Here is a 1,153,433-nt window from a genome sequence, read left to right on the forward strand (position 1 = left end):
GAAAAATCGCATTTATATATGCATATAATTTAAAATATATTTTCTCTCAAAATGCACATTTCTAGGTAATTTCTATCAAAAACTGAGCATTTTAGAAAGTATTTTGTTCATATTTATTTTTGGACCAAGGAACATCTGAAGTGCATGGAAACCAATGGTCAACTAAGTTTCCACCCACACCTTCCTTTGGGAGTTGTGGATCATGTCCACAATATCTGGTGGGCCATATCCCCAGACACTGAAATAAGAGATTTAGCACCATCATACATCTTTGTGTTCACTTTGCCTCCTCCTATTTTGTCCCCAGTTCTGTAGCATTGCAGTCCAATCAATGATCACTCAGCTCAGCTTCAAACAGATGACCAGAGTGCAATTCAGTGATCTGAAGCTGTCGATAAAAAAATGCCAGTTTTGAGAAGAACAAATATTGCTCTGTGAGCAAGTGTTATCAGATTGTGACCCCATTGTGCAAATTCTTGGTCGGAGTCACAGGGATGCATGCACCCCTTTCTTCAGAAATTATTACAGTCAATATTAATTAGAACGAGCCATTCATCTGATAGCGAGCCTACAGCAAGCAGACTACAGTTCAAAATTGTGCTGTACTTGCAGTCAAAGGAAAAACAGTTCTTTTCATGCCTTTATTTCCTGTCCATATGCATTTGAAAAAATAAATTATTAGAGAGTTGAAGCAAAGAGGTAAACAGAATATAGAACTGAGTTGTATATTCCCCTAAGAAAAGCTCAACCTTCTTGCTCTGCACCTCCCAAAATAGGGCTTTCCATTCTACAAAAAGCTCAACAAAGTTGACCTGAACCCCCCCAAAGGGGTAGAGCCCTGCCAGTTTATAACTCTGTGAGTAGATCACAGTCTCTTGGGATTTGGTCACCCCTGTCCTAGGGCCAGTGGCGTAGCGTGGGGGGTGCCAGGGGTGCCGGCCGCACCGGGCGCAACATCTGGGGGGGCGCGAGTCCAGAGGGCCCAGCCCCGTCGTGCCCTCGGCCCGCCCCTATTGTCAGAGCGGCCGGCCAGCCTCTGCCTGCTCCTACCTTGCCCACCCGAGGACTGCGGCAGCGCCCGCCCCCGTGGCCACCTACCCCCGCCTCGCCCATTGGCTTGCCTCCCTCGGCCCCGCCTCTCTCCAATGGCCGCGGGGGTGTCCTGCTCGGCGCCGTCGCCTTTTTTCAGGAGGTAGGGAGGCTGGACGGGGAGGTGGGGTCGGAAGCGGGCAGAGAAGGAGGGGAGCTCGTAGCCAAAAGGGCTGCACCGGCCGGCAAAGGGCCGGGGAAAGTTTGGAGAGGAGAAACACACCGCCATGATTTCCCGGTGGAAGCGGCAGGATTAGGGATGGCGAAGCATAATTACGCACGAATTTCGCTGGGTGAGAGCCTCGGGGATCGATCGGCGGAAATGGGAATCAATTGGAATATGAGAAAGAGAGAGAGAGAGGGACCATCATTCATAGGCATAGATTTGTAGGGTTAGGGGGCGCAAATTATTTGCCTTGCCCCGGGTGCTGACAACCCACGCTACGCCGCTGCCTAGGGCATCATAATACCAATGAAATACTGTGTTAATACTGGCCTACTTTCTGGCACCAACCATCCAAGGATGAGCAGAACAACCACAAAGTGGTGACCCGACTCAGACAGCTGTTCCCAAAGGATACTGTGGTCTGTGATCTCAACAGCCACTGAAAGGCTGGAGAGAGCCAAGAGAATTGAATGCAGCCTGTCTCATACCACTCAACCGTCCCGATTTAAGCGGGACACCCCAGAATTACAGAAGCCATTCTGGCTTCTAATTGGATCCTGGAGTGTCCTGTATTTTGGTCCAGTGCTCTGACACAAGTCAGCTGGCTCATACCTCAGCCCAGTATTCCTGAAGAAGCTTCTCCACCCCCATCATTCAGCCCGGACACTGAGGTCCAGCTCCAAGGGCCTTCTGGAGGTTCCCTCACTGCAAGAAGTGAGGATACAGGGAACCAGGCAGATGGCCTTCTCAGTAGTGGCACCACCCTGTGGAATGCCCTCCCATCAAATGTCAAGGAAATAAACAACTATCTGACTTTTAGAAGACATCTGAAGGCAGCCCTGTTTAGGGAAGTTTTTAATGTCTGGTGCTTTATTGTGTTTTTAATATTCTATTGGGAGCCACCCAGAGTGGCTGGGGAAACCCAGCCAGATGGGCAGGGTACAAATAATAAATGATGATGATGATGAAGATGCCAGATGAAAAGGCACTCATTTTTTAGTCTAAGCTCTCACGCCAATCAGCTGGCTCCCACAAGAGCTTGGGATCAAAAAGCAAGAATCCCAATTTTGATCAGTGCGAGAGTATGTTGTCTCTTTCCTGGCACAGGATATCCAAGGCAGTCTAAGTACAAAAACTGGGGCTGCACCCTGGTGGAAGGGATCCAGAACTAGTTTTATCCAACTAGTTTTAACCACTTTATGAGCCGGCACCTTAGTCTTGTCACCTAGGACATTCCCCCTTGCCCCTGATGAATTCAGAAATTAGGGCTAAAAGCAGTAAACGTAGTGAAAGAGAGTATGCTTCTGAATACCACTTGCTGGAAACTTCAGGCGGGGAGAGTCCTCTTGCACCTAGAACTTGTTTTCAAGTGAAAACAAGATGCTGGAATAGATGGGTCACTGGCCTGATCCAGCATGCTTTTGTTATGTTATTAGTAGCATACAGTGGGTTGGGTTGGGGTGGTAGCGCTCACCTGACCTCCCAGCAAAGGGGCAAAGCAGAGGAGTACAGTGCAAATGCCATCTAAATTGTAGACCAGGTGGATAAAGTGTGCCATGTTTCTGAAGATTAGAGCTTTCCTGTGTCCATGATTTCAAAGAATGCTTAGGAGTCAAGCTCAAATCATTAAGAGAAAGGTCGAAAAGGTTCAGCTTTGAAGAGAACTCTCGAACAGGGTCTCCCATTTATAGTTTAATGAGAAGTCTGTTAACCTCTGAAAAGCCAAGGGATAATTACAGCAGATGTGTAATTCTGAGGTTAACCTTGAAGCACTCTGCAGAGGGGAAATCAACATGTTAAGAGAATGTTTGGATTGCTAGCATAAATAACAGATTGGTGACTTGAGAAGCCCACAGGACAATTTACAATGGCTTTGTTATAAGGTAAATTTGAGGTCTCGGAATTGTTTGAATAGCCCCATGGTGGCTTATAAGTTTGAGAAATGTAAGTAAATTGTCTGGAATGATTACCAGTTTAAGCACAGGAAGGCAGTTGGTTTGTGTTAAAGTGCTGATTAAAAAGGAAATATGGCCAGGCAGCAAATTTCTATGTCAATTAAGCCACTTTGGTTGTAGGCTTTGTAATTTTTTTTCAAGCCTTTATGATGTCCAGTCACATTTGCTTATCTAATGACTTTAAAGACATTTCAACGATTTTTTCCCCTTTAGTTTGATCCCATGCCTATTTTTTTAAGCAGAGGAAAGAATTAACAAATTTGAAGGGGAAATGGTGTGTGATAGATCATTTGTTTAAACTTACACCGATCTTGATGGCTTCTGAGTGAAATTGAAAGCTCAACATGTGTATGTGACTCAGGGCCTATGGGCAGAAATACCTACACAAGTAACCCATGGACCCACATCTATTTTGTGTTGGGCATATTCCCTTATCCCCACCTCCTAGTCAGACCATCCATTTAAAGCCCTGTGATATGACTTTAAACAAGCATGCCTTCCCACAAAGTATCCTGGGAGCTGTAGTTTGTTGAGGGTGCTCAATGTTGTTAGGACGCTGTAGTTCTCTTCCAGAACTACAATTCCCAGAATGGCTTAGCAAGCATTCCCTCTTCACAGCAAACTCTGGGGATTTATCCTTCCATTTATCTTTTGGAAGACTCTGCTGATGTCATTTCTCCACCACCAATAGCTCCCAAACATTCATATCAAGAGTGATATGAATTATCAAGAGAAATATTAAATCATAGAGTGGACTCATTGAAATTAATGGACTTCGGTGATTTCAGTTGGTCTATTTTGAGTATGACAATGCCTCTGGGTTGGCGCTAGACTGGCAATCCATTTCTGTCCATGTCTTTTCTTTTTTTAAAAAAATGGAGATTTTGCAGACCATTTTTTCCAGAAATATACGGTAAATTCCTCAAAAAGTGCAACGGTTAGAATAATAATTGACATTTGCCCTGCTAGTACTTCCAACCTTATTATCTGGCACGGCTTAAGTGCCTAACTTGCAATAATTTAACTGCCAGTGCATTTTCAGACACAGAAAAGGTGATGGGGAAAATGTTACTGGCTACATTTCTACATGTTTGATAGCTGTTAAAGGCTTAGGGACATCATTGATATAAAGGTTTTCGGTCCTAGACAGTAGGCTTTAAATCCCCACTTCAGCTGAAGGATAAAAAAGGAGAGCTGATTTGTAGGCTCACGTTTCTGATTCAGAAGATCCAAAAGCCACAGAGGTCATTTGTGTGTGAGATGGGATTTCCTTTCAAAAAGGTTTGACTGTTGGTATTGATTAGGTGCTCTGACATTATAAGAGAGCCGTTCATTAACAAACTTGGAAAGGTCACAGATTGCCTTGGCTTCAACAATCTCAAATTCAGCAATAGTTAATTGTCTTCAATTAATTCAGAACAATGTTCTGGATTTTTTCTCTCCTGTTTTCATGTAAGTGTTCCTTGAGGTTGTGGACAAGCTCTCTTAACTATCTGTGGTAAAACTGCATGGTGTCTTCACAAAGTATTTAAAAAATGAAAGAGTGTTTTCATATAACCCATCATGTGTGCAAGAAGTATTTGCTTTTTGCTCATATGTTTCCAGCAGATCACACATCTTCCCTCAAGAATGCATTTCTGTGGCAGGAATTTTACCTTTCTTTCTGAATAAAGAAAAACCCCTTTCGAGCTACATTTAGATTAATCATTTAAACCATTTTGAATCAAATAAGAGGTTTCCTCTGATTAATGAGAAGACATATTTTACTTTTGTAAAGAAATACTTTACTGCAAGTAATTGCAGCTATTGCCATCTTCAAAGACCTCCTGAGTCAAGGAGACTTGCTTCTTTAAAGATGATGTCTGCCATTAGCTAAAACAAAGCATTTTATTTAACTGATGTGATCATATAATTTTCTTTCAATCAGTCAATAAATCAACTAAAATTTCTTTAATCAAAAGGTGGGCTGACAAAATTTGTATCCAGCAAAAAGGTGATCCTACCTCCCTGTAGATAACTTCCAGAGAGGAAGTCATGTCAGTCTTCTGCCAAAACAGCAAATATTCTTGGTGGCAGTTTAAAGACTAAGAGCTAAAGTGTTCAGGGACTTAAGCCCATTTCAGCAGATGCATGCTGATATTCTGTATTAGCAAATAGAAAACACATGCAAATGAAGACAGAGGAACAAATGAGCAGCGTGGCCTGGGGCTGCATTGGCCAGCCATGCCCTGTCATCTTACATCCCTTTGTACCCACCCACAATGTTACTTCTTTGAGCACAAACACTTTACTGGGGAAGTAAAGTCTACACACACCTAACTCTGTGTGCTTAACTTTCCTTGGTATTGGGAGACTTGATTGCATAGGATTCCTGATTGTCTGGAATCTTACATAAGAACATAAGAAAAGCCAGTTGGATCAAGCCAAAGTCTCATCTCGTTTAGCATCGTGTTCTCACAGTGGGCAAAAAGATGTCCACGCGAAGACTGAAAACAGAACCTGAGCTCAACAGTGCACTCCCTACCAGTGATCCCAGTATCAGCTGGTTTTCAGAGGCTTACTGTTTCTGACACTGGCAGTAGAATCACCATGGCTAGTATCGACTAATAGACTGTCATGGAATTCTACTCAATATTGATCCAGAGTAGATTCCAATGTATAGTTAGCAGAGTAACAACTTAAACATGTTGCAGGATTCCCCCAAAATGGATCAGAGGCAATTGTATTTCATCCACAAAACAAAGGCGTACGAAGGGGGGTGGAGGGGGGGTGTGCCCCAGGTGTCACCCTTGGGGGTGACAAGATGGCCCGCTGCCTTCCCCCAGTTGCAGAGTGGCCGAGGGCACACATGCAGTCAGTACGGATGCCATGCGTGCAGCGCAATGACCATACTGGCTGCCACGTTTGTGCAGTCCGATGGGTGTCACACATGCACCACTGGGTGGTTCGCCCCACCCCTTGGCATCCTGCCCCGGGTGCCAGAGAGGGTTCCTCTGTGACTGCCAGCAAAGCTTTACTGCTACTGAAGGCAAATGAGCATACTGGTCACAAATCCATTCAGGATTGGCACTGTCCATAAGAAATCCAGTTGCAGCAGTCTTCAACTTACAATAACTTATAATAAGTCTAAACCTTAACACTAAGCATACTATGTACAGAACATTTATAATGAAATGATTTTAGAATGTTGTATTATTTTATTGTTGTTAGCCGCCCTGAGCCCGGCTTCGGCTGGGGAGGGCAGGATATAAATAATAAAAAATTATTATTATTATTATTATTATTATTATTATTATTATTATTATTATTATTATCACCACACCAGAAGGAAATGAAATAGAAAGAAAAAGTGAAACCCATGCTCCTTCCACACTTATTATTATAGTCAGCATGACCTTGATAGAAAGAGATTACAAAACCAGTTTAAGCCAGCTGTACTCAGCTTCTCTGATGGAATAATCCAAACATCATGAACCTTCTGCTTGTTTCTTTCACACAGAGACGCTTCCAGAAGCTTCCAGAACTCTCTTGAATTAATCAGAATAGGAAAGATCTCTACACATCCGATCAATACTTTCTGTACTACGAAATACAAACGGACATAGACTTCTCTTCCATGAATTTGTTTAAACCCATGTAGAGTTGTATGCACATCAGCTTCGCCTCTGAAACTGTTCATGTTCCTAATGCAGAATGTGACCAAAGAGGAATGTAATATCAAGGCATGGTACTCCTCACATATCAGTGAGCACAGTTTGTCTGAAGAGGGCATTAGTCTGTAACATTTCTATATAAAATCTGTACCTGCAGAAGATAAGCTCAGTGATAACTCACAACATCCATCTATAGCCTGGATGGGTGACCAACTGAGAGCTATATGTAAGCCATTCTGAGATCCTAAGACATAAGAGTGGGAAATCAGTGACAATTTTTATATGCATTGTTATTAAAGCGATGTGTGAACCAACCATGAGAATGTTTTTTTTTTAAAAAAAAATTAGTGGGTAGGCAGCTGAACAAAGCGTGACTAACAAAAGCAGCTAATATAATGTTCATTTCTCAAGTGGTGCTATTTCAGTGGAAAATTCTATGCTGTCATAGAGGTATTCTGAAGAGCAGTGCTTATTACTATGTTTTATATAGCACCATAGGTTTATAGTCAGAAAATACATTTAAAAGGGCTAGGGCCATAGAGGGCGTACGCATTGTAAAGGTAAAGGGACCCCTGACCATTAGGTCCAGTCGTGGCCGACTCTGGGGTTGCGGTGCTCATCTCGCTTTATTGGCTGAGGGAGCCAGCATACAGCTTCCGGGTCATGTGGCCAGCATGACTAAGCCGCTTCTGGCGAACCAGAGCAGCGCACGGAAACGCCATTTACCTTCCCACCGGAGGAGTACCTATTTATCTACTTACACTTTGACGTACTTTCAAACTGCTAGGTTGGCAGGAGCTGGGACCGAGCAATGGGAGCTCACCCCATCGTGGGGATTCAAACCGCTGACCTTCTGATCGGCAAGTCCTAGGCTCTGTGGTTTAACCCACAGCACCACCCGCGCCCCTATGCAGTGTAGATGAAGCATTTATTCTACTGTTCAGACCTAGATTCAAAACCCTATTCATCCACCCATGGTCATGGCTGACCACAAGCCCATCACTAATTCTCAGCCTGACTTAATCTCACAGGACATATGTGAGGATAAAAGCAGAGGATCCCATGTAATTTACCTCAGTGTCAGCCCTAACATTAGACAAACAGAAGTGTAGGGACAGCAAGAGCCTCTGAAGCTAGCCTGCTGCCTTCTGGTGAAGAATGCTAGCTTGTTGCCAGCAAAGTAATACAGTCATACCTCGGGTTACAGACACTTCAGGTTGCGTTTTTTCAGGTTAGGGACTGCTGAAACCCGGAAGTACAGGAACGGGTGACTTCTGGGTTTCGGTGGTCGTGCATGCACAGAAGTGCTAAGTCGCGCTTTGAGCATGCAGAGCAGCACCAAATTGCAACCCACACGTGTGCAGATGCGCCGCTGCGGGTCCCGCACGGATCACGTTCGCAACCCGAGTGTCCGCTGTATTCAGCTGCCAGACTCATCGACTTCTATACATGGAAAGGGGGCAGCTTTTCCTTTACTTCAAGCAGCAACAAGTTTTGGGGCTAGCCATGATCCAGCTGATAATTTCGGACAGACTGGGGGATAAGGATAAGATAAATAAATAATAAAAAGGCGATGTGTTTTGGAGATTGTATCAAGTGACATGGATGAACTGAATCAGGGATATTGGAGAATTCTGACGAAAACAAAAATGGGAGTGGAAATTGCTGGCGTTTGCTTATGAACCTCATGTCCAGAATAGAAATCAATCCCGCCAATATAATTGGTGTTTGCTGTTATTCGTTGCCATCAATATGCAAACGATATACAAATAATTATAACACACACCTCTCAATTTATGTTGTGTTTCCTTCTTTGCAAACCAGGAACCTAAGCACTCTGCTGTGCAACATTTTTCTTACAGGTCCCACTTGTGTCTTTATAGCATATTTGTGCTAGTCTATCATTCTACTGGTGATGAAATTTGCATGCTGTAAAGGTAAAGAGACCCCTGACCATTAGGTCCAGTCGCGGATGACTCCGGAGTTGTGGCGCTCATCTCGCTTTATTGGCCGAGGAAGCCGGCGTACAACTTCTGGGTCATGTGGCCAGCATGACTAAGCCGCTTCTGGTGAACCGGAGCAGCACATGGAAACGCCGTTTACCTTCCCACCAGAGTGGTACCTATTTATCTACTTGCACTTTGAGATGCTTTCGAACTGCTAGGTTGGCAGGAGCTGGGACTGAGCAACGGGAGCTCACCCCATTGTGGGGATTCGAACCGCCGACCTTCTGATTGGCAAGCCCTAGGCTCTGTGGTTTAACCACAGTGCCACCCACGTCCCGATGCATGCTGTAGGGTAAGGTAAAGGACCCATGGATGGTCAAAGGCTGTCCACGGGGTGCAGCGCTCATCTTGCTTTCAAGCCAAGGGAGCTGGCGTTTGTCCACAGACAGCTTTCTGTGTCATGTGGCCAGCAGGACTAAACCACTACCGGCACATGGAGGACTGTGACACTGGAGAGTGGCAGACTGCAGGGTAAGCTGGGCTTGTGGTGGCTGGGGAAGCAAGACGGATTGCAGGGGGCAGAGCGGGAATGTAAGAGGGGCAGTGGGGGCAAACAAGAGGGGTAGATGTTGGGTTGTTGAAGTGGTTGAATGAGCAAGGGTTGTGATGGTGTCTGGGTTGAGCAAGAGGGGTACCCTGCAGTGTAAAGGGAACTGGTCTAGTGTCAATGGGGCAGGTTCAACGAAAGGACTGTCAGGGTGCTGTGGGTGAGCTGAAGAGGTTTAGCAAAGAATAAGGGAAGGGGCTTAGGAAGAGGTGGCAGGGTATGGGTAGGAGAGTTGGGATTTGATATCCCGCTTTATCACTACCCGAAGGAGTCTCAAAGCGGCTAACAATCTCCTTTTCCCTTTCTCCCCCACAGCAAACACTCTGTGAGGTGAGTGGGGCTGAGAGACTTCAGAGAAGTGTGACTGGCCCAAGGTCACCCAGCAGCTGCATGTGGAGGAGCTGAGACGTGAACCCGGTTCACCAGATTACAAGTCTACCGCTCTTAACCACTACACCACACTGGCTCTCCAGGAGGGCTGTTAAGAAAAGCAGGTGGTGTTACGTTAGTGCTATTTTTGTCGATGGACAAGTAAAGTGATTAAATTGTATAGCTACCATCTTGCACAAAGGCGTTCTAGATTTCACTGGAAACCACCCAGCAAATTCAGCCTTATTTTATGATGTCATATCTGCTCTGCCTGAGTTTCAGTAAAGGGAGAAGGGCTTGTAAACCAGACAATCTATTTTAAATCCTCGAGCTTTGAGAAGCAGTATTTCAAAGGGCTGCCGGTAAGAGCAATGATACACTGTCAGTAGGTAGACTTTAAATTTATTTAAATAAAGTTCTCTCTCTCTCTCTGTAGGGGAAACTGAAAGAATGATTTTCAGTCACAAAGATCAAACAACCTGTTAGTGAACTGCAAACGATGAGCGCAGTAAATTGCATTGCAAGGTTGCATTTCAGTTGTATCCTCAGCTAGCAGAAGCGACAGGAAGTAATATGAAGATGCCAGCACATCTGTCTTAAGCAGATAAATATATAAATATATAGAGAGAGAGATGGGGGGGGGAGTTTTCTCTAGCTGATGTCATTCAAAATAAAATAATTGAAAGAGTTCTGTACGGTTGAAATATGATTGCGTCAGTTCTGCTCTGTTTGTGCAACTTTGTAGAAAAACAACCGGAAAATACGTAACACTTCAGGAGAGGGGCTGTATTTTTAAAAAGAAAAGGAATTGAAATCTTTAATTTTTAGGAATGCAAATAAAATAAGTATAGTCCTGGATGACGGTGGTGGTGATAATTTCAAATATAATCCTTCTCCTGGGCCACAGTCCAAGGAGCAACCACCTAGAGATCCCTGCTGCTCCTAATTTTTACAGAAAAATTACATTTGCTTTACAAAGTTCTTCTTTGATGTGATTAGCAAAATCCGCAATGTTTCGAAAATCCACCTCATCTGAATTTCTTTGCAGATTTTAGATTTACAAATTACCCAGATTTACAAATTACCCAGTCTTGTTTCCAATCCATCTATCATTTAAAAGGAAACACCGACACAGATTTTTGTATAAAGCAATGTTTGTGTGCTTACAGTTTGCCACAGCTTACAGTTTCTTTGCCTCTCCCCCACCCACAGTACATTCATGGCCACTGATAAATCACTGGTGGGAAAGGGGGGGGTCAACATTGGTTTTGTACAGTTTTTACCAATGTTTGTGCAGCAGTAAAACGCCACACAAAAAGATTTCACCAATATTTCTTTTTCTTCAGTGTTTTATGCATGCATTCATGTGTGTTGGTAAACTGGAGAGGAGAAAGCTAAAGAAAGCTGGTGAAACTGCACATGCTCCAAGTTCAGAAATAATTTTAGAGATTCTATTTAAATTCTGGCATCTTCACATGTGTAGAATGAGCTCCACTCTGAGGCAGGTCTCTTGTCAACATTACTGTACTGACTTTTATCAAGCAAGCAAAGACGCACCTCTTTGTCCAGACCTTTAAGGAGTGGCGAGGTGAACAAAGTGTGCTCAGTATCAAGAGAGAATTGTTTCCATTGATGCTGCCATGTGGCTTTCACTATTTTCTATTTCAGGGTGCTTATAGCTGGGTTTTCTTTTAGCCTTTGCATTGTAGATCTGAGTTGAACGCTTATGCATTTTCTGCCCTGGCAAATTTGGGTAAAATGCAAACTACAAATACTCTTAATAACTAACCAACTAACTACTGGAGCACTGGAATGTAAAACAGAGCACGCCAGAGACCAATAAAAGAAGGGAAGAAATGGAGTAGTAGGGAAGGAAGGAAGGAAGGCCCTTGAGTTCTCAAGTATACATGCTCAACATCACTTAACAGATTAATTATGCCCTAACTGTTAAGAGATTATGAGAGTACTCTTGTTCCCACACTTTCTATTTTTAAAAAGCACCAGATATTCTAGCTAAACCCAAAAGAAAACTATGTAAAACTAAAGTAGGCACACCTAGGGATAGACAGAGAAGGCAGAGGGCCTTCTTGGTAGTGGTGCCATCCCTGTGGAACGCCTTCCCTTCAGATGTCAAGGAGATAAAGAATTGCACAACTTTTAGAATCCTGAAGCCCTGTATCAGAAGGTTTTTGAATGCTTTATGTTTTTTATGCTTTTAGATATGCTGTAAGCCACCCAGATGGACAGATATTATTATTATTATTATTATTATTATTATTATTATTATTATTATTTTGTTATTATTATTATTATTTTACAAATCTGTCCAATTTGGATCCTCTCCATTTCTTATTTTTTTCCAATCTTAAATTTAGCTTGCCCTATTGATCTGCACCGGTTTGTTGAAAAACGAATCAAGTCCTTGTAAAAAATTATAAGCATTTGGGTGTGCCTTTCTCCTAATAATGCTCATACAATTTTGCCTACTAAATACACTTTCTGAGCAATCTTCCCTAAAACAAAGCATTGTTGTATGCTATTTTCACAACTAGATACCTGCTTTTATGCACACTTTCCCCTAACATATACATGTCTGTGATTAAAGCAGTCTTTCCTTGATGGCAAGATGGCAGGCAGCACGTCTTCTGAAACAAGAAAGTGAGGCTGAACAGCTGAATCTCACTCAGCCTATGATGGAAGAAAAAAATAGGATATCCCTACATAACAGAACAGCATCTTAAAAAGCAGAGACATCACCTTGCCAACAAAGGTCCGTATAGTTAAAGCTATGGTTTTCCCAGTAGTGATGTATGGAACTGAAAGCTGGACCATAAAGAAGGCTGATCACAGAAGAATTGATGCTTCTGAATTATGGTGCTGGAGGAGACGCTTGAGAGTCCCATGGACTGCAAGAAGATCAAACCTCTCCATTCTTAAGGAAATCAGCCCTGAGTGCTCACTGGAAGGACAGATCGTTAAGCTGAGGCTCCAATACTTTGGCCACCTCATGAGAAGAGAAGACTCCCTGGAAAAGACCCTGATGTTGGGAAAGATGGAGGGCACAGGGAGAAGGGGACGACAGAGGACGAGATGGTTGGACAGTGTTCTTGAAGCTACCAGCATGAGTTTGACCAAACTGCGGGAGGCAGTAGAAGACAGAAGTGCCTGGCGTGCTCTGGTCCATGGGGTCACGAAGAGTCGGACACGACTAAACAACTAAACAACAACAGCATAACAGAAGCAAGGCAGGACACAAATATCTTGGGAAACAAAAAGGGCTGTTGAAGCAAGGAGGAAAGAAGACCAAGCGTTGTTAAATGAGGGCTGGACCAAAGGGGGGAGGTTTACAAGCTCCTACTCAATGACTCCCGGCACTCAGCTCTCACCTGTGGCTCCTAGAAGCTGTCAGTATGCAACAGCAGCCACGCCCCAGGAACAGCTTTGCCTGGCCAGGTAAACCAGGTGAAGGGAGCCAATGGGTCTCAAACCCTCAGTGAGTTAGGCGCTTCCCCTGCATGTGAAGACAGGCTCCTGCGGATTGAGCAGTCGAGACCAATGGTGTGATCAATGGTCGAGAAGGCAGTTTTGGTGTACTCTAGAGGAAAGTGAGGGGCTGATGAGGCTCGTCAGCTTGGGAAGGTAGCCCAAAGAAAAGGAAAAGTCCAATCCTACCTCCTCCACCTTGTAGGATGGCTTTGGGAGAAGAAAGGGCTAAGAATTAAACCCTATGCAAATCTGGAGTGGAATCCCTAAGACAGTTGGGTGGCTCCTTGTACACCTCCTTCCAGCAACTCCTGCAGGCAAGCTGGTGCCAAACATATTGCTCTGCTTTCCTTTGGTCCACACCAGCAAGGCCAGGGGTGTCGGAACCACAGGGTGGAAATCCAGCTGGACAGACCCCAGCTGGAGCGTCTCCCTTCTCAGCCTTGCAGCTGTGGAGATCCATCAGTCATCCTCCTCCGACGTGTGTCTGCGACTCATGCTGCTGTGCGTGAGCACACGTTACTCAGCAGAGGAAACACACAACAGATCTAGGCTACATTTATTATACATAAATCAGGACAAAGAAAACGTGGCTTCTCTCCTTGTCGTTCTTCTCGGAGAGAGAGTGCACAAAAGCAATACAGAGATGATGTTTCGCTCACGGGACTCCAAAAATCTGTGCTGGAATGTAAACAGACATGTGACATGTAACAATCCCACACATCTGCAGCAAAGGGTGGAATGGAATTCCCAACAGGGTGTGTGTGTGTGTGTGTGTGTGTGTGTGTTGTTATCTGGACAGCCCCAGACCTCCATACACACCACCTAGGCATGTGCCCCAAAGAGGCAGATTGACTTGACCCTGGGAGGCACTCCATTGTTTCCTGAGGTAAACTGATGCCAACCAACCAACTCTATTACTTCTTTTCTGTCCCTTGAGGCCCTTATTTATTTTCTTCCTGGGGCTTTCTTCATGCAATACACAATGACTATTCAGAATGGAAAATGCATATACAGGGGAGGGGGGAATTAGGGGAACTTACACTGAGGTGCCACTGGTTCTCCAATCAGGATTTGATCCACATTGTGCCCACTTAGGTAAAACTAAGCAGTGGCATCAAGAGCTCCATGATCATTAATTGAGAACATTTCTCCTTTGCTTCTAGCTCCACCACTGTAGCCTGAGCCATTCAGCAACTGTGTAAGGAGGAAAAGGGTGATTTGGCCAGGAGATTTGGCAGTCAGTAACTAGTATACAAAATTGCAATTTCACATATGCTCAGTGGCATTTGTAAAAATAGCAGGCTTAATCGAGGAAATGCCAGCAGGCTGGTTTAAATTACATCCTTTGCGTCTTAGGGCTCCGTTGTTCATTGCAGATGTGGTTGAAGAGTTCTTCCAAAAGCAGTAGCATGACCGAGTGAGCTTTACAACAGATTACTTGAGTCCATTTTGGAATATTTACTGCCACCTGAACTATTTGTTATGAAATTATAAATGAGTCTCCTGCTCTTTGCTGTACCTCTTAGGACTTGGGAAAAGGCAGCCTAGCTTTCCCAGATCCCAACACTGCATCCAGACAAATTTCACCTATGCCATCTAAAAATCCTTCACATTTGATGTTCATGCGTGGAAAACCTAGGGCTTGCCAATCAGAAGGTCGGCGGTTCGAATCCCAATGATGGGGTGAGCTCCCGTTGTTTGGTCCCAGCTCCTGCCAACCTAGCAGTTCGAAAGCACGTCAAAGTGCAAGTAGATAAATAGGTACTGCTCCGGCAAGAAGGTAAACGGTGTTTCCGTGCACTGCTCTGGTTCACCAGAAGCGGCTTAGACATGCTGGCCACATGACCCAGAAGCTGTCTGTGGACAAACGCCGGCTCCCTCGGCCTATAGAGCGAGATGAGCGCATCAATCCCAGTCATCTGCGACTGGACTTAACAGTCAGGGGTACCTTTACCTCTTTAAGACTTTTAAACGCACTTGTAGTAGGGGGGGGGTGGCCATGTAGGAAGGTGAATTTCTAATTCTATTTCAACTTCCTGCATAATCTTTGAATATTGTGTTGTTTTTATGATGTTAGCTGCTCTGAGCCCGGCCTAAGCCGGGGAGGGCGGGATACAAATAAAAATATTATTATTATTATTATTATTATTATTATTATTATTATTATTATTATTATTCTATCTGAAGTGCATTCAGCCCCCACCTAGGGTGGATCTGCTTGTCATTGGCTCGACCTGCAGTTGATATCCCTGCCTTCTAGCCTATCAATCCCAACGGGGCACCCATCACTACTGGAGTGAAGAAATATCTCATATCACCAAAAAGAATACGATGGGAACATGTGTGAATAGCCTGCCTGTGGCATTTGCCCTCCTAGGTGGGTCATCAGGAAAGGGTTAAATGAGTGTGAAGTGATTGGCCAGTGGGAACCCAAGGGGAGGAGTTAGAGTTAGAGTTGGAGTTGTTGGGAAGTCAGTTGGGAGTTGGAGAAGGAAGAGGGAGGATAAGTCTGTGGGTTGGTCTAGTTTTGATGTGAGAGTGTGAGCGAAACTGTTAGGAGGAGTCAGATAGACAGTTGAGATAATCAGTTAGAAGTTATTAGGAAGGTATAGGCCGGTATAGAAACTAAGGATAAGAAACTGACAAGAAAAATTATCTGAAACCATAAACTTGTTCATGCTTATAAAATAAACTGATTATTTGTTTTAATGTTAACAACTGTCTGGACTCCGTGTGTACCCGAGAGAAACGGGTTGGTGGCAGTGGGGAAGCAATCCCAGTGGTGGCACAGGGATCAATAGACCGTCAAACGTCCGGGGACCCTGTGTGATCGCCACACTGCCCTATTAGGCCTAGTGGTGCATGTCAATAACTTGTGGTGCTAAAACATTTGAAGGGTAATTTGGGGATGAGCTATTCTCTCATTGTTAGGAGTTTACTGACCACAGCCGTTCAATTCATGCAGATCTGCAGCTTTCATTACAGACTCTATGACATTATTTTTCAGTACAGTGATTCTTTGATTTGCCTCGAATGTGACATGCAATCTTTTAGTAAAGGCTCCTGGTGGGTCTGCTCACACAGCGATCTCTGGGCAGCCATACCGTGTTGTCACATTTTATTAGGAAGTGGCTATCTTGTCACCACTGTTGACTATGTGTGGACAAGTACACAGGAGGGTATTGGCAATGATATTAATTTAAAGGGCAAGAAAAGAACCATCTGGGAGTGTCCAAATGTCTGCTCTGACTTACTACACTACTGTGAGGTCACGACAAGCCCTCAGCTTCTAGCCGAGCACACAACCCAGCAAATCAGCTTTATCGGAAAGATGGTACTGCAGCCGCCATCGAGACTACTTGAATTAGCTATTAGCTAAAACAACAAAGATTTTTGTAGCTTAAGCATTAACATTGTTTGCTTTTTTTCCTCCGTAATAGAATAGTACAGAAACTCTGCAGTTTCTTCGAGGAAATTGATCTGTACCAAACTCATGAATCAAGCCTGCTTCATTCCCAGGAGTTCACAAGTTTTAATTTTTTACCAGAGCTTTTTTCTGGGGGTACACAGGGGTACGCATACCCCTAAACATGTTGTGACTCCAACAGGAGAAGAAATTTTTAAAAATTAACATTTTAGTTTCTTCTTTAGCACATTGAATCATCAGTTCCATTACTACTGCTGATGTAAGCCTCATTTCCTGTCATGGTGTTTCCTGAGTCTCAGACGGAAGCAAGCGTTTAATGTGTGAAGTAGGAATTGGAATCAAGCATAGTGGTTGGTCATTTTCATTGTTACCACCTCTGATGGTGACTTCCTTTTCTTTCCTGGTGTTTCCTGAGTATCAGATGGAAGCAAGCATTTAATGTGTGAAGCAGTGTGGAATGTGGATGTGTGGTGTTTTACTGATGAAAGTTTGGCCTCAATAAGGGACAGTATTTCAATATGAGTAGGAAAATTACTATTTTTCATCAACACCAAGCAGAGGCATTGGGAAGATGTTAGTGCACACAACCTCATGCCAATGTGGAAGTTACAGTGAGCTGTCAGATGTGTAATATGAGGTAATGCATGCTCTCTGTACTTTTGTCCACTTACTGTATTTGTTTTTCCTGATTTGAATGATAAAATGCCAAAAAAAACTGTCAAAATGAGAGTATCCCCAAAACATTTTTTTTAGAAAAAAGCACTGCTTTTTACTATTACTACTACTACTACTACTACTACTACTACTATTATTATACATGAAGACATGGTCACCTCAAGCTCACAGTCAGGAAAAGAGGGCAGGTTTGCTACACCTCCAGTGACAGATGGAGCCCAGGCATAACAGCAAACCAGTCAGAGACCGCTAACTACCTGAAAAAAGCAAGAATATCCTCTTAGGGTTACTGCTGCTGAGAAGTCTGTTCACTCTCCCTGGTGTGGCGAAATTGTGGGCCACCGGTGGCTTCCCACAGGTCTGACGAGGGGACTCAGATCACTGGGATCCTGCCTGAACAGGTGAGGGGGTTGACCAGGGTGCCAACTTGAATAAAATATTGGGGGCCTCAGGTAAGCACCACCCTGCATAATCAATCACATGATGAGATGCACGCACACCATTTGAACGGTGATGCCCATCAACTTTGGAGGGGCCCTCAAATATTTTATGGGGGGCAAAGACCCCTTGGCCCCTAGGAGTTGGCTCCTATGGGGGTTGGAAAGCCCACCCCCACAGCTATCAGGAGATGCCTGCATGATTGGCCAATGGCAGGCAGGCTTGGATGCAGGGCTGGCCTTGCGGGTGGACCTGACGGAGCAAGTAGGATTTCCTCAGGTCCACTCCCACTCCCATCATCAGGTTTTCGTCATCTGCTAAGAAAATTCTATCTACCATCATCCCCAATCTGTAGCATGGGATAATGCAGCTGCCTGAATCAGCTGAGTAATTTGCTTCAGTTTGGTCTCCCCCGCCCCTTTTCATTGGCATTTAGAACCATCTTTTTCACCTGCCCCATACTTCCTAAAGTGGAGCATATAGTGAATTTTGCTCTTTGGGTCAATGGCATTATTTGGTCACATTTTGTAATGCATTTTGGTACATATTTTTCCTGTATTTCAGAGAAGTGCCAAATCTGAACGATAAGTATGTTTGATCAGCACATTAGTGCAGGAGGTGGTGATCAAGTCAACTGACATTGGAATTCACACTAAAACAAATTCCTTAAGCAACCTTACTACTCTAGGAGGGCGACAACTAAAAGGAATTTGTAAGTCACCAGTTTAAAAAACGAGATGGACTCTGAAAGTGGAAAGTAGAAAGGAAAGGATATTTTTGATGGCATACAACCAAGGAAACGGGGGCAATTGGCAGGCCCCTGGCTCCAGCCCACCGGCCATTGTGCCAGGCGAACTCCAGTCCTTGATGCAGCAAGAATCTGCAACCTGAGCTTCAGAAGCTAGGGCACACTACGCAGCAGAGTAAACACTGTGCAAGCAGAAGTGGCAGGAGAGGCTGTGTGAGCATATTTACAAGCAGTTTATTCAGCGTACATCAGGACAAGAGGAAACATGTCTGATATCCTTTGTGCCCAAAGCAAAATGGCAGAAGCAAAAGCCATACACAAACGGAAGTTCCCAGCAAGCTGTGCTGGAGTGTAAACAGGCATGCGACACACAACAATCATGCCTGTTCCTTAAGGTGGAACGGAATATCCCAACAATTTTATCTGGGCTTTTGTCTGAACTTTAGCTTTGGTACCCTTCCCTGGTTGAAAATATATGCCCAAGCTCTTGTTAGTTCACAAAGTGAAAGGCAGGTAGTGATACTGTTGAATTTTCCAACTAGGATCATTCTGCCTGCTCTCCAAGGTGATGATCTTGGTTATACATTTAGCAGGTGGTAGACTGCATTTTGGATACCTTTATGCAAATGGTAAAACCAGAAGTTTTAACCTTAATATGCTCATTTCTACAAGCAGGGAGGTTTCATAGAATCATAGAATCATAGAGTTGGAAGAGACCACAAGGGCCATCGAGTCCAACCCCCTGCCAAGCAGGTTTGGTTGTTGCTCCACAACGAGCAACGCTCAGAAATAGTTGAGTGGTAACTAAAAATAGGAACATGTCAATTGTATTATTCTTGGCTTGTATGCTAATATTTGGCATATTTGTCATGGTTACTCATGTGGGATGCTTTTATATTGTTGTCGGAATAAGTAATACAACTCCAAAATTACAACTGTGTGGTCTTCTCTTTCAAATCTAGGCCTATGTTTTCTCTTTCAAAGTTGTCATTTTATAAAAATAGAAAGGGTTATTTGGAGGGAGGGGGGAAATTCACAGGACAGAAAGAAAAGTCCTCAATGTCCTGGAAGTTTAATTGTACCACAAGGAAGTCCGGCAAGTACCACCAGCTGCTGTGTAGCAGATGGCTATCATTAGTGAGTGATTTTTGACTGCCATCTTTCAGAAACACATTAAGACATGCTTCACAAATTCTATGCATGGCCAGATCATCCAAGTATTCTCTGTGTATTAGCCCTCTGAACTACTGGCCAGTTGGGAAGGCTTAATTTGTCTTGCGCGTCCAGCTTCTTTTGACAGCTAGGGATGGGAATGTAAACACAGAATGCCCCAGCTTTTTGTTGTTGTTGACTAGTGTTTGGATGCTCATGCTGATATCTCTCCACCATTGCATTATTACACCCATGATCCCTTACGATGGATTTTAGCCAAAGAGAGTGGGAAGCAGTGTATAGGGCAGACACAGCCTACTATAAACAAGCAAATGAAATACCATCTCCACGAAGAGAGACGGAGAAAAGTATTTGAGATTAGCTCCTAAACCACTACTGAAAACGTGTAATTAAAGCTGTAATTCTAAACATGCTTACTAAACATTATGCCTCATTGAATACAGTGCTGCTGCTTATACTGTGGATGGATGAGCAACCTTATGCCATTTATTTAAAATATTAAAGGCTACCTTTTAGGAACAAACTCTCTTGAGGAGTTCTCCAATGTAGTTTGTGGTATCCAGAGCAGCAGTAGCAGATTTCTGCTGGCATAGCAACACTTTTGTTCACTTCTACCCCCCTCCCTGCACCACCAAAATATTGTCTGGAGGGTCCTCCTGCCGAGCTGAGTTTGAAGCTGTGTGTGTTTAGGGTAATCATCCTCATATAACCAGCATGTTTAAGTCTAGTTAATACATGAAGTGGTTAATGCCATAGAGTAGGTTGTCCTGCCAGTCTTTCCTATGTCACTTCCTCTCACCTTGGGAGAAAATGGGTAACTAAGTCTTTTTGTCTACATGTGAGTTTGGTGTGTGAGGAGCTGTGTGTGACTTGACCACTTATAAACACCATCTCTAATTCCTTGAAAGATTCCATCAACGGTGTCTCCAAAAAAATTTACACATCACTTGGGAAGACAGGCGAACTAATGCCAGAGTACTGGAAGAAGCAAAGATCACCAGTGTCGAAGCAATGATTTTTCAACATCAACTTTGATGGACTGGTCATGTTGTGCGGATGCCTCATGATCGTCTTCCAAAGCAACTACAGTACTCTATTCCGAACTTAAAAATGGGAAGCGTAATGCTGGCGGTCAACAAAAGAGGTTTAAAGACACTCTCAAGGCAAATCTAAAAAAAGTAGTATGAACACTGACAACTGGGAAACACTGGCCTGTGAGCGCTCTAATTGGAGAACAGTCTTTACCAAAGGTGTCATGGGTTTTGAAGACACTTGAACTCAGGATAAAAGGGAGAAACATGTTATGAGGAAAGCATGCTTGGCAAACCCTCACCATGATCAATTCCCACCCAGAAATGTCCCCACTGTGGAAGGACGTGTGGATCCAGAATTGGCCTCCACAGTCACTTATGGACTCACAGTTAAAACTGTGTTTATGGAAGACAATCTAACTTGGCTACAAACGATCGCCAAAGAAGTGAGGAGCTGTGAGTTCCGGCACTTGTCAGATGGGCGCCCTTGCCATTATATGAGAACCAAGGAGACATTTGTGGTGAGTTCCAGCACCTCTTTTTCTAGAAAAATAGCTGGGTCTATCTATCTTACTGCTGTCCACCCTGACTAACAGTAGCTCGCCCTTCCCAGTCCTACCTGGAGACATTGGGGATTAAACATGGAGCCTTCTGCAATCAAAGCATGTGCTATGAGATATGGCCCTTTCCCCAATTCAAGCTTGAACTCTACTTTTTATGCTAGAGAAACATGAAAAATCTTGTGGATGATGCACCACCAGCTATTACTGTTCTTTTAAAGATGTTGCCTTTAATGATGTTACAGTTACTTTAATGCTATAACTGTTGCTTTAAGAGGTGCTTTATTTAAGAGGTGTTTATGGAATTGCTCCCATTCCAACCCCTATACTGTTCTTTACAGTTATTTACTGAAAATACCTTCTGAAATTGTCACATGAATCTTGACAGAGCATTAGAAACTGAAAGAACATATTGCATCAGTTCCAGAGCATTATTACTTCTTTATATAAATAGTGGAATGATGATATGTAGAAATTTCAAAACACTGGGTAGAAATTTAATGTGAAGTTTATTAACAAGTCTGCACACCATGGATTCTCAACTGATTTTTTTTGTTACTTCGCGTATTTTGTGCTATTTAAGATGTGTAAGCCTAAATAGTTTAAATTAATTTCATTTAGGCTTTTTATATCAGTTTTTTTATTAGCGTGGTAGTTTTGCTAATGTAGCATTAATTGTTAATGCATTTTAATGGAATTCTAATTGGTACATAAAAAACATACTCCATACTCAACAGAAGACTGAACTTGCTCAGTCAAGTATCAAAGATTGGCTTTTGAGTTACTTATAATTGCTTCCCCCCACTCTTTCCCCCCTTTTTGGTCTGCAATCCCAAACATACTTACTAGGGACTAACCCCATGGGACATGCTTTCGTGAAGACATGCTTCGGATTGCAATGCACAAGTCTATCCAAGCTCATAAGTTAGATAAGACATAATTGACTTGAGACCCACCAAGCTACTAACGGCATCCTATCAGCCATGACTAGTATCCTACTAGGGGCTCAGTGAACTTCCTATTTTAGCTGCCTGGCTGGTACTTTAAAAGCAAATGGGTTGTCAAGTATCTAGCAAGGCATGATACACAGATGATGGGTCACTAGTTCAGCAAGTGCAAATTAAATATTTGTTGGTTATCCCAGATCACACTTCCTTTCTCACCTAGTGATGGAACAGGTGGAGTTTGACCCATGCAGATTGAGTTTCACTTCTATATTTTTAGAACATTACATCCATTGGTGCCAAGAAGACCACCAGAAGGCACCAGGCGAACCTTTTTGAATGGGTTATTCCATAGCTGGGGTGCCACCACCAAAAATCCCTTATTCTTGTGGCCACCTGCCTCAATTGGCTTGGCATGGACACATGGAGTAGGGCATCTGAAGAGGATTTTAAGGTTCAGTCAAGTATATAGCAAGAACATGATATTTCCCATATCTTGGTTCTGTGGACTACTGAATAGACACGCAAAGGATTGCTCAGTAAATTGAGCTACCAATTGCTCACCTGTACTCTAAATGCTGCTCATTCATGGAACTTTGCAACATGCTGGAAACTCTAAATTCCATCAGTTTAAGAAACCCAAGTTCCTAATATATTTTGGAATTTTGGAGATGTAGAATACTAGACTATCTCCTACACCATCAATTTTCTATAACATGATACACAAAAACAACCCCAAAAAGCAACCTCCCGGAGAACAGGCTCCCTTCACCTTCACCATCAACAGCATCACCCACCATTCACTTGCAAAATTCACTTTTTACATCCACTTTTTTCAAAAATGGCACTTTGTGGGGAGAGCCACCAAGGTGTTTTCTGTTCCAATAAGTTTCTATATTTCTCCCATACTGATTAAATTGATTTTCTCACCAAGCGGTTTAGGAAACCTTTATGTACTTTTGGCTTTTCATACCATAGATATGCATCCCAACCAAATCTATTATCATGACCTTCTAGATCTAAGATATCCATATTCTTTAAAGTAACCCACTCCTGAAGCCAGCAAAGACAGGATGCCTCATAATATAACCTTAAATCTGGCAGGGAAAAGCCACCTCTTTCTTTAGTATCAGTTAACAATTTATATTTTATCCTTGGTTTCTTCCCCTGCCAGATAAATTTAGAACTATCTTTCTGCCATTGCTTGAAGTGTCCTATTCCACTGATTACTGGAATTGATTGAAATAGAAATAACCCTCTACAGTTCCCACAATCCAGTGCTTAGCCAACACCAAATAGCTGCCCAGTTGCCAATGCTGAGAAGGGGTGAAAGGGAGCTAAAGTTCTAGCAGGACCAAAGGCCATACCACTGAGGTGTCCCAGTGGTTGTGAGTGACAGTGGTAGGGGCTCGGGCAAGGTGCTGATGACCACCTTCTACAAAATGACTTACAAGTAGTAAAAGCAAGCATCTATTATATCAGGGGCAAATAATCTCAGGTCTAGGAGCCAAATGTGGCCTCCTGGCCCTTTTATTTGTCCATCACTTCCAAGTCTACATCCCTCACTGGTCCTCTGATTGTTTTACCATGTGAAATGCATCTTTCAACTGGCAATGCCTCTTATTTGCATGGGGGATGGAGAGTATGGGGGTGTGAGTATGCGTCAAAACTATCCTCCCCTGCAAAGGAAAATTTGAGTTTTGTTGTCCCGTACATTTTTGCTCCTGGCCCCACCTGCTATTGGCATGTGGACTTGGTCTGAAAATGGGCATTCGGAGTCTACCTTCAAGGGAGGCCAGGTCTCCAATACCTGCCACATTTTGTAGAAGCCTTTTGGCAGCCGAAGTTTCCCAAACTAGGTAGGAAATGTGGTGCTTGCTGAAATTCTCCTCCTCTCTCACCTGAAATGGCTTTCTGGTTATTGAGCCTATCATGCTGTAGATAAATGCACCGTGGTTTGTTCACGCAGAAAGCTATGAGTTCTGATTTGTGAGGGGACATGACCCAGTGTAGGTTTTGACATCTCTTGCTATGCGGATTGGACTGGAAACCACTGAAATCAAGTTCTTTCCCACCACTTCCAGATAACTGGATCATGGGAAGCACATCATTTCATCACTTCTCCCTCCCCCCTCCCCATGCCAGCATCTCTTTCCCAGAAACTAGGACAATGCTGCTCTAGGAAGGAGCAAAGCAGCCTCCCACATGGCCCAAGGGCTTCTCACATCAACACACACTGCCAGGAGAAGGGTGCCCATATTGAAATATCCATATTGGAAACCCCTTAGGAAATCTGGGTTATAAAGCATAGTCTTGATAAAGTGAATGCCTGTTGTTTGGCTGCATCTAGCTGGAGGTCGGCTTGTGTCCTCTGGGTCTAGCTGAGTGGGACAATGTAATTTTTCATGCATTTAGAAATTATAATTTAATTAAGTCCTGAATGGTAGAGGGCTTCCAGAATGAATTAAATTGATTTTCTTCCCTCCCACGCTGGCAGAACAGTGGCAGCATTTCAACTCCTACAAGGTAGCATCTTTTGGCTCCACGGAATTGGCTTCTTCTCCAACTATTCCAACTCTGTGTTGCAGTCAAATGATGATATGATTTCCACCTTAACACTGTCACAGAGTTCACACCTCATCCAACAGTGAGTCTTAATTAAACCATTCAGTGATCTGTAGCGTGTGCCTTAAGCAAAGGTTCCGCGGAACACTTAACATTTCAGTAAGGCAGTTATTAACTAATGGTAAAATGAACACACAAAAACAATTGCAAGCTAATGAGTTCGTGTTAAAGAGATCAGCAGATGGCAACAGCTGTTTAAGATCTAGAAAATGCAAAAGGTTGAAATAACAATAGGATTAGGAAATTAGGGGCAAACATGTCACTAGGTTTACCAAAATTGCACTCTAGGCTTCTTCTTCTGTTGCTAGATCTCTGCATTTTCTGTAATTCTTTCAAGAAAAGCTCTATTTTGTTGTCCCAGTCACCGCAGAAGTTGTGTGATAATCTTCCCATGTGAAACTCCTCTGAAACCCCATTCAGGTATTGGCCCTTAGTTATATTTTACGCATATGGTCAAAAGTTGAACCCTGGCACAAGGGGAGAGGGGACCTCTGACGCCTGGGGCCTAGGGTGCCAACTTAAATAAAATATGGGGGGGTGTAAGCCCCGCCCTGCATAATCAATCACATGGTGTAGTGCACATAGATCATTTGAATGGCAATGCCCGTCAAATGTGGGGGCCCCAGCCCCCTCAAATATTTTATTGGGGGAAGGGACCTCGGCCCCTAGGAACAGTGGCGTAGCGTGGGTTGTCAGCACCCGGGGCAAGGCAAGTAATTTGCGCCCCCTAACCCGTGGATTTGCGCCCCCTAACCCGTGGATTTGTGCCCCCTAACCCTAACCCCCAGATGTTGCACCCGGTGCGGCCGGCCCCCCCTGCACCCCCCATGCTACGCCACTGCCTAGGAAGCAGCTCCTATGTCTTGGGCTGAGTCCCAGCATGAACCAAGTCCCAGCTTCTCCGTATTCCAACACAACCTCAATTAAATCATGTAATTTTATGAATGCCAAAGACAGGATCTTCCTTTGTGTGATAAAGGTATGGTGATAGCCCTGCACATAATTTTAAAAAACCAAAACAAACCCATAATCATTCTATCTGGTTATCAAAATAGGGTTGCCAGGACTGAGTGAACACATATCAGGTAAGATCTTCACTTTTTCTACTCTTTTTACACTCTGTATACAGTACATTTAGAATGCATTTAGTCTATCTTCCCAAGTGAAGCAAGTGCTTAGACAGGACACTGATGACTTCTTAATGGTCATTGTGAAGGCAGGCAGAAGGAAATAAAGAAAAGACCTGCCTTCCAAATCTTTGCCAGTTTATTTGTACTTTAAGTGGCCAAGTTCAGTAACAATGTTGAGAGACATCACACTGTTTTCATGGGGAGAACAATTACTTTGGCTGAAGACACTGGACGTGATCCTTTCTGCTCGAGTGTCAATGCACCAGACACGTCAGAACAATATGAGTTGTCCGCATTCCTATTGACATTGAGTCAGCATTATGAGATAGGGATTCCTCTGCCTTTACGGACATTCCATTTAGCCTCCATGGGATTCCCAGTGACAGCCAAAAATGTATGTCAATCCATGCTCGCAGCATACAGCCTCAACTTACCAGCATTATTGTAATGCTGATAAAATGAGTCCTACTGACTCTGTGGGAACCAAATCTGATTAGGGAGATGAGCTATCAAGCAGAATATTTTAAAAAAAATCATTTTGTGTCTCTGCATTCTAAGAAGGAAAAAAAGAGAGAGCTTCTCTGGTGGTTTTAGATTGTGTTAACTAATGCAAGGAGCTAGTTGAGCAATTCTGTTTCCTCTGCTCCTGGAACCTCTTCTTTCTATCTTCTTTTCAGTATAATAAACACATTTTTGGAATAACCTAATCTTTTCTTTTATATCAAAATAGATAGATATATATGAAAGCATTTCCAAACATCTCTGATCTGTACTTGGGCCAGATTAGATAGCATTATTATTATCCAAACCAGTCAAAAGTAAGCCTTTAAAAGAAGTTTTTTCAGATATTGAGCCATCTTTTATTGGTTCTCTTTAGCAAAACAAGTAACAGCTGGTGGGGGTTCATTTCAAGACTTTTGACAGAAAAGTTGTGCACTAATGTATTTCTAGATGACAGCATTTATGATAGAATTCAGCCTCAAAACCGGTTTTTGTCACATTCAGATTCCAACTTTGTGTCAAATGGTTGCTGAAATCTGCAGAAATTTTATGGCATATGGTAAAACTTGCATAGCACAGTACAGTATAATGGTTTGAGAACTGAAAATTATGTTGTCCGGTATATCTGTTCAATCAAAAAGTAGGTTAGCCTATTGTTTGCTTTCGGTGGCTGGGCTTTCTTAGAGGTCTTTAAAAGTAGTCTCACATACAGAGCAATGCAGAAGTCAAACCAGTTGGTCCTGTCTGCATACATAACATGCTGGCTGCAAGGAAAAATAGGTATAGAAAAAGGAGAACTCTTGGATGCCAAGATCCAAGTTTGGGGCAATTACTCTCTGGCTTGGCTTTTGAAAAATATGGAGCCAACGGTGCTTAGCTAATTTGGAACCAGTGCTCTATGGTATTAACTTCTCCATGCACTAATTACATTTAAGCACGTTAGTAATACAGTCAAACCTTGGTTGTCGAACGTAATCCATTCCAGAAGCTTGTTCAGCATCTGACATGTTCAACAACTGAGGTGTGGCTTCCAGTTGGTTGCAAGAACTTCTTGCACTCAAGCAGAAGCCACGTCAGATGTACGGCTTCCCCAAAAAAGTTTGAAAACAGGAACATTTACTTCCGGGTTTCTGGTGTTCGGGAGCCAAAACGTTCCAAAACAGAGCCATTTGAAAACTGAGGTTTGACTGTATGAGGCTGGTTATCTCACATAACAGTGGCCAGCTTGTCTCTGTCCACAAGGGAAGATAAGTGGTGAATCAGTCTTAGCTGGTGCACAGAAGTTTCCAGATACAATGTGGCATCCAACAGCAACCTTAAACTTGAGCCTTTAGCAACAGAGGAGGAAACATCCAGGGTTTCATCCCTTCCTCTGTCTCTGCCTCTTTCTCTCCCTCTCCCCTTCCATCAACAATCTGGCAACTGCAAAAGCCATCATTCATTATCCTCACAGAGTCTCTTGCACCCAGTGTCATTCATACCAAGCAATGGTGGCAGGGAGGGGAGATATAGACAGATGGGAAGGAGAGCCCTATCTCCTTTGCCTCTTTTCAGTCTTGCTGTCACCACTGCACCTGCTCTTGCTAGGTGAGAAGTATGAGGAGTAACAGAAGAAAGGGAAGAGAAGGCGTGTTTGAGGCACCTAGTGCTAGGTGCCAATTCCATGGGTCCCTGGGTGCCCGAGCACCCACAAAATTCCCCATGGGGCTGGGAACCCACAAATTTCACTGCCAGAGCCATGCACACTCCTCCTTCTTCTTCTTTGGCGATCACTTGTAGCCAAGTAAGATTGTGTTCCATGAACACGGTCTTAACAGTGAGTCCGTAAGTGACTGTGGAGGCCAGTTCTGGATCCACACATCCTTCCACAGTGGGGACTTATGTTTCCGGGTGGGAGTTGATCACAGTGAGGGTTTGCCAAGCGTACCTTCCTCTTAGCACATTTCTTCCTTTCATACTGAGTTCGAGCATCTTCAAAGCCCATGACACTTTGGGTAAAGGCTCTTCTCCAATTGGAACGCTTACAGGCCAGTGTTTCCCAGTTGTTAGTGTTTATACTACTTTTTTTAGATTTGCCCTGAGAGAGTCTTTAAACCTCTTTTGTTGACCACCAGCACTACACTTTCCATTTTTTAAGTTCAGAATAGAGCAGTTGCTTTGGAAGACAATAATCAGGCACGGTGTGACACCCATAGGCCCGGGCACCCATGGTTATGGGGCCAAGCTGGCACTCCTGATTTGGTGGTGGTGTGGATTGCTTTGGGGGGGGGGAGTTGCATCCATGAATGGAAGAAATGACCCCTGATATATGTATGCATGTCAAAGGCAGAAATCAATTTTCTTTTCTTTTCTTTTTTAAAAAAGTAGTTAATGCATTTATAACAATTGCCATCATTCATACGCTTCTTAAGTAATTCTTACAAAGGTTGCAATTTTCAAAATGACTGGTGTTCTTTTGTACTGCAATTTATATCTCAATGCATCCCAAACCAGACCTTTGTCATCCTGAAAATTCTGTTCATATCCCCGCCCCCCCAACTTGGGATCTCTTGCCTGCTCCCAGTTAAAATTTGAAATTGCACTCCCTAGTGTCAAGTTCACAGGAGCTGCTGCTTTGCTACCAAGGAGGTTACAGCATTAGCATCAGGAGCATCGAGGTGGCACTGTTCTTTGTGTTTTGCTTCCACATCCACCCTCAGCCCAAATCTCATATGATTGTTGAACTCTTCTGCTGCAGGTCCTTATGACTAATTCATAAAGCCCAAGTTATCAGGGAGCTGGAATGAGCAGGCTCTTTGGTCGTTCAATTTATCACTTCTTTCATGGGAAAAGACATCTGATTTTACTCCAACTTTCCTTTTTTAAAAATAGGAAGCCTACCAAGCATGAATCATTCCTCAGCCATCTAATCATTCCTGCCTTCTTGATCCATTGTGTAATTATAACATCATAGTTCCATTTGCGTTGGTCTCTCACATTTTAAACACTCAACTTCAGATACTTATAACTTCCATTAAAATCATCCCAGAGGTCTAATAATCCCTATCTCATTTGAAACTTAAATTTGATTCACTCTTCTGTTCTGATCTTAAGGCGGCATTAAGGTGAGGATGAAGGGGGTGTTTCCTATCTAAAAGCTGTTTTCCATTATACTTATAAAACATTTTCTTCATGCTTCATTCCAAAGAAAAAGAGGGAATGTCCCCCATATTCCACCTTGGAGTAAAAATAAATGCTTGTTAATTATCTGATGAAATCTAGCCTGGGAGGAACTGGGATGTATACAAGGGAATGTCAAGTATTTCACAAGCTCCTGTGGCATCTAAAATATTTACAGTTGTAACTTGGAAGGTGAAATGTTCTGAAACCAAGGCACGGCTTCCAATTGGCTAAGGGAGGCTCCTGCAGCCAATTGGAAGCCGTGGAACCCACATTGGATATTTGGGTACTATTTAATGTGCTACAAGTCTGTTAGTTTTTGCTGTGGCAGACTAACACAACTACCTCTCTGAAAGAATATTTAACATGTGTGAATTGTAGTTATTATTCCACGTCAGGAGTGGGAACCAAGAATACCAAAACTATAATACGGAAAGGGAAAAAGTTATAATTTATCTTGGAGACCACTGTAAACAGATGAAAACATTAGCAGGATTGCAATAACACTTGCAATGTAACAGGTAAAATGTAAAGGTAAAGGGACCTCTGACCATTAGGTCCAGTCGTGACTGACACTGGGGTTGTGGCGCTCATCTCGCTTTATTGGTCAAGGGAGCCGGCGTACAGCTTCCGGGTCATGTGGCCAGCATGACTAAGCCGCTTCTGGTGAACCAGAACAGCACACGGAAACGCCGTTTACCTTCCCACTGGAGTGGTACCTATTTATCTACTTGCACTTTGATGTGCTTTCGAACTGCTAGGTTGGCAGGAGCAGGGACCGAGCAACGGGAGCTCACCCCATCGCAGGGATTCAAACCGCTGACCTTCTGATCAGCAAGTCCTAGGCTCTGTGGTTTAACCCACAGCACCACCCGCGTCCCCAATGTAACAGGTACTATGAAGTTAATGGAATTATATAAAAAAGGGATTACTGAAAAAGATGCAGTATAAAAGATTTAACAACAGAACCCATGGATGGGAAGGTGGGAAGTCCAGAAATTTGGAGGAATCTTTTAATTGTGGATGTGTGTTGTGGTATTACTATAATTTTATATTTGTAAATTCATACAACAATCATTTCAAAAATAATTAAATAAAAAAGAAGAGGAGGGTTAAAAAAAAGAATGTTTCCCTGATACTCTGTTTTTATTATTATTATTTTGAAATTTTACATACTGAGATTTTAAATGTTGGAGGTCTAATTAATATGTAAAATTTCGAATAGTGTATATTTTATCATTGTAAGCCACATTAAAGTAGGAAATATATATATAGGCAACCACAAGTCTCTAAGAGTTGTAGGGATTTGGATACTGAGGAAAGGTACAATATAGATGCTAAACAGTAGCATCATCATTACAAGAACCATGCAATTAAAATAATTCTCCCTTTCCTCTGTTGGGTACAGGAGAACAGAAGGATGAGTCAGAAGAGCCTGCTTAGCTAAACTGCAAGCGAGGAATTTCTGCCTACCCCAGAGTCAGCTTCTCAACTCTTGAAGAAGATGACCTTGACTTATCTCCAGAAGATGCATAAAACATAAGCCTCTCCTTTTTGTAGCAGTTGTTGTTTGACTTTTTAAAAAGAGGAAACAGTCTTGTGCATGAAAAACATAACTCTCTTCTGATATACTTTGATATAAGTAGTGACCTAAAGCTCCACAATAGCTCTTCTTTTGAGAAGGGGGTGAGCTTGGCTGGGTTTTAAATATATGATTCTACATACCGTAGTTTTCTGTCTATAAGACGCACTCATGTATAAGACGCCCCCCCTAATTTGGGGGACTCTGATTTAAGAAAATGGGGGAAGATAGCTCATGGTTGTTGAGCTTTTTTTGGGAGGGTGGAATTGCCGAAAATCGCTCACCCGCCGCTGATGATCGCATGCGTCGCTGAAGACCTGCAGCCACCGATCAAGGCAGCCACAGAGGCAGCCAATCGTATTCAGTCCTTCACACAGCCACCAATCACCAGCCCTATTGCCACAGAAAATCTCCTGCTCACAGCTGCAAGCAATTGTCTAACCCCCCCTCTGCACTGTCCATGTATAAGATGAGGGCAAATTGTGAAGCTAATTTTCTAAGAAAAAACCCTCGTCTTATACACGGAAAAATACAGGACTTGCTGAAGAGATCAGTATGAGAAGCAGGAAACAGCAAGGCAATCCATTCATTGCAGGTGTATTCAGTGCCTCTGATGTATTGATTCAGATAATCTAATCCCTGCAAAGCCCAATGTGCTCACACACAGGTCATCTTTCCTGGTCATCTTCCGAGCAGGTCCAGGAAATGATGATGTGAATGACATAGAGAGCATCTGCAGCATTTATTGTGCTGTACTCCACTTAAGTTGGATGGTTCATGTTATGTTATAATGGTTTTTATCTAGCACTGTCATGATACCCAAGAACCCCTTTTGAGAACTGCTGTGGTTGACTATGGTCAACCATGGTCACTATGGTATACAAATATGGAATGCAAATAAGGCTTTGTTTGCTAGCCATGATGGACCATTGAAGAGCTCCAGATTAACTCTGTTATGTTTATATGTTTGATTTGAAACTGTTTAAAGCACTTTGTGCATCAAGAAGGCACACCACCGTTGGCAATATTGACTTCATCTAGAGTGGTTTTAATATTGGCATATATACACACTTTCTCATTTGATTATCATGCTTTCAGCTGCAGTGGCATTAGAAGTCTAAATTCCTTCCATTCTCATTCAGTTTTATTTTTAGCTAGATATTTCAAGTCTCTGTCCCTTCCATTTACCCAGCTCATCATGTACTCTATTCATCTCTCTCTCTCTCTCTCTCTCTCTCTCTCTCTCTCTCTCTCTCTCTCATAACGTATTCTTCCTGTCCTAATTCCTCCTTGCCGTTCCCTTTGTTTCATGACTCTTTCTTGTCCACATCTCATTATCTGTCCTATTCACTGCATATGATTTTTTAAAAATAGAGAGAGAACCACAATTTTGTGAAGTCAGCTCCTCAGCCAGGCAGGTCTGAGAGTTAAGAGAATCTTTCTTCTCATTCCATATTTTAAATAGACATCAGGAAATGTTGGTTGGAGACATATAATTGATTCACGTGTTACTGCATAGAAGCCACTTCTCCATGGTCCAATTCCATGCTACTCTGGCTTTGAGGAACCATGGGACAAGGGTCGGTGGCATGTTTCTTTGCCATATCAATATCTTTTCTTGGCAGCTGGTTGTGGTGGGGCTGTCAGGGCAGGACTTTGGAGCAGAGGTCTGGGGTTTTACACGGCAAAATTAGCAGAGCTGGCTTATCAATTTTTAAAGTAAATAAAGTTCTGCACATTATCATTTCAAAAGCCCCATTAAGGATGGAGTTTAAAATGAGCTAAGTACATCACTGGCTGGTTGATGTTTCTCCATATGCAAGTATGTTTTGCTCCTCCTCTGGGAATGTAAGTTGATTATCAAAGATACCAGATGGGTGGGGTATAAGTAGTAAATTATTATTATACCAGCCTGCTCTCTGAAGGTTCTCCAACCCAGATTGATGTCAGTGTGTGAATCCCATGGGGTACTGCCCATTGGTGGGAAGTTGATGAATAGTTTCACTCTGAAGATGTTTCAGCAAACTATAATTCATAATACTATGAGTTACGGTACATGTAATGAAATGAAATTATGAATGATCATTATACAAATGAGAATGGAAAATACTGACAGACTGAAACTGTCCTGAAATCCAGTTCATAGGTGGTTGCAGTGCTTTTTTTCTGGGGGGATGAATCTTTTGTACTTTTGTCCATTTACTGCATTTATTTCCACAATTTGAAGTATAAAATAGTGATTTTCTTGAGTCAAAATGAGAGTACCCCTAAACATTTTTTTTTTTTTAGAAAAAAAGCACTGGGTGGTTGCATGATTGAACTTAGTGGCATTTAAGCATCACTGTACACTAGGTGCTCCTCACTGGAATGTGTCCATGCTCAGAGTAGACCCGTTGGCTTTCATGGGCATAACTATCTAAAGTTCACTGATCTCAATAGGTCTACTCTGAGTTAACTTAACGGAGACCAAGTAGAACAAATATTGATAATAATTAATTAATCCATCAATTAATCTTCCAGACTGAGGCTATCCCTTTAAACACTTCATCAGCAAAATCATTCCTGTAAGGAATCCCAAAGGAACATTGTGTCTTCATTAGCAATCAAAATAATATTCTTTCCCCTCTGGGTATTGTTTTGCAAGCTGGTTCCATTTGAGATGTTCTATTTTGAAGAGAGCTGATCAATTGATCAGAGTGGCAGTAGGTGAGGAAGTTGGCAGGTTAGAGGAGACTCGTTCTCTAATGAGAAAATGTTGATGTTTACTGATTAATGGAGATCAATTCACCCAATTTCTGCAGAATTAAATTTGCTCAGGTTCAATTCCCCCTCCACACATACACAGAAATCAATGTATTTACCACCAACCTACCAAGAGGCTGTGCTCAGTTCAAAGTGTCTTAAATGCTGATAGCACAAATACAGGAAAATTTCCAGGATTTTTTACACTGATCCAATGCTACCTCCTCTTTACATACCACATACCACCCTGCCCACTTCCCACCTATGGAAACATTTCATATTTGTCTTTCAAATAGGCAAATGTCCCTATTTTACATAGGACATGATATGTTCCCTAAAACTACTGTGGGAATTTTCTTCAGACGCCACCCCCCTTTTATAATGAAGTTGCATTAGAACTGGGAATTCATTTGCATTTGAAGCGGGGTGGATTTGATTAAAATCAAATCGATTTAAATCACTACTGTATTTTTCACTCCATAAGATGCACCTGACCATAAGAGGCACCTACGTAGTGGCTGGATTCCTCTGGAGTAAATAGGAGGACGTGTGTTCGGGTGCTGATCCGCTCCGCTTTGGAGCGTTAAAGAGATGCATCTTAGAGGCTGCCAAAAGTGCCCTGCAGGGGGCTCCAACCACATTTGAGGGCAGCCGGTGCCCCCCTCTTGCCGGCGACGGTGAACCCTCAGCCCCGCCAACGCTCACCCTGGCGCATCCGCCCTGCTTCTCCTCTCCGAACAGCCGCTCTCCCCTGCAAAGGCAGCTGAGACACCAGCAGGCAGCTGGCTGGGAAGTGCATACGGGAGGGAAGTCTGCCTGATTGACAGAGGTGCTACTGCTACTGCTGCTGCTGTCGCCGCCGCCGCCGCCTTCACCGCCACTTCTACTGCACAGCCCAGCCTGGCCTGGCTCAGGGGAGGCAGTGGTGGCACAGCAGTGCTCCGACAGAAGGGCTCTTCCACGGTGCCCCTGAACCCCAGTAGCCTCCCCTCTGCAGCCTTCCCTCCTCCGTGCCACACGATCTGCTTTTCGCCCCTGCACTCGGGCGATTCGGCTCCAGGGACCACACATTTGCTCCATAAGAAGCACAGACATTTTCCCTTACTTTTTAGGAGGAAAAAAGTGTGTCTTATGGAGTGAAAAATATGGTAGTCAGTAACACTTGATTTAATTTTTTTATTTATTTTTACAGGAAGACTCATTCTTGCTGGTATAATCTCAATATTTACAACCAGGTGAAGCTTTCATTTTTTAAATAATAAATTTTCAGAGCAGTTTTTACAGTTATATCAAAAATTACTGATTTGGTTATGCTATTAGAAATAGATAATTATTAAATTATTGTGGGGTTTTATAAGTTAACTGCTTATATTTGGACAACTTTTCTTCTGTACTTTATTGGTAGGAGAAAAATAATCATTTCCTTAATAACAATGTAAACAATTTATTTAACTAAAACAATAGCATTATAGCATATGTATCCATGTTTGTTAACTGATGTGGTTAAACAATTTTTTTAAAAAGAAATTTAGAATGAGTTTTAGCACACGTGAAAAACTTAAACAAATCCTTATTTCCTGGTGAATAGCCTTTGGACTATAATGTAACTTAAATAGAAAACTACCTTTAAAAAGTTTTTTTCCTCCAAAAGCATTTTATTTTAAAAATCCAATTAAAAAAAATCCATTTAAAAAATCATTGATTTTAATCCATCCTGATTTAAAGGTAAATATGCTTAATTCACACATTTCAAAACCATACATGAACCGAAACAGCCTTCAAACTTTGCACCCCTCCAAATTTTGTACTGTAGTTCTCAAGCAAAGCAATCTATACACCAAAAAAGAGTATATACCAGGGCAAATGGTGTGTGAAAGTGCATACATTAGTTTTTAAAACATTATATTAGTGGGAATTACTTTGCACAAATGTGTATATTAGGCATGCATGCATGTGTATATTAGGAAAACTTCACACCAAAATATTGTTTTGCATTAGGATATTTTATTCAGCAGCAACAACAAATCACAAACTGGTGTGGAAATGGGAAGAACTGAAGTCAGGATTAGAAAACGAGGAATTGAGAGAAACAAAAATGGACAGATTCACCCATCCATAAGTTGCACGAATGTTTATGGCACCAAAAGAAAATATTTACCTCTGCATTCTGAGAGCGACACACTTTTTGAGCATCTAAAACAAATAGATCACAAAAGACATGTCCCTTTCCAAACTGACAGTGTTTTGCGGTACCTTGAAGAGCTGCCCAGTCCCCATGATTATTATAACGAGTTATTGCAGATGAGATCTCTCCTAGGGAAGCTTGGTCTCTATGTAGTACCTCTCATTTTAAAATGTAGATCCCAATGAGAGGGCTATGTGGCTTTTCCATAGTGCTGCATGTTAATTAAAAATATATCTCTACAGAACTAGTTATGTCAGAATTTGCCTTTGGCAAAAGGAGGGAAACACTGGTCGTGTATTATGCATGGTAATTATTACTGCTCTAAGCAAGGAAAGGTCTGTCCTGTTTAAGAAACTTTTTATGTATGTTTGCAAGGCTGTGGACGTCAGTAGTGTGAACTACAATAAACTTTGGCTACGTTTGTCCCATTCAAGATAATGGGTTTAATGTGTGGCTGCATAGCAGGTAGATTTGCTTGTTTCTGAATTTATATGCCACCGTTCCTCCTGAAAGTGCCCAGGGCAAGTACATATCATTATCATTATCATTATCATTATCATTATCATTATCATTATCATTATCATTATCATTATCATTATCATTATTTCCTTGCTTTTACTATGTCTGTAAAGGGTTTTTTGTGTCACTTGTTTATTTGCTTGGTTGTAAGTCACTTTGAGGGACGCGGGTGGCGCTATGGGTTAAACCACACAGCCTAGGACTTGCTGATCAGAAGGTTGGCGGTTCGAATCCCCGCAATGGGGTGAGCTCCCGTTGCTCGGTCCCAGCTCCTGCCAACCTAGCAGTTCGAAAGCACGTCAAAGTGCAAGTAGATAAATAGGTACCACTCCAGCGGGAAGGTAAATGGTGTTTCTGTGTGCTGCTCTGGTTCGCCAGAAGCGGCTGAGTCATGCTGGTCACATGACCTGGAAGCTATACGCCGGCTCTCTCGGCCAATAAAGCGAGATGAGCGCCGCAACCCTAGAGTTGGTCACGACTGGACCTAATTGTCAGGAGTCCCTTTACCTTTACCTTTAAGTCACTTTGAGTTGCCTTGGGCAAGAAAGAGTGACTAACACTATTAATAAATAATAATAATCACGTTGTTATTAATATGGTGGTACCTCAGTTTCCAAACGCAATCCATTCCAGCAGTCCGTCTGAGTTCTGAAATGTTTGAAAACCGAAAACTGAAAGTGGAAGCCTCAAAAGGGAAGCCTCAATATGGAAAACTCAAAATGGAAGCTGTGTTTCCTGTTCGAGTTCTGAGGTGCGTTTGAAAACCGAGACATTTACTTCCGGGTTTCCGGCATTTGAGTTCTGAAACATGACTACGGAGGGTGTTATGTACTGATGTTCTCACACTGGGCCAGCAGGGGGATACTGTAGATTGTTATGCAAATGAAGGATCGAAAGTGACGTTCAGTGATTGGATAGTTATGCAAATGAAGGATCGAAAAGTGACGTTCTGTAATTGGATAGTTTTAGAAAGTTGCAACAGTTACAATTGTTCTGGAGCTCTATATAAGCAGGCTGACTGAGCTCCTCAGTTAGTTCTGTTCCAGCTTAAAAATAAAGAGCTGCTTTGGAAGAATCGCTGTGTCATCTGATATGTTCGCCCACAACATAACACTGGCGACGAAGGTGGGATCGATGGACACAAGAGCACAGCCAGATGCAGCCATCCTCTGAACTGAGCTGAATCACTGAGCTGAATCACTGAGCGAAATCACTGAGCGATATCACTGAACGTTACTTTCGATCCTTCATTTGCATAACTATCTACAGTATCCCCCTGCTGGCCCAGGGTGAGAACATCAGTACATAACACCCCTCCCCACTGAAATAAGGCATTAGTTACAATCGTAATGGTTTCCTTATATACAGCACTACACGTAATGGTTCAGTTAGGCACAAAAGCATATCGGTTACATTTCACATACATAGACCAGCTTAGGCGCAGGGTTGGGGACTTGGACACTACCGTGGTGCCCCCAACTGCGCTCGTGGCTCCGGAACAGACACTTACAGATGGTGCGGCTCCACATACACCTCTCTCGTAAACTGCCGGCTTGGAGCCGAACCAAGCCACTTCAGAGGGTCTGCCAGACTTACCACAGACTCAGACCACTCCCGTGCCTGACATTCCGCCAACTCCACTTGCGGAGGTTCCACCCACAGCAGCGGATCCAGGGGACTTGGTTTCAACGCCACCTAGGGTTGCACCACAGCCTCAGCAGGAATTGTGTGCCCCCCCCGGACTTGGCTACCAGTCCCCGGCGGTCTGGCAGAGTTTCCAAGCGCCCAACTTATTTAAAGGACTATGTTTTTGGACATGTATCACTGTTGGTCTAAGTATGTGAAATGTAACCGATATGCTTTTGTGCCTAACTGAACCATTACGTGTAGTGCTGTATATAAGGAAACCATTACGATTGTAACTAACGCCTTATCTCGGTGGGGAGGGGTGTTATGTACTGATGTTCTCACCCTGGGCCAGCAGGGGGATACTGTAGATAGTTATGCAAATGAAGGATCGAAAGTAACGTTCAGTGATTGGATATTTTGTGTGCAAATGAAGGATCGAAAAGTGACGTTCTGTGATTGGATAGTTTTAGAAAGTTGCAACAGTTACAATTGTTCTGGAGCTCTATATAAGCAGTCTGACTGAGCTCCTCAGTTAGTTCTGTTCCAGCTTACAAATAAAGAGCTGCTTTGGAAGAATCGCTGTGTCATCTGATATGTTCGCCCACAACATAACAGAGGCGTTCAGAAACCGAGTTCAGAAACTACGGAGGCGTACTTAAAATATATTCTAAGAACAGTTAAAATATTCAAAAAACAGCTATGGTTAAAAAACATTGTACATTGCACCCCAACTAACAAATGTCTGGATAAACACACCTACCAGGCATAAGATGGTTAATGTCAGGAAAGGCACTCTTTTAAGTACACACAAACACAATTTGTGATGATGCACAACACCCTTACTAACCACAAGCTATGGCTATCTTTTAAGGTGTTAGCTTTAAGTTTCCTGATTTTGTGAAACAGGTGATATAGCCTGATCCCCTTCTGCAGAACAAGATAGATAATGATTGCTATTCCAGAGTGAAACCAGCGGAAACTGCAAACAGTGTAAAGTCATACCTTGGGTTGCGACCGTGATCCGTGCGGGAGGCACGTTCGCAACCCGCAGCGCCACATCTGCGCACATGTGTGACGCAATTTAGTGCTTCTGCACATGTGTGTGATGTCATTTTGTGTTTTTGCGCATGCACGAGCGCTGAAACCTGGAAGTAACTGGTACTTCCAGGTTCAGCACGGTCCGCAACCCGAAAACGCGCAACCCGCAGCTTTCGTAACCCAAGGTATGACTGTATTGGGTGTAAAGGCAAAGGCTTTCTAGTTTTAACACTGAGAAAATGGCATGTTTTCTACATGTATGGGAGTGTAGAATATTCTGTCGTACCCAGTTGCTCATACCAAGCTAGTTGCTGAATGGAACATATTTTCATATGTAGGAAGAAGAAGAAGAAGAAGAAGAAGAAGAAGAAGAAGAAGAAGAAGATCCACACAATATATCCTGGTGTTCAACTGGTTAACAAAAACCAAAGCTGGTGGCAAGAGATATGAACTAACATGTCTATATTGCAAGGCAGACAGTGCCAGCTGTACTTCCTAGCAAGTCAAGTAGATTAATTTCCTTTCTGGCTCATAGTTACATGACACCTAGTGACCTAACAATGAATTGCAAGATATAATAGCTTTACAGTGACTGTTCAGTAAACTGCATGGGAAACAAAAAAACTATTTCATTGGAAGACATGTGTATGCCTACTGTTGTTTGATTTTCACTGCAAAAGAATATCAAATGACTTATGGGAACAAATATCAATAGAACATGCATATAGCTAATATTAGGGGAACGTTGGATAATGCCAATGAAAATAGAAATGGGAGGGGAAGTTGCCAGTGTTTGCTCATTCATCCCTGTCTGGAAAGGAAATTGATCCAGGGAATATGATTAGCATCCACTGATGTTGCTACTTTCAGCCCACAAACAAGCGTAATTGGTCATTTCCCCCATTTGCTTTGCTTTTCCTTTCCATTGAAACGTATGGGGTGGAGCAAGATAATTCATGCAACTTTAGTAAGCTATGTAATTAATCACATACATTTTGTAAGCTGTGTCTTTTTGCCATGGCAGATGGTGAGACGAATAGCAAAGGTTTGGGCAGAAGGCGAACTACAGTGGAACAAAAACAGTGCTGCATGGGATGGAAGAAAAGGATGCCTTCTTAAAGCACTGGCTGCTATGCATTCATCAGTCATGTTCAGCTAATAGCATATGGAGTTGGTACATACCAAGTCAGAAAACTGGTCCTTCTTAGATCAGTATTGGGTACACTGACTGGCAGAAGAGTTGTCCAGAGTTTCAGCAAAGAGTTTTGCCAGGTCTACCTAAAGGAGTTGCCAGGGATTGAACCTGTGTGGCATAGTGGTTAAGAGCAGTAGTCTTGTAATCTGGTGAACCGGGTTCGCATCTCCGCTCCTCCACATGCAGCTGCTGAAGTCTCTCAGCCCCACTCACCTCACAGAGTGTTTGTTGTGGGGGAGGAAGGGAAAGGAGAATGTTAGCCACTTTGAGACTCCTTAAAAGGTAAAGGTAAAGGGACCCCTGACCATTAGGTCCAGTTGTGACCGACTCTGGGCTTGCAGCGCTCATCTTGCTTTATTGGCCGAGGAAGCCAGCGTACAGCTTCTGGGTCATGTGGCCAGCATGACTAAGCCGCTTCTGGCGAACAAGAGCAGCGCACGGAAACACCATTTACCTTCCCACCAGAGTGGTACCTATTTATCTACTTGCACTTTGATGTGCTTTTGAACTGCTAGGTTGACAGAGCAGGGACCGAGCAATGGGAGCTCATCCCGTCGTGGGGATTCGAACCGCCAACCTTCTGATTGGCAAGCCCTAGCCTCTGTCGTTTAACCCACAGCGCCACATAAAGCAAGATATCAAATCCAGACTCCTCTTCTGGCCTACTGCTGGATGCTACAAAGCATCCTCAGGTCCCACAGCCCCATCCACAGTCTCTCTGGCGTTACTGGGAGATGCTGGGAATTCAATCTGGAGCTTTCTATTTGGATACACTGAGTTACAGCCTTCCAGGTTGCACTGTGTTGTACACTAGGGTGATTTGAGTTCTCAGATTTAATGAATACAAGAATGAAAATTCCAATCTTTACGAGAGCTTTCACAATCAATTAAGTAGGAGAAGACAACGGTGGCCATACACACAAACTCAATTTTTCAGTTATATCATAAAAGCAAATTAAAATACTTTGAGCTTGACCCCAGCAGCGCTCAGTAGCTTTGATTGAAACATAGTTAGCAAAAGCTAAAAACCCATTCCTAAAATTCCAGCCATGTGCTTAAAGGCAGCGGAGGCAGCTCACTCGAGTTGTCTTGTTTATCAAAATAATTGGTCTGCTATTTCTCAAGTGCATTGTGGTGATCGAAGAACATCCGCAAGGTTTTTCATTACATAAGCAGTCGTGGCATTAGCAATATGGCATGGCTGTAGGTAATGCAGATTGGAAAGCATTTGATGACAATTTAATGCTTGAAATGTAATGAATAATTCAGCCTGTGGATCCTGAGAATCATCTTTCTTGCCACATTATTAAAACTATATGGCAGAGATTATTGTTACAAGATCAAAGCAAAGCACTTGACGAAATAAAAACTGACATCATAGGCCAACACCTTTTATAAAACACATTATTTTGCTATCTCTTTGAAGAATGCCTTTGACGAGATGGGAATACAATGTACCAAGTCTATTACCTAATCCTTCACCATTTCCCCCGAAGTGCAGCATATTGCATCACTGGTTTATTTTTTAGAGGCTCTTGAAACAGTGCCTGCCCTTTCTGGTGTTTGTTTTTTTTAAAAAAATGAATAAAATGACATCAATAAACTTGTATAATTTCAAAATTACAATATCTGCCTCTGCTTCTGGACAACAAAGAAACCAAGAAGAAATCAGAAGAAAAGGAAACAGCATAAGAGATTTACATAAAGTCATACCTTGGAAGTCGAATGGAATCCGTTCTGGAAGTCTGTTCAACTTCCAAAATGTTCAGAAACCAAAGCGTGGCTTCTGATTGGCAGCAGGAAGCTCCTGATTGGCCGCAGGAAGCTCCTGCGGCCAATCAGAACCCGCGGAACCCACATTGGACGTTCAGGTTCGATCATTCAGGAGTCGGTTTGTTCAAGAGCCAAGGCATTTGAGATCCAAGGTACAACTGTAATTTGCTTTATCTTAAACTTTGTCTTAAATACAATTCTGAAACTGAACCAAATGGTTGTACATGATCCTACATCTTGGAGTTCCACCACATAACAACAACAACAACATTAATTTTCAAAAAATGCCTTTCCCTGTTTCTGACAAAATCAGCTAATAGGTTCATGAACAAAATTTTATTTTATATGAGCTGGGGGGGGTCAGTAAAAAAGGAAAGGTAAAGGACCCCTGGATGGTTAGGTCCAGTCAAAGGTGGCTATGGGTTTGTGGTGCTCATCTTGCTTCAGGCCAAGGGAGCCGGCGTTTGTCCACAGACAGCTTTCTGGGTCATGTGGCCAGCATGACTAAATCACTTCTGATGCAATGAAACACCGTGACGGAACCCAGAGTGCACGGAAATGCCGTTTACCTTCCCACCACAGTGGTACCTATTTATCTACTTGCACTGGCGTGCTTGCGAACTGCTAGGTTGGCAGGAGCTGGGACAGAGCAACGGGAGCTCACCCCATCATCAGTATAACCAGCTGCCTGCAGCAAAGACACATGATACATGACAGGCGTATGCATCAACCCAAAACTTAAATCCTATATTTGTAGCAATTGGAAGCATCTCCTTGAAACCCACTCTTTGAGGCTCTGTGGTTCACCTTTAAATGCAAAAGGGACTGAATTCATTCCCCATCCCTACCCAACAATGACCACATATTATGCGGTCGTCTGAAGAACCCTTGTGAATGAATGCTTGTAGAGCTTTTCCACAGCAGGGGAGATTCTGATTGATTGAAAGATCCACAATTGCATGCAAAAGGTCCCTTTTTGCAGCCAGAAGATATATAGCCATGTGGCTGGTGCACAGGTGAGCTCTATATTTTGAGACCACTTGTCCACCTCATGCATTCTTTCAACATACAAGGGGTTTCAAGTGAAACACTATTATTAGTTTGTAAATCTGCAGGCAGGGACCTGCTAATTTCATCTATGTAAAGCATCGAGCTATTTTAAGCACATAATAATTATTGTCATCATCTTCATCAACAGATATCATCTCTGCCTTCAATCATTATGGTGTTCATTTCATGACATACAGCAGATATGCTAAAACTGCCTCTTTTATGTGAAGTGATTGTTAGCTATCAAATTCCAGAGTTTTAGTTTATCTTGCTGGTTTGTTGCTTTTTAAGCAAGCAATTCTGCAGTAGTCCTTTAGGATGAACACACGGGTTTGCAAATACAGAATGGAAATTCAATCACTGCATATAAATACATGTACATCATAAATATATCAGCTTGTATGAATATTTCACATAACTGTCACTTAAAACTAGCTTTCAATCTGAGTAATATCATTAGCTCTTTTCTTTCGCATTTTCTCTCTCGTTTTTCTTTCAATGAGCTCTAAATAATTACAATTCCAAAAGAAGCACTGAGCATTTTGAAAATATTAAAAAATGGAAACCATAGATGGTAGTAATATGATCCTTTATGAAATGATGTGGCGTTGTTATTGTGATATAAACTATAACTTGCCTATGTTGACATGCCATGCTCCCTTTTCCGGGTAGACTTGGAAATTTATCAGGTGAAGCTTTTGGAGTATGTTCTGTGGTTTTGTGGGTGAAACTGCCACTAAGGCCCACAAAGCACTGCCTTTAATTATTCCTGATTCCCAAAATAATTCTGAATGGACAGAAAGGAGCAAAATGTGAAGAATTATATAATCAGGATGATGGCTTTCAAAAAAAAATCTACTGTTAATCTACTGTATGTACAGTGGTACCATGGTTTACGAACTTAATCTGTTCTGGAAGTCTGTTCTTAAAGCAAAGCATTCTTAAATCAAGGCATGCTTTCCTGTAGCAGCGGGGGACTCAGTTTGCAAATGGAACACACTCAACAGGAAGTGGAACATGTTCTGCTTCCAAGGCAAAGTTCACAAACCAAAACACCTACTTCTGGGTTTGCAGCGTTCTTAATCCAAGTTGTTCATAAACTAAGCTGTTCTTAAACCAAGGTACCACTATATAGTGTTTCTTGCTTATGTTGAATAAGTGTGCTCTAGTCTGGAAAGTACATCTACAATGGTACCTCAGAAGTCGAACATAATCTCTTCTGGAAGGACGTTTGACTTCTGAAATGTTCGATTTCCGAGGTGAGGCTTCTGACTGCCTCCCGCAATCAGAAGAGCCAATCGGAAGCCGCTTGTCTGCTGCATTGGGCATACAGCTTCTGAAAAATGTTCGAAAACCGGAACACTTACTTCTGGGTTTTCGACGTTCAGGAGCCGAAACTTTCAACAATGGAGACGATCAAAAAACGAGGTTTGACTGTATTGTGGGTATCTGTTTTAATCTTGAATATATTACACAGCTGCTTTTCACTTCAGTTGATGGATATATAAGAGAAAAGGAGCACTGTGGAGCCCTATCACAACCACTATTTGCTCACAACAAAGCTCACTTAAATCTGGATCGGGACCTTAAGAGTTATGTTCTGCTGTTGTCTTCCATTTCTTCAGCAAAATAATAATAAAAAATCTATATACCATTATTTCACAAATGTTATATTAAGGAAATACGCCCATAATACTAGTGAAATAAACTCAGCAAACAAATACAGTGGTACCTCAGGTTAAGTACTTAATTCGTTCTGGAGGTCCATACTTAACCTGAAACTGTTCTTAACTTGAAGCACCACTTTAGCTAATGGGGCCACCAGCTGCTGCCGTGCCGCCAGAGCACGATTTCTGTTCTCATCCTGAAGCAAAGTTCTTAACCCGAGGTAATATTTCTGGGTTAGAGGAGTCTGTAACCTGAGGTGTATGTAACCTGAAGCGTATGTAACGCGAGGTACCACTGTAAACAGACAAGCCCCACGTTGTACGAACACTGGAATCTCTTTATGCCTATGGTTTGACTCACCATGTGATCCATGATTAATCCTGTCAAATACATGGGCAGGAAACAATTCACCAAATTGCCCAGATAAATATTCAGCATAATCATTTCATTTCGTTCACTCGAATATGAAAATTCCATCCGCCTGACAGGGGAATCCATCATATCACTTTTCTGTGTTTGTAGCACAGAAAACTTTCAGGGCAGCCCAAATGCAAACAGTACCACATACATTCCTCCGTTGATATTTTGGCTTTGACCAAAGAAACGGGCTTTTATGTGCTTTTGCAGCTCAACGTAGGTGGCCAGAACATGTGTTTGCACTTCAGAGCCAATCTTCCTTGCCAGCGTTTTTGAAATCTGCCCAAGGTTGTTAAAACAAAAAGAAAATATGCTTTCCTAAATTTGGAATAAGAGCACAGGATCTTTATCACAACAGCCACATCTCGTATCTTAAGGAAACGCTACAAATTGCAACGGTGGTCTTCAGGGCATGTCAGGTTTCCCTCAAAACCATTTTGTCCCATCATTTATGATCTCATCTTGAAATGTCAAAGAAGCGTTGGGCGTTTCTAGGGCTCTCATTGGACTAAGTCCTGCAGGGATGTGTATAGATGCTAAGAGAGGATATATTCATTAGATATTATCCTTCCTTCCTCACGTTTGTGAGTTCAGCGGAGGGCATCCCTTTTCACCTTAAAACAGAAGCCTTTAGTTTAAGTAATACAGTTTGATTTAGGGCAGGCTGGATGCTCTTGCTATCTCCAATTTAAAACAATAATCACACAGACGGTCTTGTAAAAAGTAAAAAAAAGCAACAACATTTACTCACCCAGCATTTCTTGTTAGAAGAAAAACAGGTAACAGCTGGTTTTGTTCAGTCAGATTTAACATTTTAATCCAGTTAATCCAGTTACAGACATACTTTAGTCTATCTTAAAATTGTGTCTGAGCAATGGAGCTCAGTCATGCTGATGTTTCAAATTGCTGGAATGAGGTGAAAGAGGAAAGACAAAGTACCTGGCCAGGTGAGGGGATTATATGTGACTACAGCTTCCTCCTGTCAAGACACAGTGGGAGTGTCTCCCAGAGTTCTCTCTAGGAAATTTACAGGGAAACTCTGAGCTTCAGCTCTTGTCATGTGCCTATCTAGGAACCATGCATTGTTGGCTTGACTACATTGTAAATATCCCACAAGTGCTACCTGGATGGTATACCTTAGTGTGCTTTTCAGACTCCTCTGCAAGAAGCAGCTGCCATATGACAGGTGTACAAGGTTTTCCTCAGCATTCAAATGAAAGTGGCAATGATCTAGGGCACTTTCTTGTATATCACCCCAACACACACACAAAAAGAAGAAACATCAACAAAAAGAAGACAGAAGAGGTCACAGAGCTGCCTAAAATTTGCACATGCTGATTTATATGTAGAGGTGCCATTTAACTAATAATAATAATATTAAATAATAATAATAATAATAATAATAATAATAATAATAATAATAATAATAATAATAATAATAATTCATTTATACCCCGCCCTCCCCAGCCAAGACCGGCCTCAGGGTGGTTAACACCCAATATAAAAACAAATTGATTGAAATACAACTTAAAAACAAGATTAAAACACAACATTAAAACATTAAAATACAGCCTCATTTCAATGGAAACTCAAATCAAAAACTTTTTGGAGGATGAAAACGTCAAGTCTTCACCAAGGCTAACTATCCTACATGAGCCAGAAAAAAAGCCAGGGAAGTCCCCAAATAGGAGTTCCATCACAGGAGGAGAAAGGAAAAAAAGAAGAGGGGGGGGAATCAAATTGATTCCAAGCCAAAGGCCAGGCAGAACAACTCTGTCTTACAGGCCCTGCAGAAAGAAATCAGATCCTGCAGGGCCCTGGTCTCATGAGACAGAGCGTTCCACCAGGCCGGAGCCAGTGCTGAAAAGGCCCTGGATCTGGTTGAGGCTAATCTGGCTTCCTTAGGGCCTGGGACCTCTAGGGTGTTGCTATTTATGGACCTTAAGGTCCTCTGTAGGGCATACCGGGAGAGGCGGTCCTATAGGTACGAGGGTCCTAGACCGTGAAGGGCTTTAAAGGTCAAAACCAACACCTTAATTCTGATCCTGTACTCCAATGGGAGCCAGTGCAGCTGGAAAAGCACTGGGTGAATATGCTCCCATGGCAGAGACCCTGTGAGGAGCCTCGCTGCAGCATTCTGCACCCGCTGGAATTTCTGGGACAGCTTCAAGGGCAGCCCCGCGTAGAGCGAATTACAGTAGTCCAGCCTGGAGGTGACCGTTGCATGGATCACTGTGGCCAGGTCAGGGCGGGAAAGGTAAGGGACCAACTGCTTGATGCAGCGAAGGTGGAAAAATGTCGCCTTGGCTGTTGCTGTAACCTGCGCTTCCATGGAAAGGGAGGCGTCAAGGATTACACCCAAACTCCTAACGGAAGGCAATGGCACTAATTGCGCCCCTGCAAGAGAAGGGAGTTGGTTCCTCATTCCCATGCCATCCCAACCCAGCCATAGGACCTCTGTCTTCGAAGGATTTAGTTTCAATCGGCTCCCACAAAACCATCCAGCCATAGCTTCCAAGCATATGGTCAGTGTGTCCAGGGCCGAGTCAGTGTGGCCACCCATCAGCAGATAGAGCTGAGTGTCATTAGTATATTGGTGACAACCCAGCCCAAATTTAAATTAATATAATTTAAATCAAAATGCAATGCATTATAGTTGGGAAGACTGTCATCAAATTACCTGTGTGCTTGATCATTCCTCTGTATGAGTGCTTAATGTTGATGGGTAGCTTAAAAGTCCTTGCTCTCCTTTTTTAGGGTTCTTTATATTTAAACTGAACCTTTCAAATAGACGACTCCTTCAAAAAGAAGGCTATCATCTGTACAGCAGGATGAATAAACACCCTAAAACAAGATCATGAAGGGGGAAAAGTAATGAAAACAGGAACATAAAAACCCTAACCTTTGACAAAATCTATACAGTCTTTTTTTGCGGGGGTGGGGGCATGTTGGGAATCATATAATCCTCATATACTGTTAGGTTGCCACCCTTGGTTTTTAAACCAGCTATATACAAGCTGTCCATACAGGTTAAACTATAGCAAAACTCAGCTTGTTGTGCCCCAAGTTTTATTTGCAGTCCTTTGTTTTGCTACATATTCTCCCAATTGTATCTGGGAAGGGGAGAAGCAAGGCTTTTCTTGCAACAACCTCAAAGCTTTGAAACATACTTCCAGGGAAACTTCATCTTTCTGTCTCCTTACTGAGATTTAGGAAGTTCTCCCAAGCCCCATTTGTTAGGCAAGCATTTGAAGATTAAGTCTGTTTTGAGGCCTTGTTGGGTGCTTATCTTCATAGGAGTGCAATCTTGCCTGTTGTTTACTCAGAAGCAAGTCCCACTGAGTTCATGAGTGGGTCTTACTCCCAGGTAAGTGGACAAAGAATTACAGACATACAGTCATACCTCGGAAGTCAAATAGAATCCGTTCCGGAAGTCCGTTCGACTTCCGAAATGTTCAGAAACCAAGGCTCAGCTTCTGATTGGCCTCCGATTGTGCAGGGACGTCAGAAACAATTGTGGAAGCCAGGCCGGACATTCAGGTTCCAAAAAAAGTTTGGAAACCGGAACACTTACCTCCGGTTTTCAATCGTTCGGGAGCTGGAACATTCGACTCCCAAGGCATTTGGGAGCCGAGGTATGACTGTATTGCTTTAAGATTGACCATTTCTGTGAATGCTGCTTAAGCTATTTGCGGAACATTTTTTAGAGTTTAGCCTTGTTTCAATTCAGCAAAAGGCCATGCTGACTTAACATCTGTCACGATCAGCTTGTTAAAAACAAACAAACAGCCAAGGCGTTGGCTGTAGCCCTGATCCAAACATAGCAGTTTATGGGCGTGTGAGAAACGACGCAAACAGCAGAAGTTTTCAGTTGCAAAACCAATAATAGGCAGATTGTATGCCCATACAAAGCCTCCTTTAGATTCCCGTCCCATGTTTACACATTTTAGGCCCCGTCTTAACAATGCAAGTTCTGTGCAAAGAGCTGACATGTGGATCTCATCCGTTTGCAATGTACCTGCAACTATTTTGGTTGCTGGAAGCCAAGTTAGGGCCCGGCAGGATGCATGCATGCTCTGGTACTCGGCTTTTTCTTTGTTCTGATTAGAAAAAATTCTTGAAACGCAGACTTTGGGTGGAACGTGGTTATTTTCCCAGTTTCATTTGCTGGAAACCTGCTGTTAATGGACAGAGCCAGCAGCCAGCAGGCTCAAGGGTGGACTGCCTGGATCCTGTCCATTTCTCTGGCTGTTTTTTAAGCCCTTGTTTTTCTATTTGATGTCTGTTTTATAACAAGTGGCTGGCTGTGCGAATCTAAAGGGTCTCATCTTCCATGATCTTTCCCAAAGGGACGCGGCAACAGCTGAATGTGATTTGGCAGTATGTAAGAGCATTTCTGAGTAGTGTCCTTTGCTTTGAGGGACAGCTTCTCCTTGCCCAAGAGCCATTCTATGGATTCCTCACATTCAGAGTCACAGCAGACTCTAGGTTTGAGGAAGCATTGGGGAAAACGTCCTCCAATGTGTGTGCATGGCTGTGGTGGTCATAGTCCAAACCATACTAAGTGGCTGGATCTAGCCACCGTTTTAATTTCTCAGAGGGACACTAGGTTGGAATTATTGTGGGAAATTAAAAAAAAACTAGGAACCTGGGCTACTCAGGGATCTGGACCACAAAAAATGTTAACCACAGGAAACCCAGGGAAAACATCAACAGCAGATCCTGCCAGGCACCAGCTGAGGCCCAAGAAGCCAAATCCTGGTCCTGTTCGGAGTAATCACTAAACACAGCCTTAATGGGATTGTAGCATACAGGAAGTTGCATGTTTCCAAGTTCTCCTCTGTAAGAGACTCCTGAGACTACAGTTAAAAGATAGCCTTGCCTTCTCTTTGATTAAATAGTTTCTGAGGTGCAGAGATTGCGTAAGTTTTTATTCATTCCTTCCTCTGTGTGAGTGAGACCCAGGTAATGGTCTGGCAACATTTAGAGCTGCAGTACTTGAGCATTGAGATGTTCAGTGCCTGGGTGGGGAACCAGTGAGATTCCCAAGCTGCTCTGTACTTTATGTTGCTTTTCAAACCATAGTCTAGGAAAACCCGGAATCATCAATGAGATGATGAATAAAGTCAAATGGGTGTTTCTATGAAGATAAATGGCCAGTCACTGCCAATCTTCTTCTGCAGTGTATAGTCTCGAGAGAGAGTTGGGTGCTTTCTAGGACAAACCCTCAATTCACCTGGGAGTACAGGAAGCTGCCCTATTTTAGCTGACCATTTGTTGATCTCACTTAATATTGAGGGGGACAAAAATGGGAATAGGTGTGGTATTTGCTGCTGTTGCTGCTGCTGTCGCTCGCAGCCCACAAACGAAAAATGTAACAGATTTACTTCCCCGCTCCCATTTGCAGTGGGGTGGAATAACAAAATGGCAACACTATTTGTGTAACTGATTGTGTAAATAAGTTATGTAATTTCACCACATCAGACAGCAAGGTGAATAATGCAGTTGTGAGCGGGAGATGAACCGCAGTGGTACAGAAACATTGTTGCACGTGATAAAATACAAGGTGGAATAGAAAATGATGCATCCCTGCCACAATGGCGGCTAGGATTTTAAAAGCCCCAAAATGGAAAGACGACAAGATACCAATGAAAGAAGAATGGCAAGTTAAACTTATGGAATATACAGAAATGGTGAAACTTACGGGAAGACTCAGAGACAAAGACAATAGAGACTTTAAAAAACACTGGGAATCATTTATGTCACATTTACAGAAACATTGTAAAGAAATGGACTCACTAGCAGGGTTTGAGTAAACACAACTAACAATAAAGGGTAAGAGATAACAATATGGAAATTAATTAAATGTAAGATATAAGTGGAAGGAAATTTGGTATAAAAATGATAAAAATAGAAGAGCATTCATCTATAAGATGGAAAATAAGAAAAAATTAAGCAGAAGTAGCAAATAGTTAAAGAACCAGAAGGGGAAGTTGAGGGAAGTCATGGGGTGGTTGTTATTATTGTTGTTGTTGTTGTTATTTCCTTTATATGATTAATATGTTGAATATAAAATGTAAAACTTAATAAAAAAGAAAAGAAAAGAAAAAGAAAATGATGCATCCCTACTCTCCAGATCCTACTCTCTATTGTGTCATCATCTGCAAACTATTTCTTTAAACTGGATACGACAAAACTGAACTAGTAACTTTCTACATGTGCCCTGCCACTACGCTCTGATTCTTCAACATGATATGACAGAGAGGTGTCTTAGAACACAACCCACAATGCAGAGGCATCCCTCCGTAGACAACTTAATGTAGAAGTGTTCCCTGCAGTGTAATGGAAACAAGGGATCTGATAATAATTAGGAGGGTATCAAAATTACCTAATCAAGTCACCATTTATTTACTGCTCTGTTTTGAGATTTCTGCCCTACAGGACTGCATTGATAAAGTCATCTGCTGCCTGCTACCCTCTCACCTTTGGGCCTTTTTAACTTGAGGAACAGGAACGAGGAGCTGCAAGAACAGAGGGCAACAAAACAGGCGTGAGTCCGATTCACCATAGGGAAGATGCCATCAAGTCTGCCTGTAATTGATGCTGCTCTGTTTTGAGCAAAGCGCTGCTCACTTATGGGATCACCCTTGCTTTGTTGTTGTTGTTGTTTTGTTTTTTAGAAGATTTTTATTAAAGTTTCACAAATTATATAATAACAAACAAGACAATAATACAAACAAACAAAGAAACAAAAACAAGTATAATTTCAATCCCTTATTTTCTTGTAACTTACTTCCCTGACTTCCTCATACCTCCCCTTTCTGTATTCCAATTTCCAATTATTAATTCAGCAAATCCTCTCCCTTGTTATCCATTTAAATTTTTAGACTTTCTTTTCTTTTTACTTAATCATTACAGCTAGAAACCACATAATTTCTGAACCCACGTCATTCTAACATTCAATAATTTTACAATGTTTCCTAAGATAGTCCTTAAATTTCTTCCAATCTTCTTCCGCTGTCTCTCTTCCCTGGTCTCAGATTCTGCCGGTCATCTCTGCCAGTCCCATATAGTCTATCACCTTCATCTGCCATTCTTCCAAGGTGGGTAGTTCTTATAACTTCCAATACTTTGCGATGAGTATTCTTGCTGCTGTTGTAGCATACATAAAAAAAGTTCTGTCCTTCTTTGGCACCACTTGGCCGGCCATACCCAAGAGAAAAGCCTCTGGTTTCTTCGGGAAGGTATATTTAAATACCTTTTTCAATTCATTATATATCATTTCCCAGAAAGCCTTAATCTTTGGGCATGTCCACCAAAGGTGAAAGAATGTACCTTCAGTCTCTTTACATTTCCAGCATTTATTATCAGACAAGTGGTAAATTTTTGCAAGCTTGACTGGGGTCATGTACCACCTATAAATCATTTTCATAATATTTTCCTTTAAGGCATTACATGCCGTAAATTTCATACCGGTGGTCCACAACTGTTCCCAGTCAGCAAACATAATGTTATGACCAATATCTTGTGCCCACTTAATCATGGCTGATTTCACCGTTTCATCCTGTGTATTCCATTTCAACAGCAAGTTATACATTCTTGACAAGTTCTTAGTATTGGGTTCTAATGGGATCACCCTTGCTTTGAATACTGCAATTGTCCCATCTTCCTTGTGCAAGCCTGCCCTGTCCTCTTCCAGTTTTGTGCCTCCCACAACAACCCATCTTCATCCTGCCTCATCCCCCTTCCCACTCATTTATCCAGAAGGGCTGGGAGACTATTTTCCAAAAGAAATGATTTAATGCCTTTTTATAAGTCTTCCTCCTAGGGGTCTCCATTTCAAACCCATTGGATTTCTCATCATTGGGCTGAGGGGGTGGGGATGGACACACACCCTTTTTCTTCAAAGTCTTCTAGCATGTATGGAAAAGAGGGTGTTTTCCCCATTCTTTTGTTGTTGTGATAATGCATGATGTTTTGTGATGTATTATGCATGCCATTTTGCCACTTTTACTAATTTATATCTGCTTCCCCCTAGAGCTGTGTGTGGATGCCTGTGCACTGTTCTGTTTAAATTTTTAAGCAGAGCTCAAAACTGTCTGCTGAACAGAACACAGGATGCTCTGTTGCAGAGAGAGGAAGGATAAATATCCCACTAGGACCACTCCCAACTGAGAACAGGAAAAAGAAAAGAAGCAGAAGTTCTGGCTATACTGAACCTCAGTGGGCTGATGCAGAGAAGATGGAATGTGAACATGAAGGAGTAAAGTGAGGGGGAGGGTTTGGGGTCCCCCCCCCAAAAAAAAACCAGTTTTAGCTGGTCTTATAATATTCTTGCAATCATGTCCAGGCATCACAATACACACATACGCTGCCTGTTATTTCTGGAAGAGATTTTAAAATATTTTAACATGTGCCAGAATCGATGTACTCTGCTGCTTCCACCTAAATAATAATAGATAACAGCAATAATAATAATAATAATAATAATAATAATAATAATAATAATAATAATAATATTTTAGAAACTGAAAAATAAAGTAATTTGAGGAGGAGGAGGAGGTACTTTACCATAAGTAGAGAGGGGGGAATCTATCAATTTTGGTATTATTGAGAAATCCCAGACGAATAGCTGTAGGTGCAGCAGTGGCCAAAGAGATGTCATAATTTTGTGTAGTTTGGTCCTTAACTAAAATACTTCAACACAGCAGCTGTAGTATGTTCTTTCACACCATTAGCCCAAGATTCATGGATTATGAAGAACATTAACCTTATAACCTTCTTTGCACACAGTATCTGCTTAACCTCACAACTACCAGCACTTTGGGGGCTGTGAATCACAAACCACTTAGCTTGGAGTTGTCCGACCAGGTCAGTTTTAGTCACATTTTCTTTAATAGCTAAAATCACTTTGCACAGAATTGCCAGCTCGCTAAATGCTGCTCCATATGCATTTTGTCCATTCTTGCAGAACATCTGTCAGTAACGTCCTACAAGATCCTATTTCACAGGCAGGGAGAGAAGAGGATATGATCTGAGGGGGGGGGGGGTAATATTCATGGCCAGGCAAAGATTTGAACCCACAACTTCTAATTCCAAGCCGAGGGCCGAGATTTGTCATGGGCTGAAATCAATATGGAGTAGTTGTAAAAATGCGGCACCTCTCCTTATGCATGCAAAACCATATCCACTAGTTCAAAACAACCACTTAATCATGCAACTGGTTGTTTATAGTTTATTTTAAGGTTACCAGACGTCCCCGTTTCCTGGGGACAGTCCCCGGATTTACAAATCAGTCCCCTGACAAAATCCTATCATTCCTACTGAAGTTGAAAAGTGTCCCTGGATTCATTGGAAAAAAATCTGGTAACCTTAGTTTATGTTAAGTATAAGGGTTTGATTGACACTGAAATGAGAATGCCTAAATGTGTATTGGTGAAAAGGTTTAACATGGGAATTTTCCATGAAGCTATATCGACAGCAAGAAGAGCTCTCTCTGAGCTATAACTAGTTAATGATTTTTATTTTTTTATTCAGTCCTGAGAGTGAGCATTTGATCATGTGATGAAGGTATTGAGTCGCAAATCTCCATTTTGAAAGGGAGTTGCCTTTAGTTCTTTGTTTCCCAAACTCCATGGAGTGAAAGCTCTTCTGAAGGGAGAGTAAATAACCTAAGGCAAATGGAAGCTGGAATGCAGGTTGTGGGGAAAGACAGACATCTGCTTCGAGGTCTGTTTGGATTATTTCATATTTTCTTAGATGCTGAGCCTATACTGGACAGCCCACTATATTGTATGGATATTTTGGATGTATATTTTATGTTTTGTTTTGAAGAGTTCTGCCAGTAAAATTTTGAATAATATTTTTATGGGCCTGGACAATGCCTGACTTCCAAAAGAAGTCAGTTCTTATGCTTCCAGTCACTTCAAACTGTACAATATTAATATCTGCAACAATCTAATGTACATTATGTTGCAGTACTGCACAATGAATGAGTAGGACCAACTTAGCCCTCTGAAATAACCAGTTTGCAGAACATATGCTGACGATCAGTTAACTGGGCTGCTTTTCCTAATGTATCCATCAATTAAAAAACTCAATAACACATAAAATTTTATTTCCCCAAGGGCTCTTATCACAGACTCCAACTAATGGGGAACTTGCTGCTTTCTGGTTCTCCTCTCCTGAATAAATTCTCTATACCTTAGAGGATATATTAATAATGAATTGGTTCGCTTCTAGTCCTCTACAGTTCAGAAAAACCATCTTTTGAGTCATGCTCCTAACCATGTAAGTTCTAGTAGTTTATAAAACACAGCAATAAGCTCCCCTGGGACATTGACCAACTCAGTCTGCTGGTTCCAGATTTGGATGCTGATCAGAATTCAGCTGCCAGTCAGATTGTGCACTTCTGCAAATGACGCACACAAGAATGCAGATTTGACAGGGGAAAGTGCTCTGAAACATGCATTTTAAGGAAAGAATCTGTCCAACATGTGCGCAAAGTGTGTCTCTTAATGAAAGGTACGGTTTCAATAAGTGTTTGCTGAGCATTAAAAAAATCCACAAAAAGCAGGATGAAACAGACCTGTGACAAAGCACATGTAAAAATGACATGGAATGGATTAAGATTCATCTGACCATTCCTATTCTTAGCTCCCCTTCAGATTCTCTGATCCTTCATCTGTGGTTGCTTAACTCTCCAGTTAGAGGTGGGCGGCTCTCCACTGCCCTAAGAAATGTCACAAGCCTTTTACCTCTTCTGCTTCCCTTTGAAATTCCTCAAACATTTCACTCCAGATTGGTGGGAGGGGTATTTTGGTAAGGTTGTCATCTGCTTCTGTATCTCCAGTTTGGACTGGGAAGATCACTGCCAACCAGGCCTTTTTTCAGTCAGAACTCTCTAAAACTCAGTTTCATTGCCATTATAAGAGAACAAGGGAGGTGTGTTCAGGGTGAGTCCTAGCACCACTTTTTCTTGAAAAATAGCACTACCTCCAGCTAGTAGCTGGGTGTGGGTTTGCTCCACCACGGTGTGGAAGCAGGTCTTGTTTGGCTTCCTTCAGTGTGCAGGTGAAATCTACTTCTCTTCATGTGACCTGTTGGAGCCAGTAGTGTTGAGGCAGGGGAGACGGCCTATAACAGCTGGCTTCTGCAAGGTCACTTCCTTCTCTTCCTTGCAATTGCATCCTGTCATCCCTCTTAGAAAAATACTGGGGCCTAATTTGAATAGTAGAATGTCTGGCATCTGGTGGGTGGGGTTTTTGTGTTGTGCTCCAGAATCGGCCCCTCCCTTCAGGTGTTCCGTTAGAGAGGCCAACTGTCATTCTTCCTTCCCCCCTCATGCTGTGGTTTCAGTTTCTCTCAGGCAGCATGCTATTGTGTTGCCATTTTCTTTATTATTAAAGCTTTGTTTGACATATAGGTGAGCCGCTTTGCCGACAGAAAAGAAACTCTGCTGAGAACAGTGGAATATCCTCAACTTGGGTGAGTGAGGGGATATTCCCAGTCTGACAGGACTGATTTTTTAATCACCACCACGTTAACTGCTTTCAGTTGCTCTGTTGGATTTTATAGGTATATAATTGTATACATTGATATAAACTGATCTGGGAGGCAATTTGACTTTAAAAAAAAAAGCAGTCTAAGCCTATTATTTAAATGGTATATGACAAGTTGATTATTTTTTAAATCACCCCCCCCCCATCCTGCACAACAATCCCACGCTTGAGCAGTTGGCAAGTGGAGCTGAGTCTTCTTCTTTGGTGATCACTCATAGCCAAGTAAGATTGTCTTCCATGAACACGGTCTTAACAGTGAGTTCGTAAGTGACTGTGGAGGCCAATTCTGGGTCCACATCTCCTTCCACAGTGGGGACATAGGTTTCCCGTGGGAATTGATCACGGTGAGGGTTTGCCAAGCGTGCCTCCCTCTTAGCACATTTCTCCCTTTTGTCCTGGGTTCATGCTTCTTCAAAGTCCATGATGCTTTTGGTTAAGGCTGTTTTCGCAGGCCAGTGTTTCCCAGTTGTTTATGCTACCTTTTTTTAGATTTGCCTTGAGAGAGTCTTTAAACCTCTTTTGTTGGCCACCAGCATTATGCTTCCCATTTTTAAGTTCAGAATAGAGTAGATGCTTTGGAAGACGATCATCAGGCATCCACACGACATGACCAGTCCAACAAAGTTGGTGTTGAAGAATCATTGCTTCAACACTGGGGATCTTTGCTTCTTGCAGTACACTGGCTTTAGTTCTCTTGTCTTCCCAAGTGATGTGTAAAATTTTTCGGAGACACCGTTGATGGAATCTTTCGAGGTGTTGCAGATGGTGTTTATAATAGGATTGGCATGAGGCACAGTGATTTTGGGGTGCTCTCTCTTTTTTTTCTTCTTTTTTTTTTTGCCTGTTTTGCTCTATTCTGAATTTGATTGGCTTGTGATGGGATGGGGTTTCATCTGACCATTTGGTTTATTGGCCATTGACCGCAAACAGGTGAGTGTTTTAGATACCAGCCAGCCTTCTGGCACACATTGAGTGAAGGACACACCACTAATCACCGCTTGTAGATGATTAGAGTGGGGCGCAGGCTGCTTCTTGTGGTCCTCATGTAGCCTAGCAGGCATCACCTGCTGAATGCTGAGCAGTGGGCGAGGGGGCCTATGGCTTCCCAGTACCTATGGCTTGGGTGTTGGGAAGAATTTCTGCCTCCCAGCACATCTTATGCCTGCCTGCACTTCTGTTTTGGTTTGGCACAGGTCTTCCTTGGGATGGAAAATCACCTTTAACCATATCCCTGTATTGAGCCCTTATTCAAATTGTGAGGCAAATATCACAATCTGAAATAAAGCAGTCACACTCAGTCAGTATTGACAATTCTGAGCTAGATAGACCAAGGACAGCTTCCTATCTTCCTATCCATGAAATCAAATGTGTAATAATTTTAGTCAAGGGAAGATTTTCCAAACGATTTATTCACATGCCATTTTGCTTCTTTTCATCTTTGTATATCATTACTTGCTTGCTATTCCAATTGGAGACAGGATGTTTCTCAAATATCAGATTATTTGACTATCCACTATTCCATGCAATTGTTTTAATTATGTGCCACAACGCACCACTTTCTCACTCTCTCTTTTTAATTGATCCATGACAATCAGTTAGAGTGTGATTGATTGATTGATTGATTGATTGAAATTTGCTCTAGCCATTTTCACTCCAGGAATTTAAAACCATATGTGTGCATTATACCACTACTCTAAATAGTATAAGCTTTACATAGAAATTAATGAACTGAAAAGTCAGGATAAATCTGAACTAATAAAACAGTGAACATGATGGTTTAAACAGAATCATCTGAGATACCACTGACTCACACGTAGGTCAGATGAATTATTTCAACCATTTCAGTTGAATGATCTCAGTTGTCTTTCTCATTCTTATTTTTGGGAGTCAAATTGAATCTCTTTTTTAAAAGTCCTGATTTGTCCATTGGATAAAGAGGGCATGTATAATCCAGCACTTTTTAAGTCGTGCTGATTTCAGTGAGATTTAAGCAAATGTTCGATGTGAAATCAATGGAGCATGTTTAAAATCGGTTGTATCCTGTCTGCCTCTAGCACCCCCATCTCACCTAGGCTTTTGTCCCTTCTTCTAAGTGGGTCTCCAGACTATAGAATTATCGGTCACATTCTTATTACAGTCTGACCTTGTAATTTTTTGAGCCGGATGGAAACAAATGAACTGTAAATTACCTGGAAAGACTCAGCCAAGATTTGATGGTTGCTAAGATACTCGTGGTGCAAAGGTGAAACTGTAAAAGTCAGTTGTTTGGAAAGAAATGGCAAGCCTGATCACTTTTGGGAGGGGTGTGTGAAAATGGCCACTATAATAAATTCTCAAGACAGTTTCAGCCAGGAATTGCTTTCTAATGGGTATCACAACAAAGTTTGCAAATGATCCCCTTGTCCTTATCTCTCATGTGCTAATCCCTTCCTCTTGTCAACCCTACGACCTCACCACAAGCCTGGAATGGTTTCTCATGAACATAGGGACATCCTAAGGGAAAGTGGGACATTCAGGGATCAAATCAGAAACCGGGATGGCTTCTGTAAATCAGGGACTGTCCATGGAAAATAGGGACACTTGGAGGGTTCTCACATCCTGAAAAAATAATTGTGGGGAGGAAATACTGCTAAAATATTATTCAATTTTTCCACTATGCCCCGGCTACAACTGATGACACAGTGGTATCACACCTACTGTGGGCAGAACTTCACAGCCACTTGACTCTATATGTTCTGTAGCTGTTAAGGAAGGTAGTATGAACTTAATTCTTAAAAAAAAAAAAAAAAAAAACACCCCAAAATACCAAAACCAAGGGCTCAGCTAGATTGGTAAACAAAAAGTGTTTTATATGTGTTGTATATGCATTATAACACTGTGACACCAGATGGCACTGTGGAGTTCCGTTTTTGTCAACCTGATTTCTCATACAGTGGTACTTCGGGTTACAGATGCTTCAGGTTACTGACTCCGCTAACCCAGAAATAGTACCTCAGGTTAAGAACTTTGCTTCAGGATGAGAACAGAAATCGTGCCACGGCGGCGCGGCAGCAGGGGGAGGCCCCATTAGCTAAAGTGGTACCTCAGGTTAAGAACAGTTTCAGGTTAAGAATGGACCTCCAGAACGAATTAAGTTCTTAACCCGAGGTACCACTGTACAGAGTTTACAACACGTTTAACTAAAATGCGTCTTTGATGTGTCTAGCTCCAGCGCAAGTTATTTCCATTCCAATCTTCACAGTAGAAAATTCCAGGTTTGCTGTTGGCATAAAGTATGCAAACTCTGCATATTTTTTTCTTAATTTTGCACAATTTGTACTGCTGTGTGTGCTGATTTGCTTGGCCATGGGATGGGCAAGGGCACCGGAGGCCTACTCCCACTCCCAAGGAAAATATTCTCAAGGCACTTCTCTAGTTTCTGTTATTTTACAGCCTTTGTATACATTTCAAGCAGCTGTAGGATCTGGGAGCTTCGTCTGTTCCAGACGAAGGCTGAAATTCTCAGAAAGCTGAATTCTGCACTAACAGAACTTTCTTCTATGCCTCTGGAAATATTGGCTTGAAAATGCAGTGCTGGTTTCAGGTACACATCTAAAAATTAGGAGGGAAGGATTCAGTCTTATCTGTAGCCTGTTCGGTCATAATTCTGTTTTCTACATTAATCTATGCTTTAAAATAAAATTTAAATATGTTTTAATACGTTCTTCACAAAATATGTCTTTATAAACATATTTTCTCTTAAAAAAACATACAGTGGTGCCTCGCAAGACGAAAAGAATCCATTCTGTGATTCTCTTCGTCTAGCGGTTTTTTCGTCTTGCGAAGCAAGCCCATTGACGGATTAGCGCTATTAGCGCTATTAGCGGCTTTTAGCGGCTTTTAGCGGCTTTTAGCGGCTTATTGGCTTATCGGATCAGCTGATAAGTGACTTAGCGGCTTAGAAAAAGGGGGGGGAAACCCCGCAGGAACTCGCAAGACATTTTCGTCTTGCGAAGCAAGCCCATAGGAGATTCGTTTTGCGAAGCACCTCCAAAACGGAAAACTCTTTCGTCTAGCGAGTTTTCCGTCTTGCGAAGCATTCGTCTTGCGGAGCACCACTGTATTCTGGTCTACTTTTGCAGCTGAGAAGTGCCTAGAAGGCTAGTTTAAAGCATCACATGAGTCCAATAGGAGCAGATCAGGTCAAGCCATATTGGGACACACAAACTTTAAATTCCTTGGGTATTCTGACTAACAGTGGAAATAGTTAATATGAAAAACAAAGGTTTGAGCACATGGTAACTTACTATGGGGCTAGGGTGAAATGGGGGGCATTTCAGTGAATTTCAGGGGTCCATTGTTGTCCATTGGGGTGGACAAAACTTTAGACGTCTTTGATGTTCCATCCTTTATTGGCGATCACTTGTAGCGGAGTAAGATTGTCTTCCACGAACACGGTCTTAATAGTGAGTCCGTAAGTGACTGTGGAGGCCAGTTCTGGATCCACATGCCTTTCCACAGTGGGGACATAGGTTTCTGGGTGGGAGTTGATCAGGGAGAGGGTTTGCCAAATGTGCCTTCATCTTAGCCCTGTGGAATGCCCTCCCATCAGATGTCAAGGAAATAAACAACTATCTGACTTTCAGAAGACATCTCAAGGCAGATCAGTTTAGGGAAGTTTTTAATGTGTGATGTTTTATTTTGTTTTTAGTCCTCTGTTGGGAGCCGCCCAGAGTGGCTGGGGAAACCCAGCCAGATGGGCAGGGTATACATAATAAAATTATTGTTATTACTATTAATTCATTTCTCCCTTTCAACCTGAATTTGAGTATCTTCAAAGTTCATGACACATTTGGTAAAGGCTGTTCTCCAATTGGAGTGCTCGCAGGCCAGTGTTTCCCAATTGTCGGTGTTCATACTACTTTTTTTAAGATTTACCTTGAGGGCATCTTTAATCCTCTTTTGTTGACCACCAGCACTACACTTTCCATTCTTAAGTTCAGAATAGAGTAGTTGCTTTGGAAGACGATCATCAGGCATCCGCACAACATGACCACTCCAACAAAGTTGATGTTGAAGAGCCATTGCTTTGACAGTGGTGATCTTTGCTTCTTCCAGTACTCCAGCATTAGTTTGCCTATATTCCCAAGTGGTGTGTAAAAAAATTTGGAGACACGTTGATAGAACCTTCTGAAGACTTGGAGATGGTGTTTGTAAGTGGTCTATATTTCAAAAGGGTACAGTAAAGTTGGTAGTACAATAGTTTTGCAAACAAGCATTTTGGTTTCCCTGCGAATGTTCCTGTCCTCAAACTCCTCACTTCAGTCGGGAGAAAGCTGCACTCAGAGCTCAGGCAATGCTGGATTTTGGCATTAATGTGGGCCGTTGTAGAAAAATAACTGCCTAGGTAGGAAAAATGATCAACATTTTTCAACTTTACACCATTAAGTTGGATTTGTGGTGCTGCAGAGGGGTTGTTTTGTGCTTGTTGGTGCAGCACTTTGGTTTTTTGGATATTGAGCAACAGCCCAAGCTTTTCATAAGCTTCTACAAATATATTTAGGATAGTGTGGAGGTCATCCTCTTAGTGTGCACACACTACTTTGTCATCAGAATATTCAAGCTCTATGATGGAAGTTATGGTAACCTTACTCTTTGCTTTCAACCTACTCAAATTGAAGAGCTTTCCATCTGTTCGATATATGATTTCTACCCCAGTGGGGAGTTTCCCTTCTACAATGTGTAGGATGAAAATAATAAATAGAGTTGGGAAAATAACACATCCCTGTTTAACACCTGATCCCACTGTGAATGGTTCACTTTGAGATCCATTGTTATCTGTGATTGTTGCTGTCATATTATTGTGGAGCAGCCAAAGGATGTTTACAAATTTATTAGCCACGTGTTGTGTTTGGATTTGTACAGATTTATTTGGGCAGCTGATTTTCAGAAGGACAGTCCACAGGGCAGTATGATTTACAGTGTCAAAGCCCTTAGTCAAGTCAATAAATGCCATATACATGGGTTGGTTTTGTTCTCTGCATTTTTCTTCAAGCTGTCGGCAGTGAAAACTTTAGAGCTCTTTGATGTTCCATCCAGCAGGAAGTTGGCCTTTTTTATTTCCCATAATGCCCCATCCAGTGCTATTTTTCTAGAGGCGTTTTCCAGAACACCTTCCTTGTTCTCTTATAATGACAACAGTGCCCACTTGAGAGGTGCTGGAACTGTGTTAGTTCCAGCTGAAAAAACGCCCTGGCCCCATTCCAGGTTGCATTTTGAAGGAAAAGGTGGCCACCACAGAGAAATTGTAGTTTCCATTGGAAATGTCCCTTGGAGTGGGACATTCTGTGAGATAAAAAACTGACCACTATCCAGATGTAGTCATCAAAGCGCTACAGTAAGTAAGTATCCCCTCTCCCATGTGACCCCAGACCTGAAAACATGCACTAGGGGAGATGGTTTTGCCCCCTCTTCCACTGCCATCCCCCCATTTTTAAATGAACATTTGGCCTTTCAAAAATGAAAATTTCACCTAGCCCAACAAACAGGTACAGTGGTACCTCAGGGTACATATGCTTCAGGTTACATACACTTCAGGTTACAGACTCCGCTAACCCAGAAATAGTACTTCAGGTTAAGAACTTTGCTTCAGGATGAGAACAGAAATCGTGCTCCGGCGGTGTGGCAGCAGCAGGAGGCCCCATTAGCTAAAGTGGTGCTTCAGGTTAAGAACAGTTTCAGGTTAAGAATGGACCTCAAGAATGAATTATGTACTTAACCCGAGGTACCACTGTATACTCTTCCAGGAGCTAGGATTGTCTGTAGCTTCCTGTTCAATGAGCCCTTGGTGACAAATCTGGTAATGCATGAAATGGACCTCTGTCATGCCAGAATCATGCTGTTCAGCCTGCAAGCTGTCTTTCCTGTTGTTCATTGCAAAGTTTTGCCATTATTCTCATCGGCTATTCTGAGGGCACTTGCCTTCTTTGTGCAACATGAGTCACTGTTTTGTCAATACTGCATACAAATCACATTTTCCAGTTAGTGACCTCAGTCTTCTAGCATACTATACTAGAAAGCCTAGAATAAATGAGGCAGAGGGGTAGCTGTATGCAAGAGTAGGTGTCCATATTTGTTTATGTAGATGGCATGTCTTAATTAGCTTATCTGTCTTTCGACGGTATGTTCAGGAGTAGTCATTCGGCTGAACTTTACTTTGCAACCTGTTCTGTCCTATTTGGGTAAAATTTGCATAAACAATACAACTATAATTATCCATGTTTCCCACCAGATTAGAGGAGAAAATTACTAATTAATCTTATTTACACGAGGATGAGGTTAATTAGCCAGGCATACTAATGCTTGCTATCCTGCTATATTGCAATATGTCATTCCTATGATGACGGTGCAAAATATGATTTTTACAACACTTCGCTAAAAGTGTCTGCAGCTATGTAGCTATAGCTAAATTTCCATCTGGATTTTCCTTAAAAGAGCAGAAACAAAACCCTTGGGCTGAGGTTGCTTCCAAGTTAGCTGCTTGTTGAGCATTCATTCTGATTCATTTGCAGAAAGTTTCTGTTGAGGTTATGTGATGTTAACTAACCGTATTTTTCGCTCCAGAGGGTACACCAGACCATAGGGTGCACCTAGTTTTTAGGGGAGGAAATAAAGGGGGGGGGAATGTGTGTGGCTAAAGAGGAAGCCAAGACAGCGAGTGTCTTGGCTGGCTGTCTTGGCTTCCTCTTTAGCCGCACGCTGACTGTCTCCAGCAGGGAGAGCTGGAGTGGGATGGATCCCACTTGCTGTCTTGGCTTCATTTTTAGCTGTGGAGCTGGGGCGGGGGAAGCCAAAGCTTCCCCCGACCCCAGCCCCCAGAACGGGTACGGGAGCGGGTGCGAAGTTCGCTCCCGGAGCTTGCTGTTATCCGCAAACCTTCTGAGCCCGGCGGGAACTCTCCGGGCTTCGGGCTGCAGACTGCTATCTGCAAGCCTTGGGAGCCCGGTGGGAACTCCCGCAGGCGCTGGACTCCAAAGGCTTGCAGATAGCTGCCCGAAGCCCGGGGCGTGCAGCGCTGTGCTCCCCAGGCTTCGGGCTGCAGGCTGCTATCCGCAAGCCTTGGGAGCCCAGCGGGAACTCCCGCCGTGCTCCGAAGGCTTGCGGATAGCTTCCTGAAGCCTGGAGAGCGAGAGGGGTTGGTCCGCACTGACCCCTCTCGCTCTCCAGGCTTCAGCGAAAGCCTGCATTCACTCCATAGGATGCACACACATTTCCCCTTCATTTTTGGAGGGGAAAAAGTGTGTCCTATAGCGCGAAAAATAAGGTATTTTATATAGCATTCATTCCAATTTGTTTTCAGGGAGGTTAGATGAGGTCATAATGATATAAGAGTCTGCATCATTTATCCCTTAGTTCCATTCATTTCCCTATCACTTTCCCTACTGCAAAAGTTCACTTTTTGGGAGGGGGGAGGAGCAGGTCTGTTGCACAAGAGTCCTGAACCCACTTTGATCGTGCAGCCTGAGTCTGCTGGCCTGCAACTAAATCCCACCTGCAAAACAGCACTTCCAGAGGGAAGTGTCCATAGCTTGATAATACATAGTAAATGGGTTATAATATCAGACACAGATGAAAACAGTGTGGAAAAGAATTTGATCTCTGTCCCAGACAGTGGTTACATCTTCCCCATAAGAATGAATGCATGCCAACTTACTTAGAGAGGAAAACCAAAACACTGTGCTTAAGGACAAAACTGTAATGGTAAAAGTAAAGGTAAGGTAAAGGACCCCTGGATGGTTAAGTCCAATCAAAGGCAACTATGGGGTAGTGGCACTCCTCTTGCTTTCAGACTGAGGGAGACGGCGTTTGTCCAGAGACAGCTTTCTGGGTCATGTGGTCAGCATGACTAAACCGCTTCTGGCGCAACAGAAGCAGAGCACATGGAAATGCCGTTAACCTTCCCACCGCAGCGGTACCTATTTATCTACTTGCACTGGCATGCTTTCGAACTGCTAGGATGGCAGGAGCTGGGACAGAGCAACAGGAGTTGTGATGGAGTCAAAACCCAAGGACCAAGTCTCCCCTGACCTAAAGTGGGCAGTGTCTCTCTGTACAGAGAATCTGTCTGGGGAACAGTGGCAAAAGATCAGGGAAAGGTGAGGCTCTTTTGGTACAACTTTGTGTCCCTGCCCAAAAGAATACCAGCCTAAACTTGCCAAAATGGTCTGGTGGCAGTATCGAGGCCAGTTACACTAACCCAGTTGTATTACTCAGGGTAGCTCCATTAAAATTAGTGTCTACAAGAAAATTAGGCCCATTAATTTTAATAGGTCTACTCTGAGTAAAAGTTAGTTGAAGACAACCTCTTTTATTGAGATATTACAGTGGTACCTCAGGTTACAGACACTTCAGGTTACAGACTCTGCTAACCCAGAAATAGTTACTCAGGTTAAGAACTTTGCTTTAGGATGAGAACAGAAATCGTGCAGTGGCGGCGTAGTGGCAATGGGAGGCCCCATTAGCTAAAGTGGTGCTTCAGGTTAAGAACAGTTTCAGGTTAAGAATGGACCTCTGGAACAAATTAAGTTCTTAACCTGAGGTACCACTGAATACACATCATATTTTGTCAGTCACAGATATAGAGCTTCATGATCTAGACTCGGAGATACTTCAGGGTAATGAAACTATTTTTTAGAAGAACATACCCTAAGTCACTAAATGATAAAGAATAATTTGAAATGCAGATATCTTCTGACAACGTTATACGTCATCACAACCTGAGTACAGCTGTGGAGTTTGCTCTTTTTACTGAGTTTTCATGTTCTTCTCCATGCAGTTGTAGATAAACCCAAACCTTCTTTCTCTCCTCTCCCCCACCCTCCAGCAAAAAATAAATAAAAATAAAAATCCTCTAGAAGCAATAGGAAAAGAAAATATGTGTTTGATTTAGAAGTCCTATTTGGGCCAAACAGACTCCAATAAATGGGGCACTAGTGTTTTAAGTATGTGCAAGCTCATGAGTCCTGTAGATTGAAAAAAGGAATTATGAACTTGAAAACTGTTTTTACGATTATGTCAAGCGTGTGTTTTGTGCGTACGCTGTCTGTTTTCTTAGCATTCGGAATCACAGCAGAGTGAGCTGAAGGGCTTCACAGAATGTGAAAGCTTGAGGTGTGAATTGCACCCAAAGGATTTATCCTTCTAGTATCGGCAATAACAATAGAGAACATTTGTGCTTAAGTGACACAAATGGGAAGAGTACACAAAAAGGAAGACTACACAAACAATTTACAACTTTAATGTAAAACTTGAACTAAACTATCTCCTGGGATCACGAAGTGGAAATGGCATCATGAGTAAATATAACAAATTATTAGATGAGGCATTAATTTGTGCAGTTTTCCTGTAAAGTGTTGTTTCTCTTTCAGGTGGCCTGTTGGTACATGCGCTTACGACTCAATCCTTTGAAGCAGGCCAGTAGCAAATGAGTGGGTCAAGTTAAGCATCAGATCTACTGCACCAGTGTAGCATTGTAAATTGTGGTAATAGGTACTAATCCCGCCATTTTTTGAACAAAAGCATCAGGTCCAAATCTCTTGCATTCTTATCATTGAAATGAACAGGGCAAGAAGCAAGAAGAGTTACCGTCGATTGAAGAATGGAGGATGAAGTCAATGGACTATGCAGAATTAGATAAACTAACAGGAAGGATTCGAAACCGGCGAGACCAGAAATTCACGGAAGAATGGAGTAAACGTACGGACTATTTGAAAAGTAATTGTGAAGAACAGATGACGTTTGTAGGGCTGCAAGAAATTTTGTGAGGAGTATTATTAGAAGTATTGTAAAAATGGACAATGGGGAGGATGATTTGTTAAGAGATGTAAAGGCAATATAAAATTAAGAAATGCATAAGAAGTGGTTAAAACGGTGGATCATCAGAGGTGCTGATGGAAGTCCAAAAAGATTGTATACGTGATAAGTTTTGTGGTACATTTTATAATTTATATGTTAAAATTAATTTTAAAAAATATATTAAAAAAAGAAATGAACAGGGCTTTTTTCAGCTGGAACTCACTGGAACTTAGTTCTGGCATCTCTCAGGTGGGTATTATTGCCATTATAAGAGAACAAGGGATATGTTCATGGTGAGTTCTGGCACCTCTTTTTCTAGAAAAATAGCGCTGGAAATGAATAAGAGAATCACAAGAGCATGGTAATATGTTGTGTGGGTTCTAGGTAACACAAGGCAACATCAAGATCAGGCTTGCCTGAGTGTTCCTTGGCAAATAGACATTATCAATGTTATTAGCTGCAGACAACTATGTAATAGTGAGAAATTGGAAAACAAGATGGAGGAATCAATCTCCTTTATTGGCTTAGTGCTTCGTTTACATGAATCAGGACACAACACAGTTAATGAAACATAGTAGGAGATACTTTAGGATAAAACTGTCCAAAATGGTTCTTAGGACCTATGGTGACGTAATTTCATGCTGTCACTCAAATATCTTGCCACATTCTCCACAACGTCATTCCTACAATTATTCAGCAGATAAGACACCCTGGAAGAGCCAGTGCAATAAATCTCTTCCTTCAATAAGGGACCCAAATACTTATCCTAGATATTTGCATAACATGGGCAATAAAATAAAAAAAAGTGTGTGATGGATTTGACCTGTTTTGTGCCGCAAAGGCAGTAGGTGGAACATGTCAAGAAGGGGAAATTGTAATACGGCACTAATGTATGCTTTAATGGAAAGATTGACAAAGTAAGTACAATGAGAAAAACAAATATGGAAGCTGACTTCATAGGATAGTATTATGGATTCATTCTGTCAAGAACTACAGTGGTACCTCTGGTTGCGAACGGGATCCGTTCCGGAGTCCCATTCTCAATGTGAAAAGCCCGCAACCTAAAGCGCCATATCTGCACATGTGTGTAGTTCCGTTTGGTGCTTGTGCGCATGCACGAAGCACAATTTAGTGCTACTGCGCATGCACAAGTGGCGAAACCCGGAAGTAACCCTTTCCAGTACTTCTGGGTCGCTGCGGGATGCAACCTGAAAAAACGTAACAAGAAGTGGACGTAACATGAGGTATGACTGTGTTTAAATGGGCAGTTCCTCAACAGCTTTGCAAGAACTTTGATGGAGAGACTTGATAGGTTGAGGTACCAACTGAATAGCTCAGTTGGTAGAGCAGGAGACGCTTAATGTCAGGGATGTGGTTCGAGAACCACGTTGGGCAAAATATTCCTGCATTGCAAGGGGTCTTGTGATCCATTCCAACCTCATAATTCTGTTAATTCCATGGAGTGATACATTTCTTTTCATATTCTCCCTACATAACATGAAAATAAGAATAATGACAGAAATGGTAGTTTTGTATACCACACAAACCGAACCAAATATGACTTCCCTGTACAGTGGTACCTCGGGTTAAGTACTTAATTTCTTCCGGAGGTCCGTACTTAACCTGAAACTGTTCTTAACCTGAAGCACCGCTTTAGTTAATGGGGCCTCCGGCTGCCGCCGCGCTGCCGGAGCCCGATTTCTGTTCTTATCCTGAAGCAAAGTTCTTAACCTGAAGCACTATTTCTAGGTTAGCGGAGTGTGTAACCTGAAGCATATGTAACCTGAAGCGTATGTAACCCGAGGTACCACTGTATTGGTTTGTTTGATTTTCATGTTGTTATATATGCGGGGGGTGGGGCTTTTTAAAGGATATGCTTTTGCTTCAGTCTAGGTTAAACCTCCCTGCCCTTTGAACTAACATCAAAGTACAGAGGCAGCTGTTGTAATATTCCCCTGCTCATTCCATTCATTCAGTGGGTAATTAGGATTCCTTCTCCCTCTTTTCACCTGCAGCAGCAGCATGACAGGAAGAAATTCTACTGATGCAGCTTTTCCCAGCAAGGCGATTCCCCAGTGCTTTAGATGTTGAATGCTAACCAATTATTAAATACACACAGCCTCTGTTGGAAGATGGTGACCTAATGGGAGATTCAGAACAGGTGCGGGTTTAGGTGAAGGAAAATAAGCCCTGAAAGAAGCACTAATTAAATGTTCCCCCTCAAACTGCATCTGTTCCCCATCTGCATCACGCATGAAAGTGAATTGGCCAGAGCTATGTAGGACTAACCCCTGGAGATTGGTGCTGATGTTGCTGCTGCATCAATGGCGTAAGGAAACAACAGCAACGAAACCTTCAGGCAATGTGGTTCCTAGCCATGCCACACCCATTTCTATGCTGCCTTTTTGCCAACAAAAAGCAGCATGTCCCACTCCTTCAATTACCCCGAAATAATATCTTGAAAGGACAGGGAATGCCTGTGAAATATACTTGGAGTCCAGCAGTGATTTCATGCACTTTATAGCAGCTTGTAAAACAGTGATTGAATTGCCCCCCAAACCTCAGGCCTTTATATACGTTATATACACATTGAGTCCTGTCTGATTGGCTAATTCTGTTTCCCTCCTGGAGCCTGATTGGTCTTCTCCTGCAAGCCAATCAGTTGTTGCATTCTAGGATCCTACCTGCCTATTGTTCTAGGATCCAAGCTTAGTACATAACAGCCTGCATGATTAAATGGTTGTGATAAGGACCTCTGATCATGTAAAGTAAAGGTGGGAACCTTTCCCCCCCTCTCAGGGGTCAAATACTGATCCCGGTGGAGCCTAATGAATAATGGGTGGGGCCACTGGCAGAGGAATGGGGGGAGGGCACTGCCCCCGGCACCATCGGGGAGGGGGGGTACAATCGTGGCCGCCCCTCTGGACACACACCACACCCCCGGGGGCAGCGCACCATGCCCCATGGATGCATACCAAGCCCCTCGGATGCACGCCACACACCCCCCCGCGGGTGACGTGCCACGCCTCTGGGACACGTGCCATGCCCCCAGGACATGCGTCAGCTACGCCCCCATCTGCTCTCTGCTCTCTGCTCTCAGAGCCGGAACATGCATCTTCGCCATTGGGTGGGGCATAGTCTTTGTTATGTATTCAGTGGTCTGTGTTTGCCTGAGCTTGAGTCTGGACTGAGGATTCTGAGCTCCTGTGTTCTGCTTCAATACATGATATCCAATCACAGAACATTTCAGGATATGGGCCTCTGCCATTGGCCCTTGAACTCTGAGTCATGATTTGCAGCTTGGAAGTTTGGACAGCCAATCATGTTAGGAGTGGGAGTGGCCCAGACCTCCAGAAAAGTATATAATCAGTTGCTTTGCCCCTGTTTCCCAGTTATGTAGTTCAATAAAGGTTCTTGCTGTAATCACTGTGTCTTGCCTTGTGGGAACCCACCTACACTTCAGTTTTGTTCTTTCATTTTCTATCACCCCCTGTCCCCGCTTCTCCATCTTTGCCACACACACGAAATTAGGCTGAGAGACACATTAAAATAGCCTGCACTGTGATCCAGCCAATAGCTACTCTACCAGCTGAAATATAATGAGCTCATATAGCAAAATAGATTTCCACCCCCTGACAACAATGGAAAACAATGTGACCGACCCAAAAACACAGAAGTTGCCTATCTTGGATCTACACTTTTTATGTGGGGAAAACATTTATACACCTTCGCAGATTTGCAGGCTGACCTTTTACCAATCAAGCCTTTGAATAATAAATGCTATATTTTTTAAAGACGTTTTCATTAAGCAAGTAGGTCAGTGATAAACTCAACATTTCTGTGCTGTTGTGTGAATGCTAAATGAAATTCCATTTTAAGATATGCAATTTGCTGAAGGGGCTTAGAGGGAAATTATTAAATTAGACTACCGTGCAGTGTTTGCACTGTGTATTTTCCTGTCTTTCTATCCATTAGTGAAATTGACTTAAATGGTCAGCATGGTAAATGGTCTGAATGAGCTAGCTGATATTAAAATTCTGCTAATTAAACTAATTTCTAAATTCACCTACTTGCTTTTACCAAGGTCACTTAACCAAACAGCACAGCAAAAATATTAATATTCTATATCCCTTTTATTAAATCGGCTCAGAAGGATTAACAGAGAAACCAGATTGCTCTTCAACACTTAACTTTTTTATCCATTTGGTCTATTTTACTGAGTCTCCGGCTCACATTTTGCTCTATCAAAAATCCCATAGTTCCACAGATTTGGGTACCGGGCACACATTTTTCTGGGTTGTGACTCAAGATCAAACTGTTTCTGTGCCTACATTCTGGTTTCTTTTTCCTAAATTTTTATTAAATGAAATTTAATACATTTTCCACAAAAAATAATGAACATGGCATTAAGATTATAACATCATTTTACATGTTCCATTGAGCGGGAGAATTTGGCAGTAGTAGGTGGGAAAATAAGAATATTCGATAGGGAAGTAGATAAAATATCAACATTTACGGGGTCCATCAGGGTATGGGAGAGGGGAGCTTTTCCCTGGCCTCTCTCCCCTTGCCAAAATGTAGTATTATGATAAAATGGCCCCGTTAAGGGAGCTCGTCCTAAAGGAGGTAGAGGATAAATTAAAGGAGATCTCAATTGAGGAGATGGAGAAGAGTTGGGGAATAGAAGGTATGATGGAAAGGGGAAAGTGGTATGTGGAATAAAATTAATAGGTTACAGAAAAGACAAATTTCCTCTCTGCTAAAGGAAGAAGAAGTTTTTTTTAAAAAAAGTTTTTTTAAAAAACGTTTTTTTAAAAAGTTTTTTTTAAAAAGTTTTTAAAAAGTTTAAAAAAGACGTTTAAAAACCTTCAGCTCTCTATATTGGACAAACAGGCCAAACCTTATGCCAAAGAACAAACGGACATAAATCTGACATCAAGAAACACAAAACAGAGAAACCAGTAGGAGAACACTTCAATCTCCCAGGACATTCTATACAAGATCTCAAAGTAGCTGTTTTACTACAAAGGAATTTCAGAAATAGACTGGAAAGAGAAGCTGCTGAATTGCAACTCATTACCAAACTTAAAACCATGGAGAGACCTGGTCTGAACAAAGACATTGGATTCTTATCTCATTATACATGACTAAGCCATTTCTCACCTTCTCACCCCTTGCCTTTTCCTGTAAGACCTATTGCAGTCGTTAAGAGTCGTCAACAGGCTCATCTCAGCTATCTGCCAATCTCCCATTCCCACCACCCTTCTGAGTAATACCCCTCCCCACCTTCTCACTATATAGAAGGATCTGGCAACTTCTGTTTCAGTGTATCTGAAGAAGTATGCATGCATGCTCATACCAAGAACTAACTTAGTTGGTCTTTAAGGAGCTACTGGAAGGATTTTTTTTATTTTAAAAATGTGGTAAAAGAATCATTACACCCTTTGAAGAATTAGTGAAAGGATATAGGACAGATAGGGCCAAAATAGTTTCAAAATTGTATAAGGTGTTATTAGACAAGGGGAAATCACCAAAGGAAAGTTTGAAAGAATATTGGAAGTTAGAAATTCAGGAACAGATTTTAGATGAAGAATGGGAAAGAATTTTTCGGCAACCACCCTTTGTTGCGACCTCTAGGATAATCCAGGAACAGGGGTTGAAGTTGGTACAAAAATGGTATTATACACCTGTAAGGTGTATTATATTACAAAATCTAGAAGTAAGAATTGTTGGATAAATGTGGAGTGACGGGAACGTACAGTCATATGTGGTGGGATTGTCTGTTAGTTAATGAATTTTGGATTATTTACTTTTTGGCAAGCCTACCCAGAGATATTTCATAACATATAACAAATTTAAAGTTTAATGTGTTCTATTTTTGTTTTTAATTGTGCTTAAAAAATCTTAATGCTGATATTCTTATGTATTGGGTTTTTTTGTGTGGACTGGATTTCAGCTGTGTTTTATCAGGCTATGCTCCGTGTTAGAATCTGGCAGAAGTCAGAGGTGGTATTCCTGAGAGTCAGGTTTGGAAACAGAATGGTCCAACTTGCCTTCCACCTGGCCTGTTTCTGCTGGGGGGGGGGAGGAGCCTGGAGTCTCTGGTACATGCAATCCTACAACAATGTGGGTTTGTGGGTTTTAGAATCCATTGCTATGAAGGTGGAGTTACACCCAGATGTCATGGGCTGCAACTCCCATTATTCCTAACCACTGGATGGTAGGAGTTGTCTTCTGCAACATCTGCAGAGCACCACATTGGTTGCCTGCTATAAAGTAGGAACTGATGAGCAAGAGCATTAAAAAGATAAACACAACCTGTGTGTGATGAAAACGCTAAATGAAGGGTCTCATTGCTTGACTTTATGTTTGATTAATATTTGTATTTGATTATGAATATCGCAGCCAGACTAGCTTCCTTTTTAGCTTTTGCTTGTTTTGCCGGTCAATTAGAATATAATATGCTATCACCTTTTGAGATCCATTCTGTTAGCCCATTCTTAAACATTGGCCTGGGCCCAAAGAACTACATTACCAGTGTTGTGTGCACAAGGGAGCTTTGGATTTGTGTTTCTCAGACAGATATCTCCCATGCTATATGGCAAATCTCTTTTGAAGCTGAGAAGAGGTCTGGGAAAGGTAATGGTGCTCCACTGATCCAAGATGGAAATCCATATTGGATGCTTCCAGACTATCACTATTTTCAGAGGGGATGAAATCACATATCGGGCAAGTTCAGGTTGGGAGGTCTTGCCCAACAAACCTACTTCCCTCAAAATATCAGACTTTTCACAATAGAGGTAATGATGGAGAAATGTTGATAAGTGTGGGCTAACACTTGCTTTGAAACAGCATCGTCTAACCTCCCCACAAACAGCAGCTATTCCACATTTAAAGTGTGGAATTGGTCCATTTACTTATTTATTGTCTACTTTGACTGGAAGCAGCTCTCTGGGAATTCAGACAGGGGATGTGAATCCAAGGCCTTCTGTTTGCAAGCAAGTCCTTCAGCACTGGACTACAGCTCTTGACTAAAGCCATTAAAAATCCCAGACCTAAAACAATCCCATGCAGAACTGTGTTACTAGCAGCTAGAATTTTGAAGTGGCTATTCTGCCTGGCATTCACTGGCATCTGAAATGTTGGTACCTTCTTGGGAGAGGTTTGTGGTGGCTCATGGGAATTTGAAATCACGCAGAGAGAAAGGCAGCAGTAGAAGTTGCTGGTGGAAAATGTTTCTATAGCCGTGGTTCTTAAATGTGTGACAAAAGACAAATAGGGAAGATACAAGATCTTCCTTTGCAAAGCCTAGTTGTGGTCAAAAGAGATACAAGAGCGAGTCCTTTGTTTTTGTTTGTATTTAGTATGGATGCTTGTGAGGAAGAAATTGAGAGAAAGACAAGAGGGGCTGGAAGATGGGATTTAAAAATAAGAAACATTTTTCCTTTTAACCTTTCCTGCTGCCTGTGTGTTAGAAACAAGCTTCACAGCATTGTGTTATACCTTCATTAATTTGTGGGTGCGTCTTCCACATTCTGTGCTGCTCTGCTTATGGCCCAATGTCAAGTGTACAAGCACAATCTGGATTCCTTTAGGGCCAATTTAGGTTAATGGGAAATTAAATTATGCCAGTATTTCCCAAACCTACCCTCCACTCCCGCCCCCATGGACCACTATTTTCATCTCTTTTCAAGTGGACACACTATGGGGTAATGAAGAATCAATCTGCAATGAACTTTTATTTGTGGAATGAACTCAGTTTCCCAAGAAGCACTTTTCAGGGGCAAATATATATATATATATATATGCAACAGACCCAGATTCTGTGTGGACTATTTAGAAAAGACTAATACTCAGTCTCCATTGATTCTAGAATAAAATGTTCTGTGAACACAGTCAATGTTTGACTTGATGAACAAACCACCTGGATCCACCACTGCCCCTGGAGACAGAAGAGATGTCTTCAAAAGCTCTGCTGCCTGTTCCATAGATGATGAAAGCCAGTCATTTAGCCACCACTTAAGAAGGTCTGCAGTCTTGCAAACACATTTTGTGCCTATTTTCAAAAAAATAACGTGCTCTTTTTTGAACAGCAATGGCTGCCTATTGGCATAGCCTATGCAAGAGTGTTTAATTAGGCATGCTGTTTGCATGGGGCTTTCCTATCCTTTGCAATTAAGCCAGAATAATTGATCCTCTGGTGTCTCAGATCAGCGAACTTAATCCACACACTTCTCTAAGCAGATGATGGAACTGATATTCAAATTATGTTCTGCAAACGTGGAGCAGAGTCGTGTTGTTTAAATTATCTACCTAACAATAAAGGCTTCAATGTGCCTCTTAAGTAAACAGTTTGGCTGAACTAGTAAACCACGCTGTGGAAGTTCTAAATAAATAAATAACCCTTGCTGGTGTAATACATTCCACACTAAGAAAAGGTAGATTATGTTACCAATATAATTACTGCAACTCAAGCAAATTGGCTCATTTAGCATAATTTATAGTTCAATCTAAGACATGAACTTCAGATGTAAGTTTCACTGAGTTCTATGGGGCTTCCTCACCACCCTAAATGAGTAGGATGTGGGTGGCGCTGTGGTTTAAACCACTGAGCTGCTTGGGCTTGCCGATTAGAAGGACAGAGGTTCAAATCCTCATGACAGGGTGAGCTCTCGTTGCTCCGTCTCAGCTCCTGCCAACCTAGCAGTTCAAAAGCATGCCAGTGTAAGTAGATAAATAGGTACCGCTCTGGTGGGAAGGCAAACAGTGTTTCTGTGTACTCTGGTTTCTGTCACGGTGTCCCATTGCACCAGAAGTGGATTAATTCTCACCAGGATCTTATCAGCCCATTTCTACTTCATCAGTGCTCCTTCACTACTATACAGTTTTGCCATGAGATTGGAATAGGCCTGTGTGTTGGGCCCTTAAGCCCCACAAAGTTTCCCTCGTTTCTCCATCTGACCACAATATAATTGCTACTGTATTTCAATCAAAACTTTGCCAAAAATAGAAGGAAAATGTTGAAAGCAAATAAGTACTTTTTTAAAAAAACAGCAGCAACAACAACATGCATGCCAGCTGTTTAGCCTTTTAATGCAAACAGAAATTAATAACTCCAGACATGATGTAATTGAAAAGCAAACAGTGGGCCAGAGACTCTTTCTGCAATGGCAAAAGTCCACAGTCAACCTCACTAAAGCTGAAGACTGACATAACATTTTAAAAGTGGCTTCAAAGTACCCTCACTGGGTTCTATACAAAGGCTTTCTTTCTCTCCCAAGGGAATTTCTGAAAGAAAGAAGAAACTTCTACAAGTTTCTGCTGTTGTGATTTTGAACTGGGGGAAAGCAGGTGTTGAAGGTACCAATTGGCTAGCACCTTTGTGACATCAGGTGCATTTTAAATTGCCAGAGCTGTTTTAAAAAAAAAAGTTGAAGAAGGTATGTGTAAACCTATAGAGAGCCAGAGTGGTGTAGTGGTTAAGAGCGATAGACTCATAATCTGGGGAACCGGGTTCACGTCTCCGCTCCTCCACATGCGGCTGCTGGGTGACCTTGGGCCAGTCACACTTCTCTGAAGTCTCTCAGCCCCACTCACCTCACAGAGTGTTTGTTGTGGGGGAGGAAGGGAAAGGAGATTGTTAGCCGCTTTGAGACTCCTTCGGGTAGTGATAAAGCGGGATATCAAATCCAAACTCTTCTTCTTCTTCTATAAGATTTGTTCAACATTTCAGTCTTTAAATCTCTTTAATTATTGGTGGCATTATATATTATAAAGAAAAAAGTTCATGCATAACAATAGCAATGAATTGTGCGGCGAGTTCCCGCCTCCCCCCAGTGGAAATAAAGACACAAGACATTATTATTAAGGTTAATGGGCTAAAATTGGCCACAACATTGGCTTAGGCATTGGTCCTAATCTAACCAACTATCTGGCTGAAGGCTGGGAAGGGTTAACACCAGCAGGGGGAGCCCTGCTGATGCACATCAACTAGGCACTCCCCTGGGGTCACCACTTGGGGGCGTGCCTTGGGTCCTGGCCTCCATAGGCTTCAGACAAGGCCACGCCCCCCGGAGTCCTTTAGCGGACTACCCTTAAATCACCGGGGGAGGAGATGGCACTCCTCCCCCCATTCATCTACATAACAACACCCCGACCAATGCCTAACTGCCAAACCAGGAAAGTTGTGACAATTTGCTACAAGGTAGACGAAAAAACCCAATGGCTGGTGCCAATTTGCCTACCAGAAAAATTCCTACCAGGCCCCTTAACGGCGACCAATTGAAGTCCATAGCAAGGTCAAAGGAAAACCTAGAGGGTGGGTGGGTGGGAAATTCCCCAGCTGATCAGCGGCAACGAGGAAGCTTCTCTGCCGCGCTTGCCTTAAATGCCTCACGCCACACCTCCCAAGCCCCCCGATTGGCTGGCCAGGGAGATGACGCGGCAGAGGATTCCCCAGATCGCGAGATTGCGCAGGGCTGGGAGCCAGCCTCCACGCAAGTGTTGGGGGCGGGAGCCCGCAACACCACCTCTTCCCTAGGGTCGGAAGTGGCTTTGTAGTCTTTTGAATCTCAGAAGTACAGGTTGAGATGGATAACATCCCAGCAAACCGGAAACAACTTTGAGCGATGGGGAGTACTGAGAAATTTGATGTCTGGGTGGCAAATTTGATACTGATGCTCAGCTACAAGCAGATCCATAGGGTAATACTGGAAACCTAACTCTTAGCTCAGCAAAGGAAGAGAAAGCTAATGAAATCATTAGCACTAAAGTAATTAGTTCATTAGTATAATTTAATAGGAACAGATGAACACTGCTTTTATAAGGGCAAATCGGATGTCTTTAGCCCATTAAATTCGTTGGAGCAAGAGTGCTCATTTATAGAGTGGTAACATCTTTTTTTATGGCAACCCCCCGAAATGGATTTTCAATAGGCATCTGTGGATTTAGAATCCATTGTAAAGCCAGGGCTATTGTACAATATCGAGAAACCAGTACCTGAAAGTAAGGTAAGCTGTTCAAGAGAACCTTCTGTTATGTGTGGTTACACAAGTCTTCAAAAAGTTCAGATCAATATAATTTCCTGGGCAGGTTAATAGGTCTGGTCAGCAAGTTAACCTTTGTCAGAGGGAAGAAGTGGGAACTAGCCTCAGTCTGGTGTTTTCTCTAGACCACAACATTTATTTACCATATTTTTTTTTATACCCTGCATTTCCCATGGGGATTTCACAAGGCAGTATAAGAACAAGAGGTTGCAATATGAAAGCGCATCATAAAACAACAAGTGATGACAATACAGCAAATCTGGACCAATGGAATCAGCAAATAAAGACCAGTTGATTTTATTTCCACGTGGTCACAATCATTGACAGTTCTTACTAACTGGTCTCCTTCCTAAGGGAAGTGATATTATGGCCTCATACACCACACTTCTGCAAGTGGTGAGATGTTCCAGCGGCAGTGCTTACCCGATTAGATTCTTTTGGAGGGAGAGATCTCTGGAGACCTGTGATATTTGTGTAGTGTTTAGGATGATTTTTGGCATTTGCATTTATGCAAGCGAGATATAAATGGAGACTAATAGCTTAGCACTCATTCAGGAACTAAATCCATAACACCACTTGGATCCATAGGGCGAGTCCAGACAAATAACATTTGGGAAATCTAATAAATTAGACATTTTTTAAAAGACATCTTTATTGAAAATTCAAAAAGTACATAATTATATGTGCACTAAACATGGTGAGATGTAAATAAAAGAGAGAAAAAGAAAAAGAGAAACAGAACCTGTGTATAAGGGAAAACAAAGGGGGGAGGGGGGAAATGCAAAACTGTATATTTTACATATTTGTTATTGTACTTCAACAGATCTTAACCTATTGCAGTATTTGTAAGAATGGATTCCAAATATCATTGAATTTCTCCATTGCAAGTCTGCGTTTATATGCAAGTTGTTCATATGTTGCAAGTTTGTATAAATCTTCAGTCCAGTCATAGAAGGGAGCCACATGTTTATTTTTCCAATTCATCAGTATCAGTCTTTTTGCTGTGGTAAGGGCACAGAGAGTCCACTCGTATTGTCCTTTCATAAGGTTCCATGTGCTATATAATTCAAGAGGATATTTTGCTCTGTAAATGTTAAGTTGTTCTGTACAGTTCTATTGATAGTTACAGTGGTACCTCGGGTTAAGTACTTAATTCGTTCCGGAGGTCCGTTCTTAACCTGAAACTGTTCTTAACCTGAAGCACCACTTTAGCTAATGGGGCCTCCTGCTGCCGCCGCACCGCCGGAGCACAATTTCTGTTCTTATCCTGAAGCAAAGTTCTTAACCCAAGGTACCATTTCTGGGTTAGCAGAGTCTGTAACCTGAAGCGTCTGTAACCCGAAGCGTCTGTAACCCGAGGTACCACTGTACCTTCTGCCTAAAATCTTTCAGTCTAGGACAATTAAAAAATTAGAAATTCTGCAACGAAGCAAATTAACAAGATTGAGCATCCACCTAGACCAGTGATGGCCAAACTTGGCCCTCCATCTGTTTTGGGACTACAGTTCCCATCATCCCTGACCACTGGTCCTGTTAGTTAGGGATGATGGGAATTGTAGTCCAAAAACAGCTGGAAGACCAAGTTTGCCCATCACTGACCTAGACCATTTGACTGACAAAGGATATGGTCTGTGTAGCTGATACACCTTGGTCATCATTAATAGAATCATTGAATTGTATAGTTGGAAGGGACCACAAGAGACATCTAGTTCAGCCTTTTGCAGTGCAGGAATGTTTTGCCCAATATGGGGCTTCACAGCATTATTTATGCTAATGTATTGGGATGCCTGGCAAGGTATTACTGTTAGTATATAACTAGAGTTTTTGTGCTACCCATAGTAGGCAATGCCTGGTACTAGCATGGAATGGACATTCTCCATGGACCTGGCATTACGTGCAACAATAGGGGTATGTAAAAGCCATCACAAAGCTATTCCAGCTTTTTCCATGGAAATTTTTGTGTGAAACTATATAGGGTAGACATGAATATGACTTCTGGAAGTCTACAGGCAGAACAGAACAGAATCTGGCCAGACAGGACAAGGGAGAATTGGGATTTCGTCTTTTTATTAATAATCTTCCAGTACTACCTGGGAGCCCACTAATCTTAAGAGCAAACAAGCACTTTAACAAATGGGGAGAGGGAAACAAATGTGAAAGATTTCCTGGATGAGAAATAACATTTGTACTTGTATTACTTGTCTTGACTTACAAGGGAAATGGAATATGCAGCTCGTGAAGGCATGTGTTATTTCCAAAACAGTGCTTTATAGTAAACCAGCAACTGCGATTTGCTAACCTTGATTTTACATGTCAGGCAAATCACCCCATTGGATTTTCCGGTGGGTTCAACTGATGCAGAGCCCTGTGTGCTTTCCTGCCAGCGGAACAGGCAGCAAAAAGATGTTACGAGGCATCTTTGTGGAAGCTGGTCAGTCTTACTTGCGAATCAATCCCTGCTATTGAGTTTGTGCAGAGCTGGCAGACAACTAAAATGGAAGCATAATTAATTTGGATTCCCTCTGGAACACTTACGCTTTTTCCATACAAATGGGGGGAGAAGAGGGAGGAATTGCACACTCTGGTCTTGGCTACCGTTATGGAAAAGAGTCAAAAAGCTGGCATGGGCAGAGGAAGAGCCTGCAATTGCCTTGGTAAGGCAGCCTTGAATCTTCCCTTGTTACCTTTATGCAAACATGGGCCCAAGATTCATCTTTAAGGCTCCATAATTTTCCAAGTTTCTATTGCTAAAACTGAAGTCAGCAATTCTAATAATTACCTTTTGCTCATAGGGTGAATAGGCTGACATGGTATTAATTTCTGGATAAGCGTTCTTGAATCTCAGTTCCTTATATTGAAAATCTCTCTTGTGTGCGTGCGTGTTTTTAATCACTTTGTTCATATCTAGCATTTTCAATAAGGATAATATTTTAAACTGAACCTGCAGTCCAAAACCATTTGCTACCAGCTCTGCAGAATTCCTACTGAAAATGATTATAATTCATACGCTCTAACATTTATCCAATAAAAATAGTGATGCCCTATTCAATAATAATAATAATAATAATAATAATAATAATAATACAGTAATAATACCCCACCCATCTGTCTAGGTTTCCCTAGCCACTCTGGGCGGCTTACAGCATATCTAAAAACATAATAAAACATTAAACATTAAAGAACCTCCCCATACATGGCTGCCTTCATACATTTTCTATAGGTTGTATAGTTACTTATCTCCTTGGCTCATAGGTGGCATAACTGTGTCATTTTTCTCTGCCTCCACATTCCCTTGCTCAAGTTTAAGATAATTTGTTGCTATCAGTAACAATGGTACTCACAGCCTGAACATCAGCAATAGAGGGAATTATGACGAATACTGCTGGTTCTGCTATTAGATTCTGTTCAGATGTTGGTGCAGCAGGGCTCATCAACCTTCTGTTACATACTATAAAGCACATTCAAAGCATATTTCTCCCCTCAAAGAATTCTGGGCACTGTAGCTTACCTCTCACAGAATTACAATCTATGAGCTCCCGTTGCTCGGTCCCCGCTCCTGCCAACCTAGCAGTTCAAAAGCATGAAGTACAAGTAGAAAAATAGGTACTGCTCCAGTCAGAAGGTAAACTGCATTTCCGTGCGCTGCTCTGGTTCGCCAGAAGAAGCTGGCCACACGACCCGGAAGCTGTATGCTGGCTCCCTAGGCCAATAAAGCGGGATGAGCGCCGCAACCCCAGAGTCGTCTGCAACTGGACTAATGGTCAGGGGTCCCTTTACCTTTATCTATCTATCTATCATCTATCTATCTATCTATCTATCTATCTATCTATCTATCTATCATCTATCATCTATCATCTATCATCTATCATCTATCATCTATCTATCTATCATCTATCTATCTATCATCTATCTATCTATCTATCTATCTATCTATCTATCTATCTATCCCCTTTATTGGCATAAAAAGTGCATTGTATACATGGATAAGGACGTGGGTGGCACTGTGGGTTAAACCACAGAGCCTAGGGCTTGCCAATCAGAAGGTTGGCAGTTCGAATCCCCGTGACGGGCTGAGCTCCTGTTGCTCGGTCCCTGCTCCTGCCAACTTAGCAGTTCGAAAACATGTCAAAGTGCAAGTAGATCAATAGGTACCACTCTGGCGGGAAGGTAAACTGCGTTTCCGTGCGCTGCTCTAGTTCGCCAGAAGTGGCTTAGTCATGCTGGCCACATGACCCGGAAGCCGGCTCCCTTGGCCAATAAAGCGAGATGAGCGCCGCAACCCCAGAGTTGGTCATGACTGGACCTAATGGTCAGGGGTCCCTTTACCTTTTATACATGGATCAGAACACAACACAGTTAATGAAACATAGTAGGAGATACTTTAGGATAAAACCGTCCAGACATTGTGAGGTACGAAGATGGCTCTTAGGATCTATAGTGATGTAATTTCATAGCATCACTCAAATGTCATTACTACAATTGTTCAGCAGATGGGAATATGGATGGAGCTGAGCTTTGGGCGATGGCCATCCACCCTGTGCAAGGTCATTTAAGAAAAGGTTGAATAAATATGGGACTAAGACACAACCCTGTTTTACCCCTTGGTTGGCAATGATGTTTTTTTTTGGGGGGGGGGGGTAGCTTGCCTGCCTGGGAGCATCTCACCTGGCAGCATGTGGAGGTGTGTAGTTTTCTGATGAGAAAGAGTTACCTTTCATCGATGTTCAATATGGACAGTTTGTTCTGGAGCAGCTCCCTCAGAATTGAGTCAAAGGCTCCTTTTAGTACCAGAAACACTGTATAAAGTATTTGATTAGGAGCACTAGAGAAGTTATTCACTAGGTGGGAAAGTAGGACACAATGTTCCAAGGTGGTTTTGCCCTGGCAAAAGCCCACCAGCTCAGGGTCTGGTAATGCAAATTAGGACATCCCAGAAGATGTTTAGCATATAGCTTCCCCACTATGGAGAGGAGGCTTATTGGTCTGTAGTTGGATGGTAATGTGTGCTCCCCAATTTTGTACAGTGGTACCTTGGGTTAGGTACTTAATTCGTTCCGGACGTCCGTTCTCAACCTGAAACTGTTCTTAACCCGAAGCACCACTTTAGCTAATAGGGCTTCCTGCTGCTGCTGCACTGTCGGAGCATGATTTCTGTTCTCATCCTGAAGCAAAGTTCTTAACCTGAAGCATTATTTCTGGGTTAGCGGAGTCTGTAACCTGAAGCGTATGTAACCTGAGGTACCACTGTATGTTGGAACGATGATTGTGCTCGTCCATGCCTCTGGCATAGGTCCAGTCATATCTATGTCAGTTTGCATTTCTGAGTGCAGAAAGTATTGATCTGATGTATAGAGATCTTTCCTATTCTAATTCATTCAAGAGGGTTCTGGAAGCTTCTCTGTGTGAAAGAAACAAGCAGAAGGTTCATGATGTTTGGGTCATTCCTTCAGAGAAACTGAGCACAGCTGGCTTAAACTGGTTCTCTTATCTCTTTCAAGCAAGGTCATGCTTACCGTAAAAGTAAGGCCAGAAGGAGGCTGGGTTTCACTTTCACTTTCTATCTCTCTTCCTCCTGGTGTGGTGTTCTGTAAATAGTATGCTTAGTGTTAAGGTTTTGACTTATTGTAAGTTATTGTAAGTTTAAGTTAAGTCTGCTGCAACTGGATTTCTTATGGACAGTGCCAATCCTGAATGTATTGGATTTGTGAACATTATGCCCATTTGGTTTCAGTAGCAGCAAAGCTCTGCTGGATGAAATATTTATTTTATTTTATTTTATTTATTTGTTTAAGTTGTTACTCTGCTAACTATACATGGGAAACTACTCTGGATCAATATTGAGTAGAATTCCACGACAAAGCTTTCTTAGAAGATGTTTGGCATAGAGCAGGGGTAGGCAACCTACGGCCCGGGGGCCGGATGCGGCCCAATTGCCTTCTCAATCCGGTCTGCAGATGGTTCGGGAATCGGCATGTTTTTACATGAGTAGAATGTGTCCTTTTATTTAAAATGCATCTCTGGGTTATTTGTGGGACGTATGAATTTGTTCTTTCTTTCTTTTTCCATAATATAGTCCGGCCCCACACATGGTCTGAGAGACGGTGGACCAGACCACAGCTGAAAAAGGTTGCTGACCCCTGACATACAGATTCCCTGCTTTGGAGAGGCGGCTTATTGGTCTGTAGTTGGATGGTAATGTGTGTTCTCCCTTTTTATATACAGTGGTACCTCGGGTTAAGTACTTAATTCATTCCTGAGGTCTGTTCTTAACCTGAAACTGTTCTTAACCTGAAGAACCACTTTAGCTAATGGGGCCTCCTGCTGCCGCCGCGCTGCCAGAGCCCGATTTCTGTTCTTATCCTAAAACAAAGTTCTTAACCTGAAGCACTATTTCTGAGTTAGCGGAGTGTGTAACCTGAAGCGTATGTAAGCCCCTGAGGTACCACTGTACTGAAATGATGATTGTGCTTGTCCATGCCTCTGGCATAAGGTAAAGGTAAAGGTATCCCTGCCCGTACGGGCCAGTCGTGTCCGACTCTAGGGTTGTGCGCCCATCTCACTTTAGAGGCCGGGGGCCAGCGCTGTCCGAAGACACTTCCGGGTCACGTGGCCAGCATGAAAAGCTGCATCTGGTGAGCCAGAGCAGCGCACAGAAACGCTGTTTACCTTCCCGCTAGTAAGCGGTCCCTTTTAATCTACTTGCACTCGGGGCTGCTTTCAAACTGCTAGGTTGGCAGGCGCTGGGACCGAGCAACGGGAGCGCACCCTGCCGCGGGGATTCGAACCACCGACCTGACAATCGGCAAGTCCTAGCCACTGAGGTTTTACCCACAGCGCCACCCACGTCCCTCTGGCATAAGTCCAGTCATATCTACCCTTGTGAATAGGTTGGCCAGCAAGGGAGACCACCAGTCAGGGTCTATCTTAAGAACATTGGGACCTATGCCATCGGGGCCAGCGGCCCTTAATGAACTACAGTCCCCAGAATTCTTGAGGGGACTATTTCATTTTTTTGGCACTATTAGAAAATCTGAAAGGAGGGCTAGGTGATTTCATTAATTCAAATATGATTCTTAAAGTTAATAAACTTTAGTGCACTTCTTGGTGGTATACTTTAAGGCAGGCATTCCCAAACTTGGTTCTCCAGCTGTTTTGGGACTACAATTCCCATCATCCCTGACCACTGGTCCTGTTAGCTAGGGATGATGGGAGTTGTAGTCCCAAAACAACGGGAGGACCAAGTTTGGGGATGCCTGCTTTAGGGGTAAACACACAATGGAATCATTTCTTTTTTCTTGTCCAATAAGTTGCAAATATCATTAGCATTTATTTTAACTTGATGAATGTCCTTCACTTTAGAATAATTTGTATTATTTTAAAATATTTAATTTAAGTCACTCAGAGCCTTAGGAATAAAGCCAGTTATAAAGAAAATTAAATGAATCAATTTTAAAAAATGAAATAAATAAGTGGGGAAAATACAAGTTTCTTCCAAAAAAATAGAGTTGGAAAACTGCAAATATATTTAATTATCTTCTCCTTGTGCATAGTCATACTTGTTTTGAATAGGCAGCAGACTTGCAATTTGAAAAGGAAACATGAAGGGAACCTAAGCTAAATGTTGATAAGAATACACAGGCGATGTACAGCATTGATTTGGATATGAATCACAATATCAGCTTATCTGCTTTTGCAGATGAGAATTCTAAGCATGCTGTCTCTGTGCTCATGAAGATGGAAGTATCCAAAGAAAAAAAGGAGGAAGTTCAAGCAACAAAATACTGGGGAGATACTATAGCTCACTGATACTGCATATATGTTTTATGTAAAAGAACCCAGGAACAATCACCAACAGCTGTAGCTAAAAATAAAACAAAAAACTGACAAAGCAGCAAATTCGAAAGCAGTGTTCTGTATTTCTAGACAAGATCCCAAACTATATACTAGCTATTCTGCCAAGTGATCTGAACAAATGCAGACAAATAGATTCGGCAGCTTTTGTGTGAGATACATTCAAAGTTGAATCTGAGGTGTGAAGAACTAACGGAGATTTGCTCTCCAGGCAAAAATATTATCTCTGATTATAAGTGTGCCTTGACAGTCACAATGCAACTCTTTCTCTCCCCTTGCTCTCCTGGCACCTTCCTTAACCTTAGTTTTTCTCTTTCTCCTCCTCCAAAGCGCTGGGATTGGAGAGGGCTGGTAAAATGAAACAATCTGATTATAAACTAGGCTTGTCAGTTGTGACAGAGCTCCCCTTCCTGATCCTCTTGCTTTAAGCCAGAAAGATAAGTTTTGTTTCAGCTAACCTGCTCCATCTCCCTGGCATTTATATAGTTAGCTTGGAGACATAGTTTCACTTTTAGTACAAATTTGTTATATCAAGAAATCTAGCTTTCCTTAGACAAGTCCACAATCTGCATGAGGCATCTATTGTTGAGTTAAAATCCAAGAAACATCCAGAGCACAGCAACTATATAGCACTTTACAATGTCAGTTGAAGAAGAAGAAGAAGAAGAAGAGGAGGAGGAGGAGGAGGAGGAGGAGGAGGAGGAGGAGGAATTTGGATTTGATATCTCGCTTTATCACTACCCTAAGGAGTCTCAAAGGGACACGGGTGGCGCTGTAGGTCAAACCACAGAGCCTAGGACTTGCCGATCAGAAGGTCGGTGGCTCGAATCCCCATGATGGGGTGAGCTCCCATTGCCCGTTCCCTGCTCCTACCAACCTAGCAGTTCAAAAGCATGTCAAAGTGCAAGTAGATCAATAGGTACCACTCCGGCGGGAAGGTAAACGACGTTTCCGTGTGCTGCTCTGGTTCTCCAGAAGCAGCTTAGTCATGCTGGCCACATGACCCGGAAGCTGTACACCGGCTCCCTTGGCCAATAAAGCGAGATGAGCACTGCAACCCCAGAGTCGGCCACGACTGGACCTAATGGTCAGGGGTCCCTTTACCTTTAAGGAGTCTCAAAGCGTCTAACAATCTCCTTTCCCTTCCTCCCCCACAACAAACAATCTGTGAGGTGAGTGAGGCTGAGAGACCAGAGAAGTGTGACTGGCCCAAGGTCACCCAGCAGCTGCATGTGGAGGAGCGGGGAAGCGAACCCGGTTCACCAGATTACAAGTCCACCACTCTTAACCACTACACCACGCTGGCTGGTTTTTGGTCTGAGACTGCAGTGGCACAACTTTCAGTTGGGAGCATGAATGATTGACAGAAAACAGTGTTTCCCAAACTTGGGCCTCCAGCTGTTTTTGGACCACTGGCCCTGCAAGCTAGGGATGACGGGAGTTGTAGTCCAAAAACAGCTGGAGACCCAAGTTGGGGAAACACTGACCTACTAACAAAATAAGGGGGATCTAACAAGATCCACTCATTGTCAAAATTAATGTTCCAATTTGGTCTCAGATTCCCCATATTAATGTTCCAATTTGGTCTCAGATTCCCCATATTTCTTTTGAATGCTAAAGCCTGCATGATTCATTAGGTTTCCATTCATTGTGAAACTAAGATAGCAAATTATATCCTTTTGTAAATGGAATCATTACAGCAGTAATTTACAAAATATATTTAGCCCTTTGATGATCTTTTGCAAAGGAGAAAAAGGAGCTCCATATACTTTTAAACACATTGCCAATCAGTTATCATTTTAAAACTGTATTACTTCTTGGAAAATATTTTTGTGTACATCTGATGTCCAAATTGGGATGTAGTCGCACACTATGGGTTTTCTAATTGTCAGAATGATTAAAGCTTTAATGGAATGTGTGAACAAGACATAATGGTAAATTGCCTTAAATTGATTCACTTTTTAGTTCGACATTGTTCTAGCTCAAAAGCAATGCAAATCAGCTTGTCCATCAAGGGTGGCTGGCATATTAAATGTTCTGTTGAGTAATGTTGCTATAACTTTTTTGGTGTTTCTGATGGTGATATACATACAGAAATTACCAGTGTGGACTACAAAGCCCTTGCAAACATTTTGAAGACCATTGAATTGTGGGCTTAACGTTCAAAGGGGCGGTTAAAGGACTAAAAGGGAATGACATAGCTTTTTGCTTTCTTTCAGGAGAATTGGGAATGACCCATAACTGCCCCATAACTGTGTGGTATGGCCAGTCAGGAGCACAGTTGGGAGGCTGGGACCAAGCAAACACAATGGCAGAAGTGCTCTCATTGGGCCTATGAACTGTTCAATAGGGTTTACTCCAAGGTTTACCTTCCCGCTGCAGGAGTACCTATTTATCTACTTGCACTGGCGTGCTTTCGAACTGCTAGGTTGGCAGGAGCTGGGACAGAGCAACGGGAGCTCACCTCATCCTGAGGATTTGAACCACCGACCTACTGATCGGCAAGCTCAAGAAGCTCAGTGGTCTACACCACAGCGCCACCCACGTCCCTTGCATTTCCATGCATTTCCAGGCACTCTGGTTTCCATCACGGTGTCCCATAGCGCCAGAGGCAGTTTAGTCATGCTGGCCACATGACCCGGAAAGCTGTCTGTGGACAAATGCTGGCTCCCTCGGCCTGAAAGCGAGATGAGCGCCGCAAGCCCATAGTTGCCTTTGACTGGACTTAACCATCCAGGAGTCCTTTACTCTTACCTTACTCCAAAGTTAAAATGTACAGGCTTAATTACAGCACCTCCCTGATGACTTCTGGCACCAACCCTGGATAGAACGATGTTACTGTCACCTTGAGAATCCTGAAAGAAAACATGACATGGGGGTAGGCAGTATGAAACCTCTTAAAATATTTGGATGGCAAAGGATAGGGAGGTGGAATACAAACCATATATTTAGAGCACTCCCAAGAATCTTGGGAACTGAATTTTGTTAAAGGTGCTGGGAATAGTTGCTATGTGAGGGGTAAATTAAAGTTCTCATGATTCTTTAGGGTTGCTTTAAATCACAGAATTGTAGAGTTGGAAGGGACCCTGGTGATCATCTAGTCCAACCCCCTGCTATACAGAAATATGCAGGGATTGAACTTACAACGTTGGCATTATTGGTTGCTCTAACCAACTGAGCTATCCAGGCTTTAAATGTATAGACAGCTGCGACTACATTTTCATACAAATCCCCATTTAGTTGACGTCCTGCTACTTTCTTCCATTATTCCTTCAATAATATTCATGGTTTACATTTCCTAAGTTCCTTAGAATTAGATTTCAACTCATTTTCTGTAGGCATATTAAGAATGATTGATGAATATTAAACACAGAAAGGTTATGTCAAATGCTATGTGGGCAGGATGAGCAATCAGGAACAGCATTTGCTAAGTTTCTTCTTGAGAGACACTTTTAGGAGAATGGAAAGAAAAATGTAAGTTACTTGCTCTGGACTACAGTGGTACCTCGGGTTACAGAAGCTTCAGGTTACAGATGCTTCAGGTTACAAACTCCACTAACCCAGAAATAGTACCTTGGGTTAAGAACTTTGCTTCAGGATGAGAATAGAAATCGTGCGGCAGCAGCGAGAGGCCCCATTAGCTAAAGTGGTATCTCAGGTTAAGAACAGTTTCAGGTTAAGAACAGACCTGCAGAACGAATTAAGTTATTAACCCGAGGTACCACTGTATATATTAGGAAGGGGGACAAAGTCTTTGGTTCAGTTCAGCTGCACTCTTCTTCTTCAATTATTTTAAATGCGGTGAAATGGCTAGATACAAAACCAATAAAAACAGACTTCCAGGGTGGCGCCATCGGTAATGGCGGACTCCCTCTGATCTGGAGGGACTGGCTCCATGGAAATTGGGTCTTTCCGCTACGGCGAAGTGGGGACCCTTTAAGAAATCACAGGCGGGTGAAGCCTGTGGCCGTGGGACTCGGCGGGCACCTTTTGCGCCCCCCCAATTTGCAAAGGAACCCAGTTACGGGCTCCAGAGCGAAGCGGGGCAAACGGCGCGGTGCTGAGAGTCAACTGCTTCTTCCGTGGAGTGAAGCCGCACAGCCGTTGCTGGAGAGCGCTGCCTTTTTCCTGTGACAATCTGGCTACAAAAACAACTACCCGTGAGTAGGTTATATTTGGACAATTGGACTCCAAACAATGACCCGTGAGTAGAACGGAAAATTGGACTAAGAAATTCTTTTTAATTTGGCACCGAAGCGGGAAGGTCTAAACAGGAAGTCAGCCTTCCGCTCTTTGTAGAAAGATTAAAGCAAAGACATGGCAAGCTAGAGTTTAGAAAACCATTTGTAAAGGATCAACTTTCATCATCTAAAATTACTAACCCCCTTTGGAAGCAGGAGAAGAGGGGGGATTTTTTCTGGACTGTTTAAACCTGCAGAAGAGTGTGTGTTGTTGTTGTTGTTGTTGTTTAGTCGTTTAGTCGTGTCCGACTCTTCGTGACCCCATGGACCAGAGCACGCCATGGACCAGAGTGTGTAAAGTAAAGCAATTTTCCACCGTCTTGAACCTGGGAGCGGGGTGTCAGGACAGACGTTTTCGGAGTTCATTGACTATAGCAAACGTTTTTGACAGACAGTTAAAAGAAGAGAAACATAGTGATTCCATTGTTCTCCTTCGCAGTTAAAAGGAAAAAAAATATTGACAAAAAATCTGAAAAAGGAAACTTTGTTGTTAGATCTGCTTTGTTGCTAGATCTGCTTTTTTAAAAAAAGAGAGAGATGGATACAAATAGAAGTTCTTCCCCTAGAGGAAGCTTGTGAAACTGTTATTAAATCTGAACTGGGGAGCTATGCAGCTGTAGTAGATTAAGATCGTGGGATCAGACTTTGACCTTGTACAACAATGTACTTGGAGGCTCTGCTGCGTGCTTTCTGTAAGACAAGTGCTTTATTGGAACAGTTACATGAGAAGACGGATTTGATGACTGTTGCGATCAGAAATTTTGGACAGGTAGTGGGTATCTATATAGAACCCACTCAGGAATCAATTCAGGAGTGTGCTCTGACAGATCAGATGAGGGAGGAGGCTGTGGCTGGACCCCGGGAGGCAGAGATGGAGGGAACTGTGGCCCAGCAGGAACATGAGTTGTGGGACCTGACAAACGAACCTGGAAAAAGCCAGATTTGGAGAGATAGAGTCTTGTTTAGCTTGGAGATGGGGGGCTGGATAGACCCCCCTATGCAGGGATGTTTTGACTTTTCAAGTCTGGCATTGGGCCGGGAGGAGTTTGGAGTTGTGGGGATCCTCAACTTTGGAGGGGGAGGGACCTTGAAACATGTTTTTAAATACCACATGGAGTTCAGTGTGGACTATGGAGAAGGGGTAGATCTGTCGAGAAGGGACAAAAATATTGCCAAGCTGGAGTCTCCACGAGTGAAAGCAGCAGAAGACAAAGTAAAGTACAGGTATAAATATGAAGAAGATCTGTGGAAGGGACATGGAAGAGACTTAAGGGCCTCGGACATAAGGTTACCAGGTTAATGAACTAGATGGATGAAATAGAAAGGACTGACAAACCCGAGACCAGGAGGAAGAGACGTTGGATAAAGATTGGAAGAAAGTTTTAAAAAATTCTACTTAGGAATGTTCTCTAAAATTAATGAGTATTAGAAAAATGTTGGAACGAATTTATTTGGCTTTAGCAGAAATGTTAAAAAGAACTATGTAAGAATATGCTATGGTTATGAGAAATTGGTATAAATAAGATTCAAGTTTTAAGTTTTAGGGTTCTTTATGGTAAGATAAAGTTAAAATAGATTAAGGTAATTTAATGACATAATATTATGAAAAATGGAAAGGATTTGCTGTGGCAATCAACAACTGGAATACAAAAAAAGGGAGGTGTGAGGAGGTCGATGAAATAAGGCAGTGTTTCCCAACCTTTTTTGGGCAAAGGCACACTTGTTTGATGAAAAAAATCTCGAGGCTCACCACCATTACAGCCCCGTGACGTCAGCGCGCAGCGTCACGCCGGGAGGGACGCACGAAAGTGTAAGTTTCAATTTTTTTCCCTCCCCTCCTGTGTAAAGGGGAATGCACTCTGCTAAGTAAAGGCACTTGCCACAGCAGCGTCAACGTCACAGCACCCACCGGCACCCAAGAGATAAGGGGTCTCAGCAGCCCTTTTGCCAGGAAGAGGAGCAAGAACGAGAGGAGGAGGAGGAAGAGGAAGAGAGTCCCCCCCAAAAAAAACATTCTCCTTTTGATCTTCCTTATTTGCAATTCCTCATTGCAAAACAGCGGTTGATATACAGCTGATTTTTTTGTTATTACAGTCCCCACCCCCTCACCTAGAAAAACACCACCTGTCAATTATTATTATTATTATTATTATTATTATTATTATTATTATTATTATTATCATCATCATCATTATTATTATTATTCCCCGCCACTCTGGGAGGCTGAAGCCCTTTAAGGCTTCCTTCTGTCCACTCTCTGTGAATTACCTGCCCGGAGCAGGTTTGGGGGGGGCGCTGCTGCCGGTGTCCTCCCCGTCGAGTCTCGCCTCGCCCGGCGCGTGGCGGCTTCCCTTTCCCACACTCTGCCGGCTGCGCTGCCAAGCCCCGCAGCTCAGCCTGTAAGCGCTACCGGGCTCGGCGGGCGGTAATTCCCGAAGAAAGCCGGCGGCGCTTGAAGAGCTGGCAAGCCCCCATTTGCATGTCTGTTTTCCGCAGCCCTTGGAGAGGATTAAGTTCCCTCCTTCCTGCCGGGGAACCTCCAAGCTTTGGGGGGGGGGAGGAGGCAGCAAAGCGAGGCAGGAAGGAGAGCGCGGCTTGGCTCCTCGCCACCGCCGCCCCGCCTCTCGCCGCCGGACTCACCCGCCTCCCTCCAGGCAACATCTCGCGGCACACCAGGCAACATCTCGCGGCACACTAGTGTGCCGCGGAACAGTGGTTGGGAAACACTGAAATAAGGTAATGACAGTTAAGGATTTGGGAATATTGGATCTGTTTTTAAATTTTTGTGGCCTATTTTTGCTTTCTGATTTTGATGTGTTATGTGCTTTGTTTTTGCTTTTGGATTTTGATTTTTATCGATTTGTATTGTTTAATTGCTATTTGTTTATTGCTTTTTCCTTCTTTTTCTCTTTGTTTTTTTGTAATTTTAAAATTTTCAATAAACATCATTTAAAAAACAAAAACAAATCCAATAAAACAGAGCATATAGCACAAAGCAATACATAGTATAACAATAGCATAAAAACTCATCTGCATCTTAGTGTGAACTTTTCCTAATGAACACATTTTTGCAAGCAATTTACCCAAATATAATGCATTTTATGTGTTATTTGCTCCAGCATATGCATTTGTAGGCACACTTACCTATAATATACACATTCTTGTACATATTATCTGGTTGGAGAACTGCATGACAAAATTCGGTGATGTGTGAATTTTGACTGAGAGCTGTGATTCATCTTGTGTGTTCTGGGAAATTCAAATTGGAAAGGTTCGCATAGAAATACGAATCTCAACAACTTTCGCCCCCATCCCCACATCTCTTGCTAGTGGGTCACACATCAGGGCAGGATCCTTCACACCTGTTTGACTCTGCCAGCTTCCAGTGCCAGACCCGACCTCCCTTGTCATACTTAACTCTGCTTAATGGCAAACATATTGTCTCAGCTGTTCATTGCAAGCACGCATTACCATTTCCTTTGCCCATGCTGCTGCTATCGCTCAATCCACATCAGGGGAGCTTTTTAAAATGGACAAATAAAGAAACTCGCTATAAACTCACAGGGTAATTTGAAACTGTGCTTTGTGCAACTCTGCGTGATTGTTCCTGGTAATATATCTTGGAAAATGAGGACAGGAAAAACCTGTGATGGCTGCCACTTTTTTTCAGGCAGCAAAGGGATACACAGAGTGCACAAATGCTCAGCTACATCTCGACTGAGGCTTTGTGCTAACCGTTCTCGACTCCTTCTGAATGCATGAGGCAATTCTCTGTAGGGGATCAGGAAAAGATGCCAGAGCAGGTGCTCAGCACCTCCCTGACTGCTCTCCCCACCCCTTTTATTCCAAGTGTGGGTCTCTGCTTTGCCAGGAGGCAAAATGCCAACCCACCTCCTCCCCTACAATGAAGGTGGCTATTTGCCCAAAATCCCTTGCTTGGATTGTTTGCATTGGCAGGCCTTTTGCTCCCCAATAATCTTTCTTTCATGTGGGCTCTGGGTTTTGTTTCCAAAATGTTGACTCCCGGGATGACAGTGAGCATTTCCAGATGATTTGCTTTGCATGCAAAAGTTTCAAGGCTCCGGCTTCCATCTCCTCCTTCGTTTGGGGAAGAGTCATGGCTCAGTCCTGGAGCATCTGTCTTGCCTGCAGAAGGTGCCAGGCTCAATCTGTAATGAAGATGATGATAATTTTATTATTTATACTCCACCCATCTGGCTGGGTTGCCCCAGCCCCTCTGGGTGGCTTCCAACACATATGTAAACATAATATAACAGCAACCATTAAAAGCTTCCTGATACAGGGCTGCCTTCAGATGTCTTCTAAAAGTAGTATAGTTGTTTATCTGCTTGACACCTGATAGGAGGGTGTGCCACGGGGCACCACTACTGAGAAGGCTCTCTACCTGGTTCCCCGCAACCTCACTTATTGCAGTGAGGGAACCACCAGAAGGCCCTCGGCACTGGACCTCAGTGTCTGGGCTGAACGATGGGAGTGGAAACGTTCCTTCAGGTATACTGGACTGAGGCCATTTAGTAGTAATAATAATAATAATTTATTATTTGTACCCCTCCCATCTTATGCCTTATGAGGAACGGCTAAGGGAGCTGGGCATGTTTAGCCTGGAGAAGAGGAGGTTAAGGGGTGATATGATAGCCATGTTCAAATATATAAAAGGATGTCACATAGAGGAGGGAGAAAGGTTGTTTTCTGCTGCTCCAGAGAAGCGGACTTGGAGCAATGGATCCAAACTACAAGAAAGAAGATTCCACCTAAACATTAGGAAGAACTTCCTGACAGTAAGAGCTGTTTGACAGTGGAATTTGCTGTCAAGGAGTGTGGTGGAGTCTCCTACTTTGGAGGTCTTTAAGCAGAGGCTTGACAACCATATGTCAGGAGTGCTCTGATGGTGTTTCCTGCTTGGCAGGGGGTTGGACTCGATGGCCCTTGTGGTCTCTTCCAACTCTATAATTCTATGATTCTATGATCTGGCTGGGTTTCCCCAGCCACTCTGGGCGGCTTCCAACAAAGATGAAAAATACACTAAAATGTCACATATTAAAAACTTCCCTGAACAGGGCTGCCTTCAGATGTCTTCTGAATGTCAGGTAGTTGTTTATCGCTTTGACATCTGATGGGAGGGCGTTCCACAGGGCGGGTGCCACTACCGAGAAGGCCCTCTGCCTGGTTCTCTGCAACTTGGCCTCTCACAGTGAGGGAACCGCCAGAAGGCCCTCGGCGCTGGACCTTAGTGTCCGTGCTGGACGATGGGGGTGGAGACGCTCCTTCAGATATACTGGACCGAGGCCGTTTAGGGCTTTAAAGGTCAGCACCAACACTTTGAATTGTGCTCGGAAACATACTGGGAGCCAATGTAGGTCTTTCAAGACCGGTGTTATATGGTCTCGGCAGCCGCTCCCAGTCACCAGTCTAGCTGCTGCATTCTGGATTAGTTGTAGTTTCCGGGTCACCTTCAAAGGTAGCCCCACGTAGACCTCAAAGGTCAGCGCCAATACTTTGAATTGTGCTCAGAAACATACTGGGAGCCGGTGAAGATCCTTGAGGACCAGTGCAATATGGTCCCAGCGGCCACTCCCAGTCACCAGTCTAGCTGCCGCATTCTGGATTAGTTATACTTTCTGGGTCACCTTCAAAGGTAGCCCCAAGTAGAATGCATTGTAGCAGTCCAAGCAGGAGAAAACCAGAGCGTGTGCCATTCTGGTGAGACAATGTGCAGGCAGGTAGGGTCTCAGCTGCCGTACCAGATGGAACTGACTTTACCTCCATGGACAGTTGTGAGTCCAAAATGACTCCCAGGCTGCACACCTGCTCCTTCAGGGACACAGTAACCCCATTCCAGACCAGGAAGTCCCCCAAACCCACCTGCCCCCTGTCCCCCAGAAAATGTCTCTGGGCAGAGCTGAGAAAACCCCAGCTGAAACCCTATCGAGCCACTGCAGGTCAGTTTGGACAACACTAAAGTGGAAGGATCCATGGTCTCATTTGGTACAAGGTGCCTTTCTATGTTCCTATTTCAGTCACTGTGAGAAACTGCAGCAGCTTCATATAGAATCCTCAGCAAGTAATTTCTATTTCAGTCCAAGTACAGAGTTCTTTCCATTTTCCAAAAAAAAGTGTCCCTCACGAAGAAACCTAGCAAATGCTGTTCCCGATTGCTCATCCTACCCACACAGCTTTTGACATAACCTTTCTGTGTTTAATATGCGTCAGTCATTCTTCACAGATATGGCCACAGAAAATGTTTCAAGGCTCCAGATTTCTCACCCCCCCTTCCTTTGGGGAAGAGCTGTAGCACAGTAGCAGATGGACTGCTTTGCATGCAGATGATACCAGGTTCAATCCCTGATCTGGAACCCTGCAGGGCTGCTGCCAGTCTGTGTAGACGAGAGTTTCCCAAACTTGGGCCTTCAGCTGTTTTTGGACTACAACTCCCATCACCCCTGACCACTGGTCCCGGTAGCTAGGGATGGTGGGAGCTGTAGTCCCAAAACAACTGTCTATGCCCCTTTTCTGAGCTTCCTCCAAATAGGGGACAGCTTTTTATGAGCTCCCTCCTTTTTTTCTTTCTTTAACTGTAGGCTCAACGTCTTTCCCATGGTCTCAGTAATGAACTTTTATGTGCACCAGACTGACTTTCTAATTACTCTGGTTGTCAGGGCATGGAATAGGTTTAGCAAACAGCCCAGTGTTGGCTCGGAGTACGGCCGCAAAGTTGCCATTTACTCCTAAGAATCAAAGTAACATGCTAGGTTGCATCAAGAAGGCTGCTGCAGAGAAGGCTAAGACTTCTCCAGGCATATAATAGTAGTCAGTCCTGGCCCAGTGGTCAATGAGGGAGGGGCCAAGTCTCTGTAAACAGATCACCCTGAGGTGCATCGCCGCCTGCTCCACAAGGCATTTGGAATGTGAAAGTTATGCAACACTGTGAGTCATATTCACAGGGACATTGACAGCATCTTAAAGTAGGCAAAATGTCCCTTGGCTGATGTTCGGCAATACCTTTTCAGTAATTTCTTTTCTTTCTTTTTTGGGCAAAGAGAGGCTGACAAACTGGGTCTGCTGAATTTCACTTTTCTATACAGTGGTACCTCAGGTTAATTCGTTCCGGAGGTCTGTACTTAACCTGAAACTGTTCTTAACCTGAAGCACCACTTTAGCTAATGGAGCCTCCTGCTGCTGCTGCGCCGCTGGAGCCCAATTTCTGTTCTTATCCTGAAGCAAAGTTCTTAACCTGAAGCACAATTTCTGGGTTAGCGGAGTGTGTAACCTGAAGCGTATGTAACCTGAAGAGTATGTAACCCGAGGTACCACTGTACAAATATTAAAGCTGAACCCTGTTAGTGGGGTAGGAGAACAGAAAATAATGTCAATATATTTCATATCTGGCAACCAATGCTCCCCTTTGGTTTCAGACAGTACGTGGGTAGATGAGTCTAAAAACTTGGACACAAATTTCCATGGCCCTCTAGAGGCTATGGTGGAACATATACCAGAATACTCTATTCTGACCAAACTAAGCCTCCTGGAGCACAATTTACATCAGGAGGTTTAGTCTAGGCAGAATTGAAAACGCATTTCCAGAGTTAATGCTAAATACCTTATTTCTGGTAAATGTGCCACCATAGACGCTAGACAGTTGTGAAAAATCGTGTCCCAGGCTTTTTAGACTTGTCTACCCATGTACTATGTGAAACCCAAGGGGCCCATTGGTTGCCAGATGTGAAATATATTGATATTATTTTCATCTCTCCTTCCTCACTATATCCTCTTTATCACCTGGTCATCCTACCCAGTGTTGGATTTACATATAAGCTAAACAAGCTATAGCTTAGGGCCCCACTCTCTTGAAAAAAACAAAAATTGAAAAAACAAAACAAAACATGTATGTAAATTTCCAAAATATAAGATAAAAAAATAAATAAAAGAAAACCTACATACAACAACAGTTTTTTGTGTTGCGTAGGCTCCTATGACGTAAGTAATGGGCCCCGCCTGCTAGCCTGCTCACTAAAATATCACTGGTTGGCTCATTTCTATATACAGTGGTGCCCTGGTTCTCAAACTTAATCCGTTCTTAATTACCATATAGCATATATTCAACACAAAAGAACAGTGACAATTTGTTGTTGACAAAGGATAGCTGGACATATAAAGGGCCCCATTACCTTCAGTAGCTTTGGGCCTCATCAAACTCTTCCTTTAAATTCGTGGGAGTTTACCTTAGTGAAGACCTCACTTGGAAAAACAATATAACTCAGGTGGTTAGGAAGGCCCAAAAGAGACTCCATTTTCTCAGGTTCTTGCGAAAGAACAATGTTAAGCAACAACTGATGACCTCCTTCTACCGGTCCACAATAGAAAGTGTCCTCTCATATTGTATCACAGTGTGGTACGTTGGCTTGACAGCCATGGACAGAAAGTCTTTACAGAGGGTGGTGAACACAGCACATGATATCATGGGCTGTCCCCTGAGCCTGCTATATGACATCACAGGGGATCGTTGCCTTAGGAGAGCGAGAAAAATTCTCAGGGACGATTCACACCCCGGCCAGCACCTCTTTAATCTTCTACCCTTGGGCAGGAGATACAGAAGTATAATCAGTCGTACCAACAGGCTAAAAAACAGTTTCTATCCATGGGCTGTTAGGCTGCTGAATGGAAAATAACATAGTGCAACTGACTGGGATGATACTGCATAAGCAAAATCTGACTGTGTGAGGTGTGAGGTCATGTCTCTCATTACATTATCCCTAATTGGCTGGGGCAGAGAGGAGAAAACACGGCCCTTCCACACAAAAAGGGTACAATTGAAAGGTTTTTAGGGGCACTTAGATAGGTTTATCTTCCCAAAAGCATTTTCACTAGTGATAATTTTGCTCGGCTCTAATAGAAAGTCAAAGGACAGCATGCCAACAGCTTCTGACTTTGCTGCATTTGTGGGAAAGTGCATGACTACAATCTCGTAGATCAGGGGTGTCCAACTTCCAAGAGACTGCAATCTACTCCCACTATAAATAAACTGGCAGTGATCTACCCATTGGATTGACCAGATCCAGGATCAACCAGGGACAGCATGTGATTGACTGGTAGATTGCGATCAACCTGTTGGACAGCCCTGTTGTAGATGATATCCACTTAAAAGTGAAGTAAGTTTTTTTGCACTTGCCATCACGTTTTCACAACCAATAGATACAGCTGTTTGGTCCCACCAGAGGTATTTGACTGCACATCTTTTGCTTTCCCCTTATCTCTGACATTAGAATTGCAAAGTGGCGTGGCAAAGCCTTTAGTCATACTGACCAAAAATAGCCAGCTGCAACTTTGTCCTCATCACAATTACAAGATGACTTGAGTCACCTGGAGTTTCACATCAGGCAATTCACATAGGAGAAAACTCATCATGACCACCATGTCACAGAAGATGAGGCTTAGCTTCAGGTACCCCAACTATTTTGGACCTTGGGGATACATTTGAGAATACAGAAAACTGCTGTCAGCATCAGAAAAGATCCATTCCACAGAAGAAAAACTGGCTACGCTCAGATAACTGCCTTTCAAAAACAAGCTAATACCGACAACGCCCAAAACAAACAAAAGCAGCCCCCCGCCCAACCTCACCCCCAAAAAAACAGACAACCCTCCCCAAACAATTGCCACAAAGCCAAAATTAATCCACCTTTGGCAGGTCTTGGGAAACTTTTGCTCTCCAGCTCCCGTCCCTCTTGGCCATTCGTTGATGGGACTTGTAGTTCATAACACCTGAAGGATCAAAGGTTCCCTACATCTGGCTTAAACAAATAATATTGGAAGGCAAGGAGTTATTGCTGGGTGCCAGGGGTGTGTGTGAGGGTCCTGTAGTGGGCAAGACAAGACACTGGGGACTCCAGGACTATAGGAGTGCCCTGTACAAAATGGGAGAACAGCACAACCTTATGCCTGTCTGCTCAAAAGTAAGTCCCATTCAAGGAAGAACTCAAACTCAGGGCACAGGGCACAACTCAGTGTGGCAAGTGAGTCTGGCTCTCAGACTGGGCAAGCAACCTAGTGCTTTCCTGAGACTGCTGAACTGTGTTGGCACCTCTGGGAGCTGGGTGATGGAGGTTTTGCTGCCTCCTCAGAGGCAGGTGGGACAGGCAGGGTATCCCTCTCCCAGAGTCTGCCTCAGCCCTGGAGATGGAGGCAAAACTTGTGCCTTGCGCTGCAGGACTTGTGGAGAGATGGCATGAGGCGAGAGCAATTTCCTCCTCAGGATCTCCCCCAGGATCCCCTTGCTTGAGTGCTCCCAACACCAATAGAGATCTTCCCATCCCACTGGATCCATCCCCATGGTCTTCTGTCGGCCGCTCTTTCTGGCCCACCCAGGGCCCTTGTTATGCGAGGCCCTACAATTCCACGTACTCCTAGGAATGTAGCCTGAATTGGGGCATCTTTATTTCAAATCTTAAGCAGGTCTCTTTTACTCAGCTCTAATAGCAACTGTAGTGGGACGCGGGCGGCCCTGTGGGTTAAACCACAGAGTCTAGGACTTGCTGATCAGAAGGTCAGCGGTTTGAATCCCCGCGATGGGGTGAGCTCCTGTTGCTCAGTCCCTGCTCCTGCCAACCTAGCAGTTTGAAAGCACGTCAAAGTGCAAGTAGATAAATAGGTACCGCTCCAGCCGGAAGGTAAACGGCGTTTCCGTGCGCTGCTCTGGTTCGCCAAAAGCGGCTTAGCCATGCTGGCCACATGACCCGGAAGCTGAATGCCGTCTCCCTCGGCCAATAAAGCGAGATGAGCGCCGCAACCCCCAAGTCAGCCATGACTGGACCTAATGGTCAGGAGTCCCTTTACCTTTACTTATATTACTTAACAGGCTCAGAGTACTTGAATCAGAGAACCAGCAAAGTTGACTGAGCAACTGTAATAATAATGCTAATAATGGTGTTCAGTAATCTACCTTGCAGAATCGCTGTGATTATGGGAGGTCAGCCTAATATTTAATATGCTACAAATGGAGGCAAAAGTATAAATCACAGCAACATGTAGTTCTAGGTGACTCAAGCAAGTGAGCCAAGCTACATGTTCTGCAGCATATGAGGAGAGGGTAATATAGTCCTCCTTCAGGTACTGCAGATGGATTTGTTAAAACAGTCATCCATAGCCTCACATCTGGCAGTCAGTTATAAGGTGTCAGTGTCTTTGGTAGTAAGGCATCCTGTGCAGGAGAACTGCCCCAAATCTGGCACTGAAGGTGATCAAGTGACTGACGTGGAGGGAATCCAGCTGTGCCTGCTCCTGTTCCTTTTTTAATGGAGCGGTATAACTCAGTGGTGGAGTAAATGCTTTGCATGCTGAAAGCCCAGCTTCAGCCTCTGGAATTTCAGATAGGGCTGGAATAGACCTCTGCAACACAATTCTGAGTTAGATGGAGCAAAGCTTTTGCTTAGTTTAAGACAGTTCTCAGATGCTTTTCACTGTATGTTGCCTGGCCAATGTCTGCACACCCAGGCATTGTTAAGGATGGAGAAGAAGGGACTGATGAAAAGCAAAGTTGGTCACCCTCTTTATCGCTGTCCCTGATGTCACCACATTTCCTAGGGCACTGCAAGGGAAGGAGAGCCTGAGCTGCTGCAGACGTTGCTGCACTCCAGCTCCCCCGCCCCACCAACCATTGGTCATGCTGGTCAATGGGAACAAAATCAGCAGGACCACAGCCGCCGCCCCCCCAAATCCGTGTATCACTGGAGATAAGCAGGGTACGATTCCCCTGCTTAATGTCAACATGTCCCCTGCTGAGTGGGATGGGGGGGCACTTACAAGGGTACCCTTGTTCTTAACTTGGGGAGGGGATGCTAAGTGACCCCCATCCTTTCCGCGCGTGAACCCCCCCCCCGTTTCCTAATGAATAAAGTGGGGGTGCTCTGAGCGAAAACGTGCGTTGTGGGGTTCCTCCCCTCTGGAGAGAGCGGGGCGTTCTTTTCATTTGGGAGCGGGCAGCATTGGTCGGCGGCCGGGGGAGGGGGGGACACGACTCGGAGTCCATCCCGGGTTTTCCTTCGCGCTCCTCCTCACCGGCAAGCCGCCGCTGCAATGTGGAGCACGTTCCTCGGCCGCTCGCTCGCCTGCCCCGCGTGCGCTCCTGCCGGCTCCCTGCTAGGCTGCCGCGGCCGCCTGTTCTGCCAGGAGGCGGTTGCTGCTGCTGCTGCTGCTGTTCTGGGCAGGCTGCGCGGCGCAGCGGCTCCCCTTTCCTGGATGTCCGCCTCTCAGCAGCACCAGCAGTGCAGCGCGCAACAGCCAAGCCAAGCCACCCTCTCCAGGCTCTCCTCCTCCCCGTGCGTAAAGCCAAGCCAGCGGCTGCTTCGCCATCTCCAGCCTCCGCGCCGCACCTCCGGGCTTTCCGCGCTCCCGGGCGCCGAGGATCAGCGCGCCCCACCACCAGCGGCGTTGAGCCGGGCCGGACTTTAACGGGACCCGCCGAGGAAGGAAGAAGGGAGGAGGAGAAGGAGGCGGAGAGACGAGAGAAGGGGCGGGCGGCTGCCGCCTCGCCTCGCCTGCCTCGGGTGCGCCCTCCTCCTTCGCCTTCCCAGCCGGCTTCGCAAAGTTTGGCCGCGACGGGAGGGGGGCTCCCGGTTGCTCTTTCCCCCGCGGGGGTGCGCTCTGTCGAGGCGCGCACGGCTGCGCAGGACTCGGGGCTCTGGTAGAAGGCTCTTCCGTGGGATTTATCTTTCCAAGTGGATTTGGCGAGGGGCTCTCTTTTTGGGGATTGGAGGGGGGAGGCGGGGGTGAAAGAAGAGGGGTGTCTCTTTTCTTTCTTTTTGGTTTGTTCTTACCCCCTTTTTTGGGCATCATGGTTCCTTGGATCGGGGCGCTTCTCGGGGCGCTGCTGGGGCTGCTGCTGTCGCTGCGCGCCGGAGCGGCGGACGCAAAAGCGCGGAGCTGCGGCGAGGTGAGGGAGGCGTACAAAGCCAAAGGATTCAGCCTGCTCAACATCCCCTATCAGGAGATCGCAGGTAAGCACCTGGGCAAGGGGAAATCTCGGCACTCGCGTAGCCATGGGGCTGCCTTCGTTCCTCTCCCCCCCTTCCCCAACCACCCCCGGTGAAACGCTCGCTTTGCCTGGATATCTCCCTCTCGCTCCTTCTCCCTTCTCCTTTCGCCTCCCAGGGAAAGAGAGCAGTGCCTTTTCCACTCTGCTGCTGCTTAGGCGATGAATTGCCTCATTGTGCAGTGAATAGAGAATCCGTTTTAGATTTCCAAAGAGACCAACAGGGGGAAGAACGAGTTGGGGAAGGGGGGCGCGCGCAGAGAAGAGACGGAGATATTTGGCAAGATGTTCACTTTTTTCGCCTGGGGGGGAGATGTGACAAGAACAGAGGGAAGGCTGCCCTCCCCGCTCTTTTCAAGTTCTAAGTTGCCTTCAAGGAATTGCACAGTGGAACGCAAGTTTCTAGTCCCTTTTAGATGGTGTAAGTGAGGCTGCCTGTTGCCTCTTTCATTAAAAGAGCGGGCCTTCGTGCTTGTGGCACAGCAGTCTGCCACAAACTACAGAAAGAGAAGGACCCCAAGTTGTGTCTCTTATTTGTGTGTGCATGGGGGGTGCCCCCTTTTATTTTGCACCTGGCCGGCTTTATTAAGGGGTCGTGACAGTTGTCCTTTGCCAGTAGGGTGTGCTCTGCCTCGCTCAAGAATCTGCTTACCCCTCTCGGGTGGAGCACCTGTAAAAACATTGCTTCACCTGGAAAAAAGGGGAAATAAAACAACTGTAGACTTCAAACTATCTGGGGGAAATGAAAAGATTAGGGGTGTGAATTACCATGAAGATCTCCTCTGAAGGTCCACCTTCAAATCCAACTAACAGTTCTGAGTTGCTAAGGATGATTAGTTATCCCTTCCCCTTTGCACAGTAATGGTATGTCAGGTTTTCTCTCAAGCCTATTTCTCTGCTTCTTGCTGTCCTCTTATCACTGCTGTATCTTCAGAACTCAGTGTGCAAAGAATGAATCGGTGATTAAGAAAAGAAAGCGGGAGGAAGGACCTGTGGTGGGTGTGAGCAAAGGACTGTAAGAAGAAGGAACAGCTGCTGCAGCCTACCTGAGTGAAACTTGCCGCCTGTCAGTTTCCAACACTGAATTAAACCATCTGCAGTTTACAGGACTGAATTAAGTCGTCCGCATAGAGGATACTATAGACTCAAAGATGTCACGTTTCAATCTGATTGTTCCCTTCTTAGGCTTAAGTGATGCAATTAATATTGATAGTTGGCCGTTTGCGGGGGTGCATTCATACATCTTCAGAGCAGCACAGCTAGTCGGTTCCTAAAACATGCCGATTAACCTCTGGGATTAAAGTGAATCTGGGGCCTGCGTGGTTGCCAACTAGGTTAGCTGTTTCGGTTTGAGGTGACCCTGGTAGAGTTGTCTGCCAGTGGGCCATTTTATTTCCCTGTTGGCTTTCTGTGCATGTATTTCTGGGGGCCAAGTTAGATGGGATGTTACCTGCTTGATTGCAATTGACATGCAGGTTCAGGGCTCAGTATGTGGTACTGGTTTCGACGCCGTTGGCTCAGGCTATGGCAAAGGGACTAAAAAATTGGCTAAGGTTAAATGAAACCAGAGCTTCCAAGAGCCAAAAGAGATGGGGGAATATACCCTTAGAAAGTCATCTGGTTCCTGGAATCTACTGATGGTTGTTGCCAGGGGAAACCCATCCCTTGAAATGGGTTGTTTTGAGTGTGGCAATGGGTACAATCTGAGTCCCTTTGCTGCTCCAGCCTGGGCATTTTTCCTGCCCCCCCACCTAATGCTCTGGCCAGTGCAAACTGTGAGCCTGCTGCTTCATCGTTCTCTACCACTGCTAGGGTGACCCCTAATTTATTTTTGTCTCTTGGTTATTATTACATTGTGGTTGCTTCCATATGCTGTTGGACTAGGATGTCCATCATTGCTGGCCATTGGTAATGTGAGCTGGGGCTACTGGGTGTTCACGATCTCTGACCTACAGCCTTCCATGTATTTAGGATGGAGCATGTGGTTATATACAGCGCTGGACTTCTTAACAGGACATGGATCAGCTGTTGTCATATATAACTGAACAATCCACCCAAACTAAGGTGACCATTTTTTTCCCAATGAATCCAAGGACACTTATTGTTTGCTATCTACATGTGAATGCTGAGAAAGCTGTATATTTGGGGACTGTCCCCTGGAAACAGGGACATCTGGTAACCTTCACCCAAACCACATCTAGCCATCACTTAGAGCACCATGGAAGTAATCAGAGGGCAAATGCAACCACATCACTCTTGGACTTTGCATCTCTTTCTAATCTGTCTTCTTTAAAGTGGAGGCAGATTTGTACCGTTTGTGGTCTGGGAACAGGCATAAACTAGAACAGTGTTTGTGTTGCATTGATGTTACTGATAGGGCCATGGCTTTTTTCTGTGGGTACTCAAGGCTACACAGTACCATCACCCCCCACCCAACCCCACAAAATGCTTCAAGTGTGACACTTACTGCAGCAACTTCATGATGAGTACTGGCACATTAACAAAAACTGGGTAGGACCATGAATTTGGAGTACTTGCTTGCCCCTCCATCCCAATACCCCAACAACGCAAACCAGAATGCCCTTTGCTTTAGCCAAATTGGGATTCTGAAAGCCAGGCAGGAAAGTGAGCAATAGAAGTGAAGTGTTGTGCTTCAAGTAATTTTCAAAGGCCTCACTGTGCCGTTTCTAGACTTCCCCTCAAGTTGCTAATCAATTACACAAGAGCTCTCTTCTGACGGAGACCAAAAGCCTCTGGGTTCTTCAGTCAAGTTTTTCCTGGACTGACTGTTATTTCATTTTAGGTCAGTGATGGATGGCTTCTGCTTTACTCTGGCTCCTCTCTCTCTCTCTCTCTCTCTCTCTCTCTCTCTCTCTCTCTCTCTCTCTTATAAAAAAGACCAGATATCACATTTTGAATAGTTTGGGTTCCTCTTACCATTTTCTCGCTGGAATGTTTTGATTTGTGCATCCTCCTTTCCATTTTTTTAGATAGCTCCCAAAGCAAAGCTTGAACGAGCTGCATTAATTAGTGTTCAAGTATTTGCAAAAGTAGCGGAAATAAGTGCTGGGGAACCTAATAATCAGCTTCTGGTTTAAATAACGACATCAATCACTGTTAAATCCAATATTAATCTTCAACTTTGTCTTAAGACTTCAACACCATCTCCTCCCCTTTGATGTGTACGGAATACGAAATTGCAACCAGATCCAGGTGGATGCTTTTTTTCTCTTTTTTGACTAAGAGTCTCTTGACTTTTTAGTGCTGTTGGATGCAAAAGGTATAAAAGGGTAAATGGCCCCTGGACAGTTAAGTCCAGTCACAGGAGACTGTGGGGTGTGGGCTCATCTCACTTCAGTAACAAGTTGATGCAATTTAATGGAGACGTTTGGCTTGGTTGTCAATATATTTGAGGGAGAGGTAGACTTTCCTTGGAGAGGGCTGTATTGTTATAAGGGAATGTAATTGGCAGTGTACTCTTTTGTGCGTAATGCTGAGTGCCTCAATTAAAGAAAAAGCTGGTTTGGGAAAGACATGCCGGCATTAAATGTTGTGATGTTTCTTTTGTCACTGTTATGAACAGACTGCCAACAACCTGAAGAGTTGGGTCTCTTGGTCTGTTTTTATTGTTGGCCCCCGCATGCAAAATATACGAACAGTTCAGTAGTTAGTTCGGTTTTTCTTTTTTTCTAAAAGAAATCTGCAGTTGTGCATCAGATTTCATAGTGTATTGATGAAGAGCTTGTCCATACTTTTGCTTATCCCTCACTCCTTAAAAAGCCCACTCTTTAGTGCTAAATTGGAGCAAACTGGGTGCTAAAGAGAGGTTTTCCCCGGTGGGAAAGCAGTGGGGCAACAGGACATACGTATGAGCCTTCAGATTAAATATCAACAAATAGAGACAGTGTGTCGTAGTGGTTAGTCAACCTGGGAGGTCATTGTTCCATTTCTCACGGCAGTCAGTCACTCTCAGCCTAAACTGCACCACAGGGTTTTTGTGAGGAGCAGAGCTATATATACCACCATGAGCTCATTGGAGGAAAGGTGGAAGGCAAAGGCAAGAAATAAATAGTCCACCTTTTATTACCTTTTCAAATAGAAAAAAGGCTGCATTGGACTTTTTTGGATCTACTGTAAACAGATTAGCTGATATGTTTGATAACAGGGTGTAAAAAAGAAATGTGAAGAATACTGTGTTGGTCAAAATTAAGTATCCTTGGATCAAAATTCTAGGGATATCGTAGATTGACAGTGCATGACTAAAATAAGGTTATTTAGATTCAGTCTGTATGGCAGCCTCAGAGTACCAATACATCTGAACTGAAGCACCAGTTCAGATGCTTCATAAACATTTTTATTAAGTCACTTTTGTATCAAACTGAATGTTTTGTTTAGAATGAAGACTTGCATTCTTCTTAACTTTTTATATCCAGAAGCTTGAGTTATATTTTTTTTATGTTGGATTATAAAACAATGCAGTGGTGACGTCTTTGAGTTTGTAATGCTTTCTTCTTGTTCTCATGATCTTGTTCAGAAGCCACAGCAAACATGTGACTCCAAGCATAATACTCTGACGTTCTTCTTATACTTGTGCTAAATTGCTAAGTGTAACAATTTTTATGTGCCAGCTAGCAAATTTTGAAACAGAACACATACATCTAAATCTGTTTGGGGATTTGCATACATGGAGAATGTGCAGTGTTGCAAATTCCTTTTTAGAGCACTGGATGTAGAGGCAGAATTCCCATTATATGGGGGCCAGTGGCTGGTCTCACACAAAACCCTGTGAAAAGAGCTTTCTTCTTCATCATCTTTTGGCCTGCGAGGCTGATGGATCAGAGATGGCTGAAAACTGCTTTTAAAAGGCTGCTGCTTGTGAGTAATGTTGGATGCAGTTCTTCAATGCATCAACAGCCCACAGAACAGAAATGAATTGAATAGTACCTATAATAATTGTATTGCATAAATTGGGTCCTCTTTGAAGGTTGCGAAGCCCATACACAGTTCTGCAACAAGATCTTTTACATCGTTTTAAGCAAATCTTCTACAGGAATTGCTGAGTGGCCTGAAAACTGGAGCTACTTGTGGGAGGGTGTGATTTCATATGACGGTAAAAGGGCAAGAATCTTGCTATTAGAAGGCAGTATGTTAGATCAAGATGGAAGGAGGGGACAAATAATATCCCCAGGATAAAACACAGTGCATACAGCTTTATCGTGGTCACTTAGACATTGCCTAAAAAGCGGGGGAAAGGGGTACTTAATAGGACATATATTTGCATGTGTTACACTATATGCTTATGAAATAATTGCTATAATGTAAATACAGTGCATATTCCCTTAGTGGAGAAGACTGTGACCAGATGACATGTCTGCTTGCTTCTGTCCAAGTGTTGTTGATGGGCAACTTCAAGACCCCATCTCTTCCTTCTTAGGGTTCTTTACCAGTAGGTAAAGGACCCCTGGATGGTTAAGTCCAGTCAAATTCAATTTTGGGGTGTGGTGCTAATCTCTGCTTTCAGGCTGAGGGAGCTGGTGTTTGCCTACAGATGGCTTTCTGGGTCATGTGGCCAGCATGACTAAACCACTGCTGGTGCAACAGAGCACTGTGACAGAAGCCAGAGCGCACGGAAATGGACTGGAGAGCCCTTGAAGTTGAGGACTGCCCTCTATAAAGCAAGCTACCCTAAACCAGAGACCTTCATACAATGTACGTGTTCTCCCATGGAGATACTGTCCTTTCCACATATGGTGGCATCTCCAGGGCTGGAAAAGTCCTTGCCTGAAGCCTGAAGAGCTGGTGGCCCTTAGCATAGACTCTGCTGAGCTATCTAGCTGAATGGTCTGAGTCATTTCAAGGCAACATCCTATACTAAGTTTTGGTGGAACTTATTACTGGAATGTCAGAGGTTCCATTAAAACCATAGATGCCTATAAAGAAGATAATCCTTCAGATTATAATCAGCTTCAACTGTTACGGCAAATATGCTGGCCTTTTTTTTAATTCCTCCATTATAACATCTGGAAAGGAAGTTGTGTAGACAGGATACAAACAGCTCCAGCGGCAGAGTGTGGGTTGCCAGTGCCCAGGGCCATGTGGAGGGTGGTAGTTGGAGGGAGGAAAATGGGCAGAGTATGTATGCATATTCAACTGCCTAAGGGCATCCACATCACCCAGGAGATCACAGCTACAGAGATAAGAAAATAAGAGTTGTTCCCGTTGTCTGGAGAGGTCACTTCCTGGTTCACATGGAGAAGCCATTTTCCATTTCCTAACCTATTTGCATCCGGGGCAACCTTCCCTGTGGCCCCACACTCACTATGCAACTGCACGGCTCTTTCCCACATTGAGAGCTTTGGCCTTACCAACATCTTTCTTTTGTGAAGAAACTTAACTCCAAGCATTTTCTTTAAATACACAGTTGTACTCAGAAGCAGTTAAGTGGAATGTCAAGCATTTCAGTTCACCTTGGTCTTGTAGAATGAATTCCTCAAACATGCATTAAATAGTAAAAAAGAAGCAACTGACTAGTATTTATTTCAGTGCTCCACATTCTGACTGAAGGGCTCATTGTGACTTACAAATTCATCTGTCATTGTCTTGTCCTTGCAATAAGAGAGTGAGAATGTGAGAAACAGAGGTTGCATATGCCCCATACATTTAAAGCACATGCTCCCCCAAAGAATCATGAGAACTGCAGTTTACTCCCTCCAGAGCTACAGTTCCCAGGCCCCATAACATACTACAGTTCCCTTGATTCTTTGGGGAAAGTAATATGCTTTAAATGTATGCTGTGTATTCAGCCAGAGAATTGTCTATGGGCATCACTGAACTTCATCTTGTAATTACTGTAAGTTCGTTTCCTGTAAAAAGGGGGGAAAACATTTTCATAGAAAGCTTTAAATTTGTAAGTTGAAATTGAGTTCCTCAAAGAGAGAGTTTAAATGGAAACAGTACTTATGATGTTATAAAGTGAGTCCTGTTTCAATTTTAAATGGGAACCTTACAGGTGGGATGCAGGTGGCGCTGTGGTCTAAAACACTGTGCCTCTTGGGCTTGTGGTTCGAATCCCTGTGACAGAGTGAACTCCCATTGCTCTGTCCCAGCTCCTGCCAACCTAGCAGTTTGAAAGCATACCAGTTCAAGTAGATAAATAGGTACTGCTGTGGTGGGAAGGTAAAAGGCATTTCCATGCGCTCTGGTTTCCATCACAGTGTTCTGTTGTGCCAGAAGTGATTTAGTCTTGCTGGCCACATGACCCGGAAAGCTGTCTGTGGAGAAATGCCAGCTCCTTCGGCCTGAGAGCGAGATGAGTGCTGCAACCCCATAGTCGCCTTTGACTGGACTTAACCATCCAGGCGTCCTTTACCTTTCTTAGATTCATACACAAGCTAGTCACCCTTTCCTTAGCAGTGACAGCCCCAATCAGTGATGCTTTTTTCAGTATTGCAGCTATATATTTTCCCCCATCTAATGCAAAGGGAAGGTTTGTGAAAGCTGCAGGTATTCTGTGCATTAGCTAAGTGCTAATGTACTAAAACCATTTCTTCAGCTGCTTTGCTCCTTTTTTCTTCCCAGGGTACCTTGTAGCGTTCCAGAGACTTGGTGATGTTCAAACACCACAGAGGTCAAGCAGTGTGTTAAAAGCTCGGGTCACTCTTTTTATCTGTCTGCAATAAAGAATATATTAATTTCATTTATATTACCACTTGGCTCTCATAAAAGGTCAGTTTCGGTTGAATGTCCAATTACTTGCAAATGGCAAGTCTTATAACAAGTGATCAACAATAAAAGCTTTTTCTGGGCAATTTGTTTTTAAAATTACTACCTGCTGTTCTCTTGAATGACTCCGTGGACCCAGGAAGATCAGTAGTTGCTTGACTTGGGGTGGTGTGTGTGTAACACAGGGCAGAACACGATGCATGCTAATATTGCTTTCTGCTTAGCAAATGAAGGATTCATGTAATTACATTAAGGCTTTCGGTTGAAATGTTAAGCAGAATTGTGTTAAAGGATCAGAGTTCATATTTCCACAGCATAGTGAAATTACATTTTCATTCAAATATTAGACTTCGTGAGTTTCACCATTTTAATCAATAGGGGTGATCCTATAAGACTCCCGGGGTCTTGGAAAAAGGACCCAAAAACTATAGGCTGCAATCCTTTGGCTGTCTACTCATAAGGAAGTCCCAGTGGGAGCAGGGGGGATTGGGAAAGAGAGTTTTTATGTGAGCAGAGGCCCCATTTGTCATTGTAATGGATTGCTTTGAAGTTATTTCTGCAGCAGGTAGAGTCATTTTTAGCCCCCAAAATCCCCTTAGACCTGTCTCGTATGTTGCCTGACTTATCATTTATTTTGCCTGACCAAAGGTGGCAACCCTTTTGCGGCTCTTTGAGCCAGCTGATGTTTCTGATCCCCTTTTAAAGGCAGCCCCACTGAGAACACATTACAGTAATCCAAATGGGATTAATTAATTAAGGTGTGTGTCACTGTGTCCAAATTGGACATCTCAAGGAACGATGAGGGCTATGTCACCAAGTAGCATCATTCTGAGGGGGGCGATGTCAGCCTGGAGTTACCCAATTGGCAAAATGCCTCATTGCTTATTATTGTTCTTGTTTGTTTATTACATTTGTATCCCACCTTTCTCCCAAAAGAGCCCAGGCAGGCAGCTGAGCCATTTTGGTTCTGGTGACCACTATTCTCAGCTAGATTTCTGCAGTTTCATATCTTAGAAAAACTTGGAGCAGAGTTTCTACTCACTTCATATAAATCGCTGTTCATCAGGTGGCCATGGTGGCTGCTATCTAGCTAAAAGAGCCGCTTCTAATGGAATCTGATGCCTGCATTCACTTGGTTCAGAGGAAAAACCTTTCCTGTCTGTTTGACATTAAAATATCAAAGCATCTGGCTAGGTGAAGTATTTTAAGAAATGGACCAGTGAGCATGCAAAGAAGATAACGGTTATCATTTGTGCAACCACATCTCTTTCACAAGGCTGTTGCTATAAGGATGTCTGCCGCAAAGGATCAAACTATTGAACTTCAGAGAAGTGGGGAAGGAGGGACTGTGAAAATTTATCTTTCATTTTAAGCTTTGCAACGTAGTCTGTATCATGTGGGGCCAGCGCATATGTCCCTTTCAAGTGCTTCTCGCAGTGTTCCTTGGTAAATAATACCATTTTTTAAAGCTAGAAATTGGTGAAAGAGTTGCCAGTGAGCTTCCTTGGCATAATTCCTTGATCTCTACATTACTGATGTATGTTAATGAAACACTGCAATCTGGATATGCTCGAAGGCAGTGGTTATCAAAGGGTGTGGCAGGAGACGATGGCAAGTGTTGTGGGAAGATTCAAGGACAATCAAAGAAACATTTAAACTTTTCAGTATAGTGTAATATCAAAATAATTCTTTTTGGATAAGGTAAAAGGGTAAAAGACCCCTGGACCAGTTGTTGCTGGACTAAAAATCCAGTCAGCCCCAACCACCATGGCCAGTGGTCAGGGATGATGGGAGATGTAAAAGGTAAAGGTAAAGGACCCCTGGATAGTTAAGCCCAGTCAAAGGTGACTGTGGGGTTGTGGCACTCATCTCACTTTCAGGCCGAGGGAGCTGGCGTTTGTCCACAGACAGCTTTCCGGTCATGTAGCCAGCATGACTAAACAGTTTCTGGCGCAACAGAACACAGTGATGGAAGCCAGAGCGCACGGAAACGCCACTTACCTTCCTGCCACAGCGGTACCTATTTATCTACTTGCACTGGCATGCTTTTGAACTGCTAGGTGGCAGGAGCTGGGACAGAGCAACAGGAACTCACTCCATTGCGGGGATTTGAACCGCTGACCTTCTGATCGGCAAGCCCAAGAAGCTCAGTGGTTTAGACCACAGTGCCACCCGCGTCATGACAGTTCTTTTTGGATATGCATCCAGAGGCAGTAGCTACACGCCTCTTCAAGAAAATTGGCTGTTCTACACTACTCCATGAAATATGACAGATTCTGACAAATATGAAAGATCAGAAAAGAGAAAGGCTTCTTTTTGTGTTGATGTACGGATGAGAGTTGATTTGTCTCAAGTTAGACATGATATACATGAGATTAGCTGGCAAAAGGAAGCTCACACCTCATTCAGTTTGTACTTGAAGTACATATCTAAGAGGTTTGTTCATAGTTATATTTTGGGAATGATTTGTGTTCTTATGTAGCTGCTTTGTTTTAATATAAGTGTTAGAAAGTAGCCAGGCGTCAGGCACAGTTTGCTCCTGTCCATCAACCATTTGTGATCAAGTGAAGATGCCTGGGTGTCAGGCTGGCGTCTAACATCACCATCTGGAGGCGCATGCCTGGGGATCCTTGGGTCTTGACCGCTTTCACACATCCTGTAGATTTCTGTCTGTTACCTTTTATCTGCACAATCAAAACAAATTTCATGAACCAAAAAGTCCCATTGGAAAATATGACTTTAGAGCCTTCTAGCCCCAAAATGGCAGCTAGATATTCTGTTTTAGTGACTGTAACCCTGGTTTAAGGAGCCATTTGGCACCTAGCCTATATATCTGAGTTTCTGCCGCTGCTTTCTGGATGTCCCATGATCATATTATAAAATAGTTGTGTTCTATGTTATAAACCAAGCACTGCTAGGAATTGTTTCTTTTTTGTTTTCCAACGCCTTTCTCATCACTAAGCAGCTCAGTGGCAGAAGCAAATTTTTGTTCTGAAACTGTGGCTGCTCTAAAGGCTTGTTCAGATGACCTGTTGATGGAGCGTTCCTCCTATCTACCTTGGACACAGCTTACACATAAGTTAGATCATGTCTAACATTCATTCTGAATTGTTTGTATGTGACTGCACCAAAAAAAGGTAAAGGACCCCTGACAGTTAAGTCCAGTCGCGGACGACTCTGGGGTTGCGGCGCTCATCTCGCTTTACTGGCCGAAGGAGCCGGTGTTTGTCTGCAGACAGTTTTTCCAGGTCTTGTGGCCAGCATGACTAAGCCACTTCTGGCAAACCAGAGCAGCACACGGAAATGCTGTTTACCTTTCTGCCGGAGCATTTATCTACTAGCACTCTGACATGTTTTCGAACTGCTAGGTTGGCAGGAGCAGGGTCCAAGTAACGGGCGCTCACCCTGTTGCTGGGATTCGAACTGCCAACCTTCCGATCAGCAAGCCCTATACTCAGTGGTTTAGACTACAGCGCCAGCATTGACTAATCATCATAGATGCAAGAAAAAGGATGTGTGGAGGGGCCTGAGCTACAAGTGACTGCAGTTTTATAACTATTTGCAAAACAAATCCTACTGTCTCTGGCAGTGAACATAGCTAGTGTGGCTAGATAGCCTTATTCTCCATGAATTTGTCTAATTTTCTCTTAAATCCATCCAAGTTAGTGGCCATCGCTGCCTCTTGCGGTTGCAAAATCAATTGTTTAACTATGTTCTCTGTGAAATTAATGCACCATATATCCTCCGGATTTGATGCAGCATATATCCTCCAGATTGGTTACGCAAAGATGAAATGTAGGGGACCCATAGAAGTAAATTCATGTGCTGGCATAAGGCAGCACACAGATTCTCACAAGCATAACAGGAATCCCACTTTCTCCTGCACCATCCCCAAATCTACTCTGGAGGGTTGGTGAAAACTCCAGAACAGATTTTGGGAGTGTGCAGGTAGGAGGGAGGGGAAGAAGGTTGTGTTGACATGACCTTGGCCTTAGTGCTATGTTGAACACAACCCTAGGACCACAGCACTGAAATCAACAAATTGTTCCAAGGCCTGATGTTGTCATCCTAGAATTAAGGAGGAAATGGAGGCATAGCTCAGTGGTAAAGCAAATCCAGAAGATCTTCGTTTTAATTGATTCTGCAGTTAAATATCTCCAATGGAAAGGATTGTGGAGTGCATAGGTGGAAACTCCATACGGCTGAAGTGTCTTAAGCCCCCCTCAAGTCTGGTTAGATGGGGCTGAGCCCCACCCCCAATCTTGAGGGTCCAGGCCTTACAGCAGTGGGCCTTGTGGTGGCAATGGCAGGCCTTCACGGGTCTTGCAGCTGTGGTGATGGCAGGCCTTGCCGGGCCTAGGAGTGTGCAGCATGGCATGTGTGTTGCGTGCTTGATGCCATGCACGTGTGACGCTCCCCCAATATTGGGCAGAACTTGGTACCTTTGTTGGAGTGTGGACACACTGAGGTCCTGGAGGGCAGCTGTCCATCAAGTAGGTGCTGAGTACAAGACAGCTTCATCAACTGATAAGGTGGACTGGTGACAGGCACTGGAGAACTAGAATGTCCAGCACAGTGACAATGCAGCTACAATGTTATGCGACTCTCATAATGCACAGACACTCATGGGTCAAAGCTGGCTTGGTGGGAATCTTTGCTGTCTCGCTCAGGATTAAAGTAAGCACTTATCCCAGTGGGCACGATCTGAGGTGGTTAATGTTCTACATTTGCTTCCTAAACCCTTTCTTTGTTGCTCTTTTGGGGAGTAGGGCGGGGGGAAGAGCCCAATAAACATTAAAAGACCAATAAAAATTAATTAAAATAACATTCTTTCCAGTTATGCTTAATCTGACTGTGAAAGCAATGTCTTCCTACTGATAAACTAGTGAATCATCAGGAACAACATTCACTAACTGTTATCTCCTTTCCTGCTGCGGTCATCTATGATTTTTTATCCTGGAAGGGAGAGAGAGGGGTTTTTTGGGGGAGGGGGGTATTCCTCTTTTTCCTAAGGCATAGCAGACAATTGTCAGCAAGATCACCGGCACAATAATGCACAATTTACTTTCACTAACACGACCTTTTACTTCGAGCAATATAAAACAATGCTTTATTGCCTTTAAGGATATTTGAATACTGTTATTTGGAAGAAAGGGCATTCTAGGCAATTACTGTAATCCTGAACACAAAAGAGGCAAATAAAACCAAGCATTTAGCTGATTCCAACCCTCCCCCCCCACTTGGCATCGCTTCCTGCTGCTTACGCTGTGCATCGTTGTAATTCAGACTTTACAGAGCCAAGTCTCCTGCGAGGCTCCCCAGGAAAGTTATTAATAGTACCTGAACTGTTATTTGTTTCACAAAGCCTTTGGGGAGCGTTCTTTGTAAAACGGCTTGTAGATCCTGCTAGTGCCCAGAAGGAGGCTCTACTGCGTCAGTTGGTCCTAAAGGCAAGAGATCCTGGAGCCCGTTTTACCCTCCTTATTGTGGAATTGATTTTCACAGCTCGTGACAGAAGCTGTTTGCAGTCCAGGCTATGGAAGTGGCTGGGGCTCCCATGCCAAATACAAACAGCAAATTGCTGCACCGGTTTTTTCAAAGCCCTGCAAGGGTCTGTTACCCGAAGATTCTAATAGCCTTTTAACAGGGTTTCCAATTGAGCTGCAGATTCAAAGGAGATAAGGATTGCTGGTGGATGGAAATGTCTCTCCCGCCCTCCTTTCTACAAAAGAAAAAAAAGATGTCTTTGTCTACATTGTTAATACAGTGGGTACCTTGGTTCTCAAACTTAATCTATGATGCTGTCACTAGCTTTCTCTCACGTTATGCATTTATGCAGTGAGTCAGAATTGGACTCAAGGTCCATATATATCTGTTTCAGAGAGGAGAATGGCTCAGTCATAGAATCATAGAATCATAGAATCATAGAATCATAGAATCATAGAGTTGGAAGAGACCACAAGGGCCATCGAGTCCAACCCCCTGCCAAGCAGGAAACACCATCAGAGCACTCCTGACATATGGTTGTCAAGCCTCTGCTTAAAGACCTCCAAAGTAGGAGACTCCACCACACTCCTTGGCAGCAAATTCCACTGTCGAACAGCTCTTACTGTCAGGAAGTTCTTCCTAATGTTTAGGTGGAATCTTCTTTCTTGTAGTTTGGATCCATTGCTCCGTGTCCACTTCTCTGGAGCAGCAGAAAACAACCTTTCTCCCTCCTCTATGTGACATCCTTTTATATATTTGAACATGGCTAAACGTTGCTGGCTCTCTAATTCAAGTACTCTGAGCCTGTTAAGTAATATAGGTAAAGGTAAAGGGACCCCTGACCATTAGGTCCAGTTGTGGCCGACTCTAGGGCTCATCTCGCTTTATTGGCCGAGGGAGCCGGCGTGCAGCTTCCGGATCATGGGGCCAGCATTACTAAGCACTTCTGGTGAACCAGAGCAACGCATGGAAACGCCGTTTACCTTCCCGCCAGAGCATTATCTATTTATCTACTTGCACTTTGACATGCTTTTGAACTGCTAGGTTGGCAGGAGCTGGGATCGAGCAATGGGAACTCACCCCATTGTGGGGATTCGAACCACTGACCTTCTGATTGGCAAGTCCTAGGCTCTGTGGTTTAACCCACAGCGCCACCCGCGTCTGTTAAGTAATATAGACCAGGAGCTAATTCAACAATAGAGGATGATTTGATTCTTTTTTGTAGATGAATTTTTGTTAGTTTTCGATTACATTCCAATAATAGCCTCATTATAATAATGCCAATTTATGATACAATTATGAAAACCAATCGTTCAAATACCAAATTATATAATTTAATTAAAGTGCCCCCTCACGTGCTAGATTTGATGGCTTTCTGATGTTCTTTATTACTGTGTTCTAAAATCAACGGCTAAAGGAAGTATCCTAAGCATAGATACAGTGGTACCTCGGGTTACATACACTTCAGGTTACAGACACTTCAGGTTATAGACTCCACTAACTCAGAAATAGTACCTCGGGTTAAGAACTTTGCTTCAGGATGAGAACAGAAATCATGCGGCGGCAGCGAGAGGCCCCATTAGCTAAAGTGGTGCTTCAGGTTAACAACAGTGTCAGGTTAAGAACAGACCTCCAGAACGAATTAAGTTCTTAACCCGAGGAACCACTATATATGGATGGCTTGCTTGGGAGGTAAAAGTGGATGCAAGGCCTAGAGGGAGGGATGCTAAAATGGAAACCAGGCAGTTAACGATGGAGATGAGGAATACTTCACATGGGCAAATGACGGCAGCTGTGGAACATCTGAAGTTGCTTCATACTGAGTAAGACCATTGGTCTGTCTGGTTCAATTTTGCCTACACTGACTGGCAGCTGCTCTCTGTTTGGAGATTGCAGGGATTGAACTCGGAACCTACGGTATGTAAGTCAGATCCTCTGAAACTGAGTTGCGGCCATTTCCCAATGGAAGGAAAGCCAAGGCACATGGAAGCAAAGGAGCTGAGCTCTAGAGAGAAAGGGGAGAGCAAGGGGTCAGGAGGGTCATAAGGAGCAGAAGAAGAGAGGCTCTCATACTCTCCAATATTTCTCTGATGAAAATAAAGGTAACCCCTGACCATTAGGTCCAGTCGTGACCGACTCTGGAGTTGCGGTGCTCATTTCCCTTTATTGACTGAGGGAGCCGGCATACAGCTTCTGGGTCATGTGGCCAGCATGACTAAGCCGCTTCTGGCGAACCAGAGCAGCGCACGGAAACACCGTTTACCTTCCCGCCAGAGTGGTACCTATTTATCTACTTGCACCTTGACATCCTTTCAAACTGCTAGGTTGACAGGAGCAGGGACCAAACAATGGGAGCTCACCCTGTCGCGGGGATTCGAACCGCCGACCTTCTGATCAGCAAGTCCTAGGCTCTGTGGTTTAACCCACAGCGCCACCCGCATTCCTCTGAACACAACCCCAGGACCACAGCACTGATGAAAATAGAGATGTCCTATTCAATAACTGCTGCTACTACTACTACTACTACTATTTATACCCCTCCCACCAGGGCAGCTTTCAACATATATAAAAACATAATAAAACATTAAACATTAAAAAATTTCCCTATACAGGGCTGCTTTCAGACGGCTCAGGGGTTGGATAACTCCGTATCCTCCATCACTTCTCCAATAAAATAGGGATGTCCTAAGGAAAAACATGACATCCCAGTATCATATCAGAAACTGGGAAGGCTTCTGTAAGTCTGAGACTTTCCCTGGAAAACAGGGATGCTTCGAGGGTCTTTGCCGTCTGTTTTTAGTTTTTGGAGAGATAAAGAACGGACGTTAGATTTCACATTTTGATTTAAAACAACCTGCTAGAATGTTGAACCCCAGCTCTCTAGAGGGGTGTGCAAATTTTCTGGGTTTGTGCTCTCCATTTTAAGTCCCAGTGGTGCTGTTATTCCCCACAGACGTGCCCTTCTTTCAGAGCTGAGGCTTATGTCGACAACATTTTTTGCTGCTGCTTCTGTTTTTACAGCACAAAAGTGCCGTTAACTTTCAACAATTCTCTACGAGTTCATCACGGTTAAACGTGTTGTGCTATAGAAAAAGATATACTATGAATCTCTGGGTTCTTAAATAAAAAACCCACCACATCTTTTTAAAAGGGTATCTGTTCTGCGTCCCACTGAGATTCCTCCCATAATTGATGGGTCCTTTGTGGTGGCATCTTTGTACCCAGTTAATTAGCAACGTAGAGTTTGAGTTAGCTTTTTTACATCCGCTCCAGCTGGATGCATTAAATCATTGTCTAAAACACAGTCCACCTAGGGCAGAGAAACGATCCCTGCATTTTCAGGCCAAGCCACAAATTCTTTAATGCTTTGCAAGCTGAAATCTGGTGGCAGAAAGATGTTTTAAAAGAATGAATCCAGGCCATTGATCAACTGGGAGCCTTTTTCCCCACTGCAGGTGACTTCAGGTTTCATTTCTGCCTCTCTGATTTGTGCACAAATGGGCAGTCTGCTTTTTGTTCTCTTGGGAGTCCAGTGGCATGGTGGGAGCAGATAGGACCAAAAACAGCAACACCAAAAATTTCAAAGGATTTGAAGCCATGGTGAATAAATGAAGTGAAAGCTGGGCAACTGTCAGTATGTAGTCCATATTAATTTATGAGCCATGTTTCTGGTGTCATTGTAAAGTCACTCCTAAGAAAAGAAGCATGGCATCATATAGCACATTCCCAAAGCAAGCTAACTCCAGTTAGTGGGTGTGGAAGTGATGGGGATTGCATGAAAGTCTGTTGCCAGATACCATTGAAATAACTTGGAAGTTCTGCAAACACGTCCACCCAGCTGTAACAAAGTTGTAGCACATTAGGAATATAGGAAGGTGTCTTATATGGAGTTCAGACCTTTGATCCATCTAACTCAATATTGTCTACACTGGCTGGCAGTGGCTCTCCAGGATTTTGAACAAGGGGCATTCCTACCCTCCCTGGCAATGCCAGGCATGCTCTATCCCTGAGCCCATGGTGCTTCTTAACTCAGGCTTTCTTATCTACTGGATACTTGTAAACTGCCCTATGGGCTCCACTGGAAAATTACCATATTTTTCGCTCTATAAGACACACTTTTCCCCTCCTAAAAAGTAAGGGGAAATGTGTGTGAGTCTTATGGAGCGAATGCAGGATGTGTGGCTATCCCTGAAGGCAGGAGAGCAAGAGGGATCTTTGCGCACCAATCCCTCTTGCTCTCCTGCCTTCAGGGATAGCCGTGTGAAGCCTCTTCAGGGCAATGGGAAGAACACTCCCCCTGCTTTGAAGAGGCTTGGCACAGCTATCCCAGAAGCCAGAACAGCAAGAGGGATCGCTGCTTTTGCTGCGCAACGATCCGATCCCTCTTGCTGTTCTGTCTTCGCTGGAGAGGCGCTGCACAGCTTTCCCTCTCTGCGCAGCACCTCTTCAGTACTGAGAGGGAGAGCTGCGCAGCGCCCCTTCAGCAAAGTGGGAAGAGAAATGGAGCCCCTTCCATTTCTCCTCCCACTTTGCTGGAGAGGTGCTGTGCAGAGAGGGAGAGAATATATATTTTCTTGTTCTCCTCTAAAATTAGGTGTGTCTTATGATCGGGTGCGTCTTATAGAGTGAAAAATACGGTACATCTATTCATTTCTTACCTTTATAGTCCATCTTGCCCCCAAGGAGCTCAGGGCAGTGGCGTAGCATGGGTTGCCAGAGCCCGGGGCCACATGGAGGGGAGTGGGATGAGGAGGGAAACCGATGGAGTATGTATGCACATTCAACTGCCTAAAAGCGTCCACGTCACCCAGGTGATTGCAGCTGTAGAGGTAAGAAAAGAAAAGTTGTCCGTTGTCCAGAGAGCATGGAGAATCCATTTTCAGTGGAGCCCAGCGATGGAAGTGCACAGCTGTGTAGAGGCAGCACTGGGTGTTGAAATTTTGTTCCCCTAAGAATTTTGCACCAGGGATAACCGCCCATGTGCCTCCCTATGCTACACCACAGGGTCAAGGTGGCATGCACTGCCTATCTCCTCCACCTCATTTTATCATCAGAACAGCTGTGTGAGGTGGGCTGGACTGCAACACAGCGATGGGCCCAAGGTCACCCAAGTGATCTTCACAGCAGGGGACTTAATCTTTCAGGTCGTAGCCCAAAACTCAAACCACTGTGCCATACTGACTCACATCGAAATGATGATTCAGTCCAGGATGGAACCATTGAGCTTCCATGCATGAAGCAAACACCTTAGATCAATGGAATTGCATAAACCACATACAGTGGTACTTCAGGTTACAGATGTTTCAGGTTACAGACTCCGCTAACCCAGAAACAGTACCTTGGGTTAAGAACTTTGCTTCAGGATGAGAACAAAAATCATGCTCCGGCGGCTCCATTAGCTAAAATGGTGCTTCAGGTTAAGAACAGTTTCAGGTTAAGAACAGACCTCCAAAATGAATTAAGTACTTTACCCGAGGTACCACTGTACAGTGGTACCTTGGGTTACAAACACTTTGGGTTACAGACTCCGCTAACCCGGAAGTAGTACCTCCGGATAAGAACTTTACCTCAGTATGAGAACAGAAATCGCACGGCCGTGGTGGCAGCGGCAGTGGGAGGCCCCATTAGCTAAAGTGGTACCTCAGGTTAAGAACGGTTTCAGATTAAGAATGGACCTCCGGAACGAATCAAGTTCGTAACCAGAGGTACCACTGTACTAAAATGGTTCCCCTGAGAAGCCATTTTTAAGCAATGGGACTTAGTAGTTGGGACTTAGTAGTTGTCACATTGATTTCAGTATGACTGAGGGAACGGTCATATGCAAAAGTTGCACCAGATCCAAACCTTTTTCAGCGGCTCAGCTTCTGCTCTGTTTATACCTGGCAGAGGGAAAGCAACATTAAAGGAAAAACACTTACCGTATTTTTCGCGCCATAGGACGCACCGGCCCATAGGACGCACCTAGTTTTTTGGGGGGAAATAAAGGGGAAAAATTTATTCCCCCCCCCCAGGTGCGCTGCGCTAATCCCGAAGCTTGGGGCGTGCAGAGCTGGGTGCCGCGCGGCTCTCCCAGGGCTAGCGGACCGCTGCGCTAATCCTGAAGCTTGGGGCCTGTGGAGCTCAGCGCGCCGAAGCTTCTGGGTGCCAGCAAGCAGTCCGCTAGCCCTGGGAGAGCTGTGCGGCTCTCCCAGGGCTAGCGGAGCGCTGCGCTAATCCCGAAGCTTGGGGCGTGCGGAGTTCAGCACGCCCCAAGCTTCTGGGTGCCGGCAAGCAGTCCGCTAGCCATGGGAGAGCCGCGCGGCTCTCTCAGGGCTAGCGGAGCACTGCGCTAATCCCAAAGCTTGGGGCGTGTGGAGCTCAGTGCGCCCCAAGCTTCTGGGTGCAGGCAAGCTCTCCATTAGCCCTGGGGGAGCTGGGTCTCCCACAGCTAGCGGATAGCTTCCTGAAGCCTGGAGAGCGAGAGGGGTCGGTGCGTACCGACCCCCCTCGCTCTCCAGGCTTCAGCGAAAGCCTGCATTCGCCCCATAGGACGCACACACATTTCCCCTTCATTTTTGGAGGGGAAAAGTGTGTCTTATAGGGCGAAAAATACGGTATATATACATTTTAAGGCACACTTTCCCCCAATGTAATGTGGTTTTGTGCACATTTTGTGTGCATGTGTGGAGAACCTTCAAGGTGAAGTCGGGGGGTGTTGTTTGTTTTTATTTGTATGTTTTGGAATCATGGAATCATAAACAGAGAGTTGGAAGGGACGCTGAGGGTCATCTAGTCCAATCCCTTGCAAAGCAGGGATATTCAGCTGTCCCTTATGGGAATCAAACCTGCAACCTTGGCGTTATCAGCACCACGCTCTCTGCTCTAAATGCAGAAAGAGATCCCTTCTGACTGCATATGCCAGACCCACTTCTTTTTCCTTTTTTAAAAAAAGCTGTATAATCACAAACGTTTGTTTTGATATTGATTTTGTAATCCTGGTTTGCCTGTTCAGCCACTACTGCATCTATTGTGCAAGGCAATATAAGTATTCTAATAAAGAGCCAAGAAACATGAAAATGGGGCTGAATCAATATAGTGGCTAAACCACAAGTCCTGTCATAGGGCAGGGAAACAAAAATAGCTGTGGACGGAGGCTTAGAAATGTGATACAGACTATAGGCAGCCAAAATGCATTTATCAAGAGTGTTTTAAACACTTTCAGCATGTACGAAGGTGCAGGTTAACAGGAGGACTTGTCTTTTTGGAGTTCTTGTCCCAGCTAAAACAAAATGTCCCTATTTTTTCCCTTGTGAGAGATAGGTTCAGGATGCCTTTCAAATGCATTGCTAGAGCCAGTGTGGTGTAGTGGTTAAGAGCGGTAGACTCGTAATCTGGGGAACCAGGTTCGATTCCCCGCTCCTCCACATGCAGCTGCTGGGTGACCTTGGGCCAGTCACACTTCTCTAAAGTCTCTCAGCCCCACTCACCTCACAGAGTGTTTGTTGTGGGGGAGGAAGGGAAAGGAGAATGTTAGCCGCTTTGAGACTCCTTCGGGTAGTGATAAAGTGGGATATCAAATCCAAACTCCTCCTCCTCCTCCTCCTCTTCTTCTTCTTCTTCTTCTTCTTCTTCTTCGTGCCCTCACATTTGCACGGTTCTCTGTTTGTGCTGCTAGCTTCCTTCTTCCAGGTTTTTGGAAGTTAAATCTCTGAGTGAGGGCCGTCTGTGTCTTGTCCTTACTTTGTTTGAGTGTATGTCTGGATAAATGCGGACACAAAACCCAGAATACTAGCTCCCTTCTATTCCTTCCCATCACCGCCTATAGCAAACTAAATCTTGCTGAATTTCTCTTGTTATTGTATAATAAATGCAACACAATCCATTGTGAAACTAAATATTCTATTTAAGCCTCAATTTTTATTTTATTTTTTAAAATAATTTTTATTTGATTTTACAACTATAGAGTTATATCAATACAAAATACATATCCATATTTGGAGATCTCTCTGAATCTCTAGACTTCCCATCTTCCCCTTCATGGGTCCTATTTTAAACCTTTTCAACTGCGTGTTATTTCATCATCCAAATTTTATGTCTCCCCATTTTATCCGTAATATCTTCTACATTACAAGCATTATTGCAATCCTGCTAATGTTTTCATCTGCTTACAGTGGTCTCTCAAGTAAATTATAAATTTCCCCCATTCTTTATTGAAGTTTTGGTCTTCTTGGTCCCTGCGCTTTCTGGTCAGTTTTGCCATTTCAGCATCGTCCAACAGCTTAGTTTGTCACTCTTCTCTGGTAGGGACTTTGTCTTCTTTCCATCTCTGGGCTAGTAGCATCCATGCGGTTGTTGTTGCATACCTAAAAAGTCTTTTCTGCTCCTTTGGAATACCATCACCTACAATTCCTAATAAAAAAAGCTTCTTTTTAAAATAAAAGTTATAAAAGTGTTTTTTTTAAAGATAAAGAACAACTGTTAATGCTTGCTGGGTTAACAGGAATGTAACAATTCACCTGCGAAATATTTGGAAGTTGTGGAGATGAGCATCCTAAGAGTTAGTTGCTGCTGTTTTTGCTGCCACTTTTCTGTTCGCAGCACAGGAGATCTTTGCTGCCACTTTAAGTTTGGCAGCTGAGCCATCAGTTTGGATCCTCTGCAATAGGAGTAGGAAACCTTTTCAGCCTAGCAGGTCAGATCATCCCCTACCCCATGGAACACTTTGGCAGGACTGCTCACCTGTCAATCACCTGATGCCTTTATGACATCAGACTGTAAGTTCAAGGGGCTTGCTGTCAGCACTGATTGGTTGACAGCGAACCACTTTCAAAGGGCACTGTCAGCACCAATCAGCTGGTTGATGGTGACAGCATGGCTTCAAAAGGCTCGCTATCGGTGCTGATCAATGCTGTCATGGAGCCACTCAAACGACACCCTCAAACATGCTCTGCAGACCAGAAAACATGTCTGCAAAGGGGGGAAACGTCCATATTCGGGCATGGCCTGAATTGAAACCGTGCCTCTAAATAGACAAAGTTGGGATTACTGATAGCACTAATAGTGAGTCCTACTTGCCAAGGAACAGTTGAAAACACATTTTAAGCTCCCCATTGTTTCTTTGCAACACAGATGAACCTAGCAAACTTGAAAGCACTGAGGTGGAGAGATGGGGGGCAGTCAGTACCAATGAAATGAAATGAAATAAATAGTGGCTTTGGCAAATGTCAGGGAACTGACATTGGAGCCAGAGGTGGAGGCAAGGCTCTCAAGCGATGCTGGAGAAGGGCCCAGCAGGGAGAGAGGCAGCTCATCAGCGGGGGAAGGAAATCAGCATAACACCAGGGATAAAGGGGGGCAGATGGGGGAATCTGCGATGGGGCTCCAGGACTCCTCGCCGGAGACCAGCGGGGAGAGCACGGGTCCTCCACTACCCACACCCTCCCTGCGCAGAAGACTTCCGCGCAGGGAGAGTAGGAGGAGACTTGGCGTCAAACAGCTTTTATGCTGGAAAAGGTTTAAGAAACGCCCACTGACGGATTCTGCTAGCGACTGAGACAGCCACAAAGTGAAGGGCTGTCCAGACAGAAAAGGTTCAACCAGGTAACCTAGCCGGGAGTGGCGGCAACTTACACACGAGCAACCCCTATTATTATTACAGCAAACTTCTGCAAAGTAGATATCTTTGTGGGTGGGGGACAGAAAAAAGTAATTTTCTGAGAGGAATGCCTTCTGAGAAATTTGAACTCAGCTCTATTCTCAGTTATGAAACTCACTGCTTGAGCTTGGCCTAATCACAAACACTCAGCCCCATGTTATGTACTGAAGTTCTCACCCTGGGCCATACTGTAGATAGTTTTCACTCAGGTCCACATATGCAAATAAGGGATTGAAAGTGACGTTCGGTGATTGGATAGTTACAGAAAGTTGTTACAGTTGCGTTGTAGTGGAGCTCTATATAAGCAGGCTGGCTGAACCCTTCAGTTCTGTTCTGTTCTGGCCTGTGAATAAACAAGAGCTGTTTGAAGAATTGCTGTGTTGTCTGATATGTTCACCCACAATTTAACACCTCATGTTCCCCACAGGGTTATTAAGAGGTTAACCCAGCCAGAGGACGTTGCATGGCACCTGAGCTTTTAGGGAGGAAAGATGGTTTATAAATAAAGCAAATAAATATTTGTTCATTCGGAAGCTGGTTCTGTTCAGTTGAGAAACATCGAGTCATGTCATGAGTTGGATTGTCCTTACATACAGATAGCAATAAGAAGAGGGGAAAGGTTCAAAGCAGCCCTCCTCTTTCAAACAACATGAGGATGGAGTGATGGCGTGCTAGCCTTGCAATGTGCCACAGTTTTGACCCTTTCTGCAGCTGCTCACAGCCCCACCATGGTTGGAGTCCCTCCTCACATCCTTCTTTCCCACAGATCAACACACAAATGGTGGTGATGTTTCTCTGTTGCAGTAGAATAACACTTGGTACAGACAAGACAACTTGTAATATTCTTTGCACTTAGGTTGCAAGCTTCTCCAGTTATTACTGGAAATCAAGAAGATGTCCACCTAAATTAAATAAACTCAAGAAACTTCTAATTGAAAATCGTTATGGAGGACCAGACATTGAGAATGAGGGAAGTTCGGCTAACTCAGAGTGCACATCGGAAGAGTTATTAGGTCCAAGAAAGTGAGGAAGAATAATGTATCAACTGGAGGTTCCAAAAACATGCCAAATTGAAGGATGTTGGAGGATTCTAGACTTTGATTATGAGATGAAACTCTTGGATCATGTGACACAATTGATATATACTGCGTTCTGGTCATTCAGCAAGGTTCCTTTAAGCCTCTGTCTTCAAGAACTCAAACCTTAAGAACTCACGTTCTTGTGAGTTATGGAAAGGAATACATTGATGAAGACGAGACTTGCTTTGAAATGAATGAAGAGAAGATATGCAGAGCAACAGTACAAACGCTCTTGCAGTCAAATTCAGTCTCTCAGAATGTCAAGAAGTATGACAGCAGAGTGTCCCCGAAGGCATGGTGACTAAGGTAAAGGTAAAGGACCCCTGGATGGTTAAGTCTAGTCAAAGGCAACTATGGGGTTGTGGTGCTCATCTTGCTTTCATGCTGAGGGAGCTGGTGTTTGTCCACAGACAGTTCTCCGGGTCATGTGGCCAGCATGACTAAACTGCTTCTGGTGCAATGGGACACTGTGATGGAAACCAGAGTGCATGGAAACGCCGTTTACCTTTCTGCTGCAGTGGTACCTATTTATCTACTTGCAATGGTGTGCTTTTGAACTGCTAGGTTGGCAGGAGCTGGGATAGAGCAACAGGAGATAACTCCGTCACGGGGATTCAAACCTTTTGATTGGCAAACCCAAGAGGCTCAGTGTTTTATTATTTTTTTTTTTTTTATAATCATATTTATTAAAATTTAACAGAATAGAAAAGATAAAAAAGATAAAGAAAAGAAAGAAAAAGAGAGACTAGCTTAGACCCTTCTTTTCATAACCTTCTTTCTGGGACTTCCTCCTTCCCCTCCCGACTGTATTCCCCTTTCCCTAAGTTGGTTCCACAAGTTCTCATCCCCAAATTTAAGCCTAATATATATTACTCATAAACCAATTTAAATTTACACAATCTTAACATCACTCCTCGTCTTATAATAAAACAAATTTTTCCCCCAAGATCAGCTCTCATTCCTTCCACGAGTTCCCCCTTTCTAAAAAAGGAAAAAACGAAAACATATTAGATCAAAGTTATAAAGAATATAAGATAGAATATATAGAAAAGTTCAAAAAATTGGTTACAAAGCCTTTGGATTCTAGGGTTCCCCCTCCCTTCCCCGGTTTTGATTCCCCATGTCCATTTGTCTGTATGTTGTCGGCCTGGAGATCTTAAGTCCACAGCCAAATTTTTCTCAGTCCATCTTGCCGGTTTCTTCAGATTTGGTTGTTTTAATAATATTTAACTTCATAAATCCAGTCTAATAGAGGCCTTTAATTTTCCTTAATCTTTTGTTGCTCCTCCCGTTGTTCTTTCCGTGTCGTATTTAGTCATTTACTCTTTTGCTTCTTGTTTTCTCCGGTTTCTGTCTTGTTCAGCTGTCAAAACATTCTTGTTTCAAAACTTAGTGTCTCTACAGAGGTTTGTTATTCAGGGACAAGGACTTACGTCCAGTTCCTTTCTTGCTTCAATAGAAGATTCTATTGTATTATGGTCACCTCTGTAGACAAAATAATATTTCAGTTCTGCAGCTTTCCCAAGAGATAAGACCTATGCACATCCCAGAGTAGTTTTCCACATACGACACTTGTAATGTCCCGAAACCCCTCTAGGGGGATTGCAATAACTTTGTATCCTCTAATCCAAAAGTCAATTTGTTGTTTCTTTTTCCCCGACAGTTTATATCCATATTTATATCAAATTGTAGCAAAATTAACCAGCAAAGAAAAACTTGTAGCAAAGTCCTCTTTATATTTTCCAGCTTTGACAGCTCCTTTGGCAGCTGTCAAATTCTCCATCTCTCTTCGCCAGGCTCTCCGAATCGCCCCGGTTCCCAGGGGGGGGGGTTGTCTTTTTCCTCTCACCCTCAACTCTTCTCCTCCAGCACAGTTCTTATAGTTCACATCGTGGAGTTAATAATTTTTGTCATCAATAAACTTCTGAATCGATCTTGGTTTCTCAGTCCTTGTTTTAGCATGTTTACAATCAGGGAGGGGACTGACTTCCTTTTTGGATCCCCTCCCGCTCGTGCCAAATCCGGAAAAAATTTTCTTTTTTCCTCCTTTTATGCCCGGTTACCCAATTACTCACGGGTTGTTGTTAATTGTCCGAATTTTCTTTGGAAGAAGCCAGCGCTCTCCGCCGGATGGCATGCGGCTGCGCCCGGCAGGGGAAGCGGAGGACTCAAAGCACCACGCCACTCCCCGGCGCCCGATCCGTAGCCTTTAAAAAGGCTCCTTCACAAGCCGGGAGGGCGATAACGGTGCCAGCCGAGTCACCATGTCCACGGGATCCGTTCCCGTGGTTTTTGAGGGTCCCCGCGTCGCCGGCGCGGTAGGACCCAACCCCTGCCGAGCCGACTCCCTCCGGAGCTCGGAGGGAGTCCGCCATTCGGCGATGGCGCTAACCCGGAAGTCCTCCAAGAGGCTCAGTGTTTTAGACCACAGCACCACCCAACTAGGCTGGGCTAGCTCCTGTGGCCCTGCTTCATGCAACTAAAGCTTTAAGGGGAAAGTCTTGTGAACCATCTTAACGTAATTATCAGTGTAGGATACTTGATATCTCTTGGGTGACCTTGGTAATACTGGCTGGCTTCTTTCAAAGTAGCATGTGTGTGAGAGAGGGCAGGGACGCAGTCTTCCTTTACAAGTCATAACGCAGTCAGAGAAGCAGAGCGGAGTGGACACATGGAATCTTCCTCTAGTAGAGTCTGATTAGCCTGTGTATTTGAAGAGCTCCTGAGGTTTGCAAAGGTCCTGATGGCCAACAACCACAAAGACAGCTTGATGAAGTAGCAAGCCTTAAGCTGCTGCTGAATGCCATCAAGTTAATGATTCTGTTTCAGAGGAAATGGGTTCATTATTTTTTAATTGGGCTGCTGTTTGAGCATTTTCACGAACTGCTTATCAAAATGCATCAGGAGTTCCTCGGTACCAGAAACCAAATGCTTGTTTAAGTGCTTAATAACCTACAGAGGAGGAAAGGGAGCTGACATGTAATGCCTTTTGCAAGATGCTTGGTTTCTACAGTATATTGGCCATATTTTCGTATGTTCCAAGAACGATCTTGTATCAACATAAAATCAGCACCTTCTCAGCCTCGTGTTGATTATGTAAGTATCAACGGGCAAAATACCGACAACAAACAACAAAACACATAGTTTTAAAATGGAAATGTGGCCTGGGTTCAGATGCTAATGAGGGCCAAAAATCCCATTCCCGGGGTGAAGGAATAGGTTTTATGGCTCATTCATAGCCCTCCACACTCATAACAGAAGATGCAATATGGGCCCAATATAAAGAAACCTGAGGGGCAGAAGCCCAATTATTCCTCTTAAAGAAAACTTTTAAAATTGCATGGTATGATTAGGCATTTATGCTCATCTGAGTGGAAATGTCTCCCTCCTATATCGCTATAGCATGGTGGAATGAGTGAGTCCTCTACTATATGAACTGGATAGCCACCACCTATTTCTCCACTTGCCCTCAATATTTCTCAGTCACACTTCATCCCATTCACCCTCAAACTCTGCATCTCAACATGCCGTCTGGGTATTGCCCACAATTCTGTGCACAGCCTCTTCCCTCCTGCTTCTTTAGCTGAAACTTTCCCTGAATATTCCAGCTGTTTTTCTTCCTCCTGTACAAATCCAGAAATGGATGCTTAGTTATGAGCCTGCATACATGTGGACTGCCTTGTTTTCTTCAATGTAGCAAATGAACAGTGGTGAGTTCTTAAGTGTGAAATTTTAGCATGAAATAAAAGGGGCAGTGTTTACACTGGGCGTGATTTTCAAGGGAAGATTAATCTCAAAGGTTTAATCTATTGCAGTGTTGTCCATGGGAACAGCTAATTTGTGTTTGTGTGTTTGTGTGTGTGTGTGTGTGTGTGTGTGTGTGTGTGTGTGTGTTGTATCTGACAAAGACAGTAGCAGCAGAGATCTCCCTTGAAACAAAAGTACATGCAAATATAGCATCTTTCCCAGGACATTTTTTTTGGGGGGGGGGCGGGAGTGGGTGGACCAATATAAAGGGTCTATGAAGAGGAACTCAGATGCAGCTGCTGTTACCGAAACCAGGTAAGCAGCCCTGAGGTCTTAAGGTGAATTTTAAATATTTCCTGAAATCACTGAAATGCCTACCCTCCGCAACATGAAAGTGAAATCCATTTTGTATGTAGTCAGAACATTTTAAGTCCATGCTTAAGGGTTCTGTCTTTTAAGTCCATGCAAGGGTTCTGTCTTGGGCCCGGTCTTATTCAACATCTTTATCAACGACTTGGATGATGGACTCAAGGGCATCCTGATCAAATTTGCAGATGACACCAAACTGGGAGGGGTGGCTAACACCCCAGATGACAGGATCACACTTCAAAACGACTTTGACAGATTAGAGAACTGGGCAAAAACAAACAAGATGAATTTTAACAGGGAGAAATGTAAAGTATTGCACTTGGGCAAAAAAAATGAGAGGCACAAATACAAGATGGGGGACACCTGGCTTGAGAGCAGTACATGTGAAAAGGATCTAGGAGTCTTGGTTGACCACAAACTTGACATGAGCCAACAGTGTGACGCGGCAGCTAAAAAAGCCAATGCAATTCTGGGCTGCATCAATAGGAGTATAGCATCTAGATCAAGGGAAGTAATAGTGCCACTGTATTCTGCTCTGGTCAGACCTCACCTGGAGTACTGTGTCCAGTTCTGGGCACCACAGTTCAAGAAGGACACTGACAAACTGGAACGTGTCCAGAGGAGGGCAACCAAAATGGTCAAAGGCCTGGAAATGATGCCTTATGAGGAACGGCTAAGGGAGCTGGGCATGTTTAGCCTGGAGAAGAGGAGGTTAAGGGGTGATATGATAGCCATGTTCAAATATATAAAAGGATGTCACATAGAGGAGGGAGAAAGGTTGTTTTCTGCTGCTCCAGAGAAGCGGACACGGAGCAATGGATCCAAACTACAAGAAAGAAGATTCCACCTAAACATTAGGAAGAACTTCCTGACAGTAAGAGCTGTTCGACAGTGGAATTTGCTGCCAAGGAGTGTGGCAGAGTCTCCTTCTTTGGAGGTCTTTAAGCAGAGGCTTGACAACCATATGTAAGGAGTGCTCTGATGGTGTTTCCTGCTTGGCAGGGGGTTGGACTCAATGGCCCTTGTGGTCTCTTCCAACTCTATGATTCTGTGATTCTATGATTCTAAAAATAATACAAATCCTCTGTTTTAAAAAAATCATTTTGAGAGATCTGATCACTTCAGGGAAAAAAAGCAAAGCTGTATTGCATCTTCGTTCTGTTCTGTGTTCCAGATGCTATAACACAGAAATCAGTAGTTGTAATAGCAGACATTGCACTGGATAATTCCCTCTCTGCCTTAATGTGATAATTTTAAAAGAGCTTGAAAAATTCCAATCCCCTGCTATTACCACTTCATGGCTTGCTCTTCTGATTTACAGATTTGAAGTCTTGCCGAAACAGTTGACGCTCAAGTGCTCCTTGTCAAAACTTGGTTGCCAAATGAAATCTTTCGGCGCTAATAATTAAACAGCCTTTCCCAGCCATGGCCCATAGAGATGTTTTACGCATGGCTGTGCACTTGAGACGTTTCTTGTACATATCTTACAAATTTAAAACATATTGTTGTTGTTGTTTGCATTGAATACCAAAACTGCCATTCAGTCAAGTAGAGATTACCATTATTTGTATTTGACTGTAAACCTACTTGGCCATTTTGATCATGTGAGGGGAAGAGGACAACCATGGCTGCCATCACAACCCCACCTCCAGCACCAATATCGAAATAACTACCTCCATGTTTCTGCACATGCTGCTCTCACGGCTATTCTTCTTTCCTGGAAGGAGGTAAACACATATTGGTGATCCAAACAGACATGCAGTGGGCAAGCTTCACGTGGGCCATTCTTTTGCACCTCTCTGCCACCAGTGATGGGGGGGCGCAGTGGTCTAAACCACTGAACCTAGGACTTGCTGATCAGAAGGTCATCGGTTTGAATCCCCGTGACGAGGTGAGCTCCCGTTGCTCGGTCCCTGCTCCTGCCAACCTAGCAGTTCGAAAGCACGTCAAAGTGCAAGTAGATAAATAGGTACCGCTCCGGCGGGAAGGTAAACAGCGTTTCCGTGCACTGCTCTGGTTCTTCAGAAGCGGCTTAGTCATGCTGGCCACATGATCCGGAAGCCATACGCCAGCTCCCTCGGCCAGTAAAGAGAGATGAGCGCCACAACCCTAGAGTCAGACATGACCAGACCTAATGGTCAGGGGTCCCTTTACCTTATCACCAGTGATTGAATCATCTAACCATGCTTGATTCAGAGAAATAACCCAACAACCCATGCCCAGCAGAGGCAAATTACATTCATTGAGAAGCTTTCTCTAAACTCATTCTTCAGTTTATTTATTTATTCACAGCTTGCTTACAGCTCTCCTGCAGCAGATGAGAGAGCCCTAACAACATAGACGGGAAATTACTGATGTAAGTGATACTTTTATTCCTGCCTATTTCCCCCTTTTTCTTCTCTAGCTGGAAATATGAGGGGTTCCATCTTATTAAGAGAATATTTTAAGGCTGCCATCCTGTGCTCGCTCACCTGGAAGAAAAACCAATTGAACTCAATGGGGAAATAAAGGATTGTGATGTAAAGGAGAAATGCAAGTTCATGCAGCACCTTTAAATTACTGAGAATTTGTATGTTCAATATCTACGAGGAGGGATCCCCTCCATGTTGGAAACTTTTTTTATTTCCAAGGTTAGAAGCTAGTCTATTGAAAACAAGCTGTATGCAAATGTATTCATTTTTCTTTTACTCCAATAACAGCTTTGAAGGAAACTAGGAAGCGAAACAAAACAAAAAGTCAAAGGTGAAGGTGGCAAGTTAGAGGAATCTGTAAATTGTGAAGATAACAGTGTTTCCAACTGTGAGTTTTAACCTTGGCAGCACAGGAAACAGAATATCTGAAAGTGCAAGGAAAAAGTGTTTAGAGACACCAGCTCTGCCTTGTCACACAACTCTTTGTTGAAGAAGCTGCTATTTGATTACTGGTGACTAGTTGAAGAAGTATGCTATTTAAAGGTTAGAATCAGTGCTATTTTTCCAGAAAAAGAGGGGCCAGAGCTCACCACGAACTTCTCCCTTGTTCTCTTCGAATGGCAGTGGCACCCAGCTGAGCTCCTGTGAGTTCCAGCTTAAGACAACAACACCCTGGCTAGAATGCAGAATATAAATTGGCTCTCTGATCATCAAATAATGTACTTCATATCAAATTCAGAAGTTAAAACACATGCCACAAGACCTCGGACGTCATTTGAAAATTTAATTTGACTCGCAAACATGCAAAATACCCTTCTCCCTATACTTGACAAAATAATGAATGAGTTAACAGTTGGGCAACGCAATTCTGTAAAACAGCAATGGAAATCTGACCTGGGTACGTACCAAAATTTTAATAATTAAATTGCAAATTGCTGCAGAAATGTGAAGAGCTGAATTTAAGCTTGGGGCGGGGGGAAGAAAGAGAAATGGAGAGAAAGAAATTGACAGATGTGTCCGTCCCTAGTCACCCTCCACAGCTTGGGGGAAAGAATTGTCAATACAAGGATGCCGTTTTGGGTGGAACCCTGATGTCAGATGTAACACATAGTTCTGTGAGGAACACTTTGGGAAATAAGTTTGTTCGCAGCTTTGAAAAGCTTTAAAGCACTGCTTCAGACCTGAGTATCCTCAAACAATTAATCACACCATTTGGAGCTCATGTGGAGGTTTTCTGTTCTTATTTTTATTTTTTTTATTTATTGAATTTATATACCGCCCTATACCCAAAGTTCTCAGGGCGGTTCACAGAATAAAATCAAGTTATAAAACCACAAAATACCTAATAAAAATAAAAACAGCAACCCAATAACCCCCCCAATCCACATTTTAAAAGGGCATAGGATGTACCGTATTTTTTGCTCTGTAAGACTCACTTTTTGCCTCCTAAAAAGTAAGGGGAAATGTGTGTGGGTCTTATGGAGTGAATGCAGGCTGCGCAGCTATCCCAGAAGCCAGAACAGCAAGAGGGATTGCTGTTTTCACTGCGCAGCGATCCCTCTTGCTGTTCTGGCTTCTGAGATTCAGAATATTTTTTTTCCTTGTTTTCCTCCTCCGAAAACTAGGTGAGTCTTGTGGTCTGGTGTGTCTTATAGAGCGAAAAATACGGTAAATTGGTTCAACCAAAGGCCTAGTTAAAAAGGAATGTTTTTGCGGGCGCCTACAGGTGTAATAATGAAGGCGCCAGGTGAACGTCCCTGAGGAGAAAGGCAGTTTTCTGTTGTGTGTGTTTGGCTTTGTGCTAGATATCAGTTGGAGAAGACTAGGAAGTTTGTGGCTCTCCAGATGTTTCCTGAGGCCCTGCCACCAGTGGCCAATGGTTGGAGATAATGGGAGTTGTAGTCTAATGACACTTGGAGGGTCACAGGCTATGGTTATACATAGGTGACACCCACTTTGTGCATATTTATTCAGGGAAACTGTTCTGTGTGTCGTGGCAGACGGACAAAGTTTCCTCTACTTGACCCGGATCCCTGTCATATTTATTCTGCTTCACCACTGCCTTGGTCCTTTTGCTTCTTGGCATCTTGGATGGATTGGCCAAGAAACTCCCCCTCGTAATCCCATTAATTCTCAGTGTGTGAGGCAAGGTTTGGTTTTTGGTCACTTTGTTTGTACTTAAGACATGCTTCTGTAACGTCTTAAACAGATCTTTCATGCGCTTTGTTGAATCACATAATTAATCATTGCAGTCAAGCTCTTTTCACGGGAACTGACAAATGGAAATTGTTCATAGGCTCGGGAAAAAAAGAGAGGAGAAGACTGAGCAAGCGCCAATTTTTAACTGTCTCGGGATTCTTGGCGCAGCAGCGACTTGCTATGTAAGAGACATATTAATTACCTGAAGGAAGATAAGGGATCTTGCTGCATATAAAGATAGTCTTTCAGCAAAGGACAGCATAGGGCATTTTGAATTTATTTATTTATTTTGTACATTTCTATTTCACTCATCTGAAGGGGCTTCTAGAATAACGACAAAATCAAAAGGAATTTAAAATGATCGACTATTTTCAACCAATATAAAAAAGCAGTACATAGAACTGGACAACAGGCCAGATAACACGAGAACTTTTTAATATTAAAAGAGCATCTAAAAAGTCTGATTTATTAAAAGACTTCACCTGGTGATAAAAGTAGCAGGGTCAATCAGAATCAAACCTAGCTGGAAATTCTTTAGATGCTGTGCAACAATGGAAAAGGTTATCAGGAAGGTGTATCAGGAAAAGTGGAATAAATTTAATGATTATCTAGTTAAATTTGTTAAGTTAAATTAACTGAAAATAGCTTGCAGATACTTAATTGGCTTATGATTTTATTTATGTTAAGTGATGAATTAATATGTTTAATTCCATAAGGTGAAGATTTAAGGATGTTAATGTTTAAGTTAAATTTCAGAAGAATCGGAATTTGGAAAACCGTTAAAAGGACATGCAATGAAATTCAACCAAGGGGAAGCGAGGAAGTCACTTAACAAAGTTAATAAGTGTAATTTTCAATAAGGCTATGATTTATGTTTTTTTGTTTGTCTTGTGTGTTGGTTTGTTTATAATATTGTGAAAACTAATAAAATATTTTTGGGGGGAAACCAACGGAAAAGGTTATATCTCAGGTTACCTTATGCCTTGCTTTCTAATAGCACGTATGAGAAAGAGCTTCTTTTTAATAATAATAATAATAATAATAATAATAATAATAATAATAATAATTTGTTCCTTTTTCCATGCAGAAAGTTACATTTTTTACTCAACAATTATATTCCAATGCAGCAAAACCAGTGACTTTTCACTCACCCAATATTGATGTTTATAACCCAAATTACATGCAATTGTGTTTTAAGGTTCCATCTTATCTAATTTCATCCTCTCTAACATGTTTCTTAATATATTCCACTATCTTCTTACACTTCAAACCAATAACTTTTTTTATATAGACTAGAAAGAGGTTCCAGTCTTCTTTAAAAGATTCTCAACCTGTTTCTTTTATTAGTGGCATCAATTTATCAGTGGCATCTCTGCATATTCCAAGATTTTGATCAATCATTCTTCCTTTGAGGGTGTCCTCTTCTCCTTCCATTTCTGTGCTCAGAGAATTCTTGCTGTAGTCACATACATAAATACTGTTAGGATATTTTGGGGGAATTTTGCTATCTAATATCCCCAGCAGGGAGGATTCTGGCCTCTTGGGAAAAGTCACTTCAGAAATTGTCTTAATTTCATTATAGTGGTACCTCGGGTTAAGTACTTAATTCATTCCAGAGATCCGTACTTAACCTGAAACTGTTCTTAACCCGAAGCACCACTTTAGCTAATGGGGCCTCCTGCTGCTGCCACGCCGCCAGAGCACGATTTCTGTTCTCATCCTGAAGCAAAGTTCATAACCTGAAGCACTATTTCTGGGTTAGTGGAGTCTGTAACCTGAAGCGTATGTAACCTGAAACGTATGTAACCCGAGGTACCACTGTATATATCATGTCCCAAAAGGCATTTGCCTTGTGAAAAAGAGCTTCTGAAGAGGATTTGTACAGAACCAACAGCCCTTGAGGAGCACTCCAATTAAGCTGCAAAGGAAGGATGGGGAAACTGCGGTGGTCCAGTTGTTGATGGACTAAAAATCCAGTCAGCACCAACCAGCATGGCCAATGGTCAGGGATGATGGGAAATGTAAAAGGTAGGAAGACACAAGATTTACCCACTCTGGAAGAATGGCAGATGAAAGTGATGGACTGCATGGAATTGGTGGAAATGACTGGTAGAATCCGAGACCAGGGAGAAGAGTCGGTGGAAGAAGATTGGAAGAAATTTAAAGACTATTTACAGAAGTATTGCAAAATTAATGAATGTTAGAATGATGTTTGATTGAAGTTAAGCGGTTTCTAGCTGTAATGATATAAAAGAATATGGGAAAAATGGATTTCTAAATAGGTAAAAATTTAATGTTATAATATATTAAGATCAAAGATCAGGATAATAAGGAGGGAAAGAAATTGCTGAATTAATTAATTGAATTGGAACACAAAAAAGGGAGGTATGAGGAGGTCAGGGAAACAAGGATATGAATGTAAGATATGGAAAGGTTGGTTTTTTATTTTTATTTTTTCCCTTTTTTCTGTAAGTGTACTTTTTTATTCTGTATTTTTCTTGTATTTTTATTTTTGTCTTTTGTATTTCTTGTTTTTATGTAATTCCTTTTTCTGAAACTTTAATAAATATTTTATTTAAAAAAAGGAAATGTAAAAGGAAAAGGTAAAGGACCTCTGGGTGGTTAAAGTCAAAGGCAACTTTGGAGTTGTGGTGCTCATCTAACTTTCAGGCCAACAGAGCCGGCGTTTGTCCACAGACAGCTTTCCGGGTCATGTGGCCAGCATGACTAAACAGCTTCTGGCGCAATGGGACACCGTGACGGAAACCAGAGCTCACGGAAACGCTGTTTACCTTCCCGCCACAGCGGTACCTATTTATCTATTTGCACTGGCATGCTTTTGAACTGCTAGGTTGGCAGGAGCTGGGACAGAGCAACGGAAGCTCACCCCATTGTGGGGATTTGAACCGCTGACCTTCTGATCGGCAAGCCCAAGAGGCTCAGTGGTTTAGGCCACCTGTGTCCCTTTGATGTCCCAACTACATCTACATACTTGATCTTAGCCAAAAGGCTAAGAAGCGATATCTGGAAGGCAAAGGGTGTTTTTTCATGGTAGGGGAAAAAAAACAGGCAGATTTGTACTCGCTATAGACCCAGTGCCAGCCAGTAACCTAGTTGTGAGTTTCTGAATCATTTTCAAAGGCAACCCCACATAAAGCACCTTAGAGCACTGCACTGACTGTCCCAAACAGAAGTTGCAATGTAATTCAGCCTGACTGGCCTGAAGCCAATATCGCTGCTCTCTCTTCCAGAAGATCAGGCTACCACTCTGTGTCTAGTCCACAACACAAAAGAAGGCCACTTGAATTAAGTGCTTAGTCACAAAGGCTACATAGAATTGTCTGCTAAGTGCCTATCATGTCCCACTGCTTATTATGATTTCCATGAAAGTGTATTTAAGAACCCTGCAGTTGGTTATTCAAGGAGTTAAACACATCTCTTATGGGTGTTTTAGGGGCCAGGCAGAAAATACTGCATTTTATATTTGCCTGTTGCTTTTTTTCCTCAACGTGTTTTGTAATAGGCTCTCTAGACGAGTCTGGATTCAGTTTGGCTCTTGCTTTCTAGCCTTCCGCTGATTATCTTCCTGAATTAATAATTGGGTTGCCTGGAAGAGATGCTGCAACAGGTGCTGAAGATGGAAAGAAACACACACACACTGAAGGGACATGCATGGATTTCTGCTCAAAGTACAGCTAAGAGGCTCCCTAAATAATGGATGAAGGCCCCATGTCTTCAGTCCGATAGCTAAGAGTGGATGTGTAAAGAATTTCTGGATCTGTACTTCTGGATGACCCCATGTACTTTGTGGGTGCTTTAATTTGGCAATAGTAGTTCCTCAAGAGCAGCAGCTAACCATTCCACCAAGCAGCAGGCATCCGATTCCCCTTTGAGTGATGAAGCAGCAAAAAGGAAAGGAAAACTGATACCCTGAGAGAGGAGAGCAAGGAGGCATCCTATATGAGCAGAACAGAGGCAGCTGATCTTTCATTTTGTTTGAGCATCGAGCAGAGGACTGTTCTAGGAGTGGGATGGAAAGTGAAATGAATAGATAAGCAGTGTGAGGTCTACAAGGGTCTGGACTCTGCACACAGCATCAAATTGCAATTCTTGATATTCCTATAAAGCAGCCTTTCTTAGATGTTTTAGACTTCAACTCTGATTATTGGCTATGCTGGCTGGGGCTCAGTTGTAGTCACTGTTAGGTATAATTGGGTTCATTGACACTGAAAGGGTGAATGCCTAAATGTGTATTACCAAAGGCTTTAACACGGAGATTTTCCATGGGGTTCTTCTTCTTTTCCTTCTCCTTTGGCGATCACTCGTAGCCGAGTAAGATTGTCTTCCATAAACACGGATTTAACAATGAGTCTGTAAGTGACTGTGGAGGCCAGTTCTGGATCCACATGTCCTTCCACAGTGGGGACATTGGTTTCCGGACGTGAGTTGATTATGGTGTGGATTTGCCAAGCGTGCCTTCCTCTTAGCACATTTCTCCCTTGTGTTCTGAGTTTGAGTGTCTTCAAAGCCCATGACACCTTTGGTAAAGACTGTTCTCCAATGGGAGCGCTCGTAGGCCAGTGTTTCCCAGTTATCAGTGTTTATATTACTTTTTTTTTAGATTTGCCTTGAGACAGTCTTTAAACCTCTTTTGTTGACCACCAGCATTACGCTTTCCATTTTTAAGTTTGGAATAGAGTGGTTGCTTTGGAAGACGATCATCAGGCATCCGCACAACATGACCAGTCCAACGAAGTTGATGTTGAAGAATCATTGCTTCAGCACTGGTGATCTTTGCTTCTTCTAGTACACTGATATTAGTTTGCCTGTCTTCCCAAGCAATGTGTAAAAATTTTCGTAGACAACGTTGATGGAATCTTTTGAGGAGTTAGAGATGGCGTTTATAAGTGGTCCATGTTTCAGAAGTATATGGTAAGGTTGGTAGTACAATAGCTTTGTAAACAAGCATTTTGGCTTTCCTGCAAATGTCCTGGTCCTCAAACACTCTGCACTTCAATCGGGAGAAAGCCGCACTCACAGAGCTCACACGATGCTGGATTTCAGCATGAGTGGTGGCCCTTGTGGAAAGATAACTGCCTAGGTAGCAGAAGTCATCAACATTTTCCAACGTTACACCATTGAGTTGGATTTGTGGCATGGCAGAGGGGTTCTTTTGCACTTGTTGGTGTAGCACTTTGGTATTTTAGATGTTGAGTCATAGGCCAAGCTTTTTGTAAACTTCTGCAAAGATATTTAGGATAGGTCATCCTCTGAGCGTGTGCACACTACGTTGTCATGAGCATACTGAAGCTCTATGATGGAAGTTATGGTAACCTTACTCTTTGCTTTCAACCTGCTCAGATTGAAGAGCTTTCCATCTGTTCGATATATGATTTCTACCCCAGTGGGGAGTTTCCCTTCGAGAAAGTGTAGGATCATGGCAATGAAAATAATGAATAGAGTTGGGGCAATAACACAACCCTGTTTAACACCTGATCCCACTGTGAATGGTTCACTTTGAGAGCCATTGTTATCTGCGATTGTTGCTGTCATATTATCATGGAGGAGCCAAATGATGTTTACAAATTTATCTGGGCAGCCAGTTTTCAGAAGGACAGTCGACAGGGCATTATGAGTTACAGTGTCGAAAACCTTAGTCAGGTCAATAAACAGGGGTTGGTTTTGCTTCTCATTTTTCTTGAAGCTGTTGAGTGGTGAAAATCATGTCCACTGTCCCCCTAGAAGGCCAAAAACCATTTTGGGATTCAGGAAGGGTCACTTCAGATATTGTTATGAGATGGTTTGCTAAGATCCTTGCAAGAATCCCCAGCTGTAACCAATCAGCCTAGAATGTCACTCCTAATTATTAAAGAAAATTTCTTTAAAGCTACAAGCACCTTTTTCTGTTTCTTTGAAGATTGACTTCCTAACAATTCCCGTGGCATGTGGAGGTATGTGTCTGCAGCCTCTCCAGTGTTTTGGTGAGGTTCCTGGATGTATCAGCGCCAATTTCCATGGTGTTTGGTACCATCTATTGCCAAGTTTCAAAGTGAATTCCTTTCCTTTGGGGAAGATGGATTTAAAGGGAGGTTTAGACCACAATTTATTCCAATGAGTAGGGTCTGTTTCATAGCCTGTTCTATCCCAGCCTTCCTCCCAAAAGATGGAGCCCAGGACAACTGAACCTCTACTTACCTGAGCCAGTGCTTCACTTCAGTTGCTTTGCATATATATATTTTCATCCTTTTACCATCTAGTGTAGGAAATCTTCTCCATGGTATGAACTCATGCCATTTGGAGCTTTCCTCGCACATGTTCCCATCAGGCTGCTCCCTTCATTGGCTGGTAGCAGCCATTTCATCAGGCTGCAGCAGAGATATGCTAGCGGTACTCATATTTTGTTCCGGTTCTTTGTCAAAGAAATTTGAAGGTCTGCAACTCCCATCAACCCCAGTGAACATGACCAATGGCTGGGTACAATGGGAGTTCTAGTTCAGCAACTTCTGGATGGTGAAAGTTCCCCACAGTTAGTCTCCAGAGACTGGTGAATTCAGTATTAGCATAAGCCAGGATCCCCAAACTTTTTTCAAAAAGGGCCAAATTTGATGAAGTGAACATGCGTGAGGGCTGACCCAAGTTGAGTTGTTTTTTTACAATTTTATTCCAAGGCTGTTGAGCTTTTTTCAGAATTGAAGTTGCTGAACTTTTTTTAGGGTTTTACCCCAGGACATATACTGCCACAGGGCCCAGATTAAATCAACTGGCCGGCCGGAATAGGCCCCCGAAACGGATTTTGGACATACCTGGCATAAGCCCTTTAGAGCTCTTTGTCATGGTCACAAGTGGCGTTTAGGCACATTTTTCCTCATGAAATTTGGGCCTTTGCAATGTGATTCTGAATGTCAAAAATGAATAGTTGGTGGAAGCCGAGGACTCCTTTTATTGTTGTTGTTATTATTATTATTGTAGACAATTGTTCTTGTACCGGATTGCAAAAGAGAACAAAGACGTTTGGAGATGTCATTTTGCATCTTTAGAAAGCTCTTAATCAGAGCATGATTCTTCTTCCAAATACATATTCAAAGCACCATTTGGGAGACAAATGCTGTGATGAAGCTTGTTGTATCATTTATATGATATGGCACCGCATTATGTTAAGATGTACTCCTAGGCCCTGACATGAAGGGTACGCCAAGGCAGAAGGGGACTTGACGCAAGACAGAAGAGCAGTCGATCTCCAGGCCACCTGTTCCGGCATCCTGATTAGCTCATTCAGCCGTCCTCTGGGTACAAACATTCCTTTCCCTTCTCTTAGTACTTAATCAGTCCGAGGGCTGCAAAACAGCATTGGGGAGAGCGGCAGCAGCTTTCAAGAACAAGCTCTGATTACAGATTTGGGGCGGGATGTATCCTCCCCCAAAGGAGATTACAATGGCTAAATAATTTTGATCATATTGAACGGGGTTGGGTTTTGAGGTCCAAATCAAATGTCTCAAATGAACCTATTTAAGCCTCCCATCTGTGATGCATGACAAAGATGCCATACATCTTTATTTTGCTTTTCTTGTTTTAAATGTCACCACCTTCTGTAATGACGGTGAGTGCTGTGAGGATGGGCTAGAAATTAATTTATTAAATGGAGGAGATTCAGGCTTCAATCCTATGCACACTCATCCAGGAACAAGCGCCATTGAGCACAGTGGGCCTAAATAAGCAAATATGCATACAAATTCAATGTACAGTGGTACCTCGGGTTAAGAACTTAATTCATTCTGGAGGTCCGTTCTTAACCTGAAACTGTTCTTAACCTGAAGCACCACTTTAGCTAATGGGGCCTCCTGCTGCTGCCGTGCTGCCAGAGCATGATTTTTGTTCTCATCCTGAAGCAAAGTTCTTAACCTGAGGTACTATTTCTGGGTTGGGAGAGTCTGTAACCTGAAGCGTCTGTAACCTGAAGTGTCTGTAACCCGAGGTAACACTGTGTATAATTTAGGCTTCACCATGCCCATCTGACGACCACTAGTCTGGTGATTGGGAGTAGATGCCGGGACCATATAACACTGGGCCTAAAGGATCTTCACCAGCTCCCAATATGTTTCTGAGCACAATTCAGATTTTGGCACTGACATTTAAAGCCCTAAATGGCCTCATTCCTGTATACCTGAAAGAGCGTCTCCACCCCCAATCATTCAGCCCAGACACTGAGGTCCAGCTCCGAGGGCCTTCTGGCAGTTCCCTCACTGCGAGAAGTGAAGCTACAAGGAACTAGGCAGAGGGCCCTCTTGGTAGTGGCACCCACCCTGTGGAATGCCCTCCCATCAGATGTCAAGGAGATAAACAACTATCTGACTTTTAGAAGAAATCTGAAGGCAGCCCTGTTTAGGGAAGTTATTAATGTCTGACATTTTATTATGTTTGTATATTTTGCTGAAAGCTGCCCAGAGTGGCTGAGGAAACACAGCCAGATGGGATGGGCGGGGTATAAAGGAATAAAAAATGTTGTTGTTATCTATAGTTCAGACTGTTGCATGCCTTCCATTTGTTCCAGGGTTATATTTTGTGCATGTTTTTCAGCATTTTAAAGCATAGTTCCTAAGGGCTTTTGATACATGATGTGTCACACTGCAGTAATGTATGTTTTAGGATACAGTCCAAAATAGACTCTGTGGGACTTGATTCCAAATAAAATATGCACCATTTGGAGCTGGTAAGAAAGCTTGCCTCCCTTGCATGCCATTTGTTTTGGTGTCTTCTTTTAAATAGCCAGTGCTAGAGGTTTCAGATAGCCTGTAAAACTAATCACAGTTAGGTAGGATGCAACAATTCAGCTTCGTTGCCACAAGCTCAAAACAGATGGTTTCTTTTAAAGACAGAGCTATCAATACATTTGTTTTCTCTTGGCCTTTATTTATGCCCCTGAGGAGCCATCTGGGACTTGAGGCGTATTAGGCATACCTAGGTAGCATTTGCAATCTCATCAACTAAACCTCACAAACAAGGCCAGAAATTAATTTTCTTTCTCTGCGTTTCCCTTCCACCTTTGCCAGCTTAAAAAGCAATGCAGACCACCTCGCACCAGCTAATAATGGAAGCTTAGATATTTGGCATTTTCCCAACTCATGAGAGAAATGACATTTTGTAAAAGCTGTCCAAAAAAACAATAACTTCACTTTGTTTGCTTTTGTTTAAAGAAAGTATATTATTATTTGTCATGTCTTACAAATGGCTGTCCCCGCCCCCTCAAAAAAAGAACAATAATAACAACAACTATATTGCCACTCTACTTAGGGACTACCAGTTTCTGTGGAACAGATGGACTTTTTAAAATAAAAAAAGGTTGTAATTTGTTTGCTGTATAACACCTCTTCCTCATAGCTTTGTGAATGCTGTGAGTTTTCTTAAATGCCAGAAATATCATACCAAGTAGGAAAAATATATATTAGTGAATGATAAACATGTCACATTCAGTAGGATGGCTGGCTGTCAGCCTTTTGATAATTCAGAACTTGCTGGCATGCAGTTTTTATCACAGTGATAGGAAGCTGCATTACAAATCTGTATAATTTAGTTATCCTGGATTTCTACCTGAGTCTGGACCAAACTACACATTACATATAGACTAATTTTAAGATTCTATTAAATGCCCTTGGAAAGCAACAATGGAACAGGATGACTGAGAACAGAGGTATGGAGGGGAGCGGGAAGGAAGGGTCCTTAACCCTTTCCTCCCCTGCCAATTTTCTGCCCCCAATTGCCGCTAGCTGCTTCTGTACACTGCTAGTCCCAAATTCATGGCTCCTCTCTCTCTTTCTTCCTCGGAGAGAAGGGAAAAGCAAAAGCAATACAGCATATCTGAACTTCCGTTCCCATGACATCCAGCACTGTGGAATGTAAATGTGACAACAGCAATCACACATCTGCAGCACGGAGGGATGAAATTCCCAACAGTTATCACAGTGGCATAGCACGGGTTGCCGGTGCCCGGGACAGGAAAGCCACTGATGCTGCTGGAGTAACCCCCACTGGAGTTAAGTGGGGCTGCACTGTTCTGCCTGCTCACCCACACAGAGGAGAGCCCAGCCGGCCGATGTGTCCCTGGGCTGTGAATTCCCCTGTCACCTGCAGAGAGGCTGCTCTGCCACCTTCGCTGTGGCAGGGCAGGGATCCCTGTGGAAGCTGGTGCCTGTGTAGTGGTGCCTGGTTTTTGCTTTCAGGGCCATGGCCCTTATGCCCCCCCCACTATGCCACTGTGTTATCATCCAGTGATGCGTTGTCAACTTGTGTTGGGGAAGGATACACATTAACAGAGCTAGGGTGGGTTGTACTGTCTCCCCAAAGCAAGATGCCATATTGGCACATTAATGCCACGTATTAGGTGTGGGAAGGGGTGTTGAGCATGTTGGGAGAGAGCAAGAAAGTTGCCTGATGGTTTATGCGGTGGCCTGATTGCCTACAATAATGGAACAGAACAGCTCTCAAGGCCCTATGTTGGCCAGAGACATGATCCAGATTGATCCTCTGGATTATGGGATGATTCTGCGACTGCCCCTGCTGGAAGTGGTTCTCATCTTCTCTTCAGATAGGTTGCATAGTGTCTGATCCATGGGACTTCTGGTCCTCTATGGTCAGGATCGAAAGAGATACTTGAAGCACACCAAGTGTTTGGAGCTTGCCAGTATCTTATTTTTGTTAAACATCAGACCACTATACCATACGCCAAACCAGCTTTGAAAGTCTCCCCCATTTCAAAAGCAGTGTTTCATGCAACAAGGATTGCTGTGGCCTTAGGAGAAGGGTCCTAGGCTCTGTCACTGGCATGTCCACTTAATGCCAGAAATAACCTTTGAAACACTGGAGAGCTTCTGCCAGCCAGAGAAGGGAGCACTGGGATATATGGACCAATGACTTGATTTTGTACAATGTAAAAAAGGTAAAGGTACCCTTGCCCGTACGGGCCAGTCATGTCCGACTCTAGGGTTGTGCGCCTATCTCACTTAAAAGGCCAGGGGCCAGCGCTGTCAGGAGACACTTCCGGGTCACATGGCCAGCGTGACGAAGCTGCTCTGGCGAGCCAGCACCAGTGCCGCACACGGAAACGCCGTTTACCTTCCCGCTATAAAGCGGTACCTATTTATCTACTTGCACTTAGGGGTGCTTTCGAACTGCTAGGTGGGCAGGAGCTGAGACCGAACGACGGGAGCTCACCCCACCGCGGGGATTCGAACCACCGACCTTGCAATCAGCAAGTCCTAGGCACTGAGGTTTTACCCACAGCGCCACCCGTGTCCCTTGTAGCTTCATATTATTTCCTCCACTGCAAATTTGTCAGGTTCAAAGTTTGAGGCGTGATGTGAGCTTGAGTCCTGATCACAGACCCCTCCATGTGTCCCTATTTACAGAATAATAATATAATAATAATAATTTATTATTTATACCCCACCCATCTGGCTGGGCTTCCCCAGCCACTCTGGGCGGCTTCCAAAAGAATATTAAAATACTATAATACATCAAACATTAAAAGCTTCCCGAAACAGGGCTGCCTTCAGATGTCTTCTAAAAGCCTGGTAGTTGTTGTTCTCTTTGACATCTGGTGGGAGGGTGTTCCACAGGGAAGGCGCCACTACCAAGAAGGCCCTCTGCCTGGTTCCCTGTAACTTGGCTTCTCGCAGTGAGGGAACCGCCAGAAGGCCCTCGGTGCTGGACCTCAGTGTCTGGGTAGAACGATGGGGGTGGAGACGCTCCTTCAGATATACTGGACCAAGGCCGTTTAGGGCTTTAAAGGTCAGCACCAAGACTTTGAATTGTGCTCGGAAACGTACTGGGACCCAATGTAGGTCTTTCAAGACCACTGTTATGTGGTCTCTGCGGCCACTCCCAGTCACCAGTCTAGCTGCCGCGTTCTGGATTAGTTGTAGTTTCCGGGTCACCTTCAAAGGTAGCCCCACGTAGAGTGCATTGCAGTAGTCCAAGCGGGAGATAACCAGAGCATGCACCACTCTGGCGAGACAGTCCGCAGGCAGATAGGGTCTCAGCCTACATACCAGATGGAGCTGGTAAACAGCTGCCCTGGACACGGATTTAACCTGTGCCTCCATGGACAGCTGTGAGTCCAAAATGACTCCCAGGCTGCGCACTTGGTCCTTCAGGGGCACAGTTACCCCATTCAGGACCAGGGAGTCCTCCACACCTACCCGTCTCCTGTCCCCCAGAAACAGTACTTCTGTCTTGTCAGGATTCAACCTCAATCTGTTAGAAGCCATCCCGGTTTTTTATTTGATCCCAGAATGTCCTGCTTTTCCTTAGGATGTCCCTATTTTATCATAGTATTTTACTGTATCATAGTATTTTAATATTCTTTTGGAAGCCGCCCAGAGTGGCTGGGGAAACCCTCCCAGATGGGCGGGGTATAAATAACAATAATAACAATAATAATAATAATAATAATAATAATAATTATTATTATTATTATTATTATTATTATTATTATTATTATTATTATTTACATTAGAGAAATGCTGGTGGGTATGGAGTTATGTGACCCATGAGCCAATGAGATAAGTAACTATAAAACCTTTAGAAGACATATGAAGGCAGCCCTATGTCTAGGGAAGCTTTTTAAATGTTTATTGTTTTATTATGTTTTTATATATGTTGGAGGCTGCCCAGAGTGGCTGGGGCAACCCAGTCGGGTGGACAGGGTGTAAATAACATTATTATTATAATCATAATCATAATTGTTATTGAATAGGACATCCCTATTTTCACTGGAGAAATGTTGGAGGTGTACAGTACATGCTGTGCAACCAATTCCAACCACCGCTTTATTTCAGATATGAGGGAATAGCCACATTTGATAATGAATACTTCATTAGGCCTATTTAAATAAGGTAGCTTTCACCCTCCCATTTACATTAATTCACCTGAGATACATTTTGTAATGTCACACCAACCAACTGGTTTCCACATTTGTAATGTGGGGCAAAAAGTGGTTATTAAGCCCCCGTGACAATTAAATCCTTGACAGTTGATTCATACTGTCAGGGGATGATTAGCTGCTTGTGCTTAAAATAGTGCCCCTTCAGAGTTTGTGCGACCCCACAAACCTCTGTGTGTGACAGAGCTCCTCAGACATGTCTGCTCTAGTCACTTGTAGAGTCCGACAGTGGCTGTCTGCGGAAGCGCTTCCAGCAAAGAAGTTCCTTAACGGAAACGCGTCTCCTGGACTCACGACGTGACAGCTTCCGGCGAAGCATAGGTCTCCCTGCAGTTGCTTCTGACACCTCCCCGCTATTTTCGCTCGAAGTGTCTCTCACCCCTTTCTCTCCCCTTCTGCTTCCTGCCTGGGCTGCTGCGTGTCTCTCAGCATTACTGAGATCCTCCTCCAGAGACCCCGCGCTCCCCCTGCTGGTTCCTGCTTTGGCTGTTGACTCTCTCCCAGTCTCTGGGAGCCCTATCACTTCCCTTTCCTCCGATGTCAGTTCCCTGACATCCACCTCCCCTCCAGGGCCCCCCTCTCCCCCGCCCCTACTCTCTCCTCTGGGCGGTGAGGAGCTGAAACCCCTAAAAGAATCCTCTTCATCTTCCGACGTCTCGAACATTTCCCTCCATCGGTCTTCGTTCCGACTCGCTGAATCCTCCTCCACCTCGGAATCAGCGAACCCCTCCAACTCTTCTTCTTCGTCGGTGGTGGCGAAGTATTCCCTCCGGAACCTCGCCACTGGCTGGGGTTTCCGAGGGAATCTCTGATGAAAAGTTTCAATCAAAACCTCGTCATCTACATCCTCTGCCCTGACCCAGGTGTTTTCCGACTCCGGCTCCCCTTCCCACATTACCAAATACTCTACTTGCTCTCCCCTCCACCTGGAATCGAGAATCTCCGCTACATGGTAGCTGTGTTCTTTTTCCTCCATAGCTGGTCCCCTATTGACCCTCCCCTCTCTGTCCCCTATATACGGTGACAGCAATGATCTGTGGAACACTGGGTGTAACTTCATGTGGTTAGGTAACCGGAGTCTGAAAGCCACTGGGTTGACCTGTTGCGTGACTTCATTCTCCGAATACACCAACACGTCATCTAAGAAGGCCACGCAATTCTTGTAGAGCAAAGGCCCCAGTACATGGTTCATAAAGGCTTGAAAACACGCGGAGCCTGCTTGTAATCCAAAAGGCATAACGAGATATTCAAATGCCCCCAAAGGGGTGAACATGGTGGTCTTCCATTCATCCCCTTTCCTTATACGTATCAGGTTGTACGCCCCCCTTAGGTCCAGCTTTGTAAAAATCTTTCCTTTTCGCACCCTGGTCAAAATATCATCAATCCTGGGCATAGGAAAAGCCACCGGCTCTGTCACTGCATTTAGGGCCCGAAAGTCACATACCAGTCTCGGCTTGTCCGTGTTCTTTTTATCCACAAAAAACACTGGGCTACCCCCCGCTGCCTTGGACTCTCTGATGAAGCCTCTCTTCAGGTTCTTGTCAATGAACTCTCGCAACTGCTGCATCTCCCTGTCTGACATGGCATACAACTTGCCTACAGGAAGCTGTGCTCCAGGGAGTAAATTGATCTGGCAATCAAAGGGCCTATGCGGGGGTAGTTGGTCAGCTTCCTTCTCGCTGAACACGTCGCTGAGATCAGCATACTGTGGTGGCACCTTCCCCTTCTCCATTACTTCAGTCCCTGCCAGGGTGGCTTGGGCCCCTGCTGACCCCTTTTCCCCCCTGCAGTGTTCTAAGCAATGTGCGGAACCGAAAGAAACCACTCTTTGATGCCAGCCCACCAGCGGATCATGTAGGGCTAGCCAGCTCATTCCCAAAATAATGGGAGCGCCTCCCAAGGTGGCCACATTAAACGCTATCAGTTCTGTGTGCCTTGCCACCCTCATTATCATTGGGATGGTCTGCAAGCTGACGCCTCCTCCCAACAGTTCTCTGCCATCGATCGTGGTCACCTGCAGGGGGTTGCTTAAGGGGATAGTCTGTATCTGGTGTTCAGCAGCAAACTCCTTGCTCATGAAATTGCAGGAGCTGCCTGAGTCCAACAGCGCCTTTATTTTTAGGGGGTGTCCATTTTGCAACTCTAGCGACACTTCAATCACTAGAGCAGGTCGAGGAGCTTCTGGCACTGGCACTTGGGGAAGGGGCACTTTCACTGCTCTTTGGCCTGGCTGCAGTGCCCTGCTGGCAACCAGGCGTTGGCTTTTACCTGCTCCGTTTCTCCCTGCTCTTCCCCCTCAACAGTTCCCACCATCCCTTGCCATTCCTTCCTCTGGGGGCAGACTCTGGCAAAGTGGCCTGGCTGTTGGCAGAGATAGCATTTCCGGGGTCCCTTTCCCTCCTTCTTCGCCCCCTCACTGGGCTTTGGAAATGCGCGCGCGCGGGCTGTTCCGATTTCCATCGGCTCTGCCGGCGGGAAAGCTGGCTCAGGAATGTCTGGAATGCGTAACTCCTTCCAACGTTCCCCTCTCCCTTCCCGCCTCTCCAAGGCTCTTGCCTCCTGGCGCGCTCCAATGGTCAGCGCAGATTTGGTCAGCTGATCCATAGACACCGCCCTGGGGCTCCTGGCCAGCTCGTCTTTCACAGCTGAAGAAAGACCTTCTTCAAATAGCATCTGAATGGGTGCTGCCGCTAAATCCCACCCCAATCTGTGAATCAGCATGGTAAATTCAGTCCAGTACTCACGGACAGATCTGCTTCCCTGCTTGCAAGCCATTAGCTGTCTGCGCACTACCCCCTCCTCAATATCGCTGGAGAACATGATATCCATTGCACGAAAGAATTTCATAGTGTCCTTCAGGATATCGTTGTGCGTTGCCATCAGGGGTCGAACCCAATCTCGCGCCCCCTTCTCAAGATGCCCAATTACGAAAGCAACTCGGGATTCCTCATCAGGGAACTCATCAAACTGCACATTCAGGGCATATTGCATTTCAGTCCTAAAGGCATGGTAATCCTTGGGGTCCCCCCCAAACTTCTGCACTAATCCTGGTACCTTTCTGGGGAACTGAGTGGTTCTCCCCTTCTTGTCTGCATCTTGAGCCCTCCTCTCCTCGAGCCTCGCCGTCTGCAGCGCAAGTTGGACCTCCAATGCTCGGTATCTGTCTTCCAAGCTTGGACCAGCTCCACCCCCTGCGGCTCCGGCTCCTGCTGGGTCGCTCATGATGCCTTCTCCTGCACAGGCAGCCGTACAGAGACTGTCGGACTGCTGTCAGGGGATGATTAGCTGCTTGTGCTTAAAATAGTGCCCCTTCAGAGTTTGTGCGACCCCACAAACCTCTGTGTGTGACAGAGCTCCTCAGACATGTCTGCTCTAGTCACTTGTAGAGTCCGACAGTGGCTGTCTGCGGAAGCGCTTCCAGCAAAGAAGTTCCTTAACGGAAACGCGTCTCCTGGACTCACGACGTGACAGCTTCCGGCGAAGCATAGGTCTCCCTGCAGTTGCTTCTGACACCTCCCCGCTATTTTCGCTCGAAGTGTCTCTCACCCCTTTCTCTCCCCTTCTGCTTCCTGCCTGGGCTGCTGCGTGTCTCTCAGCATTACTGAGATCCTCCTCCAGAGACCCCGCGCTCCCCCTGCTGGTTCCTGCTTTGGCTGTTGACTCTCTCCCAGTCTCTGGGAGCCCTATCACTTCCCTTTCCTCCGATGTCAGTTCCCTGACACATACCACCAACAGTTATTAGAAGGCTGCTTGAATAATGAAAGAAATCTTTAAAATGTATATGTTATAAATAATAGCCCCACAGCTATCCTATTCTCACTTCAGAATTCTTCTTGAACTACATTAAGATTAGTGCATGAACGTAGTAGCTTTTTTGTCTGTGTGAATATTTAATAACTCTTCATTTGGATTAACAAGGAAAAACGCCTTACCAAATGTTCCTCTTTCATATAGCTGCTACAGTAATTTGATATTCTGTTTATACATGTGTAACAATGTTGGAGAAGCAGAATAGGCTTCTGCAACTCTTATATCTTGCATTTGAAAGTTTTTGCACATCGGCACACGTTCCAGAAGCTCTAATAACACTTTGTCAAAGGCTTGCCCTGGTGTTATTCGTTAATTGCAATCAACAGGCAATATTACCCCTCCTTTTAAACCTCCTTTTAAACCTCCTTTTCACACTGATAATGAGTGTTTATGCGCATGAATGTACAGAATGGGACATCACTCTTGGCTGTGCATTATGGCAATTGTAAGCAATGACCTTTAATGGAAAGCTATGATAAGCATCTAGGGATGCGGGTGGCGCTGTGGGTTAAATCACAGAGCCTAGGGCTTGCCGATCAGAAGGTCAGCGGCTTGAATCCCTGCGATGGGGTGAGCTCCCGTTGCCCGTTCCCTGCTCCTGCCAGCCTAGCAGTTTGAAAGCACGTCAAAGTGCAAGTAGATTAATAGGTACCACTCCAGCAGAAGGTAAACGATGTTTCTGTGCACTGCTCTGGTTCGCCAGAAGCGGCTTAGTCATGCTGGCCAGATGACCCGGAAGCTGTACGCCGGCTCCCTCCAGAGTCGGCAATGACTGGACCTAATGGTCAGGGGTCCCTTTACCTTTATGATAAGCATCTACATTTGGTGGAGATTCTTGTCAACGACTGAGGGTATATAGCACATTATACCTTGACACCCCCAAATCTTGGGTCCTTCCAGGATCACCATGAAGTTTGGAAATAACAGGATAGCTTTTGTGGCAAAGTGATTGGTACTGAGGTTATGAAAGACTATGTTCCATTGCACAGAAACATGACTGAATGTATGAGGACATAGAGAACAGTAATGAAGACAGAAACCATCACCCCTTGCTCTTGCTTGTGGGAGTGGAATTGGGCCCACTCAAAAATTATATTGCTGTGAGGTAAAAAGGTAAAGGGACCCCTGACCATTAGGTCCAGTCGTGACCAACTCTGGGGTTGCGGCGCTCATCTCGCTTTATTGGCTGAGGGAGCCGGCGTACAGCTTCTGGGTCATGTGGCCAGCACGACTATGCCACTTCTGGCAAACCAGAGCAGTGCACGGAAACGCCGTTTACCTTCCCGCCGGAGCGGTACCTATTTATCTACTTGCACTTTGACGTGCTTTCAAACTGCTAGGTTGGCAGGAGCAGGGACCGAGCAATGGGAGCTCACCCTGAAGTGTTTATCTAGCTCTTCTTTCCCTGTTTTAAACTGTTTCACCTGGGCTTCTCTGAGACTGCTTGAGAGGTTTAGATTCCCTGCTCCTGGGCTATAGTACAATGGTACCTTGGTTCTCAAAATGCCTTGGTACTTGAACAACTTGGAACCCAAACACTGCAAACCCGGAAGTAAGTGTTCCAGTTTGCAGACTTTTTTTGGAAGCCGAACGTGCTCCGTTTTGAGTGTTATGCTTCCTATTTGAGTGCCACACTTCTGTTTTGAACGTTACATGTATTTTTTAACTCCTGTTGGAAGCCACCCAGATTGACTGGGGAAGCCCAGCCAGATGGGCGGGGTATAAGTAATAAATTATTATTATTATTATTATTATTATTATTATTATTATTATTATTATTATTCTGAGGTCTGTCTGTATTTGCTATTTATTTTGCATTTTTGCTTTTTCAGCTTTTTCATTTTGTTTTTGTGATTGTGTGGAACCCAGTTCAGCTACTGATTGATTGATTGATTGACAGCTTTCATTTTATGGATCAGTGCTCTCGTTAGTTAGTAAAATTCATGTTAGATTGCTGTTTTAGGGTTGTTTTTAAAAGTCTGGAACAGAGTAATCCATTTTGCATTACTTTCTATGGGAAAGCGTGCTTTGGTTTTGGAACGGACTTCCAGAATGGATTAAGTTTGAGAATCTTGGGTTAAGAACTTAATTCGTTCTGGAGGTCTGTTCTTAACCTGAGGTACCACTTTAGCTAATGGGGCCTCCCGCTGCCGCTGCACAATTTCTGTTCTCATCCTGAAGCAAAGTTCTTAACCCGAGGTACTATTTCTGGATTAGCGGAGTCTGTAACCTGAAGCGTCTGTAACTTGAAGCATCTGTAACCTGAGGTACCACTGTATACAAAAGGGTGCTTGCTTGCTGTTCCTCTACTTGCTGATCTGGGCCAGAGGGCTGGGAGAACCTCTGGAATCTGTTTCTTCAACTATCCCTGGCCTTGGATGTCCTTGGATATCCTCCTGTGCATAGGAGAGGAAAGTCTTGTATTTTTTCTTTCCAACACCACACACAATAGTGAGAAAAATGATCTGTGTTACAGTGTAATATAGGAAAGTGCAAATGACCATTTCCACATTCATTGCTTCTGACCTACCAATGATTCCATTCCACAGCAATCCTGCTTCTTCTGTCTGATAGAACGATATCTGTTTCAGCACATCTGATGCAGAATTATACCTGTCGACACAGTATTTCAGCAATGTTTTTATTTATTCCTTATTTTCTAAGTTATTATTAGGGTGTTCATCTGCATCTCTCCAAATACCACTGTATCTCTCCAAATACCACCCTTGCTGTCTCCTCCAACCCCCAGCCCTGTCTAAGTAACTTAGTGCCATTTAGACTATTTCTATCGCTGGCTGTTGAAAGTGTTGTGGAAGCTTCAGTTAGTCTCTCCAGAGATGTTTGCGTGCATTGTGAATTTCCATTCAAGTCATCCATCTACTCTCTTTATTTTGTCTGACTAGAGTCATCAGGACACCATTATTAATTAATTTGAGAGTATCATTTTACTTTGCATGAATGTCTGAGTGCTGCGTACTGTTGTGCTGAATTAGGCAAGATGCATCAGTGGCTGAAGGAGTCCATGTCACACATTTACATAATTCTTTTTGGTCACCTATCTCAAATTTTACAGTCACCATCAGCTACTTGTGTCATTTGCTGAATCATTATTTTCTCCATATCATCCCTGAATGTTCTCTTTTAATGTTAATGAAGCAGCTAATGGCCAGTCACAGAGCCATCTTTCTGCAGGGCAATAGTTGCTCACCCATAAATGATGCTTGGGACAATAGTATTCAGATTTTATAAAAATAAAACCTCCAGTGGCACGGACACCCAGCACAAATATGTCCAAAAAGCCATAATATATTGTGTAACATTTGTGGACTTTTTATTTTAACCCCCCCCCATAAACTCACATTGATTGTGTTTGCTTCTTGGTGTTCTGTTTCTGATCACTGGTGAAACAGGTGGATGGAGAAGGTTACTATGCAGTGGTACCTTGGTTTAAGAACAGCCCTGTTTATGAACGATTCGGTTTACGAACTCTGCAAAACCAGAAGTAGTGTCCCGGTTTACAAACTTTAGCTCAGTCTAAGAATGGTATCCGAACGGTGGAAGGGCACCGGCGGTGGGAGGCCTCATTAGGGAAAGCGCGCCTTGGTTTAAGAATGGTTTCGGTTTAAGAATGGACTTCCGGAATGGATTAAGTTTGTAAACCAAGGTACCACTGTATTTGCTGAATCCTCTGACATCATTAGCTAGGACATGCATCTTGATGTAGTTGTGCTAGTTGTCAATAGAAATCCCATTGAGAAAAATGCAGTGTCACTGGAAACCCACATTCAGCTCCAGACTCTATAAACCGAAGAGACATATTTTTTAGTAAGTATTTAGGACACCTCTTTAGTGTATATTTAGGACACACCTTTGTGTGATTGTATGTACCGTTTCAAATGGCTTTTAGCATTGTGTTTTAATTGTTGCAACTTGCCTGGGGATCTTAGAATGAAGGGAGCCTAACAAATAGTTGCTGTTGTTGTTCTTACTGCCAAATGTTTGTCCTAGTCTTCTGGTGAGAAACAAAACCATCTGAAGCTTTTTTAAATTTTACTGAGACAGGGATACTTCATGCCACTTAATAATTGCCCTGTTTGCCCAAGGTTAAGAGGATTGGAATGTGTCTAACTGAACAGATCCTTAAATCCATGATGTGAATGGGTGGCATTATTTTCCTATATGGTCTGTTTTGAATATTGTTCGGTTCATCTTTTTATTATCTCCCACCTTTTCAAAAGCACAGGACAAACTCTAATACAGTGAAGCAAATGTTAGGCAGAGGCCCTTGAACAGAGACTAATGGTTTACAATCAAAAGCAGAGGAAGGCCAGAATAATGGTACCCGACAAGCTCTTAAAACCCTTTGAAGTCAATGATACTTCAGAAACTATGAGTAGCCTGGAAACTATTGTAACATAGTAGACTAAAGAGTAGAAGGATGTATTCCACTTCAGTTGAAAACCCAGTCCCAGCTCCTTCGCCTTGCATGACTGGGAGATGGGGCATTCAGCAAAGATGGTTAGGAAAGAAGAAAGGTGATGAATTCTTTCTTATTCATCTTTTTCTTTCTCAGTTTCTTCTTACATAGCCCATGAGCAGCCTTTTCTAGGGCTGACCCCAATGTCCCCATAGTAGGACGTTTGGTGATTTCCATGGCGAGAGGCAAAACCCATGCTGAAGACAGAGATAAGAGACAAACTTCAGAGTGATGTGACAGTAGTAGAACTACAAGATCCCTTTGCAAACCACAGAAGGATCCGTGTTTCCTGCCCATCCCATGTGGCTTTTGCCTTGGGAAACAAAGGTTCCTGTGTGGGAACCTTCTCCCAGTCTGTATTCATGATGATGACATGAACCTGGAACCCCAAATTCAATACACTGGAAGAAATGCATTACTAGCAACATGACAAGTACAGTGGTACATCTGGTTGTGAACAGGATCCGTTCCGGAGGCCCGTTCACAACATGAGCAGAACGCAACCCACGTCTGTGCGTCTGTGTGTCTGTGTGTGCATGGATCACAATTTGCCACTTCTGTGCATGCGTGTGATGTCATTTTGCACGTTTGCGCATGCGTGAGCGGCAAAACCCGGAAGTAACCCTTTCCAGTACTTCTGGGTCGCCGCGGGACGCAACCTAAAAACGTTCAACCTGAAGCAAACGTAACCTGAGGTAAAGCTTATATGAATGGTCTCAGGTGCCCCTTCTCTTCCGTGATGCATATGCTCATGTGATGCTAAAGCAAATGCATTTCAGCATAAATCAGAGGCTTAGTGCCTGGCTACTGTCACAGCAAATGAGATTGCAAGGCCAGCAACAAAAATGGATTGTTCTTCTGTATGTGGCTTCCCCACATCTCCCTCCCAAAAAAGTTCAGCAATTTGCCCTGAGAACGTGCTTGGATTAAGGGCAGTATACAAATTATTATTATTAGTGGTAGTAGTAGTCTGTAACTCAAACCCAATTGTATTCAATGAACATACATGGAGTGGAAGTGTGTAATACTGTAGTGCAAGGCTGAGCTCCCTGGTTTATACACATTCATTGCATACAGTTGTTCAGGCAGGAGATTGGCACGTGAGGAGGGTGGAGCGTGGGTACTGAATTGTTGGGAAAATATTTGAAAAGAACTGATGCCTGTAAGGTCTAATACGATTAATAAAAGGCTTCAATATCACTAGATCTATGTAGCCAAATAAGCAGTAAAAGAAAAAGAAAATGCAGTTTGGATATAGCTCTACATCAGGCTTTTTGATTCACTGGAGAGGCTTGCTTTTTTATTTTTTATTTTAAATATTGACACCCTGCCTCACTGTCATTCAGGGTAGTTTACAAACGGATTGATTTTCTTTTCTCTCTTTGGAGTCAGCCTATGGCTGATGTAGCATGCAGCAGTGGCAATTTAGCATCATCAGAATGGCATTTTAAAAGGAACTCCATAATATTTTGTTTGCCTTCCAAATGCTGTTTTTTAATAGAAGCAAGTGGTGATACAGATTATCTATTAATTTAGTGCAAAATATCATGCCCTCCAAGTGTCCGTATTTTCCAGGGGGCAGTCCTGGATTTACAGAAGCAGTCCCGGTTTCTGATTTGATCCTGGAATATCCCACTTTTCCTTATGGCGTCTCTAATTTTATTGGAGAAATGTTGGAGGGTATGGAGTTTTGCGACCCCTGAGTCAAGGCGATAAGTAACTACACAACCTTTAGAAGACATCTGAAGGCAGCCTTCTATAGTGAAGTTTTAAATGTTTAAGGTTTTATTATTTACATGTTGGAAGCTGCCCAGAGTGGCTGGGGCAACCCAGTCAGATGGGTGGAGTATAAATAATAAAATTATTAGTATCAGTATTATTATGGGATAGGATGTCCTTATTTTCATCAGATAAATGTTGGAGGGTATGGAATATATACTTCACATACCAACACATTTTCTGGTTGCAGTGTTCTGTGTTCTTACCACTTTTCGATTCAGCACAAGAGAGACATGAAAACAGTTACAGAGTTCAAGCGTTATGTCATATTTTACATGGTAGAGAAACAAACAACAAAACATACTGAAATTCAATAGCCTCCCTGTCTTTTATCACCACCTTCCTTCCTTGAACTGTGAACAATCTTGCACCTTATAGGCTAAGCAAATCTACTGTAATGGAAGCTTTCATCAGAAATATGGAGTGGCTTTTTAAGTTAGTGGGTTTGTTTACAAACGGATGAAAAGTAAGTTATTGACTATGGGGTCAACTGGTTCAAACTATTCAAGAGATAGTAGGGGTCATGTATAGAGTTGTCAGAAGTCTGTCAAATGGGAAAATAGTACTGTAAATCACATCCATTTGCTTGTCTTCCTGCCAACAGGAGCAGAAATCAGGTGGGCAAATATAGTAGTTCATATAACTGCACAGTACTCTTAACTGTGCAGTTATATGAACTACAAATGTGCATTTTTCTCTCCTACTCCTGCAAATGTAGATATACAAATCTCTTCATGTTGTCATCTCTGGACCAGTAGTTTGCTAATGGAACAGTGGGGATGATAGAATGATGTTGGGATGAAAGAAAGTCTAGCATCTTTAACTCTAGGAGCTGCCTATTTTTATTTTTTACTAAATTTCTATACCACCCTCCATCCAAGGATGACAGGGCAGTTGACAGTACAAAAACACAAAAATACATAACATAAAAACAAAAAAACCCATACCCTCTCCCACAGTTTAAAAGGCTATAGATTGTTTAATTAGCCAAGGGTCTAGGTAGAAGAGGGTTTTTCTTTTCGCCTGTAAAATAATTTCAATAAGTATTAAAGATGAAAGAGACTGTTTTTTTAAAATAAAAAGAACAGTAGCAGCAACAACAATAATTTTTAAAACATGGCTACCATGAGTACCTTGCTATCATTGCAAGGTATAATCTTGGCTTCTCTTTGCATATGACAAAGTTGCCTTCCACTCAAACCAGAATGTAAATAGAATTTCTAATATTTAAAATGAAGAGCTGCCAAGAATTATCCGGACTGTCTCAACTTGGAGTGGTGAATGTTAATCAGCTGTCAGAACATATACTGTATATAATCATTGTCTGACTTCATAGGGCTAAAGCACAAGTACCCCAGACCATTCAACTTGCTTCTTTGAGCCTGGGAGACCTGTTTTGAGACAGGGATGAAGATGGCAAAAGGCAGGAATGTATCTTCTGCTGAGGCAGCACAAACACAAATGTGCCGTTTGAAGAAATAAGGCTATTTTCCCAGTCAGAAATTGTGCCGAATCTGCCAATGGCAGTAAGACAAATCACTCAGAAGAGGCTGGGTGGTATGAAATTCTAAAAGGGATGTGGGAGAGGGGTCCAACTGTTCCCGGCTCCAAGAAGACTGGACTCAGAACTTTCTAAGTTAGGGACTTATCTGGATGGGATCTGTTTTAGAGCCACTACACATCTGAGGACTCCTTCCCTATACCCCCTTCCCCTTAATTTACCAAGATAGTAGGCGTCCATCAGGCTTCCATTGCTGTCATAGAACTTTTACCAGCACCCAGAGATGCTCAGAAATACATGCTATTTCCATTGCCTCCAGTGTCCTCAGAAGCTGGTCACATATGGTCACAAATCAAGGCCCTACCCAGTATTTTGTGCTAGTATGGGGAATGCTTGTGTTGGACACTGCTACAGAGCTTCAGGGATGCAGGTGGTGCTGTGATCTAAAGCACAGAGCCTCTTGGGCTTGCCAATCGGAAGGTTGGCAGTTCGAATCCCTGGAATGGGATGAGCTTCCATTGCTCTGTCCCAGCTCCTGCCAACCCAGCAATTCGAAAGCACATCAGTGCAAGTAAATAAATAGGTACTGCTGCGGTGGGAAGGTAAATGGCATTTTCGTGCTCTCTGGTTTCCTTCACAGTGTTACGTTGCACCAGAAGTGGTTTAGTCATGTTGGCCAAATTATCCTGGAAAGCTGTCTGTGGACAAATGAGGGCTCCCTCAACCTGAAAGCGAGATGAGCGCTGCAACCCCATAGTTGCCTTTGACTGGACTTAACCGTCCAGGGCTCCTTTTCCTTTCTTTACCTTTACAGAGCTTCAGTCTGCTCTGGAGCTAAGTTGGAGCTTGCAGTTTTAACCAAATGCTTGGATAACATTCTGCCAATCTGAGTTCCTTGAATGATTTCTCCTTCCCCTTAGGTAAATGTGTACAGATTCAACTTTGCAATGTAAGAATTACATGCTCGCTAAGCTGGAATAGCTCCTTCCAGCTTCCAGACCTTGTTAACTTAACTTTTTATAGCTGATAGCCCATTCTTACAACTTTTATTAGTATTAAGTGAATAATACAGGCTTAGACAATCCAGGAATACAGCTAAATTAACTCTTGGTGAACACAGTGGGAATCTTCTCTGCTTAATTGATTTCTGTGGGATTTACAACTTATTTTCTCAGGAGTACATAAATTTGCACATTTGATAGTTTAAATAATTCATCCTGGGCCACTTTTGATCAAACACCTGCTGTATTCCAACTCACTTCCATGTAGATATCTTTGTTTTTGTTTGTTTTGTTATTTCTTTGTTATCCTTAAACTTGGCGAAGTCCAAAGACATACAGGATAAGAGGTGGGAGGGATCTGTTGACAAGCTATTAATGTTTCACCGAAAGTGAATGATCTGGTAAATGCCTGAAATGTAAACAATAATCTTTGGCAATCTTTCAAGTTAATCTTCATCAACTTTAATGAGACTTTAGTCAGTGGATCATGTGATTGTCAAGCGTAGGGGGAAGAACTTCATTGTCTACCACTGCATACATTTACATACCATATATAAATGAAATCACCCCAGTCCATGAGATTAATCCCTTGGTCTTTGAAAATGGGATATATTCTACATTTCCATTATTGTATATGTTATATATTCTATATTATATATTTCTGTTTAACCCAATGAGATTGGATTTTGTTTAATAAGCAGAGGCTCCTGAGTGCATGTTCCCAAAGATTGTGGAAGATGGTGGATGAGTAAGGGTGATTGTGGATTGGTCATCCCCCCCCCAGCCATCATTTAGTTGCTTTGATTACATGGGGTTAATTCCATTTTCAGAGCATGGAATCAATCCATGAATGGCTTCATACTAGACTGATTTGGAATTGTCACCTTTTGATGAAGTGGGAGGCAAGGTGGCTGCGTATTCTCCCCTTGGTCATGCCACAAACCTCCATCTCTTGCCTAACGTTGGCACAGCTTGGGTCCTGATTCCTACAGCTGCTTGAGGAAGGGGTAGACAGCAGCACTGCAGAAGAAATTGGTGGGAGGAGCCATTACTCCCTTGTCTTCTCCCGCACTGGGAAATTTCAAGGCATGCAAACAATGTTTGAGTTGCAAGGTGGCACCCCTAGACCAATCAGGGCCATCTCGACCATAGGTGCTAGGGGTGCGGGGCACCCGGGTGCCAGGCTCTCAAGGGCACCAGGCCGAGAATCCGGGGCCTGGGAGTTGAGTCTGGGGAAGAGTCCACCCATCTATCGGAGCGCTGCTGCGGGCTCTTCTGCGCTGAGAGTTCGGGGATGACTGAGCCAGCGAGATGCTGAGGTGGTTGGCTGGCTCCACTCTCCTGCGCCCCTAGGATTGGGCAACCTGGGGGGGGGTGCGCCGGGTGGATCTTTCCACCGTGCCGCCACATATGCTTAAGACAGCCCTGAGACCAATTGTGCCCATAAGAATGTCCAGGCACAAATACTGTATTTTTCGCTCTATAAGATGCACTTTTCCCCCTCCTAAAAAGTAAGGGGAAATGTGTGTGCGTCTTATGGAGCGAATGCAGGCTGCGCAGCTATCCCAGAAGCCAGAACTCTCGCTGTTCTAGCTTGTGGCTTAGACGCGTGCAACCTCTTCAGGGTAGCGGGGAGCCTTCATCCTGCTGCCCTGAAGAGGCTGCGCAGCTATCCCAGAAGCCAGAACAGTGAGGGATCGCTGTGCACTGATCCCTCTTGCTGTTCTGGCTTCGGGGATAGCCACGCAAAGCCTCTTGAGATCAACGGGAGCACTCCTGCCTCTTCGCTCAAGAGGCTTTGCGTTGCTTTCTTGTTTCTTGTTTTCCTCCTCTAAAAACTAGGTGTGTCTTACAGTCGGGTGTATCTTATACACCAAAAAATACGGTATATGTTGACGCCATTTGGGCAAATGTTAAAATTGCTTCATTTGGGGTGCATATTTGATTCTCAACTTGGTTGATATTGTACGTCAGTCATTCTCTGAAAGCAGTCAAAATTAATAAAGTAAAGAAGATAGTAATCAGAGATTGTATTGCACTGATTTACATAAATTAATTAACATCAGCACTGGCAGTGAAATTTATTGTATCGGTGCTGAAGAAAAGCAACAGGCTTACAAAGCTGAGAGATTCTCTCTTTGAATACCTATCAAGGTCACCAACTGCACAGCACTGTAGGAATCTTATTTTGCACAACTCATAGTTTCATCTGTAATATAGGGTAAGAAAATATATAGATGTATGTCTGTCCCTCGCTGCTTGGTCTGCTCTTGTTTCTACACTGCTGCTGTTGCCATAGTAAGGTTCTCTTTTACAAGTAGAACTGTGTTAATAATTTACAGCCAATAATTTATTCAACAAATTGCTCCACTCTCTGTTTGTGAATTGTGTGCCAAATCATGTCTACTATTTTCTCGGCTCTTTTTGGTATTCAGCAACATTTAACCAATATATTTTGTGATTGATCTTTGGTGGGTCCTATGTAGACTTAGTTTGGCGTGGTGTTTTTCATATTTAAAAGATAAGGGCTGCCCTTGGCCTAATGGGATGATTTTGTGCTTCCTTAATTTGTGAGATAGACCTGATAGAAGGCATTCTTCCTCAGGAATTCCCTATCCCATATCTCTGTACAGTGGTACCTCGGGTTACAAACACCTCGGGTTACAAACACTTCGGGTTACAGACTCCACTCAGCCAGAAGTAGTACCTAGGGTTAACAACTTTACCTCAGGATGAGAACAGAAATCACGCGGCGGCAGCAGCAGGAGGCCCCATTAACTAAACTGGTATCTCAGGTTAAGAACGGTTTCAGATTAAGAATGGACCTCAGGAATGAATCAAGTATGTTACCAGAGGTACCACTGTAGTCTCTAAACAGGCCCCGCCCCAGTAAACTTGGCATTTTTCTTTTTTAAAATACATACCCTTCAACATTTCTCTGATGAAAATAGGGACATCCCAAGGAAAAGTGGAACATTTCAAAATCATATCAGAAACTATTCCAGTAAATCCAAGACTGTCCCTGGAAAATAGGGGCACTTGGAGGGTCTGAAAACAAAATAATATTCATGAAATATTTCCTGGAATGAACAAAGATGCTACTTCCAACCGCAACATTTACAGTTCAGTGTTCTTGCTAATCCATTAATAGAATGTTACATTCTTAAAGGAGTTATATTTTGCCTATATAATGTGCATAAGTAAACAAATAAATCAACTGTTCTGCTACAGCAACTGGAAAAAAGTCCATTGCATTAGAGAATGCCTTTAATAGAGTTTTGTAAAACCACAACAAGAAAAGAAGAAGGACGTAAATGGAGCTAACTTTAATTCAGACATGTGTTATATTTAATAAATTTAATAAAATGTTCATGACTATGAGACCTTTCAAAAATAATCTCTTAACTATAGTGCCAGAGAGCCTGAATCCACCCTTTCACCATCCTGATCATTCAATAATCTCATCTCATTTCATTCCCTGCTTCTTTCTGATTAATCTCCACTTATTCAAGTCGACTATGGTTTCTTTACATGGTCTGTTCCAATGTAGCCTCCAGGCTCTGTGGTCTCACCAGCAGCCAACCAGTGCTGTTGAAGTTCTTTTGTCTTTTGTCATCTCTTTTTCCCCACTCCCTTTCCCCTCCCTTATGTAACGGCTTGGCGTGATTTGGCAGATGGTAGATGTCTGCCAATGAATGGCACTTTCCAACAGGAGTGTTGGTGAGGTGAAGTAACTTTCATTCCTGCTTTCCCTCCCTCTAGTGCTTGAAAGTCCACGGGGTGTGTGTGTGTGTGTGAATCTATAACCTGACAACTTAAGAAAGAATAATAAACTGCATGTACTTATGGAAATCAGGACAAAGTATTCAATATTGTATTCAATCTTGGCATGTTTTGTTTGGCTTAGTTTCTTCTCCTTTGCTGTGTTTATATTGGCATAGCTTCGTGTTTCTGGTTGATTTCCACCACATGAGAAAAGAGGCATATGGTTTGCCTGTTTTTCGTTTGATTGCTGCAATTTCTTCCCAAGTCCGATGAAATGTGCTGTTTACATAATTCCTGTTTCACATGTGCACACTGGAACACATTACATAGTCATGTCTTTATAACGCCTCCTTAGCCCTTGAATCTCATTTGGCTCCTAATGCATTTACAAGAATTATCTCATACAGGGCTAGCTGTTGCCGCAGTTCCAACTAGAGAGATGGATGTGTGCAAAAAGACTTACGCACAGGCTATTTCACTAGATGGATCAGGAACTGCTAGCATAAATCAGAGGTGCAATCAAAGGAACATGGAGTAAGAACAGAGTCTGCCAATAAGGTAGCTATGTGTCCTACTTTACAGTCCTACGTTTCAAGTGGTGGCCAGTCCAAGTCTGGTATAAAAATGAAGGGCCAGAGGGCAGCAGTTGTCTTCAAGTTCTCCATCAATGGGACAGCAGAACTGAACATGCACTTCCAGTCATCTGGTCAGTCTTCTCCACGATGATTGAAATTACAGTAATTAATTCCAAATCTATAAAGGTAAAGAGACCCCTGACCATTAGGTCCAGTCGTGACCGAGTCTGGGGTTGTGGCGCTTATCTCGCTTTATTGGCCGAGGGAGCCGGTGTACAGCTTCGGGGTCATGTGGCCAGCATGACTAAGCTGCTTCTGGCGAATCAGAGCAGCGCACGGAAATGCCGTTTACCTTCCCGCCGGAGCGGTACCTATTTATCTACTTGCACTGGTGCATTATGTTGGTATGGGAAACTGTCATGTGACAGGCCAATGGCCGTAATAAATATCAATACAATACAATACAATACTTGCACTGGTGTGCTTTTGAACTGCTAGGTTGGCAGAAGCAGGGACCGAGCAACGGGAGCACACCCCATCACGGGGATTCAATCCGCCAACCTTCTGATCAGCAAGTCCTAGGCTCTGTGGTTTAACCCACAGGGCCACCCGCATCCTTAATTCCAAATTTATATATCCATATATAAATAAGCACATGCACATGCAAAGCTTATGGGAATCTCTGTCTTTCTATAATCCGCTTTTTGTGCTGTGTTTAGTAGCCACCCTTGCTGTTGGTGCAATATACAGATCAGGTGTGCCGGCTTGCCCCCACATGGCTTGTTAGTTTCACACACATGCCGTTTGACATGCTGACATGTTGCATGAACACCATGTGGCTTGTGTGCATGATGTGAGCATGTTGTGCAGCAAGCACGAGTGACGTCGGCACATCATGTGATGTGTGTGCATGGCATGTGCACATCACCACAGAATATTGAGGGGGCCCGGTCCCTTCCTTGAAAATCTTGGGGGGTCCTTGGCCGCTCAGCCACCACTGATCCAAAGGCTCATTGACATTCCTGCCTTTATAACCACCCCAGTATCTTTTTAAAAAAACATGGCATATTGCCTGATGGGAAAAAAAGGTAAAGGTAAAGGACCCCTGGGCAGTTAAGTCCAGTCAAAGGTGACTATGGGGTTGCAGTGCTTATCTTGCTTTCAGACCGAGGGAGCTGGTGTTTGTTCACAGACAGCTTTCTGGGTCATGTGGCCAGCATGACTAAACCGTTTCTGGCACAACGAGACACCGTGACAGAAACCGGAGCTCATGGAAATGCCATTTACCTTCCCACCGCAGTGGTACCTATTTATCTACTTGCACTGGCATGTTTTTGAACTGCTAGGTTGGCAGGAGCTGGGCCAAAGCCATGGGAGCTCATCCCGTCATGGGGATTCAAATCACTGACCTTCTGATCAGCAAAGCCCAAGAGGCTCAGTGGTTTAGACCACAGCGCCACCCGTGTGCCTGATGTAGTCTTCATTAAATTGTGGCTCCCTCACCCTACCGAGTGCTTGGTGATGTTATGACCCATTCAAGGAAGAGATTCATTTAGTGAAGTGCAGCTTTTAGAGTTCCCCAATCTCCTCACGGTCAGATGGCCTATTGCCTTCTGATCTCTCGTTTCCATGCAATGGTTGGGGTGAACATTTCCAGGAAGCGATTACTTCTGAATATTCATTCTCAGATCTTTAGAGTTTTTATTTAGTGCTGAGTTCTTCGTTAGCTGTGTGGCATTAAGATTTTATATCTATAATGCAATGATTTCCATTGGGATTATTTTCGTCATCTCTTATTTGGTATGCAGTAGTGATAGCAGTAAGATTTTCATTCTTTACTAATTAACTTGATTGCTTTTGTTAAAGCCTCTATTGTACTGTCTGTTACACTAGTCCATTCTGTCATGAATTGTGCCATGGAAACAAATAGGTTGTCCATTGTCTCATTCTGTGGCAATTGCTCAGCAATTTTTAGTACTAATTGATAGTGTTGGTGTGCATGACTGCAAGTCATATTCAAACATCTATTGATGCGCAACTTATATTGTAATGTATATCGTTTCATATTATTTGATGTTATATGATAAAGATTTTTCACATCCAATGTCTACTGTACGATATATACATCCAAGTGACCAAGATGAGGTAAAAGGTAAAGGACCCCTGGATGTTTAAGTCCAGTCAAAGGCGACTATGGGGTTATGGCGGTCATCTCACTTTCAGGCCGAGGGAGCCGGCGTTTGTCCACAGATAGCTTTGCGGGTCATGACTGTGTCAGCAGCTCGTCCTACTCTCGAGTAGGACCCTAGCAGAGAAACACGCCTGACCGGCATGTTCTCTCCCTCCTGGTCGATTGTTCGGGGGCTTCAATAGCTTTCTTCAGCCCGAACATCACAGCAACCGATGCCAACAGACATCGGCACACTTAGGGATCCACAGAGTCTTTGCAGCTTGCGTAACAGACCTCAGCAACTCAGCATTTTGGCTAATCTACTTTATTTACATATAAACACACACGGAGCACTACATCATGGCTCCCCCTCTCTCTGGCATCAGACAGCAAAGAGAGAAAGAACAAAGGACAATAGTCCCACTTCATGGAACACAGCAACACAAACATCCTGTCTCCGTCACTTCCCACTCTGTGGAGTCAAAACATATACCGTCATTTGATAGACAAAAATCCCATGACTGCAATCATGGAGCAGGAATTCTAACAGACTGAACCGCTTCTGGCTCAATGGAACACCGTGATGGAAGCCAGAGCACATAGAAATGACGTTTACTTTCCCACCTCAGCGGTACCTGTTTATCTACTTGCACTGGTATGCTAGGTTGGCAGAAGCTGGGACAGAGGAAAGAGGGCTCACTCTGTCACAGGGATTTGAACCACTGATGTATGTTTAGGCTGGAGAAGAGGAAACTGATAAATGATGTGATGGTCATCTTCAGATATCTAAAGGACTATCACATGGTTGATGGAGCTAGCTTGTTTTCTGCTGCTCCAAAGGGTAGGATCCCAGACAATGGATTCGAATTGCAAGAAAGGAGATTCTCTTGGAACATCAGGAAGAAATTTCTGACAGCAAGAGCTGTCAGACTTCTTTGGGAGGTGGTGGACTCTGTCATGGATTCCTTACTTGCGATTCCTGCACTGCAGTATCATAGAATCATAGAGTTGGAAGAGACCACAAGGGCCATCAAGTCCAACCCCCTGCCAAGCAGGAAACACCATCAGAGCACTCCTGACATATGGTTGTCAAGCCTCTGCTTAAAGACCTCCAAAGTAGGAGGCTCCACCACACTCCTTGGCAGCAAATTCCACTGTCGAACAGCTCTTACTGTCAGGAAGTTCTTCCTAATGTTTAGGTGGAATCTTCTTTCTTGTAGTTTGGATCCATTGCTCCGTGTCTGCTTCTCTGGAGCAGCAGAAAACAACCTTTCTCCCTCCTCTATGTGACATCCTTTTATATATTTGAACATGGCTATCATATCACCCCTTAACCTCCTCTTCTCCAGGCTAAACATGCCCAGCTCCCTTAGCCGTTCCTCATAAGGCATCGTTTCCAGGCCTTTGACCATTTTGGTTGCCCTCCTCTGGACACGTTCCAGTTTGTCAGTGTCCTTCTTGAATTGTGGTGCCCAGAAGTGGTTTGGACTCGATGACCAATTGGGTCCCTTTCAACTCTGCAATTCTATGATTTTATAGTGCATTAAAAACCTATCAATTTTTTAAAAACCTAGGATTCCAGCAACTATAGAAGTGACCTGTACATTTGTGGGAGAAACATATATGTAGTCAGGACTATATCTATTTATGCTGAAGAGACCATTTTAAATAGAACCTTAGCACTTTGGTTATGGAAACTGTGATATAAACTACAGCAGAACTTTCTTAACTTGGACTAGGCAAATTTGATCTGCCAGATAGTAATGAATATGGAAATGTTTAATGTCTTATGGACGGCCGCTATCATTTATCTCTGCTACTTAAATCTGCTCCGGTGTTCACAGTTTTCTATAGGCTACTCAGATATGACAAATTCTCTTAATAAAGTACACCTATTAAAATGTTTTGGGCTATTTAACATGCATGTTGATGAGATACTTAACCAGGTGAAATATAAAGTTGTTGAGTTTCTCCTCATCGGGTGTGGGGGCGGGGACTATTCTTTTTTCCCTTCTTTAGGATGAATTGGCAAAGTAGCTCAGATCCATTTTCTGAGATTAAAATTGTGACATGAACATTAATTGATTAGTTTTAAAATATTTGTTGTGTCCAGTCTGTTTATCAATGAGAGGTGATGTGCATTATGTATGGAAGAGTACCAGTTCATTTGCATAGTTAGCTCCTAGATTATGAGTGTGTGTGTGTGTAATATATAATTTTCTAAATTACATTTCAAAATATTCATTTAAACAACCTTAAATCAATAACTTCCATTCTCTTTCTATGGCTCATTTTGCATACCATATATCCCTGCATATTTTACATGACCTAGACCATTCACTAATCCAATGTTGCATCCATCAAAACTTATTTACATTGTTTAATTTATCTTAATGCTACCAGCATTTTTAAATGAACACAGTTTTCACCCATATATTCAGCAAACATTTTCCAGTCTTCTTTAAACTTGTTAGCTCCTATATTAAACCAAAGTTACACACACCACTTCATAAGTGTGGTGGGTGTGAAGCCACAAATGGTGGGTATGTTTTTCATATTATGCATATGCATATTCTGAAGTGAGAGCTGGACCATAAAGAAGGCTGATCGATGAGGAATCGATGCTTTTGAATTATGGTGCTGGAGGAGACTCTTGAGAGTTCCATGGACTGCAAGAAGATCAAACCTATCCATTCTGAAGGAAATCAGCCCTGAGTGCTCACTTGAAGGACAGATTGTGAAGCTGAAGCTCCAATACTTTGGCCACCTCATGAGAAGAGAAGACTCCCTGGAAAAGACCCTGATGTTGGGAAAGATTGAGGGCACAAGGAGAAGGGGACGACAGAGGACGAGATCGTTGGACAGTGTTCTCAAAGCTACTAATATGAGTTTGACCAAACTGGGGGAGACAGTGGAAGACAGTAGTGCCTGGCGTGCTCTGCTCCATGGGGTCACAAAGAGTTGGACACGACGAAACAACAACAACATATTCCAAGCTATTTTAATATTGTCTGATGTTAAAGGAATTACATGAAAGTGAAAAATTAAATTAATTTGGTCAATAAAAATGATTTCCTCTAGCCAGCAGCAGAGGCTGCTCCATTAGGACAAATGAGTTCCATTTGCCCTCAGCTGCCCTCTCCTGCTTTATGAGTCTCAATAGGCATCAACCACCATTGCTAGGCAGCGTTCCAGCATTTTGAAACTTATCCCTGCAGCCATGAAGTCTAAAATAGAAATATTAGTAATAATAAGAGGAAACAGCCTCGTACTGCACCCACATTTTTCGGATCTTAGGAAATACTGCAACTCTCACAATGATTTCCAAATTGCTCTTTGTTTTTTGAGAGAGGCTTGCACAGATTGTGACTCACCATGCCATTTATTTTGGTCCACCAGGTGTTTGACAAGCCAATCATTATTTAATAGTCTAGCTCTTCTATGAGATAAACATTGGAAGGTCACCTGAAGACAGAGGAGAGCGTTCAGATGCTAACAAAATCTATTGCAGAAGTAAATATGTCACATTCTCATAATGGTGAGCAAAAAGAAAAGAAAAGAAACACGGGACACAGAAACACCTGTTGCTTTTGTTTGTTACTGTGTTATGTATTCTTGTGTTTTTATATGGTAAACCTCCCTGTGACCCTCGCATGAAGGAGAGTATAAAATAATAATAATAATAATAATAATAATAATAATAATAATAATAATATGTTTCTGACTGAAAGTGATAGAAGGTGCAGAATTGGATGAAAAAGTAGAGATACTGCTGCCACCAGAATTAGCCATTTACTTGCTTCAGTGTAAAGAATTGTCCCACTCATAATATTTGGCTTTACTGCAAATCAAGCCCCCTTTCCCTGGGTTGGAATGTTAAATGAGCATTCTTATATCTACAGTCAGTGTTTGGAAGAGCAGGTGCAGAAAGCAAGTTGCCTTTGTCGGTACATCTCCATAAGTTCTTTACTGTAGACCAGTCTCAATAAAACTCTACCTGATTGCTCTGGGGCTATTATTATTATTTTATTTATTTATTGAATTTATATACCACCCTATACCCAGAGGTCTCAGGGCGTTTCACATAAACAGATCACAGTATATAAAATAAAAACAAAAGCAATAACCCAATAATACCCCTCAAGAGCCACATTTTAAAAGGGTATGGGATGTTGGATCAGGTCAACCAAAGGCATGGTTAAAAAGGAACATTTTTGCCTGGCGCCTAAAGATGTATAATGAAGGCACCAGGTGAATGCTCCTGGAGAGAGCATTCCACAGATGGGGAGCCACTGCAGAGAAGGCCCCGTTCTCGTGTTGCCACCCTCCAGACCTCTCGAGGAGGAGGCACATGAAGGAGGGCCTCAGAAGATGATCTCAGGGTCTGGGTAGGTTCATATGGAAAAAGGAGGTCCTTGAGGTATTGTGGTCCTGAGCCGTTTATGGCTTTATAGGTCAAAACCAGCACTTTGAATTGGGCCCGGAAACTAATCAGTAGCCAGTGCAGTCGGACCAGGATCGGTGTAATATGTTCAGACTGTCTTGCTCTGGCTTCTGAACCTGGCTTCTGAATTCTGTACCAGCTAAAGTTTCCGAACAATCTTCAGAGGCAGCCCTACTTATAACGCATTGCAGTAATCTAACCTTGAGGTTACCAGAGCATACACAATAGTAGTTAGGCTATCCCTGTCCAGATAGGGGCGTAAATGGGCCACCAGCTGAAGGTGATGAAAGGCACTCTGGGCCACTCAGGCCACCGAAGCCTCGAGCGACAGCAAAGGATCCAGGAGTACCCCCTATGAACCTGCTCCTTCAGAGGAAACATAACCCCATTAAGAACAGGCAACCTCCCACCCATCTGGTCTAGGGAACCCCCCACTAACAGTGCTTCAGTCTTATATGGATTGGGCTTCAGTTTGTTGGCTCTCATCCAGTCCATTACCAAGGCAAGACACTGGTCCAGCACCTCCACTGCCTCACATGCAGATGTAGTGGGGGATAGAATTGAGGCCTGTGGAACCCCACATTGAAGGTTCCACGGTTCTGAAAAGCAAACTACAAACCCAGCTGCTTTGGGCAGAATACAGTGGTGCCTCGCAAGATGAAAAGAATCCGTTCTGTGATTCTCTTCGTCTAGCGGTTTTTTCGTCTTGCGAAGCAAGCCCATTGACGGGTTAGCGGATTAGCGCTATTAGCGCTATTAGCGGCTTTTAGCGGCTTATCTACTGATCAGATCAGCTGATAAGCAGCTTAGCAGCTTAGAAAAAGGGGGGGAGGGGAAAAAACCAGCAGGAACTCGCAAGACATTGTCGTCTTGCGAAGCAAGCCCATAGAAAATTCGTTTTGCGAAGCACCTCCAAAACGGAAAACTCTTTCGTCTAGCGAGTTTTCCGTCTTGCGAGGCATTCGTCTTGCGGGGCACCACTGTAATAATAATAATAAATTTTATTTATACCCCGCCCTCCCAGGCTAGAGCTGGGCTCAGTGTGGCTAACACCAGTAAAATTACAATAAAAACATAATGGTGGGGGGAACAATTTAAAATACAGGTTAAAATGCAATTTAAAATGCAGCCTTATTTTAAAAGTAGCCCATGGATCAAAACCGTCGGGGCCAGTACTGAAAAGGCCCTGGCCCTACTTGAGACCGATCTAACCACCTTGCGACTTGGGACCTCCAAAGTGTTATCATTTGTGGACCTTAAGGTCCTCCGCGGGGCATACCAGGAGAGGCGGTCCCATAGGTATGTGGGTCCTAATGTGAACTGTTCATTGCCCCTGCAATTTCCCAACTGCTTTTTTGTGGCAAGTGGCAAGGTTGAATTTGCCAACAGCTTTCTGCAACTGCTCGTTCTGTGAAATTGGCACAAGGCGGGTAGTGCCAATTTCAATTCCCAGTGGGCACTGAGCGGTGCAACAAGGTGCAGCACAGAAGACACTTATTAGTTTGTTATATGGCTAACTTAACTCCCACTAATTTCAGTGTGGGTCTGAAACTGAATCTTCTGGATCCAGTCCAACAGACGTGCCAACTTGAAGAATATATTGGGGGGCCATGTAAGCCCTGTGCCACATAATCAATCACATGACATAGTGCACACACACACAATTTGAATGGCAGTGCCCATCAACTTTGGAGAGCCCTGGCCCCCTCAAATATTTTATTTTGGGGAGTGGAGCCCTCTCAGCCCCTAGGAATTGGCTCCTATGCAACCCAATGTGTCAATGCTGTGAGACGGGCAAGAAACTTTGGGGAAAAGATGAGTTTTTGTTCTTGTTGAAGGTAAAGGGACCCCTGACAATTAGGTCCAGTTGTGGTCGACTCTGGCGTTGCGGCGCTCATCTCGCTTTACTGGCCGAGGGAGCCGGCGTACCGCTCCCTGCTGTACAGCTCCCAGCATGACTAAGCCGCTTCTGGTGAACCAGAGCAGCGCACGGAAACGCCGTTTACCTTCCCGCCGGAGCGGTACCTATTTATCTACTTGCACTTTGACGTGCTTTCGAACTGCTAGGTGGGCAGGAGCAGGGACCGAGCAACGGGAGCTCACCCTGTTGCAGGGATTCGAACCGCCAACCTTCTGATCGGCAAGCCCTAGGCTCTGTGGCTAAACCCACAGCACCACCCCGTGTCCCTTTGTTCTTGTTACAAATGGTCAAATCTAGTGCTAAATGCTAGTCTGATTCTGAATGAATGCAAGGGGAGGGTTGCCTAACAATAAATGGGTAGGGCAGTAGAGAGCTCAGGGGAAAAAAAGAAATTATGTTTCTCCTTCCCTCCACTTCTCTCTACATTTTTTGTTTTTAAGGAATCGAGCAAAGCCTTTGAACATTTCTGCTCAATTGACTTCCCTGAATGATTTGACGTATAAGACAAGCCATGCAGAAAGTCTGTTTGGTTTGTGGAAATGAATTTCGTCTCTGTATCCAATCATCCTGCCAATAGGTTTTCCCTTTCAGTTTTGATGATTTCCAAATGGCAAATATTGATTTCTTTTTCATGCCGCCACCTTTTGTTTTGTTTTTTTCTTTGCTTATGTATCTTATCACTAATCGGGCTATCATTAATTTCCGAGACTGCAAAAATTGGTCTCCTCATTAAAGTAAGGTGAAGAGACTGGCTTAGAGGAAAAGAAAACCCATCAAAATTAGCCTTAAAGATCAAGAAAGCTCTGCCCAAATGGGAGTGACATATATCAGAAAGATGCATCTTTGAACACATTTTTCAAATATGGATGCCTAATGGCATCAGTTTGAAACTTGCATTTGAGAACTGAAACATGCCTGGCATGCTTACTTCGGTGTTTATACAGTCATACCTTATTAATCCGTTCATTCCCATCAATCAAGGGGCCATGGAAACAAAATGACCCATATTTTAAATCACTAAAATCTGTACTTTGAATCCTTGCATTCATTTAATTGCACAGCTTCATGCCATCATAGAAAAGTGGTGTACATTTTTCTCATAGTTAAGTCTCCTTACTGTACTTCTCTCCCAGATAGTAACAGGTCAGAGTTTAAGGAAAGAACTTTTGCCCTGCATTCACATATTTAGACAGTTTAAAAAGGTAAAGGGACCCCTGACCGTTAGGTCCGGTCGTGGCCAACTCTGGGGTTGTAGTGCTCATCTCGCTTTATTGGCCGAGGGAGCCGGCGTACAGCTTCGGGGTCATGTGGCCAGCATGACTAAGCCACTTCTGGAGAACCAGAGCAGCACACGGAAACGCTGTTTATCTTCCCGCTGGAGTGGTACCTATTTATCTACTTGTACTTTGACGTGCTTTTGAACTGCTAGGTTGGCAGGAGCAGGGACTGAGCAATGGGAGCTCACCCCGTCACGGGGATTTGAACCACCGACCTTCTGATCGGCAAGTCCTAGGCTCTGTGGTTTAACCCACAGCGTTTAGTAGACCTCAAAAACACACTCACGTTAAAAAAAGACATATACAGTATGCTTGAAGGTCTTATATGTTTCAGACTATGTCAAATAATGGATTAAAACCAGAGCCTTGTGAAACCTTCATGAAATTAAGGTTAAATTAATTAACCTTAAATTCTATTCAAATTCTTACAGGTCTTTCCCTCTTTATAGGTCCTTTAAATTAGGGTGGTCCACCTTTTATACCAAGTGGGCTACAGGAGTACTTGGACATGGAACCTGCAAGCCACAAACTGACATGTCATAAGCGGAAGGGGGAGCAAGGCCATCATTTGATACACACCCCACCCTTTGTGCTGCCTTCCCAAAGCTGGCTAAGCAAGTTGCTGGGCTTTGAAAAGGAGGCACGAGGCTCTGGCAGGGTCCTGGAGCCCTCCCATCTCTTTACCAAAACTGGAACAGTGCTAACTAGGCTTTGAGTAGCAGAAAGGAGGGCTCTAGGGCCCTGGCGGAGCCCTTACGTCTCCTTCCCAAAGCCCAGCACCTTGCTTACCTGGCTTGGGGAAAACAGTGTGAGGGTTGAGGGGAGGGTGTCTAATTTTGCTGAGGGCCACCAGGAAAGGCCTCGAGGGCCGCATGTGGCCCTTGGTCCATGCGTTGGACCACCTTGTTCTAAATTGATTTCCGATTTTAGCTTATGCAGGGAACCTGTGGCCCCTAATATGTTGTTAAACTCCCATCGCCCTCAACCACTGCCCCTGCTGGCAGGGCCCAGTGAGGGTTGTAGCCCGGAATGCCACAGGTTCCCTGCCCCTGCCCTAGGGGAAATAATAATAATAATAATAATAATAATAATAATAATTTATTTATACCCCGCCCATCTGGCTGGGTTGCCCCAGCCACTCTGGGCAGCTTCCAACAGAACACTAAAATACAATAACCTATTAAACATTAAAAGCTTCCCTAAACAGGGCTGCCTTCAGATGTCTTCTAAAAGTTTGGTAGCTATTTTTCTCTTTGACATCTGGTGGAAGGGTGTTCCACAGGGCGGGTGCCACTACCGAGAAGGCCCTCTGCCTGGTTCCCTGTAAATTGGCTTCTCGTAGCGAGGGAACCGCCAGAAGGCCCTCGGCACTGGACCTCAGTGTCCGGGCAGAACGATGGAGGTGGAGACGCTCCTTCAGGTATACTGGGCCGAGGCCATTTAGGGCTTTAAAGGTCAGCACCAATACTTTGAATTGTGCTCGGAAATGTACTGGGAGCTAGTATAGGTCTTTCACTGTTATATGGTCTCGGCGGCCGCTCCCAGTCACCAGTCTAGCTGCTGCATTCTGGATTAGTTGTAGTTTCTGGGTCACCTTCAAAGGTAGCCCCACGTAGAGCACATTGCAGTAGTCCAAGCGAGAGATAACTAGAGCATGCACCACTCTGGCGAGACAGTCTGCGGGCAGGTAGGGTCTCACCCATTTAAACTCAGCTACTCGAAACCCCAGTGTACCTGTCATAAGAATGTAGGGTACAGTGGTAGGTTAGTTTTGTACATTCTTCTCAAGGTCATTTGTGGTGTCTCCAGATGTTGCTGGACTACAACTCCCATCTTCCCTTGCTGTTTTGGCCGAGGTTATGGGAGTTGGGTCCCCAACAGTGTCTGAAAGGCCACAGGTCTAACCACCTGTGGTTTAGAGCAGCCACACTGTATGGCAACACTGTAACACCACAAAACTTCCCCATGTTCTTTCAGGGGGGTTGAGTGAAGCTGCCCACAAGGAGAGTTAAGACAGAAAACAAGGGCCCCAGGCTTTAAAAATGACAATATATCACAATAATGCACGGGGAAATCACTGGCAAATTATTTTAGCAAATGGTTTTGCTACTGGTTTTGCTTCTAAAGAAAGAGGATTTCCACCAAATTCCACTTCCAGTGCTACCACCCATGCTATTCAGGAGGGTACCCAAACTATCCGACACAGGTTTTTAGGAGGAGTACAGTGGTACCTCGGGTTACATACGCTTCAGGTTACATACACTTCAGGTTACAGATTCCGCTAACCCAGAAATAGTGCTTCAGGTTAAGAACTTTGCTTCAGGTTGAGAACAGAAATTGTGCTGCGGCGGCAGTGGGGAGGCCCCATTAGCTAAAGTGGTGGTGCTTCAAGAACAGTTTCAGGTTAAGTATAGACCTCCAGAATGAACTAAGTACTTAACCTGAGGTACCACTGTATTTGGAAATGCACTGGGGGAGGGGATGCCAGAAAGGGGAGAGGGGTGCTGTGTCCTTAGTGGGATTTTATTACCAGCAAGACTGGATTTGGTGAAAAGGCACTGAAGCTATCTGAAAATTAATAGCTTGAAACCAAAATAAGATATACCAGAGTTTTTACTGTCTTTTAAGGTCATGGGGATACTTTTGGATCAGAGCATAGCACACATAGCTTGGACAGTGATCTACTGCAACACAGACATTTTACCGAGTCCTTTGTCAGTACTGCATCACCAGTATTTGTTTCTGATGTATGGTGCATCAAATCACTGGAATATTTAAAGAACACAAGAGAGCATAGATTGGCTTCAAACTGCCATTAATCCCAGCACTTTTCTTCCCTTAATGAGATGATTTGTTTTTCTCCTTGGGTTAACTGAAATCATCTCGTATATCATTGTCCCAGCACCCAGCATCTAATTAGTGGCTCCATACATTCTTTTAGGAAACAGAAATTCAATAATTTTTCATAGCGATGTGTCCACCATTAACAGATTTGTTACAGTTACGCTTCCTCTGGAGAAATCTGTGGGTCATCTGTTCATGATATTATGGTTTTATTTAGAATATTAAACGTTATAACTTATAAGCAAGCTTTAGCAGTGTTAGAATTCTTAATGCTCTTTATGTTCCTGTACTGGGAAGGAATGTAAGAAAGGAGAAGACCACGTGATTAGGCCTTTTCCTGAAGAGAGAAAGAAAAATAGCTAAGATTTTTTCCTAGAGTTCATACCAACTATAATTAGTTTTCAGGCTTGTTTTTCACATATTTATGCAACAAGAAAATCTAATTTGGTTCTGAAACGCCCAGGAGCCACAAACAGTTCCATATCTCTGATACTGCCATTTCTATACCAATCGGGCTGTCAACTTGAATAAAATATTGATAATACAAAGTGTAGAATTGAAAATGAAGCCTAGAAAACATAGTGGGATGATTGGAAGTCAGAGGACTATGTGATTTTTTTTCTTGTTTGTTTATTCTTTGGTGGTGTTACTGTTTTGTTTTGTGTTGTTTATTGTTTGTTTTTAAAAGTATTGTTTCAATAAAGTAATTTAAAAAAGAACCCTTGAATAAAGTATTGGCATGCCCGGGTAAGCCCCACACCACATACTGTATTTTTCGCTCTATAAGACGCACCAGACCACAAGACGCACCTAGTTTTTGGAGGAGGAAAACAACAACAAAAATATTCTGAATCTCAGAAGCCAGACCAGCAAGAGGGATCGCTGCGCAGTGAACGCAGCAATCCCTCTTGCTGTTCTGACTTCTGGGATAGCTGCGCAACCTGCATTTGCTCCATAAGACGCGCACACATTTCCCCTTACTTTTTAGGAGAGAAAAAGTGAGTCTTATAGAGCAAAAAATACGGTAATCACATGACATGGCACACATACACCATTTGAATGCCAATGCTCATTAACTTTGGGGGTGGGCCCCTCAAATATTTTATGGGTGGGCAATGACCCCTTGGTCCCTAGGCATTGGCTCCTATGATAGCAGTCAATCCAGGCATAACATAGCTTGCAATGTAATAAAAAAATATCGGGAAGGCGTGTTTACAGGGATTGGATTCTGAGAATCATTCGCCATCTGGGTGTTAAGGAGAAGGTGGTCTCAGCTGCCATGAAATAGGTTCCAGTATGAAATATTTGGAGTTTCTGAGAGCAGCAGCTACACAAAAAGTCACCAAGAGCAATCTCTGCATTTGTGGAACTGATAGTCCTCTTTTGTGTTACATCAAGAGCAACTTGTTTTTACACTGTAGCAAGGTCTAAGTGGCAGAACCTTTAAGACCATGCACGGGTTTTGCTGTCAGAATGGCTACAAGAAACATGCTTGTGTTTTGCATTTATTGCAATAGTGTAGGCCAGGGGAAGCCAACATGGTGCCCTCCTATGCTGCTGGACTCCAGTTCCCATCAGCCCCAGCAAGCATGGGCAATAGTCGGGAATGATGGGATTTGTGGTCTGGAGAGGTGTATCAGAGCCAAGCAACACTAGCATAGTCACCAATGCAGGACACATCTGAGAAATATTCCATCAGTGTCAAGTCTCCTTCATAGGGCCTAAGTAAATGTGGAGGTAGGTGTTGAGTAACATATTAAAAACTGAAGTTCTTTCTTGCCTTTGTGTGGACGTATTTGTTTCAGACCTATAAAATCCAATGAGCAAGTGCAAGAAGATATATCTTAGCATGCCTTGATTTCATGGTGTCACCGTCCACCTTTCCAAGGTCAGATGTTTAGATATGCTGTATCATATATAACATCAAAGCAATGTATTCTGGATAGTATCTAGAAGACCTTGGTGGACTAAATTGATTTTTGAGCACTGTGGATATTTCCAGTGGGCTAGAGCATAGAAGAACCTGCTTTGAGTCTAACTCTGACAGGTAACACTTAATAACTTTTTTATGTCATTGCCCTTCAGCCAGTAAATCCAGTACAGGAGTTCTCAGAACTTGTCCTTGTTAAATCAAGGAGTGAAAGTTGTTTGAATTTCTGCAGTGTGTTTGCTAAATAAAAATAAAAATAAAAATCTTTAATAATAATAATAATATTCCTCATTGGTTCCAAACAAGCAGACCAAAGGGAGGAAGTGAAATCCATTCAAAACTACTAGCCCAAATATTTAGAAGTACACCTGTGTGTGTTTATAGAAAGCTTATGACTGCAACGTCTATGCAAACTTTACCTGGATAGCCAGCTTTTCAACCAGTCTCTTCATTGGTGACTTTTGCAGCAGCTTGGTTTGCAGCAGTCAATGAGGGCTTTTTCACCACAGTGTTTAAAGTTTTGCTTGCTAATTCTTATGTGCCAAGTTACTGTTAGCTGCAGAGGCCAGCCAAGTGGTCTTTGGGTAGGCAGTGAAAATGTGCTTGTTCCACTGAGCCCTTTCATAGATAGATAGATAGATAGATAGATAGATAGATAGATAGATAGATTCTTTATTGTCATTACACAAGTGCAACATTGCACAAAGTGCAACGAAATTGGATGCCATCCCTTAAAACAACAAAAGTAAGACAACAACAACAACCAAACAAACCACATTCCAGCCACACCCACACCACACCCATCAAACTCCCAGGTCACACTAACGAGTTACAGCATTCAAAAGGGCCACAGCTCTTGGACAGAAACTGTTTTTCAGTCTATTTGTCTTTGACTTGATGTTTCTATATCTTCTGCCAGAAGGCAGTAGTGCAAACAGACAGTGTCCCGGGTGAGATGAATCCTGCAGGATGTTATTTGCTTTCCTAAGACAACGGGAACCGTACAGTTCTTCCAAAGATGGGAGAGGATGACCAATAATCCTTTGGGCTGTGGTTATGACCTTCTGGAGCACCTTCCTCTCCCTAGCTGTACAACTGGAGAACCAAGCACAAATACAGTATGTAAGAATGCTCTCTATGGAGCCTCGGTAGAAGGACACCAGCAGTCTCTCACTCAGATTGTTCTTCTTTAAAAGTCTGAGGAAATAAATTCTCTGCTGGGCCTTCTTCACCAGAGCAGTGGTATGTGCGCTCCAAGTCATGCCCTGATCGATAGCTACTCCCAAAAACCTGAATTCCGCCACCCTCTCCACCCGTTCCCCGTTGATATACAAGGGCTGAATGTCCGCCTTTTTTTCCCTGTAATCCACCACCAATTCCTTGGTCTTAGCCGTATTAAGAGCCAGATTGTTCTCTCCACACCAAACACAGAGCCGCTCCACCTCGTCCCGATAGGCGGACTCATCCCCTCCTGAAATGAGCCCTACCACCGTAGTGTCATCAGCAAACTTGATGATTTTGTTGCTGGAATAGATGGCTGTACAGTCATACGTATAGATAGTGTAGAGCAGGAGACTCAACACACAACCCTGTGGTGAGCCGGTGTTAAGGCTAAGGGCTGTGGACATGTGTGACCCTACTCTAACCCTCTGGGAACGTTCTGACAAAAAATCCAAAACCCAGAGACAGGTGGAGTTGGAGAGTCCAATCGCCTCTAGCTTGGACACCAGTCTATGGGGGAGGATAGTGTTAAAAGCAGAGCTAAAATCCACAAACAGCAGCCTCACATAACTCCCCGGCTGCTCCAGATGGGACAGAGCAGCATGGAGAGTGGTATTGATGGCGTCTTCTGTGGATCTATTTGCTCTGTATGCAAACTGGTAGTTGTCAAAAGTTGATGGAAGACAGGAGATAATGTGACGGCGCACCAGTTTCTCAAAACACTTCATGATGATTGGAGTCAGTGCAACTGGTCTATAGTCATTCAAACTACTGATTGTGGATTTTTTAGGCAGAGGGACAATAGTTGACGACTTCAGGCAGGGTGGGACAATAGACTGGTGTAAGGACTTATTGAAGATCTTAGTAAAGACCCTCGCCAGCTGATCCGCACAGCCCTTCAACACCTTTCCAGTGATGCCATCAGGTCCAGCCGCCTTCCTCGGATTCGCCATCCTCAAAACCTGTCTCACCTCATGTTCCTCTACCGTGAATGAGGGGCCCCTATGGGCTGGTGGCTGTTCTTTCATGTTCTTTCATGCCAACTCACGTGGCTGTTCTTCCCATTAGGCAAAATGAAGCAGTCCCCCTCCAAAACACACACACACACACACACACACACACACACACTTTGTTTTGGGTGTATGGAAAGGACAGTGAATGGTTAATTATTTGTTTTATCACTGTTGAGATCCAGCACCGAGGGCCTTCTGGCAGTTCCCTCACTGTGAGAAGTAAAGCTACAGGGAACCAGGTAGAGGGCCTTCTCAGTAGTGGCACCCATCCTGAGGAATGGCCTTCTGTCAGATGTCAAGGAAATAAATAACTATCTTAGAAGACATCTGAAGGCAGCCCTGTATAGGGAAGTTTGATATTTTACTTTGCTGGAAGCCACCCAGAGTGGCTGGGTCAACCCAGTCAGATGGGGAGCATATAATTTTTTATTTTTTTTATTTTTACAGCCTGTGTACCTGTGTACACAGCCACCGAACTCTACATATCAACAAACTGTCCTTTCTTTCACATAAACGTGTATATATGTGTGGACAGCTGGTGTTTGTTTTCAGTATAACATGTGATCAAGCCTTTGTACTACATGCTACCAAGGGGAGGAGCTCAACTTGGAGGATGCAGTGTGTAGGCTTAGCCACAAGTTTTACATAATATGAAGATCCATTGCTGGGAACAGCTTGCTATGATAGCAAATCAAATTCCTAATCTCCATAAACCTGAATCAATCATCAGCACTCACACATACTCTTATTTTAAGCCCAGGGACACAAAACAATGGGCATATATTCTCTCTTACTGTGTAGCTATTTTCCCCCAAAACCCACGCACATGTCCTTGTGGAGCAATTATGCCTACTAAGCATGACAGTGCCTAAGGTCTTATTACTAATACTGTAAACTGTTCAGCAAAAGGAAAATAAAATCTGTATTAAAAAATTCAGTGGTCCATGGGAACTTCCAGAGGGAAATGGCAGTGTCTGATAGAGAAGAAATGTGTGGTGTTTTGAACATGTTTACTTTTCATTTTCCTTGTGCAGTACACTGCTGCTGCAGAATGTACATGGAATGATTTTAAAGGCAAATAAGCAAAAAAAATACAGTGGTACCTCGCAAGACGAATGCCTCGCAAGACGAAAAATGCGCAAGATGAAAGAGTTTTCCGTTTTTTGAGTCGTTCCGCAAGACAAATTTCCCTATGGGCTTGCTTCGCAAGACGAAACGTCTTGCGAGTTCTTGCGAGTTTGTTTCCTTTTTATTAAAGCCGCTAAGCTGTTAATAGCCGCTAAGCTGCTAAGCAGTTAATAGCCGCTAAGCCGCTAATAGCCGCTAAGCCGCTAATAGCTGTGCTTCGCAAGACGAAAAAACCGCAAGACGAAGAGACTCGCGGAATGGATTAATTTCGTCATGCGAGGCACCACTGTATATGAAAGCAACCTTTATTTGGTTATTGCCTGTCTTCCTTTCCCATTTGAACCACAATCCTATATATTTCTACTAAAAAATAAATGAAATGACCTTTTCTCTCTGCCATTTGTGAAGCAGCAACCATCAGTTCCTTCAGATAACTTGTAAATTTTTGGCTAGGCTTACCCTGACCAGAAGATTGGACTCCTTAAACCTCTGTTTTACTTGCTTTTTATAGGTGTTTTTTCTGGTTGCATTTTTGTTGTCAGCAACTTTAAAGTTATGAAGCGGTTTAGAAATAAATGAAATAGAATAAAATAAATAAGTCCCATAGAGTTCAGTGGGGCTTAATGCGAGATAAATGAATATAGGGTGGAGCAAGAATACAAGATGATGATGATGATGATGATGATGACGACGACGACGACGACGACGATGATTTATTAAATGCACATCCCACCCTTCCTCAAAAGGAACCCTGGGCAGTAAACATTTCTATACTAAAACATAAGAAATCCATTCAGCACCATTTTAAAATCTGTTCTTTCAAATGGCAGAAGCAGATTTGTACACACTTCCATTGTATGTTTTGTTTTAGCAAGTATATTTATATCCATATGTATCTCTATCTCTGTCTGTCTGTATATATCATTGGTAGGCAAACAAAGGCCCGGGGGCTGGATCCGGCCCAATCGCCTTCTAAATCCGGCCTGTGGACAGTCCAGGAATCAGCATGTTTTTACATGAGTAGAATGTGTCCTTTTATTTTTTCTTTTCAAAAGAGAGTCCGGCCCCCGCACAAGGTATGAGGGACAGTGGACCAGCCCCCTGCTGAAAAAGTTTGCTGACTCCTGGTCTATATCCATATATATCTATATCTATATCTATATCTATATCTATATCTATATCTATCTATATCTATATCTATATCTATACAGTGGTGCCTCGCAACACGAAAAGAATCCGTTCTGTGATTCTCTTCGTCTAGCGGTTTTTTTTGTCTTGTGAAGCAAGCCCATTGAAGGATTAGCGGATTAGCGCTATTAGCGCTAGTAGAGGCTTTTAGCGGCTTATCTGCTGATCGGATCAGCTGATAAGCGGCTTAGCGGCTTAGAAAAAGGGGGGGAAACCCAGCAGGAACTCGCAAGACATTGTCGTTTTGCGAAGCAAGCCCATAGGAGATTCGTTTTGCAAAGCACCTCCAAAACGGAAAACTCTTTCATCTAGCGAGTTTTCCGTCTTGCGAGGCATTCGTCTTGGGGGGCACCACTGTATCTATATCTATCTATCTCTATCATCTCGATCTCGATCTCGATCTATCTATCTATCTATCTATCTACCTACCTACTAATAAAGGGCCCATCCATACCCGTGTGCTTTTTCTGTTAGTTAGAGTGTGTGTGTGTGTGTGATATTCTGCAACATAGTGTTGACATGTGCATTAAAGCTGGCTTTATACTTGACCATCCACACATCACCCACTCTATTGTTTTATTTCACCAGTGCTACGTTGCATGGCGAGGCCCCAATCCCCACCCTATTTCTTAGATAATGAAACACACAGACACCAATATTTTGGGTTAATGGGATAAATAAGGCCACAACTTTATTGGTTACAGATGTGAGTGGTATTGGCTTAGGCACTGGAAATGAACCTACTATATCTGTCTCCTGCCTGTCATTCAGGTAGTGTCCTATGGGTCAACCACCAGTAGGGGGAGCCCAGTTGATGTGCATCAACTACCAGCTCCCCCAGGGTCACCGACGGGGTCATTGCATGGACCTAGCCCATACCAGGGCTTTGGAAAGGATCCACACCCCCGGATCCCTTTAATGGAATACCCTTAAAGAGGTGAAGGCCACAACCTCCCCTTCCATAAACCAGGTTTACCGATGCCTAAACGCTAAACCTTACAAAGTTGTGACGATTGCTACAAAGCAGGTGAAAACCACATGACTGATGCCCATTTGCCAAGTGGGAAAATTCCTACCTGGCCCCCTCAACAGTCGACCAACCGTGGTCCATAGCAAGGCTAAGATGGTGAACGCATGAAAAGAGGGTGGGAGGGCGGGAATTCTGGTACAGGAGGAGAAAAGGAGACTGAGCCCCCAGCTGCACATATGTTTAAATCAGGTAAGAACAAGAGAAGAGAAGAGTTTGGATTTGATATCCCGCTTTATCACTACCCTAAGGAGTCTCAAAGCGGCTAACAATCTCCTTTCCCTTCCTCCCCCACAACAAACACTCTGTGAGGTGAGTGGGGCTGAGAGACTTCAAAGAAGTGTGACTGGCCCAAGGTCACCCAGCAGCTGCATGTGGAGGAGCGGAGACGCGAACCCGGTTCACCAGATTGCGAGTCCACCGCTCTGAACCACTACACCACACTGGCTCACAAGCCAGATTGGTCGGCCGTGGGGCGTGAGGCGGCCGGGACTCCGAATGATGCGGGTGGCATCACCATGCCCTCCGCTGTACATGGGGAGTGCTCATGGCCAGCCTGCAACTCCGCCCCCCTGCGAAGGTGAGCAGTTCTTTCACTATAGCATGACAAAAAAACCAATGCCCTCCACTTCCTAGATCATTTATGGTATGAAGGGTTACAGAACTTCAGCAGGAAGTTGCTGAACTGATTGGAAGCAGAGCGATATATCCATCTGGAAACTTGTGCAGGCACAAACAATATTGAAAGCAAGATTGCTTATAACCACCCTTGATACCATCACGAGCACAAATCAACATGAATGTACAATCAAAAGGATGCCTGAATTGACTCAGAGTTGCTTCCGCAATATATGTTTTTCACCTCTTTCTCCCCAAGTCTGTGAGGCAACTTTATTTCCACACCATTTCTTGGTCAGAATGCTAATATTGATGAGCCTTGGGAATGTATGTGTGCCTGTCACATAACACAGTAATATCTCTAGGGAATACTCATATCTTTCCTAATTGTTTCAAACTATTCTGAAGAGACTATGAAGTGAGATTTCTGGCAGCAGTGGAACTGAGAAGGAAGAGTAATTTTTATCTGCAGCGTCTAGAGCCAAATATATATATAGCCGCTTAAAACACAGATGTTACTATTAGTAGGTACACAATAGGTCTTGAATGCATATCAGCTAGAAATGTCATGCGTAAATCATTCCTAAATACAATATTTTAAATATGGTATTTTATCATCCATCTTGCTGGGGCAACAGTAGAAATATTTTTATGAAAATCAAAAGCTTTCTTTTCTCTCATTAGGGCTTCGAGCGTCCTAGCAAAGGATTGCTGAGAGCACAGCTTCAATTAAAGAGATATTTTAGGACCACATTCCATTAACAGTTCATAATTTCTACCTACTGTTTTTAAATCTTATTTAGGGATAATTGTACCAGTGAATGCCTCATGCTATTGTTCCCTTGATGCTTTTAAAACGGAGTTTGGTAGATGTTTTCTTCAGAAAGTAAGGTATTTTACATTTTTCTTTCAAAAAGTGCCTGGTCAACTCATTTATATATATATAAAAACAAAAACAAGAAAGGAACAGATTTCTTTTTGTTGTTGTTTAGTCGTTTAGTCGTGTCCAACTCTTCGTGACCCCATGGACCAGAGCATGCCAGGCACTTCTGTCTTCCACTGCCTCCCACAGTTTGGTCAGACTCATGTTTGTAGCTTCGAGAACACTGTCCAACCATCTCGTCCTCTGTCGTCCCCTTCTTCTTGTGCTCTCCATCTTTCCCAACATCAGGGTCTTTTCCAGGGAGTCTTCTCTTCTCATGAGGTGGCCAAAGTATTGGAGCCTCAACTTCACGATCTGTCCTTCCAGTGAGCACTCAGGGCTGATTTCCTTAAGAATCGATACGTTTGATCTTCTTGCAGTCCATGGGACTCTCAAGAGTCTCCTCCAGCACCTTAATTCAAAAGCATCAATTCTTCGGCGATCAGCCTTCTTTATGGTCCAGCTCTCACTTCCAACAGACTTAGTATTGATCTATCATTTAGATGGCAGTACATGTTTGTATACACCCCCCCTTCAACAATTGGAGCAATTTGAGTTGCGGGTTTGTGCCCATTGGCAGTGCCTGCCATGTAACCAAATGTGGCAGAAGGTCTGAGTGTCTGTTCATGTACAAACTATATGTACAGTTGAAGCCCCCTTCAACTGCTTTGCATGCCGAAAATCCAAGGACAACCCAGCCACGAGGCAAGGGGAGCCAACTGCCTCGGGCGGCAGGATCCACAAAGGCATCAAATTCCAATGTATATCTGTATTCCCACCTTGTTCCTGACGTATAAGACATCTTCCTGTGTTCCTGTGAATAGGCACGGTATACAATCATCCAGGAAAAGTTTATGCACATACAATTTATATGTACATAGGCTCTTTTCCAGGATGTGGGTGGCGCTGTGGGTTAAATCACAGAGCCTAGGACTTGCCGATCAGAAGGTTGGCAGTTTGAATCCCCGCGACGGGGTGAGATCCTGTTGCTTGGTCCCTGCTCCTGCCAACCTAGCAGTTCGAAAGCACATCAAAGTGCATGTAGATAAATAGGAACTGCTGCACCGGGAAGGTAAACGGCGTTTCTGTGCACTGCTCTGGTTCGCCAGAGGCTGCTTAGTCCTGCTGGCCACATGACCCGGAAGCTGTACACCAGCTGCCTCGGCCAATAAAGTGAGATGAGCGCCGCAACCCCAGATTTGACCACGACTGGACCTAATGGTAAGAGGTCCCTTTACCTCTACCTTTAGGCTTTTTTCCGGGCTTTCTCTGAATTCCTATATGGATTTAGACAAGGAGCTGCAAGTGGGTGGGATCCCATTTCCCCCACCCTAATGTGAATCCTGATGAATGTCTGAACTAGTGCTTCTTTTCTGAAAAAAACACTTAGGGGTACTCTCATTTTGACTCAAGAAAAGCACCATTTTATAGTTCAAATCAGGAACAATAAATACACTAGGATGACAAAAGTACAAAGAACATGCATTACACTGGGAAAGGAAGGAAGCTGCCATTGGAGGTGGTAACAACGAAACTGACCAATCACCATGCTAGATTCCAACTCCTACTTCACACATTAAACGCTCGCTTCCATCTGAGAATCAGGAGACACTGTGATAGGAAATGATGCCGCCATGGGGGGTAGCAATGGAACTGGCAATTTACCATGCTAGAGAAGAAACTAAAAATGTTAAAGGCGTATATGTACCCCTGCGTCCCCCCAGAAAAAAAGCACTGGTCTGTACGTTGCTAATATTCTTCTGAAACAAGTCAGGAAGCTAACCTTTGAAGCCATCACCACTTGGTTAATCCGGATTTTGCAAGGAAAGTGTACATACAAATTCTAAGTGATCCTTGGTGGGGGTGGATGAGAAATGAACGTGATAAGAGCTGCTCAAGAGGCAAATTGGTTTTTTGCCATACTAGAACGCTCATGGGCCAACAATGGAATAACCTTTGGAGGGAATCTAAATGGTGACTTGCCTCTTATTTTCCCTACAAGTGAAACTGTAAGCAAAGGTTCTTACCACACCTTGATAAAACATTGGTAGGTGTGATGAATATAGGGGCTACTCATGCGTAAGTTGCCGCCACTCCTGGCTAAGTTGGCTTGTTAAACCTTTTCTGTCTGGACAGCCCTTCACTTCGTGGCTGCCTCAGTCGTTGGCAGAATCCGTCAGTGGGCGTTTCTTAAACCTTTTCCAGCATAAAAGCTGTTTGACGCCAAGTCTCCTCCTACTCTCCCTGCGCGGAAGTCTTCTGTGCAGAGAGGGTGTGGGTAGCGGAGGACCCGTGCTCTCCCCGCTGGTGTCCAGCGAAGAGTCCTGGAGCCCTCTCGCCGATTCCCCCATCGGCCCCCCTTTATCCCTGGTGTTGCGTTGATTTCCTTCCCCCGCTGATGAGCTACCTCTCTCCCTGCTGGGTCCCTCTCCAGCATCACTTGACAGCCTTCCCTCTGCCTCTGGCTCCGATGTCAGTTCCCTGACAGTAGGGATAAGGCCAGGGAGGTAAATAGCCTCGGGGGCTTAATGCTCTGCCAGAATCTGACCTCTAGTTTCTTGCAAAAGAGGCTTCCATTTTCCTACCTTCTAACTCGGAAATTTATGTTTAATTAGAGTAGATTCTGTTTTTAATTGCTGACTTGTTTTGTTTGGCTGTGGTGTATTGTGTGCCACCTACAAAGTACTTGCACAGGCAAGTCATACATTTATTGTTATTAGTATTTTGTATTGTATTGTATTATTATTATTATTATTATTATTATTATTATTATTATTCTCCTTGGATATCTTGCTTAGTATGTGGAAGCAGCATACACAGGGAGAGCAAAAGTTTTCGCTCAGCTGTAAAGTAATTTAAACTCGCAGTCCTTAGGCTATTTGTTCTCTTTTCCAATTACATTAGCTACTTAAATCAACTTTAGGCTACCTCCCTCTGATGAAGGCTCTGTGTAGATCTTGGCAGAGGATTTGTCCTCTCTGTGGGCATGTCTTCCAACACTTGTCAAGATAAATAACTAATCTCTCTCAAGCATCGGTAAGTCCTCCAGTGTATCTGTTGTGTGAAGGATTCATAAGTAGTTGTTTGAGTAGCATTAAGGAGGCCTCTTGTTCCGATAGCAACTTAAGCAGTTTGATGGGTTGCCTTGAATTTTCTTTTCTCCCTTTCTCCCTCAGCTTGCTTTCACTCCCCTTCCTTCCTTTTATCACTAGGATGACAAAATCCAGAGCAAATTCTCTACATCTTTGTATGGATTTTTTTAAAGGGGAAAAAAAGAGCATTTGAGCCTATCAGTTGATTTTCTTTCTTTTTTTTAAAGGAAAAAAAAATCTATATCTTGGCCTTACAGCTCTTTTATTCTCTATCCTTGGCCATGTGGGAATTCAGTTTCAGAAGTAAAATTAGGCTGTCTTTGTGCCGAACTCATAATTGTGCACTAAACTAAACTATATATCATTCTTTTGAGAAAATGCCCTGAGGAATGTTTTAAACGAAGATGTTTCCATTGTGAGCTCTTTTGTTTTTGACTTTAAGGTTCGGATAAAAGTTGGTGAGGGGAAAATATTTTTTTCAAGTAATAGAAACGTGTAAGCAATGAATCTTTTATCATATTAGCCTCCAGCATGTAATGGCAGTTGCCTGAAGAAATCTTGGGAGTGTTTCAATTGCTGTGTGGTTAAGTGGTTTGATTTACCCAAATTTCACTCAGAAAGATTTAGGGCTGCTTCATACATGACTAGATTCACATTGCTTCATGTCTTGCTCTTTGGTTATTCACCACTTGATGGTTTCTTGGTGAATGTATGAACCCACTCCTTTGAAAAATCATTCTGTTTGAGGTGAGAGGTTCTGTTTGTGCTTTTGATATGTGATGGCTCACGGTGGTATTCCTGAAGTTCAAAAATGACAGGCTTCAAGGACTATCCCACCCCAACCCCCATAGCTTGCATGCTTGATCCAACCGCATTGTGAGGAACAGTGCCTTCTTTCCCTCCAATTCTTCTTCTTTAATTAAAATCCAGGTATTTCACAAGTGTGCGGTGATCTTGTGGTCATTATTCATCAGACCAAGTGCCCATAGCTGTTAGCTGCTAGTAACAATGCTTAGAAGGTGCTTACTTTTGAGACCTTACTGTAGAATAACACTGCCTTTCTTGTTAGAAATGACTTAAAATTTAATATGGATGCATTGAAAACACACATTGTATTCTGGGAAATCTGTTGGCTGGTGGATGTTGCCTACGTTTGGCCAAGACAGGAAGGGGTGGGTCCAAGCTGCTTTTCATTCTGGCTTCAGTACCATTACTGAGAGGCTTCTTTGGTAGTTTCCTGGAAGATTCTTGTGTGCTTCACAGTTTTTGGCTTTTCTTCTGTGTGGGGTAGGTGAAAGCTTCGTAGAGCACTTGTGGATTCAGCATTTGGTGTAGAAAACAGGCTGTCTTCCTCCATTACCCCTCTACAATTCGCCAGAATTATCTCAAGAATAAAGAATCATGGAATCATATGCATAAACTGTGGGCCGATTAGAACTCATAAAACTTTTTTTTAAAAAAAAAGCAATCAACAGTACTCAAAATCAGTATTTGGAATGTGTGAGCCAATTACAATTTGAGTCAGTGGTATTACCCAAATAATACATATTGCAAACATATTATTAATGCATGCATTCAACTCATCCTGTAACATTATAGCTGTCCAAGTTAAGTAAAGGTAAAGGGTCCCCTGACCATTAGGTCCAGTCGTGACCGACTCTTGGGTTTCAGTGCTCATCTCACTTTATTGGCCGAGGGAACCAGTGTACAGCTTCCGGGTCATGTGGCCAGCATGACTAAGCCGTTTCTGGCGAACTAGAGCAGCGAACGGAAACGCCGTTTACCTTCCCACCAGAGTGGTACCTATTCATCTACTTGCACTTTGATGTGCTTTCGAACTGCTAGGTTGGCAGGAGCAGGGACTGAGCAACGGGAGCTCACCCCGTTGCAGGGATTCGAACCACCGACCTACTGATCGGCAAGTCCTAGGCTCTGTGGTTTAATATGAGAAATCCCATTGTTGGCTGTCAGCTAACTCTGTGAACTCTCTCAGTTGCAAAGGTGTGTGCATGAATGCTCTGTAGTGTCTGGCTCATTCACACATACGAAGCTCATCACTTGATAGTGCAGTCAAAAAGCAATAATGGTGTATGTGTGACCAGGCCACCCAAATGAAGAGGATTTCTGGTTTTATGTGCATATTGGTTTGCTGTTCTTCCGAACGCCTTTGCCACCAAGAGATAATGTGTTGCCAGTCAGACTCCATGAAGAAATGAAGCGGTAAATTGCATTATGTTTTATATTATCTCTGCGTATCACTAAACAGTGCTGTGTCCAATTGAGGTGTTATGTACAACATTTTTTTAGTGCAAAAACCATCAGTTTTGATAAATTTGGGCTAAACAATATGGTGCTGTTTCTCAGTCTTCAGGCTGAAGTGAAGGATGAAAAGGGTTTGGCTCTATGTTCTTCTCAAAGTGTTGTGTTGTTGTTGTTTTTTAAAGAACTGCCTATTGCGTCAAAAGCAGTGGGGCTGAAAACCAGAGTTTTTAGAGTCAGTACTCTGGGGAGAAAAAAATTGAGTTGCTGTGATTAGGTGGAGAAAATAGATACGACTAACCTTGAGCAAAAGCCCCCAAATTCCAGTTTCATGTTCTGTATCACAACAATATGGGTCCCACCCCCCAGCCCACAACTGAGGGTGAAATTCTGACTCTATTGCAACCAATTTCAGTTTTGCAGAAGATGTCAGTGGAAGAAGGATTTCATCTCTTGAACAAGGATCATGAAGGTGAGGAAAGAAATCAAAGATAGTGCTGACATTTTTTAAATTAAAAAGGAGAAAACAGGGAGGCTGCGAGAGATCAAGCTACAAAGGTTTTCTTGACAATAGTGTACTGGTCTGTGTGCTTAGTGAATCATGAAGCTGAGCAGGTTTTCTCTGGTGCATATATTGATTATAGCAGTCACCCACACCATCCAGTTTGAATGGGAGGAGAAGTGGGTTGGGGAAAGCAACTGAGTGGCATATGGCACTCTTATATTTCTCTCTCTCCCACTCCTCTGAACTTTCTGCCTTTCCCCCCAAAGTTATTAGCTACTAGTGCATTCATTCTCAAACTGAGTGCTGAGTCCCTGAGTGCACAAGAATTACAGCAAAGATGCTTGAGAACTGAAAACATCCACCCACCCACCCACCCACCCACCCACCCACCAAGGAAGCTGTCTTCATCATCATCATCATCATCATCATCATCATTGTTTACTTGTATGCTGCCTTTCCATAGTTAAACCATTCTCAAGGCAGCTTACAACTTGAAGATTTACTTAAGTACAAAAATATAGCAAACATAGCAGCCATAAGCAATAAAAAACAATCAGTACATATACAGCAAAATTAAACAATCCCTATATAAGTCATGATAACAATAAAAAAACCAACAGTTAATACAAAAACAGTGGTACCATGGTTTTCGAACGTAATCCATTCTGGAAGACCGTTCGAGTTCTGAAACGTTCAAAAACCAAAAACGCAGTACAGAAGCCTCAATATGGAAAACTCAGTACTGAAGCCACATGGCATGTTCGAGGTGTGTTTGAAAACAGAAGTATTCACTTCCGGGTTTACAGCATTCGAAAACCAAAATGTTCATTAATGGAGACGTTCAAAAACAGCAAAAATTAAGCATCTCCAAAATGAAAACTCAGCACCCAACAAAATTTCCTAAACAATTCCCCACCCCAAGAGTCTCTTGGAATACTGAGAAGCACTCACAGCAAAGATGGTCTCTGGCTTCTTCAAAATAAAAAAATTCCTTCCTGTAGCACCTTTAAGACCAACTAAGATAGTTCTTGGTATGAGCTTTCGTGTGCATGCACACTTCTTCTGGCTTCTTCATCAGCCTCACCTTTTGTAGTTGGAGTCAGTCAAGGGATCGCGCTCCAGGCCATGCCCCCAGGTGCACAGCATATGCGCCGCTCCGGGTGCCAGAGCCACTTGCTCCACCTCTGACTCCCTGGCCTCTAGGAGTTACTGCAGTGATAATGAAGATCTGATTTGCTGCCACTTAATTTCTGTTGTAGGAAGGTACGTAATCAACATCCATCTTATCAGTCTTTTTACAGAGTTAAAATGGCATTGAAACTCAACTAAAAAAAAACAAACATAAAACGTAATTCAGATAGAAGTGGTGTTTTGCCTGTGGGTTAGTTCTTTATATTTCCTCTTGAAACCAACAGGATGCAAACGTGTTTCACTTTGGCAGGAATATGCACTCTGTTAGGTAAAGAGAATGCAAGCCATTAAAAATTTGCTTGCCTAAAACAGAATGTTGCGCGCAAACACAGGTGTAGATCTTCTTCACCCTGTTATTTGAGGTTTCTGTGGCCTATGGGTACTTTATGCAAAGGCTTTGAACTTGGTTAAATATAAAAAGCCACTTCCCTCAATCAGAGTGTGCTGTAAGCCTGGGGAACAGTCAGCAAACTTGGCTGCCGAATGTTTCTGGGCTGCCTGTCAACTGAATTTCTCTAGGCTCCTGTAGAGGTGATCCTATTCGTGAAATTTGGGTAAGTAACCATATTGACTACAAATCAGATATATACATTCAAAGTACAAGTGGGAAATAAATGTTAAACTCTTCTGATTGCAAAAAGCAATTTGCATTAGGAGGCAACCTGTTTTTCAGTTACAGGGTGAGTATTGCTCACTTCCCTGTGTCCACCTCCTTTTATAAGTGCTTGATGCCAGGCATGCAGATTGATTTGGAAATTGGCAAATTGCCACAGAGCCTAGGACTTGCCGATCAGAAGGTCGGTGGTTCAAATCCCCGTGACGGGGTGAGCTCCCATTGCTCAGTCCCTGCTCCTGCCAACCTAGCAGTTCGAAAGCACGTCAAAGTGCGAGTAGATAAATAGGTACCGCTCCGGCGGGAAGGTTAACGGCATTTTCGTGGGCTGCTCTGGTTCGCCAGAAGCAGCTTAGTCATGCTGGCCACATGACCCAGAAGCTGTCTGTGGACAAATGCCGGCTCCCTCAGCCTATAGAGCGAGATGAGCACCGCAACCCCAGAGTCGGTCACGACTAGACCTAATGGTCAGGGGTCCCTTTACCTTTATTCTAGGGAAAAGGCTGTAATATCCTAATGGTTGGTTAATTTCCTCTTTCCTCTCAGTTTCCCAGTGGTACTTTTCTCACTCATGAACAAAGTGGCTTGGCATGAGAAGGCAGTGGTGTAGCATGGGAGAGGACACAGGGGCAGTAGCCCCGGTGCAAAATTGTTAGGGGCACATAATTTCAACACCCGGTGCTGCCTCAATAAGAGCTGTTGCCAGGCTCTGTTGAAAACCGCTTCTCCATGCGGACTGGGAAGTGACCTCTCCAGACTATGGAACTACTCTTCTATTCTTATCTCTCTGGCTGCGATCTCCTGGGTGACATGGACACCGTTAGGGAATTGATTGCGCATGCATACTCCGCCCAACAGGGAGAATGCTGTTGTGCTTCTTGAGGACTTCCTATAGGCACCTGTAGTGATGTATGGAAGTGAGAGCTGGACCATAAAGAAGGCTGATCGCCGAAGAATTGATGCTTTTGAATTATGGTGCTGGAGGAGACTCTTGAGAGTCCCATGGACTGCAAGAAGATCAAACCTACCCATTCTGAAGGAAATCAGCCCTGAGTGCTCATTGGAAGGACAGATCGTAAAGCTGAGGCTCCAATACTTTGGCCACCTCATGAGAAGAGAAGACTCCCTGGAAAAGACCCTGATGTTGGGAAAGATTGAGGGCACAAGGCGAAGGGGACAACAGAGGACGAGATGGTTGGACAGTGTTCTCGAAGCTACCAACATGAATTTGGCCAAACTGTGGGAGGCAGTGGAAGACAGGAGTGCCTGGTGTGCTCTGGTCCATGGGGTCACGAAGAGTTGGACATGACTAAACAACTAAACAGCAACTATCTGAGTGCCTCACATACCTTTGTAGGGCAGTCAGAGTGACTGGAGCCAATGACCTTTTTGATGAAGTGTAGTTTTGTTTGGTTTCCTGTTTGAACTCCAGTTTGTCTGTTCCTCACTTCCCTGCAACTATGTATGTGGAGAAGGAATGTCAATGACTCTCGCTTGTACCTTTAACAATAGTACTGCTCTTAAAGGACATTTATTTTAAGTGTACTGTGCACAGTGTTTGATATTGTTTCTGTCGTATTATTTTATTTCTCCTTCCTAGATGTTCCACAAGCATCTCCATATGTTACATAGAAAACAATAAAGTTATACACACACACACACACACACACACACACACACACACATCCGGCTTTTACGGTCAAAGTTCTAGGTATTTATCTGGAAGTCAAACAAGCAAACTTTCTTTCCTCTGGTTAGTTGGCAGATAATCCTATCATGTGGAAGAACTCTGTGTCAGCCTGAACTCTTTATTCTGGAAGTTCGAATGAGACAAGGATTATGAAGCATTTTTAGACTGAAAGTTTGCTGATGAAGAATTGAGCACAGAAACATTGAAAAAGATTTTAAAAAATAAACTCCTTGCTTGCTTGAACTTAGTTTCACCTCAGCTAAAATCCAGCTGTATTTGTTATTTTGTAGTAAAAGGATTCTCTTTCTTTTGTGTGAATGAACTGACCAATGCACTGAAGAAAGTATGTGCTTTGATGTTTGTAAAACACTAAAAGTTCTTTTCATCAGAAAAGTACAGACAATTCTCAGCTTAAAATGTTCTGACAATAACTCTTCTCACGCACATTTAGGTCAAAGCTGAGTATAGGCATAGATTCTGAAGAATATGTTTCACTGTTATATAGCATTATAGCAATCATTTTTTTATAATAAAGAGGAAGGCACAGAGGTAAGAAAGTATGTCCTACACCAACCCAATGATGTAGGATTCTTCCAAGACACTGAGGGCTAATACCTACATTTATATCGTCATGTATTTGGGTCTAAGCTTACATAGAGAGGACCCTTGCATTTAGCAAGGGCCTTAAATTCCAGGAAAATTCCTATTCCCAGAGATCTTTGCAGAAGAGCAGAAGGGTACAAAGGAAGTGTTTCAGAGAACTCTGGAAGACATGATAAATAAAGGGCACGTTCTAAATTGAGATGGGGTAAATTTACCCATATCCATCACAAACAGGGCATGACAGTGACATAATTTCCCTTGCTTGCTTCCCAAGTAATATGACAATCCCCACAAACTCAGAGTCTCTCATAATACGCAGTGCTCAGGCAAACCAGAGAGAATTTGGAAGAGGAACATTTCCACCTTTAAGAACATCCTCCGTATTTCAAAGGTTGTGATGCTATTTGATTACAGTCTGGTGGGGAGGCTTTTACTAGCTTGCAGACAAAGCCAGATTCTTTCGAAGTGAATCACTGTAGCTTCAAGGATTTCATGGTAGGTTTGTGACTTATGTGTTGTTGTTGCATTAACTTTTTTTATAAAAAGTATATAGCACAAACATTGTCTTTCTCTTGAAATCCAATTTAGAGGGCTTAGAAGTAAGAGATTAGAGGGGGAGTCAGTGTCAGGAGTTCAGCCTACACTTGAGTAGGACCTTGGCAGAGACACATGCCCGACTGGCATGTTCCCTCCCTCCTGGTTGATCGTTCAGGAGCTTCAAAAGCTTTCTTCAGCCCAAACATCACAGCAACTGATGCCAACCGACACCGGCACACTTAGGGATCCTCAGAGTTTGCGCATCATGCATAACAGACATCAGCAACTCAGCATTTTGGCTAATCTATTTACATAAAAAGGAGCACTGCAACATGGCTCCCTCTCTCTCTAGCATTAGACAGCAAAGAGAGAAAAAACAAAGGACAATAGTCCCACTTCACGGAACACAGTAACACAAACATCCTGTTTCCGTCACTTCCCACTCTGTGGAGTCAAAACATATACCATCATGTGAAAGACAAAAATCCCATGACTGCAATCATGGAGCAGGATTTCTAACAGTCAGTGTGGTGTTGTGGTCAGATTGTTGGACTAGGACTTGATAGACCACAGTTCAGATTGACTGTGAAGCTCACCAGGTGACCATGGGCTGGTTTCAGTTTTCTCAGCTTAAGGTACCTTAAGGTACTTGAAGATAAAATGGACTAGAGGAGAACCGTGTGCACATCTGGAGCTCCATGAAGGAAAAGCTGGATATAAGTATAATAATAAATAAATATGAGCCGAAGCTTTAAAATTTGGAGAGTAAACAACCTTTTTAAGATTTACAGATTTGGTAACTCAATATAGAATGCTTGATTATTCAGATATCAGAAAGGATTTAAACCACACAACCTCCTCATCTCTGGTTCAAATATTTAGATTCTTGTGGGCAAATAAATCATTTAGTTACTGCCCAAGTGCTAACAATTGCAGAAAGTCTTCAGTCTTCAAATGGTGTTGCTTGCCTAGGGGCATGGGTATAAATAGATGGGTGGGGTTACAACAACAACAACAACAACAACAACAACAACAACAACATGTTCTGTGTTTCTAGAACTTTTTTCCACTAGTCCTGATGCCTAACAGTTTGATAAGCTAAGCAGACAGAATTCTTGGTAACTATATTTTGACTTTTGTTTCCTATTTAAATTTAGTAACTTAAAACACCAAGAGCCAGCTTCAAGTTAGTTCAACTTCTCCAGTGGCTGAATCAATCTCAGCCCACTAATCTCTTGAACACAGCCAGTGTTGGCCAAGACCTCCCAAGCTTAAACACCTCAAAAAGTTTGACAATTGTAATGTCTGATGATGATTAGAAAGATTCCATTGAAGAGGAGCTGCTGTCCATGGTACTGATCCTTGGAGCTGCCTAGAAACACTGGAGTATATGAACTCAGTACGTAGTATTAAGCTCCAGAGGTAGACTTGGAGGAATTGCCTTACCACTGAGCCAGAATACAGAAGTTAAAGGTTTCAGTGCTGTTTTGTTTTACTTAGTTCATAGATTTTGATGCTGGCCTACCCCGTTTTGCCAATAAAATTATTTTTGTTTTAGTTAAAAGAATTAAACTTGATAAATTTCGGAAGCTCATGTTTCTCACCAGAGATATTATGTTCAAGTGACAGTACTAGTGGGCTTGTACAAGAGTAGGCAATTGAAGTCAATTGTGAAATAAGAATAACAGATTTCCCCTCCCATGGTGTACCCTCCTAAGCAAATCTTACACATGACATAGACTTTGCTGACATAGATGCTCAACATATATATATTTATATTTTATTTAGAATCATTTAGAAACTGCTTCATCAAAGAATCCTTTACTGATGTGCACAGAACAGCATAAAACAATGTAAAAATAATAAAGCCATCAACATTTAAAAACAGTATATACCATGATATGGCAGTCTCCTTTCCGCTACACGTATTGTAAGCCTCTTTAATAAGTGGTGAATGGTTTGTTTACTCCAGAATACATCTGTAACATGACACAATGCAACTGCATGGTGTCATGGAAGTGATTTTTTACTCTTGACTTTTGACTGCTTGATGCATGATGGCTGCTAACTGCTGTTGCCTTGAACAGGGAGGAGCTGAAAAGCTTGGAATCAGATATTTGAGGGTTGCAACTGGTTGACACAGCCTCTAGCAGCTCCAAGGGGGAAGCCTTAAGTCTGTGACCTTCTTGGTAATGCTGTCTCATTATCCCTGCACCACTGTTTTATTTGTAAATAAGCATATATTACAAAACAAAAAAACCCCACAAGAAACCACAACTGTAAAATGCTGCTTCTGAAACTTTTCGAAAAAAGGCAGACTTTTAAATATAAAGGCATCCTTCTCTATGGTTTATAATTTCAGTGCCCCAGTCAATCCCATTATAAAATTCCTTTGATTTGTAGTTTCCACCTTTATGAGCTAAAAAGTAAATTGAACTGTGCATACAGGAACAGTTTGAAATACATTCCTTGCCTATGGCAGCAGGAGGGGGGGTGCGATTCTTCAAAAAAATCAGCACATTGTTTCTGGTCCCCCCCCCAACTCCTTGAGAATAATGGGAATTGCTTATCAAAGCTGAACATTCTTCTCCTGGTGGGCAATGCCCCTTTCCCCCAATTTGCTATAGAAATAATCAAGGGAGCTGAATGGTGTTGCTGAACATCATCCAGATATTTAAAATCTGGGGATGAAATACCAATCTCAAATAGGGCTCCTCCACACTTCCGTTTGTCCAGCCTTGTTTGCCCTGAAAACCCACCATTTACCACTGAATCGGAACAAATGTCAATCTGTTTTTCTGTGAATTGATGTTTGTTCTGATTCAGTGGTAAAGTGTGGTTTCCTGGGGAAAGCAGAGAGACAAAGGAAAAACCATGGGACAAGCAGAGACCCTCTCGGACCCATGCTTTCTAGGTATGGGGCAAGCAGACGTGTGGACAAGCTGATAGAGTCTGGTGCGTATGGACATGCAGCCACAGATATCCTTTCAGATAGTTTCTGCCTCCAGTTACTTTTCTCAAACTTGCAATGGGAGCTGTGATGGACATCTCATAGCAGCAGTGTGCAGAGTTACTAAGTGCCACGGGAAATGTAGTTCCCACAGTACACTCTTCATGCTCTTGTTGCATATGCTCACAGCAGTACTTAGCACTTAATGGGGACCCCAGTATGGTGCCTGCCATAAAAGGTAAAGGGCCCCTGGATGGATAAGTCCAGTCAAAGGCCAAGGGGGCCGGTGCTGGTCCATAGACAGCTTTCTGTGTCATGTGGCCAGCATAAATGAATGAATGAATGAATGAATGAAGGCCAGCATGACTAAACTGCTTCTGGCACAACGGGACACCGTGATGGAAACCAGAGTGCACGAAAGCACCGTTTACCTTCCTGCCACAGCAGTACCTATTTATCTACTTGCACTGGCGTGCTTTCGAACTGCTAGGTTGGCAGGAGCTGGGACAGAGCAACGGGAACTCACCCCGCCATGGGGATTTGAACCGCCGACCTTCTGATTGGCAAGCCCAAGAGCCTCGGTGGTTTAGACCACAGCGCCACCCACATCCCATTGCCCCTCCCTGCCATGGGTGCCAGCTTGAATAAAATATGGGGGGGGGGTTAAGCCATGTCCCTGCATATTCAATCTTATGATGCAGCACGCACACACCATTTGAATAGCAATGCCCATCAACTTTGGAGGGCACAGCCCCCTCAAATATTTTATTGGGGGAAGGGCGAAGTGACCTTGGCCCCTAGGAATTGGCTCCTATGCTAACTGCCATTACTGCATCCAGGTAACTGTTAGAAAGGAAAGAGAGCTATGGGAGAGTGCCCAAGAAGTTGCCCAAATAGACCCATTTTGTGCCGGGAATGGCTTTGATCCAAAATAGATCTGCGGAAAACCTGTAAAATCCAATTTCTGAAATCTACCTCATCTTCCAAGAACACATTTTCCTCTTCTTTAATGTCCACTAACCCACCAGACTTAGACCCATGCCTGTTGGGGAAGGATTTGTGGCTTTTGAAAAACCAGAAGATAGGAATGACTGGTTAAAATAACGTACAACGTTGTGTACTCTGGCTGCCTTCTCCGTAGTGTAAAGGATGCATAAAGCTTTAATGAACTGAAGACGGTGTTTTAGCTTTCAATGTTTGCTGTTTATTTGATTTTTTTCCTTCGTCTTCATACCAAGTTTGAGCCCAACAGTTAGACAAGCGGATTGTATCCAAAGCTATCCTCATTCACTCAAGAAGTACCACTTTTGTTATGTTTTGTAGAGTGTAGTGTTATTATCGAAAGAGAAATTTCATAGCACTTTTTTGTGATGGAAAAGCACATTCTTTTATTTTATTCCAGAAAATCCTGGGCCCAGTTTGCATTGAGCTCAAGGTTTTCGAACATAGCAGATTTATTTGCCGTGCTCATACTCTGCCTTTCTGTTCAAGGTGGCTTTCAAAAGCCCCTCCCCCCAAAAAAATATCAACAACACAACAGTAGATAAAGAACCTCAAAATATTTAAAAGAACAGTAAATCAGCCACATTTTATTTTTTTTCAGAAAAACAAAACAAAACCTTCATGCTCCCCAACCCCCGTATGAGACTCATTGATAGAAGCAAAAATTAAAACAGCTCCCTTTTCTGAACCTAAAGTCTTGGATGCTTTAGCTGAGATTCCTGCATTGCAGGGAGTTGGACTAGATCACCCTTAGGATCCCTTCCAACTCTACGATACCTTCTATGATTCCTTCATGTCAGGCAGGTTGAATTACCACAGCTACTACTATGCCATAAGATCCACTGTCTTGTAATATCAGATATGGTATGTACAGTTATTTATTGTTTGATATTATTTTTGCTGTAAAATGTGTGAGATCATGATATTGTATATTACACTAATTTAAGAAGAAGAAGAAGAGAAGAAGAGTTTGGATTTGATATCCCGCCTTTCACTCCCTTTAAGAAGTCTCAAAGCGGCTAACATTCTCCTTTCCCTTCCTCCCCCACAACAAACACTCTATGAGCTGAGTGGGGCTGAGAGACTTCAGAGAAGTGTGACTGGCCCAAGGTCACCCAGCAGCTGCATGTGGAGGAGCAGAGACACAAACCCGGTCCCCCAGATTACGAGACTACCGCTCTTAACCACTACACCACACTGGCATATAAGCCTTTAACTACTGATGAAGCCCAGGGTAGCGAAACAAGTCCAATATTCCAGAAATCCTTGTCTGTGAAAGGATTTTGTGGAACTGTAACAACCTTTCATGTGGATCATTTGGACTTTATGAACAGACAGGTGGAATAGACACCATTACATGAGCAGACTAGAGAATGTGGTCTTCTGCTTTGTTCATTTGTTGAACTTTATGGGTTACCTCTGTTGAAATTTACAATTTGACACAATGAATAGTATACCTTATTTCTCTAAGAACACAGCCCGTTACGTCTTGTGTGTTTATTGAGGTTGAATGGTGGAGCATAACTCGGTGCTCCTGCTATTTCTTTTCTTCATTTTCACAATTATTTGTATCTGTTACAAATCATATGTGTTGCAAATCACACCAGAAGCAAAATGTGATTGACTTGCCTGTAGCAGTGGGAATTTTGGGGCTCTTCCAAATGAAAGAATAAGTGATGATCCTTAATGAGAGAGTGCATTTAGAGGCCTGTGTCTGGCTTTTACTCTTCATAATCAATTGACTAACTGAACAAATTGTTTTGCTTTCCAAGAGCAGACGCAAAAGTAAATGTGACTGCCTAATGCAGTAGCCGATGCGGAATACTTCATGAAGTTGTCAAAAGCCACAGGAAGTGCAATTTCTAGTATGAGTGATCAGAAGTACCTCTTACAGATGCTTTTTTGCTTGCAAGTCAAATGGAAATCATGGCTGCACATTTCTGTATATCCCACATTTATTTCTTTGGAGCGTTGAGTACATCTAATATAGTTTATTGTTCCAAGTGTGTTGTAGGATATTCTTATGCAAATTGCTCGAGTATCAAACTCTGAACTGTTTTATTTCCTTTTAGGCCTCATGCTATCCGTCTATAACAGTAACATCTTTGTAAAAGATAAAATATCACTCTGACGTGTGATCTGATGTGTGCTACAGAAGCTGTGCTGTCCTGAACCACTCAATTTCAAGTGGCCAGTGTTGGAACGTCAGAAATCACTGTGGTGCTGCATTAATGCATATTAGACAGGCCTGGAAAAATTTAGATTTCCTTCTTGTAGATCTTGGCTTCTTTTGGATGTTGTTCCCATTGAACAGGGATGGGGAAACATCTGGCTTTGCCTGATCTCCTTTGATTTTTACCAACCCCTGAGATCCATCAAGTGGAACCAAGCAGGGTGGATTTGATTTAAATCAAATTGATTTAAATCACTAGTTAGTAAGACTTGATTTCAGTCATTTTTTTTTAGAGAAAGACTCTTTCTTGCTGGTATAATCTTAATATTTACAACCAGATGAAGGTTTCATTTTTGGAATCATAAATTTTTCAGAGTAGTTTTTACAGTTATATCAAAAATTACTGACTTGCACAATTATTACACAAAGATCCCAAGACTTATATTCTGCTCACAAGGTTGCACTTTCATTTTTGCTGCTTCACACTTAGCTACTTGTGCAGATCTATTTCACTCCAAATAATCTATTCACTGAATCTCTTGGAACTTAGCATTTAAGAGGTAAGGGGCTGATTCTGTGTACTGTATATAAATTTGCAAAGGAACAATGGGTTTAAGGTTTTTTCCTCAACTCTGTATGTTTATTTTGTAACATTTTTCCTGTGAAGAAAATGCATGTTATCTCTGAAGACACAAATTCACACTTTTGAGAACTGCAAAATTATCTGTGATAATATCTTCTCGTTAGAAATACTGCCCCAGATAATCTTACAGAAACCTCTGGAAGAGCATGACATTGTGAATGGAGTAATGGAATTCATTTACCAAAAAAAATTAAACATTGCATATAAAGCCTCATGCTACATAATTAAAAACAAATCCTTATTTCCTGACGAATAGCCTTGTACTATAATGTAACTTAAATAGAAAGCTATCTTTAGAAAGATTTTTCCTCCAAAAGCATTTTATTTTTAAAATATCCAATTTAAATTTTAAAAATCTGATTTAAATTTTAAAAATCTGATTTAAATTTTAAAAATCTGATTTTAAATTTTTTTATTAAAAAAAATCATTTATTTTTATCCACCTTGGAACCAAGTGAAAAAGACATGTGATTAGAATTAAAAAATTCTGAGCCCAGAAATTGGTTTTGAGGAACAGAACTAATAGAAAAATCCACATGAAAAATCCACTCCTGGTTCCCCCTAAGCATTCATATTTTCATCAATACAACTGGAGTGGGGAGTCATCTTACTGCTGCTATTCTTAAATAATTGGGAGTCAGAAACCCTTGCAAATATACAGCAAATCACCCAGTCATTTGCTGGGATATCGAAAACTTCTTTCTGTCCACCTCTGTCATAGTTTTTTTTTTCTTTTTCCCTGGTCAAGCAGCATGTTATAAGTCTCTAGGATGACATTGCTTGGTTGTCTTTTTCCAAAGCAAAAAAAATTACAAACCTTTCAGTGTGTCATAATCAAGAAGGTGTTGCACAGCCGGATTATTTTGGTTGCTTGAAAAGGGTCAGCCAGAACTGTGCAACATTCCAAATGACTGTACCATTGACATGAATTAGGGCATTATGATACTGGCAGTTTTATGTGAAATCCATTTCCTCATAACCTCTAGCATGAAATTTGAAGCATATGTATTGACATTTCCATTGAATTATTCACTGTGCATCATACACTGGTGTCATGTCTAATATGGGAATGAAGCATAACTCTTGTATTAAATGGGACAATATGGAGGCTGCTTTGATCCCTCTCGACGCTTACCTCTCTAGATGCTTCCTTGCCTCAATTGTACATCTAAAAGGCTTTTGGTCAATACACGTGGAACATACGCTTATAAGCAGATTTGGAGTGGGAGTCCCTTTTGGTGGTGTGCAGTTGTTGGAAATTCATGCTATGGCAACTGTAAGGAGGGCTTTGCCAGTAGTGACACCTCATTTATGGAACCATCCTTTGAAAGGAAGTGTCCACCAACACTTATATGTTTTAGGCAACAGCTGAAGGCGTATCTTTTTGTACAGAAATATGACACTAGCAAATGGCTTAAGGGCTTTTAAAAAGTGACACCAGCCATGTGGAACACCTACACAAGAGAGGTCATGGGTGAGAGGATTTTCCATAACCATCATCAATTTGAATTGACACTCTATATAGGCTTCATATTGTTTTAAAGGACTAGAAGTGGTAAATACATCACATCCCTAGCATGCTGTACAACTGGGTCAACAGAGAAGTAATATCTGTCTTTCGATCTATCTGGTCTTGGTATTTAAGAACCAGTTAGCATAAGGCTGTGAATGAGTTCCGAATGTGTTCTGAATCCCTTGAGTGCCAACATTTCTGCAGTTGATTCCATACTTTCCAACATTTCTTTGATGAAAATAAGAACGTGTTGTTGTTATTGTTGTTGTTGTTATGCCCCACCCATCTGATTGGGTTGTCCCAGCCACTCTGGGCAGCTTCCAACAAATGGAAAAACAGAATAAAACATTAAACATTAAAAATACATCCCTATACAGGACTGCCTTCAGATGTCTTCTCGGGGGGGGGGGGTCATATAACTCCATACCCTACAACAATCCTCTGATGAAAATAGGTACATGCTAATGAAAAATGGGACATTCAGGGATCAAATCAGAAACTGGGATGGCTTATGTAAATGCAGGACTGTCCCTGAAAAATAGTCTGTGATTATGACAGCTATTATAAATAGCGTTCTGACAATATTTCTGCCACTTACGAATTGGGGCCATTTGCGTGGCTTCTTTTGGTGGTAAACAGGAACAATAAGGTTGCCCAATGTCCCTTCATTGTATTGCCCTTGTTCCTTTCCACTACAACCTCTCACATCTGATAAAGTGCTCCATAACGTCAAGAGAGAATATGGAGTGTCTCTAATGCAAAGGCAGCATAAATTCAGGGTGTCTCCATGTTACCACAGAATCACTCAGTGATTCTCGTGGAAATCTTTGGGTCTGCACACTTGCAGGGCTTTTTTCCAATCCTGGCTTGCATATTTAACTGGTTCCTTGTTCTCTAGTCTTTTCTTTCTCTGCTAAAATTACTTTGGGGACATTGTTAAACATGTTTGTATGGTTTGTCTCTGCTAGTTTTGCCTGCTGTTCTGACAGGTACAAAAGCCTAAAAACAGGATGGAAATACATGTACCATTACAGCGCCTTTTACACCAGTGAAGTGCATGCACTTTGGTGAGGCAGATGGTTTTCCCCATAAGTTATTCATGATGGATTTGTTGCACATCAGCACTTGAAAGAATTAAGTATCTCAGTCAGATCCTGCTCAAATCACTCCCCCCTTGTTTTGAATGCAAGCATCCAATAGGATACAGTGGGATGCAGATTGAGGTTGAATCCTGACAAGACAGGAGTACTGTTTCTGGGTGACAGTAGGCACACAGGTGTGGGAGGCTCCCTAGTCTTGAATGGAGTACCTCTGCCTCTGAAAGACCAGGTGCACAGCCTGGGAGTCATGGTGGACTCACAGCTGTCAATGGAGGTGCAGGTCAGTTCTGTGTCCAGGGCAGCAGGTATACCGACTGAGACCCTACCTGCCACGCGCTGTCTTACCAGAGTGGTACATGCCCTGCTTATCTCCTGCTTGAACTACTGCAACATGCTCTACATGGGGCTACCTTTGAAGGTGACTTGGAAACTACAACTACTAATCCAAAAGGTGACAGCTAGGATGATGACTGGGAGTGGCCGCTGGAACCATATAACACTGGTCTGGAAAGAAATTCATTGGCTTCTGGTATGTTTCTAAACATAATTGAAAGCATTGGTGCTGCTCTTTAAAGCTGTAAATGGCCTCAGCCCAGTATATCTGAAGGAGCGTCTCCACCCCCATCATTCAGCCTGGACACGGAGGTCCAGCTCCGAGGGCCTTCTGGTGGTTCTTTCACTGCAGGAAGTGAACCTACAGAGAACCAGACAGAGGGCTTTCTCAGTAGTTACACCCACCCTGTGGAATGCCCTCCTGTCAGATGTCAAGGAGATAAGTAACTTTACAACCTTTAGAAGACGTCTGAAGGCAGCCCTGTATAGGAAGGTTTTTAATGTTTAATGTTTTACTATGTTTTTGAAAATGCTGGAAGGTGCCCAGAATATGTTGGCTTGGGCAACCCAGTTCAGTTTGATTTATTGTGCTTGGCGAGGAGCTACTACACACATAAAAATAATAATAACAGAAATACTGCTAATAATAGTGGTTTACATTTCTTCTCCCCAACCTTTACAGGATAAATCATTTCCCATTCCCCCTTTAAGTTTCATTAGGCGAGTATGTAAAGGCTTGGCAAGAAATTGGGATGTTCTAAAGGATGTATATCTCTCCACATCCGACAACAAAAAACAGGTCTTTTGCAAGAGACGTCCTTCCCTTCCGCGATTTTAGCAATGGGTGGATGTAATTGTACCGAAGGTCATTATAAAAAGGGCATTATTATTCATAGTAGTAATACAATTAATCTTCTATTAACTATATAGATAACCCTTTACCTATGCACTGTAATGTAGAGAATAGCTAGTATAATGGCTTGAGAGAGAGAAGGTACAAAGTAATAAATGTACATTGGTGCGGGAATAATAAATAAATATTATGTATCTCGTCTTTCAGTGTCCAAAAAGCTTCATTTACATCATCTTGGTAAACCTTACCAAGGTATACCAGCGCTAGTGTACCCATAATCGCCATGCTAGAACTCAGCCCCTAAATCTACCTCTAGCCACTGTTGCTGCCTCATCAGTGATGTTAATTGAGGCTTGAGTAGGGTTGCTATACGTCTAGATTTTCCAGTGACGGAATTAGCACCCAGGGGGGAATTTTGGGAAATGTCCAGGGTTTACTTTGGGTGATTATCCCCCCCCAAAAAAACTCAACAACTTTCCCAAAAACTGCTCAGCAACTCTTTGCGTACAGATTTTTACTTCTAGAAATATGGCAACCCTAGATTTGAGCAACTGCATGCTATTCTAGAATGAGGCTGTTGTTTAGTGCATCACTGTAAAGGCTACCAAGTGCCCCAAGGCCATTAAATCAGTGGAACTTTATAACACTTTCAAGAGTCAGTTCTGTATGAATGTGCATTACTTCTTGTCTTGCAGCTGAACATGTCGTATGCTCACATGTAGCGATCAGGTGAAAAGTCCTGTTCACCAAGTTCTGTTTGCAAAGGTGCAGATCAATGACTTCAATGTGTTTAGGACCAGTCGCTAGGATAGCTTGTTTACCATTTCCAATGGCTAGCCAAAGTAGGATTTTAAATACAATTGTGGATCTCTAGGTGCCAAGACGCTGCTAAATAATCAGACAATGGGATAGGAGCTTAACTAAATAATTAATGGTACAATTACTCTGACAAAACCTCAGGCTAGAAACAAAAGCTGTAAAATCCAGTATAGTGCTTTCTTTGCTTCTGCAAATGGCAACACTGAGGTCCGATGGTGATTTTGTCTGTAATAACATGAAAGGCCCAATTCTATAATGTATGTTGCTGTAGTAATAATGCAACACAGTTGTTATCTGCTTTTGAGCAAAAATGACATTTTCCTCTCAGCTGTTGACACACATCTTATTAAGAGTGACAGGTCTGAAATCCAATGCCAACCTTCCTAATTAGGAGGCCTTGAAGATCTTAGCCTGGAGGTTCTTCAAGCAGGAAAAGCATTCACTAGCACAAACATATTTTATCTCAAGTGCAAGTGTGCTTTGGTTGTCTAAATTGCAGCTAGTTGTACAGAGATGCACCCCTCTGGCTTTCGGGAAATGCTCAGAGTTGCATTTGTATTCAAGATGATAGGTACCCATCAGTGTAAATTCATGTCTCCCATGCAAGATGCATCTTCTGAACTTTTCAGAAAGAGCTAGAAAATTGGATGGTATTAGCAAGAGCCTTTCAGCTGAGAAATGTCAATAATGTAATTGTGTTGAGCCCAGTATATGGAATTGACTTGTTGCGAGTTGGGTGACTACAGAGGCAAGAATGAAATTTGTATCTGACGGTTACAAATAACTGAGTTTACAGAGGAGGGATTGTACACAGGACCTGGGGTCACGGGGGTGTGCAGAAAATCAATGCCGTGGCAATTTCATAAATAGACTACCAATTCCTGATTTCAGACTCTCTGAAAAAGTTGAATTCCTTTGTTTCCTTGCATAGCTGCCAACTCTGCCAATTTCCCATAATTCCTCTAAAGCTGGAGGACCCACTGAAGAATTAGATTTGGGTCACATGCCCTCAGAGATAGGACTAAACTTAATTTGCCATATTGTACTGTCCTCACACTTTCATGGTGCCACACCGTAGAAGCCATTTTCTTTCTGCCATACAAAAAGAATGGACACTTTTCCCAACCAAGGGCAAATGAGATTCCTATTTAATGTCTTTAAGAGAGAGAAATTTGTGGATGACACCAAATTGTTCAGGATAGCAAGATCCCAAAATAAGCAATGAAGAGCTCCAAAAGAGTCACTCCAAATTGTGTGAATGAGCTGATAAAACTGCTTTGTACTGGGTGAAGAGCGATGCAGTCGTCCCACCGCTAATATTTTACGTATATGCAGGCTACTATGAGAGAAATTCAGCATATTATTCTAGTGATATACCCAAAATATTGACCAAAAGGAAAGATAGTGGTGTATTTCATGCCCTTCCAGCTAAGGGCTGGCAGCCTAGCTACCATTTGGCATCCTCCACAGTGCCCTGGGGTGTGTGTGTGTGTGTGTGTGTGTGTGAGAGAGAGAGAGAGAGAGAGAGAGAGAGAGAGAGAATAATGGCCACTGAACTTGTTTTTAAGCATAGAGCACATTGACGAATTGTTGTTGCTCAGTGTACTTTTGAAAGTTCTCTCATATTAGCCCACTGAATTGAATGGCAACTGCACCAAAGCCTTTCCCACTGGTCAGCGTGCAAGTGAATAAATGCATAAAATGTTTATCCTATCGCCCTTTATCTCTTTGTGTGAGGATTTTGCCAGTCTGCAGCACTTAATGTCCCTCTCTGCGGGTCACTTCCTGCCATCCACATTACTCCACGAATATGAAAAATAATTACTCCATTTTAAAGTGATTATCATTTTTCTGCATTGTGTTTGCTAATCCATTTTCTTTAAATAGATTACGCTTTTAATTTTTTTTAAAAAAATGCATTCAAGGCACAGTTGTTTATCTTATTATAAATTCTATCTTGCATTTTGGACAATGCCATTCTATTATACTTCCGATATTGCTGGAATCAATTTTTTATAAAGGCAAATGTTGCAAGCACTTGCACACCATTACAGAAATGTCAGAGATAAATAAATATATGTTTGGATGGCATTGATAACAATAACAATAATCAAAATGAGCAACAATGGAATAAAATATGGTAGACCAAGGAAAGTACAAAGGAGAAGGATTGTTTCAAAAAATCTAGGCTTCATATTTGAGACGGGAGCAGTTCAGAAACATAGGGTGTTGCCTGGTACAAACCGTGACCTGCCTGCTTTGTGTCAGAGTCAATGTTAAATTTCAATATAGCTGTGGTATTTTTTAGAGTTTTTTATTTTGGAAGTTACAATCTCCAGAGACTTAGGTGTGCAAAAAAAATAAATAAATAATAATGATCAGGCATCATACAAAACACCGAGAAGGCAGTTGCTCCTATGTGCCCTCATTAAATGACATCATAGTTTAGAAATAATAAATTTTGCCATGGACAGAGCAACTTAAACCTCCCTTTTACTGGACTAAGGGGTGAGTCTCCTGCTAGCCAACAAACACGTGGGCAGGAAGCCCATTGACAGCAACTCCATTAGTGTTGGCCAGTGAAAAGCCACAGAAGTCAGAGATAAGGGGGGGGCTGAGTCAGCCCATGACCCACTGAATCCCATGCTGGTCTCAGAACCATTGCATAATGACATTCTGTCCAAATCAAGCAGTTTGCTGCACCAGTGTGGAGGTGGCATAGCAATTCAGTCTGAATCAAGCCTCGTGGTCCTTCCTCCCCATCTCCCACTGCCTCCCCCCACCCCATTTTTCAACCAGTGGTGTGGATTTAGGACATAATTTCATGTCATATATTCGTCTCTTTCCTCTAATTCAGGTTATAACAAAACAGCTGCCAGATTACCGTATTTTTCGCCCCATAGGACGCACTTTTCCCCCTCCAAAAATGAAGGGGAAATGTGTGTGTGTCCTATGGGGCAAATGCAGGCTTTCGCTGAAGCCTGGAGAGCGAGAGGCATCGGTGCGCACCGACCCCTCTCGCTCTCCAGGCTTCAGGAAGCTATCCGCAAGCCTTGGAGTTCCCGCGGGCTCACAAGGCTTGCGGGCAGCAGCCTGCAGCCCCGGCGAGTGTCCGCAAGCCTTGTGCGCCCGGCAGGAGGTCCCGCCGGGCGCGCGAGGCTTGGGGCGGCAGCCTGCAGCCCGAAGCACGCGGAGCCCTCCGGAGGGTGCCCTGTGCTTCGGGCAGGTGTGTGCAAGGCTTGGGGCGGCAGCCGCGGTGGGTGGGGAGAATAATTTTTTTTATTCATTCCCCCCCCAAAAAAAACGAGGTGCGCCCTATAGGACGAAAAATATGGTACGTATTCCCAGTGCATTTTTCCAGGAAAAAGTGGTGCCAGATCTCATCATGAATGCCTCCCTTGTTCTCTTATAATGGCAGTGGCACCCACCTGAGAGGTGCCAGAACGGAGTTCCAGTGAGCCCTGACTGAAAAAAGCCCTGCATATTCCCCATATGCTCTTATTTTAAGAGTGAGGGAAAATATTCCTGTTTTACATATAGATTTACTGCAGGCCACTGCAGGAGCATTCATAAAATCATTAGGTGACTGACACATTTCTAAAACATTATTAGTTGTTCTGTTCTCATGAATGAAAAAACACACACAACTATTTTCATGTTGATGAACGCTGAATGAAACCCAGTGAGGGCAACGCTGAAATCTGTGGTAGCACCTGTGCATTCAGTCTTTCAGAATAATTTAAGTGGGGAGTGGGAACGTTTAAAGCCATCCTTTCCATGTAATAGCCTCAGAGTTGCATGCAGCCTTTTATTCTGCCTTTAACGCAAAAGTCAATATTGTTATAGTTGCTCTAAAGAGAAGAGAAGATAGTTTCTCTGGTGTATTAATTATATTTCATAACCCTTTAAGTGATAGAAGTTGGTGAGTAACCCTGAACTCAGCAGTTCTCTCAGAGTCTGTTTCCAGGGCCACTATTAAAAGCAGTAATATCACTCCTTTACAGTGTTGGCTTCTTCTGGGATTTTCTGGAAGCTAGCAACTGTGACTAAGTCAGAAAATACCTCAACAATTCACACCTGAGACTGTTGAGCCAAGAAAGCGGGTGTTCAATCGACAGAAACACAGAAAACACTAGGGATAGAGGTTGTCACATGTTAAGGTCTTTTAATGGAGAACTTCCTCATTATAGAGCATTTTTTTTATATAGAATTTAATAGAAATTGCCTACCAGAGCTGGCCACTCCCTCAGAATCTACAGAAAGGAGACTCAGTGTCCTTTGTCTGTTATTTTTATATTTAAGTTTAATTAGGGAAACATAACTGAGGTCCATGTGAATACAAACTTCATGTTTGGTCCTCCATATTTTTGTTTTCTATTCTTGGGACAAGTATGTCATGTATCCACTGAAGGAATCAGCTTCAGGAGATGATCTGGAGCTCCCTGAACCAAACATCACAGAGAAGCAGCAAACTTTGAGGGAATTGGAGCAGATCAAGGGGGCCCAAGACCCTTTGGGGTTGCAGCAGTCAACTCTTCCCTTCAAGACATGAAATCAATCAGTGCCCTTGAGAACACAGGCACCTAAAGGTGCAGGCTCACTTGTCTACCTGAGGAAGAAGGTTACTCCATGAATAAGGCACAATACCCAAGAGTAAGCCAGTCCACATAAATAGACCAATTTCTGATAGTAGACCAACTCTTGCATCTGTGTTCTGAGCAGGTTTAAGAAGTTTCCTGTAATAGGTATGAGTTACTCGTGCGTAAGCTGGTGCCTTTCTCGGTTAATTTTGCCTTGTTAAACCTTTCTGACTGCACAGCCCCTTCTCATCGTGGCTGCCTCAGTCACTAGCAGAATCCGTCAGTGGGCGTTTCTTGAACCTCTTCCAACATAAAAGTTGTTTGACACCCAGTCTCCTCCTCCTCTCACTGCGCGGGAGTCTTCTGCGCAGGGAAGGCGTGGGTAGCGGAGGACCTGGGCTCTCCTCACTGATGTCCAGTGAAGAGTCCTGAAGCCCTCTCTCCAATTCCCCCGTCTGCCCCCCTTTATCCCTGGTGTTGCGCTGATTGGCTCCCCCCTCTACTGAGCTGTTTCTCCCCCTGCTGCTGGGTCCTTCGCCAGCATCATCTGGGAGCCTCCCCTTCGCCTCTCCCTCCGATGTCAGTTCCCTGACATTTCCATTCAAAGCAAAGTGCTGGAACATTGTCTGTGTGCCAGTTCACAGCCTGGTGTATCCCTCAACACTGTTCCCTCCTTATGTTTGGGCCTCAGGGTGCCTTAAGACTACATTCCTGGTAAGAGCATAAGAACAATGTCCTGGATCAGACCAATGACTGATCTAGGCTAGCATCCTGTTCTCCCAGGTGCCTATGTTGTTGTTGTTGTTTAGTTGTTTAGTTGTGTCTGACTTTGTGACCACATGGACCAGAGCACGCCAGGCACTCCTGTCTTCCACTGCCTCCCGCAGTTTGGTCAGACTCATGCTGATAGCTTCGAGAACACTGTCCAACCATCTCGTCCTCTGTCGTCCCCTTCTCCTTGTGCCCTCAATCTTTCCCAGCATCAGGGTCTCTTCCAGGGAGTCTTCTCTTCTCATGTGGTGGCCAAAGTATTGGAGCCTCAGCTTCAGGATCTGTCCTTCCAGTGAGCACTCAGGGCTGATTTCCTTAAGAATGGATAGGTTTGATCTTCTTGCAGTCCATGGAACTCTCAAGAGTCTCCTCCAGCACCAGAATTCAAAAGCATCAATTCTTCGGCAATCAGCCTTCTTTATGGTCCAGCTCTCACTTCCATACATCATTACAGGTGCCTATAGGAAGCCCTCAATTAGCACAACAGCATTCTCCCATTCTGGAGTTTCCAGGAACTGGAATTTGATGTGATTTTACTCAGTTTGAGGTGCGGGTTCCAAGCTGAACTGATTTTTATGCCTGTGAAGATATCGTCACCCAACATGGTGCGGCTTAGCCCCATTTGGTGCAGTGGTTCCAAAATGCACCAATTTGGGTGCCTCTGAAGATGCTGTTAAGCAATTTGGTGTGATGGTGATGGACACCATTTTGAGTCCAGATGGCAGACTGCACTGAGGACAAATCTGATGATATTGTCCCCCCATTTGGCATGATGCCCAGTATGGCGTGACAGTTCCAAAACATCAATTTGGACTCCTGTTAAGATTTTTGTTTTTCCAGCAGTAAAATCAGTTGAGGCACAGTGAGATGTGGAAGTAACTTCAGCACTTTATTTTGCACTGTTAACACAAAAATATTATTGCATTTGTATGTGCGAGTGAGCCTTTCTCCTCTGAAAATTACTATTGAAACAGGTAGAAACAATATTAATTCAAAAGCTCCTGACTATTTTTGTCAATATTTATTTGGGTTTATTTGAAATTTATGCATGTACTCAATTTTCTACTCTGTCTAAATCCAAAGGCTGTCTTTAGCTGTTAAAAACATAAAACCTTATGCAAATATTAATACACAACTTTCATAATACATAATCTTTTGCTACTAAAAACTGAATTTTCAAAGAGTTTTGCAGTAAAATATGTATCTAAATATTAAATACTAGAATGGTTTTTTTTTAAAAAAAATGTATTGCTTTAAAGTTATTGCTGTCAACTTTACCACAACCAATATTTATTTATTTAACAAAAATTCTATATGGCTTAATTGTAGCCTCTAAGTGGTTAATCAATTGTTAACTTTTATTATTAATGAATTAATTCCTCTTTCCCTCTAGCCATTTCCTTAATCAAGGGTAAACACATTTTTAGATGGTTTTGCAGCCTGGTCCACATTATTATGTCTCTCCTCAAATCCTTCATTTGAGAAAAACAAATTTGAGGTTCATCTACTTCCAAGGATCACTTGAGTTGACAAGTTTTTTTAATTAATTGTTTCACAAACTTGTTGCCATGATGAAATGACTATGTATTTCCTCTTGAGGTTTCTTTTAATTAAAACACCAGAATAGTTGTGTCTTCTAAGACCCAAACTACACCTGATGTTAGAGGCATTTTTAGATCTAAATATTCAGTTTTCCCCAAAAAATGCAGATTGCATCAGTGGATATAAAGGAGCTGTTGACGAACCAGGTCATCCACAGGGCAGGCACACATATGGAAGGCAAGGAATGCCATTAGCTTTTTATTAGCAGAAAGCAACAGCACAGCAATGTCCCTGGTTCGTCTGAACTCAGTGAAGGCGTCGCTGAAACTAAGCTCTAGGCATGTCCTTCCCCCTTTAGCCTCTCACTCCAGATCCCTCCCAAGCAGACAAAGGCTGCGTCAAGGGGTGGGCTCCTACTTTGGGCCTGTCTGGCACATTGCTCAGCAATGTGCTGCTTCTTCTTCTTTGGCGATCACTCGTGGCTAAGTAAGGTTGTCTTCTATGAACATGGTTTTAATAGCGAGTCCATAAGTGACTGTTGGAGGCCTATTCTGGATCCACACATCTTTCCGCAGTAGGACTTAGGTTTCTGGTCTGGAGTTGATCACGGTGAGGGTTTGCCAGACATGCCTTCCTCTTAGCACGTTTCTCCCTTTCATCCTGAGTTCAAGCGCCTTCAAAGCCCATGACACCTTTGGTAAAGGCTGTTTTCCACGCAAACCAGTGTTTCCCAGTTGTTGGTGTTTATACTACATTTTTTTAGATTTGCCTTGAGAGAGTCTTTAAACCACTTTTGTTGACCGCCAGCATTACGCTTACCATTTTTAAGTTCGGAATAGAGTAGTTGCTTTGGAAGATAATAATCAGGCATCCAAACACATGACCAGTCCAACGGAGTTGATGCTTTGACACTGGTGGTCTTTGCTTCTTCCAGTACACTGGCATTAGTTCTCCTGTCTTTCCAGGTGATGTGTAGAAATTTTAGGAGATACCATTGATGGGCTGAACCCTCCAACACATCAGTGAGCCTCCAGTGAGAGGGGGAAGAGAGTCAACAGGACTGGGACAATCTGTCTGCATGCTGTGACTCACAGCTTCTAATTCTGTCAGGGATGATGGGAGTTGTAGTCTAAGTTGGAACAGTTGAGTAACATTTGTTAAGAGGAGCTGCTAGTACATTTGCTTGGATCAGGGTAGAGAGACAGAATGCTACAAACCATTCTATCCTTTTCTTCTATTGATTTTCTTCTCATTTTTCATTTGTCCAATAGACTTTCTCTAATATTGTAAAAGCAAGGCTCATTGTAGATTTCTTTGTAGCCTTGTGCATTTACCTGAAAAGTATATGTTGGGTGGTTCTGCTATGTTTACCTGATGATCTGGAAATTTATTGCACCTGGTGTCACAGAAAGAGAGAAGCTTAAGAGATTAAAAACCACACAGCACAAAGACAATAATTGGTTAAGTGCCAGTTATACCTCCTATAGCCAGATTCACATAATGGAGACATACTAACCTCAGCACAGTCAAGATTTGTGTTAATTCCCCCCTTCTTCAAAATCTCCGAGGGTTTGAATATACTTTTCAAATATGGCTTAGCTGAATTCAGAGTTTCCTTTGGTGCCCTGAAGGCTTTCCTCACATCTAATTTGCTTTAACAGAAAAGCAGTATAGTAACTTGTAGTTTGCAAACCCTCTTTCTAAAAATCTAATGAGCATTTTCAACTGACTTTGGTGCATATAACCAAGCTGTCATATATTCGGTTTGCTGTGGTAATGTAGTTTCACATTTAACATTCAGTCTTGGCTGAATATCACTTTTTCCTTTCTTTTGGATGCCACTGTGGTAATTTTCATGAAAATAACGTCTGCAAAATAACGGTGCTCTCATATGCACAATTACTCAGACTAAAGTCATACTATCAGTGGCATAGCAGGGAAGGCACAGGAGTGGTTGCCCTGGGTGCAAAATTGTGAAAGGTGAAAAATTTCAACACCCTGTGCTGCCTCAATACAGTTGCTCCGTTGAAAATGGCTTCTCCATGTGAAGCAGAAAATGACCTCTCCAGATAACAGAACAGCTCTTCTTTTCTTATCTCTGCAGCTGCAATGTCCAGGGTGAGATTAGGCAGATGTCATTAGGCAGTTGAATGTGCATGCATACTCCATTTCCCTCCCTTTTATCCCCCCTCCATGTGGCCCCAGGCTCTGAAAACCCATGCTACACCACTGCTTACTATATTCAACGGGGCATACGTCCTAGTAGGAATGGAGGAGAAATTCAATACTTACTAGTACTAACACAGTCATCCTTGGGAAGTCTCACCTGTTACGGAAAAAATCTGGGTGCGGGGTTACTCTGCCACCCAGCTCATCGGACTAAGTCCGTGGGTCCCTGTGGAAGAAAATGAGCTCAGCCGGACGCAGGAGCAAACTGCAGAAGATCCAAGTTTATTGCGCAACAGGTTCAAGGCGAGATTGAACAGCGAGAAAGGGGTGGCATGAACTTTTGAGATTTCCCTCCATGTCCCAGAATACAGTGCATGAAACGTCACGAATACATTATGGGAAGGTTGGGTTTCACAAGTTACATCATGAATATACTTTACACGTCATGAATACATTATGAAAAGGTGGGATTACATTAATTAGCATTTTCGGATGAGGGAGGGGGGATATGCGGAGCGGGAAATATACATAGATACACATTTATTGAGTACTGGTGGTGGCAAGACAATGGGCCAGGAATATACATCGTCTGTCACCTAGTATTGCCCGAAGGAAGGATTTGCAAAACTATCTGACAGGATTAAGAAGTTCCTGCGTACGTGACCTGCCGCTTTGGGGATTATGGAAGTAGGGACAGCATCATGGAGTCCAAGGGGAACTGAGTTGAATGGCACCGAGAACGAGCAGATCAGAACCACGGCTGATTTTATATCAATTTTTGAAGATTTCAGTGATTTCTAAGCCACTCTGTACTAGAGAGCAAAAGCAGAAACAGAGTGGATACATTGTGACAGGATTTTGACAGTATTACTTGAGAGATTATGGAGGACAGGGGAGGGGTGATGGAGTCCTAGAGAAATTGAGCAAATATATTGTAGTGAAGAAGACATTGCCCCCCCCCCCGTTCCGTATCACACCTCTCCAGAGTTTGCAATGCCAAGGAATGTGCACGGGAAAGCATATACTGGAGTAAAGTGTATTAAAATGCATGCATTGTTGAAAATAACAAACAAGCGTGCATTATGTTGGAAAAAATGATTTGCAAAAATGTACTTTAGGGAAAACTGCTTACAAAAAATGTGTATATTAGGAGAAATTCACACTAAAATGCTGAGGAATTTTCATGAGGATTTTTTTTAAAAAAGATCTAAAACTGATGTGGAGTACTGAGTTTAAGATTGGAAAAAATGAGAAACAGGGAGAAACTGAAATTGACAGATTCATCCATCCCTACTCCCTAGTAAGTAGGTTTAGGGTTGCAGCCTCAACGTGGAATGCTTCACATCTATGCTTAGCATGGCTGCCTGAAGAAACTTTTGAAATTCCATCATTATTTGAAGTCAGTAAGTATCTTTTCTCCCATGTAACCCTATATAACTACAAATCAGCCTAAAGAGCTTTCTGTTCTCCATATAACACAATATCCTTATGCTTTCAGCCTTGGCTCCAGAGTGCAATCTCTTGAGCCATTCAACATACTAATCATGTTGTATCACTCTGGTGACATCTAAACTGAGATGTGTACATGTGGGTTGTTGTTGTTGTTTTAAAAAAGGAAGGTGGCATTTAACTGAGAGGGAATATTCCTGAAGGGCATACTACACGGTGACTTTTGCACAGGATGTGATTCTGCCGTGACCAGACAGATGGGTGGCTGTAAATGAGGTATCGTGCTATTCCCCTCCTGAGACATATGAAACTGTGTCCTTCCTTAGATGTTCTGTCATGGTAGTGCACACAATTAGCTACAGAATATTAGTTGCCCTGCTGGATGCAAGTCAACATTTCCCCATAAAATAGAGTAGCACGACAAACCTATCAGCCGCATTAGGCTATGTCGCAGCATACCTGCCTATCAGCTTACAGAGAGTTTGTTTTTGAGGTTGTGGAATATTTGTAAAGGGTGTAAACAGGCAACTTTTTTACCTGGCCCTACCCTGAGGTGAGGGACACGGCTTCCCAATCAGAAGGTCGGCGGTTCGAATCCCCACGACGGAGTGAGCTCCCATTGCTCGGTCCCTGCTCCTGCCAACCTAGCAGTTCGAAAGCACAAAGTGCAAGTAGATAAATAGGTACTGCTCTGACAGATAGGTAAACGGTGTTTCCGTGTGCTGCTCTGGTTCACCAGAAGTGGCTTAGTCATGCTGGCCACATGACCCGGAAGCTGTACGCGGGCTCCCTCGGCTAGTAAAGCGAGATGAGTGTCGCAACCTCAGAGTCATCTGCGACTGGACTGGTCAGGGGTCCCTTTACCTTTACCCTGAGATGAGGAGACCACTGGTCGCATTAGAGTACGACTTGTGGAGTAGGCACCATTTTGTGGAATGAGCAGGAACGCATCCATTTGAAGCAGAACTGGCTAACCACATTATGAAACAATGCACACCACCATCGAAAAAGCCCCTTCTCCCTTATCCCTCTTAAGAGCATTAAGTCTCAACTGCTCTTTAACTGCACGTATATGGCTTTTGTTGTTCTGACTCTGATCTGTTGGATTTTTGGTCTGTTTTGTATGCTATAGTACATTACCTTAGTCCCCCTTCGTATATTGCTTGTGATTAAGGGAGCTGCGGAAGTCATATCTGCGATTCAGCCCATGACAACTTGTAGCTCACAGTCCCTGCACTGTATCAGAAAAGCTTACACATAGTGGCATAACAGGGGCAGTTGTCCCAGGCGCAAAATTGTTAGCGGCACAAAATATCAACACCCGGTGCTGCCTCAGTACAGCTGTGCTCTTCTGTCGCTGGGCTCCATTGGAAATGGTTAATGCATGCAAACCAGGAAGCAACCTCTCCAAACAATGGAATGATTCTTTTTTTCTTATCTCTGCAGCTGCGATCTCCTGGGTGGCATGGATGCTGTTAGTCTGTTGAATGCACATGTGTACCCTGTTCATTTCCCTCCCACTCACCCACCCCTTGGTGTGGTCCAGGCAACCCACGCTATGCCACTGCTTACACATACAGACGTCTCTGTATGTAGGCCTCCCCTTTTCAGTGTCTACATTAATGTGTGGAGGGGAGGTGGTGAGGCCAAGAAGAGCTGCATGTTGGCAGGGGTACAATCCCACAGCCACTTGAGTCACTCAAGGACCCTGCATGTGATTTGCTTGTGAAGTGGGTTCTTGACTATAGGATTCCAGTACAAAGCCAACTAATGCTGCATTGTCTTTAGTAAAAGCACTACTGGGTTACCTTTGCCCATTTCCTAACCAATGTTGTGGCCAGCCTTATCATTAGGCAAAGGGAGGCAGAAGCAGAAAGGTCCTGGGGACAGAAGCAGCGAGACCCCAGCTTTTCCTCCTGAATCCTCTGGCCATTTCCCTCTGATGGAAGACAAATCTGTGTGTCAAGCAATCAGAGGTGGTCTTTAAATTAGAAGTAAGATTTAAGTGCCTGTCCATTTGACTTCTGTGCTTGCAGTGGAGACATTCCTGTCCATTTCCTCTTCCATGTACATTAAATAAAAGACCTCGTGAAAATTCACCTGCGAATTTCTCTGAATATGCATGTGTTTCAATGCATATTTACCTAATATACACTTTTGCAAAGCAATTCCCCCCAACACAGTGCATGTTTGTGTGCTATTTTCATGTGCGCACTTTGGTATATGCATTTTTGTACACACTGCTCGGCTGGAGAACTGCACTGCAAAATTCAGGGGTGACTTTTGAAGGATGAATGTGTTTCAGAAAGTGCAAGTTCACTTTTGATTGAGAACTGAATCAAAATTCCCCCCCCCCCAGGCTAGCACTGCAGACTGCGATACTGTACTGACTCAGATGTGTCTAAACCTCATTCATATGAAATCAGGGAACTGCTTGTATCCTTGCTATACAATATTTATATCCACAATTACTTGTTTTCTCTTCTCAGTACCAATTTAAGTTAATCATCAGACGTATTAGTGTTGCAGTTGCATCAGTGTTTTGTCAGTGTTGGCTCTCACACTCTATAATTTGTCGCAGTGTTTGCAAAGAAAAGAAAGCTCCCAGAATCTCTCTGGGGCACACTTACATGACACTTCCAGGCCAGCTTGTGGTTTTCAGGCACCAGTTGCCATTTTGTATGAAAGCAGGAGGAACTGTGAATTGCAATGCTGTGTACTTCTGCAGAGCAGAGTTCAGAGGCCAGTTGCGAGGCAGGTAGTGGTGTGTCTGCTTCCATTGTGACCCTATGCCTCTTAATCAGTAGTGCATTGGTGACTGTGGAGGTATAGGAGCTCAAAATTATAGATCCCCTAGCCACCCCACTCCCCAATAAAAATCCAAAAATTCAGGAAACTGTACTGGTCCTAGGCATCTCCCCCCCCCCAAAAAAAATATCATCAGGTAGCATAATGTCCAGAATTAACTGATCGTTGACAATCACAGAATAGGAAGCTAGTAAAATGTGGTGCAATAGTTAATTATTGGATTTTGATTATGGAGATGTGGGTTCAAATCCCTGATCATCCTTCAAGATTTCCACTATGTCCCATTCACTCTCTGAGCCAAAATAATAACCATAACCATTTTCCAGTCACTATCTGAGCCTAAATAATCAGATAATCCCAATAACTGACCTCACTGCCTAGACCTCATTGGTTTTGGTTAAATTTGGCTCAATTATTCTGATTGGCAGATTGTATAGTTATTATATTTTAATAACCTGTGGAATATGAAAGCAGGCCAGAAGGGATATTTAAACCTTTCCTAAAGCAAAACAGAACCACAGATAGTGATGTGACAGAAGTTGGGGAACATAGGTAAATGGTCTTAAGGAACCAACTGCAGTATTGATAGCATGGCAAGAATTGATCAACCCCCTTTCCTGATGCCACTGCTCTGATAAAATTGTAACACAAGCACACACACTTTCCCCCTGTGTGGCTGCATTTCATTAAAAAAGGAAGTGCCGGGAGATGCGGTAACAGATCTGCCCCTCTGCTTGCAGGGCTATTTCCTTTGGGGAGAAACACAGTTGTCAGTTCCCCATGATTCCACTCAAAAGCAGAGGCACTGGCAGAATCCTGGAGAAAAGCAGTTATCTTTCTTGTGCTCACGCAAGATGCTTATTTATTTCCAAAACATTTTTACTCTGCTAATCAGCTGGGGGAGGGGAAATCAAAATAGCCTGTAACCAATAAAGAAACATAAGCAATCCCTGTCCTCAGACATACAGCCTAATAAAGCCATACAGCCTAAAAGGCTAGTGGGATGTAGTGGTTAGAGTGCTGGACTGGGACCTGAGAGACGAAGTTCCAATCCCCGCTCAGCTGTGAAGTTCACTGGGTGACCTTGGGCCAATCACTCACCCTCAGCCTAGCCTCACAGGATTGTTGTGAGGATAAAATGGGGAGGGGTATTTAGGGCAAAGCGTGTTCTCCTTCATGGAGAGCACGTGTTGCGGTGGGGGCCGCCAGGACACTCCAAAGTTGGGGGCGGGCTAACTGATCGTTGGCCACTGATGCGATTGGGGCTTCCCTTGTTGTTGGGAAGAAATTAATGTTGCCATTTATTGATTGACAGCCAGAAATAGTAAAACTCCTGGCACGAGGCTAGGGCTTCCTCTTTTCGCCCGTGCAGCGGATTGCCCGTCCCTCCCTCCCTAGAATTAGGGTTGTTCGCTTTGACCTTGCTATGCCTGTCATGGGGTCGTCTGCTCTTGGGGCAGGGGCCCGGTAGGAATTTTGTCCATCTGGCTGATTGGCTGGGGCCATTTGGTTTTTGCCTACTGCATAGCAAATCGTCACAACTTGTAAGGTTGCGGTTAGGCATTGGTTTATGGTTTGGTTGGTTGAGGGGCATGGATTGGCTGTGCCTGCCCCTCTAATGCTGCTGCTGCAAGGGATTCCGTTAAAGGAATCAGGGGCTAACTATTGCTCGTCCACTCTGTCAAGGGGGCTCGGGCCATAGCAATGAGCTCCTGGTTGCATTTGGGGTGAGGGCAGATTCCCTGCTCCGCGTAACCCCCAAGTGTATTCCCCCATTCTGACTTTCGCATTGTGCGGAATGTCAGTCTGTCCCCCATGGTGGGGGCAGATAGTTGCAACCAATGCCTAAGCAACCACTCACAAATTTGTATTTTAATAAAGTTGTGGCCAAAATTATGCCAAAAACCTTAAACAAAAAATTCTGTGTGATGTGTGAGTTATTGGGGTGGACCTGGGGACCTCGACACGCAACATTCCCCTCCCTGGAGGAATGGTGGGATAGAAATTAATGAACAAATAATAATAAACAAATACTAAAAGAAAAGGGAGGGAAGAGCGGGGAGCAAACAGCAACAGTTGTTAAAGTTGCAGGTTTTGTTTTGGTTTTTTGCCAAATTATTTTTATTGGTTTTTCCAAATTTTTACCAAATTGTGACAAATTTAATACAACCCCCCCAAAAAAAATGGTTTTCTGCACTCCTTACTTGATGTGCCCCAAGTTTCTTCTTGTTGCTGCATTATTTCCCTAGTTATTTATAATAATTCACATTCCATTCCTTACAATCAACCTTATAATACAATAGTTTTTTAAAAAACCTATTACCCTGAACCATCAGCTATCCACGTGCCAATTCCTGCACATAAAATATTTAACACTTACAATATCTACAAGAGTTCTTTTAATATGCCCAGTTGGGGTCGAAGTAGTTGGATGAGAGCAAGGAGCAAGTCCCCCAGCAGAGCTGATGGAGATGCCGAGCTTCCCACCTCTTCTGCAGTCGGATGGAATGGCTGCCACTAGTTGACAACTGAGAAACAGCCAGAGGCAACAGGCCTCTAGGCAGATACCACTGAGTGACCTGCTTTTCTCTCCCCCCCCCCCCTTGCAGCCTAATTTGTCTGTGTGAGCTAATGGAGAAAGGAGACAGGCAGGAGCAAACCACGCCACTAGACTGCGGGTACCACAAAAACTTGAAACAGCAAGGAAGACCCCTGCAGATACAGCGAGTGCTGTGCTGGGACACGAGCCATCACAAACCCAGATTCCCCTCTCTGTGGAATCTGTGACAAGCACACCTTTGTATATTATGCAGCAGCCCAGAGGCGAGAAAGCCAAAAGGTTGCTTTCTCACTTTGGGGGTGTCTCTGTCACTGAAATTCAACAGCAGGTGGCATTAGAAATTAAAAGAAGACATAAGGCCACTGTTGATGTATGCCACCACAGCAGCAAGATTTCTTGTGGCGAGGAAGTGGAAAAACGAAACAATACCGACAATTACAGATTGGCAGATACTCATGTTAGACTATTTACAACTAGCAAAACTGACGGGAAGAGTTAGAGGAGTATTGAACCAGAAAATATTTGGAGAATGGAGAATATTTAAGGATTATATAAGATCATATTGTACCAACCACACCATATTAGCAGATGTTGAGTGATACTTGTAAACACAACAAATACCATTTGTGGAGTAGTCGGGAACAGTATTAAACAATATAAAACTATGTGAAAGAAACAACGAAAGTATCAAGTATTAATTAGGAAGATTCAGGTTTTTTTATGCGCGTAAATCTGCTTTTCCTTTTTTTTTCTTTTTTCTGTATTTTCTTCACTTTTTTTCTAAATTGTTTTTTCTTAAATTTTCTTTTTGCAGTATGAGATTGTAAATTCTTTGTAAATGTGTATAATTTAAATTTTAAAAGATTATTTTAAAAAAGAGAGAGAAAAAAAGAAATTCCACAGAAGGTGCTGCAAAGCCCCTGTCTCCTTTCTTCATTCCATATATGCTGGCAGAGAAACTAATTTGAGAAAGCAGACGCTTGTATTATACCACCATCACCCAGCCATCCAATGAGAAGCTGGCGCATGAGAGGAATCTTTGATGGAACTAGGTTCTCGTATGAATCATTGCTCTCTGTATTGGCAGCCACCAGCTCCTTCCTTTGCTATTTCTGATGATGGCACACTTGCCTGCATATTGATATGGCTTCAGGCACTCTAGAATATGAGCACATCAGGAGATATCACTGCATTTGGCCATCTAGGGACATTGGGTTGCCTCAGCCTATGACAGAAGGGTGGAGGAGAAGCATGGGCATGATTACAAGATCTGAGAGTACAATTGGGGCTTTAGCATTCTCTATAGCAAGGGAGGAAAGCAACTGATCTTCAGCCCCTTTCCAAGTACGGCTCATTTATTAAACTAAAACCATGCTTCTTCTTTCTTCTCTCTTCAAATTGCAAACAATGTAATCACAAAAGGGGATCTGTTTTAAGAGGGAATATTTGTGTCCGTTGCTATTATTGCGTGGAGGGTATTGCTGACTTTCTGCTCGCCACAGAAGAATTTTGGGGGAAACGTCTCTCTCTCTTTAATGCATGAATCTCAGAGCTGCCTATGGGCTGCTGTGGATAAGCATCCCAAAGAGCCCACAGGATTGGAAGTATTGATGTATCCATGGCAAAACACAGCAACTAAATGTGTAAATTGTTGAGCGATTAAGCCAACTGCTGGCAACAGCCTGATGTGAAGCCATTCAAATACATGTTGCACCACTTGGAAAGCTTTGCATTTGAATGGTGCACACAGATGCAAGCGTCACTGTGGTCTAAACCACTGAGCCTCTTGGGCTTGCTGATCGGAAGGTCAGTGGTTCAAATCCCAGTGACAGAGTGAGCTCTCGTTACTCCAACCCAGCTCCTGCCAACTTAGCAATTTGAAAGCACACCAGTGCAAGTAGATAAATACGTACCACTGCGGCAGGAAGGTAAATGGCATTTCCGTGCACTCTGGCTTCCATCACGGAGTTCCGTTGCACCAGAAGCAGTTGAGTCATGCTGGCCACATGACCCGGAAAGCTGTCTGTGGACAAACGGCTGCTCCCTCGGCCTGAAAGCAAGATGAGCGCCGCAACCCCATAGTCACTTTTTACTGGACTTAACCATTCAGGTTTCCATTTTTTACAGTGCATGGGCAGTCCATTCAACTTAGCAATGTGCAGCTGTGGTTTGAGGTCTGCACTGCAAAAACTCCATATCACCTGTGATGGATAACATAACATATGATTGAGGAAGGCAGAAAAATCTATATGCCTGATGTGGCAAGTTCACCACAACTATTCCTGAAATCAAGATGAGCACCGCAACCCCATAGTTGCCTTTGACTGAACTTAACTGTCCAGGGGCCCTTTACCTTTTACCTTTCACCTTACAAAAGACAACCTGTAGTCACTGTTTTTCTCAAATTTCTGTCTTCACAGGTCTATAACAACTGGATATATTTTGTTTTCTCAGGCAAAATTCTCAATGTGATAGTAAACCTGTGCATTAAGTATGCTTCTAAAATAAAAGCACCACATGCATTAATGGTGTGTGTAAGGATTAATGTGACTCTGCTATTAAGGCACCTCCCATACCTAGTTAATGAAGTTAGTCTGAAGGAGGCAGGGTAGCAGGCAAAGTGGGAAAGTATCTAAAAGGCAAGAAGAGCAGTCAAACATCTTTCTTTAATAAGGCCATTTCTTGTTCAACTCCTGAACTGCTCATCATTAAACTGAGAATATTACAGTGTGCTTCTACTTTGGTGCCTTATATTTGCAATCTTTTTTTCTTTTTTTTAAATGTACATTTTAACAGCATACAAACTGTCTCCTTTGTGCTTGGGAAGTGATTCACACCTCATCTTGTCAGTCAGTCAGAAACACTAATTGTTCCTTGTCCCTTGCTTGAAAAGGCTATGATGTCATCTCTGGTCCTGAAAACTAAAAATAGAAGGTTGCTAATGTGTGATGCAGTCAGGTTAATTATTCATCCATTCTTACTGGTGTGTGTTATCCTCGGACTCTTAATGTATGTAAATGGTTTCTTTATAAGCTTGTGTTCTCATCTGTTCATAGAATACCTGGATGGCAGAGGAAGAATTGTGCATGTACTGGTATCCGAAAGAATTTTTTTTCCAGCAGACTTTCTGTTTTTCTGAGGGTTTTTTTAAAAAAGCAATCCAGCATGTCATTGTTAGGAAATGATCAGAGTAAGTTCAATAGTAAAATGCTCCTGTCTGTGGAGAAGTTTGTTGCAAATAATAATAAAAAGTAGTAGATCAGGATTAAAGATACACAAGTTGCCAGGACAAATGGTGCTTTTGGTGAGGAATGTTTTCAATGTTCCTTGTCCAACATTATTTTTTGCTACATATGTAGGGGTAAGGTAAAGGTAAAGGACCCCTGACAGTTAAGTCCAGTCGCGAACGACTCTGGGGTTGCAGTGCTCATCTCGCTTTACTGGCCGAGGGAGCTGACATTTGTCCGCAGACAGTTTTTCTGGGTCATCTGGCCATCATGACTAAGCCGCTTCTGATGAACTAGAGCAGCACACAGAAACGCCGTTTACCTTCCTGCCAGATGGGTACCTATTGATCTACTCACATTTTGATGTACTTTCAAACTGCTAGGTTGGCAGGAGCAGGGACCAGACAATGGGAGCTCACTCCGTCGTGGGGATTCGAACTGCCAACCTTCCGATCAGCAAGCCCAAGGCTCAGTGGTTTAGACCACAGTACATTAGTCCGCCCCTAAATTCAGTCTTGTCAGCAGCACTCTTTGAAGTTTTCTGACTTTCAGGGAGGTGTATTATTTTTCTTTTTGGGGTTAACAGAGAGAGCATTAAAAATGTGAACTCCTACTTTCACTCTGATCCATTCTGTCACCTTATCCAGCTTCATATGTCTACCAGCTGGTCAGAAATACAGCTTTGAGTGGGCAAGCAATGCAAGTCTGCTGGCTGATCCTGGCTTAAGATTTAACATGTGAATATGGCATGCAGCCTTCTCGTGGTGCATTGGGCATTTTTGTAGGGCAACTTTGCAAAGGGAGACCACCTTTTAATTGCCTAGAGATGGCAGAAGAAGCATTGTGCTACACAGAACAGTGCTTGCCTGGGTAGAGGAGTGTATTAGTTGAAGAGCACAGATATATATAGATATATAGATGCTTTCGTAGATATATATAGATATAAACAGATAGATGATAGATAGATAGATAGATAGATAGATACCGGTGTGTGTGTGTGTGTGTGTGTGTGTGTGTGTATGGGGCTTGGGGTAGGGTGGGGGAATCCCCAGCCTATAAATTGCAGCTACACCATGTTTCTGCCTTGTTTGTTCCAGAGAGTGATTTAAGTGCCCTATCGATGTATTGGTGTGCTAATCGGTCGTGGTTATTTGTTGCTGTGCTTTGGTATTCTGCTGCACAACTAAAGCCAACAGAAGGAAGAGATGTAAAAACTTACCTGCTTTCCTGTAAAGGTTCACCTCTTCATTTTTAGTTGGGTACTCTTAGCATTTTATATTCCTTTAATTTGAGGGCAAGTTCAGTGAATAGCTGTGGAGGCCATTAAGGGCTTTCATGAAGAATTTATTCTCTTTTAAGGTGGATGTGCTGCACTAGGCACCAGGCAGCTTCAAAGTTTAGTCTGCCTTATTTTTATTTAGCCTTTCTTATTTGTGTGTGTGTGTGTGTATGTGTGTGCACGCACACTTTCTAAAAGACTACATTTATTGTTTCATATTATGCCTCCCTGGGCTGTTCTAACGCTGGCTGAGGATGCTGCCTTAGCTGCTGTTGTCAAGAATAAAATTTATGGCAGAAGCATGGCCCAGGAGAGCAAATTCTGTCTAGTGTTAGTGGCTACACTAATAGCTCACAGTTAGGGTCACCAGGAACTTGCAGAAAACATGTTTAAAAATCCACAGAGGCCCGTGGGGACTACAGATTCCAGAGGCATTTTTCTTTCTTTCACTCTGAGAGGAGGAGAAATTAGCTCCATGCTAAATTACTCTTCGCTCATTGTTTCCACACTGAGTATATCTGCCCCTTGGTATACTTGGAAGGCATATGGATGTCAGTGTTTTACCAGAGAGTAACTGGTTGGTGGCAGCGGGGAAGCGAGCACAGTGGTGGCACAGGGATCAATAGACCATTAAACGTCCGGGGACCCTGTGTGATCGCCACAAAGGAGCAGACGGCAGGATGCTCCTTGAGGCTGAGACAGGCAAGGCCTACAGTCCAGCTCCCTAGCTGGCCAGGTGGGGCTCGCTAGCTCTGGAAGCAGGTGTGTGATTCCTTTGCTGGAGTTGGCTGGGAACAGGTGAGGGTCACATGCCTCATCAAGCCCAGATGCTGCAGTCAGCATGCAAAGAGTGAAAGAGCAGCAGAGCTGAGGTGGTCTGTATACTCAACTGTCCATGTTGATGAACCTCACCTTCGATGCTCCAGGATCTCTGCAGGAATGTGGTTCATTTGGAAATGTTGACTGACCCTGGACTTGACATACTTACTGGGCACCAGGTAGGCCAGGAGTTCAGGACAAATGTTTTGTGCTTTTCTGCAGCTGAGCAAAGGATATTTGTTGATAGCAACTGCATTTGAATGAGCTCCTCGATTTATAAGACAATATGTGAACTGACAAACAGTATCAATTAAATAACTCTGCCAATAATGTGCTCCACCCCTTTAATTAGCAACTTTTATGTATACTGAAGGGATAACCACAGCATCCAAACTTGCCGTCTTTTGTGCCAGCTCTTCCATTCCACTTGAAGAATTACAGCACAAAGTGTGCCTTTAATTGGCCAGCTGAATCCAATCAATGTCCTTTTTTTAAATAAACTGAGAGTACACTAACATTTCTTCCCATTGCATTTATTAGAAACAATGAAGGGACACATTCTGTTTAATTGTTTCTCAGGGGAGTAGCTTAGTCCCTTGTTAAGCAAATAAAGGCTACTAAAGATTTGCTTTGACCGTCGATTTCCCCCATTTGTTTTGATAGTTTTTCCAACTTGTAAAAATAATCCCATGTGCACGAAGTTGCAGAAATTAGTCGCTTGTGCTAGAAAAAAATTATTTGGCCTAATAGGTTAGGTGGAAGACTCACACATAATAACCAAAATGATTAAACACACACAATCATTTAAAAACAGTAGAAAGCTTTCTAGAACAGCCATAGGAGCTAGACTTCAAGGCAGACTCCATGAATTCAATTGATACTATCTTCTGACTTCACATGGAAAAGTTATGGCTAGTATTCAGGACTGGCCCAATATATTTTTTACTGCCTGAGGCAGAGCATCAAATACTGTTCCCCACATGTCAAGGTGTATATCATCCAAGACCAGTCAGTTAATTTTGAAGCCTGAGGCAGGATATATGACAAGCACTTCTGGTCCCTTCCCTGGCAGTGGAAAGGAAGGAAATAATAATAATAATAATAATAATAATAATAATAATAATAATAATAATAATAATTAATAATACAAAATAAACTATTTTCTACCCTTTCATGAATTCGGGCTATACATACATCATGCATTGAAAGCAAAATTAAAGCACAAATCCACCCCCAAAAAGAATTCTTCTTAGAAGCTTGTTCCCGACTAGTTCATTCATTAGAGAAGTCGAAAGGCAAACAAACTGTTTGGGAAGTAGTGTACTGCAGGTAGGGGTAGGGAGAAATTTGATTCAGTTTGCATTTAAAGGCAAATCCAATTTTTGAAACAATACATCAACTGAAATATAGTGATCCTTCAGAATTCAAATTTCCAATTTTGCAGTGCCAGTCTCCAGCAAAGTAATGTGTACAAAAATGTGGATATTCATGTAAATAACATTGACATGCATCAGTATCAGAGGAAATTGCTTTGCAAAAATTTGTGTATTAAACAAAATTGCCTACTAGCATGTGCATTCTGATACATTTGCAGATAATTTTTCATGAGAATTTAAAAACACATATTGATGTTAACAAGTAGAGAAATTAATATAAGATTTGGACAAATGAGAAACAGAGAAACTGAAAATGACAGATTTGCTCATCCCTATATGCAGGTAATTGACCTATTGGAATTGCGTGTAGGAAGACCAGCTTCAGTTCAAACATGAAATATTGCCAGGAACTGTAGCTAGTTCATAATTCATTTTGGGGGCACTTGTTGCAATGATATCCTTTTTTCAGGTCTCTGAAAATGTAGGATAGGTGAGTCTCTGCCCAGCATAATGAGGGACCGTTTCCCTCTCTGAGTCTCAGAAATGCATGGAAAATTCAAGGAAGGACAGCGGTATTTCTTGCTGTGTTGTTTAGTAATCAGAGAGAAAGGGCTGCCAGACAGAGGTAGCCACTAGCCATGTACTGATCACACATAACTTGTGTGCCCAGTGTTAATGCTGAAACACAGAGAGAGGGAGGGGGGAGGTATCTATCGGCATGCAGAGGGCCAGGAGGCCAGCTGTCCCTTCCAGCCGTCCCAGTGCGAAGACCATCACCTCTGCTCCAACATAAATCAGCAACCCGGGCTTCAAAGCCAGGGCACACTATCAGCAGATCGAACTGCACACACAGAATAGGCATGAGGCTTGTGGAAGCATACTACAACTACAGATTTATTAAGCATAAATCAGGACAAAGAAACATGTTGTCTCTCTCTCTCATGTCATCTGAGAGAGAACAGCAAAAAGCAAAAGCTATACACAACAGAAGTTCCCAGCATACTGTGCTGGAATGTAAACAGACATGTGACACACAACAATTCCACATGTCTGCTCCTTAAGACGGAATGGAAATGTCAACAGTATCTGTCTGTCCCAAGAGAGAATGGAGTGCGCCTCCAGGGGTGAAGTCAAACTGGTGAAAAATCACAACGCCTGCTATGGCTGCAAAGTCTAATACAGTGGTGCCCCACAAGACAAAAGCCTCGCAAGATGGAAAACCTGCTAGACGAAAGGGTTTTCCGTTTTTGAGCTGCTTTGCAAGACGATTTTCCCTATGGGCTTGCTTTGCAAGACAACGTCTTGCGAGTGTTCCGATTTTTTTTCGCTCCCCCCCCCTTTTTCTAAGCCGCTAATCCACTAATAGCCTTTTAGCCGCTAATCCGCTAAGCCTTTAATAGCCACTAAGCCTTTAATAGCCGCTAAACCGCTAATAGCGCTAATCCGCTAAGCCGCTAATAGGGTTGCTTCGCAAGACAAAAAAACCGCTAGACGAAGAGACTCGCGAAACGGATTAATTTCGTCTTGCGAGGCACCACTGTAACTCATAATTGCTACCTCCCACATGGTTTCTTTCTGTGTTAGCAGCACTGAACTGACCTATGCAGGGTGCACCCTGGACAATGTGTATGCCCAGACAACAAGGCCTCTCTCGGCCTCTCTGATATAATCCAAAGGAAAGCACAGGAATGCATTTGGCAACAGCTTGGTTGCAGGAGTTGCTGAAAGGAGGTGTACAAGGCGCAATCCAACCACCTTAGGGACTCCACTCCATATTTAGGTAGGGTTTACTCCTTAGCCTTTTCTTCTCCCAAAGCAGCGGATGTTTAGGAGCAGGGTTTTCCTTCTCCTAGATGGGCTCCCTTCCCAGGATGGCAAGCCCACCTTCACCTCATCTCCTTCCAGGGCATGTACCAAAGCTGTCTTCTTGAGCATTGGACCCACAATTGGTCTCCTCCACTCAATCCTCCAGAGCCTGTCTGGAGTGTGGCTGCTGTCGTAGGCTGACCACTTATAGGAGTGGCAAGTAAGATCTGGGTGTAGGGCAGGAACCAAACTACCCCAGAAGGAGCATGATGTACTACCCTGCCCCACCCCAACTCTCCATAGTTATTGCTGTATATTTTAGTAAATGTTCTGTGTCACTTTGAGATCTTTTGTTGGAGCAAGAAAGCAGAATTAAATTTTCTCCCCCAGTCTTGATCTTACAGAGAACCAGATCAATCAATGCCTTTTCACCAGGGCATTTCTTCTGAAAATACTCTACAGAAGAGGAGCACAGTATTCACTGGGACTTTACCTGCATTTATACCTCCAGGAAACAAAAATGCGAGGGAATTTGAACTGTGTTGCTCAAGATCATTAGTTTGAGGAGTGATTCCAAAATTAATTTTTTAAATTAACTGCCTGACTCCTTTTTTTTTTGGCTGCTTCTCAGATGGCTAATCCATATGTGTCCTCAGGGCAGACGGGTGTCGCCTTATGAATGCAAATTGTGACTCCATGAAGCAGTCAAAGGGAAAGGCTCTCATTAGAAAAATACCCTGTGCCTTACATACAGCCACAATTAGCACACTTTGAAGCAGACCAATGTTTTTATATCTGCCTTTAGGAATAATACATAGGTTTTCAAATAATGGTTAATGGTGTATGATAGTTCCTTTTCACATGACATTGTCTTCCATTGTTCAGGTAGAAATTCACCATGAGCTGAGTTAGTGGTTAAGCACACTTTATTTCTGATGAGGCCTGCGAGCCTCATACCCTCCAAGTGTCCCTATTTGCCAGGGACAGTCCTGGAATTACAAAAGCCATCCGGGCATGTCCCAATTTCCCTTGCCAGTGCTGCCGCCACTAAGCTCTGGGAGGAAGATGAGCTGGCGCTTGCCCTGAGATACTGTGGTGGCAGCAGTGGTGTTGGCGAAGGAGCATCCTATGGCTTCTCCATGGCTGCCACCCAGGCTCCCTCCCCCTTGTGGGTGGGCAGGTGGCACAGAATAGCCCCATGAACCCTCCATGCCCTTCCATGGTGCTTCCCAGTGCCCCAGGCACCAGAAAAAGATGCAGCACCACTGCAGCACACTTAACAAACCACAGCTGCCAAGATTCTTTGGGGGAAGCCATGACTGTTAGGGTAGGGGGAGAAATTGGGGTAGGGGGGAGAAATTGAATGGATTGGATAACTAGACAGATTTACCTATAAGCATGCTAATGATCAGAGCAAATGAAATGAAATGATCTGCCGACAGTTGTGCCTGAAGAGTTTCCAGAAATGTTTGGACAGGTTATCTACCTGAGATGGTTTAGAGAGATGATCTCCTGTCACTGCATACATTCCAATTATCTGAGTCTGGGATTGTCCAGCTCTAAGCTGACACAATGGCTCTGAAAACAAGGAGCGGTCAAGGATGCTTTAAAATCCAGTAGAGCTGGAAAGAAATCATCTGAACAAAACAATTATGTGTGAATGATTTTTTTCATTTAACAAATGATCATTTGTATCAAGAAATAAGCCAGCGGAAAGTTGGAAGCTGAGTAGAATATGCTGTTGGCAACCAACTTTAAGGTTTCCCCCCGCACCTAACTTTCCTAATCATTTTTACTAGGTCAGAAAGTGTCTAGTTAAATATAATTTGCTGAGTGACAGTCAGGTCGTTTTCTGGGAGGAGTTTTCGGGGGTCAATATGGACATCAAGATTTGCTGCTCTATTTTTAAGGATAATAGATGGTGCTCTTTTCCATCTCATTTTGTATGAGGGAGCACACCCTCGAAGATCAAGGGATCTCCATTTAGCCGTCAAGACTGTGATTCAAAGCTGCCCACCTTGTATAAACCTAACTAGCAGGCCTCTTTTTGAGAAGAATACACAAATTCTCTTTCCATTTTTTTCCGCTTGCTGGAGATGGTGCATTGCTTACCTGTTCTGCGTTTAAATATAACTATCACTCAAGCGTGCTGTGACTCTTATAGGCCCCCTGCCTGTTGTTGTATGGCTCATAATGCATTGTGGCAAGTTTGCAAGCAAAGTGACTTTGGTGGTATGATTAATATGAACGTGTGGCTATGAGGGAGAATGGAGAGGGATATATTTTTAAGCTGAAGACGTCCTGCAACTAAATAAAAAATAAAAACTGTTCATTAGGTAGGGTAGAAAGAGTATTTGATGCCAAAAAATTACCAACAGAGGGATTTCAAAGGGAGATAAAATAACTAAATTAGAACTACCATAATTAGAACCTTTGTTATTATTTGAGACTGCTTGTGTAAAACATTTTCCTAGAGACAGGGCATCATTCTGGGAATGTGCAGTTGTATGGCTGGAATATTTTTATTTATTTTTTGTTCTTTTCCTTTCACCTTCTGTTTCCTTTTCCAGTCCATGGAATCTCTGTAGTTCTTTTTTATTTTATTTTATTTTATTTATTATTTTGACAAAGTAATAATCATAAATAAATAAGAATAACAATGTGCACCCCACCACTGAGACCATTCCATTGTAACTATCCAGCCTCCCCAAATCTCAATACCTCTTGTGATGGTTTGACCCCTTTCCATTTTAACAGTACAAATTCTACAAACACCCTCCATTATCTTCTCAAAATCATTTCTCCTGCATATTCCCCATCTTACATGAATGGCACATGTTAATTTATCATTAATAGCTATATCCCAATGGAATCTCTGTAGTTCTGAAAACCGATGAGATTCCCCTTTTGTCCTTCCTAACCACCAAGATGCATCTTTCTTCTGGTGGTTTCATCTGAGAAAAGCTTCTACCTACAAGTTATGTTCTGCCAATGCTACTATATAACAAATAACTGATGTCCAGGCATCAAAAATTCCTCTGCACCCAACCGATCCATGACACCAAGTACCTTGGCAACCGGTGTGTCGGACAGTGTACCAGTTCAAAGCAAAACAGTGCTTCAAATGCTCAGTTAAAAAGGATTGCTGGCTTTCTTCTGTCATTGTGGTTTGCAGATTGGGAAGCAGCAATGGAAACATTCACTTCCCACCACACCAGTGGGATCCTAACCCTTTCCTAGCTTTAACCACAGTTTGGCATTGCATCCTGCACAAATGAGAATCCCATTTTATGCTCACCGTCTTAACAATGATTCAAAACCAAGGATTTAAGCAAATTTGGAAATCCTTTTAAAGGGCAGCACTCTTCAGTCCAGATGTTCACCTGCCTGGAAAATGGCGGGATTGGGCCAGTGGCTGACAGTGGCTCTCCAAGGCCTCCGATGAAAGCCATTCCCAACCCTGAAATTTGAGGTTCCTTTTTGAAACTGCCATGGACTTATTCAAGCCAGACTCCCTGAACTTGGTGCCATCCAGATGTTTCGGACTTCAGCTCCCTTGATTCCTAGGCCATTGGCTGGGCTTTCTGGGGCACATGAAAATTTCACTCTAAAGCACCTAGAGGACACAGGATGGGGAAGACTGAACCGATTTGTACATACCATCCAACATTTATCCAATGAAAATAGGGATGTCCTATTCAACAACAACAACAACAGTTTTATTATTTATAACCCCTCCATCTGACTGGGTTGCCCTAGCTACTCTGGGCAGCTTCCAATATATATATAAAACATAATAAAACATTAAATGTTTAAAAACTTCCTCTTACAGGGCTGCCTTCTTCTAAAGTCTTCTAAAGGTTGTATAGTTATCTCCTTGGCTCAGGGGTCATATAGCTCTGTACCCTCCAACATTTCTACAATGAAAATAGGGACGTTCTATGGAAAAGTGGGACATTACAGGATCAAATCAGAAACTGGGATGGCTTCTGTAAATCTGGAACTGTCCCTGGAAAATAGAGACACTCGGAGGGTCTATATGTGGCCTCTTACTAACTACAGTGGTGTTACGGAATGCTAAAATGTCTCAAACATTGCACATACTGACTTCTGGAAATCAGCGGGAATCTTTTTTTAAAATAATAATCAGAAGCAGTTAAAATATAAATCCACACTTCATTGGTTCAATTTGATTAAAGATCCAAAGATAATGGAGGCGTCACTCACCATTTGCACTTGAGAAATGATCTTCCGTTCAGTCAACATTCAATGGGAAACTTTTAAAGAAACTTAATGCACACTTATACTTTGAATGGCTCCGACATCTCTCATTTTCCACCAGCATTAAAGGCAAACAGTAGAGTACAGTAAGAAAGGGTGGCTGGTTCTTTGTGATTGTGGAAAGTGCCTATTGTGCAGTTCATAAATTGAGTATTATTGGCAGAAGAGATGGTTATACATTACTGAGTTCAGCAGTCTGAAGACCTGGCTACAGAGCTGTCATTAAAATGAATGCTAAATGAGGTTCATTTGGATTAGCTCATATGCACAAGCCAGTGATTGATTTTCACAGTCTGGCTAACAGAACATTTTTCTAGACTTTGGTGCAATTACATTACTATTATGATTTTTTCAATTTTCCCTAGTATTATGTTTTAATAGAATCTTTGAGGCTACCTGCTACTGATAAGTCTTGATTTAATTGGATCTGAAAAATCTCAGCACCAGAAAGTTCATCTTTTTTATTTTTCAGACACAAATTGCTTTCTCCCTCTCTCTTTCTCTCTTTCCTTTTTCCTGGCTCTTATACACAAAACAGGTATTTGCATATATCAGATTTAACCTTAGTGACACAATTCTTCTGTCGGAAATGCATCACTGGAATTTTTAAAGTGATACTTCTTTTAAGATAAGATTTAAAGACTGTAAGCTATACAAACCTCCCAAATGAAATGTGGTGTATGATGTTGGTGGGTGCTTAAAAATAAAATAAAATCAACCACAATGAAAAATATCATGAACTGATAATCAATTCAGGGCATTTGTGTTAATTCATTACTGGCTGGGCTATATTACAAGATTGGGACTCAAGGATGTGACCATCTTATATCATTTGCACCCCTTTACCTGGCTGGACGGGACGCGGGTGGCACTGTGAGTTAAACCACAAGGCCTAGGACTTGCCAATCAGAAAGTCGGCGATTCAAATCCCTGCAACGGGGTGAACTCCCATTGCTCAGTCCCTGCTCCTGCCATCCTAGCAGTTCGAAAGTATGTCAAAGTGCAAGTGGATCAATAGGTACCGCTCCAGCGCGAAGGTAAATGGCGTTTCTGTGCACTGCTCTGGTTCGCCAGAAGCGGCTTAGTCATGCTGGCGACATGACCCGGAAGCTGTACACTGGCTCCCTCTGCCAGTAAAGCGAGTTGAGCACCGCAACCCTAGAGTCTGACACAACTGGACCTAATGGTCAGGGGTCCCTTTACCTTTCCTTACCTGGCTGGACACAGTGGGAGTGCCTCTCATAGGAAGGATTTCCTGTAGACCTTGTGAGATCCAACTTCCTTTGTGTGTGCCCTTCTAGCAATCAGATGTAGTTGGCTTTGACTGCCTTATTTTAGACATCCCACACCTACAACGTGTAGGAGTGCTATGCAAATACCCTTTCAGCACAAGAAAACAGCAGGTATTGTAGAGGAACCAGCTTTTAACTCACATTAGTGGATTGGTTCACCCCAGTGTGGTGTAGTGGTTAAGAGCAGTGGACTCGTAATCTAGTGAACTGGGTTCGCTTCCCCGCTCCTCCACATGCAGCTGCTGGGTGACCTTGGGCTAGTCACACTTCTCTGAAGTCTCTCAGCCCCACTCACCTCACAGAGTGTTTGTTGTGGGGGAGGAATGAAAGGAGATTGTGAGCCGCTTTGAGACTCCTTAGGGTAGTGATAAAGCGGGATATCAAATCCAAAAATCCAAACCACAGCTGTTACCAAATCTGCTTGTGTGACTGGACATGTGGGAATCTGTATCCAAGACACATATCCACTTAGAATGTTCACTCAGGTTTATTTGTTTAGTTGTTATAATCATTTAAAATACACCTAGGGTTATTTATTCATTTTTTTATAATTGTTTACAATCTGCTCTTCGCTGAAAGGGTGGAAAATCCATAAACATTTAAATCAAAAATCTGCAATGTAGAAACTAAGCAGAACACAGGAACGTCAATAAAACTCAACATAAAATTGCAGATAAGCACACACATGCTTGGGAACTTTACTGGAGATGATTTTGAGCTGCAGACAATTGCATTGGCTACAGATACCTTGCTTGCTTTGGGGGATTTTAGCAATGATCAATAAAAGCAATGTCAAAGTGCTTGCTCGGGGGAGCTAGCAGTAATCACATTGGGGCTGCAACAGTAATATTTATTTATAGACGAGTAAAACAGTTTAGTAGCAAAAATAATGGTCATTGCACTTGGAAAGACCATTTTGCAGAGTTAAAAGGGCTAATAGTACTTTAGCCCACCCATCCCACATTGCCAGCACATTGCCCATATTGCACAGAGGCATTATTATTATTATTATTATTATTATTATTAAAATTTGTTCCCTACACCAAAGCCTCTAGGTACCGTGCAATATACAAAATAGGAAATATAACTAAAAACCTGTAAGCCATCCTTCCATTATTCATATGTAAAACATTTCCCCAACAAAAATATCCCCAATATACACAATAAAAGTTGTCATTGAGAGAAAGACATTAACTCTAAAAACCTAAAAACATGCCATTGTTTAAACAGTTTAAAAGCCTGATAAAAGAGTCCTTTGAATGGCACCAAAAAGATTGCACGGAAGATGCTAGATAGACTTCCATGGGGAAAGTGTTCCCCAGGGTGGGGGCACCACCCAACAGGCCCTGTCTCATCATCATGCCATGCACTTCTGATAAAAGGAGCACCCTGAGAATGGCCTCTGTAGATGGTATTAAGGTTTGGGTAGCCTGATATGGGTAGAGTCATTCCTTCAGAAATTGAAGGTACCATAAGGCATGATTTTATAGGTTAATACCAGCTCCTTGAATCTGGCTTGAAAGTGTACTGGCAGCCGGTACAAGTGAACCAGGACTGATATAATATGTTCAGAATGCCTGGTCCTGTTTAGGAACGTCACTGTCAAATTGTACATCAGCTGAAGTTTCTGTACTATGTTCAGTGGCAGCCCCACATAAAACACATTGCAGTAGTCTGGATGGGAGATTACCAGCGTATGGAGATCATTAATGCTAGGTTATCCCCAAATGATATGGCTGAAATTGGGTCAGGAGCCTAAGCTGATGAAATGTACTCTATGCCATGGAGGTGTCATACCTAGCCCTGACTTGGTACCAGTCTTGAAGTCCTCGGAGGACTATTTGGAAGGCAGAGCCCTCAGAATCTAATGCTCAGGATCTTCTTCCTGGGCCTTTCTGGTTGGTATGTGGGAAAGGGTCCCTGGAACTCTCAAAGGAAGAGTTTGATCTGCCCCTGAGACCTTTTTCTCACTTATTTTACTAGGTAGCATGGAGAGAGTAAATGCTCAGACATTTGGGTTTTGAAAATGTTAGTTTGACTAATAAAGCGCACCTGGATTTGAATATACTATGTCATCTCTAAATAGAATAGGTGAAATAAAATGAAGTGTAAGTAAAATAATATGAATAAGATTTATCTTTTCTGGCACCACCATTCCTTAGCTTATACTCTTATTCCCATATTTATGCTAAGCGGAGGGCTATGACAGCTGTCAAATTCACAAGAAAATGTGCAGTTCAACTAGTCTTTGAATGAAACCTTAATGAGATCTTATTTGCTCTTCATAAAAACAATGGGAAATTTTATGTTGCATGTTTCATAAAGGAGCACAGAAATACAGTAAATAGAGACGTAGTGCTGAATGTAAAGACTGGTGAGGCAGTTTTTGTAGGGCTCTCTCTCTCCACAGCAGCTAAAAAAATACATGTGAGAATAACAAAACAAGTAAAATGTATCTGCTTAGAGAAGTGCTTCAGGCGGGTGCTCTGGGCTCCTTGTATCCAAGTCAAAATTTGCTTACATGGATCATATTATGTTTCTAAATGACTTGACTGGAGCTTTGCAGGTGATTCTTGAGAGAGCCAGTGTGGCATATTGCTTAGAGTGTTGGACTAGGACCTGGGAGACCCATGACCTAGGTCAGTCCGTGTCTCTCAGCTTTGTTTATTCAACAGGGCGATTGTGAGGGTAAACTAAGGAGTAGGTCAACCACGTACCGTATTTTTTGCTCTATAAGACTCACTTTTTCCCTTCTAAAAAGTAAGGGGAAATGTGTGTGCGTCTTATGGAGCGAATGCAGGCTGCACAGCTATCCCAGAAGCCAGAACAGCAAGAGGGATCGCTGCTTTCACTGCGCAGCGATCCCTCTTGCTGTTCTGGCTTCTGGGATTCAGAATATTTTTTTTCTTATTTTCCTCCTCCAAAAACTAGGTGCGTCTTGTGGTCTGGTGTGTCTTATAGAGCAAAAAATACGGTACATCGTCTTGAGCTCCTTGGAGAAAACATGGGATATAAATGTTGTAATAATATTATGGGGCCAGTCCCATCTTAATGTCAGGGAGCTGAAGCATGGGCTTCTTGGTTGTCCCATTGCAGACACTTTGCCATAGTGGACAGCGTGGTGGGGTGGCGGCGCTCACCTCCCGTCATCTGAGTCACTGCTGCTTCCCTGGAAAGAGAGGATGATGAGTGAGTTGCCAGGGAGGTTGGCACAGTGCAAATGCTCAAGCAGGAACACAGGATTAGCTTCACTGATGCATTTGCACGACACTTCCCTTCCACCATTTATCTTTCCTGGTAAGCAGCAGCGACTCAGCTGTTGGGAGGTCACTGCCACAACACCATCCATTGCTATGACTTCATCACACTAGCTCTGAGCTAGGAGGTGGGATGGATGAACTTGCACAGGCGGGAGGTTTATCAGCTTACTTACTTAAAACCTTTAAACTGGATTGTGTTTTGGCCAGAAACCTAGTAATCTTTGTTACTCAGTACTGGATGAGTTCCCATTTAGCACATCTCACAGGGCTGGAAATCATATTCTGGAGATATTTTAAATTACAAGAAAGGTCAGCTGTTCAAAAAGTAATTAAAACGGGGGAAGAAAGTTAACCTTCTCTTGGAAGAAAAGCTATATCAATATACATATTTAAAGGAAGTCTCTTTTCCATAACTTGTTGGCATGGCTCAATTTCAGGAAGTATAAATCAGTTAGATATGGAATCCATGGATATAAAGTTTGGCTCACATGGACACAGCTGTTTCAAAAGGAGAACTCTTGAAAGAAAAATTATATTTCTGCCAATTGCTTTGTCTCATTGTCATGACCTTTGATTTTCTCATCAAATTCATGGCCAAAGGATTAAAGATATTGGACTGAGAAAACTACTGTGATGTTCCACTCAGAGTTAGCTTTGCGGTCCTCCCTGGAATTACCATCTGTTACAGAGACCTCTCTTCACTATAGATTTTTGTGCCATAGGTTCAGACAATCTAGATTTATTGCTTCCTTTTTCTTCTGTGGGATATTTTACTGAGTTGATCAGCAGGTGTGTGCCCTGCTCTGAAGCGTTATGAGATTATGAGGTCTGCTGTAATGTCTTTCCCTTATAAGATCCCAAAACACCAAAGTGCCAGTATAGTACATTATCCACCCGGGCACTAAAAGCCTGCCTAACCTCAAGCATACAGGCAGGCCACTCAACTGAATTCAACTATAATAACCATTAATTTCAGAACATGTAAATGGATATATGTGCAAATGCACATACTCCACTACTGCATTCCATGACTGAGGCGTTAATTAAGTCAAGTGCTGTGGCAGATTGTTTTGGGTTTTTTTAAATATAAAAAACCTTTCTCTTAATTCCTTGGCCAGTGATAGCAAAGCTAGAAATCACAGATGTATAACAAAGAGAGAAAAGATAAAATTGTATTATAGGAGCTAAGAGCTGGTAAAGATGCTGTCAAACAGCTCTTAACCTCAGAAACTTCTTCCTGATGTTGAGTTGAAATCTCCTTTCTTGTAACTTGAATCCATTGCTTCGGATCCTAGCCTCGGGAGCAGCAGAAAACAAACTTGCTCCATCTTCCAAAAGTGTGACAGCCCTTTCGATATTTGAAGATGGCTATCATCTCTCCGCTCAGTTTCCTCCTTACCAGGCTGAACATACGCAACTCCTTCAACCATTCCTCATAAGGCTTGGTCTCTAGACCCTTTGTCATAATGGTCACCCTCCAGGAGTCTTTGGGGTTTTGCAGGTCTTTTAGCCTTCTTTGTTCTGGGCAAGTATCTCTCTTCAGATTTGACACCATTTCTTAGGGTTTTATTTTAATGGGAATCGATGTCACTTCAGCTCTCACTGTGAACAGCTGCAAAGGAGTGGTGAAAGAAGCTGCGTTACTGATTAATAGTGAGGGGGACCGCTGTGCTGTAACCTTATTCATTCCAGGGAAGACGAAGCAAGGCACACCAGGGATTCTCAGCTCACACCAGGTGAAACAAAACTAAATTAACTATCCCAGGAATTAGATGGCTTCACAACCCGTGACAAGTAAATCTTCAAGATCAGCTAGAAGGGTGTCCTATTAGGCTTTGGTTGTGGTTGTAACTAATATTTACAGAACAGTAAAAATGAAACATTTCTGGTGTAATAATGTTTTGCTTTGCTTTCAAAGGAAACACATACTGGGTTAGGAACATGCATGCCAAACCAACAGCTGTGAGGAACTTGGATGCGTTATCTAACCTGGGTTTCCTTATGGCATATTTACTGTATAAACTTGTATCATCCGGGTGCTGGTTTCATTGCCATAAGTCCCCACCCCCAAAATAAAATACTAAATTATAATTGGGGAGAGTGCTGAAAATTCTTAGTCAGAGATCCCAACCTCTATCCCTCTTACTAACTTACATTTCACAGGGTTTTGTACTTAACTCGTGCACATTCAGTTAATTTTATGCTGTTGGCCAGAGAGAGAGAGAGAGAGAGAGAGAGAGAGAGAGAGAGAGAGAAAGAAAGAAAGAAAGAAAGAAAGAAAGAAAGAAAGAAAGAAAGAAAGAAAGAAAGAAAGAAAGAAAGAAGGCATGGTGGGGGGTGACTTTGGCAATCCCACTCATAATTGCACTCAATGTTATTTGACAATATATAATTTTGGCTTTATGCATTATCTCTAGAATATAACTCCTGTGTAAGTCTACTGTCCTGTTAAATCATGCAAAATCTGAAATCTAGCTATGGACACCTGAGTCTGTTCACAGGATCCCATCCCTGTTTCTTAAAGGTACTATGGGTTTTTGTTTTTTTGTTCCTTGCTACTGATTACCTTTACCTTATACATGACTCATGGTATAGCAGCAGCAGCAGCAGCAGCAGCAACAACAACAACAACAACAACAACAACAACAACAACGTTGGTGTTTTGTCAGCTTCACAATTTTGTGGTGTAAAATGCAGTCTGAAAAGTGCTATTGACTATACAGTGGTACCTCGGGTTACATACGCTTCAGGTTACATACGCTTCAGGTTAAGAACTTTGCTTCAGGATGAGAACAGAAATCGTGCTCTGGTGGCACGGCAGCAGCAGGAGGCCCCATTAGCTAAAGTGGTGCTTCGGGTTAAGAACAGTTTTAGGTTAAGTACGGACCTCCGGAACGAATTAAGTACTTAACCCGAGGTACCACTGTATTCAGGCAGAGCAAACAGAGGAAGGTCTGCATAATTCTGCACTCACTATTTCATTCTTACTGAAATGCTGCACAAAAACCTTCTCTGTGGTGAGCCAGCATAAGGATGGTGAAGAGTGCTAGAAGAGTACTTGCTTCCACTATCTTTAGCTCATCTTGCCAACTACTGATGCAAGCAACAAATAGCCACAGGTCAACTCACAAAAAGATTCCTCTATCAATACAATAAGGTTCATGTACGTCATAAGGCAATGCAGGGCTTTCTGCAAACACAAATATTTGTTTGCATTTGGATTCAGTCCAATGATTCCAGGGATGATCCTTTGCATGTATTGCTTGAGCTATACCTGCAAAACAGGGGGAAATACTGTGGGTGCTACCTACCTGCCATATTGACCCATGGGGCTTAGAGGAGGTCAGGTTCCACCTGCCAGTTCTAATTCCCAATCCAAATAAAAGGTCTGATCTGAAGGCTCATGAGATCGCTGCCTTGCTGAAGCTGCACAGGTCTGGGTCTGGCAGTGCCTGGATTGGATAATAATAGGAACCACTGGTATCCCACTTTGCGGCTCATGATGGAAGAAAGCTAAAGTATAAAAGTAAATAAAAGATAGTAGGGTTCTCCAACTTGTGCCACTTTCAATGGGTCCCAATCCAGGGGGAGGGTTTCTGGGCAGCTGTCTCCAGCACACAGCTCCATCACTGCAGATGGCCAGAGTGGGATATTGCATCTACCAGCTCAACAGACGTCTAGTAACAAAAGGGAACATTAGTGTTCCATGTTGCTGCTGCTGTAAACTCTCTCTTCTGAGTGAGCTAATCTGATAGTTCCCTGACTGCCAACCCACATGACTCCAGACCACCAGCACTGGCTAAAGAAAATGGTTTCCACAGGTGCTTGTGCCTCTTTTCCCAAGTTAGCAAAGGGAATCCTGTGTTCATTCGGCACAATGTATCGTGGACAATATCCATGACCCAACTGCTTCAACTAATCGGTAGAGTTCTGCATGCATAAATCCCAGGCTATTAAGTCAGCACTGGGATACAGTGGTGCCTCGCAAGATGAAATTAATTCGTTCCGTGAGTTTTGTCGTCTTGCGATTTTTTTCATCTTGTGAAGCATGGTGTCGGGAAAGTTTTGGAAAAGCTTCAAAAATCACCAAAGTCTTTAAAAACCTCAAAAAAGGCCACCACACCGCATTCTATGAGTTGCTCCTCGAAGTCAAGTCGCAACTGTATTAACGGTGTTAAGAAAAAGGAAACAAACTTGCAAGACGTTTTCGTCTTGCGAAGCAAGCCCATAGGGAAAATCGTCTTGCGAAGCAGCTCAAAAAACAAAAAACCCTTTCGTCTAGCGAGCTTTTTGTCTTGCGAGGCATTCGTCTTGCGAGGTACCACTGTACTGTGTTTGCATCAGCATTATTAAGAACTGAGCAAGGGGGATTTTTGAGTGTTCAGTTAGGGACATGCAAGAAAGCCCCATTGTCTTCCTCGACTCCCTTTCCTAACTTAAAAAACCCTTGGAGGAGGATATGGCGGTGGCAAGGGTAGCCATTACCACCAATGCACAAAATACTATTTCCCCCTACTGCTCTTTTCCTACTAGTCTCAGGAACCCCAACAAGAGTGGATGCTCTCCCACTGAAGGACTAGAGATCCTGAGACTAACAGTATGGTGAAAAAAGATGGCACTCTGTATACCTTTGGGAAGCTTTGCTGCCTCCCGCTTCTCAAGTAAGGTTGGGGGTTGTCTTGGTGAAGGGCCATGGCACACCTTCTGGAATCCTCCGAGTAAGACATGACCTCCATAAAGTGTTCTCTCCAAGCCCCATCCCAGTTAGGCAATCCAAAAGGTTATATTAATTGATGGTATTAAAGCCTGCTGAGAAATGTACCAGTAGTGACAGGATCACACACACTCTATTTCCTAATGTAGGTCATCAACTAAGGCGACTGAACTGTTTAGGTTCCATAATGTCCAGATTTTATCCTGGCTAACGGAGTCAACCAGCCTCATTCACCTTAGTTGATGACCTACAGAAATGGTGCATAGTTCAAAGCACCATGGACCAGGTCTTGAAGATGACCTACATTTGACTCTTGTTTGGGGGCTTCCATAGATATAATTATTTTGTTCTTTGAAGAAAAATGAGATATATATGTAAGAAAATTAAATGAGGCCAGTGAGCTGCTTTTGACTTGTCTGAGCAGAACCGGGTTTTGCAGGCCATGATTAAATCTGTTTGCGTGACTCTGACATGGCAGATAGCACGAATGAATATTTGTCTATAAGAAGAAGCAAGGAGGGGAAGGAGCAGTGAAATTCAGAACAAAAAGTACTTTGGGGCCTGGAGAGGAGAATATCTAAAGAAGAAAGGGTCTAATCTACAAAATGTTACCCTATGCCATTGGAGTGCTACTTGCTTTCAATGCAGCTTTTAGTTGTAACAATACTCTGAGGACCAAACTGTTTCGAAAGGGGAATGTCAGGAAATTACTAAGGAGGCTGTTTCACTAGGAAGCAGAAGGTGAGAGGAGATTAGGGAGACGGAAGACAAGATGGATAGATATCATTAGTACCAAACTGAGGGGGCTATAAAGTAGAAGCAGCTCTGGAGTCTCTAGAGCTTATACACCACATAGAGAACAGACTGTTGAAAGCTTGTGAAACATCCACAATATGAACTCTGCAAGGAATTAACTGATAATGACTATGAAGACAACATTAATATACTCCCTTCATAAAATGCGACTTGTTCTTGTTATCAGAAAAAGCCTAGGTAATGCTCTTGTGTTAATGGCTGCATTGATCGTCTCTGCCAAAGTGGCAAGTAATACCTTCTGGAAGAAGTAACTCTCTTGCTTGGCTCGATCGTTCAATGGGAAATTAATATATATTAGAAAGTGTTAATGTGTAAGTAGCAGCAGGTCCTTACAAGAATGTAATTGGAATTTATAATGATCCTGCTATTGGACCAAATTCAAGGTGATACTGTTCGTATCTAAAGCTTGGGACCTGTTGACTTACCCCATATGTGCCCACTCAATTGCTTCAATCTGCAGAACTCGCACATTTACAAATACCATATAATGTTCATTCTGCACTTGCAAGGAATCAATATTTTACTGTGGCAGCACCCATGCTCTGGATTCCCTGCCTATTAATATCAGGCAGGTACTTTCATTGTGCTATTTTCAATGACTGCTAGCCTACCCAGACATTTTATTCTGTGATGTTTGCTTGCTTTTACATTCTGTTGATGCTATCTACATTTTGCTAATTTTATTGTGCTTAAAGTTTCTTGATTTTTTTCATGTTCATTTGGTGAATATTTCATGTAAAGTGCAATATGTAGTTTGGTGATTTATATACTGCTTATTTACAGTTGTCTCTAAGCAGCGACAGAGAGCTGAACAAATACAATAGAGATCAAATCAGTTAAAAACTAAATATAATATCAAAAATAGCTGAAATAAAAATGACTTCACTAGGCACCAGATCTTCAACAGGGAGGGAACTAGTTTGATCTTAGCTGGAAGGGAGTTCTGTTAGCTATTTGTGAAAAAATAGACTCCTTGCACAAGACTTGAATGTAAATCTTTACTTGTCAGGTTGGCAACACTTGAACAATGTGTGTGTGTGTGTGTGTGTGTGTGTGTGTGTGTGAGAGAGAGAGAGAGAGAGAGAGAGAGAGAGAGAGAGAATCTATATATGAATACAATGTGTTTCTCTCCCGAGAGAGGGTTTAGTCCCTTTTGTTTTCAAATCTCCTTCATAGCAGTGCATAAATTATAAATCCGTAGCTTGACTGTGCTTACAGTATCTGCCTGAAGGTCCCCCACTCTCACATTCTCAGTCAAAGAATCAACTAACAAAATAACCAGCCAACTGCTACCTTCTTTCCCCAGTACCATTTATTCTTTGTGAAATACATTTGCAATGCAGATGCAATACAAATACAAACAAGTTCCACAGCAATTAGTTAAATAAAACATGAATGCATCATTTATTTATTTTAAGCACACATGTAGAGTTACATCTGATGGGCAGTGCAATCCTAGTATAGGGAGTCCATGAAATTCATGGTGAGGTAACTTACCTCTGTTCTAGATGCCACTCAGGAGTCAGGCTACTGCTGGCTGAGCCAGCCTGAGTGAGGGAAAATAGCATTTGACTTACACCACCCTTTTTTGCCCATGTAAGTTCTGCTGGTTTGCTGGGTCACAGTTGCGCAGAGGGAGGAAGAGGAATAATAATAATAATAATAATAATAATAATAATAATAATAATAATAATAATAATTTATTTATACCCCGCCCATTTGGCTGGGCCTCCCCAGCCACTCTGGGCGGCTTCCATAAAACCAAAAATACAATAAAATACCACACGTTAAAAACTTCCCTGAACAGGGCTGCCTTAAGATGTCTCCTGAATGTCAGGTAGTTGTTTATCGCCTTGACATCTGCTGGAAGGGTGTTCCACAGGGCGGGCGCCACTACCGAGAAGGCCCTCTGCCTGGTTCCCTGTAGCTTTGCTTCTCGCAATGAGGGAACCGCCAGAAGGCCCTCGGCGCTGGACCTCAGCGTCCGGGCAGAATGATGGGGGTGGAGACGCTCCTTCAGGTATACTGGACCGAGGCCGTTTAGGGCTTTAAAGGTCAGCACCAACACTTTGAATTGTGCTCGGAAACGTACTGGGAGCCAATGCAGGTATTTCAAGACCGGTGTTATATGGTCTCGGCGGCCGCCCCCAGTCACCAGTCTAGCTGCCGCATTCTGGATTAGTTGTAGTTTCCGAGTCACCTTCAAAGGTAGCCCCACGTAGAGTGCATTGCAGTAGTCCAAGCGGGAGATAACCAGAGCATGCACCACTCTGGCGAGACAGTCCGCAGGCAGATAGGGTCTCAGCCTACGTACCAGATGGAGCTGGTAAACAGCTGCCCTGGACACAGATTTGACCTGTGCCTCCATGGACAGCTGTGAGTCCAAAATGACTCCCAGGCTGCACACCTGGTCCTTCAGGGGCACAGTTACCCCATTCAGGACCAGGGAATCCTCCACACCTGCCCGCCTCCTGTCCCCCAAAAACAGTACTTCTGTCTTGTCAGGATTCAACCTCAATCTGTTAGCCGCCATCCATCCTCCAACCGCCTCCAGACACTCACACAGGACCTTCACCGCCTTCACTGGTTCTGATTTAAAAGAGAGGTAGAGCTGGGTATCATCCGCATACTGATGAACACCCAGCCCAAACCTCCTGATGATCTCTCCCAGCGGCCGCATGTAGATGTTGAAAAGCATGGGGGAGAGGACAGAACCCTGAGGCACCCCACAAGTGAGAGCCCAGGGGTCTGAACACTCATCCCCCACCACCACTTTCTGAACACGGCCCAGGAGGAAGGAGCGGAACCACTGTATGACAGTACCCCCAGCTCCCAGCCCCTCAAGACGGTCCAGAAGGATGCTATGGTCGATGGTATCGAACGCCGCTGAGAGATCCAGCAGAACTAGGAAACAGCTCTCAGCTTTGTCCCTAGCCCGCCGGAGATCATCAACCAGTGCGACCAAGGCAGTTTCAGTCCCGTGATGAGGCCTGAATCCTGACTGGAAGGAATCCAAATGGTCCGCTTCTTCCAGGCGTGCCTGGAGTTGTTCGGCAACCGCTCGCTCAATCACCTTGCCCAGGAATGGAAGATTTGAGACTGGGCGATAGTTGGCCATCGTGGCCGCATCTAAAGATGGTTTTTTAAGAAGCGGTTTAATAACCGCCTCTTTCAGCGGGTCTGGGAAGGCTCCCTCACGGAGGGAAGCATTCACCACCCCACGAAGCCCATCGCCCAGCCCTTCCCGGCTTGCTTTTAATAGCCAGGATGGGCAAAGATCCAGGAGACAGGTGGTTGGTTTCACTTGTCCAAGCAGCCTGTCCACATCCTCGGAGGTAACAGATTGGAATTGATTCCACTCAACTTGACCAGACAGAACTCTTGCACTCTCCCGCCCCGGCCCTGCTCCCACGGTGGAGTCTACTTCTTCCCGAATCTGAGCGATTTTATCTGCAAAAACTTTGCAAAATCATTGCAGGAGAACATGTGGCCCGTACTGGGCCCCGATGTTGCAGGTGGTTCCGCTAAATTGTGAACCACCTGAAAAAGTCTCCTGCTGCTGTTTTCTGCAGATGCAATAGAGGCGGTGAAGAAATTCTTCTTCGCCGTCGCTATCGCCACTTGGTAGGCTCGACGTTGAGCTCTAACCTGTGTCCGGTCAGATTCGGAATGAGTTATCCGCCACCGGCGCTCTAGCCGTCTCAACGATTGTTTCATTGCCCTCAGAACATTACGGCCCACACCATATAGGCAATATAGGGAATGCATACATTATCTTAGTTGTTACCGCTCTACCCAACCATCTTCTACCATCAGCAGCGGAGCAAGGGGGTGTTGTGGGGGGCGGTCTGCCCCAGGTGTCACCAGTGAGGGGGGTGACAAAATGCCGGGCAGCACTCACTGAGGGGACCGCAGTTCACCCAAGCCACGTGTGTCTCCTGGGAGAGACGTGGTGGCTTTGGTGCATGCATGCTCTGCACTGCCCAAACGGTCCACCCACCGCCTCCCCCTCAGCTATAGGGCGACTGGGTGGGAGGAGGCAGGCAGATTCCTCAGAGGCCCCATGGAGCATCCTGCCCTGGCTGGCCCCGCCCCACCCTGGGCCCTGCCCCAGCTGCCCAATTGGCTTGCTCCACCACTGCCTCATCACTTCTCATGCAACCACAGTCCTTGAAAACACATCTATTTTTTACTGTATGCACCGTATATTTCGCTCAATAGGACACACTTTTTCCCCTTCAAAAATGAAGGGGAAATGTGTGTGTGTCCTATGGAGCGAAGACGCCATAGCCCCGTGACCCTCTCCCGGCTGGAGAGGTGACACGCGGCTATGGCAGGAGCCTCTACAGCCCCGTGTCACCTCTGCAGCCGGGAGAGCGCGTGCGGGGCTAAAGAAGCCATAGCCCCGCAACCCTCTCCCGGCTGGAGAGGTGACGCGCGGCCATGGCAGGAGCCTGTCCGCTGCGCCTTTCCGCTGCTCCCTGACCTGCTCTTTGGGGCTGGTGGTGGGCTTCCCCCGCCCCAAAGAGCAGGTCGAAAGGAACCTGAAGCCTGGAGAGCAAGAGGGGTCAGTGCACACCGACCCCCCCTCTCACTCTCCAGGCTTCCAAGGTAGCCGCCTGAACGCACCTTGAGTGGCACCTTGTTTTAGAGCGGGAAAACAAGAGGGGGAAAGTTCTCCCCCTCTCTGTACAGCACCTCCTGCCGCTTCACTGAAGGGGCGCTGGGCAGAGAGGGGGAGATATTTTTTTTCTTGTTCTCCCCCCTCTAAAACAAAGTGCGTCCCATTGTCCGGTGCATCCTATGGTGCGAAAAATACGGTATTTGCATTGCGTGACCTTGGGCAATTTACTCTCTGTCAGACTCACCTTCTTGACAAGGTGATTCTGAGATGCCAGGTATGTCACCTAGAGGTAGGGGTGTATGAAGTTAGCAAGGCCTGTTCTGACCCACATTCGTCTTGGTCAACACTGTTTTCATTCTGCTGCAGTTTGGCTTCCACTCTAAACTATGCTATCCATCTCATGGTTTGCTGTAGCTGAATTCAACACAATCAAACCATTATGTTGTCATAGCATAATTCCACAGCATTAATTTCAATGCAAAGGAAAGTTCAGAATAATGTTATGTATCATTTGTAGACTGAGGAAGGGAAAAACAAATAGAGAATACCAATTGTATTACCTAATTTCCATTCCTGAGCACAAACGAATATGCAAATTTCTGCTTCTGTTTCTGCTTGGAATGGAATTTTCGGCATTCCTTTTTGAGCTCCTTGAAGGAAGGGAGGTTCTAAATGCAATAGATACAGTGGTACCTCAGGTTACATATGCTTCAGGTTACATACGCTTCAGGTTACAGACTCCGCTAACCCATAAATAGTGCTTCAGGTTAAGAACTTTGCTTTAGGTTTAGAACAGAAATTGTGTGGCGGCGGCATGGTGGTAGGGGGAGGCCCCATTAGCTAAAGTGGTGTTTCAGGTTAAGAACAGTTTCAGGTTAAGTATGGACTTCCAGAACGAATTAAGTACTTAACCTGAGGTACCACTGTAAATATATAATGATGCTAAAAGCCTTCCCACTGAAAGAAAGCAAGGCAGAAATCCTACTGGGCACACACAGCAGCTCTTTTGATCCTAGACTTAATTTCTTTTCTGCCCTTCCAAATGATTTGAGTGGTTTACAACACTGAACATTGAACCCAATTAAACTCCACAATGAAAACTGATGATGACAGTGGCAAAAGATTGCACACATAGCCAGGCGGCCAAAACTACAAACAAGATTAGTGGTAATCAACTTAATTTGTGAATGGCTTGCAACAGTGTTTACTGTAAAATACTTCCAGAAAGGTAACAGAGGTGGTCATCTGTGCACTTCAATTTTATGGCAATCACAATGAATGCTCAGTCTATCTGAGACTTTCCTTATTCCTCCATTACCTTTAACAGGGTCTCTCCCTTGACCTTAATGGATGGGTGAGTTCATAGGGGAAGAAGAACTTTTTAAGCTATGCAGGTTCCAGGCTGTTAAAGAGCTTTTATAAGCTAATAACAGTATCTGAAATGGGACCCTAAAGGACATTGGCAGTCAGTACAAATTGCCACAAAACTGGTTGAATATACACCTGCCTTCTAAGTCCTGCCAGGAGCCAAACTGCGGCACTTCGTATCAACCACAGTTTCCAAACCACCTTCAAGGATAACCCAAGACAGAATGTGTCGCAGTGGTTGTCATTGCATGCCAAAGGATCTGAACAAATCTGCCTCTTTCAGATGACTTTTAAAAGGGATTAGATTATTTAATGGATTATAATTAAAGTCTGCTAGTCATGATGGCTGGATGTTGGTTCCAGCATGCCTTTGACTAATCTCATCTGTTTATGAGCTCTGGTCAGGCACTGGAGGGAATGTTGGACTTTATTGTCTTCTGGGTTGATTCAGAAGATCACTTATGTTCTCAAAATATTATGTAAGATCCCAAATATGTAGACCCATTAGGAATTTCACAGTATTTTTGGAGTTTGAGTCACAAGTTAAGCATTGCTGCATTTTTTCCCACATTTACTTGGGAGGAAACCTCATAGAATTTGATGGCATTTACTTCTGAGTAAACATTTGCTGTGTTTTAGTCCCATTACCCTCAACAGAAAAGCTGAGTGTTTGCTTCACTTCACTTCCTACCCAACCCCATGAAAATCAGTTGGACTTCAGTGTTGAATTTTAGTTTTTCCTTTTCATCTCTCTAAGTGGTTTTAGGCTTAATTCTCCCCACAATTCCTTCAACAGGAATCAAAAAAGTAAGAAACAAATTTTGTGGTTAATTTGCCACCTGGCAACAACGATCAACAAATAGAAGAAAATGCATGTTTGCTAAGACAAAATGAAGTAGCAAATTAAAAGTATTTGTCTCCCTTTTTCGCTCTTTAAATTTGTTATTAGCTAATCTTGAAGTACAAGGGAAATGGTAAACTCATTGTTCAAGCTCCAGGAGTAATAAAGAGGAGAAAAACAGGTTGATTCATCCATGGCCATCTCTTGCGGTGCTTATGAGGGTTCATTCACTCGTGGATATTGCTTGTCGAGCTCAATGTCGTTGATTTTCAGTGTAATATATTTTTGCCTTTTTCATCCATGCTATTTGATAACAAGGGTGTGCGATCTACAGAGGGAGATAAACAAAGTTGTAGGCTACTGTGCTTATCACAAAAAAATTAGCTGGTGGCACTATGGTCTAAATCTCAGGGCCTAGGACTTGCCGATCAGAAGGTCGGCGGTTCGAGTCCCCGTGACGGGGTGAACTCCCGTTGCTCGGTCCCTGCTCCTGCCTGTGGAAATGGCTATTTGGGAAGCTCTATTCTAGGTGAAAGGGATGTGGGTGGCGTTGTGGGTTAAACCACAGAGCCTAGGACTTGCTGATCAGAAGGTCGGCGGTTTGAATCCCCGCGACGGGGTGAGCTCCTGTTGCTCGGTCCCTGCTCCTGCCAACCTAGCAGTTCGAAAGCACATCAAAGTGTAAGTAGATAAATAGGTACTGCTCCGGCGGGAAGGTAAACGGCGTTTCCATGCGCTGCTCTGGTTCGCCAGAAGTGGCTTAGTCATTCTGGCCACATGACCCAGAAGCTGTATGCCGGCTCCCTTGGCCAATAAAGCGAGATGAGTGCCACAACCCCAGAGTCGGTCACGACTGGACTTAATGGTCAGGGGTCCCTTTACCTTTACCTAGAAGTCTATGATTGTCACACAATACTTGTTTACCACCAAGGCTAATATGAACACAGAACAGCTCAGTTACCAGCAGTGCTTTTTTTTCTTTTAAAAAAATGTTTAGGGGTACTCCTATTAAATGCTCACTTCCGTCTGAGACTCAGGAAACACCATGACAGGAAACGAGGCTGCCATCGGGGGTAGCAACAGAACTGACGATTCACTGTGCCAGAGAAAAAACTAAAAAATTTAGTTTGATTCACAAAATGTTTAGGGATATCCGTACCCCTGCGTCCCCCCAGAAAAAAAAGCACAGGTTACCAGTAATGTTCTGGTTCTCTTGGGCCCCTCCTGACAAACTGTTTCTTGAGCATCCATCATGGTTTTGCTTGTGAAAAGCTTATGTGGGAGTTATACAAGGGGTTATACAATGCCTGCCCTTTACTGAGCATTCTTTCCAGTTCATTTGCACGGAGGTTACATGACAGTGAACATTAATCCTGATTTGCTTGCATGGACGTGGCACATCTTCCCAAACCAGTCATTTATCCCGCGCTTTTTAGCTCACTTCCCCTGTTCCTTTCCTAGATACAAAAACTCTGTTTTGTCGTTGCACCAGAGCAGGCTAATCACTTTAGTCGTGAAGCCTGAATTTCCAGTTTGCAACTGAATCCCTCCCGCAAAACATTGACAGTTTGAAGGTCACCCTTGTTAAACTTTTTGTTGTGAGGAATGGTGAAAGTGGGGAGCAGGGACAATGCTCTGCATTTTAAAAAGCCAAAACACCACACAAGGCTGCCTTGGGTGGTTTCAGCCCTATATTTCTTGGGAAAAGGACATGATTCAGTAGGAAAGCCTCTGCTTTGTATACAGAATGTTTCAGGGTCAATCCCCAGCACCTCCAGGCAGGTTTGGGAGAGAATTTCTGTCTGAAATCCTGGAAAGCAGTGGCCTGTCAAACTAGACGATACTGAATTAGATGGGCCAATGGTCTTAAGAAGAGGAGGAGTTTGGATTTGATATCCCACTTCATCACTACCCTAAGGAGTCTCAAAGCGGCTAACATTCTCCTTTCCCTTCCTCCCCCACAACAAACACTCTGTGAGGTAAGTGGGGCTGAGAGACTTCAGAGAAGTGTGACTGGCCCAAGGTCACTCAGCAGCTGCATGTGGAGGAGCGGAGACGCGAACCCGGTTCCCCAGATTACGAGTCTACCGCTCTGAACCACTACACCACACTGGCTCTTATACTCTTAAGCAGTATAATGAATCTTCTTATGTTCCCTTATATCTCTTATGTTCAGGCGTTTATGATTCCACCCCCCCCCCCCCGCATGTTTATTTTTTTAATAAGATATTTATTAAGATTTTTTCATACATTACAATAAAAATGGAAAAATAAAAAGAACAATGCAAAATAAAAACAGTTAAAAACACATTAATTTTCCGTTTCTTATTTTCCAAAAGCTTATTTCCCCGGACCTCCTCATACCTCCCTTTTTTGTATTCCACTTAAATTTATTAGTTCAGCAAATCCTTACCATTAAGCTTTTACCCATTTATAAACCTTTGTTTCATATTCTCTTAAAGCATTACACCTAGAAACCACTTAATTTCTATCCAACATCATTCTAACATTCGTTAATTTTACAATATTTCTGTAAGTAATCTTTAAATTTCTTCCAATCTTCTTCCACCGACTCTTCTTCCTGGTCCCGGATTCTGCCAGTCATTTCTGCCAATTCCATATAGTCTATCACCTTCATCTGCCATTCCTCCAAAGTGGGTAGATCTTGTGTCTTCCAATACTTTGCAATGAGAATTCTTGCAGCTGTTGTAGCATACATGAAAAAAGTTCTATCCTTCTTTAGCACCAATTGGCCGACCATGCCCAGGAGAAAGGCCTTTGGTTTCTTCAAGAAGGTATACTTAAATACCTTTTTCAATTCATTATACATCATTTCCCAGAAGGCCTTAATCCTTGGGCACGTCCACCAAAGGTGAAAGAATGTACCTTCCGTTTCTTTACATTTCCAACATTTGTTATCGGGCAAATGATAGATTTTTGCAAGCTTGACTGGGGTCATGTACCACCTGTATAACATTTTCATAATATTCTCTCTTAGGGCATTACATGCCGTAAAGTTCATACCTGTGGTCCACAACTGTTCCCAGTCAGCAAACATAATATTATGTCCAACGTCTTGTGCCCATTTAATCATAGCAGATTTGACTGTTTCATCCTGAGTATTCCATTTCAACAGCAAGTTATACATTCTTGACAAGTTCTTAGTTTTGGGTCCCCCCCCCCCTGCATGTTTAGTGGGGAAACTTTAGCTACTTGGAGATGCCGCTTGATTTTCTTCTGACTTTTTCACCTTTTGAGGCTTTGCGTGACTTGAGCTCCTAGAGTTTCTTTCTCCTCTCTATGGCCCACCTTTCCTCTATCTCCTGTAGATCAATTTAGCCAATTATCTCAGTTGGATAAGCTCAGTTGGTTAGAGCATGGTGCCAATCATGCCAAGGTCACAGGCTTGATCCCCATATGGGACAGCTGCATATTCCTGCTTTACAGGGGTCTGGCCTTGATGATCCACAGAAGAAGAAGAAGAAGAAGAAGAAGAAGAAGAAGAAGAAGAAGAAGAAGAAGAAGAAGAATAGTAGTAGTAGTAGTAGTTTGGATTTGATATTCCGCTTTATCACTACCCGAAGGAGTCTCAAAGCGGCTAACATTCTCCTTTCCCTTCCTCCCCCACAACAAACACCCTGTGAGGTGAGTGGGGCTGAGAGACTTCAGAGAAGTGTGACTAGCCCAAGGTCACCCACCAGCTGCATGTGGAGGAGTGGGGAAGCGAGCCCGGTTCACCGGGTTACGAGACTACCGCTCTTAACCACTACACCACACTGGCTCCCTTCCAGCTCTACAATGATTCTAAGATCTTGTTCTCTCCTCTATTTTGCCTCAGTTTGAATAAGGATGGACAAATCTGTCTATTTCAATTTAACTTGGTTTCTTTATTGTTCTTTATTGTTCTCTTTATTGTTCTCAAAATCTACAGCACGGGGACTGGAAGAACCATGGAGACCATGCTGAACTATGCTGACATGCCACATTGGTAAACAGAAGCACACCACAAATTTATGCCATTAGAGGACAAACACCATTAGTCCCTCCAGCATGCTGCTCACATCCTGTCTGTGGCACATCAACATTGCTCCAGGCCACATCTTTCTCTTTGCTCCTCCTTTCCTATCAATCATGAGCACATTGGCACAAAGGCAAGCGAGATCCAAACTAGATGTGACATTAATTTTGCGAATCCTATTAACATGCATGTTTTTGTGGTGTTGTTTTTTTAAAATGCAAATGGCAGCTCAAGGCTTTGTTGTTGTTAAAATATTATCCTTCCTTGGCCCAATCCTGATGCTGCTTGCCCCTAGTGGCTATTTACATAGTAATAATAAAAAACAAAGAACCACACACATTAATTTGATTTATGCAACAGACTTTGTGTCTACTTTTGCCCAAAGGCAGAAAGGTCTAAGGTGATTGCATTGTGGCAAGTAAGTACTGTATCGAGGGCCTTGAAAATATACCTCAAAGTGCTACTGCTTACTGAACACGAAAGAAAAGCAAGTGAAACTGGTACTTACTGTTTGTATTTTCATGTCTATAATTCTAGCTAATATTTCATGGGCCTTCAAAGGCTTGACTTCAATGGTCCCAAAGTAACAGTAGCATCCTTTGGTCAAAGTCTGTTGATACCCTGGAGCCACAGGGGCTCTTGAACTGTAAGGACTGTGTCATGTTCTATTTTCTTCCTCAAGCACGTTGGCTAAAATGGTACTCAAATGAACTGTTTCATTCATGTCAAGCTCAAGACTGATTTAAGCAGGAAGGAGCTCTTTCTCTTTTCATTGCCTTGAGTTCTCAAAGGCTTCAAGAGCACTAAGAGAGGACAGCATAGACAATACATCTCATAAGATAGGTCGTGGGCAATGAAGCTAGTTTTTTTTTAAAAAAAAATTGGTTTGATTTTAGACTATGGCTGGAATCCTAACCCACTTACCTGAAAGTAAACCCCATTAGACCCAGTAGGGCGTATTTCTCAATAGACATGGTTACAATCAGGGCTTTTTTATCCAGAACTCAGCAGAATTCAGTTCCAGCACCTCCCAGGGAGACGCCATTGCCATTATAAGAAAACAAGCGAGGTGTTCATGGTGAGTTCCGGCACCTCTTTTTCTAGAATAATAGCACTGCTTTTAAAATGCTGTGTAAATTGCATGTAGGCTGCAATCCCAGAGACGTTTACTTTGGAGTAAGTCTCATCGAGCTCAGTGGGATTTATTTTTGAGTGGACATGTACAAGATTCCGAGCGAGCTCTCTTTCCTCTTCTGGTGTGGGTGCCATCGCCGCTGCAACTCCAAGATGGGCAAGTTTGTGAGACCAGGGAAAGTCGCCTCATCCTGGCTGGGCATTGCTCTGGACACAAAGTTGTTATTGTTAAGAATATTGATGATGGCACCTCTGACTGCCCCTACAGCCACGCTCTGGTGGCTGGCTTTGATTGCTACCCATGCAAGGTGATGGTCAGCATGGGCAAGAAGAAGATCGCCAAACATTCCAAGTCCTTTGTGAAGGTCTCCAATTACAATGACATGATGCCTACCAGGTACTCTGTTGATATTCCCCTTGACAAGACTGTTGTCAACAAGGGTGTCTTTAGACATAAAGCCCGGCGAGAGGCCAAAGTGAATTTGAGGAGAGATACAAGACAGGCAAGAACAAGTGGTTTTTCCAGAAGCTCTGATTCTGAGTGGCATGCATTTGCACCAATCAGTGGCGTAGCGTGGGTTGTCAGCACCCGGGGCAAGGCAAGTAATTTGTGCCCCCTAACCCGTGGATTTGCGCCCCTAACCCATGGATTTGCGCCCCCTAACCCTAACCCCCAGGTGTTGCGCCCGGTGCGGCCGCCCCCCCTGCACCCCCCACGCTACGCCACTGGCACCAATAAATATTATTGTAAAGCGCCCCCCCAAAAAAGATTGCACTGTTCCCATTGAAATCATGACTAGCTTGTTTTCAATTTGACTCATATTCAACTAACTGAAATGGTACAGCCATGGAGCACATTGGATGCATTTATTATATTCCTTTGGTTTGTCAACTGTCAGAAAATTCTCTAGAGGGTTCAGTAATCCCTCACATTGATAACTCTTGGGCAGGGCAGGGCGGGGGAACAATAACTGGTCATCCACCTTTGCAGGATACATTGCCTGGTTACTTCAGTCTCTTTGTATCTCTGCACGTAGTCATTTGTATGCAACTTGCTCTCAGCTGTGGCCTATTTGTTTCGTGGACTCCTAGTGTATCCTGTGGTTCTCTCAGGTGGCTGCCAGCATCTCCCATGGCCAGTTGTCCAGGAACATACAAAGAAAAGGAAATGTTTTTTACCGTCTGCTTTTTATTCAGTATTTACAGAGGGAGGCTATAGTATCCAGCCTCTTGGATAATGGGTGTTGTTCCAAGTGAATCTCCACCCCCATATCTCCCATTTCCTCATTTGTCATATCTATGGGTGCTGCTACGTCCCCTCTGCTTTTGAGGTCTTTGCTTTCCTACTTTCAAGGCTTGCCGGGTTCTGGGAGAGGTGGGGTCTGGAATGCTTTCTAAAGACACTGTGTCTGTCAGCTGTTGCCTCCTTGGTGCTTCCTCTCCCTCCTCCTTCTCTCCCATTATTTCCCAACTTTCCCAGCTCATCTGCCTCTGAGCTGTGACCTCCCTCAAACCCCTGTTGTAATTCTGAACGGTCTCCTTCTTCTCTGGAAGGGTCAGGCTGGGAAGGCGGTCTCCACCATTCCTCCTCTGCCTAGTCCCTGACAGGTGTCTCACTTGATCTGGGCCATGCTAGCATAGCTGCACCAATGTTTCCTTTATTGTGAAATATTGCATAAACTACTGTATATTCATATTCATTATAGTTGCAATAGCCCACAGCTCCATGTGCATATGGGTCCAAATGTACACAGAAAGTGGAACATGACCGGAACCTGGCCTCTCATTGCAGCACTGAGTGGCTCTCTCCTCACATACTACCTGTACACTGTTGCTGAAATTATTGAAAGTGAGAAAATGTTGGTAACATACTAACTGTAGAATCAGAGGCATCAAAATATCAGTTTCTGGGTGACAGCAGGAGGAGATTTGCCCTCATCCACTCCTGCTGTAGGCACCTATTTAGTCACTGCGGCTTTTTGTATGTTCTTATAAACGTAATGAATTCTGCAAGAGACCTAAGGGAAAGTTTTTCAGGCACTGCAAATTACAGTCATAGCTAAAAACATGAAGCTCATTCATAAATTTAGTGCTCATTAATAAAGCTGGTATTACTGTGTTGTCAATTTAAAAAGAAATACAGCAAGTTGACCAATTTCTAGTGGCAACCATATTTTTTAGTAAACAAATTCCTATTTTCTGTATTGTGACTTAACTGTCGTATGTTTGCAGATTTGTTGCATTCATCTAAATGACTGGGAATTGCTTGCAAATAGTGCTAACCCCTATATATCCATTAATTTATTCATTGCTACTGGTGATTGCATTATGTTAGACAAAACAGAGTCGTTTAGCACTCTGGAGAGTTAAACCATGCCTAAATTAAATGGTTTTCTACATTTTCCCCCATTCCAGAAACAGGATGAAATTAATGTCTTATGGTTGTCTAGGTGTTGACTTTTTTCCCTACGATGAAAACAAGTAAGAGTCTTCTACTGCCCTTTAGGTAGCTGAAACGGGAGGTGTTAATTGCTTGCCCAGTGAAGAAAATCCTGAGATTTTAACTCTGCCTTAAATCTTAATTGTGACCTTTATTCTCCAGACCAATATCTTTTATTTCAAAGAGAAGCAGACAAAAATAAGTGTGGGATTCCTTTATCTCTGTTATTGCATTCAGCTTCTATTCTTTGTCATTTTTTTCTCAACATCTATTTTTGCCACACACCCTTTCATGATGTTGCATTTTCATTGATCTTGGTCTGCTCTAAATAGCAGACATAAAGTGCAGCATCATTCAGCATAAGCAGACCTGAGTAGAAAACGCATTCATGCCCTTTTTTCACACCTTCCATTGACTGCCTAACACTAACACTAATCCAGAGATGTATAGAGGTGGTTCAGTATTTGCTAGTGTGAGTCTTGTTTTAAACCAGTGGGTATTGCCCCCTTGATATTGAGGGACGATTTCCAATCATCGTGGGAAAGGGAGGTCACTAACGAGGTTCAATCCTGGGGATTGTCTCACCTTTACTTTGAGTCTATGACGTACAATCAAGCTAGAGCTGTGATCTCCTGGAGACTGAGTGACATTGCCAGACAAGAGGACATAGCCCAGGTAAAACCAGGGATGTTCCTAGGGGACCAGATTTATCGGACCATACCAGCCCCCTACCTTGCAGAAATTCACTATGTGGAATACCGTAGACTTCTTACAGTGGCTAGATTAAATGTCCTTGACTCTGCGATATTGTGGGGAAGGTACAGGGGAGTACCATACGCCCAGAGAACCTGTCATTGTGCCACGGGTGTGGTTGAGTCCACCGAACACATCCTCTTGACTTGCCCTTCTTACACAGAGCTTAGACAAAACTTTATAGACCCACTCCTATGTCAATCTAGCTTCCTATCCGGAGAAAACCAGGTTTTACACTTGCTGAATAACGTCACTAGAGCTATACCTTCCTTGGTGGCCAAATTTCTTTTTTTAGCTTTTAAGCTCCGCAAGACTATAATTGACTGTATTGATATGGGGCTATCTGTTTAGCCCATTTTAGTGTTGGCTAAGTTCTAAAATCTTCCAGGAGCTTTTAACTGTGTACTGACAAATGTACTTTTTTCTGACTGACGGTCGAATAAAAGGTTGATGATGAAGGCCAGTGTGAGTCTTTCCTTGGTGGACAACAGAAAATGTTAGCTGATACCTTGATCAAGATAGCAAACTTTTTATAAATGAATGGAAATGGTTTGTTCAATATTTACAAATAGCTTGTACACAGATAAGAACATTGGCAGGATTATTGTAATAACCTGCAGTTTTATTAGAGTATATATTTAAAGTAGGTGAATAAATGAGCAAATTAAGTTAATTTGCATATGCAGAAGAGATTAAAAATAAATCTAAGAAACTACAGAAAGAGGAGGAAGGAATGATTATAAAATTATTGAAATGTATAAAACTGAAAATCATAAATAAAATAACAGATAAATCCAAAAAAGAAAAGATGTTAGTTTTTGGTCATTTATCAGTCTGGGACAGTAGCAAAAATTCTGGCAAGTGAATACACATCGGCTCTTCAAGCTGTAAATTGTGGTAAATACCTTACAATTAAGATGTGAAGTTTACACATTTTTGTAGACCAATAACAAGGGAAGGATACTTTTGGGAAATTAGGCTCAGTGTCTGTTCATCATTGATAATGTGGTGTTCCTTACGTATCCAGGATGTGGCTTTATTTGCATTGATTTTTAGATTGGACATTTTGTGTGTGTGTGTGGTCAATTTCATGTTTCCTAGTTATACACTATTATGCACTAAGTTTCTCTTATGCGCTGTATATAGGATATATTCTGATATTTGCAACCTAGCTTGATTATTTGTCTGGAATCAACCTTCTTTTACTTATGAGACTGTAGCTGAAAGTAAACAAGAGAATGTTCTAAGTGACAAAGCCTGAAGAACGCGCAACAGATATAGGGTGTTGCAGTCACAGGGGAGGCACTTTATAGAGTATATCAAAGTGTCATTTGAATATTTCATTTGTATTTTTTAGGGCAAGTCAACATTCAGCTTGTACCATATGATTCAGCACAAAAACCTTCCTTTTTTTTGAAATCAGCTATTTTCTGACTTGTCTCCCTTTGCTGTACCCTCTGTAAAATCAAATTAGCTGCTGGATAAATAGCTCCATCTGATTCATTCAAGTTCCAGAATCACTAAAGCCTAAGAATCTTAAGGATCACCTGTTCAAATGGCCTCTCGTTATTAGGCTACAAACTATGCTAAGAAAGAGCATAGCTGCAGTCGGGGCTTTTTTTTCAACTGAAACTCAGTTCCGGCACCTCTCAGGTGGGTGCCATTGCCATTACAAGAGAACGAGTGAGGTGTTTATGGTGGATTCTGACACCTCTTTTTCTAGAAAAATAGCACTGGCTGCAGTGCACATTTCCAAATGCACTGCTGATGATTCCTATTCTCTGAATGCTGCTTCGTTGTTTTCCTCCCATCAAATGAGCCAGCGATGTTCAAATTTTCTAGCTTAACGCAAGAAGGGCTTTCACTCTTGCTAGAAGCTCGGCCTTGCTCTCACCGGTTCTGGAAGGCTCTTATAAAAGAGTTCCGTACGCACAGAGACTTTGCGCCTGCCCATTAGGGGAAATAGGAAGCCCCGAACATATATTTTTTAGATGTCCTTTTTATGTTGAGATTCGTAGGGACACCATTGATCCTTTGCTGAAGAGGCTCGCTGGTCTTTCAGACAAGTCTAAACTAAATTCTCTCCTCTTAGGCAAAGATCACAAGACAACCTGGCTGGTAGCCAGATTCTGTGCCCAGATTTGTAGGCACAGATCATCCTCTGGAATAAAATAGCTTACTAGGGAAATGCCGAAGTCACCTTTTGAGGGTGCCTCAGGGTCAATTTTTATGGTAGCCCAAATCTCAGTTGTATGGGTGTATGTATATAGTTCAATTTTAACTCATGAGCTATTGCTGTAATCTGCTCTGATTGTATATTTTATCTTTATGAATGCTATTTTTATTGTGTTATGCGAGCTGGTCTTTGACCATAATAAATTATCTATCTAGCTTAAGAGAATCCCTGCATATCTGCCGTGGAACCCTACAGACATCTGTTAATAAGTAGATGCCCTTTATTATTGGCAGTGAATAGAATTGTAGAGTTGAAAGGGAATCCTTTGCCCAACGTGGGGCTCCAACCCACAACCCTGAGATTGAGTCTCGTGCTTTACCGACCGAGCTATATAAGTTTCTTGATCGAACCATTTGGAAAAATTGAGATACATTAAATGACTAGACACTCTCCTGAAAACATACAGTAAAGAAATTAATTATTCCGGTGTGTATATATCTCACAAGGCAACCCAGTGGCTAGTCCCTTTGTCTCTCTTCATTTTATTGCAAGGCACGAAACTCAAAATAGTTTCAGTAAGTAGTTTTTCTCACTCACGCAGAGCAAAATGGAGCGGTGGAAGATCTGGCTGCTGCAGTGGGGAAGAGACAACAAAACAATGACTTTTACAATTGAAAACTTTGAGGACTGTGATTTCAGAAGAGCCAGCAAAGCTTTGCCTGTTGTATTTGATCCCACTTTATTGACATGCTTTGGTATCTGTTTAGTATATAGAGACCATTACACAACTGATTGGATACGCTGGGCTGTCAAATAATTTGATTTCACTGGAGCATGGTGTCTACAAATATCGGTTGGGGACAGGTTTATGGGCCCTCCCACGTCTTGGAGGCAGCAGTTGATGGTTTGTGCAAGTTGGCTTCAGGCTTGGAAATGTATTTCTGGTTGTGCTATGCCTTAACAGAAAGAAAGAGGTTTCCATTTTTCTGCCATAAAATGAAAGCAATAATCAATGTACTATACTATAAAATAAATAAGATAGTATTGTAGATATCAATTAAAATTATTACTTTTTTCTTACCTGCACTGATGATAGTCATTGTTTGGATGGGGGGCTTTTAGCCATTTCCGCAGTCACACAATCAATCAATCAATCTGTAGCTGAACTGGGTTCCATGCAGTCACAAAAACAAATGAACTGAAAAAGCCTCAAAAACAAAAATGCAAAATAAATAGCAAAAATAAAAGTGCCAAACTTAATCCATTCCGGAAGTCCGTTTGACTTCTGAAATGTTCGAAAACCAAGGCTCAGTTTCTGATGGGTGCAGGCGCCCCAGAAACAATGGCCAACAGCCGCATCAGCCGTTTGGCTTCTGAATAACGTTCAAAAACCAGAACACTTACTTCTGGGTTTTTGACGTTTGAGAACCAAGGAGTTTGAGAACCAAGGTACCACTGTATGAGGAAATAATAATTAAACAGAAATTCACCCTTAAAAATTACAATAAATAATATCTAAACTATAATCAAGGAAAATAACAGCAAGTCACAGTGCATAAAACAACACAATACAAATTGAGAAGCAAAGACATATAACTTAGAAAATTATTTTAATTTTTTTTTAAATAAATGATGCATTTCCCTGGTTTTCAGTTGAAGTAATTGGGTGGCTACCAAGCACATCAGACTGGTGCACACACTGATTTTCTCCCCTTTATCTTAGAAAATAAACACTTGTGGTGCTATGACCTAGAAGACCAGGGTCTCAATCCTCACTCAGCCATTAATCTCACTGGGGCGACCTTGGGGTTAGTCACTGCCTCTCATCCTAACCTACCTTTACGGTGGTACACCTTGAGCTCGTTGGAGAAAAAAAATGCTACATAAATATACTGAACAGATAAATAAATAACAGTGGGGAGGCTAACCTTTTTGGAGCCAAGGGCCACAGTGACACATGGCCAACACCTCTGAGGGTGCATTTCAAAATTGACAGGGCCAAAGTGGTGTAACAGTTCTAAGGTGATTTTGCAGTTGTGAATTAGGTCCCACGGTTTGAATCTAGATCATGCAGTGTGGCCAAAAGGAGACATAATTTCTGTTCCTAAAGAGCAGTTATGAAACATGTCATTGGGTGGGTGGGGGGGGAGAGAGAGAGAGAGAGAGAGAGAGAGAGAGAGAACACAAGGCACAAGAAAATCATAAATGAAATATAATCTCTAAAAACATCAGGCACCTACACACACCAGACACTTGCAAGTGTCCCGATTTCACAGGGAAAGTCCATTCTGGTTTCTGATTTGATCCCAGACTGTTCCTCTTGAAGGATGTCCCTCTTTTCATCAGAGAAAGATAGGAGAGGATGGAATAGGATGTGTCCTTCTTTTCATTGCATAAATGTTGGAGGGGATTTATTCATGCATGTCCACACACTCAGTATGGTCCCAGGTCCTGAGGGTATATGATAAAGCTGTCTTGTTGAAGCTTAGCTGGTTCAGCAGTGGTCAATCTGTGGAGAGAAAACTGTACACAGGGAGAAGCATACAAACAGGTTTTTAAATTTCTCCTGAATGTTAAGAATAAAAGAGACAGATGTCTCTCGCCAGGGAAGGCATTCCACAAAGGGGAACCAGCCACCCAGAACACCTGTTACAGGGTTATATAAAGGAAACAACAATAACAACAACAACATTTTATTAATTTATGAATTGCCTTTCACATAAGTCTTGGGTCATTTTACAATCATGAAATAAAAACAACCGAAGATAGGCATGAAAGCAAATGAACACCCAAAGGCAAAGACCATATATTTTCTAGCTGGAAAAACTTGTTGAAACAAAAAATGCCTTCTGTTGTTTCCGGAAAGTACAAATAGTGGGTGTTCATCATATAATAATCATTTCAGACCATTATAAGCCTCGGGCAAAAGATTTAAGGGGCCTGGATTAAAATGGCAGATAGATTGTGTGTGATGTTAGCAATTTACTGTTTCTTAGCTTCTGTCTCTCATCTGTAAAACTGGCTTAATCATAATCTCCTTCACAGGGCTGATTTGAAGGTGAGGGAGGGACTGTAAATCTCTTGGCGTACCAAGGCATAAAGCTTGCACCTTGTTATGCATTTGCAAGTCCCACTGAAACCAATGGACCGTAATGTATTGGATTGAAACCATAGCATTCTATAGACACAGTAAAAAGAAGATGGGTGGGCGAGATGCAATTATCCTTTTAAAATATAGGCAAAGCATAGGCGGCGGTAAAATCCACTTAATTTTATGACCAGGGGTGTTTAAGATTTAGCAAGAAGGTTACCTTTCTTTAAACTGGTCATTAGACAAATTTCCAAAGGTAAGCTGGCTCTGAGCATATTAGGCGCTCCCTGAGACTATTGAGTATTTTAGTGTAACAGATCCGAGCAAATGCTGTTTACCTTGCTTAAGATGGGCTCTTGCAGAATCCTAACTGGAGGCTCTTTCAGTGATGTCCTTTAGAAAGAAATCAGTGTGTCATCTGCCAGCTGTTTCTCTGTAAAATGCATTAAGAGTACACAGCTAATTAGGACTGACCTTTTCCAATATTCATCACACCATCGCTTTACCGTGCTGAAACTTTGCTTTCAAGAAGATGCCGAGGATCTTTGCATAAAGGGACCATGACTAGTTTTACATTTTTTCTTTTGTTATGGTAGCTTCAAGAATCTTCCCCGGGTACAGATAAGGTGATTATTTTATGTTGTTGTTCTCATTTCTATTACATGGAATGATGCAGCAAGGTAATGAATGGAACAGCAGAAAGAAGCTTTGTTCGATTGTTTCAACATCCGGCTTCATTCAGCCTAATTCTTGCATAATTTTTTTTTTTAAAAAATCAATTAAATGAGGATGAGGTGGCCTTCCAGATGTTGATGGATTCTGACTCATACCATCTCCACGTCAGCATGGTCCAATACATTGGGGTGATGGGAATTGCGAGTCCAGAAAAATCTAGAATTAAAATAAAAGAGGTTGCTTTTTCAACTTGTAACAAAGGACCAGTTTGGGAGTCACGGAAGCAGAGGGATACGGTAGATTTCTTTGTGATATAGCACAAAGGGACAGCTTATGCGAACAGATAAAGGACCTTGTCAATGCTATTTTTCTAGAAAACGAGGCGGCAGAACTCATAATGAACACCTTCCCTTGTTCTCGTATAACCGCAATGGTGTCCACCTGAGAGGTGCCAGAACTGAGCTCTGGCGAGTTCCAGCTAGAAAAAAAGCCCTTGACCTTCTTAATTTGACAGCCAATATCATATGCTCTCTGGCCCTCTACTGATGTTTCTGTGCTCAGCTGACTTGTTGACCCCAGCCCCTCCTCTTCTCTGAATTTCAACAGAGTTCATTAGCATGAGACCATAGTTCCATGTGGAAACTTGGAGAGAAAGGTACAGGACAGAATTGTTTCCTCCCAAATTTGGCACTGTTATGTCTGTAGGCTCCACAGATAATTGGATGCGTTAGGCAAAAGCAGAGACAACACCTTTGCCGACAAAGGTCCGTATAGTTAAAGCTGTGGTTTTCCCAGTAGTGATGTATGGAAGTGAGAGGTGGACCATAAAGAAGGCTGATCGCCGAAGAATTGATGCTTTTGAATTATGGTGCTGGAGGAGACTCTTGAGAGTCCCATGGACTGCAAGAAGATCAAACCTCTCCATTCTGAAGGAAATCAGCCCTGAGTGCTCACTTGAAGGACAGATCCTGAAGCTGAGGCTCCAGTACTTTGGCCACCTCATGAGAAGAGAAGACTCCCTGGAAAAGACCCTGATGTTGGGAAAGATTGAGGGCACAAGGAGAAGGGGACGACAGAGGACGAGATGGTTGGACAGTGTTCTCAAAGCTACCAGCATGAGTTTGACCAAACTGCGGGAGGCAATGGAAGACAGGAGTGCCTAGCGTGCTGTGGTCCATGGGGTCACGAACAGTCAGACATGACCAAATGACTAAACAACAACAACAACAGCCCAAAGTTCATGCAATGGCACTCTTGTAACTGAAAGCAAGTGAGAATCACTTGTCAAAGATTTACTTCTCCGGGGCGGGGAACCTGTGACTCTCCAGCTCTTGTTGGACTTCAACTCCCATCAACTCTTATCATTGGCCATTTTTTTCTGGAGATGATTGACGTTGGACTCCAACAACATCTGAAGAACCACAGGGCCTCCCACTTAGGGTTTACACATAGACACAGCTGCTTCCTTAGTAAATGCTATGTCTCTTTTTCATGCTAGACAGTTAATGTGCCAGCAATAATCCCATGTGCCCTTAATCATTCATAACCAGACATATCTGATTCTCTGCAGCTAAAAGCTTCCCTATTCATAATTAAGTGATATCAGCCAAAAGAAACTAGCAAAATCTGGAAATGGACAGGATGAAGGCTTGAAGGAAGGTTTAAGTCTGTGTCATTACTGAGGTACGGTAGGTAAGAGTAGCATGGCATGTTGCATCCTGAAAAGTAACATTAATAACAATTGCTCCCTGCCGTGGTTTTCACACAAAATGAAATAAAGATTTTAAATTATGTGAGAAATAAAATAAATAATTAAATCTTTAATGCAGCGGTTCTCAACCTGTGGGTCCCCAGATGTTGTTGGACTACAACTCCCATCACCCCTGAGCTCTGGCCTTGCTAGTTGGGGTGTTGGGAGTTGTAGTTCAACAACATCTGGGGACCCACAGGTTGAGAAAGGCTACTTTAATGGATGGGGTCACACTACAACCTCCCCATTCACCCCCAATGCAAAATGAAATTTGAGGAATACAGAAATTAAATCTGATCTGAAGTAGCCAGGGCCTCCAATATTTCTGATGAAAGAGCCGCCCCACCCCAAGTTCCACAGCAGCTGTGCATGCCATGGGGCATCCCGTACTCGCATCACAGTGGGACATGGATGACACTGTGGTCTAAACCACTCAGCCTCTTGAGCTTGCTGATCAGAAGGTCAGTGGTTCAAACCCATGTGATGGGGTGAGCTCCCGTTGCTCTGTCCCAGCTCCTGCCAACCTAGCAGTTCAAAAGCACACCAGTGCAAGTAGATAAATAGGTACCGCTGCTGCAGGAAGGTAAATGGTATTTCCATGTGCTCTGGTTTCCATCACAGTGTGCCAGAAGCGGTTTAGTCATGCTGGTCACATGACCCAGAAAGCTGTCTGGGGACAAACGCCGTCTCCCTTGGCCTGAAAGAGAGATGAGTGCCGCAACCCCATAGTCACCTTTGGTTAGACTCAACCATCCAGGGGTCCTTTACCTTTCCTTTACTCAGGTCACACGCACAAACCATGGGGTATCTGCACGACACATCAGCACCCTCAGCAGCATGCACAGGTGACTTCAGCACACCCCAGGGCCCCTCAATCATGGGCACTCGTTCTTCTTCCTTGGTGTTTTCACCAGACGCATGCACAACAAGGAAACTAATATGGGAAACTAGTAGAAATAGAGCCAACCTGCTGCTTTCAAAGGCTGTGTGTACAGTGGTACCTCAGGTTACATACGCTTCAGGTTACAGACTCTGCTAACCCAGAAATAGTACCTCGGGTTAAGAACTTTGCTTCAGGTTGAGAACAGAAATCGTGTTCCGGCAGCGCGGCAGCAGCACCATTAGCTAAAGTGGTGCTTCAGGTTAAGAACAGTTCCAGGTTAAGAACGGACCTTCGGAACGAATTAAGTACTTAACCCGAGGTACCACTGTACTCAGAAACAACATGTCCATGGTTCTTGACCATCCCTTAAAACAAAGCTCCAGTTGCAGATGTCTTTCCAACATTTCCTATAAGTATGATTAGGAATTTCTCTCCTCCATCCCTCTTACAAAGACTCTTGTGGGCATCAGGCCACAGAAGTGCATTGATGAGTTCAGTTTCTCTTATTTTTCTTTCCTTTCCAATTGCAGTGGTTTGAAACTGTTCACTCTTAGTGACATTTGCTTTCAATTAAATTGCTTTATATTTGAACTAATAAAAAAAAAAATGTTACTGTCATCTGGGACCCCCACCCCACTAGCAACATCAGTTTTTGCCAAAACAACACAATGCTCTGGAATGAGTTAGGGTTTGGACTGGGTTGTCTTAATTCTGATGAGAGATGAATGAAATGATTGGAAGGCAAAGAGTGCCTTATTGACAGCTGGTGCAGCTCAGCCAAATTCCGTTTACATCAATGGGAGAAAACGCCCTTAAGGAGCCTGAGTAGTTTTCTGAAGCAGTTCCAGTATCTGGTGTAATTTCCGTCATGATGTTAGATGCATTGCATTGGAAAGTACGTATGCAAGAGCTTGGCAGGCTGGGATTTTCTGACTGCTTCTTCTGCGGTATTTTTAAACTGGGGTGGGAAACCTCAGATCTCCATGTCTGGAACTCTGCACTCTCCCCAGGCTACACCTCTTACTGGGTAGACCTTTCTTTTCATCGTTGGCTTATAGAAGAGTATGCATTATCAACTATATTCTGCGCACACTGTTTTACTGGTATGTGTGCATGTTTCTGTGGAGTGTCCTGAGAGTGCATTGAAAGCTGAGTGTCCCAAGCAGGGAGAGGGGATGATATGTGTGTGTGTGATTAATATTTAACACAGCTCCCTAAGCCAGACATATTTTGAATCAAAACTTCCATCTTTCAAGTGCATATGATTCCCACTCACCCTTAAATAAAGTCATTAGCTGTTTGGAATAGAGTCCAAAATCTGGACTGGAATCCAAAATCTTGAGTAATAGATAAAGCATCTATCTGGAAAATGTATGAATAGCAGGAGCCAAAGTACTGAAAATTCATTCCACCTACAGCTCTTTTATTAGTTTCAGCATTTTACATCCAGTTAACATGGTTCTACATATGTGAGGAACAGACTGAAGGAACAGTCCCCTTCTGAGATGTGGCTGTAGAAAGGGTGAACATTTTAACAGCTACCATTACTAAATATTATTTAAAAGCTGTCAGAGCCTTCATTTGCCTTTAGGAGTTGTGACATATGGTCAGAAATGGTTTGAAGATTTATAGTCGTCCCCGCTGGATGGGTTTCAAAACATTCTCTAACAAGATTCGTGTCCCCTTATCCTTGGCAAAAACCTTTCAGAAACTGTGGCGCATATAAGCAAGTAGACAAAGAATGATGAGGCTCAGGTGGTTTAAAAACAGACTTGAAGCAAGGTTGCCTACTCAAAGGAGTGAAACAAGACTGATTAAAGAAATTACAGCTGGGCCAAGATGATTTCTCTCTCTTCTTGCTGCCTGGAAATGTTTCACTATTAGCATCTACAAAAACCACAGAATGCATGTTGTGTTTAATGGGACTTACTCCCTAGTGGGTGTGCTTCAATTCTATTTGCATAGTGCATGCAGGAAAGTATGTAATGTGTATGCAAGCAAGCAAACAGAACTAAAACTGTCCCTTTTCTCCCACACCATACAGCCTGAATTCTGAACGGAGATATGTCAAAGTCTATTAGCATAAAACAGGACAGATTATTCTAATAGCCTTCCTATTGTGGGGAGGATACGTAAATACTGAAGTGTCAAGCATCCATTGTCCCGCATTTTCCAGTGCATTTTCATATCACTTTATGGGGGGGTTGTTGCTCAAGAGTGCCAGAGCTATTTTAGTCGGACAAACTGAATTTGCTGGTATGTGATGGTTGCTATTTTCAGATGGGATTCAATCTGGAAAGGTTTTGGGAGTCTGTCTGTCCCTGTCCCCCTGGCCTGCCAAATCCATATTGTGTTTTTTTTTTGCTTTAAATTGGCCATATTCGGTTATGGTTGTGGCTAGGCTTTGTCTGATGGAGAACCGTTGTTTGAAAGTAATTATATTGCAGTATTTTTTTGTAGTTTCCCCTTTAAGAACTCAAAAAATGCGAAGAATCGCAGCAAAAGTAATAAACACAGCACACATGTTTTGAGATGTTATTATTGTTATTATTGTTATTTTCATTTCTATATTGCTTTATATTTTTAAGGGAGGGAAATCTTAAAGCACTTTACAACCTACATTAAAACAACAAATAAAACAATCCAGAATAAAACCTTACGGAAGAAAGTCGAATATAAAGAATACATTTAAATACAATTAACATTCATTCAAGCATAATTAACAGGAAACTAAAATATTATCCTAAACATTTTTTAAAAAACTCTACAGAGGAGGTCAACTGCAGAATGCATGTTTAGCAGAGCAAAGATAACAAAAAAAAATTATCTTAAACATTTGAAAAGAAAGCATTACTAAGTGAAGTCAAATATAAAAGGCACATTTGAAACAGCATAACTGGTAAAAGAATAAAATGTTCTCATAAGCATAGAACATATCTGCTGCTGTAGTTATGGGCCAATTACACCTGGAAGCAAGTCCAATGGAACTTCTGTGTAAACATGTATAGTTTTGACCTGTGAAAAGAACATGGAAGGAATTTTTTTAGTAGGAATCCCCTTAGGACCAAAGTTTTTTTTGGGGGGGAAACCCCTGACCATTAGGTCCAGTCATGGCTGACTCTGGGGTTGCAGCACTCATCTCGCTTTATTGGCCGAGGGAGCTGGCGTACAGCTTCCGGTCATGTGGCCAGCATCACCCCGTCCCGGGGATTTAAACCACCAACCTTCTGATCGGCAAGTCCTAGGCTCTGTGGTTTAACCCACAGCACCACCCATGTCCCTAGGACCAAAGTAAGTACCCTAATAAATGGACACGGGTGGCACTGTGGTCTAAACCCTGAGCCTCTTGGGCTTGCCTATTTGAAGGTCGGCGGTTTGAATCCCCACTATGGGGTGAGCTCCCATTGCTCAGTCCCAGCTCCTGCCAACCTAGCTGATTGAAAGCACGAAGCACGTCAAAGTGCAAGTAGATAAATAGGTACAGCTCTGGTGGGAAGGTAAATGGCGTTTCCGTGCACTGCTCTGGTTTACCAGAAGCGGCTTAGTCATGCTGGCCACATGACCCGGAAGTTGTCTGCTTACAAACGCCGGCTCCCTCAGCCTGTAGAGCAAGATGAGCGCTGCAACCCCAGAGTCGTCCATGACTAGACCTAACGGTCAGGGGTACCTTTACCTTTAAGTACCCTAATGGGACCCCCATTAGGAGGCTAACATCATACTGCCACATAGAAGGCAATTTGATGGAAAAAAGTACAAGTACAAGGGCGAAATATGAATGTGTACATGGATTGAAAGAATGCCAACCATAACGATTCTCAACCATGGTCTGAATATGTGGCAAAAACCTAAATTTCTTTCCCCTTGCTAGAGAGATTGCAAAAGTAGTTGGTTAGTACAATCTTTCACAGCTATGCCCGCAGAAATTAAATGTAAAACTGATATCTATGAATATGGAGAGATCTCTGATCTCCAAATGTTAATGTTTCAGTAAGACATGAGTAAAGACTACACACACACGGTCGTACCTTAGAACTCGAATGCCTTAGCTCCCAAACAAATCGACTCCTGAACATTCGAAACCTGGAAGTGAGTGTTCCAGTTTTTGAACGATTTTTGGAACCCGAACATTTGTCATGGCTTCCATGGCTTCCAATTGGCTGCAAGAGCTTCCTGCAGCCAATCAGAAGCCACCCTTTGATTTTCGAATGTTTTGGAAGTCGAACAGAGTTCCAGAATGGATTCCGTTCAACTTGCAAGGTACAACTGTATATTATTCTACTATTTTCCATACCAAGATGTATTACAAATGTAATATGGATTAAGGCATAAATGTAAATTACTGCCTCACCCTTCAAACAGTAATTCAGGTTTCAGATTACATTTTCTTTAAAGCACAATATAGTCAGAATATAGGACTAAATTTTGCATGAGTCAGGGTGCTTTTAGGCTTGAGCAGAATAAAATCTTCCAGTTTTAGCTGCCTTGGTTAAAATGTGTCCTCTTTTAGAATAAGAAAATAATGCAGAAGCATAATCCTCAATCATATGTTCAAAGGCAACTTCAAGTTATAAATCACACAGCTTGCAAGATGGAGCTGTAGCCACCTTATAATAAAATGCCCTTGACTGTCTTTTGGATAGCAGTAATTTGTCGCATGCCTGCAGTTTATGAACTTTCTTACCTCTGTGGTAAGGAGGGAAGGTGATGTGTCAGACTGCCCATACGGCTTGGGCCTGCCGAAAGTATAGATGTTCTGCAAGGACACAGAATCACCAAACCCTTAGTTTGTGGCTGGTGGCTTCACCAACACAATGCTGATGCTACATTTTCATTTTTGGCAGGGATGCTAGTCTAAATCAGGTGATTTGCATATTTCTGGTTGCAAGGCAACTCAAACTCAAATCAATTTCACCCCCCCCCCACACACACACCCAAAACAATTCTCAAAATTAGCCTCTGTAAATTTTGCTACTGAATATTCTCTTCATGTATAGATCTTATTTAATTGCAATAATAATAATAATAATAATAATAATAATAATAATAATAATAATAGCAGCAGCAGATTTCTGCTGAACTGCACTTTTTCAGTGTTTTGGCTCTAAAGCAATTATTCAAAGTGGCATAGAAATGGGCTGCCCATTATATTAACCAATATCCTTGTGGTGAGCTTTCAAACAGTAATCTGTTTGAACAGTTAGCATGCATGTGTAAGGGGGGAGGTGTATACAGGCAGTGCTTTTTTCTGGAGGCACGCAGGGGTACGCATGCCCTTTAACATTTTGTGAACCTTTGGACTTTTGTCCATTTACTGTATTTATTTTTTCCCGCTTGGAACTATAAAATGGTGATTTTCTTGAGTCAAAATGAGAGTACCCCTAAACATTTTTTTTTTTTTAGAAAAAAGCACTGTATACAGACAACTCCCCATATTATGAGGCATTGTGTGTTTAAGTGAAATTGTGTATATTGGGAACGTCATTGAAAGAGCTGGCAAACACCCTCCAAACCTCCTCGCTCAAACTCCAGCTCCCCACATGCCTAAAAGATCAGTGCAAGGGCTCCTGGGATTGCACTTGCAAAGGCCCATGGGATTGCTAGACACTGGTTTTCTACCATTTTTTAAAATTTTGCACTCTTTTAGGGCTGTTTTTGCCCCTTTTGTCCCATTTCCAGGTTTGTGGCAATGCACACATGCGCAGTTGTGCATGCCTTAAACACACGTAAATGGGGAGTTGCCTGTATACATGCACATACCCACACCTACATTTTGGACCTGAATAGGCTTAATTCTGAATATATATGCATGAGTGAACTGTTGGTATCCAAAGGCCAAAATTTTCACTTGGGAAAGACTGGTATACCAACTGCTTAAGAAAATGGCTGACAGCCATTATTTCTGCATCGTGGGGGAGGGGGTGCGAGGGCAGGTTCACAGAGTTTTCCACGTCCCAGCTGTTTTGTGTAATTATTACTATTATTATAATTATTTATTACTTGCACCCCATCCATCTGGCCAGGTCTCCCCAGCCACTCTGGGTGGCTCCCAACAAAATATTAAAAACACGATAAAACTTCAACATTAAAAGCTTCCCTAAACAGGGCTGCCTTCAGATGTCTTCTAAAAGTCAGATAGTTGTTTATTTCCTTGACATCTGATGGGAGGGTGTTGTTTGTTTCCTTGACATCTGATGGGCGGGCGCCACTACCAAGAAGGCCCTCTGCCTGTTTCCCTGTAACCTCACTTCTTGCATTGAGGGAACCGCCAGAAGGCCCTCAGAGCTGGACCTCAGTGTCTTAGTTTTCTGATGGGGATCTTTTATTTGCATGAAATTCTACTCTGCTGGCCCCATCGTTGGCTTTGCAGAAACTTAATACGCAGTCATCCAGATTTGCAAGCTGTGTGCTGCAAAAATTTCCCAGGCGGGTGGAAAGCTCCCCTTGAAATCCCCATTCCAATGGGGACCCCCAAGCCTGTAGCCTGACATTCCAAAATCTGACTGCCTTTGGAATATGAAACATTTTTATTATTGCAGTCATCTCAATGGACAGCTCTGACCCAGGGCAGACAGAAGTCAAGGTTATGTGCATACTTTGGGTGAGGGAATGGGATGGTGGTAGGTTTCTAAATATAACCAGATTGTTGCCCCCTTTTACTATTGTAAAACATAGTTGCTAGGGTGGTATCCTCATATATTCTTGTCCATCTGTTCTAACTGCTTTAGTGTCAGGATTGTTCCTCGGGGATTTGAGAACTCTTGCCTCCAGCTTGCTGTTGATAAAGCACCTTACCCGCAGTAATGTTTCCAACCGTTGGTTATAAAAATTACCCGTCTGTGGCTCCCTGTCACCAGATTTATAATTTATTACGGTTATTGTTACACATCAGCAAAACAGCTAATGTATATGTATCTGTGGTTTCAGATGGGATTCTGTAGCTATGCCAGGCCTTTGGGGAACTTTACCATGAGCATCTGTATTTGGGCTAAATTAATATTTCGTTTTCTCCTGGGCAAATGAAAGGGGGGGGGGACAAAAGGCACTAATCAAAAGAGATGTTGAAATTCTGAAATTCAGGCGAACTATCCAGTGTACCTGTTATTGGCACTGCCGAAATCTTCTGAGTAATTATGTACATTTGTGTGTTGGTTTTATTTATTAAATTTGTTTCCCATGTTTTGACCAATAAAATACAATAAAAGATTGGTAAACTATACAAAGAGGCAGATGAAATATCAGTAGAAGAATTAGGCTAGTATTTTTCACGATTCCAAAGCCGGCCACATACATGCACACACCTCCCGCAATTCAAAATTATGGGACAGGCAGGGAATAATATTTAACCATATGTCTGGAAATCTACGTAGTCCTTTTGTTCACAGTTCTGTGTAACACCTTTAAAGGTAAAGGTAAAGGGACCCCTGACAATTAGGTCCAGTCGTGACCGACTGTGGGGTTGTGGTGCTTATCTCGCTTTATTGGCCGAGGGAGCCGGCGTACAGCTTCCAGGTCATGTGGCCAGCATGACTAAGCCACTTCTGGCGAACCAGAGCAGCGCACGGAAACGCCGTTTACCTTCCCGCCGGAGCGGTACCTATTTATCTACTTGCACTTTGACGTGCTTTTGAACTGCTAGGTTGGCAAGAGCAGGGACCAAACAATGGGAGCTCACCCCGTCGTGGGGATTCGAACTGCCAACCTTCGGATTGGCAAGTCCTAGGCTCTGTGGTTTAACCCACAGCGCCACCCGCATCCCTCATGTAACATCTTTAAGGCTTCCTAATTCATAGAATCATACAACAGTAGAGTTGGAAGGGACCACAAGAGTCATCTAGACCAACCCTCTGTGATGGAGGAATCTTTTACCCAATGTGGGACTCAAACCCACAACCCTGAGATTAAGACTCTCACGCACTCCCAACTGAGCTATCCCAGGCATGCACTGCAGACTGCAATCCTGTACACATTTACCAGGGAGCAATCCCCATGAAATCTAGTGCAGCTTACTTGTGAGCAACGTAAGATTCTTGCAGGCTTCCTCAACCTCAACCCTCCAGATGTTTTGAGACTACAATTTCCATCATTCCTGACCACTGGTCCTGCTAGCTAGGAGTCATGGGAGTTGTAGGCTAAAAACATCTGGAGGGCCGAGGTTGAGGAAGCCTGGATTATTGTGACGTGAACCTGCACTAGAAATTGTGACAGCAATTCTGAGCCAAGGGAAGACACTTGGGTGCTAGGTGTTTAGACAACTGCAATGCTTTCAAGCATCCGTTGAGTTTTTGTTTTGCAAACGAGAAGGATAGGGAGAGAATTAGAGCAAGTGGAAACCACACAAGGTTTCTCCCAGCAGAAAAGCAACTGTGACAGCAGTGATGCTTTCCGAGCCAAAGTAAGACACTTTTCAGTTTTGTTCGGTGTTAAGTGCTTATGCAGCTGCAATGCTCAAGTGCCCATGGTGCCTTTTCAAGGAAGGAGGATGGGGAGAAAACCAGTACAACTGGCCATGTCCCTGTGACCTCATTGGCCCCACCACCACAACTCCCTGTCAGCCATGCCACATCCTTTGATCATCAGCCGCCACTGGCCGCAGGTTTCCTGTGGGAATGTTGTGGATACTAGGATAGGATATATTGATTTAATAGTATCCTTCCTCACTCATTCTTGTGAGTCATCAGCAGAGCGACATTCCCCAATATATAGCAGGAAGCTAGTTGGTAGATTCTTTTGAATCTCTTTACTTAAGCAATCCAATCTGGCTTTGTCCAGATTGGGTTCTGTTCCTGGTAAGTCCCCTTTTCTCCTTCCTAAAAAGAATAAAGACACAAGAAGCTTCTTTTCAAAGTAATAAGAAGTTTACTCACATTCAGTTCACAGTTGGATCCCTGAAGGCAGGCTTTAGCTTGTACTTACAGATACAGTGTGGCTTACATCCCTGTAAGGATGGGCCCATGTGTTGCTGGCAGAGAGCCAACAGTGCAGTCCAAAAGAAGAAAAGGCAACAAAAGAGGAAGGTGGCTGCTTGACTGGACCTTTTCTGGGGTCTGCAAGGGTCACACCCACCTACCTGGTCACATGCCGGGAGAGGATGCTCCAGACCAGGTGTAACAGGAAGTTCCACTGGCTAGATCAGCATCCCCCTGTCTGTGTCCACTCTGGGCAAATGAGGAATGTTGTATTTGACTGCTCCAGTGGATTACATCCCACATTTCCCACCCCTGCAAGTAGTACAATGACAGCTTACCTGCTCTGACTCACTTCAACCCTGTCCTGCTTCCTGAAATATTGTTTGTGGGTCTTGCTACAGAGAGGTTTGATAGAATTCCAAGGGAACAAGCCAGCAGCATGACAAGCCTGGGCAGTGCTGAATTTTAAATCAATTTCCTTTTTCTTTTTAAAAGCATGAAGCACAAAATAATCCACTGATCTCACTAGCATCTGCAAGGTATGAGTAACCCCAACAGGATTTACTCTGTCAGTGTTCAGCAGACTGTTCAGGCAGGCAGATATTAATTCATTTTTAATGTTAGTAAAATACAGTCATTAAAAAGCAGCTAACACAAAATGCCAGAAATGCTTTTAACGTTGCACAAAGTGCACTCCTTTGCCGAAATTGCTTGTTACTTTTGGAGATCGGGAGATGCTGGAGTCTTTAAATATTTAAACTAGAAGTTGCTTTTTTCCAAATGCAGTGTTTCTGATCAGAAAAATTGTTTCAACAAGCAACGCTGTTGAATAATGCACGATGCTGCTAATAAGATAGTCTGGGAGAATCATTTGTTATGCTGCGAAAATGACTAGCCTTTTGAACGTGAAAGAGGCTTGCATTGATTGGAAATTCTGTAGCAAATATGTAAAAGTGCAGCCGGAGTGCGACAACTTTCAGATAAACATTGTGTCCCAACTCTTCTCCTTTGTTAGCAAATTTACTTTACGTGATCTCTATCACCAGACCATTCCTAATACATCTGAATTCACAAGACCTTTGCACAGATCCAAACCTATGTAGGGCATGGATAAATAGGCATCTAGAGGACATGATATAACTTGCACTTTTGGATTAGTCTGCAAAACATGTAAGCAACATTTTGAAACCAAGATATGCAATGCCCATTTAATAGCTAGGAAGAGATATTGCACTGTAAACTATAATAAGTCACACTTTGTTCTGTGTGACTGAATTACTTAATGAACGTATTTAGGTTTGAATATCCTACATCCATATAGTAAAAGCTATGGTTTTCCCAGCAGTGATGTATGGAAGTGAAAGCTGGACTATAAAGAAGGCTGCTCACCAAAGAATTGATGCTTTTGAATTATGGTGCTAGAGGAGACTCTTGAGAGTCCCATGGACTGCAAGAAGATCAAACCTATCCATTCTTAAGGAAATCAGCCCTGAGTGCTCACTGTAAGGACAGATCCTGAAGCTGAGGCTCCAATACTTTAGCCACCTCATGAGAAGAGAAGACTCCCTGGAAAAGACCCTGATGTTGGGAAAGATGGAGGGCACAAGGAGAAGGGGACAACAGAGGACGAGATGGTTGGACAGTGTTCTCGAAGCTACCAGCATGAGTTTGACCAAACTGCGGGAGGCAGTGGAAGAAAGAAGTGCCTGGCGTGCTTTGGTCCATGGGGTCACAAAGAGTCAGACATGACTAAACAACTAAACAACAACAAAAAATCCATCTCCCACAAGCCCTTACACAGGGGCTTTCAAAGCACCAGAAACAGACCTTGCCGTCAAAACATCTAAGGATTAGTTTGATTGGTGGTTTTTAACCGATGCTTTTTCTACATACGGTAGCTGTCTGGAGACAACACTGCAGCCGTTATACAGAGACCATTCTGTATAAGGTTGTCACTGTCAACCAGCTTTCAAAATCCAGTGATATGGGGGAAACTGTGTTCTGCCACCCTGTGTGTGGTGTGGAGCACTGCATGTGAATGGTGCAACATGTGCTGGCATGTAGCTGTCAAGTGAAGCCGTTTAGGGACATGCATATTATGACCATGATGTGTGAATCAGTTACTAAGAAGACAAGTGGATATGACAGAAAATAGACAGGGTCATTGGTGCATCTGACTCTTTCGTCACTCTTGTGATGTTTCGCAGGGCTGCAATTCATTGATGAATAATGGTTTTTTAAATAAAAGATTATCTATCCCCAGTGGCATGCCAAGCCTTCTGTAGATTAAATTCAGTACAAAGTAATTCTGGGCTGAATATTTTCCCACTGCCTAGCTTCATTCGTCATCTATATCCTCTTGCTAAGTGGCAAGATGACTTTTTGACACAATCTTTGAATTCTAGAGTTCAAATAGACCCTGAGGGACAACTAGCCCAACTCCTTGCTTATGCAGAAATCTCAGCTAAAGTATCCATGATAGATGCCATCCAAACTTTGATTAAAAACTGCCATTAAGCAGAGTTCCCAACCTCCCAAGGGAATCCATTCCACTGTCAAACAGCTCTTACCATCAGAAGTTCTTCCTGATGTTTAGTCACAATCTCCTTTCTTGTAACTTCAATCCATTGGTTCATGTCCTACCCTCCAGAGCAGGAGAAACCAAGCTTGCTCCCTCTTCCATGTGACAGCCCTTTAGATATTTGAAGATGGTTATCACATCTCCTTTCAGTCTCCTCTTACCCAGGCTGAACACACTCCCAAAAATGGATATAGCTACCCATTGTCTAGCTACATGTAATATGAGAATGAGGGCAAAAATGAACACCATCTTTAATATGATAACACCCTTATGAGATGATTGTATCTTTTCACCTTTGTGTGATAAGGATTTCAAATGTTGAGGGATCAATAAATAGCATTTTCTACATCATGTAAAACGTCGAGAGCTGTACAAGGGTGTAAATTACTTGTCACATCACAGAGCAGCACATTCATAGCTGGCACATCAAGGGTGTGAAATCATCTCATGATCAATTTATTGACTTATTATGCTCAACTTAAATATGAAGCAAGGGTTTTTAAAAAAATCCAAAGTTCTTCTCCAGCTCAAATTTAATATAAAAACTCTCCACCCACCCACTCATGAGCCTCTAAATCTCAGTGGCATTTTCTGATCTGCAGTGAGGAGATCTCAGTATGCCAGAGAGGATGGTGAGGTCATTCATCATTTACAGAAGATCCATGTGATGAAAGTCAAGTGATATTGACTTGTCATGGTGAGAATTTTGCAGTAGTGCCCACTGCCATATAAACTACATTTTGCATATCTCTTTCAAACTTATTACTCTTCCTTTTAGACAATCATGGTGAGGATAGGCAGCTGTGGAAAGATTTCAGTAAATGTGTCTTCAACCTTTTAGCTCCCAATGAAAGGCAATTAAGCACTTGTTTGGTGTTTTGTCTTAAAGGAACAAACCCCTTGAGTTCTTCAGGCAAATATAGAGTCCACTTTGTTGGAAAATAGAATTTAGGCTATACTCCAAACATACAGTCTGACACCAGACGTCGGGTCTCTTGGAACTATTAAGTATACTCTGATTCACCAGTGTTGCATTTGCCCCTTGAAATATTAATGTCTTCCATTTACTGTTGAAGTAAATCAGAAAAACAAAGAATGGGATAAAGCCTCATCGCATCATTACACGTGCGCAATATCCTTTGTACTTTCACATCAATGCTGGTAGCAGTTCATCTCCTCCCCCCACCCTCCAATTCTCAGATGTCAGATTAATAAAATAAATGCTCAAAATACACAGGTTGGGTGCACATACATAGGTACATTAGCCATATTCTGAAATGGTGTGGGTGAGCAATCCTGAAGCCATTTTGACTCTCTTAAAGGTAAAGGTAAAGGGACCCCTGACCATTAGGTCCAGTCGTGACCGACTCTGGGGTTGCGGCGCTCATCTTGCTTTATTGGCCGAGATAGCCGGCGTACAGCTTCCAGGTCATGTGGCCAGCATGACTAAGCTGCTTCTGGCAAACCAGAGCAGCGCACGGAAACGCCGTTTACCTTTCCATCGGAGTGGTACCTATTTATCTACTTGCACTTTGACGTGCTTTCGAACTGCTAGGTTGGCAAGAGCAGGGACCGAACAACGGGAGCTCACCCCGTCGCGGGGATTCGAACCGCCGACCTTCTGATCGGCAAGTCCTAGGCTCTGTGGTTTAACCCACAGCGCCACCTGCGTCCCATGTCCCTCTCTTAAATGACCCCAAATATTTCTCTGCAGTAGGAGGAAGGAAATAGGAGAGAATACCTTCCCCAAATAGTTATTTTCACTCATAAATCTTGTAGATTAACTGTGTGGAATGTAGATGCTTATTCCTTCTTACAAAACCAGTCTGGCAAGTATCTGTTAAACTAAGCTGACCTGTCAATAGAACATCTTAGCAGCAGGTGTAAGTTTGTAAAAGGGATTCAGGAACCCGGGTATTTACCATATCAAAGGGATATCGCAGGCTGGTCAGATGATGCAAACAGTGACCATTATCATAGGGTTGCCATATTTCAGAAAGTAAAATTCCTGACACCCCAGGAACAAACCCAGATTGTTGAACTTTCTTGGGGAAACCTTCTCCAAAAATAATGATTTTAAGATTTTCCAGCTGTTTGCGCTGATTTTTCCATCGCGTTGCCATACATCCAGGTTTTCCCTGACATTTTGCCGATTCGGCAAAAATTCCCCCTGATGCCATTTTTACAACTGAAAACCAGGACAATACTTATTATCAGGTATCTTGTCAGTCAGGAGCTAAGCCTCAAACTTCTGTTGTAGACTGCCTAGTTCTGTGTTGTATGTATGATGCTTTTGGCTGGTCTTTGATAAATGGTTAGCCAGTTTCCCAAGACTTTCAGAGTTCTTGCCCAACAGAATAATAAATATCTGCCTTACTGGATCCTTGCTCAACTCATTCATCTCTGACCATTAACAAATGTGGGGGTCTCAGAGTCCCTTAAAAGGGGAGTTAGGCCTTTAAAGGCACCCCCCTATTTTCTGAAAACAAAGTTAACCTGAAACCTTCTCACAGAGAAGAGTGAATTCCGATTGCTGTAAAACTCAACTTGCTTTATACCAGAGGTTGCTAGATGATTGATTGCCTAATGGATTCCAATTTACTGTTGAGCTCCTTCCCAGGCCTAGTACGTCTGTGACAAGTGTTTAGGTTGAAATTACTTCTCATCTTTCATTTATATAATTTTTCTGTAAAGGCGTTCATAAAATATGAAAAAGATACAGAGCTTGGGTATACAACTTAATCCAATCGCCAATATGTTTTTGCAGCTCCCCACTGAAAGATTTTAGCAGCCACTTCTCTATGTCTCTGTCTATTTATTTGTCTGCCGGCAAGGTAAACAAAGAAGACAGGAGATACCTTTTGGTGGCTCAGGACCTGTTTTGAAATGGCTCCTTTGATGTCCTATCCCTATGGAAAGTAGATGCATGACTATAAAGTGATTTCATCATGTCTGCTTGGATGGTGTGTTTAATATAGTGATGGCTGACAATCCCTATCTCTTCAGTTTGATTTGTAATTGGACTTAGCAACCAAACAGAGAATAGCTTGGATTTTTCAGTCCAATTCTGAGTCTGAGTTGAAGCCTTTTGCACACCTGAGGACATTCAACAAACCCTGAAACCCCCTTCTATGTCCCCCAGCCCCCTTCACACTTACCTGACCAGGCAGCAGTGGTGGAATTAGCAAAAGCAGTAGCATAGGCATTTCTGATGGGCTTCTGATCAAATGTACCAGGTGCTAAAATTCTGGGAAACAAAGTTTTCTCCAGGGTAACTGAGATCTTTGGAAGATGCAAGGATGTGGGCAGCAAGATTCCTGGGACTGGAACATGTAGTTTCTAGGATACCTGAAACCTGTAAAGAGTTGTGATTGCTTCTCTTCCTCTCTTTTCATTTTAATGTTTATTGAGAGTTTCTCAGCCTTATCTCTGATGGTTCCTGGCAGACACCTGGCCAGATAAACAGGACATATCTGCTTGACCATCCCACTGTAATTCTCTCTGTTCCTGGCAAAGCATTAGGTTTATGTAAATGTGGTGATTCAGCTTTCTCAGAAAAGGTGTGATATCCACCTTCAAAAGAATATATAAATTTGCTTTAAAAAGAGAAAGTTCATTCAAGGATGTGTCACAGTTCAAACTCATCCCACCCACATCAGAACCTGGAGATCAGAAAAAAATGGGAATGTTGTCATATGTATGAATATTTATATTCACCAGAGAGCAACTGCATATAGCAATTTCTCAATCTGAGCCAAAACAAAACAGGAAAACCCCTCAAATGTATATTATTTAAGTGACTACTAGGGATGAGGAAATGCCCACTAAATAATGCTTGAGAATCTGTTCACACAATAATTCATGGCTAATCTCAATTCAGAGATAATTTGAAATTAGGGGGATTATTTAGTTGAGGTTTTATTGATTCATCACATCTGGAACTTGCAAGAAAACATAGCACTGTGGGGTGCCGATTAGCATTGACTGATTCCTGGATACTCCACATTCCTGGAATGATAGAATTATAGAACTTGATTATAGAATTAGAGGATTATAGAGTTGGCAGGAACTACAAGCATCATGGAAACAGTCTGTGAGCGAGTACATTTGGCTTTGCGCAGGTGCAATATAATCACAACGACCAGTTTAGCAGCACAATCCTCACGAGATCTACTTCAATATAAATTGAATTTAATTCAGTGGGCCTTAATCTCAGATAAGTGGGGTTAAGATTACAGCCTGTTAGTAGCAACCCCAGCTGCAGTTATTACACAGTCTTCAAGGCAGCCCCATTTCCTAGAGCAGATGGTGTTGTGGCAGTGGCAGCAGAAGACCTGTTCCACAACTGAGTTTGCTATGTCCCCACCCCTGGCATTCCCTCTCAGGATGGTCCTGCAATTCCGTATGTGGTGTGATATTATTAATGCATCATGGGTTAACCTGGGCCTCCTCCTAGGGCAGCTTGTGTCCTGGTCAGCTGTGGCTTGAACCAACCATCAATTACAATAGCATTGGCAAGGTATATACCTCCATGCAGAATTGACTTGGCCAGTGGTTTCAATACCAGCTTTCCATCTGTGGGGAGGGGGAAACAAGGAGGCAGGAGGATCAACATGCTGTGGGAGCATCAACAGAGCAAAGTTGGCATGCTTACTGGAACATACCCTCCAACATTTTCCCAATGAAATTAGGGGCAGCCACTCTGGGTGGCTCCCAACATAAATAAAAACATAATTAAACATTAAACTTTTTTTTTTAAAAAAAAACCTTTCCCTATACAGGGCTATCTTTAGATGGCTTGTGGGTCAGATAACTCCATACCCACCAACTCCATACCCACCAATGGGACCGCCTCTCCTGGTATGTCCCACAGAGAAATTTACGGTCTGCAAATAAAAACACCCTAAAGATCCCAGGCCACAGAGAGATTAGGTTGGCCTCAACTAGAGCCAGGGCTTTCTCGGTCGCGGCTCCAATCTGGTGGAATGCTCTGTCACAAGAGACTAGGGCCCTGCAGGACCTGACATCTTTCCGCAGGGCCTGCAAGACAGAGCTGTTCCACCAGGCCTTTTGTCAGGGCGCAGCCTGACCCCCTCCTCTGGCAATCTGCACAAAATTTTGCTTGATGGTTGCCATTAATTTGATTTTAATTTGATTTAATTAATTTTATAATGAATGTTTTAGAATATTGGACTATTTTGATTGTTGTTAGCCGCCCTGAGCCCAGCTTCGGCTGGGGAGGGCGGGATATAAATAAAATTTATTATTATTATTATTATTATTATTATTATTATTATTATTATTTCTCAGATGAAAATAGAGACATCCTAAGGAAAAGTCCAGGATCAAATCAGAAACTGGGACAGCTTTTGTAAATCCAGGAAAATAGGGACACTTGGAGGGTCTACCCCAGGCACCCCCAAACTCGGCACCCCAGATGTTTTGGGACTACAACTCCCATCATCCCTAGCTAACAGGACCAGTGGTCAGGGATGATGGGAACTGTAGTCCCAAAACATCTGGGGTGCCGAGTTTGGGGGTGCCTGCCATAGTTCAACATGGTCTCCATGGTTCTTCCATGACACAATCCAATACCATATGTCGGTAGTATTCCAATGCCTACTTCAATGGTATAAATGAAAACAATATCCAGTAGGGCAGGTGAAACCAGTATTAATTAAAGGAAAAAATGGCTGCGTGCTGTTCAGAGTTTTAAGATCAGCAGAGCAGGCAGAGAAATTTCCATGTGAACCTGTCAGCAATGATAATCCAAGTGTAACGGAAGAACAACAAAAATGTTGATTCAATCAGCTCTGGAGGAGAAACAAATGAGACCACAAATAATGGGGAAATCTGCAAATTTATCATTTACAGGCAAATAGATGTTCTCAATATAGGCATGATTAGAGGGGCACTTTAGCAACATTGATAAGTGAATGTCGGAGCATGCAGTTTTGAAACAATAATCTGATTACTTCAAACCTCTGAGCTATAGTATTCAAATTTCATAAAGAGATTGTTTTAAACATGACACTTGTAGCATTTGTAGCAGTGCTTCCTAGTAGCCAATTGTTTTGATTAGCATATATAATATAGGCAGCTTTTTGCTTTGTTTGTTGTATGTAAGAATGTGGTGCTCAGCCAGTTCTTTTGGATGTGAATGCTTGTGTGGCTAGGTTATGTGGCATGGGGAAAACTATGCCTAGCACAGAAGTGGTGGTGTATTCCTGCTGTTCCCTGGGACTGGCCCTCCATTAGGCGCAGTGGGACAATTGCCTCTTGCGGCAGATTTTGGATCTCTTGCAAGGGCAATAAATTACTAGTTATTATTGAAGTATCTTTACTCCCAAGGAAAGTTGCTTGTGGGATTTTCTGTCTGAGGTGCCAACATAGCTTTGGGTGCTATGCATCTTGAGTTTAGAGTGCTGTTTGCTGTTCCAACTTGGGCTGCAAATTGCCTCGGGCTGGTTCTGGTCTTCCTAAATCACATATTCTGGAGGACAGCTTTATTAATGGATTATCAGCTGCAATGGAAGCTCTATATTTTCAGAGGCATTATACCTTTTGATTATGAAGTGCTGGCAGTAAACAAAAACAGACGACCCGTTGAAAAGGCCCATTGAAAAATATGATATGCAGATATGCATATAAAAATATAAAAATATGATATTCAGATATGCAGATGACACAACATTGATGGCAGAAAGTGAGGAGGAAATAAAGAACCTTTTAATGAGGGTGAAAGAGGAGAGCACAAAATATGGTCTGAAGCTCAACATCAAAAAAACGAAGATCATGGCCACTGGTCCCATCACCTCCTGGCAAATGGAAGGGGAAGAAATGGAGGCAGTGAGAGATTTTACTTTCTTGGGCCCCGTGATCACTGCAGATGGTGAACAGCAGTCATAAAATTAAAAGACGCCTGCTTCTTTGGAGAAAAGCAATGACAAACCTAGCAGCATCTTAAAAAGTAGAGACATCACCTTGCCAACAAAGGTCCGTATAGTTGAAGCTATGGTTTTCCCAGTAGTGATGTATGGAAGTGAGAGCTGGACCATAAAGAAGGCTGATCGCCGAAGAATTGATGCTTTTGAATTATGGTGCTGGAGGAGACTCTTGAGAGTCCCATGGACTACAAGAAGATCAAACGTATCCATTCTTAAGGAAATCAGCCCTCAGTGCTCACTGGAAGGACAGATCGTGAAGCTGAGGCTCCAATACTTTAGCCACCTCATGAGAAGAGAAGACTCCCTGGAAAAGAACCTGATGTTGGGAAAGATGGAGGGCACAAGGAGAAGGGGACGACAGAGGACGAGATGGTTGGACAGTGTTCTTGAAGCTACAAACATGAATCTGACCAAACTGCGGGAGGCAGTGGAAGACAGGAGTGCCGGGCATGCTCTGGTCCATGGGGTCACAAAGAGTCGGACACGACTAAACTACTAAACAACAACAAAACATGTCCAAAGGCATCCTCAACTTGAATCTTTACCCGATCAGTGCCTGAGTGAAGAAATCCATTTCCCAGGCTCTTCCAGAGTGGATGAAAAATGATGAAACATGTGTCTCCTCTGCCTCTGATTTACCATAGTAATGCAGGTAGCAAAGCTGATGCTTTGAGGCAAGGTCCATATATTGGTGGATGGCTTCAGCCCACCAGCTCCAACCCTACTGCTGGTTCACAATAATATTTCATGGGAAAGATGAATCATACTTGCCATGTGCCTAACACAGACAGTATGCTTCTTTCTAAGAAACTCCCTCGCCCTCCCTTATAAAAGCCTGCCTCTTTTTGCTTCTGAGATAAATTACTAATCTCAATATTTTCCGCAATTGAAGATGCCTTTGGCTTCTTCATTGAATTTCATCCAAAAGTAATCAAAATGCACTGGGATAACTTCCAGGCTTAAAACATACCAGCAATTTCTCTGTTCATGCCAGTGGCATTTTTCAGATGTTCCAAAGAGCAGATGTTGTTCCTGTATTTTGCTTAAAGACTTCTTTTCATTGAGCTTTGTTTCCTATTTAGCAACCCACAGTCATATGTTCTGCTTTTCTGGAAGTCTGTAATTGTCACTGTGCCCTGCATTTTGTGAGAATTGTATTATCGATGAGGCCAGTGCACTGTTCATTATCCTGCTGTGATGGCAATGGACCTTTCAGCAAGCGATGTCATTTGGCCCTGCAAGAGGATCTTGGGCTTTTGCTGCAGGTGAATACTGATTGCAAGCTGGTTGTGCTTTGCGGTGCTTTGCGATTCTAAAACGCAGAAGACAAACAGGCTATAGGGAACTAAGAACAAATTTTGTCTCTGAAGCAGAAGTCTGCTTTAACATGTCACGGGAATTGGGGAGGAATGGATGTAAGTGACGAGGCCATGATTGGCACAATTTCTATATGTGCACAGCTATGTTTCATCTCAGGGTGAAATGGTGGATTTAGAGATGCTCCACGAACCTTGCAGAAAACCAAAAATTACCTCCCGTCAAAGCAAAAATACAACAAATGAAAGGGTTTCCCTTTAATGCTACCACGTCCCCCCATCTGCTGTGACGCTGCTTTTCTGTGACTCCAGTAAGACCAAGAAGAAGCCACTTGATTTTCTTATAGAATAACCACTTCAGGATGAGGGATGAGATAAGCATGTTATGGAGAGTGAGAAGCGAGGAGACTGGTCCTTAATCCTTTTTGACGTTATCATGCATCAAATGGCAGAAGGTTAAAATCCCACATATATTGCAAACTCCCTTAACTGGCTTATGTGGGGAGCGGGCAGCTTGCATGTTCAAGGACTGCATTGAAGAAGTTGTGGGCTGTCCAGCAGTCATGCCCTGCCTGTGTACTCATCATGCGTACATATGAAGGGGCTCTGTGTCCATACCAAAATACCTGTGTAGGCCATGTGAGTGAAATACTGAAGACGATTAAAGTCTTACTTATTTGATTTAGGGATGCTCCCCACTCCCTCCAGCAGGGAAAAAAAAATACCCATGAAAAAGGTATCAGAAAGTGGAATCTACCTGATTTTGCACTACAGTCCAATGAATCTATCTTCCCTGCCAATTTCTCTCCCACCATAGACCATAGATCTAACTCAGAACAAGTCTCAGCTTATCTGGGCTACCAAAGCTGGCTTATAACAAGGAGGAAGTCAGACTGAAAAGAACTGAGATGAGGAAGGCTGATACAGCAACAGGCCTTCTGGCTCTGATCTTAAGATATGAGCAAGACAACTTGGGTGTGGATGAACAGAAAGAGCAAAGGCATGAAAGAAAGACTGCCTGCACAACTTGAGACCAACCAAGTTGAATGAAACCGGCTATGTGTTCTGGACTAGAACGGGCTCTCAGCCATGGGAAGGTCTCAGTGTCCATCTTTTCGCCCCTCTGTGCAATCTAGCAGGCCATAATATTATAGGTACGATAGCTGGTGAACTGAATTTCAATGGATAGAAAGTTGTGCTAATCTGATTTACAAGGCAAGGAGAAATAATTGACCCCACTCTAATCAGTCAGTTCTTTCTCAACCAGGAGAAACCTGTTCGAGTGTTTGCAAAAGTTTCACAATTATCTGCAGATGGATGGCAGAGTCCTTCCTTGCCTACAATCTGGTGACCCTTTAATTCACTCGAGGGCTCCCAGTGTCAATTTGTTAACTTTCACCCAAAGTGAGATATCTGACAGAAACCCTTAAGGCTGGTTTTATATTCATGCAAGTATATCCATAAAAACTAATCATTAAGCTTAAGAGTTCTCAATAGAGTACCTACTTCCGCAATTAATTTCTTTATTGTGAAATGAAATGCTATCTTAAATTAATCTCATCCCGAATCTGGACATCCTAGCTTAATATAGCCTTGGCTTTTAAGGAATTTAGTATTCTCGGTTGCCTTGGAGATTAGCTGGCATTAATTTTTGCAATATCTTACAAAAGATATGTCTCTTTCAATCTGTTAGGTGCACAATAAATTATCCAATAATTATACATCCTACACATTTTCCCAACTCATATGGAATGGGTGGCCCATTTCTTTTGCTTCCATTTTCCTTTGATTTCTGATTTTCCAAACTCTCTCTTAGAAACAATAGTTGAAGCTTTCTTCTTTACAGCCAAGTTCACACACCCCCTTCACTGCCAGTAGAAAACAGCTTGTATTCTTTGCAGCAGGTACTTTTCTGAGACCCTTAACCTTCCCAAACAAAGGTAGACATCAATTTTAAAGAGTAAGTTAGCTTGGCTACCTCAAGGTAGAATAAACATTGATTCAGAATGCAAAAACTCAGCAGAATAATCTGTAACATGAGAAATGACCATCAACAGTCATTGCTTAGAAAACAACGATTCCGCTTTCCCCTGTTGCATGGATGGAAGTTGATGGAGTGGAGCTGAAACCTCTTCTGGGATGAAGAGGAGACGGCATGGCCATCAGGAGTAAGATGAGACACTGTTGACTAAAAAAAAAAAAAAGGAGCCATCTGCAAAATAAATTAGAGCTTCGGGCAACTGCAGGCATGGGGCTTGGTTAACGGCATGGCACATTGTGAACACAAAGGTTTGTCTCCTCTGTGGGAATGGTCAAACTGTTTGACAGGCAGTAAGCTCTTTTCCATCTCCTGTCATGGATTACCTTTATCTTGGAAGGAAAGCAGCAAACACAGGTGGAGGCCTCCAAGATGAAAAGCGAACAGGAGAGGAGAAAAGCAGCTTATGTGCACAGGGCCTCAGGTTTATTGATTCGGCTTACTTCCACTTTGTGCTTTGGGGCATGCGCACCACATGGACTAACAAACTGTGCTTGCATTGGAAAGCAGCATAGACCGCAAGAAGGCAGGCAGTGAGTCAGTAAAAAAAAAGTTAGAATTAACCATCTGTACTTTTTGAGACAATTTGTTCGATATTCAAAGAACCAGGTTCTCCCAGACCATTCTCAAACGATGGTAGGTTCACATCAGTCTGTCTTGGAAGACAAGGGAGGACTGTGACTTTAGGGGTGAAGTCAAACTGTTGGAAGGTTGCAGCGCCTACTGTGGCTGTAGAGACTGATATGGAAGAGACATGTTTTGTTGCAGCTGGGGCAGATGAAGGCATCTGGTTGTGCTGCTGCAGATGCACCATAGCGTTTCTCCTCTCTGTGCTCATCCCAACGGTCATTTCTCCTCTGGTTGAAGGAATGGGTTTCCCAAACCCAAAACCGACTGTAGGCAGTTTGAAACAGGCACCAAAATCCCTATTTTTCCTTTGCTAAAATCCATTAACTTGAGCTCTGAGTCAATGTATAAACAAAAACCCGGCTGTATAAACAAGTGCTCAGAGCCCTCTCCTTTATCAGTTCATGATGGCAAGGATGGCCTTGGCTGTTCCAGTAGAACAGGGATGATACGTCTAGGTCTTATCTTACGTCCTGACCTCACTCTGACGCACAGACCTAGTCTGGGAACAGCGCCAGAGTATGTTCTTGGAGTTGGAGACCTCTTGTTCCAAGATAAGAGTAGGAACAGGAATACCCTTTTATGGTCAGGAGTACAGGAAGGAAAACCCTTTTATGGTTAAGAGTGCCGGAGCAGGAACATCTGTGATGTCAACCTGCATGTACAAGCTGACGTGCTTGGATTCCTGAGAAAGGGGGAGAGGGTGCCTGGAGGATATATATACTGCGTGAAATTTCTCATTTCTTTGGACTTGCTGTGGGCTGACCATGCAAGTGCCTTTCTGCTGCTCCGGAGAGCAGAAATAAAGAACTCTTTCTCTGAACCAACCCTTGGTGTCATTTGACTTCCTTCCTCCCATCTGGGAACAACACAGAGCCCACCAATCGGTAAAGTCTAATAAGGCTACATGGTCACTGCTATGGATACACAACCTGACTTTCCCTAGGCACTGTGGTCATCTGCCAGGGATGGTCACACAGCGGTGTTGATGTTGCCAGTCTTCATGTCAAGTCCTCAGACATCTTGGTAATGTAGAGTTGGTCTGCCAGTGGGCCTGGTGCCTGAAGCCAGCTCCTTGTAGAGCATGTCCTTGGGGGTCCTGCCGTCTTCTGTTCTATGCACATGACCAAGCCAGTGTAGACATCGCTGTGAACATGCTTGGAATGTGGACTTGGGAGAACACATCTTTCTTAGAAACCCTGTTGTGCCATGTGATGCCCAAAATCTTTCCGACATATTACATGTGGAAGACATTGAGGTGTCACTCCTGACAGTTGTAAGCTGCCCACGACCCTCTTCCATAAAGTGGAGGGGTCAACATGCAATCCTGGTATTGGACGTTAGCATCACATTCTCCTATACCCTTTTGGAGAGACAAGCCATTGTCATGGCTGCCTTGCCAATATGCTTTCCCAGCTCAGCGTCAATGGAGAGGCTCCATCTTGTGCTGGAGGTGGATGGAGGCGAGGCGAGTAAAAACATTATGGAAGTTTTTACATTCATGATTCGGCAGCCCTCTCCTAATATTGAATTTTAAGATATACAAGTGAGGATGGTTTGGTGTATGATGTAACATGGAGATTTAAAAGATGTAAAGCTGTGTGCGGCTTAAAAGGAGTAAAGCTTGGTTGTTTTGTTTGGAAGGATTTTCCTGGGAGTTAGAGCCTACCCCACCCCCAAGACTAAAAGATATCATGGAGATATTGAGCTATACCGTATTTTTTGCTCTATAAGACTCACAAGGGGAAATGTGTGTGCGTCTTATGGAGCGAATGCAGGCTGTGCAGCTATCACAGAAGCCAGAACAGCAAGAGGGATTGCTGCTTTCACTGCACAGCGATCCGTCTTGCTGTTCTGGCTTCTGGGATTCAGAATATTTTTTTTCTTGTTTTCCTCCTCCAAAAACTAGGTGTGTCTTATGGTCTGGTGCGTCTTATAAAGCGAAAAATAGGGTTGTGGGTTTTTTTAAAAAAAACAAAATGCTATGGTAGCCGAGAAAGGAAAGTGGTGTGAGGGCTTTTTGGATGTTGGGAGAAGAATGGTACAGTCATACCTCATGTTGTGTTAGGTTCATGTTGCGTCTTTTTGGCTTGCGAACATGGCAAACCCAGAAGTGTATACTTCTGTGCATGCGCAGAAGCGTTCTGTGTGCTTTGCACATGCACAGAAGCGCTCTATCACACCATGTGTGTGTGTGCAGAAGCGGTGCTCTAGTTATGGACTTTTTGGGGTGCAAACAGCACCCAAGAACAGATCGAGTCCGTAACTAGAGGTACCACTGTACTGCCTTTCCCCTCCCTTCCCAGCCAGAGGAAGAAATGGTGAATCTCTGGACCTTGTTGATTCTTGGTGCCAGTGGAAGGGAGGGATCTGCTGTTGTCGATTTCAAACTGCTTGAGTATTATGGGAAGGAGCTGAACCTGAGAAAGAAGAGGGTTTAACCTTGAATTTGCAGCTCCACCTCAACCAGGCTGGAATACAACAGCAGTGGGAGTAAGGAGATAGTCCCAAATGCCACAGGAAAAAGGGAAACATCTGAGAGATATATAAGGTCAAGAAACTATCAAACTTTTGGATGTGGCGCACGCAAGATGAAAAGGAAAAAGCTATGGTTCCTCACTTGAAGCCTTTTTTTGGAATATAAATCATACAATAACAAGAATAGAAATCATTAAGAGTGGAGCTGTTAATTATGTGATAATTTTGAAAAATAGAATGTAATAGAAATAAGTAAGAATATGAAACACAGTAATATTAGATCATAAAGATCCATCAAGAGCATTGTGTGGGAAGCCTCTTAACAAAATTGTATTCATTTGGAAGTGATTTGTGTAATTGGGTTTATATTGTAAAATCAATAAAAATAATTGGCAAAAAAAAGTTATTTGAAGATGGTTATCATATCTCCTCTCAGTCTCCTCCTTTCCAGACTAAACATACCCAACTTCCTTCAACTGTTCCTCATAGGACTTGGTTTCCATATCCTTTATCAGCTTTCTTTCCCTCCTCTGCACATATTCCTGCTTCCCTCCTGATAAACAATCTCAGCAACAAAATGGCCTCCCTAATGATGATGATAAGAGTAATAATAATAATAGAATATAAAGCTAAATTAAGAAAGGTTGGACCTATTTGGGGAAGGACTTTGAGCTGCTCATAGCAAGGAACCATGTCCTTTAATTCTAATAGTATGTGTTTTGCCTGCCCTGCATAAGGAATAACTTGTGGAAGAAAAGTTAGAAGTTGGTCCCAAACTTTTGTAAAAATGTCCGACCCTGTTTTGCAAGGCCTGGTGTCACTATTTCACACATCTCTCCCCATGATTTTTAGAAAATAATGTCTACTTCTGCAAGGTTATTTTGTTGAAAGCGAAATGCCTGGAAATTCCCCAAAGGCAGAGAAGCTAGTGCTTGAAGGTGGTGAGGAGAGATGTTACATTCCATGACCCTTTGTTTGAGTGAAAAATAGAATGAGCACACCAATCTCCTGTGGGCTATTAATTAGTGGAGACTGATTTCCATATTAATTGTTGATATACAAGTGGCACCTGCTGAGAGTAAAACACCTTCATCCTCCTGTCACAAAAGGCCAGAAGAGATGGAGTGCGCATGGGGCCAGCTTGTGTTTTATTGCAAATGTGTTAGAATAAGTGAAACCCTGTTGGGCTTATGAAAGCTGCTGATTCTGTGCACAAAGGGCAGGAGGAAGCATTAGCTACTGAGAATGAATTTGTAACAGAGCTTATGGGAGCAAATACAGGATCTCAAGTCACCAACTGGAGGAGCCTCTTATTCACTATGCATGCCCACAGGAAGAAACAAAACAAATAGGGGCAGCAGCTGCAGTCCCGGCTTCTGTTCCTCTTCCAGGTCCACTGCCCATGTTGAGGGATGCCAGTGGCACTGTGGTCTAAACCACTGAGCCTCTTGGGCTTGCCAATCAGAAGGCCGGCGGTTTGAATCCCCGCGATGGGGTGAGCTCCTGTTTCTCTGTCCCAGCTCCTGCCAACCTAGCATTTTGAAAGCACACCAGTGCAAGTAGATAAATAGGTACCACTGCAGCAGGAAGGTAAACAGTGCTTCCGTGCACTCTGGTTTCCATCATGGTATTCCGTTGCGCCAGAAGTGGTTTAGTCATGCTGGCCAGATCACCCAGAAAGCTGTCTGTGGACAAACGCCGGCTCCCTTGGTCTGAAAGTGAGATGAGCACCGCAATCCCATAGTTGCCTTTGACTGGGCTTAACCATCCAGGGGTCCTTTACAAATTTTTTTTACTGCCCATGCTCAAATTCAACCTGCTGGAGCAAGCAAGGTAAGGTGAGGTGAGGTGAGGTGACCACCTCAGTTTGCAAGATCTGCAGGGGCAACAGAAAGGAGATACTGACTAAACATCAGGAAGATTTTTATAACAGTAAAAGCTGTTTGACAATGGAACAGACTCCCACAATAGGTGGTGGACTCTTTCCTTGGAGCTTTTTTAAGCAGAGGTTAGATGGCCATCTGTCACGTATGATTTAGTTGAGATTTCTCCATTGCAGGGGGTTGGACCTGAGAACCCCCTGGGACCCTTCCAACTCTGTAATTCTTTGTTTCTATGAAACCTTCTGGGGGCCACATACCAGTGTTCAGCAGGTCAGGAGGGGCGATTAATGTACAGCACAGTAGTCTAGTTTATACAAACCCTTGAATTTGCCCCCTATCTTCCATCTGGAGAAACAAGAAGTATCAGAAGTCAAGAACACATTCAAGACAAGCAAAAACTGGGTTGGAAAGGGTGTGGACTGGGACATTCCCCAGGGGCCTGGAGGGCTGCATTTGGCCACTGAGTTTTCCCATCTGTGAGCTAAGCTCCACCACCTAGTTCTGACTGAACTGAGGGCATTTGGCAGCATAAATGCACCAGGTCTAACACTCTATTTCACAGAACAGGAGGCATGATTTTGGGCTGTACCAATGCATCCTCATCATTATCTCAAGATGTTCATCCAGAAGTTGAAGGTGGAGTCACTTTCTCCCTGTATCTATCTGAAATGTGCATCACCTCTCATATTCCACGCATCATTATGCAGTATCATACCATACGTACTTGCAAAAATTTTGCAGGTTCTGTTAAAAGTATTGCACAATGGTGATTTTTATAGTGCCCCCCCCCCCCCGGAACAACACAGCTAGCTTTGCTTTTTATCATTTATTAAAGATTCCTAGTTAATCTGCTACACACAGTATCCTATATTTTTTTGAGGCACAAAATATAATAAAGGTCATATATCTTGCTCCACTTTCTGGTTTTTGAGCCAAAAATTGATAACCCACCTATGTGTGCCTTAGACAGTCCCTCTAACCCTGTCCTTGGCAATGCTATGGGATTAGTTTGCGGTTCTTAACAATGTCATTTCACTGATTAATTTAGTTCACATTGAAGCAGAAATCTTTAGGTAGGAAACCCATTCAATGATGTAGATAAGAGTTCAGGTCTGTCATGAAAATCTATGCAAGATAATCTCCTTTTGTTTTTCAGGCAGTTTATTCATTTATAGAAATTGGTGAAAGATTAGAGTCAACCAATACATTATATTACAGATTACATCATACACTCAGTTTGCTAAATCTTTGAGGTTATCTAACTTCACACATATTTTTATGAGGGGAAGAATTCTTGATTACTAAAACTATCAGCATCATGTGGACTTTTAACTATTTCAATACAGATTCTTGTGACTTTGTTGTATTTTTTATTTTTTAAGAGATTTGCTCAGAAATATAGCAACCATCATTTTCAGGTTTTATTCAGAAGCTGTGCCATTAAAACACTTTGTTAGAATTGGTTGATTGGCAATCCCAGGACTTGGATGTAGGGGAAATACTCGACTTGTTAAATGCCAACATCTAGATGTTTCAGAATAGACTGAGGAGTCCAATTCATATGAACCAGGCCAGCTCAGAAGAGTTGGCATTAGTAAGAGTAATTGTGGCTCACTCTTCCGGTGACTAATGCATATTCCGTTTTTTGCGACCCAAACTGTCTTTGACTTTAATTGGGGGTTTTACATTTTGCTCCTCCAAACTCAGATGTAATTGCATTCTGTTGACCTTTTCACTCTGCAGACTTGTTCTTGTTTCCTTGGAATAAATGGGAGTTGGTGCCATTAACCTGGGTGAGAACAGCTTGGAGTCCTATGAATTGGCAAAGGGCACACTTTAAATGAAAATTGGATCTCTTCATTCCGTAATAACATACTTAAAAAGGAGGTGGAATTTTCTCTTGTATCTTTTGGAGGAGCATGGAATCATTTTAAACCAACAGGGAATCCAATTTCTTCTTATTAAACAAACAAGTCAACCTACATGACAAGCGATCTCCCCACACCCGATTAATTGCTACTCATTAATTTGTGTATATTCCTACATTCCATGCAAGGATCACAATATACAATTTTAAGATGCTTTTTGGGTGATTAACAAAAAAAGATCTAATCCTTCCATCTGAATTTTTGGGAGGACAGAAAGGTCCTGGCTGTGGATGAAGGAGTAATTAGTTCAGTTCATATTTTAAATGTGAATCTGCCTAATTCTCACTTCTTAAAGCAGTATGAAAACTATATATAATTTCTCAAACCTTCCTGGTTATCTCCCGCTTGAACTACTGCAATGCACTCTACGTGGGACTACCATTGAAGATAACCTGAAATCTACAAGTAATCCAGAATGCGGCAGTTAGACTGGTGACTGTGATTGGCCATTGAGACCAGATAACACCAGTCCTGAAAGACCTACATTAGCTCCCAGTATGTTTCCGAGCACAAGTCAAAGTGTTAGTGCTGACCTTTAAAGGCCTAAATCAGGGGTCAGTAAACTTTTTCAGCAGGGGGCCAGTCCACTGTCCCTCAGACCTTGTGGGGGGCCGGACTATATTTTTGGGTGGAAATGAAGGCATTCCTAGGCCCCACAAATGACCCAGATATGCATTTTAAATAAAAGCACACGTTCTACTCATCTAAAAACACACTGATTCCCTGACTGTCCGCAGGCCGGATTTAGAAGGCAATTGGGCCTAATCCGGCTCTCAGGCCTTAGTTTGCATATCCATGACCTAAATGGCCTTGGCCCAGTATATCTGAAGGAGTGTCTCCACCCCATCGTTCAGCCCAGACACTGAGGTCCAGCTCCGAGGGCCTTCTGGTGGTTCCCTCCCTGCGAGAAGTGAGGTTACAGGGAAGCAGGCAGAGGGCCTTCTTGGTAGTGGCGCCCGCCCTGTGGAACATCCTCCCATCAGATGTCAAGGAAATAAACAAGAATCTGACTTTTAGAAGACATCTGAAGGCAGTCCTGTTTAGAGAAGTTTTTAATGTTTCATGTTTTATCATGTTTTTAATATTCTGTTGGGAGCTGTCCAGAGTGGCTGGGGAAATCCAGCCAGATGGGCGGGGTATAAATGATAAATTATTATTATTATTATTATTATTATTATTATTATTATTATTATTACTACTACTACTACTTAGTGGAGTCGAAAGAAGGGGACTTGTTCAAGACTATGAGGACAGTCAGTGAGTTTGACTACTAAACATGAAACTGGATCTCTAGTCTTGGATAGTCTTTTGCTGTCTTCTGATGCCAGAGCTGTTTGGTTAATCCTGTTCTCTTTGGCTCAAATTGCTTCATTAGGTGTTAGCAAAGAACCAACATTCCCATTCCTGCATTGCAGGGGCTTGGATTAGATTGGGTCCCTTCCAACTCTACAATTTATAAGTCTATGGTGGAAAGCAGACGCTGCTATCCGAACCTACAAAGGGATTTCCCCCCTCTCCTCTTTGCTTCATGATAAACCATGAAATAGTGTACGGGAGCTCAACGCTTGTTTAAAACCATTTGTATATAACTTTTTCTTGTAAGTCAGATGTTTTAACCCAGTGGAGTTATGTTAGCACTGCTTCCCACTTCACTGACTAGAATACAACTCTAACCCCATTTTGCTTATCTTTGTTAGCAAGACTCCTGCCTCCCCCCTCCCTTTGAGCAGTTCTTAACTCAGGGATCAGCCAGGTCAGGTCTCCAAATAAGGGATTATGTAGTAGAGGTATTAGTGAACTAGTAGGCTCAGCACTTCTTATTTAACTCCAAGAGAATGAGACCTGTCTTGGGAGCTAATGCTTCGTCACAGCCTTTAGGCAAGGAGCCAAAAGCAAATTGTATTTCAGAGGAGAAAGGGGGACCTAGTATAGGACTGGCTGGATAACCCTGGAGAGCTAACATGGAATGTGTGGCCAATATAAAACAGCTAACACCAGCCCCCCCCCCAATTCAGCATGAACAGGACTTCAAATTCCTCTTGGTTAGCAAGAAAATCAGAGTTGTGGAATCAGAGTTCTACTAAAGCTGAAAGTTTGGAGTGAATTTTTGGACTGAATGCTTCTTTACCCTAACATACTAGAGAATTTAAAGTAAGAGGTAAGGTTTGCAAGTTAGGGATCATCTGTGTTCTAGACTTGTAAAGGTAAAGGACCCCTGGACGGTTAAGTCCAGTCAAAGGCAACTATGTGGTTGCGGTGCTCATTTTGCTTTCAGGCCGAGTATTCAGTATTTATCTACTTGCACTGATGTGCTTTCAAACTGCTAGGTTGGCAGGAGCTGGGACAGAGCAACGGGAACTCACCCCATTGCAGGGATTTGAACTGCCAACCTTCCGATCGGCAAGCCCTAGGCTCAGTGGTTTAGACCACAGCGCCACCCCTGTCCCTTTCCCTTACCTTTCTAGACTTGAAACAATTGTTAAAAGGCAAAATTATTTTGGGGGCAGATTTGCAGATTTCTGCTACTCCCAAGGAATTTTAAGAGAAGCAAGAGGGTTTAAGTAAGGCGAGTGAAATTTCCCAGGTGATTACACACTTCTCTTGTTCATATTTCAGGCTTACACAGGCAGTGAGATGAGACTTTAGATGTTGTAGTAGTTGAATGGCTTGTGTTGCTTTCAGACTTAAAGGAGCACTGCTGTTTATAAGCAAAGCACATGTTTTGAAAACAGACGGGCTCACATTCAATCCTGACATTTTCAGGTAGGGCTAGAAAAATGATCTGGTTTAAAAATCTGGAGACCTGATGCCAGTCATTGTATACTTTATCATACTGCACTAGATGAATGAATTGTTTCACTTGGTGTAAGACAACTTATTATGTTATTTAATATCCTTGTGCATGTATTTTAAAATCTTTCAGGGAGAAAGGTAGCATAAGGAGGAGAATATTCTAGCCCAGACCTTTTCCTATTGTGCTTGGCAGCCAACAGCTAAAATTTTATTTTGTTTCATTTATCTGTTGAAGGTAATTATTCCTTCCCTTACACATTTTTTTCTTTACAATAACAACAACAATTTATTACTTATACCCCGCCCATCTGGCCAGGCCTCCCCAGCCACTCAGGGCGGCTCCCAGCCGAATATTAAAAACATGATAAAACATCAAACATTAAAAACTGAAGGGCTGCCTTCAGATGTTTCCTAAAAGTCAGATAGTTGTTTATTTCCTTGACATCTGATGGGAGGGTATTTCACAGGGCGGGCGCCACTACTGAGAAGGCCCTCTGCCTGGTTAGGCTGAGAGGTTGTAATTGGCTCAAGGTGATAGATGTATATGTGTACAGTGGTGCCTCGCAAGACGAAATTAATTCGTTCCGCAAGTTTTTCTTCTTGCGAGTTTTTCGTCTTGCGAAGCACGGTTTCCCATAGGAATGCATTGAAAATCAATCAATGCGTTCCTATGGAGACCGTCCGGGGACAGAGGGGAAGCACCGTGTGCCTTCCCCTCTGTCCCCAAACCTGTTTTAAAGCAAGGGAAGGGGCAGTGGGGAGAATCGTTTCTCCCTGTTGCAGCCCCTTGGTTCAAAAGGGGTCAGGGGAGAGAGGGGAAGGCACGCGCGCCTTCCCCTCTGTCCCCGGAGATTGCGGGGCTGGCAACGGGGAGAAGCGATCTTCTCCCCGCCGCCCCTTGCTTCAAAAGAGGTCCGGGGACAGCGGGGAAGACGTGCTGCGCTTCTCCGCTATCCCCGGAGCTTGCGGGGCAAGCTTCGTTTTGCGAAGCAAGCCCATAGGGAAATGCGTCTTGCGAAGCGGCTAAGAAAACGAAAAACTCCTTCGTCTAGCGAGTTTTTCGTCTTCCAAGGCATTCGTCTTGCAGGGTACCACTGTATATGACGTATGTGTGTGCGGGAGACCAACAAGGGAGAAGCTTCCTGAAGTAAAATAGAACGTTCCTATTTTCATCTTTTCAGATGTTGGAGGGTATGATGATGATGATGGTGGTGGTGGTGATAATTATTATTTTTATTTATTTGTACCCTGCCCATCTGGCTGGGTTTCCCCAGCCACTCTGGGCGGCTTCCAACAAAGCCCAAAAATACACTAAAATGTCACACATTAAAAACTTCCCTGAACAGGGCTGCCTTCAGATGTCTTCTAAATGTCAGATAGCTGTTTATCTCTTTGACATCTGATGGGAGGGTGTTCCACAGGGCGGGCGCCACTACCGAGAAGGCCCTCTGCCTGGTTTCCTGTAGCTTTGCTTCTCGTGTTCTGCTACATCCTGTGGTAGGCCCAGCCTCAGCTATGTGTCATCATGTATTGAATAATAAAATGATGGTAAATCAGGTGGCATGCATGCAAATATTACGTAAGGGTCAGTTGGAGAGATCCAGGTTCAAATTCCCATTGGCCACAGACTCACTGGCAGGCTTCCTCAACCTTAGCCCTCCAGATTTTTTGAGACTACAATTCCCAGCATCCCTGCACACTAGTCCTGCTAGCTGGGGTTATGGGAGTTGTAGGCCAAAAAGATCTGCAGGGCCAAGGTTGAGGAAGCCTGCTCTAAGGGCTTATCCACACTTCTGCTTAATCCGTACAAGTGATTTTCCCCTTGCTCTGCTTCTTTTTCAAGGAAAACCTGCTCTTTAGTGCTAAATTGGAGCAAATGTCCATCTGGAGAAAACCCGAATTGCCACTTGCCAACTGAGTGCTAAAGAGTGGCTTTCCCCAAGGGGAGAGGGAAGCAGTGGGACCAGAGGTAGTGTAGAGAAGAGGAGAAGAAGATGAGTACATTTCCAAGCACAATTCAAAGTGACCTTTAAAGCTCTAAACAGCCTCGGCCCAGTATACCCGAAGGAATGTCTCCACCCCCATCATCCAGCCTGGACACTGAGGTCCAGCTCTGAGGGCCTTCTGGCGGTTCCCTCACTGTGTGAAGTGAGGTTACAGGGAACCAGGCACAGGGCCTTCTTGGTAGTGGCACCTGCCCTGTGGAACAGCCTTCCATCAGATGTCAAGGAAATAAACAACTATCTGCCTTCTAGAAAACATCTGAAGGCAGTCCTGTATCAGGAGGTTTTTAATGTTTGATGTCTTCCTGTGTTTTTATTTTTTGGAAGCCACCCAGAGTTGCTGGTATAACCCAGTCTGATGGGCGGTGTATTATTGTTTTATTGTTATTGTTACTACTACTACTATTAGATCTCAGCCTAACCTACATCACAGGGTTGTTGTGAGGAATAAATGGAGGCACGGGCAGTGAACTGTGTACACTGCCTTGAAAGGTGGGATATAAATGAAATAAACAAAGAAGCTACATTATCATTATAAGGACTTGTGCCCTTTTTTTCAAATATATAAAAACCACCAATTTATATGACATTTTATACTGGAAGACTTCTCATCAGGTAAGAGAGGATTCTGAAATTCCACCACACGCCCCCCCCCCCAATATGGTGTGTGTAACTGGAATATTCCATACATTTTAGGGCTTCTCGTTGCTAGACAAATATTGACAAATTGCAGAGAATTCACACAATAGGAGCACTCGTGGAGCTTGAGAAAACTGACTTATGAGAGCAGATTAAAAGAGCTAAATATTTATCATGCTGCTAAGCAATAACTAATGGGAACATAAATCTAAGGTTGTTGAAGGGTATAAATGCCAAAGAGGGGGAAAGAATAATTTAAACATACAAGTGGTGTAATTGAGATCAGTGGAATGAAATTAAAGAAAGAAACACTGACATTGAACAACAGAGACATAAATACATTGGAGAATAGCTCCAAATTCTGGTGTGTCTTTAGGGTCATTGAAAAGCATTCAGCACAAGCTGCTAGGGATTGGAGTAATGAACACCACCCTTTTAACATCAGCTTTGTGGCTATACAGCAGGGAAGATTTTTTTATTGATGTCAGGGTAATTTTTATATCTGAGTTGGACTGTGCCATTTCATTGCATATGTAGGGAACATCCCTGAAGTCCCTTTGGCGATGGAACATTTAATTTAATTTCACTTTTAATTTATGTACTGGCTTCCTGTGTCACTACACACAAGGCAGTTTAGCAAGCTGAAGAAACGACAAAATAAGTAGCAAAGATCACACATGTAATAACAAACTGATCCAATACAACAGCAACGAAAATCACGGTAACTTTAAAATTAACATCTTATATAAAATAAAACAATTTTCAATAATCCATTAGAATATAATGTTAAACAGTAAAATTAAATATTGCCAAATAATAATTAAACAGTTTGCAATTTATCAGTTACAATAAATAATTACTAAGCTGTACTCAATGAAAATAACAACATAGCTTTTTTAAGGAAAACCTGTAAGTGGTTATTTTTTTTCCTGATGCCACTATAAACAGCCACAGCTTCCCCAAAGAATTATGGGAGCTGTAGTTTGTTCAGGGCACCAAGAGTTAATAGGAGACCCCTATTCCCCTGCCAGAGCTACGATTCCCAGATGTCACAGTGAAGATGGATTAGTTGTTAAACCACTCTGGGAATCGTAGCTCCGGGAGGAAAACAGGGTTCTCCTAACAACTCCCAGCACCATTAACAAACTACACTTCCCATGGCTCTTTGGAGAAAGGTGTGTGAAGTGGTATCCTAGTGCTTTATATATCCTATTCCCACTTCTTTCCTACCAAGGGGCAATATCTGTATTTTGAAGATTTAAATTTCCTCTTGCTTCTACCCCAAACTTAGCTTTTTAGATGATTGCCTTAGTAAAGTATAGCATTACAACCAAATGTAATGATTTTCAAAACTGTTCATTTTACTCATATTATCCATCTTTACCTCTGTATGTTTTATGCAAATAGTGACCATAATGAAAGAGAGGCTATAATAAATATAGGTACAATCAGTAAGCAATGGGATTTTTTTAAAAAACGAAAACAAACAAATATAGGGCTTTAATTCTTATTTAGATTTGTTCTTGTGTTCAGATTTATACCAGAGAACATGATATATTTTAGTTTTTCATTAGTAATTCATATTATTTGTTTTTATGTACTTTATACTTTTTATTGTGTGTGTATGTGTATTCCAATATAATTTCAACAGCAGCCTCATTAAACAATACCAATTTTATCCAATTAATACAATTATTAATACCAATTATTCAAATTTCAAATTATACAGTTTAATCAAACTGGCCTCCCCGCGTGCTAGACTTGATGGCTTTGTTCTTCTACATTTTTTCTGCATTCCCAAATCTTAATAATTTCCATTCCATTCAGATATAATAATCCCTTATACAATAGCTACAATGTTGTGATTTCATTCGAGTCGGTATATTAGGTAATTTAAAAAGTTTCAAGTGAGGAACTCTAACTGTAATCCTTATTACAGATAGGTAGCCGTGTTGGTCTGCCATAGTCAAAATAAAAAAATTCCTTCCAGTAGCACCTTAAAGACCAACTAAGTTAGTTCTTGGTATGAGCTTTCGTGTGTATGTGTATCTGAAGAAGTGTGCATGCACACGAAAGTTCATACCAAGAACTAACTTAGTTGGTCTTTAAGGTGCTACTGGAAGGATTTTTTTTATTTTGTAATCCTTATTGTTTCTTGCGTGTGATAGTTCCCCCCCATGATGTTTTTCCAACCATATATGGTGTTATATCCTTCATTCCTACAACTGTTGTTGGTTCCCATCATGCCTTGGGAGAAGCGGTTATCTCACAGTTTCCAAAAGTCACTGCATCCCTTGCAGTAAATAAGTCATCTTCGCCATTAATCCAGACTGCAGATAGTTAATCCAAAAGCTTCTATTCCCGCAGCTGGGGGACTCCTTTCCTCACTGCCACTGATTTATGGCCAATTGTCTCAAACACATTCCTTTGTGGATAATGCGAGGTTGCTCCATATTTGCAAAGTGTAGCGCTTCCCCCCTCCCTCTCAGTTCGTTCCTCTCACACATGCAATTCCATATTTATTTTCCAATTTCTTCCATCCTCACTTGTACAGATAAAAACAAACAAACTGGCATTCTGGGGAGGGTTTCCATATCATAAATGTATAGAACAACTTTAATATAAGCAAACCGTGGGCTCCCCTTTCCCCATCATCTCTTTCACCAAATGAATTCCTCTCTCAATCCAAACCTTTTAAATCCTTGTAGCTTAACAGTGGTACCTCGGTTTCCAAACGTCTCCGTTAACAAACATTTCGGTTTTCAAATGCCGTAAACCCGGAAGTAAATGCTTCAGTTTTTGAATGCACCTTGGAAGTCTAACCGGAAACACAGCTTCCGTGTTGAGTTTTTTGTTTTGAGGCTTCTGTACTGAGTTTTCAGTTTTTGAACGTTTCGGATCTTGAACAGTCTTCCAAGGTACCACTGTATATGTAATAGATATCTTCGTCATCTGAAGCATGGAAATAATGACACTCACCTAATTTATAGAGTTAACAGTTCCCTGTTATGCGAATACAGCATGTTGAGCTTTTGATCTGTCCTTTACATGGTGGAAACTTTTGCATGTATACTCAAAAGTAAGATGCACTGGTAGGGATTATACAAACATGCCTTGACCCATTTTGACATACATTTGTACTTTCATCAGGTATTTCCCATTTCTCTGCAATTGGTTTATTTTGCACAAACCTTCCTTTTCATCATCTGTTGATGCGGATATGTAAATATATGTTCTACCTCTGCATCATAGACATGCATAACTCAGCCATCAACAGATACTTATAAAACAATTGCCTTCCCCGTGTGTTCCCTTTCCAAGTAATGAATTTCCAGAAGGGTAGGCCTGTTAGTCTTTTGCAGCCAAACCAAGAGCAAGTCTTGTGGCACCTTAAAGGAAAAGCTAATGAAGTGGCTAATGGCCCATCACAAAGCCCACCCATAGCTGCAATCCTAATCATCTCTACTCAGCAGTCCCCCTGAATTTAACTGAGTTGACTTCCAGGTAAATGGGGTTAGGATTGTAGCTTTGCTGTCTTGATTTTACAGTTCATCACAACCTTAACCCTGCCTCATTTCCCTCACCCAGTATTCAGGGAAGGACAGTTTAGTACCCTGTTGATATTTCACTGTCTGTATCCTGGATGGTGTGGATTCCTGTGGCATATTAAAAGATTCTGCAAGCATTCTACTGCTGCATACATAAGTCCTTTTTGTAATGCTAGGGTTGCCATATTTCAAAAAATTAAATTCCTGACACCCGCAAAGATTTTCTTTGCATTAAATATACCTTGCCTTAAGTATACCTTACATTAAATATACCTTACAGGCAAGGAAAGATCTAGATCTAAAAGTATAGGCTCTGTGCAACACAGAAGCTATCCATGGTGGAAGAAAAGAGTTCATTGCCAAAATCCAGTTCCCCCTCCACTCATTGATTTGTATCTTGTTTGCAGCTGAGCAGACAGGTGCTTCTCTGAATGTGGCACATTACAAAGAGGTGTGCATTCCTAGAATGCAGTACAAGCCTGCATAAAATGAGCTCCAACAAAATACAGTGGTGCCCCACAAGACGAATGCCTCGCAAGACGGAAAACCCGCTAGACGAAAGAGTTTTCCGTTTTGGAGGTGCTTCACAAAACGAATCTCCTATGGGCTTGCTTCGCAAGACGAAAATGTCTTGCGAGTTTCTTTGGGGGTTTTTTCCTTCCCCCCCTTTTTCTAAGCCATTAAGCCGCTTAGAAAAGCTGATCCGATAAGCTGATAAGCCGCTAAAAGCCGCTAATAGTGCTAATAGCACTAATCCTCTAATCCGTCAATGGGCTTGCTTCGCAAGACAAAAAAACCGCTAGACGAAGAGAATCACAGAACGGATTCTTTTCGTCTTGCGAGCCACCACTGTAAATTCAGCCCAGGCAACCTGCCACCTACACGGGCTCCCCAAGGATTTCACAGGCCTATTTTTGGTTGCCCTGTTTAAAAAGGGTTTTGACAACCATCGTGGCAGAATACGCAACAGGTGGTGGGTGGGTCACTCTCTGGGTAGGCCTTGGGTAGAGCATTCACGTTATTTTAATCCGGCACTGACCCTTTCAGCATGGTGCATGAATAGGACTGACAAGCTTAGCTTCCGAGTGCTGGGAAAAGCACTCAGCATTCAGCTACAGGGGCTCATGCTAAAATGTTTTGACAGTGTGCAGGATCATATTAACCCAAGGCTGAATATTTTGTGTGTGCAGCCATTAACTGTTCCTGATTGTTTTGGGAAACAGTGACTGAGATGACAGGGAAAGGAAAGGAGAGAGAAGTGCAGACTAAGGCCTGAAATTAATTGCATTGCTCCAGCTCTTCAGAGCATTACTGACTTCCTGTGTGCTGCAGGTACACATTAATTAGGCGGCTTAAGCTGCTGGCAATCCATGTCTGTGGTTTTGGTGGGATTTGAAGGTGATTTACGTCAGTGTTACTCTCTGAAAGTTATTTGCACTAAATGGATAAATTAGGAGGAACTAAGGCTTATGTCGGGACGCGGGTGGCGCTGTGGGCTAAAGCCTCAACGCCTAGGGCTTGCCGATCGAGAGGTCGGCGGTTCGAATCCCCGCGGCGGGGTGCGCTCCCGCTGCTCGGTCCCAGCGCCTGCCCACCTAGCAGTTCGAAAGCACCCCCGGGGGCAAGTAGATAAATAGGTACCGCTTACCAGCGGGAAGGTAAACGGCGTTCCGTGTGCGGCTCTGGCTCGCCAGAGCAGCGTTGTCACGCTGGCCACGTGACCCGGAAGTGTCTTCGGACAGCGCTGGCCCCCGGCCAATAGATGTGAGATGGGCGCACAAACCCCAGAGTCTGTCAAGACTGGCCCGTTCGGGCAGGGGTACCTTTACCTTTACCTTAAGGCTTATGTCTGTGTTTTGTGACGATGTGCTTAGCACATCAAATGGCAGAAAACCTACCTGCTAAATTCCTTGTTATTTATTTAAAAAGGAGATCATCTGCAGTTCTTATTGCTGGACCGTGAGGGTTTTGCAATGAAATACTCAGCGGATAGAAAACCCAAGCAGTACCTTGAATTCCAATATATTATCTGTCGTCTGACAGTCGTCTTAGCATTAGGTCTGATAAGGAAGAGTGTTGCTTCTCCACGTACGAAATCTGAATAGAAATCTATGCACCGAAGTATTATTTTATAGTAAGAGCCCTGAAAAGCCAACACATCTCTCTCTCTAGATATACATAAAAGAATACTTTGCTGCGTAGCATAGAGCGTCCCTGTTGTTTTCTGTTAACCTTTTGTGTAAAGACTTGTAAGGCATAGAGCAGTTGCTCAGCCTGTGTTCACGTTTACAATTAATGTTTGAAAGATGGCTCCACATATTCCTTCAAGGCAGCTTCCAATATACATAAAAACATAATAAAACATCAAACATTTTTAAAAAAACTTTCCTATACAAGGCTGCCTTCAGATGGCTTGAGGGTTGGATAACTCCATACCCTCCAACATTTCTCTAATGAAAAGAGGGACGTCCTAAGGAAAAGTAGGACATTCCAGGATCAAATCAGAAACCAGGAAGGCTTCTGTAAATGTGGGACTGTCCCTGGAAAATAGGAACACTTGGAAGGTCTAGGATCCTGTTACCCAAGCAGATGTGTCCTACCCCCATTAACTGGGGAGTTAATGCAGAAACTTTAAATAGCAGCAACTGAAGCACAGTTTCTTGTTCAGTCCTCCCTCCTGAGTCCTTTAAATCTTATGTTTCTTTTGGTGTTAATTTTCCTTGGTCGTTAGCCACCCCGTTAGGTAGGAAGGCAATATGTTTTATAATGTATATATCCATGTTTCATATTTTATTATTTATACATTGATTTCACAGTCCCACCATATAAGACTTCAAAGTAAATTTCAAACATGGCACAACCAGGTTGTTTATGGCCTTCAGTTAGGGCTGGCATATGTTGAAGAGCAAAAAAGAGGCCACATTTGTCGACGACTTCTTTTAATTATGGATCTCTGTGACAATTCTCATCATGAAAAAAAGGACGTATCCTGGAAAAAGAGGACATATGGCAACCTCACTTCAGCCAAGGCAAGTCTCGGGATGTATATCCTCAGCCATTGAATAAAGAAACAAATTCCCTCACCTGACACCTACACAAAAGTGCACACAATTTTGTTTAAAAATTGCATTGCACTTTCTCATAGTAAATTGTACCTTCTTTGACAGGTGGAGGGTGCCAAAAATAAGATGTCTGACAGACAGAATGTCCATGCATGATACTTTCCCCCATGGGTGGCACTCCCCCCCACAATTGTTTTTGCATACTAGAAAAGGTTTAGCCTGTTGAAATTTATGCTACTATTCAGTTGTTAAAAGTACAGGAACCTTGCTGTCTTCCCCAATGCCAATTCTAAACCATGCAAAGCACTCGGGTTTCATGAGCTGTAAATCATTTATATTACTGTAGGCCTGTCATCAATTTATTTTAGACCAGCAATACTACTCAATGCAAGATCAGGAGTGGCGTTTCAGATGGCTGAGACGGGGTGGAGAGACAAAATAGATTTAAGATTGCAGCAGCTAAGCTTCAGCTACCCATACTTGGATGAATTCAAGATTAAAAAGCAAGTAGTATATTCTGAGGGTATTTGTTGTGGTTATTTATTCATCCCCCACAATAACTACGGCACTGTTATCAGCACAAGTCAAAATATCCACCCTTCTCGCGCTCTGTCTTGGAGAAGAAACATTGAAGCTGTTGACAGGAATATACTAATTCATATGTTTGTGCCAGTAGCAATAGGGTGGGAACCCAGTAATATCTCTCTCTCTCTCTCTCTCTCTCTCTCTCTCTCTCTCTCTCTCTCACACACACACACACACACACACATAGTGTTGCTGCTGTTACAACCCAACATTAGTGGTCCCTGCATTTATTGAAAAGCATATACAAAACCAGCACACCAAGACACTGGACGCCAACCCTGGACTACCCTGCAGAGTTATCAAACGCTTTCTCTCAACCTCCTACCCAAAATATTTGTATACCAAAACTAGACTAGACTATCAAAGGCTGACACAACCTACATTTTCTCAACCATAATGCTCCACCTTGTAGTATGGATATACTGATTATGGATTTTATTTTTATTTGCATTTATTTGCATGTTTTAAAATGCTGACATACATACTCAGAAGCACTTACACACCATCTATTCATTCCTCAATTTTTCAGTTATTTTTTCCGGGTAACAATGGGTTCTCTACCAGGGAAGACTAAAAAAAAAAAGTTTCAAAAGGACCCCAGAAGTACCTTCAAAACAAACCACAAAAAACCAGATGGTCCCTTCTCCCTTCTCTGAATGAAGTGAAAACTAGAGGGACACAAGCTTCAGAATAAACACAGCTTCAGAATAAAGTTCTGGTTTGAGGTCCTGCCTAAAGTTCAGTGTAGTGTCTGGGTTCCCTGCTTACTCTGTTCTCAGAGCAGGAATAACATTTCTATTCATGTCTTGGTGGCCCAGCTTGAACCTGGTGTCTACTCAGTCACTAACTGTCCTTAGTGATGGGGTAAAAGGCAAGCCCTCCCCTGAAACATCTGCTCCTGTCCAGAAATCAAATTTCAGTGGAGCAGATAACAATCTCCAGGTCTGGAGGTCAGAGCTGCCCCTCTCACACAATTCTCCCCTCTTTTTTATCCTACTCTTCCTTCAAACAGCTCTTAAGCGGCTTCTGTTTTTGTTTGTTCTGGTTGGTCAGGTGCAAAGTGAATTCCTGATAACTTCCCTTGATTTATCTATCCATCATCTCACCACTTTTATACAAACAACCAAAATATAAGAGTTTTGGCAAGGGCATCCATCTGGTTATTGAAATCCACCTGTGCTTATTAAAATGTACTTTTCCGGGGGTTGTGCGAGGAACGGAACTGAACTTCATATTCTCTGTCAACCAATATTTGCCTCTGAAGCACCATTACAACTGCATGTAGCTGGTTCGAACAAGTGCCTCTTAATAAGTTCTGCCCACATTCTTGGCATCATTCATTTGAAATGCCACTGTCTTTCAGGGTATATCAGGAATATTTTTATTGCTCTTTGAAATCAGCTCAGTACCGAGGGCACTCTTTAAACTGCAAAAAAGCTGGTTTTTCCAAAGCAAATTAGCTGCTTTAAAATATAATTGTTTCTAGGTGCTTTTGAGTCACGCCTTTTCACAGTATGTTTCTGAAAAATATGCTTGGTGAAAGACATGCAGATGTTTGTCTCTGAAAGGCAAGCATCCCTTCAAATATTCATGAAATTCTTGCTATTGCATTTTAATTTGCTTTAGAAAATTGCCTACTTTGTTATTCATTTTTGGTTTGCATAGTAGTTACCCTGCCTCAGATTGGTTTCCGTTTCTAAGGAGGATTTGCAGATGACACAGGAACACAGATTTTTGTGTTGGATCATAAATTGAATTCCTTTCATTAAAAAAGTAATTTTCACTGTGTTACTAGCACAATTTTTATTTTGCTAATGTGCCAGATTTCTTTGATGGTTTTGTTGGGATTTAGATGTTCAAGTGTAGTGAATATTCAAACACAAACTCCATATACTGAATGATTAGTCTATCTTGATTGATACTTTCTAGCACAACCTGATGAATACTGTAAACGGAGCAAATTCAATAGGAATTTTAAAAGAGATCGGAAAAAGTATGTCGTGTACCAAAGCACTAGCACTATCCGAATTTCACATAGTTCCCTATAAAGCAGTGCTTCTCAAACAGTGGGTTGAGATCCACCAGTGGGCACTGGACCCCTTTTAGATGGTTGGGTCTCCTCATTTGCTCATTCTACCACCTAGGCATGCCATAGCCTTTTGGTTAGACCAGTGCCAGCAGCAGCAACTCCTTGTCTGCTGGGTAGAGCTGGCCAGAAGACAGAGTAGTTTAGGGCCAGGGGGATGGAATAAAGGTCTCCACCTTCTGAAGGGAAGGAGCCAAAGGGAGTGATGAAGGAAATTGCAAAGTGAAGCGAAATGCTGTTAATGATGGTGGTAAAAAAATAAATAAACAGGTAAAGAAAGGAAACCACTAAGAAAAGTAACAACAACAACAACAACAACAACAACAACAACAACAACAACAACAACAACAACAACATTACTTATACCCCACCCATCTGGCTGGGCCTCCCCAGCCACTCAGGGCAGCTCCTAACAGAATATTAAAAACATGATAAAGCATCAAATATTAAAAACTGCCCTAAACAGGGCTGCCTACAGATGTCTTCTAAATGTCAGATAGTTGTTTATCTCTTTGACATCTGATGAGAGGGAGTTCCACAGGACGGGAGCCACTACCAATAAGGCCCTCTGCCTGGTTCCCAGTAACCTTACAGTGAGGGAACCGCCAGAAGTCCCTCGGCGGTGGACCTCAGTGTCTGGGCTGAAGAATGGGGGTAGAGACACTCCTTTTTTTATAATTTTTTTATTAGTTTTACAAAAGTTTTTATAACAAACAAACATAAAAGAAAAAACAGACAAACAAACAAATATAATTTCAAAATGTCCTTTCATAAACTTCTTTCCTCGGACTTCCCCATACCTCCCCTTTCTGCATCCTCATGTCCAAATTTTATAGCAACTTATAAATGTTCTTTCCCATCCTAATTCCTCATAGTCCTTTCTTAATCTGATCTTATATTACTGCAACCCTTTCTCTCTGTAAAATCTCGACATTCTAAGCTTCATCAAGTTTATAATAGTTCTTAAGATAAATCTTAAATTTCTTCCAGTCTTCTTCCACAGTCTCCTTTCCCTGGTCACGAATACTTACCTGGCAGGGGAGATACCATGATCACAAAGGGGGTAGAGACACTCCTTCAGGTATACTGGGCCGAGGCCATTTAAAGCATGGATAGGCAAACTAAGGCCCAGGAGCCGGATCTGGCCCAATCGCCTTCTTAATCTGGCCTGCGGACGTTCCGGGAATCAGTGTGTTTTTAGATGAGTAGAATGTGTGCTTTTATGTAAATGCATATCTGGGTCATTTGTGGGGCATTGGAATTCATTCATCCCCCCAAAAAAATATAGTCCGGCACCCCACAAGGTCTAAGGGACAGTGGACCGGCCCCCTGCTGAAAAAATTTGCTGACCCCTGATTTAGGGCTTTAAAGGTCAGCACTATGACTTGTGCTCGGAAACATACTGCCAGCTAATGTAGGTCTTTCAAGATCAGTGTTAAGTGGTCTTGGCATTCACTCCCAGTCACCAGTCTAGCTTCTCCATTATGGATCAGTTGCAGTTTCTGAGTCATCTTCAAAGTAGCCCCACGTAGAGCGCATTGCAGTAGTCCAAAGCTGCTATAGAGAAAGCGGTGGACATAAAAGCACCAGGGAGGGGGGAATAAAGAAAATGGAGCATCAAGGAGAAATAAGGTACAAGGAATCATAGCGTTGGAAGGGACCATGAGGGTCATCTAGTCCAAGCCCCTGCAATGCAGGAATCTTTTGTACAATGTAGGACATGAACCCGTGGCCCTGAGATTAAGAGTCTTATGCTCTACCCAACTGAGCTACTCACTGGGGTGGGGAGTATGAAAGGAGAAGAAATTAGAGGAGATAGGTAAAAATCCTTTGGAGAACCATGTGCTGGTAGGAAACATCAAAAGAAAAAAAGATCTTTTGGACCAGCAATTTCCCCCAAACTGGCTGTTAGCATACCTCATGGCAAAGAATTTAGCCAGTCCCAAAGATGGAGTAGATACCAGGAGAAAAAGCCCACTGATTGAGCTAAACTGCCTCCATCTGCCACCATTTTCTAACCAGTGTGGTGTAGTGGTTAAGAGCGGTGGACTTGTAATCTGGTGAACTGGGTTCGATTCCCCGCTTCTCCACATGCAGCTGCTGGGTGACCTTGGGCCAGTCACACTTCTTTGAAGTCTCTCAGCCCCACTCACCTCACAGAGTGTTTGTTGTGGGGGAGGAAGGGAAAGGAGATTGTTAGCCGCTTTGAGACTCCTTAGGATAGTGATAAAGCGGGATATCAAATCCAAACTCTTCTTCTAACCGAGATTACCCTTGAACCCACATTTTGTCACTGGAGGGCCTCAGTCATTTTCAGCCAGCTCAAGTGGGCCCTGAGAGTAAAAGTCTTGAGGAAGCTGCTCCAGAGAATAGAGGGAAGACCTAGAACAGATTGAAGGAAGTTCTGTTATGCCAACCTTTGCCCTAACAGAACAAGTTACTTAACACTACATTGGATGCAACCCCTGGTTTCTGTGACTCCGTGTTATAGCAAAGCTCCCACAAAGCTCCAGGTCATATATATGCCCAAGAGAAAGGAAGGGGAAATGCTATAACGTCCATACATATAGCTTACATATTTTAGGCATCCCTGAAACCACTGAACAAAGCAGAGCCACACATTTTTGATACATGCAGTGGATACAGTGGAAGCTACTTAACGTACTGCGAGCATCCTCAATACAATTCCTATATTCTAGTCCCAGATGTAGTGAAATACTGAAATCCAATTGAAAGGTGACAAGTGCTTAGATCACTGAGGCAGGAGACTCTACTGGGGGGAAATGAATGGATTTGTATAGGGGACGAGGATGGAAGAGAAAGCGTTTAGCACTTCTGAACATTATACAGCATCCCAGAATTGAAAGGCTTGTAGCTTCACAGAGTCGGAAGTTTCAGGAAAACACGTTGTAAACCTCATACTGGGAAATCACATTGCCAAATGAAGGAACTCTACAGCGCCATCTGGTGTCACAGTGTTATAACACATTTAAAACGCCTTTTAAAGAAAAACTAACGTAGCTGATAGCCTAATAGCTTCTCAGAATGGCAAGTCTCCTCGGACATGACCTTGCTGTCCTCCACATGTAGAAAAACAGATGCCGACGCCTTAAATAAAAGAGAAATGATGGAGAAACAAAAGATACTCATGGAGGATGTTTGTGCATGGATCTGTATGTGTGCACATTTGTGCAGCTGTACCTAGAAGTTGTTTGTTCATTTGGGATCTTATTGCTGGGAAGCATTTGGGATCTTATTGTTGGGGAAATGTTGGGTGTTGATTATTTAATTGGTGCACCACCTGATGCTCGTTGTTTTTCTGTCATTATGAAGCAAGATGGTGGAGCATCACACAGTGCCACTAACTAAGATTAAAGTTGGCACCATGAATTCTGGGGCACATCACCCTACTAGTTGACAGCAGATGTGTAGTGGAATCACACAACCACATGTATAAAAACAAGGGTTGCCATGTCCATAATTTCCTGGACATATCCGGAATACTGTGTTCGGGCAGAAATCGTGAAAATGTGTGGGAAAATTTGGGTGTATGGCAACCCATGTCCGCAGTATCGTTTTGGGCTATTTCCCTTTTTAAAAAGTTCAAAAAGCCATTCCCCCCCCCCCCGAAAAAGCTCAACTGTTTGGCTGTTTGAAATATGGCAGCCCTATAAAAAACATAATAAAACATTAAACATTAAAAAAGTTCCCAATACAGGACTTCCTTTAAATGTTTTCTTAAGGTTGAATACTTGCTCCAGTGAGAATAGGGATGTCCTAAGGAAAAGTGGGAGATTCTGGGATCAAATCAGAAACCGGGATGGATTTTGCAAGTAGGGACACATGAGGGATCTGAGATTGCATCCTATGTTCCTAAAAAACGCTCCGCATATTCCATGCATACAGTTTCATATGTTTCACCAGAGGCGTGTACAAGTAGAGGATTTCACTATAGGGGACAAACAACATGAATTGGTTTTTAAGCAAGAAATCACCATTGACAGTACAACAAATAAAAACAACTCAGACAAAACACACAAATAGACAAAGCACACAAACAATGGTACCCTAATGCCCCAGAGATACATTCTTGTTCCAATCAGCTGTGCCAGCTAATGCATTTGATGTGCGATATGGCATGCAGTCTTCACATCTCTGTGGAGCAATGTGCTTCTCTTGCTTACTTCCTACTTATTTTGAAGCTAAAAACATCCACATGGCCTCCTCTGTCCTACTGCTAAACAAGTGACAAGAATACAGTGCAGCTTATTATGGCATAGTGAGGATTCTTGTACAGCTATTCATTCTCACATGCAGTGCTTTGAAGATTCACTGAGAAAAATTAGAAGTCATTCCATACAGTAAAGGTAATTAACTGTTAGATTAAAGTCTTGGTTTTATAATACCATTGTGATCTTGAGCATGCAAAAGATCTTCGTTTTGGAGAAGATTTAGACAACTCTTAGGAAGTTCAGAGTACAGGTACAAGGGAAATAATATCTTGGAAAATGAGATAAAGTGGCTCAGAACTCATTCAGCACAAAAAGTAACACAGATAGATAATCTTTTGAAAGTGAGTATTGATAAATTATTTGGAATTCCATGCTTAAATCTGGAGATTGCAGCACACTTTTAATAATTCTCTGAATGCCTGCATTCAAACTTGGCCTAGTCAGATGTGTGATCAGATCCTAGTTGTAACCAGCAAGCTTTAGATAGAGTGAAAAAATATAGCTCAGCTCAACTTTTACAGTACTTTTACATTATGCTTCTTCATAGTTCTTCTGTGGGGCTTTTCTTTTTTTCTTTTTTTGCCTGTATGTTTTGAGGATGGACTTGGATAGAAGAAAAATCTTTATTTGCATCAGTCACCAACAATAGCAGTAAAATAAAATAAAATGTACTGAAGATAGAGGTAAAAACTAACTAGACAAAATACATTTTGGAGATTTACATCAATAATCAAATTATAGATCGTTTCTAATTGCTCCTGCTGAAAACCTTGCAGTTGTTGCTGTCACCTGATCATCTTGATCTGCTAAAAGAAAGGACACTGTAGCAATGGTTGAGCGACCTGGAATGGACAACAGTAGAGGGGTAATAACCTCACTCCTTAAATCTTGTGGACTTGGATATTTTAACTGTAAGAAAAACTCTGGAGCCTAATTTGAACAGTAGAATGTCTGGCATCTGGTGGGCGGGGCTTTGGGTTGTGCTTCGGAATCGGCCCCTTCCTTCAGGTGTTCATTTAAGTTCAGTTAGAGAGGCCAACTGTCATTCTTGCTTCTTGCCTCATGATTTTGTTTTAATTTCTCTCAGACAGCATGCTATTGTGTTACCATTTTCTTTATTACTGAAACTGGGTATGGTGGTTTGTTAAATAATATAAATAATAATTACTAGTATTATTCTGAGAGTTGTTGTTCCCCTCACAGAGCTACAGTTTCCAGAATTTTATGGGATTGACTGTTAAATCACTCTGATAATAGGAGAGGGGGGCTATTGGGTTGTTGTTTTTATTTTTATCGTGTATTTTGTGATTTTATATCTTGATTTTATTCTGCGAACCACCCTGAGACCCCCGGGTATAGGGCGGTATATAAATTCAATACTACTACTACTAATAATAATAATATGGTATATTACTGCTTTAAAGATATAGTACATATGAGGCTTTAGCTCATGGGTCAGCAAACTTTTTCAGCAGGGGGCTGGTCCACTGTCCCTCAGGCCTTGTGCAGGGCTGGAATATATTTTGAAAAGAAAAAAAATGAACGAATTCCTATGCCCCACGAATAACCCAGAAATGCATTTTAAAGAAAAGGACACATTCAACTAATATAAAAACACGCTGATTCCTGGACCCCCCATGCGCCGGATTTAGAAGGCAACTGGTCTGGATCCGGCCCCCGGGCCTTAGTTTGCCTACCCATGCCTTAGCAGACTCGTTGTAGGAGTGAAAGGAGATATAGGGCTGCTCTTTTTCATGATATCCTTGAGCTTTCTACAATATCAAGTCGTTTAGTTGAATGTCTCTGAAATTTTAAATTATCACATTTAGGCTGAAGGTCCCCTGACCCTCAGTGTACTTGAATGAATTTCATTAATGGAAGACCCATTTGCTGAGACTAGCAAAACTTGCTGAGCCCAAACAAAGCTCACTGAGGGACTGAACCCGATAAATGTAAAATGAGAAAATAATTTAGACTTCACATCTAAGGCTTTGGGTAAAATAATAATGCTTCAGAGTTCCTTTAGGATGTGCTGATTAATATCTTTGTTAATGAGTTAATTGGAGTCTTCTCAGACTTGAACGTGTTCTATTTAATAATGCTTGTACATTTTGTTTCTTAGATCCCGCAGGCTCACTATCTGGTTATGTTATGCACTTTGGATGTTGATTGTGTTTGTGCTATTTTTCTGTTTTGATGAAATTAATAGTGCAATGCTATAATGCTTCCTCAGAAGTAAATTCCATTAAGCCTCATTATGTTCAATAGTGCTTACTCTCAGGAAAGTGATTGAAGCCTTAGGGGACCCCTGATCATTAGGTCCAGTCACTGCCGACTCTGAGGTTGCGGCGCTCATCTTGTTCTATAAGCCGAGGAGCCGGTGTTTGTCCACAGACAGCTTCTGGGTCATGTGGCCAGCATGACTAAGCCGCTTCTGGCAAACCAGAGCAGCGCACGGAAGCACCGTTTACGTTCCCGCCGCAGGGGTACCTATTTCTCTACTTGCACTTGACGTGCTTTTGAACTGCTAGGTTGGCAGGAGCTAGGACCGAGCAATGGGAGCTCACCCCGTCGCAGGGATTCAAACTGCTGACCTTCTGATCGGCAAGCCCTAGGCTCTGTGGGTTAGACCACAGCGCCACCCATGTCCCAAGTGAAGCCTTAGTAATGACTAAATTGATATTAAGCTGAAGTAATTCCTTACTTTGTTATATTTTCACAATTATCCTTGACATTTCAGATTCCTTAGTAATATACAACTCAATTGTATCAATACAAATACAACAGTTACTGAATACAGAGCAGAGATGTATAAGATATATGAAATTCAATATTTATCAATACTCATTTGACTGATTGAGTACTTTCATATGATATGTTCTGATGCTTTTGACAACAACAAATTAATTTATTATAGTATCTGTAAACAAATGGTGTTTGATCCATTTTAGATATACCAGGAGCCAAGTTTAGGTTCTATGATACCTAGAAGGTTCAAGTGGCAGTTTAGCTTAATGTCTCTGAAATTTTAAGGTAGATTTCAGGTAGATGCTCATCACTGAAATGGTGTACTTGACTATTTAGGTTGGTCATTAGTGGGTAGAGATGTAAAAAGGCATTTCCCCCCTTCTGTACTGTATTTGACATATGCCACCTTCATGATCTTCCTTTGCAGTTTGTCTTCCTCCAAAAATGACGTTATTTCCCTTACTGTTCGATATGGCAAGATTATGTAATTTATGGAATTAATTGCATAAGTTACATTGTCATTACATTGTTCTGCCCCATTTGTTTCAGTGCAAAGGAAACACAATGTAAATGGAGGAGGGAAATGTAATCAATTACATATCATTTGCAGACAGAAAGCATCAACAGTAGCAAATACCAATAATATTCACTGGATTGATATTCGTTCAAGACACAAGCTGAATAAGCAACATCAGCAATGGACTTTTATTTTGATATGAAGCTAAACAGGCAATGCAACAAAATCACTAATGAAGAGAAAAGGTGGAAATTGTTAACAGTCCTTAGTATATATCATAGGGGAGCTTGTAGATATGTAGAATAGATATCTATGTGTGTGTACACACACACACACACACACACACACACACATTTGAGTGCAATGTGATCAAAAGCTTGAAGGGCTTCTATAGAAGAGATAAATGGAAGCCATAAGATCTTTTTAAACATTGCAATTGCTTCTCTTGCTAAGTTATTTTGTGGTTTCCAAAAGCTTATTCCAAAATACTTAGAAGGTTGCTTGGGAGACTTCCAATAATATGTGAAACATGACTTCATTGCTGAATACAGTTGCTCAGAAGGATCTTTGTGCAGGAACTCAGGGTCACCAGGTTCAGAATGATGAGAAAGCTTTGAGAGTTGACCTGCAGAAATTGACCTGGTTGTAGTCAGCAACTATATTCTAGAATATTTACATCATTGGGACATTTGAAAGAATGAACCCACCTGTCAATGCCCCTTTTATCAATCCCGCTATCCTACCATCTTCCTTTCCCCATCTTTATATGACACATTGCAATCACCTGCTAAAATAAAACTCCGTTCTTCTTGGTGTAATCAACTTGAAGTAAATTATAACTAAGGATAAGGGTTTAGAATCGCTAGCGTGGCTCAGAAATCATTCCCCAGTTCTTCAGAACATGGTGTCACTTTGCTACTTAGCTAATCCTTGTCTTGTTTTAACCACCTTGTGCGATCATAACTTGTGTTTAGGGTCTACACGCCCTATCCACTGAATCTGCCTTTCTTGTAAACACTTCTAACTACATTGCTGTATGAAGCTAGAACTGTCTCAAGCTATTTACGACAAGAAGGTTTTGCTAGATGAGCCTATAAGTCGGAAAGAAAATAGATAAATAAAAACTCTCATGAAGGCATGTTGCCTTCCAATTCACCTTCAATGAAAGGAAAATAATTCTGTTCTCTTTCTGCATGGGGAGTGATTTGAGTTGGTGATCCAATCACATACAGTGCAGAGACTCATACCAGAATCAGCTGCCCTTACTGGGTGTCCCCCACTGTGTGTCCGCAGGCCAGTGCTCTGGATGTATCTACTACCCAGGCTTTTCAGGTGTTAAAGTGAAATATTGCCTCCAACTTCAATTCAGGGGAAAAAAATAGATTTGTTCCATTCATACCAGGAACTGAAATATCACAGCTGGAAGACGCTCCATGAAACAGTGAATGTTCTTTCTTCCTCTGATTCCTGTGCGGTACCAGTAGCATATATATGAAAATCAAGATGAAAGTAACCTTACCAAAATTCTAGGATGCTTGTGGGTTCTCTCTGGAATCAAATGATAAGACGTGAGAGTTGCTGCATGACTTTCAAAACTAGTTACCTTGGAAATGTTGCAGGGTAAATAACAACCACAACAGTAATGATAATAAATAGAGAGCCAGTGTGATATTAGCCATTCTCAAACAAGACAAATGCATAAAATGATACATTTCATATAGATTTTGCATGTTATGGCCCAGCAATACTATTAAATATGAAAAATTGTGCATATTGGGACAAATAGCTGTAATTATTACGTGCAAAACTGTAAGCACTGAATTAGCTATTAGCATTGAACAAAGACACCTGGGAGTCACTAAGAAAAATTGCCTGCAAGGGTCTGATAAATATACTGTAGACAAAGAAACCAAATAAGAAAAAAGATTAGAAAAGGAAATATAATTCCTTGGTGAATCAAGTGGTTTATCCACACCTTGACTATCGTTTATATTTCTGAGGCTCTCATTTCATAGGAGGTACATTCCATAATAGGGACACGGGTGGTGCTGTGGTCTAAACCACAGAGCCTAGGACTTGCCGATCAGAAGGTCGGCAGTTCAAATCCCCACGACGGGGTGAGCTCCCGTTGCTCGATCCCTGCTCCTGCCAACCTGGCAGTTCGAAAGCACGTCAGAGTGCAAGTAGATAAATAGGTACTGCTCCGGCGGAAAGGTAAATGGTGTTTCTGTGCACTGCTCTGGTTTGCCAGAAGCGGCTTAGTCACACTGGCCAAATGACCTGGAAGCTGTAAGCTGGCTCCCTCAGCCAGTAAAGCGAGATGAGCGCCGCAACCCCAGAGTCATCCATGACCAGACCTGATGGTCAGGGGTCCCTTTACCTTTACCTATTTACATTCCATAATGTTCAAGGACCAGCATCAAAACATATCCCAATAATGCCACAAAACAGTGATTTTAAAACAATTTCAGGGGCACAGTGAGTTCATATGAAATGCTATCAAACCAAGCAAGCCTTGCCACACTGATTTTTGACTGTACATCTTCTGTCACAATTGTTAGTGGTGTGAGATATTTCAAGGAAGCTGGTTTGACATACCCCTGGTCATTTTGGAATTTGGCTTAGAAAACTGATCTATTTTTACTTAAGAAGAGGTTGCTGACTCAGTCCCGTGGCACATCTAGTCCTGCGCACTGTTCTCACAATGGCCACACAGATGCCTATGACAAGCCTGTGATCTAAAACCATTTTTCCAAAACAAGTATTAGAAAATAGCTGTGCCAACCCCAATACGAACCAAGTTGTGTTCTCTCACCCCAAACCTCACTCACCTACATGACTGCTCTCCTTTGGAATGTTTATCAGGAGCCCTTAAAACAGTATGTTTCCCTGGGAAACTGCTGTAGAAACAGATGGGGGGGGATTTCTTCTCCGGCTTGGATTACAATCTGAACTACAAAAGAATTATCAAGGGAATCGTGCTAGAGTCAGAATATAAGCTTGTGAAATGAGCATCATATTCAGTATAGGGTAATTATGATCTGGGTGGCCTATCACAATCTGCCAATATACAGCTTTCAACTGAGGCACTCAGCATATACCCCAGAAGAAATGTAAGATCTCCCAGAACACAATTTTTTAAAACACTGCCTTAGAAATCTTATGCCCTTCATATCAAGGGCTCTTAATAATTTTCTTCCATAAATTTTACTACATTTTTATTCTGCCTTTCTTCCATATTGTTCAGCATAGCATATACGTCTCTTCCCACAGTACTAGTATATAATATAACTATTAGTCTTGCTTGTACAAATGTTCTTAGCTACTTCAGCACTTAATTTTTATTGGGGTTAGGGTGAGAATAGGGGTGGTCCATTCTGTCCATTTTGGTTTTTCTGTTGTTGATGTTTTCAGTTTTATGTTCATTACGCCACATTTTCATATATATTTAAAGTCCTTACAAAAATTCATAATCATTTTAGTAATTTTCCTAATATACACCTTCTTACAAAAAAACCTTCCCCTAATATTTATATTTCCTCAAATATAGAACATTTTCATATGCTATTTTCACTTTAGGCATTTTTATGCATGCTTCACCTTACATTTTGTACACATTTCTTAGCTGGAAAAGTGCATTGCAAAATTCAGAGAGGTGCAAAATTCAAAGGAAGACTGTGTTTGTGTTTATGCATTGTTTTGGAAAGTAAAAATTGCCCATAAAAGCAAACAGAAGTGACTTTTTCGTCCATCCCAAGGTGAGAAACATAACTGACATGTGTCACTCAGTGAGATGAAAGAAGTGAAGCTGATATCATATCCTAGAATTGACATTATAAGCACACACACCGTTTAAACCAAAATTGCACGTTATGAGAATGGGTCAATTCCTGCATAACTGTTAAGTATTCACCTACACGGAGCATTAAGTTTGATTAAAACTGTACTTTGGTCTTTGCTGCAGGACAAGGCTCTCCGTTAAGAAGAAGATACTCTTTCTAATTTCCCCCCATGATTGACTGAATAGTGCTGTTATTGATTACAGATTTATATCTAGAGTTTTATATCTCATTTCCATTAAAGCTGTTTCCAGTGCGTTCAACATTATCATTGTGATTCAGTGGTAACATTGCTTGAGCCAAATCTCATATATCCACTATTGTTTGAGAATGTATAAATGGATCATTGGAAAGCTATTGCTATTTGCTCAGAGGACTCGGAATCACTGGCTATATATGTGTATAATCTCTTGAGTCAAAGTAATGATTTAAGCAGCTTTTCTTTGGTGTGTTGTTTGCAAATAATATAATAATTTATCCTAAAAGAATCCAGTATTGAGCTATTTTGAAATTTATTGCCATCGCAGAAATAAATCTGTCTAATTGTGCCAATAAATGCACACGGCTATGCCAAACAATACAATATAGATTGACAGTCAGCTAAATTTAGTATAGTGGTCCTATTTAGTTATAAATTAACATATCTTAATAGTTCTGTCAGCTAATGAGAATACCTTTCCCCCCAGAAATTAACTGACATACAGATGGGAAAACCGGATTAAAGTCACAGATTTAAATTAAGGTTTTCTGCTCAGTGCTTTAAATCATTATTTAAGTTGCCCTAGATTCAACGGTGTAAAAAGAAGAAGGTAATATAGCTTTTTAGAATCATGTAGTAATCTACCTTGTAGTTCTTCACTGCTGATATGATAGCAGCATATTTAATCATGAAGGTATGGCACTGACTGATCACACTTTCACCTTTATGGACTTTGCACACTATATTATCTGTCAGTTTCATCTAAAAGCACTTCTGCCAATGATACAGTTTCTTGTAATGGAAATGCAGGCATTTTGCCTTTTCTGAAACTCCATTCACTGGTAAAACAACTGGCAAGGCTTCAGTTTGATTGCTCCAGACTTTGAATGTACCTTGTCAAACACGGCTTTGATACCATCTTGACTATAATCGCTGCATCAAATTAGCATGGAATCGCTGGTCCTTACCTCAGAATTGTCACCAGCAGTCATACCATTATAGTTTGACAGAAAGGATCTCCCTTAAATAGGTAGGGGACATGTCTTAACTGGGGGGGGGGGAAGGTTATTTCCAGTATCTTACTACAGAATTCACACAAGCCTGGTCCCCTGCAAGGTTATAGATTATTATTTTTTTAAAAAAATAAAAAATAAAAATGCAAAATAAACATAAAGCCTTAAAACCGACAGCAACATAAATATGACAAGTGACAAAAACCATCTACAACCCCAAAGTTAAACAAGGATCAGACTCCGCGAATTTATAAAATGGGTTACTGAAATAACATTTGTGCTTCGAGCCCCAAAACCCATCCTGAATGGAAATAAAGACACAGGTTAGGCAGAATTTAGGTTAAATATTAATGGGCAAATTTTGGCCACAACTTTATTAAAATACACAAATGTGACTGGTATTGGCTTAGGCATTGGTATCAAACTATATCTGGCTCCTGCCCCACCCTGCAGGAAGTCTGTAAGGGTAAACAACCAGCAGGGGGATCTCCATCTGTGTATATTGACTGGTGCTCATCCCTGGGGTTCCCGGGGGTCCTGGCATGGCCCTAGCCCCTCTCCGGGCTTCAGACAAGATCCAGACCCCTAGATTCCTTTAACGAAATACCCTATTCATTGGAGGGGCAGCTGATGGCCGCACCTCCCCTCCCCACATTCCCCTAAACCAATGCCTACCCGCCAAACCTTACAAAGTTGTGACGATTGCTAAGATGTAGGCAAAAACCAAGTGGCCACAGCCAATCTGCCACATTGGAAAAAATTCCTACCTGGCCCCCATTCCAAAAACAGGCAACCAGCCGAAGTCCACAGCAAGGCCAAACACGACCTAATTAACGGGTGGGTGGGCAGGTGTTTGGCAGCGCAAAGCAAAAGGAGGTCCCTACATCGCGCTGCCAAATAGATACCCCCAACCTTGCCACACTGCTGATTGGCTAAAGGCCATTTGCATAACTGTGGCACCACCGGCTTGGAGCGAGGCAAGCCCCGCCCACAAACCGGTTAGGGAAGAGTTTCAGGGCTGAGCACAACATGGACCCTTTGTTAGGAGGATCCAACTTGTGGAAGGCCAGTAATGAGGAATAGATGAATCTGTCAATTTTGTTTCTCTCCGTTTCTCATTTTTCCCCAATCGTAAATTCACTTTTCCATGTTTCTACAGCAGTTTGAGATTTTTTAAAATAAATAATCCTCATGAAAATTAATAATTATTGTGCAAAGTTCTTCTAATTTGCATACACATATTTGCATGTAGTTTTGACTGATTTTTACAATCATTTCCCCCCTACATTAATGCATTTCTGTGTGTAATTTTTACTTACATGCATTTTCATGAACATTTTCCTGCATATTATTTGCTTGGAGAACTGCATTGCAAAATTTGGAGAAGTGTGACTTTTGAAGGAAACCTATATTTTCGTTTCCATATTGCTTTGAGAAATGCAAATTAGGCAGTTTTGCAATAAAATGCAAAAAAAAAAAACCCACACCCACATTCCTCTCCCAACACTAGTAGTGGGTTAGTGATAGAGTACAAGCTTTGCATGTAGAAAGTCCCAAATTCAATCCCAAGCATCTGCAGCTATGGCTAAGAAGACCTGGAGATGGCCTGATTTAGTATAAGGTGGCTTCCTGTATTCTTTCTTTCTTTCTTTCTTTCTTTCTTTCTTTCTTTCTTTCTTTCTTTCTTTCTTTCTTTTCTTTGCAGAATTCTAAAGAATTTCATACCATATCCTCAAACTGTTAATCGAGCATATACTTCCTGGTGCCGTTGTATGGTCTGAGGGTCAATTTAGATATCAGAGCAGCAATCATATTTATTTGCTTTTTTCTTTAGTCACCACCCCCAAAACTCCAGATGGGAACCTTCCTTTGGTTAGCATCCATCTGTTTCAGGTGACAATGGAAGATCAAATGGTTGGAGAGTTAAAGGGCTTGCTGTGCCTATATAGGCCAATATGGGAGAGACATGTTTTGTTGTAGCCGAGGCAAATGAAGGCATCCGTATTGCAGATATTAATATTGCACAGCTTGAAGCAATATGATATATAGAAACTTACTCCTCTTGGAATAAAAATTGTCCAGACGCATAAATTTGATTCAAAAGCTTTACTCAAAACAGAACATAAAACAAATGACAATACATCCAAAATAGTTGTATGATGTCATGTACATGTCAAACACAAGTTTCATCTTTGTACAAAATTGAAATAACTCCAAACAGACCTAAAATCAGAGGTCTGTCTCTCTCCACACAACCTCCATTAGCCTTGAGCTGTTTTCTCTCCAGGAGAGACCTCATTAGCACAACCTTTGTTCTCTGTGGCTTCTAGAGAAAACCTCAAAGACCAACCCCCCAATGTGGCAATTTGCAGTTGAATACCTCTCACATGTGATCTAAAGTTAAACACCATGTAAGAGCTAGCAAATATCACTGACGGTTAATTATCAAGCCATCTAGGTCAGAGAGCTCACATTCAAACACATAGAAGGATTTTCTGTTTCAATGCCAATTAAACCATTATACTTATATTTACTACATATCCATTTGGATGTGAACAATTTAGACAGACACAAAGCTTCACACAGATTGCTACACAACCGGGCGGCTGCTTGTGTATTGGGGCTTTTTTGCAGACAAATGTATGAAACATGTGGTTGTTGGAAAGACATATGACACCGGAACATGTCTAAAAGAGCAGACTTACTCTCAGTTAAACAAAGCATTGCCCAGCATGCTAGTAATGTTATGAATGGGGCTATGAGATCAGGCTTCTGTAGAATTGAGACACAAGCCCTGTGAATTCATTAGGGCTTGCTCCAAAGTAAGCGGGGTAAGGATTGCAGCCTAAATAATTCCTGATGAGGCTCAGGGGGCCCTTGGTTTCCTATGAATAATGGGATAATTTGCAGAGCACTGGCATGCTAGGCAGATGGCAAAGGAGAGAGAAATTATGCTGTACTTCTGTGCAGTGTTCCTTTGTACCATGGCTACCATACAAGAACACACCATACCATTCATCTTTGAACAGATATTAAGGGGGGGGGTACACTTCATTGTGTGCACCATTCAAACTCAGATATGTATATACTTTGCACTTCGATCACTCAACATTTACAGGGAACAAAGAAAGCTATTTGCATTTTTGTTATAAGTGGACAACTTGGTTCACCTGCTGTATGGTTACATGCATTTGTATGGTTATTCGCATTTTGCTATGCCAGCCTTTGTTTACCTAATGTTCTCCAGATACCTGCAGATGCACTACTTAGCTATAAGGATATATATCATCTGAAATGTCACATTCTAATACCCTGCGTTTCTGCAGTGACAAGATAATTGTTTGCCGCTATGAATTACAATGATTGATAAAAACTGCAGTTTCTTGCAGTTAAGTTTCCTAATAGCCCCCCATGTCAGAGATGCCTAGCCAGCCTCCTTTAGAAGTTAGCATTTAATGTTCTCAGTCTCATTCTGTAGAACTCTCTCCCAGCAAAGATTAAGAAGGCATCCTCGCTTTTGACTTCCTTTTTTTATGCCCACAGGCCTATGCAGTTGTTTACAATGTAGTTGAACAGCCAGTAATTTTAATGGTGGTTTTGTACTTCTTACAAATGGTGTTTTATATTTTATTGCACACAGATTTTTGTACACTGCCCTGATATTTTCTGAGATGGCAGTATACAGATACTTAAAATACTGTGTTACTGTGTTCAACAAAGCAGTTTTATTTATTTATTTATGGGGCAATCCATTTTGACCAGGGGTTGGCAAGCTTACCGAACGATGGGCCCGTCCACGCTCCATCCGTTGGAGGATGGGCTGGAGCGTGTGCGCATGTGCGCTCTTCCAGGTCGGAGGAGTGCCCGTGCGCATGCACGCACACTATTTCCGGCACTCCTTTGCCCCGGATGTGTGCCGGAAATAGTGTGTGCGCATGCGCATGAGCACTTCTGTCCCACACATGTGTGCACACACTATTTCTGGTGCACTTCCGGGTCAGAGGAGTGCCCGTGCACATGCACACATGCGCCATCAACCCGGAAATTGAAAATGTTTATTCGGCTTTACGCCCATCATAAAGCACAACACAACAAAACAAATCAAATAAAACAGTGGACTCGTACAAGCCACTCGTACAAGCCACTCGTACAAGTAACACAATTCACAGCTCACAAGGACAGATATTAGCAATTCAAAAGAAAAATTTAAGATTAAAACCTAGGCACTACGCCAAAATCAATATCTGATGTCATTGTAGAAAATTCTTATAACTATCAATAATCGGCTAACATTCCATTCCGTCTCTTGTACGAGAGGACGGCTGTTAGGAATTTAGCAACCTGTAGGGTAATATAAGGATCCACATCTTGAAGAACCCAGGCAAGCTGTAGGTCTACTGGTTTGTCAGCCATAGGCTGAATTATGGAGTTTAGTGTACTAGCACGAACTGAACTGTACATAAGGCAGATAAACACTTCCAGGTCGGAGGAGTGCCCGGGCACATGCACACATGCGCCATCAGCCCAGAAGTCAGTCCCCACACTGCACTGCACTGCACCGTGCCAGTAAGAGTGGGCGACGGGAGGCAGCAGGGGTCGCCATGGGCTGGATAGACGAGCCACGTGGGCTGCTACTGGCCCATGGGTCTTAGGCTGCCGACCCCTGATTGTGACCTCCACCGTCACCAGTTGCTCTAATTATAAAATGAACTGATGCTGCTTCCCAGGTGGAAATTATGGAGCTGTGAGGATGGCATGCTTAGAAGGGCTTCATTCACTGAAGCTGAACAATTCTGGTATGATCCTTGAGTATGGGGCTATGCAGTGTTCATTTGTCTCTCTACACTATATTTGTACTAGTCTGGGATTAAATGAGGGGGAGAACCATGTACCTTGAGCTCCTTGGAGAAAAGGTGGGATATAGGCGTAATGAATCAATCAATAGTGCTGGCAACAGACTCCTCATGTTCCAGGATGAGGGAAGCATCTGAGACAGGCAGCCAGCAGGATGGGTGAGCAGGGCTTGTAGCAGCAGGGCAAACAAGTGTGATGGTGGAGTGGGTGAGCAGCAGGGCTGGCGGGAAAGCAGATTGCAGATATTAATACTGTTACGTTTGTAGCGACTGGAAGCATAAGAACTGATTCCTTTTGGAAAAAATCATTGTCCAGGCCCATGAAAATGTTATTCAAATTTTACTTGCAGAACTCTTCAAACAAAATACAGTGGTACCTCGCAAGACGAATGCCTCGCAAGACGAAAAACGTGCAAGACGAAAGAGTTTTCCGTTTTTTGAGTCGTTCCGCAAGACGAATTTCCCTATGGGTTTGCTTCGCAAGACGAAACGTCTTGCGAGTTTGTTTCCTTTTTCTTAAAGCCACTAAGCCGTTAATAGCTGCTAAGCCGCTAATAGCCGTGCTTCGCAAGACGAAAAAACCGCAAGACAAAGAGACTCGTGGAACAGATTCATTTTGTCTTGCGAGGCACCACTGTAAATAAAGTGGTACATCCAGAACATCCATTCAATGTCTTATGTTGTCCAGCACAGGCTCAGCATCTTAGAAATAATAAAACATCATTCCCAAAACCCAAACGGTGTCTCTCTCCTCCATTCCAGTCTGCCTTAGCCTGTCTAAAGCTCTGCAGGTCTCAAAAAGCCATTATCACATGCTTCTGTTCTCTGTGGTGTTCAGAGAAAGACTAGCAGCCACCACCCTTTAAAGATGGTGAATTTGAAACGCAATAGCCTCATCACTTTATCAAAGATTACGTTAACTTTCGTGGAACAGAAAATAATCAACAGGTAATCATGAACTCAGGACTCAGCTACATTAGTCAAAAAGCAGCATTTTGAATGTGTTATAAACATGTGACACTACGTGGTGCTGTATAGAACAAAACTTTCCTATGCGATTTTACATAGGCGTTTTTCTCTTTTGTTATAAAGATTTAATTTATGGCTTATTTATAGTGTTTTTCACCCCTTTGTGTATATCCACCCCCATTAAGGAGCTTAGAGTTCCCTAGAAAACTACCGTGGGAAAATCCCAATGTTAGCAATTTTCCATTTTAAACCTTCATTAATACACAGGCATGTTCCCCATTTCAGTGTCAATTAGATCATTTATATTAACAAAGCAAGCCTGGCTTCCAGTGGAGGGTGAAGTGGCCAAGTGAGCTCGACTTGTGGCAGTGGGTGGGTTGAGAAAGAGGGGTCTGCAGCAGCATGGGAGAGTGAGCAGGAGTGGAGCAGGCAAGAAGGTGAGCTTGTGACAATGCAACAGGTCAAGCAATAAGTGGGGAGTTGGGAGGACAAAGATAATGAGCAAACTAGGCAGCTAATCCCTTAGACCTAGGTCACTAGTTTTCTGTAGACATTTGGAACAAGGAACTGGGGATGTTTACATGACTCCACAGCCCCAGCACAATTGAATGAATTGGCGTACAGTCCAACCTAGCAGTTTGAAAGCACAACAAAGTGCAAGTAGATCAATAGGTCTTCTTTGGTTATCACTCGTAGCCAAGTAACATTGTCTTCTATAAAAACGGTTTTAACAATGAGTCCGTAAGTGACTGCGGGGGCCAATTCTGGATCCACACGTCCTTCCACAGTGGGGACATTGGTTTCTGGATGGGAGTTGATCACGGTGTGGATTAGAGTCCTGAGTTCGAGTGTCTTCAAAGCCCATGACACCTTTGGTAAAGGCTGTTCTCCAACTGGAGCGCTCGCAAGCCCGTGTTTCTCAGTTGTCTGTGTTTATACTACATTTTTTTAGATTTGCCTTGAGACAGTCTCTAAACCTCTTTTGTTGACCACCAGCATTACACTTTCCATTTTTAAGTTCGGAATAGAGTAGTTGCTTTGGAAGACGATCATCAGGCATCCGCATAACATGACCAGTTCAACGAAGTTGATGTTGAAGAATCATTGCTTCAACACTGGTGATCTTTGCTTCTTCTAGTATACTGATATTAGTTCACCTGTCTTCCCAAGTGATGTGAAAAAATTTTCAGAGACACCGTTGATGGAATCTTTCGAGGAGTTGGAGATGGCGTTTATAAATGGTTCAGATCAAAAGGTCTAGCTCAGTAGGTAGGTACCGCTCTGGCGGGAAGGTAAACAGTGTTTCCGTGTGCTGCTCTAGTTTCGCCAGAAGCGGCTTAGTCATGCTGGCCACATGGCCTGAAAAAACTTTCTGCGGACAAATGTTGGCTCCCTCAGCCAGTAAAGCGAGATGAGTGCCACAACCCCAGAGTCGTTCGAGACTGGACTTAACTGGCAGGGGTCCTTTACCTTTACCAAACCTCAGTTGTCGAACGTAATCCATTTTGAAAGACCGTTCAACTTCCGAAATGTTCAACAACCGAGGCGCCGCTTCCAATTGGTTGCAAGAGCTTCTTGCACTCAAGCGAAAGCTGCATTGGATATCCGGGTTCTGAAAAATGTTAGAAAACCAGAACCATTACTTCCGGGTTTTCAGCGTTTGGAAGCCGAAATGTTCCCAAATGGAGCTGTTCAAGAACTGAGGTTTGACTGTATCTGGAAAGAGACAGAATTCCAGTAGAGCATTTCCTTGGCACAATTTGTTATCAACCCACGATCTCAGTCAGGGATAATGTAAGTTCTGTATGCAGGAGCTTCCGTAGATTCCGATATGAAACTTTCCCCCCAATTTTAATGAAAATTGTAAGATAAGGTGTCAACAAATGGCATTTTCAAAAGCACTCTTCCCACATGCAGTGAATCTCTAATGATGCAGAAAGTAGAATCCTGAGGCTTCAGTGCTGTGTACATTTATAGGGGAGCAAAGGTGGAACTATGGCTACAATGGCAAACACAGGGCAGCTGCCTCAGTGGCAAAAGAGTGGGGGAGTCACAATTTGCAGAAGAGGGCAGAAAGGAAAGGTTCCTTCCTCCACTAATAATAATAATAATAATAATAATAATAATAATAATAATTTATTATTTATACCCCGCCCATCTGGCTGGGCCTCCCCAGCCACTCTGGGCGGCTTCCACAGAAACCAAAAATACAATAAAATATCAAATGTTAAAAACTTCCCTGAACAGGGCTGCCTTAAGATGTCTCCTGAATGTCAGGTCTCCAACAAGTGCCCTGGTGTCAGGAACGAACCAGCTCCCGGTGAAGGTTTGCAGCCAGCTCTCAGTGAAGGTTTGCAGCTAATGGAAAAAAGCAGCTGGGAACAGAGAGAGTTAACTTTCATGCAGGATGAACAGCTAGTGCCAACTCCTCTGCACCTTGGAATGCTGGGTGATAAGGAAACGGCTGAGAGCGAGCAGGAACCCAGTCAAAGCTCTCGGGAAGTTCAAAGAGGCACGGACAGAGATGAAAGTTTGTCAGAAAGGGAGGAGGGGGCAGCTGATCCAATCCGTTCTCAGAGTCAGCTAAGGGGTGGGCTGTTAGACCAGAAACAAAGCAACATACGTAAGACACGAAAGTTTTCCATCTTCTGTAGCTACCGGAAGGGGTCTTCAGAAGGTCCATCTTGATTGATGATGTCGGAGGCTGTGTTAGAGCCGTCCGGAGCTATCTGTTTGTTTTGACAATAAATCATCCTTTTTAAATGAACTACGCTTGCTGTGTTATCAAGCTAGGAACCAGGACTCCTGAGACTCGCTTGCCCCCGTGATTGAGGGGGCCAGGGCTGCATGCTATGCACACATGCTGCAGGGCGTGCTGACATCACTTGTGCATGCTGTTGGGCATGCTGACGTGTCGTGAGCATGCTGTGCGCCTTGCACGAGTCATGTCAGCACTCCCTCTGCCGGGTACATACAGCTACCGCAGAATTTTGAAGAGGCCCAGGGAGAATTCTGAGGGTGTACTGCATTATGTACCACTGAATTCAGTATCGATCCATTCCTAGGAAACATGCATAGAATCAAGCTCTTCTTGAAAACAGGTAGCGAATCCAGCTATTGTTGTTTGCAGAAATATGGATATTTTGTCATGCTAAACTAGGATCTTTTTTATTTATTTTGCCAAGTGTTTTAAAGTGCAGAAGTAAAAATAATACCAATGATCTTGAAGTATGTTTAAGAAATGTTTGGAAAGCCAAGTTGAACAGTGGTAGTAGATGTGCTATAACACCTTTCAGCCTTTAAGCAGAATTATTAGGACAGTTAGTATCACTTGCACTTAGATGTTCCTCATTATAAACCAATAAATCTGTCTTCCCTAAACAGAAAGCACTACGGGGATCATTAGCTGATAATAAATGAATATAATCAGGTTGATGAATGGCTAATTTGTAATTAAAAATATAATAAAATAAGCTAAGCCAGTGTTCATATTATTTAGTGGACAGGTATGAAGTTCTGTTCTGTTCTGTTTTGAAATGGTTTGACCTTGACTTTATAGATGACTTGTTCCTGTATCATATACACATTGAAATAAATTGCATTACACATTATTTCTTTGATCTCCAAGAGTCAAGGCAAGGAAGCAACAACGCTTCTCCCTATTGTAATATTCTTCAATATCTAGAAATGTCAGTTATGTTGAAGAGAACACCCTGTCCACAAATGTACATTCGTAAAAAGGCTTAACTTTTTATTATTTGTGATTTTCAGTTATATACATTTCGATAGTCTTGCAGTCATTTTAACATTGCAAAACTCGACTTCCTTCCTCCTCTTTCTGTGGTTCCTTAAATTTATATTTATCATTTCCTGCATATTCTAAATTAACTTAGCTTATTCTTTTATTCATCTACTTTAATAATTTACTCTTATGAAGCTGCAGGTTGTTTACAATTTATTTGTACATATTCAACAAACCATTTCCATTCTTTTTAAAAAAGTTTGTTGTCTTGATTTCTTTCTTTTTTTTAACTAATTTTTGCCATTTCTGCATAGTCCATGAGTTCTTGTATACAATCTTCTTTTGTTGGGACTCCTTCTTCTTTCCATTTTTGGGCAAATAACATTCTTGCCGCTGTAGTTGCATACATTAATAAATTTCTATATTGTTTAGGTAGTTCTACCTCTATAATTCCCAGAAGGGAAGCTTCTGTTGCTGTTTTTTACAAATGTTATTTTAAACATATTTTCCAATTCATTATATATCATTTCCCAGTAAGCTTTAACCTTACTATAAGATATGACATATGATAGAAAGTACCTTCTTTCTCTTTGCATTTCCGACACTTAATCGATCTAGATTTTTACGTTTTTGCCAGTTTACTCACTGTTAGATACAATCTATGTAATATTTTCATAACGTTTTCTCTTAAACCATAGCATGCTGTAAGTTTTCTATCCATATTCCACAATTGTTCCCATGCTTCCTTATCTATATTACAGTGATACCTCTGGTTAAGAACTTAATTCTTTCTGGAGGTCCGTTCTTAACCTGAAACTATTCTTAACTTGAGGTACCACTTTAGCTAATGGGGCCTCCCACTGCCACCGCTGCATGATTTCTGTTCTCATCCTGAAGCAAAGTTCTTAACCCGAGGTACTATTTCTGGGTTAGCAGAGTCTGTAACCTGAAGCGTCTGTAACCTGAAGCGTCTGTAACCTGAGTTACCACTGTATAACCAATATCTATTGCCCAATGTATCATTAAAGTTTTTACTTGCTCATCCTTTGTTTCCCAGTCCAATAGTATCTTCGCTGTGGGTTAAACCACAGAGCCTAGGACTTGCCGATCAGAAGGTCGGCGGTTCAAATCCCCATGATGGGGTGAGCTCTCATTGCTCGGTCCCAGCTCCTGCCAACCTAGCAGTTCGAAAGCACATCAAAATGCAATTAGATAAGTAGGTACTGCTCCAGAGGGAAGGTAAATGGCGTTTCCATGCAGTGCTCTGGTTCACCAGAAGCGGCTTAGTCATGCTGGCCACATGACCCGGAAGCTGTATCCTGGCTCCCTCGGCCAATAAAGTGAGATAAGCGCCGCAACCCCAGAGTCGGCCACGACTGGACCTAATGGTCAGGGGACCCTTTACATTGGGAAAAGCTTGTGACAGAGATGGAAATACCTTGGGTTGCATAAAGAGAAGATCCCAGTTAAATATAAATAGATGAGGGAAAGTAACAGTGTGGATATTACAAACTCCTCCTCTGATCTTAAACCCCCTCCATTGGGCTTTTTGCTTGAGTCTTGCTTCACAATGGAGAAATTGCTTGCATTTTGACCAAGTGCTACAGATTTGGAAAGGAAAGGTGCATTTAAAAAGATAGGTGCAGAAGACATCCCAGTATCCTCCCAGTTTGTTGCACAGGATTTGTTGAGTTGGTTGCACACACAAAAAATAAAGCACAGCGAATTCTGGCACATGACTCAAAAAGTATTCAAAAGTAAGTCCTATTCAGTTCTGTGTGGCTTAGGTAAGTGGTTTAGGACTGAGGCATTCAAATAAACGATGGGTTTATGATGCAACACCAGATCATAAGTGTCAATTTGATTTAACCTTCAATTTTACATAGCATTCTTTGAACTTATGAAACTGAATTTACTTTTTATTTCCTCTGTCTGGCAGAGAACACTCCACCTGCCCCACCAGAGTGGGAGATATTGGATTTGAGCTCAGAGTCCCAATGGCAGAACTTGAGGGCAATTTTCAGAATTAAAATACTTTCCATTAGGCAGCATATGGACAAATACTTTTTTTTAAGAAAGGAAGTTGTCTGTTTTTGAGAGATGAGGGGGTTAGCAATATTTAAAGAGATAACTAGAGAGAAGGCATAAAATTTCGATGTGGATTTCCTTTGAGGTTGATCTTTAACTGGAAAGGTCAAACCTTTGCCATTAAAGAAGTTGAAGGGCAAGAATCTATTACATTTGGTTATTGATCTTGAAGGCTCTGAACCTTGCCAAGAATAGGAGGCTGCCAAGAACATAAATCCATGGATAATAATGAAGATAACTGACAACTTTTAAAACCAGCTCGTGGCCAAAGCATACACTATGTAAACAGATCTTGAAATGCCAGTGTCCGTTTTATGTGCTCTGTCTTCTTTTTCTTAGTATCATTAATACAAACCTGGGAGGCTTACAATGAATAAAGGTGACTGTTAGCTGAACAGTATGAAGTAAAAATGCACATGTCTTAAGAAATCATCTTTAAAGATGAGCGCCAGTGGCTATTTGAGCTCCCTGTAATGCGGCTTTGATCCATTGCAGTATCAAATAATCTAATAGAAAGGTCAGATTTGGATTAATATACTGCTGAAAGAAAATGAGAAAGCATATAATTGCAGACTACTGCGTCACATGTGGCATTTTCAGAATAAACTGTGATATCTTTTAAAATGTGTGCCTATATAGCGGTTGTAGTATTCCATAACTGATAGTTAAATAGGTGTTTGTGTGAGTCCATCCTTATCTTCCTGAACCACAAATTTAGGTTTTGTGGCATAGAATATGAGGGGGTTCCCCATCATTTTCTCATAATCTTAGAACATGGGTGAACAACCTATGGCTCTTGGGCTCATTTTATGTGGGTACTGAGCATGATAAATGAAGGGAGCCCTGCAAAAAGAGAGATGAAAAAAGGGGTGTGTGGCAGAGACAAAGGGGGTGTCCTTCCTACTTGTGGCTCTAGCTCAATCCAGTTTTAACTCTGGATTTTTCCGCTGCTAGAATGGGGTCCAAGGGAATATATCCCACAATATATTAAAGGTTGCCTCCTTTGGCATTACATCATGGGCTCACCCAATGTTATTTATTGGTTCTAACTTTAGGGATTCACTTGCCCAAGTTGCCATGATGGCTACTGGCTCAGATGGTTTGAAAAGGTCATTTGACGGATCTGTGGTTGGTAGTTATTTAAGTTGTTGTTAGCCGTGATAACTATATTCAGGTGCAATATACATCTGAATAACACAGAGAAACATAGGAAACCACTAAAGCTGCCGGGCTCCCAACTCCCATCAGCCTTAGCCAGCATGCCCAATAATCAGCAAGGATGATATTTGTAGCCCAACAATATCTGGTCTCAGGCTATTGCCTTCCTGCCTTGCTTGTGGGTTTCTTGGAGGTATTTGACTCTCCACTGTTGGAAACAGGAAACAACAACAACAACAACAACAACAACAACAACAACAACAACATATAATACATACATACCCCTTACCTTTCCCGTCCCGATCTGACCACAGTGATCCATGCTATGGTCACCTCCAGGCTTGACTACTGTAATTCGCTCTACGCTGGGCTGCCCTTGAAGCTGTCCCAGAAACTCCAGCGGGTGCAGAATGCTGCAGCGAGGCTCCTCACAGGGTTTCTGCCATGGGAGCATATTCACCCAGTGTTTTTCCAGCTGCACTGGCTCCCAGTGGAGTACAGAGTCAGATTTAAGGTGCTGGTTTTGACTTTTAAAGCCCTTCATGGCCTAGGACCCTCGTACCTACGGGACCGCCTCTCCCGGCATGCCCCACGGAGGACCTTAAGGTCCATATATAGCAACACCCTAGAGGTCCTGGGCCCTAAGGGAGTTAGATCGGCTTCAACCAGAGCCAGGGCCTTCTCAACACTGGCTCCGACCTGGTGGAACGCTCTGCCTCATAAGACCAGGGCCCTGCAGGATCTGATCTCTTCCTCAGTGCCTGTAAAACAGAGTTGTTCCACCTGGCCTTTGGCTCAGAATCAGTTTGATTCCCTCCCCCTTTTTCTTTTCTCCTCCTATGATGAAATTGCTCCCTAATTGTTTTAATATTGTATCTTAATCTTTTAAATTGTATTTTAATCAACTTGTTTTTAATTATTGGTTGTTAGCCGCCCTGAGCCCGGTCTTGGCTGGGGAGGGCGGGGTATAAATAAATTTATTATTATTATTATTATTATTATTATTATTATTATTATTATCTGGCTGGGTTTCCCCAGCCCCTCTGGGTGGCTCCCAAAAGAATATTTATAATAATAAAGTCGTACCTTGGTTTTTGAACAGAATGCGTTCCGAAAATCCGTTCGACTTCTGAAACATTCGGAAGCCAAGGTGTGGCTTCGGATTTGCTTCCGATTGCACAGGCATGCCAGAAACAATAGCGGAAGCTGCACTGAATGTCTGGCTTCCTCCCCAAAAAAGATCAGAAACCAGAACACTCACCTCCGGGTTTTGATCGTTCGGGAGCCGAAACGCACAAGTACCAAGGCGTTCAACAACCAGGGTATGACTGTAATAAAAAAGCGATAGAACATCAATCATTAAAAACTTCCTTAAACAGGGCTGCCTTCAGATGTCTTCTAAAAGTCAGATAGTTGTTTATTTCCTTGACATCTGATGGGAGGGCATTCCACTGGCCTGATTCAGTAGACTATCCTAAAGCTAACCGTATACTTTAAAAGCCACTCTCAACAATATACATTCACGCATGCATTCACAATAATGCTCACATCTGGTTAGACCATTAAAATAAAAAACCCAGCTGTCTACCTCTGTATGTTTGAAGAATATAATGACAAGACAGCAAGAGACGATGGTCTTCAGACAGATTAGGAAATAACATTCCAGGTATCGTTCTTTATTATACCCCATGCAGTGCTGGAGAGAATAGCTTTGCCATGACCTTCGTTTCTGTGAGTTTGATGGTATTCCAAGGACAACTGGGTCAGGACTTCTTGTAAATTAATGTTCCCCATAGGACTTATAATGAAGAGACTGTTAACTAATTATCAGTCTGTTTTGGAAGGCATTCATTTTTTAATTGACCTCAAACCTCTAAGGGAACAAAAGGTGTCTGAAGAAAGATGATTTCTCTGTTGAGGACAAACAGATGAATTCATGCAGGGAAAGGGGGGAAGTATTGATTTCTTGGGGTGGGAAAAGCAGTGAGGGAGTTGTGTGCTTTCCTTCTTGCAGGTTTAACTCAAAGAGTAGAGCTACTTGCATTGCATCCTCAGTGTATTAATCTACTCTTTTGGAAACCATATTTTTGGGGGGTGTTCCTTCAATTTTGTCCTGTCTGGAAGCATTGCAATAGAATGCATTCAGATCATTGCATGCATAAGTTTGGGTATAAGTAGAAAAGTTGAACTGCGCTATTTAAATGCCAGATGCAATTTCAGCAAGGCAATGTGCTGTGTTGTTATACCCTACAGAGAAGTTAATTGCTGTGCCAGAAGGAAGAGAGTCAAGACGGCTGTACATTGGGAACAATCTTTGGTCCGGTGAATGGATATTTCAATTTTCTTCACTTCAATATTGGCTAGAATGCTAAATCAAACATTTCTGGTTTGCTAGCATTCAGCTACACACACAGAGAGACAGACAGACAGACAGACAGACAGACAGACAGACAGTGTGAGATGTGGTTAAATCTGCATTGATGTTATGACCTGTGTCTTAGGATAAAGGTAAAGGGAGCCCTGACCATTAGGTCCAGTCGTGACCGACTCTGGGGTTGCGGCGCTCATCTCGCTTTATTGGCTAAGGGAGCCGGTGTACATCTTCTGGGTCATGTGGCCAGCATGACTAAGTCGCTTCTGGCGAACCATAGCAGCGCATGGAAACGGCGTTTACCTTCCCGCCGGAGCAGTACCTATTAATCTACTTGCACTTTGCCGTGCTTTCGAACTGCTAAGTGGGCAGGAGCAAGGACCGAGCAATAGGAGCTCACCCCGTCGCAGGGATTCGAACTGCCGACCTTCTGATCGGCAAGTCCTAGGCTCTGTGGTTTAACCCACAGTGCCACCCGCATCCCAAGTGTCTTAGGATACATACACCGTATTGGCAGATTGCTGGAGTCTCCTCAAAATTGCTTTTTGTGCTGAAGAGGGAGATTCCACTATGTTGCAAACAACACAAATACATTTGTTTGGTACAGTGTTGGCATGTTAGTATTGTTTGGAATGACTTCTGCTCTGGTGGCAGGAAGAGATGGAAGTGCAGTAACGCGTGAGCTTTCCACACCATGACAGAAGCATGTTGGAAATGGTCGGGATCAGTCAGGGACTAGGGAAGGGGCTTCTTGATCTGCTGCCCTGCTCAACTGCCTTAAACAGTTGTGTTATTCTCTCAGGTCCCAATGTATCTCTACCCACCCAAGCAGTCCATTGGTTGCCCCTGGTCAAGCCTGGCTACAAACATTATGCGTTGACTTATCTACAGGTGCCTTCCAAGGCTGGCCCAACCATTCAGCAGAATAAGGTGGATGCCTCAGGTGATGAATGCTATTAAATGGGGAATGGCAGCAAGGTGTGTGCTGTTTATCCCCTAAGCTAGTTTGTGCCCCTTGGGTGTGGTCTAAGTTTGGGAGATCTGTCTCATCACTAGTGTTGAAGTAAGATTCAACTTCAGGTCCACAAAATCATAGAATTGGAAGGGACTCCAAGGCTCATCTAGTTCATCCCTTGCAAGGCAGGGATCTTGTCTAGATCATCCAGTCTGCTTCTGAACATGAAATTGGTATGGGGGTGCCAGCATGTCATTGATGGGGGCGGGAACTACAAAGAGTCATCCGATCAAAGTCTGGTTCAAAGCAAAGTACTGTGTGAAAGCAAGCGTCTTCCCCCTCAACAATTAGCACTGGAACAATAAATTTAGACAAGCACCCAGGTTGTTTGATCACCTTGTCGTGGTGTATTTTTATTTAAATTACAGTAACTATTTTTGAATTTGCATTTATACATATAGATGATCATATACACCTTTTATGCAGAGCTGTGTCCTCACCCCTTTTTTGTTACGCATTCCCCTTACTTTTGTGATGTGAAAGTGGTCATCATCGTTATTTGTCCGAGGCAGCCCTGCTGCCTTCCAAATTGTGTGGTTGCAGGAGTCACAGAAATAAACATTCCTGAGCCTGACTACCTGATTATTAAAACCTTCCCAGAAATCTATGGGAAAAACTGAACTGGTACAATCTCAATAGCAAACAGCTTAACTTCTCCTCCATCCTGTGGCTTGACGTAATGATGATGTAGCAACTAATTAGTGCCTGTAAGCAGTGGATGGATTTACTGCATCCTGTTGTTGTTTAGTTGTTTAGTTGTGTCCGATTCTTAGTGACCCCATGGACCAGAGCACGCCAGGCACTCCTGTTTTCCACTACCTCCCGCAGTTTGGTCAAACTCATGCTGGTAGCTTCGCGAACACTATCCAACCATCTCGTCCTCTGTCATCCCCTTCTCCTTGTGCCCTCCATCTTTCGCAACATCAGGGTCTTTTCCAGGGAGTCTTCTCTTCTCATGAGGTGGCCAAAGTATCGGAGCCTCAGCTTCAGGATTTGTCCTTCCAGTGAGCACTTAGAGCTGATTTCCTTCAGAATGGATAGGTTTGATCTTCTTGCAGTCCATGGGAGTCTCAAGAGTCTCCTCCAGCACCATAATTCAAAAGCACCAATTCTTCAGCGATCAGCCTTCTTTATTGTCCAGCTCTCACTTCCATACATCATTACTGGGAAAACCATGGCTTTAACTATACGGACCTTTGTATATGTTGATGTCTCTGCTTTTTAAGATGCTGCGTCCTAGTGCTACACAATTGTAGTAAAACTGCTTGAATAGTTGTAAAACAGTGATGGTGTGAAGCATTCTGCGATGAGAGCCAGTGTGGTGTAGTGGTTAAGAGTGGTAGTCTCGTAATCTGGGGAACCGGGTTCGCGTCTCCGCTCCTCCACATGCAGCTGCTGGGTGACCTTGGGCCAGTCACACTTCTTTGAAGTCTCTCAGCTCCACTCACCTCACAGAGTGTTTCTTGTGGGGGAGGAAGGGAAAGGAGAATGTTAGCCGCTTTGAGACTCCTGAAGGGGAGTGAAAGGCGGGATATCAAATCCAAACTCCTCCTCCTCCTCCTCCTCCTCCTCCTCCTCCTCCTCCTCTTCTTCTTCTTCTTCTTCTTCTTCTTCTTCTTCTTCTTCTTCTAGTATTGCTCTTGAAAAATGCAGTAAGCCAAGGTGCCAAGTAGTTGTACTTCCCAGCTTTCCAGTCACCACCTATCTGCGCTCCCCCTCCCTTCCCTAGTCCTGCCTACATCTCCTGAAAGTTTTTCCCACTACGCTTTCTTCTGTGCTTCTTTCCTATTGGGGCTCATGCTTCCAGCATCCTGCACTTCTGGTCTTCCACACCTGGTGCTGACATAATTACTCTTTAACTTTCTATGCTCATGCAGCAAATTAAGGATGTTTGCTTCTCCTTAATGGAAGAATAGGGTCACATGCTAACTTGTGACTAATGTGCCTTAGTCATCATGACATGGCAAGATAAGTAAGAATAGCCAAAGGCATCTTTATTGATTGCATAGAAATGGGTTTGCATATTCAACATGTTCTCAGAGAGAAAAACACTAGAGAAACGTAAGATTTCATAGTAAAACAATGAATTGTAAGAATGCATTGTAAGTTATGGACCTCAAAACTTCCGCCATTAGCATTCTATTCATGCTAATGTAAGTTATAACTGACCTCATGTAGGTGCACCAAGAAGACAGTCTTGACTTCTGATACGATCGCAATCTGCACCAGCTAACCTAAATGCAGGAAGCAATGCAGAACAGCTCTTCCTTGCTTTTGCTGATCTCACCAAGAGATCTGACAAAATGAGGCAGTGTTACGGAGTAACTGAGTCCAGATGCGAGTTCAACTCCTATCTTGGCCATGCAGATAACTGGCTGCTCTTAGGACTCTCATCCTTGCCCACCCTCTGGGATTGCTATGATAAAAGGATAACCTTTTATGTGTTGTGCCTGCTTTGATAACTGACAAATTGTCATTATGGGGGACTAAGGCAGCAGCCTGCTGTGGTAAGAACTGATTCCTACACCACTCTGCCCATTACCCAGGTGAGGGATCACCTTTAAAAGAAAACACAGAACCAAGGAAATTAATTCAAGTCCAGCATCCAGGAGGGACAATTTGCCAGTTTGGAGAAGGAGACGCTAGTTTGGGAAAGTACCCTTCAACTTCACATCCCTAAAGGTCTCCCTCATAATAAGGTCAGCAGTGACTCAGGAGTTTGAAAAACAAAAAAGTGACTCAGGAGTTTGAAAAAACAAAACAAAAGCCCTCAGTCCTAGCCTTGAGAACAACCTGGGTGATGCTTGCCCTTTGCCTCAGTACCCTATTCAGATATAAAGGAAACAGAGGTGTGAAACATTCACACTATTTGCAAACAGTATGAAAGTTTTAATTGGTGTAAGTTCTAGAAGCTTAGACAAAAGTCTGGTCGACAGAGGAGAGCTGCCTGTTTGCTCTGAGTTTTAACTAGTGACCCCAGGGATCCCAGCCGGAAAACACACATTCCACATCTAAATTTGGGTACAGCTGCCTCTTATCCAAACTTGACCCTATAACACTTCCCAAGCTTACAGACATTTTTGCGCCCTCTCTTTCAAAGATGGCCATGCAGGCTTGTTCGCATGCATATTTTATAGTGAGATAACCAGTGCTAAAAGGCACATAAATCACCCACAGTTCTGATGCGAAGATCTTTGCAAATGTGACTTTGGAGACTCGACATGAATGAGTGGGAAACTCTGGCAAGCAATGGGAACATCTGGCATCACAGACTCTGGGCTGGCATTTATTATAAGAAATTTATGGTATGGTATTAAATCTATAACTCCAGAAGAATTGTGACTGCAAGGAGGCGAGTGTCAGTTGTGACCTTTCTACTGAATAAACAGTTAGTGAAAGAAATGTAAACTAGATTCCCAGCAATGTTCTGAAAATACTTAACAGGGTGCAAGCAAAATGCAATCTTTGAAGTACAGCTTTGGACCAAGATAGATGCAATGTTTATCTGCACCCAACTTTTGTAAAGAAAGAATGAGGATGGATGCAGTTCTAAACCCACTGAGCGTGGAAGTTAGTAGTACAATGGTGGTGGCAGTCTGACTTCAGAGCCACATGCTGCCATAGCACAGTTGAACAATGGCTGTTTTTCAAACCCTGGCCTCTACAGCTGAAGGACCTTCAATGGAAGACCTCAGTTGTCCTGTGGACCTGGAAAACTCTGGAGAGCCAGTGTGGTGTAGAGGTTAAGAGCAGTGGACTCGTAATCTGGTGAACTGGGTTCGATTCCCGCTCCTCCACATGCAGCTGCTGGGTGACCTTGGGCTAGTCACACTTCTCTGAAGTCTCTCAGCCCCACTCACTTCACAGAGTATTTGTTGTGGGGAGGAAGGGAAAGGAGAATGTTAGCCGCTTTGAGACTCCTTAGGGTAGTGATAAAGAGGGTTATGCAATTAGTGTGATCAGTACTGGCCTAGAATGATTAATGATTTGGCTCAGTGTAAGTCAGCTTCTAATGTTACTACAGTGGATGCTCGGGTTGCGAACGTGATCCGTGTGGGATGCACGTTCGCAACCCGCAGCATCCGCAACCCGCAGCGGCATGTCTGCGCACGCGCGGGTTGTGATTCACCATGTCTGCACATGCACAAAGCGCAATTTAGTGCTTCTGTGCATGCGTGACAGCCGAAACCTGGAAGTAACCCGTTCCGGTACTTCCAGGTTTCAGTGGTCCACAACCCGAAAAAACGCAACCTGAAGCATCTGTAACCCGAGGTATGACTGTATATTCATATAGGAAGCAGCTGATGTCCTGTATTTATTGACTAGCATTGATAGACCCTCTTGAAAACTTTATGAAAACTATATTAAACTTCTGTCATTGAAGTTCTGTCATTCTGTCATACTCTGGTTTCTCTTCAGATCGTATAAATCTTTCGCCTTTTACAAAACAACATTCTCAAACTAAGGATCATTTCTCAAACTAAGGTTTATTCCTCCTTGTGGTGCAGCAATAAAATGCTAGCACATTTGCAACACTAAGCAGGGTATGGCATGGTTTCAAGTTGGCTTTGGGGCTGCGTGTCAAGATTCCTGCATTGCAGAAGCTTGGACTAGATAACCCTCTGTGTCCCTTGCATCTCTACAATCCTATGAATATGAAACCAAACAGTTTCCTCGATTGTAAGAAAGAAGAAGAAAGATTGTCCACTCTTGCATAGTATAGAAAAGTTCAGAAATGGTCGTATCATTCTTTTCATCATTCTTACATGAATTTAACCTTAGGTAGTATACTATAAATTGTAGAGTTTATGACTGGCTTTCAACTGGGGTTAGGGCAGGCACTATCAAAATTGAGTATATCATAAAAAATATTATTCTTGTAATTGTAAAATTTATGCCGCAAATCATAAGAAATTCAGATACGTTTGTGTGATTAAGCTCTACTTTAACAAGGGTGCCATTATAATTAATGACTGTGGTCTGAGCTTTAGGAAGATTTCAGCTGTGGGAGAAGTAAAAGCCTAATTTTACATTTTGACTATTCTTCTAGCAAGTGACACACTTATTTTAAAACTCTGTGTCATGATACCCTTTTTCTAAGTCCATATCATCAGGCCTGGTGCCAACATGAGCAGCTCAGAGGGTTCCTTCTGAAACTTGACTTGGACTCCATTTTTAACTTACTTCAAAATTACATGTTTATGGTGTCTGGCACCAAGAGCTTTCTGGCCATCATCTTGGATTTTCCACCAGATACTAGGTTACTCCAGAGCACTCTGTGAGGAAAAGAACATGGCAGCCACCACAGAAACATGACATGTTGGGTAATATCTTGCCACCCCCTGCCCAATACTCCAGTGTCATACTTCCTGAGGCCCTGGGAGATGGGAGGGTCTACAAATAGTATGTTGCCATGACTAGGCCTGGGCGATGTAACAATACATTGCCCAGGACCGGTTTGAGGGCACGACTGCACCTTCACCTAGCTGTATATCATGAATTAAACCACCACTGCTCCTGAGTCCCTCCACCACCAGCACTCAGCACACAAGCAAGCTACATCGGCCCCAACCCTTCTAGGTGCCAAGGTGAAATCGCCATTGGTCCTGCCAAGGGAGTCGAGGCGGTTTCACTCTGGTGCATTGCAAGGCTGGGTCTGATGCAACTTGTTTCTCCTTCCACTTTTCTGCATTGTGATGTAGTTTTTTTTAAAGGGTTTTTATTTATACTTTTCAAATTTATACATTTCATTAGTTTTCCAATCAATTTTTCCTTTCAAAGTTTGACTTCCTTCCCCCTCTTTCTGCGGTTCCTTAAATTCATTTTCTAAAAATATCTTCTGCATATCCAAATTCATTTAATTTGCTCATTTAATTATCTACTTTAAATATATACTCTTATGAAACTGCAGGTTATCACAATAATCCTGCTAATGTTTTTTATCTGTTTACAATTTATCTGTAAATACTCAATAAACCCTTTCCGTTCTTTTATAAAAAGTTTGTTATCTTAATTTCTTATTTTTCCGGTGAGATTTGCCATTTCTGCATATTCCATAAGTTTTTGTATCCATTCTTCCTTTGCTGGGACTTCTACTTCTTTCCACTTTGGGGCAAGTAGCATTCTTGCTGCTGTAGTAGTATACAGAAATAAATTTCTATACAATTTAGGTAGTTCTATCCACATAATGGGACAGCGGGTGGCGCTGTGGGTAAAAGCCTCAGCGCCTAGGGCTTGCCGATCGAAAGGTCGGCGGTTCGAATCCCCGCGGCGGGGTGCGCTCCCGCTGCTCGGTCCCAGCGCCTGCCAACCTAGCAGTTCGAAAGCACCCCCGGGTGCAAGTAGATAAATAGGGACCGCTTACCAGCGGGAAGGTAAACGGCGTTCCGTGTGCTGCGCTGGCTCGCCAGATGCAGCGTTGTCACGCTGGCCACGTGACCCGGAAGTGTCTCCGGACAGCGCTGGCCCCCGGCCAATAGAGTGAGATGGGCGCACAAACCCCAGAGTCTGTCAAGACTGGCCCGTTCGGGCAGGGGTACCTTTACCTTTACTATCCACATAATTCCCAAAAGATGTATCATTATATTGCAGTGTATTCACAATGTTGAATAGCTGATATCACCCAGACCTAGTCGTGACTCCGCTTAACCCTAGAACCTTCCCAGAGTATCATGACATAACCCCAACAACAGACCTTAAACTGAGGAATATCAGGCCGGGACTTGGCCTCTGTGTTACCAAACAGCACTGGCAAAAGAAGAAAACTTCTGGGAAACTAGAGAGGTCTCTTTGTACTACCACTAGACTAAAAATCTCCACTAAAGTAACTATAAGGCCTGGGTTTTTTTCTGTTTTTACTTTGCTTTGCCCTGTTTCTCACAATTCTCTGGGTGGTTACCTGACAGGTCTCCCATATGTAAACATAAAGGTAAAGGTACCCCTGCCTGAACGGGCCAGTCTTGACAGACTCTGGGGTTTGTGCGCCCATCTCACATCTATTGGCCGGGGGCCAGCGCTGTCCGGAGACACTTCCGGGTCACGTGGCCAGCGTGACAACGCTGCTCTGGCGAGCCAGAGCCGCACACGGAACGCCGTTTACCTTCCCGCTGGTAAGCGGTACCTATTTATCTACTTGCCCCCGGGGGTGCTTTCGAACTGCTAGGTGGGCAGGCGCTGGGACCGAGCAGCGGGAGCGCACCCCGCCGCGGGGATTCGAACCGCCGACCTTTCGATCGGCAAGCCCTAGGCGCTGAGGCTTTAGCCCACAGCACCACCCGCGTCCCCATATGTAAATATAGGGCTGTTTAATTTCCTTTTAATCCCTAGAGACTGGGGAGAGTGGGCGACAATCTGTTGTTCAAACCCCACAATAATCTGGCTTTGAGTATAGAAGTGTGGTTCGCAAGCTGCCGCGCTACGTTACATAAGTTCCCAAATTCAACTGTAAATGCTTGCCAATATGGAGCAAGTGCAGACAGGTGTGAGATTACAGCTGTAATAAAAACTGGAATTGAACACTAGTTGTTGAATTTGTAGCAGGTGATTGGCTTGATTTATATAACGTGGGCCACAGAGAAAGGAGAGAGATGTAAGTCAGCATCTTTAGTCTGAAGCACTGTGGTTCACTGAGTTGCAGTAGGTCATTGTGAGCTGCTGAATTAATTCTTGTTTGTGTCTGGCATAGTGCTGGCACAGCATAACTTAATGCAGTCAAGCTTCTCTATGGAGACACCCTTTGGGGCAAGGGAAAGCCAGCTAGCTGTATCTGATGCCCCTTATACTATATAATCTTTGCTGAAATTTTGTATAAGAATACAAAATGCATGGAATTTCCCAGGGTAAAAGAGTAGCATGTTCGTTGTGAGTGGTTACAGCCTGTAAAATCGCCAAGGTTTGTAAATATCAAAATCGATACCTTAATGCCATTTTAGAACAATGTGTTACAAAACAGAGAACATGAGCTTGATTTGAGGGAAAAGGTGATTTAGCCTGTTCAGGGATTATGTTGTTCATAGAGAAGCCACTAATTTGTTGTTGTTGCTGTTGTTATTGGCATAAGGTTAATTTGCAAGATTACCGATAGCAATTCACTGAAGCATGGAAGCCTAACAACATCGAACATTTACAGACTAACTAGGCTCTCATGCCCTGTGCGGATGTTTATAAACCAAATGCTTACCAGTCTGAAATCGGTTTGGCTTCATCCTCTCAAAAGGGGCACACAAATTCCATCAAGTTCTGCCAATAAATAATTTCAGCCTACTCTCTTGTTCACTCACCTCTTACCCAGAGAGTTGTGGTGGTGGTGAGGATGGCATTGCCTGATTGCTCATCTTCTCCCTGACTGGCAAGCAAGCAGGTCCACTCTCCCTCATCTCAGTGTTTTGATTCTGTCATATTTAGGATTGTCTGGTTTGTTGGGCCCACCTGTCAATCATGAACTCTTGCCCAATGAAAGCCCAGAATTTCAGAAGGAACGCATTTCAGTCTCGTGCTTGCCTTTTGCACCACTGAGTTTCTTGCTAGAATCCCAAGTTCATAGTTCCCCTGCTGGGTTGCAATGTTCACGTTAAAAACATCCCAGCTAAGAAAAACCTAGTGTTAGAAGCATGAAGTGAACTTCAAAGCAAAAGCAGATGGCTTTTGTGTGCATGATCAAAAAGGGGCAGGTAGATGCATCTTGCTTGTCATTGAATTTTAAAATGAAACCATTCTGCTCTGGCCAAATTCTTAAGTAGAAACTGGACTCTACAATCCACTCTAGACATGTGCAAATAGGTCTGGTGTGGTTGGGCATCTCTTCACAGGGACAAAAGGCACAAACTGAGTGAGGGGTTGATGAAAACACTGCCTGTACACTGCGTTGGACGGCCACTAGGATGTAAGGTAGAGTCCAACACAGTCCAAGGACATTCCTGAGTCAAGCTAGATTCCTACCTCACAGGGATGAAGGTTGAAAATTAAGAAGCAGAGAATCCTGACTCGATTCTGGAAATGCTTTCACCCCACTTGGAACCGAGGTTCTAGGCACTGAGCTAGCTTGGGTTCCATTGGTGACAAGCATAGCATAAGTAGAAAAATAAAAGCAGATGGGCAAGTCAATGGTACAATGTTCATGGTATGAGTACTATACGAACCTATAGAGATCTAAATATATATTTAGTCTTGGAAATGGGATCCTCTTATTGGAGGGTCCTGGTTGCGCACGGGCGCCTGGGACTTACCCCATAGGGGTAAAATGGGTGGAGGGAAGTGGAAAATGCCCTGGCCCCAGCCCCTGGATCATGCCAGGTTGTTTTAGCCAATCCCCAGAGGGTGACGTGATCCAGGGCTTTAAAAAGCGGCAGCGTGACGGGAGGAGGGGCATTCACGTTGCACTGCCTAACACCCCCCTAGAGTTAGGCAGTTTAGTCTGACCTTGCTTTGGTTTGGGTCGCCTGTTTTTGGAACAGGGGCTGGGTAGGATTTTTTCCCAATTGGAAAATTGGCTCCAGCCACTTGATTTTTGCCTACCCCTTAGCAATCGTCACAACTTGTAAGGTGGCGGTTAGATCTTGGCTCAGTTGGATTGCAAGGAGGGGAGGTGCGGCCATCACCTGCCCCTCCAGGAACAGGTATTCCATTAAAGGAAGCCGGGGGTCCTGGATCTTGTCTGAAGCCCACTTGAGAGGCTAGGGCCATGCCAGGACCACAGGAACCCCGGGGTGAACTTCAGTTGGTCCACATCGATGTTGCTCTCTTGTTTGGTTTACCCCATTGGACTACCACCCAGAGAGGTGGAGTCAGTTATAATCAGAAGTCAATGCCTAAGCCAATACCGCTCACGTGATTGTAATTCAATAAAGTTGTGGCCAAAATTCACCCCAAAACTAAAATATGTGTCTGAGTGAAGTTAATTTTGGGGTGGGTCCTGGGGGCCTCGGGGCGCAAAAGTTAGGCACTGAATAATATGTAAGCCCTTGTCTTGCCTCTGTGCATTAAAAGAGCATGTTGAGATTTTAATCAGCATGGTTTGTGCTGAAAGTAAAACATTTACATTGGCACATGTGTAGCTCTTCTCACAGTCAGGGAATTTATTATATTTCTCAAGGGGACAGTGGATTTTTCTCCTTTTTGCAAGCCAGCCTAAATATTTCTGACAACCAGAGAACAGCACCAATTGGAAATTCACGGTTCATGTAGTAATAACCGAGTATTTTAATTTCATGAGCTAAATAATGGGCATCCACTTGTAGCCTCCATTGAAGAAACCAATACTGTCAAGAGCAGTAGCATGGTACACCAAGAGATAAATCTGGGGAACTGAATGAAAATCATTACTTCTCTATTGCTTTTCTTTTGTGTAGCATAAACATTAATTAAATACTTCATTGCATTTTTACTTACAATGATGTGTGTCTAACAGGAAATCTGCTTTTGTTTATGAGAACTTGTGACAGTCAGACGTTGCTATTAAAATGCAAAAGATGAAGCCAGAATTGAGCTTAAGCTCTAATATATAGGCACACAAATATTAAAGTGTAATAAAACATAAAACATTTAAAAGTTCTCTATATTGGGCTGCTAAAAGTTGTGTAGTTATTTATCTCCTTGACATCTGATGGGAGGGCATTCCACAGGATGGACACCTCTACTGAGAAGATCCACAACTGATGTACAGTCCTACCTTGGAAGTCGAACGGAATCCATTCCGGAAGGCCGTTTGACTTCCAAAATGTTTGAAAACCAAATTGCAGCTTCTGATAGGCTGCAGGAAGTTCCTGCAGTCAATCAGAAGCCACGGAAGCCTTGTTGGATGTTCAGGTTCCAAAAGAACGTTCACAAACCGGAACAATCACTTCCGGGTTTGCGGCATTCAGGATGCAAGATGCCCGAGTTCAAGGGCATTCGACAACCAATGTATGACTGCATTTCTCTTTGTCTGGCCAATATTGGAGGTGCATTTACCAGAGGTGTTAGAGAGGGCTTTCTCAGTGGTATTTCCAAGATCCAGGGACTCACTTATTAGTTAGGGCCCTTTTCTGCTAGCTTTCTTTCAGCTGGCAAAGACCTTCCTTATTTAGATGTCCTGGAGTGTGAAAATTGTGGCTTTGTGACCTTTGACCTTATTTCATGCAGCCCATTTCATATGGAGGAGGAGGAGGAGGAGGAGGAGGAGGAGACTGGGATAGAGAAGGAGATTGGAAGGGGGGTTTGGTCTTCCCTGTTAGCATGTCCGATTTCTCCCCCTCCCTCCGTTCCTCAGCCAGCCAACAAAAGGCAAGCAAAGAAGTAAAAAATGTTCTGCTCAGATATCTGAATATGTACAGGTAATATGCATAGGTTTGGGTACTGATGCCTCCGGTATGGATATGTGAAATTTCACATAGCGAATGTTCGTAAAGTGGGACCAGTGTGTGCATATGAACAGGGATGTACATTTTGCATGCCTTCATTCATACGTTGCGTTCATTTATGTTTATTGCAGGGGAACATTTGAGAATCTGCCCTCAGGAATATACATGCTGCACATCAGAAATGGAAGACAAGTTAAGCCAGCAAAGCAAACTGGAATTTGAGAACTTGGTGGAGGAGACAAGTCATTTTGTGCGCACAACCTTTGTGTCGAGGCACAAGAAATTTGATGGTGAGTAGCACGTTATATTTTGCTTATTCTTGGAGCCAATCTACACAGTCATCCACGAAACTGTGCATAATGTAGACAGCCTATTTTACTTCAAGTGGCAGATAAAAGATGCTCTCCCGTGGAAAATCATTTTCCGAACTTACAAAACAAACATGTCATAGATAAGGCCAGGCTATTATCTTCTTCTTTAGCATACTAGTTTTATATGTACATGATGCTTTTAAAATAGGGCAGCCAAACATTTGATTTGATTTGATTTGATCCAAACACCTGCAGTCTGAACGATACCATCCAGCAATAGATAACCATATGAGACTGTTGATCATGTGTGTCACATCATAAAAGGCTCAATCAATTAATCCATTGTACGGTCAGATTCCTTACTTGGAATCCCCTAGTTTATCATAGGATACCACTTATTCAGAATGAATGTTAATTGTATTTTCCAGGCAATTAGATATCAGATTCAGTTGTTGTCCTGCTAGGATAAGAGCGTCCTTTAAAGCTGGCATCCCTTATCTGTAATTATTCCTGTTAATCCCAATGATATGAAAGAATGGGCTGCTGAGAGATGAAAGACTTGCACACTGTTTAAAACAGCACATGGATGAAATATTAGGTCCGTCTCACTTGATATGCCATGGCCCCTTTCCCTATTTGTTTGCCTGAATGGGCACATTTACATTTTGCAAAATAATCCATGGGTGCTGCGGGGGCTTGGCTAAGCTCTTGCTGGAATATGATGCCTAGGGTTTGCTCTGAAAATGATACTAATAAACATCCTTTATGAAGTGAAATGTCCCTCATGAGGACCATGATAGGACTACTATGGTGGATGCAGAACCCTGGCCAGAAAGTAGATTGATAGATAAACTTTATTCGCATTAGCCAACTGCCATAGCAACATAAAACAAGCAATATATACAATTAAAAAGACGACAATGGGTAAAAAGGGCAATCAAGTGACCAAGATTATCGTTCAGATAGTGGCCCTTAATCTCATTGCACCCTTGGAAAAAACCTAAACGACAAAACAGATCCTAAATGAGCCAGCCAGACCATCACAAACAAGATCCATCAATTTTAAAAATGAAAGATACATCCTGCCTTGATATTCCACCTCCTACAAGAGACAGTGAGGACTCCGTTTCTGCTGAAGAGCACGCTTTAATAAACCATTTCTGGTCATTGCAGCCCTCAGCTCAAAATGAAATCTTGGATAGACTAGACATACTCAGAAGCCAGAAAGTAGAAAAATAAGTCATTGTTCTACACACCTTATTCTAAAGCTATTAAGCTTTGGGGGGGTTTTAAACTTACTTTCCCCGATAGCACACAACTTTTGCCATTAATATATAAAAACGAAAGTGTTTGATTCCCAAGGGACTTATATCTCTTCCCAGGATGAATGAAGATTGCAGTGTTGCCACCCCGAGAGAAATATCCTTTGTCAATATGACCAGAGATGCTCTTTTCTAACCGAATCTACAAGCGCAGAAAAAGATCGAATTCTCACACTTGCCTTATGACATGGTTGCCCAGTGCACTTGTAGTGAGGTGACTTTATACTTCCTTTTGTTGCGTTCCGAATCACTCCAGAGAGATTGTCGCGTCCTCCAGAGTCAAAGTAAAAGATGATTCAGCAGCTTTGCAGGGGTTGAAGCACATTTTCCCTTTCTTCTGTCAGAGGGGATGAGTTCATTGTGGATATTTTCATTCTCTCCATCAAAGCATATGCTGAAATTATGTAGGAGGAAGAAAATTGTGTTGATTCATGGAAGGATGAACAATGCTACTCTATTTATGCTGAAACTTTTAGTACTCATTTCATCACATAATTGGCGTGCAGTTTTGGAAGAGCCTTTTCATGGGATATGCAGCAAATTGCAATAGATAGAAGCAAAAGGTAGAAACCGATCACCTGAATGCGGTGCCTTTTTGGTGGAAGGAAACTCAAACAGTTAGGGAAATTTACCAGCAGAGATGTCACACAGATGGCTTTTGTGCTTAGCTTCTGAATAGCCCTTATTTATTGTCTAGTACATTTCAGAATCATAGTTATTATTGTGATTGTGCTGCGGGGGTTTTTTTTGGGGGGGGGAGCCATAGCAGAAAAGCACTCAGTGACAGCTCAGTATATTTTGCTGCCTAAAACCTAATCTGGCATTCCAAAATAGTGGTTGAAGGGTAGAAGATTCTGTTGTCTCTCTCCACCCCTTTCTCACTACTAGTAATACTTCTCCTCCAAGTTCAAGCTAACTAGTGGGGTAGGAGAGCTGAAAATAATGCCAATATATTTCACATCTGGAAACTAATGCGCCCCTTGGGTTTCAGATAGTACATGGGTAAAGGTAAAGGTACCCCTGCCCGAACGGGCCAGTCTTGACAGACTCTGGGGTTTGTGCGCCCATCTCACTCAAGAGGCCGGGGGCCAGCGCTGTCCGGAGACACTTCCGGGTCACGTGGCCAGCATGACAAAGCTGCATCTGGCGAGCCAGCGCAGCACATGGAACGCCGTTTACCTTCCCGCTGGTAAGCGGTACCTATTTATCTACTTGCACCCGGGGGTGCTTTCGAACTGCTAGGTTGGCAGGCGCTGGGACCGAGCAGCGGGAGCGCACCCCACCGCGGGGATTCGAACCGCCGACCTTTCGATTGGCAAGCCCTAGGCGCTGAGGCTTTTACCCACAGCGCCACCCGCGTCCCTAGTACATGGGTAGACAAGTCTAAAAAGCCTGGGACACAAATTTTCATGGCCCTCTAGCAGCTATGGTGGCTCATTTACTGGAATTAATGTACAGTGGTACCTTGGGTTAAGTACTTAATTCGTTCCGGAGGTCCGTTCTTAACCTGAAACTGTTCTTAACCTGAAGCACCACTTTAGCTAATGGGGCCTCCCGCTGCCGCCGCGCTGCCGGAGCCCGATTTCTGTTCTTATCCTGAAGCAAAGTTCTTCACCTGAAGCACTATTTCTGGGTTAGCGGAGTTTGTAACCTGAAGCATATGTAACCCAAGGCACCACTGTATTTAGTGTTAACTATGGAAGTGTATAATTGATGCTGACCAAATTAAACCTCCTGATGTATGTTTTGCTCTAGAAGGCTTAGTTTGGTCAAAATCGAGTGCAGTAGTACCTTGGATCTCAAATGCCTTGCGAATTGCACGTTTTGGCTCCCGTGGGAGTAAATGTTCCGGTTTGCGAACATTCTTTGGAACCCGAATGTCTGACATGACTTCACCAGCTTCCAACTGGCTGCAGAAGCCTCCTGCAGTTAATCGGAAGCCACGTCTTGGTTTCCAAACGTTTTGGAAGTCAAATGGACTTCTGGAACGGATTCCGTTCAACTTCCGAGATACCACTGTATACACTTTCAGAGTTAACACTAAATACATTACTTATGATTAACAAGTATTCATAGCTGCTAGAGGGCCATGTAAAATTGTTTGCGGCGCTTTAAAAACTCGTCTACCCATGTACTATCTGAAACCCAAGGAGCGCATTGGTTGCCAGGTTTGCCATTTTTTCAGCTCTCCTACCCAACTAAACAGGATTAGTAGTGGACCATCTACGTCCCTTTGAAAGCTTTGAAATATCAGAATATGCATCACCCTACAATAGCCTTCTGGCTTCTTTGCGAAATCTGTTTCCCTGTTTATTGTAGTGAGTAGGACTTGCCGTTTTGTCCTACATAAAGTCAGGAGTAGAAAGCTGATGGAGGACCGAAGGAAGTATGAGACCAAATTACACCAGCTGTACACTTTTCTGTTGCTCTGGAGCATTTAAAGGAAAACATGTGCTCTCCAGGTTGACAGCTGGCTGCCAACCATCTATGCCACATACAGCAACAGTGAGCCACAACTTTAGAACTATTATTTAGCCTCAGAATAACATCAAGCACTTCCAAATGTCCTGACATCAAGTGCCTCAAGTAAAGGAGCACTGGAGCAAATCAGCTGATATTCTTTCATCCCTGAAAGTATGTGTAGTGGTTGGGAGTTACTCGTGCGTAATCCTGCCCCGTTTGAGCATCGGATTGCCTGGTTAAACCCTCCGGACTGCGCAGCCCATCTCAGCGTGGCTGCCCTTAGTCACTCGTAGAATCTGTCTGTGGGCGTTTCTTAAAGCGCTGCCAACATAAGAGTTGTTTGACGCCCAATCGTCTCTGCCTCTCACTGCGCGGGAGTCTCCTGCGCAGGGTGGGCGTGGGCAGCGGGGTGCTTGGGCTCTCCTCGCTAACTTCCAATGAAGAGTCCTGGAGCCCCTGCACCTCCCTGTCCCGTTGCTCTCCTGGATCCCTGGTGTTACACTCATTCTCTTCCCCTTCTTCCCAGCTGAGTCTCCCCCTAGCGCTGGGACCTTCTCCTGCAGAATCAGAGACCCTCTCCTTCTCCCGTGCCTCTGATGGCAGTTCCCTGACAGTATGTATGGGACAAAGAAACATCACAATTTGCAGAGATTTGATTCACAGTTATAGCTTTGCTTGATTTTCAGGAAACAATGGGGATCTGAACTGTTTGCCCACTGAGGAACAACCCCTTACAGGACTGGACAAACAGTTGTGTTTATTAGTACTCAGACAACTCAAGGCATACCTCAAAACAGCTTAAGATATATTATCCTCCCAGAGTTGTCGTAATACTATCATCTCATTATCACCAATTCCCCCTGCATAGTGGCTTTGCTGAGCAGCTGTTTTGCAGCCAAGCCAATATCTTTTTAAAGTATTGCTCTATCAGCAGCTGAAACCAACCCACCAGAAGGGGTAATGCCATGAATGTTAATGAGCAGGCGGTATCTGTTCACTGACATTTCTTAACTAATCCTCTGAATAACTATAGGCAAATTGCAATGAGATGTTGATTTTTATTATTTTAAGGGGGGGAAACAGTTAAAGGAAAGCTGGTTACTGTCTTACTCTGCCATAGTAAGTGGAAAATAATTCCGCATTAAGTGGTTTCTACATCCAAGTGGCTAGCTTCTCAATGTGATACAGATGAAGTAAATTATATTGCTGTACATGTGGCTCTGAAAATGTATGCGAAAAACATAAATGCAGAAAACCAGAGGGACTAGCTTCCCAAATGTTATGAGAATGTCTTCAATTAAATCAGTCTTTTTCAACCTGTTGCCTCCAGATGTTTGTGGACTGCAACTTCCAGTATCCCTGAGCTTTAGTCTTAGAATATATAAGACAAAAGCACGGTTTTTCCTCATTATCAATACAGTTGACCTTCCAGATACGAACTTAATTTGTTCTGGGGGTCCAGTCGCACCCCAAAAATTACGTAAATAGAGTGTGTGTAATAAGGTTTGTTTTGAATTGGAAGGCTTTATGATGGGTTTTGAGAAGTTTAAAACTTTTCAGAAGTGTGTGTGTGAGGGAAATGTTTTCACGGCTTATGCATGTGATTTCTTTTAATTGAAAGGTTGATACTGGTTTTTAACCAGCGAAAAGTTGGCAGGGATGTGTGTGCAGATTGAAATAACATTTGATGAATTCTACATTCCTGGATAGAAATAAGTTTGAAAGTGACAAAAACTTCTCTCATATAGAGAAATGCAGTAGAACTTCACAGCACTTTTAGTATGTTTGCTTAACTATACCTACTTTCTGCGTCATGCATCAATTTTGTTCCAATTTCTTTTGCGCATTGAATAATTTCTTTCAAAATGTGTCAGTGTTGTCAATAATAAAAATAATACTAGCATTCCCTCCAACATTCCTTCAATGGAAATAGGAACGTCCCATTCCATAATGATAATTTTACTGTTTATGCCCCACACATCTTCCTGGGTTAGCCCAGCCACTCTGAGCAGCGTCTAACACATCTAAAGACATACTGTATTTTTTCGTGTATAAGACTAGGGTGTTTTTTTTTACCAAAAAAATAGGTTTAAAATTGGGACTCGTCTTATACACAGGTAGTGCTGAGGAGGTTTTCTTAATTTGGAGTCCCTCAAAATACGTCTTATACACGGAAAAATACAGTAATAAAACATTAAACATTGGGAAAAAAAACCTTCCCTATACAGGATTGCCTTCAGATGGCTCGGGGGTCGGATAACTCCTTACCCTCAAATGTTTCTTCAATGAAAATAGGGACATGCTAAGGAAAAGTGGGACATTCCAGGATCAAATCAGATACCGGGATGGCTTCTCCAAATCAGCGATATCCCTTGATAATAGGGTCACTTGGAGGGTCTCTACTTGCCTTCTCCATCGTGGTGCCTCCCTCATCCCTTACACTCACTATATTTACATCTGTAGACCCTGTGTATTCCTGTTTCTGTCATCACAAAGAAAGCAAGGTTCCAAAATGGCAACCTCTAACATCACAGTACTTGGGGAAAAGGGAGTATGAAATGAGCCATATTTTCCTCGAAGAACTAGCTGAGTTCTCTAACCCTTTGTAGGCCTCTCTGCATGCATAGGTGTGCAGATCTGCTTCAGAAAAATGTTGCATTTCACGTAGGGTTGGGGTTTTCTGTTTTAAAATTGTATTATATTTTTATATTATCTTTGAGATTTGACACTTGCTCACAGTCCATGGATAGAGGTCAGTTATTTATTTATTTTCAGAAAGTATGCGCTCGTGTATCTTGCAGAAGTGTGAATTTCCATGGATATAGATGGCATATATAAAGGTGTCTTTTTATTGTTATGGTTGGTGCCCACCTGACATGCGAATGCTTCTAATGGTATCATCATAGGAGGTGCATCTAAGTCAGGTATATCAAGTTTCAGATAAAGCAAGGATTTATGGCAATTTACTGCCCCAATTTTATACAGACTCTGGTCTCAAAACTGCACAGACAGTCACATTAGTTTGAGAAGGAGAGGCAGTAAAAGCCCCATAAAACTTGTCTGATTTATAGTTCTTTGATCTTTTCTCACTGAAATATCCAAATAGCATAAACAAAATGTCTCTTTCCCATGGAAGATTCAACAATACGATAAAGGCACCAATCCGTCGGAGTATTTGTAGAATCAAGGACTACATTTAGAAAGAGTTACCTAGGAGCATCTTTTATCACAGTAAAACAGGCCTGCTTGCTATTTATATTCTTTTCATGCAAACTTGGTTCTCAGCTAGATTGGTAAAGAAAAAGTGATTTATATGCATTGTACATGAGATATAACATTGTGCCACCAGATGGTGCCGTGGAGCCTGCTTTTCTCTACCTGTTTTCCCTGTTTAAATTTACAACACATTTAAATGAAACACTTCTTTGAAATGCAGGACTTGATGTCCTTGCACAGGGCCTGTAAGACAGAGCTATTCCACCTGGCCTTCAATTTGAATTAGCCTGATCGTCTATTCCCTTTTCCCTTTCCTCTTCTATGAAGAAACCCTTTCTGGGACCCCACATTTAAATTCTTCCCTGGTCTCCTTGCTGGCCCTAGTAGGACCAACTTGACCAGTTAGCCCTGGTGATCATTTGATGTCTACTGACTGGGGTTTTTTTCCCTTTCTTCCCAAAATGACCTCTGAATTTTTGAATTATATTGATATTGATGCTGCACTTTATGGTTGTATTTTATGCTGTTTTAAAGTTGCATTTTAATCATTGTTTCATATTTGCTGTTAGCTGCCCTGAGCCTGGTTTTTAAACCAGGAAGGGCGGGGTATAAATAAATTATTATTATTATTATTATTATTATTATTATTATTATTATTATTATTATTGTGTCCAGTTCTAGCCCTGGATAACCTGTGACACCCAATTCAGAGTGGTTAATGATGTCCTTGTAAGTGGTAACACTGCATGCAAGTGACATTTAGGTTGTAGCTGCACTAAGAAAATCTAAACCTATATCTAATGGAAGGTTCTCTGAACATAATCCAGTGTTTGCCCTCTGTAGTAAAGCTTGTCATATTGCCTTCCTTAAGAAGAGCCCTGCTAGATCACATCAAAGGGCCCATCTAGTCCAACAACCCATTCTCACAGCGACCAACCAAATGCCTACAGAACATGGGTGGCACTGTGGTCTAAACCACCGAGCCTCTTGGGCTTGCCGATCAGAAGGTTGGTGGTTCGAATTCCCTTGAGGGAGTGAGCTCCCGTTGCTCTGTCCCGGCTCCTGCCAACCTAGCAGTTTGAAAGCATGCCAGTGCAAGTAGATAAATAGGTACCACTGTGGCGGGAAGGTAAATGGCATTTTCATGTACTGTGGCTTCTGTCACAGTGTTCCATTGTCCCCGAAGCAGTTTAGTCATGCTGGCCACATGACCCAGAAAGCTGTCTGTGGACAAACGCCGGCTCCCTCAGCCTGAAAGCGAGATGAGCACCACAAACCAATAGTTGCCTTTGACCAGACTTCCCCTTCCAGGGGGTCCTTTACCTTTACCTTTTTCCTTTCTAGGACCTGAGCAGGATTGACCCGAGTGAAACAGCTCTCTCCCTACTTGCAATTTGAAATAACTAGTATTCAGAGGCATAGTGCCTTCAACCCTGGAGGCAGAACACATCTACAGTAGCTAATAGCCATTGACAGCCTTATCCTCCATGATTTTTGATTAATCTGATAATAACTTCCGCTGGGAAACATGACCACGCAGGACTAGCTTACAGCTCCATTCACAAATGCATATCCATCATCTAATGGACTATAACAGAACACAGTCACCTGCAGCTGCGAAGGAGTCATTGCAGATCAAATGCTACAGGTATACAAATGTAATTAATAAATATTAAATCTCATCTCAGATACCTCACCAGAGGAAGATGCTCAGGAGGCCAAGCCCCTAACCTTGATAAAAATGGGCAAAGAGTCAATTAATAAGCTTGCGGGCCAAGGTGCAGAATTCAAAAGAATTAGGGTCTGTGCCACAGAAGAATGAAGTGCAAAAGGTAGCTCCAAAAACATTAACCTTATTTGTATCTTGGCAGACAGCCATTGCTTGACTGGCATCAGAAGTTTGTTTCTTTAACTACGTGTCAGCAGGAGGTATGACCTTACAGGGTTTTCTTTCTCCTAAAGACAGATACAATTCTTTGTAGCGGACAATTTCTTATGTGTTCAGCACATGATTAACCATGGGTTTCCCATGATTATCCTGACATAGCCCTGGAAACTTCCATTCATGCTCCTGTTCACCAATAGACCAGATAGCCTTGCAACAATTAAAACAGGTCTCCTCATTTTCTGTTGGCAAAATGCACCAGGGCTGATGGTGTGCGTATTTAATTACGGCTGAGATACTGACCTGAACTCTGGATAGTATTTTACCATGAAAGGCCTAATCTGAAAAGAGATCTAGATTATTAAGACACACTGGGCTGAACATCTAAAGCTGCCTAACCTTTCTAACTGGATTAACATATTTGTTCAGTGGGTAACATGGGAAGATGACTGCTCTGCTCTCTTGATCGGTTCTGTTCTGGCATAATTAGAGAGAATGGCAATCTCCCTCAATTAAAATTCCCATTTATGTCCGGTTGGAAAATATACTGTCACCTATCTTAATGGGGCAGAAAGGTCACAGTCTGTAGCATATGAGGGGGTGGCTGTGAATAACCAACTTCGACTTTTAGTAGGAAGTATTAATTAAACATGGAATAACAAGTTATCCAAAGGCATTTAAAGAGAGATTTTTCAAGCAGGACACCCAGGTTATTTATAATTTGTAAACCAGGTAATTGCAGTCTGGAATAGCATATCCCAATACTCTTATTTTTGGTGAATGACTACTTCACCACTACAAGAGAGAACTTTTATTTCAGAGGCATTGTTCTGTGAATGTCTAAATAATTTCATTTAAATTTGTGTGTAGAAACCGTGAAATAATATTTGCTAGGTATTCCAGTACTAAAAAGAACTGAAGACACACATTGGTGTCCACCCCCAGCTGAGTCATATTTGTCAAGTGTGGAGCTTTATTTTGTTAATTTTGTAAAGTAAGCTTCTGGTTCTTGTGGAAGTTGAGAGATGAGGCACCACATGCAGAAATCTTTTGATTTATGAGAAACTAGCCTGCTCCTGCCTCTTAGTGATTTTAGCCACTGACTAAAGTCATAAAATTGATTGACTTTTAGCAGAGCATATCTAGTTATCTAGGGCTGACTAGAGTGAAACACCAAGTGGGATCATCTTAATAGATGGTCCTGGTTGCGGGCTGGCCCTCAACCCAGTCCCTCTACCCATCACCCTCACGCCAGGGTGGCACCACGATTTGAATGGGTGATTGTGGGGAATGTATAAAATGTATAAAATGTATAAAAGTGGCAGCGCAATGTGTGCCAAGCACCTGCTTCACACTGCTGAATACCCGCCCAACCTCCCTTTAATTTAATTGTCCTCTGGCCTTGTTTGGACTTTGGCTGGTTGCCCATTTTGGGTCGGGGACCAGGTAGGAATTTTTCCATTTGGCGAATTGGCACTGGCCACTTGGTTTTTGCCTACCTCTTAGCAACCAAGGGACGTGGGTGGTGCTGTGGGTTAAACCACAGAGCCTAGGGTTTGCCGATCAGAAGGTCAGCGGTTCGAATCCCCGCAACGGGGTGAGCTCCCGTTGCTCGGTCCCTGCTCCTGCCAACCTAGCAGTTCGAAAGCACGTCAAAGTGCAAGTAGATAAATAGGTACTGCTCCGGCGGGAAGGTAAACGGCATTTCTGTGCGTTGCTCTGGTTCTCCAGAAGCGGCTTAGTCATGCTGGCCACATGGCCTGGAAGCTGTACGCCGGCTCCCTCGGCCAATAAAGCGAGATGAGAGCCGCAACCCCAGAGTTGATCACGACTGGACCTAATGGTCAGGGGTCCCTTTAACTTTACCTTTACTAGCAATCATCACAACTTTGTAAGGTTTGGCAGTTAGGCATTGGCTTATTGTTGAGTGGTGGAGGGGAGGTCGTCCATCGCCTCCCCCTCCATTTCAAGGGTATTCTGTTAAAGGAATCTGGAGCCTGTATCCTGTCCGAAGTCCGCTTGAGGGGCTAGGGCCATGCCAGGCCTCTGGGAACACCAGGGGAGATGCAGGTTGGTTCCCCCAAAGCAGTTTCCCTTTGGGTGGTTTACCCTTACAGACTTCCTGCAAAGGGGGCAGGAGTCAGATATAGTCTTGCCAATGCCTAAGCCAATACCGCTCTCATTCCTGTAATCAATAAAGTTCTGGCCAAAATAATTGCCCAATAAACTTTTTAAAAAAATCTGTGTCTGTGTGAATTTCTTTATGTTAATGGGGGGTTGGCTTGAGGGTCTTGCCACGCAATTGCCTAGGCTCTAGAGAAGGGACTTCCTCGGTTTATTTTTAAGCCTTTTATTTTGGGGAACTGATTGTTGTCCCACATTCTGTTATTCAGAATGTTAGTGCAGCTGTGATGGGGAGTATCATAAAAGCACAAGGTAGCAGCAAAGACAGGTGCTTATGATATTCCTAATGGGTCTTATTTCATACCAAAAATATGATTCCCACTGCCCTCTGAGTTTGCAAATATTTAAAAACCATTAACTAATCACTCTGCTAATGCTACCTCAAAAAGCACCCATCACAGCTATTTTTCGGGTGGGGAAATTAGAGTGGTGTGTGGCAGTGCTGTTATTCTGGAGTTTGGGGTGGATTTTTTTTTTTAGGAAATGGAAAGATGCTGTGAATTTGACTACAGCAGCAGTGCAATTAAGTAAGAGCTGGATGGGAAAATGGGATCCAGAAAAATAATGAAGGTTTCCAGGGTGCTAGGTCTACCCATTTAGATATGATGGAGGGATAGACAAAAACTGCAAGTTTCTCAGAGGCAAATAGGAACTTCGGAGGAACAATTTTCATCAAGATCATAATGGGGAATGTGGGGAACAGGGTTGAAACTGCCCCTACACAACTGCTGTGAACTCAGTTATTACCAGCCCCTGCAGCTGCTTTTTGCACTCTAAGAGACTGAGCACAATAAGTGCAAAGACACATTAAACATCATGTCTAGTATGGCAGGGATCCTGTATATGGTGCATAGGCTGCCTCTGGCTTGCCAATCCTGGGCTGCAATTGCTTTGCCATTCAACCCCAGGCCAGTAATTTCAGGCAAGAGGGAATCCTTTCCTGCAAGAGTCTGCCTTCCAACATTTCACAGATGAAAATAGACAAATGCTTGTAATGTTCTTATTCTAATACCAAGGTTCACTGCCTGAGCTGCTGCTCCCATTATTATACATGGTTGAAGACTCGACTCCGACATATTTCATCAGTAATAGCCTCTTCTGCACTGTTTTAAGTTTGGCTTAATATATGCTAGGATATGACACAACTATCCTATTGTAAGTGGGCTTTATTAGCCAGTAAAATGGAACACAATAAGCTATATGACACTTTGGTGCCCCTGTTTGTGGGTTCCACCTGTTGGGAGACAGGATGCATCCATCTCTTCTTTTATCAAAAATCTAACTAGAATAGCATTAGCATTTATTTATTTATTTATTTGCTTGGTTCTGCATCACACTGTTGACTCATGTTAAGCTTGTGGTTTAGTAAAGGCCCCTAGATCCTTTCCACCTTATATTGCTGCAGCTGTTTTTTCCCCCCTGCCTGTGTAGAATCTTACATTTGCCCCTACAGTGGTGCCTCGCAAGACGAAAATAATCCGTTCCGCGAGTCTCTTCATCTAGCGGTTTTTCCGTCTTGCGAAGCAACCCTATTAGCGGCTTAGCGGATTAGCGCTATTAGCGGTTTAGTGGATTAGCGGCTATTAAAGGCTTAGCGGCTTAGCAGCTAAAAGGCTATTAGCAGCTTAGCGGCTTAGAAAAGGGGGGGAAGCGGAAAAAAATTGGAACACTCGCAAGACGTTTTTGTCTTGCGAAGCAAGCCCATAGGGAAATTCGTCTTGCAAAGCAGCTCAAAAACAGAAAACCCTTTCGTCTAGCGGGTTTTCCGTCTTGCGAGGCATTCGTCTTGCGGTGCACCACTGTATTGAAATTCATTTTGTACGTTTTGGCCCAATTCTCCAATCTGTTAAGGTCATCCTGAATCCCGATTCTGCCTTCTGTGGCATTAGCTGCCCCTCCCAGTCATCAACACCCAATTCTATTTTTCTAGAAAAAGGAATGCTGGAATTCACCATGAACATCTCCCTTGTTCTCTTATAATGACAATGGCGCCCACCTGAGAGGTGATAGAACTCAGTTCCGGTGAGTTTCCACTGGGGAAAAAAAACCCATGTCAACATCAATGGTTTGCGCATGGATGGCAGTAGTTGGAGCAGGCAGACGGGTCCCCTGGTCACAGTCTTCCCCTCTATGGCAAAAGCATTAGTGCTTCCATCTCTGTTTATAGCAATTATTTCTAAATGTGCCTCTATGCATATAAATTAGCACATGCAATTTTTATGCTAATCTGTCTCCTCTTATTTAGTGATGGGGCCATTCTGTCTATCGGCCTAAGTGTAGGGAAACGGAAGCCTACAGAATGGCAAGTCAAACAAGTGATGCCAATGAACTTGAAAAAATTGATTCCCAAAGGCACAAAAGTGTAGCGATTAACCAGAGATAGGGACAAGAAAATAGGCTCTGTGTGTGGTAAGCAGGAACTGTTTGAGCATATAAGAAAGAACTTTGTATAAGCCACATATTTAACATTTTCCCCAAATTGAAAACCATCTTTCATTCAATAAAAGCACACAGTTCAGATCACAATAAAAAGTCAATAAAAACAATAAAACCACCAAGCACTAATGTTATAAAAGGCAGAACTCTTACAGAAACACTGTGGAGGGGGGGGGTGTAGCTTGGACTAGTACCTAGAAACTAAAAATGAATCTGTGGAGGTCTGATAATCCCTATACCACTTTCAACTGTATAGTAAGCTCTTGTGGCATTCAAAGTACGTTAAAAGATACCAGATAACTGGGCTAGTAAACCGCTTTAGTGCAGGTGGAAATTCATGATTAAATGTTCGTTCATTTAAAAAAAAAACAGCAACACATGTAAAGCCAGCATGTTAGGGACCTTTTAAGTGATAAACAGTCAAGGACTTTTTGTATAGAGAACATTAAGTCACACGGATTCTAATGTACAGTGTGAACTGTGAAGTGAAAAAAACAAGCTTACCACTTTGCAGTTGTTGGGGAAGTGAATGAGCCTGCTCATGGATACTGATGTATCACATTATTATTATTTGCCTCTGTTTGCTTTTTCCAAAATCTTTTAAATAAATATTGGTCACTTCCAAACGGCCAGTTTGATGAGTATTCATCCTTATTTGTTGGTGGAGAGATATCCTTATTTGTTGGTGGAGAGATTAGGTAACATTGTGTTATAGGAGTTAGCCCATACTTTCCACTGCATTTCCCACCAAATTCATCACAAATAGTTTAAGTCCATTTCGGGGGCCTAATCTGGCCCGCCGGTCAATTTAATCTGGCCCCTGGGGCAGTTTATTTCCTGGGGTAAAATTCTAAAAAAAAAATAACCCTCAACAACTTCAACCCTAAGAAAAGCTCAACAACTTCATTCCTAAAAAAAATCACCACTGGTTAGGAGAAGTGGGCTTGTTTTGTGAGAGCTCCAGACTATCTTTCATTGTGCAACCTGAATTTGCTGGGATGTGAATGACTCCCACCTGAAAAATAGTGACAGTCTGGAAGCGCTCATCATCTTTCCAATGTGCAATGTCTCCATTTCTCTGCATCCTTTTCCCCATTGTATTTCTGGTATCCCTGTCACCTCCCCTGATTTTCTTTTTTTTTTGGGGGGGGGGTGTTCCAATTTAGTTAATGTGATGTTTTAATCTTGCTTATGGATGATCTTAACATAAAGCATCTACTATTCATTAAGGATTTGCTTCTAACAATAAAGCATCACTATTCATTTGGGCTATGCTTCTAACAAAGATCATGAAAGTGCTGATAGTCTGCCATAACCTATTTCCTCTCATTGCCATCCACAAATATTTTCAAACAAACATGTTCTGTATACATTACAACGAAACCTCAATAGATCTTTGAACTTTACGTTTATCACCAATTAATGTAGGAATGTTGTCAGGGAGAGCTGGCACTATAATCACATATCAGTATTTCAATTTTCAAACCCTTTTCAAATCTCCAGGAAAAAATGTACCATGATTTGTTGTGGTGATTGTTAAATTTAACTGGGTATCACTGTTTATGCCTTTGGTTAGCCAATCAAAGCTGGCTCTTATTTTCTCCATGTTAATATGTCGGTCTTGTTGGATTGTAGTTTTTGGCTGCTTTTATGGTGACCCTTTATCCTTCAGGAATCTTAAGTTTGTTTCTGTTCTCCCAATCTTCTAACAATCGTTGGGATATTGGCAGCATATTACATGCTCCATCCCTCTATTTTACATCCTTCCTTCCCTTTATGGGGTTTTCATTGGATCTATGCATAGACAGCACAAGCATTGGTGCAAATACAGTGCTGGGTGTGGGTGGCGTTGTGGGTTAAACCACAGAGCCTAGGACTTGCCGATCAGAAGGTTGGAGGTTCGAATCCCCACGATGGGGTGAGCTCCCGTTGCTCGGTCCCTGCTCCTGCCAACCTAGCAGTTTGAAAGCACGTCAAAGTGCAAGTAGATAAATAGATACTGCTCCGGCGGGAAGGTAAACGGCATTTCCGTGCACTGCTCTTGTTCACCAGAAGCGGCTTAGTCATTCTGGCCACATGACCTGGAAGCTGTATGCTGGCTCCCTTGGCCAGTAAAATGAGATAAGCGCCGTAACCCCAGAGTCGGCCACGACTGGACCTAATGGTCAGGGGTCTCTTTACCTTTACTTTACCCATGGTTAGTTTTGAAAAGGGAAGGTGGGGGGAATTCACATTTTGTGGGATTATGAAGAAGAAGCTGAAAAGACCAACAACGAGCCTAGATGTGGACCTTTCATAGTGCAAAATATTTACTTATGGAACAGAAAGGAGGACTTGCTTATAAAATTAGTTCTGTGTCTGTCATGGAAAGTTGGTAATTCAGTTGGGTTCAACTGTAGGCATGTTTGATAACTTGCGAATCTACAGCTAACTCCCTGCCTTCCTCAGTAAGAAAAACTGCATTTTGGTTTGCCTTTATATTGCCCCTGTACAATATCCCAAAGTAGTTTCTGCCAAAGTGGCTGTTTCCTAGCCCCTTCGATCCTTTAGCTTACTTGCATTATATACACAAGGGGTCTCTTTTAATGCATTGAATTGTTTGCACAGTGTCACCCATTTGTGAAGGCTAATGAGTTTGTCATGGTTCTTTGGAGTCCAGGGTGGAATCTACACACACATAATTTTTTTTTTGAAAATATGTTTTTAAAAACTGTTTTTAAAAATCACATTGAATTTTCCATCTAGCATCGCATTGTATATTGCACTTAAAACACATGCAAAACATTTTATTTGCAGCAGTATATCTGAGTCCCAGGCTATTTTGTCTGCCAGGATTTTGATTCCTGATTCAGCTGTTGATTCCTAAAATTGATTTCGGCAGTATGTGAGAGATTACTGTCTATTACAGGACAATTCTTCAGTATTAGAATCAGCATTTTCATTGTTTCTTTAATGGGTTGTGGGGTTCCAGAGTAAGGGGATGTGTAAGGATACTGTGAAGGACTGGAGAAGCATCAAGGAACCAAATTGCAAATAAATTGTTGTGGTAACAGTTCCTGAGTAGTGCTTAAAAGAAAAGTATACATTTTCATCATTTTTTAAATGCCCATATATTTTTGCTTTACATTTCTGGACCTGCAAGACCTGGTTAGTATTAAGCCCTTTGAGTAAAGTGCTTAGTCCTCTGACTCCTGTGCTATCTAAAATCTCCAGTCTGAGTCTTTGGTATACCAAGATTCAGTATGTCATCGCAGAGGTTTTCCCTGCGAAATATTTGTGGACAGAATACCAAAATAAATACTCCCATGTCCTTTACAAAGCTATTGCTGGCAGATAGCTTATTACTTGGAATGATTGATTTGTACTTTGCCCTTTTCCATTCAATGTGTAATCTGTTTGTTTTATGCCTCTGGAACATGGTGCTGTTTATCACAGAATGGTAGAAGTGTCCATCTGCTAGCTTTTAGAACATATTTTAAACATCCTGCTGATGGGAGCCAGGCAGTTGTCCCTGTTTACAATTAATTCAGGGTGTCTGTGTAAAACGCTCCTAGACATAACACTGGGGGAAAGGAAGGATACATCATTTCAGAAGGGAAAGTCACATATTCACAGAACATATTAATAAATGCCACATGTATTGATAAACAGTTGGTCAGTTTCAACAAAGTGGACTTTGTCCAATTATTTTGTTTTTCGGGGTATTTTTACAGTATTTGCAATGATGTATATGGTTCGATTCAGACTTCTTTTAAACTACTCAGGGGATGCTTCTGCTGTTAGAGGGGGAAAAGATTCCCCCCCCCATTATTCCACTGTATATCTTAGCACCATCGCCCACACTTTTCCAGTGGACTGGAAGATCCCTGTGTGGAAAGAAGCATTGGGGGAAGCAGAAAAATAATAATAATATAATAATAATAATTTATTATTTATACCCCACCCATCTGGCTGGATTTCCCCAGCCACTCTGGGTGGCTTCCAACAAAACACTAAAATACAATAACCTATTAAACATTAAAAGCTTCCCTAAACAGGGCTGCCTTCAGATGTCTTCTAAAAGTTTGGTAGTTATTTTTCGCTTTGATATCTGTTGGGAGGGCGTTCCACAGGGCAGGTGCCACTACTGAGAAGGCCCTCTGCCTGGTTCCCTGTAACTTGGCTTCTCACAATGAGGGAACCGCCAGAAGGCCCTCGGCGCTGGACCTCAGTGTCCAGGCAGAATGATGGAGGTGGAGACGCTCCTTCAGGTATACTGGACCGAGGCCGTTTAGGGCTTTAAAGGTCAGCACCAACACTTTGAATTGTGCTCGGAAACGTACTGGGAGCCAGTGTAGGTCTTTCAAGACCAGTGTTATATGGTCTCGGCGGGCACTCCCAGTCACCAGTCTAGCTGCCGCATTCTGGATTAGTTGTAGTTTCTGGGTCACCTTCAAAGGTAGTCCCACATAGAGCTCATTGCAGAAGATATATGTTACCTCTCCTCTGACTTCAGTGCCACTCCACCGGATCAATACCCTTTCCCAGATGGAAGATTCTTTACATGCATAGAAACTGAAGTCTGAATCCAACCTATATACGGTTATAGTGGTACCTTGGTTCCTGAACGGCTTAGTTGATGAACAAATCGGCTCCTGGACACCGCAAACCTGGAAGTAAGCGTTCCGGTTTGTGAACGTTTTTTGGAGGCTGAACGTCCATTTCGGCTGTCAGCATTGTTTCTGGGGCCAATCAGCCATTCAGAAGCTGCGCCTTGGTTATCAAACGTTTTGAAAGTTGAATGGACTTCCAGAATGGATTGAGTTCGAAAACCAATATACCACTGTATTTCTATTTTAAATGAGATGATGGGTGTGACGGACATACAACTCCCAAACCGTAACAAACTTGGGGATTTTTTTTGTTGGCCTAGTTTTAGTAGGGGAACTGAAATCTGGATCCAAAGAAATGTTGCAGATAACTTATTGTGCCATATCCGAAGTATTTAACATTTCAGTGATATGTTGCTTTAAGATGTAATGCAAAAACAGTGCACATTAAACTTAGCTGTTCATTGTACAGCACAGTTCCTGCTGCTGTCTTAGTACATTTTGTAAAGTTTTTCACAATAGCATTCTCTTAACTGTGTTAGGCCTCTACATTATCCATTATCTTTATTGTGTTGGTATATGCAAACCACATACTATTAATATCGCAAGCAGTTGCAATCTATCCAGGTGGCTGAAATCCTGTGTGCAAAGTGGGACCTTCAGTAACTGGTTGGAGCCATACAGAGGTGCAAAGGTGCAGCAGTGAATTATAGCTAGATTTCCATAGTAGAGCTGGTGCTCTGTCCCAGTTCCTGCCAACCTAGCAGTTTGAAAGCACGCCAGTGCAAGTAGATAAATAGGTACCGCTGCAGTGGGAAGGTAAACAGCGTTCCTGTGCGCTCTGGTTTCCGTCACGGTGTTCCATTGCTCCAGAAGCGGTTTAGTCCTGCTGGCCACATGACCTGGAAAGCTGTCTGTGGACAAACGCCGCCTCCCTCAGCCTGAAAGCGAGATGAGCGCCGCAACCCCATAGTCGCCTTTGACTGGACTTAACCGTCCAGGGGTCCTTTACCTTTACCTTTATGGAAGAATATGGCTTGCTTCTAGGAATACAGCTTCTTCTTCAAAAAACAAAACAAACCAAAAAACAAAAAACACCAGCATCCTTATATCCCAGATCATCACTGGGCTTATCAGGAGGGACACTGTCTGTTCTCCCTCATATTTCATTGTATTTTTACAGTGTTTCATTGTATTTTTATATTCTGTTGGAAGTCGCCCACAGTGGCTGGGGCAACCCTGTCAGAGGGTCGGGTACCAATCAATCAACCATTATTATTATTATTATTATTATTATTATTATTATTATTATTATTTTCAGGAGCCCAACTGACTTCAATTTGAGATCTCATCTTAATACATTTGAGAACTTATGTATGCTCCCATTGAGCACTTACTATCCTTTTTTACATTCATATCTTCATCCGTTGATCAGGCCGATTCACTTGATCATGTTTACGAAGTGATGATCAGGCAGATCAGCTTTGTGAAAAGAATATCAAAGGTCAACTGTCATGGACAGAGCTTCCTAATCATTTATATGCCAAAGCTGCCAATGGCTGCAAGCTTATTAATTAGAAAGTTTATTATTTGACACACTTGATAAATAACACATTGACTGAGTGTTTGTTAGTATTGAGCGACTGCTTATGTTTCTGATTTTTAATATACCAGGGGAAAAGATCAATATTTGGAATATGTTACGGACACACAGCAATACACCTTGCAAAGTTACTGTTTCCAAGCATTCATCAAATCTTGAATGCTTCTGTCAGATTGAGCTCTCATGTGCAATAACAAAGTTATCTGCTTTGGGGCTGGCATTTGATCATCAGAAGTCAGAACACCACATACTTTCAAATTCACTGAATATTAAGAAATGAAAATGGAGAACTGTAATAAATCTTTATCCAGCAATGAATTTTTTTCCCTGGGACCTTAGTAACTCTTCTGGAAAAGTTTTAATTTGTTTACCCTGCATCAAAGTTGCTGCATGGCTCAGGGTATCTCTTCATCCTTTTCATGTATAACATTGAAAATTAATTGATTTAATGATCTAATAATCAAAAAATCCCTAAGATTGAATGTGGAGCTGAGACAGAATTCTTCCCAGTCAACAAACTCTGTCTTTCCCAGATGCACAATTGGGTTAGGTTCAGGGTTAGGCTTCCATTTTAATCTTGGGTTTCAAATTTCATTTACAATTAATCAATAACGCCGGTAATCTGTTTCTGGGGAAAGTGTGATTTTTTTGGGGGGGGGAGGAGATTATGGTTTCTTAGCATAGTGTTTCCTGAATGACTTGAAACAAACTGGCTATGAAGTTATGCTATTGTATTATTGCTTGTGTGATGGTTGATGGTCAGTTTTCCTCCATTTCCCCATTTTTCTTAAAATCCTGGGAAGCTTGAGTGATTTTGTCAATTTGTGGTTGTATTGTTATGGTTTTCTCTCAGTAGGTTCCAGCGGATGCAAGTGACCCCAGGCAGACTTATACCTCAGTCCTAATCACATTTACTTGGACATAAGTTCTGCTGGATCTACTGGGACTTTTCTTGCAAGAAAATCTGATTACAGTCTGAGTCTTTTGACTTAGACCTCTTGAGGTGAAACAGTGACAGGAATTTAACTCATGACAGCTGCCTCCAGCAGAAAGCAAACTTCAGAGAATTCTGTTAGAAACCACATGGCCCCTATGACAAAATCCCTGCCTCTCTTCTGTGTTTTTTTTTTTATATACATTATCTCAACACATGTAGGATTTAAAAACAGAAATAAAGTGCTTTTGAATTTTGAAAAGAAAAAAAGAATATGGAAACAATGTTCTCTTTGGTTAGAGTAGTTCATAATTGGGAATCTAGTTCGGACTTGATTACAGTGGGCTTTGTCTTTCATGAGATGTTTTTGAACTAATGTTTTCTTTGCTGTTCTCATTTCAAAAGAGGCAATTTGCTGAGTTAAAAAGTCAGAATCTGCATTTAAATGGAATGCTTTCTACACCACCACTGGAAAATTTCATTTCTGTGTGGAAGGATTATGCAGTTCCACACACTTCCTAATTCTGAATCAAGTATAAAGTAGAACGGTTTGTATTTAAATGCAGATTTTTTTAAAAAAAAAATGAATACCAACTTCATTTGACAGCAATGTGTTGAGGTTGTTTGCATTTTGTTTTTGTTTTCTATACTTAGATTACTTTTAAATATTTATTTTAATTCAAGTTTTGCTTGTGCAGTTTGTTTATTTCTTTAGAGCAGACTTATCAAACAGGTCTTCAGAGCTTCAGTGTTAATATCTGCTTATAAATAACATTCATTTGTCAGACTGGCTTTATTATGCTAAAAACAATACATTTGTTTTGTTGAAAGCACTTCTATTTCTTGCACAGAACCAGTCCCAAGAAGAGCATTGTTAGGGGCACACTGGCAGGACCAGAGTCAAAATTCAGTGTCCTGAAAACTATTGGAAGGACCTCAGAGCACAGGGGCACAGAACGAAAAAGGCCAAAGGGTTTTGAGAAGACAGTTCTCAATTTAAAGCACTATCCATTCCTTTTTCTCTTCTCTGCCCCCCCCCCGCCAAAGTTGGCAGTTTTATTAGAGGATCCCAGGCCCCATTTGTTCATTAGTTCATGCATTTATAATCTACACTATCAATTTTTAAAAAAATATCAAGGTGATATACAATATATAAGAATAAAATCAATAAAAGGCACCTACTAAAATGCCATTAAAAATCAACAAATGCTGATTGGTTAAAAAAGAGAAAAGGCATACCAGCTGGACTTGGGGAGAAGCAATCCTTGCCACAGATGTGACTTGGACCTTTAGTGACAAAGAGAGATCATGGTGTCCCCCCAAAATGTGTACCTCCTCCTTTTGGAAGGAGTGCAACCCAGAAGAAGGGGAAATGGGGGGGGGGACATAGGAAAAGTAAAAATCACTCCACCCCGGGCTTTCACATCTCTAACACTGCTCCACATAACCAGTATAATGTTTAAAAAGCACTTTATATGCCCCTTCCTCCATTTCCCTCCCTTCTTGCTCTGAGTGAGACATTTGTTCTTTGTCGGTGTTACTTTTTCAAAAGGGGTTGCACAAGTCAGCTGCTTTGACTAAAATGTCCTTTCTCCTGAAAGATTATTACCTCATGACCATTTATGGGGCCACCTGAATGAGGATTTAATTCTTAACTCTACGCTAATGGGGGGGGGCTGATTAGAGGCAGTCTCAAGGTCATATCAAGGACATACAGTCATACCTTGGTTCTCGAACGCCTTGGGACTCGCAAGTTTTTGCTCCTGAATGCCGCAAACCCGGAAGTAAGTGTTCCGGTTTGCGAACGTTTTTGGAAGCCAAACGTCTTACATGACTTCCCCTTGACTGCAGGAAGCGACTGCAGCCGATCGGAAGCTGCACCTGGGTTTTCAAGCTGTTTCAGGAGTCGAATGGACTCCCAGAATGGATTATGTCTGAAAACCAAGGTACCACTGTAAGGCATTTTAAAGGTGTGACCTCAGCATGGAGACAAATGGGCAGGCAGTGCATATAGTAAAAAGAAGTATTAGGGCCCCTGTGCTCTGAGGTCCTGAGGCAAGGAAGAAGGGCTACCCCTATGCTATCCATATAATCAGTTATCAGTAATCAATATATTCATATATGCTTACACATAATCAAGGCTTACAGTATTTTATAATCCATTTTGAATCAAAGGGAAACTGTGCCTTAGCTAACTGCAAACTGCTTGGAACAGCAAAGTTAGGAGCTGACCTTTCCCCTACAAACATCCGTGTACCCTGGACAAGGGGAAGACGTGAATCAGAGATTCCGGTACAAAATCCCCTCAGATACAGGCTAAATTAATCCACAGAACAGGAAGAGCAAAACCACAAAATCTCCAAACTCCCTGTCCTGTCATAACTAGGGCAGAGGTTAGACAGAGCGTCACTGCAAGCATCGGAAAGCAGAACTTGAACTCTGTGCTTGACCAGGAGCTGGTAGCATGACAAGAGCTTGCTGATTGGCTGATTCTCGCTGACAATATTGTGAATCCCTCATGGTTGTGTCATGATCTATGATTTGCTGTGATTTGCTCAGGTATAAAGACCTCTGGATTTCTGTCAATCAGGGTCCCAGTTCCTTTTGGAAGAGATTCCAAACTGGGTCCTTATTGCCTGGCAATAAACCTCACCTTCTTATTCTCCATTGATGAGTCTGCCTGATCCTTATTTTGCACCAGGCGAGTACCCGCTTACTTTCACGTGCTTCAGTCCTTCCAATAGTTTTCAGGACACTTTTGAAGGCTGGGGTGCTCCATTGTTTTAATCAAGAACAATCCTCTCCCACCCGGTATCCTCATAATGTTACAAAGCCTTAAGCGTTGCTTAAGTTTTCCCCTCCATGAAAGAGACAAGAAGGCAACAGTTTCTCTTAAACAGGGAGGGAGAGGAGAGCGTGTCTCAAAATGGGAGAACGTCTTAGCACAGCACCAGTTTTCAACTTTGCCTCAATTACTTACTTACAAGCCCTGTTGAGTTTCCTGAGCTCTATTGGACCACCAAACTCTTTCAAAACTGGACTATTGGGAACAAGTCCCTGATGAAATAATTGTCCTATTTTTGGAAGGTTAATGTGTGACGCAGCTCCTCATTTTAATTTACCTACTTATCTCCGTCTACATAGGCAGTTCAGGGGTGCAGCATGGTTAATAGCATGAGAAACTACTGCAAAATGATTATCCTTTTGCACAGTCTGCATTGGCTGGGAGCTAGTGGTCCAATCCCTGTCTCACAGGTTGCATTCAACAAAGAACCAACAGGGTCATACACTCTTGTCTTTTGCACAGTTACAGTTTATCTACGATGACCACAAGCAACGCGATCGCAAACCCTGTCCGGGAGCCATGTTGAAACTAATCCAAGTAATCAATTTCAATTTCATCCAGAGCTATGCCACCACCCACTCTACCACCTTAGGCTATAACTGGCCCGTTAGATACAGGTCTATATAATTACCTAACACTCTAATCAATTCCATAATAAATGATGGTGAAGGAAGACTCTTTAAATGGATATGTGCCAAGTGCCTCTTAAAGGGGCTGGTGTCCATTGCCCTTCATGCAAAGAGGCATTCACAACCACTATAAACACAATTAGCAGTCTTCCTTGACAGGCCATTAACAACTAGGATGGGCAAGGATCTAAAAGCTGAGCCCTGAAATCTGAGAAAGGGGAAAGTGCTGATGGGGACAGTTGGGAAGGAAGATATGTGTGAGAAATCGATTCCATTTCTGTTTCTTTCCCTTAAAAGGGGTGTATTTGCTGTTTACACTTAGCTCATGTTCATGAGTTTACACTCATGACGGATTTCCAGGGAACAACTAACGAGCTTTTAATTAAGAGACAGCATGAGAATGCCAGGGAAATTTCATTGTCTTGTTAGTTCTTCCAAAAGGCTACCTTTAGGTAAAATCACACCAATTACTCTGTTTATCTATCATCTCTTCTGAATCAGCATCAGGGCAGTTGATGGTAGTGGCTGTACTGCTTGTGGCTATCATGAAATGTGAATACATAACCATGGCCCAAGCATACCTGTGACAGTTGCTTGTAGTCACAGCAGCTCCACATGTTCATTTCATACCACTTTGTGACTTCTTTCATCAGTTTCCTCCCGCATCAGCTACATATTTTAAGTGGCTGTTTAGTGTTATTCAGAGACTACGGAAATAATGCGTCCATTAACATTAATCTCGATGACATCACGCAGAGCTAGTTAGAACACTGGAAGGAGGATAAAGCACTTTTGGCCTTAAGGACTTCTAAAATGAGAATAATTTATTCTCAGTCATCTTCTGTGAAATAGAACCTTGCTGTTACTAATGTAAAAACCTGCTGCTAAATGTTTAGATTGCGCATATTAGCTGGTTGGTGGTTGAATCCTTGCCATTGAGTTGCCAAACACTGGAATAATTAATTTCCCAAGGAAAATCAAATGATGGTGTATACCTTTCGGATTTGTGGCTGTGATTTGTAGGCAGCGCGGAACATACTCACAGGTGCAATTAAACCTGCCATGGTACATCATAGCATAATTGATGGGAAACAGAGATATTTCCATTAATAAGCATTGAAACTTTATGTGCAAATTCTTTGCAGCTGACAAATGTTTACATCAGTATATTTTCCATATGAGTAGATTTGTCAGCCTGTCACAGCAAAAGCAAACCAATAATTTTGTTGTAGATAGGTAGCCGTGTTGGTCTGCCATAGTCAAAATAAAAAAAAATTCCTTTCAGTAGCACCTTAAAGACCAACTAAGTTAGTTCTTGGTATGAGCTTTCGTGTGCATGCACACTTCTTCAGATACACTGAAACAGAAGTTGCCAGATCCTTCTATGTAGTGAGAAGGTGGGGAGGGGTGTTACTCAGAAGGGTGGTGGGAATGGGAGATAGGCAGATAGCTGAGAGAGCCTGTTGATGACTCTTAACGACTGTAATAGGTCTTACAGGAAAAGGCAAGGGGTGAGAAGGTGAGAAATGGTTTAGTCATGTATAGTGAGATAAGAATCCAATGTCTTTGTCGTTAAGAGTCGTCAACAGGCTCTCTCAGCTATCTGCCTATCTCCCATTCCCACCACCCTTCTGAGTAACACCCCTCCCCACCTTGTCACTATATAGAAGGATCTGGCAACTTCTGTTTCAGTGTATCTGAAGAAGTGTGCATGCACACGAAAGCTCATACCAAGAACTAACTTAGTTGGTCTTTAAGGTGCTACTGAAAGGAATTTTTTTTATTTTCAATAATTTTGTGGCACTATAAGAATTTACGCATTTAGCAAGGCATTGGCAACCATGGACCAGAGTTATTAAGGTGCCAGAGGACTTTTGTATATCAGTATATGCTACCTAAACAAAACCATAACGTATTGAATTTGGGGGATTTTACCTACATATGATTCACAGCATTCCCATGCCCAGCAGAAGGCACTTTACTGCCTGAGATGAGTGAAAAGATGTGACCCTTTCTCAATTCCATGTACAGGAGTGGTATTGTTCTTTAAGAGAAGCAAAAGGATTTGTAGTAGCTACTGCACCTGAGGCTAATTTTGAGAGTCCAGCACAGGCCATGTGGCAAACACGGTCCTGTCCTGCAACAGCAGTGATGTTCTACTGAGCTCAGGAGGAACTGCTGAGCACTGTCAGCCCTTTCCCACACCAAACATTCGCTGCCTGAAGCCATTGCCTCACTTTGCTTAATGGTAGGGCCAGTCCTCAGTATTTTCCTTCTCTTATCCCTTTTCTGTAAGCCAAACACACTTCTTCAAAAAAATAAAATGGTGTTATTGCTCTGGAATGTGACAGGGTAGAGGAAAAATTCCCTTTTATAAATCTTTGAGATCAGGTTACTGAGAGGCATTAAGTATTTGTTTCTGTTCTGCTTTTTCATTTTTTCTGACTGGACAATTGAATAGTTGATCTGTTGAATAGCTGAAGTGTTGAGTAGTTGAGTAGTTGACATGTAAAACGTTACAGTAGAAAATGTAATAATTCTAACTCATTGTCAATATAAATTCTGAGCTTAGTGATGGTGTGGGAAATGTATATGCACTGGAGAAGAGCCAAAATGTCTCAGGCATGGCGTCATAACAGAACGAATGGGATACCCCACAGGTCAAGGACCTTAAGGAGCAAGCAGTGATGAGAATCCCCTTGAGTAATGGTTTGGGTTAGTACCTGATGAGGAACCCCGGGAGCTCTCAGAGGAGAAGATGGAAAAGCCCCCGAGTCTTTGAGAGTGGAGCTGCCAAAAGTTTCAGGACCAAGTATGTATGAACCCTTTGGACTACTCATGAGTAAGGTGTATACTTAGGAGTAAAGGGTATAATTGTGAGTAACACATGCCTGATGTTCCTTTACTTGCCAGCAGCTGTGGTTAAATGTGGTTCAGGAAACCAATGTATATAGCAGCTCGCTCTTAAGCCTTCTAGTTATTGTAAGCAACACAGACCTCTGGCTTCTAGTTCCTGATTCTAGTTGCTGTGTCCTGTATGTTGTCCGATCATCCTCTTAAATTGACCCTGGTTCTAGATTATAGGCTAATTCTCTGTGCTTGACTTTGGTTTGTTTGGAGTATGCTGGATATGCAATCCCATCTTCAATGGTGAGTTTCTCTGGTGAGAACTTACTTGCTATGTAACTGAGACTCTCGTCTCTGAGGGCATCCCTTGGACAGTGTGGTGGAGCAGTAGATCTGACTTTCCAGCAGCTGAGTTGCTGCTACTGGAAGGAGGAATGGGAGATCCACATGATGCAAATGCAAATGTGTGTGTGTGTGTGTGTGTTGGTGCATTTGCACTGTGCTGACCTTCTCATTGCTTTGTCTCGTCCCCTCTCCTACCTAGTAAGTAGTAGTAATGTCACTGTTAGGAGGTCAGGTGAGTGCAAAAAAACCCCCAACACTCAGTTTCTAAGACCCATGGGATGTTGCAGGCATAAAGAAAATGTTTTTTTAACCCATCTAACACTTAAAACTCTTCTTTGTTGCTACCATTAAGAATACTGTGTTGCTCAATCACAACTCGGTAAAAACCCTGATTTTCTCTATTGTTTTCATAGGTAGCTTTCATTTCTACCTTGTGGGAAGGAAAAAGAAAAGGTCTGAAATAGAAGTCAGGCAGACTGTGTGAATCTTGGCAATTAAGTCTGTGGTTGCGGGCAGTTGACCCGTGGAATATTGAAGGTGTCACTTGTGGGGGGGGGAGAGAAAATAGAAAGAAAGAGAATTGGCCTGCTTCAGTCCATAAAAGGTTACAGTATTTCGGAGGTGGGCATTAGGATCAGGAGATGTGCTCCATGAAGTTATATATCTTTATGTGATACTCCTCTGCCAACTACATTGCCATGTAAAGCCGGTATGACTTGCTTTTCTCACAGAAGGATTTGGGACAAATGTGAGATTTGTTTTCATCTTGTTGGGAACTTCTTTGGACTCTCATCAATTCGAGGGCTTTCCAAATAGTAGCTGTGAATTCAAAAGACAAGTATTTGCAGGAATAGTGGATGACATATGCTGTTATAGTTTTGCAGTAAAGTGATTTGCTCTAGTGGGTTTCAGAATCTGCTGGTTCAGACAGATGAGCAGATAAAGCAAGTGGACCGTGAGAGGGTCAGTGAAAAATACCCAGAAGTGAGACAGTTTTGATTGGATTGAGAGACAGCACTGATAGGACTATAATCTCTCTGAAAAGCTGCTTAAAAATAAAACGACTATTCATTTTAAACATGTTTGCATTGTCAGAGTCCATTTTTGGGTAGCCATATTTTTGCTGTTGTAACATTATTATCTGCTACATACATGCTGGCAGATGTTTCATTAGTGCAAATAAAGAAAAGCCTAATTAATCTTGAAAAATGTGACAAATAGGAGCCAGAACACAGCCCATTTTCTGCTGAAGTGTGTGTGTTTTGTTTTGGAATGGATATTACCCTAAAAGTGCAGGTTTTGAAGAGTGGAATATACATTAATTAAAAAAACAAAATGAACAAACATAAGTAATGTGTTATCCTATCTCTGGGCTGCCTTGATTCTTAACTGGTTTATGATGGTTTTCATACAGAACCCACAAACTTGTGGAATGCTTTGGACTAGCTGAGGCACAGCAATATAAACATGTGTTTTCTTTTGGTTTTTAAAATGGAATTTCTTTAGCATTACTGATGAGTGGCGTTCTCTTATCAGCCCACACCAGGTCCATCTTAATTTGCAATGGTCATGGTAAAACACATTACAGTAGTCAAAATCACAAAGAAGAAACCTTTTTCCTGAGACCATTCAGAAGTTTGGTCCTTGCGTGCTACTGATAGTGTCATTAGCAATACCACAGAGCCTGTAAGTCTCTCTCTGCTAACCCCTGGGAGCCTGTCTTTTCTTTAAATACACACACACACACACACACACACACACACATATATATATATATATATATATATATATATATATATATATATATATATTCTCTGTTCTGAAATAAATAATCCTGAGTTATGTGAGGTTTATTCTCTGCTAAATGAATATGAGATTGCTTGGTCACAACTTTGAACTGGACCAGAGCCATAAGGTGTATCAAGTGTGCCAAACTTTGTAGAACATCATGTAAATGCTAGATTATTATTTTTAAGGGGTAATATGCCCATTGGCATTTGAGGAAGCAGCATCATATATTCAACATTTTTAACCTTCTTAAACTCCCAGTTTTCTAAGAACTGATGAACGCTGTTATGTGTATCTAGCACAAAGTGAAGGGTTCTATTTAATTTCATTTTACTTACAAGCTGTTCCTCTGCGTTTAAACAAAGGGCACATTTCCATTAAACAGCATCATCTTGATCTATTGCATTACCAAATTATCAGCAAGAGCTGTGAATGTCACACATGTTAACAGAGACTGTGTAAGAATCCAGTACTGTATAATTTCACAGAGAACTAAAGGAGAAAGGGCGTCATAATGTCAGGTGAAAGATTTGGATCTTGGCTTCATAATAAGATTTGGGCCTTTCTATTATCACTAAGTTTGTTATAATATTTGAATGTGTATAGCTTTTATATTGGCCCTTAAAAAAGAATTCCTCTTATGAGATCATGATAGAAAGAACCTGGTAACTGCACATTCTGCCCTTTTTTCCTTTCCTTTTTTTTGACACTATCTCAAACATTCAAATGCAACATCCCAAGGATAAGTTGGACAAGTTGCACTTGTACAATTCTTTCTGGAAACGGAAGTATAATAAAAAGACAGATGGTATGGATTATGCAAAGCATATAGATAGGATGAACTAAGCTAAGTGTAGCATGCAATACTTGAATTACATGTGCTATAGAATAAGGGACTGTCTTTCATATTTATATTTAGAGGCAGCAACCTACAAATCACTTAAGCTGGCGTCTTGTGCTTAACAGCACAGGACCAATCTAGCTCAGTGACGTCTAGACTGGATCATAAGACTATAATCCTTTTACATGTGCACAGATCCAGTTGGATTTGAAGGTTTCAAAGGTCTAAGGTGTTCAGTGAGTCTTCTCAGTAAGGTTCCTGTTCTGGGAAGGACACATAAAGCTGATAGGTTTGCTTCAAAGTGAAGGCAGTTAAATAAAAGCCAAGAAGCAAACGCATGAGCCTAAGATAATGAACAGGTAAGAAATACTGTTTGGAGAGGGGAATCTGAAGCCAAGAAAGTTCAGATCATTAATTTTCCCATTTCAAAAGGCTCAACCCCTTTTGAAAGTGGTGCCAATATTGGGTCTGACTTCCTGTAGAATTCAGTTCTCCCCATCCACACTACTAGTCAGCCTTCCTTGTCTTTTTCTGCTTCTAAGAAGGTGTGTTTGTGGGAAATCCTTACTGTTAAGGAGGACTAGGAGGCAACTGGAAATGAGAGAGCTTGCTAGAGGCAGGAGAGACCTTCTTCTCCTCTCTGTGATGGGAAACAACACTTCTGAGGAGCATCATTTCTGTTTCTTATGTATCTAAGAAACCCTGCTATTGCGAGTTATCCCTCCACATTCTCAAAAGTGTTTGTACTTTCTGCCATCCTAGAGCAAGGGCGAGAACTTTGGAGAATTATCCAGACAGGCAACAGCGAAGTTGAATGCCAGTCATCTGGCATGACCTGGTGGTCTCCCTCAGTGAAGTTGTATGCGCTGAGAAAAAAGAAATCCGGGGCAGTGGACTGGTCTTCTGATGTCTGCTAATTTCTCAGCCAGAATTCTGTACTATTGTGAGAATTGTCCCTGTTGGAACTATTGGCTAGCATCTCCTAAGAGCAGCAGGCTGGGGTGGTACGATGTGAGGGCGCAATTTTCATGGCTGTTTAAGTGTCCCCCTTCTTTTGAGGTCATGAAAATGTTTGGAGGACATCACAGGCATTGGCGCTCTCTCCACCCATAATACTTTATTCTGTCAGGTGGCAAATGGTGGTTGTTGGGTTTTCTGCCCTCCGTGAAGCAGCGACAAAGTGAAAACCAATTGGTTTCACCTTGCAAGGAAGACTTCTGTAATGGTAGAATTATATGTGCGCCGGTCCTTTCTCATTAACACTGTATGACATCAAAGCCAGCAGGTGCTGTCTGGATCCTACTTTGTTCATGTGTTTTGTGGACATGCGTGTGAGGTATCGTATACCTCCTAAAAGCAACCCTTGGTGAAAGAACATTTTTCTAAGGAATCGATAACACCACTACACAATTGTTGAAACATCTCAGCCAACTGAATTGGTTGCTAGCAGTGATTGAGGAGGTGGCACAAGTTTATCCTAAACTTAGAACTTTACTAGGTAAATGAAGATGAGGAAATGTAATTATACCAGGCCCCCCAAAAAAACTCACATTGTACTTCATTTTTACCCTTGGGGTTCTGATTAGAAGAAATGAACACATAGAGCTTTTATAAGAATATAGAGCACAGCAAGGCAGTGAATTAGAATTTTGAAAGTAAAAGATGATATCAAATATTAAAAAAGAGTGAAAGGTTCCACTCTACAAAGATGTTGTAAAAGAAGTTAATTGCCATATAAATTTGTCTGATGGAGATGCTGCTAAGAGTAACCTCTAATTATAAATATAATTAAAGTGAAGCACCTTTTCTCATAAAGTGGCAAAAGATGAATCACTATGGCTGTTGAACAATTTCCATTCCTTTTTTCCTGCCTTGTCAGTTTAGCAACAATCATATTTCACAGGAAGAGTGGCATAGAATGTGGTGAAACTTTATTAGGGAAAGGGCAACATGCAGGCATGTAGGCAGTCGTGAGGAAAGCTTAAATTCTTAAAGCCACTGAATTAACAGCAGCTGGATGACTTTTATCATTTATACCTGGGCCAATGCATAGCTATCTGATGTGTTGGAGTTCTGTTTGAAGACCTATAAGCCCCATTCCGTTCCCAATAAGCATAGGACACCTTTGCCCAGGGGCACTGTGGTCCATAGGTAAAGGTAAAGGGACCCCTGACCATTAGGGCCAGTCGTGACCAACTCTGGGGTTGCGCCGCTCATCTCGCTTTATTGGCCGAGGGAGCCGGCGTACAGCTTCTGGGTCATGTGGCCAGCATGACTAAGCCGCTTCTGGCGAACCAGAGCAGTGCACAGAAACGCCATTTACCTTCCCGCTGGAGCAGTACCTATTTATCTACTTGCACTTTGACGTGCTTTCGAACTGCTAGGTTGGCAGGAGCAGGGACCAAGCAACTGGAGCTCACCCCATCGCAGGGTTTTGAACCGCCAACCTTCTGATCGGCAAGTCCTAAGCTCTGTGGTTTAACCCACAGCGCCACCTGCGTCCTACTGTGGTCCATAGATTGCAGCAAAATGCTGGGCAATGTTTCGCCCAGTATCTTCTCTGTGTGATGGGCTCATGGGGAAAAGCTCTCCCATGAATCCTTGTTGCAAAAGGGAGGGGAAAGCCTATATAAGGCTGCTTTCGCTGGAGCTCAGAGCCATTTTGCATTGAGAGCTACCCAGCCACCCACCTACCTTTGGGTTAAAGTCTTCACTGAGCAATTTTAACTCACTGGTTGACAGGGCTGGAAATTATTGTTTTTTCTCCTTTCCCTCCATGAACTTATGGCTTTCATTTGTTAGGTGGAAGAACATTGTTTGTACAGTATGAGGGCAGAATCAACATACTATAGAGGGTGCCCCATAAGGGTCCTGAGGGGAGGATTGACCATGGGAAACCCAAGCTTGGGTTTGATATCTGCCTGGTTAGAATCTGAACCCTGGTTCCCCAGTGAGACCTTGCTTGCTTGGCTTGTACCCCAGCAAGGTTCAACGCTGGCTGACTCCCATGGAGCAGGTTTGGAGCAGTCCAAACCCAGCGGATCCATTCCATCAGCATGGGCTTGTGGAATGATGAACTGATCCTGGGACCCCGTGTCAACCCTTGCCTTGCCCTGCCTGTTGCTGCCAATAAAGATTTGACCTGATTTTATCCCATCACCGTTGTACAGTCTGGTTATTTTGCTGCTCTCATGGGTTACATAATCATAGAATCATAGAGTTGGAGGAGACCACAAGGGCCATTGAGTCCAACCCCCTGCCAAGCAGGAAACACCATCAGAGCACTCCTGACATATGGTTGTCAAGCCTCTGCTTAAAGACCTCCAAAGAAGGAGACTCCACGACACTCCTTGGCAGCAAATTCCACTGTTGAACAGCTCTTACTGTCAGGAAGTTCTTCCTAATGTTTAGGTGGAATCTGCTTTCTTGTAGTTTGGATCCATTGCTCCGTGTCCGCTTCTCTGGAGCAGCAGAAAACAACCTTTCTCCCTCCTCTATGTGACATCCTTTTATATATTTGAACATGGCTATCATATCACCCCTTAACCTCCTCTTCTCCAGGTGAAACATGCCCAGCTCCCTTAGCCGTTCCTCATAAGGCATCGTTTCCAGGCCTTTGACCATTTTGGTTGCCCTCCTCTGGACACGTTCCAGATTGTCAGTGTCCTTCTTGAACTGTGGTGCCCATAACTGGACACAGTACTCCAGGTGAGGTCTGACCAGAGCAGAATACAGTGGCACTATTACTTCCCTTGATCTAGATGCTATACTCCTATTGATGCAGCCCAGAATTGCATTGGCTTTTTTAGCTGCTGCGTCACACTGTTGGCTCATGTCAAGTTTGTGGTCAACCAAGACTCCTAGATCCTTTTCACATGTACTGCTCTCAAGCCAGGTGTCACCTGCCTGGGCAAAGAGATAATGGGGAGCAACAGATACATGAAATCCAGGGCATGCATGGCTTTCCTTGTAGTTTTGTATGGGAGGAAAAAGGAACAATTTAACATGTTCTCTAATTTATGTGTACACATTTCCTGCCGTCTGATGTGAGGAGGGAAGAGACCTGCTTATGCCCTGATAAATCCTCCTTGGGAAATCTGAAGTCACGTGAACACAAGCCTAAAAGAAAGGCCACTACATAAAAGTTACACCCAATCTCACTCAAAGATTAAAAATAAAAATTTGCCCCCTCTCTCATTCAGGTCCCCACTAAAATCTTCAGCCTAGAGCTGAATAAATAGCTTTGCACTATCGAAGCAACATATTGCCATTGGGGACAAATGTTAAACATGCACGAAGGCTGAGCTTTTAAAATACACTAAATCAGACATGACCAAACTTGGCCCTCCAGCTGTTTTGGGACTGCAATTCCCCTCATCCCTGACCACTGGTCCTGTTAGCTAGGGATGATGGGAGCTGTAGTCCCAAAACAGCTGGAGGGCACTAAAAGCATACATCTACTGTTTTGAAGCTGAAATATTGACTGCATGGTGCACATCAGTCCTCCTGTGCTTAACTAGGTATTTTGTGAAATAATAGGGGTAGGGACTAAAGAGAAAAAGGAAAGAATTGTGTAAATTTATGGTTTGAGGAGATGAGGCTATGTTATTAAGAGAGAAAAAGGAAGAAAGGAATTGCAGGTTGTAAGCGGAAACGCAATAGAACAGTTTGGACTTTCTATCGTAGAGTTGCTTTTTTCTTAAATTACAGGTGAGACATGCCACAATTATCAAAAATTGGGTTACAGTAGGGGTCAAATGCAGGGGGAAAAGATTTTATAAAAAGCAAAACAATGTAGTACCTGAAATTTTCAAACTAAATAAATGAGTATTGGGGGGGGGGGAATTATACCGGCCAAAATGAAGTGAGATACAGAAGAAATAATTGTTTTCAAGAGAATTTTACTTCAGTATCTCTCTAATAAGTGTCATCACAAAACTAAGTATTTATGTATAAAAATGCATTGAAAATGTTCATTATTGATATAGTAATATGACCCTTTCCCAGATTTTCCAGGGTAGTTTTGTTTCTTCTTTGTGATTCCCTAGCAGAACCAACCCAAACTGGATCACAGTGGAATTAAAAGTAGAGCAGAAATGAGTATCGAGAAATATTCAATATTTGTAAAAAATAAAATATTTTTTTAAAAAAGTGCTGCTAAAATGTTCAGTTAAACAAAAATTAATTTGTTAATGTGTAATTTGGAATTTTTTGAATTTGATGGGAATTCAGTGTGATTTAGGATTGCTGTCCTTTATTACAGGGGGTTGGACTATATTAATCTTGGGGCCCTTCAAACTCTACAATTTTATTATATCTGTCCTTACTCCCTGCTAATTGGATGTGGAATTACAGTTTAACAGCACAATACTGCATGACTACTCAGAGCTAAATTCCATTAAGTTCAGTGGAGCTTATCTGGGCTGCACTGTTAGTATAGATGCAACCCATTGTTGTATCATATACCGTATTTTTCGCTCTATAACACGCACCCGACCATAACACGCACGTAGTTTTTAGAGAAGGAAAATCCGTAGGCATGCCACCCGTAGGCATTTCCTCCATAACACGCACAGACATTTCCCCTTACTTTCTAGGAGGAAAAAAGTGAGTGTTATGGTGCAAAAAATACGGTATTTAGTTACTAAATACTTATGCAAGTCACCTATGAAATAGCTGTCAAATTTTAAATAGCTGAAGCAATTAACTTCAGATGTCAAAAATAGTATTAAAAAGTTGGTGAACATTTGGAAAAATTCAAACAGTATTTGGAAAACTGAACATTGAAAACTGCAGTAAAGAAAACCTGGGAGAAGTTTCAGGGCAAGATTCTGCTTCAGCTGAAAGAAACAAAAGGCTACATGTTTTTACACATGTCTGTGAGGTCAGTGGAATTAACATGCCTGTCCACTGCCCTGATAAGATCGGTGCATTCTGGTTTTAGATGCCTTGATCTCAGCAAAGCACCCCAAAACGTGTGATCACAGATTCCCAAAACGTGTGGAACCACGACCTTGTATGATATCACAGAGCCCAAAAATGTATGTTTTGCCCCAAAACACACACTTTGAGGCTCCATGATCTCGTGCCGGAGCATGGCCATTTTCCAGATTACAAGATAAAAATGTTGGAGGGTGTGAATTAAGATAGCATTGAGGCAGATCAATAATTTGTGACATTTTTGACCAATTCGCCATGTCCATATGTAACCCCAATTGTAACAAAACTAAGTAGTGGTAACTAAGGATAGGTGACTCGTTTGTTTTAGATTTCTCTCTGTTCTTTGTACTCCATGTTTCCATATCAGTTTGTTTTTTTACAAAGAAAAGTCCCGAAAATTCACCAGCATTTCAGTGCTGATTCCCCCCCAGATAATGCAATTTTGTATGCCCCCCATGTATATATGTGTTTTAATGCACACTTGGCCTTAGTTACAGTATATGTCTCTTTATACAGATTACTTGGCTGAACTGCTTTGCAAAATCCAGAGATGTGCAAATTTTGAAGGATGGCTATGTTTTAGTCAGTTTGTTTTGGAATGTGCAAATTGGATAGGTTCAGTAAATTAATCAAATTTCTCCCCTTCCCCTACTGTACCCCCATTTGTTCATGCATCCCTTGCTATTCTGATACCTCTCCTTTCTGTTCTTGGGTCATCCCAGCATCAACACATATCCCTGAAGTCCTGCTACCCACTGGTCTCTCTTTGCTGCTGAAGCACTACGTACACTTACATGCCTGCATACTGAATCATCACATTTCAGCCCCAACATTTTAAAAAGAAATAATTGGAAAGACCTAAGGATGGGGGGGGATGTGCATTCGAGAACAATATATACAGGAAAATAAAAATGTTGACATGCGTGAGAAGTTTCATTTAAAATGGGTTGTGGCGTGCAGAAAGTTCTCTTGTATAAATCATTTAAAATAAATAAAATGAATAATTTCTGTTCTAATAGAGTAATAAACCTATGGGGAAATCTCCTGCCTGGTACTGCAGAAGCGGTCTGTTATGCCTTCGTATGAACCAACTACCTTTCTGATGAAGGGTTTTTTTATGTTGTTGTATGGAAAGATTTCCATGCTGCTAGGTAAAGGTAAAGGGACCCCTGACCATTAGGTCCAGTCGTGACCGACTCTGGGGTTGCGGCGCTCATCTCGCTTTATTGGCCGAGGGAGCCGGCGTACAGCTTCCGGGTCATGTGGCAAGCATGACTAAGCCACTTCAGGTTGACCAGAGCAGCGCACGGAAACGCCGCTTGCCTTCCCGCCGGAGCGGTACCTATTTATTTACTTGCACTTTGATGTGCTTTCAAACTGCTAGGTTGGCAGGAGCAGGGACCGAACAACGGGAGCTCATCCCGTCATGGGGATTCGAACCGCCGACCCTCAGATCGGCAAGTCCTAGGCTCTGTGGTTTAACCCACACCACCACCCGCGTCCCCTTCCATGCTGCTACTAACATCTTATTTGCAGACATAAGTATTCCAAGCAAGGAAGTTCATTGCCTTTCTCTACTTCAGATTGCCTTCCTGCACCAGATTGGTCCCTCCAATCAAAATTACTTGCACCCCAAGGTGAAAATCAAAGTCCACAGTGTCTACTGCCACCTCCACCATTTTCCCTCCCCCTTACATAGCAGTTAAAACACAGTTACAACTATAAGGAAACCTAGATCAAAATGAGGCCAGATGAAACTCTTTTGACAGAGATTTTAAAGTTGCCTGTGGGTTGGATTCACTTCCTGATATATTGAACGTTCAGCAATTCGTAATGTAAAAATAATCAACTCGGTGATGAATTTGTCTTTGAATGGACATTTGCACATCTGTTGTAAAATAACTTTTTAGCGTTTATTTTTCCAAGCGTACCAATTTGCATTTGGAAAAAAAGTCTAAATAGCTAACACTTACCGGCTTAGAGTTCCAAGGCAAATCTTTATGCTCATTGCATTTTTTATATAATGACGTTCATTGCATGGAAGATAACCATTCAGCTGTGTTTGCTGATGGTGCTCTCTGTCTCTTTCATATGTTTGCAATTATTTTAAGAGGAAGTCTCTCCCCCCCCCATATAACTCTCTCTCTGTGTGTGTGTGTGTGTTTTGCTTGATAGTAAAGATTTGTTTCCTGATCCTAAAAATATTTCTTTGGTCCAAGCCATATTCACAATGCTGGTATGATTTCCTTTTAAAATGGTGTGCTTTGATGATCCTATTGGGAAGGGGGGAAAGTTAAAACAGAAAGCACTATTAAAGTTATTTTACACATGAACAAACATCGGCATGGCATGATTGCAGATATCCATGTATATAAAACTTTTTGCAACAGTATTTTAAAATAAATTTGCAGATCCTGTTGTTTAGTAGTTTAGTCGTGTCCAACTCTTTGTGACTCCATGGACCACAGCACGCCAGGCACTCCTGTCTTCCACTGCCTCCCGCAGTTTGGTCAAATTCATGCTGGTAGCTTCGAGAACACTGTCCAACCATCTCATCCTCTATTGTCCCCTTCTCCTTGTGTCCTTAATCTTTCCCAACATCAGGGTCTTTTCCAGGGAGTCTTCTCTTCTCATGAGGTGGCCAAAGTATTGGAGCCTCAGCTTTACGATCTGTCCTTCCAGTGAGCACTCAGGGCTGAGTTCCTTCAGAATGGAGAGGTTTGATCTTTTTGCAGTCCATGGGACTCTCAAGAGTCTCCTCCAGCACCAGAATTCAAAAGCATCAATTCTTCGGCGATCAGCCTTCTTTATGGTCCAGCTCTCAGATCGTAGTAAGTAAATAGTTGCTACTAGTGTGAGTTGACTGGAGAAAAGATCTCTATAATCTATAGTAATTCAACTACATACTCTGTAGAACAGCCTTTTCTAACTTGATGTCCTGTAGACAACCCCCATCTTCCCTGACCATTGGCTGTGCAGGCTAGGACTTTTGGGAGTTGTAGTCTAAAACATCTGGAAGGAAGACTTCATCTGAGGTAACTACTTATGAGCCCTATTGTACAGTTAGGGATTCCTGCTGAGTGTAATCACCTTCTTCCTCTTTAATTATATGTATTGCCCCCCACTATGTGACATAGTTTAGTGAAATGAAAACATTAGGTTTTTTAAAACAAACAAACAAACAAACAAACAAACAAACAAACAAGAAAATACAGTACACATTTTAAAACTGAGTTGACCAGATTTTTTATTTCACCTTTGATATGGCAATCCCCTTCATTATTTTGCCATGGTAACTCATCCCATTGTCCTCCAATCTGGTAGAAACAAGACTTCATGCAGTAATGATTATTACAGGTAGTGACTGAGATTGGATGTAAAGCTGGTATTTCTGTTGATTTTTTAAAAAATAAAACTTGTCTTCTCTGCCGCACTGCAGGGTATTTTGCCCCATATGTTGGGTTTGGACTGGCGAAATTCAGTATTCCTTTTCAAGAACATAACCCCAAGATCTTCCCTGCATGTGTGAAACTAGTTGTGTAGGTCTTTGGATTGTGGAAACAAACTCAAATTCCATGTATCTTGTTTTGCCTAGTTGTGGTTTTTAGTCAAACACACACACACACACACACACACACACACACACTTCAACATGATGATGACAACTCTAAGCACACTTAGAGGAGCAAGTCCACGAAAAGAAAATGAAGTATTTAATAGAACAATTGACTGCAGAAGTATTGAAAGCTATGTATACTACAGACTGACTTCTTCCAGTATACGCAGCAGATTCAAATGCTTGAGCAAAAAGCATATATGTCGTGGGTGGGTGGATGATATATACACACATTTGATTGCATCTTTGTTGACCTCATTTTGATGGGACATTAACTTCCATTAGACAGTTGACTTGCATCTCACCTGAGATGTCAACCAGGAGTCCATAGCAGGGGCTTCATTGAGTGTACAAAATTCAGCTGAGATTTGCCAGAAGATCAAGTCCAAGTGTTTGTTCTGGAGTGCATAGCAGAAATAGTTTTAGTGTAAATAAGTGGTGCAGGGAAGCATGAAATTGAGAGAGCTCGAAAGGCCTCTGGGAATGGGAGGGCGTTTTTGCTTCTGCTACATTTGATGCTCTTGTTCTGGTGATTTGTCTTTAAAATGGGGTGGAATGAGATAGGAAATCATGAAATGTCCCACACACAATCCTTCTAATGACTTAGCATATTATATATCTGGAGGGTATTCAGGGAAACTTGAGAATCATGGACGTAATGCTATCTTGCCGCATGTGCCAGATAAAACCTCCAGTTTGCATAATGCTTTAAAATGTAAACACTAAATGGGTTGTCAATAGACGACCCCCCTTTTAACTATGGCTGGATCTACACTGACTGTTTAACGTTATTTCACCCGATTAGAATGAGACTAGACACAGTGGTACCTTGGTAATTGGATGGCTTGGCTCCCGACAAATCAGCTCCCGAACGCCGCAAACCCGGAAGTGAGCGTTCCAGTTTGTGAACATTTTTCAGAAGCCAAACGTCCAACACGTTTCCACGGCTTCCAATTGAGTGCAGGAAGCTCCTGCAGCCAACTGGAATCCACACCTTGGTTTTTGAACCATTTTGGGAGTCAAACCGATTAAGTTCAACATCCAAGGTATGACTGTATTCTAAAATGTCACAGGGCATACTTGTTAATTATAATTTTTTACCATGGCTTTTTCATCAAATTTGAGTAATACCTGGCCACACCATTTTCCAAAATATTTCCATGCCGCTGGTTACTGGTTCCTCTGCTCTGCTCTCTGGTGTCATGTTTTAATTCTTCCCCCTTCCCCCCTACATGTCCTTTGTTATCTGCACATGTCAGACTTTCAAATTTAATTTATGAGAAGTGTTTCCCCGATATAGCAGCATAAATTGATTAAAGACTAAGCGATTGAAAGGACAAGTAATAACATATCATGAATGTATAAAGCAGGATGTCATGTGTCCATTATGTTATCAAAACCATTCCTTAACCCTTCCTTAACATTAAAACCCATGAGTATAGATCTACCCCGTAGCTCTTATTATACTGACACACACAAACACACACACATATTTAAAATAACTCAGTTCAGCTGTGTCTAAAATCATGGAATTGTATGGTTGGAAGGAACCCCCTTCAGTGCCAGAATCATAGCTAAAGAATCCCTGATACATGACCATTCAATGAAAGAGAATGGTTTCAGTCATTGTCCTGCAGTTCTGAAAAAAAAAGAAAAAAGAAATCTCCATCACATCCCCACTAGGACCGTAGTTTAAGTTTAGATTTAGGGGAGTCTAATGGATGAACCATGGAATGTATCTTTTCACAATTTCCTTTCTTTCAAGATCCTCAAGATGTCGCCAGGTCTTGGACACCTGCCAAGTTATTTCCTGCTGCCTGCTAAACCCCTTAATATGAAGGGCTACCAAAAGGAACAAACAGAAATAAATTCAGGACTCTGTGGGTTTTGCTAAATGTTGACTCTTCTCCCACAGGGTTAACAACATGAACCTAAAATCTACCCTTGATAAAGGCTGTGGGATGTAACCCGTTCTGATTTGAGTCTAGTCTGCTCCCTTTTCCCTCACCTATCATTTATTATTCCATAATTCATCAGGCTTTTTGTTTCAGGATTAAAGGAGCTCAGCAATGTAATGCTACTTTCCTCCTATAACATTGTTGTCTCTTAATGTGGCTGCCTTGGTCACATTCACATCATATATTTCAAGCACATGGCTTCCCCCAATAAATCTTGGCAACTGTATTTACCCTCTTAAAAGGCAAAGGTAAAGGACCCCTGACAATTAAGTCAAGTTAACCACAGTCTGGGGTTGTGGCGCTCATCTCACTTTACTGGCCAAGGGAGCCAACGTTTGTCCACAGACAGTTTTTCCGGGTCATGTGGCCAGCATGACTAAGCCGCTTCTGGCGAAACCAGAGCAGCGCACGGAAATGCTGTTTACCTTCCCACCAAGGCGGTAACTAGTTTTCTACTTGCACCAGTGTGCTTTCAAACTGCTAGGTTGGCAGGAGCTGGGACAGAGCAATGGGAGCTTACCTAGTTGCGGGGAGTCAAACTGCCGACCTTCCGATTGGCAAGCCCAAGGTTCAGTGGTTTGGACCACAGCACCACCCACATCCCTATTACAATTCTAAGGTAAAGGTAAAAGGACCCCTGGCCATTAGGTACAGTCGTGGCCGACTCTGGGGTTGTGGTGCTCATCTCACTTTATTGGCTGAGGGAGCCGGCGTATAGCTTCCGGGTCATGTGGCCAGCATGACTAAGCCGCTTCTGGTGAACCAGAGCAACACACAGAGACGCCGTTTACCTTCCCGCCGGAGTGAAACCTATTTATCTACTTGCACTTTGACGTGCTTTCAAACTGCTATGTTGGCAGGAGCAGGGATTGAGCAATGGGAGCTCACCCCATTGTGGGGATTCGAACCACTGACCTTCTGATCGGCAAGTCCTAGGCTCTGTGGTTTAACCCACAGTGTCACCCGTGTCCCGCTAATTCTACCCTCTTATAATTCTACAATTCCCAGCCCCCTTAACAAACTACAATTCCAAGGTTTCTTGTTAGAGTTAGTTAAATAAAATGGTAAAAACAAAGTCCAGAGGGGAGTTATTACTTTACGACTGACTGTGTCCAGAGGCAGCTGGCATTACATCTTTTCTTTTCTTTGGCATCTTTGATATTTTCAGCATAATATGAACCTGAGCATGTGTTGCTGTGGTTTGGAGATCCCACTTTCAAAACAGAACCAGCTGCAGTAAAATAAACAAGGATGTGGTTGTCAGGTGTGCTATAAAAACACAGCTCTTGTTGACGTCCAACACCTCTCAGCTGAAGTTGAAGCAAACAGAAGAAAAGCTGGAGAATTTGATTCAAACAATTTAATTAAATTATACCTCATCTAATTGGGATGATCTAAGCAGGTTTGATTAAATTTATGCAGTCAGAAACGAAGGCAATTTTCATTGCTGTGAGTAATGGGATCTGGCAATTGTTCTGTGTTCTTTTCTGCTCCCCTCATCACTGCCAGCCAAGCTTCCCACACATTGAGAGTATGTATATTTCATTCCTGTGGAGAGGTGCCACTCCCCACTTCGGATGTCGAAGCAGAAGCAGTCATTCTCTCTCTTTCTCTTTCTCTTTCTCTTTCTTTTTAACACAATATCTGAGGTTGCGATGGAGGAGAATTTCATTCATTTAAGCCAAGTGACCTAATTTGCACTTCCTGAACAGTGATCTGAAAGTGATTATCCTTCACATTTTGCTGTTATCTGAATTTTGTAATACAATTCTCAGATCAGTGTGCTGAAATGAATGGAAAATGCATGTTTTAGGTTGCAATTTGTTTTGAAATGCATACATTGAGATAAAACATGTATTTGAGATAAAATATGCATTTTCACACTTATTTTAATAATAATAATAATAATAATAATAATAATAATAATGGATGGCTTCCAACCGAATATTAAAAACAATACAGCATCAGACATTAAAAACTTCCCCAAACAGGGCCGCCTTCACTTGTCTTTTAAAAGTAAAATAGTTGTATATTGCCTTGACATCTGCTGGGAGGGTGTTCCACAGGGCAGGCACCACTACCGAGAAGGCCCTCTGCCTGGTTCCCTGTAACCTCACTTCTCGCAGTGAGGGAACTGCCAGAAGGCCCTTGGAGCTGGACCTCAGTGTCCGGGCTGGATGATGGGGGTGGAGACGCTCCTTCAGTTATACAGGACCGAGGCTGTTTAAAAAAATCACCAATGCAGAAAAAGGACAGAACTGGCTTATTAACGAACACACACAGAATTGAGAAATATGAGTGGAAGCAGACTGCTTTGCCAATCCCTAATCTGAATCCTACCTCAATATATCCTACTAGTTTTTCTTTTTGGGGTGGGGGTGTGCATAGCCCTTACCCCAAGTCTGGATATATCAAAGGCATTTGTTTCTTTTTTTTCTGTGTGTCCAGCTGCAAAAAAATGAAGTGGGAGGAAGTTTATCTAGGACCTAGGAGGCCACAACATATAACTGGTAGCTGTGTTTTTCTTGGTTGCTGAGACATCGGATAGTCCTAAGCTACATTTTTTCCAGTATCAGGCAGGTGATAATGTGTTTGAATGCTCTCTCACATAGAAAAATGTCCTGTCTGTGGAATGGTAAGAGGTCTCAGATCTGTGGTAGAATCATGACAATACATTTCTGTATTCATCAAGAGTGAGAGTTCTCTGCCACTAAAAACAAATATTCACGGGCCAGACTATTTTTTCTGGGGATGGGGTCTTTCACCATGGATTAACATCCAACCAAAGGACTATTATACCACCTAGGAAGTGTTATGCTACCATTTCTGGTTATGTGCTTCAGTTCTGAAAGACAAGCAAATGGCTATCCTAGGTAGAACAGGGATGATGAAGGGTATTCAGATGGGCATATTCACTTACATTGGTACTTTGTACAGGCCAGTAGGACTTCCAAAATGTGGTTGGGGAACGATTCTATTCAGTCTTTTATGCCTCTGCCCTTTTTGTTGATGTTATAATACTGTGTAGCAGAAGCTCCAAACAGTAAATTTCAAGGCAAATTGTCATATTTATTAGATAGCAAGAACTTATTCATCTCCAGACTTGTGCTTTTACACCCCCCAGTTGCATAATAACCATCCAAACATGAACCATCATTTTGTATTATTTAATTGAAATGAATTTCAGGCTGTGTTCTGAAACCTCCTGTTCCCACTTCGAATAACAATTTTCAAACTGAACTATACCTGGGAGTTCCTGCTAAATTGGAGGTTCAGGGGACTAATAATCTGTCCCATTAGCCTTTGTGTATGATACTGATTTATTCTACACCTCTGAATTCAGAAATGTAGTGACAATAAGACTTTCCACTAGTAGTGAACCAAAACAGGGATGCATAGAATAAACATGATATTTCTATTCACACATGAGGCCATGATCATGTTACTAGTATCACATACTAGTTGAACATGTAAACAGCTGGTGTTGTGCAATGGTTATAGATATGGAATTAGTTGTGGGCAAACCCATGCTCAGATTCTCTCTCTCTTTTTATTGATTTAAACCTGTATTTGTACATGCTCTTTTCTTATAATTTCTAACTAAACAAAAATAAACCAAAGTAAAAAAATCCAATAAACTAAATTATATGACTTCCTGTCATTTCCCGATGTAAGTTACATTTACGACACTGAATGTACTTATACTTCTTACTTTACTCTTACTATAGTTTCTAGTACTATCTTATAACATATCGTACCATTTTTCCTTGCTTAGTAGTATTTAATTTGCCCAAGGGTCATTCAAACGCTGCCATAGATGTTATGTTGTTGTTATATTTTTGTAGGTATATCTTGAACATATCCCATTTTTGCGTGAATGATTGTTTTGTATCTCCCCTTAAACTATCTGTCAATTGAGCCAGTTCTGCATAGTCTAATAACTTATTCTGCCATTCCCTGCCATGCTCAGATTCTCATATGGTCTTTTACCCAGTCATGATGTCTTGATTCCATCATAAGCATTGTTCTTACTAAGGTGGCAAACCTGTGTCTGGACTGCGTGTTCAGACTGCACGTGGGCCTTCCCTTGATTAACTGCTCTGCAAACCGCTGTGAGACCCCCAGGTGTAGGGCAGTATATAAATTCAGTAAATAAATCAATACCAGAAAGATTCCATAGATATAGATAGGTTAGTTCAAGCTTCTTCCCAGACCCACCCAACTTTCTCTGTAGGTTTTTTAACTAGGCCACAGAGGTGTTGTGTGTCTTAGAAACATGTTCTCCTAAGACAGTGGATCTTAACCTGAGGTGCCACTTTAGCTAATGGGGTCTCCTGCTGCCGCTGTGCCACTGCCGTGTGATTTCTGTTCTCTCCCTGAAGGAAAGTTCTTAACCTGAGGTAATATTTTTTGGTTAGCGGAGTCTGTAACCTGAAGTGTCTGTAACCTGAAGTGTCTGTAACCTGAGGTACCACTGTATTAGGTCTAATTTGAGTCAAACTCTCATCTCCTCATCAACACAACAAGCCTTTCTCTTTTCTGATATTTCATATTTGTCAGAATTGTGTCGACAGTGCTTCTAGGAAGTGCAATTTATGCAAGGATCTTGGTCTCTAATATTTCACTTTCTTCACTGAATTTGCAAGTCAGGAAACTTTTTCTTCTTTCCTCTACTTTTATTACCTGTGACACTGTGAGCCTCCGGAGATTCTTCATCCGCTGGGTAATTTCATCAGTGTTGGCATGGATGTTAGCTAGTGGCCTTGACTCTTCAAGTTAGTCATTGACAAAAGATTCAAACAGACAACAATAAGGTATTGGCTGGGATTTCTATGTCGTTGAAATGTCAAAACTGTACATTTCCCTATTATGATTTTGAGCTTTCTTTGCTTGCGTGCTTGCTGTATGCAAATAACAGGCAATTCCTTTTGCAGGAATGTTTCTAGTTTGCCCAGCATGATTACGTTTCTTTTCTTTCTTTCTTTAATAACATTTTATTGATTTTCCAAAAAATAACACAAAAAACCCACAAACCCCCCTACAAATTGACTTCCCTCTAATCCTTTCCTTGGTTCTACTATTTATCAAGATACTGCATGTCCATTGTTACATTTGTAACATATTTAAATCACCTATTATCCATTCATAATAAAATTACAAGTAGTCTTAAAACCCTGCTAATGTATTAACCATGTGTACATTGCTTCTGTATATATGCAATAAACACCTTCCATTCTTCCTTAAATTCATTATCATCTCTTCCTCTTAATTTCACCGTCAATTTTGCCATTTCAGCATATTCCATTAGTTTAACTTCCAATCTTCTTTAGGTGGGACACCTTCTTCTTTTCAATATGGTGCTAATAAAGTCCATGTGGCCGTTGTTGCATACATAAAGAAATTATTTTGTAATTTTGGCAGGCCCACTCTTATAATACTTAATAAGAAAGCTTCTGGGGGTTTTTTAAACAAAGGTTATTCTAAACATCATCTTCATTTCATTATAAATCATTTCCCAATATTTCTTTATAATTTTACAGTCCCACCACATATGGAAAAAATGTCCCCTCTCTTACTTTACATTTCCAACATTTTTGCTAATTTAACTGGCCTTAGATACCATCTATACATCATTGTCATATCATTTTCTTTAATCACCACACACAGCATGATTATGTTTAAAAGATTAGCTTTTCCCTGGTTCATGCAGCAATCCATGACTGAAAGCTCTGCATAGTGTTCTCGCTAGAAATTAGGTAGGCAGGCAAAATATGCCTACCTCAGTTCAATGTTGAGCTACATCTAGATGTGTCCAGAGTCCTGGCCTATTGAAAAAGGATCCCCTCCTGTCACGCTTCAGCCCTGGCCCCAGACCTAGAAAGCGAGTATCCTCAGAGAAGGAGCAAGGGGGATGGAATACTCCAGCCTGATGCCACCTGGTGCAAATGACTCACTTTGCTTAACCACCAGCCTCTACCTGGGTTCTCGGTGCTTCCAGTGTATCTTGTAGAACTAACTCCTCCTTTCCTTTTCTGTAACTCATCAGTCATTTTTTCCCCTCTTACTTTGTTGCTCTCTGGCCATATTGGTTCCTGCTTCCAGCCTGCTTAGTATCAGGCTGAAAAAGACCATAAGAGCACAGCTATTAAGGTGGCCAACGTTTGCTTCTAGTGCAGGTGTAGCTAACCTGTGCCCTTTCAGATATTGTTGGACAAAAACTTCCTTCAGCTCCAGGCAGCATGGCCTATGGTAAAGAATGATGGGACTTGTATTTCAAGAGCATTTGGAGGGACACAGGTCAGCTGCTCTGATAATTGGGCTTTCCCCCCATCTTTCTGTTCAAGTAATCAATCAATCACCATTCCTTACTTGTCTGTGCTATAAGCCAATTGGCTTAGCCCTCTAAGGTCCTGGGCAGGTATGCCCATCTGTGCTCCCACTTCTGCATGGGGCTGCCATAGGGGTATGTTCTCAAGTTTCAAATAAATAAATAAATAAAATTGATGCCACTTGTTCCAAATAAGGAACTGTCACTAAATGATAAACTGTTGTTGCAAGGTAGGATGGTGATCTTCAAGGAAGTGGTGTGTAATGATTCTGGGTGTGGAAATAATAGCAAAATATAAATGAAAGGAATAAGTATTGGCGTAAAGCACTTTGAATCTGCAAAGTGACTCAACAGTTCAACCTCCTTGGGTTTGCAGCTCTTGTTTTTGCTCCTTATTTGTGACTACAAGATCAAGAAGATGGTCGGAACTGTTACGTTGCAATGCATAGGCATAGCCAATGGGTAGCAGGGGGGCAGCTGCCCCCCCTAGATCAAGTAAAACAATATAAATACTTAACTAACTTCTGCTCTCCTAACAAGAATCCTGGCCACACACATGCTGCAATTCATGACTGGTCCAACTGATGTCAGTGAGTGAGAGATTTAACCTATGATCCGTTCTCCCATTTTCATCATTGAGGCGTAGCAGTCCTTAACTTTGGCTGGATCATATCTTTGCTCTTTGCTATTTTATATCAAAGGAGGTGGTGCAATAGGTTTATCTCTTCTGTTTCCTTAAATGTAAAGCTACTGCTACTGCTGTTGCAGAAATAAATATATAAGCAAGCTTTCAATAGAAACAATTCCTGGGTTTAATTAATGAAGTAATACTTAACCACTGCACACTGCATCTCTATTCTTCAGGCTTAGAAATGACAGGAGGGCAGTTCTGTAATGCTCTTTTCAGTTTTAAAATCTGCAGCCACGGTGCAAAACAATGGCAGCTGCATCTGGTTTGTGAGATAAACTGGGCAAAGGAAGTGGTTTGCTTGAAATAATAAAAATCATCACCATCGTTCAAAATTGCCTGTGTCAGATGCTTGCATTCATTGTACCTTCTAATATATTTTAAAGCAAGAGGAGCAGATAAATCACATCATGGGATTCAACAGCTTTTTTTGTTTTGTGTCTCTCCCTGCCCCCTTCTTCTAGCACCTACTGTTTCGTGTAGAGATGTAAGAATGGAAACAGTTGACACTGAAACTCTTCCCTGGCTAGAGCTTTCCATAAGCTATTCAGCAGTGATCTTATTCCAGGTTAGCTTAATGGTGCTGGAAAATTAATGTGGGGAGCTCATATAGGCAACCACCCCATGCAAATTATGATGAGAAAAGAGTCAATGGCACCACAGCCACTGCAATCAGCCTGTGCCCACCACCACAGTTATCCCCTTCCCCTGTGCTAAAGACAAAAAACTAACCTTGAGAAGGGAGGTGTGTATTTTGTCTTTTCAACTACTCTTCAAATTTTGCATTGACTCATTTGGGGGGAAATGAGAGGATGATTACCCATCCAGTGTGGTGTAGTGGTTAAGAGCGGTAGATTTGTTATCTGGGGAACCGGGTTCGCGTCTCCGCTCCTCCACATGCAGCTGCTGAGTGACCTTGGGCTAGTCACACTTCTTTGAAGTCTCTCAGCCCCACTCACCTCACAGAGTGATTGTTGTGGGGGAGGAAGGGAAAGGAGAATGTTAGCCACTTTGAGACTCCTTCGGGTAGTGATAAAGCGGGATATCAAATCCAAACTCTTCTTCTTCTTATGAAGTTGAGCATGAAGCATGTACCCTGGCTTGCCAGGTATTCTACAACCCTAACCCACCTCCCATTTTTTGATTTCTAGGAGCAGCAATGCTCCTAGAGGATCATTGAGTTCTGTAGTTGTGGGATGAGGGGGTTTGCAATCTCAGTGGAATAGTCCATTTGGGGTGGGGCCACGACCAGAATAAGACCTTTAGAGGCCCTAAGCACTTACAAGTTTTTTGTGCCTCCATGCATATCTGATTCAAAATACAGTGGTACCTCAGGTTACAAACTTAATTCATTCCGGAGGTCTGTTCTTAACCTGAAACCATTTTTGATGCCCAGACGCCGAGAATCGCGCCTGCGCAGAAGCGATTTTTGGTGTCTGGACATGCACAGACATGATTTCCAGTATCTGTGTGTGCGCAGACGCAATTTCCGGCTCCGCTCGGCAAGTCACTGCACCACATTGTGCCTGTTTAGCGCAGCGTATGGGGGACTCACCGAGTGGGCGGCTTGGTTCAGGGGTGGCTTGTGGGCCGGTAAAACAGTCTTTGTGGGCCACATCCAGCCCATGGGCCACACGTTGTCGACCCCTAGTATAAACCATAATAAACAGTAAAATATAGTCTTCTACAATTATTTTATAAAGTTCAGCATGACTGAGATCCAGCGCTGAGGGCCTTCTGGTGGTTCCCTCATTGCGAGAAGTGAGGCTACAGGGAACCAGACAGAGGGCCTTCTTGGTAGTGGTGCCCGCCCTGTGGAACGCCCTCCCATCAGATGTCAAAGAGATAAATAATTACCTGACATTCAGAAGACATCTTAAGGCAGCCCTGTTCAGGGAAGTTTTTAATATGTAACGCTGTACTGTTTTTAACACTGATTGGGAGCCTCCCAGAGTGGCTGGGGAAACTCAGCCAGATGGGCGGGGTATAAATAATAAATTATTATTATTATTATTCTACATTTTTTGTTGCACTGAATTTATGACGTGCACATTGTGGGAGCCTTTTCTGTGGAACCTGGTTCAGCTGCACATTTGGGCGATGGTAAATTTGGCAATGGAAAATTTCTGTGGTGCCCCCCTTCCCTTGATGCCCTGTGCATGTGCTTATTTTGCTTAATGGTTAATCCAACCCTTGGGTGGGGGACATCAAAAAAACATGATGGAATGATGTGCAGTGTCTTCATCTGTTAATTTTTTTACACACCTTTTGTAGGAAAGCACACATTTTCGAGTGTACTTTTTGCACACCAATATTGTGGCCCAAATTCTGGAGAGTGATCCGACTGGGTGCTGCAGATCATTTCAGGAATGAATTGCTCCCACAGCAGATCTAGCAGAAGGAGAAGGGAAGAAAAATTCCACCAGTTCTTCCTGCAGCCCTTTAGCTAGTTTCCATGCTGTTCTCTGACCTTCTGCAGCTACTTTTCAGGGCAGGAAGGACCAATTGTTTCTGCCACAGCCATGTCAAAATGGGATGGGGAAGGAGATAACTAAATAAAGTGGGGTTGAGGGAATACTAGAACTCCATGGGGAACTGTGGCAAGGGGTTTGAAGCTTGTCATGATTAGCCTGACTTTAGGAAGACAAGTGGGTCCATGAGGGTAATTGGACTTGAAAATCATTGAGCTAGCTCCCAAGAAATTATATTAAAAAAGCTTGGTTAGTTGAGCCCAGTTACAATGCAGCCCATCTTTTGTGCTCGCTAGCATTTCACATTCTGTTTTGTGTTGGCTGCAACCAGGTTGCCAAAAGGCAGTAGTTTCACAACATGTTCCTGGCTTTGGGGATTCCCCACCCCACCCCACCCCAAAGATGACAGGCTATGGAACTCAGTCCTAAAACAAAGCTTTGCCTTGAATATCTGGTGTGGCCTCCATATTTTTTACATTGGCAACAGGGATGCGTTAGCTACTGCCAGTAGCTGTGACATCTTTGCCGCTGTTGGCTGGAAGCCCAGGGGATGAATGACAGTCACCGTGGAAGCTTGGAGTTACATATGCATGAAAGCCCCAGTCTCTGCCAAATCAAATACTCGGGATGTAACTTTATGTGTGTATTTTAGAGCTGAAATGGAAGATATTTGAAACGGGGACCGCCTTATTCAGCGGTTCTTCGGCTGATTTCCTGTCTTAACTAATTCATGTCAAACCTTGGCCTATTTACTGTGATGGTGGCACATCTTAGCAGGGGAAGGCAGTGGTGGAGGCAATTGACTGATGGGTGTTTTAGGAACTTCTGTGCTGTGTACCATTGTGTAATCGATTAGAGAGGTTGCTCATGGCAACTGGGAAAAAGAGATATTATTCTGAGGATAAGGAGTAATCTCATCCTAGCCACCTGGCACTGGTCAAAGCACTTGCGGGATCCTTCAGTTAATTTCCGCAGAGATGAAATGGGGAATTGTTATTTCAGGAATTTGGAGCAAAAGCGGTTGAACTAAATGCTCCTTGTATTTTCCACCACTAGCCAAGAAATCTAAGTGGACATAAACCAGTCAGTTCTTGTTTTCGTGAAATTGTGTTTAAAACGATAACTACAGATGGAAGCTGGTCTTTCCTGACCTAAGGAAATCATGGATGGGGATAGGCCGCAATTCTCACTCCCAACAGCAAACTACAGTTCTTAAGATTCTTTGTGGGGAAGCTATGACAGTTAAGTGGAGATATAACTGATATAAATGTGTAATGCAGGTATCCCAGTTGAAGTGCAGTGTGCCATGTTGCAGTTAGCTGCCAAAGAAGACCCAATTTCAAACTCCTGTTGAGTCATTAAGCTGCTGGATTAGGTCATTTTCCAGGGTGGTCAGGAAGATAAATGAAAGGAGAATTGTGAGACTGTTTTCACTCATGGAAAAGTTATGCAGACATTGCAAATAAAAAGACGTTCTGTTCTAAAGAGCACTCAAGCAAGTGCTGTCAAGTATTAGTATCTGTCATGTTATCTTCTGGCAGTTTGCGCATTGAGAACATGCTTTGTGGTGCAGTTCTGAGTCTCTAAATGAAAATAGTGTGTCGTATATCTAGGAAAACTTAATAAATCCAGTATCGTCTTGTCTAACCATGAACTCTCTGTGTTAATAATTTTGGGATTTAAGATCTTCCATTATAACTTGGATTTTTTTATTTATTTAAAAAAAATTCCATTTTTGAAGATGTGCAGATATTTCAGTGTAAAGTTTTGTGCAAGCATGCCCATAAAAGGAAAGATGCAATGCCAATATTAGCCGTTTCCCTCCTGCTCCTTCAACATATGCTGTGCTAATGAGGACAAAGATACCATGAAGAAGGGAGATTTAGGGCAAGAGGTATATCAAATTGTACTTTGGCATTCATTCCTCAAACAATATGATCTCCTATTTAATTTGCAAGGTTCCTTTAATCAAGAACCAGCAATGGAAGGCAATGGATTGTAGCCTTGCACAGTCTAGCAAGTCAGGAAGAGAAGTCAGAGTAGGACCATCTCCAGAGCACTGCAGGAATCATAACTAATAATGATCTGTCCTGTAGAGCAGTTTCATTAGTTATTCTTGAATGGATTGGGCTCTAGATGCTACTCAGAATAACTCCATGGAGTAAGTGCTCTATAGAAGTACTCAAATCTATGCTGTGTTGGCCATGGGAAAACAACAACAACAACAACAACAAACCTATGGTTATGTGAAACATACACAATAAACACACAAGACATAACCAGCTGTAAAGGTAAAGGTAAAGGGACCCCTGACCATTAGGTCCAGTCATGACCGACTCTGCAGTTGCGGCGCTCATCTTGCTTTAGATTTCAACGGAAGTCTCATAAAGTTCAACGGAAAAAGCAGAAGTTCAAGCTAGTCAGTTCATGCATAAGGTCCATACATGTATAAGTGTCTAGTCTACCTGTCTGTTCATAGAGTCCAATAATCCACATGAAGAGTTGTTACAGTTCCACAGAATCCTTTCACAGAGTCTAAGACAAGGATTTCTGGAATATTAGCCTTGTTTCACCATCCTAGGCTTCATCAGTAGAAGAAGCTCATATGTAATATTACAATATAGTGGATTTTATAGCATAGTAGTGGTTGCAGTAAGTCAAAGTGCATAGTATACCTTATTTATTCAAAAGTACAGCTGGTTGCATCTTGTGTGTTTATTGTGTTGGCCATGGGCTCTTGAGATGTCACACTTGCACAGTCAACCCACACAGATGCTCTGAAGATCAAGGACAAATGCCAGGAAGGAGATGCAAATTCTTAGTGCTTTAGGCAAGCCTATTGAAACCTACTGTGCACAGGGATAGGTCAGTTATTTTGAATTCTGTCCACTGGGGAAGCACATTTCACTCATGCTATGATGTCTCCATCAGATCCCTGTTCTTGCCCAAGCACAATTCAAGATGCTGGTTATAGCTACAAGCTGGAGCCCAATAGCCTCTTTCCCTGTGTCCTGTCTTTGAGATCCACCAATGGCATTCTTAAAGATGCCATCAATATAGATGGGAAGGCTGGTGAGAAGACAGCCTTGGTGGCTGTGTCCTCATTTATGGAACTCCTTCCCACACCATATTATTCATCATGATGTAGGATGGAACACTTTCTAGAAGTGTTGTAAGGCTGTCCTTCTTTGTTATTGCCTTTGGGTTTGGGATATATATATAAGAAAGGGTAACTAAATTAGTCGGTTATGATACATTGGGCCAAAGACTTTGGTTGTGATATACAGTTAAAAGATTGGGAGAAATTGTGGAAAGAAGGAATAAAATTTACTGCATGCAATGCCTTGAAAGAAAATGCGATGAAAATGATGTACAGATGGTATCTTACGCCAGTGAAATTAGCTAAAATGTATAAAATAAGTAACAAATGTTGGAAATGTAAGGAAAAAGAAGGTACTTTTTATCATCTGTGGTGGGAATGTAAAAAGGTGAAAGGTTTCTGGGAAATGATTTATAATGAGAGGAAAAACATGTTGAAATATACATTTACTTTAAAAAAGGCAGAAGCATTTTTACTTGGGATTGTTATTAATAGGCAGGATGGATATTAATAGGCAGGATAAAAAAAACTGGTTTTGTATGCGACAATGGCAGCAAGAGTACTATTGGCACAGAAATGGAAGCAGGGAGAATTGCCGACGAAAGAGGAATGACAGGTGAAATTAATGGATTACGCAGAATTTGATAAGATGACAGGAAGAATTCGAAACCAGCGGGACCAGAAATTCTGCGAATTATATGAAAAACAATTGTAATTAGCTGACTACACATATAGGAGTACAAGAAGTTTTCTAAGGAGAACTATATGAAATATTACAGGAAAAAAATTAGGAGAATGGATTCTAAAGTATGGATTATTAAAAGTAATGGTTAAGAGAAGGAAATGCAAGACTAAGAGATGAAGGTCGAAAATCGCTAGACGTGGTTGATGGAAGTCCTAGGCTTATAGCCAAAATGTGGTATAAGACGAGAGATGTATATGTAAAACCAATAAAAATATATTTAAGAAAAGAAAAGAAAGGGGAAGTAAATTGAAATGAATTGGATGGGAGTTAATTCTGATTTGCTTGAAGGTAGGGGTGTGTGTGTGTGTGTGTGTGTGTGTGTGTGTGTGTGTACAGTATGCATTGGTGTGTGTGCATATTACTTGGCCCAATCCTTTGAAATGGAGCAAGGTATCAGTCCCCCTACACACACACACACCCCATGTAACAACAAATCACCTCCACAAACCAGCCTGTTAGTTCATGGAAATTCACTGAACTAGCTACACTTCTGTGTCCCATTTTCTTGGATTAATGTTGCAGAAGGAAACAAGGAAACCTGCCCAGAATAGTTGGATTGCACCAAAGAGACATTGTGTCAAATAAAATGCATATTATTCAGAGGTCTAGAAAACAAGAGCAGAAGTGCCCAGATATAATGCGTAATTAGGGAGACAAAGATCAGGGCTTTAAAGTGTGAGCTTAGCTAAACAGATGTCCAAGTGGCATTAGCAAGTCAAAATGTCTCTAATTACACTTTGGCTGAAAAGAGGTTTGAAATACATGACTGCTCCTGCTTCTAGAATGAGCTCTAATCTTCAAATGGTTTGCTGGTGTTTCTCACTGGTCCTTATGTACTTAGTCTATTCCTCATTTTAATTTCAAATTTTACATTAATTGGTTTTCTTGGGGGGGGAGTGTTGAGTAGGAAAGGAAGCATGGTTTGAATACATTCATTGAAACATGCATTTAACAATTGTTTATTATAATGGTGCACATTTCTGTCTGTAAGTAATTGTCTGTTTTAGAAGCACAGACCATTAAGTGCAAGCAGACATGATACCAATAATTCTTTTAATTGTCTATATTAGTCCTCTTTTAAACAAACTCACCCACGTGTTCCCTCATGCATGCATAAAATAAAAACATGGCTTTCAGACCCTCTCCAGCGCTACCAGAGTTGGTACACGTCACACATGAGGAACATTGGGTGAATATTTACACATAGCCAAGAAAGAGGAAATGCATTTTAAAAAAACCAAGAAAAAAATAGACTAAATGAATGCAAATTTGTATAACATTTGCATGTGAAGATAGATATAGATAGAAAGATAGATGCACAAATTTAGAAATAAATAGAAATAAATAAATAGAAATACAGTACATCACACTAGAGGAAGATGTATTTGAAGAGAGTGGGACTGTGACCAGGTGACTGTATCTAGGTGACCCTTGCAGAAGATAGTGACTTGTGTGTCTGCTGCCCAGGTTTTAAATGTGGATAAACATCTTAGGGACGCGGGTGGCGTCGTGGGTTAAACCACAGAGCCTAGGGCTTGCTGAACAGAAGGTCGGCGGTTCGAATTCCTGCAAGGGGTGAGCTCCCGTTGCTCGGTCCCTGCTCCTGCCAACCTAGTAGTTCAAAAGCATGTCAAAGTGCAAATGCTGCCCATTTTTTAAATGTGAATAAACAGCTTGTGGGCAGGCCTCTGCTCTTCCAGTTCTTTATCTCTAAATGGGATTGGTGAACTTTTCAAAAAAGAGCAGAGGGGAGTAACCTGTGGCCTTCCAGATATTGTGGGACTGCCATGAGTTCTGGCCAGCATGGCCAGTGGTCATTGATGATGGAAGCTGTATACCAGTAACATCTGCAGGTCCATAGGTTAAAGGTAAAGGGATCTCTGACCATTAGGTCCAGTCGTGACCAACTCTTGGGTTGCAGCGCTCATCTCGCTTTATTGGCCGAGGGAGCCAACGTACAGCTTCCAGGTCATGTGGCCAGCATGACTAAGCCGCTTCTGGTGAACCAGAGCAGCGCACGGAAACACCATTTACCGTCCCGCTGGAGCGGTACCTATTTATCTACTTGCACTTTGATGTGCTTTTGAACTGCTAGGTTGGCAGGAGCAGGGACCGAGCAGCAGGAGCTCACCCTGTCATGGGGAATCAAACTGCCGACCTTCTGATCAGCAAGTCCTACGCTCTGTGGTAGAGGATGCATTGCACGGACAGGTTAGTGCAAAATAGTCAGCACACATATGTTTGATATAGCTGTGTCGTTTGTTTCAGGAAAAAAGTAAAACCACACACAAAAGAATGGATGCAATCACTTCAGTGAATGGGGGTGTGTTTGTGGTTTTCTAAAACTGTTTTATCAGTACACATTTAGAGAAAGGAAAGATGAAAAATAACTAGAAAGAACTGAAAGCTCCAGTTCTGGAATTGATTTTAGAAATTCTCATACTTGAAACTGGAATTTTGGAGGAGTAAAAAACAGAGTGAGTCAGAAATAACTATCAAGGAAATCCTTTCATCCTTAGCCAGGGTACTAATGTAACATATAAACGTAAACTTGTGTTCTTAATGTGCAGAAGCGAAAATTATTTTGTCTCAAGGCCTATGCTTTTTTCCCTTTCCCTTTTCCTATTTTAAGAAGTTTCTTATTGAAAAGTATAGGTCCCTGCAAAAGGAGGTCAGTTAAAACTTTTGGAATTAATCTGGCTGCCAAGAAAGCAAATGAGAAATATCCACTGAGATTGATCGGAGAAAGTGAGAGCAAAATGCCATGTCAGAAAGTAGACAAAGCATACTTCCTCCAGTTCAGAATGATTTTGCCCAGGAGAGTAATTTTGGTCTGTTAGATAAAATAATTTCTTGTAAAAGCTAATGACAACTTGGATGAGGTATTATAGAGTTGGAAGTTCATGCAGGCTCACTTCCAGGGAGCTGCTTATGAAATAAAAGTTGTCCAGTCCTGAAATAGGTGCAGTCTTCATTTGATAGATAAATTGGAGTATGTAAGTTGGTGAGGTAAAATCATTTGCTGGACTGCTGTTTGTAAGTGATGTAAAATATACGGTATTTTTCGCTCTATAAGACACACCAGACCACAAGACGCACCTAGTTTTTGGAGGGGGAAAACAAGAAAAAATATATTCTGAATCTCAGAAGCCAGACCAGCAAGAGGGATCGCTGCGTAGTGAAAGCAGCAATCCCTCTTGCTGTTCTGGCTTCTGTGATAGCTGCGCAGCCTGCATTCGCTCCATAAGATGCACACACATTTCCCCTTACTTTTTAGGAGGGAAAAAGTGAGTCTTATAGAGCAAAAAATACCGTAATTATATTACGTTTCCCATTGACAAAATGAAAGCTCACTTCAATCAATCAATCAATCTCCTTTATTGGCATAGAAAAATTGCATCATAAATGGATCAGAACACAACACCATTAACAGTATTGCTTATTGTTTCTTAGTACAGTCTGTGAATACTGCCTACCATATCCATGATTTTCTCTTGCTTCTGCCTCCATATTTTGGGTGGGAACTGATGTGGAGAGCAGGCAAGGAAACTCATTTCCCGATGAGCAGAATTTATGGGGTGAGTTTTACTAAATTATATGACTGGGATATGGGATGTCAGTCCCTGTTGTGTAATATCTAGATCAACTCTCTCGTGGTGAGCTGATGTCATCAGGGTGCAAGGATTCTTCTTTTGCTGAAGGCTTTACAATTGACTTTGGTTCTGCTATGTCTGTCAGGCATTGTTTTCAAAATATAACTTCCTATCCTTGTTCAAAGGAAGGCTATGATCAAATGCCAGTCATAATTTGAGAAGAATCCTATCTGGGCAGACTTGTGTCCTCTTACTGCGTTCCACTTGCCAACACTGCCTTGGCTAATTGGTTGTTTGATGGTTGTTTTATGAATTGCCTGGCTTTAATATTTTGACTGACAGCTCAGAATAGAAAATAGAGAATAATATACAGAACATTATTCTCGCCAATGCTAAGTCCATTAAACTTGAAATCTTACAGGTGAATAATTAGCCCACGGAACCTCACACTATCCTTTGGTCTTGAATTTTAAATGGAATTATTATTATTATTATTTGAATTTATATACCACCCTATACCTGGAGGTCTATAATGCAACACCTTTTCCCATTCTTACTATAGAGAGAGAGGAGGTGGTTTAATGTTGTATCTGTCCGTATAGTAAAACTATAAGAATGTTATTGTACGGTCCCCACTGAATTAATTGTCACAATCCTGGGGTAGGCAGGTTGCAAATCAGCAGGGGCCATGGCATGGGAATGAAAAAGGAGGAACACTGAGAAGGAAATTGTGGTCTTAAATAATGGCAGAGGTATAAGTAAAGTACTATGGGATATTTAAGGGTTCTACATCTTTATCTCTCTCACACGAAGCAGTTGAGGAATGGAAGATGGGAGAAAATAAGTACAGTGCGAAGGGAGGGCCACTCAAAGGGGAAAAGGGGAAACAACCGCCAAACTTTGGGTAAAGCAGGGATGGAGTGATACCGAGGGGGAAAGCAGCTATTTTAAACAACAGCAGAGGTTTGAGTAGAGTGAGCAAGGGTTACAGTTGGAGGAGACTGGCAGTTTAAAACAAGGTTTGATTACTGTGTGACAGTAATTTGGAAGGGATCTGTTGTATTAGCAGAGATGGATGGAGACAGTATTTCCCCCTTGGTTTTCTTCTTTTTATGAAAGTATTTTTGTGTTACAAAGCAAACAGATAAACAAGGGAAAGGACATAGAGCACCTCCACTTTTGATTCAGAGAGTCTTTTTCACATTTCATTTACGTTTGGTGTGAGACACTATTGCCATAGACATTGGGGGAAAAGAGGGGAGAGAGGGAGGGTAAAAGAGGGTGGATAATTTCATTCTATTGCATAATGTTTGTGCAGGGTTTTTGTGTCAGCGTCACATAGGTAGGTGCTTTATTTTTTATATCCTTTTTATTGATATTGTGAGAGATTGGAGGCTCCAGAGTTTGTTTGGTTGTGTTCAGTTGGTTGCAGTTTGATTTGCTTGTATGTGTGAATGGTCAGGAGATTTGTATGCTGTTGGGGGATAGGTCATTGTCTTTTTGAGCAGAAAGGTCTTGTAAGTACCATCTTCGTACTCGGAGATAAATAGGGCTATTTTATCCAGCCCACAGCTTTATGGGCTTTTCAATGGAGGTGGTTCAAAGTTGATTTAAGTAGCTTTGAAAGGGGGGGAGGTTTAAAAGTTCACCCGACAGCTCCCAGAGTCTTTTACTGATAAAAGTTGGCAGATATTTTCATAGTTTGAGCCTTTTTATCAGGGTAATTTGATCATTAGAGCTCCTACTCACGCAGCAGAGACTCAGTTGAGACTTGACCCAGCGCCCAGCAGAAAGGTCTTATGAGGACTTTGTCAGAAGCTTGGCCTACACTCGAGTAGGACCCTGGCAGAGACACATGCCCAACTAGCATGTTCCCTCCCTCCTGGATGATTGTTCGGGGGCTTCAAAAGCTTTCTTCAGCCTGAATATCACAGCGACTGATGCCAACAGACATCAGCACATTTAGGGATCAGCAGAGTCTTTGCAGCTTGCGTAACAGACCTCAGCAACTCAGCATTTTGGCTAATCTACTTTATTTACATATAAACACACATGGAGCACTGCAACATGGCTCCCTCTCTCTCTGGCATCAGACAGCAAAGAGAAAAAGAACAAAGGACAATAGTCCCGCTTCACGGAACATAGTACAGTGGTACCTCTGGATGTGAACGGGATCCGTTCTGGAGCCCCGTCCACATGCTGTAGCGAACGCAACCCACGCCTGCACATCTGGGCATGCGCGGGTTGCGATTCACTGCTTCTGCGCATGTGTGTGACTGTAATTTTGAGCGTCTGCGCAAGCGGCGAAACCTGGAAATTATGCACTCTGTTACTTCCAGGTCGCCATGGAGCGCAACCCAAAAACGCTCAACCCAAAGCTACTTCAACCCAAGGTGTGACTATAACACAAACATCCTGTCTCCATCACTTCCCACTCTGTGGAGTCAAAACATATACCGTCATGTGATAGACAAAAATCCCATGACTGCAATCATGGAGCAAGAATTCTAACAGACTTCTCCTACCCCCTCCTCAATGATGGACAGTTTGGCTTGTGGGGGCATGGCAGTACATACAGGAACAGAGAGACTAGGGCAATTAGATATGAGCAGTTAGAAATGCATGTTGTACATGTGCACAAATTTGAAGATATGCTTGTGAATTGTGAGAATCACCAAAATACAATTGTCAACACTCAGAACTGTAACTCTGACAAAAGGGTCATTATATTCTCAGTTTGGGAATTCTCACTTGTCAGCTTTCCGTTCCATAAGCTTGCAACAGGCACGCTTTTTCTGACATCCATGCACGTATATTTATAAATCTGTTTTTATATTCAATCTACTCCTATTATCTGAAATCTCTCTGCTGATCGCGGATGCTTCCAAGTCTCTCTCTGTGCAAGCAGAGGTGATGTTTCAGTATATCTTAATGCAAAAATTAAAGCCCCTATTACTATATATCAGGAAATAAAACCTTTCACATACACTTTTACATTTTAGAGCTATACTATAATGTTTAAGTAGAAAAATTATGACAAGTTTTATTTAAGAATACTTCCTGCTGAATTCTCATATACATTTGGGAGTTGGGCCAGGAAGCAATCATGAAACAAAATAAAGAGTAGATTAACATTGGGTAAACGCTTCTGGCTTTGAGTTTAATGGTGCATGTGGTTGTGAATATAGTATTTTTGTCTACACTTGCTTTATAGCAGGCTGAGTTACTTTTCAGATTTTTATTTCCTTTTTTTGCAGTGTTCAAATCTCAGGTGGAGGTTTTATTATCATTTGCCTAGAACATTTCTAGGTTTAGAAATGGTATCCTCTGTTGACTTTTATCAAGCAAGCTTTCCCCAACTTGGCACCCCCACCCCAATGTTTTGGATTACGGCTCCCGCCCTCATCAGCCCCAGCCAGCATGGCTAATGGTGAGGTGTGATGGGAATTGTAGTCCAAAATGTTTGTAAGTCACAGCTTGGAGAAAGCTAAGCTAGGCTATTGCAGGACAATAATCTCTCAAAGGACCTGTTGACGGCATTTTACCATTGTACTGTTGAGAGTATATTAACTTATGGTCTGTGTGTGTGGCTTGGGAGCTGCACAGTCAGAGAAAAAGCAAGCTGTCCAGGGTTGTAAAGACTGCGGAGAGAATAATTGGGTGCATTCTTCCCATCTTAGATCAAATCTATCCTTCCAGGTGCCATAAGAAAGCTGCAGAGATAGTGCAGGATAGTGCACACCCTGGAAATGATCTCTTTCAGCTTCTGCCTTCTGGAAGAAGGTACAGGGTTATAAAGACGAGGACTAGCCGCCTGAGAAACAGTTTCTATCCAAATGCGATTTTGGTTTTAAACGCAGTGAAAGGTAGTCTTTATGTGGGTATATTGTATTCAATTATGGGGTATCAGAGTTTTTAGGGGGTTAACAAGGCTGGAATAGCATGCTTGTAGGACGCATCAAAACCAGTAATGTGCAAGAATTCCATGACTCATGTCCAGAAGTTCCCATGTAGACAAATCGATGGGGAATGGCTTTCCTGGTGGATAGAAACCAGCAGTTTAAACCAAATACCACACGATATCTAAAATGTCAAACTGTATCCTTCTGAAATATCAGCTTCAGGAAGAAACAAGTCTGCATGGCTTATTAGACAGGATCACATCTGTAATAGTTTTGCTATGCTCTGCATTTTTTTAAAAAAGGAGGGAGGGGACTTGTGACTGTATGTGGAAGTCATTTGGATGAAAACTGCAGCCCATGAAAGAGGCAGTTAATGGTGGCAGCCATGGCTTATTGCTAGGAGTAATGGCAGTGTCATCACCTCCAACATTTCTCTGATGAAAATAGGGATGTCCTGCTGAAGTGAAGGACATGAGGCAGGAGTTGGTAATGCAGGTGAGCTGTGCACAAGCAAGCTGCCAGCTAGCTCTGCCGAGGCTCTTTTTATTAGCACAATATGCAAAACCAGTCAGATACATTTTGGACTGTGCCCTTTACATCTTCCAATCACACAATCGTGGGGTGGTACAAAGTTATTTTGGCACCTGTTTCCACTGCGTCATTTTCTCCTTGAACAATGTATGACGAAGGAGACAAAGGTCACAGTCAGGGTACGGCAGACCACTAAGAGAGCAAAGGTTAGATAGAGGGCATGATGTTCAGACAGCTGTGGCTTTGTCTGCGGGTGGACATGAAGGTCATTCCTTCATCCTACCATGCACTCCAATGTTTCTGCAATGAAAATAGGGACATCCTAAGGAAAAGTGGAGCATTAGTTTTGCATGAGGGGTATTTTTTGCCCCCCTTTTTTATGGAGACATCTGTGCCCCTATCTGCCAGCTGAAGAGGTACAATTCAGTCACAGGTTTTGCCCCTGTTACAATTAGGCCTAGTTTAGAGGGGGTTCACTTACTGTTTCTGAATGTGCATTAAAGAGGTGACCCTCTTATCAAGCTGATAGCAGGCAGGTAAAAGGCTTTTCTTCCCTCCCTCTCTTTTGCTCCCCTCCCCACCTTTTCCTTCTCCCCCTTTGCTCCTCTTTCTGGCACACTGATGTTTTAGGTCAGTGTATGTTGTCAAGATCTATTGCAGCCAATGTTACTTAGAGTTATCTTGCTTCACTTCTTTGCCATCTAGGACATCAGAAAAACAAATACTTGTTAAAGCAGAAAGCTTCCGGCTGGCGCACATTTTTGGCCACACTTGGCTGACTGAATTATATCTGACTAGCGAACATGCTGAGGTTTAGCAAATCTATTCCTTCAGGATCCAAGAAGAATAAAAATTAATGTCCCTCTTGAAACAGAGTGGTGCAGATGGTTTGGTGTTATAGCAGTCTTTGAACACCAAATGCCAGACTGCTTTCATACCAAGGGATGACACTATAAAAGCTTAAATACAATCTCATAATGGGGCATAAGCAATGGACATAGCACAGTTGTTTTGAGCAGGACAATGCTGAATGCTTACTAAATGTTTTACACTTGTACATGTTGAAATTCTAAAGCATGTATATTTTATACACTTCTGTAACTGATAAATAGTTGGAGAACCTTTTTGTTACCCCACCACCTTAAGCCAATGCTCAGGTATATTTCTATTCCTGATCCTTTAGCACTGTGGACTGGCTCAAAAAACGCAGATAAGATCTGCCTTGTATGTCAAATTGTGAACAAGTGGACTATTTGCTCTGCATTTGGAGAGAGGCTCTGCTTTTTTGCAGGATTCCATGTTGTACACACATCAAAAACATGCAGCTGCTTGTAACATTTGTGTTATGCTTCTATTTAACAACAACAACAATTCATTATTTATTATTTATACCCCGCCCATCTGGCTGGGTTTTCCCAGCCAAACTAGGTGGCTTCCAACAAAATATTAAAATAAAATATTCTATTAAACATTAAAAGCTTCCCAAACAGAGCTGCCTTCAGATGTCCTCTAAAAGTCTGGTAGTTGTTTTTCTCTTTGACATCTGGTGGGAGGGCATTCCACAGGGCGGGTGCCGCTACCGAGAAGGCCCTCTGTCTGGTTCCCTGTAACCTGACTTCTCGCAACAAGGGAACTGCCAGAAGGCCCTCGGCGCTGGATCTCAGTGTCCTAGCAGAACAATGTGGATGGAGACGCTCCTTCAGGTATACTGGACCGAGGCCGTTTAGGGCTTTAAAGGTCAGCACCAACACTTTGAATTGTGCTCGGAAACGTACTGGAAGCCAATGTAGGTCTTTCAGGACCTGTGTTATGTGTTGTTGGCTGCTGCTCCCAGTCACCAGTCTAGCTGCCGCATTCTGGATTAGTTGTAGTTTCCGGGTCACCTTCAAAGGTAGCCCCACATAGAGCGCATTGCAGTAGTCCAAGCGAGAGATAACTAGAGCAGGCACCACTCTGGTGAGACAGTCTGCAGGCAGGTAGGGTCTCAGCCTGTGTACCAGATGGAGCTGATAAACAGCCGCCCTGGACACAGAATTGACATGGGCCTCCATGGACATCTGAGAGTCCAAAATGACTCCCAGGCTGCGCACCTGGTCCTTCAGGGGCACAGTTACCCCATTCAGGACCATGGAGTCCTTCACACTTGCCCGCCTCCTGCGCCCCCAAAACAGTACTTCTGTCTTGTCAGGATTCAACCTCAATGTTAGCTGCCATCCATCCTCCAACCACCCCCAGACACTCACACAGGACCTTCACCGCCTTCACTGCTTCTGATTGGAAAGAGAGGTAGAGCTGGGTATCATATTTAGCTGTGCATATACTGACATGTAACACTTATGAGGAACTGGTATCCTGAGCACCTGAGCATTGCAATAGGTTCTCATGCAAAGTATCACCCCCAACTTTCTGCCCTCCTTCCCTGTTGCATATTGATGTGGTGGTTGTTCGGTCCAAATCAGGATTGAGATCTGGGCTTGTGAAGCACAGTTCTGACTTAATAACTCTGCAAACCATGGCATGACCAGCACTATACATTTTATTAGCTGGCAGAATCCTACATGATATATTTACTATAAAGCAGTGTTTCTCAACTTTGGGTCCGTCCCCAGATGTTGTTGGACTACAACTCCCATCATCCCTGAGCTCTGGCCTTGCTAGCTAGGGATGATGGGAGTTGTAGTTCAACAACATTTGGCTGCTATAAAGTGAAGACAGACAAAAGTCCTTCAATTTTATTTTTCCTTTGAAGATTTATGCTTGTCAATTGGATGCATTAGCTGAGATTCCTTGCATTGCAGGGGGCTGGATTAGATGATCCTTGGGGTCTCTTCCAACTCTACAATTCTATATTCTATGAAATATTAGCATGTCACATTTTTCTAAACGTAGACTTGTTATTATCCAAACAGCGTGCAGTGTACCCATTGAATTGTTCCATCAGTAGAAAATGTAAAGCATTTACATTGCAAAAACTGCATAACTCTCTGAACAGTCACTTATTGGAATAGAAATGAGACTAGTAGCCATTAAAGTAAGCACGATAAGCTTACAGTTCATCTGAGAGGGGAAAACAAACTGACTTGATTACCAAACAGCAGAAAAGCATTTTCACAGAAAGTTTTGAATCTTTCCTGGTAATATATCCACTTGTTGTACTTTGTATCATTTCTGTTTTAGAAGAACAACAGCAGGTAGTTCATATTTTCATGCTATGCATTGGCATTCTGTAAGACTCTATTTCTATTTCATGGTTTGCCATAGCTTAATTGGCTTCTTCATATGGTCTAGCTCTCATTATATCTATTTTTCTCCTCATCTAATGACCGACCTAATGACTGAATAAGAAGTCTCATCTGTTTAAAATGTTTGTCAGTTGTTTCTATTTCGGGAGCGAGAAATAGAATATACACAATATATATACAAACAGAATATATACATAATCATCCTGGTGTTGCGGGCAGGTAGAGAAAATACTCACAAACCATGCACAGAAGTTGGGATTAGGTTAGTTTGGTGGTTGTTCAAACCTATAAATTATTTGTCCTTATTTATGGGTGATCTTAGATAACCTACACACTTACTGGGCGTGACCTCCTCTTCTGAGTGACCTGTCTTGAATGATTCAGGAATATTTCATCTACCTAAAACCACAAAAGGCCTCTTTTCCAATATATTAATTATTGTGGCTTTTATTACATGTACATAAGCTGATTTAATGCACCTTAACTACAGTAGAAGATGTAATGATGGATAAATCCCATAGAGATCGTTTGGAGGAAGGAATACCTGACTGAATGTGATCTCTCTTGCTATTTGGCTTACTTTCCAGATGTTGTAGCACAAGGGTAGCTAAGTCCTTAAAAGAATAATTTTATTACCTAATATATTAAGATGCATCGCTTTTCTCCTCTTCAGGCCATGCTGATCTCCACATATGTACATCATAAATATTTTTGATTTAGCCATTTACATTTAGCTCCTTGGAAAAAAAACTAGAGGACCATTACATTAATATGCTAATTGGCAGTTTGAAGTGACTGGGAGTGATTAAAGTCTTAAAATACTGTATTTATTTCCCCTTGGCCTTCAGTCAATGTAAGAAAAGAGAAAATAACCCAAACTTCTATTGTTATTTTTTGAACTGCAGATTTTCCTGAAAAACAGTCTTTAATGACTCACTTGATCTTTCAAAATTGTTGGTTGTTTTTGCTATTTCATTTATTCATTTCTTTTTTTAAAAAAAATCATTGCTTACCACCGAATTATAACTGTTTATATGGCTCACTTGCTCTTATTTTGTTTTGATGCCTTTGAAATGAGCAAAATGGCTCCCACCATGATTCGTAGGTTGCAGGTGAGGGGGGGCTTATACATTACAATGACCCCTGTGGGGCGCAGAGTTTGTTGCCTTAAATTTACACACACATGGTGGAGTGAGAAAAAAGAGAGAATATGAGTGAGAATGAAATAAAAGAAAGAAAAATACTCTTACTTTCTATACATTAATATATAATATTCTTATTATCCTAATACACATATAATTGCCAATAACCTAATATATTCTGTGTAAACTCATTCCAACTATCACTGTATTTATCCAAAGAAAGTCTGCGTCTATAAGCTGTCCTTTTATACGTTGCCAATTTTGTCATGATGTCAAGCTATTGATTAAGGGGAATCATATCTCTATTCTTCCAATTCATCAGTATCCATCTCTTGGCCACCATCAGGGCTCATAGAATCCCATTTTTGCTGTCCTGTTGTCAGTTTCCATACAATGGGTATGTGGTTTAGGGGAGAATATTGTGGATCGAGGGCCCGACCCCGCTATGTGAAATAAATACACAAGGACACGTGATATAAGGTTAATGGGCAAGAAAAGGCCACAACTTTATTGATTACAGCAGTGAAAAGGTATTGGCTTAGGCATTGGATGACTATAGGTGGTGGGTTTATTCAACAGTAGGTGGAGCCTGTTGATGCTCATCCAACTATAGGCTCACCCCCTGATGTCACCGAGGGTCGTGCCATGGCCTCCCGCCAAGCAGGCATCGGACGGAATACACGACCGCCAGATTCCTTTAACGGAATAACCCACGGTAGATAGCATAGGCAATGGCCACACCTAGCCCTTGACACAGCACAACACATGAATCCAATGCCTAACCTACCCACCAATACCACAAAAGTTGTGACGATTGCTACGAGGTAGGCGAAAAAACCAAAAGGCCTAATGCCAAATGGAAAAAATCCTACCAGGCCCCCCAGCCAACCAGGGCGACCAACCTAAGGTCCATAGCAAGGCCAAAAACCTGAGGGACGACGACAAATGAGGAGGAGGCAGAGCTGGCACCACAGCATTAAGCTGCTACACACGCCCCCCCGGAGGCACCTGGTTGGCCACCTCTGGTGGGCGTGGGCGCCAGCCAGGTAGGAGGGGAGGGGGCTAATGCCCCCTACCAGGGGCAGAGCTCGGTCTCCCGCCCACAACCACTCCCCTCTCTTCCAGGGAGGAGAGTCTTTCACCTTGGAAAATCTTATTTTTTTTCTGTGGTGTCTTATTTATACAGGAAGCCACCTTAAAGGCTGTGAGGATGAGTACAGTACACTGCCCCCAAATTCAGTGCTTTCCCATAGCAACAAAGAGCAATTTCCCAAATAAATATGGAGAACACAATTTGTATGGGAGGTAGGCATGCTACCTGCTTTGGTGACCCAGCCATTGAGAAATATGTTCTCCTATTTGCAGAGTCACTCCCATTTGTCTGAATGCCTCCACCCTCTTCAGTTTCTCAGTCATGCTAGATAGAGGCGGGCAGATCTGTGCAATAGATAGAATAATAATAATAATAATAATAATAATAATAATAATAATAATAATAAAAATTATACCCCATCCATCTGGCTGGGTTTCCCCAGCCACTCTGGGCGGCTTCCAGCAAAATATTAAAATACAATAATTCATCAAATATTAAAAGCTTCCCTAAACAGGGCTGCCTTCCGATGTCTTCTAAAAGTCAGATAGTTGTTTATTTCTTTGATATTTGGTGGGAGGGTGTTCCACAGGGCAGGCACTACTACCGAGAAGGCCCTCTGCCTGGTTCCCTGTCACCTCACTTCTCACAGTGAGGGAACCGCCAGAAGGCCCTCAGTGCTGGACCTCTCTCTCTCTCTCTCTCTCTCCATATAATTTATAGATCACTTCCTATGTGATCTATAAATCACTTCCAAAGTGATTTACATCACAATAAAAAACATAAAGTATTGCATGCTGAAAAACTTTTTTAAAAGAACAATTACATACAAAACAATTAAAAACAACATAAGGTGCTGAACCATCTTCTAGGTACAGTGGTACCTCGGGTTAAGAACTTAACTCATTCCAGAGGTCCATTCTTAACCTGAAACCGTTCTTAACCTGAGGTACCACTTTAGCTAATGGGGCCTCCTGCTGCCACCGTGCCGCTGCCGTGTGATTTCTGTTCTCATCCTGAAGCAAAGTTCATAACCTGAGGTACTATTTCTGGGTTAGCAGAGTCTGTAACCTGAAGCGTCTGTAACCCGAGGTACCACTGTATTTTGGTCTTGTGATGGATAGGGCTTTCTGTACCACAATGAGCACCAGTAGTTAAACAGCATCCAATATTTTCTAAGACGTTAGAAAATGCTACTCAGTTGATTCTGATATCACATTCCCTTCCATGTTAAGTCCAAATATTACCTCCACATGATGATATCCTACAGGTCATTCTATTCTGGCTAACTTTGTCAGAAGCAAAGAATTCCTAATATTTTCACAGCTTATTTCAAATGTCATGCTTATGGCAGTGCTTGCATCACAATTTACAAAGGTTAAGTCCAACCACCAAATAATTTAAACACAGAGATAACCTCAGAGCAATTGTGTGTGGGTTGCTGGGTGACTGTTTATCTACACGGTATACAACTGTAGCTGTTATTTATGGGGAAACCTTCAGTAATCTGCAGTTTGGGAGCAAAAACCAAGATGTAACATTTAATAACTCCTAATAGTTTTTTTAAAAAAATAAAAGTTAAGAATGGGATGGGGGAGAGAGTACATATTTTAGAAAAACTTTGATATTCTTTCTCATCCATGCAAAATTAACAACTGTGTGTGTGTGTTTCAGTCTCCAAGACTGGTTGTATTTCAGTATTTTTACTTAAGATGGGAAATGCATGAAGCAGATGTTTAGGAAAATGAAGAGATGATTATAATGTGCATTTGATTAATATATCCCAAAGTAGAGTTTAGGTCAGCTTTGAATGACCCATTTCTTCAGATTAAATGTATTTTGGTCTAAATAATAGCAAGCCTCTAATTTAATCAACTTTTGCCTTCAAATTGCCAGGATTCAAATGGAAATGTCATGGGCATTTAGGCTGATGAACCTTCACAGCTACTGCATCATTCCCATTAAGGACAGGAAATTAATGCATATTTGACCTTTGCTTAGTCAAGTTATGCTGCAGTGTAAATATATATATATATACAAAAGCGTTGGGAAGATTTCATGAGAGAGTTTGCTAATATGCAGTAATTCTTCATTTCGGCTCTCCTTCATTTCAGCCAGTGTGGTGCAGTGGTTAAGAGCGGTGGTCTCGTAATCTGGGGAACCGGGTTTGCTTCCCCGCTCCTCCACATGCAGCTGCTGGGTGACCTTGGGCCAGTCACACTTCTCTGAAGTCTCTCAGCCCCACTCACCTCACAGAGTGTTTGTTGTGGGGGAGGAAGGGAAAGGAGAATGTTAGCCACTTTGAGACTCCTTCGGGTAGTGATAAAGCGGGATATCAAATCCAAACTCTTCTCCTCTTCTTCTTCCTTCCTTGGCATATAAATATTTAGTGCTCAGACCCAACTACTGCTCAAGTAAACCTACATATCCAAATATGTAAAAATTAATAATATGCACCACCACAAAATTACTGTTTTATGCTTTGGGTCCAAAGTGCTTTGGAGACTGCCTGATTTGGCTTTTGAAGAAATGAGGTTTATTTCCCTTCTCTCCCATTCAGCAATGGGAGATGGGGAGGAGGCGCTATATACCCACCCCCACCCCCCGCTTTTGACAGAAGTGGAGAAAATTTGCGGGCATAATAGACCTTCCACAGTGTATCAAAACAGCCTGTCCAATTATGGACAAATCAACCCAGGGTTTTGTGCGGGACAATGTTGAATTTTGCTTTTATCAGGGTACTTTGTTACAGATTCTGCTTTGCCTGACAGCAGACCTGTCTAAAGCGCCCAACTTATGCTCAGAGACCATTCAAATCTAATGCATACCTCTAGTAGAAATACTAGTCCTCCTGTGCCAGATCTTACATATGGTAGGGCATTGTCACAAGACTGAAGTCGATGATAAACAACATAGTGTAAAATTACTTTAACATTTGCTTTGCATAAAGCCCTGTTGTAGCTGCATCAATTCATCCTTCTTTCTGTACCATTACACCTAAATTCTGTGGGACTGAGATGGAACAGATTATGCCTTTATTGCTGCAATTGTATCTCAACTTTCCTCCCAGGATTTGATGGTAGCATCTCCATCCCCATCCTACCCTTACAACCACCCTGTGAGGTAGGGGGCAGCAGTGTAGTGTGCTTCGCAAAACGAATCTCCTATGGGCTTGCTTCGCAAGACGACAATGTCTTGCGAGTTCCTGCGGGTTTTTTTCCTCCCCCCCTTTTTCTAAGCCGCTAAGCCGCTTATCAGCTGATCCGATCAGCAGATAAGCCACTAAAAGCCGCTAAAAGCCGCTAATAGCGCTAATAGTACTAATCCTCTAATCCGTCAATGGGCTTGCTTCGCAAGACAAAAAAACCGCTAGTCGAAGAGAATCACAGAACGGATTCTTTTCGTCTTGCGAGGCACCACTGTATTGAGATAAAGTGACTGGCCTAGAGCCACCCAGAGAACTTAATGGCTTTCCAATACTCTTTATCCAGTACAGTCATACCTCGGGTTATAGACACTTCAGGTTGCACGTTTTTGGGTTGTGCACTGTGCCGAACCCAGAAGTACCGGAACGGGTTACTTCCGGGTTTCGGCGCTCGCACATGTGCAGAAATGCTAAATCATGCTTTGTGCATGCGCAGAAGCATCAAATCGCGACCTGCGCATGGGCAGAAGCGTCAAATCGCAACCTGCACATGCGCAGCCACGGCAGGTTGTGAACGTGCTTCCCGCATGGATCGCATTCGCGACCCCGAGCATCCACTGTACTCTAATCACTACAACATACTAGATCAACAGAGGGGAACCTACTTGTGCGCACACCCACACACCCGGACTTGGGCAAGGTAGCCCAAGAGACAGCAAACTCTATGGCAGCTCCTAGATTATAGAACTGTCTCCCCACCATGGTGTGTCTGACACGTGGGTGGCATCTAAACCACTGAGCCTCTTGGGCTTGTCGATCGAAAGGTCAGTGATTCGAATCCCCACGATGGGGTGAGCTCCCATTGCTCTGTCCCAGCTTATGCCAACCTAGGAATTTAAAAGCAAGCCTAAGGTAAATGGTGTTTCTGTGCAGTCTGGTTTCCATCATGGTGTCCTGTTGCACCAGAAACAGTTTAGCCATGCTGGCCTCATGACCTGGAAAGCTGTCTGTGAAGAAACGCCGGCTCCCTTGGCCTGAAAGCGAGATGAGCGCCGCAACCCCATAGTCAACTTAACCTTACAGGGATCCTTTGTTGTTTAGTCGTGTCTGACTCTTCGTGACCCCATGGACCAGAGCACGCCAGGCACTCCTGTCTTCCACCGCCTCCCGCAGTTTGGTCAAACTCATGCTGGTAGCTTCGAGAACACTGTCCAACCATCTTGTCCTCTGTCTTCCCCTTCTCCTTGTGCCCTCCATCTTTCCCAACATCAGGGTCTTTTCCAGGGAGTCTTCTCTTCTCATGAGGTGGCCAAAGTACTGGAGCCTCAGCTTCAGGATCTGTCCTTCCAGTGAGCACTCAGGGCTGATTTCTTTACCTTTACCTTTTACCTTCATTATGTAGTTTCCATATATGCTGAAGACACACCTCTTTCCCCATGCTTTTTGACACCTCAGACAAATATTTCTAGGACCCAACCTATTCCTGTGACTGCAATTTGTTTTTAACTGTTTTTGACATTGAATTTCAAATGGTTGTAACCCAGCCTAGGCCCTTATGGTGAAGGATTGGTGCCAAGGCAGACCACTGCTCGAGACCACAAAGCTCAGCATTGTCTAAATGGACAGGCAGCAGTTCTCAGGGGTTTCAGGCAGGGCCTTTTTTCAATACTTTCACTTCTTAGTACTGTCACATTCTTTTCTGACACAGGAAAAATAGGAGGAAAGGTGGAAGTAGGCTCGGGAACACAATAGGCCTCTAGATAATGCAGGAAAGTAAGCAAAGATGGGACACAGTTCTGTGAATGAAAGCAGCTGGATTCCATTTTGCTTGGCTTCCATACAGCACAGTGGGATTAATGAGTGGAAATTGACCCGGGAGAGATCCCATTAGCTGTGACTATTTCCTAAACATAACAGGGGCAGAATTATGGCCATCCATTTCTAACTCATAATGGCAGCTCTGCTTATTTTTACGGTGCACTCTTGTCCCAAAACAAGTTGTTTCAGATAAAAATAAGTTGTAAAGGAAAACAGCTGTGTTTTGTTTCAAGAGACTTTGAATAACTATGCACAATGGAGCTGTGTGTATTTCTCCCTGTGGCCACCTTCGAACTAAATTCTACTTAGGGCTTCAGCTTCAGCTAATATCTTTGTGCTAGGGTGAATATTTCAACAATACTCGGCTTTCCCTTTCCCACTTGCTACTACCTTTAAGAAGTGCTGTGCCAAAACTTTCTTCCATTTCTTTAACTAGTTTCCATCCATTAAAGAGACAGGAAAATGATTTCCGAAATTAACAATGGGAAGATAATTCTCATTGGTAGAGTGCAGGATTCTTGTTGCACTTACCTTTTCAGGTGACCAAGGCGTGTTGTGAGTGAACTTTCTTTTATTGTACATATAATCTCTCCAGTGGCCTGCATTTTGCAGTCTTCTGGGTTGCCAATACCCTGATGTGCTTATCTGGGCTTTCATATAGCCATGAGAAACCAGAGAAAGAAGAAAGCTTATTCTTCTGCTGCTGCTTGTTGCTGTTGTTTAAGTGAGGTCTTCTTCTTGTTGTTGTTGTTTAGTCATTTAGTCATGTCCGACTCTTCATGACCCCATGGACCGGAGCACGCCAGGCACTTCTGTCTTCCACTGCCTCCCGCAGTTTGGTCAAACTCATGCTGGTAGCTTCGAGAACACTGTCCAACCATCTTGTCCTCTGTTGTCCCCTTCTCCTTGTGCCCTCCATCTTTCCCAACATCAGGGTCTTTTCCAAGGAGTCTTCTCTTCTCATGAGGTGGCCAAAGTATTGGAGCCTCAGCTTCATGATCTGTCCTTCCAGTGAGCACTCAGGGCTGATTTCCTTAAGAATGGAGAGGTTTGATCTTCTTGCAGTCCATGGGACTCTCAAGAGTCTCCTCCAGCACCATAATTCAAAAGCATCAATTCTTCGGCGATCAGCCTGCTTTATGGTCCAGCTTTCACTTCCATACATCACTACTGGGATGTATTACTTTAAAATAAATTGGTACGGGAAGGTTTTTGTTGGTTTCTTTGGTGTGTTTTTTAAGGAAGAGCATCCCTTAGGAAGAAAAATCTTGACCAGAACAGTCTTAGGATTTTGGTAGCCAGTCTCCCTGTTTCCCCACACTTGAATTAAAGTCCAGGAAGTACCTATGGAATTCCTATGGAAGTTTTTTAAGGTCAGGAAGTGTGGGCAACTGGAGACGCTGTAGAAATGTCTAATGAAAAGAAAAAACACACATACCACTCTCGGTTGTACTCATTTTAAACAAAGTCACAAATTACAAACTCATGTACATTTCCTAAATGATGTAGTGCAGTTCTGATATTTATCATTAAAAGGAGTCCATGAGCAAGGGGCACTCTGCCAGTAAAAGATGTAGCCGTATGTTTTTGTTTTTGCATGACATTTTATCTGTGATAGATTGCCAAAGATGCCTGGACAGGAGAAAATATAAGGAAATGTATTAAAATATTGGGTAATGTAATGTGAATTGTTGAAGAACAGAGGCTTGGACAAATTGATTTCTTTAGCCAGAAAATTAAAGTGTTTAGAGCCAGGAAATGAAAGGAGGGATTTCCTTGGCTTTCCTTCAAACTCTTAAATAACTCTGCTTTATTTTATATATATATATATATTTTAAAAGGCAATTTCAATCAGTTTGGCCTGTTATCAAAAAGTATAAACTACAGGAATACTTTTTGAACTTGGTGCCCCTGACACTTCAGAACTAATGTGATATTTTACATGAATGCTGTCTGGCAGTACTTTTTTATGAATGAATTGTTCAAAAAGTGAGAAAAGACACCCAGCTGTAAAAGCAATGCAAAGGTTATTTTAAAGAGGAATAGTTTCTCAAAAAATTTTTTATCTTTAAATTTAATCTACAGTGAAAGCTGTTGAACATTTCTTGCCTGACACTTCTTACTATTTCCTTCTTCTGAATGTGTAGATTGGGCTTCAGGCATCAGCCTTTCTGAGGATTTCATGCAAACACACACACACACACACACTGCTTCCAGTGTTTTTAGCATGTCAAAACAATAAAATAAAGGAGAAATAAGTACAAGGGTTTTTCTCCTCCCTGAAGTTAGTGTATTTTCAAAGACTCCTCAACCATGCTTTTGGAGTGTGGTGGAGTCTCCTTCTTTGGAGGTCTTTAAGCAGAGGCTTGACAACCATATGTCAGGAGTGCTCTGATGGTGTTTTCTGCTTGGCAGGGAGTTGGACTCGATGGTCCTTGTGGTCTCTTCCAACTCTATGATTCTATGATTATTCAAGCCTCATATGAGGTACTGGATAGAGAGATATTTTGCTCTTCTACAAGTTTAAAACTTCTCTGAAAGTTTGTTCCTCAGTTATTTTACTTCTCTTCTAGATATAAATCTGGAACTTCGGCCTGGCACCACCATGTGGCCTGATAGGGCAAACACCAGGGTCCATGCCACTAGCAAAGTCTTTGGGGAGCCCAGTGTGGACTGATACCCCTTCCACTTCTTGTCCCCTTGGCAAATGCATGGTGGATATGGTGCTTTCGTTGTTTTAGCTACAGGGCATCTTTAAGCCAGTTAGGGGTGTAGGAGTGCAAGGTAGGAGAGGGGCAGCCTCTTCCCAACACTGTTTATTATTATTATTATTATTATTATTATTATTATTATTATTATTATTAGACGCAAGTGGCGTTGTGGTCTAAACCACTGAGCCTCTTGGGCTTGCTGATTGGAAGGTCAGTGGTTTGAATCCCCATGATGGGGTGAGCTCCTGTTGCTCTGTCCCAGCTCCTGCCAACCTAGCAGTTCAAAAGCACACCAGTGCAAGTAGATAAATAGGTACTGCTGTGGTAGGAAGGTAAATGGCATTTCCATGTACTCTGGCACTCGTCACGGTCCTCCGTGCACCAGAAGCGGTTTAGTCATGCTGGCCACATGACCTGGAAAGCTGTCTGTGGACAAATGCCAGCTCCCTCAGCCCAAAAGTGAGATGAGCGCCGCAACCCCATAGTCACCTTTGACTGGACTTAACCGTCCACAGGTCCTGTTGTTGTTGCTGTTGTTGTAAAGTGGTACCTCGGGTTAAGAACTTAATTCATTCTGGAGGTCTTTTCTTAACCTGAAACTGTTCTTAACCTGAAGCACCACTTTAGCTAATGGGGCCTCCTCCTGCTGCCGCACCGCCAGAGCACGATTTCTGCTCTCATCCTGCAGCAAAGTTCTTAACCCGCGATACTATTTCTGAATTAGCGGAGTCTGTTACCCGAAGCGTCTGTAACCTGAAGCATCTGTAACCTGAAGTACCACTGTATTTTACACACATACATAATTTTATTTGTATGTCACCTTTCCATAGCCAAAATCACAGTCAATGCAGCTTACAAAATGATTTCCCCCCATAATTACAATAAAAACTAGTCATAATAAATAAAACATCAAAAAGTGCACAATCAAATCAAACAATTCCCACATGAATTATAAGATCCAAAGCAAAGATACAGAAAAATTAGCATCAATAACAGCAACACCCCCAGCAAAAAACCCAAAACCCAAATAATGCCCTAGCCCAATAATTGTCTGTAACTAAATTAGAGATTTCAAAATGAGCGGGTCATTTGCCAGATGCCAAAGCCCATGGGGAGATTGTGCCTCTTGGAATTTTCAAAATCTAATACTTGGTGGTGGGATCAAAGTATGAGTAAACCATTTGTGCATATTCGCACCAACATTTGTGGAAACTTAAGTATTCTGATCCCCATGTCTTAAAGGGGTTGCTGAAAAGAACTAAGGAGTTAGAAATCAGTTAGACAGACAAACTTGCACCGATTTCCACCAGCAGGACTCAGGGTTTGATTCTGACCTTTAGGCTGAATCCTAAACTCATGTACCTAGGCATAAGCACCATTGTATTTGGTGGGTTTACTTCTAAGAAGCATTTGGGGAGCATCAGAATCTCTGAAGCACTAGGAGGCATTGGGGGGGGGTCCCCACTTTGACTCAGACACACCTCACTTTGCCTCAAACAAGCCCAGAATTCTTACAAAGCTGAGACACACCCCTTGGGATTTGTACAAAGCCCCTACACATGCCTGGTAGGAATGTATTTCTTTTAAGATGCACTCGGAAGTCCTTCCAAAAAAAAAGCAAGGCATCTAAATATTTTAGTTACTTTATCTGATGTTCTGAGCAGTATTTAACCTTGTTGCATTTAAGTGACTGGCCAGAATTCTTTCTTATCTGATCCCAGAAAATGACTGAGTGTCTCTGGAAATGCCATGATAAAGAAGAGAGAAAGAGTTTCAGCACTGAAAGAAAATGACAACGTGCTCTCCTTCATGGGATCCTGTCACCTTTTGTTATCTTTATCAAAACTCTCATGAAAGCGATTCATTTTCCTCCACTTACTTATTTAAACACCCAGCGCAACTTCTGTGTCTCTTTGCTTGATAAAATGTTTTTTGAAAGATATTGTTTAATGACTCTGGTAGCTTACACTGCCCTCAGCTGACTTTCTTCCTCCTTTTTGCCCCCTCTCCCATAAGATTTTGGAAATACATTTGCATATTAAGAAATATATCTGTTTCTTTATAGCATGGTCTTCCTCAGCTTTGCCAGCATTCAGGCAGAGGGGGAAATAATAAGCACCTCTTTGAAAGTTCACCATCCATCATTACAGGTCCTTCAAGGCCAGAGGACATTGCTTTGTTTCAGAAAATCACTCCAGGGGCATCTGCAATCACCCACATTGTGTGATCAAATGGCTGCAAAACAAAGCAATGGTCCTTTGTGGGTACATGCCAACTGTTCAGAGGGGGGCACGATCAACAACAGAACCAGTGTCATGGGCCAGGAGTCAGCTACACTGGCTGAACAGCAGTCTGAAGGGGGAGAAGGCAGACTGACTGCAGCTGATCAGCCTTCAAGAACTCTGAGGAGAAGGTGCTAATGCGAACCAGTTGGCTTCAGCCTTCTTAAGCAGGATTTCTAGCTTGTTGTTCCTGGCCCAACCTTGCTGTTTCTTGCTCCTCTTGACCTTTGACCTTCAGTTTTCCTGCTCCCTGGGCCGTCTGACCACAGTAATCTGTTGTATGACCCTAAGACTGGACCTGAGTCTGGATACAGACTCTGCCTACAGGCAAGTGCACCCCTGAGACTGTGTTTGTTGGCTGGCCTCCCACTCCCCTGAGCTTGCTCATTGTTGCTCAGCAGAAGACTGTGACAACCAGCCTGGCCATCCTTCAGAACCCCTCAGAATATTTGCATCAGTGCCCTCCTCTGTGGATGAAATCTCTCTAGCCTGCTTTCTCTGAGTGATCTGTCCAAGGTCCTGATTGCTCCCCCCTTGACTAAGCCAGACCTTGCTATATGTATCTTGACCTGACCTTACCAGACCGCCTTACCTGCCTAGATGTAACATTTCTCGAAGTGACTCTGCCTTGCCAGTTTTGACCCGATCTTTGTAGTTGTGACTCGGTCTTGCCACTTGTTGCACTGTGCTTCCAAGTAGTTGCCACTGTTCCAGTATGGTGATTTCAGAGACTGACACCTAGATAAGAATCAGGGGGCAAAGCACATTACTCCCCTTAAAAAATGACTGGTAAAAAAAGGGAAAAGGAGCATTATACTGCAACTGTTGGTTTCACTGTAGCAAAACTTTTCCATACTACTCAGTCATCTCTGCGTAGATGTCTAGGCTGCTAAAAGAGCTTGATCTTAAGCCAAATTAATTAGGTAGCTGTTGTACAGGTTTAATTGATTTGCCAGGTGTACAGCCAAAACCTTACATCCCTGCCAACTTCTGGAAATCCATTAAAGTTTCAAACACTTCATGAAACATCCACCAGATAGCCAACTAAATTCTACTTAGAGTAGATCCATTGAAATTAATGAGCCTAAGCTAATCACGGGTCTGCTTTGAGTAGGACTCGCCTTGGCAGCAACCCCATGCATTTTCTTCAGTATTAAGGGAAAACAAATCTTGTTAGGCGTTTGCATGGATGATTTAATTATAGGGTAATTATACTTTCCTCAAACTATGAAGCTGCCTATAGCCAAGTTCTCACTGAAATGGTAACCCTGAGTTAAGTCTACGCCATTTCAAATATCAGGTGTGGGCACTCATAATTCAAGCAAAAAACATTTCTTGTACAAAGAAAAGCTGGCACGTCAGGAAGAAGCCCAATTCCCACACACCCCTATCCCTTACCTCTGGTTATGCCAATTTTTCTAACCTAGGATAGATTTAAATTATACAGGAATTCTCCATCATAGAAGGCTCTAGGCACAGATATTACCAGCTCTGTGGCACCTAGGCCTTTGAGTCTACAAATTAAAGCAATGTTTCATGGTCATTCAGGGTCAAAGAGGGAGTGCAGAGAAGTGTGATTGGAAAGCCTTCCCATTCCCACTGGCCCCCTGCCAAAACTTAGTGTTTACTACCCCAACGTTGGAGTCAGTACACTTCTGAATACCAGTTGCTGGAAGCTGCAGAAGGGGAAGGTGCTCTCATGCTCTGGTCCTACTTAATGCATCAGCATTAAGTTGGCCACTGTGAGAATGGGATGCTGGACTAAATAGGCCATGTTCTTATGGTGCCAATGAAAAAAGGTAAAGGTAAATGACCCCTGGATGGTTAAGTTCAGTCAAAGGTGACTCTGGGGTTGCTTTTCAGGCTGAGGTAGCCGGCGTTTGTCCACAAATAGCTTTCCGGGTCATGTGGCCAGCATGACTAAACTGTTTCTGGCACAACGGAACACCGTGACAGAAACCAGAGCGCACAGAAACGCCACTTACCTTCCCACCACAATGGATCCTATTTACCGTATCTACTTGCACGTGGCAGGAGCTAGGGGCAGAGCAACAGGAGCTCACTCCACATGGGGATTCGAACCGCCAATCTTCTGATTGGCAAGTCCAATAGGCTCAGTGGTTTAGAACACAGCGCCACCCTCCCTCTCCAAATTGAATTGCCACACTACCCAACACTTACTATTAATTTTTGAAATGTTGGAGTTAGCTGCACGCTAGAACTGTAATGTGGAGTTTGACCATAGCATACAGGGGTGTTTCCTCCCCTCTCCCTTTCAGTCAGCCAGTAAGAATTCAGGCAGTAGTAAAAAATACCACCTCCCTTGTGAGATGATTTTATTACCATCAGCCAGAAGCCGTAGATGGTGCCTAGAAGGCTGGGCACATTTGCGGGCAGTTGGTCAAGAGAGGCAGAGTGGGAAAATCCTTGGCGCTGATCGGTGCATTCCTAAAGTGGTCTGAAGAGGGTGGCAGGGCATGATCCATATTTAAGGGACAAGCTGACTTCCCTCGAGCCTCTTTGTTTACAGCAGCACCAGAAAGAGGCCTTGAACTGTGCTTAGGACTACATCTCGGACTGAACACAGTAGAGTGGGGAACGGTTGGAGTGAGCCTAGAGGAGCCTTTCTCAACCTGTGGCTCCCCAGATGTTGTTAAACTACAACTCCCATCACCCCTAGCTAGCAAGGCTAGAGCTCATGGATAATGGGAGTTGTAGTCCAACAACATCTGGGGACCCACAGGTTGAGAACCGCTGGCCTAGAGAGTCTGGGAGAGTTGGTTCTCCTTACTGCTCCCTTACTCACAAGAAGGCCAGTGGTGTGGCAGGATCCTTAACAGCCTAGGCTGGCTGCAGATGACTACAGTTGCTGTAGGCCTTGTCAGTTGAGGGAAACCTGGAGTGGATGCAGGAAAGGACGTTGGCCGGCAGTTTCTTTAGTTCGGTCTGAAATATGCTGAGAAGAGCTCAGCAGTTCTCTTGATCCTAAGGGAATAAATAGGCCAAGGCCCAGATGTCAACAGGGAAGCTTGGCTTGTAGTTCAGGGCCAGTGAGGTCAAGTAATCTGCCATGAAAGTATAGTGGGAATGGGGTGAAGTGTATAGGCTTGGTGGAGTCCATTTGATGGATGTCACCAATGACATCTTTCTACTGATCTGCAGAGGGGGCTACAAGAGGAAGGTGAGGAAAGGGACTAAATAGAGATTTGTCCCCTTTCAGTGGCAGTTTAGGTGCGAGAAAAGAAATGGTTTGGTTTAGCCTGGTGACATCCTTTAGGCACATTTCAGGTGATGAGTCGATCCCAAGGCTCACTTCTCAGACTCCGCAGTTCAGAGGGTGAGATAAGGGCCTCCTTTGAGGCCAAACTCCCTTATCCACCTGGGGTTTTGCAGTCGTGGGGTGCAGTGACAAGATAAGGCCTCCCTTCTCACCTGCAAAGTGTGGCCTGGAAATTGGGGCAGGCTAGGAAGCCATGCCCTAATTCCTTAGGCAAGGGTGGGTTGCCCAGTGGCTATAGTTATACAGTGAAGTTAGTTCCTGCCCCATAGCCATCCCACTCTGCTGATTTTAGTTTGAGATTTAAATAAAAGTGTCCCAGTTCAACCCTAGCTTATGTGCCTGCCTCTTTATGAAGAACACTGGGGACATTTCTGCTGATTTACCGATGTGCCGATGAAGCCATCCAGCCTCTGTGATGTGTCATTTTTCACTGCCTCCTTATCAACGTGGTTCAGCTGTGCCCAAACCAGGCCTCATAATTGCTTTAGTTGCTCATGGCAAAGTTACATCAATGTCAGGCGCTAAATGACTTTTGACTGTTTCTTGTCAGACGAGGCTCTGAAAAGAACAGGGTGGGCTTTTATATGGTGGCAGTGCATTCATTTCAACTTGAAAAGGTGTTACCGAAAGAAAAAAAAGGAAAGAAAAACCTCCACAGTGGTGGATAAAATATTTTGCTCTTGTGTGTTAACGGCAGAAAGGCAAGGGAATCTGTTCATCCAAATCTAGCTCCCTGTATGATATCCATGCTGTTTTTGCCTAAGAGTGCAAGAACAGGAAGTACCACCTGGCAGAACAGTTGGCGGGCTAAGTTTGGCTTAGTGGACCTATAGGCCTGATCTACATAGTGGCTTAAAAAAATCGTAAATGTGATAGTGCTTTTTCCCACAATGCCATTTTCCCCAAGTCATGTCCACTGGCTGTCAGAGCTGGAGTAAGGCGTGGGTGAGCAACAAAACAATAAATCAACCAAGGCCAGTGAAGTTAATTCTTTATTCAATGAAACAAACCACAGCTGTGGCCTAGTGTTCTCAGCAACTCTTTCTGGGGGCCATGCCCCAATGAAGCAGTTGTGAGGACTGAAGGTCCCCATCTTCCCAGCGCCCACTGGGACTCCTTTTCTTCAGGGACTTTCCCACACAGTCTCAGTCTGTGTCTGCGCACAGCCACCCTCTGCTGTGTTCATTTCATTTCTCTTTGTGTTCTAGGAGATATGGGGAGAGGGGAGCTGGTCACAGGCAGAGGGGAAAACTCCCTGGCTTCTGCTTCTGCTTCTGCTCTGAACTGTGCTCTGCTGCAGCCTCTTCCTGTTCACTAAACCCTGTCATCACTACTGCTTCTGACACCGCCTGCTCCTGGTCTACTCCTTCTCCCTTTGACCACTTATTGCCATCTCACCAATCCCCTGGCTCTGAGCTTTCCTCCCCTGGAGGTTCCCAAGGGGGTTCCCCGGCTGGTGCCTCCCACCACTGCTCGGCATCAAACCAGCCCATGACAACTGCCCCACGACACTTCCTGCCTCTCTGTCACATCTTTTTCACCTGGTGACATGGCCCTGATAATGTTGCAAGGGTGGTTTTATGCAATGAGGACCCTGCTGCATGTGTTTAGCCTCTCCAAATGATTTAGAATCCTTATCTTCTAGGGTTTAGAATCTCACCATCTGCCTACATGCTTACAGCTGTTGCCCTGGTTGGTATGTTACCACTTCTTTTTTTAAAAAAAATAAAATATTTATTAAATTTTTTTTGAAATATAACAGTAAAAATGAAAAAGAAAAAAGAAAAATACAAAATAAAAACAGTTAAAAACATACATTTTTCCTTTTACTTATTTTCTTTTAGCTTATTTCCCGGACCTCCTCATACCTCCCTTTTTTGTATTCCACTTCAATTTATTGGTTCAGCAAATCCTTACCATTAGATTTTAACCCATTTATAACCCTTTTTTCATATTCCCTTAAATCATTACAGCTGGAAACCCCTTAGTTGCTATCCAACATCATTCTATCATTCATTAATTTTACAATATTTCTGTAGATAGTCTTTAAATTTCTTCCAGTCTTCTTCCACTGACTCTTCTCCCTGGTCTCGGATTCTGCCAGTCATTTCTGCCAATTCCATATAGTCCATCACCTTCATCTGCCATTGGTATGTTACCACTTTAGGGTAGGAGCGGGCAGTGGACCAGGTAATGGAGGCAGGGCAAGAAATCAGAACCCCACTGTTCCTCAACCCGTTGTGACTGCATTTGTGTGAAGCAATAGCTCATCTGGTATAGCATGAGACCCTTAGTTCCAGGGTTGTGGATTTGAGCCCCACTTTGGGTAAAAAATATTCCTGCACTGCAAGATGTTGGACTAGAAGACCATACCGGTGTTAATGAGTGACTCTCAACCCTTCGAATAAAGCTAACCCAAAACCAACACGCTACTATTATAAGCTCTTATGCACCAACACTGGATGCCGATGAAGACACTGAAGAAAAATTTTACTCTCAGCTGGATTCTGCCCTATCAGGGGCACCCAAGGAAGATAAAATTATCCTCCTGAGTGATTTTAATGCAAGAGTTGGGTGAGATTTCGATCTGTGGCCTGGGACTATTGGGAAAGAAGGAATTGGCAACAGCCACCAGAACAGAATCTTACTTTTGACGATATGTGCAGAGCACAACCTTGTTGAACTAGATGGTCTTCATGATCCCTTCCATCTCTATAATTCTGTGAAAGGACGGCTAATGTCTTCTCTGAATCCAGGCTGAGATTAAGGGATAATGACTTGTTTAAGGTCCTGTAATGGGTTGGGCATTGAGTTGGGATTTAACCCAAATTTTACTATAATGGATGCTTTTCTTTTAAATTGTGTGTTTGTGCTGGAACAGCACTCAGATTCAGATGAATACAATCAATTTGTATATAATTTAAATGGGCAGCCTTTGTGCACAAGTTTGTAAAAACATAATGACTCTAACTACTCTGAAAGTAGTGTTTTCACCATCACTAGCCTCAACTTGAACTGCAGCTCTGATTTTAACAGCTTCTGGAAAAATACATTATGACCATCCTGTTTGTAATCAAAAGAGTGGATTAACTAATGTGAGGAAAGTTAGAGGCATCACTACCAGTACCATATTGTGCATTTTACTAGACAAACCAGTTGGAGGAAGGGAAGAGGTTTGTCTTTGTGGTAATTGGTGGTTTTTGGAATGAGGAAGCTTGTTCTTCCTGCTGAGCTAACAGCTGCTGGAACAGATTCAGGAGGATAGCATGGCCCTTCGCGCTGCCCATCAATTTGCCACTGGAGAAAATGTTTGCTTGCCCTTGGTAAAGGTTTATTGCAAATAGGAATATACAGAAGCTTGCCTTCATCATATGTTTCTCAGAAAGTTTAAAAAATATGAGACGAGCTGTTAAAATATGGATCGAAGGTTTGCTAAAATATACCGGCATCTCACAGATGCTTGGGGAATAGTTAAGATCAGTGAGAGGGCTATCTTTAAGGAATACATCAAAATTTACGTGGAAAAAAGTAGAAGTTCTGGCAGATATTGAGTGAATCCAGAAAATGATTAGAGTGAAAGGAGAGTAAAGTTAAGATAGAAGAAGAGATTAAAGAAATAATGAAATGTGTTTAAGCTAGTTGGAAAAATAAAGTAGCGTAACAAGAACAACTGGAAGTCAAGTCACTTGGTGGGTGTCCGTGTGGGGTAGGTGTGTAGGTATGTTGAGATGTATAGTATAGGTAGGTATAGAGTACAGTGGTACCTCGGGTTAAGTACTTAATGCGTTCTGGAGGTCCTTACTTAACCTGAAACTGTGCTTAACCTGAAGCACCACTTTAGCTAATGGGGCCTCCTGCTGCTGCCGCGCCACCAGAGCATGATTTCTGTTCTCATCCTGAAGCAAAGTTCTTAACCTGAAGCACTATTTCTGGGTTAGCGGAGTCTGTAACCTGAAGCGTATGTAACCTGAAGCGTTTGTAACCCGAGGTACCACTGTAATGTAGGTATTTTTTATGTTATGAGAATAAGGTTGCGTGTTGTGTACGTGTATTCTGTAAATGTATATGTATGTGTTTTATATGCTAATAATTTATTATTATTTTTTAAAATAATTTTTATTAACAGGCCAATCAAATCACATTAATTCCAAATCACATTAGTTCCAAATTACACAGCCAAATTTTTAAATTTTTGTTGGGGGTACCCATACTTCGAGCTCCGAAGCGATCCAAACATCTCTCTTGCTGCTGCTTTAATTACACAGTTCTGTCCAGATAGTCTCTTTGTTATTTTCCTCATCTTCTTGTTGTTATCATATATTCCTTTCTTTGTGATCTCTGATAGTCTCCACAAGCGGGTTGAAAAGAAACGTTGTTATAGCCTGTGTGGATTTTACGCTTCTCCAAGAGCCATATAAAAAAAAAAGACAGACACCATTTCCACTCCTCCATACGCAACATTCTCACAGTCTGTCCGTTGATTTCCACAGGCCTGCCAGTCTGTCATCAATTTTCTCAGGGGGTCCTGCCAGGTCAAACTCACATTCTCTCACATTCCGATATTATAACCAACCATGGTCCTCCACCCCCTCGTCCTCCTGTGAGCAGGTCTGCCGTAACAAATCTCTATTTGTAACTGCGTCACAAAGCTTTCATTCCTTTCCCGATGTTCCCACAAGCCATATCTTTGATTAGTAATTTAGTTCCACACAGTTCTTAATCTCCTGCTTGTGATCAGTAATTGCAACGATTCTTTCTCGGGGGGGGGGGGAGGATTATTGGGTACTCACATAAGACAAAAAGAAAAGAAAAGTTTTTTCCTCCCCCCCCTTTTTCAGTTTCGCTCCGACGTACCAATCTTTTGATGAGTCTTCTTCTTGATTTATTATCCAGCCCGTCACTCCACTTCACAGAGATCCCTTTAATTAGCAGTCTTTACTCCCGATCTTCACTTGAAGTATGTGCATTTGCTTCTCTCTCTAATTGTTTATTTTGAGCTGATGCAGCTAGTGCGCGATCAGAGACAGCGTCCGGGAGAGCCGGACCCACACAAGGGCTTTGTGCCTAGTGCCCTCACCCCCTTCAGCCAGGGGTGATTTATGGCCACAGCAGGCAAGGCAGTGTTCCCCATTTCCTTGGGGCAACAAGGGAGGCTACATGCTCCCATATCAGCCTCTTAATTACCTCATGTGAGCCGGACAGATGGTATTGTCGGCCATCTTCCAATGTGCCCCTAGTGGCTCCCCCTATATGTTAATAATTTTTTAAAAAATCAGTGATTTTTTTTCTAGAAAAAGAGGGGCTGGAACTCATCAAGAATGCCTCGCTTGGCAATGGCAATGGCACCCATCTGAGAGGTATTGGATCTGAGTTCCTGTGAGTTCCAGCTGGGAAAAAAAGCCCTAGTTAAGATCCTGTTTAGTAAACTGGCATTAAACCAAAGTTCTCTGTTTTGAATGCAAATGCCAAGGAAGAGAAGAGACTAGAGGAGTAATGAAGGGAGCACATAACCTCTGTGCATGACCCCAAATATGAAGCTATGGTTTAGCAAGCGTCGAAACCCAAACTTGTAACAAAACCTATGTGAATTACCTTTACGCCTTTCCTGTTTCTGATGTCCAGGGAACCTATTTACTATGTACCTTGGATTACATCGTGAATTGGGGAGCTGAGCTTCCACCACAATCTCTAATGGATGTGCTACATACTGGTGTGACTCAGGCTTCAATTGAAAATGTGAGTTTCTAAGTCTCATTGTTTCATATGTTACCCATAGTAACATTAAAGATACAATAAAAAGTGGGGAGCATGCTTCTCCATGAAAGGTCACATTGTTTCTTTACTTTATTCTATATAGCATGCATATAGATATATAGATATCTCAAAATAGATTACATGTGAGAAAGGAAGAGGAAATTCCCACACCTAATAAAAACAGAATATTCCCCCCAAAAAAATCAGATCAATACAAATTATTTAATTTTATCAAACTTCTACTCCTCACAAGGCAGATTTGTTTCCAATCTTTCTTTGAACCTATATATTTATAGATTTCTAGCCTCATGATCCTAATTTGCTTTCTGAGTTTGCAATTTGGGGTTTCAGTTTCTTAGAAGCAAATGACGTTCCCACAAAGTGAGCCTTTTTTAAAAAAGTAACCAGCGTTTTGACCATCATCGGGTTGTCATGATGTTAGAAACCAAGTAAATTAATTTGTTTTGCAAAATCCAAGCTAGATAATCTAGAATGATCATTCATTCATCCATTTTTGAATTGCATCCTGGTTAGTTTGCATGGTATTCATTGGCTAAAATCACGGGAGTGTCCTAGATATTCCTCTATTTGAGGAATAGACTATTATCAAATGATTAACTGCAAATCTCTCAAGAGAATAGGATTTGAAACTCTGGTCTCCTGTGGAATTGCTTACTATAATGTCCTCAACGCTGGTCCAGTTATGCAGGCAACCACTTTTCTTAGAGCTTAAATTTTTGGACAGTGCAAACAGGAGTAAGTTAATTGATAGCACCATCACACTCAGCCAGTACTTTGCTTTTGCCCTGACTCCCACCCCCACCCCAATGTTGGCTTGCTCTTTATTAAGTTCCCTCTTGGGGGAATCACTCTGAGGATTCAGAGACGAGTACAAAGGTGACAGTGAATTTAGGAAGCCTTTCATGTGAGCTTGAAAGATGCAAGTATGCTTAGCACAAAACAGTAAATTAAAGGTGAACTTGACAATTTGAACACTACCTTCAAAATGGTGAAGAAGTTGTTGCAAAAGACGGAAAGAATGCCTTCAGGCAACTTGGCCCTCAAAAGGTCAAGAAAAGGATTTTATTATTATTATTATTAAAGTAACAATTAAAATTGACATTCACCAACTTGGTGCCCTGCAAATGTTTTGGACTGCAACCGGCTCCTCCCAGCTCTACAATTCTGTGATTTGTAGCCAGCATGGCCAATGATCAGAGATGGTGCGGGCTGTAGTCCAAAATGTCAGGAGAGCATCAGATATGGGAAGAGTCCTTCAAAAAAATATCAACAGAGTTTTCATAAGCATGAGACCATTTTGAGACCAATTTGACAATGGAATGTTGTTGTTGTTTAGTCGTTTAGTCGTGTCCGACTCTTCGAGACCCCATGGACCAGAGCACTCCTGTCTCCCACTGCCTCCTGCAGTTTGGTCAAACTCATGCTGGTAGCTTCGCGAACATTATCCAACCATCTCGTCCTCTGTCGTCCCCTTCTCCTTGTGCCCTCCATCTTTCCCAACATCAGGGTCTTTTCCAGGGAGTCTTCTCTTCTCATGAGGTGGCCAAAGCATTGGAACCTCAGCTTCACGATCTGTCCTTCCAGTGAGCACTCAGGGCTGATTTCCTTAAGAATGGATAGGTTTGATCTTCTTGCAGTCCACGGGACTCTAAAGAGTCTCCTCTAGCTCCATAATTCAAAAGCATCAATTCTTCGGCGATCAGCCTTCTTTATGGTCCAGCTTTCATGTTTCTTAGAGTTCTGGCCTATTACTGCTCAAGAAGTTCCTTTCTTGCAGTTTTCTGCTGGCTAACATTTTTTTAGGCCAAGATTCAATCAGTTGGTGTATGGTAACTTACAGCCTACCAGGCAATCTTTTCTTCGCTTTTTTTTTTTTTTTTTTTTTTTGCTGCCATACTTCTTAAGTTTTAGTTGCCTGTCATGCAATGAACTTGTTCAGTCCAACAAGGAATGGATAGATCAGTCTATTTCCAGTCCATATCACTTTGTAAGTACTGCATTCATTCATAAGTGTGCTCCATTCTATTTTGTTCTTAATCTCCATTTTAAAAAAAAGGATGAAAATTCATATTTGAGTATTTATATGCATAATCTTAATCTCAGGGTTTGAGGCCCACGTTGAGCAAAAAGGATTCTTGCGTTGCAGGGAGTTGGACTAGATGACGCTCATGGTCCCTTCCAACTCTACAATTCTGTTATTCTATCACCTGTTTATTGAGCATCCATCTGATTCGCTTGCACAAAGCTTACATAGCAGTTAGACAATGTCCAGACTTTATTGAGCATTGGTTCTCATTTGTTTACCAGGAGTTTATACTAAGGTTACCAGGTTTTTTTCCCAATGAATCCAGGGACACTTCATTGAAATGAGTTGGAATGTTAGGATTTTGTCAGGGGACTGATTTGTAAATCTGGGGACTGTCCCTGGGAAACGGGGACGTCTGGTAACCTTAGTTTATACAACATTAAGCACTCATTTTACAGTCATTTTTATTTGCTTGTGGGGTGTTTACACATCTTCCACACTTTTGGCTGCATTTCTGTGTCCCTTTCCAAAGTATTTTTCAGTGAATTTGTTGCACTGGGGCGACAGAGCCTTTGAATCCCCTCTAAATGTGCAGACCTAAAATTTGAGTACGCACTTGAATCCCTCCTGTGAAATACTGGCAGTCTGGACGCACCTGAAGTCAGCTTCTCGTGTTCTTAAAGAGGGGAAATCAAGGTATTGGCCTTTGGTATAAAAACAGGGATGTTGTGAGGATGTGCCTATTTTTGTGTAAGAAGCAGGGCCGGCCCACCCATGAGGTGGACTGAAGCAACTGCCTCAGGTAGCAGAATCCTGTGTGGCGGCACCACCAAGGGGAGCTGGCACTGACACTGGGGTGGGGTGGTGGCAGTGGTTTCTGGCAAAATCTCACAAAACATGTGAGAGCTCCACAATAACTTCACAATATAAAAACTGTTGGAGGGTACGGAACAGATGCAGCAAAAATAATGAGTGTCTCCCCGGCTATGTCTATTTTTCTCTTCTACATGTTCAGATTTCCCTTTTGTCTTTCAGACTTAGACTGCAGTCCTGTATAGCATTATGCATGGCTGAATATTACTTTCAATGGGGCCTACCTGCATGTACCTGTCAGAAGGATTGCTGTCTTAATATTTGTCAGTATTTAATATGAACAGCAGCAACATGAATGAATTGCTTATTCATAGAGCAACCAGATGGGAACTTGCATTGCAGATTCATTTAATTCCTGTTTAGACTTTCACCTTAAATCCATAATGCAGGCCACAAAAGGAATTCAGGTTGGTGAAATAAATTTAAGCTGCTCTGAGACTTGGAGAGACATGTTGACTCAATAATTGTTGTCGGTGAGTTCTCTCCTTTTTTGGGGGTGTGTGTGTGTGTCTTGTCACAACATAAACCTTAACAAAAAGCTTTGCAGAGAGGTTGGAAGGGCATTAACCTCTGCACTATCCAGTGCTATTAAAATGAATTGTCAAATACATCTTCGTAAGTTGTATTCGTGCATCCAATGAAATACTTGTGTGGACAGCATATAACTGGCTTCAGAATCACAAACCCCTTTTAGAAACTTGTAGGGTCATCGTTTCTGGTAACAACAGGGGTGGAACAGGGAGTTAAAGATGAATAATGCAATCTTCAAATGAATGTGCTTGAAGCATAATAGCAGTAGCTGGATTTTTCTGCAGGTGTTATCCAGCAAGCTCTTTGTCAGTATCTACCGAATTCTTGTGCATTGTCATTCATAAGCATGCTCTTTATTTCATCTCATTTTAAAATACTGCCTGTTTTCTATCCAAGCTTAAATCTGGACAATGGTAAAGCAATGACTTCTGCTAGCTCTAAAAGCTGATTCTCCTTTCAGTCCACATGCAATCTTTATAGTTCCATCCATTTGAGTTCTGTATCACTGCATTTACTTTCACAATATGTGCCTGTAGTCAAACATGATAGCATGAGGACATAATAGGAATCCTTCAGGATCGGTGCAACAAAGCCTGTCTAGGGCAGGATTCTGTTCTCACAGTGGCCAACCACATGCCTACAGGAAGCCCAGAGGTACCATTAAGACAACTGCTAATTAGCAGTTATATGAATATTTTTTCTAAGCATCGACAGCAGAGGAGAGGCAAAGGCACTGTTCCAGCTAGGGAACCTGATATGAGAGCTTTCATCAGCACAGAAGAAGCTTTGGTCCCAGTGCAAATGGCAGGCGTCTAGCCTCTGATCCACATAAGCACTGCAGTAGGGGCAAAGGGTTCAAGCACCAACCACAGCCCTGATCTGAACCCTGGCCGAATGAATAGTCTTGCATTGAGTTTTGTGCTAAGTAGCTTGAAATTGCGAAGATTTGAGTTAGGCTATAAACATGTGAATTAGCTCTTAGTAACTAGGACCTTCGGAAACCCACTAGATTTGGGGTTTGTTGACTCTATATTTCCACTATACTTTTATCTCATGGTCCTCGCCTATCCTACCCACAATGGGTAGAAAGAGTGAAATGTTAGTTATTTTGTTCTGAGTCGCACAGAGGGATGCAGTGGTTTCACCCTTGAATCCCTAGTGATGAAGTAGATTTCACACACAAGACTTTGAAGATGATGCTTTACTTGCAGGATGGCAACTATTAATAAACAGTAGTATTTATATGTATCAGGTGCAATACATTGCATTTCTCTCCCTTGAGCCCAAGAGAGGGTTTTCTTGCTTCCAAAACTTCTTCGTCACAGTGCATAAATTATCAGTCCATTGCCTGACTGCCCTCACAGATTCCTTTGGACACAGTGTATGCTTGAAGTTTCCACACTCGGCAAAACAATGGCAAAACAACCAGCCAACACCCACTCCTCCTATCTAAGACACATATACTTACACACACACACACACACACACACACACACACACACTTTTAAAGGTAGCTAACCAGTGAACAAGACAGCGTCTCAGCATTTCTGTGACCTTAATTGAAGTCACAAGTTTTTGCAGCTGTTACATTACATTACATAGCTTTTCTTTTCCCCAGTACAATTTATTTGTTGTAAGATACATTTTCCAACAAACACTGTTCAAATGCTAACACCGAGAAGGTTGCATCTTGTGTGAGATTTCCCTGGCTCATTCACCGATTTCTATCCACTGCGATTTCTCCACAGTTGACTACTAGAGCCAAGTATTGACTGAACAACCTCATAAAGTACTGCAGTATGATTTTATTTACCCCCCCCAAAAAAAAAAAAAAAACCCCACACGATCGTGCTAAGAAATATTCCAGTAACTATGCTGATAGGTTTCATACAATCAGATGCCTCTTTTTCTGGTGTTCTTTTGAAATTTTCTCCCCATCTTAATCAAGCACGCCAGCTTTTCCCCCTTGGTGGAGTGGTAGATGTTTAATAGTGCCCTGGCAAGGGAAGGAAAATGCTTTCTGAAGCCCATAGATGCAGCAGGTGTTTAACAAACAGGAAGGAGTGAAAATAATTGCGTGGTTGTAATAATTGCATGAACCACTCTACCACGTCCTGCGTATCAGCTGCACATCTGTTCGTTTACAATGCTAGTGGAAAATTAGCAGCATATTACAGTCACACACAATATATTTCTGGTTTTCAATTATGTTTTTATGATTGTGCCTTGGTTGTATAGTCCACCGTATTTCCTCACATTTCATTTCACCACACAGACGTGCACATCTTTTAATAAGATGTAGGCTAGCAGAACAGGGAGGGGAATTGTAGTCTTTGGTGCCGTGTTGCGGAAGTTTTCTTCAGAGAGAAAAGAGCAGATGATGGTTGCTAGCTTTCCTGCGTAACGGTTCTGTGAATGATAATCCACTGTCTTCTTTTCAAAGGAAAGCTTAATATGAAGTTTGTTTAAGCGTATTATAACATATACAAAAATCACAGTAAATGAATTTGCATAAATCCACACTCAATCCTCTTTCTTATAATGCTTTTATAAATCTTATGGTTATCTTTGCATTTGGTGAATATATACTGTGTGTGTGTGTGTGTGTGTGTGTGTGTGTGTGTGTGTGTTGAAACTGCACACATTCTATATATTCGCTAGTTCTCAGAAGTCATATTTGGTCCACTCCTGAATGTCTTAGAATGGGTAATATATATAGCCCTGTGTTTAAATCTACATGATAATGAGAGTCAGGAATCCTGAGTTCTATTTTCAGTTCTGCTGCAAGAATGGTATTTATAGTCATAAGATGATTTTGTTTTTGTTTTTGTTTTTTTATAAAAAATTTTATTGGTTTTACAAAATTTTTTAAAACAATACAAACATATAAAAAGACATACAAACACGTATAGTTTCATAACCTTTTTTTTCATAAACCTTGTTTCTCAGACTCCCCCATACCTCCCCTTTCTGCATCCCAATGTCCAATTTTTTTTAGCAACTTCTAAATATTTCTGTCAAGCCTCTGTCCTCTTAATCTTTCCTTCAATCTAATCTTATATCACTGTAACCCTTTCTTTCTCAAAACCTCGACATTCTAACATTAATCAAGTTTATAGTAGTCCTTAAGGTAGATTTTAAATTTCTTCCATTCTTCTTCCACCATCTCCTTTCCCTGATCACGGATTCTGCCAGTCATCTCAGCCATTGTCATGTAGTCCATCACTTTCATCTGCCATTCTTCCAGGGTGGGTAGATCTTGTGTCTTCCAATACTTTGCGATGAGTATTCTTGCTGCTGTTGTAGCGTACATAAAGAAAGTTCTATCTTTCTTTGACACCAATTGGCCGACAATGCCCAAGAGAAAGGCCTCTGGTTTCTTAGGGAAAGTACATTTAAGTACCTTTTTCATTTCATTATATATCATTTCCCAGAAAGCCTTAATCTTCGGGCATGTCCACCAAAGATGATAGAAAGTACCTTCAGTTTCTTTACATTTCCAACACTTATTATCAGGCAAATGGTAAATTTTTGCTAGCTTGACTGGGGTCATGTACCACCTGTAAATCATTTTCATAATATTTTCCTTTAAGGCATTACATGCCGTAAATTTAATACCGGTGTTCCACAACCATTCCCAGTCAGCAAACATAATGTTATGGCCAATGTCCTGTGCCCACTTAATCATAGCTGATTTAACTGTTTCATCTTGTGTATTCCATTTCAGCAGCAAATTATACATTCTTGACAAATTCTTAGTATTGGGTTCTAACAGTTCAGTCTCTAGTTTTGATTTTTCCACCTGGAAGCCAATTTTCCTGTCTTGTTTATAAACCTCCATTATTTGATAATAATGGAGCCAATCTCGTACTTTAGGTTTCATTTTCTCATGACTCTGTAATTTCAATTTATCTCCATCTTGTTCCAAAATTTCCCAATACTTTGGCCATCCGGCCTCCATATTGAGTTTCTTCAGTGCCTTAGCCTCCAAGGGTGACAACCATCTAGGGGTTTTGTTTTCCAACAAGTCTTTATATCTTATCCAAACATTAAACAACGCTTTTCTAACAATGTGATTTTTAAAGGCCCTATGCACTTTGATTTTATCATACCATAAATATGCATGCCAACCAAATGTATTATTAAAACCTTCTAAATCCAAGATATCTGTATTCTCGAGGAGCATCCACTCTTTCAGCCAGCAAAACGCTGCTGCTTCATAGTACAGTTTTAAGTCCGGCAGGGCAAATCCCCCTCTTTCTTTTGCATCTGTAAGTACTTTAAATTTTATTCTGGGCTTTTTGCCCTGCCAGACAAATTTCGCAATGTCTTTCTGCCACCTCTTGAAACAGTCCATCTTGTCAAGAATCTGCAAAGTTTGAAACAAAAATAGCATTCTAGGCAATACATTCATCTTGATGATTTTGAGGGAATATATTGACAGTTTCTGGATGCATTACTTTTCAGACAACTGTAACCATGATACTTCTATGACTTTCCTTCTGCAGATTTTGTTCTGAACTAAGCTACAGCTCAGAAAATTATTTGGGCTTTCAATTTCCTAATACTGCTAGAAATAAAAGATCAACTTCACCGCAAAATGAGCACTGCTGTTGCAAAATATTTAAATAAATATATGCTGACTAAAACAAGCACATTGCTGCAATAAACTGCATTGCAGTCTTTGATGAAGGTGTAAGTTAAAATGTCAGTTCTTTCCATTTGGCTGGGAAGTTTTTTGGGATTCAATAGCACTTCCATTTTTTAAATAGTGGTGAGGGACTCTGCATTTTGGTTAAGCAAACATATGTACTTTGCACTTTCTGCACTAATACAGCGATTAAGTAAAGGGACCCCTGACAATTAAGTCCAGTCGCGAACAACTCTGGGGTTGCGGTGCTCATGTCGCTTTACTGGCCGAGGGAGCTAGCGTTTGTCCGCAGACAGCTTCCAGGTCATGTGGCCAGCATGACTAAGCTGCTTCTGGTGAACCAGAGCAGTGCACAGAAACGCCATTTACCTTCCTGCTGGAGCGGTACCTATTTATCTACTTACACTTTTACGTGCTTTCGAACTGCTAGGTTGGCAGGAGCTGGGACAGAGCGACGGGAGCTCACCCTGTCGTGGGGATTTGAACCGCCGACCTTCTGATCGGCAAGTCCGAGGCTCAGTGGTTTAACCCACAGCGCCCCTATATAGCACATCCTTAGGAATTGTAGTGGTTGGGAGTTACTCGTGCGTAATCCTGCTCCGTTTGAGCATTAGATTGCCTGGTTAAACCCTCCGGACTGCACAGCCCATCTCAGCGTGGCTGCCCTTAGTCACTCGTAGAATCTGTCTGTGGGCGTTTCTTAAAGCGCTGCCAACATAAGAGTTGTTTGACGCCCAATCGTTTCCGCCTCTCACTGCGCGGGAGTCTCCTGCGCAGGGTGGACGTGGGCAGCGGGGTGCTTGGGCTCCCCTCACTAACTTCCAACGAAGAGTCCTGGAGCCCCTGCACCTCCCTGTCCCGTTGCTCTCCTGGATCCCTGGTGTTACACTCATTCTCTTCCCCTTCCTCCCGGCTGAGTCTCCCCCTAGCGCTGGGACCTTCCCCTGCAGAATCAGAGACCCTCTCCTTCTCCCGTGCCTCTGATGGCAGTTCCCTGACAGGAATGTTTATTTAGGACTAAGCAGTCTCATTGTTCAGGGTGGTCTGAGTAAGCATCTACGCAATTGAGATGCATGTCGGTGCAAAATTGCACCCCAAGCCTCCACCCTATCCCCTGATACTTTCAGAATTCACAATTCCTCTTATTCCAGGCTGCTTTTTGTTTCCGTGGATAAGACTTGTTGAAATGTGCTGGAGAGGAGTTTGAGTCAAGAAGCGGATGGGTTGTGAAAGGTAACAGATCATCATGCTGATCCTATGCTGTCAAAATTGTTATTGCTATGGATGAGGCGATATTGGTGAAATGTATTCAGGAGCATGAAGCTCTGTGATGTTGGGCTTAAGGTAAAACTAGTTTCTAATCATTTTTATAATGAGAACATAATCCATGACAACTTTTCATTCATAAACCTAGGCTTTTTCAAATACCCGAATGTGGTGAGTGCACTTCAACAGGACAAAATCCAATTACTTTTTTTGCGGTGCAATTCTAAACATGTCTATTCAGAAGTAAGCCCCATTGAGTTCAATGGGAGTGACTCCCGGATAAGTGTGCATAGAATTGCAGTCTTACCCATGACTGCAAATGCTTCCTTCCATAAAATCATGACAAAAATGTGAGGAGTTTGGATTAATAGATTATAGAGTTGCCTCTAAATAAAAAAAGAAAGAAATTCATTAGTTATCTCAAAAAGGGTAACTCTTCAGCTTATAAGGTTATCTGCTATTCTGTACCATGTTGTGAAGAGGTCAGGCCTTTCCAAAAGGTTGAAAGCATAAATTGGTAAGATAACTGGGCAACCAATTTGTAGAATATGCATGCATATTACAATTCAAATAATTGTACTCCCTGCCCCCCTTATAATCATTTCAGCATGAGCTTAACGAAGCTTAGTTGAAATAGAGTTTAATTTTGACTCAGGGGGTGAATCGAAATGCAGAACAATCACAATCGGAGGCACCAACTTGTGAGGTCATTTGGGATGGCAATGCTTTGTGTGTGTGATGTCAGGATGTTGGGAGGAGCCAAGGGCGGAGCTGAATGTGGCAGCTATGAGGCTTCAGTTGTTGGTGGCTCCTCCTTCACCTCCTTTTGGTGCTGCCACTGGTGGGAGGCTGCTTGCACCCTGCTTCCCCTCCACGGCCATTGGGTATGTGGAGAAGTGCAGCAGTGACTGATGCAGTAGTTCAGAGATGGACTACCAGCTTCTTCCGCTGAGCACTGCTATATGGGAAGGGGATATATCAAGCCCTCTCTTGGGAATGTCCCACAGGGGTTTTTATTTCAGCACGGCAATGCCAATTGCCCAGTGTTGAGAAATAATAACAGCAATAATAGTAATAAATTTATTATTTAGAGATCTGGCTGTCTGAGTTTTCCCAGCCCCTCTGGGCGGCTCCCCACAGAATTTAAAGGACAATAGAACATCAAACATTAAAAACTTCCCTATATAGGGCTGCCTTCAGATGTCTTCTAAAAGTCAGGTAGTTGTTTATTTCCTTGACACTTGATGGGAGGGCGTTCCACAGGGCGGGCGTCACTACCAAGAAGGCCCTCTGCCTGCTTCCTTGTAACCTCACTTCTTGCAGTGCACTGGACCTCAGTGTCCAGGCTAAATGATGCCTGGTAGGGGGGAGCTGAAAGGGAACACCAAAGGAGGACAAGGATAAGAGCAGGAAGTGCCAGTTAGCACCATAAGAGCTCCATGTAATTTCTGTCCCTGACACCAGAACTGAATGTGAGAGAATCCTTTGTAAGCTGCTTTGACAGTCTTCAGGGGCTATAAAAGTAGGAGATATATATTCCAACCAAAGCAATAAACTGCAGCCCAATGCTTAATGCACTTGCTATACTGTAGGAATTGTTCCTCCCTACAGTCTCCAGCTTAAATGTTTTCCTGAATCTAACATGCCAACCTAAACACATTTCTGCCAGCACGTCTGCCTGCAACACTGGCACAGAAACCTGCTTTCAGCTTGGAGCACTGGCTCTGCCTCGTTTTCTGTTATGGCAGTGATTTGACACTGGGCTGTGAGCGTCCTCTCGGATATCAAAAGCTTAGCCAAAAACACAGTACTTGGCCATGAATTTATATTCAATTAACAAAAAAGCTGTTGTGTCAAGGACTTTCCACATTCCTGCAAGCTCTGAAATGACAGGAAATGACAGCTGCCAAAGGCCACGCCCTTAAGAGATGTGGCGGTTAGGCAATATGGATGTGGTACAGTATATCCTAAGTTGTGGACAAGTCATGCTTCACCACTGTCTTGGAGCCGAATTGCTGCCACTGAATACCTTCAAGCGGTATTGGTGGATTGCTGTCTGTGCCAGTGGGGTGGATCCAAGTTCCAGATTTGTCTGGCCAATGGCATAGACAGATGGCGTCTATGTAACTGAAGCAAGAATGCAACGGAAGCGATCACAGTTTGATCTTGGCTTGTTCTTGATAACTATCATAATTCAGGCATCATGGGGAAGTGTGGTTTGTTTAAAATGGGAAGGGGAAACGTTTGGTCTTCTCACTGGCACCCAGAGAGTACAGAGGAATGTTCTAGTCTCAGGCCCACTGTGATTCATTAATGTAGCAGACAGACATTGGGTTCCCCATAATGCCTAAATCAGAGGTCAGCAACCTAAGGCCCATGGGCCAGAAGCAGCCCACGGAGGCCCTTTAATTGGCCCACAAGCCGCTCCTCAACCAAGGGTGAGTCCTTGTGCACTGCGCTGCGCTAAACCAGTGCAGTGTGGCACAAGGACTCTCTTCTGTAGCTCCGGAAATCGCTTCTGCCCATGCCCAGATGCCGAAAATCACTTCGCGTGATCACTCTCCATGGGAGTGATCTGGCCCATACCTTGCCGACCCCTGGCATAAATGTATATGTATTTAGGATACATGAGATATCCTCAGCTTTTCCACAAAGCCAGTCTTACTGAGGTTCGATTATATCCTGAAGTTGGAGTGACATTTTGTAACAGAAACAGGACTCCCCTTCCTTTTCATGACATGTACACAACATTTGCATTCTGATGGCGACTATGGGGTTGTAGCACTCATCTCACTTTCAGGCAGAGGGAGCTGGCTTTTGTCCACAGACAAGTTTCCGGGTCATGTGGCCAGCATGACTAAGCTGCTTCTGGTGAACCAGAGCAGCGCGCAGAAACGCCATTTACCTTCCTGCTGGAGCGGTACCTATTTATCTACTTGCACTGGCATGCTTTCGAACTTTCGAACTGCTAGGTTGGCAGGAGCTGGGATGGAGCAATGGGAGCTCAGCCCGTCAGGATCAAACCGCCGACCTTCTGCTTGGCAAGCCCAAGAGGCTCAGTGGTTTAGACCACAGCACCACCAGCATCCCCATAATGATACCATTATGTTGTGCATTACCTGTACTTCAACAGCGTCAGCTAATGTTTGAAATGGAAATGGGGAAATTGGTATTGTGATGACATTGGTGTGCTGGAAATGGTGCAGCACACATTATGGGGAGGGGGGAATTGTGGGCAGCCATTGTTCAGCTGTTAGCTTGTGTTCCACTCTAAGTAGTTCCACTCTAAGTAAAACAAATTAGGTTCATTCAAACCTACCATCAACCTATATAGCCAACTAGTTATACTAATAACCACCACCACTCTGTTGTCCTTTCTCACAGATGGTGATGTAATGGCTGAAATCACAGTCACACTCCCTCCCTACCTTTCCTCAATGACAAGCTTTTGTGGCTGATCCCAATATATACTGAGCTCAGTGTGGATAGGTGTTCTCCAGACCACAACCCTGACTGTACTACAGTACATTCACATGTGTAGGAACCATGTTAAAAACCCAAGGCATGCTGAGACCAGCATGTCCCTGGGGGAAGTCATGCAACTGTCTCCTGACCCTTTGCTGGGGTGGAATTCAATGCATAGACTCCATGAATTTGTGATGGCAGTCTGCACTAAGAGGGGTTGTGTGGCTTCACACCTTAGGCCAGGAGTTGGGAACCCGTGGCCTTCTAAATGTTGTTGGACTCCAGCTACCATCAACCCCAGTTAGCATGGCCAAAGCTCAGAGATGATGGGAGTTGTAGTCCAACAGCATATGTATTTTCCTGTTTCCTTGCCCCTTCCTTAGGTTAACCACATATGATGTTGGATAAGAATAGGTTTGCAGACCAGAGTATTAGATATAAAGGAAAACATACTGTGCTATAAAACTGACATTCTGAACAGAGGATGGATTTTTCACAGACCTGCAGCTATTTAAATAGCAGCTTTTGGCACTTTCCTTGAAAGTCCTGGTGTCGTCACTGGTTAAGAACAAAAACCAGCCTTGTTACTCTGTTATTATGAAGCTTTTGAAGGGTAGTGCAAATGGCTGTAACTCAATAGTAGCCATGCAACCTCCCATCCATCACATTTTGTCTTTCATGAGAAATTGTTATTGCTGGAATATGTGTTCATTTGCTCAGGAGAAGTGGAGCACTAAGAGTCATTTTCTATTCAACAAGAGGTCTTTTATTTGGAGATTTTTTTTCCAACGCAGCACTGAAAATGTAATTCAGCTCAACCTTAGCATGAGTTCAAGATATGAATTGAATTAGCAGCTAAAACAGTTTAAATAATGTATCCCTTTGAAATTTAAAGGAGAAAAAGATTTAAATGGCGAAAGCACAGTAAAAAGAAAAATGAATGGGTTTCTTTCTGCTGTTTCTGCCTTTCAACTTGAACACTGCAGGGCTCTGCAGGTGAGGGAGGTAAAACACTATTTAAAATGACTTCTGGGCGATGCTACAATGTGCCTTGCCATGGAAATTGGAGCGACTGTATATCAGCTGTTTAGAGTTTTACTATCCCAAGAGTGCTTACTTGACCAGTAAATCTCTTGCTTAAGTATCGCTGATTTGTGGAGATCGTAAAATAGTTTTTAAATGATTAATGTAGCAGATATGCCATGCTCTTGGCAAAGGTGATGATAGCACAGATCAAGCCTGGAAGGAAAGCTGTTTTCTCACCCACCTACCTCTGAAAAAAGGCCACACTGCAAAGTTTTCTCTGCAATTGCTGCTGCTGTTACTTGCATGTGCAGGAAAAACACAACAGCTTTGGGGGTGACGGCCAAATGAAGCTCGCTACTGCCTCTGTTAATGGTAAGCCCCACTCCATAAAACCCATTAGAGATTTTCTCCATCTCCAGGAAAAAATAAGTGAAATGTCCCTGCCAACATCTCTGCTCATTAATAGAGTGCAGAATTTCAGGAGGCCATTTGTGTGCAGTTTTGCTGGCTTGAAGCTAATTTTCTTTATGGTGCAATTCCCTTCAAGTTATCGCTGTTGTTTCTTCATGTGTAATCTTGGCTTGAAACCTGTGCATACCTGCAAGGGAGAAAGCCCCACTGAACCTGACTTCTAAGTATTTGGGGACAATTTTCTATCTTCATTTGAAAATAGTTGGCTATTTGGGGGGAAGCAGTGCATAAATTCCAGGGAGTTCTTTGGAGGTCTAGTAGTATGGATGCGGGTGGCACTGTGGTCTAAATCACTGAGCCCCTGGGGCTTGTCGATTGGAAGGTAGGCGGTTCGAATCCTCACGACGGAGTGAGCTCCCATTGCTCTGTCCCAGCTCCTGCCAACCTAGCAGTTCGAAAGCACACCAGTGCAAGTAGATAAATAGGTACCGCTGCGTTGGGAAGGTAAACAGTGTTTCCGTGTGCTCTGGTTTCCATCACAATGTTTAGTCATGCTGGCCACATGACCCTGAAAGCTGTCTGTGGACAAATGCTGGCTCCCTCAACCTGAAAGCGAGATGAGCACCACAACCCCATAGTCACCTTTGACTAGACTTAACCACCCAGGGGTCCTTTACCTTTCCTTTTTTTCATAGTCGGGTAAATGCCATTTTGATTTCCCCAGAACACCCTGCTCCAAGAGACACTCTTGCAAAACCAGTATTACAGTCAGCAGCTAAATGGAGAAACTGCCATTAAGTTTCTCCCCTCCCACATGAAAAGCATTTGCTACTCCTCAAATGTCAAAGATGCAAATTTGGAGGAGGGGTTTTCACCCTGAAATTCCTCTTCCTAATTCAGGATTAACTTTCACATTGTTGAAAGTTCAACCCAGTCTTAAGGTTGTATTGCAAGAGTTTCTTTATCTCCTTTATTGCCTGTCACCACTCTGAATTGGCAACAAACAAACAAATATCAAGGGATGGATGGGAGCAAATGCAGTTACATGTACAGTCGTACCTTGGAAGTCAAATGGAATCCGTTCCAGAAATCCGTTCGACTTCCAAAACATTCGAAAACCAAATTGCAGCTTCTGATTGGCTGCAGGAAGCTCCTGGAGCCAATCAGAAGCCGTGGAAGCTCCATAGGATGTTCGGGTTCTAAAAGAATGTCCGCAAACTGGAACAATCACTTCCGGGTTTGCGGTGTTTAGGAGCTCAAACGTCCGAGTTCCAGGGCGTTCAGGATCCAAGGTATGACTGTAGTTCAGATTTGTTACAGCTGGGAATGAAGATTAAGGGGTTAAATCAAGAGTTTCATGGAAAAGATTGACTTTGAGGAAGGGTGAGGAGAAAGAGAGAAGGGGTGGATGTTCATGTGTACATGTGTTCATGTGTTTTTCACCTATGGTGAAATGTAATTCTATTTAAATTATATTTCTGAATTTACTTCTATAAATTGGTGTATGTACATTTTATGCAGATCTGCCTCTTCTTTTTAGATGATGCACTATCTCTTTTAAAATATGCATTTTGGTAAATTTATTGAGCAGAAGACCCCTTTGCAAAATGTTTGGATGTGCAAAAAGTCTGCATTTTGATCTGCGCATTTGTCTGAGAGGTACAGATCATGTCAGTTGGAACATTTCAGTGGAAATGATAAATTCCTTGAGGATCCCTAGGGAAAACCTATTTTAAGTTATTTGGAAATGCCTTCTGTGATATTCTGTTTATTCTTTTTTATTATTAAAGTAAAAACACAGCAACACATACACACATTCCATGCTGTCTAGATGCAGAAGAACTGCCTTGTAGAAGATAATGAAATAAATCACTCAATAGAACTAATTACAATTAAAAGGCTGAACAGATGGTCTGTGCATGGCTGGGAAGTAGGAATGTGGAAGGTAGCCCATGTGTTTGCTAAGATGGTTCTGCTGCAAGAAAACACACCTGTTTGTTTTTCTAATAACAGAAAAAGTTGAATGCTGTGTATATTACTACTTTGCAGTTAAATTACTCCATAATATCTCAGTCCCTGTTGTATTCTGACAGTTAATTAGCTGTTAGAATCTCTTTTTTCGCCCCAGAAGTGTTCCTCCCCCTCCCTATGGACCCCATAATGTTAATCATGACATCAGTGTAGCAAGGTGATTTTTCCAACTTGCATAATATTGTTTGTGCACCATATGGCAAATGCAGCCCAACCAGGAGTGGATGGGAGAGCAACGTTGCAACTCAGCAGCAAGAAGAATGCCTTCTACAGATATAAAATACCTTGACAAAGTTCAAGCTCTCTTGATATTGTGCCATATCCTAGTTAGCAATTCATACTTTCATATAAACATTCCCACACAGCTTGGGATTGTAAGCACATTCAGGGGCATGGGTTATGGTTCCTTTCTGTTACCTCAAGCTTTCTGAAGAAAGAAAGGCAAACTCTGCAAGTTTACCACCAGCCAAATGTGATATAAAAATACACCAAGTGATACAAATGCTGCAAGGTTGACTATGTTTCATAAAAGGAGGAGAAAACCAGGGGATGGACCAAAAGTTATAATTTGCTCATGCAAGAGCTTAATTTTCATTTAACACACCTGAGATTTTGTCATTGAAACTCTACTCAGTATTGATGCAGAGTAGATTCCAATGTATACGTAGTTAGCAGAGTAAAAACTTAAACATGTTGCAGGATTCCCAAAATATAGACCAGAGGCATTTTATCCAGCAGAGCAGAGCTGAAGGCAAATGAGCATAATGGTCACAAATCCAATGCAATGCATTGTCCATAAGAAATCCAGTTGCAGCGGACTTAACTTAAACTTGCAATAACTTATAATAGGTCTGAAACCTTGACACTGCATACAGAACACCACACCACAGAGAAAGAAAGAGAAAGTGAAACCCAGGCACCTTCTGGCCTTATTATTTAGTCAGCATGACCTTGACAGAAAGAGATAGGAGACTGGCAGAATCCGAGACCAGGGAGAAGACTCAGTGGAAGAAGATTGGGGGAAGTTTAAAACCTATTTGCAGAAATATTGTAAAATTTCTGAATGTTGATGACATTGAAATGAAATGCTGGGGTTCTAGCAACAAGGTAAAATTTAAGATTGAACCAACAACAGATAAATTAATGGGCTATGAATTTGCTGAACCAATTTTTAAAAAGGGATACAAGAACGGGGGACGTGAGGAAGTCAGGAAAATATGTGAATTTAAGATGTAAAATTAAGAAAGAGGGAATTTTTGTGTTTTTTCTATATGTGTTTTTTCTTTTTTTCTCTATTATTAGTTTTTAATGTATGTATTTTTGTATTTTGTATTTCTGTGTTTAATGTCTGCATTGTTGTATTTTGTAGTATGCATTTTGTGTCTTTATATTCTCTTTGATTTTGTTTTTGTATTTTTTTCTTTTATACTTTGCATTGTTAAAATCTAATAAAAAACTTTATAAAAAAATATAGGAGAACCAGTTTAAACCAGCTGTACTCAGTTTCTATGAAGGAATAACCCAAACATCTTGAAACTTCTGCTTGTTTCTTTCACACAGATAAGCTTCCAGAACCCTCTTGAATTAATGAGAATAGGAAAGATCTCTACATATCAGATCAATACTTTCTGCACTAAGAAATCATATCCTCCCTAAAAGAGTGCTGTGGTGAGACCTGGAGACTAACCTCCTGGTTGTGGGTGGGTCTATTGGATAGCCACAACACCCGACTGGTAGGTCCCTCATTGCTGGGTTTAATCTGGCCAATGGGGTGCAGTCTAAATGGATTGAGGGACCTATATAAACCCATGCACGTGTCCCAGAGCTTCCTCTTCCAGCTCATACATCAGAACACCCGCCCACCTCTCCCTAATTTTAGGGCCTTTTGCGATTGACCTTGCTATGCTGTTGTTGTGTTGTCTGTCGTTGGGACAGGGGCACGGCAGGAATTTTCCCCACTTGGCTGTTTGGCTGTAGCCATTTGGGTTTGTCACGTAGCAATTCGTCACAACTTGTAACCAGATAGGCACTGGTTCATGTAATAGGGATGGGAGAACGGTCTCGCCATCCCAATGTGAAGGGTATTCCGTTAAAGGAATCCAGGGACTCAACTTGGTTTGGTCAACCCCCGAAAGGCCTCAGGTGTTCACCCTTGGCTGACCTATGATAGAGCTCTGGGTCAGCGCTACCTGCAAAGGTGTAGGGAGCTAATTGAACCAGAGCCTATGCAACCACTCACTTTTCTGTAATCAATAAAGTTGTGGCCTAAATTCTGCCAAAAACCAAAACTAAAATTTGAGTCAAATGTGTCTTTATTTAGGTCTCTGGGTCTGAACACGCAAATACAAGCTGACAGATTTTACTCACTTCACCTCTGATTTCTTTTTGTCCATACTGTAGCTGAGGGGTAGCTAACCTTTGTACCTCCAGATGTTACTGGACTACAACTCCTGGACTACAACTCCCATCATTCCTCACAACGGGCTACAGATTGATAGAATCGTAGAATTTTAGAGTTGGAAGGGACGACAAAGGTCATCTAGCCCAACCCTCTGTGATGCAGGAATCTGCTGGCTGCGGCTGATGGGAGTTTGATTCCTACATCTGGGTTGCCTGTAGGCTTTCCGCACCTGCTGTGACTATTCCTTGTAGTGCACCATTACCATTTAGAATAAGTGAATGTTACTTAATAATATTTAAACTACTCTGCAGTAAATCTTCAGTTCACCTTCACAAATAAAATTTCTGTGTCTAGAAGCAGGTAAGGCATCTATGCATTGCTACACTGAGCACTTTGAAGGAAGGGAAGGATGCAAATGGAATAAGGACTTAATCATGAAAATTTATTGGGACATAATCTGGAATTAAAGGTAAAGGTAAAGGTACCCCTGCCCGTACGGGCCAGTCTTGACAGACTCTAGGGTTGTGCACTCATCTCACTCTATAGGCCGGGAGCCAGCGCTGTCCAGAGACACTTCCGGGTCACGTGGCCAGCGTGACAAGCTACATCTGGCGAACCAGCGCAGCACACAGAACGCCGTTTACCTTCCCGCTGGTAAGCGGTCCCTATTTATCTACTTGCACCCGGGGGTGCTTTCGAACTGCTAGGTTGGCAGGCGCTGGGACCGAACGACAGGAGCGCACCCCGCCGCGGGGATTCGAACTGCTGACCATGCGATCGGCAAGTCCTAGGCGCTGAGGTTTTACCCACAGCGCCACCCGCGTCCCAATCTGGAATTAGTAGCCCCACAAATCCCTGAGATGAATCCTACAGTATGGGGGGGTTTTGGGGGGGGACAAAACTGCTATAAAGACCATTTAAAGTGTGCATGTGTACCCAACGAAAGTGTGAAGTTAGCAAGCCACTGCTGTTTCATCATAGATGGTTGACCTCATCTGCTTTCGTCTTCATAGAGTTCACGTCTGTCTTCTGCTTCAACCTGGTTTCCTTCTGTGATTTGAACAGCCCAAGGAGAAGGGAAACTCCTAGTATATAAGATTTAAAAGAACCACTACTTCTCAGAATGAGCAACACCCTACGTGAATGGCATGGTGCTGAAAGGATCCTTTTTCCTCCTTTGTACATAATAGCATACTTCAGAAGTTGATAGGGGTTTTTGTCTTTCTCTGAGAGGCCTTAATTTGATCCATATGCTCCTGCTGAATTGCTGCATTACCTGTTAGTTCCTGCTTTTTCTTCTTTGCTATCCATCCATGAAATGGCTTGCTCAGCTGCCAGGCAAGTTCATTAGAAGCCTCCCAGTATTTCACCACAACCAGGGCAGGCGGGCAAAGGAGCTCTCTAAGACTGGATTAATTTGAGCTAGGTGTGAGGCGGAAAGAGGAATTGTTTGTTCTTTCTAGCTGACAGCTCAGGATGCATCCCAGTAACACAAAAGCATTCGAGGAGGGTGTGGAGCAATGCCAGTGAAGGTGTGTAGAGAATAAAAGCAGGTCTAGAAGCCCACATTCAGCACCTGGGGCTGAGGGTCCCCACCCTGTATTGGTCCTTTTCAGTAATTCAGTTACATACAATGATGTGCATGGAGTAGGCGCCACCTGACCAGCATAATCAGAGGTGGATTTAGAGGAGCACAACCAGTTATGGTGCAGGGCCCAAGGGCACACCTTTCTGCCTCCTTCCCAAAGCTGTAGCTTCATGTCTTGCAGTGAGGGAATCGCCAGAAGGCCCTTGGAGCTGGACCTCAGTGTCCATCATTCAACCTGGACACTGTCATCCACCTATGAGGGCCTTCTGGTGGTTCCCTCACTGCGAGACGCAGCACTACAGAGAACCAGGCAGAGGGACTTCTTGGTAGTGGTATTTTTTGTAGAGAAAATGGACCACGAACACCTCCCTTGTTTTCTTATAATGCCAATGATGCCCACCTGAGGTGCCAGAACTGAATTCTGGTGAGTTCCGGCTGAAAAAAAGCCTTGGGTCTACATGTGTTTATTATTTGTTTTTATTAGATAAATCATGTTTGGCTGTCTCTGGAAGGAAGAGGTGTTTCAATCACAGGTTGACTCTTCCTGGCATGCTCCCCACGTGGCAGTTTTTGTTAGGATATTCCGTTCCACCTTAAGGGACAGGCATGACTGTTGTGAGTCACATGCCTGTTTATACTCTAGCACAGCTTGCTGGGAACTTCCGTTTGTGTATAGCTTTTGCTTTTCAGCTGCTTGCTTTGGACATGAAGGAGAGAAGACATGTTTTCCTTTTGTCCTGATGTATGCTGAATAAACTGCTTGTAAATATGCTCAACACAGCCTCTCCCTGCCACTTCTGTTGCGCAGCGTTATTTACTCTGCTAAGTGTGCGTGCCCAGCTTCTGAAGGCTTCTGAAGCTAGGGTTGCTGTTTCATGCTGATCCAAGGACTGGAAATTTCCTGGCTCACCAGCCGGGGCCAGCTGGGGGCCTGCCAATTGCCCCCGATTCCTTGGCTGCATCCCAACAGTTTTCTCCTCCCAGGACAGTATGAGTCTTCAGCTGCCAACCAGAGATGAGTTTGAGCTGCAGTCTCAATTGCTGGAGAGGGCAAGTTGACGTTGATGGAAGTTGACCTTGAAGGAAGGGATGAAGCCAAAGGCATGGAAGAATGAAAGGTGGGGCAGGGAGAACCAGCGGCGGAGGTGCGCTCCTGAGGGGAGTGGGGGGGGCACTCCCAAGTGGGGCAGGGCACAGAGGGTGCCCTCCCAGGTATAGAAGAAGAAGAAGAAGAGTTTGGATTTGATATCCCGCCTTTCACTCCCCTTCAGGAGTCTCAAAGCGGCTAACATTCTCCTTGCCCTTCCTCCCCCACAACAAACACTCTGTGAGGTGAGTGGGGCTGAGAGACTTCACAGAAGTGTGACTGGCCCAAGGTCACCCAGCAGCTGCATGTGGAGGAGCGGAGACACGAACCCGGTTTCCCAGATTACGTGACTACCGCTCTTAACCACTACACCACACTGGCTCTCTTGGCCGCTTGGGTGCATGGAGTGGCACGTGTGCCCTGCAGCCATGGGCAGAGAAAGCCACCCACGGGGGCGGAGGAAGCTGCCAATGGTGGACATTTGGTGCACCGCCCTCCCGCAACTTCCAAGCCTCCCCTGAGTTGTCAAAATGAAGGGGGAAGGGGGAATGCCACCAGCAAAGTGGTGCAACTCCCCCCTTCTCCCAACGGCTTGGGGTAGACTTGGGAGTCGCGGGCAGGTGACGCGCCAAGTGTCACCCCCCTCAGCGAAGATACCCGGGGCCTCACTGCACCCCCTTCCTCCACCCCTGGGGAGAACCAACCTAAAGAGGAGCTTCTGTGTGTCTGCACTGAATGAGTTTGGTGAGCTGATGGAAAGCAGAAGGTATGGGAGAGCTTCTGAAGTCTCACATGGCAATTTGAAAAAAGGACAACTCTGAAGTAAGTCCCATTCAGTTTAATGGAGATTCCTCCCTGGTTGGTGGGGGTTAGAATAGGATTGCAGCCTCACTATGAGGGGGAGGTGGGAAAGGCACAGCAGAGAGGTAGTGAAGAGAGATAAAGAGTGGGAACCCTCAGACTCTAAAATGGAACTTATGTGTATCGGTTCTGACAAACGAGCATTGCCATCGTGAAGGAAGGTGGAAGGTGCTGTCACGCCAGACCTCTTTTACTTCCAATTCCTGTGTGTAGGACTGATTCTACCCCAGATTACAAAACAGCAGTCAGTGTTCAAATTATATATAGTGCCGCTCTTTTTGTGTTCATAATAGATCTTGAATCATCAGTGAGTGAAGTATTTTGCCCTATTCTCTCCCCCCCCTCATTTTTTATGGAGAGACCTTAATAAAACCAGCAGTTGTGCATAATCCCTTTTATTAATCTTTAGCGCAATCAGCATAGAAATAGGTGTATAAAGCAGAAAAAAAGAAAGAAGAAAAAGAATGAGCTGGAAATAATAGGTTTACAAGTAGGGATAACTGGAGACACACCTGACATTTAAAATAAATATGATTTGACAAATTAATCTTAAAGAAGCTTAATACAGGTGTGACTGGCATATACATAACTCTGCAGTATTTTCTTCTGGACACTCTGTAACACTGTCATTGATTTCAACCCTATCTTCCCCTTCCCTATCTTCAAGCCTATCTTCCCCTTCCATCGCAACACAATACCATGACTGTGTGGGCAAGACTGATCATGTCCACCTTTTCCAAATTGATGGGCACCATTCAGTGTATGTATTTATTATATTTTTATGCCACCTTTCCTTCATGGAACTGAGGACATTCCTCTGCTCATTTTATCATAACTTCCCAGTGAGGTATTAGAATTAATGGCCTGAGCTCTGCAGTTGAATGGGGATTTGGACCTGATGAGAAGTTAAGGAACTTTTGGCAAATTTCGTTAAAATACAGTTTGCCAACCATGGCTTTCCTTTGTAGAATGCAAGTATAAATAGACAAATATTTGCTCTGCCAAATCTATCAAAATTTGCAAAGCAAGATTTTTGGAGCAAAGGTTATTTCAGCCATAACAACAACCACAAAGATATATTTGTTTGGGTTTTTTTCTCTCTTTAACCTAAAGGGTTTTCTGGGTACCTAACAAGAGAGTGGGGAAAGTAGAAAGTTTCTGTTGATGGTCCTAATTGTGTAAGGATTGAGACCAATTTAGACCAATTTGGTGCAAATTATAGATTTGGTTTTCTTTCAGCTCTTCTGTATGTATAAATATGAAATTTCAGAATTCAAAGGCTACTAGCCCTACATCCCTTTCTGGGTTGGAATTCCTTCCTGATGAAACACTCAAAACCCATAGCCCATATCATTCATATTACAGTCCACTATAGCAGGAGATAACAAGATGATCTTCATGACTGATTTCAGTTCTGTCATTTCATAGAATCATACTGTTGGAAGGAACCACAAAGGTTATCTGGCAGTGATATCAGAAGCACACACAAATAAACAGGAAATATCCTAAGCATCTTGGAGCTGTAGCAAGAGTAGATGTGTGGGCAAAATGGCAGCAGCTAGGAGGGAAGTATTATGTTCTGATGGGATCAAAGGGATAAACCACAGAACAAGATCAACACTCAGATACCAGAACTGAAATGTTGCATTAAAGATTGAAGACCATGCAGATCCTTTCTGTGATAAAAGTTGTCTGATTGTATTTCTGGACATCAAGTAGAAGGAAAGCAGTAGGAAAAAAATTATCTCTGCAATCTGAGTGAGTCTTGGGAATGAAACCAAACAGAGCTAGTAAATGATTAATACTGTGAAACAAGAACATGCTACTTAGACTAAAACAGAAGAGATTGAGCCATCAAAGGAAAATATTCATTAAAGCTTTAAAACGGCAGCCTTATATTATCCCAGATTTTGCAAAGACTTATAGCATGGGTTAGTTCACCCTCAATTACAGAAAATTGTCGGTTATTGCTAGAGCTGCAGCAAATATTCACATACAGACATTTTATAGACAAAAAGTAGGCTTTTGTGGGATATTTTAAAAAACCTAGTAAACCTCCCTGCCTTATTATTATTTTTTGTGTCCCTCCCTCTACACTTGTTTGCAGTTCTTGCTTTGCACTATTTTAAGCTTTTTTCATATTCACTGCATGATTTCGAACAGTCAAGGATCTGATTTGGGCGTTTCAGAAGAGACTGCTAAACACATACAGTGGTACCTCGGGTTACAGATGCTTCAGGTTACAGACACTTCAGGTTACAGCCTCCACTAACACAGAAATAGTACCTCAGGTTAAGAACTTTCCTTCAAGATGAGAACAGAAATTGCGTTGCGGCGGTGCAGTGGCAGCGGGAGGCCCCATTAGCTGAAGTGGTACTTCAGGTTAAGAACAGTTTCAGGTTAAGAACAGACCTCCAGAACGAATTAAGTTCTTAACCCGAGGTACCGAGGAATGTAGGCTTTATTTTATTTGTTTTTTATCTTTTATTTTGGAAATGTACATCCAGTTTTTTTCCTTTATTTTTTTTTGGGGGGGGCCAAGAGAGTGGGGCCTTAAGCTACAGCTTGTTTAGCTTATACATAATTCCAGCACTGCATGGTTGGTCTAGAAAACAGAAGCAGTCTTCCACCACTCCTCAGTTCACACTAGGAAGGGAATTCACAGGGATTTTTGCATTCATTGGTTTTTTGAAATTACCTTGTTCAAAATTGTTTCATTAAGTCATTCAGTTCACAAAATGCTTTGTAATCATTTATTACAAAATTTATATGTGACTGCAAATGCCATACACACACACACACACACACACACACACACACAAAATAAAAAATTAAAAATTGATTGCACAACTAAAGTTCTACTACTTTTAATCAATATTGGCTGCCATCTCCACTAGTGATATTGTGCCCACTGGGTCTTGTGGTGTTGTCGTCCTCAGCAAAACAAAGTTTGTTCTTCACCTTGCACTTCCCTCAATAACCACACCTTTTTTAATCTCTCCCCCCCCCTCGCCCCGTCATTAAAGACTGGTTGTCTCAATCAACTAGAAAGGACCCATAAGTATTTTCCCCTTTTGATAACCTAAATTTGTCGGGCTTTTTAAATCATTTTATGTAAATTTTGTGGGTGCTGTTGTGGTGTTTGAATTGTTAAAGTAATGGTTTTAATTATTCTTTTGTCATGCTGATTGCTTTCCTTAGTCATTTTGTTCTGGATTTCCCATTTTTCTATTACTCCCATGTCTCATTTTACTCACCAGCCGTGCCATCCAACCCTGTCCCCTGCTCCTTCGGCTTTGCCCTGAATTTTTTCCCTAAGACTGCTTGGTGTCATTTATATGAGGGTCACTCATATGAGTGATCCTTCCCTGCCACCATTGAGCTTTACTACCATCTCTCCCCCGCCCCCCACAAAGCACACAGTAGACAGGATTTGTAAGATAACTTAGAGGCAGAAAAGATGACAAAGGATGTTCATGGCTGCCATAAACAGAGTAAATGGTAATACGTTTCACACAGGAAATACAGAGCTGATATAGAAATTGGTAGCAGATTTTGACACAGGGTAACAGCATATCTGACAGAGAAATTTGTTGCGCAGTTTGAGTCATCGGACTCCGCTACATTAGTTTGTTTTAAATGTGTTATAACCACCTGTAATACCAGATGGCACTGTAGAGTTCCGTCTTTCCACAATATGATATCCCGTTAGTAGGTTTACAATGCGTTTTCCTGAAACGTTTTTCCAGTGCGTCTAGATCCAGCCACCACATTCAGTAACTCGCAGAAGCAGAAGTTATATTCCATTTCTTTGTTGTTTTGGTGAGGGTACACCTAGCTTGCTCCACCCTCCACCGTCAAATATAATGCTTCGCTGCTACCGTGCATGAACTTGTTTTAAAATCAATTATATATAACTGTAATGCATTCCTCATAAAACTTGATCTGTAGAACAACCACAGCATTATTTGAATGCCATCTCTTATGAGATGGAGGGAAAGAAACATAGGACGGGTCAGCAAACTTTTTCAGCAGGGGGCCAGTCCACTGTCCCTCAGACCTTGTGGTGTGCCGGACTATCTATATATCTATATCTATATCTATATCTATATCTATATCTATATCTATATCTATATCTATATCTATATCTATATCTATATCTATATCTATATCTATATCTATATCTATATCTATATCTATGAATGAATGAATTCCTATGCCCCATGAATGAATTCCTATGCCCCACAAATAACCCAGAGATGCATTTTAAATAAAATCACATATTCTACTCATGTAAAAACACCAGGCAAGCCCCACAAATAAACCAGAGATGCATTCTAAATAAAAGGACACATTCTATTCAGGTAAAAACATGCTGATTCCCGGACCATCTCTTCTGGTGCCCCCTATACCCTGAAAGAGCACCTGTCAGTCTGGGGAGCAGCTTCAACTGCTTGTTCTCACCTGCCGCCACCTCTCTTTGATCTGCAGGCTCTTTTCATTCCTCTCTCCCTTCTGTGACAGCCCCGTCAGTTGTGGGCCTAGACAACATGTCTCTCAGCAGCAGACAATTACTGGAGGTGGTGGTGAAGCATGACTGAGCCCATGGGCGCTGTAGCTGTCACAACAACTGCTGGGGTTTGTGAATTAATGATCGGGTGGATTCTGCTGCTTGTACAACATTAACTCAAAACTGGCATTTGGGTTGGACTAGGAAGTCAGAGTGAGAAAGAACATGTTCGTCCCTCCAAAAAGGAGGGAAAAGGAAAATGCCGCTACCTGACACTGTCATGTTGTGAAATTACATGAAGGCGAACAAAGGGGCTTTTGCAGGAACACTTGAACTCAGTGCTCTCAAATGCCCATCATTACAGTTTCAGCATTGCTGCTGCAAGGTTGAAACTCAGTAGCTTCTCAAAACCTAATGACTTGCTTATTTTACCATTCCTTCTCTCTTTAGACCAATTTGGGTGTGATTTGTTTATTTCTCATCTGATTATTACTCAATGTGAATAGCCCTCATGCATAGACAGGAGCTGTGGGGCCGGCACAAAGTGGGCAATCATAGAATTGTAGGGATGCAATGTAGGAAAGGGGACGTGGGTGGTGCAGTGGTCTAAACCACAGAGCCTAGGGCTTGCCGATCAGAAGGTCGGCAGTTCGAATCCCCACAATGGGGTGAGCTCCCGTTGCTCAGTCCCTCCTCCTGCCAACCTAGCAGTTTGAAAGCACGTAAAAGTACAAGTAGATAAATAGGTACCACTCTGGCGGGAAGGTAAACAGCATTTCCGTGTGCTGCTGTGGTTTGCCAGAAGCGGCTTAGTCATGCTGGCCACATGACCCAAAAGCTGTCTGTGGACAAACGCTGGCTCCCTTGACCAGTAAAGCGAGATGAACGCCGCAACCCCAGAGTTGTCCGCGACTGGACTTAATGGTCAGGGGCACCTTTACTTTTTAATGTAGGAAAGGGAAATCAGTGAAATGGAAAGATTGAAGGGGGAAATAGGGAAAATCAGGGGAAGCACCCCCTCTCCTAAACTGGCCTCTGTGAGCCAGTACAGCTGATGCATTAGATCTGTCCTAGCTGAAAGAGGCAGGATTCTTCTGCACATGCACAGAGAATGCATGTGTATTTGCCTCAAGTGTCGCCATTTTCAACAAGCTTTCATCCCAAAGCAGTCCTTCAGTCCTCTCAGATGATACCGCATCCTAGGAGCTGGACAATAACCCAGCTTTCCCCCTTCACTTTGTAGTTTTTCATCTGGGCTAACTCTAAAACAGGTGCCAGTGTAGCAGCTGCCAGCCAAGCCAGCGAAGGGTGAGAGATTTTCCTTCTATGTTACAATTACTTTACAGCCTCTGGTATCAAAATCCGGTTTGATGTGCCTTCTGTTCCCTTCTCATCTATCTGTACCACAGCTTTGCACACAATCCCTTCCCGCTGCTCCTCACAACGAAGACAATATTCCTGGCATTCAGCAAAACATACCTTTGAGATCTACAAAATTAATAAAATTGCATCAGTGTGGCTTGTGGTGGGATTGTTTTTGATTTGCATTATGAATCTATGAAGAATTCTTGATTTGCATTATGGATGTCCCATGTATTGCATAGTTGTTTTATCTTTCTGGGAATAAAAATGTGGAGTTCTCCCCCCTTTTACACCCCCTGCCCCAAAACCTGTTAGATACATTGCTCTTACCTTAATTCTGCCTGACCTCATTGAGCCACGAAGATATTTAAGGGGAAGAATTACTACATAATATCTTACAGTTTTATGTGATAAAAGACAGTATTTCATGTCAGCTACCTTGGAGGGCTGTTGCACTTAATGTTTGCAAAATGGCTCCAAGTTCTTAGATAAAAGGTAACTACAGAAGCACAGGGTGTTACCAGGTGGCATAGTAAGAAACAAAATCAAAGCTGCGCAGAGGATGGAAATTCAATATTTCTGATGCAGAATAGCATTTTAAACGTGGAAATTTAGAATCCAGGCAGGCTGCTCAGAGAACATCTGATAGCTTTAAATATCTTATTTTATTGCAGATGGTCAAATTGATTACAGGTTAACATTTCAGAGTGTAGAATGTACTTTGACAGATTGATGACTCCAGGAAAGAATTACCCATATTCTGAATGTTCTGGGAGTGTTCTCTCTTTTCCTGTTGCACTGCCTAGTTTCCCAGCCTCTTGACATCTTCCTTCTCTGTATATCCTCCAATGAGTTTACTTTGAACTTTGCTTTAGGATTTGGTGAGGCAGACCCATGTTTGTGTCTAGGATCACCAACTGACCTTTAGAAGGAAAAAAATGGGGTGGCTGGGATTGTTTGCTTTGGGATCTATTGGCAAGAAAACATAGGCAAGGCTGAGGTTGATGCACCTTAGGTAACATGTTCCTGTTCCAGACTGTCAGGCCTCACACACTGTTTATACCACAAGGCTCTATCTATGGAGGAGATATTTGTTCACTTCATGTTTTAATGTGAATTTCCTAAGCTGGAGCTTCCCAAACCAGTATCTGAGCTGAAACTCAGCTCTCCTTCAAAATGTTCACTTCTCTAAATTTTGCAATGAAGTTCTCCAACAAAGAATGCATACAAATATTGTCATATTCATTTTTAAAAAATGCACACACTGATTCATATATTAGTGAAAACAACATCTGAAAATGCACTCTATTTGGGGGGGGGAATGATTGCCAAGTTGCTTATGCTAGGCACAACTTCATATAAAAATGTATATTTTTGGAAATATTTGAATAAAATTGAGTGTCAATTGCCATGCAGATTTCCATATATGGGAATGTTGCAAACCAAATTGATGATTGGTAAAATTGAGAAACTGAAAGGAAAGGCAGGTTCATTCGTACACTATGCTACACCTGTTGACACAGAAGATTCTACCTCCAGGACTCTCTCAAATACCAGCATTCTATTCTTATTCTTCTATTGTCTTAATAGTTACAAGCCAAATTTGGACCACACAGCATATGTCAGGCTTTGTGACAAAGGCAGGGCTTCAGATCAGGGAGATTACAATGCAGTGCAAGACATGGTGCTGAAGAGTTGTTATTGCTGTTGTTGGTGATAATGATACCATGTCTTTCCCCCTGATGAATCCAAGCCACTCTTAAAATGGAATCTAAGCCATGCTTAAAATGGAAGGATCTACAGGTGGTGGAAGCTTCTTTGGCGATCACTCGTAGCCAAGTAAGATTCTCTTCCATAAACAGTCTTAACAGTGAGTCCGTAAGTGACTGTGGAAGCCAGTTCTGGAACCACACGTCCTTCCACAGTGGGGACATTGGTTTCCAGGCGGGCGTTGATCACGGTGAGAGTTTGCCAAGTGTGCCTTCCTCTTAGCATGTTTCTCCATTTTGTCTTGAGTTTGAGTGTCTTCAAAGCCCATGACAACTTTGGTAAAGGCTGTTCTCCAATTGAAGCACTCGCAGGCCGGTGTTTCCCATTTGTCAGTGTTTATACTACATTTTTTTAGATTTGCCTTGAGAGAGTCTTTAAACCTCTTTTGTTGACCACCAACATTACGCTTTCCATTTTTAAGTTCGGAATAGAGTAGTTGCTTTGGAAGACGATAATCAGGCATCCACACAACATGACTAGTCCAACGGAGTTGATGTTGAAGAATCATTGCTTTGACACTGGTGATCTTTGCTTCTTCCAGTACACTGGCATTAATTCGCCTGTCTTCCCAAGTGATGTGTAAACATACACACCCCCCCCAAATAACAAGCTTTTGCAATCAATGAAGATAGGGAACTAAACTGTCAGGAACCCTTGGATTTGCACTGAGGCTGAGGGAGCTATTTGGCAACTCTTTGCATCTCCTTCCCAATGGCCAGGTAACCAGCTGTGCTCTTCCTGTGATAAGGGCCAACCCTACAATGAGGCAGAGTGAGGCAGTTGCCTCTAGCAGCAAATGCTGAAGTGTGGGGACGGAACAAGAGTTGTGAATGATTAGAAATAGTGAGTCCACTACAAGCTTGCAGATCAGCGTCAAATGGTTTCCACCACCCATCTGCCACAGGCAGCTGTCTCTAGGAAGTGAGTGCCGTGCAAATGGAGAGATGCATATACAGCCTTTCTCTGTGCAATATTACTTTAGCAGAAAAAAACTCCCACCATTGGGACCATCTTGTATTTCTCCTGGCAAGATATCTGCTTAATTGCTTAGGTGCTTGAGTTCAAATCCCCAGCTAGCTGAGCCTTAGGTATCAGTGCCCAGCAATTTGTTAGCATTAGCACAGCTGGAAAGTTCATAAAACATGTATTAGGAAAAAAGGAAGGGCAAAGGGATATGGCAGTATTTATTTTGCATGCCACTGAAGCATGCGTTTTTAAATGTACTGTGGTACATGAGATTAAGGGCACAATTCGGGCAAAATCAAGCCTTTCCATATCCCAGTTATTTCAGGATGAGAGAGCAAAGGCTGCAGGTCTCTAAATTTCAGTTTCTATTTCTCTCTCTCTCTCTCTTTTGCAGTCTTAATTTCAGTTCTCCACATTTCAACATTCCTAATATAGACATACTTTTGTATGCAGTTACTGCAAATATGACATTTTTTCTGAAACAAATTTAGGTAATATAATGCATATTTACATATTTACACCAATACTTGCATATTTATGCACCCTTTATACAGATATCTTGGCTGGGGAACTGTGCTGCAAAATTTGATTTGGAAGGATGGCTGTTTAAGAAAGTGCAAATTTTGTAGGCTCATCTTTAAATGTGAGTTGAAATGAATTTCTCCACCACCCCAGCTAAGACCATACTTAACACTGATTTTTTTAAAAAAAAGGTTACATAGATATTTAGTGTAGTTTCTGCTACTCATGAATGAAAATAATGCATCTTGTGAACCAAATTATTCTGTTTATTAAAAGCCCCAATACTTTTATTAAACACCTCCTCCCCCCTCCTGCCACTTCCCTTGGTATTTGTCATAGTTATACACCCCAAACCAGGGATTCCTGTCTACATAACACAGTAGTAATGCTTACACTGAACTGCTGTTTTGTGTGCAGTGCTCTAAGATATCTTAACCACATATGGAAACACAAACTACTTATCCTTCCCTGTACCGAAGCAGCTGTGGGATTCTATGGTGCTAGGGAAGCAGGACAAATTAGCACAACTTTCCCCCACGTGTACAAAGTTTTGTGCTTGAGGAAATGGGCACAATGCAGAGCAGATTGGCTTTGCACATGTTAATTTAAGGAATATTGTGAGCACACACCAGTGTAAATGCATGCTTAGGACTTGGTAGTACAGTGGTTCCTTGGTTCCCAAACTTGATCCATTTCGGAAGTCTGTTCCAAAACCAAAGTGTTCTAAAACCAAGGCGTGCTTTCCCATAGAAAGTAATGCAAAACGGATTAATCCGTTCCAGACTTTTAAAAACAACCCCTAAAACAGCAATTTAACATGAATTTTCCTATCCAACGAGACCATTGATCCATAAAAAGAAAGCAATAATCAATAAGACAGTATTGTAGATGATAAAAATAAAAATAAAAATCCTTATGTGCTCTGATGATAGTCATTGTTTGGATGGTGGACTTTTATCCATTTCTGCAGTCACACATTCAATCAATCAGTAGCTAAACTGGGTTCCACACAGTCACAAAAATGAAGTCACAAGCCACAGTCACAAGTCAGTCCCATAAAATGAAGAACAAGTCACAGTCAAAAAACCGAAAAAAGCCACACAAACCAAAACGCAAAAAATAGCAAAAACAAAAGCTCCAAATATCATCTCTGTGTTGCATGGGTGCTCGGGACTCAACAGCCAACAGACTCAACAGGAAGCCTGATTAGCAGTGGGGGGCTCAATTTACAAATGGAACACACTCAACGGGAAGTGGAACATGTTCAGCTTCCAAGGCAAAGTTCACAAACCAAAACACCTACTTCCAGGTTTGCAGCATTCTTAATCCAAGTTGTTCATAAACTAAGCTGTTCTAAAACCAAGGTTCCACTGTAGCTGAATGCAATGTCAAATGAAACTTGGGTAATCAAGCCCTGCACGATGTTAATCATATTTACACAGAAGCCCAACTGACTTCAATGGGACTTACTCCCAAATAAGTGTGCATAGGATTGCAGCCTTACTCAGATCTCTGATCTAATTAGACTGCCTTCTTAACTAATAAATATTTTAACCTTTCTAGAAAGTCATATAATTTTTATTGGTTTTCCCTATGGGAAATGCTCCATTTTAGTCTTTTTTCACTCCCCACAGACTTGTTCAATGCAATTGCTCCCCCTATCTGCTGCAACCCAGACATCATTTTTCCTGTAATGAATGCATATTCCTCCTGTATTAGTCACTTGGGTAATCCTAGTCAAACAGGGATGCTGTCGTAATGCTAAACACATTCACTAGGAAGTAAGTCTCATTGGTCACAGTGGGGCTTATGTCTAAGTAACCATGCAGAAAATTGCAGTGTAGAAGGGATGGTGTCACGAAGCAATGGGGGAAACTAGATTTGGCTATGTGAATGCTAGGAATGAAGGAGAAATCTGTGTCATCACTGGTGGGAGGCATGTTTAATCTTCCCATACAGCCCCCCCCCCCCGAGAGTGATGAAACATCAAGTCCCATCACTCCCACAGGGACTTGATGTTTGCATTCATAACATGCAGCAGCAAGAAGTTCCATGTGCTTTAAAAAAATGAATGGAGACAGCCAGGGACGTCTTTACCCGGGGGTGCAAGGGGTGCGGGGCACCCGGCATCGAATTCTGGGGGGCACCAGGCACTGAAGCCGCTTAAGTTCTTAACTATCTATCTGTTATGAAATAATAAATAATTTTGATCAAGCTAGAAAAACAAAATACATATATACCTAGGTATTACCGAAATGTATACCTACTGTTACTGGGTGGCGCTGTGGGTTAAACCAGAGTCTAGGGTGGCGCTGTGGGTTAAACCAGAGTCTAGGACTTGCCGATCAGAAGGTTGGCAGTTTGAATCCCCACGACGGGGTGAGCTCCCGTTGCTCGGTCCCTGCTCCTGCCAACCTAGCAATTCCAAAGCACGTCAAAGAGCAAGTAGATAAATAGGTACCTCTCCAGCGGGAAGGTAAACGGCATTTCCATGCATTGCTCTGGTTCACCAGAAGCAGCTTAGTCACGCTGGCCACATGACCCGGAAGCTGTACGTCGGCTCCCTCGGCCAATAAAGCGAGATGAGTGCTGCAACCCCAGAGTCAGTCACGACTGGACCTAATGGTCGGGGGTCCCTTTACCTTTACCTTTTTATACCTACTGTTTCACTAAAGGGCCTTCGACTTTGTGCACTCATTTACCAAAGATGGCGCTTGTCATTCACAATGATGCCGTGCACGCGAAATAAACTCTTACAAAATATTGTGTTACGTATTGTTTTGAGCTGCTATGCGGCAGCGGGGTCAGTGGCAGCTTTGACACGACTAATTTCGTGCCGCCTGCATACAAGCCGCGCGAGATCAGTCATGTCAAAAGTGCCGCTGACCCCAAGTGAAACATTGCAGAATGTGTTTTTATTTCATCACTTACAGTTCAAATTCATTTAGAGAAATCATTTTAAAAAGTGTGGTTTCTGACATAAGCATAATAAAAGTTAATTTGGGGGCTAAACAAAATTTGGGGGTGCTGAGCAGATCTTTGCACCCAGACGGTGCATATGCTAAAGACGGCCCTGGAGACAGCACTGCAACCCTCAGACCACTTCATAAGGACTCTTAAAAAAACAAAAAGATGTTTCCGCAAAGATGGACTTTGACCATCCCTAGTGAAAACATTTCAAAGTCTGTTCAGAGTGATGGCAATACTGTCTCTCTCTTTTTAAAGTTTTTATTTATACTTTTCAAGTTTATACATTTCATTAGTTTTACCAACAATTTAACATTTCAAAGTTTGACTTCCTTCCCCCTCTTTCTGTGGTTCCTTAAATTTATTTTTTAATATCTTCTGCATATCCAAATTCAGTGATGCCCCGCAAGACGAATGCCTTGCAAGACGGAAAACTCGCTAGACGAAAGAGTTTTCCGTTTTGGAGGTGCTTCGCAAAACGAATTTCCTATGGGCTTGCTTCGCAAGACGACAATGACTTGCGAGTTCCTGCTGGTTTTTTCCCCCTCCCCCCTCCCCTTTTTCTAAGCCGCTAAGTCGTTTATCAGCTGATCCGATCAGCAGATAAGCCGCTAAAAGCCGCTAATAGCGCTAATCCGCTAATCCGTCAATGGGCTTGCTTCGCAAGACGAAAAAACCGCTAGACGAAGAGAATCACAGAACGGATTCTTTTCATCTTGCGAGGCACCACTGTTCATTTAATTTGCCCATTTATTCATCTTCTTTAAATATATACTCTTATGAAACTGCAGGTTATTACAATAATCCTCCCAACGTTCTTATCTGTTTACAATTTATCTGTAAATATTCAACAAACCATTTCCATTCTTTTATAAAAAGTTTGTTATCTTGATTTCTTATTCTTCCAGTAAGTTTCGCCATTTCTGCATATTCCATAAGTTTTTGTATCCATTCTTTCTTTGCTGGGACTTCTGCTTCTTTCCACTTTGGGGCAGGTATCATTCTTGCTGTGGTAGTAGCATACGTATATAAATTTCTATACAATTTCGGTAGTCCTTTCCCTATAATTCCCAAAAGGCAATGCTATCTCAGCAGCTAGACATTTTCAGGGAGCAATCCTATGCATAAGAAGTTGGCATAAAGCAAGCAGGTGTCAAGTTAAGCTGCATATCCCCCAAATGTACTGATTTAACCAAGACATTGCAGATTGACAGAAGCCATACCAGCTTCTGCTCCCAATCCTGGATCTCCCATTTTGGCTCTGGCTCTGTGTCACTCCTTGCCCTCTGTTATTCTGAGTGTAGGACTGGGCATCCAAAACTGCTTATCTCCTCCTTCTTTTTGATGCTAAATTGTGCCTCCAATATTCAACGATTTTCAGCATTTGTTTTGTCAACTTTGACGTTATTTTTCTTGAGTCATTTCCCTTCTGATTTGCGTTCACAGTCTTTGGCCTGATTTGCCCTTCTCGGTGTGTTTTGGTCCTGCTTCCTCTAGAGCAAGCAGCTGTATAATTTTGTCAATAACATCCCGATGTCGTGTCTGATGAGGCAACATCTTGTGATTATCTTTTGTCTGGTGTGATGACATCTTGTGTTAGGATAAGGATCAAGAGAGGGAGAGAAAGAATAAAATTGGTGTCCTTAAGCAGCAGTATATGGCAAACACAGAGACAGCAAATTGAGAGTCTCTTATGTTCAAGATAATGGAAAATTCTGCCCAGTTTAAGTGGTATTGATAATACTTGTATCAATAATAGTTGCTCTGATTGTGTTGGATATTTTGAACTAGTTTTATTGTACGTTGCCTAGAATATTGAGTATATGGTGATTCACAAATTTAAAATAATGATAGTAATGTGTCATAGAATTTGTGACAGAACGAATGCTGCCTTAAAATCCCAGTAACTATTACTGATATATGTAAGAAAAATCCAATGATGTGTGTGTGACAGTTTGCAAAGAAGTTCCGGCCTGGGTCTTTTTCTTGACACCTATTTTTGCACTGTGCATGTTCAGGTCCTTAAATATTCCATAATAAAGCAGTAGGTTCACTAGCAGGTTGCTGCGAAAACAAATGCTAATTGCAGTGGTGGATTGGAGGAGCTGCCTGGGTAAATTTGTGAAAAAATAACAAGTGGTGTCCTTGAGTGTCCCATCACCTCCAGTCTACTGCGGAGATTGCAAATTGCACCGCAGCCAAGCACTGTCTTAGATGGGGAGCATTCCTGTTGTTACTAGAATATCCCCTTTTGCATCTAAGATGGAAAATCATCTTCTGTACAGACATAGGCAGTATGGGACCAATCTAGGGGGCACCTTGGAGGCTTCCGCTGCCCCTTTCCTCATTTACAAGCAGATCAATTCTTTTAAATTGCTATTTATGCATTTTACAAAAATTATATACCACTTGATTGTAGTAAAAACCTCTTAAGTGGTATATAAGGAATATTAAAATTATCAATAAAGGAACATTTAAAAATAATTAAGAGATTAATACGTGTTGGCATCTACGAAGCAAAAATCTCTGTATAATTTCCACAGCTGTGACCCAGTTTCCTACTCAGGAAGTGAGATTCTGATTAGAATGCCACATCCGAGATCTGCATCAACCTTCCAAACAAGATCATTCGTGCAGGTTTCCTGCAAACTCCCAGTTCACTGAAATGATGTAATATTTATACAAAAATACAAATGTAAAAAGAGCCGTGCTGGATCAGACCCCCTCCCTGCCGCCCAGGCCATCTAATGCATCATTCTGTTTTCTCAGTGGCTAACCAGATGCGTATTAGAAGCCATATCTATATCTCTATTCTTTGTATAGAAAATAATTTGTGGCAAGGTATCGGAGCAAATAACATAATTTCATTTTTGTTATCAAGTACCTGTTAATTTCAAATAAGTAAATATATATTTTTACAGTGGTGAAAGCTGAATGCCACTGAAACGAAATTTACTTTAAGATTAAAGTTTCATCAGTTCATATCCCCCACCTTGGTAGAGTGTATCAGAATATACAAGAAGGAATTCTCTGCTGGAAATGGTTTCTCAGATTCAAATGAATTGCTGAATATTATTCGAATAGCACTTGACCACAAAGTACTTCATACTTTCATGATAAAACTGTTTTGATTGAAATCAACATGAAACACATATGTTGTTGATAGTACTAAAATTGGAGGAGGTTGTCTGTAAGCTCATTATTTCTTTTCCTAATAAGCAGATACCTCTGCTGGATAAATAAGCAGAAACAGCTGAAGGGAGCTGCAGATATAAGTTCCAGTATTAATATGGCACTCGGGGCATCATTCCTCTTAATATTTTCTGTGCTTGAATAATTATGGAAGCGTAAAATAGGATCTACTGTATACTTCATTTTAAAAAAAGTGCACTTGTGATTTCTGGAGCTTGACTGTAGACCAGTTTGTTGAGAAGCAAGTTGTATGCATTGATGCAATTGCTCCAGTTGAACACAGGAGATCAGCATGCAAAGCAGACTTCTATGACAGTGTATACAGAGGAAAATCATATTTACGTGGTGCTGCTTGTCTGAGCCTCAATGAATTGTCTGGGGAGACTTCCCCTTGCAAGGAAAATAAATGTTACCAATTGAGAGCAGTGCTGGACAAGAAACCTTTGTAGCCTGATTACTCCCAAAATCAAATATATACAGGACTGTAGGCTAAGTGGTCACTAATACCAAGTGTAGCCCAGATATGTTGCAGCAGCTCTTGAAGCCATGCACAAGGAATATGGGTGGTATCTAGAAGCTAACTAGAAGTGATATGGGACAGACCAGATCTAGAAGCAAAGCCTGGAAAGGCCACAGAAGGAGATCAATTGGAAGTGGTGTGGCTATTCTGTAAGGCTTGTGCAGGCAATCAAGAATTCATCTTTCTACAATAATTGGCTGATTTCCAGTTTCAACTTTTTATCTTGTTTTCATTTTGCAGTTTTATGTATTATTCTTGTAAACCACTCTGGCATTTTCTGTTAATGAATAGTAAAGGTAAAGGGACCCCTGACCATTAGGTCCAGTCGCAGACGACTCTGGGGTTGCGGTGCTCCTCTCACTTTATTGGCCGAGGGAGCCGGCGTACAGCTTCCGGGTCATGTGGCCAGCATGACTAAGCCGCTTCTGGCGAACCAGAGCAGTGCATGGAAACACCGTTTACCTTCCCGCCGGAGTGATACCTATTTAGCTACTTGCACTTTGACGTGCTTTCGAACTGCTAGGTTGGCAGTTTTACTATTATGAATAGTGGTATTTAAATATTTTTATAATATATAGTGATGGTCAAGCACACACACACAGAGAGAGAGAGAGAGAGAGAGAGAGAGAGAGAGAGAGAGAGAGAGGTGATGAGCAGAGGAAATCAGCAGATTTAGCTGTGGGTGAAGCTGAGAAGGGTGGAAGGTGGTATGTGTTTCAGACTACAGAGGTTTTTCATCTGAGGAGCTACAGATCCCAGAGGCATCAACTTGAGGGGGGAGACAAGCAGAAGTATCCAAGCTTACCTCACAACACCCATTCCCAAATTAGCCTCACCATTACAGCCATAAGGCTTTCCAATAGGGATTTGGGTAGACCTGGTGTGGGAGCAGCACCACTTCTTAGAGACCCTTAAAGGTAAAGATAAAGGGACCCCTGACCATTAGGTCCAGTCGTGACCAACTCTGGGGCTGCAGCACTCATCTCACTCTATAGGCCGAGGGAGCCGGTGTTTGTCCGCAGACAGCTTCCTGGTCATGTGGCCAGCATGACTAAGCCACTTCTGGCGAACCAGAGCAACGCACGGAAACGCTGTTTACCTCCCCCCCGGAGTGGTATCTATTTATCTACTTGCACTTTGACGTGCTTTTGAACTGCTAGGTTGGCAGAAGCAGGGACTGAGCAACGGGAGCTCACCCCGTCGCGGGGATTTGAACTGCCGACCTTCTGATCAGCAAGTCCTAGGCTCTGTGGTTTAACCCACAGCGCCACCCGCGTCCTGTTTAGAGACCCTTGCCACCCACAAATGCAGTACTCAGGTCTGAAAGTCCATTCAACTCCAGATTCTGCGAAGTTCAACCCATGATTTGCCAGATTCTGTACTGGTTCCACTCCTGACCCACAAGATTCCATTCTGGCTCTGCCTTACCAAGCAGTATTCCTCCACCCTCCACCCCTACATCCTCTCTGACATTCTTTGACTTTTGTCACTGGGGAATGTGGCATATGTGTCAAGTAAGAAGGCTCTCCTCATAAGGAGTGAGGTTCTGCAGTGAAAACTAAACTAGATGCAGGGCATGCCAGGTAGAATGGGTGTATTATTGCCAGTGTCAGTGTTCAGTACCATTAGTTAAAATAACTGAGGTGTATCTTAAATCTGGTTTTGGCAGTATTAAAAGTGTGTGTTTGAATGAAATGACCCTTGTGAGGTTGCTTTCCTCATTGGTATTCATCTGGTACTAGCATTTTCATACATATTGCTTAGCTGGAGAACATTACAAAATTCAGAATGGTGCAAATTTCAAAAGATGGGTCTGTTTTGGTTCAAAATGTACAAATTTGATAGGTTCACCTTCAAGTGCAAACTTTACTGAACTCCCATCCCTAGTTGTGAATGCCTTTCCAAATACCCATTGCAATATTAATTTGAATGCATCACCCTGCAGCCCAGAACCACTGTTTTTCTTTGTTTTGCATAAAAGGAACGAGTACATTATTAGTGTCACAAAAAGTCACACCCAAAACATAAACACGTTTCAGCAAATTTAAAATGTAACTTAGTCTAGCAAAAAAGGCAGGGCCCAACTCCCAAATAAGAGAAATGAATATAAAATACTACAGTGGAGAAGACAGATCTAGCATTATGTATGTGGTCTGAAGCCACAGGATATAGTAAGCTTAGCTAAGTGGATATGGAACTAGTCAGTGCTGAATGGGAGCTGCATGAATACCATCTTAAGTTCCATGAAAGAAAGCTGTGTTGGAGGGCCAGTCAACCCATGAAGCAAGGTGAGGCAACTGCCTCAGGTGGCAGAATACACAGGAGCAGCAGATCCTAACCTAGCTCTTTAGTCCCTCCTTGTTCCTGATGTAGATCTTCGCTCATTCCTTCTTCACTGGTAGGGTGCCAGGCACCATTTTGTGGTTTACCTGAAGTGTCAACATGTCTTGGGCTGACCCTTCTGGGACATAATAACTATGTTAGTGGTTTCCATAAATTTGGGACAGCTGTCATTTCAGCAGTGATACTGAACCAGAATGCAGGATGCTCCAAGCTTTGGCTCCCCACACCACTCCTTGCACTGGCTAGTTCCCCTTGTCTTCCCCATCTCTTCCCTCCATTTCTTCCCCCTTTCTGCCTAGATTCAGAAAGAAAGTGCCTTGGAAAGATCTCACCTTTTACTCTGTGGACACCCAGGTACATTGATTATGATTTCAGAAATAATAATTCATGTCCTGATCATGACACACTTTCAAGAGCGCAAGAATTAATCGTTGCAGGGACCAGAGAAATGTCAAACGCTTACAAGGGAAATGAGGATGTGGGTCTTTTGTTTCCACTAGGAAAGGAAGATGTAGGTTGAGATGTAGCAAGAAATGAAGGTTGGAGTCCATTTGATGAGTAGGTAATGAAACGACACATACTATTCTCTGATTGCCCTCAATTAGCCTATGCAAAGTGGGAATTAATTGCCAGTATTGAGAAAAACTTCACCTTTGTCCCTCATTTCAGGATCTTGCTTATATTGAGTATTTCTCAAGCAGTATTAATCGAAGTCCTGAGAACTTGATCACAGCTTCCAGGCTTCCCCTACCCCTCCTTTCTTGCCCCACCCATTTGCCCTCCTCCTTCAATAAAAAGACTGGTCCCCCAGCAGGAGTTTAATTAATAAGTGAGGGTAAGGACTAAAGTATAAACCAGTACTCTTTAAAAGAACTAAAGCCCATCTCACGTTTTCTTACTACTGTGTCATCTAGAATTGCTGAACTCAGACTGGTTAGTTTGGTCCATTTGCTTTCAACAAAAGATGGCTGTGTCCTTGAGAACATTTAATTTGTCACTATTAATCAAGTTGAATTGCAATGAAAAGTATGCAAAGTATACAAATAAGCCAAATACATTCAGTCCTAGAACTGCATGCCATGTTGCTGTGCATCTTTCTTTAATGAATCAGAAAGTGTGATCACATCCTCATTACAGGCTATCAGGTCATTATTACAGTCAAATGCCACCAATGGGAACTACAGCATATTAAATACAGGCAAGACAGGGACCAGCAATGGCAATATACAGCCTTAGAGAACCATTTCTGAGCATTCAAAGAATGTCAGTAGTCCTTAAACTAATCCTATAACGTCATACCCTTCAAAGTTTCCCCAATGAAAATAGGGACATCGCTGTGGGTTAAACCACAGAGCCTAGGACTGCCGATGAGAAGGTCGGCAGTTCGAGTCCCCGCAATGGGGTGAGCTCCCGTTGCTCGGTCCCTGCTCCTGCCAACCTAGCAGTTCAAAAGCACCTCAAAGTGCAAGTAGATAAATAGGTACCGCTCCGGCAGGAAGGTAAACGGTGTTTCTGTGCACTGCTCTGGTTCGCCAGAAGCGGCTTAGTCATGCTGGCCACATGACCCGGAAGCTGTACGCCAGCTCCCTCAGCCAATAAAGTGAGATGAGCCCCGCAACCCCAGAGTCGGCCACAACTGGACCTAATGGTCAGGGGTCCTTTTACCTTTATTCAACAACAACAAAATTATTATTTATACCCTACTCATCTGATTGGGTTGCCCCAGCCGCTCTGGGTGACTTTCAACATATATAAAAACATAATAAAACTATACAGGGCTGCCTTCAGTTGTCTTCAAAATGTTGTATAGTAACTTATCTCCTTGGCTTGTGGGTTACATAACTCCATGCCCTCCAACATTTCTCTGATAAAAAGATGGACATCCTAAGGAAAAGTGGGACATTCCAGGATCAAATCAGAAACTGGGACTGCTTCTGTATATCTGGGAATGTCCCTGGATAATAGGGACACTTGGAGGGCCTGTTAAATGTGTTACAATACTATTATCATAAGAACATGAGAACCATCTCCTGGGTGGGGTGGTCCACGAGCATCCTGTTTTCACAGTGGCCATCCAGATGTCTATGGGAAGCTCACGAGCAGGACCTGAGAATGGCAGCACTCTCTGCATTTGCAGTCCCAAGCAACTGGGATACAGAGACATACTGTCAGGCGTGGGAGTTTCTCTCCTCCCCCAGTGGCATCAAAGAGCAAGGAAGAAGCAAGATTTTTATTCAGTCGTCATGGTGCAAGACAAAGACTCCAGTCCTTAGCTCCATAGTGACGTTACTCACTCTGAGCTCATCCCCTTCTCTCCCCAGCAACAGCACTTGGCACTACAGGGGCCCCCAGTAGTCAAATGTCGCTGAGCCCGTTGTTCTTGCACTCTAATTGAGTGATGAGTTCTCGGGGATGGTAGCTCTTCTATGCTTTCCAAGGACGTCTCTGCTGGCTGTGGTTCATCTCCCCCTCCTTCTCCTAACACCTCATAACTAAGCTGTTGTGAGTTCTGCTGTAATTCAATTCCATCTCCTTCTTCTCTGGAAGCTACTGGAGAAGGGGGGGATCCCCACCATTCTGTTGGTTTCTATTTCCCTCACTGAGCAGCAACTGCAGTGACAAGACATTGTTTTGCATTCCACAGTCAGAGTTACTGTTGGGTTCCCACGGGAATGGGAGACTGGATGTGACGTTCACTGGTTTCCTGTTTTTCACTGTTCTCTCGGTTTCTTTGTTAGAGAGACGGTCGCTTCTCTGTTCTCACAGAGGCAAGATGCATGTTTGTATTCTCTCAGCATAGCATGGAAATAAAGTTAAGAATGTGGCACATACTGCTTATCCTTCTGCTGTGTGGACTACTCTGCTTGGGCTCAAGATAAGACAAGCCTGTATCAGCTTCAGAGGGCCATCTGAAGCTGGTCAAAACCTCATACAGTGGTCCCCGCAAGACGAATGCCTCGCAAGACGGAAAACCCGCTAGACGAAAGGGTTTTCCATTTTTGAGCTGCTTCGCAAGACAAATTTCCCTATGGGCTTGCTTCGCAAGACGAAAACGTCTTGTGAGTGTTCCGATTTTTCCCCGCTCCCCCCTTTTTCTAAGCTGCTAAGCCGCTAATAGCCTTTTAGCCGCTAAGCCTTTACTAGCCGCTAAGCCGCTAAGCCGCTAAGCCGCTAATAGGGTTGCTTCGCAAGACGAAAAAAACACTAGACAAAGAGACTCACGGAACGGATTATTTTCGTCTTGCGAGGCACCACTGTACATTCTCTTCCTCCAAGGGAAGCAGAGGAGAAGGAGGGGTGATCTCCAGCCCTCCTCCCCCTCCTCTTCAGTCCAGTCTCTGACACATAAACCCTCACATACAGTGGTACCTCGGGTTACATATGCTTCAGGTTACAGACTCCGCTAACCCAGAAATAGTACCTCGGGTTAAGAACTTTGCTTCAGGATGAGAACAGAAATTGTGCTCTGGCGGCGCAGCGGCAGCAGGAGGCCCCATTAGCTAAAGTGGTGCTTCAGGTTAAGAACAGTTTCAGGTTATGAACAGACCTCCAGAACGAATTAAGTTCTTAACCCGAGGTACCACTGTACTGTCATTTATAGCATTATCGTCCATGACTATGCCTAATACTCTTTTAAAGTCATCCATTTTGGCAGCGCTCCCTCCCTCCTTTGGGAGTGAGTTCGAGTTTAGCTATGTCCTGCATGGAGAAGCACTTGAATCTTCCAAAATTCAGCTTCATTGAATGCCTATTTCCCAGGGCTACTTGTAGCATTGCTGCAAATTACATTTTTTAAAAATAAAGTATTGGAATAGGAAAGGAATCAAGGGGTATGTAGAATATATATTTCCCTCCTCAAAAATCAATATATATGTGTGTTGGAGTTGGATGTGGAAAGTTTAGTCTGGCTGCAACCTCCATATGGGCTAAAAAATTAGGAGTGATTGAACTTCCGGTCCTTTTCTTGCTTGCTCGATAAAGCAGGCTGGAGGCTAGAAGTTCAGTGTAAGAAATAGAAAGAATTCAAGTCTATACATTTTCTGCAGCTGAATATCTCCCTGTAGCATAATTGTACTCTGCACAAGAAAAGTGTAGATCTATGTGCTTCCTCTGATTTACTTTATGTAATAAATACTGAAAAGCTATCAGGGTACAGCGAATGGTTGGGTAAGAGAATCTGCTGGAACATTCGCTGATCAAAGACCTCGGTTCACCAGTGCTGTTAGCAGAAATATGTCTGACTGAGGAAAATGGAGCAGGTTGTTATAGAAGAGCCAAGGTGCTCAGTGAGAAGGATCTACGAGTCTTTTTTCATCCTGGCAATGCATAATGTTGCACGCCATCCCACCTTGAAAGGAATAAGCTGTTACTGTACAGCTTCGGTTAACAATGTAACTGTAATGGCTTTGCTAACTCATACCCTCCAACATTTGTCCGAAGAAATTAAGGGTGTCCTAAGCGAAAGCAGGATATTCCAGGAAAAAAATCAGAAATGGGGACAGCTTCTGTAAATCCAGGACTGTCTTTGGGAAATTGGAAGGTCTTCTAACTTGCCTGCTATTTTGCTACATGAAAGTTGTATTTTGCTCTTTGTGCATCTGGGGACAGATGTCTTTGGGGGAGGGAGTAGTCCCCTGGAGATCCATCGTTAGTTAGTAGAGGCAATGCTGAGTTAGGCGAACAAATAATTTGACTTGGAATTGTAATAATAAAATTTAAGGTCTTATATATATAATAAATGTTCATAAATGTACCAAGCAACCCACATGTCTGGAGCAGCACAGGAAGACAGTCCTGAAACCATTTTGACTCCCAAGCTAACCAAATGTTTCTCTGCAAGGAGGGAGGAGGTGGGGGAAAAACCTTCCTTGTTACAGGAATTTAGTAATCACCATTTCAAAGGGTGACAGACTACCAGGAAAGGCAATCAGATAAGGCATTAACAGATAACCCGGCAGACAGGAAAAACAACAACATTCAAATTTCTGTTGTAGACCACCTTTTCTGTGATGTAGGTATGGTGTTTGTGGGGGGTGGTCTTGGGTTACACCCCTTCTGTGATGTATGCATGATGTATGGAGGGGTGGTCTTGAGCTCCAGGGCAGGGAATTTAAAATGTCTATATCAGGCCTTGCGCGCCATTGTTCTGGGTTCCTCCTCCTTTCCTGCGTGTGAGGGGAGCACCCTGTTGCAACAGTTCAATAAAGATCAGGCTTACTAGCTGCTTTGCTTCTCAATATTCTCTGGTTGGCCTCTGTTATTTTCTCTTACCAATAGGGAACCCACGTAAGGACTCTATACGGGCTCTTGGATACCCCATAAGGGAAAAGAGGCAGATTTTGTTTGCAACAGTATCCAATAAAACATTCAGAGCTGCTTAATTCTCTTTAGTGCCTGGGATTGTTCTGTGTTCCTTCTTTTATCAGCTTGGCTCCTTGGTGCCGGTTCCTTATTTTCTCAACTTGGATTTGTGTGTGAAGTAATGAAAATGCGCTTTTCAAATCCTCCTCCTAGCTGTGTTCTGTAGGTGACCTTTGTCTTAGAAAGAGCGGATTAAAAGTGTCATTTAGATAAGGGATACACTCGGAATTCAATCTGATCAGCTTTCACTATGGAACAAGGCCTATCCAAGCCTGCTTCACAGATATGCAGATTGAAATTGCATACACAGATTGGAATTGGGTGAGGATAAAATAGGGGCCAGGACTATGTGTGCTGCCTTGAAGTTGTTGGAGAAAAGGTGGAATGTAAATGAAGTTTAAAAGTTTAATAGCATTGGATGGGATAGCTCAGCTGGAAGTGCATGAGACTCTCGGGGTATCTCCCAACTCTACAATTCTATGATATATTGAAGCTAAACAACAACAGCTTATTCTGTCAGTTAAAAAAAAAGAAAAATTGTGATTGATTAATGGAAGAGAGTAGAGGGAAATGATGAATTAAAATAGGAAAGGCACTTGTGACACGGTAGAATATGTTTGCTCATCCCAATTTCTGATGAAACCCACAAAAGAAACATAAGTAATTTCAGAGTCACCTTTACTGGCCTGACAGAATTGCTAAAGTGAAAAATGAAATTCTAGCCTCAGGTAAATCCCAGGATGTTGTAGAAATTTTAGCAACTAGTCACTGTTTCCAAACTATATGTGAAGTATGGCATGGATTGATGACTTTTTTAGGGTTTATTTTCTCTCTCGCTTAAAAAAAAGAAAAGAATGTCCTTGCTATGCATCTCCGTGTTCTTTCATGTTGCTCGTACGCTGTATTCAGTGTTATTTCCTGTTGTTCAATTTCAATCTTGCTGACTGCAGCAATTTTAAAATTGCTATCTCCTCTGGTACAGAAAACACAGTAGTTTCCAGTGTCCCTCAGACATAATGTGCTTGTATAGTCCATTTGTCATTGACACAATAACAGTAATGACTCTATATTCTTTTTTGTGGTGAGACAAACAGTCTCTCTTTATATACAGATAATAGTTGCAGCTGAAGAGAAACATTTTGCTACTATTGTCTGCTGTGGTGCTCTGTAGTCATGCAATTTCTCCTGTCTCAGAATATCAATTCCGTGGCGTCGAGGCTTCAGGCTCAATCCACCCGGAAGGGTTCTGCTGTGCAAGGGCCACCCAAGTGAATGAGAATTGTGCAAGAATGTGCAATAAGAAGATGTGCATGAAAACTGTGGATATTTTATTATGATAGATTTATTTATACCCTACGCTTTCCCCTGACAGGGATTCAAGGTGGCTTAGAGATAAAAATTGGTGGCATCCATCTGTCTTGAGAGACAATGGAGTTCGCCTCCATGGGTGAAGTCAAGCTGCTGTGCTAGCAGTACTGAAGTGACCTCCCTGAGGCACAAGTTTGGGGTATTTGTGTATGGATGTCAGGAGTCCAGTCCCCGGCTTGATAACACAGTAAAAGGTAAAGGTAAAGGCACCCCTGACAATTAAGTCCAGTCATGGATGACTCTGGGGTTGCGGCACTCATTTCGCTCTATAGGCCGAGGGAGCCGGTGTTTGTCCGCAGACAGCTTCCGGGTCATGTGGCCAGCATGACTAAGCCGCTTCTGGCGAACCAGAGCGGCGCACGAAACACCGTTTACCTTCCCGCTGGAGTGCTACCTATTTATCTACTTGCACTTTGACGTGCTTTCAAACTGTTTAGGTGGGCAGGAGCTGGGACTGAGGAACAGGAGCTCACCCCGTTGCGGAGATTTGAACCGCCAACCTTCTAATTGGCAAGCCTTAGGCGCAGTGGTTTAGACCACAGCACCACCCGTGTCCAGCTAACTGTGATAACACAGTGAGCGTAGTTAATTAAAAAGGATGATTTATTGTCAAACCAAACTGATAGCTCTGAATGGCTTTAACACAGCCTCCACCATCATTAGTCAATATGACCCTTCTAAAGACTGCTTCTGGCATGACCAGAAGCAACTGAGCTTTTGCTTCCTACACCTTTTGTTTTACTTCCTATCTTGCAGCCCTCCCATTCGTTGAGATTTCGGACTGAGTGGGTCAGCTCCCTCCTTTCCCCCATTCTCTGAGAGGCTGTCTCTTAACTCTTTCCCGCCTGTTTGTGTTTGCTTGCTCCCTGCCATTCCATTATCAGCCAGCATTCCAAGGGGTGGGGAGTTGGCACTAGTCAATGCTCATCCTGCATGGCAGTTAACCCTTTCTGTTCTTGGCTGCTTTCTTCAGTTGGCAGCAACCGTCCCTGGGAGCTGACTGCAAACCTACTCTGGGAGCTGGCACACTCATGACAATGGAGGTCCTGGGCTGCGCAGGCGACAAGACCCCTCTCTTGGCCTCGCCAAAGGAAAGCATAACAATACATCTGGCACCAGTTTAGCTGTTGGAGGTGCTGGAAGGAGGCATAGAAGGCACCATTCAACCACCTTAGGGATTCCACTCCAGATTTGTGCTGGGTTTACTCCTTAGCCCTTTCTTCTCCCAAAGATATTCCACAAGGCAGTGGAGGTTTAGGATCAGAGTTTTCATTCTCCCTTAGATGGACTACCTTTCCAGGCTGATGAGCAACATCTGCCCCTCACTTCCCTCCGTAACACATGCGGAAAACACCTTCTTGACCCACTATTAGACTTCTCCCGTCAATCTGCCGGAGCCTGTCTTCTCATGCAAGGCGAGTCCTAACGCACCAAGGGTTTGAAACCCATCTGCTATCCCCACCTGCTTTAGTAAGAACAGGTAAAAACATAGGGGGGTGGAATAGGGCAAAACATTGATAGAATACACACACATACACACACACTTTAAAACCATGCAAATACAGTGGTACCTTAGTTCTTAGTTGTCAAACAAATAAGTTTGAAAATGTTTTTCGGAAGCCGAACGTCCAACATGGCTTCCGCTTGAGTGCAGGAAGCTCCTGCTACTAATTGGAAGTTGCGCCTTGGTTTTCAAATGGTTTTGGGAGTCAAACGGACTCCCAGAACGGATTAAGTTTGAGAACCAAGGCACCACTGTAATGACAATAGAAACAGCACAGCACCAGTGGAAATCTTTATTAGTAGACTTGTTGAATGAGCATGCAACTTTGCTACCCTAATGAAGCGCTGAACCATAGATTATACCACTGTGGTACCCTGGACTAAAATTCCCATCATCTATGACCACTGGCCAGTTTGGCTGGGGCTGATGGGAAGTGTAGTTCAAAAAGATATTGCACCAGGTTAGGAGAGGCTGGATTACACTGTTGCCTTTCTTGGTTTTGTTCGCATTTGCGGTCCAAGCATAGGGCTCACAGAAATGGGGATTCTTGGGCACACAGGTGTGATGCCAGCAACGGGCTTGCTTATTTATTGTGGTATGAAAAGGATAAGCTTCTCAGAGTTCCATTGTTGGCTGCATTGACTGCACTAGGAAGAGTAATCAAACCATGATGTTGCTACTTTAAAAATGAATGGGTTAGATTCATAGAGTATGAATAACTTCCTGCTGGTTTCCATGGGTTTACTCTAAGCATGACTAAGTCTGGATACAACCCAATATTCTTACTTTTTTGCATTTATACAAACAACAACCTGCAAAATATCTATATCTAATGCCACTGTCACTTATGCATAGTGATCATTGGGAAAAAATATTATGTTTTGTCCTCCAGAATCCTGATTCCACATGCGCACACATGTGCATGTCTATTGGACCAAAAACAATTGTTTACGCCATATTGGAATTTTCACATTTTATCATACAGACCATATTTGCTGTGGTTTTAGCAAACTAAAACAGGTATTTTAACTGACACACCATGCGCAATTTTGTTTTTCACATGGATACAAGTTGCCCCCCATTGAAATTCATTATCTGCCTAAATCTAACAACAGTAACAAACATTTGTACCTTTGCCATGTTTGTATAAAAAACATGATTATATAGTAAATGAAACTTCCATCCTAGCCAGCAATCTCACATATAGCAATATTTTCCAGATGGTCAGCATTCTTGCGGAATGCAGGTTATTTTAAGAAGAACTGGCTCTTCTTGACTTGAATTAGTGGGTGGCATGTTTATGTTTCCTACATGTGGTGAAAACACAGCATTACTTCCTTCCTAACTAGCTTCTGAAGTTTGTATCTCTTCGGGCTTTTGCATTCCTCTGAGCCATTTGGATGGTGGCCAGCGAAAATATTTTCCTTTCAGCAAATCGGCTCCTTGCTGTTTCACATCTCAAGAACATTCTGAAAGGTACTTTAAATTCTGAAGACATAAGCATATCACGCAACAGTAATTTCCTTGCTACCCACTTTGCAAAGTCAAAGTATTTACCTTTGGTTATCCAATTGTCATGGATGTGGAGAATAGCTCCAGCAGCCCACGCACTGCCATCAGCACCAAAATAGGGAGATTGTACAGATTGTGTAACTATGATACAGTGACGCTAACAACAGCAACAAATATCTGCCACAGTGAGAGTGGAGTGTTTAGGGAGACGTGTCTTCCATCCCTTCCTCAGCCATGAAGTACATTGGAGCCATGGTCCAATCACAGCTGCTCAGTTTGATGTACCTCACAAGCCGATTGTTGTTGGAAATGATTTTTATCCAAATTTTGCCATGTACAAGCTCCAAAGATATATCTGGAGTCACTCAAAATACATATCTGGAGTCATTTCAATAATACAAACTAAAAATAAACAATGAATAGGTTCAACTCACCCAATATGCTAGTGGAAGCCAGCATAAGTCCTACTGCTAGTAAAAGGTAAAAGGTAAAGGACCCCTGGATGGTTAAGTCCAGTCAAAGGCAACTATGGGGTTGTGGTGCTCATCTTGCTTTCAGGCCAAGCTGTCTACAGACAGCTTTCTGGGTCATGTGGCCAGCATGACTAAACTGCATCTGGCCCTATGGGGCACAGTGACTGAAGCCAGAGTACGTGGAAATGCCGTTTACCTTTCCACCGCAGTGGTACCTGTTTATCTACTTGCACTGGTGTGTTTTTGAACTGCTAGTTGGCAGGAGATGGGACAGAGCAACGGGAGCTCACTTCATTGCGGGGATTTGAACCGCCAACCTTCTGATTGGCAAGCCCAAGAGGCTCAGTGCCACTCACGTTCCATCCTACTGCTAGTGCAACACTGAAGGAATTTATTGTTATTATTTTTATTTATTACATTTTTATACTGCCCTGTACCCACAGGTATCAGGGCAGTTACAACATAAAATCACAATACAAAACACAAAATTCGTAATAAAAACAACCCAATAATCCCACTCCCTCCCCAACACATTTTAAAGGAACATTGGGTGTCAATCAGCCAAAGGCCTGGTTAAGGAGGAACTGTTTTGTCTGGTGCCTAAAGGTGTATAATAAAAGTGGCAGGAGAGCATCCCACAGACGGGGAGCCACTGCAGAGAAGGCCTTTTCTTGTGTTGCCACCCTCCAGACTTTTTGAGGAGGAGGCACATGAAGGGCCTCAGATGATGATTGCAGGGTCCGGGTAGGTTCATAAGGAGAGAGACGGTCCTTGAGGTATTGTGTTCCTGAGCCGTTTAAGTTTTTATAAGTCAGCACTTTGAATTGGGCCCAGAAACTAATTTGTAGCCAGTGCAGTTGGACCTGGATCGGTGTAATATTGCTCAAGCTGTCTTGCCCAGGTGAGCAAATAGGAACTCACCTTGGGCAAACTACCAAAGCTTTCTTCATGGGTTTGGTCTGAGTGCAAAATAAGAGGTACTGAGCTCCTAGGAGAAGTGATGGAATGTCAAAAACAATTAATAGGAAAGAAAATGTAGTTCTGTTGTGCTGAGGTAGACTGCACTTCTCAAGCATCTGCTGATCAGACTTGCCAAGATGTTTGCACCGGTTCTGAAGGGCAAATGGAGCTGGGGCGTCCTGTCGTGTTTTGCCACCTCAGGCAAAATTGAAAGGTGCTGTCCCTCACTACCTCTCCCCCACCCAAGCCTAACTTACCAGAACTGTAGCTGCAGCTTCTGGATTCTAGCAAGATCTCACAGAGCTCTCACCCAGAAGCTGCCAGTGCTTCTTCTCACTTCTCCAGTGGTAGTAGGGGTGGTGGTGAGCAGAGAACCCATGGGGACGCAGGCCCTGGGATTGTGCCACCCGAGGCAGCTTCCTCAGTCAGCTTCATGGATGGGACAGCCCTGAATGGAGCTCAAGCAGAATGACTTATGAGGTAAAATTTGGGTTTCTGACATAATTCAGTGATGTAGGGCCCTATATGTCTTCTTCTTCTTCTTCTTCTTCTTCTTCTTCTTCTTCTTCTTCTTCTTCTTCCGTGCCCATCTGGCTGGGTTGCCCCAGCCACTCTGGGTGGCTTCCAACACATTTAAAACCACAATCTAACACCAAACATTAAAAGCTTCCCAATACAGGGCTGCCTTTAGATGTCTTCTAAAAGTTGTGTAGTTCTTTATCTCCTTGACATCTAATGGGAGGGCATTCCACAGGGAGGGCGCTACTGCTGAGAAGGCCCTCTGCCTGGTTCCCTGTAGCCTCACTTCTCTCAGTGAGGGAACTGCCAGAAGGCCCTCGGAGCTGGACCTCAGTGTCCGGGATGAACAATGGAGGTGGAGATGCTCCTTTAGGTGTACAGGGCCATTTTTGACCCATTTTTCCTTGTGCACATCTGAAACCAGAATGAGAGCTAACCAGGGAGAGAAAGTGGGGAAGGGATAGTTGCAGGGGGAAATTTGTGTGTCTCAGTGTTTCTCCTGCTTGCCTGCTGATTCACTTCTAAAAATCCCATCCACAGTCAGGCTGCCTTGGTGAACGTAGATTTGGGAATACACATTTGCCAGGTAACCAGTAATTCTTTGCCCATGTAAACAAGAATAGATTATTTTAATGGTTGGAAACATTTGCTGTTGCTGACTGGAGGAGTAGGTAATTGAGTTTACACTGTACTACAGAGAGCGCTTCTGCTGAAGAGAAAAACCTTCTCTGAACACTTATAATTCTTCATTGCTCTTGTTGGATTTAGAGTGACTGTTTCCACTTGAACCAAGTACACAAAATCCAAGCTGGCACTTGAACCCCCAGTTGCTATCAACCTCTTTCAGGTGAAGAGGAATGAGAAAAAAAATGATTGTAGCAAAAAGAGTGGCCTTTTGAAGAAGAAGAAGAAGAAGAAGAAGAAGAAGAAGAGAGAGAGAGAGAGAGAGAAATTTCAGGCTAGAAATAGAGCTAAATTCTTTCTTCTATTTTTAAATGCCATCTAACGTTATGTGTGGGTGGCGCTGTGGGTAAAACCTCAGTGCCTAGGACTTGCCGATTGTATGTTCGGCAGTTTGAATCCCCGCGGCGGGGTGAGCTCCCATCTTTCGGTCCCAGCTCCTGCCCACCTAGCAGTTCGAAAGCACTCTTAAGTGCAAGTAGATAAATAGGGACTGCTTTATAGCGGGAAGGTAAACAGCGTTTCCGTGTGCTGCGCTGGTGCTGGCTCACCAGAGGAGCTTCGTCACGCTGGCCACATGACCCAGAAGTGTCTCCGGACAGCGCTGGCTCCCGGCCTCTTAAGTGAGATGAGCGCACAACCCTAGAGTCGGACACGACTGGCCCGTACGGGCAGGGGTACCTTTACCTTTAACATTATGTGCATGTGAACCAAATATGCTGTTTTTCTGCTCAAGGCTATCTACGTTTGTTTATAGTTTAAAGTGTGCATAAGGTGTGAAAACATAAAATTAAAATGTGTTTCTCTCAAGTTGCTGACTAAAGCTCAGTATGAACACGTCAGTTCTCACACAGATATGCCCTTGATTTCTTGTCCTGCATTTTTGCAGTAATGCTTTTTAATGTAGATCAAAATGCCTTTTGGAGCCAAACTTTCTTTACATTTTGACATTGAGGTGTAGGGTGGGGGACTGAAAACCAGCCTTCTGTAAGGATAAACATTTTCATGTACATCCCATGCTTTTGTTTATGTGTCTTTTTTATCTCAAGGTTTTATACAGGGAGATTTGAAAAACATTTTATCCAGAAACAAACCTGGAGGTAGGGGAAAGCAGATGTGATATAGTCCCTTATCAACCAATATTTTGTTGTGAAAAATATAGGGACATGATTTCTGGTAAGCCACATCGAAGATCTATTTAGTTCAGTATTGCCTACACCTGCTTCTGCAACTTGGTACCCTTCAGATGTTTGGACCACAACTTCTATCAGCAGAATTCAGCATGGCCAGTAGACCAGGAATGATAGGATTTGTAGTCCAAAACATCTGTGAAATGGGGGTTGGTTTCATACACAGGCAGGAAGTTTTTGTGGTTGTGTAGTGGCTTTGGTAGGTATCTGGAATGAGATATCTGGAATGTGAAGGAGGTAATCGAAGCCATCTATTGTCAACAGAGAGGAGCTTCTCACAAGATGAAAAATTTCACACTTAAGTCCTTTGAGAGTTTGATCTATATCTTCCACTGTCAAGACAGATGCAAGGAATTCATTCAGTTCCTCTGCAATCTCTTTATTCTCATTGAGAACACCTTTGATTGTTTTGTCATCCAAGGATCCAACCACCTTCCTAGATGGTCTCCTACTACTAATGTATTTAAAGAACTGCTTGTTTGTCTTAATGTTCTTAGCAATGTGCTCTTCAATTTTTATCTTAATATCCCTTAACAGCTTGCTCATACGTCTTTTGCCAAAGTTTGCGTTCTTATTTTGTTTTATTGCTTTTGGACAACTCTTCCATTTTTTTTACTGCAAACCTTATTGCCTTTAATATTAGTTTTGTCTTTAAAATCTGTTGTAAACAAAATCTGCCCTTTTTCCCTTATGGGGTATCCAAGAGCCCGTATAGAGTCCTTACGTGGGTTCCCTATTGGTAGGAGAAAATAACAGAGGCCAACCAGAGAATATTGAGAAGCAAAGCATCTAGTAAGCCTGATTTTTATTGATCTGTTGCAACAGGGTGCTCCCCTCACCCGCAGAAAAGAAGGAGGACCTCGAACAATGGTGCACAAGGCCTTATATAGACATTTTAAATTCCCTGCCCTGGAGCTCAAGACCACCCCTCCATACATCATATCTACATCACAGATGGTCTACAACAGAAATTTGAATGTTGTTGTTTTTCTCATAATGCCTTATCTGATTGCCTTTCCTGGCAGTCTGTCACCCTTTGAAATGGTGATTACTAAATTCCTGTAACAAGAAAGGTTTTTTTTCACTTCCTCTCTCCTTGCAGAGAAACATTTGGTCAGCTTGGGAGTCAAAATGGTTTCCAGTCGGTCTTCGTGTGCTGATCTATGTACGTGCTTGGTTGTAAAAAATTTATGAATATATATATATATATATATATATATATATATATATATATATATGCAGGTTTTGGTGTCTTCGGGTGTCTTCCCGTGTAAGAGTCAGGGTGTCTGTGCGACGTTTCGACGAGGTCTCACTCGTCATCTTCAGGCTGGTGCTTTCGGCTTCTTGTTACTGGAACAGAGCAGAGTCTGGTGTTTGAGTTCCTATAAATACTGTTGAGGGGTGTGGTGTATAGCCTCCAACGTTCTGGGCAGAGAGGAAGTTCCTAGATTAGTGTGCCTTTTCTTCTTTTGTTCCTTAATTACTTGGGGGATATCTTGAGTGATTTCATGAGTGATATTCTGAATATCACTGGGTGGGTCATTAAGTGTAGATTAGTTGCTAAAGCTCTCGTGTCTTGACCTCTTGAGCTTGTGAAGAGTTTTTCTGAGAAGATGGCTGTGCTGCATTTAGTTGTGCTCTGGCTTGGCTTCGTGTATAGGGGCGAGCTATGGTTTTGTGCCTTGTGCCAGCCAGATCTGTGTAGGGATTGCAGGGGGGTGCAGCATCCGGAGGTGCCACTATAGTTTGGTTGCTGGATGGAGTCTGTAATATGTCTGTGGAGAGGGTCTGGGTTTGGGTCTGGTGTGGTTGATTGGTGACGGCGTTCTGTGTGCCTCTGGTTCTGGTGTCGGTTTTTGTGGGGAGGGCTAATTTCCAGATGTCTGGCAGGCGGGACGTGTCGTCACGCTTGTTCATGTTGTGAGGGTGTTTCTCTATCTCGATGGCTTCCATGATTATTCTCTTGTGGTGATGTTCCATGTTAAAGAGCAATTTGGAATCTGCAAAATTAATTTCGTGTCCTGTTTCTTTCATGTGTTGGAAAAGAGAGGAAGTTTTTTCTTCTTTTTTGACGGCATTCTTGTGTTCTGCGATACGTGCATTTATTCGTCTGTTTGTTTGTCCAATGTACGTGGCTGGGCAGACTTTGCAGGGTATTTCATAGACCCCTTGGTTTTCCAGCTGGATTTTGTCTTTTGGGTTTCTGAGGATATTGGCTATTTTTTGGTTGGTGCAGAAGGCTGTTTTGATATTGTGTTTATGGAGGATTTTGCTGATTTTGTCTGTAGTGCCCTTGATATAAGGAAGGAGGGCCATGCCATTGTTTTCTTCTGTGTCTTGGTTTTTGGGGGGTGTTTCTTTTTGGATTAGCTTCGTAACCCTGTTTTTCTGGTATCCATTGGCGATTAACACACTACAAACTACATATATATATGCTTTCGTAGATTTTCACGGGTACAGGAATGCAGGTTTTGGTGTCTTCGGGTGTCTTCCCGTGTAAGAGTCGGGTACACTTTATGACCCACCCAGTGGTATTCAGAATATCACTCATGAAATCACCCTAGATATCCCTCAAGTAATTAAGGAACAAAAGAAGAAAAGGCACACTAATCTAGGAACTTCCTCTCTGCCCAGAACGTTGGAGGCTATACACCACACCCCTCAACAGTATTTATAGGAACTCAAACACCAGACTCTGCTCTGTTCCAGTAACAAGAAGCCGAAAGCACCAGCCTGAAGATGACGAGTGAGACCTCGTCGAAACGTCGCAAACAAACAGACGAATAAATGCACGTATCGCAGAACACAAGAATGCCGTCAAAAAAGAAGAAAAAACTTCCTCTCTTTTCCAACACATGAAAGAAACAGGACACGAAATTAATTTTGCAGATTCCAAATTGCTCTTTAACATGGAACATCACCACAAGAGAATAATCATGGAAGCCATCGAGATAGAGAAACACCCTCACAACATGAACAAGCGTGACGACACGTCCCGCCTGCCAGACATCTGGAAATTAGCCCTCCCCACAAAAACCGACACCAGAACCAGAGGCACACAGAACGCCGTCACCAATCAACCACACCAGACCCAAACCCAGACCCTCTCCACAGACATATTACAGACTCCATCCAGTAGCCAAACTATAGTGGCACCTCCGGATGCTGCACCCCCCTGCAATCCCTACACAGATCTGGCTGGCACAAGGCACAAAACCACAGCTCGCCCCTATACACAAAGCCAAGCCAGAGCACAACTAAATGCAGCACAGCCATCTTCTCAGAAAAACTCTTCACAAGCTCAAGAGGTCAAGACACAAAAGCTTTAGCAACTAATCTACACTTAATGACCCACCCAGTGGTATTCAGAATATCACTCATGAAATCACTCAAGATATCCCTCAAGTAATTAAGGAACAAAAGAAGAAAAGGCACACTAATCTAGGAACTTCCTCTCTGCCCAGAACGTTGGAGGCTATACACCACACCCCTCAACAGTATTTATAGGAACTCAAACACCAGATTCTGCTCTGTTCCAGTAACAAGAAGCCGAAAGCACCAGCCTGAAGATGACGAGTGAGACCTCGTCGAAACGTCGCACAGACACCCCGACTCTTACACGGGAAGACACCCGAAGACACCAAAACCTGCATTCCTGTACCCGTGAAAATCTACGAAAGCAAATATATATATATATATATATATCCCCTTAAATTTTATTATTACATATCCGACTGCACTGGCTACCAACTAGTTCAGAGGTTTTCAACCTTTTTGGGTCCATAGCTCCCTTGACCAATTACATTCTTTCTGCGGCAACCTCTGTGGGGCTCAGAAGACCAGTTATGTCACCTGCAGAGCCAGCAGTCCTCACCCTTTTTCAAACACCCTCTCCCTTGTGGAGGGTTCCCTCAGCCTCCTTTCTTCTCCCCTCTCCTTGGGACTTCTCTGAGCAGCTGTTACTGTTGCCCCTGGTCTCTGAGCTGCCCCTCACCCCAAAGAGAGGTGCATCCTCACACTGCCCCACAGGTGCCTGGGAAGCACCTCTGGCCAGCCCCAGAGGCACCATCCACCTGAGGAGCTTGTAGCCAAGGCTGCTGCAACAAACAGCTGTGCAAGCATTTGGGAGGCAGAGATGCTAGAGGGCATCAGAGGAACGAAAGACATTTACGTACTTACTTGACGCCTACGTACTACGAAAACCCTTCCTAAGTGAGTATGAAGGCATTGTGCCCTGTTATATCCTTTCATGATCTTAACATGCTGCCTACAGAAACCAAATTACTTATCACCGTGACATCTTTCTCAGCATCCTCAGTTCCTCAGGGTGCAACAAGGACCTGTTGCCAACAATACTTTAATAGTTATGTTGATATATCACAATCAATATTGACATTTCTGTGGTCAGATTCTGACCCTCAGTTGTTCCAGCCCAAACATTCAATGAGACTTGTCTCATCCATTCCATTTTTCATGAGACGATATCCCTGATGAATGCTCAAGCTCCTTCCATAAAAATATTCTGAAAGACTTCTTCTTAGAGTTCAACCTTCAGTCCTGTATAACAATTGACCTAAGACCTTGGAAGGTAAAAACAAAACAAACAAACAAACAAAACCCTTCAAAACTGGAGCCGTTAGTTGTCATTATTTACTGTAAATGGTTTTGAAGTAGACATAGTTCAAATAGCTTGTTAATTTAAGAGCGGTGAAATGAAATTTCTTTGGATCTTTTGTCTGAAAGACTCAATTGCTCTGTCACCTGTTCATCACGTAGCTATTTATTTTTCTGAGACGCATTTCAATATACCACAACTTTGGACTTAGAATGGTTCATAATGGATCTTTCATGCATAGGGATAAAAATTTAGTTATTGTTTGTAAACACATATTGTAGTAACCAATAAACTTTTATCCAGTGTGGACCTATTTAAATTAATGGATGTAACATAAGGCTCATCTATTCTTCCACCTGAGTTGCCACTTCGCCCCGGGGGTGGAAATCAAAGCCATAACCTGGCAAATAAAGAAATAGCAATGACTACTTTGCAACAATGTTGTACAGCAATCTGATTTCTCTACTTCACTCAGTTTTTCTCACACATTTGTATTCTCAAGCCACCTGCACATAGTATCCTCAGCATTCTCCAGCTGCCCAAGTGATCTCCCCCCCCCCCCCGAAGATAAAAGACTGCTCAAAGCAAGCATTCAGAGGGCTAATATAGATATATTACTTCTAGCACCTGTGTGGATTTGGCAGGAAGAAACTGCTTAGAAGAAGCTGATCCCACTTTGCAATACAGGAAAAGGGGTCCTTCTGAGAACAGAAAACTCTGCAAAAGCACTGTCAATTGTTAGAATACAGAGTTTTCATTTTAGATCCTTTTTATAGACATTGCAAGGAGGGTCACAGTCTGAGTTCACATCTGTAGCTCTCCAATTGTGACTTGAGTTTCCACCAGGTGCTGAGCTTCACTTGAGAACACTTGGAAGGCAATTATTTGCTTCCTCAAAAGAACTCTGGTGCAGAAACGAAGAGGAACTTGGCACTTACCAGCAATAAATAAATAAAAAGGGCTGAGCTTGGAAGGCCCAATGGCTCGAGAGCAAAATAGTGGTCAAGCAGTGGGAAGACTGGTCCAAAGAGAAGAGCCATTGTTCTCAGAAAACTCATACTTCTTCCGACTGTGTTCTGGGTGACACACTCTCAAAGTTAATAAAATAGGCTTTGATGCTATACTATACTGCAATGAAATATTTCAATGTTTCCTTGATTGTCCTTAAATCTTCTTACCTCACTTGCTATCCTCTCTTGCCACACCACTGTTGTGCACCACATCCTTTGAAAACCACTACTTTATGTGGTCCGTATTGCTGGACTGCATCCTCAGGGCTCCCTGACTATTCAATGTTCTGGCTCAGGCTGATCAGATGCATACGGTTGCAGAGGATTGAATTAAGGGGGGCAAATGTGGTCCTCTGGAACACTCTATTCCAGGCATAGGCAAACTCAGCCCTCCATATGTTTTGAGACTACAATTCCCACCATCCCTGACCACTGGTCCTGTTAGCTAGGGATGATGGGAGTTGTAGTCCTAAAACAGTTGGAGAGCCTATGCATACTCTATTCAGCCATTGGGAATTTTCCAAGGCCATATCCCCTCTCCTTCCCTTCTACTCTATTACTGCCTCAAGTGTCTTTGTGTGGCTGGAATGTAATAATAATAATAATAATAATAATAATAATAATAATAATAATAATAATTTATTACTTATACCCCACCCACTCTGGGCAGCTTCCAACAGAATATTAAAAACATGATAAAACTTCAAACATTAAAAACTTCCCTAAACATGGCTGCCTTCAGATGTTTCCTAAAAGTCAGATAGTTGTTTATTTCCTTGACATCTGATGAGAGGGTGTTCCACAAGGCGGGCGCCACTACTGAGAAGGCCCTCTGCCTGCTTCCCTGTAAGCTCACTTCTCAGTGAGGGAACTGCCAGAAGGCCCTCAGAGCTGGACCTCAGTCCAGCTGGATGATGGGGGTGGAGATGCTCCTTCAGGTATACTGGGCTGAGGTTGTTTAGGGCTTTAAAGGTCAGCACCAACACTTTGAATTTTGCTCGGAAACATACTGGGAACCAATGTAGGTCTTTCAGGACAAGTGTTATATAGTCTCAGTCCCAGTCACCAGTCTAGCTGCCTTATTCTGGATTAGTTGTAGTTTCCGGGTCACCTTCAAAGGTGTAGAGCACATTGAAGTAGTTCAAACAGTGTAATTGTTTCGTATGGATGGAGGACGGAGGTTGTGTGTGTGTGTGTGTGTGTGTGTGTGTGTGTGTGTGTGTGTGTGGAGAAACCTCTCGACTGCTATGTGCTATGTAGTACAGTGGTACCTCGGGTTACAGACACTTCAGGTTACATACGCTTCAGGTTACAGACTCCGCTAACCCAAAAATAGTACCTTGGGTTAAGAACTTTGCTTCAGGATGAGAACAGAAATCATGCTCTGGCGATGCAGCAGCAGTGGGAGGCCCCATTAGCTAAAGTGGTGCTTCAGGTTAAGAACAGTTTCAGGTTAAGAACGGACCTCCACAACGAATGAAGTTCTTAACCTGAGGTACCACTGTAATGTATACTGGTTAGAGTGTCAGACTGGGACCTGGGGAAACAAGGTCCCAGTGTGTGTGTGTGTGTGTAGAGAAACCTCTCGACTGGTGTGTAGTGATGTATACTGGTTAGAGTCTCAGACTGGGAGTTCCTGATCCCCACTCAGCCATGCAGTGGCATAGGGTGAGCTCCCCATTTCTGGGCACCAGAGGGCTGTGCACACACCGGGGTTGGGGCAAGGAGGGTGAAGGAACCCTTTGCGGCACCACAGCCCTCATCACCAACACTGCTGGAGTGACTCCACTCCACCCCACCCGTGCTAAGCCATCTGCCCACACATACAGGGTGGAACCCAGCCAGCCGACACAGCATTTTTATGGGCATGAACCAGGTGCCCGCACAAGCCCTGGTTCCTCCAATGCCCGGAGAGGAGTGCCGGGCCAGGCCATGCTGGTGATGCCTGCATGTGGGTGCCTCAAAAAGCACTCCCTCAAAAATCCACTCTTTGGGGCCACAGCCCTGCTTGCATCCCCCACGTTATGCCACTGCATCCATGAAGAAGAAGGAGGAGGAGGAGGAGGAGGAGGAGAAGGAGAAGGAGAAGGAGGAGAAGGAGAAGGAGAAGGAGAAGGAGGAGGAGGAGGAGGAGGAGGAGAAGGAGAAGGAGAAGGAGAAGGAGAGTAGTAGTAGTATCGATTTGATATCCCACTTCATCACTACCCTAAGGAGTCTCAAAGCGACTAACATTCTCCTTTCCCTTCCTCCCCCACAACAAACACTGTGAGGTGAGTGGGGCTGAGAGACTTCAGAGAAGTGTGACTAGCCCAAGGTCACCCAGCAGCTGCATGTGGAGGAGATGCGAACCTGGTTCACCAGATTACGAGTCTACCACTCTTAACCACTACATCACACTGGCTCTCATAAAGCTCCCTGGGTGACTGTGCTGGTTCCGAGGGTTAACCGTGCAGCAAGGTCCAGTCCGAGGTCGAGGGTGCAGTATGGAGGCAGTCTGTCAAAGCTGAAGGTGGGTCCAAGGCAGGGAGCCGGGTGAGGTCAGGAACTCTGGCAGAAGAGCAGGACAGGGTACAGGCAGGAACAGGCTACCAACAATGTTGCTCCCGCAACTTGGGACTGGGGCTGGCTGGCTTTTATCTGCCCCGAGGCATAGGGCGGCCCCGGTCCACAGGTGACTTGCCTCTCCTGGCCTGGAGGCGAGCACTCCTCCTGCGGGAACTTAGTTCCCTCCACCTCTCTGCCCTGAGCCTCTGCAGCTCAGGAGAGGCTGGAGGGTTACCGGACCCAGAGGCAACCTGGGTCCTCCATCACCTCAGGAGACAGAGCAGACTCAGCTGGTGCCTGCACCTGAGGATCCAGCACAGGTGAGGACCCTTCAGGCGCAAGCCCCAGCCCTGGATTAGCTGGTTCTGGAGGCGGGGATTCCTGTGCAGGCTGGATTCCTCAAGTTCAGCATCCGAGTCCGAATCCCAGGCCATCACAGTGACTGTCTCTCAGCCTAACCTACCACCCAGGGGGTCTTGTGAAGATAAGATGGGGGAGGGTGAAGAACTATGTTTGCCACCTTGAGCTACTTCTAGGAAAAGTGGTATATAAATGTAATAACAAATAAATTGAAGAATTGCTCTATTAAGGCAAGACATCTGCAGCTGCACCTGCTTTTACCTCTTGATCTGTACACCACCTGTGGCTAGCTGACTTTAGAAAGGTTTGTCACTCCTGAGTGACAAAGTGACAAAGAGAGCTGGAGCCTCATAAAATGGGCTCACCTCACAGAAGAAAAGAGAGGCAATAGCTGAGTGCAATTTGACTCCAACCCCAGTTTTGGCAAACCCTGTCGGTTGAACTAATCAAGTCAAAACTTGAGGAATAACATTGTTGCAAGCTATTGGCGTTAAATAAACTTGAAGTATTGGTGATGGCAGTGCACATTTGCATGCAGAGAGGAGAGTGAAATCGCAGAGAGAATGCCCTTGGAGTTGCATCACCTACTTTGTGGCCATCTGCAAATGATGGCAACTAGAATTATGGAAAGTGCAAGTCAAGTGGTTTCAGGTGTGCTGAAAATTGGCATCCCAAAGCTGTAAACGCAGCAGCTCTTCATGCCCTGCAAAATGGCTGGTCATTTACATATAAATGGAAATAGTTAAAGGGAGGCTACAGTAGAGGCGGTTCCACAAAACAGTGTTATGCAAATTTATTTTGGCTTCCTCTTCGAACAGCTTTTCTAAAAAATAAACAAACAAAAAATCCCCAAATAACATTGCACTCATTATTATGGGATCACTTTTTGTGATTTAACACATTGCAAGACACCAGAAGCCTTCCTAGTTGTCAAATTTCAGAACGCAGGTGTTAAGAGAACACGGATGGTTTGACATGGCCCTTATTTAATATACTGCATGTTATTTCCTCTACAAAAGATTTCCCTGTCTTTTTAGCACTGCCTGTGCCTGACAGGGGTCATAGTCCAGGAGAAAAGACACTTACATAGGCATAGTTATTTTATCAATTATGAATCCCTCATGGCATGCTTGCACTATGAAATAAAGTCATGATTGTGTTTCCAGAAAGCAATATTCTGTGTGCACAGGACTCAGGCAGTGTATATGCTATACAGCGGTACCTCAGGTTACATACGCTTCAGCTTACATACGCTTCAGGTTACATACGCTTCAGGTTACAGACTCTGCTAACCCAGAAATGGTACCTTGGGTTAAGAACTTTGCTTCAGGATGAGAACAGCTTTTGTGGAAAGAAACTCCAAAGGCACTTGTGTCTGCAGAATCTTTTCCAGGCACTTTAAATTGGCTTGCAATAACGCAGTTATTTTGAATTATGCTGCTGGAGGAGACTCTTGAGAGTCCCATGGACTTCAAGAAGATCAAACCTACCTATTCTGAAGGAAATCAGCCCTGAATGCTCACTGGAAGGACAGATCCTGAAGCTGAGTCTCCAATACTTTGGCCACCTCATGAGAAGAGAAGACTCCCTGGAAAAGACCCTGATGTTGGGAAAGATTGAGGGCACAAGTGGAAGGGAACGACAGAGGACAAGATGGTTGGACAGTGTTCTCGAAGCTACTAACATGACTTTGACCAAACTGTGGGAGGCAGTGGAAGACAGGAGTGCCTGGCGTGCTCTGGTCCATGGGGTCACGAAGAGTCAGACACAACTAAACGACTAAACAACAACAACAACACAGCTAAGTCTGTGTTTGGAGTTTGTTTTTTCTATAAAAGCAGAGCTCAGAAATAGGGAACAAGAGAGGAATAATTGTTAATTGTTCAAAGCACTCTCGGTATCCCTCTTCAGATGTTCAGGAAACTCAGTAAGCTAAACATGGGTGAGCATGGGAACAAGTATGCTAGCTCCACCCTCTTTCCCCATGCAAGTTGGAATGTGTGACAGCCTGAAGCATAGGAGCTACTCAGTGGTGTAGCATGTGGGGGCACAGGGGTGGTTGCCCCGGGTGCACAATTTCAACACCCAGTGCTGGTTCAGTACAGCTGTGCGCTTCCATCACTGGGCTCCATTGAAAACGGCTTCTCCATGTGAACCAAGAACTGACCTCTCCAGACAGTGGAACAACTCGTATTCTCTTATCTCTGTGGCTGCAGTCTCCTGAGTGATGTCGACGCCATTCGGCAGTTGAATGTGCATGTGCATTCCATCCTTTCCCCTCCCCTCTGCATGGCCCGGGTGCTGGCAACCCATACTATGCCAATGGACCTGCTTCTACTCATGTAGACTCCCTGTGAGATGTAAAACCCTGGTCATTTCATTTTGGTACATGGTATTGGGTGACGCTCCTGCCAACCTAGCAGTTCGAAAGCACATCAAAGTGCAAGTAGATAAATAGGTACCGCTCCGGCGGGAAGGTAAACGGCGTTTCCGTGCGCTGCTCTGGTTTGCCAGAAGTGGCTTAGTCATGCTGGCCACATGACCCGGAAGCTGTACGCCGGCTCCCTTGGCCAGAGATGAGCGCCGCAACCCCAGAGTCGGCTACGACTGGACCTAATGGTCAGGGGTCTTTTTACCTTTACCTATTGGGTGACACGGATGGATTAGCACTAAGGGACCTATTCCAACTTTCTTCTGTAAGGACAGTATAGGTGGCTTCTGTTGTTCTTTGATAGCACAGATTGGCAAGCTATTCTTTTTTTGTTTTATTTGCTATAGACTGATTATTTTGAAGGGTATTCATGGGCAAGAACTTCCTTGCTTAAAGAGAAGGCTATAACAATTCCATTAATTGTAATGTTTTGTTAATCACTCTTGAACAGGAAAGCGAGTGGGACCTGGAAGTAAGCATATATGGATAGCAATGAGAGAAACGGTTCCCTCATATTTCAGATGTGCTGAGCATGGCTTATTTGTAAAGTAGCCCACATGGCTAGGGTGGAGCCAGAGAGATTAAGAAATCAGCAATGCGAGGGGAGGATCACAAAGAAGGAGATTTGGACAAATAAGACAATGATGCACAACCATTAGAAAGTTCGTGCACAATAAATCTGAAGAGAGCAGTTAGTGAATTATGAGGTTTGCAAAACTACATTTTTTGGTTCACTGCAATCACTTGTGCCCTGTGACCTAAGAAAGAAATTGCGTTTTCTGAATTACTTTATCTGTAAACAAAAGTGTGTGAAATATGGTTTGTTAAAATAAAGGAAGGCAAGTTCACAGTGCATACAAAAATGTATTGTATCAGCATGAACATCGAGCTGGAAAATTGGACTCCATCATATCCCATATTTCTTTTCTATCTCAGGCAATGTCTTTTTCAAATGCACTTTTCTTTTGTTTCTTTTTTAATGTCAGTGCAGATAACAATCAGCAAGAAATTTACTCCAGAAGACATACAGTATAATGGTCTAAGATTCACTTACTAGAAAACAAGAGGCATAGATAAAAAAATTGTGCTCTATGTTCATTTTAGTTATTTAAATTTATTCCACCCTCTGCCCTTTAGGCTCTGGGTGCATCACTACATTTAAAAAAGATTAATATAACAGATCTGTAGACAGGGGGAACATATAAAAGATATACTGCTACATAAAGCCATCCTCATTTATTTATTTTTTGGGGAAAAGAAAGAAGTACATTTCCTCCCAAGGAAAACATTTACCACCTTTTTATACATTACCAGGATACAAACATAAGCACTGCACAAGGAACTCATAATACTCTTTTAACCATACCTGTCAGGGGTTCAGGAGCAGAGGCGAGGGCAAGGGAGGAAACAGAGAGCGAGGGGGAGGAGGCAGAAGAAAAGATGAGTGATGACGACGACCCGAGATCTCCGAGTCTTTCCAGTGAATCAGAAGATTCACAAAAAGGAGCACCAGTGGCCAGGGCAAGGGGGGAGACTAGGGGGACACCCCAGGAAGATAGAGCCAGAGGGGACTCAGAGGGGAGCAGTTGGAAATTGGGACCAGCGTCACCGCCAGAGATTAGGGATGAGGAAGGGCGCCAGGGATCAAGCGCTGGCAGCTCACAACAGGAGGGAGGGCACGAGTCAGGAGTGGCCACACCTCCATCGGGGAGCGAAGAGACGGTTAGACGGAAAGTGGAAGGTTGGGCGCGCACGCCAAGTTCAAATGCACAGGAAGGTGGCGCAGTAGGCAGCCCGGAAAGGGAGCCAGGTCCTAAAGCCCGGCGCAAGGAGACAGAAGGGTCCGGGGGGTCAGCGTCAGAAGAATCCCGGAAGGAAGAGACCCCGGGGGGCAGAGGGACCCAGAGGAGAACTGTCAGGCGGAAAAGGTGGAGCAGGGCTAGGATATTAAGTTGGTGCACAAGGGGCGGAGACTCAGACGGAGCTTCGCCGATCTAAGCATAAGACGTAGCGTTGCACGCAGCAGCTTGAGGATGCAGACTGTAACTCAATAAAGACTTTTATTTAATGATCGCTGGCTAGCGTGATCCTCTGTGAGCTAGGATCTGGAAGCAACCCTGACAATACCAATTATTTTGTGCGAAGAGTGAACTTATGTCTCTCTATTTCATAGCTAACTCAGAAGCAAGTGGAAAGGATGCAAGAGTCATTTGCTTATTTGCTCATACATAGGGAGGGGGAGAGTAATTCAACTGAGTATCATTAAAGGTGAACTTAATTCACATTTCCTGAAACAATACAAGAACCAAAACACAGACATCCTTCAAAATTTTCACCACCGAATCCCAAATTTTGCAATGCAATTCTCCAGCCGATTAATGTGTAAAAATAAATGCATAGACTAGGGTGAAGTGTACAAAAAGATGCACATATTAGCTAAAATAACTTTTTGAATTGTATTTATATTATGGAAAATTGCTTTATAAAAATGTAAGCATTACGTCCAAGTCTGGAGAAATGATTTATGACTGGGGGGAAAGCGAAACTGAGATAATGAATATTGGCAGATTCATTCCTACTCATGTACCACAGTTGCTTTCTGCTTATGTACACAGCCATGTGCAGAATTGGGCCTTGGTGGGCTGAGAGGAATGGTGTTCAAAAAAACTGCCTACACGCCCTTGCTGTGAGTGTATTTGATACGTGAATGCTCACCACCAATAGGTCTCATTTCACCAAGCTATAACAGGGCATAGAGTAATGGGAGATTTCTGTGGTATATAATGCTATTTAGAACCTGGTACAATGGTGTAATATGTCTTTAATTTTCACCGCTGTAGAGCACATTACGATAATCAATTCTCAAGGTTACAAAAACTCATTGCGTAATGAAACATCAACGATAGCAATAGTTTTAAGGTTTTCTTTCAACTGAAGTCTATAAAAGGTCACACTCTAAGTTTTTAAAAAATATGCCATGAAGGCCAAATCTTCCATTTTGTTTTAAAACAAAGAACTGCAGACTAACAGCTACAAACTTGAATCAGATAATGCAATGCTGTTTAGGAATATTTTTTACTCACGTGAAAGGGAATGCTAAATTACTTTGCACGGTCCAGTTAACCTACAACTAAAAATTTGTGCACAGTGACCATTGTAGAGCTCATTTTTTTATTACATGTTCCTGGTCACTCGTCCAGACATACAAGAACATATACATGTGTCACCAATGGGGTATTTCTTAAAATCTTGTAGTCAGAATCATGGTGTGTCATGGGTACATTGCACTATAAATTTATACCGGGGGAAATTAACTACTGACCACAGACTACTGTGTGCAAAGAGCAAATATATATGTGATGGCCTGGGAATCTGATTCAGAAGCTGAACCGGAGGAATCCCAGCCTGCACAGGAGTCCCCACCTGTGCCGTCACCTGTGCCGGATCCTCAGGAGCAGACACCAGCTGAATCCGCTCTGGCTCTGGAGGTGATTGAGGACCCATTGCCTGCAGGTGCTCCACTCTCAGCCCCGTCAGGGGAAGCTGAGGCTGCCTCTGGGTCCAGTAACCCTCCAGCCTCTCCTGAGCTGCAGAGGCTCAGGGCAGAGAGGTGGAGGGAACTAAGTTCTCACAGGAGGAGTGCTCACCTTAAGGCCAGGAGAGGCGAGTCACCTGTGGGCCGGGACCCCCCTAGGCTTTAGAGGAGATAAAGGCCAGTCAGTCCAGTCCCAGGTTGCAGGAGCAACATCATTGGTAACCTGTCCCTGCCGGCACCCTGACCTGCTCTCCTGAGTTCCTGACCACGCCTGACTCCTCACTTTGGACCTCGCTTCACCCCTGACGGACAGCCTCCTTACCCTTGACCCAGGACCGGACTGGTAACACACACACACACACACCCCGGGACCAGCACAATATATTTATTACAATTAGGAGACGTTTATATCTATGAAAAGTGGGTACAAATAAAAGACAAGGACCATGCAGACAAGGGGAGCTTGGACCAGCAGTTTTTCAGGTTAGTTGTATGGAAAACGAAGAGAGTGAGGAAGGAACAGGCAACGGTGGAAGAACTCAACTCAACCGTGGGATAGAAGGGAGAGCTAAACTCAACAGGGGAAACTCAAGATGTAAATGACCCTGGATTCGGACGACACAAGGAGTAGGACATAAAGTCAGGAGGATAAGCCTGTCACCACCTCTTGCACTGCCCAACCTACCACCTTCGTGGCGACAAAGAAGCGCCATTGGCATCAGCATCAACTTCCACTGAGATCTTGTGTGCTTTGCACAACAGGGGCATAGGCAGTGTGGCAGGTGAGGCACTGGTGGGGGTTCAGCTCAGATGCTTCACCCCCACCTAATGGGTGGACCAGCCTTGATGGCAAAAGTGAGGTGGCATGAATAGTTGGCTATTGCAGAGAAGCGTAGAAGCTCTTTCTTGGATGCAGAAGAGTTGATAGATAGCTCTCATATTATACCCCTTTCATATGCTCTCCAGATTAAATATAGGAAACATATTCCGTAAGACCAAAGCTGGACCCTTGCCAAATGCTTATTTTAAGTAGGAACCATAATTTCTCTACAAAATTATTTTGTATTGGTTTTATAGAATATATTTCCTATATTTAATCTGGAGAGCTTATGAAAGGGGTATCAGTGTTTCCGACTGATGGTAGGACCACATCTATACTTCTTGGGCAAGCGTATTGAGTGGGCATAGAAGAATCTCAGCCTCCAATTTTTACAATCTGAAACTTGGTTCACTGCATTGCAAATTAAAAGAAAAATCCTCATGAAAATTCAGCAGCAGCTAAGTGCGAATTTCTCCTAATAAGCACATTTTTTTTGTATGCAGTTGTGACTAATGTACACATTTGTGCACCAGTTTTCCCTAGTATGCTTTTCTGTATGTTATTTTCTCTAATATATTCGGTTTTATGCACATGCTCCCATAGTACAGTGGTACCTCGGGTTAAGTACTTAATTCGTTCCGGAGGTCCGTTCTTAACCTGAAACTGTTCTTAACCTGAAGCACCACTTTAGCTAATGGTGCCTCCTGCTGCCACCGCGCCGCTGGAGCAGGATTTCTGTTCTCATCCTGAAGAAAAGTTCTTAACCTGAAGCACTATTTCTGGGTTAGCAGAGTCTGTAACCTGAAGCGTATGTAACCTGAGGTACCACTGTATGTGCGTTTCAAACATAGTTTGGTTGGAAAACTTTGTCAAAAAATTCAGGAAACTTCATCAAATCAGATCAGTGCAGATTCTGAAGGATATCTGTGCTTCAGTTCATGTATTGTTTCGGAAAATGCAAATTTGGTAGATTCACCTTTAAATGTGGAGTGAATCGAACTTGTTCCCCACCCCTAGTCTTCAGAGTCTGCCCACCACTCAGCTAGGTGAAAGGCCCCCACATCCCTTTTCAATGGGACCATCAGAACTCACCGAAAAGCCTGCAACCTCTTGTCAACATGTCCATTTGAAGGAAGGCACAAATGCCTTTTGCTTAGCCAGCCCAGCCTGTAGCTACTTTTATGCTGAGTTTCTATTGGCCCAAGAGACTGTAGATATATTTCACCATAAATGAAATAGACCAAAGAGCAGGATGTGACCAGATTACAAGACGATCAATGCAACACGAAAGCTTTTACAAAGATCATTTAAAGAAGCTTAGCAAAGTGCACCTCCCTATTAAACTCATTAGGTGTATCTCCAGAGACGACTTAGCAGAGCTGTAGTAGGGAAATAAACATTTAGAGCAAGAAAGGAAGAGAGCCTGATCAGAGGTTAAGAACTCCATAAAAATGTAATAATCAACCAACTATAAATATTTTAAGTGCCTTTGATAATGATGGATTAAGAAAAATGGCCCAGGCTATTAAAAAAATGGATCAGTCAGAATTTTGGAGTGCACTTCTACCCACATGCAGCTTTGAACCAGGCACATTTTAAAATGTTAATGCAGTTTTTTAAAATGTAGGGCATTGAGAGGAGCTGAACCCCACAACAGATGTAAAATGGGATGGGGGATTAAGCCTCCAACCTAGTTTTGCGCACAGCAAAGACTTTCAAAATAGAAGTGAATAAGAAAATAGAAGTGAATAAGATTTCAAAGTTTCACAGTTGGCTAATAGTTTTCTCAGTGTTAGGTTCTGCCTCTCCATACAGTGGTGGATGATGCGGGTGGTGCTGTGGTCTAAACCACTGAGCCTCTTGGGCTTGCCGATCAGAAGGTTGGCGGTTCGAATCCCCGCAATGGGATGAGCTCCCATTCCTCTGTCCCAGCTCCTGCCTACCCAGCAGTTCAAAAGCACACCAGTGCAAGTATATAGATAGGTACCACTGCGGGGGGGAGGTAAATGATGTTTCTGGGCACTCTGGCTTCCGTCACGGTGTCCCGTTACACCAGAAGTGGTTTAGTCATGTTGGCCACATGAGCAGGAAAGCTGTCTGTGGACAAACACTGGCTCCCTTGGCCTGAAAGCGAGATGAGCACCACAACCCCATAGTCACCTTTGACAGGACTTAACCATCCAGGGATGGGACGCGGGTGGTGCTGTGGGTTAAACCACAGAGCCTAGGACTTGCCAATCAGAAGGTCGGCGGTTCAAATCCCCGTGACGGGGTGAGCTCCTGTTGCTCAGTCCCTGCTCCTGCCAACCTAGCAGTTCAAAAGCACGTCAAAGTGCAAGTAGATAAATAGGTACTGCTCGGGTGGGAAGGTAAATGGTATTTCCATGCACTGCTCTGGTTTGCCAGAAGTGGCTTAGTCATGCTGGCCACATGACCCGGAAGCTGTACGCTGGCTCCCTCGGCCAATAAAGCAAGATGAGTGCCGCAACCCCAGAGTCAGCCACGACTGGACGTAATGGTCAGGAGTAACCATCCAGGGGTCCTTTACCTCTTACCTTTTACAGTGCTGGAATCAGGAAATGTTGGACTCAGGACTTAATGGCCTGATCCATGGCTCTTTAGATTGAAAAATGCATTGCTTTGTTCAAAACATAGCAAGCCGGAATCCCACGGGTGGAATCGCCTGCTGGCACCCAGCTCCTCCCCCTGGAGAAATGGTATCAGATTCCAGCAAAATGTCACTAGAAGGCACCATATGACCTTGGTAAGCAATGCTTTGGCAGTAGGCAGTCTTAATGGTGTATTTTGCAAACAACATGATTTGTTTACTGGCTTGGGTCTGCAATCCTACAGTCAGTTGGAAGGCTGGCTGAGGAGCCTTAGGAAATTGTGTTAGTTGGCACTCTTGCTAGTGGAGAGGTAAGTCATCAGGTAGGAAGACATCTCCATTGCCACAGATGTTCTGATAATGGGGTCCCTCCAGTGATGGGTGCAAAGAAGGACAGTGCAGGGGGATGTCAAGGGTAGTTATGGATGCACAGAATCCAAAGCATTCTCCCATTATACCCACAAAATTGACTTGGAACTTTAGCAGCACTGGTGCTTGTATAGTCATTAATGGGAGTTAATGGGAAAGAGGATTACCCCAAACCCAGCTCTAGTTTCAGTGAATAATAATAATAATAATAATAATAATAATAATAATAATAATTTATTATTTATACCCCGCCCATCTGGGAAGCTCCCAACAGAATATTAAAAACACGATAAAACATCAAACATTAAAAACTTCCCTAAACAGGTCTGCCTTCAGATGTCTTCTAAAACTCAGATAGTTGTTTATTTCCTTGACATCTGGTGGTAGGGTGTTACACAGGGCGGGCACCACCACTGAGAAGGCCCTCTGCCTGGTTCCCTGTAACATCGCTTCTTGCAGTGAGGGAACTGCCAGAAGGCCCTCGGAGCTGGACCTGAACTGCTTTAGACAGTTTACTTTCATGCCTGAAAGTGCCCTAGAATCCATGTACTTTCATTGCTTGGTCTGATCCTATGGAGTTATGCTGGCGAGCAGGGTACTTGCTCCCCCTCCCCCTCTCCACACCTGGGATAGGTTTCCTGCGTGAATTGGTTATCCTATATATCAGGCATGACCAACAAATCGATCGCAATCTTCCAGTTGATTGCTGGGTGTCCCTGGTTGACACCCCCCCCAAAAAAAAGCGCTCAACAAGTTTGGCTAGATCACTGCCAGTTTTTTTATAGTGGGAGTAGATCACAGTCTTTTGAAAGCTGGACATGCCTGCTAGATATTTTATTTTATTTTATTTTATTTTATATCACCTTGTAAAATGTGTTGGGATAAATAAATAATTATAAATCTCTGTGTTTGTGTTTGTGTTTGTGTTTGTGTGTGTGTGTGTGTTGCAAAATCCTGGGTTTCAAGACTGACTTTTTATCTCAGGGCTTTATGAAACACTCCACTTGTAAATTTGTATCATGCATTATTTTACTTAAAATACAATAAGAAAATCAATTGAACTTTCCCAAAGGTTTGTCCAATTGCCCAAGGCCAGTGAGAAATGGATGTAGTAGAAATATTCTACTAACAAAAAGGCACTGCCAAAATGATAAAATATTAATTCCATTACTTTGTATGCAGATATGAATGAAGCAGAAGCAATTACCCCAATTTTAATTGCTTCGTAGATGAATACAGTTATGATGTTACTCATTCTGTTGGTAGTCTATGTATAAAATAGAATCCACATACCACAATCATGGATTTCATTTAAAAGTAAAACTTACCAATGTGAGATATATTAAAGCAATAAACGGGTAAGAGATTAAACTTTCATAAACAGTAAGAGCTCATTGTTTTGTAAATGAGTGTATAATAAACATCTTGGTAATGCAAAGAAGCCCATTAAAGTGACTGGGAGCCTCATGCTTTTGGAAAACTTTTGATTTATATTTTTAATCATTTGGTAGTGCATGGTGTAGCAATTAAAGAATGGAAATGGGCTTCAGCGTTCCCTCTCTCAATTGTCAACTTTTTTTTATTAAATGAGCAAATGTACAGATGCAGTGCAGTATCAACAAAGCTCACTGCTCAGATGTACTTTAGTCCTAAATGAATTAAGTCACAATATTAGTGACAATTGAGCACCTTAAATAATTAAATGCTGGTGGATACTTTTTCTGCAACTGGAGTATGATTCAACTTTTAAAATGTTATTATGTTTGCAGGCTTGTTTTTACATTTATCTATCTATCATCTGGTATGCGGGTGGCACTGTGGGTTAAACTACAGAGCCTAGGACTTGCCGATCAGAAGGTCGGCGGTTTGAATCCCCACGACGGGGTGAGCTCTTGTTGCTCGGTCCCAGCTCCTGCCAACCTAGCAGTTCAAAAGCATATCAAAGTGCAAGTAGATAAATAGGTACCACTCCGGTGGGAAGGTAAATAACATTTCCATGCGCTGCTCTGGTTCGCCACATGACTCGGAAGCTGTACCCCGGCTCCCTCGGCCAATAAAGCGAGATGAGTGCCACAACCCCAGAGTTGGCCACGACTGGACCTAATGGTCAGGGGTCCCTTTAACTATCTATCATCTATCTATCTATCATCTATCTATCTATCTATCATCTATCTATCTATCTATCTATCTATCATCTATCTATCTATCTATCTATCTATCATCTATCTATCTATCATCTATCTATCTATCATCTATCTATCTATCATCTATCTATCTATATCTATCTATCTATCTATCTATCTATCTATCTATCTATCTATACATCACATTTGCAAACCAGTAGAAGCAACACAGCTGGGAATAGATTTTAGAAGCTTAGAAAAAAGCAGGTGTTTTGTTTCGTATTCCAAATCCATGATTCTTAAAAACCAATTTCACACAGCTGCTATGCCCTTGTTGGCACTGTTATTGGACCACCCACAGGCATGGCAATTGGGCTCTCTGACTGGTCCAGCATGTTATTGTTTTGATGGGTTTTGTGATGTTTTGGAATTACCGTATTTTTCGCTCTATAGGACACATTTTTCCCTTTCTAAAAAGTAAGGGGAAATGTTTGTGCGTCTTATGGAGCGAATGCAGGCTGCGCGGCTAAGCCCAAAGCCAGAACAGGGAGACGGAGCACTGTGCAGCACTCCGTCTCGCTGTTCTAGATTGGGGTTAGCTGCACAAAGCCTCCGCAGGGCAGCGGGGTGCCTTCATCCCACTGCCCTGCGGAGGCTTCGCAGGCTGTCCCCGAAGCCAGAACAGCAAGAGGCTATCCCAGAAGCCAGATCCCTCTTGCTGTTCTGGCTCCTGGGGTTCAGAATTTTTTTCTTCTTGTTTCCTCCCCAAACTAGGTGTGTCTTATCGTCCGGTGCGTCCTATAGAGTGAAAAATACGGTATGATTATGTTACTATGTCGATTATGTTATTTGTTTTATTAAATTGATACTGTACATTTATTTATTGAATAAATTCATAGTCAATGTGACGTTATCATTTTGCTCTTGTTATGAAAGAGTTTGTTGCAGTGTTTATTTGAAATGCAGTCCATTGTTTGAAAAGTGACAAAGGAATAAAATAAACGAGCAAATGGTACAGCACGAGGACAAGCTCTCGTTTTACATGCCTGCATTCTGGTGAATTTTGTAAAGGTTGTGGTTGACTCAAATGGTAACTTGTGGTCATGACAAGCAATTCAACAGGCTGTTCCCTTTGGTCTCTATCTGTTATAAACAGGGGAAAGGTAACTGATCTAGGAAAGAGCTTACTGTACGTTTCAATGTATAACACGCCCCCGGTCTGGAGGATTGCCCAGAGTTGATGAGCTTTTTGGGGGAAGGATTCCCATAGTTGTTGAGCTTTTTTGGGGGGGTGGCCCCAAAACCACCTATCCTCTGTCCCCTCACCGACAAGAGAAGCAAATCGGCCGCCCAATTGCCATAGCGACAGCCAATCAACACCAGCCCTTGCCAATCTCCGACTCAGAGCAGCAACCAATCCCACGTTCCCACAATGCACTATCCATGTATAAGACAACCCCCAATTTTTAACATTGTTTTTGAAGAAAGAAACCTAGTCTTATATACGGAAAAGTACGGTATATATTTTGACCATTGAACTTGGCCTTCAAGAGAAGTATAGTGTCTCCCTGATCTGCCTGTGCTTGGTTTTGTTTAGTTCTGGCTAGCTCTAAGCTGAAATGGGTGAATCTCAAACCTTTTCACTCCCTACAAAACATGTCCCTCCATTTGGTGATTTTTGCCAACTCTTTGTGGAATAATTCAGAAATGTTCAGTAATATGAATAATTAATATACCAATGATTGGCAGACAGGGAAGCGGAAGTTTCTTTTCTCTTTAAACCTTTCTTTTTCCTTTTCTTTGTTTTTTATGATTGTTCATTTCTGATACTGCACTATTAATGTTGTTTGCGTGAAAGAAGTTACCTACAGAGAGGTTATGGTCGAAAGGGATGGACCTTTGTGGCAAGAGTGGTTTTTCTCATGGTGTGAGGCTGAGGAAAGGTATATACTTCTCAGGTGAAAGCTGGGGAGATTTGCTTCTTTGTATATGGATTGAAGATTAAGGTATAATTAGAATAGAGGGATATATGTTTGTGTGTGTTTTATTATTTGTATTCAAAATAAAAAAAATTCCTTCCAGTAGCACCTTAAAGACCAACTAAGTTAGTTCTTGGTATGAGCTTTCGTGTGCATGCACACTTCTTCAGATACACATTATTTGTATTGTCTTTCTCATCTCTTTTCTTCATTCCTTTGCCTTCCTGACTTTTCTTTTGTTCTCTCTCTCTCTCTGATTTCATTTGTTCTAGATATAATCTTATTGTATTGTGAAAACTTTAGTAAAAATTTCTGGGGGGAAAGAAATAAATGTTCAGTAATGGATGGGTATTCACCTATTCTGACACCAGTTAATGACAAACCAAGTTGCCCAGTTGACTAGATGAGAGAGCAGTCTAAGTTCAGTCCATGTTGCTTTTGCAAATATGTAAAAAGTATATTCTATACCATATCCCTGGGTGGGATAACACATCACTTGCAGGGGAATTTGTGGCCCGTTGCACATAGCAGCATGGCTTAGCCATGGCTATTATCTCTTTTTAAAAAGGGGGGGGGAATTAAAGATAGCCTTCTGAAAAGCTTGTAAAATCCACTGGAATCCAGGTTCTGAATAGGACCATATTCCAATATACACATTCAGCAAACTTCAGTTCAGAATTTGGCCCCACTAAATCCCTTGAGTTCTCTACTGGTTGAAGCAGAATATGCATGGGGGTGCGCATCCAGGTGCATAGATGAATGTAGAATCAGTGGAAACTAATGTACCATGAACCATTGTAATCTATATCCAGATGTGCATTCAAATGGGGACATCAGCCTTTTGCACTGCACTGAGTGCCTCAATGGGGCATGCATCTGTGTCCATATCCCTACCTACTTATGCATGAGTACATGGGGCTAGAGCTGGATTGAGATGACCATTTTGCCCAATAGTTTTATCCTTGTCTCTCATACTTTTACATGCTTTAATCATGCCAATAGAAAATACCACCTTTAGTGACTTGTTCATTTTTATTTCCTTTGATGCTCTGGTGGGGCTTGTAATGCCAGCAATAACAGGCGAAGATTTCTTTTGTGCTCTCTAACTGCTAACTGATTAATTGTTGCTATGCTCCTCACTAGAGAATATATTGTAATTATACCACAACAGGCTACATTAAAGTAGCATTAAGGTTGTGACTCAATCCCCACAAAAGCAAAGGAACTTGGAGTTTTACTATGAAGTGCCTGATGTTATGTTTATAGAGTCAACAATTCTCCCTGGAAGGGGTAAAAGCTGATAAGATTGACTGCAGGGTTCAAATTTCATTATTAATTGCTAACATGAAGATCTAAATTTCTAATATGATTGCTGAGTTACAACTATGAGCCTGATTGTGGTGGCTGAATGTGAATCAAATTGGGCACGCGGAGTATCTAGATTGCTTTATTATGGTACCAGTGGCCATATAGGACTGTCAGTTTTGCATTTTGTGGTACAGAAAGTATTGGTTTAAAGTGTAGAGATATTTCCTATTCTATTAATTCAAGAAGGTTCTGGAAGCTTCTCTGTGCAGGGCAAGCTGGAAGTTTCTAGCTAACAAGCAAGCTTCTAATTCCGCCTAGAAACCAGCAGGAGGTTCCTGATGCTTGGGTTATTTCTTCAGAGAAGCTGAACGGCTGGATCAAACTGATTCTGTTATCTTTCACTCAAGGTCATGCTGGCTATAATTATAGGCCATAAGGAGCCTCAGTTTCACTTTCTGTCTCTCTTTCCTTCTGGTGTGGTGTTCCGTATATAGTATGCTAAGTGTTAAGGTTTTAGTCTTACTGTAAGTTTAAGTTAAGTCTGCTGCAACTGGATATCCTGAAGATATTGAATTTGTGACCAATATGCTCATTTGCCTTCAGTAGTAAAAACTCTGCTGGATAAAACTGATTGCCTCTGATCTATTTTTGGGGGAATCCTGCAATGTGTTTAAGTTTACTCTGCTAACTATACGTTGGGATCTGCTCTGAATCAATTTGAAGCAGAATTCATGACGCTTATGGTACCAGTGGCAATTTAGGACATGGATTCCACCACTGAGCAGCTACTGAATGAGAAAAGCAGCTCCTGTTCCTTCAGTGCATGTGGGTGGCAGAAAGGGGATGGCTGGCCAGGAAGGGGGAAGAACTATAGCACAATGGCTGAATGCATAATTTGCATAGAGAAGGTCTCGGGTGCAGTCCCTGGCATCTTCAATGAAATGATCAGAGAGCAGTTATCTTGAAAGGCCTTTGCCTGTGACCCCAGAGAAGTGCTACTGGTCAGAATAAACAATTTTTGCCTATCCATTTGAACCGTCTGAACTAAGACAGCTTCCTGTGTCTGTAAGTAGAAGTGCTGTTGTATTCTGTTATTGTCAGGCTTCAGGGAATCGGGTTTCTCCCTCGGTGGCAGTAATTAAGCAGATCACATGAAAGGAGCGTTTTTACCAGATAAGTTCTTTAATAATCACAGCGAGAGACAAAGGAAGGAATAGCAGGCTAAAAAAATGGTGTTGCTCGCAGTAAAGTCCCCTCCGTCCCCATAAATCTATGTCACTCCTACATCAGGTAATCTGAGCTTGTTGCCATTGTGCTTTCTGTTCCATCACTTTCCAAGCCCATTTAGTCTTAGGGGGAAGGGGGGTTGCTTCAGGAATTCTGTCCAAGGACACTGAATCAGTCAGCTGTCTCTCTCCTAGTGTTTCTTCTTCTAGCTGCTCCTCACCCAGTACTTCCCAACTCCTATTGATGCAGCCCAGAATTGCATTGGCTAAAAAAGCCAATGCAATTCTGGGCTGCATCAATAGGAGTATAGCATCTAGATCAAGGGAAGTAATAGTGCCACTGTATTCTGCTCTGGTCAGACCACACCTGGAGTACTGTGTCCAGTTCTGGGCACCACAATTCAAGAAGGACACTGACAAACTGGAACGTGTCCAGAAGAGGGCAACCAAAATGGTCAAAGGCCTGGAAACGATGCCTTATGAGGAACGGCTAAGGGAGCTGGGCATGTTTAGCCTGGAGAAGAGGAGGTTAAGGGGTGATATGATAGCCATGTTCAAATATATAAAAGGATGTCACATAGAGGAGGGAGAAAGGTTGTTTTCTGCTGCTCCAGAGAAGCGGACACGGAGCAATGGATCCAAACTACAAGAAAGAAGATTCCACCTAAACATTCGGAAGAACTTCCTGACAGTAAGAGCTGTTCGACAGTGGAATTTGCTGCCAAGGAGTGTGGTGGAGTCTCCTTCTTTGGAGGTCTTTAAGCAGAGGCTTGACAACCATATGTCAGGAGTGCTCTGATGGTGTTTCCTGCTTGGCAGGGGCTTGGACTCGATGGCCCTTGTGGTCTCTTCCAACTCTATGATTCTATGATTCTATGATTCTATGATTTTCCCCTCTGGACTATGCCCTTCTGCAAACCACTGTTCTAAATCAATACTGTCCTCCTGCCCTTGGGAAGGTTTGGAAAAGGGAGGGGCTCCTACCATTCCTCTTCAGTCTGGTCCCTGACAACTATGCACTTTTGCAGGGTTCCTCAGACATCTGTGCAAATGTTAAGGATGACACCATGCATCCTTCCTGATATCTGAAGACCCAGCAGAGCAGTACATGGCAGCTTCTCTCCATCATTTGCTGGTTTTCTTGATGCAGTGAGAATCTTTTACATTCACAATATGCCAGCAGAGTGAAACAGTACCACCAACATGGTTTGGCTGAATGTTTGTTTTCGTAAAATAGCATCAGTACACTAAATATATATAAAGAACAATTAGCACTTGTGGCTTTCAAACACCCTTCATAGTGAAGGAAAGTACCAGTTTCAGAATAGTCTGAAACATGTGCTATATATTTCAGTGGAAGGAAGATAAGAATGAAGATTTCTACCTGAACTTTTTGAGGTTCGGGTGATTGAATGCCAAGTGGGACAATCAATATGGAAGACCCCCCAAAAGCCACATAGTAAAATATGCATGTAGCTGGTTTTATATTTCAGGAAATAAAGTTGTGTACCAGCTGGCTCAGTGTTTTATAGAAATTCAAATTCCCTCCCAGAGGTAATAACTTTAGATTTCACAAATAGATTGGCTTAATAATGCTTCACGAACACCCAAGTTTCTAAAATTCCACTGTCCAGCCAAGCACATATGTCAAGCGCTGTAGCAGATGTTTACCCTTGAGCGATATACTTTATCCGTGTGAAGATTTTTCAACAGAAATTCTCCCAAGCCCTAATTGTTAATGTGATGTCCCCTCTTATTCCATGGAGCTTGAAAAATATATGTAGAATTTTATCAGCAGTATCGAAAGTATGCTTCTCAAGTTGTCATAGCTGTACAAATGAATTCACATCTTGTAACACCTCATAAATATGCCACCATTGTGTGCCAGAAACAATGATTTCATGTTTTCTGGATATATATTTTCTCCACACAACTGTCTAGGAGGGTGGATTTTGATGCTTGCTTAGCAGTTTTGAAAAAGGGCCAATCCATTTGAGATTGCTGATGCTCCAAGGTGCAACTAATTCCCACTTCTTTCTGGGGGAAGGGGAAGAAATCTGTTAATTCTCTAACTATTGACAAAATAATACAACTTCGGGCAGAATGGAGAAACTGCAACCCTTCTTAAATGATTTAGATAGTGAAAAGTTTTGTTATGGAACAAGCATCTTGAACATTCTTCCTCCAAAGTGAGGGTTGGAAGCCTGTGGTTCTCCAGATGTTAGACTCTGACTTCCATCTTTCTTGAAGTTTGGATATGCAGGGTAGCGCTGATGGAGACTTAGATGACAAAGGGTGGTGGATTGTATCTCCCATCTGCCACCCATGGGCGAGCCAGATTGCCTTATCCTGCCAAATCTATGGCAGAGCAGTCAGCACTCCACCGACCCACTGAGGCTGTCATTGCTGCTGACTGGGAGTGGCTGCTGAGACCATATAACACCAGTCCTGAAAGACCTACATTGGCTCCCCCAGTACATTTTCCAGTACAATTCAAAGTGTTGGTGCTGACCTTCAAAGCCCTAAACGGCCTCGGCCCAGTATACCTGAAAGAGCGTCTCCACCCCCATCATTCAGCCTGGACACTGAGGTCCAGCTCCGAGGGCCTTCTGGCGGTTCCCTCACTGGAGAAGTGAGGTTACAGGGAAGCAGGCAGAGGGCCTTCTCGGTAGTGGCACCCACCCTGTGAAACGCCCTCCCATCAGATGTCAAGGAAATAAACAACTATCTGACTTTTAGAAGACACCTGAAGGCAGCCCTGTTTAGGGAAGTGTTTAATGTTTGATGTTTTATCGTGTTTTTAATATTCTGTTGGGAGCCGCCCAGAGTGGCTGGGGAAGCCCAGCAGATGGGTGGGGTATAAATAATAAATTATTATTATTAAATTGTTGTTGTTTTTGCCCACCCACTCTCGGTGAAGTTCTGCTACCGCTGCTGCAGGAATGCAGCAGTCAGTGTCTCGAAAGGGTTCTACATACATGGAAAAGGTTGTGAGGTTCTTCCTCAGAACGATGTATCATGAGGTAGCCATAGAGTGTGCCTGTACTCTTGTTGGTTTCGTGTGATGATGGCAACCAAGGTTTAAACAGGATTTGTCACCATTGTGACAGAGTGGTAGTGGCTCAGGCACTCGCTGTGGCCATCTCACCACAATGCCTCGCTCTGAGGAAAGACCTACTGCTCAGAGTGTGAGGGCCAAGCTTGGGACCAGACTTCAAGCAGTGGTGGGAGGAGTGGGAGCAACCTCAAGGAGGTGGCAGGCAGGAGGAAGGAGGAAAGGGCAGTGTGGGCACAGAGTAGGTTAGATGTGTTGGTGGGGTGCATGGAGAAGGAGGGGAAAGTGGCAGGTGCTGGTGACCACAACCCAGCACAGGTGCTAAATTGTTCTGCGGCTATCCCATGTAGGGTTATGAGAAGGCAGCGGTTTCCATTCTGACTTGCATTCATCACAAACAGTGCTACTTCCATTCTCCTGCAGTTCGGTTTCTGCCAACTGCTGTGCTGTTTGTCTCAGTGTCTGTTATTTAGCATGTTGCATAACTATTTACCTTGCTTGCATAACTTGCATTCATTGCAGTGTAAATATACCCCCTCCAATCACTTGTATATTTTAAAAAAGCAGCTCGACAGATTTCCATTCCTGACCACAGATGAGCATGCTAATTCCAGAATTCCAGCAATTTATAACCTCCTTTTCCATTTTCACTGGAATTTCCGGACATCCCTCAGCCCATGTACTATTTATTATATTGCTTTATTATTTTAAATTAATAAGAGGTGATAGCCTAAATAAAAGGATATACATATTTTTATAATTAGGTAGATAATTAGACTAGGGGGGCCATAGAAGATTTTAATGCACATGTATACGTAGTACCTAGTATATTCTAGAAATCAAGGAAACAGTTTATTTTTTGCTCATGTGAATTGTTCATGTGTTCATTCATAAGCCCATTTCATTTTTTCCACATTAATTTGTGATTTAACACAACACACATGCATACTCATGTTTAAATACATATGTTTATCTACTTTAAATATTGCCCCCCCTAATGTATGTATTTCCAAAACTATCTTATCTTAAAATACATTTTCCAGGAACATATTTTGGCTTGTTCTCTGAGCTGGAAAGTGTATCTCACATTTCAGCTAAGTGTGAAATCCAAATAATAATCCGTTCCAATCCATGAAGTGTGAATCCAGGAGTGTGAATTAATTGGTTGCTTAAGAATACAAACCAAATGAAATTTTCTTCACTCTCTATTTATTTTATGAGACAAGAATACCAAATAGGCATCTAAATGCCTAATAGCAATCATGTGTGGCCATTGGTGGCCATTGGGAAATTCCTTGGACCACCACATATTGGCACCACCTGGACTTATACCTGAATGGTTCATTGTTGTGCTGAAATTAGCACTATCCTGAAAAATCATGCTCTTCTCTCATGGGCCCACTCAACCCCTACCAAGTGAGAGAGAATGGTGATTTCTGCTACTGTCATGGGATAGGTAAAATGTCCCTGAAGCTTTTGTGGTTGGTGATGCCTTATCCATGGGCATTCTGCATCTGGAAACATCAGGAGCTCAGAGCGTTGTGGCAGCTCAAAGGGTTCTATTGCCGTGTTCTTTTAAAACTTAAAATAAACCACTCTTCCCTCAGCCACCTCATTTAAAGGAAAGCCGACCCTACTGCCATGTGGCAGGGAAGAAGCAAGTGGAAAGAGCATTAAGACAGCTTGAGCACCACCATAGATGATAGATAGATAGATGATAGATAGATAGATAGATAGATAGATAGATAGATAGATGATAGATATAGATGATAGATAGATAGATGATAGAGATAGATGATAGATGATGATGATAGCTATCTAGCTAGCTAGATAGATAGATAGATATAGATGATAGATAGATGATAGATAGATAGATGATAGATGATAGATAGATGATAGATAGATAGATATAGATAGATAGATAGATAGATAGATAGATGATAGATAGATAGATGATAGAGATAGATGATAGATGCTAGATGATAGATGATAGATGACAGATGATGATGATGCTAGATGATAGATAGATAGATAGATAGATAGATAGATAGATAGATGATAGATAGATGACAGATAGATGACAGATAGATGACAGATAGATGATAGATAGATGATAGATAGATGATAGATAGATGATAGATAGATGATAGATAGATAGATGATAGATAGATATAGACAGATAGATAGATTAGATAGATAGATAGATAGATAGATAGATGATAGATAGATAGATAGATAGATAGATAGATAGATAGATAGATAGATAGATGATAGATAGATAGATATAGATGCAAGATTGCAGAATCAGAGCAAAATTTAGAAAGGGTGGAATGTGAGCAAACCCTTGTTCAGAAGAATAAGTACCATCAAAACAAATGTTCTCCCCCCAAATCTTTTTTTAAAAAATACTTTTTATTAATTTTCAATTTAAACATATATAATCACATCATTATTATCCACTTTACTTCTTTGGCTCTTTAGATCCTGTCAACTTCCTTCCCTCCCGCCTCTTGGCTTTCAAATCTAACCTTTATATCACAGCATTTTATATATTTTCCAATTCTAATATAACTCATTACAAAATACTTCATGGTTTAAATAAATATAGAAAGGTAAAAAAATTCTCATTACAAGTCTTCAGATAGCCCTACTAGTGTTGTTAATTGCTTACAATGATCGTTCAAATATTGTATAAATTTACTCCAGTCTTTTTGCAAAACTTGATAATGCTGGTTTCGTTGGATTTTTCCCATCAGCTTCGCCAGTTCCGCAAAGTCCATCATTTCCACCTGCCGCTCTTTTTTCGTTGGTACTTCTTGTTGTTTCCATTTTGGGGCTAAAAGAGTTATTTCTCTCCCAAAATCTTGTGTATACTTCAAAATACTTTGGTGCCCAAGTTAAACTCAGTGATGAGAGATTGGCAAAAGATAATTGACACATTCATATGAAAAGAGAGAAAATATCATCATAAGTAGACTGGGTATACCTAGGTATACCAGAGACTCAGCTATACAGCTGCAAATATAGCATTTTAAGTGTGTTTTAAGTGCATTATACAAATGTGAGGAACGCGGGTGGCACTGTGGTCTAAACCACAGAACCTAGGGCTTGCCGCTCAGAAGGTCAGTGGTTCGAATACCCATGACACGGTGATCTCCCATTGCCCGGTCCCTGCTCCTGCCAACCCAGCAGTTCAAAAGCATGTCAAAGTGCAAGTAGATAAATAAGTACCGCTCTGGCAGGAAGGTAAATGGTATTTCTGTGCGCTGCTCTGGTTCGCCAGAAGCGGCCTAGTCATGCTGGTCACATGACCCGGAAGTTGTACGCCGGCTCCCTTGGCCAGTAAAGCAAGATGTGCGCGCATCCCCAGAGTCATCCACGACTGGACCTAACGGTCAGGGATCCCTTTATCTTTACCTTTATACAAATGTGACACCAGACGGTGATGTTGAGTTTATGACAAATTCAGTATATTTTTCAGAAATTTTTAAAAAGTATTTACACAGCGTTTTTCATATGTGTCTAGATTCCACCCAGATACCTGGAGTTATCATGAAGCAACTGGCTTAGGATGGTTAGCACAAGCAACTGATACAGGGGGAAAAAATTTAGACCATTGATAGAACATTCGTTCAGTCAAGGGAAACATTTTAAAATGGTTATGGTTATAGAAAAAGGATAAGAGCATTGGACCCAACTCCTAGGGATGGAGCTCCCTTCAGCCCTCCCATAAAATATTTGAAAGTGGCAAGGACCCGCAAAGTTGATGGGCATGGCCATTATAAGTTACAGTTGTAAATGTTATATAATAAATATTTGTCTTAAAATCTGGCTGAGCCAAGGTTAGGGACTTAATGCCAGCAGAAACAGGAATCAGCTGGCTAATCCAAAGTTCTGCTGCATCCTAAATTGCTCATGCCAGTGGATGTTTCCATGGGATTGGCCCCTAGGTTAGAAACCTATCAAGAGTGGGAGCTGATAGGAATTATGAGCAGGTGAGCAAATGATTCCATCTGTTTATTTACTATTATACATAAGGACACATTTAAATGATATGACACAATAATAAGCGTGAAGGAAAGACAGATTTTGAGATATTGTTAGAAAGAACAAGATGGGAACCTTTTTCTAAGATTTGTCAAATATTGTTAAAGAAATATCACTAAAAATGGGATTACATTGAGGTGGAATAGACATGCAGAAGGAAATACCTATAGGTATGTTTAGGAAAAGATCCAGTTTTCCAGTTGAAACCAACTATAACTGCATTAAAATGGCAGTTCAATGCTGCTGGTTGAACTCTCTGGAAGAACAACATGAGTAGCAGAACAAGGGATGTTAAATGCTGGATTCAGCATGTGATGGAGGTACAATAATGCAAAAACCTGTTGGCAAATGGTTATATCCAACATTAAAGAAATGCTTCCGGTAGAAATAAGTTCAACTCCTTATTATGCCTTGCAAGAATGACTCTTGCAAATTTAAAAAAAAAAAATATCTAAGAGTTGGTATCAGAAGCAGATTCGTAAAATTTTCACAGCTCCAAATGTCATGACACACTTTTCAACTCAAGAAATGTCTAAAAATGCACGTCAAAGTGCATATTTTGAGAGAAAACGGAGCTGGGCTGGAAGTGCACATTGTAAGAGAAAAATATTTATGCAAATGAGGGGAAACATCTTACAATGTAGTTTAAATACACATTTAAATGGGGGGGAATTAAAGTTGTAAATTAATGTGCAAATGGGATGAAACAGACTTACGAGTCAGAGGTACTGAAAAATAGACTGGTGTTTCCATCTCTAGTTCTTTCCCAATTTAAAACAGAGCATTGCTCAGAATGCGGGTTTTGAAAGACACACAAACACACACACGCAAAATCACCAAAAAGAGGGGGTGGGGGGAACTTTACGTTGGCAAATGATCTGTCAAGTGACCCATGAAGAAAATCAAGATTGAGTTGCCCTTTGAAATAAACCTATTTGAATTTTATTATCTTCAGAGCACCTTGTGTCTCTAATCTTGTGAAAGGTTAGTATTCCATCCATCAGTGGAAGATTAGAGCGCTCCTTGACGCCTGTGCTTGATGATAACTGAATGCAGCACTTGGGGCCAGAGGAAAGAAGATTCATTACCATCAGCCATTCTCAGGAAGATTGGGTAAACAGTCATTTGGGGGGAAAGCAGGTTCTCTAGGCAGGCCACCTATATCCTTGGGTCAAGATGGCAAAAATCAGAGGAGCAGGTTGTCACCGAAGATTTTAAACCTTTTAACAACAAGCCCAACTAAGGCACAGACATCTTATTCCCAGTAGCATTCTGCCATTCTCACCTCCTACTCTGAATTGCTGATTACTAGTCTTAAAATATTTCTTTCTCTCTGCTTGAAATAGCAATGCTTTTTTCAGGACTGCTGTAAAGAAGCAGGTGAATGGAATATGTGCGCACACACACATGCACAGTATGTATATATTTATATCCAAGCTTAAAAGAAGCATAGATTCAGTACAGCAGCTGTGACAATTAGGGCAGTTAAGATAAAAGGATCAGATCATGTATGCCAAAGGCAAGCTTTATGACATTACTGGAAAAAAATCTAACTTCATGTATTAATTTGCAGTGTGCTTTCCCTTTGTTTTAGATAATAGCTATATTTTTTGTGCGCGACAGCCTCTCTTGAAAGCCTGGCTGCTGTTAAATGCAGACCCTGGAATTGTGGTTCCTTCACGGACCTCTTTCTTTTGAGCTTTAATATTTGTGATCAGGATGAAATCAGCAGTTCAAGTAATGACCTGGCGTCTAACTTTCTAAAACGGTGTGTGATTTTTGCATCCCGGCCGTATCAGCGTTAAGTAACAGCATCCCTGAGCATCACCTTGAAAAAGCAGGAGGTAATCCAAGGGATTAAACATGCCTGCAGTTTGGTCCATTTGTTCCAGTAAACTACTCCTGGGAGATATGCCAAATCCCTGGCCTTCTGCTGCTCCATGTATTCATTTGAGAAATCACAGACACACAGAACTTTAAAAGAAGGGGGAGAAACTGTGAATGAATAGGGGAGGTCGGTGGGCAGTCAAAGACTCCCAGGATGGGGTTTACACAGTATTTATGGAAGCCTTCTTCCCATGTTATGCTGCCATGAAGTTCAAGTGCTCCTATCTGTTCCTGAAAACTTCTTAAAATGGACTATGTAGGGACTTAAATGGACTAATGCTACAGCTTTTCCTCTCTCTCTCTCTCTCTCTCTCTCTCTCTCTCTCTCTCTCTCTCTCTGTGTGTGTGTATGTGTGTGTTTTTTAAAAAATCCAGCTGTGGAAGGGGGAGTTATCTAAATTGCCTTTTGATTAGATGCTGGAGATGTTCTTAGATGATTTCTAAGTTGAAATGAGGATTCAGCAACCTTATGAAATAATGCACAACATATATATATATATATATATATATATATATATATGCTTTCGTAGATTTTCACGGGTACAGGAATGCAGGTTTTGGTGTCTTCGGGTGTAGAAGAAAAGGCACACTAATCTAGGAACTTCCTCTCTGCCCAGAACGTTGGAGGCTATACACCACACCCCTCAACAGTATTTATAGGAACTCAAACACCAGACTCTGCTCTGTTCCAGTAACAAGAAGCCGAAAGCACCAGCCTGAAGATGACGAGTGAGACCTCGTCGAAACGTCGCACAGACACCCCGACTCTTACACGGGAAGACACCCGAAGACACCAAAACCTGCATATATATATATATATATATATATATATATCACCACCTATTTTCATCAAACTACCTTTGATGTCCAGGGCAGGTAGCAGCACTTGGCATTGATGGGGCAGCTGCTGTGGCCCATAGAATTTTTTCTTAGTGGGTTTTTTTGCCATTTTAAATGCTTCTTTTCATAAAAGGTTGTCTGTAAACAAATCAAAACAGCTTAGCACATGAAGGAGGAATTTATTTCATGGCACAGATCCTCTCTCCTTCTCTCCCACTTCCAATATACAGAATAACACAAAGGAACACTCAGAAATGTGACTTTTCACCTGGCGTGGTGCAGTGCATTCTGCCACATCAGCTGTTCTGTTTCCTTAGCCTGTTGCTTACGTAAGCCAGGCCTGAGGTAATATAATATCATATAATATTAGGCACGACGTTATCACCATAGTTAACTGTGGGCAGGAAAAATATATCTGCCAATTAAAACATAGTTTATATTGAAAGTTGAAATGTAAATATGAATAAAGCACTATTTGGCTATTCAGGGGGTTAACTTGTGCCTAATCAAATTATGCTTATGTCAGTGAAAGTGACAACTGTATTTTCAATGCTAGGTTGACTGAACAGTGTAATTTCATAATGAACCCTAATATTACATTGCTTAATGGGAACTCACACTTAATTACATGCTTGGTAAATACAGCAGCACTTAACATCTAGGGCTATGTAGGGGACAATAAAATTATAACATACTGGAGGTGGTTTTTACTAATATAGAGGCAAATGTGTAATTAGTTGGCACCTAGCATTTTATAGGCTGTGAGGGAAGCTGGGTTGTACGCACATTCCCATTGCTGTAATGAGTAGAGGCATGACTTTTCAAAATCATTCCAGGTTCCATTCCCTTCAGGGGCTTGCATTACCGTATTTTTCGCCCTATAGGACACACTTTTTCCCCTCCAAAAATGAAGGGGAAATGTGTGTGTGTCCTATGGGGCGAATGCAGGCTTCAGGAAGCTATCCGCTAGCCGTGGGAGACCCAGCTCTCCCATGGCTAGCGAAGACCTTGCCGGCACCCAGAAGCTTGGGGGGCGCTGAGCTCAGCACGCCCCAAGCTTCGGGATTAGTGCAGCGCTCCGCTAGCCGTGGGAGAGGCACGCGAAGTCGCGCGCCTCTCCCAAGGCTAGCGGAGACCTTGCCGGCACCCAGAAGCTTGGGGCGCACTGAGCTCAGCATGCCCCAAGCTTCATGCTTAGCGCAGTGCACCTGGGGGGGGGAGTTTTTTCTTTATTTCCCCCCTAAAAAACTAGGTGCGTCCTATGGGCCGGTGCGTCCTATGGGGCGAAAAATATGGTATTTAATTTGCTGATTGCATTGTGTTTAAATGTTGATGTGTTTGTGTGTGTAAGTGGTAAGCAGCTTCCAACACACTAGGCACAATCCAATGTTGCACAAACTACCCACACGATGGGAATTACAGTGCTACCTCGGTTTTCAAATGTCTCCATTGACAAACATTTCGATTTTTGAATGCCGTAAACCCAGAAGTAAATGCTTCGGTTTTCGAACTCGCCTCGGAGGTCAAGCATACCATGTGGCTTCCGTTTTGAGTTTTCCGTATTGAGGCTTCCATACTGAGTTTTCGGTTTTTGAACGTTTTGAAACTCGAATGGTCTTCTGGAACAGATAACGTTCAAAAACTGAGGTACCACTGTAATCTCCTCCTCCCTACAGCCTCCCAAATCTGCTCCAAAGGATTCCCCAACCCTCTGAAGCAGCTTTTAGGATGTGCAGAAAGCTGCAGAGGAGAGGAGAGACGAGGACGACAAAGTCTTAGCAAAAGTTTCAGTAGCTAAAGTCCATTCCACTCTCACAGACAAATAGCATTTCCAACTTCCAAGCTAGCATTTCAGCCTTCAGACATGAGGTAAAGTATTTATTTAATTGCGTTATTACGTTCATAATACACCCGTCTTCCAAGAAACTCAAGGCAGCCTGCATAGTTCTTATTTCCTCATTTTATTTTCACAAGAAGCCAGTTAGGCTGATAGGTAGTGACAGGCTCAAGGGATTTGAACCTGGATCCTGCCCTAGTCCAACAGCACTAACCACTATACCACATTATCTCTCAGTTATGTCCACTGATTGCATACGGATTCCTTTTGTATGCTATATAATATGAAGGTAGCAAACCTCTGGATTTGTTGCAATGGCTTTGTCATGCATCATATAATGTGCATTAGGTACTTAGTTTGGCTTAACAACAGCAGCAACAACAACAACAACAATAAAGTCAATTTGTGGCATGGGAGACCAGGAGAAAACTGGAAGATTTAGACCAGCCTCTCGAAATAAGAAGCCACTCTTTATCCAGAAGACAAGGTTGGCCACAAATCCCATTGTTGGCCACAAATCCCATTGTACAAATTGCATCTCACGTGAGCCAGATATTTAAGAATGCCAGTGTGTGCACAATTTGTGCAGTTCTAAATAACTCTTTGGTGATAGGGAATGATCATAGAGAAGAGTTAAATACTCACGACCCCATTCACATGGCGATAATTTTAAGCACTCACAAGTATCAGACCTGCTTCCTGACACAGGTAGAATTATACTGAAAGGCAAAACACCCCACAGAATACGTACAAATAGGATAACTTAACACTGACCGTTTAATTTTCCAGGAGTTCCAGAGGGTAATATATGGAGGTGTGATATTGTAATCTTTTGCCAAATGCACTTAAATCCAATTCTGAAACATGTTTCATCCAATGGGGTTGTCATTCTTCTCTCTCTCTCTCTCTCTCTCTCTCTCGTGTGTGTGTGTGTGTGTTAGTAGCCAGTGTGGTGTAGTGGTTAAGAGCGGTGGACTTGTAATCTGGTGAACCGGGTTCGCATCTCCACTCCTCCACATGCAGCTGCTGGGTGACCTTGGGTTAGTCACACTTCTCTGAAATCTCTCAGCCCTACTCACCTCACAGAGTGTTTGTTGTGGGGAAGGAAGGAAAAGGAGATTGTTAGCTGCTTTGAGACTCCTTAAGGTAGTGATAAAGTGGGATATCAAATCCAAACTCCTCCTCCTCCTCCTCCTCCTCCTCCTCCACTTCCTCCTCTTCTTCTTCTTCAATTGTGGCATCTGCCCATATATGCTGTGATTTTACCCTTCATCAGATCATCTTTATAGATTTGTCTTTCCATATGCATTTTCTACATGTCCCTAAATATGGCTGCAACGTGTGCTTTATGCTTGTCTGTTACCTCATGGTACTGATGAGAGATAGAGGAGAAGAAAGAAGTGTCTCCAATGATGACTGAGTTGGCTCAGCAACAATATCAAAACACTAATATCTGCTAAAGAATAAAGAAAAGAAGAATAGGTAGTTGATAAAAAGAAAAATGCATGTTTGAGGCAGGCTTTTCTAAGTATTATACTTTCTTTTTGACCTTATTTACAGCAGCATTCTATATCTGTCTACTCAGTAGTAAGTCCTGTTGACTCCCATGAGACTTACTTCCGTGGTCAGTGTATCTGTGGTGTATTTGGTGTAAATTAGAGTATGCATTATACCACTGACCTTGCATTCACTGTATGGCTGATGTTTTCACACTGACCTTGTGGGAACAAATGCAATATTTGCAGAGGTGGTTGTTCAAGGGACAGACCATAAAACAGGGACATTTCCCATCAAATGAAAGAAAATATATTGAGGAAAGAAAAGCTCTTTTCAGGATCCACTATGTGCTACATGTGCAATCTGCCTTGTCAGCAAAAAATTCCTAACAGTTCTGAAAGCATTGACCAAATCTGTTCCTAATATATCACCAGTTAGAATGCAGGATGTTGCCTGTTTCCCATTAGACAGGAATTAAAATAACTCTTATGTTCCATAAAGAAAGTTGTACTTATTCCACATCAACTGGGGCCTTCTTGTAACACCACTATTTCCTATAAAAGAGCAATTAATATACCAGATACACAATATTCTAATAGCTTTAGCTAGATATTTGTGATTATTTCTCTTGCCAGAAAATAAATGTATTTGGAACAAAAGAATAAATTTCCTTTGTTTCTTGCTTTTTCCTGCTCATAACTTACAGTTTTACTCTCTTGCACTGCTCTGCTCCCATTCTCACTTTCCATTCTTCATCTTCAAATTCTTGTGGCTTATATGTTTAATACATATTTAAATATTTAATAGATTTCATAAATTTGAACTTCTAATCTGTTAGCTAATTTTTCTTGTCGAGTGACATGTGTTTCATCTGTGGGATAAGAAAACAAGACTGCAAAGCTGCTACTATGAACTCCCCCCTTCTCATTAACACCAATACATATGTTCGTAATATATGACATTGTATCTGCCAGTCTAGGATTAGGCTTGGATCTCATATGAAAAGCCATAAAATCTAAGTACTCATAGTGACCACAAGAGAGAGAGACAGCTTCTATTATAACATTTTCTTATTGCTAAGCCTTTAACTGTTAACTTTAACATTGTTTAATTAACACAGTGGTGGTTTTGTAATGCTGCAGAAAGTTTATAATAAATGAAGTGAAGAAGTTTCTAGTGTGGCTTCAATAAAGCCACGTGTTAACAGGGATCTTCCTCTATTAACAATGTGAGACTTATTCAGCTCACAGTATAAATGATATACAATGTATTGGATGTAGTTTGCACTTCTGAAAGTAACAGGATACGCCAGTGTGGATTATAGGTGATTGGGAGCACAAACGTTTTGCAAAAAGGAAAACATGACTAGCCGAACTGTTCGTGATTCTGTCCAAAAGGCATTTTAACACGCCCTGCTGGGAAATGGTATTAAACTCATGTGTTTGCTGGTGAGCCTTTCTGACATCTGCTTTCTTCACTTGGCTGCAAAGGAGGAGTAAAAACACAAAGATGCGGTCACAACTGGCAGAGTATTCCGAGATCAAATATCGCTTTAAATTGTTTAGGGTGGAGCTATAGCTATCTTAGGAAATACATGTTTCCAAAACTGTATGACTTCAGACAAAGAGAGTGTATATCGCTGGCAGCTGGAAGAGAAGAACCCTGCACTTGAACTTGCTTCCCCCATGCAAACTGTTCTTCTTTTGGCCATCTCCACTTATTTTTGGTTTCATAATTTATTATTATTATTATTATTATTATTATTATTATTATTATTATTACCCCACCCATCTGCTGGGTTTCCCCACTCTGGGCGGCTTCCAACAAAATATTAAAAATACAATAAAACATCAAACATTAAAGACTTCCCTAAAGCCTTCAGATGTCTTCTAAAAGTCAGGTAGTTGTTTAGTTCCTTGACATCTGATGGGAGGCCGTTCCACAGCGCAGGCGCCACTACCGAAAAGGCCATCTGCCTGGTTCCCTGTAACTTTGCTTCTCGCAGGGAGGGAACCACCAGAACACCCTCAGTGCTGGACCTCAGTGTCCAGGCAGAACGATGGGGGTGGAGACGCTCCTTCAGGTATACTGGGCCTTTGAGGCCGTTTAGGGCTTTAAAGGTCAGCACCAACACTTTGACTTGTGCTTGGAAATGTACTGGGAGCCAATGTAGGTCTTTCAGGACCAGTGTTATATGGCCACTCCCAGTCACCAGTCTAGCTGCCACATTCTGGATTACTTGTAGTTTCACCTTCAAAGGTAGCCCCACATAGAGTAAGGTTACTAGATTTTTTCAATGAATCCGGGGACACTTTTTCAACTTCAATGGATTTTGTATGGGGACTGATTTGTAAATCTGGGGACTGTCCCCGGGAAATGGAGGCATCTGGTAGCCTTAACACAGAGCGCATTGCAGTAGTCCAAGCGGGAGATAACTAGAGCATGCACCATTCTGGCCAGACAGTCTGCGGGCAGGTACGGTCTCAGCCTGTGTATCAGGTGGAACTGGTAGACAGCTGCCTGGATACATAATTGACCTGTGCCTCCATGGACAGCTGTGAGTCCAACATGTCTCCCAGGCTACGGGCCTGGTCCTTCAGGGGCACAGTTACCCCATTCAGGACCAGGGAGTCCTCCACACGTGCCTGCTTTCTGCCCCCACCCCACCCTGCACAGTACGTCTGAGCTTCTCTGAAGAAAAATCAATTAAAATTGGGTCATGGTGGAAATCAGCTACTGCAGATGCATCAAGCACCTCCTACCATCCACTGACAAGTGCTTCCTGACCCACGTGCAAATTAGTCAAAAACACTGTGCTTGGAAATCATAGAATCATAGAATCCTAGAGTTGGAAGAGACCGCAAGGGCCATCGAGTCCAACCCCCTGCCAAGCAGGAAACACCATCAGAGCACTCCTGACATATGGTTGTCAAGCCTCTGCTTAAAGACCTCCAAAGGAGGAGACTCCACCACACTCCTTGGCAGCAAATTCCACTGTCGAACAGCTCTTACTGTCAGGAAGTTCTTCCTAATGTTTAGGTGGAATCTTCTTTCTTGTAGTTTGGATCCATTGCTCCGTGTCCCCTTCTCTGGAGCAGCAGAAAACAACCTTTCTCCCTCCTCTATGTGACATCCTTTTATATATTTGAACATGGCTATCATATCACCCCTTAACCTCCTCTTCTCCAGGCTAAACATGCCCAGCTCCCTTAGCCGTTCCTCATAAGGCATCGTTTCCAGGCCTTTGACCATTTTGGTTGCCCTCCTCTGGACACGTTCCAGTTTGTCAGTGTCCTTCTTGAACTGTGGTGCCCAGAACTGGACACAGTACTCCAGGTGAGGTCTGACCAGAGCAGAATACAGTGGCACTATTACTTCCCTTGATCTAGATGCTATACTCCTATTGGTGCAGCCCAGAATTGCATTGGCTTTTTTAGCTGCCGCGTCACACTGTTGGTGCACTATTCTGCAGGTTTCCTTCAGAAGTCCTGTTTCATCCTCAGCAAAGCTTGAGATTACTTGATGCAACCTCTTCCATTAGGGAAGAGCGCTAAGGATTTTGCTTGGGGGAGAATCATTTTGCTTGGGGGAGAATCATGAGTCAACCATGTGAAGGGAACTACAGTCAATAGCAAGTGATTGGTACCTTTCGCTGGACAAGTGGCATTGCAAACAGCAGCAACAAGGGGTTTCACTTTATTTGGGACTGTAGTGTAGGGGCAATGGTTTGAAGCCCCTCCTCTTGCCACAGTTCTGATCTATCTCCTCCTTCCACTGCCCACTTATCAAAAAGACATATAATATGTGCATGGAGCCACAAACTATGAAGAATCAAATACAGTGGTACCTCCGGTTACATACGCTTCAGGTTACAGACTCTGCTAACCCAGAAATAGTGCTTCAGGTTAAGAACTTTGCTTCAGGATGAGAACAGAAATCGTGCTCCAGCAGCGTGGCAGCAGCAGGAAGCCCCATTAGCTAAAGTGGTGCTTCAGGTTAAGAACAGTTTCAGGTTAAGAACGGACCTCCGGAACGAATTAAGTACTTAATCCGAGGCACCACTGTAAATGTTCCATGAACAGGAATGGTAGGAGTGCTAAGTTACTGAAATGGAGGCAGAATGTCTTCCCACAGTCGATACGTGAGATGATGGGTACTCCAAATGTAGCAATGGGTGCTCCAAGAACAGCAGCAGACAGAACACTTCTTCCAGGATAATGAACTGTTTCCATGATAATTCTTCACCAGCAAATTAATTGTCCCCAAAGGTACATCAAATGGCCATGGATCAGCAATCACTTAAAAGTGTAGTAAGCTTACAATGTTCTGTTTTACAACACGCGGTTTTCTTTGGTGTGCACTTATAAAAAAAACCAGTTTTGCACATCTGGGATCTAGTTTCCCCCTTATGCTGAACCCAACTATGACAGCCTCATCTGATTTTCTTCTCATTCTGAGCATGACCATGTGCTAAATTAGGCTCTGCCATGATTGCATTCCTCTAAGCCACTCCCTCATCTCCCTCTACTCCCACATGCAAGCCTTTAAAACAACACTTTATTTTAAACTTGTTGACTTAGGCACAGAATTTGCTAAATAGCATTCTTCCCCTTATTTCATACTCAAAAGCAGAAACACTGCCAATTCAGTTTCTAAGTGACAAGAGCTGCATTGCTTAAACAATCCTTTAAATATAAATGGAACAGCTTTTGTAGCAGTTTTCCTTAAAAGCATATTTAACATTTAGGGCTATGGATTTTTAAAAAAATGATATATTCTGCATCCTCATGAGGAATCTAATGTTCTCTTAATATTATTTCAAAGGAACTCTTCTCAATGTCAAATCTTCAGAGCAAAGCTGCATAATATTGACCAACCCACATGCACAGGCAACAAGATTCTTGGCACAAGATTCTTTCTTGACCAGTTAATTAAGGATGGAGATAGGCAGGTTTTTTTTAGTTGAAGGCTGCACGCCCAGAATAGATCTGTCCAAGGAAGTGGGGTGCCCAGAGTTTGTGCAACTACCCCACATTTTCATACACATTACACAAACACACAACCACAAAGAGAGGCACAGAGTCCACAGCTGTCAAGGAGCTGTCAGGCAAGCACAGGTCCTCTGCAGGGCAGGAAAGAAATTGAGGCAAGAAATGCAATTAGCTTTTCTTTGCAGAAAGTTACAACACAGCAGTGTTACTCTGGCTCGACTCATTAAGCATGAGACGTTGCTGAATCTGACCACTGGGCCCACCTACCCCTCTAGCCTCTCACTCTGTATCCCTACCAAGCAGACAGAGACTGTGACAAGCGGGTGGGTTCCTCCTCTGAGCCTGCCTGGCCCATTGCTCAGGATGCGCAGGACCCTCCTTGCGTGGGGTGGCAGAGGAGGAGGAGAACCAGCAGGACTGGAACTGTCCATCTGACAGGTAGCAGGGACCATCTCTGACTGCTCTCCGCTGAGTCTGCACTGACATTGAGCCCTCTCCTGGAAGGGCCTCCTTCCAGTGGCGTAGCGTGGGGGGTGCAGGGGGGGCCAGCCGCACCGGGCACAACATCGGGGGGGGGGGCGCGCTCGCACTCTCAGCTCTCTGCCCCTACCTGGCTCACTCACTCTCTCTCACTGCAGTGCTGGCTGTGCGAATCCGATCCGATCCGAGCCGCCAGGTCGCCGCCCACTGTGGAGGGGTGGGTGCCAGGCGTGCGGTGCGGAGAGAGAGCGAGGGACTATCTGGGGGAGGGACAGTGCAGTGGCCGCCCAGCGCAGCGCTGAGCACGGGAGAGAACCACACCAGACCAGACCAGGCAGCAGCAAGAAGAAGCTGGCAGCGACGGCAGGTTAGGGGTTAGGGGACGCAAATTACTTGCCTTGCCCCGGGTGCTGACAACCCACGCTACGCCACTGCCTCCTTCTTCTGACCACCCTACCCTTGATTGCTCAAGCCTCCCCGGACTGCTCTCCAGTGTCCCACAACCATGATCCGAGGTCTAAATTGTCTTCTGCGTCATCTTTGGTGGGCTCTAGGCCAGGCGGCACCCATCGTTCTTCCTCAGCCAGCCAGTCTCTGACAATAGCTGACTGGTGCAGATCAGTGGAAGAGTGCAGCTGAGTGCTGCAGTGGGACAGAAGATTGTGCTCTTTCTGCTCTACAGTGTATTGGTTAAGGAGTGAAGAAAGTACAATTTTGATATCCTACCTATACAGTAGTTGTCTGGGCAGGGAGGCTGAAATGTCTCCCTTCAGCTCAGTGCTATGATGTTACCCCAGTGCTCTACAACACATTCAGAAGGTGCCTGGTGAGTTTGGGGTCTGATTCTGGCACCCCCTTGCTTTAAAAGTTGAAAACAAATGTGACACGCTGTCCTAATCCTGATTATCACTAATATTGTTTGCTTTCCTTCATATTATATATTGTTTTCCTTACGCTTATGCTTCTATTTTGTATAGAATTTTTCCGAGAACTCCTGGAGAATGCCGAAAGATCTTTAAATGATATGTTTGTACGGACATACGGCATGCTGTACATGCAGAATTCGGAAGTGTTCCAGGACCTCTTCATAGAACTGAAACGGTATTATACAGGAGGCAACGTGAACTTGGAGGAAATGTTGAATGACTTCTGGGCTCGGCTATTAGAGCGAATGTTCCAGCTCATAAACCCCCACTATCATTTCTCTGAGGACTACCTAGAGTGTGTAAGCAAATACACAGACCAGCTTAAGCCTTTTGGAGACGTACCCAGGAAACTGAAGGTTCAAGTGACAAGAGCTTTCATCGCTGCAAGGACCTTTGTTCAGGGACTGACCGTAGGCAGAGAAGTTGCTAACAGAGTATCTAAGGTAATCCAAATTATTTCTTTTCATTGCTGGTTCTTTCCTGTCAATGCTTCACTGGAGCCTTCATCTCCTATTCCATGCTGTCCTTTATGGTGCGCAACTTTCAATCTATGCCACAATTATAGCTGAAAGGCAAGTTTGTTGACGTGTAACTGTGGGATGTTTTCTTCCTTGGACTAAGTCAAGATGATAGCTATACTGTTGAGATTTCCATTTAGAAAGGAACATATGTCAGTATTTATGTAGCACAAATCCCTTTATAGGGATGCCAGCCTGCCTGACCCACATCTCCCCCTCCTTCTGAGTCTCAGTCTCTGAGACCTGATTCCAGCATACAGAAGAAGTAACATGATGAGGAGCTCTGGAGTACAACTAATGGATTTCATGTTGGATGCTGCAGATGGAAAGCTAGCCTGTAACGAATGTCTGAGGGTGTATGAGGTGGACAGATCTGTCAGTGTTGGTTTTTCTCTTTTCCTCATGTTATTTAAGTTCAGTCAAACTCTTTTCTGCATCAATTTGCCTTTTTTAAAGAAAGTAACCTCCTCCATTCAGATACACATTTCCAAGCACATTTCTTCAAGCGTTTCCCTCCAGCACAATACATTTCTGTATGTTATTTTCACCAAAATCCACATTTTTCTGTGCTCTTTTCCCAATGCACACATTCTGCACATGTGTTTTGCCTGGAGAACTGCATCACAAAATGTAGAGAAGTGTAAATTTATAAGGACAGCTTCATTTGATTCCAGGATTGATTTACAGTGGTGCCCCGCAAGACAAATGCCTCGCAAGATGGAAAACCCGCTAGACGAAAGGGTTTCCCGTTTTTGAGCTGCTTCGCAAGACGATTTTCCCTATGGGCTTGCTTTGCAAGACGAAAACGTCTTGCGAGTGTTCCGATATTTTTCCGCTTCCCACCCTTTTTCTAAGCCGCTAAGCCACTAATAGCCTTTTAGCTGCTAATCTGCTAAGCCTTTAATAGCCGCTAAGCCTTTAATAGCCGCTAAGCCTTTAATAGAGCTAATCCACTAAGCCGCTAATAGGGTTGCTTCGCAAGACGAAAAAACCGCTAGACGAAGAGACTCGCGGAACGGATTAATTTTGTCTTGCGAGGCACCACTGTACAGAGTGTAAATTAGGTAGGTGCGAATGGAACAAATTTCTTCCACATCACCAGAAGTTGTAGGATCTAAGGGCAGACTAGGTATCAAATGAGAGATTTGTGTCATTAGGATCTCCCAAGTTTGTTCTTTTTTTTCTCAGATGAGGGCAAGGCTCTCTTCTCTTCTCATTTGTTTTTCAGTATATAAATCCAAACCATATGCTTGTCAGCTAAAGAGGAAACAAAACATGTAAATACATGACATCAGTATCCCAAAAGAAGGATTGTTTGATCAAAGGTTATGTCCCAAGCAGAGCAGTGGAACCTGAGGACTGATGATGAACAAAACCATGATTGTCATTTTTATATATGTTGTTCTTTGCAAAGCCATTAGTTCTGACTCATGACTTTGGATGGTGCTGATAAGAGGTTCCGACTAAACATCAGGAAGAATTTTGTGATGGTAAGATCTATTTGACAGGGAATGGACTCCCTCGGGAGGTTGTGAACTTTCCTTCACTGGAGGTTTTTAAGCAGAGGTTGGATGGCCATCTGTCATGGAGGCTTTAGTTGAGATTCCTGCATTTCAGGGGGTTGGAATAGATGGCCCTTGGGGTCTCTTCCAACAATTAGCTCAGATGGTTAGAGCATGGTGATGGTAATGTCAAGGTTGATGGTTTGATCACAGTATGGGACAGCTGCATATTCCTACATTGGACTAGATGATCCTCAGGGTCCCTTCCAACTCTATAATTCTATGATTCTGTGAAATAATTTAAATGTATATTATCCATTCAGAGCACTGAGGACCCAAGCCGAACTGTTTGTCCTTACTTTTGTGAATCGTCGCCCTGGTATTCCCCCATGCTTTCTTTTCCAAGGCTTCCCCCACATTCTAGTCTAAAATGAGAGTGTGAAAGCGGCAATCTGATTAAATAATTTACATTCATATCACAGAATGTAGTTGAGTAGGTAAAGAGTAGACAGCTCAAATCCAGAATATAAAAATAAGTCATCTGTCACATTCCCCCGCCCACTCCGTATTGCAGATCTTTGTAATCTACTGGGAGGTGTTCTGGTGCAAAAAGGAATGATGTGGATGACATAGAGTCTTCATGATTAATGAAATATTCAGCAAAGAATTTGCTCGCCTTCTCTCTAACTGTGTGCATGCTTTTCGTCAGTGTCTCTCTTCTTGTACTTCAAGAACTTGCAGCAGCCCACAGCTTTGACATATCTTTAATATAGATAACTGAGTGCTTGCAGTTGTTTCAGGAATTGCTCTATATTGGCGATGAAGTTAATTTCCACTGTGTTGTCAAACTTCAAGAGACTGGTCTTCATTTAGATGAAATTATAAGGAGGACAAAGAAGTGTCACTTTTCACTGGATCACCAATTTTGCAGCAATATCACAACTTGTGGGTGCCAATAGGACATAGCTCCTTCTTTGAGGGCTTTGGATCAGGGAAGCGTGGGTCTGAATTCCAGCTTACATGTGAAAGACCTTGGTCAAGATACTAAGACTTTGTTGCTGTGCTGATATCTGGGCTGATCAAGCGTATCTTGCTCTGAGTACTTTAAAGCAAAGGTATAAAACAAACATGAATCCCCCCTCCCCCCCAAAAAACCACCCCAAATGCTCTGCTACATTTTTCTGATACAAGTTGCCAGGATATATCTGAGCCCTGATTCACCTGGGATGAGCGAGTTACGCCAGGGGAGATCAACTGAGCCAGGAATCCTCCAGCTGAGCTGGAGATCTCCTGCATCGTGAGTTGTTCATCCAGCTGGATCTTTCCATAGGATTATCTCCTTAGATCTGTCTAAGAAAAACAATAAACCACACCCAGAATTTGATGTGGGAAGGGTACATTGCATATTTTTATTGCAATATGCCATTGTTTTCCTTGACCTACTATTGACTTCTTTGTTATAACTTCCTCTTTGGGATAGTTACATGGGAGGTGCCAGCCAAATCACATAACAAGCGAGGTGTCATTATGTAGATACATAGCCAACCAGCTATGTGTCAGCACTGACGGCGAGCAAAATAGCATTGCTCGCTCTTTCAATACTGAAAACGTTTGATCACTTTCAACAGGACACTCCAAAATTGCTACTGTTTGGACAGTTCTCGGCCTTGTTGAATAGATTCTTGAGAACTGTTAACAGAAAATGAACATCTAGGTCGGTCTTCTGAAATGTGGTATCTTTCAGATGTGCTATGTTGGCTGGCACTGAAGGGACTTGTAGTTTGAAATTTTGGGTAGCACTAGATTGGGGGGGTGAACCTCTCTCCTTTCGTAGTGGGCAGCATTGCAGCCGGGCATCTGGGCCCTTGGGGTGATCTGGCTCGGGGGCAAGGGATAGATGTCCCCTTGCGCCAACCGCAGCCACATCACGCCTGCCCAGCCAATTATGGGAGGAGATGCCTTCATTCACTCTATGATTCTAAGTTTACTCCAATCCATTTTTACAAGCAGTCTGTGGATGTCAGACACTGTGCCCCTTCTAGAGGAATTATACCCTCCTGAAAGCAATATTTTAAAGATAATATATTAACAGTTGACCATGCTACAATTAGAAGTGGTTCTGCTACTATCACAACTGACTGGTATATGGATTGGCAAGTCAACATTTGCAGAATCTTCATGGTCAGTATATGAATTCAGGCAAAAGGAGCCAGAGAAAATAAAAACTCCATTCTAGTGCTGCAAAAATAGCATGCCTTTTCCAATATCTCCATGTTGGAAAAATATAGCATATAAGACAACTCTAAGCTGCATCCAACATACATTGGAGCCTTTCAAATTCTCCCATAAAAGATAATTATTATGGTCATGCAAATATCTGGAGCATTTGACCCTGTAGCTAATATCTTGTTATTCCTGCAAAGGAACTTAACAATTAAATTAGCATCTAATCTTTTTAATGGTTATTTGAAAACTTTTCTGAACACCTGGTGTCAATTATGCCACTGCCTTATTTTTGAGACTGACTAAATCAGTTTTGATCACTGGCTTTCATTAAATTATACAGATAGCTGGTTTCTTGCCACAAACACAGTGCTTTCTGGGAAGAGCGGAGCGAATGCAGTAATAGAATTAGAAGGTAAAGGCAAGGTTTAGCAGTGAAAAATGTGCCCTGCTAATTGCCAGTGATCACTTCGAGTTGCAGCCTGCCAGCCTGCTGCTTTTTAAAGACACCAAATCAATATTCTCACAAACTCAGTTTTCATGGTTTATAAATAAGCATTCACCCTCTTTTCTGTGAGGGGGAGAGAAAGCTAAAAATAAAGGTCAATATCAAGTGTCACACTGATTCGGAATATAATTACTCGGAAGGGGGGGAACAAATATGACATGCTGATAAAGCAGGTAATTAGGAGCCAAAACAAATAGTATATTAATGCTGGAAAATGCAATTTGAAGACATTGATAGAGTGTTATGTGAAGCGGGTGGAAAAGGAGTTATTGCACAGAAGAGGCAAAATGCTGCTTCTGCTAGGCCAAAGCATATGAAAGAATACCAAGTGAAGATTGCCTCTTTTCCCAGGAGGTGAGGGTGTAGGTTGGAGCCATTTATCATGCGCAGAATTTGTTGATTCGCTTAAGCATGGATGGGTGCAGACGCACACGTGTGTAATGCTGTACCATATGTATCATTTAAAGCAGCGGTGGGGAACCTGCAGCCCTTCAGATTTTGTGGGATTGTAGCTCCCATTATCCCTGACAGTTGGACATGCTGTCTAGGGTACAAGGAACTTGGAGACCAACAGCTTAGGGAGGGCAGAGGTTAGCTCACCCCTGTTCTAAGGAGTAGGAGGTCAGGCAAAGTGAAATCTGAAGCCTGTGACCAGACTCCGTTTCTTCAATTTAGTAATTCAGCAGTGGGATGTGACGTATAGCTGGGCTCCCACAAGGCAAGACAGCAATAACAGCAAGAAGCTTTATTGAACTACATAACTGGAAAACAGGGGCAAAGCAACTGCTTATATACATTCCAGAAACCCACCGTGATTGGCTGTCTAAACTTTCAAGCTGCGAATCATGACTCAGAGTTCAAGGGCCAATGGCAGAGGCCCAAATCCTGAAATGTTCTGTGATTGGACATCATGTATCAAATCAGAACACAGGAGCTCAGAATCCTTAGTCCAGACTCAAGCTCAGGCAAACATAAACCACTGAATACATAACACTGGATGCTAAACAGGAGGAAAGGGCTTCTAACCACCTTAAAAGGGGACTTTATTTCTCAGAAGGAACACTCCTTTTAATGGCTATGTGAAGCTACCAAATTTCGCTTTTATTGACCTTTTGCCTAACACACCACCTAAAGGTAATTTCCACCTTTGCCCCTGTAAGGCTTGCCTTGTTTCTTTTGATTCCTATTTTCCTCCAGGTAAGAACTTTTTGGCGCGGGTGGCGCTGTGGGTAAAAGCCTCAGCGCCTAGGGCTTGCCGATCGAAAGGTCGGCGGTTCGAATCCCCGCGGCGGGGTGCGCTCCCGCTGCTCGGTCCCAGCGCCTGCCAACCTAGCAGTTCGAAAGCACCCCCAGGTGCAAGTAGATAAATAGGTACCGCTTACCAGCGGGAAGGTAAACGGCGTTCCGTGTGCTGTGCTGTGCTGGCTCGCCAGATGCAGCTTTGTCACGCTGGCCACTTGACCCGGAAGTGTCTCCGGACAGCGCTGGCCCCCGGCCTATAGATGTGAGATGGGCGCACAAACCCCAGAGTCTGTCAAGACTGGCCCGCTCGGGCAGGGGTACCTTTACCTTTAAGAACTTTTTGAGTCCCACCTAATGAGGCAGGCAGACCTAGTAACGGCCAGTTTGTTTTTGTGTTTTAAGAGATGGGGGAATCAGCCACTGTTATGCAGGCTAATTCCAATACCAGCACAGCACCTTAAGAGCCTCATTTGAATGTTTGCTACCTCCTACCCATTCCACATCAAGACTTTGATCAGATGCAGACGCCATGCTTCCAACACCAGCCAGTATTATTCTCTGTCTCTGTCCCAGCTGTTCCATTTACGTCTAACCCGATGAAGAGTTCTGGACAGCTTCGAAGCTTGTGCACTGTTTTGTGACATTTTGCAGCTCGATAAAAGTATTTGAAATGTTTCCTGTACACTGTTGTAGGAATTCAGTCTCTGTCCTGGGCTAGGACTTGTATCGTCTCATACAAGGCAGTATCCATTCAGTCGCTTTCTTTAATGGGTATCTTCCGTACAGGGGCAGAGGAAGGGGTGTGTGGTGGGGGCAGGTCGCCCTGGGTGTCACCACTGAGGGGGTGACAAAATGCCAGGCCAGACTCACTGTCGGAGCCTCCGTACGACCAGCGGTGATTAACAACCTAAGCCTTTGAATGAGACTTCAGGCATGCTCTCCATTGCACAGTGTACTCAGACAGCAGCAGAAGGAGCCAGAAATACGTGCTACATTGCTACTTTATTCCTAACTACGCCAGACAGAAAATAATATGCGTTTGCTCTCTGTGAGAGACAGAAAACAACAGGACACAGAAACAGGAAACCAGTAACTTCAACATCCGTCTCCCATGAAACTTCCAACAGTCTAGAATGTCAACAGAGTCTTGTGACTCCAAGAACTGCACAGTGGCATGACAGAAACCTAACACTCACCACAGGGCCTGCAGCATGCCCACGCCATGCATCTCTCCTGGGAATAACGTGGTGGCTTGGGCGCCCACCAGCTCCACGCTGCCCTAAACGGTCTGCCCACCGCCTCCCGCTCAGCTGTAGGGCGGTTGAGTGGGATGAGGCAGGTAGACTCTTTGGAGGCCCCATGGAGCGTCCTGCCCTGCTTGCCCCACCCCGCAGGTAGCTGGCCCCGCCCCTGGGCGCAGGGCACATGCGCCGCCCCAGACACCTGATCAGCTTGCTCCGCCACTGCTTCCATATTCCTTAACTTCTTCTGACATGTTAGGACAATTCACACACAGCACAGAAGAGTGGAAACCTTCTCCAGCTGCTGCTATGCAAAATACTATCTCACCATGCCTTTCGTCCCCCTCAACACACTGTTCCTTAACAAAGAATGGTTTGATGGGCTTTTCCTTGCACAGACCATTTCCCATCCTTTCTAGGGTTGTGTTTAGCATTTGGACCACCTCGTATTTGTAATATGCATCTTCACAGTCACGGTAAGGGAAAGGTTAAGCAGACTGCTGCTCGGAAGAAACTTCAGAGCTTTCTGCCAGTATTGCTGAGAGGTAAGTGTCAGAGGCCAGACTTCCAAAGGATTCCCAAAAAGCTAACTTGTATCGCCACAAGGGCTTACAGAATGACAGTAACAAAAGCCAAGGGGGTGGGGGTGGGGAGGTTTGCAATGAATTCTCTGGTGAGGAAATTTGATAAACGTGCCACCAATGAGCTGGAGCTCATCTGATCCCCACCATTGACTCTTCTGCTGACACTGCCAGAATTGAACATAGCGTAGTTCTTCTGTGATTAATCTTACAGCAGCTTTAGAATTTTTGCTGTTTTAGCATGCCGAAGTAAGGAGGGGTAACGTGGAGAAATGCAGAGGAATCAAGCGGAGGATGGAAAGGGAGATAAAGAAGCCGGAAGGTTAAACAGCACACTGAGATGTAAATCATTCTGCGACATGCTGACTTTTTAGAACTACTGGAGTCACTGATTATCTGTAAGATGTTTTAACAGACTGCCAACAGGAACGGTGTTTTCAAACCGTGGTTTGATAAGGCCTACTTATTTCATTTCTTATGCAGATCTGAAGTAAAAAGAGCAATGGATTCCGCCCATCAAGTCTGCATGCAGTGTATTATTCAAAAAGATATCTGATTTGGGCAAAATGAATGATATTTGAACTGGTTGTCTTTTGAAGCAGTTCCTTTAAGGAGATTCATCATTGCCTAATCCAGAGGTACCAAGGTTTTTTTAAAAAATGGCTGGGAGTACACTTGGAAATCTAACTGGCTGTCATGGCCATACAAAAAATACCTATTTCACATAATAAAAGCCAGTGTTGCTCAGAAACCCTATCCCTCAAAACAAAAGCAAACCAACAAACAAAACCCCACAACCAAACAACAAGAACCTGACCCCCAGAGTAAACCTCCATTAAAAAAATATCAAATCCTTGTAGTGGGCAAAGGGCCTTGGGGGATGCTAAGGGAAAAATACCCTCTGCAAGGAAAGACCTTTCTCTCCCTAGAGAATTAAGTCTGCTCTTTGGCTCTGTGATGCTCTCTCAAAGACCATATGATTGTATGATCCATTTCTGTGAACTCCCTGTGAAACCTTATCATAACAAATGCAAAAGAAGTTCCCACGAACTCTTTATGATGCTATTTCTGACATCAGAGTTATAAATTACTTGGGGCCAACCTGTCTAACAGCATAGTCCTAACCATGTTTATTCAGAAGTATAAATTTAATGGGACATACTCCCTAGTAAGCAACGTGGGTGGCGCTGTGGGTTAAACCACAGAGCCTAGGGCTTGCTGATCAGAAGGTTGGTGGTTTGAATCCCCACAATGGGGTGAGCTCCCGTTGCTCGGTCCCAGCTCCTGTCAACCTAGCAGTTCGAAAGCACGTCAAAGTGCAAGTAGATAAATAGGCAGGAAGGTGAACAGTGTTTCTGTGTACTGCTCTGGTCCGCCAGAAGTGGCTTAGTCATGCTGGTCACATGACCCAGAAGCTGTACGCCAGCTCCCTCAGAAACCTCTTCAGATTGATCAGTTAGCAATGCCCCTCCTGCCCTGCTCCTCTACTTCCTGAGAATTTTTCCAAACTTCAAATTAAAACTTTTTTAGGGAACAGTTTGATTTGTCAGAGTATGGTCTTTCTTTTACTTAATGTGTTAAAACCCATAATTTGAAGCATTGGTGTAGTGTGGGTTGCCAGCACCCCACATGGAGGGAAACAGACAGAGTATGCATGAGTATTAAACTGCCTAACACCCAAAAGATGGCAACGACAGAGAAGAAAAAAAGAGTCATTCCGTTGTTTGGAGAGGTCACTTCCTGGTTCGCATGGAGAAGGTGCTTTCAGCAGAGCCCAGTGACGGAAGTTTGTAGCTGTATTGAAGCAGCACTGGGTGTTGATTTTTTTTTTTTTTGTCCCTAATGATTTTGTACCCGGAGCAACTGCCCCTGTGCCCCCCTCCCTATGCTACCAAACAGATTTGAAGAAGATTTTAATAGTAAGCTGTTTACACATTTGGCACATACATGATTTGACTGGAATGCTTCCATTTACTGGAATGTGCATTGCAGTGTAAAACAGAAGAAGAAGAGAAGAAGAGTTTGGATTTGATATCCCGCTTTATCACTACCCGAAGGAGTCTCAAAGCAGCTAACATTCTCCTTTCCCTTCCTCCCCCACAACAAACACTCTGTGAGGTGAGTGGGGCTGAGAGACTTCAAAGAAGTGTGACTAGCCCAAGGTCACCCAGCAGCTGCATGTGGAGGAGCGGGGAAGCGAACCCGGTTCCCCAGATTACGAGTCTACCGCTCTTAACCACCACACTAGCGTTTTCATAACCCCAACAGCTTTGGGTGTTTTCATAACCCTTAGTCTGGATTGAATTACTTCTCCAGCCATTTTCACAAGGAATGGCCTTTTGCATTTCCTGCATCTATAATTCAGATGTAAAACCTATATTGACTAGAATACCTACTTATTTGATAAATGATTCTTTTTCTCTTCTATTTGATTTTAGCCGGACATTTATAGAACTACTCAATAGTCTAGTCACCCTGAATCTAGATGGGGAAAGCCAGAAAAGTGGCCATTTATAAATAGATGGGATAATATATTCTCCACATCTCTCTTCAAAATGTCATTTGAATGTCAAATGGTTAAGAATTACATATGTCAGTGGCTTTTAAATGGTTTTCCAGGAAAATTGTTTCCTGAAAAACTTAACAGACGTTCAAGAATATCCGTAATGACCGCTCCCCATCAGAGAAATGGGGGCGACCTTTGCGTGGACGCGCGCAGCCCCTGGATCTGGAGCGGCTCCATCAGCATTGGCTTGGCTTTGCCTTCCCTCAGGTGGGATACCTGGAGGTCTCCGCCTACCCCAGTCAGCTGTCCAATCCCACCTGGAGGAAGCGTTGCTAAGGAGATCAGGCCAGGTAGGGGAGAGATTACCTGCCCACACAATAGAGGGAGGATCTTACCTGGGAATCCTTAGAAGACTTTGAGTGCAAACTAAGTTTGGTCAGTCACGACACAAGATTTGCCCAAGCCCTGCACAAGCAAAGAGTGTTTCTTAAGATGAATTCCAGAGCATTCTGCAGCATCCTGTGGTTTGGGATCAATATGGAAATTGAACTCCATTGTTCTAACCAAACAAGGCTGTGTAATTAGCCACTTCTCTGCTTTGGTGTCAAGTCGACTTGCACATCGTTTGATTTGCATTTCAAATGGGCACTTAAGAGTTTGGGGAAGGAAGAGACAGCTAGAAGCATTATTATTTTTTTCCTGTTTGAATTTGGGCATAGACCAGGATAAAATGGTGACATGCCTGAAAGTGAAGCACTTTGGAAACAGTTGCTCTGTTTAAGAACCTGATACAGGGCAAGTAGTTGTGCTTTCTGCTCTCAAAGTGCTGTGCTTCCGGAATGAACAGCTTACATCTCCAGTGCTCTCTTGGCAAAGGAAGTGCTTAGGTAGTGCTAACCACAGAGGAGATGTAGGACTGTATTCTTCGACATTTGGAGAAGTGGAAGATGCATAACTGCAAACCGTCCAAGTGTCCGTATTTTCCAGGGACATTCCTGGATTTACAGAAGTTACCCCGCTTTCTGATTTGATCCCAGAATGTCCGTATTTTCATTAGGATGTCCCCATTTTCATCAGAGAAATGTTGGAGGGTATGGAATTATGTGACCCACCGAGCCAAGGAGATAAGTAACTATACAACCACAGTTCAAGAAGGACACTGACAAACTGGAACGTGTCCAGAGGAGGGCAACCAAAATGGTCAAAGACCTGGAAACGATGCCTTATGAGGAACGGCTAAGGGAGCTGGGCATGTTTAGCCTGGAGAAGAGGAGGTTAAGAGGTGATATGATAGCCATGTTCAAATATATAAAAGGATGTCATATAGAGGAGGGAGTGAGGGAACGATGCCTTATGAGGAATGGCTAAGGGAGCTGGGCATGTTTGGCCTGGAGAAGAGGAGGTTAAGGGGTGATATGATAGCCATGTTCAAATATATAAAAGGATGTCATATAGAGGAGGGAGAAAGGTTGTTTTCTGCTGCTCCAGAGAAGCGGACACGGAGCAATGGATCCAAACTACAAGAGAGAAGATTCCACCTAAACATTAGGAAGAACGTCCTGACAGTAAGAGCTGTTCGACAGTGGAATTTGCTGCCAAGGAGTGTGGTGGAGTCTCCTTCTTTGGAGGTCTTTAAGCAGAGGCTTGACAACCATATGTCAGGAGTGCTCTGATGGTGTTTCCTGCTTGGCAGGGGGTTGGACTCGATGGCCCTTGTGGTCTATTCCAATTCTATGATTCTACAACCTTTAGAAGACATATGAAGGCAGGCCAGTCTTAGGGAATTTTTTTTTTTTAAAAAAACATATTTAATGTTTTATTATGTTTTTATATATGTTGGAAGCTGCTCAGAGTACCTGGGGCAACACGGTCAGATGTATGTGGTATTGATAATGATAATGATAATGATAATTGTTGCTCTGATTTGCAGCCTCTTTGGATGATTTTGCCTCTCTAGGATGTGTCAAACTCTGGAAATACCCATTGGTTGCCCAGATGGAGTTATGCAATCCCCAAGCTAGGGAGATAAGTAACTACACAACCTTTAGAAGGCAACTGTATATGAAAGATTTACATGTTTAATGCTTTTATATATGTTGGAGGCCGCCCTGAGTGGCTGGGGAAACCCAGTCAGATGGGCAGGGTTATAAATAATAAAATTATTATTACGGAATAAAGGTAAAGGTAAAGGTACCCCTGCCCAAACGGGCCAGTCTTGACAGACTCTGGGGTTTGTGCGCCCATCTCACATCTATTGGCCGGGGGCCAGCGCTGTCCGGAGACACTTCCGGGTCACGTGGCCAGCGTGACATCGCTGCTCTGGCGAGCCAGAGCCGCACACGGAACGCCGTTTACCTTCCCGCTGGTAAGCGGTACCTATTTATCTACTTGCCCCCGGGGGTGCTTTCGAACTGCTAGGTGGGCAGGCGCTGGGAACGAGCAGCGGGAGCGCACCCCGCGGCGGGGTGCGCTCCCGCTGCTCGGTCCCAGCGCCTGCCCACCTAGCAGTTCGAAAGCACCCCCGGGGGCAAGTAGATAAATAGGTACCTTGCCTAATAGGACGTCCCTATTTTCATTGGATAAATGTCTGGAGGGTGTGTAACAGTGCAATAAGGAGCTCGTTTAAGCATTTGACTGAGGTACGTGAAAGAAAAATCAAGGCACGCTGTCATCTTGTCATACCTTCTAGAGATCTTAAAATAACCTTCAAGGAAGAAAACTTCCCTCTGCATCAAGTGGCGGGGAATGGACGCTATGAGGAGGTGTTTAGAAAGCTGCCGCTATCCCATCCGTCATGCGTGACATGTACTTCGCTAGGAGAGATAAGCACTTACAGGTCTTTCATCATCTCTCCTTCCACCTTCCCTCCCCTCCCTTCCCCCCATCTTTTCTCATTCCTTTTTCAGAGCATGAGACAGAGAAGCTCAACCACAGGGTTAGCTGCTGTCAGAAACCTCCCTAGAAAACCTTCCTGCCTCAAGCTCTTTGGGGAGTCCTCAGGCTATTTCCTAGCCCAGTGTAATAAACTGCTAAAATCTCTGAACTCCCAGATTGAATGCATTATTACTGTGGTATACAATTCATTCCATCTAAGCTTTCAACCTGCTAATGCTAAAAGGGAATAGGCTGGCTGGAAGCTGCAACTCCCTCTCTTTTACACAGCAGCAGCGAGTGGAAAGTAGCAGCCAGCCAGCCAGCCCCTCGCTTTTTTGAGCTGCATCCTCAATGAATGCAGCAAAGATGTCAAAATATTTATTAGCACTAATGCTATATTTACAGGGAGCTGGATTCCACCCCCACCGTCTTCCCTTTCATATTTCTGGTTGAGGGTAAAAAGAAAAGAACTCGGTGGAAAAGACAGATGTGTCTAGAAGAATAATTTAGAGATATTTTACATACAGGAGGCAGTTGTTGTTGATGATGATGATAGGAAAGTTTTTTGGGAGGCCTTCATTGATTCCAGGTCTTCTCCATGGGTCCTATTGTCAACATTTTCCACCACATATTATTTCATAATCCATATTTTGTATCTCTCCTTATTGTCCATAATATTTGCTACATTGCAAGTGTTATTAAAGTGAAGGTAAAGGGACCCCGTGACCGACTCTAGGGATGTGGCGCTCATCTCACTATATTGGCTGAGGGAGCCAGTGTACAACTTCTGGGTAATGTGGCTAGCATGACTAAGCTGCTTCTGGTGAACCAGAGCAGTGCACAGAAATGCCATTTACCTTTCCGCCAGAGTGGTACCTATTTATCTACTTGCACTTTGACGTGCTTTCGAACTGCTAGGTTGGCAGGAGCTGGGACCAAGCAACGGGAGCTCACCCCGTCGCGGGGATTCGAACCGCTGACCTTCTGATCAGCAAGTCCTAGGCTCTGTGGTTTAACCCACAGTGCCACCCACTTCCCATTGCAAGTGTTATTAGATTCCTGCTAACGTTTTCATCGTCTTACAGTGGTCTCCTAGATAAATTATAAACTTTTCCCATTCTTTATTGAGGTTTTGGTCTTCTTGGTTCCTGAGCCTTGACCATTTTTAACACATTTGTAATCTGCAAAGAGGAAATATAAATGCATATGCCCATACTTTTTCTCCACTGTTAAAGAGGCTATGCATTGGTTATTGCTGATGTGTAATGAGATGGTGGGCAATCCTGATGCAGTATATGCCCGTAGGAACACGCTATATAGGTGTGATTCAAGCATTTATGCATACAAGTGTATGTGTGATTCACACAATTTCCACTTTCCTGAATAAGACATTAAACCGTGCTTGCAGATGTAGGCAAACCACAGTGGTGAGAAACATGCCCCCCACATGAAATAGGCTTTTACCAGAAGAGCAGATGTCGGGACAAACTCATACTTTGATTTCTTCAAAACCAGATAATAATAATAATAATAATAATAATAATAATAATAATAATAATAATAACAAATTTTATTTATATCCCACCCTCCCCAGCCGAAGCCGGGCTCAGGGCGGCTAACAACAATCAAATAATCAATCAAATGATCACAAAATCTAAAAATATTTCATTATAAAAATTAATTAAATCAAATTGATGGCAACCAATTAAGCAAAATTCTGTGCAGGTTGCCAGAGGAGGGAGTCAGGCTGCGCCCTGACCAAAGGCCTGGCGGAACAACTCTGTCTTGCAGGCCCTGCGGAAAGATGTCAGGTCCCGCAGGGCCCTAGTCTCTTGTGACAGAGCATTCCACCAGTTTGGAGCCGCAGCCGAGAAGGCCCTGGCTCTAGTTGAGGCCAGCCTAACTTCTCTGAGGCCTGGGACCTTGAGGATGTTATTATTTGCAGACCGTAGGTTTCTCTGTGGGGCATACCAGGAGAGGCGGTCCCGTAGATACGAGGGTCCTAGGCCGTATAGGGCTTTAAAGGTTAAAACCAGCACCTTAAACCTGATCCTGTACTCCACCGGGAGCCAGTGCAGCTGGTATAATACCGGATGAATGTGCTCTTGCAGCGAAGACCCCATAAGGAGTCTCGCCGCGGCATTCTGCACCCGCTGGAGTTTCTGGGTCAGTCTCAAGGGCAGCCCCACGTAGAGCGAGTTACAATAATCCAGTCTGGAGGTGACCGTCGCATGGATCACAGTGGCTAGGTCAGGACGAGAGAGATAAGGGGCCAACTGCTTAGCTTGGCGGAGATGAAAAAATGCCGCCTTTGTTATAGCTGTAATCTGCGCCTCCATAGAGAGGGAGGTATCGAAGATTACACCCAAACTCTTAACGGCCGGTGCTGGCACTAATTGCACCCCCGCAAGAGATGGGAGTTGCCCCCTCGATCCCATATCGTCCCGCCCCAGCCAGAGGACCTCTGTCTTCGAAGGATTTAACTTTAACCGGCTCCCACGTAACCATCCAGCCACAGCTTCCAGACATCTGGTCAGTGTGTCTGGGGCCGAGTCAGGATGGCCATCCATCAACAGATAGAGTTGGGTGTCATCAGCATACTGATGGCAACCCAGCCCAAAACTCCAGACAAGCTGGGCGAGGGGGCGCATAAAGATGTTAAAAAGCATCGGGGAGAGAATTGCACCCTGAGGCACTCCACACACCAAGGAGTGGCGTGATGACAATTCCCCCCCAAGCGCCACCCTCTGTCCCCGACCAGAGAGAAACGAGCGCAGCCATTGAAGGACTGTGCCCTGGATCCCCACGTCGGCAAGGCGGTGGTCCAGGAGTTCGTGATCGACCATGTCAAAGGCTGCTGACAGATCTAGAAGAATCAGCAGCCCCGACCCGCCTCGATCCAGCTGCCTGCGGAGATCATCTGTTAGGGCGACCAGAGCCGTCTCGGTCCCATGACCAGCGCGGAAGCCGGACTGGAATGGATCCAGAGCAGATGTTTCATCCAGAAACCTACCAAGCTGTTCAGCAACCGCTGAACAGTGGTACCTCGGGTTACGAACTTAATTTGTTCTGGAGGTCCGTTCTTAACCTGAAACCATTCTTAACCTGAGGCGCGCTTTCGCTAATGGGGCCTGCTGCTGCTGCCGTGCCACCAGCAGACAATTTCCGTTCTCATCCTGGGGCAAAGTTCGCAATCCGGAGCAACTACTTCCAGGTTAGCAGATTTTGTAACCCGAAGCGTTTTGAACCCGAAGCGTTCGTAACCCAAAGTACCACTGTATGTGCAGTTTTATTTGCTGCTGACTGTAGGTAAGGGCATCCACGTCTGCATATAGGCCTATTGTTCTGTCACAGTTGGTGGTCAGTAAATCCCATCCCGGTGAGATGGGACACCTGGATTGCTTGTATCCTGCACTCCTGCTAGCATCTCCTCTATTAGGACTACTAACACTGTCAGGGGTGGCACTTCCTCCTCCTCCTCCTCCTCCTCCTCCTCCTCCTCCTCCTCTTCTTCTTCTTCTTCTTCTTCTTCTTCTTCTTCGTCTCCCGCCCATCTGCTGGGTTTCCCCAGCCACTCTGGACAGCTCCCAACCGAATATTATTATTATTATTATTATTATTATTATTAATAATAATAATAATAATAATAATAATAATGTGAGAAAGCATCAAACATTAAAAACATTAAAAACTTCCCTAAACAGGGCTGCCTTCAGATGTCTTCTAAAATTCAGATAGTTGTTTATTTCCTTGACATGTGACGGGTGGGCGTTCCACAGGGTGGGTGCCAATACCAAGAAGGCCCTCTGCCTGGTTCCCTATATCCTCACTACTCACAGTGAGGGAACTGCCTGAAGACCCTTGGAGCTGGACCTCATGCGATCAAACCTATGACTTTGATGGACAGTATCCATACATTACCAGTGTGCTTTGGATCCAGCCATAGAGGAGCAGCTTTAGACTGGCTACCATGCGGCAAAGATGATTTATGGACCTGAGTAAGAGACTAGGAAGGGATGAAACAGTGAGCGCCCACTTACACAACTGAAATGAGTCAAAGGTATACAAAACCCTCAGCCAGCTTGGTGACTTGTCATTCCATCCCAGAAACACTTCACACTCTACATGGCAGTCACATTTGCTGCGGTTACACAATGTATTGCACACTAAATACTTAACATGTACGTATAAGATTGAGACACATGTGCATTACTACTTTGGTACTACGCTGAACAGATATAATCCCTGATTGGCTTACTCTCTTCAGTATGAGTTCTACAATGGTGGAACAGTAAAGGTAAAGGACCCCTGGATGGTTAAGTCCAGTCAAAGGCAACTGTGGGGTGCAGCGCTCATCTCGCTTTTCAGGCCAAGGGAGCCGGCGTTTGTCCACAGACAGCTTTCCAGGTCATGTGGCCAGCAGGACTAAACTGCTTCTGATGCAACAAGACACTGTGATGGAAGCCAGAGCGCACGGAAACGGCGTTTACATTCCCTCCACAGCAGTACCTATTTATCTACTAGCACTGGTGTGCTTTCGAACTGCTAGGGTGGCAGAAGCTGGGACCGAGCAGCAGGAGCTCACCCCATCGCGAGGATTTGAACCGCCGACCTTCTGATTGGCAAGCCCAAGAGGTTCAGTGGTTTTGACCACAGCACCACCCACGTCTCATGGTGGAACAGTAGGAAATAAAGAAATTGTATCCCATATTGTTAAACATTGAAGCCTGCCCTTTATATGTGTTTTATTACTGGGACCGGTGTGTGTGTGTAAAAAACCCATATAGCCAAAGCAATACCAATTCCTGCATTAAGTAGCTGTCAAAAGCTCTAATCTTGGTGGCATTCCATGGTGTGTTCATTGGTTTCAGGCAGATTAGAGTGACAACAGTTTGCACACAGGTGCGTTCATAGAGAATGAGAAAGAAAGAGAAAAGCTATGAAACGATATTGACAGGCACTATTTGCTTTTATTTGAAAAATTGTATTATTTATCTGAAAAGCTGTTTATTCCTCGGTGTGCCAGTGTGCAGTATCAGTCAGCAATTGAACAATAGCGTTATTGTGGCAATGCAAAGCTTGTGTTAAAAGGAGATGTTGTCAGAGGAGAAGGCAGAGCTCAGTACCGTAAACTGATCTTGGAGGAATGTTTTGAACATTGTTCTTCTGTCATTCCATCTGCAGAGGCTCAGTTGTACAAGGACGTTCCCTTAGGCAGTATCAATACAGTATTGAGGTTTACGAGCCAAGATGCACATCACAAAGAATTTTAATAAAGCTTGACAGATATATTGCATTAATAGTGCTGATGTTAGTAAGGTAGGACTTGCAGAGTCAGGTGTGTGTATGCTCAGCAGTGGTTAAAATCTGAGAAGAAGAAAAAGCACCAGTTTATAGAGCAGATGTTATTGGCTCAGGGGAAATCCATTTGTAAATGCTATCCTTTTTGTGATTGGTCAGAAGAACTACATGTTGTGATACAGCATTACATATAAGGGAGGGGATTGGGGCTGACTCAGTAATGGACAACTGGGGCTGGCGAAAGACTGGATAGCTCAGTTGGTTAGAGTGAGCAAGGGGGTAGTGGATGGCGGCTAACAGATTGAGGTTGAATCCTGACAAGACAGAAGTACTGTTTTGGGGGGACAGGAGGCGGGCAGGTGTGGAGGATTCCCTGGTCCTGAATGGGGTAACTGTGCCCCTGAAGGACCAGGTGCGCAGCCTGGGAGTCATTTTGGACTCACAGCTGTCCATGGAGGCACAGGTCAAATCTGTGTCCAGGGCAGCTGTTTACCAGCTCCATCTGGTACGTAGGCTGAGACCCTATCTGCCTGCGGACTGCCTTGCCAGAGTGGTGCATGCTCTGGTTATCTCCCGCTTGGACTACTGCAATGTACTCTACGTGGGGCTACCTTTGAAGGTGACTCGGAAACTACAACTAATCCAGAATGCGGCAGCTAGACTGGTGACTGGGGGCGGCCGCCGAGACCATATAACACCAGTCTTGAAAGACCTACATTGGCTCCCAGTACGTTTCTGAGCACAATTCAAAGTGTTGGTGCTGACCTTTAAAGCCCTAAACGGCCTCGGTCCAGTATACCTGAAGGAGCGTCTCCACCCCCATCGTTCTGCCCGGACGCTGAGGTCCAGCGCCGAGGGCCTTCTGGCGGTTCCCTCATTGCGAGAAGTGAGGCTACAGGGAACCAGGCAGAGGGCCTTCTCGGTAGTGGCGCCCGCCCTGTGGAACGCCCTTCCAGCAGATGTCAAAGTGATAAACAACTACCTGACATTCAGAAGACATCTTAAGGCTTCAGGGAAGTTTTTAACGTGTGATATTTTACTGTATTTTTGGTTTCTATGGAAGCCACCCAGAGTGGCTGGGGAGGCCCAGCCAGATGGGCGGGGTATAAATAATAAATTATTATTATTATTATTATTATTGCTGCTAACACTGAGGTTGCAGGTTTGATCCCTATATGGGACACCTGTATATTCCTGTATTGCAAGGAGTTGGACTGGATGGTTCCCAGAGTCCCTTCCAACTCTACAATTCTATGATTCTTTGAACTAGGAGCTTTCCAGTTCACTACATCACTCTAGATTATGCTAAATCAGAAATGTGAGCATTTCAGGCTATGCTGGCTTTCCACTGGTGGAGATGGCAATGAATTCATCAAATGTTGCTAATGTTCACTGATTCCTCCCATGTCCCAGAATGAAAAACAATGCAGTGGAAATTACTATTATTATTATTATTATTATTATTATTATTATTATTATTATACCCCACCCTCCCTGGCCAGAGCCGGGCTCAGGGCAGCTAACACCAGTAAAATTACAATAAAAACATAATGGGGGGAGTTGAACCAATTTAAAATACAGGTTAAAATACAGTTTAAAATTCAGCCTCATTTTAATAGTAGCCCATAGATCAAAACCATAAGGGGAGGGAAACATAAGGGTCAGACTGAGTCCCAACCAAAGGCCAGGCAGAACAGCTCTGTCTTGCAGGCCCTGCGGAAAGATGTCAAGTCCCGCAGGGCCCTAGTCTCTTGTGACAGAGCGTTCTACAAAGTTGGGGCCAGTACTGAAAAGGCCCTGGCCCTGGTTGAGACCAACCTAACCACCTTGCGACTTGGGACCTCCAAAGTTTGTCATTTGTGGACCTTAAGGTCCTCCGTGGGGCAAACCAGGAGAGGCGGTCCCGTAGGTACGTGGGTCCTAGGGTATTTGCCGCTGTTGTTTTCGGTTCACAAACAATAGGTACTTGATGATGCCCCAAGTTGCGCTGTGTTTCCTTTGCAATGAAATGAATGATTTTGCATTGAAATGAATGGTGCAGAATAACCCAGTGATAACTTAATTATTTGCGGAATGAATTACAATGAATTTGGTCACAGTGGTGACAGAGGCAAATAACGTAGTCTCTTGTCAGAAGCCAAACTGCAGTGGCACAGAAAAAACGCTGGGTGAAAAGAACACAAGTTGGTTCAAAAACCAATGCCTTCTTACATCCGTAGTCTAGGATGAAGCATGGATCTGCTGTAAAAAAAAGTCTCTTCCTTCCTTATCACTCATTGCCCTCCGCCATTCTTTAAATAGTCCTGCCCCAGCTTCCAAGTTTATCTGCTGTACCCCTTCCATCCACTCCTCAGGAAATCTCAGTTATGAGATACCTTCCAAATCAGTTTGTGAACAATGTATATTTGTTGTTGTGTGATAAATCCTTTCCTCCTCAGAGACATGATAGTGATGAGTTTGTGGTGCTACTTCCAACCATCTTTAAAATGCAAATGCTGCTTTGATATTCAAACAACCCTGCTTCTTCACTTTCTAGCATTTGGTATTACCATTTTTTACCAAGACTTATGAAGCTTTGTCCTTAATAAGGGCAAGTTGCCAGAGCATTTAACTTGCCTCTTACGGACACTGAGCTTGGCTCCACTCCCCTAAGTACCAAAATCCAATGAAATACATAATAAAAATAGAAATAGACTGCAGTCTTTGGCTTTTATTAAGAAATATTTCCAAATGGAACCCTTTTGTCGGATCTTTCTTAAAGGAAAAAAAATAGTTCACAACATAATAGAAAGCTATTAAAGTGGAATATTAGCCGCACATGTCTTTGGAACCTATAAAATGCTTACCAAATAATCCATAACCAGCCAGCTATAAGTACAATATTTAAAATATTAGTGTCAAGGGGAACATCCGCAAAGGAGTCAGTAAAAGGCAAGGATGGGGAATAAGAAAACTGAGAAAACTGATTGGTACAGATCTTTTTATATTATTATATATGAAGCAGGTGTATTTTTAAGCACAATCTAGCAGGCATGACTCAGCCTTCATTTATTTCAGTGGAGCTTGTATGGAAGCATACTGGCATCTTCTGCAACAGTTTGCACCTGGGTAGAAATAAACATAGGATTACAATGGAAGGTAGGAAAACTGAGCTGCTGCCGTGTGGGGAGAATGGCAAGTATCTTAGCTATAAGATACAGTTCTCACTAAGGTGTTTAACATGTGTGACCTGTACCACTGCTTTGGGATTCACATAGATACTGTATTTTTTGCTCTATAAGACTCACTTTTTCCCTCCCAAAAAGCAAGGGGAAATGTGTGTGCGTCTTATGGAGCGAATACAGGCTGCACAGCTATCCCAGAAGCCAGAACAGCAAGAGGGATCGCTACGCAGTGTTCTGGCTTCTGAGATTCAGAATATTATTTTTTCTTGTTTTCCTCCTCCAAAAACTAGATGCGTCTGGTGCGTCTTATAGGGTGAAAAATACGGTAAGTGCTCCTCTCACTCTCTCTCTCTCTCAGACACACACACACACACACACAGAGAGAGAGAGAGAGAGAGAGAGAGAGAGAGAGAGAGAATGATATCATGGAAAGGGGTAGGATAGAATTTGCTCTGACATGTTGAGCTAATAATAATAATAATAATAATAATAATAATAATAATAATTATTATTATTATTATTTATTATAAGCCGCCCATCTGACCTTTGTTGCCCAAGCATTCTCATTGCCCAAGCCATTCTGATCGGCTTCCAACAATTTATAAAACCACAGTAAAACAGGAAACATTAAAAACTACCCTGTACAGATGTCTTCTGAAAGTCAGATAGTTGTTTATTTCCTTGACATCTGATCGGAGGGCGTTCCACAGGGCAAGCGTGACTACTGAGAAGGCCCTCTGTCTGGTTCTCTGTAACTTCACTTCTTACCATGAGGGAACTGTCAGAAGGCCCTCGGAACTGGACCTCAGTGTCTGGGCTGAATGATGGGAGTGGAGGCAGTCCTTCAGGTATACTGAGCTGAGGCTGTTGAGGGCTTTAAAGGTGAGCACCAGCACTTTGAATTGTGCTCGGAAACATACTGAGAGCCAATGTAGATATTTTAGGACCGGTGTTACCTGGTGGCTGCTCTAAGTCTGCCAGCCACATTCTGGATTAGTTGTAGTTTCTGAGTCATCTTCAAAGGTAGCCCCACATACAGTGCATTGCAGTAGTCCTAGCAGGATGTAACCAGAGCATGTACCATTCCGGTGAGACATTGTGCAGGCAGTGTACCAAATGGAGCTGGTGGACAGCTGCCCTGGACACAGAATTGACCTGTGCCTCCATGGACAACTGTGAGTCCAAAATGACGCCCAGGCTGTGTACCTGGGGCACAGTTGCCCCATTCAAGACTAGGGAATCCCCCACACCTGCCCGCCCCATCTCCCAGAAACAGTACTTTCCCTGTTTTGTCGGGAGTCAACCTGAATCCATTGACTACCAACTTGTTCAGACATTCCTCTCTCAGTTTTAGCTGAGATTAAATGAGACTTTCATCTGCATATGCAGCCCTTTCATTCAAACTGTGATTAAATCAGGAAGTCTCTAATGAACGATTGTTTTTGGTTTCATCCAAATTGAGGAAGATTGAGTTATGATGCACAGAACAAGCCAGGATCATAAACCATGCTTGAAGCTGGCTTAAGTTCCTGACTTGTTCTGAATGCAGTAACCCTGATTTCTTGGTTCAGATTAAGCAGAAAACTCTAATTGATTGGAGACTCCATTGTGTTATCGTAGTTCATGTGAACAGAGAAGTGGCATGAACAAGTAAAATGCTGGTTCATATCTTGGCATGTTAAGCTGAGATATAATGTCCAAAGTGGGTCATAATTTTACATGTGGGGGATTTTCACGTTTGGTGTGTTATAAAAGAGCATCCTATGATTACCACCTCATATATTCTGAAGTGGTACAGCCTCCTCAGTAAGAATTTGACCAAAGTTTGCAGGAAGACATAAATAGAACATGCATGACTTCAGTATCTCAGCCAGGTGCTACAAGTTACTGATAACTAAGAAAGAGTCCAGTGTTTTGTTGTGAGTTGCAAATCCCAATATTTATTTCTGCTTGTATGAAATTGCTCTTTGAAGGAAAATTCCGCAGCTGTTGTCTATCATATGGGAATAGAAGGACCTGATGACTATACATATATTTTGCCAACATTTAAAATTATTGGCTTAAGGGATTTCCCAAGCCGAGAGTCTACATCCCAATGAAACCAATTGCTTTATGATTGCTGTCAAAGGTATAGTGACATTTGGAGAGGCTTCTGGCATGAAGGAAGCATGCAAATTTGGGATCGGTTGTTTGAGCTGGCGGTCACAGCTCCGTGGGACAAAAATAAATCAGCAATTCTCAGTTCACCATCTCTCTGTACTGTGTGCTTAGTGGATCAGAAATGGGCATTGGCAGGTAAGAGCCAGAGGATAGCCAAAAGCAGCTCACATCAATATTCATATGTCAGGAGTCGCAGCTACAGGATGTGAAAACAGGCTGTATTTCTGGAACAAATAAAGCGGAACCATTTAGCTTCCTTTTCAGCAGGAAATGATTTGAAGCAAATATACCTCATTTAAAAACTGGACAGTGGTGAGGTGGGGTAAGGGGCCGTGTGACACCTTGCCAGGGATCTGAACAAAAAATAATTGACTATTACTGTCAGCTACTGAGAGGTGTGTAGTGGGGTCCCCCCCCCAGCATATTTTAAAAGTTCTGGTCTTATTAGCAAGGTAAATTTGCCTTTGACTTGTTAATCATATATATATCTTTAGGAAGGCCTCACAGCCGATATGGTACTTTTCATTTGTTTTTCATAGACCCATGATGGATTGCTGGCTGTCCCACTTTGATATAGAACCCTAAATGAAACTGGCGAAGGAGTTACAGCCTCAGTAAATAGCACCAGCCGCTGTCGGAGTCTGTCCTGGCATTATAATAAGTCTCATCTCCAAGCATGCAGTTTTCTTAATGAGAGAGCTGACTTTGGGACTCTTTCATGAGTTATATTGTGGTCAAGTTAGAAAGTGGAATATGATTTCTTAGTCTTTCCTGCCCCTTTCATTACACACACAAACACACACACACAGAGAGAGAGAGAGAGAGAGAGAGAGAGAGAGAGAGTGCTAGTGTTCTATTCCATCCCTGGAAGCTGTAACTGCAAAGTACAAGACACAAAATTGACTAAATAATGGATCGGAAGTACTGCTTCACTGTTTGGTGCTCTGTCTCTAAGATGTGGGCTAATAACAGACAATAGACTGCTGAAGATGTTAATGACAGAACCATCATTCCTTCTAGTCTATATACTCATTTTTCCTTTCCAGTATTGTTTCTGGTCCTTTCAAAAGCTGGAAAACCTTGTTTCACTAGAAAGGAAAAAGTGTGGACATATTGGCAACAACGGGTTGAATGAATTTTCATTTAAGTCTCTTCTAACATTTTTTTATATTTTGAGTCAGAAACTAGTTTGAATGTTCTTGAACAGTTTGCCCCATGGATGAATATTCTGGATATTTCCAGAGCTGTTCAGCAGCAGTGCTCCTCCTAACTGCTGCATCAGCCATCTTGAAATAACCATATGAGCAGTCCCATCTTACTGGATATCACAGAGAGGAAAATATGATACCCAAATGCCCAAAATCTGGCTACATTGTTTTCTTTAGCATTCAACAAGATGTATAAACTGCCTGATAAACCTTAAAGGATGATGTTGCTAGGCTCAAGTGAGAACTGTTAAGAAGAAACTGAGAGATGACATAAGTTGGGAAATGTAAATGGACAAACAAGTACTGGCATGGGAATTTGTCAAAAAGAGAGGTCATTTTTGACACTGACAAAAACGACAAAAAACTGTGAGCGCTTGCAACTCAACTGCACTTTCATCTCTCTCAGAAGCTGTTGTCAGTTTCTAGCCTCATGGCTGTTCTTACATGATAGAGCTACTGGATAGAGTTGCCAAGGCTGTGGCAGCATATTGAACTGACATTTTTGGTGCCAGCATGACTCTTCCTTGAATGGTCCCAACGTATTTCCATTGCAATCCTATACATGTCTGCTCAGAACTAAGAACCACAGATGAGGAGGAGGGTTGTTGTTAATTTATTAATCACTTTCTATACAATCGTTTCAAGGTGATTGTACAACAAAAGCAGAAAAATGAATTTACATTTAAAACAAAACTAAAACCATACAAAATAGGCATCCAGTTGGGTACTCAATGGTGCTTACTCACATGTAAGTGAGTGTAGGATTCAGCCTTAGACTCCATCTGATAGCATACTTGTGAGATTAGGACTTTTTCCACTCAGTCTCTTCATACTTATTTACATTTAACTTGTCAAATTTACATCCTGTTGCCAAATCTGGAGACATCCCTTTCACAGCCTGCAAGTCTGCTCATGGTCCACTCTGGAAAATTTCAAAAAAGGTATCTGTCCCAAAACAGACCTTCGAGGAACCCCACTGTGGGGCCCTTGTTTGATCCCGAAAGATCAAGTTCAAAGGCCACCAACATGGTGCCCTCCAGATGATGTTGAACTGCAACTTTCATCATGGCCGTCTTACCCAGAGGCACTAGGGGTGCAAAGCACCCGGGCACCCAGCTCTCAGGGGCACCAGGCCGAGAGTCTGAGGCCTGAGAGTTGAGTCCAGGGAAGACCCCGCCCATCGGTCAGAGCACCATGGCAGGCTCTTCTGCTGTGGGCGGCTCTGTGCTGCAAGTTTGGGGGCGACCGAGCCAGCAAGACGCTGAGGTGGTCAGCCGGCTCCACCCTCCTACGTGCCTGGGACTGGGCAGCCGGGGGGCGGGGGGTGCCGGGCGACTCTTTGCACCCTGGCACCACATATGCTTAAGATAGCCCTGACTTTCATCATCCCTGAACATTGGGCATGTTGGCAGGGGCAGCACCATGTCTGCTTTCCTGATCTAGTTGGTCACTAACCCAGTTCAAGTAGCATGTTAAACGAGGTATCTTCAACCTTTTCAGACACAAGGCTCACTTTTAACTCCAGCATGCATTTGGAGACCAATTCCTAAATCGTTTGCCATATGTTTGCATGATGATAGTGCTCCCATTGTGACCCATCTTGGAGCAGGTCATAAACCACTAGTGTGTCCCGACCCACCAGTTGAATACCAATATGCTAAACAGTCATTTAGCATGACCAGAACAAGCCATAGAGAACTTCAGGTTTATGCCTCCGCTCCTTCTACTCTGGTATGCTCATGATCTTCCTTCTAGTTTGTATTCACTGCAGCTTGCCTGTAGCTGAATCCCAAAAATGCTGGCTAATCCCAAATATGGTGTTCTGGTAATTGGCTAACTTCAAATCAGGCATCATGATATCGGCTAGTTCAAACAAACCACAGGTAAGCTTACCTATCCTTTAGGTTTCAGATGATTTGCTAAACTGTGGGTAGTGGAAACTGAAAGCAAATCCTTCCTGCTAAGCTATGATTTAGTATTGTGAAGTCCAAATGGGGCCCTTAAGTGCTCGTCTACACTTCTGTTTCTCCCACTGCATTCTGGGACAAGCAGAAAACCTCTCGGACCTCTGCTTTCTATGTGTGGGACAAGCAAAGTGTGGACAAACCCTCAGTTTCCAGCTTACCCCCCAGGACAGCAGGGAACTGTTACAAACAATACCTATTCTCACCCTTTGTCTGGTGTGTTCTTAAATGTCTCAATCCATTGGGCTTGCATCGCTTCCTTGAGAGACTATCCCACAGCATAATAGATCTCAGTGCAATGTAATTTTGTGTCAGAATATATCTTTAGAGGTAGAGATGTATTAGCAGGTTAAAAGATTTATTTCTCCTTTGTTTCCACAACACAGAGGGAAAGGCCATTCCTTTTTCCTCCTCTGCATCTGTCACGGGAATTTCGGTTCATATTTCTCACTGGGGAACAATAATAATCACACAGCCCCTAAACAAAAAAGTGAAACATTTCACAGTAAGGCTGACCTTTGAAGCCGTTTAACTAAAATAGAGGTTGAATCGGAATTACATTGCAATGCGTATTCCTAGACACTTCAGTGATTCACCGTAACTCATTCATTAAGCCAATATTCCCACTTCCCCCCCTTTACCATATAACTCAGAGCACTCCGCTATGCATTCTCTCTCTTGTGTTAACTTATAATGGCAATTTAATGAATACTATTTAGTTGCTTGCACGCATTACTTAAATTCACAGCTGTGCAAGGGAAGCTAGCTGAAAATCTGTAGATGAAAACGCGTCAGGTAAATAGCATGTTATTGCAAAGAAGCAGGGTAGTTCATTTACTCTGAAGAACAAAAACGTACAGGTTTTATTTTAAGGTAGCTTCTTCTGTAGGGATGCTAAACATTCCAGTAGTGTTGCAGGTTCACGTTATGTGCCAGAAGTCAGCAGCCTTATGAGGCCAGTTGGAAATGTTTGGGGCCTTTGTGTCACTTGATCCCTGAGGAATTGGTAAATGCAGTAGCACTCTCTTACCATCTGTATTGGAGGCGCTGAAGAGCAATAATGAGCAAGACCAATAGTTCCGCCCTCGTGCACTAGACTATGTTAGGTATGAGGCCATTTGTAGCTTACAGCGTCCCAAAGTCTTTCAAATACACACTTCCTGTCATACTCCCCTCCTACCTTACAAATTAAGTTTGGGACAGGATGGGGGAGAGGATATAGTAGCAGGGAAGGATGGAAGAAAGCAAGGGGGTTAAGGGTAGCACCTGAAATAAACCAGGTATTTCTGACATTCCAGATAATAACCTGGAAAAGCTTGGAAAGGACTGGTACACTTGGAACGGGAACAGAAGGAGTTCAAATAGTAGTAGTACAGTGGTACCTCAGGTTAAGTACTTAATTCGTTCCGGAGGTCTGTTCTTAACCTGAAACTGTACTTAACCTGAAGCACCACTTTAGCTAATGGGGCCTCCTGCTGCCACCGCGCCGCCGGAACACGATTTCTGTTCTCATCCTGAAGCAAAGTTCTTAACCCGAGGTACTATTTCTGGGTTAGTGGAGTTTGTAACCTGAAGCGTATGTAACCTGAAGCGTAAGTAACCCGAGGTACCACTGTAATAATAATAGAAAATATGTGGCACACACCAGCCAAAAATAAGCACATTAACCACCAGCTACCGCAGAATAGTGCTAAACACTGAGTGAAACTCTGAATTTATCCCCTTAAAATCAAGAATATAAAAGCGACTGATTTTAAGAGCACTTCTTGTGGCAACTTTTTATTCATCACAACAACTGTGGTGCAGCCAGCCACACAAGGCAGCCACTCTCTTTCTTAAAAGCAAAGGGTTTCTAAAATTATTAATTTTTGCGTTTGGCTTGCATGCACAGTACATAAGTTCACAGTACATACGTTTCTAGCTGTAGACACTTTGGGTGTAGAGCAGATGTGATGAATACTCACATAGCATCTGGTGTGACACAAGGTGTGGAGGCAGAGAGACTAGCATCCACCACCGTCTTAAATGTCATCACTGCAAGACTACCTTGTGAGATGTGTGTTGAAGACCAATATTATTCCGTTGACATCTACCCACAGCTTTTGTAAGCACCTATTGAAATAGTACTAACTGGGGTGCTGAACATGAGATCTATTTGTAGCATTAAAGTTGCAGTCTTATGCACACCTACAGTGGTGCCCCGCAAGACGAAATTAATTCGTTCCGCAAGTTTTGTCGTCTAGCGAATTTTTCGTCTTGCGAATCACGAAATCCCATAGGAATGCATTGAAAATCAATTAATGCGTTCCTATGGTCAAAAAAAGTCCAAACAAAGCCAAATTTGGTACAACAACAGTTTATTAACTGCTCTTTAAAGTCATACATACTGTAAAGAGCAGTTCAAAAATTGAAGGGAAAATAAATTAACTTTATAAACAAAACATGTCTTTGTTTTTAGACAAAGGAAACAAAGTCGCGAGACGTTTTCGTCTTGCGAAGCAAGCCCATAGGTGAAATTCGTCTTGCGAGGCAAATCGAAAACGGAAAAACCTTTCGTCTAGCGAGTTTTTTCTCTTGTGAGGCATTCGTCTTGCGAGGTACCACTGTACATGGAAATAGCTCCTGTCACATTCAATGGGATTTATGAATATATAGCCTGCATTTAGACACAGGGTTTATTGTGTTAGTTTTACTGGTTATAATGTCAGCGCTTCTGTCCCAATGTCTGTTACCTTTATGTTACAGTGGTACCTCTAGTTACAAACTTAATTCATTCCGGAGGTCCGTTCTTAACCTGAAACTGTTCTTAACCTGAATTGTGCTTTCGCTAATGGGGCCTCTTGCTGCCACTGCGCTGCCGGCACACAATTTCCGTTCTCATCCTGGGGCAAAGTTCTCAACTCGAGGTAACTCTTCCAGGTTAGCGGAGTTTGTAAGCTGAAGCGTTTGTAACCTGAGGTGTTTGTAACTCGAGGTACCACTGTACTGTGTATTTTTATCAATATGTTGTGCTAAATATTAAATGGCAAGGAAGAACTATATGCCAGAATACCAGCCCAAATATTGTTACATAAAATCATATCGCGATTTTCTGAGGTGATGGGGTTACCAGCAGATTTTTCTTTCTTTCTGGAAATAACACAGAAATTAGCTCTAAGCTTTCTCTAGATCGCACTAGATTTTCAAAAGTGGTTTATGCCGTGTGAAACATAACATAAAAATCAGAAATTAACAGGTAAGAAAACTGGATAAAGTGCTTAATGCCCAGTGATCAACAAATGGAACTTAGTTAGTTTTGCCGCAGCCAGATTATTCTTGACTGCTGGTAACACAAAGTTGGGCTCTTTGATTGGCAACACCCATATCATTGTTGGGATACTGCCAGGGAGACAAAGTCCATCATGGCCCCCAAGCCGGCTGCCGGACGTTCCATCGATCTCCCGTAGTCACGCAGTATGAGCGATTAGCGACACGAGTTTCCTGAAATAACATGCCACATTCCAGGGCTCATGCACACTCTTATCAGCAGATAATGCACAGCCAGAAGTCGCACTCAGGAGAGCATTATTTACAAGCTTTTATTCAGCGTTGATCAGAACAAAGAAAGACATGACTGTCTGCGACAGTGTCTCAGACAGAGAGACAGAAAGCAATAGCAAACATAAACATCCTGTGAACAGGAAATACGCAGGCTGTGACACAAACATCCTGCTCCCTTTTAAGGTGGAACGGAAATATCCTAACAATCAAAGCACACTCTTCCTGCTGAAATACAAAAGACCTCACCACCACTGGCATTCGACCCGACACACCCATTTAGACAGTGGTGTATGGTCAGTGGACTAGAGGGACTAGGCTAGTCCCCTAAATGTTCCAGGTAAATTAGTGTATTAAAGTATGGAAACCTGGTGCATCCCTCCCAAAGCCCGGGAAGCTTCTGCCTGGCTTAGGGAGGGAGGCGTGGTGCTCACAGCTGACGTCCCTTCCTCCGCCAATCACTCTTGCACGCTGGTGCCTATGGCTTTAACTCTTCCTCTACAAAAATTCCACCATGAACCATTGTATTTAGACAATTATTGCCCAGATCTCCTAACCTGAACCTCTTGTTTTCATTGCTTTAATGAAGTTGTTTTCGTGCACATTCATTTATTTATTTTATTAGTTTAATGGAATTATTTTGTTGTGTGCTCATATGTTTTGTATACTTTTCAACCACTAAGAAGCTATCTTGGCAATTAAGGGGTATATAAATCAAACAACAGCGATATGTATTGCGTTACTGAATTATTTCTGAGCCCCACTTTACTAAAAGTATTTCAAGATGGTAATAAAGGATAACAAGGCAGATCATGAGAATGACTAGTCTTCATATAACACATTTTTAACTTTCTTGTTGAAAAACATTTAATGCCAGTTAGGAAGTTATAATGTGTTCATACTGGCTAATTTGCTGAATGACTTGGTGTTCTGGGTTCCATTAATTATGTTTGTGTTAGTCTTTTGAAGGGATGAATAGTTTTGCAATTTGCAGCTTTTTCATTTGAGCCTTAGGGAGTTGCACTTTTTTGGTCTCATATGCTTGGACACCTGTGCTCTTAATAAGCTTCTCAGGTACCTACGGCAATTCCATTTGCCTTTGGCAGGATGTGGTTGGAGGCACCATGCCAATGTTTTCCCTATTGTTCACATATTACATGTTGGCCCATCAGGTGCTTGGCATTAATGTGACATTGTGCATGTAAACAGCAGCCGTCCTGCAGAAGATAAAGTACTGGCTGTGCCTCATCACCTAAGCCCATCTTTGAGTGACAGCTGCGTCCTGGAAAATTGGCATAATGCTTTGTTAAGAGGCATGTTGCCATTGATGAGAGATTAGGCAGAAAAATGATTGCAAATGCGGCCTTTCAGGACTGTAAAAACTGGCAAAAGCATTGTAATAATAATGATGTTGTCCTTTTTGTGATTTGAGTCTAGAGGCCATTGCAAGACAAAAGTGTATAAATGGGTGTTTTCCAAATGTCTGAAAGCTGTGGCCATTTTTTTTACTCAGAGTAAAATTGGAAAGATATTTTATTTTTACAGCACAAATGGTTTACTCGGATAGTGTGAAATTACCGTATTTTTTGCTCTATAAGACTCACTTTTTCCCTCCTAAAAAGTAAGGGGAAATGTGTGTGCGTATTATAGAGTGAATGCAAGCTGCGCAGCTATCCCAGAAGCCAGAACAGCAAGAGGGATCACTGCTTTCACTGCGCAGCGATCCCTCTTGTTGTTCTGGCTTCTGAAATTCAGAATATTTTTTTTCTTGTTTTCCTCCTCCAAAAACTAGGTGCGTCTTATGGTCTGGTGCGTCTTATAGAATGAAAAATATGGTAAGAGTTTGCCAACTCAGAAATGCCCACCCCTCTATTTCTACCTGTTGATAGAAAGACAAGACAAGTATAGTGGTACCTCAGGTTAAGAACTTAATTTGTTCTGGAGGTCTGTTCTTAACCTGAAACTGTTCTTAACCTGAATCACCACTTTAGCTAATGGGGCCTCCTGCTGCTGCTGTGCCGCCGGAGCATGATTTCTGTTCTCATCCTGAAGCAAAGTTCTTAACCCGAGGTAGTATTTCTGGGTTAGCGGAGTCTGTAACCTGAAGCGTCTGTAACCCAAAGTACCACTGTATCCTCATTTGAGGCAAATTGTCAGGACTAGGCTGTGAGCGACAAACCAGAGGTGAACGAGCAGCCAGAAACCCAAAACCATGGGACAAGCCAATAACAGGAACAAAGTGGACTATATGGACTGCCAATGATTGAAGACATGTAAAATGATGCCATGGGCTTGATTCTGTGTTCTTTTCTTTGCTGTGACTGTACTGTATAATAAAAAATTTAAAATGAAATGAAATGAACAAAGTCAAAACCAGACCAGGAACCAGGTTTGAGGAACAATCTAGAAATCAGGACCAAAAGCAACAACCAATGAAACACTGGAGTTCAGGAAGATTGCCTTGCAAGGGCAAGGGGGAAAGCCCTTTATAACCCTTCCTGTCCAGAAAAATCCAATGTCCAGCCTGCTGGGCAGACTCATTCTAGGGCAGGCTTGAAGATACCTTGTGTAGAAGGCTACCTATATTTCAGTGGTTCACCACCTAATTGGAAAGAATTGGAAAGCATGCAGAGATGCTGTGGTAACGGACCCGTGTGTGTGTGTGTGTGTGTGTGTGTGTGTGTGTGTGTGTGATAGAAGCCTTCAGGTTTTTGGTAGTTGTTTCTAGCAGGTCTCTTCTGTCTCACTAGCTGGTTTCTTGTGTCAAACACACAGTTGGTATAAATGTGCTTGTGTCTTCTTAAAATATTGTAATATGTACTAAATGTGCATGCAGTTTTAGGAGGTAAGGTTGTTTGGGATTGGAGGGGAAAGGTATGCAATGAAAGGTATGCTAGGACAGGGGGGGGGGAAATGTTGATTTCACCCCCTAGCTTATTTTATTTTTTTAAAGGTGAATTTTATCAACTTGAATTTGAAAGATCTAAGCAAACTTTCAGCAGAAGGTTCTATTTTGTTTGGGTGCTTCCTTCTTTCTAAATGTATCTCTGTACAAATTGATGACAGAGTTTCTTTCCGGTGAAATAATGGGGGAACATTTGTTCAGCTGTACTAAGAAAAAGAAAAATGCCCAGCGAATACACTCCAAAACTTTGAGGGTTTGGTGTATTTGAATTTCCAAAATAAAAAAAATTCTTCCAGTAGCACCTTAAAGACCAACTAAGTTAGTTATTGGTATGAGCTTTTGTGTGCATGCACACTTCTTCAGATACACTGAAACAGAAGTTGCCAGATCCTTCTATATAGTGAGAAGGTGGGGAGGGGTATTACTCAGGAGGGTGGTGGGAATGGGAGATTGGCAGATAGCTGAGATGAGCCTGTTGATGACTCTTAAGGACTGCAATAGGTCTTACAGGAAAAGGCAAGGGGTGAGAAGGTGAAAAATGGCTTAGTCATGTATACTGAGATAAGAATCCAATGTCTTTGTTCAGACGAGGTCTCTCCATGGTTTTAAGTTTGGTAATGAGTTGCAATTCAGCAGCTTCTCTTTCCTATTGCAGTCGTTAAGAGTCGTCAACAGGCTCATCTCAGCTATCTGCCAATCTCCCATTCCCACCACCCTCCTGAGTAATACCCCTCCCCACCTTCTCACTATATAGAAGGATCTGGCAACTTCTGTTTCAGTGTATCTGAAGAAGTGTGCATGCACACGAAAGCTCATACCAAGAACTAACTTAGTTGGTCTTTAAGGTGCTACTGGAAGGAATTTTTTTATTTTGACTATGGCAGACCAACACAGCTACCTATCTGTAATTTGAATTTCCAGTGAGGGATTGCTAGAGAATGAGGAGATACAGTTGTACAGATTTAAACAGACCTCCAAGGGTGAGGAGCAAGTGGTCCAGTTTTCCATTTAATACTAAATTGGGGGCTACCTTACAGGTTAAAGCAGTTGTGCCGGTATTAGAGAGAGGAATCTGAGCCATGACTTTTCATGTTTCAGTGGCTATTCCTGTTATTAGTCCTTTTTGCCTGTTCCCTCTGTGAAAAATTGATATTTCTTCACCCCTGTTCATATCACACACACACGTCAGAACTGAGAGTGTCCCTGCGACTTGCTTTCTTGGTTAAGCAACAAGGCCTGCTCTTTCCTTCTAACCTTAATCTCTGCTCTCCCCGCTCTGCATCTGTGATGGCTTTATCCATTTGTGATACTGCTGTGGGTTATGTCACTCCAGATGTCAGCAACATCAGCCTCGTTGCTAGCAGTATCAGTAGCTGCTAGCAGGGTCATGATGGCAGCACTAATCTCCCACCATAAGCCTTCTTCTGGAACAGTATATTGACAAGAGGCTGCATCCCAGTGCAGGGATGAAAAGGAGGTTTGTCACTAAAGGGAAATCCTAGATAACCCAAATAATGAATGAAGGGAATATGTTTTGAGTAATAATCTTCATAATACAGAGCTATCTCCCCAAGCCTCCATGAGTTATTTCCACCTTGCTCCTGACAAAAAAAAAAATCCCAGGTCAAATAGGCATGAGTTGGTCTGCTTTTTATGGGTATATCAGACCATGCAATACGCCAGATTCTCCCTATTTATGAAACCTTTCATTCCCCCAAATGTGTCTTCGGGTGTCTTCCCGTGTAAGAGTCGGGGTGTCTGTGCGACGTTTCGACGAGGTCTCACTCGTCATCTTCAGGCTGGTGCTTTCGGCTTCTTGTTACTGGAACAGAGCAGAGTCTGGTGTTTGAGTTCCTATAAATACTGTTGAGGGGTGTGGTGTATAGCCTCCAACGTTCTGGGCAGAGAGGAAGACACCCGAAGACACCAAAACCTGCATTCCTGTACCCGTGAAAATCTACGAAAGCAAATATATATATATATATATATATATATATATATATATATATATATGCTTTCGTAGATTTTCACGGGTACAGGAATGCAGGTTTTGGTGTCTTCGGGTGTCTTCCCGTGTAAGAGTCGGGGTGTCTGTGCGACGTTTCAACGAGGTCTCACTCGTCATCTTCAGGCTGGTGCTTTCGGCTTCTTGTTACTGGAACAGAGCAGAATCTGGTGTTTGAGTTCCTATAAATACTGTTGAGGGGTGTGGTGTATAGCCTCCAACGTTCTGGGCAGAGAGGAAGTTCCTAGATTAGTGTGCCTTTTCTTCTTTTGTTCCTTAATTACTTGAGGGATATCTTGAGTGATTTCATGAGTGATATTCCGAATACCACTGGGTGGGTCATTAAGTGTAGATTAGTTGCTAAAGCTTTCGTGTCTTGACCTCTTGAGCTTGTGAAGAGTTTTTCTGAGAAGATGGCTGTGCTGCATTTAGTTGTGCTCTGGCTTGGCTTCGTGTATAGGGGCGAGCTGTGGTTTTGTGCTTTGTGCCAGCCAGATCTGTGTAGGGATTGCAGGGGGGTGCAGCATCCGGAGGTGCCACTATAGTTTGGCTACTGGATGGAGTCTGTAATATGTCTGTGGAGAGGGTCTGGGTTTGGGTCTGGTGTGGTTGATTGGTGACGGCGTTCTGTGTGCCTCTGGTTCTGGTGTCGGTTTTTGTGGGGAGGGCTAATTTCCAGATGTCTGCCAGGCGGGACGTGTCGTCACGCTTGTTCATGTTGTGAGGGTGTTTCTCTATCTCGATGGCTTCCATGATTATTCTCTTGTGGTGATGTTCCATGTTAAAGAGCAATTTGGAATCTGCAAAATTAATTTCGTGTCCTGTTTCTTTCATGTGTTGGAAAAGAGAGGAAGTTTTTTCTTCTTTTTTGACGGCATTCTTGTGTTCTGCGATACGTGCATTTATTCGTCTGTTTGTTTGTCCAATGTACGTGGCTGGGCAGACTTTGCAGACTTTGCACCCAGAAGCAATTTACACAAAGAAGAACAGAAAGCACTCACCAACCTGAGGAAAGACAACAACATAATCATTCTCCCAGCAGACAAAGGCAACGCCACTGTTGTGATGAACACATCGGACTACCAAGCAAAACTATCAAATCTACTCCAAGACCCTACCTACCAACCTATAAAAACAGATCCCACCACCTATCTGGAAAAAACCACCAAATCCAAAATAAAAGCCTCTCCTATCAGTGAAGAAATCCAGCTAAGAATCATCCCCAGAGAAAAATCATCCAGATGCCCCAAACTCTACGGTCTCCCCAAGATACACAAAGAAGGAACACCACTCAGACCAATAGTCAGCTCCATAGGCTCACCTCTACAAAATCTCGCTAAATTTCTCGCTAAGCAACTTCAGCCCTATGCAGAATCCATCGCTTCACACGTTACTAACTCCTTCCAGTTCATAGAAACAATAAAGAAGCAATACCTACATCCCGATGACCTACTTGTGAGCTTCGATGTTGTATCTCTCTTCACTCAAGTGCCCATTAATGAAGCCTTGACAGCCATTCAAAACAAATACAACCCCCCCAAATACATCCTGGACCTGACCAACCACTGCCTAACCAACACGTACTTCATCCACAATGGACAAAGATACAAACAGATAGAAGGAGCACCTATGGGATCACCCCTCTCACCGGTCATCGCAAATTTGTACATGGAACACTTTGAAACCAATGCTTTAGACAAGTCAGAACACAAACCCAAACTTTGGCTCAGATATATTGACGACACCTTTGTAATTTGGCCACACGGGAAAGAAAAACTAGATAGCTTCCTCACACATCTCAACAGCCTACACCCCAAAATACAATTCACTATGGAAATAGAAGACAACAACCAACTCCCCTTTCTTGACGTCCTAATCTACAAAAAACCTGATGGCTCCCTAGGACACACTATCTACCGGAAAAAAACACACACCAACCGCTACTTACATGCACAATCACACCACCACCCTGCACAAATAAACTCCGTAGCCAAGACTCTCATCTCCAGAACCAAACGCCTGGCTGACAAAGACCACTTGAAAACTGAGTTACAGAATCTCTCAAATGTGTTAATCGCCAATGGATACCAGAAAAACAGGGTTACGAAGCTAATCCAAAAAGAAACACCCCCCAAAAACCAAGACACAGAAGAAAACAATGGCATGGCCCTCCTTCCTTATATCAAAGGCACTACAGACAAAATCAGCAAAATCCTCCATAAACACAATATCAAAACAGCCTTCTGCACCAACCAAAAAATAGCCAATATCCTCAGAAACCCAAAAGACAAAATCCAGCTGGAAAACCAAGGGGTCTATGAAATACCCTGCAAAGTCTGCCCAGCCACGTACATTGGACAAACAAACAGACGAATAAATGCACGTATCGCAGAACACAAGAATGCCGTCAAAAAAGAAGAAAAAACTTCCTCTCTTTTCCAACACATGAAAGAAACAGGACACGAAATTAATTTTGCAGATTCCAAATTGCTCTTTAACATGGAACATCACCACAAGAGAATAATCATGGAAGCCATCGAGATAGAGAAACACCCTCACAACATGAACAAGCGTGACGACACGTCCCGCCTGCCAGACATCTGGAAATTAGCCCTCCCCACAAAAACCGACACCAGAACCAGAGGCACACAGAACGCCGTCACCAATCAACCACACCAGACCCAAACCCAGACCCTCTCCACAGACATATTACAGACTCCATCCAGTAGCCAAACTATAGTGGCACCTCCGGATGCTGCACCCCCCTGCAATCCCTACACAGATCTGGCTGGCACAAAGCACAAAACCACAGCTCGCCCCTATACATGAAGCCAAGCCAGAGCACAACTAAATGCAGCACAGCCATCTTCTCAGAAAAACTCTTCACAAGCTCAAGAGGTCAAGACACGAAAGCTTTAGCAACTAATCTACACTTAATGACCCACCCAGTGGTATTCGGAATATCACTCATGAAATCACTCAAGATATCCCTCAAGTAATTAAGGAACAAAAGAAGAAAAGGCACACTAATCTAGGAACTTCCTCTCTGCCCAGAACGTTGGAGGCTATACACCACACCCCTCAACAGTATTTATAGGAACTCAAACACCAGATTCTGCTCTGTTCCAGTAACAAGAAGCCGAAAGCACCAGCCTGAAGATGACGAGTGAGACCTCGTCGAAACGTCGCACAGACACCCCGACTCTTACACGGGAAGACACCCGAAGACACCAAAACCTGCATATATATATATATATATATATATATATATATATATATATATATATATTGGGGGGTTGCTGCTTTGTGGGGTTGGGGAGCTGACAAGATTCAGAACACAATCTGACATTCCTTTTGCACATACTAATATTGCACAGTTTGAAGCGACTGGAAGCATAAGAACTGACTCCTTTTGGAATAAATCATTGTCCAGTCCCATAAAAAATATTATTCACATTTTTGCTTGCAGAAATCTTTAAAACAAAACATAATTATCAAATATGCATTCAAATTATCCAGACAATGTCTTGTGCTGTCCAGCACAGGCTCAGCATCTTAGAAATAAAAGATAACTCCAAACAGACATATAAGCAAAGATTTAACCCCATCCATTTTCCTTGAACTGTTTTCCTTGACAGCTTCATTTACATCCTTCTGTTCTTTATTGTGTTCAGAGAAAGACTGAAAATACCACACTTCTCAAGATGGCGAATTTGCAACTCAATACCTTTGTCACCTGATCTAAGGTTACAACACTTACATGTTGGCTGGAAAAAAACAACAGTTAGTTAATTATCAACTCAGCAAGAGCTCAGAGTGCTCTTCTTGGCTTCAATTGAATCACCCTGTGTTAAACCTTTTCACTAATACACATTTAGCCATTTTCCATTTCAAACATTCATTAAAGCACATTTTCCATTTATGTGTCAATTAAATACTTAACAATTCCCACTCATTTTAACTTTTAAATTTGCTTTCACTCTGCTTGCCAGGTCTGTGGTTTGTGGTTTGCTTCCCAAGTTTCACACAGATCGGCTGATTTGTTGCTGGTGTTTAATCTCCTAGGAAAACTTTATTCTATAGCTTTATGGAATTTACATAGGGCATTGTGTCAGTCAGCTGGGTGTAATGAATGGCAGGAAATTCCACTAATAACATTTTCATTTGAATTCATCAGATGCTTGCCATCCAAGCAAATGTTTCTGGTCTTTGAAATGCATGGTAGCAATTGCCAGTACAGTGCTGGGGCAGCTGACCAGAGGCAAAGTGCAGCATTGAGAATTGTTCCATTAGTGGCATCCAAATCGTGGACAGAAATTGGGCTGCCAGCGACTGGTCATGATATGGATGTCAGGTCTAAAATGGGACAATAAAATGGTTTGTTAGAGAACAAAAGACCAAAATTAGGTGGGTGAACAAATTGATACAAGAACAAGGAAATTGATAGGGCTGCTATAATTGTGTCCCAAGCAAGACTTTGCTCGGCATATGGGGCTGTCTTTAAAAAAATGTTCAGAAGCATCAACTGGTTTAGAATAAAGCATCCAGGTTGTTAAATAGAGTCTGTTGTGCTGATCTTGAAAAACTTCATTCTTTGCTCCCTGCAATAGACAATGGAGTCATTCAAGTGAGAGATTAGGTTTAACCACATCCCCAGAACTTTCCCTGGGCATAATTATTATATTTCTTTCACCCATACAAACCTATCCAAGCCTCCTTGAGATTGGCTTCAGAGGCTCTGCTTTCTATCCCATCATTAGTGAAGATTAGTTGTGGGTACCAGGATAGGACCTTTTCAGTGGGGGCCCTTTGCCTTTGGAATCTGTTTATCACCAATAAGGACTCCTTAGTGGAGGAAGGGTGTGTGTGAATTCTGTATCTCAGGGATAGAATCATAGGATTGTAGAGTTAGAAGGGACCTCAAAGATCATTTGGTCCAACTCCCTGCAGTGCAGAAAACCTGTGCACAGCCAACCCTGGGAGGGCACAACCCCCCAACCATCTGGTTAACAGCACTGAGCCAGGAGAAATGGGATCCTCGTAACAAAGGGTCCTGGTTGCGCGCAGGACCCAATAGCTCACCTGATAGGGTTAAACTGGGGGGGGGGTAGGAGCAAGAAGTCCTGGCCATTTGCCTGGGATCACACCAGGCGATTTTAGCCAATAGCCAGTGGGTGGTGTGATCCCAGGGGCTTTAAAAACAGCAGTGTGATGCAAGGATGGGCACTTGCTTCGCACTGTTGAACTCCTGCCCACCCTCCCTAGTTTAGTTAGAGTGGCTTGTCCTTGCTTTGGTTTGGGTTGCCTGTTTTGGAACAGGGGCTGGGTAGGAATTTTTCCATTTGGCAGATTAGCTTTAGCCATTTGGTTTTCGCCTACCCCTTAGCAAATTGTCACAACTTGTAAGGTGGCTTAGGCATTGGCCCAGTTGGATTGTGGGGAGGCCATCACGTGCCCCTCCAGGCAATGGGTATTCCGTTAAAGGAATCTGGGGGTCCTGGATCTCGTCCAAAGTCCACTTGAGGGGCTAGGGCCATGCCAGGACCACAGGAACCCTGGGGTGAGCTTAGGTTGGTCCTCATCGACCTTGCTCCCTCGTTTGGTTTACCCCATTTGACGATCACTCTGAGAGGTGGAGCCAGTTATAGTGGGGAGTCAACGCCTAAGCCAATACCGCTCATGTGATTGTATTTCAATAAAGTTGTGACCAAAAAAATTGCCCAAAAACTTAAACTAATATAAGTGTCCGTGTGTATTTATTTTGGGGGTGGGTCTTGGGGCCTCGAGGTGCAACTAAATGGCCTGCAGATGTTGGACTACAGTCTCCACCATCCCTGGTCATTGCCCATGCTAGCTGGGGTTGATGGGAATTTGAATCTAGCAACGTATGGAGGGCTACTGGTACACCATGTAAGGAACATATTCCAGGGGGAGATGCAATATAAAAATGCTTGCATATAATTCCTGTCTATAATAATGATGGCCATTTTGCTAGTCTTCATAAGAACAGTGAGTAGATATCTTTGTGGAAATAAATAAATTGGTGATTGTCTCAATTTTTGTGCCCTAAATTGAATTCGGAAGGCAATTACCTTCCTGCTCATGCCTTTTCCAAACTACAAAGGCCAATTGAATACAAAATAATCAGAGGAGACAGCTTCCTATCCAGCACAAAAGCACTTGAAAATGATCCAAATGAAGCTGCATCTGAAAATTAGTTGCTCATTTGCTGACAGCTTAAGATCACAAAAACACAGTTGACTGTTTTTGAATGCATCTCTTGTAGTCTGTATGCTAATCCCATTTGTATCCAATGCTTATGCAAATTTGGTCTTTATGTTATTTTTTTTTCCTCCGGCAAATTGGACTTGTATGCAATAGGTCTGAATGCGTAAGATCTAATATAAATACACACAAGGGCAAAGCAATTAATTCAAAATGAGTTTGCTAGCCTCAGATAGGTGTCAGATACTGTAACAATTGTAGGCTTCCTCTTGAAGGTTAGGATTTGCAGATCTGATTAAACTTTAATACGGTGAATAAGCCTTGTAAAATCAGATGCTTGTGCAAGCCTATGTCAGCAGTGTGTTCAAAGCTATAAATTGCCAGGGATCCTTGTGATATGCAAGCCCTCTCAGGTACACACGTCCATCACAATGGTGGGCGTTTTATGGGGGAAATCAGCATAATTTATAGTAAATTAATAATAATCAACAGACTTCCCGTGACTGTAAAGTACCCTTCCCTAATTATGGTTATTTATTTATTTAATAATAAAAAGAACCCTCCTTTTAGAGTGTCTACCCTGCCAGGGCAGCTTAGAACACAGTAATACCTTATAGTATTTCATGGCCACTGGTCCCATCACCTCCTGGCAAATAGAAGGGGAAGAAATTGAGGCAGTGAAAGATTTTACTTTCATGGGTGCCATGATCACTGCAGATGGTCACAGCAGCCACGAAATTAAAAGATGCCTGCTTCTTGGGAGAAAAGCAATGCCAAACCTAGACAGCATCTTAAAAAGCAGAGACATCACCTTGCCAACAAAGGTCCGTATAGTTAAAGCCATGGTTTTCCCAGTAGTGATGTATGGAAGTGAGAGCTGGACCATAAAGAAGGCTGAAGAATGGATGCTTTTGAATTCTGGTGCTGGAGGAGACTCTTGAGAGTCCTATGGACTGCAAGAAGATCAAACCTATCCATTCTTAAGGAAATCAGCCCTGAGTGCTCACTGGAAGGACAGATCGTGAAGCTGAGGCTCCAATACTTTGGCCACCTCATGAGAAGAGAAGACTCCCTGGAAAAGACCCTGATGTTGGGAAAGATGGAGGGCACAAGGGGAAGGGGACGACAGAGGACGAGATGGTTGGATAGTGTTCTCGAAGCTACAAGCATGAATTTGACCAAACTGCGGGAGGTAGTGGAAGACAGAAGTGCCTGGCGTGCTCTGGTCCATGGGGTCACGAAGAGTTGGACACGACTAAACGACTAAACAACAACAACAAATTAAAATGGCAAATTTTTAAAACAATAAAGTGGCAAGCAACATCATGACCAGGAAACTTCAGTAAGTTCAAAAGGCAGCTGCCAGATTACTGACTGGGTTTCCGTCTAGGTCCAAGCACAATTCAAGGTGCTCACATGACTGTTCAAATCCCTACATAACTTAGGTCCCAAACATTTGAAACACTGCCTCCATTCCCTACAAACCCTCCCAGACGTTAAGATCAGTGGGGCGGGGGGGGGGAGTTCTTGGTAGTTCAGCCTCCCTCAAAAATTTGAAGGGGGTGGCTTGGAAGAAGGTTGTCTGTAGAATGCCTTCCCCATGTAAGTCCATCCAATACATTCATTATATAGCTTTCATAGCATGCTGAAGATCCACCTTGGCCTTTTACAGCGGAGATATATGCTTTAGAACCAACACCTTTCTTCTGATTTGAAATGTTTTAAACTGATTTTCATATTGTATTTTCAAATTATTGTAAGCTGCCCTGGGGCTTATTGTGAAGGGTAAGCAAGAAATTGCAATACTATAAACAACAACAACACACGATATATAGATAGATAGATAGATAGATGATAGATAGATATAGATATAGATATAGATATAGATATAGATATATATATATATATATATATATATATATATATATATATATATGCTTTCGTAGATTTTCACGGGTACAGGAATGCAGGTTTTGGTGTCTTCGGGTGTCTTCCCGTGTAAGAGTCGGGGTGTCTGTGTGACGTTTCGACGAGGTCTCACTCGTCATCTTCAGGCTGGTGCTTTCGGCTTCTTGTTATTGGAACAGAGCAGAGTCTGGTGTTTGAGTTCCTATAAATACTGTTGAGGGGTGTGGTGTATAGCCTCCAACGTTCTGGGCAGAGAGGAAGTTTCTAGAATAGTGTGCCTTTTCTTCTTTTGTTCTTTAATTACTTGAGGGATATCTTGGGTGATTTCATGAGTGATATTCTGAATATCACTGGGTGGGTCATTAATTACTTGAGGGATATCTTGGGTGATTTCATGAGTGATATTCTGAATATCACTGGGTGGGTCATTAAGTGTAGATTAGTTGCTAAAGCTCTCGTGTCTTGACCTCTTGAGCTTGTGAAGAGTTTTTCTGAGAAGATGGCTGTGCTGCATTTAGTTGTGCTCTGGCTTGGCTTCGTGTATAGGGGCGAGCTATGGTTTTGTGCCTTGTGCCAGCCAGATCTGTGTAGGGATTGCAGGGGGGTGCAGCATCCGGAGGTGCCACTATAGTTTGGTTGCTGGATGGAGTCTGTAATATGTCTGTGGAGAGGGTCTGGGTTTGGGTCTGGTGTGGTTGATTGGTGACGGCGTTCTGTGTGCCTCTGGTTCTGGTGTCGGTTTTTGTGGGGAGGGCTAATTTCCAGATGTCTGGCAGGCGGGACGTGTCGTCACGCTTGTTCATGTTGTGAGGGTGTTTCTCTATCTCGATGGCTTCCATGATTATTCTCTTGTGGTGATGTTCCATGTTAAAGAGCAATTTGGAATCTGCAAAATTAATTTCGTGTCCTGTTTCTTTCATGTGTTGGAAAAGAGAGGAAGTTTTTTCTTCTTTTTTGACGGCATTCTTGTGTTCTGCGATACGTGCATTTATTCGTCTGTTTGTTTGTCCAATGTACGTGGCTGGGCAGACTTTGCAGGGTATTTCATAGACCCCTTGGTTTTCCAGCTGGATTTTGTCTTTTGGGTTTCTGAGGATATACCAAGCAAAACTATCAAATCTACTCCAAGACCCTACCTACCAACCTATAAAAACAGATCCCACCACCTATCTGGAAAAAACCACCAAATCCAAAATAAAAGCCTCTCCTATCAGTGAAGAAATCCAGCTAAGAATCATCCCCAGAGAAAAATCATCCAGATGCCCCAAACTCTACGGTCTCCCCAAGATACACAAAGAAGGAACACCACTCAGACCAATAGTCAGCTCCATAGGCTCACCTCTACAAAATCTCGCTAAATTTCTCGCTAAGCAACTTCAGCCCTATGCAGAATCCATCGCTTCACACGTTACTAACTCCTTCCAGTTCATAGAAACAATAAAGAAGCAATACCTACATCCCGATGACCTTCTTGTGAGCTTCGATGTTGTATCTCTCTTCACTCAAGTACCCATTAATGAAGCCTTGACAGCCATCCAAAACAAATACAATCCCCCCAAATACATCCTGGACCTGACCAACCATTGCCTAACCAACACGTACTTCATCCACAATGGACAAAGATACAAACAGATAGAAGGAGCACCTATGGGATCACCCCTCTCACCGGTCATCGCAAATTTGTACATGGAACACTTTGAAACCAATGCTTTAGACAAGTCAGAACACAAACCCAAACTTTGGCTCAGATATGTTGACGACACCTTTGTAATTTGGCCACACGGGAAAGAAAAACTAGATAGCTTCCTCACACATCTCAACAGCCTACACCCCAAAATACAATTCACTATGGAAATAGAAGACAACAACCAACTCCCCTTTCTTGACGTCCTAATCTACAAAAAACCTGATGGCTCCCTAGGACACACTATCTACCGGAAAAAAACACACACCAACCGCTACTTACATGCACAATCACACCACCACCCTGCACAAATAAACTCCGTAGCCAAGACTCTCATCTCCAGAACCAAACGCCTGGCTGACAAAGACCACTTGACAACTGAGTTACAGAATCTCTCAAATGTGTTAATCGCCAATGGATACCAGAAAAACAGGGTTACGAAGCTAATCCAAAAAGAAACACCCCCCAAAAACCAAGACACAGAAGAAAACAATGGCATGGCCCTCCTTCCTTATATCAAGGGCACTACAGACAAAATTAGCAAAATCCTCCATAAACACAATATCAAAACAGCCTTCTGCACCAACCAAAAAATAGCCAATATCCTCAGAAACCCAAAAGACAAAATCCAGCTGGAAAACCAAGGGGTCTATGAAATACCCTGCAAAGTCTGCCCAGCCACGTACATTGGACAAACAAACAGACGAATAAATGCACGTATCGCAGAACACAAGAATGCCGTCAAAAAAGAAGAAAAAACTTCCTCTCTTTTCCAACACATGAAAGAAACAGGACACGAAATTAATTTTGCAGATTCCAAATTGCTCTTTAACATGGAACATCACCACAAGAGAATAATCATGGAAGCCATCGAGATAGAGAAACACCCTCACAACATGAACAAGCGTGACGACACGTCCCGCCTGCCAGACATCTGGAAATTAGCCCTCCCCACAAAAACCGACACCAGAACCAGAGGCACACAGAACGTCGTCACCAATCAACCACACCAGACCCAAACCCAGACCCTCTCCACAGACATATTACAGACTCCATCCAGTAGCCAAACTATAGTGGCACCTCCGGATGCTGCACCCCCCTGCAATCCCTACACAGATCTGGCTGGCACAAGGCACAAAATCACAGCTCGCCCCTATACACGAAGCCAAGCCAGAGCACAACTAAATGCAGCACAGCCATCTTCTCAGAAAAACTCTTCACAAGCTCAAGAGGTCAAGACACGAAAGCTTTAGCAACTAATCTACACTTAATGACCCACCCAGTGGTATTCAGAATATCACTCATGAAATCACTCAAGATATCCCTCTAGTAATTAAAGAACAAAAGAAGAAAAGGCACACTAATCTAGGAACTTCCTCTCTGCCCAGAACGTTGGAGGCTATACACCACACCCCTCAACAGTATTTATAGGAACTCAAACACCAGATTCTGCTCTGTTCCAGTAACAAGAAGCCGAAAGCACCAGCCTGAAGATGACGAGTGAGACCTCGTCGAAACGTCGCCCAGACACCCCGACTCTTACACGGGAAGACACCCGAAGACACCAAAACCTGCATTCCTGTACCCGTGAAAATCTACGAAAGCAAATATCTCACCTCTACGGGGAGGAAACCTTCCAGCTGACAAGAACCTACGAGAAACTAGAAATCCGAAGAGCCACCATCTTATGTGATCTCCTGTTCCTACGCAACTGCCGAGACAACAACTTAACTCCCACATGCTTCCAACTTAAATTCCACTCTAAAACCCCAGCCACCGAAAGGATCCTGAAACGAACTGAACTATCCCTAATCAGAAACGAAATACATAAGAAAAGATACCTACTAAACCAAACCAACAAAGATCTGCTCACTCTTCACCTCAAACTATGTAACAAAATCCACCCTGCACTCTGGGACAAATGCAAACAACTAGCCGTCTGGAGAGCTGAAACTGAGACCTCACATAAGACAGACAGACACACCAACAAACTCTACAAACTAGAGAAACGCCAGAAGCCCAGCCACCCTCCACAACAACCCATGAAACAAACAGTACATAACACATCAGACAGGATCCTCACCCCAACTGAAACCAAAGTACTCTCCAAAGGTTTCAACTTTGCAGTCGCCCCGAGACGCATCCCCACGGAAAACATCATATGCGGAGTCGAAGCTAGCCTGACCAAAATCGACCCAGATGAAGCCAATAAAATCAGACTTGAAGTCACCAACATCCTCTGCTCCAGCAAACCACCCAGAAGCAATTTACACAAAGAAGAACAGAAAGCACTCACCAACCTGAGGAAAGACAACAACATAATCATTCTCCCAGCAGACAAAGGCAACGCCACTGTTGTGATGAACACATCGGACTACCAAGCAAAACTATCAAATCTACTCCAAGACCCTACCTACCAACCTATAAAAACAGATCCCACCACCTATCTGGAAAAAACCACCAAATCCAAAATAAAAGCCTCTCCTATCAGTGAAGAAATCCAGCTAAGAATCATCCCCAGAGAAAAATCATCCAGATGCCCCAAACTCTACGGTCTCCCCAAGATACACAAAGAAGGAACACCACTCAGACCAATAGTCAGCTCCATAGGCTCACCTCTACAAAATCTCGCTAAATTTCTCGCTAAGCAACTTCAGCCCTATGCAGAATCCATCGCTTCACACGTTACTAACTCCTTCCAGTTCATAGAAACAATAAAGAAGCAATACCTACATCCCGATGACCTTCTTGTGAGCTTCGATGTTGTATCTCTCTTCACTCAAGTACCCATTAATGAAGCCTTGACAGCCATCCAAAACAAATACAATCCCCCCAAATACATCCTGGACCTGACCAACCATTGCCTAACCAACACGTACTTCATCCACAATGGACAAAGATACAAACAGATAGAAGGAGCACCTATGGGATCACCCCTCTCACCGGTCATCGCAAATTTGTACATGGAACACTTTGAAACCAATGCTTTAGACAAGTCAGAACACAAACCCAAACTTTGGCTCAGATATGTTGACGACACCTTTGTAATTTGGCCACACGGGAAAGAAAAACTAGATAGCTTCCTCACACATCTCAACAGCCTACACCCCAAAATACAATTCACTATGGAAATAGAAGACAACAACCAACTCCCCTTTCTTGACGTCCTAATCTACAAAAAACCTGATGGCTCCCTAGGACACACTATCTACCGGAAAAAAACACACACCAACCGCTACTTACATGCACAATCACACCACCACCCTGCACAAATAAACTCCGTAGCCAAGACTCTCATCTCCAGAACCAAACGCCTGGCTGACAAAGACCACTTGACAACTGAGTTACAGAATCTCTCAAATGTGTTAATCGCCAATGGATACCAGAAAAACAGGGTTACGAAGCTAATCCAAAAAGAAACACCCCCCAAAAACCAAGACACAGAAGAAAACAATGGCATGGCCCTCCTTCCTTATATCAAGGGCACTACAGACAAAATTAGCAAAATCCTCCATAAACACAATATCAAAACAGCCTTCTGCACCAACCAAAAAATAGCCAATATCCTCAGAAACCCAAAAGACAAAATCCAGCTGGAAAACCAAGGGGTCTATGAAATACCCTGCAAAGTCTGCCCAGCCACGTACATTGGACAAACAAACAGACGAATAAATGCACGTATCGCAGAACACAAGAATGCCGTCAAAAAAGAAGAAAAAACTTCCTCTCTTTTCCAACACATGAAAGAAACAGGACACGAAATTAATTTTGCAGATTCCAAATTGCTCTTTAACATGGAACATCATCACAAGAGAATAATCATGGAAGCCATCGAGATAGAGAAACACCCTCACAACATGAACAAGCGTGACGACACGTCCCGCCTGCCAGACATCTGGAAATTAGCCCTCCCCACAAAAACCGACACCAGAACCAGAGGCACACAGAACGTCGTCACCAATCAACCACACCAGACCCAAACCCAGACCCTCTCCACAGACATATTACAGACTCCATCCAGTAGCCAAACTATAGTGGCACCTCCGGATGCTGCACCCCCCTGCAATCCCTACACAGATCTGGCTGGCACAAGGCACAAAATCACAGCTCGCCCCTATACACGAAGCCAAGCCAGAGCACAACTAAATGCAGCACAGCCATCTTCTCAGAAAAACTCTTCACAAGCTCAAGAGGTCAAGACACGAAAGCTTTAGCAACTAATCTACACTTAATGACCCACCCAGTGGTATTCAGAATATCACTCATGAAATCACTCAAGATATCCCTCTAGTAATTAAAGAACAAAAGAAGAAAAGGCACACTAATCTAGGAACTTCCTCTCTGCCCAGAACGTTGGAGGCTATACACCACACCCCTCAACAGTATTTATAGGAACTCAAACACCAGATTCTGCTCTGTTCCAGTAACAAGAAGCCGAAAGCACCAGCCTGAAGATGACGAGTGAGACCTCGTCGAAACGTCGCCCAGACACCCCGACTCTTACACGGGAAGACACCCGAAGACACCAAAACCTGCATTCCTGTACCCGTGAAAATCTACGAAAGCAAATATATATATATATATATATATATATATATATATATATATATATATATATATAAAATAACTGTAGAAGTGGATAAAATTTGCAGGCACACTAACCCTCATCCATAGTGTGTAACACGTGCTGAATGGAACCAGAAGTTTTTGTGTTAAACACCTCTAAAGTGTTACTCCTTTCCCCAAAAAGAACCATTGCTATGATTGTGCAATGACTGATTGCTGATAGCTCAGTCAATAGAGCATAAGACTCTTAATCTCAGGGTTGTGGTTCCTGCATTTCAGGGGGTTGGACTACATAACCCCCGTAGTCCCTTCTAACTCTGCAGTTCTACGAATCTATGCTTCTGTGAATTTTTCCTTCTGCTGAATGAGTGACAAGCCGACAAGCTGAATGTCTGTCACTGAATTCTGTTTTCTCCATATGGATGAGACCATGCTTCACTGAAACTGAAAAGCATCCATCAAGAGCAATCCCTCCTATCTCAAACTCCCTCCCACTGATATTAAATGAGGATAAACCTATGAATAAGGAAATTATCTCAGCATACAGTCTTCCAGAGCGATAGCTGCGTTAGTCAGCTGCAGCAAAACCAGCAAAATATCTTATAGCAACAAACAAGTTGACTGTGGTATAAGAGTTGTCACTTTGCACTCAATAGCAGCTGCAACTTCTTCTTCTTTGCTTGTTCCCTTCTTGGTCCTGTCGCCCACCCTTCCTGTGGAGTGATCAGGGCTTCCTACAGGGCTGCCACACAACTGATGAGGGGGAAAGACAGAGAACCAGGACTTGAGAGACGATGGGGTGGCCAAGGAAGGAGGATTGGCTGCATAGAATGGTTAAAAGTTATGAAAACCGTGCCCAAGTGCAATCAGCCATGTGGGTGCGGCAATGAGGCTGAAAGACAATGACTTGCTCAAGGCTCGTCAATTAGCTCTTGGTTCAGCTGGGATCTTCTGACTAGTGCTTAACCACTAGGTGACACAGTCTCACTGTGCATAGTAGCTATGATTTTAATAGCAAGTCAGTGCATAACTTGAAGCTTGTCTTCAGTCAACACAGCCTTGAAACTCATGCTGTCTCTTTCTGTGGCTGCTGTTCTGCCTAGTTCTCAATCTTCTATTATTACTGCTTTGCTTATTGCCTTGTTGTGTTTGCCCACTGAATATTTGTTTTTGGCTGCCAAAATAAAAATAAAAATATTACTATTACTATTTATATCCCTTCCCTCCCACCTGGCTGGGTTGTCCCGGCCACTCTAATTTGCTTAGTTTCCTATCAGCTTTTTTGAAAATTATTGATATTTACCTTCCCCAATTTTCGGAAACAGCTCTGAGTTCTTTTCTAAGGAAAGTGAGAAATGCATTTTAAAACAAACAAATAACAAAATAGATAAAGTGATGATTATGACAGAAATTCTCCCAGGCCTGGGCAGATTTACTCATCACAGCCACACCCATCCCCATACATGTAAGGTAACAGAGTATTAAAATAAGAGGGCATGGTTTCTACATTGTCTTGAGCTGTTCCATATCTTATTTTAGAAAGCAGTGACTGCAGCCATTCTGTGTGCACAGTCAGCTTCATTAGGGAAGGGCTATAGCTCAAGGTCCGAGCTTCAATCCTGGATATATCCAGATATGGCTGGGAATTTCCTATGCCTGAATTCCTGGAGAACCATTGCCAGTCAGTATAGATAGTATTGAACTAGATCAAGTGTCCCTATTTTCCAAGGACAGTCCCAGATTTACAGAAGCTATCCTGGTTTCTGAATTGATCTTGGAATGTCCCACTTTTCCTTAAAGGTAAAGGGACCCCTGACCATTAGGTCCAGTCATGGCCGACTCTGGGGTTGCGGCGCTCATCTCGCTTTATTGGCCAAGGGAGTCAGCGTACAGCTTCCGGGTCATGCGGCCAGCATGACTAAGCCACTTCTGGCGAACCAGAGTAGTGCACGGAAACGCCGTTTACCTTCCCGCCAGAGCGGTACCTATTTATCTACTTGCACTTGACGTGCTTTCAAACTGCTAGGTTGGCAGGAGCAGGGACTGAGCAACGGAAGCTCACCCCATCGCAGGGATTCGAACCGCGGACCTTCTGATAGGCAAGTTCTAGGCTCCATGGTTTAATCCATAGCGCCACCCATGTCCCTTCCACTTTTCCTTGGGACGTCCCTATTTTCGTTGGAGAAATGTTGGTCAATATGGAGTTGTGTGATTCCTGAGCTAAGAAGACAAGTAACTAACTATACTGCCTTTAGAAGGTATCTGAAGGCAGCCCTGTATAGTTTTACTGTGTTTGTATATATGTTGGAACCCACCCAGAGTGCCTGGGGCAACCCAGTCAGATGAAATAATAATAATAATAATAATAATAATAATAATAATAATAATAATAATAATAATAATAGAAGAGGACATCCGTACTTTCATCGGAGAAATGTTGGAGTGTATGTGTTTATACCATTTCTGCAATGAACGTGGATAAGAAGAGACAGGTGGAGAGGGCCTGTTGCCATCTGGTCCTATAACTAAAAGAAAAAAGTGATTTTGTTTAACCTCAAGATGCTATTTTTCCTGTTGGAGAAGTGTGAGCCATAACCCCTTGCCCTATTTATCATTTTCTCCCTTGACAAGAGGGGAAAGGCAAGTACGGTTAAATTCACTGTGATTCTTCTTTTGTACAAAATGGCTCTATCTACTGTAGGTGGCAGTTAGCCTTGTTTGGCACACTTTATCTCGATTAAAGTCATGGGAAGGAATCATGTATCCTGGGGTGCTATTGTGTATATATACTCTCGGTCACCATTACACTATTGAGTGGGCTGTGCCTGTGGTTAGAACAAGATTTTGTTTCATCTTTTCAAGGTCAATGAAACTGCCAGGCTCTTAGGCAAAGGCTTTGTCCACTGAACACACACAGTTCAGTTTCCCACTAATAATAAAAAGAAAGAAAGCTTGGTTGGGACTATCTCCTTTGTGTGGTTGGGAAAGCAACCAACTTAAATCCCTGTTTGGCCAACCTTGCCTTGCTAATGAAGCAAACAGAAAATATACAACATGGCACAGTTTCAGTAAAGATGGCACTTAATCTATAAGATGAAAAATATGTCATGGTTATGATGACACAGCCCAAACAAACATTAGTCAATAAATGTGAATGTGTTAGTGGAAATCATTACAAGGAGAATGATTGCTTAAATGCAGAAGGGTAAAAGTCAGTAATTATTAACTGGGAATCATTTGCCAACTTGCCAAGATACAAACCTGTGAATATTTATTATCCTGGGGGGGGGGGATCGATATCTTCTAAACAGAAGCTCATGCATTTTAGACTTTACTGAAGTTTACGTACTGTACTCTACCAATTCTGATGGTGATTAAAACTGCACTTTCTGCCCCCTTTCTACTAGAGTTGAAGCTCTGGGGCCAGGTATAGGCTGGAGGATGCTGGTGTCAAGAATGAGCCAGCTCCAAGCAAAGGTTTGCAGCCAACTGCAGAAAGCAGCCAGGAACAGAAAGGCTTTGATGTTAGTCAGGCAGGGGAGAGCCAGCAGCTGCAGACCGGCTCTTCCTGACCTTGATGGGCAGCTTATAAGGAAGTAGCTGAGAGCAGGCTAGAACACAGCCAAAGCTCGCCAGAAGCACAAACGGGCGCAAACAAACTCAGAGACAGCCTCTCAGAACGGGAAGAGGTTGGAGCTGATCCACTAAGTCCGAAGAGTCAGCGAATGGTAGGGCTGCTAGATAGGAAGCAAAACAAGAGACGTACGGGTTGTAAGTTCAATATCTTCTGTTGATGCCGGAAGGTATCTTCAGAAGGGTCATCTTGAGTAATGATGTCATAGGCTTTATTAGAGCCGTCCGGAGCCATCTGTTTTTGCAATAAATCCTCCTTTTTAATTATCTACGCTTACTGTGTTATCAAGCTGTGAACCTGGACTCCTGACAGCTGCTATGCAAAGAGGCTAAAGAGACGAAACAAAGCTCTGCGCACCTCTGCGCTCTTTGGGGCTTCCTCCGCCCTCACTGAAGTCCTCTTTGGACTCTGTGGAGGGTCTCCTTGTGAGCATTCTTGCACCATTTCCTGGTTTGACTCTATACATTTATTTACTGGCACCGTGCATACGCACAGCTGCACACAAGTGGCTCACGTGTGAATGGGGGGGGATGCCTATATATTTTTAGGACCGGTCTTATTTCTGTGAATCCAAATTGTTTTTAATATAGTGCTTTAGCGTTGTAAACCACCTTGGAACCTTAGAGTGAGTGGTGGGATCAGGGCTGGATTTAGGTTTAATGAGGCCCTAAGCTACTGAAGGGGCCCTTTATATGTCCAGCTGTCCTTTGTCAACAACAAATTGTCACTGTTTTTTGTGTTGAATATATGCTATATGGTAATTTATGGACCTAATAGGTATCTAAAGCCACTTGCACATAACAAAATATGTATTTTATCAAAGTAATTGTTGAACTGAAATACAATTAAGAAGAAGTATATTAATAGTGAAATAATTATTAAGCTCTAACTTAAAATGATTTTTATACATAACAAACTTAATAATGCAAACACATTGGCATTTGGCAATAACAAAAGTTTTATTTTATTTGGTTTTTTATCTTATATTTTGGAAATGTACATCCAGGGTTTTTTCCCTTTAATTTTTTGGGGGGACACCCAAGAGAGTGGGGCCCTAAGCTATAGCTTGTTTAGCTTATACAGAGTTACCTCGGGTTACATAAGCTTCAGGTTACATACGCTTCAGGTTACAGACTCCGCTAACCCAGAAATAGTGCTTCAGGTTAAGAACTTTGCTTCAGGATGAGAACAGAAATCGTGCTCCGGCAGCACGGCAGCAGCAGGAGGCCCCATTAGCTAAAGTGGTGCTTCAGGTTAAGAACAGTTTCAGGTTAAGTACGGACCTCCGGAACGAATTAAGTACTTAACCTGAGGTACCACTGTACATAAATCCAGCACTGGGTGGGATGATGCTGATGGTAATAATAATAATAATAATAATAATAATAATAATAATAATAATGGACACAGGAATCAAGGAAGACAGAAACATAGGACTGCTTGGACCACACATTCTCAGCCACATTTCAGCTTGTTATCAGGGTCAGGTATATTGCAGCCTGGAAACTGAATTATGGATGCAGTGAAATATGCTGGAAGCCAGTCGTGCTAAAGCATAAGCAATACTGTCACATGGCTCCAAAGCAAGGCCACATATCACATTGCTTCGAGGAGGAGGGGAAACTTGACATCTCTCAAAATTCTATTATTGTTCAACAGTTTCAAAGCTGTGAATGAACTGTGGGCAACACTATTTATATTCGACCAACTGATGCATTAGATTCACTTTTGTCTCATTGGTAGTCACCAGCTTTTCGACAGATTTATGCCCCCTCTTGTCCCTATTTAAAGGGGCGGAAGAGATATTTATGTTTTTAGCCATGACAGTTCCCCTGGAAGCCGCGATTCCTGAATCGCCTCCATATACTACATGTGACCTTTTATTTACAAGTGAAATAAATCAAAAGCTTGGGAGCTTTGCTTTAGGATGGTCTGTTACAAATGGGGAAGTTCCTACTTACAGCTGTGGCTGAAGCGATTGAAAAATGTAACACTGGAGAGCTTATTCCAAGGCAGCTGAAGGAATTTATAATCCTCCTTTCTCAGAGCAGTGTGTGTGATATTTGGCCTTCTCCTCACAGCCATAGTAACAGGATTGCTACTTTGCTTTTTGCACAACCATCTCGAATGTGCATTTCCTTGGCCTCTCTCTCAGCTAGCAATATTTCTTGGCAACGTGGAGAGAGGGAAGAAAAAAACAGAGAGAAAAAAGAGGCAAAAGGCAGTCTGACCCAGACCTGATGAAAATGCATGAACTTCAGTGCCTCAGACTGGGTGAGATGCAGCAGGCAGGGAAGGTTGTCTATGAAACAAAACGTGTTCTCTCTTATGGAGAGCACATGTTGCAGTGGGAGCTAGAAATACAGCCACTGTTGCTGGGTGGGAAAAGAGTTTGGCCATCATTATCATTGAGTTACCTGTTGCTGGGGAGATTTATATGCTGCCATTTCGTGATTGACAGCCATAGCCTTTAAATACCCTGCGTGCAGCGTTGAGCTTCCTCTTTTCGCTGTGCACAAGGGATCACCCGCCCTCCCTCAATATTTTTAGGTTGATCCCTTGACCTTGCTATGCCTGTCGTGGGGTCGTCTGCTTTTGGGGCAGGGGCCCGGTAGGAATTTTGTCCATTTGGCTGATTGGCTGGTGCGATTTGGTTTTTGCCTACTGCGTAGCAAATCGTCACAACTTGTAAGGTTGCTGTTAGGCAGTGGTTTATGGTTTGGCTGGTGGAGGGGCATGGATTGGCTGTGCCTGCCCCTCCAATGCTGCTGCTGCAAGGGTTTTCCATTAAAGGAACCCAGGGGCTCGCCATGCTTTTGTCCGAACCCTGTCAAGGGACTAGGGCCACGCAAGAGCCCCTGGGAGCATTTGGGGAGAGGTGAGGCATGGTACCCAGTTCCATCTCTCTCCCCAAAATGTTGTTTTTTTTTTAATGGTGTTTATTGAGAATTTTAAAATTACAAAAAACAAAGAAAAAAGAAGAAAAAACAAGAAAAAACAAATAACAATTAATACAAGTCAAAAGCAAAAAGCAAAAACAAAACACATAGCACATCAAAATCAGAAAGCAAAAGTAAACCACAAAGATTTAAAAACAGATCCAATATTCCCAAATCCTTAACTGTCATTACCTTATTTCATCGACCTCCTCACACCTCCCTTTTTTGTATTCTAGTTATTGATTGTCACAGCAAATCCTTTCCATTTCTCATAATATTCTGTCATTAAATTACCTTAATCTATTTAAACCTTATCTTACCATAAAAAACCCTAAAACTTAAAACTTAAATCTTATTTATACCAATTTCTCATAACCATAGCATATTCTTACATAGTTCTTTTTAACATTTCTGCTAAAGCCAAATAATTTCGTCCCAACATTTTTCTAACACTCATTAATTTTAGAAAACATTCCTAAATAGAATTTTTAAAAACTTTCTTCCAATCTTCATCCAACGTCTCTTCCTCCTGGTCTCGGGTTTTGTCAGTTCTTTCTGTCCCATCCATCTAGTTCATTAACCTGGTAACCTTATGTCCGAGGCCCAAAATGTTTTCCCTTTCTGACTTTGTGGGCATGCGAATGTCAGTCTGTCCCTGTGTGGGGTCAGATAGTAGCAACCAATACCTAAGCAACCACTCACATTGCTTTTCATTTTAATAAAGTTGTGGCCAAAATTATGCCAAAAACCTTAAACTAAAATCATGTGTCACTTGTGTTTTATTCAGGGGTGTCTTGGGGACCTCAACGCACAATAGTGTATGTTTAATAAGCCTATGTCCTATTTTAAAACTCTTTTCTTAGCTCAGGAGATGGCAAACTTTTTACCTTAAGATGAGTGAGCAACCCATCAGACTAACTCTTCAATAAGGGGATCAGTTTCCCAGAAATGTATGTTTCTGAGCATAATTCAAAGTGTTGGTGCTGACCTTTAAAGCCCTAAATGGCCTCAGCCCAGTATACCTGAAGGAGTATCTCCACCCATCATTCAGCCCGGGCACTGAGGTCCAGCTCCGAGGGTCTTCTGTGAGAAGTGAGGTTACAGGGAACCAGGCAGAGGCCTTCTCAGTGGTGGTGCCCGCCCTGTGGAATGCCCTCCCACCAGATGTCAAGGAAATAAACAACTATCTGACTTTTAGAAGACATCTGAAGGCAGCCCTGTTTAGGGAAGTTTTTAATGTTTGATGTTTTATAATATTTTTAATATTCTATTGGAAGCCGCCCAGATTGGCTGGGGAAACCCAGCCAGATGGGTGGGGTATAAATTGTTGTTGTTGTTGTTGTTGTTGTTGTTGTTGTTGTTGTTGTTGGGAAATGGCTTGGCTAATATACAAGACAATCTGAGTTTCTGAGTTTGAAAGCCCACCCATTTGCACTCCCCCCCCAATCTCATCATTTCTTGAAGTCCATCCCTGTTAAACTTTTGCAAATGACAGCTTCACATGGCCCCAGGAAGCCACCACCAGCACTGATCCTGTCATTTGAGGCCAGGGATGATGGAGGCTTCTATTTACTGCAAAGGGTCACGTGGCCTGCAAGGCTGCACAATCTCGGGCTGTAAATGACAGCTTTGCACTGCCTGGAAAAGAGCTTCTCCTGGATGTGCAAAGCTGTGATTTGTAGCTGGGAATAGTCAGGCACAATCGCTCCCATTGCCATTTCATACAATGCACTCAGCACTATGTACACGCAATATATAATATTTATTACAAAAACCAACTTGTTCACCTTGCCTTTAGAGTTATTCCTTCTAAAATGAAGGGTGCATTTTGACTATCCTTTTAAAAACCCTTTTAACCATCTAATCTATAACAAAAGACCTTCCCATACAAACCATGTTGTTTAGTCGTTTAGTCGTGTCCGACTCTTCGTGACCCCATGGACCAGAGCACGCCAGGCACTCCTGTCTTCCACTGCCTCCCGCAGTTTGATCAAACTCATGCTGGTAGCTTCAAGAACACCATCCAACCATCTCATCCTCTGTCGTCCCCTTCTCCTTGTGCCCTCCATCTTTCCCAACATCAGGGTCTTTTCCAGGGAGTCTTCTCTTCTCACGAGTTGGCCAAAGTATTGGAGCCTCAGCTTCACGATCTGTCCTTCCAGCGAGCACTCAGGGCTGATTTCCTTAAGCATGGATAGGTTTGATCTTCTTGCAATCCATGGGACTCTCAAGAGTCTCCTCCAGCATACAAACCATAGTGGCTATCAAACTTATTTATCAAGCCATACCCTTTGCAGGGTATATTTCCCCCCCTAGTTTAAAACTTTATTCATCTATTACAAAAGAAACCTGGACATGGGAAAGCTTTAAGAAAGGAATAAATCATTTCTGACCATTATTTTAACAATGTTTCTATTAACAGAACCATAAGTCATACAAAGGCTGGGGAAGTATTTGACAACAAATAAATGCTGGTAAACTATTTGACAATGGGCAAATGTGCTTTTGGACCCCGCAGGGGGAAAGCTGCCATAGAAAGGGTGGAACTGGAGAAGAGGTACGGCAAAAAGGGGTAAAAAGGAAGCGCTCTATCCTTCTCCTGGTGCTTTCCACCTTTCCAAACCAACTTCCATGTCGAGGTCCCCAGGGCCACCCCAATAACTCACACATCACACAGAAATTTTGTTTAAGGTTTTTGGCATACAGTGGTGCCTCGCAAGACGAAAAGAATCCGTTCTGTGATTCTCTTCGTCTAGCGGGTTTTTTGTCTTGTAAAGCAAGCCCATTGACGGATTAGCGGATTAGCACTATTAGCGCTATTAGCGGCTTTTAGCGGCTTATCTGCTGATCGGATCAGCTGCTTAGCGGCTTAGAAAAAGGGGGGAGGAAAAAAAACCAGCAGGAACTCACAAGACATTGTCGTCTTGCGAAGCAAGCCCATAGGAAATTCGTTTTGCGAAGCACCTCCAAAACGGAAAACTCTTTTGTCTAGCGAGTTTTCCGTCTTGCAAGGCATTCGTCTTGCGGGGCACCACTGTAATTTTGGCCACAACTTTATTACAATACAAAAATGTGAGTGGTTGCTTAGGCATTGGTTGCGACTATCTGCCCCCCCCCCATGGGGGACAGACTGACATTCCGCATGCCTGCGAAAGTCAGAAAAGGGGAATACACTTGGGGGTAGCGATGGAGCAGGGAACCTGCCCTCAGCCCTCCCCAAATGCAACCAGGGGCTCATTGCTATGGCCCGAGCCCCTTGACAGGGTTGACAAAAGCAATAGTGAGCCCCTGTATTCCTTTAACGGAATCCCTTGCAACAGCAGCATTAGAGGGGCAGGCACAGCCAATCCATGCCCCTCAACCAACCAAACCATAAACCACTGCCTAACCGCAGCCTTACAAGTTGTGACGATTTGCTACGCAGTAGGCTAAAACCAAATGGCCCCAGCCAATCAGCCAGATGGACAGAATTCCTACCGGGCCCCTGCCCCAAGAGCAGACGACCCCATGACAGGCATAGCAAGGTCAAAGCGAACAACCCTAATTCTAGGGAGGGGGGGACGGGCAATCTGATGCAAGGGGCGAAAAGAGGAAGCTCTACGCCTTGTGCAGAGAGTTTTAGTATTTCTGGCTGTCAATCAACAAATGGCAACATTAACTTCTTCCCAACAACTGAAGCCCAATCACATCAGTGGCCAACGATCAATTAGCCGGCCCAACAACTTTGGAGTGTCCTGTCAGCCCCCACCGCAACACGTGCTCTCCATGAAGGATAACACGCTTTTTCATTAAAAAAAACAGTCATGTGGACTCAAATGCTATTCAGTTATTATTTGAACTGCAATTAAAGAACACATGTAGATTCTCTGCATGCCTGCTTCATGCCCACACAAACGAATATGCCCAACAGCACTGCTTCAAAAAACTCCATACCTGCGCACAGCCACATATATGCCAGAATTAAATAAATTGGTTTAAATTTCAAAAAGGGCAAAAATCACCCCAAAAGAGCAGGAAAATGCCTAGCCTTTGCAACTGCAATCCTCTGCGCCTTTGTGGAGAGTTGGAGTGTGAGAAAGGAGGTTTGTAAGGTTCTTTAAGGGTTTTTTAAAGGGTTTCCGCAGGTTCAGAGTGTGTTCATAGGCTTTTTAGATGGGGTTCCCTGCGATACGCAATTTCACATATACCCGCAATCAGTGCTATTTTTCTCGAAAAAGTGGTGCTGGAACCCACCATGAACACATTCCTTCTTCTCTTATAATGGCAATGGTGTCCACGTGAGGGCTGCTGGAACTGAGGTCTGATGATTTCTGGCTGAAAAAAAGTCCTGCCCACAGCAGACCTTCCAAGTGTTCCTATTTGCATGTGGAGGTCCTCCAAGCCACACCCAGATAATTTTTGTTTAAGGTTTTTGGCATAATTTTGGCCGCCACAACTTTATTAACATACATAAATGTGAGTGGTTGCTTAGGCATTGGTTATGACTATCTGTCCCCACGCCTAGGGACAGAACTGACTTCCGGATTCCAGGGAAAGCCAGTAAGGGAAAACAATATTGGGGAGAGCATGGAGCCGGGCACCAGACCCTCACCTCTCCCCGCATGCTCCCAGGGGCTTGTGTGGCCCAAGCCCCATGCCAGGGATATGGACACAAGAATGGCAAGCCCCGGAATTCCCTTGCAGCAGCATTGGAGGGGCAGGCACCGCCAATCTTTTCCCCTCCACCAACCATGCACACAGCAAAAGAGCCCAGTCAGTGCTGCGTGACTTCACTTTATAACCTTTGGTCCAACCCCCTAAATGGCAACACCAAAATTTGCCCAACAACCCAACCGCCAAATCACTGTGGGTAGTCATCCAAACTAACCCACCCAGCAACAGAGAGGTGGCCTGCCAGACCCCACTGCAACACGTGCTCTCTATTAATGAGAACACGCTTTTCCAGGGACGTCCCTGATTTAGAGAAGCCACCCGTTTCTGATTCGATCCTGCTTTCTGATTTGATTTGAAAGCTGAAACGTATGAAGTCCTTAAAAATAAAAAAATTATTATTTCAGAACAAATTGTTGTCTTTCAAGTTGGCCCTCGACTTGGAAATCATAGTATGGGTCCTATCGAATTTGCTAGGATGGGTTGATATGTAATTGGTGTAGGAAAAAGGACCAGGAGAGTGTTGGGGCACCAAAGGATCCAGCTTGGGCCTTAGTTTATGGGTCATGACATCACACACTCCCCCCCCCACTCCCGGCCTTGGAACCTGACTTATGGTAGCACCAGAAGTCAGGTTCTGAGACCTCGTGAGACCTTGAAAAGTTTGTCTGAGGCCTTGTGAGGCCTTGGAGATGGTTCCTGACCTCTCGTGAGGTCTCAGATGCCAGGTTCTGAGGTCTCAGAAGGCTTCAGAAAGCATCTCTGAGGCCGTGCAAGACCTCGGAAATTGCAAGGGGGCCCTGTGGTGTGACGTTAACATATGAGCGTGCTGGAGGTGAACTAGAAACAGGTTACCCAATCAGAACCCGGGGGGTGGAGTCAGAGGGACTATAAAACCAGCTCTGGGAGGGCAAAGGGAGGAGTTTGTTGGGAGTTTGGTGGTTGATTGGAGTGGGAGTGAATTGGGATAGAGTCTGTGTGTAGGTTGAGTTAGTGTAGCGAAATAAGCTGAGTCAGGAACAGTTAGGAGCTAGGAAGACAAGTACCGTATTTTTTGCTCTATAAGACTCACTTTTTCCCTCCTAAAAAGTAAGGGGAAATGTGTGTGCATCTTATGGAGTGAATGCAGGCTGCACAGCTATCCCAGCAGCCAGAACAGCAAGATGGATCGCTGCTTTCGGTGCACAGTGATCGCTCTTGCTGTTCTGGCTTCTGGGATTCAGAATACTTTTTTTCTTGTTTTCCTCCTCCAAAAACGAGGTGCGTCTTGTGGTCTGGTGCGTCTTATAGAGCGAAAAATATGGTAAATATCTGAGAGGTGGTTTAGTGAGTGAGAGCAGGTAGCAGAAGTTATAGGTCTGGATAGGCACCCCATGATTGTACTGGACCGATACCATTTATGAAACCACACGTTTGTTAAACTGCAATAAATAAACAGAAGTTTATGTTTCAATTTAACCCTGACTGGACTCAGTATTGTACCAGGTAGGGCCTGGGCGGTGGCAGTGAGAAATAAAGTGGTGGCACAGGGATCAATAGACCTTGAAACATCCGGGGACCCTGTGTGATTGCCACATGTGGTGAGGGTGCCGAGCACCCACAACAAAAGCTTTGTGGGTGCTCAGGCACCCAGAGCCCCCCATATGTGACGCCCCTCCAGGGCACTTTCTCTTTCCCCACTTATCAATTCTCCACTGCAAATCACCCCCCCCCCTTGTTTCTCCACCAGATCCCCTCCTTTGCCCCACAGCTGCTCTTCCCCTAAAGGATTCCAGAAGCATCTTTGACTTGCTGAGAAGCATTTTTCCAGCATTTTGTGTCAGGTGCCTGTAATGAATAGTGGCGAAAGCTCATTGCCCAGTCCCATGACAGCTCCTGATCTTTTTGTCTCGTCGGTTTCAGCCAACATAAAGAAGAAACACAGGTCATTTTTTGTTCTTTTACCAGGCAGGCTTCTGGGGAAATTTAACCTTCTCAGTGTGTGTTGGCTTGCTTAGTTGGCACAAAGAAGTAAATAAATGAGAATTGATACAGCGATATGATGGCAATCTCTCCCTCTCTCTCTTTCTCTTTCTTTGTTATGACTGATGGGGTAACTTAGCAAGTAGAACACCTATTATTCAAACCCCAGCTATCCATAACTCCTGGTAGTATCTTGTGTAGCCCATTGTAAATCTAAGTCAATTGTACCAATCTCCTTTTGTCAGCGCTACTCCCAGAGCACTGGCCAGAGGGAAAGATTGTGTCTGCTCCGCTAATATAATACTAGTGTTATTCTCGTTGAAATGATCTTTCCTGTTTCAAGCTTTGACCGAAAACTGAGATCAAATCAGGGGAGTTCACCGAATGTGTCTCTCATTTATGCAGTTAAGTCTCGCAGTTTATCGGGGAAAGTGGTAGAACTGGCAAGTGTGCTTGTCTTGTTGCGCAGTCAGTTTGCTGCCTTCATAACATGCAAAGAAAGGAGGAAACAGATTGTAAGTAATTATTTCTTTGTTATGTAAGGGGTGCAATCTCTCCACCTTCACTTTCCTCCGCTGGCTTTTTGAAGCCTAAAATCTGAGGGAACACTTGTTATGCTTACTTCCTAGCAGTTGGCTGCCTGCAGCCATAACAAAAAACAGCTGAAGTGAAACATGTTGTCAAGCAACGAGTGGGGTGGGAATTTAAAAAGAACACCTGTGCCTTGTTATTACAAATCATATCCACACTGGACTTCTAATAGACCCAATAATACAAATTTAGCTACACGTAATGCAACAAATGAAAACACCTGTATGTGCCATGCAGTGACAGATATTGAAAGGTAGCTGGGTGTCTCGCTTTGGTCCTTCACTCTATCGGTGGTTTCTAAACAGCAGGGTTTTTCTTTCCCTGCCTTTTAAAGTCTCCTGAATCCTTAACCATTTTAATACTTTAAAAAAGGCACAATTTACTTGACCTCCATCACTTCTGCCAGCACATTTGTATCATACCAGCTTCCCCATCTCCCTCTCAGTATGTATCAGCAGTGCAGACAGAACGAAAACAGATGAGCGTCACCATGCCATCTGCTGCTGTCAGTATCCCATTTGCCTCCACTGGTCTACTTAGAGGTAAGCCCCTTTGAGTTCAGTGGGTCTTACTTCTAGGTAAGTATGTATAGGACTGCAGCTGAAATCTGCCAACCATTTCCCTTCTTTAGCCTATAGGCAGTGTTTCAAAGCCAATCTGATATATCTGTTCAGTTCTGCGCTGCTGTATACCTAGATGTGAAAAAATATATACTTTGGTATTCTAGAAAGCAATCAATTTATGCCCTGAAGCATTGAAATCTGGTGACTTCTTGAACCTTTTTTGACCTGAGGCACATAGCATTCAACATGGTTGCCGTTCGGGTAGTTATTTAATCCTACCAGAGCGTTTCCTTCAATAGTTTATAGCAGATGCTCTGAAAAGTTTCTCTATGCTTGAGCTTGGTTATTTTTTCTTTAGATGCTTTCCAAGGATGAGGTATACTAGAGGCAACCTTTTCATTAAGGACTCTTTTTTTTGTAATGCAGAAACTGAAGTGGCATAATCCTGCCACTTATACATGGCAGTGGCTGTTATTTGTTTGGTTGTAGTAAAATGGAAAGATGTACTTTGCAGACTCCTATCTAGCTACTCAGTATGAAATCCAGTAAACAAGGACACCCACGTGCGCACATACCAACAGAATAAAAATATTTTAAATGTATTATTCACCCACCTCTAGGGATTCGCCGCTATTCTCTATTACTGTGCTTCCTAAATAAATTATTTAATGTTCTACAAACAGAGCAACCCATTCAGGTAGTAATTCAGATTATACATGGGGAACACGAAATATCCCCCAGAACCCCTGTAATCATATCCTTTGCTGAACAGACAGCACATTACCATAATATTTATTTATTTTCTTCTTTTGTGTATCTCGGGGAGGGGGGAGCATACCATCCCACATTTGTTTATTGACATTGTAAGAAGATAAAAAAAATATGCATGGGCAGTGTTAAACTATATATGTATAAGGTAGTTAAAAGTAAATCTGAAACAGTGCGCCCATCATATGGACAGACAGACCTTTTCTGAAAGCTGGATTCATTTGGATGAAGTACAGTGGTACCTTGGTTCTCAAACTTAATGCGTTCCAGAAGTCCATTCCAAAACCAAAACATTCCAAAACCAAGGCGTGCCTTCCCATAGAAAGTAATGCAAAATGGATTAATCCGTTCCAGACTTTTAAAAACAACCCCTAAAACAGCAATTTAACATGAATTTTACTATCTAACGAGACCACTGATCTATAAAATGAAAGCAATAAACAATGTACTGCAGTCACACAATCAATCAGTAGCTGAACTGGGTCCCACACAGTCACAGAAACAAAACAAAAAAAGAGCCACATAAACAAAAAGGCAAAATAAATAGCAAAAACAGACAGACCTCAGCGTAACACTTAAAACGGAAGTGTGGCACTCAAATTGGAAGTGTGGCACTCAAAACGGAGCACGTTTGGCTTCCGAAACAAGTTCACAAACCGGAACACTTACTTCTGTGTTTGCAGTGTTTGGGTTCCAAGTTGTTTGAGTACCAAGGCATTTGAGAACCAAGATACCACTGTACTCACATAGGTAATTTTGTGCATGGTTTCCTTAGCCTGAGACCCTGCAACCCCAAGAAAGGACTAACATCACATGTTCCACATTTATCTATATTTCCCTGCTCTGGATAGTTTTTGGGAAAGTTTGTCTCGTGGATAAATACTGGGTCTCCAGGCAATGCGATCTACTCCCAGAGGCCTAATCAAATTATTTATTACATGTATACCTCACCTGTCCTCTGAGGTGCTTAAGATAGTACATATTAATCTCAACAGCCCCACATGGGATCCCAGTTCTGTGACTGGGAATGGCCCAAAGGGTTTCTCTTTCACTAGTGTTTTACCCCACACCGCCATGACTGCCTTGGATTGTTGAAACTATTATTTAACTGCTGGGTTTTGATCTCCTTGGTTTTTTTGTAGATACTGGAATTGTTGTAGTGCTGCTATTCTTACCATTATGCTGCCTGTTACTGCATGATTGCTTTCTATTTTATGCTGATCATAAAAGGACTGCTTAAATCCACATTTTGGCTTTTCTTCTCTTTCTTCATCTAGCGCAGAGTCCTTCCCCTTGCATATTAAATCTCCCCAATGCCTCACCCACACTAGCTGTTGTTTTTTTAAAACATTCTTCTTCCTATATCCTGGACCACCTGTAGATCCTCCAGTTCTATCACCCAGAGCCACCTAAAGTTATCATCTTCTCTCAAATGAATTCCCTCAAGCTCTTTTGCCACCAGAACACACTCCTAGCTTGCTCCCCACCAGGAGAGAGGAACCTGTGGACCTCCAAATGTTGTCAGACTCCAGCTTCCATCAGTTCTAGCCAGCCTGGCCACTGCCAGTGCTGAGGAATGGTGAGAGTTGTGGTTCAGCAGCGTTTGGAGCTTACCTGCATGATGTTCTCTTCAAGTCCCTCTCCCAAACCCACCTCAGAGCCATTGCTGTAGTGACTTCCTACCTCATGTCTAATGAAATAAGCCTGAAGTATGAGTTGTTGTCTTTCTCCATGGGGTTTTCTTGGCAGGGATACTGGAGTGGCTGGCCAGTTCCTCCTCCAGGTGGATCACGTTTGGTCAAAACTCTCCACTATGACCTGTTCATCTTGGGTACCCTGCTTGACATAGTTCATAGCTTCTCTGAGTTATTCAAGGCAACGCAGTGATCCATGAAGCTATGGTTTTCCCAGTAGTGATGTATGGAAGTGAGAGCTGGACCATAAAGAAGGCTGATCGCCGAAGAATTGATGCTTTTGAATTATGGTGCTGGAGGAGACTCTTGAGAGTCCCATGGACTGCAAGAAAATCAAACCTATCCATTTTTAGGGAAATCAGCCCTGAGTGCTCACTGGAAGGACAGATCCTGAAGCTGAGGCTCCAATACTTTGGCCACCTCATGAGAAGAGAAGACTCATGAGAAGGGGACGACAGAGGACGAGATAGTTGGATGGTGTTCTCGAAGCTACCAGCATGAGTTTGACCAAACTGCGGGAGGCAGTGGAAGACAGAAATGCCTGGCGTGCTCTGGTCCATGGGGTCATGAACGACTAAACAACAACAACAAAATGAGTTGTGTTTGCTCACATGTATTCCTTATTACCAATGCTATCTTTCCAGAAAAAAGAGGTGTTGAAACTCACCATTCTCACCTCATTCTCTTAGAATGGCAATGGTGCCCACCTCAGTTCTGGCAAGTTCCAGCTGGGGAGGGGGAAGCTCTGCTTATTATCCATTCCTCCCCTTCCCTTCCCTGACTCACGCACTGTCAAACCTTGGACTGTGAGCTCTCAGGGCAGGACCCCCTCATTTTTAATTTGCATTGCCCTGTAAGGTGTTATGCAGCAGTGATGCTTTATAAACAAATAATTGTCATTTTTATTTTGGCACTACAGCCCTTAAGCAACTGCATCAAGTAGGAAGGCGATCTAGAAATTTTAGAAATAAATATCGAAACAATAACCAGAGGCTGCAGTGAAGCATGAATGTGACTTTGCTGGGACACACTTTACTGCCAACACGGCAAGAACACTGCACTCGGTGTGCCTGCCATTCTCTCTCGGGTCCCAGATGTCACCATCAAATTGAGTATTTTAGTAAATGGAGGGAATGGAAAAGATAAGCTACTATTAACGTAATGGAACAAATGCCCTGTAATGCAAAATGGAATACCGTATATATAGCCAAGAAATATTGTTGTTGCCCCAACGCCAGACTCCAGCTAAAAATGGCACCTGAGAGCGGTTCTTTTACAGCCACACAGCAATCAAATCAGAATTCATACTTTGTCCTAAAAAAGTCCCTCTCCTTTTCCTGTCACTTTGCCATGCCCTGTGTGAAGAAAACCACCAGTGTCTAAATTTTCCGTAGAGCAAGCAATTTGTCAGTTTCGAAAGATGACACTAATTCCCAGAGCACATTTTTACACTTTGAGCAATAGTTTCTGCACCTTCTTCTTTCTCACACATACGCTGCATACTAATGAATTCAGAGCCGAGACTTCTGTGATTCTCAACTCCTTCGTATTTAGAAAACTTTGGACCCAGACGGCTTAGGCAAAGAAATGTCAGGTGGTGAAAGGGTTTCAAAGCCAAAAAGAAAGAAAGAAAACATCCTGTTTTTTTTAATTCCAATGTTTTAACTATGGAGGGTCTTGGGCCAGACTTCCAGGGTCTTGCATAGCTGAATGAGCACAGGGACTTCCGCATATCAAAGCTGGCGTATCATATTCTGAAGTAAGTGAAGTAATGCATCTCAAATGGAATTTGGAGCATAAGACCATTAAGTCCAGAGCCTAAAACTGTCCAACTACCTATTGTAGGGTCTGAGATGGTTGATACTGATGAAGGTGCTCTTTTCGGCACATGGGTCCCAGGCCACTTAGGGCATTATACACTAGGGTTGCCATATTTCAAAAAGTCAAAACTAGGACACCCTGAAATTCCGCCTTTCAAATCCCGGTAATTTTACTGCCAACCTTAATGTATGCTTGTGAAACATGGAGCACTTATAAATGCCATCTCAAACTCCTCGAAAGATTCCCTCAATGGTGTCTCCGAAAAATTTTACACATCACTTGGGAAGACAGGTGAGCTAATGCCAGTGTACTGGAGGAAACAAAGATTACCAGTGTTGAAACAATGATTCTTCAACATCAACTTTGTTGGACTGGTCATGTTGTACATATGCCTGATTATCATCTTCCAAAGCAACAACTCTATTCCAAACTTTAAAATGGAAAGTGTACTGCTGGTGGTCAACAAAAGAGGCTCAAAGGCTCTCTCAAGGCAAATCTTAAAAGAGTAGTATAAATACAGACAACTGGGAAACACTGGCCTGCAAGCGCTCCAATTGGAGAACAGCCTTTACCAAAGGTGTCATGGCCTTTGAAGATGCTCAAACTCAGGATGAAAAGAAGAAACATGCTAAGAGGAAGGCACACGTGGAAAACCCTCACTGCAACCAACTTCTGCCCAGAATCCTATGGCCCAACTGTGGAAAGATGTGTGGATCCAGATTTGGCCTCCCATTCACAGACTCACTGTTAAGACTGTGTTCATGGAAGACAATCTTATTCGGCTACGAGTGATCTCCAAAGAAGAAGAGGAATATCTGGGGAAATAAGGATGTATGGCAGCCCTATTATATGCTACTACTAACACTTTGAATTGTCATGCTGTCAGGCCTTTGGTTGAATTTTATACTTACATTATAAGTAAGGGATATACATATGCTAGGAGCCTTCACAGAAAGCAATATATCACAGAAAGCAAAAGAATAAATAACATGGAAATACGAAACTGATTTGAGGTTCAGCTGTATCTGAACATTCCATTAGTATAGTTGTATTTTTTTAACCAAATTATCCCTCTAAGACCAGCAGTTAAGTGATTTGTAAATAACTCTCCTCGGGGGTGAGAGGTACTATCGCCTATGTTACTATGGAGATCGCAGCAGAAAGTAGGTGTAAAATAACAGCTTGCATTCATGATCTGAGGGAGTAGATGTGAAAATCTTTGAAGGGTTTATTCAATCACAGTAGTTAAAAGAAGGGAGCAATGGGGAATAAATGCAATACCGTTTATTCAATGACTCCTCTGAAGTGTGGTGATTTGGTAATAAGTTTGGGATACAGGAGAGAATGGACATCTGCAATTCTGTGATTATTAGTCAGTCACTAATCTGCAGGGAGTTCTTATCACGTCAGAACACTGGGCTTATAAACAAGTACAGAGAAACATCTACCAATATAAATAAAGTTTCTAAAACATGCATTAGAGCTACTATAGAGTTTTTGGATGTCTGGAATTTTAGGAATTTATTCTGAAGCAATAGAAACACCCCACCTTTAACAGCATAAACCTAATCCAGAGATGATTGCTTTTACTCAGACCAGGTAATATCTGTGTTTATCCAAAGTGGACTGGTAAAGGACCCCTGGACAGTTAAGTCCAGTCAAAGGTGACTATGGGGTGCAGCGCTCATCTTGCTTTCGGGCCGAGGGAGCTGGCGTTTGTCCACAGATAGCTTTCCTGGTCATGTGGCCAGCATGACTAAACTGTTTCTGGTGCAACGGAACACCGTGACGAAAACCAGAGTGCATGGAAACACCGTTTACCTTCCCCGCACCCACAGTGGTACCTGTTTATCTATTTGCCCTGGTTTGCTTTTGAACTGCTAGGTTGGCAGGAGCTGGGACAGAGCAATGGGAGCTCACCCCGTTGCACGGATTCAAACAGACGACCTTACAGTCAGCAAGTCCAAGCTGCTCAGTGGTTTAGCCCACAGTGCCACCCACATCCTAAAGTGGGCTGGATGCTTCTGTAGCATGTTGGTGACACCCTTCTAATGGGGTGGGTTTGTTGTTCGTGTGATAGCCATGTGATTCTGTCACTACATCTGTATATGAGTAGTTGGAGATTTAGTAGCTGTCTGGAGTAGCAAAGGTAGCAGTCACCATGCTACTGCGAGTAATATGAGCAGGGTCAAATTTCTCAGGTTTCAAATTTGTCATCAAAAGCGCTGCATGGACATTATCCTGTTCTCACACCTCATTCAATAACATCACTGGTTAGAGAAGTCTGTAGTGAGGAGAGGGTGTTCTCTTGTGGGCAGGACTTTCCATTTTATAGGTCAGCTTTGTGAGAGAATCCAAGGCTCTGAGTACCAGCTACTGGAGACAAGCAGCACTGAGTATCATCCATTGTCCTTTATGATGCCCCATTTTGTGAGTGTCCTGAGCATCTTTATGGCCAGAGCAGGAAGTAGGAAGCCCAGCTGGAATGTCTCTTGGCTTGATCCTTCTTCTTGAAGCTCCTACTGAAGCCCTGCCTCTCCTCAGAGTTATTGTTCTTCATGGTTGTTGTTGTTTGTAAAAAAGAAAATCTACTGACTAAAAGAACATTGAGGGTTGTCCCAGAAAGCAAATATTTCCCAGAGAAAGGCAACTAAGAGATATAAAACACGTATCATCCAGGTAGAAGCATTCCCGTAATCATTTAAATCAGTCGGCTGCAATAAAGGTAAATCAACTAACTTTTTAATAGTCATCTTGCTGGTTTCTTGGCAACTCCGGGAAACAGAGGGTTTCATATGAGCGAAGGTGAAAGGGGAATGGGGTTGAGAGACAGCTAGCATGGAGAGGTGCAAGTGGGAGAGACTGAAATATGTCATTGCACTGCTATGTAAAAGGCAAAGCGTAATGGCTTAATCAAAAATTAGGTAATGGGTTTTTCAGGTGACATTTTGGCTACTCAAGTTGCCTCTGGGGTGCAGAGAAAGGGCAAAGTTGATTGGAAGAAGATGGAAGTGAGAAGGAAAGATAAAAGTGCAGTATGGGCTAGGGGGCTTGTCTGGTGATTGTAAGATACAAATGCAAAATTAAAAGAGACCCACTTCCATTTCTGAATTCACATGGATAAGATTTACTGTGCACTCCCTTGGAAATTTTCCAAGTCAAATATATTTCTCAGGTTGTTGTAAAAGTAGATAGTGCAAAACACTTTGAAAACTATTAATACCCTATGATGATTTAAAACCTTCTTACTGTAATAGGAGATGGCTCTCTCACCCGGCCTAACATCTAATTTTGTTCAGAATTGCAGGATTCTTTCTAAAGTGCATTTCATTTATACATCAAGTGTTTAGAGCTGATAGCAACTGGTTTTGCCAGATGTATGGCTTGTAATCATAGCAGACACCCCTATTTTCATCAGAGAAATGTTGGAGGGTATGAGCATTGCATATGTCCCCAATCCATTGTCCTCAAATGTGATGCCAAATAGTGCACTTCAGAGAAGATTTTTAAAAATGTGTGTGTGTGTGATACTTTTAAGGATTGCATTGGCAAAGAAAACTAAGCCAGGGCTTTTTTCAAATGTATCCTTCCTGATGTGCTTCGATCAACAGGTCACAATACAACACGGGGTAGAATCCTACTCAGTCCATCGGTCAAAAGCAAGTCATAGAGCACTCTTACTCTAAAACTATCTTCCCAATATGTGTTTCAGAAGGCTTTGCTGGAGTCAGGAAGGAATGCAACAGAGCAAAGACACTCATTTTGTTAAATAGTGGGTAGACATAGCAGACGACATAGCGTTTTCTCCAAAGCAGCTCTTTATTTGTAAGCTGGAACAGAACTGAACAGCAAACAGCTCAGCCGGCCTGCTTTTATAGGCAGCCGGCTGTCAACATTGTAGCAACAACAACCCAGGGTTTCCCGCCTAAAGTAACTGTCGTGGACTGAGTGAAAACTATATACATGATACTCCTGGTGGCCAGGGTAAGAACTTCAATACATAATACATTTCCTGCTCCCTGCTGGGAGTTTTAGCCATAATAATAATAATAATAATAATAATAATAATAATAATAATAGTCCAATACCAAATTGAAAAATGCGAGAAATGGGTTAAAGACTTCTTATTTTATTCTTTGGTCAGAAGAAGAAGAAAAAAACTACCAGCACAGCCACCAACCACTCATGGATGCTAAATCAAAATATCTTTAAAGATTTAGACCCATTCTGACGTACAGAGAACTTGATTCTTGAGTTCGAGTTGTGAATTCATTGGCCATTACTACCCACAAGGTGACAAGTTTATGGTTTCCCACCCAATCAATACCTGCATTGTCTTGTAGCTGTTGTTTAGATGATTAGTCGTATCCTACTCTTTGTGACCCCATGGACCAGAGCACGCCAGGCACTCCTGTCTTGGTTAGTGCATAAAACCTTTAGAGTAGACATTTGCCCTATTTATGTATTCTTGCTACCATGTCCTGGACTAATTGTAGTTTCTCCTCCCTGTCCCCCAAGTCTCACCGTGGGCAGTTCAGGAAAGACATCTGCTGTCTTGTACAGCTGTTGCCAATGAGGTTAATACAAAGAGAGCAGGTGTGGCTGTTGTTTCTCTGGGATTTTGTAGGTGAAAAGATGGGCCACTTCAGTCACAGTGTGTTAAAGAGGAGAGCCATCATTGCCCGCAGTTGGAGGGGAAATACCAGACCAGATGTCCCATTGTTTCCTCCCAGTATAACAATTCATGTGAAGGGAACAGCATTTTTATATGCAAGGAGGAACAAGGGATCTGCCCATAACAAGCAATTAGCAGATCAAAGGGTAATTAACTAAGTTCTGAAATAAAGTTGTGAAGGTGACAGAGGAAGCTAGGTTGGGAATTGTAACAAGGAAGAAATAGATCAAGGAAGGATTCACTAAACCATTTAGCAGTGCTCAAAATATTAAAACATATGTCTAATAATAATAATAATAATAATAATAATAATAATAATGCTGTTAATTACACACACACACACACACACACACACACACACACACACACAACATCTCCACAGGCAGGTGACCTAAATAACAGGCATGTAAAGAATTGAAAAGAAAAGGGCTATGGGAAACAAAGGACGAAGATACATAGGGCAGGAAATGGAGACTTGTGGCTTCTCTGAATAAGCCAGGAAGCACAGACCCAGTAATGAGAGCCAGTGTGGTGTAGTGGTTAAGAGCGGTAGTCACGTAATCTGGGTAACCGGGTTCGCGTCTCCGCTCCTCCACATGCAGCTGCTGGGTGACCTTGGGCCAGTCACACTTCTGTGAAGTCTCTCAGCCCCACTCACCTCACAGAGTGTTTGTTGTGGGGGAGGAAGGGAAAGGAGATTGTTGGCCGCTTTGAGACTCCTGAAGGGGAGTGAAAGGCGGGATATCAAATCCAAACTCTTCTTCTTCTTCTTCTTCTAATGGAGAACCCAAGTTTAGGTGAACAAATCACAGTTAGCCTTGGGCTTGTGTGTTTTCCTTCCCTCTCCTGCTTTTTTGCATATGCAAGGAAGATACTGAAAGTTTTTGCTCTAAACAAACCACAGTTTCCTGTAATATTCAAAGAACTACAGTGGTTCCCCGCAAGACGAATGCCTCGCAAGACGGAAAACTCGCTAGACGAAAGAGTTTTCCGTTTTGGAGGTGCTTCGCAAAACGAATTTCCTATGGGCTTGCTTCGCAAGACGAGAATGTCTTGCGAGTTCCTGCTGGTTTTTTCCTCCCCCCCCCTTTTTCTAAACTGCTAAGCCGCTTATCAGCTGATCCGATAAGGCGATAAGCCGCTAAAAGCCGCTAAAAGCGCTAATCCGCTAATCCGTCAATGGGCTTGCTTCGCAAGACGAAGAGAATCACAGAACGGATTCTTTTCGTCTTGCGAGGCACCACTGTATAGCTTATTTAAATTATCCCTCCCCACCATAGTGCCCTCCTGCTGTTTTGGACTATAATTAATTAATTAAATGAATTTGTATTCCATCCTTCGTTTAAAGATCCCAGGGAAGGTTCACAACAGAGAAAATGTAAAATGAGAATACAAAATACATAATAAAACAAACACAAACCAATATCCCCACCCCTACCACAAACACATTTTAAAAGCCGTAGAATGTGAACCATCCAAACAACTGGCTGAAGAGAAACGTTTTCACCTGGAACCTAAAGATATGTAATGAAGGCATGAGGTGGGCCTCCCTGGGGAGAGCATTTCACAATGGGGGAGACATCGCAGAAAGGGCCCTCTTGTGGAGGAAGCACACAAAGAAAGGCTTCAGGTGATGATTGCAAGGTTCCATGGGGAGAGGTGGTCCTTGAGGTATTATGGTCCTGAGCTGTTTAGGCCTTTATAGGTCAAAACCAGGGCTTTGAATTGGGTCCAGAATCTATTTGGTAGCCAATAGAGCTGTGTGATAATGTTCTCCAAAACTCCAGATAACCCCACCCAGTGGTTTCATGTAGACCACAGCTCCCATTCTTCCTGTCTATTGGCTGGTTTAAACCACGGTTAGTGATGATAAGTGAGAGTCAAACTATGGTTTCATATATTGACTTGTTCTCAAGCCACAGTTTAAATGAACTACAGTTCCTCAAGTTTGATTTCATGGGAAACTGTGGATAGTTTAAAATAGATCAAAAGCTTCTAAATTAGCCGATGGTTGCTGTGCTTGACTGGACACTCATCAGCCTGATCCTGGCTTGAAAGGAGTGTGGTGCAATGCGGGAACAGCGTGCCTGTCCCCAATGTTTTGCTAAAGTTGGCAAAACTGCTCGGAAACCATGCTGCTGTAGTAGAGGAAACCAAACCAAGCTCTGCCAGTTTGCTTGTTGGGTATATATAGTCAATCGTATCACAGACAGATGGAAGAAACCCTCAGGTGTACCACCAGTAAACCAGCTCTGCTACTGCTGGAGCTTTTCTGTCAATCTTTGTGTAGCAAGAGAATGAAAACTCATAAAGCAATAGTTAGGGCACTTAGAGCTGAACATATAAGGACTTAGAGCTGTGCATAAATTTTCCACATTTCACAAATACATCACTTGCACTGCTCAGGAAGCCATTCTAAATTATTATTATTATTATTATTATTATTATTATTATTATTATTACTACTACTACTACTACTACTACTATTATTATTATGTTTCCCCAGCCACTCTGGGCGGCTTCCCAAAAATAAAAACACAGTAAGACTTCAAACATTAAAAGCCTTCTGATACAGAGCTGCCTTCAGATGTCTTCTAAAAGTCAGATAGTTGTTTATTTCCTTGACATTTGATGGGAGGACATTCCACAGGGTGGTGCCACTACTGAGAAGGCCTTCTGCTAGTTCCCTGTAACCTCACTTCTAGCTGTGAGGGAACTGCCAGAAGGCCCTTGGAGCTGGACCTCAGTGTCTGGGCAGAACGATGGGGGTAGAGACGCTCCTTTAGGTATAAATCTATGCACTGGGCACACTTCATACTGTGAATTTTTCTTTGGAATGTTAGTTGTTTAGTTGCGACTATTAGATCGGTTGCTTGGCCCAGAAGGGCAAATCTTATGTTTTGTTTTGTTTATAAGTGTAGTGTGAGGTTCAAGTTTGTTTATAAAGCTAATATGGTTATAGGCAGCGATCCCACACCAAATCATTTCCTGAAGAAATGACTACAGTTTTAGAACACACACATCTTAATTAGAGCAAATTGCCCCTGATAGAATAAACACTCTGATGAAGATTGGAGCAGGGAGGGGGGATTTAATTCACAGTGCCATGAAGAGGGCACGGCTATTCAAAAACACTCTTTAAATCATAGCAGCCACGCTTTTGAAGTGGTAAGCTAATAGGACTGGGGAGGAAATAAGCCCGATTAGCATTTTGCAAGTAATTGTGAGCACAGAAGATACATGAACAACAAAAGCCAAGACTTATCCTCTGCAATGGAAGTTGACACTTGTGCAAGAAAAAAAGAAGTAAATTGAATCCATTAAAATGACATTAAATAAATTAGGATATTTGTTTGCTCGTACGTTGCTTATCACTTTCGTTTTTAGGAAATATGGCTGGAGCACTCAAGAACTTAATTGGTGTGGAGGGGTAACAATGATTTTGCGTGCTGAGGTCCCACAAAGCCCCTTCCCCAATAACTCAGACATCACACATAATTTTTGTTTGGTTTTTGGCATAATTTTGGCCACAACTTTATTTTATATACAGATTGAGAGTGGTTGCTTAGGCATTGGTTATGACTACGTCCCCCCCCGCCTTGGGGGACAGCACTGACTCCTTAGCCAGTCCCGGAGGAAACATGGTCAGAGTCAGATGGAGCTGCGTCACAGACTCTCACTGCTCCGCGCATGTTCCTTGAAGCTTACACGGCCCGCACCCTGCCGTCAGGGTTTGGACGAGGGGGATGGTAAGCTTCAGAATTCCTTTAACGGAATACCCGTCTCAGCAGCATTGGAGGGGCAGGCACAGCCAATCCATACCCCTCCACCAACCAATTTTAACCAATGCCTAACCGCCATTCGAGCCCTTACGCTCGCCGCCAACCACTCACAAATTAAACCCCACCCTCAGCCTGGACACTAGAGCATCCAGCCACACATCATTCCCCAATGGCGAGAGATGAACCCCATCATCCCTGTAAAACTCAGTCGCCTTGAATGAAATCAGAGGGTGAGGAATTACAGCCCCACCCAGATTCACCACCAGCCTGCTTGCTGCGGAATTAATCCGCTTCCTTACACGCTCCGTGGCGACTGGGCAAGGACTACCCCGCCAGATGCGGCGTTGCAATAGCTGTGACCAAATTAGCTTAGTTGACGGCACCCGTGCCGCCAATTCCCCAAGGTCCTGTAATATGGTAGCACGCAGCTCGTAGCAGGAAGAGGAAACCATATCGTTCTCCCCGAGCTGCACCACGATCGCTGAAGGAGGGCCACATTGGAAGACACGCCTTCTTATGAGAGGTAACAATTCCCTCCACAGCATCCCCCTTCTGGAAATCCAGGACACCTGAACGTGGCGCGGGAATCCCAGGCCGTCACCCAGTCCGGACTGGCGAGCTCTGTCCGCAGCCCAGTGCACAATACTGTGCCCTACTATCCAAATACGGATAGCAGCCCGACCTAGGGTAAAACACACATATGTAAGTACAACAACACATTATTTCCTCACGTAGGTTCTGAATGCATTCGAACGCCACCGACCCAGGTCCTTTATCCTCTTAACTGACAAACCCCAGTGAGCGGCAGTTGTAGCCGCCCCAATCCTAAACGAGTGAGGGGCAAACTCAGAAGCCGGGAGGCCGCAAGCCTCCACAGCTTTTCGCAACACTCCCGCAAACTGGTGTCTCACCAGCGGGCGGCCATTTTCGTGTATGAACAGGGGCCCTTCGCCACCAGGGCGCAGGGCTAAATACTTCTTAAGGTCCTTCACCGGGCAAGGGCCACCTTCGCCCGTCGCAGGAAGAGTAATGACAGCGCCCCTACCTAGTTGGTCCGTCTTTGAATTCCTGACGTGAACCTGCAGGTCCCTTGAAGACACACTCACATCCTGCATCAACAAACCCCTGGAACCTCCGTCCTGCTTGGGCTCGAGGACCACTTCGCCAACCCTCAGGGCCCCAAAGAAAGTTAACGAAAAGGCTGCTGAAAATAGCCGAACCTCAAATTTCGACCAACAGATGCTCCGCAGCTTAGACCGCATCTGCGCCAGCAATTCAAATGTAATGGGTCGCCTGGAGACGGGCCTGGAAGGAGTGAGTCGCCCCCATCCCTCCAGGGCCCTACGCACTACAAACTTCTTACACGGATCTTTATTAAAATATGCTTTACTAAAAAAGGAAATTGCTGCAGAATGCAGGCGTAGGGTCCTAGCTGCACGACGCATCTGGAATAGATGTGCCAGATACCGGAGCACCTGAGAGGTGGAGTGGGGGGTGGTAACCTCCCCAGCAGGCTGCCCACTAAATAACAAAAAGTCCGCCCAGGCCTTTTTATAGGACCTCAAGGTAGAAGGTGCCACAGATGCAGCTACTCCCTGTAAGACTAAGTTCTGCCAAGGTTCCAGAGATGATCCGGGAAAATTTCCGGACGGTCTCGAGCCACTGGCACCAGGGACCTGAAACGCTCCATCTGAAAACGGGACAGAGCATCAGCAATTTCGTTAGAAATTCCTGGGACAAAACGGGCAGAAAAAACAATGTTAAAACGCAAGCAATGCAAGACGAAGGCCCGAAGAAGGGCAGATACCCGAGGGGATCGTGAAGACTGCTTGGCCAGTACATTCACCACTGCCTGGTTATCAGTCCAGAAACAAACACGGTGATCCCTAAATTGTTCGACCCACAAGTGCACTGCCACTACAATGGGGAAAAACTCAAGAAAGGTTAAGTCCCTGGTTATAGCCTGCCCCCTCCATGCAGGAGGCCAGCGCTCAGCGCACCACCTGCCATCCCAGTACAAGCCAAACCCTAAGGACCCCGCAGCATCCGAATGCACTTGGAAGTCGTTGTGGAGGTTCAAAGTGTCCTGCCACAAGGACACCCCGTTGAATTCCTCCAAGAATTCCAACCAAATAGCAAGGTCATCCCGTACCTGAGCAGGAAGGCGGACCCTGTGATGCGGGGCCTGCAGGCCCGAGGTGAGTCTGGCCAAGCGTGAACAGAAAGGTCGCCCGGGAGCGACCACCCTGCAAGCAAAGTTCAGGTGGCCCAGCAAAGACTGAAGTTGCCGCAGGGAGACCTTCTTTAAAGGAATCATCTCTTCGATGACCATTCTTAAATTGGTTATTTTTTCAGGAGGCAGGCTAGATGTTTGAGCCACGGTATCTAACAAGATACCCAGGTAAGTCAGCTTGGTAGAAGGACCCTCGGTCTTCTCAGCCGCTAACGGGACGCCCAGCTCTTCCGTTAAGGAAGCGAAGGCTTGCAATAAGACCACACAATCCCCCGTATTGCCTGCAGAGGCGACCAAAAAATCATCAAGATAATGCGTGACACCGCTTAAACCGGTTTTTTCACGTAAAGCCCATTCCAAAAACGAACTAAAACTCTCAAAGGCCGCACAGGCAACTGAGCAGCCCATGGGCATAGCCTTATCGAAGTAAAAACTCCCTTCGAACTGAAATCCCAGCAACCAAAAATCATCGGGATGAATAGGAAGCAGCCGAAATGCTGATTCAATGTCGCATTTTGCCAGTAAGGCGCCTGGCCCAAATTTTCGGATCATCTTGATTGCGTGATCCAAAGAAGCATACCTCACTGAACAAAGCTCCGGGGGAATCACATCATTTACTGATGTGCCTCTGGGATGTGAAAGATTATGTATTAGGCGAAATTCCCCCGGGGCTTTTTTGGGAACTATGCCCAAAGGTGAAATATGCAAATTGGGAAATGGAGGGACCGCAAATGGACCGGCCATGCGACGTAAAGCTAGTTCCTTGCCAATTTTTCTTCGTGCCACCTCTGGCATATCCCTAATCGATTTCTGGTTGGCTGGGTTTCTGGCAACCGGGGTAGAGACCACCGGGATTCTAAAACCTAAAGAAAAACCTTCGCGCAAATAAGACGCCGCCTTGGCATCGGGGTACAACTCCAACAAAGAAAGCAGCGGCTGTAGCCTTACCGGGGTGTAAGCTAAAGAGGAGATCAAGCTACTTCCCTGCTCCCCCGGCAGGGGCTTGGGCTGCGGTTTTTGGGGGCTGTTGAGAGCCCCCCCCTTTTCGAAAGGGGCGGCGGCCAGTCTGGCACGCGGACCCGGAATGGTTCCCTGAACATTTATCGCACGCATGTGCGTATTTACAAGACTGCCGTGTGCAAGCACCCTTATTGAAATCCCAGCAAAAAAACTTTTTTCCCAACCTGGTAGGGGCAGCCTTAAACTTCAGGGAGTCAGGGGCCTTCTTCTCTATTCGGGGGGCCACATAAGTGGTCCAGACATCCAAGTCCTTCCGATCCCAGCGGGCCGTAGGGATCTTAGCCGCCCTACGCCTAAAATTCTGGTCGTAAGCTAGCGCAGCAGTTTCTCCAGCCATTGTGAAGGCAGAACGGACAATGGACAGATACACCCAAAGATGCAATGATCTCCTGGGGTAGGCTGCGGCCACAACTCCAGCAAAAACCTGAAAACTATCTAGCCAACGCTCGAAGGTCCTGTCGGCCTTAGCTATGATTGACCGCTTCTTTGGAGCAGGCAGGCCCTTATCCAGAGGCTCCTGACCTTCCAACGGGGGAGCTAAGCTAAAGATATCAACGTAGCGGCCGTCCAAGATCCTTGAGCGTAATTTGGCGGACAGGTGAGCCCCCGGAATAATGTCCCTGGCCGAGTTGGTAGAGACTTTTACATCCGGCACTAGGACCCCTTCAAGGCAGTCCAGCACTGCCCCATACCTGGCCCTATGGGAGTTCGCCCTCCGCTCCCAAATCCATTTTGGAAGCCCCGAGGTTTCCCCAAAACCCCAGTATAACTTAAGGGGCGCTTCCTCATCACTACTCGAACTCTGGGATGACGCACCTGATGAAGAAGACGAGGTGTCCCTACGCCTCTTCTTGGCACGTCTCCTCGAACTTCTCTTATGGCGGCGATGACCACCTGAGGACGTCTTCGGAGGAAGAGGGAGGCTATCCTCGACCGACGATTCTGATGCGTCGCCCTGCCGCGAAGCAGCCGGTAGTGACTGGAAAGACACAACCTGTGAATGACCAGGGATCGAGGTGCCCGCCCCCGCGGGCCGCAAAGGTGACCCCCGCACGACAAGACCCCGTGCAGGTGCCCCCCTCCCAGCCCCCGCCCGGGCAGAAGCCCGACCCCGTGGCCCGGCAACCTGCGGCACAGGCGGCACCAAGGACCGAGCCTGATGCGCGTCGGGCAAGGAGCCACTGGCTGGCAGTGGCTCTCCCTCTTCTTCACTGGATGAAGACGGTGGAAACGAAGCATCCACAGGGGGAGCCATCATGGCAGAAGAAGTTGACGGGGTCGAGTGGCGATGCATCAGACCGTCCAGCTCCGCCTCCATCCTTGCCAGAGCCACCGGGTCACCAGCCAAGCTAGAGACCATGGATTGAAGGCGTTTTACCGACTGGCCCGGTTCAGGAGAACGTAATGCCTGAGACGGGCCTCTTATAGGCCGCTTTGCAGAGCAGGCCGGACCAGACTTCCTTATCGCCTTCTTTGGAGCCATCCCTACTACTGGTGTAAAGGAAAGAAAAGAAAAAATTAATTAAAGTAGATTAAAAGAAAGTAAAATAAAACACCAAATGAAGATAAACGCAATAAGCCTATTATTGAATTAATGAGAAAGAAGCACCAGGTAGCAGGAAGTAGTTCAATACCCTGCAATACCACTGTGGCCACTAGAGGCCTCCCACCAGATCAAGGCCCTCGGTCTGCAATGCTGCACTTACCAAGTTCGGCCACCAGAGGCCCCCACTATTGCAAGGCCCTCTATTCAGAAAAAACCCTGTAATTACCAGGTTTGTCCACTAGAGGCCTCCACTAAAGATAGGCCTTAAATTCAGAAAAGGCACTGCAATTACCCGACTGGCCACAAGAGGCCACCAGTCGGCAGAACAACTGCAAAAATGGCGCTCCCGCCAATTTACTGCCCGAAGGTGGGTGAAGGAGAGATGCCTCCGCAACCACGAAGGTGGCAACCGGGGCTCAAATGCCACCTAGCCCGCCCCAGCAACCCGCAAGGGGCCCGCCCGGGCAAAACACGGGGTTCCGAGGCCCAAACGGAAGAGAAACAGGAGGGGGCCGCCGCCTACGGCAGCTCTCCCCGCCCAACCCTGTCCAGCGAGCCTCAATGGAGCCGGCGCCCCAAGGCCCTAGCAAGGTAAGGCCGCCGCGGCGCTGCTGGGCCGGAGCCTCAGCCGCCTACAAGGGGGGGGGGTCGGCCCCAACGGTCGGCCGCGCCGCCACGCCGCGTCCCCGGGGGAACCCCCAACCGGGAAAGATGTCAGAGGCGGGGAAAGCCCCCGCCGGGCCGAACCGGGCCGCGAGGCCTACGCGCGCCCGCCGGATCAAGCCGGCAAAGCGGCCGAGGCCGCGGAGGCTCCCCAGCCGGGCCCAGCAGGCCGCGAAACGATCCCCGCGGAGCAGGGGATCACAGACGCGGCAGGCCCGGTCTGCTCGGCCCCACCGCGAGCGCCCACAGCGCCCGCAGCGGACGCGGGGAGCGAGGAGGGGGGGCAAATGAAAAGAGGCCCCCGCCGGGCCGAAACCGGCCGTGGATGGGGCTCCTCCGGGCAGCCGCCGATTGCCGGCTGCGCGCTGCGCAAGGTTGGAGGAGGGTTACTAAGCAGTCAGGCCCTGAACAGGCTGCCCGACGGCGGCGAGGCGAAGGCCAAATCCCCCGGCCCGGTCCAATAGCTCGGCCGAGGACGGGCCGTAAGCCTGCCGGGGCCGGGAGGCCCTGCCCTCCCCCCTCTAAAGGCGCCCGAGGCTGGAGGAGGAAATAAGTAAGTAAGAAAACAAATTAATTTTTTACGGAGATATAATGACTAAAATTAAAGAGGAGAAAAGAAAGAATGAGGAGAATCAGGGAATTTATACAACCAAGATCTCTTGCTGATTCACTCGGGTACTGAAGATCAGATCCGATGTCCACAGCAAAAGAGAAAGAGAAAGCTGTGGACCCTGCTTATATAAGGGGACTAAACCCACCCCTAAATTGGCAACATCAATTTTGCCCCAGTAACAGCTTTAACCAATCTGCTCCATCCCATTGCCCACAATGGGCTGATCACTAACTGGGGGCTTTGTTTGGCCCCATCCGCAACACGTGCTCTCTCTTCTATGAGAACACGCTTTGACAGCCTATGGCATGTTTATGTGTGTTATTCTGCCACTGTTCTTAATTCACAACACGACGGTCTACACCGCATTTCACTTTGATATGGCAATATCTGTAATGCAAAAAGAGAGGAATGCATTAGGTCTATCTCAGACAATTTGAATCCATATCCTAAAGGGCTTTTGTGTGCTGGATTAAGCTGCATTCTACTGCAGTGACGATGGAAGGCTTGTGGGTCTGGTTTCTTTGCGTTCTGGATAAATGAAGAGCGCCACTGGTGGGACTACAAACTGCTTCACAGCGTATAGCCCTTGGTCTGTTGCTACGTCCATATTGGCCGGGAAGGAATCTGCACAAGAATGGAACACATTTTGCTAGTCTTGAAATAACTGCTCTAGAAAGTGGACTGCTTCTGGGCACAATTCAGTGTGCTGTCCTGTGCATGTGAAGACCCCCCCCCAAAAAAAAAAACCCCTCCAAAATAAATCACACAGGCCACAGAATATTTGTTTAAGATTTTTGGCATTAATTTTGGCCACAACTTTATTGATTACAGCATGTGAGTGGTTGCTTAGGCATTGGTTCGGACTACCTGAACCTGCACCAGCAGGAACAGTCCTGACAGCTGGAACCTCCAGAGGTCAGTAAAGGAAAACATACTGGGGGAGCACAGAGGCGGATTTCTGCCTCTTAGTTCACCCCAGATGCTCCCAGGAACTCTGGCATGGCCCTACCCCTGAGAGGGGATCGGACAGAGCAAATTGAGACCCTGGATTCCTTTAATGGAATTCCCTAGCAGCAGCAACAAAAATGAGGGGCAGGCACAGCCAATCCATAATCCCCTCCGCCAAAGGATGAACCAATGCCTAACCGCCAACCTTACAAAGTTGTGGCGATTTGCTATATGGTAGGCAAAAACCAAATGGCACCAGCCAATCAGCCAAGTGGCAAAATTCCTACTGGGCCCCTGTTCCAAAAACAGACGACCCCTAGATAGGCATAGCAAGGTCAAAAATGCAAGCTTAAATTATAGGGAGGGAGATCCGCTGCACGATGTGCTTCGCCTTGTGCAGCCCCTTAAATAGGCCCTTAGTTGCCAATCAAACTCCAACCGACAGAAAATTTTCCCCGGTAACAAAGAGGCAACCAATGAGGTGCGGAGGTCTCCAAATGGGTCCACCCCAGCAAGAAGAAGGCAGTTGGGTGATCTCACTGCAACACGTGGCTCTCCGTGATTTGGAGGACACGATTAACTTTTAAAGCTCTCTATGTTTTAGGACCAGTAAGCTCTTTCCACCTGTAATAGGAAATTGAGCACTGTGGGATAGGGCCTTTCCTGTGGTATCACCTTGTCTTGGAATGTGCATCCCTATAGTTTATTTATTTTTTTATTTTTAGGTTTGCAGTTGTGATCTGTTGAAACACTGGTCCTCAGATTATTTTAATCTCAGGCTGTTCTGTTCTGTTTATTAACCAGTAGGCAGGCCTCTTATTCTTGACTTCATGCAGATATTTCCTGCTTCCTTAAGGGCCGGAGAAGTGGCTTTGCAGATAAGATCTGCCCTACAAGTGATGTAATAGTGGCAGACCCTTGTCTTAAAGTGAAAGGGGTGGAATTTCAAGTGTAACAGGATTGCCAGGGGTGAGGCTGGACTCTCCCTCAGCCCATTTCACCCTTAACCTCCTTTCTCGCAGCAGGGCTCACTTCCTGCATCAGAGCATTAACGGGTAAAAAGAGGAGGGACTGCGGAGCTGGAAATAGAGAGCACAGGTCCCCAAGTGTTCGGGGTCAAGTCACTAATTCCTTGTTCTTCAAGGGAAGGGGTCTGGCAGCAGTCCTAACAATCCAGATTTATTCATGCTATTATTACCCCTGTGAAAGAAATGTAAATAACTTGTGACAAGTTTCATTGGGGCATAGTGCCGGTAAAAACTTGTTCCACCTCTTAGGGATATGGTACTTAATGTTTCCTAGGCTCCATGCAGCCATCAGTATCAAGGTATTGGGATTCTAGCATAGCAGGGCAGTTCTCTATATGTATATTTAGATATAAATCCCATTAGTTCAGTGTACCCTTCCCTAGGTAAATGAGTGTAGGATTGCAGCCTCAGACTTTCAGAGTATACTTACCTTAGCTGGAAATAAATTACACAGATACCCAAGGTTTTGGAGTAGGGTTTTAGGACTAGGATTGGGCTGTTAAAGGGAAACATCCAAATAATTCAAGTGTTGAATTATTTGGATGTTTTTCCTTAAAGTGTTGGAGGATTGCCAGGGCCATATGGCATTTTCCCTCTCTAGTGGACTTGCATCATACACAAATGTGTTGTTGCCTTTTATCTAAGGGGTTTATGCTTTGGTGTTTGCTTTGCAGATTTTTACGTCTCTTTTAGCCAGTGAACTTCTCCAGAAATTAGCTTCCTAATCATAGTATGGCTCAGGTGCGCAATGTGCTGATTCAGTTCATAATTCTTGATGTTCTGCAGAGAAAAAAATGTTTAAGCAAATCCTCTTGATGTTAAAAACAGGCGTTCTACAAGCCAGATGTTCAGATCATTGGCTTGGAACACCTAAAGGTCTCTGAAAGTTCTCAGCAGTTGAGTATTAGTATTCTCTTTTATTCCAAATGAGGGCCATGTGGTTTGCAAAAACCTCCAACTCATTTAGTTTCAGGTTATTAATTATTCAAGTTCCATCCATTTCTTTTATCTCTATAGTCTGAAAATGCTTCAGTATGTCAGCAAAGGCAATCACATTAGTTACAAGACTGTAGATATAAAACAGAGAACTCTCTGTGCTCAGCACTACGGTTCAGATAAGCAGTTGGAAGTGGGCTATATTCCTGTTTTCTAACAGAGTTGTGATTAAAGATGGGTAGATCATTCTGTTTCTAATCTACGTCAGTTCTGTATGTATCCATTCATGAGTCAGTTCTGTCCCTTTTCTGCATTAATCTGCTGTTTTTAAATTTAAAAATCTGTATAAAAACCTCAATGTATGCATTTTATCCTCAAGTTATGCATCTTGGTCTGTTTTTAAAGATGAATTGGAGAACTGCAAAATCAAAATGATAATTATGTTCTGATCCATACATTAGTCTGGAAGGCATAGATTATGTCAGATTGCTTTAGAATCCACAGAAATTTAGTTCCTTAAGCATCCCTGCCTATTCTCTTCTGTGAGGTTCTTAGCATTAAGAAAATGTGGGGAGATATTACCTGAAATGTGTTTTACTTGCAGCATGTCTTGTTGCCAGTGTAACACTATAATGTGCAATTTACAACACATAAATGTGTTGTCCCATCTGTCATTTAAGCCTCTTTTTAGGACTCTCATAATTCCTTTCCTATGAGGCCTCTTTTGTAAGGGATCTGACAGAGTTTTATAAAAAGGGACCGGTGCCTGCCCTCGAGAAGCTTACAATTAGAAATACCAGCCAAACAAAGAGAGGGGGAGCATACACTATTAATTTCAGGGGGGAAAGGTATGTTAATATGGATGGATGGCGGCTAACAGATTGAGGTTGAATCCTGACAAGACAGAAGTACTGTTTTTGGGGGACAGGAGGCGGGCAGGTGTGGAGGATTCCCTGGTCCTGAATGGGGTAACTGTGCCCCTGAAGGACCAGGTGCGCAGCCTGGGAGTCATTTTGGACTCACAGCTGTCCATGGAGGCACAGGTTAAATCTGTGTCCAGGGCGGCTGTTTACCAGCTCCATCTGGTACGTAGGCTGAGACCCTATCTGCCTGCGGACTGTCTCGCCAGAGTGGTGCATGCTCTGGTTATCTCCCGCTTGGACTACTGCAATGCACTCTACGTGGGGCTACCTTTGAAGGTGACTCGGAAACTACAACTAATCCAGAATGCGGCAGCTAGACTGGTGACTGGGAGCGGCCGCCGAGACCATATAACACCGGTCTTGAAAGACCTGCATTGGCTCCCAGTACATTTCCGAGCACAATTCAAAGTGTTGGTGCTGACCTTTAAAGCCCTAAACGGCCTCGGTCCAGTATACCTGAAGGAGCGTCTCCACCCCCATCATTCTGCCCGGACGCTGAGGTCCAGCGCTGAGGGCCTTCTGGCGGTTCCCTCATTGCGAGAAGCAAAGCTACAGGGAACCAGGCAGAGGGCCTTCTCGGTAGTGGCGCCCGCCCTGTGGAACGCCCTTCCAGCAGATGTCAAAGCGATAAACAACTACCTGACATTCAGGAGACATCTTAAGGCAGTCCTGTTCAGGGAAGTTTTTAACGTGTGATATTTTATTGTATTTTTGGTTTTTATGGAAGCCGCCCAGAGTGGCTGGGGAGGCCCAGCCAGATGGGCGGGGTATAAATAATAAATTATTATTATTATTATTATTATTATTATTATATATTTTGTAACTAGGTAGCTGTTCAGTTTGTTGTTGTTGTTTAGTTGTTTAGTCATGTCCGACCCTTCGTGATCCCATGGACCAGAGCATGCCAGGCACTCCTGTCTTCCACTGCCTCCCGCAGTTTGGTCAAACTCATGATGGTAGCTTCGAGAACACTGTCCAACCATCTTGTCCTCTGTCGCCCCCTTCTCCTTGTGCCCTCCATCTTTCCCAACATCAGGGTCTTTTCCAGGGAGTCTTCTCTTCTCATGAGGTGGCCAAAGTATTGGAGCCTCAGCTTCAGGATCTGTCCTTCCAGTGAGCACTCACGGCTGATTTCCTTCAGAATGGAGAGGTTTGATCTTCTTGCAGTCCATGGGACTCTCAAGAGTCTCCTCCAGCACCATAATTCAAAAGCATCAATTCTTCGGCGATTCAGTTTAATTACCACTAACTTTGACCACTTCAAGAAAGTCTAGAACTGATATTTCTCTGTTAGCCCCTATCACCTTCTTAAAGCACCTACCGGCTTCTCTCAGATGCATCAACAAGCCCATCCTGGTTGGCTCTCCCTAGCTAGGCTGAATAGGTGTGTTCATCTAGAGCAGGGGTAGGGATCTGTCTCACAGGCCAAATTTGACTGATGGGCAGGGCATTTTGCTCTCATCAGAGTGAGAGCACACTTAAAAGGAAAGCGGAGGAATTCCCACCATCCTTTTTAAGGCTGGTCTATCTGCATTTTTTAAAGATGAAGGTGGAAACTCCCATGGGCTTTTGCAAATGTTTGATAGTGCGTGCGTAAATGGAAGGGATAAAGGGAGAAGTATTTGGGAGCCTCCCACCCCTCACTCCTGTTTCACAGCACAATCAGGCTTATAAAGGAAGGGAAGAGATTTCTCTCTCTTCCTTTTTAGCACAAAGTTTGGATACATTCAATAGCTCTCTGCAGGGAGAGTAGTGGCATGCCTTATCACCCTCCGAAGCCCAGCACTAAGTGGGATCACCCCCTCTCCTGATGGCAGGACAGTGAGCCTGCTTAGTGTTGAGTCTGGGCACACCACAGAGACCAAACTCAGCAAGATTGCTCTCCTTTGGATGACATGAAGCTGGAGCATGGCAGGAGCCCGCCCTACACTCGAGTAGGACCCTGGCAGAGACACATGCCCAACTGGCATGTTCTCTCCCTCCTGGTCGATCGTTCGGGAGCTTCAAAAACTTTCTGCAGCCCAAACATCACAGCGACCGATACCAACAGACACCAGTACACTTAGGGATCTGCAGAGTTTGCGCAGCTTCCATAACAGATCTCAGCAACTCAGCATTTTGGTTAATCTACTTTATTTACATATACAGTGGTACCTCAGGTTACATACGCTTCAGGTTACAGACTCCGCTAACCCAGAAATAGTACCTCAGGTTAAGAACTTTGCTTCAGGATAAGAACAGAAATCATGCTCCGGCGGTGCAGCGGCAGCAGGAGGCCCCATTAGCTAAAGTGGTGCTTCAGGTTAAGAACACTTTCAGGTTAAGAATGGACCTCCGGAACGAATTACAGTGGTGCCTCGCAAGACGAAAAGAATCCGTTCTGTGATTCTCTTCGTCTAGCGGTTTTTTCGTCTTGCGAAGCAAGCCCATTGACGGATTAGTGGATTAGCGCTATTAGCGGCTTTTAGCAGCTTATCTGCTGATTGGATCAGCTGATAAGCGGTTTAGCGGCTTAGAAAAAAGGGGGGAAGGGAAAAAAAACAGCAGGAGCTTGCAAGACATTGTCGTCTTGCGAAGCAAGCCCATAGGAAATTCGTTTTGCGAAGCACCTCCAAAACGGAAAACTCTTTCTTTCATCTAGCGAGTTTTCCGTCTTGCGAGGCATTCGTCTTGCAGGGCACCACTGTAAGTACTTAACCTGAGGTACCACTGTAAACACACGGAGCACTGCAACATGGCTGCCTCTCTCTCTAGCATCAGGCAGCAAAGAGGAAGAACAAAGGACAGTAGTCCCACTCCGTGGAACACAGTAACATTCTGTCTCTGTCACTTCCCACTTTGTGGAGTCAAAACATGCACTGTCATGTGATAGACAACAATCCCATGACTGCAATCACAGAGCAGGAATTCTAAAAGAGTAATCCTGCTTTGCATGGGGTTCCTTGCCTTGTGTGGCGCCTCAAAGGCTCCTCATTATGAGAGGCGTAGCAAGGTCAGGTGGTACCCGGTGTGATTTTTTTTGTGTGTCAAACCTCCCCACACACACACACACACACTTTGCAATTTTTGAGAACGTTGCCTAGAGTTGTTGAGCTTTTTTATGGCGAGTTGGCCATGAAACAGGTATGTCCGCAAATTGCGTGAGTCCAACCAACGATCACATGAAACCGCCCACCAAGGGGTATGAACGGCGCCTGCTACGGGGTGCCGGGCTGATTGTCAGCCATATTTGCATGATCAGCCGGCAGATTTTCATGACGACGATCGCACCAATTGCAAAAATCCACCCACTGGGGCTGCGAGCGCCGCCACGCTTATCCGCCCAGGGGGGGATTTTGTAACACACACACCATGACACCCAGGGTGGACCACACCCCCTGCACCCCCCTTGCAATACCCCTGCTCATTGTTAGATGCTTTGCGAGATTTAGGCAAGCTCCTTCCTTTCAGTGAAGCCCTGCCCTCCCCTGTATGACATCAGGGGCAGCGGTGTAGCATGTGCCTGTGCTGCCCAGGGTGGGCATGCTCCCGAGCGGGACAGGGTGCAGAGGGTGCCCTCCCAGGTGCGGGATAGCTGCTCGGCTGCATGGAGCGGTGCATGCACCCTGCCACCGGGGTGAGAGCAAGCGGCCACAGGGGTGGAGCAAGCCGCCGATGGCAGACATTTGGCGTGCCACCTGCCCGCGACTGCCAAATGTCACCTCCCTCAGTGAAGACACCTGGGGCGATCTGCCCCCACCGCACCCCCCTTCCTCCCCCCCTGGGTGCAGGGTAGGTGAGTGTGGCTTGCCCAGAACAGTCCTATGGACCAAATGGAGGAGGCTGGCAGGCCGAGATTTGTCCACGGGGTGGAGTTTCCCCACCTCTGATCTAGAGATGTAAAAATTCACCTCAGGAGCTTTTTTCTTTTCTTTCCATCAAAACTCTGAAACAAAAGACATATGTACACAACATACATACATACATAAACAAAGACACACACATTTTGTTAAGAGAAATCAAGGTGGAAGCTTGCAGCAGTTGACTCCAAGAGGAATGATAAAATCTTAACAAAGCTAAAAAGTTTCTTCCCCAATTTATCATGTTATTTTTTTTAAATAAATAAAAATTAAAGAGTGGGGAAAGTAACAAAATGGAAATACCTGCAGAATAATTTAGATCAATGCAAACATGCATCAGAAACTCCATTAAGAGACAAGTGTATTTCTATAAGCTGTAATTTTGACAAACGACTCTAAACTGGAATTGTATTTCACTGTCCAAGCACATATGCACTCAAGCTGTCAAATCCTCTTCTACAAATCTGTCTAACTATATCTCATATGTTTTAATCACAGCACACACGGCAAAATGCTACATCTTCAGATCCAAATAAGCCAATCATGCCTCTTTAATTAACTGCAATGATTTTAATTGAACGGGAATAGCAAGAAAGCGACACGATAACCAGAATGAATCAAGATTCCATAGCCCTTTAAATAAATTGCTTGTTTCAGTTCACTGCTGAGCCAAATTCTCTGTGCAGCTGCTGCTCTCGGTAGTTTTGCATGTGGCACACCACCCCATCAATCCACAAATGCATTGTCCTGCGTAAGGACATAAAGTGAAGGAGAAATGGCTTAGATGAACTGCAAGGTAATAAGACGCATGTCTTCAATTCAGTTACCTGGAGAATTCAGTTCAGAAATACTCCGCTGACAGGGCAAGATGTTCAAGTGTTGCCAAAGCATGTACAGAAAAAGAGATCTGTTACAGAGGGTGGTGAATAGGTGAATATATCACTCATCCCTGTTCTGAGCACTGATTTATTACTGCCCATTTCAGATCCAGTAGCAGGTGAAGGTGCCGCATGAAGCTATAGTGTGTGTTTCACCGTCTCCCCTCTCAAGATCAGGCAAGGTTTCTCCTACAAACTATTTGATGGGAAACAATCTATTGAAGTTTAGGAATTTGAGGGAAAGCCTTCCAAATCACATTTGGATAGTAGAGCAGAGCTATAACTGTTCACCATTATATTAGTATAAGGTAGCTCATGCAACAGATTTTTCACTTCTGTTTCTCCTGAAGCCCCCTGTACCTTCTGAAAAGCATTTCCAGAAGGTTGTGGGGGGCTGTGCTTTGGGGTACAATGGAGCGGAACACATGTCCTGCTATGGAACCCCCATGTAAGTGGGGATTCCCCTGTACAGTTCAGGGAGCTGTAGTGAGATTGGAGAGGAAGGAAAGATTATATCCCACTGGCACAACTTTAGATGTAACCATGGGGAGATTCAGATGCCACTATTCCATTCTGATAAAATCTATTGGACTTAGTCATAGTAGATCAAGCTAGGAACTAGCCCTGTGCTTGGCACATTCTCTGTTCCCTCTTCTCCTCTCTTCGTGTGCTTTGCTTGAATGCTGGTATCTTGCCTTGTTAAACCACAGTTTCCTGTGATGTCTGAAGCAGGATACCATGGTTTGAGTCCTGCTTACAGATCAGGTTATTAATCCAGGACCTGAGCTATGCCGAGCTTTGAAGGTAAGCACCAGCTGTTTGAATTGTTCTAGGAAATTAAAGCCTGTGGAGGGCTATAAGCACATTGGCAAAATGGCGAGGCTCGCTTAGCAGCCTAGCAGCTTGCATTGATGGCAGTTTCTGAAGAGGTTTCAAAGGCAGCATTGCCACAATCTAATCTGGAGGTTATCGTGGATAACTGTTGTCACGCTCTCTCTGTTATTGGTGTGTTTAAATTTCTCTAAAATCTTTTTCCCCAGCAGAAGATACTTCTAATTGTCTGCCTCATTCTCAGGTTTAGGATGTCTTTAGCATTTTGGTGACCGCTTATGTTACTGGTGGGGGTGGTCAATATGGTATGTGTGTTTTTCTTCCCATTAGGCATTTCTCCTGTGCTCTGCAGCCTCCTTGGCTGACCACTGTTCCTGATGTGGAAAAGCCCCATGGTAGGAGTTACTTGGCCTTGAATGAAAGAGTGGACAACCAGGAAAGTTACAGACCACTGATGAGATGGTTTGCAGAATGAAAGACAAGTCATTCACAAAATAACCCTCAGTCACCTCAGGGGTCTTGTACCAACACCTGGGAGAGTAGGGTGGAAGCCTTCCAGATCCCATCACACTGGGATCTGAGCACTGGACTAAGCAGTAGATCACCTAGCACCATCTTCTGGCATTTTCAGCTATGCATGCAAAGCTTCACCACATTTCATCTCTCAATGTGAATTTGTCAAAATACCGCTTCATTCTTTAACTCTTACAGTATAACTCTTGTAGTAAGTTTCACTTGAGTTCACTCACTAGCCAGATCTTCTTAGCCAGCAATTTATGTTCATGTTTCCCTTACCCTCAATTTACAAATTCCTCACTCTGCTTTTGTATACCAACTCATTAACCTAGTGATTTTTGTAGATAGAATAGAATTTCTCCTGCAATCAACAGCCTTTAAGGCTAAATGACATAAGTAAGAAGAGCTGAGCAGAACAATGAAGGAAATCAGCAGCTGTCCCCTCAAATGCCCAATAATTAATATTTTCCAAAGAAATATTAGCTAATCTTCAGTCTGGGTTAGCTTTGTTGTATTTCTCAAGTCCTTTCCTATATTCCATGCATATACGCCATCCCACTTAGCCTATGATTTCCTGAACTTTCTAGTTATTATCATCCAACTTTAAATTGTTTTCCTACCAATGTCTTTATTAAAATGAATGCAAAAGCACAGCTGTGTCTTTCAGTAGCCTTTAAAATTAATCAAGATAAGGGGGTGGACAATATGCTCATCTATATCTAGTGGTGGTGGGTATTTTGGGGTCACTTTCTGGAAATGGTATCAGTGTCTTAAGGTGAATTATTTTATGTAGCCTAGCAGGTAGTTGCACAGATGAGCATATTGTTTGGGAGTGCTATATTTTTTTCCTGTCTCTGAAACTCCCTGTTTCTGAAACGATAGTTATGCATGATAACATTTTGTTGAGATGTTTCAGGAGTTATCCCAGTGTGATTAAAAATCATTATTCCATTAACTCTCATGCCAAAAAAGAATTAATGACTTCATGAATCATAATTAAGGCTCCCAGGTTTTTGGCTTGGAGAAAGCTAAACATTTCATGGGTCTGCTTCTTATCTGGCTTCATGCATCATTTTTCATCTAGTATTCATTTTAACGTGGATATCTGCACCTCTCTGTTTCATTTCTCTGCTGTTCCGACCATTGCAATCACTGAGTGCCAGTGCAGAACAGAAAATACAACTTTCCCTAAAGTAAACTAATTTCCACTACTTGTAAATATATTTTTATTTAGCTCAAAAATTGTTGTTTGATTTCTCTTTCTATTTTTTCATTTAAACTGAAACACATGAAGATTCACTTGTAGATTGCGGACCTCAAGTGCTGTTTATGCAACCTTTTTTTTCTTTTTGTTCATCAATTAGTGGTGATATTTTTTCTACTGAACTTAGAAACTTGCTCAAAGGAACATTTTAAAACCGTGTGCCCAATCATGGAATGGGTTCTGCATTCAGATATAATGTCTTAGTGTGCAATCAGTGCCAGATTTACATATAAGCTAATTTTAAAGGAAAGAAACCTGGATGTACATTTCCAAAATACAGCATAAAAAACAAATAAAATAAGACCTACATACAGCAACAGTGTTTTGTACATATTTTGTTATGTGCAAATGGCTTTAGATACCTATTAGGTCCATAAATTACCATATAGCATATATTCAACACAAAAAAACAGTGACAATTTGTTGTTGACATATAAAGAGCCCCATTACCTACATTACCATGTACTAGAATGTCCCAGTAAGTTCAGAGGCACGTACTTCTTAGAATGCTTAGGATTGTGTTGTCAGGAATCTGTCCATTGTTAATGCATTACTGCTTTGATTTCTTCAATGCTAAATAAAGTAAATTCCTCATCTATTGGTCTGTTGGCTGATGGGGAAAGTATTATTGATGGGCAGTTAGAAATCAACTGAAGCAAGAAACTGTCTGTCAGTAGTGAACAGCATTGCCATGATTCCCTGGAGGTGTTGTGGAGGGGGTGATCAGACCCAGAGAAGGAGTGGGAGGAGCTCAAAGAATAGGCACTGGAAGACGTAATTTTCTAGTCAACTGCAGTGCATTGATGTCTGATCCTGGGATGGACCCAGAAGCTTGGAGGATGGAGACCCAAACCAAGTGTGTTAGCAGAGCAGCCTTCCATCCTTCTCCCTCCAAACATACCTAGTCCTTTGCTTCCTGTCAATGAGCTGCCATCATCACCTCCCCCTGTCACCCAGGAGCTCACAGTATTTCCTCTGGGGAGGTGGCTAACAGTAACACTGATGTTGAACCAGCAATGTCCTCTTCTCTGTTACCTAGGACACAGAGATATCAGCATTGGCATGAACAAATCTCTCAATGTCAAGCCACTCAAGGGAATGCCCAGTTGCTTGCCAAGTCTTGAGACTCTACTCACTTGCCATACTAAACCCATGCCTGCACCACTCCTCAAAAGGAAGATGAAGTGGGCATGTTGCTTGTTGGATCAATACCCTAGCTTACCCTAAGTCACCCATTTTACCATTCATGCACCAGCTCATTCCTGTAACCTGTAACTTTCCTTATGTTCCTCTTTAGCCTGCATTTTGACACTTGAGCTGTACAGTAGGATCCCCCTATCATTGTGATTGTAACTTGTTTTCAGCTGGTTTTGATGCTGAATTTTGAATTGCTGTGACGTATTGTTGTGCCAAGGAAACCTCATTGAATCAGTAGGCAATGTGGCAGGCAAAATTCCCCAATATTTATAAAAGCTGCTGGGTCAGGCCTGACATTGTTTTGAAAAATGTGGAGACCTGTATACAGGGTGCTTTCACTCCTCTTCACCATTTCATGTTGCCTCCTTCTGACAGGCTTGGCTTGGACATGTCTACAAGATTTCTCAGAGTAATCTCACCAGCATTAACTAAAAGTTGCTTGACTTTTAGTCAGTTCCTCAGATGAAGTACCTCCCATTTTTGCTTTGATTTTTGCTTTGTACCACCAGCACAGCAACTTAACAATTCTTGTTAGTCCTATAGCAGCTCTTTTAGGATCCATCATGATTTCTCTTTTTGCTTGTGAAAACCTCTATGTTGTCTTCAATTTTCCTAGTCCTTTGGCAACTCTCTACAAGGCATTTTAATTTCTATGGCCTTGTGCACAAGAGTGTGGCCACATGGCGTACTCTTTCACTGAGGTTTAAGGCTGCCAGGGGATGTGGAAGCAGTCAGACACAGCCTCTTTTGGGCAGGAAAAAGCATTTAACCAGCAAATGCGGATATGGCCAAGGCAATTCACACCAAGGCAATGAAAAATGAGAGGCACAAATACAAGATGGGTGACACCTGGCTTGAGAGCAGTACATGTGAAAAGGATCTAGGAGTCTTGGTTGACCACAAACTTGACATGAGCCAACAGTGTGACGCGGCAGCTAAAAAAGCCAATGCAATTCTGGGCTGCATCAATAGGAGTATAGCATCTAGATCAAGGGAAGTAATAGTGCCACTGTATTCTGCTCTGGTCAGACCTCACCTGGAGTACTGTGTCCAGTTCTGGGCACCACAGTTCAAGGAGGACACTGACAAACTGGAACGTGTCCAGAGGAGGGCAACCAAAATGGTCCAAGGCCTGGAAACGATGCCTTATGAGGAACGGCTAAGGGAGCTGGGCATGTTTAGCCTGGAGAAGAGGAGGTTAAGGGGTGATATGATAGCCATGTTCAAATATATAAAAGGATGTCACATAGAGGAGGGAGAAAGGTTGTTTTCTGCTGCTCCAGAGAAGCGGACACGGAGCAATGGATCCAAACTACAAGAAAGAAGATTCCACCTAAACATTAGGAAGAACTTCCTGACAGTAAGAGCTGTTTGACAGTGGAATCTGCTGCCAAGGAGTGTGGTGGAGTCTCCTACTTTGGAGGTCTTTAAGCAGAGGCTTGACAACCATATGTCAGGAGTGCTCTGATGGTGTTTCCTGCTTGGCAGGGGGTTGGACTTGATGGCCCTTGTGGTCTCTTCCAACTCTATGATTCTATGATTCTATGATTCTAAAAGCAGACCAGGTGAAGGCAAAGACAGGAGTCAGCACCATGGACAGCTCTCAGTAGTTGAGCTATGGAGAGATGTTATATCAGCAGGGAGCTCAAACCAGCTGAAGCCTAATGTAGGCAGACAGAACCTGTGCTGTGGTTGGCGGCACCTGCCTAGAGAAGCTGACTGTAGCTTCTGTGAGGTTGGGGAATTAAAGATGCTGTTGGGGCTGAGTCCAAGGGTGATGGTGGGGTCACATTCTGTGACAGGAAGGGCATGTGAGAAGATACTGAATGTTATCTCCTTGCTGGCACAATCCTGTACTTCATCCTTTAAGTTTTCTGGGAGTACTGCTAGACTCTATAGTCAGGGGTCATGATAGACATGGCTAATACCAAATTAATCAAATTTGATCTCTCTCTTCCCTTTCCCCTTCACTCTCACACACAAATATTTGCAGGAGGGGAAAATTTTAAGCTGGTAACCTGTATTGAAAACTGGACCCAATATTATTGAAGCCACAAACAGCAGAGAAAGGAACAGAGGTCTTACAAAAGCATTATCTTCATCCCCTGTCTCTTTCCACATACACACGATAAAATTCCAATTCATATGGGAATAATATTTTCTAAATGTCACCAAATAATAAAATAGAGTAGTTTGACATGGGAAGATGTCCTCTTTAGAAAGTAGAACATTTTATATGTTTCATCCTAACTCTTTTCAGCAAAATATGATTTCTTGCCCAAAGGCAAGGGAAGATTAACCAACTCTGTTTGGCTGCTCAGCCAATAATTCAGCTGGAAAGGAATCTAAAGAGCAAATTGTAAGCTTCACAAATGCAATCAGTTTATCAAGGTCAGATAAGGACAAGAACATGAATGGATGGGATTCAGGAGAAAAATGGAATAGATACCGATACAGTATGATTAGGATGAAAATGAGGCCACCTGCTGAATCACAGGGCTGAAATACAAGACAGTGTGCCAACTGCATTGTCACAGCCTGGAAATCCCTGCTGCTGAGAAGAAATTAGTTTTACAGGCAACACAATTATCTCTATTTTCTTTTATTAAATGGAAAATGGAGTTGCACACCAGAATGGAATGGAATGGCTGTAGATAACAGATAATTTCCCAGAGAATATTACCATATAAGTATTAGTAGTAAGTAAAAGTAATAAGTTGATAAAAATGGCTTCTAGTGGAATTGTAGGTGATGCTATGGTGTGATGGCATGATTCAAGCATGATTCAATATTCAGTAGTGATTTCCTACTTTGCATTGACTAATTTGCAAGAGAGGAGGAATTTTCCATGTGCGTGCTTGCATAATAGCTACCATTAACACACACAAAACATCACAAAAGCACACCTTTTTGCTTCAAATGTAAACCCAGTGATTACATATGAGAATGGAGCATAACTGAGCACATGCTTTTCATGCAACAAACAGTTCCTGGCACCTCCATTGAAAAGAATATCAGGGCTAGGAAAGACCTTGTGATCCTGTAGAGCAACAGTGAGTCAGAGCAGTAAGCACTGGAGTAGATTGGCCAATGGTCTGGTTCAATGTAAAGCACTTTCATATGTTCAGGCCATCTCATATGTTTCATGTGTTCAGCATATTAGAACGTGTCTCTCTGTGTAGACATAAACTATAAAATTCGGGCACAAATTGGGTTGTACATGCGTACCAACCAGTGGAAGCACTGGTTTCCCCCACTCCCAGCAAATCCCCTCTCAGTTATGAAACATGGGTCAAGAATAGATATTGCCTGGGCAAATATGTATTCCCAAAGCTGCATTTGCCCATGTATTTCAGAATGGGTGCATCTGAAAAGGAGAACAAGCCGGCAGGGAAATGAGTGATTTATTTCCTCCACCTCTGCAAATGCCCCCAAGGTCATTTCTCTCCAAACTCTGCATTCTAGGAATCTAAATTCAGTGATCAAAGACAGTATGAATATGTAAAATTGAGAAATTGTGGCAGCTGCATTGTTGCAGAAGCATTGGGAATCAATGATTATCGGGTCCTTAAATGAGGTGGTATCTAATGTCAGTAATATCTGCCATACGTCATGTTTCACCTGAAGGATCAACAATGCTTCCATTTTGTATGGTAAACCAGACATTTACATAGATAAGGCTGGAGAATCAAGGCTTAACTAAAGGTGACATTAATCACATGATTAGTAACTGATTAAATATATAACTCATGCCATGTGTATGTGTGCCTTGGAAACAGAATGTGCAAGGGAAGGGAGGTATAAGACTTCCCCCCTCGCCTGTAGTATTGATACCGCTATCCAATTCAACAATTAGTAATAGTTTTTTAAGAATCTACAATGTGATTGTTAGACCCTGGTGGATGATGCCCATTGGGACTGGTGGGGCAAAAAGGCTGGGAGGCTACTGACAGACAGAGCCAACTAATTCTAGTTTTGCCTCCATCCTTTTCCTTGATGAGTTATACAAAGGCACCAAGAAGAGGAAGCTATAAGTAAAAAGGCAGTGGGGAGGAGGTGGGGGACTGAGGGTTGTGGGGCAGTGCCCCATTTTCCATAATGGACCAGCCTCCACTGTCTGCATCCTTGTTACAACAGACCACATTGCAAAAGACAAATGAGCTATACAAATAACATTACTGCAGTGGTAACATTTAATTCCTCATCTTAGCTGCACTTTAGCTTCTACTTCGAAATCAAACCCAGTTCATGATCTACCTTCTCGAGCTATCCATGCAAGACCTTAGCATGAGCTTGCTAGCTCTCAAAACCCCATAAAGGGCTAAGGAAAAATTGCATATTTAATAGCTGCACTTCACTTTGACCCTCTTAACTCAATCGGACCTTGATTTATTAAAGAGTTACATTTAAATCAGATTTTAGGATACACTTTTGGCATCAAGGATAATGGAGTGTAACCATTATCTCATAAGTCATTATTTAGAGAAAACGGTAACTGACTTCAAATCATAATTTAAATAAAATGAGCCTTTGGTAAACATCACCTCACACAGTTAAAAGGGATGTGCGTCCGTAATGGCGTAAACTATGAGGGATCTATTAAATGCCAAGTCTCTGTGGATTGGTTCTCATATTGCTTTTGAAGGACAAGGTCAATGGCACAGAGAAAATTCAAGGAAAAGAAAACCAACCAGTAGCAGAGATTGAGGTAAAACTATCTATGCAAGGGATAAGAGGTCATGTCTTTCTGGGTGTACAGTTTATTAGCAACTTGGGATTTCAGAAATTCTGTGCATTAAAAAAAAACAACACCACACACACACATTTCCTCCAGCCTATGAAAACATTCAAGACAGCAAACAACACACACAAAATGTGGCAGATCCATCTCTTGGTCTCAGAATGCCCTGGGCTTAACAAAGTGTTCCACCTTACTAAAACTTTAAATAGTGAGAGTTAGTACAAAAACTACAGTGGTCAGAAACCTGTTTTAAAGGCAATGCCCATAAAAAAGCTAAAATAATGAATTGGGCCAACTTCTTTTGACGTGGTTTCCATCTCAACGCCACAGCAGAAAAGGTCCTGTCTCTTTTGGGCCCAGACAGTGAGAAGATGCTTCAGTAGAAAGGGTTCTCAAAGGTCAGGTTGAGTCATATGGGTGGAAGTAATTGCTAAGATTTTTAAGATACCCCTGGCAAGTTTATGGCTTTAAAGGTCAAAGCTCGTACTTTGTATTGAAGCTGGAAACAAATTGGCAGCTTGCGTAGATGACAAAGTGTCAGAGTTTTATGTACCAAGCTGCCTGCTCCAATTAGTATCTTGAGAGCTGTATTCTGGACAAGTCATACCCCCAGATTGTCTTCAAGGACTGCCCCACAAAAGGTGCATTGACAGGAATCTCACCTGAAACTGACTAAGGTGTGAATGACCAAAGCAAGTCTGACTCCTCAAGGAAAGGCACAGGGACACACTAGCTGAATGTATGATTGTGTAGGACAGCACTTCTGCAGAGTGCTGCACCGACAATTCCTTCATTTTTTGTTGGTGTACAGGCAAACATTTCTGCAAATAGAACTACTTCTTTCTGTTTGCGACAGGGCCATTGTACTAATCCCATACTGGTAACCCCCGTAATTGTCAGAGTGTAACCTTTGTCCAAACTGGAGACACTTTCCCAATTCTTATGCAAGAGAAGTGAGTGGTGAAATTGACTTCATTCCACAGGGAAAGGAAGGGAAGGTAAGGTTATTTAATGGTGCAATATTGCTGAGAGGTGACCCTACACTGCTTTACAAGGAGTGGGTACAGATATATGTATATTATATACATAATGTAAGTATCATAATAAACTTTCATGAATATTATTTCATGCAATTAATTTTTTTTTTAATGCAGCCAAAAGCCTTATTCAGAATTACTGCAGGCATAAGGGCCAGGGGGAATGTGCTAGTTGTCCAGGGTACTGTCTATAGTTGTCCACAATGTGTGTTGTGGTGTGGTGTGTGGGTGTGTGTGTGGGGGTGGGTGGGTGGGTGTTGCAAGGAGCTACAACTGATGTTTCCCAGGTAATTTCTGCAGTACTTAACAGCTACCCAAAAATCCACTTTGGTCAGAGACCAAGCCAAGGTGGGATGAAACAGTGTACCAAGAGCAATCTCAATGCAAGCTTCGGTTCTCTGTAAAATTGTGGAAGCCAGTGAGTTGCAGTAGATCCCCTTGCCCATATATCTCCATGTATCTCTTGCCCACTTCCTGCCTGCCTGCCTATACTGCATAGCTGTTTCCTAGATTGTGTGGGGTTTTGCCCTGGTACAGGGGAATTCCTGCTTACACAGGGATTCTGCTCCTGGCTGCTTCAGCAGGATGCGTGCAAATCCCTTCTGGTCCCTTCTGTCCCTGCCCTGCTCCTTTCTGCTCCATCCCTTTTGGCACTGTAAACTGCATGTGTCAGCAGTCGCACTCATTCTGATCGTGAGTATTTCATTCAGCAATGCCTCTATTCATGTCTTCACCACCTATTGTTTCCTCAAGTCTCTGGTTTCCAGGCTACTGACTACCTTTCATCAGTTCATTTCGCCTCTCTCTCTTGACCAACCTCCCTAGTATTCGTCTATGTCTCCCTCCACACACACCTCAACATGCACACCTATAGTATGCAGCCATTCCAGACCTTACATGTTCAGCTCTCTTGCCTCAGCTTCCCATCAATTCTGTCTTTCCCCTCAACTAAGCGTCAATCTACATCCATATTTGCGTGGACAGGCGGAGTCCCCCCAACCCCAGGCGACCGCTGAGAGGAATAATGACTCAAGACAACGTGCTAAGGGATTAAAAGTGGCCACAAATTTCTTAAGTTTTAGATGTAGGGAGACCTTCACTCAGGCATTTATCCTTCCCAGTCCCCAGGCGGGGATCTGGGAGACATCAGGGTTATCCAGAATGTGTGGCGATTGGGCTGGTTCTGGAGAGCATATGTTCAAGCAGAGAGCCCACCCGCCGTTTCGCCGCTGTCGCAGGGGAGAGCAATGACAACCTCTCGGCATATGGCCAATGCCTCAAGACCAATTTAACGGGGAACCCTGGGATCACCACCGCAAGAGGGGGTCACCACTTCACCCCCACCACATTTAGGAAGGCAGAATAAAGGATTCTGCCCAAGGCCTGAAACCACCAAAGTTGTGACGTTTTGCTTCGGGGAAGGCAAAACCAGCCAATGCAGAAAAATTCCTTTCCGGCCCTTCAACAGTGACCTTGACGTAGCAGCGCCCGCGCACCTGTGGAGAAGAGGTTAACCTGCAAAAGAAGGCTTAACTGAGGGAGGGCAGGGTGGGAGAAGCTCTGGAGCCAACTGATGCTTTGCAGGTAAGATTCACATTCTGTTGTGCTGGCAGAGCGGTCCCTCCCCCTACCTGGCCGATCCCCTGGCAACACCTCCCCAGGCAGGATTGGGCGATTGGTTGAGGTAGGCGGAGACCTCCAGGTATCCAGCCTGGAGAGGGTGAAGCTGCACTGGGATCCAGGGAGCGGTCATTCCTTCAGGTGGCCCTTTCTTAGCCCATTAACTACTCTGCACACTTCCTTCCTTCCTTCACCCTCCCTCCCTTCTTCCAAGTCCTTGGCCTGGATGCAAACCTAACCAGATGAAAAGTTTTCCTTTCCATCAGATAATCTCAACCGGAAACTGCTTTGTCCTCTGAGCAATTGAGCACCAGTTAAACCAAGAAGTGTGATGCTTTATCACCACACATGCAATGTAGTGTAGAAATCTGTACTACAAACCTATTTCCATCGATAGTGGATTAATATGCATAGCTTTTTGCAGAAAGTCTTGCAGTTGTGGTTTGGAGAAATTAGAGTGAAAATTAAGTAAGAGAATCTGTGGCAGCTTTTTGTTGTTTAGTCGTTTAGTCGTGTCTGACTCTTTGTGACCCCATGGACCAGAGCACACCAGGCACTCCTGTCTTCCACTGCCTCCCGCAGTTTGGTCAAACTCGTGCTGGTAGTTTCGAGAACACTGTCCAACCATCTTGTCCTCTGTCGTCCCCGTCTCCTAGGGCCTCAATCTTTCCCAACATCAGGGTCTTTTCCAGGGAGTCTTCTCATGATAGTAGTAAAAGCAGTAGCTTTTATGCATAGCTTAGAAAGAGGAAATGCGTCAGCAAATGACATAAATAAAATTTGCATTTATTAATTTAGATGCAAACTCGAAAATATTTTATAAAGCATTGAATGGAGAAAAAGGTGGTCCAAGTGCCTATTATGGCAACTGCTGTTTCTCTATGAAGGAAGGGCATATTATGACATGCCATCGCTTCCTGAGAGCATTTAAAAATGCCTTTTGCCGCTACAGTAGAGTTATTAGTTGTTCCATGCAGCTGTCAAATGTTTAAAAAGGAAGGGAAAAGTAGCCCTTGTACCACCTCATATTTCTTCAATAGTACTGTTATTACCCATGCATGTCTCAGCTCATGGATTCTGCAGACTAATCTTCATATCTGCATTTCAGTCCTCACATAGATCTGACAGGGCCCCCAATATAGGCATGCTTCCTTCTAAATGCAAATACAATTCCTCCCACATTCCTTCCAGGAACCCTGGGGAATATGGCAACTTCAGAGTTTATTCTGAAATAAAACATTTTTTTATATTTAAAAAAAATTGGGGGGGGGAGGAATTGGAAAATAATTATTTTTACTTGAGATCATTCATCCTGAATTGAGCTGGCTGTCAGTCACTAAGTAGGACATCTTTTTGAGGCCTCACATTTTCTTCCTAATGCTGATTCAGACAGAGATGAAGGCAAGAAAGACATGGCAGGTTCTGAGGCAAAGCTGAGGAGCAGCTGGTGATTCCATGCCCGGTGGACGGCTGTTGCTACATGATAATCAGATGTCAGATGTCTGCTGTGCTTCCCAAACTGTTACAGTCTGCATATTCTGTCAGAAGACATATTTTTTAAAAAAGTGAAATAGATCTTAAGGGCCTATGAAACTTCCAAACACTAAGTCAGTTACTCCATGGTAACTAGAGCAAGGATAAAGTGGCAGCTAAGAAGTATCAAGGAGGGATGTTTTTAAAATCAAAAATAAAAAGTGAAATATAATTTTAAATACAGTTGTACCTCGGAAGTCGAACACTTTGCGAGTTGAATGTTTTGGCTCCTGAACACCGCAAACCATAGCTGTCAACTTACAGATTTGAAAATAAGGGACCAGCAGCCAAAATAAGGGACCTGCAGCTTCACCTGTTCCAGGCACTCCAGTCTTCCTGTCCTCCTGCAGTCTGGTCAAACTCATGCTGGTAGCTTCGAGAACACTTTCCACCCAACTTTGTAACCAGAGGTTTAACTGAATAGAATCTGAATCACATGCACCACAAGGCCTATGCAGCCTCAACTTAAGATGGCTCCCCGGCCTGGCTTTGCACTGCAAAGTTTGCAGCAGCACGTGCAACAAAATGGCGTCCAGCATTCAAAAGCCCCCTCAGCTTGCATTAACTAGCCACACACACATAGCCTCCCCTCCTCGCCATGAGACCGCCAGTCACCCACCATTTTAGTCAACCAGCTCCTTTCTTTTCCCCCATAAGTCAATCGAAGGAGCCTCCAAAAGAAATTCAAAAGCACCCCCCCCACGAAATCCCCTCTCCTTTTCCCCCACCATGTGCCCCCACTCCAGACAGACCTTTTCGCTGGCAAGGGTGAGTGGGCCGTCGATGACGTATCCATCCGATTCCGATCCGAGCACTCAGCACAGGTATGTTCAACATCTGAGCCCCTCTGAACCAAAGGCAGCAGCCAAACAAAGCCTCAAGGAAAACCGCCGTCCCCTCTCCGCTGGGAAGTGCTGAGCAAAGGCGAGTCCCCAGGCAACACAGTCGATTTGATCAGCACAAGGCATGCAAGCTCCACCCCCCAGTCGTTCTTAGACTTCTTATGGGGTGAGCAACACAGCCAAGCAACACAGTTGGAGCCTCCCTTCTCCCTGGCTGGCAGGGAGGGAGGGAGAGGAGCTGCTTCCTTTGAAATTTAAGGGACATCATTTAAGGGACATTTAAGGGACATCCATTAATAAGGGACAGCAGCGGGACATGGCGCTGGAATAAGGGACTGTCCCTTCAAATAAGGGATGCTTCACAGCTATGCCGCAAACCTGGAAGTGAGTGTTCCGGTTTGTGAACGTTCTTTGGAACCTGAACATCCAATGTGGGTTCCACGGCTTCCTGCAGCTAATGAGAAGCCACGACTTGGTTTTCGAATGTTTTGGAAGTCAAACAGGCTTCCGGAACAGATTCCGTTCAACTTCGAAGGTACGACTGTAGAATTTTAAAACACCCAAAGGAATTTCAATATGAGCCATGATATAAAATAAATAGTCTAGTTTGTTCTCTTGTACCCATTTGCTGAACATTTACAGACTGTGGAACAGAGAAAGGCCATGGAATTTGTTCTCAAAATTTGAGTGGTTACATGGGAGGAGACAATTCTTAAGATACCCAAGCACTTAAGACTGAATGTTGGAAATGGAACATTGTCTTGATTCTCAAAACAAAGTCATGGCTATTATATTATAATGGAATGATAGGTAAAGGTAAAGGGACCCCTGACCATTAGGTCCAGTCATGGGATTAGGTCCAGTCTGGGGTTGCGGCGCTCATCTTACTTTATTGGCCAAGGGAGCTGGTGTACAGCTTCCGGGTCATGTGGCCAGCATGACTAAGCCACTTCTGGCGAACCAGAGCAGCGCATGGAAACGCCATTTACCTTCCCGTCAGAGCGGTACCTATTTATCTACTTGTACTTTGACATGCTTTTGAACTGCTAGGTTGGCAGAAGCAGGGACTGAGCAACGGGAGCTCACCCCGTCACGGGGATTCGAACCACGACCTTCTGATTGGCAAGCCCTAGGCTCTGTGGTTTAACCCACAGCGCCACCCGCATCCCTAATGGAATGATACCTATATAATAATGGAATGATCAACTTTTTATTTTATTCCTCTGAAATTGATAGGGAACTGGTGCCCCCCCGATGCTGTTAGGCTACAACCCAATCATTCCTGATTATTGGTAAAGTCCAGCAACATATGGAGAATCACAGGGAATTGGCCCATCGACTACCCTATGTACTACAATGTACCAGTTGCCACCATTGGCAGCCTAATCGCCCATCAAAGGGTCCCACCCAATCCATCCTTTTGGAACACTTGAATGAAGCAAAACTGCACTTTCATTTATTTCCTTTTTGTAGCCTGCATTTTTAAAAACAGGCAATTTGCGTGTTGCCATGCATTTTCAATAAGCTCTCAGTCAAGAAAATTGCCCTTTTAAATTACCATTCTCAAATAACAGAACCCAGCAACTATGCTCTTGAATTCTAAACTTAAGCAGAGGGGAGGGAGGGGAGGGGAGAAAGCATAAAGCCAGTAGTCCTGAGAGATGAGAAATCTGTTTCTTGAGATGCAAACTGCTTGGATGTAAAAAGCAGCCAGTCCTGTGGTTGGTTTTAGGGAAGGGAGGGGGGGTTGTTCATAACTTATGTATGATTTTGCAAAGTGCATCCGTCTTTTCTCCAGGGTAACAACACTGATTAAATTAGAATGGCCAGTACAAGGTAATTTTTTAAAAAATACCGAAACAGCTGAATGTACGCAGTACATTAGACTAATTTAGACAAGGTGAACTCAAGCTAATGGAGTCTGAAGTTTTGTTAGCCTCTCAGACTTTTTTCCTTTTTGCTGGAAAAGCTAATGTAAGTTCATAAACCAATTCCTCACTGTAACATTAACCGTGTTTGTTTATTTTGCCTGCACATTTCTTTGAAGGTTGTGCAATCAGATTCCTACATAAAGAGAAAAATGAACCACATACATCTTTGCTTTAGAAGGATCTTTTCCCACTTGCGCCCTTTTTTAAGCCTCTGCTGGGAGATCACGCCAATATATGCATTGCACACCTTCCAAACCAAAAGAAAAAAGAAAGAAAGAGAGCTGACATCTTTTGCACTGCCTAGTCATTTAAAGAGAAAGCACAGGAGATTCAATACATGAGGTTTATTTAGGGTGCTCTCTGCTGAACACCGGTCCCCTATACAACCGCATTTAATTTGAATGGGATTTTGTGGGAGCAAATGCCTGGTGGTATTGCAGTCCTGCAACCAGAAACACTGGTCTTTTTGAACCAGAATGCTTCAGGGTGTGCGTAGCTTTGTTTTTAGATGCTTGATGAATAATAAACAAAGATTCTGATGAGGCGTTCATGTTTAATGTTGCAGGCAGTTTTTCACTAATGGGAAGTATCTGCTCACATGAGCAGTACAAAATAGAAGTCTGTAGCAAACAGATCGCATTGACTTCCATGTTCCATGCAGTACATTTTGAGGCCTTACAGGACACAGGACCTGATGTGGCTGAGGTCCATGTTGGCTCAGGCTACATGACTCGCAAGTAGACAGCATCCCCATGAGTGGAAAAGGTAATCTGGAGTTCTGCATGAACTCTTAATAAGTCTGGTTTTAAGCATAGCCTTATATCATGGACTGGTTAGATGCAGAGGTAAGGTATGTGGTTAGATGCAGATGATGCGAGTGGTGCTATGGTCTAAACCACTGAGCCTCTTGGGCCTGCCGATCAGAAGGTCAGTGGTTCGAAGCCATGCAATGGGGTGAGCTCCCATTGCTCTGTCCCAGCTCCTGCCAACCTAGCAGTTCGAAAGCACGCCAGTGCAAATAGATAAATAGGTACCACTGTGGCAGGAAGGTAAAGGGCATTTCCATGTGCTCTGGTTTCTGTCACGGTGTTCTGTTGTGCCAGAAGCAGTTTAGTCATGCTGGCCACATGACCCAGAAAGCTGTCTGTGGACAAACACGGGCTCCCTTGGCTTGAAAGTGAGATGAGTGCCACAACTCCATATTTGCCTTTGACTGGACTTATCCGTCCACAGGTTCTTTACCTTTACGTAGAGGCAGAGGAGGCACCAGCTGAGGAACCCCCAGGGAACTGGTGGTGGGATGACAATGAGTGGTCAGAGGGAGAAGAGGGGGCAGACTAGGAGGAGGAGGTGTTGGGAGCTGAAGAGGGTTTGGTGAGCAGGAAGAAGCTGTGGCAGAAGGCAGCCAAGAATCAGAGGCAGGAGAGGAGTGGGGCCAGGAGACATGAGTCAGGCTGTTGAAGAAGCCAGGGAATCTCTCTCTCTTGCAGTGACCAGCTTCCCTCTCTCCTGGTCTCCCAGAACATGCAGAAAAATGAAGAGGGTGGAGCCAAGTGAGACAAGACAATTGAGTCTTAGGCTTCTGGGGAAGGAATAGGGAGAGGAGCCTTAGAGAGTGGGAATCTTCAGTCCTCACATCTACCTCACTGGGAAGAGTTGCTGTGATCACTAGGCCTACACTGTTTTAGTTTCTTTGAATAACGAGTTAACTTCACTGATACCAGTGCTTTTTATTGCTGTCCTACACCTTGACTCCGGCTCCTAACACCTTATTAAGTAGCATAAATCTAATATTTATATGAGGCATATGGTAGCAGTCCGATGGTATCTAGTGTTAAAAAGATATAAGGCCCTATAAACTACCACACTGGCAATGCCCAAGACTGCTTACATAACTAACTTTAATGGCACAGCAACTCAACTTCTGTTCTGTTATTAGTGGTGGGATGTAGTCCAGCCAACAAGCATTTATATAGTCCATTTATATACTGCTTTTCATATAAGGTTATAGGTGGTATCAAAGGCTCTACCTTCTCCCCATTTTATTCTGGAGGTTTCCCATCCCTGGTTTCAATGTTATCAAGCTAGTTCTTCCACCATGTATAATGAAAACATGGATGGGAGATTGTGAAATGGACTGTCATCATCAAACAACTTTCCCTTACTTTCGCGGGACATAGAAGCTCTGGGAGTGCAAACCATTCTTTACACTACTGTGGCTTGATGGAGTTCAGTCAATCTAATGCAAATGAATCATTCCTTAAACTAAAACCTCATGAATTATTTCATCTTATTTGAGTAATCCTCTCGTCACTTGTTCCGTTTATGCTCTAATCTGATTTATGTTCTTCTTCTTTTTAGTGCTTTGGTGGAAGCAAAAAATAGGAAGATGACAGTGTGTCATAACTCTCCTACCTCTTTAGTTTAAAAATATTTTATTCTTTCTGCATAACATGTAAATTAAATGTAAACTAAATAATCCATATATAGGTCAGAAAGATTTGTCATCTGTATTATCTCAAATAATTTTTAAAAGTTGTGTAGCGATTTTGAAGGACATAAATTTTATGCATTGTAAAATCCTAGGGTCAAGCTTATCTTGAGTCTTCTAGAGAAACTACTGATAATGACATGATTCCTCCATTCAGCAAGCACTTGCCTGCTAACATCTCTATAAAAGTTGTCTTTACAGCTTTTTCAAGCCAGTTTCTCCATCTTCTACAGGTTATTATAACACAGGATAAAACTGCATGCACAGTTACTTTGGGAGGAAGCCACAGTGAAGTCATGAAGACAATAGTTATTCAGATGAGTGTTGCTATTCAGTCAAATTCTGGTCTGTTAGTAAATAAATCCACTGATTTTTGTCCTTCATTACATTGTTTACTTTTGCTGTGTTCATTTACAATTTGCCTATTCCATCTTTTGAACCATTTGGCCACAGCTAAGAAACAACATTTAAAACAATATAACAAAGTGAGCAATTGTTGTTACTCCATCTAACAGCAAACTCAGTCAATAAAATGGAGCCAAAATAGGGCCAGTGGGAAACATGGGGGAAATATCTACATACTCCAAAGTTTACAAAAGTACAACCCGCCCCCTCAAAAAAAATCCAGACCAATGAATATTGACAGTGGCTCCAAAATAGAAAAGGAGGGGTACTATGAAGTGTCCTGAAGGAGAGTGTTGCAAATCCAACTTTTCCCCTGCAACAAGAAAATCATGTAACTCGGTTTGGAAGCAAAATGACCTGACGATATCGGTGAGCATCTAGGTCTTACAGAGTGTTGTGGTGCCAGTTGATGAGGTAGTGGGGGGAAATGAAGGTGGAGATGGGGAAAAGAGGAGGAATTGGCCTCTTAAGTCTGTGACAGCCAATGGGAAGCATCCTGAGAGGGATTAATGATAGGTGGTGGTGGTGGTGATGATGATGATGATGATGATTTATACCCCGTCCATCTGGCTAGGTTTCCCCAGCCACTCTGGGCAGCTTCCAATAAAATATTAAAATACAATAGTCTGTTAAACATTAAAAGCTTCCCTAAACCGGGCTGCCTTCAGATGTCTGATAGTTGTTGTTCTCTTTGACATCTTGCGGGAGAGCGTTCCACAGGGCAGGTGCCACTACCAATAAGGCCCTCTGTCTGGTTCCCGGTAACTTGGCTTCTCACAGCAAGGGAACCTCCAGAAGGCCCTCGGCACTGGACTTCAGTGTCTGGGCAGAATGATGGGGGTGGAGACGCTCCTTCAGGCATACTGGACCAAGGCCATCCTTACAGATTATATCCCGGAGTGGGTGGGAATATACAACTACAACACTGTTATTTTTTCAGGTCCCAGTTGTCTCAATAAAATTAAAAGCTTCGGCAAATAAGCAAGCCAGATTCATAACCCCTGGTTTGACTTGGCATGTTTTGAAAATGACCAGAGCTTGTTTTAAGCCATGATCTCTGGTTTGCATGTAGCAAGGAGCCAGGAATTGTGGGAATGAAACTACTCCTGGCAATGTCCTCCTTTTGGCCATGTAAGAGGAAGAAACGGGAGGGTGAGTACACAAGCAAGAGACTTCACACGGGTCCTTTTCTGCTTGTGTACATAGGGCTAACCATGGTTTAGCATTATGTGCAAACACAGCCTTTAGCTGCATCCCTAAACATACTTGAATAAAGTCCTGCCAGACTTCAAGTTAAAGTACTATAAGTCTTTTTCTTCTTCTTCTGTGGCTGCAGAAGCAGAGCATCCATCACTAAGCTGATAAACCTATTGGGATCACACTTGGAAAGATGTTTTTAGGGCAACGGTCCAGGTTCATTATGTAAAAAATATTATTTTTTCATGTAGTCAGTTTTTGGAAAAACCTCAAATTTAATTATTTCCAACATCTTGGCAATATCCATGAAGCTATAAAAACACTGACTTAAGTACATTTGCTTTTCTTTGTTTGTAGTCTGCCTCAGGCTTATGTTTGGGTACATTAAAATGTATGTAAAAATGCAAGTTAACTTCCTCTCTACAGTAGAGTTCAGTTGACACAACCAAATCTGACTCCCATTTATCTAGACATGGGGATATACCTGTATCTTTGGCACTTGCTGATCTCTACCCTTCAATGGACAAAAAAAGAAGGTCCATTAGTTGTGTGAAGAGGACCATAGAAATCACTGTCAATATGCAAATCTCGCATCACTAAACGGGGGCCAGAATCTGTCGTTACTATTAAAAAAGCTGAGTTTTATGGGAATGTGTACATCACTACAAGAAATTGCTTCATTCATAAAAGTAGGTAGGAACAAAAGAAGATTGGCTGAGCCCAGCTTCGGCTGGGGAGGGTGGAATATAAATAAAAATTATTATTATTATTATTATTATTATTATTATTATTATTATTATTATTATTACTATTATTATTATTATTATCCCTTCTGCATCACACCAAAGTCCCACCTGGTTCAGCATCATGTTACAACAGAGCCCAAGATGCCAAGCCTCCAAGCAGGACAGGAATGCACACTTCTGAACCAGAAACTGGTTTTCAGAGACATTTCACCTCTGATACGAGAGGGAGTGCATAGCCATCATGCTAGTGCCCATAATGATAGCCTTATGATACCTGAAGGAGCTTCTCCACTTCTTCAGCCCGGAAACTGAGGTCCAGCTCTGAGGGCCTTCTGGCGGTTCCCTCACTGCATGAAGTGAAGCTACAGGGAACCAGGCAGAGGGCCTTCTCGGTAGTCACACCCACCCTATGGAACGCACTCCCATCAAATGTCAAGAAGATAAGTGACTATACAACCTTTAGAAGACATCTGAATGTGTAATGTTTTGTTATGTGTTTATATATGTTGGAAGCTGTCCAGAGTGGCTGGGCGGGGAAGAAGGATGAGGAGGAGGGGGAGGTGGTTTTCCATGAATTGGTCAAACCCATTTGAAGGTTCCATTAATGGTGGCCCTTAATACATCTTGCGGTAGTAAATTCCTCAATTTTATATGGTGCTTTCCTGGCTTGTGATCATTTTGGATGCCTTTTTCTGAGCTCTCTTCAGCTCTACAGTGGAACCTCGGGTTCCGAACGTGATCCGTGCAGGAGGCATGTTTGCAACTTGCAGCATTCACAACCCGTCTGCGCATGTGCATGACGTGATTCAGCGCTTCTGCACAGGCTCAAAGCGCGATTTAGTGTGTCTGAGCATGCGTGAGCGCTGAAACCCAGAAGTAACCCGTTCCAGTACGTCGGGTTTTGGCGCGTCCGTAATCCGAAAACCCGCAACCCGCAGTGATCGCAACCCAAGGTATGACTGTACAATATCCTTTTTTGCGCAGGCCAACTAGAACTGCTCACAGGATGGCCAGTGACCAGGAATGATGGAAGCAGATCATTGGTCAGCCCAGATCTTTCCCTTGCCCACCCCCAAAAATGCCCTGGGTTTTTTGGGGGGTGGGGAGGGTTGTTCTGGCAACCAGCAGTGAGGAATCTGCAAGCAGTAGTTTGTGGTTCGAGGACCCCACCCCCGCGATGTGAAATGAATACACGAGGACACGTGATGTAAGGTTAATGGGCGAGGTGAGGCCACAACTTTATTGATTACAGCAGTGAAAAGGTATTGGCTTAGGCATTGGATCTCAAAACAAGTGGGTTTATTCACCAGTAGGTGGAGCCTGTTGATGCTAATCCAACTATAGGCTCACCCCTGATGTCACCGAGGGTCGTGCCATGGCCTCCCGCCAAGCAGGCATTGGAGGGAATACACGACCCCCAGATTCCTTTAACGGAATACCCCAAAAATTGAAGGCATAGGCGATGGCCACACCTAGCCCTTTGACACACCACAACACATTATTCCAATGCCTAACCTACCCACCAATACCACAAAAGTTGTGACGATTGCTACGAGGTAGGCGAAAAAACCAAAAAGCCTAATGCCAAATGGAAAAACTCCTACCAGGCCCCCTGGGCAACCAGGGCGACCAACCTAACGTCCATAGCAAGGCCAATGACCTAAGCCCTGACTCAAAGGGAGTGGAGGGTGGGTGACTCGCGACGAGACGAAGGCGAAGAATGAGGCTGGGGAGAGGCTGGCGCCGCAGCAAAAAGGCTGCTGAACACGCCCCCTCCGAGGCACCTGGTTGGGTGCCTGCAGAGGGGCGTGGGCGCCAGCCAGGTGAGGTGGAGGCAGGGGGCTAATGCCCCCTGCTAGGGGCGGTGCTCGGGCTCCCACCCACAACCACTCCCCTCTCTTCCAGGGAGGAGAGTCTTTCTCCCATTCCATGCTTTCTGCAGGCACATTGTGGTGACAAAACACACACACACTATTGACCCATCTATGAATGGACACTTCTGGGGCACCTCAACCCCCTCTAGCTTGGCAGAGCAGGGGTTCAGCTTGTTCTATTACTCTTGTTGCCCATTTCATTTTAAAAAAATACATATTATTTCCAAGAGACTTAAAAATGAGCTGTGTTGATATATGATTCATGGATTTCTTGTTTTGTTTTGATTTTCACCACCTTGTTCCAGTGACTAACATTAATTTATCAGCATGCCAACGGGGCTGCACTTACAATCTGCGGATGATGAATTTAAAAAATGAACATCCCTTTCTGCAGAAAATATTTCATCTTCTTTTGCTCTGTCAAGGCTTACCAATTTATCATGGACATTTCAAGCCACTTTGGCGAGGAGTTGGAGCCTGCTGAGATTACCGTTCTCATTAAATGTCTCTTTTCTATTTATATCTTATAAAAAAATAAAATAAAACTGAGCCCAGTATGGCTCGTGAGCATCACAATCTCTCTGTCATTGTGCCTCTTATTATTATTTCCGTTTTAACCATACGTTGTAGCAGCACATGTAAATCCAAACCCAGATCTGTACTGCTTAGCCAAAAGCTGTTACCAGTCATGCAACAATCCAATCAAAAATGCAGTAACACTCAGATATGATTAAAACAAACAAATGGCATGATCCACTGAAATATCCAACATATATCCAATCTTTTCCAATGACAAAAACTGTACTGATTATAAAATGTCTAACCTGCAATTTAACTCGACACTTAGCATGACAGTCCATTACTATCTAATATTCTTCATTCACCTTCAATATTCTTAACATAAATTCAATATAAAACAAAAGCAGAAACCCTACTGAAAGCCACATCAAGCAACTATTTCTGCTAACATCATAAAGCAGGGATGGCTTGTGACTCTCCAGGTGTCCATAGACTCATAGAATTGTAGAGCTGAAAGGGTCATCTACTCCAGACCTCTGAATGTAATTGGACTCCAACTCTCATCAGCCCCAGACTGCATGGCCAATGGTTAGCAGTGATGGGAGATGGAGTCCAGAAACACTTAAAGGACCACAAGTTAGACACCATAAGGAACACATCACACCACAACAACAGGTTGAAATGTCCCTAGAATCATAGAATCATAGAATCATAGAGTTGGAAGAGACCACAAGGGCCATCGAGTCCAACCCCCTGCCAAGCAGGAAACACCATCAGAGCACTCCTGACATATGGTTGTCAAGCCTCTGCTTAAAGACCTCCAAAGTAGGAGACTCCACCACACTCCTTGGCAGCAAATTCCACTGTCAAACAGCTCTTACTGTCAGGAAGTTCTTCCTAATGTTTAGGTGGAATCTTCTTTCTTGTAGTTTGGATCCATTGCTCCGTGTCCACTTCTCTGGAGCAGCAGAAAACAACCTTTCTCCCTCCTCTATGTGACATCCTTTTATATATTTGAACATGGCTATCATATCACCCCTTAACCTCCTCTTCTCCAGGCTAAACATGCCCAGCTCCCTTAGCCGTTCCTCATAAGGCATCGTTTCCAGGCCTTTGACCATTTTGGTTGCCCTCCTCTGGACACGTTCCAGTTCCCTCTTGCTTAACAGTGCTTAGAGAGGAGCTTGATGTAGCACTATGGCAATTTTTTACATCAGTACAAGGTTTTCAGCTTGCCAGAGGAAATGACCTCTCCTCTGACATGCTGCACTGGGGGCTTCCTGCCCCCGAGCCAATTGTGAGAAGGGTGTGTGCATGAGGGGAGGTGGAAACAAAGCCCTCCAAAATTAATTCTCTTAATTTTGGAGGGTCTTTGAAACATGCTTTTAAATACTACATGGAATTCAGTGTTGAACATAGAAAAGGGGCTGATCTGTTGAGAAGGGTTAAAAACATTGTCAAGCTGGAGTTACCACGAGCAGGAGACAAGGGAAAATACAGTTACAAATATGAAGAAGAGCCACGGAAGGGACATGGAAGAGACTTGAGGGCCTCGGATATAAGGTTGCCAGGTTAATGGGCTAGATCGATGGGATAATAAGGACTGACAAAACCCGGAACCAGGAGGAAGGGACGTTGGATGAAGATTGGATCTGTTTGTATCTCTTTTCTCTACCATTAGAACTGCTTTATAAAATTGATGAATGTTAGAAAAATGTTGGAATGAAATTCCTTGGCTTTAGCAAAGATGTTTAAAGAATTATGAAAGAATATTATGGTTAAGAGAAGTTGGTAAGGATAAGATTTAAGTTTTAAGCTTTAAGGTTTATTTTATTATAGAAAGATAAGATTAAAACAGTTTAGGGTAATGCAATGACAGAATATTATGAAACATGGAAAGGATTTGCTGGGATAATTAACAACTAGGATACAAAGAAAGGGAGGAGGAGGAGGTCTAAGAAAGAAGGCAATGACAGTTAAGGATCTGAAAATAATGAATTTGTTTTTAAATGTTAACGGTTTGTGATGTATTTTTGCATTTTTCTTTTTTTTGGTCACTTTTTATATTTTGAATCTTTACTCATATGGTGGGAAGGGGTTTGTATTTTTCTTTTTCTACTTTGTCAACTATTTTTATTTTGTACCTTCTTCTGTTTCTATTTTATTTTTTATTTTTTGAAACATTTTGAAAATTTCAATAAAAAAAGAAAGAAAGAAAGCCCTGTTGCGCTAGCAGAAGTTGCCGTGCACAGCCATTTCTTTAATCCTGCTGCTGCTATATTATTATTATTATTATTATTATTATTATTATTATTATTATTATTATTATTATTATTATGTTTTATAAACAAGAACAATGTTATATGAACAAGTATACCAAGTTTTCTCATGTCATTTGTATATCACAAAAATAGCATAATAAATGTGGAAAAATTATCAACAACCTATGTTTCATTATTAGTGGTCAATGTATAAGTTCTTGGTTTATGAATTGGTTTAAACCATGATTAGGCAAACTAAGGCCCGGGGGCTAGATCCAGCCCAATCGCCTTCTAAATCCGGCCCATGGACGGTCCAGGAATCAACGTGTTTTTACATGAGTAGAATGTGTCCTTTTATTTAAAATTCATCTCTGGGTTATTTGTGGGGCATAGGAATTCGTTCATTTTCCCTCCCCCCCCCAAAAAAAATAGTCCGGCCCCCCACAAGGTCTGAGCGACAGTGGACCGGCCCCCTGTTGAAAAAGTTTGCTGACCCCTGGACAATTAGGAAGAAGAAGGGGGGAGAGAAAAAGGGGAGAGGGGGAGGGGAAATGGCGAGTGGGGTGGGGTTGGGTAGTTATGCTTCTATTCTTCTACTTAGTGTGTGTGAGGGTTTGTGTCAGCATTACTTAGAATCATAGAATCATAGAGTTGGAATAGACCACAAGGGCCATCGAGTCCAACCCCCTGCCAAGCAGGAAACACCATCAGAGCACTCCTGACATACGGTTGTCAAGCCTCTGCTTAAAGACCTCCAAAGTAGGAGACTCCACCACACTCCTTGGCAGCAAATTCCACTGTCAAACAGCTCTTACTGTCAGGAAGTTCTTCCTAATGTTTAGGTGGAATCTTCTTTCTTGTAGTTTGGATCCATTGCTCCGTGTCCACTTCTCTGGAGCAGCAGAAAACAACCTTTCTCCCTCCTCTATGTGACATCCTTTTATATATTTGAACATGGCTATCATATCACCCCTTAACCTCCTCTTCTCCAGGCTAAACATGCCCAGCTCCCTTAGCCGTTCCTCATAAGGCATCGTTTCCAGGCCTTTGACCATTTTGGTTGCCCTCCTCTGGACACGTTACAGTTTGTCAGTGTCCTTCTTGAACTGTGGTGCCCAGAACTGGACACAGTACTCCAGGTGAGGTCTGACCAGAGCAGAATACAGTGGCACTATTACTTCCCTTGATCTAGATGCTATACTCCTATGGATGCAGCCCAGAATTGCATTGGCTTTTTTAGCTGCTGCGTCACACTGTTGGCTCATGTCAAGTTTGTGGTCAACCAAGACTCCTAGATCCTTTTCACATGTACTGCTCTCAAGCCAGGTGTCACCCATCTTGTATTTGTTCCTCCCATTTTTCATTGCCTTGGTGTGAATTGCCTTGGCCATATCCGCATTTGCTGGTTAAATGCTTTTTCCCTGCCCAAAAGAGGCTGTGTCTGACTGCTTCCACATCCCCTGGCAGCCTTAAACCTCAGTGAAAGAGTACGCCATGTGGCCACACTCTTGTGCACAAGGCCATAGAAATTAAAATGCCTTGTATAGAGTTGCCAAAGGACTAGGAAAATTGAAGACAACGCAGAGGTTTTCACAAGCAAAAAGAGAAATCATGATGGATCCTAAAAGAGCTGCTATAGGACTAACAAGAATTCTTAAGTTGCTGTGCTGGTGGTACAAAACAAAAATCAAAGCAAAAATGGGAGGTACTTCATCTGAGGAACTGACTAAAAGTCAAGCAACTTTTAGTTAATACTGGTGAGATTACTCTGAGAAATCTTGTAGACATGTCCAAGCCAAGCCTGTCAGAAGCAGGCAACATGAAATGGTGAAGAGGAGTGAAAGCACCCTGTATACAGGTCTCCACATTTTTCAGAACAATGTCAGGCCTGACCCAGTAGCTTTTATAAATATTGGGGAATTTCGCCTGCCACATTGCCTACTGATTCAATGAGGTTTCTTTGGCACAACAATACATCACAGCAATTCAAAATTCAGCATCAAAACCAGCTGAAAACAAGTTACAATCACAATGATAGGGGGATCCTACTGAACAGCTCAAGTGTCAAAATGCAGGCTAAAGAGGAACATAAGGAAAGTTACAGGTTACAGGAATGAGCCGGTGCATGAATGGTAAAATGGGTGACTTAGGGTAAGCTAGGGTATTGATCCAACAAGCAACATGCCCACTTCATCTTCCTTTTGAGGAGTGGTGCAGGCATGGGTTTAGTATGGCAAGTGAGTAGAGTCTCAAGACTTGGCAAGCAACTGGGCATTCCCTTGAGTGGGTTGACATTGAGAGATTTGTTCATGCCAATGCTGATATCTCTGTGTCCTAGGTAACAGAGAAGAGGACATTGCTGGTTCAACATCAGTGTTACTGTTAGCCACCTCCCCAGAGGAAATACTGTAAGCTCCTGGGTGACAGGGGGAGGTGATGATGGCAGCTCATTGACAAATGGCATGATCCACTGAAATATCCAACATATATCCAATCTTTTCCAATGACAAAAACTGTACTGATTATAAAATGTCTAACCTGCAATTTAACTCGACACTTAGCATGACAGTCCATTACTATCTAATATTCTTCATTCACCTTCAATATTCTTAACATAAATTCAATATAAAACAAAAGCAGAAACCCTACTGAAAGCCACATCAAGCAACTATTTCTGCTAACATCATAAAGCAGGGATGGCTTGTGACTCTCCAGGTGTCCATAGACTCATAGAATTGTAGAGCTGAAAGGGTCATCTACTCCAGACCTCTGAATGTAATTGGACTCCAACTCTCATCAGCCCCAGACTGCATGGCCAATGGTTAGCAGTGATGGGAGATGGAGTCCAGAAACACTTAAAGGACCACAAGTTAGACACCATAAGGAACACATCACACCACAACAACAGGTTGAAATGTCCCTAGAATCATAGAATCATAGAATCATAGAGTTGGAAGAGACCACAAGGGCCATCGAGTCCAACCCCCTGCCAAGCAGGAAACACCATCAGAGCACTCCTGACATATGGTTGTCAAGCCTCTGCTTAAAGACCTCCAAAGAAGGAGACTCCACCACACTCCTTGGCAGCAGATTCCACTGTCAAACAGCTCTTACTGTCAGGAAGTTCTTCCTAATGTTTAGGTGGAATCTTCTTTCTTGTAGTTTGGATCCATTGCTCCGTGTCCACTTCTCTGGAGCAGCAGAAAACAACCTTTCTCCCTCCTCTATGTGACATCCTTTTATATATTTGAACATGGCTATCATATCACCCCTTAACCTCCTCTTCTCCAGGCTAAACATGCCCAGCTCCCTTAGCCGTTCCTCATAAGGCATCGTTTCCAGGCCTTTGACCATTTTGGTTGCCCTCCTCTGGACACGTTCCAGTTTGTCAGTGTCCTTCTTGAACTGTGGTGCCCAGAACCGGACACAGTACTCCAGGTTCTCTTACTATTCACTTGTTGTATTTCCTTGGTGGTGAGAGAGGTTGGGTGTGGTGGGTTGTCTTTGGTTGGCTGTTGCGAGAATTATTTTTGTGTGTGAGCGGCGTGCGGGTGTGCATTTTTGAATCAGGTTAGCCAGATTGATTCGTATGCTGTCGGGGGATTCTTCTTGTTGTCTTGTTGGGCTGTGTATGTGATAAAGGGGAACCAAATGGCATTTGGAGTGTTCTGCTTCATTCTTTCGGCGGGCAAGTCAATAATGCTAATATGTTTGCTTATTTTAGAGATTTCAGCTATGTTTCCAAGGTGAATTGTAATGACAGAATACAAGCATGATAAAAACCACAACAATAAGATACAAAATGACACAAGCAAGACAATGGAACCAGCAGCTAACAGCAGCAATGGGCCACACTGGAAGCACTGGATAGCATAGGGATCACTGGCATCAAAGATATCAGATGCCACCTCCTTGGCACAATGGCAGAATCTCAGATAAGGATGTAGGAGAGAGCAAGAACCACCCTGACTTTGGCCTTGCCAGCAGGAGCCTGGCACGAGAAAGATTGAGCACCTTCTTCCCTCCCATGACACACATTTAGGATTGCAGATGAGAAAATACAAGTAAATGGATAAGGTTGAGAAAGTGGCTTGTCTCAGACTGCCTAAGGAGTTTGTAGCATGGGCAGGGGCTGAGTTCACAGCTCAGTCTCTTTCCTACCATGATCTGCTACCATAATACAATAGATCAGGGGTCTAGAAGCCAAGCCTTATGAGGAACAGTTGAAGAAGCTGGATATGTTTAGCCTGGAAAAGAGGAGACTGAGAGGAGATATGATATCCATCTTCAAACACCTCGAGGGCTGTTTTCTCCTGCTCCAGAGGCTAGGACCGGAACCAATGCATTCAAGTTACAAGAAAGGAGATCCCGACTAAACGTCAGGAAGAACTTTCTGACAGTAAGAGCTGTTGGACATTGGAACAGTCTCCCTTGGTTGTAGACTCCCTTGCAGGTTTTTAAGCAGAAGTTGGGTGGACATCTCTCATGGATGCTTTAGCTGAGATTCCTGCATTTCAGGGGGTTGGAATAGATGGCCCTTGGGCTCCCTTGCAACTCTACAATCCTACAATTCTATGAAAGAATAGTAGGATGTTGGTGGATTCTATGAAAGAGGTTTTCATTCCTCATATGGTTCACACAAGTTTATCAATTTAAGAAGAGGGAGTACTTGTCCCCCCCGCCACCTTGCACTCCCTCCCGCCTTGCCAATAATCAGCCATTGAGTGAAAAAGATTCATTTCAAACACACAGCTGTTCTCTGCTCCTAACTTTAGTCCATTTCAGCCCCCCAGATGTTTGGTAGGTGCATTATTCCAACATAAATTCTATTAAGAAAAGGGTGTTTTTGCATGTTTCCCCATCAAAGAGTGTGAGAATCACTTAACAATAGTGCCTCAAAGTTTTCAATTTGCATTTTCATTGCACCTGGGAAAGTGGCTGTATAAAGAGTACATTGACTTTCACAGACAAAAATAAACCCAAAGAGTTTTAATGCTTTGGCAAGGAGCCAACGTTTCATCATTTTGTTCCCTGAGACTCTTATGGGCTATAACTCAAATTTAATGATCTGATTCATTGAAATGATAAAATCCTAGCATTTGGGTATGTTTCTCTTTTTGCAAAAGGGGGGGGGGAGTATTTGCCTCTGCTAAAGCAGCCTCAGCTACCAGCCAGGCTCTGACTGATTGCAATCACTACAAAAAGTATCTGAGTCACCAGCAGATCATGAACGTACATGGAGGTCCACATTTGAATTTCTAGAAAGCCAAAAGTCTGACCTTCAGAAGAAAAGCAGAGTTCAAACATTCTGGTTGGTAAAAGTGGATCATATCATTACCACAATATTGATCCAATTGAGGGTAGATTTTTGAGGGGTGTTTATTTATATTTTGCAGGCAATGAACACCCTGAAAGGCGGTATTGTGTCAAATTGGTTCAAGCTGGTTATCTGTCTTATTCTCAGAATGCTGCTTGGAAGGTTCATTTTTAAAAGAAACTGTTTCAAGCGCATCGTGTCCCCAAAGGATGTTGTTCCAGTTCAGATGTGTCCTTTTACAAAACAAACTAGTTTGAGTCCACCTAAATTAATGGATTAGTTCATAAAAAGTTCAACCTCGTTGTTTTTTGTTGTTTTTTACAGCTTTAGCTTTTAAAGAACACGGCAGTTTCTAATTTGGCAATTTACCAGCTTACAGTGCCATCCTAACCATGTCTACTGAGGATCATGTTCTGTAGAGTAGTGCTTACTTCTGAGTAGGTGTGGTCAGGATTGCAGCCTTGGCAATGGAGCAAGAGCAGTTAACAGCCTCCTCTTAACCCAAGGTACCACTGTATAAGAATGACTAGAGGGCTTAATTAAAGCCCCATCAATTGCATGGGCTAGATTAACTTGGGTTCTCAGTGGGAGCAGAATGAAGTGACTTCTCTTTGTACTGAGACATTTCTCAGTGTGAGTAACGTGTTTGTTTCTTTATGACATTCTTATCCCAGTCTGCTTTAAGCATGACCAAACAGTGGCTTTTCAAGCTTCCAACAACCCCATGATATACCGTATTTTTTGCACCATAACACTCACTTTTTTCCTCCTAAAAAGTAAGGGGAAATGTCTGTGCGTGTTATGGAGGGAATGCCTACGGGTGGCATGCCTACGGATTTTCCTCCTGTAAAAACTACGTGTGTGTTATGGTCAGGTGCATGTTATAGAGCGAAAAATACGGTAGTTTGATCAGCAGAGAGCAGCTTATTTTAAGTCGCCCAGATCGGAGCAGGCTGAGCTGGGATTCGAACCTGAGTTTGCTACTTCTAGATCATGCATTCTTCCGACTATGCTAGGCTGGCTCTTTGTTCTTAAGTTCTCTCACGATTTAAAAGGGGCCTTTTGTAATAATAAAAAAGTCGTGCCCCCACTGGTTCCCCCTATATAATGTTATACCAGAAAGGTAAAGGTAAAGTTACCCCTGACCATTAGGTCCATTTGTGACCGACTCTGGGGTTGCGGCGCTCATCTCGCTTTATTGGCCAAGGGAGCCGGCATACAGCTTCTGGGTCATGTGGCCAGCATGACTAAGCCGCTTCTGGTGAACCAGAGCAGCGCATGGAAACGCCGTTTACCTTCCCGCCGGAGCGGTACCTATTTATCTACTTGCACTTTGACGTGCTTTCGAACTGCTAGGTTGGCAGGAGCAGGGACAGAGCAACAGGAGCTCACCCTGTCGCAGGGATTCGAACCGCCGACCTTCTGATCGGCAAGTCTTGGACTCTGTGGTTTAACCCACAGCGCCACCCGTGTCCCTATGTCATACTATAGCACTCACCTAATGTACATGCATCTTAGCAAGTGTCTACCTGTGTCCTTTAAACTGAAGACTCAGGCAGACATAGGTAGATTTCATTTGCAATTGCCCCCATGGTTTGAGGGGTATGTATGTTCCTGGAGAAAACAAGTAATGATCTGTTAGAATGTCTTCCAGATGTTAGAAGTTAGAAGATGTCCCTATTTGCTAGCCTTTTATGCAAAATCAATGGGAATTTTCCATCTTCTCTTTTTTCCACCTGTATTCTTACACGGAAAAAGTGTTTCAGTTGAATCAGCCCATATATCATGTTCTCCCTTCTAATTTCCATCAGCATTTTTACATCGCTGTGTTCTTTGAAAGAGAGTAGCCTTAGGCTTTGGAAGATGCTGATAGATTCCTATAGGGAGAATTAGTCATTTCAAGGTAGAACGCATGACAGACCCAGTTCCTGTTTTAAATTCAAAGTCAACTTCATATTTATTGTACAAATATTGACTTCATTCTGAGGAATTCTAATCAGCAGGCTCCACACAAAGGAAAAGTGTAGATTATACACATGTCCCAAAAGTTCTAAATACGCTCAACAAATTGCTTACACCATCTAAATGGATCTGGGGCAATAGCGTTCTGGAAATGGCTGCCTGGAGTAACTCTTCTATAAGAAAATCAATGTTTATCATTATTTTGTTTTCTTAAGTGATGATGTTACTTATGCCTTCTTTATGGTGTTACGAATATTTCGATATTGATAGGAGGCTGATATTGAAATTCTGTGTAGAAGTCAGTATTTCGTTTACAAGCAAACACCAATTAAAATTCATTGGTGAAGGTGGAATTCATTGTAGCACTTTGGCAAACATTCTATCAGCACAAGAAGAAATTAATCATTTTATTCGTATGCTGCCTTTCTAAAGTTATAATCATGCTCAAGACAGCTTACAACATTTAAAATTTACCTAACTACAAACGTAATGAAAGAAGTCATAAACAACAAATAAATATCAAAAGTGAACGATTTCCACATAAATAAGAAGATCCAAAATAAATAAAGTTAAAGGACAGCAACAAATCCCCCCTCTTAAAAAAAAAAAACTCCTTAAACTCCCCAGCCCAATATTCTGGTCAGTCAAGGCCCTGTCCTCCCAGGCTAGGTGGAAAAAGGCCCGCAAGGCAGGGAGCAGGTCTTCAAGGGCTCACAAGCAAGATGGTCCTTGTGCAATGGAACATTTGCTCCCTCTCCTTCCCCATCATGCCCCTTACATCTCTTTCCCCCCAACCCTCTGGAGCAGATTTGGGGACGGTGTGGGATGTGCCTGGGATAGGGAGAAGTGGAATGCCCCCGTTGTACTTACTTACACTGCAGATTGTCACCACATTTCCCCAAGTTTCTATGCTCCCATCATGTGCTCTTGCTGGACCAGACATGTAGATTCTTCATATGATGTAAGCATTGCAATGGAGCATGGTATATTGATATACGATGGTGGATAACTTATGGTGGCATCCCATGCCAATCTTTCAGTGCATCCCTATGTATGTCTACTTGGAAATAAGTTCCATTGAGTTCAATAGGACACACTCTCAGGTAAGTGTGTATAAGTGTATTTCTGTTCATCCCAATGAAATACTCTTCTACAATAGATCAACATTCAAAAGGATAATCAACTAAATAATTATGCAAGCAGTTCTCTTCTACATTACTGTGGGAGGAATGGAGAACTCACCATAGACATATAATTTTTGTTAGCATAACTGTTTCAAACAAATATGTGTGTTTGAACTCCCCTGTACTTATCTTCCCATATTCATGTAGTGAGAAAGGACATAAAAGCAGGGTATCTAATTTATGTCTTTATTTATCTATTTAATAAGTAGGAACATAAAATGTACAGTCTGAAATCTTGGGTGACATTGTATGAAACGCAAGTGATACCTTTTAATTTTATTCTGTGTTATGAATCTATGAAAACCCTTCAATATATTATGAAGAATGTGTGCCGTTTTCAAAGTACCATTAAAGTATAGCTTCTTCTTAGTCATTGTGATCACTGCTGCCTAAAATTCATGCATTCACATAATGCGGGTGTCAAACATAGGTTCTCAAAGTCTGGATTAAAATGTACTGAGAAAGTGGAAGAGGTTGAAAGGGGAAAGAGAAAATGAACTATGTGCTTGCTACGATCTTGAGAGAGATAATTTTCCTTTTATATAAAAATGATTCCCAGCATAATTGCTACAGAACAGACCTTCTGAATTGCTATGTGAAGGGAAGGGCCAAATAAAACGAAACTCAGTTTTTAAACCTTTTATAATATTGCAGTTTAAGCCAGTATTTTTAACACTTAATGCCTATGTTCGTATCACTCAGCATTTCCTACTTGGGTAACACATACAGCCTTTCCCCTTGTGTTTACCATATGCGAGAATTGTATACCAGCCTACCTATTAAGAAGCAGCTACAGATATTCCAAAGCAAGCGCGTTCCCACACCCAGATTGCTACAGACTTCCATGCCCGATGTTAAACACATTTACATCTCACCCTGTTAGAGAGATGCAGCAACTCCCAGTTCAGGGAGCTCACCTTTCCAAGGGGAAAGTTGTGAGATTTGCTGTATGCAACAGAGTAAAAGCAGGAAATGCAAGGCACTTACTCTTCCCAGGTACTGCTGAGCCTTCAAAGCTGCTCTTATATTGAATCTGAGCATCTATTTCAAGGGTGGCGCTGTGGGTTAAACCACAGAGCCTAGGTCTTGCCGATCAGAAGGTCAGCGGTTTGAATTCCCGCGAGGGGGTGAGCTCTCGTTGCTCGGTCCCTGCTCCTGCCAACCTAGCAGTTCAAAAGCCCGTCAAAGTGCAAGTAGATAAATAGGTACTGCTCCGGCAGGAAGGTAAACGGAGTGGCTTTGGCATGCTGGCCACATGACCCAGAAGCTGTACGCTGGCTCCCTCGGCCAATAAAGCGAGATGAGTGCCACGACTGGACCTAATGGTCAGGAGTCCCTTTACCTTTACTTTTACAACCTGAAGCGGAGTAAGCTAATCAGGCACTTGGGGCAGCACGTGTGCCCTACACTCAAGGGTGGGGCCAGCCAGCCGTGGGGCAGGGCAAGCTGGGGCAGGACACTCCACGGGGCTTCCAAGGAGTCTGCCTGCCCACTCAACTGCCCTACAGCTGAAGGGGAGGCGGTGGGCGGACCATTTGGGGCCCAAGCCACTGCGTCACTTCCAGGAGAGACGCGTGGCTCGGGCACGCTGCAGGCCCCGCGGTGAGTGCTGCCCGGCATTTTGTCACCCCCTTCAGTGGTGACACCCATGGGGCCTGCCCCCACTGCACCCCCCTTCCTCCACTCCTGTCGCCAACCTTTTTGGGTGCACAGGCACATTTGCAAACCAGGGAAACTGGTTTGAGCTCCACTTGAGTGATGCTGCTCTCCCTTCTCTTGCTGAAATCACGATTGTGCCACAGGTAGGTTTTAACAAGGCTGCCTGTTGACTAAAGAAGGCCTTTTTCAAGCCTAATTTCAGTCAGGGAGTGTTTGTGTGTGTGTGTGTGTGTGTGTGTGTGTGTGGAACCCTGTGAGCTCTGTGTGCTCGTGAGCATCTTGTCGGAAACCCATGATCTATTAGAATCCATAGATAATAATAATAATAATAATAATAATAATAATAATAATAATAATAATAATAATTTATTATTTATACCCCGCCCATCTGGCTGGGTTTCCCCAGCCACTCTGGGCGGCTTCCAAAAGAATATTAAAATACTGTGATACATCAAACATTAAAAGCTTCCCTAAACAGGGCTGCCTTCAGATGTCTTCTAAAAGTCTGGTAGTTGTTGTTCTCTTTGACATCTGGTGGGAGGGCGTTCCACAGTGCGGGTGCCACTACCGAGAAGGCCCTCTGCCTGGTTCCCTGTAACTTGGCTTCTCGCAATGAGGGAACCGCCAGAAGGCCCTCGGTGCTGGACCTCAGCGTCCGGGCAGAACGATGGGGGTGGAGACGCTCCTTCAGGTATACTGGACCGAGGCCGTTTAGGGCTTTAAAGGTCAGCACCAACACTTTGAATTGTCCTCGGAAACGTAGATGGGATATCTGTTGTAGAGCATCCATATGCAACTTCCATATGGTACCAAAATTATTATACAATCCTGCAAGGATCCATACAGAGTAGTCTCTTGGGCACAAATCCTCTGTTGCATTAGCCACCATGCTTGTAAAAGCTTACTGTGTGCATCTTTGTACCTCATTAGAACTCACTGTGTTAAGACTAATAATAATAATAGTAAATTTTTCTTTATGCTCCGCCCTTCCCGGTTCAGGGGAACAACAATTTTAAAACACTTATTTGATACAACAAAAAACAGCATAAAATACAGTATAAAACGTGGATAACAATAAATTCAGAATTCAAAAATCAATTTAGGGGGGAAATCCATCCAATAAACATTAGATGATCACCAGGGCTAGCTGGCTAAATTAGTCCTATTTGGGCCAGCGAGGAGAGCAGGGGAGAATTAGCTGTAGGATCCCAGTGGGCAATCTTCATAAAAAGGGGAAGGGGAGGGAAGGAAAGGGAATAAAAGATCAGGCTAAGTTCAAATTGAAAGCCGGATGGAATAGCTCTGTCTTACAGGCCCTGTGGAAGGAAGTTAAATCCTGCAGGGCCCTGGTCTCATGGGACAGAGCATTCCACCAGGTTGGAGCCATCACTGAGAAGGCCCTGGCCGTGGTGGAGGATAATCTGATTTCCTTAGGACTACATGTGCACTATCAAACAGATGATTGGTGGTGTCAGATTTTTCCATTGCTTGCTTGTTTCGCAAGTCTCCAATTTCCCTTTCGCTTGCTAATGGCGACGGGTAATGTCAACGACCATAACCATATGCACGCACATATTTGGCATGTGCAAATACTCAGGTACAAATACGCATGCTGTGACATGCACGATTTGTGTGATCGGGGCCAAAGAGTTCTGTGGCACCTTAAAATAATCTCTTGCTATTGCATGAGCTTTCATAAACAATACTTTTTTATTTTATTATATACAAAAATGCAATATATCTGAAAGGTTGTGTAAATAAAGTTCCATCAAATCCCTGTCAATGAACAAATACAATTCAAATGTACAATTCAACCTTTTAGCATTGTTCCTGTAATACGGATAATTATCAAAGCATATAATGCAAAACCAAAGCTTTCAAGAAAATCCTGCTTCAGAGGACTAGAAGGTTACAATCAATAAGCACAACCTTTTTATGACCTTCTAATGTTAGTGAAGCAAGACAGGCCCAATATATTATTTGCAGTTAATGAAATGAGCAGATTTGTTTTTTTCTTTTAGGTGCTTACATACATGTGTGATAGAGAGCAGACGCGTAGTATACAGTACAATATTGAAGAGCCATAAGGTTAACAGGTCTTTAAATTGATTGATTGATTGATTGATTGATTGATTGAAAATGGCACTCATAGTATTTTGGATCTGTTTCATGCTTGTAAAAAAAAAGGCACTGTTCTTTGCTGTCATTTTATAAACCCATTCTGAATCTAGAACTGCACGCTTAAATTATTCAGCTTCAAGAACTCCTGGGCTGCAGGGACAATATTTGATGATGTGTAAATTCAGCGGAAGTAACAACCTGCCCTGTTGTGGATTTTTACTCCTCCTGTCCTCAGTCGGTTTCAGGGGCATTGCTACTGACAGCAGAGACTCAACATAGCTTAAAAATGGTAGGAGAAGCTTATAAATTATTGCCGAAAGGATAGTCACCTAATATACTCCGTTTAAATGGACTGGTAGTGCACTTCGCAACATTGCAAGATAAATAAATGCTTTGGGGAGCCAGCTTTAAAATGAAATTCACCCATGCACGCTTTCGGGGATAAATCAGCCTAATGTCAATACAGTGCACATTCAGCAAAGAAATATTAGCCTTGTATAGACAAGGAATGCAAGCTCTAACATTGAGTGTCAGCTAAAAGTACACAGTAGCCCCCTGCAAGACAAAAAGAGAGGAAACTCAGTATATTTAGTTACCCAAATAAAGTGCTTGTTTGACAAACCAAAGGAGTAATTTGTGTGATAACTAAGGTTTCTTATTACTAAGCTAGGATAATTATAGTTATTTTATGAAATTTTAATTAAGTTTTCTGACTGCTGAGATATTGGTTTGCAACACTGAGCTGCTCAGGAGGCATTTCAATGAAGGGGAAAAAGCAAAATGAAAATGGTTTATTTATTTATCTCAGTGTATTGAAGTCCTAAAATCATAAGCAAGTCAACTGGGAGTAGGAGACTGTTCAAGAGACACAGTTACTGTGTTCTTTCTGCTGAAACGGGAGCAAGTTTTGGGAGAACACAGTCACCAGATTGATTGGGTAGCATCCCGAGAGAGATTTGCACATGCATGCACATCATTAAATGTCTCGTGACTTAGTATTTACCAATTTAAGATCCACATTTGCCTCCGGCAAAAAGTGCCCTAAAATATTTGCTCATGTCCCGGCACCTAATGATGCAAACAGGTTTTGTTGATGACTCCAAGCCACTGGAACATGTGTCAAACCTTGCCTGCTCGGAAGGGAGCTAAGAAAAAGTGTGTTCTCCATAAATGAGAGCACGTGTTGCGGTGGGGTACACTCAGTAGCGTAGCGTGGGGGGTGCAGTGGGGGCCGGCCGCACCGGGCGCAACATCTGGGGGTTAGGGTTAGGGGGTGCAAATCCACAGGTTAGGGGGCGCAAATCCATGGGTTAGGGGGCGTAAATTACTTGCCTTGCCCCGGGTGCTGACAACCCACGCTACGCCACTGGGTACACTGAGTCACCCCTCTGTTGCCAGATAGGGTGATAACTATCACCCTGGCATTTAATTGGATGGCTGTGTTGCTGGGGGAATTTACTTGTTGCAAATTTGGTGGGAGGGACCGAACTGTTTAAATTCAGAGCACGCAGCTTGATGCTTTCTCTTTCGCTGCATGAGCTGAATCACCCACCCGCCCGCCCTGAGTTCGGAAGGTTTTGCTTGACCTTGCTATGCCTGTCATGGGGTCATCTGCTGTTGGGGCAGGGGCCTGGTAGGAATTTTGTCCATCTGGCTGATTGGCTGTGCCATTTGGTTTTTGCCTACTGCGTAGCAAATCATCACAACTTGTAAGGTTGGCGGTTAGGCATTGGTAATCAATTGGTTGGTGGAGGGGTAAGGATTGGCTGTGCCTGCCCCTCCAATGCTGCTGTGGAAGGGAATTCCGTTAAAGGAATCCAGGGGCTTGCTGCGATTTCGTCCGAATCCCTGGAGAGGGGCTAGGGCCGGCAAGCCCCACGAAGCATGCGGGTGAGCGCTGAGGGCCTGTGACTCAGCTCCATTGCTCCCCAATATTGTTTTCCCTTACTGGTATCTGATGGAGTTCGTATGTCAGTTCTGTCCCCAGGCGGGGGGGACAGATAGTCTTAACCAATGCCTAAGCAACCACTCATAAAAATTGTATTTTAATAAAGTTCTGGCCAAAATTATGCCAAAAACCCAAACAAAAAATTATGTGTGAGTTGTGAGTTATTTGAGGTGTGGCTTGGGGACCTCGACACACAACTGCAGAGTTTATGAAGACTGAACGTTGCAGGATAAACAGGGAGGAGTCATAACATAGTTTGCCAGAAGTAGTCACTCCTATGATAGCAGAAACATACTAGTTGTCAGGGACTGGGCAGAGGAGAAATGGCGGAGACCGCCTCCCCAGCTTGACCCTTCTAGGGAGGAGGAAGAGGAAGACAGTTTAGAATTACAACAGGGGTTTGAGGGAGGTCACAGCTCAGAGGCAGATGAGGGGAAAAGTTGGGAAATAATGGGAGAGGAGGAGGAGGAAGAGGAAGCACCAGGAGGGCGACAGCTGATGGACACAGTGTCTTTAGAAAGCATTCCAGACCCTCCATCTCCCAGAACCCGGCGAGCCTTGAAAGTAGGAGAGCAAAGAGCTCAAAGACAGAGGGCACGTAGCAGTGCCCGTAAAGGAGACGATGAGAATGATAAATGAGGAAGCGGGAGAGATGGGGGTGGAGATTGACTTGGGACAACGCCATTATACGAGAGCATGGGTAGGCAAACTAAGGCCTGGGGGCCAGATCCGGCCCAATCGCCTTCTAAATCCGGCCTGCGGACGGTCCAGGAATCAGTGTGTTTTTACATGAGTAGAATGTGTGCTTTTATTTAAAATGCATCTCTGGGTTATTTGTGGGGCATAGGAATTCGTTCATTATTTTTTTCCAAAATATAGTCCGGCCCCCAACAAGGTCTGAGGGACAGTGGACCGGCCCCCCTGCTGAAAAAGTTTGCTGACCCCTGCCCAAGAGGCTGGGTTCTATAGCCTCTCTCTGTAAATACTGAATAAAAAGCAGACGGTAAGAAACATTTCCTTGTCTTTGTACGTTCCTGGGCAACTGGCTGGGAATCATTGGCAGCAGCCGGACACTGGGTGTTAATAGCCAAATGATGCTTAAAGATATTACATCCATAATCTAAAGATGGGGCAGCCTGATGACTTCAGAACATATCTAGTCTAGGTGGTAGCTAGTTGTTTTAGCCATTACAGTGGTACCTCGGGTTAAGAACTTAATTTGTTCTGGAGGTCTGTTCTTAACCTGAAACTGTTCTTAACCTGAGGTACCACTTTAGCTAATGGGGCCTCCTGCTTCCGCTGCGCCGCCACCACGTGATTTCTGTTCTCATCCTGAAGCAAAGTTCTTAACCCAAGGTACTATTTCTTGGGTTAGCAAAGTCTGTAACCTGAAGCGTATGTAACCCGAGGTACCACTGTATTTAATATATATACGATGAATCCTGCTTAGAGATGCGGACCCCCCCCCCTAAAAAAAGAAAAAGTCAGAAAAATTGGCAAGGCGCCTTTTTCTATTTTATTTGAGGGGTGGTCCCTGAAAAAAATGAGGTGGGGGAAATTGGGAGGGAAATGGGTGCCCCCACCCTGCCCTTCACACCTCAAGTCTTGTTTCTCAGTGGAGGCTGGCTAATGAAGGGCCACTGCCCCACCAACCTTGGTCTGACCCCCCTTAGCTAAGCCCACCTGTCTGCCTTCAGTCCAGGGGGTGGCACTGCCAGTCAGTTCGCTCCTGCTTAGTCTCACTGTTGCCATAATAGAACTCAGCAGAAGCAAAACTGGATTTACCATATTTTTCACTCTATAAGATGCACCAGACCATAAGACGCACCTAGTTTTTGGAGGAGGGAAACAAGAAAAAAAATATTCTGAATCTCAGAAGCCAGAACAACAAGAGGGATCGCTGCACAGCAAAAGCAGCAATCCCTCTTGCTGTTCTGGCTTCTGGGATAGCTGGGCAGCCTGCATTCGCTCCATAAGATGCACACACATTTCCCCTTACTTTTTAGGAGGGAAAAAGTGAGTCTTATAGAGCAAAAAATACAGTAATTGGCTCTGCTTGTCATTGGTTCTGGCTCAAGCTACCTTTGAGTAACCTGCCTTCTGCCTTATGAAGCTCAGTGGGTACCAGCCACCCTTGTTGTTTCTGTACTAAAAACATTGTGGATCTGGGGCAAGGGGCAGAGTCTTAAAAATGGGTTAAAAGCCTTATTCAAAAAAAGAAAGAAAAAGAGCATGTGGACGGGTGCATCAGAAGTCTGCTTTAACTAGATAGAAGCAGATTGACACTGAACTGATGTGACAAGTTCCCCATGTTTAGCCATTGCATATGTTTTCTGTCTCAGTGATTTATTTCCTCTTGTAAATTACACAGGACAGTGACTTCTTTCCAAAACACACACACAAACCCAGTCACCAGATTTCTGCACTATTTCATTTTATGATTGCATTGGCTCTTCGAAAATAACCTCAGTTCCCACCTGCAAGTCACTGTTTTTGAAATAGGGGTTCCTCTGAGAAAGCTAAGTGTACATCTTTATTACTGGATGGGCTTTTCTGTATACTGACAAAGAACAAAGTGTTGCATCATCTCTTGTCTCTGAATGGGTCCGTTGGGACTGAAACAAGAAAAATGAGGCACAGGTATAGAGAGGCATATCTAGAGACAGAATTTGTGCACAATTTCCCCCCTTCTCATTTCTGTCTTGCTTTCTTATCTCAGCTGCTTCTGTTAAAATTATGAACACTTCCCACATATAGGCATTGTAATGCATATAATATTGCATGCATATCACATGCATATACCTCCACCTTCATCGTCCATCTTGGAAACTGAGATTCAGCTCTGAGGGCCTTCTGAAACTTCCCTCACTGTGAGACATGAAGCTACAGGGGCCTTCTTGGTAGTGGCGCCCACCCTGTGGAATGCCCTCCCATCAGATGTCAAACAGATAAATAACTATTTGACTTTTAGAAGATACCTGAAGGGAAGTTTTTAATGGTTGATGTTTTATTGTGTTTTTTAATATAAATTTTGTTGTTGTTGTTGTGAGCAGCCCAGAATGCCTGGGGCAACTCCTCAGAAATCCTTTTAATGGGATACTCTTAACCAAGGAGGGACAGGTGAAGGCCTCCCCTCCAGCCAAGACTAAGGCTTACCCAATGCCTAGGTTTCAATTCCCAGGAATCTCCAGGCAAAGCTGGATCAGACTTCTGTCCAAAACCCTCAAGAGCCACTGGCGGTCAATGAAAAAAGTACTGAGCTGACAGGCTCAGTCAGGGGTGAAGGAAGGCGTCATGACACCTGGAGCGGGTGTCACTACATAGGGCACATGTGCAGCGTCGCTATGTACGGTGCATGTGCCATAAGTAGTGACACCGCACATGCTCTGTACATAGCAGTTTGCCTCTAGCACCGCTCCAGCACCGTATGGACGGTGCCAGGATCCTCTGCTTGTGGCTGTACCCGCAAACAGAGGATGCTCCGTTCACAGCAGTAGTGGCGACAGAGGGATTCCGGCACCGTCCATATGGTTCTGGAGTGCCACCGGCAGCAAACAGCTCTGTTGGGATACTGCTGGGAAGACGGGGGCATCAGGTAGGCATCAGGCAGGCCCCCAGCTGGCTCCAGCCACCTGCCAGCAGCCGGTCTCCCTTGGAACAGCATCAATTAGCGACACGAGCCTCAGATACGTTTAGAGATCCGTGCACGCTCTATCAGCAGAGTGCGTAAATCTTCTCACAGCAGAAGAGGCGGACAGAGAATGTGTAAGCATATTTACAGCATTTTATTCAGCATAGTTCAGGAACAGAAGAAAACATGTCTGCTTCCCTTTGTCTCCAGCATAACAGCAGAAACACAAAAGCTATATACAAATGGAAGTTCCCAGCAAGTGCTGGAAGTAAACAGGCATGTGACATACAATAGTCATGCCTGTTCCCTTTTAAGGAGGAGCGGAACTATATCCTAACAAGCGCATGTGCGGCATCGCTATGTACAGCGCATGTGTGCGATGCCTCACATGTGCTGTACTTAGCGGTTTGCCACCAGCGCCGGGATCCTCTGCTCGCGGCTGCAGCCACGAACGGAGGATCCTCCACATGCGGCTGTGGCAGCGCAATGGCTGCTCACGCCTCCCCGGGCCCCCGCGGGGTGACTTCTTGTCACCCCTGCAGACGTGGAACACGGGGCGAACCCCCCGTTGCGACGCCACTGGGCTCAGTGGCCTCATGTGGTCTAAGGAAGGATCCTATGTTTGCTTGCTTTTATTTGCAGCACTAGAAATAAATACTGGGGGAAAAGAATCTTTGGAGGTTGATTTAGTAAAGTTTTGAAAAGCACGCAACTTTCTTAATGAATGATGAAGCCTTACTTTCAGCAGGTGGTACCTCATTAAATTTTAGCTAACAAAATTATATCCAAAGGAAGTCATAAAATGTCAGTAAGGATGCTGAGATACTTCCTCGTAAATGGCGAGTTTGTAGGAAGATGGCAAATAAAAATGTTATAGCAAGAAATACTGCACTGGTCACATAACCTGATGTTGTATGCATTGGCCTATAGCCCAACATTATTCATTCAGTCACTTTTTTTTTACTTTTTTTTTAAAAAAAATGTTACATAATGCAGTTAATTTTGCTTTCAAAATAGTTGAACCATTTTGTCAGCCACTTTGTGCACAGGACAGGGGAAGGGGCTGCAAGTTGGGTTTAATTTACTTTTGCATTTGAATTCAATGAAGTACACTTCTATTAGGATCCCTGCAATAATATCTGACAAACCAAAAGTCACTGTCCCACCATGACACTGCTTGGTGATTTGGAAGACTGCGAAAGTGAAGAATGGTGGAAATGTCCTAGAAGAGAGCTAGATATCTTTTGAGCACACCCACCCACATATACACAAGCCTAGGTGTTAAATGATCATTATGGCAGCAGAAGCCAAGGTGGCTATGCAAAAATGAGGGTTGCTTCTTCAGCCTTTCCCAATACTTCTTAACAATTTTGCAATCTCACCACATATGAAAAAATGAGGAAGGGGGTTTCCCAATGGTGGCACCTCAACTTTGAGACACGCTTGCTAAAGGGTAAGTTTGGCACCAACTTTACAGTCTTTTCAGTGACAGGGTTTGATGCTATTATTTAACCAGGTATTTTAATTTATATAATCCCTCAGTCTGCCTTGCTCTTTTTTATCTGCTATCATTTATGGTGGTGGTTGCTAGTAAATGTTTTATTGTATCATATTAGTTATCAAATAATTTATTGCCTACATTGTTCTATATGTTGAAATAAATGAGTAGTAGCCAATGAAGTGGAACAGATGCATGGAAATTCAGAGCACATTGATGTCACACGACGCTTGCATTTTCATTTACCAGATTTTACAGGGTAGAAGGAAAGGAACGGAGTTGAGGCCACTGTTTTTTGTGGTAGGCATGAGATTCCCATCACAACTGTGTGATTATTCACTGTTTTCCATCTAGTATGGGTTTTTGTTTAGGTTCAATGTAAGCCCAGAACCTATAAACCCTCTGTTATTCATTGGGAAGTTCTGGACAATTCACTCCTCCAGGAAAAAGTCCGGGACTATTCAGGGCAGCCACACCCATCCAGTGTTATATGTTGCAGAACCCCTCACGTTTTTTCTTTTTCTATACACGGTGTTAAGTAAATTCCCCACATGCCTTGTAATTAGTTCCCTCTTTACTGTGTTAGTTCTGGGTCTGGCATGCTACATCATCCTATTATCTTTAGCCTTCAAGGTTAGTTGATGTCAGTCACACAGCAAGCCTCCCTGTACACCCTTCCACTCGTGTCTCCTCACAACTACTAATTCTGTTAGCTCAGTATGTGAAACCATAGTATGAAAACAACACACCTTTCTTCTTGCCATGCCCTGGAGTGATTTTCAGTGACTCTCTGTGGCTTGGACCCAAGAACTGCATCCTTCACTTGGACACAATTCTGAAGTACAGCAGAGCCATGAACATCTGGATGCATCATGTCACAACTGGTGGAAGCCACTTAGGAGGTCTTCGCCAAACAGGTCCAGAGTGTGGCGAATGTGTCTTTACACAATGGATTGGTGCCTGCTGCCCACCCGTGAGGAAGCCCACCCTGGACAATAGTGCCCAGTTGCATAAGGTGGTTGAGAGGGTGGGAGCCAAACAATTGCAGGTGTTCCTGAAGGGTACTAAACACTTGGATCCATTTTGATCTGGGTTTGGGTGCGGTTTGGGAACTGAATCACCATGATGACTGGTATTGAGAGAGTGACTGGGTGAGTGTGACTCTGCTTCTCAATCTCTCAGCAGCTTTGGGTAACATTTACTGTGGTATCTTCCTCAGCAGCTCTGTGAGATGGGAGCGCATTGTTTTACAGTGGTTCCACTCCTACTTACAGGGTCATGTGCACTGGGAATTTGTGTTTTGGCTCCATGATATTTGTGATGTAGTGCACCACAGGGTGCAATCTTGTCTTCACTGATTTTTAACATCTATATGAAGCCACTGTACGCAGTTAGGATTTTGAAGTCAAATAGTGCTATGAAACGAATTAAGCTTAAGTTTCAGGGCCCAGAAAGGTCCCAGAAGTGACTTTAGTCCACCTTGCTTCCAAATTTTGTTTTAAAAATATATTGTGCATTTCTCTAATTTTCATCACCCTATAACTCAAAAACTAGGGATAGGGGTTTGGTTTTTTTTTTGTTGTTCACACCAGTGACTTTGACATGTGAGATAATCCAGAACAGCAATTTTAATCAAAATCTGAGATGTAGTAGCTATTTAAAAATAAATAAATGTGGAGTTCTGTCATGGAACAACCCCATTGAAGATAATAAGAGTGGTTACCCCTACTTTGTCGCTGGTTGCAAAGCTGCCCCCATATCAGTTCCAGCTGCAGGGTCCCCAAAATGTACGTCTACCACTGAGCCTGAATGACTAAGGATTGTTTCAATTTGGTTGTATACTTCTTTATGCTTAATTTATTGTCCATGACTACTTTTGTAATTATGTGTGTTTCTTTTCGTGTTGTAAGCTGCCATGAGCATGGTTTTAACTATGGAAAGGTGGCATACAGATAAAATGGTGTATACAGATTCTGATCTTTCCCAGACAGAAAGAAGCATAGCAGTAAACCTTTTCCTTCTGAGAGAGGTCTTGCAAAATCTTACTGAAAATAGAGAAAATTGCAGCCTTTCAGATGGTTACTTAGCTTTTCACATGCTTGTCATATAATGAAAATGTCACGCCATCTATCATCCCTTCGTTCTTACCTTGGGTAGAGGACATGCTTAGTAAACCCATAATGTGTAAAAGGAAAAAGGCAGGGGAGCTACCAGTCCTTAGCAGAATTACTTTGATAGGCACCAAATGGAGGTGTTGATTTTAGTTTTGCCGAGAAATGCAGTCAGAACACGTAGTGCTGGGCAGCAGAAGGTCAGATCACATGTGGCTATCTGTAGCATTTCAATTTCCTTCGTTCTGTTTCAATTTAAATCGCCTGCTTAATTTGAGCCTCCTCATTATTTCAGGTTTGATTGGGCTCTCTGTCGATGCTTGTGGGGTATTTTACTGATAATAAGGACATATTTCAGGTAAATTTAGAGTAAGATGCAATACAGTAAATCATTAGTTACGCCATTATGGCCAAAACCCAAATTAACTAGATCTTGGAGAGAGCATTATTTTTTAACAATAACAGTTTCCCCCAGACCTTTCCCCAAAGTAAGATTTATTGCCAAAGTAGTAGGACAGCCACTTTATGGGACTAGAATTTCAACAGCAAATGAAGCGCAGTCAGGAAGCATCTACCATAATGAACAAAATATACAAGTTTCCCTGTAAGAAGACTTTTATGTGCTATGCCTGCGTCTCTGGGTCATTGCAGCAGAAGGGGTCAAGTTGCATGTCCTGTATTTATAGTTTTCTCTTGTGGGGCAAATATAATTGGGGTGGGATGGGCAGTTTAGATCAGGAAAGTGGCACCCAGAGATAAGCTTGGCTCCTTTCCCCATTGCTGTGGCCTTGATGTGACTCAACGCTGTGGACATGATCTGATGAAAGGTTAAAAACCTCAGAAGATCTGATCATCCATATCTCCCATCATGTTAGCCATTTTTCCCTAGCCTTGCCAGCTACTGCTGCCACCACACACCCAGTGCTATTTTTCTAGAAAAAGAGGTGCCAGAACTCACCTTGTAATGGTAATGGCGTCTACCTGCAAAAAAGTCCTGCATGCACCACTGCCATACTGCCGCCCTGATAAACATGCATTTGATATCCACCAGAAAGTGTTCTCCATGCAAACAGAGATGTGCATGGATTGTTCCTACACATCAGGTGAGGATTCTAGCCAATCAGGATCCCTTCTCTCAAGTAGGAGTTTTCTATGCATACATCTGTACGTGTGGAGACACTTTTTCCAAATGAACATCAAGTAGATACCCAGCAAGGGAACATGACAATGGTCAGTGGGAATGGCAGTAGGTAGGACTAGCCTAAACACCTCTGCGATCCCCTCTGTAGGTTCACATTGAAAAATGTGGTCCTTGAGGTATTGCGCTCCAGAGCTGTCTTCCATTGCCTCTTTCTATTTTAGCCTGATCTGATGGAACTCCGCAGTGGCATCCACAAAATGAAGTATAAAGATCCCTCTGCTAGAAATGTGCCACAATATGTGCCATTGCACTGGTTTAATAGAAACAGAAAACCACCTTGTAGTGAATAAAATCACTGTCTTGGTGTTAACTATGCTAACTGGCAGTGGCTGGTATCAGGCTTGAATCTTTCCCAGCTCTACCTGGGAAATTAGCAGAAATTGAACCTTGGGATTTTTGCATGCAACTCATGAGTTATGCTACTGAGCTACAGCCAGTCCCCACCATCTGAGCACCCGTGGTCAACTTTTAATTTCATTCATGCTACTTCAATTTCTGTCTATGGCAAGTCAAGGAGAGTTTGAGGTACACATGTATCTTATACAGGCTTATTTATATGAATGGCTAAGAGTCACACAATATATATATGGACAAATTTATGCACAAGGATGCATCCTTCTAATCTGCATTAGTTAATTGAAATAATCGCCACACCCTCAGGCTTGTTGTTGTTGCTTTTCTTACTATGATGTTGACTTGTATCTTGCCCTTCCTCTTGAATGATCCCAGTGTGGCAATGTGATAGGAATTTTATGGTCTTAGATATATGGTAATGTTCATAACTGCACATACATAGATCAACACAGGAAGACCAGCCTGCAACCATTTTGATTCCTAAACTGACCAAATCCTTTCTCTGCAAGGTTAAACTGGAAAAGCCTCCCCATTGTCTCTTTCCTCACAAATCCTGTCTCAAGGATATGTCTGTTTGAATAAGGTGTGAGCCTGTGACCTGGCCCAGGAAATAAGTATTTTACCACTACAAAAGAATGGCCAGGCTCCCCAGGCAATCCAATCAAGTAACTTGCCAGACAGGAGATAAACTGTGACAGGAGAAAAACAACATTTAAATTTCTGTGATGTAGGTGGGATGTATCTGAGGGGTGGTCTTAGGTTACACCCCTTCTGTGATGTATGCATAATGTTTCTGGGGGTGGTCTTGATCTAGAGAATGGGAATTTCAAAAGTCTTTATAAGCCCTTGCACAGCATTTTGGGGGGGGCCTCTTCCTCTCCTGCGTGTGAGGGGAGCACCCTGTTGCAACAGATCAATAAAGATCAGGCTTACTAGCTGCCTTGGTTCTCAATATTCTCTGGTTGGCCTCTGTTATTTTCTCCTACCAATAGGGAACCTATGTAAGGACTCTATATGGGCTCTTGGATACCCCATAAGGGAAAAGGGCATATTTTTATTTACAACAGCAACATAGGTTAAAAACCCTCCTTCAGCCATTAACAAACATCAAAAGGCAAAATAACACCCACCAGTTTGCCATCATGATTGTGGAAATGACAGGATATTTAAAGGGTTCAACAGTAGCTAATTCATGCTAAGTGATCTTGAAAATGTTCCCTTAGATAAGTAAGAAAGCTATTTAAATATGATAACAGTGACAGAGGAAGCCTGGTTGTCATGTCATACAGTACAGAAAAGTGGAGGGTTTTTTTTGTTTTTTGTTTTTTTTGGTTAAAATTATCCATTTCATTGTGAAGGAACACCACAGTAAATAAGTTATTGATTATTATTTTCAAGCAGCTATTATTCCCCTCTTGCTTTCTGCTGATGAATGAACTCATTTATCCCTGCAGAAAGCACTTACATTTCAGTTTACTATAGAAAAAAGGGCAAAAGCATAGGGAAGCAATCTAAACATTAGTCACACAGACAAAACAGCTGCCTAGATAGGCATTACTGTTAATTCATGAGGTCCCTTCTGATTTATGTAGAATACATTTGTGTGTGTGTGTCCGTGTATCCTGACAGCTAATACTGCCTATGATTTGAAATCATTTTCAATGACAGCATTTGAAAAGACTCAACATATGATATTCACGGTTCATTAGAATTTGTCTTACAAAATCCAGATAGTGTAACTGAAAGAATTATCTATGGCCAATCTTGACGCCTGCATTTCTGTGGCACTTGGCGTTGTTATTTATTTACTATATTTGTCAATCAGCGGTTTGGAAGATTATAGAAAACACACTGCAAATCAATCCTCTAAAAAGTGAATTCATTCTATTCTTAATGTGTAACACAGAGTTAGACAGCAACCAAAGGCATGGCCTAAATAGAATTATAGAGAAATAGCTATAGACCACACTCTCTCTCTCTCTCTCTCTCTCTCTCTCTCACTGAATTGAGGAAACATATACTGAAACACACATCCACATCCAAATACTTAATATTTTTTTTAGTCTACGGTGTTTTTGGTCATTAAAACCAATGTGTGCTCCAAACAATCAGCAACAGGATAAAGCAGTGTAAGGGGATGTCTGGGTTTGTTCTACTGTAAGGCAAGGAGGAGTTTTAAGGAAAAAATGAAGCCAAAATGATACCACCAAGCTATTGGTAGCCACACCCAATGCACAAAGGAGGCAAAACTATCTCACAGTCAGAAGCCAGTTAAAAATATGGCTATTACCAAGTGCCTGGAGCCAAGCACTAGGGAGATAAGAGTAGAAGTGGGACACTCTATTACTGTTTCCATCTCACAGGCCAGGATCTGACAGATGTGCAGCCTGATAGCTGTTGCTTTCATCTCCCACATGCACATCCTTAGAGAGAGGGGATGCTAGTGGAGACGGAAAGCTGGTTGGACTGCAGTGGTAGAAAAATGTGTTGTGGTCTATAGGGATTGTATTCCACTGAGATTCAAGATTTGTGTCAAGGAAGAGCCCCGAAGCTGCTTGCAGCGCCTGTTTGTCAAAGAAGCCCACCCAAATGAGGAGCTGTACTTGGAAGTCCACCTCATCTAATAATTACATTCTGGCTCTGAGCACCCATGATGTCTCTGAACTTTCCGGCTAGCCTGTGCTTTTCAACCTGCTCTTTATATGGGATCATGGCTAGAAAAAATATGTCCTTATGCAGTCATGAAAATACTTGATACCATATGATGATGTCATGTTTGAATGAGTAGGAGATATAAAAGGTATGACCAATGCTATCCCTATTGGCTCAAGTATCTGTGCTAGCATAGCCCAGGTCACCAAAGGCAAGCCTGAATGATCCGACCTGGGAGAGCGGGGTTCGAATGCCCACTTAGCCATGACGCTCACTGGCCCAGTCACCCTCTCGTAGCCTAATCTACCTCACAGGGCAGTTGGGTAGATGGAATGTGGAAGAGAACCAAGTACCCTATCTTGAGATTCTTGGAAGATAAAGGTGGTATATAAATGTAAGAAATATGAATAAATAAATAAACAGGCCACTATTACTATAAGGTGAGCAAAACAGGCATTTTGGCTCAGCTGTAGTTTTAACCCTTTCCTCCCAATGAAACTCTGGATGGCTGATTAGATTATTTTTAATTTAAAAAGAAACACCAGGAATGTCATTTATAGAACAGTACCTTGGCTCCTAGGGATGCGGGTGGCGCTGTGGGTTAAACCACAGAGCCTAGGACTTGCCGATCAGAAGGTCGGCAGTTCGAATCCCTGCAACGGGGTGAGCTCCCATTGCTTTGTCCCTGATCCTGCCAACCTAGCAGTTCGAAAGCACGTCAAAGTGCAAGTAGATAAATAGGTACCGCTCTGGCGGGAAGGTAAACGGCGTTTCCGTGCGCTGCTCTGGTTTGCCAGAAGTGGCTTAGTCATGCTGGCCACATGACCCGGAAGCTGTACGCCGACTCCCTCGGCCAATAAAGCGAGATGAGCACCGCAACCCCAGAGTCAGCCACGACTGGACCTAATGGTCAGGGGTCCCTTTACCTTTACCTTTACCTTTACCTTGGCTCCTGAGCAATAGCTTCAAAGTTCTCATGCACATACATTTTCAGTGGTATAGTTACTAGGGATAGGTGTTTTCACTGCTAAATGAGCGCTCTAGAAGTTGAGAGTACAGTGGTACCTTGATTCTCAAACAGCTTGGCTCCCAAACAAATTAGCTCCTGAATGCCGCAAACCCAGAAGTGAGTGTTCCGGACTGCGAACGTTTTTCTGAAGCCGGTGCGTATTCCGTGGCTTCCGATTGAGTGCAGGAAGCTCCTACAGCCAATCAGAAGCTGTTCAAGTTCGAGAACCAAGATACCACTGTAATGAAGAAGAGGAAGGAGAAAGAAGGAGTAAAGCCTAAACAGCAGATGTGTCATTTTGTTGCAGTTGCTTGCACAGTCACCCCTTGCCCCATAGCATCTTGACCCAAAGGTGCTGATTTCTGCTAAGCTCTAATACTCTTTGCCCCAGCTAACAGGGGGTCAGGCTTCATTCTTCCACACTGTTCGTGATCCTGACCAGAAATCCATGGATGGTCATAGAGCTGTTAGTCCTGTAACACCAGTGTCTGGTATGTAATGATCTTAGGGAGCGCTTCCACATTGAGGTCACACTTGCTGGGCCCTAGCTGGATGCTGTTCCTTGTAGTTGCAGTGAGATCGGGCTTCTCCGGCTTTGATGTCTGTCTTTGGCCGGTTTCTCATAGCAAGCTTTGTGATGAAGCTAACATTGCCTGCAGCTTCTTTCCTGGTAGAGGAACTTTCATTTCTAAGCCAGATGATCATTCCTCACTTACACCGAAGACATTAAAGAGTGGTGTGTATTTGTGGACAATGTTGCAGAAACGTAAAGGAAGATGCAGAGAAGGTTCGCCGGAGGCACTACATGCCTCTTAGAAAGCAAGAACATACAAGAGTACATGAAATAGGAAGACGCTACATACTACATATATCATTTTAAAAAAAACATACCTAACATTAAGATTTGTAGCACATTAAAGTAATTCATGAGTTTGACTGATTAGGGCGGAGAGGAATACCTTGGGTTTAAAAAGCTGCACACAATCTAGCTCTGATTGCACCCAGTGAAGAATGGGAGAAGAACATAAGAGGCCAGATGGATTAAATCAAAGATAAAGGTTGTATATAAATAAAATTGATTGATTGATTGATTGATTGATTGATTAATAAGACATCATTAATTGAAAAGACAACAGAAATGTCACCTGTCTAATTAATTTTTAAAGGGAAGCAATTTATCCCTTTCTTTCTTTCTATATAGATATAAACGTAAAGCTGCCATCATACTGCCCCCACACTGAAGGATTTGTAGTGCCTAATCAAAATCTTCGATTTACATGAAATTAGGGCAGGTTATAGGAGTAAAAGCAAAGGCAGGTTGCACAACAATAGTGGCCAAGGCAAGGAAAGGAGAAGAGGGGGAAGTGGGGGTTTAAAACAATGGCAGAAAATTGAGTAAAACGGGGTGGAGGGGAAAGAGGGAGAAATAGTGGTTTTAAACAACAGCAGATGTTTGAGCAAACTGCCTACATACTGTACTATATTGGTTTCAAATTGCCTTGAGACTCAACGGGGAAGACAATTCGTAAATCAATAAAACAACTATATATATACCTGAAGGAGTATTTCCACCCCTGTCGTTCAACCTGGACACTGAGATCTAGCTCCAAGGGCCTTCTGGCAGTTCCCTCACTGTATGAAGTGAGGTTACAGAGAACCAGGCAGAGGGCCTTCTCGGTAGTGGTGCCCATCCTGTGGAACGCCTTCCCATCAGATGTCAAAGAGATCAGTAACTTTAGAACATTTAGAAGACGCCAGAAAGCAGCCCTGTATAGGGAAGCTTTTAATGTTTGGTGTTTTATTATGTTTCTGTATATGCTGGAAGCTGCTCAGAGTGGCTGGGGCAATCCAGTCAGATGGGCAGGGAATAATAATAATAATAATAATAAATCTTCAGTTCAACAGCCTGTTTATACAGTGGGCATCCAGATGTCTATAGGAAGCCACAAGCAGGGCATGAGGGTGAATGCCCTTTTCTGCTCATATGGTCTGATGACTGGTACCCAGATGCATGCTGCCTCTGATCTTGGACTTAATATGCACGCAACGTGGGAATCACTGATAGGCCTATGCCCCATCAATTAGGAGTGTCCTTGGCCACTAGCAGAAGGCAACATGACCCCTCATGCCCTAGCCCTTAGCAAAATGCCTTCCCACCCACCCACATACAATCCCCAGGCAGCATTGAAAGATATACAATCCCCAGAAAGGAACCACATATGCACACTGCAGAACTTTCAGCAAAACACATTTTCCAGTGAAACACATAATTGCCAACCGCTACTCTCATTGCTTAATATTTTCATGTAGATGTCACATCAAGAAAGAGATCCAACAATAGCATGCAAGCATGTAATGTAAATAGTTTTGAACTGATGGGTTTCATGGCCACATGGTATTCTGGTTTCATCCCCTCCCTTAAACAGATGGTATCTTTGCTGTGTTGTTGTGACACTTTGTGTTTGCTGCCAGCTGATGACTCACTAGAGTAAAGTCCCAGGATGCTCAATACTAGAAAATAAGAGTGTTTGGTGTTCTTTGCTACATCTAATTTTCCAACAGAATTTCGACAGATGTGACAATTTCACTGAAATCTTGTCAAAATAACATCAACACATTGACAAATTAAATCTGGCTCATTTTCATCCCCTCGGTATTGCAGTGCTTCATCTGCCATAACTGGGGATTTTATATCAGTGTCATCCTTGACAACTTGATCATTTCGGATGGCAGATTATCAATTTGTTTCCACTTCCTGATGGCTTGCTTTGCGGTCTCTATGCTACTCTCCCTCGTATCTTTTTCAAATAATTATAACCCAAGAAAGAATGCTTGGAACTGATCCCACATTGTTCAGGGATGAAAGAAAAGCATAACTCCCATAGTTCTCTGGGAGAGGTAAAACAACTAGCTTTAGCAACCAGCTGAGCAAGTATCGGTTCTGCTGGCTGTCTAAGGTTGCAATCCAGTACACACTTCCCCATTGAACAAAGTGGGACTTAATGCTGAGAAAACACACATGGGATTGTGCTAAGTCTGTACTTCTAGGAACGCTTATTTGAGACTGAAGTTCCATTGAATTCAACTCATAACTGTGCTGTGTATTAGGTTCTAGAGTGAAACATGTAACAGTTTGTCATGTTATGGCATTGTTGTAGTAGAAAATAAGAGTTACTTATACAACCATACTTAGTTTGATTTCAGCATCAAATCCAATATGGTACATAAACTCAGTGCCATGTGGCATATATTGCTTTGCTTATATTCTAAAACAAGTATGGGTCTATGGGGTGTTAGGGGAGGGGTAGCAAGTCTGGTGGGGGTCATGTCATGATTCTTTTTGGGATATTTTGTCCACCTTTGGTCACACTTGTGGCTCCTAGAAGCTGTCAGCTTCTGACAGAGACCACACCTGGGTCTAGCCGGCTCAATCAGGTGAGGGTAGCCGATGGGTCTCAAATGCTTAGTGAGTTAGGGACTTCTCCTGCATATAAGAACATGCTCCATTGAATTGAGCGGATGAGACCAATAGTGGGTCCAACATTCAAGAAGGTGATCACTGCACATTCTGTAGAGGGAAATGAGGGGCAGATGGGGTTCGACAACCTGAGAAGGTGGCCCATCTAGGAGAAGGTAAACTCTGATCTGAATTATCCGTTGCCTTGTGGCTATATTTATTCATGAGAAAGGTTTCACCCCAAAGAGAGTTGCATTTTCAGCTGAATTTGGGGGAACCACTTAAAGCATCCATTGTGTTGAGCTATTTCAATGGCGTTTGTTTGATTTGCTCCTTGCAAACAGCTGAAAGTCTGTACATTTTGATAATAAACCTGATTTGCAATGGGGGCTGAATAATTTCAATTGCAACTCTACATTGGGGTTATAACTTTTTTACAACTACATGTTCCTAAAGCTTAGTTAGATGAAGTTTTTCCCTAAAAACAAAGGAATGAGCTGCCATTTCCAAGTCTTTTGAAAAAAGTTCACCCCGAAATCATTATGTAATATGTATAACATGTATTATAATACAGGAAAAAATAGAGCTTGCAAATTTTCTAATACTAGTATAATATTTTGTATGTTGTATATATCACTTCCTATTGTTTAGAATAAATTGAGGTTGCAATTTGTCTTTCTTTCTGCTGCAAGTACCATAAAGTTCCTGCATAACTTTGATTCCATGTTCTGCGCACGGATTATTTTTCGGTATCTGCAGTATGGATGGCTCCTGCTTCCAGTGATTCTCCAATGCTTTTAAAACTTCTTTTACAGCTGTAAAAGTTCTAAACAGTTCCATAAATTTTTTAAAGTGCTAATACTTAATGAATAGTAACATTACATATATGGTGATTCCAACTTTTCATTTTGTGGTGACCTGTTTTCATAACTGAGAAGGATTACTCCCTTTTTCAGTGTTTCTAAGCAATAGTTCATCCTTTTATGATACAGGAATTTTATTTTTAATAATAATTTTTATTAGTTTTCCATTGCAATCCAACAATGGCCTATTTATAATACAACTATTAATACTAATCGCTCAAAAATCAAATTATATAATTTTGATAAAGTGGCCCCCCGCGTGCTAGAATTGATGGCTTGATTATTTGCTTTATTTCTGCATTCCAAAACCTTATTAATTTCCATTACATTCCAGTCATAATAATAATCCCTTATACAACAACTGCAATATTAATAACTTCTATTCGTGTTGACACATTAAATGATTTATAAAACTACAAGTGAGGAACTCAAACTATATCTTTGTTCTTTCATTGTGTGGATTTATTTATTTTTAGGTCAAAAAGTTATAACCCTTATAGACATGTTTTCAAGCTGTAAGCAACCTCATCAGTACCATTCACTGCACACTTACTGCATAGATAAACTCCAGACTTAGACTGGCTTCAACAGTTATTCCATCTTGCATGGGAGCTGTACAGGGTGAGGTATCTCTCACAGGCAACTCTTAGAACTATCACCATGCAACACTTCCCAGAAAACTGTAGTAGGATCCATGGGAATTAAACTGGTATGTGGTTTTTCATTCAGCTTGAGAGGCAATAGCCCCAGTCTATCAAAAGAGCTGCTTCTGCACAGTTTTCATTGTTGGACCAGTAGCTGGGCACCTAGGGCATTTCCACACAAATGGGTCACATCTGCTTGGGCCTCATTCAGCTCTGAATACCAAATGTGCCTTGGCAAGAATTCACCTCCCTCCACTCTCTCTGCCACATAAACAACCACCACACTTAAACATAAATAGTGCAAGACAGGCTCAAGGGTGGTTTCATAGAATCATAGAATCATAGAGTTGGAAGAGACCACAAGGGCCATCGAGTCCAACCCCCTGCCAAGCAGGTTTATGACCCTTGAAGCTTGGAAAGACCCATAGTGCACAGATGCAAGAGATCACAGGATGGTTATGAAATCTGCCTCAACCAGATTGTGCCTTGGATTTTGCAGTTCCATATTTTCCAGCACGGTTTCCAGATTAGAACTTGGCAAGGCGAATTCCGAAGGAGTATTTTTTGAAAAATTTGCCTGGTGGCAAACTAAACTGCTAAAGGTTTGGAAAGAATGGCTTTTTTTCTGCTTTAAAGAAAATGTTACAGATGTGCAATGATGAAATGATTTATTATTCATAATAATGATCTATATCCCACCTTGGAAGATACAAATCCATCTAAGATCACTTACAAGTAAAATCAAAGCACAGTAATCAAAGCCTGGAAACGATGCCTTATGAGGAACGGCTAAGGGAGCTGGGCATGTTTAGCCTGGAGAAGAGGAGGTTAAGGGGTGATATGATAGCCATGTTCAAATATATAAAAGGATGTCACATAGAGGAGGGAGAAAGGTTGTTTTCTGCTGCTCCGGAGAAGCGGACACGGAGCAATGGATCCAAACTACAAGAAAGAAGATTCCACCTAAACATTAGGAAGAACTTCCTGACAGTAAGAGCTGTTTGACAGTGGAATTTGCTGCCAAGGAGTGTGGTGGAGTCTCCTACTTTGGAGGTCTTTAAGCAGAGGCTTGACCACCATATGCCAGGAGTGCTCCAATGGTGTTTCCTGCTTGGCAGGGGGTTGGATTCAATGGCCCTTGTGGTCTCTTCCAACTCTATGATTCTATAATATTGGCACATAACAAGTCAGCATAATCTTTCCCACAATGCAGTTGGTGTACGCTGGCTCAGAGGGAAGGGGACAGTCCAAAAGGAGCCAGCATCTGGTGTTCTATATCCCTAGTTCCTTTGCTTCTTCCTCCCCACAGGGATTTGTTGAAAAATGGTCACAGGGGAATGGGATAGTTCAGCAGGAGCAGATACCTTATACAGTGGTACCTCGGGTTACAGACGCTTCAGGTTACAGATGCTTCAGGATACAGATTCCGCTAACCCAGAAATACTACCTCGGGTTAAGAACTTTGCTTCAGGATGAGAACAGAAATTGTGCTCCGGCAGCGCAGCAGCAGCAGGAGGCCCCATTAGCTAAAGTGATACCTCAGGTTAAGAACAGTTTCAGGTTAAGAACGGACCTCCAGAACGAATTAAGTTCTTAACCCGAGGTACCACTGTATGTGTTTGCTTCTCTGTTTTGAGAGGTAACCCGGCACTGTTTTTCTAGAAACAGAGGTGCCGGAATTCACTATGAACACCTCTCTCATTCTCTTAGAATGGCAATGACACCCACCTGAGAGGTGCCAGAAGTGAGTTCCTGTGAAAAAAGCCCTGGTTATACCCTGGTTATATACCCTGGTTATACGGAGGCAGCTTACAATATGGTTAAAATAAAATTGATGATACATTACATAAAATTGATGATACATAGGGTGAATATAGAAGCTTTCCCCCCGGTTCTCCAGTGTACCAGCCGCCATTCAACTGAATGTTCTGTCCTAGGGCTGGCTGTTGAAGCAGACAGATGGTTCTGCCTTTCAAGCCAGGGCTGCCTCACTTGGCTACTGCTGAGGCCTCTCTCAGCCTCTGGGTCTGGTGGCAGATGCAGAAGGCACTAAGGGAGGAGAGATGTTGCAAGCCTCCTGCCAATTCTCAGATATTCCAACTTCTGCTGGGCTGCTGAATCTCTCAACCACAGCAAGGCCTCATTGGAAATAATCCTGGCCCAGAAATGACTTCCAGAACAGCCAGATGTCACAGGTCAGGGCTTCCTCACTGTGTTGCTGCTGCTCATTTTTGTAGCTTCAGGTTCTGGTGTTTGCCTCCCTTCTTCCTTGTGATAAAGTGGTGCAATGGTGCAAATGAAATCGATAAAGGTATTGAAATAGGCTGCAGTTCAACCACTGAGCATCTTCTTGGCGTAAGGTCTTCCGCAATTAGATTTTTCTTGCTTCCCGCCAGAATAAGAGCTATAGCTCTATCAATCCTCTAACTGACTTCAATGGAGACATTGTGTATCTATCTATTAATTGTTGTTGTTTAGTTGTTTAGTTGTTTAGTCGTGTCCAACTCTTGGTGACCCCATGGACCAGAGCACGCCAGGCACTCCTGTCTTCCACTGCCTCCCGCAGTTTGGTCAGACTCATGTTAGTAGTAGCTTCGAGGACACTATCCAACCATCTTGTCCTCTGTCATCCCCTTGTCCTTGTGCCCTCAATCTTTCCCAGCATCAGGGTCTTTTCCAGGGAGTCTTCTCTTCTCATGAGGTGGCCAAAGTATTGGAGTCTCAGCTTCAGGATCTGTCCTTCCAGTGAGCACCCAGGGCTGATTTCCTTAAGAATGGAGAGGTTTTATCTTCTTCTATCTATTAATAGCTATAGCCATCTATTCTGCTTTTAAAGAAATTGTATGTGTACAGAATTCTACTGCCTATATTCAAAAATTCAGATTTCCGACTAGAATTAATCTGTTTGGAATCAGGAAGATGTGGAATCCCAGAACCATTATAGAATGGAACTTTTCCATTCTGCTTCTCCATAGCGATATCAAGCCTGGCCTCCACCTGCACTACAATTTTGAGGGGGTGGGGTGCAGTTCTATCTGTGTTGCAATGCAGCCTGAAAACTGCATCTGTCCACCATTTCAGGGAGCAATCCCATGTAAAAGAAGCTGGTGTAAAGCAAGCTGATCTTAAGCCAGCGTAACATTGCACCAGATCCAAATTCCTTAGCCTTAGAGTGAAAGCAAGCTTCTACACTGAATTGCCAAGAAACATGACTGAACTGAATGGGTTCAAGATCCAGCCTATGGTCCTGCTCAGCCAGCCAAACCCATCGGTTTCCCCTCTATATCTGTTCAATTGTTACATGTACAGTGGTACCTCGGGTTAAGTACTTACCTTAATTCATTCCGGAGGTCCGTTCTTAACCTGAAACTGTTCTTAACCTGAAGCACCACTTTAGCTAATGGGGCCTCCTGCTGCTGCTGCACCATCGGAGCACGATTTCTGTTCTCATCCTGAAGCAAAGTTCTTAACCTGAAGCACTGTTTCTGGGTTAGCAGAGTCTGTAACCTGAAGCGTATGTAACCTGAAGCGTATGTAACCTGAGGTACCACTGTAAATATATTTGGGAGCCAAAGGTACTGAAACAAAGAGATTGTGACTTCTCCAACCCGCGTGTTCATAGGTGGTATCACATGTGCATCATAAATGTGATGGCTGAGAGTAGCCTTCAACTACAAAGTGATTGCCGTTCTTCAAAATGATATTTCAGTGAACTGTGGTTCACGGTCAAGGCGTGGGTGAATCTTTAACCAAGCTGCCAGTGAAATGTATAATACTTTATATCAACCGGTAATGCCCTGATTTAAGAAAGAAAGCCACACGCAAAACAAAAGAGGCAGGCACATATTCTTTTGTGTTTCAAGATAATTTTAAGCAGCAGTTGGGACTTTATTTTAGCTATAAAGCTGATATTGTAAACCAGGATGCTGCAAAACTTCCCCGGGGGTTTCAAACCCTGTTTCAAGTCTTTCAAAACAAAGCACGACATTTGGACTGGTGAAATGTCATCATACCACCCATCTCTCTTGCCTGCCCCCCAAGTATAAACTGAAAAAGGGGTCTCAGCAGAGCTCATCCAGCCTGCTGTGATTTTCCAGTCAGGAACCTTTGTGTAATCTTTATTCTGTTCTCCTTATTTCATTCTCCACTATACCTCATCCTTTGATTGTAATGTTTATAGAATAATACATTTATGTAGCAGCCATTTTTTATCATATTATGAAAGGGAATTGGATATTTGAATGAGAACTAGAGTCGTCCAATACTAATACAACCACAGAGGATTAAATGGAGGATGTTACAGGTATTTTAATGTATCATGTAGTATAAAGCATTGGGTACAATGGAATGAAAAACTGACTTCCCATATTTGAGAAATCATCTTCTGCAGATACCCTCCTAATACAAATACCACCCTCTTCTGCTCTGATGACCTCATGTGTGAATTTATTTATTATTGGGGTAGCTCCTGGGAGTCTTCACACGCAATAATATTTTTTTATATTCACAGAGATTGCTTTTTAACATAAAACGTTTGTTACAGTTCTGAACAGCAATAGTAACTCAGATTGTGCTAAAATAATGCCTCAAAGGGGGCATTTATCTCAGGCAGGTTTTATTTCAAAGTTCAAAGAGTCTCATCAAAATGCATTGGGAACCATATCAATTGGTAGAGCATGTTTGTTTGTTTTGCTGGGTTTTTAAAGGATGGGCAAATCCCAGAAAGCAGCAGTACCTTGAGGATCATGGATCAGGGCAGTTCCTGAGCCAGCAATGGAAAACCCTTCAACCCAATCAGCTTATAGCTTTTGAAAGGGATTTTAGGCTTTGCGTGTTGAGTCCCACAACGCCACCCACCTAAAAAAAATTCACACTTCACACATCAATTTTTGTTTAAGGTTTTTGGCATAATTTTGGCCACAACTTTATTCAAAATACAAAAAATGTGAGTGGTTGCTTAGGCATTGGTTATGACTATCTGTCCTTGACCTCAAGGACAGAGCTGGCCCTTCCGGACACCAGCGGAAGCCAGCGTGGGAAACAAGTATTGGGTGAGGAACTGAAGCTGGGCAACAGTCCCTCACTTCTGACCCTCATGTTCCGGTGGGGCTTGCACGGCCCAAGTCCGATGCCAGGGACAAGGATGAAAAGAATGGCAAGCCCCTGGATTCCTTTAACGGAATTCCCTTTCCGCATCATTTGGAGGGATAGGCACTTACCCCTCCAAGCACCAATTTAACCAATGCCCAACCGCCAACCTTACAAGTTGTGACGATTTGCTACGCAGTAGGCAAAAACCAAATGGCACCAGCCAATCAGCCAGATGGCAAAATTCCTACCAGGCCCCCGCTCCAAGGCGGACGACCCCATGACAGGCATAGCAAGGTCAAGCGATAAAAAAAAACAACAAAACAAAAACCACCCTATTAAAGGGAGGGCGGGCGGGTGATCCGATGCAAAACGGCCAAGAGGACGTCCAACGTCTGGCCCCTGTATTTAAAGACTCTGACCCCTCCTCCAAATTGGCAACAATCAAAACTCCCCAGCAACCCAATTTTAACCACTTAAAGGCTTGGGTTCCTCACCAAATCAGCCCAGTAATGTGAGGGTGGCTTTTCCCCCCAACCGCAACACGTGCTCTCTGTTAGGGAGAACACGCTTTCTCTATTAACTACGCCAGCCTGTATTTTCTTGACATTTTTCAGATAATGGCCATGAGGGGGGAGGACACCTCTCTCTCTGAAACCTCAGAGTATTAAATGTGCATTAGGCTATCACTCTGCACTTGACTGCTAACTTGCCCGGTTCTGGCCTTCCTGCCCTCTTTCACTTCCACCTGCCTGCCTGCCATCTGCTTATCTGCTCCAGGTACTTGCCAGCTCTCGGACCTGAAAGCGTGTCACCTCCATTGTGGCTCAAACTACTGCTGGGCCTTCGTGACATAATTAATACAAAACTACTGCCAGCCGTGTGCGCAGTTCAACAGTGCATGGGACTCGACAGTGGCATCTGGGCATGAACGAAGGCCTGAGAAAGTCAATCACACATCAGCGCTGTGTTTCTTTGACCGCAGCAGCATTCCAGGTCACATCATGCATCCGGTGAAGTGGGCTTTAGCTCATTAATGCCCACAAAACAATATGTTTTGTGCAGCAAGAGGAAGGCATATGGAGATTCACATCTGGAGGGAAGTAGCCCAATGGCAGTAGCCATTTACACTGTGGGTGAGCCTGCAGAGAATTCGCAGCGTCTTCGGACCATAGGGCAGTAAATGCAGTTTCCTCTTACAGCTTTGCTTGAGTATACAAGCAAACACTTGCCAGTGCTGGGTCTCTTTGGGCATCCCCAGATTTAAGTGTGGAAAACATTCTGGCTTCTGCAATTCACTGTGGAGTTTGGGCAGGCAGAGCAGAATTTAATTTGCTATTGACTAAAATGGTAGGGGAACCAGGTGGTTGCACATATTCCTATCTAAACCATACCGTGTTTTTCCATGTATAAGATGCCCCCATGTATAAGACTACCCTTATTTTTTTTGAACCCAAAATTAAGAAAACAAAACCCTAAGACTAGGGCCCTTCAGCACCCCGATTCTTTGCTGTCTGGGGGGGGGGGGGCAAGCACTAAGTTCACTGCTAAGAAAGTAAGCAGAACTATTATTCTGTTATAAACATGATGTAATGTAGTTCCGTTTGTGAGTAACATGGCCATTCCTAGTAGTCGATATAAAACAACAACAACAACAATTTGATTATTTATTTTATACCCCGCCCATATGGCTGGGTTTCCCTAGCCACTCTGGGCGGCTTACATTACAAAAAAAATTGTAAAACATTAGACATTAAAATTTTCCCGATACAGGGTTGCCTTCAGAGGTCTTCTAAAAGTCAAATAGTTGTTTAGTTTGTAAAAATGCGGTATTTTCAAGCCATTTCCTTAACCCTTCCATCTCTGCTGTGCACTGTGTGCATTGGTTGTTAAGAAAATAAACAACAATAACCCTATAAGATATTTTGTATTCAGGTTGCACTAAAGGCTGCTTTTAATGTTTGCCATCAAACACTCCATCCATATATGCTGTCACAGCAATATATTTATGCAGTGACAGTTGACCCTGTTATGTTGTATTTGCTCCCGCTAAGAGGGAAAAAAGACATCCAGGTGTGAAAGGCCGTTGAACTAGATCACTCTGACACCTATCACACTTGATCTATGGCACTGATGTTTTCATTAGGTATTAACTGAACAACCTGCACCATATGGTTTCTGTAGTATTCAAATGCTTGAAGGTAAAAATTATTTTGTCTGCCCGGATGGTGAATGTCCACTTTAACTTTCACAGCCTCTTTGAGTGCTAATTAGCTCACACTTTGATGCCAGCTTGCAGAGATGTTACTTTTTTAATTATAATCCCTTTAATATAATTCTACTCTGAGCTTTTTGGCCTCAGAAGCAGCTCACATTCTGTGAAGCATAGCACAGGATGTAAGTCTTTTCATCCTGATCCAGCGTGATGCATATTACAATCGGGAGCAGGATTTTCATCCAAATGCACATCCAGTTGAAAGTAATGCAGTATGAACGGACAATATCAACATCAGAACATAATCCAATTTACATCTGTGGTACCTAGGGCACAATCCAGTTTACATAGTTCCTCACAGTGTTCGAAACTCCCATTGTTCTAGGCGCATGTTGCGACAGGGAATTTCATTAGCGCAATCCGTTTCTGAGCTCTAGGCGCAGTCCTGCACCTAAGATTTTGGATTAAAACTGCAGAGTGGAAGGAAAGCAGGACCTTTTTCTGCCAATGTGGTGTAGTGGTTAAGAGCGGTAGACTTGTAATCTGGTGAACCGGGTTCGATTCCCCACTCTTCCACATGCAGCTGCCGGGTGACCTTGGGCTAGTCACACTTCTTTGAAGTCTCTCAGCTCCACTCACCTCACAGAGTGTTTGTTGTAGGGAAGGAAGGGAAAGGAGAATGTTAGCCACTTTGAGACTCCTTCAGGTAGTGATAAAGCGGGATATCAAATCCAAAGTCTTCTTCTTCCCCACTTCCAGCTACTCTCTGAAGTCCAAAGAGACCCCCTTAAGAATATTAGGGGGTTGAGCAGGGGAAGGACTAGACCATGTGAAAAATGAACGTAATATTTTAGCTGTAGTTCATTCATTTTCAGCTTGGGATTCTTGTTATAAAAAAGTGTGCCTGGATATTCTGTTGTTGCACCCATAACCTAGGTTTAAGGTGCCATTTAGCTCCTAGCTTCCATCTCTCAGTTTTTAACACTGGTTCCTCAACTAGTAAGTGATGCCTATGTGGAAATCTGTTTCTGCATTTAGATCTCTTTATCTGATTTGGAGCTCTTTCACTTATGCATAATGTAACCTTGGTCCTGAAAAGGAGATCGACTTGCCAAAATGCTTGTTGATGACATCTACTGGCATGTCATGTGCTTTGGGAATGTGTATCTGAAGGTGCGTCTCCATCCATATTGCAGTCCCACTACAATATGCACAACTGGAACCATCTTAGGCATGTTTCTTTATAATCTCTTACACATTTATGTTGGGTGTTAAGTTGTGTGTTAGTTGTGGCTACTGTTCATTAAACACTTTTCAAAGATTTGTGCAGCACTGTTCAAATCAGATAAAAGCAAGCAAGGGTTTTACCTCCAAGCTTACAATCTAAATGTGGGCGAGAAATCTCCCTAGCTTGTTTTCCCTGCCCTGGAGGGTAGGACTCAAACAAGTCACAAGAAAGGAGAATTCAGCAAAACATCAGGAAGAACTTTCTGACAGTAAGAGCTGTTCAACAGTGGAACAGTCTCCCTCAGAAGGTTGTGGACTCTCCTTCCTTGGAGGTCTTTAAGCATCGGTTGGATGGCCATCTGTCATGGATGCTTTAGCTGAGATTCCTGCATTGCAGGGGATTGGACTAGATCAGGCACGTCCAAAGCCTGTTTCGGGGGCCTAATCCGGCCTGCCAGTTGGTTTAATCTGGCTGTTGTGGCAGTTTATTTCCTGAGGTAAAAGCCAATAAAAAGCTCAACAACTTCAATCCAATGAAATGCTCAATAACTTTGGGGTAAAATCGTAAAAATAAAATAAAACAACTCAACAACTTCGGCCCTTTGGTTGCCCCTCACGCATGTTCACTTCACCAAATCTGGCCCTCTTTGAGAAAAGTTTGGACACCCCTGGACTAGAAGATCCTTGGGGTCACTTCCAACTCTACAATTCTATGAAAGAACAGTAGGACATTGGTCGATGGAGGGGCTCTAGGTTTTTTTTATAGACTACCATACGGGAAATTGTGGGAAGGTTATTAACTCCCTACCATAACTTCTGGTATCAACCATTTGTTGTGGCAGGGAGGTATCTCTGTTCCTCATTAGGAGGGGAGAAGTGTAGCGCAGGATCGTGCTGTGCGGATACTGTTCTCTCTTCGGTGCAGATGGCACCTGTGCACAGTTCAAACAAGGATTGTGTCAGGTTGCCATCTGGCTCTGCCACTCTGGCAAGATTGTCATGCGGTGACACCATCTGCCTTTCCTTTCGGGGATGCAAAGTGAATTTACAGAGGAAACTGGCACTGTACCTATTGAGCAGATACGAGAGTACGCAGTGTTCCTAATGAGCAGACCCTTACATAGAGTTGGCATATTCTGGACAAACCATTGAGCTTTTTGGGGGGGGACATTTTTGACTTTTCTTGAATTTTAAAAGCATTTTTTAAAACAGTATCGCCCTACTTGCCATATGTCCTGGTTTTGCCGAACATTTTGCCGATTCAGCATAAATATGCCCGGACGCAACCCAATTCCCAGATGTGTCCAGGGAAACCCTGGTGTATGGCAGCCCTACCTTACAGGACAAGTAGGACTCCTGCACTAAACTGCATTTCTCCCACCCTCAAAAAAATAAGTTTGTTAGTATAATAATTGATAATGTACCAGATGTGCTAAAATGTTATCAGTTCGGCAACGTCAAAATGGTGTCCGCCAGATATAGGTCTTTATGAAGCTAAGTCAAGAGAAGAAGGGAGGATGTGGAGGGAACGGAAAGGTTTCTATTCCCGGGAAATCATCTGAAGGAAGTCTAATAATAATGAAGCCCAGAGTGTAGAAATGAGAATTGCCATATTCTTTTCATGGTAGCTCTCTTGCATGTTTAGACCTTTTAACCTCCCCCTTAAATAAATTCAGACAAGACTCAAATTTTGGTTTGGTTTTTGGCAGAATTTAGGCCACAACTTTATTGATTACATCAAGTGAGCGGTTGCATAGGCTCTGGTTAGACTAGCTCCCTGCACCTTGGCAGGTAGCGTTGACCCAGGGCACCAGCATAGGTCAGCCTAGGGTGAGCACCTGGAACAGCGGATAGCCGGGAATCAGGCTAGTCCACCACCCAGATGCCCCCCTGGACTCAGGCACAACCCCTCTGAGGGTTGACCAAACCATTGAGTCCCTGGATACCTTTAAAGGAATACCCTTCTCATAGGGATGGCAAGAGCGTTCCCCCATCCCTATCACCTGAACCAGAGCCTATCTGCAACCTTACAAGTTGTGACAATTTGCTACGTGGCAGGCGAAACCCAAATGGCAGCAGCCAATCAGCCAAGTGGGGGAAATTCCTGCCGTGCCCCTGTCCCAACGACAGGCGAAACACGACGGCATAGCTAGGTCAAGTGCAAGCCCTAAATATAGGAAGAGGTGGGTGGGTGTTCCGATGCACTGGCCCAAAAAGGAAGCTCAGGGTCACGTGCATGGGCATATATAGGTCCCTCAATCCATTTGGCTAGTGTCCCATTGGCCAGATTAAACACAGCATCAAGGGACCTACCAATAGGGTGTTGTGGCTATCCAATCGTACCCACTCACAACACAGGGTTTGGTTGTCAGGTCGTACCACAACCCTCTTCGAGGGAGGAGACGATTTATAGCTCTAGTATCTATATAGACAGAAGGCAGGTCAGTGGGTATAGCTTTTCCTGGCACCAGCTACCAAAATTCCTGCTTCTGCACAACCATGACAACTACAAGTACACCACCCCTTTCTGTCTGCTCCGGCTCAAACTTAGCGAACCTGAGAAATCCAGGAGTGATCCTTCTTTCTCTTTGCTGCCCACATTTGTATCACTAGATATGCTTTGTGAGAAGTTAAGGAGGGCCAGTTATTGAGTAACATGTGGCAGCTTGGTCTGACGTTAGTTCTGGCATCTCGGTGTGAGATGCACCCAGCAGGATTTTTGCACCAGTTACCAAAATCTACATCAAATGCAGGATTATGTGAAAACATCAGCAGTTTCCCAGCCCCCGTTGATAATATATGTGCTAATAAATTTCACAGGCAAAGGCAACATAATGCAGATTTCTCCCCTGAAGAGAGGAGGTTGGCAATCTGTCTTTGTGAATATTTATGATGGGTCCCTAGTTTTTCCATTGACAGAATACTTAAATTTCCCTTTCAATAAAACTTGCTAAACTGTTTTTTCCCCCCGTAATCCTGTATAGCAGATATTGATGCCTTTATCAGCGTATCATTACACAAAATTGTGATAGTATCAACAATTTTTTCTTCAGCACCCCGATTCTTTGCTGTCTGTGGGGAAAACAAGCACTAAGTTCACTGCTAAGAAAGTAAGCAGAACTATTATTATGTTATAAACATGATGTAATGTAGGGATGCGGGTGGCGCTGTGGGTTAAGCCACAGAGCCTAGGACTTGCCAATCAGAAGGTCGGCGGTTCGAATCCCTGTGACGGGGTGAGCTCCTGTTGCTCAGTCCCTGCTCCTGCCCACCTAGCAGTTCGAAAGCACATCAAAGTGCAAGTAGATAAATAGGTACCACTCCAGCGGGATGGTAAACGGCGTTTCCGTGCGCTGCTCTGGTTCACCAGAAGCGGCTTAGTCATGCTGGGAGCTGTACAGCAGGGAGCGGTACGCCGGCTCCCTTGGCCAATAAAGCGAGATGAGCGCCACAACCCCAGAGTCGGTCACAACTGGACCTAATGGTAATGTAGTTCCATTTGTGAGTAACATGGCCATTCGTAGCAGTTGATATAAAACAACAACAACAACAACAAAACAACAACAACTTTTTTTATTTATACCCCACCCATCTTGCTGGGTTTCCCCAGCCACTCTGAGTGGCTTACATAAAAAATTGTGAAACATGAGACGTTAAAAAATTCCCATTACAGGGTTGCATTCAGATGTCTTCTAAAAGTCAGATAGTTGTTTATTTCCTTGACATCTGATGGGAGGGCATTCCACAGGGCAGGCACCATTACCGAGAAGGCCCTCTGCCTGGTTCCCTGTGACCTCACTTCTCGCAGTGAGGGACCTATCTCCTACAGTTCATCCATTTTCCTGTTTCTGAGGAAATTGTCAATTTGCCATAGCCTCCGAGGAGAGCCTAACAAAACTCCCTTCCATATGGAAAATATCCACCTCACCTCACCTGGGGCTTGGGGTGTGGTGGTGTTTGCCGCACGGTGTAGCCGAATCTGGTCTGAGGATGCTGCCATCTTCCTGCACAGCTGGGGGAGGGGAAGGTCACCTCAGCCATCCCAGGCATTTCAGGTGTGGTTGGGCATCACTGGCAAGGCCAATCATGGCAAAGGTCCTAGGCGCTGCCCCCAGCCCACCCCTGGGGTATTTAAGGGAGCAGCCAGGTGCAGACTGCCTTCTTTGCCAACTGTCACAAATCAATGGCCACAGCTCTGTAGAGCCGGCATGGCGACTCACTACTTGGTTAGGTTAAACCATGAGAAAAGCCCTTCTGGGTGTTATTACAGCTTCTATGTGCAGAACTACCTCCTAGATACAACTTTTGGTTTACTCTGTATGGGGTCTATAGCATACAAAGAAACCCGGAGGTTTCACATGTCGGTGTTTCTTTTCAAACACTTTTCATTTATTTTTTAACAAAACCTGCTTAAGAAGTCCCTCAGATGTTCAGTGAACATCTGTACCAATTTCCAGTTATTGATTGCAGCCCCTTCCATTTTTTAAAATTCATTTTCACACATCAGTCGGATTTTCTAAGGACATCAAAATGATGGTCATTCTGACTGAAGTTTTGTTTTCCTTTCCTCATCCCATGTGTTTTGAGAGAGGTAGAGGAGGGAGCATCTAGTTTAGCTAACATTATTTTACAGCAGGGGCAAGATAAAACTATTTTCTGTACACCAACACTCTTGTCAGGCTACTGAGCCAGCATGCAGTTTGACCTACCTGACGCTTTTGAAATAAATAGAGTTGTAAACTCAAGAGTGTCTTTAAGAACATTGAAATGGGAGGAAATGACTTTATGCACAAAGTACTATTCTTATTAAGTGCGTGGAGACCTTGTGACAAATTTTCTTAAATCGTGTGGGATGATCACAAAAGCCAAGATTAATGTGTTACACACATCTCTCACACAAAAAACATCTGCATCTGGTGGAGGAAAAGCGTGCAGCCTTTTGTCATGGGCTAGGAGTCGGCTTCGGACACGGGTGGCGCTGTGGGTTAAACCACTGAGCCCAGGGCTTGCCGATCAGAAGGTCGGCGGTTCGAATCCCCACGACGGGGTGAGCTCCCGTTGCTCAGTCCCTGCTCCTGCCAACCTAGCAGTTCAAAAGCACGTCAAAGTTCAAGTAGATAAATTGGTACCGCTCCGGCGGGAAGGTAAACGGCGTTTCCGTGCGCTGCTATGGTTCGCCAGAAGCAACTTAGTCATGCTGGCCACATGACCCGGAAGCTGTACGCTGGCTCCCTTGGCCAATAAAGCGAGATGAGCGCTGCAACCCCAGAGTCAGCCACGAATGGACCTAATGGTCAGGGGTCCCTTCACCTTTACCTTCACCTTTACCTTTACCTAGGAGTCAGCTTCACCTGCTGAGCAGCAGCCTGAAGGAGCAGAAAGCGAAGTGACTCCACCTGTTGCTGATCAGCTTTCTTGCTCCTGATGAGAACCAGCTTTTCTCCAGCTTTCTTAAGCAGGCTTTCCAGCCTCAGTCAGTTGCTAGAAACTACATTTGTCATTCCCGGTCAGATCTTGCTGCTTCTTGCTTCTTGTGACCTTGGAACCTTGGCTTTCAACCCCCAGATCATCTGACTACATGAACTGAGATACTTCTGACCTTAGGACTGGCCTGAACCATATTACGACACCTCCCCCCCCCCCCTGCCCGTGATTGAAGGGATCTGGGGCTGCGTGACATCATCATGCCATACATAATAATAATATTATAATAATAATTTATTATTTATACCCCGCCCATCTGGCTGGGCCTCCCCAGCCACTCTGGGCGGCTTCCATAAAAACAAAAAATACAGTAAAATACATGCATGCCCTGTGACGTGCTGACGTGTTTTGTGGATGCCCCACAGTGTGCATGCCTGACACAAGCATGCATGCCCCACGGCCTGCTCACATTTCTGCTGAGGAACTTGGGGGTTGGCCCCTTCATTTATTTTTTGGGGGGGAGCTCTGGTCCATCACACACACCCCATTCAGCGCTGTGGAGCCTCAGTGCTTCCTCTAATTTACTCTGCTTCTCTTTCATTGGTACATTTTCTTTTCTTCAGTTGTCAGAAATGCAACTTCAGTGTGACTTTGTATGTGTGTGTGGAATTTGTATGTGTGGTGCTGAGAAAGCTCAGTCTCGGCTATAGCTTGGATCCAAATTACCATTTGATTAGCTCATTGAATTTGTGCCCACAACAGCACTGGATTTCTGTTTCTCCAACATCAGTCCCCTATGCTGCATCAATCCTTTAAAAAATGAGTTCATTACGTAGCATACAGGTGTGCCACTCTAAGTAATAATAATATAAAAGTAAAAAGAATCACTGGCCATACCTGAAGTAGTTTTATTAGTTCCAAACTTAGAGATATTTAGAGTACACCCTCTGAAACAAATTGGATTTACAGGAATAATCCTATGGTAAGATCTGCCAAGATGAACAACTTTAGGATGCAGCGGATCTCCAGCTCAACCATGATTAAGTCCCGAACCCTAAATTCTAAAGAAAAAGGTAATTAAGTTCAGTGGTACCTCAGGTTACAGACGCTTCAGGTTACAGACTCCGCTAACCCAGAAGTAGTACCTCAGGTTAAGAACTTTGCTTCAGGATGAGACAGAAATCGCATGGTGGCAGAGGGAGGGCCCATTAGCTAAAGTGGTACCTCAGGTTAAGAACAGTTTCAGGTGAAGAACGGACCTCTGGAATGAATTAAGTTCTTAACCCGAGGTACCACTGTACTGATGGATAACATTTGTTCTTTAATTTTAAACTGAAATCAGTACAGATACAGACATATTTGTGGTGGATGAAGCTTTGAGAAGTAGCTATAAAAACTCACATCATGTTTCTATTAAAACACTGCAATCATAATTTGTTTTATTGACTCAATCATTTTTCTTTCTTTGTACTGGAAACCATGCTGGTAATTGCAACATTCGCTGTCGGTGTTTGTTTACTAGAGTTCTGATGGCTGAGCTGAGGCATACTTTTTTTCTGAATTAACACTGGAGGCAAACTTCACTCTCCTACCCAAAAATGTATTTGTGCAGGATGCATGAACAAGAATTACATGAACTGTGATGTTGGGGGAAAGGAAAAGGCTCGGCTGCCATGTACTTTTGTACTTTTGTGATGTCAAAGGTGGTACTTAGTCTATAGCAACAACTAGGGACGCAGCATCACAGTCTCCTCAGGCCTCACAATTCTGAGTTCCCCTCAGCTGTGATTTGTGTGCTTCTTTAGATTTGGACCAATTTTCATCTGTACCAAGGAGGTGCAAACCATAAAACTGTTGGTGGTCAGAGGCAGGAGGCGATTCTTATCTTTATACAACCACAGACCCTCCAATTGTCCCTATTTTCAAGGGACGTCCCTGATTTAGAGAAGCTGTCCCAGTTTCTAATTTGATCCCAGAATGTCCCACTTTTCTTTAGTATGTCCCTATTTTCATTGGAGAAATGTTGGGGGGTATGGAGTTATCCGACCCCCTAGCGATCTGAAGGCAATACTGTATGGGTAACTTTCTTTTTAAATGTTGAATGTTTATTATGTTTTTATACATGTTGGAAGCAATGTGTGGGGTATAAATAGTAAAATTATCATTATGGAATGGGATGTCCCTATTTTCATGGGAGAAATGTTGGAAGGTATATGATTGGCTCAGGACCGCAATACCTCGAGGACTGCCTCTCTCTATGTGAACTGACCTGGACCCTGAAATCATCATCTGAGGCTCCTCTTTGTGTGTCTCTTCCGCAAGAGATCCAGAGGGTGGCAACATGAGAACGGGCCTTTTCTGCAGTGGCTCCCCATTTGTGGGATGCTCTCCCCAGGGAGACCTGCCTGGCACCTTCATTATACACCTTTAGTTGCCAGGCCTTTGGCTGATTGACGCCTAATGTCCTTTTAAAATGTGTTGTGGAAGTGGGGGATTATTTGGCTGTCTTTTTTATTATGTATTTTGTCTTTTTTTTTAATTGCTATTTTATGTTGTCAATCACCCTGAGATCTATGGGTAAAGAGAGTTACACACATTTATTTATTTATTTATTTATTTATTTATTTTTATTATTTAATTATTCCTGATGTCCAAAAGCCAAAGGTTTCTGCACCCCATCACCCATCTTTCAACCCACTTAAGTAAGAAGCATTATCAAAGTTCGAGGGAGCATTCAAACTAGGCAAAATCAGTACAGCTGGTAATGGGAATTACTCAGAGTGTTGGGATACTGCCAGGGAGATAAAGTCCATCATGGCCCCAAGCCGTCTGCCGGACGATCCATCGATCTCCCGTAGGCACGCAGTATCAGCTATTAGCGACATGAGTTTCTAGAAAAAAAACTTGACACATTCTAGAGCGCATGCACACTCTATCAGCAGATAATGCACAGCCAAAAGTTGCACGCAGGAGAGCATTATTTACAAGCTTTATTCAGCGTTGATCAGAACAAAGAAAGACATGGCTGCCTGCATCAGTGTCTCCGACAGAGAGAGAACGAAAGCAATAGGAAACATAAACATCCTGTGAACAGGACATGCGCAGACTCTCTGACTCACAAAGCCTGCTCCCTTTTAAGGTGGAACGGAAATATCCTAACACAGAGACCCTTAACCCATGGGCTGGAGGCTCCCCACCCCTTTTATAAAACTCAAGGGTTGTATTCAACATTAGTTGTATTCAGAGTAATCCATTTAATTGGATGACCGAGTAATCCATTTATTTTGATGGCTCTACTTTGGCTCTACTTTGGATATCACTCCCAATTATTAAGAACACCAACACAGAGAGACACTAAAACAACCTAAACAGAAGAGATGGCTAATGTTATATATTCAGTGGTCTGTGTTTGCCTGAGCTTGAGTCTGGACTAAGGATTCTGAGCCCCTGTGTTCTGATTTGATACATGATATCCAATCACAGAACATTTCATGATTTGGGCCTCTGCCATTGGCCCTTAAATTCCAAGTCATGATTTGCAGCTTGGAAGTCTAGACATCCAATCACGTTGGGAATGGGAGTGGCCCAGGCCTTCAGAAATGTATATAAGCAGTTGCTTCGCCCATGTTGTCCAGTTCTGTTAGTTTAATAAAGGTTCTTGCTGTTATCACTGTGTCTTGCCTCGTGGGAACCCACCTACACTTCAGTTAATATATATTTTTAAAAACAAGCCTTAGAAGCCTGGGGGGCTTTTCTGGGCCCTAGCGCTACATAAGCCCCATCTATGCCCTTGCAAATGTGAAGAGAAGGTGGCCATTTTATTTTGCTGCTGTTGCCTGGCAACCCCTCTCTTCTACAAGCAGCATCAAAATGGCTTGGGTTGGCAGGGAAGAACAAAAACATTGCAGGCGCAATTGCAAAAGGGAGTGTGTTCAGAATAAGAATGACGAAAGACATTTGGAAATGATCCAAACAATCACCAAAACATCAGTCTACACTTCAATTGCCATTTTCCCACCAGTGAACAGGATACATGTGTCCTGCAAAATTAGCTGTGCACTATATGTGCCTCGGCTATGTTGGAGAACCTTGGTCTGAACATCCCAAAATAGATGAAGTGAGCTACGGAAAATGATGTCCACTCAATTGGATAAAACCAGGGTCCCAGAACAGCTTTGCCACCAATAAAATTATTCAGATTTCCTATTAACCATGGATTATCCCCTTGAAATTCCTGGCAGACCTTGAAGATTTCATCCAAAACCTGTTCTGAAAATTGGGGAGGTAACTTATTACACGCACACACAGATGTATGCAGGAATTTGCTTATTCGTTATTTCCTTATTTGCTACATTTTTAGTCCCTGCTTAACCTGGTCCTCCAGGTGACTGATTTCTAGACAGACACTAAATAAATAAATATGGAGGTATATTATGTTATGCCTCCAGACTACTTGATTTGTGCAACATGCACGGACATTTTTTCTGGTCCTTTTAGTGCTCTGTAGGCCCTGGGTCTTCATGCCCTCTTCACAGATTTTGTACCTCCCCCTTTTCTTTTTGCTGGTTTTGCATTTCTTAATTTTCATAATGCACACACTTCTTTCTCTTATTACCTACAATGCCTTTTGTGCTTCAACCCCCCAGCCCCAGCCATTTTGCTGCAGCAAGTAGAATAGAGCATGGTTGCTAGGCAACTGCAGCAAAAAATAAAATGGCCGTCTCATAACAGCATGGCTATGGCACACTGGGGAAACTCGGCAGCTGCTTGGGGCCTGCTGCAGCCCCGGCATTTGAAGCAAATGTTCTTTTTGACTCATAACCACCTGGCCAGGACAGCAGCTATTGAATAAGTCATACAGCTTGGTCCTGTGGTTGTTTACTTGGAAGCAAGCACCACTGATGGGACGTATTCCTATTAAATTTAGTTTAAAGGTTGTGCTCAGGCCCTGTCCACACTTTCATTTGTCGCACGCTTTCTTAGAATTTGCAGTGGATCAGTCCACTGGTCCAAAAGCTTTTCATTTATATAAAGCACTGGTCCAAAAGCTTTTTGTTTATATCCGAATACAGAAATGTAGAAAACTTGCTCTTTAATGGGTTTAACGAAAGACCCATTAAAACCCAAATGGAAAATTGTTCCCCTTCCAAACTGGGGAAGGGGGAATAAAATGGAAAAACACAGAGTTTCCTTTGTGACACATTATATGGATGTTCTTCTTTCACCTCTTTCAACTCCACCCCTTTTGTCTTTGACTATGAATAAAATCTGCCAGTTGTCTTCACAGCCTGTTGCTATGCACTTCCAGTTCTCTCCCCCATTCTAATTTTTATATATGTGCCCTCCTTTTCAACTCAGACAAGGCACTATGTGTATGTGAGCCAAAGCAGTTTCTCTTTCCACCACCAATCAGTGTTAGAAACTGAGATATGGAAGCTAGGAGCAAAACGGCACCTTAAACCTAGGTTATGGGCGCAATAACAGAATTTCTAGGTGCAAATTTTATAACAAGAATACAAAGCTGAATATGCAGCTAAAATATTATGTTCATTTTTCACAATGGAAGTTTCGAATGTGTGTCAGATGTGCGACTACAACACAAAAGTTGGGAATACAATGGACCACATGAACCTGGGTTCGAGCTAAGCCAAGATAGGGGAAAATACGCCAGTGCATCTCCAGTTGAGCTGAGGGTGAGAAAGTTAATGTGACATAGCCTAGCTCAGGGGTGTCAAACTCAAATTCATCGGGGGCCGCATCAGCAGTTTGGTCACCCTCAAAGGGCCGGTTGTATCTGTAGGACTAGGTAAAGGACATGTAAAGTGGAGTTTTCCTGTGTAGAACGGCCAGCTAGAGGGCAGACGTTCTTTGGCTCGTAGGCTGCTGTGCATGCGCTGAAGAGGCGGCTTTCTTGTGTCAAAAAAAAAAGTGAGAATAAAAGGTGAAGGCTGGCGGCCGGCGGCGGCTACACGGGCCACATGACGAGGTCTGGCGGGCCGGATTCGGCCCGCGGGCCTTGTGTTTGACACCTGTGGCCTAGCTGCTCTGGGTGCCTTCTGAGTCAGCCCATAGATCTGTTGTATCTTAACCCACTCATCCCAGCAGATCTTGCTACAGGATTGCTCCCTAAAAGATTTATTTCTTAAAAGTGAGGAACAAGTCTTAAGTGCCAGTTCCACAGATCAAAATGGTCGAGTGGGCATATGTGGGGTAAAGCAATCCAGTAGAGGAATAAGGGGAAAAAATAGGGTGAAAAATGTGTCTAGGCCTCTTATCACATCTTATATCATATATCACAAATATGTATATATTACTGAATCTCATCCAATGCACATTCCTCAAGCCTACAAATGCTGATAAATTGAGAATGCAAGGGAGAGGGCCTTGAAAGGAAGAACTAGAGGACAGGAGGGGGTACTTCACTCCTCCACCCCCACACCCCAACTGATTCTCCTCTGAAATTGGAGTTTTCCCCTCAGCTACATTGGTGTTTATATTCAACTCCAGATACTGGCTTGGAGGAAAACAGTTGTTGAGAACCTGGGACACATTTGTCCAATCAGAAGAAAGTGGCTATAAATGCCCATTTTTCTGCCTGCAAATTCTCCTCTGCAAATTGCCCCCTCCACTGCCACTGGTTCCCTGTAGGTGTGCTCTTAACCTGACTTTAAAATAGCACATCTAAAAGCACACCCAACCGCAGAAGAGACCCCTAACTAACATGAAGTGTTTTTATCATGTACAAAAGTACTTCTTGCTGTGTCAGCTGATTGCTTGTTCCTACAGTTCTTAACATGCCCTCATAGAAAAAGTATCTGCAATCTGCATATAACTGCTGCTGACAACAAATCCTCTCTGTGCAAGACAGAAGTGCTCATATTATATGCACTGATTACACCTGGCAGGTGAGCATCTTCCATTTCTAGTCCTCTTAACTTCAGCCTATTAATTTACCTTTAAAAAACTGCATTGTCATTTTTATTTCACTGACTTCCAAAACACATTCCCTTTCTTGGCTTGCCCAGTACAAGGTGGGCTATGATGAATCAGTGGAGAACATAGGTTTTGCATGCCAAAAGTCTCGGGTTCATTCCCTGACATTTATTCACATGAGCCAAAATTTCTCACAAGACATTTTTTCCCCCAAACATTCTTTTGGAAATGTGTCCCTTTCTTTTCACCTGCAAGTTATTTTTCTCCTGATATTCTCCATCATTATTTTCTGGTGGATGCCATATCCCTCTAGTATAACCAGAAATGATACCAGGGGCTCATTCAGGCTTCCTATTGTGCATTTCTCGGCACAAGTCTGGGATTTAAATCTCCATGTCTGAATGGTTTTTGTCATTGTTCCTGTTTGTCCTGGCACTTTCCCTGGGAAAACCCATGTTTTACCACTGAATCGGAGCAAGCAGCAATCGGGTTTTCTGCAGATTGTCATTTGCTATGATTCAGCAGTAAAACACGGATTTTCCCAGGGAAAGCGTCAGAACACACACACAAAACCCACACTCTGACACAGAAGTTTAAAGTGTGGACCTGTGCCTAGAAACTGCAGCACAAAAGAAGTCTGGATGAGCCCCGGGTCTGGGAATAGACAATAACAGCATCTATTTAAAGAATGACAGCTTGTTTTAATCCTATACACAAGAAGTGTAAAGCAAGCTGGTGTAAATTAAGCTGGCGTAAAGTTACACCACATTCAAACCCCATTCAGCAACAAGGCGGCGGCTACTCTCTGCCTGAGCCTGGCAGAAGAAAAACAAGCCTTTAAAACAGTATTTTATGCTGGTTTGCCAGGTCATGTGACTGATCTAAACAGGCTTAGGATCCTAAGTCCCCCATCTCTGGTCCTGCTCCCACTATGGCCCCAAACTTCCCCCATTGGGGGCCTTATACCTGCCTCACCTCCTCCAGCTGAGTCCCAGCTGGGACAAGCAAGGTAGGTTGGCATGTCTCCTGAGCAAAGTTTGGAGGCTTAACTCCTACTGAGCCAAGAATCAGCAGACTGTGCTGGAGATTGCATGCTAAACTGCTCATCTTGGTGGATCTTGCCATAGGATTACCCCCTAAACTTTTCTCTTTTTGGGGGTACTGTTGTTGTAATTATACAAGAATGGGGGGGGCATCACATTAGTTTTTTAACTTCTTAGTTATAGCAGAAACTATTTTCTTTGCTTTACACCTTTTGGTATCATATGGTTCACCGTATCCTTGATATCCTTTTCCCCCCTTATGAAACAAAAAAATTGCCAGTCACTGAGTACCTGCTGTTCCTGCTAAATTTTCTTTTTAGCCTGACCTTTACACAGCCCATTATGTAAGTTAGCACACTTTCTGCATGGAGGACGAGCGAGACAGAAGGTCAGATCTTTTTCCTTCCCCTTACCTGGACTGTACATCTTCTTTGAATTTGCTGGCACTGGACACCTCCCACAATGAAATGTCCAGCTACAAATGTGACTGCCACGCCTAACAAGGAAAACTAGTTACATGTCTGTGTGTAAGGCAACCTTGTATATTTATAGTTTGCATTTTTAATTCCTCGTGTAATTTTAAAAAAGATTCATTTTTATTGCATGGATTGGATTTCAAATCTACTTTTGTCACTGCAGCAGTCTGATTTGGAGCCAAAGAACACAGCAAGCTGTACATTACATTATGTATTGCTAGCATTGAACACATTGCCTGATGAGAGAGAGAGAGAGAGAGAGAGAGAAACAACATTGCAAATGTCTCTTGTTTTTAGATACGCATATCAAGACATCTGCCCTGAGGAGGATACAGTTTAATACTGCTTGAAGGTTCTATTAGCGTAGAAGAAAATGCATAGTCCTAAATAAAAGGAGACAAGTTTGTAAATGGAAGCTATTAAAGGCTGAAATGCTAAACAAAGGTGAAGGGCAACAAACTGGGACTGCAGGTGTTTGAAGAAGTTCGTGTCTAGCACACCAAGTGAGTCCATTTGTTCATGGCCCCATATAAATCTGCCGATTTGTCTACATGCTCAAAAATGGCTTGCACTCTAGTGGGCAATGATATAAGTATCCTGAAAATAGACTCAGAGGTTCACACAAGTAGTTTTCCCACCACATTGAAAAGAAGGGGTAGGTTCACGTGGCTGAAATTGGACCCAAGCACAGGTGTTTCCTTTTATTTCAAGGAAGAATCCACACTCTCAAAACTGGGGGTGAACTTTGCCACTCTGCCACTGCCCACTATGCAAATTAGAAGATAGCAAAAAGTGCAGTGGAACCTCGGTTGGCGAATGTAATCCATTCCAGAAGACTTCCGTAACGTTTAACAACCAAGGCGCAATTGCCGGTCGGCAAAATCCATTTAAAAAATGGAGAAACGCACCTCGGAAGCCATTCGACTTCCGAGGTGCGTTTGAAAACAGAAGCATTCACTTCTGGGTTGTCAGTGTTCGACTTCCAAAGCGTTTGACTTCCGAAGTGTTCAACAACCGAGGTTCCACTGTATCTGATATTCATGCAGTGACTCTCAAAAGGATGCGCCAGGGGAAGATGCTTTGAGGACTGTCAGAACACCTTCCCGAAAGGTGCGCTGGCGATCTCTGTGAGGGACACTCAGGGCAAAGCATCTGCACCTAAGCATCCCTTTCAAAGGCAAGATGGCTGGCAGTGGGTGTGGCTCATCAAAACAATTACGTTGTTTTCTTTCAGCTTGCAGTTAGAGTTCGCGAATAAATCTAGTGATTCCTCATCTTCTTCATCGTGCACACGTTTCTTTCTCCCCCTGCTCCCATCATTCTTCCATTCCCCTTTCCTAGATGCTGAAATATAATGAACTCCCTCGGCCTTCAGGACATACACCATACCAAATTCCTACATTAAAGTTCATAACATTAGCTAAGTTTTAACAATGAAATACATGTTATGTCTGGCTGTTTGCATCTGACTCAGGCTGCCTTGCGCTTGCACATCTTTCATCCTGAAAGATTCTTTAACTTTTCAGCAGCTTTCAGAAGTGACCTTTAGCGCACGGGGTCCTATTTGCATCAGCAAGGTATTCAGGTGGGGTGGTGAAAATACATCAAGCTGAAAAACCATTGCTTGAGTGAACAAAAGGTCTTGGCCTCTCCACAGACAGGCAGATGCAAAGATGCTACATGATATAATTTGACAATAAATCCTTGGTATGATAGTTAGTATATTAATATGTAAGCAAGAATTTGGGTTTTGTGATCAGCTGTGATAGGGCGTGATGAGTTGTTTGCAATGCAGATGAGAAAGATATACCGGTATTTGCTGTGTCTTTGAGGACTTTTTGTGTCAAAATTTAGATTGTCACTTTGGAGCAGTTTGGGTTTGAATGACAGGGGCTGTTTCAGCCCTCGAACGAGAGATGGAGATAGCACCATATTGTAATTCCAAGGAGAAACTGGGAAGCAGGTTCTTAATATAGGGTATCATAAACCATTCAAACTAAATTGTGATTTATAACATGCTTAAAACTGCTTTCGGTGTGACATGTTAGAATTTTCATGGCATATGGAGACTGGTTTTCAATTATATATCTCGACACAAGAGAATCTGATTCAACTCTTGCCCACTTCAGAAGCTGATGCACGTGATGGTAAAGAACATATGGCCCGGTTAGTAGGTTGGAAATTCTATACAGTTGTACCTTGGTTGTCGAACGCCTTGGTACTTGTACATTTTGGCTCCTGAATGCTGCAAACCCAGAAGTGAGTGTTCCGGTTTGCTAACGTTTTTCTGAAGCCAAATGTCCAACACAGCTTCTGGTTGAGTACAGGAAGCTCCTGCAGCCAATCAGAAGCCACGCCTTAGTTTTTGAACCATTCTGGGAGTCTAATGGACACCTAGAATGGATTAAGTTAGAAAACCAAGGTACCACTGTAGTGAGAACCTTCACTTGTCCTACTGAATGTGCACAGGCAATTGGAAACCTTGATTGTTCATGGCTCTTGATCCATGTGGAGGATCTGGCGCATGTTCAGCTAAACATATGTTGGTTCCCCCTTCAAAACTTCCTCCCCAGTCAGAAAAGTTGGGGTGATGCTGAGGGGGACAGAAATGTTGGAGCATGTGTTGCCCCACTGCTTCCTCTTTTCTGAATAATTCCTATTGGGGCTTAGGTGAATTATCATTCTGCAATGTAGTTTGTAAACAGAAACTGTAATTCTGATCTTATTAAAATATTGATAATTATACCCTTTTATTTTATTTTTCTTGTTGTTTTTTATATGTATTTCACTTATTCTGAGATAATCATAGGAAAGAGAGGGAGGGAGATCCAGGAGTGGTTGGGTGAGTGGGGATCCTTTCCAAAACATAAGGTTATATTGAAAAAAAGCCATCCTGTTAGCTCAATAACTTCTTCCTGCGCAATGGGACTTCCTCTTCTATCCTCATGCGGGGGGGGGGGGGGGGAGAGGGAGATGAAGTCCTGTAGCACAAGTGAAAGTCACTGCACTAACAGAATGACTTTGTTGGCTACAACCCATAAACTAATACTTTTAAAATGCTAGTGTTTCTTCATGTCCTACTCAAGTATTTTTGTAAATAAAATGCAGCTGAAAAATGAGGATCCCCCCCCATGAACGAAATATTTGAAGATAATTATTAAAGTAGCAAAGTATATATATATATATACTTTTCCAGGCTTTAGTTACATCCATATAATACATTGTCCTAGCTCTATGAATTCTATTAAGTATGATAAAATAATAACTAAATTATACTGAGTTTGATAAATAGCCATTCTTGTCTTAATGAGATCATCACATTGAGTTATGCACTTAAAGGACTTTCCTTTGCAGAAGAGAGTGCAATTAATGAGTTATATTTTTAGTTCCTTGACAAACGGTTGTCATAAAAAAGGCATAAAATGTACTAAAAGATTATCTGTGTACATGCGCAATCTTTTCTGAAAACAGTTATTTCTTTAACTGAATAAGATATTGGCTCATATCCCGCGTAGTATTATAGAACAAAATGAGTGGGTTTTAATAGATGCAGTGAAATTAATTATACAGCATACAGAAAGGGCTGGTAGATTTAAGGTGCTCTTAGGACCACTTCACAATGCTAAGTTTCTTGATATAAAGTGTATGCAGGAATACTGTTATGTAGATTACAGTTCTGCCCATGGCAGCAAGCAGCTATCCCATGGTTGGTTGAATGGGGCTTATAGTCTGTTGACTCCATAGCTGGGGTGGGGACATTTTGTGACTGGCGGGCCAGATTTTAATCTCCCCAACCCTGGTGGCCAAATCTGGCAGGTGGGTGGAGTCCACAGCTGGCGATGCTGCACTTTGAAGCCCTGGTTTTCAGAACATCAAAGTGCAGCATGTTTACAAAGGGCCTTCAGCCACAGACAGCTATTTGAACCTCGGGTTTATAGAGTCTGTGGATTTAGACAATCTCTAAAAAGCAGGGACAGGAATTTTATCTCCCCATTTTAGCACTTAGATTGAGAAATAAAGCACAACGTTCTTTAGAGTCCCTCTCTAAAGATCAGGCAGAGCTTCATCTTGCAATGTGATCTATAGGAACTGGCAAGTCAATTCCTGAAGCTCACTGAGGTAGATCTGATTTGCAGGCTGCTGGCTAGTCACTCTTGCTGCAGAGCTCACATGCCATGGAGATAAGTATGCCTATTACATTCTGTAACCACTGAACACACTCATTCCTCATTGTGTTTCTTGGTTTCTTCTCCTCAAGTAAGGTTTTCCCTGCAAAAAAAAAGTTACTTTGTACGTCTGCAAATTGTGCGGCTGATATCTCCTTCTGGTTGATGGATGCTACCATTTTGGCTACAAAAAGATCCACACTTGTGTTTGTTGTCAGCATATACAATTCCACAGGCCAGGCTCCATCAACAGAAGTACAGTGGTACCTCAGGTTAAGTACTTAATTCATTCCGGAGGTCCGTTCTTAACCCGAAACTGTTCTTAACCTGAAGCACCACTTTAGCTAATGGGGCCACCTGCTGCCACCGTGCCGCCGGAGCACAATTTCTGTTCTCATCCTGAAGCAAGGTTCTTAACCTGAAGCACTATTTCTGGGTTAGTGGAATCTGTAACCTGAAGCGTATGTAACCTGAAATACCACTGTACAGTGTCCCGATCAAGGGAAGTAATAGCCCCACTCTATTCTGTCTTGGTCAGACCGTACCTGGGGTACTGTGTCCAGTTCTGGGCACCACAATTTAAGAAGGATATTGACAAACTGGAACGTGAGCAGAGGAGGGCAACCAAGATGATCAAGGGTCTGGAAACCAAGCCTTATGAGGAACTGTTGAGGGAGTTGGGTATATTTTACCTGGCAAAGAGAAGGCTGAGAGGAGATATGATAGCCATCTTTAAATATCTATAGGGTTGTCACATGGTGGATGCAGCACGCTTGTTTTCTACTCTGGAGGATAGGACCAGAGCAAATGGATTCAAGTTACAAGATTCTGACTAAACATCAGGAAGACCTTTCTGAGAGTAAGAGCTGTTTTTTCAGTGGAACAGACCCCCAGGAGAGGTGCTGGACTCTCCTTCCTTGGAAGTTTTTAAGCAGAGGTTTGGTGGCTATCCGTCATGTATGATCTAGTTAAGATTCCTGCAGTCTAGGTGGTTTGACTGGATGACCCTCAGGGTCCCTTCCAGTTTCACAATTCTGTTCTTCTACGAGACTGAACCATTTGCAGGAAACAAATACAAGTTTTGGGAAGTAAAATCTATTCCAGGCTTCTATTTTGAAGCTAAGGTTATGATCAAGGTTAGGTTGAGGTGTCAAGAAAGTGTGACTGTGACAAGATTTAGTGACAATGTGAGGACAAATGAATGCAAGATCAGTGGCCCAGCTATTGATTCTTATCATGGGATCCTGCTGAAATGAAGTAATGATTTAATTAGCCTTTTATGTATACTATTCTGGCTCTCAGAATAGACTGCTCTCAGCTTTGATGTCTACAGTTCCTTTTCCACTCTCATAAGTGAGCAGAGAGACTCTGGAGGGTTGATTAAATAATGATGCATGAGCATGTGCAGGAACACAGAGACACATACACAAATCCTATTTGTTAAACTATTCCTGCTGTTGTTTTCTCATAAAAGGCAGCAAAGGCATGTCTTTCACTTCCCCATTTGAGCCTTTAGTGTTTCAAAACTGTCAAATGGGGATTACTCACCTGCAGTAGCAATGGACTATTTGAAGCCTGAGTGTTTGTGTAGATTTCTGAGTATTACAAATAGTTAAGGCCTGCTCACTTATTGCTTTTAAGGGAGATGTTTCAACCCAGCGAGAGTCTTCATCATATTGCACTTTCACCTTCCATTCGCCAGAAGAAAGTTGCAAGTGAACTATGCTGTACCACGCGCAGTTTAATGATAATGAATTGTTCGACTCATGCTCCCCCTTGCTAGTATCTGTTGACAAATGACCACCTGCGATGACTGATGAAATTAAATCACTAATATGGCAAGTTAAAAATAATCAGTCCTCGGGGAAACCTTTACAGTGGTGCCTCGCAACACGAAAAGAATCCGTTCTGTGATTCTCTTCGTCTAGCGGTTTTCTCGTCTTGCGAAGCAAGCCCATTGACGGATTAGCGGATTAGCGCTATTAATGCCATTAGCGGCTATTAGCGGCTTTTAGCGGCTTATCTGCTGATCGGAGCAGCTGGTAAACGGCTTAGCGGCTTAGAAAAAGGGGGGGAGGGAAAGGGAAAAAACCAGCAGGAACTCGCAAGACATTGTCGTCTTGCGAAGCAAGCCCATAGGAAATTCGTCTTGCGAAGCACCTCCAAAACGGAAAACTCTTTCGTCTAGCGAGTTTTCCATCTTGTCAGGCATTCGTCTTGCGGGGCACCACTGTATTTAATCTAACTTACTAAAGGCATTAACTGAATGCTGGGCACCAGTGTTGGTCTTGCTTTCTGTGTATGATTATGGTTCACAGAGAGTTCTGACTTAATAGAAAGATGCAATACTGGTGGTGGTGGTGGTGGTGGTGGTGTGTGTGTGTGTGTATGTGACAGGAGAATACTTTGCCAAATATTTTATTTATTTTATTTTAAAAATTTGTAGCTTCATTTTGCCCAAGGCAGCAACTAACCAACCAACCAACCAACCAACCAAGCAACCAACCAACCAACCAACCAGAGAAAAATACATACATTTAAAGCATCTTGCTCATTTCTAAAAGGCCACAGATAGTTAAAGACCAAAGGTCTGGTTAGAGAGGAAAGATTTTGCCTAGCACTTAAAGATATACAGTGGTACCTCTGTTTTCAAACGTCTCCATTGACAAACATTTCAGTTTTCGAACGCCGTAAACCTGGAAGTAGATGCTTTGGTTTTCAAACGCGCCTCAGAAGTTGAACATGCCTCGCGGATTCCACTGAGTGCAAGATCCTGAGGGCTAGCTGTCGGCTGTTGAGTTTTCTGTTTTGAACGTTTCAGAACTCAAACGGTCTTCCAAAACGGATTACATTCAAAAACCGAGGTACCACTGTATAAAGATGTTTCCCTGGAGAGAGGACTCCACAAATGGGTTGTTCTTGTGTTGCCACTCTCCAGACTGCACACAAAGAAGGGCCTCAGATAGTGATTGCAGAGTCTGGGGTGGTTCATATGGGAGAGCCGATCCTTGAGGTAGGGCAGCTTCATAGATCGAAACCAGCACTTTGAATCGAGACTGGAAACTGTCACGGCGCTGTTGACAAGGAATATCCAGAGTGAGGAACTAACTCTTTTTTGTGAAAAATACAATTGCAAGTTAGAAAAGGCATGTACATCAGTCCTGTGTCTCTCGGCTGCTCTTAGGTGTACACTGAATGAGGCAGTTGCAGCAACGGGGAGGGCCTGCCCCCGACTCCACACCAGCCTGACCTCTCCTCCCTCCCACAACAGTTCTCCACTCTCCAATCCTGCAGATTCTCCTTCCTCTGACTCTTATCTCCTGGCTGTTACAGGCTCCCCCAGGCATACAAGGCTTTAGCTATAGGAGAAGCAAGAACCTCTTTGGAGTGTTAGTGCTGTTAGCCTCTCCATCGTAGGCTCAGGTTGTATATATGTGGAAATAAACCTTATATCATAGAGACACTTCAGTCTCTGCTGTGCCTCATTGTCAGAAGAAAACATAGAGCCTGGGTAAAGCACACCTGGAACTCCCTGGAATCTCACAGAGCTCAGAGACTGGGGATGGCATGTAACAGTATTTTAGTATTTGTGAATTAGCATCAGAAATGTATGCCAAATAGGAATAGCTTGTTTTTAAGCTGAGAAGCTTTTGCCTACATAGAATAAACACCTTCCTTAAAGAAAGAAGCACCTTATTTAATAACATCCTTTAAATAACAACACCTGGTTTATTTTTATTCATATAAATAGGGCAGGTTTTATGGTTGAGGCTATGCTGGCTATATGAAAGTCATGTAAAAGAGAAAATTTAAAAGTGCCTTGTATTAAATGGCGCATTCATAAGAATTTAGGGTGTTTATAGTACGCATGCAGCCACCCTCGGTCACGATTACATTTGAGTGAGCTGGGTGGGGGGAACTAATGCAAAAACCTATTATTCTCAAGGCACATCTTAGAGCCAGGAGATTCTTAAACAAAATGCTGGGACTATCGAAAGAAAAACAGTGGTGGTGGTGAACATTATAGTGGTAGAAACCAGTACACCAAAGTAGAAAAAGTCAGGCCACACATTGAATGAAATGTGGTGAATTATATTGCCCCTTCATTTACTTGAATCAGGCTTGGATTGGGGAGGCCAGTTTGCTGGTGGCAGTAGATGCAATTGCTTATGGTTGCAGAATGCAATCTGTTCACTAATTAATTATTAGATATATTTGGTATGTTCCATTCATTTCTCAGAGCTGGTTCACAAATGCGTGTAGATCAACGGATCCCTTGTCATTTCATTATTCAATGTCTGGCATGTGTGAACTGTCTACATTGAAAAGCACTTTCCTGAACTAAGGCTGACACCCTATGTGGCTCCCCAAGCAATTTTTCTGCCCGCCCCCCCAAGCTACAACTGATTTTGGCAACAATGAATGGCGCAGGGAGGGGAAATTAAGTACCGTATTTTTTTGCTCCATAAGACGCACTTTTTTCCTCCTAAAAAGTAAGGGGAAATGTGTGTGCGTTGTGCATCTTATGGAGCAAATGCAGGCTGTGCAGCTATAGCTGAAGCCAGCACAGCAAGAGGGAGAGTTGCTCAGCGCCTCTTGTTGTGCTGCTTTCCCAGCAAAGCGGGAGGAGGGACAGAAGGGGGTCCTTATGGAGCCCCTTCCATCCCTCATCCTGCTTCGCTGGGAAGCCAGCAACTTGCTCTGGCTTTTCAGGGAGGTGGGAGAACAGATAGAGAGCAGCCCATCCCTTCTCCCACCAGCCAGCAAGAGCTGCTCTGTCTTTAAAGAGCCGTGCCGAGCGAGCGTGTCTGCGGCTCTTGCTGGCTTTTCTTGTTTTCCTCCTCTAAAAACTTGGTGCATCTTATGGTCGGCTGCATCTTATAGAGCGAAAATACGGTATATGTCTTGTTTAGGTGGGCAGACTGACTTCTAGCCACAGCTCAATCTGGCATGTAGTCGCCAGAGAGTCAAAAAATGTTGTGAGCATTGCCTTCAGGCCAAAAACTTTAGCCTCCTCTGACCTGAGGGGATCAGATAGGTCCATCTTTGGTATGTGATCTGTCAGGGCTCATTCACAATCACAATTCATGACTTGATATGACTATCAACAAGCACGCAGCATCTCCTTCGTTAACCCGGCAGTAAAGACAGGCAGATTGTGATACAGAAAGTATTGTCGTACAAGGTGGGGGAAGGGGTCCTAAAATACAAAGAAAATACTTTCGTATGTTCCTGAGTCCAGATTGCCAAAAACAAAACAAAAATGTAATTGAAGTGTGCTTGCTTAGCATTATTAAGACTCATCCCAGAGCAAGGCTATTTCAGACTACAGTCATTGTCCCATGGGTTACTTGAGCGTATGCTAAATATTTGATCAGCAACAGCATGTGTAAAGAAGAGAGGGTGTTCAGGAGAGTGTCTCAGCAACACCACTCCTTCTTGGGTGTAAAAATATAATTTGTTGGCTTATATCGCATAATTAATAGCTTGGGCAATGGCTCTACCCAGTGCTTCTGTGACCCTTTCTGTCTTATTCACACATCACCTAGCATTGGTCTTATTGGTAATGGGGGAAAATGTTTTTTTACTAGAGTTTCTTCATATTTACAAAGATGGCTTCCGCTTCTATGCCTGCATGGGGGAGTGATTTTCATGACTGCTTCATACAGGAAGGAAGAAGAGAGATTGAGAGAGCAAGAGGGTGCTTAGAGGTTTAGTGGGAAACCACAAAGTATGTTTTCCCCTGACTATCTTCTAGTCTCAGTCCTGCCCTCTTCTGACTGGAGGCCATAAGCCTGTTCTCTGTTCCAAAGGAAGTCCCATTGAGTTGAAAAGGACTTCCTCCGTAGTTAAGTGGATATAAGACTTCAGCCATCACTGATTTCAGCTTTCAGTGGATGATGACCACTATGTTGGGTACAATATTATGCAGCAAATAATGGAATTTGTAACCATAATGAGAAGTTCTTTTTTATAGTATATATCTTCAGATGATGCTTATACCATTGCAGGCAAATGAGCACTGTTGTTGACACCTATTCCTCCCTTTTAATTCAAGCAGAGAGAGATATAACTATCCTCGAAAACCCATTCACATACTGTTACAAATGTTCAGTGTGTTGCCATTTATGTTCATATTCAGAGCAACACATCTTGTAGGTCTCTTGCAGTGATGATGCGTGGTTCTTGACCATCTACGTCAAAAGAAATACAAGCCAAATGCTACATCCAGATGCTATAGGTTAGATAATATATAATGCCTGTGTGATGCCATATAAGATCACATACTGCAAAGTTAATTGTGACAGAACACAAGTCTTTTTTGCCAGTCTGGCAATCCTTCCCTGTTCCTTCCCTGATGGAAGTAGAAAGAGTGTTGGCATTTCTACTGGACATTAGGACAATTTGCTATTGCACTCTAAGAATACTGTTCTAGGGTTTAAACCTACCCATCTGAGAAGCTTTTGTCTCATTACATTCAAGGTTAAAGCCTGAGTTACATGAAGATTGTTGGAAAGAGGGATATGATGTTCACTAAAGTGAAAACTTCTGGTACCATTGAATTATCTGATGATGAGTGTTTTTAGTTATCCAGACTGACATTGATGGTCTGAGAATTATGCCCCCCAAGTTTTAAATCCCCCAAAAGCTGTAGCGTGTGGTCTTTGCAGAAAATTGGGTAAGCAGTGCCAACATTACTTGTCTGACTTTACTACACTTTTAAATATTACCTTGCTTAAGTCTCCGCATTTGACTTTCCTACAGAAGAAGTCCCCCTGCTTTCCTGTACTATAGTCGCTTGTCAACAATTGGTTGCCTTAGTTCTTAAATGATTGTGTTGTCCATTTGCTCTCTGCCTTAGGAATCCACCATTCTCTATCCCTCTTAGTTTTCTTAACATTATCTTATCTAGAGTTTTGATCATCTTGCCATAACATTGGTGAGGTTAGTGCTTCCTAAGCATGACCACTCAGAAGCAACTCCAGTTGAATTCAAGGGGACATTAGCTTGTTTGTGTTCATCCTAAACATACCTGCACTGGTGATGTCAGTAGTAGTAGTTGTTTTTTTCCCCATTCTCCTAGGCTGGAGAAAGAAAGAATACTTAAGCAGCAACTACATATAGCTGAAATATGGCTGCATATAAGACTTACATCATACATGCCATTTTTACGTGTGTACCCCTTTTGGAGGGGAGGGCATACACCTAAAATTTTAAAATATGAATGCAACTTAGGTGGTATTTGGAAACATGTACATGTGCTCATTTTGAATGAACTCTAGCCAGCAAGCCCAGTGTTGTAACATTGAGTGAATGTATACTGTGAAAGGAGTTAGTCGAGTCACTGACTGATACACCAAATGTCATTCACACCACAATGGGCTCATTTGGGTGGAGCAGGACACAAGCAAGGTCATTGTTCAATTACACCAGTGCAACTAGAGGAGACCAGGACTAATAAAGCGAGCGAGCTGGAAATTGTGAAGGGAGAAGCTTTCTTGTATACTGCAAAATTGAAACTCTCAGTTACATGTTGGGAGACGAGAACAGCATCTCCCCTTTGAAAGTCAGGGATTAGCCTTGCAAGATGAAAGAGGAACGTTTCTCTAGATCAGACCCTAGCTGCTCCACAGCATAGAAAATGGCAAGTCTGATAAGTCATGGTGCAGCTTGTTAAACGAAAGCAGCAATAACAAACTGAACGTGGGAGAGATAAGCGATCATCAATGTGAAAATGAAAATGTTGTGTCAAGCAGAGAGCAAATTCGGTTTTAAAAGAAAAAGAAGATAGGGACTTCTTTTTTCAGAACATCATTATTTGTTAAATGGCATGTGCTTTCCCTAATATTTGCAGAACAGTCAGCGGGAAGTGACTGCATTCTGCTAAGATAATGAGTCAAAGAAACACAGGGAGCATATGGAGCGGAAGGGATGATTGGGTAACCCAGTAAACACAAACCAAAATAGGTTCGATATTGTCGGAAAGGGACTGTGGCTGAGCTTTCTTTATGGTTCCCCAAAACAGAAATGTAGATGATAACATTTAATGTGCTAATTCTCTCTGTGTGTGAGAGAGAGAGACATGAGAGACATTTATGAAATTATGCATGGCATGGAGACAGTGGATAGAGGGGTGGAAATTCTCCATCTCTCATAATATAAGAACCCGTGGACATCCAATAAAATGGAATGTTGGAATATTTAGGACAGATAAAATAAAGTAATCCTTCATGCAGTGTGTGGTTATACTTTGGAGCTTGCTCCTGATGGCCACCAACTTGGATGGCTTTTCCAGGGAACTAGACAAATTCATAGAGGACAAGACTATCAGCAGCTACCAGCCACAATGCTTGGCACCTCCAAAGTCAGAGGGAATGTGCCTCTGAATACCAGCTGATGGGAACTGCAGGTGGGCAAAGTGCTCTTGCACTCAATTCAGCTTGCAGGCCCACACAGGATATCTGGTTGGCCACAGAGGATGCTAGACTAAATGGGTCATTGGCCTGATCCAGTGGGTTTGCTTTACATTCTCATGTTCCTATGGTCCCCCTCCCCCCAAAAAAGCCAAAATAGGGCTGGTTCATAGCACTCCTTTAGCCATGTTTTATCCAAGGGCCAGATAGGGGGACAGGGGACTTTTAATTTAGCCGAAAGAGCTGAGCTGCTCACTTGAAAGCTAACAGGACATGCTTAACTCAGCACATAGTCGCTTCTGTCACTTTGTTTAGCCCTGAATAATTTAATAAGACCTTGGAAATGGAGACTGCTGCTTCCATTCAGAGCTTTTTAACCAAAGGGTTGAAGCAGGGACCTGCAGCCACAGTTGCTGCCTGAAATTCAGAGGGAAGACCTTTCTCATTGTAGTGAGGTGGCACAAACTCTTCATTTCTTGACCAACAGGGGTTCCAGCTCCTGGGGACTGAGCACTGTCCCCCCCCCCATATTTTAGGAGTTGGGGTTGGGGGTCCCAATATCCCCAAAGCACAGAGGCAAAGCACAGAGACGAGCGTGGCATAGCTTCAGTGGCCAGCTCCTTCTCCTGCCATGGAGGAGGAGTCAAAGCAGCCTCCCACCAGGTGTTGTTGTAATTATGTATTGATTTATGCTTTATTGCAAGCCATTTTGGGCATATTTATATGAAAAGGGCAAAGTGCAAGTTGGAATAACAATAACAACAACAAATAGGGTGTTGACAAGGTGCTACCACTTTTATTGCTAAAGGCTATAGCAAGCAGAAACTCAGTTAGAATAGCTTTTCCTGGCAGGGAGATGCAATGAGGGACTAGAGTACATCTGTTGATATTTGCCTTCTATGTGGGCTTATAAGTTTTGGGTGATAATTTTTGAGTTGCCCTTTTAAAAGAAAAGAAAAGTCACAGAACCACTTTCCACTGAGGAGGAGGAAACCTTGTTACAGGGTGGCAAAACCAGCTAAGGTTGATCACCAAAGATGGGGAAATTGTCCACAGGAATTCCCAAGAAATTCATTCCTGGTATAAACTGACATGATCCGCTACTCCGAGATGAATGTGAGGATCGGAATGTTGTTATCCATCTGCATACAAACTGACCCAGAGCCTGCACTTGTCATTTGAGGCCCTTGTATATGTCCCCCATCCCAGAAAGCTTTGTAGGGTGGCAACAAGAGAAAGGGCCTTTTCTGATTGTGGAATGCTCTCCCCAGAGAGAATTGCCTGGCACCATCACTACATATCTTTAGTGCCAGGCAAAAATGCCTATGGCTATAAAATAATATTTGGCCTGTAAAAGTCTGGGGAAGAGGACTGTTATTATATTTTTTAGGCTGTCTGTCAGTACGCTTTTATTGTGTTTTTATTATTGATGTTCTATAATGTGTTTTTAAGATTGTACACTGCCCTGGGATTTTTTAATAAAGGACAGTATATAAATTGAAATTCATCATCATTATCATCATATATTGTTATGCTTCTTGAATGATCTGACATAGTTCTCAACTAAAAGAAGAAAATCAAAATAAGTGTGTGTGTATAGTGTGCATGCATATGTGTGTGCGTGTTTTCAGAGAAGATTTTTTAAAAATGTTTTTTAAATGCAAACTTTGGGATGAGGTATTTTTTAAAAAATCATAGCTTAATGTGAAATGGTGTGGAGTGAATACATAAAAAAAATTGGCTGGTCTATCCATCGTTATCCATTCCTGCCAGCCTGCTACTTTTTTATTCAAGCAAATCTTTTGAAAAACTCCCCGTCTAAATATCACAGGTGTCAACTAGTGTGTGTGTGTCCTTTGAATCATTGATATCTATACCAGCTTAAATAATTGGAAGATAAGTAATGGTTCCACCAGAAGTTATTATTAAGTGCTAAACAATTGTCATGCAGTGCCAGTTGTGGTTTTGTTGCCCGAGGGCTGCATTTTTTTCACCTATCAGGTCTCTGGATAGACACAGGAAATTGACTTCCTTTGTTTTCTTTTTCCTGCCCTTAAACTCTGCAGGTCAGCCCAACCCCGGGATGCATCCGAGCCCTAATGAAGATGCTGTACTGCCCTTACTGCCGGGGACTTCCCACTGTGAAACCTTGCAACAACTATTGCCTCAACGTAATGAAGGGCTGCCTTGCAAACCAAGCTGATTTGGATACCGAATGGAATCTCTTCGTAGGTAAGAACAGTTGGAGGGGAAGGGAGGGGAGGAGGCGGCGGGAGGAAGCCATTAATCTATATAACTCCATGAGAAGTTCAGAAAAGTTCAGCATTTGCTAAATTGAAAACGGGACATAGTGACTGCATGCCTCCGTTTGGTTGTCACTCACACTCTCCGATCAAAGTTTCTGCGGTTTATAGGGGACGATCATTGTTCCGCCTTGGAGCTGTTTTCATTAAATCTGTCTCAGTGTCACATTGTCATGTGATGTTGAAATTCCTAAGCTAAATTCGTAGGTGTGTGTGAGAGTGAGAGAAAGAGAGGGGGGGCATACTGCAAATGTTTGGGTTGGGTTTGTGGTAACAAGCCTAGCAGGAGAGAGAAATTGTGTGAGAGAGTATGCTTTGTGTTAAAGCTATCCTGCTTTAAGCTGCTCTGCAAATATGAAGGCAACACAATCCTTGGTTCGTTTTTTCCCTGAGTCAAGTATGATTGGGGGAATGAAATGCTCTGAGAACCATCGATGTGACAGGCAAAACTATGAGCCCCATAACTTGAGTTAAAAATATGCCAAATTCTGTCCTTCCATGCTCAGAATAATAATAAGGCATCATGCTGATACATAAATAAGAAAATGGGAAACTTCATTTCAGATAGGTGGTCATTCTGCTGCAAGTCAATTTAGGTAGCTCTGTGTCTTCCCGGAAGATTTTTGTTTTGCCTACCATCCAGAAATCATTGGTGGGAAGAGGAGGTGCCCAGCTTCTAAACAACAAAATGTAACCATAATAAAGATAATGAGGAAAAGGGAACAAAAAGAAGTTGATCTGAAAGTCGTCTTCGCCTGACTGAGTGCCACTACAGGGTGATAAGTTTTGGGTTTCTTAAAATAAAATATAAAAAGCACCGTATTAGTGAAACAAAGCAAATATCTGATGTCTTCCCATTCCAAAAAAAGCCCATTGGGTGTCGAGTGATTTTCTTCCCCTTGTCACAAAAAAGCAATTAATTTTCTTGAAGTGCCTATTTCATCTTTCTGCCTCCTTTTGAAATAATTCCCTTTCACTGAATACCTTGGAAGAAAACAAACGCACAATGAGCAACGAGGCAGAACTCTGCTGTGAAGGACAAGCAAAAATGTAGAAGAGCTCTTCACATCTTAATTCCGGCAGAAAACACACCCAAGTGGACTTGTATTGTTATGTCGGGTTTGTAGACTGTGTAGAAACTACAGGAGGCTGGATGAAAAATGGAACAGAGAGAAGGCACACTGAGGAACATATATAGAATATACTTTTAAAAGGTACTTGAGGGAGAAATGACTGTGATGAATCAAGATGTGTTTACATTCTTAGTTATCCCAAGATACACCCTTCCTGGACACACATCATTATGTAAAGTGAATTGCATGAGATTCAATAACCAAAGGGAAATCGGCACACTTCTCTTTCATCCAATGACAAATTATTTCATTGATAATAAGCAGGGTCAATATGAAGTTTTCACCACACTAGACAAAAGACAAAAGACTATAAAAGTGTCCAGCCCACTCAGTTACAATCACATGGAGGGGAAGAACAGGGTTGTGACCATAGACACAGTGTTGTCATGGCCCCATCACCAACCACATTTTTGGGGGCACAACTATAGAACTGTAGAATGAAAAGGTGTTGTATGTGTAAAGGCTCAACACTCCCCCATAATGTGGAACCGAATCTAATCTACTACTAAAGAGAGTCAGCAAATGAGTGTGTACACATGCATTCATGCCATTATTATATGTGGTTTTGTAATTTTTTTTAAAAAAAAACCCGAATGACTGGAGCTGATGGTTGGATGAATAAATGAGTTTGTACACTATAGGTAGGGCAGTGGTGCTTCTATCGTATATTTTTTCTTTTAAAAAATTAATGAGGAATACTTTCTAGTACTAATATATAATGCACAATATAATGTCGCTAGATACTGTAAAATACTATAATAATGTATAATGCATAACTTTGTTATTTACTGCTATTGTTAAACATCCTTCTCCCACATACAACCTCCTAAAATAATGCCTTCCTTATCATTTCATTTTAGCAGTGCCAAATAGTTTGATGATTAAACCTTTGTTTCCTATGTTGCAAATGTGGTGTAGGGGGGATTTTTTTTCAAACTGTTCCTTTTTCCGCCTTCTTTCCCTCAACCATTCCATTTAAAACTCTTGAAGAGTGTGCTCCATTTTTACACAACCGTTTTACTGATACTGGAACTGTCAGGCTTGAGGTTTATGCAAGAGTCTTGTTTGCCAGGTGTGTACATTTTGGGATTAGCCATGACGAGCAGTGAGTCCCCAGGAACACACCCAACAGAAAAGATCCCAGATATAAATTTAATTAATTAATAGGCAGTATATTTGGGAGGGGTTTTTGTACAACGGTGCCTGCTTCTGTAGAGCACATGGAATGGATGAAACATATTTTCTGGTTGAACAAACTGTATCTGAATTTTAATGCTGGGGAACCAAATGCAACTCCACTCCCTTATGGGCATTCCCAATTATTCCTTAAGGCAGTGTTTCCCAACCTTGGGCCTCCAGCTGTTTTCGAACTACAATTCCCATCATCCCTGACCACTGGTCTTGCTAGCTGAGGATTATGGGAGTTGTAGTCCAAAAACAGCTGGAGGCCCAAGGTTGGGAAATGCTGCCTTAAGGCACTGTGTAAGCCAGGGATTGTCAACCTGGTCCCTACTGCCCACCAATGAGCGTTTCCGGATTCTAGGTGGGTGGTAGGGGGTTCTACGGCACAAGCTGAATCTTCCTTCCATCGAGCACTGGTGGGCGGTAAGGAAATTTTACCATCAAGAAAGATGCATTAGTGGGCGGTGTAGCCTTATTGGAGTTGACCGATTGGGTCTGCGTTGCTCTGTGACAGGAGGAAGGAAGTCAAAATGACACTGAGTTGGTTCAAAGAAAGAGTTTATTCTGCTCTCCGGATAGCAGAAGGCACTTGCGTGGTGAGTCCACAGCAAGTCCAAAGAAATGACAAGTTTCATGCAGTATATATACCCTCCAGGCACCCTCTCCCTCCTTCCAACCACGCCAGCTTGTATACGTAGGTTGACATCACAGATGTTCCTGCTCCGGCACTCTTAACCATAAAAGGGATTTCCTTCCTGCACTCCTGACCATAAAAGGATATTCCTGTTCCTACTCCTATCTTGGAGCAAGAGGTCACTACTTCCGAGAACATGCTCTGGCGTTAGTCCCAGACTTGGGTCTCTGCGTCTTTTGTGGTCAGGACATAAGATATGTCTGTGTCTGTTCTACTGGTAAAGTCAAGGCCAGTCTTGCCGTCAAACTGATAAGGGAGAGAGCTGTGTTCTTGTTTTGCATTTGCTCAACGGCTAAAGTTTATGCATTTTAGCTAAGGAGAAATGGGGATTTTGGTGCAGTTTAAAAACTGCCTGCACAGTCAGTTTTGGGTTTTGGAAACCCATTCCTTCAGCGGTAGGTATAAAAAGGTTGACTACCCCGGTGTAAACTGATGGTATAATAAAAATAATATTTTGTCCGATGCAAAATATATCATTGAGTATTAACAAATAGAGAGCCAGTGTGGTGTAGTGGTTAAGAGCAGTGGACTCATAATCTGGTGAACTGGGTTCGCTTCCCCGCTCCTCCGCATGCAGCTGCTGGGTGACCTTGGGCTAGTCACACTTCTCTGAAGTCTCTCAGCCTCACTCACCTCACAGAGTGTTTGTTGTGGGGGAGGAAGGGAAAGGAGATTGTGAGCTGCTTTGAGACTCCTTAGGGTAGTGATAAAGCAGGATACCAAAGATAACTTTGTAGTAAGGCAACGTGGTGTGGTTTTTTTCCTATTGGGAAAAGGAATTCTGTATAATCATACATTCGGCAGGTTTTCAAAAGAAAAATCATAGCTCACCTTGAGGATTGAACTGCAAGCAGGCTACTTCTGTCAGACAGCTGTCAAGCCTCTTCTAATAACAAACACCATATGCAATTCCCTTCATACAAAACACTACATAACTTTTACTAGCCAAATTAAAATGAAAAAGCAGAAATATGCAGCACCACTGAGCTATGAAAGATTGGATAGGCTGCATGAGCGATTTTACCTCTGGAGCTTGTGTCGAGAACCATGCATGAAGAAAATAATATATAACGTTGTGCATTAGTAGTCTTTGCTTAGGTAAATGTGACTGAATGTTTTATTTTCCCCCTCTTCATTCTATTTTTTCTTTGTATGTACCAAAACCAAAGTGGCAAATAAGTGGGGGAGGGAGCTATGCAGCATTTTTTCGGATAGCTTTACTTCCAATTATTGGGAAAGCTGCTGCCACACAGCCTTGCAAGCTTCTCCTTTCGTATAGATTTTCTGTCCCCATATGGCAGCGGGTGGACGATTTATGGCGCCCTCCTGATGTTGTAGGACTACAGCTTCCATCATCCCTGACCACTGATGATCAGGAGGGCTGATGGGACTTTCATCAACAGAAATATAGTGTCCAGGTCAAGGGAAGTAATAGCCCTGCACTATGCTGCCTTGGTCAGAGACCACTCCTGGAATACTGTGTCCAGTTCTGGGCACCACAATTGAAGAAGGATATTGACAAACTGGAATGTGTGCAGAGGAGGGCAACCAAGATGACCAAGGGTCTGGAAGCCAAGCCTTGTGAGGAATGGTTGAAGGAGCAGGGTGATGTTTAACCTGGTAAAGAGGAGGCACTGAGGAGATATAATTGCCATCTTCAAATATCTAAAGGGCTGTCATGCGAAAGATGGAGCAAGCTTGTTTTCACCTGCTCTGGAGGATAGGACCCAAACCAATGGACTCTCCTTCCTGGGGTGTTTTTAAGCAGAGGTTGGGTGGCCATTTGTCATGTAGGATCTAATTGAGATTCCTGGACCAGATGACAATTCTACAATTCTACCTGCAAGGCACCATGTTGAAAACCCCATCATATGATCTACCAAGCCAGGAACACGTGAAGTTCTGTATAAGGTGATTGTGGAAAATTGACCTGTTATCAAAATCATTTGCCAAGCCTATGGATTTCAGTGGGTTTACTCTAAGTATGACTTAACTGGATACAAGCAGATGTGTATATAAACCTTCTGGATAATTTGTATCTGCCTTAGGCCACTCTTAAGTGCCGTGACTGCCAACCATTGTTTGCAGGCTACAAAGAATCCCAAGAATTGTAGTTGGAGAATGTTTGACATTACTGCTGCAATTTTATCCTGCTCAGAATGCATTTTCAGCTTCAGCAACACTAACCTCCCTTCCTTCAAATTTAGCATGTAACTTTGTCACCAAAACGACCCCAGGGACTTAAAAGCAAGAAATCCTATCCTTCCAGGCTCAATGCTTAGAGAGCTTGATTGAAAATGACCTTTCTTAGCTTGAGAATGGATGCCTCACCTCAGAATAAGCCTTGCTAATATGCTTTTCACAAGTTCTCCCTCTCTTATCTCCAGTATGTTGATTGGTCCATGTCACAAGAAGTGGGTGGTCAGCCATTTGCAATCCTGAAGTTCTTTCCCTCCTAACATGTTTCCCAAGAGATTCAGAATCACTCTGAGCTGCTTTGGAAGAATCTGATGATATGGGAGGTTCCTGTTTCTATGTCTCTTGAAGGACAGGAGTTTATTTCTCCTTCTTTGCCCTTTAGTGGTAGACTTTAAAACCTGCAACTCAAGCAAATATGTACCTTACCACTGGAATAAAGAGTGTTTTAGCAACAATGTGTTTTCATTTATTCTTGAATTCTGAAACTGAAGTGATAGGAGTCCTATTCACACAAAGCTTCATAGGAGGAAACCATTTTTTCCTTGTTCTTCCTTCTCTCTGAAGCTTCCTGTGCCTTGTTTAAAAGCTACTTCTGATGGTTAGTGGACCTCTGGAAGAGAATGGAAGATCACGCCTGGGGAAAGGGGAAATCAGTGAAAATCATCCTTCCCATTTCTTCTGATAAGAATGTTAGTCAGATTCCCTTCTGTGAATGTCTGGATCCAACTCCATGTGGTCTAATTTCCTAATAATACCATTGTATCTATTACATTAAATTGCCTCTGAATTCCAGCTTTCTTAGATGCTCTGCTGTGCTACATTCTACTAAGAGGCAAATATTTTGGTTTTATAAGAAACACTAAGGCTGAGTACACATCATGCAGTTAAAATCCATTCAGAGCATATGCACCCCAATGAATCTTGGGAGCTGTACCTTAATCCTCACAGAGCTACAATTCCCAGCACCTTTAGCATACTAGGAACCTTGTGTCCCCCACAGGGAAAGGTACTGACATTCCTTGTTAGAATTTTCCAGCCACCTCACCTGTTCCTCTACAATTGCCGTGGTTCTCTGGTGAGCAATAATAGCTATTAAACCAGTTTAACAGCACAATTCTGTGTATGGCTACTGAGAAATAAGCCTCATTGAGTTCAATGGAGCTTACTTCCAGGTTAGTGTTTATAAGTTGGTAACCTAACTCTGCAATGTGCTGAGTGTTTGTGAAAGAAAGAGCAACAATAAACACAGACATGGCCTCCAAGAAACAATTATAAAATCATTTCCCCTAAAATAATTTCAGGGCATGAGAGATGTCTTTCAAAGCATGTCAGTCATTTTGGCTCTGAAGGGCTCTCCCAAGATCATTTCAAATGTCACATTTGCCATGTTGCATTGTCAGTCACAGTGAGGTAAATCTGGGGCCTTTGCAGATGATTTTTATCGAACAAGAAATGTGCACTTGTTACTCAAGTTTTGTACATGATCCAATCCCCCCACCCACCCAAATCTCCTAGTTGCTACAGAGAAATTGCCTGAAATGAAGAACCCAAAACAATCCATTTTACAGTTATTCTGAATGTGCTGGTGGGTTCTTCGCAGCTCCATGTCAGACTTCAGAAGGAAGCTAATTGGTCAATTTCTGGTCCCTGCCACTTTTGTATGAGATCACCACGCTTGGTCTCTGTCCAGAATCTGACTTTGCAATTATAGCCTTCTCCTCAGTCAACTCTGTGCCCCCCGCAGAGAGGCAGAAGAGGCCCATCGGAACCCACTGGAAACCTCCCCCGAATCATTCAACTCTTCCAGCTCCTCCCACCCTTCCTCCTGATCCAACCACCCCCTCCAGTTGGACTACAACTCCCATCAGCCCCTGGGGGGATGTTAAACATTCTACTCCATCTCTACAATCTGGAGGCAACTTCAGAAGGGAGAGGAGAAACATTTCTTCTTTTCTGCCATCAGATTTTTGTTGGTGGCAGCGACATTATCTCATCCCAAGAGTAGTGGGCAGAATTTGCACCACCACAAAGAGAGGTAGGCTATGCCAGTAATGTCAGGTAATAGCTGAACTATATTTTGTTTTCTCATTGCCATGTCAGGAAGCATCTGAGATCTTACCCCACTTCAAGATGTCACCTACATCTCCTATATAGATGTGGTTAATTCACAGAGGTGCCAATATTTGGTTCTGATAATGAGTCCACTGTGTAACTGTCAATAGAAAATTTACTTTCAATAGCATAAGTGTTCATATGTAGCGGGAGGCTGTAGCTACATTTTGATTCATTGGTTAATTATTTTTTGTTACAATTATTTTTCTCATTTGTTTTATCCTTCCTTGAAGCAGTCTTGTAGGAAAGGGGGAGGGGTATCAGCAGCTCAGTGGGAAAAGATGTGAATGCTCTAGCTCATCAGTCTCATTCCCAAGAGTTTCAAGTAATTTATTTTAAAATGGATGATTATGTTTTGGAAACACTTCTTTTTTCATTTGCTTACAAATCAAAATGCTGACATTTTGCAATTGTGAATTATCCCTAAATTGCCTTGCATTTCAAGGATAGTGCTTGAAGCAACATCTACAAACTAAAGTGGCTTAGGGTTTACTTTTTCTTTGTTTTTTAGTTTGCTACTTTGCTGTGTATTAATGGCTGAAAATGGGTATCGGCATCCTGGCCTTGCCTATGACAAGTAGGAAGTTTCAGTGACAGTGAGAAGATTGGATATGTGATATATACAATACATAAATATTTGCAGACCCTTTGAGGATAAAATGGATGTTGTTCACCTATTGGGGAGGCTACTGTTGTGGATTTCCTGCACGAATATATGTTCACTAATATATGCATTTTTATGCACACTTTATCCTGGTAAGTGCATTTGTGCACATTACTTGGCTGGAGAACTGCATTGCAAAATTCAGAGAAGTGCAAATTTCAAAGGGTGGCTGAGTTTTGGTTCTTGTATTGTTTCAGAAACTGTAAATTAGGTAACTGAATCAAACTTCTCTTTTGTCCCTGCTCCCAGTAAAAATTGCAGCCTGAAACACTCAAATGTCAGCCTTTGAGCCAGTTCAAGTTTCCAATGTGTCTTCAAGGGCCGCCCCATGTAGAATACATTGCAGTAATCCAATCTGGAATTGATGCTTTTGAATTATGGTGCTGGAGGAGACTCTTGAGAGTCCCATGGACTGCAAGAAGATCAAACCTATCCATTCTTGAGGAAATCAGCCCTGAGTACTCACTGGAAGGACAGATCCTGAAGCTGAGGCTCCAATACTTTGGCCACCTCATGAGAAGAGAAGACTCCCTGGAAAATACCCTGATGTTGGGAAAGATTGTGGGCACAAGGAGAAGGGGATGACAGAGGACGAGATGGTTGGACAGTGTTCTCGAAGCTACCAGCATGAGTTTGACTAAACTGCGGGAGGCAGTGGAAGACAGGAGTGCCTGGCGTGCTCTGGTCCATGGGGTCACGAAGAGTCGGACACGACTAAATGACTAAACAACTAAACAACAACAAACAAAATCCAATCTGAGCTTGGAGCACTGTGCCCTAGTCATCTCTGCCCAACAGGGACTGCAGCTGGCAAACCAACTGGAGCTGAAAATTGGCACTCCTAGACCCTGAAGCCACTTGGGCCTCAACTGTCAATATTGAATCTAGGTGTACCCCCAGGCTAGCAGCTTGTTCCTTCTAGGGAAGTGCAACCCTGCCCAGAACAGTCTGTCTTCATACCTCCTGAACTCAGGAACTTGGAACTCTAAACATCTAGCCCATCAATACATTCAAACATCTGTCTAGCACCTTAGCTGCATCTCCAGATTCAGATGGAGCAAATCTGTGGCATAGATTCTTGCCGAGCTTCGCTTACTGTGATTTTGAATAGTCCTTCAACATTCTGGAAAGATTTGACTGGCTTGATGTGTGTGCAGGCAAAATAGCCATATTGGGAGTAAGCTCCCCACGAGGCATGTTTGGCTCAAGCCATATACTTGGAAATGTCAGCTGGCCAAATTTTAACCTACTCTACAGTAATATAGAAGGGGAGATATTTTCCACCCTGGTAATGAAAGGCTGGATTTTGTATAACATTCTCGCTTCTTTGGAGACATGGGATATTGTGCCACTCAGAGCCAAGAGAATTGCCCAGGGTTGCAGTCTGTAAAACCATTTTCTGTTTAAATGTGCAGCTATATGTAATGGAACCATAACCCATCATTAGAGAATGCTGAAAGCAATATACCAACCCTAATACCCCCAGAACTGAGGAAACAGACCCCTTGGAGCAAATGTTCTGCCGTGTCCTCTAAAATGACTAGTAAAATAAGTCGGTTCATGCATTCCTTCAATCTAATAAGAACATTACGGTTCTGTCTTATGCTTATTCAGCTGGGAGTGAGCCCAATTGAACTCAACAGTACTTATTTCTGAGTAGACATGCATAGGATTGTGCTAGAAAGGCAGGAAGAAAAGGAGGTCGATATTCTTTGACATTTTGGAGGCAGTTGGATTCTTGCTTCAGAAGCAGATGCTATAGAAGATGAATGTATCATTTATACTACTGCAAGGTGATTTACTTCATCATGCATATGTAAAACAACACTTTGGGGTCCAGTTATAATAGCTGGAGCAAAACAACCGTTTTTGCCCAATGGAAACTATATATGTAAGGAGCTTTTAGAACTATTTTTTAAAAACTCCATTGGGAGTAGATAGCTTTCCAGCCCATTAGCATTTAATTCAGGTAGTGTAATATTTTACTTGGAGGTGAAAACGCCATGTGTGTGATTTTGCTATGTAAACAAATGCACCAAAAATTGGCTGGCTGCAATTCTGATGCCTTTCAGGTGACCTGAAATTTTCACTAGTTTCTAAACAGTTTGCAAATACCTTTATTCGTAACATAGAGTCTTTTGACGAAGTACCATTACCACTTTTTCCACCCAGCTATTTTCCAAGGGATATTGCCAAGTAATCCATTCATTTTCCTGGTGATGTTTCAGTTTGAATGCTGAAGCTTGCAAGAGTCTTTTTAAGTAAGAGCAGTTTATTGAAATTATACTACGTTTTGCATTATACCGAACTTGCACAGTATCAGAGGTGGTTTGACAATCACAGCTTACTGCATATAATCCACATCCCAAATATTATGTTTTCCTGCTTGATGATTACTTTTTTTAAAATCATGAGGTTGACTTTTAAAAAACACACTCAGAGCTATCTGAATTACCTGTGGAGCCATCTGTGCATGCAATCCTATCACCAATGGCAGAATTCCCATTGGTTTTATCGGAGTGGGTAGCCTTAAATAATCTTAGTGTGTTGTGTACATAGTATTACTGTGACTTGGGGAAAACTAAATTAAGAATTTCTTTGTACCCATGAGCCTCTGTTGACTGACTCCTTCCTGGTGTTTCACCATACAGCTATGCACAAATGTCTTCGATAAATGTCCCCCACCCTATTTGTGATCAGAGAAACTGAGATGGCTATTTCTATAAAGCATTGTGGTGATCACACAGGGCCCCCGGACGTTTCACGGTCTATTGACCCTGTGCCACCACTGTGGTTGCTTTCTTCGCTGCCACCACTCCGCTTCTCACGGGGACACACGGAGTCCAGACAGTTGTTAACATAAACAAATAATCAAGTTTATTTTTAAGTGCAGGAATAAGCGTATGGTTTTGGTTTATTTTTCTCTTGTCAGTTTCTTAAATCTTAGTTCCTAACAACTTCAAACTGAATTATTCCCAACTATCTATCTAACTCCCTAATAATTCCTCTCACTCTCTTACAATACAACTCAACCAACCCACTGCCTATTCCACCCTCTTCCTTCTCCAACACCCAAGCCTCAACTCCCAACTCCCAAACCTCAACTGATTTTTCAAAACCTCCCACTCTATCTTTTACTCCCCCCCTTGCATTCTCACTGGCCAATCACATCACACCCATTTTAACCCTTTCCTTGACCCCTCCTAGGAGGCAAACGCCACATTCATTGCCAAAAAAGAGGGAACGAGAAACTCATTTGCAGGTGCTATATGGGCAGGTGCCGTGTAGGACAGTTTCTTCCACTTGCATTTGTCACAGTGAGTCTCTTGAACACAGAGAAGGAGAAGGAGAGGACAGTGTCTGAGTGCAATTTTAGTTTTGAGTGCAACTCCCAGTTAGCAAGCATAATCATTATCCTTCTGTTTGGTGTGATGGGGTGGCGGCACTCACCTGACCTGTGGTTGGTTGCATTGCTGCTGCTTACTAGGAGATAGAGGGGAGGTTGGTGTGGTGTAAACATACCAGCAGGAGCACCAGATTGGCTCTGTCAGTGTGTTTGTCCTGCACCAACCTCACTGCTGCTTCCTGCTCTGTCTCCCAGAAAACAGCAGCAATGAAACCCACCGGAAATCAAATGAGTGCCACTTGTTAAGTATAGTCATTTAATCCACTGAAATTGCAAGTGCTGGTATGCATTACTATGCATTTAAATCTGAGTAGTTGAGAACTGAATTCTAGAGCGTTCTCTAGTAGTTCTCATATGATTGGCTCACGGTCACATGGGAGGTATCTAGTGAAGAAGAGGCTCCATTTTATGTGAAGCAAGATGACTGTATTTTAGAATCCACTGTGACCACTGCTAAGTCGAATAGAGTGTTGGAGTGCTTCTTCTCTGCTTGAAAGAAAAAGAGCCAAGCTGCAGGAGAAGGTGAAAGTGGAAATTTCTTATAGAAGCTGCAAGGCACGGCCTAACTGAGATACAGAAGGCTGAATGCTGAGCTCTGGAAAGAGAGGAAGATATAGTTGTTTGGAAGTTAGAAGAAGAGACTGTAGGGCCATGATAAGCATTTGATTGTAAATAATTAGATTCATCTATAACTATAAGTTTCTGCAAGCAAAGTTTTTGAATGTTCATGTCTAGACATTGGTTTAATTTCCAAAGAAGAGTGCCAGTCATAAATATGATTTGAGCTTCTTTGCTGCGTTTTCGCTACTCTTACTTCAACACCGCTGTCCCAACACCTCATTGGTTACTGTTGCTGTGCTTGTAGCTACAATACTAGCTTCCCAGTAGGAGGGGCGGTGTTGCTTATCATGAGGGAGAGACAGCAGGGAGGTCAGGGCAGTGCAGATGCATGGCATGAGTGCCAGATTGGCACCACCAGGGCATTCGCACCGCACTGACTTTGTCATTATCTCATCTCTTCTTCTTTTTTATAAAATTTTTATTGGTTTTTCACACTTTATATAAACACAAACAATACACAATACAAACAAACAAACACATAAACAAACATGTATAATTTCAAATCCTTTTTTCTTAAACCTTACTTCACCGACTTCCCCATACCTCCCCTTTCTGCATCCCAGTTTCCAAATTTGTTTCAGCAAATCCTCCCCCTTGAATTTATCTAATTTTCCCTTGTTCTTTTCTTTTACTAATCTTTTACAGCTGTAGTCCCCTTTTTTTCTATAACCTCAAACATTTTAGCATTCATTAATTTTACAATATTTCTTAAGATAAATTTTGAATTTCTTCCAATCTTCTTCCGCCGTCTCTTTCCCCTGGTCTCGGATTCTGCCAGTCATTTCAGCCAGACCCATATAGTCTATCACCTTCATCTGCCATTCTTCCAGAGTGGGTAGATCCTGTGTCTTCCAATACTTTGCAATGAGAATTCTCGCTGCTGTAGTTGCATACATGAAAAAAGTCCTGTCTTTCTTTAACACCAATTGGCCAACAATGCCATTATCTCATCTCTCTCCCTCTCAATAACCAACAGCAATCCATCTTCTGGAAAGCTAACATAGCAGCTCTGCCCCACCTGTTGAGTCACTTCTGGAGGTAACAGTGATGTGGAATACTTGGAGGCAGGGAAGTGGTCTATTTTGAGGGGGGAAATCAGAATTGTTCTTAGGAAAAAGTCTTCTGAGATATTTTGGCTCAGCTCTTTTGCTTCAGGCAGAGTTTTGTTTTATCAGACAGATGATTGTTTTGTTCAAAATCTCCATTTTATCTGCTGCACCTCTCTGGTAATGTGTATTTGGCGTGTGATTGCATTTCATTCTTTATTTTAATTGTTGTTAGCTATCCCATCCTTCTAGTGCTTAGGTACCACTTAGATTGGCTATCTTTGTATGTATGAATGCATACAGACAATAATAAATGGATAAATTGGCCTTGCGGAAATAGCATGATGGAAAATCTACCTGCAAATTACTATTTTCCCCTCTATTAGTGAAGGATTTGCTATGACTGGCATTTTGTTTTAACTGGATTATATTTGTAGTTGGACGTGGAAAAACTAGTCATCTTTAAAAGATGAAAGGGATTTTGATTTTGACCTTTGTGCGATTAAATACAAGAAGCCAATTCACACCAATTAGCCCAGCTTTCATTTACAATCCAGAAACTATATTCCATGCAGGATGATGGGGGGGGGGGAATCATACTTACCCTTCTAGTTTCTTACACTGCTAGTTTCAGTCAGGAGGGGGAAGGAAAGGGTTTTCTAATGTAGCTTTATGAAGGTCAAAGGCACTCTGGATCAAATGTTCTGTGAATTCTAATTGACGCAGCTTTGCAGAAATCATTCTGCCAGCAACCCATATATTTGCTGTTGCGTTGCTCCCATTTGAGGATAAATCAGAGAACAAGGCACTGAGCAAACCTCATCATGCTTATGAATGGTTTGGGAAGACTTGATTCCAGCTTGCCTTCAGTGGGAAGATTTATTTAATATCCTGATGGCAATCTAAATACATAAGCTGCATCAGAACCTTCTAAATTCTTAAAACTGTTAGGAACAAATAATATATTCATTACTGTGCTGACAATTTACAGTGAGTCTAGCGTGTTAACAGCGTTTTGAAAACGCCCTGCAGGTTCTTCAAGGAAATACTTATGCATCACTTTGGTGGCCCCACTGTGCATAGTTTTGGAGAGTATCTTGGAGGGTATTCTCCAATGTTGTATAAGAATTACTGCCAATGGTAAATTCACCTAGGTAAGTGTTTATTATTTATAACCATGTCAAAGGCTCTAGTCCTATACACACTTATCTGGGAGTAGGTCCCATTGAGCTCAACATGCCTTACTTCTGAGTTGACATGTGTAGCACTGGAGAGATTTCTAGTCTCTGTACAAAAGTAAAAACACGTATTCAACCCCTGATGGATTCATTCAGGAGCCCACTGGAAGGAAAGGCACTTCAACAGCAGAAAGGGTAAAGGAACTTCTGACCAGAGTAAGGGTCGAGCCCTTCTGGGCCACTTCTACGCTGTCAAAATAATTTCTCCAAGCAGAAACCAAAACCCTATCATCAGAGCTCAAATACCTGGGTTTGCGCGTAACATGGCATCTGAGCAATTTGACTGATGGGTAATATGAATAAATAATCACAAATAAATAAATAAATAAATAAATACATACATACATACATACATACATACATACATACTTAAAGCTACCTTTGCTTACAGTAATAAAAAAATGTCTTTGCATACATTTTCAAGTTGGGAGTAGAGTTATGCAACTTCAGAAGCTGCCCTGAGCTTTGAAAACCTTCAAGTCCCCTTATAGGAAAGCCTTCTTTAGGAAATGAATTTACGGTGATCTTTTAGATTTGAATCCGCTGTGTGGACAGATGTTGTTGTATAAATGTTAATACTCTATATATTCAAGTTCCTTTGAATTCAGTGGGGCTTACTTTTGGCTAAATATTCTTAGGGTCAGGGTGCATGGCTCCTGCCAAGACCCTCTATGCACACTCAAGGGAGAAATATGCACACAGTGGAAGGTGTTTTCACCATTTCTACAGCAGCTTCTCACATGATAGGGCAGACCAGTCCATTTAAAACTGCCAAAGTAGTAGACTAGTAGGAAACTAGTAAATCCAGATGTGTGTGCTGTTTTGCTTTCCCTTGCAGTTTTATCCATTAGGGATTGATAGAAAGTAGATTCAGATCTACTGGTAGAACTCAGGGTGATTTTCAGGAGATTGGTAAGGGTGTCTGCTTCCCCATTGTTCCACTAGGTTCAGATGTGCCTTGAGCCAAATCAGACAGACTGCAAAGCACTTTGGATCCAGGTGAACTGTTTTCCAAATTGCCAAATTGAAGCTCAAACTGAGTCTCGCGGACGGTGCATATCGATAATAGCAACAACAAAATGACTTTTTGTTCCTTCTAAATTGGGCTGCTGAGACGAGGAAAGCTAACCTGTGTGGAATGGTTTGTGAACTCAATTCTGCTCTAGTATTGAAAACAAATTCTTAGGCCCAGAATGTGCTTAGAGTCCAAACTGTTCTATAGTCCTCCTGCATTTTACACCTGGCTCAAGTTGGTAGATCTTGGGGTGCTAGTGGGGGAGGAGCTTCCACAAGTATGAGGTTTGCCCATCCCTGTACTACAAAGCATAGTAGGATTGTAGATCAAATGTGGAGAACGGTTTGTGGTAGGCCCAGTAACTAGGTTCATAAAGTGGTTAAGAAGACAGCATTGTTCATCATCTTCCTGTGTAGCATTGCTCATTTGCCAGCCCAGTTGGGTGTGGGAGGAAAGGACATTGTGAGTGAAAGAGGGCTTTGTTGCATTCTTCTTCTTTGGTGATCGTTCACAGAGTAAGATTGTCTTCCATGAACAGAGGCCTAACAGTGGGTCCGTAAGTGACTGTAGGGGCCAATTCTGGATCCACATGTCCTTCCACAGTGGGGACATAGATTTCTGGGCAGGAGTTAATCATGGTGAGGGTTTGCCAAGTGTGCCTTCCACTTAGCATGTTTCTCCCTTTTGTCCTGAGTTCAAGGGTCTTCAAAGCCCATGACACCTTTGGTAAAGGCTGCTCTCCAACTGGAGCACTCGCAGGCCAGTGTTTCCCAGTTGCTGGTGCTTATACTACATTTTTTTAGATTTGCCTTGAGAGAGTCTTTAAACCTCTTTTGTTAACCACCAGCATTACACTTTTATTAATAAAAAAGCTGGAGCTAGTGAAAAATTTGGTGCTTTTGAGTGTTGAAAGCGCTTCACACGTGCTTTCTAGTTGTAACCTCAGCCTTCCCAAAATATTTTTGGTTACCACTTTCCTTGGCTCCAGCCACCATCACCAGTGGTTGGGCATGATACAAGTTGTAGTCTAGCAACATCTTGGAGGGCACCAGGTTCGGGAGAGGCTGCTGTAAGCTAGGTCAGTATCAGTAGCCTCCATTTTGCAGGTGGAGGGGAGGACTGAGGCTGAGAGGGTGTGACATGTTCCAGTTCATGGCTGAGGCAAGATTGAAACCAGGGACTTCCTGATTCATAGCTCAGTCTCTTGGCCATTCTACTATACCAGCATTTCAGGCAGCATGGAGCTGCTGTTAAATGCAGCAAACCTACACCTCCTTGTTTCTCCCCAGACATATCTACTGACACAAAAAAGTGTGCGCTGGTATCAGGGACCAAGTATTTCCTCGCCTACACTGAACTTTATTGCCTGGTTCTGCTAGAGGACAGGGACACATGTAGCATGACATTATGTTGCCAGTTCTGGATCACTGGAATGAGACAGGGCTGTTGTTTTGGGTACGGCACCACATCTGCCCTGTCGTCTCTTTCCAGCCCTAGTTAAGCTCTTGCGCTCTGCAAGGCTGAAGCGGCATAATAGTTGCACTGAGCCCAAGGAACCAACTAAACCCCAAGAATTTATGGGTCTCCAAGTCAGCACATGTTACTGGGGAACCATCATATAAAAGAAGCATCAATAACAACAGCTTTAAAACGCTTTGCTATGTTTCTTTTCCTCGCTATCAGTTTAGCGATGTGTTTTGCATGGCGTGAGTGGAATATACGGGGGCATGGTGCGCTATAAAAGTCATTTTGCTACTTCTTTGAGATGACCTGCATAACTCACAGGTAGCAAAGCGTCAATAAAACCTTTATATCAATACAAACTATTACATAGTATACAGTATTGCTGGATAGCTATACTGACTTGTGCTATAAAGAACCAAAGTGTGCCCTGGCACGACAACATTTCTTTTTTCTTTTTTAAGATGACCATCCGTTTACCTTAACAATGGGAACATAAAAGAAAGTTTCCAGAACACAATTTGGAATCTGTGATGTAGCACTATGAATCAGACCATAATAAATCTCATGGCAAACAGGTGCAGCGGGATTGATAGCTGATGAAAGTATTTGATTTGCTCCACATTTCCTATCAACCTTTCCACCCCACAAAGTGCCATTTCTATTTCATATTGCAGGCAACAAATATACCCAGATAATTGCCCAGTGAAATAAAAATAAGGATTTCTGATTTCATAAATTCGTCTTTCTAATAAAAAGAAAAATTATATCAGAAGAGTAATGAACAAATGGCAGCCTCCAAGCTAGATAAACCCCCTGAAGAAACTTTACTGCCCCTTTCACTAGTTTTACTAATTTTTAATCCAGGTAAAAAAAATCACCTGCAACCTCACTTTTAAGGAATAGTCTGCACTGTATTTTACTGCCAATCTACCTTTTGAAAGGACCTTTCAGAAAGTTTCCTCCCACAGCCACCTGCCCAGTCGATGGAATGAAACCATCTGAACACATGTACTACAATACGCACACAGCCCTTATTGCTAATAATTAATGTCAATTTTATTATAGAACCTAACAATCCATAGAGAAGCTAGGTTCTTGAGAACATAACTGTTCCCTGAGACTACAGAAGTAGGCAGTCCTGACTTTGCAGGATGGCCATTTTCGTAAAACTCTGTGAGCCAGAACCGGCAAACATTTCTGACTTCTTCTTCCCTGAAATAAGGCATGCATTCCATTCCAAATGCTTCTTGTGAATGTGGAGATTTTGATGGGCAGACAAGAAGTTACCTATTAACAATGAACAGGGGCTTGTTCCATACATATGTCCAAACGTTCACACCCCAGTGAGCTAGATGGAAAATCTATATGTGCAAGAATTGTACGTAGCTCCAGATCAGATATATAGACATCAGGAGATGCTGTGTAATCAATTTGGTATTCCCAAAAGCCTCCTTCATTTATTCCCCCACCCCTCCTTGTTTCAGCACGATTTATGACTACAGCTCCCTAAAGGACAGAAAGGAAAGTGAGTGGGTAATAATTATACACTTGTGTAAGCACAACAGCTGTGTGTAGTGTCATATACAGAGTTCAAAGACACATGACATTTAATTTCTGTATTATATAAATACCGTTTACAGGAACTAAAAGCGGTTCTCAAGGACCTCTGATCAGCCAAACGCCAATTTCCTCATGACCAAGCATTTATAGATGGCAGAATGGAATTTAACTTAAATTTGGGCTCAGACTCATCTTTTGATACTTAAACTTGTGGATGCCTTGGAGAAAGAAGAGTGTGTTGGAGAATATAGCTAAAGGATACTGGCTGAATGCTTTATGTTATAAATTATTTTGAAGGTCAGTGTCCCTAATGTAGGTGGCATGGGACCATAGATGCAATGTGCTTCAAAGCAGTTACTATTCCTTAAAGCAATAATGTCCAGACCTTTCTAGTGACCTTGCCAGGAGTACCTTTGTTATGCAATAGCATTTAGCCGAAGTGCCATTTACTGCAGCTACAGATGCCAACAGGAGGCTTTCAAGAATTGTGATGAAGATCCCCAAGAAACATAAGGTTGGCTTGAAAAGTCATGATATTTCAAGAGAACTGCACAATGAATTCTTTCAAATTTCCTTTTCATTATGGGTCTGCAAGGGACTTGTTATCGTGCCTTAATATTCCTTTTCTTCTTCCTCCTGAGATGATGGGGACCAGTTTCCATTTTCAATTTCAGGCTAAGGTCAGGTGTAACTATAGGAAAATTGAATATGACCGGAGATTCTTCACACTGTTTTTGAGAGCTTGCAAGACTCACAGCTGCATTAGACCTATCTTGGTATTTCCATAAGGGCATCTCTGCCATATGCATGTCCATTTTTTTTGTGACAATATTTACAGAACAGAGCTGAAAGAGAATATCTCTTTAGTGCAAAAGCTAAGAGCTAATAATCTCTCATTTCAAATCTCAGCTAAGACATAAACTTCCAAGGTGACATTATGCAAACTGCTACTTATTAGCTTCAGCATCCAATTCATATGTAACATGGAAATAATAATGTAGAACTACTTGATAAGGTTGTGAGGATTACCAAAAGAATGTACATGAAGCGATGCTTTGAATTCACATGAAAACTGATATACAAACTCTGCAATCCTAAGGGTTGTAGTCAACTAGGTCCTACTCAGAGTAGTGAAACACTGGCCTGCAAGCGCTCCAATTGGAGAACAGCCTTTACCAAAGGTGTCATGGGCTTTGAAGACGCTCAAACTCAGGACGAAAGGGAGAAACGCACTAAGAAGAAGGCACAGTTGGCAAACCCTCACCATGATCAACTCCCGCCCATAAACCTATGTCCCTGTTGTGGAAGGATGTGTGGATGCAGAATTGGCCTCCACAGTCACTTACAGACTCGTGTTTAAACTGTGTTTATGGAATCTTACTCGGCTATGAGTGATCGCCAAAAAATAAGACTTAGAGTAGTCCCACCGAAACTGATGAACCTAAATTAACCATGTCCATTAACTTCATCAAATGTCACCCAACTGAACTCTTGGAGCTTACTTCCATCCCTTAAATAGGATTGGGCTGAGCATGGGCTATCATTAGGCAGATTGAGACAATTGTCTCAAGTGATCAGGGTGCAGCACGACCCCACCACACTGACTACTGCTGCCTGTGACTGGAGCAACTGCCATTTCTATTCACAGTGAATGAGAAAAAACACTGCAGCTGCTGCACAACCACAGAGTGCTTTCTTGGAGTCCCTTCACTTAGATCCACAGTCCCCTTGACTGGTTAGTTAGAGGCAGAACTTGCTGTGAGCCCTCTTGAGCATACCATTGTGGCGATCACACAGGGTTCCCAGACGTTTGATGGTATATTGATCCCTGTGCCACCATTGTGATTGCCTCCTCGCTGCCACCAACCCGTTTCTCTCGGGTACACACGGAGTCCAGACAGTTGTTAACATTAACAAACAGTGGCGTAGCGTGGGTTGTCAGCACCCGGGGCAAGGCAAGTAATTTGCGCCCCCTAACCCGTGGATTTGCGCCCCCTAACCCCCAGATGTTGCACCCGGTGCGGCCGCCCCCCTGCACCCCCCCACACTACGCCACTGTTAACAAATAATCAAGTTTATTTTATAAGCATGAACAAGTTTATGGTTTCAGTTAATTTTTCTTGGCAGTTTCTTAATCTTAGTTTCTTTTCTGACCTATACATTCCTAACAACTTCAAACTGATTACCCCAGCTATCTATCTGTCTCCACCTAAGAGTTCCTCTCACTTTCTCACATCAAAACTCGACCAACCCACAAACTTATCCTCCTTCTTCCTTCTCCAACTCCCAACTGACTTCCAAACAACTCCAACTCCAACTCTAACTCCTCCCCTTGGGTTCCCACTGGCCAATCACTTCACACCCATTTAACCCTTTCCTTATGGCCCAGCATGATGTCACCTAGGAGGGCAAACGCCACAACTATCTACCCCATCTGTCCAACGAATGGTTCATCCCGGCACTGATAGAGAGCTGCGAACTGTTGCAATCTCTGAATCGGTTTTTGCTGTGGAGGGGGTAGAGGTTTTTTGAGATTTGTCATAATATCTCAAAACAACACAACGAAAGGAAGAGTAGGAATGAAATAGGGAGGAGAGTGCCGGTGCAGACCCCTTTGGGTCTGGTAACACAGCAAAACTTGTTTGAGCTATACGATGTTCTATGCTATTGTTGTGGACTATGCTGCTGAATCAATACGTTACTGACGTCCATTTGGATGTAGGTAGCGCTGTGGTCTAAACCACCGAGTTTCTTGGGCTTGCCCATCAGAAGGTTGGCAATTCGAATCCCCACAGCGGAGTAAGCCCCCGTTGCTCTGTCCCAGCTCCTGCCAACCTAGCAGTTCAAAAGCACACCAGTGCAAGTAGATAAAGAGGTATCGCTGTGGCGGGAAGGTAAACGGCATTTCCGTGCACTCTGGTTTCCGTCACGGTGTTCTGTTGTGCCAGAAGTGGTTTAGTCATGTTGGCCACATGACCCAGAAAGCTGTCTGTGGACAAACGCCATCTCCCTCGACCTGAAAGCAAAATGAGTGCCACACCCAATAGTCGCCTTTGACTGGCCAGGGGTCCTTTACCTTTACCCTTTACCAACTTTACTCATAACAATTTTACCAGAGCACTGTTTCCAGTTATTGTAGGTAACACTATACTGAATCTCTCTTCACCTGCACCGTCCACTCTTCATGTCAGTGATCAAAGAATGCTAAACACTAAACTGGATTGTACATATACACCACTGAGCCACCATAATCAGTTTCAGAGTTATTATCCTTTTCTTTAATTCTGCCTACAGGTGCAATAGAGTGAAAATATGTATGCATTGAAGCGTATTTATAATACTACTCAGGCTGGCAGGTGGATTGTTAACTAAACATAATTGTTTTCAAAGTATTCTACTAGATTAGCATGGATTAACACGTTCATTTTCAAAGCCAGGGCAGGAGAACATTGTTAACTGTTTTTGCACACAATTCCTTGTGCTTCGCTCCCTCAACGCATACACCCACTAATACAAAGTAAATACTCCACGAAAGAAAGAGCATTTTGTTTTATTATTCACTTTCACCTAGAAGGAACAAATCTGTAATCAAGAGAAACAGATGCTGTCCATATTGATAAAGACAACATGAAACTGCCAGATTTTACAGCCCAAGCGTGAACAAAATTGGATGATTGGAATTTAACAAAATAATGGCAACTCAACAGCAGCAAAGCACACAGGTTTTATGCATTTCTTTGTTTAGCATGTATAATTTTAGTGCGCCCGCATCAACAAGGCACTGGTCCCATGTCTGGGAGGTCTATTAGATTTCCAGTTTCCTAGCAAACGCCATGATTCAAAGAGTGGATTCAGTCGACTATTTTGTTTTCCATAATGAAACACGATTTTTACAAGTTATATCATATAACAACCTACAATCACTTCGAAGAAAAACTGAGTCCCAAACTCTGGTTCTATTGCTTCCAGCTCCTGAGAGTTTGTGATCTGACAATTCTGGCAAACATTCCGAAATCTACCTTACTTTTGAATCTCCGTATGAATTAGGCTTGCAATGTATCCAGAACCCTTTGTTTCATTGCTATGGTTTTCATTCATTCATTTTATTTGCACAGTGGTACCTCGGGTTACATACGCTTCAGGTTACATACATTTCAGGGTACACACTCCGCTAACCCAGAAATAGTGCTTCAGGTTAAGAACTTTGCTTCAGGATAAGAACAGTAATTGGGCTCCGGCGGCGTGGCGGCAGCAGGAGGCCCCATTAGCTAAAGTGGTGCTTCAGGTTAAGAACAGTTTCAGGTTAAGTACAGACCTCCAGAACGAATTAAGTACTTAACCCGAGATACCACTGTATACCACTCTTCCACACAGAAAAAGATCATGCTCAAAGTCACTTACAACAAAGAAATGAAAATGCATTTCAATCAAACACCACCCAAACAATGGCTTGATAACCCAGCAAAACAAATACATAATAACATAGAAAAGCACATTTCAATGCTATAAGCAAGATATATAACAATATATTACTTAAACAACTTGCAGTATCCAATGGCAAAAATAACAAGGGGGCTTCATGGTTTCACCTTAGTCCTAGAAACACCCCCTCATGAAGTTTCTCAAAGTCCCTTTCAAGTGATGTTTCCCCATCCACTAAATTTATTTGTTCCTTGCATAAGATCTCCATGTCTCGTTATTTGTTAACTAATCCTGGAAGAACTAAACCCTCTCTGGTTCTGCTGCCACCGTTATTGCGAGCTGATTCTCATGACATGAAAGCAAAATGGTTGCCATGTTCTTGCGGTTCCATCCAGGATACTCCAGTGATGTGAGAATGGCAGAATTGTGTGGGACAAAACTCAGTAGCATCAGAGGCCATGCTGGGAATGGCTTTAGTGTTTGTGTGCATGTGCACACACAGTGACACATTTGCCATGTAGTGGTTTCTACATTGCTGTAACAGTCATGAGGCCAGCCCCACTGAAATTAGTGCGACAAGCTAGTTATGACTCATTTAAGTCCCATTGATTTTAGTAAGATTAAATCTGGGGGAGCTGTGCACCCTTTAGATCAGGGTTTTCCAAACTTCGGTCTCCAGCTGTTTTTGGACTACAGCTCCCATCATCCCTGACCACTGCTCCTGCTAGCTAGGGATGATGGGAGTTGTAGTCCAAAAACAGCTGGGGACCCACGTTTGGGAAACCCTGCTCTAGATGTTGCTGGATTGCAGCTTCCTCACCTCTGACCATTGGTCCGTTCCCCCCACCTAGGCAAAAACATGACTAACTTGATCTGGATCCTATCCCACCCCACACACTTTGTACAATAGCATGCAGTGGATTGGCAGAGAAAAGACACATTTTTCTGCCTTTAGTGGTTAAGTTGAATTAAAGGATTGTAAGTGAAACCTGAAGAATATTGACTATGCACTTTTAGGTACCACGGAAGGAGCTCTCTCTCTCTCTCTCTCTCTCTCTCTCTCTGTGTGTGTGTGTGTGTGTGTAATAAATGAATTGTCCAGATCTTCCACTTTCACTTTTTAACCCCTACATCAAATGATGTTTAGAAATCTTAGGTAATAATAGCGGGGAAAAATACTCTTCCAGAATGTCAGGATTAGATGGGGTAAGAATCTAAATACAGTGGTGCCCCGCAAGACGAATGCCTCGCAAGACGGAAAACTCGCTAGACGAAAGAGTTTTCCGTTTTGGAGGTGCTTCGCAAAACGAATTTCCTATGGGCTTGCTTCGCAAGACGACAATGTCTTGCGAGTTCCTGCTGGTTCCCCCCTTTTTTCTAAGCCGCTAAGCCGCTTATCAGCTGATCCGATCAGTAGATAAGCCGCTAAAAGCTGCTAATAGCGCTAATAGCGCTAATCCTTCAATGGGCTTGCTTTGCAAGACGAAAAAACCGCTAGACGAAGAGAATCACAGAACGGATTCTTTTCGTCTTGCGAGGCACCACTGAAATGGAACAAATGAATACATAGAAGGGATAGCAAAAATGCTTGGTAGCCAAAGCTTTGTTGGCCAAAAGAATAGTAGGATTTTAGAAAGACTGTCAGTTTCTGCAATGGCCGCCTGTACTAATGAAGAACCTCATTTGCACAACTTTAAAACTGCTAGGCAAGAAAGGCAGTATGTCTGAGCCTGCCAAAAGAGAGAGAGAGTGTGTGTGTTGCTTTTCAATAAACCCATTCATAGGCATATTTGCTTTCCCTTATTTAACCACAGGCAAAGATTAGAAAAGTCAGGTAGTTAATGATTTTGCCTGTGTCCATGGAGTTGCTGATCCATGACCTCGTTTTCATTAGGCTATCATTTAAATCTCATCCTTATATTTTGAAGCTGTCGTGAGCAATTAAACTACACAAAGCCCAGATTAGAATCAGAAGAAAAGCATTGCTTTGTGGTCTCCCTTGCGGATGGCTGGAGGGTAGCCAAGACACTTAAGGGCCATGTCCCTTTCTAATCTTCTTTCTAACCATTTATGTCTGGATTAAAAACCCAATGTATAAATGAAGGAAAACACACACACATACTGTATATATGCACTTGGCAGAGAGACCAGGCCTAAACTGTAGGCTAAAATGCTGTACTGTCTGTTCAAATATATTCAACACCAGAAAAGAAACCAGAAAATGAATGGCTTAAGACTAGGGCTATTTGAAATCTCCAGAGCAGGGAAATTCAAAACTCAGCAATTCCTGCACTCACTACCTAAAACTCTATCCCACGACATGCTGCTGCACAGACGTGCCGGGTTCTGCACAACATTGTGGGTGCCCGGCGTATGTGTGTGATGTCACATGGCAAGAAGAGGCCCAATGGAGACTGTTGCAGTTGTGGCAGGCCCTGTTGGGCCTTTCAGAGGGTACAACGTGCCCCATCGGGCCTCCTGCCGCCACATGAGCAGCAGAATATTGAAAATTGAGGTGTTCGATTGGCCCAAAAATGGAAGCAAGAAGAAATACCGACGATGGAAAAATGGAGGATGAAATTAATGGACTATGCGGAACTTGACAAACTAACGGGAAGGATCCGAAACCGGCGGGACCAGAAGTTTACCGAGGACTGGAGTAAATTTACGGATTATTTGAAAAGTATTTGTGGCGCCCAGACGAGGTTTGTAGGTTTGCAAGAAGTTCTGTGAGGAATAATATTAGAAATATTGCAAAAATGGAGACGGAGACATGATATGTTTAGAATGTAAAGGCAATATTAAGTTAGGAAATGCATAAGAAGTGATTAAGACGGAGGATTGTCAGAGGTCCTGATGGAAGTCCAATAAAAATGTATTTGTGATAAATTGTGTGGTATGTTTTATAATTTTGCATGTTAAAAACTAATAAAAATATTTTTTAAAAAAAATAAACAAAATTGAGGTTTTTGGCCCTTATGGCCCCACAGATTGTCTTTCACCATTTCATCATTTTTAATTTGTATGCCGTCTTTCTATCTTACAATACTCAAGGTGGTTTACAAGCTGAAGAAACAAAAAAAAAATGTACATCTTATAACAATCTAATGCAACACAAAAGTGTGATAATAAAACATAACTTTAAAATAGACAACCTACGTCAAAAAAGTAACATTCAACAATCCTTAGAGTAGTATTAAGTAATAATAACAACAACATATAAAAGTTAAACAGAAATCCACTCAACAGTTACAATAAATAATTTCTAAACCATAATCAATAAAACAATGGCAAACCACAGTACATAAAATAAAAAGCTAAAGGTAAAGGGACCCCTGACCATTGGGTCCAGTCGTGGCCGACTCTGGGGTTGTGGCACTCATCTCGCTTTATTGGCCGAGGGAGCTGGCGTACAGCTTCTGGGTCATGTGGCCAGCAGGACTAAGCCGCTTCTGGCGAACCAGAGCAGCGCAGGGAAACACCGTTTACCTTCCTGCCAGAACAGTACCTATTTATCTATTTGCACTTTGACGTTGAGAAGCAGAGACTAGAGGGTGGGGCAAGGCAGGTGGAAAGAGGCCTTGCCTGATGGAGTCTCTCCCCTCACAGTTCTTTGTTGATAAGGATGCAGTGGTGTAGCATGTTGTTATTGCAGAGTCCTGTGCACAACGGAATGACGAACAGTACGTGCCACATGCTTTAATGTTGCTTTATTTTCAGTTCATTGTTGAGAAATTACAAACATGCATCTTGCCTCTGCGGGAGCAGAGAAGCAACCGTCCTCCTCCTCGGAATAACGAACACCGAGAGAAAAAACAGTGAATAACAGGAAACTAGTGTACGTCACATCCAGCTTCCCATTCCCGTGGGAAAACCCAACAGTACTCTGACTGTGGAATGTAAACATTGTCTTGTGACAAGCACTTCGCTGCACAGTGAAGAGAGCTGAAACTAACATAGCATGGGTTGTCAGCACCCGGGGCAAGGCAAGTAATTTGCGCCCCCTAACCCGTGGATTTGCGCCCCCTAACCCTAACCCCCAGATGTTGCGCCCGGTGCGGCCGGCCCCCCCTGCACCCCCCATGCTACGCCACTGTAAGGATGCTAATAACACAAAAAACTGAATGCAAGATCTCAGTGGCTGAGGCAACTGCCTGCTCCTTTGTACACGCCTTGGGCAGCAAAAAAAAGCTGTTTATTGCGCCACTCACCTCTCTCTTCCCTCAACTGGAGAGTGAATATTTGACTTCCCAGTCTTCCAATGAATTGCTGCTCCAAACAGACAACTCCAGACCACCTAGAGCATGGATGGGTCCAATTTTACGTAGGGCAGCTCTCTGTTTTGAAAAGCTGCCAGAGGGTAGCACTTTATTCTCAGGGCAGTATGGTCCATAGCTGTCAACTTTCAGATTTGAAAGTAAGGGATCAGCAGCCTCACCTGTCCTGGGGACAGTCTATGGGATAGCTAACAATCCAGGATAGCAGCAGGAAACAGTGGGAAACGGTGCTGGAATAAGGGAATTTCCCCGCAAAAAAAGGGAAGGTTGACAGCTATGGTGTGGTCTACCCCTGGTGTAAAGATCAAGGACCTTGGAAAAAGAGAATATGGCACACCAACAGTTAGCACCATAGCTGTCAACTTTTCCCCTTTTTAAAGGGAAATTCCCTTATTCCGAATAGGATTCCTTGCAAGAAAAGTGACAAGTTGACAGCTATGGTTAGCACCGAGACACCAGACCTGAGCAAGACTGTCATCAGGTCACAGTCTTTTCCACTGTGGTGAGATGTACTGGAATTGTAGTACTTATTTCTGATTTGCCTCTACACATCTTATACATTTTGGGTATTTGTGATGTATTTCCATTTTGGGGCTATACGCGGGGAGGGGCTGTTGATTCTGTCAGTTTCAACCTCCCCCCATTTCTCATTTTTCCCCAGTCTTAAATTTAGCTATCCACATTTTGACATGTAAGGTTCAGTTGAAAAGCCATCAGTGTTGTAGTGCACATTTATACTGCTATGCTTATTTTTCATCTAATTTTACCTAATAGACACATTTTTACAAAAAAGTTTTCTGTTATAGAATGAATTTTTGTATGTTAGTTTTCATGAAGATACGCATTTTTGTGCACACTTTAGCATATGTATATGCATCTTTGCATTGCATTGCAAAATTCAGAGAAGTGTAATTTCCGAAGGACAGCTGTTTCTCAGTTTGCAGATTGTTTCAGAAAGTGCAAACTTTCATGCCTTCAATGTGAACTGAATTGAACTTAATTCCTTCTACACCGTGCTCCTACTCCCCACTAGTAAAAATGCCAGGGGGAGTTAACAGCTGACAACAAGGATGATTAGAATGTCTGGTGTTTCCCTGGAGAGGGGCAGAAAAAGTGAGGGAGCTCCCAAAATGAAGAAAGAACAGAAAAGGGCAGAAAAAGGAAGAGAGAAAGGGGAAGGATGTCAACAGATGACACAACGTCAGCCTAGGAAAGCATGATTAAAATTCATTGCTCCACCCACTTCTGCTGATAGCCATGCCCACTACTGGCATTTGAGCTACAAGGACCATGTCATCTGCTTTAAGACAGGAAAAGAGCTAAAGACCTGTCTATGCTCACCCTTCCTCCAGAGATAAGTTACAGGAGGATGAATTATTTGCAAGGAATGAACAGGCAAACCAGGCAAAACAGGTGTAAGCATGAAATTAGTAGGCATAAACAAGACATAATTACAGCCTAGACTTTGTTGTGAATCCATATTTCAATGACACTGCTGATGTGCGAAGAAATGATTAAGCAGCATTTAAAGCATATACTAAACTTTTTCTTCTCTCCTGGAGGGACGCAGAGCCAATCCACCCATGTTTCTGGATTGGTAGGGGAACCGAGATGAAAGCCGGCAGGGAAATCAAAATCCATGCACCAGTTTCTAAAGAGTTGTTCCTATTATTGGTTCAGGAATATATGAATGAATTCCTTGATGTGAAGATCCAAGTTTGGAGCAAGTACTGTTTTGTGAAAGAATCCCAGCAGAGATTTAAAAGCACAAAATCTGCAGCAAAGTAAAGCATAGAAATATAGGCTGTAAGACCTTTAAAATATGCCCTTACAAGTTCCTTCCAAGGTTCCCCTCTTTCCCTTAGATTGTAAAAGACCACACATTTTGTAAGTTAAAAATCGGTTTACTTACAAACTCTTTAAAGGTCAGATTCATGTGTTTTTCCATACATCAGTCAGAAAGGTTGCACATGCAGTAAAACTTGGCTTAGTTGCCCATCTCCCCCCCCTCCACCTCTTTCCCCCTTTTCTTCCTAATGTCTCAACAAATGAAACTGATTTGTAAAAATGTTACATGGGGTAAACAACACGAGTGACATTGCACACGTTCGTAAATCAACAAAATCTTTAATAAAAAAACAAAGTGGTAACCTAGATTATTAGTATAGGCACTCAAGAATGGCTTGTGAGAGCCATGCTGTCTGAGTTGGAGCAACCAGCTCAGAACGTCTTCACACACTAAGCTTCTCAGGTAGACTGGGGAGGGAGTAAAGGCTTCACTGCATACAGCTCTTTCCTGCCATTTTCATGGGGGAATCATGGGGAAACAGAAGCATGCATGTGCGGAAAGGGTGGGTGAGTAGTAATGTTTGCTGTTGTGTTGCAGCACACCAATTGGTGTGAATGAAAGTTCAGGGATGCATGCCAGTATAGTGATCAAAAAAGCACAATTGCTTGACACAAGTATTACAGTGTGAAAGGAATGTTAGGGGAAAAGGGACAGAAGTGCTAGCATGGAATTCGGAAAGCTAACGCAATATTCCCCACATCTGAATGCACCCTTATTTTCTTAATTTATGCGAGAGAAGCGCCCAGCATGAGAATGTAATCTACTCAAACCCTTAGCTTGGCTGAAATCTGAAGCCAGGTCTTCCAAATCCACAGCCATACATCCCTTAATCAACCTTTCTGCAGTTAAAACTTTCCACAAATATGAAGACATAATCACTGCTGTGAACACTTCTTTTTGATTGCCTTTTCTCCCTTAATGTCAGCTAGAATTAGTATCTGCTAAATATCAAGTTCTTCCTAAGCGCTCGGGGCAGAACAAAGTATCAGTGTAATTTAATAGTAGAAAACATATGCAGTTGTTTTTAATGTGTTGCATGGTGTCTCCATAAAACTGGGCTGACATTTCCATCAGTGTGGTCTACCTTACATGTCACCTTCACAGAGAAATTGAGAGTGGTTGCAGTCCAGCAGAAGGGAACCATCTAGATGCCACCTTCAAAGATCTGGGGCAGCTCTTACTTCCCAGCAAGGCACCCATTAGGATTTAGACTGCCAGCTCTGGTTTCCCAGAGTATTTCTCTGAAAATAAGGTTGTTTGTTAACAACCTTAGCTTGGTTGGCAAGTGTTTGAGAGTAGGGAGCACTGACAGTGAGCCATAAAAGACGAAGAATGATAACGCAGCCACGACTACACACAGCTAAAATGAGCAGCTGCACCCAAAAGGAGTTAAGAGCAATAGAGCACTTAGCAGAGCCTGAATACGGATGGTACCTCGGGTTAAGAACTTAATTCGTTCCGGAGGTCTGTTCTTAACCTGAAACTGTTTTTAACCTGAAGCACCACTTTAGCTAATGGGGCCTCCCACTGCCGCCACGCAGTTTCTGTTCTCATCCTGAAGCAAATTTCTTAACTCAAGGTACTATTTCTAGGTTAGTGAAGTCTGTAACCTGAAGCGTCTGTAACCTGAAGCATCTGTAACGCAAGGTACCACTGTACCATAAAACTGGTTTCATATCAGAGCAGTAACCCTCTTGTGCACCCACTCTAGGGACATGGGTAGCACTGTGGTCTAAACCAGTGATGCTCTTGGCCTTGCTGATCAAAAGGTTGGCGGTTTAAATCCCCGCAACGGGGTGAGCTCTGTCCCAGCTCCTGCCAACCTAGCAGTTCAAAAGCATCCCAGTGTAAGTAGATATATAGGTACCACTGTGGCGGGAGGGTAAACGGCGTTTCCATGCACTCTGGTTTCCGTCATGGTGTCCCGTTGCACCAGATGTGGTTTAGTCATGCTGGCCACATGACCTGGAAAGCTGTCTGCAAGCAAACACCGGCCCCCTCGGCCTAAAAGCCAGATGAGCGCTGCAATCCCATGGTCGCCTTTGACTAGACTTAACCGTCCAGGGGTCCTTTTGTGTTGTTGTTGTTTAGTCGTTTAGTCGTGTCCGACTCTTCGTGACCCCATGGACCAGAGCACGCCAGGCACTCCTGTCTTCCATTGCCTCCCACAGTTTGGTCAGACTTATGTTTGTAGCTTAGAGAACACTGTCCAACCACCTCATCCTCTGTCGTCCCCTTCTCCTTGTGCCCTCCATCTTTCCCAGCATCAGGGTCTTTTCCAGGGAGTCTTCTCTTCTCATGAGGTGGCCAAAGTATTGTAGCCTCAGCTTCACAATCTGTTCTTCCAGTGAGCACTCAGGGCTGATTTCCTTCAGAATGGACAGGTTTGATCTTCTTGCAGTCCATGGGACTCTCAAGAGTCTCCTCCAGCACCATAACTCAAAAGCATCAATTCTTCGGCGATCAGCCTTCTTTATGGTCCAGCTCTCACTTCCATACATCACCACTGGGAAAACCATGGCTTTAACCATGTTGGCAAGGTGATGTCTCTGCTTTTTAAGAGGCTGTCTAGGTTTGCCATCGCCTTTCTCCCAAGGAGCAGGTGTCTTTTAATTTCGTGACTGCTGTCACCGTCCTTTACCTTTACCTTTACCTTTACCTTTCTATGGCTACTGGGAGGTACGGGCCCGAATACCAGCAGACAACCCAGCAGACAACTACAGTACACGAGGGTTTTCCCACACCTTTCAGATTGCTTCCTCTGTGTTGTAATGACCATAGCAGAACTGCCCTGCCTCTGCTTGCTGGAGTGAGTGATGGCCCAGTCTCTTGACAGGGCTGCAGGCTGAATAAAGCACTTCATGTCTACCACTCCCTTCCCCTTCGATTCCTCTTCCATTAAATCAACTACATACACAGTTGTGCATGATATTACAGAGGCCATAGGGTCCAAAGAGCACATTCATCTTGGTACCATCAGGTGGTGGCACTGGAAACCCAATCTTATGGGTCATTGCTGTTTCCCTGCTCAATGCAAGCAGAGGGGCAAGTACCAATTTAACCTGACACTTTTGAGTGTGTAAGCTTGGTCTCTGCATGCATGAAGACTGTAGTTGAGAAGAGGATTGATTATTCCAGAGTGCTAAAGGCATCAATAATTCATAGATGTACTTTTGGATGATTTAGATCAAGATAAAGTCATTATGATCCATGAAATACACTATTAGTATATTGCCACCACGATTTATGAGTTCTGATATGTCTTATGTACAGATGATATGCAGGGTTCACATGATTTCCCTTCCAGAGTGACGGCATTTTTACTTTTGCTGGCATTTTTTTTCTTTTATGGAAAAAAACGCAATCTTTTAAAGACTTTAAAGTAATTTGGACCGAGAAAAGAACATTTATCTCTCCACCTACTCCACCCACTGAATGTACAAATTCCGGTTGCGTTTCACAAATGTGTTCTGACTCATGCACATATTTCAAAGCTCATAGAAAACGTACGAACATAGAAAACTGCATGATATTGAATAAAACCATTGGCCCACCTACCTCAGTAGAGGCAACCTCCCATTTACACATTGTACCGAACCTGAAAGTGACCTAAAAACGGGCAAAACAGGGCACGGCATGTTGGCTGAGTAGCTGAACTGCAGCTAGGAAGCCAAATCATGTGCAATACCAACTCTTTCCTTGAAATTAAACACTTGGTAAAATATACAAAAAGCTACAGCTAAACAAAAATATATGCAAAGTATTTGCATTCACATGCTTATCCAAGCAAGGGCTTAGTCCTTCTTAGGTGAAGATTACAGCTTCTTCCTTAAATATTCAAACAAACTGCGTCTTTCTCTCTTTCCAGCTCTTGCACTCAACCTTCTGTACCTTACCCAGCTTGGTCATGCAGTTCCTTCTGAGACGTTTCCACTTTCTCCTTCCAGCACACTTCTTCTTCCTGCTTATTTGGGAGAACATCAAAAATAGAGACCTCCCATGTGACCAGAGTTAACAAATCACACGAGAGTTACCGGGGAGCATTCCAGAATTAAATGCACAGTAATGCATTTAAGCATTCCCAGATTCAGTAAATTAAATCACTACAGTGGTACCTCAGGTTAAGTACTTAATTCGTTCCGGAGGTCCGTTCTTAACCTGAAACTGTTCTTAACCTGAAGCACCACTTTAGCTAATGGGGCCTCCTGCTGCTGCCACGCCACTGGAGCACAATTTCTGTTCTTATCCTGAAGCAAAGTTCTTAACCTGAAGCACTATTTCTGGGTTAGCGGAGTGTGTATCCTGAAGCATATGTAACCCGAGGTACCACTGTATACTTAACAGGGCAAAGGCAGAACGGGGTGTTTGCAGGCTTTTTCAGTGGTGTTTCAAATATACGCCGTTTCACTGGTGCGCCTTGGAACATAGCCCCCACGTTAATGGGGGGTTGCCTGTATTTTCAACACTGACTGGCAGCTCTCAACAGTTTCGAACTGTGGTCTTTCCCAGCCCTGTGTAGATACCATCGCTTGAACCTGCATGCAAACAGATGCTCTACCGCTGAGCCTATGACCTTTTTCTTAAGTGTGCAATCTTCTCATGTGAGCATTAAATGTGTGAAAATCACAACAGCGTTTATTTATTTGTGTGTGAGAGATGTAGTGTACCTGCTGGGCCTGTTGATATGAAAGGGTGCAGACAGGCCACTCCTTGTAATTGAAGTACCCCATGAAGTGAGACCAAAGCTTTTCTTGGTTTTGCTGACAGGCGGGGAAAAATGAGAGAAAACCCTCTGCTGCCTCATGCACTAACAGTAAGCCCCACTGGTTTTTCATTTCTGCCTCAGGGGAGAGCAGCAGAACTCACTGCTGACTCTTTGATTTGATTTCACCCATTTGCTGCTGATGCTTCCTGGATAAAAGAGGCAAGGTGGGGGTACGGACAAGATTTTGTTTTGCTTTTTTTAAAAAAAGTGATAAATTGTCATAGAAGTGTCAACATTGTTAATGCACTCTATAATTCACATTCATCACCGCAACAATCCAGACAGCCTCTTGAGATAATGTTTAACAAATATTTCAGACACTGGATACTTCCAACCAACCGTCGTCTGATTTTCATAGCACATAATTTTATAAAAGACTGCACATTGTTGTAGAGAAATTAACTTTAGGATCAAGGAGCTTGGAATTGTTTAGCATATTTATTCCTCGTGTGCTTACATTTGCTGAAATAATTGAATCTGTATGAATTATAAGCCATTGCAGGGCTGTCTCCAGCCATCTATATTGATTATTACCCTAAAGTAGCTCTACCTCATTAAAAACAACATGCCTTGCTGCAATACAAGTAACTAGTATGCCCTTGCTAAAATTATCACAAGCACAGCACATTCCAATCATATCGTAAATGCTTATGGAAAATGGCTTCTACATTGGACTGATGCTGGCAATGTCCACAAAGGAGAAAATGGCAAAGGCTGCTGCATATATCACCCACCTTTGGACAATATACATTGATACTGGTGGAACAGGCCTTACCAGTGCTATTTTTCTAGAAAAAGAGGTGTCGGAACTCACCATGAACACCTCCCTCTTAGAATGGCAATGGTGCCTACCTCAGAGGTGCAAATTCCTGCTGAATAAAGTCCTGGGTATTACAGACATTCACAACATGAAGCTTTGTTTTGTTTTGTTTTGAAACGGTAATACAGTCATACTTTGGAAGCCAAACGCCTTGGCACTTGTACGTTTTGGCTCCTGAACGCCACAAACCTGGAAGTGAGTGTTCTGGTTTGTGAACATACTTTGGAACCCGAACATCCAATCGGAAGCAGCGCCTTGGTTTCCGGATGTTTTGGAAGTCAAATGGACTTCTGGAACGAAGTACGAGGTACGACTGTATGAGCTTCTAAAATTATTTATAATGGATTTGGACATCCTGATTATCCCAGATCTCATAGAAACGATCTCTTGGAATATGGATGTCACATTCGGGTGGAGGGTATCCGAAGGGCATTTTTCAGTTACTAGAAGTCAGTTTGTATCCCTTGCAGTGCATTTAATAATATGGACTCAGTTATGGTTCCCCATACTGTGATGAAGAAAACTCTGTTTAAAAATCAGACTTGCTTCATTGAATTACTGGCTATAGGACACTGCACATTTTACAGAAACATGCCTAAATGGGTTCAGGAATCACCACTGGGGTCCTGCAGCTGTGTCTGAGCATCCAATATTGGGACCAAAATGTCAGTTGACACATCTGCATCATCTCAGTGGTGGTTCTTGCTATGACTAAAGTCATATTCAGGTGTGTGTGCATGATGTGGTGACGTCGTGCCCCCGGGCCCCTGGCGGCGCACCTAATGCATAATGTATAGATCTTTCAATGGCTATTAAGTATAACAGTTCGACACAGAACCTCTGGGTTGACGGTCTTCATGCATATGTTCGCCATTTGCAAAGGACAGGAATATCTACCTACACCATGCGCTTTTTCTGAGCTTCCCAGGGCCATCTGGTCAGGTTTTGGTCGGATTCAGCAAAATTCTTACTTTCTTATGAGGTCCTGTGCAACTCTATCATTTTACAAGTTAAACAAAATGCTTTTTTCCAGAGATGCGAGACAGAACAAGACTAAACAGTAATCCTCGATGGACAATTTCTGCAGTTCTACCAGTGTTTATCTTTCAAATTGATTCTGAAATCCTCTCCAAAGGACTCTAAAATAGTCTTGAGAATGGTTAAGATTAGTAATTAGACTTTATCCTGGATCTTAATACTAGACTTGGGAAATACTTGCAAAATAATTGTCACATACCTTAGTTTGCTGTTAGATTAGGCTCCTAAAGGGCCTCATTAGAGGTCCTTAGCTGGGCAGATTGCCCTTTCATAGATGCCCACGGAACTCTTTGTTTGTGAAATGGCTGCACAATTGGACCCAGCCCATCCTGTAATGTGCGCTCTTGCACAGAGTTACAGTTCAGCCTTCTTTTAACTGTTCATTTCCGAAATATTTCCGGCTCACTGCTGTAGTTCCGTTCCGTCCTCTCTGAGAAATAAAAAGCTATATTGCTGTGTTGTGAAATGACTGGGATCATTTGGGACTCCTAAAGACATTGCTTTGGGAACTCCTCAATTGTAGTCTATCATTTCGAAACCAGGTTAGTAATGGATTCTGCATTGAGCTGGCCCCATCAGACCTTCCTTGATTAGAAAAACACACACACAACTCACTCCCTCTGTGCCAGTGGGGTCTGGAACGCTTCAAGCAAGGACTGTAAAGTTTGCCTATTTAGCAATGGTTTCCAGATTCTGACTTTAGCATTTTAATTCTCATGATTCTTTTAGTGGTAGTAGTAGTAGTAGTAGCATTCATTAAATTTATATACCACCCTACATCCAAGGCAGCATGGCCAGTGGCGTAGCGTGGGTTGTGAGCACCCGGGGCAAGGCAAGTAATTTGCGCCCCCAACCCGTGGATTTGCGCCCCCTAACCCGTGGATTTGCGCCCCCTAACCCCCAGATGTTGCGCCCGGTGCGGCTGCCCCCCCTGCACCCCCCACACTACGCCACTGAGCATGGCTTTGGTGGCCAGCAGCTCTTGTTGCTGCTGCTGCCGCCACTGGTCTGGGGTGGCTTCCCCTGTCTTTCTCTTGTGTGGCACTGGCTGCTGGGACTTTGCTGCCACCACATTCTCATTGCGATGTCACATATGTAACATCAGGACATTGCGTCAGGCCTGCAATCAGTATACCTGAAGGAGCGTCTCCACCCCCATCGTTCAGCCCGGACACTGAGGTCCAGCACCGAGGGCCTTCTGGTGGTTCCCTCACTGTGAGAAGTGAAGTTACAGGGAACCAGGCATAGGGACTTCTCGGTAGTGGTGCCCGCCCTGTAGAACGCCCTCCCACCAGATGTCAAGGAAATAAACAACTACCTGACTTTTAGGAAACATCTGAAGGCAGCCCTGTTTAGGGAAGTTCTTAATGTTTGATGTTTTATCGTGTTTTTAATATTCTGTTGGGAGCCGCCTAGAGTGGCTGGGGAAACCCAGCCAGATGGGCGGGGTATAAGTCATAAATTATTGTTATTGTTACTATTATTAGAAATTGGTGCCTCTGTCTTCAGCTGAGCTGAAATTGGGAACTGAGCCTGGCTAAGGCAGGAATAGGCTGTCTAAACTGGAGATCCACTGTATCCTAAATTGTTCATCCCAGAGGATCTTGCCATACCATTGCACCTTAGACTAGGACCCATATTTTAAACTGTATGAAAAATAGTTTAAAATGCTTTGCAATCGGGTCTGCATAATAACAAATATGCAAATGCTGCTATTAATAGAAGCAACATAGACACTGTGATGCTTATTTTTTCCTCAATTCAAGAGCAAATCTATAAATTGCCACTTCAGAGAGCATCCTCACCTTGCCAGGTTATATTCTATACAAAAGCAGATTATATGTACAGCGGCACAACTGCATGTAATCATTATAAACAAGCACATTCCAAAAGGCAAGGCTAAACTTGGGAAGAGAGAAGCGAATGAAACACAATTTTAATGACAAACCTACAACAAAACAATCAATCGTGTAAAAGGCGCTACAGACAGTGAGTATAGCAGTAATTTGCAATGACTCTAGGACCTTGGACAATCTAATCAAATTTCACCAAAGAGATCTGGATGAACAAGTGACTTAACCTGATATTTGAAGCCCAATAATGTGGTGGTCATCTGCTTCTCTGGGAAGAGGGAATTCCACAATCACTGAGTCACTACAAAAAGTGTTGTTTGTTGCCCCACACCTACAGGCGAAGGGCCCACCCTGCTGATATCAGGACCGTGATTGGACCATTATAAGTCCCTGGAGCTCAGCCACCCCAGGCAGATGCCTTTACCGCCTACTGCCAGGCTGGGAACATCTCTAGATGTTGGGTTCCAGCTCTGATCAGCTCCAGTCAGGGATGATGGAAGTTGTAGTCCCACAATTTCTGGAGGGACACAGGGTCCCCAGTGCAGCCTGCTGGATTCAGGTGGCCTTGTGAATTGGCAAAACTCATTTGACCAGAGGCAAGAGCTGGACACAAAGAGATAAGCATACACCACAGGAAATGATCCCTATATCCATCAAACACCTGTGTTTGCCATCTCTTGAGTTCATTAAAAGAGGACCAAATTGAGCAGCAGGTGCAGGGCAGTTTTTGCCTGTCGGGTTTGTATGGAATTTCTTCAGCTGCCCAAACCTACTCATTTTAGACCTTTGCTTCCATATGCCTTGCACTTTTTATAAATCTGTCCCTTTAGCCTGCCATCTGTTCTGAACTCCCGTTCCCTACCTTGTCTTCCTGCCTGCCTTATGCATATATGTTTATGTGTTCCTGGACCTGATTCCATCTTGCTTCTCATTTGGGCCACCCAGTTACTACTAATATCCTAGCTAGAAGCTGATGCAGGAGTTTTTTCACCTGCGCTCTGTAAACCACACACCTGTTGCCCAAGAAAAACTGCAACATTTCTTATTTCTGAATATTTGGAAATTGCACTGCTGTGTGTGATACCTTAAGGGCAGAATAATCTTTCCTTGAAAATATTTAAATTGTTCCACCCATTTCATTTGCCTTTCTAAGCACAATGTCCCGAGCAGATGCTGGCATAGCCTTCAGAGGATTTTCACCCCCCCTCTCTTTTATAGTATAAGATGGGTTTTGAATATCTAAAGGTTTTTCTCCATGGTGACGCCTTGTTTCCCCCTCCCAGCTCCTTGAGCCACTGTGAAAAATAAGCTGTTTGCCTAACGTGTTCTGGTCTAGTCCCTTCAAGCTACCCTGCAGCCATACCACTTCAGACTGTGATTTCATCTGATCTTTTAAAATGAGCAGGTTTGGGTATAATCAGTACCAAGGCGGAAGCAGGAGAGTGAGGTGAGGGAAAGAGAGTCTGGCTGCTGCAGGAAACAATAGCAGCAAAATGTAATATATCATACACTCCCCTTTAAGCTAGGATTTAGCTACTGTCAGGCATTGAATGGAAAGAAGAATCCGTCCTCATTGAATTACCCATAAGACGACAGTCATTTTAGAGTGCTTCTGACAAGTGTAAGAATGATCATTCAGGTGGGTTATTCTAATTCCTGTTTAAGTATTCAGTTGGACTTACTTCTGTAGTATCAAGCACACTTTGGTATAGTACTGTTTGTTTCTTACTACGCGACATCACTCTCACACAAACAACCGCATACACTTTGATTTTAATAATATCCTATTTTCCTATTTATATTTTCTGTTTTCCAAAATGGAACTCAAGATGGCCTCCATACAGGCACAAGATTGCTGCAATGTGTTCCTTCAGACCATGGCTGGATCTACACTGACTTTTTAAACGTTATTAGAATGATATTAGATAAATTGTTCTAAAATATCACAGGGCATACTGATAAATTTAAAATGGCCCTTACCTTGTTTCCTCCATAACAGTGCAATTTTCCTTACTGCTGGTTCTGGGTTGCTCTACAGCGCCATCTCATGTCACATTTTAATAACGTTACAAGCAAAACATAATGTGCCTATTACATTATGTAAATCATTCATTAACCCTTCCTTAACGTTATAAACCATGAGTGTAGATCCGTCCCATCTTTTGAGACATAATACATTTCATAATTATTTCAATACCAAACTGTTGCTGTTGTTGTTATTTGACAGTATCAAGGGATACTTGAGGAATACTGGTATGAACTTGGGATATCCACTGAGACCATAATATTGCTTTTGGGGGCTGATTTTACACTTCAGAAAACTACTTACTTTGGCCCTAAGCGCTTCAACAGATATCTGATTTGGTGTATTGATATGAATCCAATCCTGATTCAGAAAAGAAGAAAAAACAAAATTCCCATTCATTATTCTGGGGAAACCAATGTTTTCCTTTTTGGCAGAAGTTAATGATATGTTCGGGCATTATAGCCCCTCCAGGGTGGATAAAGTGAGCCATATTATAGGCAAACAAATCCAGGATAGGCTGAATTCTGTGCCATTTCTGAACCATCTATAACTTGGCAGAATGGAATGAAATTTGTAGGCATGGTAGTGGTTTCTGAGGTGATGAATCCTGCCAAATATCAAGGGTATAGCTCCTGTGGTTGTCCTGAAAGGGCAGCCTTTCCTATTTTAAGTGTGCTTATGAAAGGATTCACTAAGAGGGCTATGCTACGGGAAGATCCACTGGGATGAGCAGTTTAGGATGCAATAGATCTGTGGCACAGCCAGCTGATTCCTGGCTCAGCCAGTATTAAGTCTCCAACTCAGATGAAGATATGCCGCTGTAACATTCACACATCTGAGCCAAGGCTGGTGCCAGTCCCCAAAAAGGAGCATTTGGGAGTGAAGCAGAACCAGAGCTGGTGGTATTTAGGCCCAATCCTAAGCCTGTTCAGCCTGTTCACATGGACTGGCAGGCTTCTTTTCCCTCTGCCAGGCTTAGGCAGAGAAGAAGCAACAGCTCCACTGCTGTGCAGATTTTGGATCTGATGTAATGCTATGCTTGCTTAAATTACAGTGGCTAGCTTTATGCCAGCTTCTTGTGCATGGAGTCGCTCCCTTAATCTCCAGAAGTGTTTTGAGGGTTATGAAAATAGCAGTCATAAGAGAGGTGCCTGCAGGTAAGAAACCTAGCAAAGCTTAGACAAACAATTTCAGGGTTTTTTTGTGCAAGGTACATTTAAATTTAAATTTGTGGGGAGAATGCAACTGGCCACACACACACACACACACACACCATATTCTCTCCATTGTTTGTTTGTTTGTTTGTTTGTTTGTTTGTATATGTGCTTGCTGGAGAGGCATTGAGGATATTTTCACAGATTTTCAAGTTATGAGTATTCAGTGATTTCAACAAACTATATAGCACAATTATGTTCCCAGAATATAACTATTTAGGAGTAAGTTACCATATGTTTACAATTATCTGTGGCTATATTTATGATCCGTGATAGACATACACATTTTCTGGATTGCAGCTCTTTAAAGATTTTCTGTTTTATTTTCACGGCGTTGGTGTATATTTTGGTTCTAGCAATTTATAGGAAGGCTTTAAAAATCCAAATAAAAACTAGAAAGTTTAATTCAAGTAGCAGTAAGCTGTAATCTTCCTAGCCATAAAAACCAGAGGGCTGGTAACTAGCAACAACAAATTTAATAAATGCTTAACTGCATTAATGAAATGTTGTGTACAAAGTAGTAGAGAGTGCTGAGACTCCTTTTTGATATCATTTTTATCTGAACCAATTAGCATTTAAAGTTTTCAAGTTACACAGGACTATTCCACAGGGTGTGTGGAAGAGGTAGATGTTGCTAAGTCAATGTGTTTCTTCAGTATACCAAGTTAGCCAGTCTTTGCCCACGCACTTTAGTTAATTATTTAAAAATATGATACAGTCAAACCTCGGTTCTCGGACGTCTCTGTTGATGAACAATTTGGAACCCAAACGCCAACAACCCGGAAGTGAATGCTTCCATTTTCGAACGCACCTCAGAAGTCAAATAGCTTCCGAGTTGCCTTTCTCCATTTTTTCAATGGATTTTGCCAATCACCCTTTGATCTTCGGCTTTTGAACATTTCGGAAGTCCAATGGTCTTCTGGAATGGATTACATTCGAAAACTGAGGTTCCACTGTATAACATTTCTCCGGGCAAGAATACGTATGCTTATTGATAAGTTTTTTTTCACTAAATAGCAAATAGCAGTTGGGGTGACTTTGCTCAGCTTAGGCTGGTACTCAAGCGAGAAGTTTAGACCTGAGAAGTTTAGACCTGGCCAGGTTTGTACATGCCTTGGTTATATCCAGGTTGGGTTACTGAAATGTTCTATACCTGCAGCTCCTTTAGAAAAGTCTTTGGAAACTGCTGTTTCCTGGCACAGTTCATCATGGACACATTCACACCATATGTTTAAAGCATGTTTGGCTTCTTCCAAAGAATTTTGTTACCTCAAGTTTGTGAAGGGTGCTCAGTCACCAGGAGACTCTATTCCCTTCTCAAAGCTACAATTCCCAGTGTTTTCTTTGAAGAGGGATTGCTTGCAAAACCAGTCTGGGAACTGTAGCTCTGGGAGAGGAATATAGGGCACCAAACCTCTGAAATGAGTTCACCCTTCTGCTTCTAAAAACCTGACCAGAAAAGGTGAGCTTTTACTTGGCATCAAAATGACTATAAAGCAGGAACAAGATGCACGTCAATGAGGAGATCTTTCCACCGTCTTTCCCAGCACTGAAAAGGTTCTACCATGAGCCCCTGTTCTATGCACTTCATTTAAGATAGGACCCACCAGAAGAATATTACCTTTAACGCTATGGAGAACAGTCAGGGAAGGTTTCTAGAAGGTAAAAAGGAAAGGAAAGAAGTGCTACAAAGTTCCTGTTCCAGGCTGGCTGTAGCCATGAACAGAAAGACTTCTATCAGGGTAGCAGTGTTGGTCTGCCATAGTCAAAACAAAATTTAAAAAATTTCCTTCCAGTAGCACCTTAGAGACCAACTAAGTTTGTTATTGGTACCAATAACAAACTTAGTTGGTCTGTAAGGTGCTACTGGAAGGATTTTTTTATTATTTTGTTTTGACTTCTATTAGGGGTCTGGAATACACATCAACATTTGTTGCAGGTCCCCATGTTTAATTAGAGAAAAATCATTACTAACAATAGGATTGGAAATTTTTTATGGACTTTTTGCATGAAAGAGAAAATGTATTTGTTATATCTGTACAGTGGTACCTCGGGTTACGTTACTTTCGGGTAATGTAACTTTCGGATTGTGAATGCGGCAAACCCAAAAGTGTATACTTCCGGGTTTCGCCCCATGCACATGTGCAGAAGCGCACTTTGCACATGCACAGAAGCAGCACCTCAACTTGAAGACTTTTTGGGGTACGTACGGAATTAAGTTCGTATCCAGAGGGTCCACTGTATTTGAAGATTGAAAACATACTGGTTTGTAGAAGATAGAATGGTTGGATCATCAAAAATGAATATCATATGTAGTTGCAGAGAGCCAGAATTCCTTTTACAGTGGTACCTCGGGTTACATATGCTTCAGGCTACAGGCTCCACTAACCCAGAAATAGTACCTCAGGTTAAGAACTTTGCTTCAGGATGAGAACAGAAATTGTGCTTCGGCAGCACAGCGGCAGCAGGAGGCCCCATTAGCTAAAGTGGTGCTTCATGTTAAGAACAGTTTCAGGTTAAGAACAGACCTCCGGAACGAATTAAGTACTTAACCCGAGGTACCACTGTATTTTACTCTTTCTTTAGGTTTTTTCCTTTTTTTCCCTTTTCTCTTGCTTTCCCCTTCTTTAGATTTCTCCTTTACTTGTATTTTCTTCCTTCTGACTTTGCTCTTTTTTTAGATCAAGTAGCTGTTTTATCTCAGCATATTATAAAAAGATACTTTGTAATGGGTATGTATTTCTGTATATCAATAAATTATTATTTTTTTAAAAAACACAGTTGCTGCAGGTCCCCCCTTGTAACCTACTGTTTAGTGTTTATAATAATGCCACCTCCATGAAAGTCAAAAGGTATATGTAAATGAATGGAACCATATCTCAAGACCATTATTTCTTGAGTGGAAGAAGAATACCAAAACAAAACCCTTTATAGAAATGTTCAGTATAAGTTTATAATTTTCTTGCCTTTTCCCAAAGAAAGGATATGGAGTATAATCTTCCTTAGACTATGTCACACAGTAAGACCAGTTTGCTTTGGAGCGGGTAGCAGCCCCAGAGAATTGTTGCAATCCCAAACATACTGCATATTCCATGTGCTGCAGCCCGAGACCTCATTCGTAAATGCAGCAAGCTCAATCCACTGAGCTCCCATTGACCTGAAGTTAAATCCAAGGCACAAGCCAAGTTTATCAAGCAAGAAGACTTTATAACAAGATAAGTTTCTGTGAACAGCATATATAAAGTGCAGCAGAAGTTACAGTGAGGTTATGTGGGAATAAATCCCAAACACAACCCTTTGTCTAGCCCATAGAAAATAGTTCCCTTGATGCAAGGCTAGCCTATCTTACTATGTGAATCTTTCTGCACTGGCTATCTTTTCTTGACAGTCGGGGGCCTATTCTCCCCAGTCAATAGACTGATATGATAACGGCGGGTTCTTTCTTAGCATTTTTATAATGAGAAAGTCGCTCTGAAAATTGAATCCAGGCATCAGATGTGGCTTTGCATTTACATCTCCAAGTCAAACAATGTGATCCTTCTCCCCCGCAACCCTCTTTTCTTTTCTCATTTCATTTCTCGCTGACATGTGCTGATATGCATCAGTGTCACATGGAGCAGGAGTGGCAAAACAAAAAGTTGGCAGGGTTTCAGTTTGGGAGGGGCGGGGGCATCTAAACAAGTACCACTATCTCCAACACATGGATGTTGGACAGGTCAGACAAACTGCCTTCTTCCACACTTGTAATGTCAACCAGCCCTTCCATGCACCACCCATACTAAGAGAGCCCCAAACTGGCCCAATGGGTTAAGAAGAATGTGCTGCTACAGTGCAGTGGTACCTCAGGTTAAGTACTTAATTTGTTCCAGAGGTCTGTTCTTAACCTGAAACAGTTCTTAACCTGAAGCACCACTTTAGCTAATGGGGCCTCCTGCTGCCACACGATTTCTGTTCTCATCCTGAAGCAAAGTCCTTAACCCGAGGTACTATTTCTGGGTTAGCAGAGTCTGTAACCTGAAGCGTTTGTAACCTGAAGTGTATGTAGCCCAAGGTACCACTGTATATAGATATAGCATGATGTTCCATCTTTTGTATACCTGGGATGCAGGAGAAATTCAGTTGAGTTCACATTTAAATGTGAATCCACCCAATTGGAGTTGCCCAAAACAATACACAATCTGAAACATAGTCATTCTTTGAAAGTAACCCCCAATTAAATTGAAATTTAATTTTATAAGCATAGTCCATATTCTACTTCCTTTTTTTATCATATCATATCTAGAATGATGATATCTCCATCCACCTGGACAAGAAACCAACATGGCATATTCCAGTTTAGAGGTTTAAACGTTTAGAATTGGACCATATTGAACCATATATTGAAAAATATGTGCACATGTAAGAATTATTGGGAATTATTAGGAATCTAGGAAGCTGTCTTAGACGGAGTAAAATCACCATCTATTTCAGTATAGTCTACACTGGCTAGAAGTGGCTCTCCAGAGTTTCAAGGTGGGTGAGGCATTATTACAGACCTATCTAGAGATACCAGGGATTGAACCAGGAACCTTATATCTATATGCATTGTACTCTACCACTATGTTACTGATGTGAGTAGTTGGACATACAAAATCTGTATTTGAAATGCAATTGTGTTATGCATGGATTTGACCACCAATACTCATGCAAGTTTGATGTATCATCTCATAAAAACGCAAAGAGTAGCCATTATTTCTTAAGACTAGATGTTGCTATATTTAGAACGTCTTTGAAATATACTCAGAGTCGCAAAGTGATTTCATGCTCTTTATTCAGCTCATAGTGGTGAGGAGGAATGAATGAAAGTCCCCTCACAGTATCTGCTTTATATACATTATTTACACAATGGGCTGCACATGATTGGCTAATTCCGGAATTCTACTGTAAGCCAATCAGGTTGTGGATTCACTTCTATCTGGAGCAGGATTGGGTGGTTCCTGCCAACCAATCATACTGCTGCATTGTTCTAGGACCAATCAGAAAGGTGCATTCTGAATCCTATTGTTCTAGGACCAATCAGACTGCTGCATTTTGGATCCTATTGTTCTAGGACCAATCAGACTGCTGCAGTTTGGATCCTATTCAACTCAGTACATAACAGTCTTGATCAAAGTCAAAATGGGAAGTTCAAAGTTTTGTCAAATGGGGGTGCAATTTCAATATAGCTGCAGTATATATTCCTACAGCTCTAGTGGGGGAGAAAAAAGAGACAGACCATTCCTTTTATAGACAGATTTTCTTGTCGCCCTTATATCGAGCTTACTTTTTCCTGTAGAGACCTTTGTAACCCACAAGTTAATTGCTCCATCTTTGCTAGTGAATGAAATAAAAAGCCAACCTCAGCCCATAGAAGGAGTAATTGCTCTTATCGTTTTTGCTAACACTGTTGAAATTCTTTTCAGCATCAAGCAGAAAATGTCTCCCCTGAGTCTCTATTTTAACTTTATTGTGTGATATTGGGCATCCTCAGAAAACCCAGACACCTAGTTTTGGCACTATATAACTGTTCACAATGAGGTTAAAAGCTCTCAAGGAGTTACTTGCATTGCACCCTCAAATACCTCATGGGCCATGTTAACAGATGTGTTGATGAGAGCCCTAGTCTCCCATAATATTTAATAGTACTCCATCAAACATCAGATATTATATGGTGGTGTTAGAAGCCCTCTATTGCCCTGGGGCATCATATCCTTATAATTTGTCCTTGGGCTTATCTGATGCTTAGTACTTTCCGCTCTTAATTCTTCAATTTACTTGCCTTGTATCTCTTTTAATAAGCTGTGCACGAATAGAGGAAATTTTTGGTTAAAAAATAATAATTCATACATACACACACACACACACACACACACACACAAATGCATCTTGATTCTCTGAACTCCTTCAACTGTTCCCAGTATATTCCATTCGCAAATAGAGTGGCATCATTCTTTAGCATGAAAAAAAAGTTGGAAGGGGGAAGGAAAGATTTTGCTCATTGTGCTTTTACTAGTAAACTCTCTGCTCCTAGAAACATTCTACAACCTCCTCCTATAAGAAAAGTTGCCCCCAAATGTTGCCACCTGCAGGTTTGGAAGGGGATTATTTGCCTAGCCATAGCTGAGAGAGACTACTTGGTTCTGCTAGATCCTGCACACACACAGGGAAAAAACATATGCACAGTATAGCTAAGGTAAGGTTAGAGAGACAAAGTGACTTCACTATGCCTGTGCACACATGCATCTTGTTATTTATTTTTGATTGCATTTCTATCCCATCTTTTCTCCAAAGAGCTCAAGGTGGTTTACATAGTTCTCCCTCTACCTATTTTATCCTCAAAACAACCTTATGAGGTAGACGAGGCTGAGAGAAGGTGACAAGTCCATGGTCACCCAATAATAATAATTTCATTATTTGTACCCCGCCCATCCGACTGGGTTGCCCCAGCCACACCGGGAGGCTTCAGGGCATATACAGAAACATAATCAAATATCAAACATTAAAAACTTCCCAATACAGATGTCTTCTAAAAGTTGTGTAGTTCTTTATCTCCTTGACATCTGAAGGGAGGATGTTCCACAGGGTGGGTGCCAATATCAAGAAGGTCCTCTGCCTGGTTCTCTGTAACTTCTCTTCTCGCAGTGAGGGAACTAGCAGAAGACCCTCAGAGGAGGACCTCATTGTCTGGGCTGAATGATGAAGAATGGAGACACTCCTTCAGGTATACTGGACCAAGGCCGTTTAGCGTTTTAAAGGTCAGCACCAACACTTTGAATTGTGCTCAGAAATGTACTGGGAGCCAGTGAATATCCTTTAGGACTGGTGTTATATAGTCCCAATGTCCATTCCCAGTCATCAGTCTAGCTGCCACATTCTGGATTTGTTGTAGTTTCCGAGCTACCTTCAAAGGTAGTCCCATGTAGAGACTACAGTGGTTCAAGCATTTGCTATCTGCCAATCCAGATAGCAAATGCTGCTGAAAATTATTCATTTGCAGCTGTTCCATAACAAGTGCAACTGTCTTTGTTGCAATATGTATCTTTAAAACTGGGGTGGAGATGGAACCTGAGGCACTTCAGCTGTTGATGAACTACAGATGCCACCACACCTGACCATTGGTCATACTGGCTAGGGCTGGTGGGAGAGCTGGAGCCCAAAAGCATCTGGAGGGTTGCTTTTAAGAAAACTGTTGGTATTTTTAATCAATTTTTAAACACATGCTTCAGACATGAGTGCAGGACAGGTTATCTCCCATCCTGGGACCTTAGGGTGAATAATATTTCAGGAGAAATGAATGTAGCTTAAATCAGGAAGAGATGAACCTTCAGTAATATGTAATTACTTGTGAGAACTGGGATTCAGACTGTGATCTTGGATATGAGAACAGGGGTGTTAGCAAGCACACAAGAGAGCCCCTATTTTCATTTGTGAAACAGGATGTACAATGTGCCCCTAGGGACATTCCGATACTTTGCTTCAGTCCCGGGGAGTGAAGACAAAGTAGGAGCATGCAGCCTAGAGGATGACTTTCTTTGAAGTGATACCAGCGAATGACAAATTCCTCCTCTTAACCCTGGCTGTAAATGTGTTAAGAACACCTCTCTTCTAAAGTTGAAAAGAAAGTTGTTAAAATTTTAATCTGGGCACTGATCATAAAAAAGAAACATTTCCTGAAGGAAAATCTGTATGCATTAGCATTAAAAATGTATAGGGAAGGGAGGAATGCTGCATCCTTTGTTTAATGGAGCTGTCAAGCTGCTTTACGAATGCAGCGAGAAGAGACTTAGGCAATCATATTTGCTAAAAGGAAGAAGCCACTATTCTGGCTCCTATCAGCTGTCAGCAGGAAAGGGCTAGTCAGTATGAGAAGCCCTGAAGGCAACATTTCATAACACCACAAGTATTATGTGCCATTATGTTTACAAAGAAAGTGTGTGGCTTTCTTTGGCCTATATATACATTTCTGCCGATACAATCTTTTCCACGCAGGCATTGATCAGGATGAGACGTCAGCACGGATCACAACACTTAAATGTTTCATCTTCCTGTTGTTCCACTCCCTTTGTGGCAGCTGCAACTGACGCGCACACACACACACAAACAAACAAACAAACACACATTTAAATTTCCACTTTACTGTCAAAGCACACAGAAGCTTGGGGCAACCCGATTCTTTCAGAAGCACCATTTTTGAATATTTCTGCCATGAAAAAGCAACACTAATTCCAATCTTAACTGCCACCTGTTTATTCTACTCAGGTACACAAAAAGCATATTGTGAGAAGTGACCACATCCCATCATCTCCCCAAACTGTATTTTTCTAGAAATGATCTGAACTGCAACCATGGTGTACCTCTGTGTTGTGCTGCGTTGGTGACTCAGTGAGCATAATTTATGTATTGCAGCATGAACTAGACATATATCCAATTTAATTTGAGAACTGGTGCCCAAAAAATTGTTGCTGGATTTCCAAATTATATATGCATGGAATCAGACCTTTCCATGGCAGTGGTGTTTATTGACCTGATAAGAAAGCAGGCTGCATTTTGCCTGTGTGAGATTTATAATTCACAACTGGCTATCAGGCTGTCAACATATATTATCATGAATTGGGGCTATTTGTATATTAAATTATCTTCACTAGAAACAGAAAAATGCAAGAAACACCTCATTTAGAAAGGTGGCTTACAGATGAGAGGGAGCAGGAGAAACATGTTTCCCTTACATTAGAGAACAAAACAGAAAACACCAATTCAGTTAATAAAGCCAATAAACTGTAAAATGGTATGGTACAAATAGGGGGTGACTGCAATCTGCACTAAATATTGCTGCAAATTTAGGCTTTATTGCATAATGCAAATAGCTCTGAAAATTGTTTAGTAAAGATGTGAGTGTTACTTGGTTTCTATATCCAGAGCTCTGCTGAAGTGTGGCTCAGGAATGGTAAGAAGTTACATTTAATCTGGTACACATTTCTATATTTCTCAATAATGTATGACTATTGTATTTTAATATTCTGTTGGAAGCCGCCCAAAGTGGCTGGGGAAACCCAGCCAGTTGGGCGGGGTATAAATAATAAATTGTTATTGTTATTATTTCCACACAGTCCAAAGTGATTTTCTGGTTCCTTGAAAACTGATTGAGTTCTTTAAAAAAAAATAAAAATCATTGGACATGCTTCTTTGAGAGACAACTTGCCCACATTGTTTTCCTCTCCAATGGGAAGTCTTATGAGTTTGGGGTAAGTTTACTCACAGTCCACATGGCTCAACAATGAGGTCTTAAGAGTAAAGTCCAAGACTTGTCAAGCATCCCACATGAATTTAGCATATGTCACAGAAAACTACCCAGAATCCTCTGTTGTGTCCAGAGGTCTAGTGGCAAAACTTCATGGGGTTCTTTGCAGAAGGTAGAAGTGGAAATGGTACCCTGAGAGTTGTGGGCATCTGCCTGTCTTGAGAGACAATGGAGTGTACCTCACCTGGTTCAGCTGGCTAGTCAAAGCCATTTCATGGGGTGTGGCCTCTGTTGTATGTTGACATGTTCCCCTCCAGGGCACTACCCCTCCCCATACACCCCACCCTGAGAGTATATAGCTTGAAAAAAACTATAATGTTGTGTGATTTTCATATACATAATCTAGTGATACACTGAGCATGAATAGAAACTAGAGGCAGCTCGAAACAGGTGCTACAATGTATTAAAGTGAAAAAGAAAATCACTGCTATTTTGCCAGAAAAAGAGGTGCTGGAACGCACCATGTTCTCTTAGAATGGCAATAGCACCCACCTGAGAGGTGCTGGAACAGTTCTGGTGAGTTCTGGCTGAAGCAAAGCCCTGTCCAAGGTATATATTTATGGCAATGATAATACCCCAAAGTCTGAACTGACTGGGGGAATATCCACAGTACAGTGAGTGAAATACGGCAGCTCCTAAAGCCAAATAACAGCTAGGTGTATAAATAATAGTAACTACCCTATTCTGTGTAATAGTACTTTTGACAGGCAGTAGTTTAGTGATAGAATATATACTTTCCCTGCCAAATCTCTCAGGTTCATATCTGGTTTCTCCAGGTAAGGCTGGGAATATCCCCTTCATTGCAGTAGGCAGTTCTGAGTGAGATGGACCAGTGCTCTGACTTGGTAAAGGCAGCTTCCTATGTTCCTGCACACACTTGTTACATCCCTAAAATACCACACAGGTTGTTTCTGGATAGTAACTATTGCTTTTTATGGAACTCCAAAACCATGCAATTACAGATTCGACCAACAGCTGATCCAGCCTGCCTGGAGACCTTCTACTCTCAGTCGCAACTGAAGATTCTAGCTCCACATTGTACAAAAGATTTCTGCATTGCAGGGGTTGGACTCGATGGGCCTTGGGTCCCTTCCAACTCTACATTTCTATGATTCTGTGATCCAGTAAGATCAGTGTTTCTCAGCATGTTGTAGATTCATTCACATTGTTGTTTAGTCATTTAGTATGTCCGACCCTTCGTGACCCCATGGACCAGAGCAGGTCAGGCACTCCTGTCTTCCACTGCCTCCCGCAATTTGGTCAGACTCATGTTTGTAGCTTCGAGAACACTGTCCAGCCATCTTGTCCTCTGTCGTCCCCTTCTCCTTGTGCCCTCAATCTTTCCCAACATCAGGGTCTTTTCCAGGGAGTCCTCTCTTCTCATGAGGTGGCCAAAGTATTGGAGCCTCAGCTTCACGATCTGTCCTTCCAGTGAGCACTCAGGGCTAATTTCCTTAAGAATTGATGTGTTTGATCTTCTTGCAGTCCATGGGACTCTCAAGAGTCTCCTCTGGCACCAGAATTCAAAAGCATCAATTCTTCAGCGATCAGCCTTCTTTATGGTCCAGCTCTCACTTCCATACATCACTACTGGGAAAACCATGGCTTTAACTATACGGACCTTTGTTGACAAGGTGATGTCTCTGCTTTTTAAGATGTTGTCTAGGTTTGCCATCGCCTTTCTCCCAAGAAGCAGGCGTCTTTTAATTTCTTGACTGCTGCCACCATCTGCAGTGATCATGGAGCCCAAGAAAGTAAAATCTCTCATCTCCTCCATTTCTTCCCCTTCTATTTTCCAGGAGGTGATGGGCCCAGTGGCCATGATCTTCGTTTTTTTGATGTTGAGCTTCAGACCATATTTTGCGCTCTCCTCTTTCACATTAGCAAACTATAAAAACAAAACAAAAAACCAACCCACAGATTCTCCTTCCCTTCTGATTCTAAGTCTTTCTCAAACTTCTGAAGTTCAAAATTCATCTCTGGATGCATAATTTCACAATTCTGAAATGTTGCGATCAGAGCCAGGTGACTCTTTTGGAATGAAAGTTACAAATTTATGTTTTAGGTCCTGGAAGAACACAATCATTAGAAATCTCAGATCTGATTGCATGCATTTACAAGCCACTTCAAAGCAGGACCCTATGTGACCATTATTGTATTATTTAATATTACTTTTAATATATTAGTGGCCCTGCGGTGATTTTAGCTTATTTTATTGTCTAATGTTTCGGTTTGTATATTAAGGAGTTTCTATAGCTTTGTGCAGATTAGGTCATGTTTTGACAATGTAAATGTTTTAAGTTTTTGTATCAAACTAGTATATATTTTATTGAATGACATTGTATATATTGCAGCAGCCTTTGGCTATAAGCAATAAACTTGACTGACTGACTGACTGACCCTTGTGTTGTATTTAAAAATTAGTTCTTTTAAGTTGGGACCAAAAATGGATACGAGTTTCTTGTAAGATGTAAAAGGTTTCAGTTTGCCATCAAAGCTCAAGTGAAGCTTCATATTTTACAGAAGAAAGAGTCCTGAATTTCAATCCTGGATAACTTTTTGTAGTGTTCAAAGAGCATCTGTAATGTTTGAAAACCTGAAGTAAACTAACTACCCAGAGCTGTAATTGGCCAAGGTGTCTCAGAACACCGATGTTTACAGACATTTAAATAGTTTTAAAAGTCACAAAATGAGACATGAGCCCTGGTCAAGGTGATATGTACACATCGAGGTGATATCGGAGCCATATCTATCTGATGACACCCATAAGCCAAACTTGCTCATATCGGCTTGAATGTCTCCATAGCAGCTTTACTGTACACCCCAATGCACACTACATCCATAGCAGTCGTGCATGTAGGCTAGCATGTACATATTGTGATCCATGCTGACGTCTTGCTGCTTCCTTATACGGTGGTACCTCGGTTTTCAAATGTCTCCATTGACAAACATTTCGGTTTTCCAACGCCATAAACCCAGAAGTAAATGCTTCGGTTTCCGAACACGCCTCAGAAATCAAACATGCCACACGGCTTCCCTGTTCAGTTTTCTGTATTGAATTTTCTGTATTGAGTTTTCGGTTTTCAAAAGTTTCAGAATTTGAACGGTCTTCCGGAACGGATTACATTCGAAAACTGAGGTACCACTGTACACCCAACATCTGACAGAGCAGTCATACATAAATACAATGTGTAGCCCAAGACTTGTGTGGTGGTCCCATCGTACAGATATGTGCCTTTCTTATTATGTGAGTATACTTGTCTTTGTGGGGAGACTTAATGTAAAAAGCAGTACCTAGTACAAGGGTGAGGGATCTGTGGCCCTCCAGATGTTGTTGAACTCCAAGTCCCATCAGTCTCAGCCAACATGGCCAATGGTCAGGAATGATGGGAACTGTAGTCTAAGAGTATTCGGACCACCACAGGCTTCCCACTTGTGCCTTAGTATGAGTGGACTGCAACTGTGAAATTGCTTAAAATTGGTAGTCTTCACATTATGGATTAAAATTTTGAAATCTGAAATTATGAATGACCTAAATTAAATTGTTTTGCCTTTTCACTTACAAAGGACACAGTCAAAATCAATGAAGGATGTTAATGTTTTCCTTATGTCAATGCCTATGTGTGAAAATCTTTGCACATTTAATGTTAAAATGTTCTCTTGACTTTCGCACCTTCCTGAAACAACCTTAGAGTGAACTGCACAGTAAAAATGATAAAACTGAGATTTCTTTCAGTTGTTATGTCTATAAATCCAGACACCTTGTGCTTTCATGCTTCTACATTTCCTTCAGAGGAGAGGTCTTCTCTACATAGTAAGAAATTTATTTTATGCAAATCATTCGTGACAATGAAGCGCTGGCTGATATTTACCAAGGAATAATTTCTTTAGAAGCATAACCTCCATAATCATAGATGAAGTTCTGGTGGTAATTGAGCCAGTGTGGTGTAGTGGTTAAGAGCGGTAGTCTCGTAATCTGGGAAACCGGGTTCGCGTCTCCGCTCCTCCGCATGCAGCTGCTGGGTGACCTTGGGCCAGTCACACTTCTGTGAAGTCTCTCAGCCCCACTCACCTCACAGAGTGTTTGTTGTGGGGGAGGAAGGGAAAGGAGATTGTGAGCCGCTTTGAGACTCCTGAAGGGGAGTGAAAGGCGGGATATCAAATCCAAACTCTTCTTCTTCCTCTAATTGCACAAATCAAACAATGGCAAAATGGTAGTCTTCTTAGATTAGTGATTCTCAAACTTTTTGGCATGGTATTCCAGAAGTCCAACTTGCTTGATTCAGTGACCCATCAATTTATTGTCACATTAATTTTGGATTTTAGACCAGGTTGCAGTTGAGTGATTCCCAAGTGTTAAATCAATTTAAATCCACAGTCATGAAGCTTTCTGATGTTCAGTTACAAGTGTCAACACATTACAGTGGTACTTCGGGTTACAGACACTTCAGGTTACAGACTCCACTAACCCAGAAATAGTACCTCAGGTTAAGAACTTTGCTTCAGGATGAGAACAGAAATTGTGCAGCGGTGGCACGATGGCAACGGGAGGCCCCATTAGCTAAAGTGGTACCTCAGGTTTAGAGCAGTTTCATGCTAAGAACGGACCTCCAGAACAAATTAAGTTCTTAACCCGAGGTACCACTGTATTATAATTTGCCAGTGAGCCAGATTCAAAAACAACAGTGACCCACAAGTGGAAGGAAAATTGCCACTAGCATCATTCCACCAATGTTTGCACAATTTCATAAAGGATAGTTTTGACAGCGGCATAAGAGTTAGGTCCTAAAGCAGTTTTCAACTTCTGCTTCTGGAACAGGTTTTGCAAGTTCCCATGCAAGTAGATCAAAACTGGTTTTTACTTTTGTTTCTCTCTTGTAATACTGTCAATAAGATGTTTAAAACCAGCACTTCCATGAGCAGAAAACACTTTCCATGTGCAGAACCTAGTCATTTCAAAAAGCACCGCAACTAGCATGGAAATTACAGCACTTGTGTGCACAGAACCAATGTGGAATACTGATCCTGAAACACAAGTGTGGCCCATGGTGCACTCTGTATATTTTCAGTGTGGTTGAAAGGGTCACTATATGAGCCAAGGTAGTCATACCAATTGATTGATTGATTGATTGGTTGATTGATTGATTGATACTACTTTGTCCTGTAGACTCCGGTAGACATTCAGCAAATTTGTCAATGTCGGTCTCTGTCTTCAAAAGACTTACAGTCTAAGTATCAAGTTTGAATGGTTTGATGGAAATGAGGAAGATCATACTAAAAGTAATAATTTCTTTCTAGTCATTAATATTTTCTTACCACAGTTCATCTCCCCCCCAAAAAAATCCACACTATGTTTTAGTTCAGTTCACCACCCTCCCTCTATTCAACTAATTCAGGACTAAGAGGAACAATTAAAACAAAATTAAAAACCTTTTAGAACTATTTCCGTTCCTGATGTTCACATCCATGCACTGATGATCTCTGAATTAGAGTTCTGTGATTCATCACCATCAAGCCTTGGCAGAGTAAAAAAAGAGCTGTAGGCCAGGCTGCTCCAAGACTTATAGTGCAATCAATCCATATTATTAAGCTGTTATGTATCAAAGTGCAATAAAGGGCTTTAGGTAAAACAAACCATGAAGTAATAAAACAAATGTTGGCAAATTATTTTCTTTAAAAAAAAATTCAAAAAACAAATGTAAAACTTAACTGACTGTGAAATGAACATACAAAGTCAGTGTAGCTTGCTCAATATAATCCTAATTTATTTGTAATTTTTCTTGGTCTCCCATCACAAGGTAATAAGCTTTTGAATGTTATCCCTGTCTCGATGAAGAATGTGTCTGAACACCCTGCACCAAAAGGCTCTCAAACATGCAGCCCCCATAAACTTTTGTGTATGAAGGGATGATTGAGAGCAGCAGAAGGCAACATGCCTGTGATTCTCCTTCCGTGGCTGGTTCATTAAGGAGGCACACTAAGACAAGACACTCAGGCTGTGCGTTTCTGGATAACTTGTACAGCTTTCGGGTCATGTGGCCAGCATGACTAAGCCGCTTCTGGTGAACCAGAGCAGCGCATGGAAACGCCGTTTACCTTCCCGCTGGAGCAGTACTTATTTATCTACTTGCACTTTGATGTGCTTTTGAACTGCTAGGTTGGCAGGAGCAGGGACCGAGCAATGGGAGCTCACCCCATCACGGGGATTCAAACCGCCGACCTTCTGATCGGCAAGTCCTAGGCTCTGTGGTTTAACCCACAGCGCCACCTGCGTCCCTAACAGAATATAAAAAACACAATTAAAGATCAAACATTAAAAACTTCCCCAAACAGGGCTGCCTTCAGATGTCTTCTAAAAGTCAGATAGTTGTTTGTTTATTTATTTGACATCTGATGGGAGGGCGTTCCACAGGGCAGGTGCCACTACCAAGAAGGCCCTCTGCCTTGTTCCCTGTAACCTCACTTTTCGCAGTAAGGGAACCACCAGAAGGCCCTCGGAGCTGGACCTCAGTGTCCAGGCTGAACAATCTCTTTCCCTCCACCCAGCCACCCATTTTCTGGATAACCTGCCTCCTCCCCTCCCTCTTCCAATCCAAACTGAGGGTGCACACTTCTTCCATGTGGTGGCAGCACAGCAACAGGAAGGAAGAGGATGACGGTATGCATTGGCAAGCGCCTCTTCCCCTCTTTGCTACTTGCTCACTTGTTCCCTGTTCCACCTGATTTCCTTAAACTGAGGTACCACTGTAAGAGCATTACTGAATCTCCCACCTCTGCTATCATAGACTTGTTCTCTCTGTTCAGTCACAAACCAGTACTAAGTGTACATAAAACTGCAGTCTATGGAAAATAAAATTGTATACCAGTCAACTATCCCAGAATTACAGAAGCCATCTCGGCTTCTGATTGGCTCCTGGAATGTCCTGTTTTGGTTCCCACAAGAGAATAACCCCGAAAACACATGTCCTGATTTCACTCTGTGGCATGTTGGAGGCTCTAAGATTGTAGGCACATTAATTACATTCAGGAGAGCATTTTAACTCTTTTTCATTTCGGGTTTACTAATAGATAGGCTTTCCCAGTTGCATAAATAAGCCTTTGCCATAAGTCTCTATTTCAGGCTTCCTCAAACCCAGCCCTCCAGATGTTTTGAGACTACAGTTCCCATCATCCCTGACCACTGGTCCTGCTAGCTAGGGATCATGGGAGTTGTAGGCCAAAAACATCTGGAGAGCTGAGTTTGATGAAGCCTGGTCTATTCTGTATGTGATTGAATCCCACCTAAAAATAGCGACAATCCAGGAAACACCCTGGATCTTGAGTTTGAGGATGATTTGGCTAGGACTGGGATTCAGCCATGCTTGACTGCCAGTCTGCCTCTGAGAATAGCTAGCCTGTTGAAATCTGGTTCCAGGGCCTATGTCCTAAATTGTTCCCCGTGTTAAAGGAGCTATTTGTGAAACAAGGAAATAAATGCTAAGAACGCATTATCTCCAGCTTCCCACGCTGTTACAAGATAACGGCTGCACAAGCAAAGCACTTTTAGAACCTTAGATGAAATAGAACAGCAATGTATTGCAAGATTAGAATACTTTTAAAAAACAATACAGCTGTTCACCTTTAACCACCCATCCATATAACTCTGTGTTGCACTTTGTGCTGGAAATGGATCTAAATTAAAAGCAGCCACGCATCACCGACTTTATCATTTTTATCGCTGCTGCCTCGAGTAAAATATGGATGAGAGTTGAGTAATACCAATGGAACAGTATGAAGAAAGCTAATGATAACCTCTCTGGTTGATATGGTCATCATTTTATTCGCACTATTACCCCCCAAGCAATATTATGTATTGAGGTAATCAGACCTCACCCCTGGTGATTACGCAAATACATATTTTATAGAGTTCATCTACCACCTGAGTTGTGGGTCTTGAAGGCGGCAGTGTACAAATTTCATCTTCTGGTTGGCTCTCGGGTATTTGGAACAGATACAAGCAATTTATGCAGGCGTGACAGGCCGCCTGCTGCGTTGGTTTCCCTGCGAATTGTGGCACTGATTAATGGAATCGCACATAGTTATATACATTTCCGCACTGATCTTTGTGATTTTACACTTGATAATGAGGCTGTATTACTCTAAAATGCATTAAGGCCCTAAAGATAGCAAAAAGGAAGAAAAAAAACCAGAAATCTTTTGAGCAATGCAATTTAAGTAATCTTAGGCGGCAAGACGAAAAAAAGAACAAAATAATGGTCTTTTAAGGCACAGTGTCCTGCCAGCTTTTTACAGCATTCTCCATAGTATTTTATCCCACTTGGTGGGAAGGAAATCCCACAAGACAAAGCATCAGTTGTACAGATATTGAACAATACTTCACAGTGCTCATTCTGCAAGACTAAAACTGGATCAGTGGCGTAGCGTGGGGGGTGCAGGGGGGGGCCGGCCGCACCGGGCGCAACATCTGGGGGTTAGGGTTAGGGGGCGCAAATCCATGGGTTAGAGGGCGCAAATTACTTGCCTTGCCCCGGGTGCTGACAACCCACGCTACGCCACTGAACTGGATTACCAGGAGATGTCAGCAAACCGAAGGGGCAGTTGGTACATTAGATCAGGAGTAGGCAACCTAAGGCCCGGGGGCCAGATACGGCCCATTCGCCTTCTCAATCTGACCCACGGACGGTCCAGGAATCAGTGTGTTTTTACATGAGTAGAATCTGTGCTTTTATTTAAAATGCACCTCTGGGTTATTTGTGGGGCCTGCCTGCTGTTTTCACATGAGTAGAATGTGTGATTTTATTTAAAATGCATCTCTGGGTTATTTGTAGGGCATAGGAATTCGTTCATTACCCCCCCAAAAAAATATATATATATAGTCCAGCCCACCACATGGTCTGAGGGACGGTGGACCAGCCCACAGCTGGAAAAGGTTGCTGACCCCTGCATTAGATTCTAGATGCATATTTCAGTATGTGTCTGTAAATATACAACATATTTGTCAGTGCACACTGCCACATTCCTACTCCATGTGTTGGTCTCATGAAGGGAGCTCTTGTCAACATGCCTTTAGTTAGACCTGGCCTTGCCTTGAAAATGTTATGGCTTGCCTTAGCACATGGGTAAGAAACCTCCGGTGTAAGGGCCAAATATGAACCTCCAGGTCTCTCTCCTCTCTCGCCAAGCCACAAGCCTCACTGGCCCCATTTTGTACCACCATTAGGATATTTTTGGCTTGGCTGGAATACGTCTTTGAACTCTGTTCATGGCTTTTGCTTGCCTGAATAGAAGACAAAAAGGGGTGTGGGTGTGCGCTAGCCTACAAAAATAAAAATCACATTCATTGCTCTTCTGCCTCTGGCCCAACACCACTGGCAGGTGATGCACACATCTGAAGGTTGCCAGAAGAGAATGAAGGCCATCAGGGTGTCAGGGACTGGGCAGAGGAGGAATGGTGGAGACTGCCTCCCCAGCCTGACCATTCCAGAGGAGAAGAAGACAGTTCAGAATTACAACGGGTTTGAGGGAGGTCACAGCTCAGAGGCAGATGAGGAGGAAAGCTGGGAACTAATGGGAGAGGTGGAGGAGGAGGAGGAAGCATCAGGAGGGGTGACAGCTGACATACTCAGTTTCTTTAGAAAGCATTACAGACCCAACCCCAGAACACGGCAGGCCTTGAAAGTAGGAGAGCAAAGAGCTCAAAGGCAGAGGGGACTTCAGCACGCCTAGAGATGATGAATGAGGAAATGGGAGAGACGGAAGGGGTGGAGATTCACTCGCAATGCAATGCCATTACAGTGCTACCTCGGGTTACATACGCTTCAGGTTGCAGACTCCGCTAACCCAGAAATAGTACCTCGGGTTAAGAACTTTGCTTCAGGATGAGAACAGAAATCGTGCGGCAATAGTGCAGCGGCAGCAGGAGGCCCCATTAGCTAAAGTGGTACTTCAGGTTAAGAACAGTTTCAGGTTAAGTAAGGACCTCCGGAACGAATTAAGTTCTTAACCCGAGGTACCACTGTACTCTGAGAGGCCACATTCCCAAGCCTCTCTCTGTGAATATTGAATAAAAGCAGATGGTAAGGACTTTTCCTTGTCTTGTCTGTTCCTGGCAACCTGCTGTGGGGGTTGGTTTCTCTGTCGCCTGGGACAGGTTGATACCTCTGTTTTAGAGCATGTTCAACATATCTGTCATTATGCGTAGCAGAGACGCAGTAGTCATGGGGCAGAAGCCTCTCAGGAATATTTGTCTAGCCTTTCTTATATTGCTGTTGGCATCTTTCTGTCTTGAGAGACAATGGACTGCAACTGCCAGGGAAAAGTCTAACGACTGTGTAAGCTGCACTGAAGTGACCTTCCCAGGGCAATTTGCCTGGGCAGCTCTTGTCTAGATGGCAAGATCCCCCCCTCTCAGGCTTACTGATGTACACAGAGGAACACAGAGCAATATGATTGGTACCAGCTTGGCTGCAGGAGTTGCCAGAAGGAGGCATACAAGACGCCATCTTACCATCTTAGGGACTGTGGAGGTAACACTCCGCTTTGCAAAGGCAAACCAGACATGCAACAGTCTGTCAAGGAGTGTTGTGCCTGCTGTCCCTGACCTTGCCTAGAAAACAGGGTTTTCCCCCTGACCTTTTGTCCTTTCACAATTTGTTTGTTAGACATATCGCTTGGCTGGAGCATGACTGGGGACGCAGACGTAATCAAGTATCGGAAAACATTTTAGCGAAACACCTGCTGACACGTGTATTTGCTAACGCTGGAAATGTGCTTAGATGGAAATACGTTAAGTTCAGGGTGGTGTCACTACTGTTTCCAATTGTTGACTTCTGCTAATAAAAGGAGCCTCGGCAGAGCTAGCCGGCAGCTTGCTTGGAGCATGCTTGCCAGTGTGCTTCTGCACAGCTCACCTGCATTCAACCTCCCATCGTCTCCATTATTCCTACAAGGGACTCCATTCTGGATATGTGTAGCCTTTTCTTCTCCTGAAGATATCTCACAAGGCAGTGGAGGTTTAGCATCCTTCTCCTAGATGGGCTACCTTCCCAGGTGGACAAGACCCATCTGCCCCTCACTTCATTCTGCAGCACGTGCAGAAACTGCCCTCTTGACCATTGGACCCACTATTGGTCTCATCCACTCAATCTCCCAGAGCTTGTCTTCACACACAGGGCAAGTGCCTAACTCACTGAGGGTTTGAGGCCCAGTGGCCACCCTCACCTGGTTTAGCCGGCCAATCGAAGCCATTTTCTGGGGTGTGGCTATGGTTGCATGCCACAGGTGAGAGCTGAGTGCAGGGTGGAGACCAAAGGTGGACAAACTACCCCAGAAGGGGCACAGTGTGTCCCCCACCAGAGGTACTACCCCTTCCCTAATACCCCATACACTCCAAGCCTTTGTTAAGCTTCCCAAGAACCTCAGCATTGGCAACACGGTATCAGCACTGTTTGAAAATCACGGAGCTGTTTTTATCCCCATTTTATAGAGAGAAACTCAATCAGAAAGCATGTGGCTCACTGAAACCTCCGAGCCATGACTGCAACTTGGATTTGAAGTGTAGCAAGACCTACCCTGAGAGGGAAGAAGGCTGAGGATTAAGCTGCAGTGCCTGGCAATCAGTTAGAAGTTTAAGCAAAGTTTTATCCTTTACTTTATGTAAGACACCTGAATGTGACTCTCCATGGAGGTTACACTCTTTTGCAATGTTTTGAATGTGGAATGTGAACGTTATTTCAGTTCTCACCAGCATTTTGAATCAGATGCTTTTTCTTCCCCCTCTAAAAGTATCGCTAGAGTGTTTTGCTGCCGAGGACTTTATTTGACAGGTTACTAAATGAAAAGCGCGGGAGAGACTTAAGAGGGAAGAAAAGGTGCCAATCAAACCAGTTGTTTCTCCTTTATTTTGCAGCAGTGGGAGAAAAAAACATGTAACGAAGGAGACGGCTGTAGCTCCTGGCACCTTATTTCAATGCCAGTATTTTGATATATGGCTTTATTAAACATAGTAATAAGATAATGCATTTAACAACGGAGGCATGACATACTGCCTAAATGCATGTTATAGGTGTTAGAAGACCAGCTGTGTAGCAGCTTGAACATCTTACTAGGATCCTAGTACCAAGGAATCATTTAGCAGTTCCAGAAAATATTCCAGCCATAACTGAAAAGCCACAATGGCGTGTTTATATATATATATATATATATAGAGAGAGAGAGAGAGAGAGAGAGAGAATCTAAGCTCCATGTGCTGGGCAAACCTTATTCAAATATTGTTCATACCACTTTTTAATCTTGCAAGGTGATTTATTGTCTTCACTATGGGTTTACTCACACCACACGCTTGTGTGAAGCAAACCTATGCCTATGTTCTGGTAACCTCAAGGTTAGATTACAGCAATGTGTTATACGTAGGGCTGCCTCTGAAGACTGATCAGAATTCAGCGGCCATGTTGCTCACCGGAGCAAGACAGTTACACCGATCCTGGTCTGACTGCACTGGCTACTGATTAGTTTCCGGGCCCAATTCAAAGTGCTGGTTTGGACCTATAAAGCCTTAAACGGCTCAGGACCACAATACCTCAAGGACCGCCTCTTTTCATATGAGTATAGGATAGTATAGTTCCTGTTTTTTAAAGATTTTTTTGGCATGCTACCATTGTCATTATTCATCAGGTGTTCTGGAAGAGAGTCCAAAAAGAAAGCTAAACCAGTTTTCCTTCTACCACTGAAAATCCAACTTTTGTGGAATATCCAGAATAGGTCCTCTCTCTTTCATGTAGGAAAAGCTTCATCCTGCTATCTGTATCGCGAGAGCAGAGATTGGTGGTGGTGATTTGGGAAAGGTCTGCTTTGTGCCACTTTCCTCTGACTGGTTTGAGCTGTCAGCTTGCAAGCTCAGTTCAGCAGAGAGATCTAGGAGACAGAGACGATGGCACTGAGTCAAAGTACTGCCTGTGACAGCGGTCATTAGCTGCAGACAAAATTCCGTTGCAATAACCAGGTTTGGCATAGCTCAGGCAGACACACAGTTCCTCTTCTAAGTTTATAATTAGATTATAATTTTGGCATTTGTTGTTTAGTCGTGTCCAACTCTTTGTGACCCCATTTTGGAATGTTGTTGTTGTTTAGTCGTTTAGTCATGTCCGACTCTTCGTGACCCCATGGACCAGAGCACGCCAGGCACTTCTGTCTTCCACTGCCTCCCACAGTTTAGTCAAACTCATGCTGGTAGCTTCGAGAACACAATCCAACCATCTCGTCCTCTGTCGTCCCCTTCTCCTTGTGCCCTCCATCTTTCCCAACATCAGGGTCTTTTCCAGGGAGTCTTCTCTTCTCATGAGGTGGCCAAAGTATTGGAGCCCCAGCTTCACGATCTGTCCTTCCAGTGAGCACCATTTTGGCATAGTAGACATTAAATACATTGGGAGGGGGACACCTGTGAAAGGGATATCCCCATGTGCTCTTAATCCCAACATTTACTAGCTGGAGAAGCACAAGGGGACATAAGCAACGTGACTACAGCCCTGGGATTTTTCTCAATTTGGACCGAACCTGCTATTAGCATGGAAAGGAAAACACACTCTTTAATAACAGGCCCATTTAAATTAATGAACGTAGCTGAATTAGGGGTTATAATTTCCATGGGTCTACTCTGAGTAAGCCTTAATTGAATGCCACCTGCAGTGAGCTATGTGGTGAGCTCCAGTCTTGGAGCAGAGATCTTTGGCTCAAATGGCTTTTCAGGTCATTGGTAATGTAGAGATCTGTAACAGGGGAGGTTTGCTCCCCACCCGCCCCTTCTCTTCTCAGGAGACCTCAGGTTCTAGGTCAAGGTGGGACTGAACTCTGGCAGCTTCCACTGAGAGAAATACTCATGGAAAGCATTTCAGAGAAAGGATTCCTTTGCATTCCATAGAGCTGCTCGTATCTCAGCTTTCCTTATCCTAGCGACTCCGCTTGCTACGGATGTGTATGAAGGGAAGGATTCTTGTGGCTTTTTTTGATCTAGTCTTTTAACTGCCCGCGAGAGATTACATATGCAAGCGAAGCGCCAGGTCTCTTTCCAAAGGCATTTACTTGCGACAGGTTTACAGAGCGGCTCAGGATGATGACTTGAGCAAGGTGAAAGCAGCCTGCTGAGTTGCTAGAGATAGCTTCCCAATATGCCAAGGCTCCCCGTGGCTAGTGCCAAATGCAAGTCCCCGAAACAAGCTTCTAAATGACATTGATACTGGAGGGTGTGCAAGAGAAGCCTTTAAAGCTCTCTTTTGGAATATCAGCAGGAAGCACTGAGAGGACAGCTGAACGGAAGACTGTGGCTGGTGGCATCTGGGAAAATGTACCTTTAATCCTTTTTAATTCTATTCACTTGGGCTGGGTCCCCCACCGCTGCTGCCTCCACCTCCCTACATATTTACAGAGAGATCATAAAACTTGTGGCATCTATGCTACCTTTGCTTCTAAAAAATCTAGAAAGGTGGGGCTTTAAACTCCTGGTAGTTTCTAGGAAATTGAATTTTTGTGGGTAAATTGTAAGAAGTCTCTAGTGAACGCCATATTATTGAATTTAACAGGGCTGCAGCTGATGCTGACGTAGGGGGGGTGAGAAATGGGGGGGGTGCAGGCTCCCTGTTGAACTGTACTGTCTTTTTTCCCTTCCCTAACCTTTCAGCTTAAATTGGCACTTTGAAAGTTCAGAAATGGTATATAAAGCAGGTCTTATTTTCCTTGCACAAAACTCTTTGGTGCAAGGTGTTATAATGAAGTAGATTTATTTGGGTAAAGTGTATTTACCCCCATGGGAATTAGCATGATTTGTTGGATGAAAAAGGTATGAAAGGCTGGGGTTAAATGAGTATTAAATTCCAAATTCCGTTTGGATTTGGTGCTGTCTAAAATGTAAAAGGAGAAATCGTATGGTTACTCATAGCCTATGTGGATGGCCCCTGGTATGTGGTAGGGTGAGATGGTTTCCTCAGGTAGTGGGTGGCAGGGTGAGCATGTGGCGGATCTCTCCAGCTCTTCCTCCTGAGCTGGTGCCCAGCAGAGGCAATGTTTGATAGCTGTTGGTCTGGGCAGGCTGACTGTCTTCACTAGTTACCTCCTCCCAATCACTAGGAAAGGTAAGCCAGCAGAGAGCCACCACAGGTCACACACTCCAGCAGACATTTGGGATGATGATGCTCTGCTCACGTTATGATCACAAGGTTGCATTGCAGCATCTGTTTGCGTAGGCAGTGAGCAGATGTCAGAAGACCTTTCTTCATGTGGGAGGTCTGCAGGGTGGCAACACAAGGATGGGCCTTTTCTGTGGTGGCTCCCATGCCCTCCAACATCCCAGTGATAAAAATTGGAATGTCCTTTCCCCCCTGCCATGCATACACACACAGCCTCGGCCATGGCAACCAAGTGGAAACTCAACCATTGGGGCAGCCTACCCACCATCACGGGGCGCGGTTGGCGCCGTGGGTTAAACCACAGAGCCTAGGGCTTGCCGATCAGAAGGTTGGCAGTTCGAATCCCCGTGACAGGGTGAGCTCCCATTGCTCGTCCCTGCTCCTGCCATCTAGCAGTTCAAAAACACATCAAAGTGCAAGTAGATAAATAGGTGGGAAGGTAAACAGCGGGAAGGTAAACGGCGTTTCCATGCGCTGCTCTGGTTCGCCAGAAGCGGCTTAGTCATGCTGGCCCCATGACCCGGAAGCTGTACGCCAGCTCCCTCGGCCAGTAAAGCGAGATGAGCGCTGCATCCCCAGAGTCATCCGCGACTGGACCTAATGGTCAGGGATCCCTTTACCTTTACCCACCACCACAACCAGGAACTGAGCACGAATAAGAGCGTTGGTTGCCCACACCCCTCAATCCCTATGCACACAATTGGGAGCTGGATTCTGGAACCCTACCGACCCACCCTAACCTGGTACTCGAGCCTCATGGAGCCATTGCGGGAAGGTGAACTCAGCATCCAGCGAGACAGGCAGTGGCGAGTGGGTCTCCCCGAGGACCTCTTGGGGTGGCCCCAAGACCAGCAGCAGCAGTCTGTGTGCAGAGACTGCAGTCACCAACATCATCAGGGTCCTTGCCGCTGCCTTGGAGAAGGCGAGGAAGAAGCAGCCATGCTCAGCCATGCTTGGGCAGGAGGGCACACAGAGAGCAGCTCCAGCCCTCTACTAAGATGGGGCCATGCGCATTTCTGCCACATTTTTTTTTAGAGCATCCCAGTTGACTCACCGGCACCCAAAAACAATTGTCTTTGCACAAGACCACAAGACAGGATCAACTCAAGATCCAGGATGGCTCCTGTAATTCCCAGATGCTCCAGTCAAATTGGGACGGTTTGGGGATATAGGCTCCGTGTTTGTGGAATGCCATCCCCAGGGATGGTGTCTTCATTATATACCTTCAGACACCAGGTGAAAACATTCCTCTTCCCTTAAACCTTTGACTAACTAAACAATCTATGGCTTTTTTAAACTGGAGCAGGGGTGTTATTGTTTTGTTTGCTATATGCTGTGTATTTTTGTGTTTTTATGCTGTAAACCACCCTGTGTTCCTCGGATGAAGGGCTGTTGTTGTTTAGTCATGTCCAACTCTTTGTGACCCCATGGACCAGAGCATGCCAGGCACTCCTGTCTTCTGAATAAATTCTGTATATGAATTCATTAAGTAAATAATGAATAAGAGCTCTGTGTGCTTTGTGGCTGGACCTACAACCCCTAAGCTTTGCTGGCTGGAAAATGCTTCCCCTTCAGCTGTGGCCAAATAAGACTCAACCTTCATTAGACTCGGCTTTGGGATGTGGAATGGAGATCACCGTCTTGTCCTCCAGCATCAGAGAAGCAGGCAATGCAGGGAGTGGGAGGGGGGCGTATTCCTTTTTGTCCCTATTGATTAAGCACAGTAGCATCCATGATCTTACTGTGCTGTGCACACAGCCTTGAAGAAAAGGCATTTGGGGGTGGAGGTGGGAAGGGAGCAGAGCGAGAGCAGCAGGATCTCAAGTAAGAGACGCAGTAGGACAAGGAAGCGTAAGAGAGAAGAATGAGCGATGTGAGCAGGAGATAAAGGGAAGAGCCAGTTCACACAAAGGGACTGTTGACAGGCTGTCTGTTTGACGAGGAACTCGCAATGACAAAAAGGCCAGACCTAAAGTAGATAAATAAATAAAGGCCTTTAAAAATGCCACACATTAAAGCACTTAGCTGTAGTCTGGAGGTTTGCTGTTGTTGTTGTTTAGTCGTTTAGTCGTGTCCGACTCTTCGTGACCCCATGGACCAGAGCACGCCAGGCACGCCTGTCTTCCACTGCCTCCCGCAGTTTGGTCAAACTCATGCTGGTAGCTTCGAGTACACTGTCCAACCACCTCGTCCTCTGTCGTCCCCTTCTTCTTGTACCCTCAATCTTTCCCAACATCAGGGTCTTTTCCAGGGAGTTTTCTCTTCTCATGAGGTGGCCAAAGTATTGGAGCCTCAGCTTCATGATCTGTCCTTCCAGTGAGCACTCAGGGCTGATTTCCTTAAGAATGGAGAGGTTTGATCTTCTTGCAGTCCATGGGACTCTCAAGAGTCTCCTCCCGCACCATAATTCAAAAGCATCAATTCTTCGGCGATCAGCCTTCTTTATGGTCCAGCTCTCACTTCCATACATCACTACTGGGAAAACCATGGCTTTAACTATACGGACCTTTGTTGGTAAGGTGATGTCTCTGCTTTTTAAGATGCTGTCTAGGTCTGCCATCGCCTTTCTCCCAAGGAGCAGGTGTCTTTTAATTCTGTGACTGCTGTCACCATCTGCAGTGATCATGGAGTCTGGAGGTTTAACTGGAAGAAAAATCAGGGCAATCCAATGTGCTATCATCCGCCTAGATCCCCATTTAGAGCACATTGCATTGAGGTTGAAGTGTGAAGGCATGTGGCTTTGTAGTCTAAGGGTTTTCTCAGAAAGAGGCACTGTCAGCCTCCACAGTCTGATGCTGAGATCTAGCCCAGGGAGCTAGGACGGTTTGGTGGGCTGTAGGTGTCTAGGCATCAAAGTGTTTATTCAGCCTTCCGATAGGGTTTAAAACATTTGTACTCTGCGGCTGGAAGGTAGGCTTCTGAACTGGCCAATCCCGGTATAGAAAAAGCATGGATTGCTGCAGGGAGGCACATATGAGTGCATTTCCTTCATCTATTCTGTATCGCTAAAGAAATCAACAAGGCGCCTAGCAACAGATATTATATGACAAATTACTTTTTAATTACAAGGTTAATTTTTTTAAAGGCCAAATATTGAGAAAATATTGTGATACATCAAAATGGAGCTGGGGGGGGGGAATGCTATAAAATAGGGAAATGCCCTTTAGAAAAGCATTTTGATAAAGACCCTTGTGGGCACAAGAATATCTGCCCAGGAGAGATGAGTTCTTGTACTCCTTTCTGAAATAATGTCAGGCAAACAAACATTTAAAATAAGAACAAACAACATTAAAGACCAACACCCCGGAAAATCTCTCATTGAAAAGTTAAGTTTTCACTATTCATCAAATGGCAAGCAGAGAGGGAACTAGGTAGGGCACTCTTTGAGGGCACTCGGCAATCTTGATGCCAACAGAAAATGCTCTTCCTTTCATGCTCACTCACGATGCTTTTGATAGCTGAGAGAAAAGAGCAGGTAGTGCTTGGACAGATTCGTATTGTTCTCAAGGGACGTGAAGACCAAAAATAGCACTTCAAACTGAGCCCAGAAACAAACTGGGATCCTGTGAAGATGGCACAATATGAGACTGATGTGCTCCAACCTGCAAAACCCAGTTAACCCCTTAGCTGCTACATTTTGAACCAACTGAATTAGCAGCACATTCTACATATACCATATTTTTCGCCCCATAGGGCACACCGGCCCATAGGGCGCACCTAGGTTTTTTTTTGGGGGGGAATAAAGAAAAAAAATTTATTTTCCCCCCAGGCGTGGGGCTGGGGTGGGGGAAGCCCGAGCTTTCCCTAGCCCCCAGAACAGGCTGCTTTCTGCAAGTCTAGGGAGCCCGGCGGGAAGTTGCGCCAGTCTCCCCAGGCTTGCGGATATCTGCCCAAAGCCCAGGCGCACTACTCAGTGTGCCTCGGGCTTCAGGATGCAGGCAGCTCTCCGGAAGCCTTGGGAGACCAGCGGGAACTCCCGCGGACTCCCAAGGCTTGCGGATAGCTTCCTGAAGCCTGGAGAGCAAGAGGGGTTGGTGCACACCGACCCCTCTCACTCTCCAGGCTTCAGCGAAAGCCTGCATTCGCCCCATAGGATGCACACACATTTCCCCTTCATTTTTGGAGGGGGGAAAGTGCGTCCTATAGGGTGAAAAATACGGTACCTCTTAGGGGATCACAAGTGTATGTAGCACACATGACAATTCTATATTTGACTACTGTGCACTTGAATCCTGTTCAGGTGACAGCATGTGCATGGAGGCAATGAGACTGCATTTGAAGCCTCAAAGCATTCCTATTAACCTCTGCACCAAGACAGTATGTATATTACACCCAAAGCACATGCCGATTGTACCTGAATTCTCATCTGGAAAGGACTAACTGGTGAATGCGCTGTTGAATTTATGGAGTGAAATACACTGAAATATATTTCATTCTAGGTGATATGATTTAACTTATATTTATGGTGATATAAATTACGTCACATCTGTGTTGGCCCATCCATACATGCAAATCAAGTGATGAACATAAATGTGTGAACCAGCCATGAATGAATGGAGGTGTCCAGGAAGCAAAAACTCTGAGATAGGATTCCCTGATTGGGGGAAGTGGGGTACAAGGAGAGATAACTCCTGTTCTTCCCATCATCAGCATGCAAGAGGGGGAGCTGGGAAATTTTCTGTCTGCTATTATTAGCTCCATTATTGACCTTGAGGAGCAACAGGGGTAGAAGAAGAAGAGGAGTTTGGATTTGATATCCCGCTTTATCACTACCTGAAGGAGTCTCAAAGCGGCTAACATTCTCCTTTCCCTTCCTCCCCCATAACAAACACTCTGTGAGGTGAGTGGGGCTGAGAGACTTCAGAGAAGTGTGACTGGCCCAAGGTCACCCAGCAGCTGCATGTGGAGGAGCGGGGAAGCGAACCCGGTTCCCCAGATTACGAGTCCATCACTCTTAACCACTACACCACACTGGCTCTCCACTACCAAGGAGTTCAGCTGTAGTACATGCTTCTTAGTGCCCCAGATGCCTCACATGACATCACAAGACCTCTGGAAACATACACAGCTTTGTTGAATATAAGGGTAGCAAAAACGCAGCAAAGAAGCTCAAATCATATATATGACTGACACCATTCTTTGGAAATTTAACCAATGTCCAGACTTGAACATTCAAAAACTTTACTTGCAAAAAACTTATAGCGATTGACAGATTAAAACATCAAATTTACTGTCACATCCAAACATGGGCCTACAATCTCTTTTTCTAACTTCCAAACAACTGTATTTTCCTCTCTTCCCAGAGCTCAGTACTCAGCCCCTTGTACCTCAGTTAGACCATGCCTTGCAACTCCTAAGAGAGATTTCCACTTTCACCTTCTTCTACAGCTTTTCTCTCTTTCTTTTAAGCAAAGAAGCAGCACCCCAACTCTCTATTCAACTTAGCAGTGTTCATAGTGGATTCTAAAACATGGCCATCTTGCTTCACATAAAATGGAGTCGCTTCTTCACTAGATACCTTCCTTGTGACCATTAGCCAATCACATGAGAACTACTAGAGAACTCTCTAGAATTCAGTTACCAACCAATCAAATTTAAAGACATAATAATGCATACAAGCGTTTACAATGTCAGTGAATTATTATTATTATTTAGAATAATATTTATTAAGCTTTTCCAGACAATAAAAATTACAAAATTGTAGATAAGAAAGTTAAAAAAAGAATAATAATAATAAAAGAAAGAAAAAAATTACAAAAATAAACAATAAAGAAGAAAATTAAGCAAGAGGGGGGGAAATCAATATTTTCATGTCATATCTTTCAATTACTTATTTCCTGACCTCCTCACACACCCCTTTTCTGTATTCCAGTTCACATAGTTAGTTCAGCAAATTCTTACCCTCTATCATTTATCTTTACTTATTATCTTAACCTTTTATAACTATATATTTCCAACCATTGTCAATCCGCATTTACATATTCTTATTCGTCTTTTTACCAATACCAATACTCATTAATTTTACAGTATTTCTTTAAATTTCTTCCAGTCTTCTTCCACCGCCTCTTCTCCCTGATCTCGGATTCTGCCAGTCATTTCTGCCAATTCCATGTATTCCATCACCTTCATCTGCCATTCTTCCAGTGTGGGTAAATCTTGTGTCTTCAGTATCTTTGTTTTAGGGTCTAACAATTCTGTTTCCAACTTTGATTTTTCCACCTGGAAGCCAATTTTTCTATCTAGATTAAAGGTCTCTCTTATTTGGTAATAGTGAAGCCAATCTCACACTTTGTCTTTTAGTTTCTCAAAACTCTGCAATTTCACATTATCTCCTTCCTGCTCCAAAATTTCCCAATATTTCAGCCACTTGGCCTCCATATTGAGCTTTTTCTGAGCCTTTGCCTCCATCGGTGACAACCACCTTGGGGTTTTATTTTCAAGTAAGTCTTTGTATCTTGTCCAGACATTAAACAATGCTTTCCTGACAATATGGTTTTTAAATGCTTTATGTGCTTTAACCTTGTCGTACCACAAGTATGCATGCCACCCAAAAACATTGTTAAAACCTTCTAGGTTCAAAATGTCTGTATTCTCAAGAAGTAGCCAGTCCTTCAACCAGCAGAAAGCTGCTGATTCATAATAGAGTTTAAGGTCTGGCAGGGCAAATCCCCCTCTTTCTTTTGCATCCGTTAGTATTTTAAATTTTATTCTGGGCTTCTTGCCCTGCCAGACGAATCTAGAAATGTCTCTCTGCCACTTCTTGAAACAGTCCATCTTGTCTAAAATTTGTAATGATTGAAACAAAAACAACATTCTTGGCAATACATTCATCTTTATAACAGCAATTCGACCCAACAAGGAAAGCTTCAGATTTGACCATATTTCTAAATCCTTTTTAACCTCTGACCAACATACAATGTCAGTGAATTAAATTACTATACTTAACAAACTTGCGGTGCCTACTTTAAAAGCCTGAATAGTTTGGCTTCTTCCATGCACTGAATATAAACCGAGGCCTATGTGCATGTATTTGTGCACAAGGTGGGGCCCACCTATACCCTCCATCCATTCCTTTCCATGTAGCAGACAAATTCTGTAAGTGAGCCTTGCCTCACTGGCATGCAAATATGCATACCTGTGATGTCTTGCCTGCTGAGTGAACCGCAACCTTAGAAGATTAGCATTCTTCCTGAATGCTCTGGAGTCCATTACATATATAGCTGACATTGTTACCTGACTGAATTCTTCACTCTTACCTGCTGAGTTCTTGTGTTTTTCTTTAGAACAGCAGAAACAGTAAACAGGTTGTCTCCATATGCATCCATGTACAGGACTACTATTATTGATAAGTAGGCTCCCATGGAAGGTCAGTGCATTTAAGGATTTTTGGTTGCCAGAAACTGCTCCTACAGAACGTAAGGAACGCTTAGAGTCTAATCTTCCTGACTCGCTTAATATCAAAAGAAGTTAATGGAATTTCACCCTGTTAAAATTGGAGTGCAAGAGTTCATGCAGGCATATTTAAACATGCCTATTCATTTAAACCCTATAAACCGCACAGCTACTTCTATGCATTAATTACACATCTTGTGCTTTGCTCCAGCTCATTCAGTGAGAATATAATGTGGCTCATCAGCAATTCTTATTTATCTTTGGTTAGAAACAGTTAGGAACTAAATTAAAATAGTTGAAACAAATCAAAGGGAGAAAGACGGGAGGTAATTTAGGCTTTCTGACTGTCCTCCTTCGCCACCACTCCTAAGAAGGTTACACGTTGTTTAAATGTTTGCAACATATTGCGATGAACAATGGAGGGTGACGTCTGTGTTTCCAGTTATGATTTGACCGCTTGTGTCCTTGCCTTTTCTCTGTCTCTTTTGCTAATGATTTGTGCCAAAAAGAAAAAGGGAAAGGAATCCATCGGGAGCTTGAGAGAAAGTGAGTTCAGCGCCTACAGTCAGCAAGTGAAGTTTGGAGTGGAGCAGAATGCAAGTGGAAAGGCATTTGGGAGCCACACCCACTTGACTGGAGGAAATGGGGAGCCTTGCTTGAGAATCAGAGCTATTATACGGAGTCAATTCCCTCTTGAAAGGAGCAGGTGTTCAAATAATGTAATACAAAATATTTCCTTCTCTCCACCCTGCCACCCTTTGGGCATTCAGCAAGTCTCATTCACTCATTCTGCATGAAGCCCCTATTGAATGCTGAAAAAACAAAAATATTTCCATTTAGCTTGAGATTTGGCAGAAATGGGTCTTATTAATTTAAAATGGGGTCACCAACCCAGCACCTGTGGGAGCCAGAACATTCATGAGTTTGCATGAAAACCAAAAAGTAAGTCTCTACCCCTTCTCCAAAGAATGTCATGGGGCAAAATGTGAAATGAGGGGGAGTGGTGTGGCTATTTTGTATAGTTTTCATGGTACTGAAGAGTGCTCTCTGTTGCTATCAGAGACCAAGAGCATCAGTGTACAGTGGTACCTTGCTTTACAACCATAATCCGTTCCAGAGGTCCGGTTGTAAACCAAAACAGGTTGCGACCCAAGGCGCACTTTCACCAATGGGGCCTCCCCCAAAACATGTGCTGTAATCCCCAAAAATGGGTTGTGATCCAAAAAAGGGGACACACACTTCCGGGTTTAAGTGGTTGTAATCCAAAACAGTTGTAATCCAAAGCTGTTGCAAACCAAGGTACCACTGTATATCCAAGGGGGTCAATATTGTGCAATGTCCACAACTTCCGGGGTTGACGCGATCTGGGAATGGCGGATTCCCTCCGAGCTCCGGAGGGAATCGGCTCAGCAGGGGACGGGTCTTTGCCGTGCCGGCGACACGGGGACCCTTAAAACCGCAGGCGCGGAATGCCTGCGGACTGAAGACTCGGCGGGTGCCTTAAGTGCCCCCCCTGATTCGCGAAGAGCCTTTTTAAAGGCTGCGGAGGGGATACGGGGGGTGGCGCGGCACTGAGAGTCCATCGCTACCTCTGCTGAGCGAAGCCGCGAGCCATGACCGGAGAGCGCTGACTTCCTTCCTTGAAATTCGGCTGAAAAAACAACCCGTGAGTAATTTGGACTTGGCTTTTAAGAAATTTATCCACTGAATTTGAGACGATCGGGGGATGTGCTAAAAGGAAGTCCGCACCCCCCACCTTGCAGACGATCTAGAGCAACGAAAAAAAGAACTAAGCTGGAGTGCCTACCCTGTAAAGGGTGAGTTTTAAAAAAAAAGACAGTAACTTCCAAGATTTGGAAATTTTGAACAGGAGAGAGGAGTGTTGGATGCTTTGTGTTCTGTTGTAAACAACCCCCCCTCCCGGGCCCGGGAGCGTCCTGCTTTGGAGCTGGTTTAAGAAGTGCAGAGTTTGACAGCTGTCAAAGCTGTCAAACGGACTGTTAATAGTGGAAAATTGCTACCTAAGTTACCTCTGGATTATCAAAAAAAACCATATAAAAATAATATAAAGAATGAAAGTCACTATTAAAATGGTATTGCAAAGATTTTACAGTACCTAATCTAAAATCAGTAATGCATAATGCAGGTATTGTAAAATCCTTGTAACACCATTTTAATAGTTAATTTTATTTTTATAACTTTATACACTTAGCGCTATAAAATTCTGAGCCAACACCTAATCGTCATATCAATATGTCATAATAACCCAATAACCATGGAATTCATTCCCACAAGATATAGTGATAGCCACCAACTTCGATAGTTTTAAAAGAGGATTAAACAAATTTTCAAGGGAGTTGCCTTGTGAGTCTTTGTGTCCCAAACTCCATGGAGCTCTCCTGAAGGGAGGGTAAACCTAATAGAGACTGGAATGTAGGCTGTGAAGAGAGAGAAAGAGAGAGAGACCTTTGTGTCTAGGTGTGTTTGGATTATTTCATATTTTCTAAGATGCCAACCCTGTGTTACAACAGCACAAAACATTGTATGGCTATTTTGGTTATGTCGTTGATGCTTATGTTTTGTTTTGAAGAGTTCTGCCAGTAAAAGTTTGAATAATATTTTTATGGGCCTGGACAATTATTCATTTCCAAATGGACTCAGTTATTATGCTTCCAGTCACTTCAAACTGCGCAATATTAATATCTGCAACATATAGGTGACTTCAGATGATCACCCTTGGGTTGACAGAACATGAGCTCATCATGCCTTCTGTGCAGAAGCTTTAGGTAAACTCAGCCAATCAATATTTGAAGGCTCCCTGTATTAAAACAGCATTGTCTCTGGTTTCTAAAATCCAGCAAAACATTATTCATTAATGTTCTTTCAAGAAGATTAACAGGGCAAGTCTATGCATGCCTTCTCCGAACTTTAAAAAAAAGGAAAGCGTAATGCTGGCGGTCAACAAAAGAGCTTTGAAGATGCTCAAACTCAGGACAAAAGGGAGAAACCTGCTAAGAGGAAGGCACATTTGGCAAAACCTCACCGTGATCAACTCCCGCCCAGAAACCTATGTCCCCACTGTGGAAGGACGTGTGGATCCAGAATTGGCCTCCACAGTCACTTACGGACTCACTGTTCAAACTATGTTTATGGAAGACTAGCTTACTCGACTATGAGTGATCGCCAAAGAAGAAGAAGAAGCCTTCTCAGAAGTGAGCCCCACTAAGTTCAATGATAAATACTCTCATGGAAGTATGTATAGAATTTCAGCATAAGTAATGATGTCAGTACTGGCTCTCAAAAACAGCAATGCAAATTAGGAAACAGGTTCTATACTGGCAGGCTTGACCACAAAGTGTGTGGGGATGAGGGAGGCAGTTAGTTTATCTTTGGAGAAGGTTCCATAAATAGTTGAGTGGCAACAAAGTGGAGCTTGTAAAAATGGAAACGCAGAGTCAGCTTCATGCAGGGTGTGTTTCTGAAAGTCTCTTCTTCCACTTCTATAGTCACTGCTAGGAACAGCGGTACTCAAATGTGCATATCTGGATAAGAGCAAAAACGTAATCCCATAGGATGTTGAAGCACATCCATGCCAGAAGTTAAGAGCATCTTTCAATCAACAATAAAAATGAGATTGAACACAAAACTGATTTTATGATGGGGGATATATTTGTGGCCTTAGCGGAGTTGTAGACATTGTGGATGTAAATTTCTTCATCTCGATTACAAGAAATAATGAAAATATGGTGATTTCATGGCAGGCACCCTTGGTTTTCTCACAAGTGTTACTCCTTGACAGCAAGGAACTGGTAGCCATTTTGTTAAAGTCAAAGGTGAAAATTGTAGCATTTCTGTTTTCCAATGGAAACTATTGGAAACTGAAAAAAATGAAACAATATGCATGTAAGTTTCTAGTATCTGCGTGCTTTTTATCCAAAAATTCACTTATTCTCACTTGAAGAATTATGCCCAAACCTTGCTATATGCTCCATTGATTCACTTATTTGAACAGCCAACTTACTTTCTTGGGTTTGTATAATCTGCAATATTCAACTTTGTAAGTCTGCAGTCTTGACGTAGGAAGTTTTGGATCTCAGTGTATATTTGTGGATATGTGGAAAAGAAGTCTGGTTTAATTCTCTACTGGCCTTGAAGCTGCTATCTGTGGTGCCTTGTAGCGCTTTTCCTATTTCCATTTGAGCATTTTTTTCCTAATGGCAGGCCATATATCTGGTGCAGCAGCCCCATATACTGTCAGTCTACACCTGAAGGAATCAGTACATGCCAGTCAACTTTCATTTCCCTTAAAGCAGCCTAATAACTCCGGCAAACTTAATGCATACAGGTAAGCAGAAACAAGTAAAGAAATCCAGATTTTAGAAATTCAAAAAAGGGCTGAGGCTGGGGAAGGAAATGGGAAAGGCTGCTGAATTTAAATCAGAAACAAATGCTTGGTTTGCCTAAACCTCCCGAGAATCAGCAGAGCCACTAAGAAGTAATATATCTGGCATTTCATACTGGCCTATTTATTCAGCACAACAGGGAGGCAAATACATTGCTTAAACTTGAAAGCATCCAGGTGTGACAGCTTTAGCACTGTGAAGAACTCCTGTAAAAAAAAAAAAATCCACAGCAAAATAAATATAATCATGCCTTCTCTCCTTGTGGCAAGCGACTTCAGGATGCTACCCTGAAGCAGTGTGAAGCAGGGAGGGGAGGGGAGAAACTGCCCCAGAAGCCAGGGCTTGCAAAGAAGGGGAAGTTTCTTCCAACCATCTTCTGGTCAATTGAGAGATTATTATAGTTCAGTGATACAAAGCATGTTTTGATGAAGGTCCATTTTGCTAGCACCTTCTTCCAAAGACTTGGGGTAAAATCCAAGGGGGCACCTTTAACTGGAAGATCTACACAGATGTAGACCTGCAACATAGTGTGTTGGGCCCAGGGGTAACCTGAACAACACAGTCCAGGTCCGGTCCCAAATCCAAGGGTTCCGCGAGGAGTCAGTCCAACAGGGCCAAGGCAGGACACGAGGCAGGAAACCAGGCAAGGTCAGGCACAGGGCCTCAGGCAGGTACTAGCAAACAGCAATGTTGCTCCCGCAACCTGGGGCAGGGTCCAACAGCCTTTTATATTTGTCGGGGTAGCGGCTGGTCCTGATCCCCCGGTGACTCACCTCCCTGTCTCACCCGAAGGTGAGCACTCCTCCTTGCGAGTACTCAGGTCTTTCCTTCTCTCAGAACCAGCTGAAGGCAACGCGGTCATCCCCACATCTGGAGCCAGGGCAGGCCCAGGCCCCTGATTCAGCCCAGCTGGTTCTTGTTGAAGGGGAACCTGTGCAGACTGGGGTTCTTCAGAATCAGTCCCCAGACTTGGTTCAGATGCCTCCTGAGGCAAAGGATCCGGTGCAGACTGAGACTCCTCTGGTTCCAAGCCTGAGTCCCAGGCCATCACACATAGTCATTTGAGGATATTGTCGCCTTCTAGATAGAGGTCACCATCCCTAATTTCATTCATTTACCATTTATAGATTGTTCTCGAAAGTTTTCTTTCTATGTGAAAGAAACAGGCAGAAGGTTCTTGTTTGGGTTATTTCTTCTGGGAAGCTGAGTACAGCTGGTTTAAACTGGTTCTGTTATCTTTCTGTCAAGGTCATGCTGACTAAAACAGTGAGGCCAGAAGGAGACTGGGTTTCACTCACTTTCTCTTTCTATCTCTTTGTTCTGGTGTTCTGTTCTGTGCATAGTATACTTAGTGTTAAGGTTTAGTATTGTTATAAGTTCATAAGTTTTTGTAAGTGCTGCAACTGGATTTTTTTATGGACTGTGCCAGTCCTGAATGTACAGTGGTACCTTGGGTTACAGATGCTTCAGGTTACAGACTCTGCTAACCTTGGGTTAAGAACTTTGCTTCAGGATGAGAACAGAAATCGTGCTCCGGCGGCGCAGCGGCAGCAGGAGGCCCCATTAGCTCGGGTTAAGAACAGTTTCAGGTTAAAAACGGACCTCTGGAATGAATTAAGTTCTTAACCATAGGTATCACTGTATTGGATTTGTGACCATTGTGCTCATTTGCCTTCAGTAGCAGTAAAGCTCTGCTGGTTGAAATATAATTGCCTCTGGTCTATTTTTGGGGAACTTTGCATTGTGTTTAAGATTTTTCCTCCCCCAGAGGGGGCGGCAATATCTGATTGAAGCCATTGTTTTGGAGCGCTCTCAGCAACCTCTGACTTGCCTGAAACAAAAATGGGCAAGGGATTAGTTTAGCTACATTTCATAATGCACATAGCAATGCTAAGAGTAGCCACACAGAGCTGAGTCAGATGTCACTCAATGTGCCTCCCTTGAACTGTGTAGTTGGTGATTTGCAGTATTGTTTTGCTACAATACTATTTGCTTCATATTCTGAAACTAGTTCCTCCCCCATTTCATTGTCTCCTCCTGATGACTCTGGTAGTGACAGCATTCAGACATAATTAACTTAGAAATGTGCATTATTGAGTTAATAGTTTGCAATGGCTCCAAAGGAGCTATTACAGAGAATCTCATATTGTAAATACATAATTATGGACTTGTTAAAGCAGACGTTTACTCAGTGGCCCATGCAGGCTCCTTAAAGTCTACCCTGTAAGCAAATCTATATTTAATGTAACATTGATCAGCAATTGAAAGGCATTAGGATGCTAATAATGAAATGTATCATAAACAATTGTATGCAATGAACTTTCCGTGTGGTTTATACAAGTGCTTTGAGGGAACCTCTCAAGCTAATAAAGCTGTCTTTCTCTGTGTGTTTGCTTTCCTTTAGAAATGACTCCTCTGATTAATTTCCTTTAATTGGCAATAAAAGATATTGTACTCCAAGCTGAAAATACAATGTAGCCAAGAATGGATCTTTAAAAGCAGGCTTATTGAGACAAGGTGAAGACAGGTCATGACCAAGGAAGTGCTGTTAATCCTTACATCATTGTGGTTATTCTTTTTCCCCGTTTTGTCCGCCAAGGTCAGGAAAGCTAAGCCCTTTCTGTACCTTTTGTGTTACTTGTCTTATTTTAGGTCATTTTTAAAGGACTGGGAGGGACATTGTCTGCCCTTTCTTCTCCCGCTTGGACCAGTTTCAGCGCAATCCATGGTTGTTTGTTTCAACAGTTAGAGTTGAGTTTATACCCTCACCTTTCAAAAGGATTCGGGAATGGGGACTGTTTGTTTGACACAAAACTTGCAAGGGTTAGAGCTTATTTCCTTCCTATCTGCATCCACCAAAAGCCAAGTTTAAGAAAATGATATTCATTGGCCACTTCTAGAAACTGCCTAGATGTGGCCTTTGTTGAATATCCAGGGGAGAAACTGCACGGGTCCAAGGGCATGTTATTTATGTCAAAGGGCACTTGCACTAGGCAAGCCCTGCCTGCAAATTCTGCCAATTCCCTCTTTAGGTTCCCCTAGCAATACTTCAGGCAGTATCAGGGAGAGAATGCAGGTCCCATGGATTCTGAGGAGCTCAGCATGACAGAGGCAGGCATATCACAACAGGTTTTGTGTGTGTAATTGGTGGTTTGTAGTGATGCGCGTGGCGCTGTGGGTTAAACCACAGAGCCTAGGGCTTGTTGATCAGAAGGTTAACAGTTTGAATCCCTGTGACGAGGTGAGCTCCCGTTGCTCGGTCCCTGCTCCTGCCAACCTAGCAGTTCAAAAGCACACCAAAAAGTGCAAGTAGATAAATAGGTACCGCTCTGGCGGGAAGGTAAATGGCGTTTCCGTGCGCTGCTCTGGTTCACCAGAAGCGGCTTAGTCATGCTGGCCACATGACCCAGAAGCTGTACACCGGCTCCCTCAGCCAATAAAGCGAGATGAGCGCCGCAACCCCAGAGTCATCCACGACTGAACCTAATGGTCAGGGGTCCCTTTACCTTTACCTAGTATCATTTTGGTACAATACTTTTTGCTTCATATTCTTCATAATCTTCATATTCTCTTTCATTGGCTCTTCCTACCTAATGACTTTGATAGTGACAGTGTTAATTAACTTAGAAATGTGCATTGAGAGACTGAGAGAGATTTTTGTGTTCTTTGTTCTTCTATTTCCAATAAATGTGATAAAGATTTTTTTTTTGTTTTTAAAAGCACTTTTGTGAGGAGGTAGACAGGAGCATGCTATTCTCTGGAACATGTCAACAAGAAGACAAAATTCCTCCCTTTATTAAGTGGGACATAGATATCACACCTACAAAACTTGTAGGTTTCTGAAGTATCCTTTCCACTAGAGCATCTCTCCAAATATGAAGCAAGTTACCTGTTTTGTGTTATAGGAGTTATAGCTTTATTACCCAAGGTACTATAGTTAGTTTTGGCCAATTGGTTCTCAATAGATCTTGCAAGCACCACAATTTACTAACCCATGCTGTTTGCATTAACTGTGTTAAAGAGGATGTTCATTTTGTTGTGTGTCTGCGCCTCTAATTGTTCTATTCTCTGCATTAACATTAATTAGTAAATGCATGTTTCAGGCTCTCACATGTGGGACAGATTCAGTCAGGGTTGGGTGGGTAGGGAATTTAATTAATCTTTCAGCAAATTGGAATTTCATTAGGTGTCCGTGCTTCCCCCACCCCCTCTCTTTTTTTAAATAGATTTTTTTTCCCTACTCTGTGCGAGTTGTATTAAAATGTGTTATTTTATTTGAATGAGGGTTGCTTTTTCCAGGTCAGTTTCATTTATTCCTTTACAAGTCACTACAAAACAAGGCTTTATTTAAACTCAAGCCAGGAAAATGCCGTATCAAGATGCAGACCAAATGAATGCAGGCACTAAAATCACACCAGTTAGAAAACTAAAAGGACATCATACATTTCTGGTTTTTTCAAAAAAAAAAATCCCTTTAAAAATAGAATTAAAAGTGAGGCATTGTCCCCCAGCTAATTTGGTCCTTTGCTGAGCCCCTTTCCCCCTGTCCCAGACTACCCTGATGGGAATTCTAAGTTACAGTAAAGCTGCCAATAGTTGGATGTATAAAGGCCTGATATTTATGGCTTAAGCACAAAGGGTATCAGTGTGTGAGAATTCAATTCAGCAAGGCTAATCTCAAACGCAATTAATGTTCACATTCTTTATGTGTCCCTATGGTGGTGTGTTTGCCCAAGGAATTTATTGGAAGTGATACATTTAATTAAACTCCTTGAAACACTTGGGCAATGATATATTATTTGGTCTATAAGGCGCCGCTTATGGAAAGTGGATGGTGAGACAAAATGATTGCATTTAACATACTCTTCTGCCTTCAAAAACATGGAAGCATTTCAGATATGAATGGGATGGAGAAGGAAGGTCTACCTAGGAAAGACTCTAAAGAAGCTCCGTGATGGTGTGTTTCGCGTGTCCAGTTTTGTTTTGTTTTAATCTGTACCAATCCATCGCTCCTTGAATTTCTCCAACATTCACATACAGGCATATATGCTTATTTACACTGCCCACATGAAATACCAGTATACAGATACTACTTAAACATACCATCCACATGGTCTGTATATTGTTATACAAGCACAATAGTTGCAAACAAGGCCTAATATATATGGACTGATACTTCAATGGCACTGCTCCTCTCTCCTCTGAACCACTTTTTATTGATAGTCTACAAACCCATCACACTAAGTCCTATGTTTCGTGTACTGGCAAACTGGCCCAATGGCTGTCTTCCCAGAGCAAATAGCTACAAAGGTTTAAGACTGCAGCTTACATTTCCCCATTTCTTTTCCCCCTTTCGTCAGGTTTAACATATTCTGGGAATAAATTGGCAAAGCAACTCTTACGTTCTGTGCATTAATTTAATTCAGTTGTCTCACTGCAGTGACTGGCTGGTAAGTCCCCTACTTCACAAATACCCATGTATTGAATGCCACTTCATAACTGTTACATGCCCTCATCTAAAACAAGCAAAAACTAATTTAAGTTGGAATTAGCTTGCTCTCTGCTAGGACCTTTTATCTTTGTTTAAGCGGAAACATCCAGATATGGTGGATGTTCCTGATATCCTTTCCCCCATCTCTTACAACCTTGCCTTTCTAGATTCTAAGCATAAAGGCAAGATTGGTTCACTTTTAATTCGTTGTACAGCACCTAGTTAATAATTGTTGTAATGTATGGAGGGCCATCCAAATATTGGGCCAACTGCAAATTAATCCCTTCCGGAAGGCAGTATCAATTTCTTTGTAGAAGCCTAGAGAATACTTAAACTGTGGCTGAAGGATGGTCTTGTGACCCCAGGCTATCCTATTTCATGGTCACAATATCTGGGTTTTTCATTCTTTATAATCCAGCCTGGATTATCCAATATAGATAGTAAGAAGACAAGGCATTTTCCAACTTTTCTAAAGTCTCCCAATACTTGATTTTTAAGAAGAAGAAAAATAAAGAAGAGTGACAAAGGAGACAATAACAAATGAGGATTTATGTGCTAGTTGCAACCCAGCATGGATCCATACATCTTTCTCCGTGTAGGTGTGCCAGCACTTCATCAATCCAAAAAGCTGCTCTGACAGGAGGGTTATAAGGTATCCTGCAGCCCCATTAGTTATACTGTCGGCTCATCATGCAGGAATATCGAATACAGGATGTGAAGACAATATTTTTTGAGATCCCAATAGGCAAACTGAAATGCTTCGATACCGTGTTGTTTCTGTGCTATCCCATTTTTGCTTCTGCAAAATAACATTGCATGAAAACATTGCAAAATAACATTGCAATTAAAACACTGCAGTTTAAAATGATGCAAACACATACACACAACACACAGTCAGATTTATTAAGAGACACACCCCAGACATCCTTTTTATTGTGTGTCCATGATTACTTGTGCTCACACATGTTCCCACTTTCAATTGCTTACTGTTTGTGCCCACAAAGGATTTGGAGACGCCCAGTCAGTGAATATCCCATTACTTCCTGTTGAAATCCCAAAACTTTTTGTGCCGCAAATGTTCTTGTTTATTTTTGTTCCACTTTTGTTGCACTAAACAGCCACTCCAGACAGCAACAATGTGAAAGCATACTAAGGCATAATGTAGCCGTCCCTAATACACTATTATTGTATCAATATCAAGAGCATGTTGAAGGAATGTTGGCACTTGTCTGTCTCAGGAGACAATGGAGTGTACGGGGTGAAGTCAAACCACTATGGTAACAGCACGGGATGCGAGCAATCAATACACCTGCAATAAAAACTGGAGGTAAAGGGTAAAGGGACCCCTGACCATTCGGTCCAGTTGTGACCAACTCTGAGGTTGTGGCGCTCATCTCGCTTTATTGGCCGAGGTAGCCGGCGTACAGCTTCCAGGTCATGTGGCCAGCATGACTAAGCCACTTCTGGCGAACCAGAGTGGCACACGGAAACGCCGTTTACCTTCCCGCCGAAGCGGTACCTATTTATCTACTTGCACTTTGACGTGCTTTCGAACTGCTAGGTGGGCAGGAGTAGGGACCGAGCAACGGGAGCTCACCCCGTTGTGGGGATTCAAACCACTGACCTTCTGATCGGCAAGTCCTAGGCTCTGTGGTTTAACCCACAACGCCACCCGCGCACGCAGAGAACCTAATAAAAGAGAGACCCTAATTCCTGAGAATCCAAATATTCATTACATTTTTTTTTAAAAAAAAATGCTTGTTTGCTTGCCAATGACTAGCATGGGTAGTCATGTGTTTTAAATATGTAAAAATAAACTTCTTTCTGTTAGCACTGTCGTTCATGTACCCAGCTAGGCAAGTGAAAGAAGTAGCTGGGGGGGGAGAGGATTGATTAGAGCTGTGTTTTACCATCGCTTACCACATACCACTTTCTCTCTCCCACCCCCAAGACTAAGGCTGCAATCTGAAAACTAGTTTATACCAGGCAGTAGATCCCACTTAAGACAACAAGACTGGTAGTAGCAGCAGCAGAGGGGGATCCAGAACTTTGCACACCATGCTTTATGCCATTGATGGATTATGTAAGTGGGCCCTACTGTGAGGGACTGGACTGAGGAGGAATGGTGCCCCCCCCCCGCTTTCTGAACCTCCCCAAGGGCAGGAGGACAGTATTGATTTAGAACTGTGGTTTGCAGAAGGGCATAGTCCAGAGGGGGAAAGCTGGGAAACACTGGGTGAGGAGCAGCCAGAAGAGGAAACACTAGGAGAGAGACAGCTGACTGATTCAGTGTCTTTGGACAGCATTCCTGAAGCCACCCCCCTTCCCCCTAAGACTAGATGGGCTTGGAAAGTGATGGAACAGAAAGTGCAATGGCAACCAGCTCAGATTACTCAAAATAGGAGTGACGTAGATTAATTGGGACGGAGTGGGTGAACCTTTACTGGGAACAACGCCATTTTTCAAGTCAAGGTCCTAGACCAGCATAAGCAAAACATCTAAATAAATACCATAACAGTATGAATCTAAGCGAATAATTATTAAATAAATAGGAGCAAGAACCAAACGTAGATTTAAACATATACATAGAATACCTAATTAAGCACAGATAATGAGTGAGTAAAAATTTATAAGAAAAATTAAAAGATCAGTTGACACAGCTATATGAGGTGGGCTTCAGAAGTACAGATCTAACAATATGGCCCTTCAGTTTAGGATGAATTGTATCATAGACCATTCTTCGTCAAATATCTATCATGGCAGTGCAAAATCTGGCAACTTCTGGGCTCTCGTCCTGTAGTAATAGGGAGATGTTGTGTTGTTCTGAATGCCCATTAAACTTATATAAGACGGGTTGGATAAACCTAGTTCGAATGTCTATATAATACTATGCCATTTTTTAGCTTGTTGTGCCTTCCTTTGTCTCTCGCTGTGATTATTAAAGGACTTATCTGGTAACAACAACACCAACAACAACCTGACACCTACTAGTAGAGATTGGTGCAGCCTAGCAGAGCCACTCTCCTGACACGGGTATCATTGCTGCTTACCTGGAAGAGGATGAGGAAGGACGGCAGTGTGGTGTAGTGGATTGGGGCGGTAGACTCGTAATCTGGTGAACCAGGTTCGCGTCTCCGCTCCTCCACATGCAGCTGTTGGGTGACCTTGGGCTAGTCACACTTCTTTGAAGTCTCTCAACCCCTCACCTCACAGAGTGTTTGTTGTGGGGAAGGGAAAGGAGAATGTTAGCTGCTTTGAGACTCCTTTGGGTAGTGATAAAGCGGGATATCAAATCCAAACTCTCCTCCTCCTCCTCCTCCTCCTTCTTCTTCATACAGACATCAGGAGGGCAGCTTCACTACTACTGGCTGAGTGGAAAGATCCTAACTCCCACCTTATCTCTCTTCTTCCAAAGTCCAGTTCCAATTCAAGCAATTCACCCAAACATTTCTGTACCCCATTTATTTTGAATTTTACTTACCAGGGATCGAGTGATGAGGGATTTGCGTAATTAAATGAAGGTGAATTGATTTTAAACAGGATCCAGTTGGAGAATTAACTAGGGTAAATTAACATTTGGGTGCTCTGGAATGGGTTGAAAAATAAAAGGAGGAGCTATTTGGGGTGATTTATATGGGTAATTTCCTCCTGTAAAAAGTGGTAATTATTTCTAAATTTGCATATCTACACATAAATTAGCATATGCAAATTTGTGTTAGCTTTTGTCCTCTTTTTGGGCGACGTATAAGTCATAGAATCATAGAATCATAGAGTTGGAAGAGACCACAAGGGCCATCGAGTCCAACCCCCTGCCAAGCAGGAAACACTATCAGAGCACTCCTGACATATGGTTGTCAAGCCTCTGCTTAAAGACTTCCAAAGGAGGAGACTCCACCACACTCCTTGGCAGCAAATTCCACTGTCAAACAGCTCTTACTGTCAGGAAGTTCTTCCTAATGTTTAGGTGGAATCTTCTTTCTTGTAGTTTGGATCCATTGCTCCGTGTCCACTTCTCTGGAGCAGCAGAAAACAACCTTTCTCCCTCCTCTATGTGACATCCTTTTATATATTTGAACATGGCTATCATATCACCCCTTAACCTCCTCTTCTCCAGGCTAAACATGCCCAGCTCCCATAAGGCATCGTTTCCAGGCCTTTGACCATTTTGGTTGCCCTCCTCTGGACACGTTCCAGTTTGTCAGTGTCCTTCTTGAACTGTGGTGCCCAGAACTGGACACAGTACTCCAGGTGAGGTCTGACCAGAGCAGAATACAGTGGCACTATTACTTCCCTTGATCTAGATGCTATACTCCTATTGATGCAGCCCAGAATTGCATTGGCTTTTTTAGCTGCCACGTCACACTGTTGGCTCATGTCAAGTTTGTGGTCAACCAAGACTCCTAGATCCTTTTCACATGTACTGCTCTCAAGCCAGGTGTCCCCCATCTTGTATTTGTGCCTCTCTTTTTTTTTTTTTTTGCCCAAGTGCAATACTTTACATTTCTCCCTGTTAAAATTCATCTTGTTTGTTTTTGTCCAGTTCTCTAATCTGTCAAGGTCGTTTTGAAGTGTGATCCTGTCCTCTGGGGTGTTAGCCACCCCTCCCAGTTTGGTGTCATCTGCAAATTTGATCAGGATGCCCTTGAGTCCATCATCCAAGTCGTTGATAAAGATGTTGAATAAGACAAAGTGACCACCTGAAGAACTTTTATACCACTGCATGAGATAAAGTAACCTAGATGCATTATCAGATACATCAGATACAGTGTCTTTACAGTATTTTATGGGGGGGGGTATATTCTTCTGTATCAGATGCTTAGGTTCTTATGCAAGCTAGTTTCATAGCAGTGCCATAATGTAATCATTTCTGCTTCTCTTTCTGTGTGAACTGTGTGCTGTTATCTGTGTTGCCTCCATTAATAGGAATAGGATGCATTTGTATAAATCATCTTGTGCACACAATGTAAAGAAAAAGAAAAGAGACTCTCTAGTCTAGTCCTGCATGGAACAATACACAATGTTATCATCAAGCCATGAAGAGAAGCTATCAAATATTAACTACAGATTGACTTAGCTTACTCAGATTTTCTTCCCCTCTCAATATTGCACATGAATGATTTATTTTGCAGAGGAGGAGATGCTATCTTAAATTATGGAGGAAAGTGAGTGCTAAAGGAAGGCTTTAGGGCAGGGGTGGGATTGCATGGGACTCCTAAAGGCATGGGTTCAAACTTTGTCTGTTGTGTAACAAACATTTGTAGAGACCCCTAAAGCACCAGATATCTGCCATAGAAGTTTTAGAAATGTTTACAGTCTTGTTCTCAAAGAACAAGATTAAGCTGTTCCTCTTCAGACTTAAATGTCTGCTTTCTGAAAGATGTGCCCCCAAGGAATACCTAGGCTCCAGGTGGAAACTCAAATCTTAGGGTTTTTAATGCAGAGAACTCTGGCATTAAAATACTGGGTGTGGCATGTGAAATGTGTTCCCAACGACGGAATCGCAAGCCCATCATGATGGGGAAAACTGGGGAAACCCAAGAAAACCCTCTGAAACCTTGTAAAACACAAACAAGGAAAGAAAGATTTGTCTGATCTCCACCTTCCAACCCACCATGGTTTCTAGCAAAATTGCTGCCAAGGACCAGCGAAACATGAAAAGTAATGCTTGCTTAAGGTTACTTATTTCATTACAGTACTACATTCATGTCTGGCTCTTTGGAGATCTGAATCTCCAGTTTGTAAAGCAAGGTTTGGGTACCAATTCCTCATGTTTGGATAAGTGAATTAACAAATAATGAGCATTTGGATAGCTGGACCTGTGTGTGGGAGGGAGCCCATGTTGCAGGAAATCCCTGAGGACTTCCTGCAAACTAGGCCAATGAACTTGCCATCTCAACTCTCTTATCTTTCTCTGAACATCCTTGGGATTGAGTTCCACTTCTATTGAACTCAGTGGGCCTTGCTTCTGTGTGAACATACATAGAACTGTGATATCAATGTAATTTATGTGGAAGGAGAAAGAGCTTCGATGCCGTCATAAATTATGGAACAAAGGTGTTTTTAAATACAGACTTCATTTATGGAAGGCTGTCTCATGGAAAAAAAAAGATGAATATTTTTAGTCAGATACTGAACAATTTTGGACCCTCCGCTTCCCCCCCCCAAAAAAAAATATTAATTCAGATATTGTGGGGTGTGGTAGTAAAATGTGTGCAACAGACAGTTTAAAGGTTTCCTTCATATTCTACCATTCTGCTTTATATACTATTCAAGAGGGCAAACAGACTGCAGACTGAAGGAGCTTCACATACATTCTAGTAATTTGTTGCTGAAAATAAGTGGGGCTTCATAAGTTGTTTGCTTATTTTATTACAGGCATGTAAAATATACACACGGTAATAAAAGAAACTGTAAAAGCTCCTTTGGGAACAGAGCAATAATTTTTTTTATAATGCCACCGGGGAAATGTGTTTCGGTAGTGGGTGGGAAGGAAAAGATTGTGAAGATATATGACTGCCGTCAGAACACTGTTTCAATGAAAGGCTACACGGTATAATGCATAGATCTAACCATATTTTATTCATCATTATATATTTTTTATTATTCATATTGTTAGCTTCCCTTAAATCTTTCTTTTTTCATCCAACGCTACTTGGCCTAAAGGAGAAAAGAAAGGTCAATGAACTAGATGTATTTTAAATCAAGTGGAAACCAGAGAGTGAAAGCAAAAATGTTAACCAGAATTTTGAGTTGTGAACTGTACAAACTAGCCCATGATCTTGAAAACACTATCGTACCTAAAAACAAGCTAACAAGCTATTTGTTTATTAGTTTCACAGTTGTCATCCTTGTATTAGATGGATACAAGATGGATCTAATTATTTTCTACAGCATTTGTTTTGCCAGTTTGGGCACATACCCATAGGCTAGTCACTTCACCCACCAGGATTCCAAGTATATAGAATATGTACAGAGTAGGGAGTTGGACTTCCCCACCAATGTCCCTATGTATCCATTGGCCTCACCTTCCACTGTCCTCATGTTCAGCAGAGCTACTTCTTCTTCCTTTCTTCTTTTTTTTATTTTGACAAAGTAAAAATCATAAATGGGATGTGGGTGGTGCTGTGGGTTAAACCACAGAGCCTAGGACTTGCCGATCAGAAGGTCAGCGGTTCGAATCCCCATGATGGGGTGAGCTCCCGTTGCTCAGTCCCTGCTTCTGCCAACCTAGCAGTTCAAAAGCACGTCAAAGTGCAAGTAGATAAATAGATACCACTCCGGGGGGGAGGTAAACAGCGTTTCCGTGCGTTGCTCTGGTTCGCCAGAAGTGGCTTAGTCATGCTGGCCACATGACCAGGAAGCTGTCTGCGGACAAACACCGGCTCCCTCGGCCTATAGAGCGAGATGAGCGCCGCAACCCCAGAGTCAGTCACAACTGGACCTAATGGTCAGGGGTCCCTTTACCTTTACTAATAATCATAAATAAATAAGAATAAAAATGTGCACCCCACCACCAAGACCATTCCATTTGTAACTATGCAGCCTCCCAAAATTTCAACACCTCTTGTGATGGTTTGACCCCTTTCTGTTTTAACAGGGTTGGACTCGATGGCCCTTGTGGTCTCTTCCAACTCTATGATTCTATGATTCTATGACTTTCCATATCTCCTCCAAATCATTTCTCCTGCATATTCCCCGTCTTGCCTTAATAGCACATGTTAATTTATCATTTATAGCTATACCCCACACCACTTTATACCATTCTTCCATTTTATATCCACCTTGCCCCTTCCACTTCCTGGCTATAATAACTCGTGCAGCTGTCAATAATTTTGTGAGCAAGTCCTTCATAGCCTGCAAACCTTCCACCCTATTGTAAATTGATAACAATGCTACTTTCAGTCAGCTTTATCTCAGTGATTTCTTTACCCCACCACCACATGTGAACATAAGTCCCGGTTTCCTGGCCTCCTCTCCAACATAACACCAAATATTCCTTGTTTATTTGATTTAATCTTACTGGTGTTAAATGCCACCTCCAAACTGACTTATAATAAGTTTCTTTTATCCTTGTAGACAACATTTTCAAAATGTGCTTCTCCCATATTTCCCCCCAGCTTTGAAGCAGAGCTTCTAAAAATATAGCCTACATGCACACAGCTCTGTACATGTCAGGCTTTCTCCAGACTGAAACCTTGTGCATTCTGGGTTCTAGTCAGGTAAAGGTTACATACAGCTTTATGCATGTAGCAGACCCTCTAAGTGCCCCTGTTTTCCAAGGACAGTCCCTGATTTACAGAATCCATCCTGGTTTCTGATTTGTTCCCAAATGTCCTGCTTTTCCATAGGGACATCCCTATTTTCATCGGAGAAATGTTGGAGGGTGTGCTGTAGGGTCTTTCTCTCTGGTGTTCGGCAGAATTGGGAGAGGGGACACCGATCACACAAATGTATATTTCCATGTCCACTTTCCACTCCACTCCACTCATTGTATCAAATACACCACAAAGTTGAGGATTTTCTTAACCCCCTTTCTGCATTATGGCCAAAGGGGAGGGGGAAACCCCACACATCATTGTGAAATCACATGTTAGAGATATGGGGTGAGAGAATTTGATGGAGGATGCCATTTTTTGACAGTATATTTGTGTCTCCTGCATATAAGTGGTATTCAAGATAATTAATGAATTAATTAACAATGGCAGCATCTAACTCTGTCCTCAGAAAAGGAGAAGATGATCTGAGACTAGGGCAATTCCCCTGCAGTGGAAGGGGGAAAGGGAGTTGGCATGGTGCGAACACGCCACATCAGAGCTATTCTGGTGCTTCTGCTGATCCGTTTGCACTGTGTCAGCCACCTCACTCTTTTCCTTCCCCATCCTGGTAAACAGCAGCAGCACCTCAGATGCCACTGAGTGCCACCATCCTACCATGCCCATCTGCTACTGGAGCAAAGAGCAAATGAACTTCCTCCATCTCAAAATGTGGAGATTCAAGGATATGTTGTTGTCAGCGTGTTTGTGGTGAACAAAGGCAACTGTTTAGGAGTGCAGTGTGGTGACTGGTTTACCAAGCTTGTTGACATCAAGTGGCAGCAGGTCTCCAAGGTTTTGGGCAGGACTTTCATGGACCTACCAGGAGGTGCCAGGGACCGAACCAGGGCCCTTTGGCATGCAAAGCATATTCTCTGACACTGAACCGCGGCCCTTCCCTGTCTTCATGCCCTTCTTTATGCAACCCATAATTAATTTACACAGGTCATTGCCACAGGCAAGGTGATGGCCAGTAACTCAGAGCTGATCAACTTGTTCAGCAATAGGATTTGCTGCAGAACGAAGTGCTCATTTGGATTGTACATTTTCAGGATGCAAGTGGGGAGTCGCACGCTTGAATGTTCTCCCACATAACAAGAGATGAATGCCTGATTCAACTTCATATGTCCCTTCTTGGAAAAATGTTCTTCTCTGCAGTACTGTTCAAGTATTTTATGTTCCTGGAATGTGTTTTTCCAGCATGGAAGTGGCAGCAGCTCTATAGGGTTTCAGACTGGAGTCTTTCCTGTCTGGAATGGAAGTGTCTGTATTTGGAACATTAACTATTAATCTTTTTTATACACGCACACACACACACAGTTGGTTTTATTCATATTTTGGACTGTTTAAATTTGATTTAAACTTGATTTTTATTAAGAATTTTACTGTATATCTCATATTCTTTCTAAAACACCCAGAGGTTTTATTTACAATAAAGCAGTATACAAACTTTGTTAAATTAAAGTTAAATCCAAAGAAAAGCAAAATGAAATCCAAAGCAAAGCATTAGATTCACATTCTATGTTGGTTTCACTTTTAAAAAATGGACTTTTTTTTCAAAGCACCCTTTGTTGCACATTTTGAGTACTATCTTAAGAACAACAACAACAAAAAGTACAAATTATCCTACAAATACATGTAATACTTAGCAATTTTACGCTCTAGTGTTTCATTTGCCGTACTAAGGTATTACAAGTGTCTTCAATATTTCCTTATCTTTTTGTCCATACAATTGGGGAATTAGCACAGGCTGTTATTTATAATTAGGTACAGTATCACAATTTCTTTCTTTTTTTAAAAAAAATGTATATTTAATTTTCTTGGGTTTATAATGAACTTTTCCACAATAAGTGAGAAAGAAACCCCAGCTTAAACCACTTTTAGGCAATTAAAATGTAACACCCCAACACATTATTTATCTTAGTGCTTTGCTTATCTTCTCAGTATTAGAAAATGCTTACTGTTACACCTTGCTAAATATTTGCAGTCAAAAGGTTTCTTTATTTTAAAAAGCTCATGGTAATTAAACTGCAACACTCGCATTATGATAATGCACGCTCTTGTGTTTTCCCAACCAATGTTTGCTGAATTAGTAGAAGTCAAAAGGATAAGTTCGTATCTATTGAAACAATGACAATAAACCAGGCATAGGCAAATTTGGCCCTCCAGATGTTTTGAGACTACAATTCCCATCATCCCTGACCACTGGTCCTGTTAGCTAGGGATGATGCGAGTTGTAGTCCCAAAACATCTGGAGGGCCGGGTTTGCCTATGCCTGCACTAAACCAACCACTGGAAGGGGTCTGGTGGTGATACATGCAAACAACAGTGATCCTGTTTGGTCCCTTGGCTGCATGGGCTAAGGTATCATTGAGCCAAGAGTCTCCCAATACTCCAAAAACAATTTGCATAAAGGTGACGACTTACTTTTGGCCAGTATCCTATCAGGTATGAGTGGCCCCATTTCTATTTCATATTTAAAAATCAAAGTCATGTGATCAGATGACTATGGTTATACTTTGGTCGTGAAAAGCTCCTTGAGATCCTTCATGTTTTGACCCAATTTGGCATGCTTAATAGCTTGGATGCCCATAAGTGGCCGGGTGGAAAGGTAACTGAGCTTTGCTAAGGTTAGAATGCTGACATGGAGGCATGTTGAAGTTATTTAATGTTACATAACATGGTGTATGGGACGCGGGTGGTACTGTGGGTTAAACCACAGAGCCTAGGACTTGCCGATCAGAAGGTTGGCGGTTCAAATCCCCGCGACGGGGTGAGCCCCCGTTGTTCGGTCCCTGCTCCTGCCAACCTAGCAGCTCGAAAGCATGTCAAAGTGTAAGTAGATAAATAGGTACCGCTCCGGCGGGAAGGTAAACGGTGTTTCCGTGCGCTGCTCTGGTTCACCAAAAGCGGCTTAGTCATGCTGGCCACATGACTCGGAAGCTGTACGCCGGCTCCCTCAGCCAATAAAGCGAGATAAGCGCCGCAACCCCAGAGTTGGCCATGACTGGACCTAATGGTCAGGGATCCCTTTACCTTTACCTAACATGGTGTATAATTGTACTTGTATTTTGTCAGCGACTGGCTAGAGGAGAAGGAATGGTATGATGCTACAGCCAGGGAAACCACACTCACACACCCCACCAGAGAAGCATCAGAGTGGGAAGGCTCTGAGCCAGGAGAATGCTGGTGGGGTGCAGGATGGGACGCGGGTGGCACTGTGGTTTAAACCACTGAGCCTCTGGAGCTTGCTGATCAGAAGGTCGATGGTTCGAATCCCCGTGATGGGGTGAGCTCCCGTTGCTCTGTCCCAGCTCCTGCCAACCTAGCAGTTTGAAAGCAAGTAGATAAATAGGTACTGCTGCGATGGGAAGGTAAATCACATTTCCGTGTGCTCTGGTTTCTGTCACGTTGTCCTGTTGCACCAGAAGCAGTTTAGTCATGCTGGTCACATGACCCGGAAAGCTGTCTGTGGACAAACGCCGGCTCCCTCGGCCTGAAAGCGAGATGAGAAGAAGAAGAAGAGTTTGGATTTGATATCCCGCCTTTCACTCCCCTTCAGGAGTCTCAAAGCGGCTAACATCCTCCTTTCCCTTCCTCCCCCACAACAAACACTCTGTGAGGTGAGTGGGGCTGAGAGACTTCAAAGAAGTGTGACTGGCCCAAGGTCACCCAGCAGCTGCATGTGGAGGAGCGGAGACGCGAACCCGGTTCCCCAGATTACGTGACTACCGCTCTTAACCACTACACCACACTTGCTCCGCAGCCCCAGCCTTTGACTGGACTTTGACTGGACTTAACCATCCAGGGGTCCTTTACCTTTTTTTTTCTTTACCTGCAGGAGACAGGTCAGAGGAAGAATGGGGCAGATGAGTTAGAGGCTGGACAAGCAATAGGTTTAAGTGAAAGTGAGGCAGCTGAGAAGAAGAAGGAGGAGGAGGAGGCTGAGGCTGTGGCAGATCCCCAGCTACCTGCCAGTTCCACTGTCTTCTTCTCTGTCCCCAAGAATGAGGTGTTCCATGTAGCAGAACAAAAGGCACAGAGAGCCCCTCCTTGGAGGAGTTTGCGCCTGTTGGGTAGGGAGCTGGCTGGGAAAGAGCCGTAGGAGAAAGTAGGAGTCTCAGATCCTCAGTTCTGGCAATTGCTCCCTCAGGCTAGTCCTGCCTGCGGAGTTCTCTGTTGGGTTTTGTCTCTCTGAATAAAGAATCAACCTTACTTCTCATCTCTGAGTTCCTGTGCTGAACCAGCCCTGACATATTTTAAGTTATTGTGAAAAATGTATGAACCACGATAAAGGCTTGTATTTCTCCATTGCAAAGGTAGGCTGCTTTTATGCCAGAGTCATGGGTCTTTGGTTAGAAGTTCAGAATGTTTATTTGCATGGACAGGCAGAGTCCCCAGATCCTGCACGGTCCCCCCGTCATGTGGAATAACGACTCAAGACAACGTGCTATGGGATTAAATTGGCCATAACTTTATTAAATTTCAAATGTGGGTAGACTTTGGCTCAGGCATTGGGCTTTCTCCCTCCCCGGTCCCCAGCCGGGGACCTAGGGAGCATCAGGGTTATCCAGTGTGTGGGGGGGGATGGGCCGGCTCTGGAGAACATATGTTCAAGCAGAGATGGCCGCCCCCGTAACGCCGCCGCCGCAGGAGAGAGCAATGACGACCTTTCGGTGTACGGCCAAAGCCTCCCTTCAGAAAACCCCTTTAACGGGGAACCCTGGTATCGCCGCTGCAAGAGGAAGATGGACAAAAGGATTCCGCCCAAGGCCTTATACCGCCAAAGTTGTGACGTTTTGCTACGGGAAAGGCGAAACCTGCCAATGCAGGGAAATTCCTTTCCGGCCCTATAACAGCGACCTTAATGTAGCAGCGCCCGCATACCTGTGAAGAAAAGTTGACCTGCAAAACCTGTGAAGAAAAGTTAACCTGCAAAATAAGACATTAACTGAGGGTGGGTAGGATGGGAGAAGCTCTGGAGCCAAGTGAGGATTCCTAGGTAAGATTCTCCCTCTATTGTGTGGGCAGGTAATCCCTCCCCCCACCTGGCCTGATCTCCTTGGCAACGCTTCCCCCAGGTGGGATTGGACAACTGACTGAGGTAGGCGGAGACCTCCAGTTATCCCACCTGAGGGAAGGCAAAGCCAAGCCTATGCTGTTGGAGCCGCTCCAGATCTAGGGGCTGCACGCGTCCACGCAAAGGCCGCCCCCCATTTTAAGCGGGGAGCGGTCATTATGTAAATGAAATAGACCACACCATTCAGAGACACAAGTTGCTTTGCAAGTTGACACCCTGGGTGTTGCCGAAGATGCAAACAAGCGGGAAACATCACAACCTTTCAAGAAGGCAATAAACATTTAGATAATTGAGAGGCAAGAGTTCAGAGCCCACAAATTGTCTGGCAATTGCATGGCAATAGCTAGGAAGGAAAATGAGAGGTCCAGAAGTCTAAACTGATATGAATCATCTAGCTTACAAAAAGCTGGGTTTAAAACGTATGTGTGTGAAAATACCCATTAAATAATGTTGTTTTAGACAGTTTATTGGGTGCTATCTCAGGGTAGACTCTAGGTCTACAGAAAGTTCCTAATTTCATTATCAAAATTGTGCAGAAGCTCTAGGAACTTTTCTGCAGTTCATTTCTAGAGTCTGCTATGAACTCCAATTATACTTTTGTTCTTTTTTTTAGTGGTCCTCCTCCCACAAGAAAATGCCCTAAAAATAGTTGTGATTAGCTATGAATATACTTAAAATGCAATTATATCATATGTATATCATCTTATGTCTAGCCTTCCATATATTTCCTCTTAATAGTAATAAATCTCAGCAGATAGATGAAATGTTGCATTTTACTCCATAATTTAGTATAAGATGTTCTGTTCTTTTGGGACAATGGTGACTTAGCTCACCCTCCATTAATCAGATAAGTTCATTATTTGGCTTTGACCAAACTCAATTTTCTCACATTTTTATCTGTGATATGGGATAAGCAAAGTGCTCCCAGAGGACCAAAAAGACAATTAGCAATTAGTAATTGCCTTGTGCATTTGTATCACCTGAATATTTAGAGGCAATTCCTGCAAGACTTGCATATAGTGGCCTCAAGGAATTGCTTGTGCCATGGCAATATGCTATAGAGCAGAATGTGTATGATTGCCAACGAACGGATTTTTTTTCCCTGGCCTAGTTAGGTTTCTCTTACCTTCTGGCCCAGTTGCAAAGTTTTTGGTTTTTTTCTTTCTTTTGGCATTTTTATTCCACCATTCCATGACAATGCACACACAAGGCAATGTAGCACCGAATTATATGTACAGTGGTACCTCGGGTTAAGTACTTAATATGTTCCGGAGGTCCATTCTTAACCTGAAACTGTTCTTAACCTGAAGCACCACTTTAGCTAATGGGGCCTCCCGCTGCCGCCGCGCCACCAGAGCACGATTTCTGTTCTCATCCTGAAGCAAGGTTCTTAACCCGAAGTACTATTTCTGGGTTAGCGGAGTCTGTAACCTGAAGCGTATGTAACCTGAGGTACCACTGTACAGTACAATCAAATAACTTTGTTTGTGAAGCTGGAATTTGTAAGGGAGAGTCAATTTCTGCACAGCCAATTAAGAATCAAACACTTCTGTCTATGAATCAAAGTTATGGAACTCTCTTCCCAAACACCTGGATGGGGAAAGCTCTTCCTTTTGTCCATAAAGATCCTCCTCAAAACCAACCTGGCCTCTTAATCTTCATTCCCAATTGCTAATAAGCTTTAGGAAGCAATCCAAACCCAAGAACCACTAGGAGCTGAGCACAGATTGGAAAAAAACTTTTTTCTGGCTGAGCCGAGTCCCTCATCCTGGTCTAGCCACATAAGTCCTCCATCCTGGCTCAATTGTGGCTTAGTCAACTGAGCCAAAGGGGAATGAGCTAAGAGCAACATACATCCCAAAAAAGGGTGTGGCAGAGGAAGGGTGGGGCAGAGCAGGGGTGATCTAACTCCTTGCAGTGGTGGACCTTGGGGTCTCAAATTTCAGCAGCGTCCCCCACCTCTCGCACTCCGTTCTAAAGCATAGCTATGGCATCCCCTGTGGTGCTTGCAAGGCTCTGCACCCAGTGCGATTGAGCCAGTCGTGCTTCCCTAAATTCGCCTCTGCCTCCTGCTTCAAACTTCATTCAGGTTGGTTACAAGTGTCAAAAAAAAGGTAGCATGCCATCCAACATTCCTCAAATGAAAATAGGGACATTTCTCACTCCCCGCCAACTGATGGACTGACGTCAACATATCTTTGGTGAAGCCAGAATGAAGATCTGCCTATTACAAACTCCACCCAACGCAGTGAACTATGCCCTACCTGAACAGTGATTTGGGGCTACTAGCGCTTTTATTATTTATTTACTTCCTAACATTGATACACTGCTTGATGGTAAAAACCAAACCAAACCAAACCTCAAAGTGGTTTACAAAAGGATAAAATTTTTTTAAAAAAATTAAAAATCTAAAAAATCACAACCATACATTAAAACATACAAAAGTTAAAATCCTAAAACAGATAAAAATTGCCTCGGATTTCCAAGCATCTGAGTATGCTTAGAATGTTTTTATCAGACACCAAAAAGAGTACAGTGAAGAGCTCCTCTTGATTTCAATAGCCAGGGATTTCCAAAGTTGTCAGTGCTACCACACTTTCCAGGGAGAATTTTATCTTGTCTCCTGTTTCCTTAAATCCTCACACAAACACCCCACTCACAAGTTATAAGTAAAGATAAGAAAAGTGGGAAGTATAATAAACTAGGAGTGTCAGAAATTCTATGGAACAAAAATGCCTTTGCACTTTTGAAAGGTTTGCCTTGATTCAAAATGGCAGCCAAACACAGATGGAAAATCTCCTTGATCTCAGGAACCATCCTGCGAAATTTGGTTAGGATCTCTTGAGAGATGTGAAAATGCAGAGTGAACTAACAACTTTCCAGAATACAACTTTCCAGATGCATTCATTCTGTTCTTGTTTCAAAGAATGTGCTAAAACCAAAAATGTTAAGTTGCTTTATAGTGCCTTGCTTGGAAGCTGAAGGGTAAGTATATTGTATTGGGTCTATTTGCAAGACTTTACATCTCAGCTGTCTAGAATGTGAGACGCTGAAATATTTATATGAAGGTCCTAAGAAGGTCTTGCTCGTCTTTCACCTAGGAGCAGCCGAACTCCTTTGGAGCGGCACCTCCAAATGACAGGAGCTGAGCTGTGTTGGAAATACGCTTGCTTTCAGCTGTGCTGCAGATTGTTAGATAAAAGTAAAGCAATCTCGTGAAAAACACAGAGCTATTTTCATTAAAAGAATTTAGGAGGGGACAAACATGTCTGTGAAAGTGACCTTCCAGGCTGAAAACTGCATGACTCTCAAACACAGAGTCTTTTCAGACATGGAACTGGCAGCATCTTTTAATTTCTCAGTTATTGTTTTTGACGTGTGTAAGTGGCATTATTTTTGTTTTACATTGACCAGATCCCAATTTTAATCAGAAATGGCCATTTTAGTCTTCTGTGAGGGCTTGTGTTGCCCATCTTCTTTTTCAACTGGAACTTGCCGGAACTCAGTTCCAGCACCTCTCAGGTGAGCGCCATTGTCATTCTAAGAGAACAAGGGAGGTGTTCATGGTGAGTTCTGGCACCTCTTTTTCAAGAAAAATAGCACTGGATGCAACTCTGGCTGAAGCACAGACTTGATCCTTTTGCCTGACCACTGTTAACCAGCACAACTTTCTGGGCAAAAGCAGGCAAGCAGAAGAATGTCCTTTCCATCATTAGCTAGAGAAGGTTATGGTGACATTTAAAGCAGAAGGTGTCTTTATCTTTGAAAGTTAAGTGATGCAAATGACCCGGAGGAATCCCGATGTCCCAAGAGATAGGTTGTGAGAGTTTCAAGACAGACATGTCTGAGGACGTGGGAGGGGCTGACAGCTCTGCAATAGCAAGATCTGTGAAAGTTCTGAGGACCAAGGCAACAGTCTGTAAAGCTAAGAAGGAAAGGTTTGGAGCTGGAGTTTTCTGGACTGAGAGCAATTTGCACGCTGGTGGTTGTTGTTTTTTAATAGCCGATATATGCTGACATATCTGACATAATAAAATGGAAAATGTTAATAGACTGCTTCTTAATATTTCCCCATTCCAGCCGGTTTACTCCTGAGGTTTCTACATTTCTTATCATTCCTAAGAAGGTGCTTTCAGTATTCAGTTTCGAAATTGTCTAAGGGACTGAGTACCAAAAATACGTGCAGCTTGCCTTTGCAAACATTGCTCAAAGTGACCTTCAGACAGGCAAGCACACACACACACATAGAGTCCTCATCAAAAAATGATTTCCATACCTTGGCTCAAATGCCTGTGAGCTTTTCGGGGCTGAATGAAATGGATCTCTAAATTATTTGGACTTCCAAAAGCAGAGCTCACATTGCAGGCCTCTTGCTAACTATCTTATCCACTCAGGTGTGTAGGAATAATTTTTTTACTTTCAGGTTAGGGGCTGGCTTCATGAGACTTCTGCTCATGACTAGAGAGGAAATGAAATGTACATTCCTTCTCTCTCTCTCTCTCTCACTCTCCTTGTGTGTGTGTCTTTCTCTGAACAGCAGGGCAAGCAGGTCTTAATTTGTTGCAGTACAGGTGACGAGTTTCTAACAAGTCCCGAAGCCAGGAGTAGGGATAAGTGAATCTATCTGTCTCAGTTCCTCTCCATATCTCATTTTCCCAGTCTTAAATTCAGTTTAGCCCACTTGTGCATGCATTTTTAAAAAAGTTCCTATAAAATTTGTGTGCATTTTCATGCCCATAAATCCCAATATGCACATTTTGTAAACAATTTTGCCTACTGTCTGGATTTATATAGGCCATTAGTAACCTTTCAGCAATACACACTGAGCCGTTTTCCATTTTAAACCTTCATTAATGCACATGCATTTTCCATTTTTGTGTGAATTAAATCAATTATACTTAACATGCCCCAGCCACTTTCTTTTTCCTTGCCAGGCTCTCGGAGTGGAGATGAGCCTGGCTGCAGGGGTGAAATAGGGAAAGACTGGTACCCTCCTCTCGCTTGCCATTTCAGCACTGGAAATTCCCATCCCACTCCGTGACTTTACTGGTCTTGGATACCCACCTCCATTGGAAAGCATAGCTCTGACACCTAAACGGCCTTGGTCCTGTATACCTGAAGGAGCGTCTCCACCCCCATCGTTCAGCCCAGACACTGAGATCCAGCGCCGAGGGCCTTCTGGCGGTTCCCTCATTGCGAGAAGTGAGGCTACAGGGAACCAGACAGAGGGCCTTCTCGGTAGTGGCGCCTGCCCTGTGGAACACCCTCCCATCAGATGTCAAAGAGATAAATAATTACCTGACATTCAGAAGACATCTTAAGGCAGCCCTGTTCAGGGAAGTTTTTAATATGTAACACTGTACTGTTTTTAACACTGATTGGGAGCCGCCCAGAGTGGCTGGGGAAACTCAGCCAGATGGGCGGGGTATAAATAATAAATTAGTAGTAGTAGTAGTAGTAGTAGTTCTGCCTTGATGCAGAAACATCTCCTTAGCAAGCCTGACAATATCTTCATTAAGACCTTGAAAATGGGCATGCTCTTTTTCTTCAGAGACAATTATGTATTCTGGTAGAAGACCTTAGCCTTAGAATGGTGTTCACAGTTTCTGTAAGACCATTAGTGGCAGACACCAATACATCTGCATTAAGGACAGGCTTTGCATTTTGCAGAGCTGAGCTATGGCATTGAAGCATGATATTCTTGTAAAGAAGCTGGTAAAATGCGGTCTTGACTATGCTACCACTCAGTGGATTTGTAACTGGCTGACTGACCGAACCCAAAGGGTGCTCATCAATGGTTCTTCTTCATCCTGGAGAAGAGTGACTAGTGGGGTGCCACAGGGTTCTGTCTTGGGCCTGGTCTTATTCAACATCTTTATCAACGACTTGGATGATGGACTCAAGGGCATCCTGATCAAATTTGCAGATGACACCAAACTGGGAGGGGTGGCTAACACCCCAGAGGACAGGATCACACTTCAAAACGACCTTGACAGATTAGAGAACTGGGCCAAAACAAACAAGATGAATTTTAACAGGGAGAAATGTAAAGTATTGCACTTGGGCAAAAAAAATGAGAGGCACAAATACAAGATGGGGGACACCTGGCTTGAGAGCAGTACATGTGAAAAGGATCTAGGAGTCTTGGTTGACCACAAACTTGACATGAGCCAACAGTGTGACACGGCAGCTAAAAAAGCCAATGCAATTCTGGGCTGCATCAATAGGAGTATAGCATCTAGATCAAGGGAAGTAATAGTGCCACTGTATTCTGCTCTGGTCAGACCTCACCTGGAGTACTGTGTCCAGTTCTGGGCACCACAATTCAAGAAGGACACTGACAAACTGGAACGTATCCAGAGGAGGGCAACCAAAATGGTCAAAGGCCTGGAAACGATGCCTTATGAGGAAAGGCTAAGGGAGCTGGGCATGTTTAGCCTGGAGAAGAGGAGGTTAAGGGGTGATATGATAGCCATGTTCAAATATATAAAAGGATGTCACATAGAGGAGGGAGAAAGGTTGTTTTCTGCTGCTCCAGAGAAGCGGACATGGAGCAATGGATCCAAACTACAAGAAAGAAGATTCCACCTAAACATTAGGAAGAACTTCCTGACAGTAAGAGCTGTTCGACAGTGGAATTTGCTGCCAAGGAGTGTGGTGGAGTCTCCTACTTTGGAGGTCTTTAAGCAGAGGCTTGACAACCATATGTCAGGAGTGCTCTGATGGTGTTTCCTGCTTGGCAGGGGTTTGGACTCGATGGCCCTTGTGGTCTCTTCCAACTCTATGATTCTATGAAGTCAACCCTGGTAACTCCCGAGAGAAGAAATACACACTTCTGAGACTGCCTGGGTTGCTTTACTTGGAAGTAAAGAGAAGATTCTTCTGGCATCCTGCTGGGAACCCTGAGACCTGGCTCACACAGGAGGTCTGTAAAGAGCCTTCATATGATAAAAAGCTTCCACACGCCTGTAATAGCTATTGGATCTGACAGGAGCTACAGTCAATCTGAAAGCCCCATCTGATTCTCCAGGTCACCACCACTGCCACTGCATGCTTGGCCACCCTCTAGCAACATTGCTATGGTGCTGATTTTCTTCATTGCATATGGTTGTCAGTGTGTTACTGACTTAGGGTAACCTCCAAAATCCGCCAACAGCTGCTGCAGATAGACAGCAGCTGCAATATATTAGTGTCAGTTCACATTCCTTCGTTCCTGGTTCCTGTTTTGATCCCCATTTTAAAGCATTCTGTCCCTTTTTAGTTTCTCTGCCTAATTGTGGTGCCAGCATTCTCTTAACAACTGCAGAAGAGTTGTCTTTTGTAGAGAATTGTCTGCTGGGGTGCATGTTAAATAGCTCTCAGTGGTTTGGACACCATTTTCCATGGACTTAATCTCTCCTAGTGTAGGATTTGTCATCCATCTGGCTGCTGGAGAATCCCTAGTATGGAGGTCTTTATATTTTAAGCTGCCAGCATGAAGGACATCTGTCCTTCATTTCGACATGATACAAAACAGAAGCATAAACCTGGAAGCCCGTTCCGACATGTCTTTTTAAATATCTGGACTAAGCGAAATAATTTTCCTTGCTTCTGATTCAGCCACCTGCCCAGATTCTTCCAATCTGATCAAGAAATTGTTTTGTTTACCAGATGCTGCATAGCACATTTTGTTCGTTGAGAGTTAAAGAAATACAGCACAAGTGAAATTGCTGTAATGGATGGAATTAAGTCTGGGAATTCTGGAAAATATTCTTAATTGCTTGCATCCTGAACAAAGAAATAATTGTAAATGAGTTATTAATGAACTAAAATGCTTATTAGCCAGTCATCACTATCATTGTCAAGTTTATTTATATAATGCTTTTCCACATGGTACTCAAAATAGACCGTAAGAACATTTAAAAAACCTCTCAGCTGCCCAGGTGGAAAGAGGGCGGTCTCCGGGCGTGCCTGGCCTTAAATAGGCCAGGCCCCACCTCCCCGGCCCACTGATTGGCGGGCCGGCTCAGTGACACGCCCGGGGATTCCCTGCTCGCGCGGGGGCAAAGGCCAGCCCCTGTGCGTGTGTGGGAGGAGTTAGCCCGCAACCCCCTCTCCTCCAAGGCGGAAATGGCTCTATAAAATGTGAGAGAAGTTGCATAGCACAGGAGAGGATGTACTTTCAGATGTGCCAATTATAGACAATTGTTCTGTGCATAGCTGTAAATGTTTCCTTTTTAAAGGGAAATTCCCTTATTCTGATTTTTTTCCTTTTTAATTTTTTTTAATTCAAAATTATAACAAGACATATTATCCAAAAACATATCATCCTTGTTCCCCCCCCCATTTCCCCCCAAAAAAAACCCACCCACCCCCGACTTCCCTCAGTTCCAGTTTTGGAATGCTGTTTTCTGCATGTTACAAAGTTGTATAGATCCTCAAACTACGTATTTAGCTGATTATTATCAATAAAAAGTTTGTGAATGTTTATTCAAAACCTGCCAAGGAGTCCAGTTCGCTTTGTTGCATCTTCAGATACTTTTGTAAAGGGTTCCCATTCATCCTTAAAGTCACAGTTATCCTTGTCCCGTAGCTTGTATGTCAGTTTTGCCAGTTCTGCATAGTCCATCAATTTTTCCGCCATGATTCTTTAGTTGGGGTTTCTTCAGTCTTCCATCCTTGTGCTACCAGAACTCTTGTGGCCATTGTTGCATACATGAAGGAAATTTCCTTATTCTGAATAGGATTCCTCACAAGAAAAGGGAAAAGTTGACAGCTATGGTTCTGTGTGTGATGAAATAGCATATGACCTTTGACGTGCTCCCAGCAGAAGGAGTGTGTTTTGCAAAGGGCTTCTTTACGAAACCTGCAAATTATGCCTCTGCTTTACTTGGTGTGTGTGTGGGGGGGGGGTGTTCACACAAAATGAACCGAAAATGTTTCCTCTAAAACACTCCCTCCAACATGAGTGCGTTCTGGCACAGCCACACAGGTCTTCTCCTGCTACCTGTTAAGAAATATTGCAGACGTAATCACCTGCTGCATAACTCTAGAAACAAGAAATTGGTATCACATCCCCTCAGATTTGGATGCATCACAATGTTATTGAAAGCAGAAAAATCTTATGGGCAAAGACTCATATTAAACAGCTTTGTTTGTCCTGCTGGTGTCATCAGCGAGCCAAATCTGATCAGAATAGCCTTGAAGCAACATACGATCAGGGCTGGGAAAACCCACCTTCCACCGTGAATATGCTTTTTTTTTAATCCCTCTGCACAAAAATTCAAACTAAGAGAAAATCCAGAAGAGCACTTGGTCCTCAACTATAGTACATACATGTAGCTGGCTGTACTGTAGTGCTTTAGTGCTATGCTGACTTATTATGGACAGGTCATCATAGTGACCAGGGATAGTTGCCATTTTATACCACTAATAATCTTGGGGTTATTTTTCTGATTATATGGTTTTGAGAAAATATTGTTGACAACCTGATACATTCTCCTGCTGTCTTTTAAATCTAGGCAAAGATCATTTCTCAGCAGAAGCAGGACACACCATCATGTGGTTATGATGATAATGGCCATCTCTTTCAAAGAAGACAGCTTTTTTAAAAAATGCCACGTTTCAAAATACTTTAGCTAAATTATCTCACACAAGCTCGTGCAACAGGGGGGGGGAAACAAAGTTGTTTCAGGGGGTCTTTGCCTGAGACTAATCAGTTCCCGGGATTCATTTCCTGTGTCAGTTGTGGATAAGGTTGTCCTTTTCTCCTCATATTGTATGAAGTTTCCACCAAGAGGAAACCAAGAAGCTCTTGTTACATCATGTCTGTCATTTTATCAGTGCAAGCTTCTCTCCAAGAGATACACAGGCAAATAAAATTACTTGTGGAACTGGAGCAATCCCACGAGGCCATATAACTTTCTGTACCCCCTCCTTCTCCTTTTGCAAGGCATTGATCAGCATGCATCATTATCCCTTCCTCTTTGATGGAGGAAAAATAAATCATTTATTTTTTCGGCTAGATTGATTTATGCGCGTCTTCCATTTTAAAGGTAATTAATTTCATATGAAGTCATTCACTGTGTGTAGCATGCAGAAGCTTGAAATATTGATGCCACGTCGCACTGTTATGATGGAAGCGCTGTCATTTATCATTTGAGGACACACAAAGTTTGCAAACATAAACAAAAGGTTTGGAGGGATAAAATGCACTAATGCTCTTTAATGAGCTCTCTTTCCCACTTTCATTGTTCTCCCAGATCATATTAGCTAGTCGTTTGGGGAAAAGGTTTGTTGTTGTTGTTGTTGTTGTTGTTCACTATCCTTGGGAGTGAGAGAGTTTACTCATTTGTCAGAGTTTCCTGAATTGTCTTTGCTCTATAGGGTCCTTCTGTAGCAAACCTGTCTATTTTTTTCTCTGGGCTGACTTAACACATTTAAGAAGAGTTCTGGTGCTATTAAAAACCAACCAGAAAGGCAGCTTTGACAGAATAGAACTGGGAGTGAGAAAGTATCAAGGAGGATAGATAACTCTTTCCCCAACTTTCTTCCCCAGCAGTTCTTTTATGTGATTTGAAATGAATTTTAAGGTATTGACGTTAGGGTGGGGAAAGGGTAAGGCACACAGGCCCTTATTCTCCATTCCAAATTCTCTTCCCATAGGTGTTTTATTTATGATTTTGAGGGGGGGGGAGGCATTGGATTGCCATTATTATAGGGCAAGATCTGCCAGAATAAGTAGTTTAGGATGCAGCAGAACTCTGGGTCACCCAGCTAATTTCAGTCCAGTGGCGTAGCGTGGGTTGTCAGCACCCGGGGCAAGGCAAGTAATTTGCACCCCCTAACCCGGGGCAAGGCAAGTAATTTGCGCCCCCTAACCCCTAACCTGCCGCCGCTGCCAGCTTCTTCTTGCTGCTGCCTGGTCTGGTCTGGTGTGGTTCTCTCCCGCGCTCAGCACTGCGTTGGGCGGCTGCTGCACTGTCCCTCCCCCAGATAGTCCCTCGCTCTCTCTCCGCACCGCACGCCTGGCACCCCCCCTCCACAGTGGGCGGCGACCTGGCGGCTCGGATCGGATCGGATTCGCACAGCCAGCACTGCAGTGAGAGAGAGTGAGTGAGCCAGGTAGGGGCAGAGAGCTGAGAGTGCGAGCGCGCCCCCCCCCCAGATGTTGCGCCCGGTGCAGCTGGCCCCCCTGCACCCCCCACACTACACCACTGTTTCAGTCTCAGTGCTATCAAGTCCCCGGGCTCAGCTCATCCAAAGATATGCTGGTGTAATTTGCTCAGCCAGCAAAGACCAGTGCAAGTCCCCCCAAAGAGGCATTCTTGGAGCATCCTTTCGTGCATAGGATTGCTCCCCAGGTTACTTGAAATTATTTCCCACTGAAATCAATGGGAAATAGTCATGACTTAAGTTTCATTTATTTTGATGAGAACTAAGTTCAGCTAACTTAAGCTTTATCTGACCCACTGAGTTTTTCATGCATTAGTGAATTTGTGCCAATTGTGTATTAAAAAAGAATATATTATACAAAGAATTGATGGCAAGTTGCTAAGGCTGCCATATTTGTGTATTTTTGTTGTTGTTGTTTAGTCGTTTACTCATGTCCAACTCTTCGTGACCAGAGCACGCCAGGCACTCCTATCTTCCACTGCCTCCTGCAGTTTGGTCAGACTCATGTTTGTAGCTTCAAGAACACTGTCCACCCACCTCGTCCTCCGTCGTCCCCTTCTCCTTGTGCCCGCAATCTTTCCCAATATCAGGGTCTTTTCCAGGGAGTCTTCTCTTCTCATGAGGTGGCCAAAGTATTGGAGCCTCAGCTTCAGGATCTGTCCTTCCAGTGAGCACTCAGGGCTGAGTTCCTTCAGAATGGATAGGTTTGATCTTCTTGCAGTCCATGGGACTCTCAAGAGTCTCCTCCAGCACCATAATTCAAAAGCATCAATTCTTCTGCGATCAGCCTTCTGATGGTCCAGCTCTCACTTCCATACATCACTAGTGGGAAAACCATAGCTTTAACTATAGGGGCCTTTGTTGGCAAGGTGATGTCTCTGCTTTTTAAGATGCTGTCTAGGTTTGCCATCGCCTTTCTCCCAAGAAGCAGGCGTCTTTTAATTTCATGACTGCTTGGGGGAGAAGATGGGGCGGGCACTGCTTCTCTGCGCTCCTGGCACTGTTTGCCCTGCGCTCCTGGCTGCATACCGTAAGGTCGCGAATATAAGCCTCACTTTAACTTTTCATGGTTAGAATTTGGGGGAAAAGTGAGGCTTATATTCAGGCCAATACGGCAACTGTGAATATATCAAATCAAATATTTATTGTTTGGGTCAGTGTTCAGCATTAAGGAAACAAGAAACATATTATCCAAATGTGTATAATAGGGTAAAAAAATGTTAAACTAAAATAAATAAAAATAGCGTAGAGTGAAATGAAACGAGCATTGGCATTCTAAAATATGTAACAATGGCATGAAATCCAAAGAGGAAGATTTCAAAATGTCTGGTGTCTGTTGCTGGCTGGTTTTGCTTGCTGGCACACAGAACTTGACCACACTGAGGGTGATAAGATTTTTTTTTATCTTAGAGGAGCAGAAGGACATAGAATTCATCTGATCGTTCTGGCAAATTTAAAAAAGAAAAGAAAACACCTTAGGCATGTTTCATACAGTGTTTCATGTAATAGTCCGTCGGCATTCCACTTACAAGCCCTAATTGGGCTATTTGACTCCTCCTTCAAGTCTTTCTTTCTCTAAATATTTTTTAGTAAAGGTAAAGGGGACCCCTGACCATTAGGTCCAGTCATGACTGACTCTGGGGTTGCGGCGCTCATCTCACTTTATTGGCCGAGGGAGCCGGCGTACAGCTTCCGGGTCATGTGGCCAGCATGATTAAGCCGCTTCTGGCAAACCAGAGCAGCGCACGGAAACGCCGTTTACCTTCCCGCCGGAGCGGTACCTATCTATCTACTTGACATTGACATGCTTTCGAACTGCTAGGTTGGCAGGAGCAGGGACTGAACAACGGGAGCTCACCCCGTCATGAGGATTCAAACCGCCAACCTTCTGATCAGCAAGTCCTAGGCTCTGTGGTTTAACCCACAGCGCCACCCATGTCCCTTCATATTTTTTAGACTTCTGCAAATCTTGGTGTTTCCCCTCTGAAACCTCCCTTGTGCGTGGTGCTGTTTTGACAATGCAGTGGCACTCACAACCTCAGCATCAGAAATGGATAATGCAATCCTTAGTATTTGCCAGAAGGAATGAGAAAGGGACAAGTCTCCTGCTTACCCCTGTGGTTCTCATTATACTTTTCTAAAGCTTCCTGTGCTCTTTAAGTGTTGCTGAAACCATCCACAAGTTTGCACCATGCTGCACTTCTGTTACTGATCAAGTTCTGTTTTCATCCCAATAATGTCATTAGCGCAGTAAGACAAGTGTGAAGAAATTTCCCTTTGAGGTGTTTCTCCCACCCCTTTTAACTTCCCCAAGAAGGGATGTCAAAATAACAGATAAATCGTATCGGCTGTATCGATCTGCGGCTGTCCTGGTGTGCAATGCCATTTGGGAATACAAATGTGCTTCTCAGAGTTTAAGTAGTTGAGCACTTAGCTGGATGTTAACCAAAAGAAAAGGGGAAAAAAACTTTTCACTTTGTTTTTTTTTTCATTTTTTCTAAACCTCATGTTTATTTGTGGTATTGAGCTCTGTGGAGAATAAATGCAGCTAGCAGATTCTGGACTGCTGTGAGCAATGTGCAGTAGGTTTCCATATTAATCAAAAAGCTAGATGCAGAAAAAAATCAATATTACCTGTGCCCCTGAGTTTGATACCTGCTTAGCAGCAGTGCCATTGGAATTTATTACATACTAGTAAAGCTGGCAGCAGCCGCATTGGCTCTTCAGGACAGCAAAGTAGTTGCTGGCACGGTGACTACTAAATAGTCAGTATAATTTTTGCTAGCATTTTTTAAAAAACAAATAAATGCCCTATCCCAAAGGTTAGCATAGACCTGCCCACCCCCACCCCCACCCCGGGCCCTGAATAACAACAGATCCCGGTAATACATAAAATATGGCTTTTTGCAAGAAATAGTTTCTGGTTGGCATTGGCTCAGCAGTGCAGAGATATAGGCAGTGACGAAGATCTGTAGAGTAAAGCTCTCAGCCAGAGAACTTGGGGAACGTATTATTATTTCTGCTGTTCGATACCAGATGTCACCGTTACAAAAAGGAATTTTGCTACATACTCCATGGATTAGGAGGATCTAGCTAAGCTGGTATTAAGGCGTGAACAATATGGGCTAGGCTCAGCAGCCCCTCCACTAGCTCAGATCTCATTTTCCGATTTTCTCCAAACACATTGACATTTCTCCAGAGGTGTTGACTTTAGGGCTCAGCTGAATGCTCTCTAGGGAACATTTTTGGGGCATAAAAAGGGAGGTGGGAGCTGAACGGTTTTCTGAAAGCACCCCCATGTCCTATTTTACTCGTCTGTGCAGCCCTCTCTTGTGGGACACAACACACACACACACAGAGAGAGAGAGAGAGAGAGAGAGAGAGAGAGAGAGAATGGTTACTGGGAATCATGGTGCTTTGGGTGGAGAGGGGGTATCGTGAAAATGCCCCTTCCCTTTTTTGGATTAGCCCTGTTTCCATCCTGTATATTTTATTATTTTGTCTCTCTTTCCTCCACTCCATGGAAAGTGAATTGCAGTAAACACTAAGGCAAGGTGGGTGATACATTGCTATTCATCACATTTCTGTAGTATTGCTTTCCCTACACCAGCTCCTAGGGGCAGAGGGATCTTCGGCCCCCTCAATATTAGCTGGCAGGGGGCCTGGCCCCCTCAATGTCACAGGAGTAGAGGAGGCCAAGCGTGGTTCAATGACTGCATACTCCTCAGCTCAGGAGAGGAAGCTGCGCTGCAGTGGGCTCCCCACTCGGCATGCTTCGCCCTGCCCAAGCTTGGGTACAAGTCTTGAAAAAGCATTCTGGGGGAGTTGTGGACATGGGACGGAGCCAGGAGAGACTTGCACCTATTCCAAACTTCACTCAACTCAGGTACGTGGCCTAGCAACTCCTAGTGATCCATGCGACGGTCACCTCCAGGCTTGACTACTGTAATTCGCTCTACGCGGGGCTGCCCTTGAAGCTGTCTCAGAAACTCCAGTGGGTGCAGAATGCTGCAGCGAGGCTCCTCACGGGGTCTCTGCCATAGGAGCATATTCACCCAGTGCTTTTTCAGCTGCACTGGCTCCCGGTGGAGTACAGGGTCAGACTTAAGGTGCTGGTTTTCACCTTTATTTTTTTTTTATAATAATTTTTATTACATTTTTTCCAAATTACAATTAAGAAAAGACAGAATAAAAGAAAAGATAAGAAAAAAGAACAGAAAATAACATCCATTTCAATAACTTATTTCAAATTTCCATTGGACTTCCCCACGTCTCCCGCATAGTGCATTCTTGATAATAAAGTCATCAGCAAATTATACCCTTATTTCGTGTTTTTCTTTATATTTTCAATTGCAATTTAAGTTTAAATCTCTTGTTCTCCGTTTACTCTAAAAATATAACCTGATATCATTTAATCCATTTAAACTTTGGTTCTTTCCCAAATGTTAACAATTTCCTAAATAATTAAACTTCATTGCTGGGGCTAACGTTCTAAATCATACGACATCTTATGTTTCATACAACTTATAATACTTTTGCAAATAGTCTTTGAATTTTTTCCAATCCTCCTCCATTGCCTCTTCTCCCAGATCCCGGATTCTTGCAGTCATCTCAGCCAGTTCCATGTAGTTCATCAGTTGCGTCTGCCACTCCTCCAGTGTGGGCAAATCTTGGGTCTTCCAATACTTGGCGATAAGAATTCTTGCTGCAGTTGTAGCATACATAAAAAAAGTTCTATCCTTTTTTAACACCTTCTGGCCGACAATTCCCAGAAGGAAGGCCTCTGGTTTCTTGGGAAAGGTGTACTTAAACACCTTCTTTAACTCATTATAGATCATTTCCCAAAAGGCCTTCAATCTTGGGCACGTCCACCAGAGGTGAAAGAATGTCCCTTCAGCCTCCTTACATTTCCAACATTTATTATCAGACAAATGGTATATCTTAGCGAGTTTGACTGGGGTCATGTACCACCTGTATACCATTTTCATAATGTTTTCTTTCAAGGCATTACATGCCGTAAACTTCATACCGGTGGTCCATAACTTTTCCCAGTCTTCTGACATGATATTGTAACCAATGTCTTGAGCCCATTTTATCATGGCTGTTTTAACTATTTCATCCTGAGTGTTCCATTTAAGCAGCAAGTTGTACATTCTCGAAATTACCTTGGTCTTTGGTTCTAACAACTCTGTCTCAAGTTTCGATTTTTCCACCTGGAATCCTACTTTTTTGTCTTGCTTAAAAACCTCATTAATTTGGGCATAATGTAACCAGTTTTGCACCTTATCCTTTAATTTTTCAAAGCTCTGCAACCTCCAATTACCTCCAATGTTTTCTATTATTTCCCAATATTTCGGCCAGTATGCCTCCATATTGGATGTTTTCCGAGTTTTGGCCTCTATTGGTGAAATCCACCTCGGAGTTTTACTTTCCAATAAGTCTTTGTATTTTTTCCAGACCATAAATATTGCTTTTCTGACAATATGGTTTTTAAACATTCCATGTGTTTTCCCCTTGTCATACCACAAATACGCATGCCAACCTAACGAATTGTTAAAGCCTTCCAGATCTAGGACATCAGTATTTTCCAATGAAATCCAATCTTTCATCCAGCAGAAGGCCGCAGCTTCATAATATAACCTTAAGTCCGGCAGGGCAAACCCCCCTCTCTCCTTTGCATCAGTTAATATTTTAAACTTTATTCGGGGCTTTTTGCCCTGCCAGACAAATTTAGAAATATCCTTCTGCCACTTTCCAAAACAATCCACTCTGTCCACGATCTGCAAAGCCTGAAACAAAAACAACATTTTTGGCAAAACGTTCATTTTTATAGCTGCAATTCGGCCTAACAAGGATAGTTTCAATCTTGACCAAATTTCTAAATCTTTTTTGACTTCTGACCAACATTTTTCATAATTGTCTTTAAATAAGTTCAAGTTCTTGGAGGACAGATTGACCCCCAGGTATTTCACTTTTTTAACAATGTTTAGTTCTGTTTCCCTCTGAAACCCCTCTGTTTCAGTAACCGTCAAGTTTTTCCCTAACACCTTAGTCTTTTGTTTATTCAACTTAAAACCCGCCACCCGACCAAATTTCTGAATCAATTCCAAAACTCTTTTTGTGCTAGATTCTGGCTCCTGTAATGTTAAAACTAAGTCATCTGCAAATGCTTTCAGTTTATATTGTTTCGCTCCGACCCGTATTCCTTGTACCTGCCGATCCTCCCTTATCATTTTCAGCAAAACCTCCAGGACTGAAATAAACAACAGAGGGGATAGGGGGCACCCCTGGCGTGTTCCTTTTTCAATATGAAGTTCTTCTGTCACCACATTGTTCACTATCAACTTAGCTTTTTGTTCAGAATAGATTGCCTCTATTCCATTCTCAAACCCCCTTCCCACTCCCATCCCTTCCAAGTTTTTCTTCATAAATTTCCAAGAAATGTTGTCAAAGGCCTTCTCCGCGTCAATAAAAATTAACACCGCTTTGGTGTTAATATTTGTTTGTTTTCACCTTTAAAGCCCTTCATGGCCTAGGACCCTTGTACCTACGGGACCGCCTCTCCCGGTATGCCCCAGGGAGAGCCTCAAGGTCCATAAATAGCAACACCCTAGAGGTCCCAGGTCCTAAGGAAGTCATATTAGCCTCAGCCAGAGCCAGGGCCTTTTCAACACTGGCTCTGGCCTGGTGGAATGCTCTGTCTCATGAGACCAGGGCCCTGCGGGATCTGATTTCTTTCCGCAGGGCCTGTAAGACAGAGTTGTTCCGCCTGGCCTTTGGCTTAGAATCAATTTGACTCCCTCCCCCTCTTTCCCTTTTTTCCTTTCTCCTCCTGTGATGAGGCTGCATTTTAACGTTCTACTTTAATCTTGTTTTTTAAGTTGTATTTCAATCAACTTGTTTTTATTATTGGTTGTTAGCCACCCTGAGCCCGATCTTGGCTGGGGAGGGCGGGGTATAAATAAATTTATTATTATTATTATTATTATTATTATTATTATTATTATTATTATTACAGTGGTGCCCCACAAGACGAATGCCTCGCAAGACGGAAAACTCGCTAGACGAAAGAGTTTTCCGTTTTGGAGGTGCTTCGCAAAACAAATTTCCTATGGGCTTGCTTCGCCCAATGTCTTGCGAGTTCCTGCTGGGTTCCCCCCCCTTTTTCTAAGCCGCTAAGCCGCTTATCAGCTGATCTGATCAGCAGATAAGCCGCTAAAAGCCGCTAATAGCGCTAATAGCGCTAATCCGCTAATCCGTCAATGGGCTTGCTTCGCAAGACGAAAAAACCGCTAGACGAAGAGAATCACAGAACGGATTCTTTTCGTCTTGCGAGGCACCACTGTATTATTATTATTATTATTATTAGGCTTGTTTTCCCTTTGTTGGGTTCGGGCTGGTTCAGCCAACAGCAGCTCTGTTACTGAAAGGAGTTTGAAGCAAGGGTAAGGTACACTGGCATAACTCACCCTGTTATAACATACACTGGCTTCCTTCAGTTTGGATCGCCCAATAAATTTGCTGCTCCTGCAGGACTGTGCGCACTGTCTTCTTAATGGCGAAGCCCCCTGAGGAATGCTTCACTGCTAGCTCTTCTAGCACTAGTTAGAATGCTTTTAGCACTCATTTAGAACCAGTGCTTTTAGCATGCATTTCAAATGGAACAGGTTGTCCTCTTGAGGACTAGACCATTTCTGATTCTAATTATAGAGACAAACTCCACAAAGTCGCATTATCATAAAGAGATGTTTATCGCACTGTAACTGTTCCGTACGTGAAAGGGGACCGTTCGAGCGCACAAATAGGCAATCCATCCTTATGAATGGTTCTTCAGAATGTATACAATGGTGTCTACTTGCCCTAGGCCATTTGGTAACTACCATAGTGTATGCCTCTCTTCGGTTGTTGTTGTTGTTTAGTCGTTTAGTCATGTCCGACTCTTCGTGACCCCATGGAAAGGGGCACGCCAGGCACTTCTGTCTTCCACTGCCTCCTGCAGTTTGGTCAAACTCATGCTGGTAGCTTTGAGAACACTATCCAACCATCTCGTCCTCTGTTGTCCCCTTCTCCTTGTGCCCTCAGTCTTTCCCAACATCAGGGTCTTTTCCAGGGAGTCTTCTCTTCTCATGAGGTGGCCAAAGTATTGGAGCCTCAGCTTCACGATCTGTCCTTCCAGTGAGCACTCAGGGCTGATTTCCTTCAGAATGGAGAGGTTTGATCTTCTTGCAGCCCATGGGACTCTCAAGAGTCTCCTCCAGCACCAGCATGCTCAGAAAGAAAGGAAAAAGTGTGTGTGTATGTGTGTGTGTGTGTGTGTGAGAGAGAGAGAGAGAGTGTTAATCCTTCAAGACAATCCTGTTATGCTGAATAAGATCTAAAGTTTAATCATGGCCAGACATGACCTTGATAGGCTGATTAAAGTGGCACATAGCCATGCAGCAGGCTGGCTGCTTCAACTGGCGAGCAATCCTGCCTGCAACATCTTTCAAGTGAGCAATCTCTTCTCTCGTTGCTTCTTCAGCCTTCTTTTGCTCGCTTCTCAGCTATTTAATACGGACCACTGGAGGAGCAGGAGGAGATTTGTAAGGAGGAGAGCTTGAGACTTCCCCTCTCTTGAAACCTCCCCCCTACACACATACAGAGGCAACACAGGCAAGCCAAAGCTGCAGGAGTTAATTTCCTTCTCTGTCGCTACTAAAAAGCTTCTCCATCCCTGTCCTTAAGGATAGGAGTAGGTGGAAGAGACATTAACTGGCAATGGATACAACTGGTGAGCTGTCAGTAGGCAACTGGACAGAGAGGTCTGGCAAATCCAGACTCACAGCCATTTGAGTATGGCATTCCTCTTGGAATACCCAATAATAATAATAATAATAATAATAATAATAATAATAATAATTATTTATTTATACCCCGCCCATCTGGCTGGGCCTCCCCAGCCACTCTGGGCGGCTTCCATAAAAACCAAAAATAAGGTAAAATATCACACGTTAAAAACTTCCCTGAACAGGGCTGCCTTAAGATGTCTTCTGAATGTCAGGTAGTTATTCATCGCTTTGACATCTGATGGGAGGGCGTTCCACAGGGCGGGCGCCACTACAGAGAAGGCCCTCTGCCTGGTTCCCTGTAGCTTTGCTTCTCGCAATGAGGGAGCCGCCAGAACCGCTTATGTTATTCAGGAGATGCGATTAAGATTATTTTTTTCCTGGTGCTGATTAATATTTGGATATGAGCATGAACTAATACTACTTGTATTAGTTGTGGACAATTTTGGGGGGATTAGGTATGGCTGCACTTGCACGGTTCAAAATATAGATCAGGGCAGGGAGATTCCACTGTATGGCAGTTGCTGTGGCAGCGATACCATAGGTTTTTGAAGTAAGAATAGCAAAATAGCAGCTAAGAAGCCCAAACCGTATATTTGACTGACACTCTTCTTTAGAAGTTAAACCAATGTCCAGACCTGAACATTCAAAAACTTTACTTTCAGAAACTTATAGGTAAAGGGACCCCTGACCATTAGGCCTAGTCATGACCGACTCTGGGGTTGCGGTGCTCATCTCGCTTTATTGGCCAAGGGAGCCGGTGTACAGCTTCCTGTGTTCATGTGGCCATCATGACTATGTCGCTTCTGGAGAACCAGAGCAGCGCACGGAAATGCCGTTTACCTTCCCGCCGGAGCGGTACCTATTTATCCACTTGCACTTTGATGTGCTTTTGAACTGCTAGGTTGGCAGGAGCTGGGACCGAGCAACAGGAGCTCACCCCGTCGCAGGGATTCGAACCACCGACCTTCTGATCGGCAAGTCCTAGGCTCTGTGGTTTAACCTACAGCACCACCCGCCACCTGTGTCAGAAACTTGCAGTGATAGACAAATAAAAACATTGTATTTACAGTCACATGCTTCTCCAAGCATGGACCTACAGTCCCTTCTTCAAACTGCATTTTCCTCTATTTCCAGAGCTCAGCACTCAGCTTTCTGTATCTCAGTTAGGCCATGCCCTTCAGCTTTTACGAGAGATTTCCACTTTTACCCTCTCCTGCAGCTTGGCTCTCTTTCAAGCAGAGAACAAGCAGTCCAACACTCCATTCAACTTAGCAGTGTTCACAGTGGATTCTAAAACACAGCCATCTTGCTTCACATAAAATGGAGTCTCTCCTTCACTAAATACCTCCCATGTGTCCAACGTTAGCCAATCACATGAGAACTACCAGAAAAAACAGAGGTAGTCTTAGCATTCTTGCCACCCACCTAAGGAGAGAGGGATTTGCTGGTTTCAGTACTACATATGTATATCACATAGCCTTTTTAGTTAATGAATGGAATGTATTGTTATGGTTATTCAGTATCCTACAGCAAGCTATGTGCGAAGCATACAAGAAGGGGGCATATTCCAGTTTATAAAAAGCACAACACAACAACCTTGTTTTTGTTCCAGAAAAGCTGAAAACTCTTTCTGAGTTCAGCTGAAGCTCAGTGAAAAGACTCGAGAAGCAGTGGAAATGAAAAGTAGACTTTGATTTATGAAAAGGGATTTGAAAAGATAAATATGTATACTTTTGGGAAATATTGACTTAGTAAGTGTATGGCAAGTATCTGCAAAAAAGAACATAAACATCTTTTTTAAAAAATTGCAATTGTATATGATCCGTATAAATGAGGTTATCTGGTCAAAAAGGAGCAAAGAAATTGCAAGCTAAAGAATAGAACTTAAAATTCTGACTCTGTGGCGCATTGGATACTGAAGTGGAATGATGACAGCCTTAGCACCTGAGCCATTTTAAAATTGGACTGGAAGCAGCCCTGCAGAATATATACAGCAGGTAATAATTTTCCAGTGGCGAGGGAATGAACTAGCCGGCTGAAAACGTCCCTTTTTTCAGCTCTGATTTCTGTGATTGGAAGAAGATGAAATGAACAGTAAATTCAGAGGATTTTTTTTCCAAGGGAAGGGTAAATTAGACTTGAAATTTCATGTGGTGATTTGCTGTTTGAGCATATCTCATCAAAGAAGGGGCCAGACCCAGTAAGTTTCTATGAATTATGCTAACTCTCCAAGCTGCAGATGACACAGAAAATAAATATTCATATAAATAAGCAGCAATAACATACCCTCTAAGTGTCCCGGATTTCCAGGGACAGCCCTGGAATTACAACAGCCATCCTGGCTTCTGATTTGATCCGGGAATGTCCCTATTTCTCCTGCCAATGCAGCTGCCCTGAGCTCAGGGATGAGGATGAACTGGTGCTTGTCCCGAGCAATGGAAGTTGCAGTGGCTGTGGCTCTGAGGGAACATCTCGTTGCCTCTCCATGACTGCTGCTGCCAGCCTCCCCACTTGATAAACATACGAGATGTAACCAGCTGTGTTCTTAAATAAATCAGATATACTATTCATTGTATTAAATTATAAATTTCAACAGAAGTCACTCATAAAGTTCAACAAACGAACAAAGCAGATGACCCAGTGGATCGGATCATTCTCTAGTCAGTTCATGCATAAGGTCCATCCATGTAATGGTGTCTATTCCATCTGTCCGTTCGTAAAGTCCAAAAAATCCATATGAAAGGTTGTTACTGATTCACAAAATCCTATTGCAGAGTCTAAGACAAGGATTTCCAGAATATTGGCCTTGTTTCGCCGTCCTGGGCTTCATCAGTACTTAAAGCTCTAAGTAATGCAAATAAATACAATATCATGATCTCACACATTTTACAGCAAAAATAATATAAAACCATAAACAACTGTACATACCATATGTAATATTACAGGACAGTGGATCTTATGGCATAGTAGTAGCTGCAGTAAGCAGCAACTGTTACAAAGTAGGGTTATATGAACAAGCACAATATTGACTGGGCAGCTAGTAGTGGCTGCTGGAGAGTGGGCAAGGAAGACAAGAAGCTTCTGTCACCAAAGCCCAGCCCAGCATAATGTGCCAGCTCTCGGGGGAAGGCAGAGGAAAGGGCTGCCCTGGATGGAAAGAAAAAGGGGAGCTGCATGGAGTGCAAGGAGACTTGATTTTTGTTATTTAAAAAATGCTTTGTGTGTCCACAAAGGTTTTTTTTTCAGAATGCTGGAGGGCATGTGTACTGTGTTCCATTGGTGTAGTGCTGTTGGATGACCAAAAAGGGGGGGGATTAAGGAGGGTTTGTCATGAGGGGAGTGAGAAATGTCCCTATCTTCATCTGAGGAATGCAATAAAATTTTAAACACAGGGTTGTAGCATGTCGGCAACTGGGGAGGAGGAATGGTGGAGACCGCCTCACCAGCCTGACCCTTCCAGAGAAGAAGGAGACAGTTCAGAATTCCAACAGGGGTTTGAGGGAGATCACAGCTCAGAGGAAAATGAGGGGGAAATCTAGGAGATAACGGGAGAGGAGGAAGAAGAAGCACAAGAGGGGGGACAGCTGAGGGACTCAGTGTCTTTAGAAAGCCTTCCAGACCACCCCTCCCAGAACCTGGCGAGCCTTGAAAGCAGGAGAGCAAAGAGCTCAAAGGCAGAGGGCACTTTTCAGAACCTGTAGTGATGACTCACTGTAGGAGATCCACTCGTAGCAACGCCATTATTCCGAGAGGCCACATTCCCAAGCCTCTCTCTGTCAATATTGAATAAAAGCAGATGGTAAGGACTTTTCCTTGTCTTTTCCGTTCCTGGCAATCTGCCGTGGGGCTGGACCCTCTGACGCCTGAGATAGCAAAGACCAGACAGGCAAAGACCAGACAGGCCATAGAATTATGCAATGAAACACTCTGCTGCCATTTCAACTCAGGGAATGCAATCTCCATAAGGCGTCTCCTCCAACAGACCGGGGGGAGATTTCCAGATCGGCCCACCCACCAGAGGGGCTTTGTATTGACTCCTCCCTTTTGGAGAAGCTGGCACAAAGCCCCATTCCTCTGTCAAGTGGGGGGCTGATCTCCTACCTGCGCCCAGTAGCAAAGCTGGGTGGCAAAACTCCTCTCCTAATCCTAACCCCTAACGGCCCAGTCCCAGGTCCAACACCAATATGTCACACTGGCCCTTCCATCTTTTTCCACTGGAAGCAATAGAAGGCAAACTCATTATGTCAAATCCAGGGCTGGTATAGTTTTTGCAGTCATTTTGGGGTGGGGTGGAAGACTGAAAAGACTATTAATATTTTGGATCCCACAGCCAGACCTGCTCCCCCGGCACAGACCCTATTCAGCCCTAAGGTAAAGGGACCCCTGACGGTTAGGTCCAGTCGCGGATAGCTCTGGGGTTGTGGTGCTCATCTCGTTTTATTGGCCAGGGGAGCTGGCGTACAGCTTCCAGGTCATGTGGTCAACATGACTAAGCCGCTTCTGGCGAACCAGAGCAGTGCATGGAAACGCCGTTTACCTTCCCGCCGGAGAGGTACCTATTTATCTACTTGCACTTTGATGTGCTTTCAAACTGCTAGGTTGGCAGGAGCTGGGATCGAGCAACGGGAGCTCACCCCGTGGCAGGGATTCGAACAGCCGACCTTCTGATTGGCAAGCCCTAGGCTCTGTGGTTTAACCCACAGTGCCACCCGCGTGCCTACTGAGGTCCTATTTAGCCCTTGATGACGGGTGGAGATTTCTACAGCTTCTGGAACACCCTCCCAGAGACAATGGGATTACAGATTAATAATAGGATTCAAAGATTAATAATCATTTGACAGTTGCTGTTATTGCTGCTGCTGTTAGAATGAATGCTCAGCGTACAGCCAACATCATGATCTTCCCACACATTTTGTGCAAACAAATTGGGATGGAGGCTCAATTAGCATGCCATCGATATTTTATGCTATCACAACTGGATACTCCCAATGAGTAATTACAACTCATTACTATAATTTTGAGTGTGTGAGCATAATTCCTTTTTGTGTATTTTGCACAGACCACTCACAAAAAGATACTCCATTTCCTTCTGTATCTTCCATCAGGGTGTGTGAAACTGAAGGTGCAATTCTATTTTCAATTTCATTTTCCCAGCCCTGAAGATAAACTTCAACAGGAAATCTATATACCTGTTTAAATTTTGGCTGGTTTAATCTGCACAGGCGTTTCTTCAATATTGTTAGTTGCGTGTTGCAGTTAAAGGCCCCAGATGTTTCTATGTAAATATATTTAAGTCTCTGTCACAATGCATCATGCATCTTGTAGTCATAAGGCTACATAAATCATTGTTATTATTACACCTGCATCTTCATTTTCACTTCTATAAATGACTGCAGCTGAGAAGAAAGGAATTTAAACCACTCACTGATAGTAGGAATGGGGGAATTTGATTCAGTTCACATATATGAGTATAAATCTAATTAATTTGTGCTTTCCCAAACATCGTATGAACCTAAACACAACCATCCTTCAAAATTTGCACTTCTCCAAATTTTGCAATGCAGTTCTCCAGCTGCAAAATGTCTACAAAAATGCACTGTATTAGAGTAAATGTGTATAAAAATGCATATATTGGTGAAAAATAACGTACAGAAAATGAACCATATAAGAGAAAATTATTTGCATTTTTTTTACAAAATTGCATATAAATATGTGCATATTATGTTGTTGCTCCTATAAACCTTTAGTGGGGTGGTTAGGTCTTAGTCCTTATTAATAAGTTGGAGGATGAACATTTTATATAATTTTTTACTGTCAATGCTTTGAATTCTTTTTGGATTTAAATTGCATTCCATTGCATTTTATTCTGAGACTTTGTGTGTGGAAAAAGAGAGGGATGAATTAAATAAATAAATGAGAAATTTGCCCTAAGATGCTTTTGAACATTGTGAGAACCTTTCATAAAATGCAAACTGATTACAAAAGCTAGAGTTATGGTTGGAAAAGGAAGAAAATGGGGAAAATGGAGATTGACAGATTTGCCCATCCCTAACTGATAGTTGGACATTAAAGGTGAAATACTGCAAGAATGCAAATATAATGAGAATACACAGAGCTCATGTACCTGACTCATAGGTAGATTAATCGAAAGCACAGCCAATCACAAAGTGGCTGCAAGGTTTTCAGATCAGAGAAGAGCCTGCTAGATGAAACTAAAGGACTTTGTAAATTGTTTTTGGCAAAGTGCAAAGCCAGTGCAAGTTGCAACACAGATCCTTGCAATTCATTTAGAAAGGACCTAAGCCATTCTGAGCTGCACTTTATTTTGCGTTACAAACCTCTGCTCTTGGCAGGCTTAATTGTGAATGACTGTGTAGGGAAGTTGAACCAAACTGCTCACAACTAAGATAAAGTTGGGAGATCGGGGCTGAAAGTGCAGGGAAAGAGATGAGCAGTCCCTGATCTTATGTCTGAATGGGGAAGTTTCAAGATTCACTCCCAAGTATTATTTGGTGAATTGTTTCACCAGGTCTCCATCACACGTTGCATAGAGCATAAGGCAGCCATGGGGAGTCTTTGGCCCTTCCATTGTCAACTGCAACTCCTATCAACTCTGGTTATCGGCCATGTTTGCTGGGGCTGATGGGTGATGTTGTTCAGCCACATCTGGAAAGCCAAAGGTTCCCAACATGTGGTTCAAGGACTAGAAAAGAATTACAAAAGCAAATATCAAAGGTGTTGGCAGAGTAGCTAAACCCCCCATTTACGTACTTTCAGTATGTGTGTGACTGCGTATAGACACATTGTGCCAAACCAGGAAGTGACCCCAAAATTCACAAAAATGGGCAGAAAGGGGCAAGGCATGCTGGCAGGGTAGCCAAATGGCATCTAGGAAGCCAAATCATGTGCAATAGAGTTGTACCTCGGGTTACAGATGCTTCAGGTTACAGATGCTTCAGGTTACAGACTCCGCTAACCCAGAAATAGTACCTTGGGTTAAGAACTTTGCTTCAGGATGAGAACAGAAATCATGCACTGGTGGTGCAGTGGCAACGAGAGGCCCCATTAACTAAAGGGGTACCTCAGGTTAAGAACACCTTCAGGTTAAGAACGGACCTCCAGATCGAATTAAGTTCTTAACCCAAGGTACCACTATACTGACTCATTTCTTGAAATTAAACACATTAAAATATTCAAAAAACTTTTACTTTCAGAATGTATAGCTAAACAAGAATATATGCAAAGTGTTTACATTCACATGCTTATCCAAGCAAGGGCTTAGTTCTTCTTAGGTGAAGATTACAGCTTCTTCCTCAAACATCCAAACAAACTCTGTCTTTCTCTCTTTCCAGTACTTGCACTCAGCCTTCTGTAAGTTACCCAGTTTGGCCATGCAGTTCCTTCTGAGAGGGTTCCACTTTCTCCCTCCAGCAGACTTCCCTTACCTGCTTTTTTGGGAGAACATCAACTTCTGTACTTCTTTCCGTCACATACATTCACACAGAAACATTAGCACGCCTCTCCTCTGTTGAGTTTAGTGAGAGTTGTCTAACCCTTTCTCTTCTTCAGTGTTCATGGAGATGCAGCCATTACAGTCAAGTCACTCACACGCAAAACAAAACAGAGAATGTAATAGGATACCTCCCATGTGATTGGTTAACCAATCACACGAGACTTACTTGGGAACATTCCAGAATTAAACACACAGTAATGCATTGGTGGGACGTGGGTAGCGTGGTGGGACGTGGGTGGCGCTGTGGGTTAAACCACAGAGCCTAGGACTTGCCGATCAGAAGGTCGGCGGTTCGAATCCCTGCGACGGGGTGAGTTCCTGTTGCTCGGTCCCAGCTCCTGCCCACCTAGCAGTTCGAAAGCACATCAAAGTGCAAGTAGATAAATAGGTACCACTCCGGCGGGAAGATAAACGGCGTTTCCGTGCGCTGCTCTGGTTCGCCAGAAGTGGCTTAGTCATGATGGCCACATGACCCAGAAGCTGTACGCCGGCTCCCTTGGCCAATAAAGTGAGATGAACGCTGGAACCCCAGAGTCGGTCACGTTTGGACCTAATGGTCAGGGGTCCCTTTACCTTTAATGCATTTAAGCATTCCCAATTTCAGTCAATTAAATCACTGTACTTAACAAAAAGCCCTGCTGCATCAGAGCAAAGACTTCTCTAGTTTAGCATCATGTTCCCACAGTGATCAGCCACTGACATTCAAAGACATATTCCTTCTGATCCCAGAAGTGTCATGGAGACACTGCGGCTAGTAGCCACTGATGGCCTTCCACTCCATGAATTCAACAAATCCCCTTTTAAAACCATTCAATATGGTGGGCATCACCAAATCTTGTGGGAGCAAATTCCATAGTTTATCTATGGGGAGTAGTTCCTTTTATCTGTCCCAAATCCTCCATCATTCAGCTGCATTAGAAGGTAAAAGTAAAGGGACCCCTGACCATTAGGTCCAGACGTGACCGACTCTGGGGTCGCTTTATTGGCCAAGGGAGCCAACGTACAGCTTCCGGGTCATGTGGCCAGCAACTATGCAAGTCCAGCCTTGCTGACAGCTGTGCCTTTGAAAAGTCATGGAGAACAGCAGTTTCAGCCAATGTAGCTTACCATGTCAAGGCATCACAGAGGAAAGAAAACAAACCAGAGCAGCGGATGGAAACGGCGTTTACCTTCCCGCCAGAGCAGTACCTATTTATCTACTTGCACTTTGATGTGCTTTTGAACCGCTAGGTTGGCAGGAGCAGGGACCAAGCAACAGGAGCTCACCCCGTCGCGGGGATTCGAACCACCAACCTTCTGATTGGCAAGCCCTAGGCTCTGTGGTTTAACCCACAGCACCACCCGTGGTATGTAGGTGTGAGGGACTGGACAGAGGAGGAATGGTGGAGACTGCCTCCCCGTCCTGACTCTTCCAGGGAAGAGGAAGAGGAAGACAGGATAGATTTACAACAGGGGTTTGAGGGAGGGAGCAGCTCAGAGGCAGATGAGGGGGAAAGCTGGGAAATCATGGGAGAGCCAGAACAACACCTGGCTGACATGTTGTCATTAGAAAGTATTCCAGACTCTCCATCTCCCAGAACCCGGCGAGCCTTAAAAGTAGGAGAGCAAAGAGCTCAAAGACAGAGGGCAGGTTAAGAGGGACCGGGAGGGAAACTGAGCCAAGGAACTTGAAATCTTTATCCACACATACAGAGCCTATTTTGCATATCATCGTCTACACCAACCTAGTGCCCTCCGGTTGTTGTTGGATTACAACTGTCATCCATCATGGCTTGCATGGCCAATGGTTAGGGGCAATGGGACTTGTAATCCAACAACATCTGGATTGCACTACAGTGGTACCTTGGGTTACAAACGCTTCGGGTTACAAACTCCACTAACCCAGAAGTAGTACCTCGGGTTGAGAACTTTGCCCCAGGATGAGAACGGAAATTGCACGCCATCGGCATGGCGACAGCAGGAGGCCCCATTAGCGAAAGTGCGCCTCAGGTTAAGAACGGTTTTGGGTTAAGAACGGACCTCTGGAATGAATTAAGTTCGTAACTAGAGGTACCACTGTATACTAATAGAGAACACAATTTTCTAAATCATGGATACTTATGAAAACAAATGAGCAGTCCCAGTCTCCCCCCCCCCTTCTGAAATAGAAGCTCTAAGGAGGGGGGGAGAAAGCAGTCCAATTCCATTCTCTGTGTCCACTGAATGCTGACTAATTGTTGAGGGAGTAAAATATGGAAAGCTGTCCAAGAGGAGGAGAAATGGAATAGACTTTCCTGACAGAGAGCTTAGTTGACTGGAACCAGGAACCGATGCACTCAACCTGCAAGTCCCATTCATTTCAAGTCCCACTTGTTTAAGTGAATGGAAAACCTGCTGCTTGCATGAACGTTTTATATGCCCATTTAAATATTTGCATTTGTACACATATTGGAACGGCTGGACCAAGGCTATAATCCGCTCCCACACCTCAAGGTAAGTGTTGATAGGCAGGTGAACTGTCAAGTACGCTTTCAGATGAACCCCTGGGAAAGGTGGGGGAGAAAAACAATAAAAGGAAAAGCTGAACAATACAAAAGAGTTTATTTGCTTCCTCTCTCAAACTACAATGAAGAAAGATTTTCCATCAATCCCGTTATGCTTGTCTCTCGCCCTCTGCGTAGAACAGTTCAAGAAATCATTCTCCTACCACATAGGACATAAAGAGTGAAAAATATTGGCAGGCTTTTGTCATCTTGTACTAGCTGATAGCAAGGAAATGAGTTTCTGTGGATGAGCAGAGGGCTTTCTGCAGTGGATTGGACATTGGCACAGCACATTTCTTTACATGCCTGAGAAAATGACATTCTGCTTGTAGGAATAAATATGTTTAAAAAAAAAGAAAGCCAAACAAAACCCACTCAATGCTTAATACATTACAACATTAGCAATTCTATACAATTTAATTCAGCCCACTCTGACAAGGTCTCAGTGTGCTGAAAGCACAGAAAATAGACTGGCAGATCAAATATTTTCAAGTACAGAAAGTATGCTTGAGAAAGTGGTTTCCTCTCTCTTCCCACATCTCTTAAAACTGAAAGCATCATCTATCCATCCATCCATCCATCCAGAAAAAAACAAACATAGGGTTTTGATTATGCGATTTGATACAATCCTGCTGTCAGGCAGCAGTGGAACCAACCCCCACGGCAGGTTGCCGGGAACGGACATGACTAGGAAAAGTCCTTACCATCTGTTTTTATTTAATATTCACAGAGAGAGGCTTGGGAATGTGGCCTCTCGGAATAATGGTGTTGCTGCGAGTGAATCTCCACCCCCTCCGTCTCTCCCACTTTCTCATGAGTCATCACTGCAGGTGCTGAAAAGTGCCCTCTGCCTTTGAGCTCTTTGCTCTCCTGCTTTCAAGGATTGCCAGGTTCTGGGAGGGGGGGTCTGGAAGGCTTTCTAAAGACACTGAGTCCATCAGCTGTCACCCCCCCTAGTGCTTCTTCCTCCTCCTCCTCCTCCACCTCTCCCATTATTTCCCAGCTTTCCCCCTCATCTGCTTCTGAGCTGTGACCTCCTTCAAACCCCTGTTGTAATTCTGAACTGTCTCCATCTTCTCTGGAAGGGTCAGGCTGGGGAGGTGGTCTCCACCATTCCTCTGCCCAGTCCCTCACAGCAGCCCTATATAGGGAAGTTTTTTAAATGTTTAATGTTTTGTTATGTGTTGATATGTGTTGGAAGCCACCCAGAGTGGCGGGGCAACCCTGTCAGATGGGTGGGGTATAAATAATAATAATAAAAGTATTATTATTATTATTATTATTATTATTATTATTATTATTATTATTATTATTATTATTTTAAATAGCATGTCCCTATTTTAATCAGAGAAATGTTGGAGGAGATGCCTTGATAAAGACTGTTTTCCTTCATGGAGAGCACATGTTGCAGTGGGGTCTGACAGGCCACCCCTATGTTGCTGGGCAGGATCGTATAGATGGCCAGTGATTGAGCTGTTTGAGTTACGGGGAAAATTTTGATGTTGCCAATTTGTGGGATGGACCAATGGTTTTATATACTGAGCACGCAGCATTGAGCATTCTCTTTCGCTGCGTGCACCAGATCACCCACCCACCCTCCCTAATTTAGGGCTTTTGCGTTTGACTTTACTATGCCTGTCATGGGGTTGTCTACTCTTGGGGCAGCGGTCTTGGGGCAGGGGCCCGCCAATCCATTTGGCGGATTGGCTGGTGCCATTTGGTTTTTGCCTACTGCGTAGCAAATCGTCACAACTTGTTAAGGTTGCGGTTAGGCATTGGTTAATTTTTTGGTTGGTGTAGGGAATGTGGTTGGCTGTGCCTGCCCCTCCAATGCTGCTGCTGCAAGGGAATTCCATTAAAGGAATCCAGGGGCTCGCCATGCTTTCGTCCGAATCCCTGGCATGGGGCTTGGGCCGCACAAGCCCCTGGGAGCATGCGGGGAGAGGTGAGGGTCTGGTGCCCGGCGCCATTTTCTCCCCAATATTGTTTTCCCTTACTGGCTTTTGCTGGAATCCGGAAGTCAGTTCTGTCCCCGGACGTGGGGACAGATAGTCGTAACCAATGCCTAAGCAACCACTCCCATTTATGTATTTTAATAAAGTTGTGGCCAAAATTATACCAGAAACATTAAATTCTGTGTGAATTGTGATTTATTTGGGGGTGGCTTGGGGACCTCGACATGCAAACAGTGTTCCTGCCAGGTCATTTGCACAGCATCCTCCTCCCCACCAACTTGGTCCTCCCATTTCCCCCCACCCCGGTAAACAGCAGCCAGTCCGTGGCCTGGAGGTCGATTTAGTACTGTTGCTTCTCCCCACTGTCTGCTTCTGCACCCTTTTCTGAGCTCATGTCAACAGTGCACCACAGTGGCTTTGCAGAAGGTCATGACACTAGGATTCCTGCAAGGATCGAGAGATGTGTGTAAAGCACAGATGTAGCACAATTTGGTATTTAAAAAGAAAAGGGGGGAACTCGAAACGAATGAGGATGAAGTGAGTGGTAACCTGACTGTATGCATTCAAGGCTTAGTATATCATTTTTTGTTCTTTGGCGTTTGGGTTGTTAGGCTGCTCTGGCAACACTTGCTTCGTGAAGGAAAGATCACTCACCCTGACCCTTCAGGTCTGAAATCATGCTGCATTCACATGGCTGAAAGGCAGCCATTTGCTCTAAATAATAGCCTTGATTTGAAATATAAACTGAGCGCCTTTTAAAAAAAATAAAACCGACATCTTGGCATGGCTCCTAATGGGGAATCTCGTTTGGGGAGGGGGAAAACTCAACTCATTTGTATATTTAAAGAAAAGCACACATAGGAAGTTCTGAACACTTTCATTTTAACGTAGTTATTTTGATTGTTGGGTTCAGTTATAACCAGCATCTGAAGTTTATTTGCTGTAGCCTTTAATTTTCATTTGAATGTTGTTATGATTTCGGTGTGATATAAGTCTACCGTTGCTTGAACTGTAATTAATAAAATCCGTTGCCTACTCATTGTATCCGAATGTGATGCCCTCAGCCCTTGGGTCTCTTCCAGGTCATGCCTCAATGTAATAATAATAATAAAAATAATAATAAAATACCTTTATTGTCATTGTACAACCTGTGTACAGTGAAATTAAAATAGCCTCCCTCCCCCCCCCCAACACTCAATCTCTTATCGAACAACACACCACCTCGCAAGTCAATTTCTCTATGTTATTTTCTGTTCAACAGCCTAACAGCCCACGGATAGAAGCTATTTTTTAGCCTGTTGGTATGGCTAATTATACTTCTATATCTCCTGCCCGAGGGTAGAAGATTAAAGAGATGATGGCCGGGGTGTGAGTCATCCCTGAGAATTTTTCTCGCTCTCCTAAGGCAACGATCCCCTGTGATGTCATATAGCAGGCTCAGGGGACAGCCCATGATATCATGTGCTGAATTCACCACCCTCTGTAGAGACTTTCTGTCCATGGCTATCAAGCCAGCATACCACACTGTGATACAATATGAAAGGACACTTTCTATTGGGGACCGGTAAAAGGAGTTCATCAGTTGTTGTTTAACATTATTCTTTCGCAAGATCCTGAGGAAATGAAGTCTCTGTTGGGTCTTTCTGACCACCTGAGTCATGTTGATTTTCCAAGTGAGGTCCTTACTAAGGTCAACTCCCAGGAATTTAAAGGAGGAGACTCTCTCCACACAGCCCCCCCCCCCGATATACAATGGGGCAAGTTCCCCTCTCTTCCTCTTCTGCACCCTTCTTGAAGGCTTTTACCTGACCGGAATGTGTCTCGTGAGGATGCTTTTTGAATGCCTGGATGGAGAAAAGTGTCTGTACATAGAGTAGGAACCTCTGGCTTTTGTGGGGCTGGAATGTAGCCTACTATACAAAGTCACATCCATTGCTCCACCCACTTTTCTCTTTGGCCCCGCCCACCAGAAGGCTGTGGTCCCAGAAGGTCGCTCATAAGGATAATGTGTCCTCAAACTAAAAAAAAAGGCTCCCATCCCCAGTATATAGGGATGCAGCCTAAAGTGTCATTCATTTCAGGCCCCATCTGCTCTGGAAATTTAAAGCAGTATAGTACCATTTTTTAAAGCCATGGTCTCCTGCAAAGAATCCTGGGAAGTGAAATATGTTAAGGGTACAGACAGTTGTTAGGAGATCCCTATTCCCCCCAACAGAGCCACGATTCTCAGAGGCGTATAACAGTCAACCCCTCATGCCAATCCATTCTCTGATGAGAATAGGGGTCTTCTAGCAACACTTATAGGGGATTGGAATGCTAAAGTAGGGAATCAAGAGATAAAAGGAACAACTGGCAAGTTTGGCCTTGGAGATCAAAACGAAGCAGGGCAAAGGCTAATAGAGTTCTGTCAAGAGAACAAGCTGGTCATCACAAACACGCTTTTCCAACAACACAAGAGACGACTCTACACATGGACATCCCCAGATGGGCAACATCGAAATCAGATTGATTATATTCTCTGCAGCCAAAGATGGAGAAGCTCTATACAGTCAGCAAAAACAAGACCTGGAGCTGACTGTGGCTCAGATCATCAGCTCCTTATAGCAAAATTCAAGCTTAAACTGAAGAAAGTAGGAAAAACCACTGGACAGGTAAGATACAATCTAAACCAAATCCCTTATGAATACACAGTGGAAGTGAGGAACAGGTTTAAGGATTTAGATTTGCTGGACAGAGTGCCTGAAGAACTATGGATGGAGGCTCGCAACATTATACAGGAGGCAGCAACTAAAACCATCCCAACGAAAAAGAAATGCAAGAAAGCAAAGTGGCTGTCCAACGAGGCCTTACAAATAGCGGAGGAGAGAAGGCAAGCAAAATGCGAGGGAGATAGTGAAAGATACAGGAAATTGAATGCAGATTTCCAAAGAACAGCAAGGAGAGACAAGAAGGCCTTCTTAAACGAGCAATGCAAAGAAATAGAGGAAAGCAACAGAATGGGAAGAACCAGAGATCTGTTCAAGAAAATTGGAAATATGAAAGGAACATTTCGTACAAAGATTACCATAATAAAGGACAAAAGTGGTAAAGATCTAACTGAAGCAGAAAACATCAAGAAGAGGTGGCAAGAATACACAGAGGAATTATACCAGAAAGATATGGATGTCTCATACACCCCAGGTAGTGTGGTTGCTGACCTTGAGCCAGACATCCTGGAGAGTGAAGTCAAATGGGCCTTAGAAAGCACTGCAAATAACAAGGCCAGTGGAAGTGATGGTACTCCAGCTGAACTGTTTAAAATTTTAAAAGATGATGCTGTTAAGGTGCTACACTCAATATGCCAGCAAGTTTGGAAAACTCAGCAGTGGCCAGAGGATTGGAGAAGATCAGTCTACATCCCAATCCAAAAGAAAGGCAGTGCCAAAGAATGCTCCAACTACCGCACAATTTCACTCATTTCACATGCTAGCAAGGTTATGCTTAAAATTCTACAAGGAAGGCTCAAGCAGTATGTGGACCGAGAACTCCCAGAAGTGCAAGCTGGATTTAGAAGAGGCAGAGGAACCAGAGACCAAATTGCAAACATGCGCTGGATTATGGAGAAAGCCAGAGAGTTCCAGAAAGACATCTACTTCTGCTTCATTGACTATGCAAAAGCCTTTGACTGTGTTGACCACAGCAAACTATGGCAAGTTCTTAAAGAAATGGGAGTGCCTGATCACCTCATCTGTCTCCTGCGAAATCTCTATGTGGGACAAGAAGCTACAGTTAGAACTGGATATGGAACAACTGATTGGTTCCAAATTGGGAAAGGAGTACGGCAAGGCTGTATATTGTCTCCCTGCTTATTTAACTTATATGCAGAATTCATCATGCGAAAGGCTGGGCTGGATGAATCCCAAGCCGGAATTAAGATTGCCGGAAGAAATATCAACAACCTCAGATATGCAGATGACACAACCTTGATGGCAGAAAGTGAAGAGGAATTAAAGAACCTTTTAATGAGGGTGAAAGAGGAGAGCGCAAAATATGGTCTGAAGCTCAACATCAAAAAAACGAAGATCATGGCCACTGGGCCCATCACCTCCTGGCAAATAGATGGGGAAGAAATGGAGGCAGTGAGAGATTTTACTTTCTTGGGCTCCATGATCAGTGCAGATGGTGACAGCAGTCACGAAATTAAAAGACGCCTGCTCCTTGGGAGAAAGGCGATGGCAAGCCTAGACAACATCTTAAAAAGCAGAGACATCACCTTGCCAACAAAGGTCCGTATAGTAAAAGCCATGGTTTTCCCAGTAGTGATGTATGGAAGTGAGAGCTGGACCATAAAGAAGGCTGATCGCCGAAGAATTGATGCTTTTGAATTATGGTGCTGGAGGAGACTCTTGAGAGTCCCATGGACTGCAAGAAGATCAAACCTATCTGTTCTTAAGGAAATCAGCCCTGAGTGCTCACTGGAAGGACAGATCCTGAAGCTGAGGCTCCAAGACTTTGGCCACCTCATGAGAAGAGAAGACTCCCTGGAAAAGACCCTGATGTTGGGAAAGATGGAGGGCACAAGGAGAAGGGGACGACAGAGAATGAGATGGTTGGATGGTGTTCTTGAAGCTACTAGCATGAGTTTGATCAAACTGCAGGAGGCAGTGGAGGACAGAAGTGCCTGGCGTGCTCTGGTCCATGGGGTCACGAAGAGTCGGACACGACTAAACGACTAAACAACAACAACAACAGCAACACTCAGCACCCTTAACAAGCGACACTTCATCGGATTCATAGTGAAAGCCATGGCTGTTTGAAGTTACTATATATATATATATATATATATATATATATATATATATATATATATATGCTTTCGTAGATTTTCACGGGTACAGGAATGCAGGTTTTGGTGTCTTCGGGTGTCTTCCCGTGTAAGAGTCGGGGTGTCTGTGCGACGTTTCGACGAGGTCTCACTCGTCATCTTCAGGCTGGTGCTTTCGGCTTCTTGTTACTGGAACAGAGCAGAATCTGGTGTTTGAGTTCCTATAAATACTGTTGAGGGGTGTGGTGTATAGCCTCCAATGTTCTGGGCAGAGAGGAAGTTCCTAGATTAGTGTGCCTTTTCTTCTTTTGTTCCTTAATTACTTGGGGGATATCTTGAGTGATTTCATGAGTGATATTCTGAATACCACTGGGTGGGTCATTAAGTGTAGATTAGTTGCTAAAGCTTTTGTGTCTTGACCTCTTGAGCTTGTGAAGAGTTTTTCTGAGAAGATGGCTGTGCTGCATTTAGTTGTGCTCTGGCTTGGCTTCGTGTATAGGGGCGAGCTGTGGTTTTGTGCCTTGTGCCAGCCAGATCTGTGTAGGGATTGCAGGGGGGTGCAGCATCCGGAGGTGCCACTATAGTTTGGCTACTGGATGGAGTCTGTAATATGTCTGTGGAGAGGGTCTGGGTTTGGGTCTGGTGTGGTTGATTGGTGACGGCGTTCTGTGTGCCTCTGGTTCTGGTGTCGGTTTTTGTGGGGAGGGCTAATTTCCAGATGTCTGGCAGGCGGGACGTGTCGTCACGCTTGTTCATGTTGTGAGGGTGTTTCTCTCAAGTTACAGAATCTCTCAAATGTGTTAATCGCCAATGGATACCAGAAAAACAGGGTTACGAAGCTAATCCAAAAAGAAACACCCCCCAAAAACCAAGACACAGAAGAAAACAATGGCATGGCCCTCCTTCCTTATATCAAGGGCACTACAGACAAAATCAGCAAAATCCTCCATAAACACAATATCAAAACAGCCTTCTGCACCAACCAAAAAATAGCCAATATCCTCAGAAACCCAAAAGACAAAATCCAGCTGGAAAACCAAGGGGTCTATGAAATACCCTGCAAAGTCTGCCCAGCCACGTACATTGGACAAACAAACAGACGAATAAATGCACGTATCGCAGAACACAAGAATGCCGTCAAAAAAGAAGAAAAAACTTCCTCTCTTTTCCAACACATGAAAGAAACAGGACACGAAATTAATTTTGCAGATTCCAAATTGCTCTTTAACATGGAACATCACCACAAGAGAATAATCATGGAAGCCATCGAGATAGAGAAACACCCTCACAACATGAACAAGCGTGACGACACGTCCCGCCTGCCAGACATCTGGAAATTAGCCCTCCCCACAAAAACCGACACCAGAACCAGAGGCACACAGAACGCCGTCACCAATCAACCACACCAGACCCAAACCCAGACCCTCTCCACAGACATATTACAGACTCCATCCAGTAGCCAAACTATAGTGGCACCTCCGGATGCTGCACCCCCCTGCAATCCCTACACAGATCTGGCTGGCACAAGGCACAAAACCACAGCTCGCCCCTATACACGAAGCCAAGCCAGAGCACAACTAAATGCAGCACAGCCATCTTCTCAGAAAAACTCTTCACAAGCTCAAGAGGTCAAGACACAAAAGCTTTAGCAACTAATCTACACTTAATGACCCACCCAGTGGTATTCAGAATATCACTCATGAAATCACTCAAGATATCCCCCAAGTAATTAAGGAACAAATGAAGAAAAGGCACACTAATCTAGGAACTTCCTCTCTGCCCAGAACATTGGAGGCTATACACCACACCCCTCAACAGTATTTATAGGAACTCAAACACCAGATTCTGCTCTGTTCCAGTAACAAGAAGCCGAAAGCACCAGCCTGAAGATGACGAGTGAGACCTCGTCGAAACGTCGCACAGACACCCCGACTCTTACACGGGAAGACACCCGAAGACACCAAAACCTGCATATATATATATATATATATATATATATATATATATATATATGCGCATCACATCTGGGGGAAGGTAGCATAGGCAAGCCAAACTTTCTTTGAGGAAGGTGACACACAAAGGAGCTCCATGGAGGAAGGGCGGGGAATAAATTGAATAGAATAAAATACAGATAAATAAATTGGCCCTGAATATTCCTGTTTCCAGTCCACAAATAAGAAAGGCTTCCTCTCTTCCGCTTCATGCTAGTTCAAAACTGTTTATACTTTCCCATTAAAACTTCTCTAATCCGTTGCATGTATAATAAGTCAGTGTTGTGAAACTTCATCCATTTTCTTTCAAGAGGAGGAGTGCCATTGCATGATTTACCAGTCGGCACTGGGCAGAGGAGGGGAGGGAAAAGAGAAAAAATGGGTTGATTTCTTTTTTGTATAAAGGTGATATAAATACACTGTTTCTATCTACACATTGGCTAGGTACAGCTGAACTGCTTTATGTTTTGGGGCACCCCCTCTCATCATCAACATACGAATCCCACAAAAAAAAAACCCATACCCAATAAAACAATAAAAGGGGGTGGAAGACCTCAAGCTCATTGTGACCTCTGGCCTGGACGACAACCTAATTCTTCTTCTTCTTTGGCGATCCCTCGTAGCTGAGTAAGATTGTCTCCCATGAACACAATCTTAACCGTGAGTCCGTAAGTGACTGTGGAGGCCAATTCTGGATCCACATGTCCTTCCACAGTGGGGGCATAGGTTTCCGGGTGGGAGTTGATCATGGTGAGGGTTTGCCAAACGTGCCTTCTTCTTAGTACATTTCCCCCTTTCGTCCTGAGTTCAAGCAGCTTCAAACCTAATAACATACCCGTCTCTCCAGTCAGCCAAGTTGAATCAACCAGCAGTGTTATTGGCATCCATCTGTCTTAAGAAACAATGGAGTGGGCTTTGGGGGTGATGTCAAGCTGCTCCATTAGCAGCACCAAAGTGAATTCTCTGGGTGAAAGCCAGGGCACTGTGTGTGGGTGTGTGGAGGTCCTGGGCTGCTCATACAACAAGACCCCACTCTCGGCCTTGCTGGTGTGGTCCAAAAGAAAGCAGAGCAATATGTTTAGCACTGGCTAGGCTGCAGGAGTTGCCAGAAGGAGATGTACAAGGCACCATCCAACCATCTTAGGAACTCAACTCTGGGTTTGTGTAGAGTTTACTCCTTAGCCTTTCCTTCTCCTGAAAATGTCCAGCAAGGCAGCGGAGGTTTAGAATCAGATGGGCTACCTTCTCAGGTTAATGAGTCACATCTGCCCCACACATGCAGAAACTCCCTTTTTGACTGTTGGACCTGCTCTTGGTCTTGTCTGGTCAATCCTCTGCAGCCTGTCTACACCTGCAGGGAAAGTCCCTAACTCATCATGAGTTTGAGACCCATTGGCTACTCTCAACCTGGTTTAGCTGACCAATCGAAGCTGTTCCTGGGGTGTGGCTGTTGTCACCCATCCTTTCATGCCTTTCTCTGCCCCCACTTCTGAGAGAAACCGCTCAAAGCTGCTCTGTCAAGGGTGTGTGGCAAGTTCACCTCCATGCTATGATGGAAATGACAACATTTTGAGTCAAACCATGAGGTCTTTTGCAGCATTTCTGTAAATTCTTGTTTGCTTGCAGAGCAGATATTGCAGTCTATCTAGTGCAGAGCTTAAAAGGAATTCTACACTGGGGAGTGGAGGGGAGGATATTCTTTTTAAACAATTGAGAAAGGAAACGCTGTCTGATCATGGGCTGAGGTTAGAAGGCATGGGAGCACATACTTCTCGGGGATGGATTAGCTGGTAGCGTCTAACTTGGTCAAAGGTGCACTGTAAACACAGTAGAATATGCATCACTATGCTCTTATGATTGTACATTATGTAATTCTCTGAGCACGGCGCCATGTAATTAGACAAATGAGTTTGTGTAACCCCAGCAGAACCATAAAATATATCTTGCAGCCGACAGCAGACAGCTGCATTTTGTACAAAGCACAGAGCATAAAACATGACTTGTACCTGTACGTCATGGCAGGAATCCAATATTTATCCCCTGTTTGTATTGCAAGGAAATGAGGTCCTTGGGGTCAGAATGAACAGCTGCTTTAATTATAAGATCCCAGTATATCACATAAAAGTTTTCTTCGTCTTGTGCAAAGCTCCAGAATATACCCCAAGGGTTCATTTCGATCAGCTTCCATTCTTATGATTGATATGTCTATGTACGAATCGTCTGGCAAATTATCTGTTTCGGGTGTCAAGATAAAAGGCCCGTTTTCAACTCTGCTGCATGAGGCAATGGGATGTGGCATCTATTATTAATGCAGTTTTTAAACTCTCTGCTGCCTTTTTTCTTTTCTTCGAGAAGTATGACAAGAGACAGCTTTTGTGAAGAAAGTTTTCAACCTGCTTCTTGTTGCTTCAAGCTGAAGCTTTGATATATATATATATCAATAGGCTTTCCTTACTGCCATGGGCTCCAGTTTTGCCCAACAATCCCTTCTGCGCCTCTCCTGGTCCACCCTGTTACGTGTCAACCCACTACCACTCTGTGCCACGGGGACTGTATGCTGTATGTTGGAGAGAAACACAGCATGGGTCAAACATATTTGCATAAATAATAATAATAATAATAATAATAATAATAATAATAATAATTTTATTATTTATACCCTGCTCATCTGGACAGGTTGCCCCCGCCACTCTGGGTGGCCTTCAACACATATAAAAACATAACAAACAAACAAAACCATTAAAAACTTCATGATGTCTTCTAAAAGTCAGTTGTTTATTTCCTTGACATCTGAAGGGAGGGCGTTCACAAGGAGGGTGCCACTACCGAGAAGGCCCTCTGCCTGGTTCCCTGTAGCTTCACTTCTCGTAGTGAGGGAACCGCCAGAAGGCCCTCAGAGCTGGACCTTAGTGTCTGGGCTGAACGATGGGGGTGGAGACACTCCTCCAGGTATCCTGGGCCAAGGCCATTTAGAGATTTAAAGGTCATCACCAACTGTTTAAATTGTGCTCAGAAATGTACAGGGAGCCAGAATGGATCCTTTAGAATCCTTTAAGTCATCATTCCCTGGCCCAGTCACCCCTCACAAATATATTCCAAGAAACCACAAACAACAGGCTGACACACATGGACCCATGTGGATATGCATTTATGGAGTAGACTGTGTCACCACCTAACAGTGATGCTTAGAGTTCCGTTGAGCAGCAATATTGAGTTTTTCAGAACACCTCTCTGTCTTGTGGGCCACACCATCTTCAAAGCATTTATACACACCTGGCTCATATATTCACAGATCCTCAGCTATAATGACCGTGCATTTCATCTGGGCTTTCAATTGCTTGGGAAGAGAGATTCTGCTCCCTATTGCTTCTAGTGCTGCCTTCTCAAGAATTTCCAAGATGGCTGACAGAGGAAGGCGGGGTGGCTGCATTCTTTTCTGTGGCTGGCAAATAAGCAAAATCTGCATGACACTGATGAAGAAACAGCAGGTCTCTTCACTTTCTCATCCCTACCTGAAGTTGACATGGGTTGACCTTCTTCATAACAAACATCTGTTCTGTCATGGAGCTATGGCTCTTCCCTAACAGCTGGGGTCACTGTGCCAGGCTAGCGTTGGACATGGACTTGAGAGGCCAAAGAGAGGCCAAAGATCAGCCATGAAGATCACTTGGTGGCTTTGAACCAGTCACTCTGTTTTAGCCAACTTCCCAGGGTTGTCATGAAGATAAAATGCAATGATACGTGTTCCACACTGAGCTCCTTGGAGAGTGGGAAGATAATAATAATAATAATAATAATAATAATAATAATAATAATAATAACAACAACAACAACAACAACAACAACAACAACAACAACAACAACAAATTATTTATACCCCACCCTCCCCAGCCAAGACCGGGCTCAGGGCAGCTAACAACCAATAATAAAAACAAGTTGATTAAAATACAATTTAAAAGATTAAGATACAACATTAAAACTATTAGGGAGCAATCTCTTCATAGGAGGAGAAAGGAAAAAGAGAGGGGGAGGGAATAAAACTGATTCTGCGCCAAAGGCCAGGTGGACCAACTCTGTCTTACAGGCCCTGTGGAAAGAGATCAGATCCCGCAGGGCCCTGGTCTCAAGAGACAGATCATTCCACCAGGCCAGAGCCAGTGCTGAGAAGGCCCTGGCTCTGGTTGAAGCTAATCTAACTTCCTTAGGGCCCGGGACCTCTACGGTGTTGCTATATATGGACCTTAAGGTCCTCCGTGAGGCATACCAGGAGAGGCGGTCCCGTAGGTATGAGGGTCCTAGGCCGTGAAGGGCTTTAAAAGTCAAAACCAGCACCTTAAATCTGACCCTGTATTCCACCGGGAGCCAATGCAGCTGGAAAAACACTGGGTGAATATGCTCCCATGGCAGAGACCCCGTGAGGAGCCTCGCTGCAGCATTCTGCACCCGCTGGAGTTTCTGGGACAGCTTCAAGGGCAGCCCCGCGTAGAGCGAATTACAGTAGTCAAGATGTCAAGGACTGGCTGGATGATCAGGAGTGGTGGGAGGCTTCATCTGGAGAACCTTACAAGGGAAGTCCCAGAAGAGGAAGGCTCAGAGCCAAGGAAGTGGTGGTGGAACACTGAACAAGGTCAGAGGATGAAGGGGGGCAGAATGGTTGGATGCTGAACAAGCAATGGCCAAGAGAGAGAGGAAGAAGTGGCAGAAAGCACTGAAGATGCAGGGCAGGCAGGAGGAGGTGGGAGCTGAGGCTGCAGCAGACTCTCAGGAGTCTGCCGGTCCTACTCTATCCAGCTCCTATCCTCCCTTGTCTCCAAGGGCATGAAAGGCTTTGCGTGTAGCAGAGCAAAGAGCTCAGAGACCCCTTCCCAATGGAGTTTCTGATGGCTGGGGAAACCGCTGGATGGGGAGGAGACTTGGGGGGAAGTAGGAGGCACAGATTGTCCATTCTGCCAACTGCTTTACCGGGGCCAGTCTTGCCTGCAGGTTTCTCTGTTTGTATTCTGTTTTCTTGAAAAAAGAATTAACTTCATTGCTTATCACTGAGTCTCCGTGCTGACCTGCAGCTGAACCAGCCCTGACAGATGTAAATGTAAAATAAAGGACTGCTACCCAAGCCAGTTCTGTTGAATTGGTACATATAGTTGAAAACAGACTTGTGTGATGATGATGATGATGATGATGATGATGATGATGATGATGATGATGATTTATACCCCGCCCATCTGGCTGGGTTTCCCCAGCCACTCTGGGCAGCTTCCAACAGAACACTAAAATACAATACAATGTCTTGTATTAACATAAGCATAACAAAGCTTTCTAGGTAAACCTTTTAAAATATATGTGAGTGAGTGAATGAATCAATGAATGAGTGAGTGTATAAGAGAGAGAGAGAGAGAGAGAGAGAGAGAGAGAGAGAGAGAGAGAGAGAGAGAGAGACTGGCAGACAACTCCACTTTTTGGTATACCTGTTGGCTGAATTTGCAGTACTCCCCTCTCTCTCTCTCTGTGTGTGTGTGTGTGTGTGTGTGTGTGTGTGTGTGTTTCCCTCCCTCCCTCCGTCTCCTCCTCTTTCTTTCTCCTCCTGGTGTCCGATTCAGGTGCTCTCGACTTTTTCTCCAGCTGAGTACTGACATATTTTAAGTGCTTATATAGGACAGACACACCTGGTTTCCATTGTCTCTCTGTGAGACAATGGCAAGTTTCTGAAGTTGAATCATCTGTCAGGACCCTTTGTGTTCCATCATGTGAGGCTCCATAGTTACTTATTATCTGACGGCTGGCTGCTTTGTCTTTCAACAGATGCTATGCTTTTGGTAGCAGACAGATTAGAGGGACCATTCAACATTGAATCTGTTATGGATCCTATTGATGTCAAGATTTCCGAAGCCATCATGAACATGCAAGAAAACAGTGTACACGTGACAGCAAAGGTATCAAACACATTGTTGCTACTAAATGCCTCAGCTAGATATCAAACTCTACCATTGCTTCTTTAGAAATTTGGTTGTTTCTTTCCTTAAATATCCAGATGACCAACCACAAAACCAGGAAATCACCACGGGCAGGGGGGGAAAGAGGGGAGAAACTCCAGGTGCTTGCCATATGATTTATTCTATGAAATGAGGTAGTAAAGTATAGAGCAAAATAAGGCTATGAGAATCTATTACATTAGTTGCTTTGCTATCCCATTTCTTATGTATGTTATTGGTATATTTATAGCGTGTTCCTCCTACTCCCCAAGGAAGGATTTGTTCCGAAATGTGTCAGGCTTGGAGTAAGTGTTATTGTAAGCATCTGGAGCATTTTCCTCTATTTTTCCTGAAAGGTCTGGCCTGAAATCTGCTTTCTGAGCTTCTGAAGTCCTGTGCAGGGGCTGGACTGAAGGCATGAAGAGGCTTGAACTCTCAGTAGGTCTTCAGCAGGCAATCAATCGATCTCAAGCAGGGATCCTGCCTGTGCAACAAATCAAAGGAGGGAATGGCACAAAAAGACCATCCACACCAACAGAGGAAATTTCATTACAGTGGTACCTTGGTTCTCAAACTTAATCCGTTCCGGAAATCCATTCCAAAACCAAAGTGTTCCAAAACCAAGGTGCGCCTTCCCATAGAAAGTAAGGCAAAATAGATTAATCCATTCCAGACTTATCAAAGCAACCCCTAAAACAGCAATTTAACGTGAATTTTACTATCTAACGAGACCACTGATCCATAAAGTGAAAGCAATAAACAATGTACTGCAGTCACACAATCAATCAGTCGGTAGGTGAACTGGGTTCCACACTGTCACAAAAACAAGAAAAAGCTGCAAAAACACAAAAGAAATAGCAAAAAGAGACAGACCTCAGCGTAACAGTTAAAACAGAAGTGTGGCACTCAAATCGGAAGCATAACACTCAAAATGGAGGACTTTCTGCTTCCGAGAAAGGTTAGCAAACCAGAACACTTACTTCCAGGTTTGCATTGTTTGGGTTTCCAAGCTGTTTTAGTACCAAGAGGTTTGAGAACCAAGGTAACACTGTACACCAATAGTCAAGAGTGGGTCAAGTTGTACTTCCAGATTCCCACAAAAGCTTCTGGACCATGCCTGTTCACTGGGCTAGAAAATACAGAGGTTACAGTCTTGTTACATGTTGCTAGCTGTGGATTGCTCTTTCTTGTCCCACACTAGACCTTTGCCTTGTTCCTCCCATAATATAACAAGGAAATGTTGCAACAGGTCCCCAACTTTATTAAAACAGCCTTCAAAAACCAATTACCATATTTGTAACACTGCATCCGGACAGTTGAAGGGCATGCCCATGGGAGTTAGCCCATCTTACCATGGGTACTTTTTTCCAATATAATTTCAACTGAATTTCCTTTTTTTTTTACAAATTGACTATAAATTAAAAACTTGACTCAGTTTGCATTTACACTGATTCACACTTTGCGAAGCATTACATGAACCAAAACGCACCGTTCTTCAAAATTTGCACTTCTCTGAATTTTGCAATTCAGTTCGGCCAACTAATACATACAAAAATGCAGATACCAATGTAAAGTGTGCATAGAAACGCATGCATTCGTGAAAATAACATACAAAAATGAATTGCATTGGACAAACTGTGTATTAGGCAACTTTGCATGTGTCTTAGGAGAGATTTGCACTAAAATGATTTTTAAAAATGAGAGCTGTGGAGGTTGTTCCCACATTTCACCCCATCGGTTTCTTAATATTTTGTAGGCTGGGAGAACCAGCTTTTATTTACCACTGCTGATTCACTTTCTAATGGCTGGGAACTATTTTTCTGTCCTATACTGTTTACCAATGTTTTTTAACTATATCCCAGTAGCTTGGTAATTTAGATGTGATTTTGTGATACAAAATCAGCCAGACTCACTTTTTAGAATTAAATAAAAATAACAATATAGTCTATTTATTTGTAAACTATAAAGATATAAGGACTTGATGACTCTCAGGGTCTCTTACAACTTTACAATTCTGCAATTCTACTAGGGTTTTTTTAAAAAAAAAAGTCAAATAAGAATCTCTCTCTCTTTATTTAATAAATTGTCCTAGCTAAAGAGCAGCTACTAATACTATAGTAGACATGGTACCAGAATCAATACAGCCAACCTGTACTGCTTTGTAAACACACCTTATAAACATATTTTGCAAGGGAGGTGAGCTGAAGGGAGGGGGGACAACAACATGAAGAGGAGGCTTAGAACTACATTTAACTGTATTTACAAAACTTGCAATCTCTCTTCTCCCTAGTTTTCTTACAAGTTCTTTAAGGCTTAGTTATAGATGATGTAATAAGGTTACTGTAGCTTTAAGTGACAGTTGCAGAGGCTTACATGATGGCTGATAAAACCTAGTTCCTAACCTTGTTTACCATATTTTTCGCTCCATAGGGCGCACCGGACCATAGGGCGCACCTAGTTTTTAGGGGGGGGGAAATCAAGGGGGGAAATGTTATTTTTTTTTCCCAGCCCCAAAGAGCAGCGTACAGGCTGTGCGCAACCTCTTCCTGCCGGAGGGGTTGCACGCGGCTATGGCACAAGCCAAGGCAGCCAGCGGGATGGATCCCGCTGGCTGTTTTGGCTTCCTCTTTAGCCCCACGCAACCTCTCCCTGCCAGAGGGGCTGCGCACAGCTATCCCTGAAGCCTGGACAGCGAGAGGGGTCGGTGCGCACCGATGCCTCTCACTCTCCAGGCTTCAGTGAAAGAAACGTGAAGCCTCTGGAGCGCGGAGGGAGCGCTCCCTCTGCGCTTCGGAGGCTTAGCGTTGCTATCGCTGAAGCCAAGGAGCCTGCATTCGCTCCATAGGACGCACACACATTTCCCCTCAATTTTTGGAGGGGAAAAAATGTGTCCTATAGAGTGAAAAATACAGTAATTTATACGCCATTTACCCATATTCAGTGCTTTTTTCGGGGGGGGGGTACACAGGGATATGCATACCCCTAAACATTTTGTGACTCTTTGTACTCTTGTCCATTTACTGTATTTATTTTTCCCAATTTGAACTATAAAATGGAGATTTTCTTGAGTCAAAATGAGAGCGCCCCTAAACATTTTTTTTAGAAAAAAAGCACAGCCCATATTTACCCATATTCCTTCTTCCCTAGTCAATCTCACCACAAGGTCCTGTAGACTTGTTTTCTTTGAGCCAGGCTTGCATGAAGTTCTCACTGTGGTCAGTTCCAGAAGCTCCTTGTTGAATTCTCCTCACTGCTTAGCATCTTTATATGGCCTCACTGCCAATCTTCATCTTCAGGGCAGGCTGTAGCTTCAACTTTCTTCAGCCTATGTTGTGTCATGCCCACCTTCCACCTACTTCTGCCCCAGACTTCTCTCTCAGCTTCTTAATCTCAGCCACTCTCAGTCTCACCCTCCGTCTTGTTCAGCAACTTTGGTCACTCAACAGTATGAATTATGTCATGGCCAGCCTATCCTTCGACAAGATTTGGGTGGCATTGATTTCTCCCCACTCATCAGACCACCTCAACTCTCCAATGAGTGACCAGGCATTTGAGCCCAAATGACCAATCGAAAGTTTATCAAAAAAGACCGAGTTTCCCCAGACCGGCCTGAGGTACTTACATGGCAGCCAACTGTCAGCTGTCAACATATATTTAATATTTTAATCTAACCCTCACAGGGCCTCCCACCATGTACACACTCTTTCTCTAACTGAACCCAACTGTTTGCTTCAACAAATTTTAAAAGGTATTTTCTCCAAAAGGCCTTTATAAAAGATGTGGGGAACTGAACTTATGTTCAGGGAAAAATGAGAAATTGAGAGAAACCAAAATTGACAGATTCACCCATCCCTAAAGATGGAGGAGGGTTTGTTGAAACAGTTGGTGGTTTCCTTAAGAGCTGATAGCATGTGTTCCCCTCCTGGGCTTTTCTTTAGCAGCGTTCACCTGAAGGTGCACAGATCTCCCCCAAACCCCAACACCATATATCAGGATGTGTCCATTCCCCCCCCCCCATCTACTTAGAAGAGTCCTAGGGCTGCAAACAATGCAGCTTTGTTTTATCAATGCAGAAATTTCCAGGTTTCCTCTCTCCAAGTTGGCAAAACCTTTTCTGACAAGCTTGTTGCTAGCTAGTAGTCAGACGGAGGTCATTCACGTCAGCCTGAATCAAAGGCCCTTAACATCTAATATGACATATGAATATGACAAATGGTTATTTATCTAGATCTGCATACCTCCAGCCTGACCTGAATGGGGCTTATCCAGGTCCAATCTAGATTTCCTATATGTTGACTACCTTTCAAAATATAACATGTGGAAAGTGATTAAATGAAGCATCTGCTGCACTCAATTTTAAAACCATTCAGGAGCATGACATTATATTCTTCAGCCTCCAAATACGCTGTTTTATTCTGGCAGAACTCTGTCTTTATTCTGACACATCACTAAGTAGAATCAATGAGATCAATTTCCTCCTTTTCATTTTTAACCCCATTGTCTCCCCCACCTATTACGCCAGCCATATTGAGGCTGCTGTCACACAATCACCTTTGCAATATGTCCACTCCTTCTGCATTGTTTTCACCTTCAGTTTAAGTAGATTGTGTTGCTCATAATTCTTTGGTGCACACTTGAATGCAGGAGACTGGTCCTTACAGCTTCTTATCCAAAGACAAGCCTGCTTCCCTTGATCTAGCAGTGGCTTACTGCACAACTGTATAGCTTTTCTCCGTTTGGTGGGTCTCAGAAAACACACCAGGAAGACTTGATGCAAATGCCTCTTCACCAAACACAAATAAGGCTTAAACAGATGGGAGCCGGAGCGGTAGTGGCTAAGCTTTAAAAAGAATTCCATTTAGTTCCAAAAACAAGATACACTCTTTTAAGAAAATAACACCTGAAACAGAACACTTGCCAGTGCAGTCCATTCACACATTTGGCTGCCAGTTAGGTGTAGAAAAATCAAGTGAATGGCCTAAGGAAGTCAGTGAATCACCTGAGCAATTTGAGCCATAATTTCATGGGTTTTGATTTTTACCTCAAATGTTGTCCTTTCATTGAGGTTGCTTTTTGTTCATTGAAAAAAATAGGTAGCCAGTGAGTAAAAGCAATGTTTTCAAGGCTGTTTGGTAATTATGTTGTAATGTACTTAGACTTAAAATTTAAGACTTAAATGTACACATTTAAGAAACTACCCAGTCTTTGTGCAGTTCCAAGAAATAAAGAAAGAAAGAAAGAACCCAGAGAAAGTCTTGAAAGGGATAACTATATGATCCTTGAGACGGTCCATGCTCAGGTAATTTTTGTTCATGCTTTTGAGTAGCAAGCTGGGAGGGAAATGGTCAAAAAACAAAGGTATTGATTAGTGTCAATGAAAGCCAAAATAGAGCCATTCAAGTATTTTGAACTCAGACCTACATATTGCATGTGTGGGGTATCTGTTTTGATATAGATGACACAACTTGAAATCCACTTCATGTAACTTGGTGCTTAGACAATAAAATTCACAAGTATAACACATTGAGTCAGTAACAAAAAATCTGCTTATTCAATTGTTGATGATGCTGTTGATCAATCACTTTGACCAGGTTATCAAATTTATCCATGTGAAATTGAGACCCAGGGAATAAGATGCTGCTAGATTCAATTCTTAGTGAACCTTTGGAGTAATTTAGCATGGTTCTTGCAGGTCTTTCAAGGATGTGGACAGCCTAAACCAGCTCCAGCTTTAAGATCCTCCCGCTCTGTTCCGGATACCTTTAATACCCGCTTTCGACCCTATAATCCTGAGGAAAGACCAACAACGGCTGCTGGTACAAGTTTGGACAGGCTGGTAAGTAATAACTATGGTAAAGTGATCTCAATTGTTATGAAAGGGAAGGGATTTTATTTTGAAAGCTGACCTTCTCCACACTCTTAGATGCTCATACCTGTTGCATGACACCACCAGATAAAAATGTCTAACAGTACAATGAACAGCTATTTCACTCTGAAAAGAAAGAATAGCAAAATAGTTGAATTATTTGGGCAGTGAAAAACTAACAGTACTGGAAGTAGCAATGATCTTTCCTGCAGACCACTAGAACAACGTAAGTATGTGTCATGTGTGACCCTTCAAAGCATTTCCCTTGGGAAAGCTTTTCTCTCCTTTTCCTTCAGAATGACTTATTCTTGAGTGAGGTGCCACACAATGGTAGGAAAAGTTTGTGTTAGTTGGGGAAGTTTTGTAGGCCAGAGACTTAAATATTGCTTATTCTTGAGGTAAGTGGCTCAGTGAATCTACCTAAAATGTTAGAAACACAACCTACCTCAGATATTCATTTAAATCTTAAATGAAGGACATAAAAAGCTAGCTTTTCAAAGTGTGGACCTATAAAACAATTCTGACCTGTGTGTCTTCATGCATTATAGCAGTTTTCTAATTTTACAAATTGAAAATCATTTAAAAATATAGGGAGGAAAGAATTTTGGTCAGCTAGAACTTAACAGATAATTAATCTTTTCTCATTCACCTCTTAATCTTGGTTATGTATGTGGCCTCACCATATGGCTATACATGGCCAAAGCAGCTGGCCAGTAACAACAAAACCTTGCTCATATGATGTGAACAATTATCACCCAACAAAACAAATGTTTTCTTAAAAACTAGGGATGTTGCAGAATTATGCTGAAGACTTGCCTGCTTGCTTACTCAACACTGTTCCTAGAACCGGATGAATCTACTGAGCTCTAGCCTAACAGAATGTGAGAATGGCCTTTTGAGGGTCACAAGTGCACTATAGCCATTTGCCATCCTTCCCCACGTTGTCCTTTGCACTTCTGACTGAGCAAGTATTTACCTTGTCCTATGTCAGCTTTCCTGTTTTGCACATAGGTCCAGTTAGTAGACCTCAGACTTCTTTTAGGGCAGAGAGTAGATCTGCCAAGCCTACAATTTGACTCCATCCTTCCCTTTCTTTGGGTCTCCCTTGTGTTTTCCCTGCAATAGGCTGCTGCTACTCAACCCACCGCATCTTCCCTGGGCCCTGTTAAACTTTTACTACCCTATTAAAATATTGCTGGGCTTCATTGACCCAGCTTGCCTCCCTGCGATATCACCTTTCAAGCCTCTCTTCATGTGCTACAGAAATGCAATACATCATAGGAACTACTTTCCATAGAATTCTGCAATAAGAAAAGTCCTCATGTCTCCAACTAAAGAATCATGTGTGGTCACCTAGTGGAAAGACTGCTCCAAGCATCCAGTGTTAAAGGATTGTGCTTCTCCCTTGTATGGGAGAGAGTTCTTCTCGCTGCCTAGCTATTTTTTCTGAAACATGTTTCCTGTGGTAGGTACTGTCAGAAAGGGATGCAGGTGGCACTGTGGTCTAACCCACTGAGCCTCTTGGGCTTGCAGATTGGAAGGTTGGCAGTTTGAATCCCCATGACGAGGTGAGCTCCCATTGGTCTGTCTCAGCTCCTGCCAACTTAACAGTTCGAAAGCATGCCATTGCAAGTAGGTACTGCTGCGGTAGGAAGGTAAACAGCATTTCCATGCGCTCTGACTTCTGTCACGGTGTTCCGTTGCATCAGAAGCGGTTTAGTTCCCAGACATTTCACCATCTATTGATCCCTGTGCCACCACTTTATTTCTCGCTGCCACCACCCAGGCCCTACCTGGTACAATACTGAGTCCAGTCAGGGTTAAATTGAAACATAAACTTTTGTTTATTTATTTCAGTTTAACAAGCGTGTGGTTTCATAAACGGTATCGGTCAATTACAATCATGGGGTGCCTATCCAGACCTATAACTTCCACTACCTGCTCTCACTCACTAAACCATGTCTCAGATATTTACTTGTCTTCCTAGCCCCTAACTGTTCCTGACTCAGCTTATTTCACTACGCTAACTCAACCTACCCACAAACTCTATTCCAATTCACTCCCACTCCAACCAACCACCCAACTCCCAACAAACTCCTCCCAGATCTGGCTTTATAGTCCCTCTGACTCCACCCCCCTGGGTCATGATTGGGTAACCTGTTTAACTATTTCACCTCCAGCACTCTCATATGTTAACATCACAGCCACATGACCTGGAAAGCTGTCTGTGGACAAACACCAGCTCCCTTAGCCTGAAAGTGAGATGAGCGCTGCAACCCCATAGTCACCTTTGACTAGACTTAACCATCCAGGTCCTTTACCTTTTTTTCTGTCAGAAAGCTGAGAGATGGGGATCCAAGAGACTCTGTCTAGGGCAGGGGTCTGCAACCTTTAAGACAAAAAGAGCCACTTGGACCCGTTTCCAAAGAAAAAAAACCTGGGAGCCGCAAAACCATTGCGACATTTAAAACAAATATAGACCTGCATGCGCGCCGCTGCCCTCCGATCTGACAGCGGGTGGGAAGGTGACGTCGGGACGGTGCGTGACTAACGCACACACTGCCCCCATGCGACGTCACAGCCAGCACAGCGCCCGCCACAGTGGGGAGTGTCGGGGCGCACAATGCGCCTCCTCCCCTCGCTAGTATCCACCCCGGAGCCGCGGCAAAGGTATAAAAGAGCCACATGCGGCTCCGGAGCCACGGGTTGCAGACCCCTGGTCTAGGGGATCTATGCTTATTTACTTGGAAGAAATACCACCAGATAGTTCATTCCATCCCTGCACAGAAAAGCAGCAAGGAAAAAGACTATTATAGCACTAGCAGAAGCCAGCAGATCAGGGATGCTCAAGCTGTGACCTTCCTTATGGTCACTCCAGCTCCTGTCAGCCTCAGCCATCATGACAAATAGTCAGGGATTATGGGAAAGGCAAGCCAACAACCTCTGGAGAACAACAGTTTCCTCCTCCCAGATTTACTGGCTGCTGCTACTAGCAAACTAATCTCCACGATACAAACTCCAAATGGCAAATCTATGCTGCAGATTTAAAACATTCCCACAAATTTGCCATGCATCTCACTAGTCATAATATATTACTCTTAAGATGAAATGGCGAGAACAGCTTTTCAACGGAGAGATCCATTTCTGTCCATGAGAAAATTGAATGCGCCCAAAACTGAAACAAGTAATCCTAAGCCTGTCAAATTAAAGTGCAATCACTTCAACTCCCAATTAACTTTACAATACACTCATTTTTACAGCTCCTCTCATAATTAAATAAGCACTTATTGTTGTTAAGTGTCCATATGCATAATGCATCTTCGCTCGCTAAACTTTAATTAAGGAATTCATGTTTCAAACAAGTTGGGACACAAAACTTATTTCACAACTACATTAAACATATGAATCAGTGTTCTTGTTATCAATGCCTTCAACCATCGGGTACTTTTCTTTTGTCCCCTCAGACCAAAAAAAAATTTTTTTGACACTCCCTTCTTCTCAGAAATGACTCTTTACATGCAAAATATAAAAGTGATGCTGTTATGTGTGGTGCATAAAAGCAGCTCTTGACTTTCATTGTGAAAGTCTGCATATTTCACCCTCTATCTTTTCTTACTGTTTTCTAACTCTGCAGCCTATTCAAAGAGTTTCAACAGACAAAGCTGCAATAACATTTTATTACAAATTTACAAATATGAAAGGGATTCATAGCACTTACATGTCTTAGCTATCGATATACATTTACACTTTAAAAAAAAATCAGAAGAAGCATGTTGCTGGGGTTATCGGTTATCATGCACAATCATTTTGAGAATTAAAAATATAGAATCACAGAGGTGGAGAAGTCTTGAGGCCATCAAGTACAACCCTCTGCTTAATGCAGAAAATTCAGTGCCAGAGCATATCTGGTCTCTTCTGAGAGAGGAAGAGTGGGTTATGAATTTAATAAAATCAATCAATCAATCAATCAATCAACCAATCCCCAAGAGATGGCTGTCCAGCCTCTGGTTGAGATCTCTAGATTATTTTTTGCTGCTGCTGCTACTACAGCTACTACTACTATTATTATTATACCACCTTTCATTTCAAAAAGAAATATCAGGGTGGTTCACAAACAAATAAAACCAATAGTAAAATGACAATAATAAAACTAATTAAAAACACAGCTGCTGTAATTAAAATACATAGTAAAATGGCTACATTAAAGCATCCACAATTAACATATGTAGGATAAACAAGCCAATCAGGGAAATGCTTTCAAGAAATGTTTTCAAGAGCCGGCAGAATGCCAATGCTTTTTTTTAAAAAAAAAATAATATTTTTATTGGGTTTTCACATTTTATATAGACAAAAACAAACAAAACACAGAACACCAAAACAAACATAAAAGACAACAAACATGTATAATTTCCGAAAATCTTATTTTCTAACCCTAGTCCTTGACTTCCCCCCACCCCCTCCCTTGCATCCCTATTCCCAAATTTATGTCAGCAAATTGGCATTTCCTTTTCCATCTTAATATTAATCCTTTTATAAAGAAAAGCAAAAATAAATTTTCCCTAAGTTGGACCCAATTCTCTTCCCTCGATTTCTCATTTTATCTTGAATAATTTTCTTATTAACTAAACCCCCTAGTCTTGAGTGTTGTTTGAATTTAGATCCTTTCCTCCCTCCCATCCCCGATTTGCGTCCTTTCCCAAGACATGTCCAAAATAACAGTTTTTAGCCTGGGTTCCGCACGTCCGAGGCTCTCAAATCTCTTTCAGTCCCTCTCCGCCGGTTTTGTTGGTAGTCCTTTTTGTCGGTCATCGAGTCTCGAAAGAGTTCCTTCACAATCAATCCAATCAGTCCATAGTCTCTTCCCATATTTAAAAACAACTGCTGAAGAATTTCCACAAGGCCTGACTCTTGATGATAATCAAAATCAGAGTCTATGTGGAGGCCCCAATTGTACTTCTTTATTTCTAGTTCCTGAATTCCATAAACTCCCAGGGCCTCCACTTTCGTCTTCTGTATCTTTCGTAGGCTTAAAATAGATTTAATCCAATAGTCTCCTTGCTTGTGTTCTCCAGGTGTCAGCTTCTGGTTAGTGTTTTCCCACTTAACTTGTTCTCTTTCTTGTTTTGTCTTCTCCTCTTCTTTATTTATTATTTCAAATTCAGCTGTGGGTTCTTTCTCACTCAGGTCCTCATTACATTCAGCAGAACTACTTGTTTCAGAATTCAAGGTCATCAATTGTTTACTCATAGCTGTAGTCTGCTCCTGTAAGATTCCCACCAGTGAAAACATCCTTTCGATTTCTCTCAGTATCTTTCCATCCACAGCCATTGTAATTCCACAGAATTCCCCCTAGAGGGAATCTGGTTACTTAATGTTCTTTTCTCCAACAATCCTCTGTCCTGTTATTGTTTCTTTGTTTTCAACAATTTTGATTCAATTGTAACTCCTTTTAATCCAGAGAGATCTTAAATAGCAATTTTTCCACTGTTAACAGTCCATTTGACAGCTTTGACAGCTGTCAAATTCTGCTCCTCTTATACAGGCTCCAAAGCAGGTCGCTCCCGGGCCCGGGAGGGAGGGTTGTTTGCAACAAAACAAAGACACTTCCAACACTCCACTCTCCTGCTCAAATTTACCTTTCCAAATCTTGGAAGTTACTGTCTTTTTGAAACTCACCCTTTACAGGGTAGGCACTCCAGCTTAGCTCTTATATCGTTGCTCTGGATCGTCTGCAAGGGGGGGTGGGGACTTCCTTTTAGCACACCCCCCGGTCGTCTCAAATTCAGAAGGTAAAATTTTTAAAGTTCAATTCCAGATTACTCACGGGTTCTTTTTTTTTCAGTCCAAATTTCAAGGAAGGAAGTCAGCGCTCTCCAGTTATGGCTCGCGGCTTTGCTCAGCAGCGGTAGCGATCGACTCTCAGTGCCGCGCCGTCCCCCGTATCCCCTCCGTAGCCTTTAAAAAGGCTCTTCGCGAATCAGGGGGGCGCTTAAGGCACCCACCGAGTCTTCAGTCCGCAGGCTTCCGCGCCTGCGGTTTTTAAGGGCCCCCGTGTCGCCGGCACGGCAAAGACCCATCCACCGCTGAGCCGATTCCCTCCGGAGCTCGGAGGGAATCCGCCATTTCCAGATCGCGCCAACCCGGAAGTCCAGAATGCCAATGCTGATGGGGCTTCCAGTTTTTCATCAGGGTAGGGATTCCACAGCACTGGTGCTATCAGTGAAAAAGGCCCATCTATCTATCTATTACCTATCTGTCTACACATGCACACACATACTCAAATTTGAATGTGTGAAAACAACAAACCTCTTGCAATATAATGGATGCAGTAATGTCCATGATTAACAAATCTTTCAGACTTCTAAGCTTAGAAGCATATAGGTGGCCACTGTTCAGTCAGGTGAGAAAACCCTTCTCCCTCCCTTTAACTGGGGACATGGAATTTTCAGTTTGAGATGGATAAATTAAATTAGGGCTACAAATTTATTATTCTTATTGTGGATTAGGAGCATTCTTCGAGTGGGGGCCATGGCAAAATAATGAAGATAGTGGTTATGAATATAATACTGTTGAATACATCTGAAATCCTGGGCTTTCAAACCCAAATATATACGGTATATAACCTTCCGGAATGTGTCTTTACTGGTGAAATAATGAACATCTGGCAGCTCTAATACAGAAGTCTAATCTTTCCAATCAACTTGGCAGAAAATGGGTAGAAGAATAAGCTGCCAGGTCCACAGGGTCTGACTTTTCAATTTGATAAATCTAGAAAAATTGTGCTTATCCACACTTAGCCAATACGGACACAGGTGTGCATCTGAACGTGCAGTTCTAATCATACCGTAGTGCTAATTTCACCCCATGGAACTGACTTCAGGTGCCTACGGATGCTTCCACATCAGTACTCAATACATTAAGAATAGGGAACCCATGGCAAAATGATGTTGTACTACAACTCCTATCAACCCTGATGGGACTTCAATCACCCCGATGGATGGGGCTGGGCTGGTAGGAATCTGCGTCCAAAAACATCTGGGGAGCCACCAATTCCCCAACTCATTGGGGCAGCATTGGGGCCATTGAGTTGGATCCACACATAGACTTAGAGGAGACTCACTGATTGTAGCGTTAATTAGTCCCATTGACTTTAATAGTTCTACTCATAACCAGACTAAACATGGATCTCACCCTTTGTTTTTTAAATAAAACTTCCTGGAGTCTTAATCAAGGACAGAAAATGCAACTAGCACAATACAGTAGTATTTATTTTATGCAGCGAATTTCTTCTATTCATCCCCTTTCATTTACAACCATAAATAAGCTGTAAAATGATTTGCCATGTCCCCACCGGGGACATTTTCTTTAAAAAAGAAAAGAAAACCCTTTAAAGATGGGTTTATTCTTCATTCTACAATAGGAATAGGTATTTTTAAATGTGAAAAACACTATTGTATAGACCAAGTGCAATATCTTCTTTGTGTATTTTACAAGGCAGGAGTCAGCTTAACCACTGTAAATTCATAAGACAGGCTGACAAAATGGGGGATAAGTGACGGCTTGAAGCTGTGCTACTTACCAGCAGCTTGACTCCAGGATCATTTTAGAACAACTCATGTCTGTCTTTCCTAAGGATTTGCAGGAGCTATATTGGGCGGCTGGTCCTAGGTGTCTGAAAGGCAAGCAAATCTCAGCATAAATAAGGCAATCTGCTCTATGCATTCCCATTAACTTGCAGTGACAAATTTAGCTTTGTGTGACTCTGCCAGATTCTTTTCTGCATTTCTGCAGAAACAGCAGGCAAATAACCAAGCTCCCCACTTAGCCATATGCTACAGCTAATGGTTATTTCTTCCCCCCACCCTCCCTGGGTAGCTTATGAATGGGAAAGCCATGTGTCGCTATTCATCTTTATTTATTTATTTTAGTTATATATTTATAGGACTTGTAAACTGAGCCTTCATCCCAAAATGGATTTCGGAGCAGTAGACATTTAATATCAATAATAATAATAATAATAATAATAATAATAATAATAATAATAATAATACAAAGCCAATGTTAAACATCAATATAATAAAAGTGAGAGGAATAAAACCAGTCAACCAGCTGAAAATATAATAATTTAAAATTAGGCAAATAAAAAGGTGCCAAAAGATTGTCGGCGCCAGGATTGCCATTCTCAGGAGGGCATTCCAAAGCTGGGATGCTACCACGGAGAAAGCGCTCTCTTCTGCATATGTATAGCACACTTCTCCAATAGCTGGAACATAGGAAAGTGCCTCCTCTGGTTATCTTAATGCACGGCCAGCTTGATATGGGAGGAGGTGCTCCTTCAGATACTGTATTTTTCACTCCATAGGACGCACTTTTTCCCTCTTAAAAACTAAGGGGAAACGTCTGTGCGTCCTATGGAGTGAATGCAGGGGGGAGGCAGGCAGGAAAAGCCCCCAAGCTTCGCGCGGCTCTTGCGGGCTTTTCCCCAGGCAGGAGAAGGGGCTGTTCTGGGGGCTGGGGTCTCGAGCTTCCCCTGCCCCAGTCCCGCAAGCTCTGGGAGCGGAGGCAAGGTTGCACACAACCTTGCCGCCGCTCCCGGACCTGTTCTGCCACTGCGAACTGCCGCTGCGCTCCGGGGGTTTCATGCAGCTATCCGCAAGCCTTCAGAGCGCAGCGGGAGTTCTTGCTGCGCTCCGAAGGCTTGTGGATAGCTGCCTGAAGCCTGGAGAGCGGGAGGGGTCGGTGCACACCGATCCCTCTTGCTCTCTAGGCTTCACTTCGCTGGAGAGGCGCTGCACAGTTTTCCCTCTCTGCGCAGTGCCCCTTCAGCGAAGCGGGAGGAGAAATGGAAGGGGCTCCATTTCTCCTGCCGCTTCGCTGAAGGGGCGCTGAGCAGAGAGGGGGATATTTTTCCCCTGTTCTCCCCCTCCTATGGTCTGGTGCGTCCTATGGTCCGGTGCGTCCTATAGAGCGAAAAATACGGTATTTGGGGCCCAAGCTCTTTAAGGCCAAAACCAGCACCTTGACATTGAACAGGAAGCAAGTATGGTTCCCTCAGAATGGATGTGCTTTGGCTCCATGAAGAAAAACCATCTGGGATTCTGTACAGGTTGAAGATTTCAAACCATTTTTCTATGGCAGCCCCACATATTGCACGTTATAATAATTCAACATGGAGTCCCAGTAGTGCCCACTTCCAAACCCTTCACAAATCACAGTGAATAGACCAAACCCTGAATCCCCCAGATTAATATTTAGACATTCAATGCAGTTGGTCCCAGGGTGCAGCATAATCCAAAAAGCTGAATCTAAGCAAGTCCCAATCGGGTCCGTAAATGTATGGGAGACCACTTGAGAATTCTAAGTCTGCCACCTTGCCCTTCATTGTGAAAGAAAGATGGAATATAAATGTCACACTAATGATTGTGATTTCACCTTTGAGTAGCAGCACGGGACAATCTGAACTGGTTCCAACTGGTGAGAAAGAAAGAGACAGACAGAGCGTTACCTGAAGCAGAACAAAGCAACAAAACAATTGATTGCAACTAAGCCAGAATAGGACCAAAATAAACACAAGGGCTTTGGAAGAAAACTGCCTTTGAGGCCTCCCTGATAATATACGGCCAAATTGTTTTATATTGATTTATCATAACACACTCCAATACCAGGCAGCATAGAGTGGTTAAAATGAAGTGAGAGACACCCCTGCCATCATCAAAGCATCAGTCTTTGTCAGAATGTCACCTTTTAAAGAGAAGAGAGAGTGCAAAATGGTCACCTGTGTTTATGGTGCACAAAAGTTCAGAAACCCTGATGTATCTTCACTGCAGTCTGAGTTTCTAAAAGTGCATGCATCTCCTTATACATTAATTCACTGCCCCGATTTTACTTCCATTAAGGTCTTAAGCAGGAAGTGTCTGATATTATTATTGTGGAAATGTGCCCCTTTCTGTTTAGCAGAAGAGACTTTGATAACTTTGGTAGGAACCGGGGATGGGTGAGTGGTGGGACACAGAGATTAATGGCAGGAGAGAGAAATTATGAATTCTGTTATTACATTCCTGAGAGTTTGTATTCTGAAGTTTTTAGCATTAGCCCTATAGAAAAGTTAAAACATGCACTCAATTAAAAATAGAACAAAATAAAAGCTAAATGTGATACAGAGGTGGTTCGGGGCTAATTGGATATGTGTATATTGTCAGCCATAATTAAATAAGTCCCATTCACAGTGGTTTGCCAATACTGATACACTATCTTCTTTGCAGCTGTCTTCTCTCTATAACCTAACACTTTGTCTTGAATTATTTTCTTTTCTTTTCTCTCTCTTTTGCTTCCCAGAGGACTATCTGGAGGACAATGCAACATGGTGTAAGCTCTGGTATTCTTATTCTTGACTTTCATATCCATTCGCCTGTTTCTGATTTTGCTGTGCAAACTCCATCTAGTATCATCTGTGTCACGTTCCCTTGGCTTTCCTGCAAAATGAGTTCATTTCCAGTTTTCAGAAATCTCAGTGTTTGGAACGGGTGATTCGGGTTCTTTTCATCACCCCTCATTTCCCAGAGTGGTTTTCATCTAAGTCAGTGTTTCCCAAACTTCTAATGACTGAAATAATGTGTTGTTTTTTTCTTCTGCCTTAAAATTCAAATGACACACCAATCATACAGATTTCCTTTTAGACTGTGTTCTTACATCTCTCCAGCACCCAACTAAATGCAATGCCGTTCAAACAATTGTGTTAATGGCTTTAAAAAAATAAAGTGTGGACAAGGAGCCTCTGAATCTGATCGGGACTCTGGTGTGGGGAATAGGGGGGCTTTAACCCTTTGGCCACCGCAGTGGTTGCAAATCTCCCTGTATGGAATTTCCTTTTCCAAAGCCGTTTGTGTAATTGCTCATCTCGTTTGGCCCTCAGGTGTCTCCATCCTCTGCATGATTCTGCATTTGCTTCAATCCATTCTAATTGTTGCAGACTCTACTCTTTAAATGATCTGGAAAGGACTGCATGAAGTAAAAGTTAGTTTCAGCAAGGACCCAGAGTAAAATTTCGTATTTCAGGATAGTGGGTAGATAGTTCAATTGGAGAAATGCAAGATTCAGTAAACTTCAAAGGTACATGCCCTCCCACAAGCTACATTTAATTTATTGTAAAAAGGGAGGGAAATAATAGAAATATATCTTATGTTATTTTTAATGCATCATAAAAAAACTATAGCAATGGAATCAACACAGTACTTATTTCACAATGGGATTTGTACCTTTGACTTGCATACCTAGTGCACAAGCTCATTTAATTTATTGTTTGTAGCAATCGTTTCTCTGTTCGTAGTGTTTATTTCTGAGCTGGACGGGGGGGGGGATAGGTCATGGTAAGAATGAAGTCAGAAATACAGGCAATTTCTTACTTTCCATAAGGACTCAATCAGCGAATGCCAGAGCAAGATATTCATACATTTATTTATGTGTCATGTACTTCTGAAAAGTGATTTCACAGCTCCTGCGCTACCTTTTCCTGACTATTGCTTTTCCTGTTTTACCAAGGGTTGTGGAATAGAATCTATCCATCTCATAGTCTGGGCGCCACCCAGGAAAACATAGCATATCCTCTGGTTAGGCTTATGCAGTCAAGCAAATTTCATAACAGGAAAATCCAAGGGGGAACTATGGGGGTGCTTAATTTCAAAAACTGGTTTAGTTGATGTCAGACTCCAGAACTTCTTACAGTTGCTTGGTGGGTCAGGGAAGAGCTATGACAGAGGAATTCCTTAATGTCATCCACTTAAGCTGGCCATTTCTCTATCTGTTGCATCAGCAAGCCAGGAGGAAGTGCATTGTGTTTGAAGGAGGGATGAATTTGAGTCAGCTGCCTGGGGCACATCAGCACACTTTTCTCAATAGAATACATTTAATCAGTCTGCAGCCACCATAATCCTCCAGCCAGATTTCATTTACAGTTAGCTGGTGTGTTGCAATGTAGCCAAAAAAAAAGAGAGGATTTTTCTCTAGCATCGCTGCTTAAACCTGCAGACATACAGTATGTCTGAGTCAGGAAGTATATTAATACTCTAAATATACAATTTGTCTCTCAAGCATTCACAGAATATAAAGTAGAATAAATTCATATTTAATGAATGCAAATGACGTCTAGTATCTTTAACACCACGGGACAGATACAGCCTCTACTGCAATTCTTCTTCATGGGTATATGTAGATGTGAATACGGAATACTTAGATGTGACAACAGAATATGTTAAAGGGGCAAGACCTTGCATGGTCTCAGTCACACCTCCAAGTCAGAAAATAACAGGTTGAAAAGAAGCCAATGATGTAAACGTGCCAATATTTTCACACTACTGGGTTGCTAAGCTGCTGCAGGTGCCATTTCCTCATGCATAAAATGGAACATATCGTGGTTGAGATCACAACAGAGGATCTTATCCCAGTCAAAGCATACAGTTTCCATTTAGCAACCTCCGCCTGTCTGTCTGTCTTCTCTGTAAGAGACAATGATGGAGTTGAACTCCTTTAGAAATGTTCTTCATAAAAGGGAGCACCTGTGGTCATCCTTAATCAGAGGTGTAGCACATCTTCTTGAACGTGAAGAGTGATCCCTAATCTTAATGATGTTCTTTCCTGCAACATCTCACTGTGCTATTCCAGAGAAAAACTGATGTTGATAGAACATGGTTTGCCCATTCAAATGAGCCGGGGGCAAATGTGGGGTTTCAATCCTGGCCTCCCAAACAGAAGAACAAGATTGGCCTACTACAATTCCAGCAACCATCTACTTTTGTCAGAAGGCTACTTTGACTGGGAGCAGAGCTGTCTTTCCCATTGGGTTTATTGGTGCGTTGCGCCAGGGCGCTGGCCTCTTGGGGGCACCCCAGCAAGTAGGGGAACTACATGGCTTTGCCAGCAGCCTCCCCTTTCCCTCCTGCATGCCTGCCAGCTGTGCCCCGTCAACCATATGGCTGGCAGGCATGAAACTTCCTTCTCAAGCCCCCGCAGGAGGAGAGCAATCCCCACAGAGGCTTGGGAAAAGGTTGACAACTCTGGGAAATGGGATGTGGGGTCCTGAAGGGATCTTTGCACCACGGTGCCAGATATGCTTAAGTGGTGAGCCACCTACAGTTCTCCTCACCTCACACTCTCTGCCACAGCTGCCACTCTCTTGTCAGAAATCACACTGCAGCATTATGCACTAACTGCAGTTTCTGGACTAAGGCCAAAGGAATGTCATTGGAATTCTACTCAATATTGATCCAGAGTAAATTCCAATGTATCGTTAGCAGAATTAAAACTTAAACACATTGCAGGATTCCCAAACAGTGGACCAGATGCAATTAATATTTCATCCAGCAGAGCTTTACTGCTACTGAAGGCAAAATGAGCATAATGATCACAAATCCAATACATTCAAGATTGGCACTGTCCATAAGAAATCCAGTTGCAAACAGTCTTACCTTAAACTTGCAATAACTTATAATAAGTCTAAAACTTAGCACTAAGCATACAGAACACCACACCAGAAGGAAAGGAGAAAGAAAGTGAAAGTGAGTGAAACCCAGGCTCCTTCTGGCCTATTATTATAGTGACCTTGACAGAAAGAGATAAGAGAACCATTTAAACCAGCTGTACTCAGCTTCTCTGAAGGAATAACCCAAACACCATGAACCATCTGCTTGTTTCTTTCACACAGAGAAACTTCCAGAAGCTTTCAGGCCCCTCTTGAATTAATTAGAATAGGAAAGATCTCTACACATCAGATCAATACTTTCTGTACAAAGAAATGCAAACTGACAAGGAAGCCCCATGGAGAGTTCATTACAGTAAACCAGTCTTGAAATCACCAGTGCCTGGACCACTGTGGTCTACAAATGGCCTCAGCAAGTTAAAAACAACAACACCTGGTTTGAAGCATGAGGGCAAGGGGTTCAGAAACCCATTTCCCTTTGTGCCTGATAACTATCTCAAATTGTAGATTTGGTGGCACCAGGTCCAGTGTCTGAAATAAACAATCACAGAGGTTCATGTGGTGCTCAGTTCCTCCATAAGAGAACGTCTCACAGATGAAGGCTGAACATGACCCTTATTTCCCAAGATTCTGACAACTGCAGACAGCACTGTTAAAAGTCGAGCTGAATCCTGCAAGAGAAAGTTTACCCGTTTGATATCAGTGGAGAAGGATGTCCCAGCAATATTAGATTAGATGCTGGATTGTTTTTTTTTTCTCCCACTCATAGCTTATTACTAGATTCAGTTGACAAGGAATTAGATAACAATGGCTTTCGAAATCCTGCAGAGACATGCATGCACGCACACCTTTTTAAACTGCAATATTATTCCAAAAAGCAGCCAACTACGTTCACATTATGCTAATTCTGATGCTTTGCTGCTGTTTAGCATATGAAGGTGCTGAACTACTTCACCACAACGCTACTTAAATTCTGATGTTTCATAAGAACCGCTGTCCAAAAGAAACTGGTCGTTCAGCTGGCGATTTTTAGCAATATTCTACTGTAATAACAACCATGAATCTCTGGAGCTAGGTTTCCTCGCAGCCTTCTTCTTTGGTTAAAGAAAAAAAATGCTGATCGTAAAATAACTCCTCTCTAAATCTCTTCCGTAGAGGAACCTGTTACTCCCAGTTTAGTTCTCTTCGGTTCTGGTAGGTTTTCAGTTCAGTAATAGTAATTATAAAGAATGAATACATGAAACAACTGAATAGACTGCCCAACACTGAGGAAACTTGAGCCTTTGAGAACAAAAGCTATGGTGACAATTGACCTTTTCTGTAAAATGGTAACAAGGGAAAAGGCTCTCCCCTAAGGTACTCTTCATTCAGTAAATTCTCGGGCATACAATACTCCATCTTCATTCTGAAGTCCTCCCCGGAGAGGACTGTACCACCTCTTTTTCTTAATGTCTGAATCGGCTTCACAATTCTTATTATTGATTTAGTATGAGCATAGCAAATGTTTCAGAATTCTGCTTTTATTTAACCTCATTCTAGATCAGCAAAATTGGAGGCAGCGACTTCCCTCCGACAGAGGGAAAGCAGGGAATGACACTGGCGACTCACACTCGGTTGGGAATGTAAATCTCATTTGACAACGCTGATGTAGTGTGTGTCGAAATCATTCCAGGAAGAAGTCACTTGAGAACCGGGGTGAATATGATAAGTGAAATTAAATCTCTTTGCTGCAGTCTGAATTTATCGCAAGACAAAGAAGGCCAGAGCTGCAAATGGAAAACCCCGGTTCATCTATCCTCTTGATACTAGTTCTCCCAAACCATTTTCAGCTTTTTGGTTTTAACAGATGCACTGCTTGAGTAGTCATAACAGAAATGCGCTGCGGAAGATTTTGCCTTTGACAGACAAAGTCATAACAGGAAGTTGGTTTACAGCAAATGAAAAGTGATTTCCCAAGCCAAACATATAGCCCCTAATACATTTCTCTTTGGCTCGTAATGGACGTTTGACACTTTATGGACTTCTAGGGATGTTACTAGTGCTTAGGGGAAAAAGTCAGATACTGAAACTAAAGGGATTTATTTACTTTTGCCGCAAGACTTGTTCTCTCCGTGAACTTTCAGGCAAGCCCAAAATGGTGAGCAATGGTACTGAACTCATGAAGATGGCCAGAGAGAGTGAAGTGGAATCTGCACACACATAAAAAGAAATGTTGTGAAAATGCTTTTTTAAAAAAACGTATTGAATTTGCCATAGCTCGCCATCGTCCTCTACTGTCACACTTTTATAATGCACTTACCAGACCTAGAGACTGTTTGATTATTTTAAGGACTAAGCAGGAGAGAGACAAGATACTCGACCTACATTTTAATAAAGCACTTGTGATCCAGGACAGAAGAGCACAAATTTACAAGGATATTCCTAAACAATTACTGGATCTAAGATCTAACTACACTGACCTAGCTGGACTTTTGAGAGGTAACGGAATACCTTACAGGTGGGAGTTCCCACAAGGCCTCTCATTCAAATACAAAGGAAAGAAGATAAAAATCAAAACGAAAGAGGATAGCCAGAAGTTCCTACACGACCACGGAGAAGACTTGCAGAAAGGAGCAGCAGCTATTTGGCCACCACCAGAGTCAGGAAAAGAGTTACCACCCTCGGATTTGGACAAAAAAGAAGACACCCAACAAGAGTAACAACAGATTGACACAGGATGTCTCTGCAGCTGTATAGTTGGAACATTAACGGCGCGAATTCCCCAGAAAAACGCAAAAGGATCTTCCATATCCTAAAGAAAGAGAATTTGGATATAATTTGCTTGCAAGAAACTCATGTGACCAGGTCACACAGGAAGGTGTTAATGAATAAAAGATTAGGCCAAGAATTTATTTCATCAGATAGAGTCAAGAAGAGAGGCGTGGTGATTTACGCCAAAGAGAATCTATCACCAAAATTTTTGTTTAAAGATGAACAAGGAAGAATCCTGGCTATTGAAATTTCGACCCAAGGAGAAAAAGTTTTGATATTAGGAATCTATGCACCAAATGAGGGGAAATCAGAATTTTATAAGAAGCTGCATGAGACACTACTGGACTATCTGGACTATTCCAACATCATTATGATGGGAGATATGAATGGGGTCGTCTCTACTTTGATGGATAAGTCACAGAATCAGAATCTGACTAAAGATGGAAGACTACCAAAAACTTTCTTTGAACTAACTGACAATATGGACCTAATTGATTTATGGAGGACGAGAAACCCCCTAGGTAAAGAAGGAACTTTCTTTTCTGAGGCCCACCTGTCATGGACAAGAATCGACCAAATCTGGGCAACTAGAGGGCTGGCACCTAAGACTACAAAAATAGAAATCTGCCCAAAGACTTGCTCCGACCATAACGCTTTGAAAATGGAAATGAGATTTACTACTGCCGACTCCTTCAGATGGAAAATGAATGACAACCTGTTAAGAGATCAAGAGATCGTAAAGAAGGCCCAAAAAACTTTAAAGGATTATTTTGAAATTAACTTGAATACCTCGGTGGAAAAAAGAATTATCTGGGACGCAAGCAAAGCTGTTATGAGAGGGTTTCTGATACAACAGAATACAATCAAGAAAAAACTTTGGAATAGTAAAAAAGACAAGATATTGGAGAAGATAAGTGATGGAGAGAAAAAATTAAGAGTGAATCCAAAATCAAAAGAGACTTTAAGAGAAATCAAATTTCACCAGTCACAATATGCGAAATTGATTAACCAAGAAGTGGAATGGAAAATCAAACAAATGAAACAAAGATCTTTTGAATCTGCGAACAAATGTGGGAAACTGCTCGCTTGGCAGTTGAAAAAGAGACAAAAATTAAATTATGTCACCAACTTAGAAGTTGAAGGGAAAAACATTCAGAAACCGGGAGAAATTAGAAGGTGTTTCCAGAAATACTTTAAAAAACTGTACACACAAGAATCCGAGGAAGCAACTGAGATAGAACAATTCTTGAAAGATAACGGCCTACCAAAACTATCTCAAGAGAAGAGATCAATCTTGAACTGTAAAATAACACAACAGGAAATCGAGGATGCCATTCAGAATATGCAACTAGGCAAATCTCCGGGCCCTGATGGACTCACCTCCAAGTACTACAGGATTTTAAAAGACTATTTGATACAACCATTAATGGAGGTTTGCAACCAGATTATGGGGGGAGGGAGGGCACCAGATACGTGGAAAGAAGCATTCATCACACTGATACCTAAAGTGGAAACTGAAAAGACTCAACTCAAGAACTACCGCCCCATCTCACTCCTAAACGTGGATTACAAAATATTTGCGGATGTTTTGGCTAACAGATTTAAAAAAGTACTAAATGAAGTAATCCATAAGGACCAAGCAGGCTTTCTCCCAGGTAGACATTTGTATGACAATACCAGGAACATTATCGATATTCTGGAACTTTTACAAACAAATATTAACACCAAAGCAGTGTTAATTTTTATTGATGCGGAGAAGGCCTTTGACAACATTTCTTGGAAATTTATGAAGAAAAACTTGGAAGGGATGGGAGTGGGAAGGGGGTTTGAGAATGGAATAGAGGCAATCTATTCAGAACAGAAAGCTAAGTTGATAGTGAACAATGTGGTGACAGAAGAACTTCATATTGAAAAAGGAACACGCCAGGGGTGCCCCCTATCCCCTCTGTTGTTTATTTCAGTCCTGGAGGTTTTGCTGAATATGATAAGGGAGGATCGGCAGGTACAAGGAATACGGGTCGGAGCGAAACAATATAAACTGAAAGCATTTGCAGATGACTTGGTTTTAACATTACAGGAGCCAGAACCTAGTACAAAAAGAGTTTTGGAATTGATTCAGAAATTTGGTCGGGTGGCGGGTTTTAAGCTGAACAAACAAAAAACTAAGGTGTTAGGGAAAAACTTGACGGTTACTGAAACAGAGGGGTTTCAGAAGGAAACAGAACTAAATATTGTTAAAAAAGTGAAATACCTGGGGGTCAATCTGTCCTCCAAGAATTTGAATTTATTTAAAGATAATTATGAAAAATGTTGGTCAGAAGTTAAAAAAGATCTAGAAATTTGGTCAAGATTGAAACTATCCTTGTTAGGCCGAATTGCAGCTATAAAAATGAACGTTTTGCCAAAAATGTTGTTTTTGTTCCAGGCCTTGCAGATTGTGGACAGAGTGGATTGTTTCGGAAAGTGGCAGAAGGACATTTCTAAATTTGTCTGGCAGGGCAAAAAGCCCCGAATAAAGTTTAAAATACTAACTGATGCAAAGGAGAGAGGGGGGTTTGCCCTGCCAGACTTAAGGTTATACTATGAAGCTGCGGCCTTCTGCTGGATGAAAGATTGGATTTTATTGGAAAACACTGATGTCCTAGATCTGGAAGGCTTTAATAATTCGTTAGGTTGGCATGCGTATTTGTGGTATGACAAGGGGAAAACACATGGAATGTTTAAAAACCATATTGTCAGAAAAGCATTATTTATGGTCTGGAAAAAATACAAAGACTTATTGGAAAGTAAAACCCCGAGGTGGATTTCACCAATAGAGGCCAAAGCTCGGAAAACATCCAATATGGAGGCATATTGGCCGAAATATTGGGAAATAATAGAAAACATTGGAGGTAATTGGAGGTTGCAGAGCTTTGAAAAATTAAAGGATAAGGTGCAAAATTGGCTACATTATGCCCAAATTAATGAGGTTTTTAAGCTAGATAAAAAAATAGGATTCCAGGTGGAAAAATCGAAACTTGAGACAGAGTTGTTAGAACCAAAGACCAAGGTAATATCGAGAATGTACAACTTGCTGCTTAAATGGAACACTCAGGATGAGACAGTTAAATCAGCCATGATAAAATGGGCTCAAGACATTGGTTACAATATTATGTCTGAGGACTGGGAAAGGTTATGGACCACCGGTATGAAGTTTACGGCATGTAATGCCTTGAAAGAAAACATTATGAAAATGGTATACAGGTGGTACATGACCCCAGTCAAGCTCGCTAAGATATACCATTTGTCTGATAATAAATGTTGGAAATGCAAGGAGGCTGAAGGGACATTCTTTCACCTCTGGTGGACTTGTCCAAGATTGAAGGCCTTTTGGGAAATGATCTATAACGAGTTAAAAAAGGTGTTTAAGTACACCTTTCCCAAGAAACCAGAGGCCTTCCTTCTGGGCATTGTCGGCCAGAAGGTGTTAAAAAAGGATAGAACTTTTTTTATGTATGCTACAACTGCAGCAAGAATTCTTATCGCCAAGCATTGGAAGACCCAAGATTTGCCCACACTGGAGGAGTGGCAGACGCAACTGATGAACTACATGGAACTGGCCGAGATGACTGCAAGAATCCGAGACCTGGGAGAAGAGGCAATGGAGGAGGACTGGAAAAAATTTAAAGACTATTTGCAAAAGTATTATAAGCTGTATGAAACATAAGACGTCGTATGATTTGGAACGTTAGCCCCAGCAATGAAATTTAATTATCTATGAAATTGCTAACATTTGTGAAAGAATCAAAGTTTAAATGGGTAAAAATGATATCATGTTATATTTTTAGAGTAAATGGAGAATAAGAGATTTAAACTTAAATTGCAACTGAAAATATAAAGAAACACATGAAATAAGGGTATAATTTGCTGATGACTTTATTATCAAGAATGCATTATGCGGGAGATGTGGGGAAGTCCAATGGAAATTTGAAATAAGCTGTTGAAATGGATGTGATTTTCTGTTCTTTTTTCTTTTTTTCTTCTATTCTGCTTTTCCTTCTGTTCTTTCTGTAATTTGGAAAAATGTAATAAAAATTATTATAAAAAAAATATAATGCACTTTACAACACGTTCAAAAACGTTTTACTTGCAGCTGTGTAGCTGAGTCCAGAGAGCGATGCGGGTGGCACTGTGGGTTAAACCACAGAGCCTAAGACTTGCCGATCAGAAGGTCGGTGGTTCAAATCCCCATGACGGGGTGAGCTCCCGTTGCTCGGTCCCTGCTCCTGCCAACCTAGTAGTTCGAAAGCACGTCAAAGTGCAAGTAGATAAATAGGTACCACTCTGGCAGGAAGGTAAATGGCATTTCTGTGTGCTGCTCTGGTTCGCCAGAAGCGGCTTAGTCATGCTGGCCACATGACCCAGAAGCTGTACGCCGGCTCCCTCAGCCAATAAAGCGAGATGAGCACCGAAACCCCAGAGTCTGCCACGACTGGACCTAATGGTCAGGGGTCCCTTTACCCTTTTCTTTAGCTGAGTCCAGAGTCCTTCCCCAGCCATTGGAAGATGTCTAGCATTGAATAGAGATGCTATTGCCTTGTTCTCACCACACCTTTCTCTTCCCACTTGCAAAGCCAGCTGTGGGTTTTTGTGGTGGTCTCTTCCCCTCACATCCTCACATCACACTGGCTTTCACCCACTACACCTGGGTGGAATGAAACTTACTCCTATCCTTTCCTCTCTCCTTCCCATGTAACACAAGGGAAAAACCGCCATGTAACACAAGGAAGAAGAGCACTGTTAGTGGCAGAAAGGGGTGAACAAGTGGCAGGAGGAGGAGGAGGAAGAGCAGCAGAAGCTGGTATAGCCACTCAGCCGCCTGTCTGTCCTCTCTAAGCTGAGTCCTCACCTGGGCTTAGCAAAGCAGTGTTCTCTGTCAATCATTCATTCAGTCCTTCAAAGACATTGCACCCCATCGCTTGGCCAGAAAAGCTTTCAGAGTGGCCGAATTAATGAAAATAGCACAGACTTTGCCCTCAAGCTTACAGTTTAACAAGACGACTCACAAAAAGAAAAAGCAGGAAGGGAAGGGGCAATGAGCAAACTCAGGGATTGTGAATGGCACAAAGTTCCTATAATGATCAGTCAAGCAGGCCTTGGTGGTCCCTGAGAACTATGGTATGGACCAAACCTCCTAGAAGCAGACGTAGCCAGGAGATATTTACTTGAGATGAGACCTTGGCCTTCTGGGGCCTAACTGGAATGTGCCAGTTTCTTTTCATTCCTATTGTGGCAGTGACATCATGGGAGACCATTACCTCCAGATCAGATGGTCCTGCCATGGTTGCTTACTGGGCAATTGATTCAGTGAACCAGTTGATTTTGAAATGGCCCAGCCCTGGTGGTGTGGGCAGTGACTGTCTGCTGCTTCCAGCTGCCTAGAGAAATGCAGTGGTACCTCTGGTTATGAACTTAATTCGTTCCGGAGGTCCGTTCTTAACCTGAAACTGTTCTTAACCTGAGGTACCACTTTAGCTAATGGGGCCTCCCACTGCTGCTGTGCTGCCGCTGTGCGATTTCTGTTCTCATCCTGAAGCAAAGTTCTTAACCCGAGGTACTACTTCCGGGTTAGCGGAGTCTGTAACCTGAGGTGTTTGTAACCCGAGGCACCACTGTAACTGTATTTTCCATTGTGGCACCTGCTTCCGTATTGCTAGCAGAAAGTAGTGAAAAGGTGTGGCTGCTCATTGTCCTTCTTAAACCCACACATATGTTTTACAGGAGGTGATAGCAGGATCTCAGTACTGGGAGAGACGTTTTATACATGCTCAGATATCCGTAGACTTTTTGCATTGCTTCCCTGAACCCTGATTCTCTGTTTGCAGCCATCACTGAGAACTAGACCCATTTTGATGTATACTGAGAAAAGCCAACCTGGTTCAGATCAGAGTCATCTTCCCCACTTGTGATGTCTTCCATATGATTCTGAGAATGAAGAAGCATGATTTGTCATTGTACAGAAATGTATATGCATGTGGTTATGTCCCAGCTTGGAGCTTATGGCACTGATTGCAAAAAGAGGAGCCTTGGGGTCAGATGTTCAACTAACTCTGGCGTTAACTGAAGTACTGGGAACTGTGATTTTTGCACAACACACATGAATGCTCCTGGGCTGAATCTGGTGCACAGATACGCCTGTACAAGGCCTATTTGAATCAGTAGATTTGACTGTGCAAAACTGATGACAAGACTGCATTCCTAAGTGCCTTTGGTCAAAAACTTCAGAAAGTCAAATGCAAAATTTCTCACTTGAGTAAGAGCTAGCAGCTTTTGTTTGAAAACTGCAAAAAGCCAAATGCAAAGGCTCTCACTTGAGTGAAAGCTGGCGCCTCTCTATAAATAAAACATTAAAGATGGATAGGTAATATTTCCTGTATGCAGATTGCCGTTTTATGTCAGTGTATTTGGCAACAGTCTATGTGAAAGCCACCCGTTTAAGATAGATGATGTCTGACTTAAGCCTTAAATATCCATAATATTAAAATCTGGTTAGTATATCCTGTGCAACAATTTATGCAAAGTCACTTGCTTAAGGAATAAGGATGTGGTGTTTTAATTAGAGTCAAGTGACAAGGCAAAAGAGTAGTCCTTGCCTTGTGCTATTTTCGGAGCAGATTTGTATGACATCCATCCCCTTAAACCCACCTCTGTTTTCTGTTTCAGTCTGTAGCAGACGGAACATACTATCTGTATCTTAAGGGGATAGAAAACAGCCAGAGCTACACTCCCCCTTTCAAATTCCCTTGATTAAAATGGGACAGTTTAGGATGTGCATCTCACTCACTGATTTCAGCTTTGGCTAGATTGTCTGTAGCCATGGTGGACAGAAACTTCGCTTTTGGAAGTTTTTTTAATCAAAAAAACCCCCAGATATTTAACATTTTCTGAAAGAGTCAGCACATTTTATGCTAGTAAATTGCATTTCACCTAGGGCAGTTGTGGCACCGAAATTTCTAGGCCCTGGGATTCCATTGGCATATATAAAATTGGCAGGAAAGCAAGCATATAAAGGATAATGAAGAAAATGCATTTATTGCTGTCATTTAAATGTCATTCTGCTTTAGACAATATATTTATAGCAATGAGGCATTCTGATGTTTCATATTGTAAGCGTTGCTCCTTTTATGACTTCCATGTCATGTTTGCTTAGTAAAACCAATTTTTCTGCTCCGCTCAGTTTTATAGGGTCAGCCTAGTCTGAGAAAATCAAATCTCCCTGCCTCTCTTTCATACATCATCATTTGGAATCACCAACGATTCCCGTTCAGGAACCAGCACTTGTTTTCAGCTACAATATTCTGTTTATTGCAGGGTTGTGGTTTGTGAAGGAGAAAGGAGTTTGGGCTAATTTTCCCACCCCTCGTTGGCTGGATGGGTAGGGAACAGGCAAGGTGAAAGGCTCGTGTCTGCATAACGGCAACTTTATTTCGTAGAATTCACATTCAGTAAGGAAGTAAACCTCATATTGGGCTTGGAGCAGGAAAGCAGGTCTGTTCTGAGCAAAAGGGGAAGGCGCATGAAGTAGCAGAGCGACATGGCCGGGCAGCTGTGACACCAAAACCCTTCTGTAGCATAGCACCCCCATCACCAGCCTGCTCCCCAACCTGCCTTCAAATCTGACATCCCTAAACTAGGGTTACCAGATGTCCCCGGTTCCCAGGGACAGTCCCCGGATTTGCAAATATGTCCCTGAACAAATTCCGTCCCTGGAATGTCCCCAGATTTGCAAATCTGTCCCCGGGAAATGTGGCAGCAGCAGCCTCAGCTGGTAATGGTAGTGCAATTGGCTCTGGCTGGCTTCAGGAGCTGCTCGCTGCCATGGCACCCGCCATTTTTCCTTGCCGGAAATCCCCATATGATGTGTTGAATGGTCACTTTAAAATGTGAAGGTTCATTATTGTTTCACAAGTTGTGTATTCCTTTAAGGGCCAGGGCAAGGGCAGTCTTACAGCTGTGAAACATAGCAGGTGCTGCTGAGTTGTGCTAATCAAGCTGTGTCAGCAATTGGGTATAATATATAAGGAGCAGCACCTAGCTCTCTCATTACCCTGGGCGATCAGTTGGTGGTTGGGTCATGTTTGTTGTTTTTGTTATCTTTAGTGTAAAAGGAGTTTTTGTTTTGTTATTAAAACCTTGTTAAAGTTATTTTTGAGTTCCTTGTTATGCATGGTCTCCCCAGCAAGCTCTCTGCAGCGCTACTAAACTGCAAATAGCCAACATGATGTGCACAACACATCATATGGGGACTTCTGGCGAGGAAAAATGGCGGGCGCCATGGCAGCGAGCAGCTTCTAAAGCCAGCCAGAGCCAACTGCGCTACCAGGCTGGCTCTGGGCTTCTGACTGCCACTGCCGCCACCACTGCCAAAGGGGAATCAGGGATATCCAGTGGTACAGATCTCCTGCCCCATTCCCCCTTTGTTTTGACTGATTGCGGGAGGCTCAGGAGTTGTGGGTGGGTGGCCGTTGCCCAGTTTTTTTAAAAACTCTGTACATTTATGTTTCACAGGGTGCGAAAGAAGGGCTTTGCACCTTTATACAATATGACTGTGTGCTCGGGGCCAGGGTCTTTTGCCCCACCATCCCCACTACTGACTCCGTATTGCTACTCAGCTTCAAAATGTCCCCAGATTCATTGGAAAAAATCTGGTAACCATACCCTAAACCCATTGCTGAGTTGCCTTTGTGTCTTTTTACACCAAGTGAATTTCACATGTATGCCACCAAGATATCTGTGGTGCTAGCACGTGAGCTCACTGTTTTTGTGAGAAGGCCACAACTAGAGATAGGGAAGATATTCAGTTCAGTTCACATTTGAAAGTGAACTTGTCTAATGAGCCCTTCCCAAAACAATAAGTGAAACAAGACCCTAGCATCCTTCAAAATTCTTACGATCTTTTATGTCTGTATTTTAAACCAATAAAGATTATTTTTTAAAAAATCATGCTTTTCTGAATTTTGCAATGTAGTTTTCCAAACAAATTTGCACTGAAACGCTGTTACATTTTCAGACCGTCTCTGTGTCCCTGTTTTCCAGGGATAGTCCCAGATTTACAGAAGCCGTCCCGGTTTCTGGTTTGATCCCAGAATGTCCTTAGGACATCCCTATTTTCATTGGAGAAATATTGAAGGGTATGGAGTTATGTGACCCCCGAGCCAGGGGGATAAGTAACTATGTAACCTTCAGAAGACATCTGAAAGCAGCCCTGTATAGAGAAGTTTTATAATGTTTTATTGTGTTTTTGTATATGTTGGAAGCTGCCCAGAGTGTCTGGGGCAACCCAGTCAGATGGGCTGGGTATAAATAATAAAATATTTTTTAGTAGTGGTATTATTGAATAGGACAGCATTGTACAACATGTCAATCAAGATCTACTTGTAGATCATGTGATTGTTTATCATCGATCTCTGTCGAACTCTCTCTCTCTGAAGGAGGAGACGCAAATGGGCGTGAGGTAGGTGGAGGCATACGCAGATGGAGAGACTGAGAGAGAGAGAGAAGCCCTGTGCGCGGGCTCCTCGAGAGAAAGGACTGGTTTGGAGAAAGAGAGAGAGAGAGAGAGAGAGAGAGAGAGAGAGAGAGATGGTGCTGGACATTCCAAGGATCCAGCTCTTGAGGAGAGGATTGCCTTGCTCCCCTCCCCATTGTAAACCAACAAGCTCTCTCACCGAGCGCAGCAAGACTTACTCTCGAGTAAACATGCATGAGGGAGTTGGGGACCCTTTGTGGCTGTTGCCAACCCACCCACATGGGGAGGTGTGTGTGTGCAGCCCTGCACACTGCCTCCTCAGAAAGAGAAAGGGCCGGTTTAGGTTTACTTGAAAGGAAGGGGTGGGTTGGATCCAGGGGAAAGGGCTTCTACAGGTTTCATCCAGTTCTTAAGGTGGCGTTTGAAGGCTCTCAACTCTGCAGTTGAGTTTACCCAATTTCTGTTTCGAACTATGGGGGAAACCGCTGTGGATGACATGTGCCCCTGACTCATTTGAAAAACAGCAAGAGTCCTGGGGTACTTTAAAGACTTAACACATTTATTATGGCATGAGCTTTGGTGAACAACAATCCGTGCATCATGTTCTGATTATGTAGGACTCTGTCCTCAATGCTATTTTCTTACATTACAAGTATTCAAAGTACATATTTTTTAAAAAAACATATTGATTTATGATGAACTTTTCAGGTTTTGTGCAAGCGACTATCATTTGTTATTATTTTTATCATAAGCTCAGCCAAACATAATATGTTTAAGTTGAAAAATGACAATGGGAGAGTGTAGGAGATCACTGCCAGTTTTTGATATGGGATGGCAGATCTCAGGCTACTTGTGGTTCGACATACCTGGAATAGGACGTTGGAGAAAAGTTGGAGGGAATGCATTTTCAGGAGGACTGGTGTGGAAATCTAGAGCACTGAATTTAAGACTGGAAAAAGGAGAAACTGAAGTTGAGAGAATCACCCATCCGAATGTCCAATTTAGCAGGCAACTGGAGGCCCCTATAGTGAGTTTCCAAGCAAGGCAAAATCCCAATGAGCCCAAAATTGCCTCATGGGGGCACTGCAGTTGTTGATCCTTAGTGTACATGTTTCAAAACAGTTTGCGTGAGAAAAGGTTAGACATCATTTAAACTTGGTTTTAGAACCGCAATGCTGCCCTTTAGAAAAGTTCTTGGCTTCTTCCCTGCATGAAGCTTTCACCAAAGAGGATAGTTGTTCCATAATAATTACCTGTGTGCGGGGGTGGAGAGTGTAGGATCTGGAAAATATAAAAATGGGAACATCACCTACACCTTTTCTCACAAATTTAATCAAAAATAATGAAGCACAGCAACAGGATTACTGCTAAATATTAATTTTTTTACTGTTGGTTTCCTATCCCTCAGATCAGTATTCCCCAAAAGTAAGAAATGAGGCTGGTTCGTTATTTTTAGCAGCTGCAGTCAATTTGTAACCTCAGGTAAATCGCTATCTCATGCAGTGTAAGAAATCAATCTACCTTTTCATTGAACCAAGCTTCTTTCTCTTCATAAGCCTGCTCTGAACTAGCCTCACAGACAAAAAAGCAGGGGCTCTGAGACCTCAGCTGTCTTGATAATGCCACAGGCTGGCATCTAGGCAGCTCAGATATCTGAGACTGGATTCTCACTTAAAAATTTACCAAGCCACCATAGCCTCTGCAGAAATGAAATAATCAGAAACGGTATACGGCTGAAGAGCAAAGTAAGAAAACAAAATAACCAAAAACACACTGAAACTAGCCACAGTTAAGACTCCTTCAGGCTTTCAGCCTGCATACACCAAAGCTAAAGCCTAACCTCCAACATTTCCCCTATGAAAATAGGGATGTCCTATTCCATAATAATAATAATGATGTTATTATTTATACCCCACCCATCTGACTTGATTGCCCCAGCTACTCAGGGCAGCTTCCAACATATATTAAAGCATTTTAAAACATTAAACATTTTTTAAGAATGTCCCTTTCCAGGGCTGGCTTCAGATGTCTTCTGAAGGTTGTATAGTTGCTTATTTCCTTGGCTTGGGGGTTGCATAACTCCACACCCTCCAACATTTCTCTGATAAAAAAACATCTTAAGCAAAAATGGGACATAAACCGAGACCTCTTTTATAAATCCGGGACTGTCCCTTGAAAATAGGGACACTTGGAGGGTTTGTGAATTTGCCAGTATGGCTGCATTACCACTGCAGTTTATTCCATTTCCCCCAATGTTTTCCAAACTGTTAATTTCCACATTACATTTGAGATTCCACATGATGCAAAAGCCACTTCCAGAAAAATAATGAAATGTAGTGCAAGTTTAGCATTCATTTCCATGTTATTTGATTCCGGGGGGGGGGTCATTTCCAGCCTCCGCGGGAAATTGTGGGAGTAAAACAACAAAATTTGGGACATACTGCTCTTTTCATGAAGAAATTATGGAGGACAGAAGAAGCGCACATGCGCGAAAAGGGTGGGGAGCAGCGGCGTTGTTCAAGGTGTTTATTGTGACACACCACACCCAGTGCCAGATTTCTGTATAAGCTAAACAAGCTATAGCTTAGGCCCCCACTCTCTTGGGGGCCCCAAAAAAAATTAAAGGAAAAAATCCTGGATGTACATTTCCAAAATATAAGATTAAAAAACTAATAAAATAAAACCTACATAGAGCAAATGGCTTTAGATACCTATTAGGTGCATAAATTACCATATAGCATATATTCAACACAAAAAAGAGTGACAATTTGTTGTTGACAAAGGACAGCTGGACATATAAAGGGCCCCATTACCTTCAGTAGCTTAGGGCCTCATCAAACTTAAATCCGGCCCTGACCACACCCACTAGGTATGAATTAAATTTAGTGCAAAATGCCAGTATATCCGTCAAAATGCTGCAGTTCCAGAACACAATAGCTACTGCAATGTGAAAGGAACATTCCCCAATATTCTGAATGCACCCAATATAACTGAAGTCCACCTCACAGTAGCAAGAATCTGGAAGCTCCCTAAATGTGCACTGCACTGTAATCGGAGAGCCATGTTTTTGGTACCCAAATCACAGCCATGTTCACGGCCACTGGCTCTTATCCCCTTCCCTTACACAACTGTTTTAGAGAACTTAGTGAGGAATCGTTCATTATTATGTAAAGAACATTCAAGCTATTCTGGAGGTTTGTGGGGAAAATAAGGAATTGAGACATGAGAATATAAATTCTTTGTGGCACATTTGGGCTTACGTAAGGTGTTTTTTATGAATCCTCTGATAGGAACTGAGTATTTTTATGAAGACCTTTATAAAGAATTACACCAGCTGCAGGCCGGTTGTTTATATAGGTTGGAGGCTTTATTTTTATCTGCAATTTAACTCCCCCCCCCCTCTTTTTTATGGTAATTTGAATTCTGTACTCCAGTTGATGCAATGACCATGTTACTAGCTTCATAAAATATGAAAATGAAAATATCTGGCAAGCCATTTCATCCATTTCTATAGAGTGTCCAACGATGTTTGTATAATAATAATAATAATAATAATAATAATAATAATAATAATAAATTTTATTTATATCCCGCCCTCCCCAGCCGAAGCCGGGCTCAGGGCGGCTAACAACAATAAAACAGTACAAAGGTACAACATAAACAACATTCTAAAATCATTCATTATAAAAATTAATTAATTCAAGCCACTAGCAACCATTGGGCCAGAGCTCTGTGAAGATTGCCGAGGGAGGGAGTCAGGCTGTGCCCTGGCCAAAGGCCTGGTGGAACAGCTCTGTCTTGCAGGCCCTGCGGAAGGATGTCAAGTCCCGCAGGGCCCTGGTCTCTTGTGACAGAGTGTTCCACCAGATCGGAGCCACAGCCGAAAAAGCCCTGGCTCTAGTTGAGGCCAGCCTAACTTCTCTGTGGCCTGGGACCTTCAAGATGTTTTTATTTGAAGACCGTAGGTTTCTCTGTGGGGCATACCAGGAGAGGCGGTCCCGTAGGTACGAGGGTCCTAGGCCATATAGGGCTTTAAAGGTTAAAACCAGCACCTTAAACCTGATCCTGTACTCCACCGGGAGCCAGTGCAGCTGGTATAGCACCGGGTGAATGTGATCTCGCAGCGAAGACCTCGTAAGGAGTCTCGCTGCAGCATTCTGCACCCGCTGGAGTTTCTGGGTCAGTCTCAAGGGCAGCCCCACGTAGAGCGAGTTACAATAATCCAGTCTGGAGGTGACCGTCGCGTGGATCACAGTGGCTAGGTAATACTTCCTATATTGTTTTATGGCCTGATTCACTGAGTATAGACATGTATTGGCACGAGGTTGGGGAGAGCAGAGGCTTTTGCCCTCATACTAAGACAAGCTCAGCCATAGCTGTCAACATTTCCCTTCTTTTAAGGGAAATTCCCTTATTCCGAAAAGGATTCCTCACAAGAAAAGGGAAAAGTTGAAAGCTATGAGCTCAGCATCAGAAGCCACTGTGGTGGGGTAGTCAAAAGTAAACAAATCTCACAGATAAGTTAGCATTCCATTAAATAAGGATCATGAAATAGGGAGGAGGGATATTCAAGTCCAGTGAACCTGCAAGAGATTTGACCATTTCCCGAAACGTGAAAGCATTTCTCCAACAAACATCCAATACCGAAAGAGAGAGAGAAAGTCTTTGCAGGGAGTGAAGCAACTTCTCTTAGATGCAACTTAAAGCAGTAGGAAAGATATAGAAAATATGGCGACACCCAGGTCTTCCTTATCTCCTGTTATATATCCTTGGTCCTACAGATTGCCCATATTTCATGCAATAATTCTGAAACCAAACACAGCCTTCCTCACAAACTCTTGTCTGGTTCTCCTAGAGGCAATATATTAACATTTGATATAAACATTGCAGAGGCCTGCTGGTTTGGACTGCAGTCTATCCATCCCTGCAAGTTTTTGATTTATAGAATATAGAAATATTTTATTGTCACTGTACCACTTGTTTACAGTGAGATTAAATGAGGCCCCCCCCCAATCTCTCAGCCCTTGTTACACTCTTGTGTGCTGTCGTACGACCACCAACCCAAACGTCAGGTGCAATGTTGCTGTCTTCCATTCAGCAGCCTCACGGCCCACAGGTAGAAACTGTTCTTTAACCTGTTATCATGCTTCTATATCTCCTGCCCAAGGGCAGGAGATTAAAAAGGTGCTGGCCAGGATGTGAGTCATCCCTAAGAATGTTCCTCACTCTTTTGAAGCAACGATCTCCTGCGATCACATCTAGCGGACTCAGGGGACAGCGCATGATATCATGTGCTGTCTTCACCACGCTCTGTAGGGACTTTCTGTCCATGGTTGTCAAACCAGCGTACCACACCGTAATATGGTATGAGAAAACACTTTCTATCGTGGACCGATAGAAGGAAATCATCAGTTGCTGTCTGAATGAAGACTCCATGTTTATGCAACAACTATCCAGAAGAAGGAAGGTCACCATAGATCTCCACTCTAAAAAGAAAATAAGGGGTGACAACATCTGCTTTTGAACAAGAATCTTAAGAGTGTTTGAAGGCATCTGCTATTGTTAGGAATGGTGGGATGGATTTGTTTTGTTCTTATTTTCATGTCATCTAATTCACATTTCCCAAACGAATAAGTGACCTGAAACAGATAATCCTTTGAAATTTGCACTTCTCTGAACTTTGCGGCACTGTTCTCCAACCGAAAAAGGGGGGTGGGGAGAAAGAATGCATACAAAACAAAGTGTAATTCAGGAGCACAAAAAATATATATATTAATGGAAAAAGGGGGGTGGCGAGAAAGAATGCATACAAAACAAAGTGTAATTCAGGAGCACAAAAAATATATATATTAATGGAAAGAGCATAGATAAATACATTACGTTCAGGAAAATTGCTTCCAGAATTGCATACTAGGTAAAATATGCAGTCACAAATTGTTGTGAAAAAGAGGCAAACAGATATTAAGATTTGCAAAAAAAGAAACTGAAAGTTTATTCAGCCCTAGCTATCATAGGGAACACTAAGGGTCCCATAGCAAAATTGTGGGAATCACCAACAGAAACAAGTGGAGAAACTAAGTCTGTAAACCTGCCTTTTTGTGCTATAGTGTTTGCTCTGTAACACTGAAGAGCAGGGGTAGGCAACCTAAGGCCCGGGGGCCGGATGCGGCCCAATCGCCTTCTCAATCCGGCCCATGGACGGTCCAGGAATCAGTGTGTTTTTACATGAGTAGAATGTGTTGTTTTATTTGAAATGCATCTCTGGGTTATTTCTGGGGCCTGCCTGGTGTTTTTACATGAGTACAATGTGTGCTTTTATTTAAAATGCTTCTCTGGGTTGTTTGTGGGGCACAGGAATTCATTCTTCTTCTTTTTCAAAATATAGTCCAGCCCCCACAAGGTCTGAGGGACAGTGGACCGGCCCCCTGCTGAAAGATTGCTGACCCCTGCTGAAGAGTCACTGAGCAAAACAAAAAAGCCATGGATCTCCCATGTTGTTGCTGCTGCTGTTTAATATAAGAACGATAACAAAAAGAGAGTGATTTCCAAGTGCAAATAATACATCATCTATAGCAGTGTTCCCCAACCTTGGGCCTCCAGCTGTTTTTGGACTACAACTCCCATCATCCCTCACTAGCAAGGCCAGTGGTCAAGGATGATGGGAATTGTAGTCCAAAAACAGCTGGAGGCCCAAGGTTGGGGAACACTGATCTATAGCATTTGATCTTCAGTGACCATGATTATCAACACTTAAAAGGGTCTGTGTAAGCGCAAGTCCCTTACCTTTAAAGTGATGATGGTTATTTGATATGTGTTGATAACAATCCTATAATAATTATGAGGAAAGCAATTACAACAAATGCCCTTAAAGTGCGCTGCTTTTGTGCAATTTAATCCTACAGGTTCAATAACGGACCTTTAAGCCTCGCTGATAACCTCACTCTCTTCTTTCTCTCACTCAGTCAGTGTCACTGATTCAAATGCAGCCTGTGAGACAAAGTATTTTTCTTCTTTGCAACTCAAAGTTTTGTCCTTTGCCCAGTTTGCCCAGAATGGAGGGGGGGAACCTGTTATGTTGGGCAAGCATTTTGAAGTAGTAGCTCTGACGCTGAGAACAGTAGATCTGAAATATCTTTAAAAGCTACTTACAGGCTGTGGATAGCTTGAGGGCTCTTGCATTCTTACGTTGTGTTTTTCACATGTGACTTTTTGCAACTGTAAAACTTGCACTGGACCGAATGCCATTGCAATTACAGCTACCTATCATCAGCTTTCCATCCCAAATTATTTTTTTTTAATTATTATTATTATTATTATTATTATTATTATTATTATTATTATTTACCCCGCCCATCTAGCTGGGTTTCCCCAGCCATTGAATATTAAAAACACAATACAGCATTAAACATGAAAAACTTCCCTAAACAGGGCTGCCTTCAGATGTCTTTTAAAAGTAGGACACCATATTTTTCGCTCTATAGGACGCACCCGACCATAAAACGCACCTAGTTTTAGATGGGGAGAACAAGAAAAAAAAAAATCTCTCCCTCTCTGCACAGCGCCCCTTCAGTAAAGCGGCAGGAGATATGGAGCCCCTTCTATTTCTCCTCCCGCTTCGCTGAAGGGGCGCTGCGCAGAGAGGGAAAGCTGCGCAGCGCCTCTCCAGCAAAGCGAAGCCAGGAGAGCAAGAGTGGTCGGTGTGCACCAATCCCTTTTGCTCTCCTAGCTTCAGCGAAAGCAATGCGAAGCCTCCAGAGCGCAGTGGGACCTCCCGCTCTCCAGGCTTCAGCGAAAGCAACGCGAAGCCATGAAGCCTGCATTCGCTCCATAAGATGCACACGCATTTCCCCTTAATTTTTGGAGGGGGAAAAGTGCGTCTTATAGGTTGCTGGGTGTGCCTATCAATTACATCACACTCTACATTGAATGTATTCTTTAAGTGCCACCTCAACAAAATCCCTTTTAATTCCTCTAGATTATCCCCCAAAACAGCATCTTTCATATAATGTTCTTATCCAGCATAAAATCCAGTTATAGTGTGTTCCTGTGCATGTTTACTCAGAAGTCTCATTTTTAATGAGGATTACTCCTAGAAAAGTGTTTATAGACAGTACATTCCTCTACACATCTACTCAGAATAAGAAGTGAGCTCCATAGGATTTACTTCTAATTAAGCTGCAATCTGCAGCCGATGACAGGGTGGGGTTGTGCCACTTGCCTGACCTTTGTCTGTCTGAGTTGATCCCTTGTAGCTGAGTAAGATTGTCTTCCATAAACAAGGTTTTAACAGGGAGTCTGTAAGTGACTGTGGAGGCAAATTATGGATCTGCACGTCCTTCCACAGTGGGGACATAGGTTTCGGGGTGGGAGTTGATCACAGTGAGGGTTTGCCAAATGTGCCTTCCTCTTAGCACGCTGATTGATTGATTGATTGATTGATTGATTGATATTTATTACGGCCATTGGCCCGTCACACGGCAGTTTCCCACCAACATATATATAATAATAATAATAATAATAATAATAATAATAATAATAATAATAATAATAATAATTTATTATTTATACCCCGCCCATCTGGCTGGGCCTCCCCAGCCACTCTGGGCGGCTTCCATAAAAACCAAAAATACAGTAAAATATCACACGTTAAAAACTTCCCTGAACAGGGCTGCCTTAAGATGTCTCCTGAATGTCAGGTAGTTGTTTATCGCTTTGACATCTGCTGGAAGGGCGTTCCACAGGGCGGGCGCCACTACCGAGAAGGCCCTCTGCCTGGTTCCCTGTAGCTTTGCTTCTCGCAATGAGGGAACCGCCAGAAGGCCCTCGGCGCTGGACCTCAGCGTCCGGGCAGAATGATGGGGGTGGAGACGCTCCTTCAGGTATACTGGACCGAGGCCGTTTAGGGCTTTAAAGGTCAGCACCAACACTTTGAATTGTGCTCGGAAACGTACTGGGAGCCAATGCAGGTCTTTCAAGACTGGTGTTATATGGTCTCGGCGGCCGCTCCCAGTCACCAGTCTAGCTGCCGCATTCTGGATTAGTTGTAGTTTCCGACTCACCTTCAAAGGTAGCCCCACGTAGAGTGCATTGCAGTAGTCCAGGCGGGAGATAACCAGAGCATGCACCACTCTGGCGAGACAGTCCGCAGGCAGATAGGGTCTCAGCCTACGTACCAGATGGAGCTGGTAAACAGCTGCCCTGGACACAGATTTGACCTGTGCCTCCATGGACAGCTGTGAGTCCAAAATGACTCCCAGGCTGCGCACCTGGTCCTTCAGGGGCACAGTTACCCCATTCAGGACCAGGGAATCCTCCACACCTGCCCGCCTCCTGTCCCCCAAAAACAGTACTTCTGTCTTGTCAGGATTCAACCTCAATCTGTTAGCCGCCATCCATCCTCCAAATTTAAAACAGCTAAAAACTTACAAAAACAGACAAGAACCAAAGCAAAATAAGCAAAAGACCAACAACATACATTACAATAAATTTGCAACATAAACATCGCCCTCTGCTCATAAATTAATAAAAGACATCAGTGGTGATATCACCTAGTTACATCCTAAAACATATATCATGGTTTAAAAGGGTTATCCGAGCCGCAGAGGAGTCCGTTTTTCTTCTTTAGGGATAGGACGCTGATCAATGAGGGTCTCCATTCACAGAGGGCTTGCTTACCATATTTTTTAAAAGTGAAGTCATGCACATTGGGTTGTATTCAAAGTAGCACTTAGGAGAATGTTCCATTGGCGCAAGGATTTCCCCTTGCACAACAAAAGGTTCTCCCCCTCTGTGGGTCCTATGTTCTCCCTAGAGCTGTTCAGAGGGTTCCCCAAACCCTCTGCAGCAGATCTAGGGGCAGTATGGGATGGACTCAAGGGGGAGGAGTGGGCATGTCCAGTTGTGCAAGTAGAACAGTTGTGCAGTTATTTTTGTTGAATACTTTTAATTTACATCTTAAAAGCCCCCTTCCTGTAAGTCCACTATTACCATATTTTTCGCCCTATAAGACGCACTTTTCCCCCTCCAAAAATGAAGGGGAAATGTGTGTGCGTCCTATGGGGCGAATGCAGGCTTTCGCTGAAGCCTGGAGAGTGAGGGGGGTCGGTGCGCACCGACCCCTCTCGCTCTCCAGGCTTCAGGAAGCTATCCACTAGCTGTGGGAGACCCAGCTCTCCCAGGGCTAGCGGAGAGCTTGCCTGCACCCAGAAGCTTGGGGCGCACTGAGTTCCGCACGCCCCAAGCTTCGGGATTAGCGCAGCGCACCTGGGGGGGAAATAAAAAAACATTTCCTTTATTTTCCCCAAAAAAAACTAAGTGCGTCCTATGGGCCGGTGCGTCCTATGGGGCGAAAAATACGGTACTCAAAATTCCTTAACTGCACCAATGCTGGATACGTGGCTACTGGTTTCAGAAGCAGCCCTGTATGTCTTCTTGGTGACTGATCATGTTCTAGTTCTGCTTTGTATTGCAAATCACACACACACACATCAAAAGAGCAGAGAATTGATGTCAGAAGGTTCACTGGGCCCTAACAATCATTTCATACAAAAATTCTTGTTGAGCTTTTACATTCTGTCTATATTTTGCTTTGCTTCCTCGTCACACATCAGATCCAGTTAAGAGCCTTGCTGTGTCTATACTGTGGGGTGCCTAAAGACTAAAAATTACAGTTCTATATTCATGAAGACCTACAGTAAATCAATTGCCCTGAAGACTCTTCCCCAAATTCCCTCATTTGCTTGAAATACCTGTCTTTGCTGAGCAGGTTTTCCCCCTTTATTTTCAATTTTCCCGTCTATAATGCCATTGACTTTGATGGACAAATGAAATATGAGAGGCTGTGACAGATTTGACAGGACATGTCTTAAGCCTGGATAAATTACAGCTACACGAGAACTAAACTGCACTTTCACTGAGAAAAATCTGAGATAAGAATTATAGCAAATCAAAGATGTTGATGACTTTGATGTCTACATCAGGTAACTGAATCCACCTTTTCTCTTGGTGAACTCCCAGTTCTCTGCCCATTTTCTTCACATTTTAGACTGTTTAAACACAACAAGGCAGAAATTAAAAGTCTTCACCTTTGACTCCTTTGCAGTCTAATTCTATGCATCTCCCCAGAACTAATCCCCATTAAGTTAAATGGGGTTTACTCCCGGGTAAAGGGATGCAGGTGGCGCTGTGGGTTAAACCACAGAGCCTAGGACTTGCAGATCAGAAGGTCGGAGGTTCGAATCCCCACAACGGGGTGAGCTCCCGTTGCTCTGTCCCTGCTCCTGCCCACCTAACAGTTCGAAAGCGCGTCAAAGTGCAAGGAGATCAATAGGTACCGCTCCAGCGGGAAGGTAAATGGCATTTCCGTGCACTGCTCTGGTTCGCCAGAAGCGGCTTAGTCATGCTGGCCACATGACCCAGAAGCTGTATGCCAGCTCCCTCGGCCAATAAAGCGAGATGAGCACCACAACCCCAGAGTCGTCTGTGATTGGACCTAATGGTCAGGGGTCCCTTTACCTTTACCTTTACCTTACTCCCAGGTAAGTGTGCATTGGATTCACTCGCAGAATGTTGCCCTCTTCTCCCATTTATTATATTCCTCTTTCTGTTGCCTGCTTAAATTTCCATTATTGGGAAATATGAAATGCCAGTCTCCTTTTGTTAATTCCTTTCAAAGAATATGCACAAATTTGAATCACATGTTTGTATTTCTTTGGTGGAAATCAGGAAAAGGAAGATGTTGTACATTTTTAGGTGCTTGCTACAAGTCACCTTGAGTTGGAACATAATAACCAAACTCAGCGGGGAGTGCAACAAAATGTTACAGCGCAGAGTGTTCAGGAATCCAGCAAGCCTCCAACATACAGTGGTACCTCGGTTTACATACGCTTCAGGTTACATACACTTCAGGTTACATATGCTTCAGGTTACATACGCTTCAGGTTACAGACTCCACTAACCCAGAAATAGTGCTTCAGGTTAAGAACTTTGCTTCGGGATGAGAACAGAAATCTTGCTCCGGTGGCGCGGCAGCAGCAGGAGGCCCCATTAGCTAAAGTGGTGCTTCAGGTTAAGAACAGTTTCAGGTTAAGAACGGACCTCCAGAACGAATTAAGTACTTAACCCGAGGTACCACTGAACTTCTCCATAATCCGTTCCATTCTTTCCCATCAGTTTTCCATCTAACCCCCCCAAAACACACATGCAATACTTCATCAGCACCCCATGCTCATTGCATTCAGCTTGCTCAGTTCTCATTAGGCTGATTTCCCCCCTAAGGTTCTTATATGTATATGAAAACTTTGCCGTTCATCCCATTATTCAGATAGCTCATCCTTTTGCATGATTGGTGCCATTTTGGCTACATAAAGCTTCACCACTGCGGAATGAGCTTACTGTTTATTATCTTATATACAGACAATCTTGGAGATTCATTTGTTTAATTGGAGGACTTGCTCCCGTTCTTGCATTGCTGGGGGGCAGCGAGGAGAGTTCACTAGCAGGTCATGTAACCGTATATCCATCAGGGTCTCGTCATTCCTTCAGCAAAGCCTTTTCCTGTCCTACCCATTATATTTGGAATGTATTTTGTGCATGACTCATCCTTAAAAGCCTAGTGAAACTTCCTTTGCATTGGTTACCTTTGAAAACCTGGTCCTTGTTTTAATTTGACCGCTGTGTGAAATCTGATATTTGAAGGAAGGGCGTGTGTGGTGTTCATTGAATTCACCCTTCTCCTCAGACCCTTCAGAAATGCTCCTGAGGGCAGGATTCTCTGAGAAAAGTTTGGTCCTAATGCCTCATGGCTCAGGAACCGTCAGTGCAGTCCTGTGTGTATTTAAATCCTTCCTGCCTTTAGGAAAGAGAGATTAAAAGCTGTTGAGTAAAATAGTGTAAACTGGCACTGGAGTATATTTCTAAGGAGAAATGTGACCAAAGTTGTTGGTGTTGCTGCTGCTGCTGCTGCTTATTCCTTACCTTCCCCTTCACTATAAGGTCCCAGGGTAGGCTTATGACAAAGTAAAAATGCAATTTTAAAAATCAGTTAAAGCAATTAACAATCACAAGAATAGGGTATCAGGATAAAGAGACGTGGCTTCAGCATAGGCTGAAAAGTGTTTCAGCTATTTGATTTTGTTATTTTATTATTGCATTTCTATTCCACTTAATACATTAAACAAATATCTCCAAGCAGTATACAAAAAACTGAAGCAACAACACAAAACTTAAAGTATTGCAAAAAGTGCAGTTACATATAGAAATGTTACGTTAATACAGGCAGAGGGCCTTCTCAGTAGTGGAACACCCTCCCATCAGATGTCAAGGAAATAAACAACTATCTGACTTTTAGAAGACATCTGAAGGCAGCCCTGTTTAGGGAAGTTCTTAATGTTTGATGTTTTATCGCTTATTATTATTATTATTATTATTATTATTATTATTCTTTTGGGAGCCACCCAGAGTGGCTGGGGAAACCCAGCCAGATGGGCAGGGTATAAATTGTTGTTGTTGTTGTTGTTGTTGTTGTTGTTGTTAAGTTACTAATATATAAATCAATATCAAATCAGTTTCCTTCTGAAACACCCTACCTCTCAGCCTCTGGGTTCTCACACAGGGTCCGACAATGCGGAAAATAACACAATTATTTACATGTTGAGCTCAGTTCTTGCAAGTTCCAGCTGGGAAAAATAGCCCTGACTATTATTATTTTAATTTTTAAGTAGGAAGAAACTGAAGTTCAGCTACCAAAAGGTTCTCTAGCTGTTTCTTTAAATATTACAACCCAGCCCACATCAAGCCAACATTTTGGTGAGATTGCCTGACTGGAATTTACTACATTCACAGTGCAGCCCTATGCAGATCTAATCAGAATTAAGCCCAACTGAGTTCCCAGGCCAGGTCAGCTTCAAGTCCACTGAAAAATCCTCCTGGAAAAAAAAGTTATTTCGCTGGTGGAGTAGAACCAGCCTGTTGCTTTAAGCTCTCTAGCTCAAATTTGCACACACTGAGAACTCTATCCCATCATTAAATGTTAAGCATGGAAACTTTGGGGTCAGTGTTGCACTATGTAAAATGGGGTGGTAGAGGGGGAAGAAAAGAAAAAGAATGAATGAGTGATCAGGGGAGCTAAGTTCACAGAAGATAATGAGAATGAAGGCTGAAGACAAGCGGACATTTTCACACAGGATGTCTGCCCTGAAAATAAACACCTAGGCCTCTGTCTACTAAGGGAATATCGCCGCATCCTGTGTTTACTTAGGGCTTTTCCAGATGTTGTGTGTTCGCCCCTGGGAATGTGCCGCTGTGACTGAGCCAGCCAGGAAATGTTCATGTTGCAGAATGGTCGTGCATTGGCACTCAAGCTGCTACTTCCAGTTTCTACAAAAGAGTAACAGTGTCTGTTTGTGGCCCTTGCCGCGGGAAAGGGGTTAGTTTGGGTGGCGTGATGGGAACCTCTTTGTTGGTGTTCATGTTGCTCAGTGCCTGCCCACACCGTTTTCAGAGTCCACTGGTGATATGAATTGGCCCTCTCTCCTTCCCCTTCGTATTTCCAGAGACTGCGTGCTATTGCTCTCCAGTGTTCAAACATGAAATACTTCTTTAAGGCACTTTCCCTTCCTATCTAGCATATCCTTCTGCAGCAATGCCATCCCTGCCATTTTCTTTTCTGTGGTGATTGTAACTTCAGTAGAAAAAAAACTGTCTCACCCCTTATAATCCTGCTTTTTGCAGGAAAGGGTCTCCTGTGGAATAGGGCCTTTGGGGTGGCAGCACCTAGCTTTTACAATTCCCTCCTATTACACATCAGACAGACACCTTCTCGAAAGCCTTTTTGGCACCAATTGAAGGCCTTCCTGTACCAAAAAGCCTTTTTTTAAAATTTTCTTATCAAAGTCTGTATCTGTATTGGACTTGAAATTGTTTGGAAATGTGTTTTATTGTTGATTTCTCTTTTACATTTACTACTACATCATATCTTCATTCCTTCCACTGAGCTGTGTGTACCAACCTAGATTCACAGGTAGCTAAAGCTTTGGTGACAGAGCCCAGAGGCGCTGGGTATAATGAAAATGGTGACCACAGCTGCTTGACCTGGAACTTCTCCTTTTACCTCCCGGCTCTTTAAAAAAGAAAAGTGATGTTCAGAAAGGGAGGTGCCATCACCAGCCATCGTGGGCCTTCCTGGTCTCCCTTCCTTTTGTCCCACCGTGCCCTGTGCTGATACCGAGCCTGTCTAAAATTGTCAGAGATGGTACTGTGGGTTTGTGACGATATCACCAGCCTCTGTGTCTCCTCCAGACCTTGACCAGCAGCCTGACTGGAACACCATTCAGGTTGATCTCTGACCCTGCTGGGGCATGAGAGCACAGCATGGAAAGAAAGTGGTATTCCATTGTATGTCTCAAGTTTCTGGATATGCACAGAAATTGCCTTGGGTTCGTCACCATTCAAATGTGAATATCCACATCAATCAAATTCCATCCTCCTCCAGTTTACTGATTTACCGATGCATGTTTCACCATTTAAGTAACCGTTCTCACAACCTTCAAAAATTTCGAAAGGGTGGGCCATTTCTTATCTGCAGGCAAATGAGTTTTATTAAACAGTGGGAAAGATGCAGGGACCTGACATTCTGTCACTAATATCTGCTTGCCTGAGATCCTGTTTTGCTTGTACTTTCTCAGAGAGATGAAAGTTTCTCCCTGAATTTTCACCACTTACTTAGCTATGGATGTGTCACAGAAACAGCCCCCTCCCAGCACTTTAAGATACTAGTGTGGTTGCAGTGCTGTTGCTACACTCATCTGCAGTAAAACGCATCTCCGTCAGAATGCTTTGGATTTCCTTGACTCAGATTTATGACTTAGCTTTTTAACACTGTTCCCAAGTTGTCTAGGAAAAGGAAAATCTTTAACAGACTTTTTCAGATTTCCACTTCAGGGAGTTAACTCGCCACCACTTTGAGTTACTTCTGAAGCCTACATTGTACAGTAGGGTGTGATGGACATATTAAAGTGGGTGCAGTTCTGCTGTGACATATAAAACCTGTTCGTGTTGTTGTTGTTTTTCATCAGTTTGAATGCTAAATTATGCTTCCGTACTTTCAGCTGCCTTGGTTGTCTTTCTCCATTTTTAGGAGTCTTATTTCACAGTCATCTGGAGAAGGTGACTAAACAGAGAGGGAGAGATGATGCAGATATGATGACATTTGAAAGTGTATAAACAAACCTGCTTTAACAAGAGCTCATCTTAACATGAGATCGACTGTTAGAAATTGCAACGAACCAGAGATCCAATGTAGTTTAGTGCTTCCAGTGTTGGACTAGGACCTGGGAGACCAGAGTTCAAATCTCTGCCTAGCCATGAAACTCACTGGGTGACCTTGGACCAGTCACAGTCTCACTGCGTAACCTACCTCTGGGGCTTGTTGTGAGGATAAAATGGGGAAGAAGAGAAACATGTCGGCTGCCATGAATGTCTCAGTGGGATATAAATGTGACAGACAAACAAATATTACAGTCTTGGTGTTTGCCTGTCCATTGTGGGTCATATCGTTTGCCTGGAAACGATGCCTTATGAGGAACGGCTAAGGGAGCTGGGCATGTTTAGCCTGGAGAAGAGGAGGTTAAGGGGTGATATGATAGCCATGTTCAAATATATAAAAGGATGTCACATAGAGGAGGGAGAAAGGTTGTTTTCTGCTGCTCCAGAGAAGCGGACACGGAGCAATGGATCCAAACTACAAGAAAGAAGATTCCACCTAAACATTAGGAAGAACTTCCTGACAGTAAGAGCTGTTCGACAGTGGAATTTGCTGCCAAGGAGTGTGGTGGAGTCTCCTACTTTGGAGGTCTTTAAGCAGAGGCTTGACAACCATATGTCAGGAGTGCTCTGATGGTGTTTCCTGCTTGGCAGGGGGTTGGACTCGATGGCCCTTGTGGTCTCTTCCAACTCTATGTTTCTATGATTCTATGATTCTATTCTATGATTCTATGATTCTATATCCAAGAACGCAGCAATTTTGCAGCTCATATGGCTCTTAGTTGAATATTTAAAGCCATCAGCTCTTAGTTCCACCTCCTAAAGGTGAGACAATGTGAGAGCAAGCACACATTTAAAGTCCCATATGAGCAAAAGCAGCAAGGGTGGTGATGGAATCAGGAAATGCCTAAGGGATCCCTGTGGCTTCTCTCCTCCCCAACTGCCCCACCTGAAAACTGGAAAGCTGTTGTTTTTTTTCTCTCCCTAAAACAAACATGGTATGAGGACTCAGTAGCTGTATTTGTGTTGAACATGAAGCAAGATAATAAAATACTACTTTCAGAAGAGACACATGATCCCTCACCATAGGTATTTTGCAGTGCCCCTGTTTTCCAGGGACGTCCCTGATTTGGAGAAGGTGTCCCAGTTTCTGATTTGATCCCGGAATGCCATTAGGTCCAGTCGTGGCCGACTCTGGGGTTGCAGTGCTCATCTCGCTTTATTGGCTGAGGGAGCCGGCGTACAGCTTCCGGGTCATGTGGCCAGCATGACAAAGCCGCTTCTGGCGAACGAGAGCAGCACATGGAAACACCGTTTACCTTCCCGCCGGAGCGGTACCTATTTATCTACTTGCACTTTGATGTGCTTTTGAACTGCTAGGTTGGCAGGAGCTGGGACCGAGCAACGGGAGCTCACCCCACCGCGGGGATTCGAACCGCCGACCTTCTGATTGGCAAGTCCTAGGTTCTGTGGTTTAACCCACAGCACCACCCACGTCCCCTCACTTTCCCTTAGGATGTCCCTATTTTCAGTGGAGAAATGTTGGAGGGTATGGAGTTATCCAACCCCCAAGATGTCTGAAGGCAATCCTGTACAGGGAAGGTTTTTTTTAATATTTAATGTTTTATTATGTTTTTATATATGTTGGAAGTTACTCAGGGTGGCTGGGGCAACCCAGTAAAATGTGTGGGGTGTAAATAGTAAATTTTTCATTATGTAATGGGATGTCCTATTTTCATTGGGAAAATGTTGGAGGGTGTGCAAGACCACAAGATTTACCTTGCTGTTGTTTTTTGTTGGAAAAGCAGAATACAGATATTAAATCGAATCAATTTGGAGAGGCTTGTTCATTCAACCCGTACCTTGCAGGTTATCCTGGCCAAGTTACAAGCATCACAAACTCCCTCAGCTCAAGGTCCAGGGATGTGAGGGGGAGAGTGTCTGAAGCAAACCTTTAATTTATCTTTAGAGACCACTGTCACGTGTGAAGCCGGAAAATCATGTTTGAGTTTGATGCATGCTTTTTATGCAAGTGGTGCTCACGTAGGACACAACGCGGAAGAGAAATGAAATGGGCGTGGGCTGTCGGACCACCTCTGGCATTTATTTCCTTGTCTAAATTCATGAAGCCATTTGCAAATATCAAACGCACACTTCCTCCCTTTAAATTTCCTTCTCTGTTTCTGAAACATCAGAGAGGAAGGAGATATCTCTTTACGAGAAAGGTCTCCAACTTTATTTTCAAATTACAAAAGGGCCCGTTTAGATCTAGATGGTACACTGCTACGCTTTACAAAAAATAAGGTAAGGCCATTTCTGTTTAAAGAAATAAAATTTGTCCAAAATTGCATATTTTTAAAAAAGAATTAAAGGCCTTTATTGTACCAGACACACCCATGATGCAATTTTGAGAACTCTATAAAGATATCAATAGGCATCGCATTGCGCAGCCTCCTGCTGAGAAGCAAGGCAGTAATGCTTTGTAAGGAACTAAGGCTTTGGTTAACCTTGGCTCTGGCAGACCTCATTAAAATAGCAGCCTGTCAGTTTCAAGTTTTAAAATATCAGGCCTGTCAGTTTTCTATTCGGTAGAACAATCTACAATTTTATTTGGGGTGTAATGTTTTGTGTGCAGCCAGGGAAACGCTTAATTCTGCAGAATATTGGCCAATGCTGCCATCTAGAGTACTTTATGGTTCTGGGTCTATGAAACGAGGAGATGAGCCAACTGTTCTTTAAGACAGCAGCAAAGACAACTCGTCAGACTCAGCACAATGAAATGGAAGGCTGGCAGGTTTGCTTACGTATTATAAAAATCAATTAAATAGCCTAGGTCTTCTTACTGAAGCTCAAATGCTGTTTTTCTGACATGTGGAAAGTCATTTCTTCCACCGTTCCAGTTGTCTGGGTTTCTACCAGAAAGGTGTGCTTTCTGCATGAAATACTGAGCAGGAATTCCTAGGATTCTGGAACATATTCTCGTTGGTAGGCCTCCCTATTGCTCCATGTGAACTGAGCAAGACCTTGAAAACCACACAAACTTGAAGGTGCATATTTCAGTAGCAGAGGGTAAGCCTCAAAGGAAATTGCCCACCATTGCTGATCATCTAACTGAGTGACTCCTGATAAGCTTCTAGGTCTTCTTATTAGGTCTTCTTCTTACTTCAGTTTATACTTCAAATATAAGCCTACTTTGACAAAGCCACTTCCGAACTGGCGAGGAGGTGGGGTTGTGGGCCCACACCCTCCCGACGCACGCGGGGGCTGGCTTGCAGCCCCCGCGAGAATGAGGGAATCCTCGGGCACATCAGCTCCCTGCCTAGCCAATCAGCTGGTCAGGGAGGCGTGGCCTGGGCTATTTATGCCCGGCGCGCCCGAGGACTCTCTTCGCCTCTCAGCTGATCAGGTTTCCCACCCTGCCCGCCCCTTAGTTTACTCTTCTGATCTTGCTATGGACTTTGGTTGGTCACCGTCAAGGGGCCTGGTAGGAATTTTTTCCACTTGGCGAATTGGCACCTGCCATTTGGTTTTTCGCCTATCTCGTAGCAAATCATAACAACTTCCCAGCATTGGCAGTTAGGCATTGGTAGGGGTATTGTTATGCAAATGAGGGGGGAAGGAAGTGCCATCACCTTCCCCCAAGGCAAAGGGTAGTCCGGTAAAGGATTCCGGGGGGCATTGCCCTGTCCGAAGCCTATGGAGGTGTGGGCCTAAGGCATGCCCCCAAGCGGTGACCCCAGGGGAGATCCTAGTTGATGTACATCAGCAGGACTCCCCCTATTGGTGGTTAACCCTTCATGCAATCGGGCTGAAACCAGTTAGCTGATAGGATCAATGCCTAAGCCAATACCGCTCAATTCCTGCAATCAATAAAGTTGTGGCCATTTTTTTGCCCATTAACCTTATATACCGTGTCCTGTGTCTTTATTTCTCAAAGGGGGAGGGGGACTTGCCACGCAATTTGAATTACAAGCGCTTTTCACCAACATTCACTTTTGGATGGATAATCACAAAGTCACATGCATAGGGAAGGCACAAAGGCAATTTAAATGTTATGTAGAAAAGGCCTTAAGGTAAATTGAGAGCATAATCCTTTACATGCCTGCTCAGAAATAAATCTGGTTGAGTTTAGTGAAGCTACTCCCAGATAAGTGGGCATAGGATTGCAGTCCCATGTGGTTTGCACCTTGTTTCAGTCTATATAGAAATTATCTTTCTATCCTTAATAGTCTCCACTATCAAGAATAATATTTGCTATTTTGTAATTCTTGAAAAGAAAAAAATATGCACATGTGCACAAACACACGCACACAGTCTGAGTCTATTCATCTTTTCTTATCTCTTTTTAACCACATGTCCTTCTTTTGTCTTTTTGATCAGGTAATTGACATTAAAGAAAAACTGAAGCTTTCCAAAAAGTTCTGGTCAACTTTACCATACAGTATCTGCAAAGAAGAAAGAGTGACAGCAGGCCTGTCCAATGAGGAGGACTGCTGGAATGGGCACACCAAAGCTAAGTAAGGGGGGGAGACCAAAAATATATATTAATATTTGCATCTGAAACTTCCATGGAACCATGCACTGTTCACTTTGTGAAGCGTTGTTTTGCAATAATGTGTTGAAGGTACACACACAGAAACATACCCTCCAACATTTCTCAAATGGAAATAGGGACATCCTGTTCCACCTCAGGGAGCTTCTCCTATGTTTGATCTCCTGCACACATAGATGTCAAATACACATCTACACCTGTCATCTTCAGCCAATTACAACCTCTCAGCTGATCCTACCTCGCAGGGTTGTTGCGTGTGTAGGTCCCCAGGCCACCCCTCAAATAACTTCACACATAACACGTAATTTTAGTTTTGGTTTTTGGGCACTATTTTGGCCACAACTTTATTAAAATACAAAATCAGTGAGTGGTTGTTTAGACATTGGTTATGACTATCTGTCCCCCCGCCTGGGACAGAACTGACATCCCGAGGTCTGCTCGGTAGCCAGTAGAAGAGAAAGTCAAACTTGGGGGTCATTTGAGCTAAGCGTCAGACCCACGCCGCTCACCCCAGCAGCTCCCCGAAAGCTTGCCTGCCTGGTCCTATAACAAGGATTCCCATAACAGGGATTGGGTGGCCCTGGTCCCATAACAGGGATTGGACGAAATCATGGCAAGCCCCAGGATTCCTTTAACGGAATTCCCTTCAGCGCAATAGGAGGGGCAGGCCCAGCCTGACCCCTCCACCACCAGCATATTATAACCAATGCCTAACCGCAACCTTACAAGTTGTGACGAATTGCTGAGTAGTAGGCAAAAACCAAATGGCACAGCCAATCACCAAATGGCAAAATTTCTACTAGGCCCCTGCTCCAAAGCAGACGACCCCATGACAGGCAAAGCAAGGTCAACCGGAAAGAGGGCGGGCGGGCGGGTGATCCGATGCACTCTGCAAAGAGAAAGAGAAACCAGAGTGCACCAATATTTAAAGACTAGGGTCCCACCCACCCAATTTGCAACATACAATTTGCCCCAGCAACCCGGTTACCCAATCATGATGCCAGGCAACAACTATTAACCTGCCTGGCAACAAGAGGCCTGGCCTGGTGGCCCACACCGCAACACGTGCTCTCATTTATTGGAGAACACGCTTTGTAAAGTAGAACTGTGAGAGGGAAGGGATCGTGTACAACACCTTCAACAGATAAATGGAATGGAATACAATTGTAGCTGTAAGCTGCCTTGAGTCCCTGTCAGGGGAAAAGGCAGGATATAATAATACTAACAACAACAACAACAACAACAACAACAAAAAATATATTTATACCCCGCCCTTCCTGGTTCAGAAAACCAAGCTCAGGGTAGCTAATAACAAATTTAAAACACTTAATTGTAATACAACATAGAAGCAGCATAAAATACAGTATAAAAGCATGAATAACAATAAAATTCAAAGATCAATTTGGGGGAAATTATTATTATTATTATTTATTTATTTATTTATTTATTTATTTATACCCCACCCATCTGGCTGGGCCTCCCCAGCCACTCTGGGCGGCTTCCATAGAAACCAAAAATACAGTAAATTATCACACATTAAAAACTTCCCTGAAGTTTAAGATGTCTTCTGAATGTCAGGTAGTTGTTTATCACTTTGACATCTGATGGGAGGGCGTTCCACAGGGCGGGCGCCACTACCGAGAAGGCCCTCTGCCTGGTTCCCTGTAGCTTTGCTTCTCGCAATGAGGGAACCGCCAGAAGGCCCTCAGCGCTGGACCTCAGCGTCCGGGCAGAATGATGGGGGTGGAGACGCTCCTTCAGGTATACTGGACCGAGGCCGTTTAGGGCTTTAAAGGTCAGCACCAACACTTTGAATTGTGCTCGGAAACGTACTGGGAGCCAATGTAGGTCTTTCAAGACCGGTGTTATATGGTCTCGGCTGCCGCTCCCAGTCACCAGTCTGGCTGCTGCGTTCTGGATTAGTTGTAGTTTCCGAGTCACCTTCAAAGGTAGCCCCACGTAGAGTGCATTGCAGTAGTCCAAGCGGGAGATAACTAGAGCATGCACCACTCTGGCGAGACAGTCTGCAGGCAGATAGGGTCTCAGCCTACGTACCAGATGGAGCTGGTAAACAGCTGCCCTGGACACAGATTTGACCTGTGCCTCCATGGACAGCTGTGAGTCCAAAATGACTCCCATCCAATAAGCATTAGATAGTCCCCAGGGCTAGCTGGCTGAATTAGTCCTACATGGGCCAGCGAGGAGGCCAGGGGAGAATTAGCTGTGGGGTCTCAGAGTGGGTGATCATTCATAAAAGGGGAGGGGGAGGGAAGAGAGGGAAAATAAAAGATCATACTCACATACCAGAGAGTAAATCCAATTGAACTCAGTGGAACTTAGTTCTGAGTAAAAATGCTAGGATTGCAATGTAAGGCTGCACAGTTTTTACCCAGTTACCTGGGAGTAAGCTCCATTGAATACAGTAGGATGTACTTATGAGTAGACAATGTAAGGCTCAATTTGCAACAAAGGAATAAAGAAGTTTTCAGAACTATATCTGGAAACCAGAGGCTAGGCACACTAGTACGCTTACCAAGCTACAAATCCCAGGATTCATTCTTAAACAGGCATGACAAACTGATATCAAACTAATTTCCATTTATGGTAGACATGCCTTAAAATAGGCCTCTTATATCACTGAGCAGGGGAAACCTCTACCCCTTTCCTAACTTAAGTTTTAGGGCAAAGGAAGCTATGTGACTCTGAAGAAGTCATCATGTCAAGACTACTTGTGATTATTAAAATCACTCCTTTCTCTACAACTGCCACTATTAATTAAGAAGAGGCCAGGCAGAGTTAATTCTAGGCCATCAATTAGCAAATAACACAGAGAAGGATTGATCTTTCTAGCCCTTTATTTGAAAGGCAGCCAGGAATGCCTCATTATCAGAGATGTAATTTTATCAGGCCATATACGACCAGGGAGCTGGGAGTGTGAAACAGCTCTTATAATGTGAATGGAACCCTAATGAACAAGTGACAATGCAATCATAGCTTTTTCTGAGCTTTTTGGTCTTTTCAGAAATACAGAGCACGATGGCCTCTGTCACCATCGGTACTCAGAAAAAGAAATGAGCAGAAACAACATTCCTAAAAAGACATCTGCGTAAAAAAATAAAAGGGAGAGAGATGTTTCGACCACAACACGTTATCACAGATTGATGCAACTTTACAAAACATGTTTCATCAAAATTAAAAGTCTTTGAAATAAACAAAAAAAAGTGAGACATTATTTCTGTATAATTGGGTCAATTATGTGTGGATTTTGTGAAACCTATCCAATTAAAAAGAAAGCAGGTACATGATAATTTAAAAATATCCCACACCTCTTTATACTATTCTTCCATTTTATATTCTGCTTGCCCCTTCCAATTCCTAGCTATCATAATTTGTGCAGCTGTCAATAAATTTGTGAGCAAGTCCTTCATAGCCTGCGAAACTACTACCCCATCGTAAATTAATAATAATGCTACCTCTGGACTTTCGGTCAGCTTTAAATTAACATGTGCCATTAAGGCAAGGCGGGGAATATGTAGAAGAAATGATTTCAAGGAGATGTGGAAGGTGTTTGTAGAATTTGTACTGTTAAAACAGAAAGGGGTCGAAACATCGCAAGAGGTGTTGAAATTGTGGGAGGTTGGATAGTTAGAATGGAATGGTCTCAGTGGTGGGGTGCACATTTTTATTTTTTTATTTGTGATTATTGCTTTGTCAAAATAAAATGAAATGAAAAGAAAACAAATACCAAAAAACTAAAAAAAAATGTCCCTTTTTATTATTATTTATGCCTCTGAGATGGGGTGACTTCCATAGAATCATAGAATCATAGAATCATAGAGTTGGAAGAGACCACAAGGGCCATCGAGTCCAACCCCCTGCCAAGCAGGAAACACCATCAGAGCACTCCTGACATATGGTTGTCAAGCCTCTGCTTAAAGACCTCCAAAGGAGGAGACTCCACCACACTCCTTGGCAGCAAATTCCACTGTCGAACAGCTCTTACTGTCAGGAAGTTCTTCCTAATGTTTAGGTGGAATCTTCTTTCTTGTAGTTTGGATCCGTTGCTCCGTGTCTGCTTCTCTGGAGCAGCAGAAAACAACCTTTCTCCCTCCTCTATGTGACATCCTTTTATATATTTGAACATGGCTATCATATCACCCCTTAACCTCCTCTTCTCCAGGCTAAACATGCCCAGCTCCCTTAGCTGTTCCTCATAAGGCATCGTTTCCAGGCCTTTGACCATTTTGGTTGCCCTCCTCTGGACACGTTCCAGTTTGTCAGTGTCCTTCTTGAACTGTGGTGCCCAGAACTGGACACAGTACTCCAGGTGAGGTCTGACCAGAGCAGAATACAGTGGCACTATTACTTCCCTTGATCTAGAATACAGTGGCACTATTACTTCCCTTGATCCTTGCTCCTCCAGCATCATGTGTTGAACATGCACATCTTCCTGGCCAAAGCCTAAGCATGTAGACTTCTCTAAGAGCATGAACTTGATCACTCAGGGCTCCAGCTCCCATAGAGGTCTACACACATAGGCTTCCCCCAGAAACACCCATGTTTAACATGCAGATGTTGAGGAGTGGGGCAAGAAACCCATCCAGCCTTTGAGGTCGGACGCAGGAGTGCAGTTTTGCACCGCCTTTGACCTTAACATGATCAATACATAGACAGAAGGTATCTGACCTATCCATCAGTTCAGTGGAGATGAGATTTAATGCAGACTTTCAGTATATAGGTTGCAATCCTATCTTCTTCCTTCTTTGGCGATCACTCATAGTCAAGTAAGATTGTCTTCCATCAACACAGTTTTAACAGTGAATCCGCAAGTGACTGTGGAGGCCAATTCTGGATCCACACGTCCTTCCACAGTGGGGACATAGGTTTCCAGGCAGGAGTTGATCACACTGAGGGTTTGCCAAATGTGTCTTCCTCTTAGCACATTTCTCCCTTTCGTTCTGACTTCGAGCAACTTCAAAGCCCATGACACCTTTGGTAAAGTGTTTACCAGTTGTCGGTGTCTATACTACATTTTCTTCTATTTGCCTTGAGAGAGTCTTGAAAACTCTTTTGTTGACCACCAGCATTACACTTTCCATTTTGAAGTTTGAAATAGAGTAGTTGCTTTGGAAGACAATAATCAGGCATCTGCACAACATGACCAGTCATTTGCTATCCTATGTGCCTCTGCTGGCAGTGATGAGCCCCACAAGTGCATCAGCCACCACTGTGCGAAGCCAACAGGCAACCTGAGCTGTGGTAGGAGGCAGAAGTCCTTGAAACAGGGCATTTGGGGCTGCTACACTCTTGCCAGACCCAACTTCGTGCCCACTCTATGGGACTGATCCCCACCCCCAATTTTGAGGGACTGGGCCCCACCAGACCTCCCCAAGATGGCGGAGGGCCTTGCACACACAACCAGCAACCCCCCCCCTGTTACACGGAACTTGGTGCCTCTGCCAGTTTGGATTTCTCTGCCCATTAGTTTCATTTAATTCCCATTGAAACCATCAAGGGTTGAGTCATGGCTAACTGTGTTCAGTGGAGCTTACGTCTTAGTCTGTGGCTGTGTGTGTATTTAGAGCACATTCCCTGCTCAAAGAATACTAGGAACTGTAGTTCGTTCAGGGGGTTCAGGGAATTGTAGTTCTGTGAGGGGTGGGCTACAATTCTCAGGATTCTTTTGGGGAGGTGCTTTAAATGTATAATGTGTGCAGTATTTAGGATTGTAGCCTTAGTTTAAATCCGATCCATAGCTTTTAGTTCATAATATTGACAGTGAAGGGAATTAAAATGAGATTATTATTCTTTATCTAAAAGCACTTCCTCTGAGGCACAGATGCCGATGGTTTGTGCCAGTTTCCCTGTGCTTCTCACATAACATTTTCTACACTTTCAGGCATTCACTTCTGTCACGGCATGTTAATAATATTAACAGAGTTTACATTAAACCCTGTCAAAATATTGTACAGTTCCTTCTTTAATGCAGATACATATTTTTTGAAAACCCTTTTCTTTCCTATCTCCCTACCTAAAAAAAACCCCTGCATTAACCACAATACATTTCTTAATTGCTACTAAGCAAAGTGCTTTCCTAAATGTGTAAACCAGCACAGTATATCATGATCATCATCATCATCATCATCATATAATACATGTAAAGCCTGCCTGCCTGGGACTCACGGCTTATTCAGTTTCAAACGGTGGGTTTACTGGTGAGCTAAAGTGACCATTCTGGAAAACAGGTTGCCTGTTCCTTTAAAAAAGAAAAACTTTTAAAAGACTAACGGGATTGAGTGAGTGGTCATGGAGGCATGTTTGCAGCAAATGCTGCATATACATTGGAATGACAAGTTGAACTTTCTGGCTTTTTGTGTCAGGGACTAGTGAAATTTCTTGGTCATGGCATATCATTCTGATGCCGTTCTTCATTCTGATGCACAGATACCTCCCAGAGATCATGAATGATGGGCTCACCAACCAGATCAACAATCCTGAGGTTGACGTTGACATCACCAGGCCCGACACCTACATAAGGCAGCAGATCATGGCCCTGAGAGTCATGACGAACAAACTCAAGAACGCGTACAATGGGAACGATGTGAATTTTCAGGATACAAGTAAGATCTTGTGTCATTCAACTTCTCTTAATCGGGTCCCTTACAACAGCAGTGCTTAATGGGGTAGAAAAGTATTCTTCAAGGATGTTCTTAGTCGAAACCACTGGCTGAGATGCTGCAATGTCCACTGTGATCCATTTATACATTATTTTTGGATGAAAACTTCCTTGGGACCAGGAAACTGCCTTGACCCATCTCAGTGCTGTTTACATGCTAGCTCTCTGAGGTCTCATGGGGAGAGGTCTGTCCTTCCTGGCCTCCAGAGATCTTCCAAGATATTGTTGGTCCATAACTTCCATCATCCATGACAGTTGGCCTTAAAAAAAAAAATAATAATAATAATAATAATAATAATAATAATAATAATAATAATAATTTTATTATTTGTGCCCCTATTTGAACCCATAAACCAAAATCTGCTTCTTCGTGTGTTTTATTTATTCACTTGGGGACCTTAGTCATGGGGCCTTGGCACGCAATTATTTATCTCCTTGACATATGATGGGACGCCGTTCCACAGGGCGGGCGCCACTACCAAAAAGGCCCTCTGCCTGGTTCCCTGTAACCTCACTTCTTGCAGTGAGGGAACCACCAGAAGAACCTCGGCGCTGGACCTCAGTGTCTGGGCTGAACGATGGGGGTTGAGACATTCCTTCGAGATAAACAATTATATGGCTTTTCGTAGACATCTGAAGGCAGCCCTGTTTCAGGAAGCTTTTAATGTTTGATGTTTTGGTGTGTTCCTTTATATTTTGTTGGAAGCTGCCCAGAGTGGCTGGGGTAACCTAGTCAGATGCACGGGGTATAAGAAATAGATGGTGGTGATGATGATGATGACGATGAAGATGACGATGATGACATTCTCCCTCTCCCCTCCACTCCCGCAGGTGAAGAGACCAGTGGCTCGGGAAGTGGAAGCGGTTGCACGGATGACATTTGTCCCACAGAGTTTGAATTCATCACCACAGACGCACCCCTCGTTGATTCAGACAGAAGGGAAGTGGACTCTTCTTCAGCCAGTCAGCCCAGTTGGTCAGCACTCACGTGGTTTGTCATCTGCCTGGCTCTCCTACTGCAAAAACAGTGCAGATAATCCTGGCTCTGGTCAGTGATGACTGCCTTTTAGCTTTCGGAAAATAAAAACAAAAACAGTCAACTTTCTCTTTTTCTTATGCTCTTGGGCAACGGACCATGCCACAAATACTTACAGTTTTCTACTAGAAGAGAGCGGCACTGCAACCTGCTCCCCTTTGTGCATTTCCAAAGAGCACCAGGTGCCAGAGTGACCTTTCCCTGATTCCTTCAGATAGCTGTGATGAAGACGCTGTCCGCTCCTCAGCAAGATCTCTTTTTCTCACGTTTTTATTACAGGAGACTTTTCAGAGCTTCATTTGCTTTTATGCTGCAGGAAGAAAAAGGGGGGGAGGCGGGAAAGGGTTAAGGGTACAAAGTGTGGGTTTTCCATTACAAAGAAAAAAGAGAAGAGAAACAAAATAAAGAATGTCCGTCCCCCCCACCCAAAAAAAAAATCAAGCTAAGTCCAAGGCCTCCCAAAATAGCAAAATGTGACTTCAAACATATACATTAAAAAAACCAAGGAGTGCTTCTGTATCGCACTTAAGATCACCGAAATGATCTTTACTATTGAGGGAGTATCTTTTATATTTTGTATTATTTGTACTCCATTGGCCATAAATAGAAGACCTGCCAAGAGGTCCAAAACAAAAGCAGGAATAAGTCTACTAATCAAGGAACATCATTCATCTCAGAATATTCACGTTGTTTAGCACACTTCTGATTTGAATTCTAACACTCTTTGTCCTAGCTGGTTTTACCCTTTAGCCATGGTATGTAATTGAAAAAGGCACCCACTAAGTTGCCCATCACCATCTGGTTTGTAGCAAAGTCTTAACAACGCTTGAAAAGTTTTAACTCGAGGGTTTTGACATAAAAACTAATCTCTTGCGATAGAATCTCTCCTTTTTCTTTAGCTGCAGGTTTGGCATCAAGTAGAAATTCCTGCAACTGTATTCATTACCTTAACCAAATGGCAGTTTTCAAAGGAACTGATAACAGTAATTGGATCAATATGTTAGTTTTGCATAGAAACGGCATCCTTCGTATCTATTAGTTTCTGTATCAGAAGGGAACTCTGTTGCTAAAACGTCGACACAAGTATATATATATATATATAGTACTGACATGGAAAATTTCTTTCACTTTTTTAGTCTTAGTATGATCATCTATTTTTATATATATGAATATTATATATATATATATAAATCACAGATTTTAACTTCTTAATTACAAGCTCAGGGTTGACACATCTTTGTATGGGGGGGAAATGTTTTGTCAACCGGCTTTTATTTTTGTTGTTCTGCTTAGGAAGAGTCGTCTTTTCATAACTGGCAAGTGCAAGAATCAGAAAGGGAACTTTTCTGCATTTTCATTGGTCCATTTCTTTACAGAGTTGCAAAGGGGTGTCTCTCTCTCCCTCTTCTGTGTCTGTGCATTTGCGCGAGCACGTGCAATGTGGACATGGAAATGCAGTGTGACTTTGTGGTGGCAATTTGTACTCTTGTGTGCTTCCTTCAAAAGTCAGTTTGACTGCCTCCATGGTGATAGCAGCCCCAGGATGAGTCTGGGTAGCAGGATCTGATGTAAAAGAAAGTGTTCGAGCCCAGGGCTGTGATCCTGCTCACATGCCCATAAATATTATGCTCCTTTGCTACACTGCTATCGGCGATCCTATTGATAATGTCCGAAAAGCCTCTGTGTGTGGTATCACACCTGTGTACCAGGAATGGAGAGGCTAACATGGATCTTTAGCATGTTGCAAGGTGAGATGTCAAAGGCACTGGGTGCAAATGGAAGCAGCAGGGGCTAGGATATCGGCATAAATTCTCACCCCCTTGCCATGCTAGGCATAGTGTAAAGGTAGCATGGCAAAGGAGGGGGGAGATTTATGCAGATGTCCTAGCCCTGCCCCATGCTCAGAGGGGCCTAATGGTAAACATGAGTGAGCAGGCCCAAACCTTGCTACCTTCCATGTCTTCACAGAAATCCAAGTGAGTTCAAAAGGGCTTACTCCCGTGTAAATAGGTATAGGATTACAGCCTCATTGAAAAGGGAGTCGTTACAAATAGATGGCCCAGTTTGGATTGCTATTCTAACAGAGAGAGAGAGCACAAAGTGGAACACTTTCAAGGAAGCTGTTGAGGCTTTGACCGTATGAATTGTACATGTTTCAAAATAATCATCTCCTCATCTCATTATAATTAGCTATCGATTTAGTAATGAAAGTAGTAGGCGCACAGCACAAATGTATAAAGTATACTTAAGCACTTTTACACTCCCCTTTCCCCCTAAAATGAGCATATATGCAGCTAATGATTAAATGCTACGTCCCGTAGGTAAACAAAAGGCAGAGGTTTTGATTCTCAAAAAGAGGTTTATTCTGGGTTTATTATTATTATTTAAAATGTTATACCCCCCCCAACCCTGTCAACCCCTATTCGCAGTTACATGGTGGTAGTGGTGGTTGCTTAAGTAAAGGCACCTTTTGACTGTACATCAGCCATTGAATCTTTCTTGGACTGAACATTTTTATAGGTTACACACAAACTCAGAATTTCTAGTTGAGAATATGGATATAATGGACTGCCTTGTTTGTGATTAGGCCAATGGTCCATTTACTATCTGCTCTGACTGGCAGGCTGCAGCTCTGTCTCAGGCAGAGACTACTTAAGGGATTTTTAACTGAGCATGTAAGTGGTTGAACTTAGGGCCTTATACGCACCTATCCTGTCCCACTGAGCAATGGCCCTTCCCTTCACCTGCCTAAGGTGTTAAGAAAAAGGATGCAGTAAACACCATAAGCTGATTCCTCACAAATAACTTCATCTACCTATGAATGCTAAACCATCTTCTTTGTCACAGAGAGAGCCAGCAGTTGATCACCCTACAACTAATTGTATCCCGTTTATTTTTAAGTTTATTGATTTATGTTTACCATCTTGATTTATGTTTACCATCTTATCTTGTAGCTCACCCTTATTATCCTTGGGGGCGCGGGTGGTGCTGTGGTCTAAACCACTGAGCCTCTTGGGCTTGCCAATCGGAAAAATCCCTGCGACGAAGTGAGCTCCCGTTGCTCTGTCCCAGCTCCTGCCAACCTAGCAGTTCAAAAGCACGCCAGTGCACATAGATAAATAGGTACCCCTGCGGCGGGAAGACAAACGACATTTCTGTGCGCTCTGGGTTTTGTTGCACCAGAAACGGTTGAGTCATGCTGGCCACATGACCCGGAATCTGTCTGTGGACAAACACCAGCTCCCTTGGCCTGAAAACAAGATGAGCGCCGCAACCCCATAGTCACCTTTGATTGGACTTAGCCATCCAAGGGTCCTTTACCCTTACCTTTTTTATTATCCTTGGACACTTCAGTACACTTATCCAGCATGTTCCAGCATGCCAGGATTCTTCTTGGGCCTTTGCCAATGTAATGAGATATTGATAAAACAGAGTCCAGTTTCACTTTCATCTAATTATGCTATAGGTAAATATAATATAACCCCATGTATCCTCGTCCAGATTCTCTGCTATTCCACATTACAACTCTTTGGCACAGTTGAGACAAGTGGCAAGAGAAATGGTAGAGCCCTGCTTTTTAAAAAACAAAAACAAAAAACATAGTCCACTGTCATATGATTTGCCTTCTTCTAAAATGGTTTCCTCTTCACAGGCATTTCTTAGGAAAGCGCTGTGGGGCTGCCCTCCACTCCGTTGCCCCTTACTGCAGACTCAGACCGCTTCTGGGCAATCGGACAATTTTAACTTGATACTAGAACTGTACGAGGGACGCGGGTGGCGCTGTGGGCTAAAGCCTCAACGCCTAGGGCTTGCCGATCGAAAGGTCGGCGGTTCGAATCCCCGCGGCGGGGTGCGCTCCCGCTGTTCGGTCCCAGCGCCTGCCCACCTAGCAGTTCGAAAGCACCCCCGGGTGCAAGTAGATAAATAGGTACCGCTTACCAGCGGGAAGGTAAACGGCGTTCCGTGTGCGGCTCTGGCTCGCCAGAGCAGCGATGTCACGCTGGCCACGTGACCCGGAAGTGTCCCCGGACAGCGCTGGCCCCCGGCCAATAAATGTGAGATGGGCGCACAAACCCCAGAGTCTGTCAAGACTGGCCCGTTCGGGCAGGGGTACCTTTACCTTTACCTTTAGAACTGTACGACAACTTCTGCTGTGTGGACCAATCTCATTCCACTGATGTCTGTAGGAAGGAACCACATGGGCCAAAGATGGCTGCTGCGGTTACTTTTTCCCTACCAGCTGATACACAAAGGTGCCACTTCACTGGCCTGTCACAGATGCTTCCTTTCTACAAACATTAACAGAGCCACGTGAGATCCAGTCGTATCAAAATAGCACTCACACAGCACTGCATTAACATACGACTTGGTCTGAGTATTCCTAGAGATGGTATTCAGCTGCATATTCGGTGTTGCAAGAGAACAAATGGTGATGAAATGAGGAGCCATAATGCAGCCATAATGAGTTTCTCAAGAGAGGGCAATTTTTATCTGGATTCAGGATGGCATCCATTCACGAAGATGCCATGTGCTATGCAATAGTAATGGTTCTACTTCCCCATCCTGAGACTGGCATTGGCTGAGGATGCCAAGTAACATGGAAATAAGATAACATTGCCTCCATCCATCATGTTTTGGTCGCAGTTCATTGATTAGCATGTGAGTTAAATCAGGGATGAATTTGTCCGGTCATAGTTCTCTGTTTATTTCTCCACAGTAGATATGGTGATCGCTTTGTGCGAGATGTGCACATAATTCTCCAATATTCCCTAAAGCTTGAATTGTCTCTTTTTTTCACACCTCAGATTGTCTTGGAATGTGAAGGAGCTATTAAATCTACAGAGCGTGTTGGATTTTGGAGTTAGGAAATAAAAATTTAAAAACCTGGTGCTTCTAAATGCAAGTTTCTATATCATTTGAAGTGCCTCTCTTTACACTTTCTTTGCTTATAATAACTATTTGTCTACAGGAAATGTGGAATTATTTCAGTGCCATAATTCAAACGGTTCTCTTCTGTTTATGGTGAGATACAGCGAACAAAGCTTAAGTTGTTTTCACAACGAGGTCGCGTTAATAATCATGCAATGGCTGGGGCAGCGTATTTGAAATCCCTTAGAATATCATAGTGTTTTTTTTATTAATGCAGCATCATAATTAAATTGGATGTGGAAATTACATGGTTATGGTTGCAGATAATTGTATGGTAGTTGTCCTAACCATCCATACCAACTAGAAACAGAACGCTTCCCAAGGATTTTGCTAAATTTTGTTTGGGAGGAAAACCCTATTCATTAGTTCCACTTGCAATGCAGATATAATTTCCCCCTCCTTTTCCCCCTTAGGTGTTGTTTCTGCTCCAGTTCCACAAACTAGGTGGCCCATCTATGAGGCTTTAGTGCCGCCGCCACCTTGGTAACTACCAGCGTAACTTTTGATGAGGAACTGCACATATGTAATATGAAATTGTGGAGGGAGGGAGCAGCAGACCCTGCTCATAGTATTTAACATAGGTCTCATAGTATTTAACATTGTAAGGTCCTCCAATTTGGTGCTTTTCCCATAACCTTCTCAGGATTCTAGTTTCTAATGTTCTCTCTTTGACGGAGCACATGGAAGATTTAATAATAATAATAATAATAATAATAATAATAATAATAATAATAATAATCTTTATTGTCATTGCCCCCTTCGGGGACAACGAAATTACTTGACTGCTCCATAAAAACACCAATTAAACAATACAGTATAATACAGCAAGGGAGATTAGATGACTTTCAAAGTCCGGGCTTCCCATTCAGGGCCGAGATCGCTCTGGAGAAGAAGCTGTTCTTAAGACGGCTCGTTCTTGTCTTCATCGTCCTGTATCTCCATCCCGACGGCAAGAGCTCGAAGAGACAGTGACCAGGATGCGATGGATCTTTTACTATGTCCAGTGCCTTCCTATGGCACCTTGTGGCATAAATCTGCTCTAAGGTGGAGAGTGGGCAGCCAACAATGCTCTCTGCTGCCTTAACAACCCTGCACAACCCCATCCTGCCCTGGGTAGTACAGCTTCTGTACCACACACATAAGCCATAAGTGAGCACGCTCTCAATGGCACAGTGATAGAAGGCAAGCAGCAGTTTCTGCGGAAGATGGTTTTTCCTTAGTATTCTCAAAAAGTACAGTCTCTGCTGCGCCATCTTCACAAGCCCCTTTGTGTTGACACTCCAGGGCAGATCCTCTTGTAATTCAATGCCCAAAAATCTGAATGTTGTTACCCTCTCCACACAGACCCCATCAATCAAAAGTGGCTGGACGTTGCTCTTCTGTCTCCTGAAGTCCACCACAAGCTCCTTTGTCTTCCTTGTATTTATGAGCAAGTTGTTAGCTCTGCACCACTCTGTCAGCCGCTCCACCTCATCTTAAGAGAATAAGATCCTTGCTGGATCAAACCAAAAGCCTATCTAGCCCAGCATCCTCTTTCTAGCCAATCAGGTGCCGATGGGAAGATGGCAAGAATGACACATGAAGCTACCCTGGAGCTCCCTGGAGCTGCATATTCAATGGTGAAGGTAAATAAATGGGACCTGATCAATGGCTGGAACAGAGAGCCCTGGTTGCTCTGACTTTTGCACACACACAAAGGGCAGTAGGACATAATGATAATAACAATAATCATAAATGAACGATAAAGTGCTTAAAATGGGGGGGTTATGGGATTCTAAGGGACGCGGGTGGCACCGTTGGTTAAACCACAGAGCCTAGGGCTTGCCGATCAGAAGGTCGGTGGTTCGAATCCCCGCAATGGGGTGAGCTCCCATTGCTCGGTCCCTGCTCCTTCCAACCTAGCAGTTCAAAAGCATGAAGTGCAAGTAGATAAATAGGTACCGCTCCGGCGGGAAGGTAAACGGCATTTCCGTGTGCTGCTCTGGTTCGCCAGAAGCAGCTTACTCATGCTGGCCACATGACCCGGAAGCTGTACGCCGGCTCCCTTGGCCAGTAAAGCAAGATGAGCGCCACAACCCCAGAGTCGGCCACAACTGGACCTAACGGTCAGGGGTCCCTTTACCTTTATCTATGGGATTCTACAATTAATCATTGTAAAAACCAGCCCCCTAAGGGGAATATTTTTCATGCCATTTCCAAATGAGAGTTTATTACTGTGATAGCGTAGATGCCAGGTATTCAGTGCACATTGTTTCTCCCAAAGAATCCTGGGAATTGTAGTTTGTTGAGTGCTAAGAATTATGCAAAGACAGGAGTGCCTAGCGTGCTCTGATCCATGGGGTCATGAAGAGTTGGACACGACTAAAAGACTAAACAACAGTGAGAAGAATTATGCATCTGCTAGGGGTAAACTACAGCTCTCAGCATTCTTGGGGGAAGCAATATGCTTTAGATGTATTGGTGTAAGCCATGCTTTTTTCTAAAAAAAAAAAAAATGTTTAGGGGTACTCTCATTTTGACTCAAGAAAATCACCATTTTATAGTTCGAATCGGGGAAAATAAATACAGTAAATGGACAAAAGTACAAAGATTCACAAAATGTTTAGGGGTATGTGTACCCCTGCATACCCTCAGAAAAAAATCACTGGGTTTAAGTCCCATTCATCCCAACGGCAGCCAAATCCACCTGATTTGTGTATCAGGAAAGCCAAGAAGCCGAAGTGTGGTGTGTTGTGAGTGATTTGTCCATTGTGCTCAGAATATTTTTTTTCGGCTGATTTAAAATGACAGTGGTCAGCTTCTGAATACTGTGGCAGCCGCCACAGAATCAGCTGCACATATTCAGCCTGCTCCTGACCCTTTCTAGATTCCACGAGCTCCAGCTACAGGAAGACTGCGCAATTGCAGGAAGACCTGTTTCTGCAGGCAGTGGTTTCCTTTTTCCAGTGATTGGTGGAATGGGAGTGTGACGAGAACACTGATCGCAGGAGCAGCGAGAAATGTCACCGCATTTGACACAAAATGTTCCTGTGACTTGGAAATGGTACTGTGGAGTTGCCATTTCTCCTGCGTTTCATGTGGCACTATGATATCTGATGATTTTCCAGGTTTTTGTAGCACTTCAAGGTCTCTGAAACAAGCTACCAGAAGCAAGAGCAACACGGGTGTAATGGACATAAATTCACTTTGTTTTGTTTGTTTTTAAAGTTCACTTGCCTTAAGAGTGAAGTTGACTAAGCCAGAAACTGCCCGTGAACTACCTTAAACAATTCCAGCGTTCCTTTTCCTTGTATGGGCAGGGGAAGCTAGAAAAGCGGAACAAATAATGAACCTCCATATTCCATTTGTATTGTTGTAAAGCTAGCAAGGAGAAATCAGAATAGCATCCCAGTAGCAGAGAGGGGAAAGATGCTTTTGTTACACCACAGAAATAATCACCTGTACTGTACACAAATTTAACTGACACCTGTATTTGGCCCTGGAACAAATAGTGGCTGATGGTGAAAATTCACAGGGTTTGAGTGAATAACAGCCGTATGCTCTTTTTAAACAATGTTTTCACATTCCATACTCTGCTCTCCTCGTAAGCATTGCACCATTGAAGAATATAAAGTTTGGAAAGCTTCCTGCTAGAAAAGGAGTGGAAATGCATTTTTTTCAGAGCACATGGAAGGATAATTCTGGCAAGCACCCCATATGTTTTGAAAGTAATCCATGCCTCTGACATTTGCAAACCCAGGTTCTCTATAGTTGAAGGGTAAGATAACACAGATCTGATCAGAGTTTGGTGTCTAGAGCATCTGGAAGTGCTTCAGTTTTACTTCTTTAGATGCTGAGGATTAAATGTGAGTATATTTTGTCCATGCATTCAACACTCAGTGCCTGCATTCAGATAACAAACAAGGACCAGTCAGCAAAGCAAGGCTCCAAATAGAACAGCCTTTCCATTCTGCTTAGATACGCTTGTTCATTATAGCGATCTCATTACCATTTGCAATTATGGTCCTTTTGTTAGAAGAGCAATGGCATAGACAAAGAGCTAAAATAACCATGGGGACAACATCTTTTACAAGAGGAAAAGCAAAAGTCATGAGTCAGTTTGATGCATTTATTACAGCAGCAAGAAATCTCAGAAAGACTTCCGAGGGATGCTACTGAAATGGTGTACAGTCTTCCTAGCTGCACAAAATAGCCTCTTGTTGCAGTTGCTGCCTGAGAAGGGAGTAGATGTTTCCTGGTGACTTCGGATCACAATCAAGGCAGTGGACAGACTTGGCTGTCTCTTCTTCTTCACCTGCCACAGGCTTGTGAAGTGCAGTTTGCCTGGTTGCTTGCCACAAGTAAAAAATCATCTACAGGCAACTCAGCATTGGAAGAGAATTGGCCTCAACTACCACAGAGCCTAGTGCTTGCTGATCAGAAGGTCGGCAGTTCAAATCCCCACGACGGGGTGAGCTCCCGTTGCTCGGTCCCTGCTCCTGCCAACCTAGCAGTTCGAAAGCACGTCAAAGTGCAAGTAGATAAATAGGTACCGCTCTGGTGGGAAGGTAAGCAGCGTTTTCCATGCGCTGCTCCGGTTCGCCAGAAGTGGCTTAGTTATGCTAGCCACATGACCCGGAAGCTGTACGCCGGCACCCTCGGCCAGTAAAGCGAGATAAGCGCCGCAACCCCAGTCATCTGTGACTGGACCAAACGGTCAGGGGTACCTTTACCACCCTGCAGACCATCTTGGTGTTTCACTAACACAGATATATACAGTTACAGATAGGTAGCCATGTTGGTCTGCCATAGTCAAAATAAAAAAATTCCTTCCAGTAGCACCTTAAAGACCAACTAAGACAGATATATACAGACAGTCTTGTAATGTGTGTTGTTTGTTTGTTTGTTTGTTTCATTTTTTGTTTATATTGGCCTTAAAACAGATAATTTTTAAATATCTCTGATATATTATAATGCTCTTTTTTCTTTTTTCAATTTTTTGTTCTATTTTAACAAAGTAATAATCATAAATAAATAAGAATAAACATGTGCACCCCACCACCGAGGCCATTCCATGTCTAACTATCCAGTCTCCCAAAATTTCATGACCTCTTGCAATGGTTTGATCCCTTTCTGTTTTAACAGTACAAATTCTACGAACACCCTCCACATCTCCTCCAAATCATTTCTCCTGCATATTCCCTGCCTTGCCTTAATGGCACATGTTAATTTATCATTAATAGCTATATATCCCACACCTCTTTATGCCATTCTTCCATTTTATATTCTGCTTGCCCCTTCCACTTCCTAGCTATAATTCATGCAGCTTCTTTGTTTGTTTGTTTGTTTGTTTGTTTGTTTGTTTGTTTGCAAAACTGTCTTAGCAGCTGCCAGGGTTCTGGGCTCAAGACCTTCCTGACAAATGTCCAGCAGGGAGTGTGAAGTTGTTCAGGAAGACAAGGTTTTTTTAAGGATCTATCTACCGTATTTTTTGCCCCATAAGACGCACTTTTTCCCCTCCAAAAATGAAGGGGAAATCGGGGTGCGTCTTATGGGGCAAATGCCTGCAAGCCTCGCGCGCCCGGCAGGAGGTCCCACCGGGTGCGCGAGGCTTGGGGCGGCAGCCTGTCGCCCGAAACACGGGGAGCCCTCGGGAGGGCTCCCCCTGCTTCGGGCGAGTGTCTGCAAGCCTCGCGCACCTGGCAGGAGGTCCCACCGGGTGCGCGAGGCTTGGGGCGGCAGCGGACTGCTTGCGCGCACCTAGAAGCTTGGGGCACGCTGAGCTCAGCACGCCCCAAGCTCCTGGTGTAGCGCAGCGATCCGCTAGCCCTGGGAGAGCCCCGCGGCTCTCCCAGGGCTAGCGGACTGCTTGCCGGCACGCAGAAGCTTGGGGCGCGCTGACCTCAGCTCGCCCCAAGCTTCTGGATTAGCGCAGGGGTCCGCTAGCCCTGGGAGAGGCGCCCGGCTCTCCCACGCTAGCGGAGACCTTGCCGGCACGCAGAAGCTTGGGGCGCGCTGAGCTCCGCACGCCCCAAGCTCCTGGTGTAGCGCAGCGCACCTGGGGGGGAAATAAAATTTTTTTCCTTTATTTCCCCCCAAAAAATCTAGGTGCGTCTTATGGGCCGGTGCGTCTTATGGGGCGAAAAATACAGTAATAAGTAAGTGTTGGGATACTGCCAGGGAGATAAAGTCCATCATGGCCCAAGCCGTCTGCCGGACGATCCATCGATCTCCCGTAGGCACGCAGTATCAGCGATTAGCAACATGAGTTTCTAGAAAATATCTTGCCACATTCCAGAGCTCATGCACACTCTTATCAGCAGATAAAGCACAGCCAAAAGTTGCACTCAGAAGAGCATTATTTACAAGCTTTATTCAGCGTTGATCAGAACAGAGAAAGACATGACTGCCTGCGTCAGTGTCTCCAGACAGAGAGAGAAACGAAAGCAAAGACACAACAGAAACATCCTGTGAACACAGGAAATACGCAGGCTCTGTGACTCACAGGCTGCTCCCTTTTAAGGTGGAACGGAAATATCCTAACAGTAAGAGACCTTTATCTTAAGCCTTTGTCTTGCAGCACATGGTTCAGCTATGGAATTTTCTACTACAAGGCATTGTAATGGCCCCCCAGTGAAGATGGCTTTAAAGGGGCTTTAGAGGATAGTTCATGGAGGATAAAACTACCAGTGGCTTCCAGCCATGATGGCTATGTGCTACCTCCATCGAGGTGGGTATCAGAAATGAAGAGAGTGCTGTTGTGCTCAGGATCTGCAATTGGGATTTCCCACAGGAATCTGATTGGCCACTGTGAAATCTTTTCACTAGATGGGCCATTGATCTGAACCAGCAGGGCTTTTCACATGACGTCTTCCCTAAACAATGCCTGTTTGCATCCTATATCCTTCCATATCAGGCCAGAAGGGCAACTAAGCACTTAAGACAGTGGCAAGCCATGTAGGGATCAATGGGGCTTCATGTTTTTAGAGAGGCACAATACCTCAGATAACCTTAAGTATCAGGGAGGGGGGGAATAGAAGATGCTAATGAAGTCACAATTAGGTTTCAATTAAATTAACAACAAGCTCTCTTAGAATTCATAATCTAATTTGTTAATCAGCCTGCAGCAGCAGCATCTCTCGGTGGGGAGTACAGGGAGGTTAAACCAAGTGTAGCAAATCACCGAATGTATTAAATTAAATCCGAACTATTGAAGGGTACAGAGTGTGCTGCCACATTCAGACACAAAAAGGGTTCTAAAGAGCCTACACCATATATAGACTACCCCCTCACCAAAGAGTTGCAGCTCTGTATTATGACAAGGCCACACGCACACTTTCTGAGCGGCATTCTGGGGTCCTTACTGACATAATGGCATATTTGGTTCCTGCGTTGCTTGAAAGGCCAAAGTATGCAGAGTCGCCAGGGCCCAAACTGGCATGCACGTGCAAGAAAGACGCCGTCCCCAAAAGCAAAAATGAACAAAACCAAGTTCCCATTCTGTGAGTTAGGTTGGGCTGAGTTTTGTTGACTGGTCTAAAGTCCCTCACTGAAATTCGTGGCTAGGTGGACATTTGAACCGGGGTCTCCCAATCCTATATGTTATAACCACTACACAACGCTTAGCCCTGGATTAGGAAGTATCTCTGTTTGAGGCATACAAGGTAAAAGCTAAAGGACCCCCTGGATGGTTAAGTCCAGTCAAAGGCGACTATGGGTTTGTGGTGCTCATCTCGCTTCAGCCGAGGGAGCTGGTATTTGTCAACAGACAGCTTTCCAGGTCATGCAGCCAGCATGACTAAACCGCTTCTGGCACAATGGGACATCGTGACAGAAACCAGAACACACGGAAATGCCATTTACCTTCCCATCACAGCAGTACCTATTTATCTACTTGCACTGGTGTGCTTTCGAATTGCTAGGTTGGCAGAAGCTGGGACAGAGCATTGGGAGCTCACCCCATCGCAGGGATTCGAACCGCTGACCTTCTGATCGGCAAGCCCAAGAGGCTCAGTGGCTTAGACCACAACATCACCTGCATCACCAGAATTACAAGAGTATTGCGGGAGTATTGCAATCACCTGCCTTCCTCACTGGTGTCTCCAAATGCTGGGCCAAACACATGCCTCCTTTGCGGGAAATGTGTGTTAGTGTAACCAGACGTCCCCGTTTTCCAGGGACAGTCACCGTATTTACAAATCAGTCCCCATACAAAATCCATTGAGGTTGAAAAGCGTCCCCGGATTCATTGAAAAAAATCTGGTAACCTTATGTTAGTGAGACCAGACATCGCTTCTCTATTCATTCCCTGACCTCCACACTTTCATTTTAAAGAGAATACAAATTTACAGGGTGGGAAAGGGATAATATGTTTGCCTCTCCCTTTTCAAAGTGCTTTGTATTAAAATTTTACAACATGAACACTATTGTCAGGGGTTCAGGAGCAGAGACGCAGAGAAGGGAGGAAGCAGAGAGCGAGGGGGAGGAATCCGAAGGGAAAATGAGTGATGATGACGACCCGAGATCTCCAAGCCTAAGCAGTGAGTCAGAGGACTCCCAAAAGGGAGCCCCAGTGAGCAGAGCAAGGGGGGGATCCGGGGGGACACCCCAGGAGGAAGGGAACAGAGGAGATTCAGAGAGCAGCAGCTGGAAGTCGGGACCCACGCTCATAACTGAGGGCGGCAGCAGCTGGAAGTCGGGACCCACGCTCAAGACTGAGAGCAGCAGGGAGGAAGGTAGCCAGGCATCGGGTTCCGGAGGCTGTCAGCAGGAGGGAGGGCACGAGTCAGGGGTGGTCACGCCCTCCTCAGAGAGCGAGGCAACGGTTAAGAGGAAAGTAGAGAGTTGGGCGCGCGCGCCAAGTTCAAATGCAGCGGAAGCTGGAGCAGTAAGCAGCCCGGAGAGTGAGCCAGGTCCTAAAGCCCGCCGCAAGGAGGCAGAAGGATCAGGGGGGTCAGCGTCAGAGGAGAGTAGAAGGGAGGAGGCCCAGGGGGGCAGAAGGACCCAGAGACGTAGGGAGAGGCGAAGGAGGTGGAGCAAGGCTAGGGTATTAAGCTGGTGTGCAAGAGGCGGGGACTCAGACGGGTCTTCGCCGACCTAGGGCAGAAGGTGTAGAGCTGCACGCTGCAGTTCGGAAATGAAACCTGTAACTTAATAAAGACTCTTATAAAGTGAACGCTGGCGGACTTGGTCCTATGTGAGCTGGGACTGGGTGGCAGCTCTGACAGTAAGACCCGTCTCTTGAAAGCTTCGGACACCTGATATCTCGCAGCGGAGAGAGAGGCAGCTGGAGGAGGGGATCGGTGTTTGGGAGCAAGCTCACGACGGTTAGCAGAGATGACGGAAGCAGAGAAAGTTGCAGCGCTGCAACAGGCAGTTACCCAATTGAACGCGGAGGTACTGGCATCCAAGAAGAGGGAGGAGGATGCGGCAGCCGCCTACAGAGATCTCCACGCCAGGTTTGAAGCATGGGTTAAACACGGGCAGCCAGGACCCAGACCGGAGGGGGTTGGGTTGGCACGGAGAGCAGGAGGGCTTGTGGCTCACTTCGATGGGAATTTACAACAGTACCCCAATTTTCGAGCAGACGTAATGTGCGCACTGCAACTGCTGGCAAAAGACTTTAGAGATGAGGAAGAGAAAGTGGGGTTCATACTATCCCATTTGCATGGGGATGCTAAAGCGTGGCTACGCAATTTGTGGAGGGATAAAGATCCGGCGCTTCAGAATGCAGATGCCTTTATCAAAGCGATGGATGCGTGTTTTTTGTCTACTATTGATGTGGATCTTGCCCGACGGGAGATTCATGGACTGAAACAAGGGAGGGCAAGCGTCCGGCAGTACCACGCCCGCTTTTTTGCGCTGGTCAGTGCCTTAGAGTGGGACCGGGATTCGCCCCCTGTCAGAGACCTGTTCTGGGAGGGTCTAAGCTCAGCGGTCAAGGATGAAATTGCAAGGGGGGAGAGGCCCCGAAGCACGCAGGAGGTGGTCCAAAGGGCGCTGACTGTGGGGGTGAGGCTGGAAGAACGTCCCTGGTGCAGAGATGAAGGACGTGGAGGGCGCGAAGCAGCGAGAAGTTTCTCTTTCGTTCCAAAAGAAGCAGCGCGTGCGCAATCCACACCTCCGCCAGGAGGGGGAGGGGAACCGATGGAGGTTGGAGGTGCAAGGGCTCAGTCAGCAGCCAGAGCCCAAGCACCGACAGCAGTGAAAGCGAAGCCTCCTAGAGGGGACAGGAAGTGTTACATCTGCGAGGATCCAGGCCATTTGGCGAAAGAGTGTCCCCGGAGGCTCCACAAGCACACTGCAGCCTCGGCAATGGTGACTGCAGCAACGCAGCAAGGAGAACCACAGCAGGGAAACGACGATGTCTGGCTGGAGACAGAGGCACTGGGGCCCAGCCAGACGCATCAGTGAAGCAGTCCCCAGCGATCTTGCAACCCACGGACCCCCTCCCACCCAAACCAGTAGTGCAGCTCACAGCATCTCTCCAGCTACCCGATGGCGTCACTATCGAAGTGCCGCTTTCTGTGGATTCTGGAAGCAACGCAGACTTTATAGCGCAGGATTTTGTGGAGCAGCACGCTATACAGCTACTGCCTGCCACTCTGCCCCTGCAAGTCGTCACAGTGGATGGCAGAGAGTTGCTAGGGGGGCAGGTGGTGAAGCAAACGCCACCGATGGTGATGCGCCTTGGCAACCACAGGGAAGTCATCAGTTTTAATGTCACCCAACTGTCGGACACGCCCATTGTGTTGGGCATGAGTTGGCTGGACAGGCACAGTCCGACACTGGCTTGGTACCAGAGACAGCTGATCTTCGGCTCCTCTTATTGCGCAGAACACTGCATCCTGCCCAGACAGGAGGGAGAGGAGGAGGAATCACAACTGCAGTTGGGAACGTTGCAAGCAGTCCCCCACAAATACGCGGACTTTTTGGAGGTCTTCTGCGAGAAAGAGGCTGACAAGCTACCACCGCACAGGCAATATGACTGCAAGATTGACCTCCTACCAGGGGCGACGCTGCCGAAAGGGAAGCTGTATTCCATGTCTGAGGACGAATTACAGGAACTCAAACAGTTCATAGATCACAATTTGCAGCGCGGTTTCATCCGGGAGTCCAGGGCAGTAGGGGGCAGTCCTGTTTTCTTCGTGAAGAAGAAGGACACGCCCCAGAAAAGACTGGTGGTGGATTTTCGCCTCTTAAACAAGATGACCAAGCCTTCTGATTTCCCCATGCCCAGGATTGACGACCTGCTAGCGACGGTGCGCAAGGGACGCGTGTTCACCAAGTTGGACCTGCGAGGTGCGTACAATCTCATCCGCATGAGGGAGGGCGATGAGTGGAAGACAGCCATGTTCACGCCTCTGGGCACCTACGAATACAGAGTGATGCCGTTTGGATTGCAAAACGGTTCTCACTGTTTCCAAGCTTTCATGCATCATGTGTTGGCGGGACTCCTTTACAAGAAGTGCGTCTGCTTTCTGGATGACATCCTGATATTCTCCGACTCGCAGCAAGCCCATGACCAAGATGTTCGGGAGGTGCTGAAGAGGCTGCAGCAGCATAGACTGTACGCCAAACTGGAGAAGTGCCAGTTCGACACGACGGAGGTGGATTTCTTGGGTTACAAGTTGTCGGACAAGGGGCTAGCCATGGACAGCGCCAAGGTTCGTGCGGTGTTGGATTGGAAGAGCCCGCGCAATCGGAAGGAGGTCCAGCGGTTTGTCGGCTTCGCCAACTTCTATCGCAAGTTTATCAAGGGGTTCGCGATGCAGACGGCGGCCATTACGGACACGCTAAGCTCCAAGAAAAAGAAATTCATCTGGACGGAGCAGGCGGAGCAGTCCTTTCAGGCACTCAAGCGTCTCTTCGCGTCGGAAGAGCAACTGCTGCATATCGACCCCAGCAAACCGATGCGGGTAGAGACAGACGCGTCCGATAGAGCAGTGGGAGCTGTCCTGCTGCAAAGGGACCCACAGGGGGTCTGGAGGCCGGGAGCGTTCTACTCCAGAAAGCTCAGCAAGTCGGAGCAGAACTACACCATCTGGGACAGGGAGTTGCTGGCCATTCATGCAGCTTTCAAGGCGTGGAGGCACTTCCTGATCGGCGCCAAGCACACGGTGCAGGTCTGCACGGATCACAAGAATCTGGAGCACTGGCGCACGGCTCAGTTCCTGAACCAGAGGCAGATACGTTGGGCGGAGTTCTTTGCTGACTTCAATTTCCGAATAGAGTACGTCCCAGGCGACACCAACGTCATGGCGGATGCACTGTCCCGCAAACCGCAATACCTCGAAGAGGCGAAGCCAGCGGCAGCCATGCACATCTTCACGCCAACAGCGTGGGCGTGCGCTTCAGCCACAGTAGACCTGGATGCGGTGCGGCGGGCGTTGCAGGACGACTCCTTCGCGCGGGCGAAGATGGCAGAGGTGCACAAGGGCACGGCGAAGGGCGACGAGTTCCAGATACGAGACGGCTTGCTCTTACGTAAAGGGGCCATCTACGTGCCGGGAGACGAACTTCGCGCCAGGGTACTGCAGCAGCTGCACGACGCACCCACGGCCGGGCACTTTGGCACGGAAAAAACGGTGGAATTAGTCGCAAGGGACTTTTGGTGGCCCAAACTGAGAGGGGAAGTCGCGGACTACGTTGCGAGGTGCGACACCTGCCAGAGGGCCAAACCGGTGCACAAACCACCGGCGGGACTGCTGGAACCGCTGCAAACGCCGTTTGAACCGTGGGAGAGAGTGGCCCTGGACTTTGTTACGGATCTACCCAGCTCGAGAGGCAAGACAGCTGTACTAGTGGTGGTGGACTTGTTCACCAAGATGGCACATTTCATTCCGTGTGCGAAGGTGGCCACGGCGGAACAAACCGCCAAACTGTTCATAGATCACGTGTTCAAAGTGCATGGTCTGCCGCGGTCTATCCTGTCCGACCGCGGGCGCCAGTTCGTCTCGAATTTCTGGCAGAAGCTGATGAGTTTTCTAAATGTCAAGGTCGATCTGGCATCAGCAAGACACCCGCAGACCAACGGGCAAGCAGAGAGGGTCAATGCCATCATGCAGCAGTACCTGAGATGCTATGCCAATCAACAACCTGCGACCTGGGTGGATTACCTGCCGCTCGCCGAGTTCGCTTACAACAACACGAAGCACGTGTCCACAGGGGTGACGCCGTTCTTCGCCAACAATGGGAGGAATCCCAGAACCTTCCCGGGACGGGAGAGAGTGGGGGACGGAGAACCACAGACGGCGGACGCGTTCGCGTCAGAGTTGCAGGCGGTACACGATCAACTCAGACGGCAGCTGGAGCTAGCTAAGCACGCCTACAAGGTGCAAGCTGACAAGCACAGGCGGGTTGGCGAAGAGATCCAAGTGGGAGACTGGGTCTGGTTGGCAGCCCACGCAGTGCCGACCAGGTCACTAGCCAAGAAGAAGTTGGGGCACAAGCAAATTGGTCCGTACCAAGTCGAAGCACAGATCAACCCGGTAGCCTTCCGACTGGCGCTGCCGGAGGGTTCCAGAATGCATCCGGTGTTCCACAGGTCGGTGCTCACTCCCTACAAGGCACCTCACAGATTCCAGGAGCCAGGGACGGCACCGAGTCCGTTCCGGGAGCGGACGGAGACGCGAGGGGTGACGCAGCAAGACCCCATCAACGAGGTCACGGAGATTTTGGACTCCAGATGGGGAGAAGAGGGAGTCGAATACCTCCTAGCCAGAGAGGGCACCCGGGCCAGCGCCAATAGCTGGGTGCCAGACTACGCTTTGGAGGAACCCCTGCTCAAGGACGAGTTTCATGCCCTTTTCCCACACAGACCCATGCCAGCGAGCTTCTTCGACGACTGGCTGTTCACGCCCACACTTTCTTCCAGCACGTTCCATGGATTCGACTCGGACGGGGAACCCGCACTGAGCACCCGTTCACCAGAAGGATCGCCGGCGGGTTCGGCGTCAGACACCTCGTATTGGTGGGACGATCGACCGGAGGAGCAATGGCGCCGGAAGTGGCTGGAGATGCCAGGTCGAGCGACCGACGCAGAGACTGACATGGACGTGTTCGGGGAGGACCTTGGGTTCGAGCACGGCGGTACAGAGATGGAAGCGGAACAGGTCAACGTCGGCGACCGCGAGGAGGAAGACTCGGAGGTCTTCAGTTGGCGGCCAACCACGGGGAGCGAACTGTATCCGGCATTCCCTCCCGTGATGATGGAGCACCCAGCACCCACACCTGAAAGCGGGGAGGGGGGAAGGGGGGGCTTCGAGGGGGGGATGGATGTCAGGGGTTCAGGAGCAGAGACGCAGAGAAGGGAGGAAGCAGAGAGCGAGGGGGAGGAATCCGAAGGGAAAATGAGTGATGATGACGACCCGAGATCTCCAAGCCTAAGCAGTGAGTCAGAGGACTCCCAAAAGGGAGCCCCAGTGAGCAGAGCAAGGGGGGGATCCGGGGGGACACCCCAGGAGGAAGGGAACAGAGGAGATTCAGAGAGCAGCAGCTGGAAGTCGGGACCCACGCTCATAACTGAGGGCGGCAGCAGCTGGAAGTCGGGACCCACGCTCAAGACTGAGAGCAGCAGGGAGGAAGGTAGCCAGGCATCGGGTTCCGGAGGCTGTCAGCAGGAGGGAGGGCACGAGTCAGGGGTGGTCACGCCCTCCTCAGAGAGCGAGGCAACGGTTAAGAGGAAAGTAGAGAGTTGGGCGCGCGCGCCAAGTTCAAATGCAGCGGAAGCTGGAGCAGTAAGCAGCCCGGAGAGTGAGCCAGGTCCTAAAGCCCGCCGCAAGGAGGCAGAAGGATCAGGGGGGTCAGCGTCAGAGGAGAGTAGAAGGGAGGAGGCCCAGGGGGGCAGAAGGACCCAGAGACGTAGGGAGAGGCGAAGGAGGTGGAGCAAGGCTAGGGTATTAAGCTGGTGTGCAAGAGGCGGGGACTCAGACGGGTCTTCGCCGACCTAGGGCAGAAGGTGTAGAGCTGCACGCTGCAGTTCGGAAATGAAACCTGTAACTTAATAAAGACTCTTATAAAGTGAACGCTGGCGGACTTGGTCCTATGTGAGCTGGGACTGGGTGGCAGCTCTGACAACTATAATAAACCTAAAAAGACACAAGTCAGGGGTGGTGTTGACAGCTGCCAGTACAGTATTAGACAGAAATGAGGGCAGTTTGCTTCATGGTGTTAAGGGCGTTTCACCTTAAAGCTGGAAAAGGTTCTGAAAACGACAACCAAAATGTTCCAGAGGGTGGAGCAATTCCCCAGTCAGGAGAAGTTACAATATTCAGGGATTTTTTCGTTTAGAGAAAAGGATAGTAAGGGGATATACAATAAAGGTGTGTAAGATTACTCGAGGTGTGGATAAAGAGAAGAGAGGGAAGTCTTTCCTTCCTCTCTCATAATACTACAACCTGAGACTCCTGAGTGAAGCTGAATGCTGGAAGACTCTGGGCAAACAAAAAGAAGTAATTATTCACACGGTGGCAGCACATAGCTAAACAATGGAACACGGATAACTTTGAAGCCTTATTTAGGCAGATTCACAGAGGATGGGACTACGAATGGCTGCCATTCACAATGGCTGTGTCCTTCTGCCAGCACTGCCAAATTCAAGCTTCTGGGAACAGAAGTTTTTGCGTATTTCTAGAAGCGATAAATGCTTATACTGATGCTGTGGTTGTTTTTTTAAAAAAAGAAAACAGTATTGTGGCTGCTACACCGCTCATCTCCCCTTTTAAATGCCTGTAGTTGTAGCCCCTCTACACCAGTGTGGTGTAGTGCAGTGTTTTTCAACCACTGTTCCGCGGCACACTAGTGTGCCGCGAGATGTTGCCTGGTGTGCCATGGGGAAAATTGAAAAATTCGAAAGATTTTTTAAAAAGTCAAATTTTCGCCCACTAGGCGGGCACCGGACTGTGTCCACCCTATTTTCCATCCATCCTGGGTGGGGATCAGATCGGATGGGATCGGATGAGAGCGGACAGGCGGTCCGCTCTCATCCGATTCCCCATAGAGAGCAGCGGGGCTCTGACATCTCCCTCTCCGCACATAGTGGTGGTGTGCCTCGTGATTTTTTTTCATGAAACAAGTGTGCCTTTGCCCAAAAAACGTTGAAAAACACTGGTGTAGTGGTTAAGAGTGGTAGTCTCGTAATCTGGGGAACCGGGTTCGCGTCTCCGCTCCTCCACATGCAGCTGCTGGGTGACCTTGGGCCAGTCACACTTCTTTGAAGTCTCTCAGCCCCACTCACCTCACAGAGTGTTTGTTGTGGGGGAGGAAGGGAAAGGAAAATGTTAGCCACTTTGAGACTCCTTAAAGGGAGTGAAAGGCGGGATATCAAATCCAAACTCTTCTCTTCTTCTTCTTCTTCTTCTTCAGTCTTGGTGGGCATGCATTTTTGGGATGGGCCTCAGCTCACTCTTAACCAGGGGTCAGCAACCTTTTTGAGCCATGGGCCTGTCCACTGTCCCTCAGACCTTGTGGGGGGCTGGACTATATTGGGGGCGGGGGATGAACAAATTCCTATGCCCCACAAATAACCCAGAGATGCATTTTAAATAAAAGGACACATTCTACTCATGTAAAAACACAATGATTCCCAGACCGTCCACAGGCCAGATTGAGAAGGCGATTGGGCCGCATCCGGCCCCCGGGCCTTAGGTTTCCTACCCCTGCTCTTAACCTTGTGGTACCAGCTATAGGGCTGGTGTCAAGGGCTGGACTGAGGAGGAATGGTGTGGACCGCCCCCTCCCTTTTCTTGAACCTCCCCAAGAACAGGAGGACAGTATTGATTTAGAACAGTGGTTTGCAGAAGGGCATAGTTCAGAGGCTGCAGAGGGGAGAAACTGGGAAATATTGGAAGAGGAACAGTAGGAAGAAGAAGCACCACCAGGGGAGAAACAGCTGACAGACTCAGTTTCCTTGGAAAGCATTCCTGACTCCCCCCTCTCCCAGAACCAGGTGGGCATTGAGGGTATTAGAACAGAGAGCTCAGAAGCAGAAAGCTCAGATTAGCCGACACAGGAGTGACGTCTGATGGGGAGGCGTAGGGGCATGGGACTTTACTTGGGTGCCATTATTAGGGAAGGCTGCATTCCTTCATTGCTCTCTGTGAATTATTGAATAAATTGCTTGGTGAGAACTTTTATCATTTCTCTGATTCTTGGCTACCACCGTGAGAGGCATCTGATTCCCTAAAGCCTGACAGTTGGGCAGAACAAATTCACACATGCCGTACGCAGAGCATACAGACACCTCTCCCTTTGAGATCCGCAGCAGTTTTGAGCATGAACTTTGTAGGAATCCCACTTGCGTACAAAGTACACCATACCACGGTCCAGCAGAGTTTGCGTTGTCGTAGCCCCATCTATGCAGAGCACCTGTTTGCACTCTGCTTCAGGCAGGGATATCTGAGTACTGTGGATGAATATCGGCTGTTCTGTACACGGAAGCAAATTGGTTCCCTTTTCCATGTGCACAGCCTAAAAGCAAGGGAGGCTCTGGGATGATGCCGTGACGCAGTGCATCCAGAGGTTTGTCATGGGACTGGCTTGTGTAGCAGGGTTGTTTTCGATACCACCCCCTTGTAGCTTAGAGTAAAAAAGGTAAAGGACCGCTGGACGGTTAAATCCCATCAAAGGTGACGATGGAGTGCAGCACTCAGCTCACTTTCAGGCTAAGGGAGCCGGCAATTGTCCACAGACAGCTTTCTGGGTCATGTGGCCAGCATGACTAAACCACTTCTGGCACAATGGGACACAGTGACGGAAACCAGAGTACACAAAAACACCATTTAGCTTCCCGCTGCAGCGGTACCTATTTATCTACTTGCACTGGTATGCTTTCAAACTGCTAGGTTGGCAGGAGCTGGGACAGAGCTTAGAGTGCACCTCTGTTGGAAGAGGCCCTCCAACATGGAGCCCTGGGTTGAGACCGTGTTTCAGGTCAGGATGCCACAGCTGCTTTTTCTTCAAAACATAAGTGGCCAGTTTAATCATGCTTTTTTCCCAAAGCTTTGGTCCTCGGTTTTGATTCTGATCAAGCAGAAGAGGTAGTTCTCAAGCGAACCACAAGAGGGCAACCCACACTTTCATGCAGAACAGTTTCCCATCCCTTCTAAAACAAAGTTTTCTCTTCCTTCTTGCATTTTTTTGAAGATTGCGTTTTATTTAATGAAGCAAGCAAAACACAGGAGGGAAAGTAAGACTTACAGCTCCATGATTTGTAGGTCGAATAGCCACATTTCGCTGGGATCCAAAGTGCTACTGCAATGTGTATTAGCCAAGGATGTAATACAGAAATCTCAGCACATTTTTTTTAAAAAAATGAATTTATGTAAACAGTTAAACAAAACAATGTAAAATCCAGCAATCACTAGCTGCACTTGGAAGCAAGGTTCTTCTGTGTCCTGGAGCTGCTCTGAATCAGGCCTATACATTTGTTTCCAAAAAGTGCACCCACTATTTGTGGTGCAGTGTTTAGAGTATCTGACTAGCACAAGGGAGACTTGGGTTCAAATCCCTATTCAGCCGTTTAGCTCACTGGGGGACCTTGGGCCAATCACTGGTTTTCAGCCTCACCTACCTCCAAGGGTTGTTGTGCAAATAAAATGGGCAGAGAGGGAATGCCATGCATTATTCTTGAGGTCCTTAGAGGAAAACTGAGATAAAAACAAATAATAATCACTTTTGGAAGCAGGATAGAGGGGAGAGGCCCATTGAATCCACTTTTTTCTCATGCTCTCCAACAGGCAATTAGCACTATCAGATACTGGTGAACACCTTTTCACCAGTGAGCAGACATACAAATAGGAATCAAAGTATGTTACTGCACACAAAGAGATGAGGAATTTAATGTATACAGAACACTTCAGTGAAACATGCGAAGCACAGTGTAATAAGCACTCAGAGCTGACTAAAAATATAGGAAGGTAGCAAACGACAACAGTTCTCCCCTGGCAAGTGTTCTTTAAGCACCGTGGGCATGCTCTGTACAGCACTTAGCACACTGTGCTAAATAAATGTTAGAACAGCATTCACAGTTAAGTAGTTAGGAGATCAAAGTGGTGTTACCCATATGATGGCTATGTGGATATCAGCACTGCCTGTCTATAACAAGGCATACAGTGGTACCTTGGTTCTGAAACTTAATCCATTCCAGAAGTCCGTTCCAAAACCAAAGTGTTCCAAAACCAAGGCATGCTTTCCCATAGAAAGTAAGGCAAAATGGATTAATCCATTCCAGATTTTTAAAAACAGCCCCTAAAACAGCGATTTAACATGAATTTTACTACCTAACAAGACCATTAATCCATATAATGAAAGCAATAAACATTGTACTGCAGTTGTTTGCAGACAATCAATCAATCAGTAGCTGAACTGGGTTCCACATAGTCACAAAAACAAAACAATAAAGCCGCAAAAACGAAAACGCAAAATCAATAGCAAAAACAGACAGGCCTCAGTGTAACACTCAAAATGGAGTATATTCAGCTTCCGAAAAAAGTTTGCAAACCAGAACACTTACTTCTGGGTTTGCAGTGTTTGGGTTCCAAGTTGTTTGAGTACCAAGGCGTTTGAGAACCAAGGTACCACTGTATTTTGAATGTGTGCAACACATCAGTTCTTCTCCTCTATATTTGTGCACCTAGCCACCTATAACACCTAAGAGAAATCTCTCAAGGTAACTCTGGGCTAAGAGCGGACAAATCAATTTCACAGAGATTCGGCAACCTGGGGAGGATTCCTTCCTGCACATGTGAGCACCCCACTTTAAATCCTGTGAGAGCCGATGAGTTGCAGGAATCAAGATCTGCACCTGTCCTTTCAAAGGGTGTTGACGTGCGAGATGACAGCCTCAAATCAGAAAGGAATGGAGGCTTAGTTGAACTGGTTGTAAAAGTATAAGTTGTCCGGGCGTTGTTCTCTGTCAAGATGCTAAAGCAACAAATGGTATGTGTTGACCAACTGACTTCTCAAGGGCAGTCAATTGCAAAACACTTCGTACCCACCCACCCCCTTAGGCTTCGTCGCTGTATTTCTTCACACTAAACCTTGCGTTCATTAGCGGCTCAAAACCTTTCCGGTGTCTCCGGTGCTGGAAGAGGACAAGCAGAAGGACCAGAACAAGTAAAGCAATCAGAGCTCCTCCAATGGTAGATCCAACCATGAGAGCCCAAGCGCGGGCCTCTTCAGCCGATTCTGTGAAGGCAGAAGAGCAAAGGCAATTGTTAAGTTGTGGGTGAACATATCAGACGACACAGCAATACTTCAAACAGCTCTTGTTTATTCACAGGCCAGAACAGAACTGAACTGAAGGGTTCAGCCAGCCTGCTTATATAGTGGTGCCCCGCAAGACAAACACCTCGCGAGACGAAAAACTCACAAGACGAAAGGTTTTTTCGTTTGCGAGTTGCTTCGCAAGACGAATTTCCCTATAGGCTTGCTTCGCAAAACGAAGCTTGCCCCGCAAGCTCCGGGGACAGAGGGGAAGCGCAGCGCGTCTTCCCCGCTGTCCACGGACCTCTTTTGAAGCAAGGGGCGGCAACGGGGAGAAGCGATCTTCTCCCCTCCGCCCCTTGCTTCAAAAGAGGGGACAGAGGGGAAGGCACGCGGCCATTCCCCTGTCCCCGGACGGTCTCCATAGGAACGCATTCATTGATTTTCAATGCATTCCTATGGGAAACCGTGCTTCGCAAGACGAAAAAACTCGCAAGACGAAAAAACTCGCAAGAAGAAAAAACTTGCGGAACGAATTAATTTCGTCTTGCGAGGCACCACTGTATAGAGCTCCACTAGAATGCAACACCAAATAAATAAATTTTGTAAAAAGAACAAAGAACAAAGCCACAGCCACACTCTAACCATTACACTAAATCCCTGGACAACTGCCATAATTGACAATGCTTCCATTGTTTTTAATAGCCATGCTATTAAACCGGTGGGGATTGTAAGCCAAAACAACCAGGGGCACCCGTTTGGCAAAGGCTACCACACTGTGCCCTTAGCCCAGAGTGGTACCACACTGCGACAACTGGTACATGCTGCAGTGCTGAGCTCTTGCAAGCTAAACTATATAACTCACAAAACTATCTAGTTACCAGGCAAGTCAATGGCATAGCTGTAGCCAAGTTGTTCTGCAGGTAGAAACAGTTCATCGTTGGCCACTGGAGGGAAGAAAGGCACCATGTTGAACTTCCGGTTGTGGCCAATAGGAGCCAGTTCTTCGGGCCACGCACTGCCAGATGGGCGAAATCGTTTCATCCATTCATCAAAAATAGCGTCCGTAAAGGAATGGAGGACCTGGGAAGCCAATTCACATATGATCTTAAGCTCACAGGGATATGCCCAGGCCAATATGATGAAAACAAATAATTTGCCCATGTTCATTTTATCCCCTGTGCTGTTTATCATCTATATGAAACTACTGAGTGGGGTCATCTGGAGTTTTGGAGCACAGTGGTGCCTCGGTTAAGAACAGCCCTATTTATGAACTATTTGGTTTACGAAACTCCGCAAAACTGGAAGTAGTGTCCAGGTTTGTGAACTTTACCTTGGTCTAAGAACGGAAGCCGAATGGTGGAAGGGCATCGGAGGCAGGAGGCCTCATTAGGGAACACATCTCAGTTTAAGAACGGTTTCAGTTTGAGAACGGACTTCCAGAACGGATTAAGTTCGTAAACCAAGGTACCACTGTACATTGACAGCAATACGCTGATGATACACAACTCTGTTTCTCTTTTATATCTGTGAGGTGAGGCAGTGGATGTGCTGGACCGATGTCATGCCTCAGTAATAGACCGGATGAGAGCCAACAAACTGAAGCTCAAGGCAGATAAGACTGACGCACTGTTAGTGGGTGGTTCCCTAGACCAGATGGATGGGAGGTTGCCTGCTCTTGATGGGAGGCGGAGTCTATCAACACTTGAAGGCCCACACATTTCCTAGTCCTATCATAATGCAATCAGCAGTGCTGGCTGTTACTTCCTGGCATGCTTTGAAGTGACACCAAGACTCAATATTTAAAATAATCCAAATTTCAGATAAATGAAGCCATGATCTGTAGGTAAGGGGAGCAAATGAGCCTCAAATCCTCGGTGAGTTAAGGACTTCTGCTGCATGCAAAGTGAGGCTGCAGTGGATTGAGCAGATGAGACTAAGAGTGGGTCCAATGGTCAAAAATATGGTTTCTGCAGGTGTTGTAGAAGGAAGTAAGGGGCAGATGGGGCTCTTCAACCCCGAAAAGTAGCCCATCTTGTTATCTCACAGGATACCTTTGGGAAAAGGGACGCGGGTGGCGCTGTGGGTTAAACCACAGAGCCTAGGACTTGCTGATCAGAAGGTCGGCGGTTCGAATCCCCACGACAGGGTGAGCTCCCGTTGTTCGGTCCCTGCTCCTGCCAACCTAGCAGTTCAAAAGCACGTCAAAGTGCAAGTAGATAAATAGGTACCACTCCGGCAGGAAGGCAAATGGCGTTTCCATGCGCTGCTCTGGTTCGCGGCTTAGTCATGCTGGCCACATGACCCATAAGCTGTACGTCCGCTCGCTTGGCCAATAAAGCGAGATGAGCGCCGCAACCCCAGAGTCAGTCACGACTGGACCTAATGGTCAGGGGTCTCTTTACCTTTGGGAAAAGAAAAGGTTAAGGAATAAACTCTACACAAATCTGGAGTGGAGTCCCTAAGACGGTTGGACCTTGTACACCTCTTTCCAGCAACTCCTGCAGCCAAGCTAGTGTCAAACATATTGCTCTGCTTTCCTTTGGACCACATCAGGGAGGTAATAACAAGCGGTATGTTACAACAGCTGTGAAGGTGGATGAAGGCTGCAGCAGATAAGAATCTACTGGTCATCGTGACTACTCATGCCATTGGAACAGAGCCTTACTGCGAAGACTGTGCGCTGGTCAGCATGCACTGATCTACACACATAGAACAAATTCAAGCACAGGCATCTTCCAAAAACCCAACCCAAAGCCAAACCCCAAAAGTCCCACGGTGATCGGCAAATGGTAACGGGGGCAGGATCGTGAAATCTGGAAGCCCCTAGTCATGAACGGGCACATGGGCGGTGGATACAGATTTAGTCATTCTGACTCAAGGAACAAGGCAGTTGAGCAGCTCAGCAGCTGTATCCATGACTGAGCGGTCCTTTTTAGGATCCACTCGGCTCACCCCAAAAAGGGGGAGGAGCTAGAAAAGGTGCCCTAAACATAGTCTGCCTCCCTTTTTCCCTGACTGGATTATCAATGTCCCCACTGTGGAAGGACGTGTGGATCCAGAATTGGCCTCCACAATCACTTACGGACTTATTGTTAAAACCGTGTTTATGGGAGACAATCTTACTCTGCTCTACGAGTGATCACCAAAGAAAGGAAGAAGAAGAAAGAATCAGGGAGATCTTGTCTAGACAGCCCAGGGTCTCCATACATACTGCCCAAGTTGCACACAGTGGAAGGTTACTTCGGTGCAGCTAGCACAGTGATTTGGAGGTGCACTCGATATGGAAGCCAACAACAATATTTAAGAACTGCAAGGTTGGATTTAATAATATATCAATATTACTACGTCTAGATTCTCTAATGGGCTGGTCCTGGGATGAGGGTTTTCATTTTCTCTCTGTTTTTATCAGTTTTATTTATTACATTTAGATCCCTGTGGAGTTCAGGGGTTCTGTGAGATCTATAAAGGCATCAGCTCTACTGAGAACAGCATCTTGTGCCTTCAGGTCCTTCTCTGGGCCACAGAGAATGAAAATCCACCTCCTTCTTTGGGTATCAACCATTCTTTAAAAACCTGCCATGAAGGAACACAGCTGTGGCTTCTTTCCTTAGGCATTGTTACAGAATGGTACTGCAGTCAATCAGAGTTCTTAGATTTCCTACAAGTTTTTTCCCCATGTACCGTAGTTCTTCTATTTGCATTACTAAAGCTGCAGGGTTCGAGCTTTAATTTAGCCACCAGATGGAGCTCACATACTCCATTATGCCCCCAGAACACCGATGGAAGATCTTATGAATTAACAGAGGCACTTTCATGCATACGAAATATTCCTTCCCTGCTCCCCCCCCCCCCCCGTCTGCCCACATAGGGGTTCTGTGAGGTGCACGAATAGGACACTCACAAAAGGGTTGTAAACACTTTATCAAAACAAAACTAGTAATGAATCAGACTTTGATCTGTCTTAATAATAATAATAATAATAATTTTATTTATACCCCACCCATCTGGCTTGGTTTCCCCAGACACTCTAGGCTGAGGAATGTTCCCCAACAGAAAATTAAAAACACCAAACATTAAGAACTTCCCTAAACAGGGCTGCCTTCAGATGTCTTCTAAAAGTCAGGTAGTTGTTTATTTCCTTGACATTTGATGGGAGGGCATTCCACAGCCTCCTCCCTTCTGTGTCTATATGATCGGATCAGAGAGTTGTTTTTACCTCCACAATTCATTCCATTATTTTGAAACGCAGGCCAGATTTCGAAAGTGGACTAAAGTCTGTTTATAGGGCATCAGATCACCGATTCACCAACCTGAGTACTTTTGACATATGTTGGTTAACTCTGAAGTAGCAACACTTTAACCCAGTGGTTCTCAACCGGTGGTTCACTGACTCCAGGGGATCTGTGTAACCCACCCATCACAGGTCCGGGACAACCTGGTTTTTTGGGGGGGGGCATGCTCTCATGTGAGAGCACAGCACCTAAAAACGTGTGCGATCGTGGCTGGCCACGTGTCTTGCTGAAGATCGCAGCTCCAAAAAAGGCACATGTCTGGCTCTAGCGAAAATTGAAAACGTCAATATTGGGTGGATAGCACCAGCAGGTACACCAAATAATCAAGAGAAGATATGACTTCTGTTCTCATTCGTAGAAGTGGTCCTCCTGGGAAATGTTCCCCAATAGGTAAATGTAAAGGACCCCTGAACAGTTAGGTCCAGGCAAAGGCAACTATGGGGTTGGGGTGCTCATCTTGCTTTCAGGCCGAGGGAGCCTGCGCTTGTCCACAGGCGGCTTTCCGGGTCATGTGGCCAGCATGACTAAGCCGCTTCTGGTGCAACGGAACACCATGACGGAAACCAGAGCGCACGGAAATGCTGTTTACCTTCCCGCCGCAGCAGTACCTATTTATCTACTTGTACTGGCATGCTTTCGAATTGCTAGGTTGGCAAGAGCTGGGACAGATAAACAGGAGCTCATCGCATTGTGGGGATTCGAACTGGCAATCTTCCGATTGGCAAGCCCAAGAGGCTCAGTGGTTTAGACCACAGCGGTACCCACATCCCAATAGGCATATTTGGTTACAAGGACTTCAAGGGACCCAAAATGAGATAAGGACATACCACAAAGACAGGATCGTTCACTGCAGAATGAGGGAAAGCACTCATTCCGTTCAAGACCGAGTGGACCAAGTTATGGAGGCTCACGGCTGATGGGCCCAGGGTTCCGTTGGGTTCATCGAAGCCTTCCAAAGTATTCCTGTGTCAAGCAACACAGAGCATTACCATCTCACAAGCTCCCTTGTGCAGCAAAGCAAACGATGCAAACCAAAGAACTAACCTGAAGCTAAAACTAGAATTCCGGAAGAAAGGCGGCTTGTCAAAGTCTTGCAGAGAGAGGCAATTCTGGACATCTTCCATGGTTGGTAGCCGGTCCCCTGCTTTGCTGAATGGGTTCCTCTGCAGAAGTCCTTCATTGGTCCCGTTACAAAGTGTAACCAGGCGGTTATAGTCATCCAAACTTGGGTTTACAAATAGAGAGACATGAAGCAGTCAGACTTGATTTTGTGCTGAGCTTTCTTGTTACTGATTTTATGCAGGGAGGAAAACAGGCCAAAAGCTTTAATTGGTTTTAACTGGAAGATCACCGTATTTTTTGCTCTATAAGACGCACTTTTTCCCTCCTAAAAAGTAAGGGGAAATGTGTGTGCGTCTTTTGGAGCAAATGCAGGCTGCACAGCTATCCCAGAAGCCAGAACAGCGAGAGGGATCACTGCACAGTGCTCCCTCTTGCTGTTCTAGCTTCTGGGATTCAGAATATTTTTTTTCTTGTTTTCCTCCTCCAAAAACTAGGTGCGTCTTATGGCCTGGTGTGTCTTATAGAGCGAAAAATACGGTAATTGGCCGGTCCTTAGTTAATCTTCCCATTGGGGGAAATGTTGATCACCCATACATCAAGTGTTTGCGCACCAGGGAGCATGGGAGCAGGGGCGTCTTACCCATATAGGCTAGTGGCGCCAGGGCGCCAAGTTCTGGAGGGTGCCAGGGAAGAGGCGGAAGCTGGACGCAGCTCCTCCCAGAATCAGCTCGCCACCCTTGCCCACCTCCACCATGCCGCGTTGAAGCAGTGCCGCGCCTGGAGCCTCCGTCTGCCGTGGCCACCACGGCACAAAGCGTCCAGGTGAGCCGGGAGGCGTCGTGTCCAGCCTCCGCCTCTTCCCCACCGGAGGAGCCGCCCTCCAGCCGCTGACCGCCTCCTGCAGCCCTGCCGGCAGTGCAGTCCTCCTTAAAAAAACTCTGGGAAAAGTTTTGCACCACAGTGCCGAATATAATAATAATAATAATAATAATAATAATAATAATAATAATAATAATAAATTTTATTTATACCCCGCCCTCCCTGGCCAGAGCCAGTCTCAGGGCGGCTAACACCAGTAAAATTACAGCAAAAACATAATGGGGGGGCAATTTAAAATACAGGTTAAAATGCAATTTAAAATGCAGCCTCATTTTAAAAGTAGCCCATAGATCAAAACCATAAGGGGAGGGAAACATAAGGGTCAGACTGAGTCCAAACCAAAGGCCAGGTGGAACAGCTCTGTCTTGCAGGCCTTGCGGAAAGATGTCAAGTCCCGCAGGGCCCTAGTCTCTTGTGACAGAGCATTCCACCAAGTCGGGGCCAGTACTGAAAAGGCCCTGGCCCTAGTTGCGACCAATCTAACCACCTTGTTACCTGGGACCTTCAAGATGTTGTCATCTGTGGACCTTAAGGTCCTCCGCGGGGCATACCAGGAGAGGTACGTGGGTCCTAGGCCTAACGCTTAAGACGGCCCTGCACAGGAGGTACAAAATGTTGGATCTTTGTGTTGAGATAACACAGTTATCTCACACAGTTGAGATCATGGTCAGGGAGATTCAGAGCTGGGGGAGTTAGAGGTCCCAACTGAGGAATCCCTCTTGGAGCCATGTGCAAGGAAGGTGAAATAAATCCTGCTCAACAAATTAAAAATAGATTTTTCTTCAAATAGTTGGTTGTATTCAGGCACCTATGCATAAGCCGCTACCCCCCCCCTTACTCTCCAAGTTTGCTGAGAGGAAATCAGAAGCTTTTTCTTCCATTTTTGATTACCGTATTTTTCGCTCTATAACACGCACCCGACCATAACACGCACGTAGTTTTTAGAGGAGGAAAATCCGTAGGCATGCCACCCGTAGGCATTCCCTCCATAACACGCACAGACATTTCCCCTTGCTTTTTAGGAGGAAAAAAGTGAGTGTTATGGTGCAAAAAATACAGTAACTAAGGTTTGTTGTTATGTCTGAACCCAAACAAACTGTGGGCAGTCTTATCTACACTTTAGGAAAACAAGTCAACTTCAAACTGTGGCTTGTGGTCCTGGTTTGTTTCACTAAACCATAGTGAAGATTAACCACGGTTGTGGCTTCGGGCATAAGAGTAAACCAGAGTTAACTACAGCTGTGCTGCAGAAGGAAGTTGGAGAACAGAGTCTGTATGTAACACCAAACCATAGTTTAGCATTACATCTGAACCAAGTCTCGGTGGCAGCTATTACTCATTAAACTGAAAATTATCTTACACTTCCTCCAGAGATTTTAAAAAGTCACCTTTATTGAGGTTTTGATGCAGCATTTCTTTAAATGCAATGAATGAGTTCATTCCTCAATGAAAAGGCAGATAATTCTTGAATCTATTGACAGCTCAAAAAAAATCATCAAAGGAGGAGTTAAAAACCTGGATGCATAAGTATCCCCAATACCTCAGTTCTAAACAAAATTGTGTTACCTGTTGCATACTATCTGCCACTGTGAAAACCTTGAATTCCGACTTATTAGGTTTGGGTTGTCCGGACTCGGTGCTCCCAAAAGCTGATCAGTACACACATCACATTCATTTCTGCCTGTAGCAAAATTCCAATAAGGCAATGCAAAGGAATCGTTCCCAATCATCCGCTAAACATGAGAGTGGGGAGATGGAGGGGGGTGGAGATGAAGCCACTTTGGATTAGTTCTTTGCATAAAACATTTGTTAAAAAATTTTCCGCAGCTCAACAAACCTAATATAACCTCTTTGCAACACTATCCCAAACTGTCTCTTTCCTTTTTCAAACCCAGGCCATCCCAATCCCTACAAAAACATGGATATCTCTTCAGGTAGGTGTGCTATATTTGCCTGAAATCAGAGCACAAAGTTTCTACACACACACACACGTGCCTTGTGTTGCATACAAAACAAATCTATGATTCTATCAGAAGGGACGCTAAGGATCGTTGAGTCCAAGCCTTTACAATGCAGGATGTTATGTACTGAGTTGAATAGGATCCAAAAGGCAGCAGTCTGATTGGTCCTAGAACAATAGGGTCCCAAATGCAGCAGTCTGATTGGTCCACAGGAGCCACCCAATCCAGCTCCAGGTGGAAGTGAATCCGCAACCTGATTGGCCTACAGGTGAATCCTGGAATTAGCCAATCATGTGGGGCCCATTGTGTAAATAATGTATATAAAGCAGACATTCTGGGGGAACTTTCATTCCTCCTCACCACTATGAGCTGAATAAAGAGCATGAAATCCACTCTAGACTCTGAGTACCGTATTTTTCGCTCTATAGGACGCACTGGACAATAGGACACACCTTGTTTTAGAGGGGGGAGAACAAGAAAAAAAATTGTCCCCCTCTCTGCCCAGTGCCCCTTCAGTGAAGCGGCAGGAGGTGCTGCACAGAGAGGAGGAGAATTCCCCCCCCTTGTTTTCCCCCTCTAAAACAAGGTGCCATTCAAGGTGCGTTCAGTCGCCTTCAGGCGGCTACCTTTCGACCTGCTCTTTGGAGCTGGGGGGAAGCCCACCGTCAGCCCCAAAGAGCAGGTCGGGGAGCAGCAGAAAGGCGCGCAGTGGAGAGGCTGCTGCCATAGCCGCGCGCCACCTCTCCAGCCGGGAGAGGGTCGTGGGGCTGTGGCAATACCCCCACCTCCCGCAAAAGCCCACAGGAGCCGCGCACCCTTTAAGGAGCACGCGGCTCCTGTGGGCTTTTCTACGAGGAGGGAGAAGGGACTGACTGGTCGCGTCAGTCCCTTGTCCCTCCTGAGGAAAAGCTTGCAAGAGCCGCGCGGAGCTTGTGTGCGGCTTTTGGGGGCTTTTCCTGCCTGCCTCCCCCCTGCATTCGCTCCATGGGACGCACACACATTTCCCCTTCATTTTTGGAGGGGGAAAAGTGCGTCCTATAGAGTGAAAAATATGGTATATTTCACAGGAATATACAGCTGTCCCATATAGGGATTGAACCTGCGACCTTGCTGTTATCAGCACCATGCTGTAACCAACTGAGCTATCCAATGAATTGCCTTTGCATCGAAATAAAAAGAGAGGAACAATGTAATGATAGCAGACAACAGACAGCGAGACAAACATAGTTTTAGCAGAAGATGAACAGCAGTGGAATGGAAACAGTGTTGCATGAGAAAATAGGGGGGGGGAGAGAAGGAACGCTCAGTCCTCAGATGGTGGGCGCCCTTTGTGGGACCATGTGCAGCACCCCCAAGACTCGTGGGACTTACCAGCTCGCCATGCTGACCCGCCTCCCTGATGCCACAGCCGTTGGGTGTTCCTGCCAAACCTTGGTTCAAATAATCCAATCAGTGGCACTGGTGGAGGCAGGGCCAGCCAAGGGGTCTACTCATGCTGTTTATTAGGGGGCGGAGCCAACAGCAAAGCATGCAGTGGTCTCTCAGGGGTCGGGGGGTCACCGCCTGGACATGCAAAACAATCATTCTTACATGCCTAATTAGAGTGGGGTGGCCTTGGATTATTTTCTGTGTAGTTTATCCCCACCTCAACTGATCCGTCTACCAGCCAATGCAGCCAATGCAGCTGTGGTCTAAACCACTGAGCCTCTTGGGCTTGCCGATCAGAAGGTCAACAGTTTGAATCCCCATGACAGGGTGAGCTCCCGTTGCTCTGTCCCAGCTCCTGCCAGCCTAATAGTTCAAAAGCACACCAGTGCAAGTAGATAAATAGGTACCACTGTGGCGGGAAGGTAAACAGTGTTTCCGTGCACTCTGGTTTCCGTCACGGTGTTCCATTCTGCTGGAAGCGGTTTAGTCATGCTGGCCACATGACCCGGAAAGCTGTCTGTGGACAAATGCCGGCTCCCTCAGCCTGAAAGCGAGATGAGCGCCGCATCCCTATAGTCACTTTTGACTGGACCTAACCATCCAGGGGTCCTTTACCTTTACCAATGCAACAGATAGGGAAGCTTCAAATCCTTTGTCACATAGAATCATAAAATCATAGAGTTGGAAGAGACCACAAGGGCCATCGAGTCCAACCCCCTGCCAAGCAGGAAACACCATCAGAGCACTCCTGACATATGGTTGTCAAGCCTCTGCTTAAAGACCTCCAAAGTAGGAGACTCCACCACACTCCTTGGCAGCAAATTCCACTGTCGAACAGCTCTTACTGTCAGGAAGTTCTTTCTAATGTTTAGGTGGAATCTTCTTTCTTGTAGTTTGGATCCATTGCTCCGTGTCCGCTTCTCTGGAGCAGCAGAAAACAACCTTTCTCCCTCCTCTATGTGACATCCTTTTATATATTTGAACATGGCTATCATATCACCCCTTAACCTCCTCTTCTCCAGGCTAAACATGCCCAGCTCCCTTAGCTGTTCCTCAGAAGGCATCGTTTCCAGGCCTTTGACCATTTTGGTTGCCCTCCTCTGGACACGTTCCAGTTTGTCAGTGTCCTTCTTGAACTGTGGTGCCCAGAACTGGACACAGTACTCCAGGTGAGGTCTGACCAGAGCAGAATACAGTGGCACTATTACTTCCCTTGATCTCCTATTGAGTATACATCATTCTCTTTCCTCAGGACTATCTTTACACATTTCCCATTTAGTGCTAGAATGCTAAACCTTAAGGAGGCTCATTATGCTGAGAATTCCTTCCTCTCAGGAATGGGGAGGAGTGAGAGGGAGGGAAGGGGGGCTTAGAAGCTTCTCTGTTTGCATCTTTCAAACATACACCAGTCGGTGTTTTCACTAACCTGCAGATCTCTTTCCAGCAGCAGCAAATGATACCTGTGCCAAGTTACAAAGGCAGGTCCTTGGTGGGAGAAGTCTATTGCTGTGAAGGGGCGGCCTGGTCCTGTGGGTTAAAATGGAATTCAGCTTAGAAAGGGGACGTTTTCTCTATCACGTTGGCTAGAAATCCATTTTTAAAAACATTGCTACAATGCCTTGACAGACGAGGGAAAGCTGCGCCTTTTGCTGTCCTGGCTTATAAATTATGGCACATTCTTGTTTCTAAACTTCTAGATAGCTACCCATTTAGCTGACTGCCATATGCCCAGGATTCAGATTAGGCCAGGTAGGCGCAGATGAAATGTTATCTGCCAGCACCATTCTTTCTTCTTATCCTGTGGTGAAAACCCTGTATGCTTTGCATGGAAAGTCAGAATGCAAAACTATTTCCATTTTTGGCTATCAGAACAGTGATCGTATGTGGCTCTAAACTTTATGTTTCAGACAAAGGAATGTAATACTAGAACATTTCCACATCTATTTCTGATTTATTGGTTTCTTTTTTATGGCTTTCTTGTGTGTTTTTAAAGAAACGTATGTGCGCACGCACCCCAAAAACCCAAACAGTGTAAAATAAATGTAATACAAATTCAAACCTCAGTACTGTACAAACCATACTGCCTTTCTACTAACTAGACTATTCCAAAAATTACAGGAATCCTAAGAAGCTTCAAGGAGCATTCCAAAGCTCCTAAGTAGGGAGAATGGGGGGAAAATCCTCTTCCCCAGAAGAGGGGAAGTTCTCAGACAAATCGCATCCACTGTGTTGAAAATGTTCCATTTCCTATGTTAACTACAGTGTGTTTTTCCAAAGTGTTTTTTTTAAAACAACAACAACAACAACAACAACAACAACAACACTCTGTTGACATTCCTTTTAGTGTGTGTTTCAGCTTTTTCTATCTTATCCCTTGCTAATGGAATTCACCAACCTAAAAGAGTGTCTCTGACTGAGTAATAATGAAGCCACACATAGTAATTGTAAATGCTGCAATTTGCAACTTGCGGGTCATTTCCACTGGGACCAAGCAGACTCAGCCAGTGTTGGGTGGCGATCACATAGTCGGGGTGAACGGTGGTCTTTGAGCGGTTGAGGGCATCCAAGAATTGCTCTCGCTCTTCCTCCGTCAAAGCGTGGATATTCTTCCGGACAACCAGAGGCTTTTTCTCATCACAGTTGGGTCCTGACCAACCAAATTTGCAGTCCCCACAATTGTAGCCGGCAAAGTTCCCTGTATTAAGAGACAGCATCAGTCATACGTCAGCATACAGAAGCTGAAGATGTTACCCAAACCTCTCTGTGATGACGAGGAGTTAAAGGCTGAATAAATGCTAAACATTCAAAGCTATCAGGGACCATGCTAAGGAGGTCTGCACTGAGGAGGAATGCTGGGAGCCTCCCCTCCCCCTCCGCCTGCTCCTGCTCCAGATCCTGAATCTTCCCAGGAGCAGGAGGACCGTATAGATTTGGAACAGTGGTTTGCAGAGGGGCATAGTTCAGAAAGCAGAAGCTGGGAAATACTGGATGGGGAACAGCTAGGAGAAGAAACACTGGGAGAGAGAGAGTTAACAGATTCACAGTCTCTGGACAGCATTCACTCCCCTTCTCCAAAGTCAAGGAGAGCTCAGAAAGTGGCAGAACAGAAAGCACAGAGGGTACAAGCTCAGATTACAAGACGTAGGAGTGACGTAGATTAATAGGGACGGAAAGGGGTGGGTTCCTTAACTGGAAGCACCGCCATATCTAGTAGAGGTGTTCTTTGCTCTCTCGCTGTGATTATTAAAGTTTCTAACTGGTAAGAAGACTCCTTTTCCTTTGTTCTGCTTGTCTACTGCCGATTCCCTGAAGCCTGACAAAAGCACACACAAACACACACATGCACATCAAGAATCCTGAAAACAATAATTTGTTAAGGACGCTGGGAATTGTAACTCAGAGAGGGGTAGAATCATAGAATCATAGAATCATAGAGTTGGAAGAGACCACAAGGGCCATCGAGTCCAACCCCCTGCCAAGCAGGAAACACCTGCCAAGCAGAAAATTCCATTTTCCATGATTCTTTGTGATTCTTTAAATGTATGTTGTGTATGCAGCCAAAATGACTACATGCTCTCCAACATCTCAGGAGGGCTGTTTCCATAAATCCACCACCATGTGTACACTAAAGGCATTGTGAACAAATGAGACCATGACTGCTACCTTGGTCAGATTTGCCAGCCATCCTCCCTGAAGTCTGCAGAGTTGGTGTGACATTTGGAAAAAAGCAGCCTGAACCTGATGAACAAGCTCACCATGCAGTAGGTAACATGGAGCCAGCTATGAGAACATATTTAAAATATATGTTTATTTTTAAGCAGCACTATTCCCCTTCCCTAGTTCTGAGATCTGGAGAGATCCCTGCCCCCTGGGATTTAGCTTCAGCAGAAATAAAAACCCCAGAAACAAGGCTGTGTAGACATGGCCAGGGTCATTCTTTGCCTCAATTCAGATCAAAGCTGGTTTGGGGGGGAAAGACCCCAAAATGCAGTACTTGATAAGAAATGACAGTATTGATACTGATTGGGACTAACGCCCTGTGAACACCACTTCCCAAAATGGTACAGGGAGCACATGGGATGCAGAGAAAAGGGGAATGTGTGGACAGGATTTGCTGATTTGTCTCAACATACGAGGAAAATCTATCACATTCATAAAAGATGAAGTATGGAAGAGCCATAATGGCTGGTAATTGCTTGCAATTACATTCATGACCTCTGCCCTAAATCAGTCGACGCATTCAAACAATAATCCCTTACAAGCAGTATTAGCAGAAGAAAACTGGAATAGGTCAGACTTTCATATTCAATTATTTCTGATTTATAATACCCTAGCTACAGAACAAAGTATTGCTCTAATAACAGTAGCTCAGTAAAGCTACTGATCCACTGCCCCGTTGGTAGGTCATTAACAGAGGCAGTTTTATAGAAGTGGTTGCATTGCAGGGGGCGCCAAAATGATGCTGCAAAACAGAGTGTGAGAGGTGGGGGTGCTCAATTTTAGCATTGGGCAAGGCACCACTGAAATTTGAGAGTTTGCCACTGTCATTAACTGCAACCACTGAGCCTCTTGGGCTTGCCAATCAGAAGGTCGGCAGTTCAAATCCCCGCTACGGGGTGAGCTCCCGTTGCTCTATTCCAGCTCCTGCCAACCTAGCAGTTCGAAAGCACACCTGTGCAAGTAGATAAATAGGTACCGCTGCGGTGGGAAGGTAAACAGCGTTTCTGTGCACTCTGGTTTCCGTCACAGTGTCCCATAGCGCCAGAAGCGGTTTAGTCATGCTGGACACATGACCCGGAAAACTGTCTGTGGACAAACACCGGCTCCCTCAGCCTGAAAGCGAGATGAGCGCCACAACCCCATAGTTGCCTTTGACTGGACTTAACCGTCCAGGGGTCCTTTACCTTTTACCCTCCAACATTTCTCCAATGAAAATAGGGACATCCTATTCCATACTCTCCAACATTTCTCTGATGAAACTAGGGACGTCCTAAGGAAAAGCGGGACATTCTGGGATCAAATCAGAAACCGGGACAGCTCCTGGAAATCTGGGGCTGTCCCTGGAAAATAGGGGCACTTGGAGGGTTTGCATATATAGCATGCACAACCTTGGTCTCTCAGGAAATCCAGCCAAGTTGGCAGTCTGTGTTGATTGACCCACCTAACTCAAGAGAGACCATCAGTCGTGTACTGGCCCCTTGCTTTGTAATTTCCCAGCCTCTACGGTCCCAGACCGGAAGCAAACATGCAAAGATTTAACAAGGTCCTAGTGGGTAACCACAGGATGAGGGTGGCACTGTGGGTTAAACCACAAAGCCTAGGACTTGCTGATCAGAAGGTTGACGGTTCAAATCCCCACGACGGGGTGAGCTCCCATTCCTCAGCCCCTTCTCCTGCCAACCTAGCAGTTCGAAAGCACATCAAAGTGCAAGTAGATAAATAGGTACCACTCTGGCAGGAAGGTAAACGGCGTTTCCGTGCGCTGCTTTTGTTCACCAGAAGCGGCTTAGTCATGCTGGTCACATGACCCGGAAGCTGTATGCCGGCTCCCTCAGCCAATAAAGCGAGATGAGCACTGCAACCCCAGAGTCGGTCACGACTGGACCTAATGGTCAGGGGTCCCTTTACCCTTTACCTTTAGTGGGCCACCACATGGCTGCTGGGGCACAAGTTGTGTAGGCCTGATCCAAATTTGGGTGTGAGTGCATGGGGACGAACCAGTTCCGACAAGCAGGAATTATTTTCCCTGCTCTGGCTTGAAAACAACTGCATTCAGAAGTAGCGTCATGCCTGATGATAGTTTTAAAGTGCCTAAGCTCTGCAGGGACATTTAAGACATTTAAGTCAGAGAGCCAGTGTGGTGTAGTGGTTAAGAGCGGTAGACTCGTAATCTGGGGAACCGGGTTCACGTCTCCGCTCCTCCACATGCAGCTGCTGAGTGACCTTGGGCTAGTCACACTTCTTTGAAGGCTCTCAGCCCCACTCACCTCACAGAGTGTTTGTTGTGGGGGAGGAAGGGAAAGGAGATTGTTAGCCGCTTTGAGACTCCTTCAGGTAGTGATAAAGAGGGATATCAAATCCAAACTCCTCCTCCCCCTCCTAAGTCACACTTCTAAATAACTCTTCTGATAACTGCAATGACAAGCTGCAATTGTTTCAGATGGTTCAGGCAGGCAAATGTCATCACTAACTCTTTAACTGCATCTGGGAAGGATATAGTCAAGATTACCCCCGCAATGGAGAAAATGAAGATGGAGAGAACATGTGTTGTTTGACGAGGTGCAAATGCCCTGTTTTCAGAACCGAAACCTTTGTGGTCTGAAGTATCTAGTTGCCACCTGGCTCCAGTCTTGAAGCTTACCTGCAAACCATGCCAGCTCCAGATTTTGGGAGCTCGTGAACAAAATACCCTCTCTAGACCGCCTACAAACATGAGTGCCTTAAGAGAGCTCCCAGTTCAGACCAAAGATCTATCTAGTCCAAATAAAAGTGGGGAGGATCATTTCCCCTGCCTTAAGATCCTTGAAGTAAAAATGGGATGTAAATATAATGAATAAATTAACATAGCATTATCTCTGTGTTTTAACCTGGCAATCAAATTGACATTGAGGGACTTGATAGGTACAACCGCAGCAACTGTTACTGGCTCTTTTCTTTCTTTTTCCTTTTCTCGCCTCTGGGCAAATTGGCTACCCTAATGCATTTGATGCGGAACACACAAATGCTTTCAAATGAAACCTTATCTGTCAGCTCAAAACTTTCCTTCAAGCTGCCTCATGCGCTGTTCTTACATGAGGTCTCATAACTGCACTTTGTGTTCTGGTGGCTGAAACATTTGGCAAAGACGGAACAGTGCTGCCTTTAGCACAACAGAGCAATGTTATCAGCAAAGCAGCCACCAGAAAGTTAAACTAATGCATTAGAAAAACAAACAAATATACCAGAGAACACACTTTGGGAGATCTTGGAGATTTCCAAAAGGATCTCTTGTTTGTCTAATTGTTGCTACTAAACTGGTGATTAGCTCCAGATCTTCCTCCAAATTAACACAGTTCAAAAACCCAAGAGCAGGAAGTGAAGAAAATGTCGTATTCATTTCAATACTGTTTTGTTATTGTTTGGTGACTGTGAGCATCTATTTATCAGTGTGTGGACTACTAAAACATTCCCAAATGATAGGAGATAGCTGGAATAGAAATCTCTCCCCCAGCGTCTGCAATGTGATATCCAGTGCTTGGAGAAGATGACTCTCTAGGTGAGAAGCAGAGTAAATAAAGTTGGATCCAGATGTCAGTCTGAATTTAGAGAGTATTAGAGAGAGTTTGGGAGCTGTAAAATTGTCTGGAGGTATAAAAGCTGAGCTAAGCTTTCAGAAATGCTGTATGGGATTTGCTTTCTACTGTAGGAGTTTCTGTTTGCTTCCAGTATACTCTGCTCATATACTTACAATTTCAACATATATTGCAAAGGCACCATAAATCTCTAGTGGTCTCTCCCCCAAAGGAAGTTAAATTTGTAGCTCTTCCCTTGTAAATTTTCACCATTCAGGAAAATGAGGACCATATAACAGTACATTGGCCTTAGTGTCTTTCTTGTCAGGCAATTAGTAAGTTCCATGAATCAAAAGGCCTCTTTTTAATGTGGGGGAAAGCCTAAAAGTGGCAAAAGTGGCAAAACTCTGTTCTCCTGCCTTTCATCATGATGTACGTCTGATTCGGGTCTGAACACATTACAAAGCTGTGCACCTGTAGCCATTTTCTTCCTGCTTCTGTATAGCTGTTTTTGGAACGTTAATAGGGAAAAGTAACATCGGAAGCTGTCAATACGTATCACAAGTACTGGGGATGAAAATAAGAAAGATAAAATGTAGCTTTGTGTCTATTTTGCACATGCAAAATAGATGGAACCCGGCAGAATCATGGGGACCTTCTAGTACAGTGGTACCTCGGGTTAAGTACTTAATTTGTTCCGGAGGTCCGTTCTTAACCTGAAACTGTTCTTAACCTGAAGCACCACTTTAGCTAATGGGGCCCCCTGCTGCCGCTGCACCGCTGGAGCACAGTTTCTGTTCTCATCCTGAAGCAAAGATCTTAACCTGAAGCACTATTTCTGGGTTAGCAGAGTCTGTAACCTGAAACGTATGTAACCTGAAGCGTATGTAACCTGAGGTACCACTGTATATATATTTCTCTCTGGCTTTCTCCAGAGAGTAAGGAACCTCCCTCCCAGTATACCCAAAGGAGCGTCTTCACACCCATCATTCAGCCCTCATACACTGAGGTCCACCTCCGAGGGCCTTCTGGCAGTTCCCTCACTGCGAGAAGTGAGGTTACAGGGAACCAGGCAGAGGGCATTCTCAGTAGTGGCACCCGCCCTGTGGAACACCCTCCCATCAGATGTCAAGGAAATAAACAACTATCTGACTTTTAGAAGACATCTGAAGACAACCCTATGTAGGGAAGTTTTTAAAGTTTGATGTCTTGTCATGTTTTTAATATTCTGTTGGGAGCCGCCCAGAGTGGGTGGGGTATAAATTATATTATTATTATCATCATCATCATCATCATCATCTTCTCACCTGTACACTGACAACTTCTGTTGAAGAATTTCAGCGGCCATCGTTCTCGGTCGTCCACATTGCGGAGAGTGTAGGGCCCACTCCAGGGTCTGGTGTCCACTTGCACCTCCTTACAGATGCCCCTGCCTTGCTGCGAGCCGCACACATTGTTAGGATTAGGCCCCAAAGGAGGGCAGCATTGCTTGGACTGCAGCATCTCCACAGTCATGCACGCCCGTGGGAATTGCGCCGTGGTCTCCGGAAGCCAAAGGGGGCTCAGGCATCCTAAGAGAGCGTAGCAAAGCAGCAGGAAGGCCATCAGTATCAGACTCCAGGACTTCTCGACTCGCTTTGTTCAACCTGCAAAGTCAGCATGGGATTCAGGGCAGGCGGTCTTATTCTCAGCCTCTGGGCTGAACAAGCAAGCCAGGTTTTATGTGACCAAATGAGGTCTCCAACCCACAACCCGTTACAGCCTACCGGGTTAGACTTTGGGGCGTTTGCTTAATCCTGGAGCCTAATTTTATTGAATGCGGTAGAAACGAGGACAGTTTGGTCCTTTGTTGCTTGCCAAGAGGCCACGGCTGGGGGGTTTTGTGTAGGGGCAGCAAACCCTAATTAGAAGGATTAGCTTTCTACCAACCCTCGTGCTTAGCGCATGACATCAAGGGGGAAAAGAGGCCTTTTGAGAGGTGGGGGATATGTGAAAGACTTTGGCTCTGGGTCTCCTTGTCTTCTCTCTCGCTTGTTCTCTTTTGTATTCTGCAACACCGCTAGCATCAGAGTTCATGCACTGTGCATGGAGACACCGGTTTCTTTGTGGCATAGATAGCTAGAATAAATATAATGTTATGCAGAGAGAGAGAGAGAGAATAAATTTAAAACAGTAACCTACTATAAAAGCCTTAAATAAATACTCAGAGCTGAAAGCCTCAGCCTATCTGCTGCACCTATCTCTGGTTGGATAATATTGTGAGTTTCTTTGTCTTGTCTTTGTTCTTTCGGTCTTGCCTTGTATTTTCAGATTGGTTTTAATTGTTCATAGCTGCAAAAAGTAGCAAGCAGGCACCAGGTGGCTGAGGTGTAGAACTTCTCAAGAGATAAATAAAATAAGTACTGTATAAATAAATTGGAAGCAGATAATCGTTTATGAGAAAACCAAGAGCAGTTGGAGGGAAGTTTTCGCTTCTCACACACATCTTTTGTACCATTGTTACCTCTGAGAAGACAGGATTTTCAGGTCTTTTAAACAGTATCGAAAATCTGCTAAATATTGTTACTGGAGGAAAAGGCAATATGAGTTTGCAAGCCACTAATAGTGACATTCCTCTTCCAAACCATTTTCTTCTCTCTCTCTCTCTCCCTCCCTCCCTCCCTCCCTCCCTCTTTTAAGTTTTTCTGGCCTGAAGAATGTCAAGAAAGGAAGGATGGAGAAAGGAAAGGAAAGGGAACAGAAGCCAACAATTGCTATAGTCCTTGCTCAGCAACAGAAGGGGATGCCAGACTGGTGGGAAGTGAGTCACATGCTTTGTATGCATAAAGACTTATGTGAAGGTTCAGATAAACTGATTGGAAGCAGGCCTGACTTGGTATAAGACAGCTTTCCATGTGCAACTGTTTCTGGGGAGGCTGGTCCAGAACTCTGCGCATGCATAAGATCTCAGGTCCAGTTCCAGGACTGGAACAAGTGTTTTGGGGACTTTCTGGGCACAGGGCAAGAAGAAGTGTGAATGAGTCCTTGCTGTGGGCTTCCCTCCCCCCTACTTTCACAGGGGTACACCCTCCAATGTCAATGTTCTCCCTCCAAGCACACCCACCCCATAAGATTGCCGGCCCCAATTCCTGCCCACAAGGCTTGTTTGGTTTGGTTTTCTTGTACCATCTTGCATCTGCCAATCTCCCTAAACTGAGGATTCATTTCCTAAAGTAATGAAACGGCGTTACAAACGCAATTAATTCACCAGAAATTCGCCTTGAGCAACCCCATCTCAAGAAACGGTAGGCAAGTTGTCTGCCAACTTACCCAGGCCAGACTTTTAAGATGATATCAAACATGTACATACTCATTCAGGTGACATCTCCCCCTTCCCCCTGAAGGTTCAAAGCTTTCTATTTCATTGTATGCTTGCAATAATCCCGTGAGGTCATTTGGGCTGCAAGGTTATCACAGCCTAAGCAACCTCATGGGATTATTGCACTTAGTACCTCTTTGCCCGAATTTTCTTGGGTTTTTTTATCATTAGAAAACAGAGCATGAGTGCAGCCCATGAAAGAAACACTAGCAAACACTAGACTTCTGCAATGTGTCACAGAGGAGGTAGCTGGGACTCAGGCAGAAATCCTTGGGACGAGAATTGGAGAATTAACAAGCAAGCTCCTATTTTTATCTGAGAATATCAGAAATTACCGTATTTTTCGTCCCATAGGACGCTCTGTCCCATAGGACGCACCTAGTTTTTTGGGGGGGAAATAAAGGGGAATTTTTTTTCCTTTATTTCCCCCCCAAAACCAGGTCAGGGAAACCGAACCAGGTTGAGGAACAGCGGGATGGCGGCGCTGCGCCTCCTTGCTGTCCCCCAAGCTTGTGGGGCTGGCCGATGTCTGTCCGGCGGGCGGGGCGCTCTGCTTCAGGGCGCCCCTCGCGCAGGGCGGCAGGCTGCTATCCGCAGCGTAGGGAGCCCTGCGGGAACTCCCACAGGGCTGCCTAGGCTGCGGATGTGTTCCCAAAGCGCCGGGCGCTCTGCTTTCAGCACGCCTGCTATCCGCTATCCGTGAAGCAGCTACTATCCGCAGCCTAGACATCCCTGCCGGACCTCCCGTAGGGCTGCCTAGGCTGCGGATGTGTTCCTGAAGCCTGGAGAGTGAGAGGGGTTGGTGCACACCGACCCCTCTCGCTCTCCAAGCCTCAGTGAAAGTCTGCATTCGCCCCATAGGACGCACCCAGATTTCCCCTTCATTTTTGGAGGGGAAAAAGTGCGTCCTATAGGGCGAAAAATATGGTAAGTTGGAAGTTAAATGACACAAGCTCTTCCAGCCTACCCCTATCACTGTCAAATTTAATGTTAACGCACCCCATTAGCTAGTGTGTGACAATTATTTAACTAATACACCTTCTGATTTTACCAGGTATCTATACTTGAATAGAAGTAGGCTTAGATATTTGGACAAACAGCCTCACACAGTTCTCATCGTAATCACTCCAGCTGGAATCTGAATTATGTCTTCAGCCGTAGGTTCAAGCGCTTCTTAAAACTGGGGCTCCTTCAGGCACTGAAGCTATGCACCCCATAGAAAATGACTAGATGGTGCTCTGGACACACCCCTTGGCTAATCTGTAGAAACTGTGGTTCCTGAGACAACGCACTTCCTCCCCTCAGAGTGCATAGCACACATGTTAACAGGGTTCCTTCGTATTACACCACGAGAAAAGCTGTAAGAGGCCTCAGACCAGTAACAAAAGCATCACTGGATGGCAGCCCATTGACACCATGGCAGTGAAGTATCACTTCTTTGCCACCACTTTGTAGCCTGGGTAACATGTTCACCCTTGTGTTAGTCTAGATGGACATCAGGGTTTACCAACACCAAAGTTCTAGCTATCTCCCTGCCCTGTTTCATTGCCCGTAACATCCCCAGAAAATCAAAGTATTGGATGGGCTCTGTATTGGAGGACAGGATGCTTAGGAACAATCATGTCAACCTCCTGAGTCATCTCCACATCCCACAGAATGACCAGGACATTGACAGAATAGTCAACCATTCTAGCCAGAAACTTCCCAAGAGCTCTCAAGAATCACTTCAATTCCTACTTGGAATCCTCATCTCCTGTACCTCTGATATCAAGTATGTGGTGGCTGGATTCCAAGGGATAGTGCAGAAATGATGTTTCTTCTCAAATGTATGGCTTCCTGGCAGGCCCAGCACTCAGAAAGGGCCATCGCCTACCCACATCTGCCAGGCTGTCATCAGGACCATCTCTTGGTGCTTTGTGGCCCTGCCATGTTCACCACCACCAAAGCTGTTTGTGGCACTGTTGCCGCTTGCTGCCATCACTTCACACAAACCTCACTTTTAAACAAGAGCCAAATTCATGCTTGTTGTCTTTGTCCATGAGGTTTTCATGGCAGGGATACTGGAGTGGCTTGCCGGTTCCTGCTCCAGATGGATCACATTTGGTCAAACTCTCCACTATGCCTTTTTGAATTATGGTGTTGGAGGAGACTCTTGAGAGTCCCATGGAGTGCAAGAAGATCAAACCTCTCCATTCTGAAGGAAATCAGCCCTGAGTGCTCACTGGAAGGACAGATCGTGAAGCTGAGGCTCCAGTACTTTGGCCACCTCATGAGAAGAGAAGACTCCCTGGAAAAGACCCTGATGTTGGGAAAGATTGAGGGCACAAGGAGAAGGGGACGACAGAGGACGAGATGGTTGGACAGTGTTCTCGAAGCATGAGTCTGACCAAACTGCGGGAGGCAGTGGAAGACAGGACTGCCTGACGTGCTCTGGTCCATGGGGTCACGAAGAGTCGGACACAACTAAATGACTAAACAACAACAAACTCATGCTTGGCTCTGCTCTGCAGTAGCCACATTGTCCCGAAACTCAAAACTTGACCAAACATTGGGTCAGGCATTGAGTTTCAAGCAGTGGCCCATCTTGCTGTCAGCACCATGTTGAAGTTCCAGTGAAGCCCGGCACGGGCTCTCCTACTCGATTTTTCATCTTCAAAAAGTTCTTTTCAAAGCAAGATCTGAGAAAACAGTTCAACACCAAAGGGCATACTAGCCTATGAACAAGACAAGGCAACAGGCACGAACATTCAGCAAACGTTCAATGAATGAGTCTTCTGTGTGTGGAACACTTTGTCTCTGGTGTTTTGGTTTGTGTCGATGTGATGGTACTTTAATGACTGGCTTGTCCTTCTGGGAAACAGGAAATGTGAGCCATCGGCAGGACTGTTTGTTCACCGGACATGGGAAGCCATATTACCGAATCACGCAAATCATGCAATTGTTTGCCCCGGATATGTGTGCGTACGTGAGCAAGCATTGAAGTGAATCACATGCTCCCTGAGAGTGGTTTATTTGCTTTGCTTTTTATTCATGCAGAAACCCAGGTCTCAAAGTTGGCAGAAGGAAACACAACAAAACTGCTGTGCAGAAGTCATTCAAATTCATTGACATATTTCTGCATGTGGAACAATGGAAGCATTGATTGCCTGAAATAAATAGTAGTAGTAGTAGTAGCTAAACAAAGCAAGCTTCTTTCTTTAAGCCTTAAGGCTTTCCTGAACAATACAGCCGCAAATTTATTTTATGATGGATTTTGACCTAGAAGCAACATGATGTTATTTAGGGAAAATTTACCTAAATGATCTGTGAGCTAGGCTGGCCCTATCGCAAGCCATGCAGATCAGGAACAGAAGGAACACCTTCTAGACAAGTGTTTATTGCGGCATCACTGCTCCTCAGGCAGGCAAGCTTTTCCCAGTGTTCGGTCCCAGCTCCTGCCCACCTAGCAGTTTGAAAGCACGTCAAAGCACAAGTAGATAAATAGGTACCGCTCCGGCGGGAAGGTAAACGGCGTTTCCGTGCGCTGCTCTGGTTTGCGAAAAGTGGCTTAGTCATGCTGGCCACATGACCCGGAAGATGTCTGCAGACAAACGCCGGCTTCCTCGGCCTACAGAGTGAGATGAGCGCCGCAACCCCAGAGTCGTCTGCGACTGGACCGAATGGTCAGGGGTACCTTTACCTTTTTAAGGCATGGGTAGAGGACACAGGTTGTGCTATGGTCTAAACCACTGAGCCTAGGGCTTGCCGATCGGAAGCTTAGCGGTTCGAATCCCCGCAATAGGGTGAACTCCCATTGCTCGGTCCCTGCTCCTGCCCACCTAGCAGTTCAAAAGCACGTCAAAGTGCAAGTAGATAAATAGGTACCGTTCCGGCGGGAAGGTAAATGGTGTTTTCGTGCGCTGCTCTGGTTTCGCCAGAAGCAGCTTAGTCATGACCCAGAAAAACTGTCTGTGGACAAACGCCGGCTCCCTTGGCCAGTAAAGTGAGATGAGCGCCGCAACCCCAGAGTCGGCCGTGACTGGACCTAATGGTCAGGGGTCCCTTTACCTTTAGGCAAACTAAGGCCCGGCCCAATCACCTTCTAAAGGCCCCGGGACGGTCCGAAAATCAGCATGTTTTTACAATGAGTAGAATGTGTCCTTTTATTTAAAATGCATCTCTGGGTTATTTGTGGGACATTTTTTCTTTCTTCAAAATATAGTCTGCCCCCCCCCAAGGTCTGAGGGACAGTGGACTGGCCCCCTGTTGAAAAAGTTTGCCAATATAGAATAAATGTTGATAACTGTATAAGGTAAACGCACGTACATAAATATATAAACCACGAGTCTAAAATAGTACAGGAGAGCAATCCAAAAGCCATCTTGGCTCTCCTAAAGACCCTCAATATTTCCTCTGCCTCCTTAATCCCCCTTGCTGAGAACACGCAGGCAGAGAGCAATCAGGGAAGTTGCTGAAGGAATTCTGAATTGAGGGAATGTCTTGGGGCATCCTGATGGTCTTATGATCCAATGCTAATGTTTTGCGTAAATTGTGTCTGGAACTATGTAAAACTTTCTAAATCCTCAGGAATATCACACCTTGGCCTGCCTGAGCCACAGTAACCCCACCTCAGGTGTGATGTATTTTCTGACTGTTTGTAGAGGAGATGTGCTGCTACTCCATGCCAAAATGAAGGCAGGCCTGTTTAGGGAAGTTTTTAATGTTTGATGTTTCATAGTGTTTTTAATATTCTGTTGGGAGCCGCCCAGAGAGGCTGGGGAAACCCAGCCAGATGGATGGGGTATAAATATTATTATTATTATTATTATTATTATTATTATTTCTTGGTTCTGGGTCTCTCTTTCCTCCTTGCTAGGAGGGGAGGGGATTCCATTGTGACAGAAAAATAAAGTTCTGCCTTGTTTTCAGTGCATCCTGTCTGCATCCATTCATCTCTGACAGATCATGAACTTAGGGGACCCCTCAGTCCCTTGGGGAGTTGGGCAGCAAAAGCCAACCACCCCTATTTTTCTATATCAACTGCATAAAAATTGCCACCCTCTCCCATTGAATCCAGTTTGACATTTTCTAGTGTAAGGAAAAGGAGGGGACATTTTATCATATGTGGTGGGATTGTAAGGTAATTTAAAAATTTTGGGAAATGATATACGAATTGAAGAAAATGTTCCATTTAACATTTGTTTAAAAACCCGAGGCATTTTTGTTGGGGATTGTAGGGAAAGACCTGCCAAAAAAGTTGAAAAACATCTTCATGTATGTGACAACAGCCGCGAGAGTTCTGGTAGCACAAGGATGGAAGACTGAAGAAACCCCAACTAAAGAATCATGGCAAGAAAAATTGATGGACTATGCAGAACTGGCAAAACTGACATACAAGCTACGGGACAAGGATAACTGTGACTTTTAAGGATGAATGGGAACCCTTTACAAAAGTATCTGAAGATGCAACAAAGCGAACTTGACTCCTTGGCAGGTTTTGAATAAACATTCACAAACTTTTTATTGATAATAATCAGCTAAATAGTTTGAGGATCTATACAACTTTGTAACATGCAGAAAACAGCATTCTTAGAGAAACCAAAGACTGGAACTGAGGGGAGTGGGGGGGTGGGATTGTGTGGGAGGGGGGAGGGAGCAAAAATGGGGTGGGGACAAGGATGATATGTTTTTGGATAAAATGTCTTGTTATAATTTTGAATAAAAAAGAGAAACCCCAGCAAGATATTTTTTTTTGGGGGGGGGCTTGTTTTAATTTTGTCAACCCATTTGTGATATCCGAACGACCTGTCTGCAACATTCAGCCTCTGTCTGGAGTTAAGCCCTCTTAATTCTGGTTTTTCAGACAGCAAACAGAGCTCTGGCAGCCTTTGCTTTTTCAAAGCAAAAAAAGAGAAAAAGCTCAGCTTCCGTCTGTGTGTGATCCTGCAGAGCAGCTATCGAGCTTCAGCGATTAACCTCTCCCGAAAAGCAGATTTTAACGTGCAGGAAGTAGGGAAAAAAATCTCCCTTTCTAAGGAAACACCGCCTGCCGAAACCCGGGATCGAACCAGGGACCTTTAGATCTTCAGTCTAACGCTCTCCCAACTGAGCTATTTCGGCAGCTGCTCTGCCGCTTTCGAGGAAGGACTGACAAAAGGAATCTCCCGCTTGATTAATTCCGTGCTTTGTATTTGAAAATACATATATATTGCTTCGCTCGGCACTGGTCTTGTCTTGGGCAGCTTCTCGACGATGGTTGAATTAGTTGCAGGTTCCGTTTCGTGGCAGTGGCTGTGAGCAGCGCCTCTGCTTAAAGGGGGGGGGGACTATTTAAATAATAATAACCACCTGGAAAGGTTCCCCCCGACAAGGCTGGCGATTTCTTTAGGACTTATTTTTGCACACGTTCTGAAAGCCTGTGATTTCCTCCTTTTCATATATAGAAATTTAAATGTATTTATATTCAAGTGTGTGTGTGTGTAATATTTATATTTTAGTATCGGCATGGGCTTTGCAGAGAGCACCACGTGAGCTAAAAGTTTTCCTGGGAGTTTTTATTATTTTTATATATTTTTAATATTGTGTGTGTGTGTGTGTGTGTGTGTGTATAAACTCCCAGGAAAACTTTTATTTTATTTTTTTAAAATATTTATTGAATTTTCACAAATTATAAAAACACACACAATACACAATACAAACATACACACACAAAAACAAACATGTATAATTTCAAATCCTTTTTTTTTCTTGAAGCTTACTTCACCGACTTCCCCATACCTCCCCTTTCTGCATTCCAATTCCCAAATTTATTTCAGCAAATCCTCCCCCTTAATTTTATCTAATTTTTCCTTTTCTTTACTTTTACTTAAACTTTTACACTCCCAGGAAAACTTTTAGCTCACATGGTGCTCTCTGCAAAGCCCATGCCGATATTCAAATATATATATATATATTTATATATAAAAATAAACTTAAATATTTTATATATGAAAAGGAGGAAATCGCGAGACGGGCACAGCCTCTGTCGCCTTTCCTCCAGCAATAACAGCGCTATTAAAGATGCCCACGTGGCAACTCTGCCAATGTTTGCTTTTCTAGTTAAGGCCCATTGACTTCAACGGGAGTTACTTCCAAGTTATGGCAGCGAAAGCAGCTGCGGGCAAGTTTTGCCACGTGGGGTTTTAAAGGCACCATGCAAGGTTTTGCCGCCTTCTTCTTCTTCTTCTTCTTCTTCTTCTTCTTCTTCTTCTTCTTAACACGCGACTGAAACTGCATTTCTATATATTGGCCCTTGAGTGGTTTACCATTGTATTAAACATACAATCAGAAATATATATATATACTGTACTGTAGTATGAATTAGCTGCACGCATGCAAATAGAAGATGAAACAAGCAACAGCTGAAAAGCTGGCAGCATTAAGTTAAACTCAACAGTGTAACTAAGTTTTGATGGATGTAATAATGGAATACTGAATGGTATTGTTTCTGTAAAATATGCAGGCAAAGTAAAATGAAACATGCAAAGAGAAGAAGGGAAGTCACTGATATTTTAAGGATGTCAAAATGAGTAAATTGTAAAACAGAAAATTTAATAAAAATTATAGATATATAAAAAAGATAAAACAAGCAAAAATGCCCGCAGCAGCATAAAGCAACATGAAATAGCATAAAAACCCAAAGGGTTGAGGAATATAAAAAGCACTAAAAATATGCAAATGTTGTGCAAAGGCCTGGAAGAATAAAAAGTGTTTTACCTGGTGGTAGGTTACGATGCAAGTATCTTTGGGGGCATTGCAGTGGGTTGCTATTAACCCAAAAGGTCCCCTCGCCTCACTTCATTGGGTGGGGGAACATGAAGAACATCACAAGCTCTTGGGGGCCAAGCTTGAGCGGTATTTGTGGGAGAAGCCAGTCCTTTGAGATAACCTGGTGCAAAGTTATTTGGGGCTTTGAAGGTTAACCTCAGCACTTTGAATTGGACACAGAAATGGACCAGAAGTCCTCGCAGACGACAAAAATGTGTGCTGGCGTCCTCTGAACCAGCTGGCGGTCCTGGGTTGCTTTCAAATGATGGCACATTGCTCTCATCAAAACACATTGACTGGGGGAGGTCATTTAAAGGAGGCAAGTAGTGCTTTCAAGTAGTAGCCATCAAAGTTCTCTGCGTTGTTGTTTTTTAAATGACCATAATTAATGAATTATTCCATACAACTAACATAGTGAGGAAACATGCCTTCGAGGGATTCAGCTGATTTAGTCTTCAATGGTTTAGCATTAAAAAAAGTGGGACAAACAAGTTCACCGCATGTACTTTGTTAAAAGGAAAATATAATGAAAATGATGTATAGATGGTATTTGACTCGTGTAAAATTAGCAAAGATATATCATAATTGTGACAATATATGTTGGAAATGTAAAGAAAAGGAAGGAACCTTTTATCATATGTGGTGGACCTGTCCCAAGGTGAAAGACTTGTGGGGAAAGATTTATAATGAATTGGAAAAAATGTTGAAATATACATTTATAAAGAAACCAGAGGCCTTTCTTCTTGGAATAACAGGTTTGGAATTGCCAAAAAAATTATTTTTGTATGCCACAACTGCTGCTTGTATTTTGTTAGTTAAAAAGTGGAAAACCCAAGAATTACCAACAATAGAAGAATGACAGATGAAGATGGTGGAATTTTCGGAGCTAGCCGACCTAACCGGAAGAGTCCGCGACCAGAAGGAGGGGGAGTATCAGGAAGAGTGGAATAAATTTAATGATTATTTAGTTAAATTTGTTAAGTTAAATTAACTGAAAATAGCTTGCAGATACTTAATGGGCTTAAGATTTTATTTATGTTAAGTGATGAATCAATAGGTTTAATTCCATAAGGTGAAGATCTAAGGATGTTAATGTTCAAGTTAAATTTCATAAAAATTGGGATTTGGAAAACCGTTAAAAGGACAGGCAATGAAATTCAACCAAGGGGATGCGAGGAAGTCACTTAACAAAGTTAATAACTGTAATTTTCAATAAGGTTATGATTTATGTTTGTTTGTCTTGTGTGTTTGTTTATAATATTGTGAAAACTAATAAATTTTTTGAAAGAAAAAAGTGGGACAAAGAAAAACTATTCCATTTTCGCATCTTTCATTTCAGGAGCTAAACAGTTAGGGGTTTCTAAGCCTTTAGCTCGATTTCTGTATTATAATAGTATTGAATGTGTAGCCTATGCCATTTCAATTATAGTCTGTCCTTTTGCGCATTTTACTTTTTTCACACATTATGGACATGCATGCATTCCTCTTTGGGAAACATTTTCCATTGCGATTTCACAAGATTTTCAAGGCTCTGTCGAGCTTGGGCAATCCATTTAGAATCATAGAATCATAGAGTTGGAAGAGACCACAAGGGCCATCGAGTCCAACCCCCTGCCAAGCAGGAAACACCATCAGAGCACTCCTGACATATGGTTGTCAAGCCTCTGCTTAAAGACCTCCAAAGTAGGAGACTCCACCACACTCCTTGGCAGCAAATTCCACTGTCGAACAGCTGAGGTAAGCATTCCACAAAGCCAGCATCTTGTTTAAATTCTCTTTTATCACATGCAGTATTTGCATGCTGGTGAATTCTGAGCCCTACAGAGCTGCTGCTGGCATGCCAACACACCAGGCATATGGGCCAGCACAAGCGAGAAGACCATTTAAATGACATGACAGCCATAGTCTGGTGGTACAGCGCATGCCTTGCACGCAAAAGGTCTCCACTTCCATCCCTGGGTGTCCCCAGGCAGGGCTGGGAAAAGACTTTGCCCTGAAACCTTGGACAGCCATTTCTTAAGTCAGTGTCAACAATACTAGATGAATCAATGGACTAAGTTGGCCTAAGGCAAGCTCCCTCTGTCATATAGGCAAATGCTTCACCAGCATGACTTGAAATTTGGCCTCAGAATACCATGATCAGTTTCCTCATACTGAAAGCTTTGGGAAGAGAGTAATGGTAAATTCACACGACGCTTTTGGCACGACAGAATGTGGTTAGTGTTTTAGACTTGGATTTGATGTTCAAAGGGTTTGGCAGAGCGCCTTTATATGACTGCAGTTTGTGATGAAGAATACTCGTCACTGGTTCAGTATCTCTATCAACATATAGCAATGTACAGTGGTACCTTGGGTTACATACACTTCAGGTTACATACACTTCAGGTTACAGACTCCGCTAACTCAGAAATAGCGCTTCAGGTTAAGAACTTTGCTTCAGGATGAGAACAGAAATTGTGCTCCGGCGGAGCGGCAGCAGCGGGAGGCCCCATTAGCTATAGTGGTACTTCAGGTTAAGAACAGTTTCAGGTTAAATACGGACCTCCGGAACAAAGTACTTAACCCGAGGTACCACTGTACAGGCTAATTGGGTTTGATATTTTCAGTGCCTTTAGATACAATGTTTCAAGTGGCATCAACAGTACAGTGGAGACTTGGGTTGCGTGATCCATGCGGGAGGCACGTTCTCAACCCACAGCGTTCTCAACCCGCAGCACCGCATATGTGCACATGCGTGTCGCAATTCAGCACTTCTGCGCACGTGCAAAGAGCGATTTAGCGTTTCTGTGCATGCACGAGCGCCGAAACCCGGAAGTAACCCGTTTGATACTTCCGGGTTCGGCACAGTGCACAACCCGAAAATGCGCAACCTGAAGCGTCCGTAACCCGAGGTGTGACTAAGTGAAAGGAGAGACTATGGGATACATGTCAGCCTAAAGATGTACATTGTCTCCCATTATATTTCCGAGCACAATTCAAAGTGTTGGTGCTGACCTCTAAAGCCCTAAATGGTTTTGGCCCAGTATACCTGAAGAAGCGTCTCCATCCTCATCATTTAGCCCAGACACTGAGGTCCAGCTCCGAGGGCCTTCTGGCAGTTCTCTCGCTGCATGGTTACAGGGAACCAGACAGAGGGTCGTCTTAGCAATGATGACCTCCCCATGGAACGCCCTCCCGTCAGATGTCAAGGACATAAACAACTATCTGAAGGCAGCCCTGTATTGGGAAGTTTTTAATGTTTGGCGTTTTATTGTGTTTGGTGTTCTAATTTGCTGGAAGTTGCCCAGAGTGGTTGGGGCAACCCAGTCAGATGGGCAGGATATAAAAAATAATTGTTGTTGTTATTATCATTACAGTGGTGCCTCGCAAGACGAAATTAATTCGTTCCGCAAGTTTTTTCTTCTTGTGAGATTTGCGTCTTGCAAAGCACGGTTTTCCATAGGAATGCATTGAAAATCAATCAATGCGTTCCTATGGAGACCGTCCGGGGACAGAGGGGAAGCGCCACGCGCCTTCCCCTCTGTCCCCGGACCTGTTTTAAAGCAAGGGAAGGGGCAGCGGGGAGAATCGCTTTTCCCCGTTGCCGCCCCTTGGCTCAAAAGGGGTCCGGGGAGAGAGGGGAAGGTGCGCGCGCCTTCCCCTCTGTCCCCGGAGATTGCGGGGCTGGCAACGGGGAGAAGAGATCTTCTCCCTGCCGCCCCTTGCTTCAAAAGAGGTCCGGGGACAGCGGGGAAGACGCGCTACGCTTCCCCGCTATCCCTGGAGCTTGTGGGGCAAGCTTCGTTTTGCGAAGCAAGCCCATAGGGAAATGCGTCTTGCGAAGCGGCTAAGAAAACGAAAAACTCCTTCGTCTAGAGAGTTTTTCGTCTTCCGAGGCGTTCGTCTTGCGGGGTACCACTGTATTATTATGAAGAATAGTAGTAAAGCATGGGAGTTACCTGCCAGATTGCTCAGTGACCAAACAAATGTCAGCTGTTGCACTTTTCTACCTTTTGAATACACAGTCTAGCTCAGAAAAAGCACCACTGGGTATGTGTCCGACATTTAACATAGTCTTACATTTTAATATTGTTCACATAATTTCACATGTTCATAGAGTTAAAATACTTTTAGGCAACAAGAAAGACAAATTAAATTTGGAAGCACTGTTATTCTTCAAAACAAATTTGAAAGAAGCTATTAGAAATGATAAATATTTGCCATGAGGGCACTCTCAGGTTTCTATACTGTATTCTTGAGTTCAGGGAAGTCTTTGGTTGTCTACAAAGCTCAACTTCTGTAGAGCAATGGGAGACAGATTTCCTTACCAGATCATTGAGGATACATGATATGACAGTATTTTAAAACAAGCACGTGATCAAGCACAGACTTATGGGACAGGAAGATACAACTACAAAAAGCAGAAAATACTCCTGTACCAAAATCTGCTGCCTAGGTTGTAAAAAAAAACTATAACCCTGTCAATACAATACATTAATAAATAATTAAAATGCAAAACAGCTGTATGTATTAAAAAGTGCATTATTTAATAAAAATTGCTCCAATTCAATTATTATTTTTATAGAAAAATATTAAAGCTTCAATATTGCACTGGAATGCTGATTAAAAGGCGATAACCCTTACAGCCCATACTGTAAAATTGTACTCCATTGTCTTTCTTGATATTATTGATAGTTGACATTCCATGAATACAATCCCATTTTGCTGCTTGAGTACAGTTTTTCATTAATGTGATGATCTTGAGGTAGAATGTTTTCCTTCATTATTATTTTTCTTCACAACTTTGCCGCAGACTAAATCATACCGATTCTTCAGCAACAGGAAAAGGCTCCAAAGCTTTCTCCGCATTCTTCCAGTTGTGGAAGTTTTCTTGATACCATTCAACTAGCACAAGAAAAGGAAGATTTCAAAGCATGAATATGTAATAAGCAAACTTACAGTGCTATTCCATGCAGGCTCAAACATACACAAAATCATTAAGTGCAGAGGGTGACAGATTACAGGGTACTAGTTATAATCAGACAGTGTATTTTACAGTTTGAAGAAGGTTTCTATCTCATGATTTTTTTGGCAGCACATTTCAAGGATTCAGGAACCAAAAGGCACAAATAAAAAGTTTTGGTTTATGATGGTTGAAATGTTGTTAACAGCAGAGTAACAATGCCAGACATTTAGGATTAAGCAGGGCATTTGATTGCCCCCTAAAGGAAGTCAATTTCATCTCACAGCATATACAGACTTGTTTCTCTGGTTGGAACCAGAGACAAGGTATGCAGAACTCTGCCCTCACAACAAGCCATCCTATCTTCCTCTGCAGGCCCTTGTGTCTCTTGAGAAGGCACTCCCACTCCTCAAGGTCCACAGGGTTTTAGCACAAGTTGGTGAAACTCAGGCAATACTTGCACGAGCAGAGTTGGCTTTTGCTCACACACAGAAGGCCCTGAATTCCAGGTTAGCTTGTGAACAAATATTTGTCTTATGGAAGTTTAAGTCGAGGTCTGCAGTCCTTTGCCAAGTTTCAAGAGCAGCCTAGGAACTTAATTGGGCACTTAAGTTAATGGTGGAAACCAGTGCTTTTTGGGGGGACAGAGGTACACATACCCCTAAACATTTTATAAATCTAAGTTTGGCCTCATTGAGGGGCAGTATTTCAATATGGGTAGGAAAATGAGAGTACCCCGAAACCTTTGTTTTTAGAAAAAAAGCACCAACGGCAACCAAGCACATACCACGTCCAAACGTAAATGATGTATGTGAAAAGTGCTTATGTCGTCTAGTCTAACAGTTGCCTGGATGTAGATAATTTTTATTCTCATATTTCTTACTGCTTCCCCCAACCCAACGTACAGTGCCTACTCTCAAGCTCACAGAAGCAACATTTATCTATCACTGTGCCATTGAGAGCGTGCTCACTTATGGCTTATGTGTGTGGTACGGAAGCTGTACTACCCAGGACAGGATGGGGTTGTGCAGGGTAGTTAAGGCAGCAGAGAGCATTGTTGGATGCCCACTCTCCACCTTAGAGCAGATTTATGCCACAAGGTGCCATAGGAAGGCACTGGACATAGTAAAAGATCCATCTGATCCTGGTCACTGTCTCTTCGAGCTCTTGCCGTCGGGACGGAGATACAGGACAATGAAGACAAGAACGAGCCGTCTTAAGAACAGCTTCTTCTCCAGAGCGATCTCGGCCCTGAATGGGAAGCCCGGACTTTGAAAGTCATCTAATCTCCCTTGCTGTATTATACTGTATTGTTTAATTAGTGGTTTTATGGAGCAGTCAAGTAATTTCGTTGTCCCCGAAAAGGGCAATGACATTATTATTATTATTATTATTATTATTATTAATGTTATTATTTATTTCCTCTCTTACCATTACAGCCATACATTGGAAGTCCATTCCAGAAGTCCGTTCAACTTCCAAAACATTTGGAAACCAAAGTGTGGCTTCTGATTGGCTGCAGGAAACTCCTACAGCCAATCAGAAGCCGCAGAAGCCCTGTCGGACATTCGGTTTCCAAAAGAACGTTCGAAAACCAGAACACTCACTTCCGGGTTTCGATTATTCGGGAGCCGATTTGTTCGGGAGCCTAGGCGTTTGGGATCCAAGGTACAACCGTATATACAAACAAAACTACAATGGGAGGTTCAAAGCCTTTACTTTAAAAATTCGAGCTTTAGCTAATTCAGTAAACGGCTTACTCTCCAAAGTAGCCTATAAAAAACAGCTCTTTTGAAAATAGTGCTGCCCTGCTTTCCTTTCACTCTCATTCCAGATTCAGTATCAATGCAACATACTGGTTTTCTTTATTCCTTCATTCCAAGGCACTTTAGGTCTCCAGCCCAAGCTGTGCATTTTTCCAGAATTCATTGGATATCCCAAGTCATTCGTAGGCCTTTAAATAAATGAGAAGAGTGTTATTCCTATGGAGAACTCAAAGTTTCATATAACATGTGTATTAATTACCTTCAAAGGACATTTAGGAGTTCAGCACTTTATTCCTTTGGATTAATCTTTAGGCTACCCTTCCTTCTCCTGTTAAACACACATGATTTACACAGAATAGTCTATATTTACAAATATTACGCACACGCAAGGCACCCAAATAATTTCCAATCTGTGACTCAATTACTTCAATCACAGACCTGTGTGTGAGTAATCACAGCAAAGATCAGTCATGTAGGGCAGAAAAATATACTACCACTAACCTCAAACATGGGAAATTTATTTGGAATATTATGGATGAATACCAATGAATTTGAGAAGTTGTAATTGCATTTTCAGGTGATTGTCCCTGGCAGGTGCATAGATATATTCATATACATTCTGATTATGAACACCTTTCGTTTAGTAATAATAATAATAATAATAATAATAATAATAATAATTTATTATTTATACCCCGCCCATCTGGCTGGGCCTCCCCAGCCACTCTGGGCGGCTTCCATAAAAACCAAAAATACAATAAAATATCACACGTTAAAAACTTCCCTGAACAGGGCTGCCTTAAGATGTCTCCTGAATGTCAGGTAGTTGTTTATCGCTTTGACATCTGCTGGAAGGGCGTTCCACAGGGCGGGCGCCACTACCGAGAAGGCCCTCTGCCTGGTTCCCTGTAGCTTTGCTTCTCGCAATGAGGGAACCGCCAGAAGGCCCTCGGCGCTGGACCTCAGCGTCCGGGCAGAATGATGGGGGTGGAGACGCTCCTTCAGGTATACTGGACCGAGGCCGTTTAGGGCTTTAAAGGTCAGCACCAACACTTTGAATTGTGCTCGGAAACGTACTGGGAGCCAATGCAGGTCTTTCAAGACCGGTGTTATATGGTCTCGGCGGCCGCTCCCAGTCACCAGTCTAGCTGCCGCATTCTGGATTAGTTGTAGTTTCCGAGTCACCTTCAAAGGTAGCCCCACGTAGAGTGCATTGCAGTAGTCCAAGCGGGAGATAACCAAAGCATGCACCACTCTGGCGAGACAGTCCGCAGGCAGATAGGGTCTCAGCCTACGTACCAGATGGAGCTGGTAAACAGCCGCCCTGGACACAGATTTAACCTGTGCCTCCATGGACAGCTGTGAGTCCAAAATGACTCCCAGGCTGCGCACCTGGTCCTTCAGGGGCACAGTTACCCCATTCAGGACCAGGGAATCCTCCACACCTGCCCGCCTCCTGTCCCCCAAAAACAGTACTTCTGTCTTGTCAGGATTCAACCTCAATCTGTTAGCCGCCATCCATCCTCCAACCGCCTCCAGACACTCACACAGGACCTTCACTGCCTTCACTGGTTCTGATTTAAAAGAGAGGTAGAGCTGGGTATCATCCGCATACTGATGAACACCCAGCCCAAACCTCCTGATGATCTCTCCCAGTGGCCGCATGTAGATGTTGAAAAGCATGGGGGAGAGGACAGAACCCTGAGGCACCCCACAAGTGAGAGCCCAGGGGTCTGAACACTCATCCCCCACCACCACTTTCTGAACACGGCCCAGGAGGAAGGAGCGGAACCACTGTATAACAGTGCCCCCAGCTCCCAGCCCCTCAAGACGGTCCAGAAGGATGCTATGGTCGATGGTATCGAACGCCGCTGAGAGATCCAGCAGAACTAGGAAACAGCTCTCACCTTTGTCCCTAGCCCGCCGGAGATCATCAACCAGTGCGACCAAGGCAGTTTCAGTCCCATGATGAGGCCTGAATCCCGACTGGAAGGGATCCAAATGGTCCGCTTCTTCCAGGCGTGCCTGGAGTTGTTCGGCAACCGCTCGCTCAATCACCTTGCCCAGGAATGGAAGATTTGAGACTGGGCGATAGTTGGCCATCGTGGCCGCATCTAAAGATGGTTTTTTAAGAAGCGGTTTAATAACCGCCTCTTTCAGCGGGTCTGGGAAGGCTCCCTCACGGAGGGAAGCATTCACCACCCCACGAAGCCCATCGCCCAGTCCTTCCCGGCTAGCTTTTATAAGCCAGGATGGGCAAGGATCCAGGAGACAGGTGGTTGGTTTCACTCGTCCAAGCAGCCTGTCCACATCCTCGGAGGTAACAGATTGGAATTGATCCCACTCAACTTGACTAGACAGAACTCTAGCACTCTCCCGCCCCGGCCCTGCTCCCACGGTGGAGTCTACTTCTTCCCGAATCTGAGCGATTTTATCTGCAAAAAACTTTGCAAAATCATTGCAGGAGAACATGTGGCCCGTACTGGGCCCTGATGTTGCAGGTGGTTCCGCTAAATTGTGAACCACCTGAAAAAGTCTCCTGCTGCTGTTTTCTGCAGATGCAATAGAGGCGGTGAAGAAATTCTTCTTCGCCGTCGCTATCGCCACTTGGTAGGCTCGACGTTGAGCTCTAACCTGTGTCCGGTCAGATTCGGAATGAGTTATCCGCCACCGGCGCTCTAGCCGTCTCAACGATTGTTTCATTGCCCTCAGATCCGTGGAAAACCACGGGGCTGTCCGGGCTCCATGCAATCGGAGAGGGCGCTTCGGAGCCAAACAGTCAATAGCCCTGGTTAACTCCACATTCCAGCGGGCCACCAGGGAATCAGCTGAAAGGCCATCAACATGGGATAAAGCATCCCCTACCACTCTCTGGAAACCATTTGGATCCATTAAGTGGCGGGGGCGGACCATCCGAATTGGTCCCACCTCCCTGCAGAGGGGATGGGTCGCAGAGAAGTCCAGTTGCACCAGGAAGTGATCTGACCATGGCACTTCTTTCGTTTCGCTTTTACTTAGTGTCAGATCACCAACATCTGCGTTTAGTTTTAATTTATATAACCCATCACAATTCCAGACACTAAATGGGGCGTGTGTAAATTAAAACCATGTGGAACACATAACACAAACATGCCAAATCATATCCCAGTCAATTTATATTAAAAAAAAAAAACAAATTAAAAAGGAGTATTATGAACATCCTTAAGCCTTAACACCAACAGCATTTTTCAGAAAATGTATCAAAACGTTGAAATTGAGTTTTGGATGCCCTTGCATATTCAAAACTCCATTTCAAAGTTTACTACGCTTCTGTCCCACTCTTTGTCCAAGGAGCTCTCATCGTATCCTAACAACTCTAGAAGGTTGCTTAGGCTGACATAGTCGTAAGCTTCATTGTTGAGAAATGATTCAACCTCAAGTAAAAGGTAAAGGACCCTTGACGGTTAAGTCCAGTCAAAGGCGACTATGGGGTTGTGGCGCTCATCTCGCTTCAGGCCGAGGGAGCCAGCGTTTGTCCACAGAGAGCTTTCCGGGTCATGTGGCCAGCGTGACTAAACCGCTTCTGGTGCAACAGAACCAGAGCACATGGAAACGCCATTTACCTTCCCACCACAGCGGTACCTATTTATCTACTTGCACTGGCCTGCTTTCGAACTGCTAGACTGGCAGGAGCTGGGAAAGACCAAAGGAAGCTCACCCCGTCGCTGGGATTCGAACGGCCAACCTTCCGGTCGGCAAGCCCAAGAGGTTCAGTGGTTTAGACCACAGCGCCACCCGCATCCCTTCAACCTCAAGTATTCTTGATTCAAGACTAATATTTTATCCATTACACCACACTGACGACTTCTAATCTCTCATAAAAGAAAACCACTCTTTCTACAACCCTAAATGTTTTAAGCGAGACCATGAATCACATAGATGCAGATGAAACATTTTATTGGTGCAGGTAAAGAAAATGAGATAGATAAGAACAAGTCACATTTAGGACTATTTCAGTAGCTGCATCTAGCAATTAACAACATTCATCATACATAGAGCAGACCTACTGAAATCAGTTAACTTAAGTCCATTGGTTCAATCATTTTGAGCAAATTCAGATAAGGGGATTACTGTGTTAGTTTTTTTTATTATATATAACATTTCTGTCCTATTTCAAAAGTTCCTTTCACACTGAAGTACTTGTTTCATTCTGGAGTGGCGGCTTTTTGATCAATATATCACCATGTTACACTAAATTGATTGATAGATCACGTTACATTAAACTGATATACTACCATGTTACACTAAATTTTAAATGGCAGGAAAGGAGTGCATGCTGGGATACCACCCCAAAATTTGTCACATGAAATTACAACGCCAGATTCCTGTGGTTTTCCAAGCTAAAAGAGTTGGATACAGAATTTATCTGTAAAGCAATTAATGCTAAATTCAACTAGATTTCCGTTGTGTGAAAGATCAAATGCAATGCAGAAAATAACAGGAAATGCCAAAAAGACCAAAAAATTGCCGTGTGACCGCAGACCCAATTGAATATCTCTTGTGATGTTTTTGGTTTTTCAAGAAGAAGCTTCATTATATGAAATCTTTAACTGAATTGCTTCAAGGAACTATAAAACAGAAATAAAATATTCCAGTAAAAATACTGGGTAGTTTGCCCCATTACTTTTATATCCAAATCCAAGTAAAGGGTCTTTGTTTAACTGTAGCAATAAATTATAAGCTACTTTCAAATAGTTAAAATCTCAAGCAAGTCACTTGATGGTTGGTAAGATATAAAAGCAGTGTCTACGCCAATATGAAATGAAGTGACTCAGCTTGCATGCAAAGCTACACCAAAGGTTTGTTCTGGGTTCACTGCTCATGGTTTGCCTGAAGTAAGACAAACTGTGAGCCCAAGTTCAGACATAATGCTAAGACAATCACTGCCCCTTTTCAAGCTCTGAGGCTTGGGAGTGTGTATTGGTCTAAACCACTGAGCCTCTTGGGCTTGCCAGTCAGAAGGGCGGTGGTTCAAATCCCCGTGACAGGATGAGCTCCCGTTGCTCTGTCCCAGCTCCTGCCAACCTACCAGTTCAAAAGCACACCAGTACTAGTACATCCTTGTGCACGTTAATTGAAACAAACAATGTTGTTTAGTGTACAAAACTCACATATACGTACATTAGTAACTGCTATTTTTAAGCAGCATTTGAACACGGTTTGGCATGGAGTCTTCTAGTTTCGAACAGTCACTGTTGATTTTTGGATCCCTGTATCACCCTTGAATCAGCGCCTGAATGAGCTTCTCCATAGTCATACAGTCTACAGCATGGAGACGACTTCTGCATATAGCCCACAAATTCTCAATGGGATATATGTCTGGGGAATTCCCTGGCCAATCAAGTACTGCTCTGTCATGAATTTCTTCACCACTTTTGATGTGTGACAGGGGGCTAGGTCCTGCTGCAATATCCCAGTACTGTCAGGATACCTCTTTTCCAGCTCTGGAATAACTCTCTTTGGTAGAACCTCAATATATTGTGGCAAGCACATCATTCCTTCGGACATCACAATGATCAAGTAACTTTTCATGTTTCAGACCTCACCTGGAGTACTGTGTCCAGTTCTGGGCACCACAGTTCAAGAAGGACACTGACAAACTGGAACGTGTCCAGAGGAGGGCAACCAAAATGGTCAAAGGCCTGGAAACGATGCCTTATGAGGAACGGCTAAGGGAGCTGGGCATGTTTAGCCTGGAGAAGAGGAGGTTAAGGGATGATATGATAGCCATGTTCAAATATATAAAAGGATGTCACATAGAGGAGGGAGAAAGGTTGTTTTCTGCTGCTCCGGAGAAGCGGACACGGAGCAATGGATCCAAACTACAAGAAAGAAGATTCCACCTAAACATTAGGAAGAACTTCCTAACAGTAAGAGCTGTTCGACAGTGGAATTTGCTGCCAAGGAGTGTGGTGGAGTCTCCTTCTTTGGAGGTCTTTAAGCAGAGGCTTGACAACCATATGTCAGGAGTGCTCTGATGGTGTTTCCTGCTTGGCAGGGGGTTGGACTCGATGGCCCTTGTGGTTTCTTCCAACTCTATGATTCTATGTTTATTTTGAGTACAGGATTACGAGTAAGACAGAAAACATGCTTTGTTTCAATTAATCTGCACAAGGGTGTAGATAAATAGGTACCACTGTGGCGGGAAAGTGTTTCCGTGCGCTCTGGCTTCCGTCACAGTGTCCCATTGCGCAAGAAGCGGTTTAGTCATGCTGGCCACATGACCCAGAAAGCTGTCTGTGAACATGCCGGCTCCCTCGGCCTGAAAGCGAGATGAGCACCACAACCCCATAGTCGCCTCTGACTGGACTTAACCATCCAGGGGTCCTTTACCTTTTTACCTTGGGCAACCAGGACCAAACTCACCTTCCTATCCTGGAGCAGGAAAGGATTGTACAGCAAAGCTCCATGCTTGCCTCTCCATGTCACAACCCAACCTACAAAGGGTGGTGGTTGGGGGGCAGAGGAGCTCAAAATTTGGCTTCGCTGTAACATTCTGTACCACTAAATAAGAGGACACATAATATTACCCAAATTAAGATGGCATCTGAAATCCTGTGGGATATTTTACAGGACAGGACAAAATATTTGAAACGAAATAATAAATATCTTACCTGTCTTTAACATAATCCATCCAATATTCTGTCTCTGCTTCAGAACTGGTATTTTTAATCTGTAAATCAGTAAGGGGGGGGGAGAGATCCACGTCAGCCGTGAGAGATTTAACATTTAACAAAAATGTTTTGATTTCTATTGCATTGTAAGCATTGTAATGAACAGAATTCCACAAAAATTTCCATCCTCTGTTTTGTTTAAAATGTAGATGATTCCCAAGTGCTGCTAGTTGTACCTATAAAACTATTAAGTAAAACAAGAGATGTAAGTTGTGAGAAACACTCAAGCGGGTGTAAATAAATCTTACATTTAAGATGCTAAGTGCTAGCTAGTCGGCCCAAATCAAAGGTGTTTATTGTTTGGTGTATGTGACTAACGTGGTTAACTAAATATATTCTGAGCCATGCAATATTGACCATAATATAAGAGCGTGAAGCCATGCAGATACAGTGGTGCCTCGCAAGACGAAAAGAATCCGTTCTGTGATTCTCTTCGTCTAGCGGTTTTTTTCGTCTTGCGAAGCAAGCCCATTGACGGATTAGAGCACGGGTGTCAAACACAAGGCCCGCGGGCCGAATCCGGCCCGCCAGACCTCGTCATGTGGCCCGCGTAGCCGCCGTTCTCGCTGCTGTTCTCGCCCGTCCAGTGCACCATCGCCTGGTTGTGCGCCGCGTCGCCTTTCAGCACGAAGGAGGTGGTGAGCAGAGAGGCCGCCTCTGGAGGTCTCCCACCGGCGCGACCCCGCAGGCCACCCGCCTCGTCCCACGGGCTGCCGCGCCTCTCCAGGGGGGGGGGGCTTCGCAAGACTAAAGAGGAAGCCAGGGCAGCGAGCGCGATCCATCCCGTTCGCTGCTCTGGCTTCCCCTTTAGACTTACGCGCCTCTCCAAGGGGGGGGGGGAGGAGGCTTCGCAAGGCTAAAGAGGAAGCCAGGGCAGCGAGCGCGATCCATCCCGTTCGCTGCCTTGGCTTCCTCTTTAGACTTGCGCGCCTCTCCAGCGGGGGGGGGGAGGGGGGAGGCTTCGCAAGGCTAAAGAGGGAGCCAGGGCAGGGAACGCGATCCATCCCGTTCGCTGCTCTGGCTTCCTCTTTAGACTTGCGCGCCTCTCCGGGGGGGGGGGGGGGAGGCTTCGCAAGGCTAAAGAGGAAGCCAGGGCAGCGAGCGCGATCCATCCCACTGCCCTGGCTTCCTCTTTAGCCTTGCGTGCCTCTCCAGCCACAAGAGATCTACCAGAGGTAGATCTTAACCCTTGCCTCACCTGGGAGCTTCTCTGGGCAGGAATTCCCTTAGCTTAAGTGGGGTGGGGGAAGTGTGGCAGGTAGGGGGGTACCTGCCTAGACACTGAAGCCACATGTCTCTCAGATGACAATTGGGAGTGGGCATTGTGTGAAGTGCTCTGATGGTGTTTCCTACTTGGCAGGGGGTTGAACTCGATGGCCCTTGTGGTCTATTCCAACTCTATGATTCTGTGATTCTAAGTGGCTGTGGATCTCCTGCTGCAGAACTGTAGGACTGTATAGAGTTGGGAGGGCCACCCGAGGGTCATCTAGCCCAGCACCCTCACAATGTAGGAATCACAGCCAAAGAACGCCAGACAGATGGTCCCCCAACCGCTGCTTAAAAGCCTCCAGTGGTGGAGACCCCAAACACCTTCCGAGGTCATAGAATTGCAGGGTTGGAAGGGAACCCCAGGAGTCATCTAGTCCAGCCCCGGTGGACAGCGGGCGCAATCCATCCCGTTGCGCAAGACTAAAGATGCTGCGCAAGGCTAAAGAGGAAGCCAGGGCAATGAGTGGGATGGATCGCGCTCACTGCCTTGTCTTCTTTAGCCGCGCTGGAGAGGTTTAGCTCCTGGCTGGAGAGGTTGCGCGGCTATGGATCCCGTGCGCTGTCTTGGCTTCTTTGCTCTTTGGGGCTGGTGGGGGAACCCGGGCTTCCCCCGCAGCCCCGAGAAGCTCTGGGAGAAGCAGACAGGCTGCACGCAGCCTGTCCATTGCTCTTTGGGGCTGGGGGGGAGGGATAATATTTTTTTCCTTGATTTTCCCCTGTAAAAACTAGGTGCGCCCTGTGGTCCGGTGCGTCCAATAGAGTGAAAAATACGGTAAAAGCCCATCAACTTCAGGGGTCTCAGCCTGCTCAAATATTTTAGGCCGATACAACCGGCCCTTTGAGGGTGACCAAACTGCTGGTGCGGCCCCCGATGAATTTGAGTTTGACACCCCTGGATTAGAGGATTAGCATGCAAGTGCTAGAAAATAAACAAAAAAACCAAAAGCAGAGAGCCTGCCTGAAATATGATGGAAATGAATTTGTCAACACAGGATCAAAGGCAGAGCAAACAGACCCCACTGGTTAGTAAAATAAAACTTTGTACATGCTCCCCCCATTTCCATATGTATCTGCACACCCATATCTTAGAGTCATTTACTGAAATGCATCAGTAGAGTTCATTTGTCCTAGTCAGTATTTATTGCTACTAAGCCACCAATTTCCAACATTGTTGATTACTCACTAGATGGATTAATTCCTTTGCAAGTTGTGCAATCGACATCTCAAAGCTGGTCCCAATGTTGTAGATTTCCCCTGGCTGCCCCTTCTTCATAACAGTAAGAAATGCTTCGACTACATCACTGGCATAAAGAAAATTTCTTCTCTGAAGTCCTGAGCCATGAATACAGCTACAAGCAAGCAAGATGGTGCATACATTTAGCACTGCTTTTCAAACGCTATTCTAACATTCCAGCCAGGTTTGCAAAATTATAAAATGCTTACAAAGGGCAAAGCGAAAAGTATGTGGTAACAAAACACCACCTCCATTCATGCTAATTCTTCACAATGGCAATAAACCTGGTGGCACGCACAGCAAGTTACAAAGGATTACAGAAAAGTGGCTGTTGCACTGCACCCTGTGTCAGACTTCGCACTACAGTGTGTGTCCTAGCAGTGTTAAAACATAGCTGGTGTAAATCCATGTCAATGAGAAAGTACAAGACCAAGAAAACAAATCTTCTTTACCCCAGCATTATACAGTCTCTTCAGCCAAGCTTTTAAATTAGCAAAAAGCAGGAAACAGTGACTCTTCTATGTCCCAGCTCTACATCTATGACCTCTTGTGGTGGGACAGAGTATTAAGAAACCTATTGTTGTTGATTAAAAGCAGTTGTGCGTGCAGGTTTTGTCCCAGGGCAGTGCGGTCTCAAAACGTGACCCATTTTACTGTCCGGACTGGTTTTTAGTATGGGGTGTTCAATTTCAAGGGTATGTCACTGACTTAGCTTGCCATACACTTATAACGGGGGGGGGGGGGGGGGCAGGACCGAATATGACCGTGATACATACCATTTTCTGTTCTGCTGCAAGCGAGAAATGAACTTTGGAATAACCTAAGAAACATTAAAAATAGGCAGCAATTGTTAATGCTGGCTACTTAAAGAGAATGATAAACCTTTCATCTTTTTTGAAATATTTGTGTGAGAACATATTTAATTCTAGCAACGGACAGTAATAAAGACCACCAATCACTTGTAGCAGTACCTTCTTTTTTTAAAAAGGGAAGGGGCTGAAGCCACAACCTGCTCCATCTGCTAAACAGCCAATTAAAAGCCAAAATGTTTTCAATTATGGGTTCTGCACAGACAATTTTGGCTGCTGGATCGGAGAGGTGAACTGGATGGGTAAGCACTTAGCTGCATGCATGGTTCCTCACCCAGCTGGGATTTACTATTTGCATGGAAGCCTATTTTCACATGCTAGAATCCCTAGCTAGATGAATGTCCAACTCTTAATATTTGACACATTAATAAACAGTAATTCTACAGAACAGAGACCACGTAATAAATGCTTGGCAAAGTACTGTGACTTGTTAATTGAGGGCTCACAAAGGGCTTGTTGGATAAAAGAAGTGCCTTCATCTCACTTACTTTTTCTGGAAACTGATGGGGTCCATAAACATTGCTGCTCCGCGTGATAACCACTGGAAACTTTAAAGGATATACCATGAGTGTGCCAGCACAAATTCAAGGAGAACAGCCATAAAAAAAGCTTGCGGTGGCTTAGATTCTAACTAAGGTTCCACTGGTGAGGGACATCTCCCCTTCCTCCCACCACCCAGCTGATTTTCCCCTGTGAAATCTGCTCTAAGGTGTTGGTATATCCTCCCAAGCAACATAAGAAGCATGTGAGGGGAGAGACTTCATCAGGCAAGGCCTTGTTCCATCTGCCTTGCCCCACCCGCCAGTCTCTGCTTCTCAATCTGTATTGTTTTTTTGATTATAGTTTAGAAATTATTCATTGCAATTGTTAAGAGTGGATTTCTGTTTAATTTTTTATATGCTGATATTTAATATTATTCTGTACTACAGTGGTGCCCCGCAAGACGGAAAACTCGCTAGACGAAAGAGTTTTCCGTTTTGGAGGTGCTTCGTAAAACGAATTTCCTATGGGCTTGCTTCGCAAGACGACAATGTCTTGCGAGTTCCTGCTGGTTTTTTTCCCTTCCCCCCCCCTTTTCTAAGCCGCTAAGCCTCTTATCAGCTAATCCGATCAGCAGATAAGCCGCTAAAAGCCGCTAATAGCCGCTAATCCTCTAATCTGTCAATGGGCTTGCTTCGCAAAACGAAAAAACCGCTAGACGAAGAGAATCACAGAACAGATTCTTTTCGTCTTGCGAGGCACCACTGTATTCTAATGGATTGTTGAATATTACTTTATTTGATATAAGTTGCTTATTTTAATGTTATGTTTTATTATCAGATTTTTGAATTGAATTAGATTGTTATAAGGTGTACATTCTTTGTTTCTTCAGCTTGTAAACCGCCTTGGGTATTGTAAAATAGAAAGGTGGTATACAAATTAAAAGTGAAGTGAAGTGAAAAAATCATGTTCTAGCCTCTCAGTTCCTTCTGCAAATGAAACAAGGCCTTCTGTTTGCAGGGGACTAGTAAAAATACAAACCAATGCCTTCTTCCACAAACAGAAGAAGCAGTAAGTGGTGCACTTTTCACAGCTCTGAAGAATATCAGCTAAGATCAAAATAATACACTTTTGGGATAGGAATTTGGGCCCAATTGCATTTTATACAATGTCAAGCCTGGGCTTATCACCACGTACACAAACTAAAAAAAACCTTGCTCCTTGACAAGCATACCTATACAGTGGTACCTCGAGTTAAGTACTTAATTCATTCAGGAGGTCCATACTTAACCTGAAACTGTTCTTAACCTGAAGCACCACTTTAGCTAATGGGGTCTCCTGCTGCCGCTACGCCGCCGGAGCATGATTACTGTTCTCATCCTGAAGCAAAGTTCTTAACCTGAAGCACTATTTCTGGGTTAGCAGAGCCTGTAACCTGAAGAGTATGTAACCTGAGGTACCACTGTATATTGTGCCATGTGGCCACCAGGCCCAGCAAGAGTAATCAGTGGTGTTCTATTTTAAAGTATTGCTTGCTTCCAATATGGAGAAGCAGAAAGGGGACTCTGGGACATGCTTCACTTCTCTTAAAGGCTGGGCTTTGGAGTCAGAGGCTAAACAGATATTGTCGAAAGAGGGAAAAGCCAGACCTTATCAGGAAAATGATACCTGTGGTGCAGCATTTCACAGAAAACCACAAACAAGCATAGCAAGTTTAGCAGGTTACATATCAAGTTGTTAAATGTTCATTTTTTGTTGTAAGCAAGCCCACAGCAAAGATATAACTACCATATTTTATACTGGAAATCTACTATGTATTTTAAAACTCACTAGTACCAGCATAGCAGGGGTAGCCAATATTGTGTCCTCCAGTCCTACAGCTCCCATCAGCCCTAGCCAGCATGGCCAATGGTGAGGAATGATGTGAGTTGTAGTCCCATCGTATCTGGAGGACACAACATTGGTTAGCCCATTGAACATAATGAAATTGACTTCTGACTAAACGTATATGGCTTGTGGCGGTAACTTCTTTAACCTCAGTGTGGGTTCTTGTGCATTTCTTCTGTGTCCAAAACATCTTTGGGCGTATGGACCATGTTCAGAAATCCAAATAATTAAGAATAGTAGCTAAAATACAGTGGTGCCTCGCAAGACGAAATTCATCCGTTCCGCGAGTCTCTTCGTCTTGCGGTTTTTTCGTCTTGCGAAGCACGGCTATTAGCGGCTTCGCGGCTATTAATGGCTTAGCGGCTTTAAGAAAAAGGAAACAAACTCGCAAGAACTCGCAAGACATTTCGTCTTGCGAAGCAAGCCCATAGGGAAATTCGTCTTGCGGAACGACTCAAAAAACGGAAAACTCTTTCGTCTTGCGCATTTTTCGTCTTGCGAGGTACCACTGTATCAAGTTTCATTTTTGCTTACCTGGTATCTTTCCCAATATGACTGGACAATGCATTCAGCCGCCGCCTTAGAAGCTGCATAAGGATTTGACGGTTTTTTAGATGAGGATTCATCAAATTCCTAGAACAATTTTTTTACATGCCAGACATTCAAAGTCTTAAAAAGAATTTACATTGATTTACAAGCCAGCTTAAAATGACTCTAGTTAATGGCCCGATTCTCACATAATTGCTAAACTATGGCTTATTTAACAAACCTCAAATTAACCATGAGCTGTCTGATAAAGCAGCAGAGAACAGCTTGTTCCTCCACTGTTTGGGATTTTTTTAACATTAGCCTTGTGTCTTTGTAGCTTAGTGAGCATCTGGGGTTAAGCAACCAAACAAACTATGGTTAAGGAAGGGTACTAGACTCACACATTAAGAGCAAGTCATAGGTAAAACAAAGCAGAGTTCGTAAGCCAACAACAAATCACAACTTTATATTCTGGCTTCTTGGTAATAAATAAACCACAGTTATGTCATTTGCCAGTGTTTTCAGGAAACAGTAATTCATGGTTTAAGTAGTCTACAAATATAGACTAGTGATTAAGGATAAGCTCAAAACTAGAAACATTAAGTTACTAATGTAGCAAAAATTCATAGAAACGTTCAGTTTGGCTAATGGTTGCACAATACTAAATTCTACATTTATATACCAACAGTAACGTTTAAGATAGTTGTGGAATTGCATGCAAATTGTTACTTTAGACACCTTTCCTTTTTTGGTTTGAGTTAACACAAATAAGCAGTGCAAGCTTGCCAAAAACATGTAATAAATTAAAAAAAACACCACCACCACTACTTTGGAATAAACACAAAATGCTATATATGGAGTGAAAAAAATTAAGATGTTTTTCTCATTGCTAATAAATTGAAAAATTAAAAAAAATAAAAAATACTCTAGTAGCACCTTAGAGACCAACTAAGTTTGTTCTAGGTATAAGCTTTCATGTGCATGAAGAGTACTATTTTTTTATAAAAATAATTTTTAAATTTTTTTTATTTATTTTGACTGCATCAGACCAACAAGGCTACCTACCTGAATCTTTCTCATTGCTAGTTATCTAACATTATACCCAAATAATACTTCCACTCTCTGATTAGCAGTAGTGCTAAGAAAAATATACCCCCAGCTAAGCACATAAGGATAAAATACTAACCTAGAAATAAGCCCTGCTGAATTCAATAGGGCTTACTTCTGAGTGGATGTTGGTTAGGATTGTGCTGCAAGATACCCTAGAGGGCCTGATCCTTTTCCTAGCAGATGCAGCTGAAATCATGGAAAAAGGGAGAGCGATCCTGTCTACCTATATAGTATAAGGAAACCACCCTGCCCAAAGCGTTCTCCTAAATTCAACTCTGACTACCTTTACCAGTAATTAATATTTTACTCTTCCTCCGTGACAAGTGAGGTTTCATGTTCCATCCTCTTACTGAAAAAAAAGTATTTACTTGCACAGCAATCCTAAAATACCAAAGTACTAACAAAAACTCTTGCATCCTTTAAAGACAGCAGAATCGAAAGCGCTTTAGGTCAAATTTGTACCAGCACATTCCTTCTGTGTAAGATTATCATTATCTTTTGGTTATTTTCAAGTGGCCGAACATTGGTGTAAATGTAAAACAATATGCTCACTAAGCTTACTAAGTTCCTAATGTTTGTCTACTTTTATTGGTTGGTCATGGGAAGTAAAGTGGTACTAGTTAAACAAAGCTAACAGTCTCCACTTACTGGTCATTACAAGATCATAGCCTGTTTAGTTCACCCAAGAGACAAACATGAAGGTAAGAAATGTAAGAAGCTCATTTAATTCAAGCTCACCTTGTTGTAGCTTCCCCCATAAACTTCATCAGTACTGACATATATGAACTTCTCCACATTAGCCTCATAAGCAGCACCAACCAGAATGCAAGTTCCATAAACGTTGACATAGTTGAATTCAAGCTTATGCCAAAAAGAAAGATCTAAGTTTTGAGACAAAATAATAAAGAGAAATGTACGTCAAACTTGGTACCAAAAAAAAGCCTGAGGCCATGATCTCTGGGGGACCTTCAGACCTACAACATGAACTTAATTAAAAGAAAAAATGTTGTCTCCATATGCAGTAGAACAAAACTACTCTTAAGAGAGCAATCCTACATACAAGAAGCTGGTATAAAGCAAGCCAGTGTAAATTAAGCCATGATAAAGTTCCACCCGACCCAAACTCCACTCAGCAGCGGAGCTACTGCAGGGTGATCCCCACGGGACCTAATAATAACAACAATAATAATTTTATTATTTATAGCCCACCCATCTGGCTGGGTTTCCCCAGCCACTCTGAGCAGCTCCTATTAAAAACATTAATCAGGTCCATGGGCCAGATGTTCTGTGCCACTCACAGCAGCAGCAGATTAACAGCTGACGTCAAAAGTTTAAGCAATGATGAATCAAGGGACACAATGGCAAAACAGTAAAACATAGCAATTTACACACATTGTCACTAGGAGGGACAGCAGGATAGGTGTCCAGCTATGTTAGCAGTGCCAGCATAAGCAGTATCCTCTGCCCCTTGTGCAAAAACTGGAAGCTACTACTACTAGTAGATTAATGTAGTGACATGCAACGCTCACCTACATGTGTTTGAGCTGCAAAATGTAGCACTATATCAAATTTCTCAGCCTCAAATAATTCTTTTACAAAACTGGGTTCACAGATATCCCCCTATAAAAGATGAAAAGTATAAAATTAGTAGTCAACATCAGGTTTGGTTATGTATACCCCCAAATTCTTCAACTACACCAAATTTTACATCTGCTGCAGAAAATTTTATATTTTCACTTCACAAAGCTCTGTGGAGGGATGCTCCAGTCAGTTCTAACTTCAGTGTACACAGTGAAATACTCAGTAACAAAGAAAAAAAAAGGCTTCCAGTTCCATGTCAGTTAACAAGACTTACGCTCACGTAAGTTTGTACAGGATTGCAGCCTTCATACTGTGGATGGTTTTTAAAATAACAATTACCAAAAAAAAAAAAAAAAAGGTATAGTTTACCTGGATAAACTTGTAGTTCTGTCTCTCAGAAACTCTTTCAAGATTTTTTAAGCTTGCACAATAGTCCAGCTTAACAGCAAAAAAAGAAAATAACAAAGAAATTTTACTTCTAGAGTCAAGCCTCTGCTCCTCCATATTGTCTCATAGAATTCTCTTCCAAACCACCTTCTCTGTATCTTGGGACTCATACAAATCAACCCTTTTAATTAAACTCAGGTGTGTCTTAGTACAAAATAAATGAAAATCATCACATCCACATTTCAATTACAAAAATGTCAAGAAAACGAATTCTTAAGACAGAGAAAAAGCATAATGAAAGCAACTATGTGTTTAATGACAGCTCCTTGGTCTGCAGACTTAATATCTGAAGGAGATATAAAGACTGTGTTTTCATTATAAACCCTTCCAAGGAAGAGTTTAATTTTTTATTTACATGGATAAATGTGAAAGGCACACAGAACTGGTCAATGAGAAGACCAAAAGCCAGGATTACAAAAAGAAACAGTGTGGAAGTCAGTAACAGTAAGCTGTGAAGGATGATAAGGTTTTTTTCTTCAGTAATGACAATGCACTGAACTTCATCTTTTAGAATCTGTTACCGGGTATAATATGTATCATATGAAGAAACCTTAAGTGGTATCTCTAATCTATACTCTGAGTGATCCTTCAATTTATATAAGACCAAGGAGGTGTACTGAGGAGGTTTAAATGAATATTTTTATTATATAGAACAAAGCAACTGCTGAACAGGGTTTGGATCTGGTGTAAGCTTAAGCCACCTTAATTTACATTAGCTCACTTTACATCAGCTTCTTCTGCATGGGATTTCTCCCTTAGAGCATGGCTATTTGGATTAAAGTGGCATAGCTGCAAACATTCAAATCTCATTTACTGTTGTTTATCTCCAGAGCTAAGTAAATAGAGTATTTTGCAAGACACTGGCCTTCTGGATCAAAATTCACCATGGCAGCACATGCTTATGAGTTCCGTGGTAATGGCTTACTTTAAAATCAAGACCTGAAATCTTGCATGCAGTCACTGATTGCCTGTCAAGTATATGTTGGTTTGCTAATTTATGTTTATTTAAGCAAAAGAGTCTTACCTTATCAAGATTAATAATCATATAGTTTGGATGCTTCTCTACGAGGGAAACCACTACATGAGATGCACTGCGGGTTTTAAAGAAAAAACAAAAAATCAATATATTTCAAATTTAAACTGCATTGATTTCAGATGCATGTCTCTCAAGAAATCAGCCTGAACCGAGAAGCAAATCTCAGTGGAAAATATATTCACTTGTGGAACTCTTAGAATATTAGTTTGTAAACTTTTTTCAGAATAATCCAAAATACTGTTTTCTTTAAGAAGCAACTGTGGTTTTCTTTAAGAAACAAAAACATAAAAAGCTTCCAGCAAATAAGCAACTTACCTATCCACCTCCAAATAGTTTGAACTTCCTACCCCTTTATTAGGGGCATCAAGAAATAAGTGACACCCTTTCCAGTCACACATATTAGGATTTCTTTATTTTTACAGTCATGGAAAACATGACATGGGCCTCATGAATGAATGTCAATGCAGAAGAAGCATAAGATATCTTTCTCTCTTTTCAAACCCGTATTTTCTGAGAAGGAAAGCTTAAGTACTTTAATCCCTTGCCCCAAATTCACCCCAACCCAACCCAAATTTGTAAGCGGACACGAGCCGAATCATGAATGGTAGGTAAAGAACGACCCTGCAGCTCCTCAGATAGAGGAATTATACTAAAACCTATTGCTTTCCTCTCTTTTTTTAAAAGTAGCAAACACAATCAAGTTTTTTTTTGTAATGAACTTCAATGGAGAAGAAACATAAAACCCCTTTCTCTCTTCCCAAGCCCATATTTTCAGAAAAGGAAAGCTTAGTAGGTAAAGAACGACCCTGCAGCTAACCAAGTAGAGGAGTTATACTAAAACCTATTGCTTTCCTCTCTTTTTTTTAAAGTAGCAAACACAAGCAAGTTCGTTTGTTTTTTGTAAAGAACTTCAATGGAGAAGAAACATAAGACCCCTTTCTCTCTTCCCAAGCCCATATTTTCTGAGAAGGAAAGCTTAGTAGGTAAAGAACTACCCTGCAGCTCACCAGGTAGAGGAGTTATACTAAAACCTATTTTTGCAAGCTTTCTTTCTTTTAAGGAAGTGGTACTCCGGTAATTTATACAATCTAAATTTCGCAAGGCTGCTTGAAAGGCACGCTGGCAGAGAAAGCAGGCCAAAAGTTTTTGGTTTTTTAAACACACATACACAAAACTCTAGGCACCTTTACTCAGGAGTAAGCCCTCCCCATCATATTCAATGCGCTTTTTGCTCCTTTCGCGAGGGCTTTTAGGAAGCCTGAAAGCCCCCCCCCCCAAAAAAAAACCCAACCCAGGCGGGAATTTACATAAAGCCCGCGCCGCCGGTCACCAAAATCCTCTTGGCGAAGCCCGGGGGGAGCGGGGCGGCCTCGGACCCGGACAACCCCCCAGACATTCTCCCCACAGCTGGAGAGCCTTTCCTTCCTCCCTCTCTCGCCTCCTCCCCGTCGACGCGTCACTTCCGCCACGGCTGTATACGTCACTTCCGCCTGCTACTGTCACCTACAGCGACCTTTACACGTGCGCCTCTCTCTGCGTTCTGCGAACGCAGCGGGGGGGGGGGAGCGGTGTCCTGGGCATGCGCACTCGGGCGCTCCTCTCTTTCCAAAACTGGGCGTGATCAAATAAAGTTGTTTCGTCTCCCTCAAAGTATTCATTTTTTTCTGTTATGTGGCAGCGATGTGTTTTTTTCTCATGTCGTCGACCGCTTTGAGCGCGGCTGGCACTTCATCCAGACATTTGAATATCGTAGTCTTTTAAATGTTATCCGTGGAAAGGGGGGGGGGGAGTTTTAGTTTTGTTGTTTTCCTTTAATTGTTTATCTGCGTTTTACCCTGTATTTTATTCTGGGAACCGCCCTTGGATCTCCCATTTAATCAGTGACTCCAGGTGGCTGGGATCACATGTTCAATATATCCTCAAGTTGGCAGACTGGACATTATTACACAACCACGAAGGAAATATATGAAAAGGTCAACTCTGGCAAATTATTTACTCTAATGTGGAGTGTACGTTGCAGCGAGGTCTCCTGGCACCCTTTGCAAATCTTTTTAATTCTGAAACAAAGCAGGTTAGGCAAATAGGCTAGTGCGGTTGGTTTGACTCCCTATAGTTTCAAAATTCCATTGGAAAAACAGTTGTGTCCCTGTGGAGATGGCAGTATTGAGTCAGTGGCTCATGTGCGTCTGGCTTGCACTCTTTATAAAGATTTGAGGAGTGAGTTTGTTACCCCTCTACTGTTGTCCATTCCAGGTCACTCAACCATTGCTACTGTGTCCTTTCTTTTAGCAGATCAAGATGATCAGGTGGCAGCAAAAACTGAAAGGCTTTTAGCGTGGGCAATTAGAATAAGATCTATTATTTGATTATTGATGTAAACCTGAAAATATATTTTGTATAGTTACCTCTCCAGTACAATTTATTTTATTGCTATTGCTTAGTGGCTGATGCAAATAAAAGATTCTTCTGATTCTGAATATAAAGTAAAATACGAATACTGATTATATATTTTGTGCTTTTATCTTTTGATTTTGTTATGTGAACCGCCCTGAGACCTCGGGGCATATAAATTAAGACCTCGGGGTATATAATCACCATAATCATCATAAATCCTGTATAATACGTGTCCCACGGCTATGACGTCACGACCCCCTTCTGACGCCGCGTTCCCTCACCCTCTGCCCTCCTTTGGAAGTTTCCCCGCCCACCTACCCACCCAGCAACCAATCAACAGGCTCCTCAAACACGACCTGGTCACGCGGTTGGTGAGCTCGTTCCCTAGCAACCGCCGCCGCGCGCCGATGAAACGAGCAGCTGGCCGGAAGCATTCCCGTCTCTATAGGCTGGCCCCGCCCACCCGGCCGATCCGAAGAACGCTATTGGTTAGCTGGGCGATCAATCCCGCTATGAGGTTGTAGACGTGGTACGGGGATGAGAAAGCGGTGACTGCGGTGGCCGCTCCCGCCGCCGAGGGGAACGACCATGGGGCTTCCGTGGCTCGCCTGGGCCGCCCTGTGCTGCGCCGCCTGGCTCCCGGCGGCGCAGGCCAAGACGGTCCGGGGCGGCTTCTCCAGCGCGGCCGCCGGAGCTGGCCAGGCGGCGGCGCAGTTCCAGTTCCACGGTAAGCGGGGCGCTGCCCGGCCCGGAGGAGGATCTCGCCCAGCGCCTTTGCGCAGCGCGATCCTATGCGCGCCGAGCTCGGGATCGAGCGCAGCAGCGCCTTCGGTTGGGAGACGGAGGGATGCGAGGGATCCCGTGCCAGGGCCTTTTCTGCAGTTTGCGCCCGTTTCCACGCGTTATGCGCCTTTGCGCAGTGCGATCCTATGCGCACCGAGCTCGCAGCAAGGCCTTCGGTTGGGAGGAGACGGGGGGATGCGAGGGATCCCGTGCCAGGGCCTTTTCTGCTGTTTGCGCCCGTTTCCACGCATTATGCGCCTTTGCGCAGCGCAATCCTATGCGCACCGAGCTCGCAGCAAGGCCTTCGGTTGGGAGGAGACGGAGGGATGCGAGGGACCCCGTGCCAGGGCCTTTTCTGCTGTTTGCGCCCGTTTCCACGCGTTATGCGCCTTTGCGCAGTGCGATCCTATGCGCACCGAGCTCGCAGCAAGGCCTCCGGTTGGGAGGAGACGGAGGGATGCAAGGGATCCCGTGCCAGGGCCTTTTCTGCTGTTTGCGCCCGTTTCCACGCGTTATGCGCCTTTGCGCAGTGCGATCCTATGCGCACTGAGCTCGCAGCAAGGCCTTCGGTTGGGAGGAGACGGAGGGATGCAAGGGATCCCGTGCCAGGGCCTTTTCTGCTGTTTGCGCAGGTTTCCACGTGTTATGCACCTTTGCGCACTGCGATCCTATACGCACCGAGCTCGCAGCAAGGCCTTCGGTTGGGAGGAGACGGAGGGATGCAAGGGATCCCATGCCAGGGCCTTTTCTGCTGTTTGCGCCCGTTTCCACGCGTTATGCGCCCTTTTGACAAGGGTTTGCCCCGCCCCCGTGGGCTCTGAGACTCTCCCCAACCTGAAGTACACCGCCGTTTGGCTCCCTCTGTAGCTACGGCTCTGTCTGGACCTCAGCTCATCTTGCAGCCATATACAGTGGTGCCTCGCAAGACGAAATTAATTCGTTCCGCAAGTTCTTTCTTCTTGCGAGTTTTTCGTCTTGCGAAGCACGGTTTCCCATAGGAATGCATTGAAAATCAATTAATGCGTTCCTAGGGAAACCGCTTGCCAGGCTGGCGGTGCGGAGAAGGGCTTTTCTCCGCACCGCAAGCCTTCAGGACAGGTACGGGAACAGAGGGGAAGGCGCGCAGCGCTTTCCCTCTGTTCCCGGGGCTTGCGTGGGAGGAGGGTTTTTCCTCCCCACCGCCAACATTCAGAACAGCATTCTGAATGTTGGCGGTGGGAAGGAAAACCCTCCTCCCACCCCAAGTCTTCAGGACAGCCATCCGATGCCGGGCTGCGGGAGGAGGCGTTCCCCCCCCCGGCATTGGAGCTTCGTTCCGATGTCCGGCGGAGGGAGGAGACGTTCCCCCCCCCCGCCGGACATCGGAGCTTCGTTCCGATGTCCCGCGGCGGGAGGAGACGTTCCCCCCCGCCGGACATCGGAGCTTCCTTCCGATGTCCGTTGGAGGGAGGAGACGTTTTCCCCCCCGCCGGACATCGGAGCTTCCTTCCGATGTCCGTTGGAGGGAGGAGACGTCCCCCCCCCGCCGGACATCGGAGCTTCGTTCCGATGTCCGTTGGAAGGAGGAGACGTTCCCCCCCCCGCCGGACATCGGAGCTTCGTTCCGATGTCCGGCGGCGGGAGGAGACGTTTCCCCCCCCCCGCCGGACATCGGAGCTTCGTTCCGATGTCCGTTGGAGGGAGGAGACGTTCCCCCCCCCACCGGACATCGGAGCTTCGTTCCGATGTCCGGCGGCGGGAGGAGACGTTCCCCCCCCGCCGGACATCGGAGCTTCGTTCCGATGTCCGGCGGCGGGAGGAGACGTTCCCCCCACCCGCCGGACATCGGAGCTTCGTTCCGATGTCCCGCGGCGGGAGGAGACGTTCCCCCCCCGCCGGACATCGGAGCTTCGTTCCGATGTCCGGCAGCGGGAGGAGACGTTCCCCCCCCGCCGGACATCGGAGCTTCGTTCCGATGTCCCGCGGCGGGAGGAGACGTTCCCCCCCCCCGCCGGACATCGGAGCTTCGTTCCGATGTCCGGCGGCGGGAGTAGACTTCCCCCCCCGCCGGACATCGGAGCTTCGTTCCGATGTCCGGCGGCGGGAGTAGACTTCCCCCCCCCGCCGGACATCGGAGCTTCGTTCCGATGTCCGTTGGAGGGAGGAGACGTTCCCCCCCCCGGACATCGGAGCTTCGTTCCGATGTCCGGCGGCGGGAGGAGACGTTCCCCCCCCGCCGGACATCGGAGCTTCGTTCCGATGTCCGGCGGCGGGAGGAGACGTTCCCCCCCCCCCCGCCGGACATCGGAGCTTCGTTCCGATGTCCGGCGGCGGGAGGAGACGTTCCCCCCCCCCCCGCCGGACATCGGAGCTTCGTTCCGATGTCCGGCGGCGGGAGGAGACGTTCCCCCCCCGCCGGACATCGGAGCTTCGTTCCGATGTCCCGCGCCGGGAGGAGACGTTCCCCCCCGCCGGACATCGGAGCTTCGTTCCGATGTCCCGCGGCGGGAGGAGACGTTCCCCCCCCCGCCGGACATCGGAGCTTCGTTCCGATGTCCGACGGCGGGAGGAGACGTTCCCCCCCCCGCCGGACATCGGAGCTTCGTTCCGATGTCCCGCGGCGGGAGGAGACGTCCCCCCCCGCCGGACATCGGAGCTTCGTTCCGATGTCCGGCGGCGGGAGGAGACGTTTCCCCCCCCCCGCCGGACATCGGAGCTTCGTTCCGATGTCCGTTGGAGGGAGGAGACGTCCCCCCCCCACCGGACATCGGAGCTTCGTTCCGATGTCCGGCGGCGGGAGGAGACGTTCCCCCCCGCCGGACATCGGAGCTTCGTTCCGATGTCCGGCGGCGGGAGGAGACGTTCCCCCCCCCCGTCGGACATCGGAGCTTCGTTCCGATGTCCCGCGGCGGGAGGAGACGTTCCCCCCCCCCCGCCGGACATCGGAGCTTCGTTCCGATGTCCCGCGGCGGGAGGAGACGTTCCCCCCCCCGCCGGACATCGGAGCTTCGTTCCGATGTCCCGCGGCGGGAGGAGACGTTCCCCCCCCCCGCCGGACATCGGAGCTTCGTTCCGATGTCCCGCGGCGGGAGGAGACGTTCCCTCCCCCCGCCGGACATCGGAGCTTCGTTCCGATGTCCGGCGGCGGGAGGAGACGTTCCCCCCACCCGCCGGACATCGGAGCTTCGTTCCGATGTCCGACGGCGGGAGGAGACGTTCCCCCCCCCGCCGGACATCGGAGCTTCGTTCCGATGTCCCGCGGCGGGAGGAGACGTCCCCCCCCGCCGGACATCGGAGCTTCGTTCCGATGTCCGGCGGCGGGAGGAGACGTTTCCCCCCCCCGCCGGACATCGGAGCTTCGTTCCGATGTCCGTTGGAGGGAGGAGACGTTCCCCCCCCCACCGGACATCGGAGCTTCGTTCCGATGTCCGGCGGCGGGAGGAGACGTTCCCCCCCGCCGGACATCGGAGCTTCGTTCCGATGTCCGGCGGCGGGAGGAGACGTTCCCCCCCCCGCCGGACATCGGAGCTTCGTTCCGATGTCCCGCGGCGGGAGGAGACGTTCCCCCCCCGCCGGACATCGGAGCTTCGTTCCGATGTCCGGCGGCGGGAGGAGACGTTCCCCCCCCCCCCCCGCCGGACATCGGAGCTTCGTTCCGATGTCCCGCGGCGGGAGGAGACGTTCCCCCCCCCCCGCCGGACATCGGAGCTTCGTTCCGATGTCCCGCGGCGGGAGGAGACGTTCCCTCCCCCCGCCGGACATCGGAGCTTCGTTCCGATGTCCGGCGGCGGGAGGAGACGTTCCCCCCACCCGCCGGACATCGGAGCTTCGTTCCGATGTCCCGCGGCGGGAGGAGACGTCCCCCCCCCGCCGGACATCGGAGCTTCATTCCGATGTCCGGCGGCGGGAGGAGGTCCGAGGACAGTGGGGAAGACGCGCTGCGCTTCCCCGCTGTCCCGGAGATTTCCCTATGGGCTTCGTCTTGCGAACCAAGCCCATAGGGAAATTCGTTTTGCGAAGCGCCTCCAAAACGGAAAACCCTTTCGTCTAGCGGGTTTTCCGTCTTGCGAGGCGTTCGTCTTGCGGGGTACCACTGTATATCGTCACCTATATAGGTAAGGTAAAGGATCTCTGGATGGTTAAGTCCAGTCAGAGGTGACTATGGGGTGCGGCACTCATCTCGCCAGCATGAATAAACCGCTTCTGCCGCAACAGGATACCGTGACGGAAACCAGAGCGCATGGAAACGCCATTTATCTTCCCACCACTGTGGTACCTATTTATCTACTTGCACTGGCGTGCTTTCGAACTGCTAGGTTGGCAGGAGCTGGGACAGAGCAACGGGAGCTCACCCCATTGCGGGGATTCGAACCTCCAGCCTTCTGATCAGCAAGCCCAAGAGGCTCAGTGGTTTAGACCATTTAGTCCTGCATATATAAGTGACTGTAAAGGTAAAGGGACGTGGGCGGCACTGTGGTCTAAACCACTGAGCCTCTTGGGCTTGGCAATCAGAAGGCTGGAGGTTCAGATTCTCGCCATGGGGTGAGCTCCCATTGCTCTGTCCCAGCTCCTGCCAACCTAGCAGTTCGAAAGCACGCTAGTGCAAGTAGATAAATAAGTACCAGAGTGCGGGAAGGTAAATGGCGTTTCCGTGCGCTCTGGTTTCCATCACGGTGTTCCGTTGCACCAGAATCGGTATAGTCATGCTGGCCACATGACCCAGAAAGCTGTCTGTGGACAAACGCGAGCTCCCTTGGCCTAAAAGCGAGATGAGCGCCGCAACCCCATAGTTGCCTTTGACTGGGTTTAACGGTCCATGAGTCCTTTCCCTTTTTATATATCTTAGGTAAGCAATTAAATTTTGCATGCCCCACTTTTAACAAACAGCATTCGCTGTCAAAGAGGGAGGATGGCGCTGTTGCAGCAGGAGTTTCTCTCCTGTTGGAATGACTTCTTGTTTTCCCCTTTGGAGGGTCATAGAATCGTAGGGTTGGAAGGGATCACTCCTAGCCCAACCCCCTGCAATACAGAAATCTATTTGCTCGACATGGAGCTCAAACTCACAACCCTGAGATAAAGCGCTTCATGCTCTTCTATTGACTGAGCTATCTATCCCGCAGGCAGCTGTTAGATGACAAGCATTGCCTTGCTAGTCGCATCTCCTTTCTGCTGGTTTGGAGTTATGAGATTGCCCCAGTAATCATAGGCCCAAGGTAAACCCTGAATAAAGGGCGCAATAGGGGCAGAGGGCAGAGACTTAGGCTGGATCCTAAGCCTGAATAGGCAAAACAAGTGAAACAACTCAAACACTATTGCTTTCTCTTTGCCAGACTTAGGCAAGCTCAACCAGCTGCAGCCCCACTGCTGAACGGAGTCTGGATCTGGTGTAATTTTACCCTATTTTAAGTTATACCAGCTTGCTTTATGCCAGTGTCTTATGTATAGGGTTGCTTCCATAGAGATCCAGTGTGTACATGGGTGTAAATGAGTCGCTCAGCCTAGGTCTTAGCTGTCTGATTTGAGCCAACTGAAATCACTTTGCTGTATAAATAACATTCTGCAGCAGGGACAATCCAAAACATTTTTTATACCCACCTCAGAATGTCCAAAGTGCCCTTCCCCAAATAAATCTAGGTTCTACAAGATAAATATATAGCAGCCCAATGTAGAGCATTTTCACAGTTTGGATTTTTTTGTGCCTTGATGTAAGCTGGAAAAATAATTGCAGGCTTCTTATACAACTATTTGTTGACCTAAATATTGGTAGGAAAATGAACACTTGGCAGCAGTTTGCATTAAGAGGCGATTCTGCCAGCATTAAAAGCTTTCTAGATAATATTTCTCCTTTATTTCCGTCCTTATCTGTGTAATAGACTTTGACTTCTTTTTAAATATCAAGGTGATTGTGCTCTTCTGTATGTCAGAATCAACAATGTAGCAACAGCGGTTGGAAAAGAAGCCAAGCTTCACCTCTTTCAAGCTCAGGAGTGGCTAAAGCTGCAAGAAAGCTACCAGGATTACAGCTGTAAAGAGAGATTGTCCAAAGCTCAGCTGATAAGTGAGTTCGAATGGGCGGTGGGTGTCATAAATATACTGAGTCAGTTCATAGCTTATTATATGCATCAGTTGAACAATAGGTTTAGGATGAAGAAAAAACTAAGAGAAGAGTTAATGTGTTTATAAATTTGCTCATGTAAACGAAAGGCATGGAATTGTAAGCCAAGGTACCCAGACTTAACTTCCATACCATGCAAGCAGTATATATTGTGCCTGATTGCAACTTAGCCTTCATACATGCACTCTCCTGTGGTTTTTCAGCCCCAATTTTCATATTGGGGGAGCACACATGCAGTAGCATGCCACAGCACATCCACACAGCAATGTGTGCAGCAGTGTGTCTTGTGCAAGCACATGCAGCAGCAGGCTGAACTGTGTCATGAGCAAGCATGTGCAATAGCACATCACATAAAAATATGCATGGCAACGCATCATGTGCAAGAAGCAGCTCAGCACATGCAAAATGCACGCAGCAGCATGTCAGCTACCCTTTCCCCATCCAGAAAGCAGCCTGCTCACTCTGTGACCACCATTTTTATTTTGGGAAGTATCAAAACTGGCATGATAATCCATCGGGGGAAAGTTTTGTAATTATTGAAAAAATGGCTTGCATCCTAAGATAAGTTCCCAGCCTGTTATTCCACCAAAACCCCTCTCCAGGAAATCAGGAGCCTTCCTAAACAATTTTGGTTTTGGATTTAGAGGGCAATTAGGAGGAGGAAACTTTTCTACCATGAACTTGTTAGAATCCAAGCTGATATTAATTCTCCTCTCGGAGATCGCCAGACTCTTACAGGTATAGACTATCCAGGCACGTCCAACAGGTAGATTGTGATCTACTGGTAGATCACTGGCTCCCCCCAAAGAAGCTCAACAAGTTTGGCTCCCCTAAAAAAGCTCAACAACTTGGACCTGAACCCCCCAAAAGGAGGTAGATCACTATGAGTAGATTGCAATCTCTTGGGAGTTGGCCACCCCTGGACTATGCTCACATTCAGAAGTAGGAAACCTATGGCCCTCCAGATAAAAGTGTCCTCCCTGACTTTTGACCATTCTGGCTGGGTGGGGCTGATGGGAGCTGGTCCAATAGCATCCTGAGGGCTACAGGTTTCCCATCCCTGTTTTCATGCCAAGAGCTTTAGGGCAGCAATGAGGAAGGTGCGTTCCTCCAGATGTTTTGGCCTCTATCTCCCATCAGCCACAGCTAGCATGACCAACTGTCAGCGACGGTGAGAGCTGTACTCCAAGAACATCTGGAGGACCCCAAGTTCCTCATTGCTGGCACAATGTCTGAGTTTTTAAGGTACATGGATAAGTCTGCAATCCTATATACACATACCTGGGAGCAAGTTCCTCTAAACTCAGTGGCAATTACTTCAGAGTAGATACGCATAGAATTGCATTGCACAAAGTGTCTGTTTGTTTTCTAAATATTTGCTTCTCATCTCTCTTAAACATTTTATCTCTTCAAAATACTTGTAGACTGCTCTGCTCTCTTTACAGCTGGTTTAAAACAAATTTCATCACTTAATTGTGGTTTGTCTTTGAATATCTTGAGTGTTAATATTTAGTTCATAAGTAAGCTAGCATGGAATAAGCGTGCGGTGTTGTTTAGTTTCTGGGAAAATTAGGTCATTTCTATCATCCTATCTCCCCATACGCTACCATGGTCCAATTACAGACTCATTGAAAATGAAGTCAGCAGTTCAGAATCTAAAGCTTAATATAACATTTGTGGAGCACAAATATTTAATGTACAAAATATTGAAGTTCCTCTTACAGTTACTATCAAAGAAGTGCTAATCATGCTCATTCTTAATTTTATTGATCAAAATAAAGATGTGCAAATTATAGCTCAGGACAGTATAATTATATAACTGAATTGAACAGATACTAAAAACATTATTGTAGTATCATGCGTGTATTTATATGAACAAGTCTAGTTATAATTGGATTCCCCCCCCCCTTTTTTTCCTTTAGCCCAGCCTGTTCAGATTTTACCATGGACAAGTAGGGAATTGAGAATGTGGTTTGGGGCTGAAGGCATGCCGCTGAATTAACATTTGAACTAGGCCAAACATTATGATCACAATCTACGCACAGCTTAGCACTTTTATATCCCATTGATTGCAGTGAGTTAGTTATGCACATGCTTAACTGCCTCCTACTGAAATCAAAAGATAACTGAAACTGCTTAACATGTGTATGCATTGAACCGTATGGTTTTTAAGGGGTACAGGCACACTAAAACATGTAACACAAATGCATCATATGGATCTGTTTTTTAAAAAGCACCTTGATGCATGTGCATCTGGCAAAAACGGCTTGTGCATTCCTTAGCCATAGCTAACCTGAAAAGTTTCTTGTTTTCTAGCCTTGTTTTATGTCCTGTAAGCCAAAGCTTTCTGAGTTTATTCAAGTCTGGTTTCTTTTGCAGTGCACCTGAACAGGACAGAACAAAATTTGACTGTGTCCCAGATTCCGTATCCTGACACATGGTATGTCTTTTATGTTGACAAGTTTACCTGTGCGGTGAATTATGAGGACTCTGAATCCGAGGAAGTTCAATTTGAAATGGTGTTACTAAATCCAGATGCGGAAGGGAATCCTTTAGATCACTTTAGCGCAGGGGAATCAGGTAAGATTTTCTTCTGGACTTTGGAGGAAATTGGTTGGGGAAGTGACAGGCAAAAATAACCCATTAAATTGTATACATATATTAGATGTTGCTATCCAGTTGTCTATAGGATGAGGGAAACATACTTGCTTGGAAAAACTATAGGATTAGTCATATAACAATGACTTTGAAGTGTCTGATAACTTTAATTTGCCCTAATAGATCACCTTTTTTCCACAATCCAGGACAATTACCCAAAGTATCTACTTAGTTCCATTTTTGGTGCATTCTAATTTTGATGTCTCAGAAGATACAGTAACATATTAATAGAATCAACCACTTCAATTTTATTATTACATAATTAACATTATTTGCTAATATATATATGGCACTTTAGTTCTGACTGCAAACACAGCTTTAAAGAAAGTTCTTTTGGGTTCATTGAATGGGCTAAGAATTTACAATGTAACAGAGATAAATGACTACTTCTTACACAGCAAAAAATGAATAAAAAAATCCAGGCAAGTATAAAAGGAAAATAAAATATTGAGAAATTCAGGGACCAGGTTTCTTTAATTCATCTTCATGTTACACACCATAGAACATGAACATCATTCATTCAAAACTGAAAATAAGTGCATTGTGGACTGGCTATGCCTTTTAAATGTTGCAGCAATGACATCTAGTGGTAAGATGAATGTTTCACACATCTGTTGCACGGCCTCTCAAATGTTGGCATAGTAAAATCTCGGTGAGTCAATTGTGTCCGCAAGTCTAAAGCAAAAGTGGAAGCTTCTTTGTTCCGTATGAAAAAGTGGTGTTTGCAGCGTATCCAGCATTATATTTGAACAGAAATGTACATCTGCCAACAGACACCTGAGAACCTCTTCTTCAAACACTGCGATCGCTATGAATATTTGCAGCAAACCTGCTGCAAACATCTCTTTTTGGTATTGTGAGGAAAAATAGAGATATGAGTGCATGGGAAGCACTTTTTATAGTGCAAACCTCAACATGTTTACGCAGAAGTAAATCCCATTAATTCAGTGATGCTTTCAAGCTAGGGTTCATAGAATCACACCCTTGGGAAGCAATAATGTTTTGTGTGTGAAGCGTGGCTTTGATGCTCATTCACAATAGATGTGGCATTAGCTGGGAGTGACTGACATGCATATACTACTATCCTGGCATTTACTATACTTCTGTGTGTGCTGTGCTTGAAACATTTCAGACACTCAGTGTTTGTCAACTGCTTTAGCAAAAGACATTACAACAGTAACAAAGAAGTCTTCGTATAAACAGATTTGTTGAGTTGAGAGCACTGTTCACAAATGCCATATCCTCAAGGCAAACGTATAATGTTTGTATTGCAAAGTCAGTTCTATTCCATGACTGCAAAGAGGAGCTACATTTACCCAAAGGCTAGATTCTTGTCACTAAGCACAGTAAGTTTCAGACACTTCTGACAAGGCGCGTGTGTTTGCATATATACTTAGTAATTTCAACAGAGACGGTTGCCGGCTTAGTAAAAATAAAGTAGGCTGCAAATTATTTCTGTTATTAGACAGAAACAAGAAAATCCAACATCTGTCCCCAAGGTTTGTAAGCAATATTCATAGTACCAGCATCAAACTGGAAATACTGGTGTTAACTATAACTATAACAGTTATTTTAAAATCTATTAAGTTATTTTGGTGAAGGAACAAAATATTCTTTGGTCACATCTTAATTGGTTCTTTGAAATAAATTGGTTGCAATGTCTTGAAAGGTAGCACACGACAACATAGGTTAGGGCATATCAGCGTAATTGTATTGTACTATCTTTTTAGATGCAGCCTATCCTGGGACCTGAAAGACAGGTAACAAACATAATTAATGACAAGATTCCAGCATTTCCAGTGTTGTTATGCTGGTATTGTGAGTATAAATACGAGCACAGTATTTACAATCTGCTGGGGCAGTAGTTGTAGTTTCCTGCTTCTGTTTATTAATAGAAAAAATTCCCAGCCTTTTTTTTAAAAAAACACTAAGCTAGCAATTATCTGTTCAAATTACTCAGTATATAGGCATATATTAATAATAACCCTGCTTTGGAGCAGCATACTGCAGGGACCACTTTTCCCCCCTGTTCAATAGACTCATCTCTGCACACCAGAGATGAGTCGTTTTCTGTAGTACCCTTACTGGGTGAAACCCTCTTGAGTTTCCCTTTGAGACTTTTGTTCTTAATTTAAATTTTATCTGGTCAGGTTGCTACTGTGTTTTGTCGTTATTATTTTTAGCGCTTTTTTTTTTTAAGGGTTGGACATTAAATATCTAAGTAAAGAAATATTACGTAAGGTACTTCTTCTCTTTGCAGGCCTCCATGAGTTCTTCTTCCTGCTTGTTCTGGCATACTTCGTCGCTGCTTGCATATACGCTCAGACATTGTGGCAGACGATTAAAAAAGCAGGGCCTATGCACACTGTGTTAAAAGTTCTGTCGACTGTTCTGCTCTTGCAAGCCGCTTCCGCTTTTGCTAACTACCTACATTTTTCAAGGTAAATTTAAACCCTCCGCCTTTGGGCATACGAAGCTGCCATACTGAGTAACATCATTGGTCTTCCATGTCTAGTGCTGTCTGTGTCAGGGATGGGGAACTTGTGGCTCTCCAGATGTTGTTTGACAGTGATCACCCCTGATCATTGGTGATTCTGCCTGGAGCAAATGCAGGGTGGAGTCCAACATCTGGAGGGCTACAGGTCTCCCATCCCTGGCCTTGCTTTGGTAGTGACCTTCCCAGGTTTCAAGAAGGAATTTACATTGTCAAATTGGCCCAAATTTCTTTTATTTCGAGAATTTCTGCTTCAATGGCAGCTCTTGAGACGGTTTGCTGTGGGTCTCGATTACACTGTGTATCTGTGCTTTATCTTGGAGCTCCAGCCACTCCCTCCGAAGCTTTGGGAGCTCCTATAGAGCGTCCTTTAACACTGCTGGACCCTTCAGAATTCAAACTTTTCCTTTCGACTTTTTTGAGAAGGTGCTTTGCCCGTTCTCCCTTCCCATTTCCTCACAGCAATCAGGCCGCTCAGTGTAAGTAATAATAATAATATTAATAATAATAATAATAATAATAATAATAATAATAATAATAATAATAATAATTTATTTATACCCCGCCCATCTGGCTGGGCTTCCCCAGCCACTCTGGGCGGCTTCCAAAAGAATATTAAAATACTATAATACATCAAACATTAAAAGCTTCCCGAAACAGGGCTACCTTCAGATGTCTTCTAAAAGCCTGGTAGTTGTTGTTCTCTTTGACATCTGGTGGGTGGGTGTTCCACAGGGAAGGCGCCACCACCGAGAAGGCCCTCTGCCTGGTTCCCTGTAACTTGGCTTCTCGCAGTGAGGGAACCGCCAGAAGGCCCTCAGTGCTGGACCTCAGTGTCCGGGTAGAACGATGGGGGTGGAGACGCTCCTTCAGAGGCCTCCATCATCCTCCATTGCCCGCAGTCGACCCAGAAGTCATTCCTTTGTTCCCTTCAGATTGAATCTGAAATGTTCTTTCTGCAAATCACCACACAAGGGTGGTAGAGCAAAATACAGGGTGCTGGTCTGCCCTAGCACAAGGGAACAGCAAGTTTCGAACTCGCAGGCACACTGATACAATTACCTGAACAACTGTGCAAAGATAGGCTACATGTATCTTAGGGCAGCTCCCAGCTTTGCACAATAAATGTTTTTGCTACATATACTGCAATACAGTGGTACCTCAAGTTAAGAACTTAATTCGTTCTGGAGGTCCGTTCTTAACCTGAAACTGTTCTTAACCTGAAGCACCACTTTAGCTAATGGGGCCTCCTGCTGCCGCCGCGCCACCGGAGCACGATTTCTGTTCTCATCCTGAAGCTAAGTTCTTAACCCGAGGTACTATTTCTGGGTTAGCGGAGTCTGTAACCTGAAACGTCTGTAGCCTGAGGTACCACGGTATTACACTGCTGTTTCCTAGAACAGCATAAAAGACATACAAACATGTAAATGTATGTTGGAGCCCTGAATCGCCAGAGTCTCCATATGCACTCACAGGTGTGAATGTTTCCCACACTTTACGTAATACATATTTGCTGCATGAAACACTGGTGTGTGGGTGTGTAGGAAACACATCTATCTCCTAATATTTACACCATCCCCAATAGATGATCATCCACTGTTCTCTGTACAAAAGAATGAGATAGGAAATAACCATTTAGCAGAGCTCATTTAGGTTTTGTAGTAGGGAATACAATTCAGTGCTGAAAACAGGTGAAGAAACAAACTGTTGTCACTTTCCACTATAAAGCCTAAATATGCTGTTCTAAAGGTGTTCTTCCACCTTAAATTTATTTTCTTGTAATTAAACATGCGTGCTTCAGCTTCCTTTCAACTCAGATGTATTGATCAATTGTCATTATTATTGGTTCCTCTAGATTTGCTGCATTTAAGCTTAACTGAGGCCTACCACTCTGGAGGGGACGCGGGTGGCGCTGTGGGTTAAACCACAGAACCTAGGGCTTGCTGATCAGAAGGTCGGCGGTTTGAATCCCCATGATGGGATGAGCTCCCGTTGCTCGGTCCCTGCTCCTGCCAACCTAGCAGTTCAAAAGCACGTCAAAGTGCAAGTAGGTAAATAGGTACAGCTCTGGCGGGAAGGTAAACGGCGTTTCCGTGCGCTGCGCTGGTTCGCCAGAAGCGGCTTAGTCATGCTGGCCACGTGACCCGGAAGCTGTACGCCAGCTCCCTCGGCCAGTAAAGCGAGATGAGCGCCGCAACCCCAGAGCCGGCCACGACTGGACCTAACGGTCAGGGGTCCCTTTACCTTTTTACCACTCCGGAACAGAATAGTATTGACATTTTGTTTATGTAAAAAGAGTTACATAAATTCAATCAAGTGCATTTTCTCACTCTCTCTCTCTCTATATATGTATTGCTCTTTTGCCCTCCAATTAAAAAACACTTTAAAAAGGAAGTAAATAAAAGCTTTTAAGTTTTTGAAAGTCCTCTTCTGCTGCACTTCCACAAAAAACAACCGCCATCTTTTCAGTGTTTTGCAGGCAACGTTTTGGACAGCCCCACTTGTTGCAAAACTTGTGGGCCTAAAGAAAAATAGGAAATACAGTGCAGAGAAAGGCCGTTATGTGCAGCAGCTAATCCAACTCAGGATGATGGGAGGTATTGGCATTGCATTTTGGAAGGCAGGAGACCTCCAAATCAATCCAATTTCCATGCCACTGCGCACCGCTAGTGTAGCCTCTTCTGTTAAGAAGTCAAATCTGCTTCACAGAAATTCATATGAGAAAAGCAGAATTCTGGAGCTTCTGTGCGGAATGCAAAATAGTTATATGCTAGTAGGTTTGCCCATTTCCTTTATCATTTACAAGCTGGAGGCAAACCCAGCTGATTTTCATGTTATGTATTCTTAAAGCTTTTACAGTGGTGCCTCGCAAGACGAAAAGAATCTGTTCTGTGATTCTCTTCGTCTAGCGGTTTTTTCGTCTTGCGAAGCAAGCCCATTGACGGATTAGCGGATTAGCGCTATTAGCGGCTTTTAGCGGCTTATCTGCTGATCGGATCAGCTGATAAGCGGCTTAGAAAAAGGGGGGGAGGGGAAAAATCCAGCAGGAACTCGCAAGAAGAAGAAGAAGAAGAGTTTGGATTTGATATCCCGCCTTTCACTCCCTTTAAGGAGTCTCAAAGCGGCTAACATTCTCCTTTCCCTTCCTCCCCCACAACAAACACTCTGTGAGGTGAGTGGGGCTGAGAGACTTCAAAGAAGTGTGACTGGCCCAAGGTCACCCAGCAGCTGCATGTGGAGGAGCGGAGACACGAACCCGGTTCCCCAGATTACGAGTCTACCGCTCTTAACCACTACACCAGCGGCTTATCTGCTGATCGGATCAGCTGATAAGCGGCTTAGAAAAAGGGGGGGAGGGGAAAAAACCAGCAGGAACTCGCAAGACATTGTCGTCTTGCGAAGCAAGCCCATAGGAGATTTGTTTTGCGAAGCACCTCCAAAACGGAAAACTCTTTCGTCTAGCGAGTTTTCCGTCTTGTGAGGCATTCGTCTTATGGGGCACCACTGTACAAAGTTATTTTCATTTTTTTAAAATATCCAAAAAGAATAGTTGTGGTTGTGTTTTGCAATTAGTTTATGCTTTTATGATGCGTATTTCTTTAGTATAGGCTAATTTATCAAGCTGGTTTTTCTTTTTAGTTACTCTAAAAATGGAGTAGGAGCACCTTTTATGGGAAGCCTTGCAGAGTGTAAGTACATCTTGCTTTCTTTGAGCTGGTCACAAATGAGGACATTGGTTTTAGGGAAGCACGTTATCTGGCTGTTAATATATCTTGTATAACATGAAATGCTGAGTCTGTTGGAAGGTCAGAGTGGTTTAAAATATTAGATAAAAAATTTAAGCCACACCTAGAAACCTGTCCTTGAACAGAGTTGCAATTCCCGGCTGCGACTGAAGGAGCCCCTGCAGCAAATGGGGCTCTTTACCCTTATTTATTAAAAATAGTTACGCTTTTTAGAACAGTGTTAGAGTCCACTCAAGCATTCCGCTCAAAACTAAGCCCCATGAAATCAGTAAAACTTCATTCATATAAGTCAATATAGGATTGCAGCTTAACTACAAGTTAAATCGCTTCAGCTAAACAAATTTCATTTCCCCCCTTAGGGTGTTCCAGGCAGACAGTTTCTTGTGCAAATATTCCTGTAAAGACGTGGCACAGGTTAGACCCCACTCTGTGATTTGCCACTGCTCCTTTCCTCACTTCCAGTTTCTTCCCTGAATTTCTTGCAGCAAAAGCTAAACCTGACAGCTTTACTATTTCAAGATATGCCAACACGACTCCACCCTTACATATGCTGATTTTATTTTAATTTAATTTAATTTTTCTTGTAGCATATTGTGTAAAATCTGTTGGGTACAATTTTTACAATACTGTGCTGTTTCCTGGGCTCTTGTACTTCCAGGAGGACTGTGCAGTGAGTGTTAATTGGAGCAGCCAATGCTTTTGTTGCGGTGAAACTTACTTAATTGCAAACCAGTGTATCTCCTGCCAGTGTCGGGGAAAAAACACATTTCTGTCCCTAGCTATTGCAACTGTTGACCTTCAGTGTACGAAAGGTGACCGTGTTGCTGTTGTGTGGCAGTGGTACCTTGGTTCTCAAACTTAATCCGTTCTGAAAGTCCGTTCCAAAACCAAAACGTTCCAAAACCAAGGCACACTTTTCCATAGAAAGTAATGCAAAATGGATTAGTCCGTTCCAGACTTTTAAAAGCAACCCCTAAAACAGCAATTATCATGAATTTTACTATCTAACAAGACCATTGATCCATAAAATGAAAGCAACAATCAATGTACTGTACTATTAAATAAGACAGTATTGTAGATGATTAAAAAAAAATGTTTTTTAAAAAAATTCTTACCTGCACTGATGATAGTCATTGTTTGGATGGGGGGCTTTTATCCATTTCCACAGTTGCACAACCAATCAGTAGCTGAACAGGGTTCCACACAGTCACAAAAACAAATGAACCAAAAAAGCCTCAAAAACAAAAGCGCAAAATAAATGGCAGAAACAAAAGCACCAAACTTAATCTGTTCCAAAAGTCCATTTGACTTCTGAAATGTTCAAAAACCAAGGCACAGCTTCTGATTGGTGCAGGTGCCCCAGAAACAATAGCCAACAACCACATCGGACGTTCGGCTTCTGAAAAATGTTCGAAAACCGGAACACTTCTGGGTTTTCGGCATTTGGGAACCGAAGGCATTTGAGAACCAAGGTACCACTGTACTGGATGCATCCGGTGATGTAGACTTTTTTTTTTAAGATGCTTTTCTGGACACATACAGAACAGCTCTGGATCGATGACGTGTACAGACTCTCAAGAGGGAGGGGGAAAACATTAGCATGAAATCATTGTCCTCCTTCATTTTGTCCCCTCTCATTTCAGAAATATTTTTATGGCATTTTCCTTCTTCCTTGTGCATTCCATAGATCTGATTCTGGTTTAAGCGTTCCAAAAATACGTTTAAAAGCCATAAAAGGCTGTCGCTGCACATTGTCCATGCTGTGGTTGCAGTGACAACCACAGTAAAAGCTCTGAACCAGCCTTCCCTAACATCATGGCCAGTTGTTGGGAGTGATGAAGATCTTGGGTCCCGAGGTTGGGGAAGTCTGGTCCAGATTATGAAAATTGCATTCCTCCACTAGAGGACATTGTGTACAGCAGAGACTCTAAATATTGAGGAAAAAGCCGATGTATACAGGAAGCTTCGAGTTAGAACACCAGTGGACAAAATTTTAATGGATTTATACTCCGAGAGGGCTGGTCAGTATGCATGCTATTTATCTAGGCTAGATCATCCCGCTAGTTATATTGAAGTGTTTACAACAATATTAATTGACCTCTTATGTATGTTTTGCAGAAGTAAAGCCGTACAACAGGCCATTTTATACAGAGATTTTTCTTGGTGGCATAATTCAGACAATTCAATTATATTAATGTTCTTCCCCTTAGTGTGTGACATAATCTCTCAGGTGCAGATGCTCTATCTGTTGCTCAGTTTGTGCATGGGATGGACAATAGGGAGAATGAAGAAATCTCAGAGTAAACCTCTTCAGTGGGATTCCACTCCAACATCCACAGCCATTGCAATAGCTGTCGTGGTAACACAGGTCTGTTTTCGCGCTGGGTGTTTGATTTACTGTGGAAGTGCTTTGGGGGGTAATTAAGAAACATTAATAAGCATATGATGTGATAATGATCCTGCACGAAGAGAAGAGGCTGTCTGTACTGATGTTCCTTTAGGAATGTTGTGAAAGGGTCTCCAACCCAAAAGACTGAAAAACTCTTCAGGAGATCTCTTGCAGAGGATTTAATGTAATACCTAGCTCCTGAAAAAGTAGCAGCCCTAAGTACCTGGTTGTACATTTTCTAAATCCTCACTGATGGCTAAGTATTTCCAGGGTCACTCAAAGTCTCCTTTAGCTACACTGATACACTGCATCAGCCCAAAGTGTGAAATGGGAAGTCCCTCGTTCAAATCTGCTCTTAATCATGAACTTCCTTTGCTGTTTTAAGCCAGGGGAAGCCAGCCTGCCCCCCTCACCCACCCAAATGTTGTTGAACTAAAATCCTTATCACCTCCTGACCGCATGGCAAACGGTCAGAGATGGTGGAATTTGTAGCCCAGTGTCTAGAGGGCACCAAGTTTGCCGCCACTGCCACAGGCAAACTGTTTTTTCTCTTCATACCAGCACTGGCTTACTAGTTGCCAAAGTACAGTGGACCCTCTGGATATGAATTAAATTTGTTCCGGGGGTCCATCCGCAACCCGAAAAGTCTGTAGGCAGAGGTGCCGCTTCTGCGTGCGGCGAAACCCAGAAGTATATACACTTCCGGGTTTGCCACATTTGTAACCCGAAAGTTATGTATCCAGAGCAGTACGTAACTAGAGGGTTCAGTGTAATTGATCTGCCACCATCCCCCAGCAACTCTACCAAATAAAAAATATAAAATATATACTTCTTGGACTATTGTCTAGAGCAGTGGTGAACAAACTCTTTTCTGTCAAGGGTTTCATACCCTTAGGGGAATCTGTGGGAGACCGCATATTGGCACCAAAGGTGGATGGAACTGCTTCTCTTTTATTTCTCTTTTTACCACCCCGTTCTCTCCCTTTAACTCCCAGGTTTTCCCTTGTTACCTGTATGAACTCAGGGTGCCATGGGATTAGGCCTTGATTTATCCACCCCTGGTCTAGAGAATGAAGACACATGTCTCCGAGCATTCGTTCATTTGTTGGCCCTCTGTGCTTCATATATTGATGGGCATTCAGCAGAAAAAAACAGTTCTCACCTCTCAGACATATGCCTCTGAGAACCCCATTACAACATGTGGCCCTGAGCTGGTACATGTATTATATGCACACCAGCCATGATAAGTGTTGTCTGCCATTTATTTTTTACTGTGATATCTCTCTCTCTCTCTCTCTCTCTCTCTCTCTCTCTCTCTCTCTCTCTCACACACACACACACACACACACACAGGTACCGTATTTTTCCATCTTATAGACACCCCCATGTATAAGATGTCCCCTATTTTGATATTATTTTTTAGGAAAAAAGCCTAGTCTTATACAGGGGAAAATACGGAATATTGAAAGATTATATTACCTTTTAAACAAACAAGCTAAATGGGCACAGGTGAAAGGTTTCCTTCTCTGACATACTTCTAATTATTTCTAAACTAATGCTTGTTTATTTCTTCTCCCAAGGCTAAAAAGCCCATTCACAGAGTTCTCTTGGCAAGTGTCTGTCGCACCTCATAGAAGCCTGCATGGTGCTGTCAACAGATGGAATCTGCCACTGAATTGGGACCCTATAATTGAGGCAAAATTATCCACATCAGTCCCAAACAGAGTACTTGAACTTTTGTCCACCCCTGACCACCTCACATCCTAAAAAGATTGTATTAAAAAACAAAATTGCTGACTAGAATCTCAGTTTTATTGAAGAGGGCTTCAGTGAATTGTACTCTTTTTGTTCCTCCTTCCTCTCTCCCCACTGCCTAGACTAACAATGTGGGGCCATCATATATTGTTTTTATACTGTACAAAGTTATACAAAGAAAGATCCATCTGGATACTATCTTCTAATTGTGTTCCTTGTTCTTTTGCAGGGCATTTTGCTAATTTGGGAACAGTTTGAGGATACAAATCATCACAGCTACCACTCACACCAAAGTTTAGCAGGCGGGCTTCTCATTGGCTTGAGAATTTTCCTAGCTCTGTCGCTTGGCTGCGGACTTTACCAGATCATCCGAATTGAGAGAAGCACACTGAAAAGAGAATTCTATATCACTTTCACAAAGGTATGTGCATCATATAGAAACTCAGTGTATTCTTCCAGAGCGCTGTTGAATGCAGTGTCTAGTTTGGAGGAAAATAAAACAGTGCAATCTCATATGTACTTACAAATGTTTCATTTTGTTTAATGGAGCTTATTTCCAAGTTATTGTGTACAGGATTGTAGTTTGAGGCTACAATCCTATGCACACTTACATGGAAGTAAACCCCATGGAACACAGTGAGACTTCACTTCTGAGTACATACATACCGTATTTTTCGCCCTATAGGACACACTTTTCCCCCTCCAAAAATGAAGGGGAAATGTGTGTGCGTCCTATGGGGCGAATGCAGGCTTTCACTGAAGCCTGGAGAGCGAGAGGGGTCGGTGCGCACCGACCCCTCTCGCTTTCCAGGCTTCAGGAAGCTATCTGCAAGCCTGGGGAGACCGGTGGGAGTTCCTGCCGGGCTCCCAAGGCTTGCGGATAGCAGCCTGTTCTGGGGGCTGGGGTCAGAAGAAGCTCGGGCTTCCCCCGCTCCAGCCCCGTGCCTGGGGGGGGGGAATAATTTTTTTCCCTTTGTTCCCCCCCCCCCAAATAACCTAGGTGCGCCCTATGGGCTGGTGCACCCTATAGGGCGAAAAATACAGTGCATACATAGGGTTTGGTTAAGCAAGGTATGATGTTATACATCAAGGCTCTCATAATGGTCTATGGCTTGATGCAGAAGAGCACTTGGCAAGTTACAGGACGTATTTTAACATGTGAAATGAAAATGAAAATATGTAACTAGAGATCTGTTAATGGACAGAGTGTCTTTTAGTACTGACAGATGATGATGATGATGATGATGTTGATGATGATGATGATAATGATGATAACGATAACTTTCCTAAACAGGGCTGCCTTTAGGTGTCTTCTAAAGTCAGATAGTTGTTTATGTCCTTGACATCTGATGGGAGGGCATTCCACAGGGTGGGTACCACTACCACTAAGGCCCTCTGCCTGGTTCCCTGTAACCTCACTTCTCGCAGTGAGGGAACTGCCAGAAGGCCCTCGGAGAAGGACCTCAGTGTCCAGGCTGAACGATGGAGGTGGAGATGCTCCTTAGCTGATAGTGGTTTTCCTTCTTCTTTCAGGGCTGTCTTCTGTGGTTTTTGTGTCACCCAAGTCTTGTATCCATATCTCTAATGTTAAGAGATTACCAGCGAGAGAAGGTAGGTAGATACAGCATAATAAAACTTGAGTCAGTTACCGAATGAAGGCTTAATTGTATGCAAGACTTTGGATTGTTAAACTCTTGATAAGTAATGGGAATTTCTGAATCTATTTTTTTCCCTGTAGCCCCCTTCAATCATTCCACATGAAGGAGCAACATGTATAAGGGGGAGTTGTGGGATCCCCTTCCCTTCCCCCAGAACATCAAGTTCCCCTGGTCCCACCAGTCATGTATTAGTGTGGATGCTTGAGGCAGGGAAATCTGTGCGTGTTGACTTCCTCATATCCTGGAACTCTAATTGTGCAAGTTCCAGGAAAGCCTGAAAAACGTGAATGGTGGGGCCAGAGGGAACTGCACAGTCCCTTGCTACCCGTGTTGCCCCTTCATGTGTGTAATGTATGGAGGCAGCTTTAGAATTGTGACGTTAAGAGATCACATGAAATTGTGTTTTAAGAGATCTGGCGATTCCCAAGGTGAACTTCTAAACTTGAATTCCTGGGTCGGTCCAGTAAATTTCAGGTGAATATTCTGTTCTTCCTACAAAGCTCTCTTCTTTGTTCTCTTTTCCTTTCATATTTCAGGTCATTACCGTAGGCGTCATCCTCTGCCAGTTGTTCTCCATGGTCCTCCTGTACCGACTCTTTGTTTCCCATAGTCTGTACTGGGAAGTGTCCTCCCTCTCTTCAGTAACACTGCCACTTACTGTAGCATCTGGACATAAAAGTCGGCATCACTTCTGAGATGCATCTGGGAGATCCGTTGACAAATGTGCAATAAAGACTTGGAAATGTGCAGCTATTTTCAGCAGTGAATCCACCACAGAGGATCTTTGGGAGAAACGAAACAATCAAAATACAGAATTACACTGCTGCAGGAGCTGAACGAGTGCAGGTATGAGGCAGATTTTCTCAAAAATTGTGACCAAGCATCTTGGATGAAGTCAAAGAAAATTCTTAACCTCGGTGTTTTCATTTAAAAACTGCCTCATCTTATGTTGGAACTAGATCCAAATTATAATAACTACAAGCATAAATGGATCCCATAGACCTCTTTTGGAATTAAAATAATATATTTGTTTAAAGTTGCTTTGAAACCGTGCAAATTGTGCAGAAGTTTAAAAGGACTTGAAAATTGTAATAGGTCCAGGAAACCAGTGTAAAATGTTTACAGCAAACTGTAGCACTCATTATTTGTGTTTTTGAAAACGAAAAGAAAAAACACTTCCTTGCCTTGAGATTTGGATGCAGTTCAGATTTCAGCTTGATTACCAATTGCTTTTTACACACCATGTTTGTGACAAATGTTACAAGAGCATAAGGGTGATGGACTAACTTGAGTTCTGTTTTTTAAAAAACAAAAACTTGGCATTGTTAAGGTTATAAAAACAGCAGGCTAGCATCTCCTAAACTTGGGGGGGGGGGTATGCGATTCAGCACTAGAATTTTAATCCTGATATAATTCATTACTCTTACATTGAGGATTCAATCATAATTAAGCCATATTCACAGATTAAATTAACAGAAGCATTTCAAATAAATGTTAGTTTCAGTCATCAACTACCCATGAATTCCTGCCCAAGGATACTTAATCAGGATTAAATTTTCTATGAATAATTGAAAAACAAAATACTCACTGGATTTGTTATAATCCATGTTGGCAGTGGATTCTAAGTAGTTGCCATCTCCCACCCATTGTAGTAGAAGCACACTTTGAAATGATTCCTAGCATTCAGACTGCCATTGTAAATATATAGTCTTACTGAAGTGCCTATTTATTGCTCAAGATTGAAATAATTTGAATGACTTTTGCTATATAAAATAAACATTCCTGTTAAGTAATTTCTGTGCTGTTGTGTGCTATTAAATCATGCTTGTAAACTGGTGTCTCGGAGGAAATGTGAAGCTGGTTTTATAATACGCTGCAGGTTTTTTTCTGAGTTCCAGACACAAGGCTGTGTTTGTAGCATCATCAGAAGCCAGCCATGAAAGCTGATTGATTCATGCTTATTTACTCTTCCTACTTGCTCCAAGGCAATACTCGCACTGTGTTGAGCCAACTGCCAGAAGAAAGGAGGAGAAGGCCGTACAAAACTGATGCTTCCCACTTATCCCCTTCCCCACTCTCTTTCCCCCTTCACACCAGGATTAGCAGCAGTGGGGAATACAACTATGGCAGACGTATGTATCCTCAAAGAACTTGGTCAGGAGCGTACGGGGAGAGCGTCAGGGGAGCCTGAGGCGGCAATCCTGATACAGTACAAGCTTGAACATAATTTTAGGAATGCAGCCTTTAAAATCAGACAGTCTAGTCTTCAAAAGCACTGCTTCAGCACAAGCCTTACTTAAAGGTAATAGAGCTTCCAGTTACAAACCGCTTTGAGATTCAGTCTCGGGATTTCATTTAAGTTTATAGGTGCCACATTTTTGCCTCTGACTAAGGCAAATGGCAACATGACAAAGTTGTTCATTAAACAGGTTCACTCGTTACTCTTTGTAATTCAGGACAAGAACGGCAGGTTGAGGCTGGAAAGACTGAAATCGTAGACTTTCATGCCATCAGCAGAACGACTGCAACGTTAATTTTTGCATTTCTCTGGTAGCCACATCAAAATGTTGTTGGCTTAAATTGTGCTTATCTCTGTGCTCATATTCAGAATAGGAAAGGTGGGTTTTGGCATAAACTTTTAATAATACAAGAGAACATATATCTGGGTTTCCTCTCACACAAAATGCACACAAGGCTTGCACCAAGAGTGAGGAATGGTGCCAGTTGTCATCTTGCGTGATAAAAGTTGCATTTGGTCAGAAAAAATGCATGAAACTTTGATACTTCAATTCTCATATTAATTGTGCTTTCAGTAGTCCACATGCTGGCAAATTAGAGATTGGATTATTTTAACAGCAGGGGGTTGCTACTCGTAAAGTGGATTCCAGGAGCTGAAGTTAGGGGAGAATGTCGTGATTGGGCTTCTGATGAATGGTCTACCATCAGTGTGTTATCAGCATCCATCCATCTCAAAATTCAGTGGACTGTGCCTCTGGGTGCGAAGCCAAACCACTGGAGAATCGCAGTGCCTGCTGTGGCTGCAAAGACTCATAACTGCTGCATCCTATGAGAGCGGGCAGACAGCAAGACCCCGCTCTCAGGCTCGCTGATGCGCTCAAAAGCAGAGCAATATGTTTGGCACCAGCTTGGCTACAAGAGTTGACGGAAAGAGGCGTACAGGATGCCATCCAACCGTCTTAGGGACTCCACTCCAGATTTGTGTAGGGCTTACTCCTTAGCCTTCTCTTCCCCCTTTCTCACAAATGAGCATATCCGCAAGGCAGTGGAAGTTTACGATTCTCCTTCTCCTCGATGGGCTACCTTCCCAGGTTGCCTCACTTCCCTCTACAGCATGTTCAGTAACTGTCTCCATCATTGGACTTGCTATTGGTCTTATCCACTCAATCCGCTTCACATGCAGTCTGCTTCACATGCAGAAGAAGTCTCTAATCCACCAAGGGTTTGAGACTTCTTGGCTACCCTTGCTTGGTTTAGCCAACCAGTCGAAGCCGTTTCGCAGGCTGTGGCCACTGTTGAACGCTGACAGCTTCTAGAAGCCACAGGTAAGAGCTGAGTGCAGGGTGGGGTCCAAATGGGGGCACACTACCCCAGAAGGAGCACCACATGTCCCCCACCAGAGGTACTACCCCCCCCAACACCCCATACATGCCATACAGCAGCATATAGCACCATTGTTAATTGTCCACATACACCATTTCTATTGACCAACTGATAAACAGTTGCCATGAACTGCATTGTTTTCTCCTCCCGCCCTTGTTTTTCAGAAGCTGCTGAGTTAAACAAAAGAACGTTGAGAGCTTCCTTCTCAGTATGGGCAGACAGCACTGCCCTTCATGATTGAGATGAGGAGAGGGATTATGGGAAGAGGAATAAAAGACAAGAGTTTGGTACAGAAAGGGGTGTTCATCTGTGAAAGATTCTGCTTGAACTTCTCCAGACTGGTTTTTTTTAATATATATATATAATATTTATTCAAAGTTTAAGGTTTCAAAAAAGAGAAAAGAACAATACAAAATATAAAAAAGAATACAACAGTAACAGAAAAAAGAAAAAGAAGGTATAACAATACATTCAATTGAAAAAAATTAAATAAAAAAGAACAGATTAAACCTTTACATAGCTTTCTTCCTTTACTTATTTCCTTGACCTCCTCACACCTCCCAGTTTTGTATTCTAATTCAAATCGTTTTTTCAGCAAATCCTTCCACCCTTATTTTCATTTAAGTAATTTAGTTTAAAATAATATAGTTTAACGTCCTCTCTTTCATCACTTTCATCAACACATTTTTACTTAATCCTTTATCTCATATCTACCAAAACTACCTAATTTTCTTTTTCCAACACCTTTCTAACAGTCCTTAATTTTACAATATTTTTGAAGATATACTTTAAATTTTTTCCAATCTTCTTCCACCGACTCCTCTCCTTGGTCCCGGATTCTGCTAGTCATCTCAGCCAATTCCATATAGTCCATGAACTTCTCCAGACTGGATCCTACAGCTGTACTGCCATTTAAGGAAGTTTGGTTTCCACACTAGCCAGTCATTAACTCTAATCTTTGGCTGTGGCGCTCTTCCTCTACTAACGATCTAGTTTTACCCTGTAGAAATTTGCTTCTTGGCAGTATGGCCCTTAAAAACAGTAAGTCCCTGTGAGTGCTATGGCCTTTGGTCTTTAAAATGGGTGTGCTCTGAAGTTCTCTGTTGTTTCACACATTGATTCAGCAGCCCATCTGTGGCGTTTGCCTCCTAGGTGGGTCATAAGGAAAGGGTTAAAATGAGTGTGACGTGATTGGCCAGTGGAAACTGATAGGAGGAGTTAGGGTTAGAGGGGGGAGTTGTGTGAAAGTCAGTTGAGAGTTGGGAGTTGGAGAAGGAGGAGGGAGGAATAGTCTGTGGGTTGGTCGAGTTGTGAGTGAGAGGAATTGTTAGGTGGAGTAGATAGATAGTTGGAATAATCAGTTTGAGGTGGTTAGGAAGGCATAGGACAGTTAAGGAACTAAGATTAAGAAACTGCCAACTGAAGCCATAAGCTTGTTCATGCCTAAAAATAAACTTGATTATTTGTTAACGTTAACAACTGACTGGACTCCGTGTGTACCCGTGAGGAGAAACGGGTTGATGGCAGCGAAGAAAGCAATCACAGTGGTGGCACAGGGTCAATAGACCGTCAAACGTCCAGGGGCCCTGTGTGATCGCCACACCATCCATCATTAGAATTCCAGCAACGGTGCAAGAGGGCATCCTAGAGAACCAGCACAATCCTGCTTTGTGGCCCTTTGAGCAGCACCCAGTGGGCATATTTAGAGCTGTGGAAGCCTGTGCAAACATAGCCAACATAGTTAATAATTAGAAAAGGTTCAGGATACAGAGAGGGTGCTCTCTCAGAAGGTAGTCGATCAACACATTGTTGGATTCTAGTTCATCACATTTTTTGGTTTAAGAGTAAAAAAAAATATCTTGCTATATCGTACATTAGTGGAGAGGGCATTCATTGGGTGTGTGGCTTTTTTTAAAGGTCTTATAAATAGAATGGGAATGGGGGGGGGAATTAAGCAATCTATTGTTCTGCTAATATGCACAATATTTCAAGTGATGCTAATGTAACAGAAACTCTGATTTTCTAAGTGAACAGGCCCTAATGGCAATAAAAGTAATCTCAGAACTGCAGGCAGCTTCTCTGACCCTTGTCTCATATTTTTTTAGATTCTATTATTAGGTTGCACTTCCCCTTAAACTGAGAATGTAAGACACCATTTAGCGGCTAAGGCACCAGGGCACCATTTAGTTCTCTTTGCAGTTCTCCAAAAGGTATGGTCTTGAAAGATGATGGCCATTATCAATACCCATTTTGAATCACTGATGCCCTGACTGACCTTCTCCATGCTCTGATTCACCCTCAGCCACGCATACATCCTACCGTTTGCCTTGATTTTGATGCTTTCCCTATTCGTGCAATCACAGGCCCAGAAGGGGCCAGAATCCTAGCTTTAAAAAAAAAATGGAAGAAGTTTCTAGCGCTTAAGGCGGTAAATGTGTGGGTGATGCTGGATAAAATGTTCTAATCTAAAGCAAGATTCAGAACTGGGTGGGGCAGGGGTGTGCATGCTTATGGAGTCTGTACAGCTGTTCGCACTTCCAGTGATTGTAAAAAGAAGAATAACACTGTACGGCAATAAATGCATGCCGGTTTGCTTGTTTTACTTAATTTGATTACTTTTGTACAAAAAAAAAAACACAGGCTGATTTTGTTTCATTTTATTTTATTTAATAAACATATATATCACCTTTCAAAACAAAAAATCTTTGCAAGGTCCTTTACAACTCTTATCAAAACTATACCAAACCTGGCAATTGCCCAGGATAATATAACACAGCATAACAGAACTATTAAACCCAGACCACTGCAGAACTGCAACTGGGCCACAATTTGTTTCTGACATACCAGCTTTAATGACAGCAAATTTAGTTCATTGGCTACATGAAGAGGACATGAAGTACATATACAGTGGTACCTCGGGTTACAAACTTAATTAGTTCCGGAGGTCCGTTCTTAACCTGAAACCGTTCTTAACCTGAGGTACCACTTTAGCTAATGGGGTCTCCCGCTGCCGCCACGTCACCGCCACGTGATTTCTGTTCTCATCCTGGGGCAAAGTTCTTAACTCGAGGTAATACTTCCAGGTTAGTGGAGTTTGTAACCTGAAGTACCACTGTAGAAGAAGATTTCTGTTTCCCTTTAATATATTATGACTTCTCAAGGTGTGTTGTTCCTGCAGCAAGCAACCCTACCACCCTCATCTGCATAGGGTAAATTAGTACACATAATCTAGTTTATAATTTAATTGATAACTCTTGCTAAAATGTCTGGTTCCCACTGTTCAGATTGACTGTTCCTGCTACTCACTGCTGGATGCTCCTTTCCAAATAGTGTATAGTACTTGTCCAGAATCTCTTTCAAATTCTCTCTCTCCCCGTATCCTGCACTATCCAATTTACAGTGTTAGGACTCTAGGCACAAAAATTGAAAGGCTGCAAAATTGCCACTTTATCTGGCCAGCTGCATTTGCTAAGCCTCCTAGCAAAATCTCCCGCCTTAAAAAGTGTCTAGTTGTTCGAAATTAAAATAAATGCTATGTAAGTTAATAACGTTTAAACAAGTTTAAATATATTACACAACCGATTCTGCAGCAGTTGCCCCTGTCAGCCCAACTGCCAAGCATTCTGCTGTCCACCTGAAAGCAGGGTGAAGTGGAGGCCTCCAAGTGGCATTTTTCAGTATTTTATTATGACTCTCTTTTTTCAAATGGTATAATCTTTATAAAATACTGGAGAACCCAAGCCTTCTTTAGAGGCACTTGGGCTCCACCAGAGTTCTATTATCAAGGCAGCATCACTTGTCTGCAGTCTGCATTGTTGTTCTCATGCATGATGCTGCATTCAATGAGAGCCAGTGTGGTGTAGTGGTTAAGAGCAGTGGACTCGTAATCTGGTGAACTGGGTTCGCTTCCCCGCTCCTCCGCATGCAGCTGCTGGGTGACCTTGGGCCAGTCACACTTCTTTGAAGTCTCTCAGCCCCACTCACCTCACAGAGTGTTTGTTGTGGGGGAGGAAGGGAAAGGAGAATGTTAGCCGCTTTGAGACTCCTGAAGGGGAGTGAAAGGCGGGATATCAAATCCAAACTCCTCTTCTTCTTCAATGCCAAAGCCTATATTTCACACTCACATGGTAGATATTAAGCTCCTGGATGCAGCTGTTGGTGCGTTGCATGAGTACCCTTATTTCAGTGGTGAATTCTGTGGTCCATACTAGCTATTTTTTACAGGTAAAAGCTGTGAATAAAATCAGGCAGCTCCAAATGCTTTCATAGTGACACACTGCCCATTTTGGACATACAGTGGTACCTCGGGTTACATACGCTTCAGGTTACACATGCTTCAGGTTACAGACTCCGCTAACCCAGAAATAGTGCTTCAGGTTAAGAACTTTACTTCAGGATGAGAACAGAAATCGTGCTCCGGTGGCATGGCGGCAGCAGGAGGCCCCATTAGCTAAAGTGGTGCTTCAGGTTAAGAACAGTTTCCGGTTAAATACAGACCACTGGAACGAATTAAGTACTTAAGCTGAGGTACCACTGTACTGTTTGGTGGCTATGGTATCTGGACATTTTAAGAGTGCTTATCCAGAGACAGCAGGGAGATCCTTCTTAGTCCAGGCATCCTCTGTGACTTCCAGGAAGCTACTCATTTGGAAAGTGTCAGTTGGTTCATGCCTATCCCCACTTCTTGCTTATCTTTCCTCATTAAGGCTTGCATAGAAACGAGATCAAGCAACATGAGTTGATTTAATCATCGAAACCCTTTGGAACGTCAGGCCTGAACTGCATAACACTCTGCATACTGTTCTGCCCACTCATTAGTAGCAATGGCAAAGCCTTCAGTAGGCCCAGGCTTAGGAGAGTGGGGAAATGGAGACATCCTCAGTCTGGAAATAATTTGTGTCTAACAATCACACGTAATGAGCAATCAAGAAACACCTGGGCAAATAAGAAGGTCCAAGATATTCCCCATCCTATTCTTGGTTCTCTAGATGGTTGTCACCTCTACACACCAGAATGTCACTGTTGCCTTCTCCTTGTGAAAACCCTTTTTTAAAAAAAAAAAAATTCTCTGGAGCAAGAAAGGCAAGAGAAGCCGTACATCAGGCATGTCCAACTCCCAAGAGACTGTGATCTACTCCCACTATATAAAAAAACTGGCTGCAATCTACCCTTTGTCATTGGAGGGAGGAGGAGCGTGGGTGGGGTTGGTGGATTGCCCAGAGTTGTTGAACTTTTGAGGGGAGGACTGCACAGAGTTTTTTAGCCTTTTCCCCCTGTAACTTTTTGTACACGATAAGGATCCCGCGATCTACCAGGATCAGCCGGATCGCGATCTACCGGTTGGACATCCCTGCCATACATAATAGAAAAATATTGCAATAGACTGTCATATGTGATTTCTGGAAGTTTGTGTGTGGTGTGTGTGTGTTTCTGGATGGATGAATTTTTGGACAGACAGATACATAATCCATACACTGATAGTTGTATTCAGTCCATGAACTAGGCTGATTTAAAGCACTAGGCTAACCAGCCTGAATTCTACAGAGTACTAAGGAATACAAACAAAATGGTGGCAAGGTTCATTTAAGCAGCCTACTTAAATTGTGTTTTCCCACTTCAGGATAAAGTGCTGAAGAGTGTGTTTAGGCTGGTTAATGAGTATTTCACGGTACACTAAGAAAACTCACCAGGGAAAAGTCTGCAAACAGGCAGTCTCAGGAGGCCATCTATTGGCTTGTTTGATGTGGTAGGTAGAGCTGAAAGGGCAATCAGGACAGTAAGTCATTTAACAAACATTTCCTGGGCATGTGATTCACTTTAAGACAATTGAGTTATGAATTTCAATCCATACGCTGAAAACATACATTGCAGTCAAAGGTGTTTCAATATTTACAAAAGGCCTCTATTCAGTTCCCTCAACACGAACCTTTGCTTCAGGCTGGAACTTGCAAAACAACGTTCATGCATACTAGAGGGAATGTTATTATTTTTTGGGGGGGGATGTTTTCTCTAAATTGTGAATACCTTAAATTGTGCTGTAAAAGAAATAAAGCAGCTTGGAAGCATACCAGTTTCATTTGCATTTTGGCACTGTTAAAAATTAAAATAGATTAGATTAAAAAAAGGAAAATTGGCAAGTGATTAGTCAATTACATGATTTTACTGCTTTGGGTATTTTGAAACTTAAAAAAAATAATTTGAAAAGATATATTTTACTTTGAAAATTGCCTGCTGTACACACAGTGCAACCACTTTTCAGAGACACAGGAGGTTTTCTGCCGAACGTACACTGAAGCTGCTACTCAAAGCTCAAATATGTATTTGAGTGATAGGCAGCAATTGCTGCACAAGAGTAGTGGAGGTCAGTGGGTGACTTCTAAATAAACATATTCAGATAAAATGGCAGTAAGATAAGCGCATGAGAGAGGCTGGATTTAATCTAAAATGCAAGGGAATTGAGAGCAGCTATGAAAAGTCTTGCGTGGGTTATTTCTACCCACAGGGTAGAAAACAGGAAATGCTGCAACTTTGGGGCTAATGAGTTTCCCATGGAATTCTAGGTACATCCAGATGCAAATAAACTTTATTTGCCTTTGGTCTGTGTGTGTTCAGGAGGGCTGGTGCATCTTGCTTCACCGCCTGAGGCAAAATGGGATGGTGCCACTGCCCCCACCAAAATCTCACTTATTGGGGTTGTGCAGCTGCGGCAGCAACTTCCAGGTTGTGGCAAGATCTTGCAAGAGTCCTGCCAGATCTTGCCACAACCCAGAAGCTGCCTTGATTTTCCCCCAGTTGTGGCAGCAGAAGGCAGGCAGGATGTCCACAGCGGCAGCAGAGAAGCAAGGAGAAGCAACGGTGGCTTCCAGCAAGATCTCACAAGAGCTCCGTGAAATTTTGCAAGAAGCCACTGCTGCTGCTTCTTGCCTCTCCATTGCTAGCAGGGGCAGGCAGAGCACTGACGGTGGCACCTTCTGAGAGCTGCACCTCATAGGAGGCCCATAAGGAGTAAATGCCCTGATTTCAGATTGCAGCTGCTCCAAGAGGTTGTGGGCACTAGGAACCCAAACAGCTCTAGACTATACCATCACTCCAGTGACCACAGGAACAAAGGCAAGGCCCTGTACAAGAATAGGCACTGAATACAGTGCCCCTTCAGCAACCCAAGACTTCCCTTCCCTCATCCCTACTTAGGAGGAGGAAGCAAGCACTAGTACATGTTTTGGATTTGGGCCTACTTAGAAGATCATGGCCACTGGTCCCATCACCTCCTGGCAAATAGAAGGGGAAGAAATGGAGGCAGTGAAAGATTTTACTTTCTTGGGCTCCATGATCACTGCAGATGGTGACAGCAGCCACGAAATTAAAAGACGCCTGCTTCTTGGGAGAAAAGCAATGACAAACCTAGACAGCATCTTAAAAAGCAGAGACATCACCTTGCCAACAAAGGTCCATATAGTAAAAGCTATGGTTTTCCCAGTAGTGATGTATGGAAGTGAGAGCTGGACCATAAAGAAGGCTGATCGCCAAAGAATTGATGCTTTTGAATTATGGTGCTGGAGGAGACTCTTGAGAGTCCCATGGACTGCAAGAAGATCAAACCTGTCCATTCTGAAGGAAATCAGCCCTGAGTGCTCACTGGAAGGACAGATCGTGAAGCTGAGACTCCAATACTTTGGCCACCTCATGAGAAGAGAAGACTTCCTGGAAAAGACCCTGATGTTGGGAAAGATGGAGGGCACAAGGAGAAGGGGATGACAGAGGATGAGATGGTTGGATAGTGTTCTCGAAGCTACCAGCATGAGTTTGACCAAACTGCGGGAGGCAGTGGAAGACAGGAGTGCCTGGCATGCTCTGGTCCATGGGGTCACGAAGAGTCCGACATGACTAAACCGACTAAACAACAACAGCAGCAGCTTCAGGAAGAGGTGCTGCTGCTGCCAAGTCTGCTATAAAATACTGGCCTACTAGCTGTCAGTACAAAGCAATGAAGAAGGTTACCACATAGCCTACCTAACTCAGCTTTAGATTCTGCTGGACAGCTCCCCTGAAGGTCCAAGCTCAGTTCCTGATCTGGTTGCCATATGCAATATTGTCAGTAGTGAACAGCAAAGCAAGTAGAATTGAGCTGAACTCTATCATCTCTACAGAACTACAGTTTTCCTTCCTGCAAAGGAAAACAGTGCTTGACACCATCCATATAGTGTGTTGCAATGGGAATCAAAGATAGAAATGGGAAACATTTGCTAGAAAAGTGGACCTTAGACTGTGTGTTTAGGAAAACAATGAACGGAAGTGACAACAATCTTGAAAGTTCTTATATCAATCACATATGAATGTGTCATTCACTGGAACAAGAAAGCTGCTGCTCTGATATCCAAAAATTAGAGATGTGTGTATGTGAAAATGCTAGTAATGGCAACCTGGGACTCAGCTATACAGCTGCAAATAGAACAGTTTAAATGTGTTGTAACACTAGATGGTGACAGTGAGTTATACCAAATTCAATGTATTTTTCAAAACTTTTTTAAAAGCATTTTCACAGCATTTTTACTATGTGTGTAGATTCCACCCAGCTAAAAGAACCACATTGTGCTTCTTTGTCTAAAAAAGTCACATGATGTCTCATTAACATACACAAAATGCATGTTTACTTTTTATACCATGAAGTGCACTTACTTTGGACATACGTACTTTCACAATGAAAGAAAGGTGGGATATAAATGTAAGACAAGAAAATTATTACCATTATCATTATTCAAATTTATATCCTACACTTCCTGCCAAAGGAGCCCAGAGGAAAACAATCAAAACATCTAAAAACAATCTCAGTACAGATGTGGACTGGGAAAGAGCTCCACTTAAAAGGCCTATTGAAAGAAGGACTTCAGTAGCACCCAAAAGACAATTGTAATGGTGCCTGTCTAATATTCCAAAGGGTCTAGAATTCCAAAGGGTTGGTGCCATGATACTAAATGTCTGATTCTTATATTGTGGAATGGTCCATAATTATTTGCCACTGGAACAAAAAGCTATCATGAATATCAATTGCTTGTGTCAGGCAAAAGGCATTTTCACCTACATATCTAAGGACCAATTTTAACATTACACGGAGGTGATTTTTGCATTCACCAAGCTCTCTTAGCATTCTTCCTAGCAGCAAACTGTGTGAACCTCACCCACAGCAATATCTCTAACATGCATTAGAGAGCAAAGGTCTTAGGCTTCTGTCTCATATGTTACATTAGTCACATGAATGTGGCTGTTGGGAGATGTTCCACAAGTGCAAAGGTTGTCCCCGTGTAACTCCTGCATCAGTCCTAATATACAAAAAGTGTATTGCAGCGCCTACTGTATGTGCATTACTCTAGAGTAATTTCTTTCTTTGGGGTCTGAAAACCAGGAAATTCTGCAGATCACGCCTGCCTTCTGCTCTTGCTTAAACCACCACAAACACCATTTAAAACTACCTTTGTATTTTTGTAAATCAGAAAGAGCCACGTTTTCCAAACATGGCTCTGAAGCATTTGAGGCTAAGATGTAGATAGCTCACAAAGTTGGTTTTTTAAGTGCATGTAAAAGCAGAGGAAATGGACAATAGATAAAATAAAGCATGCAATTTTCTATAATAACTGCAAACAGGTGACAGGATGCAATCTTATAGCAAAAGGAGCAACCCACCTTTAACCTTTGAAATCGCAGGTGTGTGGAAAATGTAAGGTTAAGATAGCACTGGGATGGGAAGGCCACACAAACTTTAATTGTTTCAGATAAACTGCTACTACAGGGATGCAGTTTGGCACTTACATTGTACAAACTTATATGAACACATTTATAATATTTCAGCTACGTATGTCAGACAACAGCTATAGACAGTAACAATCAAAAGTTATTGTTTATATACTTCCTTGCTTTAGTGAGCTGATATGTTAGAGTCTTTCTGCACATTAGATGGAAGTAGCAGTAACTAATATTATTACTTGCTGTTTAAGTAGGGAACACATTCAATAATATGAACTCCACCTGGAGTCTGAAGTCGTATGCTCCAGTAATCTACCAGCACAGCTTAACAACTCTTTCTGCATAATATGTAAAATGGTTTTCTACTGCATTTTCACAAATGATGACAGCACATGTTTCACACACTTTGTGCTGAAATACATCGCCTGATATTTGAATGCAGTGTAAAAAATTTAACTTGAAAATCAAATGTGGATTTTAGCCATTAAAGCTTTTATATTCGTTTTACAGATCTATAGTATTTAGGCTACATTCCTACTATACTCATTTACCGGGAATTAGTCGCATTGAACTCTGAATCTTAGTTATAGGATTGGTTAGCTGGAGAACAGGCAGTGGTCATAGTCAGTCCTGTTTCAGGAAATGGTTAACAGCTGAGAGAATGACACGATTTAATTATCCAAAGGATGCTTACTTTAAATTTAATACCCCATTTGATAAAGTATGCTGACAAATTAGTTTATAGCAATGTGTTTGATCTGAGATGTGCAGGGTAAAAACATTTGTTAAAATACATTTTTATATTTCTTCACAGGCATATGCATGCGCAGTTTATATACAACATAAGCTGTGCTTATTTCACAACATGAATGATCTCTCTCTCACACACACACAAACACACACCCCCTTCCTATACAATCTCCATCTTTTAACCATGCTATCACTTGCAAGTAGGAATTTGTTTAAGTGCAATTTTGTGTGTGTACTTACAGTAGCACTAGAAATACCGCTAGGGGGATTGTTAAACCATTTTGTGTGTGGGAGAAAATTAAATTGAATTTCTGGAAGTAACTGTTAAGTTTGTGGGTGTTTTCCCCCCCCCTCCCCTCTTCCCAGCGGTCATTAGCCAACTCCAAGCAAGCGCATCTTAAGAGCTCTCAATCGCAGCTTTTGTAAGCAAACAGCAAACTCTCTCACTCTCTCCAGTACAATCTGTCTCTGGCCAAAGTCCTTTCGTCTTTTTAATTGCATTAACGTAACCTTTGAAGTACCTGCTTTTCCTCCAGTACCTGTTCCCCAGAGCTAGCTGAGCTAGCAAGCACCAGAGCAGAGGAAACCAGAAGCATCTTCCTGGTTTTAGTTTGGAGACTGGCAGCACCTTGGCTCAGCCTTGCCTTTGCATCTCCCATCGCTTTGATATCCGTAAGCAATGGCCGGAGAGAAGAGTTAGACTCTCACTGTTAGGAGGTGGGGATGTGATTTATTACAAGGAGGGTGAATACGTCATAATGTCATTATTTTCTATTTCACCAGGTGAAAGGATGCCAGATCTGGAAGGCACTGTTCACCTAAACGGAGGCGATTAAAGGAGCATCAGTTTCAAAATAAAAGGGAACTCGTGGGTGTTTTTAAAAAGGATGCTTCTGTTTCAAGAATCTTTTAAATCTGAAGAGCTCTCTTTCCCATAGCTGGGGCCTATGCAACAACAATAGTTTAGTGGGAATAAGAGAAATCCACAGTGGTTTGATCTACTTTTATAAATCCAGAATATTCCCTTTGAATTCGAGAGATACCGTAGCGGTTATTTTCAGGGTCCAAACAAATAAGACAGAAAGGCCCCAAGTGGCATTAGGAAAATAGGTGGGGAGAGGCAAAGGGGGGGGAGAAACTTCAAGTGAATCTTTGGGGGGAAACCCCAAGGCATTAGGAAAAAATATGTGTTTTCCTGCCAAAGAAGGTTGTCAAATTCTTTTCTTTCTTTTTGTTGTTGTTTTTTAAATAGAAAGGCACACTAAAAGGAAAATTCTTCACAGAATCTTAAAGAACTTCTTGACACAACAGCTGCAAAATCTATTTTCTAAACAAAGATTTATACATATTTATATGAGCTTAATCCCGATTTTTTTTTTTAATAAATCATTCTCAGAACTGCAGAGGTAAACTATATGTAAATACCTCAAGTAATAGGCTTGTAGTGCAAATCACATCATTTTATCTTCAATTTTGCATTCGTTTTTCTGGCTTAAAGGTGCATCAGAGATATGCATTTTAGCATATTCAGAACACGGGGCGTGAAATTAAATGTTTGACAGAGTGAGAAAAATATACAGACTTTGGAGATGCCTTAAAAATAGTAATTTATGCAGATCTAGAGAAGTGAAATCATTTGCAATGAAGTGACCCTCTCTCCAGGAATTTTTTGCTCACTGTTCTTCTCTAATCTCCTGCTGTATCTTCATTTTTCATTGAACTAGCCAGTTTGCTGCGAAGCAGTCTTGTAGATAAGGGAAGTGCTAAAAGAAGAAGAAAGAAGACGCTCACTGGGTCCGTTTCCATTGCACTTTTACCCAAGGCAATGGGCAGAATTTAACGGATTCCTTCCAACATATGTTTTTGCCAGATAAGTAAACAGTGTGTGTCGGAAATGAAAAAGCATTTGCAATTTAATGACATTACAGCTCTCAGCTTAGGCTGGCGTGCTGCGAGGCGAAAAGCAGAAAGAGAGAGGAGAGTAGAAAGAGAAAAAGAACAAAGTTCATCTTCCCTTTTGTGCATTTTTATCAAGGAAAATATTACTTCTTTTCCCCCCTCTTGTTCTCTTTTCTTTTTCTCTCTGCCTTTTTTCCCTTTTTTTTTTGTCTCACTCATTTCCATTTGCTTCTCCCTACCCCCCCAATAACTTCACCGTCCCCTGTTCATTTTTACCTCATACTGCCCCCCACCCATCGCCCCCTAACCCCCACCCACCCACTTCAAATTGTGGGGACTTTGCTCATCTGTTGGGGGCACTTGCTTTTCTTTTCAAAAAATAATAAAATAAACGAAAAACTGAGGGAAAGCGCCTTATCCAACGATGCCTATATACATCTATCTGTCGTATCCCCTTCCCTTGGTCCTGTTGTGGGTACCTCAGAGACCCCACCAACCCTCCAGCAGCAGCAATGGAGGAAGAAGAAAGGCCCCATTTGTGTCCCCACCCTTTCCCCCCCCCTCAGCTCTGTCTGCTGCTGAGGAGGGAGAGGAAGGTGTGTGCATGGAACAAAATGGCGGGAAAGAGAGAGAGAGAGAGAGTCCCCTCAGCCCTTTGGGAAACTTGAACCCGCTTGGCCCTTGCAACCCTGGCTGAGGAAAAGGGGAGAAAGGCGGGGTAAACACCTCCCCTTGCAAAAGACAGGAAATGTCCTGATTTTCCTGATTAGGAAGACCAAAACTTTAATAAGGAATTGGGGAAAATTATAATTGATCTGAAAAAAAATCATTGCAAACAGCTAAAATTGTTAGTAGGGTTGGAATAACACTTGTAGTTTAATGGGTCTCCTTCATGGATCACTGCCTTGCCGTGGCGGAGAGGAAACGTCCTGATTTTCCTGATCAGGAAGACCAAAATTTTAATAAAGAATTTGGAAAATTTATAATTTATCTGGAAAAAACCATTGCAAGCAGCTAAAATCGTTAGTAGGGTTGGAATTACACTTGTAGTTTAATGGGTCTCCTTCATGGATCACTGCCTTGCTGTGGCAAAGGGGCTTGAATAACTCAGAGAAGCTATGAGCTATGCCGTGCAGGGCCACCCAAGATGGACAGGTCATAGTGGAGAGTTTTGACCAAACGTGATCCACCTGGAGCAGGAACCGGCAAGCCACTCCAGTATCCCTGCCAAGAAAACTCCATGGACAAAGACAACAGGCATATAAAAGTTATGATGCTGGAAGATGAGCCCCTCAGGTCGGAAGGTGTCCAACATGCTACTGGGGAAGAGCGGAGGACAAGTACAAGTAGATCCAGAGCTGATGAAGCGGCTGGGCCAAAGCCGAAAGGACGCTCAGTTGCGGATATGCCTGGAAGCGAAAGGAAAGTCCAATGCTGTAAAGAAAAATATTGCATAGGAAGCTGGAATGTAAGACGAGATGGTTGGACAGTGTTCTCGAAGCTACCAGCATGAGTTTGACCAAACTGCGGGAGGCAGTGGAAGACAGGAGCGCCTGGCGTGCTCTGGTCCATGGGGTCATGAAGAGTCGGACATGACTAAACGACTAAACAACAACAATAACAACAACAGTTTAATGGTGAATTTTGGATATAATGGAGATGTAAAATCACCCTGAGACCCTGGGTATAGGGCGGTATATAAATTCGAAGAAGAAGAAGAAGAAGAAGAAGAAGAAGAAGAAGAAGAAGAAGAAGAAGGAGGAGGAGGAGATACTTTGGGTTATTATAAAAGATGCAGGCGGAAATGACTAATAATGGGACCCACAAAGGGGAGGAGGAAAGTCTAGGAGATTCTTTGGAATCTTGTTTTCATGTTGCATGTTGGACGTGTGATTGTAAAACCTTTCAACTGAAAAACCAAATAAATAAATTTTCCAAAGGGAAAAAAAGAGAGGGAACTTCATAGCAGGGGAGTTTTGGCGGGAGACTCTTTTCTCCAGAGTAGGCGAGGTGGCTTTTCATGGGAAGATGGCCCCTCGCTTCGCAAGGGAACGCCGCCATATTGACTCCGGAGGGAGAAAAAGAGAACCCTGTCTCAATCAATCGACACTGCTGTGCGGGAAAAGGGTGTCTTGTGAGTGTGTGAGAGAGAAACTTGAAGAAGTGGCCATTTACTATGTGTGGCTTAAGCCTGTTTGCATTTGAGAGGAAGGGCCAAGGGATGCCTCACAAAACTGTAGGGTTGGAAGGGACCCCAAGGCTTTCCCAAATTTGGGTCTCCAGCAGTTTCTGGACTACAGTTCCCACCATCCCCAGCCACTGATCCTGCTAGCTAGGGATGATGGGAGTCATAGTCCAGCAATAGCTGGAGACCTGAGATTGGAAAACCCTGACTATTTTATTTTATTTTATTTTATGTTTGATTTAATTTAATTTAATTTAATTTAATTTAATTGATATACCGCTCTATATCTGGAGGTCTCAGGGCGGTTCACAAAACGAAATCAAAATATAAAACCACAAGATATATATAATCAAAATAAAAACAGCAACCCAATAACACACACACACACACACACACACACACACTCCAAAAAGAACCACATTTTAAAAGGGCATAGTCCATGTAGTCCAATGCCTTGCAATGCAGGAACCTTTCGCCCAAGGTGGGGCTTAAACCCACAGCCCTGAGGTTAAAAGGGTCTCGCGCTCTGCCAACCGGGCGTTGTCTGGGTATGGGGAGAGATGGGAGAGCATGGGGGCATTGGCGTGAGGCGTGATGGGGTGCGAGGGTGCTTCAGTGTAACATGGGGCGCTTATTTGAGGAAACGGAAGAAGTGGGTGGGCCACGTATTAGGCCTTGTGGGGGTGCGTTTGTATCTACGGACAGAGTGAGCGGTATTTCTAGGCAAATCTCCCCGAGAAGGGTTCAAATCCCCACTTGGCAGCGCAGCTCGCTGGGTGATGTTTGGCCCTGCATTTGCTCTTCCCCTAGCCTCACAGGGTTGTTGTATAAGCAGGAGTGAATGTGCCACCTTGAGCTCCTTGGTGGGGAAGGAGTGTAAAAAATGAAATGAAATGGTAAATAAGTGTGGGGTGGGTGCTGATGGTGGTTGTTCTGGGATGATAAAGTGTGCTCCAATCCGAATGCGGGAAAAGGACTAAGGGAGCTGGGCATGTTTAGCCTGGAGAAGAGGAGGTTAAGGGGTGACATGATAGCCACGTTCAAATATATAAAAGGATGTCACATAGAGGAGGGAGAAAGGTTGTTTTCTGCTGCTCCAGAGAAGCGGACACAGAGCAATGGATCCAAACTACAAGAAAGAAGATTCCACCTAAACATTAGGAAGAACTTCCTGACAGTAAGAGCTGTTTGACAGTGGAATTTGCTGCCAAGGAGTGTGGTGGAGTCTCCTGCTTTGGAGGTCTTTAAGCAGAGGCTTGACAACCATATGTCAGGAGTGCTCTGATGGTGTTTCCTGCTTGGCAGGGGGTTGGACTCGATGGCCCTTGTGGTCTCTTCCAACTCTATGATTCTATGATTCTATGAAAGTCTAGAAATGTGCATCTCAAGGGAGCTGCGGTCATATTCTGTGAGGGTGGATACAAAGTGTGAACGCCATGTTGGGAGGATGCTTGGGCAGATGTGGTTCTGAGGACAATGAAAGAAGATGAGAGCATTTGAATAGGGAAATTGCCATTTACTATGTCATTTGTATCCCACCCTTCCTACCAAAGGAGCCCAGGCCATGAACCGAGAGCATTCATGTTTGGTGAGAACTGTGTTGTTCACATTTGTGTTTGGGGTGAAGGGGCATTGATGTGTCTGGAGGAAGCAATAGGGCTTCCGTAGGGTGTATATGCAAGTTCATCTTGACCACATGCATATTTGTACTGCCAAGGAAACAAATATTTATAACTGTGCAACTCCAGGATTGTGTGGATGTGAGTTATCTTGAGAAAGAATAGGAAGGATAGGGTATTTTTTATTATTATGAAGATTTACACGAGCACATTCTTGCAAGGTCTGACTATGTTTATGTCTGTATTTCCTGAAAGATGAAAGAGTAAGATTAATTATGGTATATATTAGATGCAACAGCAATTTATTCATTTATGTGTACTTATGGGTTAGTAGAGCTACCTAAATGGGAACTATCTATCTATCATCTATCTATCTGTCTATCTATCTAGCTAGCTAGCTAGCTATCATCTATCTATATCTATCTCTATCATCTATCTATCTACACACACTCCCTCTCTCTTGTGGAAGTTAATATTCCTGAACTGGATTTGTATTTGTGTAGCTACTTGCATGTGTAAACTTTTTTACGTAGACTAAATGTGTACATACAGGAGAATTTCCTTCATATTTGTGCCTTTGCGTTTCTGAATTTATTTGAATATTCATGTTTTTATTAGAGTATATGGCACATATATGCATGCTGCATATTTTCAAACCTTTAGCACCTTCCAGGACAAGAGAACATGGTGTCCTTCAAATACCATGATTCTATGCAGACCAAGACATTTCTATAACCTTGCTTAACCTGTATAATTCCCCATGCTCCCTGCTTTCAACTATTATGAGTAAAGCCTGGTCTGTATATTATTTTGATCACACCGTAACAGCCTCCATAGAGTATTTTATCCAGTCTACTACCATAGCAGGGAGTACCATCTCCAGCTTAATTCTTCCCACTACTTAATTCTTCTACACAGCTCAAGTACCACAAGACTGGGCCAGATTGGCATGGACACTTCCCATGCAATAAGGAAGAACCATGTGAACAGTGGCACTGCACTTCACAATGACAGCAGGAGCAAGACATTATATAGATTATATTTGATGAGCCATTGCATGATGATGATGATGATGCTGGCACAGCTATAGATGCAAAGCAAGGCAATTGCTTGTTCCAAAAACATACTGCCAGTGAAGCAGTGATCTGATAGTAAACACTTTTCTCCCCCCCCACCACCACCAAAAAAAGTGTGATAATTAAATTCACATTAAGAGGATTGTTTATTTTGGTGACAAAATCACACAGAGGTAGGGCACAATAGGTTACAGTATTAGGTGTGGACAGCACACACTACCAATTGAGTATAATGGAATAAATCATGAAATAAGCAGAGCAAGTTAAACTGAGAAAGAGGGAGATAGGCTGTTGGAAATTTGAAGTGTGATGCCAGATATTTTTAACCCTAATCATCTTTCGGTGCCAGTATACAAAAGTCTTCCTTCAGCCTAAGGTCAGCCTGGAGGTTGAGTATAATTGAAAGTCCCTCAAGTCAGTTAGAAGCCCTATCTTATAGACACAGAGTCAAAAAGATGCTTAAAGAAAATGTTCTTGTCTAAATACTTGTGCATGTTTTACCATTAAATTACATCTTCCACATCTTCTAGATCCAGTACCTGGAAAGTAGAAAAGGAAATCAGTTTGGACATAAGGAGGTAAAGTCGCTGGAGGTGGCAATTTAATCAACCGAGGATATATTTCAATGTTGTTGTTTTTTTCTTGCCTCCTAAGCATTAGCACTTTAAATTCATTATGTCTGTTTGACAGATATATGCAGCCTTAAGGATCTAAAAATGAAATCCAAGTAGTATAGCCTGCTAGAGGACATATATTAAAGTTAAGAGATTAAAACCATTGCAAACAGAATAGAACAGCTCATTCCTTATAAGCATGAGTATTTTGCAGATGTTAAATACAGTCTGCTCTAATTGTTTTTTTAAAAAAAGCTCTGCTCAAGAGCCAAAGTTTCCTAACTTCTGATATTGATGGAGTGGATATTAGAAAGACAATATTAGCTGTCATGCAGTCTCAAGAAGAAATCACATTACACAAGAGTCTTTCTTCTATCCATAATTTAATAAGGAGGGTGTAGCTGCTTCTTGCTACATGCTTTAAAGACTGGGGAGTCATTCCTGAATTCTCTGTATGACCAACAGCAAAAAAGGAAGAAAAGAAAAAAGCCAAATGAAAAAGTGGGTCTCTGTCTAACTGGGACAATTAAAGACTTCTGTGCCATTACAGCCATTTAGCAATGTTAATGATCTGTAATATTAATATATCATCCTCGAAAACGAGGAAGTGTCATCCTAATTAAAATGTATTAAAGCAACCATTAGGAAGTCATCTAAAGCAGTTGTAAAAGATACCAGGGAGGATAAGGATCCTCATTACATCCCAAATCTCTTCCCCTTACAATTTCAGCACAGGAAGTTTTGGTTCCAGGCAACCTGCTCTTTACTTCAGCTTCAGACATGTAAAAAATGGAGCTTCCTAGCAAAGCAGGGGCATATATTTCATGGGCTTTATCAGCCGCTTTTATCAGTAGCTGTAGTTTAACACTTCCTGTACAGAAAAGCTGCATTAGGTAACAGTTTAGCATATCTCTTTAAATTCCTCAGGGTGGGGGGAAGAGGGAGAGAAAAGGTACAATCTAGTGAAATGCACATGTGTCCAGACAGACTCTCAGAAGATTAGGGTCATCTTTTCAAATCACATTTCAAACCACATTGAAATGTACCTTTTGATATATTTCTTAAACCAGCGATACTGTAATGTTTAAACATAAATCCAACTTGCCTATCATCTGATGGCTGATAATCTCTTAATTCTCCACACTGCCACTTTGAATTCCCTGTTAAAGATGCACAGCCCAGATGAAATAGTGTCAGGCCCAAAAGAGATAACAACATGGGAAAATGTGGTATCAGGCACTGAATGAAGTAGTAAAAGTGACCTAAAAACCACATTAGATAGTGTCTCGTGTTTAATACTTAAGGCTGGCTCCTGCCCAGATCTTACAATTAAAAATAGCCAGCTTCACTTTGCTTCTCTAACTGGGTGATTGTTAGAGGAAAAACTCCTCAAAGTGAAATTACCATTGGCTGGGATGTGGCTGAACTATATAACTGTATTATCTGAAGCCCTTCACATTGTAGTTCATAGCTAATAAAATCAATAGCTTCATCCCCACACTTCTTTTTCGTAAAGTATTTACAGGAGATTTCCACCACAAAACCTCAATCATCTGACCCTTTTTTGTGCAGAACATTTTGGGGTGAGTGTGTGATTATTTCTCTGCTTGTGTGTATCCCCCAAGTTGACTCTCATCATTCTGGCCTTTTGTGAATAGCTCTCCCATTTATACTGTTATTTTATTTGTGAATTATTGGATGGCGGGAGGGATGGCGGGAGGGATGATACTTCATGGCAATCTTAATGGAAAGTATGTGTTTATTTGCACTGAAATAAAAAAACCCCCTGTGGATTCATCTTAATTTCAGGGCTAGCACCATTGAACTGCTTACTCAAGGCTTATTCACACCAATAGTGCTTGTATTACTGTCACAAGGTTTGGGTTGGGCATTACTTTATATACTGAGGAATTAAAACAGAGCAATAATGTATGTTTGCCTGTGGCTGCAATGCGAAATACACCAATTAGGAAATAAGCCCTATTGAACACAGTGTAACTTATTTCTGAGCAAACATACATAGGATGTATACATAGGAGTGCACTCCATAGCTCACAATTTGTACATACTATTTTAAATTAAGTTTGAAATCTAATGTCAGCTGATTTAGCACAAAGCCTCTTATAGGCACTCAGCTCAGTTAATAATGTTACTACAAAATGGCACCATGTTCCGTAATTGTGAACAACACTGTATATTTTTTGGGAAACAGATTTATTCCTTTCTCTATCCTTCAGCCTAACTTTTTTTCTGTCAGCAAATGGTGAATAGGCCCCATCCCTCCTGAAAAGTGTTGTCTGTCTTCTTTCTTTATTATAAATATAACTGCTTAATTGTGACATAATAACTGTGTTGAGTGCAAGCTACGAAGTCCCAGATTCAAATTTCACTTCAGCCATAAACTCAGTATTGTGTCATATACAAGCCACTTGCACCCTCATCTTGAAATATGTATATAATATGAACCTACCTAACAGGTATGTGGTACAAAACATCAACTGTGTGAGAGACTCCCTCTGTTTGCTGGCAGGGCTAAACTGGTTGAGGTGTCTGATATAGTCTGCAAGCTGCCCTTTGGTCACTGCCTATCACTTTAGAGGATAAAAATGTTTAAATTAGCTCAGAAAAAAATGCCCTCCTGGGTGAAAAAATTAAACAGACTGGAACAAAATGTAAATAAGATGCAAATATCATACAAAATAAGGTGCCAGGTTTACAATATAAACCAGATGATAACCAAGCAACACTTCCAAGAAATATGCAGAGATTCAACAAACTGAACTAGAGTCAACTGTGATGCTGCTATTTACAATTACTTTAAACATTTCAGAAACTCCAGTTGCAATCCTGTTCACATTATCTGGAGGTTAGCTGCACTGATTATGGTAGAACTTAATTGCAGGTAAATACAGTGTTGTGCTGTTAGACTGCAATCCCAACCATGGTTTTCTGGGATTAAGCCAAGTGCCACTGGACACATTAGGTCTTTACTTTTGAGTAAAGATTGCACTGTTAAAAAAGAAATAGAAGCTATTATAGCCAGTACTGGCTAAGCATCCTCAATATTATGGCAGCTTGAAAAGGATTAAGAGGAGAATGTATGAGGATAATAGTGTATCATTGTCATTACCACAAACAAAAACATCCTAGAGGTTAAGAGCAATTTAGCAAAGAAATAAACCACCTCGGAAGACTGATAGAAGATTTCAGGAAAATGTTTGCCAGACATCTGCTGTAGAAGCTTTGAGCATTGGATTACATGTTTAAGAACAGGCAGTTAACCTAGTTGGCCTTTAGGGTGCATCCTTGATTCTCAACACCACATCTGTTAAATTTCAGCTCATGGCTACAATCCTTGATATTCTGTGAATAATCAGTGATATTCTGTTTCATATCAGTGAAACAAATGCTATCCTTCTATCGGCTTCTTTTACACGCAGGTCTTCTATATTGCTTAGTGCTAGATGTCAGTTTGTAAGTTTGCTTTTGGGGCCTTGCTACGACAACCTGGCAAAACAGCAATTATGCAGGTAAAGTGATTCCCCATCACTTGCATGCCAGGAATAGTCTTGCCTCCTGAATTTTCATAGGAGTGTTGACAATCCTACTTTATTTAAAATTAATGCATCCCTTTTCCATAGGCCGGGGACGCGGGTGGCACTGTGGGTTAAACCACAGAACCTAGGACTTGCTGATCAGAAGGTTGGCGGTTCGAATCCCTGCCATGGGGTGACCTCCTGTTGCTCAGTCCCTTCTCCTGCCAACCTAGCAGTTCGAAAGCACGTCAAAGTGCAAGTAGATAAATAGGTACCGCTCTGGCGGGAAGGTAAATGGCGTTTCCGTGAGCTGCTCTGGTTCGCCAGAAGTGACTTAGTCATGCTGGCCACATGACCGGGAAGCTGTACGCTGGTTCCCTCAGCCAATAAAACGAGATGAGCACCACAACCCCAGAGTCGGTCACGACTGGACCTAATGGTCAGGGGTCCCTTTACCTTTCCATAGGCAATCGTGCCTCTGCTTTTAATACCGGAAAACCAAAGTTTTAACTATAGTCATTATATATTGAAGCACTGAGAACATGGTCTCTATTTGGCCCCACTTATATTAAGAGGATTCACAGAGCGCTTATTTTCATAACAAGCTTTTGCCTCTGCAATTACAAAGGCTTTAAACTCTTTTCTGCTTCCTCTGCTACCTCCACCTCAGTTCTGAAATTATATATATGTTGTCCTAGAGAAGTCACAGCAAAGTGTCCAGTCAACAACTGTCTGAAGAGTCAGTGCTCAGGTGTGGCATCTACTTCTTGTATGTGGTGGTCAAAGAAACTAGTTGAGAGATTTCCATGAGTCTTGTAACCTGAACATAACCAGATATGGATTCAGGAACTAGATATGGATTCAGGAACTAGAATTCCCCACTTGAATTGCCAATTGAAATTCCTCTCTCCAGTCTGCTAATGAAGTGATCTGTTTGCAATCTTCAGACCCTGTGTTTGAATCCCATCTTGCTTGCCTTTGGTGCGTAGTTCCATACTGAAATCTAGCTGCAATCCATAATACAGTTCATGACGAAAATTGCTTGGACCAATACCCTGCTACCAGAACCTAAATACATTTATGTAGATTCATTGCAAAATTGAATGTGTTATTTGATGGGGGGTGAGGGGATATAGACCTCTTGAGATATCTAGTGTTGGTTAGAGACTTGTATTGTCCAAATTGTATTGGATGCTGATAGCTTATTGTTATTTCTGGTTAATATTATGGGTACTATTACAATATATTTTGTGATGAGCTCAAGAGTTGGTGCAATTTTGGTGTGACCAAACACAAGAAGACACACATTGCTTCAAAGTAATCCTGGAAATGTGAATATAATATTTTATCCTTGCATTTTAAAGGGAGCTTTAAGAAAGGGGAATTTCTGAAAAGGAATAGAGAGTAAAGGAAGGAAAATTGACTCCACTCCTGTGTGGATTTTAAAATTCCCCCCTTTCTCTTTTCAAAATACTCAAATATAGGGATAAGTTTTATTTCAAAACTCTCAAGTTTACATGAATTCTGTAGGACAAAATAAATTCATAAAGAAGGCAGTAAAATAAATTGATCCAGCTACTGCACTCAGTTTTTTAATTACATGTTGCCTTGAAAAGCAGAAATACAGGAGATATCACTAGATATGAGGCATCTTAGAGATTGTACTCTGTGATGCTTCATCATTGGAAAAGAATATGTATGCACTTAGCTTTACAAGATGCCCTCAATATTTGCTTGTTTCCAGCTATCTATTTTATGGGAATCTTGGTCTAGAAATCCACATTTAGGAACAACCTGCAGTATGTTTCTCTTGAATACATCAATTTGTGTTGACAACGCTAACTGTGAGGGCTTAAATATTTGGCAAAGGGTACAGCACGTCTGCAGATCGAGGTTCCAAAGTTTGTAACTGCTTGGTTCAAAATGCGAACTGGTCCCACTCTGAATTAAGTGTGATTTCCTTGAGAAGTTCTTATCTGGCTTGGAACAGTTAAAGAAGATTCTGACCATGCTTAGTCATGTTTCGGCAGATTTGCCACTCACAACTAGGTGCCTTGTAAGTACATGTACATAAGTTAATTAACATTAAACCCTTATTCTTGCTGACTGTTGTGAAACACACAGCCTGACCAAGCATCCTGTTGTTTTCTGTGGAACATATTTGAGTCAATTCTCAAAAACTGTTTCTTGAAGTGTTTTTTTTTAAAAAATTAATTTTTTTAGTTTTTAATTTTTTGTTATCACTGCCCCACCCCAACCGCACTTCAGAGTTAAAACCTTGCTACCGGATGTTTTTGTTTTGAGAGTGGAAGTTGAATTTATCCATGTCTATCTGCCATAACTGTAGGAAGTGTGTCTGAAGAAGTGTGCATGCACACGAAAGCTCATACCAATAACAAACTTAGTTGGTCTCTAAGGTGCTACTGGAAGGATTTTTTTTATTTTGTTTCGACTACGGCAGACCAACACGGCTACCTACCTGTAGGAATTACTGTCTCACCCACTAAATTCCCAAGCAACATTCTTCTCCCCACCTTTTCCATAATTTTTTTTGCACATGCATGGTTGCTTTCTGGAATACATGCAGATTCTTAGAGTGTTCCAGAGAGCAATCGTGCATGTGTAAAAAAATTACAATGACCCGAATAAAAACCCTTACAGAATATTGTGTTTGTATCTGTGTGCATAGAGATATACATAACATTTTCCAGGTACACTTGTAAGTGCCGATCCAATTCCAAGTCAGGCTGTGGGAAGTCCACCTCTTCCTTTCTCTTGTTTTCACCCCTCCCCTCCTAAGCTGGGGGTGGTTTGGGGTTGTTTTGCTACAAAGGCATACATTTGGGTTGTGAATTCTCAACCACAGGATTGCTCAGCCCATGTATTTAGATACTGCCCATCATAATATTTATCCCTGTGCAGTTCACAATGTGATTTAAAACAAAGCAATGGAATGTGCAAGCAACCATTGAGAAATATTTGTTAAAAATAACACGAACAGCACAATTCACAAACTAAAACAGCAAAACAAAAAACCCAATTCCATTGTTTTGAAGTACAAATGTCTGGAAGAATAAAAATGTTGTACCCTGGTGCCTAAATAGTAATAAAATGAGCACCAGGGTAGCCTCATTACAAGGGAGTTGGACAACTAGATTGCCACAGACATTTCAGCTGGCAGGACTCAGACAAGGGTCTAATTGGCTTGAGGCTGTGAAAATCCCTACAAACTTTGGACACCCAAGCCTATATCCTTGGCATAATTTATTATTTAAGATATTTTGATCATAATAAAATAGCAATTAAAACATCGTATATTAAAAATGGCCAATTATAGACAGCATAAGAAATAACCCAGCACAGATCAAAAAGTAATTTAAAAGCTTGAGAAGATAAAATGGTCTTTTCCTGATGCCTAAATGATAACAGGTAGACCTTCCTGAGGATCATGTTCTAGGAGTAAGTTCCAACCAAGCGGTTTATCACTGTCTCAATGTGTGTAAATGTATTGCAGCATTCATAAGACCAGTTGCCACATCAAAAAAAATGTCATATTGCCGTGGTTTCATTACCACCATCACTATTTTTTTTAAAAAAACCTAGTCCACCAACACTACTATAAAAAAAAATTGACAAAGGCATCTGACAAAGTTTGTATACATCCAAATGCTAACCGGAGTTCCTAATCTTTGAATTTACGTGTTGACTTTCTGCCCTTAAAAGGGACGTGATGACTGGTCATAGTTCAACTCTCATCCACTAGACTTGGGGAAAGTATGGAAGAAGAAACTAGTTGTGCGCCTTGCACATGTGTGTCCCAGTTCTCTGCATGTTACTCAGAAGTAAGTCATAGTGTGTACAATGCTCCCAAAGTAGACATTCATGTGATTGTATGAAGTCATTCTCCCTGAACATTCATTTTTATTTTTATTTTTTTCTAAGAAGTAGGTTAGAAATGATAAAATAAATATGACTTTTTCAGTTCTCCGAGGAGCACTTAAACCTTAAGTCTTAACGTATAGACCAGTCATTTTAATCAGCTATGGTGACTATGAGGGGTATTCGTGGAATAAATAAGCTCAGCAGGGGATTAAGAGAAGAGTCCCACAAATATGCACTGGAAAAGTTCAGGAAATACCCAACCTTTCGCAATTCTTTAGCTACTCCAAACAAAATGGTAATTAACGCTGTTTTAAGCTGTAGCTAATCTGTAGTGAGTTATGTGCAAAAAAACCAACACAGTCCACATTGCAGGGTGGTTTGTTAATGTTCTCTATATTTTTTATTCTCCTGCCAACCTAGCAGTTCGAAAGCACACAGTGCAAGTAGATAAATAGGTACCACTGCGGTGGGAAGGTAAACGGAGTTTTCGTGCGCTCTGGTTTCTGTCATGGTGTTCCGTTGCGCCAGAAGCGGTTTAGTCATGTTGGCCACATGACCCAGAAAAACTGTCTGCGGAAGCAGACAAACGTCGGCTCCCTCGGCCTGCAAAGCGAGATGAACGCCACAACCCCAGAGTCGTTCACGACTGAACTTAACTGTCAGGGGTCCCTTTACCTATATTTCTTATTAATTGTATTAGTTGTCAAGACCAAACCAGAGAATGGAGTTTAACATTTGTTCTAGACAAATTAACATAGAATCTAAACATCTGATCTTGCATATACCTGGTTCAGTGAGAAAACTGCCACAATTTTCATGGGTTTACTTTGTGAGAAGCATGAAGGAATACTGGATTATGTAACCTGACAGTTACTTGGCTCTCCCCGTCTTCTTTTCCTCCCCTCCCAAAGTTTCCCTTGCATTCCCCTTGCCTAGTAATTGATCGTAATTTCTCACATTTCATTACTGGCAGCCGAAGGAAATTTCAGTTCAAGAGAGCATGTAGGAACATTTCCAAGGGAATAGCTTGATCAAAAATCACTGGCACTCCTGAAAATTCCTTTAAGCGCTAGCACTTCTGTCTGTGGCCTCCACTTCCCTACAATCTTCTACTGACCCTGTGTTGTTGTTGTTGAAAGATATAGAGAGCTGGGCTTTCCTGGTTGTTTCTGATGTTGCAAATGTGCAGAACTGATAGGAGGGTTCAAATGCGGCCTCTGCTGTTGTTTCACTTTTTCCAAAAACTGTTTGGTCATACCGAACAAACAGGATGACCTGTCGTCCAATCAGCAGCCAGGTGCTAGCTCTGTCCCTTTTATCTTGTTATCGCTGGAGCCCAAAGCTCTCCCAGCAGGTGGAAACCTCTGCTGAAGGGGGTGGGAAAGAGTCAAGCCCAGTATAAAGCTTACTTTACCTATTATGCATTTGATAAACATGAGAGAAAATAGCAATGAGGGGGCTTGCTTACAGGGACTCTATACAGTCCTGGTACCAACCAAAAGCATGCGGGAACTGGAGAAAGGTGGACAAATTTTCCCGCTTCATTTCCTTTTCTTCTCACTCCTTCTCAGTTGTCTTCTCTGGCTCACAGGGGATTGCTTCCTGGGGTGAATGTACATGGGCAGGAACTTACAGGAAGGGACAAAACATTTCAGCCACATTTATCATGCATAACAAGAGACTTCTTGGAAGGAGGTGCAGAATATGCAAGCCACGATCCAATACAGAATTGCATCCACTTAGAATCCTTTGATTTCAATAGGCTTAAGGGCACCCAACTCTACGCTGTGTTGAGGCTATAATCTCCTTTTCAGTTGTTTACTGCATTTGGAGAGGAGGACGCAATTGCTGGTTAGTATATAGAGAATCCTATTAACATAGAAACTTCATCCAACCTTTCTAACACACAAAGCTGTCTTGCGCCACTGGTCCAATGTGCTGCCTGCTCTGTGTAGCACCTGCCCACCAGGATCTCCTTTTAAACTGGCAATATCATGAATGGACCTCCCCATTTGGACCTCCTGCCGCCAAGCCGTGCAGGCATACCACAGAGGTGGGCAGACTTGCCAGCTCTACTTGGGTGTTTTGCTAGAACCCCAGAATCTTCTACCAAACAGAGTCACATCTAAAATCAGAGTTATTGAATAGTGTGCCTCTGAGCAGATGCTAAGCCGAGGACATTCTTTTCAGTACCAGAACTGAATGGAGCTCACAGTCCTTTCAAACACATCCCACTCCTCATTACCTTTTTCATTTCAGTAGTGGAATGTAGATAGAAAAAGTTGTGGTGTGATTGGCATTGTAAAATAGTTGAGAATCAGAACAGAAGCACTTGCTGATGTGCTGCAAATTACCCAGAAATCTACCAGAGATTTTCTTTTCATAATTCCTTCTATCAGCAGATTCTAACCTACCTTCTGTTCAACCACTAAGCCATCACTCCTGCAGAGTCAGATGCACTGTGATAAAAAGGTAAAGGTGATTGTTTGCTTCTAACGCTGTGTGTTTCAGAATTGGGATGGGACAGTCTTGATTAGGGGGAGTATTCCCACCCCACCCCTCATTAAACCTGATGGGTCTTAAGATAACCTCAACATACAAGACCTGGATATGAAGATTCCACCACAGTCCAGGGAGACCAAGAAGCAGAACTAGGGATGGAGCTATGAAGAGCTGGGAACAGGCTCGATTTTTGCAAACAGGCTCCCATTAAATTCCATGGAACAGCATAAATGGACTGGAAAATGGGGCACAGTGTTGGAAAAAAGTAAACCATAGCTTTCTGGTCACACACTGAAGAACACACACTCTTGCATTATTGTTATTTGATTATTATCATCTTTATTTCCAAGGCACCATACACATTATACCTTTAAAGCACATCCCAAACACATTCCCCACCCCTCCAAAAGCTCTGGGCACTACAGTTTGTCAAGGGTTGCTGAGAATTGTAGCTCCCATAATTTTTGAGGGGGATATGTGCTTTGAATTTGCTTTAATTGTATAGTGTGTGTGTGTGCATCTTAAGTTTGGTCTCCTCTGGAGGATTACTGTAATGATTTTTCTACTATATAGACACCATAATGATGTACTATAATTGTTTTGAGATGTTTCTCCCTTCATGGTAAGTATTAAAAGGAGAGAAAGAGATGGTAATGCAGTATGTGGAAAGCAGATGATACCAAATTCCTACATGGAGATATTGCAATAAGTTTATGATTATGGCATGGTGGCTATAGCATGTAGGAAACCTGTGTGCAACCAAGAGGCCAGAACCCATTGCAGCTTCCCAACATTTGCAGAAGCAATTAGCATCCATTTTATGGGAAACAATATGCATGCAGTTTACAGGGCTCCTTGATACATACCTGCCAGTCACTTAGCATCATGATAACTTGCAGGTGTGAATGAGCCATTACAGACACAGAGATGGAGCTTTAGTTTCCCATTGCCTATAAAACAAGACAGAAACACCAGTGTTTCTGTCAGCATCAAGGACTGCCTCATCCATGACAGGCAGCTAAACATGTGACCTGGCTCCTTTGGAAAGTCGGCTTTTGCATTTGAGGTGGTGTGAAGTGCTATCTGTACCATTATATCTGTGGTGGCCCAATTACACACTGACAGGCTGTAAATTTCACATTCATCAAATTACGAATAACGTGGGTGTGACCCAGCCCAAATTATACAGTAATCAACTGCAGAGTAATCAAGTAATATGCATGCATGTGTGAACCAGGACGTAATCTATGATCTACACATGTAAGTCTCTCTGATGCCCATACAGGGAGGTGGGAATCCATGAAGGAATTTAGGAGGTGCTTAGAGGACAGAGATCTCCTCCTGCTCCTTTGATCACACCTTTTCAAAAGGCCAGCGTTATTCCTATCACTTTCCTGACATGGCAATATTTTTTTTAAAAAATTCCTGTATGTTATAGCAATATGCACAGCATGACCCTTTGTGTGTTTACACCAGAGCAAGTTCCACTGAGTTCTACAGGACTTCTTCTCCATTCAGTGTGGCCAGGATCCCAATCATAGCCCGCCACTCCTCGCCCCTCTCCTCTGGAGTGCTCCAAGTGATTTCCATCTCTCTCTCCCACTTCTCTTTGCTGAATTCCAAGTCTTGAGCTGTAAATAGCTAATTACTTTTTTGCTTGTAGCTGATGGGGGGGGGGGAGAGAGGAGAAAGGGGAATGGCAATCTCTTTCCGGGAGAAGCGTTTAAAGCTGCCTTCTGTAATTTCCCATAAGAAATCTGGTTATACTGGTTGATCTCAATAGGAGAATTCTTTGCCTAGAGGCGCTGGATGAGTAATGCGCCATGTGTCTCTTACTCCTCTGCTAATATGATAATAAGCACATTCAGAAAAAGCAACGAGGTGTTTACAATGACTGCTTCATTCCTTTCACTCACCTAAGAAGTCTCAGGACTGGCGAGATGAGCTGGGGGGTGCGGCTGGAAGGAAAGCAAATCGAGATCAGGAAGCACACTTTTTTATTTCTGAAACCAGCGAAAGCCAACTTGCATCCTCCGGGCTTCCGAGGGGGGGGGGCGGAAAGAAATTATGTACATTGCTGTGCCCACAGCTAACTCAGGCTGTTGTTAGGGATTCTTCAAAGGCTCCGTGACAACCCTGGGCTCTCCTCTTTTCCAAATGGAAAGAACGAAAGAGCCAGGCGCAAGGAGGAAACTCCGAGGAGCGAGGCGACTGTGTTTGTACGTGGCACCCTCGACGTCAATTTTCTCAAACAAGTGTCACTTTCGGTGTGCGCGCGCGTGGTAGAGGATAACCTTGTATTCAGAGGCAACCGGCAAATTCCCTGGGTCTGTGGATGCGAAAGTTTCAATGAATGGGGGGGGGGGGTTATTTCAAATGACGAAATGAGAAGAAAAATAAAAAGGAATCCCTATGGAATTACACGTGTGTGCGTCTATGATATGACATTATACTTCACGAAGGTTTAAAGCATACAGCCAGGGGGGTGGATTTAAGTGCAGAAAACGTACTCCGACCTTTGATCGTCTTTCACCGAATTAATTTATTGGGGGTGGGCTTGGGAATGGATGCCTGCTGCAATCCGATTCCACTTCGGTTTGTTTGGGATTCAGTGCGACTGAATCGGGCTAGGTTTCTACTTCACTTTCCTCCCCCCACCCACCCTTTTTAGAGGCCACAAAGAGGGGTCTCCTCCCCCAGAGAAACGCGGCATATACTTGGAGGCTTCCTCACGTCCAGGTTCAAGGCAGGAGCGGCCCTCGCCTGCAACAGCGGTGCAAAATCGAAACAGACTCTCGCCCGTTGAAAACGGGTCGTTCCCGCTCGCTGCAGGTAACGCGCGCATCACGCACCTGTTCGCATTAGAAAAGGTGCGCTCTTACATGCTGGAAACTAGACTGGTTTTCAAAACGTCAGACAGCGGCTGCGAACAACAGGCTCTCAAGGAGACATGTCGAGAAACATTTAGCTAAACTTCAGCTTTACGGGGGTTATAAAGAAGGAAATTGTTCTTTTTATTTTTAACAAGAAACAAATAGTATCTGGTTCCTCAGGAGGGAGCAGAACTGGGAGGTATCACAGCATCGGAGGGAGGGGAAAGGCCCTATTCTCCAGTTCCCGACCCTCTTCCAGCAAACACGCACCAACTCCAGAAAGCACGCCCTCCACACGCATCATCCTGACGCGGGTCAGCCATATATTGCTCAGACCACAAAGAGAGCCAAGCGAAGAACGATGCCCGAAGGACGTTCGGAAAGGCTTTTCCGCTCCTGTATGTGTGCCTACAGTTTCTAGCCGAGAGCAAGATAGATCATAGGCTGCAGTGTTTTGTTCCTCAGCACCCCACAAAAAAAAAACTGCAGAAACTCTCTGCAAACTTTCCGGGGTTCTGCTCTAATTCTCCTTAGCTACATTTCCCGAAAAGTTCCTCACCACTTCACATTCCCAAGCGGGGGCTTGCCATCCTTCCCACAAGACCATCCTTCCCACAAACGCGACACTTCGAAAAAACGAAATAAATAACTAGAGAACCAGAGAGCTAAGATGTGATTTGCGCGCAGGCGGCAGCAGGAACCTCCAGGGTTCGCTCGCTGAATTTCAGGACCGGGCGGGATTTGAGGTCAGTTTGCGGGAACTTAACCTGTCTGGGAAATATTAGTGATGGATGCGTTGAGATCCGCTCCTTCGTCAAAGAGTTAGGCCTCGGGAAATGGCCACGATCAATCCAGTTATTTGATTCCCATCCCAAGACTATGCAAAGAAGCGCGGATATTGCTGCAATACCTTATAAATCCTAAACTGCAAGCGTCTCTCTCTTTCCCTCTCCCTCTCTCTCTCTCACACACACACAAAGCTGGGGGGGAAACCCATTGAATTAAAAATAAAGTGCGTGTGATATATAAATAAATATGCATAGATGTGTGTACATATTCCCAGCTAGGATGTATGTTTGTATTATGCCCCGCATATGGCTATCTATATTCAGTAATTCGGCTTGCTGTAAGCATCTGCCAGTGCAGCGTGCGCGCGTGCAAGGATATGCGTATGCATGCGTAGATGCGCATCTCTCAAACATATACGCGCGCACAGGAATATGTACCGTACTTATATGCGTGTGCATGTCTATATGCATAACCGCATATACACACGCACGCCCATCTTCTCCCCCAATTTGCATAGCTTCATTTTTACCTTTTCTCATTCAGTCTTGCAAGAAGCATATTCTATTCAGTGCCCTCGACACACACACACACACGCAAAAAAAAAAAAAATCTATTCAAAGGGCATTTAGTTTCTTTCTTTCTTCGCCGGTAACCCTATTCATCAATTGTTCAGTCTTTTCGATGGCATTCTAATGCTAATCTAGCGTGTTAAATATCTTTTTGTTCCCCTTTCACCGTTTTGTCATTCCGTTTATCCAGTTTTGGTCACCCATTTTATTTATTTATGCGCCTGTTCCCATTCAGGGGCTCATGTATTTTTTATTATGTTGTTTCTCTGTCATGCAGTGTCAACTTAGTCTATTCAAAGGGGGCTACTTGAAGGGCCGGAGGGACAAAGCGTGTACACAATTGCACCGCTATTCAGTCTGGCCAGCTGGATCGGCTAAAAAAGAGAGAGAGAGAGAGAAGAAAAAAAGCCCGAGAAGAAGAAAAAGAAAGAAAAGAAGAGGAGAAGAAGAAGAAGCCTTGTGAAAAGAACTGCTTTACAATGGGCACAGAAGAAATGCACAATGCTAACAGTTTTCCAAATACCACTGATTGGTTTCTTCACAAAGAGGAGAAAGCCGCCGCTTTCTCTTAGCTCCACTTCAACAAACAACACCCTCACAGAACCTCCCAACCCCTGGTTTTGTTCTGGCACAAAAAAAACCCTCGACAGTCTAAACGCTCCCACTGCAGAACAAAAAAAAGAGGAGAAAGGGAAAGGGGGGGGGAGAAAGAGAGCGTTTCTCGATTTGGTCCCTTCTCTCCCTGCCCCCATTTCCCTTGTGTGTGTGTGTGAGAGAGGGGGGTGGGGGGAATAAGAGGGGGGAAAGAGGAAAAGGAGCTTGCGGAGGAGAGGGAAATTGTCCGCGAATTAATAATATCAGTCTTTGAAAAGGGAAGTGGTGACCTTTGAGGGATACCGGGAGGGAGGAGAGAAAGGGAAGGGCCGGGTGGAGAGGTGGATAGGGGCGAGGGGGAGATTAGGAAAGTTTCTAAAGCAGTGAGTGGCCGGGGGGGGGCGACTGGTGCTCGGGGGGACGGGCGGTGTCGTCCTCATTCCGGGCAAAAGTGCTGCGCGCAGTCCCGGGTCCCCCTCCAAGAGGCCGTCGCCTCCTCCGTCCCATCTGGGGGGCTCCAGATCTCCAGGTCTGAAGTCTTGTCTTCCCCAACGGTCGCGCCGGCCGCCGCTCCGTCTCTAAGCCCTGTCGTCGAAGGGACCCTGGTGGAATCTTGAGCTCTCCGGTGTTCTCTGGTGGAATGTTGGCGCTCTTGCCGTTCTCTGGTGGAATCTTCGCCTCCTCTGCATTCTTTCCAGGAATCTTCGGCCTCCGTCGGAAGTGACCTGCACGGGAGAAATCTTTGGTTCCCTTCCACGGCGCGGGGCGGGAGGTACGGGAGTAAGGAAAGGGACGGGGCCATTAGGAAACAAGTTGCCCATTTTTAAAAACACATACACACACCCATTCCATACTTTCATCGGTCTCTGTTTAACCCAGACTGCAATTAAGAGATGGTTGCTTCAAGTACTTATTCAAATACTTGGAGACCGTGGACAACGTCGTTGCAAATTAATTGCTAGGCGGTGGTGGCTGGGATCACCCCCGCCCTTGGGTGAAGAACAGGACCAGAGCTTGATCTCTGCGCCAGCCCTGGGCCAGTTCGCTTCCTCTTTTGAAAGGTTTTGCACGTTTGAACTTTGCAAGGGGAAATTCTGATCTTGCAAAAGCCACCGATCCTTGGGCAAAAAACGGTTGACTGCCAGGGTCCCTGTCCCGAGCGGAATGCGAAGAAATTAAAACTAAAACCATTTACTTAGCAGTAAGGCTGCCTTACTAATTGTTGGTGGGACTCATTTCGACGCACAGTCCCGCTTATTGGGGAAAACAAACGATTCACCCTTCTGTTTATTCCTTTCTAAGACGCTTCAGGCGGCAAAGTTGGTCGAAAGTTTACCACGGTTGCATACACAAGATCACAACGTGCATTATTGCTATTACTAATGGAGGATCCTTTAGGGCTTCGGTCAGTCCTGCCAATCGATTTACATCTCAGTAAAAGTGGACAAGATTGATTAATCTTGGGGCAGGTTGATTAATCTGGAGCTATTTCTGCCCCCTCGTTCTGCGTTCTTGTCCAAGGCGGACGAGAAACGCCATTTCCACGTGCATTGCAAAGGGGTTTCTGGGGTGGAGAGGAGGGGAAGCCACCCTTTATAAGCTCTCCGTTGGTGAACAGCCCCTCGACGGGCCTTAGGAGTTAACAAATAAGGCCCTACGGCGCCTAAGAAGAAGCCAGCGGTGCCTCCCGGGTCCTCGAGTCCATGGAGAGTCCACAGAACAGAGAGGGGGTCAGGGAAGATTTAGGGCTGGGATTTCTAGAGAGCAGCAGGAAGTTCCATGTGAAGCAATGATGGGCTGCCACAAAAGGAGGGGGGTGGAGGATGGCGAGCCCTGAAAGGGATTTAATTAACCGTGTCAAGGCTAATTACCCCTGGACAGTCCGAGTTAGTTTTGCATAATCGCTCCTAACCATATGAATTCACTTAGGATATTGGGGGTGGGTGGGGGGACAGCTGGAGTGGCGACAAAGGAAGATCGTTTTAATGAGCAGTGCCAGGTCAGGAAAGACATCCTTGCTCGGAGGTGTTTCCCACCTTCCACGCGGAATCCTACCGACCCACGCCCCGCAAAATGCACACAGACATTTCATTTCGAAAAACTAAGGCTCCAGTCCTCTGCATACTCGGTTGAGATCGTCCCACTGAAGCTCTTTCCGAGTCAAAGACGCGCTTGGGAAGCAATCGCACGTGTGCACGCCGGTGCCCATTTGCTTGGGAGCAAGAGACCCACTTCCTTTTTCCGCGGGACTTGCCTCCAAGCAACCGTGCCAAGAATGGCGCTGGAGATTTCGCCCAGCGAGGAGGGGTTGTTGCACAAGGAAACTCAATTTCGTCCACCGAAGAGGGGAGATGCAAGAAGAAATCCCTTCCTAAGCAAACGTTGGGCCCAGCCTTGGAACAGGGAGCTAACTCCTCCAAGCTAATAAAATAGATTTGGAAGCTGAAATTGATTGAAGGGGGCTTTATTCCCCCCTCCCTTTTAGGCTTGCTCAATGAGCCTTTCTCCATCCTCCTTTCTCTCCTCAACAAATTAAGAAACCGGCTCAATGGAAACCGAGTGCCACCCCAGCCCTGAGGATGGATTCTCGAAAGTAACCGGAGCGAGAAACACTTCCAAGTCCAGGTTGCCAAGAATTGCAGCTGGGCACACCGATCTGATATGTGCTTACCTGGATGAAATTTTAAAGGGGTTTTTTTAAGGGGTGCAGCGTCAAAGTAAGTGCCCGCTGATTTTTAACAGGGCGGCATGCAAACGTTGGCCACTGAAATCAATGGTCCTTAAAAGAGGTTCTTTAACCGGGGTGGCTCCCCATTCGCTCTGCTTTTAATTATTTGCTTCAGACTGAAAACAAAACAGTCCCGGACGACATGTCCTGAGTGCCAGGTGACGACCTCAAGGTGTGCAATATAAGCAATATCCCAAGGATACTTTTAGCAAATTGCACAGATTTGAAGCAGAGAAACCCTTTGTAGTGGGAAGACAGAGCAGGCAAACAACTTTCTACTCTGAAAACACTACACGGAAACCGGTTCAGGATTCCCTGTGTGTCTTATCCAACCAACAAATGAATGCTGTTTCTTTTTCTTCACCCACCCATCCCCCACATAATAGAGCTACTTGGATTTTTTTTTTAAGGGGGGGGAACCCTACTTTCCTATTCACGATTTCAAATGTGATAAATCAGGGTTTAGTTCTACCTTACAATGGTCTGATTTAGATTTCCTAGTCAATCTATTCAAAAGCGAAACAAAGAAAGTCTTTGGAGGATACCTTACACTTCACCTGGCCTAGGCAGGTAAGGGCAATTGAGATTAAAATCTTGTAAGTAACTCAACAAGAAATAGAGTATTTTTCTCTTTCCCCTGCTTCAGGCTTTTATTTAAACTCATTGTTCCAAAATGAACAGAGTGGTAAGTCGGATTCTAAATGTACAGATATAGCTTAGACGTCTAATTTTAAATTAGAACACACCAGCAAACTCATTTATACACGTCAAATGTTAAAACCAATACTTAAAAACTTACCCCCCCTCCAAAAACCTTATATTACAGAAAGCGAAAAACAAAAGGAAAGGAAACTAAATACAGGTTAGCCAACTTGATTCACAAACATTAATCCAAATATACACATTACAAAAGTAAACGAAAATGGTCATGATGGAAGAGATTGCTCAGAATGACTTCCCCCGCCCTCCAAAATCATTTCCTGCAACTGAATCCTGTATGGTTTTATTTAAAAGAAGAATAAGAAGAATATTTTCTCCCTTCCCCCACCTCCCCAGTCGGGCCAAATGACATGGAAGCACTCCAGGTTTTGCCGTGAGAAGGTGTCCGAAAGGGAGCGGATTTCAAACGTCTTCGCTGAAAACACAGCAGTTTTAGATACGCCAACATCACAGAAAGTATAGAATTATCTCTCAGACAAGAAGTCTGATTTTTATTTTTTAGTTTGAACTCCGAAACCCCCCCCCCCAAAGGGATTTCGCAGTCTGTTGAAATTCGCCTCGGTGGTGTTTTGCTGTGGTTGGCGCTGTCTATTTATGGCACTCGATCTCCTGCACAGTTTTGCTTGGAAACAAGCCCCATGGATTGCAACGAGACCCATTACCAAGGTACTGTGTGCTTAGGATCGCAGCCAATATATATATCTATATCTCATTTTTTTAAAAAAGTGACTCAGATAATACAGCGAAGCAGTCTTACACCTAAAGCTCCCACGCGCATGTAGACATTTACAGGTCCCTTCTCCAGAATTACAAAAGTTGTCATGGGGAACTTTGGGGTATACATGAAAAGGGGGAAGGGCGAAGGGAGGGGAGCTAGGAGGAAATCAACAGCGAGAGTGCATACTGATTCTCCATTGAGTGACCCGATCTCCTCCTCATAAAGCGAGGTATCAAACTCTGCTTATTTCGTGGGGTGGTTAGCTGTGCGCGCCTCGTCCACTTGGTTCAGAGTGGAGTCAAGGCTGATGGCTTTGGGTCCGTTTTTCTGGACCTACTGTGGACAGGACAGGATTTAGAGGGGGTGTGGAGAGAGAGAGGGAGAAGGATTGGGGGGGGGGAGGAGAGGTTAAGGAGAGAGAAAAGAAAAGAAAAAGGCAATCCCAAGAGACGTCGAGCAGAAAAGGCAACGGGCTACCCGAAGCGTCTCCACCGGGAGACGCGCGACCTCTCTCCTCTCTCTCCACCCATCACCCTCCAACAAATCCGTCGAGGAAACCCGAGGAGAGGAGCAGCGCGAGCAGATTCTGGAGTGGGGAAGGGAAGGCAACAGGTTGAAGAAGTGGACGGGCGGCGAGGGAGGCGACAAGACGGATGGAGAGGCGAAATGTTCTCGTCCGGACACCCCAGTCGGCGGCCCCGTAGAGCAGATGGCTGGAGGGCCCCGCGGCGGCGGCGGCGGCAACAGCAGCATCAGGCTGGGAAGAAGAGGGTCCCGTCGGCTAGAGTCCGGCGTCGGAGTCCAGCCCCCAGGCGCCCCATAGGCTTCCTCTGTACAGGGGTCCAACGTGGGGGGCAGGATGTCATAGTGCCGCCGCATAGGCCGCGGGGTAGGGGTCCAGCTGGGGCTTGCCCATGCCCGGCAGGAGGATGTAGGCCAGCGGGGGCTGGAGCCCCGGGCTGGGCCAGGCGCTGCAGTTGCAGGGGATCATGTAGCCCGGGTTACCCGGGGACGGGTGCGAGTGAGTGTGGCCGCCGCTGGCCGCAGCCGCCGCAGCAGCCGCCGCCGCCGCGTGGAAAGCGCCGCCAGCCGTCGGGTAAGCCAGCGATGAGGCGTAGGGCAGCCCCGACGCCGCGCCTCCTCCGCCCGAGCCTCCAGACGCCGACGAGGAGATTTCCGCTGCCATCTTGGAGCCCAGGTCGAGCAGAGAGTAAGGGCTGCCGGCAGCGGCCGCTGCAGCAGCAGCCGCGGCCGCGGCCGCCGTCGGGGGAAAGAAGACGCGCGCGGCCGCAGCTGCGGCGGCTGCGGCCGCCTTCTCCGGGTTGGCCAGCAGGGCTTCGTGGCCGTGGAGGGCGCCCGCCTTGAGGGCCGGGTGGTGGTGGCCGAGATGGTGCGCGTGATGCTCGGCGGCGTCGGGCAAGCCGTAGGGCACGACGGGGAAAGCGAACTTGTCCTTCTTGAGTAGCGTCTTGGGCTTCCGCCGCGGCCGGTACTTGTAATCGGGGTGCTCCTTCATGTGCATGGCCCGCAGGCGCTTGGCCTCGTCGATGAAGGGCCGCTTCTCCGCCTCGCTCAGCAGCTTCCATTCGGCGCCCAGGCGCTTGGAGATCTCCGAGTTGTGCATCTTGGGGTTTTCCTGGGCCATCTTGCGCCGCTGCGCCCGCGACCACACCATGAAGGCGTTCATGGGCCGCTTGACGTGGTCCACCGGCTTGGCCATGCCCGCGGCGGCAGCGGCAGCGGCGGCAGCGGCGGCGGCAGCGCCCAGCCCGTCGCTGCGAGCCACCCGCAAGAAATCAATGGTGGCTCCTGCGCTCCGGACGCCCAAATTCAGGGGTGCCTGCCCCCTCTCTCCGAACCCCGAAACGTGCTCCGGCAAAACCCCGCCGCAGTCTCCTTGCCACGGCCTATAACTGGCGGTAGTTAGGCGCGCCGTCGGTTCTCCTCCTGCTCCTCGGGTCCCGTTCCCCGACGCCCCCCGCCCTCCAATGGCCCGCTCCTTAGCTCAAGCAAAGCGCTCCCTGCAACACCCAAGTCCGACTGGCGTTTACTCTTGGCGGGAATCGGGGCATTTGACAGCCGACTGGAGGACAGCAAAGGAGCCCCGGATTGTCGTCACCGGCAGCATGACTGGCCGCGGAGAAAAGTTTAAACCCGACGGTGCGCGCAGGCCAAAAAACTTAGTTACGAGTGTTATTCTTTGAAGTCCAATGCACCAATCTAAAGTCGATCTGGATTGCCAGAGAGAGGGAGACGGGAGCTGTCCGCTTCCCGCAGAGACCCTCAGCCAGGCTGTCCGGTGCCCGCCCGTCTCTGTCCGTCAACTTTCCTATGTGGACGGGGAGCGAGGCGCTTCCTTTCCGGCCGTCATCCTCACTCGCCGGTCTCTTCCTGAAACAGGTTGACGACCTTCCCCTCGAGATCCCGGGCTGGATTTTCCCCTCCGGGCTGCTCAGCCGCTAGCACCCCTCCTGCGCTCGCCACGACCAGCTCCTTGCAGCCGTCGAAGGCGCAGTAGGAAGACTCGGCACCGTCAAGGCGGCCGGCCAGCGATCGCGCTTCTTGCGGCAGCCAAGCGCTCTCCGGAGCAGCTCCTTTCTCCCGATCTCGCTGCAAACTTGCCGCAAGTTCCCGTCGGCTCCACCTCTGCCCGCTCGCTCCTCCCGCCCGCCCCGCTCCGCTGAAGTTTAGAGGGAGCCTGTGGGGGCCGGAAGGCGGCTGAGGGAGGAGGGAGGAGGGGGAAAACAAAACAAAACAAAACAAAAGCTGAAAACGCGGCCGGTGTCGACGACGGACGATCCAGGCGCAAAGCCCTTAGATTGGAAGCGCCTTCTCCGTATCTGCATTTATATCCGTATCTCGCCCTAGCGCGGGGTGCCAGCTGCCTCCGAGACGCAGCCTCTGCTCCCTGTGCGCTGGCGAAGGCATTAGGCTCGCCTATATGGTGCATGGGCAGCGTGTGTATTTGGGGGCAGGAGGCGGGGGAGGAGGAGGAGGAGGAGGGGGCGGGGTGTCAGGCGAGTGAATGGGCGGCCCCCCTCGGCTCCTCCCCTCCTCCCTCCCCCGCGTCCCATTGATTAAAGAGAGCGCGTTTCCGTCTCCCATTCACGCCGCCGCAGGCCTTCGAGGGGCGGGGACTGGGCCAGGGGGGTGTTTCCCTCTCTCCCTTCCCTCTCCGCCCGCCCCCCCCCCGAAAAACGGGGCGCGTGCGCACTCAGAGCCATCTCTCCGGGACCTTTGCTTTTGGAAACCCTGCGCCCTCCTCTTCCGAAAAAGCCGGCCATCCGGCTTCGCCTGTCGAAGAAGCAGAGGAGAGGGGGCGGACGGGGCCGACACGGCTCCCCCTTTCTCGACGGGGGGGGGGTCCCCTCCGCTTCAATCGCACTCCGGCCGCGATCGCTCACGAGGATCCCCAAACTGAACGCGCGCTTCGTTGGCTCTCGCTCCTCTTCCTCTCCAAAGAGCGACTTGCCCGTCGAAGGGGAGAGAGAGAGAGAGTTGGTCCGCGCGGATCTCTCTCTCTCTCGCGGAAAAAAAGTGCTCTCTCGACAGTTTGCTGGCGAAGTTTTCTCGGAAACGCTCTTCCACTTGGAGGCGGCGCAGTTCCGAGGTGCACACCTGGGCGCACCGGGGAAAAACGACCCGGGACAGATCCTGAAGGCAGGGGACGGGATAAGGAGCGCATCCAAACGCACCCCGTTCCCTATGGCAATTCAGACTTAACTGGCGGGGAGGGGGGCTCCTGAATTAAGGAGGAGGGCCCGAAATCCTTAGGGAGCTAACGGCGGAGAGGAAGGAGACCCCCCCCCAATATTTGTCTGCTGGACGGCGGGAAGTGGAGAGGGAACCTATTCAACCGGCCCCTTGCTTCTGGGCTACCAGATCACCTGCTAGGTCGGCTGCCGTCGCGTTGACTTGCCCGTCTGTCTGTCAAGGAAAAACCCGCTCGCCTGGTTTGAACGTAGGCGGCGCGCGGGCTTGGTTGTGACTTACCTTCGTGGTGTGTGGAAGCAAGCGGCCCGGCAGGGACCATTAACTCTTTCCCCGGCAAAGGCGAGGCTGATCGACGGGACGGGAGCGGGGGGAGAGCTTATTTTGCCTCGATCCGAGAACTCAGATCAATACCGCAAGGCGGGTGATGGTTGGGGGAGGGAATGAGCGGGGGTGGGAGGAGGGGGAGAGGGCCGGCGGTAAGGAGTGGGGGGGGGAGCACCGAGCCCACGTCGCCCCCTCCCCCCCCCGTGGGCTCGCTCAGGCAGGACGAGCGGCATGGGCATAGCCAGGATTTTTGTGTGTGGGGGGGGGACAGGCCTTTTGTTAAAGAACCTCAGTTTGCTATGTATTTTTATTGATTATTATTGATTGGGGGAGCAGCTGCCCCTCCCTTCCCCCTCTTGGCTACGCCCATGGAGGGGACGGGGACGTTCAGCAAGCGCATTTCTTCCGTTGCAGTTTGCAAGGGGGAGGCAAGGAATCCCCCTCACCACGCCTCGCACTTTCCCTTTCGCTCTCTTAAACGATTTACTCCGAAATTCGGTCACTTCAGAGCATCAACTTCGGCAGGGAGTTCCTCCTGCGGCTGCTCCTCCAATCTCCCCTCCGATGCCTTTGGAAACGTTATCACTGTGTGTGGAATGATGCTCTGTAGAAGATGCGACCCTAAGCAGCGGTACTTTGATTTTTGATTTTATTGGTGGAGAGGGCAATTCATTTTTAATCAACGGGATGCAAGTGGGTGGGGAGTAAGGCTTCCCCCATCCCACGTCGGATAGCTCTGAAATCAGATCGCTTTTGCCGGGCGCCTTCCCACCAGACCCGCGACTTACCCCTCCTTAAATTTGTCCCGCTACCTGCTTCGACCCTGCCATCAGTCTAGCAGCTAACCCTCAAACCTTTTGCTTCTGAACTCATCCACCTTTCCTTTAAGTGACCCTCCCCGTCCCCAAATAGGCAGGTGAAGAATTGCTGCAGCCACCTGTCAGCCCGATCCAGGTTTAAAGTACACGCATCTCTCTCCTCCTCCCTCCGGCCCAAAAATCTTGGGAAATGTGGTTCTTATGGGTGCTGAGCACTATAGTTCTGTGAGAGTTAAACGAGAGTTCCCAGAGAGGGACAATGCGCTTTGAATGCACTGCGTGGGCGCAGTGTCAGGATTTAAACCGATTAAAGTCTCCTTGGTGCTAGCACGACTTAAATCGGTTTCACTCCGGACTGAAATTCAAAGCGTTTTGTCCAGCCGGTGTCGTTCAGCGACACCAAAGTCAGCTTGAATTCAAGCGCTGCGACTTAACTGGGACTTCGGTTGGGCATCGCGGTACTGTTCCCTTCTTCAAGGTCTTTTCTTCCAGAGATCAATCTTGAGCCCCAGAACTTCATTCATTCTGCTTCTGCCAGGTATAGCGGGACTGCTGGCTCATTCCACGACGCCCCCTGTTTAAATGCATGCCGCCAACTTTAGACCGAAGGAGAGAGAAAACTAACAGGTGCCTGGATAAAAGTGAAGCTACTTCAACAACGCCAGCCAGGCCAGAGTGGAAGGAGGCGCTTTTGCATGTTCACACCCAGATAATCTTGCATGTTCACACCGATATAATCAAAACTGGGATTAGAGGGGAATCTGGAAAAGGAGGAAGAGGGTAAGGGAGGGAGAAAAAGGCAGGCAGACGATGTCTTCATCTAACCTCAGTTACTCTCTACTCTGGCTTCTTCAGATTCTTGGGTTCAGCTGGAGAAGTCAAGGGACCCTATTTCTGAGATTTGAAAAAAGCAATCAGCACTTTTATGGTGGACCTTTTCCCCTTCTTCCTGTTTCTCTTCCAGCAGAAGTCGGGAGGGTGGAGGAGACTTTTCTGCGGTGGCTCCCCATCTGTGGAACGCTATCCCCAGCGAGGGTCTTTTGGCGCCTTCATTATACATCTTTAGGCACCAGGCAAAAATGTTCCTCTTTAAACTGTGTTTGTGGGAGGTGGGGGTTATTGGTTCGTTTCTGTGTCACTATGTAGTCTGCATTCTCGTTTTGTATTTTTCTGTTGTGAACCGCCTCAGGCTTTTCCGATGAAGGGCGGCGTACAAATGTAATAAATAATAATAATAATAAATAATTATTTGAAGTCCCAGCCACTCACACACTGACCGGGGAACATGTCCCGCTGAACACAGCGAGCTTAGTTCTGAGCATGGAAAGCGAAATCAAAGGGACTTAAAAGTGCTTCAGTGACTCGTGCCTTACAGTATTTCTACAATCTGCTTCGGTTTTTGCAAGAAGAAGCAGAAAGTCCCCTTGTACTCAGCGGGGGCTGAATTTCAAGGAAGCATATCAGTAACCCATTCGAACTAACTTCTGAGTAGACATGCACCACATTGCAAGGTCTTACGAGGCCTCCACACAAAAAATAAAGAAAGAAAAATCCATCTCTTTGCCAATTGTGGCATCTGAACCATTCAGGATGGCTAGGAAATTCTCTTTGAGAAATTTACTTACCCGGCAGGAAAGCGGCTGACATGGGATTCCTCCCCTCCCCGTATCTTTTCTGGGAACTTCTTATAACTCGTTTTGTTACAATAAACAGAATGGGAGCAGCTTCGCGCCCCCCCCCCCTGTCTCCCTTCCCGAAACGGGTAGACAGGCCAGCCATATATACCCAGAAGACTAAGGGTCGACTAATTCCCTCGCCCCAAGAGAGCCAGATCTGGAAAATACCAGCATATGGCAGAATGCTACACCCTTCAAGAGTCAAAGAGAACCAACGATTAACACTCCCTTCCCGTGGCCACGGCATGAATGGACGTGTCAGATTGATTAATGCGGACACCAAAGGAGCGACTCCGCTTGTGTGTCATTCGCTTCAGTTGGGTTTAGAAGAGTTAAACCGGGAAGCAAAAAAAAAAAAAAGAGGATATGTGGAGGCTGGGGAGTGGGGGGAGCGAGAAGGGAAGGGGTGCGACTTGCCACCCTTTCTAAAACCCCACAGTCCTGAAATAGCCTCCTCCATTTGTACTCTGGACCTTCAAACCGTGGGCATGGATTTAAGAAAAGGGGGCGGATTTTAGTAAGATTACGTTTTATCACACAGATTAGAATTTCGGATAGGCAAATGTGTTTGCTGCTGTTGTTTTAAGGTCAAATGCCTTAAACAAATCCTACACATCTTTAATGTATATTTGAGTCCTCCTGCTTTCAGTGGGGCTTATCATGGTGCGTTTAGGACGGCAGCCGAAGTTGTTGTTGTGTGTTTTTAACACAAGAAATTCCTTTTGGCATAATTGAACACAACACCGTTACAACGACTACAACACTTACCATGCTTTGAATAATAAATATTAAGCACCCTGCAAATTCTGGGGAAGAATCACAAACACAGACTGACATGCTCAGATTTACTCTCAGTCATTGACAATGCCTTTTATGCCATTTATTACATCATACAGTGGTACCTCGGGTTACATTCGCTTCAGGTTACAGACTCCACTAACCCAGAAATAGTGCTTCAGGTTAAGAACTTTGCTTCAGGATGAGAACAGAAATTGTGCTTCGGCAGCACAGCGGCAGCAGTGGGAGGCCCCATTAGCTAAAGTGGTGCTTCAGGTTAAGAACAGTTTCAGGTTAAGAAAGGACCTCCAGAACGAATTAAGTTCTTAACCCAAGGTACCACTGTACTCTGCTTTTCTTCCAATGACCTCAAAACCACACACGTTTTTCTCTTCTATAGAGCCTCACAACAACCCTGTGAAGTAGACCGAGAGTTGGTGATTGGCCCAATATCAACTGGTGAGTTTAATGAGAAAGTGAGGACTTGATTCCCGGCCTAGTCCTATGCTTTTTTCCATCACCTGCTTGGAATCTGACCAGTCCAGTTAAGCAATGTATAAGTTTCCTCTTTTTATGCATTGAAAAAGCCAATAATGTAAGAGATATTATTATCACCACCATTGTTATTTCTTGAAATATGCTTTGCAGAGAGAGACAGAAGATGGTTGATTGTTCTTTTAAGTGAAATGCTATTCTAATTACTCTTCTATATTCAACTTAAAGCTATGAAAAACTGCTTCAGATGTCGAAGACTTTATCCTAATCCTTTCATAAAGAATGGCTATGTAATTTAGTAGGCGGGGGTGGGAGTGGGGAGTCCTCTGCATATACTCAGAGGCAGCCTTTATTATTGTTATTTTTCACATTTTCAATATTACCAATGCAAGTTCCTGAGTCATTAACCATGGAAGTCATCAATCACTGAGATCTTCTACAGCTCAAAACAATTTAATCCTTTCAGGCTGCTACTGAATCATTCTCTCCAAACTTTTTGATATTTCAGGAGTGCACTAAGTTGTGGGATCATATAGCACACTTCTCTATATGTTCTCCATTATAGAAGTAAGTCCCATAGTTTTCCAGTCAAGTAAATATAGGACTGCATATTAAATGACCAAATGATTGCGAATGCAGAGGACTAAGCCAATGAATTCATCCACACCCTGTAAAAAGTGGGGGTTTTTTAACCTATACATCGTTCCAATTAACATGAAAGACTTGATGGTACATTCACTTACTTCTTATGACACTGACTTCTTTCTTCACTTCTTCCTTTCCTTTTTTTTGGCTTCTCCAAACTTGAAATTCATATTGAAATTATATAGAGGGAGGAACCCTACATCAGTGGCTGCCAAACATTTTATCCCACAGACCAATTTAAAATGGTTGAGGGTCTTGGGAACAGACTTAATGATTTCCAGGCCTGTTGTAGTAATTGTAATGTGCTTTGCTAAACGCTGTGTGATTTTAAACTGTATTATTATTGCATTTTATTTCTCATATTGCATTTTATTGTATTACAGTTTGCATTCCTTAGATTTCAAATTGTAATACAATAGAGTACTGTAGAGTATAAGAAATAAAAGAAGCAACAATTAAAAATCTATATGGCTATTTAATGCAGAAGTGTGATGGACTTCTGGTGGTCCGCAGGCTTCAATCTGGGAAGCCCTGCTCTACATATTGCAGAGATTATAGAGATTTACTCTGTAATGTGTACTTGAAATAAAAAGTGCACATAATGTGAAATACAGGTAGCTTGCAACTTACCCGCATTTAGAATCATAGAGTTGGAAGAGACCACAAGGGCCATCAAGTCCAGCATTCAGCTTTACACGCCTGGCAATATTTTTAACTTAAAAAGGGGGTGGAAAAGGGGCAGACATCCAGGAAAAAAGACTTTGCCAACCCCCTCACCATTTTACCCAATGTGTTTTGACTGTATGCAATTTTGACTTTAAGTGTGATCCCTGGAACGTAAGTTGAGAGTTTGCCTGTATACAACAATTCTATAATGTGCAATATAAATACATTTTGCCCAAACATTATAATTGCTTAAATTCAGCTTCCTCTTTCCTTGTTCCACCTCACACCAGGTTGAAAGCAAGGGGCCTCTCTCTGTTGCCCAGAATTACGGTAAGTTAGAGGATACTCAAAGAAACATATCAGGAACATTCTCTCATTGCCTGATCTCCAAGTTCATCAGCTGAGGGAGGGAAGCAAACCAGACATGCCCCACCCCAAACTGAACACTTCCTGCATTTGATGAAGTGGAATTTAGACAATCAGGAGATTGAACAAGTGACATGCTTTAAATATCTAGGAGTGATATTCCAAGCATCAAGGAAGAAGACTGCCCACATAAACTACAGCTCCTTTACAGCTCAAAAGAGTACAACGGCAATCCTAAGTTTCCATCGTACGACGGGAGGAAATTTCATTCCTGCTATAAACTATTCGTTGCAAAACCAACAGCACAAATCCTATACGGCGCACCACTCGTCTCCCTCTCTAATCTAGACCCATATGAGAAGATACAATCAGGTTTCCTTAGATCACTCCTGCAAACACCTAAATGCGTCCCAAACGCCGCCCTACGACTGGAAGCGGGCTTATACAGCATTAAAGCCAAAGTATGGATAAGAACCTTATGCACTTGGCTAAGACTTAACAACTCGCCGGTTGGACTACTTTCCCTGATGCTTCTTGACAAATTCCAATCTAGCTGGTCGAAGGGCATTCTCAGAAAACTGGCCACATATGGTCTCTCCCCAGAGTATTTATTAAGTTTAGAAGGGGGAAGGGCCAAGAACATAATCAAAGAAAGACTCAGGGACATTGAAACCCAAAATGACTTTAACCAACTTCCAATAACTTATAAACTTCTATACAATTCCTAAAGGCCCCATCTAGCAAACTATCTCAAAGTTCTAGACAACGCTAAACACTGATGGGCATTTTCCAGGGCCCGCTTTAACGCTCTCCCTTCAGCTCTTCTAGAGGGAAGATGCAATAAAATACCGATCGAACAAAGATTATGTCCCTGTAACAGCAATGAAATCGAAACCATTGGGCATGTCATCTTATACTGCCCATTATATTGAGACTCAAGAAAAGAGCTGATCGAACCGATTCTGAGGAAACTACCTCGTAGTACAGACGACACCTATATCAGACACCTCTTAGCTGACAAACAGCCCGAAATTAATAGGTCCGTGGCAAAGGACTGTTACATTGCAACAAGAATAAGACGAGCAATGATGTCTACAAAGGAGTTCAAACTGTAAACATCGAAAGAACGATAATAAACAGTGGCGACTCCTGAATTGAATTTTAAAAACTTAAAACTCGAAACCTGGTCATAAATATAAGCACCAATTCTGAGAATTGGCCATATTTTTACTGCTACTTGTAGCACAATACTACTCTTAATGTCATATTTTATAAATTGCTTCCTGGTCACTGACAGTATTAAAGATATTTGATTTTGAAGGTGGGACTCTAATCCATAAAGTTTTATGTCGCAAGAAATATGTTAGTGTCTTAGGACTCTCTGCTCTTTTTACCTCAAACAAAATTGACCTTTCAGTAGAGAAAAGGCCATGTTCAGGGACACCATTTGGAGAGGGAAGGGGAAAGCTTTGCGCTTCCTTCTGACCCCCATGCATGTCATGCAACTAGTTCTCAGGAGGAGGACCTCTACCTCTGGCTAGCTATTGCATTAAGTACATCTGGCCTGACTCTTATTTGAAACAATTAAATCAAAGGCACAAACCCCTGTTCCCAGTAATGGCTCTGTGATATAATATATTGCCATGGTTCTCAAACTGTGGGGCAGGCCCCCATGGAGGAATTTGTTAGAGAAAATCATTACTGTTAAACTGAAGCAAAACCAATATAAATCCCTAGTGTACACAATAAGCTCTTTTAAAAGTTTAAATCGGGGATAGGGATAGGGAACATGTGACTCTCCTGGTGTTTTGGTCTCCAATGCCCATCAATCCCAGACAACAAGCCAATAGTCACTGGTGATGGGAATTGCAGTCTAGAAACATCTAGGAGGTCACAAGCTTCTCTCCCCAATACAAGCTTCAAAAAGGAAGCGAGTCCAAAAAGTTTAAGAAACAGAGTTGTGTTGGCAACTTGTTGGCATCTGTTGGCATATGTCTTGAGAGGAGTGCACCTTTGGGGGTGAAGTCAAATCATTGGGGAGTTACAGCGCCTGCTGTGGCTGTAGAGACTGATATGGGAGCATAGCTGTCAAGTGTCCTTTATTTGAAGGGACAGTCCCTTATTCCAGTGCCATGTCCCACTGCTGTCCCTTATTGATGGATGTCCCTTAAATGTCCCTTAAATGATGTCCCTTAAATTTCAAAGGAAGCAGCTCCTCTCCCTCCCTCCCTGCCGGCCAGGAAGGAGGGAGGCTCCAACTGTGTTGCTTGGCTGTGTTCCTCACCCAATAAGAAGTCTAAGAACGACTGGGGGTTGAGCTTGCATGCCTTGTGTGTGGCTAGTTAACACAAGCTGAGGGGGCTTTTGAATGCTGGACGCCATTTTGTTGCACGTGCTGCTGCAAACTTTGCAGTGCAAAGCCAGGCTGGGGAGCCATCTTAAGTTGAGGCTGCATAGGCCTTGTGGTACATGTGATTCAGATTCTATTCAGTTGAACCTCTGGTTACAAAGCTGGTTAGACAGTGTTCTCGAAGCTACCCAGCATGAGTTTGACCAGACTGCAAGAGGACAGGAAGACTGGAGTGCCTGGAACGGGTGAGGCCGCAGGTCCCTTATTTTGGCTGCTGGTCCCTTATTTTCAAATCTGTAAGTTGACAGCTATGTATGGGAGAGACATGTTTTGTTGCAGCTGGAGCAGATGAAGGTGTCTGGTTGTGCTGCTGCAGATGCGCCATAGCGTTTCTCCTCTCTCTGTGCTCATCCCAGTGGTCCACTGCTGTGGACGCACGACCCGACTGTCTCCTTGCACCGCACAACAATTAACTCTTAAAATGCAATGGGTGGTTTGGGACTTTATGTTTACTTTGCAATTCAGCCCCCATCATTTCCCAAAGTAGGCCGAGAATCTTATCCTCCTAATGGAATCTCTGCCCCTTCCATCTCCCCTCCCGATATCAGTAATGGTATCCCTTCCTCACTGGTTTCCCTTTTCCTTGAATGCAGTGACAAAGCTGTCGCTGCTATCAAAGGGCTGACAGTTTTGCTATCAAGGAAAAATGCTCCCGAGACATCTGCCCCTTTTCATACTTCCTACCACCAAGACACCACAATTATACTAATCTCGTTTCTCTAGCCTTTGCGAGATTTCCCACTGACTTCAGCAGAAGCGGAATCCTGTTGTCATCCATCACACTCTTACTTTAGACCCTTGAAAATTATTAATTAGGAGTGGATGGTTGGAATGCATTCAGTTGCTTTGATGCTTGGTTAACATGGCCTTTATTATGTGTTAATTCTTGCGGTGATGCAATGGTATCGATATAATTACGGGGAATAATGAGAAAGTCATCTTGTGCAAGGGAGTCAATTTGCATCTGAGGCACATGATGCAACCTAAATCCAGGCCCTTCATTTTGCTTGGGGTTTTTGTTTTTTTTTTATCGTCTCTTAATGAATAAGATCCATTACCATGTCAAAGATTGATTTTCTTTTCTTTTTAATAAACTCTCTCTGGAAATTGCAACAGTTTGTTTCAGCCTCATCATACCTGGTGCCCTCAGGGGAATTTGGACTACAATTCCCATGCCAGCTAAGGCTGAGGGGAATTTTAGTCCACCATATCAGGGAAGCGCAATGCCGGCAATGGTTGCCTTATTTGAATAAATCATTTCACAAAACTGAGGAGCAGAAGGGAGAGTTTTTGAAACGGCAATGAGAAGCAGTTTCAGTTGGCTCAGGGACTCAAAACATTTCCCCACAAACAGCATGGCTACTCTACTTCTGAGCTTTGAGAAAGGGTGGTATTTAATTGATGCCCCCCCCCTCTCTGTGTGTATGTGTCTCTGACATACTTGGGCCTAGTTTAAAAAGTCTGGTTGCATTATTTTTTATTACTGCCAACAACACTCCTGAGCAAGCAAAAAGCCGCAGTCCCATCTAATTTTGGCAATTTGAATGTAATAATAAATTGGCAAGCATGAGAGATTAAAAAAAAAAAAGGATTAGAAGAGAATAGTGGTTTTCCTGATAGCGATCTGCACCTAATCATTCTCACTAACTGAAAAGATGACTCACACGCTCAATAGACTTATCACTGCGCTATTTGAAGAGGCACTTTGTGTATTTGCTGCTTTGTTTGTGCACGAAAGCCTTTCCATACCCTCCCTTCAAAGTTGACATTTTTCTTTGTGCAGGTCTCCGCCACCAATTCCACATCACTTTCAGTTGTCAAAAGTTGCCAGGCCCTTAAACACACTTGCAAGACTACATTCCTCATTTGTATAGTTTTCTTTCTTTAGCTCCCACCATCACACACACACACACACACACAGAGAGAGAGAGAGAGAGAGAGAGAGAGAACACACTAAGGTTTATAAGTGCTTCAGTTGCCCTAGAGCTGATTTAGCAGAATCCCAGAACTGGAAGGGAACTTATTCAGTGGAGAACTCAAGTAACACCCATGAAAGCCTTCCTTCTCAAGATGTTGTTGGACTCCAACTCCATCAGGTCATGCCAGTACAGACCTTCCAACATTTCTCCAATGAAAATAGGGACATCCTTTTCTATTATTATTATTATTATTATTATTATTATTATTATTATACCCCACCCATGTGCCCGGGTTACTCCAGCCACTCTAGATGGCTTCCAACATATATAAAAACATAAGAAAACATTAAACATTTTAAAATTTTCCTATACAGGGCTACCTTCAGATGTTTTCTAAAGGTTGTATATTTACTTATCTCCTTGGCTTGGTGGTTGCATAACTCTGTACTGTCCAACATTTGTCCAATGAAAATAGGGACATCCTACCATACCCTCCAACATTCCTTAGGGATGCCCTAAGGAAAAGTAGGACATTCTGGAATCAAATCAGAAACCGGGATGGCTTCTGTAAATTTGTGACTGTCCCTGGAAAATAGGAATACTTGGAGGGTCTGCCAGTATGGTCACTGGCCAGCAATGATGGGTGTTGTAGTTTTGCTTGTGGGCTTCCCATAGGACACTAGCCCCCCAAGTGTCCCTATTTTCCAGGGACAGTCCTGGCTTTACAGAAGCAGTCCCAGTTTCTCATTTGATACCAGAATATCCCACTTTTCCTTGGGACATGCACACTCACCCAACTGTGGTGCTGGGGGCTAGATCAGTACTCCGTTGTTTTCCCAGCTACCCACCCCTCTGTCCTAAGCGGTACTGCCATACCTTGGAAGTTGAACAGAATCTGTTCCAGAAGTCCGTTTGACTTCCAAAACGTTCGGAAACCAAAGCACGGCTTCTGATTGGCTGCAGGAAGTTCCTGTAGCCAATTGGAAGCCCCGTAAGACGTTCGACTTCCAAAAATAGTTCGCAAACCAAAACAGTCACTTCTGGGTTTGCGGCGTTTGGGAGCCAAAACGTTCGAGAACTAAGCTGTTCGAAAACCAAGGTACGACTGTATTTCTCTCTCTCCCCCATCTTGCAGGAATGACTTTTCTACCAGGGGTGCAATCACATGACAAGGTGCACCCACAACATTTTTCCAGGTGCTGCACAAATTAGTCTACAATGACAACACAGACCCTGGCCATAGGCTAAGCATCTAATGGACATGCTTTTCTTAAAAAGGCAAAAGAACGTAGAGTGGAAAGAAGAAAAACAAAGTAATTCCAATATCTCCCAACCCTGCCCCCCGCTGCTGAGAAAATTACTCTAAATGCTATAATGACCAGGTGGACTGAATATTGGGGGTGAGGGTATACTGCAAGGGATGCTGGAGCCAAACTGTATAGCCATGGGCATGCATGCATTTTAGTTAGACATTTATGTTGCAATCCTAAACCTCGACAAGAATTAATTCTGAGCAGGTATGTATAGGATTGTGCTTTGACCCACCTGGGTCAAGATCCCTTAAGAGTGGAATATTCCCAATGGTCTTCCCTCCCTGTTTGTCCTTCATCATCAAACCCTGAACATCCAAGATGCTGCGTTACTCACAAGGAGACCAGAGGCATGTCTGTAAGCAGCTGCATTAGGATAGATAGACCTGAAATGTTTGTTTTCTTCCGGGAACCACTCTGTCTCACCTTCCTCGCTGGGCTGTTGTGAGGATAAACTCAGGGAAGAGGAGATGTCACCTTCATCTTCTTGGAAGAAAGGTAGTATAGAATTGTAATAAACAATAAGCACAATGCTTTCACCCTTTAACAGCTTTTGCTTGCCTTCACTTCTTTTTTAAAAAAAGAGAGAGACAGAACATTCACATTATATTTTTGAGTTCCAAGAGTTGGTTTATTTTGGCTCTTAGCACACAGAGTTTTACGACAAAACAATAAATTAAAAACAGCCAGATTTCCTCTAGGCGTTTAAGCTGATTTATTTTTAATTTGGGGGAGGGAGAAAAGTTGTAACATTTGCAGAATATTAAATTGCCCCTGAAAAAGGAGGAGGAGGAGAGGGGGGGAAGTGGAAGCGGCGGCTTTAATGTGCTTGTATGCAATTCCTTATGTAAGTGTTTAGAGTTGTCTACACCTGAACACAAATGTCGCTCTTAAAAATCATAGGAGGTAATCTAGCCAAATGAGAAAAACAATCATTATGGAAAGCATGTACGCAGGACTGAACATGATGGAGAATCTGGAATAGAGCTCTAAAAAACTCCAAGTGCAGCAAATCTCTGCCTCACATTTCCCAACCCTCTCTAAGAGAACCAGTGTGGTGTAGTGGTTAAGAGCGGTAGACTTGTAATCTGGTGAACCGGGCTTGCGTCTCCACTCCTTCACATGCAGCTGCTGGGTGACGTTGGGCTAGTCACACTTCTCTGAAGTCTCTCAGCCCCATTCACCTCACAGAGTGTTTGTTGTGGGGGAGAAAGGGAAAGGAGAATGTTAGCTGCTTTGAGACTGCTTCGGGTAGTGATAAAGCGGGATATCAAATCCAAACTCTTCTCTTCTTCTTCTCGCCACCCCTGACCTACGACCACCTTCTATCATCTTGGCATGATGTAACATAGAAGTGAGCAACTCTGCAAAATGAATCCTTCCTCAACATCATAAATGTAGCCTCAGTTTTATTCCAACAGTGGTGGAATATCCCGACCTTTTAAATGTTGTGCATCCTTGGTGAGGTCCCTGTGAATGCACATTCTAAAAGGGATCTTGGCAAAATGGCCAGACTCGTGCTTGATTGTGATGTGATGCAATTGCGAGAAGTTTTACACGTGTTTGGTGGACCAGCTAGTTCTCCTCTTGGGCATTTTTTGGTCTGCAAACCCTACTGCAATTTCCTCTTTGTCCTCTCCAACAAGATGGACAACAGTGGAATGGCTAGGATCATGACAATTTGTTTTCATAAAATTCATTTATGACCAAAGAACATACTAGGTTTCGCTGGACCAGCTCAATGAACAGGTTGTTGAATAGGGCTGGGCTTCCTTGGAAGCTTATTGTGGAGTGTGCAGTGAGATGACCAGAAATGATGAACAAGCTTCTCCAGCTTGTGTACTTCAGCTGATCTTCACTGCAACGTGCAAAAGTATGCACAATCCACAGGGGCAAGTAAGTTCACAGGGGTCAGCATCAATTCCCCATGGGGCTGGTGGGTGCAAATGGAGTGTGTGTCCTTACAAAAAAACCTAGTGTTATCTGCAATGCATGAGGATTCCACAGCACAAGCTCGGACGTTTCTGAAGGAGCATCTCCACCACCATCGTTCAGCCTGGACATTAGAGGTCCAGCTCCGAGGGCCTTCTGGCGGTTCCCTCACTGCGAGAAGTGAGGTTACAGCGAACCAGGCAGAGGGCCTTCTTGGTAGTGGCGCCCACCCTGTGGAATGCCCTCCCATCAGATGTAAAGGAAATAAACAACTATCTGACTTTTAGAAGACATCTGAAGGCAGCCCTGTTTAGGGAAGCTTTTAATGTTTCGTGTTTGATCGTGTTTTTAATATTCTGTTGGGAGCTGCCCAGAGTGGCTGGGGAAACCCAGCCAGATGGATGGGGTATAAATAATAAATTCTTCTACTTCTTCTTCTTCTTCTTCTTGACAGGAGAGTGATTGAAGAACATGGGAAGCTGCCTCACACCAAGTCACAGCATTGGTCCAGCCAGCTATGTATTGTTGGTGCTCACTGGCAGCAAATATTTCAGAGACGGAACATTCCCAGGTCTACCGGCGGATGTTGGAGATTTAACTTGGGGTCTTCTGCATGCACAGCTCTACCACTGAGCGATGATGACCTTTCCCTAGGTAGAAAGCATGAATCCACCAAATAAACTGTCTGAGATGTATTTCATATGTTTGCATGTTTATATACGCTCAACATAAAAAAAACTAAGATCATGGCCACTGATCCAATCACCTCCTGGCAAATAGAATGGGAAGAATTGGAGGCAGTGAGAGATTTTACTTTCTTAGGCTCCATGATCACTGCAGATGGTGACAGCAGCCACGAAATTAAAAGACGCCTGCTTCTTGGGAGAAAAGCAATGACAAACCTAGACAGCATCTTAAAAAGCAGAGACATCACCTTGCCAACAAAGGTCTGTATAGTTAAAGCTATGGTTTTCCCAGTAGTGATGTATGGAAGTGAAAGCTGGACCATAAAGAAGGCTGATCGCCGAAGAATTGATGCTTTTGAATTATGGTGCTGGAGGAGACTCTTGAGAGTCCCATGGACTGTAAGAAGATCAAACCTATCCATTCTGAAGGAAATCAGCCCTGAGTGCTCACTGGAAGGACAGATCCTGAAGCTGAGGCTCCAATACTTTGGCCACCTCATGAGAAGAGAAGACTCCCTGGAAAGGACCCTGATGTTGGTAAAGATTGAGGGCACAAGGAGAAGGGGACGACAGAGGACGAGATGGTGTTCTCAAAGCTACCAGCATGAGTTTGACCAAATTGCGTTAGGCAGTGGAAGACAGGAGTGACTGGCGTGCTCTGGTTCATGGGGTCACGAAGAGTCGGACACGACTAAACAACTAAACAACAACAACAGCAATACGTATACTCACATGCATAATGACTGGTGCATCTGGGCACCAGCGATCACAGTATTGCTGATTAAATTTTATCCTCCCTTATAGTCTGTTGATCTGATATCAAGAGAGCTGTGCGGAATAAAGGCCGGGGCAGCCTTTCCCTGAACTGCAGTTCCATAATTGCGGTCTGTCTCCCTCCCCCACCCGTTGTAATGGCTACATTCAAAAAGAGAGAGAGAGATAAAAAGAGCTGGGTGTGCATGTGTAAGAAAAGATGGTGGGATTGACAGGAGAGCGGAAGGGGGTGTGGGACCTGCTCTTTTGTCATACGTTTAATCCAAAATTAGTATTTACTAATATTTCCTGTTTCTGACACAGTCATTAGCTTTCTTTATTTCTTTCCTCTAAAATGCTCAACAATAATTCAAGGTTTTAGACCCAGCCAAGGTTATACAGCCCCATCTATGGATTGTAGTGCTTATTCATAAGCCAGTTTAGCTCTGCACTTGTGTTGCAAAAGGATTGAATTATAGCTTTGGTAGTAGATTAGGTTTCTTTGTATTATTCTATTTATATATCTGGTTGCTCCATTATGCATTTTCTTCATACTATCTTATAAACTGATTGGGGCATATCTCCTCGGCTATTGTGTGCCTAAGTGCCCACCACAGTATGGATTTGAAAGCAAAATTAAATACCTACTATCGGCGGCTTAGAAAATCATTGGTTCTCAATTGCTCCATTGTAATTCTGCCTACAATTCTGCCTACCTACATTCAGCTTATAAAGAAAATGCAATTAAAGACATGGATTGCTGAGAAATGGGAATTACTTTTCATCTAAGTAATGAGTAAACTTTTGCTATTTAGCCGTTTCTGAGCCCGGAGACCATTTTTGAGCTTTGCAGAGGAAAGCTTTGGATGACATTGTTGTGTACTTTAATACAATGCAGTTTATCCAAGTATGTCCCTGGTTCGTTCAGCTATTTTGGTTGCTTCTGCATTTTGTTCTGAAGTTATATGCTTAATCTTCATTTTGCTATGTGCCTTGAAACATAGTAGCAACATTCTCTCTCTCTCTCTCTCTCTCTCTCTCTCTCTCTCTCCCCCACACACACACTTATCTCAAAGTCCAAACGCTAAGGCAGAAATCAGGAATTTAGCACCTTCCTATGTAAGAAAAGTTATTCCGTCTATTTATACTCCGGATCTAGTTCGCAGCTTCAAGATGCCACTGCCCCCAGGGCAGATAATAGAATCACAGAATTGTAGAGTTGGAAGGGGCCCCAAGGGCCATATACTCCATCCCCTGCAATGCAGGAACATGCAGCTGCTCCACAGAGGACTCGAACCCACAACTTTGGCATCATCAGCACCATGCTGTAACCAGCTGAGCTATCCACACAGTTAATACATTTCTTATTATCTTCTATACGTATAGGATGCCCTATAGCAACAGGTTTCAGGGCATCTTTAAAGAACCTTTCAATGAGGGTGAAAGAGGAGAGCGCAAAATATGGTCTGAAGCTCAACATCAAAAGAACGAAGATCGTGGCCACTGGGCCCATCACCTCCTGGCAAACAGAAGGGGAAGAAATGGAGGCAGTGAGAGATTTTACTTTCTTGGGTTCCGTGATCACTGCAGATGGTGACAGCAGTCATGAAATTAAAAGACGCCTGCTTCTTGGGAGAAAAGCAATGACAAACCTAGACAGCATCTTAAAAAGCAGAGACATCACCTTGTCAACAAAGGTCCATATAGTAAAAGCTATGGTTTTCCCAGTAGTGACGTATGGAAGTGAGAGCTGGACCATAAAGAAGGCTGATCACCAAAGAATTGATGCTTTTGAATTATGGTGGTGGGGGAGACTCTTGAGAGTCCCATGGACTGCAAGAAGATCAAACCTGTCCATTCTGAAGGAAATCAGCCCTGAGTGCTCACTGGAAGGACAGATCCTGAAGCTGAGGCTCCAGTACTTTGGCCACCTCATGAGAAGAGAAGACTCCCTGGAAAAGACCCCGATGTTGGGAAAGATTGATGGCACAAAGAGAAGGGGACGACCAAGGACGAGATGGTTGGACAGTGTTCTCGAAACTACGAACATGAGTTTGACCAAACTGCGGGAGGCAGTGGAAGACAGGAGTGCCTGGCGTGCTCTGGTCCATGGGGTCATGAAGAGTCAGATACGACTAAACGACTAAACAACAACAACAAGACAATAAAACAATCGGGGTCTGGATAAGAATGTTTCAACCTGCAGAGCTCTTGTCTCAGATTGACCATTTCATTTCTCACCCCGTCAAATGCATTCTATTCCTATTGAGCACCCTCTGTGTTCATTGGGCTGTGTTCATCTCCCTAAAGCCCCTCCCCCGTATATATATATACTTTCCCACAAACTTTGGCACTTACCCAAGGTTGCCAATGCCTATGTTTTATATGCAGGTGGTGCTGTTTTGGCTATATATAAGCAATGGCACTCCCAGTGGTGGAGCTTCATGTTCTGGCACTGGGGGGCAGAGAGCAGGCGGGGACAGGGCTAGTGCGCGTCCCGGGGGCATGTTGCGCCACCTGCGGGGGCATGGCACCCAGCACGGGCGGGGGGGGGCAGCCACGATGGCACCCCACTGGGATCGCGCTGCCGAGGGCGGTGCGCTCCCCCCTCCTCTTCCTCCCCCAGTCTCAATATCAGAAAATGATTTCCAAAGCTAGATTAAAAAAAAAAGCCCCGTGAAGAGCAGTGAGTAAAAAAACATAACAACTCACACTTATTTAAAAGCTATTTTACAAGTTTTAAAGGGGGGCACCAGAAAAACATTCTTTTAAAAAAAATTGATCCAGCAAAAGGGGGGGGGGAGAGAGAAAACACAGATACAGAATTACACACAGGAATAACAATAAACACAAAATTTCCTTAACAAACAATAAAACATAAGTTGGTCTTAGCACTGTAGACCCGACCTCCCATCTATTCCTTATTTCAATTTCATATTACTTATTGCCAATACACTTTTATCATCATTTAACTATTTCTTAATATATCTTAACTCTTATGTCTAACTTGCAGTTCCTCTGAAGTTCCTCGAATGCTGCAACAGAGTTTAAACTACTATATTTATATTTCAAATATTCTTTGAAAACCTCCCATTTTGAGACAAATTCCTGTTTTGATTTATTCTTTATATTTTTCTGATAGACCGTCTAATTCAGCATATTCTGTCAGCTTTTGGATCCATTCATGTATAGAGGGAATTTCAGCACTCTTCCATTTTGCTGCGATAAGAACTCTTGCTGCAGCCGTGCTGTATAAAAAGACACCCTTCATTTTTTGTGGAGTATGCAAAACTGTAACTCCCCAGAGTTACAGAAAAAACATTCAAGCATGTGTCAGGAGAAGGTGTTCCACAACCAGGGTGCCACCACTAAAGGAGGTCCTTTCAGCCATAGCAACCCATCATATTTCAATTTGCCATGCACTGATATTCCTCTGTATTTTAAGGTACATATCACCATATTACAAGGGGGGGGGCATGGTAACTGGTACCAGATGTGTTTCTTATATTTTGCATATTTAGATGAACCCAGTGCACTCAGTAGGGTTTACGACATCATGTGCATAGGACTGCAGGTTTGCTCAGGAGTAAGTCCCCTTGGGGTCTATGGATCTTACTCCTATATACCAGGGGTGGCCAACTCCCAAGAGACTGCGATCTACTCACAGAATTAAAAACTGGCAGTGATCGACCCCCTTTTTTGGGTTCAGGTCAAAGTTGCTGAGCTTTTTTTAGGAAGGGGGAAGGCCTGTTGCCTATTTTTTTTGGGGGGAGCAGGGTGAAAATGTTGAGCTTTTTTAGGGGAGCCAAACTTGTTGAGCTTCTTTGGGGGAGGGGAGGAGACAGTGATCTACCAGTGATCTACCACAGACATCCAGTGATCTACCGGTAGATCACGACCTACCTGTTGGACGTGCCTGCTATACACTGTATAGTGTATATGCAGCCTAAATCTTGTAAGGTCCTGTTGTTCCAGCACTGTCCAAAAGGTGTTTTGTTTTGTTTTCCTGCAGAGGGGAGCATTTGCAAAGGACAGCAGAGGTGGCTCAAAGTTCATTTCACTTAAAGTAATTGTGAGGGGAAACTCAAGTTTCTAAAGAAAAGGCAACGTTAATGTACTTTAATACCTTTTCCTTTTGTTCAGGACACACCTGATATTGTACTCTCACAAAACTTCCGATTTATTTTCTAGAGTCAGTTTCAGTGGCACCAGTGGTCCGCCTGGCGCTCCTGCCATGAACTCGGTCTTGTCCCTTTGCTCTTCCTTCCCATCCTATCCTCCAGATTAGGTTCTTGTTTCCCCCTCTGTTTGAACAACCACAAGTGCGCTCGGATCATAACCCCTGGGACCGTGCTGTATAAATTATTGGTTGGTTGGTTTTTATAAAGAAATACCCTGCAAACCTGAAATGGGTGGCATTTGTTTGCTTAACTTCAGGCGAGGCCATAAAGGGGACCTGGCCCTCACATTTCAGACCCCACTAATCCTCACGAGTGTCTCAGGATAGCTGACAGGTGCCACGCACTCAGTGACGATTCCAATAAACAATACCTATGTAGCAGGTTAGCATGCCAAAGGCGCAGGCTCCTTTGTTGTTTTAAAAGAAGCCCAGCGACAACAGATGCTAGTTGGCCCTGGGTTGATAACGGCCCCCGTTCTCTATTGTACTGTAGAGGGAAATTGCATTGCTTTTTTTTTTGCACTTTGACCTTGAACGCATCCAAGAACAGGCCCTCGGTCCTTGGGGAACCTTGGGATCTCTTTGCAGCTGTCCTGCTGCCATCTGAAATGGTGCCTCATATTAATTCAATATATATATGTATGTGTACACAAGCATGTTTTCCAAAGTATATCAGAAGCGTAGAGTGTTTAATACCCAGATTAAATTTGGGTTGAGTTGAATCATTCCCCCACCCTGCTGCTCCTCCCTCTCTCTTTCCTCGTCTCCTGTCTTGTCAAAGGTGCCTGTCAGAGATCTCCCGGCCAATTTTGTCTGCTGTTGCTTAGGAAGGATCCGATGTATGAGCGCTCAGTGTGCTGTGAACAGAGGGCCTGCCCTGGTCTATTTTCTGGGCAAACCATTTATGGGTCCAAGAGACAATTAACTTATCTATTTCCTGCTAGTCCTAAAGCTTTATGGGCCACGCAGATGTAAATTTCTCTCCGCCTCAAAACCGATGTATAATTTTTTTGTAGGGCTGAAAAGTGGAGAGTCACTGTGATTAGAAGATACATTTCAATTAATTCTCCCCTTCAACACTTTATCTCCCTGGCATCAGAACCTTTTATAGTGTTAAAATTAACAATTATTCAGCTGATGGCTGGCTGAACCCACAAGGGGATCTGGAGAGGGCTTCAGATAACACAACATGTATAAATCATTCAAGAGGACAATTCATGAAAGAAAAGTTATCTGTGTTTTGGATGACATTGGAAGAACTAAATAGGGAGGCAATGTGAAGAAGGGGCACTGGACTCCATTGTCCACCTCCCAGTCTCCATTCATTCTTTATTATGACTGTGTTGTGAAATACACATTTTCAAAATTAATTAACCATTAAGGTAGAGATGAATGTCTCTGCTCCTGCGAAGAAAAGAAGAAGAATAAGAAGAAGAAACAAGAAGATGCCAGCTTCGGTGGTGAAAGATGATTTCACAGGCACAGCACTCTTAAAGAAAGCTGTTGCCAGATAAGGTGGCAACTGTACTTTGAAGAGGAACAATGCGAGGTGACAGACAAGCCCATGTTTACCAAACTGAATAGAGGACTTGCAGGTTTCCACTTGACGGATCAGTTACATAAATAGCAAATCAAGTCCGGGGTGATGTTTCACCAGCCCATATCAGTAACAAAGTGGCAACTACAGCAGATTATCATAGCAGCGTGCCATGAAATTTTACTCCAGGCTCGGTGATCCTGGAAGAACATTGTCTTATGGTTTGCTTTCGTGAAAGGGGATGGGGGAGATGAAAACACCCGTCTCAAAAGACATTTTGAAGTTGTCCTCTATTGAAATACTGATAAACTGCCTTCATCAGTATATATTATTGCCACCCTCAATGTTTTGACATTTGGATGTGACAAGATAGTGGTGAGAAACCTCTTGGGTAAAGTTCCAGCAGTTTCTCTCCCCTCACTCCTTTTTCTTATATATAGATAGCTTTAAAAATATATATTCTGGGGTTGGAGAGAATACACAAATTAAGGACTATTAGTCCACATAGTTACACGGTAGCAAGCATTCAGACGGCTGATTTGTGGTGTCATGAAACAATCGCATGACCTTATGAAGGCAGTCCTGTTTCGGGAAGGTTTTAATTTTTGATGTTTTGTTTTGTCCCTTTATATTTTGTTGGAATCCATCTAGAGTGGCTGGGACAATCCAGTCAGATGGGTGTGGTACAATAAATTGTTGTTGTTGTTGTTTAGTTCATTTTATTATCACCAGGTTGGGCGGTGCTTTCATTTTAAGTGAAGACCAAGGCAAAGTAGCTGTTGAGTAGTTCTGCCTTCTCTCTGTCTCCCAATAGCATCTCTCCATCTTTCTCCATACCAAGCACCTACTCCTTGCTTGTATGTTGCCTCCTGCTTCAAACATTCCTGAAGAAACCCAATCCTAGCCTGATGCTCCATGTTTCTGTTCCTGTGTTGATTTGGATTTGCTGTTCCACTTCAGGCAGCAAAATACTTTGGGGCTGCCCTGTTTGGCATCCCCTCATTTTGGAATAGCATGTTCTGGAGATAAAGAGGAAATGGTTGTCATCGTCATACAGATGGCTTGTGTATCTCCAGAGGCATCTCACTGACCACTGTTACAAGCAGAACTCGGGACTATACGGACAGTTGGTGCTGACCTTTAAAGTCCTCAACAACTGCGGCCCAGTATACCTGAAGAAGCATTCTCCACCCCCATCGTTCTGCCCGGACACTGAGCTCCCGCTCTGAGAGCCTTCTGGTGGTTCCATCACTACAAGAAATGAGGCTACAGGGAACTAGGAAGAGGGCTTTCTCGGTAGTGGTGCCTGCCCTGTGGAACACCCTCCCATCAGATGTCAAGGAAATAAATAACCATCTGACTTTTAGAAGGCATCTGAAGGCAGCCCTGTTTAGGGAAGTCTTTAATGTTTGATCTTCTATTATGTTTTTAATATTCTGTTGGGACCCACCAATATTATGTTATTATTATTATTATTATTATTACTCCCGCAAGGTCACTCTTACCATCTTGCACCCACCCACCAACCCAACTTGCCACAAAAATCCAGCTACAAAGTGCATTCAAAGATTATCAATCATTCTCAGAAAGAGGTCCGATGAAAAGGATCTAAGTGTGAGGCATTGCTGCAAGCGCCCGACATATTCCTTTACCTGTCATGGCTTCCCTCAAAGGATCTTGGGTAGTGATGTTGGTGAGGTGTTGAGAATTCTCTGCCAGATATCATTAGTGCCTCTTTCCTGACGACATGACTGTACAAACCCGTGTGATTAATACCCCAACTCATCACAGCAGACACTGCCTTTCCATATGCAGTTACGGGAAAATTGCTTATTTCGCCCTCGCAGTTTCCTCATCTTTTTTATCTGGATGTCATAAGCACTTCATTATTTGATGTCTGCAAAGCACTTTGAAACTGCAGAGTCCTGTGTACTGCTATTAGAGATAATTATAGCTTGTAGATGTTTATGATGTGTGGGCTTCGTCTTTTTCTCTTTCTCTTTTGGATGAGGCGCTAATAGCAAGAACACCTGTCTGTTCTGCATGGATATTAAAAAAGATTTACTGCACTTTTCACAAGAAGATGGGTTATGGCTTTGTGTCTCCGGACAGCTCCTCTTCTCCTCCGTATGCAAGTGGTACCCACCATAAAATGTTGCAATGCACTCTCACCTCCTAATACAAGGGCTCCTTTTACAGGCTCCAGCCAGACGTCCCCTTCCAAGCATTGCAACCATCACCACTTGCTTTCTGCATTTCTTTTCCAGCTAGCACTCAGGGGAATGGCCAGTGTTCAGAGGTAAAGAATCTGTTTAGCATCCACAAGGTCCCAGTTTCAATCCTGGCATTTCCAGGTTAGGGCTGGGGGAAGATCCCCAGCTGAAATCCTAGAAAGTCACTCTGATTCAGCAAAAGACAGTTTCCTGTGTTCCTGTGTTCCGTTGCTGCTGGGCTGGTTTTTGGTGGTGGTGGTAGGTAAAAGGTAAAAAAGTAAAGGACCCCTGGATGGTTAAGTCCAGTCAAAGGTGACTATGGGGTTGCGGCGCTCATCTCGCTTTAAGGCCGAGGGAGCCGGCGTTTGTCCACAGACAGCTTTCCAGGTCATGTGGCCAGCATGACTAAACCGCTTCTGGCGCAACGGAACTCTGTGATAGAAGCACAGAAATGCCGTTTACCTTCCCGCCGCAGCCGTACCTATTTATCTACTTGCACTGGTGTGCTTTTGAACTGCTAGGTTGGCAGGAGCTGGGACGGAGCAATGGGAGCTCACCCTATCACAGGGATTCGAACCACCGACCTTTTGATCAGCAAGCCCAAGAGGCTCAGTGATTTAGACCACAGCGCCACCTGCGCCCCTTATGGTCGCATCCACCTTCTTAATTTCTTTTTCATTTCATTTCATTTCTAATTTGTATACCGCCTTTCTATATTACTACACACAAGGTGGTTTACAAGCTGAAGAAACGGCAATATAGACAGCAAAGATCACACACCCAGTAACAATCTGATCCTATAAAAAAGTTGTACTAGAAGCATAACTTTAGAAGAATCAACTTATACCAAAGAAAGCAACGTTCAACCATTCATTAGAATAATAAGATTAAATATTGGCAAATAATAATTAAACAGTTTACACTTAGCAATTACAATAAGGAATTACTAAACTGTAATCAATAAAAATAATGGCAAGTCACAACGCATAAAATACCATGAAATATGCTAAACCACGTAAAAGGATCAAATTGAGAAACAAGGACACACAACATATAAACTTAAAAATATATATATCCCTGAGCTCCTCTTCTTTCTTCCCAGCTGCTCCAGCTGTTTCTCAAAGTCATGGTCTTTAAAGGCTCCTAGGGCTGGAGGGAGTAGGCAGGGCAGGCGGAAAAAGCCATTGCCTGATGGCCGGCACAAAGTCTCTCTCTCCTCACAGTTCTTCCTCTTAAATGTACTTCTGCAAACCTTGGGCTTCCCTCCTGCTGGTATCTCCCTCTTGTTTTGGGGCGATCCCATTCGGGGTCCATTTCTGTCAGCAGCCATCACATGTGTTCGCTATTAGATGGCATAATATTCATTACTAAGCTGCCACCTTCCTTCTAGAACAGGGATGTATTTCCGCTCTGGCTGAACTGATTTCCGTTTTTCCTTTTCTTTGGAAATCATTTTTATTTGATTTTACACATGCATATCCAGATACAGAGATTACTCTGAATCTCGAGACTTCCCCCCATCCCCTCCATGGGTCCTAATGTCAATATTTACAACTGCATATTATTCCATAATCTATGTTTCATATTGATCCATATTTTCCGTAGTATTTGGTACGTTACAAGTGAGATTAAAATCCTGCTACTGTTTTCATCTGCTTGCATTGGTCTCTTAAACAAAGTATTTTTTAAAAGTTTTTGTCCTCTTGGTTCCTGAGCTTTCCAGTCAGCTTTGCCATTCCTCTCTGGTCGAGACTCCTCCTTCTTTCCTGCTGAACCGATTTCCCTCCCCCCCCAAGTAGTTTTTATTAAGAATTTCAACATAACAAATTATCAAAAACATACCATCTTCATCCCCCCCATTTCCCCCTCCTCCCTTCCCAAGAAAAACCCTCCCTCCCTCCCTCCCACCCACCCCCCACCCTCACCCCAGACTTCCCTCAGCTCCTCTCTCCGGTTTTTCAACACATATTATTCTCTACATATTATAAAAGTGTAAAAATCCTTAAATGATCTATCTATTATGTTAACAATAATAAATTTGTGTATGCTTATTCAAAACCTGCCAAGGAGTCCAATTCATTTTGTTGTTTTTTAAGTATTGTAATTTGTAAAAAGTTCCCATTCTTCTTTAAAGCCACAGTTGTCCTTGTCTTGCAGTTTGTATGTCGGTTTCACCAGTTACGCATAATCCATCAATTTCCCTTACCACTGTTCTTTTGTCGGGATTTCCTCATTCTTCCATCCTTGTGCTATCAAGACTCTTGCGGCCATTGTCACATACATAAATAAGTTCTTTAATTTCCTTGGCAGGTCTTTTCCTACAATCCCTTAACAAGAATGCTTATGGTTTTTTTTTAACAAATGTTAGTTTAAACATTTTCTTCAACTCATTATATATCATTTCCCCCCAAAATTTAATTTCTCTACATTCCCACCACATATGGTAAAAAGTCCCTTCTTTTTCTTTGCATTTCCAACAAGCATTTGACCCAGTTTTATACATTCTTGCAATCTGTACTGGTGTGACCCGATTTCCAAACCTTTGAAGGAATCCCACTTCTTACACAATTCTTCTGGATTTTCTTTCACACACCCTTAATCAAACACCTGTTAATAGATCAAAAAGCTCGCAGGTTTTATTAACAATTCAAATTGTGAGTTATTTTATTACGTTGCTTAATACTTCAATGCAAATTATTTGATATTGCACCTTCAAAATGCCAATTCATCTAAGGCATGTAAAGTTGAATGAACAAAATGACCTGCAACGGTTACAATGGCTGGGAATCACATGGCTCCCCAATTGTCACGCACAATGAGAAGTGTGGAAAAGAGCTACCAGCAACAGCTTCCACAAGTTAAACCACATTCATCTAGGCCACAATTTGCTACACCACACGAGATAATAAGAACAATCATAATTAGCATTTTTATATAGTGCTTTAAAGTGTTCAGTGCATGTCGGACATACTTTATGACTGTAAGGTGAGTCCGTATTATTGCAGATGAGAGAAAGGAGGGGAAGACCTGTCTACAGTCACTATGGAGCCTATCATACATTAGATTTGCAATAGGGGAACCACTGCGGCATGACTTCATGCTTAGAAAACTCTTATACCAGGTTATACTATTTGTCTGTTTAGCTCAGTACTGTAAGAGTAGATCTGCATAGTCTCAGGAAGAAGGTCTGTCATATCACTACAGTGGTGCCCCGCAAGACGAATGCCTCGCAAGACGGAAAACTCGCTAGACGAAAGAGTTTTCTGTTTTGGAGGTGCTTCACAAAACGAATTTCCTATGGGCTTGCTTCGCAAGACGAAAAAGTCTTGCGAGTTCCTGCTGGTTTTCCCCCCCTTCCCCCACCTTTTTCTAAGCCGCTAAGCCACTTATCAGCTGATCCGATCAGCAGATAAGCCGTTAAAAGCCGCTAAAAGCCACTAAAAGCCACTAATAGCGCTAATAGCGCTAATCCGCTAATCCTTCAATGGGCTTGCTTCGCAAGACGAAAAAACCGCTAGAAGAAGAGAATCACAGAACGGATTCTTTTCGTCTTGCGAGGCACCACTGTACTTTTAACTTGTTCCTTAAACTAGACATTGGATCTAAGGTCAGGGACTGGCAAGGTGGTGGGGCAACAGACTAGAGATTTATGCCACCTCCTAAGCAGCAGCCAGGGGAGGACGGGGAGTCAGGGCAGCAGCTGCAGCAGCCCCTACCACAAATATAACGTTACCACCGGCCCCTGGCAAGTTAATGGTAGAAGTCAATTTCAAACCTGAGACTCCATGACTTGCAGCTCAATCCCCGTGGTGAATTAATGGATGATACAAGATTTGAAACGAGGACTCATGAACTGGGTGGTTCTTCCTCCCTGCAATGGGCTGTTCCCAACATTCCAAGTGACCTTGGAGCAGTGGTGTAGCGTGGGTTGCCAGAGCCCCACAGGACGGGTGCCACTACTGAGAAGGCCCTCTGCCTGGTTCTCTGTAACTTGGCTTCTCACAGTGAGGGAACTGCCAGAAGGCCCTCGGCGCTGGACCTCTGTGTCCAGGCAAAACGATGGGGTTGGAGACGCTCCTTCAGGTATACTGGACCGAGACTTTTAATTGTGCTCAGAAATGTACAGTGGTACCTCAGGTTACATACGCTTCAGGTTACATACGCTTCAGGTTACAGACTCTGCTAACCCAGAAATAGTGCTTCAGGTTAAGAACTTTGCTTCAGGATGACAACAGAAATCGTGCTCCAGCGGTGCAGTGGCAGCAGGAGGCCCCATTAGCTAAAGTGGTGCTTCAGGTTAAGAACATTTTTAGGGTTAAGTACGGACCTCTGGAACGAATTAAGTACTTAACCTGAGGTACCATTGTACGGGGAGCCAATGTTGGTCTTTCAAGACTGGTGTTATATATTGAATAAAAGACTTGGTAAGATCTCTTCTTATTCATCTGATTCTTGACTGTCCACTGTGGGAGGGATCAGATTCCCTGGAGCCTGACAATGACTGTGGAAGTGTTATTCAGCAGCAGTCACGCTGACTTTTCACCAGCGCACAGTATAGTGCAATGGGAATTGGTGGTGGCTGGTCCCCTTTGGGAATGATGTGGCAGGAAGTTGGGGAGGCCATCAGTAGGTGGAGCCAGAGACAGCGACAGGCAGAGCAATCTCAGTCTAGTTTTGCTTTCCATTTTCCTGCTCGCTGAGTTGCGCAAGCGCCACGCTGAGGCGGAGGAAGAACAAAGCAGCCAGAGACCAGCAACCCTGGACTAGGTGCCAGTAAGAAAACAGGCAGGTGGAAGATGGCTGAGGCTTGTGGGGCAGTGCCTCCTTTTACCCCTAACCTAATGGGGCAGCTGCCACTGATTAGAAGCTACTAAAAAAACATGGCTGTCATAAAAGAACAAACAAAAGAATGGATTAGTAATCGGGCTCCAGGCCACTAATGTGTTCTCAAGACTGAAGAAACTCTGACTTCTGTATGTGGGTACAAACAGTACGTTGTGGCTTCCGAAACCAAGGACAGTGAGTTCAAATATGGAACATCATAAATCAATGACTTCAACAAGCAATTATATGTATGTGTGCATGAGCCATCGCAAGTGAAACGGTTTGTTTCCTGACTATGGCAGTGTGAACCTAAGCTCACTTCTCCTGTAGCTACCAGAATGATAAATATATCCAGTTCTGGGGTGATTTGTAGCATTTGTTTTCTACGTCTCATGGAACTGAAGGTCTAGGAAGGAATCTGCACAGCCATGGCTCAAGACACTGGATTGCTCTAGGTCAGTGTTTCCCAAACTTGGGGCTCCAGTTGTTTGTGGACTACAACTCCCATCATCCCTAGCTAGCAAGACCAGCAGTCAAGGATGGTGGGAATTGTAGTCCAAAAACAGGTGGAGACCCACGTTTGGGAAGCACTGCTCTAGGCAGTTGATCCAAGTGGTGCTGCCTCCATGCTGGGGGAAATAGAATAATAAGTCAGATAACTGGCAATTTGATGGCTTTAATGGTCCCCCAAAACTGCTGCCTGAAGCAGGCCACATTGCCTTGTGTAATGGCAAACTTCTCATCAGAACCACACCATATGTTGAGAGTTTCCTTGTATCCCCTGCTGCAAGTAACCCCACTGTCTGAAACAGGTGGCAACGCAGATGGAGAACTCCTACCCTAGGGAAGTTTGCCTCACCCTTTTACTGGCTTGTAGATACTAAGCCCAAGAGGTCCTGGTTATCTAGAGACGCTGGTAAGTTGGAGGCAGACTTTAGTCATCTTTGATAATATGGTGCCCTTGTTGTTGTTTAGTCGTTTAGTCATGTCCAACTCTTTGTGACCCCATGGACCAGAGCACGCCAGGCACTCCTGTCTTCCACTGCCTCCTGCAGTTTGGTCAAACTCATACTGGTAGCTTCGAGAACACTGTCCAACCATCTCGTCCTCCGTCGTCCCCTTCTCCTTGTGCCTTCAATCTTTCCCAACATCAGGGTCTTTTCCAGGGAGTCTTCTCTTCTCGTGAGGTGGCCAAAGTATTGGAGCCTCAGCTTCACAACCTGTCCTTCCAGTGAGCACTCAGGGCTGATTTCCTTCAGAATGGAGAGGTTTGATCTTCTTGCAGTCCATGGGACTCTCAAGAGTCTCCTCCAGCACCATAATTCAAAAGCATCAATTCTTCGGCGATCAGCCTTCTTAATGGTCCAGCTCTCACTTCCATACATCACTACTGGGAAAACCATAGCTTTTACTATACGGACCTTTGTTGGGAAGGTGATGTCTCTATATGTTGCCCTGACTGAGGCCAAAACTTGGCACTCCCAAATGGATCTTCTCAGTTATGGGTCTTCTCAATTTTGTGCCCCCTTGGCTCAGCACCCTGTGAGGGAAAACTGCCTGCACCGCCCAAAATCCAGTGATGTCAGAGGCACTGAAGGAGACTTTAAGTTCTTGAACAGCCCCCACCATGTTAATATAAGAGTATGCTAGTCACTGGGTGTTATTTGTCAAATACTTCATGGTCCAGGGAGGGTCTCTGAAGGAAAAGGCAGACCACTGCTTATTTCAAGGCAGCCATCATCACCCTCTCTCACAACTAGGACCTGCCCAGCTAATCCACTTCAATGAGAACTTATTCACCACAATGGGGTCAGAGACATGTCGTCAGCCAGACCCCTTGAAGTATATTGTCCATGTCTTCAGGTCACTATAACCGAAACGGATCCCACACAACCAGACCAGAATGGTGCTCTAGGACATAGTCATGACTCAACCACGGCATCAAGGTCCAAGCAACTTAGCCCTCAAACTATGCTGTAGATTTTACATGGTGGGTTTTTCAAAGGACTCTGGGGCTCCCAACTGGGTGGCACATTGAGGATGCAGTGACAGCAGAGAAATAGGGTGGATCTACACACAGGGGAAGAAACCCGCAATAAATAAGTATTAAATTTAATTGTTTTAACAAAAGGAAAAAAACCTCTATGTAAAATCGCATAGAAAATTTCTCTGCTCTTCAGCGCCATCTGGTGTTGCAAGTTTATAACACATTTTAAATGCTGTTTTTTTGACTAATGTAGCTGAGTCCTCTCTTTGCCTGTCATTGCCACATGGGATGGTATATGAAGAACTCTTTTTCTAGAAAAAGAGATGCTGGAACTCACCATGAACGCCTCCTTTGTTCTCATATAATGGCAATGACACCCATCAGAGAGGTACCAGAATTGACTTCTGGTGAGTCCCGGCTGTAAAAGAGCTCTGGGTATGTTATGATTTTCTATACACCAGTGTTCAAAATGGGAAAACACTTCTAAGAGGACCATCTGCACTGAATACTTAATCTTTCGATGGAAAAAACCTTAGGGCTGCAATTCTATACATACTTTCCTGGGAGTAAGCCTTGCTGAACTGTAGGTCTTACATCTGAGCAGGTGCGCATAAGATTGTATTGTATTTCACACACACACAAAAATGTAGTTTCATGTTGCATGTCGTTCTTTGATGCCTTCAGATGACTTCTATGGAAATCACCAGTACATAAAGTGCTGGACTTTACATTATTCCACTCCTGTATTGAGGAGGATAATTTTAAGTAATGTCAGCACAATGAAAGGATTACATACCTCTGTAGTTATTTCTACAGCAAAGGACCCTGTAATTTAAAATAATTTCATTTGGCAATTAATATGTGACCTCACTTAAGGCCTTTGCATCACACAGTATACATGGTGGTTGGCAATCCTTTAATAAACAACATGTATCATCTTAATAATCATTTGTTGTACATAATTTAAAAAGGGATTTTGATAACTTGTGCAATGCAGCTAAAGTAATACCCAGGATTAACTTTTTGCAAGAGCCTTAACCCTCCCTAAAAGATGAGTAACTAGCTTAGAGTAACTCCTTTCTTTGCCTTCTCTTCTATTGTCATAATCTTCTTACAGTTAAAAAGTTTTCTCTAATACTCAGCCTAGATCAGCGGTATTCACTCTCAGACCATAGACCACACACTGCACACAGCTGGCCTAGATTTTTTTGTACTTGAGATTACACTTTCATCACACACTCTCTTGCAGAGGTTTAAATAAAATATACACAACCCAACCTAAACTTGCATAGTTAAACACATACACTCCAATGTGCTCTTTTTAACAGGGGCAATTCTGTTTTTGTGGTACCCATCCTTGATAACTCACTGCCCCTCCCTTGCCTCTTAGGATACTTGGCAAAAATTTAGAGTACAAATAAATTTGCCATTCTTAAAACAATTTCCCTCTGGCCTCGTCAGCAGATAAATCTATGAAGAGAGGTAGATACCTGTGAAAAGAGTCTCAAGATTGTAATAAACTATAAGATGAACATGAATCAGCAACCGCCCCCCCCCGGCCCCCACTCTGTGAGAAGAATATGGGTTTCCTAACAACTCTCAGCACCCTTAACAAACTACAGTTCCCAGGATGCTTTGCGGGAATCGATGACTGTCCCGTCCCCCGTTATTAGAGCTGCTGCTTTTTGCATATACATTTCAAAGGCAAAATATTTCACCATTGCTTTTTGTGTTTCTACAGTGGTACCTCGGGTTACAAACACCTCGAGTTACAAACACTTTGGGTTACAGACTCCACTAACCCAGAAGTAGTACCTCGGGTTAAGAACTTTACCATAGAATGAGAACAGAAATTGCATGCCGGCGGTGTGGCAGCAGCGGGACGCTCCATTAGCTAAAGTGGTACCTCAGGTTAAGAACAGCTTCAGGTTAAGAACGGACCTCTGGAACAAATTAAGTTCGTAACCAGAGATACCACTGTATTATTAGGTTTTATCAATGCAAAAGTTTAAAAAAATACAAAAGCAAAAAAGATACAAAACACAAAAATACAAAGATACAAAATACAAAAAATACACAAAGAAAAGAAAAGGAAAAAAAACACATATAAAAGAAAAGCAAAAATTTCCCTCTTTCTTAATTTCTCATCTTTAATTAACTTATTTTCCTGACTTCCTCACATCTCCCACTTTTGTATCCCTTTTTAAAATTTATTCAGCAAATTCATGTCCTATTAGTTTATCTATTTATTGATCCCCTCTTACATTTTACCTTGTTGCTAGAACCCCTTCAATTCATTTCAATGTCATCAGCATTCAAAAATTTTACAGTGTTACTGCAAATAGATTTTAAATTTCCTCCAATCTTCTTCCACCGACTCTTTTCCCTGGTCTCGGATTCTGCCAGTCATTTCTGCCAACTCCATATAGTCTATTAGTTGCATCTGCCATTCTTCCAAGGTGGGTAGTTCTTGTGTCTTCCAATGCTTTGCAATAAGAATTCTTGCTGCTGCTGTAGCATACATAAAAAAAGTTCTATCCTTCTTTAACACCGATTGGCCCACTATGCCCAGGAGAAAGGCCTCTGGTTTCTTTGGGAAAGTATATTTAAATACCTTTTTCAATTCATTATATATCATTTCCCAGAAAGCCTTACTCCTTGGGCACGTCCACCAAAGGTGAAAGAATGTACCTTCAATTTCTTTACATTTCCAACATTTATTATCGGGCATATGATATATTTTTGCAAGCTTGACTGGAGTCATGTACCACCTGTACATCATTTTCATAATATTCTCTCTTAGGGCATTACATGCCGTAAATTTAATCCCAGTGGTCCACAACTTCTCCCAGTCAGCAAACATAATATTGTGTCCTATATCCTGTGCCCATTTTATCATCACAGATTTTACCGTTTCTTCCTCAGTATTCCACAGAGATACCACTGTATATCTATGCAGTATATTTTCACAGAGACACTTCTGCCCTGTTATTATTATTATTATTTCCCATTTCCACCTTCTTCCCCTCTCAGATGCAAAAATCCAAAGAGAGAAGGAAAAGAAAACAAATAAGCAACTAACTAAATAAAGAATAGCTTTATAAGTAACAAGTGGAGAACAAAATTCAAATTAGATGAATGGGAAAGAGTTATATGGTTAGAACCATATGACGTTATGGTGCTATGTTTTTAACCTTTCCATCTAACCTTTTCCAAACAAAGACCATTTTCCGATAAATTTCTCTTGCCAATAATGGGAAACAAGTCCAGTGATGAAGTGTTGGGGGGGCGGCATTGGGTATATTTAGGCAGCAAAAGAGAAGACTGAGATTTTGCTTGAACATTTTGAGAAAACCGTTGATGATACAGAGTAGTTTCACAATGGAACCAATTACCTACAGGGCATGTGTGGCCTTACGTTTAGGCAGAATTATAACGGCGCTGTGGTCTAAACCACTGAGCCTTTGACTGGACTTTATCCAGGGGTCCTTTACCTTTACCTTTTAAGCGGATAGGAAAAGCCAAGCTAGTGTTCTGTGGAGAAATAGCTGGACAGTAAGCTTGCAACTTACACACGTTTAATTTGACCTCATTCAGCTTTACACACTTGGCAAAAAAAAAAGGGGGGGGGAGAAAAAGAATAGGGGCAGGTGTCCAAGAAAAAAGGCCTTGGCAATCCCACGCAGCACTGAACCCAGTGTGTTTTGACGCTATGCGATTTTGGCTTTAGGTGCAATCCCTAGAACGTAACCCCCTTCCAGGGATTACTAGATACAATAATGTAAAAGCCAATATCACCCATTCTTGTATGCAGGTTCGCAAATCTTAGATACAGGTACCCAGCTGTGGAACTTACTGGGCCAATCTATCCCTTTCAGTAGATGGTACTTTCTTTTACTCCTGGTTTTTGTAGCTAGAATTTTTTCAGTCTCGTATTCCTTGTCTTGCTGGACGTTAACTTTCTGTAATTCTTCAGAACAAAAAGTTACAATAACAATATCCCCAGTATCATCATTTAACTACTTGATCCACTATAAACAACTCTGTGGTGAAATTTTGTTCACATCCCTTAACCAATACCATTTTGCTATTAAAATACCTCACACGGTCCCCATCACTGAACAGTGTTGGTTATATATCATCACTGGGAAATGATATATATTGAATTGAAAAGGGTGTTTAAAATAACATTAGTTTAAAAAAAAAACAACCAAAAGCTTTTCTTTTGGGAATTAGAGGGACAGAACTACCTAAACTGTATAGAAAGTTATTTATATATGCTACTACCACCGCAAGAATGTTACTTGCCCCAAAGTGGAAAGAAGAAGTCCCAGCAAAGGAAGAATGGATACAAAAACTTTTGGAATATACAGAAGTGGCAAATCTTGCCAGAAGAATAAGAAATCAAGATAACTAGTCATGAGAGGCGATCCTATATATATTTGCTCAGAATTAAATGCCTTTGAATTCAATGTGTCTTACTCCCAGAAAAGTGGGTTTGGGATTGCAACCTAAATAAACACAAAGGGAAGAAGAGGTATGACTTTTATATAGTTTAGAGTGAATCTGAATGATCTCATATATCTGAATGTTGAAACTATTATAATTTAATGTTTGTGAGGATAAGGCACTTCTTTATATGCATGACAAGTTGGCTTTGAAATGGATTTGCCCTTTGTATATAATCCAAGTATGCTCTGTTTTCTTCTTCTTTAAGTACCATTCAGAAAAGCCTGAATAGAACGTACCACTTTGTCTATAAAGTCAGGAACTTTAATGACACTCTCATTCAGGCATTTCTTCCACTGGTGAATGAAAAAGTAACTCTTTTCAGTCTTGAGTTTGATCCACCTTTGGTCTCAGTTTTAGTCTGAAAGAGAAGCATGACGGGGAAACAGAGAAGAATGAATTAATAAGAATGAAAATGGAGCAACTGGAACATTCTGAAAAAGGCAATGTCTGAAAACAATCCATATATCTATATCTATATCTATATCTATATCTATATCTATATCTATATCTATATCTATATCTATATCTATATCTATATCTATATCTATATCATTTGTGCAGTAGCAATTTAGAGACCAAATAAGTTTGTTCTTGGTATGCACACGAAAGCTCATACCAAGAACAAACTTAGTTGGTCTCTAAGGTCTACTGGACAACACACACACACACACACACACACACACACACACACACACTGGTACCTTGGGTTAAGAACTTAATTCGTTCTGGAGGTCTGTTCTTAACCTGAAACCATTCTTAACCTGAAGCACCACTTTAGCTAATGGGGTCTCCAGCTGCTGCCACGCCATTGCTGCACGATTTCTGCTCTCATCCTGAAGCAAAGTTCTTAACCAGAGATACTATTTCTGGGTTAGCGGAGTCTGTAACCTGAAGCGTATGTAACCTGAAGTGTATGTTACCCGAGGTACCACTGTATATCTACTGCGTCAGACCAACACAGCTACCTACCTGAATCTAGAACAATTCAAATGTTGTTCTACTCCTGGGGAAAGCGATGCCATAATACACTGATATGGATCCACCTGGAGATATTTAAAGAATCATGGAATTGTGGCGTTGGAAGAGACCCCAAGGGTCATCTAGTCCAATCCCCTGCAATGCAGGAATCTCAACTAAAGCTTCCATGACAGGTGATCATCTAACCCCCTTCAAAGAAGGAGAGTCTTCGATAGAAACAGGCAAATTGCAAGAAACAGTGGTTTGTTTTATAATCCATACACACAAGAGCCAAGGAAGAAGCCAAAAGAATAAAACCAAGAGTATTAATATTTTATGGATGCAAATATTTTAAAGAGAAGAAGAAAATGCTTCATTTATACAGTGGTACCTCTGGTTAAGAACTTAATTTGTTCTGGAGGTTCATTCTTAACCTGAAACTGTTCTTAACCTGAACCACCACTTTAGCTAATGGGGCCTCCTGCTGCCGCCGCGCCGCCGCACAACCATTTCTGTTCTCATCCTGAAGCAAAGTCCTTAACCCAAGGTACTATTTCTGGGTTAGCAGAGTCTGTAACCTGAAGTGTCCGTAACACGAGGTACCACTGTATTTAAGGAAGCAGCAGCAAAATAAGAACGGAAGAATATGACCTTGTTTACCATGAGAAAAGGACCAATATCAAAGACATGGACTACGTAAATGTGTCTTTCTTCCTCCTTCTCCAATGGACTAAAGAAAACAGGAAGCAAAGTCAGTAGGGAGTGAGAATGGGTGGGGAAATGAGGTACATTATATGCAAGTTGTCAGATCAACCCAACTCAAGGGTGTTCGCTGTGTAAAATGGAGAGCATTCGCAAAAACAAACAGGAGAACAGCCTTTGACTACCTACCCCTGTTGCTCAATGAAAGCAACAAACTGGTAATATGTCTGGGCACGATAGGGATCGGTATTTCTCTTGTTCTTATTGTTTAAGCGTTTTGGCAGTTCATTTTGCAACCCCGAGCAGTGCTAATAAGATGGGGTGAAGGCAGGTTGTAGTCTCACACATCTCTGTTCTGATGCAAGATGGGGCGGATGGAGAGGCAGCAATATTCCTTCGGCATTTGACACTGCTTTCTGTTCTTTTAAAGAACAGAATTGCTATGCATTTGAAATGTTGGCACTGTGCTTACATTAGGGTAGGTTGTTCCATGTCTCGTTCTCGCTGTTAGATGCCATCTTGGGGCCTGCTGGGTAGAAAGGTACAACAAATGGGTAAGTGTTGTTGTTTAGTCGTTTAGTTGTGTCCGACTCTTCGTGACCCCATGGACCAGAGCACGCCAGGCACTCCTGTCTTCCACTGCCTCCCACAGTTTGGTCAAATTCATGTTGGTAGCTTCGAGAACACTGTCCAACCATCTTGTCCTCTGTCATCCCCTTCTCCTTGTGCCCTCCATCTTTCCCAACATCAGGGTCTTTTCCAGGGAGTCTTCTCTTCTCATGAGGTGGCCAAAGTATTGGAGCCTCAGCTTCAGGATCTGTCCTTCCAGTGAGCACTCAGGGCTGATTTCCTTAGGAATGGATCGGTTTGATCTTCTTGCAGTCTGAGAGTTTTGCCCAAACGTGATCCACCTGGAGCAGGAACTGGCAAGCCACTCCAGTATCCCTGCCAAGAAAACTCCATGGACAAAGACAACAGGCATGGGTAAGTGTAAAAAGCAATAATTCCCTATTGCTCTGGAAAGATTCTCAGATCAGTGCAAGGATTTTAGAACGGAAATAGTTCATAGTGTATGCTATCTCCTGACCCACAAACCTTTTTACCCCCTTACCTGTTTCACTTTCTTTCTTTGGTCTCCTCTTAAGACGGTATTACACGCCACCCCGATCTCCAAGCGGTGCAAGATTCCAGAGGTACCAAGTGTGCTTGCCAAGATCTGTGCTTCCTTTTGGACCGTGAGGCACAGCAGAGACTGTGGTGTCTTTATGATATGTGGTTTATTCACTCATCCACGCAACCCGAGCCTAGATGGAGAGAGCGCAGAGCCTTTACATCTCAAGAGGGTTCTGTTCCTGGCCCTGTGGCAGTCTCGGATTCCAAGAGACCCCAAACATTGTGTCTGACATCCTGCCCCCAGATTTAGAAATAAGTGCAATTTCACTTTGTGTCTCTTTCATTCTACAGGGGAGGACAAGAAAAAAGACCATTTGAAAACCATATGAAAGCACAAAGTTCTTTGACCTCCGACTTCCTTTCCCGGCTGTTGTAAGGCTTCTCAGGCTTGGGGGGGGGGGGAGGAATTCAGATACCTTCAAAGAACCAAGCCCAGTCCTTTCGGCAGCTGATTTGATTGCAGCCCATTATCATATGTCAGACCAGGAGTGCCTCTTGATTAAACACCAATATTCCGATTAAGGAGGAACCAATCACAAATCATGCTGGAGACGGAGGATTGTCCATGGGAGGGACATACTCACAGGTTGCACCTGTTCTGCCTTTCAAGTTGGCAGACACGGACTTGAGAGGCACAGCGGGATGCAGCGAGCTCCTCAGACCCCACTGGGGAACATTGCCAGGATTTTTGCCTCATAAATCCTGGCTTTCCCCTGCCTGAAGAGGGCAGTGGGGAGCTACCGCCATTGATTCCTGATGTAGCCAGAAACCACATTCTCTCTCTCTCTCTCTCTCTCTCTCTCTCTCTCTCTCTGTGTGTGTGTGTGTGTGTATAACATAATTTCCAATTGACTCCATGGTCTATCTATTTTATATGTACATTAAAAATAACTCTAATATATTAATCACTTCAGAAATGATACATTTATTCAAAATAGAAAATGAAAGTAAAATATTCTCAGAAATTTTTAAGATTAAAAAAAAAAATCTGTAGAAAACTTTGCCCCTCAAAGGTTAGTACTGTACCCCTCTGAGGTCTGTGCCCGGGGCAGCTGCCCAGTTGTCCTGATGATAGCACCAGCCCTGGTTACATATTGCTAGGGCACTCCCCTGACTTCTATTTTCATTTACTTTTCATTATCCTGTCCTATATAGCTCTAAGGTGGATCAGAGATGGTGGTTTATTGCTCTTGGTTAAAAATTCACCATGCATAATTCCTGCAAAGGATGTTATCAACATTTCCAATCAAACCTAACGGGTTGCAGGGTACGAAAAGGATGACTACGAGCTGGATGCTCTTTTTGTTTTCATGCACGTGCATGAAGATGCATCACCGAAAGGACCTATAATAGTCCAAGCACCTGCTCAGTGCAGGAAATTCCACTGAGAGCATCCCCAACAGCTGTCCAGCCTCCACTTGAGGTCTTCCACTGAGGGAGATGCCACCAGCTTCTTCTTCTTCTTTGGCAATCACTCATAGTCAAGTAAGATTGTCTTCCATTAACACAGTTTTAACAGTGAGTCCATAAGTGACTGTGGAGGCCAATTCTGGATCCACACATTCTTCCATAGTGGGGACATAGGTTTCCGGGTGGGGGGTTGGTCATGGTGAGGGTTTGCCAAGCGTGCCTTCCTCTTAGCGCGTTTCTCCCTGTGTTATTGTTATAAAAGTAAAGGGACCCCTGACAGTTAAGTCCAGTCACAAACGATTCTGGGGTTGCAGCGCTCATCTCATTTTACAGGCTGAGGGAGCTGGCGTTTGTCCACTTTGCAGACAGTTTTTCTGGGTCATGTGGCCAGCATGACTAAGCCGCTCCTGTCGAAGCCAGAGCAGCGCACGGAAATGCCGTTTACCTTCCCACCGGAGTGGTACCTATTAATCTACTTGCACTTTTTGGCATGCTTTCGAACTGCTAGGTTGGCAGGAACTGAGATTGAGCAATGGGAGCTCACTCCGTCACAGGGACTGGATCCACCCACCTTTTGATCGGCAAGCCCAAGGCTCAGTGGTTTAGACCACAGCCCCACCCACTTCCATAGACCACTGGATCTACCAGGAGCATGAGAAGTGGGGCATGTTGAGATATAATCCCCACCCACCCGGTTGCAACAATATAAAAGCTGATGCACCATTTAAATTTGCTAATGTAGAAAAACCAGTCTTATCAACTGGCACATGGCCATTTTCATTTACACATATGTTAGAAACACACAGAGACATTAGAAACAAGGGGGTGGGGCTTAAACATTTGATAGGCGGTAGTACACTAAAACTATTCAGAGTAATGGGGGAAGTGCCAGCCTATGGCTCTTTCCTTCCAGGTCCAGATTGCTAGAAAACATGGAGAAGGATCTCAGGGAATGAGATCCCACCATGCCTCACTTGCAGTGCCTGAAGGGATAGTCTGAGGGTGAAAAAGCTATCTTACAGTGAGAGGAAGCTTTATGTGGACCAAAACTGTTGCTGCACTATTGTAAGTGTCCAATAATAACCCAGGGTCTCTAGGGCTCAGGAGGCCTATGCCAGACCAATCCACAAGCATATCACCATAAAAAGAAAAAGGATGCAAATTTGCATATGTTGATTTATATTTCCAGCAGCAAGTCGTAATGACGACAGTTTAAATAGAAATACAGAACATCCCACCAAGCAAGCAAGAAGCAACATCACGGTTCAAGGACACATTCTAGCCAGATAACAATATTAAAAGGTGGCTTGGTCTGTTGGAGGAGGTGAGGCCTGAGGGGAGCCCTAAGACCCAAAGGGTTGCCATATAAGAAGAGTTTAGATTTGATATCCCACTTTATCACTACCCGAAGGAGTCTCAAAGCGACTAACAATCTCCTTTCCCTTCTTCCCCCACAACAAACACTCTGTGAGGTGAGTGAGGCTGAGAGACTTCAGAGAAGTGTGACGAGCCAAGGTCACCCAGCAGCTGCATGTGGAGGAAGCGGGGAAGCGAACCCGGTTCACCAGATTACGAGTCCACCGCTCTGAACCACTACACCACATTGGCTCTCTTTTGTCCTCTCTCCCCAGGAAATGTCCTCTTTTTCATGATGAGAGTCATCATAGAGATCCATAGTTGAAAGCAGAAGTCAGCAAGTGTGTCCTCTTTTTCGCTCTTCAAAATATGGCAACCCTACAGAGACTGGGTCCTCAGACCTCAAGTTCCCCAGTCCAGTTCTAGACTGCTCACTGGGGACCAAATTCATTCTTCTTCATTTGTGGTGCTCTGGTCTCACGTGAAAGCACTGCTCTGCTTTTAAGGCACAGCATCGTTATATAATAATGCGTCGAAGCACAATTGATGGAAAGAGACAGGGCGAGCCTATCATTTACATTTCAAAGGCAACCAAAGACAATGTAAAGACTTCTGAAGCAATTGCTTGAACTTGTTTACCTGAAAGATACATGGGAGAAGAAAGTATTTGGATCAAGAAACTTCATTATGCCAAACTAGGTGTGGCATATAAACTCCCCTTTTGCGTAACTTGTAGACACTATCAGACAACGTTATAATTAAAAGACATTGATATGGCAATGCATGCACCAGAGAGGTATAATGGACAGCATTATTCCCAAGGCAGCCAGGAGATCCCTCAACAACAAGGGTGGCAAGACATTGTTCTTTACCTTTTGTTCTTTGATCTGGCTGTGTTTGCCAGATGTGAAGAAGAAGGCATGTTGAGAGAGGAAAATCCCAGGAAGAGGAAGTGCCTTTGTAGGCCATGTCCTCACATCCACTCTCTCTTTAGAAAACAAGGTTATGAAAGATAATCTTTCCTGTGTGGTGGACCTGTAAAAGGGTAAAAGTGTATTGGGAAATAATCCATAATGAATTGGGGGAAAAAATTAAAAGTGCTTTCCCCAAAAAACAGAGTCCTTTTTGTTGGGGATAATTCAGATGGAAACTCCCAGGTGTCAAAAAAGGTTATTTCTGTATACCGCTACTGCGGCCCATGATTTGTTAGCCCCAAAATGGAAAACGAGCAAGGTCCCAACTAAAGAAGAATGGCAACTTAAGGTGACATAATATGTGCAGATTGCCGATTTAACGTATAGAATAAGAGAACAAGAAGAACATACGTTTAGAGAAGACTGGAAAATGTTTATTGAATATATGGGGGGGGGAATTGTGTACACTCGAAAATGTTGGCAGCATTGAGATAAATTCAACAGTATAAATAGGTTTTGATGGATGTAATAATGGAATACTGAATGGTTTAGTTTATGTAAAATATGTAGGGATTTATGATATGCAAAATGAACCATGATGGAAAGAGAAGAAGGGAAGTCATTGAGATATTTTTTTTATAAGATATTTATTAAAGTTTTTAAGATATTATAGTAAAAATGAAAAAATACAATAAAAAAATACAAAATAAAAACAGTTAAAAACACCTTTATTTTCCGTTGCATATTTTTCTTACACTTATTTCCCCGGACCTCCTCATACCTCCCTTTTTTGTATTCCACTTCAATTTGTTAGTTCAGCAAATCCTTGCCATTAAGTTTTTACCCATTTATAAACCTTTTTTTCATATCTCTTAAAGCATTGCAGCTGGAAACCACTTAATTTCTATCCAACATCATTCTAACATTGATTAATTTTACAATATTTCTGTAAATAGTCTTTGAATTTCTTCCAATCTTCTTTCACCGACTCTTCTCCGGAAGTCATTGAGATTTTAAGGATGTTTAAATGAGTATTCTAAATTGTAAAACAGAAAAGTTAGTAAAAATTATATAAAAGACAAGAGGAATTGTTTAACAAACTCAGCAACAACAGGGGAAAGCAAGACCAGAATCCTAACAACAAATATTGATTTTAAAACTTGTTGAGTTCTCCTTTTTTGTCCTTGTATATTTGGAACACAGTTCCAAAACCTCCCACAGTTCCAAAACCTCCCTTCTGCAACCTACATACTACAAGGAGATAAGAAGAACCTTGCTAGATCTGACCAAAGACACATCTCATCCAGAATCTTATTCTCACAGCTATAAGCAACAGCAACTTATGATCCCCAGCAAATGGCCTTTAAAGGCATACTGTCTCTGACGGAGGCAGAAAAAATAGACTGGATTTGATAGCACAAGGGTCAATATTTCCAGTCACTTCAACAATGCTGACATCTTCCACTAGGTCTCAGGTGCCACTAAAGATATAAGTCAAGAGTTGCCACCCCTCTGGTCAGTTCCATAACCAATTGTTCTAGGAATTATGATTGGAACATGTATGTACAGACAGCAACCGATTTGCATGGGGCTTACTTTTTTATGATTTTATGACCTCTTTGAGCAACACCGCCTCCAGTAAGCTCTTCCTTATTCTTCCTATAGAGCTTGTATGCTGAGGTGACCATGTCCTACTGGTTCTCTCCAGGTTTCTGTTACAGCCACTATATTTATGTTCTTCCAAGGCCAAACACTCCAAGAAAAGGTTAAGGGCGATCCTTGCATGCGCACTTACTGGCTCTGCTTGCACAAACCTGGACCTTTAGGCAACTTCAAAAAATCCGCCCGGAGTGAAATTTTACCCCTGAAAAAGAGGGCGGGTCCAGGAAAATCCAGATGTATGGCAAGCCTAGTTTCTGATCTTCATTTTTAAAAGGGAGGCGAGGAGTCCTTAGACCACATCCCCATCTTTAAAAAGAATATATGTCTTCAAATGATTGATTGATTAATTGATTGATTGATTGATTGATTGATTTGATTTGTATACCACCATTCATCTAAAGATCACAGGGTGGTCACAACATAAAAATACAAAGTAAGAACCCAAAAGACATAATAAAACTAAAACAAAGAGTCTGTCCGGCCACCTCAGCTTTTGTAGCTGGAGTCAGTCCAGGCCCTGCCCTCCCAAAAGGCCTGTAAGGCAAGGAGCAAGTCTTTCTGGTCACATAGCCAAGATGGTCCTTTTGCAAGAAGGGCTTAGATAAGCGTGCACACTTTTGTTTACTTCACATCCAGTGCACTCCCACTGCTGGTTTGGGAAATGGCATACATATGATGTGAGCCACAATTGATATCTAGTCTGTCTGTGTCCTGTCGATTTTTTTGCCAATTAATCCCCCCCCCCCCCGCTTTTCAAACCTGTCCTGTTGATTCTTATGAAACACTGCATTTTGATGCATTTCCTTCCAAACCAGATTCAATCTGAATTGAGAAAACAGCAACCTGGATGCATTTTAAGCTGGTAATGTGCAGACAGACTAGGTTGTGACTTTCGCAACAGCACCTCTCACTGAAGGAAACATGACTTGGAGAAAGGATAAAATACTTTGCATGTGCATACCTTGAGAAATGCACTCCCACTTTCACAAGACTGATAATTTAGAAGGCTGAAAATGTAAACACTTTGATCTATTTTAAACCAGTCTCAGCACATTCCAGCTCATAATTTAGTGTCATTCATGCTGATTTACAATTATTAGATCAAGAAGGAAACAATGCAAACCAGCTTGTGTGTGTTGAAACTAACTATTGCCTACTCCCTAGTGCATTGTCTAAACTGTACTTAGAGGCATGGGATATTTAACAATATTTCTAGTTTGGGTTTCATTTGCACGACTCTTTTTTATCCTACTGGTTCTTCTGCCAGACATCACAATAAACATAACATCTTTCACTACCACCTTAACTTTCGGCGCTTTCAGATAAATATCAGTGAGTCTGTACAGTCTTTTTCTTCCATTCTGCAATAGCCTCTCACATCAGAGCCTTTACCACACTTTAGACCCCAGGACCGTGCAACTCATAACTCAAAAGGAGCCTGAAGTTTTGCTTGGTTTCCAAACTAGGGTTGCTTCAGACGTGCATGCACATTATTTCAGTAAGTTGTACAGAAGTCATCCCCCCCATGTATTCAATGAACTTCTGTGGGGGTTAGCAGAGTGGTACCCAGAAAGCCACACACTCCTTCACATCACTGCAAATACCTGTTGGCCACTGTAATAAAAAATTTAAGGTCTTATATATATAATAAATGTTCGTGAATGTGCCAGCCAGGCACGTGCATAGGTGTGTGGGCCGCATGTCTGGAGCAGCACAGGAAGACCGTCCTGAAACCATTTCGACTCTCAAACTGACCAAATGTTTTCTCTGCAAGGAGGGAGGGGGTGAGGGGATCTTCCCATTGTCTCAGGAATTGGGTAATCACCGTCCCAAAGGAATGGGCAGACTACCAGGAAAGGCAATCAGATAAGGCATTATCAGATAACCTGGCAGGCAGGAAAAGCGACAACATTCAAATTTCTGTTGTAGACCACCTTTTCTGTGATGTAGGCATGATGTATGGAGGGGTGGTCTTGAGCTCCAGGGCAGGGAATTTAAAATGTCTATATAAGGGCAGGCACACCTTGGTTCTGGGTCCTCCTCTGTCCTCCTGCGTGTGAGGGGAGCACCCTGTTGAAACAGCTTTAATAAAGATCAGGCTTACTAGCTGCTTTGCTTCTCAATATTCTCTGGTTGGCCTCTGTTATTTTCTCCTACCAATAGGGAACCCACGTAAGGACTTTATATGGGCTCTTGGATACCCCATAAGGGGAAAAGGGCAGATTTCGTTTAGAACACCACACATTCAGCATTAGAGTCAGTTTTAGAATGCTTGGCAGTAGTTTATTATTTAAGGACTTGTACACGTATTTTTATAGCATTTATTCTGCAGTAAATTGGTTGGTGGGTGCTATTTCCTGTCTATTTGTTAAATTACACACAGGTTCCAATGAGATCTTCCCACAACCATTCCTTGTTACCCCTGTTCCTCCCTGATCTCTGTTACCATTGCCTTTCCTTCCCCTCTGCTACCTTTGTCAAAATCAAGATCATAAGCTCCCTGGGGCAGGGACCAGTCTTTCTCTGCTTATATTCCTTAACACGTAAATGAAGGCACAAAATGATTATTTCTGGTGATCTCTCTCTCTCTCTTTCTCTCTCTCTCTTGCCACTACTTTTAGGTAACCTTGCACTAACTAGAGGCAAACACAATATTTATGTTTGTTCACAACAAGTATAGGATAAATTAAAACGGGCACACTTACAAAGCGAAAGTTACTGGTTATAATACACCGTACAGTGATAGGACAAGACTTGAAAAGGAGAGGTACTCTTCATATATCTAAGAGATAGCTCATATCTTGCTTGAAAGCCGACAAACCCTCCAACTCTGCTGAAGCTATTTTAGTTAAGCTACAACAACTCCATCAGCTAAATCCTTATGAGTGATATGCGGTTATAGATACATAAGCCCGATAGCGGGTTTGGTGAATGCTGTCTGTAAGAAACTTTTACGATTCCCAGTTTGTGTGGATTAGAAGTCATAAAAATGACTCGAGATGGACAGACAAGTCTCTTGCTGTCCGCGCTGAAGTTCTTTACGGAAACAAAACTGGAGCTGCAAAAATAAATGTTAACGAAGATAAAAATGTAAACCAATGCTATGAATTAGTCGTTCAACTTTGGGAACACCAACAAGACTTCATGGGTGTTAGTTAGAGTTAGGCAGAAGGCGGATGATTTAGGAGAGAGATGATTTGATGAAGGCACCTGGTGAACTTGCCGACACAAATTCATGTCACATTTAATGAGCAGATTATTATTAAAGCGCTGCAGTTCTCTCAGAGTACAGTCCCACAAAGCTATGCATGCATACCAGGGATAACAGTGTGTGCACAACCAAAGGTGTCATTAATGCATCAGTGCATCTGCTCACATGGCTGAGTGGACAAGCTACATTGCTGTTTTAAAAGTCAAGTAAACAGGATTACAGCCTGACAGAAGAGGTTCTTCTTAAGTCACACAAACATGACTGTATCTATTTTTGAGGGGTGAGACTATGCTGGGACATTTGGGGGGGAACTGACACATTTGGTATTCAGAGGAAATGCCGCACATGTGGGAAAAGCTGGTGATGGTACTTTTTCTCCTTCTCTGCACTTTTGCATCATGTAATTTGGTACTCTCGTGGATTTGGTACTCTTGTGGTACTCGTGGGATGCGGGTGGCGCTGTGGGTTAAACCACAGAGCCTAGGCTTGCTGATCAGAATGTCGGCGGTTCGAATACCCACAATAGCAGTTCAAAAACACGTCAAAGTGCAAGTAGATAAATAGGTACCACTCTGGCGGGAAGGCAAACGGCATTTCCGCGTGCTGCTCTGGTTCGCCAGAAGTGGCTTTGTCATGCTGGCCACATGACCTGGAAGCTGTATGCCGGCTCCCTCGGCCAATAAAGCGAGATGAGCGCCGCAACACCAGAGTCGGCCACAACTGGACCTAATGGTCAGGGGTTCCTTTACCTTTGCCTAATTTGGTACTTCTTCATCTTGGCCTGCATGGCACATTACAGCTGATAAGTTGCATACTGTCCGACATTTCTCCGATGAAAATAGGGATGTCCCATTCCATAATGATAATCTTACTATTTATACCCCACACATCTTACTGGGTTGCCCCAGCTACCCTGGGCAGCTTCCAACATATATAAAAAACATAATAAAACATTAAACGCTTTAGAAACAACAGCCTTCTCTATGCAGGATTGACGTCGGACAGCTCAGGAGTCAAATGACTCCATACCTTCCAACATTTCTCCAGTGAAAATAGGGACGTCCCAAGGAAAAGCGGGACATTCTGGGATCAAATCAGAAACCGGGACAGCTTCTCTAACTCACAGACATCCCTGGAAAATAGGAACACTTGGAGGGTCTGTTTCCTAGTACGCTATAAAAGGAATGCGAAAACAACAATAACCCCCCCCCTCATGTTATGCTTTTAGGGGACTTAACATTAGTAGTTTTATCAGTAGGACTCTTGGCACTTTTCTTTCTGGTCATTTTAGATTCTTTTCTCCCCCCCCTCCCCCTGCGTCAACATTTCATCTTGCTGCCCAAAAGTGACCTCGGTGTCTTCGAGAAGAGCTGAATAAATAGCTGATAGAAAAGAGAGTGAAAGTAGCCTCCCTGTATAAATAAATTGGCAAGTGTATCTAATAATTGCATGGGTTCAGCGTTTCCCCCGCGATAAATGAGTAAACTTTAAATGTATCTCTGAGATGTGCTATCACAGGCATTGCCACGGGCGAGTTTTTATCCAGTGATGAAACAGCAAGGCCTAGCGAGATAAAGATGATAGAAGGGGGTCTATCAGGTGGCAGCTGAGTAATTACAACTCTCTATTTGGGCTCTGTGGTGATGCTGCATGTGATAAGTTGAGAATAATGAAGAAAAAGGAGCAGTGATAATGGAGAGAGCTAAATGGTAGAAAATAGCCTATCATAGCCCACAGCCCTCTGGGAGCCTATGGGGACTTTGAACTATCTTCAGTTTTCAACCACAGGAAGAAAAAGAGAGAGAGGGAGAGAACACAAGCCATGTACTTGCTCTTTCTTTTCCCTTTGCTAAATTTATATCTGGTGGGACAAAAGGGAAAGCAGAAAAGGAATCACGGCTGTGTGATGAGAATATGACCTTTACAAATATCTCTGAAGGTCACCGTGTAATTATTCTAAAATAAAAGTACCCTGTAATCTTGTCTGTACCCACAAAAGATGCAAGACCCTTGTTTTATTTTTTTAAAGAAAGGGGAAATGTGGTTTCCATACCATTTTGTTGGTGGAATGGTAGTTTAGGAAAGGTCAGCCGAAGTATTTCTAATTATATCTTGTCGAGTTGCGCCTCAGAAGATCCTAAATGTCATTTATTTTTCTATGAAGGCAAATTTTTGATTAAAGTCAAGGACAAGGTGAAAGAGAGATTCTTAATGGATGTAATTCCTTCCTTCCCACCCCTGTACACACCTTTCGTACAACTAAAAGGGCAGGTGAAAAATACATTTTTTAAATGTATACATCTCTCCTTTCTCCCTGCAACATGTTTCATAGGCAATGAGTGTTAGGGCTCGGACAAATTCGGCTTGGCCAAAGCGAAATAATATATTAACTTGGTCACAAAAAGCATTATGGTTTCCCCAAAGGGGATGAAAATGGGAGTGGACTGATATCCTTCACTAATCCATTGCCAGTGGTTTTAAACCAAAGGAAATAATCTTCTAACAACATAATCACCTGAACCCAATGCCAGAGGTCACTGAGTTAGCAAATGTGTCCATGAAATACAGAACTAAAGGAACTTTATTGGACAGACCAGTGTAAAGTCAAACCTATCAATACTTTGGAGGATATGTTGTAAATAATTCTGCCAATCTAGCAGTTTGAAAGGATGCCAGTGCAAGTAGATAAATAGGTACTGCTGCAGCAGGAAGGTAAATGGTGTTTCTGTGCGCTCTGGTTTCTGTCACAGTGTCCCGTTGCACCAGAAGCTGTTTAGTCCTCCTGGCTGCATGACCCAGAAAACTGTCTGTGGACAAACACCAGCTCCCTTGGCCTGAAAGCAAGATGAGCGCCACAACCCCATAGTCGCCTTTGACTGGACATAACTGTCCAGGGGTCTTTTACCTTACCCTGTAAATAGTTCCTCGTTGCAAAAGGAGTAAGAACCGTAAAATAGTCCAATATAATGGATTCTGTTCATATTCTGTCAAACGTAACAGTATTGGACATAATCCACACAAACACACACACCCCAAGGTAATTCCCTCCCCGGTTTCTATGAGACACAGTGATTGCAGCAAGAGACTTTATTGAGCCGATGGCGAACAGAACAGAACCGTCAAACAGGGGCGAAGCAACTGTTTATATTTATTTCTGAAGCCCTGGGCCACTCTTACTCTCAATGTGATTGGCTGTCTAAATCCCCATTCTGTGAATTGCAACCCAGAGCAAATGCCAATAGGCCAAACCCTGACAATATTATGTGACAATATTATTATTCATCGATCCAATATTATGTGACAATATTATTATTCATCGATCCAAAACACAGGATCCTAGCCCAGACTTAAGCTCAGGTGAACACAGAGCACTGCATCCATAATGGCAGTGATTTTTTCCCTTAAAAAAAATATTTAGAGGTACTCTCATTTTGACTTAAGAAAATCACCATTTTATAGTTCAAATCGGGAAAAATAATTACAGTAAACGGACAAAAGTACAAAGATTCACAAAATGTTTAGGTACATGCATAGCCCTGCGTCCCCCCAGAAGAAAAAGCATTGCATAATGCTATGAACACTTAATGTGATGGTAAGTGCGGGTGGTGCTGTGTGTTAAACTGCAGAGCCTAGGGCTTCTGATCAGAAGGTCAGCGGTTCGAATCCCTGCGATGGGGTGAGCTCACGTTGCTCGGTCACAGCTCCTGCCAACCTAGCAGTTCGAAAGCATGTCAGAGTGCAAGTAGATAAATAGGTACCGCTCTGGTGGGAAGGCAAACAGTGTTTCCGTGCGCTGCTCTGGTTCGCCAGAAGCGGCTTAGTCATGCTGGCCACATGACCTGGAAGCTGTCTGCAGACAAACGCCAGCTCCCTTGGCGGGTAAAGCGAGATGAGCGCCACAACCCCAGAGTCATCTGCAACTGGACCTAACAGTCAGGGGTCCCTTTACCTTTAAGCCCCACCGAGCTCTGTGCCTGAGCCCTTCCAAGCAACCTTTTCATTGGTCAGTCATTGGTTGCAGGCGATGAGACAATGTTGGCTATTTATTGAGTCTTCCCTCGGAATCGTTGACCCTTTCACTACCCTCCCCTTTATCGCAAAAAAAGACCAGACTTTTGGGGAAGCAGGTTTGTTGCGCAAGAGCTCCAAATCAGCTCTAATTGTGCCAGGATGGGATTGAACCCCACTCAAAAATAGCAACAGTCTAGATGGTCCTCTGACACTCCATATTCTCTCTCTCGAAACTGCCAGGAAGAGCTTACATGGGTACAGTGGTACCTCGGGTTAAGTACTTAATTTGTTCCGGAGGTCCGTTCTTATCCTGAAGCAAAGTTCTTAACCTGAAGCACTATTTCTGGGTTAGCGGAGTCTGTAACCTGAAGTGTATGTAACCTGAAGCGTATGTAACCCAAGGTACCACTGTATATGTAGGCAGACCATCCAATTGAAAAAATATTGATAGCAGCAGTCTTGGGACTCAGCTATACAGCTGCAAATATAACACATTAAGTGTGTTTCAAGGGCATTATACAAATGTGACACTAGATGGCGGTGGTGAGCTAATGGCAAATTCCTTGGGTTTTTTTTTAAATGTTCATTTAAAAAAAGCATTTTCACAGCATTTTTAATATCTGTACATTCAGCCTTGGGTTTGCAAGGACATGACCTTCCTTCCTTAGCGCTTCCTGCTTCAGCTTCTGAAACCATGGTTAAAAACTTGCTTTTAAAGAAAGAAAAGAGGTAGGGAGAGAATATATAAATATATTCAGGATTGTTTACTAGTTACTGGATCTCATATTAGAAACCTAATTCCTGCTCAGTGGCATGATTGCTGCTATCCTGGACTGAATGAATATCAAAACCTTATTCAGCATTTAAAAGCCAGGATAAAATTAGCTTGAGTTTCATTCTTCAATACATGCTAATCCCCATGAAGTTAATGGAAGCTGCAGGCATTCAGTATTTTGTTTTATTTCGTTTTTTTTAATAATCTGACTGCTTTTTAGTTACCTTAAAGGTGTGTTTGAATTCTTCAAGCACTTTTGTTAACTTCTCTGTATCTTAATTTTCCCATTTGCACATATGATTAATAATACTTCCTGCTCCTTTGTACCGTGCTATGGAAATCCTGCATTAAAGATCCGTGCATTAAGGGGTCGTACAATGCACGCCTTAGTTATTGTAATTATTGCGGTCATTTCAATTAGGTTCTGGCACTTCTGAGCCAATATGTTCTTTGAAAATTATGCAAAGTAGCTTGACTCAGAGAAACGAACATGAAGACCTTATTGGGGCTTATAGTCAAGCTTCCAAACATGATACGTTTGCCATTGTACCACACCCCTGTGAAATATTCAGGCATCATGGAAACTTCATGAATTCGGGAGCAGCAGGAAGGTTTTCACAGAGTTCCCACGCACTTAGAAAAGCATATATGCCAGATTATTAGCTGGCATTGTCATGAACTATTGGCTCAAAATGGAAGGCAGTTGTGTGACTGAAGGGTTTATATTGGCAAAAATGCTTAGAGTGGTCCTAGAACTATTCAGATACAGTGGTGCCTCGCAAGACGAAAATAATTCGTTCCGCGAGTCTTTTCGTCTTGTGATGTTTTTCGTCTTGCGAAGCACGGTCCGTCGCAACTGCGCCTCTTCAAGCACTTTTTTAAAAAAGCGCAAGACGTTTTCGTCTTGCAAAGCAAGCCCATAGGGAAATTCGTCTAGCGAAGCAATGCAAAACCGAAAAACCCTTTCGTCTAGCGAGTTTTTCGTCTTGCGAGGCATTCGTCTTGTGGGGCACCACTGTACCAAAAAAAAGAGTGCTACTTTCTACTGAAATGAGGCACTTCTACACGGTTTCTTAAAGTTGTTTTTAATACCTTCTGCATATCCAAATTAACTTAATTTACTCATTTATTCAATATATACTCTTATAAAACTGCAGGTTATTACAATAATTCTGTCAATGTTTTTATATGTTTATAATTTATCTGTAAATATTCAATAGACCATTTCATTCTTGGGAGAAAAGCAATGACAGCATCTTAAAAAGCAGAGACATCACCTTGCCGACAAAGGTCCATATAGTTAAGGCTATGTTTTTCCCAGTAGTGATGTATGGAAGTGAGAGCTGGACCATAAAGAAGGCTGATCGCCAAAGAATTGATGCTTTTGAATTATGGTGCTGGAGGAGACTCTTGAGAGTCCCATGGACTGCAAGAAGATCAAACCTCTCCATTCTGAAGGAAATCAGCCCTGAGTGCTCACTGGAAGGACAGATCGTGAAGCTGAGGCTCCAAGACTTTGGCCACCTCATGAGAAGAGAAGACTTCCTGGAAAAGACCCTGATGTTGGGAAAGATGGAGGGCACAAGGAGAAGGGGATGACAGAGGACAAGATGGTTGGATAGTGTTCTCGAAGCTACAAACATGAGTCTGACCAAACTGCGGGAGGCAGTGGAAGACAGGAGTGCCTGGAATGCTCTGGTCCATGGGGTCACGAAGAGTCGGACACAACTAAACGACTAAACAACAATAGATATTTTTTATATATAAAAAATGTTATCTTGATTTCTTATTCTTCCAGTAAGTTTTGCCGTTTCCACATATTCCATAAGTTTTTGTATCCATTCTTCCTTTACTGGGACTTCTGCTTCTTTCTACAGTCATACCTCGGGTTGAAGTAGCTTCAGGTTGAGCATTTTCAGATTGCGCTCCGCGGCGACCCGGAAGTAACGGAACGCGCTCGCGCATGCGCAGACACTCAAAATGACATCACGCACATGCGCAGAAGCAGCAAATCGCAACCCGTGCACGTGCAGATGCGCAAACACGGGGTGCGTTCGCTTCAGGATGTGAACGGGGCTCCGGAACAGATCCCGTTCGCATCCAGAGGTACCACTGTATTTTGGGGCAAGTTAACATTCTTGCCACTGTAGTAGCTTCTTTCTTTCTATCTCACCTTTCTGTATGTCAGTCCTCTGCTGGTGTGGAATAACTGTTGACGCCAGAGCACATGGGAAGGGTTGATGGGCCCATCCCATTTCCCATCCAATTATTATTATGAGATCAAACCTGCCACTGCTGTTGTAGAGCTGGAGGGCAATCTGCAGACACTACAAGATAGCACCACAGGGAAGCTTCCATGCGGAAGTCAGAGTGTGTTAAGAGGTATCCCTAGGATGTATAACTGGGGGTGCCTTCTATTACTTTGAGGGAGACTGCCTAGTGGTTCTGCTAGTATCTGATTTTGTGTGGTACAAAGTCTGCTGCAAAGGAGCACTTTCGGGAAGTTTGGTGTGGCCTGATATCCACAATCACCACAAATGACTTATTGAGCTAACCACCAGCTCTTCCAAATGCTTGGAATGCCAACCACACCCACTGCCAGGTTGGCGCCTGCCAACAGTGTACTACCTTGAAGTGTGTGCACGCATATGAGAGAGAGAGAGAGAGAGAGATAGAGAGAGATCTGTTTGGCTATGAAGCAAGTACCATTTTTCCCAAACATACTCGAGTTCAGAGTTACTGTTAACTTATTATTTAATGTAGGGCAAAGTCGTCCATTTCATAGACCCAGAACAAGAAGCCTGTTTATTGATGAAGTCACTAACACACACAACTTAATAGGAAAATGATAGCAACCACAAACATTCTCATGAGGTAACAAGAGTTCAGATCAGCTGGGATGAAGGCAGGACAGAGGGGCTGAGGAGGGGAAGGAGGAGAGTATCCTGGCCTCTCTTCAAATGTGTCAAAGTTATTGCTTCAGCAAAAACTCCATGGGAACTCCGGGAGGAATCCTGGCTCAGACAGCACTTCCTTTCCAGCACAGAAAGCTCATTCTTGGAAGTGTTTGGCACCAGGCAGGTGTTGAATATCATACTGATAAGGAATGTTTGAGCTATCCAATCTTGATGTGGGTTCACAACAGGCTGATTTTTCCAAAAGATAAAGCTGTTCTGCAGCTTGTGAACTTTCAGTTCACATGGAAGTTTTATCAAACAAGAGAGACAGAGAAAGAGAGAAGCCAATTGCTAGACCTGCTGGGACTCCCTGGTTCTCCACTGGCACCTGACCCTTTAACTAGGTCCCATTCCATACAATCGGATGCCAACCATCTTCCAAAGAGATGAACAGAGTCTGCAGGAAGCCTTACCTGTGGGCAGAAAAGGAGCAGGATGGGGCACTCATAGTCCTCTGCCTAATTGCAGGGAAAGAGATAAGCTGCCATGCCTCAGGCAGGTAGGGAGTCATGGGGAATTAAAAAACCCCAAAGACTCCACAGAGATAAATGGAGGGAAAAGAGAAACCTAGTGGAAGCACAGAGAACAGCATGGACTAGCCAGACACCTAAAGCAGATGTGGGGTGCATTTTTAGCCCAGTGGGCCAGATTATGATCTGTCCCCACCACTGCAGGCCAACTTTGACAGGTGGGTGAGAACCCACCTACTGTTATTCAACATCATTATGACAATGTCAATTGATTGGCAGGTCAGTTGCCCCGCCCACCTGTCAAGGTCCCTTGTGCAGTGATTCCAAAGCTGGTTGCCAGGTGCTTGGGCTTTTGCCAGTTCTATCCTTGGCTTTATACAGGAATCAGCTGCACGGTTGAGTTCCCCATGGGGAACTTAGTTGTGTAACCAATCCAGCTGCACCTCTACCCGCCCCACACTTGAAAAATATTCTCTACATCTTAACTCTCGGAATCAAATGCCTTTGCATGAACAAAGCAAAATGGGAAAGGAGGACATGTGGACTTGTGTTCTGGACAGAGGATATCCTCCGCATGTCATTAATTGCAACATCCACTGGACTTGTATGCTTTTAAGAGAAAAGGCAGGTGTCAATAAAGAAATAAAGAAAGCAGAACATGTCCTATTCCATGGAGTTTCCACCCAGCATCTCCTATCATGGTGATGCCAGATTATCAACAGGTGGGTTGCCTTGGCAACCCATCCAAGTGGTCCAAAGACCACTTTGTTATAACTTCAAAATATAGAAAGCTAGCCCTTGCTGCATTTAGGGGTGAGAGATTGCTCAGTCTGCTGAGTCTGGATGACTCAGCTCCTGCCAACCTAGCAGTTCGAAAGCACGTCAAAGTGCAAGTAGATAAATAGGTACCACACTGGCGGGAAGGTAGATGATGTTTCCGTGCACTGCTCTGGTTCACCAGGAGTGGCTTAGTAATGACCCGGAAAAACTGTCTGTGGACAAACGTCGGCTCCCTCGGCCAGTAAAGCAAGATGAGTGCCGCAACCCCAGAGTTGTTCATGACTGGACTTAACTGTCAGGGGTCCTTTACTTTTTAAAAACAAATCAGACCCTACAAGTGTCCCTATTTTCAAGGGACATCCCTGATTTAGAGAAGCTGTCCCAGTTTCTGATTTGATCCTGGAATGTCCCGCTTTTCCTTAGGACGTCCCTATTTTCATTAGAGAAATGTTGGAGGGTAGGGAGTTATCCAACCTGCAAGTCGTCTGAAGGCAATCCTGTACAGGGAAGGTTTTTTTAAATGTTTAATGTCTTATTATGTTTTAATATATGTTGGAAGCTGCCCAGAGTGGCTGGTGCAACCCAGTAAGATATGTGGGATATAAAGAGTAAAATTATCATTATGGAATGCGGCGTCCTTATTTTCATTGGAGAAATGTTGGAGGGTATGAATAAATGCATTTAAAGGTGAACGTATTGCATATTCTTTCCAAAACAAAAACAAAAAATGCACACAACACGATGGAATGGGCCTATGATTGAGAAGTAGCAAAACAGAAATGGGACAGAATGAGGTTCCTTGATCCAACCCTCTCACCATACCTATAGGATTTGCATTAAAAAAGCAGGGAGAGGATGGGGTGGTTTTTTTTGGAATGAAATAGTTATACATGAGTCCACCACACATACAGACACACAAACACACCAATAACCTGGTAAAGCTGTAATAAAAGTTGTTGCCATTGGTAGTTTCAGTCGCACTGAAAATTAAATTGACAATGGAGGTGAGAGTTCTCCACTATGTATAATCCCTGTTGGCAAATCTGCTGAAACTTTGCACAATTGGCTTTATCTTTCTGCTCTTTGACTACAGCGATATAATGGGGACCCTGTGTCCAAACAGCCATTTGCTGCTGGAAAAAAAATGGCAAACACTCCAAAAAATTAAACATTGCACAATTGCATTTGAGCTAATGAAAAGCTGGGGATGTGGCAGAGGTGACGTTCTCCGTCTCCAAGATGAGGGGGGTATTATTTAGCCTGTCACTCTCCTGTTCTCCTTGCTGCCAATCTACTGTATGGAGTAGCCCTAACAATACCTACTGGTTTCTCAGCCGTGGGGTTAGTGTCAGGAAAGGGCAACAGACTGACAAGTGGGGCAGGGGTGGGGGGAGTGAAAGCACACGATGCCACTTCAGCCGGGTGAACAACTCAAGCCTTTCTGCCTTGGGAGAACTCATAAAAGCTCCAGAACAGAGACAAGGAAACTATTCACAGGAGAAGAGGAGAACACATACCTTTGTCAACTGAAAGTGACAGGTGCCAGCCCTCTTTTCATTAGTAGTTCCACCCCCTTTCATCATAAGTTCCTTCCACCTCTTCATATCAAGGGATGTATAAGGGTCAGTCCAAAATTTAGAAACCCGTGAACATTCCCACCATACATGCAGAAAGGTACCTTTGTCCCCGCACCTCCTGGGTTGCCAGCAGAACCACCATCAGTGGAAATTGGTTCAGGGAGTTCTCTGAACAGATGCAACCAGGGCACACCCTCCAAGTGTTCATATTCTCCAGGGACAATCCTGGATTTAGAGAGGTTTCTGATTTGATCCTGGAATGTCCCACTTTTCGTTAGGATGTCCCTATTTTCATCAGGGAAATGTCAGAGAGTATGGAGGTATGCAACCACCAAGTCAAGGAGATAAGCAACTATACAACCTTTAGAAGACATCTGAAAGCAGCCCTGTATAGGGAAGTTTATCAAGGTTTAATGATTTATTATGTTTTTATATACGTTGGAAGCTGCCCAGAGTGGCCGGAGTAACCCAGTCAGATGGCCGGGGTATAAATAATTATGATGATGATGATGTACTACAGGCACGTCCAACTCCCAAGAGACTGCAATCAACTCACAGTATAAAAAGTCTGGCTGTGATCTACCCATTGTCATTGCCAGGAGTTGTTGAGCTTTTTGTAGGGAGGGTTGGCCAAAGTTGTTGAGAAAGAAGGCTGCCTGGGACGAAACTAGGCTTTATTTCACCCAGGTCAAAGACCCAGTTTGGCACACACACACCCAATGCACATTTGTGTACACACACACAACCCTCTGGAGGCTTCACCCAGGGCAAAAAAAACCCTGCTAGCCCCACCCCTAAGCTATGGGACTGGATGAAACCACTCAGTCTGATGGTCTAAGGCTCAGCAGGGCCTTGTCCTGGTGAAAATGAACCCAGAAACAACAGCCTCTCAGAGGCAGCTGATTTTATGAGGCAGGTAGGGGGCATTATACCAGTACAGTGGTACCTCAGTTTACGAACTTAACCTGTTCCGGAGGTCCATTCTTAAACTGAAGCCATTCTTAAACTAAGGCGCTCTTTCCCTAATGAGGCCTCCAGCTACCAGTGTCCTTCCACCATTCGTCTTCCGTTCGTAGACCGAGGTAAAGTGCGCTAACCGGAACATTGCAGTGGTACCTCGGGTTAAGAACTTAATTTCTTCTGGAGGTCCGTTCTTCACCTTCTTCACCTGAAACTGTTCTTAACCTGAGGTACCACTTTAGCTAATGGGGCCTCCCGCTGCCACCGCGCGATTTCTGTCCTCATCCCGGAGCAAAGTTCTTAACCCAAGGGAGGTACTATTTCTGGGTTAGCAGAGACTGTAACCTGAAGCGTCTGTAACCCGAGGTACCACTGTACTTCTGGTTTTGCGGAGTTCTCATACTGAATAGTTCTGAAACAGGGCTGTTCTTAAACCGAGGTACCACTGTACACCTCTCTCTCTTTCCCAACCAGCTGTGTCTCTCCCTCTTATTTCTGTCTGCTGTTACGAGAAGTCAGGAATAATTTCCCACCAGTTTTGCGGTTATTTTACCTGCCTGCAAGTGCAGCAGCAATTACAGCAATCTCCCATTTCCCCCCGGGGTTCTTACCGACCCGCATTGTTTTCAGATATTCCAGAGGATTCAGTGCCTATAAAGAATTTACTTGCTTGCTTGCTTAACAAGTGATTTTACAGTTTAAAAGGTGTCTCGTATCAGATGTCAGAGTTCAGGAAGGTATCAACTACAACGCATTGTTCAACAACAGACGATTAATCTCCTAGGGAAACTCCATCTGCAGAGCACAACCCACACACAATGAGGGCAGAGCAAACTATTGCAAGGCTCCTTTGATATTTAGGGGTGTTGCATCAGGAAAAGGACAGAGGCAGGCCAACGAGAAAGCAAGTGGCGTCACTCTCATTTTGATAATGGCGGCTTCGAGCAAGGTCCAACGTGGCACTTGAGTGTTAAAATACACACAGCATAATTCAATTCGTTTCCAGGGAAATGGGGAGGGGGGAATCAAAGAAGAGACATTGTCTGGGATAGCGAAAACTAATAACGCACTTTGTGAATGGAGCCAGCAAAGTGATATTGGCATCTAAAGATCTCAATGAAAATGAATTACAGGCAGGGTGTCATCAGCATGAGGGATGCGGTGGGTCCCCAAAATAGGTGAAAGTGAACCTAGTTAGGTTAGGTTTAAGAAGACTCTACTGACAGTGAGAACGGGAACCAGAGGCTAGGGCACTGAAAGGACTGGCTAGTATCCATTACTACTGCCAATAATAGTCTAGAGCTGGTCAAATGTATTGCAAAATCTTATACAGTCATACGTCGGGTTGAAGTAGCTTCAAGTTGAGTATTTTCGGGTTGCACTCCGCAGCGACCCGGAAGTAATGGAGCACGTTACTTCCAGGTTTTGCCACTCACGCATGCGCAGATGCTCAAAATGACATCACGCGCATGTGCAGAAGCGGCAAAGCACGAGCCACGCATGCGCAGACACACAATCATGTCTTACGTTTACTTCAGGATGCGAATGGGGCTCCGGAACGGATCCTGTTCATATCCAGAGGTACCACTGTACATGTCTATTCAGAAATAAGTTCCGTTGAGCTCAGTTGGGTTGACTCCCAGGTGGCGCTGTGGCCTTAAACCACTGAGGCTCTTGGGCTTGCCGATCAGAAGGCTGGCAGTTCGAATCCCCGCGACGGGGTGAGCTCCCATTGCTCTGTCGCAGCTCCTGCCAACCTAGCAGTTCAAAAGCACGCCAGTGCAAGTAGATAAATAGGTACAGCTGCGGCAGGAAGGTAAGTGGTGTTTCCGTGCGCTCTGGTTTCCGTCATGGTGTTCCGTTATGCCAGAAGTGTTTACCTTTACTCCCAGGTAAGCACACATAGGACTGCAGCTTTAACCATTTTCCAGTTCCAATAGGGTATGAAGGTTGCGACAGAATTGTTCCTACTGAAATCATGGATGGACGCAGTGCTTTAATAATAAACCAACCAACCACCCTTTCTCCAAAAATCACAAGGTGGTTTATGGTCTAAAAACACAAAATATACAACACAAACACAACAACAAAAGCATGGTATTACATGACCGTTACCAGACTAGATAGAACAGGAGACCTCATCTCAAGGCCATGGGTTTGAGCTCTACAGAGGTGACATGAGAACAAATGTCAGGGCTACAGAAGAAGCTTGCCCCACTGACACAGACTCTGCCGTCTGCTTCCTTGCAGAGAAAAGCACCTGGAAACCTTTTCAGAACCACCTTTTGCTTCTTGGACAAAAGCTTAGTATTCCCCCCCTCCTTTTATTTGGCTGATAACCTAGGAGGTAACTGGTTGGACAACATATCTGGAGGGAGCTTTATGAAGAAGAGGGTGTTGCCTGCATACCACACAATACTATTTTCAATATCAAATGTGAGTCTGGTATTCAGTAATTTTATCACTCACCTTGCTGGTTTTGAGCAACCGATGGCTCTGTTTAAGAAAAGGAAGGCATGCAAAATCAGGAAGCATTTGGAGATGGCACCAGCAGTTCCAGGACGGAATGCAAACTGGATGCAACATTGCTTATATCACTTTGGACTCTGGCAACAAAGTTTTCTGTGATCTGCCGGTGTGACAGTTGTATTGATGCTTGATCACAATTTGGACCTGAGGGCTGGTTCTAATGCTACAGTTTCGGTACCAAGGGCATGCATGCTGCATGGGACCCACGACCCCAGGGATCCACAGTTGTGGGGCCAAGGCAGCTTCATGGATACCGCAGATCCCTGGCTAGCAACTATTTTCAGTGAGGATCCACTTTCTAAAGGGATTGGAGGGTGGTGGGCCAGTGCCCCATCCATTCCCAGCTTCCCCAAATGGCTCAGTGCCAAATACCACACCCACACACTTTAACCTTTAAAGCCCTATAGGCCTAGGACTCTCGTACCTACAGGACTGCCTCTGCTGGTATGTCCCACGGAGGACCTTACGGTCTTCAAATAAAAACATCTTGGAGATCCCAGGCCACAGAGAGGTTAGGCTGGCCTCGACAGAGCCAGGGCTTTTTCGGCTGTCAACTTTTCCCTCTTCTTGCGAGGAATCCTATTCAGAATAAGGGAATTTCCTTTTTAAAAAGGGAAAAGTTGACAGCTATGCCCCGATCTGGTGGAACGCTCTGTCACAAGAGACTAGGGCCCTGCGGGACTTGACATCTTTCCACAGGGCCTGCAAGACAGAGCTGCTCCACCAGGCCTTTGGCACAGTCTGACCCCCTCTCTCCTTCTGTAATCCTACTGTACTACAACCCCTTGCAATGCAGGCATTTTTCACTCAAGGTGAGGCTCAAACCACAACCCCGAGATTAAGAGTCTTGTGCTCTACGGACTGATTTTCACAGTTCACGAGACTCCCTGTTTGACGTTCATGACCTTCCCTCTTTGAAGCTCACCCACCTCAAAAGAAGATCCTCCATCCAACACATTTGAATTTTAAGTGGAAGCTTTCATGGCTGAAAGTGGTATTTGAATTTGGGTGTGAAATTTCTCAGTGTGGTGTAGTGGTTAAGACTCGTAATCTGGTGAACTGAGTTCGCGTCTCCGCTCCTCCACATGCAGCTGCTGGGTGACCTTGGGCCAGTCACACTTCTCTGAAGTCTCTCAGCCCCACTCACCTCACAGAGTGTTTGTTGTGGCAGAGGAAGGGAAAGGAGATTGTTAGCCGCTTTGAGACTCCTTCGGGTAGTGATAAAGCGGGATTTCAAATCCAAACTCTTCTCCTTCTTCAACTGACATCCCCCTGCACCTGCAAAAATCAGCAAAGTAAAATCAGAAAATTTGTCAAAGCTCAAAGCCTTGCAGCTCTACCAAGAAACAAACCACTGTTCCTCATTCTTCATATGATGGCACTTTGCTCTGAACTACAGGTTGCAATGGGTCTGCCTGCTACTAAGAGGTTATATATCTATATATATAATGTGTGCCATCTAAAGAGTCCTAGGGAGAGGGAGAGAGAACTCCTCATTCTCTGGCCATTCTTCCTGGTTTTTCTGCTGTTGCACTATGGATAATTGCAGTTTAATTGGGTGACATGAAATGAAAACTGTGTCCACATTATCCAGGATTATCTCTTTTTCCTGCAGCCTGCTACCAATTGAAAAGAACCCATTTATCAGGCCAAAGAGCTGCGCTCAGTTGCCTTTTTTACGAGCTGGGAAAGAGTGTGAGAACAAGCTGGGGAAAGGGAGAAAAGGGAGCTGACAGCGAAGAAAAAATATTTCAGTTGTTTATCGCGGAGGGGGGAAAGTTTATCTGCACACACACACAAAATGATAGAGCAGGGTTCACCGTGTCAAGCCAATGAGTAATGAACATTGACCAACTTTGCTTCTCCAACTTGATGTGCGCTCTTGCGCTGCCTAGCTTTTGTGTGGGCACGGATCAACTTTAAAAGCTCCTTTCAGGCAGTGTGAATGCCCTTCATTTTACAAAAAAAAAAAAAAGGAGAGAGGAGAAGAAGAAGAAGGGGGGGAAGGAACTTTGTATTGATAGCTGGAAAAAAAGGAAGGTTGTTTAAAAAGGAAGAGTAGACAATCAGGACAAAATGAAGAGCTTTCACTCTCCATTATGAGCATGTCGTTCTATTCTTCTCAGCTGTTTATACATTCTCAGCACAATAATGCTTCTTTGCAATAATATGTTTCCCCTTTTACACTATTCATATTGGGGTTGGTGGGGGGGTGGAGGAGGGGGAGGGAAAGAGAGGGCGGGGAGGAAAGAAGCCCTCACATCACGACCGTGGTAATAAAACCCCATAGAAATGTGGATATAATGTCAATTTGCATTCTGTGAGGAGATCAAGGTAAACCTAAAGGCCAGAAGAATATTCTGCTAATGCTCATTCATCATTCTGCAGTCCCAGGTAGAAAAAGAAGGGCCTTGTCACTACACTGCAAGCCCCTTTCAATTGCCAGCGCATTTGTGTGAATATTTTAGCCTAATGCACCGATTGTTAAAGAGAAAGGACGGCCTTTGAAATTGGCTGGTGCACTCAAATCCCTAGCTGCACAAGGCATGGGCAGGAATGGGTTCTATTCAGAGAGGAAAAAGGAGGCTTTAGTTCAGTAAGCACAGTGTGTATGAAGGTTACAGAGGATATTGTGTCTCCGTAAATGAAGGTTTCCCAAGGAAGAATAAAAGGCTTATCATCTATAAATGGCTACTGTCCATACACACTCAGTATCCTAAATAGAAACACAACTGTATGGCCTGGTACAGGCATTAAGCTGAAGCAAGCTTTAGCACTAACCGTGGGCCAGCTCAATACATTTTGCTGCCTGAGGCAGAGGACCAGATTCTCTCTCCCTTTCCGCATACAGAAGCCAACTAGACTGGCAGATGAATCTTACTCAGTATCCTAAATGGAAACACAACTGTATGGCCTGGTACAGGCATTAAGCTAAAGCAAGATTTAGCACTAACCATGGGCCAGCTCAATACATTTTGCCGCCTGAGGCAGAAGACCAGATTCTCTCTCCCTTTCCGCATACAGAAGCCAACTAGACTGGCAGATGAATCTTGGGAACAGGATAGCGTCCTCCAGTTTGCTCGATGGAGCAGGCTAGCTTAGGAGGTCCAGGGGAGGCTGCACAGCACATATAGCTCATGCTGCTCTTCATCATCCAGAACACACTGCCTCATTTTGCCCAATGGCAGGGCCGGCCTGTCTCAGATACTGGCTGCTTGTCCTGGTTAAGATCCAAACTGTGCAGTGATGTTTTAACTACCCAAGCTAAGTCCAGCCCACAGAAGACATGTGGCCAGGGAGACCTCAGCCAGATCTACTTAGCATATTGCAAGTCAAGAAGCTAAAGAGTTGGGGAAATGTTCTCAACCATGGCTGCTGTGGCACTTAACTATGGTTAACACAAACACACATCAGAAATTATGCCTTACATCTTGGATTGTGGCTAATCCTAAATTGTGGTTTTGGTATTCAGCATGGAGAACAAACTATGTTTATGCATTATTTCTTCATAGCGCCTTGGTTTGTGTTTTATATGATCTAACTATGCCATAATTCAACCTATGGAGATAAAACTACTATCAGGCTAGCTACTAGACCACAACCCTACATCTATGAAATGGGCATAATAAGAATGGCCTCCCTTATAGGGCTATTATAACAATTATTGAGACTATCCATCTGAAGTCCTTCTGAACTCTCTAGCAGCATATTTCTATACAAACTTTCTCAGAAATAAGTTCCATTCAGTTCAGTGGAGCTTTGGTCTACTATAGAAATCAGTCTTGCTGGGCCTATGAGAACAGCAAAATGAGGTGAGGAATGAACTTCTACACCATTTTAGATTAGAAGAAAGAAATATTAGCTTTGAATGCTGCCCCAGGTAGGAAAGTACCCTGAAAACAGAAAGCTAACATATCAGAGAGAAAGATTCTAGCCTAATGCTTTACCTGCTCTGCTGGCTTTCTGCTGAGAATTATTTTTAAACTCATGGGAGCATTCAGAAAATAGGATTTTCTGAAGTGGTGCAGTCCATTCTACCACCTCAGCATTTTATCCCTACATTTTGCTGCCCAGAGAAAGTAAGACTAAGTCCAAAAACATTACAGACCCATATGTAACTGCCTGCTAGTCATTTATGGTGAATCTTTGATATAAAAGGAAGAAAGAAAACACTTTCTTCCAGGGGACAAAAACCTTCCCTGCCTGGTCGCCTAGAAACAAATTTTACTCACCACAGGTGGCAAAGCAAGTGACTATTTATTTACCCGCTTGATAAAATGCCAAGTTGTGTTTCTTTTTTAAAAAAGTTATCCCATGACTCTCCAAATGTAAGCACTTCCAATTCCTACTGTACAGAGGAGCAGCTCGTAAAACAGAAGAAGCCTAATTGCCCCCTCACGCAAAGGTAGCACTTTTCAAAAAAAGTTTAATTACTTTATAATTTAAAGGGTGAAAATTATTATCCTTGTTATGCAATGAATTTTTCTTTGGCAGGAGCAGGGGGAAAACAGGCTCCATCATGATCTCTGAGTGTTTCATGAACAGGGGGGAAAACTCTGGTCCACAATTCTTTCAGCGATGAAGGTATGTTTGGAAACACATGCGATCTTTGTGTACCAAGGAGGGTAAGAGACACAGGGTGTGTACATATAAAAACACAAGAATGTTCAGAGCATTGAGAGCTGTACAGTTGAAAGATTTAATTTTTTTGCCTATATGCAACAACACCAAGTTTTATACCACTAGGAATGTAAAAAGGCATCGTTTTCCCTTCCACCTTGCAGTATTCGCATGCGGCGCCTTTTCTATTCTGCTGCAGTTCCTCTTCCACCAAAACCTATGCTATATGTCTTGCTGTCCACTGTGGCAAAGTTACATGACAGATGTAATTTATGTAGTCAATTACATACATTAAGTTGCCATTATATTATACTACCCTATTCATTTAAAGGAAGAGGAAATACAATGCAAGTGTGTGTGTGTGTGTGTGTGTGTGTGTGTGTGTGTGTGTGTGTGTGACATAATCAATTGCATATTGTTTTGGACTGAAAACAAAACAGCATTTATCGTATTTGCTTGGGGGGGGGGATTTCCATTTTTCTCACTAATACACACAAAATCATTCACCCATTCACATGCACACCCGTCTATCCATGCGTATTCTCTCTCACAAACCCCACTCCCTGCAGTTTGCACTTTTAAGCTTTTTATTTGAGTGAATGGGAAGGGTTTTTTTTAAAAAAAGAAATTGCTGTGTGTGGAGGGACAGGGGTATTTAAACCTTTGCTCCTCACCCACCAAGAAAAAATCCCTACTTTACTGCAATAGCCACGTTAGAAATTATTACATTTTACTTGACCCAAGCAAAATGGGTGTCCACATCCACTTTCAATTGTCTCAACATTTTAGGCATTCGCTGCAATGTGTTGGAAATTGACAGGAGGTTTCATCACCTCACCTCATGCTAAAAATGATTGTGAAGTCAAAATACCAGTGTTGAACCAGATACTATTATTTTAATAGGCCAAGACTACTCTTCTACCTCCAAGTCAGAACGCATTGTGAAGAAACACAATCCTGAGCTTCAGTCTCAAGAAGTCAGCCTTGGGATCTGCCTTGGCGGACTGGCTTTCCACTGCAGCATGTATCTCTCCTCCGATGCAAATCCATGCACCCATGTTTGCATTGCACACACACATCAGCCACACATCTACAGATTGTCTGCTTTCAAAAGTTTATGCCCCAATGTGTCTGCAAGGGGGGTGGGTGGGAACAGCTCCAAACTCTTACGCAGCAAAACATGTCAGCGCTGGAATTTGCATCAGGCTTCATAAATGCCCTTCAAGCAAAAAAAAAAAAAGGAGAGGGTTTTCTTTGATTGACGTACAAGTAGGCAAAGACTGAAGCATTTTCTTTCACTGGTCTGACAATATGTGGCTGCAGCAGAGGCTCATTGTCTGAGAAACTGTGCTCTTCAAACTGCATTTGCTGTGAGGTACAAAATGTAAGACCGTGACTGAGGCCCTAAGCAACGATGCGCTGCTGATTATTGAACAGCAAAGAGCAGTTTGTAAGAGGCAGTGGCCAGCCGTTTAGGTCTTTTAAAAGGGGGGGGGGAAGCACCACGCACACCGTGCGCAGTTAGCTCCGTGATTGATGCGCTTGTCCATAAATCATAACAAATGTTGAAGTTAATGCGCCATGTGCATACAGACTGCTTGTTTATGAAGACGTCAATAGCCCTTTTCAGCAAAATATGGAAATTGCATCATTCTCGAGTCCGTCTCCTTTAGATCATTAAGCATGTCAATACTGCTGAACAATCAAGCAGGGTAGGGAGGAGAGGGGAAAAGGGGGAGGATGGTTTAATCTTCTTAAGCTGGAGTACTTATTTCTTATAATCATTCATCACCAGCAAGGCCTAGCGGGGGAAAGTGAGTTTGAGAATGATACCCACTGGTTAAATACCACCTCGTACACAAATGTGTACCCAAAAGTGGAGCAGGGGGGTAGGAGAGACAGAGAGGAAAGTAGAGCAGGATGGAGAGAAGCAGCTGGGGATGGGGGTGGGGAGAGAGAGAGAGAGAGAGAGAGAGAGAGAGAGAGAGAGAGAGAGATGCGGGCTTGTTGCCTGATAAAGAATTACACTGGAAGTGAAAGGCTGACCCTCAGTCAGCAAATGTTAATCATTTTTACACCAAAGTGAGTGTAACGTTTCTATAGGGAAATTACTTCAATCTGGTCAGTGCAAGGAGCAGTTTGTATAATCGGATTGCAAATAAGGTTTGATCACATTCCAGCTTAATCTACTCTCTGAGCACTATTTACGGCACTAAATCAAAGGCTGCAAAAGCTGCAGGTGCTGCTTTATCGTCATTACACCCAAGGGGCAGGGACTCGGTAATAAACAGCAAATAAATTGAAGCACTGACTTGCCTGCTACAGGGCATTTCTAATTATCCTCTAGTTTAGGTGGAAATTGCCATGCTCTCATCATCGCAACCGAGTTTAACTGCTGCTGAATATGTGTGAGGCTGAATTAACTGGCTGGGAAGCAAGGACTGCTTCTCTCTCTCTCTCTCTCTCTCTCTCTCTCTCTCTCTCTCTCTCTCTCACTTTCTTAAATACAGACAAGCATTGTATACCAGCAAGATGAAAAGATTGGGGTGTCCGAGGGGGTTCCTTTGTGCACTCACAGTAGGAAAGGCAGACATGCAAGACTCTGCACCTTGTTTATTTCCAGAGGGTGGCGGAGGACCGGTAAAGAAAAAACAAACCACCCTGACAGCTCTTATCATGCCTGCTGCCAACTGGGCTCAGGAGTATGGCCATTTCTGTATGGCATTCCGTTTCGCGGGCTATCTGAGTTGCTATTGGCAATCCTTACCGGTGCATGACAAGGCAGCAGCTGCTAAGGGACACATCATTGAAGTTAACCAAACACAACTAGTGCAGTAATGCATTGTTGAAACCTTAAGAGGGAGGAAGATGGGGGGGAGGGCAGGATGGAGGCCTGGGGCATGGAGCAGATACCGGCTTTCTACAAAGGAGAAACAAGAGGGAATAATTAACACATAATTACATATGGAGGGACGCGGGTGGCCCTGTGGGTTAAACCACAGAGCCTAGGACTTGCCGATCAGAAGGTCGGCGGTTCGAATCCCCGCAACAGGGTGAGCTCCCATTGTTCGGTCCCTGCTCCTGCCAACCTAGCAGTTCGAAAGCACGTCAAAGTGCAAGTAAATAAATAGGTACCACTCTGGTGGGAAGGTAAACGGTGTTTCCGTGCGCTGCTCTGGTTTGCAAGAAGCGGCTCAGTCATGCTGGCCACATGACCTGGAAGCCGTACACCGCCTCCACAGGCCAGTAAAGCGAGATGAGCGCCGCAACCCCAGAGTCGGCCACGACTGAGCCAAATGGTCAGGGGTCCCTTTACCTTTACTTATGGAATTCAGCAAGATGTGACCGATGTCTCCTAAGCTTATTTTAAGGGGAAAAGGAAAAAAAGGAGGATTATAGGCAAATTCATAGAAGATTAGGCTATCAACCACAGTAGCTCAACTGAGCATCCTTGTAAAGAGGTAGTCTATCTGTGAGTACTGGATAAACATCAAATGATAGACACCCCCTTTGTGCTCCACTTTGGAGCATCCAGAGACATCTGTTTGGACCACATACATTTGAAGCACTATGATACCATTTTAAGTAGCCATGGCCCCCCCCAAAGAATTCTGGGAGCTGTAGTTTGTTAAGGCTGCTGAGAGTTGTTAGTTGTTTAGCAACGAACCCTCTTCACAGAGCTGCCTGTGAAGAGCGTTCATTGCTAAACCACTTTGAGAGCAGTTCCCCTGGAGAGGTATAGAGAGTCTCCTGATAACTCCCAGACCTCTTACCAAACTACAGCTCCCAGAATTCTTTGGGTGGATGTGGCCTTGGTTGCTGTTGGAATCCGAATTCCATACCAGAGGGTCCTTTGGACTTGGCCACCAAATCATTCTTACCTTCTTTATGTTGTGGCAGTTAACTGAATAAGTCAATCACCTGTGGCCCTTGCCTGACAGCTCTGCTTCTGGCCAGTGGCGTAGCATGGGTTGTCAGCACCCGGGGCAAGGCAAGTAATTTGTGCCCCCTAACCCGTGGATTTTAGCACTGATTTTAGCACTGCGAGTGCGAGCGCGCCCCCCCCAGATGTTGCACCCGGTGTGGCCGCCCCCCCTGCACCCCCACGCTACGCCACTGCTTCTGGCACATCTGAGGTAAACTCTGAACCATGCAAGATGCCATGAAGGCTCCCAGGTGGAAGCCATACCTTCCTGAATACAAGGCCAAAACTATTCAAAGCACTTTATACATAGCATGCTGAAATATCTCTTATTTTTCTGTAATGGATTGCAGTTGCCATCTCCCCACCCCACCCCCTTGCTATTGGGATTGCAGCTTGTGGGGCGTTTGCTTCTTCCCTCCCCAAACAGGACCCCATGTTGCAGCTATAAGGTTTTTTTAAAAAAGTTCCTGTTGGCGGGGGGGGGGGGTGCCACATCTTTTCATCATTAGAGAAAAGGGTGTTGTGTTTGTTCTGCTAGTCAGCCAGCCCTCAGGTCTGTAGATGCTGTTATTAAATACCAGGTTGGTTTTGAGGAAGTTCTCACACATTCATGACTTGATTGTGGATGGGGAAGCTGACCTGGCTTGTATTACTGAGATCTGGGTGTAGAAGCAAGGTCTCGCTCATTTAAGGTAAAGGTAAAGGACCTCTGAATGGTTAAGTCCAGTCAAAGGCAACTACAGTGGTGCCTCGCAAGACGAAATTAATCCGTTCCGCGAGTCTCTTCGTCTTGCGGTTTTTTCGTCTTGCGAAGTACGGCTATTAGCAGCTTAGCGGCTTAGCGGCTATTAACGGCTTAGCGGCTTTAAGAAAAAGGAAATAAACTCGCAAGAACTCGCAAGACATTTCGTCTTGCGAAGCAAGCCCATACGGAAATTCGTCTTGCGGAACAACTCAAAAAACGGAAAACTCTTTCGTCTAGCGAGTTATTCGTCTTGCGAGGCATTCGTCTTGCGGGGCACCACTGTATGGGGTTGCGTCGCTCATCTCACTTTCAGGCTGACGGAGCTGGCGTTTGTCCACAGACAGCTTTCTGGGTCATGTGGCCAGCATGACTAAACCACTTCTGGAGCAACGGGACACCATGACAGAAACCAGAGCGCATGGAAACACTGTTTACCTTCCCGCCACAGCAGTACCTATTTATCTACTTGCACTGGCATGCTTTCAAACTGCTAGGTTGGCAGGAGCTGGGTCAGAGCAACAGTAGCTCACTCCATTGCGGGGATTCGAACTGCCGACCTTCTGATCGGCAAGCCCAAGAGGCTCAGTGATTTAGACCACAGTGCCATCTGCACAGGGCTGTCTCAAGCATATGCAGCGCTGGGGTACAAAGATCCATCCGGTGCCTCCCCTCCAGGTTGCCCAGTCCCAAGCGCGTGGGAGTGCGGAGCCGGCTGGCTGCCTCAGTGTCTCGCTGGCTCAGTCACCCCCAAACTTGTGGCACAGAGCTGCCCACAGCCGAAGAGCCCACCGCAGCGCTCTGACCGATGGGCAGGCTCTTCCCCAGACTCAATTCTGGGGCCCCGGACTCGCGGCCTAGCGCCCCTGAGAGCCTGGCGCCCAGGTGCCCTGCACCCCTAGCACCTATGGGTAAGATGGCCCTGCATCTGCGTCATTTCACTCATTTATGGCCTACCGAGTATTCAGTACACCATCAGAACTGACTTGAATCATAGAATCATAGAAGAGTTGGAAGAGACCACAAGGGCCATCGAGTCCAACCCCCTGCCAAGCAGGAAACACCATCAGAGCACTCCTGACATATGGTTGTCAAGCCTCTGCTTAAAGACCTCCAAAGTAGGAGACTCCACCACACTCCTTGGCAGCAAATTCCACTGTCGAACAGCTCTTACTGTCAGGAAGTTCTTCCTAATGTTTAGGTGGAATCTTCTTTCTTGTAGTTTGGATCCATTGCTCCGTGTCCGCTTCTCTGGAGCAGCAGAAAACAACCTTTCTCTCTCCTCTATATGACATCCTTTTATATATTTGAACATGGCTATCATATCATCCCTTAACCTCCTCTTCTCCAGGCTAAACATGCCCAGCTCCCTTAGCCGTTCCTCATAAGGCATCGTTTCCAGGCCTTAGACCATTTTGGTTGCCCTCCTCTGGACACGTTCCAGTTTGTCAGTGTCCTTCTTGAACTTGTGAGAAAGGGTAGTTGTAGTCTCTAGGAAGTCAGTCTCTCTCTCCAGGTTTTCTGTCTGCCTGAGTGTTTGTGCCTTGTATTTGTGCCTTGTGTTGGACAAGTGGAGCAGGCTGTGGATTCTGCTGGCTTACCAACCACTTTGCTGCCTAGCAGTGTCTCTGAGCTAACAGAAGTGGTCTTGAAGGTAGCATTGAAGTCATGTAGGCTGTTGGTACTGGGGGACTTCGGCATTCATGAACATGAGGAATGCAAAACTTCTGATGGATATGAGTGAGCCATTTATGCAAGCCATAGGGGACCACTAACAGTGACTTCTCCAAAAACCTCAGTGAGCAGGCAAGGATATAAGGAACCACACAAGGAATCTTCCCCAAGTCCTTGAGATAAATTGGAAAGAACTCTAAAAACCTAAGAGAAGGTTCTCATTGCTGCACAGAATCACACACAAACTGTTAACATTTTCCATGTTTTAAAAACATGAAACCCAGGTATATTCTTTTGCCTACATAGGGTCACGGGTGTTAATGACCAGAGATAATAAACAAGTTTCTGGTTATTGTTACCCACAAAGTACTATTTTAGCTGCATTATGGAGGAACAATTTACCTAAAGGTTATGAATCTTATTTCACAGCATATTAATAAAGCAACCATGACAGAATGGAAAAAAGATCATCACAAATGGCTAATTATGAATAGCAAGGAATGTCAGACAATTACATGTTTTTAAGTAGGATATATTGCCAAAGAGAATTCCCTCCTCCCCACCCCTCAAGTTAAAATGGAAATAGTATTTTGTCTGTAAGCTTTTGTTTTTTAATTTAATTACTGTACTGGCTAAATTAACTTGATGTACAGTAGTTGAAACCCAACCCAAAGATGGGGTCTTGTTGCACCTTAAAGCATAACAACCTTCATTATTTGAATGTATTGCTTTTATTTATTTGGATATTGATAAACTACACTTCCATAGGAAATATAGCAAGGTGATGCTATTATTATATAACAATATATATATAAGCGATTGTGAGCTACAGGCCAGTTCATTGGATGCAATATTATTCCACACATTCTGGGCACGGAATTGTATTAGAAATTGGTTCTGGGCGATAAGATTCATTGAGGGCCTCCTGGACAAAGTAAACCCTGGTGGTTTTTCACCCTGTGAATTATTTTTGCAGGTAAAACAGATTTGATAGTTTCCAAATTTGTTCTTCAGAAACTCATATGGAAGAATGGTACGTTCTTCACCATTTGTGGGGTAAACAGCTTCTGGAGAGGCAAAAACCAAAAACATCTTAAAGAGGAACAACTGTGTTAGGACATAAACTACAGTTTACCTCACTGGATGCATGAAGTGAATGCATCTAATGAAGCAGATCATCATGCACTAAAGCTATCCCATAATACATTTGTTCAACTTTAAGATGCTGCAGGATTCTCTTTTGTCTGTAGGCACTGGGGGAGGAAGAGGAGTGCAGGGGGAGCGCACCGCCCCCGGCAGTGCCATCCTAGCGGGGTGCCATCGCGGCTGCCCCCCTGCCCGTACTGGGCGCCACGCCCCGGGATGTGCACCAGCCCTGCCCCCCCTACTCCCCCCCCTGTGCCGGAGCATGAAGCTCCGCCACTATCTCTAGGACTATATAGAACTAGAGAATTTGACTGGGGAGACTTGAGTTTGTATTCCTGCTCAGCTGCAAAGTTCACAGGGTGACTTTGGACCAATTTCTCTCTCTCAGGTTAACTTTTCTTATGGAATTAGAATAATGATAAAACTGGGAGAAACCCTTAGTTTGTTGGAGAAAGAGAAGGCCTCAGTCATCACTGTTGGTTACTAGCAGCTGCCTGTTTTTAAGTTTATAAGAAAATAGGTAAAAGGTAAAGGGGCCCCTGACCATTAGGTCCAGTCATGACTGACTCTGGGGTTGCGGCGCTCATCTTGCTTTATTGGACGGGGGAGCCGGCGTACAGCTTCCAGGTCATGTGGCCAGCATGACTAAGCCGCTACTGGCGAACCAGAGCAGCGCATGGAAGCGCCGTTTACCTTCCCGCTGGAGCGGTACCTATTTATCTATTTGCACTTTGACGTGCTTTTGAACTGCTAGGTTGGCAGGAGCTGGGACCAAACAACAGGAGCTCACCCCTTCGCGGGGATTCGAACCGCCGACCTTCTGATCGGCAAGTCCTAGCCTCTGTGGTTTAACCCACAGTGCCACCCGCGTTATAAGAAAATAAGCAGTGCTATTTTTCTAGGAAAAGAGATGCCAGAACTCACCACGAACACCTCCCTCGTTCTCTTAGAATGGCAATGGCGGCCACCTGAGAGATGCCAGAACTGAGTTCGAGCAAGTTCCCTCTGAAAAAAAACCCTAGAAATAGGTATGGTGGCATGTTAGTGATTTCCAAAATTAAACACCAGAAGTCACTTATTCCACGGAAGTCTCTGTGAAATAAATAGGAATGCGTAGTATGGATTTGAAACATACCCCCAATTAAGGTGCGGCATCACATTATTCATTTTGAGATGCTGCCACAGTCAACAAATCACACACTCCCTTGCCTTCAACCGTGTTTCCCAACGACCACATTAGCATCACCAGCAACTATATTTCTTTTTTTCTGCCCTTTTCTCTCTCCCCACCCCCAATTTATTTTCATTCACTGGAAATGCTGAGAGTGTCCTTTTGTTCGGTGCTTGATTTGGTATGGTATCTGCATTTAAAGTGCCTCCATGTTGCAGATGAGCTAGGCAGTTTCACATTTTGTTCTTTCTTCTGGTGTGTGTGTGATTTCGAAGGCAAATTAATTAACATGATACAAAACGAGGAGACTACAAATGCTGCAGCCCTCACTTTAAGCCCTCGTCCGCTTTTGTTCTCCATTATTGCACCAAATTATTTAATTGGGTCTCTCTGATTGTGCACAGACACAGAAAAGAACACAGCCTATTGTGAGGCGCCCCTACGACCATAATGCAGTATCAAATTCAATTCCCATCAAAAGTGCTTGTTGCTAAAAGCCCTGTACTGTGGTTGCAGATTAATGAAGATCTGCATTGAGCATAGTAGTGGTCGCAGAGACATTATGTTTCGCCAATAGAAGGCCTATTCTCCAAGAACAATAAAAGCATAGAAAAGCGTTAGTCTGGATGGAAATAAATCAAAATGAATAAGAGGGTTGATGGTAACAGTCTGAAAGCTGGAGAGTGGGATTCTGAAAATACTGTTTTTGTTTGGTGGGGAGGGTTTTTTATATTATCATTCATGCCTCCTCCCCGCACCCCTTCATAGCATCTTCTCTTAAAACGAGTGCTTGATGGAAACTCAAAAGCCTGTGAAGTAAAGGACACATTTCAGAAACCAGAAACTTGGTTGCACACAAATCAACATCTCACAAATGCACTTTCCCCCCTCTGAGGAAGTATTGCAAAGGCTCTAATCTTCAAAACATTAATAAGGAAAGGAAGGAGGCTGGGATGTTGAGGGCGGCATCAGTGGGGTGGAAATTGCATACTGCCATGACACAGATCTAGGGTAAGTAATGACACAGCTCTGAAGGGACACCCAACCCCCCGTCAAACGTGAATATCATTTCCTTTGGAGATGTGTTGCCTTCTGCCTCACCTGAACACCAAGTCGGGAATGAGAAATGTAAAGGAATATTGACAAGGACTGCTTTCAGAGCCAGCCCAATGCATTTTTCTGTATGAAGTGGTAAACCAAATGGTTCCTATTTTCCCCATGCCATAGAATCATAGCATCATAGAATTGTGCATCTGGAAGGGACCTCAAGGTTCAACTCTCTGCAATGGAGGAATCTCAGCGAAAGCATCCATGACAGATGGCCACCCAACTGCCGAAGAAGGAGAGTTCACCATCTCCCGAGAGAGTCCATTCCACAGTCGAACAGCTCTTACCGTGAGAAACTTCTTCCTGATGCTTAGTCAGAATCTCATTTCTCATCAATTGAAGCCACTGGTTCGGATGCTGGAGGAAACAAGCTTGCTCCGTCCTCTGTGTGACAGCTCTTTAGCTATTGGAAGATGCCTATCCTATCTTCTCTCATTCTCTTCTTTTCCAGGCTAAACATACCCAACTCCCTCATACAGCTTGTTTTACAGACCCTTGATTATCTTGGTCACCTTCATCTGCACATGTTCCAGCTTGTCAATATCCTCCTTAAACTGTGGTACCCAGAACTGGACACAATACTCCAGGTGTGGTCTGATCAAGGCAGAATAGAGCCTTCCCTTAATCAGCACACTATACTTCAGCTCATGCAGCTTCAAATGCCATTCATTATTTTGCTGCTGTTGTTGACTCATGTTAAGCTTGTGGTCTACTAAGACCCTAGATCCTTTTCACATGGACTGCTGGCAAGCCAGGTGTTCCCCATCTTAAACTTGTACAACTGGTTCTTCCTGCCTGTTTGCGGAACCTGATATTTTCCTCTATTGACATCCATTTTGTTGGTTTGGGCCCAGTTCTCTCCTGTTAAAGTCATCCTGAATCCCAATTCTGTCTTCTGTGGCATTAGCTATCCTTCCCAGGGTGGTGTCATCTGCAAATTTGATGAGCATCCCCTCAATTCTGTCATCCATTTCCTCGCATGAATATCACGGGAGACTTTGTCAAAAAGTCTTCAAGATGCACTATGCCCACAGCATTCCCCTGATCCACCAAACTTGTAACTCTGTCAAAAAGCGAAATGAGATTTGTCTGAAGTGACTTGTTTATGAAAAACCCATAATGGGTCTTAGTAATCACAGCATCCTTTTCTAAGTGCTCACAGACTATTTAATTATCTGCTCTAGGACCTTTCTTGGTATCAAAGGTTGGAAGTTGGAAGTTACCTGGGTTGTCTTTTCCATCCTTTTTGAAGATGGGGACAACATTTGCCTGCCTCACCTGTACTCCAAGAATTCTCAATTCATTATCTGAGCCTATCGTGGAAAGACTTACATGAACATAGAAATAAGCCTTGCACAGGCAAAACAGTTGTGTGATCCAGCCTCTAGGCACTAGAGCACAAGAGCTATGTGGAGCTCACAAGCATTTTTGAGATGGTGTTTCCTCAAAAACCACTCCCCTAATCAGCTCTCCACTCTCAAGTGACCTATGCCCAGTATAGTGTGGTCTAAACCACAGAGCTTCTTGGGCTTGCAGATTGGAAGGTTGGCAGTTCAAATCTCCAAGACGGAGTGAGCTCCTATTGCTCTGTCCCAGCTCCTGCCAAACTAGCAGTTCAAAAGCATGCCAGTGCAAGTAGATAAATAGGTACCACTGCAGCAGGAAGGTAAACGGTGTTTCCATGCACTCTGGCTTCCATCATGGTGTTCCATTGCGCCAGAAGTGGTTTAGTCTGTGGACAATGCCAGCTCCCTCAGCTTGAAAGCGTGATGAGCGCTGCAACCCCATAGTTGCCTTTGACTGGACTTAACCGTCCAGGGGTCCTTTACCTTATATTTTTTTATAGCATAACAGCTTGCTATGAATCCAGTTACAGATAGGTAGCCGTGTTGGTCTGCCATAGTCAAAATAAAAAAATTCCTTCCAGTAGCACCTTAAAGACCAACTAAGTTAGTTCTTGGTATGAGCTTTCGTGTGCATGCACACTTCTTCAGATAGCTTGCTATGAAGTTTGCTTTGGTATTAAAGCACTATAGGAGAATGGTTGTTGAATCAACATCAACATCCCTTTGTGCTTTAACAGCAACCAAACATCCAATATCTGTGGCAGAAGATTTGCAAATGCTTGATACAGTCCAATCATAAAATCATAGATCTCTCAGTTGAAGAATTTGGTGGATTTAGAATTTTCCCTCTCATAATTCCAGGGCTAAAAGAAAAGCCATTTCAGCAGTCCTTCTCTTCCTCCAAGTTTCCTCTCATTATGACTGTGACGTTAAAGCAGATTCCAAAGCAAACCTTTTTTTTTTATTGCTTGGCTGGACCTTCAGAACCACCACGATCCACCGAGCCACTGGCGAAGCTTTCTCATGTGTTACAACTTCCACCTTGCCTTTGGCACAGCCATTTTGCTTTGGCTGTCCACTGTATATATCATTTCGCTGCAAGTTTACTTCATTCCTCTGGATTCATAGCCCATGCTCTCTCGACCATAAAATTTCAGCTGCAAAGCCAGAACATCTCATTATTTCTGAAATATCAAGCTTGTATCTTCTTGATAAATAATTCCTACTAGTATAATGTATCAGACTAAAACATATTTTCCGAGGCCAGTGAGGTTAAAGCGGCAATCTCACCTTTTTTAATTTTTTTGCCCTGAAGACAGTCATTTCCATATATAGAATGACCCTAGTTTGTGTTGAACACAGAGAATCTGGGCGAAGCATGGAATGGCACATATTGCTGTCAGAGATTTGAAATGAGGCCTGCTAACCTGTAGGCAGCCTTGCAGGACTAATCAGACCCTCACATTACCAATGTATTCAGATTGTCGGTGCGTGGTACCTGGGAACGGGCAGGAAAAGTTTGCTCTTTTTATCACGGCCATTGATAAACATTACATTTTAATGTGATTTGCATCCTCTCTTTCCTCCCGCTGCTGTTTGAGGGGGCGGGTGGGGAAAACCTATTGACACCATATCACAAATGCTGGTCTTATATTTTTTGCCTCCCTTAATGCTTGAGAAGTGAGTGCCACGAGGCTCATTTCCTTTTCGACAAACAACCACCAGAAATGCTTAAACAGGTGGCATGGGCAGGAGGGAGAGAGGTTTGTCCTCAGAAGGGTCTGCAGAAATAGTCTGACTTTTCTTCGTCAAGCTCGCTCATCAAATGTTTGCCCCAACCCTAAAGAACAATGCTGAAACCAACAGGATTGAATAGTGCAGACCCAGGCAGAGAACTTACTCCCAGGTGATTGCAAGAGATGCACATCTACCTGGGAGTAAGTTCAACTGTGGGGTTTCCTTCTGACTAGCCATGCAAAGGATTGTATTGCAAGCAGTGGCGTAGCATGGGTTGTCAGCACCCGGGGCAAGGCAAGTAATTTGCGCCCCCTAACCCGTGGATTTGTGCCCCCTAACCCTAACCCCCAGATTTTGCGCCCAGTGCGGCCGGGCCCCCCTGCACCCCCCACGCTACGCCACTGGTTGCAAGGTCTATGTAATCGCCATGTGCAGTGGGTTTAGTACAAGCTTCCTACAAGTCAAGGCTACGGTCTTGTTATGCACTTATTCAGAAGCAAATGTTCCACAGGTAAAGCTTCTCCCCTCACAGCACTTCAAAAATAGAGAAAAATCCATTTGCTAAATGTTGCCTGAAAATCTTGATTTCTGCCAGTCAGGCTACTGCCACAGAGCCTCCAAGTGTCCCTATTTTCCAGGGACAGTCCTGGATTTACAGAAACTCTTCCAGTTTCTTATTTGACCCCAGAATGTCCCACTTTTCCTTAGGATGTCCCTATTTTCATCAGAGAAATGTTGGAGGGTATGGAGTTATGCCACCCCCCAAACCAAGGAGATAAGTAACTATACAACCTTTAGAAGACAACTGAAGGCAGCCCTGTTTATGGAAGTTTCTTTTAATGTTTAATGTTTGATTGTGTTTTTATATATGTTGGAAGCCGCCCACAGTGCCTGGGGCAAGCTAGTCAGATGGGTGGGGTATAAATAAAATAATAGAATAGGATGTCCCTATTTTCATTGGAGAAATGTTGGAGGGTATGCTGGAAGGGACTTTTGAAGCTATTTAGAGCTATTTGTGAAATTGCTGACAGGTTCCATTCGGCAGGTGCTCCCTCCCAAAGCATGGTTTTTTTATCTGAGCCAAAATTTATCAGAAATTTATCTGTTCCCATGATCTGTGAAACCCACCAGAAGAGCAATATCATTGATGGCAGTTTTATGGGCCCTTACGTTCACTAAGAAACTTATTATTTGAGCCCAAAAATACGCTCGCCATCTATTATACAACGGTTTGCAGACCTTAATGTCCTTGCTGCAATTGAATGCACTTTCTAGAAACCCCATACCTATTTGGACATTTGAATGGCGTCCAGTATACCTATCTGTATGTGGAAATTAAGCTGGATGTATTGATGTTTATTATATCTGGTGATCCTTCAAACATTCCATCTGCCATTGGCAATGCAACAATATTTTATGAACCTGAAGATTGTGTAGCTCAGTTCTAAAGCTGATCCAATAACCTGGGTCCGAAGCCATTCAATCCTTCAATAATTATACAGATATCAAATTCTACACCAATTCACATCACAGAAATTATTCTGTTTTTAAGGGTTCATATTCAATCCTAAGTCCAAGAACTAGACAGGATAGTGAATAAATTGATTGGAAGGAAAGTTCCCTTTGAGGTGTGTATTTTATTTTATCTTGATGTTGTTTATTTTGTTCCATAAAACCAGTGTTCCCCAACCAAACTGCAAATTGCAATCCGAAACTTTGGGGGGGGCACCAGGTTGGGGAAGCTTTGCATTTCTAATATATACAGTGCTGATTTGTTGCTTCTGTTACAAAAACTTCAAAGACTTCTCAAGGAAATCAATACGCCTGATGAAATGATGGAATTTCTCTTGAGGAGAAATTGTCGACAAATTTATTTTCTTAAACCTTATTTGTGAAAACTACGGGACTTTTTGTCTTTGATTTTCAAAAATTATTATTAAAGGAAATGTTTGAAGTCTGAGTTTTTCGCCCTATGGCCTCATTTGGATCTCTTTTCTAATCCTCTAGCCTCATAAATCAAAACAAACTTCTGTTTGGGTAATCTATTATTATTATTATTCTGGATTGTGTGCTGAATACATATGGTATCATCTAATTTTTGTCATCGAGTTATGATTAAAATATGTGGACCCCAAAGAAGCTGATAACAATTTTTTAACTATTCTGAACTTAATTAAGGGATTTAAAGGATTAGAAACAAGATAAAGATGTTAAAGGGGGCACAATTTGGCTTTTTTTTTAAAGTTCTGTGGAATTTTAAACAGTTGCCATACATAAAAACACTGAAAAATGCCTCCCCACACATTGCATATCAGCGATTTATTCTCTTTTGTCTTTCCATGAGACACAGTCTTTGAAACTGATAAGGGATATCTGTGTGGCCCAACCACACAGTCCCAAAGCATAAAATATTTTAGCTGAACCTGATGGAAGTTTTCTTACGATGGTGAAGTTATACAAAAATAAGTAGGCAACAAAAAACCCCATGATCTAACCCCACTTTCCCCAAACAAGAGGCATGGCCACGGGCCAGTTTATATATTCACCAGAATCATCAGGATGATACCATTTCTAGCTACAGTGAGAGGGTCGCTTTCTCAAATGTTCTCTCCAAAAGCAAAACCAAGCCATTTTTTTTTTTTTTTTTAAAACCAAACCACATAGAAAACTAGCATTCAGGATATAGTCCGGTTTCACCCAAAGCGTGTTTTCATTAATAGAGAGCACGTGTTGCGGTGCGGTCTGGCAGGCCACCCCTCTGTTGCCTGGCAGGTTAGTTTGGATGACCATCCGCAGTGATTGGGCGGTTGGGTTGTTTGGCAAATTTTGGTGTTGCCATTTTGGGGGCTGGACGAAAGGTTATAAAATGAAGTCACCCAGCTACGACTAGGCACTTTTGCAGTGTGCATCGGATCACCCGCCCACCCACCCTAATTTAGGGCTCCTGGTTGACCTTGCTATGCCTGTCATGGGGTCGCCTGCTTTGGGGGCAGGGGCCTGGTAGGAATTTTGTCCACTTGCTTGATTGGCTGGTGCCATTTGGTTTTTGCCTACTGCGTAGCAAAGCGTCACAACGTAACGTCGCAACATAAGGTTGCGGTTAAAGGTAAAGGTACCCCTGCCCATACGGGCCAGTTGTGAACGACTCTAGGGTTGCGCGCTCATCTCGCTCAAG

The 1,153,433-nt window shown here is 43.4% G+C and overlaps 5 protein-coding genes, 1 long non-coding RNA gene and 1 pseudogene across 12 annotated transcripts; 4 read left to right on the forward strand and 3 right to left on the reverse strand.

The window, feature by feature from the left end:
* The first annotated feature begins 103,833 nt into the window (after positions 1 to 103,833).
* On the forward strand, positions 103,834 to 930,414 carry GPC6 (glypican 6). Of its 2 annotated transcripts, XM_082218698.1 has the most exons (10): positions 103,834 to 104,021; positions 356,259 to 356,417; positions 542,199 to 542,590; positions 727,344 to 727,509; positions 867,915 to 868,045; positions 873,777 to 873,920; positions 884,286 to 884,315; positions 920,321 to 920,457; positions 926,937 to 927,112; positions 928,000 to 930,414. In XM_082218698.1, the coding sequence occupies exons 1-10, from the start codon at positions 103,859 to 103,861 to the stop codon at positions 928,203 to 928,205; spliced, it is 1,704 nt and encodes a 567-aa protein (XP_082074824.1). In that variant the 5' UTR covers positions 103,834 to 103,858; the 3' UTR covers positions 928,206 to 930,414. The 2 variants fall into 2 exon arrangements, with proteins under 2 accessions (XP_082074824.1, XP_082074825.1); XM_082218699.1 differs by lacking the exon at positions 884,286 to 884,315.
* On the forward strand, positions 261,013 to 261,394 carry LOC309530266 (large ribosomal subunit protein eL27 pseudogene; annotated as a pseudogene). The gene has a single exon. The product of its transcript is annotated as a large ribosomal subunit protein eL27 pseudogene (transcript).
* DCT (dopachrome tautomerase) lies at positions 868,829 to 972,066 on the reverse strand. Of its 2 annotated transcripts, XR_014218610.1 has the most exons (9): positions 971,521 to 972,066; positions 965,338 to 965,637; positions 964,369 to 964,469; positions 961,120 to 961,286; positions 958,657 to 958,836; positions 958,440 to 958,575; positions 954,199 to 954,400; positions 952,439 to 953,299; positions 868,829 to 868,851 (listed from the first exon to the last, which is right to left on the reverse strand). XR_014218610.1 is itself a non-coding variant. In XM_082218707.1 (8 exons), exons 1-8 carry the CDS (start codon positions 971,816 to 971,818, stop codon positions 953,118 to 953,120), a joined length of 1,566 nt encoding a protein of 521 aa, XP_082074833.1. In that variant the 5' UTR covers positions 971,819 to 972,066; the 3' UTR covers positions 951,928 to 953,117. The 2 variants fall into 2 exon arrangements, 1 of the variants encoding a protein (XP_082074833.1); XM_082218707.1 differs by lacking the exon at positions 868,829 to 868,851 and having other exon boundaries at positions 951,928 to 953,299.
* Positions 972,067 to 985,396: 13,330 nt separating this feature from the next.
* On the reverse strand, positions 985,397 to 1,006,693 carry TGDS (TDP-glucose 4,6-dehydratase). 3 transcript variants are annotated; one of them, XM_082218814.1, is made up of 12 exons: positions 1,006,526 to 1,006,691; positions 1,005,207 to 1,005,273; positions 1,004,105 to 1,004,173; positions 1,003,684 to 1,003,774; positions 1,002,893 to 1,003,035; positions 1,001,051 to 1,001,149; positions 998,638 to 998,697; positions 998,057 to 998,100; positions 997,230 to 997,395; positions 994,718 to 994,776; positions 988,155 to 988,252; positions 985,397 to 986,240 (listed from the first exon to the last, which is right to left on the reverse strand). In XM_082218814.1, exons 1-12 carry the CDS (start codon positions 1,006,612 to 1,006,614, stop codon positions 986,155 to 986,157), a joined length of 1,071 nt encoding a protein of 356 aa, XP_082074940.1. In that variant the 5' UTR covers positions 1,006,615 to 1,006,691; the 3' UTR covers positions 985,397 to 986,154. The 3 variants fall into 3 exon arrangements, with proteins under 3 accessions (XP_082074940.1, XP_082074942.1, XP_082074941.1); XM_082218816.1 differs by lacking the exons at positions 985,397 to 986,240; positions 988,155 to 988,252 and adding an exon at positions 991,982 to 992,671 and having other exon boundaries at positions 1,006,526 to 1,006,692; XM_082218815.1 differs by lacking the exons at positions 985,397 to 986,240; positions 988,155 to 988,252 and adding an exon at positions 994,452 to 994,540 and having other exon boundaries at positions 1,006,526 to 1,006,693.
* Positions 1,006,694 to 1,008,151: 1,458 nt separating this feature from the next.
* On the forward strand, positions 1,008,152 to 1,032,252 carry GPR180 (G protein-coupled receptor 180). 2 transcript variants are annotated; one of them, XR_014218611.1, is made up of 10 exons: positions 1,008,152 to 1,008,339; positions 1,014,274 to 1,014,432; positions 1,016,869 to 1,017,069; positions 1,019,408 to 1,019,588; positions 1,023,281 to 1,023,330; positions 1,025,598 to 1,025,755; positions 1,027,761 to 1,027,952; positions 1,029,065 to 1,029,142; positions 1,029,726 to 1,030,035; positions 1,031,287 to 1,032,252. XR_014218611.1 is itself a non-coding variant. In XM_082218755.1 (9 exons), the coding sequence occupies exons 1-9, from the start codon at positions 1,008,201 to 1,008,203 to the stop codon at positions 1,029,882 to 1,029,884; spliced, it is 1,317 nt and encodes a 438-aa protein (XP_082074881.1). In that variant the 5' UTR covers positions 1,008,152 to 1,008,200; the 3' UTR covers positions 1,029,885 to 1,030,982. The 2 variants fall into 2 exon arrangements, 1 of the variants encoding a protein (XP_082074881.1); XM_082218755.1 differs by lacking the exon at positions 1,031,287 to 1,032,252 and having other exon boundaries at positions 1,029,726 to 1,030,982.
* A 36,535-nt stretch (positions 1,032,253 to 1,068,787) lies between these two features.
* SOX21 (SRY-box transcription factor 21) lies at positions 1,068,788 to 1,073,733 on the reverse strand. The gene has a single exon (XM_082218837.1). It carries the CDS (start codon positions 1,071,320 to 1,071,322, stop codon positions 1,070,465 to 1,070,467), a length of 858 nt encoding a protein of 285 aa, XP_082074963.1. The 5' UTR covers positions 1,071,323 to 1,073,733; the 3' UTR covers positions 1,068,788 to 1,070,464.
* An 83-nt stretch (positions 1,073,734 to 1,073,816) lies between these two features.
* LOC309530259 lies at positions 1,073,817 to 1,075,718 on the forward strand. The gene is made up of 2 exons (XR_014218735.1): positions 1,073,817 to 1,074,271; positions 1,075,314 to 1,075,718. It is a non-coding gene; the product is annotated as an uncharacterized lncRNA (long non-coding RNA).
* Positions 1,075,719 to 1,153,433: the final 77,715 nt, after the last annotated feature.

The sequence above is a fragment of the Podarcis vaucheri genome (assembly GCF_965113315.1).
Source record: "Podarcis vaucheri genome assembly, chromosome: 4".
Taxonomy (NCBI): domain Eukaryota; kingdom Metazoa; phylum Chordata; class Lepidosauria; order Squamata; family Lacertidae; genus Podarcis; species Podarcis vaucheri.

Excerpts from the sequence above, each read along its gene's own strand:
- GPC6 (XM_082218698.1), top strand. The coding sequence starts at position 103,859 with ATGGTTCCTTGGATCGGGGCGCTTCTCGGGGCGCTGCTGGGGCTGCTG. Across the intron at positions 542,591-727,343 it reads TTGCTAACAGAGTATCTAAG|GTCAGCCCAACCCCGGGATG; the intron begins GTAATCCAAATT and ends TAAACTCTGCAG. Across the intron at positions 920,458-926,936 it reads AATGGGCACACCAAAGCTAA|ATACCTCCCAGAGATCATGA; the intron begins GTAAGGGGGGGA and ends TCTGATGCACAG.
- DCT (XM_082218707.1), bottom strand. The coding sequence starts at position 971,818 with ATGGCCTTCCTGCTGCTTTGCTACGCTCTCTTAGGATGCCTGAGCCCC. Across the intron at positions 964,470-965,337 it reads AGTCAGAGACACTCTTTTAG|GACCAGGCCGCCCCTTCACA; the intron begins GTTGGTGAATTC and ends TTTAACCCACAG. Across the intron at positions 953,300-954,198 it reads CTATGCCATTGACTTGCCTG|AATCGGCTGAAGAGGCCCGC; the intron begins GTAACTAGATAG and ends CTGCCTTCACAG.
- TGDS (XM_082218814.1), bottom strand. The coding sequence starts at position 1,006,614 with ATGTCTGGGGGGTTGTCCGGGTCCGAGGCCGCCCCGCTCCCCCCGGGC. Across the intron at positions 1,005,274-1,006,525 it reads ACCGGCGGCGCGGGCTTTAT|TGCATCTCATGTAGTGGTTT; the intron begins GTAAATTCCCGC and ends TAAAACCCGCAG. Across the intron at positions 998,101-998,637 it reads CCCATCAGTTTCCAGAAAAA|GTTATTCCAAAGTTCATTTC; the intron begins GTAAGTGAGATG and ends AATGTTTCTTAG.
- GPR180 (XM_082218755.1), top strand. The coding sequence starts at position 1,008,201 with ATGGGGCTTCCGTGGCTCGCCTGGGCCGCCCTGTGCTGCGCCGCCTGG. Across the intron at positions 1,023,331-1,025,597 it reads TATGGGAAGCCTTGCAGAGT|TGTGTGACATAATCTCTCAG; the intron begins GTAAGTACATCT and ends TCTTCCCCTTAG. Across the intron at positions 1,029,143-1,029,725 it reads GAGATTACCAGCGAGAGAAG|GTCATTACCGTAGGCGTCAT; the intron begins GTAGGTAGATAC and ends TTCATATTTCAG.
- SOX21 (XM_082218837.1), bottom strand. The coding sequence starts at position 1,071,322 with ATGGCCAAGCCGGTGGACCACGTCAAGCGGCCCATGAACGCCTTCATG.